This window comes from Rhinoraja longicauda, chromosome 30 (genome assembly GCF_053455715.1).
Source record: "Rhinoraja longicauda isolate Sanriku21f chromosome 30, sRhiLon1.1, whole genome shotgun sequence".
NCBI classification, from domain to species: domain Eukaryota; kingdom Metazoa; phylum Chordata; class Chondrichthyes; order Rajiformes; family Arhynchobatidae; genus Rhinoraja; species Rhinoraja longicauda.
The window spans coordinates 5,550,985-6,664,145 of NC_135982.1; the positions used below are offsets into that span (position 1 = coordinate 5,550,985).

A 1,113,161-nucleotide genomic window follows, 5' to 3' on the forward strand; every position below is an offset into this window, starting at 1 on the left:
GGGAGGGAGTTAGTTGTTGGGGAAGGAATATGAAAGATCTAGGTAAGGACTACACGGTGGCTCAGCGGTAGAGCTGCTACCTCACAGCGCCAGAGACCCCGGTTCAATCCTGTCCACGGGTGCTGTCTAGACGAAGTTCTCCCCGTGACCGCGTGGGTTTTCTCCAGGTGCTCTAGTTTCCTCCCACACTGCAAAGATACCCGGTTTTATCGGTTAATCGGCTTCGGTAAGAATTGTAAATTGTCACGAGTGTGTGTGGGATAGTGTTAATGTGCGGGGATCGCTGGTCGGCAAGGACTCGGTGAGCCGAAGGGCCTGTTTCCGTGCTGTATCTCTAAACAAAACTAAACCAGACTCGACAGAATAGGGGTCCGGCCTATAAATAAAGTAGCTGAGAGTTAGGCATTTTATCAGAAGCACAGGGTTGTAGACTGTGGGTCAATCTGTGGTACTAACACAATAACTGCATGCAATTCCTCTACCGCGTCTAACCTGTGAAGGCCATTTTCGTGCGTAACAAGGACCTCAGGCAAACAGGGTTGCAATCTATCAAAAGATAGACACAAAGTGCTGGAGCTACTCAATGGGTCAGGCAGCATCTCTGGAGAAAAGGAACAGCTGATGTTACGGGTCGGGACCCTTCTTCAGCTCTTAGGGCTAACGGAACAAAGAGATATGGGGAGAAAGCAGGAATGGGGTACTGATGTTGGATGATCGGGTCGAAGGGCCGAATGGCCTACTCCTGCACCTATTTTCTATGTTTCTATGTTTCAGACTGAAAGTAGAGTGGGGGGGGGGTCTGGGGGTAGGAAAAGGCCAGAACAAATCAGGGCCGGCAACAGATGGGCAATGGAGGGTAGAGCCCATAATGGCCCATTGTTGGCTGGGGAAGAGGTGGAAGGATACAAGGATGCGAACAGTGGAACTAGTAGGATGACTATGGTGGGAGAGGGGGGAAGGGAGAGGGAATGCAGGGGTTACTTGAAATTAGATAAATCAACCTTCATACCGCTGTGGTGTGAGCTGCCCAAGCGAAATATGAGGTGCTGTTCCTCCAATTTGCGCTGGGCCTCACTCTGACAATGGAGGAGGCCCAGGACAGAAAGGTCAGTGTGGGAGTGGGAGTTGAAATGTTTGGCAACCGGGAGATCTATCAGCATCTTTTTGGCAGTCCATCAGCATCTATGGCCAGTACTGTGACTCCACATGGCTCTATACAGTCCACTTGGCTCTCCACAGTCCACTTGGCTCTCCACAGTCCACTTTGCTCCATACAGTATTCAGCACTCCTCTCTGCCCTCGACTGACACCTCCTCCCCTCTGACGGGCGGCAGATTACATAATCCTTTTGCCAAGGTTGGACAGTCTGAAAAAAGGTCAGAGAGTCATAGAGTGACACAGTGTGGAAACAGGCCCTTCGGACCAACTCACCCACACCGGCCAACGTGTCCCAGCTATACTAGTCCCACCTGCCTGCGCTTGGTCCATATCCCTCCAAACCTCCATGTACCTGTCTAACTGTTTCTTAAATGTCGTTATAGTCCCAGCCTCAACGACCTCCTCGTTCCAAACACCCACCACCCTTTGCGTAAAAGGTTATCCCTCATATTCCTATTAACTCTTTTCCCCTTCACCTTAAACCCATGTCCTCTGGTCCTCGATTCACCTACTCTGGGCAAGAGACTCTGTGCATCTACCCGATCTATTCCTCTCATGATCTCATACACCTCTATGAGATCATCCCTCATCCTCCTGCGCTCCAAGGAATAGAGACCCAGACTACTCAAACTCTGCCTGTATATATATAGCCCAGACCATCAAGTCCTGGCAACATCCTCGTAAAAATAGCCACGTTCTCCAGAGTTGCTGCCTGACCCGCTGAGTGACTCCAGCGCTCTGTGTCCTTCTGATTGTGGGAAGCTGGGACAAAGAGCAGGATCTGGGTGGAAAGTTTAAGGCGGTGGGTAGTCCTGATGATTTTTTAACAAAGTCTAAGATGTTGGACGCGACCACAAAAAAAAAAATCCTTCCTTTTAAACAAAAACTTTTAAACCCCTGGTGTGTTAAGGGTTGCTGGCAGCCCCTGACAGCTCGTGTTTTGAAGGGGTTTCCATCCTGTGGAGGGGATTTCTTCTGAGGGTCCTCAAGTTGAGTGAGTGGTCTCTCTCCTTCTGCAGCCTCAGAACCGCCCCACTCAGAACCGCCCCCTGGCTCTCCACCAGCACCCAGCCTTCCACAGGTCGACCCATTCCCTCAAGGTCACTGGCTGCCGACTTAAAGTAATTAAAAGTGCATTTAATCTAATAATAAAACACATCCGCCCTTCTCACTGCTCACGCACGGAAGCCATTCATTATCAAGCTTTTTTTCTTCACTCTCTGCTTGTATTAAACTGTGCTTGATGACAATTTTTAATCAGTCTTTAATCTTTCCTTTGGTTTTCGGAATGTGGAGGACAATAAACTGCAGATGCCGGTTAAAATCGAAAGCAGGCACAAAGTGCTGGAGTAACTCAGCGGGCCAGGCAGCATCTCGGGAGAGAAGGAATGGGCAACGTTTCAACTGAAGTCTGAAGAAGGATCTCGACCCGAAATGTCACCCATTCCTTCCCTCCCGAGATGCTGCCTGGCCCGCTGAGTTACTCCACATTTTGTGCCTACCTTCCTTTAGTTTTAGTTTAGTTTAGAGATACAGCGTGGAAACAGGCCCTTCGGCCCACCGAGTCCGCACTGACCGGCGATGCCCCCACACCAGCACGGTCCTGCATACGCTGAGGCCATTTACAATTTTTACTAAGCCAATTAGCCCACGAACCAGTACGTCTTTGGAGTGTGGGAAGAAATCAGAGCTTCCTGGAGAAACCCCACGCGGGTCAAGGGGAGAACGTACAAACTCCGTACAGACAGCACCCGCGGTCAGGATCGAACCCGGGTCTCTGGCGCTGTGAGGCAGCAACTCGACCGCCGTGCCACCGTGCCACATTGATGACAACAGTTAATCAGTTTTTAATCTTTCCCCAAGTTCCACATGTTAAAACAAAGATCAACGCAGCTCAAAGGACCAAGGGCCACTTGTGGAAAAAGTTTTGCCGCAGCGAGAAAGTGATCTGGAATGTGTTGTTTGCAAGGAATAGAGCCAGCAGATACAGAACTTGGAATAGAGAGGTCTTTCACCCAGGGTGGGGAATCAAAAACATGTAGGTTTATGGTGAGAGGGACAAGATTTAATAGGAACCTGAGGAGCAACTTTTCCACAAACGTGGGTGTACGGAACGAGCTGCCGGAGGAGGTAGTTGAGGCTGGTACTGTAACAGCATTTAAACGACACTTGGACAGGTACAAGGATGGGGAAGGTTTGGAGGGATATAAGTCATAGCTTGGAATCAGGCCCTTCTGCCAAACCCGTCCATGACACCAATGATGCCCCATCTAAGCTAGTCCCAACTGCCAACCTCACAAAGGCAACAGAACATGTGGATGGCACGGTGGCGCAGCAGTAGAGCTGTTGCCCCACAGCACCCAGGACCCCGGATCGAGCCACACCTCAGAAGTTCGTGTGATAGGAGCAGAATTAGGCCATTTGGCCCATCAAGTCCACTCCTCCATTCAATCATGGCTGATCTATCTTTCACTCTTAACCCCATCCTCCTGCCTTCTCCCCATAATCCCTGACACCCGTACAAATCAAGACCTCGGGTGCTGTCTGTATGGAGTTTGCACGTTCTCCCTGTGACTGCGTGGGTTTTCTCCGGGTGCTTCAGTTTCCTCCCACATTCCAAAGACGTTTTGGTTTGTAGTTTAATTGGCTTCTGTAAATTGTCCTCAGTGTGTCGGATAGAACTAACTAGCGTGTGGGTGATCACTGGTCAGTGTGGACTCGGAGGGCCGAAAGGCCTGTTTCCAGCTGCATCTCTGAAGCGAAAACTAAAGCTAATAACCAAAGACCTGTCCCGCCCAGTCATTCCTTCTTCTCCCCACTCCCATCCAGCACAAGGTACAGAAGCTTGAAAGCGCGCACCACCAGACTCGGGAACAGCTTCTTCCCCTCTGTTATCAGGCCTGTGAACAGTCCTAGGGTTCTGTCTGATTCACCTCTACCCCATTGCGGACATTGGACTTTGTCTATGGAACCGATGCGCTACAAAGCAGAGAACTGTATTCTGCACTCTGTATCTCCCCCTTTGCTCTACCTATTGTACTTCAGTTTCACTTGATTGCATCTGATCTGATTTGTTAACAGACAAAACAAAGCTTTTCACTGTACCTCAGTACACATGACAGTAATAACCCTAAACCAGTGTGAATTAAACCAGAGTGCAAAAAGTCCTTTATAAATTTTTCCGCGTGCGTTTCCTATGGGCGCTCCGGTTTCCCCCCACACTCCAAAGACGCCCAGGTTTGTAGGTGGATTGGCTTTGGCAAAGATTGTGAATCATCCCTAGTGTGTGTAGGATAGTGCTAGTGTACGAGATGATCGCTGGTCGGTGTGGACTCGGTGGGCCGAAGGTCCTGTTCCCGCGCTGTATCTCTTTGAAAAAAAGTCGATAATAAGCCATAGGTGGTCACTGTGAGAGGCTGGCAGGATAGTACGGAGTAAGGCCTAGATTAATGGCTGTCCAGGTCCCTGACATGAAAGTCACATTGCCTTAGCAACCAAGTTTTATCCACTAAATATACTCTGATTTCCAATTTCCTGCAGAATGGCTATTAAGTGAGTGTTTATGAATGTATATAAATGGTCAGGAACCAGACTGTAATGAAAATAAAGGCTTATTGAAGCGATTTCCCTACATAGGAAATCACTAGGTAGATACTGTGCGTTGCAGGCAGAAATGACCTTTGCTGTTACACCCAAATGACCTCAATTTTCTTTCTAAGGCTTCTGCGAAAATACTTTAAAATTTATGTCTTTCAGTTCCTCATAGATTTTTTTTTTCCTACTAGATGGTTTTTCCAAATGACTGTCTTCTTGCCTCTGACCTTCTGGAAACTTAATTCAAGTTTACAGTAATCAATTGTTTATACAAAAGTTCCCGATTTGGAAACAAAAGTCAGGAGAATTTCAAGATAAAATACAAATATAAAGGAACCACTCCCCGGAACGGCTACTGTTGTAAGATATATTCTTACAAACGCCGCAGTGATTATCTTATACAACAAGAAGGGGAACCATTTCCATTCCGGCTTCTAATGTCATTGGATTGTCAACATGCTCATGACACGTAAACAGAGCATCAAGATTCAACCAATGTTGGGGGAGTCCGGAAACAGGGGCCACAGTTTAAGAATAAGGGGTAGGCCATTTAGAACGGAGATGAGGAAAACATTTTCAGTCAGAGAGTTGTGAATCTGTGGAATTCTCTGCCTCAGAAGGCAGTGGAGGCCAATTCTCGGGATGCTTTCAAGAGAGAGCTGGACAGAGCTCTTAAAGACAGCGGAGTCAGGGGGTATGGGGAGAAGGCAGGAACGGGGTACTGATTGTGAATGATCAGCCATGATGTACATTGAATGGCGGTGCTGGCTCGAAGGGCTGAATGGCCTACTCCTGCACCTATTGTCTATTGTCCATGTGTAGGCAGGAACCGCAGATGCTGGTTGAAACCGAAGACAGACACATAACACTGGAGTAACTCACCGGGACAGGCAGCATCTCTGATGAGAAGGAATGGGTGACGTTTCAGGTCTCAACCCGAAACATCTGAAGAAGATCTGTGGTCTGAAGAAGGGGCTCGACCCAACACGTCACCCATTCCTTCTCTCCACAGATGCTGCCTGTCCCGCTGAGTTACTCCAGCTTTTTGTGCCTATCGTCGGCCTCCATGTATGATCTTCCAATGCAATTTTGGGCTTTGAACAGTTTTACTGTGGAACTAAAATCTTTCAAACTCTGCATGCAAACTATTCATCACACAAGCTGTCATTTTCTCTCGCTCAGGGGTGGGAAAGGAAGAGACTTTCACGACACGCATCTGAAGCGGAAATCCATTGTCAGTCGCAAGCCTTGCATAAGACCACAAGACATAGTGGCACAGCGGTAGAGTTTTAAAAACATTTTTTAGAGATACAACACGGAAACAGGCCCTTCGGCCCACCGAGTCCGCGCTGCCCAGCGATCCCCGCAAATTAACACTATCCTACCACACTAGGGACAATTTTTACATTTACCCAGTCAATTAACCTACATACCTGCACGTCTTTGGAGTGTGGGAGGAAGCCGAAGATCTCAGAGAAAACTCACGCAGGTCACGGGGAGAACGTACAAACTCCGTACAGACGGCGCCCGTAGTCAGGATCGAACCTGAGCCTCCGGCGCTGTATTCGCTGTAAGGCAGCAACTCTACCTCTGCGCCACCGTGCCGCCCTCTGGTGCTGGAAGGCAGTTGCGGCCTTACAGCACCAGAGACCCGGGTTCCATCCTGACTACGGGCGCTGTCCGTGCGGAGTTTGTACGTTCTCCCCTGCGACCTGCGTGGTTTTTCTCCGAGATCTTCAGTTTCCTCCCACACTCCAAAGACATACGGGTTTGTAGGTTAATTGGCTTGGTATAAATGTAAAATTGTCCCCAGTGTGCGTAGGATGGCGTTAGTGTGTGGGGATCGCTGGTTAGTGTGGACTCGGTGGGCCGAAGGGCCTGTTACCGCCCTGTATCTCTAAAACTAAAACAAGGGTTTATAGTCTGCTGAACAAGAGTGCCGGAGGTGTGAACATCGTGGGGATCGGTGGACTTGTGCATACCCTACGTTCCTGGGCCAGCCCCGAATATAGGGGGATGACCTGACTACTTTCCATGATGGGACATGACTTCAAAATCAAACCAATGTGGACGTCTGAAGGTGAACTGTAGACTCTAGACTCTAGTGCGGAAACAGGCCCTTCGGCCCACCGAGTCTGCACTGACCTGCGACCACTAGCACTATCCTACACACTAGGGACAATTTTACAATTTCACCGAAGCCAACTAACCTACAAATCTGTACGTTATTGGAGTGTGGGAGAAATCTGGAGCTCCCGGAGAAAACCCATGCGGTCACGGGGAGAACGTTCAAACTCCGTACAGACAGCACCTGTGGTTAGGACCGAACCCGGGTCTCTGGAGCTGTGAGACAGTAGTGCTACCTCTGTGCCACCGTGCCGCCCTGTGAAGATGTTTTTCCTTCCAAGGCACTGCTAGGGTTGGCCACCAACACACGACTGGCGGTGGGGTGAGAAAGCACAACTTTGGATCCCTTAAAGCAGCTCCTCAGCCTCACATGTCAGTGCAGCCTGGGAAAGACTTGGGAAAGACCAGCCTGGGAAAGACCTAGCCAGCTTTGTCGACTTGGTGCTTCCCAGTCCGTAACCCTGCCAGTTACACTCTCCAAACACTCGGCATGCAGGCACTTCCTAAATACAGTCAGGCAGCAAATCTGTTGGAAGTCTGAAATAAAAGTAGAAAATTCTGTTGCGCAGCGGTAGAGTTGCTGCCTCACAGCGTCAGAGACCCGGGTTCGATCCTGACTGCGGGTGCTGCCCGCACGCAGTTTGTACGTTCTCCCCGTGACCGCTCGTTATGTCATTCACGGTTGGGCAGCTTGTTCATCTGCATCGCGGGGAAAACCGATATGGTCACTGGGGGAACGTACAAACTCCGTACAGAGAAGCACCCACAGTCAGGATGGAACCCGGGTCTCTGGCGCTGCAAGCGCTGTAAGGCAGCAACTCTACCGCTGCGCCACCATCTTCATGAAGTACTCCTCTTTTACCTGGATTCTAACGGGTTAACAATTTATTATCCTGCAATTGTGTTTCCCAACATCTGCTTTTATTTCATTTCATAATTAAAAAAACCTGTTGTCTCTGCCGATTACCTAACCTCCCTGAAATGTTTCAACTGCTTGGTTAGCTGCTTATGGCTCTCTCTGTGTGAGTGGGAGCCTGTGTGTGTTGTGTTCCCCAAAGTTCACAGCTGTTAATTATAGCCGGATTATTTTTGCAAAAAGGTTATCAGTTTCAGTTTATTTTTGTCTATTCGCATTGAAGAGCAGGAACAAAACGTTAAAAAAACTCTAGGCCAATGGATTGAAGGGCGCAGAGTGACCCCTGTGTACTTTAGCTATTGTATGGACAGAGAGCTCTTGCTACCAGTAATGCCTCAATAAAATTTGATGCTTGGTTATTGACGGAAAGATATTAAAGCAAAATTCAGTCCTAATTGTGGTTTCCCACATCAATACAGAGAGCAGGACAATGCCAGTAAGCTCTGATGTCTAGAAGCTAATAGCATAAAGACCAACTCAGCAGAATAAATGCTAGCCCTGTTTACAAACACTCAATTTAAATACACTAAGTCACGGAGGCAGGCCATTCAGCCCATTGAGTCCATGCTGGCTGTTTTGTACCAATACCAATCCAGCTATTTGCTATTCCCAATAGACCCCACAGTTTATTTGTCCTTCAACTATGGAGGCATGGTGGCGCAGCGGTAGAGTTGCTGCCTTACAGTGCCTACAGCGCCAGAGACCCAGGTTCAATCCTGACTACGGGTGCTGCACTGTAAGGAGTTTGTACGTTCTCCTCGTGACCTGCGTGGGTTTCCTCCGAGATCTTCATTTTGCTCCCACACTCCAAAGACGTACAGGTTTGTAGGCTAATTGGCTTGGTATAAATGTATAATTGTTCCCAGTGTGTGTAGGACAGTGTTAATGTGCGGGGATCGCTGGTCGGGTGCAGACTCGATGGGCCGAAGGGTGTGTTTCCACGCTGTTTCTCTAAACTAAACCAAACAAAATAGTTATCCAATTCCTTTTTGAAAGCTGTTACTGAATAGAGTCAGAGTCATAGAGACATTCAGCACGGAAACAGGCCCTTCGGCCCAACATGACCAAGATGCCCTATCCACGCTAGTCCCACTTGCCCGCGTTTGGCCCATATCTTTCCAAACCATTCATATCATATCATATCATATATATACAGCCGGAAACAGGCCTTTTCGGCCCACCAAGTCCGTGCCGCCCAGCGATCCCCGTACATTAACACTATCCTACACCCACTAGGGACAATTTTTACATTTACCCAACCAATTAACCTACATACCTGTACGTCTTTGGAGTGTGGGAGGAAACCGAAGATCTCGGAGAAAACCCACGCAGGTCACGGGGAGAACGTACAAACTCCTTACAGTGCAGCACCCGTAGTCAGGATCGAACCTGAGTCTCCGGCGCTGCATTCGCTGTAAAGCAGCAACTCTACCGCTGCGCTACCGTGCCGGAACCCATGGATTCCTATCCATGTACCTGCCCAAGTACCTTTTGAAAGCTGTTATAGTACCTGCATCAACTATATCCTCTGGTAGCTCGTTCCGTACACCCACTGCCCTCTGAGTGGAAAGGTTGCCCCTCGGGTTCCTATTAAATCGTTCCCCTCTCACCTTATACATTATGCCTTCTTATTTTTGATTCCCCTCCACTGGGTGGAAGACTTTTGCATTCATCCTCTCTTTTCTAAGGTCTGTATCTGCTGGCTCTATTTCTTGCAAACAACACATTCCAGATCACAACTTGCTGCTGCAAACCTTCCCCACAGGTGGCCCTAGGTTCTTTAGACAATCAAATTGATCAGATAACGATGTGATCACCATTTGGTTCTCATCTCTTCAGCCAGTGATATCGGTTCTTCTTTGTTTACACTGTCCTGATCCTTTCATCAAATCCCCTCTACAGAAAGCAAACTGGTCCTCTCAGACAGCTGAGAGTGTCCTGGACCAGAGGGCACAGCCTCAGAATAAAAGGATGTAGCAGTAGAATGGAGATGAGGAGGAATTCCTGTAGTCCGAGAGTGGTGAATCTGCAGAATTCATTCTGCGGGTGACTGGAGGCCAAGTCATTCGGTATTTTTAAAGCGGAGATTGATTTCAAAGGCGTACAGGTTTGTAGGTTAATTGGCTTGGTATAAATGTAAATGTAAATTGTCCCCAGTGTGTGTGTTAGGATAGTGCTAATGTGCGGGGATCGCTGGTCGGCGCGGACTCGGTGGGCCAAAGGGTCCATTTCTGCGCTGTATCTCTAAATTCAACTAAACTAATTGATAGCTTCTTGATTTGTCCGGTTGTCAAAGGTTACAACCTTTGGGGAGAGGGCAGGAGAATGGAGCTGAGAGGGAAAAAGAGATCAGCCACGATCGAATGGCGGAGGAGACTTGATGGGCCGAATGGCCTAATTCTGCCCCCATGGCTTTATGGTTGAATAGTCTCATCCCACCTAACTTCAATCCCTCTGATAAATCTCCACTACACTAAAGTGTTGTGGCTGCCATTGTTGTGGATTTAAACTCTGGTTAAGAATGAACTAGAGATTTACAACAGTGTTAGGAGTCGTTTAAGCAACTCATTAAGTCAGAGTTATTTGACTCTAAGGAGAGTTGTAGAAAAAAGATTCTGCAATTCTTTTTTTCCATTTCTTTTATTTGCTTAAGAATTGCTTGCACCAATGAGTTGAGCAGGTTCCCTCATTTACAGCATGGCACATTGGTTTCAGGTGAGAGGGGGAAGATTTAATAGGAACCTGAGAGGCAACTTCTCTACACAAAGGGTGGTAGGTATATGGAACCAGAGGTCGTAGATGCAGCTCCTATCACAACATTTAAGAAACATTTGACAGGTACATGGGTGGGGTAGGTTTAGAGGGATATGGGCCAATCACAGGCAGGTGGGACTAGTGTAGATGGGACATGTTGATCGGCATGGGCAAGTTGGGCCGAAGGGCCTGTTTCCCTCTGAATCTTTTCTATCCATGTACATCCATGTACATGGTGTTTTCCACCTTCCATTTCCACATACAAAAGGCCATTGAACACATCAAGACCACACTGGCTCTATGCCAATGGTTGATGTTCAATGGTCAAAGATTGGTTTATTGTCACGTGTACCAAAGGTACAGTGAAATACATTGTATTACAAATAGATTAGTGCGGGCAATCCCAAACACATCTGCTCTCTCCCCGTACCCCTGCGAGGGCAGCACGGTGGCGCAGCGGTAGAGTTGCTGCCTTAGATTGCCAGAGACCCGGGTTTGATCCTGACTACGGGTACAGTCCGTATGGAGTTTGTATGTTCTCCCTGTGACCGCGTGAGTTTTCTCGGGGTGCTCCGGTTTCCTCCCACACTCCAAAAGACGCACAGGCTTGCACGTTAATTGGCTTCGGACAATTTGTAAATTGTCCCCTAGCATGTCGGATAATGTTAGTGGGATCATGTTAGTGTGTGGGGATCGCTGGTCGGTGCGGGTCGAAGGGCCTGTTTCCGTGCTGTATTTCCAAACTAAACTAAAAAGTCGCAAGTCCTGCTTCTTAACAAATTTCCTTTTGAAAGACCAGACTGGCCTGTTTCCACAATCATTACTGACAGTAACTTCAAGATTATAAACACAGTGCTACATAAATATGTTTATCCTCACACACCGTTGTGCCACTTTCACGTTGCTCTAAATCGGGGCTCCTTGATCCTTTCACCATCTGCTGGTGGGAACAGCATCTCTCTATTGACTCTATGTCTTAACTTCACCTGTCTCTTTGATACATGCGAGTACAGTGGTTAGTTTGTCTGGCGTGATGGAAATTGCTCTCTGACATTTATAATGTTTCTTTTTTCTCTTTTGCAATCTGTAGGTGGAATGAACTTCATGCATTGAGATCACCTCAGGAAGACCCAAGATGGCTGCCAAGCGGAAGGGCGGCCTGAAACTGAACGCTATCTGCGCCAAGCTGAGCCGCCAGGTCGTCTACGACTGCACGGAGGAGCAGGCCGAGGTAGGCCGCAAGCCTGCGGAGAGTCTCCACGGCGACGGGGCGCCCCGCGGCGAGCAGGAAGGGGAGACCGAGGGCGTCGACGGGCTGCAGGACGTCCAGAGGCTGGAGGAAGACAAGAAGAGGAGGGAGGCCATCGAGAAGTGGGTGAACGGGGAGTACACGGACGAGCACGGCGAGGAAAGGCTGGTGAAGACCGCAGACGGGACCTTCCTCTCGGCCGAAGGGGTGTACATGCTTCAGCCCAAGGGCTGCAGCGAGGAGGAGGACGTGGACGGAGCTCAGGAATCGCTGGATGGAAGCTTCGCGGACGACAGGGACTCGGAGGAAGTGGGGCCGAAGGAGGAAGGGGACAACTCCTCTAGTGAGGCCAGCATTCGTCAGCACAGCATCGCCTCCTCAGGTGAGCCCCAGAAACAGCCAGTCCATAGTGGGCTGCTCATATATTCAACCTTCTAGACTTTACAGCGCGGAAACAGGCCCAAAGTCCGAAGGCTTTAATGAAGCTCAACGATTACTATCAACATAACATGGGGCATCCTTCATCAGTCTTTAGACTTTACAGATGCAGTGTGGAAGCAGGCCCTTCGGCCCGCCGAGTCCGCACCGGCCAGTGATCGCCCTGTATATCAGCACTGTTCTACACACTAGGACTAATTTACAATTTTTACCAAACCCCATTAACCTACAAACCTGTGCATCTTTGGAGTGTGGGAGGAAACCGGAGCGCCCGGAGTAAATCCGCGCAGGTCACGGGGAGAAAATACAAACTCCGTTTAGGCAGCACCCGAAGTCAGGATGGAACCCGGGTCTCTGGCGTTGTAAGGCAGCAACTCTACCGCTGCGCCACCGTGATGCCCTAATGTGCTCAGAATGTGGGGGGATTTAGTCGGGCTTGCCAATGGAAAGAAAAAGTAAGATAAATTCCAATTGTATACCAAAAGAAAAATCCTGCCATTAATTTCCTCCTGTTATTATCAAAGATGTTGAGAGTGAGAACAAAATTCTCCATTAGCCCTCAAGACTAAAAAGACAACACAATCATGTCAACACCTCTTCAATTAAAACAGATACACAAAGTCTGAAGAAGGGTCTCGACCCGAACATCGCCCATTCCTTCTCTCCAGAGATGCTGTCTGTCCCACTGAGTTACTCCAGCATTTTGTGTCCACCGTCGAACAGGTGGCATTTTGTGTCCACCTTGTGTCAGTTCTTTCTCACACAAATACACAAAGTGTTGGAGTAACTCAGCGGGTCAGGCAGCATCTCTGGAGAACATGGACAGGTGACGTTTCGGATCGGGACACTTCCTCAGACTGATTGTAGGAGGGGAGAGAGAAATCTGGAGGAGGGGTGAGGGGCAGGACAAAGCCTGGCGAGTGATAGGTGGATACGGGTGGCAGGGGAAGGGGTTCGATAGGCAGAGAGTTGGACAGAGGCCGGGAGATGTAAGGACAGGTGTGAGATCAGGAGCTGAGGAGAGAAGAGACGTGAAATGTGATGCTGGAGGAAGGGACACAGGTGTAAGGGGATGGTGGGAAGGAGTAAAGAAAGGGGTAACGAAAGGGGAAGAGAGAGGGGGAATAGGGTAGTTATCTGAGCTGGAGAATGCAATGTTCATACTGTTGGATTGTAAGGCACCCAAGCGGAATATGAGGTGCTGCCCCTCTAGTTTGCGTTTGGCCTCATACTGACAACTCACCAACCCTGCTCCCCAACCCGCCCCCCACCCCCAGGGTTGATCAGTGTCCCTGTTGAATGTAAAAAGCTGGAGGGTGGCAACGGTGGCGCAGCAGTAGAGTTGCTGCCTTAACAGCGCCAGAGACCCAGGTTCGATCCTGACGATGGGTGCTGTGTGTACACAGTTTGTACGTTCTCCCCGTGACCTGCGTGGGTTTTCTCCAGGAAGCCCCGATTTCCTCCCGCACTCAAAAGACGTACAGGTTTGTCGGCCAATTGGCTTGGTATAAATGTAAATTGTCCCTAATGTGTGTTAGATGGTGTTAGTGTGCGGGGATCGCTGGGCGGCGCGGACTCGGCGGGCCGAAGGGCCTGTTTCCGCGCTGCGTCTCTAAACTAAACTAAACAAAACTAAACTAACATGAAGTGTCATTTGCAATCACTTTGGATGAAAACGTATAGTTGAAGGTTTCAAGTATAGCTGTGGCCAGGTCTGCTCTGCATGAAGGAATTTGCTGGCTTTAAGTGCAAAGATTAGAGTACTTCATTTAATGCTACAGTGACACTATCTACTCAATGGCCTTCTGATATAGAAATCTGGATTTATCTAAAGCCAGGGAATGACATCATCGGGAAGAAATATGATAAGGTCAAAACATTTTTACACTATTTTTAAAGTAAGATTATCTGACACTCTGTCAGAACTAATTATTCTTGCTGAATTCAAGCCTTATGAGGCCAAGAGTCTTGCACGCTCCAGACTGCACCGACCTGTGCACTTGGTCTCAGTGTCCCACGGTACAGACTTTTGGTTATTTTCGAAAGATAATCACTCAACACATTCTGAGCAGAGGCAGGAGTTTCTACTGCACTCTGTTCTCGTGCTATGCCTGATGCCATCACTGTTAGGAGCAGTCTTGTGTAGCCGAGAAATTGCAGATGCCGGTTTACACCGAAGAGAGACACCAAGTGCTGGAGTAACTCAGCGGGTCAGGCAGCATCTCTGGAGAAAAGGAATCGGTGGCCATTTGGGTCGAGACCCTTCTGCAAAAGCACCTTGAGCAGCTGGATGTTGTCCTATCCAGAAACGTCACCTATTCCTTTTCTCCAGAGATGCTGTCTGTCCCGCTGAGTTACTCCAGCTTTTTGTGTCTGTCTTCTGTGCTATGCCTGATGCCCTCACTGTTAGGAGCAGTCTTGTGGAGGAAGGAACTGTAGATGCTGGTTTATACCAAGGATAGACACAAAATGCCGGAGTAACTCAGCAGGTCGGGCAGCATCTCTGGAGAAAAGGAATAGGTGACGTTTGGGGTTTGGATAGGGTGAATGTGGAGAGGGTGTTTCCATTAGTGGGAGAGTCTAGGACGAAAGATCATAGCCTCAGAATTAAAGGACGTTCTTTTAGGAAGGAGATGAGAAATGTCTTTAGTCGGAGGGTGGCGAATCTGTGGAATTCTTTGCCACAGAAGGCTGTGGAGGCCATCAGCGGATATTTTTTAGGCAGAGAGATAGATTATTGATTAGTACAGGTATCAGAGGTTATGGGGAGAAGGCAGGAGAATGGGGTTAGGAGGGAGAGATAGATCAGCCATGATTATCGAAACATTTAAGGTTATTAAGGGGTTGGACGCGCTAGAGGCAGGAAACATGTTCCCAATGTCGGGGGAGTCCAGAACCAGGGACCAGGAAAATCTTTTTCAGTCAGAGAGTTGTAAATCTGTGGAATTCTCTGCCTCAGAAGGCAGTGGAGGCCAATTCTCTGAATGCATTCAAGATAGAGCTCTTAAGGATAGCGGAGTCAGGAGGTATGGGGAGAAGGCAGGAACGGGGTACTGATTGAGAATGATCAGCCATGATCACATTGAATGGTGGTGCTGGCTCGAAGGGCCGAATGGCCTCCTCCTGCACCTATTGTCTATTGATTGAATGGCGGAGTCGACTTGATGGGGTGAATGGCCTAATTCTACTCGTATCACTTATGAGCTTATGAAACCCATCTCTCAGACTAAAGAGGGGTCTTAACCCGAAACGTCACCTATTCATTTTCTCCAGAGGTGCTGCCTGACCCACTGAGTTGCTCCGGCATTTTGTGTCTGTCTGAGGAGCAGTCTTATTGGGTGTTGCATTCTGTCGTGCTTCTGTCTCTGTGATAATGCCGTTCCTTCAGCCTCCCATCTTTAAACAGCGGTGCAGCAGGTAGAGCCACTGCCTCAGGGCCCCAGAGACCCGGGTCTGATCCTGATCTAGGTTGTTGTCCACGTGTGGAGTTTGCACGTTCCCCCTGTGACCGCGTGGGTTTCTTCCGGGTGCTCTCCCCACGTCCCAACGATGTGCAGGTTTGTAGCTCCTTTCTAAAGCTACATCCCATCAGTTTATTCTGAGGATGTGCCCTTCGGTTCTGGACTCTGCCACTAGTGGAAACATCCTTTTTTTAGACTTTAAACTTTAGAGATACATCGCGAAAACAGGTCCTTCGGTCGCCGAGTCTACTCTGACCAACGATTGCCCCATACACTTGCATGATCCTTCACACACGGGACAATTTACAAGCTTTTCTGCCCCCAAAGCCAATTAATCTACAAACCTGTACATCTTTGGGATGTGGGAAGAAACCAGAGCACCCGGAGAAAACCCACGGGGTCACAGGGAGAATGTACAAACTCTATACAGACAGCACCCGTAGTCAGGATCGAACCCAGGTCTCTGGCGTTGTAAGGCAGCTACTCTACCGCTGCGCCACCGTGCCGCCCCATCCACATCCACTCTATCCAGGCTTGTCAGTTGGACTTTGTGCCTCTTTGTAGGGCGGGTGCTGTTGGAGAGGTCCCGTGGAGAGGTCCTGTGGAGAGGTCCAGCCACCAATGGTGTGGAGCTGCCATTTCTCCATCTCACGTCCACATTCAAGGGGACCCTGGTGTGATTGAATGGGTTGATACGGAGCTAATTGCAACGCAATATCCACAGTGTGATTTGTGCTGCTTTTGACTTGAGCACCTTACTGAGAAACCTGGGCTTTACGGTGGCGCAGCAGTAGAGATGCTGCCTTACAGCGCCAGCCGGGACAATGGGGCTCCAACAAGCTCCAGCAAAGCTCAGTGCAACCAACAGCACAACACCTCGTGCCTTGACTTGCTTCCCCTTACAGGCACTGTGGGAAATCTCCCTCACTGGGCAATATAGCCTCTTCACCAGTCAGCGTAATCTCAGATGCTCTCTCGAAGTCGTTCACGCTCACGACCACAGTATTGCTATAAATTCCCATGAATTAAAGCCTCAGTCCCCAGGGCTACCCGGATAAAAATTCACGAGTGGTTTAAAACATCGCCTTGTGTATCTTCTTTTTCATTTTGCTGAACACTTGTTCCTGTACGGTGTAAAACTGCAGGAGATAAATGTACAAAACAAGACACAAAGTGCCAGAGTAACTCAGCGGGTCAAGCAGCATCTCGGGAGAGCATGGATAGGCCATGTTTCAGGTCGGGACCTTTCTTTCGGTCCGGGAAATGTCACCGATCCATGATCTCCAGAGATGCTGCCTGACCCCACTGGATCACTCCAGCACTTTGTGTCTCTTTTGGTAAACCAGCATCTGCAGTTCCTTGTGCTTCTGGAGATGAACGTGGACATGTTGACCTGGGTGGTCATGTAACCAGTGGGATGTTTCACAGTGTCGGCACGTGGTGCAGCGGTAGAGTTGCTGCCTTACAGCGCCGGAGACCCGGGTTTGATCCACACTACAGGTGCCGTTTGCATGTTCTCCCTGTGACCGCATGGGTTTTATCCGGGTGCTCTTGTTTTCCCTCACATTGCAAAGAGGTGCAGGTTTCTAGGTTAATTGGCTGCTGTAAACTGTCCCTAGAGTGTAGAGTAGAACTAGTGTGGATGGGTGAACATTGGTCGACACAGACTCGGTGGACCAAGGGGTCTATCTATTTCCATGCTGAATCTCAAAACGAACCTACATTTAACCTGTTTCCGTATTTAGAAACTCAACTAAATTCAACCAAAGTTATTGAGATAGTGGTAATGGCAGCTGACCATAGCTAGATCACAAAGCAGACATGAACTTTTTGAATGGGAGAATAGCATGGGGAAGAGGGCCGAATGGCCTCCCTCTGTGTTTAAGTTGTAGTAGCGATTATGAGAGATAGTAAGATGCAACTGGCCTGCAAAGAAAACCTGTCACAGTCTGAAGAAGGGTTCTGACCCTATTCCTTTTCTCCAGGGATGCTGCCTGTCCCGCTGAGTTACTCCAGCATTTTGTCCCTATCTTTGGTGTGAACCAGCATCTCCAGTTCCTTCCTACACATTTTGTCCACCAGCCCAATTGTGTTTCATTAATTATTTTTAGAAAGACACGACTTCTGTTGCCCTTGAGAAGGTGATGGGCAGTTGCCTTCTTGAAACGCGGCCTATCCTTTTGGTGAAGGGGGCTCCCTTTAGGCTTCAGAGATCCAGCACGGAAACAGGCCCACCGAGTGTGCGGCAATCAGTCATCATCCCGTACACTAACACTGTCCTACACACGAGGGACAATTTACAATTTTACCGAAGCCAATTAACCTGCGAACCTGCACGTATTTGTTGTGTGGGAGGAAACCAGACAGAGAGAACGTGCAAACTCCGTGCAGACAGCACCCGCAGACAGGATGGAACCCGGGTCTCTGGCGCGGTGAGGCAGCAACTCTACCGCTGCGCCACCGTGCCGGCCTAACTCAACTACTAAAGGAGCTCCCATTTGGGGCGAGTTACCGGATTTAACCGCCGCGGCGGTGAAGATCTGGCGGTATCTCTCCAGGCCAGGGCGTCGCACTGGCAGAGAGACCGAAGGGCACCTTCCCGAGACAAAACCCAAGGAGCCGCACAAACTCACAAAAACTAAACTGCAAAGCAAACAATTCCTTTGCTTTATTAGTCAGAGTAGGAGTTATCAGAAAGAGAGAGAATGGAAACCCCCTCCACTCAATATTGCCCCTCAAAATGTGCTCTTATATAACAAGTTAGTCAATAAAGACTAGACACCAGCAGAGGAGATGACTTTGTACATATTAAGTGGGGCTCTGAGTCAAATACCTTTATGAAAACTTTGTTTAATGTACTGAGAAGCCATTGACTAGAACATTTAGTGAAATTGATTTTCCTGACATTGATGAACTCCCTTTATTTTGCCCCTATATTAATTACTTTTTACAAATTAATTTAGCAGTCGTAAAACTTAAGAGCTGTGCAGAATGTTCCTGAAATGTTTAACTCTTCGCTGCCCCTCGTCTTCCCTCCCAGCAGGGGAAGCCTCCACTCTCCACGACTACGCGGCCTCCACCATGAACGAGTTCCTGGGGATGTTCGGCTACGACGACCAAAACGTGCGGGACGAGCTGGCGAAGAAGATCAGCTTCGACAAGTTGAACGCCTCTACCTCAGAGCCCTTCCCCGCCTCCTCTCCGGGCGAGGACCCCCTGGCCAGGCGAGCTCGCAACTCCAAGTACGAGGCGTGCATTCGCAAACTCAAGGCCGGCGAGCAGCTCCCCCGGCCGCTCCCCAGCGCCAAGGTCGAGGAGCCGGCGCCGCGGGGGCCGCTGCCGGGGAAGGAGGCCCACCCGGCGGGGGTCCAGGACATTCCGCTGCGCCGCGAAGTGAAGATAACGCCCATCCCCTGCCTGCCCGGACTCCTGCCCCAGGTCCAGGGCCTTGCCCCCAGGGCCTCTAAGTACGACTACTTCATCCAGAAGCTGAAGACGGGAGAGAGCATCAGGCCACAGAACGGCAACACCTACAAGCGGCCGTCCAAGTACGACCTGGAGAACGTCAAGTACCTGCACCTCTTCCGGCCCGGCGAAGGGGACCCCGACATGGGGGGCGCCATCGCCTTCAAGACCGGCAAGGTGGGCCGCCCCTCCAAGTACGACGTCAAGAACATCCAGAAGCTGGCGGTGGTGAAGGCCCCCACCAACACGGCAGCCGCCCCGCTCTCGGGCACCACCTGCCCCCCGCCCACCGGCTCCCACTCACCCGCCTCTGTCGGCTTCGGCGGCCCCGACCTCCTCAAGTCCAGCTTCTCCCGCACCGACTCCATCACCACCGGGACCGTCTCCACCGCCAAGTAAGAGCTCTCATTCCATCGCCCGTCTTGGTCTCACCAGGAGGCACGGCGGCAGATTTGCTGCCTCACTGCGCCAGACACCCGGGTACGATCCTGACCTCGGGCGCTGTCTGTGTGGAGTTTGCACGTTCTCCCCGTAACCAGCGCGGGATTCCTCCGGGTGCTCCGGTTTCCTCCCACATCCCAAAGACGTGCGAGTTTATAGGATAATTGGCTGGTGTAAATTGTCCTCAGTGTGAAAGGCAGAACTAGTGTACAGGTGATCATTTGGCAGTGTGGTGTAGAACTACTGTACAGGTGATCATTTGGCAGTGTGGTGTAGAACTAGAGAACAGGTGAACATTGGGCAGCGTGGTGTGGAACTAGTGTACAGGTGACCATTGTGCAGCGTGGTGTAGAACTAGTGTACAGGTGGGCAGCGTGGTGTAGAACTAGTGTACAGGTGGGCAGTGTGGTGTAGAACTAGTGTACAGGTGGGCAGTGTGGTGTAGAACTAGTGTACAGGTGACCATTGTGCAGCGTGCTGTAGAACTAGTGTACAGGTGGGCAGTGTGGTGTAGAACTAGTGAACAGGTGGGCAGCGTGGTGTAGAACTAGTGTACAGGTGGGCAGTGTGGTGTAGAACTAGTGTACAGGTGATCATTGGGTAGCGTGGTGTAGAACTAGTGTACAGGTGGGCAGCGTGGTGTGGAACTAGTGTACAGGTGATCATTGTGCAGTGTGGTGGGCTGAAGGGCCTGTTTCCACGCTGTATGTCTAATCTAAACTAAGTTGGGAGGCAAACTATGAAGGGGGTGAATCTGTTGCTTTGAAGTTGGGGACACAATTCCCGTCGCCCTGGTTACCCGGACGGAGTGCAGAGAGGGTGCATCTCCCAGAGTGACGAATGGGGGCCATCGGGGGGGAGGGGGGAGGTGTGAAAGTCCATGGGGGCAACGGGATCCAGAAAGACAGGCTTGCATTTCTGTGGCGACGTGCACATTCTCCAAGAGTCAAGAGTGTTTTATTGTCATGTGTCCCAGATGGAACAATGACGTTCGTACTTGCAGCAGGGCAACAGCATATGTAAACAGCGTACACTGTTCCAGACCACTGAATAGCCCAAGGAGTGAGGGCACTGTGTAACGATGGAGTTTGCACACAGCAAGATCTCACAGACATGCAGAGCCCACACTGTTTCATTGACATTGGCTGAGAGCTGGGAATTGACCAGGATATTAGACCAACTGAGCACTAAGCCACCAAGAACTGAGGGGCACCCGGCTTGTGGGGAGGGGGTGGGGGGGAGATGGTGGGGGGAGGGGGGAGGCGTAGAAGGGATGAGCACTTTTTGTAACTTTGTCGGCACCTATGCAGTGACTCTTTGGTGTACGTTGTATGCAGAGACAAAGACTTTCACTGTAGCTAGGTATGCATGACAATGAAGAATCGTTATCATCATCATCAATTCCCTCTGATCTTCCTCGAAACAGTCCCATCCACGAGAGGGCAGACAGTTTGACATCACACCCAAAGGTGGCAATGTAGACGCTGAGATGTTCCCGCTGGTGGGAGAGTAAGACCATAAGACATATGAGCAGAATTAGGCCATTCAGCCCATCGAGTCTCCTCCGCCATTCAATCATGGCTGATCTATCTTTCCCTCTCAACTCCATTCTCCTGCCTTCTCCCCATAACCCCTGACACCCGTATTAATCAAGAACCTGTCAATCTACGCTTTCAAAATGACTTGCCTTCCACAACCATCAGTGGCAATGAATTCCACAGATTCACCACCCTCTGGCTAAAGAAATTCCTCCTCATCTCCATTCTAAAGGTACGTCCTTTTATTCTGAGGCTGTGCCCTCTGGTCCCAGACTCTCCCACTAGTGGAAACATCCTCCCCACATCCACTCTTATTATCTCTTGCCTTTCTTTACCCGGCACGTTTCAATGTGATATCCCTTCATTCTCTGAGAATCTCAAAGAAGTGGACTTGGTTAAAAGATTACTTTAGTTTAGTTTAGAGATACAGCGTGGAAACAGGCCTTCCGTCCACCGGGTCTGCGCCGACCAGCGATCCCCGCACATTAACACTATCCCGCACACGCCAGGGATCATTTTTACATTTACCAAGCCAATTAACCTACAAACCTGTACGTCTTTGGAGTGTGGGAGGAAACCGAAGATCTCGGAGAAAACCCACGCAGGTCACGGGGAGAACGTACAAACTCCGTACAGACAGCACCCGTAGTCGGGATCAAACCAGGGTCTCCGGCGCGGCGTACGCTGTAAGGCAGCAACTCTACCGCTCTGCCATTGCCCTAGGGGGCAATGATTCAAAACTGAGTCACGTAGGGATCTGACCTGGCAGAGAGGGTGGTGAATCTTTGGAATCCTCTACCCCATGGAGTGGTGGAGGCTGGATCGCAGGGGCATCGAACGAGGATGTAGATATGTTTTTGAAAGGTCAAGGAATTCAGGGCTCTGAAGAACTGGTACTAGAGAGGAGCTGAGATCTGGGTCATATCAGCCAGTGGTGTGAGGAGTCAGAGAGCCAACGCCTGTTTTTTGTCTTCTTAAAGGATAACACCATCTTAGTCACATTCCCTCCAGTGTAACATTGGAGTAGGAGCACTGGTGCTTATGGTGGGAGGGAGATTGGAATGATGGTTTTTGTGCTACAATGGCAGGTTATTGGCACATGTGCGTAGGTACAGTGAGATTTATTTTTGCATTATTCAGTAACAATACATAGTTACATTCATACAAGTACAAGTGTAAGAATAGAAACATACAAACACATAACATAGGTGCAGGAGGAGGCCATTTGGCCCTTCGAGCCAGCACCGCCATTCATTGTGATCATGGCTGATCATCTACAATCAGTAACCCGTGCCTGCCTTCTCCCCATACCCCTTGATTCCACTAGCCCCTAGAGCTCTATCTAACTCTCTTTTAAATTCATCCAGTGAATTGGCCTCCACTGCCCTTTGTGGCAGAGTATTCCACAAATTCACAACTCTCTGGGTGAAAATGTTTTTTCTCATCTCCGTTTTAAATGGCCTCCCCTTTATTCTTAGATTGTGGCCCTTGGTTCTGGACTCCCCCAACATTGGGAACATTTTTCCTGCATCTTGCTTGTCCAGTCCTTTTATAATTTTATATGTTTCTATAAGATCCCCTCTCATTCTTCTAAATTCCAGTGTATACAAGTCCAGTCTTTCGAAACTTTCCTCAAATGAGAGTCCCATCATCCCGGGGATTAACCTCGTGAACCTACGCTGCACTGCCTCAATAGCAAGGATGTCCTTCCTCAAATTAGAAGACCCAAAACTACACACAATACTCCAGATGTGGTCTCACCAGAGCCCTGTACAACTGTCGAAGGACCTCTTTACTCCTATTCTCAAATCCTCTTGTTATGAAGGCCAACATGCCATTAGCTTTCTTCACTGCCTGCTGTACCTGCATGTTTACTTTCAGTGACTGGTGTACAAAGACACCCAGGTCTCGTTGCACTTCCCTTTTTCCTAATAGTAGATAACACTGAGGCAGTGCACAAGGGTTTCTGATGCCATCTTATCCCCTCAAGTTTCAAAGTTAGGTGGGATAACCCTACAATAGAACTCTGCGTAATGTTGTGGAACAGAGGGATCTAGGAGTATAGGTCTATAGTTTGTTTAAAGTGGCATCACAGTAGATAGGGTGGTCAAAAAGGCTTTTAGCACATTGGCCTTCATCAGTCAGTGTATTGAGTGCAGAAGTTGGAAGGTCATGTTGGAGTTGTATAAGATGTTGGTGAGGCCACATCTAGAGCATTGTGTTCAGTTCTGGGCACCATGTTATAGGAAAGATGATGTCAAGCTGGAAAGGGTGCTGAGAAGATTTAGGAGGATGTTGCCAGGACTCGAGGGCCTGAGCTATAAGTAGAGGTTGAGCAGGGTGGGACTCTATTCCTTGGAGCGCAGGAGGATGAAGGGTGATCTTATAGAGATGCATAAAATCATGTGAGGAATAGATCGGGCAAATCTCTTGCCCAAAGTAGGGGAATCGAGAACCAGAGGGCATAGGTTTAAGGTGAGGGGGGACAGATTTGATAGGAACCTGAGGGGTGACTTTTTCACACAAAGGGTGGTGGGTGTGTGGAACGAGCTGCCAGAGGCTGGGACTATCGTAATGTTTAAGAAACATTTAGACGGGTACATGGATAGGACAGGTTTATAGGGATATGGGCCAAACGCAGGCTGGTGGGACCAGTGTAGATGGGGTATGTTGGCCTGTGTGGGCAAGTTGGGCCGAAGAGCCTGTTTCCATGCCGTAGACCCGATGACTCTATGACTATACGTCTTCACAAGGTGATGAATCCAAGTTAAACTAAGCATTGAAACAATGAGCAAAGGTGATACCAGGGGAGTGCAAGCTAACATCAATATCTGGGCTTCCAGCTATCCCGAGTCAGGGAGTGGGAATGTGACAGCGGGCAGGCGGGTGAGAGCCACCAGTGTGATCATCAGCGTGGACAGTAAACAAAGGTGTGCACCAATAACTTGTACAACATCAGTGAGTGTATGCGTCACTGCGCAAAATAATTTCAATCATATTGTATTCAAAATGAATGAGCCTATTATGCTGGAAATTGGTTTTCATCTCGAAGCACAGAGTCCATTTTATTTTAGGCTGCGCTCTGATTACATTAATAATGATCTTAACCTTTCCACGCGGGCACGGGGAGGCAGGTTGATCCTGCCGTTCTCTCCATTTGTTCAGGTGCAACTTTACTGGCTGCGTTTCTGTGCAGCGCTCTTGATTATTCCATTAATGCGAGGCAGGGAAAATAAATAGACCAAACAGACGGGGACGGAAGAATGTTCCCATCTCCACAGCGCCCTGACTTGACGTCCCTAAATTGCTCTGCATCCCTTTTGTGAAATGTAGCCTCTGCTGTAGGGAATGTCACAGGGCATGGAGCAGCCAAAGACACAGTGGCACGGTGGCGCAGCGGTAGAGTCGCTGCCTTGCAGCGCCAACAGCGCCAGAGTCCCGGGTTCGATCCTGACAGCAGGTGCTGTCCGTACGGAGTTTGTACGTTCTCCCCGTGACCTCACGGGTTTTCTCCAAGATCTTTGGTTTCCTCCCACACTCCAAAGATGTACAGGTTTTCTTAGGTTGATTGGCTTGGTATAAATGTGAATTGTCCCCAGGATAGTATTTAGTGTACGGGGATCGCTGGTCAGTGCGGACTCGGTGGGCCGAAGGGCCTGTTTCCGTGCTGTATCGCTAAACTAAACTGAACTAAACACACAGCAAGATCCCATGATCAGATCAGCTACAGAATGGGGCAGAGAAATGGCAGATGGAGGTTGATCCGAGCAAGTATGAGGTGTTTGGGAGGTCAAATGTAAGGGAAAAATATATACAATTAACGGCACGACCCTTAACAGCATTAGCCATTGTCACGTGTACCGAGGTGCAGTGAAAAACTTTTGTTGCGTGCTAACTAATCAGCGGAAAGACAATACGTGATGACAATCGAGCCGTCCACAGTGTACAGAGACACGGTAAAGGGAATAACGTGAATAATGTTTAGTGCCAAATAAAGCCAGTAAAGTCCAATCAACGATAGTCGATAGGTCTCCAGTGAGGTAGACAACAGCTCAGGCCTATTCTCCAGTTGTGGTACTATGGTTCAGTTGCCTGATAACAGTTGGGAAGAAACATTGATGTGCAGAGGGATATTGGGGTCCAAGTCCATAACTTCCTTGAAAGTGGCAACACAAGTAGATAAGAGTGGTGAAGAAGGCATATGGTATGCTTACTTTCATAGTTCAGGACATTGAGTAGAAGAGTCAGGAAGTCATGATGCAGCTTGACAGGTCTTCATTTACGTTAGGCATTCTTGGAGTATTACGTGCAGTCCCATTACAGGAAGGATGTGGAAGCTTTGGAAAGGATGCAGAGGAGGATTAGAGAGTAATAGCTCCAGGGGGAGGTTGGTCAGCCAGATTGTATTCTCAGGAATGCCAGAGGTTGCGGAGAGACCTGATAGATGTACATCAAATTACGAGAGGCATAGACAGGGTGGACAGTCAAAATCTTTTGAAAAATCAAATACTAGCAAGCATAGCTTTAAGGTGAAAGGGGTAAAGTTTAAAGGAGATGCCTGGGGCAGGTTGTTTACACAGAGGGTGGTGGGTGTCTGGAAAGAGCGTTGCCAAGAGTGGTGGTTGAAGCAAATACCGAAGATGGGCGGCACGGTGGCGCAGCGGTAGAGTTGCTGCCTTACAGCGAATGCAGCGCCGGAGACTCAGGGGCGCCGTCTGTACAGAGTTTGTACGTTCTCCCCGTGACCGCGTGGGTTTTCTCCATGATCTTCGGTTTGCTCCCACACTCCAAAGACGTACAGGTTTGTAGGTTAATTGGCTTGGTAAATGTAAAAATTGTCCCTAGTGTGTGTAGGATAATGTTGATGTGCGGGGATCGCTGGGCGGCGCGGACCCGGTGGGCTGAAGGGCCTGTTTCCGCACTGTATCTCTAAACTAAACTAAACTAAACATTGATGGCATTTAAAAGACTTTTGGATAGGTACAAGGATATGCAGGGAATGGGGAGATATGGATTATGTGCAGGCAGATGTGATGGTCTTGGAACACAGACATTGTGGGCCACGTTTGTGCTGCATGTTCTATGGTCCATGTTTGTTCTGCTGATGTTGATTGAAGGATTAAAATGGATCAGGACAGAGCTCAGCGTCCCCTGCTCTTCCTCGAGGATCTCTCCAAGTCCACCGGGCAAGAGAGGGATTTAATATTCCACCCAAAAGGCAAGCCTTCATCCTGTGGTGGAACATCAGGCCAGATGTAGTGTTCAGGTCTCTGGACTGGGAGTTGTGGAGAGACTTTGCCCGAGTCTCAACCAGCATCGTTAACTCAGCTCATCTCTCCACAGCCGCTGCCTGACCGGCTGAGGATTTCCAGCACTCTCGGTTTTCATTTCAGATTTCAGTCAGCTGCAGTATTTTGCTGCTTTTGGACTTTAGACTTCACAGATACAGTGCGGAAACAAGCCCTTCAACCCACAGAGCCCACGCCGACCAGCGATCATCCCATGCACGAAGACTACCCTACACACCAGGGACTGTTTTATCAAAGCCAATTAACCTACAAACCCGCATGTCTTTGGAGTGTGGGAGGAAACTAGAGCACCTGGAGAAAACCACCGTGATCACACTCCGAACAAACTCTGTACAGACAGCATCCGTAGTCAGGATCAAACCCGGGTCTCTGGCGATGTAAGGCAGCAGTTCTACCGCTGCGCCACCGTGCCACCGACTGGGCTGTTGTCCTTAGTTATGCAGTGGGTTTCTGAAACATAAAGGAAATGCTTAAATAGGGACGTTTCGAGTTATATTCCACGTGAGGCTGCTGGCTTGAGTAGGTAACACAAGAACATCAGAGTTGTGCATGGGCCTGGTGTACCCTGGCCAAGCCTGGCGATACCTGTCACTTGTAGATTGGGTCAGGCATCAACAAAATTATAAATTGCAGAATCACGGAATTGTTACGGGATGTAAGAAGGCCACTTGGCCTATCAAGTCTATGCTAGCTCTATGTGAGAGAAGGAACTGCAGATGTTGGTTTACACCGAAGATAGACCTAAATGCTGGAGTAACTCAGCGGGACAGGCAGCATTTCTGGAGAGAAGGAATCGATGAGGTTTTGGGTCGAGACCCTTCTTCGGATTGAGTTTCTCTAAGTCTAAGAAGGGTGTCCACCCGAAACGTCACCTGTACATTTTCTCGTGAGATGCTGCCTGTCCCGCTGAGTTACTCCAGCCTTTTGTGTCTGCCTTAGCTCCATGTGAGAATAATCCATCCAGTCCCCAACTCCATGGCTTTGCAGTTCCTTTTCTCTCAGCTACCGATCCAGCTCGCCTGTGGATGCCATGAATGAATCTGACCCCAGTTGGAGCTCTGGGAGTATACCATAGAAACATAGAAAATAGGTGCAGAAGTAGGCTATTCGGCCCTTTGAGCCAGTACCGCCATTCAATATGATCATGGCTGATCAGCCAAAATCAGTACCCCATTCCTGCTTTTTCCCCATATCCCTTGATTCCATTAGCCCTAAGAGGTAAATCTAACTCTCTCTTGAAAACATCCAGTGAATTGGCCTCCACTGCCTTCTGTGGCAGAGAATTCCACAGATTCACAACTCTCTGGGTGAAAAAGTTTTTCCCCATCTCAGTCCTAAATGGCCTCCCACTTATTTTTAAACTGTGACCACTGGTTCTGGACTCCCCCAACATGGGGAACATTTTTCCTGCATCTAGCCTATCCAGTGCCTCATGAATTTTATTTGTTTCTGTAAGATCCCCTCTCCTCTTTCTAAATTCCAGTGAATATCAGCCCATATCCCACCCCAAACGCTTGCTATGCAAGAAACCCTTAGGGTGGCACGGTGGCGCGGTGGTGGAGCTGCTGCCTTACAGCGCCAGAGAGCCAGGTTCGATCCTGACTACAGGTGATGTCTGCACAGAGTTTGTACGTTCTCCCTGTGACCATGCTGATTTTCTCCGGGTGATCCCACACTCCAAAGTCGCACAGGATTGCAGGTTAATTGGCTGTGGTAAAATTGTAAATCGTCCCTAGTGTGTGTTGGATAGAACTAGTGAACAGGGTGATTGCTGATTTTGCCCGTCTGAACTGATCCCGTATGCCTGCACTGCATGGATATCTTTCTGGGTCTTGCCCACAGAAGTGCCTGTCTAAATGCCTCTTAAACAGGGTGATTGTATTGTATCAGTCTCCATCACCTCCTGGTACTGGGTCTAAAGACTGAGCTGCCAGAGGAGGTAGTTGAGGCAGGGGATACTATAATAACATTTAAAAGATATTTGGATCGCTACATGGAAAGGAAAGGTTTCAAGGGATATGGGCCAAATGCAGGTTGGTTGGCCTAGCTGAGGCATCTTGGCCTAGCATGGACGTGTTGGGCCGAAGAGCCTGTTTCCGTGCTGTATGACTCTATGACCTCCTCTGGCAGTGAAAACCTTCCCCCTCAAGTACCCTTTAAAAACCCTGCCTCGCAAATTAAACCTGGGCCTTCCTGTTTTTGTTACCCCCTGCTAAGAGGGAAAGGATTCTGACCTGTTACCATGTTATGTACCCCTCAGCTTGCTTTACTCCAGGGGACAGCGAAGCTCTCCCCAGAACTAAAGCCCTCTACTCTGGCCAATCTGCCCCACACTCTCCAGCACCACCAATTCTTTCCTTAGTGGCCCACAATGCTCCTTGTGTGGCAAAACCAGTGCTTTGTAAAATTGCAACATAACGTCCCAATTCTTATATTCTATCCGCGACCCACGAGAGCAAGCACCATGATTTGAGGCAAGGGATCTGTTTTCTTCAGAGTAGGGAGTGCGTTTCCCGTCCGCTCGAGCACTCAAGCAGATGGAGTAGCTGGGAAATCTTTCTTTAGCTCTTTAGTTTAGTTTAGCTTAGTTTAGAGATACGACGCGGAAACAGGCCCTTCGGCCCACCTGACCAGCGATCACCCCGCGCATTAACACTATCCTACACACACTAGAGACAATTTACACTTGTACCAAGCCAATTGGCCTACAAACCTGTAGGTCTTTGGAGTGTGGGAGGAAACTGAAGATCTCGGAGAAAACCCACGCAGGGAGAACGTACAAACTAGGATCCTGGATCTCTGGCGCTGCAAGCACTGTAAGGCAGCAACTCTACCGCTGCGCCACCGTGCCGGCCCCTCTGCTTATTGAACAAGTCCATTCAACTATCCAAGTATCTTTTTAAATCTTAATAGTACCTGTTTCAACTACCTCATTCTGCTAATTGAACAAATCACTTCCATAGAGTCATAGAATCATTGAGTCTTACAGCATAGAAACAGGCCCTTCAGCCCAACTTGTCCACATTGCCCGTCCTGTCCCATCTACACTAGTCCCACCTGCCTGCGTTTGGCCCATATTCAAGTAAACCTATCCTATCCGCGTATTTACCTAAATGTTTCTTAAACGTTGCGATAGTCCCAGCCTCAACTACCTCCTCCGGCAGCTCGTTCCATACACCCGCCATCCTTTGTGTGAAAAAAATATTTTTTCCAAATTTGTATTTTTGCTCCTTGTCACATCGCTGAGCTTGCTGTCAGGTTATCCTGCACTAACTGACCATCGGATGTGCAAAGCAAAAAGTCTGATTAACCTAATTTTAACTTTCTCACACAGCCGGCTTTCCAAAGGGGAGCCATTGGTGGACGACTCAGTTGGGTATGTACTTTACTGTCTTTACCTATTTCACCCGCAAGCCCTTCAGCTTTAACTGCAATTGTTTAAGGAATTGAGTCCTTCAAAGTGTTCCTGACCTTTCTCAACAGCGGTCCATTACAGTAATTGCATTTTACGATTGTGGCAATTCAGCTTAAGAAAAATTATTGTAATGAGTTTAACTCTTCAACTAATCACTGTCCTTTTCAGCTTTAAAAAACGTACAAGGGTATCTCTTTTTCGGCTAGTATTTTTGAAAATGCGAGCTTGTTTAATGCGTAGATCCAAGAGAGAGATAGATATTTGGACATTACATCTTCCATGTTGACATTGAGTTAGGAATTTACCCTTCATCTTCCCGGATATATCGACAGTTCCTTTTTAGTTGTCAGCTCACATACTTGATTTATAATTTCTAAAGAAACTACATTACTAAGTCTGCAATCTGTTTCGATGTGAAATAATTATTACTGTGACTAAACGAGAGATGCTTTGCTTCATCGGAACAGCATAAAACCTTGGAATTAAGTTAAAAGCATCAACGGACGGCTTTCTGTCCAAAATGTTCTCCCATTTTGTTTTAGTTTTAGAGATACAGCGCGGAAACAGCCCCTTCGACCCACCGAGGCTGCACCGACCAGCGATCCTCGCACACTAACACTACCCTAAACACACTAGGGACAATTTTACATCTATACCAATGTAGCCAATGAACCTACAAACCTGTTCATCTTTGGAGCGTGGGAGGAAACCGACACGGTAGCGCAGCGGTAGAGTTGCTGCTTTACAGCGAATGCAGCGCCGGAGACTCAGGTTCGATCCTGACTACGGGTGCTGCACTGTAAGGAGTTTGTACGTTCTCCCCGTGACCTGCGTGGGTTTACTCCGAGATCTTCGGTTTCCTCCCACACTCCAAAGACGTACAGGTATGTAGGTTAATTGGCTGGGTAAATGTAAAAAAAAAAAAATTGTCCCTAGTGGGTGCAGGATAGTGTTAATGTACGGGGATCACTGGGCGGCACGGACTTGGAGGGCCGAAAAGGCCTGTTTCCGGCTGTATGTATATGATATGATATGATATGATCTTGGAGAAAACCCACGTGGGTCGCAGGGAGAACGTGCAAACTCTAATGCAGACAGCACCCGTAGTCAGGATCGAACCCGGGCCTCTGGCACTGTAAAGCAGTTGCTCTACTGCTGCGCCACCGTGCCGACCTTCATCCCATCTGCATCCCATGCTCCTTTTCAGTTGGCTTTCCAACCTTGCAGCTGTCAGTTTGCGAGGATGTGCAATTGGACTGTTTAAGACAAGCAAGTCTTTACTGCAGAGTAGCGATAATGCAGTCGTCAATGTCCTGGGCTTTTAATAAAGCAACTCAGCTGTATCCTCAGGGATGGTCAACTGGGCCAGGCAGAGGGTCCTGGGCAAATGCTACAAGGATGGCACAGTGGCGCAGCGGGTAGAGCCAATGCTTCATACCCCCCCCAGATACCCAGGCTCAATCTGACCTCAAGCCTGTGTGGAGTATGCATGTTCTCCCTGTGACCATATGGGGCTCTGTGGGATGTTCCGGTTTCCACCCACATCCCAAATAATGCAAATTATAACATTACAATTGCATATATGATCCAATTGACATTATATATGTCTTTATATATATATATAATTGACATATATATATAATTGACATAACACACAATGCTGGAGTAACCCAACGGGTCAAGCAGCATTCTGGAGATATAGGATGGGTGGTGTTTTGGGTCGGGACCCTTCTTCAGACAGTTTGACAGGTTACATGGAAACATACAAAATAAGTGCAGGAGGAGGCCATTTGCAGGAGCACCGCCATTCATTGTGATCATGGCTGATCGTCCACAATCAGTAACTCGTGCCTGCCTTCTCCCCATACCCCTTGATTCCGCTAGCCCCTAGAGCTCGATCTGACTCTAGGTTCATCGGCTGCTGGGAATTGCCCCTGGTCTGTGGGTGAATGGTAGAATTTGAGAGGAGCTGGTGAGAATGTGGGGCACGTTTTTAATGTCAGCAGAGTTTGGAAGACTTATACCAGTTTGCTTCTTTCCCCACAGAAGGTTGCCGACTACCAATGTGACTGCAGTAAATCGGTGAGTGTCCCACGGGTCTGGCCATTGACCAGAAGGCAGTGGGTGGGGGAGGGGAATGTGGGGGCTATTCATTCTATAAACTAAGACACTTAATGCACACCCACCCTCTCTTGGGGAGAAAAAACAACTAAGAGGGCATGTAGGTGGAGAGGTCGCTTTTGAGAGAAATGTGATATTGGGGCTATTGGAATTGAGATATTCCACTGGAATAGAGTTAATCGTTTTTAGAATAGAAAGGGCTTGCAATGTTCTTGCACTTTCCATACACCTGGCACAATCTCCAGCAGGAATTTCTTGGCAAATCTGTGGAATTCATTGCCGCAGACGGCAGTGGAGGTCAAATCTTTGGTTATTTTTAAAGCAGAATTGATAGGTTCTTGATTAGTACAGGTGTCAAAGGTTATGGGGAGAAGGCAGGAGAACGGAGTTGAGAGGGAAAGATAGATCAGCCATGACTCAATGGCGGAGTAGACTCGATGAGTCGAATGGCCAAATTCTGCTCCTTTGACTTATGAACCTATAAACCTATCAACGGTACTTTGTAGCCACAAGTGACTGCAGATGAAAGAAATTGAAAATTAAAACATAAAATACTTACAGGGGTAAGTGGATTAGCATATGATGAGCGTTTGGCAACACAGAAACTTACACTCTATGCCTCTCATTATTTTGTTTGTGGAAAGGATGTTTCCACTGGTGGGAGAGTCTAGGACCAGAGGTCATAGCCTCAGAATTAAAGGGAGCTCTTTTAGAAAGGAGGTGAGGAGGAACTTCTTTAGTCAGATGATAGTTCATGGCCACAGAGGATAGTGGAGGCCAAGTCTGTGGATATTTTTAAGGCTGAGATACACCAATTCTTGACTAGAACGGGTGTCAAGGGTAAGGGGGAGAAGGCAGGAAAATGGGATTAGGAGGCAGAGATCAGCCATGATTGAATGGCGGAGTAGATTCGATGGGCCAAATGGCCTAATTCTACTCCTATAACTTGTGAACATGAAAATACTAGGAATGCTCATCAGATCAGTCAGCATCTATAGAGAGAGAAGCAGTGTTCATGTTAACAGGTTAACAGTAAATAGATCAATGTCCCTCAATCAGAACGTTGCTTAGGTTTTGGTTTATTTTGCCGTGTGGACCAAGATAAAATGAAAACTGTTTAGCGGGCTCTCCAGGCAAGTCATCGCATAGATGAGTACAATCACTCCATCTAGGAGGGCGATGGGTAATGCAAAAGAGAAACGATACAGTGCAGAATATAGTGTTGTAGCTGCAGAGGCAATAGAGAAACAATAAAACTGCAGGGAGTGCAACAGGGTAGGTCGGAAGATCGTGAATTCATCATCAGCATATCCCCTTCAAGAGTCTGATAATTTGCTGCCAAAGTAGAGGTGCAAGGTATCTGTGGTGTTGTGTGAGAGATGTATACGTACCAGAGATGTATATGAACTAAATATGATGCCTATGTGCCAGGGCGGCATGGTGGTGCAGCTGGTAGAGCCACTACCTCACAGCGCCAGAGACCCAGTTTTGATCCTAACCTTGGGTGCTGTCTGTGCGGAGTTTGCATGTTCTCCCTGTGACTGCATGGGTCTCCTCCGGGTGCTCCGGTCTCCTCACACATCCCAAAGACGTGCGGGATTGCAGATTAATTGGCCTCTATAGATTGCCCCTAGTGTGCAGGGAGTGGATGAGAAAGTGGGATAACAATAGGGTTGCTTTCTGATTAACTGATTGAATTATTAATTTTGAAAAAAGCGTTTAATCATGAATTAATAATTCATCACTTTGCCCCAATTAAAATGATTAATTTTCAAAAATCAAAATATCTGTGATTTTCAAATGAAAACACATTTATTTCACAAACTTAAACCTACTTCAGACCGTCATTAGGTAAGATCTCAAAAAAACATAAGGTATTAACGGTCTCTTCAACCAATAATGTGTGCAATTTCATGACAGAGGCCCACAGCACTAGAATCCTAGTCATAGAGTGTGGAAACAGGCCCTTCAGCCCACCTTGCCCACATCGACTAACCTGTCCCGTCTACACTCGTCCCACCTGCCTGCGTTTGGTCCATAGCTCTCCAAACCTGTCCTGCCCATGTACCTGAAGATAGACACAAAAAGCTGGAGTAACTCAGCAGGACAGGCAGCATCTCTGGAGAGAAGGAATGGGTGAAGAAGGGGTCTGCATGGAGAATGCACGTTCTCAATATCTGAAGAAGGGTCTCCACCTGAAACGTCACCCATTCTTTCTCTCCAGAGATGCTGCCTGTCCCGCTGAGTTATTCCAGCTTTTTGTGTCTATCTTCGGTTTAAACCAGCGTCTGCAGTTCCTTCCAACACCATCCATGTACCTGTCTAATTGTTTCTTAAACATTGCGATAGTCCCTGCCTTAGCTACCTCCTCTGGCAGCTCGTTCCGCACACCTACCACCCTTTTTGTGTGGAAAAAGTTACCCCTCAGATTCCTATTAAACTTTCCCCTTTCTCCTTAACCCTATGTCCTCTGGTTCTCGATTCCCCTACTCTGGGCAAGAGTGTGCGTCTACCTGATCTATTCCTGTCATGATTTTATGCACCTCTATAAAATCTCCCCTCATCCTCCTGCGCTCCAAGGAATAGAGTCCGAGCCTGCTCAACCTCTCCCTATAGCTCAGCCCCGCGTGTCCCATACGTCTTTCAGATACAACTGAGCTGGGAGGAATTGTCACGTGTGCTCTGTGCACTTTTTCAAGTGTGCTTGGGCGTTTTGACGTGCTTTCTAGGGCAGCCATTTCTCGCTTCAATATCTTCAAAAGGCTTGCGGTTTTGAATATGACTGCATTGGCTTCGGTACTTGACGTTCTCTCTCTCTCTCTCTCTCTCTCTCTGGAGAGATTGGCATTGAGCGCTTCTGATTTACTTTGCTTCGCAGTGGGCTCAGCTCGATTATTATCATCTTCACCATTTTCATCAAATAATTCATCGTCTTTGTTTGAGAAGAGCCACTTGTTTTGGCAAGATCCTTTGTGGGTGGGAACGCAAGTCGGGAGTTCCAGGCAGGGTCATAATCCATCGGATCATCCAAGTACCTGAGGGGTCCTGCAATGCCTGGGTTTCCACTCTGCCCAATCCCGATGCAAACAGCTTCATACAGTTTTTTGCCATTATCACCAGTTTGCTGCTCCAGATGGCTCTGCATTAAACCAAATATTTTGTCAGCTTTGACTAAGTTGCAATTGCTTCGTCCCGGGGCGAGGACACTCATTGCAATCAAATCTAAACTTTCAGCTAATTCGGGTGCCATCTGCAACTCAATTTCAGGCCGGAAAAGATGGCTGGATGAAAGATCACTAAGCAATGTTGGCATGACATCGCTCAGTTCCAAAAGCCGCCTCAGCACAGCCAGCCTTGAATTCCAACGTGTTTTGCAGTCAAGGATCAATCCCATCTCTAATCCTTTTTCATGTTTGACTAGATTATACAGTATGTTATTTCTCACTTGCGGTGCTTTGAGGAAAAACGTAGAATTCTTTGGATTTTTCAAATCATTTCGGCAATGTTGTCGACAAGTTGAACCTCAGCATCCACGGATTGATCTTCAACCCACTCACCAATGGAGTCATCGTCTTCATCCTCATCATCGGACTGCTCAATCTTCTCTCCATAGATCTTGTCCTCTTCATACTCATCTTCATCGCCATCAGCAGACAGGATACGCAGCAGCTTGTACAACACATCAACCACGCTAAGTGAATGCCTTACAAATGACACAATGGCTGGAAATTGTCTGATTTTTGACCAAGCTTCTTCATGGCATTGACTCCATCAGTGATCATCCCAACCACATGTTTCTTCAAATTACTGTCAAAAGTTTCAAGTTTATCAATGATCAGTTTTAGTCCTATTTCGGCAAGCATTGAACTATTGATTTGCATCATCCCGAGGCCAAAGAGCTTGTCCGTGTGGTGTGAACTGAGACACATGTAGCATTGGTTTCTCTTTGAGGGCCACTTGTCTAAAGTGAGTGAAAAGCGGTCCCCAGATTCCAAAGATAGACACAAAGTGCTGGAGTAACTCAGCGGGCCAGGCAGCATCTCTGGAGAGGAGGAATGGGTCAGGGCCGTCTTAACGCATGGGCCTGATGGGCACTTGCCCGGGGCCCCACGAGCATAGAGGCCCCATGCTGATCTGTGTATGTTAAGTGACTTGCAATAAATAAATACTACTTTAAAAATGTAAGTTCAATAAGTGCTTTTTGCAACATTTTCGGTCACTAAGTGCTTCTCACAGCGATCTGTAAGTGCTTTTCGCAACAATGTAGCACCCTAAGTCCATCGCTAAGTGCTTTTCGGTAAGTGCTTTTCGCCGGCACGACAGGGGGGGGGCTGGTAGGGAAAGGGGGGTGGGGGAGAGTAATGGTAGGGGCCCCAGTACACTGCTTTGCCCGGGGGCCCATAATGATGTAAAAACGGCTCTGGAATGGGTGACGTTTCGGGTCGAGACCCTGCTTCAGGCCGACAGTCAGGGGAGAGGGAGACGAGAGATAGTCTTTCCTTCAATTCCTGCTTCATTTCTTCCCGGATCTTTGTTCCAAACTTCATGACCATATCACAAATTCCCTGTCTCCGCCTTGGGATTTCCAGACCTCGTGCTATCCACCTATTTTTGATGTTGACACTTTTGGCCAAAGTTACAAATGGTATTCTGTCTAAACCTGTCAAAACCTGTCAAACGTGCAATTACAAATTCGGGTGTTTCTGTTGATTTGTTCTTGAAATGCAAAAGAATTGTGTCCTGATTAGTGCAGGATGGAATGCCAACTGACTTGTTTGAAGGTATGTCTGTGTTTCACATGATAGTTGAATGACGATGGGGATGGCTGATATTTTAAAGTTGTTTCGCACGGCTTGTAATTCACTAAAGTCCTATCGATCTTGTTCACAAGAAAGTTGCGCCAAATGTCCGCCTTCGTTATTCGACATTTTGCCGTTCGAAAATTTCTGAACGCATTTCACTGGTTGATCACATTTACGTTTTGCTTAGCTTTACTGGATAAACTGGCTGAAAAGTTACCAAACATTTATTTACAAAGCATGGAATTCTCTTGTACCATCCTATTCTAGTACTACCTTTAGAGAAGAGAGAGTTTAGGGCCTGAAATATTATCACTTTAATCAATTAATCAATTAATTAATCATGATTGATCATTGGTGATTAATCATTAATCATTTTTTCAAAAACTGATTGGTCAGCGCAGCCTTAGATAACATGGAACTAGTGTGAATGGGCAATCGATGGTCGGCACAGAATTGGTGGGCCGAAGGGCCACTTTCCATGCTGCATCTCTAAACAAAATTAAACTTGTGAATGAGTGATCGATAGTCGGCATGAATTCAGTGGGCTGAAGGGCCTGTCGCCATGCTGTATCTTTCAATCAATCAATAAATGCACAAGGTGTTAGCAGAAATGCACCAGAACATAAACGCTAACAGATGTACCAGAGACTTTAAGTACTAGTTTAGTTTAGTTTAGTTTGGTTTAGAGATATAGCATGGAAACAGGCCCTTTGGCCCACCGAGTCCCATGCTGACCCATTCACCCACTTTCTCCTCCATCCCCTGCATACGGGGGCCAATACACAAGAGGGCCAATTAACACACATACCTGTACGCCTTTTGGATGTGAGAGGAAACCGGAGCACCCGGAGGAAACCAATGCAGCCATGGGGAAATCGTACAAACTCCGCACAGACAGCACCCGAGGTCAGGATCGAACCGGGTCTGTGAGGCAGCAGCTTTACCAGGTGCGCCACTGTGCTGCCCCTTACTGATGCTTATGTGCTAGAGATACACCAAAGTTGGCCAAGCGACATATATACAGAGGTCCATGTGCAGTAGACACATGTGTATTAAATGCAAAGGCTCCAGGTATGTGCAAGGTGAAGATATGCTAGGCGCATGCAGACAGGTGCAGGGAGTGTACGAGCTCTAGTTTGAGAGTTTTGGAAGGATTACTTGTTGTAGGTGTATCCAAACATGTGAAACCCTTTAGTTCCCACTTAATGGTGGTTCTGCAAAATGGTTCTGACTTGGCCGAGGAGAAGTTTGTGTTTAGTTTATTGTCACGTGTGCCGAGGTACAGTGAAAAGCATTTGTTGCATGCCAACCAGTCAGCTGACAGACAATACATGATTACGATTGAGCCATTTACAGTGCATAGATCCATGATAAAGGGAGTAACGTGGATAAGGTTAAGCACAAGATAAAGTCCAGTAAAGTCTGAGAATTACCAGAGGGTTAGAATTTGATGTCATTTGTTTTGATAATCTTCCTGTTGTGAATCTATAATTAATGTGAAGTTTCAATACTGGAACATTAAAAGACCCAGAAACTGTCACAGAGACCGAGGCGAGCAGACAAGGCATGAAATGACTCATATATGTTCTGGCAGCTTGTATATTTACTTTCAAAAGCAAAACTAATTCAAATTTAATCTTCTATTTACTTTGTCTTTGCAAAAACTAGGAATGGATTGTCTTCAGACAAGACAGGTGCTCTGCCCGATGATATAAATATTTACCAGAAGTACATTGCCAGGTGTGTAAATTTTACTTTATTTTACATAGAGAAAGATAAACCGTAATTTTACATAAACTGTAATGATATATTCTTAATGTTTTAATGTTTTATGCTTATTCTTAATTGTTTACTGTATGTTCCTGTTGTTACTTGCGAGCGGAACACCAAGGCACATTCCTTGTATGTGTACATACTTGGCCAATAAACTTATTCATTCATTCATTCATTCATTCAAAAGCATCTTGTTAACAACTCTGAACCTGAGCTTGTATTGTTTGGTGTTCACTGCATTTCAAAGCCACTGGGTAATATGCAAGTGGTGCACTGATGGACGTGTCATGTAAAGAGGTGGGATGGAGGACTTGGTGACGCAGGGTGTTTGACCACTGTTTAGTTTTAGTTTAGAGATACAGTGCCTTTGGCCCACTGAGTCCACACCGACCAGCGATCCCCACAAGCTAACATTATCCTACACACACTAGGAACAATTTTTACCGAAACCAATTAACCTACGGTCTGATGAAGGGTCTTGACCCGAAACGTCACCCATTCCTTCTATCCAGAGATGCTGCCTGGCCCGCTGAGTTACTCCAACCTTTTGTGTCTATCTTCGGTACCAGCATCTGCAGTTCTTTCCTACACAACCTACAAACCTGTATGTCTTTCGAGAGTGGGAGGAACCTGGAGATCCTGGAGAAAACCTCCGCAGGTCACGGGGAGAACGTACAAACTCCATACAGACAGCACCCAAGGTCAGGTTCAAACCCAGGTCCCTTCTGCTGTAAGGCACCAACTCTTCCACTGTGCCACCGTGCCCACTAACGCACGTCAGAACTCCTACATAGAGGGATATGATTGTTGTGTTAGGCAAGTCCAAAATTGTCCTCAAACCTTCTGATGTTTCCAGTAGTGGGGGAGTCTAGAACTAAAAGGATTCTAAAAAGGATTCTTTTATCCTCAGAATAAAAGGACGTACCTTCAGAATGAAGATGAGGAACAATTTCTTTAGCCAGAGGGTGGTGAACTTATGCAATTCATTGCCACAGACAGCTGTGGCGGCCAAGTCTTTGTGTATTTTTAAAGGGGAGATTGATAGGTTCTATCAGAATTATAAGACACAAAGATAGACACAAAGTGCTGGAATAACTTAGCGGGTCAGCATCTCTGGAGGAAAAGGATGGGTGACGTTTCGGGGGAAGAGGGGTCCCGACCCGAAACGTCACCCAACCTTTTTCTCCAGAGATGCTGCCTGACCCGCTGAGTTACTCCGGCATTTTGTGTCTATCTTTGGTATAAACCAGCATCTGCAGTTCTTTTTTTCTACTCCTTGGTAGGTTCTTGATTTGTAAGAGCATCACAGTTTATGGGAAGAAGACAGGAGAATGGGGGTTAAGAAGGAAAAATAGATCAACCATGATTGGTTGATGGTGGAGTAGACTCGATGGGCTGAATGGACTAATTCTGCTCTGATGTCTTATGGTCTTATGATCTTCTAATCCCTCAATTAGTAAGCATTTGGTGGTTCGAAAATAGAGGTACAATGGAGGGTACTTGCCAAAAGCCAGGATGTCATAGAGATACAGAGAGGAGACAGCATGGAAACAAGCCCTTCACCCCACGTAGTCTATGCTGACCTGCAACCACCCACAATTCATCAAACACACCTTATCCCATAATCAACCATCTATTGACATAATTCCTACAGCAATGCTATTTTCATTCTCCCCCCACCTTCTCATCATCTCCTGCCTGATTCCACCACTCATGTAGACACCAGGGACAATTTACAATGGCCAACCAACCTACCAACCCACTCGTCTTTGGGTTGTGAGAAGAAACCGGAGGACTCAGAGGAAAACCCTCGCACGCGGTCACAGGGAAACGTGCAAACTCCATACAGACAGCACCCGAGGTCAGGATTCTGTGAGTCGTATAAGTCGGGAGCAGGAGCAAGTCACGTGAAGTCCTCTCTGCATCTCACTAAAACCATGGTTGATCATCAGCTTCAGCTTGACGTTCCTATCTGCTTCCGAAGTCCCTCAATCCTTCCTCAGACAATCCGAGATGATTTCCCCCGCAGTCTGGAGCACCCGGGTCGAAGAGGAAAAGGGTTGTTTCCCTACGCCCATGGATTGTACAAACCGCGGCAATGATGCGATTCCATATCAGATGCGCCTGCTGTATTTATTTCAGGGTTAGGACCTTGCAGAGGGAGTAATGTGCTCTTGATGCAAATTTAACTAAATATTTGCAGTAAACAGATACTGCAAAAAAATTCCAGGAGCTGATGCTATTTAGGACAATGATTTAATTAAGGAATTTCTAACAAGGTCGCTCTTGCATCTGCTAAGCCCTCTGTTTTGATATTCACTCCGCATAATGCATAATATTTGTCTAAATATCTCTGTGCTGCAGTCAGACTGGTGTGAGATAAGCTGGTGTTCTGTTTCAACTTACTCGCTGAAAGCACTCAGACTGGGTACAAACTGTGGGCTCTGACGCGGCAAGAATGTTTTCAAGTCCCAGCCTTGGGAAAGTGGCTTCTAATTTGATGAGGCATCTAGATTTCCAAGGCAGCCAATAATCCCACCCCCTGTCCCCGGGTTCAGAGTTTTCCCTTACCTGCAAAGTTATTGCGATAATTTTGTGCAACTTTAGACAAGTAGATTTGAAAACAGATATCAAAACGCCTGTTTTGCAGTCATTTGAGATCTTCTGCAATCACTGTGTCATTACATTATTAATATTTAATTGACGGGAGAATATAATCAGCCAATTTGACTGATGCAATGGAGATGAAATTGTCCAGAGACCAAAGCTATCCTAAACTGAGAACTGTGTTTCATGTAGGTTTAAAAAAAAAAAATCTGTTTAATGTGCCTGAAATACAGAATCTCCTGCATTCAATTAGCTAAATGAACTCACTACCTCTTACTACAAAGCAACCATGCGGTAATCTCCATTTAAAAATAACAATCTCCCAGTTAGTTTTTTCGTGTGGATTTTACTACTTTGGCAGATGGTATGGTTGGCATCATCAATCCAAATGTTTATTTGTGTTCTCCATTGTAATTGAAGGGGTTTTGACAAGCAGCGTTGTCAGTATGCAGTCACTCCGAGTGTATTCTGAGTGCTGGCTTCACCCTCTGCAAGAAATGCTTCCATTTGACAGCGGAGGTACCGAGTGTGGCAGATAAGCAGTAGCAGGCTTTGTGCGCGTTGGTATAAAATATTCATTGCATCAACCCTAGAGGGCCCCAGGATTGCAAACGGATACCCGCCAGCTTCTCTCAGTTTGATGGTAACGTTAGGAGCGGCACAGCGGTAGAGATGCCACCTCACCTCGCCAGAGACCCAAGTTTGATCCTGACCCCGGGTGCACTCTGTGTGGAGTTTGCGCGTTCTCACTGTGAGGACTGTGGGTTTCCTCCGGGTGCTCTGGGTTTCTTCCCACATCCCAAGGACGTGCAGGTTTGTAGGTTAGCCGGCCCTCTGTAAGTTGCTCCTAGCGTGCCCGGAGTGGAGGCGAAAGTGGAATAACATGGGACTAGTGTGAACAAGTGATTGATGGTCGGCGTGGGCTCGGTGGGTGGAAGGGTCTGCTTCCACCATGTATCTCTGAACTAAACTAAACTAAACTTTAAACAGATAGACACCGAAGATAGACATAAAATGCTGGAGTAACTCAGCGGGACAGGCAGCATCTCTGGAGAAGGAATGGGTGATGTTACAGGTCGTAACCCTTCAGACTGTCTGAAGAAGGGTCTCCACCCGAAGCATCACCCATTCCTTCTTTCCAGAGATGATGCCTGGACCGCTGAGTTACTCCAGCAGTTTGTGTCTATCATCGGTGTAAACCAGCATCTGCAGTTCCTTCCTTTACTTTAAACAGGTTAAGTTCAACGGCTTGTTGTTTGCTGCTGAATGCCATAAGATTCCTTTGAAGTTTGGGAATGGAGGAAAGCTTGGAAGATGAATAAGCGGACTGGGTTGTTGGCTTCATTATCATCATATCATATCATATATATACAGCCGGAAACAGGCCTTTTCGGCCCTCCTCTGCCGCCCAGCGATCCCCGTACATTAACACTATCCTACACCCACTAGGGACAATTTTTTACATTTACCCAGCCAATTAACCTACAAACCTCATCATTGTCATGGTGGAGAATGAAGGTGGCCATGTCTTGAGTGACTTCACAATCTTGACGTCAGGATGGGAAGTGGTAGGTGTAGGCAGGGTTAATGGTCACCTTACTTTGGTTGACCCTACTGCCAGCAGTTTTCATCAGTTCATACAGGCAAACCATCGATACCAGTGGCGGTGGTGTTCAGAATGTCCATGGGCAGCCAGAGGGGCTTCTCAGATCCAGGTCAGCAGGTCTACTGACCTTCACATCTGGGTCCACAACAGTTGTTTAGTTATGAGTCTGAAGAAGGGTCTCGACCCCAAACGTCACCCATTCCTTCCCTCCAGAGATGCTGCCTGTCCCGCTGAGTTACTCCAGCTTTTTGTGTCTATCTTCAGTTGTTTAGTTTAGTGTAGTTTAGAGATACAGCGCAGAAACAGGCCCTCCAGCCCATCGAGTCCACGCCGACCAGCGATCCCCCCTCACATCAACACTATCCTACACACACTAGGGACAATTTACAATTATACCAAGCCAATTAGCCTGCAAACCTGTACGTCTTTGGAGTGTGGGAGGAAACCGGAGCACCCGGAGAAAACCCACGCAGGTCACAGGGAGAACGCACAAACTCTGCACAGACAGCACCCATAGTCAGGATCGAACACGGGTCTCTGGCGCTGTAAGGCAGCAACTCTACCGCTGCGCCACCGTGCCACCTCTTACAGCTACATCTCCACACTTTACCAACCGGTTTCCCAGTTACTCCCAGCAACACTAATTTCCTGATTTACCTTTTCTTTCGAACCACAGGTTCCAGAATTGACAGCTTGTGAATGATGCAGTAATTTTTTCTTGTTTGAGTCTTTGTCGAGAAAACCAGATTAGCGGGGAGAAAGGAGCAAATTGTTTTTTTTAATAAAAATGCCAAATGTATTGCTGCCTAGGAGGAATTGCTGGTTATGCAAAATGAATGTTGTCATAAAAAAAAAGGGAAAATACAATAACAGCATTTAGTAAAAGGATTTAGGATTTAAATATGAAAATAAAGAGATCTAAGAGAATATTTAATCCAGACTGTAGTGTTGTCAAAAACAGAAAGGTTCTTTGAGGAGCCAGGAACAGGATTTGTAACTCCTGCCTCCCACAACTCCATGTGAATCTGGAAGGATGGTAGTTCTTGTTGATAATAATAGCAAAGTTGGGCACAGTGGCACAGCGGTAGAGTTGCAATGGTACATAGATAGAATATGTTTAGAGGGATATGGGCCAAACACAGGCAGGTCGGACTAGTGTAGGATGGGGCATGTTGGTCGGTGTGGGCAAGTTGAACTGAAGGGCCTGTGTCCTATAACTCAATGACTGACACCCCTCTTTGGGCGGCACAGTGGCACATCGGTAGAGTTGCTGCCACACAGCGTCAGAGACCAAACTATGGGGTTTGATCCCGACTATGAGTGCAGTCTGTATGGAGTTTGTACGTTCTCCCCGTGACCCACGTGGGTTTCCTCCGGGTGCTCCGGTTTCCTCCCACACTCCAGAGACCTCCTTAGTGTGTACAGGTGGTCTCCAAGTTGTGGCAGGTTCTGTCCGTGGGAGACACAAGGAACTGCTAGTGCTGCGGTCTTGACTAAAAAGCAAGATGCTCAAGAAACTCAGCAGGTCAGGCAGCATCCGTGGAAGAGAATGGGCAGGTGTTGTTCCAGGTCGGCATCCTGCGAGCTGTTTGTAACCTGGATAATTTGAGCGTTTCACAGCACTGGGCCTGTACTCACTGGAGTTTAGAAGGATGATGGGGGACCTTCGTAAAAAATTGTGAATTGTCCCTAATGTGTCAGATAATGTTAATGTAGGGGGATTGCTGGTCGGCAAGGACTCAGTGGGCCGAATGGCCTGTTTCCTCGCTGTATCTCTAAGCTGAACTAAGTCTCTGGTTACTAGGGAACATCTTTCATTTAAACCTGTGGTTCTGTAAACCAGGGATAAGCTGAGTAATTGAGCATGCTTTGCATTTCTGCTTGTCAACCATGACTACTGTGAACAGTACAAAGATTAGCGAGAGGGATGCTTATCGGATGTAAAAACCGGGTCCGTTTTCGACTGGGGGAGTGGCTGAGGTTTGTGAGGTGGGAGGCGGAGGTGGGGTAAAGGTGAAGACCTCCTTATTGTGTACAGGTGGTCTCCAGGTTGTGGCAGGTTCTGTCCGTGGGAGACACAAGGAACTGCTGGTGCTGCGGTCTTGAGTAAAAAGCAAGATGCTGGAGAAACTCAGCAGGTCAGGCAGCATCCGTGGAAGAGAATGGGCAGGTGATGTTCTAGGTCGGCATCCTGCGAGCTATTTGTAACCTGGATAATTTGAGCGTTTCACAGCACTGGGCCTGTACTCACTGGAGTTTAGAAGGATGATGGGGGACCTCGTTGAAACTTACCAAATAGTGAAAGGCCTGGATAGAGTGGATGTTTCCACTAGTGGGAGAGTCTCGGACCAGAGGGCCCAGCCTCAGAACTAAAGGACATTCCTTTAGGAAGGAGATGACGAGGAATTTCTGCAGTCAGGATGGGGTGAATCTGTGGAATGCTTTGCACAGAAGGCTGTGGAGGCCAAGTCAATGGATATTTTTAAGGCAAAGATAGATAGATTTTTGATTAGTACGGGTGTCAGGGGTTATGGGGAAAAAGCAGGAGAATGGGTTGGGAGGGAAAGATCGATCAGCCATGATGGGCTGAATGGCCTAATTCTGCTCCTATCACTTATGACCTAATGAACACTCTCTCCCCAGCAGTTGGCCCACACCCAGTTCTTGTCCTATCAGCTGGAAACTGTGCCCCGGCAAGGGGAGAGTGCACGAGGCTTAAAGAGGTCCCAGGCTGGAGATAATAGCACCATTGCTCGGTTAGCAGAGCTGTTCTGCCCCATTATATTACAGGAGAAGCAATCTCGCTCATCTGGAACACTGCTATCAGTTTACAAGTGGATGAGGGAGGAGGCCTTCGCTTGATGTGGAATTGGTGACATATCAGAGGGGGGACATCTGGGGACATGAGCAGAGCGTTTTAGATCTGCAGACAGAATTCAAGAGTCAAGAGTGGCTCGAAGGGCTGAATTGCCTACTCCTGCACCTATTGTCTATTGTCCAAGAGTGTTTTATTGTCATGTGTCCCAGATACAACAATGAAATCCTTAAATGCAGCAGCACAACAGAATTAACAGCAGGGGCAATTTTGCTGTAAATTGTAAACACACGTTTGCAATATTTAAATAAGAATCTATTCTGGAACCAGGCAATTGTTTAGTAGACTTTAGAGATACAGCACGGAAACATTCCCTTCGGCCCACTGAGTCCGCGCCGACCAACGATCCCCGCACACCAGCACTACCCTACACACGAGGGACAATTTACAATTTTACCAAAGCCAATTAGCAGACAAACCGATACGTCTTTGGGATGTGGGAGGAAACCGGAGCTCCTGGAGAAAACCCACGCAGGTCACGGGGAGAACGTACGGGGATCGAACCCACGCAGGTCACGGGGAGAACGTACGGGGATCGAACCCACGCAGGTCACGGGGAGAACATACGGGATCGGGTGTCTGACGCTGTAAAGCAGCAACTCTACAGCGGACGCACCGTGCCGCCCATTCGTGACTGTCATGTTTCCATAGGACATAGAAGGAAGGCATTTCAGCCCATCTGATTCATGCTGATCCTTGGACCATGCTCATTTCCTACCAGTTTTCCCTGCATAACTATAGCACGGTGGCGCAACGGTAGAGTTGCAGCCTTACAGCGCCAGAGACCCTAGTTCGATTCTGACTACGGGTGCTGTCTGTGCAGAGTTTGCACGTTCTCCCCGTGATCACGTGGGTTTTCCCCAGGTGCTCCGGTTTCCTCCCACACTCCAAAGACGTACGGGTTTGTAGGTTAATTGGCTTCGGTAAAAATTGCAAATTGTTCCTTAAGTGTGTAGGATAGTGCTAGTGTGTAGGGATCATTGTCGGCACGGACTCGGTGGGCCGAAGGGCCTGTTTCCAGGCTGCGTCTCTAAACTGAACCAAACTATTCTTCCCTCATTCTTATCCCTTGCCCAGAGTTGGCCAGCCGCCTGTACCAGAGCACTTTACGGTACCCAATCACATCAGGAGCAGGAGAGTATAATTTTTACCTGCTGCAGCTTGACATATTTACATAATAACTCAACAAACAAAACATATAATAATCAATAATCCAATGAATTGTCAATAATGCCAGGTAACCAGATCGTAATACTGCAAACAGAATGACATCGTCAGAAAGGGGAGGGGGTTCTCAGCTAAAGGTGGCACACACAGAGTGGAGGGGCACACACAGAGTGGAGGGGCACACACAGGAGGGGCACAGAGTGGAGGGGCACACACAGAGTGGAGGGGCACACAGAGTGGAGGGGCACACAGAGTGGAGGGGCACAGAGTGGAGGGGCACACACAGAGTGGAGGGGCACAGAGTGGAGGGGCACACACAGTGGAGGGGCACAGAGTGGAGGGGTACACACAGAGTGGAGGGGCACACACAGAGTGGAGGGGCACAGAGTGGAGGGGCACACACAGAGTGGAGGGGCACACAGAGTGGAGTGGAGGGGCACAGAGTGGAGGGGCACAGAGTGGAGGGGTACACACAGAGTGGAGGGGCACAGAGTGGAGGGGCACACACAGAGTGGAGTGGAGGGGCACACACAGAGTGGAGGGGCACACACAGAGTGGAGGGGCACAGAGTGGAGGGGCATACACAGAGTGGAGGGGCACACACAGAGTGGAGGGGCACAGAGTGGAGGGGCACACACAGAGTGGAGGGGCACACACAGAGTGGAGGGGCACAGAGTGGAGGGGCACAGAGTGGAGGGGCACAGAGTGGAGGGGCACACACAGAGTGGAGGGGCACACACAGAGTGGAGGGGCACACAGAGTGGAGTGGAGGGGCACAGAGTGGAGGGGCACACACAGAGTGGAGGGGCACACACAGAGTGGAGGGGCACAGAGTGGAGGGGCGCACACAGAGTGGAGGGGCACACAGAGTGGAGTGGAGGGGCACAGAGTGGAGGGGCACACACAGAGTGGAGGGGCACACAGAGTGGAGTGGAGGGGCACACACAGAGTGGAGGGGCACACACAGAGTGGAGGGGCACACACAGAGTGGAGGGGCACAGAGTGAGGGGCACACACAGAGTGGAGGGGCACAGAGTGGAGGGGCACACACAGAGTGGAGGGGCACAGAGTGGAGGGGCACACACAGAGTGGAGGGGCACAGAGTGGAGGGGCACACACAGAGTGGAGTGGAGGGGCACAGAGTGGAGGGGCACGGTTCCTGGAAACTGCAGCTCCCTCTCTCGCTTGTGAACAATCCAGCTGTGGCTCCTCTTTTTTAATATGAATCTGAATAGAACATCCCCAGCACACAGATATGTATACGCACACTCACATACTTACACACTCACACTCACATACACACTCACTCACTCACTCACTCACACACTCTCATTCACACACACTCACTCACACACTCACACGCACACATTCACTCACACTCACACACTCATTCACACACACGCACACTCATGTGTCCACTCACATTCACACACTCACACACACAAACATACAATACAATCTATCTTTATTGTCATTGTACAGGGGTACAACGTGATTGGGAATGCGCCTCCCATATGATGCAATAAATTAATTAGCTAGTCAGTATTCATTTAAACAACCCAATTAAACAAATTGTAACAGTTTTAAAACAGAATAAAGTGCAAGTAGATCTGTGCCGGTTCACTGTGCGATGTGACCATCCGGCTCAGCAGGACCGGTTCATAGCAGCTATGGCCCTGGGGATGAAGCTGTTCCTGAGTCTGGAGGTGCGGGCGTAGAAGGTCTTGTATCGTCTGCCCGATGGTAGAATTTCGAACAGACTATTGCAGGGGTGTGAAGAGTCTTTGTGGATGCTGGTGGCTTTTCTGATTTTCTGAGGCATCGTGTGTTGTAGATGCACTCCAAGGCTGGTAGCTGTGTTCCGATGGTCCTCTGAGCTCTATGGACTACCCGCTGAAGAGCTTTCCTCTCTGCCTTCGTGCAGCTGAGATACCACACAGGGATGCCATGTGTTAGAATGCTCTCTATGGTGCAGCGGTAGAAGGTCGTCAGCAGCTGTTGGGGCAGACCAGACTTTTCCAGTGTTCTTAGGTAGAACAGTCGTTGCTGTGCCTTCTTGACCAGCGCAGCAGTGTTATTGGACCATGTTAGGTCCTCCGAAATGTGAGTGCCCAGAAACTTGGAGCTGGACACTCTCTCCACACTGTCCCCGTTGATAAAGATCGGGGCGTATTCCCCGTTGTGTGACCTACGGAAGTTGATGACCAGCTCCTTGGTCTTGGTGGTATTTAGGGACAGGTTGTTATCAGAGCACCAGTCCACCAGGTTCTGCACCTCCGCTCTGTATTTTGTTTCATCCCCGTTGGTGATCAGCCCGATCACCGTTGTGTCGTCTGCAAACTTGACAATAGTGTTGGTGTCGAATGCAGGAACACAGTCGTGTGTGAAGAGGGAGTAGAGCACGGAGCACAGAACACAGCCCTGTGGTGTGCCGGTACTCAGGGTGATAGTGGAGGACAGGTGCGGGCCCATTCTCACTGCCTGCGGTCGCTCCAGCAGGATGTCCAGGATCCAGTCGCATAACGACGAGCTGAGGCCTAGCTGGTGGAGTTTGGTGATGAGCTTGGTGGGGATGACCGTGTTGAAGGCAGAGCTATAGTCAATGAATAGCATCCTCGTGTACGTGCCCTGTCTCTCCAGGTGAGTCAGGACAGTGTGAAGAGCCAGAGAGATGGCGTCCTCTGTGGATCTGTTCGCCCTGTATGCAAATTGATGTGGTCCAGTGAGTCAGGGATGCTGGATTTGATGTGTGAGAGCTTTCAAAGCACTTCATGATTATAGGAGTTAGGGCAACCGGACGGTAGTCATTCAGGTTGGTGATCTTTGCTTTTTTCGGCACCGGCACTATGGTAGCCGACTTCAGGCACTTGGGGACCGTAGCACATACACACTCACTCGCACTTACACACACACCTACACACATGCACACTCACACAAGCACACTCACCTTCACACAAACACGCACACTCACTCACACACACCCGCACATACACACCTATACGCACATACCCCTACACACCCACACCAACACAAACACATGCACCATAGAGAAGCAAATAGACAGACAAAAATGTGTACAACTTCAGGACACGTGAACACACACGTGTTGAATTCTGCATGCACTTCCACACAGGCGTGGGTGCACACTCACACTTATATACACACATGCACTCATATACACACATGCACACACATATGCACACATGGACATACACACCGACACACACACTGACTCATATCCACACTGACACACACACATACCAATCCCTCCCAAAGATTTCACACACACACACACACAGAGTGTCCATGACACCCTCTATATCACCAGGGTCAAGCTCCCGCTCAACCCTAATTCTCCCCCAATTCCACCCCTTTCCTTAGTTGACATTTTTCGAACAGTAATTTAATCTTCCCATGCATCTCATCAGATGAGGTGGATGAAGGAATAGTAGACACAAAAGGGACAGACAAGTAGTTTACTGTGATCTCCTGTCCAAGCATCCTCTCTGATCTCAAACGTCAGAATGTACATCACTTCAAGTATGGCGGCACGGTGGTACAGCAGTAGAGTTGCTGCCTTACTGCGCCAGAGACCCGGGTTCGATCCTGACTATGGGTGCTGTCTGTACGGAGTTTGGCCTTGTGGCCATGTAGGTCTCCTACGGGTGCTTCGGTTTCCTCCCACACTAAAAAGACGTGGGTGCTTATAGGCTAATTGGCTTCGGTAGAAATTGTACATTGTCCCTGGTGTGTGTGGGTCAGTGCTAGTGTACACTAATGTGTGGGTTAGTAGTGTACACGCTGGTCTGCGCGGACTCGGTGGGCTGAAGGGCCTGTTTCCACTCTGTATCTCTAAAGTCTAAAATATTAGCCAAGCTCCTGTATCCGTATATTAACATCCCTGTGACTAAGCCACGGATATATCACTACCTTCTAGGCACCTCTCTCACAAAGCAACACGCCGGCAGATATTGAAAATCCCAGAGAACTGCTCCAAATATTATAACTACACTGAGATCCAGCATCCCCTCAAACATTGACAACCTCAACGACCAAGTCACCCTGGAGAGTCCCGATAAACATCAGCACAGCCCCATGGCCCCCAGTGAATACGAGCTTCTAATCAACCACGTAATGTAGACCTAAAGATTTCCCGCTAATATTAACAATTCCAGTGACCCTTAGGATAGACACAAAATGCTAAACTCAGTGGGTCAGGCAGCATCTCTGGAGAGAAAGAATGGGTGAGGCTTCAGGTTGAGACCCTTCTTCAGACCCAACCCGAATCGGCTCCCAAACCTTCTCTCCAGAGATGCTGCCTGCCCCGCTGAGTTACTCCAGCATTTTGTGTCTATCTTCAGTGTAAACCAGCATCTGCAGTTCCTTCCTACACACCAGTAGCCCTTGATGTCTCCACTGACCCCACCAATCCGTATTAAATCTGCGGCCTGCTCCAGGATCACTACAGCATTCTTTACAAGCTGCCCTGTCCCTTCCTGGAGCTTGATGAACAGTCTGAAGAAGGGTTTCGACCCAAAACATCACCTATTCCTTTTCTCCAGGGATGCTGCCTGACCCGCTGAGTTACTCCAGCTTTTTGTGTCCATCTTACACCTTACTGGAGCATGCCTGAGTGAGAATAAGTTGCGAAGAATACTGCGAATGGACACAAAATGCTGGAGTAACTCAGCGGTCAGGCAGCATCTTGACAGGAATGGGTGACGTTTCTGGTCGAGACCTTTCTTCAGACTCGACCTGAAACGTCACCTGTTCTCTCTCTCCAGGGATGCTGGCTGTCCCGCTGAGTTACTCCAGCATTTTGTGTCTATCTTTGGTATAAACCAGCATCTACAGTTCCTTCGTACACATGAAGAATACTGTGTCCTGTCTAGTTTTTACTGAATACCTCCAGGTTTTTCATGAACCTTTTTCCAGTTGCACTCTTTCCTCCTCCACGCCTCTTCTTCAGTAACACCTGCTGGAACTGTAAAGTAAAACACTTATTCCTAACCCCTGCCCCTGCCTCCTCTCCCCGCTGTTTTGCTTCTTTCTGTGACTGTTCACTCCTGAGCTCCTGATGTTATAAAGTTATTTTATATTTTGTTGCAGTAATCTACCTTGTGAAGGCCTCTGCCCCAAATCACCCCATCATCTACTCAGAGACTGCTGGTTGGTTGCTTTTTCTTTTCTGACGATGAGCTGAGGTTGTAAGGGTGAGGGGTGGAGGGGCCCACCGCTGTGTTACTTGCTTGTTGTTGTTTCCCCGTCAGCTTCGCGTAGTTTAGAGATACAGCGCAGAAACAGGCCCCTCGGCCCACCGAGTCTGCCTGCGCCGACCAGCAATCCCCGCACGCTAACGCTATCCTACACACACTAGGGACAACTTACAATTATACCCAGCCAATTAGCCTACATACCCGCACGTCTTTGGAGTGTGGGAGGAAACCGGAGCACCCGGAGAAAACCCACGCAGGTCACGGGGAGAAAATACAAACTCCACACAGACAAGCACCAGTGTCAGGATCAAACGCACGTCTCTGGCACTGTAAGGCAGCAACTCTACCGCTGTGCCACCGTGTCGCACCACAGGCAGTAGTGGTTTATGGACTGGCTCAATGGCGATTAATATATACAAGCACTGAGAGGCCTCAGTTAATATTTGTAGAAACAAGGAATTGCAGATACTGGTTTAAAAAAAGGACGCAAAGTTCTGGAGTAAATCTGCACCTCAGGCAGCATCTCTTGAGAAGAATGATCGGAGACATTTCGGGTCAGGACCCTTCTCCTGACTGACCGACCCAAAACGTCATCTATCCATGTTCACCAGAGATGACTGAGTTACTCCGGCACTTTGTGCCCTTTTTTTTCAGCTAATACTTGTCGACCAAATGTATCTTGAAAACCGAGGGGAGACACAGGTAGATAGGGTGGTGAAGAAGGCATTTGGCACGGCATGGACAGGTTGGGCTGAAGGGCCTGTTGTTTCCCTGCCTTATAACTCTGTTATATAGGTTAAAACTTTAAAATAAATGTTTACCTAACCCTTTCATGTCCAAAACTAATTCACCAGCAACCCAACTGCGTTGATACGACTCTTATTTGGAAGGACAGGATTCCGAACATGCCCTTAATCTCCTTGTCCATGAGCCCAATTCCACTCTTTTCCTTTGTGTTCTAACTCATCAGGTCTTTAAGGTGAAGGGGAAAAGATTTAATAGGAATCTGAGGGGTAATCTTTTCACACAAAGATGGTGGGTGTATGGAACAAGCTGCCGGAGGGGGTAGTTGATGAAGGGACTATCCCAACATTTAAAAAGCAGTTAGACAGGCATATGGATAGGACAGGTTAGGAGGTATATGGACCAAATGCTGGCAGGTGGGACTAGTGTAGCTGGGACATGTTGTGCCAAGGGGCCTGTTTCCACACTGTAACACACTACGACTTACCTGGTGATCCCCAGCATTGAGGATGCTGCATCAGTAATCCTCCGGGTGACTACGCTTGCTTATTAAATGCAAGACATGTTATACATTGGACAAAGAGGCCTGCTTGACTCTCTTGTGTAATTCAGAGACCAAGACTGCGTTGACTCTAGGAGAGGTAGGAGAAGGCAATTACCATTGGGACAGGTCACCTCTGAGAGTGCAACTCTGAAGGAAGTAATGGTGCATAACCTTACGTCCAGTGATGTTTTTACATTGGCAGCTCGCAGTCCATGGAAGGTCACCTCCTCCCACACTCAGCTCCCTCCAGGTACCGCCTCCATGGGCCTGGTGTGAACACTGATCCTAATTGATCCGGACGGAGTGTGGCCACTCAGGTTTCCTTTTTAATTTAGTTTGGAGATACAGCGCTGAAACAGGCCCTTCAGCCCACCGGGTCCACGCCGACCAGCGACCAGCGATCCCCACACGAACACTATCCTACACATTAGGGACAATTTACAATTATACCAAGTCAATTAACCTGCAAACCTGTGCGTCTTTGGAGTGTGGGAGGTAACCGGAGCACCCTGAGGAAACCCACGCAGCTCACAGGGACAACGTGCGAACTCCGTACAGACAGCACCTGTAGTCAGGATCGAACCTGGATCGAAAAGTTACAGACCTAATTAAACATAAGGGCCCGGTGGATAGAAATTGTTTCTCTCAAAGTGTAGTGCATGATCACATTGAATGGCGGTGCTGGCTCGAAGGGCCGAATGGCCTACTCCTGCACCTATTGTCTATTGTCTATCTCTGGAGTTGTCCAACGATGCAGATAATGGGCAGCACGGTGGCGCAGCGGTAGAGTTGCAGCCTTACAGCGCCAGAGACCCGGGTTCGATCCTGACTACAGAGTTTGCACATTCTCCCTGTGACTGCATGGATTTTCTCCGGGTGCTCCGGTTTCCTCCCACACTCCAAAGACTTGTAAGGTTTTTTTGGTTATTTGGCCTCTGTAAATTGTCCCTGGTGTGTAGGATAGAACAAGTGTTTGGGGAGATCATTGGTCGGCGCGGACTGGGTGGGCCCAGGTGCCTGTTTCCATGCTGTATCTCTAAACAAAACTAAACTAAACTGAAGAGGCAGGGAGCGTCGCACAGTGCCATTCACCACAGCAGTGCTGTTACAACAGTGCTAATAACAGTTCAGCAATAGGAGTGGATTTCCAGAGAACCAGTTTCCCTGCTCCCAGTGAGAGAGTGTGCATGTGGATGGTGTCCGTGGGGGAATGTTGCCGACTGGCCCGCTGCAGACTGCAGGAGGTACGTGCTGAGGGACGCACTGAAGCTCGGTGAAGCCAACGCCAAGGCCCTGTGGGGGAGGACCACAGTCTAGGGTCCTTCCGCTGCTGGACATGGGGGAGCAGAGTCTGGTGGAGACGCCCCCCAAACAAGGGAAGAGATATCAATCACCCCAGGAGGCCACAGGAGTGGCAAGAGTGTTTTATTTAGAGATAGGTTCGTAAGATAGGTTTATGAATTTAAAGATAGGTACGAACACAACGGATTATAACACTATTGAATGTGCAGACATTGAGAGTGTATGAAGTATTTTTGAACAGTTTTTGTTTTGTAAATATTTTTTATTTTTAATATTTTGTATTCTGCATTGGTGGTGGGGGGGGAATATGTTGATGGATCCTCAGTGCAGGATCCACAGGTTGGTCTGACATGTGGACAAGTTGGCCAGTCCGGATGTTCTCTGTTGACATTGGTATTGGGACGTGCCAGACCAATGGAAGTCCATCCCTGGAGCCGTGTGGTTGCTGAGATTTTAGTTTAGTTTAGTTTAGAGATACAGCGCAGAAACAGGTCCTTCGACCCACCGAGTCCGCGCCGACCAGCGATCCCCACACACTAGCACTATCCTACGTACACACTCTAGGGAACATTTGCAATGTTTACCGAAGCCAATTAACCTACAAACCTGCACGTCTTTGGAGTGTGGGAGGTAATCCACAGGGGAAACCCACGCGGTCACGGGGAGAACGTACAAACTTCGTACAGACAGCACCCATTGTCAGGATGGAACCCAGGTCTCTGGTGTGGTGAGGCATCAACTCTATGCCGCGCCACTGTGCTGCCCCACTGGGACATTAGAGTGGGCAGACGCGGGGTTTGCTTTGGAAAGATGCAGCGAGGTGCTCCCCTTTAGCTCTGTCAGCCATCCAAGCTGCAAGGAGCCTTGTAAAAGGCAGTGAGCACGATGATTTTTGTTCAACAGGCTGTTATCACTGAGTCGAGACTGGCCACGCTGTGTTAATGACATGGCAAGGATTATTCCTGGCAAAGTTACAAGCGTGTTCCATTTAAAACAGCTTTTCACCATTATACCGGGGATGCTGCTGGCTGTGGTTTCCCTGCTGCACTGAGGCATTGCTAGCAGTCGGAACAAAACCCCACCCCAGACACAGAAACATCTCAGGTGATGAAGACCCTCGCCTAATTGCAGCCCCATCGTTAATCATCTAAAATCGAGGGTGCTTAAGTTGAGTCAAGGCTATTGCATGTTATTCCAGCCTCACAAAACAGGAGCAGGAATCAGCCACAGAATGCTGGAGTAACTCAGCGGGTCAGGCAGCATTTCTGGAGAGAAGGAATGGGTGACGTTTCGGGTCGAGACACTTCTTCAGTCTGAATCTCCAGAGATGCTGCCTGACCCGCTGAGTTACTCCAGCATTTTGTGTCTACCTTCGATTTAAACCAGCATCTGCAGTTTTTTTTCCTACACATCGGCCACATGAAGTTGCGTTCACGTTCAATACGCTCAAGGATTCTGCCTCCGTCTCTCCATCAAACAATGACCCCAAGGCACCCCGCCCCTAACCTCCACCAACATTCGGGTGAAACCTTTTTCCCCAGCATTCTTAGATTTAGACTTTAGAGATACAGTGTGGAAACGGCCCTTTGGCCTACCGAGTCGGGGCCGACCAGCAGGTCACCCCGTACACTAACACTATTCAACACACTAGGGATAATTTACAATTTACAGGACCCAATGAACCTACACACCTGCACGTCTTTGGAGTGTGGGAGGAAACTGGAGACGCTGGAGGAAACCCACTCGGTCACCAGGGAGAACGTACAAACCCCGTACAGACAGCACCCATAGTCAGGATCGAACCTGGGTCTCTGGAGTTGCAAGGCAGCATATCTACCGCTGCACCACCGTGCTGCCCTGATTATCTCTCAGATAATCGTAACATATTCCCTCCCAAAGCTGTCCTTAATGCTCATCTTCAAAGCAAGACTTTAGTACAAACTTTAGTGCAAACTCCACCCACAGACAGCACCCGAGGTCGGGATCGACCCCAGGTCTCTGGCGCTGCGAGGCAGTGGCTGTACCAGCCGCGCCGCTGCGGTGCGAGCAGGTTTCCGCGCTGGTACAACAGCTGGACTCAAGGCCGCGTGTGGAAACGCCTGTGATCGGCGGTGAAAAGGTGTGTTGGCTCAGGGCCCAGTCGCTGTGGAGTCAACCCACGGGCAGGTCAACCTGCGGAAGGTGAAGCGCGGAAATCATTCCTGCTTTTTCCTCACTTGCAGGTTTTCCGGGAGTCAGCAGTGTGGGCACATTCACTGCGCCTATCAGTACCGGGAACACTACCATTGCCTGGACCCCGAGTGCAACTATCAGGTACGGCCTCAGTTTTAACATCACCTTCCTTTCACTCCCTCCTCTCTCAACTCTTCCCCGCAGCAAGGAACAGAAGCCTCTCCCCACTGCCCTCGCCCCATCTACATGAAGAATTGCACGAGGGGATTAAACATAGAAAATACTGCAAGTGCTAGAAATGATTTCACCCTTGCTCATTGTTTCAATGCTTAGTTTAACTTGGATTCATCACCTTGTGACGATCATAGAGTCATACAGCGTGGAAATTGGCTCATCGGCCCAACTTGCCCACACTGACCAACATGCCCCATCTACACTAGTCCCACCTGCCTGCATTTGGCCCATATCTCTCCATACCTGTCCTGTCCATATTACCTGTCAAAACATTACAATAGTCCCTGCCTCAACTACTTCCTCTGACAGCTCGTTCCATGCACCAACCACCCTTTGTGTGAAAAAGTTACCCCTCAGGTTCCTATTAAATCTTTCCCCCTTCTCCTTCGACCCATGTCCTCTGGTTCTTGATTCCCCTACTCTGGGCAAGAGACTCTGTGCGTCTACCCGTTCTATTCCTCTCTTGATTTCATACACCTATATAAGATCACCCCTCATCCTCCTGCACTCCAAGGAATAGAGTCCCAACCTGCTCAACCTCTCCCAATAGCTCAGGCCCTCGAGTCCTGGCAACATCCTCGTGAATCTTGTCTGTTCCCTTTCCAGCTTGACAACATCTTTCCTTTAACATGGTGTCCAGAATTTAACACATTACTCTAAATGGGGCCTCACCAGGTTATTGACATGCAAAATGACATAAGAAAGAGAATGGTGAAAAGATTCAGCAGGTCAGATGGAATCTGTGAAGAGTGTGAACATTTCAGGTTCAAAAAACAAGACAAAATGCTGGAGTAACTCAATGGGCCAGACAGCATCTCTGCAGAAAGGGAATAGGTGACGTTTTGGGTCGAGATCCTTCATCCTTGAACATTTCAGATGATTAATTAACATCAGGATGAAGAAAAGTTAGGAATTAAACGACATAATTTGCGAGGAAAGGTGGAGGGATTGGGGAAATAAATGTGTGGTTGGGTTAAAGGCGGCATAGGTTGGAGGGCAGGAATGGTAGTGGTGCCAAGTGGCAGAGGTTTGTGTGTGAGGGGGAAGTGCAAATAGGAGGTGATGAATGAATTCTGAACCCACTTTGGTCTACTGTGCATGGGGTTAACTTTAGGTTGGCTGAACAAGAGGGTGGGATACTTCCAGGTTTATGTTAATGTAGTCTCTGGAAAGGGTAGCATTGGCAGCAGTCTAAGTGAGATTTACCAGGCCTCGATTGAAAGGTTGTCTTATCTAGAGGGGCTTGACATTTTGGACTGCATTCCTTAAATGTAGAAGAATAAGGGATGAACTTATTCAAACATAGAAGATGCTGAGGAAGCTTGACTGTGTAGACTTTTAGTTTGGCTTGGATTGGATTTGTTTGGTTTAGTTGAGTTTAGTTTAGTTTAGTTCTGTTCGGTTTAGTTTAGATTGGTTTTGTTTAATTTAGTTTGGTTTAGGATAGAGATACAGCATGGAAACAGGCCCTTCGGCCCACCAAGTCCAAGCCGACCATCGATCACCCATTCACACTAGTTCTATGTTATCCCACTTTCTCATCCACTCCCTACACACCAGGGGCAATTTACAGAAGCCAATTAGCCTACAAACCCGCTTGTGTTTGGGATGTGGGAGGAAACCAGAGCACCCGGAGGAAACCCACGCGGTCATAGGGAGAACGTGCAAACTCCACACAGACAGCACCCTAGGTCAGGATTGAACCCGGATCCCTGGTGCTGTGAGGCAGCAGCTCTGCCAGCTCTGCGGTCTGTATTCCTTGACTGTAGAAGAAGGAGGGATGAACTGATTCAAACAAAAAAGATCCTGGCATAACGTGACAGAGTGATATTGCGATGTTTTCACTCGTGGGAAAATGAAAGATTTAATTATAAATAAGGGGCCGGTGCAAATATGTCTTCTTTCAGAGTGTAGTGCATTTCTGGAATTGTCTGCCTTTGAAGAAGGCCTGTCTTACAGCACCAGAGACCCGGGTACGATCCTGACCTTGGGTGCTGTCTTACAGTGTTTGTACATTGTCCATGTGACCGCGTGGGTTTTCTCTGAGTGCTCTGGTTTCCTCACGTTTTCCAAAGACGTGCAGGTTCGTAGGTAATTTGGGTGCTGTAAATTATTCCTAGTGTCGGATACAATGAGTAATCAGGTGATTGTTGGTCGGCGTGGTTGGTGGGCCGAAGGACTTGTTTCCTCACTGTATCTCAAAAACGAAATAGCGGAGGCCAGAACATTAATACGTTTAGGGTGGAGAGAGTTAAATATTGGAAGAAAGGGGTGGGGGGAATTTGGAACGACCTGCCAGTGGAGGTAGTTGAGGCAGGGACAATCACGACATTTAAGAAGCAATTAGACAGGTACATGGATAGGACACATTTAGGGGGATATGGGCCAAATGCAGGCTAGTGGGACTAGTGTAGATAGGACATGTTGGTCGGTGTTGGGATGAAGGGTCTGTTTTCACACTGTTTGACTCAATGACTCTATCCGGGAATTGAAGGCAATGGGGAACTGGCAAAGTGTAAGAGATGAAGCCGGTAAGAATCAGCCATGGTCGTATTGACCAGCGGTGCAGGCCAGAGGTGGCCTACGCCTGCTCCTATGTTCTTGACTTCTTGTATGTGTTAAGAGGAGATAATGGAGAGAGAGCACTGAACCACTGTACCACCTGCTCACTGGGAACTAACCTTTAGAGATACAGCGCAGTATCAGGCCCTTTGGCCCTCTGAGTCCGCACCGACCAGCGATCATCCCGTACACTAGCACTATCCCACACACTAGTGACAACTTACAATTTTACCGAAGCCAATTTACCTACCAACCTGTGGTAGAATGTGGGAGGAAACCGGAGCATCCGGAGAAAACCCACGCAGGTCACCGGGAGAAAGTGCAAACTCCATACAGACAGCACCTGTAGTCAGAATCAAACCCGGATCTGTGGCACTGTGAGGCAGCAGGTCTACCCGCTGCACCACTGTGCGCGCCCCAGTGTCAATGGTGCTGTTTCCAGTGCTCTATTTACACTTCCATTTAACTATTTTTTCCTTAAAGTACTTAACATTTTTGTGTGAACAGACTAAATTAATCAATTTCTTTAAAAAAAGGTGCAAACCAGATTTAGCTCCTGTAATATCTTGCAGCTTTTATTTATTGTTGATGATAGTACTGTGATTTTTTTCACATGGGGGCTTTCTCGACCCATTAAAAATCATTGCGTTTGGAGCCAGCTGGCTCAGCCTCATATTTACTGTTGCCAGCGTCAGTCCCACCATCTGTTGCCATTTTAGCTCAGCACCCTTCCTTGCCAGGCAGACTGAATTAAAAAGAATTAAACATTGACTACATTCTCCAGCAGGAACAAAGTTAAATATGCAACAAGATTATCACATCTTTAGTCCAACAGCACCGTGAACCTATCTCCTTCTGAAGAAGGGTCTTAACCCGAAACGTCGCCCATTCCTTCTCTCCAGAGATGCTGCCTGACCTGCTGAGTTACTCCAGTATTTTGCGTCTACCTTCGGTTTAAACCAGCATCTGCAGTTCTGTCCTACACATTCCTTCTCTTCCACCCTCTCTCTATCTCTTTCCCATTCCATTTCTCTCACATTTTTTTAGCCCTTCTTCTATTTTTCTCTTCCGTTCCCTCTATTTCGTTCCCTCTCTATTTCTCTATCATGTTCTCTTGCCTTCTCGCATCATTTCTCCCTCTCTCATCCCTTCATCCTCTAACATTGTCTTCTATCTCTTAATCCTATCCTCACCAATTTTAGTTTTAGTTTAGAGGTACAGCGCGGAAACAGGCACATCGGCCCATCCGAGTGATCCCCGCACACCAACACTATCCTACACACACTAGGGACAATTTATAATTTTACAGAAGCCAATTAACCTACAAACCTGTATTTCTTTGGAGTGTGGGGGAAACCCCACATGGTCACTGGGAGAATGTATAAACTCCGTACAGACAGCACCCGTAGTCAGAATCAAACCCAGGTCTTTGGCGCTGCAAGGCAGCAACTCTAACGCTGCGCCCCCGAATTCTTTGTCCTTCGAGGATTCAACAACGTCGATGCCTAATCTGTTTTTTTGCATTTGTTCTTTCGACCCCTCTCCCATTCTCTCCATCCTCCCGTATTGTCCCCCTGTTCCCTTTGCCCTGTTCAACACACTGTGTTTCTTGTCCTACCTCCCTCTCTCATTCTGTCTATTTCAAGATCCCTCTCACCTTCAATCTCTCTGTCTCTCTCGCTCTGTCTCTCTCCATCTTCCTCTGCCCTACACTGGAACCTCTCTATGCCTTTGACTCCTCTTACCTCTCTAGTCTGACAGAAATGGCAAATGTCTCCTCACCATGCTTTGAGCGAGCTTGCATTCCATGCAGAGTTGAAGTTGACCCCTGATTTTGCACTTGAAAAAAACACTCCCTGCCCTTTTTTATGGGATCCATTTCATCGCATGAATGACACTGGTGAATCTCAAAACTGAAACCAAATCAAGTTACGCAGTGGATCAGCAATTCTCCTTGACAACACTAAATCCACAGTGATAAAATGCCAAACTCTATTTAATTGGACTGAATGTGTGATAGAATGTAAGATAATAGTGTTTCCTGTTGATCCTAGTAACACATTTTAATTGACTTCCAAGTCACCGTTTCAGTGAGGCTTGGCTCCTGTCCCCAGGGGGTAGAGGGAAACATCGAAGGCAACTCTCCATCTAGTGTGCTGAATCACCTTTGATTTTAAGAGGCCGGTGGGCACTTGTTGGGCTTGGTTGTCGCAGGAGCAGTGTAGAGGGAGTGGGAGGTCAGGAAGGATACAGCAGGGGATGTATATTATTGGGAGGGGAGAGGCGTAAAGAGGTTGACCTTTAATCACAAGGAGCGCGCAGGAGAATGCAAGGACAGGCACTTCAGCATTGAAAGGCGCTCTACAGGATGAGGCTGGGATAAGGGCTACTTGGGAGGCTTTCACTTCCAATTCGTCCAATTCTGGTCCCAGTATTACGGAGGATGGGTATAGAGGGATATGGGCCAAACGAAGGCAGGTGGAACCAGTGTAGGTGGGGCATGTTGGTTAGCGTGGGCAAGTTGGGTCGAAGGACCTGTTTCAATGCTGTATGACTCAGCGACTCCATGACTACCATGACCCCTGGGTTTGAGACGCTTGGTCTCTGAGGATTGGGTCAGCCTGGTGTTAGGAAGGGTTGGCTCATTTCTAGGGACCCACTCTCAGAATGAATGGGCCAGTTTCAGCAACTCAGAGGGGAGAGGCCAGCAGTACAAGTCAGTCTCGGAACAGGGTTTCATTGATACCCATGAATGGGGATCACTGGCATAGCCAGACAGCAGACTGAGCCACCATCTTAGGGGGACTGTACAATTTAAGGCCCCAGTCACGGAAGGACTAGATGAGGCTGGAAAATTTATGTGGCCGCAGCCAGCTCCTCCAGCACCATTATGGACACCGACCTTTTACTCCTCAACTCCATCACTTTTAATAAACTGAATTCTGAATGCTCGGTACCCCGGTAGAATAAATCCACCCTTTGTCCTGAACTCTGAATTGCCAACCAGTAACTTCACCACTTCTGCTGACATTCACACTAAATCCCTGGGTGTGGATTTGTTTCAAGGTCACATCTTGCTGTCCTTCCCATCGCTCCAACTGTCCTTCCCATCGCTTCAATGGTGCTTCCCATTGTTACGACTGTTCTTATCACCAGAATTGTTCCTCTCACTGGCCGCTGGGAAGGACATTCACAAACTCACTGAAATACATCTACAAGTCTAAGCCGTAAAGCAGTGAGATGTGAACAACTGAGGGTTTTCAGCAATGTGTCAGGGTGAGGCCTGGAAGTCCGTGTAAGGCCTGGGGGTGAGGGTGATTGTGAGGCCTGGTGTCATTGTAAGGCCTGGAGTCTCCATGAAGTCTGGCAGTGAGGATGAGGCCTGGAGTCAGCTTAAAGCTTGGAAGACAGGATGAGGCCTGATAGCGTGTGAGAACTGGGAGTGAGTGTAAGGCCTGGCAGTGAGGGTGAGGCCTGGAGTCAGTGTAAGGCCTGGAGTCTCCATGAGGCCTGTGAGTAAGTGTGGGCATGGGAGTGAGGGTGGGGCCTGGGACATAGGGTGAGGCCTAGGAGTGAGGGTGAGGCCTAGGAGTAAGGGAGTCAACACAAGGCAGGAGTCAACACAAGGCAGGGTGAGGCCTGGGAGATCGTTTGAACCCTGAATCCCCACGAGACCCCAGGAATACCAGAACATGGCGGAAGGGAACACGTGTTTGAGAGTGACGGGGACTGAAAGAAACGCAACTTTAGCGAAGGATTGAAATTCAATGAATCAATACATGAAGATTGAAACAGACTTTAAATTATGAAAACATTAACAGCAGTTAAGCTTTCACAAGCAAACTGTTATGACATCGGGGAAGCACTTAGAAAGATATAAAATTTCATTTAATAGCTGATAGTTGCTTCTCTTCCCCATCAACGGGTATAAACAGGGCTTGTAAAGGGAGTTTAGTGTTTCTGCTGGAGTCTCTGTGAACCAGTTGCCGCTCAGAGTCGCCGGCAGGGTTAGGCTCAGAGCTCAGTTACAGAGGCAGAGGGAGCAACCTCTGGATTCCGGGATCTCTGCTATTCCCGGAAAAATGGGCGCTCAATCCAGGAAAAATGTCGGAATGAATAACATGACCTCAACCAGAGCAGAACGTTTCAGGAACGGTTGAAGAGTAAAGAATGTAGCATTGCCCCAACTGGAGTCCATCACCCACCCTCCACACACCCAACCAATTGTGGACTTCCTTGTCATGAACTGCAGCTTTACTGAGGAGAATGTTGGTTCCGCTCCGTCATTTGTGTTCACCAGGATTGACCGAGACCTAGAGACACTATTCACTGGAGACACAAGGAACTGCAGGTGCTGGCTTACAAAAAAAGTCACAAAGTGTTGGAGTAACTCAACGGGTCGGGCAGCATCTCTGGAGAACATGGATAGGTGTCGTTTCGGGTCGGGACCCTTCTGCAGTCCGATTGAGGTGGGGGTGGGTGGGGAGAAAGCTGGAAGTCTGGCAAGTGATAGGTGGATACAGATGAGGGGAGCTTTGATAGGTGGATATCTGCATTCACTACAGTTTGGAAGAACATAGAAGATAGAATGTTACAACACGGGAAGAGGCCCTTCAGCCCACAATGTCTGTGCTGTACATGATTCCAGAGTAATCTAATCCCATCTGCCTGCAGGTGATCCATTTCCATCCTTTACCTTCATGTTTTAGGTTTAAATGCTTCTTTAAACTCACCACCATATCCGTGACCCACTCCCCCCCCCCCCTCCCATCCCACACCCTCAAGTAGTGAATTCTAGGTACCCACCACTATCAGTGTAAAATAAATTGCCCTCACATCTCCTTTACACTTTCCCCTTTCACCTTAAAGTTATGCGCTCTAGTGTTGGACATTTCCAGCCCGAGGACAAAGGTTCTGACTGTCTAACCTATCTACGCCTCTCCTAATTTTGTGTACTCTTATCAGGTCAAGTATGAATGGAATACGTGGCATGTTTTCCCGAAGCTCCAAGGAAAACAATCCACGTTTGTCCAACCTCCCCTGACAGCTAATATCCCGTAATCCAGGCACCATCCTGGATGTCTCATCCTCTTCTGCATCCTCTCCAAGACCTCCACGTCCTTCCCGCAAACAACTAGTACTCCAATACTCCAGATGCATAATCAAAGTTTAATAAAGCTGCAACATGGCTTCCTGACTTTTATAACGGCCCAATTAAGAGGAAATTTTGTTTGAATTGTACAAAACTCTGACAGGGGGGGTGGGGGTTGCAGGGATGGCTAGCGAGGTCTGGAACTCGGGTGATGGTCTTGGGATACATTTCAGACTGAGATGAGTTCACCTTCATCCCACAAGGGTTGTCAACCTGTGGAACTCTCTACCACAAAATGGATGCTAAGTGATGGAATAGATTGCTGCCACAAAGGACATTGGGTGATGTGAGGTTGATGGTTTTGAAGTGGAGGACCGGCTCTGTTGGTATGGAAGAGTGCAGCAGGCTCTAAGGGCAACATGGCACCCCCTGCCCCAGTTTTCTATGCTCCTATCGACAAGATAAGGCCTGTAATGGTGACTGAACCAGACCCAAGGAGAATACTGCCTGCATGATCAGGCAGGATGATATTCCAGTGCTAGGAGCAGCAAGTCTTTACTTTAGACTTTAGAGATTCAGCGTGGAAACAGGCCCTTCAACACACCGTCGATGCCAACCAACAATCCTACGCACTAGGGATTTACTGTTTCTACCGAAGATAATTAACCTACAAACCTGTACGTCTTTGGAGTGTGGGGGGAATCCGGAGCACCATGTTTGGGTCTGTCCTTTACTGTAAAACAGAATCTCCGGCCTCTCTCTCCCCCTGGGATGGTGCTGTGCACAGTTTGGCTGCTGTGTTTCCAACGTCATCACATTGCAAGAGTTCAGGGTTGGCGTTGACCGCTGGTGGTGCCAGGGAGGCCAGCCCTTGCCCAGCCGGTGCCCGCTGCCTGACCGTTCTGTTCTCTCGACAGAGGTTCACCAGTAAACAGGACGTGATCCGACACTACAACATGCACAAGAAGAGGGATAACTCCCTGCAGCACGGCTTCATGCGCTTCAGCCCCCTGGATGACTGCAGCATCTACTACCACGGCTGCCATCTCAACGGCAAGAGCACCCACTACCACTGCATGCAGGTAACCCTCCACTGCTCCCCCCTGCAGCCTGCACCCCTCCACCCCGCCCCGGCTCAACGGTATGGGGATAGACCCCCATCGTCACTACACTCGGGGTCTGGCCGCACAGCACCCACACTACGTTAGTCAGCACGGCCTTGACCAACAGAGACATAACCAGCAGTGACATAACCAGCAGCGCTATAACTAGAGAACCATAACTAGCAGAGACATAATTAGCAGACATAACTAGCAGAACTATAACTAGAGAGCCATAACCAGCAGCGACATTACCAGCAGCGTTATAACTAGAGAACCATAACTAGCAGACATAACTAACAGAGACATAACTACCAGACATAACCAGCAGGAACAACCAGCAGAAGCATAAATAGAGAACCATAACTAGCAGAGACATAATTAGCAGACATAACTAGCAGAACTATAACTGGAGAGCCATAACCAGCAGCGACATTACCAGCAGACATAACTAGAGAAGCATAAGTAGCAGAGACATAACTAGCAGACATAACTCGAGAAGCATAACTAGCAGAAACATAACTAGCAGAGACATAACTCCAAAGACGTACAGGTATGTAGGTTAATTGGCTGGGTAAATGTAAAAATTGTCCCTAGTGGGTGTAGGATAGTGTTAATGTACGGGGATCACTGGGCGGCACGGACTTGGAGGGCCGAAAAGGCCTGTTTCCGGCTGTATGTATATGATATGATATGATAACTAGCAGACATAACTAGACAACCATAACTAGCAGAAACATAACTAGCAGAGACATAACTAGCAGACATAACTAGCAGAGACATAACTAGCAGCCATAACTAGAGAACCATAACTAGCAGAGACATAACTAGCAGAGACATAACTAGCAAAACTATAACTAATGAGCTGCAACTAGCAGAGATATAACCAGCAGGACTTTAACTAGCAGATACATAACTAGCAGAACTATAACTAGAGAGCAATAACTAGCAGAGACAACCAGCAGAACTCTAACTAGCAGAGACATAACCAGCAGTAATCTAACTAGCAGGGCCATAATTGGCAAATTAATCCAGGCAGCATTTTGGTGCACTTAATTTAATTTTGGTACTCAAATGAAGGCAGAGAATAGGCCAAAGGGGGAATTTCTTTTAGAACAGCTAAAATCATGTTTGTGTCGTGCTTGCTGTACTTGAGGCAAGGCTGCGTCTCTTGTCAGATCTTCGGACCTTCACAATCACAGTCCTATGTTTTCTTCTCTGTAAACTTTTTTTCCTGACTAATGCATCTTGCATGAATGAAGTATTTTGAAGTGTGTTCACATGAAAAATAGCAAAGGTACGGATGATTTGCACACACCAAGATCACACACACACACAATGAGCTATGTTGACTGAGGATCAATATTAGTCCAGACTCTCCAATAGGCATTTTTATAACGCAATGAGAACTCCCATGTCCATATGAGTTCCAATATAATGTTCTCAAAGATGATGCCTCTGGTGATGTAGAGCTCCCTCTGAACCACACTGGAGTGTCAACCTTCTGACTCAGAGACAAGACACATGGATAGACAACTTTGAACTAGGAGTGGGTCACTTGTCTAGCTGAGCCTGCTTTACTGTTTAATAAAACAATAATGGGGCAGCACTATCTGCCTCACTGCACCAGAGACTGGGTTCCATCCTAACCACAAGTGCTGTCCGTACGGAGGATGCTAGGAGGCTGCAGAGTGACTTGGATAGATTAGGCGAGTGGGCAAATGCATGGCAGATGCAATATAATGTGGATAAATGTGAGGTTATCCACTTTGGCGGCAAGAACAGGAAAGCAGAGTATTACCTGAATGGTGGCCAATTAGGAAAAGGGGAGATGCAACGTGACTTGGGTGTCATGGTGCACCAGTCATTGAAAGCAAGCGTGCAGGTGCAGCAGGCAGTGAAGAGAGCGAATGGTATGTTAGCATTCATAGCAAGAGGATTTGAGTATAGGAGCAGGGAGGTTCTGCTGCAGTTGTACAGGGCCTTGGTGAGACCGCACCTGGAGTATTGTGTACAATTTTGGTCTCCTAATCTGAGGAAAGACATTCTAGCTTTAGAGGGAGTACAGAGAAGGTTCACCAGATTGATCCCTGGGATGGCAGGACTTTCATATGAAGAAAGACTGGATAGACTAGGCTTATACTCGCTGGAATTTAGAAGATTGAGGGGGGATCTTATAGAAACATATAAAATTCTTAAGGGGTTGGAGAGGCTAGATGCGGGAAGATTGTTCCCGATGACCGAGATGAGAAAACATTTCTTCACACAGAGAGTGGTAAGTCTGTGGAATTCTCTGCCACAGAAGGTAGTTGAGGCCAGTTCATTGGCTATATTTAAGAGGGAGTTAGATGTGGCCCTTGTGGCTAAAGGGATCAGGGGGTATGGAGAGAAGGCAGGTACAGGTTACTGAGCTGGATGATCAGCCATGATCATATTGAATGGCGGTGCAGGCTCGAAGGGCCGAATGGCCTACTCCTGCACCTATTTTCTATGTTTCTATGCACGTTCTCCCGTGACCGTGTGGGTTTTCTCCGGGTGCTCCAGTTTCCTCCCACACTCCAAAAACGTGCAGGTTTGTAGGTTAATTGGCTTCTGTAAATTGTCCCTAGTGTGCAGGATAGTGCTAGTGTATAGGGTGATCACTGTTTGGCTTGGACTCGACGGGCCAAAGAGCCTGTTTCCATGCCGTACCTCTAAAGTGTAAAGTCTAAAGAAAATCATGGCTGGTCTGATTCCACAATCCCACCTCCCCCAGGTAACCTTTTATCTCCTTAATCGTTATATATCCATCTCCCTGTGCCTTCAAAAACTATCCAAAGATTCTGCTTCCACTGCCCTTTGTGGAAAAGATTCATGAGCACCTAGGAGAAAAATCCATTTCATCTCTGTCTCATTATACGGGCAAACAATCCACTCCACATCCACACCATTGAGGTCTTTAAGCCGTTTCTAAATCTCCTTTCAGTCCTCTAAACCCCAGCAAAAACAAGTTCAGCCTGTCCTACCATTCCTCACAGGATGTTCATAAGTCATAGGAGAAGAATTCGGCCATTCGGCCCATCAAGTCTACTCCACCATTCAATCATGGCTGATCGAACTTTCCCTCTCAACCCCATTCTTCTGCCTTCTCCCCACCCTTACTAATCAAGAACGTATTAATCTCTGCTTTAGAAATAACCAATGACCTGGCCTCCGCAAACGTCCCACCAGGTGTAAGTCTAGTAAGCGACTCGACCCGAAACGCCACCTATCCAATCATGTTTTCCAGAGATGCTGCCTGACCCGCTGGGTTACTCCTGATCGTTGTGTCTTTTTATAAGTCTGGTAAACCTTCTCTGAACTGGTTCCAGCACATTAACGTCCTTCCTTAAACAAGGAGACTAATACTGTAGGTGGTAGACCAAGTGTGGCCTCACCAGTGTCTTATATAACTGGTACATAACCACACTGCTCTCTAACTCAATTCCTCCCAAGATAAACAATACCATTCTGTTAGCTTTCCTAACTTTCTGCAGCTTTCTGTGAAGCATTGGCAACTTCACCAGGATCCTCCCGATCTCAAGAGGCATAACGTCATGACGTTATACAGCACAGAACCAGGCCCTTCAGCCCATCATGTCCAAGCTGACCATTCTGCCCACTTACACCAACCCTGTTATCATATCATATCATATCATATATATACAGCCGGAAACAGGCCTTTTCGGCCCTCCAAGTCCGTGCCGCCCAGTGATCCCCGTACATTAACACTATCCTACACCCACTAGGGACAATTTTTACATTTACCCAGCCAATTAACCTACATACCTGTTGGCCTTCATTAATTTCCTATCTTTCCATGCAATGTCTATTCAAGTTTCAAGTATTCAAGTACAGTATTTAGTGTGCCACAGTGGCGTAATGGTAGATCTGCTGCCTTACAACTCCTGAGACCCGGGTTCGATCCTCACTACGTGTGCTGTCTGTACGGAGTTTGTACATTCTCCCCGTGACCTGTGTGGGTTTTCTCCAGGTGCTCCGGTTTCCTCCCACACTCCAAGACGTGCAGATTTGGAGGTTAATTGGCTTCGGTAAATTTGTAAGTTGTCCCAAGTGGGTAGGATAGTGTTAGTTAGTGTTAGCGGAGTGATCGCTGGTCAGCGTGGACTCGATGGGCTGAAGGGCCTGCTTCCATGCTGCATCTGTAAAGTCTAATGTTCCTGCCTTTTTCACCCAGAGCGTTGTGAATTTGTGGAATTCTCTGCCACAGAGGGCAGTGGAGGCCAAATCACTGGATGGATTTAAGAGAAACATAGAAACATAGAAAATAGGTGCAGGAGGAGGCCATTTGGCCCTTCGAGCCATTCATTGTGATCATGGCTGATCATCCACAACCAATAACCCGTGCCTGCCTTCTCCCCATATCCCTTGATTCCACTAGCCCCTAGAGCTCTATCTAACTCTCTCTTAAATCCATCCAGTGATTTGGCCTTCACTGCCCTCTGTGGCAGAGAATTCCACAAAGAGAGTTCGATAGAGCTCTGGGGGCTAGTGGAATCAAGGGATATGGGGAGAAGTTGAGCACAGGTTACTGATTGTGGACGATCAGCCACGATCACAATGAATGATGGTGCTGGCTCAAAGGGCCGAAAGGCCTCCTCCTGCACCTATTTTTGATGTTTCTATGTCTAAATGCCTTGTAAACATGGTGATTGTGTCTGATTCCACCACCTCCTCTGGCAGAGTCCCTGACTACTCTGTGTGTAAAAAAACATTTTTCTCTTCAGATCCCCTTTAAAACCTCTTCCTATCACTTTAAACCTCTGCCCTCTTCTGTATGATACCCTAACTAAGGGAAAAAGAATCCCTCTGCCCTTCATAATTTTATATACCTCTATCACGTCACCCCTCAACTACTGTCCTTTCGGAACAGAAACCCGGGAGTAAAGGGCAAGAGAGATTTGTTTTTAGTTTAGAGATACAGCACGGAAACAGGCCCTTCGGCCCGCTGAGTCCCTGTCGACCAGCAATTCCTCCAACATTAACATTATCCTACACACTCTAGGGACAATTTTGCATTTATACCAAGCCAAACCTGCACTTCTTTGGAGTGTGGGAGGAATCCGGAGATCCCGGAGAAAACCCACGCAGGTCACAGGGAGAACGTACGAACTCGGTACAGACAAGCAGCCGTAGTCAGGATCAAACCCGGGTCTCTGATGCATTAAGGCAGTAGTTCTACTGCTACGCCATCATGCCGCCCCAACATGGTTGACAGGTTAATATTTCAGATGAAAGTTTATGACTGTCAATGGGTCTCAGGGATGTTCGGCCTGTTAGAATCTCCAGTATCCGGTGAATGGCTGGTTTTGATTCTAAAGCCTTCCAAATTTGAAAATAAACGAAAAGGTGTCAACAGTTTTTGAGAAACCTCATTGAAGGCCCCTGGGGCTGTGTGGAGTACTTAGCTTTGTACTGCCCCTTTAAAAAGTAAATCCTTTGATTCTGAGCCTTTTATCTTTCAGAAACTGCAGGTATTGCGATTTTCCTGAAAATATCACCAGTCTAGGTTATTTCCATCAAATGCCCGTCTCTTCATATGAAGGAGAGTCTCCGCCTTCAAAGAAAATCCAGATCAAAAGATGTTAACCTTTGAGGGCCAAGCCAGGCCTGAAACGATCTCTCAACCTTCAATGCTTTTGGCCCGAGCATATTCAGGTGGTAAAATGTCAGACTGGCAGTGGAAAGTTCCTCGCGATGTGTCAGGCAACGCTTTGGCCCTCTGACCTTCTGCGTGGGTAGCTGCCCCACAGCTGAGCCCATTGCCCCCCTAGACCAAGCCACGGCCTTGCTGACTTGGTGAAGCCCAGCTCTCTCTCCCACCTGCGTCACCTCCTGTCACACAGCCAGAGGTGTGGGATCAGGCTGCAGGCTGCAGGCCCATGAAAGCCAGCAATTTGGAGCACTAAAACCATGGAGAGATAAGCCCCCCTCCACTCACTGGCACTGAATCCCATGTTGATCTATTGGCTGAAGGTAGGCCCAAAGAGCTGGAGTAACTCAGCGGGTCGGGCAGCATCTCTGAAGAAAAGGAATAGGTGACATTTCGGGTCAAGAACCTTCTTCAAAGTCTGCAGTGACTCATGGGTCTGACGAATGGTCTCAACCCGAAACGTCACCTCTTCCTTCTCTCCAGAGATGCTGCCTGTCCCGCTGAGTTGCTCCAGTATCTTGTGTCTTTCTTGGTGTAAACCAGCACCTGCAGTTCCTTCCTCCACACACAGTCTATTGGCCACTGGATGCACACATCTCCCCCCACATGGTCGGTTAGAGTCATAGTCATACAGCACTAAAACAGGCCCTTTGGCCCAACTCTTCCATGTCAACCAAGATGCTCCATCCAAGTTAGTCCCATTTTGCCCATATTTGGTCTGTATCGTTCTAAACCTTTCCTATCCATGTACCTGTCCAAGAATTTTAGTTTAGAGATACAGCATGGAAATAGGCCCTTTGGCCCACCAACCATCGATCACCCGTTCGCACTAGTTCTATGTTATCCCACTTTCTCAACCACTTCCTACATATTAGGGGCAATTTACAGACGCCAATTAACCTATAAAAATCCCACGCGTCTTTGGGATATGGGAGGAAACCGGAGCACCTGGAGAAAACTCACACGGTCGCAGGAGGAACTTGCAAACTCCACACAGACAGCACCTCTAGTCAGGATCGATCACAGGACTCTGGCGCTGTCAAGCAGCAGCTCAGCAGCCAGACCCGGATTCGATCCCAACTACGGGTGCTGCCTGTGCGGAGTTTGTACGTTCTCCCCGTGATCTCGTGGGTTTTCTCCGGGTGCCCCAGTTTCCTTCCACATCTAAAAACATGCAGGTTTGTAGGTTAATTGACTTCTGTAAATGGCAAATTATCCCCAGTGTGTAGGATAGAACTATTGTACAGGTGATTGCTGGTCGGCGTGGAATCGGTGGGCCGAAGGGCCTGTTTCTGAGCTGTATCTCTAAACGAAACTAGATCCAGATCGTGTGAGGCATTGTCACTTCTTGCTCCACCATTCAGTTAGACCACTGCTGATTGGACAAAAGTCAACCATTTGCAGCCTCAGAGATTGCCAGTGCTGGTATCATGGGGCAGAGAGATCCAACCCGCTGCATGAAGGGACACGGTCTTCCTCTCAAATGACAAGCTTGTTGCCATCACATCCTGCCTCCTGGTTAAGCCTGAGGAGACAAGTTGAAAGCACCTGCTCTGCCCGTCCTTCTCAGAACCTTCTATGTCTCAGAGATCACCTTCTGTGCAACTAAACTCCCATGAAGATAGGTCAACTGTGCGCAGTCCCGGCCAATTATATCACAATGCCCTTGTGCTAGGAGTAATCCACACCATAGTCTTAGTGTCAGAGTCATAAAGTTGTACAGCGTGGAAACATGCCCATCGGCCCAACTTGCTCACGCCGACCAACATGTCCCATCTACTCTAGATCCACCTGCCTGCATTTGGCCCATATCCCTCTAAACCTGCCGTATCCATGTACCTGTCTAAATGTTTCTTAAACCATGCACTAGTACCTGCCTCAACTACCTTGTCCGGCAGTTTGTTCCACATACCCACCGCCATTTGTGTAAAACAGTTACGCCATGCTGGGTATATCATTAGGCCAAAACTGCTCCTGGTCAGTAAAGCCTTGTGGGCAGATGTTCCCACTTTTGTACTGGAGGCCAACGTTCCCTCTGGCTTCCTGATAGCTTGCTCTAGCTGCATGTTTATCTCCTGGGGAAGCCTACACTTGGTACACCATTACATTGTCTGAGTAGTATCTTGCCACTTAAAACGTATCTGTTTCTTCTCTCCTCCCCGCCGATCGGGACGTGTACCTCACGATGCTCCATCCTCCTGACAACACTCTCAGATGGTTCATCTCCTTCTCTCCACCCAGGTGGGCTGCACCAAGGTGTACACCAGCACCTCCGACGTCATGACCCACGAAAACTTCCACAAGAAAAACGCCCAGCTGATCAACGACGGCTTCCAGCGTTTCCGTGCCACCGAGGACTGTGGGACGCTGGCGTGTCAGTTCTACGGGCAGAAAACCACTCACTTCCACTGCAGGTAACCCCACTGTGTAACACCACACCTCCTAGCTCGGCACATTGGCGCAGCGGTAGAGCTGCTGCCTCACAGCGCCAGAGACCCGGGATCAATCCTAACCTTGGGTGCATCTCAGGAGAGAAGGAATAGGTGACATTTCGGGTCGAGACCCTTCTTCAGTCTGAAGAAGGGTCTCGGCCCGAATAGTCACCCATTCCTTCTCTCCTGAGATGCTGCCTGACCTGCTGAGTTAACTCATTTTGTGAAATAAATACCTTCGATTTGTACCAGCATCTGCAGTTATTTTCTTACACTAACCTTGGGTGCTGTATCTACGGACTTTGTACCCATCCTTTTGAGTGCTGAAATTTCCCCTTATTTCCATCTTAAATAGCTCACCTTTAGTTGTGTTTCTGACCCCTGATTCTTTAGCCGGCGAAACTTCCTCCCTGTTTCTACTCCGTTAAGCTCTTTAATGATGTGTATATTTCATTGAGGGCAGCACAGTGGTGCAGCGGGTAAAACCACTGCCTCACAGCACCGGAGACATGGGTTCAATCGTGACCTCGGGTGTTGTCCATGTGGAGTTTGCACGTTCTCCCCAAAACCGCGTGCTTTTCCTCCGTGTCCGACCTATGCACATCGCAAAGATGTGCAGGTTTGTAGGTTAAATGGCTTCAATAAAAATTGTAAAAATTAGTGTGTAGGATAGTGTTAGTGTGCGAGGATCACTGGTCAGCACGGACACGGTGGGCCAAAGAGCCTGTTTCCACGCTACATCTTTAAAGTCTAAAGTCTAAAGCATTAGAAAGAAGGGTCCCGAACCGAAACGTCACTAATTCCATGTTCTCCAGAGATGCTGCCTGACCTGCTGAGTTACTCCAGCACTTTGTGACCTTTCATCAGGTATCTTGAAATGTCTATGGAGTTATGCGGAATGATGGTGGCACAATGACCTCCCTCCCTTCCCTGCCAGGATAAAGTCTAAGGACAAATGATTCTGGAGAACAACTGTGTGGATGCCAACCAATCCATCATTCAATTTGGTCCCAGTCTCAGCTGTGTCGTTGCCCTCTTTCCCAAGAGGCCAGAGGCCATATTAAAGGACCTCTCTTGCCATGTTTGGCCATCCGACACCAGGAACCACAGTGGAGAGCAATCTCCCCATGACACATCTGCTCACCCTACACAGATCTGAGTTAATTTTAATCAATTCTAACCAGTCCAGACATGTTGCTGGGCTTTGGTTACTGCTGTTTAGGTTTAAGGTGAGGGGGGAAAGATTTAATGGGAACCTGGGGGGGAACTTTGTTACATAAAGAGCGGTAGGTGTATGGAACGAGCTTCCGGAGAAGGTAGTTGAGGCAGGAACATTTAAGAAACATTTGATCAGGTACATGGGTAGGATTTGGGGCAAAAGCAGGCAAGTGGGAATTGTGTGGATGGGTGTAGATAGTGTTTCCTATAACTGTGATGCCACGCTTTGGACAAAACAGTGGCACAGCAGTAGTGTTGCTGCCTTACAACGCCAGAGATCTGGGTTCAATCCAGATATGGGTGCTGCCTGTACAGAGTTTGCACGTTCTCCCTGTGACCGTGTGGGTTTTCTGTAGGGGCTCTGGTTCCCTCCCACATTCTAAACACATGCAGGTTAATTGGCTTTGGTGGAAAAAAAGCAAATTGCCCCTAGTGTGTGTGGAGGATAGTGTTAATGTGCGGGATCGCTGATCGGCACGGACTTGCTGGGCCGAAGGGCCTGTTTCTGTGCTGTAAACTATGGGGTGATCGCTGGTCGGCACGGACTCGGTAGGCCGCAGGGCCTGTCTCCGCGCTATATCTCTAAACTGTTGGGTGATCGATGGTCGGCATGGACTCGGTGGGCCACAGGGCCTGCTTCCAGTGCTGTATCTCTCAAGCCTCAAGACTCCAAGGTTCACAAGCCCGTCTTGTGTCAGGAGTCAGGCGCATCTGGCAGTTTCGTTTGTGCCATTCGCACGCCCCTCACTAATGTCTGCCCTCCCCTCAGGCGGGCCGGCTGCACGTTCACCTTCAAGAACAAGTGCGACATTGAGAAGCACAAGAGCTACCATATCAAGGACGACGCCTACGCCAAGGACGGCTTCAAGAAGTTCTACAAGTACGAGGAGTGCAAGTACGAGGGCTGTGTGTACAGCAAGGCCACCAACCACTTCCACTGCATCCGGCCGGGCTGCGGCTTCACCTTCACCTCCACCAGCCAGATGACGTCGCACAAGCGCAAGCACGAGCGCCGCCACATCCGCAGCGGCACGGGTGGTGGGGGCGCTGGCGGCGGGGGGCTGGGCCTGGCCTCCCAGCTGCTGGGCCGCAAGGAGAACGAGGGAGACGACTCCAGCAACGACGACCTGATCGACTACTCGGCCATCAGCAGCAAGAACTCCAGCCTGAGCACCTCGCCCAGCAGCCAGCAGTCCACTGCTCACGGCCTGTTGCCCAGCCTCGCCCCGGACATCTCCACCACCCAGGCCCACAAACACACCCCCAACACCGCCCCCAAGATGTCCACCCACCTCTCCCAGGCTCTGCCCGTCTCCCTCCCGATGGCCCTGGCCCTCTCCAACGCCGCCATCTCTGCCACGGGATCCTTCTTCCCCATGGTCTCCAGCCGGATGTCGGTGGCAATGCCCGTGTCTGCGGCCAGCCTGATCTCGGCCATCTCCTCCAGCGTGTCCACCCTGCCCACTGAGTCCGCTGTGCCCGCCTCGGGGGGCCCTGGGGCACTGCCCCCTGCCTCCATCGTGGAGAAGATGACAGCGAGCAAGGGCCTCATCTCCCCCATGATGGCCCGACTGGCCGCTGCCGCCCTCAAGCCCTCCACCGCGGCCGAGGCAGGTGAGACAGCGGGGTCACGGTGGGGGGCACAGGGGGTGTGTGGCAGGGTTACAGTGAGGGTGGTGGTGAGGTGTACACAGAGTGTACCTGGGGTGTACACGGGGTCAGGGTGGGGTGTACACGGGGTCAGGGTGGGGTGTACACGGGGTCAGGGTGGGGTATATATGGGGTGACAGTGGGGTCAGGGTGGGGTGTACACGTGGTTACAGTGGGGTCAGGGCGGGGTGTACACGTGGTTACAGTGGGGTCAGGGTGGGGTGTACACGGGGTTAGTGGGGTCAGGGTGGGGTGTACACGGGGTTAGTGGGGTCAGGGTGGGGTGTACACGGGGTTAGGGTGGGGTGTACACGTGGTTACAGTGGGGTCAGGGTGGGGTGTACACGTTGTTACAGTTGGGTCAGGGTGGGGTGTACACGTGGTTACAGTGGGGTCAGGGTGGGGTGTACACGGGGTTAGTGGGGTCAGGGTGGGGTGTACACGGGGTTAGTGGGGTCAGGGTGGGGTGTACACGGGGTTAGGGTGGGGTCAGGGTGGGGTGTACATGGGGTTAGTGGGGTCAGGGTGGGGTGTACACGGAGTTAGGGTGGGGTCAGGGTGGGGTGTACATGGGGTTAGGGTGGGGTGTACACGGGGTTAGGGTGGGGTCAGGGTGGGGTGTACATGGGTTAGTGGGGTCAGGGTGGGGTGTACATGGGGTTAGGGTGGGGTGTGTGATGGGGTTACAGTGGGGACAGGGTGGGGTGTACACAATGTCTGTGCCAAACTTGATGCCAAGACCAGCTCTATCTGTCTGCACATGACCCATATCCCTCCATATCCATGTGCCTATCCTAAAGTCTCTGAAATGCCCCTATCACATCTGCCTCCAGCACCAACCCTGGCAGTGCGTTCCCGGCACTCACCACCCTCTGTGTAAACATCTTGCCCCGCAAATTTCAGTTAAACTTTGCCCATCTCGCCTTGGAGCCATGCCCTCTAATATCGGATATTTACATCCTAGGAAAATGGTTCTGACTGTCTACCCTATCTATCTATGCCTCTCAGAAATATATATACTTCTATCAGGTCTGGCTTCAATCGCTGGGCATTTCAGAGAAACAATCCAAGTCTGTCCAACCTCTCCCTGTTGCTAATACCTCCTAATCCAGGCATCATTCTGGCATCCCTGTAGCCTCTCCACATTCTTCTTGTACCGAGGTGACGAGAACTGCATGCAATACTCATGATTAGTTCGGGTGTCAGAGGCTATGGGGAGAAGGCAGGAGAATGGGGTTAGGAGGCAGATAGATCAGCCATGATGGCCCGAATGGCCTAATTCTGCTCCTATCACTTATGACCTCATGACCTCACACATGGCCTTAACAAAGTCCTATAGTGCTATCCCTTCTCCTGTTTGATGGGTGTGCCCACCACTCAGCCCCTCAATGACCAGCAGCGGAAGGACCCTAGACTGTGGTCCTCCACCAGAGCCTTGGCGTTGGCTGCACCGAGCTTCAGTGTGCCCCTCAGCACGTACTCCTGCAGTCAGTCGGCAACGTTCCTTGCCGGACATCTCGTTTGTGCAGGCAGACCACAGATCACCTTTCACCGAATTGAAGGCCTTCCAGCAGCAAATGATGTCTGTCTGAGCGTGTCCCAGGGAGCAGTCCGTAAATCAGTGAATCCTCCATTTGGTGCAAACAGTGGGCGTGAGCCTTGTACATCAGTCTCTTCTCCAAACTCGATCCTGATCAGTGCCTCGAAACAAGCTCCATCTCCCACATGGCTTACAGCGAAAAACCTCACCAAACTATTTGACAGCTTTTAGTACATTTTGCACGTAAACTGTTGTGTTTCAGGGAAGAGTCTAAAGTTTTCAGAAACATTAAACCGCCCACCCCTCAGGGCTGCTTGTGTAATGCTGAGCACATTAATCGTTGGCGTATCTATAAAAGTAGTTATATGTCCCATTAATTCCCTCCTGCTTTAAAGCCCTTGTGGAAGGACAGACTTGTTTCCATGACTTGTCTTTTCTCCGTGTTAAAACTTCAAAAATTCGGCCAAATTGATTTGAGCTTCCGTGTCCCGAGGTTTAATCTCTGAGTTGAAGGGTTTTTTCCACCCTGGTTACTGTTTATCATGCAAGTCCACGTGTTGTTGTAATGTGATAACACTCAAAAACTTAATTAACAGTTTAAATACCCAGGGGGATAGAGTGAATCTAGGTGTGAGTGGAGGACCAAGGAACTTCCTATGTCTTTGATATAATTAAAAGAAAGATAAATCCCACTGAGATTTTTAAGGACAGTTTTATTTTCTAATCATAATGTCACTTCATAGAAGGCCTTCATAACAAGAGGAGTTGAGTATAGGAGCAAAGAGGTCTTTTTGCAGTTGTACAGGGCACTAGTGAGACCGCACCTGGAGTACTGTGTGCAGTTTTGGTCTCCAAATTTGAGGAAGGATATTCTTGCTATTGAGGGCGTGCAGCGTAGGTTTACAAGGTTAATTCCCGGAATGGCGGGACTGTCATATGTTGAAAGACTGGAGCGACTAGGCTTGTGTACACTGGAATTTAGAAGGATGAGAGGAAATCTTATCGAAACGTATAAGATTATTAAAGGGTTGGACACGTTAGAGGCAGGAAACATGTTCCCAATGTTGGGGGAGTCCAGAACCAGGGGCCATAGTTGAAGAATAAGGGGTAGGCCATTTAGAACTGAGATGAGGAAAAACTTTTTCAGTCAGAGAGTTGTGAATCTATGGAATTCTCTGCCTCAGAAGGCAGTGGAGGCCAATTCTCTGAATGCATTCAAGATAGAGCTCTTAAGGATAGCGGAGTCAGGGGGTATGGGGAGAAGGCAGGAACGGGGTACTGATTGAGAATGATCAGCCATGATCACATTGAATGGCGGTGCTGGCTCAAAGGACCAAATGGCCTCCTCCTGCACCTATTGTCTATTGTCTATTGTCACGTATGTTGGGTGTCTGAGGCTCGTTCCTGGTGTCTTCTTCCACTTTCAGGTATTTCATTATTCCATCGGTTCAGTTGAAAAGGGGAGGCTGGATCTTCCATGCTGAACATTGTCAGATTAGCTGGGTAGCCCACCACAGGGAGGCCTTGGTCAAACCTTCCTAGCGATCCGGTGAAGAACCAACTATTAAGAATGCTTCCCGATTAAAACAATTTAAAAATAATTGTTGAGTTATTCACACAAAGGGTGGTGGGTGTATGGAACGAGCTGCCAGAGGAGGTGGTTGAGGCAGGAATTATCGCAACGTTTAAGAAACAATTAGAGAGGTACATGGATTGGACAGGTTTAGAGGGATATGGGCCAAACGCAGGCAGGCAGTGTAGATGAGGCACGTTGGTCGGTGAGGGCAAGTTGGGCCGAAAGGCCTGTTTTCCGCGCTGTATAACTCTGTGACACTCTGTTAAAAACCTGACAAAATCCTTCAACACCCTTCCTTCATCACGACTTCGTGTCACCTCTTCAAACAGGTTGTTTATATGCACATTGTTGTATCAGCAAATTTTCCTTGAGAACATCGGATCAAAAAGTTGTCAAGAGTCAGAATTTTCCTTCTGGGGATTTTCTTTTTGTTCTTAACAATTTCTGGCCCACGTTACAATGGTGACATCACGAAAAGCTGTTCTGGGAGCATCCTGGTTTTATGGAAGATGCTCTAGAAAAGCAAAACTTCTTGTAAAATCGAACGTTACACACGGAGGGGGTGAAGGTCAACGAGAAGGCTACTTTATTTTTCACTCAACCTGCGTGAGAATGGCACTGTCCTTTTTAAAAAGCAAATATTTTTCGACTGCCTGAGGGCAAATTAATATTTCAGTCACTTGGGTATTTCAAGAAAAGCAGTGTCTAGGCAGTCCTGTCAGCAGATTTTTTTTCTCTCTCGCCCTGCATACGTAAAATTTAAATACCTTGGTTATAAAAGTGATTGGTGTGCTGGGGGGGGGGGGGGGGGGTATGGGGGGACGACAGAGGGAGGTTTGGGGGGGTCACGCTGTTTGAACTGATCTGATTGGGTGTCAAGTTTGATCTGCGGTGAGAGCAGATGTTCCCGTTGGGCATGCTCTGTGAGAGGCTGCAACGTCTCCATAGAAACAGAGGCATCCTGAACGGCGATGAAGGTTGTCTACCACTCTGAACCTGCCAAAGCTTCTCAGCATTAACATGGCATTTAATGAGTGTTTAAGGGGCAGGACCACAAATTAGTTGTGACAAGCGCAGCTGAAAAACAAAGTCTTTTTTTCCTCACCACGTTCTCTTTTCCCCTCAACCAACATGTCCTGCTCCCGAGAATCCTGATGGGCTGGATGTCATTTTGCGGTAACTGTCACCCCGCTTGTTCAGTGGCAGAGTGAAAGTCAGAAGCAATCACATCACAGACCATGTCTCTGGCCAAACGGTGGCTTATTGTCATGCACTTTCCTTTCTCGTTGCAGGGGCTGGACAGCAAACGCAGGCGGGTCAGTTCGGTCTGATCGAACTGAAGCAGGAGATGAGTGACGCTGTCAAGCTGCAGAGCCAAGACTCACTGCAGGACCAGAGTCTGGACCTCAGCCTAAAGGATCACGGGTGGGGAGCTGGTTTAGGTTTATTATTGTCCCATGTACCGAGCTACAGTGAAAAGCATGCTATCCAAGCAGATCAGATAATACCCTTTCTCCTGTTTCCCTCTCCCCTGACTCTCAGTTTGAAGAAGGGTCTCGACCCGAAACGTCACCTATTACTTCTCTCCAGACATGCCGACATGCTGAGTTACTCCAGCTTTTTGTGTCCATCTTCAGTTTAAACCAGCATCTGCAGTTCCTTCCAACACATACCATACATAAATACAATCAAGTCAAACTCACATTCAATAGACAGAGCAAAGGGGGAGATACAGAGTGTAGAATATAGTCCTCAGCATTGCAACCGTTCTATGGATAGAATCCAATGTCCACAATGGGGTAGAGATGAATATGATGTTGGGGACCACAGGGATGACAGGAACGGGGTACTGATTGAGAATGATCAGCCATGATCACATTGAATGGTGGTGCTGGCTCAAAGGGCCAAATGGCCTCCTCCTGCACCTGTTGTCTATAGTCTATTGTCTAAACCACTCAATAAAGAAATATTTCTGGAATGACTCACTAAGTCCGGCAGCATCTGTGGAAAGAGTAGCAGGGATTACATTTCAAGCTATAGACCCTTCACAAACCCTTGTTTCACCCTCCACAGCAGCTATCTCCAATGTTTTCTGATTTAATGTCAGATTTCCAACATCTGCAGTTTTTGTTCAATTTTCTCTGACAGAGTTTTTCCCCTGAAGGACATTAGTGAAGCCGATGGATTTTTACAACATTTGAGTAGTTTCATGGTCACAATTACTGAGATTAGCTTTTTATTCCAGATTTAATTAATTACTTAAACTTAAACTCCCCAGTTGTTGTGGTGGGACTTAAACTCTTGTCTCCAGATCAATAATCCTGCCCTCTGGATACCAGTCCAGTAACGATCACAATCCAAACGTATCAAATTAGTTCTTAGGGTCAGAGAGTTTGCAAGCGCTGTTAGTGAGATTTAGTTCGTAATTAAACTCGCAGACTTTGTGTAACAAAGCTTAACATGTTGAGGGTACTTCATAGAAAGATATTGTTGTACAGATTTTTTAAATGGGCGGTACTGTGGCAAACTGATGCCTTACAGCGCCAGAGACCCGGTTTGATCCTGAATACGGATGCTGTCTGTACAGAGTTTGTACGTTCTCCCCGTGACCTGCATGGATTTTCCCCGAGAACTTCAGTTTCCTCCCACACTCCAGAGAAAGATGGGTTGTGGGTTAATTGGCTTGGTATAATTGTAAATTGTTCCCAGCATGTGTAGGATAGTGTTAGTGAACGAAGATTGCTAGTCAGTGTGGAGTCGGTGGGCCAAAGGGCCTGTTTCCGTACTATATCTCTAAACCAAACTGTAAACTAAACCTAAGATATTGAATGGGTGAACATGTACAGGTGCTTGATGTAGCTGGGAGACATTGAACGTTTTGTTTGAGGACCTTGTACTGGGAGATCAACAGCACATGAGCACATCAATACACCTGCCATTGCACAACCAGGGCAGTCCTTCAATGAGGCATACAGAAGAAATAACAAATTAGTGGTAAAGAAAGCTTTCTGCACTTCATCAGTCAGGGTATTGATTATAGTAGACACAAAATGCTCGAGTAACTCAGCGGGACAGGCAGCATCTCTGGATAAATGTGTCTATCTTCAGTTTAAACCAGCATCTGCAGTTCCTTCTTACACACATTGAGTATAGTATTTAGGACCGGTAGTGTAGGAAAATAACTGCAGGTGCTGGTACAAATCGAAGGTAGACTCAAAATGCTGGAGAAACTCAGGGGGACAGGCAGCATCTCTGGAGAGAAGGAATGGGTGACGTTTCGGGTCGGGACCCTTCTTCAGACCGATGTCAGGGGAGTGGCCGGTACAGAGATAGAATGTAGTCGTAGACAGTATGACTGGTGGGAGAACTGGGAGGGGATGGAAAGAGAGGGAAAGCAAGGGCTACTTGAAGTTAGAGAAGTTAATGTTCATACTGCTGGGGTGTAAGCTACCCAAGCGAAACATGAGGTGCTGTTCCTCCAATTTGCGCTGAGCCTCACTCTGACAATGGAGGAGGCCCAGGACAGAAAGGTCAGATTGGGAATGTAAGGGGGAGTTAAAATGTTGAGCAGCCGGGAGATCAGGTAGGTTAAGGCGGACTGAGCGGAGGCGTTCAGCGAAACGATCACCGAGCCTGCGCTTGATCTCGCAGATATTCAGGATTTGACACCTGGAACCGCAGATACAGTCGATGAGGTTGGAGGAGGTGCAAGTGAACCTCTGCCTCACCTGAAAGGACTGTCGGGGTCCTTGGATGGAGTCGAGGGGGGAGGTAAAGGGACAGGTGTTGCATCTCCTGCGGTTGCAGGGGAAAGTACCTGGGGAGGGGGTGGTTTGGGTGTGAAGGGACGAGTTGACCAGAAATTTGCGGAGGGAACGGTCTCTGCGGAAAGCAGAAAAGGGTGGAGATGGGAAGATGTGGCCAGTAGTGGGATTCCGTTGGAGGTGGCGGAAATGTCGGAGGATTATATCGAGGTTGTATGCGACGGCTGATGGGATGGAAGGTGAGGACAAGGGGGACTCTGTCCTTGTTACGAATGGGAGGAGGGGGAGCAAGAGTGGAGCTGCGGGATATCGAGGAGACCCTAGTGAGAGCCTCATCTATAATGGAAGAGGGGAACCCCCGTTCCCTAAAGAACGACGACATCTCCGATGACCTGGTATGGAAAACCTCATCCTGGGCGCCGATGCGGCGTAGATGGAGGAATTGGGAGTAGGAGATAGTAGGGTGGGAAGATGTGTAGTCCAGATAATAGACAATAGGTTGAAGGTGAGTGAGAAATATTTAATGGGAACCTTTTTACCCAGAGGGTGGTGGGTGTATGAAACAAGCTGCCAGAGGAGGTGGGTCAATAAGAGCATTTAAAAGACACTTGGATAGGAAAGGCTGAGAGGGTTATGGGGCCAATTTCGGGCAAATGGGATTCACATGAATGGGGCAACTTGGCCAGCATGAATGAGTTGGCCTGTTTCCGTACGGTATGACTCCATGAAATGTAAGACATTCACCCATCATTTATGCTACCTTGACCAACAAAATTAATAGAAGAGACCCAGACTAAGAGCAGGTGTCTTTTCCTTCCAGGATTGAGTCCAATGGTTACATGGAGTCTGGGAACACATCCCTCTTATCCTCATTTCTCAATCAGGTAAGTGTCCTACCAAGCTGCTCAGCCAAGCACAGGGCTCCAGAGTGACAAGGCCCGTGAGCCCTGTCTGATGGCGTTTTTTATTGTCATATGGTCAAAGTGCTAACAATGAAATTATTTTTCATACAAACAGTCCAGTAGTGTTGCCATATCCCCGATCCTCGATTAGTCGTCTTCTTGCGTTTGAGGCAGCAGAAGTTATGTAACGCCCTCCAGGCGCTGTATCCAGTGCAATGTGCTGTTGTCGAGGGCCATGATGTCTACCCCTCCACCAGGGGAACGGAGGACAGCACAGTCAAAAATGCTGTGCTGCGCTGTTTGCTGGTCTGCTCCACACGCAGGCTGCTGATGAATGCAACCCCCAACGATACATGTTGGCGTTGAACCGGCCGACCCCTGTGCGGAGCCGGTTCAGGGCGACCCACTCTTTGCGGGGCATGTCCGAGCCGGGTGGGGCTGAGGTGTTCGGTGCGACAGTGAATTGTGGAGCTCGATTAGTAAGTGTACGGGAATAGTCTACTGAGCCACATGCAAGAGCGGCCATGATTGGGCATCGTTTTCAAAGTCCACGCTCTAGTTCCTACGAGCAGTGCCTGTTCTAGGCAAGTCCCAGGTTGTTGCGAGCCTCCAGCCATCTCCTTCCATGCACGCCAACGTCCCAAACCCAACCCGTTCCCAGTGAGGGTGGGAACATCCTGCAGCCGACCTCGAGGGCACGGTAGGCCAGACCCCGATCCCTCTCCTCTCCTACTGGCCTCGCTCCTCGCCCGTCACGTCCGTTGTTGCCGGCTCCATCCTCCCGGTTCTCTGGTCTTTGGGGGACGAGCAGGGGCCGGCATGGTGGAGTCCCCCTTCCAGGCCAGCGGTCCACAGAGTCCTTCTCCAGTCCACGATCCGCCGGGTCTTGAGTTCAACCGCAGGGGACTGATTTAGCAGGCACCCTCTGAAGCCGCAATCTGCCTGGGCTTGGTGTGTGCTCGGACCTCACTACTGCATTTCGGATGGCTGGGGGAGAGGCAGGGGCCGCCCGCAGTTCTCCGTGTTATCTACAAGCCACGGTTTCGTTGAGGCCTGACGGTTTATTGTGCTTCTGTCACTAGGTATCCCAGGGCAACAGCGGACTGAGCAGCTTGCTGAGCATCAAGACGGAGCCAGACTGTGGGCAGTCTGATGAAGACCAGGCCTCCTACTTGAGCAAAGTGATGGGGCAGCAGTGGCCGGAGAAACGCCAGGAGCTCTGGGAAAAATACCTGCGCAGGTAGAGGCGAGAGGCACACTGGCTGTGAGCTTCCCCACCTCCCCTCGTCAACCAGTGCTTCAGCGTAACACCTTCACGGGCACAGCAGACTGCTTTCACGTTCGGCCTGCTTAGTTTCACTGTTTCACTTGTCACCTCTATGGCCAACAATGGACAATTGTGGGCTCCAACTTTCCTTGATCATCATTGCTGCCTTTGATTTGTCCTTTTGCATACCTTTCATTCACTTGTTCTTTGTACCTCTACATACCTCTAGTTTCCCTCTCCCCTGACTCTGTCGGAAATGTCACCTATTTCTTTCCTCCAGAGATGTTGTCTAACCCGCTGAGTTACTCCAGCATTTTGTGTCTGCCCAGCTAACAGCTTGGCTTCCATCCTGGCCTGGACAGAGTAGGCCTCATTGGGCCAGGGGGTTGCCATGCAACCTTTATACGTCCCTGCCAGAGGTTCGGGGCTAATGGGAATGACTCCGAGCCCTCAGAGTAATCCCAAGCAAGCCGTCCCAAGGAGATTTATTCGGCCAATTCCTAAGAGGATTGTCCAAACAAAAGCAGCTAAAGAAATTAAATCTCAATTTTTAGAGTTTAGGAGAGTGAGAGGTGATTATATTAAAACATATAAGATGCTGAGAGGACATGAATAAGTGAATGTTGAGATGTTTCCACCTGTGGAAGAATCTCAAACCAGGGGACATAGTTATGAGGTTAGGATGTGTCATTGCCAACTAAGGTGTGTGGGAACAACTTCTCATAGAGGGTGGTGTATTTCTGGAATCCTTGACTGCTGGGGGTTATGGAGGTTAGATCACATGGGGTACTTAAAGAAAAAGTAGATCGTTTTGTTTGAAGATCTCAGAATTGAGGCCTAAGAGGAACTGGCAGAGTAGAGGAGAGTTGGGTCCGAGCATCCCAGATCATATTGAATGGAAGGGGCTAGGCTTGATGGACCCAGTGAACTACTGCCGCCCATGTTCTGCTGCAGTGTGTGTGTGTGTGTGTGAGATCCTTGACATATCTCTCATTCGCAGGTGGCTTCAGGCTTTGGGCAAAGGAAACAGGGGAACTGCTCAGATAGTGGAGTCATACAGTCAAACATCGTGGAAACAGGCCCTTCGGTCCAACTTACCCACGCCAACCAACATGTCCCATCTACACTAGTCCCGCCTACCCGCACATGGCCCATAACCCAATAAGCCCTATCCTATCCATGTACCTGTACAAATGTCTCTTAAAAATGTGATTGTACCTGCCTCAACTACCTCCTCCAACAGCTCGTTCCAAGCACCTACAACCACTTTGTGTAAAAATGATACCCCTTGCGTCCCCTCACCTTAACCCTATGTTCTCTTGTTCTCGATTCTCCTACTCTGGGCAAAAGATTGTGCGTTTCCCCAATCTATTTCCGCTCATGATCGTGTAGGCTCTGCCCTCACTGGTTGTTGCCTCTCATTCGCAGGTTTACTACAGAGGATTACTGCGAGACCCAGTGTGATTTCCTGCACAAGGTCCATTTCCATTGCGTGGTGGAGGACTGTGGGGCCCTGTTCAGCACCCTCGATGGGGCCATCAAACATGCCAAGTGAGTGCTACCAGGCAACGCCAAACGAGGCGCGGTCAAACCGCCGACTGGCCGTGATTGATCGCCGACCAACAAGACTAAAAATGAGTGTGATCAATCACACCTTTACTGTGCTGTGTATGTTGTTATAGTCTGGCCTGCAGTCCTTCCAGTGTCTTGCAATGTGTTCCTGATTCCACTAGCCTGGGTCAAAACTGAAAACCAGGCAGTTGCCTGAGGACAGTCTGAGAAAGTATGTCACCTTTGAGAGTGAATCAGGGGTGGAGGTGGCGGAGCGGGAGCGGTTTAAGGGCAGCACGGTGGTGCAGCAGTAGATTTGCTGCCTTACAGCGCCGGAGACCCGAGTTCAATCCTGACTACGGCCGCTATCTGAATGGTGTTTGTACGTTCTCCCTGTGACCGTGTGGGTTTTCTCTGGGTGCTCCGGTTTCCACCCACACTCCAAAGCTGTACAGTTTGCAGGTTAATAGGCTTCGGTAAAATTGTAAATTATCTCGAGTGTGTGGGATAGAACTAGTGTATAGGATAATCGCTGGTTGGTGCGGACTCGGTGGTCCGAAGGGCCTGTTTCCACATTGTATCTCTAAAGTCTAAAGTAAACTGGGGGTGAGCGGTGTAGGGTGGAGGGGTATGCAGTAGAAACACTGAGTGGGTTATTGGAGGCAGGTATCGTGAGTGAGACAAACAGGAAGGGCTGAAGCCAGCAACAAACAAAAACACAAAACTGGAAGAATGCTGCCTGTCAGCATCTATGGAAGTGAAAGATCTCAACCCGAATCATCGACCTACATCTTCTGCCTCCACAGATGCTGCCTGAGGTGTAACTGCATTCTTGTTTTTGTCCCAGATTCCAGCATCTGCATTCTCTTTGTCTTCATTGGTCTGGAATGGAATATAGGCCAGATTTCACACCAAATTTAGCAGCAAGATCCTAAAACAAAGACTGTGCCCTGGATTGACAAATTCAGGGGTCACGTGAGCTGTTTCAGGCAGAGTCGCCAGGCATTGGGAAGGGCTGGCACTGAACCCAACTCCCCAAACCTCACCTGGACAACCAGACCACCTGCAATAAAGGCGATCAATAACTCTTCCATTGCCTCCTTTTGCAAACAGATTTTAAACTCCTAACATTTATGAGGCTAACATTTATGAGACAAAATTCTTGACAAGTTGAACAGAAATTTTCCATTGTGAGACCACCGTGAAAGATTAGCAAAAGATAGAAGAATGAAGGAGCCAAACTGCACGTTGCCAGGGCGTGGTGGCACAGTGATTATTGTGCAAGCTGCACTGCTAATCCAAAGGCCTGCACCAATGGTTTTATGAGGTCAAATCCCATGGTGACGGTCAGAGCATAAATGGTTACCAAATTCGACAATTTAGAGATTTAGAGGTTTAGAAATATGACATGGAAAGGGGCCATTCGACCCACCATGTCCACACCAACCATCGATCACCTATTCACACTAGTTCTATGTTATCCCATTTTCACATCCACTGAGGGCAATTTATAGAGGGCCAATTAACCCACAAACCCGCACGTCTTTGGGATGTGGGAGGAAACCGCAGCACAAGGAGGAATTCCACTTGGTCACAGGGAGAACATGCAACAATTTTTTTTAAACGAACCCGAAGTCTGGCTCAAACCCAGGTCTCTGGTGCTGTGAGGCAACAGCTCTACCCACTGCGCCACAGTGCTGCTCCAATTTAAAAAAGAAAATGCAAACTTTCTTTGACCCAGCAAACCATTCAACTCAAGGACAGTTCAGGATGGACAATAAATGCTACCCATGCTAGTAATACCCAGTCTTACAGTGTGGAAACAGGGGTCCTTCGGCCCAACTTGCCCACACCACCCAATATGTCCCATCTACACTAGTCCGACGTGCCTGTTTGCTCCATAACCTGTCCTATCCATGTACCTGTCTAAATGTTTCTTAATCATTGTCATGGTACCTCCTCCGCTAGCTCGTTTCATACACCTTTGCGTGAAGAAGTTACCCCTGGTGTTGCTGTTAAATCCTTCCCCACTCACCTTAAACCGATGTCCTCTGGTTCTTGATTCTTTTACTCTGGGCAAATTTGGTTGTACAAATGTAACAAAAACGTCCCTCTCTAATTAGAGTTTTCATTAACTGATGATATTATTGTGTGGTGTGGTCCTGATCTATTTAGATAGAGTATGTTGCAATGAACTCCACTCCAAGCCCTGGCCCCTTTAAAACGATGCTGTTTATATTTATGAAGTGGTGAATAACCTTGCTCTGACCCAGGCATGATTCTAATTTAGATCAGGTTATTATTTAAATAATTTATGCAGATTTAAAAAAAATGCAGAGGTTATTCAAGGTCCAATTACTTTGATGACATCACTTCAAGAGCTGGCAATGTGGAGAAGGCTGTATGGCTTGTAGTCAAAGAAAGGAGCAAGGACCACCGGCACTTGTACTAGAGGCGTAGGGCTGAGGCCAGCCCCGCCCCAACAATAATTTACCCGGATTAGTAAAGGCTGTGCAGGCTTGAGTCAAAGAACACTCACAATGCAGCCAATCCTTTCTTTGAGGATCTGCAGTTAAAATGAACCAGGATCCTGTCTCTGACCGATGTGGCTGCTGTGTCAAAGTCCATATGAACTGCACATTTCCGCTGGGGCTCACTGGGCCCATGAATCAGGAGGTTATGGGTTCAAATCCCCCTTCCTTCTCTCTGGTGCTTCAGTGATGAATAGAAGAAGTGGGGGCCCTGCCTTTGTCTGAAGTGCTTATTAGAAAAGTGCTGGGGAGGCACAGTGGTGCAGCGGTCGAGTTGCTGCCTTACAGGTGCTGCCTGTACGGAGTTTGTACGTTCTCCCATGCACCAAAGAGATGCACGTTCAAAGGTTTCAAAGGTCTTTTATTGTCACATGTACCAATTAATGTGCAGTGATATGCGAATTACCATACAAAAAATAAGCAACAAGACATACAACTACATAAGCGTTAACATAAACATCCATCACTGCGGATTCCCCACATTCCTCACTGTGATGGAAGGCAAAAAAGTCCAATCTTCTTCCTCTTTATTCTCCCGCGATCGAAGCTCCCGCAGCCGGCGGTCGAAGTCCCCGCGTCAGGCAGTCGAAGCTCCCATGTCGGGGCGATCGAAGCTCCTGTGTCGGGACGGTCGAAGCTCCCGTGGCTTGAAGTTCCCGAAGTCGATCTCTGACCAGAGACCGCGAGCTCTGTGATGTTAAGTCCACAAGCACCCACGGTTGGAGCTCCGAGGTCGATCCCAGGCAAAGGGATCGCGTGATCCGCGATGGTAAAGTCCCGTAGGCTCCCAGCGGTGGAGCTCTCGAAGTCGGTCTCCAGCAAAGGCCGCCAACTCCTCGATGTTAGGCCGCAGTGCAGACGGAGATACGATACGGAAATAAATCGCATCTCCATCGACGTAAGAGATTAGAAAAAGTTTTCCCCAACCCCCTCCCCCACATACAAGCTAAAGAACTCTAAAGACATACATTTAACACATGCTATTAAGACACAAAGGTGAAAGGGACAGACTGCTGGTGAGACAGCCATTGTTGGCGCCACCCAATGGTTTGTAGGTTAATTGGCTTGTGTAAATTGTCCCGATTGTGTAGGATAGAACTAGTGTACGAGTGATTGCTGATCATCGTGGATTTGGTGGGCCAAAGGGTCTGTTTCCACGCTGAATCTCTAAACTAACTAAAAGGGGTTGGAAATCTGAAACAAAAATTGAAAGCGCTGGAAGCATTCAGAAGCATTGCTGAAATGAGAACAGATGCTGCTTTGAGAAAGAGCCCAGGAGGTACTTTGGGAGCGTTTTGATTCTCTATTCTCTTCTCATAGAGAATTCCCACCCACAGTGCCAGCTTGCTTTGCACAAACAGGCAGCCGCACCGCCAGATAAAATGGCCACTGCCCCTCAATGTATTCCAATGGCAGGAAAACATTTGGGTGGCACTGAGGCCCAGTGGTAGACCCAGATTCAATCCTGACCTTGGGTGCTGTCTGTGCAGAGTTTGCACATTCTCCCTGTGACAGCTTGGGACTTCTCCGGGTGCTCCGGTTTCCTCCCACACTCCAAAGACGTGCAGGTTTATAGGCCCTCTGTAAATAACTCCTAGTGTGTGGAGTGTGGATGAGAAAGTGGGATAACAGAGAACTAGCATGACTTGGTGATCAATGGTCGGTGTGGACTTTGTGGGCCAAAGGGCCTGTTTCTACGGCGTATCTCTCAACTAAATTAAACTGGGGTGGTGAAAGGTGCCATGAAAACATGCATCTTGCACTCCCCTTGAACCTGTGAGGGTGAAGGTTGATGAAGGGATACTGTGTCTCTGATTCATTGCATTCTGCATCCTACTGATTGGAAACTGGTTAACACTCGGCCAAATAAATCAAACATGGGATCGTCATAGCAACATTACAAAGCTTCATCCCTTGCACCACCAAGCAGTAAATTGGAAGAATTTTTCTATTTGTGTAAAACCGAAGCTGTGAAATAACCTTGCAAATCCACTGTTACACTCTTGACATGATACCCATTATTTAGTTGTGTCTCTATCAGGGGCTGGCGAAGTTGGTGTCGCGTAGAGGTGTGCTGTCTCTTTGATTGCGGGTGACTGACAGAGTGTTTTCCCTTTCCATAGTTTCCACTTCCGAGCAGACGGTGGGGTGGTGAAGGTGAAGTCGGAGCCTTGTTTGGCCAACCCAATGAGAGGCCTGGGCACCTCGGGGTTCGGCCCCATCGCCATGGTAACGGCCGCCGGCGTCCAGCTCTCCCCGGCGAGTCCCACGGCCGTCACCTCCGCCCCGACGCTCTTCACCTGGAAACAGCTGCCCGTAACCACGCTGGCCACGTCCTCCCTGGCAACCACCTCCCTGGAGAATTCAAAGCCTCAGGTCAAACCCGGATTCCTGCAGTTTCAGGAAAAGTGAGTGTTTTCTCCAACGCCGCGACTTGCAGCAGGGTGACGGTTTAACCCAGCCACAGCTGCCTTCAGCCATTCCTATTCACATTTACGCCTTATGCAATAAGGTTTTCTCCTTATCTGGGGAGAGAGATATGTCTGTGTGCGTTGGTTCCAATGCACTGCAGATCTGAGAGTTTAAGTCCTGGGATGAGAACACAGAACAGTACTGTGGAGGATCAGGCCCATCGGCCCACCGTATCTGCAACGATGACAATAACAATCTAAACTCGTCTGCCTGCAAATGGTCTGTATCTCTCTATTCCCTGTCTGTTCACGTGTCCATCTAGATACCTCTTCAATGTACCTATCATATATGCTTCTGCCCTTCCCTTACCTCTGTGTAAAAAAACTATCTCACAAATCACCTTTAAACACCTTAAACCTATCCCCTTCTGGTATTAAACATTTCCAGCCTGAGAACTACCTTATTGACATAGCTTTGCACACTTCTATCAGTCTCCCCTCAGCCTCCAAAACACCTCCAAGTTTATGCAGCCTCTCCTGATGACTAAAACATTCCAATCAAGGCTGCAATCCTGGCTAACCTCTACTGCACCCTCGGCAAAGCCTCCACATCCTAATGAAGAGTTGAGGGAGCCCTTTGGCTCACCGAGTCCATGCCGACCATCAATCACACCAGTTCTATGTTATCCCACTTTCTCATCCACTCCCTACACACCAAGGGCCAATTGAGGGCCAAATAACCTACAAAGTCACGTCTTTGGGTTGTGAGAGGAAACCGGAGCACCCGGGGGAAACCCGTGAGGTGAAGGGGAGAACATGCAAACTCCAGGATTGATCCCGGGTCACTGGCACTGTGAGGCAGCAGCTCTACCCGCTGCACCACTGTGTCACCCACTGGTGAATGTTTGGAATTCTCTGTTCTGGAGGATGTCATTGATTGTATCCTGAACAAATGTCTATGGATTTATGCATATTACAGGGATCATGGGTTTTGGGATGAGGGCAGGAAAATGGTAGTTGTAGTAGAACCACAACTGCCACAGAGAAAAATATGAATGAATGAATGAATGAATGAATAAATGAATGAAGATACTTTGTTGTCACATGTACCTAGGTAGAGTGGAATGCTTTGTTTTGCACAAAACCTAGGCAATACACAAGTGTCGCCACGTTTCGGTGTAGTAGTTCTCCTGCTTCCTCTGCAAGTGTGTCTGAGATAAGTAGACTCTCTAGTTCACTCTCTGGTATAGAACCTACCCTGCCGATTGTCATCTTCAAGGGGTTCGACTCCTTGAACTTGCTCCAGCAATCAACAAGATCAACCATGATCTTGCTGAGTGTTCGTGGTGAGATGACCTACTCCTGCTCCTATTCGTATGTTAAGAGAATGACAGTCAAATCACAATCCGTTCTGCACAGGAATATATTGCTGTTCAAGCTGACCCAACAATACTGTGGGAGCACAGTCACTAGGCGGATCGCAGTCATTCCAGATGGTTGCTTTCTGGGCCTTCTCAAGAAGAGTGGAATAAAAGCTAAAGGGGGGAAATAACCTGCCATGAGAGATGGGCAATAAATGCTGCATTTGCCAGCAACATCCAAATCCTACCAGAGAATTCTGAAAAAAATTCTCCTTGGTAATGAGGAGCCCAAGTGAGCACAAGGCCCAGAGGGAAGCTTCCCTCTGTCTGTGACCAGACTGCGGTTTGAACTTAGTGACAATTCCCCCGAGCAGAACATTACTGAACGATAAAGACCGATGGGACTGAAGGCTGACAAATCCCCAGGGCCTGATGGACTGCATCCCAGGGTACTCAAGGAGGTAGCTCTAGAAATCATGGACGCATTGGTGATCATTTTCCAATGTTCTATTGATACTGGATCAGTTCCTGTGGATTGGAGGGTCGCTAATGTTATCCCACATTTGTAAAAAGGAGGGAGAGAGAAAGCAGAGAATTGTAGACCACTTAGCCTGACATCGGTGGTGGGGAAGATGCTGGAGTAAATTATCAAAGTTGTAATAGCGGCTCATTTGGATAGCAGTAACAGGATCGGTCCAAGTCAGCATGGATTTACGAAGGGGAAATCATGCTTGACAAATCTTCTGGAATTTTTCGAGGATGTGACAAGTAAAATGGACAAGGAAGAGTCAGTGGATGCAGTGTACCTGGACTTTCAGAAAGCCTTTGATAAGATCCCACACAGGACATTAGTGGGCAAAATTAGAGCACATGGTATTGGGGTAGGATATTGACATGGTAGAAAATTGGTTGGCAGACAGAAAACAAAGAGTAGGGATTAACGGGTCCCTTTTAGAATGGCAGGCAGTGACTAGTGGGGTGCCGCAAGGCTTGGAGCTGGGACTGCAGCTATTTACAATATAAATTAATGATTTGTAGACAATAGACAATAGGTGCAGGAGTAGGCCATTCGGCCCTTCGAGCCAGCACCATTACATGTGATCATGGCTGATCATTCACAATCAGTACCCCGTACCTGCCTTCTCCCCATACCCCCTGACTCCACTATCTTTAAGAGCTCTATCTAGCTCTCTCTTGAAAGCATCCAGAGAATTGGCCTCCACTGCCTTCTGAGTCAGAAAATTCCACAGATTTACAACTCTCTGACTGAAAAAGTTTTTCCTCATCTCCGTTCTAAATGGCCTCCCCCTTATTCTTCAACTGTGGCCCCTGGTTCTGGACTCCCCCAACATTGGGAACATGTTTCCTGCCTCTAATGTGTCCAATCCCTTAATAATCTTATATGTTTCAATAAGATCCCCTCTCATCCTTCTAAATTCCAGCATATACAAGCCTAGTCGCTCCAGTCTTTCAACATACGACAGTCCCGCCATTCCGGGAATTAACCTGGTGAACCTATGCTGCACGCTCTCAATAGCAAGAATATTCTTCCTCAAATTTGGAGACCAAAACTGCACACAGTACTCCAGGTGCTGTCTCACTAGGGCCCTGTACAACTGCAGAAGGACCTCTTTGCTCCTATACTCAACTCCTCTTGTCATAAAGGCCAACATGCCATTAGCTTTCTTCACTGCCTGCTGTACCTGCATGCTTCCTTTCAGTGACTGATGAATAAGGACACCCAGATCTTTTTGTACTTCCCCTTTTCTTAACTTGACACCATTCAGATAATAATCTGCCTTCCTGTTCTTTCCACCAAAGTGGATAACCTCACATTTATCCACATTAAACTGCATCTGCCATCTCACACAACCTGTCCAAGTCACCCTGCAACCTCATAGCATCCTCCTCACAGTTCACACTGCCACCCAGCTTTGTGTCATCCGCAAATTTGCTAATGTTACTTTCAATCCCTTCATCTAAGTCATTATTTAGATGAAGGAATTAAAAGTAACATTAGCAAAGAAGGCAGTGGAGGCCGATTCACTGGATGTATTCAAAAGAGAGTTAGATAGAGCTCTTAGGGCTAGCGGAATCAAGGGACATGGGGAGAAGGCAGGAACGGGGTACTAATTGTGGATGATCAGAAATGATCACATTGAATGGTGATGCTGGCTCGAAGGGCCGAATGGCCTCTTCCTGCACTCCTGTCTGTGTATCTATGAAATATGCCCGTAATCAACAGCAGGTTATTTCCCCGTTAGTTTTTATTCCATTCTCATTGTCACTGCAACTCAGCAACAATGGGCAGCCCCCATCGTTTACGTGAATCGGATCAGAAGAGCCACCTTGACAAAATATGCCCCCTCACTTATTCCCAAATGAAATGTGTCACTGTCATTCTTCTTCAGACATTAGTTAAGTTTTGTTTAGAGATGCAGCGCGGAAACAGGCCCATCGGCCGACCAGCGACCACCCCGTACACTAGCACCATCCTACACTCCCGGGACAACTTACAATTTTAACAAAGCCAATTAACTACAAAACTGCACATCTTTGGAATGTGGGAGGAAACCGGAGCACCCGGAGAAAACCCACGTGGTCACAGGGAGAACGTAGTCAGGATCGAACCCGGGTCTGTGGCGCTGTAGCGCTGCGCTGCCGTGCACTGTGGACAACAAATCAGACACCAGCCCTATCCTTCTCCTTTCAACACAGTTCATTGGACAGTAAACAGGAGCTCCTGGCTTCTCTCAAAACTGGAACGGCACCATCAAATCTTGACATCAAATTATGTTGCCTTGATTATTTGAACTAAAATTACCACTGTCAATCTGTCTTATAAATGATAGATGGCTGTGTGCAAGCTCAAAACATTAATCCCACCTCGTGGGCTTGTACTTTGAGCATTTGTACTACTTGACAACCACTAAACCTTCTGACTGAACTGGCTGCATAATCTATTTTCAGGTATCTGTTATTGTCTGTTTGACATACAGCACTAATCCGTTATCTGACCGTAGTTACGTGATTGATATTGTGAACTTTCTTACATCATGGAAGTTTACAATATACATTTATCACTGACGCTTCATGAGGATCGAAGGCAGCTGTGAATGTCGGAGTGTCACTGGGAATTTACAGCTGCCATTAAATGCCTCAAACCTGTATGTATTGTGAAGCGTAAAAGTCACAGCAAGGAGGAGTGTAAAGGCAATGTTGGGGGAATCAAGGCACCTGTGTGAATAGGATGTGGCATGTTTGCTTCTTTGATTTAGGCTTCTGCAGAATTGGAATGCCCAGTTGGCACTGAAGCAAGTCCTCTAACTGAGGAAAGTCATGGAATTAAACTGGAAAGGAACCCAAATTCCAAAGCCTTAACAGTCACAGACTTTACAAACGTGTCTGTCATATTGTGAGCACCCTATTGATGACCACAGTCACACATATCTGATTTTGGCTAACGTTTGCCTGATCCAAACAGATTAGACCCTCAGCTGATTCCCACGGCGATGACCAGAAACAATCCGCCTTACTGGTGGAAGTGGACTCGGTGTAAGTTGACTATGTGTCAATAAGTAATTCCCATGCCTACAAGTCAGAAGACCTACTTGAGAGAAGAGCGCACATATGTATGTGCCGCCACTTTAGTGAGTCCTGCACTGGATGACGGATAGAGGGAGACAAGCACTGTTGAAGATGAAGGTCATAGGAAGACCTTGACTTTGGGCAATGTCATCCTTCAAATGACACATTAAACTCTCCGCTGAGGGAATAGAAAGAATCCTACGGTGCTGTTTTAATGGAGAGGGAAATGTTTATTCCTCCATCGACCTCCCCAAAGCATAATATGCAGCCATTAAAATACTGCTGTGCAGTGATTTCTTGCATTAAAAAAACTTCAGGAAGAACATCACTGAATCCACCATCTTCAGAGTGCTTTGAGTGGCACGAAAGAAATGCAGTTCATTGTTCCTGGTCGGCATGCATTTTATCTAACGTTTTTTATTCTCTTTAGCGATCCCTGTCTGGCAACTGACTGCAAATACTCAAACAAATTCCACTTCCACTGTTTGTTTGGAAACTGCAAGTACGTCTGTAAAACGTCGGGGAAGGCTGAATCACATTGTCTCGACCACATCAATCCCAACAACCACCTGGTCAACGTACGCGACCAGTTCTCCTACTACTCTCTGCAGTGTCTCTGTCCCAATCAGGTACGTAAACTGAGTTCACGTCTAGTTTAGGACCCACCTTATTGTCTATCATCTTCAGGCCACCAGCTCAGTGGTCCTTTGTACTGAAACCTCATCAGTTACTGCCCTAGGAGACACGACGGGAAATCTGATGGTACCAAAACATTCCAGGCAAAATAATCAACGTCTCCAATTCAGATGACTGTATAAAACATTCAAACCTCTGGATAAACACCTCCACTCTTTTCAATGGATTGGATTCCACTCAAATCCAACGATCCTTCCAGCAATAGCAAAACAAGTTCAGAATAGATACTGGCTGCTGCAATAGAACTCCACCAATCTCACGCAAAAATTTTGGTTAAAACTGTAAATTGGCCCTAGATAGTGCCAGCATATGAGGTGGTCACTGGTCGGCACAGGCTGTGCTTTAAAAATAGACAATAGGTGCAGGAGTAGGCCATTCGGCCCTTCGAGCCAGCACCGCCATTGAATGTGATCATGGCTGACCTTCATTCAAAGTGAAACAGACATCCCAAATCCACATTCTCACACTGAGCAGCAGAGTGGAACATGTCCAGCGACCTAGGCTTTTCAATCCTGACCTCCGGTGCTGTCAGCATGGAGTTTGCACGGTCTCCTTGAGTGATCTTGTGGGTTTCCTCTGGGTGCTCCGATTTCCTCCTGCAACCCAAAAATGTGCAGATTGGTCGTCCATTAACTGAGGAATGTCAGGAAATTAAACTGGGAATGGACCCAAAATCCAACGCCTCAACTGCAAATTGGCATCTATACATTGTCCCTAATGTGTAGGTGAGTGGTAACATCATATCATATCAATCAATATCAATAGTCAATAGTCGTTTATTTGTTACATACACATAAATGTGTAGTAAAATGAAACATTACCCGCAGTTGAACAATAAGACCAATAAGATTAATCAATAAAAATGCAATAACACATACAATCACAACTAACACCAAACAAAAAGAAACATCCATCACAGTGAGTCTCCTCCAGTCCCTCCTCACTGTGATGGAAGGCCAGAATGTCTTTTTCTCTTCCCTGCCGTCTTGTCCCGCGGTCAGGCTGTTGGAGTTGCCACATCGGGGCGGTCGGGGCTCCCGATATTGAAGCCCCCGCTGGGCGGTGAAAAAAAATCCCGCGGCCTATTTCAGGCCGCGCCGGATGGTGAAAGGTCCGTGGCGGGCCGACCCAAGCCCCGCGATTCGGGGCGGGCGGACACGTTGCCTCTGCCGCTGCCGGAGCTCCCGATGTCGGCCCCCATCCAGGGGCCTGCGGGCTTCCGACGTCCACGCGGCCCGCGTCGGAGCCTCCGGAGACGAGTCGCAGCCGTTCCCGCAGCATTCGCAGGCAGCCAGCGCCGCAGGTGGTGAGTCCGGACCGCGGGCTCTGCGAACCAGAGACCCAGGTGGTCCCAGGTGCATGGCCGGTGGTAGGCCGCAACGGGAACGGAGACACGATACAGAACAAAGGTCGCGTCTCCGTTCTGGAGAGAGAATGTTAGTTACAGTTCCCGTTCCCTCCCACCCCCCCCCCCCCCCCAAACATAACATACAACACTACATCATATTAACACTACAATTGAGACAAAAACAACAAAAAACACAAAAGACAGACGGACTGCAGGCAAGCCGCAGCTGCGACGGCAGCGCTGGCTCCTCTTATCATATCATATATATACAGCCGGAAACAGGCCTTTTCGGCCCACCAAGTCCGTGCCGCCCAGCGATCCCCGTACATTAACACTATCCTACACCCACTAGGGACAATTTTTACATTTACCCAGCCAATTAACCTACATAACTGTACGTCTTTGGAGTGTGGGAGGAAACCGAAGATCTCGGAGAAAACCCACGCAGGTCACGGGGAGAACGTACAAACTCCTTACAGTGCAGCACCCGTAGTCAGGATCGAACCTGAGTCTCCGGTGCTGCATTCGCTGTAAAGCAGCAACTCTACCGCTGCGCTACCGTGCCGCCCATCTGGGGAGAGTTAATGGCAATGTGGGAAGATTCAAAATAGCATTGAAGTAAAATGGGTGTTTGATGAAGAGTCTGTTTCTATGCTGTTAGTCAATTCTGACTTCAGGACAAACCCTAGTAAGGCTTCATGCTGTAGTTCCGACTGCTAGCTTCTGCACTCTTATCTGTCAGATGCCCAACAGGTCCACATTACAACAGTGGCACAAACATCCAAACCACTTTGGGACCTCTTGAGATATTGTTTAGTTCAATTTATTATTAGTGTCACGTGTACTGAGATACAGTAAAAAGCTTTTTGTGCTATCCAACCAAAGTAAAGATTATACATGATTACAATCAGGCTGTCCACAATGTGCAGATAAGGGTAAAGAGCACAACATTTAGAGCAAGGTATAGTCCAATTAAAGTTAGCTCAAAGGTCTTCAATGAGGTAGATGGGAGGTCTGGACCGCACTCTAGCTGATCCGAGGACAATTCAGTTGCCTAATAACAGTTGGGAAGAAAATGTCCCTGAATCTGGTGGTATGCAATTTCAATCTTCTGTACCTCTTGCTTGATGGGAAAGGGGAGATGAGGGTGAGAATGGTCCTTGACTATGCTGATGGCCTTGCCGAGGCAGCCTGCAGTGTAGATGGAGTCAATGGAAGGCAGGTTGAAAGCATCATAATTGTTTTCCCCTTTTTTGGATCCGTACACTTTTCCTGTGATTTACACAGAATCAGAGCAGCATTGTTGTTAGTTTGCATCCACTCTAGTTTGTTCAGGGAAATTCCCAGTAACTGGTGTAAGATCTATTCCACTTCAACCCTGAGGTTCACCGATTCCAAGAGATTGGCTTGAAGTAAAACAACCTGTAAATCAGGTCACAGTCATTCACTCAACTGAAAATGGAGTGTGCCCTCGAGGGATGAGTCATCGTTGTCATGTAGATCAAAAGAGCATGGAGAGAGGTTAGAGATGACAGCGCAGTAACCGATCCAAGAGCATTGATTGAGCAGTCGGTCCACAAAGGGATAGAGGCACTACATGCTGTGTCCGTCTTCAGTCTGAAGAAGGGTCTCGAACCGAAATGTCACCCATACCGTCTCTCCTGAGATGCTGCCTGACCCGCTGAGTTACTCCAGCATTTTGTGTCTACCTTCGATTTGAACCAGCATCTGCAGTTATTTTCTGACACATGCTGTGTCCTGGTCACTGTTAGTCCAGGATGGGAGAAGATGCAATACCACAGCAGTTATTGGATCTGTAATAATCCAGAGGTCAGGGCCAATTAATTCAAATAGAAAATCAAACTAAAATCTGGAATAAATGGTGATTGAAATGAACTTGAAATTTTGTGGTTGACCTCCCTTCTGAAATGCCCAACAAGGTATGTGGTTCAGAGAGCTATTAGGGGAGGACAATAAACCTGAGCCAGGATCAGTAGTGATAACTAATGAGTACCAACAGTAGAGACATAGACATAGGCACGCAAGAGCCCCTTTAGCCTCGATTAAGTCAGGACCAATCATTCAGCACCCGCTTACAACAATCTTACACTAAAACCATTTTATTTGCTCCACATTCCCATCAACTCTCCGTCCCCATCTCCAACAGATTCTGCCACTCACCTACACACACCAGGGCAAATTAACCTACCAATCCGAACATCTTTGAGATGTGGGAAGAAACACTGGGAGAAATCACACAAGGAGAACTGTGAAAACTTCAGCCGGGATTGAACCTATGTGGCTGGAACTGTGAGACAGCTGCTCTATTAACTGCACCGCTGCAATGCCTCTGTTTGCATTAATATAAAATGAATTAGCAAAACTTAAACTATAGGTTTAAGGCTCAGAGTGCTGAAGTAACAGCCCGTCAAGTGGCATCAATGGAGAACAGGGATGGGTGACTTTTCAGGTCAGCACCCATCTTCAGACTTTTTCGTCCCGACTCAAAACGTCACCTATGCATGTTCTTCAGAGACGCTGCCTGGCTCTTTGGAGAAACAAGGGGCTGCAGATACTGAAATCTTGAGTAAAACACAAAATGTTGGAGTAACTCAGAGGGTCAGTCAGCATCTGTGGAGAGATCTAATGTGGCCCATCCTTTCCCTCTACAGATGCTGCCTGACCCATTGAGTTACTCCAACATTTTGTTTTCCTCAAGGGAGCAATGCATCCTGTACATGTTAGTTTGGACTTGAAGTGAAGTTAGGGCATTTATATTCTGGATGTAGCACTGATAGGCCAGTAGCCTAGTGTGCTCCCACCCACAGAGGTGTTGACACTGACCACATTTGAGATCAACAGATCCTGGTTTCTTCCAATCCTCAATACAACGTGCAGGACTTAGAAGTTCAGGATCCTCTTGCACAGTCCCAGCAGAACAGAGTCGTTCTGCTCTCTCTCTCAGCTGAGGAACAGACACTCCAGTGTGTATATCACTGTCCCTAGAGAGATGACAAGCAGGAGATGGCCAGCTTGAAAGTGGTCGGTGAACCTTCGTCTGGACAGGGAATACAGAACAGGTGCCTGTCTTCGAGTGGGTATTGCTATTAAGAAAGAGGTACAGGCTCTTGCATGATACCTCATGTTATAGAAATACAAGGTATTGCAGTTGCTGGAATCTTAAGTAAAACAAAAGAACTCAGTGGGTCAGGCAGTATCTGCAGAAGGAACAGACCGACAACATTTTGGGTCGGGACCCTTCTTCAGATGTGTTACGAGGACAGTTGTCGGGGAAAGTCCATTCACCTGCTACTGTAATGTCGGACGTCTGCTGCCATCTGACAACATGCTTCTCTCCTGTTGCAGCATTGTGAGTTCCGTATGAGGGGACACTACCACTGTTTACGGCCTTTCTGCAACTTTGTGACCAACATCACGACAAAGCTCCCTTGGCACATCAAGAAGCACGAGAAGGCTGAGAGACGAGCTGCCAATGGGTTCAAGTACTTCACCAAACGAGAAGAGTGCGGCCGTCTGGGTGAGGATCCAATGGGCAAAGAGGGAATTGTACTGACAACATGATGGTAGTGTGGCAGAACAGCCCCAAGGTTCTCTGCTCCAGCTCACCTCTAGAATTGTCAGCTCAAGTCAAAGAGGTTGGTTTGAAGGAGAGATGATATAGGAAACTGAGGTCAAGAAAGCAAGGGAATTCCAGAGGTGAGATGTAGAAACAAGGAATTGCAGATGCCAGTTTGCAGAAAAGGACACAAACTGCTGGAGTAACTCAGCAGGTCAGATAGAAAGACCGGAGAACATGGATAGGTGACGTTTTGGGTCGGGACCCTTCTTCGGACTCAGGGTTCCAACCTCGAAACATCACCTCTCCATGTTCTCTGGAGATGCTGCCTGACCCACTGGGTTATTCCAGAGCTGAAGTCCATAGCTGCCATGTAATTGGCCATGTAAATTGGGAAGCCATGGTGCGCTGGACCTCACGGAGGGTTGAGGGGCTGAGTGCTGCAAAATAGGATTAATATAGAAGGGTTCCCATTGATCAGCATGGATGTGGTGGGCTAAAATTTAGCCACTAAATAGACTGTTTCCATACTCTATGACCCTATTACAAAGGCAGAACCAGCTCAGAACAGAAGTTCTCTGTGGGTTTCCAGGGTAAAGGAATGGTCCTGGAGGGAAAACCCTGAGAGATGTTGACATCCACAGACACTGCTCTTGCCAGTCTTTATAGTTTAATGCATTAACTGCCAATTGTGTGGTTGTGTATGCCACACAGCAGTGGGGAAGTCTTCTTCTTGTGTTTGAGGCAGAAGTTATGAAGCTACTTCTACTTCTGCTGTCTCTGTTTGTTGTTGTTCGCCTGACTGAGGTCAGTTGACAGGGCTCACCACGGGGAGGTCGACAACATTTTCCTGAGGTTGCCAAAATACACTTCGGGTTAGAATTTCCTCTTTGTACAATATGACGAAATGTAAAATGTCTTTTGTCATCTAATCAAAGAAACGCCTGCCATTGCATCTAATGCCGTCCAGATTGTAATGTATGCTTGTTGGCTCTTGCTCCAGCAAATCCCCAGTCCTTGTATTCAACCACTCTATGTCAGTGCAGATACTTTGCTACATGGTTTGCTCCCATTTTGTCCATTCACAAAACACACTTGCCTTCGATGAGTTGACCTGTGGGCAGGTGGGAGGGGGAAGATTTAATAGGTACCTGAGGGGTAACTTTTTCACTCAAAGGGTGGTGGGTGTATGGAACGAGCTGCCGGAGCAAGTAGTTGAGGCAGGTACTATTGCAATGTTTAAGAAACATTTAGACAAGTACATTGATAAGACAGGATTAGAGGGATATGGGCCAAACGTAGGCAGGTGGGACTAGTGTGGATGGAGCATGTTGGTCAGTGTGGGCAAGTTAGGCCAAAGGGCATGTTTCCACGCTGTATGACTCTGACTCTAAAACACACTTGCCTTCGATAAGCTGACCTTGTGTTACAATGCTCGCAGACTAACCAGTCACCTGTGATCTTGTGGTCTGACTGGGTCACTTCCAAAGGGAGAAAGGATTCCTGATCCCGGAACATCCTGAGAATTCAGGCTTGAACCAGCTCCATGATATCCAAACAGGGTCATTGATTCTAATAGGGTCTTTCCCTGGTGATCTCATCATGTGACTTCCAGTCACCCACCCTGTCAACAATCTCTCTCTCTTTTTGTCTTTTTCTCCCCTCTGGAATGATTTATTAACCACCGGCAATAGATAAGAATGCACAGCTTAGGTCATAATCACATTTACCGACCAGGTCTTGTCATATGGTAGTGCAAGTTTCAGGGTCCATGCAGTCTAACCTGTACCTACCGGAGGGAGGTCAGTTTATTGAGACTGCGCTTGGAATACTGTGTGCAGTTCTGATTGCCAGGCTATAGGAAGGATGTGATTAAGCTGGAGAGGCTGCAGAAAAGATTCCTAAGGATGTTGCCAGGGCTTGAGTTATAAGGAGACACTGGGTAGGTTGGAACTGTTTTTCTTGGAGTGAAGGAAGCCGAGGGGTGAACTTAGGGAGATTTATAAAGATTATTAGGGGCATGGATAAGGTGAGTGGTCACAGTCTTTTCCCAGGCTAGGGAAGTCAAAAACTAGAGGATGTAGAATTCTGGCAAGAGTGGGAAGATTTACAGGGGACCTGAGGGACAAATCTTTCACGCAGAGGGTGGTGGTAAATGGAACAAGCTGCCAGAAGAGGTGGTAGAGGCACATGCAATTATAACATTTAAAAGACATTTGAATAGACATGTTTAGAAAGATAAGGGCCAAATGTACAGAAAATGGGACTGGTGGAGGTAGGCAGTTGGTTGTCATGGACAAGTTAAGCTAAAGAGGCGGTTTCTCTATCCCATTGTTCTATGACTCAAAGAGTGGGGAAGAGTAACATGGTCAAACAAGCACCCCCACCCTGTCATTATGGAACCATTATGTGTGGAATATTCTTCACTTTACAGCGCTCCTCCACAAATGGCCAAAATCTGTCCACTGGCCCTGACCTCTGGCTGGTCAAGGCGGTACAGTGGTGCAGTTGCTACAGCTGGTGCCTTACAGCACCACAGACCCACGGGTTCGATCCTGACCTTTGCTGTCTGTGTGGAGTTTACGCGTTCTCCCTGTGGCCACGTGGGTCTCCGCTGGGTGCTCCGGTTTCCACCCACATCACAAAGACGTGCGGCTTTGTAGGTTAATTTGCCTCTGTAAATTGCCCCTTGTGTGTAGGGAATGGATGCGAAGGTCGAATAACATCGAACTGGTGTCAAAGTGATCGATGGTCAGCATGGTCTAGGTGGGCCAAAGTATCTTTCAATTAATCCACCAAAGGCACCATTTTTCCGGTGCTCTAAGGATTTGCAACCATGTTAGCATCAGGAACTGAACGATTAACTCGAGGAAACACAAGCACAGGGGTAAACATAGTATATTTCTCACCATCACCAGCGCAACCCTACCAGTAAACGCAGTCTGTGCTGAAGGTTGTAAAATCTCTTACGTTACAATATTAACGGTACTCTGCACCAGCCCAGAGCGGGTGACTTTCACCTCTGCTCCAGAACAGTTGTGGAGTTTAACAGCTGCAATCCGTGGGATCCACATGGAGCTGAGATCCACGAGGAGGAGTCAGGAGATTATATCCCTTTATGTTTACAGGAGTGGGATGCAGATATGGGAAGAATCCCTCTCGGCCGGTTTCCTTTTCATCGCTGCATTATAGCTCTGCGCTACAACCAATTAGGTTTGATTAAAGCGCAAGCCTTCAACACATCAGCTGCAATCCTCTCTATGACTTCTCTTTATATTACCTTTATGAATATACTTGTATTGAATCCAGCATCTTATTAATTAAAGGAGGTGAATTACAAACCTGACTGATGATTTACAATAGCTATAACAAGCTGGGTTTGATTGAAAATGTATAGTGGTTCCTGCCAACAGAAAGCTTACATCTGTGTAATTTCTCCATTGATGCACATACATGGTGTTGTTCACCTGTCCTGAGAGTGTTGGCCAGTCCCTGCTGTTCCTGAACAAGCGGCCAGACCAGTTCAGGGGGGAGTTATGAAGTGGGTACCTCTGGAGTCACGTATTGATCACTCTGGGTAGGACTTTGACATTTCCTTCCCCAAATGAATCTAAAGACGGATGAAGAACCCGAGAAGGCTATTCAGCCCCTCAAATCCTGCTTTCCCATTTAACAAGTTCACAGCTAATCTTGTAAGAAAATAACTGCAGATGCTGGTACAAATCAAAGGTATTTATTCACAAAATGCTGGAGTAGGTCAGACAGCATCTCAGGAGAGAAGGAATGGGTGGCGTTTCAGGTCGAGACCCTTCCCCAGACTTGTTGTAAGCTAATTGTCTTCTCTCCTGAATATTCACTCGTTTAGTTTAGAGATACAGTGCGGAAACGGGCACTTCGCACACCAAGTCCACGCAACCAGCGATCCCTGCACACTAACACTATCCTACAATTTTCAATTATACCAAGCCAATTAACCCACAAACCTGTACGTCATTGGAGTGTGGGAGGAAACCGGAGATCCCGGAGAGTACCCACACAGGTCACAGGGAGAATGTACAAACTCCGTACAGACAGCACCCATAGTCAGGATTGAACCCAGGTCCCTGGTGCTGTTTTTATCAAATATACATCAACCTCTGCCTTAAAACTACTTGAAGTCTCTGAATCCACTGCCCAAGGAGGCTGAAGTTTCCAATGTTTCATGAACTTCAGTAAGAAAAAAATCACCTCATCTTTGTCATAAATGGGTGATCCCTTCTGTTTAAAAGTGCCCGAATACTTGGTTCACTTACACGGAGAAACATCGCTCCACATCTATCCTATCAAGACCCCACAACATCCTGCATGTTTCAATCACCCCCCCCCCCCCGCCTTCATCACCGTTTCAAAGTAAGTGTTAGTAATCCACCATTAATAAAAGTGGTGCCCTGATTCATTACTGCTAAACACAACATTTAACTTTGGGATTTATTTAACCGAGTTATATTCCCTAGCTGCCTCGATGGGATTCGATCACATGTTCCTGGATCAATAGCCGTTGCTTAATCATCACACCTCTGTACGTTAAAAGTGTCCCAAAAGGGTAGCTCAAATTGTGGGGGTAAATCCACTCAAGAGACCAGAGCACTATGGTCAAGGCCAGTCTGCTCTGCTGTAAGGGAGATGCCATTGAGCTGGAACGAACACAGCACAAAATTGACAAGAATGCCGCAGGACTCGAGGTGGACTGAGTTATAGGGAGAGGCTGGACAGGCTAGGACCTTATTCCTTGGAGCGTAGGAGATTGAGGGGTGATCTTACAGAGAGGTATATAAAATCATGAGGGGCGTAGATAGGGTACATAGTTTTTAGTTTTTTTGCTTGGGTTGGTGAATCAAGAACTAAAATTAAGCTGAGAGGTAGACTCAGATAGGAACCTGAGGGGCATCTTTTTCACATAGAGGGTGGTACATACATGGAACATGCTGCGGAGGAAGTCGTTGAGGCAGGTATAATAACATTTAAAATACATTTGCTCAGGTTGAGAGGGATATGGGACAAATGAAACTAGCTGATGTGTGCATCTTGGTTGCACGAGTTAGCCCAAAGGGCCTGTTTCTGTGCTGTATGACCCTACGAAGGCTGAATCTTCATGGTGGTACTGAGGGAGTTCCACTTGGTTGGAGGTTGAGTGTCTTGTTTTAGTCCACTGGACATTGAAACAATGCAGGCTAACAACCAGAAACTGCTGGAAACACTCAGGTGGTCAAGCAGCATCTGTGGAGGAAGAAGCAAGATTGACAGTTGAAGCCTTTCATTCATAAATGCTCGGTCAAACAAGCCCTTGAGCAGAGAGACGGTAGAGGAATAGAGAGAATGAAGGGTGTGTGCGCGTGTGTATGTGTGTGATAAGTTGGTGAGATGGTTTTGGACAACTTGTGGCTTATCCTGATAGCAGCTTCTCGGGGCCTTTCACATTGCTCTATAAAGGTGTTGCTTTTCAACTGAACTGTTTTGGGAGGCTGCTGTCAAACATACCACACAAATGCAGGCAGAAAGAAATTGTTAAAGGTTAAAGCACAAATGTTGAATGCCTGAGGCATATGGGTGACAGCTATCAATGTCATTGAGCATCTGCACCAAATTTGAGAATGAAATATCAGTCTATCTTCTGCAGACGCTTTTCCTGCTCCACAGTTGGAGAAATTGATGGGCCATTTGGCCCGTCGTGTCCAGACTGAAAAGAAATTCCCGAGAACAGTTCACACATTGACCCAAGACTGCAGGGGGGAGTCTTAGTTGAACGAGGAGTTGAACCCCTGACAGTCAGACCTACAGACATCAAGAGGTGCCCACTGAAGCAAGCCAGCAGGGTGTAACAGTGAGGCATGCAGAATGTGGCATGTCGTCCATAGCAACTGCCTTCAGCCCAATAGGGGCATCAGTTTGCCGAAGCTTAATCTTCTGCATTAACTCATTTTCCTCACCTTTGCACATTTAATGCAGGAGCCCTGTCAATGCGATGGCAATCATTGTTTGCTGCCATGGCAACGGGCAAGTTGCTGCATGCCCGTACCACAACTGTTTCCACTCTGGAGTTGCCGCCTGACAAGACATGCATTATTTATTTGTTTGTCTTTTGTGTCTTGCAGGCTGCAAGTACAACCAGGTAAATAGTCACTTTCACTGCATTCGCGATGGCTGCCTCTTCTCCTTCCTTCTGAAGCACCAGATGACATCCCATTCTCGCAAGCACATGAGGAGAATGCTGGGCAAGAACTTCGACAAGATGCACAATCAGGTACCTTCCTGGTTTGATCAAAGATCAAGATCTTCGCTTTCGTTTCGTTTCGTTTCTTCCCACCCCCCTTCGTCCCACTGGAGTACTTTATTATTAAAAATTCTTTGTTGCTAACAACAACATATTTAATCAGCAAGGCGTCTCAAGTGCTTCAAATCAGGCAGCAAGCCCACTTAAGGATTCAGAGCAGGTAACCAAAGGAATGGTCAAGAATAGAGTCTCTCAAAGAAAGGAGGGTCAGAAAGAAATTGGGAGCACAGGGTTTGTCAACAAAAGCACATCCATACGTTGTAGAGCAACTCAATTACGGGGCGATCACGACAGCAAAAATAGAAAATCAAAGAGAATACGGAGGTAGGGATTATGTAGGCAATTTAAAAATAGTAAATTCTTGTATGAATTTTGCTTTCTTTTTAGCGTGGCCATTGAGCACATTCAAACCCCAAGGTGAAGTACAAGGTTGATGCTCCCTTCACATCCATCGCCAATACACTGTGCCACGAGTTACCTCCAAATGCAATTTTATACCATTTTTGCCACATTTAAATCAACAGAAGTATTGATTTAGATTTAGAGATACAGCGCGGAAACAGGCCCTTCGGCCCACCGAGTCCGCGCCGCCCAGCGATCCCCGCACATAAACACTATCCTACACACACTAGGGACAATTTTTACATTTACCCACTCAATTAACCTACATACCTGTATGTCTTTGGAGTGTGGGAGGAAACCGAAGATCTCGGAGAAAACCCACGCAGGTCACGGGGAGAACGTATAAACTCCGTACAGACAATATAATTGATATATTATACACAGCCTTTTTTTCCCCTAGGACCGTGGTCTAAAACTAGAGGGCATTGGGGAGAAATTTAAAAGAAAGTGTAAGAGTAAGTTATTCTCACAGAGGGAGGAATATCTGGAATGAGTTTCCAAGAGAGAAGGTGGACATTGCAACTTTTAAAAATTATTTGGACAGGTACTATTTATATTTAGGTAAGAAAGGTGTAGTGGGATATAAGCCTAATACGTACAGGCAAGTGGGAATAACATGAATATGCATTACAGTCAGTGTGGGCGAGGCGGGACGAAAGTGTAGGTTTCTGTGCTGTATAATCCTATGAACCAATCTATGATTTCAGTGTAACTTAGTCAACCAAATGACTGTCCTTTGCGTGAAAGCCACTCATTGCTCTTATTCCTGTTGTTAGGTTTCAATTAATGAACTCTAACCTCTACACGTTTCTACCACTATACCTTCGAAGGTCTCATTGGGCCAAAATCTCTTCTTGCAAGGAGAAAAGTAACAACCAAAGGAGAAGAGGAGACTTGCAGTATGCAACTAATTTGCACACAATAGTTCCCACTCATCAGCAGTGTGTCGATGACCAGTAAACTGCTTTGGGTAACAATGAACTGCTCATACTGGTTTGCAAAAAAAGACAGAAAGTGATGGAGTAGCTCAGCAGCTCAGGCAGCATCTCTGGAGAACTGCTGTTGGGATTTAAGCTGAGACACAGTGGAGTGAGTGCACCCCTGTGCAAAGAGTGGAGTTATAACTCGATAGTTTTGTCAAACGACATTCTCATGTACTTTCATTTAATTACATGTATCGGATCCCAAGTAGGAAAGATACGTGGAACTGGCATATCAGGAGCCTTGATCTCCTGACTAGCAGGGCTGTTGTTGACAGTGAAATACAAGGAAGGTTGTATTTAGGGTGGCCATGAGGGATGGAGGAACTCATAGGTTCCTGGCCACGTTCAGCCTGTTGAGAATGAGATGCAAAGGCACTGTGGCTTCATCCATCAGTCACACTGGCATCTTTGTTCACTCTCTTTGCCCACCCGCCCCACCCCAATCCTGGCTCATACTCAGGTATGTGTGACTTAGATTTCTTAACTGTAAAGTTACACAAAGAGGCTGTTCAGCCCACTGAATCCTTGCAGGCCACAAAGCACACATATTTACACCTATCTTGCTCTAATCCCATTTCCTGGATTCTCATGAACACCCTCCACTCACCTGCACACATGGTGCCATTGACAGTGGCTGATTAACCTACTTTGGGACCGGAAAGGTGACTAGTGCACCTGGAGGAAAAAAGGAGAACATACAAACTGCAAACAGACAGCACTGGAGATCAGGATTGAATCCTGGTCTGTGGCATTGTGAGGCAGTGGTTCTACCAGCTACATCACTGTACCACCCAGTTAAATCAAGAGTCAAGAGTGTTTGTCATGTGCACTAAGGGTAGCGGAGTCAGGGGGTATGGGGAGAAGGCAGAAACGGGGTACTGATTGAGAATGATCAGCCATGATCACATTGAATGGCGGTGCTGGCTTGAAGGGCCGAATGGCCTCCTCCTGCACCTATTGTCTATTGTCTAAGAACAGAACTATGAAACTACAGACAAAGAACTGCGGATATTAGTTTATACCAAAGATGGACACAAAATGCTCGAGTAACTCAGCGGGTCAGGCAGCATCACTGGAGAGAAGGAATGGGTGATATTTTGGTTCGGAACCCTTCTTCAGCCACTGAAAGGTTCCAACCCAAAACGTCACCTATCTTTTTTCTCCAGAGATGCTGCCCAGTCTACTGAGTTACTCCAGCATTTTGTGTCTCTCTTTGAATGAAACAGATGCAGGTTTACAAAAAAAGATAGTGGTGGAGTAGCTCAGTGGGTCAGGCAGCATCTCTGGAGAACATGGATAGATGATGTTCTGTGTTGGGACCCTTCCTCAGACCAAAATTCTTACTTGCTGCAGCTTTATATGCATCATTAAATGAAACAATACAAATAAATATGGAATAATCAATAATATAAAAAATTATCAGTAATACTAGGTAACCAGACCATCAGGCAACACACACCTGGTGTTGTCCATATTCCCAAAGGTACAACGTACCAGCTTTCGGTCACCTCTAGTACCCCTCACCTCAGAAGGAAGAGCCAGCTTTCTATGGGAGTTTGATCAGGGCTGGACACAGACATAGATTCTGCCACACATGGTTCAGTCTTATGTCGGCCAATCTGATTCATTCACAGGATCTGGGGGGTCTCTTCTGAGTCTGGCATTTCTTACCGATCTTAATAGCCCTTGAGCAAGGTGCAGAGAGCCCCTTATGGAACTGTGGCATTCCGTGTGCCGAACATGCCCCTTCAATGCTGTGAGGAAGAGGTCCCACAATTTAGAGCCCCTGACAATGAAGCATTGGGAATGGTGCTGTAGGAGTGGTAGGAAAGCCTGCAGGCAACGTTGTTCTCTTGCCCTTAGTTGCCCTTACAATGTCAGACGTTTGGAAGATGCTGTCAAGGATGAGATACTTGGTGAGTAACTGCAGTGCAATATGCGAAAGGTACTCACAAGATTCATGCTATTTGATTAGTATTGTCACACATGTACTGAGATACATTGCATGCTACGCAGTCAAATTATACTGTATATGAATGAGTACAATCAAGCCATACACAACTACAACAGGTTGTGCAAAGATAATATCAGAGTGCAGAATATGTTGTTACAGCTACAGAGAAAGTGCAAATAAAAAAATGCTAAGCTCACAATGAGGTAGGTCGGGAGATTGGGACTGCACCCTTAGTTTATGAGAGGTTCCTTCAATAATCTAATAACTGGAAAGAAGTTGTTCCTGAATCTGGGGGTATGCGTTTTCAAGCTTTTATATCTTCTACCTGATGGGACAGGGCAGGAGAGAGAATGGCCAGGGTATAAATGGCCCTTAATGTTGTTGGTTGCTTCCCTTCGGTGAAGTGTAGATGGAATCGATGGGGGGAGGCTGGGTTGTGTGATGGACTGGGCTACATCCACAACTCTCTGTAATTCCATGCTGTTGCTAAACCAAGCTGTAATTAATAAATTTTGATAGGATTCCTTTTGCAGTGCATCAATAGAAGTTGGTAAGAGTCATTGGAGATATGCGAGCTTCCTTAATCTTCTGAGGATGTAGAGGCCTAGGTGTGCTTTCTTGGCCAATGTGGTTGGTCCTTCCTTATGGTGCAATAATGTTGGAGGGAAGGAACATTTCAGGTGAGGGATGGGGTGCCAGTCAAATTGGGCAGCTTTGCCCTGGATGTTGACATGTTCTTGAGAATAGTTGGAGCTGCATTCATCCAAGCAGGTGGAGAGCATTCCAAGAACTCCTGACTTATGCCTTGCAGACGGTAGAAAGGTTTTGGGATGCCAGGAATTGGATCACTTACTGCAGACCCCTGACCTATTTTGTCATTAGTGTCATGTGGCTGGGCCAGATGGGTTTCTGATCATTGGTAACAAGAGAGTGTTACTGTCACCACCATTCACTCTCAAGCCCCGGGAATCTCTCTCAGTTCTACGTACCACAAGCAATGGGAGCGATCGACCTCGAAGCCTGGTTTCCGGAAAGACCCCACAAGCAGCATCCAGATCTCAATCATCAGATCCTGAGGCCTTGCCCCCTCGAGTGTCCTGGTGACCTTTTGACAAACAGTCCAAAAATATAATTATTAGAAAAGCACATGAAATTACTCAAAACTACCTAAATTATTAGTGTGCATTCATATGCCCTTACTTTTTAAATCAGTCTACGACACTGTTGACAGGGGCAGTGGAGTCACAGATGCGTCACAGAAACAAGCCCTTCACTGAGTCCATGCCGACCATCGACCATCCATTTACACTCATTTAATCCAATTTTATTCTCTGCACATTCCTATTCATCCCCCCCCCCCAGATTCTACCATGAATTACACACAAGGGGGAATTTACAGTGAGCAATTAACTTACCAACCCACTTTGGGATTTGGGAGGACACTGAGGAAACCCATTCTGTCCAATCTGAAGAAGGGTCTCGACCCGAAACGTCACCCATTCCTTCTCTCCCGAGATGCTGCCTGACCTGCTGAGTTACTCCAGCATTTTGTGAATAAATACCTTCGAGGAAACCCATTCGGCAGTCACAGAGAAAATGTGCAAACTCCAGAAATCACTGAAGATCAGGATTGAACCCATATTTCTGTGAGGCAGCAGCTAAGCCACGGTACCACCCTGTCTCCAGCGTGAAGCTGAGGGGTGAATTTGAAGAGCCCCTAGCCCTGCAGCTCAATTTCACTTGAATTCAGGTACACAGGAAGTCAGGTTGATTGGTTTCTGGACACCAGTTCATCCCTGACATTCCCCCATCTGCAATATGCAAGCACAGGGATCACTTAGCAAGTGATAAGGGTTTGGGAGTGGAGCTGGCTGCTGAGGTGGACATCACCAGTGGTTCTCCACAGACATGATTACACTTCAACCTAATCTCTTTGAAGTCTAACCTACAAGGGTGGTCTGTGTAGATCATCAAGAGGTGGGATGTGTGAGATGTACAGGTAGGCCACATTAGGATTGGCATGTGCATTTATAATTATTGCACCCAACAAGAGTCCTGCTTGACACCTTACAGAGATGCTGAAGATGAACCCCACATGTCTATACAGTTTAACGGTTTGGATGGCGTGATCCAGTTGATTGCTTCCAATAAAGTACAGCAAGGAGATTAAATATTTCATCCAATGATAAACATTTTCCACAAAACTATTGGGAGAAAAAATCTTGTTGACGGATTGTTGGCGGCCCTGGTAATCATGGTGAATAAGTGAGGCCTGTCGTAGATTAGTATAGTCTGCCTGCGACGTACATTTGAAGGAAGATAATGATAAGGTGGACATTTCCTTGAAGCAGGTGGACAGGATTCCTGAGCAAAAATCAAAGCGTTGAAGGAACTCAGTGGGTCAGGCAGCATCTATGGAGGGAAATGGGCCGATGATGTTTCAGGCTGGAATCCTTCTTCAGACTTGGTCTGTCCATTTCATCTCCACAGGTACGGCCTGAGCCAGAGTTCCTCCAGCAGTTTGTTTGTTTTTTGCTCAAGATTCCAGCATCTGCAGTCTCATGTGACCATGGTCAGAATTCCTGCTTTACAGGTAGTGGCGTGCGAGGTGAGAAGTTCCTGGCCCACGCCTCTTGCTCCCTACTCTTGCCGAATTTTATATCTCACCTTCCTAACCCAGGGTATTTCTCCGTAGGGACACAGGACCGACGACGGGAACATGGCTGCCACCAGCGGCTCCTCGGCTGTGACGTCAACATCGAACATGATGGACATGGAAACAGACGAGTGCATGGACCACCCCATGGCCACCAGCCCAGGCGGCCTATCCTCCGATTCATCGGCACCAGACCGTAGCTGCACCAGCACGCCAGTCGGAAACGAAAGCAGTGCAACAGGTGAGGTTTCCAACCATCAGAGCTCTTCTCCTAGTTCATCATTGAACCAGCTAGCCTCCACACTCTCTTGCAGCAGGAGGGCAAGGCAGGCAAGGGATTAAATGAAACCCAAAACAGCTGGGAGTCTCCAAAAGGTCAGGCTGCAAGGAACAGTGGGCAGGGTATATTTCAGGCCTGCGATCTGAAGCATTACCATCGCAAAGTCGTCATGGATAGATTCAGAGGTCACGAAAGTGGTGGGTGGGGGTACTTGAGAAGGCCAGAGAGGTGGTGGGGTGGGGGGAAGAGGGTGGGGGTACTTGAGAAGGTCAGAGAGGTGGTGGGGGGAAGAGAGGAGCATGACTGACGAAGTTGCGAGTATGGGAAGGAGAGAGCATAGCCTGTGATGTGAAGTTGTTGGCCAAGACAGTCTGGAAGAACCTGGAAGTGGAGAAATGGATGGGTTTACGTACCTACAGCAGACCAACGCATTTGGTGGGTATTTCACGTTACTGTGAACGTAACTGGAATGACCAATGGTGGTCTAAGAGGTCAAGAACTTACCAACAGCAGAAACTGAATGGCTGAATGCGATGTAGGTTAAGATGCAGAAAACTGCAGATGCTGAACCTTGAGCAAATAAAAATCTGCTGGAAGAATTCAGCGGGTGATGACGCATCTGTGGAGGGATATACGGACAATATCATGGATCAGGACTTTCTCCAGACTAAAGATGATGGAGCTCAACAAGGAAGCACTTTTCTCCTTCAAACAATTAGTTGGTAATGATTCCCAGCAATAGAAGAGGGAGGAGAGTGAGATGGAGAAAGGGAGAGCCAGGATTGAAAGAAAAGTAAAAAAGGGAAACAAAGAGGGACAATAGAAAACAGATGATCGAGAAAGGAGATAAAGAGAGCAGTGGTGTGATTGGGTAGGGGAAAGGAAATAGGGCAAAAGGGAAGAAAACAAAGAAATGAGAGGGGAGCAAGTGACAGGAGAAAGAGCTGAGTGTAAGAGAGGAGAGAAACAAATGGATATTATGAAGGGTCTGTATGTTTAATATTTTAAAATCTCAAAGATGGTAGTGGGGTGCACAAACACACCAGTATGACTTCCATTGTTATGCCTGTGCTTTGTTTAAGCTGATCATTTTTACTGCTTCTCCATTTTCATCTTTTCACTGTGGTGCCTGGCTGTGATTTCATTTCGTTTTTGTTTTGTTTCTCCTTCTGCTTTCCCAAATATTCTTTTAGGCTGCCTGGTTACTCCTGCTGTTGATGCTACCCGCAATGCACCATCTCCATCCTTGCCACAAGCCTTGTTCCGAACCTCCCATTCTTCACTGCCATTCCTCCTCTCTCCATCCTGTCTCTCACACTCTCTGCTCAGCGCGACTCTTGGATCCACCAGGAATGTTGTCATACCAACCTGCACGCCTGGTTTCAATCCGACCATTGCTGCTCCCACACCGATTAAAAGTGATGTCCCAATAGTTCAGGATGCTGCAGGTACTCATAAACAAGGTTTAACCACTTAAAGCAAAAACTTCTGAAGAGCTCTGGTCATATGTAATAGAAATGTGTTTTTAATCAATGCTGTCAGCTATGATTAAACAAATGCATGGCCTCTGCCTGGTCTCAATGTAATTACACTCACCAGAAAGGCAAACCTTGGTTCGGAATGGTTAATCAGCATTGCCTTCCAGTGACATTGCAATTGTAGTGTCAGGTTTGGGTGAGACCAAAGCGAAGAGCTATCTTTTGGATATAGCTGCCTTTGAGCTTTACTCAAGGAGGCTTTACTAGATTGGATCTTGGGTTGAAGGCATTGATCTAAGTGAAGAGATTGCATACAGGGGACTTTTACTCTCTGGGTGTTAGAAGAATAAGTAACATCATTGAATAATATCAGGTTCTGATAGAGGTTGAAAAGACAGTGGTGAACAGTTGTTTCCTCTTGCTGGAGTATGTGGGACTTGTGGGGATAATATGGTGAGATGAGGAGTGTAATCTCAGAGTGTGGTAAATCTGAAAACCAGCGCCTCGGACATTATAGCACCTTTAAGGCACTGTTGTGGACTTTTGTGCATGGGTCTCCAAGTGGAACTAGAATCCCCAACCTTCTGACTTTGGTGCAAGCGTCTTGCCCATTGATCCTCAGGAGGCACCACGAACAAGAGTCAGCCAGCTCTTAGCAAGGGAGGAGATTAGGGAGAAGAGGAAAGGGCAAAAAGAGACAGCTGTAACATGCTGGAGAAAGACCAATGCTGGGACAGTGTAGAACCAACAATCGTAATAAAGCATCAGCAATTTCCCCAAAACTCTGAGAGACACCAATGAAGTCTTTTGCGGCCTTTATGACATAAATATCAAAGTTAGCTGCCGATACTTACATAGAGTGCTGAAATGCTTTCCAAATGTTAATCAAATACAAGTGTGAGTTATGATTATCTGTGTTTATAACACACAGTAATCATGCCAACTTCGCACCGATTTTCCAATTGACGAGTTCTCAGGAAATATCATGTCCTTTTACAACACTGTGCTCACTGAGTCAGTTTACTCTCAGCTTTACTGCACTCACATTTCTGCTGCTTTGTAGTGACCTTCCATCATGTGGAGGTCTCTACTCATGATCGAGCAGTGTTCAATTCCATTTGCACTTCCTCAGAAAATGACGTGGACAGTCCTTGCCCAAAGAAGAGTGGCTGTGGCTGTTGGAGGCCAATCATCCAGACCATCATTGCCGAAATACTGAGGGCAGTGATCCTGGCCAAGCCATCTTCGCCAAGATCCGCACAGCATCCAAGCAAGGGCAGATAAATGCCAAATATTAAAATTGTCAGCCAATGACCGCCTCCAAACTGAGGACCTACTTTTGATGTTCAGTGACATTGCCATCACCTGTCTATCCACCATCAACATCCTGGCTATTATCATTAATCAGAAGTTAGAACTGGATCAGCACACAAGTAACATGGTTACAAAAGGACAGGGCTGAGTATTCAGCAGTGAATGAGTAACCTCCTAACAACAGGTCTTTCTGCCCTCTACAAGGCCCGAAGAGCGCAATAGACCACTCTCCACTTGTCAGCCACCAACTCACAAGCAACCTGACCTCATCCAGGACAAAGCAACCCCCATTATCCAAACAGATCATTCCTTCCACCATCCACACAGAGTGGTAGTAGCGTGCACCATCAACAACATGCACTTCAGTCATTGGCCTAGGATGTCTAACATTACCTCTGTGATTGTGACCCATTATCATTATAAGAGTAAATATTATGTGGGTTAATTTTAGTAGCACGATGGCGCGACAGAGATAGCATGCTGCCTCACAGAGAATTTGCTAAAGTGTAACTATTAAAACGTATGCCCTGGCACCATTTCACAGGAGAGCGCGAGTCATCCCTCACCTCACTAACACGGAAGGTTGAGTTTGCTAATATTTGATGCTCGGAATTGCAGCTGGTGTTGGCGCCTGTAACATTAAGGACATCAGGCACAACCAGGTGACAATAAGGCTGCACTGTTAACATTTCTATTGCCTTTGGGACTTGAGTGCATTCTCATTTTTCCCCTTTTTCCTTTTTTTAAACAATGCCTGTTGAAGCCAACAGCTGGCTTTGTTGACTAAACAAACACCCTGTATCCCCATTGTGCACAGAATCATACTACCATGCGTATTAGTTGTTGTTTTATCAAAAAAGCGCAAAACCAGCAACAATGTTTGGTTTTCTTTCAAAATCATAAAAGAACATGAGCCCATTTGACTCCTCATATTTGTATCATCCCTCTGAAAGAGCTCTCCAACTAATGCTGCACTTTGCAGCTTTCACATAGCTTTGTATTTTGTCCCCACATATTTATCATTACCGAGTCTGCGTCTGGTAGCCAGTGCATTGCAAATCAGAAGACATTTTCTTGAATTTGGAAAATCCACATAAAAATTTTGCAGATGCTGAGAATATGAAACAAAAAACTTTAAATTCTGTAAACTCTCAACAGACCAGGCAACACCTATGGAGAGAGAAACAATTGATGTCTCAGGTCTGACGAGGGGTCTTCAATCTGTGATGTTAACTCTGTTTCTCTTTCCACTGACCTGCTGAGGGTTTTCCAACACTTTTGTTTTTGTTTCTTGCAGTTGCTTTGTTGTAATGAAAGTTTATATTGTTACAGTACAGGGTAAAATACATGATTTTATATACAATTTGCAGTTCATTTCTATCTGTTATATGTCGTGGGGCGGGACAGTTTTCCTCATGAGTTGACTTTTTTTTAAAATCCTCCTGTATCTGTTCACAAAACTGTGGGCGTTTCCATGGATAGGTGGTTTTTGGGTCGAGACAATTATTTTTGACCAAAAATATCACATAAACATGTTCTCTGGAGATGCTTGCCCGACTTTCTGAGCTACTCCAGCACTTTGTGTCCTTTTGAGTATTAACGAGCATCTGCAGTTCTTTGTTTCTGCAACTCTGCAAGATATTGTCTGTAATTTTGGAGTGACGTGTGGTTTTGTTCACGTTCAGATTGCCCCACTTCTCTGTGCAGCAGACATGATTTAACCCATGTCTGAAACAGCTGTCTATGGGCTCGTCTGAGCCCATAGTCGAGGATTCAGCCAGGTGTCAACATTGGGTATCACAATGGAAAGGCCCTCATCAATGGGCTTTAACCAAATTTCTTTGCAGCATATTTTATTTCAGATGACTTATGAAAATTAGAGGGAAATTTTAATTTGTTTTTATGAATATTGTACATTAATCTTAATGGTACAAAACAAATATTTGTATATGGTGACAACAATATTCTAAGTTAGAGAGAAAATAAAAATGCACAAAATGCTGAACTAACACAGTGGGTAAGGCAGCTTCTCTGGAGAATATGTATACATGATGTTTCAAGTTTGGACCCAAAAAGTCACCTATCCATGTTCTTCACAGATGTTGCCTGACCATCGAGTTACTTCACAACTTTGTGGGGTTTTTTTAAACCGGCATTTGCAGTTCCTTGTGTCTCCATTCTAAGGCAGAAAGGTTCATTTCCCTGAAGAGGAACTAAATTAGTGATTGAAATTGAGCTGATAGAGAAAATCCATGAGTAACTATCCCCCACTCACTTCATTTCCGCCAAAATAAAATTCTGCCTAGATCGAGAGAAATTTCTGTCACATATTTTCATTCCTCCGCTTTTTATCTAGACTGTTTTCTTGGTCAGCATGGGTAAGTTGTGGTTAAAGGTCCTGTTTCTATGCTGTGCATGAGCACAGATGTATTAGGACAAATGAATTAGCTATCATTTAGGTAGGATCTTTTGTACCCTCAGGACTTCCCAAAACACCTTCTAAGACTGGCCATTGGACAACCTGTTCTCATTGATCTCTTCACCTTACACAAGTTCCCTCAGGCAGATGCACCATTGTATTAGCTTTCGCAGATAATGCAGAGCCACCCAAACATCTTTGTTTTATAGGATTGTATTATGGAAAGGATCGAGGCTTGTCCATCTCCACTCGGGTCTTCCCCATGTCTCTTAGTACTTTAGAAGTGCAGTTACTGTTGCAAGACAGGGAACAGCCAATCTATGCATAGCAAGATCCCAATAGGACATAATATATGCCGATATAGGAATAAATATAGGCCAGGATACCAGAGGCTGAATCAGTCTTCCAAACTGTCTCATGGGTTATTTTTTCAACACCACATGAGAGCACAACATAATAGAGCAGCAGCATCTTCAAACACACTGCAATGGAACTTCAGCCTAGATCTCTACAACTCAAGTCTCCAGACTGGGACTTGAATGCACAGCCTCTGTCTGACTCAGAGGCAAGGTTGCTGCTTCTCATGTGGGTTCAAATACTGGGTCTGTGCGTTCTTCATATTCCCATGTAGGATATTCAATCATCTAATTAGTGCAATGTTTTCTGTGTATTCACTCTTAATAACTCCATTAACGCTTCTGGGAGAGAAGAGGATTCGCATTACATTAGGCTGCATAAGGACATGCATTAATGGTGTGATTGAATCTCTGTCAAATGTCATCTGTGGTTTTGAGAGAGCATGAATGTAGATTGCAATGTTGATAATACAACTGTCTCATTCTCCAAATGGAATCAGAGTAACGCAGCAGCTTAATGCTTTTCCCTTTCTGTGTCCAGGGAACACAATTTCTCTCCCGACCGCTTCTGGTGCGAAGAAGAGGTTCTGGATCATCGAGGACATGTCCCCATTCGGAAAGCGGCGAAAGACGGCCTCCTCTCGGAAGATGCTGGACGAAGGGATGATGCTGGAGGGCTTCAAGCGCTACGACCTGTACGAGGACTGCAAAGACCCCACCTGCCAGTTCTCGCTGAAGGTGACCCACTACCACTGCACGCGGGAGAACTGCGGCTACAAGTTCTGCGGGCGCACCCACATGTACAAGCACGCCCAGCACCATGACCGGGTGGACAACCTGGTGCTGGACGACTTCAAGCGCTTCAAGTCGTCGCTGCGCTGCAACTTTGCGGACTGCCAGTTCGCGGGCAACAGCACCCACTTCCACTGCCTGCGCTGCGGGTTCCGCTGCACCGACAGCACCAAGGTGACGGCGCACCGCAAGCACCACGGCAAGCAGGACGTGATCAGCGCCGCCGGCTTCTGCCAGTTCAGCTCCAGCGTGGACTGCGAGGTGGCCGACTGCAAGTACAAGCTCAAGTGCTCCCACTTCCACTGCACTTACCCGGAATGCAAGCACACGGTGGTCGGCATGTCGCAGATGGACTCGCACAAACGCAAGCACGAAAAGCAAGAGCGCGGGGACCCGCCGCCAGCCTCGCCCGCCCGCGAGGCCGCGCACGGCCCGGCCGCCTCCGCCATCGCCGCCACCGCCGCCTCCATCCTCGAGTACGACTCACAGGGATCGTCCCTCAACCTGGACGGCTCCCTCAACCTGGGCAGCGGCGCGGACGGAGCGCTTTTCTTCCTCAAGAACGCGGCGGGCGTCGGCCTCAACGACTCGCTGGATTTGAGCGCCAAGTCGCGGCATGAGGAGGCTGTTGCCGCCATAACCGTTGCTCCCGTCGTCGCCGCCGCCGCCCAAGACGACGTCACCGCAACATCTGGTGACGTAGAGGACGCCAACGACATGACGCAGGACGAGGAGTTCAACGAAGATGATGACGATCTCCACACGGACTCGGACAGTTGCCATGGCAGCACGCCCGAGCACATGGGCCTAGTGGGGAAGGATGAAGCCTTGGGCCTGTAGCCGGGAACATCCACTTCCCTTCTCCCACCCAAACCTAACCTGTCCTCTCGAAAACACTTCCTTCATTTATCTGGGATGACAAATTTCCCCCCGATTTTAACAAAATGAAAACATTAGTCATGAGTAGGACGGAAAAGCGAGAGCTCCATGGGCGTGGCGTTTGTTCAGGGGCCTGGCGGCCTTCACACTCCCATCAGGATCAAATGGAGACTCCTCCATCCTCAACCATGCTTCCAGACCAGCCGGAGACAGCAGGACAGTGCCCACAACTTGAGAAAGAACCACCAACTTCGATGAACAAAACAATTGGCTTCAGATGGTACGTGCAGTAGGAAGAACTTGCTCCCTAAAAAAAAGATGTTTACAACCTGACCAACATGATTAAACCCTTTTAATATGCAGGAAAAATGGGGGGAGGGGGGGAAATCTATAATCCAACATTTCTGGAGTTGGACACCATGTAATATTTGGGTATTACCTTTGCTACCGAAAACTCCTTGGTTGCGTGTGTGCATGTCTGCTAGATTCTATTGTTTTAATTTTTGGAATTTTAAAGAAAACAAAGTATATGAAACCGAAAATTCATAAGCAGTTTGCAGCTGCAGTGTACAATATGGTATGTCAGAGTGCGCAAGTGAAGAATTTACAAAGGCAGTTTGAAATGGCCGTTTTGTGTAGTCAGTCCCACCATCGCCTCTGACAGGCGATGATGAGAAGCCTTCAAGGTTAAGACACATGAAACGCCTTGTTGCTAAATTCTGAAGCACTGAGTGTGGATGAACAAATGTTCATTGAGAAACACATAGTACTTGTGCTCAGACCGAGTGAAGTTTCATTTTTGCTCTTCCATTAATTTATTTTTACTTTGAAGATTTTTTTGTTCCTCTTTTCCTTGCCCTGGCGTTTGCTTTCTTTCTATCCCAGATCATGTCCTATTACAGGTTGCAGCTCTTTCCATTCCAAACCTCTCAGCCTCTCGGCACTGTTCCAGAATGATTTTTTTTTCTCCCCACAATTGTAAAGAAGCCATATGGCATCTGGAAGCTTCTACGATTTTTTTTTGTTTGTTTTGTAGATAGAATGAGAACATTTCAAACAAAGTTATTTTTATATATTTAAAGCAGAAATCAATTTGAATGTTGTAGATACTTTCAGGCCCAACATGGTCACATTGTTTGCAAATCATTTGCCACCACATTGAATCTAACTCTTTGAGGCTTAAAGCTGTGGTTCCTCTATTTAAAGGGGTCTCTGTGTGTTTCTGTGTATGAGTTTCTGATCAAAAGCTGTCTCTCCTTTGTGTGTTTAAGATTATTTGAAAGCAGGGCCATTATTATATCTTTAAAACTGAATACTATATATATAAATTTGCAAACTTTAAAAAAGCAACAGGAATCAGGTAACTATGTACAACACATTTGCTCATTTTCAATCCAAATATTAAGTAATACGATACTTAAGGAAAACATAGTGGAACAGAGCAGAGTCTGATAAAGGGTCCCAATCTGAAACGTCACCTATCCATGTTCTCCTGGGATGCTGCCTGACCCGCTGAGTTACTCCAGCATTTTGTGACTTTTCTTGGGGAACAGAGTAAACCGATTTCATTGTCCTTTCTCTGCCTGTCAACTTCATTGGTCATTGTGTTCCATCAATGTTAACTGTCTGAAATTTTTTTAAAAAGGGAATCAGTATAAATAATGTTAGCCAGCATCTGCGAAAGGTGTACAGTTTCTCATCCCACAGACGCTGCTTAACCTACTACGTTTTTCCAGCATTTACCGCTAATTTAGAAGCAAGTGTGATCTGCTTCCCCACATTGAATACTCCACAGTCTTGCTGACACTCCCTCTCACTCACTGAGACAGTAGGGGAGCATAGTTCCACTGCAGCAGCTGGCTCAAGGATGCCCTTACCTGGGGTGCCTGCTCCCGAAGGTGTGCCCATGCCTTTCCAGGTCTTTTGTCCCCACCCTCCCCCCTGCCCCCTGCAGCCCTCTTGATTTCAGATGACACTAGTCTTGCTAATTGAATAGATTTTGCAGTCCCCACACAACGCATACTTCGACAGCAGATTAATGATGTCTATTTTCACCTTTCCTGAAAGCTCAGCCTCTTAATTATTCTTCTAAAATCGTCAGTTTAAACCCACATTTGTCACTAACCAGTAGAGTTTAGCTGGTGTAAGCCTCTTTAAAGTGGTCCTGTTATTGTAAATAGATTAGTTTGAGTGTGTAGCACTTGTTATAGAAGCCCCAGACAAGACCAATTATAAACTTTCCACGTGGTGCATCTACAGATGACATGGACAAATTATTCCAATATGATTAAGCTTTGGAGAGTGTCCGATTGATCAGAGCACCCCAACATGCTGTAACTCACTACACCAACTTGAGAAATCTGATGAAGTAGCGGGCGATTTTGCAAAGACTAGCACCCTAAATTAACAGAGACCTCAGCCTTCAATCTCAAATGCACCAATTTATTGTCACCTGTCAAAGGGGATGAATTCTTCTGATGCTCATTGTAAAAGACATCGCTTTGCCGGCCCAAACTTGCACCTTTTAATGGAGGGCTAGCATTACTGGGGAGAAGAGTGGCCAGCAGCAAGCATTGGTCAGGAAACCACCTGCCCAGAGAAGGCAGAAGAGCCCCTGAGGATCTGCCATTAGCTCCTCCCTATTCTCATCATAAGATCTTCCCTGACACCATTTAAAGTCAAAGCACATGCTTCTAAATGGATGTTGATGACACCAACCCAATCTCTTAGAGTATACACCCTGACCCGAAATGTCACGTGTGAAGAAGGGTCCCGACCCGAAAAGTCAGCAGTCCACGTCCTCCACAGATGCTTCCTGACCTACTGAGTTACTACAGCACTTTGCATTTTGCTCTTAGATTATCTCCCATTTGCTCTAATTGAACAATGGGTAAGACCAGAGGACCATTGCCTTTCCTTGTCACCAAACCCTGCAGACTAGGTATTAATTTCTCCCCCAGTTTCCAGTCAGTGGTTTAGGGTTAGCAGGGTTGTGCAGCACTTAACATCATTGGGACTTTTACCTCAGCTTCTCTGCTCCAGCAACCCTGCTCACTGTCTTGGCCACCTCCAGTCATGACTGTTAGCTGATCTCCAGGATTACACTCCACAAACTCCAACCCATTGAAAACTTCACAGACTGTAACTAACCATCAGAGTCTTACTCGCACATCATATTATGCTGTCCTTCATGACTGACATTGGTTACGTGGAAGAGAACAGCACAGGCACTAACATATCTGCGCCCAACTTCATGCCAACTTAAACTAATCTGCCTGCATCGGATCCACATCCCTCCATTCTCGCCTATCCATGTGCCCGTCTAAAAGCCTCTTAAACGCCACTGTCATATCTGCTTCCACCACCAACCATGGAAGCTCATTCCAGGCACTTACCAAAAAAACATACATCTCCTTTAAATTTTTCCCATCTCACCTTAAAGCTTTGCCCTCTTGACATTTTGCAAGCTGGGGAAAAGCTTCTGACATTCTACCCTGTCTGTGCTTGTCATAATTTTTAAAAGCTGTTTCAGATCTCCCATCACTCTCCGACACTGCAGATAAAGTAATCTAAGAATGTCCAACCTCTCCCCATTGAGAATACCTTCCAATTAAGGCTCTGTTGTATCCTCGCCAAAGCCTCCATATCCTGCCTGTAATGGGGTGACGAGATCTACACGCAATATTCCAAATGTGGCCTAACCAAAGTTTTGCAAAGCTGCAACATGACTTCCTGACTTGATACCCAAAGCTTTGACTGATGAAGGCGAGCATACCATACGTTTCCTTTACTCTTATCTACTTGTGTTGCTGCTTTCAGGGAGCTGTGGACTTGAATCCCAAGTCCCTCTGTACTTGAATGCTGTTAACTGCATACTTTCCCCTTACATTTTACCTGCCAAAGTCCAACCCATCACATTTGCCCAGATTAAACATCATCTGCCCTTTCTCTGACCATATCTGCAACTGATCTATATCCTGCTGCATTCTTTCTCCAACAAACAGGTTCAGGTGGGGTTTTCCACCAAACCTCATCCGAACCCTTACTATGTAAGTTGCTTCACGGCAGTGTCTTCTCGGTAACTCAGTATCCTCTCCACACTACCATCCACCCCAGGAGACTTCTGTCCTCAAAAGTTTAGCTCCACCACTCTTCCACATCAGCAAGAGAGGCCCTGCCTCTCAGACACCAAGACGGTGAGAATCCCTGGCACCATCCTTGCATCTACCGGCCCACTGAAGAGGCATTAGAACTGAGAGTGATGTACCCAGGGCACAGAATCAGGAGAAGAGAAAACGAGGTTGTGCTGTGGCTGTACTGGGGAGCTCAACGCTATTGCACTCAGGAATAAAGATGTCATGTAGAGTCATGCGGTATTGGCCAGACAAAATCTGACGGAAAGATCACTCTGACAGCAAAATATATTAAATCACTGTGTGAATTATTATTTTAAACTGAGGATATACATTCACAAAATTACAGGTAGGGAAAGAAAAGGGAACTGTGTGGAGACAGTGTCACACATTAAGATTGAGGCAATTGGCATTTTTTTTCCTCTACAGAGTTAAAGTATTCTTAACATGGTCCTATATCTAAGAAGCTATTTTCCTCTTTAACCTTTGGAAGATCCTTTCCCTTCAAAATATTAAAAGGCAATGCTTTAACTTAAAGCCGACTTGTATTCGCAGGTCAGTTGACAAACCTGACTGATGTTTAACAGTGACGCTGTTCTTGCCATAGTTATACATCACGAGAATACTCAGGTCCTATGGAATGAAATAATGGCTCTTAATAGGGCAGTGTCTGATCTTAATGGTACATATTTTGTCAGTTCTTTGAGTGAAGCACTACAAGCAGGTGTTGAAAGTAATGAATGTGCTAACCTGCTTTGTGTCTTTTTGTAACATATATAAGTTTGCACTAATTCTGTTTTACATTAGAACCCTACCAATTAACATGAAATGAGAACACCACATAATTGTCATTCTTAAAGTAACAGTAGCCCTTTTTCTGGCAGAGTAGAAGTTTTTTGAAACTGAACTTCTATGATTATTTAATAACAATCCCTGCAGTTAACAAACTTGTGAATGGTATTGTGGCAAGCTCTAATGGACTGGCTTTCCTAAATCAACCAGAGCACATCAGGCCAGTGGGATGGTCCTCTCAAGGACCCAATAGAAAAGGACTGCTGTCATTTAAGGAGGACAACATATTCTTTCCCAGGGCACATGTCACCAACATTAACTCTTTAAGGAGTAATCCTTTCCGCACTAAATTGTGAAGTAAACTAAGGATACCATTCCATTCTAGTCAATGATGGAAATTGTGTGTGTGCACATATAGGAAGATGCATGTGGTGTATGTGTTTGTGCGTGTGTTGTCTGTGCATCAGTGCTTGGTTTGAGTGAGTGAGCATGTCTCTGTAGATGTGCCTGTGTGGGAGAGCTCAAGTCTCAGCATGTGTGTATTTATCTGTGCATGTGTGTGCGTGTGTGTGCACGTGTGCGTGATTGCTTGTGGATGAGCGTACCAGAACACATACGTGAGCGTGTGTATTTGTGTGTGAGTGAGCAACTCTCTACATGGGTGTGAGCTGAGAGTGAGCGAGTCTCAGTGTGAGACAGAGGGAGAGACTCTGAGCCCTGTTTTTTTTAACTCATGGTATTGTTTAAGATCCAGCATTCTGTATGATTTATTTATTTCCACACCAATATCATATCAACAGGAAATAATAAGAAATCAGTACAACTGTTTGAGGAATTCCTATCCACACACACAAAGACAAGTTCACCCATCCTCAGAGGGTTAAAGCCACTAGAATAATATGTTTTATTTGAAGAACTTCCTTTAAAAAAAATAATTCTGGAATAACCCATAGATTTCTTTTGTGTGTGCAATTCCTTTAAAGATGGAAGTGTAACAGGCCCTTTAACAATAAGGCCATTGATATGTTAGCACTGACACAGAGTGTGGTTCAGGTTAAACTTGAATTTTGTAGGATGCAAATTAACAGGTTTCCTATGAATATTAATTGCTAAATAATTTAATGCCGTTATCTCTGTTTTATTTTTGTGTGCTCTTTATCTTGCTGTCGATCTGCTAGTGGGTTCTATTTAAAAGTCAAAGAAGAGGCAGGCAATACTAATTGTGTTTTTTTTTCAAATTCAGTACGTATTTTGAAAAAAATACTGTAAAATGCTTAGAGCTGGGAAACAGTTTATGCACTTGGATCTATCTGCTGTGTGTCCCTTTTTAAAAAATACATATAGAGCATGTTAAAAGTCCAAACGCTGTTAAGTTTTTTCCTCTTCCTTCCTTTCTTCTGTGATGTTTTGAAAAACGGGTAATACATCACCAGATGTTTGCCAGATGGCATTGTGTAGATAGTCTACCAGAAATATGAAGAGAAAATAAAATAATCATTATGTACAACCAGACAGGAACAACCTCCAAATCGTCTAAATAGCCAAGCTGCTGAAGCAATTGATCATTTTACTGTTAATTTAACTAAAACTGGATTGATCTTTTGAAGACAAGACAAAGGAAAAATTACAATGTAGCAAAAAGAGAATTCTAGCCTTTGTAATATATATATTGCACACTGGGATAAGAAGCCATCTCTAGATCACATGGATTTGTGTAATTTTTTTCTCTGTGGGGAAAACTTGCTCCACATACGGTGTACATGGCTCTCTATATATATGGAGACAACTCAACTTTTTTTAAATGCTTTGGAAAGACGTTCTCCAATACTTGAATATTGACCCCCTTGGCACCTATGTTATTGATAACTGAATATTTTTCCACTTGAATCTAGTGCTGTTAGAAATTTAATATATGTGTTTTATTTATTTGATTGGTTTTGCATGACTGATGCAAGGGTTTGAGATTTTCACTCAATAAAAACTGGAAAAAAAACAACCATTCTTGGCCCTTATTTAACGCACTTTGCCGACATTCACCTCAAATATAGAAACGTGACCACAAAACTGAAAACAAAATAGAGAAATTCTGAAACAAAAACAAAAGATGCTACAAATGTTCAGCTGCCTAGGCAGCATTAGCAGGGAGAAACAGAGATAATGTTTCAGGTCAAGTCCCTTTATCAGACATTTCATTCACATCTTCAGACTGGTTAGCTTTGTTTCCCTCTCCCCAGATACTGCCTGACCTGCTGAGTGTTTCCAAGAATGAAAAGATGTTAGAGGGGCAATGTAGTGATTGGTCAATGAGGTGGGATTTGAAGGGGTCCTGTTAGAGGAAGAAAGAGACGAGGGCAGTCATATGGTGGGAATTCCAGAATAGAGGATGGGAGCGAAGAGGTATAGCTGGGAGAAATGGCGGCCCTGATGGGCATGGGTTTGCTGGAGAGATTAGGACAAGGCCATCAAATTATACAAACATAAACTTTGTGGCATTTTCACATGGAGAACTGTTCCCGAGAAGAGTCCCTGCCTCTGAAAGTGAACAAATGCCAGTTACAACTCTCCCAAACAAATGGCATATCAACCATTCTCACAGAGGATTCACGTTGCATCCTGTGTCAAACCAAATCTTTGCAAAGCCAAGCACTCTCACTGTTTCTTTAGCCAAGCTAAGGTATGGTTTAAATCGAAGGTATTTATTCACAAAATGCTGGAGTAACTCAGCAGGTCAGGCAGCATCTCAGGAGAGAAGGAATGGGTGACGTTTCGGGTCGAGACCCTTCTTCAGACTGATGTCAGGGGGGCGGGACAAAGGAAGAATATAGGTGGAGTCAGGAAGATAGAGGGAGAACTGGGAAGGGGAGGGGAAGAGAGGGACAGAGGAACTATCTAAAGTTGGAGAAGTCAATGTTCATACCACTGGGCTGCAAGCTGCCCAAGCGAAATATGAGGTGCTGTTCCTCCAATTTCCGGTGGGCCTCACTATGGCACTGGAGGAGGCCCATGACAGAAAGGTCAGACTGGGAGTGGGAGGGGGAGTTGAAGTGCTCAGCCATCGGGAGATCAGGTTGGTTAAGGCGGACTGAGCGCAGGAGTTGAGCGAAACGATCGCCGAGCCTGCGTTTGGTTTCACCGATGTAAAGAAGTTGACATCTAGAGCAGCAGATACAATAGATGAGGTTGGAGGAGGTGCAGGTGAACATCTGTCTCACCTGGAAAGACTGTTTGGGTCCTTGGATGGAGTTGAGGGGGGAGGTAAAGGGACAGGTGTTGCATCTCCTGCGGTTGCAGGGGAAAGTGCCCGGGAATGGGGTGGTTTGGGTAGGAAGGGACGAGTGGACCAGGGAGTTACGAAGGGAACGGTCTCGCCGGATTGCAGAAAGGGGAGGGGATGGGAAGATGTGGCCAGTAGTGGGATCCCGTTGGAGGTGACGGAAATGTTGGAGGATGATTTATTGGATACGCTGGCTGATGGGGTGGAAGGTGAGAATGAGGGGGATTCTGTCCTTGTTACGAATGGGGGGAAGGGGAGCAAGAGCGGAGCTGCGGGATATAGAAGAGGTCCTAGTGAGAGCCTCATCTATAATGGAAGAGGGGAAGCCCCGTTTCCTGAAGAATGAGGACATCTCTGATCCCCTAGTGTGAAACACCTCACCCCGGGTGCAGATGCGGCGTAGACGGAGGAATTGGGAGTAGGGGATAGACTTTTTGCAGGAGACAGGGTGGGAAGAAGTGTAGTCCAAATAGCTATGCGAGTCAGTGGGTTTATAGTGGATGTCAGTCACTAGTCTGTCTCCTGTGATGGAGATGGTGAGGTCCAGAAACGGTAGGGAGATGTCGGAGATAAGGTATGGTTTAAGGTTTGTTCTCTCTACCTTGTAGGTCTACAGATATCCCAATAAATCTCTTTCAGTGAAACTGTCTCTTTGAAGCCTGACACCTCTGCTTGTGATTATAAGATAATGGTCTGAATTTTTTTATAGGAGACAACGTCAGAGGAGACAGAGAGAGGGTGGATCTTCCTGAGCAAGCAAATAAATGTCATTTATCTATGATAGACATGGTCTAAGCAATCATCAAGTACCGATTAACACTGAGTCTGATGAAGGGTCTGATGAAGGGTCTCGACCTGAAACATCACCTATTCCTTTTCTCCAGGGATCCTGCCTGACCCACTGAGTTACTCCAGGATTTTGTGTCTTTCTCCGGTATTTTGTATCTACCTTTTGGGATGTGGGAGGAAACTGGAGCACCCGGATGAAACCCATATGGTCTCAGGGAGAACGAGCAAACTCCATACATATAGTGTCGGAAATGAGGATTGAACCAGGGTTGCTGGTGCCATGAGACAACTGCACCGTCCGTGCGACCATCCCACGTTAATTGGAAGCGACGTTGGTTTTTATTCATTAGCTGAGCCAATGCTTTTCAAAACACAACAAAAGCTTTTCACTGTATCTCGGTCCACGTGACAATAAAGTAAACCAAACTGAAACTGAAATGAAGTGGCTGCGTGTGACTGCTCTGTGGAAAATAATGAAGGAAAAACACGCCACCCTAAATGGTGAGGTTGGATAGGCCAGTCTTTTCTTCTCACTCTCCACTTGATGTTCTCATTTGCGGCTGCATTTCTTTCAGTACCCTTGTTATCTATTATTGGATCTAGAGGTAATAGTTTTCAGGCTCCTGTACTTTCTTCCCAATGATAACAGGGATGTAGATGGTGGTAGTCAGTGGAAGCACTGTTGATTAGTATATCCAAGCCATATCTGAAAGATTTTTTAGATATTAAGAGGATCGAGGAATATTAAGCTCGTGCAGAAAGTAATGTTAAGGTAAACTAGACCAAGTGCAAACCTCTCCTGCATTGGCGCAGCACTCTCTTCTCCTCCCCCACCCCCCTCCCCTCCCCCCTCTCTCCTCCCCCCCTCTCTCCTCCCCCCCCCCCTCCCCTCCACCCTCTCTCCTCCCCCCCTCCCTCCTCCACCCCCCTCCCTCCTCCACCCCCCTCCCCTTCCCCTCCCTGCCTCCTTCCCCCTCTCTCCCTAGAAGATAGATTTAAACTTAAAAATGTGAATAACCTTAAAAATATAACACCGATTTCAATGAAACTTCTTCCATTAGCACCAAAGGGACGCCGGTGAGTAAGGTGGGCCTAAAATTGTCGTGCTACCATGTACCGTTTTGGCTGTAGTTCAGGAACAAATAAACTAGAGTTTTAGTATATAGATAATCAGCCAAGATCACACTGAATGGTAGGATAGGCATGAGGGGCTGAATGGCCAACTCCTGCTTCAGTTTCTAAAGCTCTCCTGAACTTCCTAATGACACTCCGCAACATCTTCCCATCACCAAGCTGCAGCATCTGATAACATTACAGATGGCGTGCAAATTTATGAATTAACGTGTATAATTGTGGGCTGGGTAACGTATCTAAATTTTCACAAATACTGGAAATAGCAAGCTGGGTCACCTGAGAAAATACAGGAAAAAAACCTTCAAGATATTGCAAGGGTGAGAAAATGGGGAACATTCTGAAAATAGAAAGCTGATAATCAGCTTGACGTTAAATAATTTAAACCCAGCGTGGGAAGTATGAATGGGCGCTCATGGTGGTCCCAGAACGATCAGACTGTGAGAAGCATCTGACTATTTAATTGGTCGTTGATACGTGCATGTATTCTCTGAGGAGACCCAGCTTGCTATTTCCAGTCTTTGTGAACATTCAGACACATTCAAGGTATAAACATATAGCATTGATGGACAATTGTTCCGACGCTTTCCTGCATTATTGTGGGTTTGTGAACGATGGCATAGTGGCTACGTTACTGGCTGAGTCCACAGGGACATGGCATCAGTGACAAGTTCAAAATCCACCACCGCAACTGAGAAAGTCATGTCCGAGTGAAGAAATATAGCTGGATTTAACAACTGATCTCAACAATGGTGACTATGAAACTAGCAGATTGTCTGAAAAGCCCATCACTAATGTCTTTGAGAAATGGGGTTCTAATATCTGCAGCTGGTGTGACTCCAGGCCTCGACAAATGGAGTACCGTAAACTTACTTTTAAATACTGATCCTCCTGGATTTGGATTCTCAAGAGAGTACCACTTGGTGCACTTTTGCTGACAACTTCCATCGCTTTGCTGATGATTGAGACTACAGTGATTAGATTTGTCCTTGACATTCTAGGTGCCAAGATGGAAAGGAGAGGTTTAGAAGGGTACAGGCCAAACACCTGCAGATGGGACTAGCCTAGATGGGGCATCTAGGTTGGCATGGACAAGTTGGGCCGAAGGGCCTGCTGTATGACCCTGGTCAAGGATATCCTGCTTGAGTCTCTGGTAAAATAGTGTTGGGGGGGGGGGGGGGGGGTTGCAGACAAATGAATAAATCAAATATTTCGGAGAGGAGACTAGAGGGACTAGGAGAGGATAGGTCATGAGAGAATTTATTATGAAGACGAGGTTTGTGCGGCAGTGTTGATTAACTTGGAGTTAATGAAACCAGCAAGAAAAGTGTAGTGAGACCATGTCCTTTATTATTGAGGTCGAACTAACATTTAAGAACTAATTAGAAAACAACAGCTGATCAATGAGACACTGCTATCTGTCATCGAAAACTGTGGCCTCCCTCTGCTTTCCAGGCCCGTCTCTGCCAACGGCACTTTACAACTGTGATAGATAGCCTTGGAGTACTTAATTTTTGACACAAACTAATAAAATAAAGTAATATTTTAGATATCCTGGAGAATATTTTAGACCTAAATCTGTTGCATGTCATCTTGTTCTGCACACTAATTCTGCCGGCATAATATAAAATCTCAGGGCAGTCATTACCAGCTGAGAGAATCATAGATTCCTTTATGCAGGGAAGAGGAGAATTCAGCCCACATAGTCCATACTGGCTCAATGAAAGAGCAAGTCAGCCAGCCTCGTCCCCACACCCTTACCCTAAAGCCTTGAAAATTCTTCCCCTTTAAATACTTAATCAGCACCACTTTCATCCACAGAGTTCATAAGTTATAGGAGCAGAATCTCAAGTTATAGGAGCAGAATCTCAATTTATCAGCTCTGCTGTAAAAATCCCATTTGGCCCATCAAGTCTACTCCGCCATTCAATCATGGCTGATCTATCTTTCCCTCTCAACCCCATTTTACTGCCTTCTCCCCGTAACCCCTGACACCCGTACTAATCAAGAATCTGTCAACCCCAGCCTTAAAAATATCCATTGACGGCCTCCACAGCCGTCTGTAGCAATGCATTCACATAGATTCACCACCCTCTAGTTTCTCATTCTTACTTCAGGAGGAGGTAGTAGAATCAGATAGAGTTTCCATGTTGGAGAAGCAATTAGACAGACCCTTAAATGGGCAAGGTATAGAAGGATTGCAGTCGTAATGTGGACGAATGGGCTTAGCATGGATGGGCTTAGGCATGGTGAGCCAGAAAGCCTGTTTCTGCATGACTCTATATGACTCTATAAAATTTCACAATATTAAATTTCAACGGCCTATTCCATTGACATCTAATATACCCTTTATTTCTATTACTGTTTTTTTATTAGTTCATAAGTGATAGGAGCAGAATTCGGCCATTCAGCCTATGAAATCTACTCTGCCATTCAGTCATGGCTGATCTATCTCTCCCTCCTAACCCCATTCTCCTGCCTTCTCCCCATAACCCCTGACATGCTTACAAATCAAGGACCTATCTATCTCTGCCTTAGAGTTATCCATTGACCTGGCCTCCACGGCTTTCGGTGACAATGAATTCCCACAGATTCACCATCCTCTGACTAAAGAAATTCCACCTCATCTCCTTCCTAAACGGACGTCCTTTAACTCTGAGGCTATGACCTCTAGTTCTAGACTTTCCCACTAAAATCAAATATCCTCTCCACATCCACTCTATCCAGGACTTTCTCACCATTGTCTATAACTCCAAGTTTTGTGGCATCTGCAGATTTGGAGATTATGCCTTTTACATCCAAGTTGTTAATATATGTTATTAAGAAAAGTAGTGGTCGTGGTATTAATCCCCAGAGAATTCCACTGCACAATTCCCTTCAGGCTGGAAAACCACCTTTCACCATAACTGATCTGGTCAATTTTCTAATGATGCTACTCCAATCCCTTTTATTCCATGGTCTTCAATCTTGGTGACAAACCCATGAACTGGCAATTAATGAAACGCCATGTACAAGCCAATATATACATCAACCGCATTTACCTCATCTACCCTCACAGTTACATCATCTAAAGCTCTATCAAGTTGATATAATTTGGTTTTTACAGATCTGTACTGGATTTCTCTAATCAATCCACACTTGTCCAAATGACTGCTACATTGTCCCTGACAAGCATTTCTAGCTTTGCATTCCCACTGAGTTTAAATTGACCGTCCTGCAGTTACTAGGTTTATTCCTGCACCCCTCTCGGAAGTGGTGTGTAACACCTGTAATTTACCTGTGTTCAAGCATCACTCCCGAAAGTTTGGAGGATGTGGCCAAAGGCTCGGCAATTTCCTTCCTTCCATTCACCCTCACCAATATGAACATCAAAAACAGGAGCAGGTGTAGGCTACGATTCTCCTTGAGCCTCCTCTGCCATTCATGTCTGATCTGATTGTACCCACTGCTCCACACTCCCATCCACCCATGGTGACTACACCCGTCTTTACTCATCTCGATTTATCTGCTCTGCCCTAAAACTACTCAAATATACCACTCCCACTAGCCTTTGATGAGGGGTTCTCCAGATAACCTATGAGGGCATGAGATGTCTCCTAAATTACAAAACCTTTGCTGTTACGTACTGACCCTCTATTTGTCGATTCACCCTCAAGAGGAAGCATCCTCTCCACATCCAGCCTGTCAAGACTTCTCAGGACTCGAGGGTCTGAGCTACAGGAAACGTTGAACAGGTTAGGACTTTATTCCTTAGAGCACAGAAGGATGAGGGTTGATCTTACAGAGATTTATTTACAAAATCATGAGAGGAATAGATTGGGTAAATGCACTGAGTCTTCTGCCCAGAGTAGGGGGAATCGAAAATCAGAGGACATAGGTTTAAGGTGAGGGGAAAAGATTTAACAGAAACCTGAGGGGGTAACTATTTTACACAAAGGGTAGTTTGGATGTATGGAATGAGCTGCCAGAGGAGGTAGTTGAGGCAGGTACTATCGCAACATTTAAGGGACATTTAGACAGGTACAGGGATAGAATAGGTTGAGAGGGATATGGGCCAAACACTGGCAGGTGCGACTAGTGTAGATGGAACATGTTGGTTGGCGTGGGCAAGTTGGGCCCAATGGCTTGTTTCTACTCTGTATGATTCTATAACTCCTATCTCATTTCAATCATCCCATCTAGACCAGGAGATTTACCCACTTGAAGTACAGCTGGCTTTGCAGGAACTTTGCCACCCAGTTACTCAACCATGCCATCCTTCGCCAAGACTCCAGCAGCATCTTCTTTGGTAAAGCCCAGCCATGTGCTCTTGCCCCACAAGCAGATTAAAAAACCATATGTGTAAAAAGGATCTGCAGAGGCTGGTTTAAACTGAAGATAGACACAAAAAGCTGGAGTAACTCAGCGAGTCATACAGCATCTCTGGAGAAAAGGAATATTCCTTTTCCTTTCTTGTTCCTTCCTCTCTTCCTTTTCTCCAGAGATGCTGCCTGGCCCGCTGTATTAAAAGCCCATATGTTCCACTTCTTCTTTCGCGTCCATCATTCAAATGTTACATCACTGTCATCGTCCGTCCTGAAAGGGGCGCAAGCTTCTGGCGACAACCAGTGGGAGCCATCACTTGTACAGGAGACGATGGTGGTAGCAGAATTAGCTCAGGACACTTCCAGTTTCCAGCCCCGCGACGTGGACGCTTCTGCTATGGGGCCATGTTCCACTTACAAACTCCTTTCCTTTACCACACCACCACCATCTCCCCAACCTGTCCCAAGCATGTTCATAATTTGGGAGCCTATTCAAGGAATAAAGTAAAGTGAAGCTGCAGACTGATAATGGAATAAGGCCAAACCTACAGAGTAAGTGATGTATGCCCCTTAAAATGTAAACGTTATTTATGTATAAACCTCTGAACAGCACTTCCTCCTAAATGGTAAACACAATGTACAAACCTGCACAAACCAGTGAATTATTTCAATTTTTCAGAATTTGTTTCCTAAAGCTTTGGGCATGAATTTTTTTAATTCGGTGCCATGATATGTTGCAGGAGGTTACATGACTACAGCCATGCTGTATGACTAATAGAGTCATACAGCATGCAAATAGGCTCTTTGGCCCAAATTGCACACGCCAACCAACATGGCGCATCTACGCTAGTCCCACCCTGCATTTGGCCCATATCCCTCTAAACCTGCCCTATCCATGTGCCTGTCTAAATGTTTCTTAAGCGTTGCAATAGTACCTGTTTAAAACGGTGCGATGGTACCTGCAAATCAGAACTGAGATGGTAGAGTTCAGCACAGGGGGGGGGGGGGGGGGGGGGAGAAAAGGAAGAGAGGAAGGAACAAGAAAGGAAAAGGAATATTCCTTTTCTCCAGAGATGCTGTATGACTCGCTGAGTTACTCCAGCTTTTTGTGTCTATCTTCAGTTTAAACCAGCCTCTGCAGTTCCTTTTTACACATATGGTTTTTTAATCTGCTTGTGAAGTAACTTGCAGAGAAACTAAAGTGAAAGGGAGTCAGAAAGAGAAAGTGAGAGAGTCTGAAGGGTCACGACCCAAAACGTCACCCATTCCTTCTCTCCAGGGGTGCTGCATGTCCCGCTGAGTTACTCCAGCATTTTGTATCTATCTTTAGAGAGAGAGAAAGTTAGAGATAGTGTCAGAAGGTGAACGTCAGAGTCAGAGAGTAAAAGAGAGAGTGAGGGAGAGCGAGTGTATCAGAGAGTGTCAGAGCGAGAGGGAGAGAGGGAAACAGAGAGGGAGATATCACAGGACTCAAAACCCCCGTGACCTGCGTGGGTTTTCACCGAGATCTTCGGATTCCTCCCACATACCAAAGACGTACAGGTTTGTAGGTTCTTTGGCTTTGGTATAAATGTAAATTGTCCCTAGTGTGTGTAGGATAGTGTTAATGTGCGGGGATCGATGGTTGGTGCAGACTCAGTGAGCCGAAGGGCCTATTTCCACGCTGTCTCTCTAAACTAAACTAAGCTAAACATCTTGTTTGTCAATTTCCCTCCACAGATGCTGCTTGATCCTCTGAATTCAATAGACAATAGACAATAGGTGCAGGAGTAGGCCATTCAGCCCTTCGAGCCAGCACCGCCATTCAATGCGATCATGGCTGATCACTCTCAATCAGTACCCCGTTCCTGCCTTCTCCCCATACCCCCTCACTCCACTATCCTTAAGAGCTCTATCCAGCTCTCTCTTGAAAGCATCCACCGAACTGGCCTCCACTGCCTTCTGAGGCAGAGAATTCCACACCTTCACCACTCTCTGACTGAAAAAGTTCTTCCTCATCTCCGTTCTAAATGGCCTACCCCTTATTCTTAAACTGTGGCTCCTTGTTCTGGACTCCCCCAACATTGGGAACATGTTTCCTGCCTCTAATGTGTCCAATCCCCTAATTATCTTATATGTTTCAATAAGATCCCCCCTCATCCTTCTAAATTCCAGTGTATACAAGCCTAATTGCTCCAGCCTTTCAACATACGACAGTCCCGCCATTCCAGGAATCAACCTAGTGAACCTACGCTGCACGCCCTCAATAGCATTTTGTTTTATTTTATTCACAATGAGTCAAATGTGCCGTAGAAAGTATTTTATCAGGGCGCATTACAGCATGGTTTGAGAACAGCTGCAGGTTGAATACAAACTTGAACTAACAAAATATTACCACGCGTTATTTCAATAATTCTGCTCTGAAAACCCCATCTCCCCAGTGCCCACAAAGTGAATTCCGTTCAGAGGACTCTGCCTGAGAATTGATTTCCTGTTCTCCAAATGAGACTTCCTCCTGAAGAAACAAACTTCCATAAACAGTTAATATTATAACAAAGTGGGTTTCAATTGAGTGTAACTCATGAGGTGCATCAATAACTGGAATTACATACAACCCACACAAATTCATCCTCAAGTGCACAAAGAAAGACTGGATTTTGCGCAGAGACAGAGACAGGAGCTTCAAGTTCCTGGGCGTGCACATCTCTGAAGATCTGTCCTGGACCCAGCACATTGATGTGATCATAAAGAGAGCTCATCAATGCCTCTGCTTACTTGGAAAGTTAAGGAGATTCGGTACGTCGATAAAACACTCTCTTGAACTTCTACGGGTTATGGTAGAGCACAGAGTGACTGGTTACATCACGGCCTAGTTTAGTAACTCAAATGCTCAGTAACAAAGGAGATTGCAAATCTGGTGAAAGCTGCCCGGTCCTTCACAGGTACTGACCTTCCATCGTCGAAGGGATCTACAGGACCCTTCTTCAGTCTCGACCTGAAACATCAACTATTCCTTCACCCCAGCGATGCTGACTGTCCCGCTGAGTTACTCCAGCTTTTTGTGCCTATCTTCGGTTTAAACCAGCATCTGTAGTTCCTTCCTACGCATTTAATCTGCTCGAGGAACTCAGTGTTTTCGACAGCTCAACCTGCGGAGTTCCTCCAGCAGCTCGTTCACTGCTCTCACCTTCATGAATGAAGTGGTACAGCAATATACAATGGTGCATAGATAACTGGGACAGGCAGCACAATAGTTAGATGGACTATTGGAGTAACAGGCAGCATCTCTGGAGAGAAGGAATGGGTGACGCTTTGGGTCGAGACCCTTCTCTTTGGATTAAACCAGCATCTGTAGTTCCTTCTTGCGCAGCACAGTAGTTACAATACTCGGTTACTGATCCTGAGGTCTGGTCCTCTGAGCCAGAAAAGATTTTAAATCCAATACAAAAACCGTTTGCAATTATATTAGGAAACTGAGATTAGTCAGAGGCAAGCAATGTACCGGTATATGCCATAAAAATAAATAACTCCAATATTGAAAATGAATGTAAGAATATAGCAGGCATGTTAGATGATAGGTTTATGTAAATATGTTTGAGAGAATCTGTGTGGACATGCTGGATCTTCTCAGATGAGTAAGAAGGTAAATATGTTGATACAGAAACATGTACTGATTCAGGGTCAGGGAATTGATGACAAAACTGCTGAAGAAAATAACAGCACTAACGTGACAAGCCCTCAGGAGCAGATGGTTTAAAGAAAGTAGTCCCAACTATAATTGTCAAAGTTTGCTTGGTTCCTTAAATTAGAAAATTGTGCAAGTCCATTTACTACTTAAGAAAGGTTGAGAAGGGGAAGCCAAGGAATTATCAGTTAGCCCAAATCTGTCGTCATAAATTCACCGAATGTTATAATTGAGGACAAGGGGACTGAATGCTCTGAACATTCTCAAGCAGAACGCAAAGTCTTCAAGACAACAACCAGTCTGAGGAAGAGTCTCGACCTGAAATGGCACCCACTCCTTCTCTCCAGAGATGCTGCCTGTCCCACGAGTTACTCCAGCTTTTTTTTGTCTATCTTCGGTTTAAACGTATCGAAACGTATAAGATTATTAAGGGGTTGGACACGTTAGAGGCAGGAAACATGTTCCCAATGTTGGGGGAGTCCAGAACAAGGGGCCACAGTTTAAGAATAAGGGGTAGGCCATTTAGAACGGAGATGAGGAAAAACTCTTTCAGTCAGAGAGTTGTGAATCTGTGGAATTCTCTGCCTCAGAAGGCAGTGGAGGCCAATTCTCTGAATGCATTCAAGAGAGAGCTAGATAGGGCTCTTAAGGATAGCGGAGTCAGGGGGTATGGGGAGAAGGCAGGAACGGGGTACTGATTGAGTATGATCAGCCATGATCACATTGAATGGCGGTGCTGGCTCGAAGGGCCGAATGGCCTACTCCTGCACCTATTATCTATTGTCTAAACCAGCATCTGCAGTTTCTTCTCACACACCTGTCCTTTTCAATGCAGTTTCTGCAGAAATGTTGGATATCTTCAAGTTCCTTGGCATCTGTATCATGGTAACCAAACTTCACACTGATGCAGTGATAAAGAAAGCACATCAACATATTTACTTTCTTAGTCATCTGAGAAGATCCAGTATGTCCACACGGATTATCTCAAACGTTTGCAGATGCACCATAGAAAATATTCCGACAGGATGCATCTTATCTGGTGTGGCAACTGCTCTGCCCTTGACCATCTAAACCTACAGAGAGTGGTGACCACAGCCCAGTCCATCACAGACTCGTCATTTCCTTCCATCCAGTCCATCTTGTCTGTCAGTTGTGTTGCATTAGGAAGGCTGGAAGTATCATCAAGAATACCTGTCACAATCAAAACACCCTCGCCTGTATCCACCTATCACTTGACAGGCTTTGTCCCGCCTCCCCGCCTCTCTTTTCCAGCTTACCTCTCCACTCCCCGGTAGGTATTACTCATACAGTTATACACCGCAGCAACAGATCTTTTGGCCCAACTTGCCTAACATGACCAAGATGCCGCATCTACGTACATCCCACCTGCCCACTTCCGGCTCATTTTCCTGTTCATGTACCCGTCCAAATGTCTTTTAAATGTTGTTATAGTGCCTGCCTCAACTACCTTCTCTGGCACCTCGTTTAATGTACCCACCACCCTCTGTATGAAAAAGTTGCCCCTCAGGTCCCTATTATATTGTCCCTCTCACTCCAATCAGTCTGAAGAGCCTCAAACCAAAACATCGCCTGTTCATTCCCTCCCCAGATGCTGCCTGACCTGCTGAGTGCCTCAAGATTCCAGCATCTGCAGTCTCATGTGTCTTCTGCAAATTATTGACACGGTTCAGGAATTAGCCTGGCGGTGGGAAAAAGAGTGGTGTCAATGGACAAACAATCAAATTGACATGATTATTGGGATCCTACCTTGGGGCCCCAGATGTTCATAACATTAATATTGGCTTAGAAATGGAGGTAAGGACAAACTTGTACATGGCTAGTGCTGCATAATGATAAGAAAATGGCTGGCGTGCAGTTTACCATATGAAGCTGCTGATGAGAAATTTAAATTACTTTTTGCTCTGTCATCTGCAAACTTAGGTACTGTATTCGGCATTCTCAACCATCTTCTATGAAGAAGATGGTTGAGAATGCTGAATACAGTACCTAAGTTTGCAGATGACAGAGCAAACAAAAGTTAATGGTGTAGATGACAGTGTTGAATTTCAGAAATATTGATTGGTTCAACAAATTTGCAAGGTTGTGGCAGGAATATTTCAAGTTACGCAAATGAATCTAAAAATGATGGAACCGAGAACGTTTTATATGGTGAAAAGCTCAAAGCAGCCCACTCGTTTGAATGCAGTCACTGGCATTGAATGAAGAGCTCCATTTTTGTTTATTTCTATTGTACAGTAAAGCCTCACATTACACAGTGGGTGCACTCCCGGAGACCACATCATTACATAAAAGTTTGTCACAGAAGTTAATTATGTGAGAACAAACATTGGGGCTCTCCAGCAAAAGCGGATAACGTGGTTTCAGCATAGACTTTGCTGTAATAAACATTATTATTTTGGCTGGCATTTATTGGGCAGTTAAGCTGCTGCAAGCAAGAATTTCACTGTTCCATTGTCGGTACCAATGACAATTAAACCCTCTTGACTTCAGTATACACAACATGTACGGTTATGGAGAGAGCTGAGCAATGTAGTATAAGAAAATAACTGCAGATGCTGGTACAAATCGATTTATTCACAAAATGCTGGAGTAACTCAGCAGGTCAGGCAGCATCTCGGGAGAGAAGGAATGGGTGACGTTTCGGGTCGAGACCCTTCTTCGGGCTGATGTCAGGGGGGCGGGACAAAGGAAGGATATAGGTGGAGACAGGAAAATAGAGGGAGATCTGGGAAGGAGGAGGGGAAGGGAGGGACAGAGGAACTATCTAAAGTTGGAGAAGTCGATGTTCATACCACTGGGCTGCAAACTGCCCAGGCGAAATATGAGGTGCTGTTCCTCCAATTTCCGGTGGGCCTCACTATGGCACTGGAGGAGACCCATGACAAAAAGGTCAGACTGGGAATGGGAGGGGGAGTTGAAGTGCTCGGCCACCGGGAGATCAGTTTGGTCAATGCGGACCGAGCGCAGGTGTTCAGCGAAGCGATCGCCGAGCCTGCGCTTGGTTTCGCCGATGTAAATAAGTTGACATCTAGAGCAGCGGATGCAATAGATGAGGTTGGAGGAGCTGAACAATGTGGTGACTCCAACACTTGGTGCCTGACACCTGTCCAAAACTTCATCACATGTGTGTGGCAAAGCAGAATACCAAAAGCAAGTTAACTGGAAAGTTGAGGCCTGCCTCTGCCCACCACCACAATCAGTCTGTAGGAGTGTGTCCCGACCCAAAACATCACCTTTCCGTGTTCTCCAGAGATGCTGCCTGATCCGCTGAGTTATTCCATTCCGTTCAGTTTTTTCTCACCTGAAACATTAGAACCCCCAGTTGCTGCCTGACCTGCCGACGTTTTATAACATTTGCTGCATCTATTACCGCGCTGATTAAGTGTTCAGATGCTGGAGCAGGCTTGAGGCCGTGAAACATTAAGTAATAATCATTATGGTTAAGCAGCCAGTTCTTGCAAAGTCTGTTCTTAAACAACACACACACACACACACACACACACAGCAATTACAATTACTGAACCAATGGCCAAATCACACAGCTGCATTCATTTAGATCGCTATTCAAGTGGAGTTGGCTTGTGCTAAGCTAATGAAGCAGGAAAGCTCGAGGGAATTTGGCAGTAAACATTTCTTCCCTTTTAAAACTTTGCACCATTAGGTAAGAGCAACAACAGGAACAAATTGAATAGTCAACAGGTTCAGTTGGCAAATCCCTGGTCAGGAAGTGTTTGTGACAGTGTCTACATTAAACACACACTGCGAAACGGCTCTGCGTTCAGATTCACTTCAGCACGTACTGTGGTAGAAATACTCTACTGGGTCATTAACTGTGGCAACGATAAGGCAGCCAAGGTACTTTATAAGTGATCCCAGATCACAGGCAATAAATACGCTGCACGCAGACTGGCTGATTTAAGAAATAAGCTTCCTCAAAAAAATTACCAGCATTTGACTGCATAATAAACATTGAAAGGAATCCTAGCATCCCTGCTGCGAATTTAGGGACAAATCCTTATTTTCCAAAGTGACCTGACATCTCTTTTCACCTTTGGTCAGAGGGTGGCGAATCTGTGGAATTCATTGCCACAGACGGCTGTGGAGGATAGGTCAATGGATATTTTTAAGGCAGAGATTAATGGATTCTTGATTAGTACGGGTATCAGGGGATATGGGGAGAAGGCAGGAGAATGGGGTTAGGAGGGAGAGATTGATCAGCCATGATTGAATGGCGGAGTCGACTTGATGGGCCGAATGGCCTCATTCTGCTCCTATCACATGAACAATAGAGGGATATGAATTATCAGGCAGATAAGAGTTGGTCTTGGCATTATATTTGAAAACAGTCATTGTGGGCCAAAGGGCTTGTTCGTGTGCTCTGCTGGTCTACATTCCATGTTAATCAGTTGAATAGTCGCTTGCGGGGAAATTGACACTTGTCCAAGGAATTGGATTTTAAAGGAGCATAAAATAACTAATTCATTAAATTATTCCTCATGAAAATATTCCTAATACTGCAATTTTAACACATCCGCTTTTGGCCAAGAGACAATTACTTTAATTATAAACACAAAATGCTGGAGCAACTCAGCGGGACAGGCAGCATCTCTGGAGAGAAGGAATGTCCCGCTGAGTTACTCCAGCATTTTGTGTCTATCTTCGATGTAAACCAGCATCTGCAGTTCTTTCCTACACGTTATTATGTTTACCTCTGCTCTTGAAAAGAAAATTATGAATATGTGAACATGTATGCTTACACATAAATAGCAGACTGGATTAAAATATGAACTAATAATTTAGTTTTGATAGTGCGGTACTTCTGATTTCAAGTCAAGAGCGAGCAGTGGGTGCTTTGAAAATAAACGTGGCTACATTACAGCATGCAAACTGGAACAGCAAAGCTTGAAAAATTCAATAGACAATAGGTGCAGGAGGAGGCCATTTGGCCCTTCGAGCCAGCACCGCCATTCAATGTGATCATGGCTGATCATTCTCAATCAGTACCCCGTTCCTGCCTTCTCCCCATACCCCCTGACTCCGCTATCCTTAAGAGCTCTATCGAGCTCTCTCTTGAATGCATTCAGAGAATTGGCCTCCACTGCCTTCTGAGGCAGAGAATTCCACAGATTCACAACTCTCTGGCTGAAAAAGTTTTTCCTCATCTCAGTTCTAAATGGCCTTCCCCTTATTCTTAAACTGTGGCCCTTTGTTCTGGACTCCCCCAACATTGGGAACATGTTTCCTGCCTCTAACGTGTCCAACCCCTTAATAATCTTGTATGTTTCGTTAAGGATTTAATGACACAAAAGGTAGAGTGTCGTGACAAATATGGAGGGATGTGTATAAAATCGTGAGAGGAATAGGTAGGGTGAATGCACAGTCTTTTACCCTGGGGAGGGCAATACACGGGGCACAGGTTCAAGGTGACAAGGATAAAGATTTAACAGGGACTTGAGGGACAACCTTTTCAACTGGTGGTGGGTGTATGGAAATGGAAGCCAGAGGAGGTAGTTGAGGCAGGTATAGCAACACCATTTAAACGAAATTTGGACAGGTATTTACATAGGGAAGGCATAGAGGGATAAGGACCAAATGCAGGCAGGTGGGTCTACCAGCGATGGGGCATCCCATTGGCACGGACGAGCTTGGGTGAAGGGACTGTTTCCGTGCCGAATGACTCTATGAACTATGTAGGAAAGAACTGACGAAGAGTCTCGACCCAAAAAGTCACCTATTCCTTCTCTCCAGAGATGCTACCTGTCCCACTGAGTTACTCCGCCATTTTGTGTCTGACTCTGTGAACTATGCATCTTTAGACTTTAGACTTAGAGATACAGTGCGGCAACAGGCCTTTCGGCCCACCAAGTCCGCACCAGCCAGTGATCACCCCGTACATAAGCACTACCCTACACTCTGGGGGCAATTTTAAGTTTTTTTTAACGATGCCAATTAACCTCCAAACCCGCATGTCTTTGGAATATCGTTTGGATAACTGGAGACACGATGTTGGAGTCTGATAAATAAAGAAGGTGATAAGTGGAAGCAGATGAGGGATGGATGCTGGGCAGATGTAAGCAGCAGGGAGACTAGAGCAGACCCAGATGGAACCAGCAAAATGAGTAACGGGTGACTGGTGGAGGGTGTGGAAAGAGAAAGGGATACAGGAGGTGCAGGTTACCTGAAACGGGCACATTTAATTTTCCAACCATTGGGTTGTAGATTTTCCAGGGGTAATGTGAAGAACCAAATCTACTGGTTGTCCTCAAACTGTAAGTGGAGAAGGTTGAGGAGGCAAAGGTCACTGTGGGATTGGGAACGGGAGAAGAAACGGCAAACAACCAGGACTTCACCTAATAGGAAGGAACTGCAGATGCTGGTTTATAATAAAGTGCTGGAGTATGAATGACGAATGAATGAATGAATGAATGAATGAATGAATGAATGAATGAATGAATGAATGCTTTATTGTCACATGTGACAAGCCAGTGATAATCTTTGCTTGCATACCCAAGGTAAGCACAGAGTCATCGCATAACGGGCGCCGACAAAGTTACAACGCATCCCGCGCCAGGTCCACCTTTATTCTCCATTCCCCCCCCCCCCCCAACCTCACGGCGGTTTCTCCTCCTCCAGCTCCTCCTTTGTTCCCAGCGGCGTGTCCTCCGAAAACACGTGGCCGGCGTGCTCATCGACCGCCACGTCCATCTCCTCCACAACCGCCGGCGGCTCCCCTACCGACGCCTCCACGGCAAAGACCCAGGCCCCAGCCGTGGGCTCCCCAGACCCAGGCCCCAGCCGTGGGCTCCCCAGACGTAGGCCCCAGCTACGGGCTCCCCAGACTCAGGCCCCAGCCACGGGCTCCTTCCATCCAGGCCCCAGCTGTGGGCTCCACAGACCCAGGCCCCAGCCCCGAGTTCTGTCCGTCCAGGCCCCAGCTGCGGGCACCATCGATGCAGGCCCCAGCGACGGGCTCCAAAGACCCAGGCCCCAGCCACGGGCTCCCACTGCCGCCAGTCCCCGCCACCAAGCTTCTCCGCGGCCTCCTAGGGGGCATCTCAGGAGGCCGAGAGGAAACTCAGTGGGTCGGAGCAGCATCTCTGAAGAAAAAGGATAGGTGGCGTTTAGGGTCGGGACCCTTCGTCAGCTCACGATGGCCAGGGGGAAGAAAGAAGTTTATCTGAATGTCCTTTTTTCACAAAGATCTCTGATTGCCAGGGCTTGTTGCTCTGTTGGGTTTGTTCACCATCGCCACCTTTTGAACACACATTTATCTGGCTCTCATCCAGACCTCCCATGCCCTTGCCCCCCCACGTTCATGCTCTCTTGAGCCCCCTTGCCTAAACTTCCTCCGTAAGTGCACCAAGTACTCCACTAACCTCATCATAATGCATCTCATTAAAGGATGGCTTTGATCACACACTCCACTCCATCCCACCAGCCCGCACGGTCAATCCTCAAAACCTTCATCCCATCTGGTTTCCTTATGCCCATCTGTAACGAATCTTGGAGAGTTCCTTACATTAAAGCCTCTCTGCAAATACGTTGCTGTTGAGAAGTTATGAAAGGGAGGCAGTCAGATAATTTCTCCCTCCTATTCCAAAACATGAGCATGTAAAATGGAAAGATTGCAAGATACACCTAGAGATTCTGCAGCGTAACTTCCAACGCGCCACAGTCAGAGAAAATTATGAAGATAAAACCCAAATATAAACTTGTCGCATAAAATAAAACCATTTCTTTACGTCTAAATATTTTTATCATGATGTGGTTCAGGATTCAGGATTCAGGATATCTTTATTTGTCAAGTCTTTTGGACGAGATTTCGTCACCCACAGTCCAACAATAAGAGCAATAAAATAAGCAAATTACACAACCCCAACCAACACAAAACACAAAAAAAGAAGAAACATCCATCGCAGTGAAGTCTCCTCCAGTCACCTCCTCACTGTGATGGAAGGCCACAATGTCTTTTCCCTTCCCCTGCCGTCTTCTCCCGCGGTCAGGCTGTTGAAGTTGCCACGTTCCAGGGTGCGCCGGACGGTGAAAGGTCCGAATGATGAGTGCATTCATTTCGAAGCAGTCACATTGTGCAATAACACTCAAACAACAGAAGCAATGTCAGTACCTACGCTCTTGGTTAATTCCAAACTATCACACGCATTGATCCATTGTCTGCTGTCTATAATCTTCAAGTGTCATGTGGAAGCACAAAGCAGGACACTCATGTAAAGTTGTGGCTCTTTAACCCCAACAGCTGCATTTTGGATGACAAATAGTTACACTTTGTAGTTTGAACATAATGCTGAGAATCTCACTGGTCTAAGAGACTGCTCCGATTAAGAGTTGCCAGGCAAAGGGGAAAGTGACTGAGCAGCAACTTTGGTTTTGGTCGCAGTTAAACTTTTTATGATTGTCGCGTGCAACAAGTACAATGCAAACATTTCATGGACGTGTGCACAATGAAGAGCTGGCACCAACTAAAATTATCAAGCATGAATTGTCTTTACGGCAATGAGGAGATTTTGTTTTGGGATTTTTCTTTTCTATTGCAATCAATGATTAAATCTCTAGATCCCAATCAGCAATTCTGGGATTTGGAGACATTGGTAACTGTATGTCAAATGGTAGGTGAGGTCTAAGTTTTTGGTTAATGTTCAATAAAATGATTATACCTTTCTATAGCTGACACACTCAATAAATTGTTCCAGAATTTAATTGAGACCATTATTTTGACTAAAGACGGAGTTTATATGTTGAAAGTTTTGTACACAGATAAGGTTGCACAGCAGCACAGCGGTAGAGTTGCTGCCTTGCAGTCCCAGAGTCCCAGGTTCGATCCTGGCTATGGGTGCTGTCTGCACGGAGTTTGTACGTTCTCCCTGTGACCACGTGGGTTTTGTTCAGGTGCTCCGGTTTCCTCCCACACTCCAAAGATGTGCAGGTTTGTAGGTTAATTGGCTTTGGTGAAATTTGTGAATTGTCCCTAGTGTGTAGGATAGTGTTAGTTGGTCCACGTGGGCTTGGTGGGCTGAAGGTCCTTTTTTCATGCTGTATCTCTAAAGCCTAAAGTCTAAAGAGAGATTTGAGCATTTGAAAATATTTAAGTTATATTGTTGAAAAAAACCCGAGAAGACCTTCAAAAACAGTCCATATACCTGCAAAACACATGAACCAACTGCTGTTGTTGTTGTTCTAATGCCGAGATATACATGATAATATTCTTGATAACTTTTTTTTTTGAAATATCAACTGTATAAAGTATTAAACATTATGTAAACTACAGTGAGGAGGTAGGAAGAAATACTGGCCTCCTGCGACGTCAGATAAAAATATAACTCACTTTTACCTCCAATGTGTTCCTCAACAACCTGTTGGTCATTGACAATGACCAGAACTTCTTGCAGATGCTTCTCTCTGGTTCCTTCAGGTTCTTAAGTCATTTAACAAAACGCAGAGTGAGGAGATCTTGCTTACTGTGCAAGTCCCTCCGATTCTTCTCACAGCTGTGCTTTCTACTTTGAGCGTGGACACCTATGGAACTGTGCTCTTGAATACGTTGGTGATTCACCTGGCACTCTCGAGTCCATCACCAAACACTGAATGCACCCTGGGCACCATGCACTTCTAAACATTGTTTCCTTTAAATCCTTCTTCTATCGAAGTGATGTGCACGGCTATCTAACCCATGCAAAAAGGGATCACAGGGGAATAAGTGCGATGGTGGTAGGAAGAGATATCGATGTGAATGCTGAGAGCAAGCATGTTAATGAGCCAAATAACCTCCTCCTATGTCGGATAAAAATTTAACTCCCTTTTGACCCTAAAGTGTTCCTCAACAACTTTCTGGTCATTGACAATAACCAGAACCTTCTTGCGAATGCTTCTCTCTATTTCCTTCAGGTTCTTAAGTCATTTAACAAAAAGCCACCGTTCCATAAACGAATCCCAACAGCCTTCCTTCGATCCACTTTCTCCACTGATCACAAACGGAACTGCCAGAGAAGGTTCACTGTTGAACTCTCTGAGAAACTGAGAATCGCAAACACTTTCATTCTGAATAGTTACGTTGCAGCGACCATAGAAAGTGGTCCTAGTTGTCGAACCCTCAGATTGGCCAGCAAGGTCACGTGTGGGTGCGACCGTAGGGATTGGTCCAGAGAGCGACACCCCTGATTGGACAGCGTGGTCATGTGCGCTTTTGGCACCCAAAAAGAGTCAGTTGGGAGACGTCTTCGAAGAGAACAGTTAGTTTTAATGGTTGTCTGTAATCTTGTTAAGAAAACTTTGTAATCGAATATTGCTGTCGCAATAAACTTCTTCAACAAAGAACAAGTTTCCAGACTCGCCATATTGGTGACCCCGACGTGATCCAGCCGATCACTTACCATGAGTGAATCAAACGCCTCGTTGTTGGTTCCTACGCCCAGCACACCGGAGCTAAACGCGGTCAGCGTTCACCTTCCGTCGTTTTGGATACATCAACCACAATCTTGGTTTGTCCATACCGAAGCCCAGTTTCACTTAAGAAACATCTCAGCAGACGCAACAAGGTATTACTACCTCGTCAGCGCTCTACCGCCGGAGATGACCGCGCGGGTGATGCGGTTCATCATCAATCCTCCGGCAGAAAACAAGTACGAGGCCATGAAGGCACTGTTGTTACGGACCTTCGGGTTCAGCAGGCAGGACCGAGCTAAGCGTCTTCTGCACCTACCGGATCTCGGAGATCGGCTGCCATCCGTTCTCATGGCTGAGATGTTAACGCTAGCAGGTGAACACACGGATTGCCTCATGTTCGAGCAGGCATTCCAAGAGAAGCTTCCTGAAGATGTCAAACTTATGCTCACGGATTGTTCTTTTAAGGACCCCGTGGCATATGCAGAAAAAGCTGATGCGCTCATGGCGTCCAAATCGAAAGAAAGAGGTTCGATCAACAAGGTCTCGACATCAGCGGCCGCGCCACAGCGACATCAAGATGGCGCCGCGTCTCCCGCCATTTCTCCAAAAGCCCGTCAAAAGGATCCGCACAAGCGCGGCTGGTGCTATTACCATCTACGATGGGGTGGAGAATCCCGCAACTGCCACTCGCCTTGTACCTTCTCGGGAAATGCCTCGGCCGATCGTACATAGAGGCAGTTGCGATTGGCCAGAACCGACGCCTCTACGTCCGAGACCGATTCACGGGCACAGAATTTTTGGTTGACACGGGAGCCATTGTCAGTATCGTACCGCCGACCGACCTTGAGACCAGATCGGGTAAGACAGGTCCTACCCTCATCGCGGTTAACGGCAGCCCCATCCGCACGTATGGTACGCGGAAAATGTCCCTGGTTTTAGGCCTCCGCACGTATGAATGGCCATTCATTATCGCGGACGTCAGCCAGGCGATCCTAGGCGCAGATTTCCTCTGGGCCTTTTCACTAGTCCCCGACGTCCGCGGTAACGACCTCCGACCCTCCACCAGCAACGATGAGCCTGCCGCTCCGACAACCGCCACCCCGCCCAGCCCAACTGTCCAGGCCGTCGTCGCGGCCCCGACTCGTATGCTGAGGTCCTGGCGGAGTTTCCAGAGTTGCTCATCCAGCGTTTCGACGCCCCTTCGGCCAAGCACGGCGTGGTCCACCACATCCGCACCGAGGGCCCCCCCGTTTTCGTTCGGGCCCGGAGGCTACCGCCCGACAAGCTGGTGGTGGCGCGGGCGGAATTTAGGAAGATGGAGGAAATGGGCATCGCCCTGCCGTTGCATATGGTCTCCAAAGCATCTGGGGGGTGGAAACCATGTGGCGATTATCGGCGTCTCAACGATGTCACCACGGCTGATCGCTACCCCATACCGCACCTGCAGGACTTCTCGTCTGGGCTGGAAGGTGCGGTGGTGTTCTGCAAGATCGATTTGGTGCAAGGATACCACCAGATTCCTGTGCGGCCGCAGGACATACCAAAAACTGCCACAATCACTCAGTTCGGGTTGTTCGAATGGTTGCGCATGCCTTTTGGTTTAAAGAACGCGGCACAGGCTTTCCAGCGACTGATGGACCGTGTGGGTCGGGATTTGCCTTTTGTGTTTATTTATTTAGATGATATCCTGGTTGCCAGCCCCTCAGTGCAGGAACACCAGGCCCACTTGCGGACTGTATTCGAGCGGCTCCAGGCACACGGGCTCGTCATCCAACCCTCCAAGTGTCAATTCGGCCTCCCTTCTCTCGATTTCTTAGGGCACAGAATCACCCCTGCCGGCGCCACCCCTTTGCCCGAGAAGGTGGAGGCTATCCGGGCATTTCCGCGGCCCACCACAGTGAAAGGTCTGCAAGAGTTCGTAGGCATGGTTAACTTCTACCATAGGTTCGTCCCGGCAGCAGCGCGGGTCATGCGCCCGCTCTTCCAGTGCCTTGCGGGTAAACCTGTAGAGTTGATATGGTCCCCGGCCGCGGAGTCGGCCTTTGCAGCAGCTAAGGCAGCCTTGGCAGACGCCACCATGTTGGTCCACCCGAGCGCCTCCGCCCCCACGGCCCTGACGGTTGACGCCTCTGACGTGGCGGTGGGCAGGGTTTTGGAGCAGCAGGTGGGTGGCTTTTGGCAGCCCTTGGCATTTTTCAGCCGGCAGCTGAGTTCGGCTGAGCTGAAATATAGCGCTTTTGACCGAGAGCTTCTGGCCCTCTATTTAGCTGTTCGTCACTTCAGGTATTTCCTTGAAGGCCGCCCGTTTGTGGCCTTTACGGACCATAATTCAAAACATCACTGAAGTCTCACCTTTTCAGCACTGCCTTCAACCACTGAAGGTCACCTCATCTTCTGTCTCCTTTCTCTGTTCATTTACTTATTTATCTATTTATTCACTTCTCTATGTTCTAGAAATCCCTGTAAAGCGTCTTTGAGTGTTTGAAAAGCGCTATATAAATGTAATGCATTATTATTATTATTATTATTATTATAAACCATTAACTTTTGCTTTTTCCAAATTGTCCGACCCATGGTCGGCCCACCAGCAGCGGCACCTGACTGCCATCTCCGAGTTCACCACCGATGTCCGCCATGTCGCTGGTAAGCTTAATGCCGTTGCTGACGCCCTGTCTCGGCCTGCTTTTCCCCCCATTTCTGCGGTGGAATGCGAGGTGGATCCCCAGGAGCTTGCGGAGGCACAGCTTCTGGCGGATACCGCCTCGGTATACCAGTCCACCACTTCGGGGTTGAAGTTGGCTCAGGTGGCCTGCGGGTCGGAAGGCACAAAAGTCTGGTGTGATGTTTCCCTTCCCCGTCCCAGGCCGGTAGTGCCGCCCTCCCTTCAGCGCCGGGTGTTCGATGCCATTCACGGGCTGGCGCACCCGTCCATCCGCTCCACCTCTGCCTTAGTAGCCGCTCGGTTTGTGTGGCATGGCCTGCGTAAACAGGTAGCTGTTTGGGCCCGTTCCTGCGTTCCCTGCCAGACCGCTAAAGTCCAACGCCATGTCCAGCCCCTAAAGAACGCGGCACAGGCTTTCCAGCGACTGATGGACCGTGTGGGTCGGGATTTGCCTTTTGTGTTTATTTATTTAGATGATATCCTGGTTGCCAGCCCCTCAGTGCAGGAACACCAGGCCCACTTGCGGACTGTATTCGAGCGGCTCCAGGCACACGGGCTCGTCATCCAACCCTCCAAGTGTCAATTCGGCCTCCCTTCTCTCGATTTCTTAGGGCACAGAATCACCCCTGCCGGCGCCACCCCTTTGCCCGAGAAGGTGGAGGCTATCCGGGCATTTCCGCGGCCCACCACAGTGAAAGGTCTGCAAGAGTTCGTAGGCATGGTTAACTTCTACCATAGGTTCGTCCCGGCAGCAGCGCGGGTCATGCGCCCGCTCTTCCAGTGCCTTGCGGGTAAACCTGTAGAGTTGATATGGTCCCCGGCCGCGGAGTCGGCCTTTGCAGCAGCTAAGGCAGCCTTGGCAGACGCCACCATGTTGGTCCACCCGAGCGCCTCCGCCCCCACGGCCCTGACGGTTGACGCCTCTGACGTGGCGGTGGGCAGGGTTTTGGAGCAGCAGGTGGGTGGCTTTTGGCAGCCCTTGGCATTTTTCAGCCGGCAGCTGAGTTCGGCTGAGCTGAAATATAGCGCTTTTGACCGAGAGCTTCTGGCCCTCTATTTAGCTGTTCGTCGCTTCAGGTATTTCCTTGAAGGCCGCCCGTTTGTGGCCTTTACGGACCATAATTCAAAACATCACTGAAGTCTCACCTTTTCAGCACTGCCTTCAACCACTGAAGGTCACCTCATCTTCTGTCTCCTTTCTCTGTTCATTTACTTATTTATCTATTTATTCACTTCTCTATGTTCTAGAAATCCCTGTAAAGCGTCTTTGAGTGTTTGAAAAGCGCTATATAAATGTAATGCATTATTATTATTATTATTATTATTATAAACCATTAACTTTTGCTTTTTCCAAATTGTCCGACCCATGGTCGGCCCACCAGCAGCGGCACCTGACTGCCATCTCCGAGTTCACCACCGATGTCCGCCATGTCGCTGGTAAGCTTAATGCCGTTGCTGACGCCCTGTCTCGGCCTGCTTTTCCCCCCATTTCTGCGGTGGAATGCGAGGTGGATCCCCAGGAGCTTGCGGAGGCACAGCTTCTGGCGGATACCGCCTCGGTATACCAGTCCACCACTTCGGGGTTGAAGTTGGCTCAGGTGGCCTGCGGGTCGGAAGGCACAAAAGTCTGGTGTGATGTTTCCCTTCCCCGTCCCAGGCCGGTAGTGCCGCCCTCCCTTCAGCGCCGGGTGTTCGATGCCATTCACGGGCTGGCGCACCCGTCCATCCGCTCCACCTCTGCCTTAGTAGCCGCTCGGTTTGTGTGGCATGGCCTGCGTAAACAGGTAGCTGTTTGGGCCCGTTCCTGCGTTCCCTGACAGACCGCTAAAGTCCAACGCCATGTCCAGCCCCCGGTACAGGAGTTTGAGGTCCCAGCGGTCCGTTTTTTCCATATTCACGTGGATTTAGTAGGACCCTTGCCTTCCTCCCGGGGCTACACCCATCTCCTCACGGTGGTGGATCGGTTCACCCGGTGGCCAGAGGCTTTCCCATTGTCAGATACCTCTGCTGCCTCTTGTGCCAGGACTTTGGTCCTCCATTGGGTGGCACGTTTCGGGGTTCCGGCTGTTATTACCACCGACAGGGGGCCACAGTTCACTTCGACCCTCTGGGCCACGCTAGCAGAGCTGTACGGTTAACGGTTGCAACACACCAAAGCGTACCACCCCCAGGCTAATGGGCTTGTGGAGAGGTTCCACCGACAACTCAAGGCGGCCCTCAGTGCGAGGCTGGAGGGCCCGGACTGGGTACACCAACTTCCCTGGGTCCTTCTGGGCATCCGGACCGCTCCTAAGCAGGATCTCGGTGCTTCGTCCGCGGAACTAGTATATGGCTCGCCACTTCGAGTACCCGGGGATTTGCTTCCGGACCCCTCTGGTCAGCTGCCTCCAGTTCAGTCAGTCTTAGCATCTCTCCGGGCACGCGTGGGTTCCCTGGCCCCGGTTCCGACTTCACGTCATGGGTGTCCCATGGTACACGAACCGCCTTCCCTGCAGGACTGCGAGTTTGTATTTCTGCGTAGGGATGCCCATCGTTCCCCGTTGCAGAGGGTCTATGAAGGGCCGTTCCAGGTTTTGCGTAAGGGGACGGTCACCTTCACCTTAGACGTGGGCGGCAGGAGTGAGCTCGTCTCGGTGTCCAGGCTTAAACCTGCGCACTTGGATCCGGACTGCCCGGTCCTGGTCGGCCAACCACCTCGGCGAGGCCGGCCTCCGGCAGTTCCGCTCAGTCCAGGACCCCCCGCTCCGGTAGTTCCACCAGGTCCGGAATCCCCTGCTCCTGTGGTTTAGGCTGCCCCTCTCCTTACTCGTTCTGGACGCGAAATCCGGCTCCCTGCTAGGTTCCGTACCTCGGGTTCTGGGGGGGGTCATGTAGCGACCATAGAAAGTGGTCCTAGTTGTCGAACCCTCAGATTGGCCAGCAAGGTCACGTGTGGGTGCGACCGTAGGGATTGGTCCAGAGAGCGACACCGCTGATTGGACAGCGTGGTCATGTGCGCTTTTGGCGCCCAAAAAGAGTCAGTTGGGAGACGTCTTCGAAGAGAACAGTTAGTTTTAATGGTTGTCTGTAATCTTGTTAAGAAAACTTTGTAATCGAATATTGCTGTCGCAATAAACTTCTTCAACAAAGAACAAGTTTCCAGACTCGCCATAACGTTCTCAAATGATTGCAAGCTTTATTTTTGAGAGTTGGCTTGGATTTTCCTCAGATTTGTGGTACGAGATAAAAGCTGCTCTTCTGACCTGTATCCTTCTGAGCTGACTCTCAGTGACAACCCTTATACGTTTGCTCAACGTCCGGTGGTGCAGCAGTTAGTGCTGCTGCCACACAGCACAAGGGACTTGGGTCAAGGGAGAGTCAAGAGGCAAGAGTGTTTTATTGTCATACTAGATCAAGTGGATCCGTTGGGCCCAAATCTCTCCTGCATTGGTGCAGCACCCTCTCCTTCCCCCCTCCCCCATCCCTCACCCCTCCCTCACCCCTCCCCCTCCCCTCCCCCTCCCCTCCCCTTGCCCCCCTCTGCCCCTCCCTCCCTCCTTCCCCTTGCCCCCTCCATCCCTTTCCCCCCTCCCTCCACCCCTCTCCCCCTCAAGCCCCCTTATCCTCCTTCTTCCCCCCCCCCTCCTCCCTTGCTCCCTCTCTCCCTAGGAGATAGATTTTAACTTTAAAATGTGAATTACTTTACAAATACAACACTGATTTCAATGAAACTTCTTCCATTACCTCCAAAGGGACGACGGTGAGTAAGATGGGCCTAAAATTGCCACGCTATCGTGTACCGTTTTGGCTGTAGTTCAGGAACAAACAAACAAACAAACAAACGAGAGTTTTAGTACACAGATGCCCTGATCTGACCTCAGATGCCATCAGAGCTGAGCTACCAATAAGCCAAGGTACTGTCTGATTCACTTTGACCCCATTGTGGACATTGGACTTTGTCTATGAAACTGGTGCACTACAATGCTGTGAACTCTATTCTGCACTCTGTATCTTCCCCTTTGCTCTACCTATTGTACTTGAGTTTGACTTGATTGTATTCATAGTATTATCTAATCTAATTGGATAGCATGCAAAACAAAGCTTTTCACTGTACACGTGACAATAATAAACCTAAACCAGAAACAGCGTAGGTTCACCAGGTTAATTCCCGGAATGGCGGGACTGTCATATGTTGAAAGACTGGAGCGACTAGGCTTGTATACACTGGAATTTAGAAGGATGAGAGGGGATCTTATCGAAACGTATAAGATTATTAAGGGGTTGGACACGTTAGAGGCAGGAAGCATGTTCCCAATGTTGGGGGATTCCAGAACCAGGGGGCCACACTTTAAGAATAAGGGGTAGGCCATTTAGAACAGAGATGAGGAAAAACTTTTTCAGTCAGAGAGTTGTAAATCTGTGGAACTCAGAAGGCAGTGGAGGCCAATTCTCTGAATGTATTCAAGAGAGAGCTAGATAGAGCTCTTAAGGATAGCGGAGTCAGGGGGTATGGGGAGAAGGCAGGAACGGGGTACTGATTGAGAATGATCAGCCATGATCACATTGAATGGCGGTGCCGGCTCAAAGGGCCGAATGGCCTACTCCTGCACCTATTGTCTATGGTCTATTGCCTATTTTTCACATTCTCTCCAGGGCTCTGAGTTGCTCCGGTTTCCTTCCACATCTTAAAGTTACGCTGGTCGAAGTGTTAATGGGATACTGTAAATGACTGGGGTGTTGATGGACATGAATGAGAATTAGTTACTGGGAAGAGAGCGGGTCAATGGGACAAAATTGATCACTCCCACAGGAGCTAGCATGGACATATGGGTTGAATGGCCTTCACTGCATTATTATAGTTAACATTTAGAAGCTTTTTCTAAAGCACCATATCTACCCTTCCTTTCCCACTATCTCATTCCTTGGAATTCATGATTTATTTCTACATTCACCCCCAAGTAATTGTTTCCTAGATATGTTTTGCTTCCCTAAATCGGGCAGGCGTTTAAACGCACACCTGGCCTCACCTAATTGCAGCTACTGTTCCACTTAACTAATTACCCAATCTCTGCAGCCTTGTCGTTAAACAGCACAGTCGGACACTTGACAAATTACACCCATGCCGTCTATCTGCAGATCCCTCCATTTCACAAATGTTGCTCAAAGAAAAACATCATTTGTGAGAAACCACAGTAACTTTGAAAAGAAATGATGCTGTTGCCACATCGGGTCACGTAGGTTTGAACCTCCACCTTAGCCCAGCAGGAACGTGCAACTAAAGCTGCCATAACTAGTTGATTGTGGACAGGTTCTCTCTCATTAGTTGTTTACTCCTGAAACAATTGCCGGTGAACCACTGACCCAAGTTAAGGGTCCTCTGAGAGTGAAGCTTCACACCCACAGCCATCCAAGTCACCCTCAGCTCTCCAATGTGCCCATCGCAAAGCTTTGTTGTGGACGTCTCCCCTTAAGTTGGCCTGTTTCTCCTATCATCGTTACTTTTGTTTTGCAATATCTTTCATTCATTTGTTCTATATCTCTCTACATCACCATCTATACTTCTCATTTCCCTTTCCCGTGACTCTCAATCTGAAGAAGAGTCTCGACCCGAAACGTCACCTATTCCTTTTCTCCAGAGATGCTGCCTGACCCGCTGAGTCATTCCAGCTTTTTGTGTCTCTGTCAGGGAAATGAACAGACAGTTTCAGGGTCAGGACCCTCTTCAGATTGCAGAAGGGTCCTGACCCAAACTGTCATCTGTCCAATTCCCTCCACAGGTCCTGCCTGACCCGCTGATTTCCTCCAGCAGTTTGTTTTTTAACTCATGACTCCAGCATCTACAGTTCTTATGTCGCCATATTCCTTTTGTTCTTTTCCTGAAAGAAATAACTTCTTCCGATTGATGGAGTAGATTGCTGGTAGAGAAAAATTAATCAATCCATATTTTCATTACAATTATTCGTGGACATCAAAGAATTTGAGAAAACAGTCGCAGGAAATATACTGGTTTTCCCAGTAAAGTGGCATGGGTCTAATGTAGACCAAATGTTTTATTTGGAGATTAAGTGGCGACATTAAAGTAGGAACCATCTGCAGAGAAATTGATGGTTTTCTCTGAAGTGGCGATTGTCAGATGGGTTGGAGCTGGTCCAGGGACACTTTGTTCAAGGCCCTGACTTCAGTAACACGAGATCTAAGCACTGAGCACTACTGAACGGATGTAACATTTCGGGACACGAGAGCTGCAGATGCTGGAGTCAAATTGCTGAGCAAAAGAGCACAGCTGGAACTCAGTGGGTCAGGCAGCATCTGAGGAGGGCAATGGACAATGCTCTTCTGACTGATGGAATAGAGGGATCAATGCTGGTAGAGGGGGAAAGGGTTATCATATCATATCATATATATACAGCCGGAAACAGGCCTTTTCGGCCCTCCAAGTCCGTGCCGCCCAGTGATCCCCGTACATTAACACTATCCTACACCCACTAGGGACAATTTTTACATTTACCCAGCCAATTAACCTACATACCTGTACGTCTTTGGAGTGTGGGAGGAAACCGAAGATCTCGGAGAAAACCCACGCAGGTCACGGGGAGAACGTACAAACTTCTTACAGTGCAGCACCCATAGTCAGGATCGAACCTGAGTCTCCGGCGCTGCATTCGCTGTAAAGCAGCAACTCTACCGCTGCGCTACCGTGCCGCAAGTTATATAGAAACAAAAAACTGCAGATGTTGGTTTACACCAAATATAGACACAGAGTGGAGTAACTCAACGGGTCAGGCAGCATCTCTGCAGAGAAGGACGGGTGACATACGGTTCAGGATCCTTCTTCAGAATCTGAAGTCTGTACAGAGTTGGTACATTTCCCCCACGACTTGCGTGGGTTTTCTCCGGGATCTCCGGTTTCCTCCCACACTAAAAGACGTACAGGTTTGTAGGTTAATTGGCTTGGTATAATTGTAAATTGCTCCTAGTGTGTCTTAGTGTGTGGCGATCGCTGGTTGGCGTGGAATCGGTGGGCTGAAGGGCCTATTTCCGCGCTGTGCCTCTGAACTAAACTAATGCAGACCTCCCAACATTTGATTTTACAAATTCAGAATTTTGATGTCCAAAATTCAGAATTTTACATCAAAATTCATAATATGGCGCGGAAATGCAACTTTTCAGCAAAAAAAGTATGCACGCCAAATGTGTGTACGCAATGCGCTACATTCATGTGTGAAAAACGACTATTATTTCCAACAGTCTGTAGTTGTTGGACTACATGTACAATGTCAGGCCTATCATGAGTATATTCTGCTATTTATAGAAAGGTTATTGAACAGAAATACTTTTTACACACAGAGAAAAAATTGTTTTGTTTTTTCTATTTTGCTTTTTCCTTACACGTCCCAATTCTCTTGGTATTGAATAAAAGAACAATGTTCATAAAATGTATGACTAAGTTATGAAGAAAGTTTCATTTAAAACTGCACATACCTGATTTAATTGAAGACATACTTGCTCCAGTGGTCTTCAACAGCAAATCACAACACTCCATTTCCCCCCCACCCTGTCACCTCCCCCCTACTCCCACTCTATCCCCCCCCACTACCCCCTTCCTTTCCCACCTCCACTCTCCCCTCCCCCACCTCTATCCTCCCCTCCCACCCCCGCTCCCCTCCCCCATCCCAACTCCCCCCTTTCCTCTGCCCCCCTCCCCCCCATTCACCCACCCCGGGCCTCACGCTACGCGGCCAGGCCAGGCGAGCATTGAGGCGAGGCGAGGTGAGCAGCGAGGCCAGGCCAGGCGAGCATCGAGGCGAGGCGAGGTGAGCGGCGAGGCCAGGCCAGGCGAGGTGAGTGGCGAGGCGAGGTGAGCGGCGAAGCGAGGTGAGCGGCGAGGGTGAGGCCTGTGTTTTGCGGAAAAATGTGAATCGAAATCGGAATGGCAGAAATGAAATAAGAAAGCGGAAACTTTCCGCCAAATCGGAAAGGTTGGGACGTCTGCTAATCGGTCTGAAGGGTCCTGATCCAAAACATCACCCATCCTTTTTCTCCAGAGATGCTGCCTGACCCTCTGAGTTACTCTGGCATTTTGAGTCTATCTTTGGGACAAGAGTTGGCAAGTGATAGGTAGATACAGGTAAGAAGGGGTGGAGGAGTTGATCGGCAGATGTGTCAAGTAGGGGAGATAAGGGTGGAGAGAGTAACCGAGGTTGGAGGCGATAAGTGGAGAAGACCAAAGGGGGCAGCTGGTGGAATCTGATACGTAAGGAAGGTGGAGAGTGAGATGTAGAGGGATGGAGGGATGGTGGATAGATGGGAATAGGGGGGGGGGGGGTAAGAAAAATGTGTGACCCAAGTGCAGGGGGGTGGATGAAGAGCAGATGGAAGAGGGGGTAGGAACTAGGTGACGTGTGTGTGTGGAGGGGGGTAAGATAGAATGGGATGGCAGGTGTACTGAGGGTGGGTTTGAAGGGGGTGGATAATGATGGGGGGAATTTACCTGAAATTGGAGGTCAATTGTGTGGCTGTGGGCAGAAGATAGGGAGGGAAGATAGGCATGTTCAGTGAAATTTCGTAACTTTTGTCGGCACCAGAAACGTTGGGACACTTGTGTACTGCCTGGGTGAGGTCTGCTGTGGGATCTTACCAGATTGTGTGCAAAACAAAACATTTCACTGTGCCTAGGTACACGTGGCAATAAAGTGTCATCGATGTATAACATCTGCCTTAATGACTGGAAGGGAAACTGATTGATCGCAGTGGGAGGAAGGATTGGAACCATTGCACGGATGCCCGATTCGGGCTGGGACCAGCTGAGACGGGTCCTCTTTCAGGGACAGTGAAGCAGTCGTTACAGGTAAGTGGGGATCGCCTGGTTCTGTACAAGGGAAGGTTCAGCAACAAGCAGCAACTGGCAGCGTGGCAGCCTGACGTTCCCGATCAGCTGCCGTCCTGCTGCACAGAACAATTACACGGTTTCTCATGCTTTCTTTAATGTCATGATAAGGTCAATTGATTAAGCCGTGGAGTGTTATTGTAACCGTTACACTAAATATTCATCTTATTTTGAAATAAAGCAGCTTAATCAAAATAAGCTTGGCATAACAGTTTAAGCCATGTCCATTTTTAGAGAAATTAATGATGCATATATCTTGTTTAAATGACTAAAGGTAGAGCTTTTGAACACGGTAGCACAACAGTAGAGTTGCTGCCTTACAGCGCCATAGACCTGGGTTCGATCCTGACTACGGATGTTGTCTGTATGGAGTTTGTACGTTCTCCCTGTAACCGAGTGGGTTTTCTCCGGGTGCACCTGTTTCCTCCCACACTCCAAAGACATACAGATTTGGAGGTTAATTGACTTGTTTGTAGGTTGATTGGCTTCAGTAAAAAAAAATTGTAAATTGCCTCTAGTGTGCAGGATAGTGCTAATGTATCGCTGGTCTGTGCGGACTCAGTAGCCCAAGGCCCTGCTTCCGTGCTGTATCTCTAAGGTCTAAAAGTAAATCTGCTTGTACCCAAGATTCAAGGCAAATAATCGTTTGCTGGATGTTAAGGGAATGAAGGGATATGGAGTTAGCATAGAATAGTGCCATTGATGTAGAAGTTCAACCTTGATCTTACCGAAAGACAGAGGTGCTCTTGGGATCAACAACCTACTCAGAAGACTGTGAGCCAACTCAATGTGCAAAACCTAGAGTCATAGAACGTGGAAACAGGCCCTTCAGCCCAACTTGTCCACCCCGGCCAACATATCCCATCTACACTCATCCCACCTGCCTGCGTTTGACCCATATGCCTCTAAACCTGTCTTATCCATGTACCTGTCTAAATGTTTCCTATATCTTGCGATAGTACCTATTGTACTTTTGAATCCCCTATAGAAACGGGTCTCTGGAATTCTCTTCCTCAATGGGTAGTGGAAGCAGATCATTTTATTAAACGGACAGAGGTAGGTGGGTTGTTGACGAAGAAGGGGGTGAAGAGATGCCATGGAAAAGGAGAAATGCTCAGTTGAGTGTCCAGTCAAATCAGCCATTAACATGGGGGAGCCTTGATCATACTGAATGGTGGAGCAGGTTCGTACGGTCAAGTGACCTTCTGCTCTTCATCTGTAGTACCTAATGTAACTATGTAATAAACATTATTGAGCTCAAAAGAATGTACAAATAAGAAAAGGGTCATGAATTTAAAGTAAGAGAAAATCTGCAGGAACTCAAGTTTGATATTTAGGGAAGTGATGCGATCAGTCTGAAGAAGGGCCTCGACCCAAAACATCACCCATACCTTCTCTCCAGAGACGCTGCCTGTCCCGCTGAGTTACTCCAGCATTTTGTGTCTACCTATAGAGATGCAAGTTCTTTGGTCAGACCACATTTGGAGTATCTTCTTCTTGCGTATGGTGTGCACAGCCTAATGTTGAAAGTCAAGGGTAGACATCCAGGTCAGGGCAGCAGCAGTCGCTGGGTGGAGGGCCTTGATGCCACCAGGGAAAAGCCTCAGTGAGCAGTCATTCACCATGTGTGGGATGGAGTATTGTGTACAGTTCTGGTTGTCCCCATTACAGGAAGGGTCTGAAGAAGGGTTTCAACCCGAAACGCCACCCATTCCTTCTATCCAGAGATGCTACCTGTCCTGCTGAGTTACTCCAGCATTTTGTGTCCATCTTGCAGGAGTGCAGTAGAGGTTTACCAGGATGCTGCCTGGATTGGATGGTATCAGGAGAGGTTGCATAACTTGGGATTGTTTTCTCAGGAGCATCGGAGGTTGTGGGGTGACCTGATAGAAGTATATACAATGATGAGAGGCCACACAGGGTAGCGAGAACCTTTACCCCAGTGTAGAAAGGTTAAATTTCAGCACGGTGGCACAGCTGTAGAGTTGCTGCCTTACAGCGAATGCAGCGCCTGAGACTCAGGTTCGATCCTGACTACGGGCGCCGTCTGTACGGAGTTTGTACGTTCTCCCCGTGACCTGCGTGGGTTTTCTCCGAGATCTTCGGTTTCCTCCCACACTCCAAACACGTACAGGTATGTAGGTTAATTGACTGGGTAAAATGTAAAAATTGTCCCTAGTGTGTGTAGGATAGTGTTAATGTGCGGGGATCGCTGGGCGGCGCGGACTCGGTGGGCCGAAGGGCCTGTTTCCGCGCTGTATCTCTAAATCTAAAAAAATCTAAATCTAAAAAAATACTAGAGTGCGTAGCCTGAAGATCAGAGGAGGGTGTACAGGAGATGTGATGGGCGTTTTGTTTTGATATAGAGTGATGGATGCTGGGAACTTGCTGACAGAGGTGGTGGTGGAAGCAGCTACGATAGTGGCATCCAGAGATACTGCCTGTCTTACTGAGGTACTCCAGCATATTGTGTCTATCTTCAGTGTAAACCAGCATCTGCTGTTCCTTCCTACACACAAATTCTCACAAACGGCATCCAGTCCAAATTGCTGCCAGGTTTCTCCATGTTTATGAAGCAAGTTGCAGGAGTCAACTGCTGATGAGATTCGATTTGTACCAAATCACCAGCCCCTCTCCATCCCTGTATCCCTGTCCCCAATGGTGTCACGCCCGTCCTCTTGACCCATGACTGGCTGAATTTCCGGAACGTCCATCAGTCCCATTTGTTTCCACTACCATCATCTGAAAGTTTTATTTGTTAATAATGTTCTTCGTGACAGGCTGACAATACATTAATACCGTCTCTGAACTAGTGTCAGATAAATAAGCAAGAGAACTTCCTTCTTTCTTAAAGGTCAGTAGATGTGGCAATCAGAAAATTTACTTGGGAGCTAACTTCACTATGACTGAAAATGTGTATAATTTAAAAGCTTGATTAATATAATTAAAATTGAAGTAGTTACTGTGCAATCAAAGCCCTCCTAACAAAATATACTGGCTCTCAAAATGTTTTAAAATAAATGCTTTCTTGCTCCAAATTCGTGATGATATATATATTTTTTTGGCAAATTATTAAAAGCAGGATGTAACATTGTTTTTCATTTGCGAAAGCAATATATTCAATTTATTTTGTTGAATAGATCCAGGCTCTCTGCCCCAAATGTCACTGAACCTTTAATGCAGATGCTGTCCCAGTACTTGGAGCATCATAAATAACATTTAAGAGACAGGGGCATTTTAATTGCCGACATCATAAACTGTATTTCTAAATTAATGAATACATCATGTATCAAACCATTTATGTGTTTTACTGTAAAGTTCAATTTTAAACACCACAAATGCAATTCTGAAAATAAAACCCATTCTTCATCACTCCCACCATATTTTGGCATTTTACATTTTTTAAAAACCCTTCCTTGGAATCAAACAGAATTAGAACAGAGGTGTTTAAAATGCACATGACTTTTGCTTTCCTGACTCGATCTCCAAACAAAAGAAAAATGCAATATAACAGCTTATTGTTCAGCGAACTGCTTAAAGTCTCTACGCCAGCTGGTGGTGAGCCTGGAACACTCCGCTTAAAAGGACAGACGTAGCTGAAGTGAGGATCATGTCGTGACCCTGAACGTACACTTCATGTTCCACACCCTCACCCTGCGAAGAATTTGGTTTATCTATCGGAACCAGCATCGCGCTCACCAACGCTGCTTCAATAATCAGTGTGTGCTGGGTGGCCTTATTGTTGCTTCTCCAATACTTGATTTGACCTTACTTCACTTTATATCAGTATATTGAGCTTTTACAAGAAAGGGTGCAAAGGTAGAAAAAAGATTTCTTGAATTAGAGTCGCAAAATAGTTGGGGGAGGGGGAACATTTTAAGCGAACCAAAATCAACGCTGACATGCAGGCATTCTTCCGATCTACCCTGGTCTGCACTGCACCTGAAGTCACACCTAGAACAACACAAGCTGGAATAACTCAGCGGGTCAGGCAGCGTCTCTGGAGAAAATGGATGGCAAGATCTTTCGGGTCGTGACCTGAAACATCACCCATCCTCTTTCTCCAGAAACGCTGCCTGACCCACTGAGTTACTCCAGCACTTAGTGATATCTTTGGTATAAACCAGCATCTGCAGTTCCTTGTTTCTGCAAGTTGTTCTAATGCAGATGTAACATTTTCAATGCACTATTTTCATTCATTGTCATGTTACAATGATAAAATCGACACAAACCTCAATTCCAGTCACGTTTTTAGCATGAGATAACTACACCAGGTTTTTGGAGCGGTTTCTAGCAATGTGGACTGCTGACACCTAGAGAAGCTTTGTTCCTGACACTACCTCTTTACACGTAAGTGGGGGGCCTGGGTTTCCTACTACGCTTTCTTGGTTGATTCTGCATCACATCAACAGCTGACTGAGTGCCGACAACACACATCACAAGCAGGGTGTTGAGTTGTGCTGGGTTGCAATCTATACAAATCAGGGAGCTGGGAGCTGAGCAGTGTGGGTTCAGCACCAACGAGGCTGTAGGCTCTCCGTGCCATCAACCCTGATCTCGTCTGGCCTGGTCAGACCTGCGATAATGTTGGATCCACAGTGCGATGGGGTGTAACTGACCCTCACCTACTTGCCTGGTGGTTACATGTTTCACAGCATAATACATTGGTTTGCAAAAACCCACTGCTCAGGATGCAATAAGCACATATTAACAGTAAATTAATGGAATTAGGGAAATTCTGTCCATGGAAGCCAAATACTGAATCACCCGTGACATTTAGTTAACGTCATTCTCATTACTGGCACCTTCTGGACGTCGTAACTTATCCACTTGTTCATTGATCTGTCCATCGCCACCCCGCCTATCCTCTGATTGCACACCGAGACAATCGTCTTCATCGACGTGACTGACGTCATCATCTTCATCCTCGTCTTCATTTTCATTGTCTTGCCTCTTCTCCTCTTCCCCCTGGACCTCCATCCTCACCTGACACTGGACATCCACGTCGTTGCTATGATCAGCGACGTGGCCACTGAGACTCACTACTTCCGGACTGTGGCTCTCAGTAACCGGCGAGGAGGAGGACAGGGGAGACTCGATGCTGACCGGTGAGATGTCGCTGCTGCTGTTGTTGTGATTGACTGAGGTCACGGAGGTGGCTATTGTCGATGGCTTGACAGGGATCTGCCACGCGGGAAGCTTTGGAGCTGAGGGGGAAGACGGGAACTGTCGCCTACAGTCAAAGAACAAGTTTTGAGCGTTAACGTTTGCTAGAAGATTGCAGCAAAATCAACTCCATACACATCATTCCGGGTTTTGTACATTATTATCCCGTTTATTTTGCCCAAAGTGACATCAGCTTTCTTCCCCACTGGGAGCTACTCTGAATTTAAACACTACTGAGAGAGAACACATCCCTTCTAACGTCGGAAAGGTTACAATTGTGAACGCTGTTTATTTCTCTCTATGGAGAACCTATATCATAAATTATGGTGTTGAATGATTACTTGTTGAGTAGGTAGAAAATGCTGGATTTCAAACCAATCCTATGGAGGGTTGAATCTATTTTGAAGGCTTGAATATTTTGGGAATTATGTTGGATTAAAGGTTTCATATTTTGCAAAGGCCTAGTCTGACTTAGATTTCTATCATGAAGTTGCTTTGTGGGGATAACGGTCAAAGGTCTTGCACCTACTCTAAAACCTTGGTATTGGGCTGCAGATTACTGACAAAAACGGAGGAATGTGCTGGTGGCACATCCAGCAGTCAATAAGATAGTTATCTGGTTCAATAAGCAATTCATGACCTTATAGAAGATATTCCTCACTGAGATGATATGTGTATGCAGGATGACACCGACTAGACTCATAAATAAAGTCGTAGAGTGTGGAAACAGGCCCTTTGGCCCAACTTGCTCACACCGGCCAACATGTCCCAGCTACACTAGTCCCATCTACCTGCATTTGGCCCATATTCCTCCAAACCTGTCCTATCCATGTACCTGTCTAACTGTTTCTGAAACGTTGGGATAGTCCCAGCCTGAACTACCTGCAGCTTGTTCCATACACCCCCAACCTTTGTGTGAAAAAGTTACCCCTCAGATTCCCATTAAATCTTTTCCCCTTCACCTTAAACCTACGTCCTCTGATCCTCGATTCCTCTACTTTGGGCATGAGACTTTGTGCATCTACCCGATCTATTCCTCTCATGACTTGATAGAGGTTTTAAAAATTTTAAGAGGGACAGACAGAGTTGACGTGGGTAGGCTTTTCCCCTTGAGAGTGGGGAAGATTCCAACAAGGGGACATAACTTCAGAATTGAGGGACAAAAGTTTAGGGGTAACATGAGGGGTAACTTCTTTACTCAGAGGGTGGTGGCTGTATGGAATGGGCTTCCGGTGGAAGTGGTGGAGGCAGGCTCGATTTTATTATTTAAGAGTAAATTGGATAGGTATATGGATGAGAGGGGATTGGAGGGTTGTGGTCTGAGAGCAGGTAGATGAGACTAGGTCAGAGAGAGTGGTCGGCGTGGACTGGTAGGGCCGAACGGGCCTGTTTCCGTGCTGTAGTTGTTATATGGTTATATGGTTATATGATTTTGTGCACTTCTATAAGATCACGAGATATGTTCTTCTGAAGTTGATCCAACTGCTTGTTCTACTAGCCAAACCCATGACAAGGAAGGAAACCAAAATCAAAGTTCTAACCATCTGTTGAAAAAAGGCAAAATAGAACAGTCTGTGACTTTGATGGAGGAACAGGCAGAGCCTAGAGTTATCGACTGAAGAAGAAAGCTATTCACTGGCTGGTCGATACATTCACATGGTTGTGAGATTGATTAGAAGTGTTCAATAGTCTACATGTGCTAGTAATATCCAACTATCAGAATAAAGGAGACCATGTACATGGATAGGGCAGGATTGGAGGGATATGGACCAAACGCAGGCAGGTGGGACTAGTGTAGCTGGGACATGTCGGCCGGTATGGGCAAGTTGGGCCAAAGGGCCTGTTTCCACACTGTATCACTCTATGACTCTATGATCTGATGCTGGTTTAAAATACAGATGCTAATTCTTGGGGAAATTAAACGAATGTTGATTTCTTTTGGTTCTACTGACTAACCTGCAATAACATTGCGTTTCTTTCTGGCTGAGCGTTAGTGTAAAGGGATGGGCAAGCTCTCCCAAAGCTGCAATTACAAAACAATGCCATTTGCTTTTGTGCAGTAATGATGATTGAGTTTCCATGATGCAATAAGTACATACAGAATAGGGAAATTACACGTTCTCAGAATCATTCACAATATTAAAACCATCTGAGCTAGTTGGTTGAATAGATTCGGGGGGGGGGGGGGGGGGGGTAGGGTGGCGCAGAGGTAGAGTTGCTGCCTTGCAGTGCTAGAGACCCTGGTTCGATCCTGACTCCAGGTGTTAACACTACAGAGTTTGTACGTTCTCCCCGTTGACGCGTGGGTTTTCTCCGGGATCTCCGGTTTCCTCCCGCATCCCAAAGACGTGCAGGTTTGTAGGTTAATGGGTTTCGGTAAAAATTGTAAAATTATCTTCAACGTGTAGGATAGTGCTCGTGTACGGGAATTGTTGGTAGGCACAGACCATGTGCGCCTAAAGGCCTGTTTCCCCATTGTAGCTCCAGAGAAAAGCTGGCAGTAATGTGTTGTACACGTGCCAGCAAATTAAAGATGGGTGGCACAATAGACAATAGGTGCAGGAGTAGGCCATTCGGCCCTTCGAGCCAGCACCGCCATTCAATGTGATCATGGCTGATCATTCTCAATCAGTACCCCGTTCCTGCCTTCTCCCCATACCCCCTGACTCCGCTATCCTTAACAGCTCTATCTAGCTCTCTCTTGAATGCATTCAGAGAATTGGCCTCCACTGCCTTCTGAGGCAGAGAATTTCACAGATTCACAACTCTCCGACTGAAAGTTTTTCCTCATCGTTCTAAATGGCCTACCCCTTATTCTTAAACTGTGGTCCCTTGTTCTGGACTCCCCCAACATTGGGAACATGTTTCCTGCCTCTAACGTGTCCAACCCCTTAATAATCTTATACGTTTCGATAAGATCCCCTCTCATCCTTCTAAATTCCAGTGTATACAAGCCTAGTCGCTCCAGTCTTTCAACAGTGGTACAGCTGCTGCCTCTCGGCACCAGAGACCCGGGTTCCATCTTGACCTCGGGTGCTGTCTGTGTGGTGTTTGCACGTTCTCCCTGTGACCACATCGGTTTCTTCCTGCAGCTCTGGCTTCCTCCCCCATCCCAAAAAAGTGCGGGTTTGTAGGTTAATTGGCATCTGTAAAATTGCCTCTGGCGTGCAGTCAGTGGATGAGAAAGTAGGATCGCATAGCACTAGTGTTAAAGAGTGATCGATGGTTGGCGTGGACTTAGTGGGCTGAAGGGCCTGTTTCAATAAACTGAACTAAAAACATAGGAGTGAGTTGTATGAGGGAAAGAGATTTAAGATCTCCAGTGGATTCATTTGAAAAACGGTGTCATTTTAAAACAAGTAGTCTTACACTTACGGACGTATATTCTCCATTTCTATTTTTATTTTTCCTTTACTCAATATGCTCTCTTTCCACAGTGGTCAACTTAATTGCAGTACCTTATCCGGGTTGCTACTCGATGTGCAAGTCCCAATAGAGACCGCATGGAGATCATGTCACAACAAAAAGACACCCATGCTCTGCCACTGTGGTTATAATCAGGAGTCCGAATCTTTCACTAGCTTGGTCTAGGGGTATTGTGCATGACCAGAGTAGAGCAGGGGACACACCGATGCACATTGTCCCTTCAGGGAAGAACACCTTAAAGGTCCCCCGCTTTTTCGAGCCTCCCCTTTCTTGGTGAAATAAGCACTCTCTGAACACAGTGCAAATACTAGGAATCATCTCCCAACGATTTCAGTCCAGGGCCCACATTACCTGCTTAGGAGAAGTCCTTTCAATGAGGTGATCTCCGCTTTCAATTCATTAATGTTCTGAGTCTCCAGGAGCCAATTTGTAGACGAGGAAGCCTGAGGAAACCAAGCAGAAAGTAAGCAGGGAGCCAGGAATACATTGAAACAGACTTCATTGAAAGCACACAATGTATTTTCAACAGCTGTGGAATGTTAGAATTAATGCTGCTTCCTGGGATTCATTTGCAGACCTCACTAATAGTTTACATACTTCGGACAACACTTTTGTTTTTTTAATTATTTGCATCTCCTCCCAACTCACTATTGAATTTTTTAATTGACCTTTTGCATCTCCTTTGGCCTTTCTGGTCCTACAATTTTCTCCTCCAGTCTAGCTTCTGCAGATCTTCCCCTTTGTTTTTTCTCTGCCCCCCCCCCCCCTTCTGCTTACTAAGCTCAGAGATTTCTCATAATGGGGGATTTACCGAGATGGCCCTGCCTAATGAGGAGAGCCAAGGCCTGAGAAGCTGAGAACGAGGCACAAACTGCTGGAGTAACTCAGCGGGTCAGGCATCATCTCTGGAGAAAAAGGATGGGTCCTTCTCAATGATCTATCCGTGTTCTCCAGAGATGCTGCCTGACCCGTTGAGTTACTCCAGCACTCTGTGTTAATCTTCGGTATAAAGCAACGTCTGCAGCTCCTTTCTACACATCAGAACGAAGTAACTGACCTGGCTGGGAGGGTGGGAATTGGAGGAACAAAATGGCAGTGTGAGCAGTGGTTGCAAACAGCAATGGGATTGACTTTTAAGTTTAATTTAGAGATATCACATGGAAACAGGCCCTTCGACCCACTGAGTCCACCCCGACCAACGAACACTAGTTCTATGTCATCCCAGTTTCACATCCTGCATACTATGGGCAATTTACAGAAGCTAATTGACCCACAAACTCGCACGTCTTTGGAGTGTAGGAGGAAACCGGAGCACCCGGAGAAAACCCATACGGTCACGGGGAGAACATACAAACTCCGTACAGACAGCACCTGCTAGACAGGATTGAACCCAAGTTCTAGCGCTGTGAGGCAGCAACTCTACCGCTGCGCCACTGTGCGCCCTGTGACCTCTTTGAACATGTCTCTTACATGGGGCAACAGAGTTAGAGAGATTCTAAGCTTTGGATGTTTTAGACCTGACCTTGGGCATCCTGAGCCTTCAGTTGCAATTTGGCTTGTGCCGTGGGAATCTCCAAAGTACAAATATTTATCTAGTTTTGTTTTTGAAGTGCGTCTCTGTAAAATCACAAAGCGTATGCCTGACAGGTAAAATAGTCAAATCTGTGCAGCGATCATTGGCCGTTATACGCGTGTCACAGTGATGTTCCAGTTTCACGTACATCAAAGGTGAGCTTTACACCTGCATGATATTGTTACCAGATGAGTTTATTCAAGACCAGAAGATGCAGGGGAGAATGGACCGTACCTTTACACTGATGTCCCAAGGGGCAACACTATTCTCCCTCGAGGAAGGCCAAGCGCCCAGCCTTTAATAAGAGCAAGCTTTATAAAATATAGACTATGAGCTATTTAATAGACTAGTTATTCAATCATGTTAACTCGTCAGCTATCTAATGAGACTAATCCTAAATTAATCTCATTAATTTATCACAGTCAGATCCCAAATGTAAATTTATAATCAGCAAGCATTTAATGTTAAATGACTGACAAATTAAGTTGCATTTATAACCTCCCATTTATTTTGCAATTAACCCTATCTACTATTTAATCTAATCAATGTTTTAAGTCATGCTAACTAGGGTTCTCGAGTTAATAAACAATTGTTAGCTTATAACTTGGTTGCTTGACTTGTTTGTGCCCAGCAAGTATAGGTTAATACATTCATTTAATTAATGGCGCAGATCGTGATGTGAACTTGGTACGTAGTTTTAACGCTTAGCTGATCAAAACCGGTCGAGGTCAAAGACTGCAGCTTGCCTAATGGAGGCACCAGGCATTAGAGAGGGAAACTCTGAATAAGTGTTGCCACAGAGAGAGATTAGATACAGTTAAGGAGCTGGAATTTATTATGTTATTTTTTATGAAGATTCGTCTCTTAATTCCAGTCTGTGCGCTTCTAATTGGGGACTTGTGTAGCATTTTGCATGAGTTACTTATTACCAGTAACAAAAGCAACATTTTGCAAACGGTGCTAATCTGAAATAAAAACAAAAGGTGTTGGAAATACTCGAAGGCAGGTAGCTTCTGTGGGCAGAGAAATTTATTAACAATTCAGGGCAGTGACATTTAATCACAAGGGTGAGAAGAGTTACAATCAAGTTTTAAGACACAGAGTAAAGGAAGGAAAGTGGAGAAAATGAAAATGGGAGATCCAGAACAGGGTAGTGGGCACGAGAAGGTAAATGATGAGAGGGACGAAGGGGGGCACATCACAAACTGATGTCATTTCAGAAACACATTAAAAAGAACTGCAAGAATTTATGAATCTCTCGCGATTCTTTTTTTCAAGAGTTCAGACATTGAGAAAGTTTTTGTCTTTTTATTTCAGATCCTGCTATATCTATTTTCTTCGACGTTATTTTAACTGTGTACAAATACAGTTTACAGCTCATGCAATGGTTGTGGTGACATGACACGTCCTTCCTTTAGACGGTGCTAGCAAAATGTGATGAGCATAATGTAGAAACAAGGACCTGCAGATGGTGGTTAATACACAAGAGGACATAAAGTGATGGGGTAACTCAGCGGGTCAGGCAACTACTCTGGAGAACATGGATAGGTGACGTTTCGGTTCGAGACCCTTCTTTAGACGGGTGACTTCTTCAGTCTGAAGGTGGGTCCCGACCCAAAACATCATCTATCCACGTTCTCCAGAGATGCTGCCTGACCCGCTGAGTTACTCCAGCACTTTTTGTGTGAGCAGAATGTGTATTCCTCAGTGTAAATCATCAAACCCATGCGACACCGATGAACACGGGTACAGGTTCACTACGGACTCAGCATGGAAAGCAATCAGACTGTTGGCAAGTCACAGATTTTCATTCAAAGGCAGCCACTCACCCAGGGCCACGTTTTCACAGACACAAGTAGCATTCCAGTACTTCAACCTGTTGGCTTTCTCTACCTTCAAATTTGAGCTGAGCTTGAGTAAGTTCCGATGCAGGGTCACTGGCCTGCAAGATTGCTTCTGATTCCGTCTCCACAGGTTCTGCCTGATCTGCTGAGTATTTCCACACCGGCTGGCCAATGATCGGAACTACCTGACGCCCGTGGAACCAGCTCTTATCTTCAAATTTGGCAGGAGGAAAAGATGCACACCTATCGCTGAGCTGCCAAATCTACATAGTGCATAATTTCATTGGACCAAATGCTGACTGGTGGGACTAGTGTAGCTGGGACATGTTGGCTGGTGTGGGCAAGTTGGGCCGAAGGGCCTGTTTCTACACTGTATCATTCTATGACTCTAATTGTCTCATAGAGTAAAACCAAGATCCATAGTGACTAGGTTGGATGGGTTCGGAACTGGCTTACTCAGAGGGGTCTGGTGGAAGGGTGTTATTCCACCTGGCGATCTGTGACCAGTGGAGTTCTGCAGGTATCTGTGTTGGAACCTCTGTTATTCGTGATATACAGTATATAAACGACTTGGACGTAAACTTAGATGGTTCAGTTAGTAAGTTTGCAGACACCTCCACAAGTGGTGGAGTTGTAGACATTGAGGAAGGCTGTCAGACTACACAGCAGGATATAGATCAGCTATAGAAATGAGCGGAGAAATGGCAGATGGAGTTTAATCTGAGCAACCTTGAGGTGTTGCACTTTCGGAGGTCGAATGTGAGGGGAAAGTATACAGCTAATGGCAAGACCCTTAACAGCATTGATGTGCAGGTTTGTAGGTTAATTGGCTTCGGTAAAAATTGTAAATTTTCCCTTGTGTGCAGGATAATGTTAGTGTGGGGGATCGCTGGTCGGCGCAGACTCGGTGAGCCGAAAGGGCCTGTTTCTACGCTGTCTCTCTAAACTAAACTAAAAAGAAATAAGTATAATTATGAGAGGCATGCAGAGGAGATTAGTTTAACTTGGGCACTTTGAGCTGAGAGACTTTTTCCTCTTCTGTACTGTTCTACGTTCCAAGATTAATCATTTTGACCTTCTAAACCACAACTTCAATTATACTACAAAGATGATCACCAGCCAGAGTTTAACACCATACCTGCTCAAAAAACAGTACCAAATATGCAAAGAACTTTTCCATATTATTGCACTGAAGTTTCGGAAGGAATTTTCAGTGCTATCACACACCCACTTTAAATGGAAATGTGAACATTGCTAGTTTAGGCAATGTTAAAACTAATAAAAGGATGGACGCCTTAACAGGATGAAATATATAGTTTGTGGAATCATTAATATCTTGGTCATATTTAAAAAGCCACCTCTGGATTTGAATAACAAATATTAAACTGATGGGGGCACAATGAATATTATTGCTGGTGTAAGCGATCAATAACTGTGCCATACTTTCCAAAGCGACATGTTAAGGCTGACATCAATTTGGATTTTGACAACTGCGGTTAGGTGTTAAATGTCATTCTGCCTTCCTAATCAACATTTCCCACCTTTACCCACCCACAGTCTGACATGTATTGAACAATCTGTTTTAAACTAGAAAGCGTCATGCATATTCAATGCTCATGAAATTGATTACATAAAGCCAAGCCATCCCTCTATGCTATCCTCTTCATTGCTCATCTACTTGTCCAGGGAATTCAGAATATCTGCGTCTCTTTTATTGACATTTGCTATCTAAAATAAACTTCATGTCAAATTGTTTGGGTCTATATTTTGGGTGTATTGGACATGTGATACCCCGAAGAAGACAATGCAAAATGTTTAGGAAGAAACTGCAGATGCTGGTTTAAACCCAAGATAGACAAAAAAAAGCCGGAGTAACTCAGTGGGACAGGCAGCATCTCTGGAGAAAAGGATGCTTCGGCTCTCGATATCACTGTCTATATCTCTTGTTTCCCTTTCCCTTGACTCTCAGTCTGAAGGGTCTCAACCCGAAACGCCACCTATTCCTTTTCTCCAGGGATGCTGCCTGTCCCGCTGAGTTACTCCACCTTTTTGTGTCTATGCAAAAAGTAGTTCTATTTCAATTTATAACCGGAAATACATGAAGCAATTTATCGGACGTGTACACGCTCTGGATTTGCATCTATAATGATGTTGAAACTATTGTTCTTTATCATAACCACCAGTAACCTGGGGATTTCTGTGCATCCATAATTTAACATGCAAATCCCCAAGTTCCTGTTACTGATTCAACCACCCACTACTATGGTAGAGGAGTTTACTTCACCACCACTATCAAGAAACATCAGCTGAATAACAACTCCAGATTGTTATAAACTTGTATCATTGTAAAGTATCTGATAAGCCCAACCACTGATTCAGGATGGTATGCTGATTAAAAAAAATAACCTGGTTCGAAAAATATAAGTTTATGGATGTCAATTCTAATTCCTTCAGATAAACACTTCAAAGTATAAGCGGAGAAAAGGAATAGGTGACGTTTCGGGCCCAAACCCTTCTTCAGACTGCAGAATTATTTATAGATGTTTATTTATTTTTAAATCCATTATTATACCTTGTCGGGAGGAACTGCTGGTTTAAACCGAAGGCAGACACAAAAAACTGGAATAACTCAGTGGGTCAGGCAGCATCTCTGGAGAGGGATATCTCCCATTCTATTTCCTTTTCAACCTATTCATATTGCTTTTCTCCACAGATGCTGCCTGACCCGCTGAATTATTCCAGATTTTTGTGTCTTGTCTTCGGGTTAAACCAGCAGTTCCTCCCGACAAAGTACAATGGATTTAAAAATAAATGAAACATCAATAAATAATTTTTAGGTTAAAGCCTAATTTGTGACTATTGCTCAGGCTGTTTCAGGCTGTAGCATTGGCAGTAATCTGAGTAGAGATTTAAAGCTCACCTTTGGGAGATTTGGGAGAAACTACAATGTAAAGACACGAGGCTGCTTTAAATTGGGCAGTAGTGTGTGAGGAAAGAGCGTTTATGAGGAGGAGTAAAATTGGTGGTTATGAAATGGCACATGTTCACAAAGAGAGGAATATCAGCTAACAGGGCAGGTGGCAGAACAAGAGATGGGACCACAGGAGAAAGAACCGAGTCTCACGGTCGAGTTTGAAGATGGTGTCATTTGGAGAAAAGGCTCAGTAACAGGGAAGGAAGATTTAATTGTAGGAGGAGGGGGGGGGGGGGGGGGGAGAATCAAAGTGAGGAACAGACATGATGATTGAGAAGAGAGAAGTGAGTAAGCAGATCAAGAGTTGTAGATATGACGATAGACGCTCAAGAGTTACTGGTTCAAAAGTACAACTAAGAAACATGGGGGGACTGTTTTGCTCCCTGGGTACGTAGAATGAAGCAGAATTGGAAATGGTGATGTGGACCACCAACAGGTGATTGAAGATGGACATCTGGGAATAGTGAAGCCTAGAGGTGATGGAACATAAACCTGTAGGAGAGTTTACATTTACAATTTTCCCCAACATAACTTCCCAGTACGTTTGTGTAGTTCCACACTGAACTATTTAGAAGTTTATCAATTCAGTGCGTACTAATCCAACATAACTGGATGTAAACTTTAGCTTTCCACCCCTAATTTACCATAATTACATCCGATTGAGATATATTCTTTCAGTGTAGAAGAATGGGATTGAGAGGGAAAGCTAGATCATCCATGATTGAATGGCAGGGCAGATTTGATGGGCCAAGTGCCTAATTCTGCTCCTACAACTTATGAACTTAAGAAACCAGAAAGGCAGTTAAATTTGTTGAAATTTGACTGCAGAGTGTGTAGATGGATAAAGAACTGTTCTTCAACTTTTCCTTGGAACTTATGTTGGGTTTTATTAGAATAAGGCGAGAGGCAAAAAACAAACAGGGAGGTCAGAGTAGGTGTGAGATGGTGACAGGTAGCCAGAAGCTCAGGGAAACCCATGATATATAAAGTTATATAGGAAAATAACTGCAGATGCTAGTACAAATCGAAGATGCTAGCAAAATGCTGGAGTAACTCATCGGGTCAGGCAGCATCTCAGGAGAGAAGGAATGGGTCTCGACCCGAAACGTCACCCATTCTTTCTCTCCTGAGATGCTGCCTGACCCGCTGAGTTACTCCAGTATTTTGTGATACCTATAAAGTTATATATATATATTTGCTCCTTCACATTATTTCAAGAGTTTGCGTGTGCAAAGAATGTGTTCGCCTCACTCAGCCAATTGTGATTGCTTAAGTAATGTTAACAGCTGAATTAGTCATAAGGCTCTAAGCCTCAGTAAGTGTTTTTTCTAAATAAGAAACATGTGTTGCAGAACACTCATTGGGCACCTGGAACCAATTTCTCAGCTTTCCACATCGGCTTTGAACTGCAAGGCCACATTTTGCAAAGGAAATTTGAATTTAATTCTGAGGGCCATAATACCAGCCACCTGTTGCTCTGATGGCTTTGTTACAACTTTTGCTTTACATATGGTGAGTGTTCTCTCAGGATGGAATATAATACTTGGCAACTTCCTACAGCATCTTCAGGAAAGGGAAATGTTCAACTTATGAATTAAATTCTGCCCAGTGCAGCTGTTCTGTTTGAAAAGTCTAATTATTCGTATATCAGTGTTATGTTATGGCATCGGTGAACGGTTGGTACGATCTCTGGAATGTATAGACTTTGACTGCTCATCATGTGACCGTGACTGAGTATAGTTTTATATTTGCCTAAAACCCACAGCACTGGTTATTTGACTGCCGGTGAAATAGTTCGCACTGGAAAATAATTAGATCTCACCAGCTCTTTTCCTTCCTTTGAAAACTTAAAGCTGGTTTACTGAACCGCACAAGCTCATTTAAAGCAATGTTGAAATACCTGTCTTGTGCCATCTATACTGGCAATGAAGATTAGTTGCCGGAAAACGTACGAGTTATTCAAGTTTGCAACTTAATAATACAAATCCTTCATTAGTGGAACATATCTCTGCAAGATGGACAGAATAATTTCAGCCCACAAGAGGAAGAATATCAATGGTGACAGTACAATCTTTGAAGGGCGTTAACCTATAACACATGCAAATAAGTGGAAGAATGAAAAGAGGGAAAAAAACGTATAATATATTTATTTAAATTTTCAATTCTTTGGTATCACTTATTGTTTCTCACATGAGCTGTGGAGAAATGCAGAAATCTGTGGGTTCAAACTACGACAACACATCAGAGAAAAAGTCTGAAGAAGGGTCTCGACCCGAGACGTCACCCATTCCTTCTCTCCTGAGATGCTGCCTGACCTGCTGAGTTACTCCAGCATTTTGTGAGAGAAAATACTTGATGTTTTCTGATGGTTTTGAAAAGAATAGAGGGGAATACTTCCAATTCTGTAATATGTTGGACTCACAAGGCTCTGAAGTTGTTTGAGTAACATACAAATCAAATTATAGAGGCACATGTTAACCAACATCTCTTTAAACAGTTTTCTAACATGGCTGTGTCCCACAGAATACTGCGTCCCATTTTCTCTGTGCAAGAAATTCATTGGGCGAAGCAGAACCTTTGGAGAACGTCCTCCAGTTACATTCCTCCTATTTTTTTAATGAGAGGTCTTATCTAACCTCAAACTATTGCTAAGCTAATCTATTTAGACACAAGCAATGCTGTTGGCTTTAATATCAAATACTGTTCAGTATAAACTTGTTTCTTTAGAATATCTTTCAAAAAAATCATAACATCACAAGCTGCTTCATAGAATTATAATCTGTCGAGGACTGACATTGAGGAAACATCATGAGGAGTGTTAGTGACGCCGCTGCCAGCAGGATTTTCATTACATCTGTACCACAACCTACATTGCATGTGGCAATAACTCAAATGGACTTGACTTGAAGTTTGTTCACGAGGTGGATTTTAAAGAAGAATTTAAAGGGGGAGGGACGTGAAGCAGATGGTTTAGGCAGGGAATTCCAGACCATAGAGTCTCAGCTAGATGAAGAGAGTGAAGAGAACACAATCGTGGGAGCAATGCGGAGCTCAGAGGCCGTGGGGCATGAAGGGATCAGAACATGAAGCTGAGAGTTTTCGATCTGATGGTTTCACTATGAGCAATGACCAGGCAAGGCAGAGATTTGGTTCTGCTTAGCAAAGTGCTTTGGATGATGTTTGAAGGGGGATGGACTGAGTCTGATCAGGAGCACAGTGGAACAGCCAAATCTGTAGAGTGCTACATTTAATACAGTCTGAGGCTAAACTAAAGGTGAACCATATGAAGGATCCCGACCCGAAACTTCACCAATCCATGTCCTCCAGAGATGTTGCCTGACCCGCTGAGTTACTCCAGAACATTGAGCCTGTTTGTAAACCAGCATCTGCAGTTCCGTGTCTCTGACTTCCGTATGCTTTAGTTCAGCTATGTATTGTGGTGGCCACTAATTGAAGACTCCATGTCAATTAATTAAGTTGGAGCATTATTTTTTTTAAAGATAAAAGTTTAAAAATGTAATCCGCTGTTAAGATCATTGAAAAACTGGAATAAAATTGTTTTTACAATTCCCTTTACAATGCAAATAAGTAACAAAATTCCGTTATGAATAATGTGTGACAAATCAGTGGAGTCTCTCTGGCAACTTATTCTAGTTGTGGATTTGGTATTCGCTCAGTGTGTCAGCCAACATCATTTAACAGCCACACTTATTTTTCTGATGTTAACAAAGCTTCCAAGCCAGTGGAACATTTGCAAATCCGGCAATAAGCGAATCCAGCACAGCTACATCCGCTACATCGGCGGTAGCACTGGGGTTGTCTCCAGGACTCGGGGCAGAGGTAGAGTTGCTGCCTTACAGCGCCAGAGAACCGGGTTCGATCCTGGCTACGGGTGGTGTCTGTACGAACTTTGTACATTCTCCCTGTGACCTGCGTGGGTTTTCTCCGGGTGCTCCGGTTTCCTCCCACACTCCAAAGACGAACAGGTGCATAGGTTAACGGGCTTTGGTAAAATTATTAATTGTCCATTGTGTGTAGGATCGTGTTAGTGTCCAGGGTGATCACTGGTAGGCCAAAGGACCTGTTTCTGAGCTGTATCTCTAAAGTCTAAACCCGTTGATGTCATTAACCACCACGAACCCTGCCCTCAATTTCACCTGGACTATCTCAGTCACCTCTCTCCTCTTTCTTGATCTCTGTCTCTATCACAGGGGGACATTCTATCCACTGACATCTACTACCCACCAACTCCCAGTTATCTGGTCTGCATCTCCGTATGCCCTAGCCTCTTGCCCCGAAGATGAGCCTTTTCATTCTAGGATACCTGCGATGCCCTCGTTCTTTAGTAAACATGGTTTTCTCCCTGCTGTCACAGATTGGTCCCTCACCCACACCTCCTCCGTGTCCCTTAGTTCTGCTCTCGCTCCCCCTCAACCCAGACAGAATAAGGACAGAGTTCCCCTCGCCCTTACCTTTCACTCCAACAGCCTCTGCATCCCACAGATCCCCATCTGACATTTTCACCTCCTTAAACCTGATCCCACTACCAGGCACATCTTCCCATTCCCACTCCTTTCTGCCTTCTGCAGAGACTGCAACTCCTTGATTCACTCATCCCTTCCCACCCTCCCCAGGTACTTTCCCCTGCTACCACAGAAGATGTAACACCGGTCTTTATACCTCCTCCCTCACATCCATCCAAGATCCCCAGCAGTCCTTCCAGATGACTCAGAGGTTCATGTGCACCTCCTCGGACCCCATCTACACTATCGGTGCCCCTGGAGTGGCCCTCCTTTCCACCGACGAGGCCAAGTGTAGACTCGGCGACCGTTTCGCCAAATGTACGCTCGGTTTGCCAGAGCCCGCTGGATCTCTGGGTTGCTAACCATTTTAACTCTCCTTCCCATTCTGATCTTTCTGTCCTCGGCCTCCTTCATTGCCAGAGTGAGGCCACACACAAGCACCTCATACTCCACTTGGGTAGCTTATAACCTCATGGTGTGAATGTAAAATTCTCCAATGTTTGCTGACCAACCCACAAGCAACCACTTAGTTTACCTTTGCATTCCCCCCACCCCCTCCCTCTTTCCCAGAGGGCCACCTGAACTTGAACCTATTTCTTCCCTTCCACCTATATTCTTTCCTCTGGCTTCACAATCTTCTATTCTTACCTCACACCTTTTGCCTTTTCATCTCTGGCATTTGTCCAACTATCTGCCTATCAAAATCTCCTCACCTGTATCCACCCATCACTCGCCAAGCTTTGGTCTGGCCCTCCTCTCTCTCTCCTCCCTCCTCCCCCCCCCCCCCCAACCCCCACCACAATCAGACTTAAGAAGGATCCCAAATTAAAATATCACCTATCCATGTTCTCCAGAGATGGTGTCTGACCTGCTGTGTTACTCCAGTACTTTGTGTCTTCTTAATAACCATCATCTACAGTTCCTTGTATCTCAGCAAAACATTCTAACTGTTATTTCTTATCCTAAATCAAGCATAAATACAGATCGATGTGAAATACCAAAATGCCCACTTTATTTAGCTTGTTCCCTATTTGCCTATCAACACAACAGGTATCACCCCACCACTCAAGTGCCTGTAGGACCTTTCTATTTAAAAAAAAAGTTTATCACCAAATTTCAATGTTTGCCAGAGCAGCCTGGAACCTTGAATTGGAGCTCTTCACAGTCCAAGCAAGAGCCTATATTTAGTAGCAATGGACTTCCCACCATTGAAGACCCATCCACGATACAGCCTCTGCATGAAGCTACAACATGCCACGTTTCTTGACTGTTCCTTGTAGTATTCTGCAAATCTTCTCTTCCTATTTTTTGTACCTATCCCTGTGTTATATGGTGCACAAAGGGAACGGCACGGTGGCGCAGCGGCAGAGTTGCGGCCTTACAGCGCTAGAGACCCGGGTTCAACCCTGACTATGAGTGCTGTCTGTACGGGGTTTGTGCGTTCTCCCCGTGACTGCGTGGGCTTTCTCCAGGGTGCCCCGGTTTCCTCCCACACTCCAAAGACGTGCAGGTTTGTAGGTCAATTAGCTTCCGTAAATTGTTCCCAGTGCATAGGACAGAACCAGTGTATGGGTTATTGAAGGTCAGCATGGACTCGATGGGCCTGTTTTCACACTGTATCTCTACACTAAAAACCTATTAATGCATCTCAGTTCATGACAAATGCTCCATTGGTGTGCCTTCAAACATTTTACTGAGTTAAAGGCGCTATATGTACACAAGCTGTTATCCTTTTGCTGACACCAAAAATAGAAAGCAATGGTGGAAATTCTTTGACAAATTGAAACCTTCGGCAAAATGTGTCATGAAAACACTACCATCTACAAATTAGTCATGCATTTGGAGAGCAGAGAGAAACGAAGTTACTTTTGAGTCTGTAGAACGGTCCTGACCTGAAACGCCACCTATCCATGTTCTCCAGAGATGCAGCCTGACCCGCTGAGTTACTCCAGCATTTTGTGTCGTAAATCATTTTACAGTTTGCTTTGAAATATGTAGAAAGGAAAGAGCACAATGCATTATGCCCCGACCATAGCTCTTCAATGTTTAACTTGAGCTTCATTCCAGCAGAGTCAACCTGTTTGCAATCCAACAGCAAGGTTAATGTAGAACAACTCACAAAATATATAGAAACAAGGAACAAATTGCTGGAGTAACTCAGGCAGCATCCCTAGAAAACATGGATAGGTGATGTTTAGGGTCGGCTCCTGCTTCAGAATTTCCACCGTCGCTAACTATTTTTGACTAGTCAGCAAAAGGACGACAACTTGTGTATATATAAGGCCTTTAACTCAGCAACAATGTCGGAAGGCACACCAGTAGATCATTTGTCAACAAACTAAGTTGGCAACAGGAAAAATATATTGGTGCAAGGAAATTAAAGAAAGGCATATACAGTCTCCATAGTTTGAATTTATTTCAAGATAAATAGCATTAATTCTGATGCTGGGTTCCGAAGACATTTCTATAATTTTCTGGAAACTCGTGAAATTATGTATTGCTTGTACTGGACTTTGTCTGTTAATCTTGTGATTTGAAACCATTTTAACAGTGAATTACGCACTCATAACAATACTTAGTCCCGCAAGAAACATTCATGAAGATATTGAAAGTATCTGAAAACTCTCCCTTTTTGTCGTCCCTTTCAATAGGTTTCATTGTAACTTCAGTCTGCACAACAGGTTGACGCACAGTGTAATATGGCTGGGACAAGGCAATGGTGGCAGTGACTACCTTGGTGCTGGACAGTTCTTGGGAGAGCTCCTGCAACCTCTCTTGCTGCCGCTCCAGAAGCTCCTGCACCGTCACAAGATTTGTTTGTAGTTGTGCCACTATTCAAGAAAAGAAAATTAAGTTACTTGATTTTCACAGTAATTATAGTCATCACTGATTACTATGCTATGCAAGAGGGCTTCCATTTTCCAACAGTGATGCAAAATCTTTTTTCTGCATCACTTAGCAGATGCTGAGCGTCAGTTCACAGGCATACCACTGATTCCACCTTCCCTCCAAGCCAAGAGTTATTTTTGTTTTCAAACATACTCAGGCAGAAATACAAGTTGAAATGAAAATTCAGCAGACATTGCTGCAATTTCACACCATAAACAACAATGGGCTTGATTAGTATGGGCATCAGGGGTTATGGGGAGAAGGCAGGAGAATGGGGTTAAGAGGGAAAGATAGATCAGCCATGATTGAATGGCGGAGTAGTCTTGATGGGCCAAATGGCCTAATTGCTCCTATCACTTATGAACATGAACTCAGCATAGATTCCAGAGGCACTCTGTGCCTATAAGAGCATTTAAAAGACATGGGAAAGGCTTAGAGGGATATGGGCCAATGGGACTAGTTTAGATGGGGCATCTCGGTCGGCAGGGATGAGTTGGGCCAAAGGGCCGGGTTCTGGGTTGTATGTCTCCGACTACCAAAACTACAGCACAAAAATAGTGATACAAGATGTCCCTCTTCAGATACAGCCCTCTACAGTGAGAGTCAACAAACAAGGATGGGGTTCAACTGCAATGGTCAGCAGAGAATTTTACTGCTGCTGTCCAATACCTTAACCAAGAAATACTCACCCAGCATCACCATCAAAACTAATTTAAAGAAGCTCCACCAAAAACCAAAAACACTGGTTGTTCATAATAAGATATTAAATTCGTTTTCTTCATTAAATCTTTGTGAAATTAGATTTTACTATACGTGGATTCATCAGGAGCAATAGACAATAGGTGCAAGAGTAGGCCATTCGGCCCTTCGAGCCAGCACCACCATTCAATGTGATCATGGCTGATCATTCTCAATCAGTACCCCGTTCCTGCCTTCTCCCCATACCCCCTGACTCCACTATCCTTAAGAGCTCTATCTAGCATAACCCTGGACTCCTCTTAAACCAGCACACAGTACAATTATCACAATGTTCTTATTTTAGTTGCCATGGCCCAGCAATCTTGCATCTAATCGGAAGCTATGTGGTTCAAATTTTGCTCTGGTGCAGCAAAGAAGCCCAGGTCCCACTTATAGCACTAAACGTCTCAAAAAGATTATCTCGTTATTTGGAATAACACAAAACTGCAGATGCTGGTTCATAACAAAGTTAGACACAACATGCCCCCCCCCCCACCCCCCACCCCCAATGAAAATTCAGCTGACCTCACACTCTCTCACCTCCCCCCCCACCCCACCCTCCACTTGTATCATTATAATGGATACACATTTCACAACTTTTCTATCCTTGAGCTTAGCAATTTACAATTCTTTATCCTTTCAATTCTTTATCCTAGCTCACACCTGTTTCCTCAACCCTGGTATCACAAAATGCTGGAGTAACTCAGCAGGTCAGGCAGCATCTAGGAGAGAGGGAATGGGTGACGTTTCGGATCGAGACCCTTCAGACTGAGTCTGAAGAAGGGTCTCGACCCGAAACATCACCGATTCCCTCTCTCCTAGATGCTGCCTGACCTGCTGAGTTACTCCAGCATTTTGTGATACCTTCGATTTGTACCAGCATCTGCAGTTATTTTCCTACACAACTTGTCTCCTCATCCCTGGTCTTTGTCCAACAATCTTCCTATTTAATAACCCCCTCATCTGCGTTCACCTATTACCGGTCATGCTTTGTCCTGCCCCTTCTCCCTCCCAGTTTTGTTCCCAACTCTCCCCCCACAATATGTCTGAAGAAAGGTGCTGACCCAAAACGTCATTGCTCTAGGTTATCCAGGGAGGCTGCCTGGCCCGCTGAGTTACTCCAGCACTTTGTGTCTATCTCGTTATCATGAAAGCTTTCTGTTTATACATTTTTGCCTGTATTTTCCAAATCACTTCAAAGATTACACTTGAAAAAGTGTTTTATTGGCTGCAAAAAAAAGAATCCCTCTAAATCCTTGATGGTGAAATGTAAAATTGCTCACCGTATGATCGACGAGAGCTGAGACATTTAACAATAGAATTTCAATGTAATGCCACAAAAATAAAACACAGCTGAACTGGCAATCGTACAGAAACAGCATTGCTCCATAGATATAATATAGATTTGAACCATTATCCTTTCTGTGTTTTCCAATAAGAGGAAACGTTTAACAAGGGTTCAATTGAAATTAGCTCATTTAAAACAAAAATCTCATATTTTGTCATGATATTGAATTATGTTATTTAACATTTAACATTTAACTATTAAATAGTTAATAACTATTTAACATTTCTTTAATAAAATAAATGATCACCAAGATACAATTTAGTAAGAGGAGTATTAAACAAAGCTCGTATAAACCTCTTAACAACAAAGTGGTCTGGGCGTAGGTTTTTATCTTAGACTTCTTAAATATCCGGTTTTAATTGCCACATCAATTTTTGACCGTTTTATAAAGCATATGCCTGTACTGACTGCAACTTGTGTTGAGCATTTGGATTTGATTGTCAATTAATAATGAATGAAACTGAGAATCAACACAGGAAACGTTCTGAATTAACGAAGATGAGTTGAGATGAGTTGAAATGAGTTGAGATGAGTTTAGTTTATTGTCATGTGTACCGAGGTACAGTGAAAAACTTTTGTTGCATGCTAACCAGTCAGCGGAAAGACAATACATGATTACAATTGAGCCATCCAGTGTGCAAATGCATAATAACGGGAATAACATTTAATGCAAGATAAAGTCCAGTAAAGTCCGATCAAAGATAGTCCGATGGTCTCCAGTGAGGTAAATAGTAGCTCAGGATCGCTCTCCTTTTGAGGTAGGATGGTTCAGTTGCCTGATAACAGCTGGGAAGAATCTGTCCCTGAATTTGGAGGTGTGTGTTTTAGACAATAGACAATAGACAATAGGTGCAGGAGTAGGCCATTCAGCCCTTCGAGCCAGCACCGCCATTCAATGCGATCATGGCTGATCACTCTCAATCAGTACCCCGTTCCTGCCTTCTCCCCATACCCCCTCACTCCGCTATCCTTAAGAGCTCTATCCAGCTCTCTCTTGAAAGCATCCAACGAACTGGCCTCCACTGCCTTCTGAGGCAGAGAATTCCACACCTTCACCACTCTCTGACTGAAAAAGTTCTTCCTCATCTCCGTTCTAAATGGCCTACCCCTTATTCTTAAACTGTGGCCCCTTGTTCTGGACTCCCCCAACATTGGGAACATGTTATCTGCCTCTAATGTGTCCAATCCCCTAATTATCTTATATGTTTCAATAAGATCCCCCCTCATCCTTCTAAATTCCAGTGTATACAAGCCCAATCGCTCCAGCCGTTCAACATACGACAATCCCGACATTCCGGGAATTAACCTAGTGAACCTACGCTGCACGCCCTCCATAGCAAGAATATCCTTCCTCAAATTTGGAGACCAAAACTGCACACAGTACTCCAGGTGCGGTCTCACCAGGGCCCGGTACAACTGTAGAAGGACCTCTTTGCTCCTATACTCAACTCCTCTTGTTACGAAGGCCAACATTCCATTGGCTTTCTTCACTGCCTGCTGTACCTGCATGCTTCCTTTCATTGACTGATGCACTAGGACACCCAGATCTCGTTGAACTCCCCCTCCTCCTAACTTGACACCATTCAGATAATAATCTGCCTTTCTATTCTTACTTCCAAAGTGAATAACCTCACACTTATCTACATTAAACTGCATCTGCCATGTATCCGCCCACTCACACAACCTGTCCAAGTCACCCTGCAGCCTTATTGCATCTTCCTCACAATTCACACTACCCCCCAAATTTGCTAATGGCACTTTTAATCCCTTCGTCTCAGTCATTAATGTATATCGTAAATAGCTGGGGTCCCAGCACCGAACCTTGCGGTACCCCACTGACACTTCTGTACCATTTGCCTGATTGGAGAGGGGAGAAGAGGGAGTGGCCAGGGTGCGACGTGTCCTTGATTGTGCTGCTGGCCTTGCCGAGGCAATATGAGGTACAAATCGAGTCCAATGGAAGGGAGGTTGGTTTGTGTGATTGTCTCTGCTGCATCCACAATTCTCTGAAATTTCTTGCAGTCTTGGATGGAGCTGTTCCCAAACTGTGCTGCGAGGCATCCCGATAAAATGTTTTCTACGGCACATTACGTAGTAATTGCGGAGAGTTGTTGGGGACATGCCGAACTTTCTAAGCCTTCTAAGAAATTAGAGTTGTTGGTGTGCTTTCTTGACCATTATTGCTATATGGGTGGTCCAGGAGAAGTTGGTGGTAATATTTATTCCTAGGAATTTGAAGTTTTCAACCATTTCTACTCTGGCGTTGTCAATGCAAACTGGGGTACATGTACCGCTTCGCTTCCTGAAGTCTATCACCATCTCCTTTGTCTTGCGGACATTGAAGGTTGTTGTCACGACACCAGGACATGAGGTTCTCAATCGCCTTTCTGTAATCCGTCTCATCATTATTAAGTATCGGGAATCATTTGAAACTGGAAGATCCGCTACTGAATATTGCAGTCTATCAGCCATTCAGGGCTGGCACAGTGGGTTGAGGCATTGCCTCACAGTTCCAGCAACCCGGGTACAATCCTGACCTCAGCTACCGTCTCTGCATAGTCCTTTCTGTGACCACGAGGATTTCCCCTGGAAGTTCCCGTTTCCACCCAAATCCCAAAGATGCACAGGTTGGCAGGTTAATAGCTGTTGCAACTTGTTCCTGTCGTGTAGGGTGTTGCTTAGGGTGGTGGGGGAATAAAATCAGATTACTGTAAGATTTGTGCGAATGGGCATTTGATGAACAGTGCGTATTTCATGGTCTGATGAAGGGTCTTGGCCCGAAAAGTCACCCATTCCTTCTCTCCAGAGATGCTGCCGGTCCCGTTGAGTTACTCCAGCATTTCATGTCTATCTTCGGTGTAAACCAGCATCTGCCTTTCCTTCCTGCACATCATGCTGTATAACTCTGACTCTGCACAAAATATGTTTAGAAACGGAAGAAAACAGGATCTTTTGAACATCCTGTAATCTAAGAAGTGAGTTTAAATCGTTGATGATACAGTAGGTTAAAACCTGTCCATCATTTATGAATCTGCTTTAAAGCTGGTACAAATGGACATAGATTTTTTAACAGCGACTAAAAGGTCTGCATGGAAGAAACTCGTCAGACAAATAGTTTGATGATGAGATCTCTACATGAGATGCACATTATTTGTCACTAACTGGTATCTAATTGAGTGATAACATTCAATAACTGTTAAATGAAAACAAACAGAGCCACTTGCATTCAGCTAAGGAGCAATTCTTCAAAAATGTTTTGTCATGAATTCAGTACATAAATCCTTTGGCGTAAATAGCAAGAAAATTATTTTGACAGTTGTGATATATTTAAATCAAACTGCGCACTTGATTATTTATTTCTCTTGCTGCCTATGGAGATGTATTAATGAATGCAAAATCTAAATGAAGGAACACACAAGACTTCTGCCAGTGAAATGCTATGAGTTGTCCTGATTAAGATAATACACAATGCTCCACCCAACTATTCAATCACAAAATAGGATTAATGAAATTTCATGAGTGTTGGGAGACTGGGGACTTGTGTGGAACAGGCACTGCTCATAAGAACTGGAGTGTGGACTTTGAAAACAATAGACAATAGGTGCAGGAGTAGGCCATTCGGCCCTTCGAGCCAACACCGCCATTCAATGCGATCATGGCTGATCATTCTCAATCAGTACCCCATTCCTGCCTTCTCCCCATACCCCCTGACTCCGCTATCCTTAAGAGCTCTATCTAGCTCTCTCTTGAATGCATTCAGAGAATTGGCCTCTGCCTTCTGAGGCAGAGAATTCCACAGATTCACAACTCTGACTGAAAAAGTTTTTCCTCATCTCCGTTCTAAATTTTATTCTTAAACTGTGGCCCCTGGTTCTGGACTCCCCCAACATTGGGAACATGTTTCCTGCCTCTAACGTGTCCAACCCCTTAATAATCTTATACGTTTCGATAAGATCCCCTCTCATCCTTCTAAATTCCAGTGCATACAAGCCTAGTCGCTCCAGTCTTTCAACATACGACAGTCCCGCCATTCCGGGAATTAACCTGGTAAACGACGCCAAAACATGGCGGCTCTTGCATGTGGGCTCATGCATGTGGGCTATTTCCGTACACTTGCTAATCGCGGGGTCAGGGGTGTAGCAATACTCTACTGACCTGTTTCTAAGATAAAGAATTTAACTATGTTAGCACCGCACAGGTGACAATAAAACCAACATGGAACAAAGATTCTTAATTGTGATATAAAGCACAGAAATACGATAAACAATATAAATACATGAGTGACAGAAGGCAAAAGACTGATGAAAAGATCAAGTGCACAGCAGTAGAAATGTGGCTGAGATAAGTTATCCACTTTGTTAGGGAAAGAATTGAGGGAAGGTAGATATATCAATTGGTCCAATTTTAAAGCATTACAGAAACAGAGATAGCTGTTGATGTTGACACAATCTGTGAAGATAGCTGAAAAACGTGCCAGGAAAGCATTTGGTATTCTTGGAATTATAAACGCAGGCATAGAATGCAATAGAAATGAAGTTATACTAAACTTTTATAAAATACTGATTGGAAACCTAGCTGGAGTTCCGCAGCCAATTCTGGGCATGACACTTGAGTTTAGTTTATTTTAGAGCTGTGCTGGGGAAAGCTGTCCGTTCAACCCACGCCAGGTTAGACATTCACTTGAATGCACAGCTACGGTCGCAAGGAAATAATGTAATACATCACATCCTTTGTATTAGTTGTTTGCGTTAATATTTTTAATTGTTTTAAAATAATTTTAAAAAGTTTATGAATTTTGAACGCTTTTGAATATCAGCTTTGACAGCTTGCAAAGCCTGAGGCAGACAGGGATTTGTCCAGCTCCATCCAACCTGACAGGATGGCTTCACACAGACCTTTCTACAGCATATGGCCTTACAAGTGGCGTATGAGGCTTTTGGAGAGGCACATGGGAGGGCAGGGAATAGAGGGATCGTGTGCAGGAAGAGGAGATTAGTTGAATTCAGCATTAAGTTCGGTACAAGCATTGAGCGCTGCAGGGCCCATTCCTGCGCTGTACTGTTCGATGCTCTAGTACGTTTACAGCAAGCCGACATAGGAGGACTATTAACGGCACTTCCTGACTTCTGTGTGTCAATGGGGAGCAAGAGTGACTCACTGTTGGCAGCAAGCTCTGGCTCAACTCCTGCAATGTGCAGTGCAACAGCTCCTCTTTTCCTGCACCAAGCCAGCCCTCTTTATTTATTTAACCTGATGCCAAAATATCTTCCTGCGCTTCTGAAACAACGCCTTGGAAGTGTCCTTCTATAGGTTTAGGGCAGAGCTGCCACTTGGTACTTCAAAAAAAAACCCCCACACCAAGCGCTGGAGTAACTCAGCGGATCAGGCAGCATCTCTGGAGAACATAGATAGGTGACATTTTGGATTGTGATCCTTCAACAGTCTGAAGAAGGGTCCAGACATGAAATGTTACCTATCCATGTTCTCCAGAGATGCTGCCAGGCCCGCTGAGTTACTCCAGCACTTCGTGTCTTTTTTTGTAAACCAGCACCTGCAGTTCCTTATGCCTATTTTGTTCTTCAATTCTCCTTTCCCTTAGCTTTAAAGAGCACTGAATAAGCACACCAACTCCCACAAGTTAAACGAGGACCAGAGGACATAGGTTTAAGGTGAAGGGTAAAAGATTTAATAGGAATCTGAAAGGTAACAAAGGGTGTTGGGTGTATGGAACAAGCTGCCAGAGGGGGTAGTTGAGGCTGGGACTATCCCAACGTTTAAGAAACAGGTAGATGAATAGGACAGATTTGGATGGATATGGACCAAGCGCAGGCAGGCGGGACTAGTGTAGCCGGGATATGTTGGCCGGTGTGGGCAAGTTGGGCCGAAGGGCCTGCTTCCATGCTGTATGATCTAGGCTTTGGCCTCACAGAATGTATCAGAGGCAACCCATATCTGTTCTTGAGAATTTGTAAATGAAAACTATCTTTCTATGTGAATGTTCAAGAATTATTTATTTTAAAGTTCACTTTGAAATTATATAAAAAGAATTAATATTCAAACTTGCCAGAAATCAGCCCGAGAGTTAGAAAAATAAGTAGAATTCTTAATTATAGTTAGAAGTTAAATATTAAATAAGATGCATCACTTTTGTGTGGAATGTTATTCCCAAATGTAAGCTGTCCTCATATACATTTATCCAAATCAATAATATCACATTTAGACTGCGATCACTTCAATCAATCAGAAAGGAAGGGTGAGTTGTGCAGAGATGGATGGGTTGTTCTTCTTTGATGTGAGCTTGCTCTGATTCTATCAGTGGCACAACTGGTAGATCTGCTGCCTCACAGCGCATGAGCCCAGGGTTCGATCCTGTCCTCCGGTACTGTCTGTGTGGAGTTTGTACGTTCACCCCGTGACCGCGTGGGCTTCCTCCAGGTGCTCCAGTTTCCTCCCACATCCCAAAGACGCGCGGCGGGTTTGTAGGTTAATGGGCCTCTGTAAATCGTCCCAAGTGTGTAGGGGTGGATGAGAAAGCGGATAACATAGAACTAGTGTGAACGGGTGAATGATAGTCGTCGTGAACTCGGTGGGACAGAGGTCCTGTTTCCATGCTGCATCTCTAAACTAAACTTATCATTAGGTGTCAATCACAGCTCATTCAAAGTGGAGAAGCAATGCCCAAGTCTTTCGATTGAGGAGTAAATACACAAATGGATTTAAAGCAAATAGTTTTAATAAATTATCTGCTTATTTTAGATGGAACATGGAGGAACAGTGCCTCGGCACTAGAACTTGAGTTCGCATTTTGCACCATTTAATTGGAAGTCCGAGCATTTCTCAAAGGGAGATGATACCAGAGAACTCACACCCATCAGAACTACAACCAGTTAGAGAACAAGGTGGAAGGAGCAGGGAAAATGTGAACTGGAGAATGAATAGAAATGGCAGGGGGTGGAAGGTGATTCCAGAAGTACAAAGAAATGCTAATGAACAACGAAGCTAAAACTCAGTAAATTATTTGGAAGTCGAATAAGATTCAATAGTAGCTGACGTTCCATGCCGTCATTCAGTAAGTTCTGTTTATATGTAATAGAAGTTATGGTTTGAGCTGAATTTCCACACAGTCATATCAACTCATGTTTTTAGTGGGGTTGTGGTGGGTTGAAGACTGGTCAGCTAAAAGGAGAAACCTTTAACAATTAAATATAGGCATATTCATATTGGCAAAGGAGCACAAACTTCCATATATATATATATATATATGCAATGGCAAGGCACGCCCTTGCCTGCATGTAGCCCGATCTCTTCCCGTCAAAATATTCGCAACCACAAGAGGATGAATGGTACAAATCAAGTAATAAACTGGAACCCCACTCATTTAGTCTGTATTAAGAAATTACCGGTGAAATTTTAGGTAAATTCCAGCAACTAGTCAATAAAACTAAAACAAAGTGCAGAATCTTGAATCTCTTGCATTAGAAAGGCTTCACTTAAAATCCCCACATGCATTATAAAAATGCTTATTTTTATTCACTGCTATTGAAACCACTGCCAAATAACTCCACGCAACTTCAATTTTAGTTAGCTTTTCAAGTATCTGAGGCCTTATTAGTCAAAACAAGAATTCAATAGAAATTCCCATTTCCTTCATTAGATTTAACGCTTTGTCTCAGAGGTCTTGTATAAAATACATTTAATAGTCACAACACCACAGCACTGGATGACAAATATTCTAGCCTGAGCTAGCATCTGTTGCCAACTTCCATGCAGAGAATGATGGAAGATATTTTTAAACCTGCAAAATGCCAAAACAGAATACCTAAACTTAATTTTTCTCATAGGCACCTTGTGTTAACAGGAGGAAATAATCTCAAATATCGGCCTGGAATCATTATTAAGATCCAGAATAAGCTTTAAACTTGCCAACAATGTTGTGAAAGCACCTTGAATGTACAGAGGGGAAACTTCATAAACAGGAAGGAAAACCCTCCCCCTCAGAAATGACACAAAAGAAAAGCACGCAATCACAGTATCAAAACACCATGGCTCTCCATCTGGCTTCTACTATATTGTTTGAATCTCCCTTTCTAAAATTAGTCTCATTTTAAAATGTTCTACCCATCCAAGGGGCAAAAAAAAAAGCAAGGAAATAAATGAGAGGCAGATCTGAACCTACGTACACAGCTGTGCTGGTATTAAATCCTGTTACTTGAAAATGGTCACAGGTAGCAATCGACTGAAGGAACACTGAAACCTCTAATCAGGAAGATTGGACAGAAGGTAACTGAATGCTGACAGTTAAGGTGCTACTTCACTACCGCAGCCCAGCTTTTACATGAGTGAGCTTCACACGTATCTACCTAGACTGCCAGAAACACAAAGAACTGGCCTTTGTTCACTTCCAAGTGCATTAATTTCGTTAGGTTTAGAGATATGGTGTGGAAACAGGCCCTTCAGCCCACCGAGTCTGCGCCAACCAGCAATCACCCATACATGAGTTCTACCCTACTGACAAGGGACAATGTACAGAAACCAATTAATCTACAAACCTGCGCGTCTTTGGAATGTGAGAGGAAACCGGAGCACCCGGAGAAATCTCACGCAGTCACAGGAAGAACGTACAAACTCCATGCAGACAGCACCCATAGTCAGGATCGAACACGGGTCTTTGGCATTGTAAGGCAGCAACACTATTGCCTCGGCACCGTTCTGTCCTTCTATTGTACTTGAGTTTGAATTGTCTAGTTACATTTCTACTTGCACTTTAGTCAATATGGATAATTCCCCCAAGATCACAATGCAGATCCCCCTTTGGAATCTATAGCCAAAATTGGGAAATAAACAACAGTATCCAGTCATTGGTCACAAAATGCTGAATTGAACATTTTAAATTCTAGGTATCACAAAATGCTGGAGTAACTCAGCAGGTCAGGCAGCATCTAGGAGAGAAGGAATGTGTGACATTTCGGGTCAAGACCCTTCTTCAGACAAACGATTCTGCAGCTCTTGAGGTGGTTTAGTCCATTCTGATGCTGCTGGCAACCTGTTAAACACAAAGCTAATTCTACCGTCAAGCATTCTCCATAATGAACATTATTTATAATTTTTCACACAAAAGAGTGCCGGAATTCAACTGCCCCCTTTGGTGAAGCTTTACCAACTATCCACATCAATGGATATAAACATTTCTAACCTCTATCCTGTAATCTTGATTCTTCTGACAATCAGTCTCACAGAGTAGTTTAGTTTAGTTTAAAGATACAGCACGGAAACTGGCCCTGTGGCCCACTGAGTCTGCAACGACCAGCGATCCCCGCACATTAACGTTATCCTGCACGCACAAGGGACAATTTACGCTTATACCAAGCCAATTAACCATTAAACCTGCACATCTTTGGAGTGTGGGAGGAAACCAAAGATCTCAGAGAAAAATCTATGCGGTCACGGGGAGAACGTACATACACCGATCAGCCAAAACATTATGACCTGATGAGCCAAAACATTATGACCACCTGCCTAATATGCTGTTGGTCCTCCGTATGCAGCCCCATACGCAGCAGGGTGCGATGCACTGTGTATTACGACACATTCCTCCCGTGACCACCATTAAAATTTTCTGTGACTTGTGCCACAGTAGACCTTTTGTCGGTTCGGACCAGACGGGATAGCCTTCGTTGCCCTCGCGCATCGATGAGCCTTGGGCGCCCAACACCCTGTCGTCGGTTTGTGATTTGTCCCTCCTCAGACCACTGTCGGTAGGTACTCACCACTGCTGACCGGGAGCATCTCACAAAGCCTTGCCGTTTCAGAGATGCTCTGACCCAGTCGTCTGGCCATAACAATTTGGCCCTTTCAAAGTCACTCAGTTCTTTACTCCTGCCCATTTCTTCTGCATCCAACACATCAACTTCAAGAACTGACTGTTCGCTTGCTGCCTAATATATCCCACCCTTTGACAGGTGCCATTGTAACATGATAATCAATGTTATTCACTTCGCCTGTCAGTGGTCATAATGTTTTGGCTGATCGGCGTACTCCGTACAGCACCCGTAGTCGGGATTGAACCCGGGTCTCCGGCACTGCAAGCACTGTAAGGCGGCAGCTCTACCGCCGCGCCATCGTGCCGCCCCGGTAGAAATAGACTTCCTTCAAAACATTAAAAACTGCTATTAAAACTTTGCATGGCCAATTCTGCCACAATGAAATAATCCTAGCACCCTGAATACTTTTTAAAAAATCAGTTTTGCTTAACCTATATTTTTTAATTGATTTTATTCACTTCATCATGAGGGGAATTGATCAGCTAAATGCACTCAGTGGGGAAATCAAGAACCAGAGGACACAGGTTTTATGTGAGAGGGGAAAGATTTAATAGGAACCTGAGGGGCAGGTTTTCCATTCAGAGGGTGGTGGGAATATAGAATGAGCTGCCAGACGAGGTAGTTGAGGCAGGTATAATAACAACATCTAAATGACACTTGGATAGATACATGGATTAGAAAGATTTAGAAGGATATGGACCAAATGTGACTAATGGGACCATCTTAGATGAGCATCTTGGTTGGGATAGAGTTGTGCTGAAGGACCTGCTTCCGTGCCTCTGACTCTGTGAAAAAGATCAGGAAAAACAAAGTACACTTTCACAGCCAAAGGTTTAAGAAGCTTGGGTATGAGGCGTATCCCATGATACTGTGAACGATATTTAATACAAGATTTATTTTGCAGACTTGCTTTATGACATATCCAATAGCAAGTACACCAAAGGCAAATCCTGTTAGTAGGCAGTGATAACGTAAAACACAGAATTCTGTGGAAAATCTTCTTGAAGAGGGTTTGACTGACGTCTTCAAGTTCTGGTCCGCACTGGGTTTGGCCGCAGGCAGGCAGTGAGCTCTGTAGAAACAGATTTTGAGGCTAGGATTCCAGTTACATCCTCAGTATAAAAGTGCAGATGATGTACACCAGCGAGACTAAAAATCATTTTACATTAACCAAATCTTTGAGTTAAAGATGTTTGTATTATTCTGCAGATAAATGTTATTATATATGTGGGAGAGATGGCTGGCATCTTACAGTCTAAGTGAAAGATCAAAAAACTACAAATGCTGAAAAATCTGAAATAAAAATAGAAAATGCTGGTAAAATTTGACAGGTCAGGTAGCATCTGTGGAAAGAGAAAGCAGCAGAATGGGGTTGAGAGGGAAAGATAGATCAGCCATGATTGAATGGCGGAGGAGACATATATTGAGAGTAATAGAGTGATACACTGTGGAAACAGGCCCTTCGGCCCAACCCGCCCACACCGGCCAACATGTCCCAGCTACACTAGTCCCACCTTCCAGCTTTGGTCCATATCCCTCCAAACCTATCCTATCCATGTTCCTGTCTAACTGTTTCTTAAACGATGGGATAGTCCCAGCCTCAACTACCTCCTCTGGCAGCTTGTTCCATACATCCACCAACCTTTGTGTGAAAAAGTTACCCCTCAGATTCCTATTAAATCCTTTCCCCTTCACCTTAAACCTATGTCGTCTGGTCCTCGATTCACCTACTCTAGGCAAGAGACTCTGTGCGTCTACCCAATCTATTCCTCTCATAATCTTATACACCCCTATAAGATCACCCCTCAGCCTCCTGCGCTGCAAGGAATAGAGTCCCAGCCAACTCAACCTTGATGGGCCGAATGGCCTAATTCTTCTCCTATAACATGAATTTATGAAAAAATCTGAGATAAAAATAGAATATGCTGGTAAAACTCAGCAGGTCAGACAGCATCTGTGGAAAGCAAAACAGTAAAAACTTTGGGTGCCTGACTCTTAGTTAGAACAGGAAGAAGTCGGCATAAATAAGGCTGAAATTTAAATTATCGCCTCAAATAATATGAACAGGCTGCTCTAGTATGGGCCCATTGCTGCATGGTTCATATCACCATTCTATAATTTAAAGTATACTCTGTAATTGGCTAAATTGGAAAATGATGCCGGTTAGGCAGATTAAAATATTGCTCGTTCACAACAAAGATTTTTTGACAATTAAATTGAATACCTCCAAAGTCAAAATTCCAATTTACTATAATTCCCTTTATTAATAAAACACCATAGGAACTTCCTTTCAGCATTTTTAATGTTACTGAGTTACCTGAGATGTGAGAACAAGTGACAAAGTATCTTATTATTGCTGCTTTTTTTTGCCCCTTGAATGATTGAACATAATAAAGAGACTAAATTTAGAAAAGGTGATTCAAACGACATAGTAGAAGCCAGATGGCGAGCCATGGTGTCTTGACACTGTGATTGTGTGGTTTTATTTTGTGTAATTCTGAGGGTTTTTATCCTTCCTGTTTTTTGACATCTCAGCTGGTACAGCAACTGTTCTGCTATTGACCGCACTGAAGCTGCCCCTCAGGTTCCTATTAAATCTTACCTCTCTCACCTTAAACCTACTTCCACTGGTTCAATAGTCAATAGTCAATAGTCAATTTATTTGTCACATACACATAAATGTGCAGTGAAATGAAAGATTACCCACAGTCCAACAATAAGACCAATAAAAATAAGCAATAAAAATCTGCAATAACACACAATCATAAACCAACACCAAACAAAACGAAATATCCATCACAGTGAGTCTCCTCCAGTCCCCTCCTCACTGTGATGGAAGGCCAGAACGTCTTTTCTCTTCCCTGCCGTCTTCTCCTATGGTCAGGCTGTTGACGTTGCCACGTAGGGGCGGTCGGGGCTCCGGACATTGAAGCCCCCGCTGGGCAGAGAAAGTCCCGCGGCCTATTCCAGGCCGCGCCGGACGGTGAAAGGTCCGCAGCGTGCCGACCCAAGCCCCGCGATTCGGGGCGGGCAAAGACACTGCCACTGCCGGAGCTCCCGATGTCGGCCCCCACCCAGGGGCCTGCGAGCTTCCGATGTCCACGCAGCCCGCGGCCGAAGAAGCCTCTACTCTGGGTAAAAGACTGCATTCACCCTATCTATTGTCCTCATGATCTTATACACCTCTACAAGATCACCCCTCATCCTCCTGGGCTCAAAGAACGAAGTCCTAACCTTTCCCTCTGGCTCAGGCCCTCGAGTCCTGGTAATATCCTCGCAAATCTTCTCTGCACTCTTTCCGGCTTAGCAACATGCTTCCTATAGAAGGGTGAACAAAACTGAAAACAATACTCTAAATACGGCCTTAACAACGTCTTGTTCAACTGTAACATAACATCCCAACTTCTAAACTCAATGCACTGACTCATGAAGGCCAATGTACTGAAACTTTCTTGACCACTCTATCTACCTATTAGTTAAAAGAAAGTGATGTTCCTCCAGGGCTGGATATCAGGTAACCAGTGTGATGGGTTAGAGACAAAAGGCGGGCAGTGATGTGGAGCTCAGCACCATTAGCATAAATGTGTGGCTGGGCACGGTCTCCAGTGGTATTACCCAGGGCTGCAAGTAGGTCTAAAACAAGAGAATTATTGGGTGTGGGATGAGGAGCCATTGCCAAAGATTCTTTGGCTGCACCTGGATCTATAAACCAGACAAGGCAGTTCTACTCAGCTGGAATATGGAGGAAAGGCATTGGAAGAGAATGGATGTGGTCAGTTATGTTGGAAGCTCCAGATATACTGAGAAGGGCAAAGTGAGGTATTTACCATTGTCATATGTAACGTTATTTGTGGCTTCGATAAGACCGTTTCAGAGATCAGAGCGTGAAACCTCTGATCAGAAGGTTCAAGCATGAAAATGCAGAAAGGAAGCATGTAAATGCAGAAAGGAAGCATGTATTAGAAGGATTTGGAATGCAACACCATATTCAGGAATTGAGATGAAAGGAAATTTGGAGACAGGTGGTAGATTGCAAAAACAGGGAGAGATTTTTTATCAGGGGACACGGTGGGAAGTAATGATTGAAGATTCAGAGCAGCAGAGTGATGCAGCTGGTCGACCTACTGCTTCATAGCAGCAGAAACCCAGGCTTGATCCTGGCCTCAGATCTGTGTCTCCTGTGACTGCATGGTTTTCCTCCGGGTGCTCCGGTTTCCTCCCACATCCCAAAGACGCAGGGGTTTGAAGGTCAATTGGCCTCTGTAAATTGCTCCTGTGTAGGGAGTGAATGAGAGAGTGTGAGAACATAGAACTAGTGTGAATGGGTAGTCAAAGGTCAATGTAGACTCAGTGGGCTGAAGGGCCTGGTACCATCCTGTATTTTTGGGTTAGGAAGGGACTGAGAATAGACTCCAACCAGGCACGGTCAGGAATGATTGAACAGAAGGTAGGTTTCATGCAGAAGATGAGCTTGGGGAGACCACGAGGAGAGCTGGAATAGAAAAAGATGTGGGGTAAGGGATATTTGGCTTGGAGAGGCCAGGAGAGGAGAGGAAAACAACAGAGGCAGTTGTGTGGGAATCTAAATGTCTGATGTGTGTCTGGCTGGACTAGACTGTGTGTGGGGAATTAAGCAGGTCAGATGTCAGATACTCTAGTAAACATTGGGGCTGGTGTTCAGGTCATGCCAGCCTGCTCAATGCATTAACAGGTCAGGCTGATTTGCTCTCTCAACTTCATTAATGCAGTGTTTCATCCTCAAACAGATTAATGGTAGGTTTGATATTGTTATATTTATGATGGTTAGATCGGAGAGAGGTAAATTTATAAGCACTCAAGCTATGGTCAGGTTCAGGCTGGCTGCGGTCAGCTTGGTTTTTAAGTTTAAACCCCAGCAGACCGTCAAGCTCAATAAAAGTTCTCGATCTCAGTGATAAAGAAGACCACGAGCTTCCACAGGGAAAGCTGAAGGTGGAGGAGCGGTTTTAACTTGAACAGTAGAATGGTGGAGTGCACAGTGTTGCTGTCTCAGTGATCTGCGTTCGATCCTGACTTCCAGCACTATTTGTAATGAGTTTTCACATTCTCCCTCTCATTTAATGAGCTTCTCCCAGTTGCTCCAGTTTCTTCCAACAATGAAGTGAGACAATGAGATAGAAGCCTGCAAAGGCTTGACCAGCAGAATGGTGTCATTATATATGAAATAAGAACCCAGAGGTTATAGAGTCATAGAGTGATACAGTGTGGAAACAGGCCCTTCGGCCCAAATCGCCCACACCGGCCAACAATGTCTTAGCTACCCTAGTCCCACTTGCCTGCGCTTGGTCCATATCCCTCCAAACCTGTCCTATCCATGTTTCTGTAGGAAAGAAAACCGCAGATGCTGGTTTAAATCGAAGGTAGACACAAAATGTTGGAGTAACTCAGCGGGTCAGGCAGCATCTCTGGAGAGAAGGAATAGGTGACATTTCGGGTCGAGACCCTTCTTCAGTCGGAACGTCACCTTATCTACCTGCGACTCAACCTTCAAGGAACCATGCACCTGTATTCCCAGATCCCTCTGCTCTACAACACTATCCAGAGGCCTACCATTTACTGTGTAGGTCCTGCCCTTGTTCGACGTCCCAAAATGCAACACCTCACACTTCTCTGTATTAAATTCCATCAACCATTCCTCCGCCCACCTGGCCAATCGATCCAGATCCTGCTGCAATCGTTCACAACCATCTTCCCTATCTGCAAAACCATACACTTTTGTATCATCAGAAAACTTGCTAATCTTGCCCAGTGTTCTCATCCAAATCATTGATGTAGATGACAAACAGTAATAGGCCCAGCACCGAACCCTGAGGCACACCACTAGTCACAGGCCTCCAGTCTGAGAAGCAACCTTCCACCATCACCCTCTGCTTCCTTCCATGGAGCCAATTTGTTATCCATTCGGCTATCTCTCCTTGGATCCCATGTGATCTAATCTTGCAGAGCAGCCTACCATGCAGAACCTTGTCGAATGCTTTACTGAAGTCCATGTACACAACATCTACAGCTTTATCTTGTACAGCAGTGAACGATTTTAATGTACAATTTCCAGATAAACCCAGATTAGGACAGGGCTAATCCCACTCCTGGGGGCTACGTGACCCAAACTGTTCAGAAGTCAGAAATGAATAAAAACAGTGTGTGGGAGAGGAAGAGCAGGCATGGGAAGTGAAACCACCAGCCAGCCTCACTGACTCTGAGTGACAGAGCCCACGATTGATATGACTCAGTTAGGGTTGGGTGGGGAGGGAAGGTGGGCGGAGGTGCCCTGTCCCCACCAGCAGAAGATGCCTATAGACTCACAGCTGCTGGCAAATCCTCTCCCACACATTTTGATAATCTCTCGAATAATCGCTTGTATGTACAGGGCACTCATAACCTACAGGAGGACTTGTAAAGTCCAAAGGTGCTTTGAAAATTGGAAGATTTTCAAAAAGTTATTTTCATAATAAAACATTCATCTAAGAGTCTGAAACCGAGTTCTTTAATTGTCCTCAAATTCACAATGAGTGTACAGAGCATCTATTATTATAAAGTAATTTGAATAAAGTCCCCCACCCGACACAACCATGCTATGCACTGGGAAAGAATGTAAAAAGAACTTGTTAACTTCTTTCTGCGTCACCGACTTTCACCACTTCAAACATTTCCAATTAGTTTAGTGGTGTTTCCAAATAAGGCTCCACATGCTTCAAACATAAAGTCAAACAGTGAACTAAAACCCACATCGACACCCTGACCAACTGATCACAATCAGTGAGGATAGGGGACAAATCATCCTCTACGATAATCCTCAACACTGGTGCCCCGCAAAGGATGCACCCTCAGCCCCCTTCTTTACTCCTTGTACACCCACGACTGTGCAGACAAGTACAAATCCAATTCGATCTACAAATTCGCGGACGACACCACCGTTGTGGGCCGGATATCAAATGATGACGAGACGGAGTGCAGGAAGGAGATTGAGAACCTCGTTATCTGGTTACTCTGAAGATCAGCAAGGCAAAGGAGATGGGCATCGACTGCAGAAAGGGAAGTGATACACATACCACTAGTGACGGAGTGGTGTGCAGTGACGGCGCCAAAGTAGAGAGGGTTGAAGGCTTCAAGTTCCTCGGAGTAAATATCACCACCAACTTGTCCTGGACCATCCATATCGAAGGAGTGGCCAACAAAGCGCACCGCCGCCTCGACTTCCTTCGAAGGCTTAGGCAGTGAAGAAAGCCAATGGAATGTTGGCCTTCATAACAAGAGGAGTTGAGTATAGGAGCAAAGAGGTCCTTCTACAGTTGTACAGGGCCCTAGTAAGACCGCACCTGGAGTACTGTGTGCAGTTTTGGTCTCCAAATTTGAGGAAGGATATTCTTGCTATTGAGGGCATGCAGCGTAGGTTTACTAGGTTAATTCCCGGAATGGCGGGACTGTCATATGTTGAAAGACTGGAGCGACTAGGCTTGTATACACTGGAATTTAGAAGGATGAGAGGAGATCTTATCGAAACGTATAAGATTATTAAGGGGTTGGACACGTTAGAGGCAGGAAACATGTTCCCAATGTTGGGGGAGTCCAGAACAAGGGGCCACAGTTTAAGAATAAGGGGTAGGCCATTTAGAACCGAGATGAGGAAAAACCTTTTCAGTCAGAGAGTTGTGAATCTGTGGAATTCTCTGCCTCAGAAGGCAGTGGAGGCCAATTCTCTGAATGCATTCAAGAGAGAGTTAGATAGAGCTCTTAAGGATAGCGGAGTCAGGGGGTATGGGGAGAAGGCAGGAACGGGGTACTGATTGAGAATGATCAGCCATGATCACATTGAATGGCGGTGCTGGCTCGAAGGGCCGAATGGCCTCCTCCTGCACCTATTGTCTATTGTCTATTGTCTAAGTTCAGCATGTCCTCAACAACTCTCACCGACTTATACAGATGCGCCGCAGAAAGCATTTCATCGGGATGCACCACAGCATAGTTTGGGAACAGCTCTATCTCAGACGGCAAGCAATTGCAGAGAATTGTGGAAGCAGCCCAGTTTATCACACAAACCAACCTCCCTTTCATTGACTCCATCTACACATTACGCTGCCTCGGCCAGGCCACCAGCATAATCAAGGACCAGTCTCACCCTGGTCACTCCCTCCATCCCTCCACCCCTCCCGCATCAGGCAAGAGGCACAAAAGTGTGAAAACGCACACCTCCAGATTAAAGAAGGGTCTCGACCCGAAACGTCACCCATTCCTTCTCTCCTGAGATGCTGCCTGGCCTGCTGAGTTACTCCAGCATTTTGTGAATAAATACCTTTGATTTGTACCAGCATCTGCAGTTATTTTCTTATACCTCCAGATTCAGGGACAGTTTCTTCCCAGCTGTTATCAGGCAACTGAACCATCCTATCAACACCCAGAGAGTGGTCCTGAGCTACTATTTACTTTATAGGAAGCCCTTGGAATATCTTTAATCGGCCTTTACTGGATTTTATCTTGCATTAAATGTTATTCCCTTTGTCATATATCTGTACATTGTGGATGACTCGATTGTGATCATGTATTGTCTTTCTGCTGACTGGTTAGCAGGCAACAAAAGCTTTTCACTGCACCTCGGTACACGTGACAATAAACTGAACTAAAATCAAACACATCCAATGTCTCTTCCATTTGTCAGCCCTTTTGTTCTTTTAGTATTACAAGTGGTACATAAATCAACCATATTTATCTGAATGAGAATAACTGTTACTGGAAAGGGCAATGCTCAATATTCCCATGAAAATAACATCAATATATAATGAACCAGCTTTTCTAGACCATCTCCACTGAAGCATAAATTCCAGGATCTGGAATCCTGACAAATTGTACCAACGGAAGCTGTTATTTTGACATTCATAAAACATTACAATTTGGCATTTTCACTGAAGGGGAGCTGTGAAATTGATTCATGGCCAGATTTTGTCATTCTAAAAACCTATGTGAGAAAGTATTACAATTCTTAAAAAAATAAATCTACCAGGGATGGAGTACTACAAGAAAACTGTATTTCCTTCAATCATTAACTGCGGTTAACTTGATCGTTCATCCGTTTGACTTGAACCCTATAATCAGCATTCTTTGTATTGAAGTATTTTTTGGAATGTCGACTAACAGTTTGTGAGCCTCGACAGGATTTTTTTTGAATTAGACATTAATTCAGAAAGCTGCTACAATATCCCCAGAACAAACTAGTTCTCCCTTGTCACTTTTAGTTTCCCTGGCAGAGCGAGCAAGATTGAAGTGACAAACATGACAATAATTATGTCTCACTCCAAGCAGCATGCTACCTTGTTGAGAAAAACTTTCAAGTTGAATCAATTTCACGAAGGGGACTATCATTTACTTGTGCTTTGCACAGACATTGACTGCATGCCTGCTTAAAGGGAACTGCGAGCTCTTACATTTATTTAAAAGGAGAATAAAATTACACATTCATGAAAATTATGTTAAAAGCAGCAGAACACAATGTTTGGGATGAAGACCCATCATTTATTTATTTGCCTCTGAACTCCACAATTTGAGATTTGTAATAGAAAAAAAATCACATGTGGTTAAAGTGCACGTTGTCAGATTTTATTAAAGGCCATTTTTATACATTTTGGTTTCACCATGTAGAAATCTCAGCTGTTTTATACATAGTCCCCCCATTTCAGGGCACCTTAATGTTTGGGACACATGGCTTCACAGGTGTTTGTAATTGCTCAGTGTGTTTAATTGCCTCCTTAATGCAGGTATAAGAGAGCTCTCAGCACCTAGTCTTTCCTGCAGTCTTTCCATCACCTTTGGAAACTTTTATTGCTGTTTATCAACATGAGGACCAAAGTTGTGCCAATGAAAGTCAAATAAGTCATTATGAGACTGAGAAACAAGAATAAAACTGTTAGAGACATCAGCCAAACCTTAGGCTAACCAAAATGTTTGGAACATCATGAAGAAGAGAGCACTGGTGAGCTTACTAATCGCAAAGGGACTGGAAGACCTCCACAGCTGATAACAGAATAATTCTCTCTATAATAAAGAAAAATCCCCAAACACCTGTCTGACAGATCAGAAACACTGTTCAGGAGTCAGGTGTTGATTTGTCAATGACCACTGTCTGCAGAAGACTTCATGAACAGAAATACAGAGGCTACACTGTAACATGCAAACCACTGGTTAGCCGCAAAAATAGAATGGCCAGGTTACAGTTTGCCAAGAAGTACTTAAAAGAGCAACCACAGTTCTGGAAAAAGGTCTTGTGGACAGATGAGACGACAATTAACTTATGTCAGAGTGATGGCAAGAGTAAAGTATGGAGGAGAGAAGGAACTGCCCAAGATCCAAAGCATACCACCTCATCAGTGAAACACGGTGGTGGGGGTGTTATGGCCTGGGCATGTATGGCTGCTGAAGGTACTGGCTCACTTATCTTCATTGATGATACAACTGCTGATGGTAGTAGCAAAATGAATTCTGAAGTGTATAGACACATCCTATCTGCTCAAGTTTAAACAAATGCCTAAAAACTTATTGGCCGGAGTTTCATGCTACTGCAAGACAATGATCCCAAACATACTGCTAAAGCAACAAAGGAGTTCTTCAATGCTAAAAAAATGGTCAATTTTTGAGTGGCCAAGTCAATCACCCGATCCGAACCCAATTGAGCATGCCTTTCATATGCTGAAGAAAATTGAAGGGGACTATCCCCCAAAACAAGCATAAGATAAAGATGGCTGCAATACAGGCCTGGCAGAGCATCACCAGAGAAAACACCCAGCAACTGGTGATGTCCATGAATCGCAGACTTCAAGCAGTCAATGCATGCAAAGGATATGCAACAAAATACTAAACATGACTACTTTCATTTACGTGACATTGCTGTGTCCCAAACATTATGGTGCCCGGAAATGGGGGGACTATGTAGAAACACTGCTGTAATTTCTACATGGTGAAACCAAAAATGTATAAAAATGGCCTTTATTAAAATCTGACAATGTGCACTTTAACCACATGTGATTTTTTCTATTACAAATCTCAAATTGTGGAGTACAAAGGCAAATAAATAAATGATGGGTCTTTGTCCCAAACATTGTGGAGGGCACTGTATGCCAACAATTGGGAAGGTGAGTGGTAAGTTGATCTTTATACAGAAGAGCTGTAGTTTGCAGAAGGGTCCCGACCCAAACCATTGTCCATCCATTCCGTCCACAAATGCTGCCTGACCTCTGAGTTCCTCCAGCACTTTGTGTTGTGTGCAAAAGGAAAACTTGAGGAAATGTCCTGACCATCATCAATGTTCCATCACTGACTTTCCATCCATCATGTGGTCAGGAAGAGGGATATTTGCTGATGATGGCACAATGTTCAATTCTATTTGCAAGTACATTTTCCAGGCCTGCATGTAACATGATCTGGACAACATTCAGTCACGGGGTAAGTAGCAAGTAACAATTCTGCCACAAAAGTTCCAGACAAAAACCATCTTCAATGAGAGAGAGTTAGATTGCCTACCCTTGATAAACAATAACACTTTCATGACTGAGGCTCATTTTGGGGGAATCGACATTGACCAGAAATTCAACTGCCACAACGCCATGGCTGGAGAACAGGTCAGAGGCTGGGTACTACAGTGACTGTCTCACTCTTCAAGGCCCAAAGCATATCCACTAACTAGAAATACACAAATCAGAGAGAGTACACCGGCGGCACAGTGGCGCAGCGGTAGAGTTGCTGCCGTACAGCGAATGCAGCGCCGGAGACTCAGGTTCGATCCTGACTACAGGCGCCATCTGTACGGAGTTTGTACGTTCTCCCCGTGACCTGCGTGGGTTTTCTCCGAGTTCTTCGGTTTCCTCCCACACTCCAAAGACGTACAGGTATGTAGGTTAATTCACTGGGTAAATGTAAAAATTGTCCCTAGTGTGTGTAGGATAGTGTTAATGTGCGGGGATCGCTGGGCGGCGCGGACTCGGTGGGCCGAAGGGCCTGTTTCCGCACTGTATCTCTAAATCTAAAAATAAATAAAAATCTCATGGTTCGGTACGTCCCCGACTATATTATCTGACTATACAGTCTGAAGGGCTTCGACCCAAAACGTCGCCCATTCCTTCTCTCCTGAGATAGTGCCTGACCTGCTGAGTTACTCCAGCATTTTGTGAATAAATACCTTCGATTTGTACCAGCATCTGCAGTTATTTTCTTATACCATCGAACCTCCATTGTTGTATAGCAGAGACAATACTGACTGGTTGTTGGTTCAGTAACCCGAAGCCCGAGAGGAAAGGGAGCAGCAGAAAGTGGTAGACAATGCCTGGCTCATGATATGTACTGACATCTCACCACCACAGGAGCCGCTACCTAAAGAGCCAGTTGATTCCATCAAAGGCCTACACCACCTTGGCCATGCTCCATCTCACCATTACCATCAGGAAAAAGATCCAGGAATCAGAGAAATATGACCTCAAGCTTCACAACAGCTTCAGGCTGTTGAGCGGTGCACAACACCAACTACCTCAGCAATTATGATCTCTGATGAACTTTGTTTTGGTTACATCGAAGAAAGACACAAAATGCTGGAGTAACTCAGCGGGTCAGGCAGCATTTCGGGAGAAAAGGAATAGGTGCCATTTTGTGTCGAGACCCTTCTTCAGACTATGTGCTTGGGTTTTGCACTATCACAGTCCGGTTACCTGGTATTACTGATTATTAATTTATTGTGCGACTGATTGTTTGTGTATTCAAAACTCCGCTGCCCGTCTACTCACCCACTCCCCGATCCGTGACCATATCACCCCCGTCCTTTACAAACTCCACTGGCTCCCCATCCCCCAGAGAATCCAATACAAAATCCTCCTCATGACCTACAAAGCCCTCCATAACCTGGCCCCATCCTACCTGACTGACCTCCTCCACAGGCACACTCCCACCTGCACCCTCCGCTCTGCTGCTGCCAATCTCCTGTCCACCCCCATCCGGACCAAACTCAGATCCTGGGGGGACAGGGCTTTCTCCATCGCTGCTCCCACCCTATGGAACTCACTACCCCAAACCGTCAGAGACTCCTCCTCACTCACCACATTCAAAACATCACTGAAGTCTCACCTCTTCAGCACTGCCTTCAACCACTGAAGGTCACCTCACCTTCTGTCTCCTTTCTCTGTTCGTTTACTTATTTATCTATTTATTCACTTCTCTATGTTCTAGAAATCCCTGTAAAGCGTCTTTGAGTGTTTGAAAAGCGCTATATAAATGTAATGCATTATTATTATTATTATTATTATTATTATTGTGTTAATAGGACTGTAATGCTACAACATTGTTTGGTTGCCGGTACATGACTATTTAGCTTTCTCTCCCCCCCTCCCCCGCTCTGACACAGGAGGTCATTTTCCCATAGGGTCTAAGCCAGATTTCAGAGCATTCACATCAGTCCATTCCTTCTCTCCCCACCATTATCTCCCTGCAACCATACATCATCTTGTCCTGATTGCCCTGTTACCTGCCTACACTAGTAGTAACTCACGGGAGTAGATCTCCACGTGCCTGGATGAGTGCAGCTCCAACAACTCTCAAGAGACTCACATCCAGTCCACTTAATTAGCATCCCCTCGACCATCCAACACAGTCATTCCATGCACTGTGGATGTCGAAGGCATCCTCTGCAAAATGCTCTGCGATTATGTGCCTTCTGCACTCTACACCATCCTCAGCCTCCCACCTGCCGCCCACCACTCCCAAATCCCGTGACATCTCCTTCCAAGAAGCACAAGGGTTCAGGCACCTGGGAAGATCAGCGCATGCAGTTTCCTCTTCTCCCCCCTCTCCCATCAGGCAACAGTCACAGAAATGTAAAAATGCACACCTCCAGATTCAGGGACAATTTCTTCCCAGCTGTAATCAGGCAACTGAATGATCCCATCAGCAACTAGAATGCGGTCCTGAGCTACTATCTACCTCATTGGAGACTCTGGGACTATCTTTAATAAGGCTTTACTGGACTCTATCTTGCACTAAATGTTATTCCCTTTATCATGTATCTGCACACTGTGGCTGGCTCGTTTGTAATCATGTATAGTCTTTCCACTGACTGGTTACCGCGCAACAAAAGCTTTTCACTGCGCACAGTACAGGTGGCAATAAATTAAACTAAATGAACTTACACCATCCTGATCGTGAAACAACGCCGGTCGTTCAAAGGTGCCGTGTCTAAATCCTGTACGTTCCTACCCCCCTCTGCCAGAAGGTCTGTAGCAGTTTAAGGTAAGTCAACACCACTCTCTGGGCTATCGGAGAAGTGATTTTATTAAATTGGTGAGTACTAGAAATGGTAACCACAAAGTAATGACACAGAACATGTGGCTGTAATGATCATAACCTATTATTGTTTTCTGTCAGTGCTCTGCAGACTGTGAGTTCTAGTGTCCAAGCATGTATACATTTGAACAAGGATGTGTAAAAAGGTTGTGACCAATACCCTGCTCCTTTAGTTTTAGTTTTGGTTTTAGAGACATAGTGTGGATACAGGCCCTTTGTTCACGCCGACCAACAATCACCTGTACATTCGTTCTATCCTACACACTAGGGACAATTTACACAAGCTAGGTAAACTACAAACCTGCACAACTTTGGAGTGTGGGAGAAAACCGGAGCATCTGAAGAAAACCCACGCAGTCACAGGGAGAAGGTACAAACTCAACCCCAGTCAGGATTTCACCCGGGTCCCTGGCACTGCAGCTCAAACGCACTGTGCCACCCTGTCCTCTGTAGGCTGAGTCTTTGCTTTCTTAACTTAAGCAATCAATAGAGAAATCACTGATAACGTGAACTTCAACGTGTCAGATACCATTCCCCCACTGTGAAAACGGAAACATTTATCACTAGATGAATGGAGTGTAAATGAGTTTTTAAAACAGCCTACTAACGCATAATAAATGCTGAACTGGCATGCACTCGGTGGGCTGAAAGATCTTCTTCCATACTGTAAGGAAATAGATCAACAACCTCTCTGGGACAGAGAAACTAATTTTATGAGCAAGATCTATTATCCTCAAAACGATTGTTTTAAAATTCTGTTTTTTTTAAGAACATGGTATTCCAAATCAATCCAAGTTGTACAACCCATTCTTTATTTCACTTCCTGAAAGATTTAAAAAAGCTTTCAACATTCTTGATTTGCAATCTGAGTGATTACTCAGCCAACTTCGAGCCATCATTGTTGTTGTCTAAAGCTGGAAATGAGACATCTATACCACAGCTACTGAAAGCTTTGTATTCTGGTATCTTACAGGTCTTTGGCACCAATCCGGAAACCCAACCCATTAAACTACAGGAGTTGAAATGAGTCCTTTATGACACACAGCTAGAAATTCTCAATTGGTCTACATCTAAAAACTAAAACTCTCGTTTGTTTGTTGGTTTGTTCCTGAACTACAGCTAAAACGGTACACGACAGTGCAACAATTCTAGGCCCACATTACTCACCGTTGTCCTTTTGGTTTTAATGGAAGAAGTTTCATTGAAATCGGAGTTATATTTTTAGTTATTCACATTTTAAAGTTTAAATCTATCTCCTAGGGAGGGAGGGGGGAGGGAGTGGGGGAGGGAGTGGAGGAGGGACGATATGTGGGGTTGAGGGGGATAGAGTGGAGGGCAGGGGAAGGGGGAAAGGGAGGGGAGGGGTGCTGGAGGGAGGGGGGAGGGGACGGGAGGGGGGGAAGAGGGAGGGGAGAGGGGATGGGGTAGGAGAGGGTGCTGCACCAGTGCAGGAGAGGTTTGGGCCCAACGGATCCACTTCGTCTAGTGAAAATAAAGATGTCGACAGAGTTGTAGGGATAAAGATACTGAAACTATTTTTACAAACCCATGGAGAAAATATTAATATTTCTGGCTGAATGGATCCAAATGAAATGAATGATCCTCATACAGATTTTGGTAATCTTTCGTTGATTTTTATTCCTCAATTTTTGTCAATAACAGTCAGCAAGAGATGTTAGCACACACCCCATATTGCATGTATAGAATAATGTACTAAGGTCTGACCTTAGTCCACCCATCTGCCAACCCTCCCCCCTCCCTTCACCTGCATCCACCTATCACTTGTCAGACATTGTCCCACCCCCCCTTCTCTTCCAACTTTCTTCCTTCTATTGAAATCAGTCTGAAGAAGGGCCCCAACCCGAAACGTCACCTGTCCACGCTCTCCAGAGATGCTGCCTGACCGGCTGAGTTATTCCAGCATTTGTGGGGGGTTTTTTGTAAACCAGGATCTTTGGTTCCTTACATCTACAATGTACCACCTTCTACAGATGTACCACCTGTATGAGAAGAAACACCGCTTCTCATGAGATATGGCTAATTGTAATTCAAAAGGACCCTAAGAATTGAGCCAGCTTTCTAGTGAGTTAAATCAATTCCCAGACAGAGCTCCAACAATGACCTTGTTTTCACCTCGCCCACATCTTACTATGGCCTGTTTCCTTCATCTTCGTTACTTTTTTTTCTATCTCTCATTCATTTGTTCTATATATCTCTATAATCATCATCCATATCTCTCGTTTCCCTTTCCCCTGACTCTCAGTCTGAAGAAGGGTCACGACCTGAAACGTCACCTATTCCTTTTCTCCAGAGATGCTGTCTGACCCGCTGAGTTACTCTGGCTCTTTACATCTATCTTCACTTACAAGCTTTCCGTGTCTGATTCAAATAACAAATGAACAAGGTTCAAATAACACTGTCTCTGTATGCTGGCTCTTCCACTATAGAGACCAGCAATCAATTTTTGGTTTATATGAGCTCCAGAACGTCCCTCTGTGCCAACCCAATTCCAAAGATAAACCGCATCTTAACTGATTGTTTTCCTTTTTGGAGTGAACCAAGATGATATTTTAATTCAACACCTTGTTAGCATTTTCATAGATTTGATACTTGGCGATTCTTTCCACGTGTTTCCAACATTTCCCCCAAATAACCGTTGGGCTCTTGATATCTGAAAGAATGCAGGAAAGATGACTGGACGCATATTGTGCTTTTGATCAATTCCATTTGATCACCTCAAAAATATAGAAATAACAAAGGTAAAAAGCCCTGGAGGAGCGAGGCGTAATCTTGCATTACACGCATCATTATATTTCCACCTTTATCTTTGAGTGTATAAATGGTGCCCAGATGGTGATATAGCTGTAACTGCCCTCTATGATTTTTGAGGTAAAAGAGAAGTTAAAAGTTTCCCATGGTTCTTATTCCTGGTATTATTGCTTGTTAAACGGTTCCACGTTTGACAGTTAGATGAGAACTGCTTGAGGCTTAGTCAGTATGTCTTCTGAGCTCAATTAGCCTGCTAACAATTATCGCTGAGGCCCTCAGGTAAAGAGTAGTCAATTGGGCAACGTGTTGTAGAGCTGGAGGTGCCGACGGTACTGCACTGCATCAAGAAAGACACCGAGGGAATACTGCATCTGTTCAAGGGTTAAACCTCCTAACTTCCATTGGATTGTTCTTCAATGGCTATTTCGCAGCAGAACCACAGAGAATGGCAATAACATGTCAGAAGCTAAGAGTTCAAAGACAACTCTCCTGGAACCAGGGAAGAAAATCTTGATTACAGTGGCCGTTATGATGCCTTGGTGTGCAATGGGTTGTTTAGCTACATTCATTTTAGAACTCTGTAAATTGCTTGTTGGAAGCATAAATCTAACTTCATAAAATATCCACCCTCAAAGCAAAAACATCAATTTCTTAATATTTGCAGTAGTCTAAACAATAAGAAAAAAGTTGATATAAAATCTTTAACAAGGCACATTCAAACTGCTCTGTCCAGAGAACAACACTGGTTGCTTATACAACACAAGCTACTTTAAAAAGTCCAAAACACAAGAAACTCCATTACAGAAACCGTAAACTTTTCTGCGAAATAGAAAGACTTTAAAAGGTCAAGTTGCCTCTTAGCAAAAGGAAGGGCTATCTAGTTAAATGCTGCTGGAAAATTGAGGGAGCGTAACATGAAACCAAAAAGGGAAGAAGCAAAGGTTAATTGCAAATCATAGTTATGGAGCACGGAAACAGGCCCTTCGGCCCAACCCGTCCATGCCCACAAAGATGCCCCCTCTAAGCTAGTCCCATTTGCCTGCATTTGGTGCAAATCCCTCTCAAACTTTATGATCCAATTTAATTTTTGATTTAACTCTTACTTCACCAGGCTGACCTAGCAATCATGCTGCTAATTGGTAATCTCCAGATCTGGACAATCATAGACACTAATGGCCCCATAGCAGAAGCTTCCACATCACAGGGCTGGAAACTGGAAGTGTCCTGAGCTAATTCTGTTGTACAAGTGATGGTTCCCACTGATTGTCGCCGGAAGCTTGCGCCCTTTTCAGGACGGACAATGACAGTGATGTAACATTTGAAACATGGATGATGAACACGAAAGAAGATAGACACTAATCATATTAAAACTCAATAACCCGACACATCTGTTTTCACACAATTCCACTTTCCTAAGACATGATCATATCCAGCCCTCAAAACAGATTTTGCGTGAAAAAGTGCTGATTGGAAATAAAAGTCAAACATTAAACCATGAATGCCACATGATTTGGTTGAACCAGTAACAAAACGTCATCCCCCAAAAATCCATGGGATTGTAGGTAGAATTTGAGGGAAATTAATGGCAACGGATAACAAGTACAATTAGTGGAGGATTTTGGTTGCTCTATGAACTGGCAGAGACTCGATGGTTTCAACATCAAGTGGAAAAATGGAAAGTCACGAACAAGAACATCAAATCAGGGAGATACAACACAATTTGTCTTATTTTACCAAGATAAGGCATCAGTAGCCTTTCGTTAGATAGTTGAGGCCATGCAGACAGACGTTTAGACCTTTTAATTTCAGAAAATCTGAGTACGAGATTATTAAACGTCTTTGGCAGCTGAGGAAGTGCAAAGGTAAATTGGTGATAGCATGAATCTTCACCTGTCTGTGATATGGTCCCACTTAGATCGGTTATACCCGACTCAATCCTCTGCAGATGTTTCTTGTCTTCCTTGCTGGATGCTAGAAGAGGCAAAATATATCTCTGGAATAAAACAAAAACAGGTAAAAAGATTAACATTAGAATTATTGCAAGTATATAACAGGAATGGGACATGCTATTTAAACAATCTAGTACATTACTTTTTCTTTTTTCTCACAAATTCAGGGGAAGACACGGTTGCACTGGAGAGTGTGCAGGCACAGGAGGTTCACCAGGATGAAGCCTTGGATGCAGGGTTTCATTTATGAGGAGAGAATCGATAGGCTGGGAACAGAAGGGACTGCAGATGTTGGAATATTAAAACACACAGTGCTGGAGTTACTCAGCGGGTCAGGCAGCATCTGTGGAAGGACTGGATAGGTGACATCTCAGGTTGGCACCCGTCTTCAGAGAGAAGAAGGTTCCCGATCTGAAAAGTTGCTACCCAACTGATTCCACAGATGCGGCACGGTAGCGCAGCGGTAGAGTTGCTGCTTTACAGCGAATGCAGCGCCGGAGACTCAGGTTCGATCCTGACTACGGGTGCTGTACTGTAAGGAGTTTGTACGTTCTCCCCGTGACCTGCGTGGGTTTTCTCCGAGATCTTCGGTTTCCTCCCACACTCCAAAGACGTACAGGTATGTAGGTTAATTGGCTGGGTAAATGTAAAAATTGTCCCTAGTGGGTGTAGGATAGTGTTAATGTACGGGGATCGCTGGGCGGCACGGACTTGGTGGGCCGAAAAGGCCTGTTTCCGGCTGTATATATATGATATGATATGATATGCTGACTGATTCACTGAGTTGGACAGGGGGGTTGTTTGGAGTGGTGCAGGCTGACCGGGATCTTGACCAAGATATACACAATTATAAGGGGCATAGACAGGGTAGTTAGGAAGAAAGCAGATGTTTCTAAAAGCTGAAGACACAGGTGCCTTAGAGGGATCTGAGGAAGAATTTCTTGTTTTTATCCAGAAGATGGCAAGAATCAAGAGCACACTTCCTGAAAGGAACTCTCAAAACATTTGAGTATCGCGACAAGCAGCTGAACCACAAAGGCATCGGAGGCTATAGGCCCAGTCTTTAACAGTCAGCATCAGTGAAAGGGCCTGTATGATGTCTTCATTTCAGTTATCATATCTCAATTAGGACATAACATGAGAGGGGAAAAATTGGGCACAAACTGTAATAATATATTCCTTTATTCGTCCCACACCGGGGAAATTAACATGGCAAAATTCCAAATTTAAACAGAAAGCTACAAACGTTCTCTCGAATCCACAATGAGTTGTCTCTCCATCTCAGTACAATTAATTTTATGCTTCCAATTTGACATTTCTACTAGAGCAGTGGAAGATATAAGTTGTGCAAGAGAGCATGGAGAGGGGTCATTTGAACTGGTCCAGCAAGGCTTTACAAGCTCATTCTATGCTGCACACCACTACAGCATTAACCTGCAACTCCAGTGTTAGAAATGAGTGCCTGTCACAATGAATTAGACATTCCATCTAACAGACTGGAACTAAACAATCCTTTAAACATTAAAATAAAATGATACATTTCATAAAAGGATTAAATGCCTCACTTTTGATATCTTCATGCAAAAATGTAAGATCAAGTAACGCAATGATGATGAATTTAAATTATTTGAAGATGCAGGGCAAATGCCCAGATGCTGTATTCAGATGGGTTTAACAGATGAGAGGGTTCAAGTTCAGGTTTATTATTGTCACATACACTGAGGTGCAGTGGAAAACTTTGTTTTGCATGCTATCCAAGATAATTGTGTACACTTATAGGCTTGTATACACTGGAATTTAGAAGGATGAGAGGGGATCTTATCGAAACGTATAAGATTATTAAGGGGTTGGACACGTTAGAGGCAGGAAACATGTTCCCAATGTTGGGGGAGTCCAGAACAAGGGGCCACAGTTTAAGAATAAGGGGTAGGCCATTTAGAACTGAGATGAGGAAAAACTTTTTCAGTCAGAGAGTTGTGAATCTGTGGAATTCTCCGCCTCAGAAGGCAGTGGAGGCAAATTCTCTGAATGCATTCAAGAGAGAGCTAGATAGAGCTCTTAAGGATAGCGGAGTCAGGGGGTATGGGGAGAAGGCAGGAACGGGGTACTGATTGAGAATGATCAGCCATGATCACATTGAATGGCGGTGCTGGCTCGAAGGGCTGAATGGCCTCCTCCTGCACCTATTGTCTATTGTCTATGATCAGATAATACTATACAATACATTCAAATCAAACTAAAGTACAATAAATAGAGCAAAGTGCAAGGTTCAAAGTTCAGAATATAGTTCTCTGCATTATAGTGCATCATTTTCATAGACAAAGACCAATGTCCACAATGGGCTTGAGGTGAATCGGTCATTACTCTTGCTTATGGAAGGACCATTCAGAAGCCCGATAACAGAAGGGGAGATGCTGATCCTGAATCTGGCGGGGCATGCTTTCAAGCTTCTGTACCTTCTGCTGGATGAGAGCAGGGAGAAGAAGGAATCAACGCGATGGGACAAGTCTTTGATCATGTTGGCTGCTTTTCGGAGGTAGCGTGAAGTGTAGATGGAGTCAATGGTGGGGAGTCTGGTCTGTGTGATGGACTGGGCTACATCTACAAACCCTCTGAAACTTCTTGCGGTCTTGGGCAGAGTTGTTCCCAAACCAAGCTGTGATACAACCTGACATGCTTTCTATGATGCATCTAAGTCTTGCACCAAGTCAGCTTGCTAAGTGAAAGGCAGGAGATTCATCTGACGAAGAGGATGTGAACCCGAAAAGACGAAAGCTTGGATCTGAGCGCAACAACAATTAATATTTTATTTCTCCATTTGTAAGAGTCATTGAAGACATGGTGAAGTTCCACAATCTGCTAAGGATGTACAAACGTTGGTTTGCCTTCTTGGCAGTCGCATCAAATTGTTTGGTTCAATGTGGTTAGGAGAGGTTGAGAGGGTGAGAGGGAGAGAGGGATAGAGGGTGAGAGAGGGAGACATAGAGAGGGAGAGAGCGAGGGAGAGGAGAGGAGAATAGAGAGCGAGAGAAATTAGAGAAAGAAAGAGATCGTTAGAGAGGAAGAGAGAGGGAGAGGGGAATAGAGGAAGAGAGGAAGAGGGAGGGGAAGAGAGATGGAATTGTAAGAGAAATACAAGAAAAATAGACATAAGCAGTGATCATTTGAAACATGAGAGAATGTTTATTACACATCTGCCATGGACAACATTTATCCCTGCATCACTGACACAAATTACCTGGTCATTGCACACCTGAAATTATTTTAATCTTGGATTACAGAACAATCTATTACGCACTTTTCTCAGGGGAAAGTTGAATTGCATCTTTAACTATAGCTAGCATTTCTGTGAATGTATTTCTGAAAGTGATATCACTGGACAGAGTTACGATGCAGACCCCTTTGCAACACTGTTGACCCTGTGAAGTTCTTGCCTTCACACTCCACTTTCCATCCTAACCTAAGCTTCGAGCTGACAAATTTCAAAGCAGCTTAACAATTACTCCAAATTCAGAGACACTTTGCCTCAGGCAATGAAAGCTGAGGACTCTTCCAACCCTTTTTCACGTTCACTGCTGCTAAGCATCCGTGGCTGCCTCAAAAATGGGGAGCATTTTGCTGTAGCTTTCAAAAATAAATAAACATTAAATGACATTGGTGTGGGAGGATATAGCAAACATGACCACTAATTTATAGATTCAATGGAAGAATGACGGAGTTAGTGAGCTGGATCCCTAAAATGCCAGAACAAATTCCAGAAAACCATTCAGTAAAGATGGAATGTGACTACACAATCACTATAAATCACTGAGCTTGGTAATAGATTTTCTTTATATGCACCGATGCTATTTTATTATCAAACAGTGCATCCCCTATTCACCATGTGTTACACCACAGGGACATCCTATGGTCTGCATCTTATGTGTCACTGTTCATGCTTTGAACTGTCAGAATCAAGGAGTTACAAGCACATTACAGTTTACAGAATTTTCTGAACAATTAGAATTAGGATAAACCTTTGGGGCCAGACAGGAACGGAGCTCAAAAACAGACAGGCCAATACAACATCAACCCAATATTTATGCCGTGAGAAACGAGCTGGTCTTATTTTGCTAATGCAAAGACCGCAACAACACCAAATTATTTTTGTGAGGTCTTTATCGTTCCGTGAAATGTTGAAAATTGCCAATCCATTCTGTGACTATTATAGCAGATAGTCTTACAATTTACCTATAATATTTTAAGGTGGCCATTCACAATTTTACAGAGCATATAATCTCGCAAAATGTCCCAAAGCACTTTGTAGGAATATTACCAAATAGACCTCGACAACAAACCACATAATGAGATACCTGTGATGATGTAGGATTCAGGGCTATAGGAGGCAAGCAAACATAGAGGTTTATGGAGAGAGTTCTGGAGCTTTAAGCCTCAATAACTAAAGCCACAGCCAACAATGCTGGAGTGCTGAAAACTGGGATTAGAAGAATCACGGTGCGTAGATCCTGGAGGGTTAGAAAACGTAATTCAGCTGAGAAGGGCACGGGTCGTGAATAAATTTGAAATCAGGTATGACGATTTTAAGAACGGATGTTGCTTAACTGGGGTCTACAATAGATCAGCAGGAGGATGAAGAGGAACAGGACCTTCAAAGTTGGGTTCACGTGTACCTCCTCTAACCTCACCTACTGCATCCAGCGTTCCCAATGTGGGCTCCTGTACATCTGGACTCGGCGACTGTTTCGCTGAACGCTAGTGCTCAGTCCCCCGTGGCCTACAGGATCTGCCAGTTGCCAACCATTTCAACTCTCTTTCCCATTCCCACACTGACTTTTCTATCCTGGGTGTCCTCTATTGCCAGAGTGAGGCCAGTCGCAAATTGGAGGAACAGCACCTCATATTTTGCTCGGGTAGCTTACAACCCAGTCGTATGAACATAAAATGTTCTCATTTTAAGTAACTTAATCTCATACTCCCCCTCCCTTCCCCTCTCCCTCCTTGCTCCCTTCCTTCTCCCGGGTCGTTTTACCACAGTTCCACAGTTCTCCACATTGTTTCTCTTGAGATCACACTGTCCCGAGCCAACAATGGACCTACCAGGCACCGTCCTGCCTGAGGTCATTTGTGGCCGTCCCTGATTGATCCTGGTCTTTTCTCTCTTCCAGCGCTTCACCCCCCAACCTTCAGTCTGAAGAAGGGTCCCATCCTCCAAAAAAAAAAAAAAAAAAAAAAGATATGAGGCTGCTTTGGCAAGTAATGTAAAAGTAAACCCCAAGGGGTTCTACAGATATGTCAATAGCAAAAGGATAGTGAGGGATAAAATTGGTCCATTAGAGAGTCAGAGTGGACAGCTATGTGCTGAGCCGGAAGAAATGGGGGAGATATTAAACAATTTCTTTTCTTCGGTATTTACCGAGGAGAAGGATATTGAATTATGTGAGGTAAGCGAAACAAGTAGAGTAGTGATGGAAATTAGGAGGATTAAAGAAGAGGAGGTACGGACACTTTTGAAGAATATAAAAGTGGATAAGTCTCCAGGTCCTGATAGGATATTCCCTAGGACATTGAGGGAAGTTAGTGCAGAAATAGCAGGGGCTATGACGGAAATATTTCAAACGTCATTAGAAACAGGGATGGTGCCGGAAGATTGGCGCATTGCGCATGTTGTGCCTTTGTTTAAAAAAGGTTCTAAAAGTAAACCTAGCAATTATAGACCTATTAGTTTGACGTCTGTGGTGGGAAAATTAATGGAAAAGATACTTAGGGACAATATATATAATTATTTGGATAATCAAGGCCTGATTAGAAACAGTCAACATGGATTTGTGCCTGGAAGGTCATGTTTGACTAATCTTCTTGAATTTTTTGAAGAGGTTACCAGGGAAATTGATAAGGGCAAGGCTGTGGATGTTGTCTATATGGACTTCAGTAAGGCATTTGACAAGGTTCCACATGGAAGGTTGATTAAGAAGGTTAAATCGTTGGGTATTAATAGTGAGGTTGCAAGATGGATTCAACAATGGCTGAATGGGAGATACCAGAGGGTAACGGTTGACAATTGTATGTCAGGTTGGAGGCCAGTGTCTAGTGGAGTGCCCCAAGGATCTGTGTTGGGTCCACTGTTGTTTGTCATTTACATTAATGATCTGGATGATGGTGTGGCAAATTGGATTAGTAAATATGCAGATGATACTAAGATAGGTGGAGTAGTTGATAGTGAGGTAGATTTTCAAAGTCTACAGAGAGACTTGGGCCTTTTGGAAGGGTGGGCTGAAAGATGGCAGATGGAGTTTAATGCTGATAAGTGTGAGGTGCTGCATTTTGGTAGGACAAATCAAAATAGGACGTACAGGGTAAATGGTAGGGAATTGAGGAATGCAGTGGAACAGAGGGATCTGGGAATAACTGTGCATTGTTCCCTGAAGGTGGAATCTCATGTGGATAGGGTGGTGAAGAAGGCGTTTGGTATGCTTGCCTTTATAAATCAGAGCATCGAGTATAGAAGTTGGGATGTAATGTTGAAATTGTACAGGGCATTGGTGAGGCCAAATCTGGAGTATGGTGTGCAGTTCTGGTCGCCAAATTATAGGAAGGATGTCGACAAAATGGAGAGGGTACAGAGGAGATTTACTAGAATGTTGCCTGGGTTTCAGCACTTAGGCTACAGAGAGAGGTTGAACAGGTTGGGTCTTTATTCTTTGGAGCGTAGAAGGTTGAGGGGGGACTTGATAGAGGTTTTTAAAATTTTGAGAGGGACGGACAGAGTTGACGTGGGTAGGCTTTTCCCTTTGAGAGTGGGGAAGATTCCAACAAGGGGACATAGCTTCAGAATTGAGGGACAAAGGTTTAGGGGTAACATGAGGGGGAACTTCTTTACTCAGAGGGTTGTGGCTGTATGGAATGGGCTTCCGGTGGAAGTGGTGGAGGCTGGCTCGATTTTATTATTTAAGAGTAAATTGGATAGGTATATGGATAGGAGGGGATTGGAGGGTTATGGTCTGAGTGCAGGTAGATGAGACTAGGTCAGGGAGAATGGTCGGCGTGGACTGGTAGGGCCGGACAGGCCTGTTTCCATGCTGTAGTTGTTATATGTTATATATGTTATATCCCGAAACATCGCCCATCCTTTTTCTCCAGGAACGCTGCCTGACCCGCTGAGTTACTCCAGCACTTTGTGTCTATCAGAGTTTGGACATGGGTATCTGTATCTACAATGGCCTCAAGTTTATGGCAGTGTTAAGATGGGAGACTGGACAGGAGTGGATTGTCTAGATACAACACATACTGCCAGAAGCAGTTGAGCAGAGTAAGAGACAAAATTGAACAAGATTAGAGGTGAAAATAGGTAGTGTTACATCAGTCATTAAGAAAACAGTTGTTTCATAATTTAGATGATCAGTTTCACAACATCATTGATATTCTTCTCACATTTCTACTGCTACATCATTACACTGCACTAAACATCACATCCTTTAGAGGAAATAATACCCAACTATTTTGTAGATGGTACTTCACATATTGCCTGGCCAGCAAGTGTAACCACATCTTTGCCTGTGCCATCTTTGGTACTCTTATTTCAAAAGCCTCTTGACATGACTTGAGGTGATATCTTAGACAGTGAAGATGGTTATCAAAAATTGCAGCAGGATCGTGATCAGATGAGCTGAAGAATGGCTAATGGAGTTTAATCCAGATAAGTGAGAGGTGTTCCATTTTGGAAAGTCAAACCAAGGTATGGTAGGGCCCTGGGGAGTGTTGTAGATCAGAGGGATATGGGTACAGATACATAGTTCCCCGAAAGTGATGTCACATGTAGATCGACTGGTAAAGAAGGCTTTTGGTACATTGACCTTCATCAGTCAGGGTACTGAGCTTGCGTTCGATCTGCCAAGGCCTGCTGGATCTCCAGGTTGCTAACCATTTTAACTCCCCTTCCCATGCCATTACTGACCTTTCTGTTCTGGGCCTTCTGCATTGCAAGAACGAGAACACACGGAAATTGGAAGAACAGCATCTCATATTCCTCTAGGGTAGCTTACAAGCTAACAATATGAACAGTGAATTTTAGATAACTAACACAGACAAACCCTCCCCTTCTCCCTTCACCTTTTACCCCCTCTCTTCCCCTTGTCCCACTTAGATTTCATCCATTTCTCCCCTTCCCCTATAGTTCCTTCCTCTGGCTTCAAAATTCACGCATCTTCTACCCTTATCTCACACTTTATATTCTTTTAATCTCTGGTCTTTGTCCAACTATCTACCAATTAACCCCCCCCCCCCCCCCCCCCATTTCACCTGTACCCACCTATCACTTGCCAGACTTAGTCCTGCCCCTATCCGTCTTCAAACTCTCCATCTCACCCCGCCACCGCAATCGGTCTCAAAAAAGGTCCTGACCTGAAACGTCACGCATCCATGTTCTCCAGAGATGCTGACTAACCTGCTGGGTTACTCCAGCAGATTGTGTTTTTATTAAGTATAGACGTTGTGACATTACAGTCGTAGAGTATGTTGGTATGGCCACATTTGGAAGACAGTATTCAGTTTTAGGCACTGGATATAGGAAAGGTGCCATTTAGCTGGAAAGAGTGCAGATAACAATTACGAGGATGTTGCCAGGGTTCGAGAGGCTATGCTATAGAGAAAGGATGTGCAGGCTAGGACTTTATTCCTTGGAACGCAAAATGCTGAAGGGTAATCTTACATAGGTCATGAGGGGAATAGATTAGGATGAACGTACAGTCTTTTATCCCGGGTAGGGTAATCAAGAACCGGAGGACATTGGTTTAAGATGAGAGGGGAAAGATTTAATAGGAACCTGAGGGGCAACCTTTTCACTCAAGGGTGGTGGGTGTATGGAACGAGCTGCCAGAGGAGGTAGTTGAGGCAGGTACAATAACAGCATTTAAAAGACACTTGAACAGAACATGGATAGGAAAGATTTAGAGGCACATGGGCCAAATGTAGGCAAATGGGACCAGTTGAAAAGGGACAACTTGGTTGGCGTGGACTAGTTGAGCCGAAGGGCCTGTTTCCGTGCTGTTTGGCTGTTCTTGCTAGAGCTCCCCTTTTCTTCCATATTAGAAATTTATACCAAAAACTAACCAGAACGCGCCCCGACAGGCCCGCCTTGCCCCACAGGCCTCCCAGGGGACGGTGGTGAAGCCGGGCAGCGAGGCCTTTCTGGGCCGAAGGAGCCTCAGCGGTGGCGGCGATGGGAGCCTCGGCGGCGGCGTCAGGGGGAGACTCGGCGGCAGCGGGGCCTCGGCGGGAACGGGAGCCTTGGTGGTGATGGGGCCTCACGGTCCATGAGCGTGAGGGGGGAGAGGAAGACAGTGGGGACCAGGCATGGGGGGGACCGCCATGAGGGACGGTAGAAGAACAAAGGGGAACCCGGTGTGGGGGAGGGGGGGCACTCTAGTTTAGAATCTTATGCCCAGGGGATAAGTCTGTGTTTGTTTGTTTGTTTGTTCATTTCTTCCGGTGAAGGCGCTGTGCACACGCGGCAGCCAGCCAACAGTCGCTTGTCTTTTTCTTTTTGTTTTCACTTTCAATTTCAGGTTTTTGTGTACTTTGTGAGTTGTGACTGTCGGCCCCTCCGGGGATGAATAAGGTTTTATCGTATCGTATCGTATCATAATCGCCGTTGATCTAGCCAACATCACTTAATTTATGCAGCTTTCCTTCCTGGAAAATTGGCTTTCACCCAACATCTTGATTTTTTAATTTGTAATTTGAGCAAAGTGTTCATTAACCTTTGAGGTTGATCAACACATGGTACAAAACAAAGAGCCGAATCGCTATTTTTTCCACTTGCAGGTATTGCATTTGAAGTCCACTCAAGTGGTGAAATGCTGCCATTTCCTTTGGTGAAGTGATTGTGCACAATATCACTAAGGGCCGTGAACCGGTCATAAATTTGTAAACTGGTCAGCGATAAGTCTTCATAAATTCCAAATGACTCAGCAAGGTGAGAAGAATGACAGGGCACATTGTTCTCTTTGGTTTTTTACTAACACTGAGGGCAGAGGCGAGAGAGGTGGATCAACTCTAGTACATTCCTAATTCTGATCGAGAAATGTTAAACAGAGAGGTGAATTGCTTATAGTGAAAAAATAATCTAAAAAGTGGAATAATCCCAACATTGATTGTTGATTTTGCCCTTTGCTTTAAACATTGCTGAACAATATAGTCGTAGTCATACAGCATAGATGCAAGCCATTTGACCCAACCCATCCATATCGATGTCAGGTTTTATTGTTGAGATAGTCCCATCTTCCTGAGTTTGGCCCGTATCCTGCCAAACATTTCCTATCCAAGCAGCTCAAAGTAGCTTTTAAATTATCTGATGGTACTGAACTATTTTCTCTCTTCCTTGCTTTCCTTTTCTATGCAGAAAGGCATCAAAAGCCTTTTTCAATTTCCTTCCCTTGTATATATTTCTACTCTGAAGGAAAGGGCTGCTTCCCTTCTTGTTTATTTCGCCTCCACATTCAATTCACGAGAGGCAACAGGTTAACTTCATGTCATGTGGAAGGTTGCTCCAGGCAATATGCCCAAGCTCTTTGGTGAAGGCAGGGAGGCGGTTGTGCAGTAGAAAGCAGAAAAGCAGAAAAAAAGAAAAAGGTGCCTCGGTGGCCACGATGAATTTGATTTCCGCTGAATGAGTGGAAAGATCACGGGGCAAAGAAGAGCTGGACAAATTAGGTTGCCAGGAGAGAATGTGGAACAAAAGAGCAGCAGAGAAACATACTGAAGGGCACAGCTGAGGGGCAGGTGCTCCATATAATTAGAACTTGTTCAGTAAACCATTGCTGCTTTGCACCATGTACCCTAACCACTTAAGGGCATTAGTAATAGAAATCAAATACTTTACTTAATGTCTGCTAAATCTCCCCCGTCATTTCTCTTGGGATTTTAAATCCATTTACACACTTTAAGTATTTTTACATGGCTGTTTATACAGCGAGTGCATAACTCAAGCAGAGTAAAACACGATGCCCCCAAAGGTACCCATGTCAAGGCGATCTCATCTTTTTATGGACCTGAAGGTTGAACAAGATCAGTGCCATGGGTTATGCAAACAGTGACGTGAATCAAGCTCAAGATCTTACCTGAAGCAACAAGTTCAGGTACATGGCTCTCCATCATAGCATGGAATGCTCCAAGACGGCATTTTGATCAGAAACATAAGTCTGAATTCTTTCAAGTGCAACGCCAAACACTGGAAAGTGTAATATTGCGGCTCATATAGATTCTATTTTTACTCAATTTGAAATCCAGTCTACCAGATCAAATGAAGCAGATCATCAAAGTAGAAGTATCTATCACAAACTATGAAGGGTAGAGTTTGCTTTCTGTATCTTGTTTCAGTGCGGAAATGTGCAAAACAGAACTTCTTTATTATGTAATATAAGGCTGATTACGACTTTAGTTGCAATAAAACATTTTGAACTCGGGTTAAATAACTGTTAACTCAGCTTAATTAATTAGCCGACAACGGGGAAGTAGTGAGTTCAAAACTGAGATAATGTATTAAAACCTAGTTTTCGTTTAGATGTAATTAGACCCTCAGAACCATTCATTGTTATTTGTGGCAATAACCTTCATTGTTTTCCTCTTGGGTTTAAAGTACACAGTGCTTAAAAAGGAATAAGGCAATTAAATTTTCCAGCCATGAACAGAGAAGGCATGGAATTACAGGTTTCACTACCCCTCTGATCTCACAAACGCTTGCCCCACCACAACTTCCATTTATAGAGTGCCTTCAGCACAGCAAAATGTTCTAAGACGATTCACAGGAGCATTTTTAAATAAGGGACCAGGAATAGTCATTAGGCCCCTTGCGCTAATTGAGATAATCGATGGTCTACGATCAAAATCCACACAACCCCATGCCCTACAATATCTTTGGCTAACAAAAATCTGTCGGTCACAATTTTAGAATCACATGTTGCCATTTGCCAAAGTTTCCAAATTTCAACCACCTGATATGCATTTCCAACTTCACGCCCAAAAGACTGAGCTCCAATTTAAGACAATGCTGACTGGCGCTACAAGAGTTGTCCATCTATCTACCTGACCCGTTAACCTTAACACCTTGAAACCTTCAATCAAATCAAAGTTCTTGGAAATTCAGCCCTTCTATTATCTCTACTTATAATTTAACCCATGGTGATCAACTATCATGCTGATAAATCCAAGATTAACTCCTTCCAATAATAATGTGGATCCTTCTTGGGTGTGATATCATATCCCTCTAAACCTTTCCTATTCATGTACCTGTCCAAGTGTCTTTTAAATGCCATTATAGTAACTGCTTCAACTACCTCCTCTGGCAGCTCGCTCCATATACCCACCACTCTGTGAGTGAAAAACTGCATAGAGAGGTTGGGGATGAGAATTGAGGGGGTGAGATTGTGAAGGTAGGAAAGGTAGTCAGGGGCAGGTAAAGGCAGCGAGGATTGTCTATTAGTGAGCTAGGACTATAGGAAAGTGGTCGACCTGGAGTTAAATTGCCTGTGGAGATTGACAATTGGATTGATATTTGGGATTGCCTGTCAAGGTTAGCATGAACTGTCAGAGGACTGATTGGGTGAGGTGCGATGCATGTAAAAGATCTGGGCAAGTACAGACCATAAAGTGAACGACCATTAAGACAGCTTCTCAGCGTCTAAATGCAGATCACTTTAGAGTCATAGAGTGACACAGTGTGGAAACAGGCCCTTCGGCCCAACTCGCCCGCACCGCCTACAATGTCCCAGCTACACGAGTCCCACCTGCCTGTGCTTGGTCCATATCCCTCCAAACCTGTCCTATCCATGTACCTGTCTGACTGTTTCTTAAACGACGGGATAGTCCCAGCCTCAACTTCCTCCTCTGGCAGCTTGTTCCATACACCCACCACCTTTTGTGTGAAAAGGTTACCCCTCGGATTCCTATTAAATCTTTTCCTCTTCACCTTGAACTTATGTCCTCTGGTCCTCGATTCCCCTACTCTGGGCAAAAGACTCTGTGCATCTACCCGATCTATTCCTCTCATGATCTTATACACCTCTATAAGATCACCCCTTATCCTCCTGCGCTCCATGGAATAGAGACCCAGCATACTCAACCTCTCCCTATAACTCACACCCTTTAGTCCTGGCAACATCCTCGTAAATCTTTTCGGACCCCCTTCAAGCTTGACAATCTCTTTCCTATAACATGGTGCCCAGAACTGAACACAATATTCTAAACGCGGTCTCACCAACGTCTTATACAAATGCAACATGACCAGACTGTGTCAGAGAAAGCCTGCTCCTGCACGAGTGATTGGCCCACAGACAGCACAGGCCAAGCACACACCATTACACAAAATTCAAGGACCTCCACCATGTATTACAATTGCAAGCCAATGGACACCATTGTGCTGTCTGGGGGGGGGGGGGGGGGGTCCTCGATGCATTAGCGCATTAGAAGCACATTTGCGGCAGTGGTAGAGTTGCTGCCTTACACGCCAGAGACCCGGGATTGACCCCGACAAAGGGTGCTGTCCGTACAGAGTTTGTACGTTCTCCCTGTGACCCCGTGCGTTTTCTCCGGGTGTTCCGGTTTCCTCACACACTCCAAAGACGTACAGGTTTGTAGGTAAATTGGGCTCTGTAAATTGTACGTTATCCCTAGTTTGTAGGTTAGTTTACGGGATGATCGCTGGTCAACACGGACTTGGTAGGCCAAAGGACCTGCTTCCATGCTCGATCTCTAAAGCTCTCAAGAACCCGAACAAAAACTGTAGGTATTGTACAATTTACATGCTTCTTGATTTTCAGTTTTTTCTCGTTTTGGTGGGAGCCAAAGTGTATTATGTATTCTCTGGAGAACAGGCCTGATCTCGAGAGATGCTGACTGACCGGTTGACTTACTCCAGCACTCTGTGGGTTTTTTTTGTTGTAAATCAGCATCTGCAGTTCTTTGGATCTGTATTATATAACGCTGGGGGCTCGGAACAACTATTTTAGGCAAGGATTCCCAAAGGTGAGTGTAAATCTAGGCAGGGTTTTGGAAGCGTCTCAATTCTGATTTTCACTTACATTTGATTGATCATTGTGTGTGGAAAGTAGCTTTATCCTCTCCCAACTCTCCACATCTGCTCTATTCTCTTAATGTCCAAGTGGAGACCTCACACCTGTCTGCGTTGAAATACTGTGGATGATGGTAGCCACATGATTTTTCAGTATTTATTTCTTCAGAGAAAAGCACCAACTTATTTGGCAGTCACTGGACGCCTTCCCGACCCACGGGATCACTGAAAAGTGATATAGCAACAGACGCATGCTGTTTTGATGTTTATTTCTGTTTCACATGCAATTAGTTAAAAATAAATCTACACAGAATTGCATTGAGTGAAGGGAATATAACAAAGCCATACTGTCACGCAACAGGTGTATGGAATATAAAAGTAATGATTTATAGGGAGCCAAAGTTGCAGGATTTTATGTCTCGTACTCCAAAAACACCAATCAGCAAGCATTGCCTTACATCTGCAATGATTTTTCATAAATCCTTCTTAATTTTCCCCCCAAAGTAGAGTTACGGAAGACTAAAATCAGATAAAAAGTAGACACACAGAGATAGAATTGAAACTTTTCAAAATGTGGAGTTAATATAAAATTCTGCAATTACTGAATAACAGTAAAGCCAATGGACTCAGACCCACAGTTTCTTGTCTTTGTACACGGCCCTGCTGACAAGCAAGTAGCTTCTTTCGACATTCCAATTGTCTCATCTATGATGCCTTCAGCAAAATCTAAGCCAGGCATTCTTCAATACCTGCAAGGTCATTATAACTGATGATTTAAGAGCCTTTCAGGTCCTGATAATTTGCTATCATTTCTTACAAAGAACGTTGACTATGTTTCTTTTCCCACAGATGCTGCCTGACCTGTTGAGTATTTCCAGCAGCCTCCATTTTTATTTAATGCTACTTTGACTCTGAAACAAACCCCGTACGAGGTGGAGAGATATACCCTGAACCAACATCTCAAAACGGGGGAAGAGAAACTAATGAATGCAGCGGCAGACATGCAGCGACATGACCGAGGGGGGCCTAAGAAAGGGCTTGAGAAACTGGGTGCAGGGAAGATACATTCACTAGCTAAGGAATCTGGGACAGATGCAGAGTTTCAAAATCAAGTGCAACAAATAATCTGCTGGAGGAATTCGCATTCAATAACTTGTTGCTCCAGCCTGTAGCCTTTTGCCTCTTCAAAATAAGGTGTTGGGAATTTGGGACTGGAAGGGGGAGAAATGTCTTCACTCAAAGGGTGATGAACTTTTAATATTCCCTACCCCAGAGAGCTGTGAGGCCTCTGTTATCGAGTTCTTTCAACACAAAGATCAGCGGATTTCTGAATGTCACAGAAACCAAAGAATATGTGGATGGTGCCTGGCAATGGTGCTGAGGTAAAAGATCAAACGTGATCTCAATGAACAGCAGTGCAGGTGTGATGAACTCTTGTCCTGTTTCTTGTGCTGTGATTTGTTTAATCCCAAACTAGATGTGCAGCAATGCTTTTAATGCCCAGAACAAAGTCCAGGCAAACAGCTGTGCAGCCAAAAACATGGTGGTACATATACATTATCTTGGACGTCCATTTACGAAGCAGCAGGATCGCACAGATCAAAAGGAAAAAATGCGTTTATGTAGCGTCTTTCACTTCTCATTCAGAACATCCCAAAGCTGTGCGGCCAATCGAATTATTTTTTAAAGTGCAATTACTGTTTGGACTTTAAGGAAATACAAAGACAATTTCTGTGCAGCACACGAGCACAAACAGTAATTTGATAATGACATGGTATTGTTCTTTAGCAATGTTTGGTTAACAGATAAATATAGTCCAGGACATTGGCAATAGCAATAAAAGTAATTTGTCAGGCTGTGTTATTTGAGGGAGAAATCCAGGCCAGTTTATTGGGGGTTGTTCAATTCCTCTCCAATTCACGCTATGGGACTCTTCATGTTTGCATGAAAGTCATCGGGCTGGGCTTTCCCACCTTTTTCCAGTACTAATGCTGGGATTTATTCTTGTTTCTCCACAGAAATCCTGGTTCTCAATGCCGGTGAGGGTGGATACCAACAGTGGCATCGTCCACCTGGTGCCTCGGCTGCCAGTTGCCCCATGATGGAGTTTGATGCAGCAGTGCTAACATCTGCAAGCTTCTTGCCTCTCAGACTGGGAAGTCAGCCAACCTGAGAAGCACACCAATTCCCTTTCAAATGAATGGGAGAAATCAACTGCTGGCACCATAGTAGGTGCAGCCTTTTAAACTAACCAAATTAAGTTAAAAAAAAACATGTTTTCACTGTGTGTCTGTCTTAATAATTAAGGTTCCTAAAAATAGTACTTTTACCCATATTTCTAAAGTTTGATAGATGCCAAATGTTTTGGCAAAATGTTTTTCTCCACTCAGGGGGTGGCACGAACTGCCAGAGGAGGTGGTTGAGGCAGGGGCGAACGATAACGACATTTAAAACCCACGTAGACGGGTACATGGATAGGAGAGGTTAAGAGGGATATGGACCAAATGCAGGCAAATGGAATGAAAACCCCCCCACAAAATGCTGGAGTAATTCAGCGGGTTAGGCAACATCTCTGGAGAAAATCTATATACTAAAACTCTTGTTTGTTTGATCCCGAACTACAGCCAAAATGGTACATGATAGCATGACAATTTTAGGCCCACCTTACTCACCTTCGTCCCCTTGGTGCTAATGGAAGTAGTTTCATTGAAATCGGTGTTATTTTTTTAAAGTTATTCACATTTTAAAGTTTAAATCTATCTCCTAGGGAGGGAGGGGGTGGAGGGAGGGAGGGGGGAGGATAAGGGGGGTTGAGGGGGATGGTGTGGGGGGGAGGTGGGAGGGAGGGGGGAGGGGGGGAGGGGAGGAGTATTTAAATACTTGGGAGTCCGCATCACAGAGGATCTGACATGGGCAACGCACATTGCCGCACTGGTGGGTAAGGCAAAGCAGCGCCTTTACCACCTTAGACAGCTGAGGAAATTCAGAGTGTCTCTGAGGATCCATCACTTTCATTTCACTGCACATCGTGTATGTGTATGTGACAAATAAACTTGACTTGACTTGGGGGGAGGAGGGGGGAAGGGTGAGGGGAGAGGGGAGGAAGGAGGGGAAAGGGGGAGGGGAGGAGGGGGGAGGAAGGGAGGGGGAAGGAAGGAGGGGGAAGGGGGAGAGGGGAGGGGGATGAGGGGATTGGGGGAGGAGAGGATGCTGCACCAATGCAGGAGAGGTTTGGGCCCAACGGGTCCACTTGGTCTAGTAGATAATAAAAATAAATAAATAGAAAATTAAAAAAATTCAGGTCAGAACTAGCTTAGATGGGGGATCTTAGATGGGTTGGCATGGATGAGTTGGGCCGAAGGGCCTGATTCTGTGCTGTATGATTCTACGATTCTTTGTGATTGTCCATGAGTGCTGAAGATGTTCACAAATATTTAAGGGGACCGACTCCTTTGACAGTCCACGAGGCTGGACGCAGAGCCTCATCAGCACATGAAGCCAGTCTGTGAGTGTAACAGGCCATCTGTACCAGGGCACCCTCCGTAGCGCACTTCACCACATCCAAGTGCTGGGAACAAGGCACTCGGAAGACCACTGCACCCAGCATTACTTTGGCAGTAATCAGAGTCCCGGGACAGGTGTCCGGCAATCTCAGGTCGACAGAAGTTCTGCCCCCTTGATGGGTAGGCGGAATCTTAGCCATAAAGTATTACTCCTTAAGTATTATATATAGATGCTTGAAGTCGTAAGTTAATAAATAGAAAGATAAAAGCTAAAGCAGCTATGAATAAGAAATAGCTGTCAGGAGATCACACAGCATCTGTTGAGAGAATTACAGATACTGTTAGAAGGAAAGATTACAAATTAATTTTTGAGTATTTGTCATATGTTCAATATTCAAGGAATTCCTTCTTGGAATAGTGACATAACAGTGTTTTGATGCCAATCTTATTTCCCAATCTCAAAATAAAAACAAATCACTGGAAGAACATCCCCCAAGTGCTTCAGAGTTATTTGCATGCCTCATTTTTCCAATATTTCAACCTTACATAGTTTAACATGAAAGAACACAAATGGAATTGGGAATTAAACACTTTCAGGCAAGATCAACATTTAGTGATTTACTTTCCTTTTTACTTCAATTAAAATTACTCAATGGCAAAGTGTTCTCAATAGAACAACAGGTCCTTTTTTAGTTTAGTTAAGAGATACAGCACGGAAACAGGCCCTTCGGCCCACCGGGTCCGCGCCGACCAGCGATCCCCACACACTAACACTATCCTACACACACTAGGGACAATTTACAATTATACCCAGCCAATTAGCCGAAAAACCTGCATGTCTTTGGAGTGTGGGAGGAAACTGGAGATCCCGGGAAAAAACCCACGCAAGTCACGGGGAGAACATACAAAGTCCGTACAGACAACACCCGTAGTCAGGATCGAACCCGGATCTCTGGCATTGTAAGGCAGCAACTCTACCACCGTGCCACTAATCATAATTTTTTTTTTAAAATGTCATTGCCATTCATATATTTAAAGATCATTGTAGCTATTTTGCGAAACATTTGGCTTCATAAAACAAGTATTGTGTTTTAGTTCCCGTAGTTGATTTTGCTCACAGAATTGGAATCATACAATGACAACCTTGTGACATTAAGTGTGGTTACTAAGCGGCAGTTTACAACTAATATGACAACTGAAGCAACCAACGTCAAAAAGGAAAAGTGAAATCCAATTTAGCTGAAGTTTAATTTGCTGCACATTTGATCCACTTAATGACATCTCCACACAGGTGCAAAAGCTAAAAAACATCTTACCTCCGCTTATTTAAAAACGAGCTGCATGCAAACACCTTGTATGAATTACAAAATACTGAATAGCTCTTCTGAACTTCATTAGTAGGCTGGTGCAGGCTTTATTTGACATCTTCAAGTCAAGTGCATTGTCATTTTCACAAGGACGGTGAGTTACAGACACAATGATATTCTTGCCTGCAGCAGCATCAGACACATCGACTCGGTCAGACACACAAAAACATAACTAATGTATAAACGACACAAAATTCTGCAAGATTGTTGGAACACAGTTCCATGGTAGTGTAAGAGACGGTCGGCAGTGTTTCATTATCGAGGTAGGATTTGGGGTTGTGCAGGTTGGTTCAAGAATGTGATAGTTGTAGGAAAGCAGCCGTTCCTGAACCTGGTGGTGTGGGACGTCAGGCTTCTGTACCTCCTGCCCGATGGTGGCAGCGAGAAGGAGCACGGCCCGGATGGTGGGGATCCTTGATGACAGATGTGGCCTCCTTGTGGTGCTGCCTCACGTAGAGGTTTTCGATGGTGAGGAGGGCTTTGCCCATGATCGACCGGGCCGAGTCCACCACTCTCTGCAGCCCCCTGCATTGCTGCACATTGGCATTGCCATACCAGGCCATGAAGCAACCACCCACAATACTCTCCACAGCACATCTGTAGAAGCTTCTGAGAGAATTCTGTGACTTGCTGAATCTCTTTAAACTTCTGAGCAAGTAGAGACGCTGGCATGCCTTCTTCATGATTACATCTATAGTGCTGGGCCATCAGAGATGTTAACACCAAGGAATTTGAAACGTCTAATACTGTCCACTGCCAACCCACTAATAAAGACTGATGTGCCGTCTGAAGATGTCCCTTTTCTGAAATCAACGATTAGTTCTTTGGTCTTGTTGATGTTAAGCGAGAGGTTGTTGCTGGCGCACTTATCAATCAGGTGTTCTACCTCTTTCCTGTAAGCTGTTCATTCCAGGATGTGGGATCTGGCAGAAATAATATTACTCTCAATGCCATATTATTCTTGAGTAACAGGAGTGAACGAACTCCGGCTGTCTTCCTGGGGAAGGCACTCATGTTGCACTATTAGATAGAATACCAGGATTTTGGCTAGCACCATTGAAAGAACAGCCATATTTTCAGCTCAGGATGACGTGTGATTTGCAGGTGTACTTGAAGTGAGTGATGTTCTCATCTGCCTCTTGCCCTGCTCCTTCCAGCTGGTGGAGGCTGAGAGTTTGGGAGTTGACATCAAAGGGGTCATGGCAAGCTACACTTGCTTCCAAGATGGCACTGGAGCATGGCGACCCTTTGCATGCACTTCCCAACGAAGGATCTACTACCAGCCGATACAATCACTCTACTCTTTTAAAACCCTTTTCTCTCTCTCGCACACGAGTTTGAGATGATTGTATTTATGCATGGTACATCAAGTTTAGTTTAGTTTATTGTCTCGTGTACGACAGTACAGTGAAAAGTGTGAACCAGTCAGAGGAAACCATATACAGGATTACAATCGAGCCATTCACAGTGTACAGATACACGATAAAGGGAATAAGGTTCAGTGCAAGATTTTATGGTATCATCACCAAACCCACCGTAGGACCATTCAACTGGGAAATTCTCAGGTCCACGTTTCTTCCACTCTATTTACTGCGATTAGTTACTATTTGGTCTTTCAGCATATTACATTTCATGTGGTACACCACTGGTACATCCAGTAAAGTCCGATTGTATGAAGAAGGGTCACCCATTCCTTCTCTCCAGAGATGCTGCCTGTCCTGCTGAGTTACTCCAGCTTTTTGTGTCTATCTCCGATTAAAGATAGACTGAGTGTCTCCAATGAGGTAGATAGTAGCTCAGGACAGCTCTCCAGTTGTTGATAGGATGGTTCAGTTGCCTGAATACAGCTGTGAAGAAACTGTCCCTAGATATGGAATCTAACCTGCTTGGATACCATGCAAAACGCAAAACAAAGCATCTCACTGTATCTCAAAACATGTAACAATAATAAACCTAAAGCTGCAGCCAAGGTGTGCCAGTGCTGAACGTTCCATGTGGCGGATAAGTCCCAATAAAGACAATTCCTCCAAAATGGTGTTGAGTTTCTAGAATTACTCTCGTCCAGAGTATTTTACTGAGTTTTATAGATAGTGGAATAGTGCATTTGTGCGTCAGGAAGCAAGACATTCATCCCATGATACCCAACCCGAGTTGTTTTTGTGTCTAGGTGCTCCTTTTCAATTTCTGGTTAATGGGGTAACCCAGGGAATTGAAGGTGAGGGATTGAGCAGTTGCAATGTTATTTGAATGCCAGGGTGAGGTAAACAGACCCTTGTTGGAGAGATTCATTGTTTGACATAATGTTTGGGACAAAGACCCATCATTATTTATTTGCCTCTGTACTCCACAATTTGAGATTTGTAATAGAAAAAATCACATGTTTTTAGCGTGCACGTTGTCAGATTTTATTAAAGGCCATTTTTACACATCTTGGTTTCACCATGTAGAAATTATAGCTGTGTTTATACATAGTCCCCTCATTTCAGGGCACCATAATGTTTGGGATATATGGCTTCACGGGTGTTTGTAATTGCTCAGGTGTGTTTACATGCCTCCTTAATGCAGGTTTGAAAACTTTTATTGCTGTTTATTAACATGAGGACCAAAGTTGTGCCAATGAAAGTCAAAGAAGCCATTATGAGACTGAGAAACAAGAATAAAACATCAGCCAAACCTTATGCTTACCAAAATCAACTGTTTGGAACATCATTAAGAAGAAATAGAGCACTGTTGAGCTTACTAATCGCAAAGGGACTGGCAGGCCAAGGAAGACCTCCACAGCTGATGACAGAATACTCTCTATGATAAAGAAAAATCCCCAAACACCTGTCCAACAGATCAGAAACACTCTTCAGGAGTCAGGTGTGGATTTGTCAATGACCACTGTCCGCAGAAGACTTCATGAACAGAAACACAGAGGCTACACTGTAAGATGCAAACCACTGGTTAGTCGCAAAAATAGGATGGCGAGATTTCAGTTTGCCAAGAAATACTTAAAAGAGCAACCACAGTTCTGGAAATAGGTATTGTGGACAGATGAGACAAAGATTAACTTATATCAGAGTGATGGCAAGAGCAAAGTATGGAGGAGAGAAGGAACTTCTCAATATTCAAAGCATAACACCTCATCTGTGAAACACGGTGGTGGGGGTGTTATGGCCTGGGCATGTTGAAGATACTGGCTCACTTATCTTCATTGATGATACAACTGCTGATGAATTCTGAAGCATAATGAATTCTGAAGTGTACAGAGACATCCTATCTGCGCAAGTTCAAACAAATGCCACAAAACTCATTGGCCGGCGGTTCATTCTACAGCAAGACAATGATCCCAAACATACTGCTAAAGCAACAAATGAGTTTTTCAAAGCTAAAAAATGGTCAATTCTTGAGTGGCCAAGTCAATCACCCGATCTGAACCTAATTGAGCATGCCTTTTATATGCTGAAGAGAAAACTGAAGGGGACTACCCCCCTTAACAAGCATAAGATAAAGATGGCTGCAATACAGGCCTGGCAGAGCATCACCAGAGAAGACACCCAGCAACTGGTGATGTCCATGAATCGCAGACTTCAAGCAATCATTGCATGGAAAGGATATGCAACAAAATACTAAACATGACTACTTTCATTTACATGACATTGCTGTGTCCCAAACATTATGGTGCCCTGAAATGGGGGGACTATGTATAAACACTGCTGTAATTTCTACATGGTGAAACCAAAATGTATAAAAATGGCCTTTATTAAAATCTGACAATGTGCACTAAGTTAACCACGTGTGATTTTTTCTATTACAAATCTCAAACTGTGGAGTACAGAGGCAAATAAATACATGATGGGTCTTTGTCCCAAACATTATGGAGGGCACTGTACCTGGTCATGGACATTACTCATCTCACATCCTAAGGTGCTGCCCTTGCTGCTTTATTTAATGATTTTCCGAACATTATGCTGGAGTTTATAAATCAGGAATTCAGCAAGCTCTAGTAATTAATCAATATCCATGACCATGAATTCCCTTAATTAGAACCTTTGATGGTATCATCATCAAGCCCACCGTAGGACCATTGAACAGAGAAATTCTCAGTTACAGGTTTCTTCGACTCTATTTGCTGTGTTGAGTTACCATTTGGTCTTTCAGCATATTACATTTCATGTGGTTCACCGCTACTACATCCTTGTGCAAATTAATCGAATCAAACTTACACTCGGATATAACAAGTCAATATATATGTCACAGGGCTGCCTTTAATTCATTATCATCGCGCCAATATGTCTTTGGTACACTATATGTCCACCACTGTTATTTATCAAGTCCTTGACAAGAAATGCCGTGGAATCAACCGGATTGTGACAACTTCCGAGGATTTTCTTTTTCCCGACACTAGCTGAATTATGGCCTTGATGAGCTCCTGCCTCATGGTACAGTCCTTTCAGTCTCTCCTTGAAGTTGACCACAGACTCTCAATTGAATTCAGGTTGGGCGAGTTACCAAGACACATATCCCATTCTGTGAGAAAAATTGAGTGTGGAACGGTGCAAGGTCTTGCTGGAATATGCCAGATGAACAATAGACAATAGGTGCAGGAGTTGGCCATTCGGCCCTTCGCGCCAGCACCGCCATTCACTGTGATCATGGATGATCATCCACAATCAGTACCCCGTTCCTGAAAAAGTCATCACCATCTCCGGCACCACTCTACTCTGCAATATATTAATGTATCGTGGCAACCTTATCATTCCGCCAACTGGGTACAGCAGACCAACACTGCAGTAGCTGAAACAACCCAGAGGGTCGGTGTGGCATTTTCTCGACCGCCTTACGGCTGATCTCCAGACAGGTTGGCTATGTTGGTCCTAAATCAGGAAATGGTTTTCGTCATTGATTAATACCTTCCTGCAGTCCTCACATGCCCAATATTTTAATGTTAAGGCCCAAGGTTATCATTTCTTCTTCGTTGCAGCAGTTTGAAGTTGTTTTTTCAAAGGTCTTCTGGCTATACAACTGACCTCAATGAGACGTTGCTGCTTGGTGCTCCAGCTCATTGAGCCTCCTGCTGCCCACAAATCATGTCTTTCTTGGATCCTTACTTTCCCAAATCAGCAAGGCCTCCTCTCCTGGAGTCACCTTCCTTCAGTGGCCACACCCAATTTAGATTATTTTATTTTATTGTCACATGTATCGAGATGCAGTGGAAAGCTTTTGTTGCGTGCCAACCAGCCAGCGGAAAGACAATGCACAATTATAACTGAGTCATTCACAGTGAACAACTACATGATAAAGGGAATAATGTGAATAACGTTTAGTGCAATATAAAGGCAGTAAAGTCCGATCCCAAAACGTCACCCATTCCTTCTATCGGCACGTTGGCGCAGCGGTAGATTTGCTGCCTTACAGCGAATGCAGCGCCGGAGACTCAGGTTCGATCCTGACTAAGGGGGCCGTCTGTACGGAGTTTGTACGTTCTCCCTGTGACCTGCGTGGGTTTTCTCCGAGATCTTCGGTTTCCTCCCCCACTCCAAAGACGTACAGGTATGTAGGTTAATTGGCTGGGCAAATGTAAAAATTGTCCCTAGTGTGTGTAGGATAGTGTTAATGTGCGGGGATCGCTGGACGGCGCGGACCCGGTGGGCCGAAAGGGCCTGTTTTCGCGCTGTATCTCTAAATCTAAATCTAAAAATCCTGAGATGCTGCCTGACCCGCTGAGTCACTCCAGCATTTTGTGTCTACCTTCAAAGATAGTCCGAGGGTCTCCAATGAGGTAGATAGTTGTTCAGGACTGCTCTCTAGTTGTGGTGGGATGGTTCAGTTGCCTACCCATCTTCTTGGCCGATAATGATCCAGTTTCAGCCCATGGCTTGACAATCCTGGATATGGATGCATGGCTCACCACTTTTCGTGAACTAGGTTAGTCTATTTCTATTGGATTCCTCCATTCCCTTTCGGAGTTGTTGCTGTAGAACACATTCATTTGTTCTATGCAATTTTGCATCATTCATCCAACTGAAGGCGACTTTCACAGAAATCACTGAAACTGAATACTCAAAGAATGAAAAATGACAAGAAAAACTTGGGTTTTATCGGGTGTCAGAAAAATGTAAGAACTAATTGGGGGCATAAAAACGCATTATATTACAAAAATAGCAAAATCTATTCATGATTCAATTAATTTGCTCAAGGAAGTAAAGTTAATTGTACTCTGGACTCTGGAAGTAAAGTTAATTGTACTCAACTTTAGCATGCCAATAGACAATAGACAATAGAATTCCACAGATTCACAACTCTCTGAGTGAAAAGGTTTTTCCTCATCTCTGTTCTGAATGGCATACCCCTTATTTACCCCTTATGTAAATTTCCTCGGTGTGGGGCGAATAAAAGAATATATTATTATTCTTAAACTGTGGCCCCTTGTTCTGGACTCCCCCAACAGTGGGGACATGTTTCCTGCCTCTAGCATGTCCAATCCCTTAATAATCTTATATGTTTCAATAAGATCCCCTCTCATCCTAAATTCCAGAGTATACAAACCCAGTCTCTCCAGTCTTTCAACATACGAATGTCCCGCCATTTCTGGAATTAACCTCGTGAACCTATGTTGCACTCCCTCAATAGTAAGAATGTCCTTCCTCAAATTTGGAGACCAAAACTGCACATAATACCAGGTGTGGTCTCACTAGGGCCCTGTACAACTGCAGAAGGACCTCTTTGCTCCTTTTCTCAACTCCTCTTGTTATGAAGGTCAACATTCCATTAGCTTACTTCACTGCCTGCTGTGCCTGCATGTTTACTTTCAGTAACTGATGAACTAGGACACCCAGATCTCATTGTACTTCCCCTTTTCCTAACATGACATCATTCAGATAATAATCTGCCTTCCTGTTCTTACCACCAAACTGGATAACCTCACATTTATCCACATCAAACGGCATCTGCCATGCATCTGCCCACTCACACAACCTGTCCAAGTCACCCTGCATCCTCATAGCATCCTCCTCACAGTTCACACTACCACCCATGCCTTAAGAAAATCAACCTTAAATAGTTAATACATGTTTCTATTGTAAAAATGCACACTCTATTGGTTTAAATTTGCATTTTACTATCTGATACCTTTTACTACAAAATAAAGTTGGACAATATCTTCCTCATAAAGACAGATTAAATGAGAATCAAGCTTGACATTCAATACAGTTTGGACGGGAAGCAGATGGGAAGCAACTACTGGTTGAGCCTCTTAAAATAATTGTATTTTGCTTAATCAGCTTAAAAAAAATCTTGCTGGATTTCTGTTTCCAATTATATATAATGCAATGGTGAAGGGCATGCTGTCACACGACAAGGATGCTTGTTGCACTATTTAAAATAACAAATAAAAATCATGGTGACTTACAGAAATGGACAATGAAACTATTCAAAACAATGCAGTGCCATATATATCGAACAGTGGCAACACCAGCATGATATTGCAAATATTTTAACTCATTCTGTGTGGGTAAAGATTTGTTCCAATAATAATATAAGTCAGAACAAATCGGGGCCAGCAACAAATGACCTCAGCAAGGGTGGAGTTCATAATGGCCCATTGTTGGCTGGTGAAGGTGTGATAACAAGAGTAACTCCTGCATTCCCTCCCCTCCGCTCCCCACCCTGGTCGTCCTACCAGTTCCACTGTTCCCATCCTTGTATCCCTCTAATTATCACACATTCCCCAGCCAACAATAGACAATAGACAATAAACAATAGGTGCAGGAGTAGGCCATTCAGCCCTTCGAGCCAGCACCGCCATTCAATGCGATCATGGCTGATCACTCTCAATCAGTACCCCGTTCCTGCCTTCTCCCCATACCCCCTCACTCCGCTATCCTTAAGAGCTCTATCCAGCCATTATGAGCTCCAACCTTCCTGAGGTCTGTTGCTGGCCCCGATTTAACCTGGCCTTTTCTCTCCTCCAGTTTATTCCCCCCACACCGCTTCTACTTTCAGTCTTAAGAAGGGTTCTGACCCAGATCGTCACCTGTTTTTCTCAGAGATGAGCATTCTGTGTCTATCTATAAACCAGCATCTGCAGTTCCTTCCAACACAATAATATGTCACTTTGAAATAATCATCCTCTTAGGCAGTCCCTTGGGAGTGAGGAAGACTTGTTTCAATGGACTCTGGGGTGACTAATGTTGCCAATGTGGGATCTACACACTCTGCCACAGCTGGGGCAGGTTGGTGTCGGGCGGGCAGCGTGGGTCAGTTTGGCAGTGGTGTGCTCTCTCCGCTTTTTGTGCTGCACTTCCCCATGCTTGGGTCCTTAATATCATCATGAACCCTTTGAACGGTCACAGGTGAAGGAGTCAGTGGGAACGTCACATTTGAAGGAGGTTTTGAGAACATCCTTGAAACTTTTCCTTTGTGCATGTATACATTTATTGCTTTGAGACCGTGGAATAGAGAATCTGTTTCAGGAACCTGGTATTGAGTATGCAGATGGTTTATATCGAACATAGACAAAATGCTGGAGTAACTCAGCGGGTCAGACAGCATCTCTGGAGAAAAGGAATAGATGACTTTTCAGGTCGAGACCCTTCTTCAGATGGTTTATTATGGCTGACACGTAACTGAATGTAAATGGCACCTTGTGGATGAAGGAATAGATCAGGGAGACAACATTAATATTTGTTTATTCTGCTCATCCTGACTGTGCATTTAGAAAAGTTAGTGGAAAAATGTTGGTGGTCTCTCTCCAATGCTTTGTTATAAACAGATTTTAAAAAACAGCAGTGACCATGGCAGTAATATCAATAGACAATAGACAATAGGTGCAGGAGGAGGCCATTCGACCCTTCGAGCCAGCGCCGCCATTCAATGTGATCATGGCTGATCATTCTCAATCAGTACCCCGTTCCTGCCTTCTCCCCATACCTCCTGACTCCGCTATCCTTAAGAGCTCTATCTAGCTCTTGCTTGAATGCATTCAGAGAATTGGCATCCACTGCCTTCTGAGGCAGAGAATTCCACAGATTCACAACTCTCTGACTGAAAATGTTTTTCCTCATCTCAGTTCTAAATGGCCTACCCCTTATTCTTAAACTGTGGCCCCTTGTTCTGGACTCCCCCAACATTGGTGAGTGCGGTTTGATTGTCAGATGGCCAGATTTAAAAATAACTCTACTTTTTAAAGACTAATTACAGGACATTTAATTTTTTTAATCATTAATATCAAAGTGAAACATATACTATTTTAAAAGTCACTTCATCGTTCTAGGCTGACAATTCTCATTGAAATAAATGGGGTCCCCAATCCTATGCCAGGTCCATGTTAACGCTGGATTTGATTCAGAGATTGCCAGCTGATCTCTCATGACTCAGACACCACAGTCAGCATGACTTGGCCCTTCAACAACCACGGCTATTGTATCTGGAAGTTTATCTATTTGCCAACTGTTTCCAGTTGATTCTTCCAGCTCAGTACTTTTCTTACAATGCGTGGCTTTGACAGTGACACAGTGGGTCGCAGCAAGTGGAGATGCTGACTGACAACTCCAACAATACAAGTTCAATCCTGACCTCTGCCATTGTCTGTATGGAGGCACACAAGACTGGAAATGCTGTAATCTGGAGCAACTACCTACTGTAGAAGCTCAACGGCTCAGGCAACAATTGTTGAGGGAAATGGACTGATAACCTTTGTGGTCAAGATGGCAAAGGGCAGCATGGTGGTGCAGCTGCTGCCTCACAGCGCCAGAGACCCGGAATCCATCCTGATCTCGGGTGCTGTTTGTGTGGAGATTGCAAGTTCTCCCTTTGACTGCTTGGGTTTCTTCCCACACTGCAAAAACATGTGGGGTTGTCTGTTACAAAGTCTCCCTAGTGTGTCCGGGGTGGATGTGAAAGTGGGATAACATGGAACTGCTGTGAACAGGTGATCGATGGTACAGCAGGCAGTGAAGAAAGCTAATGGCATGTTGGCCTTCATAACGAGAGGATTGGAGTATTAGAGCAAAGAGGTCCTTCTGCCGTTGTACAGGGCCCTGGTGAGACCACATCTGGAGTATTGTATGCAGTTTTCTGGTCTCCTAGTTTGAGGAAGGACATTCTTGCCATTGAGGGAGTGCAGCATAGGTTCAAGAGGTTAATTCGCGGGATGGCGGGACTGTCGTATGATGAAAGAATGGAACGACTGGGCTTGATTTCACTGGAATTTAGGATGAGAGGGGAATCTCATAGAAACATGTAAAATTATTAAGGGATTGGACATGCTAGATGAGGGAAACATATTCCCGATGTTGGGGGAGTCCAGAACCAGGGTCCACAGTTTACGAATAAGGGGTAGACCATTTAGAGCTGAGATGAGGAAAACCTTTTTCACACAGAGTTGTGAATTTGGGGAATTCTCTGCCTCAGAAGGCAGTGGAGGCCGATTCACTGGATGCATTCAAAAGAGATTTAGATAGAGCTCCTAGGGCTAGTGGAATCAAGGGATATGAGGATAAGGCAGGAATGTGGTACTGATTGTGGATGATCAGCCATGATCACATTGAATGGCGGTGCTGGCTCGAAGGGCCGAATGGCCTACTCCTGCACCTATTGTCTATGTTTCGAGAGCAATGGGGAATGGGAGGGGGTGAGAGCGGTAGGCGATGGGAGGGGGTGAGAGAGGTGGGGATTGGGAGGGGATGAGAGGTGGGGGGGGGGGGTGGGAGGCGGTGAGAGGTGGGGATGAGAGGGGGTGAGGGGTGGGGAGGGGAGGGGTGGACGATGGGAGGGGGTGAGTGGTGGAGGATGGGAGGGGGTGGGTGATGGGGGATGGGAGGAGGTGAGGGAAGGGAGGGGGTGAGGTGGGGGATGGGAGGGGGTGAGTAGTGGGGGTTGGGAGGGGGTGAGTGGTGGGGGATGGGAGAGGGTGACCAGCAGGGGATGTGAGGGTGTATACAATCATGAGAGGAATAGACAGGGTAAATGCACAGAGTTGATTCCTCCACTCTGGAATCAAGATCCAGAGGACATAGGTTTAAGCTGAGTGGAGGAAAGATTTCATAGGAACCTGAGGGGCAACCTTTTTTACACAAAGGATGGTAGGTATATGGAATAAGTTACCAGAGGAGATAGTTGAGACAAGTACTATCACAATGTTTAAAAAAACATTTGGACAGGTACATGGATAGGATAGGTTTAGATGGATATGGGCCAAACGCAGGCAGGTGGGACTAGTGTAGGTGGACAAGTTGGGCCGAAGGGCGTTTCCACACTGTATGACTTTATGGGTGAGGGGTGGGGGATGGGAGGAGGTTAGTGGTGGGAGGAGTGTGGCATATGTTGGGGAGGGGAAAGAAAGAGGATGAGAGGGGCTGGGGCGGGGAGGTAGTGTGTGAAGAACCTGGTAAATACCGAAACCCTGCAAAGTGTTTGGAGCAACAGCTGTATAATTATGCCTTTGATGCCAATCATGCTGGCAGTTACTGCAGTCTGCTCTGGCAATTCATTCACTGTGACCTTGAAGATGCCTTTTGGTGAAACTGCATTAAATATTATCTCTCACCATTCAGAATGAACAGCCTTCAGTATATTTTTATTGGGAAGATGGTACAATTTTATTAAGGATTGAATCTTCAAAGCATTAAATTGAAAGCAGTTGCTTTTCAGTACTGATACGAGTATAGAAGATGGGACGTAATGTTGCAGTTATATAAGACATTGGAGAGGCCGTATTAGGGCGGCACGGTGGCGCAGCAGTAGAGTTGCTGCCTTACAGCGAATGCAGCACCGGAGACTCAGGTTCGATCCTGACTACGGGCGCCGTCTGTACGGAGTTTGTACGTTCTCTCTGTGACCTGCGTGGGTTTTCTCCGAGATCTTCGGTTTCCTCCCACACTCCAAAGACGTACAGGTATGTAGGTTAATTGGCTGGGCAAATGTAAAAATTGTCCCTAGGGTGTATGATAGTGTTAATGTGCGGGGATCACTGGGCGGTGCGGACCCGGTGGGCCGAAGGGCCTGTTTCCGCGCTGTATCTCTAAATCTAAATGAGTACTGTGTTCAGTTCTGGGCAACATGTTAGAGGAAAGCTGTTGTCAAGCTACAACGGGTACAGAGAAGATTTACGAAGATGTTGCCAAGACTCGGGGGCCTGAGCTGTAGGGAGAGGTTGGGCAGGCTATTTCCTGGAGCGCAGGAGGATGAGGGGTGATCTTATAGAGGTGTACAAAATCATGAGTGGAATAAATCAAATATATGCACAGAAAAGGATGGAGGACATAGGTGTAAGGTGAGAGGGGAAAGATTTAACAGGAACCTGAGGAGTAACTTTTTCACACAATGGGTGGTGGGTGTATGGAATGAGCTGCCAGAGATGGTAGTTGAGGAAGGTACAATCTCAATGTTTAAGACTCTATGACTCTATATAAATTAGGTGCAGAGCAGAGAGTGGGTGAAGCACATGGGAGGGGGGCTGTTGGGTCACAGCAGAAGGCCGGTGAAGCACAGAGAGAGATGCTGAGGCATAAGGGTGGACCATGACACAGAGGGACGGCTGTCTGACAAGGAAAGAGTGAGAGAGAGAAATAAGTGGGAAAAGGAGGGAGAGACAGGAGCCAATTGATGGGATCCAACAACTGGAGTGGGAGCCAGAAAAGGTGAGGATTAAGAGAAATGAACAAAACGGGATCAACCCTGGGGGAAAGTGGGAACATGCCTGAGAAAGAGGCATGTGAAAAGCAGAATAAAGGTGAATTGAGATGAGAGAGAAAAGCTGAACGAGAAGAGAATTCTATAAGGAAATGCAAGAGAATCCAAGAGAGAAATAAGAGGAATAAACAAGGGAGGTATCAAAGCACTGAGTTAGTGAAATGTCCACGTTACAAATATTGAATTCCTGTCTTTAGATCTCCAAAGGGCCTGATTAAAATAATTGATAATCAAATATAAATGAACGTTTAAGAGTACTCATTTTTAATAAAGAACATTCCAGTGCATTTTCAAAATGGAATTTGAGGCAAAGCTGATAAAAGCACACGATACAGATGAGCATTTTAATCAGCTCAAGGGTCCCTCTACCCCCATAACGTAGACGGCAACGTTCATTATAATTATATCAGTAAATGAGACCGAAGCATAAGGCAGTAGCAGAAGTGCTACTTGCATGGTCATGCTTTTAGTAGCTACTGTAATTTTAGGAACGTAAGGTTTGAAAATGCATTGAAGTCTCGGTTGTTGGTCTCATTTACCCACTATAATAATTTTCTAAATGGTTACTTACAACTTAACAAACATAAAATTAAAACTTAAATGCATAAGACACCTGTGGTTTTGGCCCATCAAGCGAGACTAATTTTGTTCGTCTGGTTCATGATTTGGTAATTTTTATCATGATTTGTAGTGGAAGTATATAATGGATCTGAAAAACAAAACTGTCTCGCACTTCTAAACTGGCCATCCCCTTTGATCCGTGTAACACACGTTCCTTTCACTGCAGCACACCAGTGTGTGGCACAACAGCTGACATGATTTACATTAATATCAGGGCATCAGTTGTCAAATAGATGAACAAAAAGCTCATAAGCTACTCAAGGGAGTTCCAAGAATTGATGTCATAGAAACTGTTCACCAAGTGTTCTCACCAGATATATTTAGTGCTTCGTATTCATACCCAAGTATTACAGAGTAAAATAATTCATTTGTTAAGCCAATACCCGTTAACAGCACGTTATCTGTTTCTTGTGGATTACACTTGGGGTGTACTCAACGCTGCAACTGTGGCACAAACCTGCTCAGTAGGAAAACCAGGATCACGATCCAACTGAGCAGAATTGCCAGAGAAGGAATCTGCACCCACTTCAAAGCTAACCTGGACCCGAACTGTACTTTGCAATGTTTCATTCATTATTTTTTAACTCAGTCATCGTTCAAGTCAAAAGTACAGCCGACAGTACTTCACCCTGGTGCAATACACTTCAAAATGTTCAATAATCACCACTCAGGATTTGGCAGAGCAAACTCAATAATTGCAATATAACAATGTGATCTTACAGCTCAGTTGGACACTATTTAAAATGCCTTAATGCTGTGCTCAAAGCTTTGCAAAAATTAATTATTTATTTTCTTTTATTTGTGAGTCTTTCTGTGAAAACTGGAACTGTACCTTGTAGAGATGGTGAAAGCCAAATGCAATCCCAGCCATGATAATTGCCAAGGCACCATATTCCCGCCATCTGGAAGTGGGATCTACAAGACATTAACATAATGCAATAAGCAGACGACAGTGAGGGCAATGCACAAAAAGCAAATCTCTGCCTGATCTGGAAGAATTGTGTGTATCTCACCATATCTATCTCACTTCAACGACCATCAGTCAGTCCCAAGCACAAGGTAGCATTATGTTTCAACAAGTGCAAATATATTTTTACAAACAAAAGTTAGTTAGTTTGAACTGAGACCAAATTTCAATTTATTTTGTCCCATTTTTCACATAGATTTAGAATTGGGAAAAGCAGCACCTTGAGTTAAATCAATCTGGGGTGGCACGGTGGTCCTGCAGTAGAGTTGCTGCCAGAGACCCAGGTTCGATCCTGACTCTGGGTGCTGTCTGTACGGAGTTTGTACGTTCTCTTTGTGACCTGCATGGGTTTCTTCTGGGAGCTCCGGTTTCCCCCCAAAGACGTGCAGGTTTGCAGGCTAATTGGCTTGGTGTAATTGTAAATTGTCCCTAGTGTGTGTAGGATAGTGTTAGTGTGCAGGGATCGCTGATCGGTATGGACTTGGAAGGGACTGTTTCCGGACTGCATCTCTAAACTGAATTGAACTAAACTAAATTGCATTAACTTTGTAAAGATTAACTTTGCAAAATTTATAAAAATGCTCAATTTGCCCAGGACCTTCTCAATAAAAGACCAACCGTTTATCACTGTCCATTTCATTGGTGGCCACACCAACACATATGCGCAGACACACATGCAGTAACACAAAATTGAAACGTGTACCAATGTCAACTGGATTCTCTATAATTCTCTATAATGGATTTATGCAAGGAAAAATATATTTCAGCACTTGGACTATTTGCAAAATTTGCATTCTTCCACACAAATAAAATCAGCAATGATTTTCAATGCAATGTGATAGTTCATATGTATCATTATATGTTTCATTATAAAATCCTAACATTAAAATCAGTTACAATTCCAGCCAACAGATGGTTCACCTGAAAGGAAAATATTTTTAGAAAAACAGTATTTTCAGAGCTTTATCATTCATACGTGTTCAATTTTTATTTTCAGCAGTAGAGTTGCTGCCTTACAGCGCCAGAGACCTGGATTCGATCCTGACTACGGATGCTGTCTGTATGGAGTTTGTTCGTTTTCCCTATGACCGCGTGGGTTTTCTCCGGGTGCTCCTGTTTCATCCCACACTCCAAAGACGTGCAGGTTTGCAGTCTTTTATTGGCGATGACAAAGTGACCCACTGCCATTATTCAACAGCTGATGCCATTATTGAAGTGAGAGAACGGACGGGGCTCGTGGATTAGAAAAGGGTTTAGGGAGTGGGGATATCAGGGAAAGGGGCGGGATACCTGGGAAAGGGTTCAGGGGTTTACAGGAGAAAGGAGGTGTAGGAGGAATTCAGGGGCTAATGGATTAAAGTGCAGTGAAGTAAAGGTGAAGAGATAACTGTAAGGAACTGATGTAAGAGCTGGCCACGGCTACTGTGGTCCCACAACGCAGCTCGACAGAGAACATGCCTCGCAGGTGAAGGGCACAGGATTGTTGTACTCCGAGACGTCTGCTCACATGTTCTTAGATTGGAGATGGAGCGATGAATGAGGGACTCTGTGATGTGTTCTCAGATTGGAGAGGACGTGGTGAAGGGGGGAATTCGGCAGTGACTGCCAACCCAGTCGACGCGGGACATCACGGCTGAATCTTATTGCCCCACAACATTTAAGTGACTAACATTTGATGCTGCTTTTGCATTTCATGTTCATTTCTCTCCACTCAAATTCCTTGAGAGGGAATTTTATTCCGCATCTCATTGTTGGGTAGTGATTTGTGAATTCCGTAAGGATGAATTTCTGTTACCCAATCCGCTGTTTTTGCATTTTTGATTTACGGTAATGCAGAGTAAAAGATTGGCACTTAGATCGAAAAAATAATTTATCCAATTGAGATATTCAAATGACAGCAAAAGTCAGAGCAGAATTAAAAGTTAGCTGATACATTCGCCCATACATGTTGCAAACCTTACATTTCTTTCAGACTAAAGACGGTGGAGTGACTCAGGGGTCAGGATGCTGCCTAACCCACTGAGTTACTCCAGGATTTTGTGTCCATCTCCAGTATAAACCAGCATCTGCAGTTCCTTTCTACACATTTCTTTAAGACTATTCATTTTCATCATGCTGCATGCTCAATTGACAGCCATAGATCAATAGCTGAAACACAGGGCTAAGATGTGCAACACTGACAGGACCAAATAGATTTGTATATTGTTAAATATTATTATTTCCTGAACATAACAGTTTAAGCTATTTTATTGCAAAGCGAGTTAATATTTCAATGAACCACAGATTAAAATTGTTTAAACAGACATTATGAGTAATTTATAACTCATTCCAAACCGAGAATTCAGTAACTGGTCAACTTCAATCATAATACAAGACTAAATCAGACAAGATCACTTTCAGTCCGCCCAGAAAGTTTCTAGGAGCTCACAATTTGGACACAGGAGATAGAGAGCTTAGCTTCGTAATGTGGTGTCACGACAACAACCTCTCCCTTAACGTCAGCTACATGGAAGAGCTGGTATACTACTTCAGCAGGCAGGGTGGAGGGCACACCCCAGCTTCCACACCCCAGCCTACACCAATGGAGCTCATGTGAAGATGTTCGAGAGCATCACGTTCTTACGTGTAATGGTTCTTGCGTTCTTATGTGGTAGGACCAGTTCAACAATTTGAACTGGTCCTACCACATTGTCAATACAGCCAAAAAAAGGGGATAGGATAGAACTGCAGATGCTGGTTTAAATCAGAGATGGACTCAAAATGCTGGAGTAACTAAGCGGGAAAGGCAGCAGCTCTGGGGAGAAGGAATGGATGACATTTCATGTCGAGGATTGAAGAAGTGTCTCGACCCGAAACGTCACCCATTCCTTCTCCCCAGAGATGCTGCCTGTCCTGCTGAGTTACTCCAACATTTTGTGTCTATCTTCAAAAATAGGGGGATCAATGCCTCTACTTCAGAAGCATTAACGAAAGAATTGTACAATAACAATTACACAAGCAGTTTATTTGATTTTAATTGCAGAAATAAACTTTAGAAATCTAAAATAAATAGAACGAAAGGAAACCAAACCGTCTTTCTGAAGCAGGGATCGGAAAGCAGCACAAGGCTGGCCATCCGTGACTGACAGGATAACAAATTGGTGTTTGTACAATGTGTTTAGATCACTGATACGCTAACAGACGGGTGGGTGTCCTTTGTCACAGATGCTGTGCGAGGTTCAGTTAACTTCAGTGGATTCTGTCTACCAGGCTACCTTTGGAAGCAATCCTGATAAATTACATCATTCCGCACCAGTATATTAACAGCCTGCTTTAAAACAGGCATCAAAGCTGTACTTTATTAAAAATACAGAGTACCTGAATCACCAAGCTACATCTTCAAGTGAAGACGTTAAGGCTTTTTGCCAGCTGCAATTACATAAACTTGAAACGTTGGTTTAACAAACCAAGATATGTTGTTCCTCTTCCGATTCACTGCCCAGCACCGGAGGAGTTCTCTCCGTAGCTGTCTGCAGCCAATCAAAGGAATACTCGAGTGGCTCCTGCAGTTCCACTGAAGGCTTAATTTGCACAAAGCATGGCTGAAAAATGATTTTTTTCTGTTCATGAACAGATATGTAGAGGGAATAGAGTCGTACAGGCACTCAGGGCTGTCAGTATCCCAGTAAGTCTGCACCCATAATGCACCTCTCTCCAAGGAGCAAGCCATCTGCACCTGAAGCCATTCAGCACAAAATTGCTTTTGTTATTCATTTCTTAGGACACATAGAACACATGCCCCAACACACTGCATCACCTATCACCCAATCCTGGTTCAATTTGTTTTTGCAATTCAAATATTAGAGAGCCTTGCAAAATATACTCTCCAAAATATTCCAAATTTTACAGCAGGTCGTCATGAATCCATTCAAAGCCTTATTACTTTTAAGCAAAAGTGCAAATATTTATCGAGAATACACATCGGTAAATGGCCAGATTGTTAAATGTGATTTTCTGTAAAGAATTCTACACATTATAAGTTCCTTTAGATAAATAACCTAGACTAGGTGTGGTGTGTTAACTGATCAGCCACTGACTTCAAAACCAATGACTTAACAATGAAGTCAATCTAATTTGCATGTAGCAAACCAAGTATTGCTATCTCTTCATAGATCCGAAATGAAAAGTGGTTGGAATTTCATGAACAGATGAAGTAAAAAATTGATTAATAACAAAAGATTTTGCATAATCTTCTGGACTGTCACTATACAATTGATTCAATGGCTGGCATTTACCCTTATCATCAATTGTAAACCTGTTACCAATAGAATAATTACTTTAGATCATGGACAATTCCGGGATGCATTACTGCCAATCAAAACTGACATGTATACTTTTAATAGGGCTTCCTTATTAAGAATAACTGTTTGCAGTGTTTTGCTCACCATGGGAGGTGTTCAGTTAAGCGGCTTCTCCTCCATAACTGCCAAAATTATTTTCTGTAGGTTTCTAATTAGTAACACAAAGCAAATTAGAGAAAAAGGGTGAAACAACAGTGTTTCTTCATTTGCATCATTCGATGATCAACTGGAGAATTTTAACCCCATTGTATGTGTTTTATTCCAGTAGAAGGTTCTCCAGGGGTTAACACAGCACTGTAAGCATCCTCCAACAGTGGGCTATTACGTTAATTATGTTTTATGATTATCATAATATAACTACTTTCTTGATTAGAACCTGCAGCTTACAAAAAATCATAAATATTCATAATCATAAAGAGCTTGCATTGAGACTCTGAAAACTCTGTTATAAATTCATACACTCAAAGGCAAAAGTAATGCACACTCCAAAGTAGTAACAACATTTTAGTTTGCAATTATTTTGATACCAAACGTTAGTGACCCACACTTAGATTTTTCAATATTTACGTGAATAAGACTTATTTTGTAACAAAGATTCAACACATTATTGATTTCTCAGATTTTAAGGTATATTGTGGAACTGTTCAATTTAGTTTAGTTTCGAGATACAGTGCAGAAACAGGCCCTCTAGCCCACTGAGTCCACGCTGAGCAGCGATCCCTGCACACTAATGCTATCCTACACACATGAGGGACCATTTAGAATTTTACCAAGCCAATTAACCCACAAACCTGTACGTCCTTGGAGTGTGAGAGGAAACCGGAGCACCCGGTGGAAACCCACGCAGGTCATGGGGAGAACATACAAACTCTGTACAGACAAGCGACCGTGGTCAGGATCGAACCCGGGTCTCTGGCAATGTAAGGCAGCAACTCTACCTCACAATTGAGGCACATTAATCTGGGAATTTGCACTTACAGCGTTACACAATAAACACAATTTCTTGATGCTGTTTCCATTGTATTTCAATTGTTCAGTTGACTAAAACTACATAGGATTCTGTTGAAATGGCTGTTTGATGATATTAATCTTCTGCAGTTCACTATTTAAACAATGAATTCAAATGCACCATCAGCACTTTGTGTCCCCCCTGTGCTGGCTGGGATATCACACCAATCAACAGATTGATGTATCTATCTGCTGTTTCTTTTCTTTGTTTTAGACCCACTTTCTGCTCCTCTCTGTACTTGGTTACTTGCAAGGTTTCACTCCAACATTTGTCAGTAAATTAATATGCAAGGCAAATTTATATCACACAGCCAGTTGCTTTTACATGAGATCTTCTTTTTACTGCTTGCCTGTCGAGGTAGCTACAACACTGAATGCTAACAAAGGCTTCCAATACTTCCTTAGAAACACTGAACGGCCAAGGATGGAGTGCTGCTCTTTCTCAAATACAAAATGATCAATAAATAAGTTGTAAAAATCTGGTCCAGATAAATGAGGGCACTCTGTAGTGTGCTAAGCTTGCATTCACAAGAACCATTTCAATCTATTCCCGCTCTCTTTTAAATTACATCATTTTTTAGAACTATGAATCAAAATGAGCAGCACAACCATCAGTGTCTGATATTATTACTCAAGTTGCCACATTAGTCAAGTCCAATCGAGTTTATTGTCAGCGCAGTGAGGTACAGATACCATGAAAACCTTCATCAGTCTGAAGACGGGTCTCGACCCGAAACTCCACCCATTCCTTCTCTCCGGAGATGCTGCCTGTCCCGCTGAGTTACTCCAGCATTTTGTATCTACCATGAAAACCATGTTTGGAGTTGCACATAGATTCAAGACAATGCACAAAAACAAACCGTACATACATTACACATAAACCCTGCAAGAGTGAAAAGAAAAAGACTGCACAATAAACAAGGCATCAGTGCAAAGCACAATTAAAAAACAAGTCCATTGCAGTGCAAGAGGTGTTCGCTTGCCGAGGTAGGGTTAAGGTTGTGAAGATCAGTGGTTGTAGGAAAATAGCTGTTCCTAAGGCTGGTGGTATGAGACTTCAGATTTCTGTACCTCCTGACTGACTGTAGCAGCAAGAAGAGGCATAGCCCAGATAGTGGGGATTTTTGATGATAGATGCTACCTTCTTGAGGCAACACCTCATGTAGATCCTTTCAATGGTGGGGAGGACTGCACCATAATAACCATGCGTGGAAAATTCAGGTATTCTGAACACACTTCTGCACTATTAATGGCAGTGGCATTTTATTTTTTCCTCCACCACATTCTGTAAAGTTAATATGAAACACCACCCCATCCCCAACCCAACAGTACACATTGGAAGCACCATGTACAAACCAAATGGGTGAGCAAGCTACAACTCAGGGGACCTCAACATATGTTTTTCTCTTCATTTCTAGGTTAGGAGCAGAAGGGAAACTTGGTTATGCCTTCTTATTCAAACATCTTGAACTTTAGTAACTGCTGCCCTGAAAGAATCAAGTTGAGGTAGCAAACCGGTTAAAGTTTTGAAGGAAAATGTTAGGATTTGCAGCTGTACGCAGAAATTATATTGGCTTTGTGTAATATCTAATTTTATTATAACGTTCGATTAAGTACGTTTTTTGATCTCTGCCCTGAGACTGGCAAGGTTCCCCATGAATGATGTCGTCAAAGAGAAGGAAGGTCCCAATCCTGTGCAGGACAAAGAACAACATGAAAAACCTGCTATTCGATGCTCTTGTGACACTGCCTGGAGTACTGCATGCAGATCTGGGCTCTTTCCTTAAGGATGTAACTTCCTTTAAGACACCACATTAAACATATACCAGATTGATTATAAATACAAGGGGTTGCGCAATAGAAAAGATTTCGTAGAATGAGATAAAGTTTAGAATGAGAGGTTAATGGTGTTGAAACATAAGGCCTAGAGCAGATCTGATCAGGATGGATAGTGTGTGGATATTTCCTGGTGGAGTGACTGAATGGTGTCAGAACAACAACCTTGCTCTCAACACAGTAAAGCCAAGGAACTAATTGTTGACTTTGCCCGAAGAAGACCGAGGATCCACCAAACCCGTCCACATCGACGGTGGAGGAGAGAGTCAAAAACAACAAATTCCTGGGCGTGCATATCTCTGATGATTTGTCCTTGACCCGGCATGTTGGTGCAATCATAAAGAAAGCCCATCAGTGCCCCCTACTTCCTTAGAAGACTGAGGAGATTTGATGTGTTGACAAATACTTTCTTGAACTTCTACAGGCATACACTAGTGAGCATAATAACTGGTTGCATTACGACCTGGTTCAGCAACCCAAATGTCCAGGAGCAAAGAAGATTACAAAAAGTGCTGAACACTGCCCAGTCCATCCCAGGTACTGACCTCCAACCACTGAAGGGATCTACAGGAGGCGTTACCCAAGGACCCACACCAGCTGCATACACCAACATACAACATATATATATATATATATATATATATATATATATATATATATATAACATTAAAACATTCTTGTCTCAGGATCATGGGCCAGCCACTTAAGATGGAGATGGTGTGTATTTCTCCCACAGAGAACTGTAAATGTTTGCGATTCTCTGTTTTACTAAACTGTGAATGTTCCTTCCAATAAGTTAAAGATGGATTTTTGAACTGTGGGAGAATCTTGGGTTATAATGGTCAGGTAGGAAAGTGGAGTTGAGAACAGAGATGAGATCAGCCAGTCCGAGGACCTGAAAGCCCACGACAGTTCCTTTCCTTTTTATATTCTTTGCAGGGTATCGATTTCAGACCATTTAGAGGCAAGAAAAATGAAGCTGGCATCCCACTTCATTGTTTAGTTTTTAGTTTAGAGATACATGTGGAAACAGGCCCTTTGGCCCACCGAGTCGACACCGACCAGCGACCCCCACATACAAACACTATCCTGCACACACTAGGGACAATTTACAATTTTACCAAGCCAATTAACCTACAAACCGGTACGTCTTTGGAGTGTGGGAGGAAACCAGAGCAAAATATTGGGGAAAATTGGGTAAATTAGTTCAGAAATAATAGCCTACTTACATCCAATCAAATAAATTGGCAATCACAGCAAAAGACCATCCCGTGTCAATGACAAGCAAGTGGTTATAATTAGTCAGTTTATGAATTGTACCAATTAAAGAAAAAGGTAACTAAATTGATTTTGAATCACAGGTATTTTACAAACTGCATTTTGAAATTTCTAATTTAGGACCCATGCTTTAGGTTAAAAAAAGTCTATCGACAAGCCATTCGCATGCCAGAAAATAGTGCCGCCTGTAATAAATTATAGCTACAAATAATCACAAGCTCTTCATCAATTTTATTTTCATTTCACGCAAAATGTTCTTTTTTAGGATTAATCACAAGGAAAAATCCTTGCCAACATCTCTCAAGCAATGCAACTCCAATAGAAAAGCCTCTCTTGTCAAAACGCAGCAATAAAAAGGAAGCAGTCAATTCACCTCCTGTCGTAAGAATCTCTTTGACATTGTGCGTTAAAATTATAAAACATCTGCTTCATCACTACCTGCCTGATGTTTACACTTTTCAGTGTCAAGCATTTAAAATCCTAACTAAAGCAACCCAGAGAATGTATCAGCCTGGTTTCCAACATAGAAATATTGATCCTCGAATGCCTGAAAATGTCTAAATTGCTCTCGTATGCCTCCTAGTTGCCAAGTCCACATCAGCTTCAGTAAATGCGAGTGCAGGCTGCCTGTGTTTTTATATATTTTCACGCCCAGAGGCCAGACATAGGACAACCAAGGAAAAATTACTTTCCTACAACTGAATAAAATTTCAGGAATTCACGCAGCATTCTACAGCCACCATCTTATTATCATAAAGGCATCGTTCAATAGATCTAAACAGCAAGTGGAAACGAAGTAAAACATTGAGTCATCATTTTGAAATCAACAACCATGTAACAATCATGGGCATAGCATCTTCATATTCCACTCAAGTAGACTGCATTAATAACAACAGGATTACAGCACAGGTTCCCAGAGACACGTTTTCTTATCTCTTTCTCTCAATTTGGATAGACATTCATCAATTTCAGTTCAATCCCCAACGTTAACAATATCAGAAGCTAACATTTCCCTGTTTGCACGTTCAAGCTACCTGTGGTGTTTCTTGCCTGTTGGGAACCTCACAGCGTGGGATGTGCTGATCATCATCTGTAGAAGCTCACAATCATCTAAAGGTGAAAACTGTATTAATGCCCATCCCTGCACTGTAATTGTAGGCTCTCAGAAATAATCCCCCACAAACGCTCACCAGAAGTGTATCCCCTTGAAAAATTACAAAGTTTTACCTATAAGGGTACTTGAGAAATTTCACCACTCTGTCAGCGACAGCTGAACCTCCTTTGTCTATTTGTAAGTAGAATTGTTATGTCTTGGAAAGAGATCATGGTGCTAAACCAATTGGGGGCAGACACAAAATGCTGGAGTAACTCAGCGGGACAGGCAGCATCTCTGGAGAGAAGGAATGGGTGACGTTTTGGGTCAAGACCCTTCTTCAGACCTTCTTCCGACCTTCTTACAGTGCTAAACCAATTGATCCTCAACTGCATTCCATACAGTATTGCAAAATTATATAGACAATACATTATTGGACTGTATCAAAGACTCCACTTGATCATAATCACAGCGGCACGGTGGCGCAGCGGTAGAGTTGCTGCCTTACAGCAAATGCAGCGCCGGAGACTCAGGTTCGATCCTGACTACGGGCGCTGTCTGTACAGAGTTTGTACGTTCTCCCCGTGACCTGCGTGGGTTTTCTCCGAGACCTTCGGTTTCCTCCAACACTCCAAAGACGTACAGGTATGTAGGTTAATTGGCTGGGTTCATTTTTTAAAAAGTAAAAATTGTCCCTAGTGTGTGTAGGATAGTGTTAATGTGCGGGGATTGCTGGGCGGCGCGGACCCGGTGGGCCGAAGGGCCTGTTTCCGCGCTGTATCTCTAAATCTAAAAAAAAAATCTAAAATAATGAACGACAATTACAGTTCAACAGCAACTGCTTCGACTCTCCATACGTAGCTTGTTTCCTGATCCTCTTCCATGTTATTTTGGGATTTACCGAGGTCTGATCAGGCGAACTACATTCCATGTAGCTTAAACCTTACCTTCACATGTCTCTCTTCAATCTTATTCCTGCTCTGCAGAATCATTAACACTTACACTTTCCTCAAGTTCCTCCTTTGTTTGTCCAGTCAGTAAGATGTCATTTACGTAAACAATAGTATCTCAGTCTGAAGAAGGGTCTCGACCCGAAACATCACCCATTCCTTCTATCCAGAGATGCTGCCTGTCCCATTGAGTTAGTCCAGCATTTTGTGTCTATCTTTGGCGTAAACCAGCAGCTGCAGTTCCCTCTTACACAGTATCTGGTAGACCTTGATTGACAATGTCTGTGTCCTCTGAAGGGAGCCCAGAGCTATCCCAAATAGATGTTGGTTGTATTTATCATTGAATATCCTTCAAATCGTTCTTATACTCAATTTGCTGATAAGCACAGGACATGTCCAAAGGTTGTGAGGATCTGTCTACTTCCTAGCTGAGTAAACAAATATCAGAGATAGTTATCTAAGTTTGTTTTGTTGTTGGTATTTAATAATCTCTCTAGATCCATACAGTATGATTTGATTTCACTACATGAACAGTTGCAGTTGTCCAAGCAGAAAACTCAACCAGTTTGGTGAAAGTACATCTCTTCTCCAACCTCTTCCTTCATACGGCAGGTAAAGATGGTGTCTTCAAAGAACCTAGTGTAACATACAGGTAAACGTTGGCTTGCAAGACCTCGAGCGCATTATAGAACATTGCAACAAAAGAACAGACCCTTTGGCCCACAATGTCTGACCATCACATGCCTTAGGTACCTGGACATAATCCACATCCCTCCATTCACTGCATAACCATGATGGGCCTATCCAAAAGTATTTTAAATGCCATTAACATTTCTGCTTCAATCACCGCCCCCATGAAACACCTTAAGGTTCTTGTCAAATGCAACTGGTCTCTCCAAAACCAGTTTTATTTTTGAAGGCCACTTCAACCAATACAACTGACTCCCTGAGATTCACAGTCCCATCTAACCAATGTTTAAATTCAGCTCACACATCATAATAATAATATTCATTTATTGTCATTGCAACGAGTACAACGAAATTTAAAAATAGCCAATTCTGACGGTGCGTAAAAACATATATGCAATAAATGCAAAAACAAATAAATACAATTATATTAAGTACAAAGGTTTTAACAGTGTTGCCTAGTGCAGAAAGTAGTGTTCAGTTCTCGTATGGCCCTGGGGTAAAAACTGTTCTTAAGTCTGTTTGTTCGGGATTTGATCGACCTGAAACGTCGACCAGAGGGCAGATGAACAAACAGACGGTGGCCGGTGTGGGATGGATCTTTTATTATTTTGCCTGCTCTACTGAGGCAGCGTAGGCTGAACAGGTGATCCAGGGAGGGCAGTGAGCAGCCGATGATCTTCTGGGCCGTCGTGATGACCCTCTGAAGGGCCTTCCTGTCCTTTTCTGAGCAGCTGGCATACCATGTGGTTATACAGTATGCCAGCACACTCTCGATGGAGCAGCGATAGAAGGACATCATGAGCTTCTCCTGCAGGTTGGTCTTCCTGAGGATCCTCAGGAAGTGGAGTCTCTGCTGTGCCTTCTTTACTGTGGTGATGGTGTTGGTAGACCAGGTAAGATCCTCTGCGATGTGCGTACCCAGGAACCTGAAAGCGGGTACCCTTTCCACACAGACCCCATTGATGTAGAGTGGGTCGTGTTCTGCACTGGTTTTCCTGAAGTCTATTATAAGTTCCTTTGTTTTGGAGGAGTTCAGGACAAGATTGTTCACTGAACACCATGCTGCCAGCCTTTGGATTTCATCCCTGTAGGCTGTCTCATCTCCTCCTGAGATGAGTCCAACCACAGTCGTGTCATCCGCGAACTTGATGATGGTGTTGGTGGGATGGGTGGGGGCGCAGTCGTGAGTGTAGAGGGAGTAAAGGATGGGGCTCAACACACAGCCCTGTGGTGAGCCGGTGCTCAGTGTAATGATGGAGGAGAGGTGAGGGCCTATTTTGACGGTCTGGGGGCGGTTGGTCAGGAAGTCCTTTATCCATCTACATCCTGTGTCAATTTCCATTTAAAATTCAGTTTCTTTTCTCTGAGCAGCCTCCTTCAAGAGTGCACATCTTGGAATCCATGTGAAATCTGTGATAAAGTCCACAACAATTTATTCTGGATGGTAAACCAATCCGTTAAAACTTACACCGTTGATCTACAGGACTGGAAGTGGGGCACTTGTGCCACCCAACTGATCCAGCGAACTCTGCAAATGTCTTATCAGTTGATATAGAATCATAAAACGCAGAAATTGACCCACCAAGTTCATACCACATCCGTGATGCCTATCCACGCTAATGCTAATTGTCAGCATTATGGCCTTATCCCTCTACTAGACCAAGTGGACCCGTTGGGCCCAAACCTCTCCTGCATTGGTGCAGCACCCTCTCCTCCCCCACTCCCCTCTCTCCTCAACCCCCCCCTCTCCCTTCTCCCCCATTCCCCCCTCCCTCCCTCCTCCCCTCCCCCTCCCCTCCCCTCCTTTTAAAGTTTAAAATGTGAATAACTTGTTGGGCCCAAACCTCTCCTGCATTGGTGCAGCACCCTGTCCTCCCCCCTCCCCTCTCTCATCAACCCCCCCTCCCCTCTCCCTTCTCTGCTACTCCCCCCTTCCCTCTTCCTTCCCTCCTCCCTCCCCCTCATCCCCTCCCCTCCCCTCATTTTAAACTTTAAAATATGAATAACTTAAAAAATATATGACCAATTTCAATTAAACTACTTGCATTATCACTAAAGTGGCAATGGTGAGTAAGGTGGGCCTAAAATTGTCGCGCTATTGTGTACCGTTTTGGCTGAAGTTCAGTCACAAACAAGATAACAAACGAGAGTTTTAGTATATAGATGCCATTCTCATCTAGGTGTTTGCCCAAACATCTTTTAAACATTACAATTGAGTCTGCCTCTACCATTTCCTCAGGCAGCTCATAACAGATAATCACCACTTTCTGTGTGGAAAAACCTGCCTCTTAGCTCAGCTTTAAATTTTTCCCTTTTTATCTTAAACTCGTGCCCTCTAGTTTAGAGTCATAGAGTGCTACAGCGTGGAAACAGGCCCTTCGGCCCAACTTGCCCATGCCAACCAACATGTCCCAACTACACTAGTCTCACCTGCCAGTATTTGGCTCATATCCGTCTAAACCTATCCTATCCCTATACTTACGTAAATGTTTCTAAGCTTTATTATTTTGTTTGTTTGCTTGTTTTTACATATACACGGACACACAAAGTCTGAAGAAGGGACTCGACCTGAAACGTCACCCATTCCTTCTCTCCTGAGATGCTGCCTGACCCGCTGAGTTACTCCAGCATTTTGTGTCTACCTTCGATTTAAACCAGCATCTGCAGGGTTTTTTTCCTACATACATATTATATGTATGTGTGTGTTTGTGTGTACATGTGTGTGTGTATATATATATGTAGAGCCTGAAAATGCACTGCCAAGTGATGAGTAGGCGAGTGGAGCCAGTGGAGATTAGTTTAATTTGACATTATGTTCGGCAAGGACACTGTGGGCTGAAGGGCTTGTCCCTGTGCTGTACTGTTCTATGAATGCTATTTTCAAAAGCCATGGAAAATTGCTATCTTGATCTCCCACTATTGCATGAAACAGCATGGACCCAGGTTATAATATATGCTTGGGTTATCGTACTTTTGAATTAAGGATTTAATCCCGTTATCTCACACACAAACCGGCTTGACATACTTCAGATCACTCTAAACTGAGAAGACTCTCAAATTTTACATGCAATGGATCTGGAAGCCTTGCGGCCTTACAAAGTTGGAAAATTTGTAAATTAATCATTTTATAAGGATGTTTTTACAAAACAGCACACATTTACTAAAAACAAACGTTTTCACTTCTACAAACTAAACCATCTGCTGAAAGCACTCGTGCAAAGGGAATTATAAACTGCAATCACAATTATTAATGCGAAGAAATCCCATTAGTTTACCAGTCAACCCTGACATCAGATTCCAGAATCGTTGAATGGGTGCAGCACAAGTGACCATTCAGCCTTTTTTGTCCGTCTGCCAGAGCATCTCACCAGGTGCCACTCACCAGTCTTTAATCTGTGGCCTAAATATCTTTTTCGTCGTCAATATTTACCCAACTCTCCTTTGATGGCCACAATGGAACTTGTTTCAAAACATCTATAGAGAGTGCGCAAAATGCTGGAGTAACTCAGCGGGTCAGGCAGCATCTCTGGAGAGAAGGAATGGGTGACGTTTCGGGTCGAGACCCTTCTTCAGTCTCAAGAGTCTCGATCCGAAAAGTCACCTATTCCTTCTCTCCAGAGATGCTGCCTGACCCGCTGAGTTACTCCAGCATTTTGTGTCTATCTTCTACTTAAACCAGCATCTGCAGTTCTTTCTTACACATCTATAGTGTGCTCCCTATTCTAACCACATGCTGCACAAAAATCGCTGCACCAATATTCCTTTCAGAACACTATCCTTTATTCTACACTGCCTCTGCTCATTCTTCCTACCAAAATGCATCGACTTATACGCCGATCAGTTAAAACATTATGACCAGACAGGCGAAGTGAATAACATTGATTATCTTGTTACAATGGCACCTGTCAAGGGGTGGGATACATTAGGCAGCAAGTGAACAGTCAGTTCTTGAAGTTGATGTGTTGGATGCAGGAGAAATGGGCAGGAGTAAAGACCTGAGCGACTTTGACAAGGGCCAAATTGTTATGGCCAGACGACTGGGTCAGAGCATCTCTGAAATGGCAAGGCTTGTGGGGTGCTCCCGGTCAGCAGTGGTACCTACCGACAGTGGTCTGAGGAGGGACAAACCACAAACCGGCGACAGGGTGTTGGGCGCCCAAGGCTCATCGATGCGCGAGGGCAAGAAGACTATCCCGTCTGGTCCAAACCGCAGGAAGTACATCCTCTGATGGGCCTTTTTGACTGTGGAGTCGATGGTGGCCCCCCATTTAAGGTCCCTGGAGATGATGGTTCCAAGGAACTTAAATGACTCCACAGATGTGACTGTGATGTTGTTGATGGTGAGTGGGGGGAGGGGAGGGGGAGCTCTTCGAAAGTCTACAATTAGTTCCACTGTCTTGAGAGCATTGAGCTCCAGGTTGTTGCGATGGCACCAGGACGCCAGCTGTGTCACTTCCTGTCTGTAGGCAGATTCCTCCCCATCCTGGATCAGTCCAATCAGGGTTGTGTCATCCGCAAACTTGAGGAGCTTGACAGAGAAGTCTGTGGAGGTGCAGTCATTGATGTAGAGAGAGTAAAGGAGAGGGGAGAGTACGCAGCCTTGCGGTGCTCCTATGCTGAGGGTCTGCGGGTCCGAGATGTGCTTTCCCAGCCTCACATGCTGCTTCCTGTCAGTCAGGAAGTTGATGATCCACTGACAGAGGGGTTCAGGCACAGTCAACTGGGAGAGTTTGCAGTGTAGTAGCTCTGGCACAATGGTGTTAAATGCAGAGCTAAAGTCCACAAACAGAATCCTGGCAAAGGTCCCCTAGCGGTCTAGGTGCTGGAGGATGAAGTGCAGGCCTAGGTTGACTGATATGTAATCTGCCATTACAATTCAGACCATTGTATAAATGATGACCCCGATATATCTACAGACAAAACTGCCATTGAGTAGGTGGTGTAAATCTAACAATAATGAAAGTAGTTTAGCTATGTAATGGCACAGACAAGGTAGGCAGTTAGAATCTATTTCCCAAGATGGGAAAATCAATACTGGAGGGCATAGCTTTAAGGCGAGAGGGGCAAAGTTTAAAGATGCTGTGGAGGGCAATTTTTGTACACACACGGAGGGTGCTGAGTGCCTGGAATGCACTGCCGGGGTGGTGGTTGAAGCAGATACGTTAGTGGCATTTAAAAGATATATAGATAGGCATATAGATATGCTGGGAATGGAGGGATATGTTATGTACAGGTAGGTAAATGAAGAAGGATCTCGACCCGAAACGTCATCTATTCCTTTTCTCCAGAGGTGCTCCCTGACCCACTTAGTTACTCCAGCTTTTTGTGTCTGTCTTAGGTAAGTGATCATCTCGGCATCATGTTCAGCACGGACATTGTGGGCTGAAGGGCCTGTTCATGTGCTGTATGTTCTAAGTGGATGGCCAGCATTACAGGAGTGTGAATTTTTGCACTTACAAACATTGGAATCACTGAATGAAATTGCTTGGGCCAAATAGCAAGAAATGTCCTCAACGGAGCACAAGGTAAATGTCAGTGAATGTCTCCTTCCAGCTACCAAACACTCATCCAATCTGTTTGGGCTGGAGTTAACTATTTCAAAGGTGAGAGGACAGTTAAATAATCTGTCATAAAACTAACATAAAGTCACTTTTCCACAGCTGTTCAGAACAATAAAAAATGTAAAACTCTATTTGAGTTGCTGACAAGAATAAAACAAGCTATTTTCTGTCTGTCAGATGTCTAATTAAAAGGATGACAGTTAGTAATTGCAGATAATGAACATATTAACAGGTATCGGCTGAAACAATGAAATTCATTATATAATGAGTTGGAAAGAGTTTGGCATTTTTTTAACAAGAATGTTTTGAACAAAGGCAAAGATGACAAATAGTAAAAAGTTTTACAGCTGTGAATAGGTTTCAAGAGGAATAGAATTGTGAGTCAATATCAGATCAGACCATTGTTACAAATCAACAAATTAATATTAGTATTCTAACATCGTTTAGGTTCAATTAAATGCAATCTTGCCTCAAGGTCCAGAGGTTGTGAATCCTCTAAGTTGCGCATTCTGTTAGAGACATTGTCATTCAGATGTGACATTAAGTCACGGTCCAGTTAGTGTTAACTAACATTCAATCTTCATTTATTGTGATCAACAAAAATCTAACCATGTCTCATTTCATCTCAATTGTTTGGTGATCGGAAAATTAGCTGCTTCATTTATCTCCGCAAAAGGGAACTTTTAATATAACTAATTGACTTCAAAGAGCATCAATACATACCTAACGTCTCCATGAGAACCAAGAGCCAGGAATTGGTCAAAAGTCCCTTAAACCAACTTCATCACCAAGGAGATTATGGATAATCTGATTTTTGGCCATCCGATGTTCCAGTTCAATTTCCAAAAGCTGTGTTCTCGTATTGTCCAAACATCTATCTCAACCTTTTCAATACCTAACTCAAAAGCTAAAGCTCTCTGGAACAGAAAACTATAAAGATTTACAACTCAGAGAATTAATTTCACCCTCATTTCTCCACCAATCGCTAAATCTAAACTCTCCAAACAGAAGGAATTTCCTCATAACATTCACCCTGACAAGTTCTTGCATAACCTTAAACGTTTCAATGAGATTTGGGTTTATAGCCCTAACATCCTTCATTAATGTCGTATCATCGCAAGCCCATTTTTAACTTGAATCAAAAACGATATCCGGGTGTCCTTACAAAATAGTAAGTTCTTCAGATTGTTCCAAATCACTTTTCAAGCAATGAACTACATATAGAAACAGGGTCAAATTGTAATGTACAAAATGTGGCACTATACTCAAGGAAAAGCAGGAGAATGCCATTCTGCCCCTTGTTACGGCCCTGCCATTCAACAAGACTGTAGTTTAAATATTTACCTCAGTGTCACTTTCTTGTACTATTCCCACATCTCTCAATTCCCTTAATGTCTAAAAATCCATCCATTTCTGTCTTGAATATACTCAATGACTGAATTTCTGCGGTACTGTTGGAAAATTCCACAGATTCGCAGTTCTTTAGGTGAAGAAATTTCTTCTCGTCCCATTCCAAAATTACAAACCCTTTATTTTGAAACTGTGACGTGTAGTTCAAATCGTCCCAGAGAAATCATCATCCTTTGATCCACCCTTTAAACGACTGTTAGAATTGTAAGCAAAAAAAACAAAGGGCTGGAAGAACTTAGCAGGCCAGGCAGCATCTGTGGAGGGAAATGAATAAACGACGTTTTGGATCAGGACTGAAGAAGGGTACCAACATGAAACGTCATCTGTCCATATCCCTCAGCAGATGCTGCCTGGCCCACTAGGTTCCTCCGGCAGTTGTTTTTTTGGTCAAAATTCCAGCATCTGCTGTCTCTTATGTCTCTGTAATACTTTTGTCTGGCTCAATGAAAAGACCTCATTTTTCTATATTCCACAGCTTAGGTTTGGTTTGCTTACTCTCTCATTGGACAAGCCCTTAAATTCCAGGAATCACTCCCGCCAATTCAGATGGGGAATTTTTTTTAAACCCAAAATTGACAGGATTCAGACAGAAACCCAAGTGCCAGTGAACATCTGAACGTCAGTTCGTGGGAGGAGTGGTGGGGGCAGTACAGCACTGGAGGTGCCTAGATCCCCACAGCTTCAAATCTCCATAAACAAACGATGCCAAAATCAATTTTAAGCTTGTCAAATTTGTAGAAGACACTAAAATAGAAAGGGCAGCAGAGCGGAGAATACAGTTAATCATTTGCAGAAGCTTTTAGGTTATGCAAATGGTCAGACAAATAGCTAATGAGATTCAATAATGAATGTAAAGTACTACACACTGAGGGGAAAAATGTGCAGTGGAAGTACCAGTGACTGGAATTAGCGGTGAGATTCAGATCGGACCCTGGGTGTAGAAATATATTTTATTGTCAATATCCCGACTAACTGGCAAGACAGTTAAAAAAGTAAATTGATTGCTTGTACGGCATGTCGGAGGTTGAGTGGAGACGATAGAATATGTTAAATTATGAGAGGCATCGATAGGGTAGACAGTCAGAACCTTTATCCCCAGGGTGGACCTGTCCAACACTAGAGGACAAAGATATAAAGTGAAAGGGGGGAAATTTAAAGGTGGTGCGCGGGGCAGGTTTTTTCACAGAGAGTGGTGGGGGCCTGGAACATATTGCCAAGGGTGGATGGTGGAGGCAGATATGGTAGTGGCATTGAAGAGGCTTTTAGGTAGGCACATGGAAGTGCAAGGAATAGAGGGATGTAGATCATGTACAGGCAGATGAGATCAGTTTCACTTGGCATTATGTTTGGCACAAACAATGTAGGCCGAAGGGCCCATACCCATGCTGTACTGTTGTACGTTCTATAGTATGTATGTGAATATATCCCCTTTATGGCAATAATCTATGATCCAGGCATTACTCCCCATGCGGCATGCTGTTTTAGGTTAGTGTGGTATGAACGGATTGCATATACTGAGATGTCAGAGGAGGAACATGGAACCAGGAGGTGGGAGGAGGAGCATAATCAGCTCCTCGATCCTGCTCCAGTGTTCAATGAGATCAGAGCTGCTGCAATCGCAGCACAAGATCCACTTTTTTACTCTCCCTTCTAAGCCCCCACTCCTCCGTAATGCAAATGCCTCGATCACCAGCCTGAGCCAACCCCAGCAGCTCTCTGAAATCCGGAGTCAGGAGCCATGAACCTCAGAGAAGGAATTCTTCCCCACGTCCACGAGCCCTTTTCTGAAATTAAGCCCTCGAGTTCTAGCTACTCCCAATTGGGCAAAACATCATCTAAACATCAAGAAAAGCAAGAATAATTGTCAAAGTTAGATTAGAGTATAAACAAAAGTTACTGGAGTCAAGAATATACTAAGAAGGTTGGGTGGTTCTTATGAATGCACGTAAAGTTAAAAAAGTTTAGGTTAAGCATTTCTGAAATATTACTTATAAGTAGAATGAGGGAATAGTTAAATAGCAATGTGTATTGGGAAGGAGGGGTGACGTGTGTGAGGGTTAACTAAAATTAGAAAATTTAACATTCATACCATTGTGTTGTGGTCTACTGAGATGAAATATGAGGTGCTGTTCCTCTAGTTTGCATATGGCCTCACCCTGGCGGTGGAGGAGGCTGAGGATAGACAGGTAGGTGTGGGAATAGGGAGAGGAACTGAAATGACTATCAAGTGGGTACTCCAGGTGGCCACGGCAGAGGTGCTTGGCAAAGCAATCGCCTCGTCCAAGCTTAGTCTCCCCAATTAGGGCCGGCACAGTGGAGCAGCGGTAGAGCTGTTGCCTCACAGAGCCAGAGACCCGGCTTCCATACTGACTCAGGGTGCTGTCTGTACGGAGTTTGTACGTTCTCCCTGTGACTGCGTATGTTTTCTCCAGGAGCTCCGGTTTCCTCCCACTCTCCAAAGACATACAGGTTTGTAGGTTAATTGGCTTTGGTTAAAAAAACATTGTAAATTGTCCCCAGTGTGGGGGATAGTGCTGGTAGTACGGTGGTCACAGGCCGGTGCGGTCTCGGTGGGCCAAATGACTGCTTCTGGGCTGTATTTCTAAACTAAACAAAAATCTAGAGGAGACCCTGGATGGTGGTAATGGCAGAAGTATATAGACAGATGTTGCACATCCCACTTCACACCAGAATCCAAAGATAGTTTTGAAATGCATTTTAGCCTTATGAGCATTCAAGTTGCCATTTTAATTGATCAGATAAAGATGATAGGTGTCATTTATTTCAAGTCAGTGACATTTTTGGTTCATATGCAGGTAGATGGCTTGACCTGAGTGTTCACATTTTAATGAAAGTCTAAATATAAACTGCAGGTATCACAAAATGCTGGAGTAACTGCATGTCAGGCAGCATCCAGGAGAGAAAGAATGGGTGACGTTTCGGGTCAAGACCCTTCTTCAGACTGAAGAAGGGTCTCGACCCGAAACGTCACCCATTCCTTCTCTCCTGAGATGTTGCCTGACCTGCTGAGTTACTCCAGCATTTTGTGATACCTTCGATTTGTACCAGCATCTGCAGTTATTTTCTTAAATATAAACTGCAATCATGGGAGGGAAGGGGAGGCTGTTGTTTTCATTTGCACAATGCAAGTTAGATTATTTTCCCACTGCCATTTTAATTCGAAGCATCATTCTAAGTAGACCCTCTATAAATGCAGAGAATGGGTATATAAGAGCAGCAAAGTATTCAAAATCAATTTTATTGCCAATAACATGAATAAATTATTAAACTCAGGTGGACAAAAGTATCCTGTTAAACATGCAACAAAGTATGCAGACTTCATATGCAAAGACATTTCAAAAAAAATCTTTGAATGTATTGACCTCTACTCCAGGAATTCACGTTCATCCAAAGTAATTAAACAATCATTCAACCTCATACAAAGACGTTAGTTAATACTGAAACACAGAGCAGATCTCAAGGGCATTCAGTTTCAGGACAACAATGTTTCAGAGTTCTGATACAGATAAATTAGGAGAGATGCTTGAAAACATGGAATACAATAACTCCAATTGCTGCCGCATAATAAGGCACAAAGTGCTGGTTAGGCAGCATCTCTGGAGAACATGGTTTCGGGTCGAGGACCTTCTTTAGATTTCCCCGTCGGAGAAAGGTAGGAGAACTCCTTCAAAGTACACAATCCATGAAGAGATATCATGGTGGGTTCCGTGAGACCCTCTCTCACTGCCAGTTCTGTGAGACCCTCTCTCGCTGTTCCCCCTCTATGACTCCTGCTCCGAACAAAACGTCACCATGTTCTCCAGAGATGCTGCCTGATCCGCTGAGTTACTCCAGCACTTGCGTGTCTTTTAACCAGCATCTGCAGTTCCTTGTATCTACAGCTGCCTTATAATCACCAGGAATTCAGCAAAGGTGAATTTTGCTTTCTAACTTTCTCGGACTACACGTTGATAAACTGTTACACAAAAATTCACAGAACAGATTTAGCCACCCCAAATTTGGTTGAAACCAAGTCAGGCAGATACTCAGCAGCATCTGGTAAAATTCAGAATGGGCAGTAAATCCAATAACCTGTAAATTAACTTAAAAACAAAGTGATGCACTTTGTAGAAAGACGGTAGGCTTTAATTCTAAGAAGTCTAAATTCTTAACATCACCCCCACTTTGGTATGCTGCTTTATAAAAGAAAGCAACTTTGCAGCCTGGTACGGGAACCTTCAATTGGTACGGATGTTCTTGCACCATTCGATGAGATCTACCTACACAGAATATCAATGCTATAATTGGATTGATGATGGCAGGAGGTTTCCCTTGGGTCAGGGGAATATACTCCAAAATATACATAATGGAGATTAAGGCATCTTTAATAAGGTTTCACACTGGTGGTTCTTGGATCAATAACTAGCTTTAGGACTTAGTCGTTTTAGACATAGGCTGACAAAAAACGGAGTTTTAGTGCACCGTTCAAAGATACCACACAGGTTTTAACACCCAATGATCTGCTGACCAAAACTGACAGTTCTGAAGTGAACTCAAAGGAATTGTTAAGTTTATAAATAACTGGTTCATACATCCAGCATCAATCTATGGGGAAGTTTAAAAACAGTTCTACCTGAATATCTGAAATATGAATATATGAAATATGAAATATGTATCTGAAATATGAAAATATAATAATAAATAATATGAATGTCTGATCTTGATCAACTATTGAAATACTTGGTGTGAAGAATGCCAGCGTGGAAGCCTATCCAAGCCTGCACTGCACCTCTTTGACTGTTTTTGACAATATTTCCGTACATTTTAGGCAGTCCAACATCTTCCATCTAGGTAGAAAAAAAGTTTTTCACTGTACCTCGCTCGGTACAGGTGACAATAAACTTAACTAAACTAAACTAAAACTCAACTAAGCTAAACATTTCTTATCTCTCTGAGCTGGGGATTTGATGCTGATATTAGCAAATTAAATCCCAACTGCAGAAAGTCACTGGCCATATAATAATTACCACTTTTGCGGTCGGAATTTTCCCTGGAGGCTCAGGAATCTTGTGAACACTGTATTTGGCTGGCTTGGGTCGTTGGACAAAAGGACAACCAAGTAAAGAATTACTGAAGAAGGGTCTCGACCCGAAACGTCACCCATTCCTTCTCTCCCGAGATGCTGCCTGACCTGCTGAGTTACTCCAGCATTTTGTGAATAAAAAGAATTACTGAGATCGAACACAAGATCGGCAGCTCTGCAATACTTTTCGAAAATCATGGGCTGCCACAAATACACGGCCAGACCTGCATAAACAGAAACAATGGAAGATCCACTGATTGCAAATCAGTCAAACTGCGGGAAGCTCATGGGAAAATCCAAACAAATGTACCCTGGAGAATAATTTCCCTCTCGTGCTAGGATGGACATTTCTGACTTTATACGCAGGTTAACAATAAAAGAAGTGAGCCTTCATGAAGCAACTTTAAAGTAACAGATGTGATGACATTGGTGGGCCAAAATGTCAAGATGAGCATTATGGACATCCTCCTGATTTACTCACTTGGGTTTTGTTTTACAACATAGAATTAAAAAATACATGCACTTTCATTTTTGGATAGTTAACACCAGATGTGAAAAGAAACAGGTTTTAGTTTAGTTTAGAGATACAATGCAGGAACAGGACCTTCGGTCCATCGGGTCCGTGCTGACCGGCGACCCCCGCACATCAACACTATCCTACATTTACAATTATTCAAAGCCTACAAACCTGTACGTCTTTGGCATGTGGGAGGAAACCGGAGGAAACCGGAGGTCCCAGAGAAAACCCATGGAGAACGTGCAAACTCCATATAGACAACCTCCCGTAATCAAGACCAAACCCGAATCTCTGGCTCTGTAAGGAAGCAACTCTACCGCTGTGCCAGCGCGCCATCCCCTGTGAGTGTAAACGCATCTAAATTTTTCTAAAGCATTAATGAAACTGGATATTTTAGATTTAGAGTTTACATGCATGTGTGTTCTTTTCAGATAATAAATTAACCGAGCCATACTGATAATGACATAATATGGTTTGGATTTCACAAAATGCTGGAGTAACTCAGCAGGTCAGGCAGCATCTCAGGAGAGAAGGAATGGGTGACGTTTCGGGCCGAGAGCCTTCTTACACTAATATGGTTTGGAAATTGTTAACAACCAATTTTCTTCACCTTACTTCTTCGCCAGGTCCTTGAGATGGCAGACAACTTGTTTCCATCCTGCCTCTGTGAATTTTAAGGTGACTGAGAAGGTCAATGTTGAACCACTACTCCACCACAGATGCAGGATGAGAAGCTGAATCAGTTGGAGAGGCTGTACTTTATACATGGCATGTGGTTATTTACAATGGGTTTTTATGTTTATCGTCACATGGATATGCCAACCTGAATGCCCTTCTCCATTTTGGCCCAGGGATTATCAGGAGTCAGTGGAGATTTTTTTTTTTTTCCAGAATAGGTTTTTAAACAGGCAGCCCAGTGGCACATCTAGTAGAGCTGCTGTCTCACAGCTCCAGCGAGCCTGGTTTAATCCTGTGTGCAATTTTGATCTTTTCCCTGCGTTGCATAATCAGCAAAATGCATAAACAGTAACAAAATCCGCTGTATAGAGGTCCGTTATTGCGAGGGTTTACTGTGTTGTATTTGTGGTAACTTTTCAATGCTTTGAGGTAGCCTAAGCCTTGTCTCAGAAGTATATGAGGGCAGAGATTAATGCTGCCTGATCGACCACATGTTTTGTGCCATGCCTGAGGTTTTTATCTTCAAACAACTTTATTGTCAATAGGCCAAAAGCTGCACTGGTGCACTGAAGGGGGCGGTGAATGTCTTCATAGATGTTCGCCTTGGTTGAGAGGCTTCTGTGATGTGGGGAAATACCACAAATTTTCCAGCATTTCACCGCCCTTTTATGAATCATCTACGTTTCTTCGCTGACGTACATGAATAAGTGCGAAAATGAGGAGTAGATGATATATTAATTTAAAGTCATTGGAATTTGAGATGATCAACTTCTCCACATATAAGAAAATAACTGCAGATGCTGGTGCAAATCGAAGGTATTTATTCACAAAATGCTGGAGTAACTCAGCAGGTCAGGCAGCATCTTAGGAGAGAAGGAATGGGTGATGTTTCGGGTCGAGACCCTTCTTCAGACTCTGTGTCACTTCTCCAAGTGAATGGAAATCTTATTCTATACATTATCAGCAACGTTACAGTATTAAATAGTTTGAATGTTCCTAAAGTTGGCTACAGCTGTGTAACAATTGGTAGCTTAATTATGAATGATACGAACAGACCTAAGTTCCTAAATGTACATCTAAAAAATTAAATTATTAGACAACTGGTGGCATTCCATGGCTTTAAAATCAGTTGGTAGATAGGATTAAACCAGAGGAAAAATACAACTCTTTAATATTTCAGTCCTGTTTGGACTTGTCGAGCACTTGGTCCCGACATGATCTTATTGAACAGGTGTAGTAACAGAAACCCCCGAACAACACTTGGGAACATATGTTAAGTAACTTTATTCTACATTGCCAAGAGAACATCTCCAATCCATTGGAGCCTCTTGAGGACAGAGGGAAAAATATAAATGTTGCAGTGGTTCCTATGCAACAGACATTTAGCAGCATATGTCTTTGCTTTTTGTTAAAAGGAGAATGTGGTGGGCATCAAGGGCCTTAAAAAGGCATTGATAGGCAATGGTTTTATTACAAAAATAGCCATGGATTAACATGGGAATTGTGAAGGCAAACTAGTATGGATACAATAAGGTACCGTTAAATAAACATTATGGGAAAATAGAATAATGGGCAATGCAGAGAAGATTTACACGAGGAAAGGATGGAAAGTGCTCCAAGCAGAGCATGTATGGATCCAAGGTAGACCCAAGACGCTGGCGTAACTCAGCGGGACAGGCAGCATCCCTGGAGAGAAGGAATGGGTGACGTTTTCGGGTTCCACAAAATGCTGGAGTAACTCAGCGGGACAGGCAGCATCTCTGGAGAGAAGGAATGTATGGATCCAAAAGGGCTGTCTCTAAGCTGTGAATCCTATGAAATAATGTTGCCTTCACTTGCTGAACAGCTGAGTTCTAAGTGGTGAAGATGCTCTCAGAGTGCTGTTGGGTTGGTAGCTCCAGTACTGAGACATAGTGATCAGGAGGGATTAGCTAAATGAAGACACAATGAACCGCAGATGCTGGTTTACAAAAAGAAAAAGCTACAAAGGGCGAAAGTAACTCAGTGGGTCAGACAGCAACTCTGGAGAAATTGGACAGGTGCATTTCGGGTCGGGACTCTTCTCCAACGCCGGAACGGAGAAGAAATTTTAACGGATGACTGTCATTCTAGTTGATAATGATTGTGGATTTTTGTGGTGTTGATAAAAGTTTTTGCCACCTTGGTGTGATGTTATTTATAAATGGCACACATTCTGGCCAAAATGCACAATGCCATGATATCAGTTAGACATCCAAATAAAGACAAAAATCTAAGGGGGTGGAGAGAAGACAGGGGTAAGCATTATGGTTGAAGTTTACATCCATTTTTGTCAGATACAATTTTACTTACCTCAAAGTTACACAGGTTTACTTTTAAAAAGTAAAACATGGCATATTGAATGCCTTTGACTGAGTACAAGAGCACAGCAAAGTTACTAGACGAACAAGATGGACCACTCCATTGAAATCGCCTATACTGTAGTCCGCCATTTTAGTAGGCAAAACCCGCCGTTCGCTATGCTTCTCGCAGTGTAATCAGTGTTTTGGGGTGTGATGATGTATGTGTGAGGCAGGTATTTTTGTAATAAAACCGTTGCCTATCAATGCCTTTTTAAGGCCCTTGATGCCCACCACATTCTCCTTTTAACAAAAAGCAAAGACATGTGCTGCTAAATGTCTGTTGCATAGGAACCACTGCAATATTTATATCAGTATGTGTGATGATACCATAAAAATGCAGAATATATCTCATCTATCAATTCACAGATTTTTGTTATTTTTCTTTAAAAATGTTTCTACAAGTTTCTGCCTACTAAAATGGCGCCGTGACATACTACAGTTTTTCGGGTCGAGTGGTCTATCTTGCTCCTCTAGTATCTTTGGCGCACAGCAAAAACATATTAATTTGAGAAAATTACCAGGTTACGTACAGAATTAGACATACCGGAAGACCTTCAAACTACTTGGAAGGGGCTGAGGGAAGACTTGATAGAAGTATATAAAACTATAAGAAGTCTAGATAGGGTAGACAGTCAGAGCCTTTTTTCCCCCAGAGTGGAAAGGTCAAAGACTTAATGGCATAGCTTTAAGATGAAAGGCATGTAAAGTGTAGGGCCAGCTTTGTTTTTTTGCACAGAGGATGGTGGGTGCCTGGAACGTGTTGCCAGGGGTGGTGGTGGAGGCAGGTATGATAGTGGAGTACAAGAGGCTTTTAGTTAGGCACATGGATAGGGAGGGGTATGGATCCTGTGCAGGCAGATGAGATTAATTTAGCTTGGCGTCATGTTCGGCTCAGACATTGTGGGCCAGAGGGCCTGTTCCTGTGTGGCACTTTTCTATTATCTATGTGCTCACCATAATTAGTGGAGCACTTGACCCAAACAGTAATATGATGAATTGTTTCCACACATTTGCAAGCTAAAAACGCAAACGTTAGGTGCAGTACAATTCATTGGACTTGGCTACTTTAAAATCAAATAGGTGTGGAAAATATTAGACATTGAATCTCAGTAGACTTTTTACTATACATTTTACCAACACATTTCTAATCCAAATTTTCTCTGGTAAAACAATCATACTTTCCTTGCCAAATTTAAGTTCATAAGTGACAGGAGCAGAATTAGGCCATTCAGCCCATCGTCTACTCCGACATTCAATCATGGCTGAACTATCTCTCCCTCCAAAACCCATTCTCCTGCCTTCTCCCCATAACCCCTGATAACCTTACTAATCAAGAATCTGTCTATCTCTGCCTTAAAAATATCCAATGACGTGGCCTCTACAGCCTTCTGTGAAAATGAATTCCACAGATTCATCACCCTTTGACTAAAGAAAATCCTCCTCATCTCCTTCCTGATGGAACGTCCTTTAATTCCGAGGCAATGTCCTCTGGTCCTAGACTCTCCCATTTAAGGCGCGTGCATCTTGATAGACACAAAAACCTTGAGTAACTCAGCGGGACAGGCAGCATCTCTGGAGAGAAGGAATGGGTGACGTTTTGGTTCGACACCCTTCTTCAGACTTTGAGTCAGGGGAAAGGGGAACGAGAAATATAGACGGCACTTAGGACAAATCGTCCCTCCCCCACCCTAGTTGTCTTACTAGTTTCACTGCCGTCCTGTTAAGATCCACCATCTGTATAACTCGTTATCACCTATCCCACAGCCAACAATGGACCATTGTGGGCTCCACATTTCCATGATTATCATTGCTTTTTGCATAACTTCCATTCGACCCGAAACGTCACCCATTCCTTCTCTCCAGAGATGCTGCCTGTCCCGCTGTGTTACTCCAGCTTTTTGTGTCTATCTCCGGTTTAAACCAGCATCTGCAGTTCCTTCCTACACATCTTGAAAGCAGGTCTGTCCAATGTGTCTGAGAATACGTACGGTATGGCACAGCAGCAAGGTATGGAGGCTGTACCAGGTGTGGTTGGATGGCAGGTCCTATTTCCTCATCACTGCCAGTATTGGACTGCTGGAGCGCAATCTCCACTTCTTCATCTGTTAAGCCTATGGAGAAAATAAATAAAAAAATAACATAAATAATTGTCACCCATGGAAGTTCAAGCCTATCATTGTGCGCCAATGAAGTGAATGAACAGAGCTCAAACAAAGTCTCAACAACATATTTTGATTTAAACAACGATAAAAAAAACTGGCATCATTATATTTGTTATCATAGGATTCAACTAAAGATTCAAGAGGTTCCTAATGTTTTGAAAATCCAAGCTGTTCTGAATATTCAAAAGCTAAAACAAGTTTAATCATTAAACATTCATTCCGATATTTCAGGTAATTTGTTCTATGCTGCTACCAATCATTTTTAAATTAGCTGTAGCATTTCATTCCTCGAGATAAATAGAGGCAAGCAGCAGGAAATCAAATGGGTACTAAAATGGAAAGCTCACCAACCACTTATTCTAATTCATCCATATATAAGGCTAGGTGCAGCTGATTCACCCAGTAGCTCACATGAATGGGATATACTACAATGAAAATATTAAAATCATCAAAACAAAAATAAGTGCATTCAAGCTGGAGTGGTAGAGGCAAGGAAACAGGCCCTTTGGCCCAACTTATCCTTGCCGATCGAGATGCCCCATCTAAGCTAGTCCCATTTGTCCGCATGGGGCCCATATCCTCTAAACAATAGACAATAGACAATCGGTGCAGGAGTAGGCCATTCGGCCCTTCGAGCCAGCACCGCCATTCAATGTGATCATGGCTGATCATTCTCATTCAGTACCCCGTTCCTGCCATCTCCCCATACCCCCTGACTCCGCTATCCTTAAGAGCTCTATCTAGCTCTCTCTTCAAACCTTTCCTGTCCATGTGTCTTTTAAATGCTGCCCACATGAATAATACTTCCACAAAAAGAAATTGCAGAGTTTTAAATGCAGGAGATAAAAATATTAAAATCGTGAACTTGACTCTGTGACTTACAGCTTTATTTAATTGAAATGAAAACAGGGTGTGGGTGACATGGAAGAGTGTTGACTATCGATGTACTTGCAAGGGTTCTACAATTTTAAAAGAGTTTGCCTGCCTCAGTACCATGCCTTTTCAAATTAAACCTAGCAGCTGACGCTCCTGGCTGAAGTTTACCTTCTTCATCCTCTCCCTGCTATTTTACACGTCAAATTCCCACCATCAATCCCCCAACCTACCTAACTTCCTCCCCGACCCACCTAACTCCCCCACCCCCTCCCACATCTTCGCCAAGTCTTTCCACATTCCTTGCGACCGCCCCACTCAGCACGAAGTGCAAGATTTTCCAATCAACACTGGAGCCAGGCTAATGCCCTCAGAATTCTTAAGAGTGGGTTACTACCTCAGTCAGCGCTGCATTAAAATAAGCATGGCACATTACATTTCATGTATCTCATCTCAACCTCAAATGGCAATTTGCATAAATAAACTGCAGAATTAAAATGGATACATAATTCTTAGAATAAATCAAAATGTTCCCAAATCTTTTAACAGAAATAATAGATACCAAAGAGTAATTAGAGGACTGCAATCTCATCAATGAGTACAGGAAGCACAACAGCTGTGATAAGAATTTATATTATACAAACAGCATAGAAAGCAAAAAAATCTTGGATTTATATGGCAGTTTTCATAAGCAATGAAATACTGTAATGTTAAATTAGTCATTGCCACAATGTCAGAAACATAGCAACTAAATAGTGTGTATTGGCTCCCACATGTAATAATCTGAGCACATCCGGGACATATTTCAGAATGTCAACAAAAACTGGCCAGGAAACCAAGACTACTTTTGTGTTTTTCCAAAATAGTGCAAAATTATTCTTTGTGTTCACAGTCAAGTTAAAGTCCCATCTGGAACAATCGTTTGCACCTCCAACACAGCAGCACTCCATCAGTGTTCCATTTCGAGTGCCCGTCTAGTTTATTGCAGCCAGACCTTGCGGGATGACAAGTGAATACATAGCTTTCTGTCACACGTTAAGGCATACCTAACATTCTGCACATGGACCAAGATGAACTCATCCTAATTGTTTTCAGAAATCAAACATTTCTCAGAAATGGGAGATGGTATCACAGTCTTATAAAGCATCAGGTTTTTTTTCACTTAATTTGCAGAGCAGTGCTGTTTTTCCCTTCCCTCTCTGGGCTCAAATTTCATAGTATGCCCTGGGATCTATGTTCAACATCTATATTGAAGGTACAACAATTGCGGCATAAACATGACAAATGCAGAGACTGATAAGTCAACCGATTACTGGGAAATAACTGCATTCACATTACAATATAACAATGCACGCTGGGATTTGAAAGAACATATAGAATTATAATTTATCCATATTTTAAGTTATCAAAATAAAAGTCCAATCTAACAGTGTTATATGACAGAAAGTAAACCCAAGGGAAACAGCACAGGAAAGCAAGAGATCAGAAAGCAAGAAATAAGACTAGCTGAAAATCCCAAGTGGTAGTCTGAAATTTGCAACACAATATATTTTGCCATAGAAATAAATGTCATTTTGTCAAAAATCTAAATGCTCAAATTTCCAAACAGCTTTAACCTATTCACTTTAATTTATTACTTTATACGTATTAATATAGAATTGATAGTTTATTAGCGCTGGATAAAAATGTATCAAAAAAATTCTCATTATCCAATAACTGCCTATAAACATGTTCAACACTTACTTCAAAAAGGAAATTATTTTACATTTGTTTCATTAATTCTGCATTTTGTGCAAAATTCATTACAATGGACAATGAAATTTCATTTGTACGTCATTTATCTACTGCAGCAATGATAAAAGAATAATTCTTCCATAATAATCCTGCTACTTAAAGAGTCCAAGGAATATGTTACATGTTTTTGGTCATTTTAAAGCAAGGATCAGCAAAGAATCTGAATGCTCTACTTCAAACTGAATTTTCCAAGCAGTTCAAAAATTGACCAGACTTTTGTAAAATGTGACAGGAATATTCATTTTTATTAAGATATATGAAAGAGAAAAATCTTAAATTTGTGTTGAAGTCAACATGTAAAAAGCATTGCCTTTGTGTTAGATAATAATAAACATTTAGAGTTATTCAGCCCCCTCACACCTGCTGCACATTAAGTAACATCAGGGATGATCTTTTACCTCAGCACCACTTTGCAGCAGTCACACCAAACTCATGACTTCCCTTGATATTTAAAAACAAATCTACCATTACTGCTTTGAAAAGACTCAGAGACTGAGAATGCTCAGTGCTCTTGGGTTGAGAATTTCAAAATATTCATAACCTCTCAGGAAACAGATTTCCTCTCATCTCATTCCTGAATGACCTACCCCTTACCTTGAGACTATTCCACAAGGTCCCGACCCAAAACATCACCTATCCATGTCCTCCAGAAATACTGCCTGACCTGCTGAGTTACTGTAGCACTTTTTGTGTTTTTTGTTTAGCACCTGCAGTTCCTTGTCGGCATTTCGGATCGATTTTTTTTGTTCTGCTTGGGCCATATCTAATGATCACTTAGACCAGTGGTTGTTGTCCACCACTAACTGGGAAGTTGGTGATGAGCAACCTTCTCGAACTGTTGTAGTTCAGTTGGTGAGGGCCCACTCTGAATCCTGAATTGGGGAGGGAATTCCGCAATGGTAACTCAGTGGTGGAGAATAAACAGCGAAATATTTCCAAGTTAGGGCAGTGTACGATTTGAAGGAAATCATGGGGTTTTGATGCACTCCTGATCTTGCCCTTCGAGATGACACAAGGTTTAAGTTTGGAGATGCAGTTAAAGATGCTTTGATGAGTTGCTGCAGTCATCATGAAGGTTGCACATGGGTGCACAAAGCCACACTAGTAGATCTGATGCTTCACAGCTCCCACAACCTGGGTTCAATCCAGACTCTCGATGCTGTGGAGTTTACACGTTTCTCCTCTTCCTTCGCATGGTTTCCACCCACGTTCCATAGCGGTGGGGGCTGGTAAGTCATTTGGCCTCTATGAATTTCCCCTAGTGTGTGGGTGAGTGGCAGAATCTGGATGGAAGTTGATGGATTGTGGAGGGAATAAAACGGGATTAGCACAAATCATCAGTGTGGATTTGGTGAGCCAATGGGCCTGTTTCTACACTGACTCAATGAGAGCAGTCATGATGCCCCAATAATGGGTGGAGTGAACGCTGAAGGTAAACAGAGATATCACACGTACAGACTGTTTTGCTCTGGATGCTGACAAGCTTACTAAATATTGTTGGAGTTGCAGTAAATTAGACTAGATGTTCCGGGAACATTCTTTCACCTCATTCATGGAATTTAACTGGCAGACTCCCATCAATCAGACTGATGAGATGGTGTCAGTTTCCAAGTGCCAGAGAGGGGTTAACAAATCTGTCACTATTATTTATGAAAGGTATTCTTTGGATGAATATACATAGGAAGGTTCAGTACCAACTACTAGCCATCTATCTCCATTCAGTCTAGATCATTAGCTTGAGGTAAAATGTTTCTATTCTTACTCTGTTCAAAACACAGCTGATAAGCCACTAATATAATGCCATAGATGTGTTTGTAAGCCTTCTGTCCAGCACGAATTGGACAAGAATGCTCTGAAAATGATACGCAATGACCTTAATCCTAACTTCTGCACCATGTCAGACACGAAACCAATTTAACATGGAATATGCAGTTTTACATGAAGAGTCTGTCATTAGTGAAGCAGAATCTTTGCATGTTCCCAAAGATAAGGCCCCCGTTAATTTTGCAGGTCTGCGATGTACAAATATGATGCATAAACTTAGCCTGGGTCACTTCTGCTCTGCCTCCCTGTCCCTGACGGAGAAGCTCACAATTGTATCTGCATTTGTTCTGGAACAAACAACATCTTTTGGAGCTCTTAATCGCCGTTTAAAGCACACTGCCCAGTTGCTAATGCGGTCCAGCAGTAGGAATTTAAAATACAAACCTGTTTATCTTTGCATTTATCAGGGTTTGATAGTGTATTTGTGTTAGTAGGTCATAGAATCTTCAAATAAGTGAAGTTGGCCAGTATATAGTATACGCATTAAGCACTTACATTAGGGTAGAAATAATGGGCATGAACTTCATCACTATCGAGCCAATAATGACTTTGCTCTTTGCTGTTTTTTATGGGATAAACTCTACATCCCATTGCTACCTATCATGTATCACCTATTTATTCTGAAAATATTTATAATGCACTATAAACACTTAACTCACACAAATTCACTCAATAGCATCCATTAAAACTTCAACCTGGAGCACTAAGGCACTGCACCACTCAGAAAATTGACTTTCTCATTTCACTTTACAATTCATTTAAACTGATATGACAAAACCCGCCTTTCAGGCAGTGTTAACTAGAACTGAATACTCTGTAATTTCCAGATTTATTGCCTCTAAAACGACAAAGTACCAAAGATATTAATATTGTTAATTTGATGGTGGTTTTAGTTCTTTGCTATTTCTGGACAATCCGAGCAGTTATTTCTGAGTCCAGGAAGTGCTATTGATAAGTTTCTCATATTGTTTCTTGCATAAACTGGATTACTTCACACGGTGAAAACTTGAACATCCTATGCACCAAAACATCTGGGTTGGGGAAAGCATGAAGCCACTTGAAGCTGAAACTGTCTTGGTGATGGGCTAAACTGGCGTTTGAAGCTAGGTTTAGGATTACACACGTAGGAGGAACTGCAGATGCTGGTTTAAACCGAAGACTGACACAAAACTCTGGAGTAACTCAGCTGGTCAGGCAGCATCTCTGAAGAGAAGGAATGGGTGACGTTTCAGGTTGAGGCCCTTCTTCAGACTTTGAGTCAGGAGAAAGGGGAACAAGAGATATAATACAGTAGACGGCACTTTGGACAAATCCTCCCTACCCCACCCTAGTCGTCATACCAGTTTCACTGTGGTCCTGTTAAGATCCACTATCTGTATAACTCGTGTCACCTATCCCACAGCCAACAATGGACCATTGTGAGCTCCACATTTCCTTGATTATCGTTGCTTTTTGCACAACTTCCATTTATTTGTCATCAGTACCGTCTATATCTCTCATTCCCCATTCCCCAAACTCTCAGTCTGAAGAAGGTTCTCAACCCGAAACGTCACCTATTCCTTTTCTCCAGAGATGGTGCCTGACCCGCTGAGTTACTCCGGCTTTTTGTGCCTGTTTTCGGTTTATATAAGGTAATGCTTGATACTCTGTCGTTAAGGAGGAGCTCATAACACAGTGGAACCTCACCTTTGCATTCACAGCTGGAGAGCTCACTCACTTGAAATATTATAGATTAGCTCCAAATATCTAGTCTTTTCATCTTCCAAGTATATCGATCTGTTTTTGGATAACATTCTAACAAGAAACTAAATCTATCTCTCTAAAATTCCATCCTCTTTCCCACTGTATCTATTCCTCCCTATTCAAAACAAATAACTGCATCAAGAGGCACTCAACAGTTTAGTAAATATTTCAAGAATCTATGGGATCGAACGCAGCCTGCAGTGGCACAGAGGGGTAGAGGACACCAACATCGCCTGGCCAGGCCGATCCTGCAACTCCGACCCAGTGCCGCTGTCAGGACAACGGGCCTTTAAGGCCAAGTTAACACTCTACATATTTTTTAACAACTTTGGACTTGAATCAAGTTGGAAACATGACAACTCTTGTGTATTGCCATGGTGTAAACTATTCTGTACTTAAGTATCATTGTGCTTATGTGTAGTAAGATTTTTGCTGAACTGTTTGCAAAAAAGGAATTTCACTGTACCTAATTTCACTGTACACGTGACATTAAAGTACCATTGAACCATTAAAAACTTTCTGTTCACATGTTTGCATTTTGTTAAGTTTAATCACCTTATTGCTTTGACACTTTCAACAATTTGTTTAAAAGCACTTCTCGGCTCTCATAAGCCAGTGTGTCCTAGCATTTGACTCTGAGGGACATTTAGATGCATCTGAAGGAATCTTGAATGGGAAATTTGTCTTCCCACTAATTCTGGTTCATCTAATTGCTGGGGGTTTCTGCGGCACTGCAATGCAGATTGCAGATTGCATTGTTGTGAACAACTAACAAGCAACCAGAATCTCAAACTGTCACAGTTCAAATGCAAGAAGGTAGATATTCTTGTAGTTCAGGGCCTCATCCTGCCTAATACACTACATCAGATACATCTTTCTTAAACTAGCTGCTCTATTGTACATGCATATCATTTGTCCATTTTATCAATATCCTATGTGGCGATGGCATAACAATTAAAAGTAAACTATTCTCCCAGTGCTGTTGCATATCTTGCTCTGCTCTGCTGCTGCTAAGTTAATCAATAGCACACTGTTTTATATCCAAACATCCAGAAGCTTAGAACTTCTGACAATCAAATGCAAGGCAAATGCAAATCTCAGTCTCGACTCAGGCTTCTGGATGAAAGTTGGGGTTGAGTAGAGAGGTTCTGCAGGCTCTTTAAGTTTAGTTGGATAACCTTCAGAAGACACGACCTGAAATAGGGTCTAAATGTATGTGTTGCCAGGCTCTTGTAAAACTCTCATGGCAACGTCATACAGGAATGGCCTTGAGGCCTTATCGGTAAAATGATTCTCATCACGAAGATTGACACAATTATGAGAGAGAAAACTGACCATTATTTTTAAAAGAGTTTTCTTTGCAATGGAAATGGGGGAAATCTACCGACTGCCAGTCTACATGCCTTGTGCATCTAACAGCAACATCAAAGTGATTTACTAGACTTGAAAAACACGGGCAGCCAAGAAAACCCTGACCTTTTAATAGAGAGGCTAAATAAGTTGGGTTTGTATTCTTGGAGGTTTATAAGAATGAGGAAAGATTTCATTGCAACATACAAGATCCCGAGGGCACACTGGAGGGTAGACGCTGAGACGTTTTTATTAGTTGTAGGAGTATCAAGTGAGGGGACATCGTTTTAAGATCGGGAACAGTCATTTAAAACTAATTCATCATTCTCAAAGAGGATGGTGAATCTCTGGAATTCTATGTTGTTGTGGAGCCTAGCTCATCAGAAGTGGAGGTAAATACATTTTTGAAAGATTGGGAGGTGGTGAGGCCTGGGGTACAACAGTCCTGATCTTAAGAAATAATGGTGCAAGGTATGGGGTCAGGTGACCTAAGCTAGCCTCTACTGCATTCCTGGAACTGCAGGCTAAAGAATTGTTTAAGACATATTAATAACAAATACATTTCTATGTTAATTAATGCAAATATAAACTGGAATAAGCAAAAATGTCATCAAAATAAGTTTTAATTCAACCACCATCCTGAAACACACAGTCTTAGGGAACAGATTATGCACAGAATTTTAACATTTGAAGACATGCAATATATATTTTTCAGTGCAAGTCTTTGCAGACTTGCGAATCCAACAATTTTCAGTCTGTAACTTTCGGCACGTTCTAACTGCATTAAGAAGCAACAGATCACTAAACATTCTAGGAACAAAATATTTTTCATATTATTTTCAGAAGGTTGCTGGTAATGATTTAATCCGTGGCATTATGTACCTTCAACCACGATCAAATGGAAGAAATTCAACAAATGGAAATTCATCCACCCTCGTAAAATACACACAACCTAATCGGCTAGTTAAAGCACTCTTTTAAACACAGTTCCATATCCATCGGGTTAGCCTGATATGCACAACATCATATCCAAACGCTGTTCATCCTGTAGCTCAGCCAACAGCAGGGACACTTGCTGCAAGGCAAAATCAAAAGGTCAGGTTCCCCCCAAATGAGGAGAATCTATTCCACAAGGCATTCCACATTGCAGTCTAACTAAAGACCGATGGAAACATTACACACAAGGTTATCTAAGTGAAAGTGCCCATTAGCTAGGATTTAAAGAGCATGACGAGAGTCCTCTAACCACTTCAACAGATTCCTTCAACAGAATAATTTAGTAGCTCACAGCCAGTAACGTACAATGTAGAATTAAGCTCCAGTGAGGAACTGCGAGCAGACTGTGATATACTTAAGGGGCTCTGATGAGATTAAACTAATCAAAAACCCAAACCAGGAACACCCCGTCACTCATTTTATACTGAATTTTCTCATCATTTCCGAGTTCAGGTAGGCATTAACTGTCATTTGTTTCACTTCCTGTTTATAGGATCTAGCTGTGCTTATTGCCCTGTCTCCCTATAGAACCAAGTTCAAATGTCAATTTATTGGAACTGAAGTACTTTGAGGAGGTGATCACTCCATGACAAAGAATATTCTGTTTAGCTGCTTCATTAGTTTGATCTAACATTCAGAGGAGTCTCGACCCGAAACGTCACCCATTCCTTCTCTCCAGAGAAGAGATGCTGCCTGTCCCGCTGAGTTACTCCAGCAGTTTGTGTCTACCTTCGATTTAAACCAGCATCTGCACATTCAAGACTTTTCATAAGGCGAGAAGAACCTTGACAAAATAAAGTTGTATAAAAAGGGGTGATATCACAAAATGCTGGAGTAACTCAGCGGGTCAGGCAGCATCTCTGGAGAGAAGGAATGGGTGACGTTTTGGGTCGAGACCCTTCTTCAGACTGAGGGGTGAAGGGGTGGGGTGTTTTAACAGGGAAAGGGATGGGATGTTTTAACAGAGAAATAATCCAATGAAATTTGTTAGGAAATTCTGCAGTTATTATTACCAGCTTAGCACCTCAGAAAGTCTTGAAAATAAATTGAGATATTGATTATTTTTTATGCTGCTTGTTACACATTTCTAAAGGTGAAGCAAAATGGGGACACAAGAGACGAAGGAGGGACCCTGATCTGAAACGTTGTCTGTCCATTTCCATCCGTGGATGCTACCTGACCCGCTGAGTTCCTCCTGCAGTTTGTGTTTTGCTCTGAAGGAAGAGAGCAGCTTGTAGGACACAGAATGATAATGCTTCTGAATTGTAAACTTTACTTCAAGCTTTGCGACTCAACTCCATAAGTGACTACATTTTGAAGAACACTGAACAAAAACAAAAACAGCATTTGTTCAAATAGATGACAAAATACTTTGATTTACTTTATCAAGATGAAATAGTTATAGACATAAAAAAAACAAATGCAAGTGTCAGTTAGGTTAGTCTGAGAAGTGATGGGAATAAATTGGGACTTTCCTTCAAGGCCAAGACATAAAAAGATAATTTTATCAAAGGTATTAAATCTAACCAATACAGTCTAACAAAATGGATGCCATCTCTTTAATACAATGCAATTCTGCAGTTCATTATACTGCATTATTTTAGCTCTTGATATGTTAAGGGCTCTGTTTATGGTCGCCTGGATCACCAAATGCAGAATCGAGGTATTCTGTGACCTTGTTCTTCTCACCGGGGCATGAAATTACAGTTGTGACACCTTGGTATTACAGTCATAAATACTGCAAACCGCATACCTAACAGCTATATATACACACTTTCTATTGTCTTCAAACATAAACCTGACCAGTATTTATTTAAAAGGGGGGGGGGGAATTGAAAAACATAGAATTTATTGCTCTATTTTCTTACCTTATTCCATTCCCTCAAAAGTTATTTTTTAAATTAGCAATGTGGTATTACACGATATCCTATTAACTCTATCCAATCCAGAATCCTAGTCACAAATATTATAATCTGTCCGAATTGTGTAAGATGCAAACCATATCCCATATACTGTGCTTAGGATAAATTAATTTAGGCAGAAAATTTACAATATTTGACAAATTAATTTTCTTGGAATGAATACTCTGCAAAATAACTTTTAAATTATTGCATTTCAGAATAAGACCTCTTGAAAAGTTGAGGAATTTTCAGCTTCAGAGAACACTTTTGATAATCCAGGAGAATTATTTTGTAGAGAGGACTGACAGCATATGGAAGTCCCTACCACAAACATTGATATAAGCAAAATCCATAATCCGTAAAAGGAATGCAGCTAAATAATTAAAAGAGCAGGCATTCATATTTTGATAAAGGGGAAAGGCAAGCGTCTAAGGGGAAAGAGCAGAGTAATGGCATTATGTGGATAGCTCTTAAAAAGTGAACAGAGGCCCAATGGGCTAAACAGCCTTCTTTATTGTAAAATGCTAATTCAAATACTTCAGCTCAAAGGGTAATTAAACATTGAACATTAATGAGCACATTTATGCACAGACACAAATGCACACTGTATATTATTACTGAGCAAGTAAGGGGCATTACATTGTTAATTCAGTCATTACACTTGTTTTCCTGTAAAATATGTGAAAGTTAAAGTCTAGTCATTAACCAAAACTTTCCATTATTTGCATTTATACGGAGAAAACTAACTATCGTACAAAAAGACAATCAACTGCTAAATTAACCAGTTAGGATATCAATGCTTGGTTGATACAATTCTTTTTTTTCTTCCAATGATTTAAAATATTATTCAACCACAACTGTATATAATGCATCTTAAATCAATCCGAAGAACCAACTGTTCTGGAATCCAGAATAGCCTTTCTGGGCCAGAATTTACTTATAAAAATATAAGCAGCATCCAAAAAAGCAACAACCATATTTTGTACATGAACCTTGTAAAGCAGACCAAGGGAACTCTATCCGTGGAGCATTCATTAAAGCATAAACCCACCATTTCACAAATGTTAAAAAAATCACTTCTTTCACTGCTTTCAGGAAATGTTAAAATGTTAATAGTATTTACAGTAGCTTTGTCATGCAAAAGATGACACGTAAATTGGAACAACATAATATCACAACATGTTAAACCATTTTCTTAACCAACTGATTTTTATTTTCACAAACAGAATCACTTAAAGTTAACATTGGAGAGTTGTTTTGAAACATATTTCAGACAATCTCTTCTAGTAACTACTTAAATCTACCCAATTACATATTGCACTTAAAAACAAGGAACAAGGAAGCTGGTTTACAATATTGCACTTAAAAACAAGGAAGCTGGTTTACAAAAAAAAGGCACAAAGTGAAGAGTAAATCAAGTGCTCAAGTCTGACGATATGAAGAAGTGTATCAACCCAAAATGTCTTCTTTGACTTTGCGTTTAGTTTATTGTCATGTGTACCGAGGTACAGTGAAAAGCGTTTGTTGCGTGCTACAAATATGCAACGATATGACTACAAAAATTGCAACAATATGATTACAATCGGGCCATTCAGTGTACAGATACATGATAAAGGGAATAACGTGAATAACGTTTAGTGCTAGCCATGGGTTTTCCAGAAATGCTCCCTGACCCGCTGAGTTACTGTGTCTTTTTTCCTATATATTGCACTTGCTATTTCTTCCTTATCATGCCATTTTTGCTTCTGAATGCTATTATTGCATGATCTACCTCCTTAATCTGACCATTATTTAAAAAATCTTGTGACTTACAACTTTAAAAGAAGTTACTTTGAATGGGGAAGAAAAAAATCATTTACATTAGTTAAGGTAGAAAAGAACAATGTTAAGATACAAATTATTTGGTTAATTATTAACTTATTGATGCATAGTATATATATATTTCAGATGTGTACAGAATATCATATCACTTTAAAGCAGGGGTTCACAACCTTTTTCGTTCCGTTTACCCCATTGCAACTTTTCGAAACTTTTCGTTCCGTTTACCCCTTTGCTAAAGGGATCAGGGGGTATGGAGAGAAGACAGGTACAGGCTACTGAGCTGGATGATCAGCCATGATCATATTGAATGGCGGTGCAGGCTCGAAGGGTCGAATGGCCTACTCCTGCACCTATTTTCTATGTTTCTATGTTTCTATGCAACCTTTACTGTTTTGTTCAGTAATTTGAGTTTACACTTCTACCATAATAAAGCAAACCGACAAAGGGGAAATTTTAAAATACTGTTTTTAACATTATTATTTTAAGTTCAAATAACAATAATAATAGCACGTAACAATGTTATTTCACTTATTTATGAACAACTAATAATGAACAGAGCCAAACACAGTCAGTCAATATGTACAAATCCAGAATCAACAAATTTACCCCCTGGGTAGGTGAAATGTACCCCAGGTTGGCAACCCTTGCTTTAAAGTATCAATTGTAAAAAGAGCTAAGATGGATAGTCAAGATCTGCAAGCTCCTGGGCATAAATATCACCGATAATTTGTCCTGGTCCAACCACTCTGATTCGTAGTCAACAAAACATCAGTCTGAAGAAGGGTCTCGACCCGAAATTTCACATATTCCTTCTCTCCAGAGATGCTGCCTGACCCGCTGAGTAACTCCAGCATTTTGTGTCTACCTTCAACAAAGCACACCAATGCCTCTACTTCCTCGGAAGATGAAGGAAGTTCAGCATGCTTCCAACAATTCCAACCAATAAACATAGATGCACCGCAGAAAGCTTCCTAGAAGGATGCATTACAACTTGGTTTGGCAACTACTCTGCCCTAGACAGCAAGAAATTGCAGAGTGTTGTGGATGTGTGGATCAATCCATAACACAGATCACCGTGAACACTTCCCGCCAGTGTGAAAAAGCAGCCACTTACACCCCCGGTCATTCCCTCTTCTCTCTCTTCCATCGGGCAGAAGGTACAAAAGTTTGAAAGCATGCACTGCTGGATTCAGAAACAGCCTTTTCTCCGCCTGTGATCAGAGTGTCTTTCATAAGCTAAGGGTGCAGTCCCACTTTCCCCACCTACGTCATTGCAGCACTTTTTATTTCTTTGCCTGCACTTTTGTATTTAATATATTTGTATTTATTTGTTTTGCATTTATTGCATATATGTTTTTACGCACCGTCAGGATTGCTATTTTTTAATTTCGTTGTACTCGTTGCAACGACAATAAATGAATATTATTATTATTATTATTATTATTATTATTATTATTATTATTATTATTATCTTTTCCGAGTAAGGATGGCAGGTATCCTTTCAGAACAACACTATGTGCTCTATGGGGTTAAATAAAAATTGCTGTGACATGGACAGAAGGGGAAAGGGAGTAATTGAAGTTACAATTAAGAAGACTTTCTGAAAGAAACAACTATTTTCATAGCACCTTGCAGAATGCTGAGATTGATTTATAGTCTGTGAACTGATTTAATGCAGGAATGAACTGCAGATGCTGGTTTACACCGAAAACAGACACAAAATGCTGGAGTAACTCAGTGGGCCAGGCAGCATCTGTGGATAGAAGGAATGGGTGAGTTTTCGGGTCGAGATCCTTCTTCAGACTTTTCAGACTTCAGATTTTGTGTGTATTTTGACAAACACTGCAACCAATTTGCCACAGCATTATAGAATAAACAGCAGAAATATATGACCTGTTAATTTATTGTTGGAGGAATAAATGATAGCCATCAATAATACTGCACTGAAATTTTATTCCGGATTGCTGGCTCACATCTTGAAGTGAGCTTTGAATCATGAGGGTGAGGATAGGCCATCAACTGTGGGGTGAAGCGGGGAGATAATACACAGATGAGAGATGACAAACCACAGGCTGAGGAAGAGGACAAGAATGGTTGCCACGGTAGAGTGGGGCGATGTCATGAATCAACCTTGCCAACCGCATACAACAAAGCAAACATTTAATTACATATCCTGCACCAAGTAATCAAACACTAATTGAATCGGCACAACAAATTCTACACTATTGAACTCTGGACTGATGCGGCACTAGTATAGGTGTCAGGGGTTATGGGGAAAGGGCAGAAGAATGGGGTTGAGAGGGAAAGGCAGATCAGTCATGATTGAATGGCCAAGTAGACTTGATGGGCCAAATGGCCTAATTTTGCTCCTCTAACTTATGAATTTATGGAATGCTTATGTCAATCAAGGAACTTGCTAATCAATAAGCTTTTGTCCCTTCAGCCTGAGAACGTAGAACTGTGTACTTCATCCACTTTCCTTATGCATTTAATTGTGGAAACAAGTGAATGTAAAACATCCTTTATGCAAAGGGAGGTGTCTTGCATTTTATTGCGTGGAAAATGTAATTGATGCTGTATCTAGATCTTTGTTTCTACTACATACATCTGCTGACTTAGAAAATGAGCCTTGAACATGTCGCTAAATTAGTGAACCAACACTGTACCCTGTTGGTCGGCAACAATGGATTTACTGACAAGATGTTTAACCACTTTATACAATTCACAATCATTTCTACAGGGGCATTCTGCAAGTAAAGCAAAAACTGGTTCATGGCACTTCAGCGTGCAATCTTCTGGCTACATCGCTAGAGCAATTTGCTTTTATTAAAAAATTCGATTACATTTTTTCTTTAAAGTCATCTTTACTTTGTTACTGGCGTGAGACGTAACTGACACCCATGGAGAGATTGGTTGACAGCAGGTTGTTTATTTAACTAACGGTTCGTTCTTCAAATTTGAGAAAGTGCACAAAAGGTAGACATTTCCTTTGCAGTTCAGATTTAAGTTCTCCATATTTATTATAAGATGACACCAGTATTTTCTGATGTTCAATAGCTACATATTGGGAGTGTCTTTAGTGCTTTGAAAATTAACAAGAGCAGCATTCAGCTTAAAGCCAAAAGCTGTCAGTACTGATTTAAGGTTTCATGAAAGTAAATTTGATGTGAATTAGAAAAGTCTAGCCTTGTTATACGGTTAGTCACATTAGCATGGGAAGGACACAAATGTCATTTGCTGGATTTTATGAAGATAAAAAGACTGCATGGAAATGATGCATTTAAGGCAGATGCATCATAAAGGGGTCTCAAATTTGACTGTTTTGAGCTGCTTTCAATCCCACTCCGTCTCACTTGATGGGACCTTATTTTCAAATATGTAGAATGAAATAAGACCCTGCTGAGGCATTTTACCCCAAAAAATCACCCAGTCCAGTTTTTTTAAAGTTTTCACAGAGGTTGATCAATTTTTTTTAATGTTTTTGGCATTTTCCCACAATCATAGAAACTCAGAGAAAGTCATGCCTGTGGATTATACGAAATTCGCCTGAAAAAAATCTTCACAACTCTAAAGGATAAGCATGATACTCAGTATAAAGCAGCTACTCCATTACAAATCGTGTAAGAAAATAACTGCAGATGCTGGTACAAATCGAAGGTATTTATTCACAAAATGCTGGAGTAACTCAGCAGGTCAGGCAGCATCTCAGGAGAGAAGGAATGGGTGACGTTTCGGGTCAAGACCCTTCTTCAGATGGTCGGGGGCAGGACAAAGGAAGGATATAGGTGGAGACAGGAAGATAGAGGGAGAACTGGGAAGGGGAGGGGAAGAGAGGGACAGAGGAACTATCTAAAGTTGGAGAAATCAATGTTCATACCGCTGGGCTGTAAGCTACCCAAGCGAAATATGAGGTGCTGTTCCGCCAATTTCCGGTGGGCCTCACTATGGCACTGGAGGAGGCCCATGACAGAAAGGTCAGACTGGGAGTGGGAGGGGGAGTTGAAGTGCTCAGCCACTGGGAGATCAGGTTGGTTAAGGTGGACTGAGCGAAGGTGTTGAGCGAAACGATCGCTGAGCCTGCGTTTGGTTTCGCCGCAAAGGCTTGTACGTTCTCCCCGTGACCGCATGGGTTTTCTCCGAGATCTTCGGTTTCTTCCCACACTCCAAAGACGTACACGTTTGTCGGCTAATTGGCTTGGTATAAGTGTAAATTCTCCCTAGTGCGTGTAGGGTAATATATTCCACACTGTTGGTTTCTAAACATTACTGTTAGGCTCTGAGCAATCTACTTTCGCCATGAATTCAAGGAGTTTCGTGCACTGCTGGACCGGTCAGCTTGGGTACAAGGGATGAAATTATATTGTTCATTGTACAATACAGCTCTTCCCATCCTTCCAAGCTTCTTTCAACTCTGGCTTCTTGCATTCTTCATTTTCTTCGCCCCATCAATGGTAACCACACTTTAGCTACTTAAATCTGAAACTGTTGGAAATGGTTCCCAGTAAACCTCTCTCACCCTGCCAGACAACCCCTGAAATCTCCCTCAGCTATCTCAGCTGTCTGCCTTCAGCTCAGTTCATTTTGTTCTATTACCTTGAGGAGAAGCATTTAGGGATGTTTTAATACATTAAAAGTGCCATTTAAGTTGTGGGAGTGGTTGCTATTGATTATCCTTGAGGGGAACGTCCCAGGGAGAAACTGCATCATCATTTCTTTTTGGAGGTCAATGCTTGACAGGCTGGGCTTTGTTGCGTGGCAAAGTTGATTGAACAAACTGCAAGAGCTTTTCTGTTAGCCCGTTTTAAAAGTTCAGCTAAGATTGGAGTGGAATAAGCTATTTGTAACAAATAGTCCTAATTTGATATGGCCTCTTTTACCTCCTCCAGCAATTTGTTTTATACTCCAGATTCTTGCATCTGCAGTCTCTGGTGTCTGCTGATTACAATTATAATTCTTGATTGCTGAAGTTGTGTTTATTTTTTCAGTTTTAGTGGAAAATTGTCACCAACATTTCAAAAGGGATCTGATGTTCTGGAGCAGAGAGAGGAACGAGGAGGCAGAGATTGTAAGGGAGAGATAATTTATATTTTAATGATTGAAAGGAATCCTGTAGTTTATAATTCAAGTACGAATGAGTCCGGTTCCCTCAAGTACATCAATTATCACCAATTCTCATTAAGCCAATGTGCAATTTGTTTCCAACACATTGTCTATAATTTTTGTTATATTTAACAAAATGCTACCTCATATTGCACTAATGTTTTCACACCACTGGGTCATTGTTATACATTCCCAGGCAGGATGTAGTATGGAAGATTTAAGGTAGAAAAAGAGAAGTGATTCACAAATTTTACAAGAATGATCCCAGGATTGAGTAGGAATGAGTAGGAATAGTATGATGAGTATTTGTCAGCACTGGGCCTGTACTCATTGGAGTTTTGAAGAATGAGGGGGGACCTCATTGAAACATAGAGAATAGTGAAAGGCTTAGATAGAGTGGATGTGGAGAGGATGTTTCCATTAGTGGGAGTGTCTAGGTCATCGCCTCAGAATTAAAAGACGTTCTTTTAGGAAGGAGATGAGGAGAAATGTCGTTAGTCAGAGGGTGGTGAATCTGTGGAATTCTTTGGCACAAGAGGCTGTGGAGGCCAAGTCACTGGATATTTTTAAGGCAGAGATAGATAGATTCGTGATTAGTACAGGTGTCAGAGGCAAGGGGGGAAGGCAAGAGAATGGGGTTAGGAGAGATAGATCAGCCATGATTGCATGGCAGAGTAGAATTGATGGGCTGAATGGCCTAATTCTACTCCTATCACTTACGAAATTGATTCTAACAATGACACGTGAAGTCACTGGTCATATCTGAGTAGTTTCAACGCTGCAATCCAGTTGGAGTTCAGATGAAAGACACAAAATGATGGAGTAACTCAGCGGGTCAGGCAGCATCTCTGGAGAAAAGGAATAGGTGACGTTTTGGGTCGGGACCCTTCTTCAGACTTCAGATGACTGTGAGAGCTGTTCAAATAACAACTAAAACAAAATGAACAGTTGGGTTTGCTTTGTGTTATTACTGTCCTAGAATTTAAGATGTGAGACAAAAGAAATCTCCCTGAACTGGATACCAGTTTAGAACGCAGTCCTTTTAACCCTTCTATAGACAGGTCAGTCTAACCACATGCATCAAGTTGAAATTGTTAGTGCATCAATCTCGTTTGGACACTACCTGAAATGGCTATTGTGCATTCGTTCCAGTTGGGAGAAATACTTTCTTTAAAGACAGTGTTAGTTTGTGAATGGGAGCTCACGGCAGTCTATCATGACATGACTCGTGTGGCGGCAGCCCCAGCTTTGTACCCCAGGTTTCCCGGTGCTGCAAATGCAACTCTGCCTCTGTTTTCATTGCTTCACTGCTTCAGTGATGCAATGAAGCCCAAAAGCTTTAATGATTAATTAGACCCTACATACAAGCTTTTCTTCAGTAAAAGATTGTTACGATTATTTAATTGTGCAGCTGCAAAATTAGTTGGGCCTAACACAAGACTTCAATGTCTGCTTCCTAACTAAGTTATTAACCGTAAAAAGGGTGATATCAAAAAAGCATTTAAAAAAGGTTGTGATGTGGCAATCAATCCTAGTTCTTATGCCCTCATACAGTGTAGATAGTAGTTCATTTCAGCTATCTTCAGCTCTTCAACACAGAAGTGTAGTCAGTTACGGATCTCAAGCTAAGACTACGAAAAATAACTGCGATATATTACAGCAGAATTTATTACAACAACAAACGGTATACGCAAATAGAACACTAAAGAGCAAGATTTGAACTGTGTCACACACATAGGGAATTTAATTGAACTGCATAACCTATCAGAAATGATTAGAGTCAAAGAAACCATAATAAACTGATGGCCTAAAGAACCCGTCTGCACAGCAAGTAATACACAAGTAGTCATTTTAGTCAATTAAAAGACTATAATTCCATTCATCTAACTTAATGTCCAGAGAACTGTATAAACCCATTTATATGATGCTTTATAAAAATTAGATATCGTAATAAATACTGCCTCAAAAAGACAAATTTATTATGTCTACTTCGAAATATTAGGCAGAAAAAAAATGCAAATGTCAAGAAAGTCAAGATTATTTTATTGTCATATGTCCGGAAACGGAACAATTAAATTCTTACTTGCAGCAGCACAGAAGGTTTGCAACATAGTACTAAGTGGATACCAGAATAAGCATCAGAAAGTCCAATCAATTAAAAAAGACAACATAGAGCAAAATCAAAAACAAAGCTTGAGTTCCGAGAACAACCAAGGCAGTTCATAGTTCAGAGTTTAGTTTGAGTTCGTAGTGTTCAATAGCCTGATGATTGGGGGGAAGAAAGTGTAAAAGTGTGCAAGAAGTGGTTCACGAAAGTCTAATCCTGGTCTGAAGAAGATTCCTGACCTGAAATGTCACCTGTTCATTCCCTCCACAGATGCTGCCCATCCTGCCGAGTTCCTCCAGCACTTTATGCTCAAGATTTCGGCATCTGCAATGTCTCCAGGATTTCTATTCTGATCATGGGTCGAACCACGTTTGGGCACCATCTTAACAGATTCCAACTCTATTAGCCACTGGTAATGAGCCAAAGATCAATTCCAAGTGAAAGGATTCACATCCTCATATAGTGTCTTGCCGCATTGAAAATCCACATAGTTCATGATTCAGCTTCCAAACACCACAAATTAGCAAATTTAAACAACATCTGAGAAAAAGGTTATGTGGACTACTTCTCAGCCACAGTAAAACTGCATTAAGAAGTGTGCTCACTTTTGACTGCCAACAACAAGGGTGACAGAGGTAATGATCTCTGTACATAGATGGGCCAGTTCTTTTTTTTTGAGGGGCGGGGGTCAAAGGGGGAGTTAGGAGAGAAAGAGAGGTGTTGTAGTAAACCAAGCATTGTGAATCAAACGGGTTTTATTAACGAAACAGTTGAACACACGCGTGCTTAGTTAGAACAGTTAGGTGCTTGTTGCTGTTGAGAGGAGCACCACATGTCTGTTCACTCGAGGGATGGAACATCTCCAACTGTCGACTGCCATCTCCAACTGTCAACTGTCATCTCCCTGTCATGTGATCATTCCAGATCTGGTGACAAAGGTTCGATCAGTAAGTGGCTTGACCCCTAGGTGGCGCCACATGCGACGTGCGCCACATTGTATCCGATTTTAACATCAAGCAAGAAACAAACAGCTGAAGGTACCCAGCGGGTCAGGCATCGGTCCAGATGAAGGGTCTCGGCCCGAGACAATGTCCATTTCCCTCCGCAGATGCTGTCTGACCTACCAAGTTCTTCCACAGTTTTTTTTTGTTCCAGACATTCAGCATCTGCAGTCTCATATTTCCATTTAACATATAAAATGTATCATTTGATCAACTCTCATATACTATCACAAAATATTTTTTTGTGCCACATTTGGAGCATTGCATACAGTTCTGCTCACCCCATTACAGGAAGGATGTGGAGGCTTTGGGGAGGATGTAGGAGAAGTTTACCAGAATGACGCTTGGATTAGAGGATATTAGCTACAAGCGGAGATTGGACAAACGTGGACGGTTTTCTCAAGAATGCTAGAGGTTGAGGGGAGGCTTAAATGAAGTATATAAAATTATAAGAGGCATAGATAAGGTAGACAGTGAGAATCTTTGTCCCAGGGAGGAAATTATTAGATGGCATTGCTTTACGGTAACTGGGTTTAAAGGAGATATGTGAGGAACGTCTTTTACAGAGAGGGTGGTGGTGCCTGAAACGTATTGCTAGGGGTGGTGGAGGAGGCAGACACAATACTGGTGCTTAAGTCGCATGTTGAAAGACATGTGGATATGTTAGGAATGGAGCGATATGAATCATGTCCAGGCAGAAGAGATTAGTTTAACTTGGCATCATGTTCGGTACAGGTATTGTGGGCTGAAGGGCCTGTTCCTGTGCTGTATTTTCTGTGTTCTGTGTTCTAAGGTCATTGATGTACCAAGTGGATCCCTACAGCATCACCATTATGGAAAATATTAGCACTGGAGACTGTCCATTTCCTGAACAGACCACAGAGAAGCCATTTATTCACAAAATGCTGGAGTAACTCAGCAGGTCAGGCAGCATCTCAGGAGAGAAGGAATGGGTGACGTTTCGGTTCGAGACCCTTTTTCAGTCTGTCAGGGGGCAGGACAAAGGAAGGATATAGGTGGAGACAGGAAGATAGAGGGAGAACTGGGAAGGGGAGGGGAAGAGAGGGACAGAGGAACTATCTAAAGTTGGAGAAGTCAATGTTCATACCGCTGGGCTGTAAGCTGCCCAAGCTAAATTTGAGTCTGAAGAAGGGTCTCGGCCCGAAACGTCACCCATTCCTTCTCTCCTGAGATGCCTCAGACTGGGGGGTTATGTCTCAAAGAAACATGGAATAGCCATTCAGGACAGAAATGAGGAGAATTGTCTTTCTCCAGAGGGCGGTGACTTGTTGGTATACCAAGTGGGCACAATATTCGCTGGATTGAAGGAGGTGACCTTATGAAGCTTTATAAAACCACCAGACCAAGTGGACCCGTTGGGCCCAAACCTCTCCCGCATTGGTGCAGCACCCTCTCTTCCCCCGCTCTCTCTTCCCCCGCTCTCTCTTCCCCCACTCCCCCCTCCCTCCCCTCCCCCTCCCTCCCCTCCCTCTCTCCCCTCCCCCTCTCCCCTCCTTCTCATCCCCTCCCTCCCATGCAGGCCAATGTAGTTCGGCATCTTGGCTGGCATAGATGAAGTGGGCCAAAGGGCCTGTTTCCATGTGTGAAACTCTATGAATAAGTGTGGGACATCTGTGGATTTAGGTTAATCTCCTCAGCCCCAAGCCCCGTCATGCGGTAAAAGTCCTTGAATCGTGGCCATCATCATTTTGCATCAAGCTTTCTTTCTACACCAAATAAGAGTGGTTTGAAACACAAGGAAATGCAGATGCTGGAATATTGAATAAAACAATTACTTGGCATGGTGCCGCAGCGGTAGAGTGGCTGCCTTACAGCGCCAGAAACCCAGGTGGGAACAGAGAAAACCTTGGCTCAAAGACCTTGGCAATTGACTGGTGGATACGGTGAGGAGGGTTTGATCGGCAGATGGGTGGACAAAGGCTTGAAATAAAAAGGAGATAAAAGGGTGTGAGATAAGGAGAAGGTGAGTGAAATCTAAAGCCAGAGGGAGGAATTTTGGTGGTAGGGGGTGGGCTGAGGGGGGGGGGGGGAAATGAGAAACAGGATAGCAGGAGAAATGTGTGGGCATTGGGGTGGGGTGGACACAGGAAAGTGGAGGAAGAGGGATGTTATTTAAAATTGCCGAATTCAATGTTCACACCATTGAGTCACAATCACAATCATACTTTATTAGCCAAGTGTGTTTTGCAACATACGAGGAATTTCTTTTGCCATACCGTCATAACAATAAAAAGCAACAGGACACACAAAATGCATTTTAACATGAACATCCACCACAGTGACTCCTCCACATTCCTCACTGTGATGGAAGGCAAAAAAAAGTTCAATCTCTCCCTTCTTTGTCCTCCAGCGGTCGGGGACCTCTAACCCTCCGTTGACGGGACGATCTTGACTCCCGTAGCCGGCGGCGGCCTTCCTCGTCGGGGCGATCAAGCTTCTGCACCGGGGGGGGGGGGGGGGGGGGATCTCAGCTCCCCCATGCCGGGCGATCTACCCCGGGTCGGGGCTTGTCGAACGTCATGCAGCTTGGAGCTTCCGACTTCGGTCTCTACCCGAGACTGCGAGCTCCTTGATGTTAAATTCCGCAGGCCACGGTTGGAGTGTCGATCCGGGCAAGGAATTGCACGCTCAGATGGTAAGTCCACGCCCCGCAGTGGCTCAAAGTCAGTCCCAGGCAAGGCCTCCAGCTCCGTGATGTTAGGCCGCAGAGCGACCGGAGATACGATCCGGAAAAACAATCGCATCTCCAGCAAGGTAAGACTACCCAAGCATAACATGGGGTGTGGTTCCTCTAGTTTGCTTGTGGCCTCACTCTGCCAATGGGGAAAATTGGCTATTGGTAACAAAATTTTAAATTTCATTCCCTTAAATTGTTTTAGTATTAAATACTACACATTAGCAGCAAAACCAATAACAAATGCAGTAAAATATTTCGTAAAATATGAAAGACCAATTATATCTTCAAACCTCTGATAAATTGTAGTATTAGAGGCAAGAATGGGAACAGTGGCATGAGGCAAGTGCTAGGACAAACTTCAGGCATTTTTCTGTCCTCTTTAAAGAAACGGCCCTAAAGCATCAAAGAGGCTGTTTTACCTGCACATGGAAAGAAATCTTTCCGTAATGCACCATATTTTTAAAAAGTGCCCCAAAGAAAGAGCAACAAGGATTGAATAGCATCTTCAGCTCTTTAAGAAAGTGAAAGGGAGTTAACACCTATTGTAAGAACATTAAGACAGAGAGAGAGAGAGACTAGTGAAATGACAGACAAATTCCTGATGCATTTAGTGCAGGTAAGTGTGAAGTAGTGCACTTTGGGGAAAACACACGGAGAGGCATTCAAAGTTGTGTTATGTGAAAGAGCAGAAGAAAGTATTAGACAATTAAGAAAGCACTTTGGATAAACAGCTTTGTAAACAGATTACCAGAAAGTCACACTAAAGTTTTGCAAATCACTGCAGTGTTGTGTAAACTTCTCGGCCTCAAGTTAGTCAGGATGTTAGAGGCTGAACAGGGCACAGAGGTAGTTTGCCAAAACGATTCAAGAGATTAGTGGGTTAGTTATATGGAGTCAGTGGAGGAGGTAAGATTGTTCTCTTTGGAGCAATTAGGTTAAAGGGAAAATCTAATTGGATATTTAAAGTTATGAAGAAGTTTGATAAGCAAGTGTAGGAAGGTATAAAACACCTTCTCTGTTAACAATTGTCTCTGTTAACAATTGTTTATCAGCTAATGAGTTGATTTCTACTGGTGAATCGCACTATAACTGTAACTATAAGTAAACAACTTGATTGTACAGTTAACATCATCAATTTACTCAAAAAACAGTTAACTTAAGAGCAGTGAAAACACAACCTATGTTTAAAAATTGCAGCAATTTCCTCCATTCTAAACAAGGCATTTTGACCAGATAAGCAGAGAGTGGAGAAGAGTAATACACAAATTATGTGTTTTAATTTAATCTCAAGTCATTTGCAGTAGGCTCCACAACCATGGAGTGATCCATTCCCTCTTTAATGTAACCTCAAAATGGTTTACCAATAGCTGTTTATGATGATCCAGGAAACAAAATTTATGATGATCCAGACAAAAGATATGACATTGTGGGGATTACAGAGATGTGGCTGCAGGAGGATCGGGACTGGGAACTGAATATTCAGGGTTATACGTCCTATAGAAAGGACAGGCAAGTGGGCAGAGGAGGTGGGGTAGCTCTGTTGGTGTGGGATGAAATTCAGTCCCTTGCAAGGGGTGACATCGGGACTGACGATGTCGAGTCACTGTGGATAGAGTTAAGGAATTGTAAAAGTAAGAAGACACTAATGGGAGTTATCTACAGACCCCCAAACAGTAGCCCGGATATAGGGTGTAAGTTGCAGCAAGGAGTTAATACTGGCATGTAACAAAGGTAATGCCACTGTGGTTATGGGGGATTTCAATATACAGGTAGTCTGGGAAAATCAGGTTAGTTCTGGACCCCAAGAAAGAGAGTTTGGAGAGTGCCTCCGAGATGGATTCTTAGAGCAGCTTATACTAGAGCCTACCAGAGAGAAGGCAATTCTGGATTTAGTGTTGTCCAATGAACCAGATTTAATAAGGGAACTCAAGGTAAAGGATGAATTTAAAAGAGAGCTCTTTAGAGCTCTTGGGGCTAGTGGAATCAAGGGATATGGGGAAAAGGCAGGCACAGGTTACTGATTGTGGATGATCAGCCATGATCACAATGAATGGCGGTACTGGCTCGAAGGGCCAAATGGCCTCCTCCTGCACCTATTTCCTATGTTTCTATGTTTCTAAATCTGAAATCATATTTCATTGTGACTTTCAAAAGACCTAAAGAGATCAATCCCAACCTCTGCCTTCAACACTCAACTCACTCACCCCTGCTGTCACTCTGGTGAAACTGCTCTGTATCTTTTCCTGGATCTTGGCATTCCTACCAAAATGTGGAGCCTGAATTTCAAGAGGACGCACAGTTGCAAAGTATGGAGGAAAACCCTAGGTGTACAAATTACACTGGACTGATTTAGGAGATCTGGAATAGACAAGACAGGCCAAATAAGTCATTTCTTATTCTAAGATGCCTTGATTCTATTGTATAGCAAATACTGTGTACTATGACTCATCAAGCTGTGAACTAGATTTATGGATAGTATTTTTCCAAGGTTAATTACATGCAAATACAGTCGTTATGAATTACATGCAAATATAATTATCTACATCTTTGATGCAGATCTATGGATTTACAAAACAGTCACATAACATAATTTATTGCTGTTCAGATTGAGCTAAACACAGCAATGTTGCTTAAAAAAAGGTCTTCAGACTGAAGCCCTGATCGCATAATTTATAAATAGCCTGCCATTCATATATTCTATTGCTAGAAGTTAGATAATTCTTATATTTTTTGTTAAATATCAGAGGTTTGGCTGTACGAGTTGCTCGAGGCATACAAAATGGTTTCCTGTTTTACAATGCAGCACACATGGGGCAATTTTCCCTCAGCGGCAAAACCAGTTTATCCAGCTTTTGACATAAGATGTCGCTTTAATATGGGGACACCAGACTAAGAAGGTTGGAAACACGAGCAAAACGTAAAGTCGAGGAACTCTGCGGGTCAGGCAGCATCTGTGCAGGGAGATGGACAGACAACCCTTCTTCAGGCTGTTGGAGTAGAGGGGAGAAAGCTGGTAAAGAGAGGGGAGAGGAAAGGGTGGGGGTAGTGATAGGTGGCTACCGGTGAGGAGGGGGTAACTGGTAGATGTTGGAGAAAGTAACCTTGACTGGAGGTAAAGTGGAGACAAAAAGGTACAGATGTGGAATCTGATAATGAAAGGAGATGGGAGTGAAACGCAGACTAGAGGGAGAGATAGCGGATGAAAGAGAACCGGGGGATGGGGGTTAGGGGGGGGGGGAGGAAAATCGGGGACCCTGGGTCGGAAGGGATAAGCAAATGGAGGAGGGGAAAGAAATTGGATGATGGAACAGGAGGAGTGGAGGGTGTGGGGAAACAGGGGAGATGAGGACTGGGGTGGGAAGTTGACTTGAAAAAGGAGGATTCAATGTTCATGTGGCAGGGTTGTAGGCTGCTCGAGCAAAATATGGGGTGTTGTTCTTCCAGTTTGCATGTGGCCTTAGTCTGGTAGTGGAGGAGGCTGAGGATGGAAATGTTGGTATGGGAATGGGAAGGAAAATTAAAATGGCGAGCAACCAGGTCTTCCAGCAAGCCCTGGCAGGTGTTCCGCAAAAAAGGTCACCTAGTGTACACTTAGTCACGCCGATATAATGGAGGCCACATCAAGAGCACCGAATACAAAAGACAAGGCTGGAGCAGGCACAAGTAAACGTCTGTCTCACCTGGAAGCCATGTTGAATAGAGGTGAGAGAGGAGGTGAAGGGACAGACGTTGCATCTCCTGCGATTGCAGAGGAAAGTGCTTGGAGGGGAGGAAGATTGCTTGGGCTAGGATGAGTTAACAGAGTAGTCTCGGAGAGGTGACTGTGGAACGCAGAAAGGAGTGGAGTAAGGAGTTGTGGAATCGTATTGAAAGTGGTGAAAATGGCAGATAATTATTTTGGATGCAGAGCCTGGTGGAGTGAAAGATGAGGACCAGGGAAATTCTATCCCTGTTTTGCCTGGGGCGAGAGGGGGACAAGAGCAAGTCTGTGGGAAATGGAGGAGTCAGGAGTGAGGGCTCCATTTTGAACTGTGTGGGGGATGGGAGTGGCAGGGCAGGAGGGGTGAAGGGAGACACATTCACTGAGAAAGAGAACATCTCAGATATAGTGGAAGGTAACTTTGGTAATGGCGCTGAAGCAACTTTAAGAACAGTAGTAGTATGAAAGATCTTAAGGATCTGAGGACAACAGGTTATCCACTTTGACTCATTTATAAGATTTTACATCATTCTGAATGCTCATCTTTCAACTAACGATTTACATAACAAAAAATGTGCTCAGCTAAAAAGTTATTAACAATTTTCTACAGAAGATTTCAAGAACTACTCAAAACCATGCTTAACATTGACAAAACTGCTGTTCAATCTGCTAGATTAAGACAAATTAAGAGACCTCCTGGGAAAGCATGCTGTGACTTCAACCCTCGAGGATCATGTATTCCAGAAATTCTCTGAGGACTTCACCTGAAGTCAATGGGGGCAGTACTACTCTATCCTACTGGACAATCCATTGGAGTCACCAGCAGACGACGAGTGCGTGGTCAATGGCGTCTTGTTCGACATCTTCTTGGGGTGGAGGAGGAATTAAGTGAAGAGGCAGAGAGAGGATAGGGGATGAGCTGGACACCATCTCCATTATAGATAAAATACATTTCTCCCCTGAATGACCTGCACCATGAAATCTGGTACCATACCCAGGAACCCTCCTTTGGTCTACAACATGCCTCTGTACATCAGTGAGCATTCTCAAGGCCTTTTATAGAGCTGAATGCGCATCACAAAAAAAAGTTTCTTTTTAAAAATCAGATACTTAAACTACTAGAAGTATTGACGTACTGATAGAAGACCTGCTAAGTATTAATTCTGCAAGGTTCACTTCTATCAATTTTAAGCATGTTTGATTCATTGTGATCAAAATTTCACCAGAAAACTGCGTGTCCTTCAGGCAGATATTTGAGAGCATATAGAAAAAACATCCACTTTCAGTTTTCACTCTTGCGCCAAATAACAATTGTAATACTGTCGTCGTGAATTAAAGTGTCCTCTCCTTTTAAATGATTAGTGCTATTGATGTAGTTAATTACAAACTGATGTCTCTCTGAATTTAGCAGTTGCTTGGTATGAAGCAGTGAGATTTCAAATGCACTTTCAAATTTCTGAACATTGCAGCTTATAGAAATAACAAGGATTTTAAGACTATTTTAACTCGTTATCAATGTATTATGTGTAACCTGTTATTTAACACATGATCCAAGGACCTCTTACGACTGACACTCGATCCAGAATATAGAGCTTGATACAAATGTGTAAAAACGCACACCTTCAGATTCGGGAACAGCTTCTTCCCACCTGTTATCAACTGTACGCAACAGAACCATCTTATAAACAACTGGAGAGCAGCCTTGAGCTACTATAATAATAATAATAATAATATATTCCTTTATTCATCCCACACCGGGGAAATTTACAGTGTTACGGCAGCAAAGTGGATAGCAGGAGAGCATTCATTATAAATAAAAGATACATAAATTATCATCAGTTTTCTGTGTGTTCTTAGCTGTTATCGTTGACTGGTCTGCTGGGAGCAATGCTGGTTGTAAGTCTCACAGCAGCGGGAAGGAAGGACCTCCTATATCTCTCCTTCACGCACTTGGGGTGAAGGAGTCTGTCACTGAAGGAGCTACTCAGTGCAGTAACAGTGTCCTGCATGGGGTGGGAGTCGTTGTTCAGCAGCGATGTTAGTTTTGCCATCATCCTCCTCTCTCCCACCACCTGCACTGAGTCGAGGGGGCAACCCAGGACAGAGCTGGCCTTCCTGACCAGCTTGTCGAGTCTCTTCCCTTCCGCCGCTGAGATGCTGCTGCTCCAGCAGACCACTCCATAGAAAATGACCGATGCAACCACCGTGTTGTAGAAAGTCCTTAGGAGTGCCCCCTGCACTCCAAAAGACTCGAATCTCCTTAGCAGATAAAGTCTGCTCTGGCCCTTTCTGTATAGCGCATCGGTGATTTCAGTCCAGTCCAGTTTATTGTTGAGATAGACACCCAGGTACTTATAAGAATCCACCCTCTCTATGTCCATTCCCTGGATGTTCACCGGTGTCGGGGGGACCTGGCTGCGCCTGTGGAAATCTACCACCATCTCCCTGGTTTTCCTCGCGTTGATCCGGAGGCAGTTCCGCTGGCACCAGTCCACAAACTCCTTGATCAGTTCTCTGTATGCCCTGTCCTCGTTGCCCATGATGAGGCCGACGATGGCAGAGTCGCCAGAGAACTTCTGTAGATAGGAGTCTGCAGAGCTGTACGTGAAGTCTGCAGTGTACAGGGTGAACAATCCAGCTTCAGCTTGCCCCCCAGAAGCCCCGGCTGGATGGTGTTGAATGCACTGGAGAAATCAAAGAACATAATTCTCACAGTGCTATCCGGCTTCTCCTGGTGTGGAAGAGCTCTGTTCCACAGGTAGATGTACAGGGTACTGATTGAGAGTGATCAGCCATGATCGCATTGAATGGCGGTGCTGGCTCGAAGGGCTGAATGGCCTACTCCTGCACCTATTGTCTATTGTCTATGATGGTGTCCTCCACCCCGATGCGGGTCTGGTAGGCGAACTGCAGTGGATCCATTGATGGTCTCACCAGGGGGCAGAGATGGGCGAGGACCAGAAGCTCATTGGGACTTTACCTCATTGGGACTTTACCTCATTGGGACTTTACTGGATTTTTTCTTGCACTGAACATTATTCCCGTTATTCCCTTTTCATGTATCTGTACACTGTGGACGACTTGATTGTAATCATGTATTGTCTTTCCGCTGACTGGTTAGCATGCGACAAAAGCTTTTCACTGTACCTCAGTACACGCGACAATAAATTAAACTAAGACAAAAATGGAATGCTTAATTGCAGTGTAAGGTTCAGCTGTATTGTTTTATTTTAGACTGTTACCATGAACAGGTTGTGAAGGAAAAGGAGGCAAATCACATTATATATATTTCTAAAAGGTGTTGGGAGTCAGCTATAACAATGGGGCAATCTTATTGATATGGAATGAAAGGAGGGCTTTAGTCATAAACTAGACCAAGTGGACCCGTTGGGCCCAAACCTGCATTGGTGCAGCACCCTCTCTTCCCCCCTCCTCTCCCCCCCAGTCCTCTCCCCCACTCCTCTCCCCTCCACTCTTCTCCTCCCTCCGCTCCCCCCCACTACTCTCCTCTTCCCCCCCCCCCCCCCCCCCCCCCCCCCGCTCCTCTCCTCGCTCCTCTCCCCCTCGCCCCCGTTGGCTGGCATCAACTCTGATGCCTTATTTTTGTTTCCTGAAGAACCTGACTCAGACTCCCCTCTCCTGCTGGTGCGGTATTTTTCCAATAGAGTGGTGCTATTTAAAGAGTGGCTAATCTGAGTAGATAACTGGTGGGGAAGAAAAGAGAATAAGAAGAATGATTAGCAAGAGAAAAAATGATTTTGACCAACTGGATGAAAAAGTCAGATGCGGGGCAAGAAAGGAAAGTGTGACAGGCAGTGAAGATTTAAAATCCATTGCAGGGAATGTGAAGGAAAGTGCACAGCTACGGCTGATATTGAAAGTTATGACATGTGTAAAGAGTTGGCAGACGTTGCTGGAGGAGTTGAAGACCCAATTATAAATGAGCAAACTATGGGCAGTGATGAAGAAAGCGGGTCGGCTATTTAGTTAGCTTTTAATATTTTTATTCTTGCTTTCAAAACGTTTCATGGTCTCACTCCCATCTCTACAACCTCCATCAGCCTTTTCATTCTCTAACACATATACAACTCAAATTCTGACTTTTTGAACATGTTTGAATCTAGATATATCAATGTAAAGTGTGGCTTCTGTTACCATGACTCTAAGCATGTCAATTTTTTCCATGAAGCAGTTTTAAAATTTCTTATGCCTTAAAGCTTTACTCTATAGTAATCTTATAGTCATCCACCCTGATGTCTTTTTAAGAGTTACTTGGTATCAAATTATTTTTTTGTGCCACTCCTGTGAAGCAACATGGGCAGTTTTGATCCATTAAGGATACTCTCCTCACAGATGTCTTTGATAAGAGTAAAGTTACCCATTGTATGTGACAGAGGTAGAGCTGCCAAGTAGACAATAGACAATAGGTGCAGGAGGAGGCCATTCGGCCCTTCGAGCCAGCAATGTGATCATGGCTGATCATTCTCAATCAGTACCCCGTTCCTGCCTTCTCCCCATACCCCCTGACTCCACTATCCTTGAGAGCTCTATCTAGCTCTCTCTTGAATGCATTCAGAGAATTGGCCTCCACTGCCTTCTGATGCAGAGAATTCCACAGATTCACAACTCTCTGACTGAAAAAGTTTTTCCTCATCTCAGTTCTGAATGGCCTATCCCTTATTCTTAAACTGTGGCCCCTTGTTCTGGACTCCCCCAACATTGGGAACATGTTTCCTGCCTCTAACGTGTCCAACCCCTTAATAATCTTATACGTTTCGATAAGATCCCCTCTCATCCTTCTAGGATTAAAATGTCAATACGCCAAATTTATTAAAGTGTAGTTGTCCCTCCCAGTTCAATCCGTACAGCTTAGCATTCAAATGCACAATGAATTATCCGGCCAAGTTTGGTTTCATTATCTCATCAGGCAAATCAATCCAAATAGTCGTCAGCCTTTGAACCAATATAATTTCCTCTGATCTATGACAAATTTCCTTTCAGTAATTTAAACGAATACTCACCCAGATTGAAAAGTTCACCTCATCCATAAGCTTATATTTTACAAATAAACATAAGGACATAAGTAATAGGAGCAAAATTAGACCATTCGGCCCATCTGGTCTACTCCGCCATTCAATCATGGCTAATCTATCTAACCCCATTCTCCTGCCTTCCCCCCCCCCCATAACCCCCGACACCCATATTAATCAAGAATCTATCTATCTCGGCCTTAAAAATATCAATTGACTTGCCCTCCACAACCTTCTGTAGCAAAGAATTTCACAGATTCACCATCCTCTGACTAAATAGATTCCTCCTCATCTCTTTCCTAAAGGAACGCCCTTTAATTCTGAGGCTATGACCTCTAGTCCTAGATTCTCCCACTTGGATAGAGTGGATCCTCTCCACATCCCCTCTATCCAAGCCTTTCGCTAAACCGTACGTTTCAATGAGGTCCCCCCTCATCCTTCTAAACTCCAGCGAGTACAGAACCAGCGGCAATAAAACGCTCATCATATGTTAGCCCACTCATTCCTAGGATCATTCTTGTAAGCCTCATCTGAACCCTCTCCAGCACATCTTTCCTCAGATACGGGGCCCAAAATTGCTCACAATAATCCAAATGCTCCGACTCCAATTTCCCTTCTGACTGAATAATCTTCAATATTTCTTCATATTTCTTCACTTTTGCCCTCAGGATTATTCTTTCCTTTCCGGCTCTCGTATTGGTAGAAAATGAGAGCAAAATAATGGAAGATAAACTTCATTTGATAATGGAGAGAATGCAGCCCTTGATATTACACCTCAGGATAAGTGAGCGACCAATGATTGCAATTGGAGGCTTCAGCTGGGAACAGATCACTTTTCAACATTTGTGTTTTGGAAGAACTAAAAGAAATATGGGATGACAACACAAGTAGGGAAAGTGGTTAAAGTATGCTCGCCTTCATCAGTCAGAGCATTGAGTATAACATTCAGGTGGTCATGATGCAGCTTGATAGGTCTTTGGTTAGACCTCATTTGGAGTAGTGTGTGTAGTTCAGGTTATCCCATCGTAGAAAGGATAGACTCTTTGGAGAGAGTGCAGAAGAGGTTTACCTGGATGCTATCTGGATTAGTGGGCATTAAGGAGGAGAGGTTGGGTGAACTTGGAGTGTTTTCTCTGCAGCACTGGAGGCTGAGAGGAGACCTGATAGAAGTTTAAAAATCATGATCCATTGATAGGATGGATAGCCAAAACCATTTTCGCCACGGTGGAAATGTTAAATGCTAGGAAGCACAGCTTTGAGGTGAGAGGGGCAAAGTTGAACAGTGCCTGGAACAAGCCATGGGCGGTAGCGCAGCGGTAGATTTGCTGCTTTACAGCGAATGCAGCGCCGGAGACTCAGGTTCGATCCTGACTACGGGTGCTGCACTGTAAGGAGTTTGTACGTTCTCCCCGTGACCTGCGTGGGTTTTCTCCGAGATCTTCGGTTTCCTCCCACACTCCAAAGACGTACAGGTATGTAGGTTAATTGGCTGGGTAAATGTAAAAAATTGTCCCTAGTGGGTGTAGGATAGTGTTAATGTACGGGGATCGCTGGGCGGCACGGACTTGGAGGGCCGAAAAGGCCTGTTTCCGGCTGTATATATATGATATGATATGATATGATATGATAGAATCATGGCATTATTAAAACTTTTCAATAGACACGTGGATATGCAGACAGTGGTGGGATATGGATCACGCAGAAAAGGCAGAAAAAAAGTTTATCTTAGCATCATGTTTGGCATGGACATTGTGAGCTGAAAGGCCTGTTCCTGTGCTGTATTGTTCTATGTTCCATGTTAAATCAATATTCACTGTTCATTCTTATATGAGGGTAACATAATGTGGAACTGGCGTTTCCTATCCTGAACAGCAATTACGAGACAGTTGAATTTTTACCCCAATGATCTTGCAGATTTTGTTACATATTTCAGATAAGCTTTCAAACTACAGTTTGCCATGGTGGTGTTTGAACTCTTAATCTTCAAATTGCTGATCGAGTGGCATTACCAATTGACTCCCAACCCAATAGCTCAGCAGATAAGATGTGACAGTTTACCATAGACGTCTGTTTGAGGTGTTGCCCAACGTTTAAGGGACCCTTTCCTAAAATAAGTCGCAAGATTCTTTACAGACGGGTGGGGGCAGCAACTAAATTGACACTTTGAAATTAATGCCCAAGTTTACAAACTTTGGTACGTTGAATGCACAAGAAAAAATTCAAAAACCTTAATTCAGACGTTCATAATTTTGGGAAATGTTGCCAAAATGTGTTTTTTTAGCTTCTCAGCAAGCCTGCCCTCAAAATAATATTTTACGCCACTTTAAAAAGACTGACTGATTCACTTGACTTTGACTGTTCAGCAGGACCATTAAATAAGTAACTCTCTCTGGATATGAAGCAAGTGGAGAAGAGGACATACCTTTCTTTTTTAAGAAGGACTTTCTTGTTGCTACCGGACTCTGACGAACTCTTGAGTTTTGCAAAAACTTCACTGCAGTGGTAATCTACGGACAAAGAGAAATACAGACACTCCAGTCAGTTAGTGAAACCAAGACATTACTGCAGTTTAACTCACATACTGTTGGCAACAAATGACACAATGTGCTGGAGTACCTCAGAGGGTCAGGCAACATCCCTGGACAACATGGATAGGTTTGGTGCAGGAAGGAACTGCAGATGCTGGTTTAATCCGAAGTTAGGCACAAAAAGTTGGAGTAACTCAGCGGGCCAGACAGCATCTCAGGAGAAACGTAATAAGTGATGTTTTGGGTCGAGACCTTTCTTCGGGTTTGGCCCGTTTAGGCTCAGGAGGACGCTTCTTCAGACTGATTGTGGTCGGGTGGAAGGGAGGGGAGGAAGAAAGCTGGAAAAGAGGAGGGGCAGGACAAAGCCTGGTGAGTGACAGGTGGATACAGGTAAGGGGGGGGGGGGGTTAATAAGTAGATAGACATACAATTCTGGAGTAATTCAGCGGGTCAGGCAGCATCTCTGGAGAACATGGGTGATGTTTCGGGTCGGGGCCTTCATCAGTCTGAACACTTTGTATCTATCTGTGGCATGAACCCGCATCTGCAGTTCCTTTTTATTACATTGATATGTAGATAGTTGGAAAAAAGCCAGCGATGAAGAGACAAAAAACTGTGAGGTATGAATATAAGAGGTGCAAATTACTGTTAGCAACTTCATTAACAATCCAAAGCAGTAAAATAAAATGGACATTAGACAGGGCATTTTTTAATTCAAAATAAGTTTGCTGTGTACAAAACTTCTATGAGAACATCGGCAATGTCAGAATAAATTCACAGAATCAATAGAATCCTCAAGAAACAGAAAGCTATGGTGTCCTTTTGTAACAATAAATGCAGTTTATCCAATGCATCCATCTATTTCCATACAGCCTACTTTTATTTCTCCCTTGGTAATTTTTTTCCAATGAATTGGAAAGGGTGGTGGGTGAATGGAACAAGCTGCCAGAGGTTGAGGCTGGGACTATCCCATCGTTTAAGAAACAGTCAGACAGGAACGTGAATAGGACAGGTTTGGAGGGATATGGACCAGGCGCAGGCAAGTGGGACGAGTGTAGCTGGGACTTTGTTGGCCGGTGTGGGCCAGTTGGTTCCACACTGTATCACTCCATGAATGCCCACCAATGAGTGGAAGGGCAGTTTTATATCAGGTAGGTACTAAACCAGGGCCTTGTTCCACAGACTGGAACTTGCTGAGCTACACCCACTAAGCAGTCATCACAAACAATTTCATGGATCTTAGATTGTGGATGGGAGGGGAAGAAAAGACCAGGCTCTGCACCCAGGCCAGGCAACTATTTTTTTAGATTTAGATTTTTTTAGATTTAGATTTAGAGATACAGCTCGGAAACAGGCCCTTCGGCCCACCGGGTCCGCGCCGCCCAGTGATCCCCGCACATTAACACTATCCTACACCCACTAGGAACAATTTTTACATTTGCCCAGCCAAAGACCCGCACGTCTTTTTGGAGTGTGGGAGGAAACCGAAGATCTCGGAGAAAACCCACCCAGGTCACGGGGAGAATGTGCAAACTCCGTACAGACGGCGCCCGTAGTCAGGATCGAACCTGAGTCTCCGGCGCTGCATTCGCTGTAAGGCAGCAACTCTACCGCTGCGCCACCGTGCCGCCCACATTTGTGTGCTCCTCACAAGTGGTTCTGCAATCACCTATTACAATCGTAGCAACATTTCTTACTTTATCTTGCTCGAAACATATTCATGTTATTCCCTTTATCATGTATCTGTACACGATACATGTGATTGTGATCATGTATTGTCTTTCCACTGACTGGTTAACACGCTACAAATGCTTTTCACTGTACACGTGACAATAAACTCAACCAAAACTCACTGCAACATCACCCCTTTGTATGTCCCATTAATAATTTTCCGTGGGGAATAATACCCTAGAATCAGTCTAGGCTCAGCTTTGATGTGCTTCTTGGTAAAATATTCAGACATCACTTTGCCACAGTCTATCTATTTATTGTGCAACTCCAACAACAGACTTGCATTTGAAGTTTCTTTTTCCCTTTTTTGAATAAAAAAGGTTCATATAGAGCCATATAAGGACTTTCTGACAAAGTAGATATGAGGAACTGCAGATGCTGGATAACAAAGTGCTGGAGTAATGCAGTGGGTCAGGCAGCATCTGTGGAGAACATGGATAGGCAATATTTTTGGTCAGAACCATTCTTCTGACTGAAGGATCCTGACCTGAAATTTTGCCTATCCGTGTTCTCCACAGCTGCTGCCTGACCTACTGAGTTACTTCAGCATTTTGTCTCTGTCTTTCTGATATGGTTAACTGTAACAGGTCATAATAGTTCTTGTTTCAACATCATTTTTTGTCACTCCAGTATTTTATTTTATAGTGAAATTTAAATTGCCTCCATAACCCTTTTCTGTGCAGTCTCCAAACTCACATCTCTCCTGTCCTGCTTTACCCAAAACTCTTCACAGATTTAGCATCATAGCCTCTTTCATTAGCTTAACTCCTTAGTAAAGGGCGGTACGGTGGTGCAGCGGTATAACTGCTGCCTTACAGCGAATACAGCACTGGAGCCCCGGGTTCGATCCTGATTACGGGCGCTGTCTGTATGGAGTTTGTACATGCTCCCTGTGGCCTGCGTGGGTTTTCTCCGAGATCTTCGGTTTCCTCCCACACCCCAAAGACGCACAGGTTTGTAGGTTAATTGGCTTGGTCAATCTAAAAATTGTCCCGAGTGGATGTAGGATAGTGTTAATATGCGGGGGTCGCTGGACGGCGCGGACCCGGTGGGCCGAAAGGGCCTGTTTCCGCGCTGTATCTCTAAACTAAACTAAAGATCTTTAAATTTTGCCAGAAAACTCCAAGCAGTTCCTTGTTTGCGCTGTGCGCTTTATTGCAAAGGAAAAAAGTACAATATAATATTAACACTCTTAAAATGCAGTCTAAATACATTTACTCGTTTTATTGATAAACAGCTGATAATGTCAGCATTAAACAATGATCTGGTAGTCAAATTGGAGTGCATTGTGACATTTGACTTACATCTATATGAGATAGAGAGCGTATATTGACTTGATCAGGTGGGTTTTTTAAAGTAAGGATTATATTACATAATTTTGGTCAAATAACAATGAGGCATCATTTAGGATAAGTCGTCTTTGCATTAAAAGCGTTTCTCATATCCAAAAATCATTACAAGTTGTTCAATGCTGGTCAATTGTAAAAAAATCTTCTATAATTGGTTGACTCTTTGATCAGCAATATTCTTTAGAAATAGTAGATTTTTAAAAGAATGTCAAGTTTTCTTTTGAAAATTTGCGGTAAAGAGAAATGCATAAATAAAGGGTGCGGTTTAACTATTAATAATCAGGAGCATCATTACTCTTCTTTGGAAAGAGTGAAAGAGTACCTTGCACTGAATAGTACCTTCATTTGTGTTGCAAACAATGGGTTACTCTATAATTAATAATAATAATAATATATTTATTTTATATAGCGCCTTAACACATGCACAAAGCGCTTTACAAATACAATTAACATAGAAACAAACAGACAAACAGACAAACTATCCTTGTGTTTCAAAATAAAATTATTTCACCACAGTGATTCTTATGCTGTCAAGCTTCTGGTCAGAGTCTGCCATTCATTTATTATCTACTTAAAATCCAAAGTCTCTGAAATTTCCACACCCCCGTATTCATCCACCACCACCCCCCAATTTTCCTCCCCCCCAATTCCCCCCTGCCCCCCAATTCCCCCCTGCCCCCCAATTCCCTCCTGCCCTCCCATTCCCCCCCACATCCCAAACATTCTATCCCATTTAATTCACATTTGAACAAGTTTACAGTTCTACTATTTGCATTGGAGTTGCAGAATACTGCAGAAACAAAAGCAAGTCCAGTAATTAAGAGCATTAATGGAAATACTGTTCGGTCACCCAATCCTAAATAAATCTCATCACGTGCATTTATCTAGGGAGCATGATTTCAACTGATGCTTAAGTTAACAGATTCATCTGCGGTTGCCTACAATTTTCTGAAGATATCATATGTCTCATCTCCAAATGTTATTGTGCAATAATTTGCTGTTTGTATCATAACAAAGTACATATAAAAGCAACTGATGGCGGGCTACATCCCCTGAGTAGTAATAGAAGGAACACTTTAAGCTTTTACTTATTGTGGTGTACCGAGTAGTCAGTTTAACTTGTTTTAAAATCAGGAACCAGAAAAATATATTATACATAAATTTCCAAAGGCTTGCAGCAGCATAACAAAAATCCCTAATGTGCTTTGTTTCTCACAATGACATCATCCCTGACAATATGCAAACGTGTCACACATGCATCCGATTAGCTCAAATTTCCTATTCATAAAACATCAGTAAATTACAACCAAACACTCCACATGCAAAGCCGTTAACAAATAACCAATATGAATGAAACCGCCTCCTCTCACCAAGGTCAACGAATGACAAACAATTTAGGGACAACCAACTGTGGACACTAATGAACAAATGACTAAGTAATTAAACTGCTATATTTGTTTTGATTAAACTAACCATTGCAGCAACATTTGAAGCGTTAGAAATGGCTCTAGAAAAGATCAATTCCTACATGGAAACATACAGTGCATTCAGAAAGTATTCAGACCACTTCACCTTTTCCACATTTTGTTACGTTACAGCCTTATTTTAAAATGGATTAAATTCTTTTTTTTTGATCATCAATGTACACACAATACCCCAGAATGAAGAAGCAAAAACAGGTGTTTAGAAAATTTTGCAAAGTAATTAAAAAGAAATAACTGAAATATCACATTTACAAAAGTATTCAGACCCTTTACTCAGCACTTTGTTGAGGCACCTTTAGCAGCGATTACAGCCTCAAGTCTTCTTGGGCATGACCCTACAAGCTTGGCACACCTGTATTTGGGTAATTTCTCCCATTCTTCTCTGTTGATCCTCTCAAGCTCTGTCAGGTTGGATGGGGAGCGTCAATGCACAGCTATTTTCAGGTCCCTCCAGAGATGTTCGATCGGGTTCAAGTCCGGGCTCTGGCTGGGCCACTCAAGGACATTCACAGACTTGTCACGAAGCCACTCCTGCGTTGTCTTGGCTGTGTGCTTAGGGACATTGTCCTGTTGGAAGGTGAACCTCCGCCCCAGTCTGAGGTCCAGAATGCTCTGGAGCAGGTTTTCATCAAGGATCTCTCTGTACTTTGCTCTGTTCATCTTTCCCTCGATCCTGACTAGTCTCCCAGTTCCTGCCGCTGAAAAACATCCCCACAGCATGATGCTGCCACCACCATGCTTCACTGTAGGTATGGTATTGGCCAGGTGATGAGCAGTGCCGCTTGGCATTCAGGCCAAAGAGTTCAATCTTGATTTCATCAGACCAGAGAATCTTGTTTCTCATGGTCTGAGAGTCCTTTAGGTGCCTTTTGGCAAACTCCAAGCGGGCTGTCATGTGCCTTTTACTGAGGAGTGACTTCCGTCTGGCCACTCTACCATAAAGGCCTGATTGGTGGAGTGCTGCAGATGTAGTTGTCCTTCTGGAAGGTTCTCCCATCTTCACAGAGGAACTCTGGAGCTCTGTCAGAGTGACCATCCGGTCCTTGGTCACTTCCCTGACCAAGGCCCTTCTCCCCCGAATGCTCAGTTTGGCCAGGCGGCCAGCTCTATGAAGAGTCCTGGTGGTTCCAAAGTTCTTCCATTTAAGAATGACGGAGGCCACTGTGGTCTTCGGGACCTGCAATGTTGCAGAAATTATTTTATACCCTTCCCCAGATCTGTGTCTCGACACAATCCTGCCTCGGAGGTCTACGGACAATTCCTTTATCTTCATGGCCTGGTTTTTGCTCTGACATGCACTGTCAACTGTAGGACCTTATATAGACAGGTGTGTGCCTTTCCAAATCATGTCCAATTAATTCAATTTACCACTGGGTGGACTCCAATCAAGTTGTAGAAACATCTTAAGGATAATCAATGGAAACAGGACAAACCTAAACTCAATTTTGAGTGTCATAGCAAAGGGTCTGAATATGTATGTAAATGTGATATTTCAGTTATTTCTTTATAATTACTGCAAAAAATTCTAAACACCTGTTTTTGCTTCTTCATTCTGGGGTATTGTGTGTAGATTGATGATAAAAAAATGAATTTAATCCATTTTTAAATAAGGCTGTAACGTAACAAAATATGGAAAAAGTGAAGGGGACTGGATACTTTGTGAATGCACTGTAAGCCAGCTTTCCGGGTGTCTCATTGGAATCTGGAGAACCTTAAATACCAAGAAGTTCTACTGATATACCCTGCTGTAGATATTACTTCATAAAGTAGTATAGATGCAAGCAAATTAAACCAACATCATATGTATTTCTTTGCTTTCATTATACAATGGTGCACCACAAAACAGATGGACAATAAAGGTAAAACAGCTGGTCCTTGTGTTACAAGCACGCATCTATTTATTTATGGAGTACCGATATACAAAAATAAATTTATAAATCAACCTGCAAGGAAAACAGAATTTCTTGGCTCTAATATAAAAAAAACTGTTTTCTCGTTCACTCACTTCAACTTCCCAGTATAGCAATATCCCACTCATTGGGAGAATTTTAATCATCTATGCTGGTAAAATATATACCCAAATCCACAAGGCGATGCGGGTGAAGGCACTACTCTAAGAGTAGTTTCTTGTGGATTTGATTAAGTCATCTTCATGAGAGAGAGAGCATGGATTCCATCTCTTAAAGAAATTTTTCTAAACTAATGGAAGAATTATTTAAAATTGAAACTTTATACTTTACACAAATAGGAATGCAAAAATACTTCACCTTCTGCCCTCAAAGGGAAAATGTATTCACTTTTCTGAACATAATTTCACTAAAAAATGGTTTATATTCAATTTAACCATCTAGGTTCCATCAAGAATTTTACCATAGGTAAAAGATAATTAATTAAATTATACTTCATTTTTATATATTCCAAAACAAGCGTATAGATAATTAAATGCTGAAATAGGTTCAATTAGCATTTGTTCATTAAGAACACTTTTATTTTTGTTCCAATCGTTTAGAAACATTGGACTTACCCAGAGGGGAAAACTAACTGGTGGAACTTGAAACCATAAAAGTAGTTTAATTACTTACAATCGTCATGGTTGACAAACACAGATCTCCCCAGGTTATTATACCAACATGGAAGGATATTGACCTTTGTTCATCTCTCCAGGTGCTGCTTGCTCTACTGTGCATTACCAACATTTTGTGTTATTTCTAATTTTGGATTTCCAGAATCCAGCAAGATTATAGAACTTCACTGCTGTAATACACGACAGATTTATTTACTGCATGCGACTATAATTCATCAATACGATCCTTTAGTTAAACTAAGACGGTTGGCTTACACAATGTCATTTTATTGACAGACAGCATACAGTAAATTAAAATTGTTGGATGTACATAAATGTTATAGTGGTGCTCCGATTTTTATTTTATTTTAAAGCAGTGCACTGGGACAGCCACTTCACAAATCTACAGGAGCTTTGCCCTCATGGAAAACTGCATCATCAAAACAAACTGAAGTAGCCGTTAAAAGTGGTCCTTTATATAGAATTTGCGGCGTGCAGGTTGTTAAAAGATATACACCCTCACGTCCAAAGCACGTTCATTTAAGTTACAAATTAGTTGTAGTTGTGTAAATTTAAAATGAAGATGGAATGACAAAACCCCAAATGTCCATCTTTTTGCAAATTAACAACCAAGACATACAGAGAAATGGCAAGCATCGTGCGCCCTCTAGTGGAGGTTTAATTTATTTCAAAAGAAAACATGCCAGGTGCCTTGAATCTACTGCAGCTATCAAGTTATCTTATGAAAGTGCTACTTTTTCCACTAATGGTAATGCTGCTGCAAGCCAATAATCCTGTATCACCTCAATCAATTATAACCTAATTCAGTTGTTTTTAGCTGCCTCTAGCAATGCTGCTTTAACATCTTCCTTCCTCTAAAGGGACAAGATAACTCCCTACTAGGTTAACCCTTCATTTGCCACCTTGTTTTTATAACTTCCCAAAAATGACCTTTTCGTCAGCAGGCCGCATTAATGCACAGAGCCTTTTGCTCAAAGTAGAGGGATCAAGAACCAGAGGACATAGGCTTAAAGTAGAGGGGAGAGATTTAATAGGAACCAGAGGGGCAACCTTTTCACGCAGAGGGTGATGGTATATGGAATGAGCTGCCAAAGCAGGAAGTTGAGACAGGTACTACAAAAGCATTTAAATAACATTTGGACAGGTACATGAATAGGACATATTTAGAGGGATATATGGGGCAAATGCAGGCAGGTGGACTAGTGTAGATGAGGCATCTAGGTCAGCATAGGCAAGTTAGGCAGAAGGGCATGTTTCTGTGTTGTACGACCCTGCAACTGGTCCAAAACGCCGCAGCGAGACTCCTGACGGGTACCCGTAAAAGGGACCACATCACTCCGATTCTGGCCTCTCTCCACTGGCTCCCTGTACGGTACAGAATCAACTTCAAGCTCCTCCTATTCACTTATAAAGCCCTAAATGGACACTCCCCTCCCTACATCAAAAATCTTCTAACCCCCCTCTCTAACTCCAGGTCCCTCAGATCGGCCGACTTGGGGCTATTCACTATCCCGCGGTCTAGGCTTAAACTCAGGGGTGACCGCGCTTTTGCGGTTGCAGCTCCTAGACTGTGGAACAGCATCCCTCTCCCCATCAGAACTGCCCCCTCCATCGACTCCTTTAAGTCCAGGCTCAAAACATATTTCTACTCCCTAGCGTTTGAGGCTCATTGAGGAGGCGCTGTGAACTGTTTGCGTGCTACTGTATGTTTTCATTTTTTTTCTATTGGAACCTAATCAAATGTACAGCACTTTGGTCAACGTGGGTTGTTTTTAAATGTGCTATACAAATAAAATTGACTTGACTTGACTTGACTCTATGACTCTATGACTCTAGTTTTATCCAATATAATTTGCTCAAATGAGAAACTTAATGAACTTGTCGCATTTACATTTTAAAAACTAAACAACGAAAAAGTTTTTCTTAGTCTAGATTTTATGTATTTCCTGGCAATGCTTTAATCTTTAGTTTGATACATACATGCCTATATTATATTTTCCATTATAATAGAGAAGAAATACAAGCCTCTATAACGAAGCGGGCTATCAGAAAATCTCACAAAACTTCACTGGCACTCTGGTATATCAGGAGACTTTATGAAGGCTTCTTCCTTTATTTCTTTTATAGACAGAAAAAAAGTAGCTTTACGTGAACATTTGGCGTTCATTTGTAAATAAAACTAGATTGATCCCTGGGATGGCGGGACTGACATACGAGGAAAGTTTGAAAAGACTAGGCTTGTATTCACTGGAGTTTAGAAGGATTAGAGGGGATAGAAACATAGAAAATTATAAAAGGATTGGACAAGCTAGACGCAGGAAAAATGTTCCCAATATTGGGCGAGTCCAAAACCAGGGGCCACAGTCTTAGAATAAAGGGGAGGCCATTTAAAACTGAGGTCAGAAAAAACTTTTTCACCCAGAGAGTTGTGAATTTGTGGAATTCTCTGCCACAGAGGGCAGTGGAAACCAAATCACTGGATGGATTTAAGAGAGAGTTAGATGCAGCTCCAGGGGCTAGTGGAATCAAGGGATATGGGGAGAAGGCAGGCACGGGGTATTGATTGGGGACGATCAGCCATGATCACAATGAATGGCGGTGCTGGCTCGAAGGGCCGAATGGCCTCCTCCTGCACCTATTTTCTATGTTTCTATGTTTCTAAACCTATATCTCCTGTTCAGGCCCAATTTCACACTGGAGTAACGATCCTTGGAGATAGAATTTAAAGATCAATCCTTATTCCACTTAATATCAGGTTTGAGCTGTTACATCCTGATTACACAATACCAAGTTTTCTCAATATAAATGTGAAGTGGCTTCACTGTAATAGAAAACTTGTATAAGTTATATAATTTGCAAAGGTGCATACAAGATATTTTCATTATGAGCAGATTTGTACAAAAAAATCCATTTATAGATTCCACATGCAAAACCTTTCAAAATAAAACTGTTATTTTTTCAATCTTCCATGCAGTTGGTACTTGAGGTGTGGAAATGATGACAGTATGCAATGGAACTATAACAGTTCTATTATAGGGCACAATTCACAAAACAAAGCCAACCGCAGATAAGGTTGGGGGAGATTTAGGGGAGGCTGTCACGGTGGTGCAGCACTAGAGTTGCTGCCTTACAGCGAATGCAGCGCCGGAGACCCGGGTTCCATCCCGACTATGGGTGCTGTCTGTACGGAGTTTGTACGTTCTCCCCATGACCTGCATGGGTTTTCTCCGAGATCTTCGGTTTCCTCCTACACTCCAAAGACGTACAGGTTTGTACCAAATTACCAATTAACTTAGTAAATGTAAAAATTGTCCCTAGTGTGTGTAGATCAGTGCTGATGTGCGGGGATCGTTGGTCGGCGCGGACCCAGTGGGCTGAAGGGCCTGTTTCTGCGTTGTATCACTAAACTAAACTAACTGAGGTGGTCATGAGGATTTTGCTAAAGTCAGTGCAAAATTAGCAGGAAGGTCAATAACCGGAGAAGGCAGTGGTAAATGAAGCAGAGGGAAGACAAGGAGAAATGATTTTATCCAATAAGATGGAACAGAATACAGACCAGTGTTGCTGAAAGTAGATTCCACAGTAACTTTCAAAAGGGAATTGGACGTACATTTGAAATAGGAAACATTGCAGAGCTATTTTTGGGCAGGGATGAAATCAGGAGTGGGACTAATTGGATTGCTTTTTCAAATACCTGGCATCGGCACAATAAACTAAAGAAGCTCCTTCTGTTCAACCATAAAGCTTATCTAAGTTTAACACTGGAAGTTCTTCAATCAATCTAAGTATGAGTGCAATCGGCAAGTTAAAACTTCAGCTACAATTTTGAAACATCACGATTTTAATGTTTGCCCAATATTGTATTCTACAACCTGTAGTTTCTGATAGCCAATTCCAACATTGCATTTTTAAAAATTAATCTTCCAGTTGATTTCAATTGCATTTTTGACTTACAGCACGAATGTTTGAAAATGCCATATAAATGACATTTCCAAAGCTGCAGGCTGTTTGATATATTCATTAATCAAAAAAAAATCACTTTAGATGCTATTACATAGCTGCTTCAAGTAAAAAGATAAAATCATTAACAAGTACCAAATTCAGCCTGCAGATCAATTCACTTTACACATTCATGTAAAAAATATTTTTTATGCAGTAAAGGTTCATAACATGTCTAAACCTTGTTATGCCAGTCTCAGGTTCCTGTCAAACAACGGTTTAAAAAAAATGAAGCTCTATTTTAATTAGCAAGATTCATGAGTGATTTGATAACAGCAGTAGTTGCTTGAATGCTTTCAGCTTGATGGGATATGGATACATGAAGTCTGCAGCTAGAATAGATTTGATGTAACCAGATATTTCTCTTTACTCTTACTTGTGACATGTGATTATTGTCTATTCTACACTTCAACCTTTCTGCCCCAGGCCTATCACAATACACAGAAGATTTGTGGAGAACATTTCAACCTCCAAACCAACCTAAATTATTCCTGAAACAATTATCCAATAAAAGGCAATTCAAATATATATTTTTTGAAAACCATAGGTTTTTACAATGAAATAGACACGGACTCTTTGAGGTGTGTGTACATATATTGACAGTGCCATATTTCAAAGGTGCAATTTGGAATAACCCAAAGATACCTGTACATTTGTGTATTACAACGTGCACTAAGCAAGATTCCTTATATCAGCCTCACGATATTCACCACAAGAGTCCTTTGGCTATCAAACACTCCAGCTCATCTGCTCCAGGATAAAGCTGAGAGCTTCAACTGTTTGATTGCTGGCATTCTGTTAACAATATTATAGGCCGCAAAGTAGGCAACCATTTTTTTTCTTGGGGATAAAGAGAGGGGTGTAGGAAGAGGAAGACACAAATGTGTAAAAGCAGAAGTCAGAAAACAAAGTCACTGGCTCCACAGCGGCTCCACAACAGAACGGTAGAATGTGCCAAAGACAAACTACCATCTGCTTTGATCTGAATTCAGTAAAACGCTTGCACCATTTTGTCATGTAATGGCCGATGTCTTATAATTTAATGAAGAAAATGGGATAAATAAACTCCCAGATCAAACAATTAATATCAAATTTCACTGCATGTCAGGAATTGATAAAAAAGATCGCCATTATTCCGTACATGACGAGATTTTAAAATAAACTTGCTAACCATGAGCAGCAGATATTAACACAAAAAACAAGCATACTTCTGGAAATATTCATATCCTCTCCTTAGCCAGAAATATGGTTTGTATCAGGAATACTGTAGGAAGAACGTGATCAATTCGTTTCTTTTTTGTAGAAATGCAGCATGTAACAGGCCCTTCGGCCCACCGAGTCCACGCCGACCATCGATCATCCATTCACACCAGTTTTGTTATATTCCACTTTCTCATCCCACACCCTCCACATTTGGGAAACATTTGCAGAGGCCTACTGACCGGCACGTCTCTGGGATGTAGGAGTAAACCTGAGCAACCAGAGGAAACCCACACGGTCACAGGGAGAACATCCGAACTCCACACAGACGGCATCCAAGGTCAGGATCGAACCTGGGTTGTGAGGCCAGAAATTTTTGTGGCAGCAATTTTTTTCATATAAAAAAAACACTTAACAAATAATCTCATCTTCTAATGCCAATTAGAATCAGAATCAGAATAACCTTTATTGTCATCCAAAAAAACAAGTCTTTTGGACGAAATTCCGTTACCCACAGTCCAACAATAAGAGCAATAAAAGTAAGCAATAACACACACAATCACAAACCAACACAAAACAAAAAAAGAAACATCCATCACAGGGAGTCTCCTCCAGTCACCTCCTCACTGTGATGGAAGTCCAGAATGTCTTTTCTCTTCCCCTGCCGTCTTCTCCCGCGGTCAGGCTGTTGAAGTTGCCACGTTCCAGGCCGCGCCGGACGGTGAAAGGTCCGCAGCGGGCTGACCCAAGCCCCGCAATTATGCACAACCCCAATAATCAATGCTCTGACTGAGAGGCTAAATGGACACAAAAGTTGGGCCTGCCAGCTATTTCCCTGTTTACACCTTACTGGAACAATGGATTGATCATCTGATCCACTAATCCACATGCAGCCAATCCATCCTTGTACAGCAATTGCCACAGATCCAAGACACTGGGATTAAGGGTTCTACTGCAAAGGTGATCACTAAATTGCCAGGATACAGGGTGAGGTAGAAACTGATAAAGACTAAGTACTACAACAGTGGAAGTACTTACCTAAAACTAAATCAGCCATTTCAGACAAAATGCATTCTAAGCTGCAAACAGAAGAAGAAGTTATAGAGATATTGGACTTTTGATATTGGGATGAATGCAAATGCCAGAGATTGTAAATGCTACACAATTGTTCAATAACAGGGCAGACATTTGTGGGCAACCGTTTAGAAGTAATAACCGGGAAAATAATTCACAGCCACTTGCAAAGTATAGACTCTCCACACAAAATGCCACCCATTCCTTCTATCCAGAGATGCTGCCCGTCCCGCTGAGTTACTCCAGCATTTTGTGTCTATCTTCGGTGTAAACCAGCGTCTGCATTTCCTTCCCACACGTAGACTAATGGAGACCACCACAGATGTTTCAAGAACAAATAATGATTAACTATGTTAGCTGAGATTCTTTTGATCTTGCAACAGAGTGTGGAAGGGGACACTGAAACTGATAAGTACCATTTATATGAGCAAATCTGAAGCCCCTGGATAATCGAAGTATGGGTACAAAATTGCGCAACGGGCAGAACATCAAGTTATGGTGAATGGCCGTTTAGGCAGTAAACAAAGAGGAAGATTAACTTGAGATCCAGGAACTAGGCACTGTGGGTACATCTTTACCACAAGGTCTGCTGCAGTTCAAGACGATGGCTCACTGCCTCCTCAATGACAATTACTGATGGGCTATACAATTTGGTCTGGTAAGCAATGCCCAGATCCCCAAAATGGAGTGCGCATTATCAACCAGATGTATTGAAGTTACTCATCTGGACCAGCCCAACAGCACCAGGCAAACCTGCAACTGCTATCGAAGGAGGACAAGGACTTTGGACACATGACTCTATCAAACCTATACAGCACAAAAACAACCCCTTTGGCCCACCTTGTCCATGCCAACCAAAATGGCATACTCAGCAGCATCTCTGGAGAACATGGATAGCTGACGTTTCAGGTTAGGGCGCTTCTTTGAAGAAGGGTCCTGACCCAGAACTTGTATCCTTGTCTCCAGGGATGCTTCTGATCCTCTGAGCTACTCGAGCATTTTGCATTTTTCCTTGGTAAACCAGCATCTGCAGTTCCTTATTTCTATAAGATGGCATACTAGGGTAGCATTTATCTATTTATCTGTCCAAATGTCTTTGTAAGTCATAATTGTATCAATAGCTTCTACAGCTTCCACTGGCAGTTTGGAATGTTCCCCTCAAAGTCATATATCCTTCTAACTTGGAAATATTTATCTTTCTTCATTATCCAAATCCTGGAAGTTCTTCCCCAACAACAATGTAGGAATACTTTCACCTGGATTCACCACCCTCAAGGGCAAATAGGGATCGGCAATAAATGCACTGTAACACAATGACCTTCGAAACTGAATAAAACAAAGCTTTCAATACAAACTGAGGTAGCTATTTTTTTTTAAATGGCTGATTATCCAGTGACTCAAGGACCACACTTACTAAATTACAGTGTAACGTATACACATTCAAAATAAATCGGTTCACTTGATGCTGGTTCCCACCTTTCAAATCAGGTTGCCAAGCTAAACAGGACTTGGCTTCTTGGAGACTAAATGCCTAAATCTTCAAATAAAATCAATAGATTTCTGCAGCAATGTGGAAGAAAGCAGGATGAAGGGTTAATTTTCAGCTATGCAAGGATAACTCATGACATATCACATCACAAGGAAAGATAATCCAAGTTGACAGTGTCACCATTCTCATCCGTCACTGAATCTTAGTCATCCTGTTATTCAGTGTGGAGTTCCTGCCACCAGTAATTTGTTTATCCATCAGATTTCCATAGAATTTATAAGAAAATAACTGCAGATGCTGGTACAAATCGAAGATATTTATTCACAAAATGCTGGAGTAACTCAGCAGGTCAGGCAGCATCTCAGGAGAGAAGGAATGGGTGACGTTTCGGGTCGAGACCCTTCTTCAGACTGATGTCAGGGGGGCGGGACAAAGGAAGGATATAGGTGGAGACAGGAAGATAGAGGGAGATCTGGGAGGGGGGAGGGGAAGAGAGGGACAGAAGAACTATCTAAAGTTGGAGAAGTCGATGTTCATACCACTGGGCTGCAAGCTGCCCAGGTGAAATACGAGGTGCTGTTCCTCCAATTTCCGGTGGGCCTCACTATGGCACTGGAGGAGGCCCATGACAGAAAAGTCAGACTGGGAATGGGAGGGGGAGTTGAAGTGCTCGGCCACTGGGAGATCAGTTTGGCCAATGCGGACCGAGCGCAGGTGTTGAGCGAAGCGATCGCCGAGCCTGCGCTTGGTTTCGTCGATGTAAATAAGTTGACATCTAGAGCAGCGGATGCAATAGATGAGGTTGGAGGAGGTGCAGGTGAACCTCTGTCTCACCTGGAAAGACTGTTTGGGTATAGAATTTCCTGCTCAGTCCACCCCAAGGATTATTACCTTAATATACCCAAAACCCCAAAGGCTGCCTGCTGTGCAGCATATTTTGGAGCCTCAACTGTGGGTGTCTATTTACACCCCTTTTAAAGTCATTGAGTCACATACTGGTCTTTATCTGAAAAAAATAGGCTGATAATTCAAGATAGACACAAAAAACTGGAGTAACTCAGCGGGTCAGGCAGCATCTCTGGAGAGAAGGAATGGGTGACTTTTCAGATCGAGACCCTTCTTCAGACTGAAAGTCGCAATACTGCTCATGGCAGCCTGCAACTGACGATTACAAAGCATAGAAAATAAGGACAAGAGAAACGGGAGTAGGAATAAGAACAGGCCAACTGGTCCCTTCTGCCTGCCCCACCAGTCAAATGGATTATTTCTAATTCAATCGCAGTCTCAGCACCACTTCCTCATTTCTAGCCAAAACCTCCTTGTGGCTCGATTGTCTGTCAGACTTTTCCTTGAAACTATTCATGGATTCCTACTTTAAAGAATACAGACACACGGGTGATAGATTTGCGGGTGAGAGTGGTGGATTTGCTAGCTTTACAACGCCATAGACCGAGGTTCGATCCTGATTTGGAGTGCTGCCCGTATGGAGTTTATACGTTCTCCCCGTGACCTGCGTGGGTTTTCTCCGGGTGTTACAGTTTCCTCCCATATCCCAAAGACGTACAGGTTTGAAGGGTAATTGGCTTGGTAAAATAGTAAATTGTCCCCAGTGTGTGTAGGATGGTGTTAGTGTGCAGGGATCGCTGGTTGGTGCGGCCTGGTCGGCCGACGGGCCTGTTTCCGTGCTGTATCTCTAAAATAAACGAAGACGTAGTCTGCTCAAATATCCCCGTAAATGGCAAACATGCCGCTCCATGAACCAGTCAGGTGACATCAGCTCTCTGAGGTGGAGATTGCCAAAGATTCCCAAACCTCTGCGAGAAGAAGCTCTTTCTTATTTCCACCTGAAATGGGCAACATCTTGTTCCGAAACAATGCCTCCTAGTCACTCTCACCAGGGAAAGCATCCTGTCAGCAGCCATCCAGTCAATTCCTCTTGGAGCTTTACACGCTTCAATAAGATCACCTCTGACGTTTCTACACTCCAAAGTGTACAAGCCCAACCTGCTCAACTTCTCTTCATTCAACATCTCCTTCAGATCTGGGATCAATTTAGTGCACTGTCTCTGCAATGCATCCAATGCAAGCAAATTATTCCTTAAGCAACGAAGTGAAAGTTGTCAGCATTACTTCAGGTTCAGTTTTTCTAGCATCCTGTCAATCTGCATCAAAACCTCTCTCTTTGTTTACTCATACCCCTTGCAATAAACCTAAAATTTCATTTCCCTTTCTACTTGCTTGATATTTACAAGTTGTATGTAATGCAAGCACAAGATCGCCTTGCACCACAACGTCCTTGTGCCTTATTCTATTTTGACAATAATTTGCTTTTTCATTTCTCCATCTAAACTGGCTAAGGTCACATTTTCTGGCATTATATTCCATCCGCTAATCTCTTATCCCTTACTTAAGCAGCGGATATTCATTTGCAGGCTCTCTTGGTCCACCTCAGCTTGCTAACCCACCTCTTTTTTGTATCGCCAGCAAATCTGGTCACAGTTCACAGCCCTTCATTCGAGGCATCAGCTTAGATTAGAGCTGGAAGAGCTGCTGCCTCAGAGACCCAAGTTCGATCCTGACCTCCACCCTTCACCTTCTCTCCACACATGCAGGAATCTGTTCCACCTCCTCCTTTCTGTACTCACTTGCATGTAGAATTGGTATTAATTCAGAGATCACTATCTTGGAGGTCCTGCTTTTTAACTCTAAGGATGCAAATTATAGCCTAAGTTCACCTTTTTAGCCACTCAATGGGAAAGAAAATTGCTCAGGGTTTGCAACTGGTTGCTTGAGATCAGGAACTTCCAGGTGGAGATAGAAGCTTCTTTGAATCTGTGATCCCAAGCTTGTGGCATCAGATCAAACGACATCAGATACTCTATCGCTCCGAAGAATACAAAATTTAATGCACAATTTACATTCCACGGATGTTTAGAAGTGAACTTTTCGGTAGTTGTATTCAAGAAAAACAGCCTGGAATGGGTCTCGTACGCACTTAGGTCAAACTGAGCAATGATAGATGAAAGGTCATCAAACTGAAACATCAAATTTGTTTCATTCCCCACAGATGAGTATTGCCAATGTTTTCAATTTTAGTCCAGATTTCCAGCATCTGGAATTTTTTTGCTCTTCAAAGATAAGAAAAAAAATTGAGGATGCAAAGATAATATACCAAGACACATTTATCTTTATTGCCAAGTACCAGAGGCTAAGGCAGCAAAGTGACTTAGCTGGTAGAGTTTAGCTGGTTTCCCCCGGGTGCTCTGGTTTTCTCCGATATACGAAAGACATCCATGTTTGTAGAATACTGTTTTACTACTGTAAGTTACTCCTAGCATGTAGACGTGTGATAAAATCTAAGTGGGAGTTGATAGGAACGTGTGGAGAATAAAATGTGTTAGGGTAGGATTAGTGTAACAAAATGGGTGGTTAATTATCAGAGTAGACTCAATAGGCCTTAGGCTTGATTGCATGCCATATTACTTGACAAGTTCACGGCTATCCAATGGCTGCCTAAACATTCAGCAGAAGAGAAAGGTAGAGTGAAAAGTTAAGGACACATTTAAGTGAAACCGCTAAAGACACGTTATAATGAAAAGATAAAGGCACATTTAAGTCTTAACATAAAACTGGGTGATTCAACCTTTATGGAAAGTTTATATCAAGATCCAGCAACATTTTTAATCTAACTCTTAAAATAAATTTATTGCCCAATTCCTTTGTTCGGTTCCCCAATGGATTTTCATAGTATTAGAACCACTGTTAAAGAAAATTGTATGATTTGTCTCTCAAAATACTTGGAGGTTCTTTTGTTGGTATGCCAAACCCTTCACTAAAGAGCTCAGTGGGTTTTCTATAAATTTGCACATAAACATTTGTGCAATACCATTTGCATCCTGCTCATCTAAAATATGAACCACATAAAAAGTCACTAATACTTATACAAAGAAATTAGACATTTTCAAACGTTTCTTTGGGCTTCTCCCCTCAATGTTTTGCAAAACATTGCAACCCAAAATTATGATTGAGTTTCATTTATAGAACTGACATTAACCCAAATGCACGCAATGCAAAAGAAATTAACAAGTAATATTATCGAATGAACCTGTCAGTGCTCTTTACGCACTTCATGCAATCCTGTCATATTTGCTAATAAGTAAATTTGCCTTGCCGGCATTGCCCCGGACAATTTCAGACGATTGGCAACCACGCTGGTCCTTTCTCGAAAGGCATAGACCAGTGATTTCCACCTTCTCCATCAGATCGTCACAGATACACCACGACACGAGACAACACGACACTATCGCGACACCTCAAGTCACGGCGCCCCTTTGCCATGCAAGCCCACGAGCTGCTCTGTACAACACCGGTCGACACTTCCAAGGCCAACTGGGTCAAGACGAGATGGAGAGACCAGTTGAAGTCAGCGGAACCATCAAGGCTACATCGGTGAACCCATGGACGTCCCTGGCCAGGACCTGCCCCGAAAGCAGTGGATAACCCTCAATCGCTTGAGGACAGGCGTCGGGCGCTATGGAGTAGCGATGAAGAGGTGGGGTCTCGTGGACAGTGCCTCCTGCGAGTGTGGAGACCCAACACAGACAGTGGAGCACATAGTCACCAGTTGCCCCAAATACCGGTCACCGAATGGTGAACGAGGTCTGATTGACCTGGACGATGACACGTTGGCCTGGATCGCCTCAACAGAGCTGCAGGTCTAAAAGACATATGACAGAAGAAGAAGTAGTGAATTTTATGTAAATTACAAATTAAAAAGGGAAAGTACCATCAAGCCCACTCCTTCCAAACTCATTGCAGCGACACACACCACCAACATGCATCGACTTAAGGTGCTGAATTAGAGAGGAAATATGTGAAAACCCAAGAAAAATCTACCCTTATCCTTGAGCATTAATTCAAAAGGATCCATAATTCTCTCATATTTCTGATCCATAATTCTCTGTATTTTGCTCACTAATCCATCACGGTCATTGATCAAAGTTATCATTTGTGTGGTGTTTCTGGCCTTGACTCTAAACACCAGCTTCCAGACACTAGTCGCACCTGCCTGCACATCTTTAGGATGTGCAAGGGTACCAGAGAAAACCCTCGCAGTCACAGGGCTAATATACAAACTCCACACAGACATCACCTCGAATCCGGATTGAACCCAGATCTCTGGCATTGAGAGGCAGCAGCTCCACGAGCTACCCTCTTTTTTGGGCACAGAAATGTGACTTAATATTTGAACTTTTCACAATGTGGCCATTCCGTTAACACAATACCACTGAAATCAATGAGAGAACATTGGAAAGGATGAAGATGACAGAGATGATGTCCGAGAGCCAAATCTCAACTACAGAGGAGTACCAATTCAGTCAGTTCAATAGTAACTCTGAGATCCATAGAGCAAATCATTAATTCAAGATACTTTTATATAATAATTAAAAAATCATTTGGAAAGATGTGATGGCCATCGCTTCGCCAGACGCCAGAGGTCACGATTCATGTAACGTTATTGCAAGGCCCCATTTTTAAATACACTTTGTATTTTACAGGTCATATTAGATTCTGGCGTTGTAGGAGTTGTGTTGATGGCTAATGTGACTCTGTGGGCAGTAGAGTTTGTTTCCATGCCATATCACTCCGTGATTCAATTATGGAAGACAGTAAATGAAAAGGAGAGAGATAAAGTGGGTGAAACAGAATGAGCAGGCCTAGGGGAGGAAGATTAAGGAGTGGAGATGTGGGTGAAAATAGTTCAGGGAGTGAATCCAGGGGCAGAGAGAGCTGGTGGTCCATACGGAGAGAAATGGGAGTGAATGTCAGGGAGAGAAAGGAGGAGGAAGAAGAGAAAGACAGGACCAGGCAGGGAGGTAATGAGAGAAAGATGTGGAAGAGAGAGAAAGAATGGGGTGGGGGAGGGGGGAGATGGAGAGGAATTGAAAGAGGAATGGATTGGAAAGTGCTACCGTTGTAGAGAAAATTGGAAATATACAAACTAACATATTGGAGAGTGCTACCGTTGTAGAGAAAATTGGAAATATACAAACTAACATATTGGAGAAGGCATGTCTAACAAAACCATTTTGACTGGAATTCTGGAAAATAGTAGACATTTGGACACAAAATGCTGGAGTAATTCAGCGAGTCAGGCAGTATCTCTGTAGAGCATGGATAGGTGAAATTTCAGGTTGGGAACCTTCTGAAGAAGGGGTGGCACGGTGGCACAGCGGTAGAGTTGCTGCCTTACAGCACTTGCAGTGCCAGACACCCGGGTTCGATCCTGACTACAGGTGCTGCCTATACAGAGTTTGTACGATCTTCCCGTGGGTTTTCTCCGAGATCTTCGGTTTCCTCCCACACTCCAAAGACGTACAGGTTTGTAGGTTAATTGGCTTGGTATAAGTGTAAATTGTCCCTAGTGTGTGTAGGAGAGTGTTAATGTGTGCGGGGATCGCTGGTCGGCGTAGACTCGGTGGGCCTGTTTCCACGCTGTATCTCTAAACTAAACTAAAGGGTCCCTTGTGAGAAGAGGCCCGACCTGAAACGTCACCTATCCATGTTCTCCAGAGAAGCTGCCCGACCCACTTAGTTGTTCAGCACTTTGTGTACTTTGGGCAAACCATCTGCAGTTCCTTATTTCTACATTTACTTCCTTCAAGCCTTCAGTAGTTTAGTTAGATCGTGGTCAACCAGTAACTCACCTCCGTCTACTCCCTTGATTTAGATTTCATGATAACAAACTCCCACTAATCACGGTACTGATTATTCCAGTTGACATAATATTCACAGACTTTTGGAAAAATTCCACCATGCTTCAAAAAAAGAGTTTCATGATTCATTCATCGTAGAATGGTTCTAACATGAGATGCCATCTTATTCTGACTTTGTAATCCTCACCTAAAACAGTCCAGTAGCTGTATAAACTAAATGATGCATTCATGTATACACGAGGATTTATGTAGCATTGCTGAGCCGGTTCTTGCTCTTATCATTTCATGTAACCAACCTGACTAAAGTAAATGTAAAGAAATGAATATCAATCATTCACTTTAATATTTGGCATTTTCCAAAACTGCCTATCATCTAATATGGAGATACGGTTGCTTTATGGTCAGTTTCATTAAATCATTGACAAGCTGGTCAAGTCAAAGATTTTTTTTTAATAAAATAAGTTGGCTTTCTGTAACAGTTTGGTGGTGCTGGTAAAACGTTACAGCTCCTCAGCCACATTCCCCACCTTGCACCGTGGGGCAGTTTAACCCAACCACTTTATAATAACTTCTCTCATCTGAGCTACTTTAAACATTTTTAATCTACGGAGATTTAACACACATTGGTAAGTGTCTTTGACGTTGTATAATTTAAACCAGCATGTTTGGCAACCTCGTTCTGGCAGCAGCAGCCTCGACGTTGACGCTAGTCATAACTAACAGCTGCAGAAGAACCAATCTATAACAGTTTTTTTTGGAAGAAGAATCACAAACTTGAACCTCTCAAGATGTTAAGTTACTTTTGGGCAGACAGGTTTACTCGACTGGAGAGATGGAATGGGTGACGTTTCGGGTCTGAAGAGGGGTCTCGACCTGAAACGTCACCCATTCCTTCTCTCCAGAGACGGTGCCAGCCTCGCTGAGTTACTCCAGCATTTTTGTGTCTATCTTCAGCGTAAACCAGCACCTGCAGTTCCTTCCTACACAGGCTTACTTGACTGGTCCTGTCATTTTTGGGCCCAAAGCTTATACCTGTCTTTTCAGCTATTGCTTTCTGTTCCTGGCTCTTCAATAGGATATCAAATGGACTCCAGAAGCAACAAGTGAGCATAAGTATTCAAGTGCCCCTTTTTTTATAAGAGAAGCTTAAAAATAGAAACGCAGTGAATGTAAACTGGCATATTGATTAGATTAGGAAAAAGTGAATTTAACTCTTATCCGAAAAGGGAGGGAGCCAGAAAGGACGAACTACAGGACAATTAACATTTATTATCAGGAAAATGTTGTAAGCATAATTACTTTATGGCAGTGTGTTTGGGGGAAAATTAATCAAGGTAATCCGATAAAGTCAACATGGTTTAGTAAAAGGGAAAACATGTTTGAAGAATTTATTGGAATTCTTTGAAGTGATATGTGCTGTGGATTCCAGAAGTTTTTTTGATAAGGTACAATGTCAAAGGTTATTGTGAAAAATAAAAGCTTTTATTGTGTAGGAGGTGATATCTTTGCATATAGAGATGATTGGCTGGCAAACAGGAAACAGGAGCCATAAACGGGTGTTATTCTGGTTGGCAAGTTTACAGTCTGGTGCTGAAGTCTCACTTTATACTATTTATATAAATTACTTGGATTAATGCACCAGGGATAAATTTGCTGACAGCATAAAGATAGATAGGTAATAACCCCCCCCCCCCCACCCCCTCTATTTCCTCTGCCCTCCTCGCCCTCTAACTAGTGCACACCCATCTCTCCCACCATCTTCTCCCACCCAAGTCACCTTGTTCTTTTCCCCTCCTCCATATGCCTCCCCCTCTCCCATCGCACAGCACAATGTTCCTTTCAACTCTTCTTTCCTCCGTCCCTTTCCACCCATATCCCACCCTCCAACTTTACATTTCACTCTTCTTACTTTATCTGATGCCCTTTTGTTTCTACACCTCCAGCATTTCTCACGTACTCTGCACATCTGCCAATCAACAACCCCCCCCCCCCCCCCCCCCCCCGCCATCACCTGTATCCACCTATCACTTGTGCAGGAAGGAAGTCCAGATGCTGGTTTAAACTGCAGACACAAAATGCTGGTCTAACTCAGTGGGACAGGCAGCATCTCTAGAGAGAAGGACCCTTCTTAGGATCTCGACCCGAAACGTCACCCATTCCTTCTCTCCAGAGATGCTGCCTGTCCCGCTGAGTTACTCCACCATTTTGTGTCTATCTACCTATCACTTGCCAGGATTTGCCCCACCCCTCTTCCCTTTGTCAGCTTTCTCCCTCCTACTCCAATAGTCTGAAGGGTTCTGACCCGAAATGTTATCAGTGCACTCCCTCTGCAGATGCTGCAAGACCTGCTAAGTTCCTCCAGCACTTTGTGTTTTGCTCAAGATTCCAGCATCTGCACTTTCTTGTGTCTGCATCTGGAGTGCTGTATTCAGTATTGGTCAAATTTAAGGAAGATGCTAATATACTGCAAGTTGTTCAGAGACTAAACATGCACTTAGTTTGTCCAAGAAGAAACGATTGGACAATCAATGTGTATTCATTGAGTCAGAGTCACACAGCATGGAAACAGGCTCTCCAGCCCAACATCCATGCCGACCAAGATGCCCCATCTAAGCTAATTCCATTTGCCCGCGTTTGGCCCATATTACTTTAAACTTTCCTTTTCATGAACCTGTCCAAGTGTCTTTTAAATGTTGCTCTAGTACCTGCCTCAACTACTTGCAGCTCATTCCATACACCCGCCACTGAGTGAAAATGTTATATTTTATATTCCTCTATAAGATCACCCCTCAGCCTCCTGCACTTCAAAGAAGATAGTCCTAGCCTGCTCAACCTCTTCCAAAGACTGATGAAGGCTCTCGGCCCAAAATGTCACCTATCCATGTTCTTCAGGAATGCTGCCTAACCTGATGAGTTACTCCAACACATTGTGTCCTTTTGTGTATTAAACATTATCTGCAGTTCTTTGTGCAGGAAAGAACTGCAGATGCTGGTTTAAATCGAAGGTAGGCACAAAATGCTGGGGTAACTCAGCGGGACAGGCAGCATCTCTAGAGAGAAGGAATGGGTGACGTTTTGGGCCGAGACCCTTCTTCAGACTGATGTCATGGGAGTGGGAGGTAGAGATGAAATGTAGTCGGAGACAAGTGAGACTGGTGGGAGAACTGGGAAGGGGGAGGAGAGAGAGGGGGAAAGCAAGGGCTGCTTGAAGTTAGAGAAGTCAATGTTCATGCCGCTGGTGTTCAGTGAAACGATCGCCAATACTGTGCTTGGTCTCGCCGATATACAGGAGAGGTGTACAGCGAAACGATCGTCGAGCCTGCTCTTGGTCTCGCCTATGTATAGCAGTGGTGTTCAGCGAAACGATCGGCGAGTCTGCGCTTGGCCGCACCAATATACAGGGGTATATTCGTATATCTGTTTATCGGCGAGACCAAGCACAGGCTCGGTGATCGTTTCGCTGAACACCTCCGCTCAGTCCGCCTTAACCTACCTGATCTCCCGGTTGCTCAACACTTTAACTCCCCCTCCCATTCCCAATCTGACCTTTCTGTCCTGGCCCTCCTCCATTGTCAGAGTGAGGCCCAGCGCAAATTGGAGGAACAGCACCTCGTATTCGCTTGGGCAGCTTACACCCCCCCCCCCCCAGTAGTATGAACATTGACTTCTCTAACTTCAAGTAACCCTTACTTTCCCTCTCTCTCCATTCCCTCCCCCTTCCCAGTTCTCCCACCAGTCTTATTGTTTCCGACTACATTTTATCTCTGCGCCCACTCCCCTGACATCAGTCTGCAGTTCTTTGTTCCTACTCTCCCTACAAGTAAGCCCCTCAAGTCATGGCAACATCCTCATGAATCTTCTTGCCACTCTTTCTAACTTAACAACATCCCTCCTGTAGAAGTGTGAACAAAACTGAACACAATACTCCAAATGGTTCCCACCAACATATTATGCAACGGCAACATAACATCCCAACTTCTAAATTCAACACCCTGTTTGAAGAAGACCAATGCACCAAAACCCTTCTTTCTAACCTTTCTACCTGTGATATCACGTTTAGGGAACTATGTACCTGAATTCTGCTCTAAAACACTTCCCATGGCACTACCATTCACTGTGAAGGTCCTGCCTTGGTTTAACTTCCCAAAATTCAATGGAGTTTAGAAGAGTGAGTGGAAACGTGAGTGAAATGGAAGATCCTGAAAGGTCTTGGTTGGATGGCTGTGGTGAGGATGTTTCCTCGTGGGAGAATCTAGAAACTAGTTTAAAAATAAGGGATCACCCATCTGAGACAAGATAAGATCATTTTTTTTCTTTGAGGGTCTCAAGGCCATGGAATGGATATCCTCAAGGGACAGTAAAAACAGAGTCCTTGTATTTCTTTATGGCCAAGCTAGAGAGATACTTGGTAAGCAAGGAGCTATGGGACGGCAGAATGCAGGTTTGAGGTTATAGTCAAATCAACCTTGCTCTTGTTGAATGGTGAAGAAAGCCCAAGGGCCAAGTGACCTATTCCCTCCTGCTCCTAATTCATAACTGTGTATGATTGTTGGGGACCTGTTCTCCTCTAATGAAGTTGCAATTAAATATAATCTGATATAATGAAATACTCCTTTATGTCACCTGATAGTAAACAATATGGAGTATGTGTCACAAGCAGCTCAATGCTGCACAGCACTATGAGGTTGTGAGAAGCCTGGTAGCCATAGTTCAATTGGTTGCATTCGCAACTCTTGGTGACGATTTCACATTCACATCCCAAGCTAGAAACTTGAGCACAAAAATTTAAGCTAACTCTCTGGGCCGAGTTTTCAGAAGTGCCGTCCTTTATAAGGCACGTGAAACTGCTGTCCCCTCTGTTCTCCAGACAGACGTACAAAAAACATGGCACAACTTTGAAGAGTGGGAGTTATCCACAGTGTCTGGAGCCAATACTCGTCTCTCAAATTAACAGAAAACCAATGGTGGATTGGTGTTTGTGAGAATTTACTGTGCATAATTTACAACCTGCATCTCCTGTATTACAACAGTTCCTACACTTCAAGATACTGCAATGGATGTGAAAGAGCTTTGGTATGCAATGAAATTTGTAGGTGTAGGTGTGGACCATTCAATGTCATTCCAACAGAAGTAGCCAGAAAGAGGTAAGCAATACAAACCTTCTCCCTAAATCAGTAGCCAACTTGGCACCTCTATCACCTGTTAGACAAGATTGCTGTTGTCTACCCTAATAATCCCTCTTAGAATATTATATATTTCAATATAAAACATAATTAAAGTTATATTAGCTGCTGGACATCCTTTTAACTGTTTGCTAAGAATCGATTACAGCCAATAAATCTTGGCATTGAAAGTTAATCTCAATAGAAGTGGAGACTCTTTGATCGCAGTTAAATTAAAATAAGCTATTTTCATCAAACTTATTTTTATATTCAGCCTTCAGACGTACAGCGCGGAAACAAACTTTCAGCCCACCTCGTCTGCATCACCCCAGCAATCACCCCGTACACTATCCTACACACTAGGGACAATTTTCAATTTTTTTTACGGAAACCAATTAACGTACAAACTTGTACGTCTTTGGAATGTGGGAGGAAACTGTAGCACCCTGGAGAAACCCCACTCGGTCGCAGGGAGAACGTACAAACTCCATGCATACAGCACCCTTATCAGGATGGAACCCGGGTCTCCGCTGCTGTAAGGCAGCAACTCTACCGCAGCGCCACTGTGCCACCCTATCTTTCCCCTTTTTTGAAAACTAATGCATACGTTCTATTTCAAACACAAACTTTGTGTTAACGTTGCAGTCCTTTAAACCAATAAGGTCACAGACGGTTCAGTCAATGGACTTCCCTCATTGTCACAGTATCAGTTCAGCCACAAATCATACAAAACAAAATATAGGCACTCAAAACAAGCAAGGATGTCTAACAGGAGAGGAGTTAAATGGTATGATGTCCCAGTACATCCACCTAATGCTCCTACATATTAATACAGCAACGGGTGGAACATGATGCTAATATACAGTAGGCCAGTCAGCCAACTCTAAAGACAAGTTAACAATGCAGAACTGACATTATGACAAGTGGTGTAGAACAAGACTTTTAACTGGAGAGCACTGCAGTTCAAATATTATTACAACTTTATGAGCAGATTGGAATTATAGAGGAACAGAAACTAATAAACTATTATCATGAGTAAAACAGTAATATACTTATTGGCACTGGGAGCATTCTGTAGTCATTACTTGCAAAAACAACAAGGCTTAAAAATCTTTTATTCTGTCAACTCAGCTGAAACAGCTTATATTAAACACCCATCACAAACAGTGATGGAGAAAACAGAACAATGTGATGATAAATAATTATATTAATGAAGAACTATGTTCAAAGTTATTTCCCTTCTCTTCCCTCCCCCCCCCCCCCCCCCTCCCCTACCTCCACCTCCACTTTAGCATTCCCAATCCACCTCCCCTTCTTCAGATATGTCCAGCTTTTAGTAAGCCAGGACTATTTCTACACTGGTTTCACTGCTGCAGTCTGTGCATGAAACAACAGTTGTTACAAAAAAACTGGTCCACAAACCTGATCTGTTTAGTTTAGTTTAGAGATATAGCATGGAAACAGGCCCTTCGGCCCATCGAGTCCACACCTACTAGTGATCCCCGAACACTATCCTACAAACACTAGGGACAATTTTTACTATTATACCAAGTCAATTAACCTACAAACCAGTACGTCTTTGGAGTGTGGGAGGAAACCAGAGATCCCGGAGAGAACGCATATAGGTCACGGGGAGAAAGTACAAACTCCATAGACAAGCACTCGTAGTCAGGATCGAACCCGGGTCTCTGGTGCTGTTGGGCAGCAACTCTACCTCTGTGCCACCATTGCACATCCTTCCTTATGTAATCATCAGAAAGTGAAGGACAAAATGCACGATAAGATAGTTCTAAATTATTGTTCAGAGCCAGGTGAGGATTGCTATATTACACCTAAATTGCAAAAATGTTTGGAGATGAATTATTTCCTATCACTTCTGTGGACCACTAACAAAATAAACCTCTGGATTCTTATTCTGAGAATCGCAGTAAAATCAAAAAAACAAATCTGAAAACAACAGCAATTCTGGTGTTAGTACAGCAGCAAAGATTTTCCATTATAGCACAAAGCAATATCTACATATTAATTCATTGTACTGCAGGAAATGAAAAGAAAAAGAAAATCCCCAAATCACAAAGTGAAAAGAGAACAAACACAGTAATGATTCCAAAACTAAATTAAAACCAAAAAAAAGTAATACAGAAAATCCATATTAGAGCTTCCCCCAGGGACTTTACACTTTAAGGTGGCATGTGAAGAAAAAACAACATGGAATATCAGCGACAAATTCAAAAAGAAACAAAAATTGTAAAAACAGCCGCACCAAGGTCTAGTTATATTTGCTGATACACAATGTCGGCATGATTGCTCAATAAGTATCATTACGCATAACTTTTATAAAATGATTAACCAAGTAAACTACTGAAACATCCCATGTGCTTTTAGTTAGGCCCAACAGGTTTTTATTTCATTAATTAGATTGTAATTCTAAGACTTTATACACCATATATTGTAAAAATAGCAAGCAACACAATCTAGTTATGAGATCTGCTGATGCACAATTGTAGGTGTGATTGCTAAATAAGTATCATTATGCATCATGCACCAAACACATGAAAATTAGTCAGAGACATCCCATCCACTCCATCTACACTTCATACGGCCTCAGGAAAGCAGCCAACATAATCAAAGATCTTCACCCCAGTCATTCCCTCTCTTCTCCCCTCTACTGTCAGGCGGGAAATACAAAAGCCTGAAAGCATGGACCGCCAGATTCAGGGACAGTTTCTTCTCACTGTTATCAGACTACCGAAACATATGCTGATGAGCAAGGGTGTAGTCCTGATCTTTCAATCTACCCCATTGCGAACCTTGGACTTTTTCTCTGTAATTGTAACACAATAATGCTGCAACGCCCCATTCTGCACCCTGGCATTTTTCTCTTTACACCACTTGTTGTACTTGTGTATAGCTTGATTGGACTCGTGTACAGTATGGTTTGACTGGATAGCATACAAAGCTTTTCACTGTACGTTAAAATACATGGCAATAGTAAATCAATACCATACCTAAAAAGTGTAACAAAAAAACTAAACTGTCAAAATGATGCAAGATCACAGGAACTTTACCACTGAAAGATACAGGTTGCTTATTGAGCAGATGCTTGTGCCGATCTTCAACCAGCAAATAGAACATAGAATGCAGAAAATAGAGCAGAACATCAAAAGAGCTGGCCCTTCGGCCCGCAACGTCTGTGCCGAACATGATGCCAAGACCACCTCTTATCTGTCTGCACATAATTCATACCCCTCCATTCCCTGCATATCCATGTGCCTATCAAAAAGTGTCAAATGCCACTATCTTATCTGCCTCAACTATCATCATCTCCTCGCCCTCTACAGCACATTCCAGGCACTCACTACCCTGTGTTTAAAATAAAACATGCCCCGCGCATATCCATTAAACTTTGCCCCTCTCACCTTGGAGCTATGCCTTCCAGTATTTGATTTTTCCCATCCTGAGAAAAGGTTCTAACTGTCTAGAAATATCGAAATAACACTGAAGGAAAGATCAACTTTGATTAAAATATGATACTCTTTTATCGTAAGAACAGAAAATGCTGTAAATACTCAAGTGTCTGTGGGGAAAGTTCATGTTTCAGGTTGATCATGTTTCATCAGAGAAGGGTGTAGGGATGAAATCTGTGATAGGCTGTTCTTCTGTACTCTCTATCCCTCACCCTTGCCTGAAATTTAAAACCTGTTTGATTTCTAACTTCATGTAGGGAGGAACTGCAGATGCTGGTTTAAACCGAAGACACTCACAAAAGACTGGAGTGACTCAGCGGGGCAGGCAGCATCCCTGGAGGAAAAGAATGGGTGACATTTCGGATCGAGACCCTTCTTCAGAACAAGAGTCAGGGGAAAGGGGAACGAGAGTGAGACAGTACTTCGGAGAAAAAGTACCCAAGTACTGTCTATATCTCTCGTTTCCCCTTTCTCCTGACTCTTGGTCTGAAGAAGGGTCTCGACCCGAAACGTCACCTATTCCTTTTCTCCAGAGATGCTGCTTGGCCCGCTGAGTTATTCCAGCCTTTTGTGTCTGTCTTTGGTTTCCAACTTTTGTCGGATTCTCATTTCCCTCTCCAGAGGTGCTGCCCAACCTGCTGACTTTGCTTTTATTTCACATTTCCTGGGCCTGCAGTTTTAGCAGATTTAATGCTATGCAGGTTAAAAAATACATTTAAAATCGCGAAAATGCTAATATATGTATTAAATATATCAAAATGCTCACTTTTAATTATGCACATTGCAAGATACCCTCGTAAGATACCTATTTGGTTTTCAAGTGCAGCAGTACAAATGTTGAAAAAATACTTTGTGATATAAATAGAAACAAAGGAGGAGGATGTGCAAAAAGACACACTTTTAATATGCTCACAAAGGCCTTTTCAATATATTATAACAATAAAGATCAAATTCATTGTACTGTTAATACAACAATGGCATAAGCAACCCTTAAAAAAATTAATCACTACTGTTCATTACAATGGGACATGCAGCTAATGCAAAATTCCAGTTCTGGATAGTTGTGGCCACTGATTACTGTTGCACAGACTCTAGAGAGACAAGGCAGCAATAACCTACTGAAATGATTTAAAAGCAGGTAGATCCTTAAAGCACTCTACCTCATTTAGTGAGAACTGAGTCTGATGGGAGATGAGAGGCAACATTTCAGAGCAGATTGTAAAACCTGGCAGATTGTAAATTCGTACCAAGAAATTCGAGAACAGAAGAAAATACATAGCACCAAAAGATTACAATTTCAAGTTAAACACTACATAAACTAAAATAAATGTATGTTATTTGCAAGTGCTAAGGTACTAATTTACCCAAGTTACTTTACAACTTGTGGAAAACTAAACAACTCAGGAGAGCTCCCATTGGAATTTGTAGTTTCAAGCTCAAATCAACAATGGTCCACTGTGCCCAAAATGGTTCCTCGTGAGACACTTTGATAACTTCTCCTTGACAGAAGATCAGAAGAAATCAAGAATGACATCCTGCACGTCGTTTTAAATTATGTTGATTCATATGATTGTACTGTCAATCTAAAACCATAACATCATGAGAAAACATAACACTTCCATGCATTTTTAAAATGGGCCTACTTATTTTCACTCGGTCATCACTCAGCAATTGAATAAAATAACTCTGGTCTAGATCTATCACAGAGCTCATTCATTATTGCTCTATCACTTTATCCTTAATACTTTCCAATGCTTACTTTCAGCTCATCTCTTCTCCATCCTTGGAATGTACAGGGCTTGGAGAGCTCCACAAGGAACTGCAGATGCTGGTTTAGAAAAAAAGACACATGGTGCTGGAGTAACTCAGCGGGTCAGGGATGAAGGGATAGGGGTGCATGGGGAGGAGAAGGAGAACTTGGGGTGGATTGTTACCTAAAATGGGAGAATTCAACGTTCACACCATTGAGATGTAAGCTACTAGTTCCTCCAGTCTGTGTATGGCCCAGTATAGACAGGTTAGTGTTGGGAACGGGAAGGGGAGTTAAAAGAATTAGCAACCAGGAGATCCAGCAGGACTTGGCGGGTTGAACATAATTCTTTGGCAAAACAGTTGCCTAGTCTCTAGAGTTGGCTCTCCGATGTGAAGGAGGCCATATCAGGAGCATCAAATACAGATGAAGTTGTAGGTCCCCCCCCTCATCCTCCCCCCCCCCCCCCCTTCCTTGTCCCCCACCTGAATGTACACCCATTTCTCCCTCTAGTCCGCCCCCTTTCACCTTCCACATATATTCCTTCTTCTGGCTTCACATTTCACTCCTCTCCTATCCTTATCACAAGATCATAAGTGATAGGAGCAGAATTAGGCCATTCAACCCATCAAGTTTACTCCACCATTCAATCATGGCTGATCTATCTATCTCTTCTAACCCCATTTAATTTAGTTTAGAGATATAGCGCGGAAACTGGCCCTTCGGCCCACCAGGTCCGCACCGACCAGCGATCCCCGCACATTAACACTATTCTTCACCCACTAGGGACAATTTTTCATTTACCAAGCCAATAAACCTACAAACCTGTGCGTCTTTAGAGTGTGGGAGGAAACCGAAGATCTCAGAGAAAACCCACGCAGATCACGGGGAGAACGTACAAACTCGATACAGACAGCACCCGTAGTCAGGATCAAACCTGGGTCTCCGGCGCTGCATTCGCTGTAAGGCAGCAACTCTACCGCTGCACCACCGTGACCGCCCATTCTTCTGACTTCTCCCCATAACCCCTGACACCCGTACTAATCAGGAATCTATCTATCTCTGCCTTACATATATCCACTGACTTGGCCTCCACAGCCTTCTGTGGCAAAGAATTCCACAGATTCACCACCCCCTGACTAAAGAAATTCTTCCTACTCTCCTTATTAAAAGAACGTCCTATAATTCTGAGGCTATGATCTCTGGTCCTATTCTTCCACTTGTGGAAACATCCTCTCCACATCCACTCTATCCAAGCCTTTCACTATTCTGTACGTTTCAATGAGGTCCCCTTTCATTCGTCTAAACTGCAGCGTGTACAGGCCCAGTGCCGTCAGACACTCATCATATGTTAACCTACTCATTCCTGGGATCATTCTTATCTCACAACGTTTTGCCTTTTCATCTCTGGCCTATTTTCCACCCATCTGTTAATCAAAACCCCTCCTTCATCTGTATCCACCTATCGCTTGCCAGGCCTTATCCCATCCTCACCTCTGTTCCAGCTTTCTCCCCCCTAATACAATTGGGCTGAAGAAGGATCCCAACCCAAAACATCACCTATCCATGTCTTCCAGAGATGCTGCCTGACCCACTGAGTCACTCCAGCATTTTGTGTCATTCTTTTTCCACAATGCATAGCATTATTGTGATATTATCCAGGTTTTTTTTAAATTAGCCATAGGTTTTTACAAAGTCCCTAAGATTTACCCTTTAATTGTACTGGAAATGACAAAATAAACCAAATCAATACCAACATTTTATTTGGCATGGATTACAGTAAAGTTTCAATGTCATTTCAGTTCTGAATGGTGAAAAAAAACAAAGCATAGTCATGTCTAAAATGGAGTACAATTAGAAACTGCTTTCAGGTAGAGACATTAACATTATGTATAACCCTGTCCTACTAAATGTATAAGTTATGTATATTAACTCAGCATGTGTAAAATTTAAAAGTAAATTTCCCTTTAATTCCAGTCTTAGTTATGTCCCATTGGCCACCACCTCATTTGAGTCAATGAGCTGTATTTCTAAGATACATTTGAAAACCTCAGATTCAGAGTAGTTTATTGTTATATAAAGCAGGGTGCAATGAAATTCCTTGTTCACAGGAAGCCCACAGTTGTCATCATAATGGATACAACAATGAAAACAAAGATAGATGCAAAACAGCAGAATGGTGCAAAGATTGCAGTGCAAAAACTATTTGTGCAATATCAAAATAACCAGATTAATGAGGAAGAGTGAAGAGTGAGAGTACGTGGCAGGAAGGTGGTGGGAAAGAGATTCTTGGTTCAGAAATCTGAAAGCAGTAGGGCAGGTGTTCTTAACTCTGGACATCTGGGCTTTCAAGCACCTCTACCTTCTCCCAGAAGATAGAAGAGAGAAAAGGGGATGGCTGGTATACTTGATCTGAACAACTTTATAATTCAATTGAGTGTCAAAATGCTAGATTTAGGTCTGTCACATTGTGACTGAAATATGAAATTCTGGCTGCATGTGCCAGTTGAAATAGGATGCAAACTGTTTCCCTGCGTAATTTGAAGAGGAAGGAGTTCTCCGAGTATCTTGACTTCCCTCAATCAAGGCCGCCAAAAAAGATCAGCTGATTTCACTTCTTTGGTGCATCTGGCTGTTTGCCTACATAAACAGCAATTGCACTATAAATATAAATTCATTGGCTGTGAAGTGCTTTGGAATATGAAAGGCACAATATAAATGCAAACTCATTACTTATTCAAACCCCACAAGATTTCATTTAATACAAGGTTGTTACTCTGTAACTGGCTGGCATCCGACATTCTACCTTCCATGAATTTGAGTTCAAACAACACTCCACTGCCTCTATTTTACTTGGTGAATGGTATTTGGTGCAAGCTAAAATAGAGGTGGTTGAGTCTCGGTTGACCTCGAATTTATGGAAACCACCATGTTTTAGTTTAAAGATACAGCGTGGAAACAGAACCTTCGGCCCACCGAGTCCACACCGACCAGCGATCCCCGCACATTAACACTATCCCACACACACTAGGGACAATTTACATTTATACCAAGCCATTTAACCTACAAACCTGCACGTCTTTGGGGTGCGGGAGGAAACCGAAGATCTCGGAGAAAACCCACGCAGGTCACAGGGAGAACATACAAACTCCATCCAGACAGCACCCGTAGACAGGAATGAACCCGGGTCTCTGACGCTGCAAGCACTGTAAGGCAGCAACTCTACTGCTATGCCACCATTCCACGGTACGGATCCATATTCACTGCCTGCTAAACTATTCAAATTTGTATCCTTGTTTTCAAATCCCTCTGTCATCTCCTCCTCCCCTACAACATTCAAGATCTTTGTGTTCTAATTCTGGCCTCTTGAATGTTCCTTAATTTAATTACTTTCTCACTAGAGGCTGAGCTTTTTAGTTGCCGAGTCCCAAACCTTGGAATTCCCTTCTTATTCTTTTCCACCTCACCTTCCTCCATTAAAATGGTTTATTAAATCTCCCACTTCTTACCTAATATTCCCTTATGCTCTCCACTGTCAAACTTGACAAAGCTTTTACATAATGCTTTTTGCTGGAAAAAAACCCCATTTACCTGGTTGCTCCCAACAATAAAGTTGAAAATAGAGAGTCCGTTTCCAGAATCTGGTCTCGGACATGCAATGCCCAACGAGCCCAGGTTTCAGAAGAATGTACGTTACTCATAAAATATAGGACACTGCACTGTTCAATGCCCTAAGCAGATTACATTCACTTACCATATTTATATGTCAACAAGGCATCAATTTTCCTTTCCCAAACATTCCACTATCGATAAGCCTAAGGGGTTATTACACTGAGCCCAGCCCTCATTTTTCAGTGTTCAGTGGTATAAGGATCCTATACTGTGGCCTTTCCCCATAATGCCTCTGCGGAGGCAACACCAAGCTTCAGTGTAGAGGCTGTACCAAGCTTTCAGCACGTACTCCTGCACCTTGCAAATGTGGTCGGCTGTAGCATCCCATGTGGGCAGAAAGACTGCCTGGTAATGCAGACCAAAGCATGCCTTTTAACAACCTAATGATCTTCCAGCAGCGGTCAAGGTTTGTCTCGGTGTGTGCCAGAGGGAATAGCCTACAGCGCAGTGCTATGCAGTTGCGTGGGGCAATCCTCGACAAAGTCCACTACATTCCTTTCCAGACCTTCTTGGTAAACACACTCCAGATGGCAATAAATTATTGCCTCATATGCACCGTGGCCACCTCAAGACAGCGTGCAGTGGGAAGGAGACTACTCCTCCCAAGCAGTCTTGTTGCTTGCTTGAAACTGATGGTGATAAGACATTCTGCCAAGTGACTTTAGGATCTGTTCAGGGAACCATCCAACAGGATCCTACATACATTCCAAAATGCTGGAGTAACTCAGCGGGTCAGGCAGTATCTCTGGAGAAAAGGAATAGGTGACGTTTCGGGTCTTGGTTTTGGGTCTATTCCTTTTCTCCAGAGATACTGCCTGACTCACTAAGTTACTCCAGCGTTTTGTGTATCTTTTTGGTATAAACCAGTATCTGCAGTTTCTTCATACAGATACTAGGCACATGCTGGTTGACTTGCAGTCAAAACATATTTTCCTGCAGAAACATTTCACCCGGTGCAGGTGATAATGGAATACTCCACAAGCCCATTATTTGCACAAACAAGGATAGCAAAACACCAGCACCCAATGACACCGAGTGTTTGCCCCGGGTAAATGCACAGCTTGTTGCAGCCAAGCACATCGGGATGAGGCCCACTCTATCTTCATCCCCGTGGACGTGATCCAATTTGAATCTCAGGATGAATGAAAAGTTGCTGGGGTAACTCTTCCCAGTTACAGGAATGGTACAAGGGTCACATCAAGAGCACGGTTCTTCCTTGCTATTGGGAGAGAGTGCCTTGGCTACCTCTTTCAGCCTGTTCCTGGTTCATTCCCTGGTTCCACCAAACCAGGGCGGCATAGTGGTGCAGCGCTGGAGACCCGGCTTTGATCCCGACTATGGGTGCTGTCGGCATGGAGTTTGTGCGTTCTCCGTGACCACATGGATTTTCTCAGGGTGCTCCGCTTTCCTCCACATTCCAAAGACGTGCAGATTTGTAGGTTAATTTGCTTCTGTAAATTGCCCCTAGTGTGTAGGATTAGAACTTGTGAATGGGTGTTCTCTGGTTGGCGCAGACGCGGTGGGCCGAAGGAACTGTTTCCACACGGTATCTCTAAACTAAACTAAACCATATTCGCAGATCCTTCAGGTCATCAGACATAATGGAACACGTGATCCTTTCACCAGTTTCAAAGGGACACGATTGTATTTTCTGTTACAGACTCTGGCCCTGAAAGCAGTTCAAGCTCGCCAATCCACAGACAAACAGCGAGATGGAGCAGAAGTCAGCTACCACGACCATGAACAGGGAGGTTTTGGCTCAAGTGTCACAGCTACCGTGGATCATTACCTCATTTATACTGGTATCCATCTTGATTGACATTGCTCTTGGTTTATGGGTTTGGCAATAGGCTTGAGACAATACACAAACAAGACAGAGGAGTCAGGTCAGGCAGCCTTGCCTGACTTTACATTTGTTGGGAAAACTTTCCATATCCCACCCATTAATTTGGAATATGTACCGACGTCTGCGTAGAGCATTTGAATCCAATTGCAGATTCCCCTCCCCCCCCCCCCACTCCCAAATTTCACTTTGAAGAGCATGCCCATCATGTATGTATGTAATACTTTTTTCCAAAGATCTTCTCCCAATCCAATCCAAGACCAGCCGATTGTGTGGAAGCTGGAACCCCACAGCTCTGAGGAAACGTCATTGAACTGTTGAATATTTCCAGCAAATGCATCAAGGTCAGTTATCTCACATCGACCCACTGAAATATCTGGCAGCAACCCTGATTTAGCAACTGCTGCTTAACTCTCTGCTAACAAATGTCTAACAGAGAAAGGAGACAAGAATAAGCTACGCCATTCAGACCATTTGGCATTTCAAATTGTCGTTAAGGAAATATATTACTTCTGAAGTGCAATCACTGTTAGTTTGTAGACAAAGGGCAGTCGTCAAAGTGTGCAACGATGTGTTAATGCTCGAAGCTTTCATAAGGTGCATGGGTTAAACACAGGCAAGTTATGTAGTATTGCTCCACAATTGCGTTCTGGAGACAGAGCTGATACTCTCGCCAAATGTATCCGACTTAAGTAGAAAGGGGAGAATTCATCCAAATGAATTGCTTCTTCGGCCAATTTCACCAATGGAAGATGAATTGTATTTTTTCCAATACCCGTCACAGTGCTGCTATCTTCTGACTAAAACACATTTGGTCTCATCATTTTGACTCACTTTACAGGCACTTCAGATAACTGCTCTAGCAGCAGAGTTAAGTCAGGGTTATTGCCAGATATTTCTGTGGGTCGATGGGAGATAAGTGACCTTGATACATTTGTTATTACATCTTGTTCGCTCTAGCTTTGATCAGATGTAGCTTCAAATTAATTGTATTGGAACAAACCTTCACAATCTTAAACCTGAAGTCACGGGGCCAGGATTTTTTAATGTTTAATCATCAATGAGCACAATGATTTCTCCACAAAACATGATACAGAGTTTAGCCTCATCTATTTTCTTCAGGAAATGCTACATTAACACAATGAATACATATAATCCTTGACAGCTGAGAAAAATAATGCATTCATTTTTGCAGCTAACTAGAGACAAACTTCACAATCAAATTGCATTTTCTTAAATTATCCTTCAATTGATCACAGAGGCACATTGTGACCAAGGCATACAGTGGAGCCCAATCATTTAAAAGTAGGATGAATTACCTTGTATATATATTGTAGCATAGATGGCAAGACAATAATTAAGCTTTACAATTTTGCAGAAAGTAAAGTCTGATAGAATTTAACCCTGCCACGGCTAATGCTACATTGGATACAACATTTTGCAATCATAGAAATCACTAAACTTCCAATCAATAAACTTCCAACAAAAGAATGGTCTCACAGTTTGAGAGTTGAAGTGAGCACATTGTGCTGTCATTCTTTACATTTTAGTGTTGAGACTTGAGCAATCAGTGAGAGAATAAACATCTTTATTTAGACATTATAGCACCACCAGCTGTTTCTCAACATTTTTCCGTTAAAAATACGAAAATCGCATGCTTACAGCAGATGTCATTGTTCCTCAAATATCCGACATAAACGGGAAAAACATTAGCAAGCAGACTTTTGATTGTCCCTTCCGATTCCAAGTCACCTCGCACACTCTTCAACAACATTCAATTTCTAGCTCCCTATTGCCACATTTGTACCATGGATGTCCAGTCGCTTTGCACCTCCATCCCCCACCAGAAAGGTCTCGAGGCTCTCTGGTTCTTTCGTGAAAAGAGACCCAGTTTCCCTACACTAGCATTTCCTCCGCCTGATGGAACTTGTCCTCACCTCAATAACTTCACCTTTGACTCCTCATGTTCTCCACGTTAAAGGGGTAGCCATGTGCACTTGCATGGGCACCAGCTATGCCTGCCTTTTTTGCTGGTTTTGTTAAACAGTCTTTATCCCAAATGTATACTGGCACTTTGTGCATCTCTTTGCAAATGGATCCTCATCAACAGGGCACAATTGGTATGAATTGGCAACAACACTTCCTCCTCGATAACCATCAGCACAGGAGCATCTTAGGCTGTGCGTTCAGCCCCGATTCACTCACTCTATACTCGAGACTGTGTAGTTGGACACGTTTCCCACTCCATCTTTAAATTCGCTGATGACACCACCATTGTTGGACAAAGTACAGACAATGATGAGAGCATATTGACTGGTTGCATCATAGCTTGGTGGCAACGCGAATGCCCAGGAACGAAGATTACAAAAAAAAGTGAACACTGTCCAGTCCATCATGGGTACTGACCACCCCACCATCAAAGGGATCCATTGGAGGCACTGTCTCAAAAAGGCAGCCAATATCATCAAGGACCCACACCACCCTGGCCACGCTCTCATTTCACACCGGCCGTCGGGAAGCTGGTTTGAAAACTAATGCTCAGGTTCAGGAGCAGCTTCTTCCCAACAACCATCAGGTTATTGAACACTACAAACTCCAACTAAACTGAACTACAAACTGCCCTGGTTGCACTAGGGTCTTCCAATTTTCTTTTTTTTTTGCACTATATGACAGTACTTTATTTATTGAACTTTTAAAGAAATGGTTGTTTATTATATTATCTATTGAGTACTGTGTTAACAAAGGCGTTGTGCTGCTGCAAGTAAGAATTTCATTGTTCCAACGCCAACATGCATCGTTGGAGGTTGCGTTCATCAGCAGCCTGTGTGTGTGGAGTACTGGGAAGCTACTGTGGAAGAGCTAATACAGGATAATGGTCACTCAAAAAAGGTCCGTTAATCAACATTAAGGGAAGTTAGGATGGACAATGTAGCAGACCTGCGTGAATCTTACAACGTCTGAGAACAAAGGAGTGGAACATTTGGTATAAATAAATAATTTACAAGTAAAATGCTTAGGACACAGATCGTTCAACTCCAGAAGCCAGACACAAACCCTGCCCACACCAAATGAATCAAAATCACCTCTATATGTTGAGGGTCAGAATTGAAAACCTATGTTATAATGATATCAACATGACAGCTTAAACTGATCAGGAAAGATTGAACAGGCTAGAATCTCTGCTGCAGGAAACAGAAGACAGTACTGAGTGAAAGCATTTGATAGAATGGAAAAAGACAGCTACCAATTACAGATAAGGCCCAATGTAGAAGCTATTGCATTTTATGATTTATAATTATTAACTTGGGAGAAAGTTGAGTAGAGATTAGCTAGAACATGGTCCTCACTACCACAAAGTGAATAGTGTGGATGTGTTTCAGGGGAATCTCTACTAACACACCAACAAGAAATGCAAGCCCACATTAATATGAAGAACAGCAATATGCTTATATTGAAGAAGGGTCAGGACCTGAAACGTCACCCATTCCTTCTCTCCAGAGATGCTGCCTGTCCCGCTGACTTACTCCAGCATTTTGTGTCTATCTTCTGTTTAAACCAGCATCCGCAGTTTCTTCCTACACCACATTAAACTGTTGGGTAAAAAAAATGTTTGTGCTGAAAATATTTCAGAATTTCAACTGAAAAGTGCGTGGACAGTTTCAATGCACCCAAGGATATGTCAGCACAGTGGCCAACATACTGTATTCACATCCAGAAATCCGAAGTATTAATACTGAAGCAGAAATTAAATTCCACCATGGCAGCTGAGAATTTAAATTCAAGTAATTAAATAACAGCGATGGTAGCCATGAAACTACAAAATCATTTTAAAAGCCCAAGGCACAGGAGACTACAGATATTGGAATCTCCAGCAAAAATAACAGGAGAGAAGCACGAGGGACTCAGCAGGTCACGCAGCATCTGTGAACAGAAATGGACAGTCGATGTCTTGGGTCGGGACACTTCATCTTGACTGAAAGTGTAGAGGGGAAGTAGCCAGCATAATTAGGTGGGTAGAGGGGTGGAGCATGAGGTAGGAAGTGTTAGGTGGATGCGGAGGGATTGATTCGCAGATAATGGACAGGTGGGGAGAAAAAGATAGATATATATATACAAAGGCTAGGAGGTGAGTGGGTGGCATGGTGGTGCAGCAGTAGAGCTGCTGCCTCACAGCGCCAGAGACCCAGGTTCATTCCTATCCTTGGGCTTTGTCTGTACAGAGTTAGCAGGGTCTGCGTGGGCTTCCTCTAGGTGCTCTGGTTTCCATCCATATCACAAAGTCGTGCAGGTTCGTAGGAAAATTGGCTTCTGTAAATTGCCCATAATGTGTAAGATAGAACTAGTGAATGGGTGATTGTTGGTCGGCACCGACTCAGTGGGCTGAAAGGGGTGGTTCCACGCTGCATCTCTAAACTAAACTAGGTGGAAAACATAAGGCTGCAGGTTCATGAATCTCGTAGGACAGGAAAGAGAAGAATGGAACTGAATGAGGAGTCGTGTGGGAGGCAGGTGATGGGAAGCTGGGTGTAAGTGTGAGACGGATGAGGCCGAGATCATAAAAACCCATCTGCTTTTTGGTGAGAAGGGCAAAGTTAAAGAGATGTGGGGAGCAAGCTTTTTTTTTTTACACAAAGCCAAGGAAGAGAGTGCCTGGAACACGCTGCTGGGGGGTGGTACTGGAGGCAGATATGATATTGGCACTTAAGAGACTTTTGGATATGCAGGGAATGGATGGATAAGGATTACATTAGTCGAGAATGAAGGGGGACCTGGCGGGGGGCGGGGGTGGCCACCTGCTGCCATGTTCAGCAGCGGACAGAAGATAGGACTGTTCGGTAAACATTTGTAACTCTGTCGGCGCCAGAAATATGGCAACACGTCTACCGCCTGTGTGAGGTCTCCTATATGATTTTACTGGGTTGTGTGCAAAACAAAGCATTTCACGGTACATAGGTACACATGACAGTAAAGTATCATTGATTACATGCAGGCAAATTAGTATTGATCATGGCATCATGTTCAGCACAGACATTATGGGCCGAAAGGCCTGTTCCTGTGTTGTTCTATGATATCGCTCAGGAAGAAAATCTGCTATTCTCACCCTGTGGGGCTTACATGAATACAGACTCTTTGCCCTAGAAACAGACAAGCAAGGCAAACGGTTCAAGGACAAATTAGAGATAAATAATAAATACTGGCCTCGTCAGCAATGGCCACATCCTATGAATGAATAAGTAAAGCTCGGATCTATCAGATGCCAGAAAAAATTCTGGCTGTAAAAGGGACAAAATAAAGCATGTCACTAATTTTAAAGATGCAAAACTAATTAGCTCCTTGAAGCATTTACTCAATTTATGTCCCAGATTAAATCCAATCACCCTCCACAGCTCTGTGGGCATTCCTAATTTCCAATGACAATACAGGTCAAATTCACTGCATAGTGAATTTTCATGATTACACAGGAAATAAAAGTACTGGCAACTCACAATAGATTTTTCAATAATGTATTTCAATGGCTAGGATATCATCCAGTCTCTGACACAGATATATGATTCTCACTGTAGAACCAAATGCTGGAAGAGAAAGTTCTGCCTGATCACAGTGCCATTTTATATAGCCAGCATAGTAGCACATTGATAAGACACAAAGTGCTGGAGTAACTCAGCAGACCTGGAGAGAAAGGGTGGGTGAGGTTTCGGGTTGGAACCCTTCTTCAGACTCAGACCTAAATCGTCACCTATCCTTTTTCTCCAGATATGCTGCCTGGCCAGCTGAGCTTTTCCAGCATTGTGTGTCTATCTTTGGTATAAATCAGCATCTGCAGTTCCTTCCTACACAAATGAACCGCACATTCACCCACTCTAAGAGAATTCAGTGCCACGGTTACTAGTTTTGTATAAAGGCAGCCTTCATGAATCGCAGAAGATGTTACCTATCAAATGAAGGAAGGATGTTAGAAAATAAGTTAGACCAGAAAAGCTGTGAAGGGGAATAGGTTGTGGTTCTTTCTTGAACTTTGCAGAAGTAGTCTGCACAATATCATCCATTTGATAACCTATTTTAACAACTAGCCATCTGAAATGAATGGAGCTGGGAAATCCATGTGTACCATATAAAACAACTGTTCTTAAAAATTACTTGCCTTTGAATTCATACACTATGAATTGTTGCCACGATTACCTCAGTAAAAAAATCTTATTCATATACACTTTTCCAATATCCAAAAGAGTCAAAAGTGTTTATTTGTCATATATGTACCAACAACAAAACAGTGACATTTTTACATGCAGGGGCATGTAAATATAACACATATAAATATACAATAAACATAAATCAACAAAAGAATAACTCCAATGCTACAGGGCAATGCAAAAAAAAAACAAAGTCCTTAGAGCAACCAAATACAGTTCACACTTTCTAGCTGAGGGTAGTGTTGTGTAGTGTTCAAGAGCCTAATGGATGTTGGGAAGAAGCTATTCTTGAACCTGGTAGTCTTAGCTTTCAACTCCTATACTTTCCTCCCCCTGGTGGGAGCAAGAGGAGTGTGTGGCCAGGGTGGGTGGCATGTGTCTTTGGTGATACTGGCTGCCTTTTGGAGATCCCTTCGATGGTGTGGAGGTCAATACCTGCTTTGGACGGGGCAGTGTCGTTATTTCTGCAACCTTACTTCTCAATATACATGCCATGTATAGGGCAGCTCCTAAAATTTGAAAACATGAAAAAAAGTGTCATTCCCATGAAAATAAATCTTCATATTTTTTCTTCCAGCTCGGCCTTTTTCTCATCCCTTGCCATTAGTCTAATCTGTACAACTGAATTAAAAATACAGAAGACCAGCTAACACTGCACGAAGGTAGCACGCCTACCCAACCCCAAATTTCACCTCAAGTGAAATGTGTTCTGAAATTACTGGATTCAAACTCCATTTCCACATCGATTTAGATCAGTGGTCCCCAAAGTATTCCAACCCGAGGGAGTTCCTCCAGGTCAGTTGTAAACTACTTGGTGGATATTGATTTTCACGACGAGTCAACAACTCCATTATCATTGCATCATGGCAACTATCAGGATAGTAAAAGGCAAATAACATGGCCCTTGGATTTTTTTTGTGCCTAGTAAATCTATCTGCAACTGCATAGGCAGCAAAAAGCACTTTGCTGCCAAACTGAAGTTGGAAGAGTACTTCACCTTACACGGCAGTAGCTAACTCAAGGCTCCTGATGAACAAAATGCTACTAAAATCTTAGGCGCAAGAGGCCTTTTGGCTTGCAAGTCTGCACCTGCCTTTTGTAGACTATCCCATTAGATCCCACTCTTTCCCCAACGCCCGTCAAATTAGTTTCAGACACTTATCCAATTTACATTCAAAAGTTTAGATTAAGTTATTAACCTGTTCTCTCAACATTTAAATTAACAATTGTCCAACAGATCCTTTAGAAACAACGGCAGAGACTCTGGTTCGATCCTGACTATGGGTGGTCTGTATGGAGTTAGTACGTTCTCCCTGTGACCTCGTGGGTTTTCTCTGGGTGATATAGTTGCCTCCCTTACTCCAAAGACGTATTGGTTTGTATAAGAAAATAACTGCAGATGCTGGTACAAATCGAAGGTATTTATTCACAAAATGCTGGAGTAACTCAGCGGATCGGGCAGCATCTCAGGAGAGAAGGAATGGGTGACGTTTCGGGTCGAGACCCTTCTTCAGACTGATGTCAGGGGGGCGGGACAAAGGAAGGATATAGGTGGAGACAGGAAGGTAGAGGGAGATCTGGGAAGGAGGAGGGGAAGAGAGGGACAGAAGAAAAATCTAAAGTTGGAGAAGTCGATGTGCATACCACTGGGCTGCAAGCTGCCCAGGCGAAATATGAGGTGCTGTTCCTCCAATTTCCGGTGTGCCTCACTATGGCACTGGAGGAGGCCCATGACAGAAAGGACAGACTGGGAATGGGAGGGGGAGTTGAAGTGCTCGGCCACTGGGAGACCAGTTTGGCCAACGCGGACCGAGCGCAGGCTCGCAGATGTTGAGCGAAGCGGTTTGTAGGTTAATTTGGCTTTGGTAAAAATTGCAAATTGTCCCTAGTGTGTAGGATAGTGTTAGTGTGTGGGGATCACTGATCGCGCGGACTCGATGGGCAGAAGGGCCCGATTCCATGCAGCATCTCTAAACTAAAATAAACTAGGATATACAATAGCTAATATTATCACTCCCCTTTATTCCAGAATCAGCTGTGCAACCCCAATTCACCATTTACATTGCCAATACAGTGCAAGCAAAATTTTACTGCACCAAGAGTAACCTTGCAGAACAAACATGCCTTCTATTAAAATAAGTAGTCTCCAGCAGCTTATTCCAAATTCACTGCGCCAAATTTAGAAATGGGTACTAAAGTCAATGTTAAATATGAACCTGCAAGTAACTTGGTTTTTTGTTGTTGCGAGAAGTGTTAGAGTCAAACAGTTATACAGCACAGAAATGGCCCCTTCAGTGGTCCTTGCCAACCGTTGTTCTCTAGCTACCTAATCTCATTGTTCGCATTAGGCTACCTTCTATGCCTTGCCTATCGAAGTGTGTGGCTAAATGCCTCTTAAACGTAGTCATTATATCCACCTTCCGCCACCCCCTCTGGCAGCGCATTCCTGATCTGTTAATGTGAAATTCTTATCAATCGGAATTGTTCTTCACATTCCAGCTAGATAACTGCCCCAGAAATACCTAATATGACCACTCTATTTTACCACTCATGGAATTAAGTTATTTTGTGAACCATATCAGTGCCCTAGAAATGTGCTTTCAGATTCAAGAACTTATTCAGACAGTGAAATAAATTAATGATCGACACAAATAGCTGGAGTAACTCAGCATCTCCGGAACAAAGGAATGGGTGATGTTTCGGGTCGAGACCCTTCTTCAGGCATCTGAAGGAGGGTCTCGAACCAAAACGCCACCCATTCCTTCTCTCCAGAGATGCTGCCTGTCCCGCTGAGTTACTCCAGCTTTTTGTGTCTATCTTCAGTTTAAACCAGCATCTGCCGTTCCTTCTTACACAAAATAAATTAATGATTCAGAGCCAGATTCATTGATTAATATAAACCTTCCTCCACACAAAAAAAGAGGTCATTCTACTTTTTCATTTGAATGGTTTGGCCTTGAGTGGAGGGAAAAATCCAATATTTAAAATGGTTTAAAATTAAAGTACACAAGATTTAAATTAGCTATTTCAAATCATGCTTTATCAGCTTACCTGCACACTTGCAAATAATCAATACCATTCAATTTGTTTTACACATGGTGCAGATGTGACCAGAGAGGTGGGGGGGGGGGGGGGAAGGAAAGGTGGTTGGGAGTGCGAGTTGAAAGGTGCACCACGGCAGGTTGGAAAAGTGTGATGTGCAAACTCAACAAGTTGCATTATTTCCGGAAAAGTGCTGTGGCTGTTATGAACTTCATCTTAAGTGAATATTCCCAAGCAGAGACTAACGTTTTATGGCAAACAGTTCATTAATTACCATAGCAGCAACAGAATGCACTCGGCACTGCTGAGGTCTGTATTGGCTCATGCAGCACAGTGGAAACATTAATACTGAATAAGCTTCAATTCTTTTAGGAAATATCAATTTGCTTTTAGAAACGTCTTGGGGGGATAAGAAAGAAAAACTATTTTTCTTTCACCAACTGCCTGGCTTTTAAAAGATTTACTAGCAAAATAATTGGATTAATTTCCTTCATATATATCTCTGTCAATGTTCGTCTGCAACAATATGGCTGGGTCTCAACCTCGGACTTGCAACCGCAGACCCAAGTGCCAAGTGCATGAAGTAAAAAACTTACGGTAATATTTCTCATTTACAGTAATTGAACAACTAAGAGTCTTATGAGGAACCTAATGTTTGTCAAAAGGATCATATCATAAGTAATGGTCAACATGTTCTCAAGTACGCATGGTCTACTGTTCTCAATCCCAGCTCTTTCGATCACTCAAAAAATACTTGATACTGCAACATCAACAAATTTGTTCATCCTTTCTGCAACCTCCTCTAGGACTCTATATTTTTATTGGCAAAATCTAACGATGCCCACGGTAAAGATGGAGGCATAAATAATGCGTTGAACATCATTGTGATTGACAACTTAAGCAATTTTATAGCTCCACATTTGAAATAAAATTCACAAGACATTCAAAACCTATACATCCATGTTCTCAGGAACAGTTACATCACAAATGTTTAATAATTTGAACTGCCCTAACTCTTTACATTCTTAGGCAGACAACTAGATAGTTATAGCATAATACAACAATGATGGATCAATCTATCAAATTGAAATATCAATCTTATCTCTCACTTCACAGAGGCTGCCCAACTGCTGAATATTTATAGTGCTTTCTATTTTTATTCCACATTACCACACTTGCTTGTGTTATAAGATTCAAATATTCCAGTGCCTGGCTTCATTTAGCAATTTTCTAGGATGATCAGATGCTCTGCTTCTACGAATATCCATGGACCTCTCAGAAGTAACAACCACACCTACATTTTGTTTTTGCAGAAAATGTGAAAAGCGACAAAGAGGTGGAAAACGTTCTTCATTTCCAGAGTCAAAGTCAAAAAAGTGCAATTAATATGCACATTTCATTAGAACAGGCAAGAGAATTTTATTACCAGCTGCAGCCCTATTGACAATTATTAATTAATTACATAATATTATAATTCTTTGTTATCTTTTGAACTTTGCACATTAGGGAATTCATATTTGTTTAAATGTGACAAACTGCTTCAATAGTTTACCGATCACATATATTAATACTGACAGTTAAAATACATTAGAGCAAACCCAACTAGATTACTGGTAGCTGATCTAAGGCATTTTTAAAAATTTACTGATCAATTCTGGGCACTTCTACGGTATTTATGTGCAACCAATATGGTCATAACATATTTTAAGCTGCAAGAAAATAAATTATTCCATTCAGTACTGTAGAGTGTTTAAATTGGTTTAAAAATGCTTTCAGATTTAGTTGAATTTATTAACATATTAAAGTCATCAAATTTTTATTTTTGTCTAAATATTTAATGTTTATTTTATAAATTAGTAATTACCGTTTAAAAAGAAAATCCTTTTCAATTTAGCTGAGCAGATAAACTGGGTTTAAAACCAACCTCAGCGTGATCATCTTCTTTACCAAAATTAGCAAGAGTTCTCGGGAAGTTGATTCCAAACCTTGTGATCAACAAGTATGACATAATGGGATAGAATCTTTTATACTGCACGTAGTTTAAGTGATAATTTCCCTTCCCCCCAAATAAAGGAAACACAAACTGACTATTTTACAATAAAGTCAAGCTTAGATGTCAGAGGCAGTTGCTAAAAAATATATAGATCATATTATAATAAAGCCATTAGATGGCAGCTTTCCAAAGAATCAACATTGAAAATTTTAACTGACAGTAAAATAAATATTTGACCATCTGAATCATCTAATGCAGGCATTTCATTGTACCGCACAGCAATTATTTCAGAGAATAATGGCAATACCTTCAGTGAGAAAAAAATTGCAAGTCCAGAACCCAAGGTATTAGCAATTGGACTGACACATGCATGCAGTCACTCAATGCACTACTATCTCAAGGGCAATTAGGGAAAGGCAGCAAGTATTAAATCGTGTCTACAATGCTTAGAACTCCCCCCCCCCCACAAAAAATTGTTCTCAAAAATAATCTTTGCACAAGACACTGAATTCTAAATCCTCATTCAATAACAAAACATCAATTTTATTTTTACAAATGTACAGTTCAGGTGATGGCCACATGCCCAATTGCAAAAGAAAAGCTAAATGATGCCGCGAACGATCGCGGGGATGATTGGGTTAACATATGATGAACCTTTAATGGCTCTGGGCCATAACTCCCTGGAGTTTAGATGGACAATGAGGGGAATCTCATTGAAAGTTCCCGAATAATGAAAGGCCTGGATAGAGTGGATATGGAGAGAATATTTACACTAGTGGGAGAGTCCAGGACCAGAGGGCACAGCCTCAGAATAAAAGGACGTACCTTTAAAAAGATGAGGAGGAATTTATTTTGAGGGTGGTTAGTTAGTTAGAGGATGGTGAACCGGTGGAATTTATTGCCAAGTCTTTGGGTATTTTTAAAGCACAGATTGACAGGTTCTTGATCTGTAAGTGTGTCAAAGATTATGGGGAGAAGGCAGGAGGATGGGGTTGAGAGGTAAAGATAGATCAGCCATGATTGAATGGTATTGTAGATTAAATGGGGCAAATGGCCTAATTCTACTCCTATGACTTATCAACCTGCTGAGCACATCGTCCTTTTGCAATGGCTTTGACCCAAAATATCAACCATCCCTTTTGCCAGCACAGATGCCGCTCAGCCCACAAACAGAAGACTGTTTATTCTTGCGTCTTCCTGTTCTGATTTTTCCAATTCAAATATTCTTCTTGGTCATCCTAGTTTTACCTCAGTGCTTCCCCTACTCCCACCTTCTCACCACGCTTTTTTACCCCTTCCTATTGATACAACTATTGATTTATTATTGTCATGTGTGTTACAGCATGGTAGCATTATAGTTAGAGATAAAGTGCAAGGTCCACAATGAGATAGTTTGGAAGATCAGGACTGTACCCTAACTTATGGGAGATCTGTTCAGTAGTCTCATAACAGCAGAGAAGAACCTCTTCTTGAATGTAGTCGTGCGTGCTTTCAAGTTTTTGTACCTTCAGCCCAATATGAGAGGTGAAAACTGAGGTGAACAGCACCCTTGATTATGTTGGCTACTTTTTCGAAGCAGCACGAAGTATAGGTGGAGTCAATGGTGTGAATACTAGAAGGTATTTATTCACAAAATGCTGGAGTAACTCAGCAGGTCAGACAGCATCTCAGGAGAGAAGGAATGGGTGACGTTTTGGATCAAGACCCTTCTTCAGACTGAATACTAGACTTCAGGCATCTGCAATTTTTTGATTTCCAGCACCATTCCTAATTTTTTGCAACAGTTGCCCAAATCAACCCAACTCAAAGATTGCCAGTACATTGCCATTTAATGGTTGAAGCATTCTGCCAATATTAGCATTGAAGTGAAAGATCTGCAGACAAACCAGTGTATGGTTGTATTGCCAAATCCCGAAAAGCCACTGTTCAAGGCCAACAGCAACAGATCTCGAGGCAATTCTTTGTTGCAATGCTTGAATTTCTAAAATGTCATCTGGTTGCATGGAAGATCCTTGTACATCGCAAAACAATCACAAACAAGGTGTTACTAAAATTAATCAAAACAAGGTCATCTTTACATTGCTGAGTCTTTGCAGCACAAATGCTTTATTTTGTGAGGCCTCAGAAATATACCCCACGAAACTGGGCATAGATGAACTGTCCAGCAGCACAATGCAACAGATGAGAATTTAGGTGGCCCCTCCAAACATTGACCGTAAGGAATAATTACTTACAGCGATTGAGTCACGTCCAAAAATGGGCAACAAACTCAACCAGCTACATCTCTCCAATGACACAGCACATTTAGTGCAGAGCTACATTTTCTCTTGACTAGTTTTCAAATTCCCCAAATATTATTCTGTATACATCAATGCAAAATGAGTACAGTAGCAAATAAGCTTATAAATTCAGGAGTAATTTCACTCAGAAGATTCGGCAATATGATATATGAATAATGAAGACACCAATTCCAGTGGATAGTCTCCAGCTCTTAATACGCCCAGGCAGTTTACCGGGCTGCACAGGATATTTAATCATTCAATCCACCTATTCCACTACAAATTCAAATATTTACTGTTCATACAATTCCCCACAGAGCTCTCACAGGAGCAAGATTCTATCTTCCTCAATATCATTTATATAATGTTACGTGCAATATCTTCCAACATGCAACTGCTCTCCCCACACGTTTTGCAGCAAAAGTCTGCACTTTGTATCTAGTAATTGGTCGGGGGTTGTGAAACAATTGACATTAGGATGGAGGATGTAGATTCATTACTATCCTTAAGGATAGTTGGACAAATATCTGAAAAAGAAAAAAGTTAGCAATATGATGGAATTGGGGAAATTAGACAAAATTATTTGCACTTTGTCTCTGCTATACATCTCATACACTCAATAACCTCCTTCAGTGCCATGTCATTCCATAATTCTTCCATTTTGGTTGATCTCACCCATTACATTTTATATTAAATCAAAACCCTTACACTTGTCTTTTCGTACATTGTATATGTTAAATTATTTCCTTATTTTGGAATAAAACAGGACAGGAGATGACATCATTATGTATAAAGTGCAATAACTGCATTATTAGTCTCCTGATGCTGTACCATTTTCACCAACTAAAACATTTTTGGACTGAACAATGTTTTCCATTGTGAAATGCATACATCGTTGCACCATCTGGAATCAATGACAACAGCCTAATGGATTGAGTTAACAATGTTAAATCCATTCATGGTGCTACATTTCCAGGTGCAAGACACCTATTGCCCAAGCTTTTGAAAATACAATCTTAACTTGCAATTGTTATTCCTAATGTCCTGGTTTTATATCGCTCTTTATAATTTCATTCATTTGTAATACGCAAGTAGTAAAGTACAAATACGATGGTTGGTTTTGCTCTGCAGATTAAGTTGCTGATTCCCTGGAGCATTGTAGTTGGTTTACTTAGGCCTCAGTGGTCTCAGGAGTCACTTTGCATGTACCTAAATATCTTCATGATTTATTCTATTGGAGTGAAATTGAGAGACACTTTTACACAGTGCTCGCCAACTCCTGGCAGGCAACTAGAAATAGGACCATGTTTCAAAAATCCCATTGCTCTTTTTGATCTTCTAATTGAACCACTGGATATCAAATGCGAATCTGTCAGATATTGGTGCTGTTCTCTGACTAGCTCAATATAGATTTTTCTTTAAAAGCCACATTAGAACACAATCCAACTTCGATAATGAATAAGCAAGTTTCACTTTAAAACCAGTCCAAAGTCAAAGTAATATGAAAATCATTAATTTCTTGACCTGGAACTCCAGTTACATTTACTTGAAAAATGACTCATAATATTCGGGGGGAAAAAAACATGAAGCACATAAAGAAAATCCATGTACCAAAATAAAGAATGATAAAGCCAAATTATAAAGCACGACTGCACACAATTCACTGAGTAGATAATGTCAGAGTAAACTATTGCATGCTGGTCCTGAGGCATGTCGGCATGTCACATAAGTTCCTTAAGAAGTGAAAATTTGTTACGATCTTAAATCTGAAAGGAATGGATAGGAAAGGTTTGGAGAGATATGGGCCACATGCCAGAACTTGTTTGGATGGGGCATCTTGGTCAGCATGAACAAGTTGGGCCAAAGGGCCCATTTCCATGCTGAATGACTATGATTCTGTCTATTACATCAGATTACTCTCTCCATCACGGAGCCCACAACATAATGCCACCACCATAAGCACAAAGCAATGCATCAAAGATAGGCACACACTGCTGGAGGAACTCAGCGGGTCAGGTAGCATCTCTGGAGAAAAAAGAGATAGATGACGTTTTGGGTCAAGAACCTTCTTCAGACTGAGAGGCAGGGAAGAGGGAAACTAGCCTGACTCTCAGTCTGAAGAAGGGTCTCGACCCGAAACGTCACCTATTCCCCTTCTCCAGAGATGCTGGCTGTCCCACTGAGTTACTCCAGCATTTTGTGTGTATCTTCGGTGTAAACAAGCATCTGCAGTTCCTTCCTGCACACGCAATGCCTCACCTTGAGGTGGTGGAAAAAAAACTAGACAATTCCAAAGTTAGTTGGTAAACATGCATAAAAATTAAAAATAATATTAGTTTTTTTTAATTTGTGGTTAATTATTGAGTTACTGTGGTTTTGTTTAAGTGATATTATTCCTTTTGGACACGAAAGCATAACTTATTGAATGAATATCATTAACACAGCCTTCCCAGGCTTAATCATTTTTTCCTCTCACTAATAACCACCCAGGTAGTTGTTGCCATTCAAGTCAACATCTGATATGAAATAATTACAGAGTGGAGTGTTTCTGCAGCATGGTTCTAATTCACCATGGGAATCTCCAGGTATAAACAGATATCATCTACTGCAGGAGAGCATGTAAATAAATTAACATCAAAAAACTTACTATCAACTCTCAAGAGGCTGCCAAAACAGCTTCACAACCATATCTTCTAGCCAAACACTGACTATGTTAGCACAATAATTTAAAGAAACAATTAAAAACATAAACCAAACAAGTGATCACAGAATTTAAGGTTACGATTAGAAAACATCACAATAGACAAGACAAGAGAAGGACAGACACAAAAAGTTGGTGTAACTCAGCGTGTCAGACAGGATCTCTGGAGAAAAGGAATAGGTGACGTTTTGGGTGGAGACCAGAATGTGTCTATCTTCAGTTTAAACCAGCATCTGCACTTCCTTCCTACACAGAGACAGGAGATAACGTCTTTATTAGGTCCCTGGCATGTGAAAGATTTCTTATTGTTAACTGGAAATTGGCGACGTGGACAGCCATAAATTGGGAGCTGGTTTAGCTTTTTGTCCTCTCAATGGTTACCAGGAATTAAAGGGAGGGGCAAGTAGGTCAAGATTTAGTTTATAAATAATAACACGATTGAAGTTCAAACCTCAAGCATCCGATTCAACATTTCTTGTTTACTATGAAATATTTATGTTGGAATTTTTGTTTATGAAAATATACTCAGAAACTATCTAGAGTTGGTGGGTATTTCCAATATTTTGCAACTATTAAAAAAATTATATAATGAGAACATTCAATTTACTGGCGCAAGTTCAATCTTATTATTCAAAACAAATTGTAAGCTGTTATCAATTTTTTTAAATGTAAATATATCAAACTAAATTGAATAGTTACATTTCTGGCTCTGCTATACTATTGAAGTTTTACAATACATAGTCTTTATACGAATCACAGAAATGTGTTCTATATCCATTAAGCTTGTATGTATTTACATGCCAGGGAAAAATAATTTTGGGCTTTGTTAGAACTGAAGCATTAATGCATTTTAGATTGGGGTTTTTTTAAATCACATCACATCTGCTAGGATTTTACACTTGACATCATGTGTTGAAGTAAATATGCTGCTATCAAGATCCAAGTTATCACTGAATTAAAAAAGTTTATAATTTCACCCTTTCACTTTAACTGCCAGTTGCCACAGTATACGGTTCACATGGTACAACAGCAGCATCTTGTGGCAGCATTAGCACAACACAAGCTCAGGAAGACACAAGTGGAATCTTGTTAGATAGACACAAAATGCTGGAGTAACTCAGCGGAACTAGCAGCATCTCTGGATGGAAGGAATGGGTGACGTTTTGGGTCGAGACCCTTCTTCAGACTGAGTCAGGAGAGAGGGAGATACAGAGATGAAGAACTGTAAAGTGTGAAAATGAGATAAAGGGGATGGGTATCAAGGAACATATCAGGACTGGTGGGGAACTTGAAGCTGTCCAAAAGAAAAAAAAACGTATCATTACTTTTATGATAAAAATATCATTAAAAAATGCAATGCATCCTAAATAAAAAGTATGGCATAGAACAGAGAGAATATCCAAAGCAGGTGGTCATTTAAAAGAGGTTTCTACCAATGCCTGCAGCTCTAGCAAAATGCTAAACAAACAAATACTGCATGTTAACAAAAGACACAAAGTGCTGGAGTAAGTTAGTGAGTCAGACAGACAGCATCTCTGGAGAACATGGATAGGTAACATTTCAGGTCAGAACCCTTCTTCAGACTACCAAATGTTACATGTTGACGGAATCTACTCAGTCCGAAATACAATTACATCCCAATTCACCAAGTAACTGTTCTGACCTATGCTTAGACTCTTCCCACTGCTGCCAAGTCTGTCCTTTAGAAATGTTGTTCTGAACTTTGAGATGTTAATGTAATTCCTGATATGAAACACAAGGTTATAGATAATCATAAAAATAACGTTGCTTTAGTCACAGCAAAGGTCATCACAAAAGTTAAATTTTAATGACATTCTGAAACTTCAGTTATCGTTAACAATGCACAAATCAAATACATTCCACTGCACCAGGTTTGATCACATTTGTAATTCTTGCCATTTTCAAGCTCACACATGAAAGTGCTAAAGCAAGCTTCACGTGGACTGTGGTAGACTACGCACGAGTTTATAGGATGCTCGAGAACTTAACAAATCATTGATTAAGAAAGGAGGAACCCATCCAATTTATGTTTACAGTGTAGTGGCCTGGCGGAGGCCAGAGAAAAGGCAGGACGCCAGGCAGTTTTGGATATAGGTGACGTGACGAGGGGGCTGACCCAAGGAGTGGCCTGATCCCCAGGGACCGCCACAACAGCTTGTCAAAAGTATAGCTTTAGCCAAAAATTTTGTTCTCTCCAGTAAGTTATCAAGTTGCCTATTTCAATCAATTGAGTGACACGTGACATCCTAAGAAAAGCACCAGATTTCTGCTTCCACCCTTGCCCTTCCAACTACAAACATCCACACTGGACTGTGGTGCTACTTGAAAAACTTATGCCGTTCTAGTGGTGTTCCATTTATGACAATGTTGTCTGCACCACACAAGCTTTGGATGGCACTTGGCCTTACAGCGCCACCGACCCAGGTTTGATCCTTACTACTGGTGCTGCCTGCATGAGTTTGTACGTTCGCCCTGTGACCTCGTCGGTTTTCTCCAGGTGCTCTGGCTTCCTCCCACACTCCAAAGACGCACAGGTTTGTAGGTTAATTAGCTGCTATTAATTGTAAATATTCCTTAGTGTGTAGGATAGTGCTCGTGTACGGGGTGATCGCTGGTCAGCACTGACCCGGTGGTGCCGCAGGGCCTGTTTCCACACTATCTCTAAAATAAAATAAAATCACTTTATTTTATTTGTGATTGGCTAGAAGATATCGTAAAACCAGTAAAACAAGTCAGCTTATGCTCAATTTTGTGTTTCTGAATTCAACCCACCCATCAGTTTTACACTGGTTCGGTAACACCAGTCTAAATTAAACACAATTCCATATAAGGAGATAAAATTCAAACAGCCATGTATTCAAACCCTAGCTCTTTGACTGGATACACGGTTAATTAGGAAGATCAAGGAACTGCTCTTACCACTTTTTATAAACCTAGTATTTATAATTCATCCACAGGGAAACTCCAAAGAAAGGCAGAGTGACCCAGCTGGTAGAGCTGCTGCCTCACAGTGCCAGAGATACGGGCTCCTGGAACCGAGAGAGGGCAGGATAAAGCCGGGCAGGTAACAGGTGAACAAGGGTGAGGGGATTTTTGATAGGTAGATGGTTGGACAAAGGCCAAAGATGAAAAATCAAAAGGTGTGAGAGAAGGATAAAAGAAATGTGAATGTGAAGCCAGAGGATGATATATAGGTGGAAGAGATGGAGGAGAGGAGAAAGGGGGTGTATCCAGGTGGGACACAGTGATTTGGTTAGTTACCTAAAATTGGAGAATTCAGTTTTCATACCGTTAAGTTGTAAGATACTCAAGTGGAATATGAGATGCTGTTCCCCCAGTTTACGTTTGGCCTCACTCTGCCAATGGTGAAGATGCAGGACAGAAAGGTCAGCATGGGGATGGGATGGAGAGTTAAAATGGATAGCAACCGGGAGATCCAGTTGGCCTTGGCGGACAGAGCGCAAGTATTCAGCGAAACAGTTTCCAAGTATACACTTGGTCTTGCCGATATACAGGAGGCCACATTGGGAACACAGGATACAGTAAATGAGGTTTGAGGGGGTGCACGTGAACCTCTGTCTCACCTGGAAGAACTGCTAAGTCCCTGGATGCATGCGAGTGGGAAGGGGACAGATGTTACATCTCTTGTGGTTGCAAGGGAAAGTATCTAGTGGGGGTGGTTTGGGTGGGAAGGGATGAGTGAACCAAGAAGTTTTGGAAGGCAGAAAGGGGTGGGGATGAGGAGATGCGGCTGATGGTGTGATCATGTTAAAGGCGGTGGAAATGTCACAGAATGATGTGTTGGATGCGGAAGCCGGTGGGGTGAAAGGTGGGGAAAAGGGAAACAATTATATTGTTCCGTCAGTGGGGGGGGGGGGGGGGCAGGGGGGGTCGGGGTGTAGAAAGAACAGAACTGCAGGACACAGAGGAGATGCGGGTGAGGGATCCATCGATGACACCAGGGACAAAACTATATTTACTAAAGAAAGAGGACATCTCAGATGTCCTAGAATGGATAGCCTCATCTTGGAGGCAGATTCGGCACAGACAGAGAAATTGAGAGTAGGGGATAGTAGTTTCTTTAAAACTAAAAAACAATTTTAATAAAGTATTTCATTTCGCTATATGAAATATTTGTGCCTTCTGACAGACTCTTAATCTAGGCTTTGAAAACGTGATACTCTTGTTCAGACTGCATGCTCAACTTCACAGGGTAGCTATTTTATCCATCTTTCTTCATGTTTTTGTAACAAATTTTAAATGAATGACTTTTTATGGCAATCTGCACAAACCATAATGTAGTTAAATCAGCGTGGAAAACTATTAAATGCATAATAGTTGTTCAAAATAATGTTGTATAGTAACCAGATAATCCTTCCACTGGCTAATTAGGATTATAGAGAACTCCTTAGTATAACATGACATGACATTCTGGTTTTTCATGATATTACTGTTGAATACTGCTTTGGTCTGTTAATTACAGATGGTATTTTGCTAGAGTAGCTTATTGGATCACATCTGCTTCATATTCATTCCTTTCACATGATGTCAGACATTTGTGAAATGTCTTATCCAAAGAAATATATAAAACTATGTGAACAAAAATATAGAGGTTGCAAATGGATTACAATGATGAGTTCATAACATTTGCAAATTAATCAATTTACTGCAACAAATGTTTTTGTGATAACTGTGTAAAAATAAAACCTGTGCGATAATTTACTTCAGACAAATACGACAAAGGAACAAAAATATTTTTGATGAAATGCAACCTATGAAAAATGCCACCACTTTGCCCTACTGTTGCGAGAAACTCAGAATGCAAACTAAAAATCTAGAAGGAAATGGATAGACAAAATGTGTGGGAAGGAACTGCAGATGCTGCTTTACACCGAAGGTAGACACAAAATATTGGAGTAACTCAGCGGGACGGGGGATGTCCAAAAGCAGACCCATTATGTACTTCTACTTAGGAATTCAATTGGTGAGAGTAGCAGGGAATAACTGGCTTTCAGGAGCTGATGGGGAAAAATTAGAGTGAATTTGGTGCATGTCAAATATCTGCGTAGAGGTGCTTCTCGATTTATTTACCTAGCAGCATCTCACGAGCCAGATGTAGCAGAATAAAGAGCAAGGTTGGCACAACTCTTCCCTAACCCTAGGCTTGGAAATGTTCCTTGCACAGATGTCATCACAGCTTAACTGAATGGGAGCTCCTGTGCAGCTTACATTCAAAGAAACCAGGGGTAAACTGTTTTATCGTTTAGTTTAGACATACGGCATGGAAACAGGCCCTTTGCCCCACCAAGTCCACAACAATCATCGATCATCCGTTCACACTAGTTCCACCTTACTTCACTTTCACATCCACTCCCTATACACTAGGGGCTATTTGGAGAGGCTGATTAACCCACACGTCTTTGGGATGTGCTTCCTTTGGGCGGAAACCGGAGTTCCCGCTGGAAACTCATGCGGTCACAGGGAGAACGTGCAAACTCCACGCACAGTTGGTAACCGCGGTCAGGATCGAAGCCGGGTCTCTGGCTCTGTAAGGCAACAGCTCTACCAGCTGCGCCGCCGTGCCGCCCATTCTTGTTCATTGATCAATAGACTTTCGTAGCCAAAGACAAGAGCCTGTCATCCTGAATTAGTCTTGAATCCAAGTTTCAACAGGCAAAAAGACGGGGTTTAATCAATGAATCAATCAGTACCTGCTCCAAACTCATTAAGAACATTACATACAATTTGCCTCGTTTGCTCCTGCCAGCCAACGTGGCCAGTGAGGTAAACTGATAACATTACAGTCCCACATCATATTTCCAATTGCAAATTCACAACTTTAATTTCAGCAGGCATTCAATAAGAAATCTTAAAGGAGACTTACTTGAAAAAAAAAATTATCGGTGTAAATAAAATATTGCAGCATACATTAAAATTGTTTTAGGGAAAAAGCTTATTACAAGTATAATACAAGAAAAAGCTTATTATATGTATTGTTGTAGGGCTGACTTCTATTATTAGTACAGATCAGTACATATGGATCATTTGAACTTAGACAGAAGGAACATAATTTCAACATCTTGACAGGAAGAAGGAGATTTGTTAAATAGCAAGAAGAGGTATAAAAGGATGGAGAAAAACGGATGGAGTGCAAAGAAATGAAAATTTAAATGGATGAGAGTTAGGATATAATTCTAAATAGAATACACAACCAAACCAGATCATCCAATCATTCTTAGGATACTTCTCGTGGGAGCCAACTTCTTTTAGTTTGCTGCTGCATTTCTTTATTGCAACAGTGATAACACTTCAAAAGGAACTACGCTGCTGTAAAGCAATTTGAAACAACCCGAAAGGAAAATGACATATGCCTTTTAAATGTACCTCTATCTTTATTTATTACTAGACCAAGTGGACCCGTTGGGCCCAAACCTCTCCTGCATTGGTGCAGCACCCTGTCCTCCCCGCCTCCCCTCTCTCCTCAAACCCCACCCCTCCTCTCCCCCTTCTCCCCCACTCCTCCCCTCCTTTTAAACTTAAAAATGTGAATAACTTTAAAAATATAACACCGATTTCAATAAAACTACTTGCATTATCACTAAAGTGACAATGGTGAGTAAGGTGGGCCTAAAATTGCCGCGCTATCGTGTACCGTTTTGGCTAGTTCAGGAACAAACAAACAAACAAACGAGAGTTTTAGTGTATAGATGTCTTGAAATTGTGAAAGCAGGTAGATAAAGCCAACAGGTCAACAGCATTGGGTTTTATAAACTCCACCGAGTGAGGCAGCCACGACTAATACACCAATTACACCGCTGTGCATTTCTGGCACACTTATAGAAAGGCTGTTAAAGTCATGGGCAACCTATGTTTTAGATTTAACTCAAAAATCCATCGCAGTTACCAAGAATCATGGAGTGGGAATTTAAGGAGTCAAAAACCTGTCGCAATTGCACAAGAGAAGGCCAAGAATTCCACAGATTCACAACTCTTTGCTCCTATACTGAACGGGAGTTGATGGCACAACAGCAGCAGTCGGAACTCCTCAGGTGGTAGTGATGGTTTAAATGTACAGTAATCACCAACTCCAAACTCAGTGATTTGCTTTTACAAATAATTATTGGAGCATTCTTTACGTGACAAGATCTTTCTGGTAGGTTTAAAAAGACTAAACAATAAAGATTTCAACAGCAGCAATTTTTATTCTGCCGTCTCAGACAGAACATTATTACTTGGCATCCATCATATAAATATACTACTCTCAGCCTCAAAGGAGGTGGTGATGATAAAAATAACTTTCACTCGTCCTGTGGCAGCTTTTTTGTAACTGTGCAAATGTGCATTACAAGATCAATTAACACCCTGCCAGCAAAATGATCTATTGCCACCTTGTCAGCCAAGTCAGTAGTAATGGCCTGGATTCTACCATTTTAATGATAGCGAACTGCCATAGTTTGCCATCATTACTCCTTCAAATTGACAACAACATCTGGAGGATGCTCATGCGCAGTTAAACAGAAATCCAGAGGCGGCTCTCAGGAATTCCCAGCTTCCCCACGGGGTTCACTGTTTTCCAGCTTCCTCCAACACGATGAATGAATTACTGAGAACGTCAGGTGTTTACGAGCTGCTCTCACAGTAACATGAAACACACAAAAGTTCCACTTTGTTGCATTTGGTGCTAATTGGTTTTCAAGGCGTACTAAGCCAGGATAACTGGTACAGGGCAGCACAGTGACACAGCAAGTGGAGCTGCTGCCTCATCGCGCCAGACACACGGATTCGGTCCTGACCTCAGGTACTGTCTGCTTAGAGTCAGCACAAAAGGAGGAAAGAAGTTATAAGTTATTTGCCTTCCATCACAATGGGGAATGAGAGGTCACCGGAAAAACAAGATGGCCGTGCTGCCTGCACTGGTGGGGACTCTGAGGGAGTGCCGTGGTCTCGGTGTTTGCGGGGACGTGGCTCCAAGGGGACATCCCGGAGTCTGGTGCGAGTGTGGACGGCTTTCTGACTGTTCAGGCAGACAGGGACTGCAGAGAGAGTGACAGCAGTCGGTACAACTCTAGTCACATCACAGTGAAGGAATGCGTGTGTGGCCTGGACCTTGAACCGATGGCTGTGGGTCTCTGCCTATGTGTGTGCCCTGGGGATTCTCACATGCCGCTGTGGTGGCTGTTTAAGTCTATGTTTAATCTTTTGTTAGCTATGCATCTTGTTGCTTTTTTTGTATGACTGTATGGCAAATCAAATTTCACTGTACCTTGGTACATGTGACAATAAAGCACCATTGAACATTCTTGTGACTGTGTGGGTTTCCTCCAGGTGCTCCAAATGTAACTCCTACATCACAAAGTGGTGTTTGTACATTGATTAGTCTCTGTAAATTGCCCCTCATGTGCAGGGAGTGAATGCGAAAGTTGGATAACAAGGAATGGGTCATCAATGATCGGAACTGACTTGATGGGCCAAAGGGCCTGTTTCCATGTATCTCTAAACTGAGCCTCTTAGCAAACTTCTCTGACCACCAAAAACTGAGAGTTGGATGTTACATGTTGATGCCCTCAATTCTTTCAAGTTGTGTTTTTTTTAAATAAAACAACTCAATTACTTAAATGATATAAGAAAATAACTGCAGATGCTGGTACAAATCGATTTATTCACAAAATGCTGGAGTTACTCAGCAGGTCAGGCAGCATCTCGGGAGAGAAGGAATGGGTGATGTTTCGGGTCGAGACCCTTCTTCAGACTGATGTCGGGGGTGGGACAAAAAAAGCTTCTACCAATCTTTTACGTATAATCCTATTTTTTTTATTCTCACCTTGCGCAATCTGATTAAAAATGTGCTGTTTACTTCCTGGTTTGTTGCCTGAGAATTCTGAAATGCCATTTGTTGTTTGGCCATCTCGACATCAACGCCTGCTGCTGAACACCAGAGATTTGATCCCTTTCAAATGGCGCCAGAACAATCACATTGGAAATAGATGCAAAATGCTGGAGTAACTCAGCGGGACAGGCAGCATCTCTGGATAGGAGGAATGGGTGACATTTCGAGTCAAGACCCTTCTTCAGACAGGGAGTCCGGGGAGAGGGAGACACAGAGACAAGGAAGTGTCAGGTGTGACAACGAGGCATCAAAGGGGGTGTAAGAAAATAACTGCAGATGCTGGTACAAATCGAAGGTATTTATTCACAAAATGCTGGAGTAACTCAGCAGGTCAGGCAGCATCTCAGGAGAGAAGGAATGGGCGACGTTTCGGGTCGAGACCCTTCTTCAGACTGAAAGGGGATGTAGGTCAAGGAAAATGCAGAATAGATCATTGTTAGCTAGGAGAAGATGACAAAGCATACAGAGATAAAATTTAATCAGAGGTACAGTCAGACTGCTCAGTGAACGCAGGAGGGAGGGGGTTGGGGAGAGAGGGAATTGGAAATTGGAAATACATACCTCATGTTCAAAATCAACAACAAATGCACTGGCTTCACAATTAAACGGCAATGTCCAAGCCAATAAATTGCAAACTGAATAAGTCATGGCTGCAAAGTTCAGCATCACATTATTAGATGTGTAATCACAAAATAAAATGTCCAAGACAATAAATGAAGGGCCATTAAATGCTGGCCTTGATTGTGATACCTACATCCACTGAATGGACTGTACTAAATTAAGGACTTTGTAGTTTCATAGAAAGATATGTCAGGCAAATTCAGCGTGGTTCCCAGAATATGCCATATTTTTCAATGGATATGTTACATAAGTGAACTCTAAAACCTGCAACGTAAAAAGAATTAGTCCAAAAACAAATTAGATTGCCAGTACTTGTGGTGCTGACTCAAAGAAATGTGAGCTGTACACAGTGAACCACTTGACTGCATATTTAACAGGTTACTAAAATCTATTTCATACACTTGTGCTCAGCCTCCCTCTCTGCCAGAGTGAGAGAATCTCACCTTCCACCCCATGAGTCTCCATTCTCAATGAATTATCCTTTGTTACCTTTGCCAACTCCAATGAGATTCTACCACTAGACACTCTTCCTCTTCACTTTCAGTATTCCAATGGAACTATTCCTTTATAACTCCCTAATCCACTCTTCCATCTCTACAAACCACCCTCCTTATCATGACATCTTCACTCTAACTGCAAGATCTGCTCTTTTATTTCATGCAGTCCCATCATCCAGATACCCAACCAGTCCTCCTCAATGAAGCAGCAATTGTCTTGCACTTTTAGTTTAGTTTAGTTTCGTTTAGAGATACAGCGCGGAAACAGGCCCTTTGGACCACCCAGTTCGCACTGACCAGCGGTCTCTGCGCATTAACACAAGCCTACACACAAGGGACAATTTACACTCATACCAAGCATACACATCCAAGCCAATTAACCTACAAACCTGTCCGTCTTTGGAGGGTGGGAGGAAACCGAAGATCTCAGAGAAAACCCACGCAGTCACTGGGAGAACGTACAAATTCCTTACACTTCTTCCAATTTCAATTCGTTTTCTCTACAATGAAAATACCTAACGCAGATTGAGTGACTGCTCTGCAGAAAGCCTCCAACAATCAGTTTACAAGGGTGCCCGAGTTTCAACGTGTCAGTCACTTCATCTCTTCAGCCCACTCTCACTCGGACCGCTCTTTCTGTGGCATTCTGCACTGTTCCAATAAAGCCCTTTCTAAGCCCAACGAAGAGTATTTCATCTACTGTCTGGGCTTATTCCAGCATTTGAGACTCGGTATCAAACTGAATAATTTTAGATAACTCACTTTTCCTAATTTGTGCCAAAACTGGCCATTTCAGCTGTAAATGTTGTTATCTGTAATATCACCAATTTTTCTTTTTCTACCGAAACCGCCTGATCATCTGGGCATTTCCAGAGTTTGCCTTTTGTTTTCAGGTTTCGGCATCACCTCAGACTGACATTTCAGTACATCAATATATCCCCACTCGATTTCTCTCTCTCCCCCCCAAGACCCCCCAGCCCCCTTCCTCATCCTGAACCACCTCGCTGTACCCTCATGCCAAGCCCCCTGACTCCCTTCCTCATCCTCAACCCTCCCCGCTGCCACCTCCTCCTCCACGGCCCCAGGTTCTTCCCCCCCCCCCCAACCCGGCCCATCCCCTCACCCACCCGGCCCCTGCTGCCAACTGACCTCTGCCACCCTCTCCCTCGCCCACTCCCCCTCCCCCACCTACTCCTCAACTCTACTGTCCTCATAAATCTGTTAATAAGACAACTCTATAAATATTAAGATCACCTGAGATACTGTCCCACCCTTTCACAGATGTTCACTTTGACCTATCGCAACCACGCTAACGTATTTTCTCACTTTCCTATTTCTACTGAAAGGGTTTGACCCAAGACATTAACTTCTCTCTCTCTGCGGATGCTATCTCACCTGCTAAATGTTTCCAGCATTTGAGGTGGTGTGGAGGGATGTTGAGGCTATGCGAGAGTTTAGAAAAAACTACATTAGCTGCTGTGTACAAAGCCTCTATTCATGGCATTTCAATAAAAGGGTTTTACAACCTGGTAAGCAATTTAAACTTTTTGTGAGAGTTACTAGATTGGACTAATAAAAAACTTGTCCTTCACCAAAGCCGATTATGGATTGAAGAATAAATTAGTAATGTTGTCACAGGCCAAATATTTGATATTTATGATAGCTATCTTTTAAAAGCGTGACTGACCCATGGACTAAATCACCATTTTAATCACAAGTACCCAGATATACTGGTTGAAATGCCTGAGCATTGCCAATGTCACATTATCCAAAGATTGGATTATACACTGGGTAAAGTGATACATGAACAAACTAATCCCTATGAACTTGGCCTGAACGTTTCGGAAAAATATTCCAGCCTTTTTTGTTAAGATATTTATAGAATTGTCTTTTTATGCCTCTCCAAGGACTGATGATGAGTTGGTTGATCACAAGATCATGGTGCTCTGTTGAATCACGATCGTATGGGACAGCCTCAATGAACCAGCTGGTCTTCTTGCATCCATCGTTAGTCTTTTAAAGTGCTTTCGAGTGGCATCCTTCAATAATAAATTTTCTTAATTGCACAAATACATGATGTTGGACAGCAAGCCGCCATATGGTTCATTCAAATACGTTTCCCCCTACACTATAGGTCTGGTTTCACTTCACTGAACACCACACTCTGCTGCTGCTGCAAGCATTCCTCTAATTAAACTTTGGAAAATGCCACAATTTCAAGTCACCAACGAGCATGATTAAATCTACACCAATCCACAACTGATGTTTAAAACCTCAACCTGCACTTGACGCTTTTATGGTATCAAGAACTTACTTTCAGACCCAAAACATTCATCTGAAATGTGCCCATATATTCATAAACGTAATAGTAACATGAACAGATTCTGATAACTGAAAACGTATTAAGCTGGCTTTCCACAAACAGTGTCACAAGGCAAAGATTTATGTGCTGATCACTAAACATGTCTGCAGCGATGTTATTTTCACTCCTGCCTGCAGCAAGTCACATACAGTTGCGGGAACCAGGTTTAATTAAAGTAAAACCTCAACAGGTCCCTCACTGCTTTCTTCTCCCCCATCTATTATTTTAACTGGGATCCCCAGTTAACCTGAATAACAAATAAATATTAGAAAATCCTGCCCTTTTGTTGAAGGGTATTTAAGTTAATAGGAAAATATGTAATCTGATATCTTAACACCATGCCACCATCAACCAGGTCATTAGTGGAAGCCAACAGAATGTTTTACAGTTAGAACCCAACAGCTGTTACAAAATAAAATTGATATAACCATAATTAGCACTTACTTCTGCACAACACCCAGAATCCTTTTATTTCTATTTATGGACTTATCAATTCAGAATTTGCAGTGAAGAAAGTCATTCAGCACATCATGTGAATGACAGTCGCAGCTCTTCACATGGAACTGTCTCCTCGTTCCCCCTTGCCTGGACCCTTCAATATCTGCTCTTTTCAAATGTTTCTCCAATTCAAACAACATCACCATACTGGTGCTTATTCTACGTGCTTCTTTGAAAGTTAGGTCCAGCGTATCAATATATTTCTCTCCGTTCCCTCGCATTGTTGCAAAGCATGGTCGAAAAAAAAGTGCAAAAAGTTTGCCATTTTTTCCTGTGTTTTTAACCTGATCACCAGCAAAACACAAAACACATCCTCATACAAGACTTTGCAGTTCATGGTACCACTGTCACTTCCAATCCTACTACCAGCAACAATATCATGTTCCACTTCTTACATATTACCCCATTTCTCCATTTTGCATCCTCAAAGACTTCAGCAATATTAATGGCTCTCCAGAAGATTTCCACTCTCTAAATACAAGGTAGACAGGTAAACACATTCAAACTCTTCAGCTTCCTGATGAATCGGACATATCCAATGCTTGCCAACATTAATACTTTGAGAAACCTATTCACTTTGTTATATGATCTAGATCATTGTCCTTCTACTCCTTCAAGAAGCAACATTCAAAACATAACACCAATGTAGCACATATAGGATCTTTTGTGCTACTGCTTAGGTAAGCAAAACAATTATGGTTGAGCTATCAACAGAACATCCTCTGTTAAAGACAGCAACTCTCAACTGAAATAGTCATTGTTCAATTAATGAATAGGATGTCCTCCAGGAAATGGTTTTGTTCAGCAAAATGTTGTTAATCAAAAAGTCTCCACAACATGCATTATAGACTTTTGCTCTGGTGTATTTCTGTGGTTGAAAAGTGCATGCAGCCCATTATTGTGAAAATTGTACCTCAAAGGCTCAATGGTATTATAACAAAAGTTCATAAATCAAACTCCTAAATTAAGAAATACCTGTTTTCATAAATGTACGACTCAGATTCACCGTTCGATACACTTACATACTGCCCGTACTGCTTCTATTTTAGTCTTTCCTTGAGCAGTTTCCAAATAACAAACCTCTGACTGCATTGCCATTTGCTATATTTTAGACCCAGTATCATGGGTTAATCAGTTGTGTCAATCCAAGTAAACAAAACCACAATGTGACATTTGTTTTTGAATACTCTTCAAAAATAAGCTAGTTCCGTTCAAAATCTGAAATGAAATACAAAAAAGAGGAATTAAATATTATCAGGAAGTGCTTGCAAATGACTTAAGGTGGCTCCTCCCATTGTGAAAGCCTTCTAGTTTACATTGGCGGTTACTTCACTAATCCCACAGTTAACATTCCAACTGCAGATATCCAAACTTATTTATGATTTGTGTGGGAAGGAACTGCAGATGCTGGTTTAAAATGAAGGTAGACAAAAAGCTGGAGTAACTCAGCGGAGTAACTCAGACAGCATCTCCGGAGAAAAGGAATAGGTGATGTTTCGGGTCAAGACCCTTTTTCAGACTGTGAGTAATGGGAAAGTGAAACGAGAGATAGAGACGGTGATGTATTTGTGCCTTTCAATCGGCTATGATTTCCTAGGGCCTGCTGCCTTCCCCAAGGGGTTCAAAAGAGCCTGTGCAAGTTACTAATACAAATAATCCTCCATTGCTAACACCCTGGGAGAAAGGTTCCGTCTGCCTATTCTTTCTATGACTCATAATTTTATATACCAGTATTAAGTCTTCCCACAACCTCCGTCGTAACTTTATTAGAAGGGACATTGAACACCATTTGCTGGTTCATCTCCCATGCACATGTCATCTGAACATGGAAATATCTCATTTTCTCTCATCTTTGCCAGGACTAAAAGTTGCAAGTTCTTGCCATGAGCACAGTGGGGGCAACTTCAGGACTTCCTACAAGTAATTTGATTGTTAAAGGTGGCAGGTCATCACCACATTTTCAAGGGGAACCAAAGGAGGGAAGTTAATGCTGGCCTTGCCAACGGCAACCACATCCTTAGAATTATTATTTTTTAAACCCCCAGGCCTTTCAATATCCTTGGAGCAGCACACTAATCATCAAAATGGTTGCTAAACAAATCTTAGCTTCTATCAATGTCTTGCCCTCAAAACCCATTAGGAGGCAGAATTAAATACCAGTAATTAATTATTTAATCTGTACCCACCTCCAGGCAAGATGTAAATCCATCCTTTCCGACAGAAGAATAATCTTTAAACTAATGAATGAGAATGTCACTTCAAAAATTACATTCATGAACTACATCCTGTTATTTCAGTACATCCGTGAAGAACAATATAACCTCGAACCCTATAATTTTATCTTCAAATTTTTATTAATGTCATTTTATTTTAAAAAAGACAATTGCAGTTATTTGCTGAAACACAAGATAGTGTCAATAAGGGGGCGGCACAGTGGTAGATTTGCTGTCTTACAGCACCTGTGTCGTCTGCACGAAGTTTGTACGTTCTTCCTGTGACATGCGTGGGTTTTCTCCGGGTGCTCCAGTTTCCTCCCACACTCCAAAGACGTACAGGTTTGTAGGTTAATTGGCTTGGTAAAATTGTCCCTAGTGTGTATTAGTATTAGTGTGCGGGAATCGCTGGTCTGCGCGAACTCAGTGGGTCGATAGGCTCGTTTCTGCACTGTATCTCTAAACTAAACTATAATAATTATTAATAAATAATCCAATCTCCGAAGAGTAACAAACATTGGAGATACTAAGTCATCAGTCTGAAGAAGGGTCTCGACCCAAAACATCACCCATTCCCTCTCTCCTAGATGCTGCCTGACCTCCTGAGTTACTCCAGCATTTTGTGATACCTTGGGGATACTAAGTTCAGGAATCAGAACAGAGTTAAAGACAATAACTGCAGTAGCTGGTACAAATCAAAGGTATTTATTCACAAAATGCTGGAGTAACTCAGCAGGTCAGGCAGCATCTCAGGAGAGAAGGAAAGAAGGACGTCACCCATTCCTTCTCTCCAGAGATGCTGCCTGACCTGCTGAGTTACTCCAGCATTTTGTGAACAGAGTTAAAGATACCCTGATGGTTTCTAGAGACTACCACAATGGAGCACAACAAGAATTTCAAACCAAGTGTATTGCAAATTTAAGTTGGAAGAGAACAGGTGGAAGTAAAAAGGTCAGTTCTGACAAAAAGGGGCCTCGACATGAAACAATGACTCTCCGTTTCCCCACAGATGCAGCCTGACCTGCTGAGTGTTTCCAACATGTTTTTAACAGGAAAAAAAGCCATTCAATCCACTAAGCATGCTCACTTTGTCCAGATCTCCCAAATTCCAAATGTGTTGCAAAGTCTGAAATGTGTAGGATTGCCTGGGAATAAGGGTCTCTGTAGAATCTGCAATATGACTATTATTGTTGTTCCTGCCACCACTCTTTAATACAAAGACATCCCAATTAAGGTAAAAGGTACATGCTCTGCAGAGAACATACAAATCTCTCAAAACATTGTGTTTCTTGAAAGTAGAAATGGGTCAATCCCTAACCAAAGGTTAGATTCTTACATTTCAGAAAGTTTATTGCTAAATTAGCATTGCCAAAACCATACATGTAATCACAGCCTAATCACTGGTTTTGAATAGACAGCCTTGTTTTACCATCAAGCCACACATCATGGCTCTGCAAGTCAAGTTGGGTAATACTGATTGCTACTATTGCTGATAAGTGCAGTCAGCAATACCTTGACTTGAAAATAAAGTCATTACTTCACCACTAATTTAGGTTTATTATTGCAACGTACCAAAATAGTGAAAAGCTCTGATTTGCATGCTTTCCAAACAAATCAGATATACCATACATAAATACAATCAAGTCGAACTCGTACAATAAGTAGAGCAAAGGGGAAGATACAGAGTGCAAAATATAATTCTCAGCATTGTGGTGTATCACTGTGCATCAGTTCCATAGATAAAGTCCAATGTTCTCAATGGGATAAAGGTGAATTTGACAGTGCCCTAGCTTATGAGAGTACCATTCAGAAACCTGATAACAGAGGGGACAAAGCTGTTCCTGAAGGACAAAATCCAGAAATTCTATAGAATTTTACTGTGCCAGTAGCTTCATCACAATTTTTTTAACTGTTCAAGGCAGCAGCTCCACCACCTTCAAGAAAAGGTGCTATTGCTCATTTGCTATTGAGGGCGTGCAGCGTAGGTTTACTAGGTTAATTCCCGGAATGGCGGGACTGTCATATGTTGAAAGACTGGAGCGACTGGGCTTGTATACACTGGAATTTAGAAGGATGAGAGGAGATTTTATCGAAACGTATAAGATTATTAAGGGGTTGGACACGTTAGAGGCAGGAAACATGTTCCCAATGTTGGGGGAGTCCAGAACAAGGGGCCACAGTTTAAGAATAAGGGGTAGGTCATTTAGAACTGAGATGAGGAAAAACTTTTTCAGTCAGAGAGTTGTGAATCTGTGGAATTCTCTGCCTCAGAAGGTAGTGGAGGCCAATTCTCTGAATGCATTCAAGAGAGAGCTAGATAGAGCTCTTAAGGATAGCGGAGTCAGGGGGTATAGGGAGAAGGCAGGAACGGGGTACTGATTGAGAATGATCAGCCATGATCACATTGAATGTCGGTGCTGTCTCGAAGGGCCGAATGGCCTCCTCCTGCACCTATTGTCTATTGTCTAAATTTACAATAGTCAGTAAATACAGCCAATGGTAGACATTGTGTAAAAAAAAGGAAATCCAGCGGGGCTACAATAAAGTCACAACTTGTTTTTGCAGGGAAAGCCAAGAGGGCCTATTTAGGTCCCCTGCAACTGCATAACACAATCCTCCCCAGATTGGCACAGAGTAAACAAAGACTTAAAGTTCTGTGGAATTTTCGAGAAAGCAATTTCTCATCTAAAACATTATGTTTATGAGTAGGCTATTGTCATGAAAACTTTCCATAAACACAGTTTCGAGAATGTTTGACGACTTACCAGCTGTTCCCTCGGCACACCTTCCTCCCTCCCCGGAGGCGAGTCTGACTGCAAACAGAATAAATATTAGGTTAGAGCATCATCTACTGGATGGCTTCTTAACTGAACTGCATCAGCCTAATTGACACCATAAAGTTAGCAAAGCAATTCTGGGAAAACTGGAAATAGTATGTGGTGAGAAATTAAATGTTTTTTGAACTGGGAACACTTCCTCTAGATACTGAATCTTCCCATTTTTCTCAGTTTCCTTCCTTTTTGCGAAATGTTGGCATTTTCAACAATATTGACAGGATCTGTCAGCATTATTCCATTCAGCTCCGCAAGTAACTTGGGACTGGATCAGGCTGATTCATCTTAGAAGTTCTTTAGCAGGAAAATGGAAGAGGTTTTCAGTACTTCACTGAAGGCAAGCCAGAAACAACTGAGAGTGCAGCCTAGGGAAATGTGTGGCAAATTTGCACCTCACCTAATGTGCTATAACATAGCACATTAAGACATCAACATGTTCGGCTGAATGGTCTGTGACAATTTGAACTCCACGCCAAGGCTCACCCTCTGGCTACTAATCATTCTTCTTGCACAAAGTAGTAACTGGGGGAATAAGCATTCTTGTACATGGCACAGTGACATCACCCCCTCTTCCAACACCAAAGTACAGTCCAAATACAGGTGAGAACTCATCTCTACATTACCCAGACACAGCAAGAATAAACACGTTGGGTTTGAACATTTTGATACTAAACGAGAATTAATTCTACTTTAATGGCAATTCCAAGAGGCTTCACATTATTTATTTTAAGCAGAATTTTATGCCTTAATAAGGAAACGAAGAGTTGCTTGGAAAACTACAGCAGGTCTTATTTTCCTTCTGCCTTTTTGTGATTAGCACATCGAAGACCAAGGAAAAAAGTGAAAATAACTGAAGCAGATATGGCCACACTTTTGAATCCAGTATCACCGACAAGTATGTGTGAACAAGTGTGGGTGAAATGAAGCAGATAACTTTCTCCAAATTCCATGCACTCACCCTGAATGGGAAACTACAATCTTTAAAGAAGCCACACAAAACAATGTAGTTTCCTCTGGTTATTTGCGATCTAGCGTGATGTTAAAATGAATTAATCAATATCAAAGACATTCAAAAGTTGCTCAATCACTGCTCACACAGGTTAACAATCAGAAATGCGCACGTTAATAGAAACATTATTTGTCCAGCTTTTAGCGACAGTTTCTTCCCAGCTGTTATCAGGCAACAGAACTATTCTACCACAACTAGAGAACAGTCCTGAACTATCAACCTCATTGGAGATCCTCGGACTATCTTTCATCGGACTTTACTGGCTTTATCTTGCACTAAACGTTATTCCCTTGATCATGTGCACTGTGAATGGCTCGTTTGTAATCATGTATTGTCTTTCCACTGACTGGTTAGCACACAACAAATGCTTTTCACTGTACCTCAGTACACATGGCAATAAACTAAACTCAAATTAAAATAAGACACAAAGTGCTGGTACTGAAGATGGGTCCCGACCTGAAATGTCACCTATCAATGTTCTCCAGTGATGTTGCCTGACCTGTTGATTTAAATTGTGTGTTTTTTTTGCAAACCATCATCTGCAGTTCCTTGCATCGTCACGCTCACATTACTTACAGATTTACAAGCTGCGCAACTTGTTACTTAAACTGCTCACTAGAGCAGAAGACATATTTTGTGCAGCTTCCCACTGCCCTCGTTCCCTTCCCCACACTCCAGTCAGTCTGCAGCCAGTAACTTTTGAAGAAAAAGGAATGCTAGTCCATTTGCCCAATGGATAAACTTTGTAAAGATTTTCTAATTTTCTTTTTCCTATTTATGTGAAACCGCAAGTTTCTTTTTTTTTTCTATTATATTGTTTACCTAGATATACTTTTGTAAATTGTGGTTTAGGTCTTTGAAACATCAACTTATAAGATTGATTGAGTAATTACTCACATGATACGTTGTAACTAAAAAATTTAAATGCTTCAAATTTTCAGAGTTGTTGGGATCTGGAACACTATCTGATGTGGTTGTTGAAACGACAAATACCAACACCATCTCTGCAAATGCCTCCAAATTCATTGGAGAGATAGCAAACAAAACAACATCCTCTCCTAGACCAACACCCATGATGGAGGCCATGGTTAGGCTCGGTAGGTTGTGCCAGGCTAGCCACATCTTTTGCACGTTTAACACCAGACTCCCAAAACAGAGGGAGGGGATTGCCAGGTGGTCAGGAAAATAAAGATTCAAGGATGTGCTCAATGCTACCCAAAGGAACAATAAGATCCCCAATAACTCCTGGGTACCTCCAACTCATGACGTCCGAAGTGGAAAGAAATAATTCAGGAATGGTATTGTGGCCAAGCATTGGCAGCACATGGTAGCCCTGTGTAAACAGCAGCAGCAGTAGCACACCACCGCACAAGCTGCCCACCCGCCCATCCCATCAGCCACCTCCTCCATACTTGTCGAACAATCCGTGGTACCCTCACTAGCCTGCAGGCCACTTATGCACCCAGAATACCAGAGTGAAAAGCAAGCTATCCTCAAACCCGAGGGACCGTCTACTGTCTGAAAAGAAAGATGTCCAAAAGGATCCCTCACCTGCATCACCTCTGGGTCCCATAGTTCTGTTCCTGCTCTCCACCCCCCCCCCCCCCCAGTTGGAACAAGGATGGAGCCCCCAGGTCCTCGCCCTTCACCCCATGGGCCTCCCCATCCCACACATCATCTTCCAACATTTCCACCACCTCCAACGTGATCTCACCACCAGTCACATTTTCCCAATGTCACGCTTTCTGCCGTCCGCGGAGACCGCTCCCTCCACAACTCCGTTTCGTTCATCCCTTCAGTTCAGTTTAGTTTGTTGTCACGTGTACCGAGGTACAGTGAAAAGCTTTTGTTGTCTGCTAACCAGTCAGCAGAAAGACAGTACATGATTACAATCGATCCATTTACAGTGCGTAGATACATAAGGGAATAACATTTAGTGCAAGGTAAAGCCAGCAAAGTCCGATCAAGGATAGTCCGAGGGTCATCAAAGAGGTCCCACCAGGCTTTCCCTCCAAACCTCATCACTGGATTACCTATATGACCAATTTGAACTTAAACATTGTATATTCTTGAACAAACTCTTTCAAACCCTGCCCAAAAATGGCTCTAAAACATATCATTTGCACTGTAAGGTTTTGATCACACTATGTATATTTAATAATTTGAGAAACTACAGAGACTTAGGTTGCTATGTAACAAAACAGAAACATTGCTCTACTTAAAGGTTACCCCTATGAGACTCATAAAATTTCAACTGGCACTCTGCTAAGAAAAACAAAAGTAATGAGGAATAAAAATAAAATTCAACGTGATAAATACTACAAAAGGAGAAATTCAAGGCAACGTATATATATCTCCCAGAAAATCAAACATCTGTCTCTTCAAGCACAAAAAGAATTGCAAATTTGTGTTCATTGTTTTGAAAACCTTGTTCTGAGAGGTCATCCATGCCATGGAAATAATATTACTTGTAATTAATGCTTAATAAGTACAGCAGTACATCAGGAGATCCCAGTTCCCGTGTTTGCAGGCAGAGGAGAAGAAAATAATCTGCATCCAAGAATAAGAAGCAGGTGCACAACAAAGTAACACCTTTAGTCCCATCAAAGCCACCCCAACAAAAGTCCGGTGCAATTATTTCAACGTGAACATGTTCCTCCGCTCAGTCCGTCTTAACCTACCTGCTCTCCCGGTGGCTCAGCACTTCAACTCCCCCTCCCATTCCCAATCTGACCTTTCTGTCCTGGGCCTCCACCATTGTCAGCGTGAGGCCCAGCGCAAATTGAAGGAACAGCACCTCATATTTCGCTTGGGTAGTTTACACCCCAGCAGAACAAACATTGACTTCTCTAACTTCAATAGACAATAGACAATAGGTGCAGGAGTAGGCCATTCGAGCCAGCACATCCATTCAATGTGATCATGGCTGATCATTCTCAATCAGTACCCCGTTCCTGCCTTCTCCCCATACCCCCTGACTCCACTATCCTTAAGAGCTCTATCTAGCTCTCTCTTGAATGCATTCAGAGAATTGGCCTCCACTGCCTTCTGAGGCAGAGAATTCCACAGATAGCCCTTGCTTTCTCTCTCCATCCCTTCCCCCTTCCCAGTTCTCCCACCAGTCATACATCCTATTTTTGCCCCCCCCCCCCACATCAGTCTGAAGAAGGGTCTCGACCGAAACGTCACCCATTCCTTCTCTCCAGAGATGCAGTCTGACCCACTGAGTTACTCCAGCATTTTGTGTCTACCTTCGATTTAAACCAGCATCTGCAGTTCTTTCCTACACATGTCCCCAATTTCACTGTCAGTGACTGGTCTTAAACCTAGACTCAATGCTGTTCCATCTGGTTAATCGTTTAGAGAACTTCAAAACAAAAGAACCAACAATGAGTCTTCAGGATGCTTTTAGCTGGGAATGTGGTCATTACAGCAATGGAAGGAAATCCAGCTGTCAACATACGCGTAGCAAGGACCTTCCGACCATAAAGATATAAACAACAGGAAAATCAGCGTTTGGTAGTTTTATTTGAAGTATAAACACTGTCCAGAATATCAGAGCTCTTTCTTTGTCTGCCAAAAGTACAATAAGATCTTCTGTCAACTTGAAAAGGTGGATGGGTACAACACAAAAAATGAATCGTGTAGGAAAGAACTGCAGATGTTGGTTTAAACCGAAGTGATACACAAAATGCTGGAGGAACTCAGCGGGACAGGCAACATCTTTGGAGAGAAGGAATGGGTCGAGACGTTTCGGGTCGAGACCCTCCTTCAGACTAAGGGTCAGTGAAAAGGGGACACAAAAATGCTGGAGGAACTTTAATTTCCCCGACCCCTAGTCTGAAGAAGGGTCTCGACCCGAAACGTCACCCATTCCTTCTCTCCAGATATGCTGCCTGTCCCGCTGAATTTCTCCAGCATTTTGTGTCTATCTTCACACAAAATGAATCAACAGAAATGATCAAATTAGATCATTCTGTTTAGTTTATTTGGCCCATGTACCGAGATAGAATGAAAGCTATTTTTATTGCGTGCTATCCAGTGAGTGGAAAGACTATATATGATTACAATCGAGCCATCCACAGCGTACAGATGCAGGAAAAGGGAATAACATTTAATGCAAGATAAAGCCCAGCAAAGTCAGATTAAAGACAGTCCGAGGGTCTCCAATGAGGTAGATGGTAGCTCAGGACCGCTCTCTAATTATTGCCAGGATGGGTACAGGATAACAGCCGGGAAGAAACTGTCCCCAAATCTGAAGGTTCCCAATTCCTTTCTGAAGGAGCACATTGTCAAATGTACAATCCATCCCCAAGATGGATTCAAGATTTACCACGGACAATAACCACAGGGCAACAGATTCAGATGAAGTTATTGTCATATACATCAGAATGGCCTGCTTGTGTGTTATGTGACAGCAGTGTCAGTTGCTTCACCAAAGCAACTTTAAACTCAGAGAATACATTATAGGAGATCAAAGTTTATTGAAAAATAAATCAAACAGTAACCTCAGGTGTTTCACTCACAGGTGTTTTGTTTTTTCCGTAAGCCCGTCGTGTATATGTGTTTATACCACACATGTTGGCTGATTGTTCCCACAGAACTCCCCAGCTATAATATTTAACAGACTGGGACAGCTCATCCTTACTCCTAGGGGATTGCTAGTGTACATTGAGGTGACGTGGCAGTTAGCAAGCTCAGAACAGAGACTGTTGGTGTGCACAGCTCGCAGCAAAAGAAAACACTCAAAATTTCCAGTGTTTATAACAGAAATCCTCAAAGAGAAGGTTGCGGCAAAGATTTAATTATAACTGCCATCAAAAGAAAGCGAGGCCAGTTATCTCCCATTTTTGATGCCCACTTGTGGGCGATGGAACATAACAGCACTGATGTAATAATGCAAATTTCAGAACTCATTCACTGTTGAGTGTTGGAAAAACTCAATGGCAGCAATAATTTGTCATTGTAGCCAATTAATTGAAATAACAAAGAGTGAAAAACCTGTTCAGTTTAGTTTATTGTCAGGAGTACCGAGGTACAGTGAAAAGCTTTTGCTGCGTGCTTTCCAATCATCAGAAAGACAATACGTGATTACAATCGATCCATTTACAGTGTATAAATATATGATACATGATATTTGTGCAACAAATATTTGGCAAAATGCGGCTTCACAATCTGAAAAAATGAAAATAAAGTGCGGTTGCAAACAAGGTTGCCTAGTATCAAGCTTTGAGAGACAATTTTAAGTGAGCAAACGCAGTTCAGGGGATACAAATGGATTAGACCGTTTGATCACAGGTGGTTCATTTGTCGTAATTCCAGGTATTCCGATGTGTATTGTTTGTGCCACGTATTCAAGTTTCCTTTGTACAAACAGAAAACTGCCTCCTGTATCATTTGACGGTGCTGATATAACACTAATAAAAAATTGACCAGATATAGTGAAGCATGCATTTAATAAAAATGATGCTTATTCTTTATCTTCTACAGACGTCTATTTTACACAAAAACAATGGAAAATGGTGGCGAATCAATTTGGCGAACAGCATTATTGCTTCAATCAATGGTGCTGGGTCAATGCAGATCCTATTTGACTTGGAGTTAGGAGCCAAAATAATATTGAAATAAAATGGTGAAAGTATGGTTGGACACTCTCTGTGCAATAAGATCAAGTCTTTGTATGAGAGTTAACATTCCAGCATTGGTGTTGTGAAGTGATTTCAGTTTAGTTTAGTATGGACCCCAGGTTCGTGCAACTCAAAAATAATTGCTGTCTGCTGTGCTGGGCAATGCTGTCTAATACCCCCAGTTATCTGTCTCAAAACGACTAACAACACTGTGTTTGAGCACTGCACCCCTGTGCCAGTAGATAGGCACGAGCTTTATCACATCTCTCATTCCGATTTGAGGAGGTGCACGTTTCAAACTAAATCACAGATTTGCTCAGTGGGCAGATTACAATTAGAGACATCACTGCAACCAAGAACCATTCCACGGCAAAAGGTGCCACCTGCAGGACAGGAGGAGAAAATGCAGAAGAGAAAGTGTCATTTGTTTTTTTTAAAAGACTCCCAAGTGCTGGAGTAACTTAGTGGGTCAGGCAGCATCTCTGGAGAACATGGAAAGGTGATGTTACAGGTTGGGACCCTTCTTCCCTGACCTGAAACATCACTGACCCATGTTCTCCAGATGTTGCCTGACCCACTGAGTTACTCCAGCACTTTGTAGCTTTTTTTGGAAACCAGCATCTGGAGATCCACCATTCAGATAATAGTCTGCTTTCCTGTTCTTGCCACCAAAGTGGATAACCTCACATTTATCCACATTATACTGCATCTGCCATGCATTTGCCCACTCACCTAACCTATTCAAGTCACGTTGCAGCCTCCTAGCATCCTCCTCACAGCTAACACTGCCCCCCAGCTTCGTGTCATCCGCAAACTTGGAGATGTTGCATTCAATTCCCTCGTCCAACTCATTAATATATATTGTAAATAGCTGGGGTCCCAGCACTGAGCCTTGCGGTACCCCACTAGTCACTGCCTGCCATTCTGAAAAGGACCCGTTTATTCCTACTCTTTGCTTCCTGTCTGCCAGCCAGTTCTCTATCCACATCAATACTGAACCCACAATACCGTGTGCTTTAAGTTTGCATACTAATCTCTTATGTGGGACCTTGTCGAAAGCCTTCTGGAAGTCCAGATATAACACATCCACTGGTTCTCCCTTATCCACTCTACTAGTTACATCCTCAAAAAATTCTATAAGATTCGTCAGACATGATTTACCTTTCATAAATCCATGCTGACTTTGTCCAATGATTTCACCACTTTCCAAATGTGCTGCTATCCCATCTTTAATAACTGACTCTAGCATTTTCCCCACTACCGATGTTAGACTAACTGGTCTGTAATTCCCCATTTTCTCTCTCCCTCCCTTTTTGAAAAGTGGGGTTACATTAGCTACCCTCCAATCCTCAGGAACTACTCCAGAATCTAAAGAGTTTTGAAAAATTATCACTAATGCATCCACTATTTCTGGGGCTACCTCCTTAAGCATTCTGGGATGCAGCCTATCTGGCCCTGGGGATTTATCGGCTTTTAATCTACTCAATTTACCTAACACCACTTCCCGACTAACCTGGATTTCACTCAATTCCTCCATCTCATTTGACCCCCGGTCCCCTGCTATTTCAGTTAGATTATTTATGTCTTCCTTATTCAATTGGTCTGCCATGTCCTTGTTCCCCATGATCAATTTGCCTGTTTCTGACTGCAAGGGACCTACATTTGTTTTAACTAATCTTTTTCTCTTCACATATCTATAAGAGCTTTTGCAGTCAGTTTTTATGTTCCCTGCCAGTTTTCTTTCATAATCTATTTTCCCTTTCCTAATTAAGCCCTTTGTCCTCCTCTGCTGGACTCTGGATTTCTCCCAGTCCTCTGGTAGGCTGCTTTTTCTTGCTAATTTGTACGCTTCATCTTTTGTTTTGATACTATCCCTAATCTCCCTTGTTAGCCACGGATGCACTACCTTCCCTGATTTATTCGTTTGCCAAACTGGGATGAACAATTGTTGTAGTTCATCCATGCGGTCTTTAAATGCCTTCCATTGCATATCCACCGTCAACCCTTTAAGAATCAATTGCCAGTCTATCTTGGCCAATTCACGTCTCATGCCCTCAAAGTTACCTTTCTTTAAGTTCAGAACCGTTGTTTCTGAATTAACTATATCACTCTCCATCCTAATGAAGAACTCAACCATATTATGGTCACTCTTGCCCAAGGGGCCACGCACATCAAGACTGCTAACTAACCCTTCCTCATTACTCAATACCCAGTCTAGAATAGCCTGCTCTCTCGTTGGTTCCTCTACATGTTGGTTTAGAAAACTATCCTGCATACATTCCAAGAAATCCTCTTCCTCAGCACCTCTGCCAATTTGATTCACCCAATCTATATGTAGATTAAAGTCACCCATTATAACTGTTTTACCCTTGTTGCACGCATTTCTAATTTCCTGTTTGATGCCATCCCCAACTGTACTACTACTATTAGGTGGCCTGTACACAACTCCCACTAGCGTTTTCTGCCCCTTAGTGTTTCGCAGCTCTACCCATATCGATTCCACATCCTCCAAGCTAATGTCCTTCCTCTCTATTGCGTTAATCTCCTCTCTAACCAGCAACGCTACCCCACCTCCTTTTCCTTTCTGTCTATCCCTCCTGAATATTGAATACCCCTGGATGTTCAGCTGCCTCTAACCAACAGCATCCCCTCCTTTTTTGGAATAGTGAGAGAAATGGGTACGCATCCAGGTGTGGCTTCCCTTTGCCCCAACCGGATGCATGCCCATTTCTCCCACTATCCCATCCTTTTCCTCTTCCACGTATATCCCGTCCTGTGGCTTCACATTTCATGCCTCTTCTCTCCTTATCTCAGAGCCTTTTGGCCTTTGTCCACTCATCTGCCAATCAGCACCCACCCCCTCACCGATATCCACCTAGCAAGTTCCTGGCTTTGTCCTGTTCCCACCTCTCTCCCAACGTTCTCTCCCGTACTACAATCAGTCTGAAGACAGGCCCAAGCCCAAAACATTGCCAATCCACATTCTCGAGATACTGCCACTGAGTTAGTCCAGCACTTTGTATCTTTTTTTGCTGCATTATAGGTAGGTGGCAACAAAAGACTACATCCCACTTTTTGCACTACTATGGACTTCTTTTCTTCTCTTGTGTTTTGCCCCAATGTCTTGATTTTTATTTTTTAAAGCTGTCTTTTTTTAAACTGTCTTGAGTAATAAGGTTTTTACTCACTGTTAACTACTCTTTCGACTTAACATCCCAGGATCCCAGGAATGAGCACGTTAACCTCTGATGAGCGTTTGTCGGCAATGGGCCTGTACTCACTGGAATTTAGAAGAATGAGAGCGGACCTCATTGAAACATACAGAATAGTGAAAGGCTTGGATAGAGTGGATGTGGAGAGGATGTTTCCACTAGTGAAAGAGTCTAAGACAAGAGGTCATAGTCTCAGAATTAAAAGACGTTCTTTAAGGAAGATGAGAAATTTATTTTGTCAGAGGGTGGTGAATTTGTGGAATTCTTTGTCACAGAAGGCTAAGGAGGCCAAATCAGTGGATATTTTTACGACAGAGATAGATAATAGACAATAGACAATAGGTGCAGGAGTAGGCCATTCGGCCCTTCGAGCCAGCACAACCATTCGATGTGATCATGGTTGATCATTCTCAATCAGTACCCCGTTCCTGCCTTCTCCCCATACCCCCTGACTCTGCCATCCTTAAGAGCTCTATCTAGCTCTCTCTTGAATGCATTCAGAGAACTGGCCTCCACTGCCTTCTGAGGCAGAGAATTCCACAGATTCACAACTCTCTGACTGAAAAGGTTTTTCCTCATCGCCGTTCTAAATGGCCTACCCCTTATTCTTAAACTGTGGCCCCTGGTTCTGGACTCCCCCAACATTGGGAACATGTTTCCTGCCTATAACGTGTCCAACCCCTTAATAATCTTATATGTTTCGATAAGATCCCCTTAAGAGGTGTTCAGATCCCCTCTCATCAAGATAGATTCTTGATTAGTGCAGGTGTCAGAGGTTATGAGGAGAAGGCAGGAGAATGGGTTAGGAGGGAGAGATAGATCAGCCATGATTGAATGGTGTAGTAGACTTGATGGGGCAAATGACCTAATTCTATCCCTATCACTTATGACCTTATGAACATACTAACAGGGTGTATCTTCAGCATTGTTATGATCATTTGTGGTTGGCATAGCTTTGCATGAATACTTGATAAGGGCATAGATTCTACTAATCTACCAATTTTCACCTAGATTAATTTTCAAGATGTGACCACTGACTATGCTTGCAGGTCAATAAAAATATACTAGACATTTATCCACAAAGATTGAATGTGGTCTGGCAACTGAAATAATTGATTTTGTCAAAATATCCAGTTTAAAATCTTTCCACTTCCCTATGGTTCCTTCCTTTCAAGTAAATGATTTTTTTTTAAATGAATGATAAAGTGTGTAATTAGCTGAAATCCAGTGGCTTTCACTGGGCAATATAGTGAATGCCCATTGTGATCCCATGGTGAGGCCTTCTGCAAACTTTGACACTCCTATCCTGCAGTCTAAAATAGTGTTAGTTACAAAAAGAAAAATTCTCATCTTTACAGAAGACAATTTTATTAATACAAGTTTCACAAGTTATAAGACCAGAATTAGGCCATTTGGCCCATCGAGTCTACTCCGCCATTCAATCATGGCTCATCTCTGCCTCCTAATCCAATTTTCCTGCGTTCTCCCCATAACCCTTGACATCCGTTCTTCTCAAGAATTTGTCTATCTCTGCCTTAAAAATATCCACTGACTACCTCCATAGTCCCCTGTGGCAATGAGTTACACAGATTAACTACCCTCTGACTAAAGCTGTTCCTCCTCACCTCATTTCTAAAAGAGCGCACATTAATTCTGAGACTATGGCCTCTGGTCCTAGACTCTCCCACCAGTGGAAACATCCTTTCCACATCCACTCTATCTCTGCTTTTCATTATTCTGTAAGTTTCAATGAGGTCCCCCACCTCAACCTAAACTCCAGCGAGTACAGGCCCAGTACATCCAAAAGATACAAGTCAGTTTTCAAATAGCAAAAAGTCTACAACCTATATCATCTGAAAAATATCTAATAATCTTATCAAATTTGGCTTCCATTCTCCACACACAAGTCAAATAAGATTTTTTTGAACGTTTTTTTTAAGGCTTTTGTTTAAGTCTGCAAGTTGTTGATTGAACCACATGGTGGCACCAAATATTAGTTTAACTCACCAAGAACATTCTGAATGTTAGCAGGTAGGAAAGAACTGCAGATGATGGTTAACACCGAAGATTTCCTATTCTTATTCTGTTTCTCCAGTATTGCTGCCCAACTGACTGAATTACTCCAGCAACTTGTGTCCCCCTTGTGAATGTTAGCAATTGTTCTTGCATTTGTCGACTACAATTTCGACTTACTTTGTGCGAAAACGTCTCACATTCCATATGATGGAGGACTGAGGCTAGGCCAGTATGACCACGTCCAACCCCAACCATTCTAACAAGATATACATCCAACCCAAACCCAGAGCCTGGTTTGGATCATTTGCAGCCTTCTCCACAGACCATCGGAGCGCAAATTTATGTAGTATGCCAAAAAAGCCTTGAAAAACATAATCTGCTGCACAAAGGGTCATGTCAAGCTTTCAATGGTATGATAAGGCAAATAGTCAGGAAGTCTCATATAATTAGTGCATTCAGCAAGTATTCAGACCCCTTCGCTTTTTCCACATTTTGTTATGTTACAGCCTTATTTTAAAATGGATCAAATTATATTTTTTATCATCAATCTACACACAATATCCCAGAATGAAGAAGTGAAAACAGGTGTTGCGAAATTTTTGCAAAGTAATTAAAAAGAAATAACTGAAATAACACATTTACATAAATATTCAGACCCTTTGCTATGACACTCAAAATTGAGCTTAGGTTCATCCTGTTTCCATTAATTCCCGAGATGTTTCTACAACTTGATTGGAGTCCACCAGTGGTAAATTAAATTGATTGGACATGATTTGGAAAGGCACTCACCTGTCTTTATAAAGTCCCACAGTTGACAATGCATGTCAGAGCAAAAACCAAGCCATGAAGACGAAGGAATTGTCCATAGACCTCCAAGACAGGATTGTGTCGAGACACAAATCTGGGGAAGGGTATAAAACAATTTCTGCAGCATTGCAGGTCCCGAAGAGCACTGTGGCCTCCGTCATTCTTAAATGGAAGAACCTTGGAACCACCGAGACTCTTCATAGAGCTGGCCACCCGGCCAAACTGAGCAATCAGGGGAGAAGGGCCTTGGTCAGGGAGGTGACCAAGAACCCGATGGTCACTCTGACTAGTCAGGATCGAGGGAAAGACGAACAGAGCAAAGTACAGAGAGATCCTTGATCCTTGAAAACCTGCTCCAGAGCGTTCTGGACCACAGACTGGGGCAGAGGTTCACCTTCCAACACGACAACAACCCTAAGCACACAGCCAAGACAATGCAGGAGTGGCTTTGTGACAAGTCTGTGAATGTCCTTGCGTGGTCCAGCCAGAGTCCGGACTTGAACCCGATCGAACATCTCTGGAGGGACCTGAAAATAGCTGTGCATCGACGCTCCCCATCCAACCTGACAGAGCTCGAGAGGATCTGCAGAGAAGAATGGGGGAAATTACCCAAATACAGGTGTGCCAAGCTTGTAGGGTCATTCCCAAGAAGACTTGAGGCTGTAATCGCTGCCAAAGGTGCCTCAACAAAGTACTGAGTAAAGGGTCTAAATACTGATGTAAATGTGATATTTCAGTTATTTCTTTTTAATTACTTTGCAAAGATTTCTGAACACCTGTTTTTGCTTTTTTATTATGGGGTAATGTGTGTTGTTTGATGATTTAAAAAAAAAGAATTTAATCCATTTTAAAATAAGGCTGTAACAAAATGTAGAAAAAGCAAAGGGGTCTGAATACTTTCTGAATGCACTGTACATCACATGTGATGGATTTTAAATAAAAATCTTACTTTTTAAACAAATGATGTATTTCTCCATCTTCTGGTTGCCATATGCAGCACAGTGGTGCAGCTGGTAGAGCCACCACCCATAGCTTGCATTCAATCCTGACCTCCAGTATTGTCTGTGCTCAGTTTGCAGGTTCTCCCTGTGACCACGTGGGTCGCCACCAGGTGCTTGTTCGTCTCCCACATCACAAAAACGTGTGGGTTGGCAGGATAATTGGTCATCGTAAGATATGTAGAATCTTAGTGGAGTGGGGAGTTGATGGGAATGTCGGGTGAATAAAATGGATACGGAGAAGACTGATGTTCTGATGAGTGGGCTGTTTTTGTGCTGCATCTCTGTGACTTTATGCCATCATATTTCAAAGATGATGTTCATAAAGTTTAAGTTAATTAAAAATTATGCTTTTACTTTCCTGCCTACATACAATGAGAATTCCAGAAGGCAACTGGCTGCTCAGACAACTTTCTGTGTAGGAAAATAACTGCAGATGCTGGTACAAATCGAAGGTATTTATTTCACAAAATGCTGGAGTAACTCAGCAAGTCAGGCAGCATCTCAGGAGAGAAGGAATAGGTGACGTTTCGGGTCGACACCCATTCCTTCTCTCCTGAGATGCTGCCTAACCTGCTGAGTTACTCCAGCATTTTGTGAAATAGACAACTTTCTGTCATCGCAATTGCTGGCCGTCAGGGCTCTCCTGGGAATTGCACCACGTATTGGAAAAGGGAGCTTCCACCAGACTACAGGACCTTTTGTGGCCAGTTTTCTTCCAACACGAGTGGCAAGCGGCCTTGCTGCACCATTGACCCCAAATTCTGACTCTTTGCAACTAGGTAAGAGAATATATGCAATTATGTTGTAAAATTGGCACAATTCCTTCGTAATATTAATCAAGTGGGGAAAATGAACTATGCTCGATTGATATTTCTCTTCCGTTATTACAAATGCTGCCCCTCTCCCTCGAGTATGCCGTTATGCCGGCGAAAACCAATATTTAGTCTAAGTGGGAAAGAGGGGGAAACTGACTAATTTGCAACTACTAGTGCCTGATTACAGTAACACCATGCTCCAGAGATGGGCAGCATTTGTAATAATAGAAGAGAAATATCAATCAAGCATAGTATATGTTCCCCACCTGATATTAACATCACTGAGCAATTTTTAATGTGCCAATTTTACAACGCAAATGTGTTGGAAGGAACTGCAGATGGTGGTTTAAACCAAAGATAGACACAAAATACTGGAGTAACTCAGCGGGACGGGTAGTATCTCTGGAGAGAAGGAATGGGTGATGTTTCAGGTCGAGACCCTTCTTCAGATTAAGAGTCAGGGGAAAGGGATGCAAGAGATATAGACGGTGACGTAGAGAGAAATTTATGAAAGATATGCAAAAAAGGAACGATGATGAGGGAAACAGGCTGTTTGCTAGGTGAGAAACATAATTGCAGCTAAGCTCAATCAAAAAGCAAATCAGGTTCAATTTAGGCACACAGCTTACAAACAGAGCCAAAACAGAGATTTCAACTGAAACAACTCTGCTTACAAAGAAAGACCATTTAGCTGCTGTATAGCAACAACCAGATAATTAAATCAGAAATCCCACTATCATTACAAAGCCCCAAAGAGAGGGTAGAACAATAATTGTTAAATAGTCTGTGAATTTGGCAGAAGCAGGATAAATAGATATTAACCCAGTCACATTAGCACAGCTCGTCGCAAAGATATTCACCACTGTTTCATGGTTCTGAGCAATAATAAGGTCGTTTGTGTTCCTTTTCACTGCTCAGCCGAGATGTTGCATCCAGGATTTTGGAAGGTGTATTATGGATGCTGCCTGTTGACATAATGTGCGTCTCAGAATCATGCTTTCTCATAACGACAAAAGCAGCCAATTACATATTTTATATCGCACAAATATTTGTACTTGCAGAGTTTATCATTTTCTTCCATGGAAACTAGAACGTATTTTTTACAGCACTCTTGAATAAACTTTAATGTAAGTGTCGAACACCAATATTTAGTCAAAACTAAGTATGAAGGAGGGGGAAATGGACTAATTTGCAACTGCTGGTGCCTGATTATTTCTTTAACAACAATAATGTTGAACTGTAAAGTATTTGATTCCAATTAGTTCACCTTGTCTGGATAATAATATTTGACTTTTTTGGAAGCATTTCCCTTTGAATTGTTTGGTTTGCCTGTCTAAATGTTTCTTAAACATTGCTATGCTATCTGCTTCCACCACCACTCCATAAATCTCCTTTAAACTTCCCCCCACTTACCGTACCCCTATGTCCTCTACTATTTAACATATCGCCCTGGATAAAAAAAACTCAACTACCTACCCCATCAATGTATTTCATAATTTTATATACTTCTATCACGTGGCCCCTCAGCCTCGAACACGCCAGAGAACACAATCCAACTCTGTCTCACCAGTCCTTATAGCTATTACTCTAATGCAGGTAACATCCTAGTGGAAAACAAACGTGCTGGAGGAACTAAGGGGGTCACGCATCATCTGTGGGGAGAAATGGACAGACAACGTTTTGAGCCGAGGCCATTCTTCAGATTGGTCGTGAAGGCAAGTGCCAAAGGAAGACGCATGACAGTGGTTGCGAGTCTGGATCAGAACATGGTCAAATAGCCGGAGAGCACCAGGAACCACAGAGGGGGAGCAGTGAGAGATGGTTTCAGAGAACTCCCATTATTTAGAGGAGAACCTCTTCAAAGTTGGCTCGCTGAGGAGATTTTGCAATGGAGTATTAAATGGAGACAAAAGGTACAGAAGACGATGGAAACTTGAGCAGTGCAGGAGGAACTCAGCAGGTCGGACAGCTTGGGGGGGGGGGGGGGTGGGAGAGAATTGAGATGGAAGGGTCCTGACACGAAACTTTATCTATCCATTTCCCTCCACAGATGCTGTCCGACCCGTTGAGTTCCTCTAGCGGTCTTTATTTTGCTCAAAATTCCAGCAATTGCAGCCCCTTGCATTGCAAATTCCTCGTGGATGTCTTCCGGATCAACGGCAATGCCTTTACATGCTTCGTGACACGTGGTGACAAGAACAGCACATAATATTTCAAATGCATCCTACTCAAAGTCTTATGCTTATTCAACTTGCCCTCCCAACTTTTATATTCAATGCCCTGACAGATAATGGCAAGTATGCCATACACCTCTTTACCATACGTGTTACTACTTTCAGGGCACCTTAGGACATACACCCCAAGATCCTTCTGTACATCCATACTCCATAGGGTCCTACCATTTGCTGTATACTTTCCTCTCACTAGACCACCCAAAGTGCAACAGCTCACACTTGTTCGGATTAAACTCCACCTGCCCATATTTCCAACTGGTATACACCCTGCTGTATCCTTTGGCATCGTTCTTTATTATTCACAACTCCAATTTTTGTGTCAGTGCAAACTTAGTTATCAGCCCTTCCAAACCGTTGTCCAAATCATTTGTGTTTCATAAATAGAAGCCCCATCACTAATCCCTGCAGAACACCACTGGTCACACAACTCCAGTCAGAATAAAATAAATACAAAAAGCTGGAGTAACTTAGCGGGACAGGCAGCATCTCTGGAGAGAAGGAATGGGTGACGTTTCGGGCCGAGGCCCTTCTTCAGACTAACATCATTTCACTACTATTCTGTCTTCTTTGGCCAAGACAATTTTCAATCCAATCGACATAACAACATCCACTGCCCCACCCTCAATCATCTTCATCACCTCCTCAAAAAACCCCATCAAGTTTGTAAGACACGACCTCTACCTACTAAAGCCATGCTAACTGTCCCCAATAAGTCAGTTTTACCAGGTGCAAGCAGATCCTATCTTCTTAAATAATTTTCCTCTCACCAATGCAAGGTTCCTCTATAATTTCCTGGTTTATCCCCACTGTCTTTCTCAAACAGAGGATGAACATTGGCTTCTCTGTGTGGAGTTTGCCTGGTCACCTCTGTGGCAATGTGTTTCCTCTAGGTGCTCTGGTTTCCTCCCACATCCCAGAGAAGTGAGTGTTTGGGCATTTTCACGAAAAGTGGGACACAGATGCCAAAATTTGAAATTGCCATTTGGGTCAAATGCCTCATTTAGGTGAAAAGTACAGAAGTTGAAGCTGTCAAAAACGATTTTTTTTCACTGATGGCGGCCATTTGTATTTCCAAAATGCCTGCCAAATTATGCACATAATCTGATAGCATAAAATAATGCATTGATATACAATCTGCTTTCTGCATTTCTGTAAGCCCATTTATCTGATTAATTATCTTTCACATGGTTCAGTATATTTGATTAACACTTTATCAAATCAAAAGCAAAAATTTGCTGATTTCATTCATTGATCTAAAAAAAAACCTTGATTAGATTTACCCAGACTGATGCAACTGCAGTTACCGGAAACATATATTTTAAAATTCCTTTTTACAGTAATGTTGATATATTTAATGCTGCCTGGTACTCTTGTTCTGTGGCCAAAGCCCTTTCGTTCCAGCCTAAAATTATGGGTAATAAAGATACCCTTAAGTCTTGATGGACTCATTCAAATGTGTAAGTTCAGTTACCGTAATGTCAGTTACCAAGTATACATAGCTTTTTATTAAAAGAATTGGCTTCATCCTCTCACTAGAGGGCAGCAATCACTTAAAGGGTACAATTAGTGCCGGCCCTGAAGAAAGCGTTGGCAAGAGCCCAAAGAGCTCTCCCAAGCACTCCACGTTGGAAGTAGGCAATAATACGCACATTGTGTGAATCTCATCTGACAAAAGATGATGAGTTGCCAGTACAGTGCTCTTCATCACCCTCCACAAGGTCCACAAGGTCTGCATTGTCTGACGACACGATCAAGCTCTTTGAGAATTTTTATATGAGAGAGATGACGTCGGCAGACAAACTCCAGGAAGAAAAGATGTTATAACTGTGGGAAGTGAAGATGTAACCAAAGAAAAGGAGCAGACCAGGCACCTGACATCATCAATCAGGGGGACCTATGCTCTGTTCAAAGAAGAATATCCTGATGCCGGAATTGGAAAGACCAAGTTTACCACATCATGTGCTGCTGAGCAAAAAGTTGCCGCCTAATATGTGCCTTTGTCTTGATCACGAAAATTTCTCAATGGCAATAAATGCCTTGAACAAAGTTGATGTTTCTGTTCCCCTGTTCAATCATCAGTTTGTAGACACCATAATCTGTACCCCTGGATCCAAAAGCTGTAAGCTCAGTGAGTGTGAACAATGCAAAGATAGTAACGGATTCAAAACTCGGTATCCCATGAAGGATGCTGTCATGACACGTTGGCGCGTGTGGAGAACTGATGACCATGGTACACTCAACAAGTGTAAAGAAGAAGGCACATCTCATGAACTACATCAGTACATTACTGATCTCGTTCCACAGTTCTTAGAACATAGCTATGTTCAAAGATCCCAATCACCCAGGCCTGGAAAGAGATGAAAGATCTAGCAACATCTCCAATTTATGACCCGCATCATGCCCTCATTCAGGTAGATTTTGCAGAGAATTATACGTGCATACAGCAAGATGAGATACAAAGTGCCCATTAGTGACAGATTCAGGTCAGCATATTTATGTCAGCAGCATGGCATTCAGGATCCTTTTTTTCACGTGTCATCATTTCTGACAACATGGTACACACAAAGGAGACAATTGTACCGTACATTGACAAGGTGCTTGAAGATCTTCCTGCTGAAGTGAGTTGAGTATCTATTTGGTCTGATGGTCCATCATCACAATTTAAAAACCGCTTCATGGCCGCAGCATTAGTAGCACTTGCAGTAAAGCATGGCAAGAAGCTTGACTGGCATTTCTTTGCTACAAGCCATGGAAAGGGCGTGGTTGATGGAATTGGCGGAAGTGTCAAGGGATTTGTGTGGAACGAGGTGAAGTCATGCAAAAACAATGTCACCAATGCTCAAGAAGTCACAAAAGCTGCAGAAAACATGACAATCTCAGTGTATCACATGACAGAAGAGGAGATTGCACACCGGAGAGAACCATTTGAACAAGTCTTCACAAATGCACCGAAAATCACTGGTATGTCAAAGGTCCACCACATTGCTGTGACTGATGAAATGGCAGCAACTAGCTTCATCAGCCACTGTGGACAGGCAGCAGCCAGTTCCACTAGCCTGAGTGGACAGGCAGCAACCAGCTCCACTAGCCTGAGTGGACAGGCAGCAACCAGCTCCACTAGTCTGAAGAAGGGTCTCGACCCGAAACGTCACCCATTCCTTCTCTCCTGAGATACTGCCTGACTTGCTGAGTTACTCCAGCATTTTGTGAATAAATACCTTCGATTTGTACCAGCATCTGCAGTTATTTTCTTATAGCTCCACTAGCCGGAGTGGACAGGCAGCAACCAGCTCCACTAGCCAGGATAGACAGGCGGGAACCAACTCCACTAGCCAGGGTGGGCAGGCAGCTACCAGCTCCACTAGCCGGAGTGGAAAGGCAGCAACCAGCTCCACTAGTCGGAGTGGAAAGGCAGCAACCAGCACCATTAGCCAGGGTGGACAGGAAGCAACCAGGTCTATCAGCATCGATGTGTATTCATCAATACGGGAATCAGATTTTAAAGACGGTGACTGAGTGGAGGTGGAGTATGATGGTATATTCTATCCTGGGGAAGTGAGAAAGGTTGTGGGATCGGAGTATCAAGTGTCTGTCATGGTACCAACTGGCAAGTTTTGAAAGTGGCCCCAAAATGAAGATATTATCTTCTACCACAGAGACAAAACCATGAAAAAACTTCAAGCATCAACAGTAGTCAACGCACATGGACACTTCTCTTTTAATAGCTCAATGTAAAACTATTACAGCTAGGCAAACATAACAAAAGATGTTCTTCATTTCAAAGGTACATTAAGCATCCCTGGAGTACTTGTTAAGAATTCAAGACAGTAAATTCATGAATGTCAATCTGTAACATACATTTTATGTTTTAACATTGTTATGGGTGTTTTTGCATGTTTTTATCTTCTTACACACACAATTAAGTTCTAAGAAAACTGTATGGCAAAAGCCAAAAGGCACCGTATCGTCAGTTACCGACATGTTCACATTAAAGTGGTAGAAAACTTAAACTTAAAATGAAAATGGCTAAATGTCTTCTTATATTGCACACCTGTATTCCGTACCTCAATAATACTGCCACATAAAGCTCATCATTCCAACATTTCAGGGACAGGAGATATCAGAAAATGATTCTACACCTAGTTTTTTTTGTGTCCTTTCTGCGTAACGTCATTTATAGTTAGGGTAGAAAACTGACCACCCATTCCTTCAATATAAATAGCCCTTATAAAACACACTGAGGAGATACCCCAATCATTCTTAATTACTTAGCTATAATAGAATTAAGGCGGCAAAAATTGTGCATTTGTAACGTCAGTCACCGTGAAAATGCCCGTTTGTAGATTAATTAGCCCCTGTAAAATTGCCCCTGGGTGAGGAGTGGATGAGAAAGTGGGATAACATAGAACTAGTGTGAACGGGAGATTAATGGTCAGCTTGGACTCGGTGGGCAGAAGAGCCTGTTTCCATGCTGTATCTCTCAGCTAAACTAAATCGCCTCTCTTGCTCTTTGGGAGGTCATGTTGCAGTTGTTGGAATGTCTTGTTGCAGTTGTATAAGACTTTAGTGAGTCCGCATTTAGAGTATTGTTTTCAGTTCTGGACACCATGTTACAGGAAAGATTTTGTCAAGCTGGAGAGGGTACAGAGAAGATTTATGAGGATGTTGCCAGGATTAGAGGGTCTGAGCTGTAGGGAGAGGTTGAGTAGGCTGGAACTCTATTATTTGGAGTGCAGGAGGATGAAGGGTGATCTTATGGAGGTGCATAAAATCATGAGAGGAATAGATCGGATGCACAGAGTCTCTTGCCCAGAGTAAGTGAATCAAGGACCAGAGGACATGGGTTTAAGGTGAAGGGGAAAAGATTTAATAGGAATCCGAGGGGTACCTTTTTCACACAAAGGGTGGTGGGTGTATGGAACAAGCTGCCAGAGGAGGTAGGTGAGACTGTGCTATCCCAACGTTCAAGAAACAGTTAGACAGGTACATGGATAGGACAGGTTTGGAGGGATATGGACCAAGCAGAGCGCAGTGTAGCTGGGATATGTTGGCCGGTGTGGGCAAGTTAGGCCGAAGGGCCTGTTTCCATGCTGTATCACTCTATAACTAATAAACTAGGATAAATCCCATCGAGCATTGGGTATTCATCCACCATAAATGTTTTTCAAGTGATCCAACACCTCCTTCTTGATATCAAGATGCCCTATAATATCAACATATTTATTGCTATTCTCCATATTCTTCTCCTTGGTGAATACCGATGTAAAGTACTAATTTAGCACATTGTCCACTTCCTCTGGCTCCAGTCACAAATTCCCTCCTTTGTCCTTTGGTAGTCCTTCCCTAATGCATGTATAAAATGCCTTGGAATTATCCTTAATCTTTCATGCTTAGGACATTGCATGCCCTTTTTAGCCCTCCTAATTAATTTAAATTCTTTCCAGCTTTCTTTATATTCCTCAAGGGCCATGTCTGAATTCAGATTCCTAAAGCTTACATTTGCTTCCTTTTTCATTTTGACTAAATTCGCATCATCCAACAAGTCCCACATCAGATGTGGACCTACCAATAACAGCCACACCCAATCTACTCTCCCCAGTCCTTGCCTAACACTCTTAAAATTGGCTATTCTTCAGTTTAGCACTCCCTCCTCCCCTACCCCCACCCCCGGTCCACTTTTATCCGTACCCTTAAGTATCTGAAAACGTTGTTATTCCCACTGTTCCCAAAATGCTCTCCCACCATTGAAATGCCAATCACCTACTCAGCCTCTTTTACCAATGCCAGGTTCAGAATGTTCCCTTCTCTTGTTAAATATAAACATTCTGTGCAAGAAACCCACCTGGATGCTCCTAACAAATTCTTTCCCATCTAAAGAATCTGAAGAAGGATCTCGACCCAAAACGTCACCCGCTCCTTCTCTCCAGAGAGGCTGCCTGACCCGCTGAGTTACTCCAACATTTTGTGTCTGTCTTTCCCATCTAAGTTGGACTATAGCACTATGAAGGGAGTTCCAGTCAATATTGAGGACGTTAATGAGTAGAACCAAGGAACTAAAGGTGCTGATTTACAACTAAAAAAGACAACGTTGTGGAGTAACTCAGCAGGTCAGGCAGCATCTCTGGAGAACAATGATTGGTGACGTTTCAGGTTGGAACTGTCACCTATCCATGTTCTCCAGAGATGCTGCCTGACTCACTGATTACCCCCGCACTTTGCGGGCCATGTATACAAAAATACAACTGTGACAATATTGGGCATGACAAGAAGCGCTGTTCCCAAAAAGAAATTTTAGAAGGAGAAAATGTTGCTGCTTTCGAATACATTTCATCACTAGCAGAGCTTAGATAACTCTGTGACCTGGTGAAGCAACAATTCACTAAAACCAGTAAGTACTAGATGATAGTAAGTACATCCTGAGATGCTGCCTGACCTGCTGAGTTACTCCAGCATTTTGTGAATAAATACCTTCGATTTGTACCAGCATCTGCAGTTATTTTCTTATATTATAAGTACTAGATAAAAAGCTGCACAGCGGCAGAACATCAAAGAAGAAATTGAGAAGAAGAAATAATAAACGGGCCAAGAGAAGGAAACACTAAAAATGCTGGCTAGGGAAGGGTTAAGTGGTCCCAACAAATCAATGTCGACTCCCACTAAATTTCAATTGCATTAAACAGCTGGAGAAGGGTCCTGACTCGAAACGTCACCTGTCCTTGTTCTCCAGGAATGCTGCCTGACCCACTGTTACTCCAGCACTGTCTTACTTTTTTAGCTCTTATTCAAAAGCAGCTGATCCACGTTGCCAGCCCAAATTTATAGTGGGAAATGTTCTGGGGTATTAGGAGGGCACAAACAAGACGGACAAATGAAAACAACGCAGAAATGTAAACCGCCAGGTATTGAAAATTAGAAGAAATGTACATTTTGTGTTTATATGTGCAGATTCAGAAATTGAAAAAAATCAAGACAGGTTTGAATCAGAACAACTAATGACATCCTTCTTGTGATTAATGGCAAAAAAACTGCACAATGTACACCAGAGAACTATGTTACACAGCAACTAAACTCTGTTGAACTGCAATGGCCCCTCGGCTAATTCAATCCAATGACTTACTGACTTTATAAAATAAACTGCAGCTAATTAGAGGTGAAGTTGATTTCACACAGTGATTCATTGCGACCCCAAGAATCATTGCCATGCTGTATCATTGTTCATTTGATTCATATGCTCCCTTATGATTGTCACTAAATTATTTCAATGATATGCACATTTAATGCCGTTTCTACCCCAATAAGCCGAAACGTTAAAGTCCGTCCAAATCTGATTATTTGTACTCTAGCACAGCCTGAAAAATTGGCAATATTGCCTGGTAGATTTATTTACAAATTTGAAATTGGTAAGGTCCCTGCTGTACCTTCTTTCTAATCTGAAAATCTTATTACCTGACCTTAAAGGAATTTCATATCCAGCAGCCTCCGATCCTGCAATCTATTACCATCATGAAATCATCCTGATTATCCATATTTCTAAAACCTTTAGGTCTCCACTGCTCCAAGTTAATTAAACATGATCTGACTGTCCTCCAGATCAGAAGATTATTTCAAAGTCCAGATCTGCAACCCAGGATAATCTACCTTGACTGTAGTTTCCTGGCAATGTTCTCAACATTTAAAATAGTAAAAAACAAACGTTTGGCCAATAATATTCACAAGATTAAAATAAACTGGCATGGATCACATCAGCCTGAGGTATTCGCAAGTCATGAATTAATTACACTGCTCTCTCAAAACAGTGGGCTGCCCAGTGGAGCAACGGTGCAGACCCGGGTTCAATCCCGACTACGGGTGCTGTTTGTATGGAGTTTGTACATTCTCCCTGTGACTACGTGGGCTTTCTCCCAATGCTTCTGTTTCCTCCAACATTCCAAAGACATGCAGGTTTGTAGGTTAAGTGACCTCTGTAAATTGTCCTGAGAGTGTAGGATAGAACTAGTGTATGGGTAATTGCTAGTTGGCCTAGACTCAGTGAACCAAAGGTCTTGTTTCCACGCTGTTTCTTTAAGCTAAACAAATGTTGTCACTTTCTTAGGTAGAATATTGTCACAGTGAAAAGCTTTTGATTGCATGCTAGCCAATCAAATCCCATACATGAATGTAATCACACCATACAAACACAAGTATAAAGGGTATAGCAAAGAGAATGATAGACTGCAGAATATAGCTCCCAGCATATTGCACAAGAAAAAGTCCAAAATCTGCAAAGGGGTAAATTAGGGAATCAGAACTGTATCCTAACTTATGGAACATCCATTCAGAAGTCTGATAACAGAGGGGAAGAAGTAGTTCCTTAATCCAATGCTTGAAAATGCACTTTCAAGTTTCTGTTGTCAGATTTCTCGCAAGGGTCTAGGTGGATGCACCCTATTTAGAATGCAAGGCTAATAAGAATAAAATTCCATCAGGATTCTTGATCCCAATTTCCTGTTCTGTCTTCCCTGTTGGAATTGCACCTGCAGGTTATCATTGGTTTTAATTGTGGTAATTCCCACGTTTAGTTGACGAGCTTGCAGAGGATAGCATACACATTATGGAATTGTTTTTTGCTCTTATTATCACTCCAAAGATTGGAAGCTGTAACACAGAAAATAAATGTTCCCAACCAGCTTTCAAATGCACTAACATATTAAAATTTTGAAGTTTAGTTTAGTTTCGAGATACAGCGCGGAAACAGGCCCTTCAGCCCACCGAGTCCGTGCCAACCAGCGATCCCTGCACATCAACACTATCCTACACACACTAGGGACAATTTACATTTATACCAAGCCAATGTACCTACATACCTGTACATCTTTAGAGTGTGGGAGGAAACCAAAGATCTCAGAGAAAACCCATGCAGGTCTGGGAGAATTGTTTGACTAGAAACTAGCAATGGAACCAGTCCTACAAACACAGCTAATTTAATTAACCTGCTTTACAATCCTTATTTGCGGGTCTTAGTAATTTCGTCTCACTGGCAGACAAATCACGACTCTTCAAATAAGAAGAAAACAGAAAACGCGAGATGCATATGGGCAAATCAAGAAGAAGATTAATTGAAATATAGGGACAAGAGAATGGGGATTCTGGAATCTGAAGCAAAAAAAGAGAACTGCTGGAGAAACAGCGGGTCAAGCAGCATCTGTGGAGGAAAATGAACAATCAATGTTTCAGGTCAAGACCATCATCTAGATTCCTTGCTACCTTCCTACACCATCCTTCCTACACCCTTCATCTAGATTGTTCTTCTTCCTCCAGTAGTGCAAATTAATCATTTCATGAATTCAAATGTCATGACTCCCAGCACTCCACAACATACAGCTGTATGACCCAGACAAGCAACACAGTAAAGGTTAATGATTTGGACATTGCTGAACTTTGACCATCAATGTGTCATATGGAATAAACTATTTTACAGCTTTTGTTATATTTACAATGGGCAACACACAGATATACTGCATCCAAATGAAAAGCATTTCACAGTTCTCTTTGAAACATTAATGCACGTTTCCTTATCTATATCCAGTTAGATGAACTTTATATTAGTAAGGCATGTAGAGCAGTTATATTCCCAAGTACAGGGTCAGAAGAGCTTTTATTCAGTTACAATTGTAATAGAAGCCTCAGCATTGGTTCACCACAGTCTAGACCTCTGGAATTAAAACACCTGAATTGGAGTACCTGTCAAACTTGTAAAATCAAGATTTCATTCAGTGCGAGGTTCAATAGTATGACAAATGACAGCTTCAATCTTCAGCACTTGACCAACTTGCCAGGATTATATTACAACTGATTTGTGGAAAATTTGCATTGCCATCTCACTAACAGCCTCTGTATCCATCACGATAACACTTTCAGATCAAAACTATTTTAGCTCTTAAATATTTGTTATAAATTTCCAGGGAATGCCATCATTAAGTAAGTAAGTATTTCTATATGAAATTCTGGTACAAAGAATAAGGTCAGCTAATGATTGGAAAGCAGGAGTCAAACCAGTTGTACATTGAGATGATAAGCAAATGAATCTAGGGATATACACAACATAAGCACCGAGAAGAAACGCAGGTTAACACAGTCAGTTTGTAAAAAGCAAACAGCATGAGCCTGAATCTCTAGAGGGATGGCACTGAAAAAGAAAAGCCGATTATGACTATCCAAGAACTTACCTGCAATACCCTACACCCGCTGCAACCACCTCTGATCTCCAAAATCTAAAACAGAGACCCCAACTCAAGCCCCAGTGAGTCTTTGCTTCACCTTTTCCTGCTTTAATGACACCCTTCCTGCAATTCAATGATTAGAACTGCCCATAATAGTCCAAGTGTGATCGCACCAACAACTTGTACTGTTGCTCCACCCTCATCCTGACCAATGAAGACAAAATGCAAATACATTCTTCATCACACTGTCTGTGTCGCCTTTTCAGGGAACCATGCACTTGTATCCATGGATATCTACAATACTCTCCAGAGCCCTGCCATTTTTGTGTACGTTTAACTTCCCAAAATCCAGCACTTCGCACTTGTCCAAGTTCAATTTCATCTGCCATTCTTTGGCTCACTACCTCAATTGATCTAAATCCTGTTGTAATATTAGACAACCATTTTCACTGTCCATTATACCATTAATGTTGGTGTCATCTGCAAACATACTATCCATGTTTACTTTTTACTTTTTAAGTCCAAATTACTTTTTAGTCCAAATCATTGCAATAGATGAGGGAAATAGTGGTCCCAACACAGATCCCTGTGGCACATCACTGGCCACAAATCTCCAACCTGATAAGAACACTTCAGTACACTTGTCCCAACCCAGACATTCCTCATTCTCCCTGCTACCATCAGGCAAAAGGTACAGAAGCTTGAAGGCACGCAGCATCAGACTCAAAACCAGCTTCTTTCCTTCTTATCAGGCTTCGGAATGGTCCTTCCATAAACTAGGATAGTCAGATTCACCTCTACCTATTGTGGACATTGGGCTTTGTCGATGGAAATGATACACTATAATACCAAAAACTATATTCTGCACTCTGTATCTATCCCTGCAAAAATCTATGAGGTGGTGAGGGGGTGGGTGAGAAGGGAAGGGGTGGAGTAGGGGAAGGGGGTGGAGTGGGGGAAGGTGGAGGGGGTGGAGTGAGGGAAGGTGGAGGAGTGGTGGAAGGGGATGGAGGGGAGTAAGAGGGCGGTGAGTGAGGGGAGGGGAGTGAGTGAGGGGAGTGGAGGGAGGGGAGTGAGTGAGTGAGGGGAGTGAGTGAGGGGAGGGGTGTGAGTGAGGGGAGTGAGTGGAGGGGAGTGAGTGAGGGGAGTGGAGGGGAGTGAGTGAGGGGAGTGGAGGGAGGGGAGGGAGGGAGCGAGGGGAGGGAAGTGGAGCGAGGGAGGGGAGTGGAGGGAGGGAGGGGAGGGAGGACAGCCTCACCTGCCGCTGCTCTCCCTGCTCCGGCGCCACCATCTTCACTGACTCGACCAATCGAGCGCTCCTTTCCCGCTCAAAGCGCGACCAATCGATCACCCACCTGGCCCGCCGATTGAAGTAAACCTTTCATTTGATGAAGCCGCTCCTGCGCGCCCGTAGTGCGAGAGTGCGAGAGCGCCGTGATCTGATCGAGATTTGTTCTCCGAATTCAAAGAAGCGTGAAATTCAAGAAACAAGCCAGTGGAGCATTCTGGGAGTTGTAGTGTCCCACTGCTTTGTGCCCAATGTTCTTCCAGTCACTTCCCCGGCTGCGTGGGTGCTTGATCAATACGATTGCCGTTGCGAGTTGCTCCGACAGTTTGTTTGTGACTCTCAATGACTTTGGCGGCGGTGAGAAGGGGAGGAGAAGGGCGCATGCGCAGGTGCAGCCGCCATGACTGCTGCGCCGGGCAGGGCGCGTGCGCGTCATCAAGGAGGGCGACGGCGGCACGGCGCATGCGTTTCTTCACAGTGCCGGCGAAGATTTTTATCGTGCCGATGATGCGCATGTGCGTTTCCATCCGTCATGACAGTGCGCATGCGCGTCAGTACCCGCGGACATTGCAGGAGCAGCAATGGCGGTGAAAACTGCGTCGATTGCTGGACTGAACTGGAAGTGCGACGATAGCGGCGTTCAGCCTTTCCCCATGATGGGCACCCGCCCGTGTAAGGTTGTCGGCTCCAACCGCCAGGAGACCTTCGGCGTGGTCGCAGCGTCGCTGAGGGACCTGAAAGACACAGGTAGGGAAGGGAGGAAGGGATGGGCTGAGCCTGGGCCGTCCGCACAGTTAGCGGGTAGACAGGCACCAAGTGCTGGCGTAACCCAGAGGGACAGACAGCATCTGGAGAGAAGGAATGCGTGACCCTTCTTCAGGCTGAGTCAGGAAAGAGAAAGATACAGAGATAAGGGAGTGTAGGTGTGAGAACGAGACACCGAAGGTGATGGAGATCAAGGGAAATGTGGAATAGAACATTGTTAGTAGGGAGAAAGTAACAACAAAGCAAACAGATCAAATGTAAACGAGGACAGTCAGACTGGTCGGAGAACTGGGTGGGGGGGGATGGAGAGAGAGGGAAAGCAACAAATACTTTAAATTACAGAAGTCAATAAGTAAGTTGAGTAAGCGAAATACGAGGTGCTGTTCCTCCAGTTTGCGCTGGGCGTCACTCTGAGAATGGAGTAGGCCCAAGACATTAAAACATAGAAAATAGGTGCAGGAGTAGGCCATTCGGCCCTTCGAGCCTGCACTGCCATTCAATATGATCATGGCTGATCATCCAACTCAGTATCCCGTACCTGCCTTCTCTCCATACCCCCTGATCCCTTTAGCCACATCTAACTCCCTCTTAAATATAGCCAATGAACTGGCCTCAACTACCTTCTGTGGCAGAGAATTCCACAGATGCACCACTCTCTGTGTGAAAAAAAACTTTCTCATCTCGGTCCTAAAAGACTTCCCCCTTAAACTGTGACCCCTTGTTCTGGACTTCCCCAACATCGGGAACAATCTTCCTGCATCTAGCCTGTCCAACCACTTAAGAATTTTGTAAGTTTCTATAAGATCCCCCCTCAATCTTCTAAATTCCAGCGAGTACAAGCCGAGTCTATCCAGTCTTTCTTCATATGAAAGTCCTGCCATCCCAGGACAGAAGGGTCAGTGTGGGAATGGGAGGGGCATTTAAAGTGTTTGGCAACCGAGAGATCAGGTAGGTTTAAGCGGACTGAGCAAAGGTGTTCAGCGAAACGATCGCCAAGCCTGGGCAGGTCTCGCCAATATAAAGGAGTCCACAGCTGGAACAGCGGATATAGTAGATGAGGTTGGAGGAAGTGCAAGTGAACTTCTGCCTCATCTGAAAGGACTGTTGGGAGTCCTTGGACGGAGTCGAGGGAGGAGGTATAGGGACAGGTGTTGCATCTTCTGCGGTTGCAGGGGAAAGGTGGGGGTGGTTTGAGTGGAGAGAGTTAACCAGGGAGTTGTGGAGGAAACGGTTTCTGTGGAAAGGGGTGGAGATGGTAAGATGTGGCTAGTGGTGGGATCCCATTGGAGGTGGCAGATTATGTGCTGTATGGGGTGAAAGGTGAGGACTAGGTGGACTTTGTCCCTGTTGAGAAGGGGGAGCAAGAGTGGAGCTGTGAGATATCGAGGAATCCCTAGTGAGCGTCTCATCTATGATGGAAGAGGGGAACCCCTGGTCCCTAAAGAATGAGGATATCTCAGATATCCTGGTATGGAACACCTCATCTTGGGTGCAGATACAGCATAGATGGAGGAATTGGGAGTAGTGGATAGCCACAGAATGTCTCTTAACATCGTTCCTTCCTGGGTATGGTATAGTATTACTCACACTTCTTACCCGAGTTAGCAACAAGGTGTTGAACAAGGATAAAAAATGGGAATGGTCCAAAGAGCAATAAAATGCTTATAATGTGTGTAAAAGAGCTTGACCAGTGAGTGATGCATTACTTATTTACTACGATAAAATTTGCGATTTGATGTTAGCTTGTGATGCGTCTAGTTGTGGGGTAGGAGCTGTGATTTCAAATGTAATGGAACATGGACAAGAAAAGCCAAGAGCATTTGCATCACGCACACTCACCAAGACTGAGCATAATTATGCACAATTTGAGAAAGAAGCCCTTGGTATCATCTATGTGATCAGGAACTTTCATCACTATCTATTGGGTCATAAGCCACTTCTCGTTATTCTTGGTCCTCGGTCCGCAATACCTCGATCAGCAATACCAGCAATATTGATCAACAATACCTCAGCCTCGAGGATGCAGCGATGGCCAGTTCTACTGCCACAGTATGACTACAGCATTGAATATCGCAGCTCAAAGAAAATGCTATCACTCATGCATTGTCGCGTTTGCCTCATGACAAATCCGATGTAGGCACTGAAGGTGCTATCTATGTCACAGAAGCAATGAACAATGACTTTCCACTCACAGCAGCTACAATTGCTGAAACTCAAAAGGGCATAGTGCTAAAACAAGTGTATGAACAAACTGTATGTGGATGGTCAGAAATAAAACCATGTACTTATGAACTAAAACCTTATCACATGTGAGCATGGGTGTATTAAATGGGTCATAGAATAGTAGTACCCAATTCTTTAAGCAAACATTACTCGTAGAACTCCATAGTGAACACACAGGTATTGTTGGAATGAAGTCTACAGCCAATGGTTGCATGTATTGGCCAGGATTGGAAAATTTGATCGAAGTGATGGCAAGCAAATGTAGTACCTGTCAGAGTTGTAGAAGTAGGCCAGCCCAAACCCCTTTGCAAACATGGTCTTGGCCTACTAGACCTTTCAGGGGGTTTGTGTGGATTTTTCTGAACAAGGGAATAATAATTTTGTTTTAGTAGATAGCCACTCAAAGTGAATTGAGGTGGTACATATGGGTACAAACACAACAGAAAGAACAATGGATGCATTGAGGTCTATCTTTGCATGTCATGCTTACATGAAGAGCTTTCCTTTGACTACAGCCCCCAATTTCATGCTGCACTGCTCCAAAATTTCATGAAGCTAAATGGTATCAAACATACCTTAGTGCCAGCTTACCATCCGGTATCTAATGGCGCAGCCAAAAGGTCAGTCAGGATAGTCAAAGGAGCTCTCAAGAAACAAGTTCTCAAAAAGAATTCAAAATTCAGTATGTCACATCAAATACGCCAGCTGAAATCACGAAGAGAAGGCTCTGAACTAGACTGAGTTTGGTTCTAACTAACCTGTCTCCTAAGGTTGAAGGCAAACAATCTGATCAGAAACGTGATTACTAGGTTAATTCCCGGAATAGCGGGACTGTCCTATGTTGAAAGACTGGAGCGGCTAGGCTTGTATACACTGGAATTTAGAAGGGTGCTAGGGGTGATCTGGCACTCTGGTGTCAGGACAATAGCCTCCTCTTGAATGTCACTAAAACAAAGGAGCTGATTGTGGACTTCAGAAGGGCTAAACATCCAAGGACGTACACGCCACTGGAGATAAATGGGTCGATTGTGGATAGGGTGAGCAGTTTAAAATACTTGGGAGTCCGCATCGCAGAGGATCTGACGTGGGCAACGCACATTGCCGCACTGGTGGGTAAGGCTAAGCAGCGCCTTTACCACCTTAGACAACTGAGGAAATTCAGAGTGTCTCTGAAGATCCTTCATTGCTTCTACTCTGGGGCTGTAGAGAGCATCCTGTCCGGCAACATTACAGTCTGGTTTGGGAACAGCTCTGCCCAGGACAGGATGGCCCTGCAGAGAGTAGTGCGTTCGGCAGAACGCACCATGGGAACTACACTCATCCTCCTGCAGGACCTATACATCAGGAGGTGCAGATCCAGAGCAAGTAAGATCATGAGGGACCCCTGCCACCCCAGTAACGGACTGTTCCAGATGCTACGATCAGGCAAACGCCTCCGCTGTCACGCTGTGAAAACGGAGAGGATGAGACGGAGCTTCTTCCCACAGGCCATCAGGACTGTCAACTTTTATAACCCCAGAGACTAATTTTTTGTCGACACTAATAGTAACTTATTAACTTTATTTATATGCTGTAACTGTAATTCTTTTTGTGCACAACCCGCAGGCATTGCCACTTTCATTTCACTGCACATCGTGTATGTGACAAATAAATTTGACTTGACTTGACTTGGATCTTATCAAAACATATAAGATTATTAAGGGGTTGGACACGTTAGAGGCAGGAAACATGATCCCAATGTTGGGGGAGTCCAGAACCAGGGGCCACAGTTTAAGAGTAAGGGGTAGGCCATTTAGAACGGAAATGAGGAAAAACGTTTTCAGTCAGAGAGTTGTAAATCTGTGGAATTCTCTGCCTCAGAAGGCAGTGGAGGCCAATTCTCTGAATGCATTCAAGAGTGAGCTTGATAGAGCTCTTAAGGATAGTGGATTCAGGGGGTATGGGGAGAAGGCAGGAACAGGGTACTGATTGAGAATGATCAGCCATGATCACATTGAATGGCGGTGCTGGCTCGAAGGGCCAAATGGCCTACTCCTGCACCTATTGTCTATTGTGATTACGGTGGAAGTAAAAAATAACGTAGGTTCAATACACATGATCAGGTTTGTGTTCCCAGAGCCCCTTACAAAGTCAACAAATGGGAAGTGGACACAGTAGTTGAGGTGTATGGTACCCTGAGATACCGTAAAAATTGGAGGACATGTTAGATGTGTGCACATAAACCATATGATCCCAGCAAGAGCAAAGCATAGGCGAAGAAGCAGACCTGTCAGACTTTGGAATTATTCCAAGTTCAGATGTAAGATCAGAATTTCCAAAGAAAGTGGAGACAAAGATAAATGAACCTGAACTTGACTCTCCTTCAGAACCACACCCTGACAGAAACATAGAAAAACAGGTGCAGGAGTAGGCCATTCGGCCCTTTGAGCCACCAGCGTCGTTCAATATGTTCATCGCTGATCATCTAAAATCAGTACCCCGTTCCTGCTTTTTCCACATCTCCCTTGATTCCTTTAGCCCTAAGAGCTAAATCTAACTCTCTTGAAAACATCCAGTGAATTGGCCTCCACTGCCTTCTGTGGCAGAGAATTCCAGAGATTCACAAACCAGTCGTCAGATTAAATTTTAAAATATATTTTTGTTTGGCTAATTTACATGTTTTTTTTCTAAGGTGAAAGCAGTGTAGTGTACATAATAGTGTATATAATGGTCACTGTAATTTTAAGAACTGAGTACAAGAATGGTGTGATTAGTGTTATGTGATATATTAATTATCTTATCAGTCTCGTGAATATGCGCAGTGTACTTTTCTGGAAACAGCGTGTACTGATAACCTGTGTTTGTTTCTATCTGCATGCTACTGCCGTAATATCTTACAAGTGTACGCATGTGTATATACACTGATGAGCCAAAACGTTATAACCACCTGCCTAATATGCTGTTGGTCCTCCGTGTGCCGCCAAAACAGCGCCAACCCGCCGAGGCATGGACTCTACAAGACCCCTGAAGGTGTCCTGTGATATATGGCACCAAAACGTTAGCAGCAGATCCTTCAAGTCCTGTAAGTTGCCAGGTGGAGCCGCTGTGGATCGGACTTGTCCATCCAGCACATCCCACAGATGCTCAATCGGATTGAGATGTGGAGAATTTAGAGGCCAGGGCATCACTGTGAACACTTCATGTTCCTCAAACCATTCCCGAACAATGTGTGCAGTGTGGCAGGGCGCATTATCCTGCTGAAAGAGGCCACTGCCATCAGGGAATACCATCGCCATGAAGGGGTGTACCCAGTCTGCAACGATGTTTAGGTAGGTGACACATGTCAAATTGACGTCCACATGAATGGCCTTACCCAGAGTTTCCCAGCAGAACATTGCCCAGAGCATCACACTCCCTCCCACAGGCTTCAGGAGGTTTCTTCATTTAAAAAAAACACTGGCTGCATACACATTGGAAATGGACTACATTGTGCAGTTTCTGAACTGGCGTCTTCCCACAGTGCATCCTGGTGCCATCGCTTCCCCAGGTAAACAGCGCACACGTACACAGCCATCAACGTGATCTAAAAGAAAATGGGACTCATCAGACCAGGCGAACTTCTTCCACTGCTCCAAGGTCCAGTTCCAAAGCTCGCGTGCCCAAAGTAGGCGCTTTCGACGGTGGACAGGGGTCATCATGGGCACTCTGACCGGTCTGCGGCTACGCAGCCCCACACGCAGCAGGGTGCGATGCACTGTGTATTGTGACACATTCCTCCCGTGGCTGGTTTGTGGTTTGTCCCTCCTCGGACCACTATTGGTAGGTACTCACCACTGCTGACTGGGAGCACCCCACAAGCCTTGCCGTTTCAGAGATGCTCTGACCCAGTCGTCTGGCCATAACAATTTGGCCCTTTCAAAGTCTTTATTCCTGCCCATTTCTCCTGCATCCAATGCATCAAGTTCAAGAACTGACTGTTCGCTTGCTGTCTAATATATCCCGCCCCTTGACAGGTGGCATTGTAACAAGATAATCAATGTTATTCACTTCGCCTGTCAGTGGTCATAATGTTTTGGCTGATCGGTGTATATGTATGTCTGTTTACTTTGGTATTTACAGAGTACGATGTTTACACATCTGAAAATGTATATATTCATTTCGAAGACACACATAAATCTGGATAACTTCAAATATTCCTTTTCTCCAGAGATGTTGCCTGACCCACTGAGTTACTCCAGGTTTAAACTAGCATCTGCAATTCCTCCCTACATATATATTCATTTTATTTGTTTCATTAATTATACAGGTTTTCCTTTACTGTTTAGCAAAGACAATACAGTAAACCCTCGTTTTAATGACCGCCTTATTACAGATGCCGGATATAGCAGACGGACCTGCAAACACATCTACAGTGTACACCGTCTCTCTGGCCATTTAGAGCCCCGGTTTCTGACCCCACTGCAGATTCCTCGCAAGGTGCACTGATGGCGAGCCCATCTTCACCCACTGAAAGCACACAAAGTGCTGGAGTAATTCGGTGGCTCAGGGTCTCTGGAGAACATGGACAGGTGACATCAGGACCCTTCCTTAGACTGATTCAATTGGCTGTTACTTCAGCACTTTGTGTCATTTCAGTTTAAAACTAGGCACCGATTGATGCCACTGGTCTGTACCAGTGAGCCCTTCTTCACTTCCACGGCTGTTGTTGCGTTGTAGGTCTCGTTAGTGGGTCAGGGATGTATTGTCGTTTCATTATTACGTGACGTGGGTTAGGGGGGAGAGATAGATCAGCCATGATTGAATGGCGGAGTACACTTCATGGGCTGACTGACACCCATACTCATCAAGAATCTATGTATCTCTGCCATAAAAATATCCATTGACAAGGCCTCCGCAGCCTTTACCAAAGGTAAAGGAGTCTATTGAGTCTTTGACAACTCCCATTTCATTTCTCTTTACATAAATCCCAGCAAATTAATTTCAAAAGTGCCCATCAATTATTTTTTTAAAGCCTTGATTGATTGTTTCCACCATCTCCATAGGCAGTGAAATACAAACACTAACCATCTCTTGCCTTTTGGCCAAAATTTTAAATCAATGCACCCACCTTGCGGCGACAGCCTAGTTGCCTTAAAAATCACCGAACTGGGACAGGGCCTTTAGGAGAGAAGATTGGGAACATAGTTAATTCTTTCACCACCAACTGGAAAGATCGCTCGCCATTCGCAATGCCACTTGTGGCCGCTCTGGGTATTTCAACTGAGCTCTTGTAATTTATAATAGGTCAGCACGTTTTGTTTTGATGGTTGTAAGGCTCGGCATTAGGTCCTTTCTCATAATTTATTACTGACCAGGATTTGAGTTTATAGCCATGGGTAAGAGATTTGCTGACTATACTAATATTGGCAGTAGACATTAGGTGCAGGAGTAGGCCATTCGGCCCTTCGAGCCAGCACCGCCATTCAATGTGATCATGGCTGATCATTCTCAATCAGTACCCCGTTCCTGCCTTCTCCCCATACCCTCTGACTCCGTTATCCTTAAGAGCTCTATCTAGCTCTCTCTTGAATGCATTCAGAGAATTGGCCTCCACTGCCTTCTGAGGTAGAGAATTCCACAGATTCACAACTCTCTGACTGAGTAGAGTTGATTATAAAGTTTTATCCTGCACAAATCTGATTTGACATGGAATGAGAATTGTAAAGGCCATAAGTCATGTTGTAGGAGCAGAATTAGGCCATTCGGCCCATCGTCTCTCCGTCATTTAATCGCGGCCGATCTATCTCTCCCTCCTAACCCCATTCTCCTGCCTTCTCCCCATTACCCCTGACACCCATATTCATCAAGAATCTATCTCTGCCATAAAAATATCTATTGGCAAGGCCTCCGCAGCCTTTACCAAAGGTAAAGGAGTCTATTGAGTCTTTGACAACTCCCGTTTCATTTCTCTTTACATAAATCCCAGCAAATTAATTTCAAAAGTACCCATCAATTATTATTTTTTAAGCCTTGATTGATTGTTTCCACCATCTCCATAGGCAGTGAAATACAGACACTCTGCATCCTTGCATCTCTTGCCTTTTGGCCAAAATTTTAAATCAATACACCCACCTTGATCCGTCCACCAATGATGTTCTCCGTTTACCCAATTTAAACATGAGAATACAGCTAACATTCTTCAATCCCAGGGCAGTCTGGTGAATCTCTTTTTCTTTAGGCCTTACTGATCCTTCCAAAAGAACAGTGAAAGTAATTAAATTGAATACTTCACATGTTACCTAACTATTGTTTTGTAAAGGGGTAGCGTTTGGTTTATGATCCCTTTTAACTGTAGACATCAGTGAGCATTGTAAATATGAATGCCGTGAATAATGATTGATCTCATATGGGTCCAAAGGAACTGGAACATTGTGGTTGTGTAACCAGAGTAAGGGAATAGGCAAATGAGACTTGTTCTGAAATCCTAATGTGGCAGCCAGGAAATTTAAATTTAATTAAACAAATCCAAAATCTTCTTGGTTCTTCTTCTTGGTTCTTGGTCCTCCAAAATATTCCAAATGGAATTTAAACTGGAGGTGGCGGAGTATGGACTTAAGCAAGAAGGGCTTCTTGGAGAAGAGCTGTCTTAAATTTAGTTGCATCTGGTTGAATAACTATAGTAGGGTTAAAAGGACATCAGGTAAAGGTGGGCATGAACTTGCAATATAAAGACTATCAGGTTCACTGACTTTCTTCCGGAGAGAAATCCCAGTTCTTTTCAAATCTGGCATGCAGCTGATTCTTATCTCCACAGCAGACTCCAGAGTGAACAAAATATAAGGGTGCATAAGAGTTTTATCAGAGGTCCCCTTATTTGGGGCCTAAAGACTGGAAAAGTAATATTGTTGCTGATGCTTTATTTTTCAAGAATGAGATTGACAGTGGTAACCACTTAATTGTGTAATGAAATTGCTTTTAATATATAGATTTATCAAATTTTGTATTTATGCAGATTGATTTAGAATGAAAAAAATCTTTGATTAGGCACTATCCTTGGAAAAGGAGTATCGGAACTGTCATGTTAACAGATTATTTTTAAATATTTTCTCGTATAGAGTACGCAAGGTATTTCTAGCAAAGCCTATTAAAATACATTTAATTAGTAAATCTGAATACTTAAGTGTGATATCCGTAATTCATTTTGATAATTGTTCAATGTTTAGGATTGAAAAAACTAAAACTGGGCAAAGCTGCACAACAAAGCTGTATAGTAGTGCTGGAAGAAGATGGAACCATTGTTGACGACGAGAAATATTTTGCCCACATGCCACAAGACACAAAGTTCATGATCCTTGGTACTGGTGAAAAATGGGTTCCAAATGACAGTAAGTAGCTCTTTGGATTAATTATTTAGTGTATCATCGCACAGAATTAAAAATTATTATATAGTCATGGTGAATCTGAAAGGACCTTCAGTTGGTCAGTTCTGTATCATTTCAATGCTTCTTTGAATTGTTCAGTGCACAGAATTGAACATTGTAAGACTTGATGTCCAGATTTTAGACTATAACGAGATTATTAATGTGCATGTCATTCAGCGAGTTGTGGTGAAGAAGGTTTATCCAGTAAGAAAGACTGCAATTTTTGAAAAGCACAGACTGTGTCACTATCAGGATATGCCAAGCAGTTTATAATACTTTACAGTCTCTTACAGTCTCTCATTCTCTGAGAGAATGTACTCGCAACAAATCTGATGTTATCAAGAAGCCGAACGGTCCTCTCATCAGCTGGAGTGCAGTCCTGACCTCCCATCTACCTCTTTGGTTTTATCAGACTTCAATGTTATATCTTTGGACTAAATGTATCCTGTATCATTTATCTGTGCACTGTGGATGACTTGATTGTTTTCATGTACAGTCTTTGACTGGATAGCACACCAACAAAAGCTTTTCACTGTACCACGGTACATGTGACAATAATAAACTAAAGTCAAACTAAACTAATAACCAATTAAGTAATCTGAGTAATTGTTTTGTTGAATGAGGGATAAATATTTGCCAGATCATAACTGCATCTTTTCAAAATGCATCCGTGGGATCCGACTATGTTAAATAATTCTCCGTAAATACAACTTGTCCATCTATGCAGCTCTCCTTCGGGGCCACACTGAACCGTCAGCCCGGTATTTTGCATGGATCCCTTAAGCCAGACTGAAACTCCATAGATTCAAACTCGGGACATGAATGCAGAGATTGAGCCTGGCCTGCAAATTCCCACTAGTTGTAGGTTGATTTCCATGATTAGCTTCACCAAAATGCACATTGGCTTTGAGTTCCAGGGTTCCTTGTTCACACTACAGACTTCACCTATTTGTAGATATGGGCCACGGGGAGATGCATATAGACCTTTGGCCAACCAAATCCATGCAAACGAGCAATTTACAGTAATCCTACATTAATCCTTTTCATATTTTCATTCTCATCAACTCCCACCAGATTCTACCACTCATAGGGTTACTTTACAGTGACCAACCCACACATCCTTGGGACGTAAGGAGGAAACCCATGCGATCTCGGGGAGAATGTGCAAACTCCGCAAAGACCGTGCCCATGGCTCGGATTCAAACAGGGACAGAGCACACTCACATTGACGGACTGGGGCAGACCACATTCATTTCATTGAGGAATTCCAGCTATTAGAAAAAGCTTGGGATAAAATTTACGTTAAAAAATCAGCTGGGCATAACAGAAAAGCTGATGAACTGGAAGAATAAAGCTAGCCAAAGGCCATTTTATATTCCAATCCATATATGGATACACAATTCTATACAATTGCTTGGATCTTCTTCACAGGTACCACAACATCATTTCGGCTTCGGCCTGTTTTACACCACTGTGTGCATGTTAGATTGCCTCCTATTTTGAATGTTAACATGATCTGTCAGTAAACATTCTGTTCTTTGCCCACAGAAATTGTGTTTGGCTCGAGTAAATGGGTAGACAGTGTGGATTCCGGACAGAGTCCCAGTAATTGGAAAACTCTTGCCAATCAACTCGAAAATAGCTTTGCCCATATTATTACAATGTCCGATGGTGACTTGCAGGTAAGGGGTAAAAGCTCAGTAAATGTATTGTAGCATATAATGTTTTTTAACTCTTTTGATTGGTTTCTTTGTGTTTGCCACAATTATGTCAGGTACAGGTGTCTTAGTTGAGCATGTATGGAACCTAATATTTTCAAATTATTGTCAAATTATTTTTAGAGACTTAATTACAGTAATCAAAGGGATTGGATATTTTGAAGATGGTTTCATTCTGATCAAAATCAACTAGACTTGGGCAGTATCTGGAAGCCTACTATTGATTGTCTAAATGCTAAAAGACATGCAATATGGGAAGGGTTGTCAAACAGTGTGGAAACAGGCCTTTCGGCCCAACCTGCCCATGCCGACCATCATGTCCCATCAACATGAGTCCCACCTGCCTGCTTTTGGTCCATATCCCTCTAAACCTACCCTGTCCATGTACTTGTCGAAATGTTTCTTAAACATTGCAATAGTACTTGCCTCAGCTACCTCCTCTGGCAGCTCGTTCCATACAATCATCCCCTTTGTGTAAAAAAAGTTACTCCTCAGGCTGTCATTAAATCTCCCCCCCCCCCCATCAACATAAAGCTATGTCCTCTGGTTCTCGATTCCCCAACTCTGGGCGAACCCACATTCTAACATGTACATTTTTCCGTGTAACTTTACTGCCTGGAAGGAGTATATTATGTGAAAGGGATAATCAAACATAGAATGGTACAGGAACAGGCCCCTCAGCCCAACATGTGTTCTAAATTCAAGAAATATAATATCCAGAATACTGGGAACCAGTGAGGAAATTAAATATATTCTTTCCCGGACCAGAATCCATCCAGGCTGTGTGTGCCATAGTGTAATTTATTTCTATTAGCAATCCACCTGCCTTAATACAATGCCCAGGGAGGCCCATTATCTGAAGCAAAACTGTTTAAGGAAGTTGAGTGTTTTTCCCCTCAGTAAAGAAATGTATCTGGAACTTTATTAGCCGATGAATCACTGACCTCATTCTCTGAAAATACTTAGAGCCTTCTCCAGCTACATTCATTTGCTGAAAGTCTATAGGAAATTGTTCATCACGGATCTTTTGATTCATTCCCGTGATTAAGTCTCTGAAGGGGGGGAAAAAGAATCCTGCCATTGAACGTGACATTTTTTTTGTGCTCTATGCTCAGTTCTTGGAGAGCAGCCTGAGTTTCATGACCCAGTTTTTCCAGTTAAGGACGAATATGTTGGATTTGGTGCTGATAATTGGGGCAGAACTTGATCTCAGAGCGGTTATAGTTTCTAATTGCTTTGGCCTAGAGTCATGAATTTTAAGTAGGTTAATTAGAAAATCAGTAGCTTTCATCGTATATTTTCATTGTACACTAGACACTGATAGATGTGAAACCTGCAGATCTGGCAAAGGAATTGAAGATAACTGCAAAAACCGCCGAAAATTTACAGGTCTCCATACAACGTGCTCTTGATGCCAGAGAGGAACGTCACCAAGCATTGGAAGTGCTCCAGCTGTTTGGAAAAGTTTGTGAGCCACGTGGTTAGTCTGATCTGTCACTAATATTTAACAGACTTTTCTTAAAGTCATATGGTCATAAGTGATAGGAGTAGAATTAGGCCATTCAGCCCATCAAGTCTGCTCCGCTATTCAATCATGGCTGATCTATCTCTCCCTCCTAACCCCATTCTCCTGCCTTCTCTCCATAACCTCTGACACTTGTACTAATCAAAAATCTATCTATCTCTGCCTTAAAAATATCCACTGACTTGGCCTCTACAGCCTATGGCAAAGAATTCCACAGATTCACCACCCTCTGACTACCTAAAAGAACGCCCTTTAATTCTGAGGCTTCTTCAGTTATATTTTTATTCATAAAATTTTCTTCTCACTCCACATTTTTGCTTTGAGTAAGATTAGATGCCCATTGTTTGAATTAAATTATATTTTAAAATATTCTTTCTTCAGTGATTTAACATTTGAACAAATAATTTGCATCAATGTATGAATTATTTAAACTTTATTAAACAAAATAAGAAGACAGACACAAATAGCTGAAGTAACTCTGCGGGTCAGGCAGCATTCCTGGAGAAAAGGAATTTGTGACGTTTCGGGTTGAGATGCGTCAGACTGTGTCTTAAACAAAATAAGAATTGTTTAACTTTCTTGCCGTAAGGCTGTGCTACAATTTTCTTTTTGAGAATGAAAATACAACACGGCTCAATGGGCAGAGCTGGTGTCTCACAGCACCAGAGGCCCATGTTCAATCCTCAATCTGAGTGCTGTCATGTGTGAGGTTTGCATGTTACCCCTGCGACCTTGGGAGTTTCCTCCGGGTGTTCTGGTTTCCTCCCATAATCTCACAGATATATAGGTTTGTAGGTAATTGCCCTCTGTAAAATTGCCCACAATGTGTAGGGGGTTGATATGAAAGTGGGATAACATGAAGTTAGTGTGAATGTGTGATCGATGGTCAGCATGGTGGGCTGAAAAGCCTGTTTCCATCTCTAAACTCATTCAGCATAAGATGCTGGTATTGTTGAATATTTAGGACAGCTTGCTGCTGGGTTAAGATAGCAGAGACACTTCCTTTAATGCCTGGTACCAAATGCACTGTTTGCTGTAATCTTCAAAGCAGGCCTCAGCATAAAATGCAGCCAACAACTTTTCAAATAATTGATTTTGTTTTGCTTTAGTAACCAAATTAAACTCCTTCCCTCAAGTTCTCACCAAGTTAGCTGTCCAACCTAGGGCAGGTGATTGGTCTGAATATAATTTATGGTAAAGCTAATATATTCTGTTTAGCTGACACCCACCTCTGCTTTGGGATACAGGCTTAAATTGCAAGCTATTTCGGTTCTGAATCTCATGTTGAGAGGACTGTTGAGTAGTACTTTCAAGAAAGGAATTATCTTTCCCTGTAACTAATTTGTTGTAGTTTACTTTAGTTTTAGTTTATAGCATGAAAACAGGCCCTTCGGCCCGCCGAGTCCACGCTAACCAACCTGTACACTAGTTCTATGTCCTACACGCTAAGGGCAATTTACAATAGCCAATTAACTTACAAACCTGCAGGTATTGTGGCAGTTATTAAAACGTGAATGCTACCTCTTTTCTAGATTCGAAGCATGCCCAGAAAACTGAAGTTGATAGTGTAAGTGCCGCTCACACTGCCCAGCTGAGTCAACATGTAATTGACGTCCTGAAACCTAAATTTTCTCCAGAGCTTGCTTTATCAACCGACGAACTACAGGTACAATAATTTCACTCACTGGTTTAGTTCCAGAATTCTATGTTTCATATTTTGTCTGCACATGGTCCATTAAATTTATGTCTCTCAAGCCTCACTTCGATGTTTGATGTGTTTTTAGAAGGAGATTTTCAGTGCTTTGATGTTGGAAATGGCAGGATATTAATTTCAGTCAACAACATTTATTCTAGTCATCGAGGCTGATTTACAGCACTTTGGCATTTTCATTTTGTGTGGGAAAGCTGGAGTTATGGGAGTAAGTTGGACGGCTGTTTTGAACAGTTGGCATTATCATTGAGTTTGGTGGTGTGGACTCCTATATATCGGTGAGACCAAGCACAGGCTCGGCTATCGTTTCGCTGAACAACTCCGCTCAATCCGCCTAAACCTACCTGATCTTCCGGTTACTAAACACTTTAACTCCCCCTCCCATTCCCACACTGACCTTTCTTGTCCTGGGCATCCTCCGTTGTCTGAATGAGGCCCAGCGTAAATTGAGGGAACAGCATCTCATATTTCGCGTGGGCAGCATACGCTCCAGCAGTATGAATATTGACTTCTCTAACTTTAAGTAACCCTTGCTCTCCCTCTCTCTCCAACCCTCCCCCTTCCTAGTTCTCCGACCAGTTCGCCTGATTAATTTTTTACCTCTGTATGCTTTATTGTCACTTTCTCCTAGCTAACAATAATCTATTCTACATTTTCCATGATCGCCAACTCCTTTGATGTCTCGTTTTCACACTTTGCCCTTCCTTATCTCTATGTCTCCCTCTCCCCTGACTGTCAACCTGAAGAAGGGTCTTGATCCGAAAGGTCACCCATTCCTTCTATCCAGAGATGCCTGTCCCGCTGAGTTACTCCGGCATTTTGTGTCTTTCTTTGATTTAGAGTATTGGTTTGATAGAATGAAGGTGTCCAGCAAAACTCTGTTTTACATTCTATTTGATCACTGAATGGTCAATAAATACTTCAGGTGCCACGACAGTAGAGTGTGCTGTAAAGTTGTATAATTCCCTGATTAGGCCAGTATTACTGTACTGCGCTTACAGATTTGGAAAGAGGGAGAACACAAGGTGGTGGTTTAGCAAATGTTCAGACTAAAGAATTCAGAATTGCTAATCAAGCTCTGCGTGACATGGTAATAAAAGGTTGCATTCCTTCCTTTTATTATAAAATCTCCAAGATAAGAAGTTTGGTAGCAACTTTAATATCCTCACTAGCTTCCACTTACAGATCATACAGATCCATTTACACTGACAGATGAATAGTATAGGTTTGAAGTGATACGAGCCGAACGCGGGCAGGTGGTACTAGTGTAGCTGGGACATGTTGGCCAGTGTGGGCAAATGTATTTGGCCACTGTGGGCTATGATTCTATGATCAAGATTTATAAATTTAACTGCATCATTGAGATTTCTAAATTTATGCACATGTTGTTTATTGGTTGATTCATTGATTATGATATCTTCTTCAGATGGTTTCCAAAGGAAATGAAGAAAATTTGGCATCAGCTTTGCATTGTTCCACTCAAGAATCTAAGAAGTTGCAACAAGCCTGTAAGAAGGAATTTGAAAAGCGTTCGAAAATGGCAAGCTGCATTGATCAGTTGGATAAACATTCTCCAAGGAAAAGAAAGATGTGAAGCCTTGTGTATCAAGCAGCCAAGAGTGGGTTTCAATCCAGCAATTTAAATTGGTTTCCTCTTTGCCAAGAAATGCTGATTTTCATTCATCTTTCTTTGCCATTCTTAAAGATTGCTTGCGTAGAAAATCAACGATGCAACCCTTGGGACTTCATATTGAATTCAGCATTCAAATAATGTTAATTTTTGTATAGCATTTGATAATTGGAAATATAAGCAATATTTTGTGTAGATTCCCCTTTGAATAATCCATCAGATGTCCCTTATCTCATTTTGTTGACCTTTATTTTATAAACAGTTCGTGCCTTAGTCTCCTAATTAAACCAGTGATTCTACTGCTAATTTCATTGGCTTAGTGCCTGAATGTATGAATTAGCGGAACAAATTGGTAGTTTTTTTTTCGATGGGTGGTAACTGGATTGTTTTCAATCCCCCCTCCATTTTGCTTTTATAAGATCCTTCAAGGCTCTCCGCTTCTCTTTCACTATCTTATTTTGCTTTCTGATATATAGAAACGTGTGGAAAAGCTAAAGCAAAAATTGTGTATGCAGAAGATGATAGCTCAATAAATCATTTGCACACTGCAGTTAAAGTTTCTGTTTGCTTTATAGATTGATTGAAAGATATAGGTCACTCGGCTGACTATTGGTCTCCTGCACTCCAAGAGATATAGCCCTAGCCTGCCCAACCTCTCCCTATAGCTCAGGCCCTCGAGTCCTGGCAACATCCTCGTACATCTTCTCCGCTCTTTTTCCATCTTAACATCCTTCCTGTTGCAGGGTGGCCAAAATGATCGCAATACTCCAAATGCGGCCTCACCCACGTCCTTTCAGGTCAAAGAGTGATACAGTGTGGAAACAGGCCCTTCGGCCCAACTTGCCCACTAACTGAGTCATCTGCAGTTCTCGCTATTTAGTGTTGCGTGTCCACTGCTCACTGAGATGTCCTGGCCAGTGGAGAAACCATACACTGAATCGGTCACTCCTTGGCAGAACATCCAAATGTAATCGGCAGGGATCATCCTGAGTTGCCCGTCATTTTAACTCTCCCAAGGCACTGAATCTCAACTGCCCGGCACGATGCAACCCTTGGGACTTCATATTGAATTCAGCATTCAAATAATGAGCTTGCCTTTTTGTGTCAGAACCGGCTATTTCTAATGTTAAGTGAGTCACCTGTTAATTTAATCAATTTCCACGGATACTGTCTGATCTGCCGCTTTTTTTCCCCTTCCCCGTCCTCCCCAAAGTGCTCTTTTATTTCAGTACACCTATTTACACCTAAATAGATGTAGATGGATGGGAGCACTGGAGAAGAAAATGCCAGAGCACAGAGAAGCAGAATCTGCTGTGTTCTGCTTCTCTGTGCTGTGGCATTTACTTCTCCAATGCTCCCATCCATCTACATCTATTTACATCCTTTACAGATGCAATAGACTGCACTCAATTACATATTATTTGTAAAAGGCAAATATTATTTTCCTTTTGACTGAATCAGCCCAGCTTAGCAACAAAATGAAACCCTGACATCAGGAGGAGCTGTTGGATTCCTCAATACCGTTAACCACCGAATCACCGAAATTCTGTTCCCTCCAACAACCAGTTCAATGCGATTGTCTTCCTCCTTTGCAGAACTTGTTTTTGATTTCCTCAGGGCAGCTGAGTGGTTCTCCATTGCAGCTAGAGTTTTCACCTTCCCTCTGTGACTGTCCGTGTTTCCTCTGGGTGCTTCAGTCTCCTCCCACGTCCCATAGATGTGCCGGCAGGTTAATTGCTGCTGTCAGTCCCCACTATGGTGGGGAAGCAGTTTGTGAGAGAATAAATTGCTGGGTAGGAAGGAAAGAGGAGGGAGGACTGGACTACTCTGCAGGGAGCTGGCATGAACCTGATGGGCAGAATGGCCTCTTTCCATGTGATAAGTAGTAAGCTCTGCATGTCTTTCTAGAATTAGTTTGAATATAAATAAATATTTCCTCATTTTTGCATAGTAGTGCAGACTAGATATCTATGCTTGGGTTCTCTCGAGTGGGTTCGGGTTTATGACTGAGGACACAGTGTTGTGCTGTCAGCCAGTGCTGACATGTAACCAGAGGGGATAAGTTTGATGGGTGCGATGTAGAGCGAATATAACCCTGAAAGAAGGTGGGACTATTCTTCCCAAGGCAGAAGGGGGAAAATAATAACGCTATTTAAAATGATGTCGATAGAAAGTGTTCCTACTGGCAGAAGGGTAAAAAAAACCAGAGGACATAGTTGAAAGTTGATTAAATGAAGTGACATGAGGAAGAATTCAGTTGGTGAGAGTTAGAATCTGCTGTGCACCACCAAAGGAGAACGTGGAGCCAGATTCCACACTGCTTTCAGAAGGAGGGTGGATAAAGTACTTGAAGAGGTGGTGCAACGGAAATATAAGAAAATAACTGCAGATGTTGGTACAAATCGAAGGTATTTATTCACAAAATGCTGGAGTAACTCAGCAGGTCAGGCAGCATCTCGGGAGAGAGAAGGAATGGGTGACGTTTCGGGTCGAGACCCTTCTTCAGAATGATGTCAGGGGGGCGGGACAAAGGAAGGTTATAGGTGGAGACAGCAAGATAGAGGGAGATCGGGGAAGGGAGGGACAGAGGAACCATCTAAAGTTGGAGAAGTCGATGTTCATACCACTAGGCTGCAAACTGCCCAGGCGAAATATGAGGTGCTGTTCCTCCAATTTCCGGTGGGCCTCACTATGGCACTGGAGGAGGCCCATGACAGAAAGGTCAGAATGGGAGGGGGAGTTGAAGTGCTCGGCCACCGGGAGATCAGTTTGGTTAATGTGGACCGAGCGCAGGTGTTCAGCGAAGCGATCGCCGAGCCTGCACTTGGTTTCGCCGATGTAAATAAAATGGTGGAACGGAAATGGTGGAACGGAAATACCTGGATTGCTCGGATTCTGGTCGAGAGGCCCGCGATCCATACTGCACCTTGACAATTATGAAAGGTCATATGTGAATTTGGCCCATTAAGTGACTCTACCATTCAATCATGGCTGATCTATCTCTCCCCCCTCACCCCATTCTCCTGCCTTCTTCCCATAACCTCAGATATCCGTACAATCGGAGCAATCTGGAAGTTCACTCAGATTAGGATGTTCTCCTGGAAGTACACCTTTGCTAAACCCACCCATTTCCAAATAGCAGTTTGTGTAGTGCTTGTTAAAATTCACCAGAACCTGATGGGTTAATAGCAGAGATTGCCAAGAGGGAACACTGCAGTCATCTGTAATCAAGGTTTGTTTTTAATTCCACTTAAATATGTTAATGTTGGAAGATGCTTTTAAAAAGGTTCTGAGGAAGCTGATGATGCAGCTAGCTACAGGTCCACATTAGCCACTGCTTTTAAAGACCAGCCTCATTTAATTACTTGTGAATTAAAGCTAGTTAATGAACAATAGCAACATTATTTTTAATGGCTTTTTACAGAATGGAAGGAATAAAATAAAAAATAAACCACAGTTCTGAAAATGTTCTGCATGTTGTGAATCTCTTTGGAAATATGAATGTGCCTTCAGAACATGAAGCACTCACTATAATTACAAAAGTGTAAGTGTTATGTTTTATTCCTGGCTAATGCATTAGATTTAAAGCGATAAAGGGTTCTTACACAGTGTTTTGACATTTTAGCATAATTAAATTTACAGATGAAAAGTTTGAAAGAAAGTCTGTGCCTAAGAGATTTTGTAGGCGGTTTCCATAAGGAAGATATATTCCTGCTGGGAATGGTTCTCTGGTGTGGGAAGACAAAGGGATGTTGGTTTTGTTATCGATGGTGAATGGATTCCTTTCGGGTTGCAAGCAGGGACCACGCGTAACAATATCCAGTTTGGTTTAGTTTAGAGATACAACGCAGAAACGGGCCCTTCTGCCCTCACAGGCCGTGCCAACCAGTGATCCTCGTACAATATCACTACCCTGCACACACTAGGGCCAGTTTACAATTTTACCGAAGCCAATTAACCTATAAACCTGCACATCTTTGGAGAGTGTCAGGAAACTGGAGCAACCGGAGGAATCCCACCCAGGTCACAGGGAGAACATACAAACTCCGTACAGATAGCACCCAAAGTCAGGATCGAACCTGGCGCTCTGGCGCTGCAAGACAGCAGCTCTACCACTGCGCCACTGCAAACAAAAAAAAAATAATTATACATTTGATTTCTTGGATTTCCCCTGTTTTAGATGGAACGGTACAGCACAAGAACAGGATCCTTGGCCCACAATATCTCTGCCCGACCTAATGCCAAATTAAACAAATCTCATCTGCCTGCATGTGATTAATACCCCTGCATTCTCCGCATGTTAACGTAGAACAGTGCACAACAGCACCAGAGCAGACCCCCTCGACCCACAACCAACGATCTCCGTACAGTCCAACTCTGTCCAACCCTTTAATCCTGGCATCATTCTGATAAACCTCCTCCACAGCTTTCCGAAGCTTCCACATCCTGTAATGGGTGATTAGAACTGCACAATATACGCCAAAATTGGGGCCTAAACAAAGTTCTACAAAGCTGCATCATAACTTCCTGACCCTTGTATTCAATGCTCAGACCAATGAAGGCAAGCGTACCATATGCCTTCTTTACTAGTCTTCCACTTGTGTTGCCTCTTTCAGGTAGTTATGGACTTGTATCCCCAGACCAGTCTGTACATTGATGTTCTTAAGGGTCGTGCCTGAAATGTACACTTTTCTCTTGCATTCAACCTCCCAAAGTACAACACTCACACTTCTCAGATTAAACTCCATCTGCCATTTCTTTGCCCCTTTATTACACTCTATCTCTTTGTGTTGCTACTTTCAGGGAGCTATGGACTTGCACCCCAAGATTCCTCCACACATCAATGTTGTTATGGGGCTTGGCCATAACTGACATAAGGTGCTGGAGTAGTGCAGCATATCTGGAGAACATGGATAGGTGGCGTTACAAGTCGGGACCCTTCAGACTGATTTTGGTGTGGAAGGGGAGGGGGGGAAAAGGAGGGGGAAGGATAAAACCCAGCAAGGGATTGGATACAGGTGAGGGTGGGGTAGTTGATAGGTCAGTGTGGGAAAGGGAAGGAGAGTTAAAATGATTGGCAACTGGGAGATCAAGGCCTTGGTGGCCTGAGCGCAGGTATTCAACATCGACACTTGGTCTTGCTGATGAACAGGAGGCCACAACAGGAACAGTGGATGCAGAAGTCTGCCATGTTCCACTTGGGTATCTTACAACCCAATGGTATGAAGATTGAATTCTCCAATATTAGGAAACTAACCAAACCACTCCTCTCTCCCCAGTGCCCTATCTGGGCTCGTACCCATTTCCCCCCTCCCCTTCCACATACATTCCTATCTCTGGCTTCACAATTCACATCTTGTCAATCCTTTTGACTTTTCATCTCTGGCCTTTGCCCTTCCTCACCATTTTAACTCCCCTTCCCATTCCCACACTGCCCTTTCTGTCCTGGGCCTCCTCCATTGCCGGAGTGATGGAACAGAACTGGAGGAACAGCAGCTCCTATTCCACTTGGGTAGCTTCAAACCAAACAGTATGAACATTGAATTCTCCAATTTTAGGAAACTAATCAACCCCCTCCCCTCTTCTTTCCCCCTCCTATCTTCCCTGTGCCCCACCTGGACTCGCGACATTTTTCCTCTTCACCTTCCACCTTCATTCCTTACTATGGCCTCACAGTTTGCAATCCCTCATAGATACATAGACAATAGGTGCTTGAGTAGGCCATTCGGCCCTTCGAGCCAGCACCGCCATTCAATGTATTCACGGCTGATCATTCACAATCAGTACCCCGTTCCTGCCTTCTCCCCATACCCCCTGACTCCGCTATCATTAAGAGCTCTATCTAGCTCTCTCTTGAAAGCATCCAGAGAATTGGCCTCCACTGCCTTCTAAGGCAGAGAATTCCAGATTTACAACTCTCTGACTGAAAACGTTTTTCCTCATCTCCGTTCTAAATGGCCTTACCCTTATTCTTAAACTTGGCCCCTGGTTCTGGACTCCCCCAACATTGGGAACATGTTTCCTGCCTCTAGCGTGTCCAATCCCTTAATAATCTTATATGTTTCAATAAGATTCCCTCTCATCCTTCTAAATTCCAGTGTATACAAGCCTAGTCGCTCCAGTCTTTCAACAGTCCTGCCATTCCGTGAATTAATCTAGTGAACCTACGCTGCACTCCCTCAATAGCAAGAATGTCCTTCCTCAAATTTGGAGACCAAGACTGCACACAGTACTCCAGGTGTGGCCTCACTAGGGCCCTGTACAACTGCAGAAGGACCTCTTTGCTCCTATACTCAACTCCTCTTGTCATAAAGGCCAACATGGCATTAGCTTTCTTCACTGCCCGCTGTACCTGCATGCTAATTTTAAGTGACTGATGAACAAGGACTTTGTACTTCCCCATTTCCTAACTTGACATTCAATGTGATCATGGCTGATCACCCACAATCAGTATCCCGTTCCTGCCTTCCCCCATATTCCTTGATTACGCTAACCCTAAGAGCCCTATCTAACTCTTTTGAATGCATCCAGTGAGTCGGCCTCCACTGCCTTCTGAGGCAGAGGAGTGCTATTTTAGGAGTGTGTGGTGTTATTTTATGATTGTGTGTGTTATTGCATTTTTATTGATTATTCTTATTGGTCTTATTGTTGAACTGTGGGTAATGTTTCATTTCACTGCACATTTATGTGTATGTAACAAAGAAACGACTATTGACTATTGAATTCCCCAAATTCACAACTCCGTGTGAAAAAGTTTTTCCTCGTCTCAGTTCTGAATGGCCTACCCCTGGGGTCGGCCCCCGGGTCTGGACTCCCCCCAACATCGGGAACCTTTCGTCTTTTCATCTCTGTTCTTTGCCCAACTATCTGACTATCAAAATCTCCCCTCGCCTATATCCACGTATCTAATCCCTTGCCAGGCTTTGTCCTGCCCCTCCTCTCTTCCAGCTTCCTCCCCTTTCCCCCCCACCCCCATAATAAGGGACCCGACCCAAAACTTTACCCATCCACGTTCTCCAGACGCGCTGCCTAAGTTACTGCTAAGTTCTCCAGCCCTTTGGGTCTTTTTTGTAAACCATCTGCAGTTCCTTGCTTCTACTTCATGTCATTAGTTGTGTATTTTCCTCTTATATTTGACCTCCCAACGTGCAACAACTCGTACTTATTTAGATTATCTGACATTCCTCTGACCATACATGATCTGTACACGATCTTAGTTTAGAGATACAGCGCGGAAACAGGCCCTTCGGCCCACCGAGTCCACACCAACCACAACCCCGCACACTGACACTATCCTACACACACTAGGGACAATTTACATTTTTACCAAGCAAATTAACCTACAAACCTGTACGTCTTTGGAGTGCGGGAGGAAACTGGAGCACCTGGAATAAACCCACGCAGGTGATGGAGAGAACGTGCAAACTCCAAACAGACAGCGCCCGTAGTCAGGGTCGAACCCGGGTCTCTGGCGCTTTAAGGCAGCAGCTCTACCGCTGCGCCACCGTGTCGCACAGCTACATCCTGTTATATCCTTTGGCTTTTGTCATCACAGTCCGCTACTCCACCAAGCTTGGTATGATTAGCAAACTTACTCACCAACTACATTTACGTTCAAGTCAGTTATATTTGCAGTATCACAAGCAACAGAATTTCCAACACTAATACCTGCAGAATTCCACTGGTCTCAGACCTCCAGCCGGAATAACACCTTCCACCTTCCGGGGGGACTGCGTGGGGGGACTGCCGTGAGAGACGGTGGAAGAACATAGAAACATAGAAAATAGGTGCAGGAGTAGGCCATTCGGCCCTTCGAGCCTGCACCGCCATTCAATATGATCATGGCTGATCATCCAGCTCAGTAGTCTGTACCTGCCTTCTCTCCATACCCCCTGATCCCTTTAGCAAAAAGGGCCACATCTAACTCCCTCTTAAATATAGCCAATGAACTGGCCTCAACTACCTTCTGTGGCAGAGAATTCCACAGATTCACCACTCTCTGTGTGAAGAAATGTTTTCTCATCTCGGTCCTAAAAGACTTCCCCCTTATCCTTAAGCTGTGACCCCTGGTTCTGGACTCCCCCAACATCCGGAACAATCTTCCCGCATCTAGCCTCTCCAACCCCTTAAGAATTTTATATGTTTCTATAAGATCCCCCCCTCAGTCTTCTAAATTCCAGCGAGTACAAGCCCAGTCTTTCCTCATATGAAAGTCCCGCCATCCCAGGGATCAATCTGGTGAACCTTCTCTGTACTCGCTCTAAGGCAAGAACGTCTTTCCTCAGGTTAGGAGACCAAAACTGCACACAATACTCCAGGTGCGGTCTCACCAAGGCCCTGTACAACTGCAGCAGAACCTCCCTGCTCCTAAACTCAAATCCTCTTGCTAAGAATGCCAGCATACCATTCGCTTTCTTCACTGCCTGCTGCACCTGCATGCTTGCTTTCAATGACTGGTGCACCATGACACCCAGGTCACGTTGCATCTCCCCTTCTCCCATTCGGTCACCATTCAGGTAATACTCTGCTTTCCTGTTCTTGCCGCCAAAGTGGATAACCTCACATTTATCCACATTATATTGCATCTGCCATGCATTTGCCCACTCGCCTAATCTATCCAAGTCACTCTGCAGCCTCCTAGCATCCTCCTCGCAGCTAACACTGCCACCCAGCTTCATGTCATCCGCAAACTTAGAGATGTTGCATTCAATTCCCTCATCCAAATCATTAATATACACTGTAAATAACTGGGGTCCCAGCACTGAGCCTTGCGGTACCCCACTAGTCACTGCCTGCCATTCCGAAAAGGACCTGTTTATTCCTACTCTTTACTTCCTGTCCGCCAAACAATTTTCTATCCACCTCAACACTGAACCCTCAATACCGTGTGCTTTAAGTTTGTACACCAATCTCCTATGTGGGACCTTGTCGAAGGCCTTCTGAAAGTCCAGATATAACACATCGACTGGTTCTCCCTTATCCACTCTACTAGTTACATCCTCGAAAAATTCTATAAGATTCGTTAGACATGATTTGCCTTTGGTAAATCCATGCTGACTTTGTCCGATGATTTCACCACTTTCCAAATGTGATGCTATCACATCTATAATAACTGACTCTAGCATTTTCCCCACTACCGATGTTAGGCTAACTGGTCTATAATTCCCCGTTTTCTCTCTCCCTCCCTTTTTAAAAAGTGGGGTTACATTAGCTACCCTCCAGTCCTCAGGAACTACTCCAGAATCTAAGGAGTTTTGAAAAATTATCACTAATGCATCCACTATTTCTGAGGCTACTTCCTTAAGCACTCTGGGATGCAGCCTATCTGGCCCTGGGGATCTATCTGCCTTTAATCCATTTAATTTACCTAACACCACTTCCCGTCTAACCTGGATTTCCCTCAGTTCCTCCATCTCATTAGACCCCCGGTCCCCCGACCGGCAGACGGTTTATGTCTTCCTTAGTGAAGACAGAACCAAAGTATTTGTTCAATTGGTCTGCCATCTCCTTGTTCCCTATGATCAATTCACCTGTTTCCGACTGCAAGGGACCTACATTTGTCTTAACTAATCTTTTTCTCTTGACATATCTATAAAAGCTTTTGCAGTCAGTTTTTATGTTCCCTGCCAGTTTTCCCTCATAATCTATTTTCCCTTTCCTAATTAAGCCCTTTGTCCTCCTCTGCTGGACTCTGAATTTCTCCCAGTCCTCTGGTATGCTACTTTTTCTGGCTAATCTGTATGCTTCATCTTTTGTTTTAATACTATCCTTGATTTCCCTTGTTAGCCACGGATGCACTACCTTTCCTGGTTTGTTCTTTTGCCAAACTGGGATGAACACTTGTTGTAGTTCATCCATGCGACCTTTAAATGCCTTCCATTGCATGTCCACTGTCAACCCTTTCAGCATCAATCGCCAGTCTATCTTGGACAATTCACGCCTCATACCCTCAAAGTTACCTTTCTTTAAGTTCAGAACACTTGTTTCTGTATTGACTTTGTCATTCTCCATCCTAATGAAGAACTCTACCATATTATGATCACTCTTGCCCAAGGGGCCTCGCACAACAAGACTGCTAACTAACCCTTCCTCATTACTCAATCAATACCCAGTCTAGAATGGCCTGTTCTCTCGTTGGTTCCTCGACATGTTGGTTTAGAAAACCATCTCTCAAACATTCCAAGAAATCCTCTTCCTCAGCACCCCTGCCAGTTTGGTTCACCCAATCTATATGTAGATTGAAGTCACCCATTATAACTGCTGCACCTTTAGTGCATGCATTTCTAATTTCCTGCTTGATGCCATCCCCAACCTCACTACTGCTGTTAGGTGGCCTGTACACAACTCCCACTAGCGTTTTCTGCCCCTTAGTGTTTTGTAGCTCTACCCATATCGATTCCACTTCCTCCAAGCTAATGTCCTTCCTTTCCACTGCTTTAATCTCCTCTCTAACCAGCAACGCTACCCCACCTCCTTTTCCTTTCTGTCTATCCCGCCTGAATATAGAATATCCCTGGATGTTGAGCTCACAGCCTTGGTCACCCTGGAGCCATGTCTCCGTAATCCCAACTATATCATAATCATTAATAACTATCTCCACATTTAATTCATCCACCTTATTACGTATACTCCTTGCATTGAGACACAAAGCCTTCAGGCTTGTTTTTACAACTCTCTTACCCCTTATACAATTATAAAGGGAACAAGGGGATCCGGTGTGGGAGGGGGGGGGGCACTATAGGTTTAGAATCCTCTGCCCAGGGGATGAGTCTGTGTTTGTTTGTTTGTTTGTTTGTTCGTTTGTTCCGGTGAAGGCGCTGTGCTCACGGCAACCGCCCAACAGTCGCTTGTCTTTTTCTTTTTGGTTTCACTTTTAATTTCCTGTTTTTGTGTACCTTGTGTGTTGTGACTGTCACAAGACCAATTTCCCTCTGGGGATGAATAAAGTTTTATCGTATCGTATCCTCTATGTTCTGACTCCAAACTACTAAGTCACTAAGTGGATTCAATGCATCGCACTCTTCTTGATCAGCCCACCTTGTAAAATGACTTTCTTACTAAAGTCCACCTAGACAATGGAAGCACCAAGAACTGCAGATGCTGGTTTACAAAAAATGACACGAGGTGCTGGAGTAATGTAGCGTGTCAAGCTGCAACTCTTGGTTCTTTTATTCATAGACCATGTCCACTGCCCTATCTCATCAATTATCTTTGTCGCTCAATAAAGCTTGTGTGAGGCATGATCTGCCCAGCACAAAGCCAAACTGAATGTAGAAGCAAGGAAAAGCAGATGCTAGATTACAAAAATGACAAAGTGCTGGAGTAGCTCGGCAGGTCAAGTTGCACGACGATAGACTCAAAATGCTGGAGTAACTCAGCGGGACAGGCAGTATCTCTGGAGAGAAGGAATGGGTTTCGTTTTGGGTCGAGACCCTTCTTCAGACTGAGCATCAGGGGAGAGGGAGACACAGAAAGGGTCAAGTAGCATCTCTGGAGAACATGGACAGGTGACATTTTGGGTTGGGACCCTTATTAAGACTGAAGAATTGACCAAGCTGTCTGTCCCCGATTAGCCAATCCCTTCCAAATGTAAATCCTATCCGCAAGAGTCCGCTACAACAGCTTCCCTGTCATTATGGTGAAGTTAGCCAGGCTTTTTTGGATTATCCAAATGACCCTTCTTAAACAAAGGACCAACACTGGTTGTTCATCAATCCACCGATCCCTCGCCTGTGGCTGGAGTGATTACAAACAGCTTGTTCAAGGCCCCAGTCATTTCTTCTCATGCCTGTCAATAGCCTGGGACAGATCTGAATAGACCTTGATGATTTATCCGCCTTAACAGACATCCAATGTCACCTCCTTGATCTGGACATACCTCGGCATATTAGTATATGCCACACTCATCTCCATGCCCTCGTCCTTGGTGAATAGAAACATAGAAACATTGAAAATAGGTGCAGGAGTCGGCCAATTTGGCCCTTTGAGCCAGCACCTCCATTCAATATGATCATGGCTGATCATCCAAAATCAATACCACGTTCTGGCTATACCCATATAAAGTATTCATTTAGACAATAGACAATAGGTGCAGGAGTAGGCCATTAGGCCCTTCGAGCCAGCACCGTCATTCACCGTGATCATGGCTGATCATCCACAATCAGTGTCTTGCCTGCATCCGCTGACTCCAAGCATAAATTCCCTCCTTTATCCTTGTGATCTTTCCCTCTCCCAGTCAACGATCTAATTCCATAGAGACCAGCAGAGACCTTGATCTGCTTAGAGAATTCAATGTTCGTAACTTTGGGGTGTAAGCTATCCAAGCCTTTAAACCTTTCCTATTTATGTACCTGTCCCAAGCGTCTTTTAAATGTTATAAATGTATCTGCCTTTGCCACTTCCCCAGGCAGCTCGTCTAGACTTCCATCACCCTCTGCATGGAAAAGGTGCATCTCAGGTCCCCTTTAAATCTTTCTCCAATCGCCTTAAATCTATTCCCTCTAGTTTTGGTATCCCCGAATTTGAAACAAAAGACTGTGCCCAATCACCCTATCCATAGCCCTCTTGATTTTATATCCTCTCTCAGGTCACCCCTCAGCTTCCGACTCTCCAGGGGGAAAACAATCCCAGTCTATCTAGTCTCTCCTTATAACTGCAGCCCTCCAGTTCCAGTGACATCCTTGTGGATCTTTTTTGTACCCTTTACAGTTTAATGACATCCTTTCCATAGATGGCCAACTCAAACTGCACCCAATGCTCCAAGTGTAAGCATCCCAACTCTTGTACTCAACAAGACTGTTGCCCTGACTGATGCATGCAGGCATCTTTCACCATAACCTTCCATAATCTTCAAACAGGTCTCATAATTTAACTCTGTGTTTAATCTCTGGTCGTTGCAACAAAATACACTGACAAAGGCACACGGTCCAAATACGTACTGCCTAACTGAAATCAACAGTTGGTGGGGAAGTTTTCTTCCAAATTAAACAGAGGTGTGGAAGATATTTGGAATAGAGAAGGTGGAAATGAAAGGCAAAGCCTTTCAGTTAGGCTTTCTATGTCCAAAGAGGACATAGAAAGGAGATGAGGAGGAATTTCTTTAGTCAGAGGGTGGTGAATCTGTGGAATTCATTGCCACAGTCAATGGATTATTTTAGTTCAGTTTAGTTTATTGTCACGGGTACAGTGATAAGCTTTTGTTGCATGCTAACCAGTCAGCGGAAAGGCAGTACATGATTACAATCGAGCCGTATAGATACATGATAAGGGTATAACGTTTAGTACAAGGTAAAGCCATCAAAGTCCGATCAAGGATAGTCCGAGGGTCACCAAAGGGGTAGGCAATAGTTCACCACTGCTCTCTGGCTGTGGTTCAAAGATGGAGATTGACAGATTAGATTCTTGATTAGATGCAGGCGTTATGGGGGGAAGGCAGGAGAATGGGGTTAGGAGGGAGAGATAGATCAGCCATGATTGAATGGCAGAATAGACTTGATGGGCTGAATGGCCTAATTCTGTTCCTACACCTTATGAACTCATGAAAGGGAAAAATATGTTTTCTAGTAAAAAAAGAACAGAAGTACTTAATATGCCATTGTATATGATTGCTTTTATTTTTCAATGTTATTCATAAGATATCTCAAGATAAATAAACATTGGCATCATTGCATTAACATCATCACAGTCTGCAACATCATAATCAAGTCAGAGTAAAGCTGTTGGGATATCTGTTTTACACGCACGGCTGCTAGATTCCACAGCTGATTTAAGGATTGTCTTCTTGTATCAAGGAGGGGGTTGTGATGAGTTTATGACTGCAATACCTCTCAAATGGATCTCAGAAACATCACAAGAGATGGAGGGTAATGACACGGACCTCCCCACAACAAGGGATGAATCTCATTGTGATTCACGGCCAACGCGACAGCAAGATAAAGGTGGACACAAAATGCTGGAGTATCTCAGCGGGGCAGGCAGCATCTCTGGAGAACATGGATATGTGACGTTTCGGGTCAGCATCTGAAGGGTCCCGACCCGAAACATCACCTGCCCACATTCTCCCGAGATGCTGCCTGGCCCGCTGAGTTACTCCAGCATTTTGGGTCATTCATTGTAAACCAATATCTACAGCTCCTTATTTCTCTGCAAGATATTCTATTAGAAATAATCAGGAAAGTAACCAAAATCAACATACAAAAAAGAACCCTTTAAAAGACTGATCATTCAATCAGGATTTCAACACGCCCTGATGTAATAAATTTATATACTTTTAAAGGCTGGCAAAACACTTAGGATCACGTTTAATGCATCACAAACACTTCATTGTAAAGAGGTTGGAATATACTAAAATTATGATGGTTTAATGTACATGTTTGACAAAACAACGAGAAACGAGCTCAATTTATGTTGTGACATCAGCTTAGAACGACCCAACAGCCTGCATTTAACAGTGTGAGAATGTTTTCCAGAAGAACAGTTTGCAGGGAGCTTTCTGTTCTCTCCGAGGGATCCCTGCATCCACCGCTCTCTCCTCGAGCGACCTCTCTCCTGCCTCTTCAGTGTTTGAATACGTGTAGCCACTTTCACCGAGGTGATCATTGATATCCAACAAGCCAGCCAGCAGCTTCAGTATCAGAGACTTCCTGTTTCTGCTCAACTCCTGAAGGAAGGGAAAGGTTAATTTTTATCCGTTCATCTCGAGAGAAAATAGCTGCTATTAAGTCACAAGCAGGCAATTTCCCCATAGCTCTGGGCTCAATGTGATTCTTGTTCATTCGTTCTTTCCCAATCACAAATCTTTGAACATTGTGCTTATTTTATTTTACAAGGATTTTACTTTTCTTTACAGTTTCACTCGTTTAATAAATAACCTTCAATCTTCTTCACTTCTGACCATTTTTATTAATACCAGCTTAGGATCCCAATATTAAAATAGAAACTAATTTAAATTCCACAACTAAAGTGAGATTTGAATTCAAATTCTCTGAATGATTGTTTTAGGAGTTTATTTTACTAATCCTGTAACTTAGCCAATGTGCTCTCAAAGATCTCAATTACTTTTTTATTGATGCTGGTTTAATTAAGTATTAAATACCAAGCTCAAAGAATCATAAGTCCTCAAAACTCAAGGAGAGACCTTTCGGCTCATCTTGTTTTTTTGCGGCTCTTTCAAAAGAATGTCCTAATTAGTTCCACTCCCCTCTCTTCTCACAACTCTGTCATTTTCCCCACTTGAAATACCTCATTTTGAGAACAACTATTAAATCTGCTTCCCCTCCATTTTCACCAGCATTCTCATAATAATTTGTTGCAATTAATTTAACTCGCCAGACGTCTGACTATTTTGCCATTCAGCTTCATTGCGTGACCTCCCTTCTGCCACTGGAAACCTTATCTACTCTTGACAAAATACGAGGAAGGGTCTGGACCTGAAAAGTCACCCATTCCTTCTCTCCAGAGATGCTGCCTGACCCGCTGAGTTACTCCAGCATTTTGTGCCTGTTCACAATTCTAAACGCCTGATTTAAATCTCTCATTTAATTCTTCCTGATTTAAGATTTTTTTCGCCGCTCTCTCCATCGAATATTTCCAGTAAGTTTAATATCATTCTCTCCTTCCCACCATTTCTCACCCTTGCCTTTCGTTTCAACCCTCCGTGGATTTACCAGCTCTCTGCTCTTGACTCTGCTCACCTGAAGTGTCATTCTTTCTTCCATGAGATCAGCAGCATCTCCATCCACCAGCAGCAACAGTAGCAGGGACACCACGCTAATTGTCATCAACCTCTTCATGCCTGAAACTCACTCCACCAAAATGCTAAATGTGTTGCGTGCTCCTCACTCAATCTACAGTACTTCACTGAAACATTTTCCATCTCTTTTATAGCACCACAGAACCAATACACTGATGCACAAAAATTAATGATACAATTAAACCCTAATAGCCAATGTGCATCATTAACCCAATAAAAGCCTGGAAGCTCTACGTATATAAAGAATGACAGCTTCATCTAATTGTAAATGGAAAAAATGTTAATTTAGGGACATCATAACTGACTAATTGTATTACACTTTTCACTTTTAGTTTCCGTAAATTTATGGTAGAAGTAGATGAAAGTTCACAATATAGATCATTAAAATTGCAGTCCATTTCTAACGAACTAGCCATTAAGGAGGTTTATAGCTTCCGATCAGGGAAATTTCTAATCATACACACACAAATATAGTTTTAAATGTCATAAACATGCGATTAGTTGCTGTTGGAATAATTTATTATCCAACTGCAGTAGAAGTGAACTAAATTATAAAACTGAAAAAGCACAAATATCCTAAAGGCGTTATCAGCATGATGTGGACCTTGATGGCAGATATTGAAAATGCAACTCAATGTTTCTTAGATTAGTCTTATCCTATTTCTTAAATAGAATATATTCTTCCATGCATTGCACTTTTAAATAGTTTTCTTAAATGTTAATATACCTTTATGGATGTACCTTTCGAAAGGAGATGAGGAGGAATTTCTTTAGTCAGAGGGTGGTGAATCTGTGGAATTCATTGCCACAGATGGCTGTGGAGGCCACGTCATTGGGTATTTTTAAGGCGGAGATGGACAGAGACTTGTTTGGTAAGGGTGTCAAAGGGTTGTGGGGAAAAGGCAGGTGAATGGGGTTGAGAGGGAAAGATAGACCAGACATGATTGAATGGTGGAGTAGTCTCGATGGGCCGAATGGTCTACTTCTGCTCGTATGTCTAAAGAACTTACGAATTTTGCAAATTGATTTCACAGAATCGACCACTCATTTCATTGAGGTGGACACAAAATGCTGGAGTAACTCAACGGGTCAGGCAGCATCTCAGGAGAGAAGGAATGGGTGACGTTTCGGGTCGAGACCCAAAGCTATCTTGACAACCTACTGACTACACTTCTTCCCACCCTGTTTCCTGTAAAAACTCTATCCCCTACTCCCAATTCCTCCGTCTACGCCGAATATGCGCCCAGGATGAGGTGTTTCACACTAGGGCAGCAGAGATGTCCTCGTTCTTTAGGAAACGGGGTTTCCCCTCTTCCATTATAGATGAGGCTCTCACTAGGGTCTCCTCTATATCCCGCAGCTCCACTCTTGCTCCCCCTCTCCCCATTTGTAACAAGTATAAAGTCCCCCTTGTCCTCATCTTCCACCCCATCAGCCGTTGTATAAAACAAATTATCCTCCAACATTTCCGTCACCTCCAAGAGGATCCCACTACTGGCCACATCTTCCCATCTCCTCCCCTTTCTGCTTTCCGCAGAACAAGTTCCCTCCGTAACTCCCTGGTCCACTCGTCCCTTGCAACCCAAACCATTCCCATCCCAGGTACTTTCCCCTGCAACCGCAGGAGATGCAACACCTGTCCCTTTACCTACCCCTCGACTCCATCCAAGGACCCAAACAGGCTTTCTAGGTGAGGCAGAGGTTCACCTGCACCTCCTCCAACCTCATCTATTGTATCCGCTGTTCCAGATGTCAACTTCTCTACATTGGCGAGACCAAACGCAGGCTCGGCGATCGTTTCGCTCAACACCTTCGCTCAGTCCGCCTTAACCAACCTGATCTCCCGGTGGCTCAGCACTTCAGCTCCCTCTCCCACCCCCAGTCTGACCTTTCTTTCATAGGTCTCCTCCATTGTCATAGTGAGGCCCAGCACAAATTGAGGGAACATCATCTCATATTTCGCTTGGGCAGTTTACACCCCAGCGGTATGAACATTGACTTCACCAACTTCAGATAGTTCCTCTGTCCCTCTCTTTCCCCTCCCCATTCCTAGTTCTCCCACTGTCTTCCTGTCTCCTACTACATCCTATCTTTGTCCCGCCCCCTCCCCTGATATCAGTCTGAAGAAGGGTCTCGACCCGAAACGTCACCCATTCCTTCTCTCCCGAGATGCTGCATGACCCGCTGAGTTACTCCAGCATTGTGTGTCTACCTTTGATTTTAACCAGCATCTGCAGTTTTTTTTCCTACACATGCTTTCAAATGAGATGTTTAACCAAAGTCATGTCAAAGAGTTATACAGAATGGAAACGAGCCCTTCAACTCTACTTGTCCATGCCGACCAGGATGCCCCATCTACGCTGGACCCATTTGCCCACTTTTGCCCCATCTATATACTAAAACTCTCGTTTGTTTGTTTGTTTGTTCCTGAACTACAGCCAAAATGGTACACGATAGCGTGACAATTTTAGGCCCACCGTACTCACCATCGTCCCTTTGGTGCTAATGGAAGAAGTTTCATTGAAATCGGTGTTATATTTTTTAAGTTATTCACATTTTAAAGTTTAAATCTATCTCCTAGGGAGGGAGGGGGAGGGAGGGGGGAGGATAAGGGAGGTTGAGGGGGGATGGAGTGGGGGAGGAGGGGAAGGGGGGAGGGGAAAGAGGGGAGGGGGGTGGGGGAGGAGAGGGAGGAGGAGGGAGGGGGGAGTGGGGAGAGGGGGAGGAGAGGGTGCAGGAGAGGTTTGGGCCCAGCGGGCCCACTTGGTCTAGTATCCCTCTAAACCTTTCCTATCTATGTATCTGCCCAAATGTCTTTTAATGTTGAGCAAAAGTTTAGAGACACCATAAAAACAAAATTTGCAAGATTAAAATCTATTAAAATAATTTTGTCCAGGATCTGGTGGAAGGATTGTCCAACAAATTCCCAACAGCTTTGTGTTTAGCCAGCCAAACTGTAGTTATCTCGGGTTTTCCAGTGTACTCTTTCATGTACTCACAATGAAATCAAGCTTAGGGCCGCACGGTGGTGCATCTGTAAAGCTGCTGACTTACAGCGCCTATCCGGGTTCGATCCTGACTACGGGTGCTGAATGCACGGAGTTTGTACGTTCTCCCTGTGACCGAATGGGTTTTCCCCCACACTCCAAAGACGTACAGGTTTGTACGTTAAGTGGCTTTGGTAAGCTGTAAAATCATCCTTAGTGTGTAGGATAGTGGTAGAGCATGGGGTGATTGCTGGACGGCATGGACTTGATGGGCTGAAGGGCCTGTTTTTGCACTGTATCTCTAATATGAAAATCAGACAAGATCACCACCTTCCCATTAAGCTTCTCGCAGTGGAATGTGCTGTATGAACATTTAAACATGATAGAGTCCATCCCATTAATACTGAGCGCACTTGGGAACAGAGGCACATGGTTTAAAAAAAAAAATCATTTACAGGATCTGTTTGTCAACTTGAACTCTTGACTGGCAAGGTAATTTCAGAAGGAAGCAAAGAATTAGTAATATTGCTCTCGGTCTGAAGTCATATGTAAACTAGATTGGGTGAGGGAGGAACATTTAATTCTCTGAAAGGCAGGAATGAAGTAGATAGGTTTTATATAATAATGATTTCCGTTCATTTTCTTGTAAAATTCCAGATTGAACTAGATTAATTTAAATGTTCAATGGGTCTGGGTCAGTCTGGGTCAGTCCGGGTGTCTGGGTCAGTCCGGGTGTCTGGTCAGTCCGGGTGTCTGGGTCAGTCCAGGTGTCTGGGTCAGTCCGGGTGTCTGGGTCAGTCCGGGTGTCTGGTCAGTCCGGGTGTCTGGTCAGTCCGGGTTAGTCCGGGTGTCTGGGTCAGTCCGGGTGTCTGGTCAGTCCGGGTGTCTGGTCAGTCCGGGTGTCTGGGTCAGTCCGGGTGTCTGGTCAGTCCGGGTGTCTGGGTCAGTCTGGATGTCTGGTCAGTCTGGGTGTCTGGATTACTAATTCAATAACACAACTGTCAAGGTGCTGCATCCCTAAGTCTACATTGATTTATTCCCGTTGCACTAAAATGCAGCAAGAAACAGCTTCAAGGAAACCTGCATTTAAAAAAATATTTGTTTCCTCTATTTTTTTTAAACCCCTACTTAACTAACATGTGGCAAGAGAACTGTAAAAGCAGAAGCAGGGTTGATGGTGTTGGACCACTGAGTGGGGGAGTTGCTGGGGAGTGGGTGTTGGTCGGAGGCCAAGGGCTTGTCGATGCGAATGTGAGAGAATAGAATCGTACAGCACAGAAACATGCACTAAGGCCCAACTCATCAATGCTGAATATGATGTCCCATCTGAGCTAGTCCCACTTGCCCACATTTGGCCCAAATCCCTCCAAACCTTTTCTATCCATGTACCTGTCCAAATGTCTTTTAAATGGTGTTGTAGTACCTGCATCAACTAGTTCATTTGGCAGCTCATGCCATGTACTCACCACTCTATGTGGAAAAAGTTGCCCCTCGGGTTCCTAATAAATCTTTCCCTACTCAGCTTAAACCTATGCCCTCTAATTCTTGATTCCCCTATACTAGGACAAAGATTTTGTGCATTCACCATATCTTTTCTTCTATTAGATCATCCTTCAACATCTTGCACACCAAGGAATAAAGTCTTAGCCTGCCCAATCTCTCCTTTTGCCCAGCCCCTCTAGTTCTGGCGATATCTTTGTAAATCTTCTCTGCACCCTTTCCAGTTGAACAGTATCTTTCCAAGAGCAGGGTAACCAAAACAAAACACTCCTATTCACATACAAAGCCCTAAACGGGCTTGCCCCCCCCTATATCAAAAATCTTCTAACCCACCACTCTATCTCCAGGTCCCTCAGGTCGGCTGACTTGGGGCTACCCACTATCCCACGGTCTAGGCTTAAGCTCAGGGGTGACCGCGCTTTTGAGGTTGCAGCTCCTAGACTGTGGAACAGCATCCCTCTCCCCATCAGAACTGCCCCCTCCATCGACTCCTTTAAGTCCAGGCTCAAAACCTATTTCTACTCCCTAGCGTTTGAGGCCCTCTGAGGGGACGATGTGAACTGTTTATGTATGTGCTGTTATGTTTGTGTGCCATTGTATGTTCGTTCTTAGTACCTGAACTGATGTACAGCACTTTAGTCAACGTGGGTTGTTTTTAAATATGCTGCACAAATAAAATTGACTTGACAATACTGCAAGTGCGGCCTCACCAACGTCTTATACAACTGTAACATTGCGTTCTGACTTCTATACTCAATTCCCTGACTGTTAAAGGCCAGCATGCCAAAAGTTTTCTTCACCACCCTATCTACTAGGTGCTGGTCAGACCGCATTTGGAGTATTGTGAGCAGTTTGGGGCCCCTTATCTGAGGAAGGATGTGCTGGCGTTGGAGTGGGTCCAGAGGTTTACAAGAATAATCCTATGAATGATTGTGTTTATACAGTGAGCGTTTGACAGCGCTGGGCATGTACTCAATTGAGTTTAGAGGGATGAGGGGGGTCCTCAATAAAACTCACCAAATGATGAAAGGCCTGGATATAGTGAATGTGGAGAGGATGTTTCCTCTAGAGGGAGAGTCTAGAACTGGAGAGCACTGCCTCAGAATAAAATGACGTACCTTTCGAAAGGAGATGAGGAGGAATTTCTTCAGTCAGAGGGTGGTGAATCTGTGGAATTCATTACCACAGATGGCTGTGGAGGGCAAGTCAATGGATAATTTTAAGGTGGAGACTGACAGATTCTTGATTAGAACGGGTATCCAGGGTTATGGGGAGAATGCTGGAAAATGTGATTAGGAGGCAGAGATCATCCCTGGTTGAATGGCGGAGTAGACTCAATGGGCCGAATGGTCTAATTCTACTGCCATAAATTGTGAATGTGATAGATCAGCCATGTTGGAATGGCAGAGTAGACTTGATGGACTGAATGGCCTAGATCTTATGAGCTACTGATGGCGCCACTTTTGGGAAACTATGTACTTGCGCTCCTAGAATGACTTTCCTGAATATAACACCTCACACTTATCTGAATTAAACTCCACTAGGCATTCCTCGGCCCACTGTCCCAGCAGATCAAGCTGTAATTCTTGATGACCATTTTCATTTAGAACAATTCCACATATTTTAATGTCATCTGCAAACTTACTAATCATGCCTTTGACATTCTCTTCCATATCATTAATATAAGCAGTGATGAGCCCAGCACCAATTCCTGGGGCACACCACAAGTTACAGGCCTCCAGTCCGAAGAACAACCTTCCACCACCATCTTCTGCTTCCAACCATGAAGCCAATTCTCTCTCCAGTTAGCTAGCTCTCCCATGAATCCCTAACCTCCCAGAGCAGCCTACCACTCACAACCTTATTAAAGACCTTATTGGTTCATGTGGACTATGTCTACAATTCTTCCCTCATTAACCTTTTTGGTTACTCCTTCAAAAAACTCATCTTCCATACACAAAACCATGCTGACAAGCCCTAATCAACCCCTGTCTAATCAAATGCATGTATATCTTATCTCAGAATCTTACAACAACATCCCTACCACAGATATTAGGCTTGCTGGTCTATAGTTCCCAGGTTTTTTCTTTGCAGCTCTTCTTGAATAGAAGTACAACATTAGCTATCCTCCAGTCTTATGGTATCTCACCTGTGTCTAATAATGTTAGATATATATCAGCCAGGACTCCTGCAATTTCTTCTCTAGCTTTTCTCAACACTTCTCAACATTTTTCTTACATCTCTTCCCTGAATTTGGTAGGGAAGGATTAGTTTATAAATATGTTGTTGATGGTGAAGATCTAAATATCTTGATGATGAACATCGTGGGAAACTCTACCAAGCCAATGGATCAGGATGATCTCTTTGCTCAACCCTCACCCCTGGTTGTAATAGCTCATTTAATATTGAATTAGTTAAATTCAACGTATACAGAGCAATAATTGAAGCGGTTAGATGGAGCATCCAGCAGAGCAAGTCAGGAGTTGATCGAAAAAAGGAACCATTGTGCAAGAGTTGAGGTAGCAAGACATCAGAGTTGGCACTGTAATAGCAAATACTAGCACTTAATAACTTAGGGTAATTAAACAGTGACTGATTGCAATGCCTATCCAAATCAAAAATAGTACAACTAGTTCACTTGATAAAAGTCGAATTACAAATACATTATGGTGAGGATGTACACTCACCTCTTTAATTGACATAGGTAATAGGCTGGAAATATGGAATAAAATTCAATCATCTGCACTCGCATTAAAAATATTTAGCACAAAAACAAATCATTGCCACTGCTAAGGAAATTATCTTAAACGATGAGTCACTTGGATTCTCTGAGATGGCTGTTGGTGTTCAATCTTTGAGTACATTCAAGACAAAGATAATAGGTTTTTGGGCTCAGTGGAAATAAAGTTCAGTTCAGTTTAGTTTATTGTCACGTGTACTGAGGTACAGTGAAAAGGTTTGGTTGCGTGCTAACCAGTCAGCAGAAAGACAATACATGATTACAATTGATCCATTTACAATGTATAGGTACATGATACGGGAACAAGGTATCACAAAATGCTGGAGTCATGGTCAGCAGGTCAGGCAGCATCTAGGAGAGAAGGCATGGGTGACGTTTCGGGTTGAGACCCTTCTTCAGACAGATAAGAGAATAACATTTAGTGCAAGATAAAGTCAGCAAAATCCGATCAAGGATAGTCCACGGGTCTTCAAAGCGGTAGATAGTAGTTCAGCACTGCTCTCTGGTTGTGGTAGGATGATTCAGTTGCCTGATAACAGCTGGGAAGAAACTGTTCCCGAATCTGGATGTGTGCATTTTCACACTTCTGTACCTTTTGCCCGATGCGAGAGGAGAGAAGAGGGAGTGGCCAGGGTGCGACTCGTCCTTGATTATGCTGCTGGCCTTGCCGAGGCAGCGTGAGGTGTAAATGGAGTCAATAGAAGGGAGGTTGGTTTGTGTGATGGTCTGGGCTGCGTCCACAATTCGCTGCAATTTCTTGAGGTCTTGGATGGAGCTGTTCCCAAACCAAGCTGTGATGCATCCTGATAAAGTGCTTTCTATGGCACATCTGTAGAAGTTGGCGAGAGTTGTAGGGTACATGCCAAACTTCCAAAGCCTTCTAAGGAAGTAGAGGCGTTGGTGTGCGGGGATATGGAGATCAGGTGGGAAAGTGAAAAGGGTGGAAAATCAGCCATTAGCCTATAGACTGTCGTAACTGGCTCAAGAGGCCATGTGGTCTACTTCCATTTCTACTGGGTTTATGTTCACATGCGTAATTGAATGAATGAATGAATGAATGAAAGAATGTTTATTGGCCAAGTATGTGTATATACAAGGAATGTGCCTTGGTGCTCTGCTCACAAATGACAACACAAACATACAGTTAACAATTAAGAATTAAATTGGGCTTACTATTCAAGATTGTGATTACAAGTTACCATATCTGAGTTACTGTATCTCTTGGTATGGTCTAGTCTCCAGACACCCAATCCCTGGGCTCTGCATGTGCTTTTGGTGCCTGTAACATAACTAAACTTCCCAGGTACACAAGGGTCCTGATCAAAAATGTCACTCTATCGACATTCTCCAGGGATGCTGCCTGACCTGTGAGTTACTCCAGCACTTTGTGTCCTTTTGTGCAAACCAACATCTGCACCACCTTCTATCAACTTGTTCAGTAGGCCTTTGCACTGTATATGAAGCACTTTGGCCCACAGCCCAGAAAGACCAAAACAGTTCTTAACTAGATTGGTATTTGTTACGTTAAAATACCTGGTCTTGGTTTCAAAATAGAATTAGCTCGATTCCTAATCAAAATCATTCCCCCAAAAAGTTTTTGTTCTCCCGAGTCAGATATAGACAATAGACAATAGGTGCAGGAGTAGGCCATTCGCCCTTTGAGCCAGCACCGCCATTCAATGTGATCATGGCTGATCATTCTCAATCAGTACCTCGTTCCTGCCTTCTCCCCATACCCCCTGACTCCGCTGTCCTTAAGAGTTCTATCTAGCTCTCTCTTGAATGCATTCAGAGAATTGGCCTCCACTGCCTTCTGAGGCAGAGAATTTCACAGATTCACAACTCTCTAACTGAAAAAGTTTTTCCTCATCTTGCTGTCTTTGTTGGTATAGACTTGTTCTGGAAAATGGCCACTGCACAAACTAACAACTTGCTGGACTCTTCCATCCTGTGAAGAGTACAGCAAGACTTACACATTCAGAAAAAGGAGAAAATAAAATCACGGCATTAGTATGCTCTATCATCCACTTTGGTAGTAGATGATCCACAAATGAGAGTACTTCCAAGGCTCTGAACAATATTTATTCCTCATCCACCAGTGCCGGAACAGATTTAGTGATTCATTTACCCCATTTGCTGATTGAGTGTGTTTGCCTTGTGCAAATTAGCAGTTTCATTTCCCATGTGACTACATATCACAAAGTAATTCACTGACTGTGAAGTATGTTGGAACAAGACGAGACTGAAATGCGCAAAATATGCTAATATTTCAGAAGTTCTGCCTACTCAACAACAGTACATGAAACATCTAGTCTGCAGTGATTGCAACTACGCAGTAACAAGGCCACATCTATCAATCATTGAAGCCATGTGAAGTTAGGTGATATTTTAAATTAACCAGTAGATTAACCAGAACTGTGCAATTACTTTCATAAAAAACATGAGAGATTATGATCGTTTAATCCAAATAAATATTAGGTTCAGATCAAAATTAAAATTTAAATTTATTGGTTCCAATCTCAAACTAATTAAAGTAAACCCACACATTCTCTCTGTGGACCTTCTGGTCATTTTCATGAAATCACAACCAGATAATTTGTAAAGAATTCTTTGGCATTATTTAGCAGGAAATTGTGTTTAAGCAAACCTTGTGACATAAATAGCAACAGGGCAGAATTAGTTATTCCTCCTCCTTCCCCCCTCCCCCCCTCCCTATTTTCTCCTTATAATTCTTTTCCACATCAGGCCAGAGTCTCTCCAGTGCAGTCTGAAACCAGCTGTTTCAAGACAAGATTACCAATGAACAATTTAGCTTCAACTTAACAGAAACAAGGAACTGCAAATGCTGCTTTACACAAATAGACACAAAATGCTGGAGTAACTCAGCGGGCCAGGCAGCATCTCTGGATAACATGGATGGGTGACAATTTGGGTCAGGCCCCTTCTTCAGCTTTAACTTAGATCAAGTTGAAGCTGAGTTTATATGGTGTAACTCTGCACAGCTCTGGAACCATCTGCAGAACAAGAGATTTAAACCCAAGGCCCCATTGTTGTATGGTGCATGGCGACACACCCCTGGGAATGTGGTAATCATCCATTCAATAAATCCTTAAATGAAAGCTCATTTTCTCAGGTAGCAAAATGACATTTGCCAAATAATTCAATTTATTTTTCCATTAAAGAATAACTTGATTCAAAATAAATCATTTCACAGCAGCAAGGTAATTGTCCATTTGAGCTGTAACTGTAGCCATTAATAATAAAAAATGTCTTAAAAGTAGAATGTCATTTTTAATCTTGTACCATTGAAATATGATGCAATGGCTTGCTGCCTATTCATCTACCACACTTCTATTATCTCGTTTGGCCTCATGGTACAAACTTCCTCAAATAAACCAGCTCCTAACTTAATAGCCCCAAGCAGTGAAGGCCTTATTGATCATAAATCTCCACAGAAATGCCTCAAAGGATCTGTCAAAGAGCTTGAATGTTTTTGCATATTGGAGGTTTTCAAAATCTGTTAACATTTAAATGTTATTGCTAAAAATAAAAAAACTAAATGAACCTCAAAAACAACACATGGTATTATCACATAAGGGGATTACATTTTTGGAAATGACTTAATTGGGTGAAAATTTAATCTATAACGCCATACACACAAGCTTTGCAGCATAAAACTGAGGCTCTAAGATGTACTTTGCTACTTCTGTTATTTTGGTCTTTGTCAAAGATTTCATCAAAATGTATAAACTATCTGTAACTTGCCCACTTATCTTTCAACTGAAATGAATAGGACTAACTTGGCACAGGTTCATTCGTGTAATAAGAAGGAACTGCAGATGCTGGTTTATAGCAAAGATAGACACAAAATGCTGCAGTAACTCAGCAGGTCAGGCAACATCTTTGGAGAAAATGAATAGGTGTTGTTTCGGGTCGGGACCCTTCTTCAAACTTCTTCTTCCAGGTTCCTTAGTGTGACAGCTGAGAAACTGCACACACTGAAACTGAAGTGGGTAAATATTTTACCACATATGTTTATGTTGTGGTGTGTATAATTAATATATTTCTAGCAGATCTTATTCAAGGGTTCTCACAGTATTTTGAAGTATCATGATGTTGCAACAAAGGTGTTATATTGTACCCCTATTATTCTATTGCATTGTGTTCAACTTGGCTCATCCATTTGAAGCACAAAGTTTAATTTAACATCTTGAGGTCAATTCGAAGCAAATGAATGCTGCTGTTGGCAAACTGGAAATTGGCAATTCTCTGCATATCCCCAGCTGCTTTCTTTGCAATGAGAGTAGATCTTCGAAAATAAAACAACACCATTTTGCTTATTCATTATTGTTTAGTTGTGATTCTATTCTCTGGTACTCATTAGATTTGATCCACATACAAAAGCAACACTGACTTTTCAAATGCAAAACTCCATTGCAGATGGAGTTAAATTCAAGCTAGGTATTGCATTTTGGGAGGTAGAGTGTAAGGGGAGAATGTAGAGTTAATGGCTAGACCCTTAAAAGCATAAATGTGCAGAGAAATCTTGGATTCCAAGTTCATAGCCCACTGAAGGTGGCAGCACAAGTAAATAGGGTGGTAAAGAAAGCATATGGTATGCTTGCCTCCATTGCAAGGGGCATTGAATATAAGAGTCATGAAGCAATTCTATAAGACCACATTTAGGTCGCATTTGGAGTATTCTGTACAGTTCTAGTCGCCCCATTACAGGAAGGATATGGAAGCTATGGAGAGGGTGCAGAGAAGGCTTACCAGAATGCTGCCTGGATTAGAGAGTTTCATCTACAAGGAGAGGTTGGATAAACTTGAATTGTTTTCTCTGGAATACTGGAGGTTGAGGGGAGATGATAGATTCTAATTCTAATTCTATCATTTTATTTCGTACATGTTAAAAGACATCAATTAAAAAACAAAATAAACACAAAAAAACAGAAGAAATACAAAGAATTTCATACATTACTTAACGTCTTTACATGTGCGAAAAGGAGTAGGAAGAAGTGTGAACTTATTTAATCCTACCCCCATTCCCTAATCAATATTTATCAAGTATTATCTATAATAACTAATACCTAAAATACATATATAACTACATATATACTCACTCACCCCTATAATCATATGAATATACCTATTTACACAATAATGTCTATATTTTATAGAAATATATAAAATGATGAAAGGCATAGATAGGGTAGACAGTGAGAACCTTTTACTACAGGGTGGAAATGTCCAACTCTAGAAGGCATAGCTATAAGGTGAGAGTGGTGGGAGCCTGAATTGCATCAACAGGGGTGGTGGTGAAGGCATACGACAGTGCTGTTTAAGAGGCTTTTAGATAGGCACATGGAAGTGCAAGAAATAGAAGGATCATGTACAGGCTGATGAGGTACAGGATTGGTACAGGAAATGTACCAATCCTATGAGTTTAATAGGATCATGTTCGGCACAAACCAGGTGGCCCGCAGGATCCGTTCTGTGCTGTATTATGTTAACACTGATTTTCCAAATGCAACACTGACCGCAAATTTAACTCTGATTGCAAATGCAACACCCTGACAGGTCTGGAAGATAAATTCACCCACGTGGTTAGATTAATGTATCTTTTGACATTTGTATTCAAGTTGAAGAATATTTCAGGTGAGCACACAGGCGGAGTGCAAGTTATGTGCCAGACATCTCTCCAAGGAACCATTATCACATTACCATTTCCTACACCAGATGCCGTGAGTCTTTGTGCCAATTAGTGCTGAATTATGGAAAACTGTATTGTGATTTATGCCTTCCAAGAATTGGGTCAACACCTTTCAAACTCGCTTCCTTCACATGGGTCCTTTACTGCTGCTAACGAACTGAAAGACTCTCAACTGTCTCAGCTGAATTTGAACAAGAATGTATGAATGCAAGAACAGGGTTCCAGCTCACAACTGCTATTAAATTTATACTAAATGTACCAATCCTATTAAAGTGTCAACATTCCTAGTTTTTTTAAATATCTGATCATCTGAGACATCTCTCAGTAATAAATCTCTCTCAATATGTCAAATTAATCAAACCTTTGCTTGTGATTGAACAGACTACCAGATGTAACGACACCAATGTAAATTTCCTCACTGTCAATCCATAGCTTCATTTCTCAGTATATAATTAATACATTGAGGTTTAAAATTCTGTCGTTCAATTGTTAAAAAAACACAATAAAACGACAAGCTTCAGGTTCTTAAAATTCCATTCATTCACATACAACATGACCAGCCAGCAGTGAGCAGTAATATATTCAGTGCAATTTAAAGATATTTAACTAATTATACGGCTAGATACATATTCACAGCATGTTTCAGATTATCTCCGAAAAAAAACTAATAGCCTTAGCTTTGAGGTCCTGGGGAATTGTAGATTTACCTTAGCGTAAAAAAATCCCATTAAATGCTACCTAATTAAAGTCTCTCTTACTGATTCTAGCATGCAATAAGGCAGATTATAGAATTTATGGAACAAATACCAAACTATTTTGATTGTACTTTGTCCATTTTCATTTTGTTTATAACTAACTTTAATCTTTCAATCAAAAGAAACACAAACACAAATACAGAATTATTGAGAGGGCAATTTCAATTGTCCTACATCCAGAAAATAGTTAATTAAGGCACGTTTAAATGCTATGATCTTCATCTATTATTTTCTTACATCTTCACCTACTTTGTAGCAGGAGATGAAATCCAAGAGCAATTGCCACCACCTCAAAGAAATAATACATTTCTAACAAATTGTCCATTATGACAGTTTTAAATATAGCAGTGTAGCATGAAATATTACAAAAACAATGATTAGAGATTAATTTTATTTACATTTAATTTCAAGCAGCAGATTAAAAATTTAAAAAAATTAGTTATCATTGTATTACAAATAACTTTGAAACCTACAGGATAAAAATAGAAAATGTGTTTACCGAATATACCAGACAACATATATGGAGAAGGAAACATTGGGTTAATGTTTTAGGTTGTCAGAAATGGGATTTATTAACAGTATGTCAAAGGGGGAGGGTGAGGAGAGGTGGGGTGTGAACCAGTGATGTCTGAAGAAGGGTCTCGACCCGAAACGTCACCCATTCCTTCTCTCCAGAGATGCAGCCTGTCCCGCTCCTGCATTTTGTGCCTATCTTTTTTTAAAAACTGTTGTATGCAGTTTGACAGTTGCTAGTGGGAAAACTAGGAACATAAATCCAGTTTAAAATTAAGGTGCACGCACTCTTTACGGGGTTTATGCCTCGAGTTGTGAGGAATATCAAGTATTGATTTCGCCACAGAGGTTTCAAATCTGATTCTGACTAGCACTTAATCTAGCGTGATGTTTCATTGAATTAATGAAGGTGGGTCGCAGCCTTTCAGATCAGATTTTGAACTGAAGTTCTGTCTGACTGTTTACAAGCATCCAAGAGATCCCACAGCACTACTGTCACGGCAACAGTACAGGCTACTTGAATAGATAAAGACAGCAATTATTTTCTAATGAGACCTTGCTCTCTATATATTAGTTGCCAGGTTTTCCTACCTGTGGAGTGACTGTAGTGAGAAAGGCACTACATAATTGTGAGTTTGTTCTTTATTTCTCTTGTCCTTAGGAAATAAGCAGATATTAACTGCAGCAATTATGTGGGGAATTACAATTTAGTTTAGAATGGAAGCGAAGAATTCAAGTTCCTCACTATTTGTACACCCGCAGCTGAACATTTTACAAAATGAACCAATGAGACTCAATCATCTAAGAGTAAAAGTTTAGAAATACAGTGTGGAAACAGGCCCTATGGCCCACTGAGTCCGCGCCAACCAGAGATCACCCCGTACACTAGCACTATCCTACGCACTAGGGACAATTTACAATATTTACCAAAACCAATTAACCTACAAGCCCATACGTCTTTGGAGTGTGGCAGGTAACTGAAGCAACCGGGGAAAACTAACATGGTTACAGGGAGAACGTACAAACTCCATACAGACAGCATCCATAGTCAGAATCGAACTAGCGCTGTAAGGCAACTCTACCTGCAACACCGTGCGGCCCTGAAGAAGATGATTGAGTAAATATTTATTTTAAAGGGTATGGATTGGAAATGCAAATAATTTATACTCCTCTAATGCTGTTTTCAATCACAGGACATTTTCTTTTCAAGATGAACCAGATTAAGAAAAACATGAGTACCTCAAAGAATTGCTGAAGAATGCGTAGAAAAATGAGTTATTGCTGCCAATGCCTGCAGACATTCAATAGATAGTGGACCATAGCTGGATGAGCAAAATTGGTATCACTTGACTCATGCATTCACATATTTTCCCACAGTTTTCACTATAGCCCACATCTAGAAATGAATAGTTTGACAATAATAGAAGAGCCAATAGATTCAGCGTGTTGCCTGATTGTAGGATGGATTGCTAGCCAATTCTTAACCACAGGTTAATCCTATTCGGCCCCCCCGACTCTATCAAAACGATAACAGGCAGCCTTGGAAGCCTATCCTCCCTAGTCAAACCGCATGTCAAAACCTTGGCGTGATATTTGACTCTGCATTAAAGTTTGACAAGCAAGTCAACGCTGTGGTAAAAGCCAGCTTCTTCCAGCTTCGTACCATAGCTAAAATCAAACCATTCCTCCAATTTGACGACATTGCATCATTCAATCATTCACGCATTCATTTCCTCCCGCCTAGACTACTGCAACTCCCTATACACTGGGATCAGCCAATCATCCCTGTCCCGCCTGCAATTGGTCCAAAACGCCACAGCGAGACTCTTGACGGGTACCCGTAAAAGGGATCACATCACCCCAATTCTGGCCTCTCTCCATTGGCTCCCAGTACCGTACAGAATCAACTTCACGCTCCTCCTATTCACATACAAAGCCCTAAACGGGTTTGCCCCCCCCCATATCAAAAATCTTCTAACCCACCACTCTATCTCCAGGTCCCTCAGGTCGGCCGATTTGGGGCTACTCACCTTCCCGCGGTCTAGGCTTAAGCTCAGGGGTGACCGCGCTTTTGAGGTTGCAGCTCCGACACAGTGGAACAGCATCCCTCTCCCCATCAGAACTGCCCCCTCCATCGACTCCTTTAAGTCCAGGCTCAAAACCTATTTCTACTCCCTAGCATTTGAGGCCCTCTGAGGGGGCGCTGTGAACTGTTTATGTATGTGCTGTTATGTTTGTGTGCCAGTGTATGTTCGTTTCTTAGTACCCGAACTGATGTACAGCACTTTGGTCAACGTGGGTTGTTTTTAAATGTGCTATACAAATAAAATCGACTTGACTTGACTTGATAGGTTACATTAAACCCACCTGGCTATATGTGAAAGGGACAGATTTTGTGAGAGATGCTCGAAGTGTGGCGAAGGACCTTGCTAAACAAGGTGGCAGGCTACTCTGTACAAGTCATTTGTTTGAGGTTATGTTGGGTGTCTTTAATGTCTTATAAAAGTCTCAGGAAAACTGTGAGGGGTGGATAAGAAGACTGATGCGGTCAGGTTGGGTGATATGGAAGATGGTGTGGGCAAGATTATGTCCACTTGTATCATTCTGTGCGTGCATTCGTGTGGCAGGGCCTGGTCTCCAGTGTTCCTTGGTTTGTTTGGACCAAGACCTTGTTTAGTCAAATCCACTTGGGAACCGGTGTGTACAGCAGCCTCCCCACATTAAAATAATTTAAGACCTTCACCTTCCATTCCTCAGAACTGGAATGGATGCAGGTCATCTATAGCTAGGGTTGCCAACTGTCCCGTATTAGATGGGACATCCCGTATTTTGGGCTAAATTGGGCCCGGGGGGCGCTACAGGCCAGGACACTGTAGGCCCGTAGACTGTAGGCCCAGACACTGTAGGACCGGGGGCCGCTGTAGCCTTGGACACTGCAGGCTAACGGAGTGTGTTCAGGGATCGAGGCCGAGTGCATTCGCCTGATGGAGGTTGCGTAGCAACCCGCCTCCCAGCCCGGGCGGCTGCCGTTGATGGAGCGGGAGCACGTGGCCGCTGGCTGGGTGAGGTCACATGGGGCGCGGGCGGTGATGTCACCTTTTGTCCCTTATTTGGGAGTGAGAAAGTTGGCAACCCTATCTATAGCCCTGAAGGACTGCTCAAATAGAAGAAACCAGAACAAAAATATAATGATTTCCAAACCTTTCAGGAACAATAGCTGCTGGGTTTACCTGTGCACTCTTCCACAGCAGGTAGAAAGATTTATCAGCATTCTTCACAAGGTTATAACAAGAGTTGCGAAAGCAGCTTACTTGAAATAAATCTCTTGCAAATATACAAAACATTAATTTTTTTAGTTAACATACATGACAGTTTTACAGCAATTTTTTAAAACCAGGATTTGTACCAAAACCACAAAATTTTACACACGTTTTAATAAGAATTTTAATTTATCCAAAAGTGTGAAATAAACACCTAAAAGTGAGCCACCTAGCTTATGATGAGTGATACAACTGTGAATAAGAATTGGCTAATGCTTTTTGTAATTAGTAGCCAAGTAAAAAATAAACTGACATTGTTCAGTTCATATTGGGGTTTTTTTGGTTTCCATAATACCTTAAATCAAATTTCTTTTAATTTGTGTACTCTTGACGCTTCATAACACCCCCATTCCACATTCCCAAAAGAAACAAGAGCATTTCTCATAGCATAGGTATATGAATCTAAGTGATCTTACAATAAGTCCCAAGGCCAAAATAAGTTTTCAATTTGCAGATTAGTCATTGGTAATGTCTTCATTTTCAAATACTGTGGGTTCTATATGGCCGTCAGATTTCTTCTTTCCTTTTCCAGCGGTGCCTGTTTTCTTCCCTTTTTGCTCAGCATTGCTGGCAGCAAGTTCATCACATTTATTCTTAATGAAGTTTTGCTGGAAAAGAGACATTGTACGTTAATTACTGAGCTTCATGGTGATAAAAAAAACATATTAGTGGTCAAGTTTGCTGGGTAGTTAATTGTCTCTCAGAGCTGAGAAGTCACTTTGTGTGGATCTTCACAAAGTCAGTGCTTCAAATCTGTTTCTCCTGAGTCTATTTACCACCCTAAAAGGTTCACTATGTCTTAATATCTTAAAGAGAGGAAAGCTGTCCCTTAATATCATTTTATTAGTCTACTGGAACATGTGACAAATGGAGTTCCCCAAGGGTCTGTACTTTAGGTTGTATACCATCATTGACTTGGAGGAAGGATTGCAGTATCATGTATTTGGCAGTATAGTGGAGACCATTCTATCAGCAAAGTACATTTAAAAAATATCTGATAAAAGAATAATCTAAAAGTTATACACAAAGTGCTGGAGTAATTCGGCGGGTCAGGCAGCAAAGTTATACATGAATATAACTTAAAACATCTTATGATGAGCAGGACTGTGTTGTAAGTTGTGGAGGATGTGGAGTGTGCTACATCCATCACTGTGCAATAATTACTGAGACAACAATGGATTGGCCTTGGTAACTGAATGGAAAATAGCCACATTCCCAAGGACCTCCATGGTGAATAAGCCGTAGGGTGAGGACCTGCCAGATCTGCTACAGAGGCAAATGTAAACAAGATAAAGAGATGGCAGATGAGATGCTTGTGGCCAACTGTTCAAAGAAATTTAGGTGGCTGAGCAGAGGTTCAATTCCTTTCCCTGCAGTAAACGCAGCAAAGACTGCCATGCTTTGATGGAGTTCTTTGGGCATGACCTTGGGACCAATGATGACCACGTCAAATCAACATTCTGAAGTATAGATGGCAGCTTCACTGAAAATGACACCACTATCAAGATGCATGAAAAGACTCAGAACAGTGTGCTGGAGAGTGTAAATGATTTAAATCAATGACCTAATGTAAGCAAGATGTCTGATGTAATACTTTGACTTTAGTATTAAGGAACTCAACAATAATATCTGAATTCTGCAATGACACAAAAGAAATACACAAGAAGACCATAGTAGTAGTAAATATCCACAAGGGATTCCAACTTGAATAACTTAAAAGTTAAGTTGATTGACAATATAAAGGCCATAATGCCTTTCTTCTTTGCAGAAAACATATTTAGAGTAATGCAAGGAATGCCAGCAAGAATTCATTACTTTGAACAAACAGCAGGAGAAGAAAGAGGAATGACGATGGTAAGTATAATTTATATAGATAATTAAATAATATATTTAACACTGATGCTTCAATCCTGCTCAGAGGGTCTGAAAGAGCTCCAGTAAAAATTAACTAGTCTGATTTTAAATGGAATGCCTGCATTTAACCATATTATCCTTATGTCCTTCAGTTTAGCTTGGATTTTCCCCTCAAGAAATTCAATAAAATCCAGGCAAGACCTGCTTGCAATCTTAAGGAGTTTTGATATTCTGAATGCCCCGTCTTCATTGGAAGAGAATTCTATTAAGAACTGTTTTGAGTACTTTTATTGGGAAAGTTTTAACATAATTATAACATTTATTGCAAATATGAAGAAAGGTGCAACTTCACCAGCGCTTTGCTCCTCCTTGCTAGCAGTTTCACATCATCAGCATTAATGGTGGTCCGCTTGCCATGTCTGTCGGAAGATATTAAAGTTAACTGCCTCCATCAGTTTTACATTAAATCTTAAAATTAAAATGAGTGTGTCATTCAGGGAGAAGATGTTCAAAGCATTTGCAATCTGCTTGAGCAACTTTATGACTTGTTTCACAATATGCTTCAAGTAGATAATCTAGGTTCCTGTACAGTACTGACGGTTGCAATGTTCACAGTTCTCTTTCAGAGGAAATGCTACAAGGCTCTGTTTTGTTCAAGTGCTTTAAATTGACATGGAATCCTAGAAGCACTCACATTGTTCTAAGCATTACTTCTCAATTACACAATAACACTAGAAAATAATTTTTGGTTTCATCTTATGGAAAATGTGTCTACATACCCAAAAGTAATTCAGATGTAAAATACATATTACATAATACATAATAAAATACATAATACAAGATAGCGATTACCCCTACCTGCTGCGGTAGCAGCAATAAAGATCCAAATGGTAACAAAAGCACCAATAAAATCCCAAAATTTAAGTTAACAAACTACCAAACTGTTGCTTTTTAGTTTTAGCTTAGTTTAGAGATATGACGTGGAAACAGTCCCTTCGGCCCACTGTGTCCGCACCGACCAGTGATCACACACACTAACACTATCCTACACACTAGGGACAATTTACAATTCTATTAAGCTAATTATCTTCAAACCTGTATGTCTTTGGAGTGTGGGAGGAAACCAGAGCACCCAGAAAAACCCCAGAGTCACGGGGAGAATGTACAAACTCCATACAGACACCACCCGTACTCAGGATCGAACCAGGGTCTCTGGCGCTGCAAGACAGCAACTCTACCATTGCGCCACCTTGCTGCCTAAAGTGAAATAATTTCTTCTGTGATTAATTATTTGGATATTTTGCAATAAGTCTATGATGATTTGATTAAACATACAGAAAAAGGGATAATTTTAGCCTGTTGCATTTTTGTTTGGACATGATGACAATTGGAACCAAAGTATTTGACTGTACATCGTGGATGGAAATTATCCTGCTGCCTCCTTTCCACCAGTAGAAGATAACTAGGTTTGGGTTTACATTTAAACATAAAAATTAAATTAAGTTTTAAGCCTATGATTAAACATTTAGAGTCAACGGAATTATGAAAATACTGCTTATTCTTGGGCAGACCCTCTAGATCGAGGATGACTTGTTTCCACTGCAGTATTGTGGGTTCTGAGGTGATGGGTACGACAATGAGGAATCTACAGATTTGGCCACATGTGCTCCAGGGGATGTTAGATGGGACAACTGGTGGGTGGCTTGGTAGGTGATGCAATCCTCCTCCTGTTTATGCTGGGCTTCGATGTGCACCCAATACTATTCCTAGTGATCCTTGTCCACTTTAAACCGTCAGGGATTGAGGATACCCAGCAGTCTATGGAGATGCTGCACTTTTGTCAAAGAGAATTCAAGGTCATCTTTGGACATTTTCATCGGTCCATCTAAGGCAGAGCTTAATTTCTGGACTCTGGTATTGGGCATATGAACAGCATAGCTTGCCAAATGGAGGCAGCAGAGAGGGTGGAACTGTGGCGTAATGGTAGAGTTGCTACCTCACACCGCTAGAAATCCAGGTTTGATCCTATAGGTTCTGTCTGTAAGAAGTTTGTACGTTCTCCCTGTGACCACCGGGTGGCGCCAGCAATGGCTGCCTCGCCAAGTCTGTCTCGTCCCTTCCTTCTTTGTTGTTTTTTTAGTATGTGTTAAATGTATGTTTTAGTGTTCTTTAGCTTGTTTTATGTGGGGGGTGGTTGGAGGAAACTTTTTTTAATCTCTTAGCTCGACGGAGATGCGATTTTTTTCCGTATTGCATCTCCGTCCACACTGCGGCCTAACATTGAGGAGCTGGCGGCCTCTGCTGGAGACCGACCACGGGAGCTCCAACAGCGGGAGCCAGCAAACTTTAACACTGTGGAGATCGTGGTCCCTGGTTAGAGACCGACTTCGGCAGCTCCGAGCCGCAGGAGCTTCGACTGCCCGGATGCGGGGGCTTCAATCGCCGTCTGCGGAAGCTTCGATCGCCCGTCTGCGGATGGATCGACTGCCCCGACCGCGGGAGAATAAAGAGGAAGAAGATTAGACTTTATTGTCTTCCATCAGTGAGGAATCCACTGTGGTGGATGTTTATGTTAACTTTTATGTAGTTGTTTGTCTTGTTGTTTTTTTTAGTATGGCTGTATGGTAATTCGAGTTTCACTGTACCTTAATTGAAACACGTGACAATAAACTGACCTTTGAACCCTTAGACCGCGTGAGTTTTCAGTGGATGCTCTGAAGATGTGCAGGTTTGTAGGTTAATAGGCTTATATAAATTGTGTCTAGTGTGTCGTATATAACTAGTGTATGGGAGATCACTGGATGGATTTGGATTCAGTCGGCGTGGATTCAATGGGCCGAAGAGCCTGTTTCCATGCTGCATCTCTAAACGGAACTATTGCTGGGCATGTTCATCTAAGAGTGTACATCAGCTCACTTATTCTGCTGGCAACATAGTTCTTCAGGTTGCATACCCTGAGCCGTTTCCACTTCCACATTGGAAATTTTGAGGGAAGACAAATAAAAAATAATTGCCATCTGACAAAGGAGATAGAGGGCTTTGTTGGTATTATTATGGGCAGTGCCACCCAGCTTTAGGGACCGGTTCAATGCTGACCGTGGGCATTGTTTGTGCAATGTTAGCACATTCCTTCTGTGGGTTTCCTGCAGGTGCTCCAGTTTCCTCCCACATCACAAAGATGTACTTAGTAGGTGAATCTGCTACCGTAAATTACCGTAAGTTAACAGCAATAAAAAAAGAATAAAGGGGAGCTGTCAGGCATGTGCGAGAGAGAATAGTTTGCTGGGTGCAGGGAATTGACAAAAGGGTGAATGGGATTGCTCCCTAGGAGCTGGCATTGATTAAATGGGTGAAAGGTGACTTTCTGTGCTGTTATATGTCAAGCACATGCTTAATATTCTAAGGGAAAACAAAGATTAGAAAGGAGCAATAACAAGGTAGTTGAGTTTATTTTGCATACATTTACTGAGATATTGAGTGCATCTGGAGTTAGTTAAGTACAAATAAATGCAGAATGCTGTAACCCATATTTGATGTTAAAAACCAAACTCTTAATTTTCAATAAATCAATATTACTTACTTTGCAAATTGTTCAAGGTCCTTTGCAAAATTCTCTGAAAATCAATAAGAGGCAAAGTAGAAATAAGCAACACTGGATCTTATACAAATCTAACACAAATTTAGATGTTTCTGTGTTGTGCATTCCTTGCAATTATATGTCATGTTAATTTTACCTTCTTTCCCAGCAATTAAAACCCAACCCAAGCACTATTCACTGGACATTAGTAAATGTAGAACATTTTTTAAAAAAAATAATCGGCACTGTCTGACCTCTCCTGTCATGTATGAAACTTGTGTCACACTGTACATGCATACATAGAAACATAGAAAATAGGTGCAGGAGGAGGCTGTTCAGCCCTTCAAGCCAGCCATTCATTGTGATCATGGCTGATCATCCACAATCAATAACCCGTGCCTGCCTTCTCCCCATATCCCTTGATTCCACTAGCCCCTAGAGCTCTATCTAACTCTCTCTTAAATCCATCCAGTGATTTGACCTCCATTGCCCTCTATGGCAGAGAATTCCACAATGTCACAACTCTCTGGGTGAAAATGCTCCTTCTCACGTGCACTAAAACTATCAGATTGCCACCAAAGTGAGTTTTTGTACATTTTTGAAAAGCTAACTTCTTACAATTGTTCTATGTTCTTACAATATTGTTCTTACAATGCCCTCTGCCCAAGTGGTTAGACCACTTCTTTCCTTCTTACCAAATTACTGATATTTTAAATGATTCCTTTATGCCAATTAAATGGAGTATATATGTTTTATTAAAGAACTTATTTCAAAAGCATTTTAAAACATACACAAGAAACACTTGTCTGGAAGTCAAAATTAAAACCAAATTTTCATTAAGTGTAAGAATTTCGGGTCGAGACTCATCTTCATTTTCATTTCTGTTTTTGAAAACCCTCACAATAGTTTATCCGCCAAATTAATTCCAAGACCAGCAAAAAAGGTGATTATGATTTCATTATAGAGCATTAAAATTTTATCACTTCCTGAAATGCCACGGGTGGTCAGCTTGTACGCTTCACTTTCTGGAAATTAATTCTTTTTTGGTGTTACTGAATTGATTCAACTGTTTCCAAAGTAAAATCTTTATCGTTGTGATTAATCTTTGAAACTGAAATGATTACGACAATATCAATGAGAAATTACAAGTTTCTTTACGTTACGAGTAAATTTAACTCCACAAAGAAGTAGTTAATAAAAATAAAATAATTTCTTTATTCTTCGGAAAAATAGCTTGAAATAGGCACTGAAACTTGGAGCAAGATATGATCTTCAAGAATAAGAAAATAAAATGTGATGTTAAATAGTGAATTGATATGCTAAGATCAGTTTAAGAGAGAACAAAGCCAACTAACATTAATTAATAGCCAAGAAAGAAATGAAGATAACTTTGATCCAGAAAAACTCTTAAAGGTATATGAATCGTCAGAATAAAATCTGAGACAAAGGTTCACCTGCACCTCCTCCAACCTCATCTATTGCATCCGCTGCTCTAGATGTCAACTTATTTACATCGGCGAAACCAAGCGCAGGCTCGGCGATTGCTTCGCTCAACACAGTGGTATGAACATCGACTTCTCCAACTTTAGATAGTTCCTCTGACCCTCTCTTCCCCTCCTCCTTCCCAGATCTCCCTCTATCTTCCTGTCTCCACCTATTCACAAAATGCTGGAGTAACTCAGCAGGTCAGGCAGCATCTCGGGAGAGAAGGAATGGGTGACGTTTCGGGTCGAGACCCTTCTTCAGACTGATGTCAGGGGGGCGGGACAAAGGAAGGATATAGGTGGAGACAGGAAGATAGAGGGAGATCTGGGAAGGAGGAGGGGAAGGGAGGGACAGAGGAACTATCTAAAGTTGGAGAAGTCGATGTTCATACCACTAGGCTGCAAACTGCCCAGGCGAAATATGAGGTGCTGTTCCTCCAATTTCCGGTGGGCCTCACTATGGCACTGGAGGAGGCCCATGACAAAAAGGTCAGACTGGGAATGGGAGGGGGAGTTGAAGTGCTCGGCCACCGGGAGATCAGTTTGGTTAATGCGGACCGAGCGCAGGTGTTCAGCAAAGCGATCGCCGAGCCTGCGCTTGGTTTCGCCGATGTAAATAAGTTGGCATCTAGAGCAGCGGATGCAATAGATGAGATTGGAGGAGGTGCAGGTGAACCTTTGTCTCACCTGGAAAGACTGTTTGGGTCCTTGAATGGAGTTGAGGGGGGAGGTAAAGGGACAGGTGTTGCATCTCGTGCGGTTGCAGGGGAAAGTGCCCGGAGTTGGGGTGGTTTGGGTAGGAAGGGACGAGTGGACCAGGGAGTTACGGAGGGAACGGTCTCTGCGGAACGCAGAGAGGGGAGGGGATGGGAAGATATGGCCAGTGGTGGGGTCCCGTTGTAGGTGACGGAAATGTTGGTGGATGATATGTTGGATCCGCTGGCTGGTGGGGTGGAAGGTGAGAACGAGGGGGATTCTGTCCTTTTTGCGAGTGGGGGGAGGGGGAGCAAGAGCGGAGCTGCGGGATGTAGAAGAGACCCTAGTGCGAGCCTCATCTATAATGGAGATGGGGAAGCCCCGTTTTATGAAGAACGAGGACATCTCGGAAACCCTAGTGTGAAACACCTCATCCCGGGCGCAGATGCGGCGTAGACGGAGGAATTGGGAGTAGGGGATAGACTTTTTGCAGGGGACCGGGTGGGAAGAAGTGTAGTCCAGATAGCTGTGCGAGTCAGTGGGTTTATAGTAAATGTCCGTCACTAGTCTGTCTCCTGTGATGAAGATGGTGAGGTCCAGAAACGGGAGGGAGACGTCGGAGATAGTCGAGGTATATTTAAGGGCAGGATGAAAATTGGAGGTGAAGTGTATGAAGTCAGTGAGTTCTGCATGGGTGCAAGAGGTAGCACCAATGCAGTCGTCGATGTAGCGGAGGTAGAGTTCGGGGATGGGGCCAGTGTACGTCTGGAACAGGGATTGTTCAACGTACCCGACAAAGAGGCAGGCGTAGCTAGGGCCCATGCGAGTGCCCATAGCTACGCCTCTGGTTTGGAGGAAGTGGGAGGAGTCAAAGGAGAAGTTGTTGAGGGTAAGAACCAGCTCTGCTAGGCGGAGGAGAGTGTTGGTCTCCTCCTGTCTCCACCTATATCCTTCCTTTGTCCCGCCCCCCTGACATCAGTCTGAAGAAGGGTCTCGACCCGAAACGTCACCCATTCCTTCTCTCCCGAGATGCTGCCTGACCTGCTGAGTTACTCCAGCATTTTGTGAATAAATACCTTCGATTTGTACCAGCATCTGCAGTTATTTTCTTATAGAATAAAATCTGATATAAATAAAGAAAGTGATTTAAGTAAGGCAGACATAAAATGCTGGAGTAATTCAGCGGGACAGGCAGCGTGATTTAAGTAAATGGTTGGAGAGACTTTATGCAAACATGTTTTTAATAGACGGGGAGAAAGCATTTAAAAAAAAGGAAATAAGCAGGAAAGGTTGGGAGCAATTACTCTACAAGGAAATCTAGAATTAATCCACCAACATATCTAAACTTCTTCAACTCTGGTATCAACATAACTGCACCACCAACTGTATTTTCAGTTGCCAAGCATGTAGACTCTGCAGTTCCTCTTGATAAGATCTTCAAATGAGGTAATGGTCATCTGTTAACATTATTGTGAAATGTTTTATTTTGTGTCTTGTCTCCTGTTCTTAAACCCCCACTTCTCAGATTTCAGACAACTCTCCTAGCCCCACTTCAGAATATTCTTTCAATATTGCCCGGTCAGTACAAGGCTTTTATCATATTCATGGATATGACAACCATTCCCAATGTTACAGAACCCCATGACTTTCTTCTATACTGCCCCAGATCTTCAGGATCCACTGGGATGTGCCTCAGAATTTGCACATTCACCCAAAATGTCAAAAGACTGGTTTGAAGTCCCATGCCTTTGGCAGCTAAGTCACAGGGTGCACATGTGGTCTGTGGCCATTTCGACTTCAGGGATAGGACCGTCAGCCTAGTCAACATTCCAGATTCAGATTAGTTTACTGTCATACACATTGGAATGCAATGAAATTCCTTCTTCATGTGAAGCTCATGGAGTAAACAGTATAGATACAGAGATGATAATTACAACAATACTATAATTGCAAAACAGCAGAATGGTCAAGTTTGCAGTGTGATATGTAGTGTAGAAATATTGAAGTATAATGACAGAATAACTGAAATGAGGTTGAAATAAGAGTAAGAGTGATAATTTATGGTTTTGTTTTCTCTGTAACCATGTGAATTGTATTTAGATTGTAATTGGTTGTTGAGTGCTATGTAACACCCCATTTCCTTTCTGTATAAAAAGTTATCAACTTTCCCTCTCCCCAGTTGAGATCGTTTCAGACACTAGCATTGTATCTGGAGATCCTCACGGGAAGAACCCCACTGTGGAATAAATCTGTTGTACTCATCCAGTATTCGGATTATTATTTTATTCAGACTGAAGGTAAAGAACTTGAATTATCAAGAGTACATGCAAGCACTTTTGGAAATGGGGTGTGAAATAGGTGATTGGATCAGGAATTTGATAACAGTGGGGAAGCAGATATAAGGAACTACAGAAGCTGGTTTACAAAAATAAACACAAATAAACTCAGCGTGTCAAACAGCATGTCTGGAAAACATGGATACGTGATGTTTCGAACCGGGAATGATAAAGTTGGCTAACTAATCTTGCCTTGCAGAGGTTGATGGGATGCTTGACTATAGACAATGTGGCTAAAAAAATGTGTGTACTGCAGAAATCAAGCCCAGACAGCTAAGTTGATTGCAGAGATACTTAACTATTCTTCAGACTGATTGTGGGGGAGGGCAGGCAGGGGGGAGGGGGAAGCTGTAAGAAAAGTGGAAGGACAAAACCTGGTGATTGATTGGTGGATATAAGTGAGGGGGGGGGGTGATAGGCATAGTTGGACAAAGGCAAGAGATTTAAGATAGAAGAGGTGCAAATTGTGCAGCCGGAGGAAGGAATATAAGTGGAAGGAGAGGGGCTGGAGTGAAATGGGTGTGGGTCTAGGTTCGGCACAGGGAAGAGAGGGGGAAGGAATGAAGGAAGGAAAGTAGAAGAAAGAAAAGGATTGTTTGTAGGTTAATTACCTAAAACTGGAGAATTAAAAGTTTATACCGTTTGGTTATAAGCTACCCAAGCGGAGTATGAGGTGCTGTTCGTCCAGTTTGCGTGTGGCCTCAATCTGGCAATGAAGGAGGCCCACGATAGAAAGGTCAGTATGGGAATGGGAAGAGCAGTTAGCGATCGGGAGATCAGCAAGCCCTGACGGAGCAAGCTCATGTGTAGACCGAGTGTACACTTGGTCTCGCTGATGTAAGAAAGCTGTTTTTAAGTCTGGACATCCGAGCTTTCAAGCTTCTGTAACCTCTTCCAGAACTGAAAAAAAGAAAAAGGAGTTGGTTTGCTAAAAATCATTTCCTTTTCATGCACCTATGCTTATCTTGTCTGACCACACTGATATTTTCAAGACGTACTGTTAGCATTTTCTCTACTATTTATATTTGCCTCATTGCAATTTGCAGTTTCCCGTTTTCCCCTCCTTCCTAACAGTGGGTTACATTTGCCACCCTCAAACCTGCAGGAACTATTCAAAAATCTGTAGAATCCTGGAAGATAACAACCAGTGTTTTCAATAGTTCAATGACTACTTCTTTTAATGCTCAGGGATGCAGATTTCCAGGCCCGAGGGATTTATGAGCTTTCCATCCTAATGATTTATCCAGCAGTATATTCTTAAAATAAAGCTGATTTTCTTTAATTCCTCCTTTTTATTTGTCCCAGTTCCCCAGCATTTCCTGGGAATGATTTGCGTCCTATTCCATAAGGACAGAAACAAAACATTTGTTTAATTGTTCTGCCAATTTTTGTTCCCCTTATAAATTCTCCCAGAAAGTAATGTTGCTGTCATTGGGAAAATGCTGTAATCTAACAGCAATCTAATGCTGGAAAGTAACAGTAGGACATTTAGAAAATCAGAAGAAAATCAGGGGCATTATGCTTTTACAAAGGGTGCCAGGGCCAAGGTTGGATCAGTCATGATCTTATTTACCAGTGTAGCAGGCCCGAGTAGTTAAATGCCCTACTCCTGCTTAGCTTGTATTCTAATATAGATGTGGTCTTAAACCTATGTTCTAGCTACAATACCAGAGAGTCAAAGCAATCCCGAGGCACAACTTCAACGATGGGTATTACCCTATAAGAAAATAACTGCAGATGCTGGTACAAATCGATTTATTCACAAAATGCTGGAGTAACTCAGCAGGTCGGGCAGCATCTGTGGAGAGAAGAAATGGGTGACGTTTCGGGTCGAGACCCTTCTTCAGACCCTTCTTCATGGGTATTACCCTAGTGTTTTGGTCAATGTTTGTCCATTAATTAACACCTAAAGAGCAAATATCTGGTTGTGATTACACTGCTGATTTTGAACACTGTAATTAGCAGTAGGAATAGGTCATAAATGGCAAGCATACCACATTCCTACTTTCTACTCCTGTTGCCACTTTCAGGAAGCTATGGGTTTAGACAATAGACAATAGGTGCAGGAGGAGGCCATTTAGCCCTTCGAGCCAGCACCGCCATTCAATGTGGACTCCAAGATCCCTCTATAAGTCAAAGCTATTAACTGTGTAATTTCCCTTACATTCGACCTCCCTAAATGTAACACCTCATACTTGGTTTAATTTAGAAATATGGCATGGAAACAGGCCCTGTGTCCCAAAGAGTCCGCGATCACCCATACAGTAGTTCTAGACTATTGACTAGGGACAATTTACAGAAGCCACTTATAGACAATAGGTGCAGGAGGAGGCCATTCGGCCCTTCGAGCCAGTACCGCCATTCAATGTGATCATGGCTGATCATTCTCAATCAGTACCCCGTTCCTGCCTTCTCCCCATACCCCCTGACTCCGCTAACCTTAAGAGCTCCATCCAGCTCTCTCTTGAATGCATTCAGAGAATTGGCCTCCACTGCCTTCTGAGGCAGAGAATTCCACAGAATTCCATTTGACCCACATTTGCTCAGATTAAACTACATCTGCCATTTCCTCATCCATATCTGTAACTGGTTTAAATCTCGCTGTATCCTTTGACAGCCTTCCTCACTGTATGCAATTCTGCTAATTTTGGTGTTGTCTACAAACCTACAGACCAACCCATCTACATATACCTCAACGTTATTTAACAGTTCCCAACACTGATACCTGCAAAACACAACTGGTCACAGATGCCCTTTGTCTTCTATAGGTAAGCCAGTTCTGAATCCAAAATACCAAATCACCGTGGATCCCATGCATTTTAATCGTCTGGATCAGGGTACTATGGGGGATTTTTATTAAATGCCTTCCTAGTATGCCTTCCAGGTATTAGTTTAGTAAAGCTTCTCTGAACTGAGGAAAGAAAACCAATGCAATACATAGTAATCTAGATGCAATCTTACCAATGTCCTAGAAAATTGATTATCATCTTGATTACCACCCTTTGATTATCATCTATGCTCCCCAGGCATACTGCCTGACCCACAAGTGCTACTCCAGCACTTTGTGTCTTTATTTTATGATAATGTTCCATTTGCTTCCCTCATTAGTTGCATGCTAGCTTTTTGCAAATCAGGGGCAGTACGGTGGCACAGCGGTAGAGTTGCTGCCTTACAGCACCAGAGCTGATGTTTTCCCACATTATTCTCCATTCACCAGGCCTTTTCCCACTCACTTAATTAAGTTTACCATGTGTTTTTCTAGCCTCTTCACAATTCACTTTCCTACCTATGTGTATGTCATCACCAAATTAAGCAACCATTCTCTTAGTGCCCTCATCTCAATTATTTATATGAATTATGAAAAGTTGAAGCTCCAGCAAAGATCTCTGTGACACATCACCAGTTACATTTTATCACTCATCAACCAGAAAAATAAATATTTTTGCCTACTCTCCATTTCCTGTTAGCCAGCTTATCTTCCATGAACACCAATATGCTACTTCCAACATAATGAGCTTCTATTTTTTGCAAAAACCCTTTGATGCAGCATCTTTTCAAATCTGGAAATCTAAGTAATCGTAGTCTTATATACCTACTGATTCCCCCTTTATCTATAGAATGCAGGACTTCTTCAAGGAATTCCTGAAGCTGATCAAAAATGACTCATTTTTCTTAAAAATTTGTTGATTTCACTTGATTACTTTATTATTTTTCTGTGTCCCATTATAACTGTTTAGTTAAAAAAGACACAAAGTGCTGAAGTAACTCAGAAGGTCAGGTATCATTACTGGAGAACATAGATAGGTAACATTTCAGGTCAGGGGTCTTATTCAGACTGATTGCAGTGGGAGGGCTGGGGGGAGAGAAAGCTGGAGGAGAGGTAGGAACAGGACAAAGCCTAACCTTTTACTAAATTAGTAAACTGTTTAGTAATTGGACATAATGTTTCCAAATGCCATTTTTGGTAAAACTAACTTGCCTGTTGTTTCCTAGTTTATCTCCCCTCTTTTTGAGAGATTGCTATACACAAACTGATTGCTCATTATAGCAATGATAATATTTGAAAAATACTACTTTGCTAGTTGAGTGATTTGGGGTATTCATGTTGTGAAAAGTGCTACTGAAATCCAAGCCTTATCATGAACATATCATACTAGGTTCTGTGTAGTGTTCTTATATCTCACTCCACGGCAGCACGGTGGTTCAGCAGTAGAGTTGCTGCCTTTCAGCATCAGAGACACGGGTTCGCTCCCGACTATGGGTGCTGTCTGTATGGAGTTTGTACGTTCTCCCCATGTGTGTGGATTTTCTCCGAGATCTTTGGTTTTCTCCCACATTCCAAAGACGTACAGGTTAATTGGCTTGGTATAAGTGTAAACTGTCCCTAATATGTGGGGATCGCTGGTTGGTGCGGTTTCAGTGGGGCGAAGAACCTGTTTCCGCACTGTATCTCGAAACTATACTAAACAATCATGGCAGTCTTCAGGCCCTATTAATGGAACTAAACCAAAGAGCTAAATGCAGTTTTTAACTTAAATTCTCTATGGGTGCTGTGCTAGCAATGTTGCCACTATCACTTGATGCTCTGGTTTGATACATTTATATGGCTTTAATTTAGAATCAACTATGGAAACTGAAGCTTTATAATCACTTCTACAAATACTTGCTTACTTCCAAATTGTATTGTAAAACTGAAATCAAACCATCACAGTGGAATCTGAACTCACATTCTTCAGTAAAACCTTAAACTGATTGGGAAGTACATGGGGACTGACTAGTGTATTTTATAAGCTGGCATAGATTTGGAGGGCATAATTATTTATTTGTCTTGGTAAGATTCAAATATGTCTCTGGATTAATTTCCCATACTTCTTATCCTTTTGATAATCTGCCATAAGTATGAAAAAGATTTTTTAGCACAAATGTGCTGATTGAATATTACTGCAGAGTTTTTCATGAGAAAATTAGATAACATGATTTTATCTGTTTTGTCACATCATTTCCTCACAGACCTCTGATAAAATCTCTTCAAGTTAATTTATAAACATTTCTCTTTAGCATAGTTGGATGCATATAACATTGCTAAACCAGAAAAGAACATGTTAGTTTGTTTCATAAACCAGTTTTATCAAATGTTAAAATCAGACATAACTACAAGCAGATTTGTAATGAATCCCTACACATCATATCATCTTACTTCTTAAATGAATTCAACAGCAATTTAAAAGCGTGAAAACATTTGATTTTGAAAATTTAGCTGGTAACATCAAAAATAATATCCGTACAACTACAACTAATAGATTATTAAACTCACAATAAAAACCACAAACATTCTTTGTGATATTTGGAACATTTTAGAGATATCATTTATTTAAAGACTGACATCTCTTTGCACCAACCCTTTCAGTAGAAATGACATTACACTCAATCGATTGAATCACAGCCATTATTGATTTTTCTTAACTAGAAGACTTTGCAAAGGAAATGGTATCACAAAATGCTGGAGTAACTCAGCAGGTCAGGCAGCATCTAGGAGAGAGGGAATGAGTGACGTTTCGGGTCGAGACCCTTCTTCAGACTGATGTCAGGGGGGCGGGACAAAGAAAGGATATAGGTGGAGACAGGAAAACAGTGGGAGAACTGGGAAGGGGGAGAGGGACAGAGGAACTATCTAAAGTTAGAGAAGTCAATGTTCAGACCGCTGGGCTGTAAGCTGCCCAAGCAAAATATGAGGTGCTGTTCCTCCAATTTCCGGTGGGCCGAGGAGATGGGAAGATGTGGCCAGTAGTGGGATTCCGTTGGAGGTGACAGAAATGTTGGAGGATGATTTGTTGGATACACAGGCTGATGGGGTGGAAGGTGAGGACATGGGGGATTCTGTCCTTGTTACGAATGGGGGGAGGGGGAGCAAGAGCGGAGCTGTGGGATATAGAGGAGGCCTTAGTAAGAGCCTCATCTATAATGGAAGAGGGGAAGCCCCGTTTCCTGAAGAATAAGGACATCTCTGCTGCCCTAGTGTGAAACACCTCATCCTAGGCGCAGATGCGGCGTAGATGGAGGAATTGGGAGTAGGGGATAGACTTTTTGCAGGAGACAGGGTGGGACGAAGTGTAGTCCAGATAGCTGTGGGAGTCAGTCGGTTTGTAGTAGATGTCAGTCACTAGTCTATCTCCTGTGATGGAGATGGTGAGATCCAGAAACGGTCGGAGATGGTCCAAGTATATTTAAGAGCAGGATGGAAATTGGTGGTGAAATGTATGAAGTCAGTGAGTTCTGCATTGGTTCAAGAGGTAGCTCCAATACAGTCATCAATGTAGCGGAGGTAGAGTTCGGGGATGGGGCCAGTGTATGTCTGGAACAGGGATTGTTCGACGTACCCGACAAAGAGGCAGGCATAGCTAGTGCCCATGCGAGTGCCTATAGCTATGCCTCTGGTTTGGAGGAAGTGGGAAGAGTCAAAGGAAAAGTTGTTAAGGGTAAGAACCAGCTCTGCTACACTGAGGAGAGTGTTAGTAGAAGGAGATTGGCTGCTTCTACGGTCAAGGAAGAAACGGAGGCTTCAAGACTATCCTTGTGGGGGATGGAGCTGTAGAGTGACTGGACATCCATGGTAAAGATGAGGGAGTGGGGGCCTGGAAACCGGATGTTATCGAGGAGACGGAGAGCATGCGAGGTGTCTTGGGCATAGGTGGGGAGGGATTTGACATGAGGGGATAGGACGGAGTCGAGGTAGGTGAAAATAAGTTCGGTGGGACATGAACAGGCAGAAACAATGGGTCTGCCAGACAGTTCTGTTTATGGATTTTAGGGAGAAGGTAAAATGCGGGGCTGGGGAACGATAAGGTTGGAGGCGTTAGAGGGCAGAGCACCGGAATTGGTGAGGTCAGTGATAGTGTTGATGATTAAGGTCTGGTGCTCGTCGGTGGGGTCATGGTCCAAGGATAAGTAGGAGGAGGTATCTGAGCTTTGTTGTCTGGCCTCGGTTCGGTAGAGGTCAGCGCACCAGACTACCAGAGCACCTCCCTTGTCAGCGGGTTTGATGACAAAGTTGGGATTGTTGCAGAGTGAGTGGAGGGCTGCATGTTCAAGAGGGGAGAGGTTAGAGTGAGTCAGGGGAGTGGAGAATTTGAGGCGGTTAATGTCACGCCGGCAGTTGGAGATGAAAAGTTCTAGTGAGGGTAGTTGGCCAACCGGGGGAGTCCAAGAGGAGGGGGTCCGCTGGAGATGGGAGAATGGGTCATCACTGGGGGGTGAGGACTTCTTCCCATCGAAAAAGACTCGGAGGCGACGGAAGAACAGCTCCACATTGTGGCGGGCCCAGAACACGTTGATGTGGGGGCGGAGGGGAACAAAGGTGAGGCTCCTGCTAAGGAAAGACCGTACGGTATCTGAAAGGGGGGATGGTGAACACCCAGCAAGTGTGGGGGTTGGGGTCGGATGTTTCACACTAGGGCAGCAGAGATGTCCTCATTCTTCAAGAAACGGGGCTTCCCCTCTTCCATTATAGATGAGGCTCTCACTAGGGTCTCCTCTATATCCAGCAGCTCTGCTCTTGCTGTCCGTTCCCCCATTCATAACAAGGACAGAATCCCCCTTGTCCTCACCTTCCACCCCATCAGCCTGTGTATCCAACAAATCATCCTCCAACATTTCCGTCACCTCCAACGGGATTCCACTACTGGCGAGATCTTCACATCTCCTCCCCTTTCAGCTTTCCGCAGAGACCGTTCCCTCCGTAACTCCCTGGTCCACTCATCCCATCCTACCCAAACCACCCCCTCCCCAGGCACTTTCACCTGCAACCGCAGGAGATGCAACACCTGTCCCTTTACCTCCCCCCTCGTCTCCATCCAAGGACCCAAACAGTCTTTCCAGGTGAGGTTCACCTGCACCTCCTCCAACCTCATCTATTGTATCCGCTGTTCCAGATGTCAACTTCCCTACATCGGCGAGACTAAACGCAGGCTCGGCGATCGTTTCGCTCAACACCTTTGCTCAGTCCACCTTAACCAACCTGATCTCCCGGTGGCTGAGCACTTCAACTGCCCCTCCCACTCCCAGTCTGACCTTTCTGTCATGGGCCTCCTCCAGTGCCATAGTGAGGCCCACCGGAAATTGAAGCACCTCATATTTTGCTTGGGCAGCTTACAGCCCAGCGGTATGACCATTGACTTCTCCAACTTTAGATAGTTCCTCTGTCCCTCTCTTCCCCTCCCCCTTCCCAGTTCTCCCACTGTCTTCCTGTCTCCACCTATATCCTTTCTTTATCTCGCCCCCCTGACATCAGTCTGAAGAAGGGTCTCGACCCGAAACGTCAGCCATTCCCTCTCTCCTAGATGCTGCCTGACCTGCTGAGTTACTCCAGCATTTTGTGATACCTTCGATTTGTACCAGCATCTGCAGTTATTTTCCTTTGCAAAGGAAATGTGCTGTCTGAGTCAGACTGGTAGTCCTAAGGCACAAGCTAATGATCTGGGAAATTATCTCAAGTTCTTGGTTAATTTACTTTATTATTACTTCATGGGATATGAACACATTCGATTTACGTTCATCCCTTGCTCCCTTAATTCAGTTGAACCATTTCAGACAGTTAGCAGTCGACCATTGTGCTGGGCCTAAGACTACATGTAATCCAATTTAGGAAAGTGAGAGAGAGAACGCAGAAACATGCTCAAGTCTGCACCAACTATAAACCACCCATAATAGATACATAGAAAATAGGTGTAGTAGTATGCCATTCAGCCCTTCGAGCCAGCACCGCCATTCAATATGATCATGGCTGATCATCCAGAATCAGTACCCCGTTCTTGCTTTCTCCCCATATCCCTTGATTCCATTAGCCCGAAGAGCTATATCTACCTCTCTCTTGAATACATCCAGTGAATTGGCCTCTACTGTCTTCTGTGGCAAAGAATTCCACAGATTCACAACTCTCTGGGTGAAAAGGTTTTTCCTCATCTCCGTCCTAAATGGCCAACCCCTTATTCTTAAACTGGGACCCCTGGTTCTGGGCTCCCCCAACATCGAGAACATTTTTCCTGCATCTAGCCACTCCAATCCCTTAAGAATTTTATATGTTTCTATAAGATCCCCTCTCATCCTTCTAATTCCATTGAATATAAGCTCAGTCGATTCATTCTTTCATCATATGTCAGTCCCGCCATCCCGGGAAATAACCTGATAAATCTACGCTGCACTCCCTCAATAGCAATAGACCAAAACTGCACACAATACTCCAGGTGCGGACTCACCAGGGCTCTGTACAACTGCAGTAGGACCTCCTTGCTCCTATAGTCAAATCTTCTCATTATGAGGGCCAACATGCCATTTGCTTTCTTCACTGCCTGCTGTACCTGCATGTTTACTTTCAGTGTCTCTTTGCACCACCCCTTTTCCTAATGGATTTAGGATTTCCTGAAGAACATTAGTGAACGTCGGTGGACTTCTTAACAAGTCTGGCAATTTTAAGTCATAATTAATTTATATTTATATTTGAATTTTAAATTTTCCAGTTGCCTCGGTGGAATTCAAACTTACATCTCTCGACCAATGGCCCAAACCATTGTTGCTGTTTGTTCAGTAATTGTATAGCTATAGAACCAATTATTAAGATATGAATCTTGCATAAAAAGCTATTTCTGTGACGCTGACCTGGAAGCTACCCGACTGTCTATAAAACTCCAGCTCATCAATAACATTCTTTTGGAATGGAAACTGATCAAGTTTATTTGTGGCTCTAGATCCACAATATGTGATAAACTCTTTATGTAGAAACAAGGATCCACAGATGCTTGTTTACACAAAGTGCTGGAGTAACTCAGTGGGTCAGACAGCATCTCTGGAAAACATGGGTAGGTGCCGTTTCACTCTGAAGAAGGATCCTGACCCAAAACGTCACTTATCCGTATTCTCCAGAGATGTTGCCTGACCCACTGAGTTACTCCAGCACTTTGTGTTTTTGTGTGATTAGCTCATCTTTGCCCTTTGAAGTGACCTGGTAAGCAGTCACTTCAGTGCAGCTAGGACAAGGCAATAAATACTAACTTTGTCAGCAGTACCTACATTTCATAATTGAGGAATGTTATAATGTTGCCTATAAAAAATGATCACCTGTGGTCTGAGCAAATTTCAGAATACAAAGAAAGACCAATGTTTTGATAAGGAAAAAGGAAGCAAAATACAATAGTAAAACAGGAGAAACAAAATCACAATGTTAGATCTTCAACAATACGAGAAAAGGAAAACATTGTATAAAGTTAATGTAGACTTACAGACAAGGCTGAAGAGGTTCTAGTAGGAAATAATGGAACGACACAGAAACTAAACAGATTTTCTGTCCATCATGAAGATCCTAAAAACAGGATTTCTGTTCACTTGGATGTGTAGGAAGGAACTGCAGATGCTGGTTTACACCGAAGATAAGCCACAAAATGCTGGAGTAATTCAGCGAGATAGGCAGCACCTCTGAATCGAAGGAATGGGTGACGTTTCGGCTCGAAACCCTTCTTCAGACTGAGAGTCAGGGGAGAGGGATAATTTTTCTGATTATATGCCTCGTTGTCACCTTCCCCTCAGCTGACAATGATCTATTCTACATTTTCTTTGATCCTTGTACCCTTTGATCTCCCGTTTTCACACTTTACCCTTCCATATCTCTATGTCTCCCTCGACTCTCAGTCCAAACAGATTTGGAATGAATGAGTTCAACAAAATTAGCATGAATAAAAAATCATTAATATGATTCATATTTTTTTCTATTAATAATGATTAATATGCTTTTTCTCTATCATTCTCTACCTTAAAGATTGCAATCTATTTAAGTCATGGAAATGATTGGTTGTTTTCAGTTAAATTTAGGTTAAATTCGCTTTCTTCATTTTCCAGATCAAAGGACAGAGGTTTGAAAATATCTTGTCTGCTTTCTTTTTCTCTCAACTGAATAACGACACAAAGCATAAGAATAGAGAAAATTGAAATAGAAAGTTTCTTGTCCAAAGAGCAAACTTTTAAAATTAACATTCTGAATGGTACATACCACACTGTCTGAAGGTTGTTTCTGATATGGCTGCAATGGTTTGTTTACTGAACTCTATCTGCTTATCTTCCCCAACCTCCTCACAAAGGCATCCAACAGTGTAGTGAACAGCAGCACGCAGCCTCTATGAGAGAAAAAAATTTAAGAATCCTATTTTGAACAGACATGATTTTCTTAATTTGTGTTTCTTTATTCTGTCCATCAGATACATTTGTATAGAAATTGCAAACAAAAGAGAAGGACGGGCAAATAAACAATGCAGTAAGGCAATCCGGACAATAAAACATGTGATGTGGAAGAAGTCAGGAGGAAAGAAGGATCTGCACATGGAGTCAGCACGAGTGGGCAAAGGCGGAAGCTGACAGCACTCCACATGTGAAAGGAACTGGTGAAACTAGTGGAGTGAGAAATGTTTATGAATGTTATTTGTAATGGGTTCCCGAATATGTTTATACCTATGCACCATTCCCACTGTACACCACCGATTACATAGTCAAGTCAAGTCAATTTTATTTGCATAGCACATTTAAAAACAACCCACGTTGACCAAAGTGCTGTACATCAGTTCAGGTACGAAGAAAGAACATACAATGGCACACAAACATAGCAGCACATACATAAACAGTTCACAGCGCCCCCGCAGAGGGCCTCAAACGCTAGGGAGTAGAAATAGGTTTTGAGCCTGGACTTAAAGGAGTCGATGGAGGGGGCAGTTCTGATGGGGAGAGGGATACTGTTCCACAGTCTAGGAGCTGCAACCGCAAAAGCGCAGTCACCCCTGAGCTTAAGCCTAGACCTCAGGATAGTCAGTAGCCCCAAGTCGGCCGACCTGAGGGACCTGGAGATAGAGTGGTGGGTTAGAAGATTTTTGATATGGGGGGGGGGGGGCAAGCCCGTTTAGGGCTTTGTATGTGAATAGGAGGAGCTTGAAGTTGATTCTGTACAGTACTGGGAGCCAGTGGAGAGAAGCCAGAATCGGGGTGATGTGATCCCTTTTACGGGTACCTGTCAGGAGTCTCGCTGCGGCGTTTTGGACCAATTTGCGGTAGGACAGGGATGATTGGCTGATCCCAGTGTATAGGGAGTTGCAGTAGTCTAGGCGGGAGGAAATGAATGCATGGATGATTTTTTCAATGTCGTCAAATTGGAGGAATGGTTTGATTTTAGCTATGGTATGAAGCTGGAAGAAGCTGGCTTTTACCACAGCGTTGACTTGCTTGTCAAACTTTAATGCAGAATCAAATATCACGCCAAGGCTTTTGACATGCGGTTTGACTAGGGAGGATAGGCTTCCAGGACTGCCTGTTATCGTTTTGATGGAGTCGGGGGGGCGAATAGGATGACCTCAGACTTGCTCTCGTTTAGTTGAAGGAACATTCTCAACCACTACCCTCCACCCCCTATTACCAAGCTAATTTTGAATCCATCCGGTTTGCCAAATCAGTCCATGGCTTTCTAAGTGAACAGAAATCCAGTTCCTTAGAAGATTTTCCAAAATTTCTCAACTTTTAATTTAAGGCTCACCAGCTTGTAGTTTCCAAGCTGTCTAATCACTACAGTCTTTTTGGAATAAGGAAACAATAACGATCCTCCAGTCATCTGGTACCTCACCTGTGGCTGGCTGACAGAGTAAAAATATTCTCCCTTGTTTCTCATATGATAGGGGACTCGGAGTAGGGAGGGGTGGAAGATGAGCAGATGGTGACCATGGAGAAACGGAACTCAGATAACTGTTCACAAAAAAAGACACAAAGTGCTGGAGTAACTCAGCGGGTCAGGCAGCATCTCTGGAGAGCATGGAGAGATGACGCTTCAGGTCAGAACACTTCTTCAGACTGATTTGAGGGGGGTTGGGGAGAAGAAAACTGTGAGAGAGGGCTGAAGAAGGGTCTCGACCTGAAACATCACCCATTCCTTCTCTCCAGAGATGCTGCCTGTTACTCCACTTTTTGTGTCTATATAGGTGCAGGACAAAATCTGGCAGGTTATAGGTGGATAAACCTGGACAGATTCAAGAGAGGAGGTATAGGAGGGACACGTGTTGCATCTCCTGCAGTTGAAAGAAAACATATCTGGGGAGGGGGTGGTTTGGGTGGGAAGCGATGAGTTAACCAGGGAGTTGCGGAGGAAAAAAATGCTCTCTGTGGAAAGCACAATGGGGTCGAAATGGGAAGATGTAGCTAATGGTGGAATCCCGTTGGAGGTGGCAAAAATGTCACGAGGATTATGTTATTGTATGCAATGGCTGATGGGGTGAAAGGTGAGGACCAGGGAAACACTGTCCATGTTGTGACTGGGGGGGAGGGAGAACAAGGGGGAGATAGGTGGTACCGGAGGGGGGGGGGGGGGGTGATAGGCCGATAGTTGGACAAAAGCCAGACAAAAAAGTGAGGTAAGGATAGACAATAGACAATAAACAATAGGTGCAGGAGGAGGCCATTCAGCCCTTCGAGCCAGCACCGCCATTCAATGTGATCATGGCTGATCATTCTCAATCAGTACCCCGTTCCTGCCTTCTCCCCAAATCCCTGACCCCGCTATCCTTGAGAGCTCTATCTAGCTCTCTCTTGAATGCATTCAGAGAATTGGCCTCCACTGCCAATAGGGGAGTTGTGAAGTCAGAGGAAGGAATATGGGTAGAAGGGAGGGGGGACAAATGGGGCTATGGGGACATTTGGGGCACAGGGAAGATGAGAGGAGGACATTTGGGGCACAGGGAAGATGAGAGGAGGACATTTGGGGCACAGGGAAGATGAGAGGAGGACATTTGGGGCACAGGGAAGATGAGAGGAGGACATTTGGGGCACAGGGAAGATGAGAGGAGGACATTTGGGGCACAGGGAAGATGAGAGGAGGACATTTGGGGCACAGGGGAGAGGAGAGGAGGACATTTGGGGCACAGGGAAGATGAGAGGAGGACATTTGGGGCACAGGGGAGAGGAGAGGAGGACATTTGGGGCACAGGGGAGAGGAGAGGAGGACATTTGGGGCACAGGGGAGAGGAGAGGAGGACACAGGGGAGAGGAGAGGAGGACATTTGGGGCACAGGGGAGAGGAGAGGAGGACATTTGGGGCACAGGGGAGAGGAGAGGAGGCACCAATAAAGTGGTCATGTATCTTTCTTGCTTTTGCCTGGCGACCTATTCGCGTTCATACTGCAAAGTTTGACCGGAACGGCAATGAAAAGTTTGAGCTTCTCCGCGGCATTTCTGGTAGCACCACAGGCATTGCTTAGTCGGGTACCCTAAGTTAAACTACAGCCATCACAGTTTTCAGGGGAGTGGTGGGTCAGCCACTACCTGAGTGTAAGCGGTGCGCTCCTCGGCCTCGGATCCGGCTTCGGCTCCGTCCCCGGCCTCCGCCATGCCCGGTCCCGGCCTCAGTCACCCGGCCTCCGCCTCTCCGCGCTGCCCGAGCCCCGACGCGTCACTGTCCCGGCCTCAGCTTTAGTCACCCGTCCCCGGCCTCTCCGCGCTCCCCCGGCCCTGTCCCCGAGCCCGGCCTCAGCCTCCCCGCGCTGACCCGTCCCCGTCCCTCAGCCTCCCCCTCCCCCGCGCTGACCCGTCCCCGTCCCTCAGCCTCCCCCTCCCCGCGCTGCCCCGTCCCCGTCCCTCAGCCTCCCCCTCCCCCGCGCTGCCCCGTCCCCGTCCCTCAGCCCCCCCCCTCCCCGCGCTGCCCCGTCCCCGTCCCTCAGCCTCCCCCCCTCCCCGCGCTGCCCTGTCCCCGTCCCTCAGCCTCCCCCCCTCCCCGCGCTGCCCTGTCCCCGTCCCTCAGCCCCCCCCTCCCCGCGCTGCCCCGTCCCTCAGCCCCCCCCTCCCCGCGCTGCCCTGTCCCCGTCCCTCAGCCTCCCCCCCTCCCCGCGCTGCCCTGTCCCCGTCCCTCAGCCCCCCCCTCCCCGCGCTGCCCCGTCCCTCAGCCTCCCCCTCCCCCTCCCCGCGCTGCCCCTCTTCCCGCCACCGCGCTCGAGCGCCTCCTTTCTCCCGCCGGCGCGCGGACAGCGCGGACATGTCGTCGCCTCCCCGCGCCAACGGCTCCCTGGCGGCGAGCGCTCGGGCCCTGGTCTGGTCTGGTCTGGTCTGATCTGGTGAGATGCCTTCCTTCACAGATGTTACTCAAGGTTCATGAGACGTCCTCAGCCACAATTCTTATCACTAACGAGTCCAACTTAAACTGAGAGGAACAGTCTCTTGCCCAGAGTTGGGGGATCGAGGACCAGACTACACAGGTTCAAGGTGAAGGGGAAAAGATTTAATAGGAACCTAAGGGGTAACCTTTTTCACACAGAGGGTGGTGGGTGTATGGAACAAGCTGCCAGTGGAGGTAGTTGAGGCCGGGACTATCCCAACCTTTAAGAAACAGACAGGTATATGGATAGGACAGGTTCAGAGGGATATGGACCAAGTGCAGGCAAGCAGGACTCGTGTAGCTGGGTCACGTTGGCCAGTGTGGGCAAGTTGGGTGAAGGGCCTGTTTCCACACTGTATCACTATGACTCCTACATAATCAAGTTGTTTTAAAATCCCATCCTCTTTTGAAAAATGTCAAAGTTGGCCGGGGGAGATTAATCCCGAGGAGACATTTAACCTTGTGCAAAGGGATTGTTAACTTTAGTTAGGGGTGATCACTGCTGGTTGGTAACCACAAGCTGGGTTCAAAGTCTTTTTTCTTCATTGAACAGAGGCTTCTATCAAGCACCATAGGCAATAGTGAATTCCAACATCAATAACTGCTCTGACAGTGCATCCCAGGATCTGAAAAAATTATCTATTTTTCTAGGATCTAGACAGTTAACTTGATGGACAGGAGTGGTTGGTAGAAGACCATTGTCTTTCCGATGTTTAGAGCAAGTCACTTACTCTATTGGACACTTCAGTGAAAGAGTCATCAATAGTGTGGATAGACACAAAAAGCTGGAGTAACTCAGTGGGTCAGACAGCATCTCTGGAGAGAAGAAATAGGTGACGTTTCAGGTCATATAACCTATTCCTTTTCTCCAATGATGCAGTTTGACCCATTGAGTTACTCCATCTTTTTGTGTCTAACTTCGGTTTAAACGAGCATCTGCAGTTCTTTCCTACACATCAATGACGTGGAACTTGGTCTTCAAATGGGCACTGGCAACTAGCGTCATCTACATAGTTTCATTTCCCTGCCATCCTAATTTGTTACCTACATGAGACACATGAAAGCAATGAAGAAATACTATTAACACTGGCTCCACAAAATCTTCCATATCGTCTGGCAGGACAGGGAAACCAAAGTTGACATGCTCACTGAGGTCAACATCTCAAATATCAAGGCTCTGATTGTGCTCAACCACAACTGACGGGTGGTCACATGACACCAGACTCCACGCGCAAAATCTTCAACTCATGAGAATCCCTCATCTATGACCCACCAAAATAGAGGAGACACCAAAAAGGCATGAAACACCTCGAGTCTCTTCATTGGGAGCCTGCAGAGTCTTTTGCAAACTGTGGCAGGTGCAAACAAGATCCCAGCAAACCACCCGTCTCTGCCATCAATCACTGCTTGCCAAACCTCTGGTGGAGTTTGATCTGGAATGAAGCAAATGATCTTCCTGAGACTGCCTAAGAAAAATAGATTTCTGGAGGTAACAATATTTGTTTTGTTACCTTCTTAATGTAACAAAATGCCATAACGTGTTTTTAAGGACTTCATAAATAAAACATGATCTGCCCTATACTATTTTTTATCTTTCAAATATTTATCCATCTATCTCTTTTATGAAAACAACCAAATCTGCTTACACTGCTCTTTCGGCAAGCAAACTGTCTCCAGATCTTAATAACCGCCTGCTTAATTGTTTTTTTATCCTTAAATCGATGAGTTGTAATAACTGACTTTTTTTCCAACTTTCTCAAATGAATTTTTATAGGGCTGAAGTGTCCCACCCCCCGACCTCTATGTGATATCCGCTGGCTGTAGAATCTTGAGTAGGGATATTTTTCTGCACAGCAACTTAATTCCTTACTTTGGAAATTACTTTGTTTGAGGTTGATAAATTATAACAATCCTAATGCTGATATTAACATCCCCTTTATAACTCTACCACTCCTTGCTAAAAGTGAAACTTTGCTTTATATTCACTGTTCCAGCGGTTAATTTACCAATATTCCCACAGGATTCAACTTTCCATGAATGACCAGTGTACTTGCTTGACTGAAGCCTGTTTTTACCACAGACTTTGACATGACCAGAAATAGGTCCTTCAGTCCATCTCGTCCTTGCTGACCAAAATGGCCCATTATGTTAGTTTCATTTTCCTGCATTTAGCCCATATCCCGCTAAATCTTTCCCATCCATGTACCTGTCCAAATGTATGTTAACTGAACATCCATGGTAAAGATGAGTTAACGGAGGCATGGAAACTGAAAGTTATTAAAGAGTTGAGGGGCATGTGAGGTGTTTTGGACGTAGGTGGGAAGGAATTGACCAAAATGTATGCCCTTTATTAACTTTACCATTAACTTGCACTTGACTCTGTCTCGGCCTTCATCATGATCTCTTCTAAATTCACTTTCTGTGTCCCACACCTTTTCGACTTTGCAAGTATGTGGTGGTTGTCCTGAATAATTCAGCTTTTCTGCTAATGCTTCCATTGACAGCTGCCTACTTGAGTGCATGATACAGTTTCATCCTTAATCCTATCCCCTGACAATAACGGGTAGGTGTAAGCTTGTTTAAGGACAGACACGGAGGAAGATGGGTCAGGTTCACATTAACACTAAAATATTTAATTGTTCAGAAGATTGCTTCTTACAATCTGAATACCCTATCTCTGCAACTGTCAGAATCTGAGAAACAAAGGCTACCAATCTACATTTTCCAGTAATCTCCCATATTAATACACTCAACATGTGCCAACTCTGAAATAAAGTTCTTCCCTGGTCTTATAGCTCATAAAGCACGAACCAACTGCAGATCTTGTTTAATCATACATAAGCTTCCACACAGGCTCAGACCAATTTCATTCCACCAATTTCCTGGCAATCTCAATGAGGCTGTGATAGTAGTTTCATGGTCTTCCATAAACTCCCTGCAGTGTCTTGGCTTCCCAGAAATAATCTCAAGCCTGGGAAGCTTCTGCAGAGTCTTATGCTTAACATCTTTTATGCCTTACTCCCCTCTGGACAGGCAGGATTGGACACTAAATCTCCCCCTGAACTACCTGTATCTTTTTTTGAGAAATAAGTAACTGCAGTTGCTGTTTTACAAAAGAAGACACAAAGTACTGGAGTAGCTCAGCCAGTCAGGCAGCATCTCAGGAAGTCATGGGTCGGCGATGATTTGGGTTGGGATCCTTCTTGAGACTGGTTGTGGGGTATGGGGAAGAAAAAAGCTGGAAGAGAGGAGGGGCAGGTCAAAACCTGGCAGGTAATAAGGTAACATAACCCTACCCCTCCTTTTTTTCCAATTAGTTAATTTCTTCCAAAGATGGTGAATATGAAGACACCAATTAACTAGACACAAGGGAGCAAACGACCATTGCAACCTCCAATCTAAATGAATTTACTAACTTAGCCACCAAAATACTATCAGAATCAGTGCTTTCGTTTGTGGCGCTGTATTCTTTATTTTCTATAAATTTGAAACTGATGGTGCTATTTTACAAATATGCAAACATGCACTTTGTTATTTCACATAACACCTTCCAAGATTTCTCTAACTACATGTTGCAAGTCTAAACTGTGGAAATCTATAAAACCTAATTGTTTTTATCTTAGCAGTCATATTATGAAATGTTTCCTCTGAAAGAATGAAGCATCTCTAACACTATTTTCCAGGAATCCCAGAGTATGTCTTTTGCTGTCATGTTAAATAAAATTACTCTCATCAAAGCCATTAAAATTCAGTACAGAATAATGACAGGCTGAAAGACACATTAAGCTGAATATGTTCCCGTGGGAAGTCGGCCTTCACGGTACCAGACACCTGCACATAAGAAGTTGCTTCTCAGGGTTTAGAAGTAGTTTTTCATGGTTTATTGAGGACTGGATGTTCCACTCTGAGCCAAATCCAATGGTGCCTCCTTATCACACAATGGTGGCCTCTTTGGTATGCAACTCCCCTTTACTCCCCTGTACTCCTGTTTGACTCCCTAACACAATTAAAGCAACTCTATTATGGGAACTCTACTATGTATCTGCGGAGACTACTTTATGCTATGTAACCATGGAAAATTACTGCATGTGCTTTGTGCTGCTTTCAACTGTATAAATACTGACTGTAATCTGTGTATTCTTTGAGAGGACAGATGCAGGTGCTTGAGTGAACAAGAGTGCACTCGGGTCTCTGTGTCTTCTCCCAAGGTGTTAAAGTAAAAAGTTTTAACTGAGTATTGTGTTCTTTGAATTATTTGATAGATATGTCTAGGCGACATTCACACACTGAAAAGGTTAGATCTCATCAGGAGATGGCTCTGACTTCCTCTTTGCATTTATCAGCAAAGTGCAAATCTCTAGCTTCGAGGCTAATCAAGTTTCAGTGACAGTGTTTATGCACACAGATTTTCGAAGCTATGGAGTGTTATGAAAGGCTGTCAAATGTAATTGTGTTTTTGATGTTAATAGTTCTGGGCTCAACCGGGATCATTCAACCATCCCAAAAGTCTCCTGATTATCAATATTCAAAACAAGTAAGTGCTTTTTCTTTTCATCTAAGTTTTCTTCAAGAGCTTAGGTGTTATTACTTAACAGTGATTGACAAAATTAACCACTAAGAGTTTAATAACTAAGAAAAGCAAAGTTAAATTAGTACAATTGGAAGTGAGTTGCTACTTTCCTAGTTTGAGTGCAGATTGTTTGGTTGTATTACTTTTTCTTTGGAATTGTTAGAATATAAGAGACAGAAATATCAGTCCAGATCACCTTCCAACATCCTGGAAATTGTATGACATGATGATAAAGGGGTTGTTGATGAATCATTGTTATCAAACTTTATCAAGTAGTTTGCTTTGGACTCAGATGTGACACAAGGAATTTGACACAAGGTGGAAAGCTTTGGGAGTCATGTACTCAAAGTGTTCGGTTTCTCCCAAGCAGTGAACTTTAACTTTTCAAGTCACCAACTATTGTTATACTAAACCTCAAAATGTTATTTTCTGAAAAAATCTATCTAGCATATACTGTATCTAGCAATGGACCAAAACCAAATTAAAGACAGACGCAGTCAGGGGAAATATGTAAACTACAGGCTCTATTACAAATAATTATCAGTAACTGGAAATTCCTGGCTGCATAACACCAGACATGTATTTAGTTTAGTTTAGTTTAATTTGTTTAGAGATACAGTGTGGAAATAGGCCCTTCGGACCACCGAGTCCATGCCGACCAACGATCACCTTTTCTATCTTACACGCGAGGGACAATTTACAGAAGCCAATTAACCAACAAGCTTGCACGTTTTTGGAATGTGGGAGGAATCCAGAGCACCCTGAGAAAACCCACGCGGTCACAGGGAGAACGTACAAACTCTGCACAGACAGCATCCGTAGTCAAGATTGAACCTGGGTCGCTGCCACTGTATGGCAGCAAGCCTATCGCTGTGCCACTGTGCTGCAATATTGTACTAAGGTGCAATACTTTGACAATCACATAATTGTAGATATTACGACACATTTTTAGTCTCATAACCATTATTATAAGTATTCAAGTATGCGACAATTAAGTTATACATTTATCAGCTTTGTGATGTTTTTGCACAAATGCATTTGAGAATCTAATCTTTTCAATCAATACAGTTAGTGACAGTTGGAAGGTACAATTTCTGGCAATATGTAAAGCATACTCTCAACTGTTAACTTATTTGAGTCATGCAGCGTGGAAACAGGCCCTTTGGCCCAACTTGCTCACGCCGACCAACATGCTCCATCTACACTAGTCCCACCTGTCCGCATTTGGCCTATATCCCTCTAAACCTATCCTATCTATGTACCTGTCCAAATGTTTTTTAAACATTGTGATTGTACCAGCATCAACTATCTTCTCTGGCCGCACATTCCATATACCTATCACCCTTTGTGTAAATAAGTTGCACCTCATTCCAATTCGTTCCTATTTAATCTGTCGCCTCCTCACCTTAAACCTTTGCCCTTCGGTTCTTGATTCCCCCACTCTGGTGAAAGGCTCTGTGCATTTACCCTCTCTATTCCTCTCAGGATCTTAGACCCAAATGATTATTTTAAGAAAACCTTAGATGTTTATGATAATATAATTTGCAATGATGCCTAGATGCTGACATGAACCTGCATATTTAGCATATTCAAATAAAGAAAATGGATCTGGAAGGTCAAAAATTACTTCAAATACACAGGTTAATTAGAGGTTGAGAGAAAAGAGGGAAAAACATTCTGATGAAGAGTCATACCCTAAATAATAGTCTAGCTTTTTGTTTCAGATACTGGTTAAGAGTTTGTGTCTTTAACTTTTGTTCTGCTTCTGTACCTTGATGCTGTGGAGCTGAATAAAAAGAGCAGCTAAAAAATTCTTGAATTCTTCAACCTTGAAAGGAAGAAACGAACAAAGGAACACAACAAAATAAGAACAGGGGTTGACCAGTTAGCAATATGATCTTGGCTGATCTGTGCTGGCCTCAACTTCTGCTACAGTACCCCATAACCCCCAATTCCTCAATCTTTCAAATATTTATCTACCTATCTACCTACTGTGTGATTCTTGGAAGAGGAAAATTCAAACCAGTATTTTCAGTGAAACCACATCTGCCAAACAAGTAACCTTTGTAATCAGTTGATTATCATGAAGTACATCTCTGTGTGAAGTGCTATTGCAAACTGAGGGGGGTTTCTAGTCGAAACACGAGCACAGGAAGAGGTTATTGAGCCCCTTGAGCATGTGCTGTTGCTCTTCTCAGCATTTGCAGATCTGCACCGCACTTTTATGTACACATGCTTTTGTTCAATATTCCCTGATACTCTCACCCATCAAAAATCGTTGTCGTTAGTTTGAACAATTGACCGAAACCTACGCCCAATTTACATTTTGGGGATCAAGTTTAAGATTTCCATCACTATTTTAAAGGACGCTGCCAATTTGCCTGCCAAATGTCCCCAATTTTAAGGATATAATCTCTTTATTTTCTGTATTAACACCATTGAATCTTACAGTCATTTTAAATAACAGGATTGTCATCCCTTACCAAATCGCAAATGGTTACAAATAGCTTTACAAAATTTGGTCTCAAATTAGGGCCTACTTTCATTCAAATGAATATGGGTTCTATGCTACTTCCAAAGATGAGATGAGAGAGACTAAAAATTATGTTAAGACTTCAGATTGTGTTTGACCAAGTTTCTACAATAGAGGTTTGAGAGAAGGATCATCGTGGGCAAATGCCTACCCTAATTTTAACATATTCTTGTGCATTTGCTAAGTTCCTGGCCTCCACCCTTAAATTAATGATAAAGTAGACCGAAAAATTAAGAATACATTCATTGCAGTATTGTTGCATTGCAATAATATTAGAAATGTACTGAAATATTTGATTCACCTTTAAAACAAGGGTGAATTAAAATTCATTATTGAAGTTGGATTGCTTACACATTATAAATTCACTGCAGAAAATGATTTTGGATGATCAACCATGATCATATCATATTCGCTGGCTCGAAGGGCCGAATGGCCTCTGCCTGCACCTATTTTCTATATTTCTAAATGGCAGCATTCTGTTATGTGGAGGAATGAGTGCAATGTGTGTTCACAGATCCTTAAAGGTAGCAGGATATGTTCACTTTCTGAATGCTATTGATAATTAGCTGAACCATAGACCAGCAGAGCAGGAAGGTTGTGTTAGAATTCTAAGCTCTACTGTACCAATCAGACTACATTTTGAGTACAGCATACAGTTCTGGACTGATTACAGAGTATCATCCAGTCTGAAGAAGGGTCCCAAACCAAAACGTCACCTATCCATACTCTCCAGACATGCTGCCTGACCCCCTAAGTTACTCCGGCACTTTGCGTCTTTTTTGTAAACCAGCATCTGCAGTTTCTTGTATTTGTTTTTATGGAGTTTTATGTTTTGCATTAGAGTGGGTACAGGAAAGACCTGACTTGACTGTTGCTGTAAGGAGAAACTGAAGAGGCTGGGTTTACTCTCATTGGAATGTAGGACGCTGGGGGGTAATCAAAAGGTACTTACCACGGGAATTAAAGGGGAATCCTATGTCCCATCCACTGAATGACACAGTGACAGCAACATGTTTGGATCCAGGACTAAGACGACATGGTGCACCTAGTTGTGATGAAAATCAAAAAAACTGCAGCTACTGGAAATATAAACTAAAACTAGAAATGCTGGAAATACTCAGCAGCTCAGGCCTCATCTGCATGAAGAGGAACAGAGTTAATGCTTTAGATCAGGGGCCTCCAAACTTTTCAGCATGAGGGCCACATTATATATTTGGCACATTTTTGCGGGCCGTAGGAAAAAATAAAGAAGTGTGAGTTTTATAAATTTAATGAACTCAAAAAAGTTTAGACTAGGTTACATTAGATTAGGTTAAACTAGGTTAGGTTAGATTAGGTTAGTTTACATTAGGGTTTATATGGCAATAAATAAATAATATTCAATTTTTTAAAAGAGCTTGACATATTGGAATATATATATTCTGTAGGTATACAATTATTTATAAAACAGAAGAAATACAGTGACCACCACTGGGGGAGAGAGAGAGGAGAGAGAGAGAGGGGTAGAGGTGGGGGAGAGAGAGTGGGGGGGGGGGGGGAGAGAGTCGAGGTAGAGGGAGCAGTGGGTGAGAGGCGTATGTTGAAAGGCTGGAGCGATTGGGCTTGTATACACTGGAATTTAGAAGGATGAGGGGGGATCTTATTGAAACATATAAGATAATTAAGGGATTGGACACATTAGAGGCAGGAAACATGTTCCCAATGTTGGGGGAGTCCAGAACAAGGGGCCACAGTTTAAGAATAAGGGGTAGGCCATTTAGAACGGAGATGAGGAAGAACTTTTTCAGTCAGAGAGTGGTGAAGATGTGGAATTCTCTGCCTCAGAAGGCAGTGGAGGCCAGTTCGTTGGATGCTTTCAAGAGAGAGCTGGATAGAGCTCTTGAGGATAGCGGAGTGAGGGGGTATGGGGAGAAGGCAGGAACGGGGTACTGATTGAGAGTGATCAGCCATGATCGCATTGAATGGCGGTGCTGGCTCGAAGGGCTGAATGGCCTACTCCTGCACCTATTGTCTATTGTCTAGAGCGGGAGTGCGAGGAGGGGGAGGGTATCAGAGGGTCCGGTGAAGGAGCGCCGCCACTTGCGGGGTCTGCTCCCTCCCTCGCTCTCCCTCTCGCTCTCCCTCTCTCCCCTCTCCCTCTCTCCCAGCGCCAGCGAGATCTGCGCCGCTGCTCCACTCTCTTCCCGGCCCCGTCTCCCTCTAACGCAGTGAAATAAGAACAAACACAAGTGTAGTTGTTGTTCAGAAGCCCCGCATCCCCGGGGTGAGCGGCGGCGGCGAGGAGAGACGTTTCACTTGTGTTCGTTTGTATTTCGCTGCGTTAGAGGGAGACGGGGCCGGGGAAGAGAGTGGAGGAGCGGCGCAGATCGCACTGGGAGAGAGGGAGAGGGGAGAGAGGGAGGGAGCGGCACTCGCAAGTGGCGGCGCTCCTTCACCGGACCCTCTGACATCCTCCCCGTCCCCGCACTCCCGCTCTCACCCGCTGCTCCCTCTACCCTGAATCTCTCCCCTCCCCCCCCTCTCCCCGGGGTGAGCAGCGGCGGCGAGGAGGGAAGTTTCCTTGGGCTTGTTGTTTGCGAGGGGGCGCTGCGATCTCTCGCCTTGTTCCGGCTCTGGGTCGGTGGTGATCTGCTCTCCGGTGAGCCTTCGCCGGCAACTTCTGCCTCCAGTCCCCACCACCTAAGCTTGCTGCGGGCTGGATAAAATCTTGTGGCGGGCTGGATGTGGCCCACGGGCCATAGTTTGGAGATCCCTGCTTTAGATCAAAGACCCTTTGTCAAAGCGGAAATCCTGGTTCTGCTGCTTCACAGCTCCAGTGACCCAAGCTCAAGTTTGACCTCAGATGCTCTCTATGTGGAATTTGCATGTACTCCTTGTGACCATATGCATTTCCTCCTGATACCCCAATGTCTATAAAAAATATATATAGTGGATGAGCTTGAGGCCCAGTTAGATATTGGCAAGTAAGATGTTGTACCAATTACAGAGACATGGCTGCAAGAGGACCAGGGCTGGAAGCTGAATATTCAGGGTTATACGTCCTATTGAAAAGATAGACAGGTTGGCAGAGTGTATGGGGTCGCTCTGTTGGTAAAGAATGATATTCAGTCCCTTGCAAGGGGTGACATAGAACCAGGAGATGTAGAGTCAGTATAGATAGAACTGAGGAATTGTAAGGGTAAAAAGACTCCAATGGGAGTTATCTACAGGCCCCCAAATAGTAGCCTGGACTCAGGGTGCAAGTTGAATCAAGAGTTAAAATTGGCATGTCGCATATGTAATGCTACGGTGGTTATGTGAGATTTCAACATGCAGGTAGACTGGGAAAATCAGGTTGATACTGGACCCCAGGAAAGGGAGTTTGTGGAATGCCCCCGAGATGGATTCTTAGAGCAGCTTGTACTGGAGCCTACCAGGGAGAAGGCAATTCTGGATTTAGTGTTGTGTAATGAACTGGATTTGATAAAGAGAACTCAAGGTAAAAGAGCCATTAGGAGGCAGTGATCATAATATGAAGGTTTTTAATCTACAATTTGAGTGGGAGAAGGGAAAATCGAAAATGTCAGTATTACAGTTGAGAAATGGGGACTATGGAGACATGAGGGAGAAACTGGCCAGAGTTGACTGGAAAGAGACCCTAGCAGGGAAGATGGTGCAACAGCAGTGGCAGGTATTTCTGGGAATAATACAGAAGTTGCAGGATCAATTCATCCCAAAGAGGAGGAAAGATTCAAAGGGGAATAAGAGGCGACCGTGGCTGACAAGGGAAGTCACGGACAGTATAAAAATATAAGAGAAGAAGCATAACATAGCAAAGATGAGCAGGAAGTCAGAGGATTGGGACTCTTTTAAACAGAAGATAACTAAAAAGGCAATACGGAGAGAAAAGATGAGGTACGAAGGTAAGCTAGCCAAGAATATAAAGGAGGATTGTAAAAGCTTCTTTAGGTGCGTGAAGAGGGAAAAAATAGTTAAGGCAAATGTGGGTCCCTTGAAGACAGAAGCAGGTGAATTTATTATGGGAAACAAGGAAATGGCAGACGAGTTGAACCGGTACTTTGGATCTGTCTTCACTAAGGAAGACACAAACAATCTCCCAGATATTCTAGTGGCCAGAGTTCCTAGGGTGACGGAGGAACTGAAGGAAATTCACATTAGGCAGGAAATGGTGTTGGGTAGACTGATGGGACTGCAGGCTGATAAATCCCCAGGGCCTGATGGTCTGCATCCCAGGGTACTTAAGGAGGTGGCTCTAGAAATTGTGGACGCATTGGTGATCATTTTCCAATGTTCTATAGATTCAGGATCAGTTCTTGTGGATTGGAGTGTAGCTAATGTTATCCCACTTTTTAAGAAAGGAGGGAAAGAGAAAACGGGAAATTATAGACCAGTTAGTCTTACATCAGTGGTGGGGAAGATGCTGGGGTCAATTATAAAAGACGAAATTGCGGAGCATTTGGATAGTAGTAACAGGATCGTTCCGAGTCAGCATGGATTTATGAAGGGGTAATCATGCTTGACTAATCTTCTGGAATTTTTTGAGGATATAACTAGGGAAATGGACAGGGGAGAGCCAGTGGATGTAGTGTACCTGGACTTTCAGAAAGCCTTCGACAAGGTCCCACATAGGAGATTAGTGGGCAAAATTAGAGCACATGGTATTGGGGGTAGGGTATTGACATGGATAGAAAATTGGTTGGCAGACAGGAAACAAAGAGTAGGGATAAATGGTTCCCTTTCAGAATGGCAGGCAGTGACTAGTGGCGTACAGCAAGGCTCGTGCTGGGACTGCAGCTATTTACAATATACATTAGATGAAGGGATTAAAAGTAACATTAGCAAATTTGCAGATGACACAAAGCTGGGTGGCAGTGTGAACTGTGAGGAAGATGCTATGAGGTTGCAGGGTGACTTGGACAGGTTGTGTAGCGGGCGGATACATGGCAGATGCAGTTTAATGTGGATAAATGTGAGGTTTTCCACTTTGGTGGTAAGAACAGGAAGGCAGATTATTATCTGAATGGTGTCAAGTTAGGAAAAGGGGACATACAACAAGATCTTGGTGTCCTAGTGCACCAGTCACTGAAAGGAAGCATGCAGGTGCAGCAGGCAGTGAAGAAAGCCAAAGGAATATTGGCCTTCATAACAAGTGGAGTTGAGTATAGGAGCAAAGAGGTCATTCTGCAGTTATACAGGGCCTGAGTGAGATCGCACCTGGAGTATTGTGTGCAGTTTTGGTCTCCAAACTTGAGGAAGGACATTCTTGCTATTGAGGGAGTGCAGTGTAGGTTCACGAGGTTAATTCCCGGATTGGCGGGACTGTCGTACATTGAAAGACTGGAGCGACTGGGCTTGCATACTCTGGAATTTAGAAGGCTGAGAGGGGATTTTTTTGAAACATATAAGATTATTAAGGGATTGGACACACTGGAGGCAGGAAACATGTTTCCGATGTTGGGGAAGTCCCAAACCAGGGGTCACAGTTTAAGAATAAGGGATAGGCCATTTGGAATGGAGATAAGGAAAAACTTTTTCACTCAGAAAGTTGTGAAGCTATGGAATTCTCTGCCTCAGAAGGCAATGGAGGCCAATTCTCTGGATGTTTTCAAGAGTGAGTTAGATAGAGCTCTTAATGATAGCGCAGTCAAGGGATATGGGGAGAGAGCAGGAACGGGGTACTGATTGTGGATGATCAGCCATGATCACGGTGAATGGCGGGGCTGGCTCGAAGGGCCGAATGGCCTACTCCTGCCCCTATTGTCTATTGTCTATTGTCATATCCCAAAGATGAGCAATCTTTGAGGTTGATTGGCCACTATAAATTGACTCTAGTAATGAGCAATGAAAAATAAGGCAATTGATTAGAATCTGAGGAAAATAAAATATAGAATGAGTGTAACTGGGTACTTAATGGTCAGCATGGACTTTACTGCACCGAAGGACTTGTTTCCATGCTGTATGACTGTGAGACACAGACCCAGATAATGCTTCATGGAAACAATTTCTAGAGCTCTTACGGCCTTACTGAGTCACCAGAACGAAGATTTAATTTAAGAAGAAACAAAGAACATTATGTATGATATAAATCTTTAACAAGAGCAGGATAGTGAACTTGTTGATTTCGCTACCATTGAGCGCTGTGGAACAAAGATGTTCAATAAGTTAAAAAATATAGTGAGATAAATTTCCAGATGCAAAAGGTGTTATGGGGAGAGAGCAGGAATATGGTACTGTGATATGGTATTGAGATTCTGCTAGGATCGTTTTGAATGGTGGGACAGGTTCCAAATGCTAAATATCCTACTCCTGCTTATATATTCTATGATTCTGCAAAATGTTAGAAATGTCAAGAGAGAGACAAGTCAAGAGTGTAGGAAAAAACTGCAGATGCTGGTTTAAATGGAGTAACTCAGCGGGGCAGTAAATGCTGGAGTAACTCAGCGGGACAGGCAGCATCTCTGGATGGAAGGAATGGGTGACGTTTCGGGTCGAGACCCTTCTTCAGACTGAGAGTCAGGGGAGAGGGAGACACAGAGAAAAGGAAGTGTAAGCTGTGAAATCGTGACATCAAAGGGGATGCAGTTCAAGGAAAATGTAGAAAAGCTCATTAGCTAGGAGAAGGTGACAACGAAGCATACAGTGGTAACATTTAATCAGGGGGACAGTCAGACTGGTCAGAGAATGAGGGGGAGGATGGAGAGAGAGGGAAAGCAAGGGTTACTTGAAGTTAGAGAAGTCAATATTCATACCACTGGGGTGTAAGCTGCCCAAGCGAAACATGAGGTGCTGTTCCTCCAATTTACGCGGAGGAGGCTCAGGATAGAAAGGTCAGTGTGGGAATAGGAGGGGGAATTAAAGTGTTTAGCAACTGAGAGATTAGGTAGGTTTAGGTGGACTAAGCGGAGATGTTCACCGAAACGATCGCCGAGCCTGCGCTTGGTCTCTCTGATGTATTGGAGTCCACACCTGGAACAACAGATACAGCAGATGAGGTTGGAGGAAGTGTAAGTGAACCTCTGCCTCATCTGAAAAGAACCTGGTGGTCTTGGTTTTCAGCCCTCTGTACCTTATTCACAATGGGAGTCAGCAGGGTTGGCAGCTTCTATGGAGAGAGCAACAGATCTAATTTATCAGTAGAGAATCTTGCATCAGAAATTGTAATAGAAACTGAGTTAAACTTTAGGATGAACTCAATATTTATAAAAAGTTAAAAAGCAGATGTTTCTGATCCTTTGTTTATCAGTGGCTCCAAAAGCACTCTTCTGGTGCCTCTTCTTTTGCTACAGATGAAATCTGCTCTCATAGAATGCTTCCTCTTCTAATTCGTCTCATTTCAGACATCCCTAAATCTCAGGATTAATGTTACAGATAATAAACATTCACTCAACATCGCTAAAACAAATTATCTGTAGGAAGATAACTGCAGATGCTGGTTTAAATCGAAGGTAGACACAAAAAGCTGGAGTAACTCAGCGGGACAGGCAGCATCTGAGGAGAGAAGGATCCTTCTCTCCTGAGATGCTAGCTGACCCGCTGAGTTACTCCAGCTTTTTGTGTCTACCTTCAAAACAAATTATCTGATCATTGCCATCCTGTTTTACTGAGAGTGCTTTGTGCACAAATTAGCTTCTATGTTTCCTACGTTACATCTGTACTGCACTTCAAAACTACATAGTTGGTGCATCCTAAAAGATGGCTATAGATATCTACGTTTGTTTGTTCATTAATCATTATTTCCTCACTTGCATCCCCACTGCTGTTATCAATTTTAACACTTCCCAGTTAAATGAAATCTGCCTTTCACTTGGACCCTCACTTTGTAAAGGCTTGTGAAAATGTTATGCCACACACAGGTAAAATATGGCTTCAGATGTAAAGTTTAGATACAAGCAACTGCAGATGCTGGAATCTTGAGCAAAACACAAAGTGCTGGAGTAACTCAGTGGGGTTCATCCCAGTACATATTAATTGTGGCGATCATTTCTGCCTTCACCACCTTTTAGGTAATTTCCTTACCCCACCATCCTTTCGATGTAAAGATTTGTTCTTGTCTTTTCTCAAACCCGTCTAACAATCCCCTTAAGTTGAAAAGCAAAAACCAGCAGATGCTAGCAATCAGAAACAGAAACAGAACATGCAGAATCAAACAGCATTTAAGCAAAGATTTTTTAACCTGAAATGTTACCCGATTTTCTCTTCACAGATGTTGCCTGACATGCTGCATGTTATCAGTATTTTGTGTTTTTTTCCCTTAAATGTACACCCTTGTTGAAGGGAGTTTGCATTTCCTGTGTCTCAGTGACAGAAGGAATATAATGTTCGGTCTTGTCATGTCATTCATAACTCGTCCTTGAGTAATGCCTTTCTATCTCGGCTTTAGTATTGTGATGAGTACAGAGATGGCTGATTAGACTAATTTGGGATCAAAAGTTTCTTCCACACAGGTGACAGAAGTGTAGGGATCCTGTGGCAGCAGTAGTTCTTGATTCTTGAGATTCTCTTTCCTTTTCATCTTTTTTCCTAACTTCCTCATATGAATAAGCACAGCTCTTTATGCCGGTACGCCAAACAGGACGAACACGTGCTTGAAATCAATGTTGAAATTCTTCAGGGCTGTTCAAAGAAAGTCTTTGAGTCTCTTTTTCAGTCCACCACATGATCGTTTGCCCTCATTCAGCACTCCATAAAGTGTTCTGTGATCAGACATTCTTCAGACATGTCCTCATCATGACAACCACATCATGACCACCACTTCGGATGTTTTGTCTAAAGTTCTTTGCCTTTTCCTGAAATTTAACACATGCACCAATGTCAATTTGATTGTTGCAACCTTCACCCTGCATTGATTGCATCTTCACCCTGTTTGCCGGTTGCAAAACCATCCGATATAGTAACATTTGATGTTCAAGCTATTGCACAACAAAGTGGAGGAAGAGCCTAATCAGTAATCCAAAAGTTGTTTCTGCAAACTGTGCTTGCATGTGCCTATTGAGGACAGACATAGAACATAGAACAGTACAGCACAAGTACAGGCCCTTAGGCCCACAATGTCTGTGCCGAACATGATGCCAGCACCATTTCTTATCTCTTGTACATAATCCATATCCCTTAATTCCCTGTGCATCGATGTGCCTATCCAAAAGCCTCTTAAATGCTACTATCGTGTCTACTTCAACCACCCACCCTGGCAGCACATTCCAGGCACTCACCACGCTCTAAGTTAAATGGTTTCTGCACACACCTCCTTTAAACTCTGCCCTTCTCACCTTAAAGCTTTGTCCTCTAGTATTATTGAAGGCCTAACCGTACTGGAGCTGTATTGTTATTCATGCAATGACTTGGTCTTTTGGTGACTTGGTCAAATTGCAGGGAACCGGAAGAAAATATTCCGGTAGTATGAACATGTTTCCAAATACACAGGACAAGATGTTAGAAATCCAAAGTGCCAAATGTCAATTTACTCCCGGTGGTAATGGGAGGCTTATGCACTCACCTATGCTCCTCCGATGTTGAGAAAGGCTAGGCAGACACGTCATTGGGGTTATCAAGTGGGCACCTACTTTCATCGACGTTTCGCTGATTGGACCCACGACGTCTCCAGTAGGCTCAGCAGTGCATTCTGGCATCCCTGAACCACCCCCCTCTGCATCTGCCTAGCCGGCTTATTTGGGAGACCAGATGGGGTCTTTCCTCTTCAGCCAGAGCCACTGGCTACTTCGCTCTGCCACCTGTGATGTTTCCTTGATAGCCTGGCGTAGGGCTTGTCCGCTGATCCCCAGGTCCTTCATCAGTCTTACGGTAGATGTTGCCACAAATCCTCGACATCCAACTTCTACCGGGCAGATCTTTGCTCTCCAGCCCCGCTGTTCTGCCTCCGCTGCAAGGTCTGTGTAGCGCAGTTTCTTTCTTTCAAAGGCTTCCTGCACAGCATCCTCCCAAGGGACTGTGAGCTCCACAAAATACACCATGCGCTGAGAGTTGGACCAGAGGACAAGATCAGGCCTCAAGTTGGTGATGGCTATCTCTGGTGGAACTGTAAGCCGTTGGTCCACATCCACCAGCATCTGCCAGTCCCGGGCTGCCTCCAGCTGTCCAAACCTTGTCCTTGGTGGAATTTTCCGTTGCTTTTGTTCCCCCTCCCGAACAAAGGCAATTGGCATAACTGGGTTGGTTGTTCTGGACGGCAGGGCATTGTTGGTTGTTCTCCTGCTTTCCAGAGTTGCTGCCAGGCATTTGAGCACTTGATTATGTCTCCAGGTGTACCGTCCTTGGGAGAGGCTTACTTTACACCCAGTGAGGATGTGCTTAAGCGTGGCTGGTGTTGAACACAGGGGGCATGATGGATCTTCGCCCAGCCATTGGTTGAGATTTTTTGGGATAGGAAGGACATCATAGGTTGCCCGAATGAGGAAGCTTATAGACAATAGACAATAGACAATAGGTGCAGGAGTAGGCCATTCAGCCCTTCGAGCCAGCACCGCCATTCAATGCGATCATGGCTGATCACTCTCAATCAGTACCCCGTTCCTGCCTTCTCCCCATACCCCCTCACTCCGCTATCCTTAGTGGGATGCCTCCCATTAACACCGGGAGTAAATCCACCTTATCCTGCTCGCCTCCATCTCCCACATGTAATTTTCCACTTACAAACTGTTCAAAAAGTTCAGTACTGATACTGGGTTCTCCATAGCATGTTGTAAAATGGGAATCTTAGCCAACCTTTGGTCATATTTGGTTCACAATGAATTGCGCATTCTTGCTGACGGCAGGACTACACGCTCCTACTTATATTTCATCCCAATATTCTTCACATCAATGAATTTCTCTTCACTGTTTGAAACAGAAATATTTAAATAATGAGTTCAGTTTAGTTTATTGTCACGTGTACTGGGGTGCAGTGAAAAGCTTTTATTGCATGCTAACCAGTCAGTGGAAAGACAATACATGATTACAACGAACCGTCCACAGTGTACAGATACACGATAAAGGGAATAACGTGAATAGAGGAGATTAAGAAGTGCATGGTTAAAGTAAGAAATGCTGCTGTTGGAGTAAAGATTTAAAAGAGTGGAGCGAATGTAATGCGTGATTGCAGATCCATTTCTGTGACTATGACTATCACACAAAGAGTGGGCACCATAATGTTCTGAAAACACTAATTCTCTATTTTGTGTAGTCATAGGCCAGGGATTATCGTGAGTCAGTAAGGATGTGTCATTTGCTCAATAGAAATCTCTTGCAGTGATGGATCTGAGAGTAGGTGCTTAGCTGAGTTTAGTTTATTGTCATGTGTACTGAGGTATTGTGGAAAGCTTTTGTTGCGTACTAACCAGTCAGCGGAAAGACTACACATGATTATAAACAAGCCACACGCAGTGTGCCGATACATGATAATGGGAATAACATTTAGTGCAAAATAAAGTTCAGAATAATCTGATGAAAGATATTCCAAGGGTCCCCAGTGAGTGGAGATAATAGCTCAGGCCCACTCTCTAGTTGTGTCCACAATTCTTTGCAATTTCTTGCCGTCTTGGACGGAGCTGTTCCCAATCCATGCTGCGATGCATCCCAGTAAAATGCTTTCTACGGCACATCTGCAGCAGTTGGTGAGATTTGTTGGGGACATGCCAAACTTCCTAAACCTTCTAAGGAAGTAGAGGCATTGGTGTGCTTTCTTGAGCATTGCTTCGATATGGGTGGCCCAGGAGAAGTTGTTGGTGATATTTAACTCCTTGGAATTTAGAGCTTTCACCAATCTCTACTTCGTCGTCGTCAATGTGTATGTGAATGTGTACTACTTTGCTTCTTGAAGTCGATCACTATCTCTTTTGTCTTGCATACATCGAGAGAAAGGCTGTTGTCTTGACACCAGATCATGAGATTCTCAATCCCCTTCCTGTACTGCATCTCGTTATTATTTGATATCCGGCCCACAACAAATTTGTTGATTAAATTGGATTTTCTACTTGGCTGCAGAGTCGTGGATGTTTAAGGAGTAGAGAAAGGAGCTGAGAATGTATCTTTGCTGAGCACCAGTGTTGAGTATTATTGTAGACGATGATTTAGCCCCTATCCTCACTGATTGTGGTCTGTTTGTCAGGAAATCAAGGATTCAGTTGCAGAGATGAGTGCTGACTCCAGGTTCCACGAGTTTGGTGATGAGCTTGGATGGATTAATGGTGTTATAAGCATTGCTCTAGTCTATGAATAGAAGTCTGATGTAGGTGTCTCTCTTATCCAGGTGTTCCAGGGATGAGGGTAGGGCCAGGGAGATGGCATCCGCTCGGGACCTGTTGTGGCACTGGGTCAAGGCTGCTTGGTAAACTGAATTTAATGGGTTCTATAACTAGCTTCTCAAAGCACTTCAAGATGGTGGATGCCTAGACCACTGGACGGTAGTCATTAAGGTATGAGACCTTGCATTTCTTCGGCGCCAGGATGATAGTGGTTTTCTTGAAGCAGGTGTGTACCTCAGAGCAGAGTAGGGAGAGATTAAAGATGTCTGTGAATACTCCCACAAGTTGATCCACGCATCTTCAAGGACGCAGCCAGGGACTCTGTCCAGGCCAGTTGCTTTCTATGGGTTCACCTTCAGGAAGGCTAATCTGACTTCTGTAACAGTGACCCTAGGAAAAGGCACACTTGAGTCTGATGGGACAGATTCCATCGCCCTGTTGGCCTTCTGTTCAAAGCGAGCATAGAATAGCATAGAAGCGAGCATTAAGTTCATCAGGCCGAGCCACATTATCACCAGTGATGTTGCCTGTCTTCACTTTGCAGCCAGTTACAGTATTCAGACCATGCCACATTCTGTGTGTGTCCGAATGATTATACTGGAACTCAAGACTGTCCCGATATTGTCTCTTGGCATCCTTGATAACTTTGCGAAGATCATAAGGAGCTTTCTTGTACTTGTTTGCAACTGATTTGGCCTTCAGCTGTGAATGTACCTCACAGTTCATCCATGCTTTCCGATTGGGGAACACTCGGATCGTCTTCGTCGGCACACACTTCTCTACGAACTTGCTGATCAAGTCAGTCAGGGCAGTGGCGTACTCGTTCAGGTTAACTGCAGAATATCTGAATATGGACCAATCCACTGACTCAAAGCAGTCGTGTAGGATGCCACCTGTGTCCGCCCACCAGACTTGAACAACTCTCTCTCCTGGATCCTTCTCAGGTGGAAGGTGTTGAGTCTTCTCTCCTGTCTGGCATATGTAGTCCATGTCTCACTGCCGTACAGCAGCGTGATGTTGACACAGGCGTTGTAGACCTCTATCTTTGTCTTCACTGTCAGCTTTGGATTGGCCCACACTCGAGTTGTGAGTCGAGCGAGAGTTGACGGCATCAAGTTCGTAGTCGTCGATGATGATGACAGGCGGTGCCTCTGTATCCTGTCTCAGGACATTCGTCTTATTCAGACGAATGAGAAGTCCTTGCAAGCCCGATAGAAGTGGTCCATCAGTGACTGTAGTTCCTGCTGGGTGTGGGACACCACTGCTGCGTCATCGGTGAACAACATGTCTCTGATGAGAGCTTCACGTACTTTTGTTTTGGCTCGGAGGCGGGTGAGGTTGAAGAGCCTGCCATCTGATCTTGTACGCAGGTAGATCCCCGCTGTTGCGGTGCCGAAGGCATGTTTCAGGAGCAGAGCAAAGAAAATCCCAGAGTGTGGGAGCGAGGACGCAGCCTTGTTTGACGCCACTGCGGATGTCGAAGGGCTCCGAGAAGCTGCCATTGAAGTGCACTGTCCCCTTCGTGTTGATGTGGAAGGATTCTATCGGCAGTCTCACCTGCAGTTTTGGTGGGCAGCCGATCTTTGGGAGAGCCTTGAATAGGCCATCTCTGCTGACGAAGTCGAACACCTTGGTGAGGCGTTAGGTCCAAAAATATCATCTGTAGTACTGCAGCTTGACATCTGAGGTTAAAATAACCCTGGTCCTGGAGTGGAAGCAGCAAAGGTTGGACAGTTTCACATATATCCTATAAATTTGCTTGTTGGAGGAGATGTGCAATCTTGGGGTAAGGGAAAATTGAGATGAGGGTTGAGACAATCGCTGCCTTGCTTTAACTCGATCTGCACTGAGATTGGACCTGTGGTGGACCCATTGATGAGAATCATACCTTGTATGTTGTCTTGTAGCATGAATAGAATAAAAATGAATTTCTGTAGCAACTAAAATTAAATAGTATTCTTCATTATCCCTCTTGGTTGATAGAATCAAAGCCATAGAGTCGGACAGCATGGAAACAGCCTTTTGGGCCATTGAGTTCATGCTGACCATTAAGGATCCATTTTATTCTCCCCTTGACAATCCTGGTATTCAACTTGCTGGATGCAATTTACCCTGGCCAATTAGCTGCTAAATGTAAGGTAGACACAAAATGCTGGAGTAACTCAGCGAGACAGGCAGCATCTCTGGAGAGAAGGAATGGGTGATGTTTAAGGTCGAGACCTTCTTCAGACTTTAGCTGATAGGTGTCTTTGGTAAGATCTTATGCAGAGGTTGATACTGCACCCTGCATTATTCTTGGAGTTGTTGCATGCTGAAGATCATTCCCATTGTACCTTTTGACAGGTGGAATCCATGTTGTGGTTTGGGGAGTGGTTCTACCACCACCAGGAGATGGTCCTGGCAATAACTTTCCCTTGGGAAGGCAGTGGAAAGATCTCCCTGGGTAATTACTGCTATCAGATTTGTCTTCTGTTTTGAAGATAACTACGATGTTCCCTCTAATTTCCTCATCTTCCCTGACCAGAGCAATTAAGATATAAATCTGCCAGAAAAGTTTGTCTCCACCAGATTTTAGAACTTTGACAAAGATGCCATCTGCAGTGAAAACAACCTTTCCAGTCTCTCCTCGTAACAGAAAGGCTCCATCCCAAGTAGCATCCTGGTGATTCTCTTCTGCACGCTCACCAATGCTACACATCCTATCTATAGCATAGTGCTCAGAACTGCATGCACTACTCTGGATGTGTGAGCTATGTTTTATAAAGTTGGAGCTTAACCTCTCTGCTGTTGTATTTAATGCCCTGACTAATAAAAGCCAGTAGCCTATATCTTTTCTTAACCATGTTATTTCCCTGTGCTGTCACCATTAAGGAACTTTGGACCTGAACACCAAGTTCCCTCTGTTATTGATCTATAACATAAGTATGTATAGGTAGTTTAGACACCACTTTGACATTGGGCTTGGTTTTCTTGGTTGAATTCTTATCCTGTGTTATAGCACAAGTACTTTCTGTTTTAACGGTAATTGTTTATCAATACTCCCTAGCACCCTACCATTCACGGTGTATGACCTAACCTCACTGCTACTCCCAAAGTGCATCACTATCACATTTATCTGGATCAAATCCCATTAATCATTTCCCAGCCAATTTTACCAACACAACATTATCACCCTGTAGCTCAATCTACTCTCCCTGTCAACAACTCCACCATCCTCTGTGCCATCTGCGAATGTGATGATCATGCCTTCGATATCCACATCCAAATCATTCACATGCTTTACTAACAGCAAGGGTCTCAACAGCAATGTCTCTAGAACACCACTAATCACAGGCATCCAGTCACAAAAAAACAGGTCTCTATTATTGTCCTCAGATTCCAATTTTGGATCCAATTTACCAACGTTCCCTGGATCCATAGACCCTAAGCTTGTGGGACCTTGTCAAACTTCTTATTGAAATTCATGTAAACCAATTCTACTGCAATGGCCTTATTAATATACTTTGTTACCTATTCAGAAAATTCAATCAGATAGGCCAGACAGGATTTGATCTTGAAAAGTCATGCTGGTTAACTCTAAGTAGTCTTTGGCCTTCCAGGTTATCAATAATGCTGCCAACAGAATGTTGTGTTATAAGTTGTAAATTTCTGATATGCTGATTTTTTTTCTCCTCAAATAAGATAATGCGTTTTGATGCTTCAAAGTAACAGAAAGTATTGCATAACTATCGCATCACAGCAACATGTGAAGGACAAGTTCCCTTTTTATTTATTGGTGATGTTAAAAGCTAAAGATTGTGGTCTGTCATAATATTATTGTACAATGTTGCCCTCTAGTGTATGTTATTAAAACACTGTGAAGATCTAATAAATGGCGATTTGGAGATTGATTGTATTCTGTAAGAACTCCCATGCATGACTTTTCTGCTATTGAGACTCGGCTCAACTGTACCAACCTATGACAAAGCCTTCTGGCACGGATCCATTCCCTCAGTGAAGGCAACAGATTCATCCCGTTGGATGTTATACTGCTTTTGCAACTGTGACAATAGCTTGCAATGTGATACTTTGGGAACAAATTGCACTTCCAATAAAAACCTTCAGGACAGTTTTGCATTTGAAATGACAATATTAATTTGTTGCGGTAAATGTGCAGTTAGTGAAAGGAGAACATGGCATCCATCCTACTTGCTGTCCTGCTTACTGCCTGCTATATACAAAGAGAGACTGACTAAGCTGGGATGTAGAAACAAGGAACTGTTTAACACACAAAAGGACAGAAAGTGCTGGAGTAACTCAGCAGGTCGGGAGACATTTCTGGATGACGTTTCGGGTCAAAACCTCGACCCAAACAGTGACACGTCCATGTTCTCCAGAGATGCTGCCTGACCTGCTGAGTTACTCAAGCACTTTGTGTCATTTTCTGACTAAACTGGGGTTGGTCTCTTTGAAACAAAGGAGACCAAGGGGACTTTTAATTGACCCCCGCTCTGTGGGAAGTATGAATGAGTAATTTCCCTCAGCAAAGAGCTGATAACAAGGGGCCGAATTTGTTCATTGGTGGAGGGCGGATGACAAAAAAAAAATCCAAGCTGTGTTTGGAAATTGCTGTCTGTAACAGGGCTGTGGGCAGAAAGCATGACATTTAAAAGCAGTTAATGCTGTGGCCCACAGCTCCAGGGACCTGAGGTAGGACCTTCAGGTGTTATCTAGGTGAAGTCCGCACGTTCTCTCTTTGGCTCCATGGGATTCATTGGGGTCCTCAATTACAAAGGCAGACAAATAGATAGGTTAACTGGCTGCCATAGATTGCTCTTTAGTGGAAAAAGAATCAAAAGGTTCATTGATGGACATGTAAAAGAGAATAAATTGCATGGCTGCAAGGAAATAAAGGTCGAATTCCATTGAGAGCTGACATAGACCTGATGGGCCAAATGCTTCCTCTGCATTGTGATGAATTAGAAGCTACCTGGAGGAGCACATGAAGAGCCAGAGCTAAGAAGTGAGAGTGACCTCAATAGTTCAATTTTTTCTAGCACAAACATGTTGGGACAAATGGTCTCCAGCTCTGTACATTTCTACAACTTCTGGCATTTAAACAACACCATGTAATCAAGGAGTCTAATGTGCTCCACAGAAGGATCATCGAACACAGAGCCTCGTGTAGATATTAAAGAGAACCAAAGACTTCTGCAGTTGTACAGGGCCCTAGTGAGACCGCACCTGGAGTACTGTGTGCAGTTTTCGTCTCCAAATTTGAGGAAGGATATTCTTGCTATTGAGGGCGTGCAGCATAGGTTTACTAGGTTAATTCCCGGAATGGCAAGACTGTCATATGTTGAAAGACTGGAGCGACTAGGCTTGTATACACTGGAATTTAGAAGGGTGAATGGAGATCTTATCGAAACGTATAAGATTATTAAGGGGTTGGACACGTTAGAGGCAGGAAACATGTTCCCAATGTTGAGGGAGTCCAGAACAAGGGGCCACAGTTTAAGAATAAGGGGTAGGCCATTTAGTCTGACCTTTTCAGTCAGAGAGTTGTGAATCTGTGGAATTCTCTGCCTCAGAAGGCAGTGGCGGCCAATTCTCTGAATGCATTCAAGAGAGAACTAGATAGAGCTCTTAAGGATAGCGGAGTCAGGGGGTATGGGGAGAAGGCAGGAACGGGGTACTGATTGAGAATGACCAGCCATGATCACATTGAATGGCGGTGCTGGCTCGAAGGGCCGAATGGCCTCCTCCTGCACCTATTGTCTATTGCTATTTGAAGGCACTGAAACACACCCACATGCATGTAAACTAATCAGTACCCCTTCCATCCCCCTTGCTTGCCTAAGGAAATGCAATAATAAAAGTATCAAAACTGTAGCTAATATAGGAGCTAATTCTCACACACATTATCAGATAAGTCTTGTGGTCCGAGAGACACTCATTATCTTCATGGTGAGCCACTTTCAGAAGCTCAGAGACAAGGCTGGGTTAGCGTTATAATCTCCATTTTAAAGGGCATGCAACGGGGGAGGTTCCCGGCAACAGTAACTGGCTTGGAGCCAGGAACATCTTTCATCATCTGAATGGGCGGCGCAGCGGTAGAGTTGCTGCTTTACAGCGCCAGAGACCCGGGTTCGATCCTGACTAAGGGCGCTATCTGGGCAGACTCTGAAGAAGGGCCTCGACCCGAAATGTCACCCATTCCTTCTCTCCAGAGATGCTGCCTGTCTCGCTGAGTTACTCCAGCATTTTGTGTCTACCTTTGTACATTCTCCCCATGACTTGCGCGGGATTTCTCTGAGATCTTTGGTTTCCTCCCACACTCCAAAGATGTACAGGTTTGTAGGTTAATTGGCTTGGTATAAATGTAGACTTGTCCCTCATGTGTGTAGGATAGTGTAGGATAGTGGTCAGTGCGGACTCAGTGGGCCGAAGTGCCTGTTTCCATGCAACAGGCACTTTGGCCCGCCGAGTCCACACACTGACCACTATCCCACACTATCCTACACACATGAGGGACAAGTTTACATTTATACCAAGCTCTAAAATGAAATAAAACTGAATGTTCTCGATCATCTGAAAGTCAGTTTTTTTTACCAAATGTTTATCTCTAAAACGAAATAAAACTGAATGTTCTCGATCATCTGAAAGTCAGTTTTTTTTCAAAAGTTATATTTTCTCTTCTTTCATAGTTCTCTTCAATCATAAGTTATAATTGTATCATTTTATTTTTATTTTTTAGGTTTCTCAGGAAAAGTGCCCTCCAGGTAAAAGAACCATTCTTTCCTACAAATGTCAGTCGATTTTGTGTGCTTTATCTATCTTTACAGGTGGTTGGTGAGAGATAAGCTGTGACACATTGTCACTATCAGAGATCAAGTGAAAGGAAGGTCAAATGGAAGACTGCGACTATTTATTTGGCCACATTGTCAGGAAGGCCTGCGCACAAAGTACCCAGAAATGATGAAGGCAATTAAGGTCTTAAGGAAATGAGGCTTAGCTCATTGGTGGCACCGTTTATTTCTGAATCTCCAGAGATTCTACCTGAGTTACTCCAGCATTTTGTGTCTAACTTCTGGTTTGGCAGATGTGGAGGTAATATCTAAGAGGAGGGGAAGTTGTACTATTGATTAGGAAGAGCATCATGACAATATTTTGGAGATGATATATCGGGGGTATGTCCGGTGAGCTTTCTAGTTTAGTTTACTTTAGAGATACAGCGCAGAAACAGGCTCTTTGGCCCACCGAGTCTGCGTTGACCAGCGATCACCACATACACTATCACTATCCGACACACTAGGAACAATTTACAATTTTATCAAAGTCACAAACCTGTACGTACCTGAGGCAGGTTGTCTAAGGTTTCAGCAGGATATTGATCAACTGGGAAAATGAACCAGAAAACGCAGAGGGAATTTTAACTCGGGGAAGATTGAACTGATGCATTTTGGGAAGTTAAGCCAGGGTGTGACATACATAACGGATAGCAGGGCCTTGGTGAGTGTTGTCAAAAGGAGAGACATTGGGGTACAAGAACATAGTTCCTTGAAAGTGCAGCACAGGTAGACTGGGCAGTGAGGAAGGCGTATAAAATGCTTGCCTTGTTCAGCCAGTACGCTGTACCAGTGCACCACATTAACTTGTCTCAATCGTATCGTAGGACTTCACTGTGTGTAAACTACTGCAGAGAGTACAGTGGGGTCTGTCAAGACATTTCACTGCCCATAAGAAATATGAAATACCATTTACATATTTTTTATTTCTATTGAAAGGTGAATACGAGGCATATCAAAGCAGAAACCAGACAAAAAATTGTGTTCCTTGCAAGGATGGAACTTACACAGCGGAGGAGAATAATGTGAAGGAGTGTCGCAAGTGTTATGGGCCATGCATGGGTAAAGTCCTCAAATACCTTTAATTCTCCAGTAAACTTCGAAAATTCCACCAGCACGTTATCCTCTTGAAGATTGTGTGCGATTTGAACACCAACCTGTGGTGTTCGACTTACGATATTTTGACTTTGCGATGGTGCAAACGGCAGCGCCCATAGCGAGGGGCAGCTCGCTTCCGGCCACGTGATCTAATACAGATGGTCCCCAACTTACCATGCTTCCACTTACGATATTTTGACTTTGCCATGGTGCCAATGGCAGGCGGGGGAGGGGGGGAAAGGGGAGTGGATGAGGGGGGAATAAGGGGGGTTGAGGGGGGATGAAGAGGGTGAGTGGGTGGGGGGGGGGTGAGGGGAGGAGGGAGGATAAGGGGGGATGAGGGGGGATGGAGCGGGTGAATGGGGGGGGGGGGGGGGGAGTTTGCACAGAGGGTTGCCGTGCCCGCAGGAGAGATTTGGACCCAATGGGTCCCTGCCCGTCTAGTTTCTATTAAAATTAAATTAGATTGAATCAGAGCCAGAGCTTTCAGGTTTAAAGTTTGGAAATACTTCTACAGGCAGAGAGGAAAATTTGACCTGATCATCTGTAACCAATTTATTGATAAGTAAAGTTTTCCATGACAGCATTATCAATGATTCTGCACTGAGCAAATAGTTACGAATAGACACTTGAGGGACGCTATTTCACTTTGATCTTGGTGCCAACCTAATCTAGCAACCAGTTGAAAAGTCCTTCTGATACCTGAAAAACAACAAGGCCTCTGGTGCAGACAATATCCCTAAAATCCCTAAAACATGTCAGAGAAGTTCTTCCGGCCAGAATTCTTGACTGTATCTCCCTCAGAGATGAGTGTGCCAGAGGATTCTTGAGATGCTGGATTCATGATAATCTTCAAGTGTTAAGATAAATTCTCTGCAACAGCCTGAGAGGCCAAGTGGTTTACTCTTACTACAAATTTGACTGAACGATGAGGAGAAGTCACAGGAAAAGTTTTTAAAAATTCATTTTCAGGGTCAGGGGATTGTTGACCGTACCAGAAGCTGTTCCCCATCCCTAATAGCTCTCAAGGTTGTAGTGAGCCAGCTTCTTGAACCACTGTAGTCATTCAAGTAAAGATTGGGTGGCACGGTGGCACAGCAGTAGAGTTGCTTCCCGACAGCACCTGAGACCTGGGTTCGATCCTGACTATGGGTGCTATATGTATGGAGTTTGTATGTTCTCCTGTGACCTGCGTTGGTTTTCTCAGGGAGCTTCGGTTTCCTCACACACTCCAAAGACATGCAGGTTTGTAGGTAATTGGCTTGATATAATTGTAATGTGTGTAGGATAGTGTTGGTGTATGGGGATCGCTGGTCGGCGCAGATTCAGTGGGCCGAAGGGCCTGTTTCCATGCTGTATCTCTAAGCTAAACAAAAAACTATGTACCCACAGTGCTCTTTTGAGGAGGCAGTTCCAGGATTACAACCCAGCAATAATGAAATGTTAGTGATAAATTTCCAAGGCGGGATGGTGTGAGACTTGAAGATGAACTGACTGCTGGCGAGGTTCCCCACCCCTTTTACAGTTGCTCCTCTCGGTGATTGTTGTTGCAGGTGGCAGTGTCGAAACAGTTCCATGCAGCGCAAGAACAAATCGAAAATGTGAATGTGCTCCCCATTATTACTGTGCTGCACAGCATGCAACAAAATGTGAAAACTGTGAAAGGTGTGATGCCACAAAGGGACCCCACAAAAGTACGGACTTCACCAAACTTTATTCTTCCTTTAAAATAATAAATTTCATGTCGTTAGTACACTAAGAATGACAAACAGTTTACATTGTCGTCAACACTTGCTAATGATGTTGACGACAATGGAAATTGTTTGTCATTCTTAGTGCACTATTCACTTGCCGCCTGGGTTATCGAAACACAAATAACTTTCTTCTGGTGATAAAATTATTTTCCGCACATTCCATAGACTGTAATTTACTATAGTGACACAGCTTTGAGCATTATCTAAGTGCAGGCAGCTTAAGATTCTTGGGTGACATTATTACATATCTTTCAGCACAAGATTTAGCCAGAGTGTTACAGCTACAAAGAGAATGGTTGATTAACCAGTGCAGCGGTTTCGCACACGATTATTTTTGTCATTACAAACTGTCAGTTTAAAAGTTTGTTTCTTGTTCAAAGTATCCATTCTGGTGGGGGTTTTTTGTTTATCTCACCTCAAGTTGGTGTATTCACTGAAAAGAAATAGAGTTGGTGAAGGATGTAAACTGGGTGCAGTATCTAGTAAAGGGAGGGGAGAGTTAAGATCTTTTCTTGTGGCAAAGCAGAAGCTCTTATTCTGCACTTGACGTACGGTTTAGCCAAGGTGGGGTGAGAAGAGAAGACAATAGACAATAGACAATAGGTGCAGGAGTAGGCCATTCAGCCCTTCGAGCCAGCACCGCCATTCAATGCGATCATGGCTGATCACTCTCAATCAGTACCCCGTTCCTGCCTTCTCCCCATACCCCCTCACTCCGCTATCCTTAAGAGCTCTATCCAGCTCTCTCTTGAAAGCATCCAACGAACTGGCCTCCACTGCCTTCTGAGGCAGAGAATTCCACACCTTCACCACTCTCTGACTGAAAAAGTTCTTCCTCATCTCCGTTCTAAATGGCCTACCCCTTATTCTTAAACTGTGGCCCCTTGTTCTGGACTCCCCCAACATTGGGAACATGTTTCCTGCCTCTAATGTGTCCAATCCCCTAATTATCTTAAATGTTTCAATAAGATCCCCCCTCATCCTTCTAAATTCCAGTGTATACAAGTCTAATTGCTCCAGCCTTTCAACATACGACAGTCCCGCCATTCCGGGAATTAACCTAGTGAACCTACGCTGCATGCCCTCAATAGCAAGAATATCCTTCCTCAAATTTGGAGACCAAAACTGAACTGGCCTGTTTTATAAATTGATATTAAATTGTATATTTTTAAGGTGATGAGGAAAACTACAGCCAGGCATGTCGACCCTGTCCTTCAGGAACATTTCTGAATACCTCGTACAGCCAGAGATGCCAGCCTCACACTAAGTAAGTCCTTCTCTTAGAATCACATGCCCAGATTTTTCCAATCAGAATGATATGTGCTCACCTTGCTCTGTGGAATAATCTGCAATTTTAAGATTTTTTCAGGGGTTTAACTCTACTGTCTTTAGAGCCTTCCACATGCAATGGGGGTAAATTAGTTCATTGACATGAAGTCTGTTCTCTCTCCCTATCCCAGTCTCTTGCTATGTGTTCCTTGCATTTAGTGTTTTCATTTCAGATTTACAGAACCCATTGTATTTTGAATTTGCATCATTGAGCTTGTAGCTGCTGGGAATAATACATTGATTAATATTATTTTTGCAGCTGCACAGCTTTAAAGATGACCATTCGCGTTAAAGGCAACAGCACTGCTGACAACGACTGTCATTCAGCGATTAATTCTTCACAGCTGGAAACACTTCAAAAAATAAGTAGGTATTGCATTCAGTTTTTCACAAACCTAAACTATATTTGAATTTCTGGTCTGTGTAGATTGGGTGGCGGTGTTATTGGTATTGCTATTGGATTATTATTGTCACGTACTGAGATACAGTGAGAAACTTTGCTTTGCGTGCTATCCAGGTAAATCTTACCATACACGAATGCATTCAAGAGAGAGCTAGATAGAGCTCTTAAGGATAGCGGAGTCAGGGGGTATGGGGAGAAGGCAGGAACGGGGTACTGATTGAGAATGATCAGCCATGATCACATTGAATGGCGGTGCTGGCTCGAAGGGCCGAATGGCCTCCTCCTGCACCTATTGTCTATTGTCTATTGTCTATAATGCAACCATACCATACTCGAGTATGGCAGGCACTCACATATGGTATGGTTAGGGTGCAAGAAGAAAAAGGAAACAGGGTGAAGAATATAGTGTTACAACTACAGAAAAAATATTGGTAAAATAAGTGCAACAAGGTAGATCGCGAGATTGAGAATACATCCTCGGTTTATAGAGGTCCACTCAATAGTCTGAATACTACAGGGAAAATGCTGTTTGAATCTGATGAGATGTGCTGATTATCCAAAATAATTATTTCTACCAACACAGACGTGGAACATAGAATGTGGACTAAAGACATCAAAATAGATTTATTTCAATATTTGTTATAATATTGGAATAAATTGCCTAGACTCCAGGTTGGAGGTGCATCTTAATGTGTTAGGAGCATAATCTGGCATGAGTAGCTGTTCTTTGTGACTTTACAGTATTCAGAATTTCTTAAAGTTCTTGAAATTGGGCTTAACTCTAAGCATTAAGAAAGGCTGCAACTCTACCCTCGAATGTCCCAAAGTACTTTACAGCCAAATAAGTCATAAAGACATAGTGTCGTACAGCACAGAAACAGGTCCTTCGGCCGACCAAGATGCCCCATTTACACTAGTCCCACCTGCCCATGTTTGGCCCATATATCTTTAAACCTCTCCTATCCAATTACCTGTCCAAATGTCTTTTAAATGTTACTTGCCTCAACTAGTACTTTGGTAGCCCTTCCATACACCCACCATTTTCTCTAGAAATGTTGCCACTAAGGCTCCTACTAAATCTTTCCCCTCTCAACTTAAACCTTTGTCTTCTGATTCTCAATTCCCCTACTCAGGGTAAAAGATCCCATCTATTCCCCTCGTGACCTTATACACCTCAATCACATCACCCCTCATCCTCCTGTGCTACAAGGAATAAAGTCCTAGCCTGCCCAACCTCTCCCTACAGCTCAGGCCTTCAAGTTCTGAGAACATCCACGTAAATCCTCTCTGCACCGCTTCCATCTTTACGACATCCTTCCTATAGCAGGGTGACCAAGTTCTTTTAATGTTTAATTACTATTGTAACAGAGAAAACACAGCATCCAATCCATGCAAAGCAAGCACCCACAAATATAACTGAGATAACAATTAGATAATCTGTTTTTTTTTAATGTGGGATGAGGTATAAATAATGAATAGAAAATGAGGGTGAGATCCCTTGTTCTCTTTTCGAGATACTGCCATAGGAACTTTTGTATTTGCCAGAGAGATGACGGCTTAATGTTTCATTCAAAAGATGGCATCTCCAACAGTGCAAATATCCATCAGTACTTGTCTATAAACAGTGATTATGTCTTCAAATCTCTGGGGGAGAATTTAAACCCATAGCACTGTGGCCAGGAGATGAGATCAGTTGGAACTCAGTTGATAGTTGAACATAGGCCACCAGAGAGGAACCAAGGGCCATTTGTATCTACTAACCTTTTTTTAATGAAAATCCCGAGAACTTCACCACTAATGGAGGGCTGTAAGAGATGACGAATAGCAGAACATCAGGGAACATCTTGGCTAATTCATATGAAAACTTGTTGTTAACAAGCAGGTTACCAGAGGAGAAGAAGGTAGTCTTAAGCAAGTGCTTAAGTGCCACAGGTAACCTGTTGGCTTCAGTAGCTTTGCATCAAGGCCATCTAAGTCAGGAAAACACGTCACAATGATTCAGTTGTTTAACAATATTGTTGCATACAAATTTTATTTCAGCAAGTTCCTTTACCTCTTACATGATGTGGATTATAGCGATCTTGTGCATCCTTTGTGTCATTGTAATGCTAAGATCATCACAATGCAAGACATCTAACAACCAAGGTAAGGAGTCACACTGATAGTCCTTCTCCCTATTTTATGGTCAGACTAGGATTTCAGAAAACCGCCATTCAGGAAGACTCCTGGTATAGAATGGGTGACCAGTGACTCTACATGTTAGGTTAGATTAGCTTAGTTTATTGTCATACAAACAAGGGTACAATGGAATTCCTAATTCACACGAAGCTCACAGTGTGTACAGTATCCATACACTAATGACAAATACAATGAATACAATGATGAGGGCAAAGCAGCAGAATGGCACAAGATTGAAGAGCAAAATCTGAGTAATACAAAAGCATGTTAAAACACAATCATCTGAGTAATGCTAACGAATGTTAAAATGCAACAATGGATTAACTGAGTGAAGTAGTGTTAAAAGTAAGAGTATGCAAAGGGGTGTGCATGAGATGATTGGTTCAGAGTTTGTTAACGATGGGGAAGAAGCTGTTCTTAAGTCTGGATGTCCGAGCTTTCTGGCTCGGGCAGAAGAGTGAAAAAGGAATGGCGAGGGTGACAGGCAGCCTTGATGCTACTTTCAGCTTTCTCTGGGCAATGCACCTTGAAGATGGACTGGATGGAAGCAAGAGATCAGCCTGTGATGAACTGGGCTGTGGTCATCACTCTCTGTGGGTACAGGTAGACACTCTGAAGAGTTGCCCTACCAGGCTAACATACATCCTGTCAGAATACTTTCTACAGTCCATTTGTGAAAATTTGAGAGAATTCTCATGGACATGCTGAATCTTCTCAGAAGCCTCAGAAAGTAAATACGCTGATCATCGCAGCAGTGTGAAGGGACTAGGTTAGGTTGCTGGTGATGTGAACGACTTGGAACTTGAATTTGTTGACCATTTCTACAGCAGCTCCATTGGTGAGGACAGGCTTGTGTTCACCTTTCTTTGTTGGGTCAACAACCAACCCTTTTGTCTTGCTGATGTAAGTTATTGGCCTGAAAGCACAACACTAGATTCTTGATCTCTTACCTGTTCTTCATCTCATTGCTGTTATAGTTTTGGCTGACATCAGTGGTATCAGCAGAATTAAAGATTGAGTTGCTGTTGTACTTTGCCAGTTAGTTTATGGATGTTCACAGGGTAGAGGTCAGGACTGAACACACAACTCCGAGGGGCACCAGTGTTGAGGGTCAGATGGAGGGAATATGACCAATGCTAACCAACTAAAGTTTGCCGGCCAAGAAGTCCAGAAGCTATTTGCAGATGTAGGCGTCAAGGCCAAGGTACAGATGTTTAGGATGAGCTGATTTGGTAATATGATGTTTGATGCTGAGCTAGTCAATGGTAGCATTCTGACATAGATGGGCTTATTGTCATGGTGATCCAGATCTGAATGCAGTGCAAGAGAAATGGCCTCCTGTTAGAGGTACTGGGCAGTAGTCATTGAGACGAGTCATTTTTTAGTTAATTAGTTGGAGAACACACAGCTGACTATTATGGTGCGAAAAAGAAATAAGCTTTTTTTTCAAATTATTTTAAATGGATGACTTATTTAATATAAAGTCAAAAATCTTGATACCTGTGTTGATTCTGCTTATGTATGTCTTACAGAAATTGGAACGTTGGTCAAACTGAGGGTGAGTATTATTTTGGTGAACTAAGATAATGTAGATGAGTTGAAGGTGGTCATGTGACCCCTTGAGCCTGCTCCACCATTGAATAAAATCGCAGTTGATCTCTTCCTTTTTCATTTTCACTTCGTTGCTTCATTCTCACAACCCTTGTCTCCTCTGTGTCTCAGATTTTGAATATTCAATAACTAAGCCTACACAGAAAATCTCTGTAGTACAATACAGTACAATACAAACTTTAAATTGTGCAGTGTACAAGTACAAGTACAAGTACAGAGACAACGAAATGCAGTTAGCATCTTAACCAGAGTGCATGCGGTGGAATAGTAAAACATAATATATACATATATGCACAGTAGCGGTAGTGGAAATTCCAGTGAGTGAGATCAGTCACTGATGGGGGGAGTGCCCGAGCGGGGGTTGGGGGGGGAGGGGGATGGCAGCAATCACCGAAGCGCAGAGTTAAGTAAGGTAACGACCGCAGGAAAGAAGCTGTTCCTGAACCTGCAGGTCCGGGAACGGAGAGACCTGTAGCGCCTCCCAGATGGGAGGAGGGTAAACAACCTGTGGTTGGGGTGAGAGCTGTCCTTGACGATGCAGCGCACCTTTCGTAAACATCGCCTACTCTGGATAGACTCAAAGGAGGGGAGTGAGGAACCGGTGATGCGTTGGGCAGTTTTCACCACCCTCTGCAGTGCTTTCCGGTCGAAGACAGAGCAGTTGTCATACCATACTGTGATACAGTTAGTAAGGATGCTCTCGATAGTGCAGCGGTAGAAGTTCACCAGAATCTGAGGAGACAGATGGACCCTCTTTAGTCTCCTCAGGAAGAAGAGACGCTGGTGAGCCTTCTTGATCAGTGTTGAGGTATTGTGGGTCCAAGAGAGGTCATCAGAAATGTTGACACCCAAGAACCTGAAACTGAAAACACGCTCCACCTCCGTCCCGTTAATATGGATGGGGGTGTGCGTAGTGAGCCTAAAACAAACTGCTGGAAGAAGCTTTGCTCAAGATTCCAGCATCCACAGTCACTAGTGACTAAAGGTATATTGACAGTCACTAGTGACTGTGGATGCTGGAATCTTGAGCAAAGCTTTACTGTTGAGCACAGCTATTACTGTTTGAGAGAGGAAATTCCTCATTTGTATGTTAGAGGGCAACCACTTATTCTGAAACCATATACTCTAGTTCTAGAATTCCCCAAAAAAGAGAAACATCCCTCACAAGCTGACATATTTCATCGAGCTCTCCTCTGATTCTCCTAATTTCCTATGAACCTGCTCAGATTAAAACCACTCCTTCATCCTAGGAATTGACCCAATGCACCTTTCCTAATCTGTCCTCAATGCAGTTCACATCATTCCTTAAAAGAGATGACCAAAGATGTATGCAGTATTCCATGTATGGTCTCCCCAGAATCACACATGCTGCAGAAAGACTTCTATACTTTTATGCTCCATTCGCTTTGCAATCGTGAACAACATTCAAATTGTCTTCCTAATTATTTGCTGTTCATGCCTGCAAACTTTGTTTGATTTATATACCTGGGCAACCAGATACCTCAAAACAACAACATTCTGTAGATGCTGTCCAATTAACTGAGATTCTGGTTTTCTATACCATCAACATAGATAACCACACATTTTATAATAACACACGTATTATGCAGCTGTTAGCTGTTTGCTCACTTGCTTAACCAATCTCTATCCCTCTGCAGAGCCTTTGTATCCTCCTTGCAACTTTCTTCTCCATCTAAAGTGCTGTCTGCTCTCAAACCTTCAGGGCAGAAGTTTCATAGTGCTGACTGTGATAAGGTGAAGATTGCAGTCAAGGAACTGAACAGAACAAAACCTTGCGTCTTTAACCTTGCGTCTTTTGTTGTTTTGAAAATCTCTCTCCCATATATCTACCAAATAGATACCATAAATGTCAATGTCCTTGTAGGGAAAATTGGTTTGAGTCGGCATAGACTTGATGGGTTGAATGGTTCCTGTGTCATAAGAAAATGTGAAATACGTTCTTGTGTTACTAATATTTGAATTGTTTTCATACTTCAATTGCAAAATAGTCAGACAGATTAAGCAGTTAGCACAGAAGCGATTGTTTCCTCAGATATTCTGAAAAAATAGGTGGTGGATATATGGAACGAGCTGCCAGAGGAGTTAGTTGAGGCAGGTACTGAAACAGAATTTAAAGGACATGGGCAGGGACATGGATTAGAAAGATTTAGCAGGATATGGGCCATATTGCAGGCAAATAGGTTCAGTTTCAATGGGGCATCTTGGTCTGCATGGACACATTGGGCCAAAGGGCCTGTTTCTGTGCTGCATCACTCTAACTGTAAGGCAATAGTTTAAAAAGGATATTATTATTATTTTTTAATGAAAATACCCAGATCATAAGATAAACCCAATGCATTTTCTCAACAGTTTATCTGCATCTGTGACACGGAAAATGCTCACGGTAAAGGTGGTGATAACGAAGAAGAAATTAAACTAAAAACACTGCCGGAGACAGGGGAACCTGTGGATGGGAGCATCACTGACTCCAAACCCACGACACTGATTGTACCAATCAGCACCAATGAGGCTGAAGCTCCAAGACTGGAAGACAGACCTGAAATGTTGGACATTGAGACCGTGTCAGGAGTTGGTGAGTGAATGCTTTTCCCTGGAGTCATAGAGTCCTACAGCTTAGAGAATATAAATGAGTTATGGTATTAAGATCAAGTTTCGATTATTTGCAACTGAGATGAGAAGTCGCAAAGGACTGTAAACATTCAGAATTCTCTCCCCCTATTAAATGCTGAAGATAGACTTTCATGTACTAAATATATCAAACAATGTGGTTATTAGAGGAGAGCCTGATTATCCTCACCATCCAGGCCATGTTCTCTTCTCACTGCTACCATAGGGCAGGAGATATGGAAGCCTAACGTCCCACACTACCAGGTTCAAGAACAGCTACTTTCCTCCAACTATCAGTTCTCAAACCGACCTGCACAACGCTACCGCCAATTCTTGCCTTATCTCTCATTGAGGGGAGACACAAAATGCTGGAGTAACTCAGCGGGTCAAGCAGCATCTCGGGAGAGAAGGAATAGGTAACGTTTCAGGTCGAGACCGAAGAGTCTCGACCCGAAACGTCACCCATTCTTTCTCTCCTGAGATGCTGCTTGACCCGCTGAGCTACTCCAGCATTTTGTGTCTACCTTCGATTTAAACCAGCAACTGCAGTTCTTTTTCCTACACTTGATCTCTAATTGTTTATTTTGCACTCTGATGCCTTGCTATTTTTGCACAGTATCTGTCTTGCAGAGAATTTATGTGTAAAATATATGATTTTTTTCATTATGTATGTCTTTGTGTGTTCTCCGAGTCTATGTGCTCATGGTGCTGCTGCAAACAAGTTTTAAATTGTACCTGTACCTCGACTCACTGATGCATATGATAATAATCACGACTTGATTTGAGTTGAGGGGATGGCTTGTTTACAATATTGCCGAATGCAGAAGCAGAGGGCAGGGTTGTATGGCCTAGTGTCACTTGTATTCCGTTGTATCTCTGAACTAAACTAAACTAAAAAATATTGGGGGAGTCCAGAACCAGGGGCCACACACAGTCTAAGAATAAAGGGGAGGCCATTTAAAACTGAGGCGAGAAGGAACCTTTTGACCCAGAAAGTCGTGGAATTTGTGGAAATCTCTGCCACAGAGGGCAGTGGAGGCCAAATCACTGGATGAATTTAAGAGAGAGTAAGATAGAGCTCTGGGGGCTAGGGAATCAAGGGATATGGGGAGAAATGGAATCAAGGGATATGGGGAGAAGTTGGGCACAGGTTACTGATTGTGGATGATCAGCCATGATCACAATGAATGGCGGTGCTGGCTCGAAGGGCCGAATGGCCTCCTCCTGCACCTATTTTCTATGTTTCTATGTTAAGTAAATCTTTCATCTCTTTATTTCAACAAACCACAGCTGTGTGCTGCAGGTTAATGAATTGATAATGATGGTTATAAAAGGGAGTGAGATAACAATGGTGTCCTGGAGCTTCTGATGTACTTTGCTGCTCTGTAATCTAGAATTTAAATGAATCCTTTGCACATTTTGGGTAATGAGCCTAATTGTAACGTTCATTTGTTTCTGTTTGCCTCACACTAAAGGCAGTAGAGAAGACAACATCCCATTCCCTGTGCAGGAAAATGGAAGAAATTCAAACACATACTACCCCATAGAGGAGCAGAATAAAAAACAATACTACCAGCCTGTAATGACTGAAGCCAAATCTGGAATACAAGCAAGACCATATTTGCACAGCAGTAAGTATTGACTGGATTGAATTTCTGTTTGAAATGAGCCTCTTGCTAGGCAATATATTGGAATTTGATGCCAAAATTCAGTAGACCACAGGTGGATATCTGCATTGAGTTATTGACCTTATTAACTTCTTAATCATACAAAATTATTTTTTCAGGCAGCTAAGAAGCATCGAAGGACTGTCGAAAACTGGAGCTCCATTATATGAAAGCAACTGATTTAATGAGAATGTGGATCATGCATCAGACGTTCTCCATCTCCATCCTCTCAGCCCTCCAGAAAATTATCCTTTCAAAATATGGGCCAAGAGCTTAATCCAAGGGAGAAAGCCTCAAAGAGTGAAATCTCCTTTAATTGAGTGCTAATAAGATAGTTCGGCCTTGAAATTAAATATCAAGCCTGCTGATTTCAAGTTTCACTTAAAAATATCGCAGCACTTTGTGGGGATTAGCTGTAAGACCATCATAATTAAACGGTTTGAGTATTCTTTTTCTGAAGAAATAGGGTTTATGGAAATGAAAAGCAGAAGCTCTCCAATTGTACTTGTCAAGCCCCTCCAGCATGAGTATTAGAAGCTTGTTGGAATAACATCCTCACTAACTGACTTTAGTAGCTATCCCCTCAATGCGTCAACATTGGCAACTCTCTCCATCTCCCCCATATTGACAGAGGCTTCTTTGATCGACATGTCAAAGAAAGAGGTTTTGCTGGTAGTTTACCGATTTTCGATGAGGTAAGCTGAGAGTTCCCCCAGCGTCTTCACGACACAAACGTAAGCTGCTGCCAGAGGTACCGTTTTTCACTCGAGACGGTTTTACTCCATCAGTTTGATTCAATAGCACCATTTTGAAGTACAACAGTGTTCAACCTGATGGTCTGGCCCACATCTATCACTCAGTCAACATCCACAACACTGATTACTTGATCAGTGCCACATTGCACTGTGTGAGCTCGCTGGTGTAGTCTCCTTTAGAAACATAGAAAATAGGTGCAGGAGAAGGCCATTCGGCCCTTCGAGCCTGCACCGCCATTCAATATGATCATGGCTCATCATCCAACTCAGTATCCCGTACCTGCCTTCTCTCCATACCCCCTGATCCCTTTAGCCACAAGGGCCACATCCAACTCCCTCTTAAATATAGCCAATGAACTGGCCTCAACTACCCTCTGTGGCAGAGAATTCCACAGATTCACCACTCTGTGTGAAAAAAACCTTTCTCATCTCGGTCCTAAAAGACTTCCCCCTTATCCTTAAACTGTGACCCCCTTGTTCTGGACTTCCCCAACATCGGGAACAATCTTCCTGCATCTAGACTGTCCAACCCCTTAAGAATGTTGTACGTTTCTATAAGATCCCCCCTCAATCTTCTAAATTCCAGTGAGTACAAGCCGAGTATATCAAGCCTTTCTTCATATGAAAGTCCTGCCATCCCAGGAATCAATCTTTAATACAACTGTGACTACACCTCAGAAGTTCTAATTGCTATAAAACTGTGGCTCATCATGAAGTGACGGAAGATAGTGGAGAGGTTTAATTTTCATTTTTCACTTGATCACCGTTGACTCAGCTGTCATTTCCCAGTCTGCAGAGGTCTGTGTCTGAGTGGGTCGTCGTGGTCGGATGCATCGTCACAGCTGGCAAATAAATCCATGTCTATAAAGATCTCCCAGGCTTTTCCAAGTGCCATAATGAATGTTGACGTCAGTATAAATTCATTCTTTTGTACATAGGCCCTGTATATTGGTTGTGCTTGTAGGTTTGCAATTTTATACACATTGATTGAAATTTTGATTTTGTATGATATATATATGTGAGTAAAAGGAGCTACGGTCGATATCTTTTACGTTTAAAATCTGTACGATGCTAATATTTGGAACAACAGCACCTATGCTCTTCCTTTACAGTAAATATAATTTCCCTTCACAGAATCAATCTCCTTGCTTTCTGGACCTCCCTGACAACTGTCTGAAACTGAACCAAGCACTTTGCCACCTTGAAGTTCACCCCCTGGGGTTAAATCCAGCAGAGTTTTTATCTGCACTATCAATAGTCTCCATTATTTCCACTTCCTTGGGATCAGCCAACTCAGTCCCTGCCTTAGTTCAGCCACTGAAATCTCATCCATGCCTTGGTGACCTTTAGGGATGATCATTCTAATACTTTACTGGCCAGCTTTCCTCATTCTACCCTCCAAAACGTTGAGACCCGCCAAAACAATGCCACCAGTGTCCTAGCTTGCACACATCTCACTTGACCCTCGCCGTTGGCTCGCTGATCTATTCTGGCTCTCTGTTAAGTAACATCATTCTTATTTCCAAAACCCTCCACAGTCTTAAACCCTCCTTCTCTCTGTCTATCATTCAAGAGTCAAGAGTGATTAATTGTCGTACGTACCGAAACACAACAATGAAATTCTTACTTGTTGCAGCACAAGCCACCCTGCAACCTCTGTAATATTTGCATTTTATTCCTTAAATTCTGCCATTTTCATCAACCACAAATTCAATTTCCCCACCAAAGTTGACCTTGCCTTCAGCCACTGAAACTAAGGTCTGGCACTCCCTCTCTCAGCATCTCTGTCTCTCTTTTCATTGTTAAAATGTTTGTTAAAACCTTACTCTCCGACCGCATCTTTGATCATCCTTATCTTATCTTTGGATGAATGTTCTCATGAAGCACTTTGGGATAGTTTTAGTAAAAGCGCTGTTGAATAGAGTTTTTTTTAAACAAACCTAACATATCCCAGATGTGTTCTTTTAGCTTATAAAGCTCCTAAGTTTTAATGTTTACTTAGTGTTTTATTTTTGTACATTAGATACAAATAAATGCAACCAAATACTTTAACTGGAACAATTCTGTTTGATGATAGTACTCTTCACTGGATAGTCGACATGGAGTCCTGATCATTTAATAGGAAACATGGCTCTTCACAATCTGAATTGACAGGAATATCTCATGTTCATAAGTGATAAGAGCAGAATTAGGCCAACAGGCCCATCAAGACTATTCCGCCATTCAATCATGGCTGATCTATCTTTCCCTCAACCCCATTCTCCTGCCATCTTCCCATAAGCCCTGAAACCTGTACTAATCAAGAATCTATCTCTGCCTTAAAAATATCCATTGACTTGGCCTTCTGTGGCAACAAATTCCACAGACTCACCATCCTCTGACTAAATAAAATTCCTCCTTAACTCCTTCCTAAAGGAACGTCCTTTAATTCCGAGGCTAGACTCTCGCACTAGTGGAAACATCCTCTCCACTTCCATTCTATCCAGGCCTTTCACTATTCGGTAAGTTTCAATGAGGTCCCCCCTCATCCTTCTAAAGGGAGGCTTGACTGATTTTGTTCAAAGAGATTAACTGTGCAATCTGACAATTGTGTTAAATAAAGTGATAAGACAATACATAGAAATAGACCATTTCCAGTAGTCGAGTGATTTGGAGCAAGAGGATATAGAAATAAAATTCAACAAGTATGTTCAGAGTGCTTCATGCATAACACACTTTACACTTCAGAATACTTCATTGGCAGTTGTGCTTTGGGATGACTTATGGCAGTGGAAGGCGCTCTATAAATGCATTAATTTCTTGCTGGTAGAGATTTAGAGAAAATCAGGATATTTTAAAGAGCACAATACCAGTGATAGTTATTGATACAGAACATAACTGGATACAAAGGAGCTGACAGAGAGGAAATGAAAACTCAGTGGGCCTGTGAGATTCTGGGCTCAGATTATGTGGAGAATCAACAGCATAAACTCGCTGGACAATCAGTCGGATTGCATAATTTAAAACAAAACTCTTTGCCAGACTTGTTTTTGGTTCAATTTGTAATGGTCTTACAGTAACACAGCACAGAAGCAGACCTTTCAGCCCAACCTGTCCATGTAAACCAAGATGTTCCATTTAAACTAGTCCCATTTGCTGACGTTTCGCCCGTATTCGTACTTGTACAAATATCTAGGTTGAATTGTGGTATTGCCATACTTTGTTCAGACAATACTCATGCATAAGCCATACCAAGCACAAAACAATTATGTGGTTACTTAGACAATCAGTCACTGAGCAATTGGGATTTCAGTCATCCAGTTCCTGACATTCCCTGCTATCAAGGTCAATTAAATAGGGTAGGTCCTCTGCTTAGGAGATTGCGTGGGCAGAACATGGGAAGAGAGAGATTTGGAGTGTGTACAGACTCAAGGAATCAGCTTAAAATCCATCTTTTTTTTTGCTGCCGCTACATTACTATCAGTACTGAGGATAATTTGGAAGCATTGCTAGATGAGCATTTCAAATCACAATTAAACATTCACTTGGGCCATCAAAACTACGTTTTACCAAAAAAAAACGTGTGGCCACTCATCGATTCTCTACCAATAACTAATTTAATGTTATCCCCTTGAGGGCTCCAATTGAATCCGTATTATACTTCCCTCATCCGATCATGCATTCGAAGTCCCAACGATCCTATTGCACCAGATTTCCTCCTAACATGCGGCCTTTGATTCCCATGTCCTTTACTTTAAATCCACCCCAGGTGGTTATCAACCTGTCAGTCACCAAGAACAGTTTCTCAATTTTGTTTACCCTTTTCTGTAAACCTTCACATTTACTTGTGAAAACATTCCCAGCCTATCAACGGAACAACTGTAATCACTCAGGCCAGTAAACATTCCAGTCAATGTCGTCGAAACATCTCACCAAGAGCCCAGTCTCCTAGGTTTAACAACAGGGAGACACCAAATACTTACATTTTATCATTGATTGTTCATGGGTATATACTGTATGTGACAGCTCTCTGAACACATTGATTGCACCACTATTACTGACGATTGCTCTTAAACCTGGACAAAAGGGATAATCTCGAGTTAAATGTATTTGCACCAATATCTCCCCGATCCCTTGTCCCTCAGACTGCACCATCTGCCCATCCAGAAGGAAATTCACCAACCATCCCCCAAATTACTAGAACATATATTCTTCTTGCTGTTTTAATCAAAATATGATCGCCAATTAGCAACTTAATATGATCTCAAATGGAATCTATTATCAGATCACATATTCCAAATCTCAACCATCTGAGTCTGAAGAAGGGTTCCAACCCAAAACGTCACCTATTCCTTTTCTCCAGAGATGCTGCCTGACCCACTGAGTCACTCCAGCACTTTGTGTCTCTATCTTCAGTGTAAACCAGCATCGGCAGGTCCTACCCTCACAACCACCCTGTTGTACCAAGATGATTTCTCCCCATCATGCTGCCTCTGATTCTTTTGTCCTTTACTTTAAAGGACAGCCTTTCAGTCACTATGAACTGTTTGCACTTGTACAACAGCAAATTAAAAAAACAGCCTGTTGCAGTGATAATATATACTTGAAGATTCAGGGAAGGCTGCAGGCTCTCTTTCCACTGTATTTATTTGGTTTCAACCATATAGATAATCATCTATATACCAATACTAAAAAGAATTGCCGGAAAACTCAATTTCTTCGTTCAAATTTTGGTTTCTCCAATCGGAATGATATGTGGTTCAAGCTGACTTATTTTCAATGGGGTTCAACCAGTTCCAGGCATAGCCAAGTGGCCCCTTGTGCCTGCTTTGCCAATCAATAAGAGCTCGGCTAATTTGATCCACATCTCAATGCCCCCTCCACTCCTCCACTAATCTCACCAACACGATTCAAACACGGGAAATGTCTGTCATCTGATTGTCTAGAAATTGCGATAATTAGTTCTCTGGATGATTTCCCATGCTCTATTTAAACGTGCCAGGGTCCCTTTCCACATGCTCCTGTACTTGTCTGGTTCACTGAAGAAATTCTTGTACCTCTCTGTGTAACAACTAACACCAAGAAAAAATTCAAAGTAGGTCTAGGAATTAACATTGAGTAACATCCGTTAATAGAAGGAATGGGTGACGTTTGGGTCGAGACCCTTCTTCAGTCTGAAGAAGGCTGCCTCAGTGTACAGTATACAGTGGGTTATAAACCAGCTACAGAAATGGGCGGAGAAATGGCAGATGGAGTTTAACCCAAGCAAATGTGAGGTGTTGCACTTTGGAGGGGCAAGGGGAAAATATACAATTAATGGCTGCCTGACCCGCTGTGTCACTCCAGCATTTTGTGTCTACCTTTGATTTAAACCAGCATCTGCTGTTTTTTTTCCCTAAACATCCATAAATATAATATATATATATAGCTCCAGTAATTGAGAAAGTTTTGATTCGGTACTCCATGTTTGAGTTGTAGACACAAGGAGCTGCAGATGCTGTTTGGTCAAAAAAGACACAAAGTTGGAGTTATTAAGTCAGTCAGCCAACGTCTCTGGAGGGAGTGGACAGGCAACCTGAAATGTCACCTATCCATGTTCCTCAGAAATGCTGCCAGACTCACTAAGTTCCTCCAGCACCTGGTATTTTTTTTCCACCTTTGAGTTGATGGTTAGTATGACTTGGTGACCTCCCCCTCCCCCACCTCAATAATGTTCAGCCTGCTAAATTTTCCAAAAGCGCCACACTGCCTCTTCTCGGAAGGAAGGCTGTTATCGGCCTTCCAGTGAAATGTCAAGGATTCCTCCTGGTGTGACAATCCTCCTGAATGCTGCACACTTCCTGAGCCATTGTGAGGGCCCTTTAATCTATATACTAAAACTGTCGTTTGTTTGGATGTTGGTTCCTGAACTACAGCCAAAACGGTACACGATAGCCCGACAATGTTAGGCCCACCTTACTCACCGTCGGCCCTTTGGTGCTAATGGAAGAAGTTTCATTGAAATCGGTGTTATATTTTAAAAGTTATTCACATTTCAAAGTTTAAATCTATCTCCTAGGGAGGGAGGGGGAGGGAGGTGGGTGGAAGGGGGGGAGGAGGGAGGATAAGGGGGGCTGAGGGGGATGGAGTGGGGGGGAGGGGAAGGGGAGGGGAGGAAGGGGAGGGAGAGGGGAGTGGAGGGAGGAGGGGAGGGGACGGGGGGGAATGGGGAGAGGGCAATAGAGGGGGAGAGGAGAGGGTGCTGCACCAATGCAGGAGAGGTTTGGGCCCAACGGGTCCACTTGGTCTACATAGAAACATAGAAAATAGGTGCAGGAGGAAACCATTCGGCCCTTCGAGCCAGCACCGCCATTCATTGTGTCATGGCTGATCATCCACAATCAGAGACCTGTGCCCAACTTCTCCCCATATCCCTGATTCCACTAGCCCCCAGAGCTCTATCTAACTCTCTCTTAAATTCATCCAGTGATTTGGCCTCCACTGCCCTCTGTGGCAGAGAATTCCACAAATTCACAACCCTCTGGGTGAAAAAGTTCCTTCTCACCTCAGTTTTAAATGGCCTACCCTTTATTCTAAGACTGTGGCCCCTGGTTCTGGACTCCCCCAACATTGGTAACATTTTTCCTGCATCTAGCTTGTCGAGTCCTTTTATAATTTTATGTGTCTCTATAAGATCCCCTCTCATCCTTCTAAACTCCAGTGAATACAAGCCCAGTCTTTTCAATCTTTCCTCATATGACTGTCCCGCCATCCCAGGGATCAATCTCGTGAACCTACGCTGCACTGCCTCAATAGCAAGGATGTCCTTCGTCAAATTAGGAGACCAAAACTGTACACAATACTCCAGATGTGGTCTTACCAGGGCCCTATACATCTGCAGAAGAATCTCTTTACTCCTATACTGAAATCCTCTCGTTATGAAGGCCAACATGCCATTAGCTTTCTTCACTGCCTGCTGTACCTGCACGCCAACTTTCAGTGACTGGTGTACAAAGACACCCAGGTCTTGCTGCACCTCCCCCTTACCTAACCTAACCCCATTGAGATAATACTCTGCCTCCTTGTTTTGCCACCAAAGTGGATAACCTCACATTTATCTACATAATACTGCATCTGCCACGCATCTGCCCACTCACTCAACCTGTCCAGGTCACCCTGCAACCTCCTAACATCCTCTTCGCAGTTCACACTGCCACGCAGCTTTGCGTCATCTGCAAACTTGCTAGTGTTACTTCTAATTCCTTCATCCAAATCATTAATATATATGGTAAACAGTTGCGGCCCCAACACCGAGCCTTGCGGCACTCCACTCGCCACTGCCTGCCATTCTGAAAAGGACCCGTTTACTCCTACTCTTTGCTTCCTGTCTGCCAACCAATTTTCTATCCATGTCAACACCCTACCCCCAATACCATGTGCTCTAATTTTGCTCACCAATCTCCCAAGTGGGACCTTATCAAAAGCTTTCTGAAAGTCTAGATACACTAAATCCACTGGCATCCCTTCATCCATTTTACTTGTCACATCCTCAAAAAATTCCAGAAGATTAGTCAAGCATGATTTCCCTTTCATAAATTCATGCTGACTTGGACTTATCCTTTTATGCTATCCAAATGCACCTTTATTACCTCTTTAATAATTGACTCCAGCATCTTCCCCACCACCGATGTCAGGCTAACTGGTCTGTAATTCCCCGTTTTCTCTCTCGCTCCCTTCTTGAAAAGTGGGATAACATTAGCTATCCTCCAATCCACAGGAACGGATCCTGAATCTATTGAATATTGGAAAATGATCACCAATGCGTCCACTATTTCTAGAGCCACCTCCCTGAGTACCCTGGTATGCAGACCATCAGGCCCTGGGGATTTATCAACCTTCAGTCCCATCAGCCTACCCAATACTATTTCTCGCCTAGTGCAAATTTCTTTCAGTTCCTCTATCCCTCTAGATACTCTGTCCTCTAGTACATCTGGGAGATTGTTTGTGTCTTCCTTAGTGAAGACAGATCCGAAGTACCTGTTCAACTCTTCTGCCATTTCCTTGTTACCCATAATAATTTCACCCGTGCTTGCCTTCAAGGGACCCACATTTGACTTTGCTACTCTTTTTCTCTTAACATATCTAAAGAAGCTTTTACTGTCCTTCTTTATATTCTTTATATTCTTGTACTTCATCTTTTCAGCCCGTATTGCCCGTATTGCCCGTTTTGTTACCTTCTGTTGTCCTTTGAAAGTTTCCCAATCCTCTGGCTACCTGCTACTCTTTGCTGTGTTATACATCTTTTCTTTTCTTTTAAGTAAATAAATGCTGCTGCATTCGCTCTTCACATCCCTTAGAGAGATGGAGTTGGAGAATGGAATTAACGCACATGTAACAGCAGCGGGAAACATGGGCCAAACTATACATTTGATCCCCCAAGTTTGGGAAACAAGGGTGGTCTGAAATATTTGCCCAGAAAGCTGCTGTGTCCAGATAAATCCCCACAGAGCAACTTAAGAGTGTCGGTGAGATCCACCAGAGTCATTCAAGGCCTTGCTTCCAAAGAAAGCCTCAGAGGCTTAGACCGCTCAAGCAGAATATGCCAAATCTTCTTTAAGACACCAGATTGGGTAATCACATCATTCCGCGACGTTTCATGATTCAGAAAAATTAGCTTACACCTGGGAGTAATATTAATGCATCAACTAATTCTTCAGTACATATTATATTACAGAACTTCAGTGACGCCGTGATCAAATTAGTGGGCAAGCACTCCAGAAACTTGAAATGTAGTCTTGACCCAACTTCCAACCCACCACGACAGATGAAATACTGGGATTGCTCCGTTACTTTCCTCGTAGTGACCGAGACCTGCTGCCTTTTTGTAACCCAAGATTCTATGCCCCATGATCGACCATTTCTGAAAGGGCCCAGCAAACAATAGGGCGGCACGGTAGCGCAGCGGTAGAGTTGCTGCTTTACAGCGAATGCAGCGCCGGAGACTCAGGTTCGATCCTGACTACGGGTGCTGCACTGTAAGGAGTTTGTACGTTCTCCCCGTGACCTGCGTGGGTTTTCTCCGAGATCTTCGGTTTCCTCCCACACTCCAAAGACGTACAGGTATGTAGGTTAATTGGCTGGGTAAATGTAAAAATTGTCCCTAGTGGGTGTAGGATAGTGTTAATGTACGGGGATCACTGGGCGGCACGGACTTGGAGGGCCGAAAAGGCGTGTTTCCGGCTGTATATATATGATATGATATGATAGTAACAGCCAGCAGTGACATCTCCGATAATTAGAACATGCGCAGCATTTAGAAAAATATACCAGATTTAACTTGTAGCAATTTGTGTTTGTGCAAGTAATTCCATTGTTTACTATTAGACTGTGATCAAAATGGCTGTTTTTCTCTGTGAGCTAGACACACCCCCATTGCCCGGCCACAAGATGGCAGTGCTGGGCTAGGTGCAATAATCCAGGCAGCAGCTTCACTGATTTTAGTTAGAGACTAGACCAAGTGGACCCGTTGGGCCCAAACCTCTCCTGCATTGGTGCTGCACCCTCTCCTCCCCTCCCCTCTCCTCCCCCCCCCGCTCCCCCTTCCCCCTGCTCTCTCCCCTCTCCTCCCCGCTCCCTCCTCCCCCCCTCCCCCTTCCTCCCCCCCCTGTAGCTATTTATATATTATATTAATGGATGTTTAGGAAAAAAACTGCAGATGCTGGTTTAAATCAAAGGTATACACAAAATGCTGGAGTAACTCAGCAGGTAAGACAGCTATTAATTGTATATTTTCCCGTTGCATTTGACCTTCCAAAGTGCAACACCTCACATTTGCTCGGATTAAATTCCATCTGCCATTTCTCCGCCCATTTCTGTAGCTGGTTTATAACCCACTGTATACTGTACACTGTGACAGCCTTCCTCAGACTGAAGAAGGGTCTCGACCCGAAACGTCACCCATTCCTTCTATTAATGGATGTTACTCAATGTTAATTCCTAGACCTACTTTGAATTTTTTCTTGTTGTTAGTTGTTACACAGAGAGGTTCAAGAATTTTTTCAGTGAACCAGACAAGTACAGGAGTTTGTGGAAAGGGACCCTGGCAAGTTTAAATGGAGCATGGGAATTCACCCAGTGAACTAATCATCACAATTTCTAGACAATCAGATGACAGACATTTCCCGTGTTTGAGTCGTGTTGGTGAGATTAGTGGAGGAGTGGAGGGGGCATTGAGATGTGGATCAAGTTAGTCGTGCTCTTATTGATTGGCAAAGCAGGCACAAGGGGCCACTTGGCTTTGCCTGGAACTGGTTGAACCCCATTGAAAATAAGTTAGCTTGAACCACATATCATTCCGATTGAAGAAACCAAAATTTCAACGAAAAAATTGAATTTTCCGGCAACACTTTTTAATCCAAGTGTGCAGATGACACCAGCATTGCTGGGGTCGTGGACTGTGAGGAAGGCTGTCACGGTATACAGTGAGTTATAAACCAGCTACAGAAATGGGCAGAGAAATGGCAGATGGAGTTTAATCCGAGCAAACGTGAGGTGTTGCACTTTGGAAGGTCAAATGCAAAGGGAACATATACAATTAATAGCATGACACTTAACAGCACTGATGTACAGAGGGATCGGGGTGCAACTCCATAACTCCCTGAATATGCTTGTTTCCTTTCATAGGTTGGGCCATTGAGTCAGGAAGTCATGATGCAGCTTTACAGGTTAAGGCCTCTTTTGATGTTCTGGTCGCTCTATTACAGGAAGCATGTGGAGGCTTTTGAAAAGGTGCAGAGGAAATTTGCCAGAATTATACCTGCATTAGAGAGTATTGGCTACAGGGAGAGGTTGGACAAAATTGGATTGTTTTCTCTGGAAGGACAGAGGTTGTGGGGAGATCTGAAAGGCATTATCGGAGGCATAGATAGGGTAGACAGCCATAACCTTTCCCCAAGGTGGAAAAAACCCCAAATACTAGAGGGGCAGAGCTTGAAGGAGATATGTGGGGCATTATTTTTAAATGAGGGTGGTGAATGTGGTGCCAGGGATGGTGATTGAGGCAAGTACGATTGTGGCATTTAAGAGACTTTTGGGTAGACACATGGATTTGCAGGGAATGGATTATGTACATGCAAATAAAAGTTGGTCTTGGCATCATGTCGGGCACAAACCTTGTGGGACTGTTCTTGAGCTCTACTGTTCCATGAAAGTTCAAGCATTTCCCCCACAAGGTGCACAAAAGAGACCCCAATCTTTGGCCCATTAGTCTATGTTTTACATTAATTTGGATTCAGGATTCAGGAGCAAAGCAATAATATATATTGAAAGAAAAAGCGTCACGGTGGAACAGCCCCAGGGACCCGGGTTCGATCCCGACCACGGGTGCTATCTGTGTGGAGTTTGTATGTTCTCCCGACGGCACGGTGGCGCAGCGGTAGAGTTGCTGCCTTACAGCGAATGCAGTGCCGGAGACTCAGGTTCGATCCTGACTACGGGCGCCGTCTGTACGGAGTTTGTACGTTCTCCCCGTGACCTGCGTGGGTTTTCTCCGAGATCTTCGGTTTCCTCCCACACTCCAAAGACGTACAGGTATGTAGGTTAATTGGCCGGGCAAAAGTTTAAAAAGAAATTGTCCCTAGTTGGTGTAGGATAGTGTTAGTGTGCGGGGATCGCTGTGCGGCGTGGACCCGGTGGGCCGAAGGGCCTGTTTCTGCGCTGTATCTCTAAATCTAAAAATCTAAATCCGCATGACCTGCATGGGTTTTTCCGGGATCTCTGGCTTCCTCCCGCACGAGACCTGTAGGTTAATTGTCTTGGTATAATTGTGAATTGGCCCTAGTGTGTTTGGGATAGCATTAGTGTGCGGGGATCGCTGGTCGGCGCGGTCTCGGTTGGCCGAAAGTCCCGTTTCTTTGCTGTATCTCCAAAATAAATGAAACTAAAAAGCCATCAGTGCTCCAACAATGGTCATAACTAAGATAAGTTTTATTATTCATGAAAATTTCAGATACCTTCAGGTTCAGTTGATCATTTGAGTTTACAGTAAGTTTATCTTCTGCGATTCTAAACCCGACACCAGTGCAGATTGACAAGGAGTACTTCAAGCTACAATATTTAAAAGCACATTAATTTTTCAAAATATCTACGTGGAATGTTATTTCACCAGTATTCTGCCCGTGCTGGCAGTTTAGGCGTTGTATGGAGATGACGAGACATTTCCACCGTGACCTGTCCAATTGGTGTGCACAAAAACCCCGGGTTTGGTCAGCAGTTCATACGTATGAGCACCAAAGTAATCCCTTTGTGCCTGTGGGAGAGAGAAGCATCAATTAACAACCAACTGGTGAAACAGAAGCCCAAGCCTACATCTACACTACGCACTGTCATTGGAAAAGTAGCCAACATTGGCGGCACGGTAGCGCAGCGGTAGAGTTGCTGCTTTACAGCGAATGCAGCGCCAGAGACTCAGGTTCGATCCTGACTACGGGTGCTGTACTGTAAGGAGTTTGTACGTTCTCCCCGTGACCTGCGTGGGTTTTCCCCGAGATCTTCGGTTTCCTCCCACACTCCAAAGACGTACAGGTATGTAGGTTAATTGGCTGGGTAAATGTAAAAAAATTGTCCCTAGTGGGTGTAGGCTAGTGTTAATGTACGGGGATCGCTGGGCGGCACGGACTTGGAGGGCCGAAAAGGCCTGTTTCCGGCTGTATATATATGATATGATATATGATATGATATGATGATTCCACCTTCTCCCTGCTCCCATCGGATGGAAGTTATAGAAGTTTCAAAGCGTACACCAAAAGACAGAGGAACAGTTTCTTCCCCTCTGTTCTCGGGCTTCTGAATGGTCCGTCCATAAGCTCGGGTCCTGTCCGATTCACCTCTACCCCTTTGGGGGCATTGGACTGTGTCTCTGGAGCTGATGCACTACAATGCTGAGAACTATATTCTGCTCTCTGTATCTTTTCCTTTATTCTGCCCATTTTATTTGAGTTTGGCTTGATTGTATTTATGTGTAGTATTATCTGATTTGATTGGATCGCATGCAAAGCAAAGCTTTTCAGTGCTCATGACAATAATAGACTAAACTGGTTCAATTCAATTTAACTCATCCGCTCTGGGCGATCAGGTGTGAGATTCTGAAGACACTATGTCAGATTGGTCACATTAATGTTCCTTTGAAGATCTGGTGGGTACTGATGGCAAAGCAGTTGGGTATAGACAATAAACAATAGGTGCAGGAGGAGGCCATTCAGCCCTTCGAGCCAGCACCGCCATTCAATGTGATCATGGCTGATCATTCTCAATCAGTACCCCGTTCCTGCCTTCTCCCCATACCCCCTGACTCCGCTATCCTTAAGAGCTCTATCTAGCTCTCTCTTGAATGCATTCAGAGAATTGGCCTCCACTGCCTTCTGAGGCAGAGAATTCCACAGATTCACAACTCTCTGGCTGAAAAAGTTTTTCCTCATCTCCGTTCTAAATGGCCTACCCCTTATTCTTAAACTGTGGCCCCTTGTTCTGGACTCTCCTTGAAAGGTCTCTTGAAAGATTTCAGGACAATGGTTTCATTTTAGTCAGGAAGTTGGGTTCATTTCTACTTGAAAATACGTAATTCCTCCAATGTAACTGTGTCTAATTTCTCAACAGTCGTGGGAGTATTTTCACAAGGACTGCCACAGCTACATGGAAGGTCAATTAACCTGGTGGCATAATAAAGAAAACCAGATTTATTACCATATTTGCAGAAAGCAGGGGAGGTGAGGCAAAGTAATAGGGTGGCGCAGCGGTAGAGTTGCTGCTTTACAATGCCTGGGACCTGGATTCGATCCTAACTATGGGTGCGATCTGTACGGAATTTGCATATTCTCCCTGTGACCAAATGCACTTTATATGAGTGCTCTGGTTTCCTCCCACATTCCAAAGATGCACAGGGCAGTAGGTTAATTGGCTTCTGTACATTGTGCCTAGTGTGTAGGACAGAACTAATATACAGGCCATGGTTGTTCAGCGCAGACTCGGTGGACCGAAGGAAGGGCCTATTTCCACGCTGTATCTTTACGCTTAACTAAACTAATGAAAAAGTTGCCGAGGCCCTTCACTGCCGAAAGTTAGTCAGCGTCTCAGTGTACAACTGGTTGAGGAGGTCATACTGGATTAGCGGCATAGCCGTGCTCTCTGGCACACACATGGCTTCACTTGGAGAGCTGATTATTCCTGTTGAACTGGAACTGGGAAACGGAAGTAATCAGACCAAATGCCATTTGCAGGAGCAGAAGCTCTCGAAACACCATCACAACATAAACCATTCACAGGAACTGCAGCGCCCACAATAGACAATGATTCAGCCTGAAAGGTATTAGCTGACACCAGTCTATTCACACAGCAAAGAAAATCGATTTGAAGGCTGCCGTAAACTTAAACACTTGTGCAATCAGCAAAGCAGCATAAAATTTGGTTGTTTTATTCAAGGTAAAGAACAGTAGCTCATTCTTCTGAAGAAGAGGAACTGCAGTTTTTAAGAGTAGAAAAGTTGCATTACGCGTCTGAAGAAGGGTCTCGACCCGAAACGTCACCCAATCCTTCTCTCCCGAGATGCTGCCTGACCTGCTGAGTTACTCCAGCATTTTGTGAATAAATGCAGTTTTTAAGAGTAGGGTCCCGACCTGAAACGTCACCTATCCTTGACCTCCAGAGATGCTGCCTGACCCGCGGAGTTACTCCAGCACTTTATGTCTATTTTAAATCAGTTTTTAAGATGAAGTTTGCCCCAAGGCGATACCACACTATAACATTGTGCGAGTGTATCAATTTTGTTACGCTGAAAGATTGCACAGACTAAGCTGCAGACTTCTTTTGTTGATTGAAAAACCAGGCTGCCAATCTTTTAAGCTTTTAGTTTAATAATAATAATGATAATAATACATTTTATTTATATAGCGCTTTTCATATACTCAAAGACGCTTTACAGAGATTTTGAGAACATAGGGAAATGAATAAATAGATAAATAAGTAAATAAATAAATGAACAGAGAAAGGAGACAGAAGGTGAGGTGACCTTCAGTGGTTGAAGGCAGTACTGAACAGGTGAGACTTCAGCGATGTTTTGAATGTGGTGAGTGTGGGGGAGTCTCTAACGGTTTGGGGTAGTGAGTTCCATAGGGTGGGAGCAGCGATGGAGAAAGCCCTGTCCCCCCAGGATCTGAGTTTAGTCCGGATGTGGGGGGATAGGAGATTGGCAGCGGCAGAGCGGAGGGTGCAGGTGGGAGTGTGCCTGTGGAGGAGGTCGGTCAGGTAGGATGGGGCCAGGTTATGGAGGGCTTTGTAGGTTATGAGGAGGATTTTGTACTGGATTCTCTGGGGGATGGGGAGCCAGTGGAGTTTATAAAGGACGGGGGTGATATGGTCACGGATCGAGGTGTGTGTGAGTAGACGGGCAGCGGAGTTTTGAATGTATTGAAGTTTATTGATGATTTTTGAGGGTGCGCCATAGAGGAGGCTGTTGCAGTAGTCCAGACGGGAGGTAATGAAGGCGTGGATGAGGGTTTCTGCAGCTGTGGAGGAGAGGGATGGACGGAGACGGGCAATGTTTTTGAGGTGGAAGAAGGCTGTCTTTGTGATGTGTTTGATGTGTTTGTCGAAGGAGAGGGTTTGATCAAGGATGATTCCGGATGTGAGGTGAGGTGGATACTGGGAGACCATCAATGTTGAGGATGAAGTTTTGGGTGGATTTGGTGAGCGTTTTTGGACCAATGATGATGATTTCAGATTTGTTGCAATTGAGTTTGAGGAAGTTTGATTGAAGCCAAGATTTTATTTCAGTAATGCAGTTTGTCAGTGTAGAGTGTGTGGTGGGGGAGATTGACTTGGTGGAGATGAGGAGCTGGATATCATCGGCGAAGCAGTGGAAGTTGAGACCATGACGGCGGATTAATTGACCAAGGGGGAACAGGTAGAGGATGAAGAGGAGGGGGCCAAGGACTGAGCCTTGGGGGACACCTTGGGGGAGGGGAGCGATGGGGGATTTACAGTTGTTAATGGAGATGAACTGGTGTCTGTCAGAGAGGTAAGATTTGAACCAGGATAGGGCTGTGCCGGTGATGTTAAGGGAGGTTTCAAGTCGGGTGAGGAGAATGGAGTGATTTATGGTGTCAAAGACGGCGCTGAGGTCAAGTAGGATGAGGATGTTGAGGTTGCCAGCGTCGGAGGAGAGGAGAATGTCGTTTGTGATTTTGAGGAGCGCAGTTTCAGTACAGTGGTTTGAGCGGAATCCGGATTGGAAAGTTTCATACAGGTTATTGGTAGAGAGGTGGTATTTGAGTTGGGAAGCTACAGCACGTTCCAAAACTTTGGACAGAAAGGGTAGGTTGGAGATTGGTCTGAAGTTGTTTGGGGTGTCAGGGTTGAAACCGAGTGTCAATTATCTAGGTAGACACAAAATGCTGGAGTAACCCAGCGGGTCAGGCAGCATCTCTGGAGAGAAGGAATGTGCAGACCTCCCGACATTTGATTTTACAAATTCAGAATTTTAATGTCCAAAATTCAGAATTTTACATCAAAATTCATAATATGGCGCGTAATGTAACTTTTCAGCAAAAAAACGTATGCACGCCAAATGGGCGTACGCATTCATGTGTGAAAAATGACTATTATTTCCAACAGTCTGTAGTTCTTGAACTACATGTACAATGTCAGGCCTATCATGAGTATATTCTGCTATTTATAGAAAGGTTATTGAACAGAGATACTTTTTACACACAAAGAAAAAATTGTTTGGTTTTGTTTTCTCTATTTTGCTTTTTCCTTTCACAAAATGTACGACTAAGTTATGAAGAAAGTTTCATTTAAAAATGCACATACTTAATTTAATTGAAGACATACTTGCTCCAGTGGTCTTCAACAGCAAATCACAACAGTCCATGTCCCCCCCACCCCCACTCCCCTCCCCTCCACCCCCACTCAACCCCCACTCCCAACGCCCCACCCTCCCCCCCACTCCCGCCCCCCCCACTCCCGCCTACACTACTCCCCTCTCCCCTCACGCCCGCCCTCCCCTCCCCACCTTTCCCCCCACCTCCACTCCCCCTCCCCTCCTCCCTCCTCCCATCCTTCCCCCACACCCCTCCCATCAAGAGTGTACAGGTCTAGAAGAGGGGTAAAAGATAAGATCAGATGCTTCTAATAAGTCTTGTTAACTGCTGTACCTGTATAAGGTTGGCTGGAAGCACGCCATGCCTGTAACCATCGTAGAAGGACAGGGCCGTACTGAAGCAGGGCATTGGAATCCCCATCTGCACCCCAGTGCTGACCACGTGACGCCAGGATTCCTGCGGGAGGCAAAGGCAGTGTTAACCCAGCAACACCTCTGGGGCACTCACCGTCTACCGAAGTGGGTTTGCCATCCATCAGACTGACGCGAAACAAAACCAAAAAACCACCAGGACTCACTTTTTAAAACTAGAGCACAAATTTGATTTGTCTTTCTTTTGACGAGGTGGCAAAGAAGATTGACAAGACCAGGTCGGTAGCTGTCTAAAGCCCGAGACGTCACCCATTCCTTCTCTCCAGAGAGATGCTGCCTTTCCCGCTGAGTACTCCAGCTTCTTGTGTCTGTCTTAGGCCGGTAGATGTTGTCTACTTAGAATTTAACAAGGTTGTTGACAAGACCCTACATGTTAGGCTGGTCCAGAAGGTTAAGGATGTGGCTAAGGCTGGTCCAGAAGGTTAAATCACATGGGATCCAGGGTGAGCTAGCCGGTCAGATACAAAATGGCTTGTGGGCGGAGAGTACTTGTGGAGGGCCTGTTGCTTTTTTTAGATTGGAGGCCCGCAACCAGTTGTTGGTCGTAGTGGAGAACATGTTGAAGGAAATAAGGAGACCCCGCAACAGATGGGCTTGGCGGGCTGGGAGCTAGCAGGGGCACAATGGGCTGAATAGCCTCCTTCTGTGTCGTGGAAACTGGCTAACAGTTGGTGTGAGAATGGTCAAACCTCATTGGGCATTGTACCAAACCCACCAGATGGTTCCCCACACGCTCATCTTTGGATTCAAGAAATCAGTTGTTGAGGAGGTCCACGCGTTGTGTGGACACTCTGTTGGTTTATATTGTGTGAGTGTCATTGCTTATTTTTATTGCTCTTATTGTTGGACTGTGGGTAACCTTTCATTTCACTGCACATTTATGTGTATGTGACAAATAAAATTGACTATTGACTCTGTTTAATCATCGACCGAATACTGTTCCATCGCTCACCCGCACGTGCCCGAGTTCAAATCCCAATGGCCAAATGTTTTGTTCTCCTGGCACACGACGTGACTGGTCGGCCCAGATCACGCACGATCCACACGAGAGTCCGAGCCCGACAAACAACGGTCCGATACCAATGTGGCTCGGCCCGTCACATTGGATTGATTTGGGAACAACATATTTGAAACTGAAAACAGGCAGGAATGATGAGGTATTTACAGGGACACAATTCAATGAATCCAATGCGTGAAATGGAACAGTAATGGGTATCACTTTCAACACCCAAGGAACTAGTGGATTGTAGCAATGATCTTGTTCGAACCAAAGAGCAAGCGAGATTGCAACATCGCTGTTAGATTACAAATGTTGGAACAGTACAATCATTTCTCAAATATTAATTAAGCAAACGATTGTGCGTACATACCTGACAATCCTGGACCGCCTTCTTGAAAAACCCGTCAATTAACAGGTTCTGCAGGTCCGGGTTTGCATCAAATGCATCTTTAATCTTTCCCAGAAATACACTGGTAGGGGAGAAACACAGAGAAGAAATTTGGTGGAGATTTCACCTGTAATTGCCTGTTTTTTACAAGTGATATTATCCTCAGGATCTGGAGCTCTGACTCCTGAAAGAGTGCCAGCAATCCCGAGAACAACTGCACAACTTTACGTGACACGCTCTGCTTTCTTCCCTCTCAGCCTGAAGAAGGGTCTAGACCCGAACGTCACCTATTCCTTCTCTCCAGAGATGCTGCCTGTCCCGCTGAGTTACTCCAGCACTTTGCGTCTATCTTCGCTCTGCCTTACATTAGACAACAGGTGCAGGAGGAGGCCATTCGGCCCTTCGAGCCAGCACCGCCATTCAATGTGATCATGGCTGATCATTCTCAATCAGTACCCCGTTCCTGCCTTCTCCCCATACCCCCTGACTCCGCTATCCTTAAGAGCTCTATCTAGCTCTCTCTTGAATGCATTCAGAGAATTGGCCTCCACTGCCATCTGAGGCAGAGAATTCCACAGATTTACAACTCTCTGAGTGAAAAGGTTTTGCAGGTTGTTGACAAGACCCTACATGCTGGGCTGGTCCAGAAGGTTAAGACTGTGGCTAAGGCCGCAGGCACCAACAGAATTAGCAAGCTCATCAGGAAAGCTGGCTCCGTCCTGGGGGTGGAGTTGGAGTCACTTGAGGTGGTCTTGGAGGGGAGGATGCTCCTCAAACTGCAGAGCGTCCTGGACAATACAGCTCACCCACTCCATGACACACTGGTCAACCTTAGGAGCACCTTCAGCAACAGATAGACACAAAACCTGAATTGTCTGAAGGGTCCCGACCCGAAACGTCACACATACCTTCAAGGTCGGCAGAGGAAGGAGTGAGTGTGAGTAGTGGCTGAGAAGGCAATCTTTTAGGGAGTTTTTCCGTGATTCTTCAGGAGCAGGTGAATTAAAAACCGGTGGGGGCCAGCCTTCAAGGTCGGCAGAGGAGCGGCAGGTGAAGGAGTGGGGGCGGGGATTGGCCGAGGAATTTAATTAGCAGATCGTTAAGTTAGTGAATGAGTCAATTTATCAGCTGAGAGAAGCAAGGTTTGATCTAGGGGAGCGGCCGGTCGGGGAGCGGCCTGGTCGAGGGAAGTGCCAGTCTTTGGCTCGAGAGTCTTTGGTGAGGGGGCTGAGGGGGGAGGCTGAGGGGGGAGGCTGAGGGGGGGAGGCTGAGGGGGGGAGGCTGAGGGGGGGAGGCTGAGGGGGGGAGGCTGAGGGGGGAGGCTGAGGGAGGAGACTAAGCCAAAAGATGGAGAGGGTGAGACGCCGTGAAGAAATGACAGGCAAGCTGATTCAGTGTGATGTTTGCAGGATGTGGGAGGTCAGGGAGACTGATGGTGCCTCTGGCTGCTACGACTGTGGAAAGTGTGTCCCGGTTCAGCTCCTGAAGGACCGTGTTGGGGCAACTGGATGACCTCGGGATCATTCGGGAAAACGAGTGTTTCCTGGACTGGACCGACAGCGAGATTGTTACACCGAAGGTACCGGAAGAGGGTGGATGGGTGAGGGTGAGGAAGGGAAGGAAGCTTGGAGTACAGGAGACCCCGGGGGTTGTACCTCTTGAAAACAGGTTCACCCTCTTGGAAGCTGTCGGGGCAGAAGACACTGCCATTCTTAGCGTGCCAGACAGGTCAAAACTGAAGCAAAGCTGAAGAGACCGACGTCAGGCAGGGCCCTGGTAGTCGAGGACTCCATCCTGAGAGGATTGGTCCAAGTCAGCATGGATTAATGAAGGAGAAATCCTGCTCGACTAATCTTCTGGATTTTTTTGAGGATGTGACAAGCAAAATGGATGAAGGGGAGCCAGTGGATGTAGTGTATCTGGACTTTCAGAAAGCCTTTGATAAGGTCCCACACAGGAGAATAGTGGGCAAAATTATAGCACATGGTATTGGGGGTAGGGTATTGGCATGGATAGAGAATTGGTTGGCAGTCTGGAAACAAAGAGTAGGAATAAACAGGTCCCTGTCAGAATGGCAGGCAGTGGCGAGTGGGGTGCCGCAAGGCTCGGTGTTGGGGCCGCAACTATTTACAATATATATTAATGATTTGGATGATGGAATTAATAGTAACACTAGCAAATTTACAGATGACACAAAGCTGGGTGGCAGTGTGAACTGCGAAGAGGATTCTAGGAGTTGGCAGGGTGACTTGGACAGGTTGAGTGAGTGGGCAGATGCATGGCAGATGCAGTATAATGTGGATAAATGTGAGGTTATCCCTTTTGGCGGCAAGAACAAGGAGGCAGATTATTATCTCAATGGTGTCAGATTACCAAAAAGGGAAGTGCAGCGAGACCTGGGTGCCCTTGTACACCAGTGACTGAAAGTAAACATGCAGGTACAGCAGGCAGTGAAGAAAGCTAATAGCATGTTGGCCTTCATAACGAGAGGATTTGAGTATAAGAGCAAAGAGGTCCTTCTGCAGTTGTATAGGGCCCTGGTGAGACCAGATCTGGAGTATTGAGTGCAGTTTTGGTCTCCTAATTTGAGGAAAGACATCCTTGCTATTGAGGCAGTGTAGCATAGATTCACGAGGTTAATCTCCGGGATGGCGGGACTGTCATATGAGGAAAGATTGGAAAGACTGGGCTTGGACTCACTGGAATTTAGAAGGGTGAGAGGGGATCTTATAGAAACATATAAAATTATAAAAGGACTGGACAAGCTAGATGCAGGAAAAATGTTCCCAATGTTGGGGGAGTCCAGAACCAGGGGCCACAGTCTAAGAATAAAGGGAAGGCCATTTAAAACGGAGATGAGAAAAAACTTTTTCACCCAGTGAGTTGTGAATTTGTGGAATTCTCTGCCACAGAAGGCAATAGAGGCCAATTCACTGGATGAATTTAAAAGAGAATTAGATAGAGCTCTAGGGGCTAGCGGAATCAAGGGATATGGGGAGAAGCTAGATGATCAGCCATGATCACAATGAATGGCGGTGCTGGCTCCTCCTGCACCTATTTTCTATGTTTCTATGCTTTCTCTCCAGAGATGCTGCCTGTCCCGCTGAGTTACTCCAGCACTTTGCGTCCATCTTTGCTCTGCTTAACAGCGGTGAGATGCTGCCAACATTCTCAGAACCGTGAGCTAATGAAGATCAATGGCTTCATATAAAAACCAAGTCCTTTCCACAGCGGTTTTATCACATTGAAGAAAATCTAACACTTGCAAACCTTACACTCGATTTTTTATTTGTTTCCAGCTTACGTACAACTGCAATCCCTAAGGAGTTTAGGTTTAAGGTGAGGGGGGGGGAAGATTTAATGGGAACCTGGGGGGTGTGGGGGGAAACCATTTTTTCCCCAAAGGGTGGAGGGTGTGTGGAATAAGCTGCCATAGGCAGTAGTTGAGGCAGGGGCTATCGCAACGTTTAAGAAACATTTGTATAGGTACGTGGTTTAGAGGGATATGGGCCAACGCAGGCAGGTGGGACCAGTGTAGATGGGGGGGCATGTTGGTCGGCATGGGCAAGTAGGGCCGAAGGGCCTTGTTCCATGCTGTATGACTCTATGAGTCCTCTCCCTAAACCTCCCTCTCCATCTCCATCATGGACACCCTTTAAATCCCACCTTTGTGGTGATCCCCTCCCCCAATATTTCGAACTGCCAAGTAGAATTCTGCTGTGTGGGCGTGTTAACGAGTGAATACGTACCTCCGGATGATGCAGCCACCTCTCCACATCAGCGCAATCCCACCATAATTCAAATACCAGTTAAACTCTTTCGCCGCTTGTCTCAGGAGCATGAACCCCTGGGTGTAAGAGATGATCTTTGAAGCATAGAGAGCCTGCAAAGTGGGGCAAAGAAAGGTCACTGTCTCGTCAACACTCCACGGAGATATCTAACAAAGTTGATGCATCGTAATGTTCAGCGCCTTATACATAAATAAGCTTTAACAAAAGACACAAAGTGCTGCAGCTGCTCCAGAGAACACGGAAAGGTGATGTTTTGAGTTGACACCCTTTTTCAGACCCGAAACATCACCTATCCATGTTCTTCAGAGATGCTGACTGACACTCGCATGGGCCCTGCCACTTTGTAGGGTGCGTCGAACAATCCCTGTTCCAGGCGTACACCGGCCCAATCCCCGAACTCTACCTCCGCTACATTGATTCTTGTACCCATGCAGAACTCACCGACTTCATCAATTTCACCACTAATTTGCATCCTGCTCTTAAATATACTTGGAGAAGACGGCAGGGGAAGAGTAAAGACATTCTGGCCTTCCATCACAGTGAGGAGGGGACTGGAGGAAACTCACTGTGATGGATGTTTCTTTTTTTGTTTTGTGTTGGTTTGTGATTGTGTGTGTTATTGTTTATTTTTATTGCTCTTATTGTTGGACTGTGGGTAAGGGAATTTCGTCCAAAAGACTTGTTTTTTTGGATGACAATAAAGGTCATTCTGATTCTGACCATCTCCGACATCTCCCTACCATTTCTGGATCTCACCATCACCATCACAGGAGAGACTGGTGACCGACATCTAATACAAACCCACTGACTCCCACAGCTATCTTGACTACACTTCTTCCCACCCTGTTTCCTGCAAAAAAGTCTATCCCCTACTCCCAATTCCTCCGTCTACGCCGCATCTGCGCCCGGGATGAGGTGTTCCAAACCAGGGCAATAGACAATAGACAATAGACAATAGGTGCAGGAGTAGGCCATTCAGCCCTTCGAGCCAGCACCGCCATTCAATGCGATCATGGCTGATCACTATCAATCAGTACCCCGTTCCTGCCTTCTCCCCATACCCCCTCACTCCGCTATCCTTAAGAGCTCTATCCAGCTCTCTCTTGAAAGCATCCAACGAACTGGCCTCCACTGCCTTCTGAGGCAGAGAATTCCACACCTTCACCACCCTCTGACTGAAAAAGTTCTTCCTCATCTCCGTTCTAAATGGCCTACCCCTTATTCTCAAACTGTGGCCCCTTGTTCTGGACTCCCCCAACATTGGGAACATGTTATCTGCCTCTAATGTGTCCAATCCCCTAATTATCTTATATGTTTCAATAAGATCCCCCCTCATCCTTCTAAATTCCAGTGTATACAAGCCCAATCGCTCCAGCCTTTCAACATACGACAGTCCCGCCATTCCGGGAATTAATCTAGTGAACCTACGCTGCACGCCCTCCATAGCAAGAATATCCTTCCTCAAATTTGGAGACCAAAACTGCACACAGTACTCCAGGTGCGGTCTCACCAGGGCCCGGTACAACTGTAGAAGGACCTCTTTGCTCCTATACTCAACTCCTCTTGTTACGAAGGCCAACATTCCATTGGCTTTCTTCACTGCCTGCTGAACCTGCATGCTTCCTTTCATTGACTGATGCACTAGGACACCCAGATCTCGTTCAACTCCCCCTCCTCCTAACTTGACACCATTCAGATAATAATCTGCCTTTCTATTCTTACTTCCAAAGTGAATAACCTCACACTTATCTACATTAAACTGCATCTGCCATGTATCCGCCCACTCACACAACCTGTCCAGGTCACCCTGCAGCCTTATTGCATCTTCCTCACAATTCACACTACCCCCCAACTTAGTATCATCTGCAAATTTGCTAATGGTACTTTTAATCCCTTCGTCTAAGTCATTAATGTATATCGTAAATAGCTGGGGTCCCAGCACCGAACCTTGCGGTACCCCACTGGTCACTGCCTGCCATTCCGAAAGGGACCCATTTATCCCCACTCTTTGCTTTCTGTCTGTTAACCAATTTTCTATCCATGTCAGTACCCTACCCCCAATACCATGTGCCCTAATTTTGCCCACTAATCTCCTATGTGGGACCTTGTCGAAGGCTTTCTGAAAGTCGAGGTACACCACATCCACTGACTCTCCCTTGTCAATTTTCCTAGTTACATCCTCAAAAAATTCCAGTAGATTTGTCAAGCATGATTTCCCCTTCGTAAATCCATGCTGACTCGGAACGATCCCGTTACTGCTATCCAAATGCTCAGCAATTTCGTCTTTTATAATTGACTCCAGCATTTTCCCCACCACTGATGTCAGACTAACTGGTCTATAATTACCCGTTTTCTCTCTCCCTCCTTTCTTAAAAAGTGGGATAACATTTGCTATTCTCCAATCCACAGGAACTGATCCTGAATCTATAGAACATTGAAAAATGATCTCCAATGCTTCCACTATTTCTAGAGCCACCTCCTTAAGTACTCTGGGATGCAGACCATCAGGCCCTGGGGATTTATCAGCCTTCAGTCCCTTCAGTCTACCCAAAACCATTTCCTGCCTAATGTGGATTTCCTTCAGTTCCTCCATCACCCTAGGTTCTCCAGCCCCTAGAACATTTGGGAGATTGTGTGTATCTTCCTCAGTATATCGGAGATGGCCTCATTCTTTAGGAAACAGGGGTTCCCCCCTTCCATTATTGATGAGGCTCTCACTAGGGTCTCCTCAATATCCCGCAGCTCCGTTCTTGCTCCCCCTCCCCCCATTCGTAACAAGGACAGAATCCCCCTCGTTCTCACCTTCCACCCCATCAGCCGTCGCAAGCAACAAATCATCCGCCAACATTTCCCTCACCTCCAATGGGACCCCACCACTGGCCACATCTTCTCATCTCCTCCCCTTTCCGCGTTCCGCAGAGACCGTTCCCTCCGTAACTCCCTGGTCCACTCGTCCTTTCCTACCCAAACCACCCCATCCCCGGGCACTTTCCCCTGCAACCGCAGGAGATGCAACATCTGTCCCTTTACCTCCCCCCTCAACTCCATCCAAGGACCCAAACAGTCTTTCCAGGTGAGGCAGTGGTTCCCCTGCACCTCCTCCAACCTCATCTATTGTATCCGCTGTTCCAGATGTCAACTTCTCTACATCGGCGAAACCAAACGCAGGCTCGGCGATCGTTTCGCTCAACACCTCAACTGTCCGCCTTAACCAACCTGATCTCCCGGTGGCTGAGCACTTCAACTCCCCCTCCCACTCCCAATCTGACCTTTTTGTCCTGGGCCTCCTCCATTGTCAGAGTGAGGCTCAACACAAAGTGGAGGAACAGCACCTCATATTTCGCTTGGGTAGTTTACACCCCAGCGGTATGAACGTTGACTTCTCCCACTTCACATTGTTCCTGTTTCCCTCTCTATCCCCTCCCCCTTCCCAGTTCTCCCACTGTCTTCCTGTCTCCGACTACATCCTATCTTTGTCCCGCCCCCCTCCCCTGACATCAGTCTGAAGAAGGGTCTCGACCCGAAACGTCACCCGTTCCTTCTCTCCTGAGATGCTGCCTGACCCGCTGAGTTTCTCCAGCATTTTGTGTCTACCTTCGATTTAAACCAGCACCTGTAGTTTTTTCCTGCTGTCTGACCTTGCTGGGTTACTCCAGATCTCTGTGTTTGTTTTGTAAACCCGCATCTGCAGTTTCTTGTTTCGACATTCAGACTTCGTGATGTTATTGGAACCAAATCCACAACGGAAATAAAAGCAGAATATACTCAGTGGGTCGGGCAGCGTCTGTGGTTGTTCGTATTGTCACGTATATCGAGATACATATAGAAACATAGAAAATAGGTGCAGGAGTAGGCCATTCGGCCCTTTGAGCCTGCACCGCCATTCAATATGATCATGGCTGATCATCCAGCTCAGTAGCCTGTACCTGCCTTCTCTCCATACCCCCTGATCCCTTTAGCAAAAAGGGCCACATCTAACTCCCTCTTAAATATAGCCAATGAACTGGCCTCAACTACCTTCTGTGGCAGAGAATTCCACAGACTCGCCACTCTCTGTGTGAAGAAATTTTTCTCATCTCGGTCCTAAAAGACTTCCCCCTTATCCTTAAGCTGTGACCCCTGGTTCTGGACTTCCCCAACATCGGGAACAATCTTCCCGCTTCTAGCCTCTCCAACCCCTTAAGAATTTTATATGTTTCTATAAGATCCCCCCTCAGTCTTCTAAATTCCAGCGAGTACAAGCCCAGTCTATCCAGTCTTTCCTCATATGAAAGTCCCGCCATCCCAGGGATCAATCTAACGAGAAATGGGGCTAATGTTTCAGGTCAAAGACTCTTCACTAGCACTGGGAAGGAGGACACGGAAGCCTAGCTTCTCCTACCATGGATGCTGCTCGACCCGATGAGCTCTTCCTGCATACGCTGTATTTTAATATCTCCAACATCTGCTGTATTTTAATATCTCCAACATTTTTTTTCCGCTCCTACACATCTGTAGTGCAAGCACGATCAGGAGAACTGCACTGAGTACTTAGTACTGGTAGAGTTGCTGCCTTACAACGCAATAGACCTGGGTTCGATCCTGACTGCGGGCGCCGTCTGTACGGAGTTTGTACGTTCTCCCTATGACGGCGTGGGTTTTCTCCGGGTGCTTCGGTTTCCTCCCACAGTCCAAAGACGTGCAGGTTTGCAGGTTAACTGGCTTCAGTGAACATTGTAAAGTGTCCCAGGTGTGTAGGATTGTGCAAGTGCACAGGGGGATCGCTGGTTGGCGTGGACTCGAAGGGCCAGTTTCCGCGCTGTATCTCAAGAGCCTAATGTAAAGTCTACCACATGCAGGCTTTGCCCATTGTACGACCTCTGGGAATGCCAGTCACAACTGTAGTCTGATCCACCATGTGAAGTCACAACCAGAGTCCAATCTGGTGCGAACCACATCAGGCAGTTCACCAGATGAACTGGAGTAGTTCAATGCTCTGCTTTTACTCTACTTGTCGTTGATGGGCTCAACTCCTGGACTCCTATCCAACAGACCTGCATGAGCTCCCTCACCAGAAGTACCGCAGCAGATCCAGGCAATGTCATCTGCTTTGCCATAATCTATGTTGACTTTGCCAGAGGAGCGGACTTGCCCAAAACTGACCACGAGAAATAAAGGGAAAGCAGAAACTGGTGCTGACCAAGGCCAAATGCCCAACTGCTGGCAGAAGATCAGGGTTATTTTTATTGACACATGTACCGAGGTACAGTCACAAGCTTTGTCTTGCATGCTTTCCACTCGGATCAGATAATACGATACATACATGTAATCAGGTCAAACTCAAGAATGTAGTTGTCAGCATTGTAGCACGTCATTGCCATAGACAAAGTCCACCATCCGCAATGGGGTAGAGGTGAATCGGATAGTACCTCAGCTTGTGGACGATACCTTGTGTATCTACTCAAAACGTTCACAATTTCCTGCATTTATTCACAAAATGCTGGAGGAACTCAGCAGGTCAGGCAGCATCTCGGGAGAGAAGGAATGGGCGACGTTTCGGGTCGAGACCCTTCCTCAGTCTGAGGAAGGATCTCGACCCGAAACGTCGCCCATTCCTTCTCCCCCGAGATGCTGCCTGACCTGCTGAGTTCCTCCAGCATTTTGTGAATAAATACCTTCGATTTGTACCAGCATCTGCAGTTATTTTCTTACACAATTTCCTGCAGATTTCTTCCAGCAGACCTACCTTGCGTATATTCTCCAGGAATGCCTTTTCATCTCCGGAAAACTTCGGTCCTTTGGGTCCCAACAGTTGCTTGCCGGCTATCACCCGCTCATCCTTCAGGGAAGACAGGCACCTCGCAAAGACAGCTTCACCTGAGACGTTACACGAGGCAGTTTGATTACACACCGGAACTGCAGATGCTGCAATCCTGCATAGAATCCTCCAACGTGCCAGAGCAACTCAGCGGGTCATAGAAACATAGAAAATAGGTGCAGGAGTAGGCCATTCGGCCCTTCGAGCCTGCACCGCCATTCAATATGATCATGGCTGATCATCCAACTCAGTATCCCGTACCTGCCTTCTCTCCATACCCCCTGATCCCTTAAGCCACAAGGGCCACATCTAACTCCCTCTTAAATATAGCCAATGAACTGGCCTCAACTACCTTCTGTGGCAGAGAATTCCACAGATTCACCACTCTCTGTGTGAAAATAAACTTTCTCATCTCGGTCCTAAAAGACTTCCCCCTTATCCTTAAACTGTGACCCCTTGTTCTGGACTTCCCCAACATCGGGAACAATCTTCCTGCATCTAGCCGGTCCAACCCCTTAAGAATTTTGTAAGTTTCTATAAGATCCCCCCTCAATCTTCTAAATTCCAGCGAGTACAAGCCCAGTCTATCCAGTCTTTCTTCATATGAAAGTCCTGCCATCCCAGGAATCAATCTGGTGAACCTTCTCTGTACTCCCGCTATGGCAAGAATGTCTTTCCTCAGATTAGGAGACCAAAACTGTACGCAATACTCCAGGTGTGGTCTCACCAATGCCCTGTACAAATGCAGCAGAACCTCCCTGCTCCTATACTCAAATCCCCTCGCTATGAATCCCCTCGAGATGTCAGGCAACATCTCTGGAGAACACAGATAGGCAATGTTTTGGGTTGGGACCCTTGTTCAGACTGACACAGGGAAATGCAGGTGCTGGAATCAAGGTCTGAAGAAGAGTCCCGACCCAAAATATCACCTATCCATGTCCTCCAAAGATAGGCTGCCTGACCCGCTGAGTTACTCCAGCACTTTTAGAGTCCGGTTCATAGCCAGATATTTGATCAATGCTGATATTTATGCTCGATGTGAACATTTGACCCTTCTGCAATGCAGTCGTGCTCGTCCAAGTCTACCCTTTGAAATCTCTTGATTTAAAGATCCCCAAAAGATCTCTATTCCCTGGAGCGCAGGAGGATGAGGGGGTAATCTGATGGGGTAGTGAAGATGCTGATGAGGCTCCTGTACCATGGGTGGCACGGTGGCGCAGTGGTAGAGTTGCTGCCTGACAGCGCCAGACACCCGGGTCCGATCCTGACCCCGGTGCCGTCTCTACGGAGTTTGTACGTTCTCCCCGTGGATTTCCTCCAAGATCTTCGGTTTCCTCCCACACTCCAAAGACGTACAGGTTTGTGAGATAATTGGCTTGGTATAAAAAAATGTAAATTTTGTTCCTAGTGTGGGGTAGTGTTAATGTGTGGGGATCACAGGTCGGTGCGGACTCGGTCGGCCGAAGGTTGTTTCCACGCTCCATCTCTAAACTAAACTAAGATCAAATGGCAATTAGCTGGAGGGTGAATGTCTCAATAGACAATAGGTGCAGGAGGCGGCCATTCGGCCCTTCGAGCCTGTACGCACCGCCATTCAATGTGTTCATGGCTGATCATTCTCAATCAGTACCCCGTTCCTGCCTTCTCCCCATACCCCCTGACTCCGCTATTATTAAGAGCTCTATCTAGCTCTCTCTACTACTCGCTGGAATTTAGAAGATTGAGGGGGGATCTTATAGAAACTTGCAAAATTCTTAAGGGGTTGGAAAGGCTAGATGCAGGAAGATTGTTCCCGATGTTGGGGAAGTCCAGAACAAGGGTCACAGTTTAAGGATAAGGGGGAAGTCTTTTAGGGCCGAGATGAGAACGTTTTTTTTCACACAGAGAGTGGTGAATCTGTGGAATTCTCTGCCACAGAAGGTCGTTGAGGCCAGTTCATTGGCTATATTTAAGAGGGAGTTAGATGTGGCCCTTGTGGCTAAAGGAATCAGGAGGTATGGAGAGAAGGCAGGTACGGGTTACTGAGCTGGATGATCAGCCATGATCATATTGAATGGCGGTGCAGGCTCGAAGGGCCGAATGGCCTACTCCTGCACCTATTTTCTATGTTTCTTGAATGCATTCAGAGAATTGGCCTCCACTGCCTTCTGAGGCAGAGAATTCCACAGATTCACAACTCTCTGACTGAAAAAGTTTTTCCTCATCTCCGTTCTAAATGGCCTACCCCTTAATTCTTAAACTGTGGCCCCTTGTTCTGGACTCCCCTTGAAAGGTCTCTTGAAAGATTTCAGGACAATGGTTTCATTTTAGTCAGGAAGTTGGGTTCATTTCTACTTGAAAATACGTCATTCCTCCAATGTAACTGTGTCTAATTTCTCAACAGTCGTGGGAGTATTTTCACAAGGACTGCCACAGCTACATGGAAGGTCAATTAACCTGATGGCATAATAAAGAAAACCAGGTTTATTACCTAGTCGCTCCAGTCTTTCAACATATGACAGTCCCGCCATTCCGGGAATTAACCTGGTAAACCTACGCTGCACTCCCTCAATAGCAACATCTCGTAGCCTTGGGCCGTTTCACCTCCCAACCCTTAGCCACTCCGCGTAAAGCATGGGCATTGAGGGCAGCCCGCCCGTACCTATCAGGGTGACGGGCACCCCGAACTCCAGCGAGGAGATGGCCGTCCACTTGCCCGTTCCCTTCTGTCCCGCCGAGTCCCTGATCTGTGGGAGCAGGTGCTTCCCGCTGGCGTCCTTGAACTTGAGGATGTCGGCCGTGATTTCAATCAGGAACGAGTCGAGCTCCGTCTTGTTCCATTCCAGGAACACCTGTCGGCGGAACCAACGCAAGGCGTGAGCACCAAACCAGCAGCGGCCGCCCCTCCCGGCTCGCCGCACAACGACGGCCGAGGACCACGAAGCGACTCGCACCGTACAAGCTCGACGATGCTGGCCGCAGATCGTACGGTGAAATAACTGCCTCACACTCAACTCAAGCAGCGCAAACAACATGACCAGCAGTCAAAATCTCATGGGTTGAACAGTCTGGTGACTATCCTCATACTGACCATAGATGGGTTCATGAGTCATACGAGCAGAATTAGGCCATTTGGCCCGTCAGGTCTACTCCGCCATTCAATCGCGGCTGATCTATCTTTTCCTCTCAACCCCATTCTCCTGCCTTCTCCCCATAACCTCTGACACCTGTACAAATCAAGAATCTGTCAATCTTCGCCTTAAAAATATCCATTGACTTGGCCTCCACAGCCATATGTGACAATGAATTCCACCATACACAGAATTGTACCACACATTGGACCAGGCCCTTCAGCCCACCATATGTGCGATGACCATGATGCCAATCTAACAAATGCCATCTGCCTGCACGTGGTCCTATCCTGCCTGTCCAAAGGCCAGAAACAAAGGAGATTCCAAAAGGTGGTGGTCCATCATGGGTACTGCCGTCCCCAACATCGATGATCTATAAGAGGCACCCTGTCAAAAAGGCAGCCAGCACGATCAAGGACCCACACCACCCTGACCACGCTCCCACTTCTGAAGACTCCCGACCCGAAACGTCACCTATCCATGTTCTCCAGCGATGCTGCCTGACCCGCTGAGTTACTCCAGCACTCTGTGAAACGTCACTTATCCATGTTCTCCAGTGATGCTGCCTGACCCGCTGAGTTACTCCAGCACTCTGTGAAACATCACCTATCCATGTTCTCCAGTGATGCTGCCTGACCCGCTGAGTTACTCCAGCACTCTGTGACGTCACCTATCCATGTTCTCCAGAGATGCTGCCTGACCCGCTGAGCTACTCCAGCGTTTTGTGTCCTCTGGTGTAAAGAAGCATGTACAGTTCCTTGTTTCAACCCTCTTGACTCTTGAAATGCCTGTTGAAAGTTGCTCTGGTGTCTCCTGTCACCTGCTCTGGCAGTGCGTTCCAGGCATGAACTACTCTCTGCGTCAAAGAACTTGCCTCATGCATCTCCTGTAAACTTTCCCCTTCTCATCTCAAAGCCATGCCCTTCAGTATTTGACATCTCCACCCTGGCGAAAAGACCAAGTGTCTGCCCTATCCATGCCACTCATTATTTCATACACTTCCATCAGGTTAAACTCCAACGTTTCAGCAAAAATAATCCAAGCCTGTCCAACCACTGCCCAGGCAAAAGCCCCAATGAACTTCTACTGAACCCTCTACAAAGGCTCCAGATCCTTCCTGCAATGCGGTGACCAAAACTGCACACTATACTCCAAACAGAGCCAAAGATTTATACATGACTTGCCGACTTTCATACTTGATGTCCTGACCAACAAGGCAAGCATGCCATATACCAACCTCACTATCTTGTGTTACCACCGTCAAAGAGCCACAGACTCACACACCAAGGTCTCTCGTACATCCCCTGTATCTTTACTGTGTATTCTCCTCTTGTATTTTGACCCCCAGACAGCGTCACCTCGAGCTTGGCCAAATTGAACGCCATCCGCCATGTCTGTCTATCCAACCTTCTTTATTATCCACATCGCCACCAATTTCTGCGTTGTCTGCAAACCTCCTGATCAGATGTCGCACCGTGCCCGTGGCCACCTCTCACCTTGGCCATTTTATCGTGGTCCATGTGGAGAACGTCCTTCATCAGGTGATAGGCTTCGCAGATCAGCTGCATGTCCCCGTACTCGATGCCATTGTGGACCATCTTCACAAAGTGGCCCGCCCCCTCATCTCCCACCTGGAGGCAAAACAGTGATCGTCTCAGCTTGTTCTCAAAGCCCTTTCAGAAGCAGAGGCAAGCAGTTACTTCAGGGCCACACAGCAGGGCAGCAAGCACAGCTGCTGCCTTACAGCTCCAGAGAGTTACAGTTCGATCCTGACCTCGGGTGCTGCCTGTGTGTGGCGTTTGCATGTTCTCCCGGGTTTACCCTGGGTGCTCCGGTTTCCTCCCTCATCCGAAATATGTGCAGGTTGATAGGTTAAGTGTAACCTGTAAACTGCCCCTAAACAGGGGTAACATTTGGTGGGTGATATGACTGACTGTGGGTAGAACAGGTCACAGGAAAAGTCGTGGGGGCCGTGGGATTGTTCTATGGGCTGCAGAGACTCGATGGGCCGAATTCCCTCCTACAATGTCGTAAGAGAATATGGAAACGCGGGATAATTTGCACACAGCATGTACGACGCTGTAATAATGTGCAGGCAAACCATCTCAGCATTGGTTGAAGAGATAAATAATAAGGACTGAATAACGAGTGAGTAACGCCTTTGTTCTGCAAATAGTGTCAAGACGGACAACAATTCCAACTTGACAGGACTCTGTCACTGCTGAACAGTGGGAACAGCCTACCCTGGAGCTCAAAACATGTGGTGTTCAAATGTAGAAATGAGAGATTCACAACTGCAGAAGTCACCCTGCAATCTCTAAATATAGCAAAGATATGAAAAAATAAAATTCTTAAAAGCATTATGGGTGCCATAATGGCGCAGATGCTAGTGTTGCTGCCTCACAGCGCCAGAGACCCGGGTTCGATCCTGACCTCGGCCGCTGTCTGTGTGGAGTTTGCACGTTCTCCCCGTGACCGCGTGGGTTTCCTCCCACATCCCAAAGACATTAAGGTTCTTCGGGCAGCCAAGGGTGGCAGACCCCAGCCTGAGCCCTGGTCTCCTACACACGGTCAGGGCCAGTTAGGCTTCAGCCTCGGTTACTGCATCCTGGACCCTAACGTCTCCAAGCTCAGCCGCAGGAAACAGTTGCAAGACTTACCCAGTCACAACACGGTTCACCAGTCCCAACCTTGGCAGCAATACTCTGGAAGATACCCTTGATGTGAGGCCTGCGGGCAAGCAGAAAGCAAAACTCATCCCAGACTCAGGACGTCACCATCGAAGAGGCTTTTGGATAAACATTTGGATGTGCAGGGAATGGAGGGACATGGATTATGTGCCAGCAGATAAGAGATGGTGGCACGGTGGCGCAGCGGTAGAGTTGCTGCCTTACAGCGAATGCAGCGCCGGAGACTCAGGTTCGATCCTGACTACGGGCGCCGTCTGTACGGAGTTTGTACGTTCTCCCCGTGACCTGCGTGGGTTTTCTCCGAGATCTTCGGTTTCCTCCCACACTCCAAAGACGTACAGGTTTGTAGGTTAATTGACTGGGTAAATGTAAAAATTGTCCCCAGTGTGTGTAGGGTAGTGTTAGTGTGTGGGGATCGCTGGGCGGCGCGGACTCGGTGGGCCGAAGGGCCTGTTTCCGCGCTGTATCTCTAAATCTAAAAATCTAAAAAATCTAGATGGTCTTGGCATCATGTTCGGCACAGACATTGTGGGCCAAATGGGGCTGTCCCTGTACTCTACTGTTCAATGTTCTGTTACCAAGGAGCAGACAAATGAAGCAGCAAAATGCTTTGAAATGTTAACACACCAATTGTTCAGGATACTTTAATCGCGGTTTTCTGTATGCACTCTGGGCTTGACCAGAAAGAACTAGTTAGCAGGCGGCTTTTTCTTATTCCACGCACATTATTACCCCTCTGCTTTGTCAAGATCAGACAGAATCTTCTTTTCTACAAATACACTTTGTTTTCAAGTTAATTTTTCTCTCCTTGATCCACCTCCAGCCCCGTGAAACTCCCAACCTTCCTACCCAGCATTCAGCAAGACAGATGGTTTATCATGGAGAGACACAAAGTGCTGGAGTAACTCAGCGGGTCAGGCAGCATCTCTGGAGGAAAAGGATAGATGACGTTTCGGGTCAGGACCCTTCTTCAGACTGAAAGTAGGGGGTGGAGGGGGGGGGGGGTGAAGAGCTGGAGACGAGAAAATATTTATTGGGGGCACTTGTTCAAAAAATTAGTGTGTGTAGAACAACTTTTCCACGGTTCAATGGTGCTTTATTTGACAGATGTGCAACTGCACAGTGAAATTCTTTTTGCATATTTACGCATGCAGCCATTTCCAAAGTCCAGTTGGCCTGCACGCTCTCGTCAGGATGCTGCCTGACCCGCTGAGTTACTCAAGCATTTTAGACAATAGGCAATAGGTGCAGGAGGAGGCCATTCGGCCCTTCGAGCCAACACCGCCATTCACCGTGATCATGGCTGATCATCCACAATCAGTACCCCGTTCCTGCCTTCTCCCCATACCCCTATCATTAACAGCTCTGTCTAGCTCTCTCTTGAAAGCATCCAGGCAATTGGCCTCCACTGCCTTCTGAGGCAGAGAGTTCCACAGCTTCACAACTCTCTGAGTGAAAAAGTTTTTCCTCATCTCCGTTGTAAATGGCCTACCCCTTATTCTTAAACTGTGGCCTCCTGGTTCGGGACTCCCCCAGCATTGGGAACATGTTTCCTGCCTCTACCGTGTCCAATCCCTTAATAATCGTATATGTTTAAATAAGATCCCCTCTCATCCTAAATTCCAGAGTATACAAGCCCAGTTGCTCCAGTCTTTCAACAGTCCCGCCATTCCGGGAATTAACCTCGTGAACCTACGCTGCACTCCCTTTTGTGCCTATCCTTGGTGTAAACCAGCATCTGCAGTTCCTTGTTCTGATATAACTTAACATGAACTAGCCATCAGGCAAGACCAACACTCACTCCAGGGGACAACAGAGGCAAAGTCACCAGTCTGGGACAAAGGACACAAAACGATAAAAACATTTACATAGTGCCTGTCACAACCTCAGGGAGACCAGGACTAGAGACTGCAGCTTTATCACCTTCCATACATGTCACACCCCAGCATCTGCAGCCCCTCTTGTCTGAACATCAGCTTCTGATTCCATCTCCACCCTTCCCTCTAACTCCCTGGCTCCATCATCCCTTTTTTACCCCTCTCTTCTTGCCTGTCCTTCATTCACCCGCTACTGTCTCCCAACTTCACCCCTCTCCCCCCCCCAAACAGCTCCACCTGCCCACCACCCCCATCCTCACCTGATTCCACCCACCATCTGCCCGGCCCTCTCCACACTCTGTCTCTCTCTCTCCATCCTCTCTCCCTCTCCACCTTCTTTCTCTCTCTCCACCCTCTCTCTCCAACCTCTCTCTCTCTCTCTCCACCTTCTCTCTCTCCAACCTCTCTCTCTCTCTCTCTCTCTCTCCACCTTCTCTCTCTCCACTCTCTCTCCACCTTCTCTCTCTCCACCCTTTCTCTCTCTCTCTCTCACTCTCCACCTTCTCTCTCCACTCTCTCTCCACCCTTACTCTCTCTCTCCACCCTCTTTCTCTCTCCACCCTCTCCACAACCTCTCTCACTCTCCACCTTCTCTCTATCCACCCTCTCTCGCTCCACCCTTTCTCTCTCTCTCTCTCCACCCTCTCTCCAACCTCTCTCTCTCACTCTCCACCTTCTCTCTCTCCACCCTTACCCTCTCTCTCTCCACCCCTTTTCCCTCCACAGATGCAGCTCGACCCGCTGTGGTCCTCCAGCAGATTGGGGTTTTTTGCTTTCACACCCTCGCTGTTTTCCAAGGCACTTGTCCACCAACGAAGGACCTTCACGATGGCGATGTAGGAGATGCAGCAACAAAGGGCACCAGGGAAGGTCCAACACAGCGAGAACAATACTAACTGAAGGTTCAATAATGGCCTCAAAGTGGGGGAGTGATGTCCACAGTTTTCTGCAAAATACTTTGCATTTTGGTGAGATTGCAATGATAGCGGAGTCAGAGGGTATGGGGAGAAGGCAGGAACGGGGTACTGATTGAGAATGATCAGCCATGATCACATTGAATGGCGGTGCTGGCTCGAAGGGCTGAATGGCCTCCTCCTGCACCTATTGTTTATTGTCTATACTTCTCTCAGCACTGTATGCTGACCAACAACCCTCCACTCCAACCTCTGGTACTGGACGAACTCACCACCTTCCGACTCAGCGAACCAACCTAACCCAACCGAGCTGTCGCTTAGAGCTGGCTTCAAGTTAATTGTTGAACAGGCAGACAGTGAAGCAACAATTATTATCCAAAGGACCCGAAAAGTTTGATTACAATATATTAAGTTACAATGTGCTCCGTTTTCCTCCCACATCCCAAAAATGCGTGGATCAATACGGTAATTGGAGTGGATTAGAGAGAACAGGGTGATCGATGGTAGGTGTGGTTTTGGTGGGTTGAAGAATCTGTTTCCATGATGAATCTCTGTCCACCCTCTCTCTCTCTACTCCCCCTCTCTCTCTACCCTCTCCACCCTCTCTCTCTCCACCCTCTCTCTCTCTCCACCCTCTATCTCTCTCCCCACCCTCTCTCTCTCTCCCTCTCCACCCCCTCTCCAATCTCTCTCTCTCTCCTCTCCACCCCCCCTCTCTCTCTCTCCACTCTCTCTTTCCCTCTCTCTCTTCACACCCTCTCTCTCTCCACTCTCTCTCTCTTTCCCTCTCTCTCTTTCCCCACCCTCTCTCTCCCTCTCTTTCCCCACCCTCTCTCTCTCTCTCTCTCTCCCCACCCCCTCTCTCTCTCCCTCTCTCTCTATCGACCCCCTTTGTCCACTCAGCTTTTGTTGCACTTTAATCATAACTGCAAAGTATACAGAGTGTATTTGCAGTGATCATATTAAAGGGCGAGGAGCAGTAGTAATGGGAGTCGCACCAGTGTGGGCAGGGCAGGGGAGGGCAGTGGCAGGGCAGGGTGGGACATACCAAGCAGGGCAGGGCAGGGCAGGGTGGGACATACAAAGCAGGGCAGGGCAGTGGCAGTGGCAGGGTAGGGCAGGGCAGTGGCAGGGCAGTGGCAGGGTAGGGCAGGGTAGGGCAGGGCAGGGCAGAGCAGGGCAGGGTGGGACATACCAAGCAGGGCAGGGCAGGATAGGGCAGGGCAGGGCAGTGGCAGGGTAGGGCTGGGCAGGGCAGTGGCAGGGCAGGGTGGGACATACCAAGCAGGGCAGGGCAGGGCAGGGGAGGGCAGTGGCAGGGCAGGGTGGGACATACCAAGCAGGGCAGGGCAGGGCAGTGTAGGGCAGGGCAGGGTAGTGGCAGGATAGGGCAGGGCAGAGCAGTGGCAGGGTAGGGCAGGGCAGTGGCAGGGCAGGGTGGGACATACCAAGCAGGGCAGGGCAGGGCAGGGCAGGGGAGGGCAGGGTGGGACATACCAAGCAGGGCAGGGCAGGGTAGGGCAGTGGCAGGGCAGGGTGGGACATACCAAGCAGGGCAGGGCAGTGGCAGGGCAGGGTGGGACATACCAAGCAGGGCATGGCAGGGCAGGATAGGGTAGGGCAGGGCAGTGGCAGGGTAGGGCAGGGTAGGATAGAGCAGGGCAGTGGCAGGGTAGGGCAGTGGCAGGGTAGGGCAGGGCAGTGGCAGGGTAGGGCAGGGCAGTGGCAGGGCAGGGCAGTGGCAGGGCAGGGGGGGGGGGGGCAGGGCAGGGGGGACATACCAAGCCTCCTTGTGTCCTCCCGGCATCAGGGAAGGTCCGTATCGGGCCCCATCCTCGCCACCGCTCACCCCGCTCCCCACAAAGAGCAAACCCTTGGCTTTCAGCTCCTTGCATCTCCGCTGCAGAGGGGGGTGGAGGGAAACAAAGTGAACTGTTGTCAACACACACAGCACAAGAACATGTCAAACAGAGCAAAGCAGTGGTGGAGTTGCTGCCTCACAGCACCACAGACCCGGGTTCGACTATGGGTGCTTTGGTCTGTACAGAGGTTGTACGTTTTCCCCGTGACTTGCGTTGGTTTTTCCTGGGTGCTCCGGTTTCTTCCCACACTCCAAAGATGTATTGGTTTGTAGGTTAACTGGCTTCCGTAAATTGTCCCTAGCGTGTCGGATACATCCAGTGTACGGGGGGATCACTGGTCGGCGTGGACTCGGTAGGCCGAAGGCCCTGTTTCCACACTGTATCTCTAAACTAAACTAAACCACACTAAACTTCCACTGCGATACTGCCGAGTGAACCAGTGTAAATACTCAGCAAGGGGTTGGATTAGGACTTTATTTAATTACAACGTCTGGTAAAAGATGCAAAGAGGTTGATGGCTAACTCTATATTTGCAGTGTACAACCTATTAAGTCTGGGGACTGGCTAAACTCGGTTGGAAGGGCATTCAAGCTTGAAGACTCTGTTAATGGTCCCTTTAAAAAGGAGGAAATTAGAGTCATTAAACTCATTCACGTTATGTCAGAGGACCAGTGGGCATTCAACGGTCTGCTAACTCATTGTGGACAGCACGGTGGCTCAGCTGGTAAAGCCACTGCCTCACAGGGCCAGTGACCCTGGTTCGATCCTGACCTCGGGTGCTGTCTGTGTGGAGATCGTACGTTCTCCCTGGGACCAGCATGGGCTTCCTCCCGCATCCCAAAGAGGACTTGTGGGTTTAATTGGCCTCTGTAAATTGCCCCTATCGTGTGGGGAATGGATCCAAAGGTGGGATAACACAGAACTAGTGTGAATGGGCGATCGCTGGTCGGCGTGGACTCGGTGGGCCGAAGAACATCGTTCCGTGCTGTATCTCCAAACTAAAGAACCTAAACAGCAGGGGGGCACAGACATGACTTTTCACGCAGGATGGCAAATCTCGGGAATTCTCTACTTCAGAAAATGACGGTTGCTGGACTGGTCAGAGTGGAGGTGGACACACGTTTGGAAGGATGCGATAACTGAGGCCTGTGGGGGACTGGGGAGAAGTCGAGATGTGTGAGCACAGCCAAGACCACATTGAGCCCGACCCCTGTTCCCATTTGCTAGTGATCTTGTCGAACAAATTTCAATGCAATCTTGAAAATAATCCAAACATTCTTCCTGGATACAGAACATTACTCGTTACATTCCACCACTGATTTTCCAGCACCCTTGGTACCTGGGCCTTGCCAGATTATCCGTTTGGCCAGACCAACAGAGGTCATGTAATAATAATTCAACAATACACCTCTGACCCACTAATTATACCCCTCCCATGCCTCTGACGCACTGTGGACTGTGAGAAACTGAAATAATTACTAGACCAAATGGACCTGTTGGGCCAAACCTCTCCTCCCCTCCCTCCCCCCCTCCCTCCCTCCATCTCCCCCCCTCCACCTCCGTCCCTCCCTGGGAGATAGATTTAAAAGTTAAAATGTTAATAACTTTAAAAATATAACACCGATTTCAATGAAACTTCCTCCATTAGCACCAAAGGGACTATCATAGTGGGAAACACACTCATTACAGGGACTATCATAGACTATTACGTGGTCTCACGAACGCCTGGAACAACCATTTCCTGGTTCATTACAGTGCACAAATTTCCTTCATTGTGTGTGGGGATAGTGAGGGAGCAATACTAAAATGGGCCACTAATTCCGCACTGGTCCAATACCTCTGCCCTCTCGTCGATTAGGCACAGTGCAGACTGTGGAAACATAGAAAATAGGTGCAAGAGGAGGCCATTTGGCCCTTTGAGCCAGCACCGCCATTCATTGTGATCATGGCTGATCATCCACAATCAGTAACCTGTGCCTGCCTTCTCCCCGTACCCCTTGATTCCACTAGCCCCTAGAGCTCTATCTAACTCTCTCTTATATTCAACCAGTGATTTGGCCTCCACTGCCTTCAGTGGCAGAGAATTCTACAAATTCACAACTCGCTGGGTGAAAAAGTTTTTTCTCACCTCAGTTTTAAATGGCCTCCCCTTTTTTCTCAGACTGTGGCTCCTGGTTCTGGACTCCCCCAACATTGGGAACAGTTTGGGGACTAGGACCTAGCTTGTCCAGTCCTTGGGACCTAGCTTGTCCAGTCCTTTCATAATTTTACACGTCTCTATAAGATACGTCCTTCTAAATTCCAGTGAATACAAGCCCAGTCTTTCCAATCTTTCCTCATATGACAGTCCCGCCATCCCAGGGATTAACCTCGTGAACCTACGCTGCACTGCCTCAATGGCAAGGATGTCCTTCCTCAAATTAGGAGACCAAAACGGGACTGTCGTATGTTGAAAGACTGGAGCGGCTAGGCTTGTATACTCTGGAATTTAGAAGGATGAGTGGGGATCTTATCGAAACGTTTAAGATTATTAAGGGGTTGGACACGTTAGAGGCAGGAAACATGTTCCCAATGTTGGGGGAGTCCAGAACCAGGGGGCCACAGTTTAAGAATAAGGGGTAGGCGATTTAGAATGGAGATGAGGAAAAACTTTTTCAGTCAGAGAGTTGTGAATCTGTGGAATTCTCTGCCTCAGAAGGCAGTGGAGGCCAATTCTCTGAATGCATTCGAGAGCCAGATAGAGCTCTTAAGGATAGCGGAGTCAGGGGGTATGGGGAGAAGGCAGGCAAGCGCTGATTGAGAATGATCAGCCATGTAGGTTAATTGGCTGGGTAAATGTAAAAATTGTCCCTAGTTGGTGTAGGATAGTCTTAATGTACGGGGATCACTGGGTGGCACGGACTTGGAGGGCCGAAAAGGCCTGTTTCCGGCTGTATATATATGATATGATATGATATATGATCACATTGAATGGCGGTGCTGGCTAAAAGGGCCGAATGGCCTACTCCTGCACCTATTGTCTATTAAAACTGCACACAATACTCCAGATGTGCTCTCCCCAGAGCCCTATACATCTGCAGAAGGACCTCTTTACTCCTATACTCAAATCCTCTCGTTATGAAGGCCAACACGCCATTCGCTTTCTTCACTGCCTGCTGAACCTGCATGATTTATCCCAAACTGAAACTTCTCGCAAAGGCATGAAACTTACTGTGGTGTCATTGTATTCAGAATTCCCACCGTCAATAATGATGTCACCCTTCTCCAAAAGAGGAACCTGACAAGGCAAGGACAAAGTATTTCAGAAAAAGGACAAAAGTGCTGGAGGAATTCGGCGGGTCGGGCAGCATCTGTGGAAGGAATGGACAGGTGGTGTTTCAGGTCAACAATTCCAAATCAAATGGCTGAGGAAAGAGTCAGTGAATCTAAAATCCATTGAACCAACAAGAGGAGTATTTGGGGAAAAAAAGACAAAGTGCTGGAGTAACTCAGTGGGTTGTGCCTCATCTCTGGAGAACATGAATAGGTGTCGTCTCGGGTCAGGACCTTTCTTCAGACTGACTGTAGTGGTGGTGGGGGGGGGGGAACTAGAAAAGACGTGGGGGTGGGACAAAGTCTGGTAAGTGATAGGTGGATACAGGTGAGGAAGGGGTTGTGTGTTTGATTAGCAAGTAGTTGGACAAAGGCTAGAGATGAAAAGACAAAGGCTTGTGAGATAAGGAGATAAAGGTAGAAGAGGCATGAGGTGAGAAGCCAGAGGAAGGGATTACAGGAGGAAGGGGACAAGGGGGAGTCGGGGAGAGAGGAAAGGGAGAAACAGGTACGCATCCAGGTGGAGTATAAGGAAGAGGAGGGGGGGGGGGGGGGGGGGGGGAGGGGGGTGGAGAGTAAAGAAATGCCCTTATGTGGACAAGAAAGAAAAAGGGTTCAGAAGCAAGGCGGCTTACAGCAACGAGGGAGACAACATAATGGCAACTTGAAAGCCGTTTAATATTGTGAAAGTTATGAATGATGGATTCATCAATTCTTGACGACATGTTGGACATGTGATAGGGACAGGTGGAGTGGTGGGGGTGAGGGCGGGACTCCTCTGGGATGTCAACCACGCGTGTAGAACATTTGACGCCCTGGTTTCTGAGCGATGTTGTCCGGAATCAGCTCAGATTGTGGGGAAGGTGAGCAGCTACTCAGTCACACCCACCTCACGAGGCTGAGAGGTTTCCAGCCACGGCCCAATGGGAGAAACAAAGGGGGGAGGGAGTTATGAGGTCGGCCGCCACAGCCGCACCAGGTGGCACTCGGAGCGTGGAAGGAAGTCACCATGGACGGAGGAGCCGAGGAAGAGGGTGGACCTCTGTGGGAAGGCAAACCAGGGCAGGAGAGATCGGGGAGCTTCACCAACCCTAGACCCTTGGTCCCAACACAAGAAAGGTCCTCCCCTGGCAGCCCAGTCTTGGGCAGAGTTTACAATGTCTCCTGCCACTGAGGTCGACCGCTCCAATAGTAGAGTCAGGGCGCGTCGGGCACGTCGCCCAGACAACGTACCAGCTTCTGGATGAAGTCGTCGACGGCCTGGCCAGCCTTCACCATCAGCAGGACGCGTCGTGGCTTCTTCAGCTTGCAGGCCATCTCCTCCAGGGAGTGGGCCCCGATCACCTTGGTCCCTTTGGCCTCGTTCTGCAGGAAGCTGTCCACTTTGGAAACCGTTCTGTTGAAGGCGCAAACCTGGAGCACAAACGGGGAGTTCTGACTGCACCGTCACGGTAGGACAGCCCCCCTGTAACCCACAGATACATCTAAAGCACGTTCACCACAGTGGCCGCGGCAAGACAGCGGGACCTGTCAGACAGCAACACCATGCACATGCCTACAATCACTCCAATGGGACATATCTCCACCCCTCTCAGAGGTCAGCCCCTAACATACACACAGCATTATTGAACTCTCCCTTAATATAAATCCTCCCCCTTCTCTCCATGAGGAAATCATCCACAGACAACATAAGGTATTATAAGAAAATAACTGCAGATGCTGGTAAAAATCGAAGGTATTTATTCACAAAATGCTGGAGTAACTCAGCAGGTCAGGCAGCATCTCGGGAGAGAAGGAATGGGTGATGTTTCGGGTCGAGACCCTTCTTCAGGCTGATCAGACAACATGACAGACAACATAAGAATCACTTTCTTCAAACATTATTAAGGGTGTAAGTGATTGGACCAGAACTAGGCCATTCAGCCCATCAAGTCCAGTCCGCCATTCAATCATGGCTGATCTATCTCTCCCTCCTAACCCCATTCTCCTGCCTTCTCCGCATAACCCCTGACACCCGTACTAATCAATAATCTATCTATCTCTGCCTTAAAAAAATCCATTGCCTTGGCCTCCACCGCCTTCTGTGGCAATGAATTCCACAGACTCACCACCAACGATACAGTATGTATCAACCCCTCGACTCCATCCAAGGACCCAAACAGTCTTTCCAGATGAGACAGAGGTTCACCTGCACCTCCTCCAACCTCATCTATTGCATCCGCTGCTCCAGATGTCAACTTATTTACATCGGCGAAACCAAACGCAGGCTCGGCGATCGTTTCGCTCAACACCTTCGCTCAGTCCGCCTTAACCAACCTGATCTCCCGGTGGCTGAGCACTTCAACGCCCCCTCCCACTCCCAGTCTGACCTTTCTGTCTCCTCCAATGCCATAGTGAGGCCCACCGGAAATTGGAGGAGCACCACCTCATATTTCGCCTGGGCAGCTTGCAGCCCAGTGGTATGAACATTGACTTCTCTAACTTTAGATAGTTCATCTGTCCCTCTCTTCCCCTCCCCCTTCCCAGTTCTCCCTCCATCTTCCTGTCTCCACCTATATCCTTCCTTTGTCCCGCCCCCCTAACATCAGTCTGAAGAAGGGTCTCGACCCGAAACGTCACCCATTCCTTCTCTCCCGAGATGCTGCCTGACCTGCTGAGTTACTCCAGCATTTTGTGAAATAAATACCTTCGATTTGTACCAGCACCTGCAGTTATTTTCTTGCAGTATGTAGAGGGTTTGTATCACCAGTTGCTGCAAACACTGTCCAGTGATTTGGTTGCAGAGGCAGCAAAGGGCAACCCAGAGCGACTGCCACAGTCAGAACTCACGGGGAGAGGTGGCGGAGTCCACAGCGCTCAGTCTCAGCTCCCCCCCCCCCGGTTCCGCTAATTTTATGGAGACCAGGAAGGAGGACAACTTCAATTTGGAGCACGACAGCACCGAGACGACAGCACCGAGACGACAGCACCGAGAGGCAAGAAACAGTCAGAGACTGCAGAGACTGGCGGACCCAGCCCACCCCACTATCAAAAGCATCTGCACGAAGCGCTGCCTCTAAAAGTGTACCATGTATCACCCAGGATCTCCACCATCCGCTCCCTGCCCTCTTCTCACTCCTACGGCCGGGCGGGAGGTACAGAAGCCCTCGCAGCTACGGCTTGCCTGCAGTCCGTTTCTCTTTTGTGTTTTTTGTTGTTTTTGTCTGAATTGTAGTTTAAATATGATGTAGTGTTTGTGGTTGTGTGTTATGTGGGGTGGGGGGGGGGGGGGGGACTGTAACATTGTCTCTCCCGAACGGAGACCCGACCTTTGTTTTCTGTGTCGTGTCTCCGTTCTCGCTGCGGCCTACCACCGGCCATGCACCTGGAGCTGGCGGCCTCCACCTGGGACCACCTGGGGCTCTGGTTCGCAGAGCCCGCGGCCCTGCCCGTCTCACCACCTGCGGCGCTGGCTGCCTTCGGATGCTGCGGGAGCGGCTGCGACTCGTCTCCGGAGGCTCCGGCGCGGGGCCGCCTGGACGTCGGAAGCCCGCAGGCCCCTGGGAGGGGGCCGACATCGGGAGCTCCGGCAGCAGCAGCGTCTTCGCCCGCCCCGAATCGCGGGGCTTGGGTCGGCCCGCCGCGGACCTTTCACCGTCCGGCGCGGCGCATCAATGTCGGGAGCCCCGACCGCCCCGACGTGGCAACTCCAACAGCCTGACCGCGGGAGAAGACGGCAGGGGAAGAGAAAAGACATTCTGGCCTTCCATCACAGTGAGAAGGGGACTGGAGGAGACTCACTGTGATGGATGTTTCTTTTGTTTGGTGTTGTTTTATGATCGTGTGTGTTATTGCATTTTTATTGCTTATTTTTATTGGTCTTATTGTTGGACTGCGGGTAATTTTTCATTTCACTGCACATTTATGCGTGTGTGACAAATAAATGGACTATTGACTATTGAGAGGCCTGAAGTCTCACACCACCAGGTTCAGGAACAGCCACTCTCCTGCAACCATCAGGTTCTTGAACCAACCAGCACAACCCTAATCCTACCTCAGCCAACTCTTGCACCGGTGTGCATTAAATGTTGGCCATCTGTACGATGCCCACGTTCAATGTGGATAAAAAGAAAAGCAAAATGGAATGATTTAACATTTGACAGGAGGCAGCAAAGTGGTGCAGCGGGTAGAGCTGCTGCCTCACAGCGCCACAGACCCAGTTTCGATCCCTTACTCGGGTGCTGCCTGTGCGGAGTTTGCATGTTCTCCCTACGACCGCGTGGGTTTTCTCCGAGTGCTCCCGTTTCCTCCCACATCCCATTTCTCCCGTGCGGGTTTGTAGGTTAATTGGCCCGCTGTAAATAGTGCGTAGGGAGTGGATGAGTAAGTGGGATAAACATAGAACTAGAGTGAACGGGTGTTTGCGGGTCGGTGTGGGCCTGTTTCCCTGCTGTACATTTCAAAGCCAAGCAGCAAGATGCGATTAACAGTGAATTAACAGTGAACAGTTAACTATTGTCTATTGTCTATTGAATGAGGTGAACCACCAAGAAACTTGCCGCAAAGAAGTAAGAAGAGACGAGAGACTTACCACATAGCCATGATCATTCATGTTCAGGATCAGGTTTTGGCCCATTACAGCCAGCCCGATGAGTGCGATGTCAGCTCTGTAGAGGAGGACAGAAAGCACTTTAATGCCCGAACCCAGTTCCATTACATTCACACCTTGGGTCCCGAGGGGGGTCGGGAGGTGGGGGAGGGGGGGGGGGGGAGAGAAGGGAGCACTCAGAATGTTAACGTCACAGATAGAGTTGCCATCAGCTCCTACGATGGAGTCTCTGCGATCACACAAGTCAGCAGAGTGAGACGTCACCCTTGGGCACCACCTTGAAACTACCGGTCCCTCATCATTTTCACCATCGGTCGGTTCCCTGCGTTTCCACGTCGGCCGTCTTTGCAGAGGGAGGATAGAACAATTTGTGCTTCATGCTAAGGGTGCCAGAAGTTATGGGGAGAAGGCAGGAACATGGGGTTGGGAGGTTCAGTTCAGTTCATTGTCACGTGCACTGAGGTACAGTGAAAAGCTTTTGATGCGTGCTAACCATTCAGCAGAAAGAGAATACCATCGAGCCATTCACAGTGTACAGATACAGGATAAAGGACAGTGTACTGCATCTGCCACGCATCTGCCCACTCACTCAACCTGTCCAGGTCACCCTGCAACCTCCTAACATCCTCTTCACAGTTTACACTGCCACCCAGCTTTGTGTCATCCGCAAACTTGCTAGTGTTGCTTCTAATTCCCCCTACCAAATCATTAATATATATGGTAAACAGTTGCAGCCCCAACACCGAGCTTTGCGGCACTCCACTCGCCACTGCCTGCCATTCTGAAAAGGACCCGTTTACTCCTACTCTTTGCTGCCTGTCTGCCAACCAATTTTCTATCCATGTCAACACCCTACCCCCAATACCATGTGCTCTAATTTTAGTCACCAATCTCCCGTGCAGGACCTTATCAAAGGCTTTCTGAAAGTCTAGATACACTACATCCATTGGCTCCCCTTCATCCATTTTACTTGTCACGTCCTCAAAAAATTCCAGAAGATTAGTCAAGCATGATTTCCCTTTCATAACTCCATGCTGACTTGGACTTATCCTTTTACTGCTATCCAAATGCACCGTTATTACCTCTTTAATAATTGACTCCAGCATCTTCCCCACCACCGATGTCAGGCTAACTGGTCTGTAATTCCCCGTTTTCTCTCTCGCTCCTTTCTTGAAAAGTGGAATAACATTAGCTATCCTCCAATCCACAGGAACTGATCCTGAATCTATTGAACATTGGAAAATGATCACCAATGCGTCCACTATTTCTAGAGCCACCTCCCTGAGGACCCTGGGATGCAGACCATCAGGCCCAGGGGATTTATCAACCTTCAGTCCCATTAGTCTACCCAATACTGTTTCTCGCCTAATGAAAATTTCTTTCAGTTCATCTACTCCCCTAGATCCTCTGTCCTCCAGTACATCTGGGAGATTGTTTGTGTCTTCCTTAGTGAAGACAGATCTGAAGTACCTGTTCATCTCTTCTGCCATTTCATATGATGAGCATTGGACAGCACTGGGCCTGTATTTGCTGGAGTTTAGAAGGATGAGGGGGGACCTCATTGAAAGTTACCGAATAGTGAAAGGCCTGGACAAAGTGGATGTGGAGAGGATGTTTCCACTGGTGGGAGAGTCTAGGACCAGAGGCCACGGCCTCAGAATAAAAGGATGTATCTTTAGGAAGGAGATGAGGAGGAATTTCTTTAGTCAGAGGGTGGTGAATCTGTGGAATTCATTGTCACATAAGGCTATGGAGGCCAAGTCAGTGGATATTTTTTGAGGCAGAGGTTGATAGATTCTTGATTAGTACGGGTGTCCGGGGTTATGGGGAAAAGGCAGGAGAATGGGGTTAGAGGAGGAGAGATTGAAGATTGAATGGCGGAGTAGACTTGATGGGCCGAATGGCCTGATTCTGCTCTGAGAGATTATGAACAAAATAGACCCACTCCCTGGTGCAGATTGATTAGTTAGCAACAGAAGTAAAGTACAAGGAGGCCTATAAGAGCCACAGAATAATATTGGGTACAGGAGAAAAGTCACTGTAAACACATTTGAAGAAAGGCAGAGTCATCTTCATTAAAGAAAGGCATCAATGCCCGGATGGCAAAAGGTTGTTTTAACTCAGGACCAGGTTAAGCATTGTGAAATCTGCATTGTATCATCCCCACAGCAAGTTTGGTTTGATGGCAATTACAAATATCAATCCTGATTGTTCTCTCCTTGCACAACTTCCCCTTGCCAATTCAATACTTGCTGCAAAAATCTTAACTACAGTATTGCAAAACAGGACAAACACTCCCAGGATTCTTGTGAAGTCGAGCAATAGATGTTCACAGTAACTCACGGTGGAACTTCCCGATACCAACCCACCTGTGCAATGAGGAAATACCAGTCTTCCGGCTTGCTGCACAGCCAAAACTTTAAAAGGACAGAAGGACTGTGCAGAGGATTGAAATCCAAATATTACCCATTTAAAACACACTTGGCCAGGTACACAGATAGGAACGGTGTAGAGGCATATGGACCAAACGTGGGCAAACAAGGCACCTTGATCAGCAACGATGAGAAGGGCCGATGGGCCTGTTTCCGTGCTGTATCAGTCCAAACTAAACCAGACTCTGAAGTGTCGTGGTTGCACTCGGGATTTCTGCTTTTGTTTCTTGTATTTTTGCACTATTTTGGATTTTTCTTTCATTGATTTTTTTCCCGATGTTTATTATATATCTATTGCTTACTGTGTTTTACAAAACCAGCTGTACTGCTGCCAGTCAGAATATCATTGTTCTGTTTCGGTACATATGACAATAAAACACTCTTGACTATGACTCTATGACTATGATTTATGACCTCCCATTTCTTCTCCCTCACCTTTATTGCAATACTCTCAGCCTTGCTAATGACCAAACACCTTTCAAAGTTGTGTTTTAATCCATTAAAGCCAGGGCTGTCACTGGATCTTAGTTTATGGGATGGATTTACTCCTTATGAAAAATACACCTGAGGGTAGAATTACATATGTCTTTCTTCCAAATTAGCTTGTGCTTTGAATCAAAGAGGTTTTGACTTGAGACAGACACAAAGTGCTGGAGTAACTCAGCAGGTCAGGCAGCACCTCAGGAGAGTAAGGATAGGTGACTTTTTGGGTCGGGACCTTTCTTCAGATTTAAAACAGTCTTAATAGAAATAAACAATACAGTCTGAAGAAGGTCCTGAAACGTCATTTATCATTTTTCCAGAGATGCTGCCTGATCTGCTGAGTTATTCAATGATACTTTATTGCCACATGTACCTGCGTACAGTGAAATGCTTTGTTTGCATGCAACCCGGTAAAATCATACACAGACGTACACATAGAGCCACCACATTTCCAGCAAAGTTATAAAAGTTCACGGAACATCACTCTAGTTACTCCAGCGCTTTGGGTCTATCTTTGATATAAACCAACATCTGCAGTTCTTTGTTCCCCAGCATTGACGAGCTTGATAGGAGCCGACTGCAGGGTGGGCCAGGTACAGAGGCTGATAAAACATTATAATTTACAATTTAAAGGTCGACAGGTCAGGCCACACCGACCCAATAGACAATAGGTGCAGGAGTAGGCCATTCGGCCCTTCAAGTCAGCACCACCATTCAATGTGATCATGGCTGATCATCCACAATCGGTACCCAATTCCTGCCTTCTCCCCATATCCCATGACTCCGCTATCATTAAGAGCTCTATCTAACTGACTCAGTACAGGATGATTTGTTAATCAAGAAAGTGACCTTCAGCAAGCTTCAAGTACAATTACTTGGCATTGTCTCCTCAAATAGTTCAATTATACTTGAAGTGATGAGGAAAAAAATGTGGTGTATGGCGGTGTGTGTGTAGTGGTGTGTGTGCGTGGCGGTGTGTGTGTGTAGTGGTGTGTGTGTTGGTGGTGTGTGTGTGTGAGGGTGAATGTGTGTGTGTCGGTGGTGTGTGTGGCGGTGGGGTGTGTGTGTGTGGCGGTGGTGCGTGTGTATGGCAGTGGTGTGTGTGGCAGTGGTGTGTGTGAGTGTGATGAGTGTTGATGTGTGTGTGTCGGTGGCGTGCATGTGTTTGTGTGGCGGTGGTGCGTGAGTGTGTGAGGCGGTGTGTGTGTAGGTGTGTATTTGAGTGTGTGTAGGGCTGTGTGTGTGTGCGGCGGCGGTGGTGTGTGTTTGTGAGGCTGTGTGTGTGAGGCGGTGGTGTGTGTTTGTGAGGCTGTGTGCATGTCTGTGTGTGGCGGTGGTGTGTGTGTGTATGTCGGTGGTGTGCATGTCTGTGCGTGGCGGTGGTGTGTGTGTGTGAGGCTGTGTGTGTGTGTGTGTGTGAGGTTGTGTGTGTGGCGGCGGCGGTGGTGGTGTGTGTGTGGCTGTGTCACACACACACCACCACCTCACACACACACAGCCTCACACACCACCGCCGCCGCCACACACACACATAGCCACACACACAGTGTGTGGCGGCGGTGGTGTGTGTGAGAGAGTGTGTGTGTGAGAGAGTGTGTGTGAGTGTGTGAGTGTGTGTGGGCAGCGGCGGGGTTGCTACTCACTGAGCCATGGTGGTGAGTCGTCTTGTCTGGTGTGGCCGTGTATGTTGCACCCTGCCTGTATCACTTCACCCGCCGCCTCCCATTGGCCAGCGCCACATTGCTACACCGCGTTCCACGCAGCGGCGCTCTGTGATTGGCCGCCCGGTGTATCAGTCGCGGGGGGGCGGGCGGGCGAGGGGCCGCTACAGCACCCGGCAATGAGTGAGGTGCCTGGACAGAGGGAGGCGGACGGGAGACCATCCGAGGCCTGGTTTAGGGCCGCCCATCGACTCCATCTCTGCTCCATTACTTCGGACGGATAGCCTGAGCTCAACCAATGATGTCAGCTGAGCTGAGCAGAGCAGAGCAGAGGCTGAATCAATTTCCTGCAAGTCAACATGACTAAACACTTTGGGCAGGAAGGAACTGCAGATGCTGGCTTAGTCTTAGACCACAGTTAGACACAAAAAGCTGGAGTGACTCAGTGGGTCAGGCGGCATCTCTGGAGAAAAAGAATAGGTGACTTCTGAAGGTCGGAGATGCTGCCTGACCTGCTGAGTTACTCCAGCATTTTGTGAATAAATCGTTTTGTACCAGCATCTGCAGTTATTTTCTTATACATCTCTGGAAGTGCTGCACTGGAGCGTCACCTTAGATTTCTCAGCCCAATTTTCAATCTCAAATATAAATTTTATTCAGAGTAAAAATATATATGAAACAAAAACTCTTCATACATTCGCTTTGTCTGTGCGTTCAGTAGCGTCACACTCAGTAGTATTCACACTTGTAAACAAAACACCCTTGCCTCTCACGTGGCCAACAGGGGGGGATATCCCTTCCCTTGTATGAGGGGTGTCCCCTGTAGACTGCCCTCAATGACCAGCAGTGGAAGGACCCTAGACTGTGGCCCTCCCCCACAGAGCCTGTGCGCAACTATCTAGCATGCTCCACCCACTGAGAATAGCTAAGCAAAGAAGCACGGCCTACGTTTCGAGGGAAATATTAATCTGTTGCAAAATTAAACTTCCAGAACTTCTTCCCCGTAATGACCGCACTTAACGACTTTAGAGGTTTTAAATCGATGATTCCAGAGCAGCCACAGCCAGACATAAAAACAGTTTTTTTCCACGAGTGATAGTTCTACTCAATAACCAAAGTCTGTAGTCTCTTTTTTGCTCTGGTTTATTTTACCCACATGTTTAGACCATAATGATGTATCCTTATTGTTTTGATGCGGTTATGCTTTATTCTTAATTGTTAACTGTATGTTTGTGTTGTCGTTTGTGAGCAGAGCACCGAGGCACATTCCTTGTATATGCACATACTTGGCCAATAAACGTATTCATTCATTCATTCATTCATTCATTCATTCATTCATTCATTCATTCATTCATTCATTCAGGGGTTTCCTATTCATTCACAGGATTTACGAGCGGCATCGACAAGGGAGATAACAGAATTTTTCCCCCTGATAATGGTGGTGTCACAGAGAGTTGTGAATCTGTGGAATTCTCTGCCTCAGAAGGCAGTGGAGGCCAATTCTCTGAATGCATTCAAGAGAGAGCTAGATAGAGCTCTTAAGGATAGCGGAGTCAGGGGGTATGGGGAGAAGGCAGGAACGGGGTACTGACTGAGAATGATCAGCCATGATCATATTGAATGGTGGTGCTGGCTCGAAGGGCCGAATGGCCTACTCCTGCACCTATTGTCTATTGTCTATTGTGTCAAAACCAAAGGGCATCTAAGATGTTCAGTAGGGGTTTGAGGAGGAATTTCTTCAACCAAAGGGTGGTTGGCGTCTGGAACACACTGGATGGTGAAGGCAGATACTCTCACTACTTTTAAGCGGCATGTAGACGTGCATCTGAACTGTCACGGTATGGAAGCCTCCAGACCAAGTATTGGTGTGTGGGATTAGTGTGGATGGGCGACGGATGGTTGGCATGGACACTGTGGGCTGAGGAGTCTTTACTCAATGACTCATTGAGAATTTGGATAGTGATGGAAAGGCAAGTTTTCCTTATTCAACACCAGAACTGATTTCAATGCAGAATGATGGGTGAATGGTCAGGTCAGGCAGCATCTGGGGTGGGAATGGACAAAGTAGAGACATTTTTGTGTCAGGATCCTACTTCGGACGAGATCAGTCAGGCCTAATTTAAAGAAGGGCCCTCAGATGATGTCTGACTTGCTGAGTTCCTCCAGCACTTTGTATTTTGCTCAAGATGACATCATCTGCAGTCTGTTGTATCTCCACCTGAATGGATTTGCTTGGTAGGTTTTTAGACAATAGACAATAAGTGCAGGAGGAGGCCATTCAACCCTTCGAGCCAGCACCGCCATTCAATGTGATCATGACTGAATATTCTCAATCAGTACCCCGTTCCTGCCTTCTCCCCATACCCCCTGACTCCGCTATCCTTAAGAGCTCTATCTAGCTCTCTCTTGAATGCATTCAGAGAATTGGCCTCCACTGCCTTCTGAGGCAGAGAATTCCACAGATTCACAACTCTGTTAGGGACAGAGGACAGCAAAGAATCTGTACCTCATTGTACTTGTGCATATAATAATAAACTTAACTTGCACTTTTCTCCCTTAGCTGTAGCTTATAGATATCACCATTGTGGACCAGATATCAAATAATGATGAGACGGGAGTACAGGAAGGAGATTGAGAACCTCGTGTCCTGGTGTCGAGACAACAACCTTTCTCTCAATGTCAGCAAGACAAAGGAGATGGTGACCGACTTCAGGAAGCAAAGCGATGCACATACCCCACTTTGCATCGATGGGGCCGAAGTAGAGATGGTTGAAATACATCTCCAAAAACTGCTGGACCACCCATATTGAAGCAACAACCAGGAAAGCACACCAACCCTTCTACTTCCTTAGAAGGCTTAGGCAGTTTGGCATGTCCCCTGCAACTTTCACCAACTTCTACAGATGCACCATAGAAGCTATTTTATCGGGATGCATCACTGCTTGGTTTGGGAACAGCTCCATCCAAGACCGCAAGAAACTGTAGCAAATTGTGGACGCAGCCCAGACCACCACCCAAACCAACCTCCCTCCCACTGATAGACACAAAAAGCTGCAGTACTCAGCGGGACAGGCAGCATCTCTGGAGAGAAGGAATGGGTGACATTTCGGGTCGAGACCCTTCTTCAGACTGGTGAGGGATAAGGGAAATGAGAGATATAGACGGTGATGTGGAGAGATAAAGAACAATGAATGAAAGATGTGCAAAAAAGTAACAATGATAAAGGACACAGGCCATTGTTAGATGTTTGTTGGGTGGAAATGAGAAGCTGGTGCGAATTGGGTGGGGGAGGGATAGAGAGAGAGGGAATGCCGGGGCTACCTGAAGTGAGAGAAATTATTCATACCACTGGGCTGTAAGCTGCCCAAGCGAAATATGAGATGCTGTTCCTCCAAGTTGCGTTTAGCCTCACTCTGACAATGGAGGAGACCGAGGACAGAAAGGTCTGTGTAGGAATGGGAAGGAGAATTCAAGTGTCCAGCAACCGGGAGATCAGGTTGGTTCAAGCGGGATGAGCGAAGGTGTTCCCCCCCATTCCTAACCAGTCTGAAGAAGGGTCTCGACCCGAAACGTTGCTCATTCCTTCCCTCCAGAGACGCTGCCTGTCCCGCTGAGTTACTCCAGCTTTTTGTGTCTATCTTCGGTTTAAACCAGCATCTGCACTTCCTTCTTACACACTCCCTTCCATTGACTCCATTCATACCTCACACTGCCTCAGGAAGGCCAGCAGCATAATCAAGGACGAGTCACACCCCGGCCACTCCCTCTTCTCCCCTCTCCCATCAGGCAACAGGTACAGAAGTGTGAAAACACACACCTCCAGATTCAGGGACAGTTTCTTCCCAGCTGTTACCAGGCAACTGAATCATCCTACTATAACCGGAGAGCAGTACTGAACTACTATCTACCTCATTGGTGACCCTTGGACTATCTTTAATCGGACTTTACTGTCGGTACCTTGCACTAAACGTTATTCCATTATCATGTATCTGTACCCTGTAAATGGCTCTATTGTAATCATGTATTGTCTTTCCTGACTGGTTACCACACAAAAAACTTTTCACTGTACATCAGTGACAACAAACCCCCCTCGTTCTCACCTTCCACCCCACCAGCCAGCGGATCCAACAAATCATCCGCCAACATTTCCGTCACCTTCAATGGGACCCCACTACTGGCCACATCTTCCCATCCCCTCCCCTTTCTGCGTTCCGCAGAGACCGTTCCCTCCGTAACTCCCTGGTCCACTCGTCCCTTCCTACCCAAACCACCCCATCCCCGGGCACTTTCCCCTGCAACCGCACGAGATGCAACACCTGTCCCTTTACCTCCCCCCTCAACTCTATCCAAGGACCCAAACAGTCTTTCCAGGTGAGACAGAGGTTCACCTGCACTTCCTCCAACCTCATCTATTGCATCCGCTGCTCTAGATGTCAACTTATTTACATCGGCGAAACCAAACGCAGGCTCGGCGATCGCTTTGCTCAACACCTGCGCTCGGTCCGCGTTAAACAAACTGATCTCCCGGTGGCCGAGCACTTCAACTCCCACTCCCAGTCTGACCTTTCTGTCATGGGCCTCCTCCAGTGCCATAGTGAGGCCCACCGGAAATTGGAGCAACAGCACCTCATATTTTGCCTGGGCAGCTTGCAGCCCAGCGGTATGAACATCGACTTCTCCAACTTTAGATAGTTCCTCTGTCCCTCTCTTCCCCTCCCCCTTCCCAGATCTCCCTCTATCTTCCTGTCTCCACCTATATCCTTCCTTTGTCCCGCCCCCCTGACATCAGTCTGAAGAAGGGTCTCGACCCGAAACGTCACCCATTCCTTCTCTCCCGAGATGCTGCCTGACCTGCTGAGTTACTCCAGCATTTTGTGAATAAATACCTTCAGTGACAACATTGTCACAATGTGACAACAAACACAACTAAACTAGATAATGGATCGATAAAGCACTAGACTAGCCAATAAAATTCAAAAGAATTGCAGATGCTGGAATTCTGAAAGAAAAAAAGAAAGTGTTGCAACAATTCAGGATTGGTAGCATTTGCAGAAATTAAGTCTTCATCAAGAACTGGGAGGTGAGAACGTGAACACTGTTTCACTTTCCACAGATGCTGTTTGACCTGTTGAGTTTTTCCAGCATTCTGTTTTTATTTCAGATTTTCAGTTTCTGCTGGGTTTTTTTTATTCCCCTCTCAAATTTCACCTTTGGAAAAGGACTGCAAATATGTATGCTATCATAATGAAATGTTGCTTGTCGTGAGCACATAGACGGTCAGTGTCGAGGAGCGTTGAGTGCTGGCTTATGATATCCCCTTCAACAAGGGAGACGGGGGATTATTTGGGCGACTCAGTGGCACAGCTGGTAGAGCTGCTGCCTCAGGACCGGAGATGTGGGTTTCATTCCTGACCCCTGGTGCGGTCCGTGTGGAGTATGCATATTTTCCCTGTGGGCTTCCTCCAGTTGCTCCAGATTCCTCCCACATCCCAAAGACATGTGGGTTTGCAGTTTAATTGGCCTCTTTACAATTGTAACATAGAACCAGTGTGAATGGGTGATCAATGATCAGCATGGGCTCGGTGGGCCAAAGGGCTTGTTTCCATGTTGTATCGCTAAACTATATCCAGTGGTGCAACTGGTAGTGCTCCAGCCTCACAGCCCCCTGGAGCTGCATTCAATTTTGTGTGTGTGTGTCTGTCTGTCTGTATGTGTGTGTGTGTCGTCTGTATGTCTGTGTGTGTGTCTGTGTGTGTGCATGTGTCTGTGTGTGCCTGTGTGTGTGCGTGTGTGTGTCTGTGTTTGTGTGTGTGTGTGTGCCGGTGTGTGTGTCTGTGTGTGTGCATGTGTGTGTCTGTGTGTGTGCCGGTGTGTGTGCCGGTGTGTGTGTGTGCCGGTGTGTGTGTCTGTGTGTGTGCATGTGTCTGTGTGTGCCTGTGTGTGTGTGTCTGTGTGTCTGTGCATGTGTGTGTGCCGGTGTGTGTGTCTGTGTGTGTGGTGTGCACACACCATACTCCATGGAGGCTCAGATTTCTTTTTAAATCTAAAAGGCATATATTGATAGGTTACTTGGCTACTGTAAATTGTTCTTTATGTAGGTTAAGTGGCAAAAACCCCCTCACAAAAGGCTTGATGGTGGTCACGTGAGACAGCTTTCATTGCAGGAGATGAAGATGAGGGTTGGATGGGACTCATGGCATTGCTTGGCAGAGTTGTGTGGACCCAATGGGCCAGTGCTTCCTTCTGTGTCACAATACGCATGCTTAGTTCACTTACGCTCAGGCCCTCTTTGCCTACGTGATCTCCCGGTTGCCAAACATTTTAACTTCCCTTCCCACATCGACTTTCTGTCCTGGGCCTCCTCCACTGTCAAGAGTGAAGCCACGTGCAAATTGGAGGAACAGCACTTCATATTTCGCCTGACCCGCTGAGTTACTCCAGCATTTTGTGTCTATCTTCGGTGGATTTGAATTTGTGTTTCCTCATGTTAAGTTTGGAGTGGGGATTACTCAACCAGAAACACCATCACTATACTCCTGTGGAACAGTTCAAATAGTGCTAGTTTTATGTTGGGAGTAACTCAGCCCACCAGACAGCATCTCTGGAGAAAAGGAACAGGTGACATTTCGGGTCGAGACCCTTCTTCAGACTCAAATAGTCTGAGGAAGGGTCGCAACCCGAAATATCACCCATCCCTGATGCGCTGAGTTACTCCAACATTTTGTGGCCATCTTCGGTGTAAACCAGCATCTGCTGCTCCTTCCGACACGTTGAAAGTAATTTTCTCTGCTTGATCAGATTTGGAAGAGCAGTGAGTTCTCACATTTCCCTGTGTCTATTTTCTAACCCACATGAAAACCCCAATCAAAAAGCAAACCGCTGGAGGAACTCAGCGGGTTGAGCGGCATCTGTGGAGGAGGAAAGGAAGGGTCAGCGTTTTGTGGGGGCTGTGCCTCAGGACTGCACCCCCACCCACGGGTTCTTTGTGCCGTATCTCAGCTTGTTGGCTCTTACTAATGGTTCTCGAGAGAAGACACATTCTCTCCCTAATGTTTCTTAAGAACCCTACCCTTACTGTAAAAAATGTGTAGGCAGTGAAATATGCAGGGAGATCCCCGGCACTGTATAAACGCACAGTCTTTTATCAATTAAAATAATTAATTGATTGAAATATACAGCATGGAAACAGGCCCTTCAGCCCACCAAGTCGATGCCGACCATCAATCACCCATTCACACTAGTTCTATGTTATCCTACTTTTTTGTATGTATTCCCAGCACACTAGGGGCAATTTACAGAGGCCAATTAATCTACAAACCCGCATGTTTGGGCGGCACGGTGGCGCAGCGGTAGAGTTGCTGCTTTACAGCGAATGCAGCGCCGGAGTCTCAGGTTCGATCCTGACTACAGGTGCTGCACTGTACGGAGTTTGTACGTTCTCCCCGTGACCTGCATGGGTTTTCTCCGAGATCTTCGGTTTCCTCCCACACTCCAAAGACGTACAGGTATGTAGGTTAATTGGCTGGGTAAATGTAAAAATTGTCCCTAGTGGGTGTAGGATAGTGTTAATGTGCGGGGATCGCTGGGCGGCACGGACTTGGTGGGCCGAAAAGGCCTGTTTCCGGCTGTATATATATGATATGATATGATATGCCTTTGGGATGTCGGAGGAAACTAGAGCACCCGGAGAAAACCCACGCTGTCACAGGGAGAAGGTACAAACTCTACAACAGACAATGCCCGAGGTCAGGATTACACCCGTGATTCGGGTGCTGAGGCAGAAACTCTACCACCTGTGCCACTAGTTTTAGAGATACAGTATTGAAACAGGCCCTTCGGCCCATGCCAGTTCATTGGTTCTACGCTGCACACCTGGGAAAATTTACAGAAGCCAATTAATCTACAAACCTGTACATCTTTGGAGCATGGAATGAAACTGCTGGTGAGGACCTGGAGAAAACCCACGCGGTCACGGGGAGAACGTACAAACTCTGTACAGACAGCACCCGAGATCAGGATCGAACCAGGGTCTCTGGCACTGTGAGGCAGCAACTCCACCAGACATGCTGCCCAGATAATTCCTCCTTCTCCCTTGTTGAGGGGGATATCATAAGTTACTATTTATAAGCCATACATAGTGTGCCACTGAGCCACCCTAAATTATTGCTTGAAGAATTCTTCAGATGGCTTCTCCCAACATTACACATGGATGAAGTATAAATAAAGAGGCAATTTTATCTTCGATATGCTCTGGTTGGAGTTTTATTGTTACTTCATTCACTAAACAGGTCGGAGGTGCAGCTTACCATACACAGAATTAGATATCTCTTTTACACGTCTATGCTATACAGCGAATGGATTATAATTAGTACAAATACATGAAATATTTACAATTTTAAGTCTTTATACCTCAAGCTTGGTTCAACATATATTTACAAAATAAAAATTATGAATGTGTAGCCACCCTTATGAAGTATAATAAATAATATACAGTGTCGATGCACTCCTCTGAAGGATCAGGTGTTGATAGGAAGCACAATAAATCAATCCGAACTAAAATATTATCTGGAGCTACCTTGGATTGTGGTCAACCAGCCACAACAGACTAAAGTTAAAGTAAAAACACACAGGTAAACAGATCACCAGTACATTCAGTAAACCTATGAACAGCAGCTATGATATCTTCCTTTTCACTGGCCTTACTTCCTCGTTTTATTTTGAGGGGGACTGTGTAACTCATTCATTCACACAAGTTGAATTTCAAGTTGATTAAAAAAAGAACTAAGTCAAAATCTACAAAATAATTTCCTCTCCGCATGACGTCGAATAAATAGTGTGCGGTTGAAGTGGTCTCAGTGGCTATCATGTAGCTGAAGTATCAGTGGAGATCTGACCACTTGTTTAACTCAGTGGGTCAGGCACCATCTCTGGAGAACATTGATCGGTGACATTTTGGGTCGGGATCTGAAATGTCACCTATTCGTGTTCTCCAGAGATGCTGTGTGTGTAGGAAGGAACTGCAGATTCTGGCTTACGCCGAAGATAGACACAAAATGCTGCCTGACCCACTGAGTTACTCTAGCATCTTGTCTCTTCTCCAGAGATGCTGCCTGACCTGCTAAGCTACTCCAGCAATTTGTGTCTTTTTTTCTGCAGTTCCTTATTTCTACATTTGACCACTGGTTTAGATGATTTACACTTTTTGTTTTACAATGCAAAATGCACCAATGTTACCAATAACCATGTTTGATGAATAGTGCTCACTTGGAATATTATTAAAGCCGAAAAATAAAAAAGACAGTTTATTGAATTCTATCATTCTTTCTTTGAACCGTTTTCTTCCTTACCGCCACAAAAACCAAGTGGCTGTGACTATTTCACACCCCCAAGTGGCAGCAGGATGAGAGGGTACACAACATCCCACAGAAATGTTTAGCCTCTTGTGTAACAATTACTTCCTTAAAAGTGTGCAACTTATCGCAAACAAATATTTAAAAAAATAGTGCACCAGCTAACAATTACACATAGTGAGCGGAGGGGGGGGGAGGGGGAGAGAGATGGAGGGAGGGCATCTTTGCTCTGATAAAACTATTTATACACCCTTTAAGGTACAAACGGATATCGGATTCTGGGCTCCTAAATGAAACTGGATCTTCAATCTGAAAGTAGTTGTTAAGACCATGTAAAGTTTATAACATGTGAATATATACTTCTACTAGACTTGAGACTGGCAGAAGGTGAGGGCAAGGATTTCTGTTGCACTAGTTTAATAAAGTTAACACAATCAGGTATTTTTTTAAAAGTGGGTCTTACTTTTCTCGCCCAGTTTATCAGCACCACAGGTCAAATAACTCTTTTTTGAACATGTTGTAATATATTGTTATTATTTATTTATTTGGTAAATCTAATTAAACTATAGAAGTAAAATAGACCCTGATTTATCAAACTGTTGATTTAATTTAATAAGATTGGAGAATATTAAAAAATCATGGTTATAAAATATTGGAAGCATTATTTCTGTTGGTATGAACACTATACTAACACAGTGGGACACTACAACGTCTATAATAGAAATGTAAATGTTATCAATGGAGCTCTTCATTGATTTATTTGCACTCTTGCAGCACCCATGTTGTTCACCCAGGAGGCAGCTGGAAGCAGGGAAAAAATGTAAGACGTTCAAATTTCATTTCATGCATCCAGTGAAGACCTCCAGCTCACTAATCAAACACGTTTAATTCATACCTATCACCTTCAGACCAAGAATGGGAAGCTGAGGTACAACCCAAGTACACTGCAATGGGTTGAAATATTCAGTGGCTCAGCGCATGGAAGTTCAGCAGTCTAATTTTTCAGGCCTTGAAGCAATAACTGACCATTGCATGGTACAATTATTTGTCCCAATCGACTCTGCTGTTGCCCATGCTCTGGAGGCTGCCTGACCTCTGGCATGGACAGCTCACTGAATGTTCTGTCGACTGGCTGGCTTCAGTCACCCAATGCATTGAGTCAACGAGACAACCTGACTTCATTTGCCTTGCGTGCTTCACACCACGTGTGCTACAAAACCCTGCACAGATGACGGCTGTCAATCTGCAGTCAAACATGCAGCCACATACCTGTTCAATTTTACCAGCTTTTAGTTTCATGCCATCTGTATTACTTTGGAGACTGTAATGTAAATCTGTCCCTTTCATTCCTTCATCGAGACTTGAACATTTTTAATGCAAGTCTCATGAGGAAATACATTTGAGGTGTGGGAGCACATTTAGGTGTCTAGAGGTATGGAGACATAGTTAAAGAATGTCTTGACAGAAATAAAGCAAAACACTTTTTTTTTTCCTTAAGCAAAGCCTGCAACATAAAAAAGGGGTTCATTTAAACTATAAAATAACGTGCTTGTGTTTACAAGCATTATGTGCACTAATCTGCCTTTAGCGGGCCCAATTCTTTACACCAGAATGTGACCACGGGCACTTGTGCCTTTACATCAGTGAACACCATGACCTGTAGGTTTGCTGGCCTCAGTCACGCTCTCCTGTCCCTTCAGCAGGTTTCTGTAGCTTGGACAAAGTGCCCGAGGCCAATTAAACATAAAGCTGGGTAGACTGGAGGTATGGGGACACATTTGGGTGTCTCGAGGTATGGGGAGATATTAAAAGAATGCATAATGCAGCTGATTTTGTAAAGAAGCTAATTAGTCCTCCGTATCCTAAAAGGATTCTGGTGCTTCATGTTATTCTTGCTTAAAAAAAATAAGACACAAATAGTCTCCTTCTGTGCCCATATCTATCTGTGAGCCCAAAGCTTAGTTACGAGTCCACATGTAATGTACATTAAGGGTACCCAAGCTTTGATGATGAGTGTATTGAAGGGCACGTCATTTATCCATTCACATTAGTTATGTTCCGTCTGAATGGATTTGATATTGGAGTTGGATATTATTATCTGACTTACTGGGTTTACAGAACTTATCGTTATGCTTATTCCGTTAATCAAGCACCAGGTGCTGTACAAGTATCGATTCCCTGATGCTTCCAGACTAATAAAAATAAATATGCACTTGTCTTAAACTTTTCTATGATGGATCATTTCAATTACAAGTTCAACTTTTTAAAAAGCTAACATGATAACAGGATTTAGGGAATCAGATACTAATTAAGGATTGAAAATCCAGTTTCTAGTTTTAGACAAGAGTTGTTTCTCAGGTCCAGAGCAAAGATTGAACTGGGGTTGGAGCAGAACAAAACTGTAAAATGTGCACCATAAACGTGGGGCTGGCAAATCTCAAGTGAATTACCAAACCAACTTTCATCCTGATACCTCTTGTACCGACAATCAAAATGGCCCCTCCCTCATTACTCCATACATGTTCAACATATTTCCTTCATTTCTACTCAAGTAAATCAGTGCCGATCAGTAATTAAAGCAGCTTACAGTCTCCCGGTAATTGTTCCATGAAAGTCCAGTTGACAGCATCACAGGATCCATTTTGATCAAACTCTACCCTGGAAATCATGACCTTCAGTGACTTATAGGAAAAAGTGCATACGTACTGTAGGATAATTAGCAGTGATGTCAAGTTGTGGGTCTGTTAACTGCACATGGCCATAAATGCTCTTTGAAGTCCAGTTCCATCGTCTGTGTCAATACTGGGGAAGCGTGAGTCACACAGAAAGCATTTGTAGGTGGTTCTACTGCAATTCCTCATCTGGCAACAATCAGGCTATCAACGTGCCCTACAATGAATGGATGGCTTTAAACCTGCGCAAGGGAAGCCAAGGTCATGAGCCAGATACACTTCCCTGCCACAATAGTTTGGCAGGATGCCACATTCTTGCCAAGCCCTGAATGTTTCTACCTTTTGAAGAATAACCATGTGCATGTACCATTCTGTTTTCATGCCATTCATTGCAATGCCCCCAGCCTTTCCATCCTCAGTGATGGGAGTATCTTCAATATCATTTTTTGTTGGAATCATAGTCGTTCGGCAGCTATGCAAGTTGGAGGGATTGCTTTTGGCGATACAATCCGTGGAGGGAGGGAGGGAGGGGGGGGCAAATGCAAAAAGATTTGAGAAATACTGGAACGCAATTGCCTTTAGCCTGGTCGGTGGTCAGCTTGTCACATGCTGGGTTCGGGAGAAGGCATTTGGCAAGTGACGCGTGAGCAGGCACCTTAAGGATTCTTCATTGACCGCAGAGACAATAAATAGGTTGTGGAAACTTGAGAAAGAATATCAATGTGTAAAGACAGGGGATTAATCTGCAACAAACCCAGCTTCCAGCTAAACTGCCAAGACAGCAACACTTTGAAGAACATCTCGTGACATCGCCAAGCCCAGAAGGCAGCACCTCGGCCTTGAAACATCTGCCTTATGTTCACTCAGATAGATCCAGGTACAGATTTGTACCTTTAATGAGGCCCTGGTCCAATGTTGTATCCTGTTGCTTTCTAAATAGCCTCTTCCTTTCAGAATAGTAGCTTTAGCTGCAAGTCACTCAGCAGGAAAAGGGGATGGCAGTGGGTAAAATCCTTAATGCAACTTAACAGATTTAGAAAGCAAAGTTGTTTCTGGGACATCTGTGTGTGTGTGGGGAATGCATCTTTGCGCACGATGGTTGTGGAGAATTTCCAGATCCCCATCTGGCATGGAGGTCAGCTATTTCAGGACATTCCTCCCGACCCGTGATGACTACCCTCCAAAGCACCCTCCCTCACTGAAACACAGGCATCTTCTCACCGACAATCCTCAGTCACATCCACGCGTTGCCGGCCAAGTCCAGCCATTGCATAAAGAGGGGCCTATGGCAAACTTGTCCCTGTCGGTCGGCACACTCAAAGCAAACATGGACAGGGGAAGGAGAGCCCTAGCATCTGTGTAAGAGAGCAGCATACAACTTCAATCGTTTTCCCTGGTAGCTCTCAGTGCTATTCTGTTACACTATTGATCAGCGAGTCATCTTGTTCAAAGCCGCTCGCTTTCTCATCTTGTGTGAAGTAGAGGGACCGTGTATCTCCGGAATGATTTTCACCCTCTACCGCACTGGGCCAGGCAATCCCGCCAAGTTCACAGCTGCTGCCTCCCTGGCAGCTGCAGCATTCCCAAGTACCGGGGGGGGGGGGGGGGGGGGGGGATCAGGAAGCAATATCCCAGCACACACGCACAACCTGTCCCTGAAAGGAACAGCTACCCTGCAACATCACTCATCGGGCAGGAGCCTGCCCCTCTCTACCCTGCCTCCACTTACAGCCTGACGCTAGTTGTGGTTATCACGCAGTCACTGTTCAAGAGGCTGCATTTGGATAGGTAGCACAGACAATGACATCCTACAGACACGAGAAAAACAGCAGGAGAGTGGAGGGAAGTGGTTAATCGTGCACACACTTGACTATTTTACAACATGCTACTACCAGATTGGAATGGATGTAAAGGAAAAGCATTCTGTTAACTAGAAAATAAAAAGGTGCTCGGACAGAGAGTTAAGCCACAGGTCTACATGTACAGGAGAAACGGTCAGGGATCACAAAGGTTAACAGCAACACTTGAATGTTCAGAAGGCAAGTCAGAATATCCACGTCATTTCTTGCTCTCCGCAGAAGGTTTGGCTTCACATCGTCGGTTGCCCTGAACGTCTTCGAGCGAGTTTCGACCTAAAGGAAAGCAGAAAGCCAACATGATTAACTAGTGTTGTGGTTCCGACCCATTCCAAAATAGAAAAGCACCAGTAACTTGCATTTATTGAGCGATGTTAATGCTCTAAACCATACTGTACCAAGGCACTTTCAGGAATCTTAAGAAATTAAATATCATGTCGTGTTACATTAGTTTTACTTTTATATAATTAATCGAGTTGAAATCGTTGGCTATAATATGTAGGAAAATAACTACAGATGCTGGTACAAATCGAAGGTATCACAAAAAGCTGGAGTAACTCAGCAGGTCAGGCAGCATCTTGGAGAGAGGGAATGGGTGACGTTTCGGGTCGAGACCCTTCAGAGATACCGCCTGTCCCGCCGAGTTACTCCAGCTTATTGTGTCTATCTTTGATCACAAGGAGAGCCAAACGCCATTAACCGGCACCCCTGGGACTTTGGAAGTGCCACACCAGAAGATTTTCAGGACTCTTGGACGTTACTGAATATCTGAATGCAGACAAAAATTAACTAAGAAAAATTTAACGAATGCATAAACGGATGCATTACCTGATTGAACCAGCCAGCAATGGATTAAAAGCATACAACCAGTCATACATATCCTTGTCATTGCTTGCTTGCAGAAGTATTCCACGATGCTTTGTGCACACTGCAAATGTATTAGCCGTCTGAGAAGGGAAAAATAATCATATGGTTATTTCCCAGAATCTCTAAACGCAAACGGTTTTGATTTCTTAAGAGTTTCTACTGTTAATCAAGAACAAGGAGTGTTGCGACATTGAACATGTAATAAATAAATGTTTCCCCACAACCAACTTTCACTTCTGCTTCATTTTCTTTTTGCAGATGTGAAACAAGTTCCATTTATAAGTTGGCGTGAACATTGGGAAATGTCCCACAAGATTTTTAATCAGTCTCCGAGCCACAAAGGGAGTATTTAATGCAGAGGAAAGCAGTATTTTTTTATTTAGGAATTACTTAAAGGGGTGCAGAGAGGCAGATATCCGTTGAGAGATTTTTAGATTTAGATTTAGAGATACAGCGCAGAAACAGGCCCTTCGGCCCACCGGGTCCACGCCGCCCAGCGATCCCCGCACACTAACACTATCCTACACACACTAGGGACAATTTTTACATTTGCCCAGCCAATTAACCTACATACCTGTACGTCTTTGGAGTGTGGGAGGAAACCGAAGATCTCGGAGAAAACCCACCCTGGTCACGGGGAGAACGTACAAACTCCATACAGACGGCGCCCGTAGTCAGCATCGAACCTCAGTCTCCGGCGCTGCATTCGCTGTACGGCAGCAACTCTACCGCTGCGCCACCGTGCCGCCCTACTTAAGCCAAGTAGCCAACCTTTATTGGCCTTATCAAGGTGCTGAATATTTAGCTGTGGCAACTCACTTGCAAACGCAGGTGTCACAGGTGAGAATCAAAAGAAAGGTGGTGGTATCTAGTCTCTCCATGGCCCAATTCTGTGCACCTTGCTCGCACCTGGATTAGATAGTATCAGCTACATGGAGTGTGGAGGAAGGAACTGCAGATGCTGGTTTAAACTGAAGATAGACACAATTAGCTGGAGTAACTCAGCGGGACAGGCAACATCACTGGCGAGAAGGAATGGGTGACGGCGACAGGCAGAAGGATCTCGATCCGAAATGTCTCCAGAGACGTTGCCTGTCCCGCTGAGTTACTCCAGCTCTTTGTGTCTATCTTCAGCTACAGGGAGAGGTTGGACAGACTTGGATTGTTTTCTCTGGAAGACCGGAGGTTGCGGGGAGACCTGATAGAAGTGTATAAAACTATGAGAGGCTCAGACACGGTCGACGGCCAGAACTTATCTCCCAGGGTGGAAATGTTAATCTGGAGGGCAGAGGTTTAGGATGAGCGGGGCAACGTTTAGAGTTGTGCAGGGCAAGTTTTTAATACATAGTGCGGCGATTGCCTGGAACATGCTGCCGGGTGGGTGGTGGAGGCCGATACTATGGTGACGTATAACAGGCTTTTGGATAAGCACATGGATTTGCAAGGAGTGGAGGGATATGGATTATGTGCAGGCACAGGACGGTTGGGCTTGGCATCATGGTTCTGGGCTGAAGGTCCATGCCGTGCCCTGTACTCTTCGATGTTCTACGCTCAAACAATCAGTAGCAGCTTCAGAGATTTTATTTGAATGCTCTTAGTTTGCTATATAATGGGGGCGGCAGTGAAATAGTTAGTACAGCTGCTGCCACAGAGCTCAGAGGACAGAGGTTTATGGCTTAAGGAGGTAGTCTCAAGAAGGGTCTCGACCCGAAAAGTCACCCATTCCTTCTCTCCAGAGATGCTGCCTGTCCCGCTCAGTTACTCCAGCTTTTTGTGTCCATCTTAGGTTTAAGGTTCGATGGGCAAGATTTAAAGGGAACCTAAGGGGCAACTCAAAGGGTTGTGGGTACATGGAATGAGCTGCCAGAGGGGGTAGTTGAGGCGGGTACGATAGCAGCACTTAAAAGGCACTTGGACAGGTACATGGATAAGAAAGGTTTGAAAGGATACGGGCCGAAAACGGGCAAAAGAGACTAGTTTCAATGGGGCATCTTGGTCGGCATAGAGTGGGCGGAGGGGCCTGTTTCCAAGCTGTACGGTTCTACGACTCTAAATCTTGGGATCTTATCAACTGGAAATCATCTGCAAGCTGCAAGTCTTCTCATTCACTGAGAATGTTTTGACAGTGAAGCCACATTTGCAGACTGAAGGTGCCGTTAAAATGCGTGCACATTCACAAATATTCGACACCTTTTAAAAAGTGAACTCGCTATTAAAAACAAATAGATTAGAAAGAGCAAAATGAATGAAACAGAATTGAATTAGAGCATTTAAGCCAAGAAAATGTGATTCACCCAAAACGTGCTTCTCTCCCCTGTATCCATTCCTCTGCCTTGAAATGAAGGGAGTTGCTGGAAGTTAGATAGAGCTCTAGGGGCCAGTGGAATCAAGGGATATGGGGAGAAGGCCGGCACAGGTTACTGATTGTGGATGATCAGCCACGATCACATGACAATAGACAATAGGTGCAGGAGTAGGCCATTCGGCCCTTCAAACCAGCACTGCCATTCAATGTGATCATGGCTGACCCCCTGACTCCGCTATCCTTAAGAGCTCTATCCAGCTCTCTCTTGAATGCTGGCGGTGCTGGCTCGAAGTGCCAAATGGCCTACTCCTGCACCTATTTTCTATGTTTCTATGTAATCTGTGCCTGATCTTCCCTTGGGCAAACCACCCTTTGTAACTGCAGGGAAACTAGAAGATTAATCCTCGGACTCCAACTGCAATGCACAGTTCCAGTGTTGTGCCCAAGTTCGGCATTTCCACCCTCTCGCAAAACACAATGCTGCACAATCTCGGAGAGAGAGAGATGACTTTCTATAGAACATTCTGCGCCATTACGTCTAAATGACTTTTCATTGTTTTGATTGATTGCATTAATTGAAAGATCCAGCATGGGAACTGGACCTTCCGCGCACCAAGTCCCCCACGACCATCGATCCCCCGTTCACGCTAGTTCTATGTTATCCCGCTTTTTCACCCCCCATTCCCTTCACACGAGGGGCAATTCGCAGAGGGTTAATGAACCTACGAACCCACACGTCATTGAGATGTGGAAGGAAACTGGAGCACCCGGAAAGAAACCCAGACGGTCACAGGGAGAGGGTGCAAACTCCACATAGATAGCCTCCGAGGTCAGGATCGAGCCTGGGTCCTTGGCACTGAGAGGTAACGGCTCTTCCAGCCACTGTCCACAAGGGAACGTGCACTGATAAGCAACGCCACAAATGATTGACGAGGATTTTGCCAAGACTTCAGGGCCTGAGCTGCGGGGAGAGATTGGGCAAGCTGGGACTTTATGCCTGAGAGTGTAGGAGGCTCACGGGCGATCTTAAGACCAATATAAAATCACTAAGAGAATAGATGAGGTAAATGCACCGTTATTTTCCCATGATAAGGGAATCAAGAACTAGAAGGCATGGGATTAAGGCGAGTGGGAAGAGATTTAATATGAACCTGAGGGGTAGATTTTTGCACACAGTGGCTGGTGAGAAGATAGAACAAGCTTGCAAAGGAAGTAATCAAAGTGGACATAATAACAACATTTAACCTGTTCAATGCCTGAGTTTACTCGGGGCATGGCCAATAGTGAAGAAAAAACTAGGCAGTGAACAGGTTAAAAGACATTTGGGCAGGAAAAGGATAGGAGCCAAATGCGGGTATATTGGTCTAGTTTAGACGGGACATCTTAATTGGCGTGGATGTGTTGGGCCGCAGGGCGTGTTCCTGTGCGGTACGAGTGTGTGACTGACCTTCAGCATTGCCTGCTGATCTTCACTGTACTCCACCTGAGCGGTGGACAGGTTGAGAATTCCTCGCTCCACGGGGTCCTTGTCGCTGTTGTATATGAACACATAAGGACGCCGGATAGCAACGTAGTGTTTCACCCAAGAATTGGACTGTGGCTCCATGAAGTGCAGGTACCCCTTCTTTGACACCACAGGGCTAAAGCGGGGGGGGGGGGGGGAGAAGAAATACAAATCAGTGGCGGCTTAACTTCAAGAAATTATGATCGAATCTCGGAACAGATCGAAGCTGATAAATTTGGGATTAGCAAGAGGCTGTGTTACCCAGTTCTGATCTCTTCAATGTCAGGAAGAAGGTTGAGGAATTCATTCTTCCCAGCTCTGGCCAGGTACGAGGTTTCCACTCGCGTAACCATAGGGAAGCCATCATACTCCATGCAGGGACTGGATGATCGAGAGTTGGTTTCAGGAGTCCTGGAATGTGAACACGCATTCATCTTAGACAGCAGGCTGGAAACACCGACAAGGCACTGCCACTGACGGAACGTTTATATTTATTAGTTCACCGATTGTGTTTATATTTATTAGTTCACTGATTGTCTGCTTTGGTGGCTTAGTTTAGAGATACAGCGCGGAAACAGGCCCTTCGGCCCACCCAGTCCGCGCCGACCAGTGATCCCCGCACACTAGCACTATCCCACACACTCTAGGGACAGTTTACAATCTTTACCAAAGCCAATTAACCTACAAACCAGTACATCTTTGTAGTGTTGGAGGAAACCGGAGCACCCGGAGAAAACCCACTGAGTTCACCGAGTTCCTCCAGCACTTGAGTTTTGTTCAAGATTCCATCATCTGCACTTTCTTATGTCAACATAATGACACACACACACACACACCCACACATCCCCCCAACTCACTCTTCTCCCCTCTCCTGTGGCGCAGATTATCCAAAAGCTTCAATGCACATCCCATCAGATTCAAGAACAGCTCTTGAATGGTCCTCTTGGCTCTCATGAGCTAAGGATGTATTCCCAATCTCCCAACCTACCCAGTTGTGGTCTTTGCACTTTAAACAAATTGTACTTTCTCTGTCGGTATAACACTACATACAGCACCCTGTTTTTATTCAGATGGCAAGTAAAATGAAAAATGTGCTCTTTATTAGGGTGCAGGACAAAATAATAATAAACCAAACCAAATCTCACACCGTCTTAATGTGGACATCAGTCCTTCATTGCCACTGCGGGTCCCTGTTAGCTCTGGGTGAGAGGCTTCACCACAGAATTTAAAGACAAGGCTACCATCACCTTCTCAAAAGGAAGGTCAATCAATGCTGACAATGCACACATACCGAAAATGAAAATAACATTAATAAAGTTTGGAAGTGGGAAGTTAAAACACAGCCACCACTACCTTCTATCGTTAACACTGGAAAAGGAGGTTGAATTCACGGCTGCAGATACACTCAGCTGAAGGTCAGTGAGGAAACTTTCTTTCTACAAATGCAAGTAACATCACCAAACTTTATTTGCGTGAGGAAGCAGTAGCACTGTGTTTTGAACTTACTTCTGGTCGACCGAGTTACACCTGGAGTCAGCGAGTGATGGACAGGTGGAGGAAGGGGTCAGTGTGCTGCTACTGAAGCTGGAGACAGATGCATCGCGGCCGATGGGCGAGTTCACATCCGACAGCTGAAACACACGGCAAAAGTCAGCAACCTCCTTCTGTTGCCCAACCCCGACACAGCTAAAAATGTCAAACATACTCTGAAGCAGGTCCCGACCCAAAACGTCACCTGTCCATGTTCGCCAGAGGCCTGCTCACTATAAGATTAAAACCCAACCTGCCGTGGACAATCCGAGCCAAACTCAAGCCTGAGGATTTATCTCGACCCAACCGTTCAGACATTGTAAGAAAATAACTGCAGATGCTGGTACAAATCGAAGTTATTTATTCACAAAATGCTGGAGTAACTCAGCAGGTCAGGCAGCATCTCAGGAGAGAAGGAATGGGTGACGTTTTGGGTCGAGACCCTTCTTCAGACTGATGTCAGGGGGGCGGGACAAAGGAAGGATATAGGTGGAGACAAGAAGACAGTGGGAGATCTGGGAAGGGGGAGGGGAAGAGAGGGACAGAGGAACTATCTAAAGTTGGAGAAGTCAATGGTCATACTGCTGGGCTGCAAGCTGCCCAGGCGAAATATGAGGTGCTGTTCCTCCAATTTCCGGTGGGCCTCACTATGGCACTGGAGGAGGCCCATGACAGAAAGGTCAGACTGGGAATGGGAGGGGAAGTTGAAGTGCTCAGCCACCGGGAGATCAGATTGGTTAAGGCGGACTGAGCGAAGGTGTTGAGCGAAGGTGTTGAGCGAAGCGATCGCCGAGCCTGCGCTTGGTTTCGCCGATGTAAAGAAGTTGACATCATAGACATTGGTAGGAAACAAAAACTAGTTACAGGTACGTCACTCAAGCCTCGTGACTGATCAAAAACAAAGGACATTGGGAGAATTGAGGGATGTGGGGATGGAGCACCTTATTTTAATTTAGTGTAGAGATACAGCGCGGAAATAGGCCCTTCGGCCCACCGAGTCCACGCCAACCAGCGGTCATCTGTGGAAGTCCCAAAAACTGTTGGAGGTGTTTATGAATGCATTAGTTCAAGTTGCCAGCTAGTGTCTTCCATTAACATATTAACAGTCAGTTCCACTATACCACGGTTCTCCCATACTTGCCATTAACACTTTCATTGATGTTACCTTTGTACCTTGTTGCATTCAGAGCCGAGAAGTTGCGACTTTTGTACAATGTAAGAGTAAACACAATTCCTGTTATGAACATAACAATCTACCTCACATCTGTACTTCCTCACTTGTTATCTTTTATGGTATCTAAATGTCCTGCTGTACCGACTTAACTTTAGAGTCGTGATACGGCCTTTGTCTGAGACACCTCTCCCTTTGTGCAAGTAAAGCTCACTGCTGATGGCTAATCTTATAGTTCCTCGAGTCTTATTAAAGGGTTGACTTCGTCACATCCCGCACACCAACACTATCCTGCACGCACTGGGGACAATTTGCAATTTTACCAAGCCAATTAACCTACAAACGTGTACGTCTTTGGAGTGTGGGAGGAAACCGGAGCTCCCAAAGAAAACCCAGCAGGTCACGGGGAGAACGTACAAACTCCGTACAGACAGCACCTGTAGTCAGGATTGAACCCGGGTCTCTGGTGCTGTGAGGCAGCAACTCTACCGCTGCGCCACTTTGCCACCACATCTCTGGAGAACATGTGTCTAACCTACTGGGTTATGCCAGCACTTTATGTCCTTTTGTGCAAACCAGCATCTGCAGTTCCTTGCTTCCACAAGGTGAGCTGGTGCTTACCTTACTGTCACTGAAGCTGCTGCAGACTTGGTTCAGTTCCTTGTTAAAGGTATGTGTTAGAAGTCGCAGGCACTGAAACAGAGAGATTGTTGCACATCAACAACAGGCCAACCAGGTATAAAACAGGTCAACGCTACTGGTAAACACAGAATACTTGGCTACAGAATCAGAGCATCAATAAATATTTTTTTGCTATTTGCAAACCGAGAGGAAGCTAAAGTTGGCGGCACGGTGGCGCAGCGGTGGAGTTGCTGCCTTACAGCGAATGCAGCGCCGGAGACTCAGGTTCGATCCTGACTACGGGCGCCGTCTGTACGGAGTTTGTATGTTCTCCCCGTGACCTGCGTGGGTTTTCTCCAAGATCTTCGGTTTCCTCCCACACTCCAAAGACGTACAGGTATGTAGGTTAATTGACTGGGTAAATGTAAAAAATTGTCCCTAGTGTGTGTAGGATAGTGTTAATGAGCGGGGATCGCTGGGCGGCGCGGACCCGGTGGGCCGAAGGGCCTGTTTCCACGCTGTATCTCTAAATCTAAAATCTAAAAATCTAAAGTGCAATCAGGCCTACAACCGATATTCTGGGCTATCGGAGCAGAGAAATGCTTTTGCTTTCCGAACAAATGTATATGTGGATCAAACACACAAACTAACACAAGTTGCATATTGCTTTTATAAAGCACTGCCGCAAAATGCAGCTGCTAACTCCTCAACCTCTTTCGGAATGTTGTTATTGTATCTACTTTTAGAGTATCACCTACGCCACAGTGGCATGGCAGACAGCTCTGGTCATATGGTATAAGAAAATAACTGCAGATGCTGGTACAAATCGATTTATTCACAAAATGCTGGAGTAACTCAGCAGGTCAGGCAGCATCTCGGGAGAGAAGGAATGGGCATATGGTTATGGGTTCAAATCCCAGAGCAGAGGGTTGAGCACAAATGTCGAGGCTGGTGCCCCAGTGCAAGGCTCAAATAGTACAGCAATGCCAGGGATAAGATGAGAGGGGTAACTTTAAAGGAGATGCGCAGGGCAAGTGTTATTTTACACAGAGGGCAGTGAGTGTCAGGAATAAGCTGCCAGAGGTGATGGTAGAGGCAGATACAATAGTGGCGCTTAAGAGAGGTTTTTGGATAGGGAGGGATATGGATAACGTGCAGGCAGGTAAGAGTTGGGCTAGGCATCATATTCAGCACAGACATTGTGGGCCAAAGGGCCTGTTCCTGTGCCAAACCGTTCCATGTCTATCGTCTATTTCTCTGAAATTGTCTATTCCTCTGAATGCATTCAAGAGAGAGCTAGATAGAGCTCTTAAGGATAGCGGAGTCAGGGGGTATGGGGAGAAGGCAGGAACGGGGTACTGATTGAGAATGATCAGCCATGATCACATTGAATGGCGGTGCTGGTTCAAAGGGCGAATGGCCTACTCCTGCACCTATTGTCTATTGTCATGTGCTATGTTTCATAAGAGCAGTAAATGTCTGTCTTCTCAGCAACAGGTAACGGTCTCCATTACATCACCTCCAAGAAGAGCAAAGGGGATCTAACCCTTTTGTCTGGACCAATTTTTATCCCTCGCTCAACATCATCTAATCATATTATCTGTAGGAAAAAAACTGCAGATGCTGGTTTAAAATCGAAGGTAGACAGAAAATGCTGGAGTAACTCAGAGGGTCAGGCAGCATCTCGGGAGAGAAGGAATGGGTGACGTTTCGGGTCGAGACCCTTCTTTAGACTGATGGAGGGTCTTGACCCGAAACGTCACCCATTCCTTCTCTCCCGAGATGCTGCCTGACCCGCTGAGTTACTCCAGCATTTTGTGTCTACCTTAAATCATATTATCTGGTCATTATCTGTAATAAAAATGAACTGCAGATGCTCGTTTATACCAAAAATAGACACAAAGTGCATGCGTAACTCAGCGGGCCAGGCAGCATCCCTGGAGATGGGACCCTTCTTCAGACTGTTTGTAGGGGGCTACAATTGGCCTGAAGAAGGATTGTAGCCTTTTTCAAATCAGTCTGAAGGGTTGTAGCCCCTGCAATCAGTCTGAACGAGTGTCCCGACCTGAAACGTCACCAATCCATCCTTCCAGATGCTGCCTGACCCTCCGAGTTACTCCAGCACTTTGTGTCAACCATCCCGTTTATTATGGGAACAATGAAGGCAACAATTGTTTGGAACTCGTATCGTTCTTTCTCTTGACGGACTCCACAAGGGGGGAGGTCATCACGGTACCGTACCTTGGTCGCCAGCTCCTTCTCGCGGTCCACCAGACTCTGGATGTCCGCAGAGTCGTACCCACTGCTCTCGCTGGGGGTGACCGCACTCTCGAAGGTGGTGGTGGATATCTGGGAGGAGATGCTGGTGGAGTTGCTGAGCGTGCCGCTGCTCATACTCGGAGAGATGGAGTCGCAGAGAGACTTGGGAGGCGTTTCACCCAGCGTCTCCCTCAGCAGCAGCAGATGGCGTGTCCGCTCAACCTGGGCAAATTGGACCAGAGATAAAAATCTGCACAGCACAGAACTGGGAATCAGGAGCAAGTGGGGCAATGGAGTCTTTATCTGGCTGATGGGACCGATTAAAGACCAATGCAAAATGCTTAAAACCCATCCAGAATTCTCTCCTGAAAGACACTGCAGGTAATTTGCATATTTTCAGCGTACCCCTTTTTCCAAATTATTCCAATTTTACAGTGCCGTTCAGCCTGAAGAATAGCGCGATAGTGCAGTGGGTGGTGCACTAATCCTGACCTTTGGGGCAGCGTGTGTGGAGTTTGCACGTCCTCTCTGTGACCTGTTGGCTTCCCCCCAATGCACTGGTGTTCTCCCACTTCCCAAGGCTGGGTTGGTGGGTTAAATGACAACTGTAAATTACCCCTTTGATTCAACTTGACCAAACACTGATATTGAACAAGTGAACTACTGTAATTTTCCCCTGTGCTGACAGAACTCTACAGGTCCCTAGGATTACTTAGGTCCCGGTCCTCTTGCCCAGAGTTCCACATCACACTGATCTGACTTTCCAGCATTGACTCCATCTACACTTGACACGACCTTTGAAAAGCGGCCAACATTATCAAAGACGTGTCTCACCCCGGTCATTCCTTCTTCTCCCCGCTCCCGACCGGCAGGAGGTACAGAAGCTTGAAAGCGCGCACCACCAGACTCAGGAACAGCTTCCTCCCCTCTGTTATTCGGCTTCTGAATGGTACTTCCATAACCTCGGGTACTGTCCAATTCACCTCTACCCCATTGCGGACATTAGACTTTGTCTATGGAAATGGTGCGCTTCAATGCCGAGAACTATATTCTGCACCAAAGATACTAGAGGAACAAGATGAACCACTCCGTTGAAATCGCCTATACTGAAGTGTAGTACGCAAAGGAGCCATTTTAGTAAGCAAAACCCGCCGTTCGTTATGCCTCTCGCAGTGTAATCAGTGTTTTGGGGGAACAGTGTGTGTGATGATACCATTAAAATGCAGAATATATCTCATCTATCAATTAAGATATTTTTGTTGTTTTTCTTTTAAAATGTTTCTGCAAGTTTCTGCAAGTTTCTGCCTACTAAAATGGCGCCGTGATATACTACGGTTTTTAGGGTCGCGTGGTCTATCTTGTTCCTCTAGTATCTTTGTTCTCGAGTTTGACTTGCCTGGATTTATGTGTGGTATATCTGATCGGATTGGATAGCATACAAAACAAAGCTTTACACTGCATCTCAGTACATGTGACAATAATAATAAGCCTAAAACTCGGTATGCATGACTATAATAAACCTATAGCTACCCCCAATAGGGGCCACAGACCTCCCCAGATCCCTAGACCTGGGGATCAGACCTCACTAGATCCCCAGTACAGGAGGTCAGATCTCTCAGATCGCCAGCTCTGGAAGCCACACCACCCCACATCCCCAGGCCTGGGCTCAGGCAGTTTGGACGTTACCTCATGCAGGAGGTCCAGTTTCTCCAGCTCCCACTGGTGCTCCAGGATGAGACTGTCTCCACGGGGCCTCCATCCCGCCAGATTCTCCTCTCCTCTCACATAGGCAACTGAGGTATCTAAAATTTTTCTTCGCCTTCTTTGCATCCCTGGAACATATCAGAGCATTACTCCACCCAGTGGTCCAGTCTACACGAACACCCGCACCCGTCGCTTTGAGAAGAGTTTTCAGGCACACACCACTGCCTCATAAATTAAAACATTTTTCCCACATTAAACCATAAATGCCCCGAGTTGCTTTGCATTTGAGAGTGGGGTGCATGGTTCCTGAAAGCAGCAAATCAAGTGGACAGGGCGGTGAAGAAGGCGTTTGACATGCCTGCCTTCAATGAGAATGATATTGAGCACAAAGGTTGGGAGGTCATGATGCAGCTGTACAAGTCACTGATGAGACCGTGCGCAGTTCTGTTGGCACAGCTACAGGATGTCATTACATTGGAAAGGGTGCAGAAGACATTCACCAGGATGTTATCTGGGGTTGTAGGCTTGAGCTTTAGGGAGAGGTTGGATAGGCTGGGACATTTTCCTTCGGAGCGTAGGAGACTGATGTGCGTCCTTATTAACAAGGACATGAGGAACATGGATAAAGTGAACGCTCAATTTTTTTCTCTCCTAAGGATAGAGGACTCTAAAACTAGAGGACATTGGCTTGAGGCAAGAGGGGTGAGATTAAAGAGGGACCTGAAGGGCAACCTTTCCACTCAGAGGGTAGTCCGTGTCTGGAATGAGCTGCCATAGGAAGCTATACGAGCGGATACAATTATGACTTTTAAAAGACATTTAGATAGCAATATGAATGGGAAGTGTTTAGAGGAACACGAGCCAAATGCAGGCAAATGGAACTTGCCCATGAACTTGGTCAGCATGGATAATAGACAATAGACAACAGCTGCAGGAGGAGGCCATTCGGCCCTTCGAGCCAGCACCACCATTCAATGTGATCATGGCTGATCATTCTCGATCAGTACCCTGCTCCCCGTTAATGTGGGCTGATGGGCCTGTTTCCATGCTGTACAGCTCTATGACTCAACTTAATGATGTGTTACGTGCAGAGGCAAGGTGACACGGCTGGCAGATGCCATCCTTCAATGTACCACAAAATGCTGGAGTAACTCAGCGGCTCAGGCAGCATCTCTGGAGAGAAGGAATGGGTGACCTTTTGGGTCGAGACCTTTCTGAAGAAGGGTCTTGACCCGAAACATCACCCATTCCTTCTCTCCAGAGACGCCGCCTGACCCTCTGAGTTACTCCAGCATTTTGTGACACCTTCAATTTGTACCAGCATCTGCAGTTATTTTCCTGTACATCCTTCAATGTACAGTGAGCTGGGTTCAGGCCTGACTCCTGGTGCTGTCTGAGTGCAGTCTGCACGTTCTCTCTCCACCTGCGCAGTCCACACATTGTTATCAGGCAACTGAACCATCCTGCCAACTACAAGAGAGCAGTTCTGAACTTCTACCTTCCCTCGGGCTATCTTTGATCAGACTTTGTCTTGCGCTAAATGTTATTCACGTTATTCCCTTTGTCACGTATCCGTACACTGTGGATGGCTCGATTGTAATCACCCATCGTCTTTCCGCTGACTGGTTGGCGCCAAACACCTTTTCACTGTACCTCGGTACACATGACCAGAAACTAAACTCCCTCCCCCTGCTCCCCTGCCGCGCGCTGTCCGCACATTCTTCCTGCGACCGCGTGGGCTTCATCCCACATCCCACAGACGGGATGAGATCGCCCTTGGCATGCAGGTGGGTGACGGAATCTTGATGGGAAGGTTTGGAGAATAAAGTCGGGTCAGTCTACAAGAGGGCTTGGAGAGTTGAGGGGGAGATTTTAGTTGAATCGAGGACATAACATGGACTTTAATAGTTTGAGGTGATGACTGAGGGTTGGTGGGATGTGGGTCCAGTGCAGACAAATGGGGCTAGAGCAGATGAGCATTTTGGTGGTGTGTGGCTCCACGACTCACCTTCATGGCAACTAGCAAAGTGCTAAAAATGCTGGCTGTGCCTGAGGTTCCTTCGCCTTGAGGAAAGACACCTGTAAACCCAAGCATGTGCAGGAAGGAACTGCAGATGCTGGTTTATATTGAAGATCCACACAAAATGCTAGAGTAACTCAGCAGGTCAGGCAGCATCCGTAGAGAAAAGGTATAGGTGACGTTTCGGGTGGGAACCCTTCTTCCTTTAGAAAGATGAGGGGAAACCGGAGGCGGGAAAGGCCCAGAGAAATCCGGCCCCGATTTGTTCTGGCCTTTTCTTGCCTCCGTCTCCCACCACCTCCCACCACCCCCCCCCCCCCCCCCCGCCCTCCACCCCCCCACCCCTCACCTCACCACTTCTAGCTTTCAGTCTGAAGAAGAGTTCCGGCTTGAAACGTCACCTACTCCTTTTCTCCAGATGCTGCCCGGTCCAGCATTTTGTGTCTGTCTTCAGTAAACCCAAGCAGTTTTGATCATGTGGCGGCTCCAACCAAAACTGTGTGCAGGTTAATACCACAGAGCAGTAATCTGCAATAACTAAGATGAGAAATCATGCACTTACCAGGGCTGCCTGTGTCCGACATTTTACATAGACTAAGCTCATAAATCCCACTTATTCGGTTACTGAAATAAAACAAAGAAAAACAGCTTGTTAGTTTTGTTTGCATCCTTACTATCTGCCCGCACAATCTACAGCATTTTACATTTGCAACCACAATTCATTTTATCAAACATAGCTCAGTGTCCATTTACATATGTGTAAAATTCTCAAGTAAAGCGGCCTAGTGGTAGAGTTGTTGCCACGCTGCGCCATAGATTCGGGTTCGATCCTGACTACAGGTGCCGTCTGTACACAGTTTGTACATTCTCCGCGTAACCCCATGGGATTTCCACTGGTGCTCCAGTCTCCCCCCACACTCCAAAGACCTGTGCGTTTGGCCTTGGTAAAATTGCAAATTGTTCCTAGTGTGTACCAGCGTAATGGGGATCGCTGGATGGCGTGGGCTCGCTAGGCCGAAGAGCCTGTTTCTGCGCTGTATCTCTAAACTCCATACGAAAGCGATCAATACCATTTCCCCCATTCCAATTTACTAACGACAGCACTTTTAAACCCCATTGTGATTTTGAGCCTACCAGTCGGGTGTCTTTGCGTAGCCACTGCCAAACAGGTTACGCAGGGATCGTGGAGGCGAGATCTTGGCATCCCGGGAGTAGAAGACCATGCAGATATCTTTGGTGATGATCGCTGGCTGAATACAATGGTCCAGCTGCAAGTTGAAAGGGTGGAGAAAATCATTACAATCAGGAGCGCAGCCAAAATACCAGCAGCTCAAAGTCTGATACAAGTGACTCCAAAACTTTGTTCCAATCAAGTCAATAGCACTCAATGCCAAAAGTGGAACAGAGGGAACAATATCATCACCTATCCACCCAACCCTAGACATGGTTTCATTTCGCTCCGACCATCAGGAAGGTTCTTGGAGCCTGAAACCTCTGACCACCAGTCTCAAGGAGAGCTTCGTCCAAACAACCATCAAGCTCTTTGACACTTCACAACACAAACCTCAGCAACATGAACGTCTAAGGACCGTCTTTGGTTGCCCTGAGGAGTTTGGTTTTTGCGCTAGTTATCACTGTTATTAACGACTGAATTTTTCAAAATTATATTTTGTGTATTGCACTCACAGCCCTGTTCAGCTGTTGTAAGAACCTCAATGTTCCATTGTCTTTACATACACACTCTTGACACAACCATCATTCATGTTGTGCATTTAGTCTGAGTGACTGAGGAAGAACTCCTCTTCCTATAATCTCAACATTTTGAATCCCTTCTGATAACATAGACCTACTGTAATTAAATATAACCTGGTAATATGTGTCTGCATTGAAACAGAGATGGTCTGCTTGTAAATGGGGAGGATCAAGCCTAACCTCCATCTCCAACCTCCACACAAAGGCAACCGGAGGTAAGCACCAACATAATCCCAGACTAATAACAACATGCATTTCGCGTAAGCCGTTGAACTAGGGGTAAGAGATACGGTGCGGGTGGCCATACTAAACAAATAATAAACCAATCTGAGGGTTCACAAAAAGCTGGAGTAACTCAGCGGGTCAGGCAGCATCTCAGGAGAGAAGGAATGGGTGACGTTTCGGGTCGAGACCCTTCTTCAGACTGATGTCAGGGGAGGGGGCGGGACAAAGAAAGGATGTAGTTGGAGACTGGAAGACAGTGGGAGAACTGGGAAGGAAGGGAGAGGGGAAGAGAGGGACAGAGGAACTATCTAAAGTTGGAGAAGTCAATGTTCATACCGCTGGGCTGCAAGCTGCCCAAGCGAAATATGAGGTGCTATTCCTCCAATTTGCGGTGGGCCTCACTATGACAATGGAGGAGGCCCATGACAGAAAGGTCAGACTAGGAGTGGGAGGGGGAGTTGAAGTGCTCAGCCACCGGGAGATCAGGTTGGTTAAGGCGGACTGAGCGAAGGTGTTGAGCGAAACGATCGCCGAGCCTGCATATGGTCTCGCCGATGTAGAGAAGTTGACATCTGGAACAGCGGATACAATAGATGAGGTTGGAGGAGGTGCAGGTGAACCTCTGCCTCACCTGGAAAGATTGTTTGGGTCCTTGGATGGAGTCGAGGGGGGAGGTAAAGGGACAGGTGTTGCATCTCCTGCGGTTGCAGGGGAAAGTGCCTGGGGAGGGGGTGGTTTGGGTGGGAAGGGACGAGTGGACCAGGGAGTTACGGAGGGAACGGTCTCTGCGGAAAGCAGAAAGGGGAGGAGATGTTTACAATAGATGAGGTTGGAGGAGGTTCAGGGAAGCCAATACCAATATTGTCACTTTTGTTACAAATCTGAACCATCCTACCGCAACTGGAGAGCCGTCCTGAACTACTATCCACCTCATTGGTGACCCTTGGATTATCTTTGATCTGACTTTACTGGCTTTACCTTGCACGAATCGTTATTCCCGTTATCATGTATCTGTACACTGTGGATGGCTCAATTGTAAACATGTATTGTCTTTCCGCTGACTGGTTAGCACGCAAAAAAAGCTTTTCACTGTACCTCGGTACACGAGACAATAAACTAAACAACTCAAATATCATTTAACACTCAATTTTCCTGTGCCCATTGGAGTTAAACATACTGTATCCTTTGTACCAGGTGTGGACTCCTATACATTGGTGAGACCAAACGTAGACTGGGCAATCGTGTCGCTGAACACCTTTGCTCAGTCTGCCTGGACCTACCTGATCACCTGGTTGCCAAACACTTTAATTCCCCATCCCATTCCCACATTGACCTTTCTGTCCTGGGCCTCCTCCATTGTCAGTGAGGTCAAACGCAAATTGGAGGAACAGCACCTCATATTTCGCTTGGGCAGCTTACAACCCAGTGGTATGAATAGATTCCTCTAACTTCAAGTAACTCTTGCATCCCCACTCTCTCGTCCCTACCCCACCCTAGTCATTGTCGCCTTGATGAGTTTCATTGTCTGTAACTCTTTTTCACCTAGCCCACAGGTACCAATGGCCTGTTTCCTTTATCATCGTTACTTATTTGCATATCTTTCAATTATCTGTGCTATATCTCTCTGTATCACTATCTATATCCCTCGCAGGTATCACAAAATGCTGGAGTAACTCAGCGGGTCAGGCAGCATCTCAGGAGAGAAGGAATGGGTGACGTTTCGGGTCGAGACCCTTCTTCCATCAGTCTGAAGGGTCTCGACCCAAAACGTCACCCATTCCTTCCCTCCTGAGACGCTGCCTGACCCGCTGAGTTACTCCAATATTTTGTGTCACCTTCGGTTTGTACCAGCATCTGCAGTTATTGTCCTACACACCTATATCTCTCGATTCACTTTTCCCTGACTCTCAGTCTGAAGAAGGGTGGTGACCCATAACATTAACTAATCCTGTTCTCCAGAGATGCTGTCTGACCCGCTGAGTTACTGTGTGTATCTTTGGAGTGATACATTGGCAGTGGATTTTATCTGATCGCCCTTGATTTGTGTTCAACTATTCCTTATCCCTGGACCTTTCCTGCGTTTACACAGATGTTAAACAAGTCTGAATTGAAGCAGCAACGAGTGAAGAGTTTAGAAGCAGCTGGGCAGACCAACCTCCAGGTATGCTGAAAGAGTCATGTAGATTCGTTCCCCACATGGAGTCACTCGGTTCAGAAGGAGGGAATTGTGCAAGGAGCTATCCCAAACAGCCTCGAACCGATAAAAACTTCTGAGGGGAACAAAGATAATGATAGGAAAAATGAGTTTTGTTCGTGAAGAAATACGTCACACAGAAACTTACAGTTAGAGCACTGGGTATGAATTTATTCTACACAAAATACGAATTAAGTTACAAACGGGAAAGTCATTTAACAAGTTAGAGTATTCATGGGTGCAAGAAGATACCTAAACACATCTTTGAATTGTCGTTGAAAACTCTTGGCACACTTTTAATTTTTTTTTAAACATGGACACTTTGCATGAAAACAATTTATGGTTTAAATACATTTATTTGTACTGTGAATGCAACTGTGTGCAGCCAACGTAATCAAGGACATTTACACCCCAATCATCCCCTCTTCTCCCTCTCCTGTCGGACTAAAGATACAAACTCTTATAAGCACGTACCACCAGATTTAGGAACAGCTTTTTCTCCAGTGTTATCAGACTACTAAACGGTCCTCTCATGAACTAAGGGTATAGCTTCAATCTTCCAACCTACCTCATAAGACCCATGCACTTTTAAAATCTGCACGCTCTCTGTAACTGTAATGTTCTAATGCTGAAACAGTGGTGTTTTTCTCTTTGCATTACCTGTACTTGTGTACAGCTTGTTTGTACTCATGTGGGGGAAAGAACTGCAGATGCTGGTTTAAATCTGAAGAAGGGTCTCACCCGAAACGACACCCGTTCCTTCTCTCCAGAGATGTCGCCTGTCCCGCTGAGTTACTCCAGCATTTTGTGTCTACCTTTGATTGTACTCACGTATGGTATGATTTGACTAAATGGCACGCAGGGAAAATGTTCCCAATGTTGGGGGGGGGGGGGGGGAGTCCAGAACCAGGGGTCAGAGTCTAAGAATAAAGGGGAAGCCGTTTAAAACTAAGATGAGAGAAAACTTTTTCACCCAGAGAGTTGTGAATTTGTGGAATTCTCTGCCACAGAGGGCAGTGGAGGCCAATTCACTGGATGAATTTAAAAGAGAGTTAGATAGAGCTCTAGGGGCCAGCGGAATCAAGGGATATGGGGGAGAAGGCAGGCACGGGTTACTGATTGTGGATGATCAACCATGATCACAATGAATGGCGGTGCTGGTTCGAAGGGCCAAATGGCCTCCTCCTGCACCTATTTTCTATGTTTCTAAACAAAGTTTTTCACTGTATCTCAGTAAAGGTGACAATTATAAACAAGTACCAGGGTGTGTTTCATTGTGGATCTATGGCCTTATCATTATGTTCTGTGGTGGCTTTCTTTGGCGACTATTCCGGGCGTGTACAGCGGCGGGGCGGGGCGAGCAGCGGGGCGGGGCGAGGGGCAGGGCGAGAGGCGAGGCATGTGTTTTGCGGAAAAATGGGAGGTGAAATCGGAAATGAAATAAGAAAGTGGAAACTTTCCGCCAAATTCGGAAGGGTTGGGAGGTCTGGAACATAGATTACAACTACAACCGATTACTCAAATAGAGAAGCACTAGATGGACAGTCAGTGAGAGAAGACAGAGTAAATATATTGTACCTTGATGACCACTTAAAGTGCCTTGAAGACTATGAAGACAGAAATTACCAGAGAGATGATGAAAGGTTAGGTCAAGTAATTCAAAAGATCACTTGACCAACGATACCCTAAAGACCCATTAAATTAGTTTCACTTCCCCACTCCCTCTTCAGAATCCCATAATTCTTTTCCAAGAGGATATCTAATTTGCTTTTGAAAGGTAGTATCGAATCCACTTCCATCACTCTTTCCCGAAGGCAATGCTTTGCCCTATCATTGCACTCTTTGCGTAACCAGGAAAATTATTTGCAGGTGACATCACTGGAGGAATCCTCTGGAGAACTGCTTATAAAGGTAAACAAACGCCTGAGGTGACATCATTTGTACCACTGGAGGAAAGGAAAAGGTGACGTCTCGGGTTGAGACCCTACTTCAGCCACCTTTTCTCCACAGATGGATGCTGCCTGTTGCTCTGAAATACTCCAGCATTTTGTGTTTAATTTTGGTGTAAGCAAGCATCTGCAGTTCCTTCTTACGCATTTGCACTAAATGTTGTCTTTGGACATTTTTGTGATACTCTTACGGATTGAGTCATTTCATGAATTCACAATCCAACGGACATGAAAAGTATAAATATAACAATGACATTTCACAAAAGAAGGCGATTTACAGAAATAAAATGTGGGGGAGGGGGGGACTATAATTTATTATATTCAGAACGCTTGCACACACCCATTTTCAAATGACAATCATTTGTGTTAAAAAAAGAATCTAATGGAAATATTATTTTCAAGGTGACTAAATCGCTTTTAAACAATAAATGTTCCAACTTCGTGAAATACCCCGACCCAATCTTTCTTTCCTATACCCCTCCCAGTCACCCTACCTCTCTCCTCTCCTTCATACACTCATCTCCCATCCCCGAGTCCCTTTATTCCCCCACTTTCTTCTCCCCCTTTTCACCCATATCCCTCTCACCAGCTTTACATTTTACTGAGAGAGCTAGATAGAGCTCTTAAGGATAGCAGAGTCAGGGGGTATGGGGAGGCAGGCAGGAACGGGGTACTGATTGAGAATGATCAGCCATGGTCACATTGAATGGTGGTGCTGGGTCGAAGGGCCGAATGGCCTACTCCTGCACCGATTGTCTATTGCTCTCCCCTTCTCATCTGACACCTTTTGTCTCCTTTTCACCTCTGGCCTTTGTCATTTCACCCACCTGCTAATCAACCCCCCCTCACCTATATCCATCTGTCAGTTACCAGGTAGACATAAAATGCTGGAGTAACTCAGCGGGACAGGCAGCATCTCGGGAGAGAAGGAATGGGTGACGTTTCGGGTCGAGACCCTTTTTCAGACTGATGCTTTTTTTTTCCTACACATCCTACCAGACTTCATCCCACCCCCATCTCTCCTTTTCAACATTCTCCCCCCCCACGTCAATCTGAAGAAAAGTCCCGAACCGAAACATCATCAGTCCATTCCTTCCCCAGACGTTGCCTGATCTGTTGAGTTCCTCCAGCAGTTTGTGTTTTGCTCAAGGTTTCAGCATCTGCAGTTTTTTACGAATACATACTATCATTTCTTGTGCACTATATGAAGCTGATGTGAATCTCTTTCAAACTAGTTTATATATGTTAGACACAAAAAGCTGGAGTAACTCAGCGGGTCAGACAGCATCTCTGGAGAAAAATAATAGGTGACGTTTCGGGTCGAGACCCAATCTCAAGAAGGGTCTCGACCAGAAACGACTCCTATTCCTTTTCTCCAGAGATGCTGTCTGACCCGCTGAGTTATTCCATCTTTTTGTGTCTATCTGGTTTAAAACAGCATCTGCAGTTCCTTCCTACAGTTTATGAATGTTTATGGCTTGGCTGTTTTATACAATGTATTAAATGAAGTGTAAACTTTAAATGGTTTCATGAGCCAAACACAGACTGCTGTAGGAACACAGCAGGTCAGGCAGCATCTGTGGTGGGAATGGACAGGCAATGTTTTGAGCCAGGACCCTTATGTTACATCCACATTTCACTCCTCCTCTCCTCTTTTCAGGTGACACACTTTTGTCTCCTTTCCACCTCCAGCCTTTGACACTTACTCCACCCATCTGCCAATCAAACCCTTCTCGAGTGTACCCACCTATCACTTGCCAGGTTTTGCCCCACCTCCATCTCTGGGGCAGCACGGTGGCACAGCGCTAGAGTCGCTGCCTTACAGCGCCAGAGAGCCAGGTTCGACCCTGACTACGGGTATTGTCTGTACGTAGTTTGTATGCTCTCCCTGTGACCACGTGGGTTTTGTGAGGGGGGCTCTGGTTTTCTCCCACATTCCAAAGATATGCAGGTTAATTGGCTTCTGTAAATTGTAAATTGCCGCTAGTGGGGGACTGGAACTGGTGTGCGGGTGATCGCTGGTCAGCATGGTCTTGGTGGGCCGAAGGGCCTGTTTCCACACTGCATCTCTCAACTAAGCTCCCTTCGAGCTTTCTTCCCCCTGAAATCTGAAGGGGCCCCAACCATCTGCCTATCCATCTTCTCCAGAGACGCTGCCTGACCAGCTGAGTTACTCCAGCATCTCATGGTTTTGATAACATAGGCAGCAGATCTGCAAATACCATAGGATTTGCAAATACAGCTCTGTAATCAAGAGCGGCCTTAACGCAACACAATCCCTGCAGCCAAGGAATCCATTCTGCCCATCAAGCCTGTGATGGCTTTGCAATTTTTAGAGAGACTGATCCAGTCAGTCCTGTTCCTCTGCTTTCATTTTCTGCACATCAATTTTTTCCTAGCACTTTGCACATCATTTCCTTTTCCCAGTCACCTTAGGGAAATATAGAGATAAATCAGTCTGAAGAAGGGTCTCGACCCGAAACGTCACCCATTCCATCTCTCCTGAGATGCTGCCTGACCTGCTGAGCATTTTGTGAATAAATAGAGATAAAGCTGTCAATGAATGGGAATTCCCAACGTAAATCCACATCCCAACATTGTAAACGCTCTTCTATCCCTTCGGAATTCTGAATATAATTATTTTTTAAATAAGACATCTTCTCTGTTCCCACCTCAAACCAACTAGCTCCTTCTTATAGAGAAACAAGGAACTGCAGATGCTGGTTTACAAAAAGATGACACCAAGTGCTGGAGTAACTCAGCGGGTCTCCGTCTTCTGAATTCACACCCTAGAACAGCCATTTGAAGGGAACTTTCCACCTGAAAGCTCAGAGATTAATCCCCAGTGACACCCTGCACAAACAAATGCTGAAAATCTTTTACTGCATATCTGACTTGAACTTTGGATATTATCTTAAGGGATTCAAGTAACAATTAGAGCTTATACAAAAAAAAAAGGCAAAGTGCTGGGACACCTGTATCCACCCATTACTCACCAGGCTTTGCCCTGCCCCACCTCTCATCAAGCGTTTCCCCCCTCCCCCCACTACAATCAGTGTGAGGAAGGATCCCGACTCAAAAGGTTAGCTATCCATGTTCTCCAGAGATGCTGCCTGACCGCTGAGTTACTCCAGCACCTCATGTCTTTTTTTTTGTATTAACCAGAGTCTGCAGTTCCTTGTGACTCTAACAAATAGATTCCGCTCTTTATACACTTGAAACTGAAAGCCTTTGCTAAATTATTCCATGGCCCCTACACCAAAATAATCGCAGTCATTCCTCAAATTACAAGGCTTGGAAAACATTTTGTTACAAGAAATTTTGTAAATGGACAGAACTGGCTGGGCAAACTATTTCAGGGCCAAGGGTATTTCAGTACAGTTATTCCAAGGCACAGCGAGGAGTTCGCTGTTTGAATGGAATTGAAATGAAAGAGACAGCATGAAAACAGGCCCTTCAGCCCAATCAAGTCCATTCAACCCACTCACATATTTTACCCCTTTCTCAAACTTTCCAAGAAAATGTTTTCCATTAAAACAACCTGCAACATTTTTAATTTGTAGGAAAAAAAACTGCAGATGCTGGTTAAAATCGAAGGTAGACACAAAATGCTGGAGTAACTCAGTGGGACAGGCAGCATCTCGGGAGAGAAGGAATGGGTGACGTTTCGGGCCGAGACTCTTCTTCAGACATTTTTAGTTTTCCATTAAGAGATTAAAAGTGCAACTAATTCACAACTTTTCATAAAATCATATTTTTAGAATTAGTCAACCAACCTAACCTAATTATGTTAAAGATTATTACATTACATTGTGTTATTATGTGGAAAATGCAGACAATAATTGAAAACTGACCTTTTTGTTGAGTTCTGTTATAATAAGCTGAACTTCAGTATTAAATGTTTTAATTTTTTGAGTTACTGCTATATTTTGAAAATTGCTTTTAGTCGTAGCTGTTAGTGTTCAGGGCTGGAAACACTGGTCCTGCAAGCTGGGCTCAGAGAGGATTGACAGACATGAATTGCAGGCTTCATCCTTAAATACCATCTCTCCAGTGCATCACCCAGACCAGACTTCCCACCATTGACTCCATCTACACTTCACACCGCCTCAACATGCAGATAACATAATCAAACACTTGTCCCACCCCGTACATTACTTCTTCTCCCTGCTCCCACCTTGCAGTAGATACGGACGTTTGAAAGCACACGCCTCCAGACCCCGAGACAGCTTCTTCCCCAGATGTTCATGTCATAGGAGTAGAATTGAGCCATCGGCCCATCCAGTCCACTCTGCCATTCAATCATGGCTGATCTTTCTTTTCCTCTCAACCACATTCCCATGCCTTCCCCCCATAACACCATTACTAATCAATAATCTGTCAAATTGCATCTAAAAAATACCAAATGACTTGGCCTCCACAGCCATCTGTAGCAATGAATTCCACAGATTCACCACCCACTGACTAATCTGACTCTGAAAATCCTTCTCATCTCTTTTCTAAAGGTAAGTCCTTTTATTCTGAGGCTGTGCCCTCTGGTCCTAGACTCTCCCACTGGTGGAAACATCCACTCTATCCGGGCCTTTCACTGTTCCGTAAGTTTTAATGAGTCCCCCCCCCCTCATCCTTCTATACTCCTGTCGTCAGGTTTCTGATCGGTCGGTCCTTCACCAAGCCAGGGTACTGTCCGATTCACCTCTACCCCATTGTGGACATTGGACTTTGTGAATGGAACTGGTGTGTTGCAATGTTGAGAACGATATTCTGCACTATGTATCTCCCCCTTTGCTCTAGCCATTGTATTTGAGTTTGATAATTGCTTTCATGTATGGTATATCTGATTTTGATGTCAGCTTGCAAGCAATGCTTTAAACTGTACCTCGAAGGTATTTATTCACAAAATGCTGGAGTAACTCAGCAGGTCAGGCAGCATCTCAGGAGAGAAGGAATGGGTGACGTTTCAGAAGAAGGGTCTCGACCCGAAACGTCACCCATTCCTTCTCTCCTGAGATGCTGCCTGACCTGCTGAGTTACTCCAGCATTTTGTGAATAAATACCTTCGATTTGTACCAGCATCTGCAGTTATTTTCTTATACAAACTGTACCTCGGTTCACTTGACAATAATAACCCTAAACCTAAATCTGATTAAGAGACTGTGCAGAAACGGCAGATGCTTGACCTTTAAGTGGAGCATTCCAGGATGTGTCGGGAGCAACTTTATCAGTGGATCTACACTGAGCACGCACAGCAACAGACCAAGGGAGCGTTAGAGGGCGCAGCAAACAAGTGTAAGAGGATGCAGTGTAAAGATGCAGGAGTTGTTTCTTGGTGGTGGGCTTTGCTGGCGTGTCTAATCCCGACTCAGTGCGACAAGTGGAAGCAATGCTCATGCAACAACTTTCATTTACTTCGTTTATACCACAGGCAGCTTTGTTTTGAACCTTTTACGATAGAAAGTGGAGTAAAGTAAAGATCCTTAGGGAAAAAAACTGCAGATGCTGGTTTAAAATTGAAGGTGGACCCAAAATGATGGAGTAACTCAGCGGGTCAGGCAGCATCTCGGGAGAGAAGGAATGGGTGACGTTTCGGGTCGCCCATTCCTTCTCTCCCGAGATGCTGCCTGACCCGCTGAGTTACTCCAGCATTTTGTGTCCACCTTCAAAGTAAAGGTCCAGGTTTCTCATCGTCCAACCCCACCCCACACCCTCATCTCTGGTAATTAACTTCTCTCCGCTATTACAGAAAATATTGATATTGCTGCTGTTTGAATAACTTGGGCAAGCACAACTCGTACGATATTTCATTGCCACAAAGCTCGATTTAAATCCTTGATCGCTCTTCCTCGGTCCTTATACAGAAGGTATCTGGAGATCATTTCTCCAGCAGCTAGTAGTGTCCCAGAGGTAAAGCCCTCCCACCAATGTTACTATTGGGTCCTCCCTATCCACCCCCCCCTATAAACATGTGGCCTTGCTAGTCTTGTCAGCACCAACACTTGTACTCAGCATCACCTCAGCTTGACAGAGGATTTCACACTAAGCAGCGGTAGAGTTGCTGCCTTACAGCGAATGCAGCGCCGGAGACTCAGGTTCGATCCTGACTACGGGCGCCGTCTGTACGGAGTTTGTACGTTCTCCCCGTGACCTGCGTGGGTTTTCACCGAGATCTTCGGTTTCCTCCCACGCTCCAAAGACGTACAGGTATGTAGGTTAATTGACTGGGTAAATGTAAAAATTGTCCCTAGTGTGTGTAGGATAGTGTCAATGTGCGGGGATCGCTGGGCGGCGCAGACTCGGTGGGCCGAAGGGCCTGTTTCCGCGCTGTATCTCTAAACCTAAAAAAAATCGAAATCTAAAAAAACATGAAATCTCAAACCTGTTTAGACATTTGAGATGCAGCGCAGAAACAGGCCCTTTGGCCCACTGAGTCTGCACCTACCAGCAATCACCCTATACAATAACACTATCCTACACACTAGGGACTATTTTACAACTTGCCAAAGCTAATTAACCTACAAACCTGCACGTCTTTAGAACGTAGGAGGAAACCGGAGCCCCCAGAGAAAACCCACCCAGTCACAGGGAGAACACACAAATTCTGTGCAGACGTGGTCAGGAATGAAGCCAGATCTCTGGCACTGTAAGGCAGCAACTCTACCGCTGCGCCACCGTGCCACCCAGCTCTCTCAGACAAAGGACCATCCATTTAAGACAGGAGATGGATTTTGTCCTTCAGAGGGCTGGGAATGTTTTGGATCATCCACCTCAGAGGGCTGTGGATGCTGAGTCTTTCAGTATATTCAAGGCTGAGGTAGATCTTTGGGGTTACAGATGACTCAAGGGTTGGGTGGAAAGGACGAGAAAGTGTTGAGGCCATTTCAAATCAGTCACTTTCTTATTGAATGACACAGCGGGAGTCAGGTTCCTCTGGCCAATTCCTGCCTTATATGTTCTTAATTTTTTTTTAATGAACTTGTTGGTATTTCTCATCAACCTAATTCTCTATTATAATCAATATACAGTGAAAATAGTTGCCTGTACCCTGTTAATAGTAATTGACACCAATAGTGAATCAATAATGTTCCAGCAAATGATTTTCTGCATTTAATTAATTCCACCAGGACTATTTGTTTAGCCAACCAATAGGTGCCACAGTGGTAGAGCCGTTGCCTCACAGCGCCAGAGACTTGGGTTGCTCCTTGGGAGTTTGCATGCTCTCCCTGTGACCACGTGGGTTTCCTCTGGGTGGTCCGGGTTCCCCCCACATGCCAAAGTGGTGCAGGTTTGTAGACTAATTGGCCTCTGTAAATTGCTCCTAGTGATTGGACAACACAGTGTGAACGAGTGATCGATGGCCAGCATGGACCCTGGTGGGCTGAAGGGCCTATTTCCATGCTGTAAACTAAAAACTACCGTCTCAACCCTTGCATTCATAAGCTGTGCGGAACTGAAGATTAGCTCCCGAACTTTCAGACCACTGATGAAGTTTTGGACTTCTGACTCAAACTGAGTGTTTGATTCCTCAAACAAGTGTAAGAGGGTGCAGTGTAAAGATGCAGGAGTTGTTTCTTGGTGGTAGGTTTTGCTGGCATGTCTAATCCCGACTCAGTGCGACAAGTGGAAGCAATGCTCATGCAACAACTACCTTTCATTTACTTCGTTTATACCACAGGCAGCTTTGTTTTGAACCTTTTACGATAGAAAGTGGAGTAAAGTAAAGATCCATTGGGAAAAAAACTGCAGATGCTGGTTTAAAATCGAAGGTGGACACAAAATGCTGGAGTAACTCAACGGGTCAGGCAGCATCTCGGGAGAGAAGGAATGGGTAATCCCAATTATTCCTGTGCCTGTGGTATAAAGACAAGCTAGGTTCAACACGAAAGAATGAATCCATAAAAAGCAAAGGAAATTAACAATAACATAAAGAGATGAAGCTCTAATCTAATCAACAAGCAGCAATGAAAAACTCAAAATACCTAGGTAAATCCAAATCAAGAAATAGCCTGCAAAATACAAGAAGCATCATTAGTAGCAATGTAGGAAGATAGATGGAGACAACACAGTTTATGCACATCAAGGTGGGACAACAGACAGCCACAACTAGCACAAGCGATAAAAGAAATTGGAAAATAAAAGGCAAGCACTTTCATCAATACAAAATCAACCCTGGATACCAGATCATGGTACTCCTTGAATCCTGAGTAGTTTGATACGGCACCATGACTTGATTTCAACATTTGAACCCAATGCTAGGCAGCATGGAAAGGAAAGCGGTGTGGCTTTGCTAATGAGGGACAAGATCACTGCAGAGTTGTAGATTGATATAGGCTCAGGAGCTCAAGATGTAGTACGGTGGCGCAGCGGTAGAGTTGCTGCCTTACAGCGAATGCAGCGCCGGAGACTCAGGTTCGATCCTGACTACGGGCGCCATCTGTACGGAGTTTGTACGTTCTCCCCGTGACTTGCGTGGGTTTTCTCCGAGATCTTCGATTTCCTCCCACACTCCAAAGACGTACAGGTATGTAGGTTAATTGACTGGGTAAATGTAAAAAATTGTCCCTAGTGTGTGTAGGATAGTGTTAGTGTGCGGGGATCGCTGGGCGGCGCGGACTCGGTGGGCCGAAGGGCCTGTTTCCACGCTGTATCTCTAAATCTAAATCTAGTAATGAGTAGAATGAATTTGGGTAGAAATAAAATATAGCAAGGTTGAGAAGTCACTGGTGGACATAATAAGATAGCCACATGGAGTTATAAATCAAGGCATTGAGAGCTGTGTGGCACGGTGGCGCAGTGGTAGAGTTGCTGCCTTACAGCGCCAGAGACCCGGGTTCGATCCTGACTATGGGTGCTTGTCCACGTTCTCCCTGTGACCCGCGTGGGTTTTCTCCGGGATCTCCGGTTTCCTCTCACACTCCAAAGATGTACAGGTTTGTAGGTTAATTGGCTTGGTATAATTGTAAACTGTCCCGAGTGTGTGTAGGATAGCATTAGCGTGCAGGGATCGCTGGTCAGCACGGACTCGGTGGGCTGAAGGGCCTGTTTCTGTGCTGTATCTCTAAACTACACCAAAGAGTCACTAACATAAACATGGTCGATTTCTATCATTACATCGATCGGAAAGTTAATACTGGCAAGATATATTTGAGGAAGAGTTTATGAATATATTTGGCATGGTTTCTGAGGGTAACATGTTGAGTTACCAACAGGGGAGCAGGCTGTGTTAGTACGGGCAATGAAACAGGATTAATTAATGACCCCCATAGTGCAGGTTCTCCAAAGGCAGAGGGATTATTGGATGCTAACTTTTGCTTTGACCCATTGCCACACTCAGAAAGGTTGGCATTAACAAAACCACAGATCGCAGTAATCTTCAACAGTGTGACTTTGATAGCTGGTCCTTAACAGAGATGGAATAACGGAGCAGTAGATAAAAGGTCATTTAAACAAAAAGTTGCTCCAAACTGAAGAAAACCCCCGATCAGTCAATCAGGTGTGTCCTACTGATCACCTTTCCATGGCACAAAGGTCATTCAGCGTCAGGACCACCAACCTAACAAGGCATGTTACTTTCATATGGGCGAGAGAACTGGATCTCAAGATGTCCAATGTCCCCAGATAAAAACTGACAACACCTGCATACCTGTGAGCGTCATTTGAAGATTTGATGTGCTTTGCAGAAATAATATTCAAAGATAAAACGGCATCGACAGCAGCTTCATCCACCTCAGGTTTATTCCTGATGCGTCCTGGGAAAACAGAGGGAAGCATGTTACAGGGATTGTCGGGATTTGGGAATTTCCATTTTGTCCCTTCATGTGTGAAGTCTAACGGCCATCTATCTATATACTAAAACTCCTTGTTTGTTTGTTTGTTCCTAAACTACAGACAAAACGGTACACGATAGCGCGACAATTTTAGGCCCACCGTACTTACCGTCGTCCCTTTGGTGCTAATGGAAGAAGTTTCATTGAAATTTGGTGTTATAGTTTTAAAATTATTTACATTTTAAAGTTTAAATCTATCTCCTCGTGAGGGAGGGGGGAGGGAGGGAGGATAAGGGGGGTCGAGGGGGATGTAGTGGGGGGGGAAGGGGAGGAGGTGGGGAGGGAGTGGGGAGCAGAGGGGGGAGAGGATAGGGGAGGAGAGGGGGAGGGGAGAGGGGAGGAGAGGGGGTGGAGAGGAAGGGGAGGGGAGGGGGAGGAGAGGGGAGAGGGAGGAAAGGGGGAGGGGGAGGAGAGGGGAGGGGGAGGAGGGGAGGGGGAGGAGAGGGGAGGGGGAGGAGAGGGGAGGGGGAGAGGGGAGGGGGAGGGGAGAGGGAGGAGAGGGGAGGGGGAGGGGAGGGGGAGGAGAGGGGAGGGGGAGGAGAGGGGAGGGGAGGAGAGGGGGAGGAGAGGGGGAGGGGGAGGGGGAGGGGGAGGGGGAGGGGGAGGGGGAGGGGGAGGGGGAGGGGGAGGGGGAGGGGGAGGGGGAGGGGGAGGGGGAGGGGGGAGGGGGAGGGGGGAGGGGAGGGGAGGGGAGAGGAGGAGAGGGTGCTGCACCAACGCAGGAGAGGTTTGGGCCCAACGGTTCCACTTGGTCTAGTTTATTATAACACCGAGTTACAAATCAATGCACAGTGGAAAGGAGGGAGATACAGCATGAAAACAGTCCCATCAGCCCTCCACGGCCACGCTGACCATCGCTCACCCGCTCACAATGGTTCCATGTCATCTCACTTTTACATCCACTCCCTGCACATTAGGGGCCATTTTTCCGAGGTCAATTAACCTACATACCCGTATGTCTTTGGGATGTGGGAGGAAACCAGAGAACCCAGAGGAAACCCATGCAGTCACAGGGAGAACGTGCAAACTCCAAACAGACCGTCTGTGGCGCTGTGAGGCAGCGCGTTACCAGTGCACCACTCTGCCACACTAAAGATCGCCCCCAATCTTGAATTTAGTTAATCTAAATTGAGGTAGTAAATTCCTTGCTCTCATTAGGGAACTAAACATCATTATTTACAGTATTTCTGTCAGTCAACCGAGAGAAACAGTCGCAATGCTGGGGAAAACTGGCGCAAATAGATCAATGAAGCAGAGTGTGTAAAATCAGACGAGGTGAATGAAACAAACTTAAATCGTTATCAAACCTCTCCGATAAAACTCACCGACAACCAGCTCTCGAACGTCCTTCCAGTGAAGTTCACTGCCCTTCTCATGCACGATCGTGACTGTGATCCTGCGTTGAATTCCCTGTCGGGATCAAAATGTACAGTTCAATGTACTGTGTCAGCCGTGCTGATTTACGGCAATCTAACACCAGTGTTGGAGGACCAACCCAGAGTTAGGCCTTGGGTTCTGGATCAAGCTTGACCCTTGACCGTGCCACTCAAAGGCTACGAATGCCTTCTCCCCAAAGGCTCCCGTGGACTTTCCAAATAGAGGGGAGGGTGTCCAGTCCGATATCTCTTCCTCCACCAACATCAACAAATCACATTGGTGCTAATTAATCAGATCTTGCTGGATAAAAATCGATTGATTGATTGAAAAGCATGGCATGGGAACGTTGTCCGACTGTGACCATGCCATCGATCACCCGTTCACTCTAAGTCCACATTGTTTCACTCTCCCATCCGCTCCCTACACACGCGGGACAATTTACAACGGCCAATTGACCTACAAAGCCGCACGTCTTTTGGAGTGTGGGAGGAAACCGGGTCACCCGGAGGAAACCCACGCCATCACAAGCAGAACGTGTAAACTCGACACAGGCAGCACCCGAGGTCAGGATCGAACCCGGGTCTCTGGCGCAGATAGGCAGCAGCTCCAGCAACTGAGCCATCGTGCCGCACAATCATCACTACAGTGGAAGAGTGTCTACAATGTTGGCACAGCAGAGGTAAACACTATATTGTGTTAACACCAGACTGCCCTTCACTGATGGGTAACCTTGACGACACCACACACACACAAATTAGCAAATTTGCAGATGATACTAAGCTGGGGGGGGGTAGTGTGAATTGTGAGGAAGATGCAATAAGGCTGCAGGGTGACTTGGACAGGTTGTGTGAGTGGGCGGATACATGGCAGATGCAGTTTAATGTAGATAAGTGTGAGGTTATTCACTTTGGAAGTAAGAATAGAAGGGCAGATTATTATCTGAATGGTGTCAAGTTAGGAAGAGGGGATGTTCAACGAGATCTGGGTGTCCTAGTGCATCAGTCACTGAAAGGAAGCATGCAGGTACAGCAGGCAGTGAAGAAAGCCAATGGAATGTTGGCCTTCGTAACAAGAGGAGTTGAGTATAGGAGCAAAGAGGTCCTTCTACAGTTGTACCGGGCCCTGGTGAGACCGCACCTGGAGTACTGTGTGCAGTTTTGGTCTCCAAATTTGAGGAAGGATATTCTTGATATTGAGGGCGTGCAGCGTAGGTTCACTAGGTTGATTCCCGGAATGGCGGGACTGTATGTTGAAAGGCTGGAGCAATTAGGCTTGTATACACTGGAATTTAGAAGGATGAGGGGGGATCTTATTGAAACATATAAGATAATTAGGGGATTGGACACATTAGAGGCAGGAAACATGTTCCCAATGTTAGGGGAGTCCAGAACAAGGGGCCACGGTTAAGAATAAGGGGTAGGCCATTTAGAACGGAGATGAGGAAGAACTTTTTCAGTCAGAGAGTGGTGAAGGTGTGGAATTCTCTGCCTCAGAAGGCAGTGGAGGCCAGTTCGTTGGATGCTTTCAAGAGAGAGCTGGATAGAGCTCTTAAGGATAGCGTAGTGAGGGGGTATGGGGAGAAGGCAGGAATGGGGTACTGATTGAGAGTGATCAGCCATGATCGCATTGAATGGCAGTGCTGGCTCGAAGGGCTGAATGGCCTACTCCTGCACCTATTGTCTATTGTCTATTGTCTCTCTCTTCAAACTGCGTGTCTATTTATAATTTTAGCATCACGGGTGCTGTGGTACAATGTCACAGTTTGACAGGGACGGAGTTGAATGAATCCTCCAGAAGTCGAGCCTTTGTTGAATAAAAGCATCCGGCAGCAATTGTACTTAAAAGGAAAGTACATTACTGGAAGTCTACATCGTATCAAGAAATAGTGGGCTTAAGGGTTTCTTATAAAACCGAAAATTGTTATGAAGTATTGTCAAAGTGCCAATTATAACCATCCTTTAATCACCACTGTCAGTTATTAACCTGGTGTCCTGCCAATATTTCTGCCTCCATCGACGTTATAGGAGGGAGGGAGGAGGGGGAGGGGGAGGGGGAGAGGGAGAGGGAGACTGAGACTGAGACTGAGACTGAGAGGGAGAGGGAGAGGGAGAGGGAGAGGGAGAGGGAGAGGGAGAGGGAGAGGGAGAGGGAGAGGGAGAGGGAGAGGGAGAGGGAGAGGGAGAGGGAGAGGGAGAGGGAGAGGGAGAGGGAGAGGGAGAGGGAGAGGGAGAGGGAGAGGGAGAGGGAGAGGGAGAGGGAGAGGGAGAGGGAGAGGGAGAGGGAGAGGGAGAGGGAGAGGGGGAGGGGGAGGGGGAGGGAGAGGGAGAACATAGAACAACTGTGAACGTGTGATCGCTGATTGGCGTGGACTTGGTGGACCAGCTTACATGCTGTATCTTTCAAACTAAAGAGTGGGAAGTATGTACGGTCCTGCGAGACATTTAGGGGTTGCCACATATCAGGATGGTTAATGGTCTGTGAAGTTCTTTGAGAACGTTAAGGAAATATAAGGAAAGAGATTAATAATAAATTAATTGAAACAGTGAATCCCCATGAAGGACTAATTACAGGATTGAGTCAAACCGGTGTGAGATACCGTTCATAGCAGCATTCTCTCAACGCCATCGACCAGCAGACACAAGCTTTTGGGAAGTTAGTTCGCTTAACAAAGGGCAAAGCTCTCAGATACTGAATAGATTGGAAGCAATAAAGATAGCGACCATCTCATCATAACAAACGTAGAAATAATGGATCCCGATATCTCAATGGCTTCTGGGACCTCAAAAAAGGTGAAAGAGCAGATTAATACCATGGTAACAAGAGATAACTAGAGACGTGGGTTAATTTAGAAAAATACCCCAGTGATGAGGCTTTATCATCAGAGGCACGAGGAGAATAAGTTAGTCATTTAGTTGAGTTTAATTAGCAATGGTGGAGCTGTTAGATCATTAATCCCACGCGTCATTTAACCATTGTACTGTATTGAAAGTTTAACATAGTAAACAATAGACATCTTTCCTGATAACTCTTAACTGATAATAACCTATGCCAGAACAACTTCAGATTATCAGTTCAGAGTTATCAAACAAGAGTTAAGGAGATGAGATTATCCAAAATATTTACCTGGTGAAGCAGGTACGTGCCTTGACATGGCATGCCTCCACCATGATCCACCACTGCAGCGATGTACCTGTAGAGGGAGGAGATAATCATCAGTGAAGGCACAGCCTAATGGGGAAAATCTAAATGAAACATTCACAGTGGAGCAGCAGTAGACTTGGTGCCTTACAGTTCCAGAGACCACAGTTCGATCTTAACTATGGGTGCTGTCTGAACGGAGTTTGTACGTTCTCCCCGTGGGGTTTCTCCAGGAGCTCGTTTCCCCTCACACTCCAAAGACATGCAGGTTTGTAGGCTAATTGGCTTGGTAAAACTGTCAATATTCTCTCGTGTGCAGGATAGTGCTAGTGTGCGGGGATTGCCGGTTGGCATGGACTTGGGTGGGCTGAAGGGCCTGTTTGCACGCTGAATCTCTGAACTAAACTTTCTGTGTGCTCACAACCTAGTCAACTTGCACAAGCAAAACCCTGCATGGTTTTATGAAATGATTATAGTTTTAACTATTTTTCTTATCAAAAAGCCTTACTGATGAAAAATGTACACTCAATGGTCCCGACCCCAAAACGTCACCTCTGCATCTTCGAGATGCTGCCTGACTTGCGGAGTTACTCCAGCCTTTGTGTCTTTTTTTGTAAACCAACACATGCATTTCCTTGTTTCTATATTCTTCTAAAGATATATACACGGTTGACACCGACATTGTGGGCCAAAGGGCCTATTCCAGTGCTATTCTGTGTGGGATAACTCCTTACACTTTCTCCATAATGTGTCTTGTGGCTGCTCTCTCTTTGAGTCTCTTCCTTCTTCTGACCACCTACAACAATTTCCAACTATACCTCAAAACATATAGTTATCGATGTGTTTTCGTAACCAAAGCCAGGCAAGAATTTATGAGATTTACCTAGGACAACTTTTAGTTTAGTTTAGAGGATATAGCACGCAAACAGGCCCTTCGGCCCACCGAGTCTGCATCGACGAGCGATTCCCGTGCACCAATACTATCCCACACACACTAGGGATCATTTACAATGTTACCAAAGCCAATTAACTTACAAAACTGTACGTCTTTGGGGGTGTGGGTGGAAACCGGAGCATCTGGAGAAAACCCACGCAGGTCACGGGGGGAGAACAAATATAATATATTCCTTTATTTGTCCCACACTGGGGAAATGTACAAACTCCGTGCAGACAGCACCCATAGTCAGGATCGAACCTGGGTCTCTGGCGCTGAAAGGCAGCAACTCTAACGCTGCGCCACCGTGCCGCCCTGTACACTCCCAGCCTTTTGAGAAAAGCTTTTGTAAATGGCCTTACGGTTGGCAGCATTGATCAGGGTGGCAGCATTGATTAGGGTGGCAGCATTGATCAGGGTGGCAGCATTGATCAGGGTTGGCAGCATTGATCAGGTTGGCAGCATTGATCAGGGTGGCAGCACTGATCAGGGTGGCAGCACTGATCAGGGTGGCAGCACTGATCAGGGTGGCAGCATTGATCAGGGTTGGCAGCATTGATCAGGGTTGGCAGCATTGATCAGATAAACAAACATTGTCATTCATCGACTTACTCTCCCGTCGGCTCCAGCTCGCTGATCTCAAACCAGACGAGGAGGTCGTACTTGCTGACGCATTGCCCGCAGCTGGGCTTGCTCACGGCGTTCACCTTGGTGGCTGGAACTGAAGCAGGAAAACACGTCAACACACTCAAGGGCAGTCATTTATTCATAACTTTCTAGGAAGCAGTGGCCGATAAAATATAAGGCAATCAATTCCAATTGTTTTTCCCTTTCATTTATATATTCTGGTCTGCTCAGCGGGTGCCAGTAGACCAGGTTATTTGACGTCACCCAGACTTCACTGCATTAGCAGTACATGACACGGACAAGTTCACACGTTAGAGGAGTAGAATTAAGCCGTTCGGCCCATCGAGTCTACTCCGCCATTCCATCATGGCTGATCTCTGCCTCCTAATCCCATTTTCCTGCCTTCTCCCCATAACCCTTGACACTCGTTCTAATCAAGACCAAGTCTGCATCATTTCGCCCTACTACCCATTGCCCTTCTGCAGCTTCTCAGTTATTGACCACACCACCTGGTTCAGGAACAGCTGCTTTCCTGCAACCATCAGGGTCTTGAATCGACTCGCATAACCATAACCCGCCCAAAACTGGCAAAACTCCACCAAGTGTTCAGCTCTGGTGGTTTACAAGCCCATGAAATTAACATTAAATTCTTTCATTTTAAGTAACCTAAACCCCCACCCCTATTTTGTCTCTCCCCCCCACCCATATTTTGTCTCTCCCCCCACCCACCCACCCCTTTTTCGCCCAGTCTCTTCCCTGTGCCCCACCTGGACTCGCATCCATTTCTCCCCTCCCTCTCCCCTACAACCTACATTCTGGCTTCACAATCCGCACCTCTTCTATCTTTATCTCACACCTTTTGCCTTTACATCTCTGATCTTTGTCTGACCAATTGTCCCTCAATCCTCCTCCCCCCCCCCCCCCGGGCACCTGTATCCACCTATCACTTGTGTAGGAAGGAACTGCAGATGCTGGTTTAAACCAAAGATAGACACAATAGACAATAGGTGCAGGAGTAGGCCATTCGGCCCTTCGAGCCAGCACCACCATTCAATGTGATCATGGCTGATCATTCTCAATCAGTACCCCGTTCCTGCCTTCTCCCCATACCCCGCTATCCTTAAGAGCTCTATCTAGCTCTCTCTTGAATGCATTCAGAGACTTGGCCTCCACTGCCTTCTGAGGCAGTGAATTCCACAGATTTACAACTCTCTGACTGAAAAAGTTTTTCCTCATCTCCGTTTTAAATGGCCTACCCCTTATTCTTAAACACAAAATGCTAGAGCAACTCAGCGGGACAGGCAGCATCTCTGGAGAGGAGGAATGGGTGGCTTCTCGGGTTTCTCGAGAGTTTCTGAAGAAGGGTCTCGACCACAAACGTCGCCCATTCCCTCTCTCCAGAGGTGCTGCCCGTCCCACTGAGTCACTCCACCATTTTTTGTCATCTTCAGTGTAACCCAGCATCTGCAGTTCCTTCCTACATGGGCTTGTGGTGTTGACAATTCCATGAGGCGATAGGTATTCCTAAGAAAGTGGCCCGGGATCTGTGTGCATGGCTGGAAAACATAGAAACATAGAAAACAGGTGCAGGAGTCGGCCATTCGGCCCTTCGAGCCTGCACCGCCATTCAATATGATCATGGCTGATCATCCAACTCAGTATCCCGTACCTGCCTTCTCTCCATACCCCCTGATCCCTTTAGCCACAAGGGCCACATCTAACTCCCTCTTAAATATAGCCAATGAACTGGCCTCAACTACCTTCTGTGGCAGAGAATTCCACGGATTCACCACTCTGTGTGAAAAAAAACTTTCTCATCTCGGTCCTAAATGACTTCCCCCTTATCCTTAAACTGATGGGGGCAGGACAAAGCCAGGCAAGTGATAGGTAATATTAGCAACAATCTTCTTTGATTAAAAAGCAGTTTTACATCTAGGAAATACGCAGTTTTAGAAAAAGGAAAATACAACAAAAAAAAACTTTTTTCCACCATGGCAAACTTTGGACATGCATATTTTTAAATGCAGGTATACATAAACACAACCTAATGGGAAAAGCAGGGAAGAAGCAATATCATTGATACATATATCTACATTGCACAATGAACACTTATCGCCATATATTTGATCGTACATTAAAAAAATAAACGTTTTTGCGTAAGAAAGTCAAATGTTACAGGAAGAAGGCAGGAGAATGGGGTTGAGAGAGAAAAATAGATCAACCAAGATCGAATGGGAGAGTAGACATGATGGGCCGAATGGCCTAATACTGCTCCTGTGTTTTATGGTCTATTCTTGGGGGAGGACTTTGTGTAGTTCAGGGAATTACACAAAGAAGAAAGAAAGAAGATTTTATTCGTTGTTTCAAAATTGACGCTGGCTGCTATATTTCAGAGTTAGGTTAAACCTACCAAATATAATCTAGATCACCTTGTACTTCCAAGGAAGTTCTTCACTAAAAAAAAAAGCTTGCTGATGATTTACAAAAGGCAGACAGCTGACTGAGATTCGGAGAATGTTCAGCTAGCAAAGGACGGCGTTCAGCAAGGTTATCCCCGTGACAGCAATCCTGAAGCGAACCGTCTTTTCAGCCATCAAATAGGTTCCTTCCAAATAATTATTTATGAAACTAAATATTACCTGAATAATATCACTTTTTTTTAAAATGCGGAAAAAAAGGACTATTTTTAGGACCAACTGTTATGTCAAGGGCCATGTAGAATGATGGTTTATTTTATTACTGTTTAATAAATATTTATTCCCGTGTTGCTGCGTTCATGTGCCTGTGAAGCTGCAGCAAGTAGGAATTTAATTGAGGCATGGCAAGCGGCATAGGGCGGGGCCAGCGTCATGAGGAGGGGCCAGCGTCGTGAGGAGGGGCCAGCGGCGTGAGGAGGGGCCAGCGGCGTGGGGCGGGGCCAGCAGCGTGGGGCGGGGCCAGCGGCGAGGCCGGTGGCGAGAGGCGGGGCCGGCGGCGAGAGGCGGGGCCGGCGGCGGGGCTGGCGGCGAGAGGCGGGGCTAGCGGCGTGAGGATGGGGCAGCGGCGTGAGGAGGGGCCAGCGGCGAGAGGCGGGGCCAGCTGCGTGAGGCGGGGCCAGCTGCGAGAGGCGGGATCAGCGGCGTGAGGCGGGTACAGCGGCGGGGCGAGAGAAAGGGGGAGCACAGCGGCGTGGCGAGGGGCGGGGCGAGCGGCGAGGCATGTGTTTTGTGGAAAAATGTGAGGTGAAATCGGAATGGCGGAAATGAAATAAGAAAGCGGAAACTTTCCGGCAAATTTGGAAGGTTGGGAGGTCTGCTGTGACATAACATCTCGGTTTAATTTTTTGGTTCTTTTTATTCTGATAGATCGCAACATTTCATCATCCTACAAATGATTATTTGGAGGAAGCTGCTATTAGGAAACTAAAATTAATATTCACAAAGAGGCACCTTAACTCATTTAGATATTTGTTGACGACTATAGATTAAACACAGAATCTGGACAGTTGAAGGTAAACTTCAAAGGAAGGAATATTCTTTCAATAGAAAACCTGGAACCAGGATATTTGACTTATTTTCTACAGCTTCAAATCTTGATTCATTCGATTTCCCCGGCACGTAAGCATTTTAGTGGTTGAAGGTGGTGGTGGAAGAGGAGGGGATGGAAATGAAATGAAACAAATGACTGGCTTAATATTGAATGGCGAGTGAAATCTGCTCGTCAGCGCTCAAGCTGTGCTTACTTATTGGCCAGAGATTGGACTCATCCCTGGTTCCACTGAGTATAATGAACGTGAACATTGGCAAGAAGTCTGCTGACTGTTTCTGCTGACTGGATAGCACCAAAGATACTAGAGAAGCAAGATGAACCACTCCGTTGAAATCGCCTATACTGAAGTGTAGTACGCAAAGGAGCGTAACGTCCGCCATTTTAGTAAGCAAAACCCGCCACCCGCTCTGCCTCTCGCAGTGTAATCAGTGTTTTGGGGGAACAATATGTGTGATGATACCATTAAAATGCAGAATATATCTCATCTATCAATTCACAGATTTTTGTTATTTTTCTTTTAAAATGTTTCTGCAAGTTTCTGCCTACTAAAATGGCGCCATGACATACTACGGTTTTTAGGTCGAGTGGTCTATCTTGCTCTGCTCTATTATCTTTGGATAGCACGCAACAAAAGCTTTTCACTGTACCCACTGAACTGATCAATGGATGGCATGGACTCGATGGGCCTGTCTCCATGCTATATCTGTAAAACTAAAACTAAACGTAGACAAGGGACAAATTTTACCTCTTAAATGTTGGGCCAATGAATGAACAAAATAACTTAACAGTGGTATTAAGCTGTGGGTTGAACTTCACAAAGCAACATTCTTTTTACACGGAACAATGGCCGATACACTTGGATGCACCATGAGCGGACAAATGCAGCGGGTAGAGCTGCTGCCTCACAGTGCGAGAGACCCGGGTTCAATCCTATTCAATGCTGTCTGTGTGGAGTTCACATGTTCTCCCTGTGGCCGCATGGATTTCCTCCCAGACGCCAAAGACGTGCGGGTTTGTAAGCTGATTGCCCGTAGTGATGAGAACGTTGGATAATATAGAAAATAGTGAGAAACGGTGATCAGTGATCGGCATAGACACGGTGAGGTGAAGGACGTGTTCCCACGCTGGATCTGTAAAACTAAAACCAAACCAGGGACCAATGTCTCCCCTTAAATCACAGGGCAATGAACACGATAACCAACAGTGATAATAGGTTTTAGGATGTGGGGTGAACTTCACACACAGAGGACTTTTCTACACACTCTTTCTACACACAGAGGACTTATTTCACTACGGTACACTGGCGGATCACGAAGCTGCAAATTTGCTACATCCAAAGTACAAACGGGTGTGTGACAGGGACAGACTACGCTAAACGGGATCCTTAAATGTCGCTAATTTGCCATGGCTCTGTACCAGTTACCAACCATGATGTTTTGGGACTTTCAGTATGTGACAGGTGGGAAGAGGATGTAAAAGGAAAGCCGGCAGCTGATCGGTGGTGTCGATATACGTGCCGGCCGCAGATGTAACAAACGTGTTGGCATTCTCAGACAGAGCATCAAGCAACTGCACATTGACATAGCCAGACATCAGATATCTAATCAACTCAATCTTTCGGTAATGGTCTGAAATGGAAGAGAAATCACAGGAGGTGGGTGGTGCGGAGGGGACAGGGGTTGCGGGAAAGGAAGAAGGCACGAACAGAACAATATTTAACATGCAAAAATAGAAATAGAAAAATATTTCACACAAAAATAAAATTCTACATGTTTTGTTGTGAAAGCTTTGAAATTAATGATAACTCTGCAATAGTAAACCTTGGAGATCATCAAAAAATGTGCAGATGCATGAGATTTACAGCATTACATGAATGTTAACGGTCTTTCCTTTTGGTAACCCATGCTCAGGAAACTATGCGGCGGTCACGGTGGCGCAGCGGTAGAGTTGCTGCCTCACAGCTAATGCAACACCGGAGACTCAGGCTCGATCCTGACTACGGGCGCCGTCTGTACGGAGTTTGTACGTTCTCCCCGTGACCTGCGTGGGTTTTCTCCGAGATCTTCGGTTTCCTCCCACACTCCAAAGACGTGCAGGTATGTAGGTTAATTGACTGGGTAAATGTAAAAATTGTCCCTAGTGTGTGTAGGATGGTGTTAATGTGCGTGGATCCCTGGGCGGCGCGAACTCAGTGGGCCGAAGGGCCTGTTTCCACACTGTATCTCTAAATCTGTATCTCCAAATCTAAAATCTATTCCAATTACTGAATATCCATCTGAAAACTATGATCTTATTGGCATGAGATGAAGACCTAATTTTTAATTTTTTTAAAAATGTATTCATTTTTTTGTGACGTGGCAACATGGTGATGCAGCGGGTAGAGCTGCTGCCTCACAGCACCAGATTCCCAGGTTCGATCCTGACCTCGGGTGCTGACTGTGTGGAGTTTGCACGTTCTCCCTGGGACCATGCACGTTTCCTCCAGGTGCTCCTGTTTCTTCCCACATCCCAAAGATGTACAGGTTTGTCGGTTGATTGACCTTCTGTAAATTGCCCCGACTGCGTAGGGAGTGGATGAGAGAGTGAGGTAACCTAGAACTAGTGTGAATGGGTGATCAGTGGCCAGCGTGGACTTAGTGGGCCGAAGGACCTGTTTTCATGTAAAAACAAGGAGCTGCAGACGTCGATTTTCAAAACAAAGAGTGAAAGCGCTGGATTCAGTGGCCCAGGCAGCATCTCTGGAGAACATGGATAGGTGACGACTCGGGCTCAGAATGAAGCAGGGTCCCGAACTGAAACATCACTTTTCCACGCTCTCCAGAGATGCTGCCTGACCCGCTGAGTTATTCCAGCCATTTGAGGCTGTTTCCATGTTGTACGTCTAAACTCTAAGTGGCATCGTCCCTCTCTGTCCTTGAGATGAATGGCCATTTAAAAGGGTCTGGTCCTCCACATAAACCATCTTGGGCAAGGATGGATCGTTTCCTTACCCGTAGGACATCACTTTATACCAACATTCCTGTGGTTTTTATGCTCATCATTTGCAGATTATGAGCGGAATATAAATTCCTCAGCTGCCTTGTTGTTGGATTGTTGAAAGGTATGGGCCCTTCCATTGCCACGCCACTGTCAGCACCTCATTATTATATTTATTTTGAGGATTAAATGTTACTCATATCTTCATCAGTTATGGAATATGAATAAAATATCGAAGGCAGTGATCGATGTTATAAAATTTAAATCACGACAGAAGAACTTTGAGATCAATAACAATAATGAAATAGAACACAGTTAATAGTTTTATTTCTTTACTGAACATCGGTGTGTGCGGCCCAGCACTCAATTGAGGGGCCGGAGTGAAGACCATAAAATAGGAAATAGTCAGGACTCTACGGTACAAATGACAAAGTTCTCCTTCTATCCGACATGAGCGACAGAAAGATAGAGCAGCAGAGCAGAGCGGTGGAGGCCGAGGGGAGAAGGATAAACAAGAGGGAGAGATGGACGAGAGAAAGGGGAGGGATGGTGAGAGAGTGAAAGGAGAAAGGAAAAGGTGAGGTAAAATAGATGTTCAATGTCAGCATTGAAAATTGCCAGTCCAATCAGCCGAATGCTTTGTTTGTATCTGAGATTGTGTTGTTAGTGTGGCCATAACATACTGGCGCTGAAGGCAGATTCAATTGTGGGGTTCAGGAGCTTTGAGAGGCGCAACTGGACATGCATGGAATGGAGCGGTAGATGAGATTAGTTGATCTTTATGACATGCTGCATGGACATTGTGGGCCGAAGGGCCTGTTCCTGTGCTGTACTTTTCTACGTTCTAATAAGCACCAACTCCCCAGGATAGAACTGGTCAGGTGAAATCATTGGAATCATCAGGTTTAAAAAAGAAATCATGGTCTGTGAACTGCTGCCTTAGTGAAACTTATGAGAAAGTAGTTCTCCATTTTGCTAACGTGATCATAAGCAGTATAGACCCGTGAGAATTTATTATTTAAATACCTCATAAAATATTGGAGTTGACTGCAATTTCTCTGTTTATGCATAATTAAAATTTTATTTCACACTCCCAGGGAACTTCCATTCAGACTCACCTGGTTTTGAGAGAGGCATTGGAGGAGGGAAATATTTGCGTGCTGGTTGTGGCGTTCTGTGGAAACAAACATTAAAGAAGTGACTTTATTCTTTCATCTTCAGTATGTCCCCCCCCCCCTCCTCCTCCAGTAAAATCTTACTCAATTGTGTACAAAGCAAAGAATGTTATATATCTAGGTACATAGAGTCATACAGCAAGGGAACAAGCCCTTCAGCCCAACTTGACCATGTAAGCAAGATGCCCCTTCTACGCTCGCCCCATTTGCCTGCATTCGGCCCAGATCCCTCTAAACCTTTCCTACCCATATACCTGTCCGTGTATAAATGCAATTATGGATTCTGCCTCAACTACCTCCTCTGACAGCTTGTACCATCCTCTGAGTGAAAAAGTTGCCCCTCAGGTTTGTATCAAATCTTGCCCCTCTCACCTTCAAGTCTTCTTGTTCTTGATTCCCCTAGCATGGATAAAAGACTTACCCTCATGATTTTACACACCTCTACAAGATCACTCCACAGTCTCTTGCAGTCCAAGGAATAAAGTCTTAGCTTGCCCAACCACAATGTCAGCTCAAGTCCTGGCAACATCCTCATAAATCTTCTCTGCACTCTTTTTTAGCTTAATAAACATCTTTCCTTTAGCAGGGTGACCAAAATTGAACACAGTACTCCAAGTGTGGCCTCACCAACGTCTGTAACTTACCATCCCAATCTCTATAATCAGTACCCTGCATGACGAAGGCCAATGTGCCAAAGGCTTTCTTGACTACCCTATCTACCTGTGACATCACTTTCAGGGAACATGTGACAATAACGTACCATTGAATAATTCAAATGCGGCCTAACCCAAGTCCTATACAGCCGCCTCATGACATTCTGACTCTTTTAGAACGGAGATGAGGAAAAACTTTTTCAGTCAGAGTTGTAAATCTGTGGAATTCACTGCCTCAGAAGGCAGTGGAGGCCAATTCTCTGAATGCATTCAAGAGAGAGCTGGATAGAGCTCTTAAGGATAGCGGAGTCAGGGGGTATGGGGAGAAGGCAGGAACGGGGTACTGATTGAGAATGATCAGCCATGATCACATTGAATGGTGGTGCTGGCTCGTAGGGCCGAATGGCCTCCTCCTGCACCTATTGTCTTTTACCCAAAGTCCCGACCAATGAAGGCAAGCTTACCATACCAAATTCAATGATTTAGTTCATTGAAAACCTTTGTATTGATCTTACCTGATAAAATCCTGTCCCTGGAAATAATAAGGGCACTGCTGATAATGTCCAAACACCTCAAACACGATGGGCTTGGTCTTGATGTATTCAGAGAAGGACTCCGTTACTTCAACAGCAATCTGAGTGGATGACAAAGGCCGTGTCACAAGGCAGGCTCACGGAGATTTGTTGCAACAATTAGCGCTCGGACGGGACCGGTGACGGCGATTGTTCCCTAACTCAGACTCACGTTCTGTACGTGGTAAAAGCCGAGGGGTGTTCCTCGGCCGCCGTTCTTCAGGGGCTCCGTGGAGAAGGCCTCGTCATGGCGATGTATGAAACTGTTCAAAAGAGCGAACATCATCGTAAATCAACTAATGCCCCAAATACAATTAGAAGGCGTGGGTTGGAGAAAGAGGGGAGGAGCTTATACAAATGGAATGTTTAGACACGAAGGACAACAATTCCTACTTTCCCTCCCTTGGTTCTACCTAGTGCAGGAATGACTTGGCTTCTCTTCAGGGCAGTTTTTGTTATTAGTGTTTGGCAAAGTCAGAGGGTGTTCATCGAGTTGTCAAAAACGACCGCTCACCTACACTTGGGGCAATGCACAGAGGCCAATTAAACTACAAACATACAAATCTTTGGGACGTGGGAGGAGTCCAGGAGCACCCAAAGGAAACCCCAGGCGTTCACAAGAAGAACGTGCAAACTCCACACAGGGTCGAACCCGCGTTTCTGCCGCTGAAACAGCAGCTGTACCAGCTGGGCCACTGTGTTGCCCACATCTACTACTTGACTTTAAAAAGTTATATGTTTTGCATATCAAAATGGGCACCTGCATCAAAACTGCAAAAGTACATGAAATCCGAACATTGCATTTTGTCAAACGGAGTTAAGAAAACTGCAACAGATATTGATAGGACTGCTGATTCAGTAAAAACGTTGAGCCCTTGGTATTTCCACTAGATGGTGCATTGCACTGCATTCGTGAACTCCCCCTTACTTTAGAGATACTTCACTTTAGAGATACAGCACAGAATCAGGCCCTTTGGCCTGTCTAGTCCACACCAACCAGCGATCATCTCTTAACTAACACTATCCTATACACCGTGGACAATTTCCAATTTTGTTTACCGAAGCCAATTAGCCCACAAACCTGTATGTCTTTGTAAAGTGGCAGGAAACCGGAGCATCTGGAGAAAACCCACGCGTTCACAGGGAGAGTGTACAAACTCTGTACAGACAGCGCCCATAGTCAGGATCAAACCAGGATCTCTGGCACTGTAAGGCAGCAACTGTACTGCTGCTACACTCTGCCTTGGCCAGAGAAGGAAATGGAACTGCATCCATTTACTTAGTACTCTTGACAGCAAGTCAGAGTAGAGTACTTATAAAAGCAGCAAAAGGCTTGGGGGAGGGAAGGAATGATGGGTTTATGTGGAAAGAGAAAGAACCGATAGTTTAATGGTACTGAAGCTACAGTGTGGAGGAAACTCAAGTAGGTTCTTGATCAGCTCATAGAACAGCAAACGGCTCTGAGATTTCCTCTGAAGTGCAGCACCAGAGTGAGCACTGGTTCATGGACAACTCACGTTGCGTGGCAAGTGCTGATCCTTCCAGTGACTGAACAAAATGATTATTATAGGGGGAAAAAAAACCCTGCAGATGCTGGTTAAAAACCGAAGGTAGACACAAAACGCTGGAGTAACTCAGCGGGTCAGGCAGCATCTCTGGAGAGAAGGAATGGGTGACGTGAGGCAGGGTCTCGACCCGAAACGGTCACCCATTCCTTCTCTCTGGAGATGCTGCCTGACCCGCTGAGTTACTCCAGCAATTTGTGTCTCCAAATGATTATTGTACTTCGATTGTTTTCCCTGGAATATTGCAGGTTGATTGGAGACATAATGTAAGTATATCAAATTATGTGAGGCATGAAGGGGGGGGTAGACAATCAGAACCTTTTTGCCCAGAATGGAAATGTGAAATACTAGAGGGCCTAGCTTTATGGTGAAAGGCGATGCCCTAAAGTATTTCACTAGGCAAGTTTTGGTTTGTTGTGTTTTCTATCCATCCATTTGTCTATTTATTTATCTGTATTCATTTATTTAATATATTTTTTATTTAAACACCCTTCAGAGGGTGCTGCGTGCCTGGAACATGCTGCCCAGGGTGGTGGTGGAGGCAGATACGATGGTGGTGTTAGAGACCTTTTGGGTAGGCTCATGGACATGCAGAGAATGGAGGGATATGGATCATGTACAGGCAGATGAGAATAGTTTAGCTTGGTACAGACAGCAGCCTGTTCCTGCGCTGTGTAGTTTTATATCCTCCTAATAGATTGGCAGTAGTTTTAGAATGGGGAAACTAGGGGCTCACATGCTGAAGGATATTATCAGCTTAACTCATGCAGTCAAATGGAGAAGAGGAGGAATTTCTTTAGCCAGAGGGTGGGCGGCACGGTGGCGCAGCGGTAGAGTTGCTGCCTTACAGCGAATGCAGCGCCGGAGACCCGGTTCGATCCTGACTACGGGTGCTGTCTGTACGGAGTTTGTACGTTCTCCCCGTGACCTACGTGGGTTTTCTCCGAGATCTTCGGTTTCCTCCCACACTCCAAAGATGTACAGGTTTGTAGGTTAATTGGCTGGGTAAATGTAAAAATTGTCCCATGTGGGTGTAGGATAGTGTTAGTGTGCGGGGATCGCTGGTCGGCGCAGACCCGGTGGGCCGAAGGGCCTGTTTCCGCGCTGTATTTCTAAACTAAATCTGTGGAGTTCATTGTCACAGATGGCGGTGGAGGCCAAGACATTGGGTATTTTTAAGTCAGAGACTGATAGTTTCTTGATTAGGAAAAGTGCCAAAGGTTATGGGGAGAAAGCAGGAGAATGGGGTTGAGGGCGAAAGATAGATCAGCCATGAGTGAATGGCGGGGTAGTGTCAATGGGCTAAATGGTCTAATTCTGCTCCAATGTCTTATGGTCGAAAAGGCAAGGCATTTGTGTGTAATCGTTTACAGAATGACACTTCTCTCCAGAGATGCTGCCTTGCCCACTGAGTTACTCCAGCATTTTGTGACTATCTACAGAATGACACTGTTCCCATCTCTCTCTGCGAAGAGCTTTGTGCATCAACACTTTGAAACTTGCCGAATGTACGGTGCAAGTAGCACAGTGTTGCTGCAGTTGGGACGATGCTTGCAAAGGGATTTGAACCGTGGAGTACATTTGGAAAGCAGATGCTTACTTGAACTGACAAAAGATGTCTGCGTATTCAGCCGGGATCCCACTGGCTTGCAATACCGTCACCCGGAAAGTGAAAACGCTGCCGATTTTTAGGTGTTCAATGACTTCATCAGATATCCTCTCGGACGATAACTTGGGGTCCAATTCCGTGCTTGATTTAAAACCTGTTGCCCAAAAGACACAAACAATTGCAAGTTATTAAACACAGCACAATTAATTTCAAATCAGAAAATATGCAATGCAAAACAAATTGGACCAGATTAATAACCCCTCTTTTATTAAACCTATTGTTTGCTGCCACTTTTAATATGCCCAGGCTAAATCAAATCCAAAATGCTCCAAGGAACAGATATATATCTGATATATTAAACTATGTCTAGACCAAAAAGAGACCAGAGTAAATAAATTCTGCTCATGGCAAGATCACACGAGGATTAAATGCCATAGGATTAAAATTCACTTGGAAAACTAATTTTTTTAAACAGAAATGCATTTTTTAAATTTTAAAATTATCATGTCACATCAAAATTGGGATCATACTTCAATATTTGTAAGGACTTTAATACTAGAAAGGACAATAAGAGGTAAAAAAAATAAAAGATGGTAACCAGGGAGACAGTGGGGCCCCTCAAGGATAAAGGAGGGAATTTACACTTGGAATCATGGGATGTAGATGAGGTCAGTGATGAGTATTTTGCACCTGTATTCACCAAGAAGAAGGGCATGGAGCACAAGGCGATCAGTGTGGAGAACACTAGTACAGATGCTCCCTGACTTACGATGCTTCGACTTACGATATTTCGACTTTGCGATGGTGCAAATGGCAGCTCGTTGCCAGTCACGTGATCACATGTATTCAATGCATTTTCGACCTACGATATTTTTGGTTTACGATGGGTTTCTCAGAATGTAACCCCATCGTAGGTTGAGGGGCACCTGTTCGCAAGAGCAGCTAGAGATAAAGGAGGTGGTTTGTTAAGGCTCTTAAGGAGCATGAGGGTGAAGAGATCTCCAGGGTCTGGTGAGATCTATCTCAGATTATTGAGAAGCGCGAGGAGTATGCAGGGGGCCTTGATAAAGATTTTGGCACCTTCTCTAGCCCCAGGTGAGTTCCTGGAGGATGAGAGTAGGCAATGTTGTTCCCTTAACATTGGAAAAAGGAAGTGGAGATAATCCAGCAAATTATCAGCTGGTGAGCCTCACACCAGTCGTCGGGAAGATATTTGAGAGGATTCTTCGGGATAGGAATGACTCCTATTTGGAATTGGCTAATTAAGGACAGTCAATATGGCTTTGCCTGCGGCAGGTCATGTGTTATAAATTTGATTTAAGTTTTTTTTGAGGAGATGTCAAAGGTGATCGATGAGGGTAGAGTAGTTAATGTTGTCTACATGGATTAAAATAAGGCATTTGATAAGTCCTTCACGGTCGGTGTATCCAGAAGATTAAGATGCATGGAAGCCATGGTGACTTGGTTGCTTTGATTCAGAACTGCTTACTCAGGATGCAGAAAGTTTAGATTTTTTCGTTTCAGTTTAGAGATACAGCGCGGAAACAGGCCCTTCGGCCCACCAGGTCTGCGTCGACCAGCGATCCCTGCACATTAACACTATCCTACACCGGCTAGGGACAAATTTTACATTTACCAAGCCAATTAACCCACAAACCTGCACGTCTTTGGAGTGTGGGAGGAAACCGAAGATCTCAGAGAAAACCCACGCAGATCACGGGGAGAACGTGCAAACTCCGCACAGACAGCACCCGTAGTCGGGGTCGGACCTGAGTCTCCGGCGTTGCATTCGCCATAAGGGAGCAACTCTACCGCGACCACCAGTAAGTTGTGATACAACAGTGTTATAACTCCCAATGCTGACGATCATCCAGGTACTTCAGTATCTTCCACATACTTCTCCTTGGTGAACACAGATGAGAGGACTTCGCCTCAATGCATAGACTAGTCCTTTGTCCCCAGAGGGTTGCCATTTTCCCATGGCTACCCTCTTATTCCTGATACACTTACCGAAAAGGCTTGAGATTCTTCCTAAACCTTACTTGCCAATGATATTTCATTGCCTCTTTTTGCCTTCCCGATTTCTTTCTCGCTCCCTCAAGAGATTCTTTCGATTTCCTCGTACGGTTGCTCCCCACGCCTGCCACACACCGGCTTCCTCTGTTGTCCTGAACAAATCTTCAATATCTTTTGTCATCCAAGGTTTCTTAATCTTTCCACTCTTGCCTTTTGCCCATGCCGGACCTGTGCTCTTACTAACACTCTTTCATAAGACACCCAATTACAAGCTGACATTTTCCCCCAGAAGCATCGACCCCCCAATCATCTTTCGCAGGATCTCTCTCACGCTTTTGAAATTAGCCTTCCACTATTTCAAGACCTTTTTTCGAGGACCAGTCTTGTACCTTTCAAGAACTAACTTCAAACCTACAGCTATGTTGATGTTCCCAAAGTGTTCCTCCACTGTCACATCCTCCACCCTCCCAGTTTTAGTTCCCAAGATTAAGTACTGCACCATCTCTAGTGGAATACCCAAACATTGCCTCAAAACCTCTCTTACCCTCAAGTTACACCCACCTTGTGCTAAGGCAATGCCAGTCAATATTGAAGTTAAAGTCCCCTGCTTACCGGAAGGTAGATTAAGTGCGGCTAAATTATTCTTTAGGCATCAGATCTGCTCACTGCTCCACAATACTTAGTAAGGTTTTGAAGAAATTCTCAACAGGAAGATTTATCCTGGCTGTATTACAATTTACATTACTAAATCCGGACAAGGTAATTGAAATGGCTTTCCCTTTGTTGACGGATTACATAGAATATCGCGGATTACATAGAATATTGCAAAGGAGCCTAACTTAAATTAATTCCATTGTCTGGTAAATCAATTACTTCCCAGTAGAAGGCAGCTAGTGAATTGAAGGTTTGCCGGAAAATGCTTTACCGAATTCGTTGAGTCTGTTCAGCTCCTCTGATGGGGTCACCACGTCGGTACTTTGACCTTGCCCTTCCACGATCCTGAGTTCATCCAGCGACAGACTGGAGCGTGACATGACCATGGAAGAATTGCCACTCTGCAAAGACAACAACATGGCCGTGAGAACGTACAGTGACCCACATCCATCGGCACACAACTTAACTGCGGCAGGATGACAGATGGCCGTACCCCTCTGTAGTAATCATCATCGAATGAGATTTTAGCAGTCCCGGACTGACGTACACCCGATCCATAATCTGGGGCCTCTTCGTCAGCTGCAAGTTGAGTTATAAACATTCAGGTGAGCTCCAAACTGTTACGGGTTTGTCACACAAACTACACAAGGCAATAATAAGAGGAGATGGCTGAAATACTCAGCATGGGCGGCCTGGTGGCGCAGCGGTAGAGTTACTGCCTCACAGCGCCAGAGACCTAGGTTAGATCCTGACCATGGGTGCTTGTCTGTGCAGAGTTTGTACGTTCTCCCCGTGACCGCGTGGGTTTTCTCCAGGATCTCCGGTTTCCTCCCACACTCCAAAGACGTACAGGTTTGTAGGTTAATTGGCTTGGCATAATTGTAAACTGTCCCTAGTGTGTGTAGGATAACGTGAGCGTGTGTAGGGATCGCTGGTCGGCGCGGACTCGGTGGTACGAAGGGCCTGTTTCTGCACTATATCTAAACAAAACTAAATTAAAGCTTTAGCAGAATTGCCGGAAGGGAAGAACTGTTGACTCCAACCTCTCCAGTAACTACCTGATCTGTTGAGCATTTTCGATTGTTTAGCTTCATTTAGTTTAGGGATATAACGTAGAAACAGGCCATTCAGCCCACCCCGACCAGTGATCCTCGTATACTAGCTCTATCCTACATACTAGAGACAATTTCTACCGAAGCCAATTGACCTACAAACCTGTACATCTTTGGAATGTGGGAGGAAACAGGAGCACCTGGGGAAATCCACCCGATCACGGGGAGAACGCACAAACTCCGTACAGACAGCACCCGTAGTCAGGATCAAACCCAGGTCTCGGGCCCTGTAAGGCAGCAACACTATCGCTGTGCCAGCGTGCTACCCTTATTGTAGAAACAAGGAACTGTGGATGCTGGTTTATAACAGGCACATCAATCAAAAGGACCCAGACCCAAAACATTACCTATCCATGTTCTGCAGAGATGCTGCCTGACCTGCTGAGATACTCCAACACTTTGTGTCCTTTGAGCATTTCCTTCAGCCTCTGCAACTAAGTGCTGGGGAGATGGCAAGAAACTCTCCACAGTTGAGCGCACAGTTGTATTATCTTTACAGTACAGACAACAGAATTACAATTGTAGTAGACACAAGGAACTGCAGATGATGGTTTACAAAGAAAAAGTGCTGGAGTGCGTCGCGGGTCAGGCAGCATCTCTGGAGAACTTAGATAGGTGACGCTTATTACAATGATACTGGGTTTATGTTTCAGAAATCACAGAAGGTATTGAAATCAAATCATGACTTTGGGTAAAGCAGTAAAATCAATTTGTGTATCAATTAGATGTAACATTGCTACGATCCTAAGATGGCGCGTTAGTTATAGCACCAGGTTATCTATGTCATCGACCTTCAACCGTGACAAAGCACGTCATGTAAACCCACCTGTGATGGCCTGAACGCCCACGCGGAGGAACCCCCGAACCTCTCCCTTCTCACTAACTATAGCAATTCTGTGAACAAGGGGGACGGGATACAGCAAATTGCTGAGGTAAACAAATGCTCTGTGGAGAAAGAAAAAGAGAAACAGGAACAGCACATTATTTAATTAAAGTCACAAATGCCGCATGAACATACACAACACCTAACAGTAGGGATGTGCAGATATTGTTGGATCATATCTTTTTTAGAAATCGGCATAATCACGTCCAGATATTGGATTCAGTGACACCTTTGATCTCGGATGAAATTGCAAAGAACTATTTCCAATTATTTTTCCTGCAGGAGACATCATTCATGTAGATTTCTAGTCAAAGATATCCACAGAACCTCGGGGGCTGCTGGAAAGGCCACATCTTAGCTGTTTATTAAGTAACAAGACTATGCAGAGAAAATCCCTCACTGAAGGGTTTAGATGTGCGATTTTAGAAACTCGACACATAATACAACATAGCTTGCCAATGTCAATAAATTAAATAAAAACCCACCATTTTAGGAATCCTATAAAGCAAATCAGGAAATCTATAATTCAAGATCAATTTGAATTCTCGTAATCTGGATTTTAAAAAACGTTCATCTTATTTCGATTTGCTGAACATGTTTAATTGTAGTTAGTCATCCAAATAATACAGGAAGACCAATTTGCCAAGATTGTTCAGATTTATGCAGCTTGAGTTTAGCACTGCTGGTCCTGCGCATTTATAATGTGTGCCCATTAACTAAATGAAGGCAGGCTGAAGGTGACATGCTCGAAGCAACAGTCTGAGGAGAAGTACAGATGACAGCCAACTTTACTGAAGGGATCGTAGGGATTGTGCCCATCAGTCAGCAACTTAACACGCTCTGTTGGCAGGTTGGGCGATTTGCTAAATGCTATTGATCCTATTTCTCTACGTTAGACCCTTCCCAAACTCTTTACTTAAGCTAGACGGCACAGTTAGAAGCAGAAGATGCTTGACGGAATTGTACCCTAGATTTTAAGATACAATAGCAAAAGGCAATGGTTCATTATTTAATAGGATATCTGCAAATTCTTACTGTTTCGATGGATGGGCTTATGAACATTAATAATTAAGGCCTATTATTGCCTCAACCCATTTCCACACCCCCACCCCCATCACCATTGCCAAGTATATTTGTTCACCAACCCACACGCTTTCCAACTGTGTGAGAGGGAACGGGAGGGAGAGAGTGCTGTAAAATGAAAGCTAAACAGAAAAATGAACCATAATCAGACAGAAATTAACATTGTAAAAACAGGGGGGAAATATGACAAACTAGCATTATGAAGATTAAAAATGAGACATTAAAAAAAAGGACCTAAAATGGAACAAAACAAAAAGTACATGAGCCTTATTCAGTCTGCTTCGAGTCAGTAAGCACACTTACTACAAACGATCATCGGAAAGAAAGAAAAAATAAGCAAAAAAGCACTAATGTTTACATATTTAATAATCAAAAAGAATCCAAAAGAGGTTGGCAGGATCAATTAGTATCAGTTGCAGCATTTACCAGCACAACTATACTTTAGTAAGGCATGGTAAAAATAATTGAAATTATGATACCATAATTGCAGTCTGTAAATTATTGCAATGTGTTTCCCAGCCACCTCCAATGTAGAAATTGCATTTTGCAGGCCTTGTTGAGTGTTAAAGGCCTAAGGATGTTTAGAATGCCTTACTGTCGATCCACCCTGCAATCTTCCTCACACAAGATCTGCCGAGCAACCGTATTGACTTTTTTTTGGAAAGAAAGAGCAAACTGGAGAAATTTTGGAAATTGCCAAGTCGTCCAAAAGAACAATGGTCACCCTGGCGAAACGCAACTTGAAATTCATAGTAACGTCTATGTTTGATGTGCCTCCCTTTAAGCAGACTGAAGAGGATGAAACAATATTGGCAGTAAGATTGGTGAGGCAAAAAAAATAAAATGGCATGTTGATAAACAAATTCCAAACAAAACAATCGTCCAAATAAAAGTCTAATCAAAAAGTAAAAATTACGCCAATAGGAAAGGAATGTAGGACTACTATGAAGCACATGTGCAATTTGAGGATAGGAGACAACTTTTACCGAGTAATCCTTTTAAAGAAAAAAAAGGAATTGGAAGTATGAAACTGTTGTACTGCCCCAGCATGCCATAGGAGACGGTTAAAGGGACAAGCTCTTTTACCAACCCAAGTAAATTCAAACACATTCATACGGCAAAACCTGCTTATTAAATATATTTTATCTTTTAGTTTAGAGATTCAACGCGGAACAGGCCATTTGGCTCACCGAGTCTGTACCGACCAACGATCCCCATAAACTGGCACTATCCTATACACTAGGGACAATTTATAATCTTTACCAAAGCCAATTAACTTACAAACCTGTCAGTCTTTGTAATGTGGGAGGAAACCAGAGCACCCGGAGAAAACCCACATGGTCACAGGGAGAAGGTACAAACTCCCTACAGACAGGAACCATAGTCAGGATTGAACCCGGGTCTCTGGCGCTGTAAGGCAGCAACTCTGCCGCTGTGCCACCCATTTTGTGGAGTGTAAAACATAGGTCATTCCATTCTGGACTAAATATTCTGCTTTGGATTATCAGATTACACAGAGGGATGTAGAGGCAGATCCAAATTGAAATAATCATAAAGGCACCTTAATTTTCTTTGAAATCACCCTGGTAAAAGATTGGCACTCTATACAAGTGCTGGTGTGATCCAGGAAATAAAATTAACATCCAAATGACTTGGACTGCAATAGAACCTAATTAGATATATAGTTACTGCTAACCAATTTGGCGTTTCTTATACAATCTGTAATTTTCACAGTTGCGCATTTTCCCAAGAGTCAGGATTTAATTTGTTACTTTGATTCAATGTTTTAAGCCCCAAATAAGCATTCATCCCAAAACTGACCAGCAAAATTTACTATGCTAATAAGAAGGCTCTGCTGTATAAATTTACAAGATCAATTAGTATTAACCTTATGCAGTATTTCAGAATGTCATGTACAGTCCACATGAAATTATAGTTTCACTTATAGCACAGTCAGCACAATATATTCAGTTCAGCTCACGGAATTAGGGAGATTTATCTCTAATCAGTTTTGCACTAATTGGTCATTGGAGACCTTTGAACTCACAGGAAACCTTTGAACATATTGGAAACCTTTGAACTATCTTTAGGCGGAATTTATCGGATTTCAATATTATATCTTGCACTAAGTGTTGTACCCTTTATTCTTTAACTATGCACGGCATGATTGTATTCATTTTGTCTGGATAACACGCTAACAAAAGCTTTTCTCTGTACCTCAGTGCACATGACAGCGATAAACTAAACTAACTGGTCGACCTTGGTAAGCAAGAAAGCATTAAGATGCCCATGATCGCATCATTATAAAATATTTCACATCTTCGAGTCTGCACCCCGTGAATTGAGGATTATCAAGAGACTTTAAAAAAAAAAAAGAATCAGTCTCAAAAAAAGCACTGCTGGTTTACCAACACATGCATTCAGTTGACAGCCACCGTCTTGTGCTAAGAAAAGTATTAAAAGTGCAAACCAAATACAGAAAGGAAGCAGCGAATGTTGGACCACATGAAAATATTCGGACCAGTGAAAAGCAAATGTGCTCCTAAACCTAGTTTCAGATACAGTACCAGGCAACATCTCATCTCAACAAACGTTCAAATAACTTTTACTTAGGAATGGATTATTTCTACTTAGATCCAATCTATTTTGTTGCATTTGCACATTTTTTGTTGTGACAAGCCTTAATTATTTACAGAAGGATGGCACAAAAGTGAAGATTATCGAGGGGGGAAAAAAAAAAAGAAGATTAATACTGCTAAGTAAATGTAATTCTCATGAAAGTTCCTATGCATGCAGATTAGAGCCACATCTGATTCAACAATAGCTTGTCAACTTAATGCACTCAAGTTATTATTCTTATCAGCGGTGGTGACTGCAGCATAATTTTACATCCAGTAGCTTAAAAGCAGCCAGCACAAATCCTTTAAGCTGCCGGGGGAGAGCTGACGCCAACAGCATTAAATGGAAATATTTTGAAATCATGGAATGCTAAATGCCCACACTTGAGAAGGTGTGCACCAATTTGCAACGAAACAGGACGTAGACAGGGCCAGGATATTTTTTTGTGGGATTGATTTGTGCTCTTTCAAAGCTTTAATGAAAAGCCCTACTTCCATGAGCTAAACAGTGCATCAACCAAGGTTCTGGCACACAGTTAAATACAGTTGTTTTTTTTAATGCTCGATTTATTGAGGTTTGCAATGAAAAGAGCTAGTCCCTTCCCGATGTTCTCCAAGGAACCTCACCAACCTTCCCACTAAAATGAACCAGGGGGACCGGTCATAAAACGGATCCTGTCCATCGCCGAAGATGTCAGAACCCTCTTCGTTGCCCAGATCTGAGCTTGTGTCGTCCACAAAGGCCTCGTCGTCCAAGTCTTCGATCTCGCTCTGTTGCTCGTCGGCAAGCTCAGTGATGTCAGAGTCAGCTGTGGAGAAGGTGGGCGAGGGTGTGCGATCGGCAAGGTGCTCGTTCACACAGCCGTGGAAAATTGGGGAACTGGAGTGTAGTTAAGGGTAAGAAAGGGTTATTTTTCCATTGTACACGTCACCACTGACTTTCAATCAGAGAAACAAAAATGGATGTTAAAGAAAACTTCAAACTCTTCAAGTTAGGGTGAACAATTCCACACTTGACCCGTTACAATTCTTTTCTCTTGAACACGTTAAAACATTACAGTCTTCGAAATATAACAATTGAAGAAAGTGAGTCCTTTATAATGACCCAAATTTTCATCAATTTACCAGCATTTTGTTATAGCCTTTATAAATTATTTGACTGTACTTTTGAGAAAACAATTTACAAACTGGTGGTTAACCTGCTAGAGGACTTCAATTATTATCATTGTCAACCATTGATCCCATAAAGTATTCCAATCACTGAATTCCTTTTAAAGTGCAATTATTTTCATTAACTGTGCTTCAATTTATCCTGTAGCCAGAAATTGTAACACAAGGATCCAAACATAATAAGATAAACTGCAAGGCAACAGTTAAAGATTTCATGATTAAAATTGATCAGCCCGTTCCCTGCAAGATGAAGAGAAAATGCTGGAAATGCTCGCAAGGCTGCAACTATTGAAAGAGACACAAAGTTAATGCCCAAAGGTGTAGACTCTTCCTCAGATCTATGATTCTCTGCAATCAAGATCAAGTCCCAGTCAAGTCAAGTCGAGTTTATTGTCATATGCACAAGCATAGTGAGGTGCAGGTACAATGAATGCCTTGCTTGATGCTGCCAGCAATATGATGTTTACCTGGTGTGAGTTAGCGGGGGGGGGGGATCTAGGAAGGAGTGATAATCCATGCTACATCCTACAATGGAGGATAAACGGGAATGTTCCTAACAGGGGAATGTTAGGAGCTAGACACTTTAAAAAGTCGGATACAAAGGTTACAAAGCTAGGTCCACTATGACAGAGCGACATTGAATGACACAGGCATCAACAAGACCAGGAAGGAAAGTGCAGTGGAAGACAGGTGTGGGAAGGATTTCCTATCCAAGGACAGACAACTGGAGGATCTCAGTAGTCAGGCAGCATCTTTAGACTTCAGAGATACAGCGTGGAAACAGTCCCTTTAGTCCACGCCGACCAGAGATCGCCCATACATGAGCACCATCCTACACACTAGGGAATATTTACAATTTTACTGAACCCAATTAACCAACAGACCTATCATCATATCATATATATATACAGCCGGAAACAGGCCTTTTCGGCCCTCCAAGTCCGTGCCGCCCAACGATCCCCGTACATTAACACTATCCTACACCCACTAGGGACAATTTTTTTTTTTTTACATTTACCCAGCCAATTAACCTACATACCTGTACGTCTTTGGAGTGTGGGAGGAAACCGAAGATCTCGGAGAAAACCCACGCAGGTCACGGGGAGAACGTACAAACTCCTTACAGTGCAGCACCCGTAGTCAGGATCGAACCTGAGTCTCCGGCGCTGCATTCGCTGTAAAGCAGCAACTCTACCGCTGCGCTACCGTGCCGCCCTGTATGCCTTTGGAGTGTGGGAGGAAACCAGAGCACCTGGAGGAAACCCTCGTGGTCACAGGGAGAATGTAAAACTCTGTACAGATAGCACCTGTAGTCAGGATCGAATCCGGGTCTCTGGCGCTGAAAGGCAGCAACTCTACCGCTGTGCCACCGTGCCATCCTTACATCTCTGGAGGGAAATGGACGGGAGGCCCTGACCAGAAAAATCACTTGTCCATTTCCCTCCAACAGGTAACTTTTAGCTCAAGATTCCAGCATCTGCAGTCTCGTGTTCTCCTACCCAAGGGACCCTCATGGAGCAAAATGCACGTTTAAAACATCGCAGGAGTGATGAGAATAATACAAAATGTTAAACTGCCTTTGTAGCATCAAGCAATGAAAAAGTTTGAAGAAATGAAAGATCTTAATTTCAAGGTGTAAGTAGGAACTGCAGATGCTGGTTTACATCGAAGATAGACATAAAATGCAGGAAAAGGAATAGGTGACACATCGGATCGAGACCCTTCTTTTTTAGATTTTTTAGATTTTAGATTTAGAGATACAGCGCGGAAACAGGCCCTTCGGCCCACCGAGTCCGCACCGCCCAGCGATCCCTGCACATTAACACTATCCTACACACACTAGGGACAATTTTTACATTTACCCAGTCAATTAACCTACATACCTGTACGTCTTTGGAGTGTGGGAGGAAACCGAAGATCTCGGAGAAAACCCACGCAGGTCACGGGGAGAACGTACAAACTCCGTACAGACGGCTCCCGTAGTCAGGATCGAACCCGAGTCTCCGGCGCTGCATTCGCTGTAAGGCAGCAACTCTACCGCTGCGCCACCGTTTCCCTCTCTTCAGACTGAGAGTCAGGGGAGAGGGAAACTAAAGGTATGAAAAGGTTCAAAACCTTTTTGACTGAATATGGAACAAATGTGGGCATTTGTGAGAAAATGTGAAAGAGTAACAAGGGAGGCCGAGTTGAAAACCAAGGGAGGGTAGTAATGATGAGGAGGCGGACATTATTTGACCAAATACAACAAATGACCTTCCGCAGGGTAATTGGACTTGCAGACACACACATCAATACATGAAGGGTTTGGATAAAAGAAGGTGTTGTGAGATTATCCAAAATTGGAAAAACTAACAGTTAGTGCAGGTGGGTGTTGCGAAGAGACAAATTCAGATCAGCCGGGCGGGTAAAACAATGGCAGATGGGCAGTGATGGGATCCAGGAAAGCCAGAATATTTTCTCAATGACCAAAGGCCAGATATTGGTAAAGCCAAGAGGACTACAATATAAAAGCAGGGATGTAATGCTGAGGCTTTATAAGGCACAGGTCAGACCGCATTTGGAGTGCAGTGGGCCGTTCTGGGCCCCACATCTGAGGAAGGATGTGCAAGCGTTGGAGAGGGCTCAGAGGAGGCTTTTCGCGAATGATCCCAGGAATGATTGGGTTAATGTATGATGAGCATTTCACGGCGCTGTGCTTGTACTCACTGGAGTTTAGAAGGGTGAAGGGGGGGGGACCTCATTGAAACTTGCCGAATAGTGAAAGGCTTGGATAGAGTGTATGAGGAGAGGCTGTTTCCACTAGTGGGAGAGTTTAGGAACAGAGGGCACAGCCTCAGAATAAAAGGACATACCTTTAGAAAGGTGATGAGGAGGAATTTCTTTGGACAGAGGGTGGTGAATCTGTAGCATTCATTACCAAGTCAATAGATATTTTTAAGGCGGAGATCGGCAGATTCATGATTAGTACGGGGGTCAGGGGTTATGGAGAAAAAGTAGGAGAATGGGGTTGAGGGAAAGATAGATCAGCCAGCCATGATTGAATGGCAGAGTAGACTTGATGGGCCAAGTGGCCTAATTGTGCTGCTCCAATTTATAAAGTTATGAACTTGTCCAAGCACATAAGTCATGAAAGATGACTCCAAACACAATTTTAACATAGCAGGAGAAAATCTATCCAAAGTTTTATTGGCCTCCTTATTTCAATATGTCAAAAAGCAAAGAAATGGAATTTACTTATGAGATATTGAGAGCCTTGGTCAAAGCCCAACTTGTGAAATGCATGCACTCCACATGGGGCATCTGTGGAAATGGCTCGGTGGGTATGCAATGCAAACTGACTCAAACAAAACAGGGGCCTAAAGTATCAAATGATGAGGGCAGGTCCTACAAACTCAAGAAATAAGATGGATGAGAGGGGGTTTTCTATTAAATTTTTTTAGGACTCAACAGTTAGCACAGAGAAGCATTTTCTTTCCAGAGAGAAGCCAGAAAAGTGGCATGTTTTTAAAACCGGAGCACAGCCTAATAAAATTAAGCACCATAAAAGCTGGGATCTGAACACCCCGCAGCTCAGAGAGTGTACACAAATCAGGCACAGCTGCCCTGGGAGATGTCCACACCACATTATCCAAGAACACGGTGGCGCAGCGGTAGAGTTGCTGCCTTTACAGCACCAGGGACCCAGCTTCCATCCTGACTACGGGTGCTGTCTGTACGGAGTTTGTACGTTCTCTCCGAGACCCGCGTGCATCTCCGGTTCCCTCCGACACTCCAAAGACGCACAGGTTTGTAGGTTAATTGGCTTGATATAAATGTAAGTTGTCCCTGGTGTGTGTAGGATAGCGTTAGTGCGTGGGGATCGCTGGTCGGCGCGGACTCGGTTGACTGACGGGCCATTTTCCCTGCTGCACCTCTAAAACTAAACACTGGGCAGGATTTCTAGTTTTTGAACAGACAGGTCAAGGTATTTCCCGAATATTTTGTTTCTTTCCACAATTTAACTAGTTGCTCAACAGAATTACTTCCCCAAAATATGCCTCTGGGCAGTGCAGATGGCTTGTGAACTTTGATGATGGACACTAACATTTCGGCAGATGCGCATGTTATGGACGCAGCTCTGAGCCACAGGGAGATTGGAAACCCGAGAAACGGCCGGCAGCTGGTTAATCCCTCACTTCAGCCGCAGTTCAGCAAATGCTTGCTGCAGTTGATCGGTGGCACGTCCGTCTATATATGGTCCACATATGATTCGCATACAGAACGCAGAGATCTCCTTTTAAACCGCACCGTTCCTTTCGGAAGTGATTTTTGTGGCAACAAGCCTTTTGGAGAGTTTCTTTTTTCACCAATTCGGAAGTGCAAAGCAACTCAACAGTGTTTAAAAAAAAATAACTGCAGATGCTGGCACAAATCGAAGGTATTTATTCACAAAATGCTGGAGTAACTCAGCTGGTCAGGCACAAGCGACTCAGCAGGTCAGGCAACAGTGTTTAGTAACATCATCTTCTCCCACCTCAATAGTGACTATAGACCAGCCAGCACAAAATAAAATGGAGTCAATGGCTATATAAACGTGATATCTACCATGGACCCTTTTGACGTTCCTAAAAAGTTGACAAAGACCAAAATATTCTGCAGATGCCGGAATCCAATTTTTAAAAACTGGGATTGTCAAAGTTATTAATCTTGGAGCAGTAAGGTTTGAGGGGATGTTGTTTTGTTAACAAGGGTACGGAATTGTGACAGATTTAGATACTGTGGATGGAGATTAGTCATCCCTACCAGCATATGCTTTACAGACCAGGGGACTTGATTTTAAAATGGTGGGGGAAAATATATAAAATATATAAATAAAAAGCTGAATGGCTCTGATCTAAATCTTACTCTTTCTACCAGGCAGGATTTTCAAAAAGGAAATAGGAAAATAATAATCTGGCAGTATTATAATGGAACATAACAGATTGCCCTACAATGAACCGACACCGGTCTAATGGCCCTCCGATGGTGCTGGAACAACTTTGAATTTATTTAGTTTTCAGGTAATATTTTTTAATTCATTTGCGTGGATGTGTGTCCAACTGAAGGACTAGTATTTATCCAATATATAGTATAAGAAAATAACTGCAGATGCTGGTACAAATCGATGGTATTTATTCACAAAATGCTGGAGTAACTCAGCAGGTCAGGCAGCATCTCAGGAGAGAAGGAATGGGCGACGTTTCGGGTCGAGACCCTTCTTCAGACTGAAGAAGTCTGAAGAAGGGTCTCGACCCGAAACGTCGCCCGTTCCTTCTCTCCCGAGATGCTGCCTGACCTGCTGAGTTACTCCAGCATTTTGTGAGTATTTATCCAATGGTCGGGGCATTGTAGTGTGTGCTGGAGGAAGCCAGGCAATACTGTCCTGGCTGATCACATCCAAGACTACAAAGTTGAAGGCGAGTCTCGACCATACAAGGCCACCCCACCTGTGGTCTGCTCTGTGATATGCTCCAATCCCACAGCAGGCACTTCACCGAGGTGTGAACGACCTGCAGAAGGTGATGACATAAAGTAACGCCGTTCACCGAGAAACAACATGTCCTTGAGGAGGTGGTGGTGATGGGGAGCTGTTGCCTTCAGCTGCTGCAGACCATGTGATGCAAGGACCCCCTCAGCACTATAATGGTAGGGAGCTCCAAGACTCAGACTCGGCCCCAGTGTCGATGGGTGGCACAGAGCTTTCCACTGCTAACTCACAACCCAGATTCGATCCTGACCACGGATGCTATTGGTGAGGTTTTGCACATTCCCTCCCACATACTCCAATACCCCGTCAAAGACGCGTATGGAGGTTAAATGGCCACGGTAAATTACCACATCAATAACCAAGCTGGTGGGTTCACTGGCGACAGTCAATGGATACTTGGTGAACAAAAGCAGCAAAATGAGATTTGATGGGCACAGGAGAGAAAATAAGGTGCTGGATGACAGGGAAATAAGGAGAGGGAGTGGTGGGACTGATGAGATTGTCCTGCTGGGGGCCAGTCAGGACCATGTGGATTGAATGGCCTTCTGCAATATTTCTACAAGTTTGGGAGCTGTGGGAAAGCTGTGAACAAGTGCTTCGTGTTCATTAAGTGATAGGAGCAGAATTAAGCCATTCAGTTCATCACGTCTACTCCGCCATTCAATCTTGGCTGGTCTATCTCTCCCTTTTAACCCCATTCTCCTGCCTTCTCCCCATAACCCCTGACACAGATATTAATCAAGAATCCATCTCTGCGGTCAAAATATCCATTGAGTTGGCCTCCACAGCGATCTGTGGAAATGAATTCCACAGATTCATCGCCCTCCGACTAAAGAAATTCCTCCTCATTTCCTTCCTAACAGAACAGCCTTTCATTCTGAGGCTATGACCTCTGGTCCTTGACTTACCACTAGTGGAAACAGCCTCTCCACATCCACTCTATCCAGGCCTTTCACTATTCAGTAAGTTTCAATGAGGTCCCCCCTCATCCTTCTGAACTCCGGCGAGTATAAGCCCAGTACCGACAAGCACTCCTCATTATTATCATTAACCCATTCGTTCCTGGGATCATTCTCTGGGTTATTCTCACATCCGTTGCCTTAGCTGGTGGGAGTGGTGGATTCAGGACGGATGAAAGGAGAATGAAAATCTGCAACCATTTGGTGCGGGCCTTTCATCTACAAATCAATCTATTGATCAGTGCAATTGGTTGATATGCTGGAGCAAGACATACAACTCTTAGAGCACTTAGTGTTTGATCGTCAGCCAGTCGTTGTGTAGTCAGGCTTCTGGGATAGAGGTGGGAGGTCTAGCAGGAGCAGTGTGCGAGTGAAAGAGAAAACAACAGGGGCGGCACAGTGGTAGAGTTGCTGCCTTACAGTGCCAGAGACCTGGGTTCAATCCTGACTACAGGTGCTATCTGCACAGAGTTGTGTAAGAAAATAACTGCAGATGCTGGTACGAAGGTATTTATTTCACAAAATGCTGGAGTAACTCAGCAGGTCAGGCAGCATCTCAGGAAAGAAGGAATAGGTAACGTTTCGACCCGAAACGACACCCATTCCTTCTCTCCTGAGATGCTGCCTGACCTGCTGAGTTACTCCAGCATTTTGTGAAATAAATCTGCACAGAGTTAGTACATTCCCCCTGTGACCTGCTTCAGTTGTCTCCAGGTGTTCCAGTTTCCTCCCACACTCCAAAAACATGCAGGTTTGTATGTCAATCGGCTTCGGTAAAACTGTAAATTGTCCCTGGTGTGCAAGGATGGTACGAGTGAATGGGGTGAACGTTGGTCGGTGTGTACTTCTACGCTGTACCTCTAAAGAGTTAATTTTTAATTTAAGGAAAGAAAGTTCAGACTGTGAAATCTTTCTTGGCACCACACGCTGGCGTCTCTCGTTCCACACGAGAGGAAGCATCGAGTTCCTCCTGTTTCCCCAGCCATCCCCGGTACAAACGCTGTTAATCTCCACCGCTGATGAACACGATGGGCCGAGTTCATTGCCAAAGCGATGCTGAGGAATGTCAGCCGGGGCTGGGCATCCAGCCTCGAGCTGCTCTCGCCATTCTGCAAAGGCAAAGGCTGATCTCCCACCCGGCCCTCACGTACATCAGACGTGCCAAAACCCATCGTTCTCAGCTCGAAACACATCGCTGAGCATTTACAGCACTTTGAAGTCCACAGCGTTTCTGGGAAAATAATTTTTTTCACCTCAGTCCTAAGTGGCCCAGTCTTTACCTTGAGACTCTATGCCACAGTTGTAGACGTTACAACCAAAGGCACCAGCCCCCTCAATATCCCCCCCATCAATCTTGACAACAATGAAACCTAAGACCCTCAGCTGAAAGTTCCCCTGGCCGGTGATTTTTAATCTTTGATGTACAATCATTAAATTGTGGTAGACAAAAAAATGCTGGAGTAACTCAGCGGGTCAGGCAGCATCTCTGGATCATTAAGATGTGTGTAGTTTGATAATCAATCCACAGCTCGGCAACAGAACATAAGATTGTTCTTATCGAAGTTATCACAGAATGGTGGAGTAACTCAGCAGGTCAGGCAGCATCTAGGAGAGAGGGAATGGGTGACATTTCGGGTCGAGACCCTTCTTCAGACCCTTTACCTTCAGTCAAAGCAATTCCAGAACCAAAGACCATAATGATTTCACTAAATACAAAGAAAAGATTTTTGCAACAATCGTTGCTTGAAAGAACGACAACTGGTGCTTTCTAGAACACAAACCTGGCTGTAAACTGGGATTTTGTTGAGCTTCATGCATTTTTGAACAGCACAGAAAAATCTGTGCTTCTGAAATCATTCACCAGCACTTAATCCCTTGGATTTGACGTGGGGTTTTTTTCCCCCTGCAGTATTAATTGTACTGGAGGGAAAAAGCTCTGAACAAGCTCCAATAAAAGGTATCTGTTTCATGAGTGTGGCTGATGTCTCAGCTGCCCGCGGCAGGTCTTGCAGCTGTCGTGCTGACTGCCAGATGGTTCTGAAGTGGGGGAAATAGGCCGACTTACCTTCCCACGAGCTTAAACCAGTGGAAGCGGTCGTAGAATGGGTCGTTGCCCCCCATGACGCTCTCACTCTCATCCTGTGCATTGGAGGCCATTTCGCCAGCACGATCGTACATCTCACGCATTAGTTCCAACCTTTGCCTGCACAGACAGAAAAAAAACACTGCATTCGTTAGAACCGTTCAGGCCATGATTCGAACATTGCTAGATATCACACGCCACTTTCTTTCACAAAGATAACGAGGAATTCAAGTGTACCTACAATAAGATAGACACGAAATGCTGGAGTAACTCAGCGGGCGGGGCAGGCAGCATCTCTGGATAGAAGGAATGGGTGACGTTTTGTGTCAAGACCCTTGACCCGAAACATCATCCATTCCTTCTATCCAGAGATGCTGCCTGACCCGCTGAGTTACTCCAACATGTATCTATCTTCAGCGTAAATCAGCATCTGCAGTACCTTCCTACACATCAAGTGTACCCACCTCTTCCTGTATATAATTGCTATGCATCTAGTATATACCAGAATAGATCATTTGTCCTCATCCTCTTTGTACCAGTACATATTTACTGTTATCAGGCAACTGCACCATGCTACCAACAACTGAACAGCGGTCCTGAGCTACTATCTTCCTCATTGGAGACCCATGGATTATCGTTGATCGGACTATACTGGACTTTATGTTGCACTAAACGTTATTCACATCATCATGTATCTGTACACTGTGGATGGCTCAGTTATAATCATGTATTTCCTTTCCGCTGACTGGTTAGCACACGACCAAAGCTTTTCACTGTACCTCAGTACACGTGACAATAAACTAAACTAACTAGACTAAAACCTAAATGAGACTCAAGGGCCTGCGCTTTCGGGAGAAGCGGCACGGTGGCGCAGCGGTAGAGTTGCTGCCTTACATCGAATGCAGCGCCGGAGACTCGGGTTCGATCCTGACTACGGGCGCCGTCTGTATGGAGTTTGTACGTTGTCCCCGTGACCTGCGTGGGTTTTCTCCGAGATCTTCGGTTTCCTCCCACACTCCAAAGACGTACAAGTATGTAGGTTAATTGACTGGGTAAATGTAAAAATTGTCTCTAGTGGGTGTAGGATAGTGTTAATGTGCGGGGATCGCTGGGCGGCGCGGACTCGGTGGGCCAAAGGGCCTGTTTCCGCGCTGTATCTCTAAATCTAAAAATCTAAAGCTGGGCTGGCTAGGACTAGCACACAACAAAAGCTTTTCACTGTACCTCCATACAGGTGACAATAATAAACTAACTAAATATTTAGTCAATACAATCAATATTTATTTTAATAAGTGATCAGCAGCTCATATGTGGCAGCAGACCTGAGCACTGTGAAGGACAATCAGTTCCTTGCAATGACAGGGTCGGACTCTTCACTTCTTAAATATAACAATGCAGAATAAAAGCAATGGCTAATACAGAAATAGGACTGAGTCTGTGGAGCCATCCTTGTTCAACAATCCCGCAAGGCCATCCACAGCCCAAAGAGATAAGCAACACATGGGCGTAGGGGTGGAGTTGTTGCCTTACAGCAACAGAGACCCGGGTTCCATCCTGACTACGGGTGCTTGATCGGAACTGAGTTTGTACGTTCTCCCCGTGACCTGCTTGGGTTTTCTCCAAGATCTTCGGTTTGCTCCCACACTCCAAAGACGTACAGGTCTGTAGGTTAATTGGCTTGGTATAAATGTAAATTGTCCCGAGTGTGTGTGTGTGTGTGTGTGTGTGTGTGTGTGTGTGTGTGTGTGTGTGTGTGTGTGTGTGTGTGTGTGTGTGTGTGTGTGTGTGTGTGTGTGTGTGTGTGTGTGTGTGTGTGTGTGTGTGTGTGTGTGTGTGTGTGTGTGTGTGTGTGTGCGCGTGTGTGTAGGGTAGTGTTAATGTGCGGGGATCATTGGTCGGTGCGGACTCGGTGGGCCGAAGGGCCTGTTTCCATGCTATATCTCTAAAACGAAACATTTTTAAAGAACCTAAAGCACGCTAATCAGATCCAGCTTTATTGCCTCCATATTGCCATCAATTCCCCTCTCCTACGAACAATTTACAAAAGCCATATTAACCTACAAACCCACATGTCTTTGGGATGTAGGAGGAAATCGTAGCACCTGGGGGGGGGGGGGGGGGAGATCCCACGTAGTTACAGGGAGAACGTGCAAACTCCACGCCCGAGATCAGGATCGAACCCAGGTCCCTTACGCTGTGCGGCGCTCATTTTAAACGGAAAAAGCTCTCAAATCCTAAATGTGTTTCAGATGGAACACTTTTGGGATAATAAGTGAGGGGACTTTTGATCTGGAAAACTGGGGAGAAATTTATTCCCAGTCTTTAAAATAAAACCAGTGAAGTATCTTCAGTGTTACCTCAAATTTATTTTTTTGTGTGTCTGGATTAGACTTGAACCCATAAACACTTAACTGAGAGTTCCCCCTGCAATCAATTAACCTGCAACTGGACAACTAACATTAGCGTGGGGCAGAGAAGGGCAAGCTTGATGAATTAAATATTTTTTCTGCAGCACAGATTACACACAGTAACTCTTGAATTTGCAAGTTCTTTCTCTCACTGAACTGAAATCAAAAGCTGAGCTGGTAGCACAGCCACAAGGATCAAACCTTCGTTTTCAGACCTTTTTCCAGATTTCCCAAAGCATTTCATGGATTCAAATAATGAGCAAGGAGGCGAGGAGCTTATGCTCAGCGTGCTCCCACAATCCAAGAAACAAATTAAACACAGGAGGGTGTTTTACACATGAAGGACGAAATAAAGGGGAAGAGGGCAAGTGGGGAGAGGGCAGTGGGGAAACAAGCTGGCGGGGAGAAACGGGGAACAAGTGTGGGGAATGGTGGGGGTGGGGAACGGTGGGGGTGGGGATGCGGTGGGGGTGGGGAACGGTTGGGGTGGGGAACTGTGGGGGTGGGGAACGGTGGGGGTGGGGAACGGTGGGGGGTGGGGAACGGTGGGGGTGGGGAACGGTGGGGGTGGGGATCGGTGGGGGTGGGGAACGGTTGGGGTGGGGAACGGTGGGGTGGGGAACGGTGGGGGTGGGGAACGGTGGGGGTGGGGAATGGTTGGGGTGGGGAACGGTGGGGGTGGGGATGCGGTGAACAAATGGGGGGGGGGGGGCAGTGGGGAGTGACGGGCGAGGACCAATGCCAGTGGGAGAAGGAACCGGGTTCTAGCCCAGCTCAAGGTCCACTGCAGGTGGTGCCCCTCGGGCACAACGGTGGAGGGGCGAGGAGAGGGACGCTGGGTCCAAGGTAGGCGATGGCTGGAAGCCGGCGGCAGCCTGGGGCCTGTCTGGAACAGGCACTGCGCGTAACACGTCCAGCACAGACTGGACTTTGAAAATGGCGTCAAAACCGGGTGCCCTTTTGCAGGCGGGTTCAGTAGACTATGGGTGTACACTTTGTTAATCAAGGATGTGCTTGGGTATGGGAATGCATGTACTGGACTGCATTCAAGAAAGATAAATTCACTGTGCATTTACAGCCGTTTCTGTACAATGTGGACGGCTCGATTGTAATCACGTATCGTCTTTTTGCTGACTGGATAATAGTAAATTAAACTACCTAAACACTACCCGGAGTTTCTGGCGCCCGGCACAGGCACTTGGTGTGCTAGAAGGTACTGCAGACGCTGGTTTAAACCGAAGATATTAGGCACAAAATGCTGGAGTAACCCAGCAGGGCAGGCAGCATCTCTGGAGAGAAGCAACAGGTGATGTTTCGGGCGAGTCCCTTCGTCAGAACAGGCATAGAAACATAGAAACATAGAAAATAGGTGCAGGAGTAGGCCATTCGGCCCTTCGAGCCTGCATTCAATATGATCATAGCTGATCATCCAACTCAGTATCCTGTACCTGCCTTCTCTCCATACCCCCTGATCCCTTTAGCCACAAGGGCCACATCTAACTCCCTCTTAAATATAGCCAATGAACTGGCCTCAACTACCTTCTGTGGCAGAGAATTCCACAGATTCACCACTCTCTGTGTGAAAAAAAACTTTCTCATCTCGGTCCTAAAAGACTTCCCCCTTATCCTTAAACTGTGACCCCTTGTTCTGGACATTCCAGGTACTTGGTGTTCTTGCTTGCAGCTCAGCTACTTCGAGCTGAAATAGCACATCATCCCCACGGAGCTTGAAGCTACACGGTTACGTGCCGAGCGTTTTAACTCGTCTCCCTGCGAGCTCCCCCCCCCCCCCCCCCCCCCCCCACCATGGGCTGACTGACAGGGGCTGCTGGCAAGGGGCCTCGACACATTCCGCCTATTGTACGGTGGCCCATTGAGGAGCGCAGGGCGAGCGGTGGAGGCCCTGCCCACAGTAGGCAGGTCCGGGCTGCAGAGAGACTCAGCCTGTGCCTTTGCAGAAGCACGTGACATTCAGTAACAGAGGGAGGCTTCTTTGTCTGCAGGCTTTTGTTTGTTTTCTTTTGACTAACAGAAACGGGCATAACTCGTAAAAAGTCACGGGTTCATTGATGGCGCCATGCACAGACATGCTGGGGACTACATTGACACAGAGATAGGTCCCTCCTACCCACCACTTCAACCTGCTTCACACACACCTCCCCCCCCTCTCCCTTCCCCCCCCCATCCCATCTAACCCCCCCTCCCATCTAACCCCCCCTCCCATCTAACCCCCCTCCCATCTAACCACCCCCCCCATCTAACCCCCCTGTCCCATCTAACCCCCCCCTCCCATCTAACTCCCCCCTCCCATCTAACTCCCCCCTCCCATCTAACCCCCCCTCCCATCTAACTCCCCCCATCCCATCTAACCCCCCCTCCCATCTAACCCCCCCTCCCATCTAACCCCCCCATCTAACTCCCCCCTCCCATCTAACTCCCCCCTCCCATCTAACCCCCTCCCCCATCTAACCCCCCCTCCAATCTAACCCCCCCCTCCCATCTAACCACCCCCCCATTTAACCCCCCCATCCCATCTAACCCCCCATCCCATCTAACCCCCCCTCCCATCTAACCCCCCCTCCCATCTAACCCCCCATCTAACTCCCCCCTCCCATCTAACTCCCCCCTCCCATCTAACCCCCCCTCCCATCTAACCCCCCCTCCCATCTAACCACCCCCCCATCTAACCCCCCCTCCCATCTAACTCCCTCTCCCATCTAACCCCCCCTCCCATCTAACCCCCCCCCCTCCCATCTCACCCCACCCATCTCACCCTTTCTTTTTACCCCCCAGCTCTAGATTGACCCCCTGCTTCAACATAATCCATATTCCTCCGTTCCCTGCATATCCCTGTGCCCATCCAAAAATCTCTTAAATACCACTATCACATCTGCCTCAACCACCCCCCCTGGCAGTACATTCCAGGCACTCAGGTATAAAAACACATCCCCTTTAAACTTTGCCCTTCTCACCTTAAAGTTACGCCCTCTAGTATTTGATATTTCACTGCTGGGAAAAGGGTCCTGACCAAAGATACTCAAGGAGCAAGATAGACCACTCGACCCTAAAAACCCTAGTATGTCATGGCACCATTTTAGTAGGCAGAAACTTGCAGAAACATTTTTTTTTAAATAACAAAAATCTGTGAATTGATAGATGAGATATATTCTGCATTTTAATGGTATAATCACACATACTGTTCTCCCAAAACACTGATACACTGCGAGAGGCAGAGCGAAAGGCAGATTTTGCTTACTAAAATGGCTCCTTTGCGTACTGCACTTCAGTACAGGCGATTTCAACGGAGTGGTCCATCTTGTTCCTCTAGTATCTTTGGTTCTAACTGTCTACCCTATCTATGCCTCTCATAATTTTATACACTTCTATCAGGTCTCCAGGAAAACCATCCAAGACTGTCCATCCACTCACTAGCTAATACCCTCTAATCCAGGTAAACCACCTCTGCACCCTCTCGAAAGCCACAACGTCCTACCTGTAAGGGGGCGACCAGAACTGCACACAATACTCCAGATGCAGCCGAACCATAGTCCTGCAAAGCTGCATCATGACCTCCTCACTCTTTCCTCCCACACTCCAAAGACATACAGGTACGTAGGTTAATTGGCTTGGTAAATGTAAAAATTGTCCGTAGTGGGTATAGGATAGTGTTAATGTGCGGAGATCGCTGGGCGGCGCAGACCTGGTGGGCCGAAGGGCCTGTTTCTGCGCTGTATCTCTAAATCTAAATATAAATCTAAAAATCTTATACGCAATTCCCCAGCCTATGAATGCAAGCATACCTACTTGTGTTGCTGCTTTCAGATGAGCCCCCAAGATCCCTCTGTACATCACTGCTGTTAACGGCCTTGTCATTAATTGTATACTTTCCCATTGTATTCAACATCTCAAAGTGCAACACCTCAGGCTTGTTCAGATTAAACTCTATCTGCAGCCATTTTTGTACTGATCCTGTCGAGTTCGCGTTCCCGGGGCAGTTGGTTGATAATAATCAGATAGATTTGGCTCTGCGTTCCTCAATTCCACAACCCCACTGTATATTGTGTAGCCTACCTCACAGCCCACAACCCCAGGCAATCTTGCTGCCATCTGACTTTTGGATAGGCATATGGAGAAGCAGAGAATGGAGGGATATGGACCATGTGCAGGCGGATAAGAGTTGGTCTTGACATCACGACTAACCAACCCGTCTATGTTTATGTCCAAGTCATTTATGTAAACCGCAGGATACATGTGTTAAAGTTCTCTCATTAACTGAGGTTTCAGAATAGAGAGAATTCCTTCTCTCCAGAGATGCTGCCTGACCCGCTGAGTTACTCCAGCATTTTGTGTCCACGTTCAGAATAGACACGGTGCACAATGGAAGGGCTTTCACAGATTTGTATTTGCAATCTAGGAAAGGTATTTTAAGTCAGGCAAATAAATATTTTAGAAAGTAAAATACAGATTGTAGAAATAAAATACAAATAAATCATTGTACCCCTGTACAATGACAATAAAGATATATTGTATTGTATTGTATTGTATTCTATTTGTAGACAACACAGTTCACCCCCTCCATGATACGCTGGTCAACCTGAGGAGCACCTTCAGCAACAGACTGGTTCCACCAAGATGCAGGACAGAACATCACAGGAGATCCTTCTTCCCTGTGGCTATCAAACTTTACAACCCCTCACCCTTCTGTCATGGGGTAGACAGACTGACTCCCCTCCCCCCTCCCAATCTTTGCACATCTCCCAAGTCTTTCCACTCATCACTTGACTTCCATGTTTCATGTATTTTGTGTGTGTTTTTATGACTGTTGGCAGATCAATTTCCCTCCTGGGATAAATATAGTTCTATCCTATCGCATATAAAACACTGATTTTAGAAAGTACAAATAAATATTTTACAAAATAAAATACCGTAACACCACCACATCATGAGGATACCAAGTGATTGGGTAAAGATTGAAGGCGTGCTTACTTGAGTTTCTCCAGAGACCAATGATGCATGGTGCCATTCTTCAGATCCTGCACTTCCACCGCAACCACCGTCCTGGGGAACAGACGGGCTTCCCGATCCAATTCTGCCTCCGCAGGGAGTAATTCAGGAGGAAGTGGGGAATACAGTGTGTCCGTGAGCAACACAAACTGGAATTGTACCTGGATGCAAGGTGTGGAGATAGGGAAAAAGACGTTGGCAGGAGTTGTGAAACAGTTAGATTATCGTTGCATCGACCGCGTGTGAACAAAGAGGAAGGTGATTGAACTTTATTACCTCCCATCACAGTGAGGAATGTCGAATCCGCTGTGGTGGGTGGATGTTTATGGTAAATTTTATTTTATGTGGCTGTGTGTCTTGTTGCTTTTTACTTAGTATGGCTGTATGGTAACCCAAATTTCACTGTACCTTAATTGGTACATGTGACAATAAATTGATCTTGAAATCTTGAAAAATCTTTAATGTTCTTTCTGCCCACATCATTAATAACTCAAGGAATGAATGATATGAATGAGAAACAAAATTCTTGTGTACTGCTTCAGTGTAATCTATTATGCTTACACTCTTACTCGTATCCTATGATCGTGCCTATATACAATAGACAATAGGTGCAGGAGGAGGCCATTCGGCCCTTCGAGCCAGCACCGCCATTCAATGTGATCATGGCTGATCATTTTCAATCAGTACCCCGTTCCTGCCTTCTCCCCATACCCCCTGACTCCGCTATCTTTAAGAGCTCTATCTAGCTCTCTCTTGAATGCATTCAGAGAATTGGCCTCCACTGCCTTCTGAGGCAGAGAATTCCACAGATTCACAACTCTCTGACTGAAAAAGTTTTTCCTCATCTCAGTTCTAAATGGCCTACCCCTTATTCTTAAACTGTGCCCCCTTGTTCTGGACTCCCCCAACATTGGGAACATGTTTCCTGCCTCTAACGTGTCCAACCCCTTAATAATCCTATACGTTTTGATAAGATCCCCTCTCATCCTTCTAAAAGGAATATAGATTGGAAGTAAGAATAGAAAGGCAGATTATTATCTGAATGGTGTCAAGTTAGGAAGAGGGGATGTTCAACGTGATCTGGGTGTCCTAGTGCATCAGTCACTGAAAGGAAGCATGCAGGTACAGCAGGCAGTGAAGAAAGCCAATGGAATGTTGGCCTTCATAACAAGAGGAGTTGAGTATAGGAGCAAAGAGGTCCTTCTACAGTTGTACCGGGCCCTGGTGAGACCGCACCTGGAGTACTGTGTGCAGTTTTGGTCTCCAAATTTGAGGAAGGATATTCTTGCTATTGAGGGCGTGCAGCGTAGGTTCACTAGGTTAATTGCCGGAATGGCGGGACTGTCGTATGTTGAAAGGCTGGAGCAATTAGGCTTGTATACACTGGAATTTAGAAGGATGAGGGGGGATCTTATTGAAACATATAAGATAATTAGGGGATTGGACAAATTAGAGGCAGAAAACATGTTCCCAATGTTGGGGGAGTCCAGAACAAGGGGCCACAGTTTAAGAATAAGGGGTAGGCCATTTAGAACGGAGATGAGGAAGAACTTTTTCAATCAGAGAGTGGTGAAGGTGTGGAATTCTCTGCCTCAGAAGGCAGTGGAGGCCAGTTCGTTGGATGCTTTCAAGAGAGAGCTGGATAGAGCTCTTAAGGATAGCGGAGTGAGGGGGTATGGGGAGAAGGCAGGAACGGGGTGCTGATTGAGAGTGATCAGCCATGATCGCATTGAATGGCGGTGCTGGCTCGAAGGGCTGAATGGCCTACTCCTACACCTATTGTCTATTGTCTATAAAAGGAAAATAAAGGAATTCACTGTACCTAGGTTCAGTGACAAAGTATTATTGAAGGCTTAAGGTCGAGCAATGTAGATGTTCATCCACATATCACATGCCTTTCTTGAATAGGAAGACCGTCGAAGGTTACGGGGAGAAGGCAGAAGAATAGGGTTGAGAGGGAAAAGTAGATCAGCCACGATTAAATGGCGGAGCAGACTCGATGGGCTGAATGGCCTAATTCTGCTGCTATGGTCTTTTTCCCAAGTGGTTTAAAAGATGGAACCTCAGATATCCCTGCGGAAAATTACTTGCAACTTATTCAAAATAATAACTGGATTCGGAGTTGGAATGGCAGGCCACATTTTCAGAGAGGATACTTGGCTTGTATGTTATTCAGTGATTGATTGGTTGAATGGAATTTTTACATCCCCACCTCACAGTGCAATTGTTCCAGATCATTCCGTCATCACCTCTGAAGAGCAATGCATCTTAATGGAAGAGTTAAACTTGGTCTGGGGATGATATTCAATCCTGGAGTAACGCATTCTGTCAGCACATGCCCAGCATGTCCAGCTGTGGGCTGAACGTTAGTATTTTAAGCCTTCGATAATTGGTTTCAACTCAGAATTCATTCGGTTTAAATAACTGTACTTGGAAAGCTCAAATAGATTTTAAAATGTCATGAAGTTTAGTTCAGTTTAGCTTGGAGACACAGCACGGAAACAGGCCCTTCGGCCCACCGAGTCCGCACCGACCAGCGATCCCCGCACACATTAACACTATCCTACACCCACTCGGGACAACTTATACATACACCAAGCCAATTAACCTACATACTTGTACGTCTTTGGAGTGTGGGAGGAAACCGAAGATCTCAGAAAACCCACGCAGGTCATGGGGAGAACGTACAAACTTCATACAGACAGCGTCCGTTAGTCGGGATTGAACCTGGGCCTCTGGCGCTGAAAGCGCTGCAAGGCAGTAACTCTCCCGCTGCGTCGCCATGCCGCCCAGTGGACTTTGGCCCACCCAAGTCCACGCCGTCCATCGATGACTCGCTCACAGCAGTTCTACCCTGCACAATTTACGGAGGGCAATCAACCTACAAACTCGCACTTCTTTGGGATGTGGGAGAAAACTGGAGTAACCCCACGCGGTCACGGGGAGAACATGCAAACTCCACACAAACAGCACACGAGGTCTGGATGGAACCCGGGTCTGTGCCGCCGTGAGGCAGCAACTCTACCAGCTGCGCCACCACTGGGCCTACATAATGTAGTATGTAGTATGTAGGCCCACTTCCAGCAACATGGTCCCTGAGTTTTACATAATGTAGCTTTTGAAAAATCACTAATCCAAACGTTTGAGCTGATAAGAGTTCAAATTGTAGTTCAATGGTTGGGAATTTATATGGCAATTTAATAAATCTGGAAAACAAAAAAATCTTCCATCAATTACAGTGATCTAAGAACCTGCTGAATTGTCATAAAGTCCTTCCTGCTTCAGTTATGTTGTTTAGGGCTTCCAATGTGCTGTGTTTTCTTAGACAATAGACAATAGGTGCAGGAGTAGGCCATTCGGCCCTTCGAGCCAGCACCACCATTCAATGTGATCATGGCTGATCATTCACAATCAGTACCCTGTTCCTGCCTTCTCCCCATACCCGCTATACTTAAGAGCTCTATCTAGCTCTCTCTTGAATGCATTCAGAGACTTGGCCTCCACTGCCTTCTGAGGCAGTGAATTCCACAGATTTACAACTCTGACTGAAAAAGTTTTTCCTCATCTCCGTTCTAAATGGCTACCCCTTATTCTTAAACTGTGGCCTCTGGTTTTGGACTCCCCCAACATTGGGAACATGTTTCCTGCCTCTAACGTGTCCAACCCCTTAATAATCTTATATAGATCTATAAGCCCACCCTGCATCAACAGCCGTGAGCTCCTCAGCTGTCAAGAAGGCAACAGGAGGCAAGCAATGGGTGATGGCTGTGCCGACTAACTGCGACCACTCATAACACATTACCTTCTTCTTCAGCTCAACACTAATAGCATTCGCCTCCTTCAGGTAGACAGCATTCCCCCAAAGCAAGTCCCGTAGGGATGTGAACTGGTGATACTTCCACTTCCTGAATGCCCACTCAGCCAGCTCGTAGTCACGCTCGGTCCAGTGTGCTACAGAGGCAATTAGAAACTTGTCAGCAGCAGACTATACCATCATAAATCAGGCGTCTGTTAAGTAACCTGCCAATTACTTCCCCCCCCCCCCCCCCCCTAAAAAAGACACAAGGTACTGGAGTAACTCAGTGAGTCAGGCAGCATGTCTGCAGAATATGCAAAGGTAACATTTTGGATCGGGGTACCTTTACAGAGTCAAATCAGAAGAATGATCTTGACCCAAAACACCACCTTATCCACACCTCCTTTAATCTGGGGAAAGGTACGTGGAGCGCACTTGAAATCCAGCCGGGAAGTCCCCCCCTCCCCGAAAATGTGACGCCAAGGCCGGGTGAAGTGGCCGATCTCTACCTCCTTGGGACTTCCACGGCCGATTGTTGGGTCGAATTTGTCGCCTGTGGCCGGGACTCTGGAACCCCGGCACAGCCGGAACCACCAGATCCATTCCCATAGCCGACTTGCCAGGCCAACTGTGCCGGCCGGTATCTCGGTCCCCCGAGGCCGTGACCTCTGTTGGTCTGGCAAAGCAGATAATGTGGCAAGTCTCTGGGACCAAGGTGCCGGTGGTAATCGGTGGGGGACCGACACCTTGGACATCAGGTTTCAAACACTGGAGAGAATTTAAAAAAACAAACCACATTCTATTTTTAGATTTAGAGATACAGCGCGGAAACAGGCCCTTCGGCCCACCGAGTCCGCTCCGCCCAGCGATCCCCGCACATTAACACTATCCTACACACACTAGGGACAATTTTTTTTTTTTTTAACATTTTACCCAGTCAATTAACCTACAAACATGTACGTCTTTGGAGTGCGGGAGGAAACCGAAGATTTCGGAGAAAACTCACGCAGGTCACGGGGAGAACGTACAAACTCCGTACAGACGGCGCCCGTAGTCAGGATCGAACCCGAGTCTCCGTCGCTGCATTCGCTGTAAGGCAGCAACTCTACCGCTGCGCCACCGTGCCGCCCAGCCATTGACCGACACTGCTTAATTAGTACAGGTGTCGGGGGTTATGCGGAGAGGGCTGGAGGAGGGGGTTAGGAGAGGGAGATAGATCAGCCAGGATAGAATGGCAGAGTAGACTAGGTGGGCCGAATGGCCTCATTCTACTCCTATTCCTTATGACCTTCATTGTCAATTCTTTTGATCATGCAGATGCAGCAAAATATTTACTTCTATCAGAGTATCAGACTATACTTTATGCTGTTAGATCCATCATTAAGTCACCCGGCACCACTTCAATGTTGTAACAGCATCTCACCATCTGTGGAACTACACACAATTCACTGGTGACAAAGGGGCAAATTAACTTGACTCATGTTATCAAGTTTTTGCTTGATGTCTCTTGCCACCTGACAGTCTGCCGCAGTTAAAATGCAAGAGGCCTTACAATTATGGGAAGGGAGTTTTAAACAGAATTCCAAGACAGGGATAGGACAGATAAAAGGCAACTTCAGAAGACCAGGCCTGAAGAAAGGTCCCAACCCAAAAGGTCACCTCTCCACGTCCCAACCAGAAACATCACCTATCCATATTCTCCAGAGTTGCTGCCTGACCTACCTAGTTACTCCAACACTTTGTGTCTCTCCTTGGTAAACAAGCGTCTGCAGTTCCTTGTTTTTAGGTCTCATTAAATGTCTAAAAATGCCAATATCACTTATAATCCTTCCAATCCCCTCTGGCTTTCTTCACTTGGTCAGAGTGCAGAGAATGTACTATCATAGTGCTTTACAAGCAATTATCATTAATGTTTTGAGTTGACACCAGTAGGTATATCGAAGGGCGTAGGAAAGAACTACAGATGCTGTTTTTTTACACTGAAGATATAGATACAAAATGCTGGAGAAACTCAGCGGGACTTCAGACTGAAGAAGGGTCTCGATCCGAAACGTCACCCATTCCTTCTTTCCCGAGATGCTGCCTGCCCCGCTGAGTTACTCCAGCAGTTTGTGTCTGTCTTAGGTTTATTGATGGAGCAGCTTTAAATGAACAAGATGATCGTTACCTTCCTCTTCCTCTTCATCCTCCTCTTCCTCCTCTTCGGTTGTTTCTGCAGCTAGAGAACGGGTTTCCACTTGCTTCTGTAAAGCTTCCAGTTTACTTTCATAGTCCTGGCAACAAAGACAGAACACGTATAGAAAAGAAGGACATAAGCAGGCGAACAAGTTTCCATCAGTCCAGGGCTGGGAAATCTAAAGAGGATGGGCTAATGTTCACTGCTTGCATTGCGACAGTGATCTATATTTCACCGTGTCGTGGAGCTGTACAACAGAGACAGGCCCTTCAGCCCACCTTGTCCATTCTAACCAAATTGGCACACTCGGCTAGTCCCATTTGCCCACTTATGGTCCATTGCCCTCCAAACCATCCCTATCCAAATATCTGTCCAGGTGTCTTTGAAAAGTTGGTATTGTATCCAGTTCTATAGTTTCCTTTGGCAGCTCATTCTAGATATGGACTATCCTCCGAGTGAAAAAGTTGCCCCCGACATCCCTCTTAGATCTTTCCCCTCTCTCCATAACCCTGTGTCCTCTAGTTGAAGGATCCTCTACCCTAGGGGAAAAGACCCCAAACTATTTATACTCCTTGTGATCATGTACACCTCAATAAGATCATCCCTCAGCCTCCTGGGCTTCGAAAGGAAAGGCCTATCCAACCTCTCCCTCTAACTCAAGCCTGCAAGCCAAGGTAACATCCTGGTGAATCTCTTCTTCACCTTTTCCAACTTAATGGCATCCGCCCTATTGCCAGGTAACCAGAACTGCACACAGTACTCCAAGCGTGGTCTCACCAACTGCATCATGATCGCATTGTAAGGGTTAAACAGACAATTTCAGCTAAAATGGGAGTTATCAGCCAAATTAGCATTCCAAACCCTTCGAAAACAAGATGTTCCCAAGACAAGTGAGAGATGTTCTCACCGGGACTGTCTTGTTTTGCTGAGTGAAACAGGTTGGGCGGACCACCTCTAATAGTGCAGAAACCCTGCAGACAGGAAGGAGGCTTATGATTGGCTCCGGGAGGGGGTAGGGCACGATCTGCTCAGGTAAAGAATGCCATGAGGATGGTGTTGGGCACCCCTCCAGGAGGAGAGGCTCAGACTGTGCCGCCAATGGTGCCAGGTGATCGGCCCCAGGTGATTCGCCCGCCCCGAATCGCGGGGCTTGGGTCGGCCCGCCGTGGACCTTTCACCGTCCAGCGCGGCGCTTCAATGTCGGGAGCCCCGACTGCCCCGAAGTGGCAAGTTCAACAGCCTGACCGCGGGAGAAGACGGCAGGGGAAGAGAAAAGACATTCTGGCCTTCCATCACAGTGAGAAGGTGACTGGAGGAGACTCGCTGTGATGGATGTTTCTTTTGTTTGGTGTTGGTTTATGATTGTGTGTGTTATTGCATATTTTTATTGGTTATTTTTATTGATCTTATTGTTGAACTGCGGGTAATTTTTCATTTCACTACACATTTATGTGTATGTGACAAATAAATGGACTATTGATCCATTTGCAAGTGTGAACGTGGACACATGAATCCATGTGCCTTATTTAGTAGTGTAATCAAATACCTTGTTATTCACACTCTTGCCTGAATTGGGTAATTTATCGAACATAAAATGATGTCCTAACTTTTATGCCGTACACTCTTCCTAATGAAGGCAATCGTACTGACGCCATCTGCACTGTCCACAGTCCCGGAATGGCAGGACTGTCATATGTTGAAAGACTGGAGCGACTAGGCTTGTATACACTGGAATTTAGAAGGATGAGAGGGGATCTTATCGAAACGTAGAAGATTATTAAGGGGTTGGACACGTTAGAGGCAGGAAACATGTTCCCAATGTTGGGGGAGTCCAGAACAAGGGGCCACAGTTTAAGAATAAGGGGTAGGCCATTTAGAACTGAGATGAGGAAAAACGTTTTCAGTCAGAGAGTTGTGAATCTGTGGAATTCTCTGCCCCAGAAGGCAGTGGAGGCCAATTCTCTGAATACATTCAAGAGAGAGCTAGATAGAGCTCTTAAGGATAGCGGAGTCAGGGGGTATGGGGAGAAGGCAGGAACGGGGTACTGATTGAGAATGATCAGCCATGATCACATTGAATGGTGGTGCTGGCTCGAAGGGCCGAATGGCCTCCTCCTGCACCTATTGTCTATTGACTTGCCACTTTAAATGAACCATATACCTGTCCTCCCAGATCTCTCTGCTCCACAACATTCTCCAGGTCTCTACCATTTACTGGGCAAGTACTGCCCCGCTTTGACTTACTAAAGCACAACACCTCACACTTGTCAAGAGTTAAATTCCATTTGCCATTCCTTGGCCCACCTTCCCAACTGATCTGGATCCTATTGAAAACTTTGATGTCTTTCACACTGTCTACTAAACCAACTCATTAATGGATATAACCAACAGCAATGGACCCAGCCATGACTGTGGCACCATTCCATTGGGCACAAGCAACCGACCCAAAACCTCACCTATCCATGTGTAGGAAGGAACTGCAGATGCTGGTTTATACCGAAGATAGACACAAAACACTGGTGTAACTCAGAGGGATAAGCAGCATCTCTGGGGAAAAAGGATGGGTGACGTTTTGGATTAGAAACATAGAAAACATAGAAAAATAGGTGCAGGAGTAGGCCAATTGGCCCTTCGAGCCAGCACCGCCATTCAATATGATCATGGCTGATTTATCTCTCCCTCTTAACCCCATTCACCTGCCTTCTCCCCATAACCCCTGACACCCATACTAATCAAGAATCTATCTATCTCTGCTTTAAAATATCCATTGACTTGGCCTCCACAGCCTTCTGTGGCAAAGAATTCCACAGATTCCCCACCCTCCAACTAAAGAAATTCCTCCTTATCTCCTTCATAATGGAACGTCCTTTAATTCTGAGGTTATGATCTCTAGTCCTAGCCTCTCCCACTAGTGGAAACACCCTCTCCGCATCAACTCTATCCAAGCCTTTCATTATTCGGTAAGTTTCAATGAGGTCCCCCCTCATCCTTCTAAACTCTAGCGAGTACAGGCCCAATGCCGTCAAATGCTCATCATGTGTTCAGAAGTGTTGAGACTCTTCTCCAGGCTGCCGGGTGACATTTCAGGTCGGGGCCCTGCTTCAGATTCCAGTCTGAAGGGTACCGACCCAAAACGGCACCCATCCTTTTCCTCCTGAGATGCTGCCTGACCTGCTGAGCTACTCAAGACTTTGCGTCTAACCTCACCTTTCCACATTCTCCAGAGATGCTGCCTGACCCATCGAGTAACTCCAGCACTTTGTGTCCTTGTGTAAACCAGCATCCTAGTTTCTTCCTTCACAATTACCTTGGACTCCTTCCTCCAAGCCAAGTTCGGAACCAATTTGGTTAGGTCACCTTGGATTATATGCACTCCAACTTTCCAGACAAGTGAACCATATAGGACCTCGTCACAGGCCTTGCTGAAGTCCACATGGACAAGGTCCATTGCCCAGCACTCATCGATCCTCTTGGTGACCTCTTCAAAAAAATCTAGCAGAGCTGTGGGACACATGTGCCAAAATTCCTTCCCTCCAATTATAAAATGGCTCCTGACAGAATCAAAAAGATATCCAAATTCCTTGTTAAATGTAATCAAATTTGCATAATTTATAAAGCACTCAAATGAATTTAACATCTCAAAATAGTTGAGTACCTACATATTGATTATGGGTTTGCACTTTTTGCAGCTTTATATCAAGGAAACCCAAGAATGGCAGGTTTGGAAAAATAACTCCCTTCCAAATCAGAATCCGTTCACGCATTTCTGCAGTTAAATACCCGGGGTGAATACATTCCAGCCCTAAAGTGCAATGAAAATGCATTGGAAAGGGCATGATTATCATCAGCATAATAATGAGCATACGTGAAATGATGCAACAAATTGACAAGTACTTTGCAAAACATTAGCTTTGAACCAGACCTTGGAGAGTGATGGTGTGACTGATGCTGCCAATGCAAGCAATTAATACTAATCTGATATCATTGCATTTCAGTTGGTAATCTTCACAGTGCCTTTAGCAGAGTAATTAATGTTATCAGTTCATTAACAATTGCACATCAGAGTTCATCTAGTAGATTCAAATCTCAAAGGTTATACTTCAGGGTCCTCAGAATAAATGCAAGTGTTAGAAAAATAATTTATTGTTGGAACTGGAGGCCATCTCAATATTAAAAGTTCGCAAATCATTGCATTTTGCACTTCCAATAGTGACGCGATTGTCGTACAAATCAAAGAACTAAGCTTGGCACTGGATTGCCAGATTACAGCTTTTTGAAAGATTAACCCAACTACACCACACAACACACAGATGCAAGATATACCCAGGTTTAGATGAAAGAAAAGCAAAAAATGAAATTACCTTCAAGTGTTACGTCACGCCAACACGCCATTACAGGCTAGCCCGCGGTGGTACCAGTGCAGAAAGCTGGCATCAGCAACAATGAGTTCCCAGCTCTATATCTGAACAATTAATTCAACTCTGCAATATTCCTGGGCTCCAATTATGATACTTAACCGTTTTAATTTAATAGGCAAATCACTTCCCAATTTTCCTGGTACATTGTGCCTGGAAACATGGTCTCCGGGACGGCCTCCAAGTCAGAATGACCCAAGACATTCCTCCTCCTCCTTCACCCCTCCCTCACATCTTCTTGGCCAATCTTCAGTCCCTAGAAAGTAAGTTTGAGGACTTAAGGGAAGGGATTGCTTTACCAAAAACGATACGAGGGAATAAAAAGGCACAAAATGATGGATGCTTCTAGCCCAGCAGCTCAAGCTGCATCTCTGGAGAACGTGGATAGGAGACCTTTCTGGTCGGGACCCTCCTTCAGACTGGTATGTTATTGGCTTGCACTTGAGCAACTATAGGCCATGGTCAACAAGCACCAGTTGGCGTATCCCGATGGCATCACTATCATTTCCAGGGACTTCAGCAAGGCTAACGTGAAGAAGACACTTCCAAACTGCCATCATTGCATCTCCTGCAGCACCAGAGGATCAAGCACTCTCCACCATCGCAGGTGCCTATCGCTCCATCCCTCGCCCACACTTTGATGAAGGGGAGCCCCTTCTTCCTACGTAGAGGCAACCACAGAAGAATGTGGGCGGCTCTGACGAGGAAGACCTATGACCTGCGCATGTTCAGTCTGAATACCGAGCTCGCTTACTATTTCAGCGAGGCATTGGAGTGCATGCTCATCTATCATTGGCGATGGGTCAGGAATCAAGGATACTAGTGTTGCCGCAGAGTAACAAAATAAACCTTAAGACCAGCCATAATAAATAAGTCTAAACGCTACAATCGCAACTTGTGGGCCTCATTTGGAAGATGTGGCCGTTACTGGTAAGGCCCGCATTTAATACCCATCCCTCACAGATCTTAAATCATGGCCTCTGACACATTGAACCTCTGACAGTCCACATGGTGGAGGAATCGCCACAGATTCACTCGGTAGGAAGCTCCACCGAGATGGATAAAAATAAAGTGGTGGCGATGATGAAGGAGTGACATGACAGTGCGTGACGTGGAGGGGAGCCAGCAGGTGCTGTTGTTCTTCTTGTACTGGGAGGAGCTGCTGATGCATTGGAGAGCTGCTGATGCATTGGAGAGCTGCTGCAGTTCATTCTGAGGAAGTCAAACTGTGCACTGGTGTCGAAAAGAGAGCACGTTTCTTTTTTAGATTTAGATTTTTTTTAGATTTACAGATACAGCGCGGAAACAGGCCCTTCGGCCCACCGGGTCCGCGCAGCCCAGCGATCCCCGTACATAAACACTATCCTAGGGACTATTTTTACATTTGCCCAGCCAATTAACCTACATACCTGTACGTCTTTGGAGTGTGGGAGGAAACCGAAGATCTCGGAGAAAACCCACGCAGGTCACGGGGAGAACGTACAAACTCCGTACAGACGGCGCCCGTAGTCAGGATCGAACCCGAGTCTCCGGCGCTGCATTCGCTGTAAGGCAGCAACTCTACCGCTGCGCCACCGTGCCGCCCTACATGGATGGAGCGGGGAGCTACAGGCTGCTTTGCCCGAATAGTGCGAAGCTCCATGATCGTTGTTGGATCATCGCTCATCTACGTATACTTTAGATTTAGTTTATTGTCACGTGTACCAAGTTACAGTGCAAAGCATTTGTTGCCTGCTCACCAGTCAACGGAAAGACTGTGCACGATTGCAACCGACCCATCCACAGTGTACAGTCACGTGATAGAGAGAATAACGTTTAGTCCAAGATAAATTCCATTAAAGTCCGATTACAGAGAGTCTGAGGGTCCCCAATGAGGCGGATAGTAGCTCAGGGCCGCACCAACTCCTGCCTTGAGCCGTTAGCTGGTGGAAACTAATAGGACAAAGAGCAGCAGCCACTGGGGAAAGCCAGCACCTACAAGTTCCCTTCCCAGTAACAAACCGTCCGAACATGGAAACACATCATTGGCCCTTCACTATTGCTGGAACTTGCCACTAACATTCACCCGAAGGTAACACAAAATGCTGGAGTAACTCAGCAGGTCAGGCAGCATCTCTGGAGAGAAGGAATGGGTGACGTTTCGGGTCGAGACCCTTCTTCAGACTGGTGTCAGAGGGAGCGGGACAAAGAAAGGATATAGGTGGAGACAGGAAGACAGTGGGAGAACTGGGAAGGGGGAGGGGAAGAGAGGGACAAAGGAGCTATCTAAAGTTAGAGAAGTCAATGTTCATACCGCTGGGCTGTAAGCTGCCCAAGCTAAATATGTTCCTCCAATTTCCGGTGGGCCTCACTATGACACTGGAGGAGCCCCATGACAGAAAGGTCAGATTGGGAGTGGGAGGGGCAGTTGAAGTGCTCAGCCACCGGGGAGATCAGGTTGGTTAAGGCGGACTGAGTGAAGGTGTTGAGCGAAACGATCGCCGAGCCTGCGTTTGGTTTCGCCGATGTAGAGAAGTTGACATCTGGAACAGCGGATACAATAGATGATGTCGGAGGAGGTGCAGGTGAACCTCTGTCTCACCTGGAAAGACTGTTTGGGTCCTTGGATGGAGTCGAGGGGGGAGGTAAAGGGACACGTGTTGCATCTCCTGCAGTTGCAGGGGAAAGTGCCCGGGGAGGGGATGGTTTGCGTAGGAAGGGACGAGTGGACCGGGGAGTTACGGAGGGAACTGTCTCTGCGGAACGCAAAAAGGGGAGGGGATGGGAAGATGTGGCCAGTAGTGGGGTCCCGTTGGAGGTGACGGAAATGTTGGAGCCTTAGACACTGACTCTGGCAATTGCATCGCCTTGAATGATTAAAACACATTATAAAATTGGTGGTATTTAGATGTTGCCATTTTATGGAACAATTTTCACTCAGGCTTGGGAGTCCGTTAATATCCTCATGAAGACCAAATTACGTTGGGGGTAGTTAGGTCCTTTAAAATCCAGCAATAAATACTACGCGATTCAGCAAGTGGCAATACTGCCAACTTCAATCTGTCGTGCTAGCAGATTATTTAAGGTTTTTAGGGGCCGGCCTGATATCAGACTATGGGGGAGTTCAGAACAAGGGGCCACGGTTTAAGAATAAGGGGTAGGCCATTTAGAACGGAGATGAGGAAGAACCTTTTCAGTCAGAGAGTGGTGAAGGTGTGGAATTCTCTGCCTCAGAAGGCAGTGGAGGCCAGTTCGTTGAATGCTTTCAAGAGAGAGCTGGATAGAGCTCTTAAGGATAGTGGAGTGAGGGGGTATGGGGAGAAGGCAGGGGTACTGATTGAGAGTGATCAGCCATGATCGCATTGAATGGCGGTGCTGGCTCGAAGGGCTGAATGGCCTACTCCTGCACCTATTGTCTATTGTCTATGGGGGAAATGCTTGAAGCTATTACAGAGGATAAAGTAAAGAGCTATGTAATAAATCACATTAAGCAAAGACAATGTGGATTAATGCAAGAGAAATAATGGTTAGACGAGTCCAAGAGAATTTTGAGGATGCATCTGTTAGTTTCCGTAAGGAGTTTCAATAAGCAGTTGATTATATTATGAAACAACCTTTTGTGAACTGACTGTGAATAGAGGGTTGGTTAAAAGGGCCAAACATTTTTGGTTGAATTTTTGATTGCATGGAAACAGGCTGTTTGGTCCACCAAGTCGACGCCAACCATCGATCACCTGCTAACACTGGTTCCATGCTGTTCCAGTTTCACATCCACTCTGTACACACTAGAGACCAATTATCCTACAAACCCCTATGTCTTTTTGATGCGGGAGGAAACCGGAGCACCCGGATGAAACCCACGTGGTCACAGGGAGAACTGCAAACGCCGCACAGACAGCACCCGAGGCCATGATTGAACCCGGGTCTCTGGCACTGTGATCTATCAGCTGTCTAAAGAAGGGTCTCGACCAGAAACGTCACCCATTCCTTCTCTCCTGAGATGCTGCCTGACCTGCTGAGTTACTCCAGCATTTTGTGAATAAATACCTTCGATTTGTATCAGCATCTGCAGTTATTTTCTTATACTACCAGCTGTGCCACTGTGCTGACTGTGGGAATTAGTGGATATTAACATATCTTTTCACCACCGAAAGGAGCGAGCTGCCTCACCAGATCCATACTGGACTCTCGCCTACTCCCACTGGTGGTTGACCAAGGGCTGCAATGTTCATGGTAGCCCAAGTGTGGCTGGCAAGACCAGCCCTGGAGGTCTTCAATCAGAGACACTACACTCAGACAAGTTACATGAATGACTTTGACACAAAGACGGATCTTTGTGCAACCAAGTTTGCAGATAATACAACGCTGTGCTCTTGGACAAATTCAATCTTCATTGACTTTAGCAGTTTCAAGAACACTAGTGTGCTATTTCAGAACAGAAGTTTTGTTTCATTTAGGGATACAGCATGGAAACAGGCCACGCCGACCATCAATCACCCATTCACACTAGTTCTATGTTATCCCACTTTTGCATCCACTCCCTGCACACCAGGGACAATTTACAGAGGCCAATTTGCAAACCCACACGTCGTTGGGATGTGGGAAGAAACCGGAGCACAGGAAGGAAACCCACATGGTCACAGGGAGAACGTGCAAACTCCACACAGGCAGCACCCAAGGGCAGAATCCACCACGTGCCTCTGGCGCTCTAGCAGTTGCACCATTGTGGCATCCAGACGTGTACACACTTAAAGGCTGTGGCAACTAGTTAGCTTTAACTCTATTAACCTTATTTTTCAATCCTTCGGTCTTAATTGCTCAACCAGGCTGGGTCAAACATAAAATGGAAGGACACTGCCTTGAAGGACAATTAATTATTCAATACTCCTTTCTCAGTAAACCTTCAATGGCAAGATTAGAATCTCTCTCCATTTGTGATTGCTGGATTAAATCTTTAAATCCAGTGATTTTCTGCAGAAAAAGCAGTCACTATTATTTGAGATGACAAAATGGAAAAGCATCTTCTCTAAACAAATGCTAAATATTTAGCTATCATTTGATAATTAAAAAGATTTGGGAGCTTTGAAAATGGTTCAATTTAATTGATGAATGGCAACAAAATGAACATGATATTCACATTGTGTCCTCAAACCACAGCTTGTATTTCTCAATTATTCAGCAATATCAGGGCCAACAGAGAACGTCCGCTAAGGTTCAAGCCCAGTGATGCTAGACGATCCTTAATTTCACAGCTATAATGATTAATAACACTATATTGAGAAAAGCCAACACAGACATGAAAACTCAGCACTTTATTTGACTGAAACCCTTAAAACAGAAGTTCCCAATAATCTGAACTGGGCACAATGTGTGGTACAGTTGTCAGAAACAGCAGAAACAATTGTTGCTACAGAGAAAGGCATCATTGTCATTGTGATTGCAAAGTTATGATGAAAAAAACCTCTCAATTTTACAATAACAGACTTATAGAAAACAACCTATACAATCAATGTTATCTTTTATTGAATTAATTCTTAAAGCACACTAAAAACTTTTATTATGTACGGATGCCCACAAATACCCATTTTAAATGCATACAATGAGCCAACCACAGGAGGAGAAAGTAACAAGAGGCCGACTAGCAGCACCATTTCCTTAAAATCAGTCCGCATTGTTTTAGAACTGAGGCAATTAAAAAAGCCCCAGCTAATTATAGGAACAAAACCTAGCCACATGCATTGTTATTAAGGTCATCATAAAAACTTTCCTGCAAACAGTAACGGCCATGCTGGAAAATAGGACATTTCTTAACAAGGATTTAGTGGTGAAAAAAATATTGCAAATACAGTGTTCAATCTGTAGGGTTGGAGGTACTGTGGCACCTTGTGTTCTGAGAAAGCCTACATTGTCCAGAGTGCGCATGAATCGAAGGACTTTCATCATTTTAATGTGTTAGTTAAATGAAGCTGCTCTCACCGAGACAGAATCAAGATTTAAAAATATCAAGTGCTATGCATCAACTGGTGAATCTGTGGAATTCTTTGTCACAGACAGCTGTGGAGGCCAAGTCAAAGGATATTTTTAAGGCACAGATAGATTCTTGACTAGTACAGGTGTCAGGGGTTATGGGGAGAAGGCAGGAGAATGGGGTTAGGAGGGAGAGATAGATCAGCCATGATTGAATGGCGGAGCAGACCTGATGGGCCGAATGGCCTAATTCTGCTCCTATCACTTATGGACTTTATGAACATGATAAACTATTTATTACAGCAGCAGTCCAAAATTTACCAATTAATCCATGAGAATGGCATTGTCCTAGATGCTACCTTACATAGATGATTTCCTTCACCTTCAAGAAATTATCCTCAATTAACTGAGCATGAATATTGAGGAAATAATTGCTTGCACTGTCTGCGTCCTTTTAGTGGAGTCAACATTTGTAACTCTATTAAGTTCATTTAACAATCAACTCTTTGAAAGTTAAAATTTTAGTTAAAATGCAAAACAAGAGAAATTACTAATCTTCCTTTGAAACACGACAAATGTCAAAATGCACCAGTTAAATTCCTGGAGCATAAAAGAATAATAATCTTCGAATGATACTTTAAATGATTTGAGGCAGAAATTAGAAAAAAAAAACTAAAGCATATACCAATTTTAAAGAATACTAATTGTATATATAGTTAAAGAAATGATAACGTGCTCATTAATATAATTAAACAAATTGAAGGAAATTTTACTTAAGACATCTTACATACACATTACTTCAATTGAGAAAACCAAAAATTAACGTCTTTCATATGGAGCTCCACAATGTCTTGTATCATTTACATTATTCATAATCTTCATTCAAATATTAAGTGATAGAACATACTTAACCATGATTTTGTGTTAGTGTGATAAACAGGACCCAAGAAGGAACCTATAAGTTTCAGAATACTCGAGTAAAAAAAGTCCACACGCAAAACTATCAGTCCCCAGAGTCCAATCCTCCAAATGCCAGATCTGGAATTTTAAGAGGTTTTGAAAGCAGTCACCCAGTATTTTGGGGATGAAGTTTTTTTTCTTTAAAAAGTACAAATACTTTCAAAGAGGGAGTGGAATGATTTGCATTAGTTGGTGGAGTAGAAAGTTTGTAAAGTTTACACGAGTGTAATTTTTAAAATTGTGTTCCAAATATGAAATTCAAATACTGCTATAATTGTTGGCACATTTAATCAGATCTTTCTGAAGAAAACTAAAATTTGAATAAAATAAAAACTACTTATTTCTATTTAAAAGAAAGCGGTGATAATAATATCTGTAGTAAGTTCAGACCAAAATAAAACAATTGAGTTTATGCTCAGAGCTTGCTACTCTGTATTAAAACCTATAAGGCACTTTACCAGTTCTTTGTCGACAGCCTATACCTAATCTTCGTGGAGTTATAGACATTAAACCGTGAAATGCCTAGAAATGCTCTCTTGAACTAGATTGTCAATCTTAAAAGTCTTTATTAACTGAGGTAGACTCAGTTAACTGGGCAATATTGATAAAACTCCAATAATTCTGCATCCGATTGACAATGGTTCATCGTCTGGAACACTGGTCAGTCACTAACACCAGTCAGAGGCACAGAGGTATGAATATTGACTTCTCTAACTTCAAGTAACCCTTGCCTTCCCTCTCTCTCCCTCTCAGTTCTCCAACTAGTCTGACTGTCCTTGTTTACATTTTATCTCTGTGTATCTCCCAATCTCCTCCCCTTTCTGCGTTCCGCAGAGACAGTTCCCTCCGTAACTCCCCGGTCCACTCGTCCCTTCCTACGCAAACCATCCCCTCCCCGGGCACTTTCCCCTGCAACTGCAGGAGATGCAACACGTGTCCCTTTACCTCCCCCCTCGACTCCATCCAAGGACCCAAACAGTCCTTCCAGGTGAGGCAGAGGTTCACCTGCACCTCCTCCAACCTCATCTATTGTATCCGTTGTTCCAGATGTCAATTTCTCTACATCGGCGAGACCAAACGCAGGCTCGGCGATCGTTTCGCTCAACACCTTCGCTCAGTCCGCCTTAACCAACCTGATCTCTCGGTGGCTCAGCACTTCAACTCCCCCTCCCACTCTGACCTTTCTGTCATGGGCCTCCTCCAGTGCCATAGTGAGGCCCACCGCAAATTGGAGGAACAGCACCTCATATTTAGCTTGGGCAGCTTACACCCCAGCGGTATGAACATTGACTTATAGACAATAGACAATAGGTGCAGGAGGAGGCCATTCAGCCCTTCGAGCCAGCACCGTCTTTCAATGTGAACATGGCTGATCATTCTCAATCAGTACCCTGTTCCTGCCTTCTCCCCATACCCCCTGACTCCGCTATCCTTAAGAGCTCTATCCAGCGCTCTCTCGAATGCATTCAGAGAATTGGCCTCCACTGCCTTCTGAGGCAGAGAATTCCACAGATTCACAACTCTCTGACTGAAAAAGTTTTTCCTCATCTCAGTTCTAAATAGCCTACCCCTTATTCTTAAACTGTGGCCCCTTGTTCTGGACTCCCCCAACATTGGGAACATGTTTCCTGCCTCTAACGTGTCCAACCCCTTAATAATCTTATACGTTTCGATAAGATCTCCTCTCATCCTTCTAAATTCCAGTGTATACAAGCCTAGTCGCTCCAGTCTTTCAACATATGATAGTCCCGCCATTCCGGGAATTAACCTAGTAAACTTACGCTGCACGCCCTCAAAAGCAAGAATATCCTTCCTCAAATTTGGAGACCAAAATTGCACATAGCACTCCAGGTGAGGTCTCTCTAGGGCCCTGTACAACTGCAGAAGGACCTCTTTGCTCCTATACTCAACTCCTCTTGTTATGAAGGCCAACATTCCATTGGCTTTCTTTACTGCCTGCTGTACCTGCATGCTTCCTTTCAGTGACTGATGCACTAGGACACCCAGATCTCGTTGTACGTCCCCTGTTCCTAACATGACACCATTCAGATAATACTCTGCCTTCCTATTCTTACCACCAAAGTGGATAACCTCACACTTATCCACATTAAACTGCATCTGCCATGCATCCGCCCACTCACACAACCTGTCCAAGTCACCCTGCAACCTCATAGCATCTTCCTCACAGTTCACACGACCACCCAGCTTTGTATCATCTGCAAATTTGCTAATGGTACTTTTAATCCCTTCATCTAAGTCATTAATGTATATTGTAAATAGCTGCGGTCCCAGCACCGAGCCTTGCGGTACCCCACTAGTTACTGCCTGCCATTCTGAAAGGGACCCATTTATCCCCACTCTTTGCTTTCTGTCTGTCAACCAATTTTCTATCCATGTCAGTACCCTACCTCCAATACCATGTGCTCTAATTTTGCCCACTAATCTCCTATGTGGAACCTTGTCAAATGCTTTCTGAAAGTCAAGGTACACCACCGGCTCTCCCCTGTCAATTTTCCTGGTAACATCCTCAAAGAATTCCAGAAGATTAGTCAAGCATGATTTCCCCTTCGTAAATCCATGCTGACTCGGAACAATCCTGTTACTACTATCCAAATGCTCCGCAATTTCGTCTTTTATAATTGACTCCAGCATCTTCCCTACCACTGATGTCAGACCAACTGGTCTATAATTTCCCGTTTTCTCTCTCCCTCCTTTCTTAAAAAGTGGGACAACATTAGCTACCCTCCAATCCACAGGAACTGATCCTGAATCTATAGAACATTGGAAAATGATCACCAATGCGTCCACAATTTCTAGCACCACCTCCTTAAGTACTCTGGGATGCAGACCATCAGGCCCTGGGGATTTATCAGCCTTCAGTCCCATCAGTCTACCCAACACCATTTCCTGCCTAATGTGGATTTCCTTCAGTTCCTCCGTCACCCTAGGATCTCTGGCCACTAGAACATCTAACTTTAGATAGTTCCTCTGTCCCTCTCTTCCCCTCCCCCTTCCCAGTTCTCCCGCTGTCTTCCTGTCTCCACCTATATCCTTTCTTTGTCCCGCCCCCCCTCCTGACATCAGTCTGAAGGGTCTCGACCCGAAACATCATCCAGAGATGCTGCCTGACCCGCTGAGTTACTCCAGCATTTTGTGATACCTTCAATTTGTACCAGCATCTAGTTATTTTCCTGCACCTTTTATCTTTGTTGTTACCTTCTCCTAGCTGAACAATGATCTATTCTACATTTTCCTTGATCTACATCCCCTTTGTCTTGTTTTCACGCCTTACACTTCCTTATCTCGGCATCTCTCTCTCACCTGACTCAGTCTGAAGAAGGGTCTTGACCCGAAACGTCGCCCATTCCTTCTATCCAGAGATGCTGCCTGTTACTCCAGCAGTTTGTGTCTATCTCCTGAGGCACAGAGTGCAGGCAGGGTGCTCAACCAGAGCTGGTGTCCAGAAAGCCAGGGATCAGGATAGTGGCGAGATTTGCAGCAGGAGCTTATACATACCATTCCCGTTGAACTTAATGGGTTGGAGTCGAGGTCATAGAGTTATATACAGCACGGAAAGAAGTTCTTTGACCCAACTCATCCATGCTGACCAAGTTGCCTAACCAGGCTAATCCCACTTGCCCACAACCCTCAAAACCTTTCCTATCCACGTACCTGTCTAAATGCCTTTGATATGTTGTTGCTGTATCTACCTTGATCACTTCCTCTGCCAGCTTAATCCATACGCCCACCATCCTCGATGTGCAAAAGGTCCCCTCACTACCCTTTTAAAATCTTTCCCCTCTCACTTTAAACCCATGCCCTCTGTTTTTAGACTCACCCACCAAGGGGAAAAGACTGTGTTCATTCACCTTATCTATGCCCTTTGAGATTTTACAAACCTCTAGATAGCTACTGGATAATGGATTATTTCATCATGTAACATGTAAAAAAGGTGAAATAAAAGTTTTTTGATATTGTTGGGAGTCAGCTCGATTGGCACCAAAGTCCCACGGTTGCTGGGTTATTGGAGTTTTTCTTTATACCCTCTAAGTCAGCCTACCAGGCCACATAACAAAGAAAAATGATTTTAAAAAACTGAGCATTCTTTGACACAATTTAAATTTCCAAATGATTATTCTTAAGGCAGAAAAAATATTTTAAAATGTTATTTCGGGTATATAAATCTGTAATTTTAAGAAGTCTTGCATTCAGTGAAAGACTTTGATGATGAGTACTTTGAACTGTTTGTGAAACTAAATTTGTCCAAATGCCAAAGTCAATTACAAAAGATCCCTGCCCATTTTGGTTAGATCTACGTGAAGTCAAAGGAATTTGGCAGCAATGATCTTCCACAAAAACTAATTTCCGCCACCTCGAAATAAAAAGAAGCACACAGAGGTGGCAGGCAACATTTGGGTTCTCGTTTCAAAACTATCGTTCGATTTGGACCGACGGCAGGACCCTTGGGCTTATGAGGCTGACATAGAAAAAAACAACTGAAAGGCAATCTGAAACAGGGACACCATCCTGAAAATGGTATTTAACATTTGGACCGATGGGCTTTAACTAGATACATCAAAAGGCAAAATTAGGACATGTCAACTGTTTACGGGTCAGATGTGAACTGCTTGCACTGCTTGCTGTAACCTTGGCAAGTACTTTAGACAATTGACAGGACTTGAGAACTTGAAAAGTTCTACTCAGCTCTCAACTGGGGGAAAATGGGAATTTGAAACGAAGAAAGAAAAAATAGGTTTTACTGAGCAGTTGCCAAAAAACAATGCCAGTTTTTAGTGCATCTTTCATTGAGCTGGCAGCTTTCAAAACTGAACGCATTGCAACTGGCTGACAAAAAAAATCAACACATTTGTAGTAGACCTGGCTTCTTCACTTTCCAAAATTTGCAACGGACAAAAATGTGGCCAGTGTGCGGTGAGAATTCTAACGTTGCAGGAAGATTGACAGCCTGAAATTTTGGAAGCTAAAGCACCTTGGAAGCTCTTGAAGGGTCGTTGGTTTGGATTGGATTGGATTGGGGTGGGGTATGTCGGGAGAGGACAGGGAGGGGGAGGCCCATTTTGGCGTCTGCTTCTATACAGTTGTCTCTCGCGCTTTAAGGTTTGGTGCTGAGTTCTGCCGGCGCATTCTCGGCGGGGTGGTGAAGTGGTTGTGGTACGATCTCTCAGTTCTGAAGTACTCCACTGGGTGGAAACAATTTTCGGTGGAGCCGCTGTTGTAGTGGCCGTGCTGCTGGTGGGTGCGTCGCTGGTGGAAGGTGGGAGATTCCGGAGTGCGGCGGCCATCGGAGGAGGGCAAGGACTCCGTCGAGTGTGAAGACTGCCGACGCAGGCCGCGGTACTGCCCGCCGTTGAAGGAGTTGCTGCGCCAGCGAGCTTGCTGCTCGTTCTTGTGGTGCTGCCTGTTGCGTTGGCCATGGTTATGCCCCCTGCCCGCTCCCTGCGGGTGCCAGGCCCGAGGCTGCTGCTCGCGTTCTCTCGCTTCGCCGGCGTCTTCCTCGGCGCCGCTCCCATCCTTGGCATCCCTCTCCACCACGAACTCCACCGCCTCCTTGTCGGTGATGATGATGTGCGTTCCCGGGCTCCAGGAGTTTCGGTGGCTGGGGTTGCTCTTGAAGGGGAAGCGCAGCTTGCGGTCAAAGGGCGGGATGAATCTGTGCGGCCCGGTGTGCCGCCGAAGCTGCTTGGTGATCTCCTGCTGCTGCAGGTTCTTAAAGCGGATCTGCTCCAGTCTCATCCACTGCAACCGGCCGCGACGGAACTCCGAATCCTCCGTCATCAGCTTTGTAACTCGCTCCTCCTTGTGCGACGGATCCTCACTCTCAAAGTCGCTCGCCTCGTACTTGCCCGGGCCTCTCTGCTTTGCGTCTTCACTATCCCCACGTTTCCCTTCCAGCCAGTGCCTGCCCAGGGCAAGTTTCCCACGCTGGTCCAGAGGTTCCAACAGCGGCAACACCTTCTCCATCTGCAGCATTTTGTCGCGTAGGATCTTGATTTCCTCTTCCTTGGTGTTGTTCTGCATCTTCACCTCTTGCAAGATGTTCTCCAGCTTGTCCACGTGACACTTGAGGACATCCACGTCGCTGGGGGTCTTCACCGTGGCCACCACGTCTTCGATCCGCTCTTCCCCGACGCCTACTGTATCCCACACATCCCTCGCGACAGCCCGCCAGGAATCCTTCTCATTGGGGTCCTTCTTCCCGTACGCGGCAGAGAGCTCCTTCATTTTAACAATGGCCAGTGCCTCTATCTCCTGCCTAGTGTGCCTGAAATCATTCAAAGCCACCTCATAACATATCTCCTTCACAGCCTGGATTTTAAGGTCTGAGAACGTCACCCATTTGGGATCTTTGGTGATTTTACGTCGTTTGGGTATCTGGTAAACCTTGATCTGTTCGTGTTTTTTCCCACTGCTGGGCAGGCCACACTTTTTTACAATGGTTTGCAGCTTGCTGGGGGGCAGCTTTTCCCGCAGCGCGGTTATCAATCGCCAACTCTCTTCGCAAGACCTCTTGTCTGAATCATCCCCACTATCAGAATCTGCATCCTTTAGAAAAAAAAAAACCAAAAAATGCCCCAAAACAACCAAAATTAAAATTGAACCCAAAATTCAAATTGAATGAAAACAAAAACTATAGTTATGTAGAAAACATAGGAGGGGTGGGAAAACTACGATGGGAGTTAGGTGAACATGCTGAAAGCTTTTGGCACAGAAAACAAACACAGAATTATAGTTCAGAATTCGAAAAATAAAAATATTTTTGCAAATATTTTTGAACTTGGCTTATATTTTATGCAATTTTCCCTATCGAAGCACCCCCCCCCATTGGAAATTTAACCACATGTGGATACACACAAAATGCCGGAGTAACTCAACGGGACAGGCAGCATCTCTGGAGAGAAGGAATGGGTGACGTTTCAGGCCTTCAAACCGAAACGTCACCCCATTCCTTCTCTCCAGAGATGTTGCCCGTCGTGCAGAGTTCCTCCAGCATCTTGCCTATCTTCAGTTTAAACCAGCATCTGCAGTTCCTTCCTGCACACACATGGATATAGTTCCAATTGTTCATTTTGTTTATTTGTTCATTTCCGCTGCTTTTGAGTTACTTTTTAGGATTACGGTTTGACCCATGGACATGCAAAAATATTTGCAGAAACAAAACAGAAAAAAAACAGATTTTAAAATATATTTTGCACCACAATTCTGCAGTTATTTAAATTTGTCAAAGAAAAGTTGCAAAAGGGAAAACAAAAAAATTAAAATGTTGATGCATAATTTCATGATATGCAAAACTCCCTTACCATTTATTCAGACAAATTGAATCTGTTCTTTCCCCCTTTTAGAATTTCAAAGCTGCACCCAAGTCATGCTACAAACATGCAAAAAAAGTGACTGTCTCTTTTTGACCTCCATTTTAGTGTCAAGGTACAAAAGTGTGGTGTAGACGTCTGATGCATGTAGTTAAAGTGGGTTAGTATGCAGGTGTACGTACAAATGCAGTTAAGTTCAGAGTAGCCAATACTTGTCTCATTACTAAAACAAAGGCAAGATAAGTTTATTAAGTAGTTTCTCATCCTTGCTGAAGGGAATGTGTACAGATGATGTGTGATCCAATGACCAACAATATTTTATATCACTCCTTTGAACAATTGGCACTATTGAAAAAGCTTGATATGAGAGTGAATAACTCGTTTCAATGAAAGTGAATAGATTTCAAATTTAACAAGGATTTTGGCTGACCGCTTGTTATGTTTCAATCCTACAATATTCTAAAAACTTGGTTTTCCAAAATTGTTTGCGTGTTTATTTTCAATTATATAGGATTCAAGTTGAGCAAGAATGAGATTCTACTAACTCTTAAATTTTGCGAAGGAAAAGATCAAGTCTATATAAACCACTATCAGTCTATTTTTAAATGTTAGGCAACATAGTTCAAAATTAACATCATAAATTCAAACCATCCGGAAGATTAATGTATCTAAACAAGTATTTAGTCATCAGTGTACTGCTGTAAATACTATTCAGATGATTCAGATGGATACCTGATTAAATACAACTTGTCTATATTTATCATATACACATTTCAAAAAGTCATAACATTTAAATTCCTAATCTGTAAAAAGATTGGATATCCTTCAAGTCTTTTACTTTAAAAGACAAATGTTGGCAGATTTTGTAGTTTTATTTACTGCATATATTTTTTTAATAAATTCAATCACGGACAAACTTAATTGGCCTATCAACTAACCTTAATCAATTATCAATTAACAATTGTGCCCAATTTTTATTCAACATTGAACTCAGAATTCACTTAAAAAAATTGCAAGCTAATCCATTTAGCACACAGGAACTGCAAACAAATATCCTCTTTTGAAAGAAGTATTATATGAAGAATTTGAGGACATTTCATTAGCCTACATCATTAAAGGCTATTGGGAAGGATGTTCAGTATCATTCATTTATATTCAACATTTGGTTAAACAGTGCACAACCTTTCAGTAATAACAACTTGGGGCATTATAATCCAATTGCAAAGCTAAGCTGTATAAGAATCGATTGGATTGAACTGAATTGTTTGAAAGATACAGCATGGAAACAGGCCCTTCGGCCCACTGAGTCCACGCCGACCATCATTCACCCATTCCACTTTCTCATCCACTCCCGACAGTCGTGGCAATTTATACAGGGCCAATTAACCTACAAAAACCTGCACAACCTTGGGACGTGGGAGGAAACCTGAGCACCTGGAGGAAACCCTTGCAGTCACAGGGAGAACATGTAAATTCCAAACACACACAGCACCTGAGGTCGGGTTCAAACCCGCGTCTCTAGCGCTGTGAAACATCAGCACTACCAGCTGCACCACTGTAATGCGGGAATTTAGAAATTCACGTCACTTTAAACATTTTGATTCAGCGTCTTCACACAATCTGGTTCTCGTTCTCCTGCACAAAGCTATAACATTTGCATTTCAACTAAAAACAGTTTATTAATAATTTTCCTTAAAATAGTTTGATTTTTTTTTAAATGTACAAGATGAATGACTAAAGCAAAGCGTTTAATGGGTGAACTTTGAAAACTTCAACTAAACACTGCAGCTCTCTCTCTCTCTCTCCCCGATGCCTTCACAGGACAAGCACAGTGGAATGAACACTGAGCATGGGATGCTTTGAAAATGTGCATTGAATGTTTTAGTCCAAGCTTTAGAAAAAGGCAATGACCTTTGCAGTACCATTCAAAGCAGGGAACAAAAGGCAGAATAATTCCCACAACCTAAATCTGACTTCACTCCCTGGCAATGAATTGGAACCCAAATTTATAAATGTGCACATTTTTCATATGTATATCGGGAGTCATGATTTTTCATTAAATAAGCATATGAAATTAGACGGGTTACTTAAACGGTTATTCATGATGCAATTCCACAAGATAAAATGTATCGTTTTCTAATTGTGCTGCTTGAAGTATGAATTTGTTACGATAACTGAAAGGATCATCACCAATAAGTGTTGCCTTTCATGTACATTAATAGAAATGTAGAGGGGGATAACCCATGCCTCTATTGATGTCTTTGGCTTCATACCAAGGGACAATGTCTCGTCCCACACTGGCGCAGTGGCCTGCAAGCAACCCTATGCCCACTAAACACACACATCTGAGCTCTTTAACGAGTCAGGAATAGCAATCAGGGAGCCGATATCTGATCAATTTCATGCCTGCACCTACCCCACAGCCCAAGTATGGAACCCTTGTAATCAATCCTCGAAGCCAGCTACTTCAGCAGAGGTTAGAGATCAAGCCGAGGATTCTAGTTGACTGTTGAGTTGAGGGGAAGTGCTGTTTTAAATGGCGGTGTAGGTTAGGAAGAGGGACATTAAAACCAGGGGGAAAAGCAATTTCTGACATCCACTGTCAGTGTCAAGTACTCTCTCTGGAAACCAGGAAGACATCAATTTCCTACAGTGCATATCTGGTATGTTTTACTGCCCACACCAAACACATCCTACAGAGATGATGCACTATTTAAAACAGGCTCCATGAAAACTTCCCAAAGGCGGGCATCACAGGAGAATAATGTCACCCAATGATAAGGAATGGAGTCAAATTGACAGACGCCAACTTTCCAGTCACGATCCCAATTTAATCCCATTTCCTTCCTGTCTCAACGGCAATTGCAAAAATCAAACTTTAAGTCCACTGCTGCGTAGTTTTTCTAAAGCAACTACAGATATACAACATGCCAAAACATTAATAGGATTAAATGAAAGGCTGACTACAATTAAATCCCAGCTACCCTGCCTATTGAATCTCAATTCAAATGCATCTGACGAGCACAATTATTGGTAAATTATCTTGCCCCTACAAATTTTCAGCTGAAGTTCTATTCTAAAACTGAACGACTTTATGTAAAAATATGTCAATTTCAATTTTACAATGGAATAGTTTTGTTTCTCAATAATTAATTTTCTTCCATGTAAACAATATATTTATATTAATTATCTCACAAGCCAAAAGGGTTGTTGAGTAAACAATCCTCAAGCCACCTTGAGTCAAGACTTGCATTAGATATTACTCAAGGATGCAGGAATCATTACTTTCTCTAGAAGGCAGAAGGAAGACCAAGTCCCATGCAAGAGGAGTGAATTGTACCATGCAGTTTTAAACGGTCCATTTCGGAACACAGAGCACAGTGAAACATCAGAGCTAAACAATGGTGCAAATTAGTAGTGCCCAGAGGTCAACAAAGCAAGCATGAACAGTCTGTCATTTCAGGCCAGAATGATGGAATAAAAGAACATTCAACACACAAGAAATGTTAGATTCTAGGTAGAAAAACCCCCCTTACCAAGCGCTGTTGTTCCAGAAGCAAGTCCGCCTCCTCTTTCTCCTTCTTGTACAAGATCTCCATTTCCTGAAGTCTGTGGAGGTAACAAAAAGTAGTTGAAACTCATCTTTATTACCAGCAGATAGACAGGAAGATGTAATAGAACATAGACACAGGAGAGGAACAGCCCCTTCAGCCCTCAATGTCCATGTAAACAAGATGCCAAGTTCAACTAATCTCCTCTGCCTGCATATGATCCATATCCCTCCATTCCCTGCATATCCATACGCCTGTATAAAGCTTATTAAATGCCACTATCATACCTGCCTTTACCCCCAACAGCCCTGGAAGCATGTTCCAGATACCCACCACTCTGCGTTAAAAATAAATGCTTCGCACACCTCTTTTACACTTTGCTCCTCTCACATTAAAACTATGTCCTGTAGTCTTTGACATTTTCACCTTGGGATAAAGGTCGTGACTGTCTACCCTGTCTATGCCTTTCATAATTTTATATACTTCTATCAGTCTCCCGTCAGCCTCTGGTGCTCCAGAGAAAACCATCCAAGTTTGTCCAACCTCTCCTGATAGCTAATGACCTCCGATCCAGGCAGCATTCTGGCAAGCCTCTTCTGCACCCTCTCCAAAGCCTTCACGTACTTCCTGTAATGGGGAGATCAGGACTGGCCATTGATCACTACAACAGCAGCAGGAGTCATTCAAAAACAAAAAACCCAGTGACTTTGCAGATCTGCTTACAGCCGGTTCCATGAGAAGTGTATTGCGTGTTCATCTATGATGTGGAGTTTGGGATTAGTATTGATAGGTGCCCAACAGTTAATGCAGACACAAAGAATACAAGTGCTGTCCGATAAACAGCATATAGATTGATCATTGGGAGGGAGGGATGGAGGAACTCAGGAAACCTACAATTATCAAGGAAGTGTTACTGAACAAATAGTGGAACTATCAAAGGTCTTTAATTGTCAAGTGTACCAATTAAGGTACAGTGATATTCGATTTACCATGCATTTAACTGCACTCGCCCCCAAATCATAGAAACATAGAAACATAGAAAATAGGTGCAGGAGTAGGCCATTCGGCCCTTCGAGCCTGCACCGCCATTCAATATGATCATGGCTGATCATTCAGCTCAGTAGCCTGTACCTGCCTTCTCTCCATACCCCCTGATCCCTTTAGCAAAAAGGGCCACATCTAACTCCCTCTTAAATATAGCCAATGAACTGGCCTCAACTACCTTCTGTGGCAGAGAATTCCACAGACTCACCACTCTCTGTGTGAAGAAATGTTTTCTCATCTCGGTCCTAAAAGACTTCCCCCTTATCCTTAAGCTGTGACCCCTGGTTCTGGACTCCCCCAACATCGGGAACAATTTTCCCGCATCTAGCCTCTCCAACCCCTTAAGAATTTTATATGTTTCTATAAGATCCCCCCTCAGTCTTCTAAATTCCAGTGAGTACAAGCCCAGTCTATCTAGTCTTTCCTCATATGTAAGTCCCGCCATCCCAGGGATCAATCTGGTGAACCTTCTCTGTACTCCCTCTAAGGCAAGAACGTCTTTCCTCAGGTTAGGAGACCAAAACTGCACACAATACTCCAGGTGCGGTCTCACCAAGGCCCTGTACAACTGCAGCAGAACCTCCCTGCTCCTAAACTCAAATCCTCTTGCTATGAATGCCAACATACCATTCGCTTTCTTCACTGCCTGCTGCACCTGCATGCTTGCTTTCAATGACTGGTGCACCATGACACCCAGGTCACGTTGCATCTCCCCTTCTCCCAATAGGTCACCATTCAGGTAATACTCTGCTTTCCTGTTCTTGCCGCCAAAGTGGATAACCTCACATTTATCCACATTATATTGCATCTGCCATGCATTTGCCCACTCGCCTAATCTATCCAAGTCACTCTGCAGCCTCCTAGCATCCTCCTCGCAGCTAACACTGCCACCCAGCTTCGTGTCATCCGCAAACTTAGAGATGTTGCATTCAATTCCCTCGTCCAAATCATTAATATACACTGTAAATAACTAGGGTCCCAGCACTGAGCCTTGCGGTACCCCACTAGTCACTGCCTGCCATTCCGAAAAGGACCCGTTTATTCCTACTCTTTGCTTCCTGTCCGCCAACCAATTTTCTATCCACCTCAACACTGAACCCTCAATACCGTGTGCTTTAAGTTTGTACACCAATCTCCTATGTGGGACCTTGTCGAAGGCCTTCTGAAAGTCCAGATATAACACATCGACTGGTTCTCCCTTATCCACTCTACTAGTTACATCCTCGAAAAATTCTATAAGATTCGTCAGACATGATTTGCCTTTGGTAAATCCATGCTGACTTTGTCCGATGATTTCTCCACTTTCCAAATGTAATGCTATCACATCTTTAATAACTGACTCTAGCATTTTCCCCACTACCGATGTTAGGCTAACTGGTCTATAATTCCCCGTTTTCTCTCTCCCTCCCTTTTTAAAAAGTGGGATTACATTAGCTACCCTCCAGTCCTCAGGAACTACTCCAGAATCTAAAGAGTTTTGAAAAATTATCACTAATGCATCCACTATTTCTGAGGCTACTTCCTTAAGCACTCTGGGATGCAGCCTATCTGGCCCTGGGGATTTATCTGCCTTTAATCCATTTAATTTACCTAACACCACTTCCCGACTAACCTGGATTTCCCTCAGTTCCTCCATCTCTTTAGACCCCCGGTCCCCCGCTATTTCCGGCAGACGGTTTATGTCTTCCTTAGTGAAGACAGAACCAAAGTATTTGTTCAATTGGTCTGCCATCTCCTTGTTCCCTATGATCAATTCACCTGTTTCCGACTGCAAGGGACCTACATTTGCCTTAACTAATCTTTTTCTCTTGACATATTTATAAAAGCTTTTGCAGTCTGTTTTTATGTTCCTTGCCAGTTTTCCCTCATAATCTATTTTCCCTTTCCTAATTAAGCCCTTTGTCCTCCTCTGCTGGACTCTGAATTTCTCCCAGTCCTCTGGTATGCTACTTTTTCTGGCTAATCTGTATGCTTCATCTTTTGTTTTAATACTATCCTTGATTTCCCTTGTTAGCCACGGATGCACTACCTTTCCTGGTTTGTTCTTTTGCCAAACTGGGATGAACACTTGTTGTAGTTCATCCATGCGACCTTTAAATGCCTTCCATTGCATGTCCACCGTCAACCCTTTCAGCATCAATCGTAAAGTTGTAAAAATGCCAAGTGAGATAGCTTTAATTTACAAAATTCCATAGATTTGAGGAAGGTTCCATTCATTTAGAAAACAACAAATGCATCCCATTTGGCGTGGACCAGTATGGGTGAGTGTGTGGGCAAGATTCCGAAAGACGGGCCTAATGGAGGCATTGAGCCATTCAGTAGGTAAACGGGCCCTTTAGCCCATCATGTCCACTTTGGCTATCATATCTGTCAACACCAATTCCAATTGCCAGCACTCAGCCATGCCATGGCATTTCAAGTACAGTATCAGCATAAATATTAAATGCTGTGTGAGTACCTGCCTCCACCATCTACCTGGGCAGCATGTTCTCCTTAAATCCCCTTTAAAACTCCTATCCTTTACTTTAAACACATGGTCTTCGGGATTTTTTTCTCAGAAGTACATGCCCTCTGCCTCAGGGAAGTGTTCACATTATCTTTCCTATGTCCCCAATGGGCACCTTAGTCGGCATGAACAAGTTGGGCCATTTTCTGACTCGATGTCACCAAACCAATTTTGGATCCAATTTACCCCGAATTCAAAGTACTTTTACCTGTGGAACTTATCAAAGGTCTTACTGAACTCCATGTAGACTGTATCTATTGCACCACCCTGTTCGACACACTTTGTTACCACCTTCCCTTAGGAATGTCATGCTGACTCCACCCGATCAATTCCTGCCTTTCGAGGTATCAACTAATGCCGTTCCCAAGAATGTTTTCTTATAATTGTCCTACTACTGATGTTAGACCCATCATCCTGAAATTACCCTACTTATCCCTACTGGTCTTCTTGAATAAAAATACCGTAATCACTGTCCTCCAGTAATCTGGCACCTCATCTGTAACCTGGGAAGACTTAGGTTTAAGGTCATAGGTGATACGAGCAGAATTCGGCCCATCAAGTCCACTCCGCCATTCAATCATGGCTGACCTATTTCTCCCTCCTAATCTGATTTCTATCAGAGCCCCAGAAATCTCCTCTCTTGCCTCCATGTCAGCATGGATACATTATGACATGCTCTGGGAATTTATCCAGCTCAAAGCCTGCTAAGGCATCCAATGCTTTTTCTTTTCAGTGGTAACTAGTTGTATAAACATAGCGCATAAAACAGTACAGCACAGTAGCGGGCCCTTCGGCCCACTATGTTTGTGCTGATCATGATGCCGAGTCAAACTGATCTCATCTGCCTGGACATGATCCATATCCCTCTAGTCCCCCTATCCTTCCTACAGCAAAACTGAGAAAAACTGAACACAATACTACAAATGAGGTCTCACCAACGTCTTGTACAACTGTAACACCTGGAAAAAAGATCTGACTGTCTACCCCCTCGTAATTTTGTAAACTTCAATCAGGTCTCCCCTCAGCCTCTGGCATTACAGACAAAACAACCCAATTTTGTCCAACCTCTTCCTGTAGCTAGCACCCCCTAATCCATGCATCGTTCTGGTAAACCTCTTCCACACCCACTCCAAAGCCTCCACATCGTTCCTGTCACGGGACGACCACAAATGCACGCAACATTCCGAATGCAGCCTAACCAAAGTCCCTCACAGCTGCACCATGATTTCCTGAACTTTAAAACTTTGCCCAAAATTGACATCTAAAAATAAATGTCGTGCAACACTGTGTGTGTAATTACCTTTTCTCCATCTCCTGCTTCATATCTATGCCTTGTTTTTCAAGAAGTTCGCGCTGGGCAAAGGCCCAGTCAACGGGTTCGACAGGGGTCTCGGCAGACGGGGTCTTCTCTCGTTCAGCACGCGCCTGCTCAGGATGGTTGAATCGGAAAACGTGATTCTTGCCCATTATTATGCGATTCCCTGAAACAAATAGGAAGCAACAGTCTTAAAATCCAGACAATTGATTGCAGGGAAGGGAAATTATTTAGAGTCAAGAGTCTGGAGAGTCAAGAGTGTTTATTGTCCTGTGTCCCAGATAGAACAATGAAATTCTTACTTGCAGCAGCACAACAGAATATGTAAATACAGAACACAGTGAACAATATAATAAACGAGAGAAAAAGATCAGTGCACGTATATATGCATACTCACAAATGCACACACACATATATATACATATATATATACATATATATATATACACACATATATATATATATACACATATATATATATACACATATATAGATACACACATATATATATATATATATATATATATATATATATATACACACATATATATATATATATACACACATATATATATATACGCACACACACACACGTACACACAAAAAAACAACTTTATATGGAGACATAATTCAATTGGAGATACAAGAAACTGCAGGTTATGGAATCTTGAGCAAAACAGAGTGCTGGAGAAAACGCAAAGGGAGAACATGCAGACTCCACACAGTGAATACCGAAGGTCAGGAATAAACCTAGGTCCCAAGAGGTGTCGAGCAGCAGCTCAAACTGCTCATTACCTTTCATCCCCTTTTACTATTTTGTTGTCCAGCTATTATAGTAATGCTATGGCCATGGGAATGGGTAGCCGAAGCTGCAAACTCTGTTCTTTTGCAGACTAGTTTTCAAAATCCTGTCATCAACGCCAAGGCCAGTATTTATTGCATATCCCAGGGTGGAGGTGCTGGACTACCTCCGTGCAGGCCTGGCAGCTTCGCCCCCACTCTTCTGTTGGGAAAGAACTTTCAAGATCCACACATTGGCAATGAAAGACTGGCGATAAATTTTCAAGCCAGGACGATGTGCAGATTGGAAGGGAGCTTGGAGGTGGTGGTATTGCCAGCTGCCTGGCCATCTTGGAGGTGGTGGTATTGCCAGCTGCCTGGCCAGCTTGGAGGTGATGGTATTGCCAGCTGCTGGCCATCTTGGAGGTGGTGGTATTGCCAGCTGCCTGGCCATCTTGGAGGTGATGGTATTGCCAGCTGCTGGCCATCTTGGAGGTGGTGGTATTGCCAGCTGCTGGCCATCTTGGAGGTGGTGGTATTGCCAGCTGCTGGCCATCTTAGAGGTTGTGGTATTGCCAGCTGCCTGGCCATCTTGGAGGTGGTGGTATTGCCAGCTGCCTGGCCATCTTGGTTGCTAACCCTCATGGCTTTGAGAGGCGCTGTTGGAGTAGCCAGGTAAAGGAACCACAATGAGTTTTGAAAACGGTACACATCGCAGCCTCAACATGCCAGGGATGGAGAGAATGGACGTTTACAGTGGTAGATGGTGTTCCAATCAAGTGCGCTCTCATGTTCTGGACTGTGTCAAGCTTCGAGTTGTTGGCCACTGCGCACATACAAGCAAGTTAATAGACTACCATAAACTTGTGCCTTGTAGATGGTGTTAAGACTCTGGGGTCTCTGGAAGTTGGTCACCCTGCACAGGATATCTAGTCACCAGCTTGCTCTTGTTACATGGTGTGTCCATGGCAGGGCCCAATTGAGTGTCTGATAACTGGAATTCTCTAGGGTGCTCAATGATGGTAATGCCATTGAATGTCAAGGGTAGGTGGTATCGTTGAAGGAAATGTTCAAAGGCCGACACATTATTCGCCATTGACCAACTCGTGCTACAAATGTTGTCTGGGTCTTTCTGCCTGCAAGCAAGGGCTACTTCACTTGCTAGGAAGATGCAACAGCATTTGAAAGTTGCGCAATTATCTGTTAACATCCCCTTTTTCTGACATTTTGATGGAAAGGAGGACATTGATGAAGCAGATGTAGATGCTGTGCCTAGATCACTATGCTGAGTTACTTCACTCATGATGCCCTGGGGCTGGCATACCAGCTCTCCAATGAGAACAACCACCTTCCATTGTGCAAGGAACTCTAAACAATAGAATATGTTCCATCTGATGCTGGCTTTTACCAGGGTCCTTGATACCACACTGGACAAAGGCCATGCTGAGGTCTTGGACAGAGCGGTGCTGGTGAAACAAACTGGACAAAGATGTCCAGGTTATCTGGCAAGAAGGTTTCCCTTGTGAGCTTGGTTAATAAAGCCTTCCATCACTTTACACTCTTGTACAATGACTGGACAATACCTTTCCTTAATGTCCTGCTACCTGGAAAACCTTCTATCTTTCTGGAGAGATGCCGTGTTTGCATTTGGACTGTGACAGCTTGGCTGGAGATATAGCTAGTTTTAGACCACAGGTCTTTGGTATCACAGGTCTTTGGCACCACAGCTGGATGTCAAGTGGACCCATAGCCTTTTCTCTAATTTGGCATTCTCAGCCTTTGGCTGGAGACTAGTTCCTGTGACGATGCAGATATCAGAGCGATGTTGCAATGGATCATCTACTCAAGTCCTTTCGGAAAAATACAGCTGCAAATGCTTCAACATTGTGATTGTTCACTATGGGGATGCTACTAAAGCTTCCACCTCATGTTAGCTCCAACCATTCACCACCACTCAGAACGAAAGGTAGTAGGACTGCAGAGAGATGCTCTGAACCATTGGTTCTGAGATTACATAGCTCTATCCAGTGCAGGATGTGTACAGAGTCATCCAGCAAAGAAACAGGCCCTTTGTCCCAGCTTGTCCATGCCAACCAAGATACCACATGGATAGGTGATAGTTTGAGCCAAGTCGCTTCTTCAGTCTGGCAGAGGTCTGACAGTTATCCACGTTCTCCAGAGATATATGCCTGACCCACTGAGTTACTCCAGCATTTGGTGTCTTCACTGTAAAGCAGCATTTACAGATCCTTGTAACTACAATGAAGTCAAACTCAAGTACAATAAGCCGAGCAAAGGGGAAGATAGATAGTGCAGAATATACTTTTCAGCATTGTAGTGCATCAGTTCCAGACACCAAGTCCAATGTCCACAATGGGGTTGAGGTGAATTGGACAGTACCCTAGCTTATGGAAAGACCGTTCCATCAGGCCAGATTACAGAGGGGAAGCAGCTAGATAATGGAAGGACCATTCTTGTTGATGAAGGCCACTCTCTGGCACTTTGTCGAAAAAGCCCGGGATCTTCCAGAAAGGAAGGCAAGAAACCGGGAAGAGGTTTGGAGAGGGAGAGGGGAGCTACTCGCTTCCCCTCGAGCTTCATGTCACAGTGGAAAGTAGCATTTGGCAGTTTTAATGACAGTAGCAAATAAGCAGAAGAAATGAAACACAAACATAAAAGACTGATCCCTTCATCGGCAGACAACCAACCTGAACGTAACTTTACTGGGTTGATGACTCGTTTGCCATTCACGTAGGTTTCAGATCCTTCACAGGGCACCAAAGTCACGATAACTGTACAAAGAAAAATAAACAGAGTTTAAAAGTTTGTCAACCTATCGGGCGGTCATGGTGGCGCAGCGGTAGAGTTGCTGCCTTACAGCAAATGCAGCGCCGGAGACCCGGGTTCGATACCGACTACGGGCGCCGTCTTTACGGAGTTTGTACGTTCTCCCCGTGACCTGCGTGGGTTTTCTCCGAGATCTTCTGTTTCCTCCCACACTCCAAAGACGTACAGGTTTGTAGGTTAATTGGCTTGGTAAATGTAAAAATTGTCCCTAGTGGGTGTAGGATGGTGTTAATGTGCGGGGATCGCTGGGCCGAAGGGCCTGTTTCCGCACTGTATCTCTCAACTAAACTTCTGCAGAAGACTCCAATTAAAAACCAGGAGAAAAATCACTTCACTAGATGCATGAACATACCTTTGGAACTACTGAACTAGCCTCTATTTATTGCTGTCCGAGTACTGTTTACATTCTTCACAACATAATACAATTGCCCATAATTAGTAATTGTTTCAAAGGAATGAGAAAAAAAATGTATGGCTTTATTATATATTTTTTGGAAAACACCTCCAGCTCACAAGCTTTCCTTGATTCAAGACTGGTGCACCAATGATATCCCACGATGTTAAAACAATAGACAATAGGTGCAGGAGGAGGCCATTCAGCCCTTCGAGCCAGCACCGCCATTCAATGTGATCATGGCTGATCATTCTCAATCAGTACCCCGTTCCTGCCTTCTCCCCATACCCCCTGACTCCGCTATCATTAAGAGCTCTATCTAGCTCTCTCTTGAATGCATTCAGAGAATTGGCCTCCACTGCCTTCTGAGGCAGAGAATTCCACAGATTTACAACTCTCTGACTGAAAACCATTAGTCACCATCATTGGTATCTTGGTCAGCTCAGACACGATGGGCTAAAGGGCCTGTTGCTATGCTGTACTGTTGTGTTTCTGTAGTCATGGAACAGCCCAATGCAAGACACCATGTACAACTTTAATCTGCGGGTCCTGTGGTGTCAACTTAGGATCCCAGACGTCTTATTGAAGTGGAGATAACATTAAAATTTTAACCCAATGAAAGGTTTGCCTGTGAAGATCTTCCAAGTAAGTATCAAGCGCTATCTTAAAAATAAGTAATTTGCTGGTTTTACCTTCTCCAGTTTGATTCTTGTCGCTCCTGAAACTGCAATGTTCTTCTCGGATGTGGGCTCCACTGAGAACAATATCCTGGCGTCTCTGTGCCTCTGCCTGGCCAACCCTTATAATTAAAAGATACACGCTCACAACATTTAAACACACAGTTAATCAAAGGAGCCTTCCACTTGGCATTGCGTTAAATATTTAATTATAGAGCTGATTAAATTCAACTGGTAGTAAAAGCAACTGGGAGACGCAAGTGAATTGAAAATGCCTTTGGTTTCCCTCCGGTTGCAAGCAACTGGCTAACCTAAACTGAAAGGATGGATGTGAACTTTTGAAACACGCTGTAAAGGGCTTTACACTCGGGGATCATGCACATGATATGAAATAAGAATGACAGAGGGGCTCACGTTGTCGACCTCCCCGTGGTGAGCCCTGTCAACTAACCTCAGTCAGGCGAACGACAACAAACAGAGACAGCAGAAGCAGAAGCAGCTTCATAACTTCTGCTGCCTCAAACGCAAGAAGAAGACGAATGACAGAGACGATTTCAGGAGCTGCATGATTACAGTAGGCTAATGGGCATAGTGGGCGGCACGGTGGCGCAGTGGTAGAGTTACTGCCTGGCAGCGCCAGACACCCGGGTTCCATCCCGACTACAGGTGCTTGTCTGTATGGAGCTTGCACGTTCTCCCCGTGACCTGCGTGGGTTTTCTCCGAGATCTTCACTTTCCTCCCACACTCCAAAGAAGTACAGGTTTGTAGGTTAATTGGCTTGGTATAAAATGTAATATTGCCCCCAGTTTGTGTAGGATAGTGCAAGTGTGCAGGGATCGCTGGTCGGCACGGACTCGGTGGGCTGCATGGCCTGTTTCCATGCTGGATCTCTCAATTAAAACTAACGGAGCGTCAAATGGTGTTCAAGAAGTGAATTTGGGAGCAATGTGTTGAATGACATAACACTCTGATCAACCTGAGGGGCACCTTCAGCAACAGACTTGTTCCACCACAATGCAGCACAGCACGCCACAGGAGATCCTTTTTCCTTGTGGTGATCAAACTGTACAACTCCTCGCCCTTCTGTCGTGGGGTAGACTGACTCCCCGTCAAACCCCAATCTTTGCACATTCCAAATTCTGGACTTTCCACTCGTCACTTTAATTTCATGTTTCATATATCTTGTTGTGTTTCATGAGTGTTGGCAGATCATCAATTTCCCACCTGGGATAAATAAAGCTCTATCGTATCATATTGGATCTCTCTGCAGTGGGTTCTTAAGCTCGTCAGAATAGCTACTGGACAGACAACCGAACTTGGAAACCCGTCCCCTATTATGATGTACCCATAGGGCAGAAACAATTCGACTCCAAACCAAGGGAATCCGAACAAAACGAGACCATGGGCAGAAAATCTATCCTCAAAACAAGTGGCATTTTTATACCATTTCCATTTACGTGAACAGGTACTGTGAAATTTGTCCAGGAAAACTGAAGCAATATATTAAACTCCAGCTATAATTTTGGACACAAGGTACTGGAGTGACTCAGCAGGTCAGACAGCATCTCTGGAGAACATGGACGACACTTTGAGTCGGGAACCGGGATCACTTAACCATGTTCGTCAGCGATGATGCCTGACCTGCTGAGTTACTCCATCACTTTGTGACCTCGTGTGTGTTAGCCAGTATCTGCAGTTCTTTGGTTCTACTAGCTACTATTTTCTGTTAAAAACATTAGATCAAATCATTCGCAAACCCAGCGATATTTATTAAATGTGTAGGGGAAAAAAAACTGCAGATGCTGGTTTAAATCAAAGGTAGACACAAAATGCTGGAGTAACTCAGCGGGTCAGGCAGCATTTCTGGAGAGAAGGAATGGGTGACGTTTCGGGTCGAGACCCTTCTTCAGACCAAGGTTTGAAGAAGGGTCTCGACCCGAAACGTCACCCATTCCTTCTCTCCAGAGATGCTGCCTGACCCGCTGAGTTACTCCAGCATTCTGTGTCTACCTTCGATATTTTTTTAAATGTTGAATACTAAACATGCTTAATATCCAAGTAAAGACTGCTCCTTGAGCTCCTTACCTTGTGGTGCCATCTTTGATGTAGTATAACAGACACTCGGACATGAGAGGATCTTCATTGAGGTTCACAAGATGCGGCGTCTAACAAAAGTAAAAAAATAACAACTGCTTTATGATCATTCATAGAGTCATAGAGTGATACAGTGTGGAAACAGGTCCTTCGGCCCAACATGCCCACACCAGCCAACATGTCCCAGCTACACTAGTCCCGCGTTTGGTCTGTATCCCTGCAAACCTGTCCTATCCATGTACCTGTCATATTCATGCCAACATCTAACACCCAAGACATCAATGCACGGAATAAATAGTTTTGAGCTTGGGTGGCAGAAGGTCTACCAGCTATGCCATTACACTATCTCACCACAGCGCCAATTCAAAACCCAAGTGACGGCTGTTTGATTAAAGTGGACATAGTGGTGGTGTGCTAAATGTTCGCACTTTAATAAAACTCATCAATATTTATACAGTCGGAGCTGGAATTAGAATAGGATTCGAACTGAAATAGGAAGAGCTGTCATTATAGTTTTCAATTTGGTAGACAAAAGTACTGATGATCTCAGCTGGAAGATGGAACCCAATTACAGAGCCCGAACTTTCACATGTAGGCAACGGTAAATTATATCATCCCAACAAAGTCCTCAACAATTCATCCCGTCCCACCTAGCAGCAACATTCAATTTTAAGACTCAAAAGCGAACCGCAAGCTTTGCCGTGACAATTTTCGCACACAAGTCTAATTATGGGAACTACGGCATGGATCAGCACTTTAATTAATAGAGCAGCAGAAATGTGGGCGTTTAGGTTCGCAAGCAATCTAGTCATATACTTGTATGCCCGCGTCTTGCCAAATATAGTCCATTAAGAAGAGGCATATACTATAACACTTCATGGAATGCATCCAAAAGGCTCCCAAAATACTCCATAGATGTTCCACCAGTTTAAAACAACAGTGTGAGTACTATCTACAGATTGTTGGTCCTGTTTACACACCTTACACTTCCTTATCTATACACTTCCTTGTCTATGTACCGGCCATTCTCCCTGATATCAGTCTGAAGAAGGGTCTCGACCCGAAATGTCACCCATTCCTTCTCACCAGAGATGCTGCCTGTCCCGGCTGAGTTACTCCAACATTTTGTGTCATCTGCAGATTTAAACTAATGAATGCCACACAGAGGGTGGACAGTGCCTGGTATGTAATGTCGGGGTTGGTGGTTGAGCCAGATACAATAGTGGCATTTGGATAAGACTTTTGATGTACATGGATATGCAGGGAGTTTAAATTTAGTTTATCGGTGTACCTAGGTACAGTGAAAAGCTTAGGTTGCTAATCAGTCAGCGGAAAGACAATCCATGATTACAATCGAGTGTACAGATACGCAATAAAGTGAGTAACATTTTGTGCTAGATAAAGTCCAGTAAAGTCTGATCAAGATGGTCCACATGTCTCCAATGAGGTAAGACAGTAACTCAGGACTGCATTCTGGTTGTTGGTAGGATGGTTCAGTTGCCTGAAAACAGCTGGGTATAGAGGGATAGGGGTTATGTGGAGGCAGGTAAGAGTTGGCATCATGTTCAGCACAATCATGGTGGGCTGAAGGGCCTGTTCCTGTGCCATACTGTTCCATGATGTTTCAGTTCAAGGTGGACTTAGTTTTAATCTTGCGTCTTCGCTCGTTAAAGATGGAGACCCAGTATGAACACAGCCCCCAACCCAAGCTGCATGACTGCAGGAGGATAACGGAACATCGCGTTCAAGAGGTGAATTGGGAGCATTATGTTGAATAGCATCTCATGTAATGCCTCTCACATTAAATGGAAATGACAAGTAAAACTAACAGTATTTTAGCAATAAAATGAACACTACTAGTCATGAACAATCCATTCAACACCATCATCTCAAAAGTCCCGCAAATACCAACCTTCTTAGGAGAGAACACTCCATTGGAATCAGCATAAAGATCACATGGCCTTGGAGTCAAAATCTACTCAACAAGACAGCAGGAAGCAGAAATCCCACGGTAAAGAGCAACAGAGAAGCACAAGGGTAACAGGACATACAACGGAGAGGCTTACACAAAATGGGCAAAGGATGGAGAGCATCATGAACGATAAAATTGGTTTAAAAAAAAACATGAAACAGTGCAGGGAGAAATTAGGCTGTACAGAATTTGCAACGGAAATAACTTTGAGTTCATGAGACTTGAAACAACAGGACTGCAGCAATGTTGTGCAAAGATATAATCCACTAAAGTCAAAGCAGGGCAACCAGGACATCACTTTAATAAAGCAAAATTAACCAAAAAACAAAATGCCATCCCATTTAATTCCACCATAAGCTAAATGTTTACTTTGCCTACTTTGTGCTATAACAATTCCCCAATTTGACAGATTTTATTCCAGAACAGTTTGACTACAAAACAAATTACAACTGCTTAAAATTCTCGTAAGAGTCGAGAATCTCTTTGTGGACACATTTACTGGGAGACAGGTAAAAAGTAGGGATTTGCAAGAGATTGTCAAACTTAAATTTTGGATCTATTTAAGAACCTTGACTACCCCCCGTTTGCTAACTTCAGAACAGGTTCTGATGCCCTGCTGGTAATCGCTATATATAAATGTGCACTATGTGGATTGTTAGCAATTACGATTCGCAATGCAATCTTAACCCGTCAATTAATTAGGAAACTGTAAAAATGCACTCTGACTATAGATTAATTACTGAATATTCACTGGCAAGCATAATTTAATTAAAAGAACAACGTACAAATATTTTACACGCGATCAGAAAAATGTCAAAGACTCTGACACAGAGACACAAACGTCGTAGACAGGCACACGCACAAACAGACGGACACACACACACACACACTAAAACGAGGTGCAGATTTTTTTTAAAGAGATGTGTGCCTGGGAGGTCAAGAGGGCGAGGGATCTGGGTGCCCTCGTACAGGCATCACACAGGTTTAGCAAGTAATTAGGAAGGTTTCATTGTAAGAGGATTTGAGTGTAAGAACAGACACGCAAATAATACATCTTGCTCCATTTACACGCAACCCAAGTGAGGCTGCATCTGGAATAGTGCATCTGGAATAGTTTTAAATGGTTCTCCTCTACCCAAGGAAGCATATACTGGAGGCAGATGGAGTGCTGCAGTGTTTGATTCCAGGGAGCGTGGGCTAGTCACATTAAGAGAGATTAAGCAGAATAGATCAGTACTCTCAAGTCTAGAGGAGGTGAGTTTATATCATTGAAATTTACAATGGTGTTTGATGTGGTGAGTGAAGGGAAGATAATTCTACCTGCTGAGGCGTTCAGAACCAGGGCTCATAATCTCAAACTAAGGGGCTGACACATAGAGGATAGCAGAAATGCCTTCTCTCAGAGGGAAATGAATCTATGTAATTCTCTCTCATTGAGTTGCTGCAGAGACTGAATCTTGAAGGAGACCGACAGAACAACTAGGAGTGGAGAAAGTGGTTAAGTATATGGTGGAAACTTGGTTAAATGATGTTGGTTAACTTGATTAAATCTGAAGTTAGGAAGCCACAATTGAAGCATATTAGTTAAATAATAGGGCCCAGTGGCGCAGCAGTAAATTTGCTGCCGTACAGCGCCAAAGACCCGGGTTCGATCCTAACTACGGGTGCTGTCTGGAAGGAGTTTGTACGTTCTCTCCATGACCTGCGTGGGTTTTCTCCAGAATCTCAGGTTTCCTCCCACACTCCAAAGATGTACAGGTTTGTAGGTTAATTGGCTTGGCATAATTATAAATTGCCCCTAGTGTGTGTAGGATAGTGCTCGTTCGTGTGCGGGGATCACTGTTTGGTGCGGACTCAGTGAGCCAAAGGGCCTGTTTCCACACTGTATCTCGAAACTAAACTAAACAAAACTGAACACTCCTTTAACCTATAAAAACTCAATAGAGGATTGTCTCAGGAGGTGCAACACCGACAACAAATTTCCTCTAATGAGTTTCGTTTCAGTCTCATGAACCCAGTATCAGAAACAAACCTTTTTAGGAGCAAAGATTTCATCTGACTCAAATGACTCAGATGAATTCCGGTTGTAAGTCTGAGCGGGATGCAAAGATGGAAAACAGGAACAAAAACATGAAGCTCAAGAACATGATAATGATGACCCCATTACTAAAGCCCTTTGCTCTGGGGTGCACATAAACTCCTGCCTTTACATTCAAGATTAAAATGGCTTTAAAGATGCACTCTGCTCATAAATCACGGCAGTATAATTCAACAATGGCAGAGACCAAAACCTGGCATGAACAAACATATATAAATGACTTAAAGTCCTGCACAATTAAGCTTAACATATGGAAAAAAATTATACAAAGAATGGTGGATCATTAATAACAAAACAGATCCAAAAGCATCTTCACCATGAGAACCAGGTGTATTTGAATCTAACAAAGTGTGGCATGGTTTTATGTCCACCTTATTCGTCTTGCTTTTTGTCAGGCACATCATCGACAAGTTGCTATCCAATGGCTTCATGCAGCCCAGACACGTGAAGCAGCAGACTCAAACGCATTGTCTAACTCGGGTCAGTTCCACTCAGAGTAACCCGGAGATCTACCAACACCATCGTGGTTTATTGCTGAAGGAATGGTGTCCAACTCCAAGAAGTGAAAACCTCAAACTAAACTAAACTTCTTCAAAAATAGAATATAGTGATTGATTTTTAAGATGACGACAAGAATTAAGATAAGGCCCTGCCTCGTTGGCCAACATACTTTCAGGTTGCCCAAGTTGTAATGTATTTTCCGACAATATGGTTTTTTGTTGTTGTTGTTATCTTTAAACCAGTCTTTTCCAACACACTCCAAAAGGGCCTTCCTGGTTTCCATAAACTGATGGTCATCCAGAACGTTACTACACACAAAACTACTAAATCTGCTCCAGAGCCCAATCACTCTTTGCTTGATGGTCTACATTGGCAGCTGGTTAATCAAGAATAAACGTAATCCTCGTTTTCACAGCCCACCATGTAACAACTCTTTATAGTCTCCTCCGACCTTCAGAAATGTTTGCGCTTTTTTAATTTAAGCCTTTTGCTCATCTGTAAAATTGACCACTCCACCACCGATGGGGGTGTCTTCCATTGACAAGAACTTCCTTCCTTGTTGTCTCCATCTATCTTTCCATCTTTGAGATAAACCCGAAACATCACCCATTCCTTCCATCCAGAGATGCTGCCTGTCTCGTTGAGTTACTCCAGCATTTTGTGGCCATCCTTTTGAGATAAGCCCCCTCGTCATCTGTCCCGTCATCTTGTGATGGTTTCACAATGATTAGCGTATTTGAAATGTATATTCGGAGGAACTCCACAGTACGAGACATGATAATTAAAGCAAAGTGAAATTGGAATATGGTAAGATTTTAGCCAGTGCATACCTGTGACGTTTTAAACACAAGGCAACATGAACGATGTGCAAAATGTACCCACAATGGACATTGTAACTAAACTCACTGAAAAAAACGTGGCTGCATTAAAAAAACTTTGGAGAAAAATAAAGAATACTGACTGGTTTCACGAACAAAACAGATGATGCAAATAAATAATGAAGTAAATCAAGTGAACGCTGCCAAGGTTGCTCCGCCAGCTTTTATATTAACAAAAGGAAAGACGTCTACCTTTTTGGGAGAGAAGACTCCCAAGGTGCCTCCATCCTCTCGTATAGCGACTCCCATTTCAGCCAAAAGAGCCTCTCTGGAATCAGAAAGATATCAACCATTCAGCTGGTAATGAACGGCTTCAGTTCAGTTTACAACTGCTCTGAGAGTGATCGCACCATTAAGTTGAACCATTGAGAGATTCTGCACTGAAGAGAAAGTGACTAATGAATCTACTGAGAAAGCAATTTAACGTGGAAACACGGCACAGGCATGTGCAATAATGTCTGTTTTAAATCACCAACAGATGCCTTAATTACATTTTAAAACAAATGGATAATTTCAGGAATTCTTACAGTTTTTAAAAAAAAATGTCACCATACATCAGCAGAAACGGCGCACTCTGAATCAAAATTAAGTCGATGCCGAGTTCCAGTGACTGCGGAGCCTATTAATCCTCTCACAATCAGGTGTATAACGCTCAAAGTGCGTCTCTTTGGTCAGATTTCTTCACAAAACAGTAACAACAGCTGTCAAATTGCTGTGACTGCAAATGCAGAGGGGGTCTCAAACTGAGTGTTAATTGAAAGACTCAACATAATTGCACACATTTTCAATAATTGAGAGAAATCCCTGTTAACTGCCAATATATATGTTTTTTTATTTTGCTATTTATTTCTATGCAGTCGACCAATTACTGACCCCAAACCCAACATCAAAATGTCATTCATTTTGCCAACTCTAATAGATTCAGTGGCTGTGATCAAAGAGAAAATAAGCCACTGAAAAGTATTTTGCTGTAATTTTTTGCCCTCTCTTAATAATCCTCAAAACCATCCTTTCTAACTGAGCTGTTATCATCTTCCGTGGTATCATGACACATTTTGAAAATTTTCATGTTTGATAATGTTTCTACAAAGAAATACGAGATGATTTTGGCACATCAAAGTTTTGGATGTATCACATTTAAGGTACAGTGTAGAAAGGAGGATGCTGGTTTACAAAAAATACACAAAGTGCTGGAGTATCTCCGCAAATCAGGCAGCATCTGTGGAGATGCAACTCTGGCGAACACGGAAATATGATGTTTCGGGTCGGAAACCTGCTTCAGTCTGAAATTGGAGTCAGTCTGAAGATGGGTCCCAACCCGAAACATCACCTATCCGTGTCCTCCAGAGATGCTGCCTGACCCGCTGAGTTACTCCAGCACTGTGTGTCTTTTTAACATTTTAAGTAACATCCACTTGTTGTAGCTTCAAACTTTAAGACTGAGGCTGCATGATTAACGCTGGATATGTTTAAGGGAATGAAGCAAACTTTTGTAACTTTGTTAGTCAAGAATACATATCTATACATTTTAATACCATGCCCAGCTCTGATGAAAGATAATTGACCTGAAACATTCTGTTTATTCCCCCACAGATGCTGCCTAATCGATTCAGCATTCTCAGCACCTTGTGTTTTTATTTCAGGTTTCTTGCATCTGCAGCACTGTGTTGGTGATTTACCAACACGGTAAAACTTACTCACGGATTTTTTTTAAACCACACAGAATATTAAATTCAGTGTTTGTAGAAATTCCAACTAGCTGAATTACAACCACTTCCTTAACCATGTCTGCCAAATGGTGGAGGTTTAGATTTATTATTGTCACACGTACAGAGGTGGAGAGAAACGCTTGGTTTTGTACGCTATCCAATCAAACCATATAATACTCTAGATAAATACAATCAAGCCACACTCAACTACAATAGGTAGAGCAAAGGGGCAGATACAGAGTGCAGAATATATTTCTCAGCATTGTAGTGCATCAGTTCCATTGACAGTTCAATGTCCTCAATGGGGTAGAGGTGAATTGGACCCTAGCTTATGGAAGGACCATTCAGAAGCCTGATAACAGCGGGGAAGAAGCTGTTGTGGTGCGCACTATCAGCCATCTGTAATTCCTGTCCTACAAAAGCAGGGAGAAGGAGAAATAGTGGGAGTGGGACAAGTCTTTGATTATGTTGGCTACTTTTTAGAAGCAAAGAATGAGTCAATGGTGGGAAATCTGTGGATTATTGAATGTTTTTCTTATTAATATAGTTCAGATGTTTGCACAGCAGCATAATAAATTTTCCAATGAACTCGACAAGTATAAAGGAAGCCGGGGCAAGGGCCACAAATATCACCTGGTGAGCCAGATGTCAAAATGTCAGTTGTGCTGAACAGTCAGGTAGTTTTACTGTACAAATGAGTTGTATAGAAAGAAAAGGCCTGACCTTTCCATCCGAATTGCTTCGGTTTTCCGAAGTTTTTCTTCCCAAGTCTCATTCAGCTCAGCGATGATCTTTTCAGATTCCTATAACAGAGAGAGATTTGAAACAGAGCCATTAAAAATATTATGTCACAATCTTCGTTTAGCAAATGCATCACGAAAGAAAAACAACATTTTTGGAGGGGAGCTCGATTAAAGTGGTATGATGCGTGTCTATATGAAAGAGTGGGGACTTTAATCAAAAGTTCATCCACATGGCATTATTTTAACGTAAATACATATATTCGCTGCAAAAACAGAAAGTTCTGGAAACATTCTGCTGATCAGACAGCATCCGTTGAAAGGGAAACAGAGTCAACACGAATCATCCTTTCACCACAGTATGGACTTCAATCTGAAACGTCACCTGTCTCAAGAAGCTGCTGGACCTTCAGTTTATCCAGCATGTTCTACTTTTATTTCCATTCATTTTAGTTTATTGTCATTTGTACCGAGGTAGAGTGAAAAGCTTTTGTTGTGTGCTAACTAGTCAGCAGAAAGACAATACATGATTCCAATGGATCAATTTACAGTACATGATAAGGGAATAATGTTAAGTGCAAGGCAGAGCCAGCAAAGTCCGATCAAGTACAGTCTGAGGGTCACTAAAGATGTAGATAGAAGTTCAGCACTGCTCTCTGGTTGTGGTAGGACGATTCAGTTGTCTGATAACAGCTGGGAAGAAACTGTCCCTGTATCAGGAGATGTTGCTTTTCACACCTATACCTTTTGCCTGATGGGAGAGGGGAGAAGAGGGAGTGGCCAGGGTGCGACTCGTCCTTGATTATGTTGCTATCCTTGTCGAGGCAGCGCGAGGTATAAATGGAGTCAATAGAAGGGAATTTCAGATTTCCAGCATTTTGTTTTGATAGTTTACCCAAAAGCCATTTGTAGGTATCATTTAGAAATTTGCCACAGAGTAATTCGTATATTTTCAATGGGGAATTTAAAAAATGCCCCTCTGAATGGGCGTCTCATTTGGTCGGCGAGTTTAACCTCAGCTAAAATGTGTTTTTAAGTCCCACTCCCAAAACCTCAGAACACAAATCTCAAGGCACAAGGAACCACAGATGCTGGAATATCAGCAGAACTCAAAAGTGCTGGAGTAACTCTGCGGGTCAGGCAGCATCTCTGGAGAACATGAGTAGGTGATGTTTCAGGTTGGAACCCTTCTTCAGATTGAAGGAGGGTCCCGACCCGAAACGCCATCTATCCATTTTCTCCAGAGATGCTGACTGACCCGCAGAGTCAGTCCAGCATCTTGTGTCTATGTTTGGTATAAACCAGCATCTGCAGTTCCTATTGATTGACAATGAACTAGACGTGATTTGACTTGTTCAAGGTCTAGCTAATGGAATGGAATGTATAGATGCATGCACAGCTGTCTGCATTGACAGAGTCAAAGGACCCGTTTTCAGCTGTATGGCCCTGTGACAAATGGAGATATGGAACAGGAAGAATAAATACTTGAACAAAAAGCCTCCTAATGAAATGGGAAGATCAGAGGGTAGAAGATTTAAGAAGAGACAAACAAGGTGTGAGAATATTAAGAGCCATATCTTTGGGGGAATTGATGAGTTAGGAAGATGTAACTCTGCAGGATCTCCCCTGACGTCAGTCTGAAGAAGGGGCTCGATCCAAAACGTTGCCCATTCCTTCTCTCCAGAGATGCTGCCTGTCCTGCTGAGTTACTCCAGTTTTTTGTGTCTATCTTAGGAAGGTGGAATGATGGGAAGAGATGGAGTCAAGGGAGATGACAGGTTAAGGATGTGTAGGAAGGAACTGCAGATGCTGATTTAAACCGAAGACAGACACTAAAAGCTGGGTTAACTCAGCGAGACAGGCGGCATCTCTGGAGAGAAGGAATGGGTGACGTTTCGGGTCGAGACCCTTCTTTCAGCTGCTCCTGTGGATGCCATGTACTGCAAAATAAATATCCTTTTTTTGGCTTTATTGGATTAACGGCACCTGTTATGCCTGAAGGGTGTCTCGACCCGAAACGTCACCCATTCCTTGTCTCCAGAGATGCTGCCTGTCCCGCTGAGTTACTCCAGCTTTTTGTGTCCATGATAGGTTAAGAATGTTTGACTCTAGAGTTTGCCAGTACTGTTAATGGGGGCTGCAATGGCTATCAAGATTATTGCTACATTTTTTAAAGGCTGCCGTAAATTGACTGGATTTCAGCTGCCACGTACAGCAAAATTAATATCCCTTTGTTGGCTTTATTGGATTAACAGCACCTGCTTTGCCCACGTTGTGGAATTTATCACATCATTTAAAGTAAGCACGTCGTACAAAGCTGCAAAAAATGCCCTGCTGTGAAGATGATATTGGACCACATCCGTGATATTGCTTTGTATCCTATGTATAGAATTGGATGCGTTAATCCATGATCGTGCAAAGTCCCTCACCAATTTAAAATCGGCCTTGAAATATTATTTTCGCTTTCACGCAGTGAGCTTCCCCGTACAGAGTGGGCAAGGTGACGTCTCCGGTTGCCATGGCAACATGCTAATGGCAGGCAGTGCACGATTTGAAGTGTCCTCTTCACGCACAGCTTGCCGAGCACTTAAGTGCCACAATACCTGCAATGAAGCGAGGTGGGTGGCAGGGAACGAGGAGGCTGCTGAAGATGTTGCTGCATAACATGGGGCGCAACTGAATCCCGGAGTCTTTTACTCAACATAAATGCTGCAATAAACCATTTTCAGGGACTGTGTAGGAAAATAACTGCAGTTGCTGGTACAAATCGAAGATTTTCAGGGACTCATTGGGTGGGTTAGTCGGGAGCGGTGGCACGGCGGTAGAATTGCCACCTTACAGCGCCCGAGACCTGGGTTCGATCCCGACTATGGGCGTTGTCCGCACAGATTTTGTACGTTCTCCCTGTGACCTGCGTGGGTTTTCTCCGGGATCTCCGGTTTCCTCCCACGCTCCAAAGACGTACAGATTAGGTTAAATGGCTTGGAATAATTGTAAATTGTCCCTGGTGTGTGTGTGATAATGTTAGTGTGCGGGGATCACTGGTCGGCGCGGACTCAGTGGGCTGTATCTCTAAACTAAACTCTAATGATGTACACTCACCGAGTGATGTTTGTGATTAGAAGGCATTGAATAGAATATTTTAATGCCAAGTAGAACAGTTATCTGCTGTAATAAAGCATGGCACAGCATACTGCAAAGATGTACCCATATAGTTCCGATTAGTGCTCATAGAGTGAAGATTATTACGGTAATAAACCATTATCAACCCAACTGCACAAAAGATTCTAATTTCTTATGTTCACTGAGCTCACGTATCATTTAACAGGAAAGCTAGATATAATGAGGGAAATAAGGCACTAGATATTACAATTCCAACGGCTATTTCTGGAATTAGCAAAGGAGGATACAGAAAACAAGTTGCAAATAAAACGGGTTCATTTTCCAGGTCACCAGGCAAATTTTAAAAGGATGATCAATTATAATGCCATTCGGAAATTTGTGTGGATGTATCTTATATTAAAAATATATAACAGGGAACATATCAGCACATATACCAAGATCCATAACCCCATCTTCAATTTTGTAAATAAATTGGTTTTACAGCTCTGAATTCAGTTACGCATCAGGTTCCAAAATTATATAATCTTCCTTTCTTCTTCATTCATTATCGGAGCTGATTAATTACCCAGCCCGTCCGGTCACTCAAAACTATCAAGAAGTCTAATGACATAAAATACACAAGGAACAGCAGATGCTGTAATCTTGAGCAAAATACAAAATGCTAGAGTAACTCAGCAGGTCAGGCAGCATCTGTGGAGGGAATGGAGTGTGATGAAGGGTCCCAAACCAAAAGATCACCCATCCATTCCCTCCAGAGATGCTGTCTGATGCGTTGAGTCAGAAACTTTCTTGCTCAGCATCAGAGGTGCAAAGATAGACAGAAAAAGCTGGAGTAACTCAACAGGTCAGGCAGCATCTCTAGAGATAAGGAATAGGTGACATTTCGGGTCGAGACCCTTCTTCAGACTCCGCAGATTGAGCAGACCTATTGTGTAGGAAGGAACTGCAGAAGTATTTCTCCAGAGATGCCGCCTGTCCCACTGAGTTACTCCAGCATTTTATGTCTATCTTCAGTGCAAACCAGCATCTGCAGTTCCTTCCTACACACGAGGCAGAAAGACAGACATTTTCTACGTAGTAAATGCAAGCATGAATGGTAGCTGTAAAAAGATTTTTTTTAACTATGTGGTTTTATAATACTTGTTCCGAATTAATGTAGGGAAACTGTTCTTCCCAAGTAATATTCACTTCAAAATAAAATCACCCAGAGTGGTTCAGCTGTGACCATCACCAACTGCCTTGGAAATTAGAAACAGAAAATGCTCTTTATTTGCTCAACTTCTGCGACTTGTTTACTCATTGGCTAACTTCAGTGGCAGTGATTTGGATGTTTGGAAGTGTGGTTACAATAGACTGCCCTGAAAATGCACAATCTCTATCCCAATCAGACCGCACAACAAGTAAGACTTCCTAAAATCCAACATTCACTGGAGAGCCATCAACACCAACAGTACCAAATACACCAACAGCTTCTGCCCAATAACAGGGCATTGGCCCGTCACAATATCTATCTAGAAGGGCTTAGCCTCAGGGTAAAAGGATCCATAAAACTGAGGTGACAAATTTCTTCTCCCAGAGCCTTAAGAGTTCCCAACCATTGAGAGCTCTTGATGAAAGGGTTAAATGCTTTTGTAATTTTTTTCTCCTTTAGCAGGCTTTCTCCAGTGGCAAGACAGCATATTGGGACCAGGACTAATGGCTTTAGGAATGTGTCTTCCCTGTTCTTCATTTCATGTACCTGGCTATCAACTCATTGCTCTTTGATTTACACAGTAGTGCTAACTGATAAGAGAGACAATCTCAGACTTGTCGGGAAGGTGCTAACTGACTACAGCATTTTGAGGCCATAGAAACATAGAAAATAGGTGCAGGAGTAGGCCATTCGGCCCTTCGAGCCTGCACCGCCATTCAATATGATCATGGCTGATCATCCAGCTCAGTAACCTGTACCTGCCTTCTCTCCATACCCCCTGATCCCTTTCGCAAAAAGGGCCACATCTAACTCCCTCTTAAATATAACCAATGAACTGGCCTCAACTACCTTCTGTGGCAGAGAATTCCACAGACTCACCACTCTCTGTGTGAAGAAATGTTTTCTCATCTCGGTCTTAAAAGACTTCCCCCTTATCCTTAAGCTGTGACCCCTGGTTCTGGACTCCCCCAACATCGGGATCAATCTTCCCGCATCTAGCCTCTCCAACCCCTTAAGAATTTTATATGTTTCTATAAGATCCCCCCTCAGTCTTCTAAATTCCAGCGAGTACAAGCCTAGTCTATCCAGTCTTTCTTCATATGAAAATCCCGCCATCCCAGGGATCAATCTGGTGAACCTTCTCTGTACTCCCTCTAAGGCAAGAACATCTTTCCTCAGATTAGGAGACCAAAACTGCACACAATACTCCGGGTGCGGTCTCACCAAGGCCCTGTACAACTGCAGTAGAACCTCCCTGCTCCTAAACTCAAATCCTCTTGCTATGAATGCCAACATACCATTCGCTTTCTTCACTGCCTGCTGCACCTGCACGCTTGTTTTCAATGACTGGTGCACCATGACACCCAGGTCACGTTGCATCTCCCCTTCTCCTAATCGTTCACCATGACTAAGTCCTTTAGGAATGTGTCTTTTTCATCTATACAGTATAAAACATCTGGTCCAGTCTTTGTTCTTTGGAATGATAGCTCGGGCGAGTCAAGTGCTTATTGCTTACTTGCCTCATGTACCCCCGACACTCCCGCCAGCTGATATATTAAAGCTTGTGTTGGTCTACCTAACCCATTGTGTGTTGTCTGTTTTAAGAAGAAGCGAACTTTAACATTGATGCAGAGAATGACGCACATTGAAGGCTGGGATAGATACTTAGACTGCAGGGGATCAAGAGACTGTGTAGGAAAAGATGTTGAAGGCAATGATTAATTCAGTCATAATCTGATCATTTGGCAGAACAGGCTCCAGAAATCATGTAATTCCATTTAATTCCATTTAAATAAAGGCCGTGGAGGCCAAGTCAATGGATATTTTTAAGGCAGATAGATTCTTGATTAGTACGGGTGTCAGGGGTAATGGGGAGAAGGCAAGAGAATGGGGTTAAGAGGGAAAGATAGATCAGCCATGATTGAATGGCAGAGTAGGTTTGATGGGGCAAATGGCCAAATTCTGTTCACATCACGTACGAATTTATATACAGAAATAAGACACTGGAAATCCGAAATAAAAATACTATATGCTTGAAATTATCAGCAGTTCAGGCAGTGTGTGGAGAGAGAAACAGCATTTTTTTTTCAAATGAAAACATTTCATCAGCAGATAACTGCTTTCACACCTCCAGGGCTGCACGGTGGCGCAGCGGTAGAGTTGCTGCCTTACAGCGAATGCAGCGCCGGAGACTCAGGTTCGATCCTGACTAAGGGCGCCGTTTGTACGGAGTTTGTATGTTCTCCCCGTGACCTGCGTGGGTTTTCTCCGAGATCTTCGGTTTCCTCCCACACTCCAAAGACGTACAGGTATGTAGGTTAATTGGCTGAGCAAATGTAAAAATTGTCCCTAGTGTGTGTAGGATAGTGTTAATGTGCGGGGATCGCTGTGCGGCGCGGACCCGGTGGGCCGAAGGGCCGGTTTCCGCGTTGCATCTCTCTAAATCTTTTAAAAAAATCTAAAATCCAGCAATTTCCTGTGCGGAGTTTCCCCTCAGGTGCTCCAGTTTCCTTCCACATCCCAAAGATGTGCCGTGTAAGAAGGAACTACAGATGCTGGTTTAAACCGAAGATAGACACAAAAAGCTGGAGTAACTCAACGGGTCAGGTAGCATCTCTGGAGAGAAGGAATGGGTGATGTTTCGGGTCGAGACCCTTCTTCAGACAGGGAAATCTTAGAATGCTTTCTCTGGAAAGCAGAGAATGATGGGGGATCTGGTTGGATGATTAATTGGCCACTGTAAGTTACGTCTCGTGTAAATGGGCATTAAGACAAAGGGGAAAGGATTTATGTCCGAAGAGGGAATAGGTGGGGAAATGATCGGATTAATCATTTGGAGCATTGCGTGTTGTTGTGGTTGATCCATCATACAAAGGATATGGAGACTTTGGAGAGGGTGCAGAATGCTGCCTGGCGAAGAGAGTATTAGCTACAGGGACAAGTTGGGAAGACTAGGGTAGACACAAAATGCTGGAGCAACTCAGCGGGTCAGGCAGCATCTTTAGAGAAAAGGAATCGGTGACGTTTCGGGTCAGAACCCTTCTTCAGACAAGGTAGACTTAGAATGCTTTCTCTGGAAAGTCAGAGATTGATGGGAGATCTGATAGAAGTGTGCAACATTATGAGAGGCATATTTAGGGTAGACAGTCCAAGCCTTTTTCTCCCAGGGTGATATTGTCAAAACTAGAGGGCATAGCTCGAAAGTGAGACGAGCAACGTTTAAAGGAGATGCACAGTGCAAGTTTTTTTGTTTGCATGGAGTGGTGAATGCCTGGAGCAAAGATACTAGAGTAACAGGATGAACCACTCCGTTGAAATCGCCTATACTGAAGTCTAGTACGTAAAGGAGCGTAACATCCGCCATTTTAGTAGGCAAAACGCGCCGTTCGCTATGCCTCTCGCAGTGTAATCAGTGTTGTGGGGGAACAGTATGTGTGATGATCCCATAAAAATGCAGAATATATCTCATCTATCAATTCACAGATTTTTGTTATTTTTCTTTAAAAATGTTTCTGCAAGTTTCTGCCTGGGGTGCTCTATCTGATGGGGTGGGGGCAGATACGTGGTATTAAAGAGGCTTTTATTTAGGCATAGGGATATGAAAGGAACTGAAGTGTATCTTGGCTTCAATCAAATTTCCTCAAACTCAATTGCAACAAATCTGAAATCATCATCATTGGTCCAAAAACGCTCACCAAATCCACCCAAAACTTCATCCTCAACATTGATGGTCTCCCAGTATCCACCTCCCCTCACATCCGGAATCTTGGAATCATCTTTGATCAAACCCTCTCCGACAAACACATCACAAAGACAGCCTTCTTCCACCCCAAAAACATTGCCCGTCTCCGTCCATGCCTCTCCTCCACAGCTGCAGAAACCCTCATCCACGCCTTCATCACCTCCCGTCTGGACTACTGCAACAGCCTCCTCTATGGCGCACCCTCAAAAATCATCAGTAAACTTCAATACATTCAAAACTCCGCTGCCCGTCTACTCACCCACACCCCGATCCGTGACCATATCACCCCCGTCCTTTACAAACTCCACTGGCTCCCCATCCCCCAGAGAATCCAGTACAAAATCCTCCTCATGACCTACAAAGCCCTCCATAACCTGGCCCCATCCTACCTGACCGACCTCCTCCACAGGCACACTCCCACCTGCACCCTCCGCTCTGCTGCTGCCAATCTCCTATCCCCCCACATCCGGACCAAACTCAGATCCTGGGGGGACAGGGCTTTCTCCATCGCTGCTCCCACCCTATGGAACTCACTACCCCAAACCGTCAGAGACTCCTCCACACTCACCACATTCAAAACATCACTGAAGTCTCACCTATTCAGTACTGCCTTCAACCACTGAAGGTCACCCCACCCTCTGTCCCCTTTCTCTGTTCGTTTACTTATTTATCTATTTATTCACTTCCCTATGTTCTCTAAATCCCTGTAAAGCGTCTTTGAGTATATGAAAAGCGCAATATAAATATAATGTATTATTATTATTATTATTATTAGACTACAGTAGTTTAACCTGGCATCATGTTTGGCATGGACATTGCGGGCCGAAGGGCCTGTTCCTATGCTTCTGTTCTATGTTCCATGTGCTCAAGATGCAGCTACCAGAGTGCAGTGACTGACAATGCAACTTGTGCTTGAGAATAGAGTACAGAATGCGTACCGACCACCCTGACTGCAGGCTATGCAATGCTCAACTCATCACAGTGCAGCAGGACCGCACGCATTTAATCCCATCCATTTCTTGTGTAATCACTTAGCTACTGGGCACGTCTGACAGCGAAGTGAAGCTCTGATCCTGATGTCACACAACCCTGGCAAGAATATTCTCACTGTATGATATGGCCGCTGACGCTGGCTCTGATACAATGGGGATCACCACGACAAAGAGGAGGCTGAGAGGGAACGAGATCTGAGGGGAGGGAGATGATTCAATAAGGGGGGGGGGGGCAAAGGGGTGCCTCAGGGAAGAGACAAGGCAGTTAGGACCATCAGTCTGAAGAAGGGTCTCGACCCCAAACGTCACCCATTGCTTCTCTCCTGAGATGCTGCCTGACCCGCTGAGTTACTCCAGCATTTAGTGAAATAAATACCTTCGATTTGTACCAGCATCTGCAGTTATTTTCTTACAGGCTGTTGGGAGAGGGGGATGGAAAGACGGGTGGATTGAAGATGATGTCTTTATACCTGTATCTTCGTACCCTCGTCAATGTGTCTGGTCAGAGTGTGTCCGGCATATTGTAACGTGTCTAAGCATTTGGATGCATGGCAGAAACCAATGTCCAATTGTCTTGGACCCCAGATATGCAGTGGAATCTTGTGGTCGAAGTCCATTGCTCCCTGAGAGTGGCAACTCAAATAGATAGAGAAGAAGGCGTGTGGCATGTAGGAAAGAAACTGCCGATGCTGGTTAAAATCAACGGTAGACACAAAATGCTGGAGTAACTCAGCGGGTCAGGCAGCATCTCAGGAGAGAAGGAATGGGTGCCATTTCGGGTCGAGACCTTTCTTCAGACTGATGTCAGGGGAGGGGGGCGGGACAAAGATAGAATGTATTCGGAGACAGGAAGACTAGTGGGAGAACTGGGAAGGGGGAGGGGATAGACAGGGAAAGCAAGGGCTATCTGAAGTTAGAGAAGTCAATGTTCATACCGCTGGGGTGTAAACTACCCAAGCGAAATATGAGGTGCTGTTTCTCCAATTTGCGCCTGATCCTCACTCTGACAATGGAGGAGGCCCAGGACAGAAAGGTCAGACTGGGAGTGGGAGGGGGAGTTGAAGTGCTGAGCCACCGGGAGATCAGGTTGGTTAAGATGGACTGAGCAGAGGTGTTCAGCGAAACAATCGCCGAGCCTGCGCTTGGTCTTGCCAATGTAGAGAAGTTGCCACCTGGAACAGCGGATGCATTAGATATGCTATGCTTGCCTTCATCGGTCGGGGCATCGAGTATAAGAGTCGGGAATTATGTTGCAGCTTTACTGAACGTTGGTTCGGCCTCGTTTGAAATATTGTGTGCAGTTCTGGTCACCCCATTACAGGAAGGATGTGGAGGCTTTGGAGAGGGTGTGGAAGTGGTTTACAAGAATGCTGCTTGGATTAGAGGTCAATATATACACACATATGATATATATGTGTACAATAGAGTGTCTTGGAGGCTCTAAAGACAAGGTTGGACAAACTGATTGATTTCTCTGGAGCATTGCAGGCAGAAGGGAAACCTGATAGAGGTACATCAAATTATAAGAGGCATAGACAAGGTAGACACTCAGTACCTTTTTCTTCAGGGTGAAAGCATCAAAGACTAGAGGGCACAGCGTTCAAGTGACAGGGAGAAGTTTCAAGGAGATGCACTGGGCATGTTTTTTACCCAGAGAGAGGTGGGTGCCTTGAAAACGCTGCCAGCAGTGGTGGAGACAGATACCATAGTGGCATTTAAGAGGTTTTTGGACAGGCACACGGATTTGCAGGGAATGGAGGAATATGGAATAAGTGGAGGCAGGGGAGATTAGCTTATCCCGGCATCATGGTTGGCATAGACATTATGAGCCGAGAGACCTGTTCCTGTGCTGTACTGTTCTATGTTCCTTGCTATAGACAATGATAAATTCACAAGTTATAGAGCAGAATTATGCCCATCAAGACTACTCTGCCATTCATTCTTGGCTGATCTATCTTTCCCTCTCAAACCCATTCTCCTGCCTTCCTCCCATGACCCCTGACACCCGTACTAATCAAGAACCTGTCAATCTTCATCTTAAAAGTATCCATCGTTCTGGCCCCCACAGTCGTCTGTGGCGATGAATTCCACAGATTCACCACCCTCTGATTAAAGAAATTCCTCCTCATCCCTGTTTTGAATGTACGTCCTTTCATTCTGAGGCTGTGGCCTCTGGTCCTCGACACTCGTGAAAACATCATCTCCACACCCACTCTATCCAGGCCTCACTCTATCAAGACCTTGTGGTGACTAGTTTGCAATGGCCACTTACATTAAAATAAATCACATACAGCCATCTTCAAAATGTTCGACACTTCCTTGATTCCCCGAGAGAATCCTTCAGAAACATAGAAACAGAAAAAAAAATAGGTGCAAGTAGGCCATTCGGCCCCAACTCTCTAGTTGTCAAGAGAGTTAGATTTAGCTCTTAGAGCTAAAGGAATCAAGGGATATGGGGGAAAAGCAGGAATGGGGTACTGATTTTAGATCAGCCATGATCATATTGAATGACAGTGCTGGCTCGAAGGGCCAAATGGCGTACTCCTGCACCTATTTTTCTGTTTTCTATGTTTCTATGATTCTGAGAGATTCTTTTGGGGATGATGATGATGATTCAGTCTGAATTATACACAAGTACAAGTTGTTCTCCCCGTATCTGACCCGCCGAGACTGCTCGGAACCTTACATATTTCAATCACGTTCCTTCACTCTTCCAAACCCTGGAGACTCAAGTATATCGTGCCCAACCTCTTTTCATCAGATAATCTACCCATTCCAACCGGTAGTCTCGGAAATCACCACCGAATTATCCAACACATTAGCCTTGGGCAAGGAGAACAATTACGTACGCAGTTAATGCGGGAAAAGTTTACGATGCATTTTCCCACATCATCAGTCAGACTATTGAGTATAGAAGTTGGGAGGTCATGTTGAATAAGACATTGATGAGTCCACATCCATAGTGTTGTGCTCAGTTTTGGTCACCATGTTATAGGTAAGATGTTGGCTGGAAGCTGGAAAGGGTGCAGAGATAACTTACGAGGATGTTGCCAGGACTCGAGGGCCTGAGGTACAGGGAGAGGTTGAGCAGGCTACGACTCTACTCCTTGGAGCACAGGAAGATGAGGGTGATCATGTTGAGGTGTATAAAATCATAAGAGGAATAGATCATGTAAGAAAATAACTGCAGATGCTGGTACAAATCGAAGGTAGTTACTCACAAAATGCTGGAGTAACTCAGCAGGTCAGGCAGCATCTCAGGAGAGAAGGAATGGGTGACGTTTTGGGTCGAGACCCTTCTCCACCATAAGAGGAATAGATCAGGTAAATACACGGAATCTTTTGCCCAAAATAGGGGAATCAAGAACCAGAGGATTCTGGTTTAAAGTGAGTGGGGGGGGGGGGGATTCAATAGGAACGAGGGGTAACTTTTTTTTTTTTTTTTTTTAAAACACAAAATGTGGTGGGTATATGGAACGAGCTGCTAGAGGAGGCAGTTGAGACAGGTACTATCAGAACATTTGAGAGACAACACATGGACAGGTACATGGATAGGAAGGGTTTAGAGGGTTACGGGCCAAGCACAGGCAGGTGGGATGGGTGTAGATGGGGCATGTTGGTCGGTGTGGGCAAGTTGGGCCAAAGGGCCTGTTTCCTCCATGACCCCATCACACATTTGCTAAAAGATGAGTATTAAATGCAGTAACCTCTCCATTACAATGACGCTCGTTAGCTTAGAGCACCTAAGACCAAAAACTCAACATACAAAATGCTCAATGCTACTTAAAATCTACATTGATGCCCTGTTGGAAGTACATTGATACAAATTGCAAGGTTGATGAATGAAAACGTTGAATCATGCACGTACCTTTAAGCGTTCAATGGCCTCCTCGCCGCCGGGAGTTGACATGATCCGCTCTTGCAGGCTGGTCACGCATTGAATCGCTGCCTGGCTGCTGAGGGAGGCTGACGATGGCGAGGCCGCTAGCGAGCCCACTGGCGCTGTGGAGAAATGGCCAGGCCTTTGATTCCCTGAGGCTAGTTTGTACTTATGGTTACTGTTCTGTATCTCTTTCAAATCTGAGTAAGAGAGGGAGCGAGCCAAGGGGGGAAAAAAGGGGGAGGAAAAAAAAGGAGAGAGGAGAAAGAGGAAAGGAAGACATAAGACACACGAGACAGGGTTACAGAGCAGGCTTGGACACGAGATGGTAGTTCTAAAACATTGCACTTTAATTTTGATTAGGGTATTAGTAGTAGACAGGAGAAACAAGAATCATAGATATATATAAAGACATTATCAGAATTACTGTAAATCAGGCAACTTTGATAGTTCTTCTTTGATTTGTCAAAGTGACAAAGTGACATTTGATTTGATTTATCAATTTTTTTGACCCAGAAGAAATCTTTTAATAATACTTTGTCCACATTATGATGTCTCTGGAAGACAAACCCAACCGTGCTTAAGTGTATTTGGTCGTACTGTATATCAGGTCTGTCTTTAAAACCACCATCAGTGTACCACTACTGATAATAAGGACACAGTGTAACATGTGTGGTTATGTCCATATCTGGCAAAGGGATCAGCAAAGCATTTAGCTTCAGCAAAGAAAATCATTACACGTGCATTTACACCACACACGTCTCACTTCCCCCACACAAGCCTTACCAAAAAAAAACCCACTATGCTGAAAACAACACGCATTTTATAAAATGGCCAAGTCAATTGCAATCATAAAACTGGCATCAGATCAGTGCACAGGGTCATATCATATCATATCATATATATACAGCCAGGAAACAGGCCTTTTCGGCCCACCAAGTCCGTGCTGCCCAGCGATCCCCGTACATTAACACTATCCTACACCCACTAGGGACAATTTTTACATTTACCCAGCCAATTAACCTACATACCTGTACGTCTTTGGAGTGTGGGAGGAAACCGAAGATCTCGGAGAAAACCCACGCAGGTCACGGGGAGAACGTACAAACTCCTTACAGTGCAGCACCCGTAGTCAGGATCGAACCTGAGTCTCCGGTGCTGCATTCGCTGTAAAGCAGCAACTCTACCGCTGCGCTACCGTGCCGCCCAGGGTCAGAGACACGGGATCTATTCTGTCCTGTTGTAGAAGTGACTGCTCTGGATGTCAGCTCTGAAAGACACCAACATAATCCCTGACTTTGGGGCAATTTTATTCAAATCATCAAGTATTTCCTCAGCCAAAGATGGTGCATCCCTTTAAACTCATACTTTGAGTACCTGACATGCAACATCAGCCACAAATCTCTTCATGTGAAGCTGTGGATTCTCTATTTGAATTCTAATGCTGTTGTCATCCCCTACCCCAATTTGACATTAATGTACACTGTCAACATCTGTCATTAATTGCTACGACCAGAATCTTGGACCTTGCTTGACGCAAGTTAATGAAGGTGCTCACATTGAAAATGAAGTCGTGTACTAGCAGCCAGTTACAAACCAATTGTTCACTGCAAGTTAAATTTCACATCTCTGGGACAGGGCCCTGTTGAGAAGTCGCTGGTCTGAAATATTAATCCAGTTTCTCTCTATTGTGCTGCCTGACCTGCTGAGTATTTTCTGCCACTTATTCATAATAAACTTTTACCTGAATGCCCACCTGTGATTTTTTTTCTAAAAGAGATTTGCACTTATGAAATTACTGTTATTTTCTGCTCATTGCTGTCACATTTGAAAAAAGCAACACATTAAATGACAGCAATATTCGATAATCTACACTGACATAAATATTGCAATCGCAGGTAGGAACCAATCTTTGGAACAGTGGCATCAGCTCTTAAAATAATTCTATTCTTATCTTACATTTCTCGTAGAGACAGAGTCATACAGCAATGGAAACCACCATGCCCAACTTGCCCATGTCAACCAAGATGCCCCATCTACAATAGTTCCACCCCTCTGTATTTGGCCCATATCCCTATAAATCTTTCTTGTCCACACACCTGTCCAAATCTCTTTTAAATGTTGCCATAGTACATGCTTCAACTACCTCTCTCTCTCGTTCCATTTGCCCACCACCCTCTGTCTTGCTTATTCTGGGGCTAATAAGTGTTTTGGCAAGTGGGAAGGAATGTAATCACATTAGCTGAAGAAATGGGGAACCAGATGGCATTTTGAGCATGTCAAAGTACAGTGTGTAGTTCTGGAATGATGGTTGGGAAATGCAGTGTTTAGTTCTGGCCGATTAATCACCTGTCTTATTTAATAAATGAATGTTTAAGAATTGCTTTGTAACTAACATATTTGTGTGTGCTGCTTTTAAAACATTCTGCTATCTGAGACAGATTCTGAAGAGAATAGACAACATAACTTTGTTTCCTGATGGAGTCGCACAGAATGTAAACAGGCATATCAAGCATTTGATACCCATTAATCTGCACTAAACCCATTTATTCTCCTTACATTCACATCAACTGCCCCCAGATTCGACCACTAGATTAACAATGTGTGTGGATGAAATCGGAGCACCCAGAGGAAAACTGGGAGAACTCCACACTGACAGCAGTGGTGAGGAGGAATGAACCTGCATCACTGGACCTGTGAGGCAGCACTTAGACAATAGACAATAGGTGCAGGAGTAGGCCATTCGGCCCTTCGAGCCAGCACCGCCATTCAATGTGATCATGGCTGATCATTCTCAATCAGTACCCCGTTCCTGCCTTCTCCCCATACCCCCTGACTCCGCTATCCTTAAGAGCTCTATCTACCTCTCTCTTGAATGTATTCAGAGAATTGGCCTCCACTGCCTTCTGAGGCAGAGAATTCCACAGATTCACAACTCTGACTGTAAAAGTTTTTCCTCATCTCAGTTCTAAATGGCCTACCCCTTATTCTTAAACTGTGGCCCCTGGTTCTGGACTCCCCCAACATTGGGAACATGTTTCCTGCCTCTAACGTGTCCAACCCCTTAATAATCTTATACGTTTCGATAAGATCCCCTCTCATCCTTCTAAATTCCAGTGTATACAAGCCTAGTCGCTCCAGTCTTTCAACATATGATAGTCCCGCCATTCCGGGAATTAACCTAGTTAACCTACGCTGCACGCCCTCAATAACAAGAATATCCTTCCTCAAATTTGGAGACCAAAACTGCACACAGTACTCCAGGTGCGGTCTCACTAGGGCCCTGTACAAATGCAGAAGGACCTCTTTGCTCCTATACTCAACTCCTCTTGGTATGAAGGCCAACATTCCATTGGCTTTCTTTACTCCCTACTGTACCTGCATGCTTCCTTTCAGTGACTGATGCACTAGGACACCAAGATCTCGTTGTACATCCCCTTTTCCTAACTTGACACCATTCAGATAATAATCTGCCTTCCTATTCTTACCACCAAAGTGGATAACCTCACACTTATCCACATTAAACTGCATCTGCCATGCATCCGCCCACTCACACAACCTGTCCAAGCCACCCTGCAACCTCATAGCATCTTCCTCACAGTTCACACTGCCACCCAGCTTTGTGTCATCTGCAAATTTGCTACTGCTTGCATCACCATGCTGCTTAAAAATAAAGCAACAGGAGACAATTTAGACCTGCAATCTCCTCTGCGATCATGATTAATTCCTTACTCCCACCTATGATTTGTCCTTCTTAATCAAAGGATAATCAGGTTAGCAAGGGGCTGTGGGGTGATCTTAGAGAGGTGTATGAAATCATGAGGACAATAGATATGGTAAATGCAGTCTTTTAAACAGGGTAGGGTAATCAAGAGCCTGGGTTTATGTTGAGAGGGGAAAGAATTAATGGAAACATGAGGAACAACTTTCTCACACAGAGGGTGTTGGGTGTATGGAACAAACTGCCAGAGGGTGAGGCAGGTACTGCATTAACATTTAAATGACATATTGACAGATATATGAAAAGACTTAGAGGATGGGACTTGTACAGATGTCAGCAAGGGCAAGTTGGGCCAAAGGGTGTGTTTCCATGCTGTGTGACCATCTCTATCTTAACATGTACAATCAGCCTGAATGAGCTGCTATTTGCAGGGAGCATTGTGTTCCCCGGCCCTCAACTCACAAACCAATTGAAACAGTTGCCCTCCACCCAATAACTTGGGAACTTAGAACATAGAACAGAACAGCACAGGAACAAGCCTTTCTGCCCACACTGGCTGTGCTGAACGTGATGCCAAGGCCAAGTATTATCTGCCCGCATGGAATCCATATCCCTCCATATGCTGCATATCCAAGTGCCATGTGAAAGGGGAGATATGGATCATGTGCAGGTAGAGATTAGTTTAACTTGGCATTAAGTTGGACATGGACGTTGCTGGCCAAATGTCCTGCTTCTGTGCTGTACCTTTCTAACATTTTATGTTCTACAATGCAGGCTATGAATGTACCTTTACATTGTCACCAATTTCTGGTCAATAGTTAAAAGGATAGGTTTATTAGTAAAAACTAGATTTAACTCTGAAATAGATTTACTTATCAGTAAGTAGAGCAAATGTTTCTCGACTTGCCTTGCATATTCAGAGCTCTGAGTCCACATTCTGTTCTAGATGTTACATTGTTTTTGGAACAACTCTACTGTTCATTCATCGACCTGCAAGAAATACCTGCTCGGCTTTGTGCTGCTGTGGTCTGATGTGATGCCAGCCACTTCGTAAGTCAAGTTGTAAAATTAAACGGGACCTTGTTAACAGCAGCAGAAGAAAATAGAAACAGTGGCTGCAGCTGGAGGTTGGAAAGGCACTCGCTGAAGGTTAGTGCATTACCCTGGCAGCGCGTGGCTTGTACATACACTTGCGTCTGTGCCATTCCAAACCAGGAGCCAAAGATCCTCGTGTACTGAGGAACCATTCCCAGTCATCCCATTTACTCTGCAAACGTTGCATGGTATACTTAAAGCAGGATCATAGGCAATCTCCCTGGGTTTTTTTCCTGCAGAAAGCGCCGCAGATTTGGGCATGCAAAGCTCGGGTTGAAGCAGGGCCGATTAAAAGCGGGTTTGCGGGAGATTTAGAAAGTACCGACACACACGTATACACACATTTGATTCCACTTCCAGAGTAATCATCAGTCATTGGCTCAACTGGAGGGATGCAGGAGAACGAGAAGGGTCAAAGAGCATTCTGAAAACTCAGGCATCGCTGTTTTCTGTTGAACACATTACGCAGGCAAAAGACTTCCCTGAAGCTTAAAATGCCCGGCGTCTCTTTACTCCAAGTGGCAAAGGCCTAATGCCACAATAACTCTCAGCTCCAACCTCACACATGAACCCCAAAACCTTGCCCATACAACCTTTACACCCAGTCACCATTAAACTTATGTGAGAATTTGTTCCCACTTGTTAAAGGGCATATAGTGAAGCATACGGATTAATTGCCCACATACATATTACAACGTGGAAAGAGGACATTCGGCCCACTGTGCCAATGCCAGCTCCCATTAAAAGAATCCCATCACTTACCCATCCACAGTGGTGTCACAAATTACTCTCTCTCATCACCCTGCCCGCCTTACGATTCTTTTGCCACTTTATTACAGTGAACAATTACCAACCAGTGCATCTTTGGGACGGGGGGGGACGGGGGGGGGGGGGGGGGGAAGCCAGAGCACCCGGGGTAATCCCACAGCATGGTCACAGCAAGAGCGTGCAAACTCCTCTATGGAAGCATTTTTGTGGTCGGGGTCAAACCAGGGTGACTCGAGCTGTGAGGCGGCAGCACTAACTCATATGCCACGGGGCTGACATTAAATTCTCCGAAGACACATGCACATACATTAGGGGACACATGCACGTACATTAAAGAACAGCTGTATTCGCATAACAGCACGCACACAATTAGCATTCACAGCCTTCGCTTCTACAAACCTTCTTACAAAATTCTCAACAGAAAAGCCATGGGAAACTCTCCAAGCAATTGAAAAAAATGAGACTTGGAGGAAGAGAAATTTTTAATATTCCTCTGTCACACAAAGTGGGATGTAACTAAATTGGAAGTATCTGCAAGGGGCAAGCAGTATTTCAAAAAGGTCAACCATATAATTCACACACTAAATATCTTAAATCGTCATGGGATATCATATCCCAGGCACTAATTTAAATCAGTTATATAACTCCAGATAAATAACAAACTCTAACTTCCGAGGACAACTAAGAGCTTTGTTAAGGCAGCTGAGATGCAGCACAATGCCATTACTGGATTAAAATGCAAGCTCTGTTATTGAAGATGACTTTCTTCAAAGAAAGCTGCAGTTCTCGAAAAATAATTTTGGAAATGTTGACAGAGAAATTAAATCAGGAGAATTGATTTCTCCTGACTTCAGTACGGGTAGAATTGAAAATAGGGAACTTCAGAAGTCAGTGCACTAACTCAAACTCCAACCAGTTGAGAATAGTTCAAACACAGTGGACAAGACATTAGCACTAATATTCATGAAGTACAGTAAAAACACAAGCATTTTGTGGAGATTATAAAAGGATCAAAATTAATTTCACTTTGCAAAGCAATTATATTAGATTCTGTACTATTATCCAAAACTATTTGCGTGTTGAATTCCATCAAAAGATTTTGCCTACTAAAATTTTGAATTTGTCATCTAAAGACTAGTAAGGGTTACGTTTGGCTTAGCTTAGATATACAGCATGGAAATAGGCCCTTTGGCCCACACTGACCATCGATCACCTGTTCATGCTAGTTCTATGCTATCCCACTTTCACATCTACACCCTACCCACTTGGGGCAATTTTATAGAAGCCAATTAACCCACACATCTTTGGAATGTGCAAAGAAACTGGGGCACCCAGAGGAAGACTTGGACAGGTTGAGTGAGTGGGCAGATGCATGGCAGATGCACTATAATGTAGATAAATGTGAGGTTATCCACTTTGGCGACAAAAGTAAGGCAGCAGATCATTATCTCAATGGTGTCAGATTAGGCAAAGGGGAAGTGCAATGAGATCTTAGTGACTGGTGTACAAGGACACCGAAAGTAAGCGTGCAGGTACAGCAGGCAGTGAAGGAAGCTAATGGCATGTTGGCCTTCATAACGAGAGGATTTGAGTATAGGAGCAAAGAAGTCCTTCTACAGTTGTATAGGGCCCTGGTAAGACCACATCTGGAGTATTATGTGCAGTTTTGGTCTCCTAATTTGAGGAATGACGTCCTTGCTATTGAGGCAGTGCAGCGTAGGTTCACAAGGTTTATCCTTGGGATGGAGGGACTGTCATATGAGGAAAGATTGGAAAAACTAGGCTTGTATTCACTGGAGTTTAGAAGGATAGGAGGGGACCTTATAGAGACGTATAAAATTATAAAAAGAACTAGACAAGCTAGATGCAGGAAAAATGTTCCCAATGTTGGGAGAGTCCAGAACCAGTGGACATAATCTAAGAATAAAGGGGAGGCTATTTAAAACTGAGGTAAGAAACTTTTTCACCCAGAGAGTTGAGAATTTGTGGAATTCTCTGCCACAGAAGGCAGTGGAGGCCAATTCACTGGATGAATTTAAAAGAGAGTTAGATAGAGCTCTAGGGGCTAGTGGAATCAAGGGATATGGGGAGAAGGCAGGCATGGGTTACTGATTGTGGACGATCAGCCGTGATCACAATGAAGGGTGGTGCTGGCTCAAAGGGCCGAATGGCCTCCTCCCGCACCTATTTTCTATGTTTTCTATGAAGCCAATGAAATTACAGGGAGAGTGTGCAAACTCCACACAAAGAGGGCCATAGGTCAGGATCAAAGAGCGTCATAGGACAGTGGCACTGTGCTGCAGCAGCAGCTCTACCAGCTGCACTACTGTGCCCTCAAACATGATTACGGATAACATTTAACCATAACCAATTAAGTAAAATGTCATAGAGAACAAATAATGGGTTTCCAATAGAACATCATGGGAGGCAGATTCAGGCTCTGGAGTCAGAGTCCTCCGGATTGAACTCGAGCATCCTTTATCAATCCCCAGTCACGGAGGTGACAATGTATCGGGTAGCTCCTGCCCAGCTTGTTCATGGAACCCTATCCCAAGAGCACGTGTGCTGGTTTTAGATGAGGGACCCACATGTATGTTACACAGGAGTTAAACCTTCCCCGTGCACCGTTAAACCTTTTGCAACGCCTGCCTTACAGCGCCAGAGACTCGGGTTCGATCCTGACTATGGGTACTGCCAGCCTGGAGTATGCACCTTCTCCCTATGACCGCAATGGTTTTCTCCGGGTGCTCCGGTTTCCTCCCACACTCCAAAGACGTACACGTTTGTAGGTAATTGGCTTCGGTTAAATTATAAATTGTTCCCAGCGTATAGTATAGTTTATAAGGTGTGAGGGAAGGAACTGCAGATGCACCAAAGATGGACACAAAATGGTGGAGTAACTCAGCGTCTCTGGAGAGAAGGAAAGGGTGACATTTCGGGTCGAAGCTGAAGGAAGGGTCTCGACCGGAAACGTCACGCAGTTCTTCTCTCCAGAAATGCTGCCTGTACCACTACAGCATTTCGAGTCTATCTACAGTCTATGAGGTGAATGGTGATCGGTGCAGACTTGATGGACAAAAAGGGCCTGTTTCAGCGCTGTGTCTCTAAAGACTAATCTGGAAGCAATAATGGTCAAGATTAAGGATTGAGGAGGTAAAGGGTTTCTCATTTTGCTTCACGCTTCTTTCCAGACCCTCAATAAAATCACATGCTGGGAGAACACTGGAGCGATAGAAAATACTGACTCTTATTTTGTATTTGCTCTTCCTCAGAGAAAAAAAATGTAAAGTATTTCCTAAGAGTCGGAAGGGACTTAACTATGATCGGAAATGCATTTGACCTGAATAACTCAAAGCCATACACACACACACACACACACACACACACACACACACACACACACACACACACACACACAAACCATGAGAAGATTATTGGATTATTACTTAGAATTTAAATAGAAATCACAGAGAATTCCTGCACCAACAATACAACTAAAATGGCACCCTGCGGATAATCTGAATTGAAAATTCCTTCTACTCAGATCTATAAAAGGGCTTGCTGCCTGAGGCAATCCTTGCATACAAAAGCAGCTGACGTGCTTTAGTTATTGGGGATTTCTTGGGAGGTTATGTTCAGTACTTAAGCTACTTACTGTCTAAGATATCGCCGAGGCCCTGGGAGCAGAGCAAGTCCTTCAGTCGCGTGACTTCATCCTTCAGCTCGCGGATCAGTTTAGCATTTGGATCCTCGTTAATCACCGCGTTGCACTTGATCTGCTTCGCACGGTCCGCGTATCTGCAGCGTAAAGATGCAGGGAACACCGAGTAGTGACAGGGAGACTCCACAGGACACAGGATCCCCAGAGGCCTCGTAAAGCACAGAGTCTTGTACCCCAAGGTAGGGCAATAAAGAACCAGAGGACATAGGTTTAAGGTGAGAGGGGAAAGATTTAATACCCACCTGAGGGGCAACCTTTTCACTCAGAGGGTGGTTGAGTATATGAAATGAGTTGCCTTCAGATGTGGTTGCGGCAGGTACTAATACAGCATTTAAAAGAAACTTAGATACATGGATAGGAAAGGTGACGAGGGATATGGGCCAAACACAGGCAAATAGGACGATCTTAGATGGGGCATGTTGGCCTGCATGGGCAAGTTGGGCCGAAGGGCCTGTTTCCGTGCCGTATGACTCCATGACTACCTTTTCAGCCCAGTGAGTGGAATTACTGACCTAATGTCGGAATCGCAAACCAAACAACGTTATTGTGATAGACACAAAATGCTGGAGTAACTCAGCGGGACAGGCAGCATCTCTGGAGAGAAGGAATGGGTGACGTTTCGGGTCGAGACCCTTCTTCAGACTTATTGTGATGTTGACCGAGGTTAAGCATAGGTCTGGGAAAATCTCTTTAAATAGAAGAGTTTAGTTTAACTCAAAATCATGTTAAGCACAGAAATTATGGGAGTGAATGGCCTATCCCTGTGCTGTAGTGTTCCATGTTTAAAAGTAGTGACTAATAATATTTTATACCCGTTCAAACATTGCAAAGAGGGCCTGTGAGAAATTACTTAATCAGAAGGTGGCACCTCTAATAATGCAGCAATGCCTCACTCATGCAATTGATTTTACTTCTCATGTCATTGGAAGAGGGGTCTTGAACTACAGGGTCAAAGCCATCATTCAGCACGAAAGACAAAGGGCGAAAATCTGACCTGTGAGGAGAAATAGGACCTCAACGGACCTGCAGAAAGAGTGCACTGGCCTATAAAGACAGGAGCTGGGTAGGGGGACAAACCACCTCTACTATCCGAATGAGGAGGGAAATGAGGGAGAATAAACCTGCCGGGGAATCACCGCATAAATCATTGGTATAAATGTACACATTTGCAAGGTTGCCGTTGTAGTCTGGCAGGCAGACCTCCACCATGATGAGTCCGAGCATCAGCTGCCCGACCCCCACGGTTTCTTGTGCCTCAGTAGGACTATAACGATGGAGTAAAGTCCAACCAGGGTGGTTGGACTTGTCATTCCATCCATCACAGCGGCACATCTCCTTGCGACCTTGGAGGTAATCCAGGCCCATGGAGACTGCGCCAGCTCACAGAGTAATCCTTACCCCCGGAATTTTTCCCTGTGACCCCCCTTCTTTCCATCAGCTGCCCTCACACATGCAGCTTCAAGCAGCCAATTAACCCGCCAATCTACGCGATGAGGGAGGAGATCGTTACAGATGGAGGAAAGGCACAGACCACGTGCTGGAGGTCAGGAATGAATCCAGGCTGCTGGAGAGGTCAAGCAGCAACTCTATGGCCACACCCCTTCCCACCCCCCCCCCCCCCCCTCCTCCCTACCCACCCATCACCCTTTGAGGTGTCTCATTCTATTGTTATTATGTTGATAAGTGGGAAAAACTGGAAAAACAAAGTCATAGATCAATACAGCTCATAAACAGGCCCTTTGCCCCACCTTGCCCATGCCAACAAATTTGACACGCTGGGCTGTGTAGGAAAGAAAACTGCAGATGCCGGTTTAACAAAACGCAAAATGCTGGAGTATCTCAGCGGGTCAGGCAGCATCTCAGGAGAGAAGGAATGGGTGACGTTTCAGGTCGAGACCCTTCTTCAGACTAATGTCAGGGGAGGGCGCGGGGCAAAGATAGGATGTAGTAGCAGACAGGAAGACTAGTGGGAGAACTGGGAAGGGGGAGGGGAAAGAGAGGGGCAGAGGAACTATCTGAAGTTAGAGAAGTCAATATTCATACTGCTGGGGTGTTAAACTGCCCAAGCGAAATATGAGGTGCTGTTCCTCCAATTTGCACTGGGCCTCACTCTGACAGTGGAGGAGGCCCAGGACAGAAAGGTCAGATTGGGAATGGGAGGGGGAGTTGAAGTGCTGAGCCACTGGGAGATCAGGTTGGTTAAGGCAGACAGAGCAGCATTTGCCCACAGTTGTTACATCTCCCCCTGAACCCTGCCTATCCATGTATCTGTCCAAATGTCTTTTTAAAATAACAATTGTACCCGCTTCTATAGACTCCACTGGCAACTCGATCCAAATACGGACTAGCCTCTGAGTGCCCCTTCTTAAATCTCTCCCCTCTCACCTTACCTCTGTGCCCTGTAGTTTTATGATACAATAAAACCTTATTGATCCCAGGAGGGAAGATTGATCTGCCAACAGTCATTAAAAACACAAAATACATGAAACATGAAATTAAAGTGACAAGTGGAAGGAATTGGGGATGTGCAAAGATTGAGGAGGGGTTTGTTAGAATCCTCCACCCTAGGAAGAAGACCGAGTGTTCACTATATCCATGCCCCTCGTGATCTTGTACATTGCAATAAAGTCTCCCCTCAGCCTCCCATGCTCCAAACGTAGTTCTGGATGATTCACAATAATTTTTTTTACTTCAATTTTCCTTACTCGACTCTAAAATACGTAAAGCTGGAGAGATCAAAGGATCGTTCAAGCATGAAAACTGAACATGGGGTCACTGACGAGTTTAACGCTACTGTGGAAGAGTCACTGCAAATGCAGCCACTCGCACAAGGAGAGGGTTTGCACTGGAGAACGTTACTAATGGACATACCTTAAAGTGCTGAGAGTTTCATCATAGTTGATGTCAGCTGGGCTGAGGGCAGCAACCATTGCAGTCCGTGAGTTTCCACCTGAGAGAAACACCATAGCACAATCAGCAGCAGGATCCACAAAATTAATGACGCTGATAACTTGACTGTTAATGACGCTGACTGACCGTTGAGTTACCCCAGCATTTTGTGTCCTTTTGTGTGAACTAGCATCAGCAGTTCCTTATTTCTACATCATCTGATGCCTGGTTTGATGAAGGCAGATTAACATACCCTCATTGTCTTATGGAGACAAAGAAATGCAGGTGCTGGTTTACCAAAAAGACACAAAGTGCTGGAGTAATTCAGTGGCGCACATAGCGCCTCTGGAGAACATGGATTTGGGTCAGGATCCTAATTCAGATTGATTGTAGGGCGAGGGAGAGAAAGAAGAGAGGAGAGGCAAAGTCTCTTCATCTCTAACCATCTATATACTAAAACTCTCGTTTGTTATCTTGTTTGTGACTGAACTTCAGCCAAAACGGTACACGATAGCGTGACAATTTTAGGCCCACCTTACTCACCATTGTCACTTTAGTGATAATGCAAGCAGTTTTATTGAAATCAGTCTTATATTTTTAAAGTTATTCACATTTTAAAGTTTAAAAGGAGGGGAGGGGGAGGGGAGGAGGGGGGAGTGGGGGAGAAGGGAGAGGGGAGGGGGGGTTGAGGAGAGAGGGGAGAGGGGGAGGACAGGGTGCTGTACCAATGCAGGAGAGGTTTGGGCCTAACGGGTCCACTTGGTCTAGTTCTAAATAAAATGCTTTATTGTTATGCTTCCAACAATACTGCACAAGAGTTTATCCGAAATCTATGAAATGCATTTAAACCCAAACTTTAAGCGATCAGCATTGATTTAGTCTATTGTGTCTTTTAAGCTCTGATAAAACCAGGAAATTAGTAGCAGTCACAAGGTGCTGGAGTAAATCAGCGGCTCTGGCAGCATCCCTGGAGAACATGGATAGGTGACCTTTATGGGTCGGGACATTTCTTCAGACTGATGGCTTCTCCAGGCATGCAGCCTAGCTCGCTGAGTTACTCCTGTACCTTGTATTTTTTTGTAAACCTGCACCTGCAGTTCCTTGTTTCTACAATTAGTAGCAGGGACAGGCCATATGTGCTGTCTAATTTGTTCTCCCATTCTATTAAAATCAGATCATCCTAAACCTTCATATCCTCTCTCCGTAGGGGTAACATGAGGGGGAACTTCTTTACTCAGAGGGTTGTGGCTGTATGGAATGGGCTTCCGGTGGAAGTGGTGGAGGCTGGCTCGATTTTATTATTTAAGAGTAAATTGGATAGGTATATGGATAGGAGGGGATTGGATGGTTATGGTCTGAGTGCAGGTAGATGAGACTAGGTCAGGGAGAATGGTCGGCGTGGACTGGTAGGGCCGGACAGGCCTGTTTCCATGCTGTAGTTGTTATATGTTATATGTTATATGTATCCATACCAATAGAGTCATGCAGTACAGAAGCAGGCCATTTGGCCCAACTGGCCCACACCGACCAACGTGTCCCATCTACACTAGTCCCACTTGCCTGCGTTTGCCCCGTATTCCTCTAAACCAGTCCAATCTAGGTAGCTGTCCAAAGCATCACTGTGGAAACATCATTGGCATGAAGTGTTAACTTTGCTTCCCTCACCGTAGACGCTGCCTGATCAGCTAAAGATTCCCATCAGTTCGCACTGCCTCAGACTTCCAACGTCTATGGCGTTTTGATTTTAGATCTACCTCTAAAGCAGAGTCCCTGCAAACCTCAGATCAGAGTCTTGAATTTACTCAACAGCTGAGCAACCCCAGCTCATTGACACACAGAATTACAAACATTCATGATCCTCTCACCATCTCAAACCTCAACGAAGAACCATAAGTGGCGAAAGATTTATTAAACACAGAAGTGGGTTAGTGCCTGGATCGCACTGCCAGGGGTGCTTGTGGATGCAAGTACAATGGTGGTATTTAAGAGGCTTTTGGATAGGCACATGGATAATGCAGGGTGTGGAGGGATATGGTTCAGGCAGAGATTAGTTTAAATTGGCATCATGTTGGGCACAGACATTGTGGGCCAAAGGGCCTGTTCCTGTGCTGGTCTATGTATCCTGGGGCCACAGCTCTCCAACCAGAAATACCCTTCAGGAACCTCAAGGGTTCTTGCAGTGAATTTTGATCCAGTTTTCCTCAACCACTTCATGCAGGACAAGAATTATCAATCCATTTAAAGTCCATTGCACCACTGCCACACAAGCAAGCTTATCATCCCATCTGAACAGCAATCAAGATGTGCTGGGAACACAATGTGTGATCTCACTCCAGCCCGATTCCTATCAACGGCCATCTGGCGTTAGAATAATAAAGAGAGACTATCGCCTAGTCTACAATTCACCAGGTAAGTGTTCAGAAAAGTAAATAAATAAATGAATAGTCTGAAGAAGGGTCTCGACCCGAAACGTCGCCCATTCCTTCTCTCCAGAGATGCAGCCTGACCCGCTGGGTTACTCCAGCATTTTGTGTCTACCTTCAATAAATAACTGAATATGGTCAATTGAAGATTTATGACAACGAATATCACCAGAATGCAAAAAGTAACAGTCAGTTATGTGGGGTGTAAGAAAATAACTTTCTCACAAACTGTTGGAGTAACTCAGCGGGTCAGGCAGCATCTCAGGAGAGAAGGAATGGGTGACGTTTCGGGTCGAGACCCTTCTTCAGACTGATGTCAGGGGAGGCGGGTGTTATGTGGGGATGATTCCTGGTGACCGTTAGACTTTAGAGATTAATCATGGCAAGATTTAAGGCAGTAACCGTACATTGAGAAAACACTTGGAATTTGTTGTCAACTTACCCAGATTCTCTCTCAGAAGCCACGTCAGCACAGAGTCTCGGTACGGAATAAAGTCAGACTTCTTTTTCTTCTTACTCTGTGTAACACACGTAAAATGAACAATTTATAGTCGGCAGTTCACGGGGTTTCACTCTGCAAATGTTAGGTCGTTTCTGGTCCTTTCCAAACATTGATAATTATGATATAGTCATAGAGACAGTAATTTATATTTTGTTCCCGGGACGTGGTGCGATCGGCCAGGCAAGTTTGTCGGTTATTGCATCTAAACTGAGTCCATCCAAGATCAGAGGGGAGTTGGGTTAAAATTAGTGGCTATGGAGACACACATGGGCCACAGCAGGATGAAAATGCAGACTTCCTTCCATGGAGGAAATTAGTTAACCTTGGAGGTTTTTACAACAATCTGATCACTCTCACTAATTCTAACCTTTAACCCCATATTTGCTTTATTTGGTATTAGATGCCCAGCTGTTGTGATAAGATTTGACCACATGCCTCTAGATTACTAATTGACCCCATCTCCAGACCAAGATAGTTACAAGTCAAACTAGGTTGGGAACAAAGAATTTCTATTCTTCATTAAACGTAGGGTACTTGCCCCATCTGAATAGTGAAAGGCCTGGATAGAGTAAATGTGGAGAGGTCGTTTCCACTAGTAGGAGTGTCTAGGACCAGAGGGCATAGCCTCAGAATAAAAGGATGCACCTTTAGAAAGAAGGAGGAATTTCTTTAGTCAGAGGGTGATGAATCTGTGGAATTCGTTGCCACAGAAGGCTGTCGAGGCAAAGTCAATGGATATTTTTATGACAAAGATTGACAGATGCTTGATTAGTAGGGGTGTCAGGAGTTATGGGGAGAAGGCAGGAGAATGGGGTTGAGAGAAAGATAGATCAGCCATTATTGAATGGCGGAGTAGATGATGGGCTGAATGGCCTAATTCTGCTCCTATCACATATAGACAATAGGTACAGGAGTACGCCATTTGACCCTTTGAGCCAGCACCACCATTCAATGTGATCATGGCTGATCATTCTCAATCAGTACCCCGTTCCTGCCTTCTCCCCATACCCCTTGACTCTGCTATCCTTAAGAATTGATGGAACTCTAGCCTGCCTCACTATTCAATGTAATCATGGCTGACATGCTCCAAGCTTCAAGCCCTGTGCCCAAGCCAGTTCCTCAAAGCGCTCAGTTCCCTGGGGGCCAGTGTAGGAGCTACACGGTGCGGAAACAGGACCTTTGTCCCACTTTGTCCACGCTGACCTTGGCATTCCAGGCGAGACCCATTTGCCTGCATTCTTCCTGTCCATACATTTGTCCAAATGTCTTATAAAGGACCCAATTGTATTCACTTCCATGACTTCCTCTGGCAGCCCATTCCAGATACGGATTACCCTCAGTCATATGTTGAAAGACCGGAGCGACTAGGCTTGTATACACTGGAATTTAGAAGGATGAGAGGGGATCTTATCGAAACGTATAAGATTATTAAGGGGTTGGACACGATAGAGGCAGGAATCATGTTCCCAATGTTGGGGGAGTCCAGAACAAGGGGCCACAGTTTAAGAATAAGGGGTAGGCCATTTAGAACGGAGATGAGGAAAAACTTTTTCTGTCAGACAGTTGTGAATCTGTGGAATTCTCTGCCTCAGTGGAGGCCAAGTCTCTGAATGCATTCAAGAGAGAGCTAGATGGAGCTCTTAAGGATAGTGGAGTCAGGGGGTATGGGGAGAAGGCAGGAACTGGGTACTGATTGAGAATGATCAGCCATGATCACATTGAATGGTGGTGCTGGCTCGAAGAGCCGAATAGCCTCCTCCTGCACCTATTGTCTATTGTTCTATTTTCAGTGTGAAGATGTTGCCACTCATCTCTCTCTCATCTTAAGCCTGTGCCCTCTAGTTTAAAATCAAATCATGTGCCCTGGAATAAAGACTGTGAGCATTCACTTTATCCATGTTCCTAGTGGTCTCGTACACCTACATAGGGTCACCCGTCAGCCTCCTAAGCTCCAAAGAAAAAAATCCCTGCCTAGAAAACCTCTTGCTATAACTCACTGCCCATTATAGCCTTTCTTATATAAGTGGCCCAAAACTGTGTACAGTGTAAGAATTATTCAGGTGTTCTGGAATTCTATGGAAACAGCAGGTTTGAATTCAAATGAAACAAAACCTGTTCTAATTGCAAGAAGTCATCAGTTTGAAATTAAAAGGGCAGCTTTACAAACAGACAGCGCTGTTGAAAAGGAGAGGCCATGTGGCCACAGCAGGAGGCTGCTGAAGAGATATGGTTTATAAACAGACATGAGAGAAAAGGTTTAGAAGGATGTGGGCCAAACTTGGTCAGTGTGGGCAAGTTGATCCCAAGGACCCGTTTCTATACTGTATGACTATGGAAAGGAGACACGGAACTGCAGATGCCGGAATCATGAGCAAAAACAAAGTGCTGGAGAAACTCGGCGGGTCGGTCGGCATCTCTGGAGAATGGATAGACAACGTTTTGGATTGGGACCCTTCTTCAGACTGAAGGGTCTCGATATAAAACAACTATGACCCATATTCCCCAGGGATGCTGACTGACCGCCGAGTTACTCCAGCACTTTACCACTTGGTTCATATTAGCTACTTCTAAAATCCCACAAAAGAGTACGAGTATAAACAATAGTCACAACATTTTTGCCGGTCTAACAATGCAAGGCTAAATGGGATGGTGCTAAAATGGCCGATATTTTGCAATGACTGAATGCAAAATTGCTACGTTGTTTACGTGGGACTTTTAGCAGCAATTTAGAGACCTTCCTCAACAGTAATTAGAGCCATCTATTTATGGTGACACAGTAACTATTTCTGCAGCCCTGATGACATTTAAATACATCTAAAAGTAGGAAAAATAGTGTAGTATATATAAAAAATGGAAAGTAAGCAGAAGGTTAGACAGAACGCAGAGATGGAGGAGGAGCAAAACTGTGATGAGGATAAGGGTCGTAATTAGATTTTTGAAGGCTATTAAGACAGGGAGAAATGCAAAAAACTCTCAAATCCACAAAATAAGGATTGCAGAACACCTGATGAAGAGTGAAAAATAAGCAGGTGCCGATTAACATGCAGGAAATCAGTTGGGAAACCAAGTGGACTAAAAATATGGTTTGTGCCAAGTTCTGTAACCATTTCATCAACGACTGGTCATTTTTGCAATTATGTTCTGCAATTTTGTATATTTTCATTGTAAACACAGTGAGGAAATAGAAAGGAGATGAGAAGTAGACTGATTGATTGAATAGGAAAATAACTGCAGATGCTGGTACAAATCAAAGGTATCACAAAAGCTGGAGTATCTCAGTGGGTCAGGCAGCATCTCAGGAGAGAAGGAATGGGTGACATTTCGGTTCGACCCACGAAACGTCACCCATTCCTTCTCTCCCGAGATGCTGCCTGACCCGCTGAGTTACTCCAGCATTTTGTGATACCTCTGATTGATTGAATGGTGGAGTAGACTTGATGGGTGAAATGGGGGGGGGGGGGGGGGGGGGGGGGAGGAGAAAAAGAGAGCTTGATACTTTAATCGTTCCAATTCTAAATTCCTACAAAGCAAAGTGATAGTTAATGGAATAACTGCTCTGACCTAGTTCTGGCTTGTGATTTTAATACCAGATAACTGGTCATTGCAATGAAATAGATCTATAATGCAAAGCTGCTGGCATTTCATTCTTCTATATACATGATTTTGTTCACACATATGCACTAAATTTAAATATAAAGCTACACGTCACATTTGCTTTGACCATGAAGGCTCAAAAGACAACTACTTCCTCGGCATCAGCTTAATGGTATTCTATAATCAGCAGGGACAAGCCAATTCAAATAACATTCCCTCTGCCGATTATGCAGTCCACTTCTCCCATCTTATGTCAGGCTCCGATACGGAAAGGCACACACTTGCTCTGCACGACTTCACACCTCAAATAGCGCCACGGGGTAGAACCGTGAAGTCCTTTATTCATAGAAAATAGATGCAGGAGGAGACCATTCGGCCCTTCGAGCCAGCACTGCCATTCATTGTGATCATGGCTGATCATCCACGATCAGTAACCTGTGCCCAACTTCTCCCCGTATCCCTTGATTCCACTGCCCCCCCCCCCCCAGATCACCAAGTTAATAACCGGTCTATTGCTTCAACCTATACATTTAAATTTACAGAAGTTAAATTTAGCATTTACAAATATCTACCGTGAAGAAATAATTCACACTGCTTTGAACAGTGTCTCTACTTTTCCTCGATTCCTTTGCCTAGCCTAACTAAAATCATTGAGAAATTTGGTCCACTTAGAATCACAGAAGGTTTACTATAATAAATAACTATCCAGTCCATATCCATTTTCCATCACTAGCCCTTCCAATCACAGTTGTTCAAGCACACATTCATGCCTTGTTTAACTTTGGAAAGTTCTTCTGTATTTACCATCCTTTCCAACAGCAAGTACTAGCACTTTTGAGGGTTAAAAAAAACTCTCGTCATCAATTCCCTTCTAATCCATCCTCCAATTACTTCATATCCACGCCCCCAGATTTTGATCCCTCTGCCAAGAGAAACCGATTATTCACCTGCTTCTCTCATGATTTCACACTCCTCCATTTAGTCTTGCCACAGCCTCCTCTTTAACAAACAAAACATGACTCTCATCGTAGCTCCACTTCCCCAGTCTGCATAACACCTGCAAATCTCCACTGCTCCTTCTCCTATCTGATGCTATGCTTTACTGCAGTGTTAACTACACAGCACACAGGTTGTGATTTAACCAGTGCTGCAAAGGTTTCATCACTACCTTTCTGTCTTATATTCTATACCTTTGGTATAAGTATGCCTACAGCAAGGCCTGCCTTTTAGCCAACATATTGAGTGCCATTGAGGATTTGTAAACACATGCTCCAAGATTAAAATCCTGCTATTTATTCTCGTCCTGTACCTTCCGATAATGCATTGCACACAGCTCATGAGGTTAAATTCATTTGCCATTTCTCTGTCCAATTGATCAGATATTCTTCATTTTCCTGCAGTTCAGATTCCCTGCTCACTTTCAACCGTTGTATTGATTGAAAGATACAGCATGGAAACAGGCCCTTCGGCCCACCGAGTCAATCAGCCCCTCACACTATAGTTTTATGTTAACCCACTTTTGCACCCACTCCCTGCACACTGGGGGCAATTTTCAGAAGCCAATTAACCTACAAACCCACACGTCTCTGAGATGTGGGAGGAAACCGAAGCACCCGGAGGAAACCCATGCGGTCACAGGGAGAACATGCACACTCCACACAGACAGCGCTCATAGTCAGGATCGAACCAGTCACTGGCTTTATGAGGCAAGAGCTCGATCAGCTGCACTACTGTGACAATAGTCAATAGTCAATAGACAATAGGTGCAGGAGTAGACCATTCGGCCCTTTGAGCCAGCACCACCATTCAATGTGATCATGGCTGATCATCCACAATCAGTAACCTGTGCCCAACTTCTCCCCGTATCCCTTGATTCCACTGGCCCCCAGATCACCAAATTAATAACCATGTTTTAAAGATAAATCCAAATATTTATAATATATACTCCACGTCTGTTCCTTTTCATTTTTTTTTTCATATAAAATTAATAAAATTTAGAACGCAGAGTAGGTAAATTAGTACCATGTAAATAGTGATTTAGTCGTTCAAAAGGAGAAGTAAACCAAGGTAAAAGATTTTCACACTACTTAGAAACATTTATTTAGTAACTGAAGCAGACTATTATTATGATTAAATATGCAACTCTTGTTGAATTGGTGTTTTTGAAACAAGTATGTAAAGTAAACCACATGAAAAGAAATCTTGCACACAATTTGTTTTAAAACTATCTTTTTTATATAAAGCGCCACATGCAAACAGGCGAAGATTAGATGATCACTAAATACAATGATGGTCTGAACTTTACCTTACTGGGAGCATTATCCTGCAATGGCAGCACAGTTTAAAAAGACAAAAAAAAAATATTCAGCAACTTTTCTCCATTTTAAATTCTCTTCAAGTATTGCAACATTGCAAACTCACCACTTCGGCAAGGGCAGAGATGACTTTTCCCAATGTTGTGAGTGATTTGTTGATATTTGCTCCTTCCTGAAAGATATCAATCCCTCTCTCAGATCAATAAGTTCAATTTGTGCCAAAAACAAAATCAAACTTCCGCATAAATCCTACAGTAACGATCCAAGTGCTTTGACATGTCAAAGTTTACTTTACGGTGGTTAGCCTACAGATAAGCTCTCAACAATAATTAAATATTCCACAACCCGATCCCATTAAAAGGTCTTCCCATTAAAACTCCAACAAAAGCAAACTGCCAGCATAAACTTGCCAGGGTCATTACAAGTATATTGACGAGGATGTCATTAAGCATTCATTGTATTCAATTAGCAGAATTAAAGGAAGAATCTGCCGTCTAGTTTTACCTTTAATCTTGTCCCTTTAGCCCCGGTGGAGTCTGCTCTCTCACTGCCGGCCAGATCAACCAGGCTGATTTTGCTGACCTAAACGTGGATGGAATTGGAACAGGAGTCAAATCAGCTTTTGAACTTAACCAAACCATTGGCTGGTGTTACACCTTCCCAGGATAGAGGCAGCATGAGGAGGGAATAGAAGTTGTCTGTGGGTTGAATGTATGTTTGCTCACGAGAGATCAGTCAATGGGTGGAGCGGTGGCGCAGCGGTAGAGTTGCTGCCTTACAGCACTTGCAGCGCCGGAGACCCAGGTTCGATCCCGACTACGGGTGCTGTCTGTACGGAGTTTGTACTTTCTCCCTGTGACCTGCAAGGGTTTTCTCCGAGATCTTCGGTTTCCTCCCACACTCCAAAGACGTGCAGGTTTGTATGTAAATTGGCTTGGAAAATGTAGAAATTATCCCTAGTGTGCGTAGGATAGTGTTAATTTGTGGGAATCGCTGGTCGGCACAGACCCGATGGGCCGAAGGGCCTGTTTCTGCGCTGTATCTCTAAAACTAAAAACCGGGTGAGAATAAATGGTTCTCTCCAGCGTTCTGATCCTCAGTCAACATCACCGGTCACCGTCAGATTGCGGGGTGTGGAGTTTAGCAGGCGTGCGCGGCTCCCCTCTCACCTGCTGCTACCTCCAGGGTGGGGCGTGTCGGCAACTCTAGGGGAGAAGGAGGCGGTGGAGGAAGGGTGGAAGGAGGGTGGAAGAGGTTGAATGGATGGATTGACGGGAGGCGGAGGAGGCAACAGCGGTCAATCGTACAAACCAAAGGGAAAAGCCGCAGCAGGTGAGAGGGGAGGGAACCCCATGATGCCCGAGTGCATCCTGTCAGTGGTGGGAGCCTGAAAAAAGTGTTGTCCCTAGGGGCTACAACGTAAGCCACAACCACAGCAGATTACATGGTGCTTATCCAAGTCTAACTGGTCATTAAACAAATTCAACTGCTTCAGATCATTAATGGCGCATTACGAACATCAGTCTTTCATGTTGAACTAAAATCTGGCTTCGTCTATACAAAATAAAATCACCTTCTAACAACATGAGGACCCATGGTGAGGAACTGTTCTTCCAATGGGTTGGAGAAGGAGAGGGGGAAGAGGAGGAAATAAAAATCATTGAGAAATGAACAGAATATAATTCTTAGCATGTGTTGGAAGGAACTGCAGATGCTGGTTTACACTGAAGATGGACACAAAAGGTAGGGTACTGACATGGATAGAAAATTGGTTGACAGACAGAAAGCAAAGAGTGGGGATAAATGGGTCCCTTTCAGAATGGCAGGCAGTGACTAGTGGGGTACCGCAAGGCTCGGTGCTGGGACCCCAGCTATTTACAATATACATCAATGACTTGGATGAAGGAATTAAAAGTACCATTAGCAAATTTGCAGATGATACAAAGCTGGGTGGCAGTGTGAACTGTGAGGAAGATGCTATGAGGTTGCAGGGTGACTTGGACTGGTTGTGTAAGTGGACGGATGCATGGCAGATGCAGTTTAATCTGGATAAGTGTGAGGTTATCCACTTTGGTGGTAAGAATAGGAAGGCAGATTATTATCTGAATGGTGTCAAGTTAGGAAAAGGGGACGTACATCGAGATCTGGGTGTCCTCGTGCATCAGTCACTGAAAGAAAGCGTGCAGGTACAGCAGGCAGTGAAGAAAGCCAATGGAATGTTGGCCTTCATAACAAGAGGAGTTGAGTATAGGAGCAAAGAGGTTCTTCTGCAGTTGTACAGAGCCCTAGTTAGACTGAACCTGGAGTACTGTGTGCAGTTTTGGTCTCCAAATTTGAGGAAGGATATTCTTGCTATTGACAACCCTAGAGTCAAGTCCCGTGAAAAATGAAATCAGCCTTTGATCCTATCCAAAGCATCTTAAAAACATAGAAAATAGCTGCAGGAGTACCTATTCAGCCCCTCGAGCCAGCACCGACCGCCATTCATAATGCACTTGGCTGATCATCCATGATCATATTGAATGACGGTGCTGGCTCAAGGGGCCGAATGGCCTACTCCTGCATATTTCTATGATGCTTTGGATAGGGTCAAAGGCTGATTTCATTTTTCACGGGACTTTGACACTAGGGTTGCAGGGTTATATAGCACAGAAAGTGAACTGGTCTACAATTCCACAGAAAGAGGAAAGACCATGTATCTACATGGGAAATACTAGTGTACTCTTGTTGAGCTCATGGGTAAGAACAAGGACTCAAAAGGAACTGGAAAGGACACGAGTAAATGGAAAATCCATTAATGCAAGAAGTGGAATCGCTATCAAGCAGCAAAGGACTGAGTAGGAAAATTTAACGAAGGTTCTCTTCTCCAAGTTGTACCTTTTCTGTACAAAGGTCGGTTTCCACATCGTGCCTCTTCTGTGTAAAAACTATGGTGAAGACGGCGTGGGATCTGCTGCTGGTCTCGTTCATGTTTGTTGCTGCCACAGTTCTGGAATAATAAAAACGGGATTAATGTTACAGCTGTTAAAATACACGCCCAAACTAATACCCTAACACTTCTCCTTAAGGTCCAAACTCAAAGGAAGGGAAATTATTTCTTGTATGAACTTAATAGAATTCAACCGTTGGTTTATTTATCTCTGATAAATACATTTAGGACTCTTCTCTGCTCCTCCTAGTAATTCCTAACCATTTCCTTTCCATCAAATTTCCTTGCATCCTAGAGTCTTTCATGCCCATTGATCATAGGGTAACAATTCAGGTACTCAAGGAAGCCTAACATAGAAGTAGAACAATGCTGCACAGGAACAGGCTCTTTGCCCCACATCTGTGCCAATCATGATGCTAATTCACACTGCCTGTGCATGTTCTATATCCCTCCGTTCCCTGTCTGTTCATGTGTCTGTCTAGAACATTGCTACCACCACTTTCCCTGGCATCGAGTTCCAGGCACCTCACACTGTGTACAAAAATGTGCTTCATACATCTCCCTTAAACACTCTCACTTTCACCTTAAAGCTATGGGCGCAGTGGTAGAGTCGCTGCCTTACAGCGCTTGCAGCACCGGAGACCCAGGTTCGATCCCGACTACGGGTGCTGTCTGTACAGAGTTTGTACATTCTCCCCATGGGTTTTCTCAGAGATCTTCGGTCTCCTCCCACACTCCAAAGACGTACAGGTATGTAGGTTAATTGGCTTGGTAAATGTAAAAATTGTTCCAAGCAGGTATAGGATAGTGTTAATGTACGGGGATCGCTGGTCGGCGCGGACCCGGTAGGCCGAAAGAGCCCGTTTCCGCGCTGTATTTCTAAACTAAACTATGCCTAATCTACATGACCCAGGTAGAACAAATTATCACATTAACACATTTACACAAAATAACGCAGTGTGCATGCATCAAGTGGGATTTGGAGTTAAATCCACTCCCCAACACCGCCTCAAGATACAAGAGGGATATTTGTAGCAACTCTTTAACCCTGCTGGGGTTCTCCGCTGCCCAGAAAATGAAGCAGGTTACGAGACAAACGCCAATGTTTATAGTGCCAGAACAACACCATCTCTTTAAATGGTGACAGGTGAACAACGTCGGCCTTCCCAGCTCGACCCAAATTCCATAAATGATGAACAAAAGGTTTGCACTTTCTCCCTGTGACTGCATGGGTTTTCCCCCCACATCCAAAGACGAGTGGGTTTGTAGATTAATTGGTTGCTGCAAATTGCTCCTAGTGTGTAGGGTGTGGTTGAGAAAGTGGGATAACATGGAACTAATGTGATCGGGTGATGGTCAGTGTGGACTTGGTGATGGAAGGGCATGTGTTCATGCTGTATCTCTAAACTAAACTAAAAACTGACAAATCAGTGACCCAAAGACTGACCCGAAACATCACCTATCCATTCCCTCCACAGACGCTGCCTGGACTGCCGCGTTAATCCAGCACGTTATGTTTTCCTAAAACCATATCCCACTCTGTTGGCTGGATTTCTGTTTACTTGGTGGCCCTTCTAATTCACCACACTAGTGACACTTCCTTAAGGTGGTCGGAACAAGATGCCAAAACACTAAAGAAGGAAATGCTGCAACCGTTCTCAGTGTAACGTTAAAAGTTTTTGTTAAGAGTTTCAACTAATGTTTAAGAATCCAAACCTTTGATGGATGGGCTCTGACCATACATCAAAGTTGCATGGACATACAAAATCGCTCCTCACTTATTACCTTTACTTTTGAGGAAATATTTAAGGGGGGAAAAACACACAGTCTTTACTAAACAATATTCGGGGCAGCATAATGGTAGAGTTGCTGCCTTACAGCACCAGAGACCCGGGTTCCATCCTGACTATGGGTGCTGCGTTCTGCCTTTGACCACGTGAGTTTTCTCCGGGTGCTCTGGTTTCCTCCCACATTCCAAAGATGTGCTGGTTTGTAGGTTAATTGGCTTTTGTCAATTGTCCCTAGTGTGTAGGATAGAACTCGTTGGTCGGTGCGGACTCAGTGGGCTGAAAGGCCTGTTTCCACGCTGCATTTCTGAACAACAATTGGACAAACCTGACTCAGGCACTTGTGGCCTTACCTGGCTTTGTTCCCGGCGTCCATGAGATCGGCAATATCTGTGTAGGACGTAACAGCCAGTTTGGAAAGATCTTCAACGTAAGGACCCAACAATGGATGCTCTCGAACCCGCAGGTTTCCTTTGGTCTTGGGATTCAACAGATCCCGAACCCTCTCGCAATAAATTTCCATGTAACTCACCTGCAAGTAAAACAAATACTGGATTGGACTGAAGAACAAAAATGATTGGTACTTCAAGATTTAGGCGTGGACTAAGGTTAAAATACAAAGTTGTCTTTTCACCTGGGTGCGCACTTTGGCAAGGCTTAATGCCCATTGCCAAATGCCCTGAGATGGTGGTAGTCTTGAGCTGTGATCAGTGGTGCAATAGAGTGGCTGGTTAGGATATTTTAGAAGGCAGTTAAGAATTTACCATTGTTCAAATCAAGGACGTAGTACTTCCTTCCCCAGAGGATGTTAATAAATCAGTTGGGGATTTAACCGCATTCAGGAAGTTTCACAGCCATCATTCTTGATGCAAGCTTTTTATTTCAGATTCATTTAATTAACAGCATTTAAGTTCCCAGCAACTCTGATGGGATTTGAATACATGGCTCCGGTTCAGCAAATAAAGCCCGGAAGAATTTTTTACAAAGGCCTAAACACTAACAAAAGAATCTTAAATAAATCAGTTTTAATAGACAATAGACAATAGGCGCAGGAGTAGGCCATTCAGCCCTTCGAGCCAGCACCGCCATTCAATGCGATCATGGCTGATCACTCTCAATCAGTACCCCGTTCCTGCCTTCTCCCCATACCCCCTCACTCCGCTATCCTTAAGAGCTCTATCCAGCTCTCTCTTGAAAGCATCCAACGAACTGGCCTCCACTGCCTTCTGAGGCAGAGAATACCACACCTTCACCACTCTCTGACTGAAAAAGTTCTTCCTCATCTCTGTTCTAAATGGCCTACCCCTTATTGTAAACTGTGGCCCCTTGTTCTGGACTCCCCCAACATTGGGAACATGTTTCCTGCCTCTAATGTGTCCAATCCCCTAATTATCTTATATGTTTCAATAAGATCCCCCCTCATCCTTCTAAATTCCAGTGTATACAAGCCCAATCGCTCCAGCCTTTCAACATACGACAGTCCCGCCATTCCGGGAATTAACCTAGTGAACCTACGCTGCACGCCCTCAATAGCAAGAATATCCTTCCTCAAATTTGGAGACCAAAACTGCACACAGTACTCCAGGTGCGGTCTCACCAGGGCCCGGTACAACTGTAGAAGGACCTCTTTGCTCCTATACTCAACTCCTCTTGTTCCATTGGCTTTCTTCACTGCCTGCTGTACCTGCATGCTTCCTTTCATTGACAATAGACAATAGACAATAGACAATAGGTGCAGGAGTAGGCCATTCAGCCCTTCGAGCCAGCACCGCCATTCAATGCGATCATGGCTGATCACTCTCAATCAGTACCCCGTTCCTGCCTTCTCCCCATACCCCCTCACTCCGCTATCCTTAAGAGCTCTATCCAGCTCTCTCTTGAAAGCATCCAACGAACTGGCCTCCACTGCCTTCTGAGGCAGAGAATTCCACACCTTCACCACCCTCTGACTGAAAAAGTTCTTCCTCATCTCCGTTCTAAATGGCCTACCCCTTATTCTCAAACTGTGGCCCCTTGTTCTGGACTCCCCCAACATTGGGAACATGTTATCTGCCTCTAATGTGTCCAATCCCCTAATTATCTTATATGTTTCAATAAGATCCCCCCTCATCCTTCTAAATTCCAGTGTATACAAGCCCAATCGCTCCAGCCTTTCAACATACGACAGTCCCGCCATTCCGGGAATTAACCTAGTGAACCTACGCTGCACGCCCTCCATAGCAAGAATATCCTTCCTCAAATTTGGAGACCAAAACTGCACACAGTACTCCAGGTGCGGTCTCACCAGGGCCCGGTACAACTGTAGAAGGACCTCTTTGCTCCTATACTCAACTCCTCTTGTTACGAAGGCCAACATTCCATTGGCTTTCTTCACTGCCTGCTGAACCTGCATGCTTCCTTTCATTGACTGATGCACTAGGACACCCAGATCTCGTTGAACTCCCCCTCCTCCTAACTTGACACCATTCAGATAATAATCTGCCTTTCTATTCTTACTTCCAAAGTGAATAACCTCACACTTACCTACATTAAACTGCATCTGCCATGTATCCGCCCACTCACACAACCTGTCCAAGTCACCCTGCAGCCTTATTGCATCTTCCTCACAATTCACACTACCCCCCAACTTAGTATCATCTGCAAATTTGCTAATGGTACTTTTAATCCCTTCGTCTAAGTCATTAATGTATATCGTAAATAGCTGGGGTCCCAGCACCGAACCTTGCGGTACCCCACTGGTCACTGCCTGCCATTCCGAAAGGGACCCATTTATCCCCACTCTTTGCTTTCTGTCTGTCAACCAATTTTCTATCCATGTCAGTACCCTACCCCCAATACCATGTGCCCTAATTTTGCCCACTAATCTCCTATGTGGGACCTTGTCGAAGGCTTTCTGAAAGTCGAGGTACACCACATCCACTGACTCTCCCTTGTCAATTTTCCTAGTTACATCCTCAAAAAATTCCAGTAGATTTGTCAAGCATGATTTCCCCTTCGTAAATCCATGCTGACTCGGAATGATCCCGTTACTGCTATCCAAATGCTCAGCAATTTCGTCTTTTATAATTGACTCCAGCATCTTCCCCACCACTGATGTCAGACTAACTGGTTTATAATTACCCGTTTTCTCTCTCCCTCCTTTCTTAAAAAGTGGGATAACATTTGCTATCCTCCAATCCACAGGAACTGATCCTGAATCTATAGAACATTGAAAAATGATCTCCAATGCTTCCACTATTTCTAGAGCCACCTCCTTAAGTACTCTGGGATGCAGACCATCAGGCCCTGGGGATTTATCAGCCTTCAGTCCCATCAGTCTACCCAAAACCATTTCCTGCCTAATGTGGATTTCCTTCAGTTCCTCCATCACCCTAGGTTCTCCGGCCCCTAGAACATTTGGGAGATTGTGTGTATCTTCCTCAGTGAAGACAGATCCAAAGTAACGGTTTAACTCGTCTGCCATTTCTTTGTTCCCCATAATAAATTCCCCTGCTTCTGTCTTCAAGGGACCCACATTTGCCTTGACTATTTTTTTCCTCTTCACGTACCTAAAAAAACTTTTGCTATCCTCCTTTATATTATTGGCTAGTTTACCCTCGTACCTCATCTTTTCTCCCCGTATTGCCTTTTTAGTTAACTTTTGTTGCTCTTTAAAAGAGTCCCAATCCTCTGTCTTCCCACTCTTCTTTGCTATGTTATACTTCCTCTCCTTAATTTTTATGCTGTCCCTGACTTCCCTCGTCAGCCACAGGTGTCTCTTACTCCCCTTAGAGTCTTTCCACCTCTTTGGAATAAATTGATCCTGCAACCTCTGCATTATTCCCAGGAATACCTGCCATTGCTGTTCTACCGTCTTCCCTGCTAGGGCCTCCTTCCAATCAATTTTGGCCAGCTCCTGCCTCATGCCTCTGTAATCCCCTTTGCTATACTGTAATACCGACACTTCCGATTTTCCCTTCTGCCTTTCCATTTGCAGAGTAAAACTTATCATGTTGTGATCACTGCCTCCTAATGGCTCTTTTACCTCTAGTCCCCTTATCAGATCAGGATCATTACACAACACTAAATCCAGAATTGCCTTCTCCCTGGTAGGCTCCAGTACAAGCTGTTCTAAGAATCCATCTCGAAGGCACTCTACAAACTCTCTTTCCTGGGGTCCATTTCCAACCTGATTTTCCCAGTCTACCTGCATGTTGAAATCTCCCATAACCACCGTAGCATTACATTTTTGACACGCCAATTTTATCTCCTGATTCAACTTGCACCCTATGTCGAGGCTACTGTTTGGGGGCCTATTGATAACTCCCATTAGGGTCTTTTTACCCTTACAATTTCTCATTTCTATCCATACTGATTCAACATCTCCTGATTCTATGTCACCCCTTGCAAGGGAATGAATATCATTCCTTACCATCAGAGCAACCCCACCCCCTCTGCCCACCTGTCTGTCTTTTCTATACGTTGTGTACCCCTGAATATTCAGTTCCCAGCCCTGGTCCTCTTGTAACCATGTCTCAGTGATCCCTACAACATCATACTTGCCCATGACTAACTGAGCCTCAAGCTCATCCACTTTATTTTTTATACTACGCGCATTTAAGTACAACACTTTAACTTCTGTATTTACCTCCTCTCTCACATCGTTCACAATTGGCCCTGCCCTTAATTTCTTTTCCGCTCTAGAACTTCTGTTCCCATTCTTCCGAGAGTCTTTTGCAATATCTCCTGTATTCCCTTTGACCTCATCTTCATATTCACAATTTGTTAACCCCTCCCCCCCACTACTTAGTTTAAAGCCACAGGTGTCACACTAGCAAACCTGCCTGCCAGAATGTTTGTCCCCCTGCTGTTAAGATGCAACCCGTCCCTTTTGTACAAGTCACCCCTAGCCCAGAAGAGATCCCAGTGGTCCAGAAATCTAAATCCCTGCTCTCTGCACCAGCCCCTCAGCCATAAATTCATACCCTCTATCTCTCTGTTCCTGGCCTCACCAGCACGAGGTACCGGTAGCAGTCCAGAGATAACCACCTTCGACGTCCTACTTCTCAGCGCTTTTCCCAACTCTCTAAACTCCCGCTGTAGCACCTCCTTCCTCTTCCGCCCGACGTCATTCGTGCCCACGTGCACAACGACTTCAGGTTGATCGCCTTCCCTCACTAGGATTGACTGATGCACTAGGACACCCAGATCTCGTTGAACTCCCCCTCCTCCTAACTTGACACCATTCAGATAATAATCTGCCTTTCTATTCTTACTTCCAAAGTGAATAACCTCACACTTATCTACATTAAACTGCATCTGCCATGTATCCGCCCACTCACACAACCTGTCCAAGTCACCCTGCAGCCTTATTGCATCTTCCTCACAATTCACACTACCCCCCCCCAGCTTAGTATCATCTGTACTTGTTCAAGGGGAGGGGGTGGGAGAGAAGTAACTTCACCCATTTTATGTATTCATCCTGCACAAGTCATCAATTAATATCAGACGGGATTAACGGTAGCAGGAGATTGACAGGATTATGTTTCAGAGAAGATGAAAATGGTCTTTGGGATGCCCTATTGCATCAGCTAAGATCGCAATCTCATGTATACGCAAGTTAGCACTTAGCTATCTTAAAAGTGCTGCTCTTTACGGTCCACTAAATCTTCCTTGGATATCACAAATTATGTACAATTAATCTCCAGCCTCTGACTTTTGAGAGCATTCTACTGCTTTTCCTGTTACAGGAATTGTAGACGCCAAATAATAATTTGCCAGCTGAATTTTTTTTTACAATTTGATTGGGGTGTGGAGGAGAGAGAAGCACATTTACAATTGTACTTTAAAATTCGGGTTCTTTGAAGTCGCAGAATAGAGCCTGCCTTTGACAAAAAAGACAAACATGTTCAAAGCCAAGTTACATTCAACCAATACTAATACACCATAATGGAAATGATGGGAGAGACAGATAACTACTACAAATCAAGAACTTACCTTGACTTTCTCAGATGCCCGAGAAAATAAATGAGCTGATGCACTTTTGTGATCATTGCATCCTGAGCTTTAAGTTCCTAGGCATTTATATTACCAGCAACTTAAAGCTGTCGACCATATCTATATCAGCTTTGTTAATGAGAAATGTGTTGTGTGTCACCCCCTCTCTTCCTTCGCTCAGCAACCAACTCTTAAAAGCTGTTTTCTTGTCCTAACACCACGACACAAGGTTCCCCATCCCTTTCTCATACGCCCTCTCATCACTGTGGAATTGGTCAACAAGTTTGCCATCAACAAACTTAAATATCAAGTTGTCACTTGGCCACACAGTCACAGTGGCACAGAGAGTGGAGCCGGGGACCGAGCACCCAGCACTGAGTAGAGGACCAGTGTAGAGGGTCAGGGTGGAGGAAATGTTATGACCAACTCTGTCGACTGAGGTCCGCTGGCCAAGAAATCCAGAAGCCAGTTCCACATGGATGCCCCGGGGCCACAGTTGAGAATTTTGGAGATGAGTTTATTCTGTATTATGGTACTGAAGACTGAAATAAAGTCAATGAATGACATTCTAACATAGGTGTTCTTATTGACGCGGTGAACCAGGGGTGAACGTTATGCAAGGGATATGGCGTCCTCTGCAGACCTGGTTTCCCTTTACGCAATTACAAGGGGTCTAGTTTGGCCGAAAGGCTGGTACCGAAGTGGTCCATTACCAAAGCACTTCATATCAGTCAAAGTTAGAGCTACTGGGCAGTCATTGAGACAGGTCACGTTGACTTTTCTTGGGGACTCGAGTGTTGGAGGGTCCAGACATTTCTCAATCTTTGATCAGGAGTTGATCCTCCACAGATATCTAGATGTGTAAGAAAATAACTGCAGATGCTGGTACAAATCGAAGGTATTTATTCACAAAATGCTGGAGTAACTCAGCAGGTCAGGCAGCATCTCGGGAGAGAAGGAATGGGTGACGTTTCGGGTCGAGACCCTTCTTCAGACTGAAGAAGGGTCTCGACCCGAAACGTCACCCATTACTTCTCCCCCGAGATGCTGCCTGACCTGCTGAGTTACTCCAGCATTTTTGTGAATAAAAACAGATATCTAGATGACATTGAAGACCATAAACAACATCACTTTATTAAAAATAACCCACCATCTCACCAGGAGTGGTATAACATGAACTTGACTAGTTTTGTAGAGCCCGTTCAGGCCTGACAAAAAAAATCATTATTTATGACTTGCAGCTGATGTGATTTCATCTTCTCCTGAACTCAGCTTTAGATCTGAGCAAAAGCTGATGTTTTGATGTGACTGTTTAGGCTGGTGTCAGTACTTATGACCTTATTGCCATGTCCAATCAATTAATGAGCCGGCTTTCTGTGGAAGAACACCGATGTTTTGCAACATAATTGTGTAACACCACTCTATCAATGTACTCACATGCAATCAGTTCAGCCAACAAACAAACCCCAGACATGCGAGAAAAGTGGTGTCAGTTCCACATCAGCAAACAATGATGTCAGAGAGAAAATGTTTAAGAAGTGACAAAATGTCAGTTGAATTATAAAACCACATGAGTTGTAAATTCATTGAACTTCAGAGAGGATAAACCATTGTCTAATCTGATCCAATAAATTACCTGAACAATTTAACTGAAGCCTAATGCTAACATTTTGGTTCTGTCTATATAAAAGGTCAGCTGGAGTTGATAGACATTGCAAGAAGTGATCTTGTTACATTGAATGATGCCATGACTAAAACACCCTAAAATATCCTTGAAATTGTCTGTCGGGTTCTCAGAGCTAGGAAGCCAACAACTGTTCCATTAGATATGCTTTTGATATTGGCTCTCACCTCCACTGAGTAGGACATGTCAGATTTGCTGTTGTCGTTCATTTTTTCAAAGAGGTCTTCACAAAGCTACAGACAGAAGGAACACATTACAGTTTAAGATATCAGAAAATCAATGTTCATCAAATCTCATCCCAGCAAAGATATATTATGGTCCTCTAGAAGCATTGCTCCCATTGAGGGATATTAATATCCTTCCATGTTCAGTGGTGATAATTCAATATAAAAAGGACACAGAGTGCTGGAGTAACTCAGCAGGTCAGGCAGCATCTCTGGAGGACTTGGATAGGTGACGTTTCAGGTCATGATTCTTCTTCACTTTCCCAACCCAAAATGTCACCTATCTATGTTCTAATGAGATGCTACCTGACCTGCTGAGTCACTCCAGAACTTTGCCGTTTTGTATAAACCTGCATCTACGGTTCCTGGTTTCTTACTTCAATATAATCCTGCCAACTAATTGATATTAGATACAAAAGCTTAAAATTATCAACCAATTGAGTATCTCCCAGATGCATTTGATTCGAGTATAAAAATTGCCACACTATCCAATGGAATTACCTATTGACCCAATTTGATCAATGAATAGATAGATGATGTTCAGTCCACTGAGGACATGTTGGCCTTCTCCAGCAATATTCCCCACCTAATTCCCTTAATTCTAAAGGTTTTTCTTCTCCGGACCTTATCCAATTGTTTTAGCTCTCAAACCTTCTGCCAATGGGACCAGCTTTAATTACCAAGATGGGTTTTGCCATGAAGTAGAAACTGGTCTGGTATCTCAATCACTCCCCCTGGGGGATACGTGAATGCCCAACTCACTTTTACAGATTCTATAGAACAATTGATGTTACCTATTATTACTATTCTACAGTGTTGCCATTTCCACATTCAGTCCAACTATTCACTGACATCTTCCTTCGATAATTAATATTGGTTGCTGGGAAATCTCATTTAAAAAATAAAATTGGATTGTAGTTAATGGAAATCCTATTTCTAACTGAAAATGTCTGATCCTTGGTCATGTCCCGAAACATCACCAGAGTTGCTTTTTTACGAAGCAGGAATATATTCACCCAATCGGTGAGAATCTTGCCGTTTATTATCACATTGCTTCTTCTATTGCTATATTGATTGAATTGATTGAAAGATACAGCATGAAAACAGGACCTTCGGCCCACTGAGTCCACACCAACTACCGGTGGCATATCGACGAAACCAAACGCAGGCTCGGCAATCGCTTCGCACAACACCTTCGCTCAGTCCGCCTTAACCAACCTGATCTCCCAGTGGCTGAGCACTTCAACTCCCCCTCCCACTCCCAGTCTGACCTTTCTGTAATGGGCCTCCTCCAGTGCCATAGTGAGGCCCACCGGAAATTGGAGGAACAGCACCTCATATTTCACTTGGGCAGCTTGCAGCCCAGCGGTATGAACATTGACTTCTCCAACTTTAGATAGTTCCTCTGTCCCTCTCTACCCCCCTCCCCCTTCCCAGTTCTCCCTCTAACTTCCTGTCTCCATCTATATCCTTCCTTTGTCCAGCCCCCGACATCAGTCTGAAGAAGGGTCTCGACCCGAAACATCACCCATTCCTTCTCTCCTGAGATGCTGCCTGCCCTGCTGAGTTACTCCAGCATTTTGTGAATAACTCGTTCACACAAGTTCTATGTTATCCCACTTTCTCATCCACTCCCTGCACACTAGGGGCACACTAGGGGCACACTAGGGGCACACTAGGGGCAATTTACAGAGGCCAATTGACCTACAAACCCAAACGTTTGTGAAATCTGGGAGGAAACTCGCACAGAAAACATGCAAACTGCACACAGACGACAGAGATCAGGACCGAACCCGGGTCTCTGGCGCTGTGAGGTAGATGCTCTACCAGCTGTCTGTCACTGTGCTGCCCGACCCCCTGAAATGCACTACTAAAAAAATTTAATGTGGCAAAATATCACCGAAGGATCCATTTTAAAATAAAGCTTTCAACAAACTGTGAGAGAACGTTACCTGTGGGATTATTCCCTCATTGTCTTTATCCTGTTTTCCCATCATCGTATAAGATTTCCCGGACCCGGTCTGCCCGTATGCAAAAATGCACACATTGTAACCCTCGAAGGAGTGCTGCAACATTTCTTTGCCAATGTCATTGTAGACTTGATTCTGTGACGCAAAGGATGGATCTTCAGGCTGAAAATAAAAGGAAAGAATCCATTGTCTACGATTAGTTTTGATTCTGTGTACAATGGAACTTACTGAGCACAAGCTCTTCAAGAACACAACAACAGATGAAAGGAGATGTGCTGGGCAAGTTCTGTTTATACACAGAGAGCAGTGGGTGCATTGGAACATGCTGCCAGGACTGATAAAGGTCATGGCATAGATAGGGTAGAACCTTTTACCCCAGGGTACTAATATCAAAGACTAGTTGCAATAGCTTTAAGATGAGAGGGGCAAAGTTTAAAGGAGCCGAGTACGTCTTGTTTCACACACACACACAAACACACGCACACACACACGCACGCACGCAACCGTCACACACGCACCCACACACACTCGCACACGCACACACACACCTACACAGATATGATAATGGCGTTTAAGAGGATTTTGGATATGCATAGAATAGAGGGATATGGATCATGTCCAGACACAGGAGATTAGTTGAACTTGGCATCATGTTGGGCACAGCTTTTGTGGGCCTCAGGGCCAGTTCCTTTGTTAGACTGCTCTATGCTCTATCTCCCCATTCACTGAAACCTGATAATATCACTCCCAAAAACAGAATGCTGGGAGCACTCTGCATTCAGAGAGAGGAGCATAGTTGATGCAGTATAATGTGGATAAATGTGAGGTTATCCACTTTGGTGGCAAGAACAAGGAGGCAGATTATTATCTCAATGGTGTCAGATTATGAAAAAGGGAAGTGCAATGAGACCTGGGTGTCCTTGTACACCAGTCACTGAAAGTAAACATGCAGTAACCGCAGGCACTGAAACTAATGGCATGTTGGCCTTCATAACGAGAGGATTTGAGTTGAAGAGTAAAGAGGTCCTTCTGTATTTGTACAGGGCCCTGGTGAGACCACATATGTAGGAAAATAACTGCAGATGCTGGTTTAAATTGAAGGTAGACACAAAATGCTGGAGTATCTCAGCGGGTCAGGTAGCATCTCAGGGCAGAAGGAATGGGTGACATTTCGGGTCGAGACCCTTCTTCAGACAGAGGGGTCTCGACCCGAAACGTCACCCATTCCTTCTCTCCTGAGATGCTGCCTGACCCGCTGAGTTACTCCAGCATTTTGTGTCTATCTGGGATAGTGTGTGCAGCTTTGGTCTCCCGCTTTGAGAATGGACATCCTTGCTATTGAGGCAGTGCAGCGTAGGTTCACGAGGTTAATCACGGGATGGCGGCTCTGTCATATGAGGAAAGATTGGAAAGACTGGGCTTGTATTCACTGGCATTTAGAAGGAAGGGAGGGGATCTTATAGAAAGTATAAAATTATAAAAGGACTGGACAAGCTAGATGCAGGAACAATGTTCCCAATTTTGGAAGAGTCCAGAATCAGGGGCCACAGTCTAAGAATAAAGGGGAGGCCATTTAAAACTGAGAAGAGAAAAAACTTTTTCACCCAGAGAGTTGTGAATTTGCAGAATTCTCTGCCACAGAGGGCAGTGGAGGCAAATTCACTGGATGAGTTTAAAAGAGAGTTAGATAGAGCTCTCGGGGCTAGTGGAATCAAGGGATATGGGGAGAAGGCAGGCACAGATTACTGATTGTTGATGATCAGCTATGATCCCAATGAATGGCGGTGCTGGCTCGAAGGGCCAAATGGCCTCCTCCTGCACCTATTTTCTATGCTTCAGGTCATCAGAACTAGAAATATATATTTTTATTTTTGTATTTCCAGCACCTCCAAGTTTTGTGCTCCAAAATCAAAGTGATGGAGTCAGGAAGCAGGCCCTTCAGCCCAACTTGCCCATGGCGACCAACATGCCCCAATTTACACTGGTCCCACCTGCCCACGTTTGTTAATATCCCTCTAAACCTATCCTATCCACGTTCCTGTCTATGTGCCCGATTAAAATTTTTAAAAATGCAATCTTTTGGAAAAAGAAAATGAGGGGTGAAGGGGATAGGCCAAGTGAACAGGTGCCAAAAATCCCCGCTCCTCAAGAATTGTGCAACTTTCAATATTCTGGAACATTTTACTTCAGCATGGAAACGTCAGAAAAGTGTGAACCAGAGAAGCGGGGTTTTAGAATATGCAGTGACAAACACCCACACAATGGCCAAAGCAACACAGTCTTTTGGGACTGCAGCAGATTCATGAGAATTTTCAATGGCTGCAAAAATAATTTATGGAGATCCGACAACTTTCCTTTCCTGTTAGATTTATTCTGGGGAATGTTCGTGACTGTTATTGATTATCTGATTATCAATTATTTGCAAGCTTGCCCAAAGCCTGAATCTAAAGGAGAAGCTTTTCACAAGTAGTGATGTGACTGACCTTTGTAGAGCTTTTAGATAGACACAAAATGCCGGAGTAACTCAGCAGGACTGGCAGCATCTCTGGAGAAAAGGAATGGAATACGTCACCCATTCCTTCTCTCCAGAGATGCTACCTGCCCCACTGAGTTACTCCAGCATTCTATGCCTGTTTTCTGTGTAGATCAGCATCTGCTGTCCCTTTCTTCACATTTTGTCGAGCTTTTTTTCTCTGCCATTTAGTGTATCTTTGTATCTTGTATCTTTAAAAAGTTGACTTCCCACATGGGCCAAGGGAATGCATGCAAACATTCATCATTCCCACCGTTTTACTGCCTGGTTGCTAATCCTTGATCTAAATACAAATGACCGAGCCGTGACTTATTCCAAACATAGTGTGTGATAGCTTAAACCGATTGCCATCAGGGTCAAATGGTCTGGAGCAGGGGTGTGGATTCTGAATCAGCAGTAATATTGGTTCCCTCGCCATCACTGGATGCTTATGTTAGAATGGGTCTCCCATTTGTCCAGAAACCTCATGCTGTGCTTGGCTTTTTTTCTTCTCGACTAACCAATACCTCAACTGTACTTTCCTGCACATCTCTCAACTCTTATTATTCATAAATCTAGCACTCCCATAGCGCATGCCCCCGTAATGCTAACTGGATATAAAGCGACTGATGAATCAGGAACACTACCTATATTAAAATCACTTTTGGCTATTAGAGTTTGTTTTTCAATTGTTTGGCCATTATAATCAATAGCCAAATATCATCATCAAATCTTTTCAAATTGCTGTGCTACCTGTAACTTTTTGTTTTTGCAACCCCTGCTCTAACATGTTCTGCTATAATGCAATAGTCACACTTCTCAAAAACCTCACGTTATGGAAAATCATGTTATAAAACAAACGGTCAGTGTGGGCTTGCTTGTGAGCCGAATTGGTAATAGCACAATTTCAATCGGGACCTAGATAACCACTTAAGTCACTGTGGAAATTGACAAGCAGGAAAAAAGCTGTCTTGCGGGGAATAAAAAGTCAGGAGAAAAAAAAAATCATTTCCGCGTAACTTCCTTGTGGTAATCAGACACCATTGTCTCTGAGGAACAGTCTGTCAGTTTCACCAGAGATGGCCATCGAAATTGACAAGCAATCGCTCGATACGATGATATTTTATTAGACGATGTAAAATAAGCCATCAGTATTTTTAGATTTCAGTCACAAAAATAAACTTGCATCTACTAAACGAAAACTTATACTACAATATTTTTTTTAATTCCTGAAGGAAAATTGCTCACTGAAAATCTGAAACTCTCTCATCCCTAACCAACTGTTCCCCATTGAAATGACTGATTGTTTGAAAGATACAGCATGGAAACAGGCCCTTCGGCCCACTCTGACCATTTGATTTATAGCACAATTTTCCATAATGCGAGGTTTCTGGGATGTGCAACTATTGCATTATAGCAGAACATTTTCCAGCAGGAGTTGCCAAAAGAAGTTACAGGTGGTAGAGCAGTTTGAAAAGATTTGAAGATGTGATGCCCATTATCGATTGTAATGGCCAAACAATTGTAAAACAAACTCGATTGCCAAAAATTATTTTAACAAAATATGCTTCTGCAGTGCAAGCAAAAGGTCAATTACAATTTATCATATTTGTTTGACTAAGACAAATGAGAAGCATAGTACAAGTCCTCATATATTAGTTTGGATAAATAATCGGAACTGTTCCCTTCGGTGGCTAAGACCTTGAAGAATAGGTTTATGGTCAGTTGTCAAAGTTTGTCATCTACAAACAACTTTTAATGCTTCCACAAATAAACATGAAGATCTATTTTGAGAGAGTGAGAATTGATCCTGAATTTCAAGGAAACTTGGAAAAAATGAAGAAGTTAGAACAATGGAATCAAATTAATCGTGCACAACTGCAATAAAATTAGATTTTCAATCTAATTAGTTTTTCCAGCTAAACCAATAAGAGGCGATTCCCCCCCAGGATAAGCTGCTCGGTCACAATTCCAGGGTTTTGTTGTGGTCCTTCTGGCGTCTTTGGCAATGATGTAGCGTTTAAAGTCAAACCATTGCTCCATCCAATGTACTGGTGCAGTCATAACCCAGCCCTTTGATCAGTAATGGTTTGAACAGTGGCGCAGCGGTGGAGCTACTGCCTTATAGCGCCAGAAACCGGGCTTCGATCCTGATTACTGATGATGTCTGCATGAAATTTGTACGGAATGTACCAAGATTAGGGGGGGGGGGTTGGGAGGGGGAGAAGGGGAGTCAGTCTTAGTCTACACCATGACAGAAGGGGGAGGAGTTGGACAGATCTCCTGTGCCATTCTGTCCGGTATCTTGGAAATGCAATTGGTGTTCTAGGGAAACATTCGGTTCAGGTTGGTGAAAGAATAATTCTTACCGAAGTATGTGACCAATAAGAGTGATCGAAGCTGAAGGTCTTCGGTGAATCCTTTGGATTCTTCGGGTTTAAAATACCTGAAAGACAAGAGATATCAGAGCATCGTCAGTGGGTCAGTCCGAAGATCTCACCATTGATCAAACATGCCATTGGTATGAGGTGGCTACCAGCAACACAGTTCTCCATATGCACACTAGCAAATCACAACTTTCTCTCGATTAAGAGCCGACAGTTGAGATTCTATCCCTCAAGGAAAGAGAAAATGAAAATTTAATTCTCTTGGGAGCAAGCTATACAAAAACTCCATTCATTGCAAACTGCTGGACTAGTATTCACAAACAAGGTCACCAGGCAGGCAAAGGGAGGGTGGAGAAGAGACCGCATAAATGTAGACACAAAATGCTGGAGTAACTCAGCGGGTCAGGCATCAACTCGGGAGAGAAGGAATGGGTGACATATTCCATTCCTTTTCTCCAGAGATGCTGCCAGTCCTGGTGACGTTTCGGGTCGATAAATGTGTCAATTGTGCAAGTGAGGAGTAAAGAGGAATTCCTGAAATCAAGACTACTTTAAAAAAAAATATGGCCCCTAAATATTGAATGAGAAAACCGACAATGCCCGTTCCATACATTCACACAGTGAAACTTCACCAGCGATCCAAAAATGACGTGAAATGATTTTTTTAAAAAAATGAATTCTCAGAGAAACTTGAGAAATTGAATGAGGGGTTCAATTTCAAGTTGTAGATTCACGGAAGTGCCGTTTAGTACATTACTGTTGTGCTACTGAGAGCAAGATGCAATTTTCCTGTCCTATCAAGATGAATGAATGCCCCTAACTATAGATAAGCAGATGAAAGTCCTAAAGATAGGAAGTTACCATCCCATTGACACTTGTTAAGAGTTTTGTTCAGGAAAATTCAAAGTTTCACAACACATTCAAAGTTTCACAACAACTTATTGGGTTTCTATTTCTCCAGTTCAAATATTAGTGTTCATCACCATTAATGTTCAGTTCTTGGCCTCATGGTTCATAACATACAATTTAGTGCTTAAAATACAGTGGTCACACAGAAGCTAGATTTTCATTTCTAAGCATTGCGGAGCTAAGAGGCTTCGTTGACGAGTTCAGATTATATAAATTCATGTTATCATATCATATCATCATATCATATATCTACAGCCGGAAACAGGCCTTTTCGGCCCTCCAAGTCCGTGCCGCCCAGTGATCCCCATACATTAACACTATCCTACACCCACTAGGGACAATTTTTTTTTTACATTTACCCAGCCAATTAACCTACATACCTGTACATCTTTGGAGTGTGGGAGGAAACCGAAGATCTCGGAGAAAACCCACGCAGGTCACGGGGAGAACGTACAAACTCCTTACAGTGCAGCACCCGTAGTCAGGATCGAACCTGAGTCTCCGGCGCTGCATTCGCTGTAAAGCAGCAACTCTACCGCTGCGCTACCGTGCCGCCCGTTCATAAGTGATAAGAGCAGAATTAGGCCATTTAGCCAATGGCGCCTACTCGGACATTAAATCATGGCCGATCTATCTTTCCCTCTCAACCCCATTCCCCTGCCACTCCAAAGCCATACAGGTTTGTAGGTTAATTGGTTTGGTATAAATGTAAAATTGTCCCTAGTGCGTGTCGGATAGTGTTAATGTGCAGGGATCGCTGCGGGCTCGGTAGGCTGAAGGGCCTGTTTCTGCACTGTATCTTGAAACAAAACTGAAAACAAAAGTAATCAAGTATCTGTCAATCTCAGGAATAACCATTGACTTGGCCTCCTTGGCCCACTGTGGCAACGAATTCCACAGATTTACCATCTGATTAAAGAAATTCCTCGTGATCTCTTTTCTAAGTTTAGTTAGAACATCGAACAGTGCAGCACAGGAACAGGCTCTTCAGCCCACAATGTCCGTGCCGAACATGAAGCCAAGTGAAATTAATCTCCTCTGCCTGCATGTGATCCATACCCCTCCACCCTGTACATACTTTAACTAGAGTCATCGCCATAGAACATAGATAAAGACCCTTCAGCCCAATTTGTCCATGCCGACCAATATGCCCTATCCAGTATGCCCATTGGCCCACTCCTGGCTCATGTGTCTACTCTTGTTTAAAGAGGGATCTCTTAGCATTGGAGGCAGCCCAAAGAAAATGAACCAGGTTGATTCCTGGGACAAAGAGGTTGCTTTGTGCGGAATATTTGAACAGGTTGGGGCTGAACTCAATAGTATTTAGAAGGCTGAGGTTAATTGATTGAAATGGACAAGATACTGGGGGTTGATGATTGGGCAGATGTGGGGAGCATCTTCTCAAGGGGAAAATCAATGAGGGGGCATGGTTTCAGAGGAATAGGTCATGCATTTAAGAGAGATGAAAGAGAATTTCTTCTCCCAGAGGACCATAATTTTTGTGGAATTCTTCACCTCAGGGCTGTCAAGGTAGTCATCGAGATCCTCACAGCAGAGGGAGAATTTTGGACTTCTTGTAATCAGGGTTTTTGTGGAGAGGGCGAGAAAGATTCAGTTCAGCCATGGTCTTGCTGAATGCTAGAGTCGACTCATAGAACATCGAACCGTGCAGCACAGGGAACAAGCCCTTCGGCCCACAATGTCCGTGCCCAACATGATACCAAGTGAAACTAATCTCCTCTGCCAGCAAGTGATCCATACCCCTCCACCTTGTATATACTGCATTTCAAATTAATTGTGATTATCACATCATACTTGCAATTTTCAAAATAAAAAAAAAGACAATCTCAGGGCATCCTAAATCACTTTCCTTCCAGTTACATATATGGGAATGTAATCAATCAATGAATTGGAGGAAACTAAGCAGAACATTTCTACAAACCAAAACCCATGAACAATGGGAAGCAGGTAGATTAACAATACTGATGGATCACAGTCGAGAAAGCAAGATAGATTCTCTACTCCATCCTCAAACGTAACGCTACGTGGTCCTTCACATTCAGCAGAAACAAATGGCGTCTCCTCCCACTGGATTCCCTGTGGTCCATTTTAAAATGTTTGAGAGATCATTTTATACATAGCTCCGCAGTGTGTAAATCTCTTGGACATCATATCAAACTGTGACAGAGCTAAAAGATGTTTGAGCACCAATGTGACTTGACTCATTAACTAAATGGGAACGGCAGCAGCTGTCACGTTCATTCCGTTCATATCACTCCCCAGAGATACAACCATCCAATTCAGATCAAAATCTGATCAAAAAGAACAGAGCGGCTTCTTGGTGAGCTGCGAGATTCAATGTCTGCGTCAGCCAGGAGATGACACGGTCTTTGACACCACGTGCACCTGGCTCCTGTGACAAAAGCCGACTTTCAATCATTCAGCCAGAGGGATGAGAGCTCTTGTTCTCACTGTGCTAATCTTACACATTATCAACCATCCATAGCCCCAGGTATCTGACAGATGCAGCAGACCAGAGGGGGGGGGGGGGGAGTGCTTTGGTTACGTGTAAAGCACGCACAAGCCCCTTCACTGTCAAGGAACACTGAAGATAGGATTACATCAAAGGAATACAGTAGGCTGCATTGCCAAAGAAAAACTGCCCTCAGGAATGGGAACTTTAACAGAGGGAGGACAAGGAGTTGATACAGTAATTTTTAATACAAGAGATGTCTTGTGAAAAGATAAAAGCACATTATCCCAGGAATGCGTAGGTTAACACATGATGAGCATTTGACAGCAATGGGCCTGTACTCGCTGGAGTTTAGAAGAATGAGGGGGGACCCTATTAAAATATACAGAATAGTGAAAAGGCTTGGATAGAGTGGATGTGGAGAGGATGTTTCCACTTGTGGGAGAGCCCAGGACCAGAGGTCATAGCTTCAGAATTAAAGGACATTCTTATAGGAAGGAGATGAGGAGGAATTTCTTTAGTCAGAGGGTGGTGAATCTGTGGAATTCTTTGCCACAGAAGGCTGTGGATGCAAAGTCAGTGGATATATTTAAGGCAGAGATAGATAGATTCTTCATTAGTACGGATGTCAGAGGTTATGGGGAGAAGGCAGGAGAATGGGGTTAGGAGGGAGAGATAGATCAGCCATGATTGAATGGCGGAGTAGACTTGATGGGCCGAATGGCCTAATTCTACTTCTATCACTTATGACCTTATAAAAGAGTCTACTGATACATGAAGAGGAAAAAATTGGATAAAGTTAAAGCTGAAGACTAATTCTGAACAAATATTGTGCTTCCGTCTTCACAAAAGAAGACAAAAGTAAAGCCTGCCAGTACCAGTGGAGAACCGCAGGTTCAGTGGGAATTGAGGCACTCAAAGAAATTAGCATTAGTTATTAGACTAGTATTGGAGAAATCAATTTAGTTTAGTTTCGAGATACAGCGCGTAAACCGGCACTTCGAACCACCGAGTCCACGCTGACCAGCGATCCCCACACACCAACACTATCCTACACACACTAGGGACAATTTACAATTTTACCAAGCCAATTAACCTACAAATCTGCGCGTCTTTGAAGTGTGGGAGGAAACCAGAGCTCCTGGAGAAAACCCACGGGGAGAACGTACAAAAAGCACACGTGGTCAGGATTGAACCCAGGTCCCTGGCACTGTAAGGCAACAACTCTACTGCTGCGCCATCGTGCCTCCCTAATGGGCCAATGAATCAATCTCAGGACTTCATGTTTTGCACCCCAGTGTTTTGAATAATTGAAATAGAGCGTGGCAACCTAGAACACACCGACCATCGATATCCCAACCAGAATTGGGATATTTATGTTACAAGTCTGAGTCTGAAGAAGGGTTATGACCCGAAACGTCACATATCCAAGTTCTCCAGAGATGCTGCCCGACTCGTTGAGTTACTCCAGCATTTTGTCTCTTGTTTTGTAACCAGCATCTGCAATTCCTTATTTCTACACTTGTATTCAACCTAGGCAAATGTCAGAAGAAACTTTGGGACTGCCCAAACACGGTTTACAGAAGACCCCACCTCACTCCTGATAAACAAAGAAAACACTAGGTTACCAGTTTTAGTCAGGAGCAGTAACATTAGTGCATTATGCCACTCAGTCCTTAAAGCAAAATACAAGACATATCATATCACTATGGTTTTGAAATCTAATATTAACTTTAAGGCCATTAAAGGTATTCTTCTTTTAAGAATTACAGACAACCAATTTGAAAATTGTTTAATTGGTTCATCTGTCCTATTCTGAAATTGGATCGCTGTTCCTTGGAATCAGAAGAATGAAGGGTGGTGATCTTACAGAAACCTAAGAATCGGAGGATGCAAATTGGTGCAATGATATTTTATTTTGTCACATGCACCTCAGTACAGTGAAATGCTTTGTTTTCGCATACAACCCGGTAAAATCATACAGCAGACCTCACCGAGTAAGTCCACAAGATTCACCACGTTTCTGGCACCGTTGGGTAGATGTCAACTGGTGCCACCGGTGGAGGAAATCTCAGACAGGGGGACATAGTTACAAGATTGGGGATTAAAACTGAAGTGTACTGGAATTTCTTCTCATCCAGTGGGGCGTCTCTCTGGGGCGGCACAGCAATGCAGAACCAGTTGCCGTGATGTCTCTTTCAATGATTCAAAACACTGGGATGCAAAACATACATCAAGTCCTGAGATTCATTGGGCCATTAGGGCAGCATGGTGGCGCAACAGTAGAGTTGATGCCTTGCAACGCCAGGGACCCGGGTTTGATCCTGACTGCAGGTGCTGTCTGTTCAGAGTTTACATGTTCTCCCCGTGACCGCGTGGCTTCTCTCCGGGTGCTCCGGTTTCCACCCACACTCCAAAGACGTACAGGTTTGCAGGTTAATTGCCTTCGGTAAAGATTGTAGATTGTCCCTAGTGTGTAGGATAGAGGGGATTGTTGGTTGGCGCGGACCTGGTGGGCTCTAAACTAAACTAAACATGGTGGCGACTCTCTGAAATCATCAGGTACAGTTAAAATGGTCAACTTAACATTTAAACCCACAAAGCCAAAAATATCTGAACTATCTCCCATTTTATAATAGCCGTGAGAAATGGTTGGATTGTGCCAATGCAATTAAAATTAATTCAAACTGTAATCTCACTTTAAAAATAAAAAAGCAATCTCAGCACATGAGCTGATGCCATTGTAAACCACGCCTGCATTCTGTAGGCAATTCCATTCAAATGGCTCATTCATGAAAATCTGGTCCAACAGTTTATCCTCAACTGAAAGATGCGCCATCCTCATCCCAAATACTGAAATGGAAATCAACACTCACACAGCATTCATAACTTAAAAGGCCAACGTCCAAAATTAGACACAGTCTCACTGGGCGTGTCAATGGAAGTAATCCCTTGTGCTTCTATCCATCTCTGTGCTAATGCATTTGCACCATTCCAACAGAAGAGACCAGCGTTTTCCAATCAAACTCATACTGGTGTACTTTCTACAATAGTCCACACAGCTTAAACAGGAATCGAGGATATCTTCCCTCTTGTGTGTGTACTTAGAGGAGAAATATAAAACACATATCGGCCTCCTAGATTACATTACAAATTCATCCTTGTCCAAACTACTATCAAAATAATTGCCCTTGAATTTTGAGGGTTACTTGCACCAAACCTCCCTCAAAGGTCTTCACAGGCCTTGTTTCAATCTTACTTTCAAGAAACAATTAAATTAAATTGAAAGGAAAATCCATCCAGTGAAGGATATTTGAAGTGTAGCCACTGTAGGTATGGCCACAGTTCCCACAAGCAATCAGGTGATTATGAGCCCCTCGATAGCCAAATTTAAGATAAACCTCAGTCTTTTGATATTAAAAAATAGACAATAGACAATAGACAATAGGTGCAGTAGGCCATTCAGCCCTTCGAGACAGCACCGCCATTCAATGCGATCATGGCTGATCACTCTCAATCAGTACCCCTTTCCTGCCTTCTCCCCATATCCCCTCACTCCGCTATCCTTAAGAGCTCTATCCAGCTCTCTCTTGAAAGCATCCAACGAACTGGCCTCCACTGCCTTCTGAGGCAGAGAATTCCACACCTTCACCACCCTCTGACTGAAAAAGTTCTTCCTCATCTCCGTTCTAAATGGCCTACCCCTTATTCTCAAACTGTGGCCCCTTGTTCTGGACTCCCCCAACATTGGGAACATGTTATCTGCCTCTAATGTGTCCAATCCCCTAATTATCTTATATGTTTCAATAAGATCCCCCCTCATCCTTCTAAATTCCAGTGTATACAAGCCCAATCGCTCCAGCCTTTCAACATACGACATTGAAAAAACTCTTGGATCTACACCCCCTCATGGGGAAAGGTTACATGTAATGACGAGGAGACACAAGAGATTGCAAATGCATGTTTACCAACAAAAAAAAGCGCTGGAGTAACTCAGCGGGGCAGGCAGCATCTCTGAACATGAATAGGTGATGTTTCAGGCCAGGATGCTACTTCAGGCTGCAAGTCCTCAGTCTGAAGAAGGGTTCCGACCCTAACCCATGTTCTCCAGAGTTGCTGACCGACCCGCTGAGTAACGCCAGCACTGTGTGTCTATTCTTTCATATGCAATCACAATGTTACTCGTAACCCGACAGCAACATATGGCTGTTTCTTCTATCATTCAATGCCGATTCTCTCAATGCTGTGCTGGACTAATGGGTTTTCTGCAATGATCCTCTACTCACCAGGAAATGAACAGAATTAATGGAAGTAGTTGCTATAGTTTATCACTTTACTCCACATTTGATTAAAACAGATTTTACTGTGCAAAAGCTGCAGATACTGGACATCAGAAATAAAAAACAGAAACCACTGCAAATGCTCCACAGGTCAGGCAGCATCAGTGGATATTTTTTTAAAAAAAGAACAAGTTGGTTTTTCTGCAACCTGGCTTAAATGGCCCAACATCCACTTGGTTTTTCTGCAACCTGACTTGGTTCCATTGAGGATGAGGGGTGATCTTATTCAGGCGTACAAAATCATGAGGGGAACAGATAGGGTGAATGCACTGAGTTTTTTTACACCGAATAGGAGAACTCTATCAACAACCAGAGGACATGGGTTTTAGGTGAGAGGTGAAAGATTTAATAGGAACCCGAGAGGGAACTTTTTCCACACTAGGACAATGCGTGTATGGAACAAGCTGCCAGAGGAAGTAGTTAAGACATTTGGACAGGTACATGAATAAGAAACTGTTTAGAGGGATATGGGCCAAATGAGAATGGGATATAGCTCTAGAACATCAGGATTTCCAATTCAAGCAGATGCTGGATTATCGGAGTTTCACTCTAGCTGTTACAATCAATCATTGGGCTTTGGCAAGGAAATACAGGGAGAAAAGGCACAAAGTGCTGGGAATGACATCGTAGGTCAGGTGACTCCATGGCTCCAACACTAGGAGTCCTTTTGGTAAACCAGCATCTGCAGTTCCTTGCGTCTCAAGAGAGAATAGGAATGGACCTGGTTGGAGTAGCTCCAGAGTTTGAATGCAATGGATGTATGACAACCCACAAACTGAACTAAGTCAAAAACAAACTACGGTCTAATCTCAGGGAGACTCGGGAGGGCCTGCCGCACTTTCTTACTCCGAAGTGTAGAGGGAGCTCTAGTGTACAATGTCCAGGGCACATGGGAGAGTCAATGCCTGAAGTAAGAAGCTTTGCCTTAGACCATTATAATAGGAAAAGCAAGAAAGATTTGTCATAGTACGGTTGAACTTCCAAATTGTCGACCCTGGTCCTTCACAGCTGATGACATAGAAACCTCTGTACAATAAATTTAAACAAAAACTTCACGAGTTGGTCAATGTAACGGAGGAATCTGCAGTATCTCTAGAATGCAAACACGGTCTACTTCTGACAGACCGAAAAACAGCTGCCGACGTGAGCACAGCGTGCTTCGTAGTATTCAAAAATAGATGTTCCTTCCCCTGCATGGCCCGGGATCATTTAACACTGCTTGCTGTTGCTTTTCTCCAATAATGGATTGCAGCATGGCGTTTTTCACTTTAGGGAGAGCAGCATTTTGTTAATGCCATGCTATCTCAGTCCAATCTACATCATTAACTTCAGAAAGTAAGCTCTCATACAAAACAAACTGCCCTTCATTCGTGAAATACAACAGCCAGCGTTAATACATTTGGGGGATTAGATTAACATTGAGAAAATACCAGCTGTATTACTTTTCCTGTTATTCTATACTTATAAATCTGAGTCATATCTTCTTACCAAACAATGTTTGGGCCATTGGAGTTGTTTATCAGAGGCCTCAGACAACTAGAAGAGTAAACAGGAGACAGAAATCAGTGCAGAGGCCCACTGTGGCTTCAGGGGCAGCACACTGCCTTGAATCAGAGGGTTGAGTGTTCAAATCTCACTCCAGACACAAGAAATATTAGGCAGTAATGTTGTACAATCAATCAGAGGACATCATCCTGTGTGTAAGACAGCAAACCAAGGCTGCTTCTGGTAGACATACCAAAATAAATCCCCTTATTTTGACAAGAGTTCTCGAGTTCAAGAGTTAGTGTGTAACCAAGCCCTTCGGCCCTACTTGCCCACGCCGACCAACATGTTGCCTCTACACCTGCCTACTTTTGGCCCATATCCCTCTAAACCTGTCCTATCCATGTACCTGTCTAAATGTTTCTTAAATGTTGCGATTATACCTGTCTCAACTCCCTCGTCAAGTAGCTTGATCCATACACCCACCACTCTTTGTGTGGAAAAAGTCACCCCTCAGGTTCATATCAAATCTTTCACTCCTCACCTGAAATCTTTGTTCTCTGGTTCTCGATTCCCTGCTCTGGGCAAAAGACTCAGTGCGTCTACCTGAGCTATTCCTCTCATAATGTCATTGGCCCCATAGCAGAAGCGTCCACGTAGCGGGGCAGGAAACTAGAAGTGTCCTGAGCTAATTCTGCTACCACCATCATCTACTGTACAAGTGATGGCTCCCACTGATTGTCGCCGGAAGCTTGTGCCCTTTCAGGACAGACGATGGCAGTGATGTAACATTTGAAACATGGATGATGGACACAAAAGACGCCGAAAGAAGAGGAATAAGAGTAGAATTAGGTCATTTGGCCCATCAAGTCTACTCCACCATTCAATTATGGTTGGTTGATCTATCTCTCCCTCCTAACCTCATTCTCCTGTCTTCTCCCCATACCCTCTGACATCTATCATGATAATGTACACCTCTATATGATCAGCCCTCATTCTCTTGCGCTCCAAGGAATAGAGTCCGAGCCTGCTCAACCTCCCCCTATAATTCAGGCCTTTGTGTCCTGGCAACATCCTTGCAAATATATAGGCAGCACGGTGGCGCAGCGGTAGAGTTGCGAATGCAGCGCCGGAGACTCAGGTTCGATCCTGACTACGGGCGCCGTCTGTACGGAGTTTGTACATTCTCCCCGTGACCTGCGTGGGTTTTCTCCGAGATCTTCGGTTTCCTCCCACACTCCAAAGACGTGCAGGCATGTAGGTTAATTGGCTGGGCAAATGTAAAAATTGTCCCTAGGGTGTAGGATAGTGTTAATGTGCGGGGATCGCTGGGCGGCGCGGACCCGGTGGGCTGAAGGGCCTGTTTCCGCACTGTATCTCTAAAAAAATTTTTTTAATCTTCTCTCCACCCTTCCCAGCTTGGCAACATCTTTCCTATAACAATACCCAGAACTGAACACGATGCTCCAAAAACGGCCTCACCAATGCACCATGACCTCACGACTTCTACTCAGCTTGGCCTGATCAATATTTGTTCCTTAATCGATTCATTATCTAGTTCATTGTCACTATGTTCCTGAAGGAGCTTGCTATGGGCAATATTGGGTGCTCGATTTCCTATTGCGACAGTGATCCCATTTTAAAGAGCACATCTTGACAGGTTCTGCCAGAGAAATATGCCATTTGAAATACGGATCTCTTTTGAACTCGAGAGCCTCGAGAACGGAAAATGTTTGGTTCTCAAAACCGCAGGGGAGAAATGCAAATTTTGTATTGCAGTGTTTGTGAAAAGAATTTACAATTATGTATTTAATGGACCAGCAAATAAGTAAAGCTGCAATTGATGAGCCTTTACTATATGCACAGAGGTTTGTAATGTACCTTATTGATTGGATGGTAATGTGTCTAGTTACCTTAATTATCAACTCCAAGATACATTCATTGTAAATTTATAAGCCTACGATATTGATGTTAAGAGCATTACTGTGAAAGATGAAAGGAATTTTGACAATGCAGCTATTCATTAACTTATTCCATTTTGTTGGCCCAACATCACACATAAGATCTTTATTCTGAGGAGTGTGAATTCCATACACAATTAAAAGAAAAATCTGTCAACATTAATGCAGGAGGCAAGAACTTAAACCTGTTGCCATTGCAAAGCAGTCAAAATAAGCCAAAGCAGTTTGAGTCTGAAGAAGGGTCTCGACCCGAAACATCACCCATTCCTTCTCTCCAGAGATGCTGCCTGGCCCACTGAGTTTAGTTTAGAGATACAGAGTGGAAACAGGCCCTTAGGCCCACCGTATCCACGCCGACCAGTGATCCCACATATTAACATTATCCTACACACACAAACACACACGAGGGACAATTTTTACATTTACCAAGCCAATTTACCCACATACCTGTACGTTTTTGGAGTGAGGGAGGGAACCAAAGATCTCAGAGAAAACCCACGCAGGTCACGGGGTGAACGTACAAACTCCATACAGACAGCACAAGTAGTCAGGATCAAACTGCTAGACTGCTATAATTGAATCCGTCCTCACCTTCTCCATCATGGTCTGGTTTGGCTCAGCCACCAAGCACAACATCCAGAGGCTGCAACGGATCGTTCGCACAGCTGAGAAGGTTGTTGGCTGCAACCTTTCCCCCATTGCCGAACTGTACACTGCAAGGGCCAGGAAGCGAGCGGGCAAGATCATCTCTGACCCCTCTCACCCTGGCCACAAACTCTTCGAAGCACTTCCCTCTGGAAGACGACTCCGGACTGACAAAGCAGCCACAGCCAGACATAAAAATAGCTTTATTCCCACGAATGGTAGTTCTACTCTATAACCAAAGTCTGTAGTTTCTTTTATGCTCTGGTTTATTTTCACCCACATGTTTAGACCGTAATGTTGTATCTTTATTGTTTTGATGTGTTTATGCTTTATTCTTAATTGTTAACTGTATGTTTGTGTTGTCATTTGTGAGCGGAGCACCAAGGCACATTCCTTGTATATGCACATACTTGGCCAATACACTTATTCATTCTTGTCATAATGTTCAGGTTTGTTAGAACTAATAACAGGAGGCAATGTTCACAGAAGAATTCTGTGATGGGGCAAGAAGACCAGGTGTCAAAGGTCTCAGAGGTTTTCTAACTGTAATTATCCCAATTGCCATCAGCTATCCATCTTCCAGACTTCTGTCTCCCTCCAGAGAGCCTGCGACTGATGAACAAGGACGTGCCATGGAAATTATTTCATAAGGCAGGCAGTCATCAGCACTTCATTCATCCCCTCTTTTGCAGTGACGAATGAAAAGCAAACAGCTTACATCCCCAAAGACAGGCACAAAAAACTCGAGTAACTCAGCGGGTCAGGCAGCATCTCCGGAGAAAAGGAATAGGTGACGTTTCGGGTCGAGACCCCTCCTCAGTCAGGGAAACGCAAGATAGAGAGAGATAAAGAACAAATGAAAGGAAGATGTGCAAAAAAGCAATGACGATCAAGGAAAGGTGGAGCCCACAATGGTCTATTGTTGGCTGTGGGCTAGGTGATAACGAGTTATACAGACAATGAATCTCACCAGGACGACAGTGAAACTAGTGCAACGCCCTAGACTAGTTTCTTTTCACACAGAATGTGGTGGGTATGTGGAATGGACTTTCAAAGAAAATGGTAGCAGTGGGTGCAGTCACAAAAGACAGGTACATGGACAGGAGGCATATGGAGGGACATGGATACGTTAGGCAATTTGGCATGGATGGGATGGGCCAAAGGGCGAGTCTGGACACAGTTGGGATGGACCAGTTAAAACTAGGCCGAGTTTCCGTGCTGTATGACTCTCCCACTGGACCCAACGGCCTGATCCCCACTTCGCTGGAGTGGTGGGAGAGACCGTTAAACAGTCAGGGTGTTGAAAGGCATGACGTGTCTTTGGAGCAGCGAGTTCCAGCCCCCCCCCCACCATCCTCTGGGTGGGGGGGGGGGACTTAAAAAGATTCTCATCTCCCGTCTGATTCTACCACCAATTACCTAAAATGTTGGCCTTTGGCTTTTGACCTCACCCCCACCGGAAAGAAGCAGACTCGCCTAAACTGCTCATAACTTAATACAATCGTTTTCTTGTTTGTTTTTTTTAATTTCAGATTTCCAACATTAACAGAACGTGAATTCTATCGGGAGCACTCTATGGTGTTGGATTGGAATTGGAACAAACCCGACTGGGGAAGGGAGTGTCCGTTTCTGATCCTTGTGACAAACCAGCAGATTTCACGCAGAGAGTTCATACACAAGTATCATTTGAATAAACAATGCTTTCTGGTCATGAATCTAACCAGACATGGCACGGACGTCAGCTGAAATGCATACCCCTTTATAGAGGAACGGCGAAGCAAACGCAATCAACCGTTGGGAAAATAAAACACAATTGAGACAAATAAAAGTGCTGGAGACACTCAGCAGGTCAGGCAGCATCCATGGAAAGAGAAACGGCCAACCTTTCAGCTCTGGCTCCCTTCATCTGAGTGGGCAGCACAGTGGCGCAGCGGTAGAGTTGCTGCCTTACAGCGAATGCAGCGCCGGAGACTCGGGTTCGATCCTGACTATGGGCGCCGTCTGTGCTGAGTTTGTATGTTCTCCCCATGACCTGCGTGGGTTTTCTCCGAGATCTTCGGTTTCCTCCCACACTCCAAAGACGGACAGGTATGTAGGTTAATTGACTGGGTAAAATGTTTTTAAAAATTAAAATTGTCCCTAGTGTGTGCAGGATAGTGTTAGTGTGCGGGGATCGCTGGGCGGCGCGGACTCGGTGGGCCGAAGGGCCTGTTTCCGCGCTGTATCTCTAAATCTAAAAAAATCAAAAAAATCCAAGAACCGCACGAAACATTAACTGTTTCTATTTCCATCAATGCTACTGACCATTATATTTTGCTTTTATTTCACCAGCATTATCAGCATCTGCATTTTCTTTCTATGTTACTTTTCACTAGTATTTTATACATTTTGACAAGTAATCAAGGGGAAGATTCAGACTAACCCTTTCCTCAACTCTGAGCAGAATACTGCTTAATGAAATAAACGTTTAATGGTTCTGGTGCATGATGTGTTGCATTCTACGCCAATGAAAGGTCTAAGAGTCATACAGCGCAGAAACAGGCCCATCAGCCCAATTTGTCCATGCCAACCAAGATGCCCCATCTACACTAATCACACCTCTCCATGTTTGTCCCATACCCCTCTAAACCTTTCCTATCCATGTACCTGGCAAAAGGTCTTTCAAAAGTTGTGATAGTACCTGCCTTAACTACCTGCTCTGGCAGTGCAATCAGTCTACCCACTATGCCTATTAAATCTCTCCCCCCCTCACCTTAAACCCATGTGGTCTGGATCTTGATTCCCCTATTCTGGGCAAAAGACTGTGCATTTATCTTATCGATTGCCCTCAATCTTATACACCTCTATAAGATCACCCCTCATCTTCCTGGGCTCCAAGGAATAAAGTTCTAGCTTGAACAACCTCCCCCATAACCAAGGCCTTAAGAGTCCTGACAACATCCTCACAAATACTTTGTCATGTATTGGTTTGTTATTGCCACATACACCGAGGTTTAGTGCAAAATTCATGTTATCTGGGCAAATTATATCATACCAGCACATCTGGTGGGATCCATGTAACTGCATGCCTGGGATAATCCCTGAAATGTAAAACCGTGAAGGCCTGAGAGTGGGTAAAGGTACATCAGGTTGTGCACAAGAGAAAATAAATAGTGCAGAACTCTAGTGTAACAGCTGCAGAGAAAGTGCAGATACGGAAATGTGCAAGGGCCACAAGGAGTAGATTGGAAGATCGGGAATGCATCCCTGGCACGCCGAGAGGTCCACTCAAGACCCAGTGAACAACGAGAGGGCTGTTCAAGAGCCTGTGTTCAACACTGACATCTGAACATCAATCTGCCCTCACTGTGACAGACATTGTACGTGTGCATCTTAGAACACTTAGCATTCATGACCACCCACTTTGTTGACGAGAACTGCAATTTAGTCCGCTAGATTTTCTTTGAAAAAATGTTTTTTTTATTAAATGCTTGTTCAGCTCTGCCTCTGCTGCCATATCTTAATGGGGGTGAAAGAGGCCAATCACCACAGCCAGGGAGAGAAACGGAGTGGAAGGACACAAGGTATGGAGGGGTTTCCTAGGATTATGCCCAGGACACACTTACACAGGCAGTCCGGAGAGCCGTAGAACAGTACAGCACAGGAACAAATCCTTCTGACCACAGTATCCGCACTGAACATGCTGCCAAGTTAAATTAATCTCCTTTGCCTGCACATGATCCATATCCCTCCACTCCCTGCACATCCACGTGCCTATCTAAAAGCCTCTTAAGCGTCACTATTGAATCCGCCTACACCACTATCCCAGCCGGGCATTCCCGGCACCCCCCCCCCCCCCCCCCACTCTGTTAACAAACTTGCCCCGCATGTCTTAAACTTTGCCCCTCTCCCCTTAAGGTTGTGCCCTCTAGTCTTTGACTTTCCAATCCTCTCCAGGGAACAGAGGGAGCTAAAAGGAGATCTGTCAGAGGTATTTAAGATCAACAAAGGTCTGGACAGTGTAGGTAGAAATACTTCCCATTGCCGAAGAAAGGCAGAAGAACCAAAGGGTGAGAGTGGGGAGGGGGGGGGGGGGGGTAAAGAGTAAAACAGTTTTTGATTATGTGGCAAGTAATTGGAATCTGGGATAGATTCAGTCATACAGCATGGAAACAGGCCCTTCGGCCCAACTTCCCCACACCGACCAACATGTCCCATCGACACTAGTCCCACCTACTTCGCTCAGTCCACCTTAACCAACCTGATCTCCCGGTGGCTGAGCACTTCAACTTCCCCTTCCACTCCCAGTCTGACCTTTCTGTAATGGGCCTCCTCCAGTGCCATAGTGAGGCCCACCGGAAATTGGAGGAACAGCACCTGATATTTTGCCTGGGCAGCTTGCAGCCCAGCGGTATGAACATTGACTTCTCCAGCTTTAGATAGTTCCTCTATCCCTCTCTTCCCCTCCACCTTCCCAGTTCTCCCTCTATCTTCCTGTCTCCACCTATATCCTTCCTTTGTCCCGCCCCCCTGACATCAGTCTGAAGGAGGGTCTTGACCCGAAACGTCACCAATTTCTTCTCTCCTGAGATGCTGCCTGACCTGCTGAGTTACTCCAGCATTTTGTGAATAAATACCTTAGATTAGTTAAGTTTAGAGATACGGTGCAGAAACAGGCCCTTCGACCCACTGTGTTTGCGCTGACCAACGATTCCCACACTGACACTATCCTACACACACTAGGGACAATTTATAATTTTACCTTACCAAGCCAATTAACCTACAAATCTGTACATCTTTGAAGTGGGGGAGGAAAGCGGAGAAAATCCACGCAGGTCATGAGGAGGACGTACAAATTCCATACAGTCGGCACCCGTAGTCTGGATCGATCCCAGGTCTCTGGCGCTGTAAGGCAGCAACTCCACCTCTGCGCCACCGTGCCAACCTATTGTATGAATGTACTGGCAAGGTGAATAGTGAAGGCCCTTCCCATCGTGTGCATCAGGCTCGGCACTCGAAAGGAAAAACAAATTGCAGGGCAGTGGGTTCATGGCAATGAGGCGGGCAAGCTGAAATATTCTTGCGCTGAGCTGGGCTGATGAGCTGCAGCCTTTCAGTGAGAAGATCAAGAACACTGTTGCAGGAGGAGATATTTCAGTTTTGCCATTTTACAAGCAGCCTCAGATTGATTAAATGCCAAGTCACGGGACTAAACCGGATTGGTATCAGCGCAGGATTTACGAGGTGTATACGAGCTCTGCCCAGGCTGAATTCTTGAAATGCATCCCAAAGTCACAATCGGTATTCAGGATCACAGAGGGCAATGATCTCCTGTCAGCTCGATGGCGCTGAGCCAAGAACGCAAGGACTTCGATAAGGTAAAGCTGAGGTGGCAACTTATCCAGCACAGCCAATCTTACAGGGAGAAAGCAAATCAAAAGGCTTCCTTCTGATTAATCTCCCACTTTCACTTTCTGCCTTCTCCCCGAAGTACAGGGAATAGAGGGACAAGAATAAAAAAAGGCGTAGCAGTCTGTGGAAAACAGAAAATACAGAAAATCTTCACCCGAGACAATAAAATCGATCCTCAGATGCTGCCTGACGTTGCATTTTTTTAAACTTTAGATTTCCCACATTTCCATTTGTTTAAATGTATCGGTATTCAATATTTTCACTAGGCACGTTTTATAAATTTAGAGATAGATACTTGGTCTGAGGCAATAGGGGTGTGCGAGGAGAGAAGGTGAACTAAAAGGGGAGACTCAGTGGATTAATGCAATAGGGGAAGACGCACTGGGAATGCAAGTTACCCGAACTTGGGAAATTCAAATGTTCATATCACTGGGAACAGACGATCCATGTTGAACAGAAGATGGAGACACAAGGAACGGATGCTGGTTTGTGAAAAAGACAGCGTTGGAGCAACTCAGCGGGTCAGGCAGCATCTCTGAAGAAAATGGACTGATGATATATTGGGTCAGGGCCCATCTTCAGACAGATTGTGATGGGGGTGGTGGGGGGGGGGGGGGGGCAGTAAGAAAAGTGGGGGCTGGAATAAGACTGGCATGCATGAGAGGTAGATACAGGTGAGGGGACCTTTTGATTGGCAGATGGTTGGACAAAGGCCAGAGATGAAAAAATAAAAACTGTGAGATCAGGATAGAAGAGGTAGGAATTGATTAACTTTGAGGAATTTAGGGGAAAGGGGTGAAATGGATCCAAATCCAGGTGGGGCACAGGGAAGAGAGGGAGGGGGAGAGGGGGAGAGGAAGGGGAGGGGGAGAGGAAGGGGGAGGGGGAGCGGGAGAGGAAGGGGGAGGGGGAGGGGGAGGGGGAGGGGGGAGGGGGAGGGGGAGAGGGAGAGGGAGAGGGTTGTTTGTACATTAGTCACCTAAAATTGGAGACATCAACGTTCAACCTATTGTGCTGGAAGTTACCCACGCTGAAGAAGAGCTGCTGCTCGTCCAGTTTGTGTGCGGCCTTGCAGCAACTGACTGGAGGAGGCCTCGGCTTAGGTTGGAGGAGGTACGTGAGAATCTCTGCCTCATTTGGAAGGGCTGTTTAGGTACCTGATTGGGATAATGCTTATCTTATTGCCTCCATGGATGCTGCTTGACCCACTTAGTTCCTCCAGCTTTTTTGGTTTGCACATGAACAAAAATATAGGGAGCACTAATTCCTCACACCTACATCAACCCCACCATCCACTTAATTTACTGAAACCAACCCAGGGAGTGGTTCATTGTTCCCCAAGTCTGATGCTACAAGTACTCAATTATATTTATTTGAGCATTACAATTTTGCCCAGAATCAAAAAAACATTAATCCAGTTAAATAGGTTGAAAGCAAGGCAAATTAAAGCAGTTAATCTAATGACTTCAATTGCATTTTAAGATTAATCCAGTTCAAGTGGTACTCATTGGATCCAACTGATGCAGTCTCACTTGTTGAAGCACCATTAAAATCATAACATGGGATTATGAGGGCAAGATAAATCAGCCACGAGTGAATGGCAGGGTAGACTTGATGGGCTGAATGGCAGGGTAGACTTGATGGGCTGAATGGCCTCATTCTGCTCCCATCACTTATTGCAGATATTTAACTGATAGTTAAAACAGGTTCTTGAAAGGTTCTTAAAAACATTATGCGGAAAATACCTACTTTTCAGGATGAGTACAGAACTAAACTATTTGGAGCATTGCATTCAGTTCTGGCCACCCCATTACAGGAAGGATGCGGAGGCTTTGGAGAGGGTGCAGAAGTGATTTACCAGATGCTACCTAGATTAGAGGGCGTTGGCTATAAGGGGAGACTTGGATTGTCCTTTCTGGAGCGCCGGAGGCTAAGTGGAGACCTGATGCAAGTATATAAAATTATGAGAGGCATGCATAGGGTAGATGGTCAGAACCTTTGTTACTAGGGTGGGAATGTCAAAGATTAGAGTGCATAGCTTTTAAGTTGAGATGGGCAAAGTTTAAAGGAAATGTGCAGGGCAAGTTTTTTTTACACACAAACTATGGATAGCGAGTACCTGGAACATGGTAAAAGCAGACGCAAGAGTGGTGTATAAGAGCATTTTGGATAGGCACATGCTGGGAATGGAGAGGTATGGATTATGTGCAAGCAGGTGAGATTAGTTCAGCTTGATATCATGTTCAGCACAGACACAGTAAACCAACAATAAACAAGTTCCATCATTGTGTTGCACTGTCATTTCAGACTCCTATCCCTGCTTCCCGATGGCAAGAGTGAAATGAGAGGGTGCCCAGGGTGGTGTGGGGCTTTGGCTGCGGTGTGGGTCTGGTGGTGGTGGTGATGGTGGTGTGGGGCTTTGGTGGTGGTGGTGTGGGTCTTTGGTGGTGGTGGTGTGGAGTTCTGGTGCTGGTGGTGGTGTGGGGCTTTGGTGGTGGTGGTGTGGGTCTTTGGTAGTGATGGTGTGGGTCTTTGGTGGTGGCGGTGTGGGTCTTGGTGATGGCGGTGTGGGTCTTGGTGATGGCGGTGTGGGGCTTTGGTGGTGGTGGTGTGGGGCTTTGGTGGTGGCGGTGTGGGTCTTGGTGATGGTGTGGGTCTTTGCTGATGGTGGTGTGGGGCTTTGGTGGCGGCGGTGTGGGTCTTTGGTGGCGGCGGTGTGGGTCTTTGGTGGTGGCGGTGTGGGTCTTTGGTGGTGGCGGTGTGGGTCTTTGGTGGTGGCGGTGGTGTGGGTCTTTGGTGGTGATGGTGTGGGTCTTTGGTGGTGGTGGTGGTGGTGTGGGGCTTTGGTGGTGGTGGTGGTGTGGGTCTTTGGTGGTGGTGGTGGTGTGGGTCTTTGGTGATGCCAGCTGCCTTTGTGAGCCAGCGGCTGGTCTCGGGGGGAAGTCAGCACGCGTGATGGGCGGGGCAATGTCCACCACTTCCTCCTCTTTGACAAATTTTGAAATTCGTGCATCAATGCGATGGTGGTGATGGTGTGGGTCTTTGGTGGTGGTGGTGTGGGTGTTGGTGGTGGCGGTGTGGGGCTTTGGTGGTGATGGCGTGTGGCGGCGCCTAACGGCTGCGGCTTGCTGGCAGTCTGTTCGTCTTTTTTTCCTTTTTTTTTTGTTGTGTGTCGGTGTTGGGATGGTTTTTGTTTTTGTTTTTTGGCTGTGCATGTGTGGGGGGTGTGGGGTGGGGTGGGGGTGGTGGGATGGGGGAAACCTTTCCTTTTTAGGTCTCTTCCTCACGGCGCGGGGCGCGGCTCGGCCGCGGGCCTTCCATCACCCGCGGGGCCTTCCATCGCCCGGTGCAGCTCGGCCGCTGGACTTTACATCGCTGGTGCAGCTCGGCCGCGGGACCTAACATCGCCCGGCGCGGCCGCGGGACGGTTCAGCGCCAGGTGCGGCTCGGCCGCGGGCCCTTCCATCGCCCGGCGCGGCTCGGCCGCGGGACTTTACATCGCTGGTGCGGCTCGGCCACGGGACCTAACATCGCCCGGCGCGGCTCGGCTGCGGGACTCAGCAGCGCACGGTACGGCCATGGGGCCTTCCATCGCCCGGCTCGGTCACGGGACGTTTCAGCACCCGGTGCGGCTCGGCCGCGGGGCCTTCAATCGCCCGGCTCGGCCGCGGGACTTTTCAGCTCCCGGTGCGGCTCGGCCGCGGGGACTTCCATCCCCTTGCGGGGACTGTGTGGGTCGGTCGGGGACGAGTTGTCTGTCCGTGGGGAGGAGAGTGGAAGTTTTGTTGCCTCCATCACAGTGAGGGGGTGTTTGGAGTCACTGTCATGGATGTTTGTGTTGGGGTCGTGTGTCTTGTGTTCCCTTTTTTGTGTGACTGCTGGAGATGTAATTTCGTTCGGTACCTCGGTGCCGAATGACAAATAAAGCTCTGTATTCAGAGATTCCCACATCGTGGAATTTGCTCAACAAACTGCTACTTGGGGCAAGACACTCACCCGAGGCCAAAGATAGGCACAGAGTGCTGGAGTAACTCAGCAGGTCAGGCTGCATCTTTGGAGAAAATGGACAAGTCATGTTTCACGTCAAAATGGATACGTCAAGTGATCCTTCTTCAGTCTGATCGTAGTGGGGGGTGGGGGGGGGGTTGAAACCTGGTAGAGAGGTGGGGGGCACAAAGCCTGGCAAGTGATAGGTGTAGGAAGGAACTGCAGATGCAGGTTTAAATTGAAGGTAGACACAAAATGCCGGAGCAACTCAACGGGTCAGGCAGCATCTCTGGAGAGAAGGAATGGGTGACGTTTCGGGTCGAGACCCTTCTTCAGACATGTTCTCCAGACATGCTGCCTGACCCGCTGAGTTACTACAACATCTCGTGTCTACCTTTGGTATACACAAGCACCTGCAGTTCCTTTTTATCGCTAACAACGTGCCCCTGCATTTCCCAACCTTCGTATAATGACAGCAAGTGCGGGTCCGTTTAGATTTTCTTTAGTTCTATAAATACTTTATGGACTTTATAAACTTAATACTTTTGAAGTGTAAGAAAATAACTGCAGATGCTGGTACAAATCGAAGGTATGTATTCACAAAATGCTGGAGTAACTCAGCAGGTCTTTTGAAGGTCAGAACCACTATATATTTTGAGGGCATATACAACAGCTAACACAGAACCACAGAACAAGGGGCCACAGTTTAAGAATAAGGGGTAGGCCATTTAGAACTGAGATGAGGAAAAACGTTTTCAGTCAGAGAGTTGTGAATCTGTGGAATTCTCTGCCTCGGAAGGCAGTGGAGGCCAATTCTCTGAATGCATTCAAGAGAGAGCTAGATAGAGCTCTTAAGGATAGCGGAGTCAGGGGGTATGGGGAGAAGGCAGGAACGGGGTACTGATTGAGAATGATCAGCCATGATCACATTGAATGGCGGTGCTGGCTCGAAGGGCCGAATGGCATCCTCCTGCACCTATTGTCTATTGTCTATTCCAGCCACCCCCACCCCAATCTCATTCCCAAATATAAAGGCAACGCCTCCACCAAACAGGAGGCTGGCTCTGAACACCCACATTTCCAGTGAGGCAAAACATGCAATCTTTGGCAGCACAGTAGGTTGAGCTGCTGTCTCACAGCGCCAGAGACACGGGTTTGATCCTAACCTCGGGCACTGTCGGTGTGGAGTTTGCACTTTCTCCCTGTGACCATGCGAGTTTCCTCCAGATGTTTTCCGCTTTTTCTTCCCACTTCTCAAAGACATACAGGTTTGTGGGTTAATTGGTCTATGTAAATTGCCCCTAGTGGATGAGAAAGTGGGATAATGGAGAACTCGTGTGAGCGGGTGATGTATGGTCAGCAAGGACCCAATGGGCCAAAGGACCTGTTTGCATGCTGTTTAATCACTTCAATCTTCCTGCCAAGGTCAGCAGTGAACTCCAATGGTTTGCTGCTGACCACAGGGCTGGGTCAAATGGGTTTGTGTCCTGAAGGGTTAAAAACTTTCCAGAAAACTCTCCTCAAAACTAACTCAAACCATTCAAATGACAAATATTACTACTCATTGTTGATCCGGAGAGTACCAGCTCTTTTCCAGCTTTCTCCCCCCCTTGTACAATCACTCTGAAGAACGGCCTTGACACGAAACGTCACTTAACCATTCCCTCCCCAGAAGCTGCCTGGCCCACTGAGTTCCTCCAACACTTTATGTTTTACTCAAGGTTCCAGCATCTGCAGTTCCTAGTGTCACCAATTCTGACCCAGTTCTTTTTTAAAAAAAATACCATTCCTTTAAAGGGCAGCACGGTGGCACAGCAGTAGAGCCGATGTCCCACTTCGCCCTGACAAGATTCGATCCTGACTACGGGTGTTGTCTGTATGGAGCTTGTACGTTCTCCTTGTGACTGCAAGAATTTTCTCCGGGTGTTTCCGGGTTTGCTCCCACATTCCAAAGAGGTGTGGGTTTGTTGTTTAATTGGCCTCTCTAAATGACCTGTGGTGTGTAGGATAGAACTAATGTACGTACGGGTGATCATTGTCATTGTGGGCTGAAGGGCCAGTTTCCACACTGTATTCCTAAACGAAACCATAACAGACGAAGTGAGGGGCGTCAGGTTTCTTACAGAGTACATCTTGCCCCTCTCTCCCCCCCCCCCCCCCCAAAACCTCTCCATGTCACCTCAGAAACAATGAGCAGTCAGCCCTGATTCGACCTACAGCATTTGTTCCGCTGCGGTGTCCATCATTAAGGTGCAAGAGCAAAATTGAGCTCGTTACCCGACAATTGATAATACGATCACGTTTCTTTATGGATCGAGGAGGGCTGAATTTGCTGAACCCACAGCAAATTGAGACGCACAAATTTCCAACAGTCTGCAAGTCCCGCACGCTTAACTGTCAACCTTCACCCAACAACACCTACAATCCCGAGCTGTCAAACCAGCGGCAATGTAGAAGGATGGATCAAATACTATTTGGAGACCAGTCCAGACGGAAAAATACGAAGTGTTTATATATTTGACTGCCACTTATAGACCGGTGGAACAAACCACAGGCAATAGACCGTGTAGCAGTTTGATTGCCAGATCGGTCCATTTATTTTGGCAACCCATTTACATCGTCTGGTCTCGAAGCACAGCTGGAATATGCAACCAACCGTCACCCCGAATTAATAAATGACCCGATCAGTGGATTAAAGCGGCTTTTACTCAAATGCAAGGAAAGGCAAGTCACGAAACACAAAGGAACATTCAGCACCAGAGCACCGCTCCTAGTCGTCACACAATAGCTCAGCCTAACAAAAACACAAGAGCAACTGATGTGATGAGCACGGAATTGGTGCCCTCAACACTGCCATCATCCTTCTTCAAACGCCCGCAAGACCACAACTCAAAAGCAAAAGCAGTTAGATTAATTATTTAGAGGTTATTGCAGGAGAACGTAGGTAAAACAGAAATGCCAAGGCAGCCTTGCGTGTTTTTTAAAAATGTTGCTTGACCTTTAATGACTCACATGCACGCACGCACGTACGCACACACACACACACACACACACACACACACACACACACACACACACACACACACACACACACACACAGAGAACGAGGGCCTTCTCAGTTTAGACCGAGAAACCCTAATGGCTGATTATTAAACAATGGTCCGAAATCATTCTATTTAACACTAATTTTAAAACAGTCAGTGGTGGGGGAGCTGAAGGGAGACATTGGAAGTTTATAGAATTATGAGAGACATAGAATGGGTACACAGTCAGAACCTTTTCCCCAGGCGAGAATGTCAAATATTAGTGGCCATAGTTTTCTCGGTCAGAGGAGGAAAGTTTAGTGGAGATGAGCGGGGCAAGTGTTTTTCCCCTCCACAGAAGTTGGTGGGTGCCAGGGGTGGTAGAGGCACACATACAATAATGGTGTTGAGGGACTTTTAGATGGGCACATGGATGTTCAGGGAATGGAAGGGGATTGAGCACATGCAGACAGAGGGATTCATTTCTTTTAAAGACTCAAACTGCTGCAGTAATTTAGCAAGTCAGGCAGCATCCCTGGAGAACATGGATAGGTGATGCTTCTCAGGTTAGTTTAACTTGCTACCATGTTCAGCAGAGACATTGTGGGCTGAAGGGCCTACTCCTGAGCTGCACTGTTCTGTTTGAGATTTCACACGACCAATAAAAGTATAACTCTAGCAACAAGCTTAAAGCATAATTGAGATTAAAATCAATGGCAAAGAGTAATGGTTTAACAAAACAAATGGTCCCCTCACCCATCCCCTCTCTCCAGAGATGCTGCCAGTCCCGCTGAGTTATTCCAGTTTGTGCTCATCCCGTTTACCCAATCTACCTGGTTGCAATACTTTAACTGCACTTTCTCTGCAGCTCTAACAACATTCTGAGCTCTGTTTCCTTTCTCTTTTTACGCTATCTGTGGTAATAAACCGATACAAATACAAACGTCAGTGCATGTTTTCTTTTAACATAAGTTGGCCATTGCACATCAGCTGGATGAGTTTCAACAGAGTTAGATCCTGGTTCAATTGCAAGGAAAGTCCAAGACAACCAGAGAGCAAACTGTCAAGAGTCAGAGTTATACACAACATGGAAACTAGGCCTTTTGGCCCAACTTGCCCCATCTTCGCTGGTCCCACCTGCCCGCGTTTGGCCCATATGTTATCCTTCTAAACCTTTCCCACCCATGTACCTGCCCAAATGCCTTTTAAATTCTGCACAGATTTAAACACATGTGGATACACAGACAGATGCCCAAGTGTGGCCTTCCATGTGCAGATGCACCCTTACAACTAAACCACCTGGTGCATTTACCGTTGCAATGTAGGACGTACAGCGAACAACATTTGGAGCAAGCACCTGCAAACACTAAATGATAATGACTGGATCTTCGAAAACATAGAAAATAGGTGCAGCAGGCGGCCATTTGGTCCTTCGAGCCAGCACCGCCCCCTAACACATTGAGCCAACTTTCCACCGAGTACATGGTCAGATTATTCTTCCTATGTGTGTACCACCTCACACCTCACAAGTTAGGCCATACTCTCGACCTAGTGTTATCGTCCGGATTCCCAATCAACAACATTGAAACTACTGAAGCCTGTCTATCGGACCACAGCGCTATCATTTTTGACGCATCTCTGCCTTTATCACCCGCAAAATCTCATCTCCCTGTTCGCTACTCCCGCGACATAAATTCATTGACTGCCAGTAAATTCTCCGAGGCTCTCACAGCTGCCCCAACATCTGCACTATTGAGGCTTCTCCCCCCCATCTCAGCACTGAGGATCTCGCCTCTTTATTTAATATCACTTGCTCTTCCATCCTGGATTCTATCGCTCCCCTTAAAATGAAAAAGCCTAAGCCCAAAGGTCGGCCGTGGCTCAATGACACCACCAAAGCCCTAAGAAGGGAGTGCAGAAAATCAGAAAGGAGGTGGAAATGTGACAAGCTTCAAATTTCCTTCGAAATTCTGAGAAACAATCTTCTCAAATACCAGGAAGCAGTAAAGTCTGCTAGAGCACAATACTTCTCCGACCTTATTTCCAAAAACTCTCATAACTCCAAGGTCCTATTTAGAACAATTACCTCTGTCATATGTCCCGCCCCCAGTACCAGCTTAGTTGGGTCCCTTGCTAAGTGCGAAGAATTTGCTAAATTTTTCACCAACAAAGTTGAGAACATTAGAATGAACATTTCCCCTCCCACCCGTGACCTAGCTGTCTCACTAGTCTGTTCATCTAAATTGGACTGCTTCCAACCCGTCACTCTATCCTCCCTTGCAAAGCTTGTCTCCGCTATGAAACCTGCAACCTGCCCCCTTGATCCTGCCCCCACTACCCTTCTGAAGGATGTCATTGCAATAGCCGGTCCCAGCATCCTCTCTATTATCATCAGTTCTCTGGCCACTGGCACTGTTCCAACCAGTTTCAAGCACGCAGTGGTCCAGCCCCTACTGAAAAAACCTAACCTAGACCCCACCTTGCCTAGCAACTACAGACCCATTTCCAAACTGCCATTCCTGTCAAAAGTCCTTGAAAAGGCAATTCTAAACCAATTAGTGCCCTACCTGCACCAAAACACCATCCTGGAAAGTTTCCAGTCAGGTTTCAGAGCCCACCACAGCACAGAGTCTGCCTTGTTGAAGGTACACAACGACCTGCTTCTCGCCATCGACACCGGCGACTGTGCAATCCTGCTCCTTCTCGACCTCAGCGCAGCGTTCGATACAGTGGACCACACCATCCTTATTGACCGTCTCCGGTACGCGGTTGGCATTGATGGCACTGCCCTGAGCTGGTTCGCTTCGTACCTCAAAGATAGGAGTTTCGCCATCAACATAGGCAGTTATTCCTCTGCTCCAGCTAGCCTCTCCTGCGGAGTTCCACAAGGCTCCATCCTAGGCCCCATTCTCTTCTCTCTATACGTGCTCCCCCTTGGCCAAATCATTCAAAGGCACGGCATTTTTTTCCACTGCTATGCCGATGATACTCAGCTTTACCTCCCCCTGAAACCCAACAACCAGTCAAATTTAAACAGCCTCTCACACTGCCTTGAGAACATAAAATGTTGGATGGCACAGAACTTCCTCCAATTAAATGAGAGCAAGTCTGAGGTCATCCTATTCGGCCCCCCCGACTCCATCAAATTGATAACAGGCAGTCTTGGAAGTCTATCTTGCCTAGTCAAACCGCATGTCAAAAACCTCGGCATGATATTTGACTCTGCATTAAAATTTGATAAGCAAGTCAACGCTGTGGTAAAAGCCAGCTTCTTCCAACTTCGAACCATAGCTAAAATCAAACCTTTCCTCCAATTCGACGACACAGAAAAAATCATTCACGCTTTCATTTCCTCCCGCCTAGACTACTGCAACTCCCTATACACTGGGATCAGCCAATCTTCCCTGTCCCGCCTGCAACTGGTCCAAAACGCCGCAGCGAGACTCCTGACGGGTACCCGTAAAAGGGACCACATCACGCCGATTCTGGCCTCTCTCCACTGGCTCCCTGTACGGTACAGAATCAACTTCAAGCTCCTCCTATTCACGTATAAAGCCCTAAATGGACACTCCCCCCCCTACATCAAAAATCTTCTAACCCCCCTCTCTAACTCCAGGTCCCTCAGGTCGGCCGACTTGGGGCTACTCACTATCCCGCGGTCTAGGCTTAAGCTCAGGGGTGACCGCGCTTTTGCGGTTGCAGCTCCTAGACTGTGGAACAGCATCCCTCTCCCCATCAGAACTGCCCCCTCCATCGACTCCTTTAAGTCCAGGCTCAAAACCTATTTCTACTCCCTAGCGTTTGAGGCTCATTGAGGAGGCGCTGTGAACTGTTTGCGTGCTACTGTATGTTTCATTTTTTTTCCATTGGAACCTAATCAGATGTACAGCACTTTGGTCAACGTGGGTTGTTTTAAAATGTGCTATACAAATAAAATTGACTTGAAATTGACTTGACACATACCTATACGTCATCTCACTCAGCACAGTGGGTAGAGCTGCTGCCTCACAGCACGGGAGACCCATGTCCGATCCTCAGCTTGGGTGCTTTCTGTGCGGATTTTGCACGCACTCTCCAAGACCATGCGACGTGCTCTGGTTTCCTCCCTCATCCCAAAGATGTGCCAGTTTGTAGGTTAATTGGCCTCTGTAAAATTGCCCCTCAGATGTAGGGAGTGGATGCAAAAGTAGAATAACATAGAACTAGAATGAAGACCAGGTGCTCAACATGGACTAGATGGACCTGTTTCCATGCTGCATCTTTCAATCAATCAATCAATCATTTGCCAACCATATCCCCATTCTATTTGTGCTCGTGTTTATTTTGTTGCAACCCGCCTCTGTATTAAACCTAAACGCCCGACCCACTGGCAAATTTCACAACTGTGCTTCCAATTCCTGATCTTTGGACACTGCCAAAATTGTGCACGAGGAAGGAAGCAAACATTGGAACTGGAGATAAGCACAATTACCAGCAGTTCCATTAATGCTCGCGGGAAGGAAATCATTCAGTCGAGCAAGAAACAGGGGCCAACCACACAAAATAAACTGATTGAATCGAACCGTCTGATCGAATCTTGCCACATTTTTTTCAGGGTGCCACAGATAAAGAAGGAATTGAAAGAATTTAAGTTATATTTTAATAATGTTAATAGATACCCATTGTGGAGTTTGAACATCGTCAATTTGAATTTCTTTTTAATTGCATAAAATTGCAACAACAATTACTGGGGCAGATCTTCCCAAAAGTAACGTAATAACGTGTCCGTGCGTGATACAGACTCATTTGTGGTTGCTTGCAGTCGTTGTTGATTTTAGGGGCTGCACAGTGTCCAAGACCAGGGGTCATTGCTGACTACGGGCGCTGTATGTACAGTTTGTACGTTCTCCCCGTGGCGTACAGGTTTGTAGCTTGATTTTCCTCTGTAAATTGTGCAGGAAGTGGATGCAAAAGAGGGATAACATAGAACTGGTGCAAACAGGTGATCAATGGTTGGCCTGGACTCTGTGGGCCAAAGGGTCGGTCTTCATGCTGTATCTGTAAACTCTTTAGTTATCACGGGAAAAACAACCCTTTCGGTCTTAAAGATCGAAGTGGGTAAAATAATGAGAGGCACAAATAGAGTAGACAGTCAGAACCTTTTTCCCATGAAGTAAATGTCAAAACCCGAGGACATACCTTTCAGGTAACAGGGGCAAAGTTTAAAGGATACTAGACCAAGATGACCCGTTGGGCCCAAACCTCTCCTGCATTGGTGCAGCACCCTCTCCTCCCTCTCTTCCCCCTTTCTCCCTCTCTCCCCCTTCCCCCCTCTCTCCCCCTTCCCCCTCTCTTCCCCCTTCCTCCCTCTCTTCCCCCTTTCTCCCTCTCTCCCCCTTTCTCCCTCTCTCCCCCTTCCTCCCTCTCTTCCCCCTTCCTCCCTCTCTCCCCCTTCCTCCCTCTCTCCTCCCTCTCTCCTCCCCCCTTCCCCCTCCTCCCCCCCTCCCCTCGATTCCATCCCCCTCAACCCCCCTTATCCTCCCTCCCTAGTAGATTTAAACTTTAAAATGTGAATGACTTTTACAATATAACACCGATTTCAATGAAACTCCTTCCATTAGCACCAAAGGGACGACGGTGAGTAAGGTGGGCCTAAAATTGTCACACTATCATGTACCGTTTTGGCTGTAGTTCAGGAACGAACAAACGAGAGTTTTAGTATCTAGATGTGCGAGGCAAGTTTTTTTTTTTTTACACAGAGGGTGGTGGATGCCTGGAACGTGCTGCTAAGAGTGGTGGTCCAGGGAGATACAATAGCGGCATTTAGGGGGCTTTTGGATAAATACATGGTACGCAGGGAGTGGAAGGATATGGATCACGAGCATGCAGAGATCAGTTTAATACTGTATCATATTTGGCACGGAAATTGTGGACCGAAGGGCCTGTTCCTGTGTTGTACCAGATATTTCTAATGCCCTGCAACATTGCGCACTCTAATGCTGTGAAGAATAAGGTATTTAATTGCAGTTTATTCATTCAGTCGACCTGCATCCAGCTCTATCGAGCAGCCCGGAAACTGAGATTTCTATTCAATCTCTAACTTCGTGCCATGATTCCGCTGCCAGAGGCCAATCTCCACTTCACTCAGCGTGTCGGAGTATTCCTCGAGGCAGTCTCCTCGCAAGTCCGACTGCAGCTTCAGGGAGCTTGACTGCATTGGCTGTGCCTGACTTGCGTAGAGTGTTTGCGCACAGAGTTGCAACCAAGCCAAGTGTGGAGACATGCGTGCTTAACTCCGAATGAGTTAGAACCAAACATCAGCGTACAACTGAATGTGGTCAGGAGTCTCTGGCACTTATAAACATAGAAAATAGGTGCAGGAGTAGGCCATTCGGCCCTTCGAGCCAGCACCGCCATTCAACATGATCATGGCTGATCATCCAAAATCAGTACCCTGTTCCTGCTTTCTCCCCATATCCCTCGATTCCAATTTAAACTTTTCTTTGGTGAAAGTTTCAAAAACAAATGTAAGAATGTGCCATTCTACCTTTTCCCACCCTTCCTAATCTGAGGAAAGATGTTCTTGCCATAGAGGGAGTACAGAGAAGGTTCACCAGATTGATCCCTGGGAGGGCAGGACTTTCATATGAAGAAAGACTGGATAGACTAGGCTTATACTCGCTGGAATTTAGAAGACTGAGGGGGGATCTTATTGAAACATATAAAATTCTTAAGGGGTTGGAGAGGCTAGATGCGGGAAGATTGTTCCCGATGTTGGGGAAGTCCAGAACCAGGGGTCACAGCTTAAGGATAAGGGGGAAGTCTTTTAGGACCGAGATGAGAAAACATTTCTTCACACAGAGAGTGGTGAGTCTGTGGAATTCTCTGCCACAGAAGGTAGTTGAGGCCAGTTCATTGGCTATATTTAAGAGGGAGTTAGATGTGGCCCTTATGGCTAAAGGGATCAGGGGGTATGGAGAGAAGGCAGGTACAGGTTACTGAGCTGGATGATCAGCCATGATCATATTGAATGGCGGTGCAGGCTCGAAGGGCCGAATGGCCTACGCCTGCACCTATTTTCTATGTTTCTATGTTTCTGATCTTACATTAGAAAATATGTGAATAAATAAAAGTATTGGATTCATTAACCTCCCCAGATACTTACAATGGAATGATAATGCAAGGTAAGGCGGGTTTATTTATATAGCACATTTCAGCAAAAAAGGCAATTCACAGTGCTTTACAGAAAACAATAAAAACCAATTAAAAACAGTCATTAAAGAGAATAGAAAATAAAAACAAGCTAAAATAGTACAAGACAGGTATAAAACACAAGAATAAAAGTTACAGTGCATGTAAGAAATGAATAATTATTTGATTTAATAAAAGGTAGCGTCGAACAGCAAAGTCTTCAGCCTCGATTTAAAACAACTGAGAGTTGCAGTGGACCTGCAAGTTTCTGTGAGTTTGTTCCATGTATGTGGTGCATAAAAACTAAACGCTGCTTCTCCATGTTTAGTTCTGACTCTGGGGACAGAGAGCAGATCTGTCCCAGACGACCTGAGAGGTCTGGATGGTTTATAATGTGGCGGATCAGAAATTCAGAAATAAGTGAAGGCATTATTTTTTTTAAAGAATAAATCAACTTGGCTCAGTTTTCAATCACAAGATATAAAAATTCGACTCGGGTGCTTAAAGCAATAGAAGGCTTGAAGGCATTATTTTAAAATAAGAATAAATGAACCTGGCCCAGTGTTCAATCATAAGATATAAACATTCAACTCAAGACCCGCCTTTGGTGCATCTATTAATCTTGTCAGCTGCCGCGGCTCTGAGTAACACAAGCCAACCAACACCAATTATTTACACAAGAAATAAAGCGGAGCATTACAGAAATCTTACTAAGGTCGAACAGCAAAAAGCCTCTTTTTGCTTTGACATTTCCCTTTAACATTTATTTCCAAGACCAAGCGTCCAGGCAAAAATGAGGCGTTGAGTATTCCACTCAAAAATAAATTAAACCAAAACACAAAAGAAACACACAATGGTGTTATCTTCCGGATTTAGTGAGGCAATGGCAAGTCATTGTGGAGCTCTGGAGAAAGACCGAGTCACAATGGGCATTTGTACCAGGAGGTAACGTCAGGCTCAGGGTCACGGGGACAGCGTGCTCCTTGCACCACAGAGGATCGGACGCGGGTAGAATCTCAAGTGCTGCATCTTGGGTCAACTCCCAGGCTCCGCGGGTTCACCGGACTGATTCCTGGGGTCACAGGATTGTCATACCAGGAGCCGTTAGGCAATCCTGAACCATGCCCCACGGCCCAGCTGAAACACCGAAATTTGGAATGGGCCAACAGAGTGGCACTGCTGGTGGAGTTGCTTCCTCACAGTGCCAGAGACCCAAGCTGCCTCACAGTGCCAGAGACCCAAGCTGCCTCACAGTGCCAGAGACCCAAGCTGCCTCACAGTGCCAGAGACCCAAGCTGCCTCACAGTGCCAGAGACCCAAGCTGCCTCACAGTGCCAGAGACCCAAGCTGCCTCACAGTGCCAGAGACCCAAGCTGCCTCACAGTGCCAGAGACCCAAGCTGCCTCACAGTGCCAGAGACCCAAGCTGCCTCACAGTGCCAGAGACCCAAGCTGCCTCACAGTGCCAGAGACCCAAGCTGCCTCACAGTGCCAGAGACCCAAGCTGCCTCAGTGCCAGAGACCCAAGCTGCCTCACAGTGCCAGAGACCCAAGCTGCCTCACAGTGCCAGAGACCCAAGCTGCCTCAGTGCCAGAGACCCAAGCTGCCTCACAGTGCCAGAGACCCAAGCTGCCTCACAGTGCCAGAGACCCAAGCTGCCTCACAGTGCCAGAGACCCAAGCTGCCTCACAGTGCCAGAGACCCAAGCTGCCTCACAGTGCCAGAGACCCAAGCTGCCTCACAGTGCCAGAGACCCAAGCTGCCTCACAGTGCCAGAGACCCAAGCTGCCTCACAGTGCCAGAGACCCAAGCTGCCTCACAGTGCCAGAGACCCAAGCTGCCTCACAGTGCCAGAGACCCAAGCTGCCTCACAGTGCCAGAGACCCAAGCTGCCTCACAGTGCCAGAGACCCAAGCTGCCTCACAGTGCCAGAGACCCAAGCTGCCTCACAGTGCCAGAGACCCAAGCTGCCTCACAGTGCCAGAGACCTAAGCTGCCTCACAGTGCCAGAGACCCAAGCTGCCTCACAGTGCCAGAGACCCAAGCTGCCTCACAGTGCCAGAGACCCAAGCTGCCTCACAGTGCCAGAGACCCAAGCTGCCTCACAGTGCCAGAGACCCAAGCTGCCTCACAGTGCCAGAGACCCAAGCTGCCTCACAGTGCCAGAGACCCAAGCTGCCTCACAGTGCCAGAGACCCAAGCTGCCTCACAGTGCCAGAGACCCAAGCTTCCTCACAGTGCCAGAGACCCAAGCTGCCTCACAGTGCCAGAGACCCAAGCTCCCACCGACAGAAAATAAGAATGACTGGATGCCCGATCACATTTTGGCAATTCACCACTGAGTACATAGTTAGATTATTCTCCTTATGTGTGCACTATCTCACACACAGTTACACTTCATCTCATGCAGTTCAGTGGTGCAATCACTACACAGTGGCGCAGAGATAGAGTTGCTGCCTTACAGCGAATGCGACGTCGGAGACCCGGGTTCAATCCCGACTACGGGCGCTGTCTGTATGGAGTTTGTACGTTCTCCCCATGACCTGCGTGGGTTTTCTCCGAGATCTTCGGTTTCCTCTCACACTCCAAAGATGCACAGGTTTGTAGGTAAATTGGCTGGGCAAATGTAAAAATTGTCCCTAGTGGGTGTCGGTTAGTGTTAATGTGCGGGGATCGCTGGTTGGCGCGGACCCGGTGGGCTGAAGGGCCTGTTTCCGTGCTGTATCTCCAAACTAAACTAAAAACCATAAAAGTTATGCTGTGGTCAAACACACATACAGATATAGATATATAGATGTAGATAGATGGCAGGGAGTTTCCAAGGAATCCTTGGATCAAGGGAAGAGCTGCTGCCTCACAGCGCAGGAGACCCGGCTGCCTGCGAGGAGTTTGACAATTCGCTCTGTGATCGCGTGGGTTTCCTCCAGGTGCTCTGCTTTCCTCCCACATCCCAAAGACATGCGCATTTTAGGTTAATTGACCTCTGTATATTGCCCCAACCATGCTATGACATAGAACCAATGTGGACAGGCGATCTTAATTAGGTAAGTTAATGTAGAAGATAGTTTCCAGTGTACAGTTAGATGCAATATCACATCCGATCAATGGTTGATGTGGACACAGTGGGACAAAGGGCTTGATCCCGTGCTGTATCTTTTAATGAAACATCCACAATTGTTATGAGACGTAGACACAGGAAGCTGGACTAACTCAGCAGGTCAGGCAGCATCTCTGGAGAAAAGGAATAGGTGACATTTCGGGTTGAGGCCCTTCTTCAGATTGGCTGAAGTCACTCTAGCATTTTGTGTCTATCTTCAGTGTAAACTAGCCTCTGCAGTTCCTTGCTACATGTTGTTATGGGATGTGCCTGGCATGGCACAGACTGCATGCGTTCCCTGGCTGCAGTTGCTACAAGCAGGAGGCAGTCTCAAAACAAGGTCTTGGCCACTCGGGACAGATAAGAAGAGCGTCCTTTACCTGGAGAGAACCAACAACCCAAGAGGATGATGAAGAGGCAGTCTCAGTCCACCCAGAACCAAAAAACACGAGGGGAAAGCTTCGGGATGAGGGATTGGTGCAGGAAAATGGACCCAATGCAAAAAATGCCTCAGGATTTTACAAAAGTGTGGAGCAGACTCCAGGGGCCAAACGTCCTTCTCCAAAAGAGGTTTTTTTTCAACCTTAATTAATGTAGAAGATAGTTTCCAGTGTAGTTAGATGCAATATCACATCCTCTGTGAATCTAGATCAATGCGTTATATCCCTCAGATCTTCATTCCGACCCTATCCTTATTGGCTCATATGGGCCTGAGATCTATTATAAACCCGTGGCCTCCTTCTCTATGACTGTGACACGCACAGAAACCATCTCCCTGCTGCACTGTACGGTGATCCAAACCCGTCAACACAGCACGCTTGTCACATGGAGTCTGAATGACCAGAAATCTGTCATTTCAACACGGTGAAACCAAAATGCATAAAGATGGTCTTTATTAAAATCTGACAGTATACTTTCACCACATGTGGTTTTTTCTATTATAAATCTCAAATTGTGGAGTACAGAAGCAAATATATAAATGCTGGGTCTTTGTCCCAAACATTATGGAGGCCACTGTAAGTCATAGGAGCAGAAGTAGGCCATTTGAATAGGCCCCATCAAGTCTACTCTGCCATTCAATCATGGCTGATCTATCTTTCCTTCTTAACCCCATTCTCCTGCCTTCTCTCCATAACCCTGACACCCCTACTAATCAAGAATCGTGTCAATCTCCGCCTTAAAAATACCCAAATGACTTGGCCTCCACAGCCGTCTGTGGCAATACATTCCATAGATTCACCACCCTTTGACTAAGGAAATTCCTCCTCATCTTTCTAAACGTGCATCCTTTTATTCTTGAGGCTGTTCCATGCTTGTGGAAACATCCCCCCTGGAAATATCCTCCAATCAACATAATTGATTTCTCTGAGAAATGTTTGGTGTAATTCTACCTTCACACTGATTACAGGTGGCCAGGATAAGAACCATCTTAACTCTCACAACAGTCCGCAATGCAGAAATGTAAACTGGAAACTATTCAGTAATGGCTTGGCGCACAGCAACAGGAGTGCTGCTGAATAAAGGATAAGGATTACTTACATAACTCAGGGAAAATGTCGCGGCTTTCCAACAACTGAATACAAGTTAGCAACCCAGCTTCTTGGAATGTATGCAGTTAACACTAACCCGGCTGAATTTAAAAACCAAGGAACTCAAAACCACAAACAATGCTTCTTTAGTGAGACACAAAGTTCTGGAGTAACTCAGCGGGTCAGGCAGATTCTCTGGAGAAAATGGATAGGTGAAGTTTCGGGAAGGGACCTTTCTTCAGACTCAATGTAATATTATAAAATATAATTTATTAAGTTCAAGAAGGAGACAAATAAAATATATTTTATTCACTGCTTCCATGTTGAATAACTGCACTGCACACAAATTGCAAGGGTTAAGCACCCTGAATAAAGTAATTAAGTCATCACAGACAAACGGCTGTATAAAAACTTCTCCCTTGATCCAAGGATTCCTTGAAAACTCTGTGCCATGTTTGATTAAACCTTCACCTGTGACTCTGAGAGAGTGTGTGTTAGCTTTATAACTGGCCAGTAAAAGGAAGACATGCTGGAAACACTCAGGTCAGGCAGCATGTGTGGAGAGAGAAACAGAGGCAAAATGTCATGATGTTGATTCTTTCCCTGGAATATTTCTCGAAGTCTGCAAAAAAAGCAGTCATCCAAAAAAATCAGGTAGAGACTGCAACTACATCTAACACCAATTAAAGATGCAGTTGGTACACGTCGATGGATTACATCCTTGAAGTTCCATCCAACTAAAACTCTGGGGTGGAGGGGCGGAGAGGGGGGGGGGACGGAGGGGAGGGAGGAAGGAGAGGGGGGAAGGAGGGAGGAGGGAGGGGAGGGGGGAAGGAGTGAAGGGGAAGGAGGGAGGGGGAAGGAGGGAGGGGGAAGGGGGGAGGGAGGAGGGGGGAGGGGGAAGGAGGGAGGGGGAAGGAGGGAGGGGGAAGGAGGGAGGGGGAAGGAGGGAGGGGGAAGGAGGGAGGGGGAAGGAGGGAGGGGGAAGGAGGGAGGGGGAAGGAGGGAGGGGGAAGGAGGGAGGGGGAAGGAGGGAGGGGGAAGGAGGGAGGGGAAGGAGGGAGGGGGAAGGAGGGAGGGGGAAGGAGGGAGGGGGAAGGAGGGAGGGGGAAGGAGGGAGGGGGAAGGAGGGAGGGGGAAGGAGGGAGGGGGAGGGGGGAGTGCTGCACCAACGCAGGAGAGGTTTGGTAGTAGAAAATAAAAAGAAACAAAATGTAGATAGAAGCCTTGGGCTGATTCCGAGCTGCTTTCTCAAAGGACAATAAGCTAGATATGTTATATGACCTGCCATCCCGGTTATCATGTTATTAGAAAGCACTCGTGGGTAGTCACCGGTCTCTCTGAGAGAAGAGAACAAGGGATCAGCTGACGCAATCACAATCCACTTTGATGCAGCTTCTCAGGCTTCATTACTTAACGACGTTAAAGGCTGTCTCTCAGGGGCAGACAGAAGAGCTTTGTTAATTCAGTGCAGAAGCACAGCTCGTAGTCACGGAAGGGCTGGGGGAGGGGTGGAACAGCTACATGGAGAAAAGAAAGAAAATATCTTGTGACGCCAGCCTTCACCTCGTCAGGCCCTGCTGAACACTTCAGGGAATGCCAATGCTTTCTCCCCCTGCTCAAAAATCTATCACCCTCCAATCCTAGCTTGGTAGAGAGTGCACCAACAGGCTACATCACAGCCTGGTTTGTTACACTCAAATACAGCGGTAGAGTTGCTGCCTTACAGCGCCAGAGACCCGGGTTCGAACCTGACTACGGGTGCTGTCTGTATGGAGTTTGCACGTTCTCCCCGTGACCACAAGGGTCTTCTCCGGGTGCTCTGGTTTCCTCCCACACATGCACAGGTTTGTAGGTAAATTGGCTTTGGTAAAAATTGTAAATTGTCCCTAGTGGCATAGGATAATGCTAGTGTACCAAGACTGCTCGGTGGGCCGAAGGGCCTGTTTCTGCGTTGTTTATCTCAACTAAACTAAGCCCAAGAACAAAGGAGGCTGCAGAAAGTGGTGGACACTGCCCAGTCCATCAAGGGTATTCACCCCCCCCCCCCCACCCCCACCCACTATCAAAGGGATCTACACGAAGCACTGCCTCAAAAAGATAGCTACCATCAAAATCCCACACCATCCTGGCCATGCTTGCTGCCACACTCGAGAAGGTGGTTACCTGGACCCAAGATCTGTAACCTCCAGGTTCAAGGACAGTTTCGTCACATCAGGCTCTCAAACAGCTCTGCACTAGCCTAACCACAAGCCTGCACCAGCAACACACCAGACTAGACATTTTTTAGGTTGCACAATGTACTCTGGTTTACAACACTATGATCTTGTTACCTCGTATAACTGACAATTTATTTGTTATATTATTGACCATTGCACATGTATTTGTGTTGTGCTGATGTGTCTAAAGCTGCAGCAAGTCAGAATATCATGGGTTCAGTACTGATGCACGTAACAATTAAGCGGTCTCGACCCGAAACATCACCTATTCCTTTTCTCCAGAGACACTGTCTGACCCGCTGAGTTACTCCAGCTTTTCGTCCATCTTCGAACTAAACACCAAATGCTGGAGTAACTCAGCGGACAAACAGCACCTCTGGAAATTTCAGGTGGAGACCCTTCTTCAGACGCCTCGACCCGAAACATCACCCATTCCTTCTCTCCAGAGATGCTGCCTGTCCCGCCGAGTTACTCCAGCATTTTGTGTCTATCTTTGGTGTAAACCAGCATCTGCAGTTCCTTCCTGCACGATTAAACACTCTTGTCTCATGCGGCTGCCAGCAAACATGCCACACGGCTTTTAGATACCATTTCTGCAGGTGGTGGAGATGGGTTACTTTTAAATTGCATACGTCTTTGGCAAAGATAAGAATGCAACATATAGGAGGAGAGGCCATCCAGCCCCTCTAATCAGCCCTTCTAGGCCACACTCATCCCATACCAAGTACATTTCGAAACACAAATCTTCAGAGGGATGAACCTCTCAGCCTTGGGTGCAGGGTGGTCCCTGGGTTTAACTTGAAGTACAATAGTCTGTAGTTGCTCAGGTAGAATACCAGAGTCTCTTCACCAGGCAACCGTGCAAAGACATCCCATTGAAAGAGCCAATGCCTCACCCTTCACACAACATCAACCCCGGGGACACCTCTTGTTTAGACAGCAGGTCAAACATCGGAAGATAGGCCCAAAGTGCTCAGTAAAATGAGTAACTCAGCGGGTCAGGCAGTCTGAAGAAGGGTCTCAACCCGAAACATCACCCACTCCTCATCACAAACCTGCCTGGGTGAGGGTGGGGGCAGATACCACGGTGGAATTTAAGCAACTTTTAGATAGGCGCACATGGATATTCAAGGAATGGAGGGGTATGAATTATGTGCAGACAGGTCTTGGCATCATATTCGACCCACACACATGGTGGGCTGAAGGGCCTGTTCCTGTGCTGTACTCTTTCTTCTAGGTTCTAATTCGATCAAAGTGAGAGAGCTTAGTTATTCAGGAAGCTTTCAAAGCCCCTGGTGTGGCTTTATAGAGTCAAAGAGTGATACAGCGTAGAAAAGGCCATTCGGCCCAACTTGCCCACACCAACCAACCTGTCGCAGCTACACTAGTGCCACCTGCCTGCGCTTGGTCCATATCTCTCCAAACCTGTCCTATCCATGTACCTGTCTAACTGTCTCTTAAACGCTGGGATAGTCCCAGCCTCAACTACCTCCTCTGGCAGCTTGTTCCATACACCCACCACGCTTTGTGTGAAAAAAGACACCCCTCAGATTCCTATTAAATCTTTTCCCCTTCACCTTAAACCTATGTCATCTGGTCCTCGATTCCCCTACTCTGGACAAGAGACTCGGTGCTTCTACTCGATCTATTCCTCTCATGATTTTGAGTCCACCTTAACCAACCTGATCTCCCGGTGGCTGAGCACTTCAACTCCCCCTCCCACTCCCAGTCTGACCTTTCTGTCATGGGCCTCCTCCAGTGCCATAGTGAGGCCCACCGGAAATTGGAGGAACAGCACCTCATATTTCGCCTGGGCAGCTTGCAGCCCAGCGGTATGAACATTGACTTCTCCAACTTTAAATAGTTCCTCTGTCCCTCTCTTCCCCTCCCGCTTCCCAGATCTCCCACTGTCTTCCTGTCTCCACCTATATCCTTCCTTTGTCCCGCCCCCCTGACATCAGTCTGAAGAAGGGTCTCGACCCGAAATGTCACCCATTCCTTCTCTCCTGAGATGCTGCCTGACCTGCTGAGTTACTCCAACATTTTGTGAATAAATACCTTCGATTTGTACCAGCATCTGCAGTTATTTTCTTACAAATTGGATGGCGGTCTGCATAGTATTCTGTGCCACTTCCACACACACTGGCCAGCACAGACGGTCCCAGGGGGCCCCAGCACCAGACCACATGGTGTTTACCCACAGCTTCCCCACCCCAGCAGTAGTAATTCGCCGAGCACCAGAAGCACAGTTCAGCAAGGGAGGAACCTGGCCCCCAATGCAGGGTTCTTGTGTTTCCCTGAATCACTCCTTTAACAAGCGCCACACACAATAGAGAAAGCACTGCACTGAATAGGAGCTTTGTTAAAGGGCGCAAAAAGGAGTGAGCATTGCCTACACAGGGCCTGGGAAGCACAAACACTGCCGCAGATGCAACATATTTCACGGGACGATTACCGACGAGGCGGGTGAAATGTGTGGAGAATCAGTGGAGATATATCTGATAAGAATTTTATTTTTTTAAATCAGTCAAGAAGTTGCATCAGAATGTAAAAACAGGGAACTGCAGATGCGGGTTTACAATTTTTTTTAAAGACTCAATGTGCTGGAGTAACTCCCTGGGTCAGGCAGCATCAATGGAGGAACACAGGTGACGTTTCGGGTCAGGGGCCTTCCTCAGGCTGATTGTAGGGGCAGGAAGAAAGCCGGAAGGGAGAAGAGGCAGAACACAGTCTGGCAGGTAATAAGTTGATGCAGGTGGGGAGCTGGGTTAGACAGGTAGATGGATGGACAAAGGTGAGATGAAAAGACAGAAGGTGTGATACAAAAGGATTGAAGAGATGCAAATTGTGAAGCTCGAGGAAGGAATGTAGGTGGACGGGGAAGGGGAAAGTGTGGGAAATTTGTAGTTCTCTAAAATTGGAGAATTCAATGTACAGGCCGTTGGGTTATAAGCTGCCCCAGGGGAATACGAGGTGCTGTTCCTCCAGTTTGTGCGTGACCTCACCCTGGCAATGGAGGCCCAGGACAGAAAGGGAACTAGGGGAATGGGAGTTGGTATGGATAACAACCGGGAGTTCCAGCAGGCCTTGGCGGTCCCGGCGCAAGTGTTCGGCAAAATTGTCGCAGAGTTTACGATTAGCATAGCTGATGTATAGGAGGCCACATCGGGAACACCAGGTGCAGTAGGTGAGGTTAGGGAGAGTTGAAGCATTTTACTGTAGCTGTCAGTACCACTTCCCCACGGAATCACACTGATAAATGGCAAAGGAGTGGCCTGGGTACCTAGTATCACTGTTTATTGTATATCTATTTATTGTTGTTGGGTTAAGGTGCTACAAAGCTAAAGAAAGAAGTTAATTGTTCCATTTGACAATTAAATGGTCTTGACCCTTGAATGTAACATGGCTTTGACAATCTGCCCAACAAATCTGAAGAAGGGTTCTGACCCGTAACATCACCTAATCCATTTCTCCAGTCGCTGCCTGACCTGCTGCGTTATTCCACCACTTTGTGCCTGTGCCCTTGAGAATCACCACATAACCTTATAGAAAAGATGCAGCTCATTCACCAAACCACAGGAGGAATACAAATAAACTCAGAGGGGGGAAAAAAATTAACCCAGCTATTGACAGTGGCAGAAAGAATCACAGCTAAAGACAGTGGCAGAGAGAATCACTGCTCAAGACAGTGGCAGAGAGAATCACAGCTAAAGACAGTGGCAGAGAGAATCGCAGCTAAAGACAGTGGCAGAGAGAAACACAGCTAAAGTCAGTGGCAGAGAGAATCACAGCTAAAGACAGTGGCAGAGAGAATCACTGCTCAAGACAGTGGCAGAGAGAATCACAGCTAAAGACAGTGGCAGAGAGAATCACAGCTAAAGACAGTGGCAGAGAGAAACACAGCTAAAGACAGTGGCAGATAGAATCACAGCTAATTGAATTGAATAAATTTTATTAGCCAAGTATATATACATACAAGGAATTTGCCTGGGTGCTTTGTTCGCAAGTAATAGCATGACATACAGTAAACAATTGAGAATAAAACATTATAATTTACACATGCGATTAAATTAAATACCAGAGCAAAAACAGACTACACAGCTAATGCAGTGGCAGAGACCCAGGTACAATCCCAATCTCGGGCGGTGGTGCGTATGCGTGCGTGCGTGGAGTTTGCACATACTCCCGGTGCCTGTGTGGCTTTACCCCACATCCCATGTATGTACACTGGGCAGGCTAATTGTGCCAATTTACAGTACCTTGGCGTGTCGGTGAACGGCAGAATTTGGGGCGTAAGTTGAAGGGAATGGGGGGATAGAAAAGATCCATCGATTTCAGCTGCTGAGTAAGAATATCTTAGCAACAATCAGCACGTACAAATTGGCAATAGGGCAAGTTTTTAGATTTTAGATTTAGAGATACAGCGCAGAAACAGGCCCTTCAGCCCACCGGGTCCGCGCCGCCCAGCGATCCCCGCACATTAACACTATCCTACACCCCACTAGGGACAATGTTTACATTTGCCCAGCCAATTAACCTACATACCTGTACATCTTTGGAGTGTGGGAGGAAACCGAAGATCTCGGAGAAAACCCACGCAGGTCACTTGAAGAACGTACAATCTCCGTACAGACGGCGCCCGTAGTCAGGATCGAACCCGGGTCTCCGGCGCTGCATTCGCTGTAAGGCAGCAACTCTACCGCTGCACCACAAAATGGAGTAACTCTGCAGGCCAGGCAGCATCTCTGGAGAACATATATTTTGCTGTACAGAATGTAGCCTTACCTCCCAAATGGCCCATGGATCAAATTTTGTATTACAAAACTGAAATGCTAACTCAATTTTCAATGAATAGAGCATAGAAGAGTTTGATGACCACTTTATTTTTCAATGCAACACAAAGTGTTGAAGTAACTGAGTGGGCAGGCAGTGGGTTTTGCCTGACTCGCTGAGCTACTCCAGCACTTTGTGCCCTTCTGTGTAAACCAGCATCTGCAGTTGCTTGTTCCTCTTTTTTAAAATGCAATCATTTCATCTTTCCCCATAAAGGGCGGCACGGTGGCACAGCGGTATTGCTGCCTTACAGCGGATGCAGCGCCGGAGACTCAGGTTCGATCCTGACTACGGGTGCTGTACTGTACGGGGTTTGTACGTTCTCCCCGTGACCTGCGTGGGTTTTCTCCGAGATCTTCGGTTTCCTCCCACACTCCAAAGACGTACAGGTTTGTAGGTTAATTGGCTAGGCAAATGTAAAAAGAATTGTGGGTGTAGTGGGTGTAGGATAGTGTTAATGTGCGGGGATCGATGGGCGGCGCGGACCCGGTGGGCCGAAGGCCCTGTTTCTGCGCTGTATCTCTAAATTTCTCTCTCTCTAAATACAGATCATTTGAGCCATCAGCTCTCGGGAAGTCTCACCGCCCCAATTCCCCATTCCTCCCCACGTTTTCTCTGCCACTTAATACTTTCTCCCTCGCCCATCATCTCCACCTACTACCCACCCACACGAGCAGGTAATTTTACAGTAACACCCAGATTCAATCCATCTAACCAGCATGTCTTTGGGACATAGGAGGAAACCAGCATCCCTGGAGGAACCCCTGTGATCTCAGGAAGAACTCCAGGCAGCTGTGGAAGCCAAGATTGAATCTGGGGGCCATTGAGCTACGAGGCAGCAACACCTCGTCCTTTGTCATTGGGCTGCCCATACGCTTTCAATTTGATGCCTCAAGTCATTCTTTTGTTCCCATGACTTGGAATCACATTCATAAGCGATATGAGCAGAATTAGGCCATTCAGCCCATCAAGTCTACTCCGCCACTCAATCATGGCTGGTCTATCTTTCACTCTCCTGCCTTCTCCCCAGAGCCCCCGACACCCGTTCTGATAAAGAATCTATCAATCTTAGTCTTAAAAATATCCACAACTTTCCACGACAATGAATTCCACAAATTCAACACCCTCTGACTAAAGACATTTCTCCTCATTTCCTTGCTCAAGGTACGAAAATAACCGCAGATGCTGGTACAAATCAACCGTGTCACAAAATGCCGGAGTAACTCAGCGGGTCAGGCAGCATCTCAGGAGAGAAGGAATGGGTGACGTTTCGGGTCGAAACTGAAAGTCTGAAGAAGGGTCTCGACCCGAAAAATGTCGCCCATTCCTTCTCTCCTGAGATGCTGCCTGACCCGCTGAGTTACTCCAGCATTTTGTGATCCTTTCTCAAGGTATGTCCTTTTATTCTGAGGCTTTGTCCTGTGGTCCCAGATTCTCCCACTAGTGAAAACATCCTCCGCCCCACATCAATGCACAAATGGTTTCAGCTTGAAAAAAAATTCAGATTATTTTTGTGACTGAAATCTAGAAATACACCTGTTTCATTATCAGACTTTTCCCTCACACGCTGAACAGTTGACAACCCAGTAGCCTCCAAATGCTTTCTCATTTCACAATTAAGTAGGGCTATATATATCATTGCAAATTCGATTTTTTCATTTGCCAATGGACTAATATTAGCTCAGAATAAGCAGCTGAGTGGGAGAGTCAGTCAGCTACTGTATCACATAATTGTAAGCACAAAGTAGTGGCAATATCATTTAAAAGTCAAAAGCTACCAAGGCGAGCACACTGTTGTGGCTAAGCTATTGGCATTGCTGCCTCACAGCGCAGGGACCCGGGTTCAATCATAATCTCCGTCGCAGTCTGTGTGGAGTTCACACGTTCTTCCTGCGACCACGCGGGATTTCTCGGAACGCTATGGCTTCATCCCACATCCGGAACTACTGGGAATGCTGGTTTAAACCAAAGATAAACACAAAGTGCTCGAGTAACTCAGCGGGACAGGCATCATCTCTGGAGAGAAGGAATGGATGACGTTTTTCGGGTCGAGACCCTTCTTCAGACTGATGTCAGGGGAGAGGGAGATACATAGACAAGGAAGTGGAAGGTGTGAAACCAGGACCAAGGGGTTGGAGATCAAGGGAGATGTAGAAGAGGTCATTGTTAGCTAGGAGAAGGTAACAACAAAGCAAACAGAGGTAAAATGTACTCGGAGTCAGTCTGGCTGGTCGGGGAACTGGGAAGAGGGAGGGATGGAGAAAGGGGGAAAGCAAGGGTTACGAGATTAGAGAAATCAATGTTCATACCGCTAGGGTGCAAGCTGCCAAAGGTTGTTGATAAGTTAATAGGCCACTGTAAACTGATCCTTGTGTGCTGAACTCTATGGCATTGACTGGGGGGGGTTTGGGGGAGAGAGTTGATGAGATTACAGGAAGATGCGATTCATGCAGGCTTATCGTATAGTTGTAGAACTAGTGGGCCTGTTTCTGTGGTGTCCAACCAGGACTCTAATGGAACTCAAATAACTAATTAGAGCCTTGTTAATGAGGAATGGATTGTTTATGTAATTGATAACGAGCATTCTTCACACTGAAAAAGGGATCTTCACATTATATAGAACATAATACTGACAAAATGCGTCGGGAAGAACTGCAGATGTCGTTTTACACCAAATGCTGGAGTAACTCAGTGGGTCAGACAGCATCTTTGGAGAAAAGGAACAGGTGAGGTTTCGGGTTGAGACCCTTTAGAAGAACCCTCGGTCTGAAGAGGGGTCTCGACCCAAAACGTCACCTATTCCTTTTCTCCAGAGATGCTGCCTGACCCGCTGAGTTACTCCAGCATTGTGTCCATCTAGAGAATAGTACAGCTGAGAAACATGGCCTTCGGCCCACAACATCCATGCCGAACATGACGCTGTTAAACTAATCTCCTCTGCCTGCATTTGATCCATATCCCTCCCCCATATGCATTTGCCTTTCGAAAAGCTCTTAAACACCATCACCCCTGGCAGCATGTTCGATGTTCCATCCACCCCCCCCTTGTGTGTAAAAAAAACTTGCCTCTCACATCTCCTTTGAGCTTTGTCCCTCAGCTTTAAGCTATGCCCTCTAGCTCTCAACAATTCCACCATGAGAAAAAAGTTCTGATTTTCTACCATCTATTCTTCTTATAATTTGATATACTTTTGTTCACAGGTTCACAGTTTATAGGAGTAGAATTAGGCCATTCGGCCCATCGAGTCCACTCCACCATTCAATCATGGCTGATCTCTGCCTCCTAATCCCAATTTCCTGCCATTTCCACATAACCCTTGACACCCGTTCTAATCAAGAATTTATCTATCTCTGCCTCAAAAAATATCCAGACTTGACCTCCACAGCCCTTTGTGGCATTGAGTTCCACAGATTAACTACCCTCTGACTAAAGAAGTTCCTCCTCACCTCGTTTCTAAAAGAGCGCCCTTTCATTCTGAGACAATGACCTCTGGTCCTAGACTCTTCCACCAGTGGAAACATCCTTTACACATCCACTCTATCTCTGCCTTTCATTATTACATAAGTTTCAAAGAGGTTCCCCCTCAGCCATCTAAACTCCAGCGAGAACAGGCACAGTGCTGTCAAACGCTCATCATATGCCAGGCCAATCATTCCTGGAATCATTCTTGGAAATCTCTCCAGAGCCAGCACATTGGTTCCCAAATTTGCTCAAGAAAGAACTTTATTTATCCCAGAAGGGAAATTAATCTGCCAACAGTCATAAACACAAATACATGAATTGTCTTCAAGCCCAAAGGATTGATTTTCCCTGGTAACTAAAAGTGAACAACCACTAGACATGACCGCCAGTTGTGCTGTGTCGTTCATGAACACATCATGAAGTTACTTACATTTCCCATCATGGAACTAACCCATCGAGACGAGACGACCAATCGCTGAGATGTTACTGATGAGGCATCACCCTTCCCCTACTCTGACCAACATTCATTTTAAGTTTAGTTTAGATATACAGCACGGAAACAGGCCCACCGAGTCCACGCCGACTGCCTATCCCCGCACATTGACACTACCCTACACACACTGGGGACAATTTGTACGTATACCAAGCTAATTAACCTACAAACCTCTGCGAGTTTGGAATGCGGGAGGAAATCGAAGATCGCAGAGAAAACCCACACAGTCACGGAGAGAACGTACAAACTGTGTACATACAGCACCCGTAGTCGGGATCGAACCAGCGTCTCTAGTGCTGTAAGGCAGCAACTCTACAGCTGCGCCGACCAAATTAATGTCCAAATAGAACAAGTGGAACTTCATCCATTCCACCAACCTCAGTGGGGGCAACAGTTTTTATTTTTAAGGGTATATATATATATATATATTATTGGCCCTTTCCCATCTAACAGCTTGGTGATTTGACTTGGTGATGGAGGTATATCCAAAACCCATTGTAGCAAAAGACGATCCACCCTGGATCCCTGGAAGAAGCTGGGAGGTGTGATCACAATGATTGTGAATACAGTCTTTAGTTTTGATCATTTTCTCTACGTTCAGAAGGGCAATCGGGATTAGTTATCATCATTTTATTTCATGACGTTTCATTGAGTCAATCTAATCGCCATTTAGGTGCAGGCACTGGTGAAGACAGCTCATCAATCCCCCATTTGGGTCGAGAGACAAGAGTGTTTTATTACCATGTGCACCGAAACAGAACAATAACATTTTTATTTGCAGCCACAGCAGAGCAGATTTGTAAACACTGCACTCAATAGATAACGATAACCAAAAGAAAAGTTTCAATAAATAAAACATCACAATATGGTCCAAACCAAAGCAAAAGCCCAGAGTCCCGAGTGCCAACAATACAGTTGGTCGACACAAAATGCTGGAGTAACTGTTCAGACTGAAGGGTCTTGACCAGAAACGTCACCCCTTCCTTCTCTCCAGAGATGCTGCCTGTCCTGTTGAGTTACTCCAGCATTTTGTGTCCATCTTCAAATTAAACCAGCATCTGCAGTTCTTTCCTACACAAGGCAGTTGGGAGTTCAGTTGGTGTTTGCAACGTGTCTCTACACCTTTTGGTTCCATCATCCACTACCCACACAATTCATCCACCAGAGTTCAGTTTAATTTTAGATACAGAGTGGAAACAGGCCCTTCGGCCCACTGAGTCTACGCCCACCAGCAATCCCCGCACAATCCTACACTCTAGGGGCAATTTACAGAAGCCAATCAACCTACAAACCTGCACTTCTTTGGAGTGTGGGAGGAAACAGGAGCACCCGGAGAAACCCCACGCAGTCACAGGGAGAACGTACAAACTGTACAGGCAGCACCTGTGGTCAGGATTGAACCTGAGTCTCTGGCGCTGTGAGACAGCAATTCCCCTTGGAATTTTAAATACACTTAGCACAATGCACACACGAGGCACAAAGAATTCACAGGGACTGCTACTATTCTCCGGTGAATGAGAGCTGCAAGCAGACAATTAGATAAAAGGAAAAACTGAGACAGGTGTGTGTGCAAATCCCTGCCATCCTCAATGAACTACAGGGATTAACATGCACTTGCCAGCTCTCGGTTCAGCTGTCGGCTCAGAGAGACGGGCTATAAATACAGCTCACGGGCCAGGGACAAACTGGTCAGCACATGGCCCCGGCACTTCCACTGAAACCAACCCCCTGCCTCTACAACCTGACCGATTCCTCACGTCATTAATTACCCTGCTTGCCCAATTAAATATGCTGCTTCAGCAGGCCGGAGTAAATTTAGCGACAGGGAAGACTTCTCTGCTTACTGTACCAGAGAGATTCAGCAGATATGGGCATAAAAAAAGGTCAATGACATACAGGATATACCAGTTTGGACGTGTGTGATTGATTGAAATTTACAGCTTGAAAACAGGCCCTTCGGCCCACCAAGTCCATGCCGACCATCGCTCACCCATTCACACCAGATCTACGTTATCCCACTTTCTCATCCACTCCCTGCACACTCGGGGTAATTGTTAATGAGGCCGAATAACCTACAAACCAGTAGGTCTTTGGAATGTGGGAGGAAACCGGAGCACCCGGAGAAATGCCACGTGGCCACAGGGGGAACGTACAAACTCCGCACAGACAGCACCCGTGGTCAGGATCCAATTGGGGCCTCCAGCGTTGTGAGGCAGCAGCTCTGCCAGCTGTGCCACCCTTAAGTGGTTGCAGTCAAATATGTCTGAGATTGCTCCAGAGCATTTCTCTTGTGGTTCGACTGGATTGGAGACCCTCCATCTCATGGTATTTAAGGGGAGCTCAGCCTCCTTCGCTGTGTGTGGCTATTTGCACCGTGTGATCTATTAAACGCAGATAGCGCCCGAGGTCAGGATCGAACCCGGGTCTCTGGCGCAGTGAGGCAGCAGCTCTACCCGCTGTGCCACCCCGAACCACGTACACCTCTGTATCAAACCACAGGCATCTAGGTTTCATACACAAGAATGATACTAACCAACTATAAATATGAATAAAATCAAACAGTGTTGTAAAAGATGGAGACATTAGAGATTGGAGATGCTGGAATCTGGAGCAGAGCAATAAACTGCTGAAAGAGCTCAGCGGGTCACGAGGCCTCTGTGGAGACAAAGGGATGGTCAACATTTCAGGCTGAGACCCTACATGACCCTGGGAGTGTTGAGGGAGCAGAGACAGAGGAGAGACAGAAGCAACAGGCGGAACCAGACGAGGGGGAGAGTGATGATCGTACGGAGCGTCAAGGTAAACAAGGGGCGAGAACAAGACACAAGCAACTGCAGATGCTGGTTTACAAAAATGGACAAAGTGCTGGAGTAACTCAGCAGGTCGGGCAGCATTTCTGAAGAATATGGGACAGGAGGCGTTTAGGGTCGTGATCCTTTTTCTGTCTGATTGTAGTGGGGGGGGGGGGGATGAAACCTGGTAGAGAGGTGGGGGTGGGGGGCAAAGCCTGGCCAGTGATAGGTGGGGGAGGGAACTGCAGATGCTGATTTAAATCGAAGTTAGACAAAATGCTGGAGCAACTCAGCGAGACAGGCAGCATCTCTGGAGAGAAGGAATGGGTGATGCTTCGGGTCGAGACCCCTCTTCAGACGAGAAGGGTCTCGACCCGAAATGTCACCCATTCCTTCTCTCCGGCGATGCCGCCCGTCCCACTGAGTTACTCCAGCATTTTATGTTTACCAAGTGATAGGTGGATACAGGCGAGGCCATAATGCACTCAGAAATCTTTCCACTCTGAATTAGATGAGCAATTTGAGCGAAGATTATTGACTATAAATATATATAATTAATGTACACAGCCAATAATTATTTTGTAGAGTGGGTGCAAAAGTACCTACCAGTCGATAAGCTGCTAATTCAGAAAGCGATGTATTCAGTGCAGGGGATGGTGGGCCCTCATCATGGCTGGCGTTTATCCCCAGTCTGCATCTACCCTTGAAAACTGGGTGATGGACCTGGGCCTTAAACCACTGGAGTCTTTCCAGGGAACGAGTTCCAGGATTCAGACCCAACTACAGTGAAGAATGAGCAGAATGTTCCCTTCAAGTCAGTGTGTGACTTGGGAGTGGAACCTCATGAGACAGAGGAACTATTGGGAAGGTGAGCATTTCCCACCAATCCCCATAATGATTTGTCATGGGAAGTTCATAGTGAATTAGTAAGAATACTCTTCGTAGGCTGTTGTGGAACTGCTATTGGGATCAGGAGAGGGTTTCACCTCTGTTGAACCAACGTTGGAATTAACAGGAGCACAGCATGGCGAATGGAGGTGGGGAGATGGGATCCTTCGCCATTTTTAACATCATCGCCATAATTTATTTTCACCTACCAATCATTCACTCAATATTCAAAACGTTATCCAAGATTTTTGTATCTGAGAGAGATGTAGGCATTTACAGTGAGATCAACGAAGGACGTGTCCAATCAGGCCAAGCCTCCTCTGCCAAAAATCATTTATTAATAATTTGGCACGCACGTTAAGGACAAACATGCAAATCTCTCCACTTCAAATAGAAGCCAAGAAGTAAAAAACATTTTTAGAAGCACTAAATATATTTCCAGGTGGTTGCTTCCAAGAACTTTGAGACAAATATGGAAATGAGGATCGATAGGGTAAGCTGGGCTAGGTTTAGTTAAGAGATACAGCGCGGAAACAGGCCCTTCAGCCCACCGAGTCCACACTGGCCAACCATCCCCGTACATTAACACTATCCTACACACATCAAGGACTATTTACACCAAGCTAATTCAGCTACAAACTGTACATTTTTGGAATGTGGGAGGAAACCCGAGATCCTGGCGAAAACCCACGCAGGTCACGGAGAGAACGTACAAACTCCGCACAGACAGAGCCCGTAGTCGGGGTCGAACCCGGATCTCGGATGCTGCAAGTACTGCAAGGCAGCAATTCTACCGCTGCGCCACCGTGCCATCTTTGGAATGTGGGAGGAAACCGGAGCACCAGGGGAAAACCCACGTGGTCACAGGGAGAATGTTCAAACTCCGTACAGACAGCACTGGTACCGAGGATCAAACCCGGGTCTCTGGTGCTATGAGGCAGCAACTCTACCACTGCGCCACTGTGTCGCCCTCTTTTAGAGGGTTTCTATTTTCCTTTTTGCTCAAAACTGCCTAACAGCGCAAAAAAACGAAATCAAAACCATTCGGGGGCCCCAGATGAAACAGAGTCGCAGTCTGCTAATTCTGCATTTTGTCAGGAATTCATAGAACTGACTAATGCTCATATGCTCCAGACCAGATGTTGTCATGATATTCCAAAATTAGACTGTCTCATGAACAAGCAAAATGAAACTTGGCAGCCAGTCGCTGGAGCTATGGGCCAGGCTTACTTCTCCTAATTTGTGAAGGGGGAAAGGAAAGGATGGAACCACTCCATTAATGGCCAAGAATGTTTTATTTTATGTCCCAAAACGGAACAATTAAATTCTTACTTGCAACAGCCAGTAAAACAGGTTTGTAAAACGCAGCAACCTTAATCCACATCACTAGAGTACATGGACTGCCCAGGCCCAAGAAGATTGATTCAAGCTACATGCAAGTAGACTAATCTTTCTGCCCTGGGCCTGCCCGAGTGCAGCCACATGCAAACTAGAGGAACACCACTTCATAATCCACTTGGACAGCTTACATCCCTTCCTCTTGCTTCACAATTTCACCCCTATCCCTGCCAAACATATTTTCGGCTTTTAACCTCTGGTCTTTGACCAACCATCAGCCTGTATCCACACATCACTCGCCAGGTTCTGTCCAGCCCCCACTCTCTTCCAGCTTTCTCCTACTCCACCCCCACCCCCCCACACACAATCAGTGAGTAAGGGCCCCCACCTGAAACGTCACCAATCCGTGTTCTCCAAAAATGCTGCCTGACCAGAGTTACTCCAGCAATGCGGCTTTAAAAAAAAAATCAGAGTATTCCAACGATCAATCTCACTGACTGGCTGTCTCGCATAGGAGGAGAAGCCATCGGGACATTTCCCATTGCACCACACAACGCTCTGAGTTCCATCATCACAGACCAAAGACATCTCACCCCAGAAGCCCAAGACATTACAAAATTATAATCTAGCAATGCATCAGAGCAGTCCCAGCCGGCTTGTGGTTTAAACAACTGGTACAGCTTGTTCATTACATCATATGTAACAATCCAACTCAAACCAATATTTCACAAAACATTAGCAACCATTACAAAACATTATACTTTCAACCTTATACTCCAAAAGTTGGGCATGATCATAATGCCTTCAACAGAAGGAGTTAGAAATGAATTATAATTAAGATCGGTTGCTATGGATAATAAAAGGTAGAACGTTTAATCAAAATAAACGATTGTTTTCAATTACATTTATTCATTTTCTCTTACATTTTCCTTTATGATCTTGCTCAGTTTCTATCCTGAGGAATGGCCTACTGTGATCTTTTTTTTGCCATGGCTTCCTCCAACACTCTAAAGTCTTGGCAATTATTCAGTGGTGATCAAATGCTGGGATTTTTCCAGAGTTTGGTTGAACTTCAGCAAGTGTTAGCACTGCAAGTATTGCCCACATCCAGTTGTGAAACCGCTTCCTCCCACATCTGACATGTTGCTTAGCAAACACGGCCAATTTATTTTGCATTTGCCGGTCAAAAGTTAAAACAGGCAGTTCTCAGCAGAAGATCTTCACGCAGAGGGTGGTGGGTACATGGAATGGGCTACCAGAGGAAGCAGTTGAGGCAGGTACAATAACAACATTTAACAGACATTGGGCCCGGTTTAGTTTAGAGATGCAGCGCAGAAACTGGCCCTTCGGCCCACCGAGTCCGCACCGACCAGCGATCCCCAAACATTAACACTATCTGACACTAGGGACAATTTTTAAATTTATACCAAGCCAATTAACCTACAAACCCGCATGCCTTTGGAGTGTGGGAGGAAACAGAAGTTCTCGGAGAAACCCCACGCAGGTCACGGGGAAAACGTACAAACTCCGTACAGACAAGCACCCACAGCCAGGATCGAACCCGGGTCTCTGGCGCTGTAAGCACAGTAACGCAGCAACTCTGTTGCTGTGCCACCACACCGCCCAGGTACACGAATGAGAAAGGTTTTAGAGGGAAATGGGCCAAATACGGGTGGGGCGGCCGCCATGTGCATTTACAGGCAGTGATTGTTCAGTGAGCTTTTGTAGTGCCTAGGTGAGGTCTGCTACCTGCCTTTTTACTGGGCTGCATGCAAAACAAAGAATTTAACTGTACCTAGGTGCATGTGACAATGAAGTAACATTGAATTGAATGAGACTAGATGGGGCATCTTTGCAGGCAGGGATGAGTTGGGCCAAAGAGCCCGTTTCCATGCCGAGCATCTATGACTGCAACCCAACAGAGGGAGTTAGATGTGGCCCTTTTTTCTAAAGGGATCAGGGGGTATGGAGAGAAGGCAGGTACAGGCTACTGAGCTGGATGATCAGCCATGATCATATTGAATGGCGGTGCGGGCTCGAAGGGCCGAATGGCCTACTCCTGCACCTATTTTCTATGTTTCTATGTTTCTATTGGCTATATTTAAGAGGGAGTTAGATGTGTCCCTTGTGGCTAAAGGGATCAGGGAGCACTTCTTGCTATTGAGGGCGTGCAGCGTAGGTTTACTAGGTTAATTCCCGGAATGGCAGGACTGTCATATGTTGAAAGACTGGAGCGACTAGGTTTGTATACACTGGAATTTAGAAGGATGAGAGGGGATCTTATCGAAACGTATAAGATTATTAAGGGGTTAGACATGTTAGAGGCAGGAAACATGTTCCCAATGTTGGGGGAGTCCAGAACCAGGGGCCACAGTTTAAGAATAAGGGGTCGGCCATTTAGAACAGAGATGAGGAAAAACTTTTTTAGTCAGAGAGTTGTGAATCTGTGGAATTCTCTGCCTCAGAGGGCAGTGGAGGCCAATTCTCTGAATATATTCAAGAGAGAGCTAGATAGAGCTCTTAAGGATAGCGGAGTCAGGGGGTATGGGGAGAAAGCAGGAAGGGGGTACTGATTGAGAATGATCAGCCATGATCACATTGAATGGTGGTGCTGGCTCGAAGGGCCGAATGGCCTCCTCCTGCACCTATTTTCTATGTTTCTATGTTTCTAAGATGATGTCAGACTGCTGTTGCAAAAGGAAAAAGAAGTTGCCTGGGTTAGAGGGCATTGGCAATGAGGAGAGATTGAATAGACTTGGATTATTTTCTCTGGAACAGTGGAGGTTGAGTGGAGATCTGATAAAAGTCTATACAATTATGAGTGGCATAAATAGGGTAGACAATCAGAACCTTTTTGCCCCCCAGGATGGATTTATCAAAGACTAGAGGGCATAACTTTAATGTGAAAGGGACACTGTTTAAAGGAAATGTGCAGGACTAGTTTTTTTTTTAGATACAATAGACAATAGGTACAGGAGGAGGCCATTCGGCCCTTCGAGCCAGCACCACCATTCAATGTGATCATGGCTGATCATTCTCAATCAGTACCCCGTTCCTGCCTTCTCTCCATACCCCCTGACTCCGCTATCCTTAAGAGCTCTATCTAGCTCTTTCTTGAATGCATTCAGAGAATTGGCCTCCACTGCCATCTGAGGCAGAGAATTCCACAGATTTACAACTCTCTGACTGAAAATGTTTTTCCTCATCTCCGTTCTAAATGGCCTACCCCATACTCTTAAACTGTGGCCCCTGATTCTGGACCCCCCCAACATACAGAGTGGTGGGTGCCTGGAACTGATGGTGGAGCAGATAAAATAGTGGTGTTTAAAGTGGGCACATGGATATGCAAGGAATGGAGGGATATGGGTTATGTGCAGGAGAATAAAATTAGTTTATCTTGGCATCATGTTTGGCACGGACATTGTGGGCCGAAAGGCCTGTTCCTGTGCTATAAAAAGTATTAGTCCTTTGGCCCATATGCTATTGTGTCTGGTGAGAGCACAAAAAATAAATGAAACAGACAGATTTATAAATCTTCTTTTACGACTTCCAGACATTTCAACGTACTTTACAGACAAGATGAGAATGATTATGATCCCAAGAGGCCAGATAAGATTTCAATTAAATGGTTGATTTGAATGTCAGCACCTCTGGCAATGCAGGCAAGCTTCAGTATTTCTCGAATTCTAGAATTTAAAAGAGAGTTAGATAGAGCTCTAGGGGCCAGTGGAATCAAGGGATGTGGGGAGAAGGCAGGCACAGGTTACTGATTGTGGATGATCAGCCATGATCAAAATGAATGGCTCGAAGGGCCGAAGGGCCGAATGGCCTCCTCCTGCACCTATTTTTTAATGTTTCTAGTACTGCACCACAACATCTACTTTCATTCCAGTCTCAAGGAGATATTAAATCTGCAACCTTCCAACTTGGAGGTAAGAATATCATAGATTAGTTTAATTTTTACTTTACTCTAGAGATACAGTGCGGAAACAGGCCCTTCGGCCCACCGAGTCAGCAGCGACCAGTGACACCCACACATCCACACTATCCTGTGCACACGAGGGACGATTTACAGTTATACCAAACCAAATTACTTGCAAACCGGTGCGTATTTGGAGTGAGGGAGGAAACCAAAGATCTCGGAGAAAACCCACGCGGTCTCGGGGAAACCGTATAAACTCCGTACAGACAGCACCCGCGGTCGGGATCAAACCAGGGTCTCTGGCACTGTGAGCAACTTTACCGCTGCGCCACCGAAAATTGATGCAAGATTGAACAGGTCCCATTGAAGGCAAATAATTAACTGATTTTGAGCTGAGCTCAAGCCTTTTGCACCCACTTATAGTCACCCACAGTGACTCTGCTTTTGCATGACAGCCAAGTTGATCAATATTGCAAACCAGCTTAGTAGCATCAAAAAAAGTCTCTTCCTGTGTTTGCATTAATTAATGCACCACCATGAGCATGAGGTGGCATTTTTGGAGTCAAAATCTAGAATTTCATAATCATAGGCATTCCACAACTACCAACATCTCTCTGACACAGAATAAAGTTGCCTGACCTATTGAGCTCCTCCAGCACAACACAGCAACCAGTTGTCATTTTGTTGAATAATCGCTGATTAAGTGCCATTAAGACTCTAAGCCTTGTATTCAATGTAAATAGGAAACTGCAGACAAATACTCATGCAATCACATATATCTACAAGTGCTCAGGTACCATAAAATGGGCAATACACGAAGGCACAACTGAATTTCTCAAGCACACATTGAGTTGTATACATGCAAATAAAATTTATAAGCTTAACTATAGGAATGTTATCAAATACCTAAATAATTATAAAGCACATTATTGTAAGTGATTTGATTTTTTAGATGATTAAATTCGACACACATTAGTCAATATCAATAGTCAATAGTCGTTTATTTGTCACATACACATAAATGTGTAGTGAAATGAAACATTACCCGCAGTTCAACAATAAGACCAATAAGAATAACCAATAAAAATGCAATAACACACACAATCATAAACTAACACCAAACAAAAGAAACATCCATCACAGTGAGTCTCCTCCAGTCCCTCCTCACTGTGATGGAAGGCCAGAATGTCTTTCTGCTGAAACAGCAAGTATTGATATTGAAGATAGACACAAAAAGCTGGAGTAACTCAGCGGGACAGGCAGCATGTCTGGAGAGAATGAATGGGTGATGTTTCGGGTCGAGACCCTTCTTCAGACTGAAAGTCACGGGAAAGGGAAACGAGAGATTATAGATGATATGGTAGACAGACGTAGAACAAATGAATGAAAGATATGCAAAAAAATAACAAAGATAAGGAAACAGGCCATTGTTAGCTGGTTTCTAGGTGAGAAGGAAAAGCTGGCGTGACATGTGGGGAAGGGATGGAAAGACAGGGAATGCAGGGATTACTTGAAGTTAGAGAAATCAATAGATATGAATGTAGATTTCTCCAACTTCAAATAACCTCTGCATTCCCTCTGTCTCCATCCCTCCTGGGGGAAAATACATGAATCTCTCTCGGTACGTACCTACATGCGTCACATATTTGACGTCAGGGCAGTCGTAACCTGGACACGACGTGTATGCATTCAGCACTGCACGTTCAATTCACCATCATCCTCATTGTACTCATGATTCACCAGTTCTCTTTCAGAAAGAGTGGAGACAAACGCACAGGAAATGATATCCAGTCATCAAGATCAGAGTGCATAATTGTCAATAGACAATACGTGCAGGAGGAGGCCATTCGGTCCTTCGAGCCAGCACCACCATTCAATGTGATCATGGCTGATCATTCTCAATCAGTACCCCGTTCCTGCCTTCTCCCCATACCCCCAGACTCCGCTATCCTTAAGCTCTATCTAGCTCTCTCTTGAATGCATTCAGAGAATTGGCCTCCACTGCCTTCTGAGATTCACAACTCTGACTGAAAAAGTTCTCCTCATCTCAGTTCTAAATGGCCTACCCCTTATTCTTAAATTGTGGCCCCTTGTTCTGGACTCCCCCAACATTGGGAACACGTTTCCTGCCTCTAACGTGTCCAACCCCTTAATAATCTTATACGTTTCGATAAGATCTCCTCTCATCCTTCTAAATTCCAGTGTATACAAGCCTAGTCGATCCAGTCTTTCAACATACGACAGTCCCGCCATTCCGAGAATTAACCTAGTAAATCTACGCTGCAATAGCAAGAATATCCTTCCTCAAATTTGGAGACCAAAACTGCACACAGTACTCCAGGTGCGGTCTCACTAGTGCCCTATGCAACTCCAGAAGGACCTCTTTGCTCCTATACTCAACTCCTCGTTATGAAACATAGAAAATAGGTGCAGGAGTAGGCCATTCGGCCCTTCGAGCCTGCACCGCCATTCAATATGATCATGGCTGATCATCCAACTCAGTATCCCATACCTGCCTTCTCTCCATACCCCCTGATCCCTTTAACCACAAGGGCCACATCTAAGTCCCTCTTAAATATAGCCAATGAACTGGCCTCAACTACCTTCTGTGGCAGAGAATTCCACAGATTCACCACTCTCTGTGTGAAGGCCAACATTCCATTGGCTTTCTCCACTGCCTGCTGTCAGGCAGAACTAAATGTCACTCTTATTACACTTGGTGGTGACTGTAAATTTAAATGCTTTTTCCAAATGGTTCTCCCGCCACCACTGAAAAATTTAAGTATCTAGATCATTGTGTTAAAATCCTGATCATCCACTCCCGACACACAAGAGGCAATTTACAGAGGCCAATTAAGCTACTCGCCCACACGTCTTTGGGACGTAGAGGGAATTCAGGGCCCCCAGACGAAACCCATGCAGTCACAGGGAGAGCTTGCAAACGCCACACAGACAGCGCCTGCGGTCAGGATCGAACCAGCCGGTGTCTCCGATGCTGTGGGGCAGCAGCTCTACCAGCTGTGCCGTTACAAAATAGCTAACTGCACCAGACTCGGATCATTTGGTCATCGACCGGCTTTCAATTCCCAGCATTGAAATGCCAGGATTATGTTAATCTATTGAATCAATGGTGCTGTCACCGAGTGAGTATGTTATCTTTGCTGCCTTTTATACAAGGCCTTCCTGGCAGATTAAATTGGATTCCAGCTTTACACAGCATTTCATGAAGGACTTCAAATACTGACAAGTTATAATGTAAAATAAATATTCAGCAGAAACGTTTCAATGCACATCTCTTAGGCCACGAGTAATTTCAAACATCAATCATTGCAGGGAAAAAACTCCACATCTCCTCTAATAATATTTTATATTTCGTTTTAAAGATCCATCAAAACATACATTTATTTCCAAACACCAGCATCAAATTTACTTGCACATTATCCCAAGCAACATATTTATTTTGTAAAATCAGTCGCATGACCGTTACAGCAGAGGAGACCGTTTATGAAGGAACTGCAGATGCTGGTTTAAACCAAAGATAGACACAAAATGCTGGAGTAACTCAGCGGGACAGGCAGCATCTCTGGAGAGAAGGAGTGGGGGACATTTTGGGTCGAGACCCTTCTTCAGACTGGTTAAAGATAAAGGAAACGAGAGATAGAGACGGTGATGTGATGTGGAGAGATAAACAACAATGAATGAAAGATGTGCAAAAGAGTAACGATGGTAAAGGAAGCAGGCCATTGTTAGCTGTTTATGAGGTGAAAACGAGAAGCTAGTGCGACTTGAATGGGGGAGGGACAGAGAGAGAGAGGGAATGCCGGGGCTACCTGAAGTGAAAGATCAATATTCATACCACTGGGCTGTAAGCTGCCCAAGCAAAATATGAGCACGGGTCATATTGATATGTTTGACACATCTTGTGTTTGTTTAAGAAGGAACTGCAGATGCTGGTTTAAACTGAAGATAGACACAAAAAGCCGGAGTGACAGGGAGCATCTCTGGAGAGAAGGAATGGGTGACGTTTCGGGTCGAGAGTCTGAAGAAGGGTCTCGATCCGAAACGTCACCCATTCCTTCTCTCCAGAGATGCTGCCTGTCCCGCTGAGTTACTCCAGCCTTTTGTGTCTATCTTGTGTTTGTTTGCTGCCTAAAGAGCAGTCCACGCATTTCTTTCCCTTGGAAAATATTTCCCCTCAAAATGACAAAGTTGCAGAATACTTCAATTCAATACTGCATTATGGACTGCACAGACTAAAGTAGAAATCCAATACTCTGGCATCTGGTTAGAGTTATAGTCATACAGCGTGAAAACAGGCCCTTCGGACCAACTTGCCCACATCGACCAACATGCACCATCTACACTAGTCCAATCTGCCTGCAGTTGGACCATATCCCTCTAGACCTGTCCTATCCATGTACCTGTCTAAATGTTTTTTAAACGTTGCGATAGTCTCTGCCTCGACTATCTCCTCCAGCAGATTGTTCCATACGTCCTCCAGCAGATTGTTCCATACATCCACCACCATTTGCGTAAAACAAGTTACCCCTCAGATTTCTGTTAAACCTTTCCCCCCTCACCTTAAACCTATGTCCTCTGGATTGCTCAGAAATCCTGTTGCTTCAGCATTTGTTTTGTTCATTAGTCTGGAATGGAAGCTTAGCATCCAGAGAACATACAGGGGTCCAGATCCAGCGCTCGGTCTCTAGGCCAGGGGTTGGCTCAGAAACACATGTAGGGTTACAGCAGATGCAGAGTCCAGCGTGCATGCAAAGCCCCCACGCTTTAAACACATCAGATTCACTGGAAAACCACACCAACACATACTATAGTAAAAGTGAAATAAACGGTTTGGCTTTTCGTTGACATTGGTTCATTATTGTCACTTGTGCCAAGATACATTGAAAAACTTTGCTTTGCGTGCTATCTAGGCAGATCACACTAATTTGCACACTAATTTGTAAACATGCCACATGCAAGTACAACAGGTAGCGCATAAAGAGAAAGGGTACAGAGTGCAGAATATGGCTGCAGGTTAAAAGAAAAGGACAGGGCTGCAACGAGGCAGACTGGAAGATCGGGAATTCATTGGATATTCTGAAGTCTGATAACAGCAGTGAAGAAACTGTTTCTGAATCTGGTGGTACATGCTTTTAAGCTTTGCATCTTCTGCCCGAGAGGAGAAGAGGGAATGACATGGTGTGACTGGTCCATGATTATGTGTAGGAAGAAACTGCAGCTACCAACGATAGACACAAAGTGCTGGCTGGAGTAACTCAGTGTGTCAGGCAGCATCTCTGGAGAAAAAGGATGGGTGACGTTTCGGGTCAGAACCCTTCTTCAGACTGAAGCAGTCTTTGAGTCTGAAGAAGGGTTCTGAACTGAAACGTCACCCATCCTTTTTCTCAAGAGATGCTGCCTGACCCACCGAGTTACTCCAGCGCATTGTCTCTTCTCTGGATCAAGAATAAATTCTATATAAAATCTTTGAACATTGTAGTCTGCAGATGGTGGAATTTTAGCACATTGTGTGTATCCATGATTATGTTGGTTGCTCTCCCCAAAGCAGCGTGAAGTATAGATTGGGGACAGGCGGGGTGTGCGGGGGAGAGAGGATACTTGTTTACGCAATGGACTGGGCTGCGTCCACGACTGTGCTCTAGTCTGGAAACTCTGCTCCTCCAAAGGATGCTGGATTGCCGCAGTTCTGCTATATTGACTTTTCTGCATTTAAAGTCAAGATTTGTACAAATGCTCCTCGACTTACGATGCTTCGACTTACAATATTTCGACTTTACGATGGTGAAAAAGCGATACACATTCAGTAGAAACCGCACTTCGAATTTTGATCTTTTCCCCGGCTGGCGATATGCGGTATGATACCCTCTCGTGATGCTGGGCCACGGCAGCAAGACGTAGCTCCCAGTCAGCCTGCCGGCTATGATGTTTGGTAGGTTAGGTGGCTCTGATGTTGGGTAGGTTAGGTGGCTCTGATGTTTGGTGGGTTAGGTGGCTATGATGTTCGGTAGGTGTAATGGCAGTTTCTATACCATCTTAAAGTCCTACTTCGACAGCCATTACTACTCGGGGATGAAATCTAGTTATAGCTTACGCACACGTCGCACCCTGATATGACAAAACGAATCTTCAAACTTCCTTTCTTCATTTATTGGTTTTGATTAAAATAGCACAAATCAAAGAGTAATTCATCACTTTCTGTACTTTATCAACTGTTTCTTCTTCAAACAATATGTTAGAAATCTTGCAGTTATTACCGTGTGGTTCTTACAAATATAGTCGATACAAGCGTATGGTACGAGCACGTGTGGTAAAGAACTGTATGCTCACCATCTCCCGAGTCTAAACTGACCCACAACCTCTGTCACCACGCTAGCCTCCTCCCAATTAGACACTCCCCATTACGCATTAAGTCACACCCACAAGCAGGCAAAAAAGACATAAACTAGAAATATTAAAACATAGCCATAACACAATGGCAATAACTGAATTAAGCATAAATAGTTCCTACAGTAGGTTAAGTAGCTATGATGTTTGGTGGGTTAGGTGGCCATGATGTTGGGTAGGTTAGGTGGCTCTGATGTTGGGTAGGTTAGGTGGCTATGAAGTTTGGTGGGTTAGGTGGCTATGATGTTGGGTAGGTTAGGTGGCTCTGATGTTTGGTAGGTTAGGTGGCTATGAAGTTTGGTGGGTTAGGTGGCTATGAAGTTTGGTGGGTTAGGTGGCTATGATGTTGGGTAGGTTAGGTAGCTATGATGTTTGGTAGGTTAGGTGGCTATGATGTTTGGTAAGTTAGGTGGCCATGATGTTGGGTAGGTTAGGTGGCCATGATGTTTGGTAGGTTAGGTGGCTATGATGTTTGGTAGGTTCGGTGGCTATGATGTTTGGTGGGTTAGGTGGCTCTGATGTTGGGTAGGTTAGGTGGCCATGACGTTGGGTAGGTTAGGTGGCTCTGATGTTGGGTAGGTTAGGTGGCTATGATGTTGGGTAGGTTAGGTGGCTATGATGTTTGGTAGGTTAGGTGGCTATGATGTTTGGTAGGTTAGGTATATTAAATGCATTTTCGACTCACGATATTTGCAATTTACGATGGGTTTATCGGAACGTAACACCATCGTAAGTTGAGGAGCATCTGTATTCAGTTTGCAACCTGAACATTTAATGGACAACTAACCACAGCCATCCCAATCAATGAACCAAGGTATCACGTTCATCCAAATGGCTTTCCAACCCAAGCTATTCCATGTCTCAACATACCCAAAAAAGGCAAATTGAATTAACTGAATTGCCGGACCAGATATAAAAGTGCACTATTATTAGATTTAATTTGCTGAATAGAGTGTTTCCAGCACAGCTCAGAGTCATCTTCATGCCCCATCTGGTTCTTTGCAAAACAATGGGCTGCAAAGCTGGAATGCAAATTGATCGGTCAAGATTACATGTACTCTTTAAGTTATGTACATTGAGCTATGATTTTAATTCAACACATTCATGTTGTAAAGAATCTGCAGAACAAGAGAAAAAAAATCACAGCTTGTATTGTCTCATTCTTTTAGTTTAAAAGGAAGATACTTTTAAAAAATGTACACAAGTGTTTGGGTTTGGGTTTATAATGTAAAATGTTAATCAATAATAAAATGGCCTGCACAAAGTGGTTAACATGTTACGCACACAGGCTTCAACCTCCAGGTTTCAACTGAAGAGCATCTCAGTGTCATTAGAGGATCGATAGAGGATGGAAGTCTGTGGTGGATGAAACAGAGGGCAGTAAATAACAGGAAATGATCAGATCCTGCTACATCCCCCTGGTCCACAAACATCCTCCAGGGAGGAAGCCAGCTGCTCCCACCCTGTCTGACCCAAACTAGACACCAGGCCCACCACTGCGGTGTGCACTTAAATATCTCTGCAGCTCAGAGGCAATTTTAGGACAGACGAGCGCTGGCACTATCAGCAACCATCCACTGTCTGAGATTGGATAAGTGAAAAAAAATGTTTTTAATAATGTTTCATGACCAGCCTAATTACAAGGAGTTTAAACTAGATGTTTACACGAAGCCTTGTCCCACCCCAGTCATTCCATCTTCTCCCCGCTCCCATTGAGCAGAAGATACAGAAGCTTAAAAGCATGTACCACCAGACTGAGGAACAGATTCTACCCCTGTGTTATCAGGCTTCTGAACGTTCCTTCATAAGCTACAGAATTGCCTGATTCACCTCGACCCCATTGTAGACATTGGACTTTGTCTCTGGAACTGGTGGACCACAATGTTGAGAACTATATTCTGCACTCTGTATCTGCCCTTTTGCTCAGACTATTGTGCTTGAGTTTGAATTGATTGTATTTATATCGTGTTTCGTTTAGAAATACAGTGTGGAAACAGCCGCTTTGGCCCACTGATTCCACGCCGACCATCAATCACCCATACACTTGTTCTACGTTAAACCGGTACACATGAGGGGCAATGTACAGAAGCCAATTTACCTACAAACCTGCACGTCTGAGGAATGGGGAAGGAAACTGGAGCACCCGGAGAAAACCCACACGGTCACAGAAAGAACACTAACAGCACCCGCTGTCAGGATCGAACCGGAGCCTCTGGTGCTGTGAGGCGGCAGCTCCATCATTGCACCACTGATTCGGTTGGATAGCATGAAAAACAAAGCTCTTCCCTGTACCTCAGTGCACATGATAATCATATATCTAAACCTAAACTACACTAGCTGTTAACACATAGAAGTCACTTTGACAGGAAGATGCATAGGAAAGGCTTGGAGGGACATGAGCCAACGTCAGATCTACATTCAGAATCTGACTCCACTGTGGGGGAGTATGTCAGCAGTATTGCCAGTAACACGCCTAACTTAAAACGCTACTGTGGCCAATTTTAGCACCAATTCCACTGGAGCTCTCAATCATGGGAATGCATCCCGAGAACCAAGCATGGCACCGTTCTGGCCATTTGATTCTGGGTTGATTCCACGGTCGAAAGGTTGCAGTAAATCTCCAATAGTCTGCAGTTTGCAACAGGAGTTGTGTGGCTGAGACAGGTTGGCCAGTGTGGGAAAGTTGGGCCGAAGGGCCTGTTTCCACATTGTATCAATCTATGACTCTAAGAGTAGTTCACAACTCCTGTTGTTTTAGCATCAGGCTCTGTGGGATACCTGGGCGACCTCTTCAGACCAGGGGGCTGTGGACCCCACACTCCCTTTAAACCGAGCTGGGTCACTGGCACATTTATTACAATAATTAGCTGTTGTGGACCCGTCGGGTCCAAACCTCTCCTGCATTGGTGTAACACTCTCCCATCCCCTACTCCCCCTCCCCCACTCCATCCCCATTATCCCTCTCTCCTCCCCTCCCTCACCCACCCCACCTCAAAACTGCCCCGGGACCGGGGGGGGCGGGCGAGGGAGGAGAGGAAAGGGGAGAGGGAGCCACTCACCCCTGTCCCAGGTGGCCATCGCGGCAGCCAGCAGCAGGCGAGCTCTTCTCACCCCTGAAAATATCCTATGTCGAAATGCATTGAATACACTGATCACATGGCCGGGTGCGAGCTGCGTCTTGCCAGGGTCTCTGCCGTCTGCACCGTCACAACGTCGAAATATCGCAAGTCGAAGCATTGTAAGTCGGGGGGGGGGGGGGGGGATCTGTATTAGATTAACGGGCCCCAACTGCACAGGCACAATCATGTGTAACACGCTAAAGTGTGTTGAAATATTAATAGAAATAGTATCGAAATTGCCTGAAAATTCTGCTGGATTATCAGAGTTTTAGTACAAAGGCTTTGCACTGCATCTTAGTGCAAGTGACAATAATAAACCACAAAGGTTGTCAGCAAATCACTCCACCAGTAAACACTACGACATTCGGTGAAGTCTCCTTCCCATTGTCAACAAATCTGAAAACTGAAACACCTCATTCTGCAACAATAGGATCTCAAAGTTTCCCATCGTAACGGTGTATCAATCTTGGTGTATGGAGCGCAAAGGAATTCAGGCCCAGTTATAAATTCCCCGCAATTGTCTTTATTTCCAGGTGTGATTACTAAAGCTGGAGAAATAAACATTTCTACAATCATTTGTTTGCAGTGATGGGTTTTAATTCTAGCTCAATTACATATAGTGAACCCTCTTTATCATAGATAGAGTTTCTTAAAATTTGCCACAAACAACGTGCCAACAAGGAACTACAGGTGCAGATTTAAACAAAAGGACACAGTGCTGGAGTAACTCAGCAAGTCAGGCAGCATCTCTGGAGAACATGGATAGGTGGCATTTGACCGATTCAGAATCTGTCTGAAGAAGGGTCCCGACCCAGAAAGCCGCCTATCCTATCAAAACTGATCTCCCGGTGGCCGAGCACTTTAACTCCCCCTCCCATTCCCAGTCTGACCTTTCTGTCATGGGCCTCCTCCAGTGCCATAGTGAGGCCCGCCGGAAATTGGAGGAACAGCACCTCATATTTCGCCTGGGCAGTTTGCAGCCCGGTGGTATGAACGTCGACTTCTCCAACTTCAGATAGCTCCTCTGTCCCTCTCTTCCCCTCCTCCTTCCCAGATCTCCCTCTATCTTCCTGTCTCCACCTATATCCTTCCTTTGTCCCGCCCCCCTGACATCAGTCTGAAGAAGGGTCTCGACCCGAAACGTCACCCATTCCTTCTCTCCCGAGATGCTGCCTGACCTGCTGAGTTACTCCAGCATTTTGTGAATAAGCCGCCTATCCATGTTCTCCAGAGACGCTGCGTGACCCACTGAGTTACTCCAGCACTGTGCGTCCAACATGAACACATCAAATGTCCTCCACAGCTGAGATGATATTTCAGAGCGGAACCAAACGATGCTGGGCAGTTAAAAAATAAGGCCCCAATTGCAGTTCAATGAGTTTCAATGACTCACTCCCAAAGTGCTGGTCAATATTTTTCCGTCAGTCAAAATTGCAAGAGATCATCTGGCCATTCTGATGCTGATGTGTGTGAGGGAACCTGCCTGGTTACAAGAGTGGCTGAATTTCAGAAGGGCTTCATTGGCTATTACGTCCAGAGGGCATGAAAGGCTCTCCATCTTAGACCACAGAAACCAGCCATTCAGCCCATCGGGTTCATGCTGACTCAGAAACATAGAAAATAGTTGCAGGAGGCCATTTGGCCCTTCAAGCCAGCACTGCCATTCATTGTGATCATGGCAGATCATCCACAATCAGTAACCCGTGCCTGCCTTCTCCCCATATCCCTTGATCCCACTGGCCCCTAGAGCTCAGTCTAACAAGGAGTCTCAGGAGAGGAACCCCAATTCCCATCTCCCTTTCTCCCTGCTCTCTCTCATACATGCCCATCAACTCTGCTTCGATTGCTTTCTGCCCGAAATCAGCACTCCATGGTAATTTACAGCAGTCAATTAACCCACAAGCACATCTTTGGAATGTGGAAAGAAACCGGAGCACCCAGGAGATACCCACACCGGCCCAGCGAGAGAACCCTCCACCTGAGCTCAGGATCAAACCCAGGCCCATGGAGCTGTGGGATAGCAATACTAACTGCTGCACCACCATGCCACAACTGAAACGCAAGCTTCTTCCTTGTGGCTTCATTCTTCTGTTTTTAAATTGCCTCGGAAGTGAAAGCTTGGGACAAGACGCTCGAAACAAGCTCTTGAAGATAGACACAAAATGCTGGAGTAACTCAGCGGGACAGACAGCATCTCTGGAAAGAAGCAGTGGGTGACGTTTCGGGTCGAGACCCTTCTTCAGACTGATGAACAAGCTCTTGATACCACTTAGAACAAAGAATAGCAGAAGGACAGGGCCCTCAGCCTCCGCCGAACATCACTCGCATCTGCCTGCACAAAATCCATGTCCCTCCATTACTTGCATATCCATGTGCCTATCCAAAAGCCTCTTATACACCACTATCATATCTACCAAGGCACATTCCTTGTATGTGCATACTTGGCCAATAAACTTATTCATTCATTCATTCAGCACCACCTCTGGCAGCGCATTCCAGACACTCACCCCCAGGCCTTGACATTTCAACCTTGGGAAAAAGGTTCTGACTGTCTACCCTCTCTATGCCGCTTATAATTATATACGCTTCTATCAGGTCTCCCCTCAGCCCCCAGCATTCCAGAGAAAACAACCCAAGTCGGTATAACCTCTCCCTATAGCTAATGCTCTCGCATTCAGGCAGCATTCTGATAAACTGCTTCTGCACCCTCTCTGATGTCTCAACGTCCTTTCTTCTAGCTCTCAGAATGAACCTGAAAAGACAGCAATCAATCCTGATTTTTATTAAGAAATAATTATTCCTGTTGAGGTCCACCTAACAAAAAAAATCTAAAGTACGCAGTCACACGTGATGCACAGTCATTTACAACGATTCAATAGACAATAGGTGCAGGAGTAGGCCATTCGGCCTTTCGAGCCAGCACCGCCATTCACCGTGTTCATGGCTGATCATGCACAATCAGTACCCCGTTCCTGCCCTCTCCCCATATCCCTTAACTCCACTGTCATTAAGAGCTCTATCTAACTCTCTCTTGAAAGCATCCAGGGAATTGGCCTCCACTACCTTCTGAGACAGAGTTCCACAGCTTCACAACTCCCTCCACTCTTCCTTTGTCCATCCATCTCAATGGGAGCTGAAAGTGATTCCTAACCACTTACCTAACCAATAACAAAGGAACTCTGCCGAGAGTCGGACTTTCCGTCCCACATTATCTTGGTGTTCAGCCCACTGACCTCTTTGCCACCTCTATGTAGCCATCCCAAGCCAAGGCAGTCTGAAGAGAGCCAGGTGTCACAAATACATTGACATCAACCAACTATATGTCCAGCATTAGCCATAGCTTATTAGTCGGGACTTCACACATGGGTCAGACGTTCTGGCATCCGGTCCATCCATTCCTAAAGGGCCATCATAAGAAAGTCTTGCAGAACGCAGAATGAAGGGAGCACAGCGGTCGGTAGGAGGTGCCAGCTAATCCACCAGTGTGCCAACATTAAACCTTGGCCCAGTCTTTTCCCCCATCATGGAAGCTAATGTTACATGGCATCACCTTAGAGAAGCATGGAAGTTATCCCTGGAGTCCTGGCTCATTGTTACTCTCAACCTCTTCATGAGAACAGACTGGACCAAGTGGACCCATTATGCCCGAACCTCTCCTGCATTGGTACAGCACCCTCTTTCCACCCCCCCCCCCCCCTCCACTCCATGCATCCCCCTCAACCCCCCTTATCCTCCCTCCCTCGTTTCCTCCCTAGGAGATAGATTTAAGCTTTAAAATGTGAATAACTTTAAAAATATAACACCGATTTCAATGAAACTTCTTCCATTAGTACCAAAGGGACGACGGTGAGTAAGGTGGGCCTAACATTGTTGCACTATCATGTACCGTTTTGGCTGTAGTTCAGGAACAAACAAACAAGAGTTTTAGTATATAGATTATCCAATCAATATCACATTGCTTTTCAGAGAGGAGCAAGAAAGGACTCAGGAGACTTGCATTTCTATAGCACCGTTGTTTCCTTTCAGAACCTCCAAAGGCACTTTCCAGCCATCAATACCCTTCTGGTGTTGAAATCACCGTTGAGAGCCTAGATTTCCGCTGCAGAACAGCAATTTCACTTCAGAAGTGCTTCGATGACTTAAAAGTCGCTTTGAGGGCCCTGAAAGTGTAGCAAGAGTACGATCAAAATGCAGGTTTAGTTTAATTTGGAGATACAGCGTGGAACTAGGCCCCTCGGCCCACTGAGTCTGCACCAACTAGCGACCCCTGCACACTCGCACTACCCTACGCACACGCGGGACAGTTTTTTATACCAAGCCAATTGACCGACCAACCTGTATGTCTTGGGAGTGCGAGAGGAAACCAAACATCTCGGAGAAAACCCATGAAGGTCACAGAGAGAACGTACAAACTCTGTACAGACAAACACCCGTAGTCAGGATCAAACCCGGGTCCCTGGCGCTGTAAGGTAGAACAAGGGGCCACAGTTTAAGAATAAGGGGTAGGCTATTTAGAACTGAGATGAGGAAAAACCTTTTCAGTCAGAGAGTTGTGAATCTGTGGAATTCTCTGCCTCAGAAGGCAGTGGAGGCCAATTCTCCTAATGCATTCAAGGGAGAGCTGGATAGAGCTCTTAAGGATAGCGGAGTCAGGGGGTATGGGGAGAAGGCAGGAACGGGGTACTGATTGAGAATGATCAGCCATGATCACATTGAATGGCGGTGTTGGCTCGAAGGGCCAAATGGCCTCCTCCTGTACCTATTGTCTATCTCTACCACTGCACCACGGTGCCACCAACAAGGTAGTTATTTCTTTCTCTTTACTGCCTCTTGCAAGCCCCCCCTCTTGCTTCTCCGCTGTCGAGCTGTTAGTCTGACATTGGCTATGGCCAATTATAATGCATTTTCTACAAGGTCATCTACCTCAATCTGAATCAATGTGCAAGTGAGGCTCAATACAATGGCAGATTGCAAATATATCGGCATATACTGGAATGTGGAGTCAATCCTAACAGAGAGTGCATTAGAAGACGCTAAAAATAAATCAACGCACTGACACTGCTGATATGCCAGTGTAAGTCGCCAAGGACAGCGGAAATCAAGAATGCAAGATCACTCCTGGTGCAGAGTGTTCCAAAGCCAAAATAGAATTGAAATGAATCAACCTTGCAGGAATTTAAGCAGCGCAGATTAAAAATAATAAATCAGCATCAACAACTCCTTCTGAGCATTTGCCGGTCGGTGCCTTGCGGACCACACATGTTGGAAATAAATAAACCTCCCCAAGAACGGGTCACATCGCACTGCGTCACAGTTACATTTGATTCACAGACTCATTTAAAAGGCTCCATTTTGATAACCAGCACTGTCCTCCTTTCCTGAGAATATGTCGGGCACCGTCTGCAAGGAGTTTGTACTTTCTCCCTGTGACCTGCGTGGGCTTTCACCGGGTGCTCCGGTTTCCTCCCACACTCCAAAGACGTACAGGTTTTTAGGTTAATTGGCTTGGTAAAATTGTAAATTTGCCCCAGTGTGTGTAGGATAGTGCTAGTTTGTGGGGATCGCTGGTTTGTGTGGACTCGGTGGGCCGAAGGGCCTGTTTCTGTGCTGTATCTCTAAACTAATCGCTTTTTAGCCCACAGTCCACAAACCTGAACTGTAAACATCGGCCTGGTTTATGTTATATTTGCACCTGACTGTGCAATTTTCCCCAGCCCTCAAAAGCCCCTCCCTCACAGTGCCCCACTTGGATTCAGCTTCTCCAAGGCCACTGAATATCCTGCTCCAATTACTCAAATGCTTATCTGTTAACAACCTCATCTTGCCTTACCCACTCACCTCCTGCCCTTCCTTAGTGTCGTATATCATGGAAACAGGACCATTGGCCCTACTTGCCTAAGGTGGACAAGACGCTTCATCTACACTAGTCCCACCTGCCCACATCTAAACCATTTCTATCCATGTACCTGTCCATATGTCTTTGAAACATTGTTTATAGTACCTGCCTCAACTACTTTTCTGGCAGCTCAGTCCATATACCCTCTACCCCATCTAAGAAAGTTGCCTCTCAGGATCCTGTTAAATCCTTCTCTCTCAAGGGCCTGTCCCAGTCACGCGATTTTTAAGGCGACTGTCAAAGTCGTAGCAGACCGGCAAAATTTTCTTTTGCCCTACGACAATGACCACGACAATGACGAGTCAGGTCGATACAAGTTACTTTTTTTTGACAAACTAGCACCAGGCTAAGAGATTACACCGTCTTCGGAAACATCGCAAAATTCCCACGCTTACCTGACCGTCAAACTGTCTCCTCCAATCTACCTGACAAATGTCCTGACGGTAAATAAATTGGATAAACTAAAACTATCTTCTGGTCTCTTCTAATGCCTTTTTCTTCATTTAATATTAACGTGCTTCTAAATGCGTCTGCGACAACCTAGCAAACCTGGGGACAGCGTGCGACAGCGCCCGTAATAAGCTACGATACCTGGTGACATGCCAGCTGCCGCTGAGATCTATTCCCCACAAAATTATAGACAATAGGTGCAGGAGGAGGCCATTCGGCCCTTGGAGCCAGCACCGCCATTCAATGTGATCATGGCTGATCATTCTCAATCAGTACCCCGTTCCTGACTTCTCCCCATACCCCCTGACTCCGCTATCCTTAAGTGCTCTATCTACAGATTCACAACTCTCCGACTGAAAAGGTTTTTCCTCATCTCCGTTCTAAATGGCCTACCCCTTATTCTTAAACTGTGGCCCCTTGTTCTGGACTCCCCCAACATTGGGAACATGTTTCCTGCCTCTAACGTGTCCAACCTCTTAATAATCTTATACGTTACGATTATATATATAAACCGATTCATGAAACACAAATTACATTAAAAGTAAAAATCACCGGACACAGGTCAGAAAACATCTGTGGAAGGAAATTATATTTTGGGTCGGGATCCTTCGTTGGAACCGATCTGCAGAACGGTCTCCATTTTACTTTCAAAGCATGACAGTAACACTCTAATGATCAAGCACATTCTGGACTTTTGGATGTTATTCCCATTTATACCCCCAACAAACTTATAATTCACTTTATAATAAAAAGATGCTCCACAGTTATTATTGTTTGTAAATTTCCGGATGACACTAAAGCTGGTGGCAAGGTGACTCAAGATGAAGGATATCCAAGTTTTACAGCAGGGTTAGGTTCAATTGGAATTGTGTACCAAGAAATGGCCAGTGGAATTTACCTCTGACAAGTGTGAGGTGTTTGTATGTCAATATAGGGCAGGGTGTGCAGAATGAACAGTACATCTGTGGACAGTTTTGTAGAACAGAGAGATCATGGTTCCCCGAGAGTGGAGAGTCAGGTGGACAGGGTGGTGGGGGCAGCATTTGGCACGCTTCCCTTCATTGGGAAGGAGTATCGGTTGCAAGAGTTGAGACATCATGAATCAGCTTTAGACTTTAGAGATACAGGGTGGAAACAGGGCCTTCAGCCCCCCAAGTCTACGTCGACCAGCGATCACCCCGTGCACTAGCGCTATCCTACACACTAGAGACAATTTACAGAAGCCAATTAAGCTACAAACCTGTAGGTCTTTGGAGAAGTCCTTGGTGAGACCACATTTGGAGAACTGTGCGCTGTTTTGGTTGCCCAGTTATAGGATGTAATTAAAATGGAAAGGATGCAGAAGAAATTCAACAGGATGTTTCCCGACCTGGTGCATTTCATGCAGGGTCAGGAGGGGCTTGGAGAAAGTGAACGTGCATGGTCTTTTTCCAGGACAGGGGATTAGACAATAGGTGCAGGAGGAGGCCATTCGGCCCTTTGAGCCAGCACCGCCATTCAATGTGATCATGGCTGATCATTCTCAATCAGTACCCCATTCCCACCTTCTCCCCATACCCCCTGACTCTGCAACCTTAAGAGCTCAATCTAGCTCTCTCTTGAATGCATTCAGAGAATTGGCCTCCACTGCCTTCTGAGACAGAGAATTCCACAGATTCACAATACTCTGACTGAAAAAGTTTTTCCTCATCTCAGTTCTAAATGGCCTACCCCTTATTCTTAAACTGTGGCCCCTTGTTCTGGACTCCCCCAACATTGGGAACATGTTTCCTGCCTCTAACGTGTCCAACCCCTTAATAATCTTATACGTTTCGATAAGATCTCCTCTCATCCTTCTAAATTCCAGTGTATACAAGCCTAGTCGCTCCAGTCTTTCAACATACGACAGTCCCACCATTCCAGGAATTAACCTAGTAAACCATTCCAAATTCTAAAACTACAGGACAAAGACTCTAGACGAGAGGGGATTAAAAAAAAAAAAAGAGCTGCAGGACATCTTTTTCCACTCAGAGGGTAGTCAGTAACTGGAATGAGCTGCCAGAGGAAGCTATAGGAGCAGATACAACTACGACTTTCAAAAGACATTTGGATAGAAAGGCTTTATCAGAGATATGGGCCAAATGCTGGGAAATGGGACTATCCGAAAATGTCAACTGTGTTTACATGAACAAGTTGGGCAGTAGGGCCTGTTTTCACGCTGTATAACTCCATGAGCTCTTTTCTAATGTTTCTCTCTGAACCCAGCAAGTTGAAAGAGAGCTCATGAAACATCTCCAGATGAACCAGGTGTGAACCATTGGGTTGTCCAAATAGTCAGGCAGCGGATTGTTGGGGTTTGACTGAATATAGCACCAACTACTGAAGGGCAAGCTTCATTCTACTCCCTTGATCCCTGTTCTATCTTCAGTTCAGTTTATTGTCACGTGTACTGAGGTACAGTGAAAAGCTTTTATTGCGGGCTAACCAGTCAGCAGAAAGACAACACATGATCACAATCGATCGATCCATTCGATCATGTGATCCATTCGATCCATTTACAGTGTTTAGATGCACAATAAGGGAACAACATTTAGTGCAAGGAAAAGTCAGCAAAGTCCAATCAAGGATTGTCCGATGGTCACCAAAGAGGTAGATAGTATTTCAGCTCTGCTCTCGGGTAGGATAACACGCCTGCCAACAAAACAGCTTCCCAGCGAAACGACTCAGAATTTGAACAATTTGTGGGTTCAGATGCTGGATCATAATTAGTTGAAGCCCTAATTTTTAAATTTTTTTTAAGTGTTTTCCTGGATGGTAACTGTGGTGCAAGGATACCTGCAGTATCAGCATTCGATTCAGTGCACTATCCAAGCAAGGTCCACAGATCAATAATCCCTCCTTTCACAGCTACAGAAACACTGTGCTGCAAAGATAGATCAATTAACAGAGAGCCAGAAAGTACAATTCTGCAGCAGTTGGGGAATGATCTTGCAGTGCACCGAGTTCTTGCAACATAATCATCATCTTTTGAACTAAATTACAGGTCCACTACGGATTTTCCGGAAACTGGTAGTCAGGCACTCCATTTTATGTTTTTAGTTTAGAGGGTACAGCACAGAAACAGGCCCCTTCATCCCACCGAGTCCGCACCGACCAGCGATCCCCGCACATTGCCACTATTCCGCACACACTAAGGACAATCTTACACATACACCGAGCCAATTAACCCACATACACTCACGTCTTTGGAGTGCGGGAGGATACCGAAGATCTCGGAGAAAACCCACGCGGTCACGGGTCTCGGGCGCTGCAAGTGCTGTAAGGCAGCAACTCTACCGCTGCACCACTGTGGCCGCCCTTTAACCCTGACAAAATTACCAGAGCGCACTCGAAATCCCCCCCCCATAAAATGTGGCACCTGGGCCAAGAAGGGTCTTGACCCGAAACGTCACCCATTCCTTCTCTCCTGAGATGCTACCTGACCTGCTGAGTCACTCCAGCATTTTGTGAATAAATACCTTCGATTTGTACCAGCATCTGCAGTTATTTTCTTTAACTAACCAACAACATCCCCCCTCTCTCTTCACTGTGCCCCACCTGGAAGTGCAACCGTATCTCCCACCATCTCCACCCTCTATTCCCTTCCACCTACACACCTCTTCACTCCTTATCTCACAGCCTTCTGTCTTTTCATCTCTGACCTTTGTCCAACCGTCTGATGACCCAAACTGCCCCCCCCCCCGGTATCCACCTATCACTTACCATCCACCTATCACTTACCAGCCGATGTCCCACCCGCTCCTCTCTTCCAGCTTTCAACCCTCAACTACAATCAATCTGAAGAAAGGTCCCGACCCGAACCATCGCCCATACGTGTTCTCCACAGATGCTGCCTGACCTGCTGAGCTACTCCAGCACTCAGTGTTTTTTTTTGTTAAACCAGTGATGAAGTTACTCGTTCAATAACTTCTTCAAAAAGAATAAAATGGAACAGCTTCCTCCCGAGTAACTAATGCACACATGCTTCATATTGCTGCATTTAATGGAAGAATATTTTCCCCTCGTGATCCACCTACCCTGAAAGGAACAAAAACTGCCAGGTAGAACAGACAGTTCTCTATTCATTCATTGTCTTTTATTGCCTCTAGACAGTGTGTGCACTGATGTTAATCTGGCCTCCTCCTCTAATACCACTGCTTCGACCTTTCCAGTGCCAAATGAAATCAAAAAGTTATCAAATCAGACAATGATTATAGCTACAAATTTATGACTCTAAAAGCAATGATTATGTTTGATTGCAGCTGTAAGGCCAAAAAAAAATCCTTCCCTGGACTCTTTTTATGCTTCCATGTCCATATTACCTGCATCCTTTAAAGAGAAAAGTGTTACAAACCTCAGGTGAAGCAATAAAATTGAGCTAATTGGACATATCTTCTAAAGACACAGCGGGGAACAATTTCTGAAAGATGTCCACTGTATTCATTTTATGGATCATTGCTTCGAGAATATTACACTAAAGTTGCACCAAAATAAAAGCTAGAGTTTTCTTTCGGCTAAATTTTGTCTTGTGAATCAATTTCAGTTTCATCTCCATCAATATTAGAAAATCCACTGAACTCCTGGGCACCTTGCACACTAGGACAAGTCTTCCCCAGAGTATAAGAAAATAACTGCAGATGCTGGTACAAATCAGCATCCTTAAGGATAACGGAGTCAGGGGGTATGGGGAGAAGGCAGGAATGGGGTACTGATTGAGAATGATCAGCCATGATCACATTGAATGGCTGGCTTGAAGGGCCGAATGGCCTCCTCCTGCACCTATTGTCTATAATCGAAGGTATTTATTCACAAAATGCTGGAGTAATGGGTGACGTTTCGGGTCGAGACCCTTCTTCAGACTGATGTCAGGGGGGCAGGACAAAGGAAGGATATAGGTGGAGACCGGAAGACAGTGGGAGAACTGGGAAGGGGGAGGGGAAGGGAGGGACAGAGGAACTATCTAACGTTGGGGAAGTCAATGTTCATACCGCTGGGCTGCAAGCTGGGTACCCAGAGTATGATCGTCCAACCTGTGGACCTACATATGGATGAGTGTTGGGGACACCCTCAGGGTGATAGACACAAAATGCTGGGGTAACTCAGCGGGTCAGGCAGCATCTCTGGAGAGAAGGAATGGGTGACGTTTCGGGTCGAGACCCTTCTTCTTCTTTAGAAGTTCCTTCTTACACATTGGGGGGAGTTTTGCTGGCTGCTGTCAGGCTGCATGCATCTTCTGCCCTGTGTGAACGGAGCTACTTCTCTGCCCCTTCTCTCTCCCTTCCACCCCCAGCCTCGAGCCACAACGATCGGGGGCCAGACGGAGTCGAGCAGGGAGCGTTGGAGACTCGCTGGCTGTGGGCCGGCTGGTAGCCTCGCTGCTGCCCCCCCCCCCCCCCCCCCCGCTCCAGCAGTGACTGTGTGTGTGTGTGTGTGTGTGTGTGTGCGTGCGTGCGTGCGTGCGTGCGTGCGTGCGTGCGTGCGTGCGTGCGTGCGTGCGTGCGTGTTCAATTCCGGCTTACAAACAGCTCCAGGAAGGGAAACCAGCCATGACCCGAGGGTTTCCTGCTACAGGAACCAACAGCTGTTGTACCACACCTTTGACAAAGTGTTTGCGTTTCATTTTTCTTGGAAAGGAATGCCCACATTCTTCAGATGGACACAAAATGCTGGAGTAACTCAGCGGGTCAGGCAGCATCTCTGGAGAGAAGGAATGGGTGACGTTTGGGGTCGAGACCCTCCTTCAGCCCACATTCTTGAGGTGGTTGAACTCGGGTCTATACAGCACAGAAGCGTCACCCAGTCTTTTACTCCAGAGATGCTGCCTGACCCACTGAGTTACTTCAGCATTTTGTGTCTATCTTCAGTATATACCAGCATCTGCAGTTCCTTTCTACACAGAACCAGGCCTTTTAGCCCAACTCGTCCATGCTGACCGAGATCCCACATCTTTCTGAACCTTTCCCAACTATGTACCTGTCCCAGGGTCTTTTACATGATGTTGTTGTACCTGCCTTTACTACTTCATCTGGCAGCTCCTTCCATGTACCTGTGTGAAGAAGGTACCCCTCAGAAACAGTTTAGTTTATTGTCACTTGTACCGAGGTTCAGTGAAAAGCTTTTGTTGCGTGCTAACCAGTCAGCAGAAAGACAATACATGATTACAATCGAGCCATTTACAGAGTGTACAGATACATGAGAAGGGAACAACTTTTAGTGCAAGGTAAAGCCAGCAAAGGCCAATCAAAGATAGTCCAAGGGTCATCAATAAGTTAGATAGCAGTTCAGCACTGCACTGTGGCAGGATGATTCAGTTGCCTGATAACAGCTGGGAAGAAACTGTCCCTGAATCTGGAGGTGTGCGTTTTCACACTTCTGTAGCTTTTGCCTGATGGCAGTGGGGAGAAGACAATAGACAATAGACAATAGACAATAGGTGCAGGAGTAGGCCATTTAGCCCTTCGAGCCAGCACCGCCATTCAATGCGATCATGGCTGATCACTATCAATCAGTACCCCGTTCCTGCCTTCTCCCCATACCCCCTCACTCCGCTATCCTTAAGAGCTCTATCCAGCTCTCTCTTGAAAGCATCCAACGAACTGGCCTCCACTGCCTTCTGAGGCAGAGAATTCCACACCTTCACCACCCTCTGACTGAAAAAGTTCTTCCTCATCTCCGTTCTAAATGGCCTACCCCTTATTCTCAAACTGTGGCCCCTTGTTCTGGACTCCCCCAACATTGGGAACATGTTATCTGCCTCTAATGTGTCCAATCCCCTAATTATCTTATATGTTTCAATAAGATCCCCCCTCAACCTTCTAAATTCCAGTGTATACAAGCCCAATCGCTCCAGCCTTTCAACATACGACAGTCCCGCCATTCCGGGAATTAATCTAGTGAACCTACGCTGCACGCCCTCCATAGCAAGAATATCCTTCCTCAAATTTGGAGACCAAAACTGCACACAGTACTCCAGGTGCGGTCTCACCAGGGCCCGGTACAACTGTAGAAGGACCTCTTTGCTCCTATACTCAACTCCTCTTGTTACGAAGGCCAACATTCCATTGGCTTTCTTCACTGCCTGCTGAACCTGCATGCTTCCTTTCATTGACTGATGCACTAGGACACCCAGATCTCGTTGAACGCCCCCTCCTCCTAACTTGACACCATTCAGATAATAATCTGCCTTTCTATTCTTACTTCCAAAGTGAATAACCTCACACTTATCTACATTAAACTGCATCTGCCATGTATCCGCCCACTCACACAACCTGTCCAGGTCACCCTGCAGCCTTATTGCATCTTCCTCACAATTCACACTACCCCCCAACTTAGTATCATCTGCAAATTTGCTAATGGTACTTTTAATCCCTTCGTCTAAGTCATTAATGTATATCGTAAATAGCTGGGGTCCCAGCACCGAACCTTGCGGTACCCCACTGGTCACTGCCTGCCATTCCGAAAGGGACCCATTTATCCCCACTCTTTGCTTTCTGTCTGTTAACCAATTTTCTATCCATGTCAGTACCCTACCCCCAATACCATGTGCCCTAATTTTGCCCACTAATCTCCTATGTGGGACCTTGTCGAAGGCTTTCTGAAAGTCGAGGTACACCACATCCACTGACTCTCCCTTGTCAATTTTCCTAGTTACATCCTCAAAAAATTCCAGTAGATTTGTCAAGCATGATTTCCCCTTCGTAAATCCATGCTGACTCGGAACGATCCCGTTACTGCTATCCAAATGCTCAGCAATTTCGTCTTTTATAATTGACTCCAGCATTTTCCCCACCACTGATGTCAGACTAACTGGTCTATAATTACCCGTTTTCTCTCTCCCTCCTTTCTTAAAAAGTGGGATAACATTTGCTATTCTCCAATCCACAGGAACTGATCCTGAATCTATAGAACATTGAAAAATGATCTCCAATGCTTCCACTATTTCTAGAGCCACCTCCTTAAGTACTCTGGGATGCAGACCATCAGGCCCTGGGGATTTATCAGCCTTCAGTCCCATCAGTCTACCCAAAACCATTTCCTGCCTAATGTGGATTTCCTTCAGTTCCTCCATCACCCTAGGTTCTCCAGCCCCTAGAACATTTGGGAGATTGTGTGTATCTTCCTCAGTGAGTGGCCAGGGTGTGACTCGTTCTTGATTATGCTGCTGGCCTTGCCGAGGCAGCTCGAGGTATAAATGGAGTCAATGGAAGGGAGGTTGATCCCTTGAATGTTCTCGTGATCACTTCAACATCACTCTTGTGGTCCGACTTCACTGAACCGTCTCTGGCGCTTTATGTTTGAAAGTATTTCCTGCCTTGTTTGCCAGACATAGCTTGTTAAAGGGGGAGGACCACAGTCTAGGGTCCTTCCGCTGCTGGACATGGGGGGCAGGGTGTGGTGGAGAGAGACGCCCCTCCAAATAAGGGATACTGTGTAAATGTCTGTAAATTTGGAAGTGAATGCCTGTATCGAATGTGTAACCTCCGGAAATGTCGGATGGGGTTGTTAAAAAAAGATGTTTTGTAAATATTTATTACTTGAATAAATTATTTTTTTGATATAAAAAGAAAATTTAAAAAAATAGCTTGTTAAAACAATTCTATGGTCTGAGATGTAACAAGAAGCTAACCAATAAAGATTGCACATTTGGTGAATTTAATGCAAAATCTATTATACTTTAGAGGCGGCTGCAAAGCCCAAAAAAAAGTGAAGGCAGTAATTAGAACATACACAGGTCTGGCTCTCATCTAGAGATTTAAACAGTAATGTACAATATGTATAACATCACAAGAGGAATAGATCGGATAGATGCACAGAGTCTGTTGGCCAGAGTAGGTGAATTGAGGACCAGAGGACATTGGTTTAAGGTGAAGGGGAAATGATTTAATAGGAATCTGAGGGATAACATTTTCACACCAAGGGTGGTGGGTGTATGGAACAAGCTGCCAGGGGAGGTAGTTGAGGCAGGGACTATCCCAACATTTAAGAAACAGTTAGACAGGTACAAGGATAGGACAGGTTTGGAAGGATATGGACCAAACACAGTCAGGTGGGACTAGTGTAGCTGGGACATGTTGGCCGGTATGGGCAAGTTGGGCGAAGGGCCTGTGTCCACACTGTATCACTCTATCACCACAAGCCCACCTGCAGTGTGCAAATTTCACAATGCACCTTAGCTTTCATGTTCCCTCAAAAGAGGGTTTCTTTGTTCAAAAGTTGAGTAAATGCAGTTTACAATCACTGTAACAACACCTCCAGCCTCTGAGCCAACACTTTCCCCTGTCAGCCCCTGGTGCCAAACACCAGCTGCTCCTAGCAGAAGTGTCCCCGAGCTCTGTGCACATAAACAGTGATGGAAAAAAAACACTCGTGTCCAACGGCAACCAAGTGCCACTAATTGCGTGCTGGATTCACGTCACATTTGAGAGCATATTAATAAGTCACTGGTGCATATAGCCACACACAGTGAAGGAAGCTGGGCACCCCTTCAATACCATGAACTGGAGGGTCTCCAATACAGTCAAACCACAAGAGAAATGATCAGAAGCAATCTCAAAAATATCTGACTCCAACCACTTAAGGCACAGCTGGTAGAGCTGCTGCTGCCTCAACGCCAGATATCCAAATTTGTTTTTTTTTAGATTTAGAGATACAGCGCGGAAACAGGCCCTTCGGCCCACCGGGGCCGCGCCGCCCAGCGATCCCCGCACATTAACACTATCCTACAGCCACTAGGGACAATTTTTACATTTGCCCAGCCAATTAACCTACATACCTGTACGACTTTGGAGTATGGGAGGAAACCGAAGATCTCGGAGAAAACCCACGCAGGTCACGGGGAGAACGTACAAACTCCGTACAGTACAGCACCCATAGTCAGGATCGAACCCGAGTCTCCGGCGCTGCATTCACTGTAAGGCAGCAACTCTACCGCTGCGCCACTGTGCTGGTCCTGACCTCGGGTGCTGTCTGTGTGCAGTTTGCACATTCTCCACGTGACCACACGGGTTTCTCCGGGTTCCTCCCACTTCCCGAAGATGTGCGGGTTTGTAGGTTATCAGTAAATTGCCCCTCGTATGTCGGGAGTGGATGAGAAAGTGGGACAACATAGAACTCGCGTGAACGGGTGATTGATGGTCGGCGTGGACCCGGTGGTCTAAAGGGCCCGTTTCCACGCTGCATCTTCCGATCAATCAATGTGGAATTACAAATCTAGTAACGACAAAACTACCAGAAGTCATAAAAGTCCTGTGAGTTCTCCCATGTAACTTCGGGGAAGGTAATCTGCTGCCCTTACCTAGTTTGGAAGTAGATTTATAGTGAACTCGCAACTGGCCATGAAAACCATTCCGTTCGAAAGCAATTAGAATGGACATTAAATATTGACCAGGTCAATAACACTTAAATCCAGTGAATAGAAACTAGCTGAAGTCATGAATTACAATTTTACACACACACACAAATAATTTCCTTGAGGGTTGGTGCAAAGTCTGGATGCCACAAAAGATAATTGGAAGTTGCAGTTGCATTGTAACGGCAGCACATAAACCTGAACATATGAATCACCTCCCCTGCAATATTACTCATAACACCAATTATTTTTAACCTTTCAAAGCATCCATTCCATATATTGCTCAAAGTAAAACTAACAGCTTCGCATCTCCACTGGTCCCAGAGTAAATTGTATGTTTGGACACCTAATTAAAGTAAATTCTCCATCAATCTGCCACTGTTCGCCACCCTGACTTTCCGTTGGCTCAAAGAGCCTATAATTGTGCCTACACCAGCATTAATTTGTTGCCATTAAATAAAATCCTCAATAAACCATTAACTAAAAAAGGTTTAAGTCCCCTATTTCAGTTTCATACTTCCTCAATCCCTTTCCCACGTTCTCCTCGGCCAATCTCCGGAATTCCAAAGATTGCAGTCATATGGTCATAATTGATAGGAGTAGAATTAGGCCATTCGGCCCATCAAGTCCATTCCACCATTCAATCATGGCTGATCTATCTCTTCCCCCCCCCTAACCCCATTCTCCTGCCTTCTCCTCATAATCTCTGACACAAGTACCAATCAAGAATCTATCTATCTGTGCCTTAAAAATATCCACTGACTTGGCCTCCACAGCCTTCTGTGGCAAAGAATTACAGATTCACCACCCTCTGACTAGAGATTTCGCCTCCTCTCCTTGGTAAAAGAACGTCGTTTAATTCTGAGGCTATGATCTCTAGTCCTAGACGCTCCCACTAGTGGAAACATCCTCTGCACATCCACTCTATCCAGGCCTTTCACTATTCTGTACGTTTCAATGAGGTCCCCCCCCTCACTCTTCCAAACTCCAGCGAGTACAGGCCCAGTGCCGACAAACCTTCATCATAGGTTAACCTACTCATTCAATCCCACCTTCCCACTCCTGCCGCCCCGCCCCCGATGCCCACAACCCCTCCTGTCTCCAACACACTCCCCCCCCCCCCCAACTAGATGGCCTAAGTCAGTAGCTTTGCAGTCCCACCAAATCCATCCCAGTTGTACGCAAGATCAAGGCAGCCACTCACCTGTCCTGTCCCCATAACCTTGCACATCCTCTGTATTCAGAAACTTTCTCTACTCCACTGTTGACACACAACCAAACCTGCCTCCACTCCTATCTTTGGCCAGGCATTCCGCACACTTACCATCTGCAGAGCTAAAATATTTTTTCTCGGCACTTTTGGTTTTCTGTAAGTCATCTTCATTCTACACCTTCTGGCTCTTGCCCCTTCTGCCAGTGGGAACAGTTTCACTTTCCCTTCTCTCTCTTGGCCTCTCAATGTCGCCATTCCAAAAGAACCACTTCAACTTCTCCAACCTACAAAAGTCCATCATCAGTGGAAGGGTCCCAACCTGAAACGTCACCCATCCACGTTCCCCAGGAGAGGCTGCCTGACCCACTGAGTTACTCCAGCACTTTGTGGTCCCACTTTGTAAACCAGCACCTGCACTTCATTGTTTCTACAAAGTGTATCATTACCCTGAAGTCAAATCCCCTGACATCTGGCTGATGAAATCCTGTGTACTCAGTCAGTGTTGAAGCATCAAGGCCTCTCAAATCTATTCCACTTTCCATTCCATCCGGAAATAAAAATCACTCAACAAATAGGGGGAGTTGGCACTGTGGCGCAGCGGTAGAGTTATGGACTTACAACGCCAGAGACCCAGGTTCGATCCTGACTATGGGTGCTATAAGACAATAACTGCAGATGCTGGTACAAATCGAAGGTATTTATTCACAAAATGCTGGAGTAACTCAGCAGGTCAGGCAGCATCTCAGGAGAGAAGGAATGGGTGACGTTTCGGGTCGAGGCCCTTCTTCAGACTGATGTCAGGGGGGGCGGGATAAAGGAAGGATATAGGTGGAGACAGGAAGATAGAGGGAGATCTGGGAAGGGGGAGGGGGGGAAGAGAGGGACAGAGGAACTATCTAAAGTGGGAAATGTTCATACCACTGGGCTGCAAGCTGCCCAGGCGAAATATGAGGTGCTGTTCCTCCAATTTCCAGTGGGCCTCACTATGGCACTGGAGGATATGACTCTGGTTGCTGTCTGTACAGAGTTTGTACGTTCTCCCCATGACAGTGTGGGTTTTCTCCGGAGCACCCAAAGACTTTGACCACACTCCAAAGACGTGCAGGTTTGCTGGTCAATTGGCTTCGGTAAAATTGTAAATTGTCCCTAGTGTGTAGGATTGTGCAAGTGTACGGGGTGATCGTTGTTCGGCGTGGACTCGGGGGGCAGAAGGGCCTGTTTTTGCACTGTATCTCTAAAGTCGAAACAGATCAGGGCATGACTAATTGTACACTCTGGAGCCCCCCCCCCCAGCACAATGGAAACCCACGCATGCTGCAGAATTCCAACTGTACCTCTCACTCAGTCAATCCTCAAGCTCAGAGTAACCGACAGGTGATGCTTCTCAGGAGATACACCGTAGTTAAGTCAGTACAATCAAGGCATTATACCATGTAGTCATTAGACCAACTGCCTCAGTGTAACAGCCCAAAGCTATTGCCATTAAATAGTTACATCTATCTTGTTCTTCCACAGTATTTATTCACAAAATGCTGGAGTAACTCAGCAGGTCAGGCAGCATCTCAGGAGAGAAGGAATGGGTGACGTTTCTGAAGAAGAAGGGTCTCGACCCGAAACGTCACCCATTCCTTCTCTCCTGAGATGCTGCCTGACCTGCTGAGTTACTCCAGCATTTTGTGAATAAATACCTTCGATTTATACCAGCATCTGCAGTTATTTTCTTATACCATTGTTCTTCCACAGAATTAATCAGTAAACTTCGTATTTAAATGCATTGTAATCTTGGTCACGTTTGGAACATTTTTAGAATATGCTTAAAAATATCGTGACAGAGCACAAATCACGTATTGTCTGTCTGTTCATTGGTTAGCACGCAACAACAAAAGCTTTTCACTGTACCTCGGTACACGTGACAATAAACTAAACTGTAACTGTTTCTGAGGGGTACCTTCTTCACACAGAGGTACATGGAAGGAGCTGCCAGAAGGAGCTGGGCGGCACGGTAGCGCAATGGGCGGCACGGTAGCGCAGCGGTAGAGTTGTTGCTTTACAGCGAATGCAGCGCCGGAGACTCAGGTTCGATCCTGACTACGGGTGCTGCACTGTAAGGAGTTTGTACGTTCTCCCCGTGACCTGCGTGGGTTTTCTCCGAGATCTTCGGTTTCCTCCCACACTCCAAAGACGTACAGGTATGTAGGTTAATTGGCTGGGCAAATGTAAAAATTGTCCCTAAATTGTGTAGGATAGTGTTAATGTACGGGGAATCGCTGGGCGGCACGGACTTGGAGGGCCGAAAAGGCCTGTTTCCGGCTGTATTATATATGATATGATATGAAGTAGTAAAGGCAGGTACAACAACATCATGTAAAGGACCCTGGGACAGGTACATAGATGGGAAAGGTTTAGAAGGATGTGGGACGAGTGTAGATGGGGCATCTTGGTCAGCAGGGACGAGTTGGGCTAAACAGTAATCTACAACGTGCATTCTCAGACACAATGTACTCAGACATAAGTACTTCCTTCGTTATAGAAAGAAATTCTACCCAGCAAAGGTTGACGTGTGACCAAGGGAGATCACAGACAACTTGATCAAAAAGACATTAAAACACAACTCTGTTCACCCCTCAACATATTAAGACCGTAGACTTTAGAACGTACATGGATGGGTCAGCCCTGCCTTTCTCTCCCCCCTGAGGCAGTCATGGGAGACTAACTGCAAAGATCAGTGGTGAACATAGAAACATTGAAAATAGGTGCAGGAGTAGGCCATTTGGCTCCAAACCAGCACTGCCATTCAATATGATCATGGCTGATCATCCAGCATCAGTACCCCATTCCAGCTTTCTCCCCATATCCCTTGATTCCATTAGCCCTAAGAGCTCTATCTAACTTTCTCTTGAATACATCCAGTGAATCGGCCTCCACTGCCTTCTGTGGCAGAGAATTCCACAAATTCATCACTCTCTGGGTGGAAAAAGTCTTTCCTCATCTCAATCCTAAATGGCCTTCCCCCTTATTCTTAAACTGTGACCCCCTGGTTCTGGACTCCCCCAACATGGGGAACATTTTTCCTGCATCTAGCCTGCCCAATCCCTTAAAATTTTTCCATGTTTCTATAAGATCCCCTCTCATCCTTCTAAATTCCAGTGAACATCACAAGCAAGATGTTGCAGTCAATACCAAAGAACAATATCCATCCATTGATATTTTAGTGGAGACGCTCTTAACTCCCACTATTTGTGTTTTTAGATGGCGATTAATTCAAGTGTAGTATATTACACAGCAAACTGTATCATCACCAAAACGTTCTCATATCAGTTCAGCCAAACCTAATGATCAAATTTGAATATAATATATCTGTGACAGGAGTAAAGATTTTAATACAAAATAAAAATAAACAGTCTATTTAACTCTTCGTACATAAGATCATAAGACTAAGGAAAGGATTAGGATGTTCAGCCCATCGAGTCTGCTCCACCATTCGATCTATTTTTCCCTCTCAACTCCATTCTCCTGCCTTCTCCCCATAACCTTTGACACCCTTGCTAATCGAGAATGTATGAATCTCTGCTTTAAAAAATACCTAGCCATCTATGGTAATAAATTCTACAGATTCACCACCCCCTGGTTAAAGAAATTCCTCCTCATCTCCTTTTTAAAAGGAACGTTGTTTTATTCTGAGGCTGTGCCCTCTGGAGCCAAGACTCCAACATCCTCTCTACCTCCACTCTATCTAGGTCTTTCATTATCTCATAGTGTAGCTCCCGGCTTTATGCTTCCTTATAAAACCCCAAAGCTTACCGTTTGTGAAGGAATGGGAGCAGTGGTTCTTGACTCAAATAATAACAAGAGAGATCTTCACGACGTTGCGGTTAGTTAGTTGTTTATTTGAAGTTGCAATAAAACATATCGAATATCTCTTGTCATTAACTTGTTTGTTTCTAGTAAAAACTTAGTTTCTCACCGACACTCCTGTGTATCCTGTTATACTTGCTAAAATCTTATTATCTTAGCAGGCTTGACTTGCTGGGCCTGCTGACCTTATTGTCAGCAGGTGACGCAAAATGGCTCCTACAGATAGCTTTCAATAAGATTCTTTCTTGCCCCCCCCCCCCCCCCCCCCAACTTATCGAAACTACCGCGAATACAGGCCCAGAGATATCAAACGCATCCATCACAAGAGGCAAGTGGAAATAAGCTAACTTACTGCACTTAGGATATAGTTTACACAGTAAGAAGCCCAAAGAGATCAATCAATAATAGAATTAGGCATGAAAGATGCAGCAGTTTCTAACCTTCTCAAGGAAAGGTTTCGGCCTGGCATTGTTCACCCACCCCTGACACTAGATTACATGGCTGTTATCTGCAAAAATCTGCACCAAAGGTAGCTATGCAGTCAGACCTGTCCAAGTGGCTTGCAGCCAATATCATCTCCTTCTCATTCATTTCGTATTAAAGATGATTTTCATCACATCAGAACACTTCTGCTTTAATAGGACATTTTAAGCAATCTCACAAAACCGCAAAATTAAATGTTGATTTTGTGTGTGTCCCCTAATCCTTAATATTTCAACGTTAAGGATTTAAAATAATCATCACATGGATAATGTGCGTCAAAGGAATGAGGCAAATGCAGTCCCTCCCCCCACCTGCCAACTCAGTCAGTACTAAATTAAACATGCTTGGAATACTTGATCAGCACTACAGCACAGGAAATGCTCAGTGTGGGCACACACACACACACACTCCAGATAGCGAAATTACCCGGAGCGATACACTGCATTAAAAATCAATTTTAAAATCGGACACATCCAAGCACGTTGAAGTGCAGAAGTGTGGCTGGTCTGTCAAAATATACTCCCAGCAACAAACATTGTGAAACAAACGTCAAATGTGTGTGCAGGAAGGAACTGCAGATGCTGGTTTAGACCGAAGATACGCACAAAACGCTGGCGTAACTCAGCGGGACAGGCAGCACCTCTGGAGAGAAGGAATGGGTGACGTTTCGGGTCGAGGCCCTTCTTCAGAGTAGAGCCAGGGGAAAGGGAAACGAGAGGTATAGACTGTGTTGCAGAAAGATATCGAACACATGAATGAAAGGTCAAATGTATGCATGTCTTTGTGCAAAATGTACAATGTTAGTGTACGAGATGACTGCACGTTTACAAAAGGCATACAGATGATTGTGAAAACTTTACTGCTGTAAAAGAGGAATATCAAAATAAAGGAATGTGATTCTACAACTAGAACGTTCTATCGGCTAAGCATTAAGGTTATAACATTTCAGTTATGAGTTACCAGGATACATAAAGTTATTTTAAACATAACTACACATGTTCCATCTCCTGATTCCATCACCAGAAAATAAATCATTGTCATCTTTGATGTCAATGGGATTACTCCTGGGTTTAAGTAATTTACTCCAAATTAATTTGATCGTACCCGCACTCAATCTTAAGCATCACAAAACTGTCAAAATGAAAACACGACTGCCATTGGAAGTAATAAAATAGCAAATGAATTGGCAATCAGTTAAATTGGTGCAAAGTCATTAAGCATCATTTTGTTTTACAAAAAAATCAGGTCACAGGTATAGAGTCCAAAAGGATTTGCGTGTTAAAGATAAAAGTAAATATTCCAAATATTCCAACGCGGGTTTGCGTTTCACAAAGGGGAGGGGATGCTCGGTTTTATGTTGAATGTAATCTGATGCCTTGTGACTGTATCTGCAGTATGGCACAGTCAAAGGCATCAGAGCTGCCTGACGCAGTGGGAACCGAGCGAGCAAGCTAGGGAGGGAGGGGGGTGGTTTCACTTACTGGTGATGTTGCCTTGCATCTGAATGATGCATTTGGAGTCCTTGTTGATCTCCCGGGTGTTAAAGGGTCTCACACGGACAGCCACCTTGACGGATGCCCCTGACATCTTGCCGTTTTCTCTCGCCCTGACTCACAGCGACCGGTTCCTGCAGCAGAAGATTGCAATGGGACTACTGTTAGCCAAGCCTCTCTCTCCCTCTCTCTCTCTCTCTCGTACACAGACACACAGAAAAATCCACCGGCACTCATTGCCCTCGTCACTTTTCCAGTTGTTGTTACATTGCAAACATGGCTGACGAGAATGTGCAGCGGTGATGATCAAACATTCTCAGCCCCAGACCAGACACCGGCCATCGACTCACCCCCACTCCTCATGCAAACAGCCACTGCAATTTCCAGCCCGCAAACCTCGCATTGAGGGTCTCGACCCAGTCTGAAACGTCACCCATTCCTTCTCTCCCGAGATGCTGCCTGATCTGCTGAGTTACTCCAGCATTTTGTGAATACCTTCTATTTGTACCAACATCTGCAGTTATTTTCTTATACTGCCTGTCCCGTTGAGTTACTCCAGCTTTTTTTGTGTCTATCTTCGCATTAAATATCTCTCTTCCACCCCCACCACATTTTTTTTGTACTGTGTATTTAAAAAACGGACTATTTTAGTCTCTTAATACCAATTGGGCCGACTGGTTGAGAGCCAACCTTTGGAAAATTAACAATTAAAAAGCACACGCCCTTGATCTGCAATGAGACACAAAACAAATCAGTTACATGCTCCCGGTGAAGCAGAGGAGAGAGACAACTCGGACAGGCCCTGCCCAGCCCGGCCCAGGGCTCCAGCTTAATGCCCCAAAATGAATCAAAAACAAAACAGGAACTAACGGGGGGGGGAAAAAAATAAACCTCAGAACAAAATCAACAATGCAAATATTTAAAGAATTCAAATCTTTCTGGCTGGCGGATAACTGATTGGGAGGGAGGGGGGGGAGCCATAGCCGTTTAAAGAAAGTTTAGAAAATTAAATCTGCTAACCGCTGGGGAAATACATTACACGGGACGATCCCAGGTCTTGAGTCCAGGTGAGTTGGGGAAAGCAAGGGGGTGGGAGTTGAACGGGGGGGGGGGGGGGACTCAATCAGAATGTTTTTTTGGGGGGGGCAATATTAGACCGCAGTAATTCCCCCCTCCCTACTACACAAACCCTCCATCCCAATGTCTCAGTGTTCCCCACCCATTTCAATACACAGCCACCCCCTTCCTAGCCACCCATACCCACTCCCTCCACTCTCTACCCCCCCCCAAAAAAACATACATCCAACCCACCCCCATTCACTGCAACCTTCAGGGCTACCCACACACACACAACCCTCTGTAACCACATCCAACCTCATTCACATCACCTTCACAAATCCACCCTCATACATCCCAACATCCCCCCTCCTCCCATTACCAATACTCACCCAACTCTCTCCAATCACATCCGGATCCATTCACCTACCCTAAAATCGCAAACACCCATACTTACACCCAGCCCCTCTAAATCACATCCAGCCTTATTCGCTTCATCATCACCCCACATTCACCCAACCCTCCACAAACACATCCCAGCCCCATCCCGCACAACCCACACATACTCCCAATCCAACATCCAACACCACTCAATCAAGACCCCACCCTAACACATATTCATCCACCACACCCCTCCCCCATTCACTTCAACCCCCCCATCTCTGACCTCCCCCATTCATTTCAAGACGCCCACCACCAAACACAACTCCCCATTCACTCCGAGCCTCCCTCCCCTCCCCTCCCCTCCCCTCCCCTCCCCTCCCAGTAGTAAGTGCACATCCGAGGCCCCATCCCTGCCAAACACACGTCTGTAAAGCTCTAGCTCTACCCCCGTCCCCTTACCTTGAGGTACAGATGGGGAGGTTGAGGGAGCGGCGGAGCTGGGGCTGAGCGGCTACGGCTACAACGTTACAGGGGGCGGCGGTGGCTACAACGTTACAGCGGGCAGCGGCTACAATGTTACAATTGGCAGAGGGCTGCGGCTACAATGTTGCAGAGGGCAGTGGGCGGATACAATAGTCGCCGATGTGTCACCGCACTCCCAAGTCCATGACAGACAGCCCGCTCCCCGCTCCCAATCCTGCCCGCTTCAGCCCCGAGCTGTCCCCAATCTCCCCCCAGGACAAGTGCATCCGAACTAATGCACCGCCAGGGAGCAAAAATCCAAATGCAAAAACGGAAAGAGGGAAGCAGAGGTTTTCTACATAAAATTTCCGACCTGGAAGCGTCGGAGCTCAGCTCAGTGTCGGCGCTCGCCGGCCGCTGCTCTTCCCCCCCTGGGCATTACGTCACCGTGCCGTGACTGACGGGGCCGCCGCCCTATGGGGGGTGTCCGGCGTCGCGGTCGCGGCCAATGGGAACGCGGGGAGGGCGGGCCATGGGCCTGGCGATGACGTAAGGATGCGGGCAGAGTGTGGGCAAGGGGGACGGCGGTGAGCTCTGCCGCCACCTGGCGTCAGGAGGCTGTGTGGCAGCGGACCGCTGCCCACTGTTGGGGGGGCATGCAGGAAAGAGAGCTCACTTCAAAGGTAGGAAAATAAGACTGCAGGTAAATAAAAACTAAATTAAGACTGGAGCTGCTACAACTCTCCAGAGAAAATGTGTAGGGAGGAACTGGTTTAAAAACCGAAGGCAATAGACAATAGGTGCAGGAGTATGCCATTCGGCCCTTCGAGCCAGCACCACCATTCAATGTGATCATGGCTGATCATTCTCAACAGACACAAAAGGCTGGAATAACAATTCCTTTTTTCCAGACCCACTGAGTTACTCTGGCTTTTTGTGTCACATCTCTCCAGAGATCCTGCCTGAACGGTTGAGTTACTCCAGCACTTTGTGTGTTTTTTAAAAAATATAACCAGCATCTGTAGTAACTTGTGTCTACAGTTTATTGTTCATTACTTGTGAAGGAAAGGCTTGCATTTCTATAGCACCTTTCTCATCCTTCACTGGATTCCCAAACAGCTTTACAAGGAATGTTATATATCTTGGCAATGTGGAAGTGTAGACCTAGACAATGATGACGCATGCAGCTGCTCCTCCTTTAAGATGGACACAAAGTGCTGGAGACTGGAATAACTCAGTGGGTCAGGCAGCATCTCTGGAGAAAAGGAATAGGTGACGTTTCCTCATCGTCACCCTTCCTTTTCTCCAGAGACGCTGCATGACCCACTGAGTTACTCCAGAACTTTGTGTCTAACCTGCATCTGCAGTTCCTCTCTACATAGCTCCTACTTTAAGCTATGTATAATGACCAGATTATTTATTTTAGTGATTTTCATTGAGGAATTAATCCGAACTAGATTGTACGAGAAAAGACTTGCTTCTCCTCGAAGTAGGACCACATTTTCGTGTAGTTAACTAAGAGATGCAATCTCGGTTTGATACCTTATCTGGGAGAGTACAGTTAGAATACCAACAAAGATAGACCCAAATTGCTGGAGTAACTCAGCGGGTTAGGCAGCATCTGTGGAGAACAGGGATAGGTGATGTTTCAGGTTGGGATCCGCAGTTCTTTGTTATTACATTAACATCTCAACAACCTGTATTTACACTGAGCCTTTCAAACAGTAAATCATCTTGAGACGCTTCACAACAATAGCAAACAACATTCAAAGATGATTCAATGATGATTTATTGTCACATGAACTAAGGTACAGCAAAATGGTTTGTTTTTGTATACAATCCGGTAAAATCATACAACAGGTTTCACCTAGGCAGTACACAATGAGTCCCCACATCTCTGGTGCCGACTAAGTTAAAAATCTTAAGTATCACAAAATGCTGGAGTAACTCAGCCGGCCAGGCAGAATCTCAGGAGAGAAGGAATGGGTGACGTTTCAGGTTGAGACCCTTCTTCAGACTGAACATCTTGGTTAAAAGTCTTGGTATGGTCTTATCTTCTGGCAGTGGTGAACCCGGCCTGCCACTGCACATGACCTGTCGGGTCCCCCTGAGTACATGGTGGTCCCCGCTGGGGCCCTTCCTGCTCTTGGCGGCCTCTCACCAGGTCCCTCTTAGTTCTCAGCGGCTTCCTGCCAGGTCCCTCCCTGTTCTCGGCAGCCCCCCGCTGGGTTGCACATGACCCTCTGGGTCGTACGACTCGGCGGCACGGTGCGTCCCAGGAGCCTTCTCTCGCCGCGCGGCACATCCCGGGAGCCAACATCGAGCTACGTAAGGCGGCAAGCAACCAAAGAGCTTAGTCAAGGTCACGACCCAAAACGTCACTCATTCCTTCTCTCCAGAGATGCTGCCTGTCCCGCTGAGTTACTCCAGCACTCTGTGAAACGTCACCTATCCATGTTCTCCACAGATGCTGCCTGTCCCGCTGAGTTACTCCGGCTTTTTGTGTCAATCTCTGGTCGAACATCAACCCTCCTTTAATCTTTATTTCTCATCTGGCCGTATGGAAAATTTAAGGCAGACGGCATTGGCCTGTCAGGTCCACAGTGGTTAAATAGAACTATCCATCCTGATTCCCCCCTTATTGTGCTGTTTAAACTCGATTAAGGTTTCTGTCTTGGATACTCAGCGAGTCCCAGTTATCTCCACCCAATGAGTACAAAACACTGTTGCAGCTTCCCTCTAATTCTCCACACAACTATCTTCCTGTCTCCACCTATATCCTTCCTTTGTCCCACCCCCGACATCAGTCTGAAGAAGGGTCTCGACCCGAAACGTCACCCATTCCTTCTCTCCCGAGATGCTGCCTGACCTGCTGAGTTACTCCAGCATTTTGTGAATAAATCGATTTGTACCAGCATCTGCAGTTATTTTCTTATACTTCAAATATGGTTTTATACCCGTGTGCTAACCATTCAAGAGTCAAGAATGTGGCTGGTGGATGATCGGAATAAGCTGTTATTGAACCTGGAGCTCAGCAGTAGAGTTGCTGCCTTACAGCCTCAGAGACCAGGGTTCGATCCCGACTACTGGTGTTGCCTGTATGGAATTAGTACGTTCTCCCCGTGACCTGTGTGGGGGATTTTCGGGAGGTCTGATTTCCTCCCACATTCCAAAGAGTACAGGTTTGTCAATTGGTATAATTATAAATTTTCCTTAGTGTGTGTAGGACAGTGTTAGTGTGTGGGGATCGCTGGTTGGCACGGACTTGGTAGGCCAAAGGGCCTGTTCGCACACTGTATCTCTAAACTAAACTAATGATTTTCAATCTCCTGTACTTTCTCATTGTCAACAGTAAAGACAACTGGCCTCAATTTGGTTGGGTGGCAGGGCCTGATCCGTGCTGTGCCTGTGACTCTAGTGGGTCAAAATTGAAACAAATCCATTAAACTAAAGGAAATGATAATATTAATCACAGTCTACTGTTATGTATTGTAGTCTGTGCAGAAGGCACTCAGCATTGAGAGCTTTGGGCCTGTCAACATGGACCTCTGTAGGGCAGCACGGTGGCTCAGTGGTAGAGTTGCTGCCTTACAGCGAATGCAGCGCCGGAGACTCGGGTTCGATCCTGACTACGGGCGCCGTCTGTATGGAGTTTGTACGTTCTCCCCGTGACCTGCATGGGTTTTCTCCGAGATCTTCGGTTTCCTCCCACACTCCAAAGACGTACAGGTATGTAGGTTAATTGACTGGGTAAATGTAAAAAGTGTGTGTAGGATAGTGTTAATGTGCGGGGATCGCTGGGCGGCATGGACTCGGTGGGCCGAAGGGCCTGTTTCCGCGCTGTATCTCTAAATCTAAATCAAAAGTCACCCAGACCTGCCAGCGCCGCCCCCTATCCAAGCCAGAGAGTCACACCCAGCCCAGACCAGTCCATCACCCTCCCATCAGCAGTTCAGGATCACACCCACCAGGCTACTCACCGCCCGACTTGGTCACCTGCCCCACCTCTGTGACCCAGCCCTTCCAAAACTACAAACAAAATAAGGTGCACCCTTGCTTTAAAACAAAACCAGAGAAGTGGTATTGTTCCCAGACACACATTGACTGATTAAGATTTGACTAGATTACATTAGATACTGTCGCATGTCACATGTCACAAGTTCACAAGTGATAGGAGTTGAATTAGGCCATTCGGCCCATCGAGTCTACTCCATTCAATCATGGCTGATCTCTGCCTCCTAATCCCATTTTCCTGCCTTCTCCCCATAACCCTTGACACCCGTTCTGACCAAGACTTTGTCTATCTCTGCCTTAAAAATATCCACTGATTTGGCCTCCACAGCCCTCTGTGGCAAAGAGTTCCACAGATTAACTACCCTCTGACTAAAGAGGTTCCTCCTCACCTCCTTTCTAAAAGAGCGTCCTTTAATTCTGAGGCTGTGACCTCTGGTCTTAGACTCCCCTACCAGTGGAAAAATCCTCTCCACATCCACTCTATCTCTGCCTTTTATGATTCTGTGTTTTAATGAGGTCCCACTTCAACCTAAACTCCAGCGAGTCAAGGCCCAGTGCTGTCAAACGCTCATCATATGTTAACTCACTCCTTCCTGGAACGGTGAGATGCTTTGTTTCGCCTACCTGTGCATGCAAAGAGTCACCATTGGTAAAGGGCACCATTGCCAATGAGAATGTTGATCTTTGCATTGGTGTTAATTGTTGTGGGTGAGTTCTGCTGCTGGGTGGCACGGTTTCCATCGGAGCCACGTGCACCTTTCAAGGCGTATTCTTTGTCATCCATGCCCTGTGAAGGGGTTTTTGATCCGTGCCGTGCTTCCTCCGACATCTACACCCTGTGGTGTTTATTGGGCATTGTTTGTGTGCATTGCAAGATTGAACTTGAAGGATACCAGAACTTCAAGACGGCACCAGAAACGTGGCGTCTCTTGTGCACGGTCTCAGTGTAATCTACTGATCTTACACTCTTGTATTAAATATGGTTATGCTTATGCAAAGATTGCCACTGAACTATATGCAAAAAAAGAATACCACTGTACCTAAGTGCATGTGACAACAAAGTTTCATTGGACTATAAGTTATAATTCACAGGAGCAGAGTTAGGCCATTTGGCCCATCGAGTCTCCTCTGCCAGTCAGTCGTGGCTGTATCTATCTTTTCCTCTCAACCCCATTCTCCTGCCTTCTCCCCATAACCTTTGACACCCTTACTAATCAAGACTAATCTGGCTATCTCCGCCTTAGAAATACCCAACTGCTTCACCTCCACAGCCGTCTGTGGCAATGAGTTCCACAGATTCACTACCTGTGGAATTGACTTAAGAAATTCCTCCTCATCTCTATTCTAAAGGTGAGTCCTTTTATTCTGAGGCCATGGTCTCTTTCCTAGACTCTCCCACTAGTGGAAACATCCTCTCTGCATCCACTCAATCCAGACCTTTCACTATTTGGTAAGTTTCAATGAGCCCCCCCCCCCCCTCACCCTGAGCCATTGATCTGTGCTTTGTTTCAGCTGTTGAAGTATCACTATGATTTGCGATTTGATAATCTATCACCAGCAGAATCACCTTCTATTTTCTGGTTTTTGTTACGAAACACAATGCAAATTAATTTCAATTGGCTTTGTGTGAAGTCCAAGTTCTATAAAAAGGTAATAGTTACAGCTGCTAAAGATAGACACAAAGTGCTGGAGTAACTCAGCATCTCTGGAGAAAAGGAGTAGGTGACGTTTCAGGTCGAGACATTTTTTTCAGACGGAGAGTCAGGTAACGAGAGACATAGATGGTGCTGCTAAATTAGGTTAGCTATCTTCCAGAATCTGTGTGGTCAAATGTCACTTGGGTGCGAATCACTGTGTGTGTAATACGAGATAGTTTATGACACGTTTTCAAACAAAAAGTTTCAGCTTTGCTAATGACGCACACTGTCAACCACATCTCTTTAAACGGAGTCAAAGGTCAGTCAACAATCATGTTGACCTTAAACGCTCCACACCGAGGGAGACCTTGGGATTTAGAGATCCTACAGGCCATTGACAATTTACAGAAGCCAATTCACCTACAAATCTGCACGTCTTTGGAGTGTGGGTGGAAACTGGAGGAAACCCACGTGGTCACAGGTCAAACGTGCAAACTCCATACAGACAGCCCCCGAGGTCAGAATCGAACCCAGGTCTCCGGCGCTGTGAGACAGTAGCTCTACCCACTGTGCTGCCTTTAAATAGTTGTAGATCATGTGGTCTGCGAGTTTCACTCCAATTCAGCCACACTTTGCTCACCCACCACTCTCTCAGTTTTAAATCAGATTGCGCTCCTATTCCTTTTATAAAAAAAGCAAAGTTCGGCTCACTGGAGCTAAAGCTATTCTTGAACTCCCTGATGAGCTTCTTCCTCGACCCCAGTTCTCTCTGTACAAGTAATCAGTGTCATCATGTATGAAGATTGGTCATGTGGTCTTGGAACCAGACAAGCTGGCAGACAGACTGCATCAGGGGTTCAGCAAGGACAGAGAGAGCACAGATATAAGGTGAGAGGGGGAAAGTTAATAGAGATGGGCAGGGCAAGTTTTTTTTTACACAGCGAATGGTGGATGCCTGGAACGCATTGCCAGGGGTGGTGATGGAGGCAGGGACAATCGTGGCGTTTATGAAGCTTTTGGATAGGCACACGGAGGTGCAGGGAATGGGGGGATATGGATCATATGCAGGCAAATGAGATCAGTTTAACTTGGGATCATGTTCGGCACAAACATTAAGTGCAGAAGGGCCCGTTAGTTGTACGGTTTTATGCTCCACGTCGGAGAGGGCAAAGAATTGGCATGCACTGTTGTAGCGTAGAGAATGCCAGGGCACAGAACGCCATTGACCAAGTGCTGTCACACAAATTAATACACAAAATGTGTAGGAAGGAACTGCAGATGCTGGTTTCAACCGAAGATAGACACAAAAACCTGGAGTAACTCAGTGGGTCAGACACAGCACCTCAGGAGAAAAGGAATAGGTGACATTTCAGGCCTGAAGAAGGGTCTCGACCCGAAAAGTCACCTATTCCTTTTCTCCAGAGATGCCGCCTGACCCGCTGAGTTACTCCAGCTTTTTGTGTCTATAATTGGATTAGCACAGCTTGGTACTTGATGGTCAGCATGGACACAATGTGCTGAAGGGCTGTATGATTCTGTGACTGTAATAGCCAAAGATTCTGACAGTCCAGCCAAGCAAAAGGGCGGCACGGTGGCGCAGCGGTAGAGTTGCTGCCTTACAGCGAATGTAGCGCCGGAGACTCAGGTTCGATCCTGACTACGGGCGCCGTCTGTACGGAGTTTGTACGTTCTCCCCGTGACCTGGGTGGGTTTTCTCCGAGATCTTCGGTTTCCTCCCACACTCCAAAGACGCACAGGTATGTAGGTTAATTGACTGGGTAAATGTAAAAATTGTCGCTAGTGTGTGTAGGATAGTGTTAATGTGCGGGGATCGCTGGGCGGCGCGGACTCGGTGGGCCGAAGGGCCTGTTTCCGCACTATATCTCTAAAAAAAAGTTAATTAATTCATAAATAAAAAATCTAGACCCCACATTTATTTACAGTACCTTACTTCATGAAAACTCATTAGAACTTTGCTCCACAATGACTTTCTTAACACCCACCGGTAAACTTCCGTTTGATACTGTATCAAACACTTTCATAATAATGTCATTGTAAATGTCATGTTTATAGTCTGAAATATTAGCGTACTTTGATATTTCATCAGCTTGAAGCTAGTTCACATGTTTGGAGACACAACAAACTACAGATGTTGGAATCTTGAGCAAAAAACGAAGGAACTCAGCAGGTCAGGCTGGCTTTCAACTACACAGAGCGGACCGCAACACAGAGGTAGCAGGAAAATCAAGAGGAGGTACAATATGCTTCTACACTAACCAGGACTGGTGCAGCCACATCACGGTACTGTCTAACTTCTGTTCCCCCAATCTAGAATCGTTCTTTATCAACTGCAAACCCTTTTACTCTCCGAGGGAATTTACCTCTTTTATTCTCGCTGGAGTTTACATCCCCCCCAAGCCTGCGTACGTGAAGCACAAACGCAACTCGCTGACCAGGTATTGAGGGTAGAGAGTGACTTCCTGGACTCCATGGTCATTGTTTTGGGGGACTTTAACAAGGCCAACCTCAGTCGTGAGCTCCCAAAGTACAGACTTCATGTTACCTGCCCCACCAGAGGGAAGAGGACACTTGATCACTGCTACTCTTCAATCAAGAACGCATATCGCTCTGTTCCTCGGGCGGCTCTGGGTCTCTCCGATCATTGTTTGGTTCACCTTATTCCGACCCACGGGCAGAAACTAAAATCTGCTAAGCCTGTGGTCAGAACAACGAAAAGGTGGACGAGTGAGGGCATTGAAAACCTACAGTCCTGCCTTGACTGCACTGATTGGAATGTGTTCAGGGAAGCAACCACAAGCCTCGATGAGCACACACACACACTGTGACATCCTATGTCAGCTTTTGCGAGGACAGTTGCATTCCCCGGATCTGGTTCAACAACAATAACAAGCCCTGGTTCACAGCAGAACTCAGACAGCTCCGCCAATCAAAAGATGAGGCCTACAGGAGCGGGGATGCAGACCTCTACAGGCAGGCCAAGTACAAGCTGAGAAGAGGAATCAGAGCTGCCAAGGAAAGGTACTCTGAGAAGCTTAGGAGCAAGTTCTCAGCTAATGGCCCTTCTTCAGTTTGGAAGGGCTTGCAAGAAATCACCAGCTACAAGAGGAAAGGTACCTTGGACAATCGTCAGCTGACCAACGACCTGAACGAGTTTTACTGCAGGTTCGAGAAACAGAAACATAACCCTGGGACCCCCTCCCCCCACCCCCAATCACCACTTCACACGTACTCAAAGACTGACTCCAGTTTGCAGAGATTGGATCCGTTCTCACCCACTCCTCCCCAAGCAGCAATTCACACCTACTCAGAGACTGGCTGGAGTTTGCAAAGAGTGGCCCTCCCCCCCCCCCCCTCCCCCCTCTGCAATCACCAATCTGCACATCCTCACAGAATGACTCCAGTTTAACAATAGAAATTGCGGAGGTGGAGAGGCTATTCAGAAAACAGGTTCAGAGGATTAATCTTTCTAAGTGGGTAATAACAAACACCAAGTCAAAATAAATAAAAATGTACTCTCCCAGAACTCAGTGTTGCAGTTCTGAGCAGGACCCAACGATTAGATTCAGAAAGTCACATAGCATGGAAACAGCACCTTTGACCCAACTTGCCCATACCAATCAAGAGGTCCCATCTAAGCTGGTCCCATTTGTCCTCATTTGATGCATATCCCTCTGAACCTTTTCTATCCGTGTACCTGTCCAGGTGTCTTTTAAATGTTGTTACAGGACCTACCTCAACTATGTCCTCTGGCAGCTCATTCCATACCCAACACCCTTTCTGTAAAATGTTGCCCTAAACAGATTCCTATTAAATCTCATCTCTAAGTGAAAAGGTTACCCCCCGGGTTCTTATTAAATCTTTCCCCTCTCACTTTAAACCTATATACTCTGGTTCTTAATTCCCATAACCTGTGCATTCACCCTATCAATTCCACTCGTGATTTTATACACATCTGTAAGATCACCCCTCAGCCTCCTGTGCTCCAAGAAACTAAAACATTGATTTCAACTTTGATCATTTTGGAACCTAGAAGGGATACTTCAATTCAATGGTCTAAACTGAGGTTTAGGTTTCCCTCCTTGTGGATGTGCGCACACACGCACACTCGAGATTTCTCGCCCACGTTTTTATCAAAACCACTGCTGCTCTCCACAATTGCCAAAGGCCTTTGTATCTGATGCACTCCCACCCAACCAATGCTGGACTGTTGAATGGCAAAATGCAGGAAAAGGTTCAGGGTGAAATAAGTGGGGAAATCAGAGAAGCAGGAATTATGTCAATAGTCAAGAGTTATTGTATTATCATACGTCCCAGACAAAACAATGAAATCTTCAGCGCAACAAAATATGTAAATATAGTACTCTAAACAATATCATACACGGAAAAGTTATATATATATATACATACACACACACACACACACACACACACACACACAGAAACACATATATACACACACACACACACACACAAAAACACATATGCACACGCACATATAATAATAATAATAATAATAATAATAATGCATTACATTTATATAGCGCTTTTCAAACACTCAAAGACGCTTTACAGGGATTACTAGAACATAGAGAAGAAAATAAATAGATAAATATACACACACAGAAACACATACACACACATATACACACACTCACCCACATATATACACATGCACATATACACACGTACACATACACACACCCACCCACACACACACACACACACACACACATATGCGCACGCACACATACACAGAAACACATAAATACACGCACATATACACACACAGAAGCACATATACTCATGCACATATCCACACGCACATATACACACGCACGCGCACACGCACACGCACACGCACACACACACACACACACACACACACACACACACACAATGATAAGGCAAAAAGGACAAAACCAATGCCCCCAAGTCCATGTAGTTCGGAGCTTATTTGGAGGTTGTAGTGTTTAATAGCCTGATGGCTGTGGGGAAGAAGCTGTTCCTGAACCTGGAAGTTACCGTTTTCTGGCTCCTGTACCTACGTCCCAATGGCAAGAGTGAAATAGTTTCTTGGAGCACAGGGTGGTGTGGGTCTCTGTTGATGCCGGCTGCCTTTTTGAGACAACGACTCCTGTAGACCCTTCAATGGTGGGGAGGTGGCAAGGATCTGCTCAGCTGAGTCAAGCCTGTTTGTCCCACACAGAGTAACTCAGTCACACTCCTTGCCAAACGGCACATCTTTCCTTATTTGGCCCTTTGTTTTTCTGGGGATTGATTGATCCGAGTTGAATTTCTAAATATACAGCGGACACAGGTCAAAACCTGCGGAAATTAACAGCAAGTCTTTACATCAGAAGCAGACGCATGGTTCTACCTTCCTCACAAGGCTTGCGGCTGATTCAGAGATTGATCACAGTGCTGTTGCTGCTGCCACGTTTGCAGTGAGTCACTTGTTCTCAGCACATCGTTTCATGTGACGTCTTTCAGCAGCAAGGGCATGAGGGCTTGCAACCGCTCAACAACAGTGGGAGGTATTTATTCACAAAACGCTGGAGTAACTCAGCAGGTCAGGCAGCATCTCTGGAGAGAAGGGATGGGTGACGTTTCGGGTCGAGACCCTTCTTCAGACTGGTGTCAGGGGAGCGGGACAAAGGAAGGATATAGGTGGAGACAGGAAGACAGTGGGAGATCTGGGAAGGAGGAGGGGAAGAGAGGGACAGAGGAACTATCTAAAGTTGGAGAAGTCGATGTTCATACCGCTGGGCTGCAAGCTGCCCAGGCGAAATATGAGGTGCTGTTCCTCCAATTTCCGGTGGGCCTCACTATGGCACTGGAGGAGGCCCATGACAGAAAGGTCAGACTGGGAATGGGAGGGGGAGTTGAAGTGCTCGGCCACCGGGAGATCAGTTTGGTCAATGCGGACCGAGGGCAGGTGTTGAGCGAAATCATCTGAACGAGTAAAGGCCGACAGGAGCATTGTGTGGGAGACATTCGGTGCAAAGAGAAACACAAATCGCCTGATATTTCAGAACCTGACGCACTGGTCAACCTGAGGAGTAACCTTCAGCAACAGACTGGTTCTGCCAAGATGCAGCACAGAACGCCACATGAGATCCTTCTTCCCTGTGGCTATCAAACTGTACAACTCCTCTCCCTTCTGTCATGGGGTAGACTGACTCCCCCCCCAAATTTTGCTCATCCCCAATCCATTCCACTCGTCACTTTAATGTTCATGTTTCATGTATCTTGTGTTTTATGACTGTTGGCAGATCAATTTCCCTCCTGGGATAAATAAAGTTCGACAGTATCGTTTCGTAGAACCTCTTTACAGTCGAAGGTACACAATGGTCGAAAAAAGAGAGAGCGCCGAGGGTGTGGCTGAGTCCATCCACTAGGGTTCATTATCATTGAAGATCTCATGGATGTGCAGGGAATGGAGGGATGTGGACCGTGTGCAGGCAGAGGAGATTAGTATAACGCTGCATCATGGTCAGCACCCAGATTGTTGCTCCGAGACCATACTGTTCTGTGTTCTATCTGACGGATTAGGATGGTGCAGTGGAAACAACAAACCCATGATTGTTGGGTGGAAATAGTTGGCACAGCTGCTGCCCTTGGAGCTGGTGGTGACTGGCAGTAACCCAGGGACCCAGCTGCCAACTGCGGAGGGTGGTAGTGGGGTGACGGGCAGAATGTGGGCAAGTTATACAGAGTTGCAGAGTCATACAGCATGGAAACAGGCCCTTCGTCCAACTAACCCACACCGACCAACATGTCCCATCTACATTAGTCCCACCTGCCTGCGTTTGACCCATAATCCCTCTAAACCTATTCTATCCATGCACCTGTCTAAATGTTTCTTAGACATTGTGATAGTTGTGGCTCAATTACCTCCTCCGGCAGCTCGTTCCATACACCCACCACCTTTGGTGTAAAAATAAAGTTACCCTTCAGATTCCTATTGAATCTTTCCCTTAAACCCAATCCTCTGGTTCTCAATTCCCCTACTTTAGGCAAGAGACTCTTTCATATACCCGATCAATTCCTCATGATTTTGTACACCTCGTAAAGATCACCCCTCATTCTCCTGCACTCCGAGGAATTGAGTCCTAGCCTGCTCAACATCACCCGAGAGCTTAGGCTCCCGAGTCCTGGCACCATCCTTGTAAATCTTCTCTCCACCCTTGAAATGTCTCGACCCGAAACGTCACCCAATCCTCTCTCCAGAGATGCTGCCTGTCCCGCTGAGTTAGTCCAGCATTTTGTGTCTACCTTCTCTGCACCATTCCCAGCTTGACAACAGCTTTCCTGTAATACGGTGCCCAAAACTGAACACAATACTCTAAATGTAGCCTCGCCAACATTTTATATAACTGCAACATGACCTCCCAACTCTTGTACTCAGCACCGTGACTGATGAAGGCTAATGTGCTGAAAGCCTTTTTGACCTCCCTATCTACCTGTGTTAAAGAGCGGTAAGCAAATGGGAGGAGGGTGGGTGAAGGGGGGAAGGGAATTGGAGAAAGGAGGCAGAAGTAAAGAGATTGAGAGAAGAGTGAACCAAAGGAAAGTTTCGAGGATAAGGGAGAGGGGCAGGAAAGTGGCGTTGGTCGGAACAGATTTGCATCTCTCATCAGCGAGAGTACGGTCCTGACCTCTCATCTACCTCAGTGAACTATCTTTAATCATTCTTTATCCTGCACTAAACGTTGTACCCTTTATACGTGCACTGCGGACGGCTTCAATGTATTCAAGTATAGTCTTTTCGCAGGCTGGATAGCACGCAACAAAAAGTTCTCGCTGTAAGTTGATACACGTAACTATAAGACTCATGTCCATTTCCATGGGTCATTGTCTGGGCAGGAGAGGCTGATCTCCTGTCATCTTGGATCTCCTCGTGCATGGACAAGGACCGGGCTGTGCATGTCGTGGGCACTCACTCCAAAGTTATTCCCATTCAGGGCTGGGCCAGATGCCAAGCTCAAGCCCAAAGGATGGTTGAGAACAACAAGGAGCACAATCAACAAGCAAATGGTTTCCAACCCTTCATTTTCACCACCACTTCATCCTCTCTTACTCTAGAAACCTAAATTTGAGAGTTGTTTTTAAATTTAGCGATATGGTGTGGAATCAGGCGCTTCGGGCCACTGAGTGCGCACCAACTTTACACTGGTTCCATATTATCCTCATTTTGCATCCTACCCACTAGGGACAATTTACAGAAACCAATTAACCAACAAACCCGCACATCTTTGGAATATGCGAGGAAACCGGAGCACCCGAAGAAAGCCCAAGCGGTCACAGGGAGAACGTACAAACTCCGTACAGACAGCACCCGTAGTCAGGATCAAACCCAGTTCCCTGGCACTGTAAGGCAACAACTCTACCGCTGCGTCACTCTACAGCGAATGTTAGTCTGAGATGCCTACAATGAGAAATATACACCGATCAGCCAAAACATTATGACCACTGACAGACAAATTGAATAACATTTATTTCACAAAATGCTGGAGTAACTCAGCAGGTCAGGCAGCATCTCAGGAGAGAAGGAATGGGTGACGTTTCGGGTCGAGACCCTTTGAAGAAGTGAATAACATTGATTATCTTGTTACAATGGCACCTTTCAAGGGGTGGGATATATTAGGCAGCAAGTGAACAGTCAGTTCTTGTTGATGTGTTGGATGCAGGAGAAATGGGCAGGAGTAAAGACCTGAGCGACTTTGACAAGGGCCAAATTGTTCTGGCCAGACGACTGGGTCAGAGCATCCCTGAAACGGCAAGGCTTGTAGGGTGCTCCCGGCCAGCAGTGGTGAGTACCGACCGACAGTGGTCCGAGGAGGGACAAACCACAAACTGGCGACAAGGTGTTGGGCGCCCAAGGCTCATCGATGCGCGAGGGCAACGAAGGCTATCCTGTCTGGTCCGAACCGACAGAAGGTCTACTGTGGCACAAGTCACAGAAAATTGTAATGGTGGTCACGGGAGGAATGTGTCACAATACACAGTGCATCGCACCTTGCTGTGTATGGGGCTGCACACGGAGGACCAACAGCATATTGGGCAGGTGGTCATAATGTTTTCTCCGGGGTCTCTGGTTTCCTCCCACACTCCAAAGATGTACAGTTTGTAGGTTAATAGACTGGGTGTAAATAGTCCTTGATGTGTGTAGGATAGTGTTAATGTACAGGGATGGTTGGTCGGTGTGGACTCGGTGGGCCGAAGGGCCTGTTCGCAAGCTGTATCTCTAAACTACACTAAAGTAAATGTACAGGTTTGTAGGTTAATTTGGCTTCAGTAAAAATTGTAAATTGTCCCTGGAGTTTCGAACTGTGCTAGTGTTTAGATAGATTGCTGCTCGGTGCTGACTCGGTGGGCTGAAGGGCCTGTTTCCACGCTGTATCTCTTAACTAAACGAAACTTAGCCCAGCATTCCCTGTCGATCCTCATTTCCATATTTGTCTCAAAGTTCTTGGAAACAAAAACCTGGAAATATATTTAGTGCTTCTAAAAATGTTTTTTACTTCTTGGCTTCTATTTGAAGTGGAGAGATTTGCATGTTTGTCCTTTGACGTGCCGTGCGTGCCAAATTATTAATAAATGATTTTCGGCAGAGGAGGCTTGGCCTGATTGGACACGTCCTTCATTGATCTCACTGTAAATGCCTACGTCTCTCTCGGATACAAAAATCTTGGATAACGTTTTGAATATTGAGTGAATGATTGGTAAGTGAAAATAAATTATGGTGACGATGTTAAAAATGGTGAAGGATCCCATCTCCCCACCTCCATTCGCCCTTGGAAGCGTGCTGTGCTCCTGTTATTTCCAACGTTGGTTCAACAGAGGTGAAACCCTCTCCTGATCCCAGCAGTTCCACAACAGCCTACGAAGAGTATTCCTACTTATTCACTGTGAATTTCCCATGACAAATCATTTTGGGGATTGGTGGGAAATGCTCACCTTCCCAATAGTTCCTCTGTCTCATGAGGTTCCACTCCCAAGTCACACACTGACTTGAAGGGAACATTCTGCTCATTCTTCACTGTAGTTGGGTCTGAATCCTGGAGCTCATTCCCTGGAAAGACTCCAGTGGTTTAAGGCCCAGGTCCATCACCGAGTTTTCAAGGGTAGATGCAGACTGGGGATAAACGCCAGCCGTGATGAGGGCCCACCATCCCCTGCACTGAATACATCGCTTTCTGAATTAGCAGCTTATCGACTGGTAGGTACTTTTGCACCCACTCTACAAAATAATTATTGGCTGTGTACATTAATTATATATATTTATAGTCAATAATCTTAGCTCAAATTGCTCATCTAATTCAGAGTGGAAAGATTTCTGAGTGCATTATGGCCTCACCTGTATCCACCTATCACTTGGTAAACACAAAATGCTGGAGTGACTCAGTGGGATGGGTGGCATCGCCGGAGAGAAGGAATGGGTGACGTTTCGGGTCGAGACCCTTCTTGTCTAAAGAGGGGTCTCGACCCGAAGCATCGCCCATTCCTTCTCTCCAGAGATGCTGCCTGTCCTGCTGTTGCTCCAGCATTTTGTGTCTATTTTTGATTTAAACCAGCATCTGCAGTTCCCTCCCCCACAGATCACTGGCCAGGCTTTGCCCCCCACCTCTCTACCAGGTTTCATCCCCCCCCCCAATACAATCAGACAGAAGGATCACGACCCGAAACGCCTCCTGTCCATGTTCTCCAGAAATGCTGCCCGACCTGCTGAGTTACTCCAGCACTTTGTCCATTTTTGTAAACCAGCATCTGCAGTTGCTTGTGTCTCGTTCTCTCCCCTTGTTTACCTTGACGCTCCGTACGATCATCACTCTCCCCCTCGTCTGGTTCCGCCTGTTGCTTCTGTCTCTGCTCCCTCAACACTCCCAGGGTCATGCAGGGTCTCAGCCTGAAATGTTGACCATCCCTTTGTCTCCACAGAGGCCTCGTGACCCGCTGAGCTCTTTCAGCAGTTTATTGCTCTGCTCCAGATTCCAGCATCTCCAATCTCTAATGTCTCCATCTTTTACAACACTGTTTGATTTTATTCATATTTATAGTTGGTTAGTATCATTCTTGTGTATGAAACCTAGATGCCTGTGGTTTGATACAGAGGTGTACGTGGTTCGGGGTGGCACAGCTGGTAGAGCTGCTGCCTCACTGCGCCAGAGACCTGGGTTCGATCCTGACCTCGGGCGCTATCTGCGTTTAATAGGTCACACGGTGCAAATAGCCACACACAGCGAAGGAGGCTGAACCCCCCTTAAATACCATGAGATGGAGGGTCTCCAATCCAGTCGAACCACAAGAGAAATGCTCGGGAACAATCTCAGACATATTTGACTACAACCACTCAAGGGTGGCACAGCTGGTAGAGCTGCTGCCTCACAACGCTGGAGGCCCCAATTGGATCCTGATGGGTGGTGTCTGTGCGGAGTTTGTACGTTCCCCCTGTGACCACGTGGCGTTTCTCCGGGTGCTCCGGTTTCCTCCCACATTCCAAAGACCTACTGGTTTGTAGGTTGTTCGGCCTCATTAACAATTACCCCGAGTGTGCAGGGAGTGGATGAGAAAGTGGGATAACGTAGATCTGGTGTGAACCAGGTGAGTGATGGTCGACGATGGACTTGGTGGGCCAAAGGGCCTGTTTTCAAGCTGTAAATTTCAATCAATCACACACATCCAAACTGGTATATCCTGTATGTCATTGACCTTTTTTTATGCCCATATCTGCTGAATCTCTCTGGTACAGTAAGCAGAGAAGTCTTCCCTGTCTCTAAATTTACTCCAGCCTGCTGAAGCAGCATATTTAATTGGGCAAGCAGGGTAATTAATGACGTGAGGAATCGGTCAGGTTGTAGAGGCAGGGGGTTGGTTTCAGTGGAAGTGCCGGGGCCATGTGCTGACCAGGTTGCCACTGGCCCGTGAGCTGTATTTATAGCCCGTCTCTCTGAGCCGACAGCTGAACCGAGAGCTGGCAAGTGCATGTTAATCCCTGTAGTTCATTGAGGATGGCAGGGATTTGCACACACACCTGTCTCAGTTTTTCCTTTTATCTAATTGTCTGCTTGCAGCTCTCATTCACCGGAGAATAGAAGCAGTCCCTGTGAATTCTTTGTGCCTCATGTGTGCATTGTGCTAAGTGCATTTAAAATTCCAAGGAGAATTGCTGCCTCACAGCGCCAGAGACCCAGGTTCAATCCTGACTACAGGTGCTGCCTGTACAGTTTGTACGTTCTTCCTGTGACTGCGTGGGGTTTCTCCGGGTGCTCCTGTTTCCTCCCACACTCCAAAGAATGGGGGGCAGTGTTAGCTGCGAGGAGGATGCTAGGAGGCTGCAATGTGACTTGGATAGGTTAGGTGAGTGGGCAAATGCATGGCAGATGCAGTATAATGTGGATAAATGTGAGGTTATCCACTTTGGTGGCAAGAACAGGAAAGCAGACTATTACCTGAATGGTGGCCGATTAGGAGAAGGGGAGATGCAACGAGACCTGGGTGTTGCGGTACACCAGTCATTGAAAGTAGGCATGCAGGTGCAGCAGGCAGTGAAGAAAGCGAATGGTATGTTGGCATTCATAGCGAGGGGATTTGAGTATAGGAGCAGGGAGGTTCTGCTGCAGTTGTACAGGGCATTGGTGAGACCACACCTGGAGTATTGCGTACAGTTTTGGTCTCCTAGTCTGAGGAAAGACATTCTTGCCATAGCGGGAGTACAGAGAAGGTTCACCAGATTGATTCCTGGGATGGCAGGACTTTCATATGAAGAAAGACTGGATAGACTCGGCTTGTACTCGCTGGAATTTAGAAGATTGAGGGGGGATCTTATAGAAACTTACAAAATTCTTAAGGGGTTGGACAGGCTGGATGCAGGAAGATTGTTCCCGATGTTTGTGAAGTCCAGAACAAGGGGTCACAGTTTAAGGATAAGGGGGAAGTCTTTTAGGACCGAGATGAGAAAGTTTTTTTTCACACAGAGTGGTGAATCTGTGGAATTCTCTGCCACAGAAGGTAATTCAGGCCAGTTCATTGGCTATATTTAAGAGGGAGTTAGATGTGGCCCTTGTGGCTAAAGGGATCAGGGGGTATGGAGAGAAGGCAGGTACAGGATACTGAGTTGGATGATCAGCCATGATCATATTGAATGGCGGTGCAGGCTCAAAGGGCCGAATGGCCTACTCCTGCACCTATTTTCTATGTTTCTATGAAGTGCAGGTTTGTAGGTTGATTTGCTTCTGTAAATTGTCCCTCGTGTGTAGGATAGCGTTAGTGTGCGGGGATTGCTGGTCGGCATAGACTCAGTGGGCCGAAGGGTCTGTTTCCACTCTGTACCTAAAATTAAACCGAACTCTGGTGGATGAATTGTGTGGGTAGTGGATGATGGAACCAAAAGGAGTAGAGACACGCTGAAAACACCAACTGAACTCCCAACTGCCTTGTGTCGGGAAGAACTGCAGATGCTGGTTTAAATCGAAGATGGACATAAAATGCTGGAGTAACTCAACAGGACAGGCAGCATCTCTGGAGAGAAGGAATGGGTGACGTTTCAGGTCAAGACCCTTCAGTCTGAATTTGCATTTTGTGTCGACCAACTGTATTGTTGGCACTCGGGACTCTGGGCTTTTGCTTTGGTTTGGACCATATTGTGGTGTTTTATTTATTGAAACTTTTCTTTTGGTTATCGTTATCTATTGAGTGCAGTGTTTACAAATCTGCTCTGCTGTGGCTGCAAATAAAAATGTTATTGTTCTGTTTCGGTGCACATGGTAATAAAACACTCTTGTCTCTCGACCTAAATTGGGGATTGATGAGCTGTCTTCACCAGTGCCTGCACCTAAAGGGCGATTAGATTGACTCAATGAAACGTCATGAAATAAAACGATGATAACTAATCCCGACTGCCCTTCTGAACGCAGAGGAAATGATCAAAACTAAAGGCTGTATTCACAATCATTGTGTTAAGACCTTCCAGCTTCCTCTAGGGATCTGGGCTGGATAGTCTTTTGATACAATGGGTTTTGGATCTACCTCCATCACCAAGTCAAATCACCAAGCTGTTGGGGGAAAGGGCCAATAATATATATACTGCGCCACCCAAATTAATGTCCAAATAGAACAAGTGGAACTTTCTCCATTCCACCTGCCTCAGTGGGGGCAAGAGTTTTTATTTTTAAGGGTCTATATGGGCGCAGTGGTAGAGTTGCTGTCTTACAGTGCTTGAGACCTGGGTTCGATCCTGTCTACAGGTGCCGTCTGTACGGAGTTTGTACGTTTTCCCCGCGACCGTGTGGTTTTTCTCAGCGATCTTCGGTTTCCACCCACATTCCAAAGACGTACAGGTTTGTTGGTTGATTGGCTTGGTATACATGTAAATTGTCCCTAGTGTGTGTAGGCTAGCGTTAATGTTTCAGGGGTCACTGGTCGGCATGGACTCAGTGGGCCGAAGGGCCTGTTTCCATGCTGTATCTCTAAACTAAACTAAAAAAGCAATGCTGCATGCACAACCGATGGGTGTGAATGGAACTCAGGACATTATTTATTCATTCACATTGTTCATGGATGACAATTTCCCTCACTCGTTGAAGCTAAATTATTTATCCCTCCCACAGCAATGACACAGTGGAACGAGAACACAAACTGCAGATGCTGGAAGTCTACAACAAAATAAATCAGGTAAATGTCAGAGACCTTCAGCAGCTCAGGCAGCAATGACAGAACGAGAAACTGTTCACTGGGCTCCAAATCCGTCTGTAGCAATTAATTCCTCAGATTTCACCAATCTCTGGCATTTGCAAGGCTGAACCTGGGAGTATTATGTTCAATTTTGGCCATCCTGCTGTAGGAAAGAGTATTTACGAGGATGTTGCCAGGACTCAAGGGCCTGAGCTATAAGAGGTTGGGCTGGGTAGGGCCTTCATCCTTGCAGTGCAGGAGGCTGAGTGGTGATTGTATAGAGGTGTATAAAAAATAATAATGAGGGGCATAGAGAGAGTGAAAGCACAGGTATTTTTATCCTCAGGTTAGGGGAAAAAGAACTTGAGATAGGTTTAAGGTAAGAAGGGAAAGATTTAATAGGAACCTGCAGGGAAACGTTTTCAGAAGATTGTGGGTATTTGGAACGAGCTGTCAGAGGTCATAACTGAGGCAGGTAGATAATAACATTTAAAGAACATTTGGACAGTTACATGGATCAGAAAGGTTTGAGAGAACAAAGATACAATAGAATCAAGAGTGCTTTATTGTCATATGTCTCAAAACAGAACATTGAAATTCTTACTTGTAGCAGCACAAATGTGTAAACATAGTCGATTCCCAACCCAAGATGTCACCAGTCCATCCATTCCACAGATGTTGCCTGACCCAACTAGTTCCTCCCACACTTTGTTTGGCTCTAGATTCCAGCATCCACCATTGTGTCTTCAGATTATCTGCTAGGTAACAGACAACCCAGAAAATCAAAACTAGAATTCTCAGACCACAACGAAGACTTTGAAATGCACATGTACTGTATAGACATATGTATTATATATTTTTATATCATGCTGGAAATCTTTTCATTACATCGTCTTCAGCAGTTGGAGGACAGTCCAGGTAATCTTTTTGCAAAATTATTAGTTCTTGCCTTTGTCATTGATATCCGTAACAGAGTCACATTCGGTGGTTACGAATTCCACTTGTGATGTTCTCATTAACAGCTTGCATCCGTCTAATTAATTTGAAAATTAGACATTTAAGCATCACAGGAGCAAATCTGCTGCAGCATCAGATTTACTTTCAAGCCAAGTTCAACAAATATAGTAGTAGTACAAAGAGCAGATAACTGGCACGGGCTGGGTTATAAAGGACAGATGGTACTAGTACAGTTATCTGGTATATGCAGCATCCAATGGTCCCATGTATTAAAAAATAATAATGATTGGGAGCTGATCCAAATGCCATTTTGAGACACATTTCTCCTCTTGAGAAATGAAGAGGCAATTACCTGCAGTCAATTCTGCTTTTTAATTTGAAGATTTATTGTCTGGATAAATAAGAGTGCTCTACATGTATTTCAGATATGTCACCATGACATTTTCCACCCCATTGGGTTGCTTTACACTGGCTGTTTCTGATAATCACGCTGTTGAATTAACCACCGGTTGACCGGCAAGATCTTGCCACAGCAAGAATAAACAGAAAGCCATTTGCTTTTCAAAACACTCAATTCAAGGGGAAAATCAACAATCAGCAAATGTCAATCTGGTTCAGATTAGGTGGAAAATTGCGATTGACATTTCCCCAGTCCCTACCATTACAAATCTACCCTTTTCTGAACAATTATACAACCCGCACGGCTTCAGGAGCGCAGATCCAATGCACTTCAAACGAAAGACACAGCATGCTGAAGTGACTCAGCAGGCCAGACAGCTTCTCTGGAGAACATGGGTAGGCAACATTTTGGATTGGGACCAATCTTTCAGACCAATTGTCAGGGGGACATGTCTGGAAGAGGGGAGCCTGAGAAAGGGTCCTGACTCAAAACATCACTTATCCATGTTCCCCTGAGATGTAGCCTGACCCTCTGAGTTACCCCAGCAGTTTTTTGTAAACCAGCATCTGCAGTTCCTCGTTTCTACATTTTTGTACTTCAAATGTAGTACATTTGAAGAAATGTCCCAACCCAAAATGGCAAATGTCCATTCCCTCCTCAGAGGCTGCCTGACCTGCTGAGTTCTTCCAGCACTGTGTTTTGCTCAAGATTACAGCAACTGTAACCTCTTGTATCATTGCATCAGATGAATTCTATCCATTGTAGTTTCAATATTATAGCATGCAAAATCCAAGGCAACATTATAGTCTTGTGCCAGGGGAAATATCTGCACATCCAGCTCACCAACAAGGAATTATAGCAAGAAAGAATGAAACGGGAAACTCCTGTATTTTTCAGCGATGGTGCCATCAACCTGATCACGTACCACATTACCAGTCACATTGGACCTGGGTTCGATGACTAGATTTATAAATGCATCAGGCTTCATTATGGGGCATTTGAAGTTGTTATCTAGATGAAACTGTCCTGCCTGTGATTCTTTTACCTCAACCATTTATAATGCTTTCACTGCACATCACAGGAAATTATTTTATACACGACCATTTGAAACTATACACGCCTCTTGCAAAGCTCATTCTTTCACATATTTGGGGAAAAGGTGACAATTTACAGGCTTCAGTTTGACCTCTTTGCCAGTGCAGGACAGAAACTTTGTTTTTACAGCATCTTTCATGATCATAATCCTCTAAAATAGCAGCCCACGAGACAATGCAGTGTGTGGCTAGCGTGGGAGTGTGGAGAATTACAGCAGACAACCTCTACAGTCTGCAGCAGAGAGACAGCTAAATCATGGTGGGGGAGGAATGAGGATCGATCACTCCTGCTCTGCACACCTTGCCATGGAATCATTTACTTCCAAAGATGTAAGAGGAGGCATCAGTTTCAAACTATTCAAATAATGGTGTCTTCAGCAGTACAGCACTATCTGTACTTTAGCACAGCATTGGCCAAATAACGAGTGTAAAACTCCAGCGTGAAGCTTGAACGCACAGCCTTCCGACTCCAAACCCAGGCTGATTTATGATGAAATAAAGCGATGCAGAATATACAAACACATTGCACGTATAACATTTTAACGCACAAAACAAACATCAATAAATATATACAATACTCTAAATACTTTCAACACAAACAGTGGGAGATTCCACAAGATTCCCTCTTTTCTTTCCTCTGGGATTCTATGCAAGTTTTGCCTTAAATCAGACACTGTTTAAAAATTGTGGTGGATTATTTGCTAATATTCGGATTAGTTTATCTACAGTAAAGGCTTATTTCATTACAAGCTTCATAATTTCCATTCAGTGATGATACAAGGATAATCCCTGCTAATTTTTAAGTTCCATGTTGATCTAGAGAATGTGTAGGAAGGAACTACAGATGCTGGTTTACACCAAAGAGAGACACAAAATGCTGGAGTAACTCAGCGGGTCAGGCAGCATCTCTGGAGAGAAGCAATGGGTGACGTTTCATGTCGAGACCCTTCTTCAGACAGTCTGAAGAGGAGTTTCGTCCCGAAAAGTCACCCATTCCTTCTCTCCAGAGATGCTGCCTGTTCCATTGGGTTACTCCAGCATTTTGTGTCTATTGTTGATCTAGAGATTGCTGTGGTGAAAATGCTCCCTCTTCCATTGCCAGTCGTTGTCAGATGTCACTCAGAGTCCCCAGCTTCCATCAGTGCATCATTCGGCCAAGCTGGCCAGAAAGTACAATCACAAGAATTTTCAGAGATCAATAAAAATAAAAATAAACTATTTTCTAAAGCAATTAGGATTGAGACATGTACATATGATTAAGGTAGAAGCTGAGGTGACAAGTTTTAAATATAAAATGTTTATTTTAAAACCAGTTTTTTTCATGGAATTTGTGCAAGAATTACAATACATATGGAAAATGGTTCATTTAAGATCAGAATGTTTCCCAGCTAGGAATTATGGCTTAGAACGCCACTAAAAACCCACATACACTCATGTAACAAACCATTGGTGTCAGACACCTTTTACAATGGGGCTACTTCAGAAGCAACTTAAATTCATGTAAACTCAACAGATTTCCCTTGACATTAATGACGGTGTAAATAGCCCAGCCTGTGGCAAGAGATAAATCACCGACAACTGCAATTTACACATTTAACTGTACTTGCTTTAAAATTCCAAAATTGCTGTTAATTACACAGGGTAAAGTCAGTGAACATTAATAGTTTGGCCATCATTACCACTGCCAATTCATGCATGTTATCTTTAACCAATAAGAACTAATAAATGTGGTTTCACAGGCTTTAATCTCACGTTTGACATTATAAAACCTCGAGTATCCTAAATCCATTCCTCAAAAGCTCAGATTTTTAAATGCCAGAGTTTTGGATCTCTACTTCTTCAGGACAGACTCATACAGCATGGAAACTGTCCCTCTGGCTCAACTTGCCCACGCCAACCAAGATGCCCCATCTACACTCATCCCAGCCTTTGGTCACATCCCTCAAAACCTTTCCTATCCATGCACCAAGATCCATAATCTTTTCATCTCAAATGCCGGAGTGCTCAAAAAATAAATCAGCAACATCATGACCAGATAATCTGCTTTAGTGACGTTAACTGATAAGCATGGCCAAGACAACATTTTCAGATGTATTCCATCAAGACCATTGACAGGGCACAGGGAAAAGACAACGGCAATTCTATGTAGCTATCAAATGTCAGCTTAAAATTTCTGTATTCCAATTTTGGTTAAGGGAATTTGAACTTAGAATCTTCTGACCCAAGCGACAAGAGTGCTGTTACCCATTGTACCACAGTGGACAAGGCACATCAAACCTTGGAGAACCCCAAAGATAATGCTTCAATTAATTACACTTTGCAAACACCTAGGACAAGACATTCACGACAGCAATCAAGCAAATGCCAAGTCTATAATGCACATTGGCAGGAACATTCTACAAACATACTTGAAACATGTACACCGATGAAACAAAAACATTGTGGTCAAGTTGGCGGCCCAAGTTACGATAATTAACCTTCGATTGTGGCGATGTAATTCTGCTCTTTGATGTTGTTTGAAATTGTAATGTATACATGCAACAATATGGTAAAGCTGCTATGTAATGTATACATGCAACAATATGGTAAAGCTGTGCCTGCGCATTTGCTAAAATACACAGAGAGTTAAAATGGCAATCTTGTGTCCAGACGTGTGTTGTTTTGGTCTCCCACTCAATGCGTGCTTTTGAGAATGATACTGAGTAGAATGTATCATTAATCTTTCAAGTTAAATTGTTGGCTGATATTTTGCTATATATTGATCATTTTTTTACTGCAATCATCTTGGATTTAATAAGCTTCAGGGAACTTTGTTCAAACTGATTTGAGTTGTTGATACTTGTAACCACGTGCCCAATATCAATGTGGTCAATTCGCAAGGTGACACGTTTCTTCAATACAAGAGGAACGTCAATTTCCAATGTGCACTTGTGCATTACCAAGCGAAACCATTCAAACATACATCATATCCTCACACATTGTGTACCATGACTAAATATAATTTATATTCAATGCTTATCACCTTAAGGAATATTGTTTCAAGTTACTCTGCACTGACATTTTAAAATGCTAGAAACAATTTAACTTTTTGCCATTTACACAGGCAAGAATTCAGACCAAATACCAATCAGTCCAATACGTAAAAGTAACAGTAAAATAAGTTTCTTCAAAGAAACTCACACTTACCGTTGCTAGGTGAGATTCGAATACGATTAAACCTGCAAAATTGAGGTTTCTAACCAAAATGGAGTATTCTAACCAAACATACCCCACATTAACCTGACCCAACACGCTGAAATTAGTTGTACGTGACATAGCTGGTACCCACAAGTGAAAATAACACCACATGAATACAGTGTCTCCAGTCAGCTGAGTAGACAGTAGATTAGCACAGAGCACCACTTGGAACTATGTTCAGAACATGTATGCACGTAGTTTTAAATGCAAAAGTGAAATCAAAGATATCTTGCAGTAGAAGATAATGGATACCATTTTATACTGGTATGTTTAACCACCATTTAATGCCATTCAAAGTTCAGATAATATTAATTATAGAAAAACGAAGGCTTCAAACGTTTCAAAACAAAAATCAAATTTAAATACCTGGAGCAAGGGACAGTATAACATTACCAAAGTGTAAACTGTACTTGGATATTGTAGACTTTAATTTCCTCCTTTTTTTGCTCAATGCTGGAATTTCCAGTCCAGAGGTAAAAATATTTGTTCCATCGCCTCATCATGGTTTCGTTGTAGTTAGTTAAAGACTTTCAAATAGCCTAATTGCAGCAAATTTGACAATAGAAATTGCAACAGTTTATATCCCTGAATGATCGGAGATCTTTCATGCAAAAAAATAGGGCACATGGTGGTTGAATTAAGGATCTAGTACTAACATGAGTTATGGAGAGAACAATCAGGATATTTGGTCAAAGCACCAAGAGTCAAGTTGGGATTCTATTGGTAGCTGCTGGATTAGAAAGGGTTATCTACCATTTCAATAGGGTCACATTATATATTTATTTTTTAAAAGCACCCCCCAAAAAAAGTATTTCAAACTTCAGGTTAAATTATTGACAGATTGAGGCTCATGTCTCAACTAGAAAAGGGTAGACTTTGCCTCCTATAATAGTGATAGACATTGGACCAGTTTCATTGAAGATGATTCGGGCAGCAATGTGGTGCAGCAGCAGAGTTGCTGCCTTACAGCACCAGCGAACCGGGTTCGAACCTGGCTACAGGTGTTGCCTGTACGGAGTTTGTTCCTTCTCCCCATGACCACGTGGGTTTTCTCTGGGTACATCAGTTTCCTCCCACACTCCAACGACGTACAGGTTTGTAGATTAATTGGCTTGCTGTAAATGTAAAAATTGTCCCTAGTTTGGATAGCGTTGGTGTGCAGGGATCGCTGGTCGGTGCAGACTCGGTGGACCGAGGGGCCTGTTTCCGCGCTGTATCTCTAAACTGAACAATTGTACAATCCAGATGTGCCTTAAAATGTCTTGTGTACAGTCAAGTTTAAAAAAATAAAATTCAATGCAACTATGGCAAAGAATGCTAGCTCAAAAGATTAAACTCAAAGGATAGAAATGAATGGAGGAGTGAAAATAAGCAAGAGATGCACATTAACATAAACTGAATCCCAATATTCCATAGTCTAAATCATTTAATAATGAAACCCTGGTGGCAAAACGTTTCTTCATTCCAAATACTAGAGCAGTGCAAGTTCAATTCTAACTTAATTTTTAAGCTTGTTGTATGTTCCAAGTTGCTGAATAGCTTAATATATTGGAAAATACGGCCAAACCAATTTAGGTACCTGAAATAATAAAGCACGGCTATGAAAACACACAAGTAGTATCAATCAAGAGAAAAAGGTTTCCCAGACATGGAGCACCAAATTTTGTAGGCCGACCCGAAATGCCAACCTATTGTTTCACTTTACAGATGTTATTCGACTCAGTTTCCATTAATTACTGTTTAAAAAAAAAAATGTTTTCCTTTTTAAATCAAGTTTAGGTAGTTAGTGTACTTTCAATGTACAGGCTATTTAGTACATTAAAAGTAATAGAGACTGTAAATATTAATCACATACAGTAATACCTCATTTACTGTTTCCCCACATAGCACCGGTTTGCTCTTGGAGCCTTATTTTGATTACGTCAACGATTAGAGCCATTATTATTAAAAATGCAGGCAAGATAAAAGCTTCTGCGATGGCGACCTCATGGAGACGACTTTGTTCAAGGAGCAATTAGGAGTTCGTTCCTTTGTTCAAGGAGCAACAAGACGACGATTAGTACAGGTGTTAGAAGTTATGGGGAGAAGGCAGGAGAATGGGGCTAGGAGGGCGAGATAGATCAGCCATGAATGAATGGCGGAGTAGACTTGACGGGCCAAATGGCCTAATTCTACTCCTATCGCTAGTATGAGCAAAATGGAAGATATGCTTTGCGTTTGCGTGAATGATCAAACGCAGTTGTAATGGCCCTTGTGAAGCATTGTTTCGCTTAGCATTCTATTTTGCAGCAATGTATCTATAATAATAATAATACATTTTATTTGTCATATGTAGGTTGGCACAGGGTCAACGGTACAATGAAATGTATTTGACAAGACAACGGGTTACCTCAGCAGTAATATTCCAAGGATAAATAAGATTTAAAAAATGACATTAGTAAGGTAAAAAAGACAATATTAAAAATAGGTAAAAAGACAATATTAAAAATAATCAACATATATGATTTGAAATGTGTTTCTGAGTTCAGAAGCCTGATGGTAGAAACTGTCGTTAAGTCTGGCGGTACGCGCAGCCATACTCCTGTATTGTCTGCCTGACGGTAACAAGGAGAACAGCCTGCGTGCTGGGTGGCTGTGGTCCTTGATGATGCTGCGTGCCTTCCGCAGGCACCGCCGGTAGAAAATGTCCTGAATGGCCGGGAGACAGTTGCCAGTGATGTGCTGTGCCGTCTTCACCACTCTCTGTAGTGATTTGTGGCTGTGGGCAGAACAGTTCCCGTACCAGACTGTAATGCAGGCTCATCTAGAGCACTAAACAAGGTATTACTGTACCGATGATCTATCAATGTCCAGCATTCAAATGCCTCAATCGAGTTATGTACTGGGGGGGCTTGGAACAGCAAACTATGTGATGCACCCAACACCGGAAAACTGTTTGCTGTGGGCTTGCAATAAAAATGACTTCATCTTTCAAACACTTCCTCAATTATCTTTTTTGCTACTATGATACTTGACTAATCTGCATGAAAACACGTACAGATAAAGACAAGGATAATATAATTTAAAAAAATAAATGTGGAAAGTAGGAAATGCACAAAATAATTCATCTTCCAACCAAATTGTGGCCATGTAACTGAATTCAATGGGAGCACTTGACGGAAATATTTGGAAAAATACAGGGAGAGAATGTTAACAGCTAAATTATATATCGCCTTTACCTATTAACCTGACACCAAATGTCCTCATTATTTTAATTGTGTGAACTTTTACATCATCACTAAAATTAGGCATTTATAATCTGGATAAATGTAATAAAATTATTTTAACACATATGTCAGCTTTCATATTTGACTTTAAAATGATTTTACACTTTACAGTAAAAATTAAACCAGAATTTCAAGATTAGTAGCAGCTATCAAGCTCATAAGCCGAGAACTTATAGCAGTTGTTTGCAATTAAGAGATTCCAGCAGAACACTCATCACAAACTCGCAACTTAAAGATTTTCCGTTTTAGTATTGGCCTAAATTCAAAGTAAAGAATATGTATCTTGGCAACAAATAGATTTCCTTTTTCCTTTACAGATGTTGCCGCAGTGTCCACTCCCATGTTGCTACGTTTGACTCATGCAGTATGTTGATTTTACAGTAAAACAATATGATAAAACATCTCTCCGAAGAAGGATCCCAACCCAAAACATCACCTATCCATGTTCTCCAGGGATGCTGTCTGATCCGCTGAGTTACTCCAGCATTTTGCATCCTTCTTGATAAAACATCTTCCTGATACAGAGTGATTTATAACTACGGGAAGCACAAAGGCAGCAGAGACAATATTTCTGAAGTCACTGCACCTTTGTGGAAAAGTGACAGACTCATTTAGCTGGCAATCAATGAAATTTAGGATTTTTCTTCCATACTTTATTTAACTTGCAAATAAGATTTCCAAAATGCAAAGTAATTTCACATTACTTCAGTTTGCTACAATTCAGGACAGTTGAAATAACCAACTCTGCAGCAAATTATACAAAATGTAAATGAGATTAAAAAAAATTATTCAGAAAATGTAGACAACCAACATGAATTAAAAGCTCAAATTAACAGGAGTGAATACAATAGGGCAGACAAAAAAATCTTGATTTTCTTTCTATTCACAAGTCAGATACTCAAGAGCATCAACAATAATAAACAGATGCTGCCTGATCAAATGAGGACGTGCAGCACTTTCTGCTTTTATTCCTGATTGCCAGCATCTGCAGTAATTTTTGGCATGAACTATACCATTTGGAACATTTCAGTGTAAGGCTGAAGAACTCTTGGAAAACAAGAGTGCCCTCTGGTGTGCTGTCACAATAAAAGCCCTCTGGGAGAGGAAGGAAATCGAATGGCTCCTGCATTTAGGATGCTTCTCAGAGCATGTCTTGAGAAAACCTTATTGCAATCAAAATATCCCAATAATGCAGCTCATACAGTGGAAAAAGCAATGGCCGTAAAACATGGTTGGTAGAAACGGAGGAGAGTCGTAACTTCTTAGCTACAGTGTTTGCAAACAAGTCTATGCATAAAGTGGAACAGGAGGGAGAGAGGCAGCTAGAAAAAATATAAATTAATGATAAACAAATAGAATTCAATAGTCTCACCTTTAATCCTGTGAGCCAACAGATTATGCCTCATAATTAAAACATCAGTTTTTAGGGACAGGGCCTGTGCATCACTTTGGTTTTGAAGAACATTTAGTGCAGCAAACAAAACAGTCCCTTCAGCAGCGACTGGGCACAGTAATAATTTCAACCTAAAATACAGACCATCTTCCGTTAATACAGTCGTTTAAAAAACATCGTTGCTCAGACCCTTTTAGTTTCCAAATTACAGATCCGAGTACACCACTGTTACACTTGGACTGGTCACGTGTTGCTGTACTGAAAAAGGTCTTTTAACTTGTACCCAACACCTCTGAGCTTTTTCTCCTTTAAATTGTTTGTTCTTTTAAATTAAATTTATTTACAGCGACATAACATTTTTCTACGGTTTTCAGTTCACCCTTTTTAACATCAGTGCAGCAGTCCTGCCTGCAACGATTCACTGAGGAGCAGATTTTCTCTTGGGTCTCAATATGCTGGTGGTCTACACTCAGAACTACAAACATCTGGCATGGGATCCATCTTCCAGAACACATCACTGCAAACAGCGATTTGCATGTTGCTTCACTTTCATCCAGGCATGGATCCTCTCCTTCAGTTCAGGCACTAATATACAAAATGGAACAATGTAGAGAGCACAGTGGAATTAGTCACGCAATCTCCTTTCAAAACATTTGAAGACATGGCTAAGCAAAATTTAAAGGGTGTTTGCTTACAAACATCTGAATATTCCACGCTTGTTTCCTGCTTTGTTACTGTGAGATGCTGTATTGGTGGAATTTGCAGTGAGAATGTCACATATTGCAATCCACTCTAGATAGCCAAGCCCCAACTCCTCTTGCCTCTTCAATAGTTCGACAAGATCAGGCACATGGACACACTTCAAATTCAGAATTTGTAACTGGGTTGCCAATCTTTCTATCACAAGTATTTTTAACTTCACCGTATTATCTCCAGTAAGACTGTGGTGCTGTCTCCCGGCATGAGACCACGTTTCAATGTGGATCCCAGGTGCTGTCTGTGTGGAGTTTGCAGTCACCCTGTAACTGCATGGATTTTCTCCGGTATTCGCCCACATCCCAAATTAATGCGGGATTGTAGGTGAATTGACCTTTAACATTGCACCTGTTTAACATTTAACATCAGTCTGTAGGGAGTGGATATGAAAGTGGGATAACAGAACTAGTATGATAGTGTGATCAAAGGTAGCCATGGACTTGGTGGGCAGTACCTCTAAACTAAACCAACACTTCCACAGGTGCAAGAAGCCTTCAGTTGAGAGAAGCTTGTTCAACTATGCTGAACGTAACAATGCTGACTAATCCTGGACCCAGATGATGTTTCACAAGGAATGCTTGTTGGTCTTCAGTTAGGAAACTCTGGCTCAGTGTTTCCCTGTGCTGTATGTAACCAATTATACACATCATTGTGGTATCAGAACACAAACCAGACTGGAGACTAAACCAGGTAGGCTATCAGCACAGCCACTGCCTCATGGTTCCAGTACATGTGGTCACACTCTCCCTGTCAGCGCCCAGGTTTCCTCCAAGTGGTCTGCTTGTCCCCCACATCGCAAGGTGTGTGGGTTCGTAGGTGAGGTGACCTCTCTAAATTACCGCTACTGCATGGAGATGGGGGTGATGGGGCAAAGAAAAAGGAAGTTGATGAGACAGTGGGGAGATACCATGGGTTAGGGTTGGAATAGTGTTCGATATGAAGCATGGCCTTGATGGCCAAAGAGCCCCTTCATGTGTGCATTCTCTCTCACGGAGATGAGATTTCCACTCTGCAGTCTGAAGGAGGGTCTCGACCCGAAACATCACCCATTCCTTCTCTCCAGAGATGCTGCCTGTCCTGCTGAATTACTCTAGCTTTTCGTGTCTATTTTCCACTCTGCCAGAGTTCAGCAAATTTTGCCCTTATTTTTGAGTTGCAAATCTTATCTAGTGTTAAAATAACATACTTTACCTGGCTCTAGCATGTTCTCTGTTAAATGTTGGCGGTTAAATGGGTCGGTTGGAGAATTCAGTAAATGTCTTAAAATAATGGAGCGGTCCATTATAGTTCCTGAAGGCAGCTTGACAGGATCATTCATCAGGGTGTCCATCAGTGGATCTGTAACAATGAAGCCCTTTAAATCACAGCTCAATTCCACCAAACAGTTCAAGATTAATTTACCCAAATTATTCCGTAGGCTCCAGTTCTACTTGTCAGCAATGTGCTGGGTCCCAGCACTGACACATCTGCCTCTAAGCACGCATCCAGATAAGTTACAAAGTAAAAATGAGGAAGGTGCATAAACCTGGGTTCAGTCTTACATCACCCCTTGATATAAGCATCCCTACTTCTGCAAGAGACTGGGAGAAATAAGCAGTTCATGTTCAGCTCTCAGGAGCCCTATCTAGCTTCCATTACAGAAATGGAGACACACAAGACTGCAGATGCTGGAATCTTGAGCAAAAGAAAGTGCTGGAAGAACACGGGTCGCCAATTATGGATGGCATGGTGGCGCAGCGGTAGTTGTTGCCTTACAGCTCCACACACTAGAGTTTAATCCTGACTGCGGATGATGTCTGTACTTTCCTCCTGTGACCTGCGTGGGTTTTCTCTTTGTTTCCTCCCACTCTCCAAAGACTTACACGTTTGCAGGTTCATTCGCTTCAGTAAAATTGCGTGCGCGTGTGTGATTGTGTTAGTATACTGGGATCGCTGGTCGGCGCTGACTCAGTGGGTTAAAGTGCCTTTTTCTGCACTGTATCTCTAAACTAAAACCAAACTAAACTCAGCGGGTCAGGCAATATCAGTGGAGGGATGTGGACAGACAATGTTTTGGGTCGGGACTCTTCCCCAGAATGACCCATCAGTCTGAAGTGTTCCAACTCAAAGCATAGTCTGTCTATTTCCCTCCATAGATGTTGCCTGACCTAGAGTTCTTCCACCAGTTAGCCTTTGTTCTACCACCATTACAGTGAGGTTTTGATACAAGGCCCTCGTTAGCTCTAGCACTGCCACATCACGCAAGCTTAAACTGCCACTATTATACCAGTCTTGTAAGGAGAGTTTGGGAGACTGGCATCTACAATGAGTTATAGTAATTCAACCCTTGAATTAAAAGGACAGCAGTTATACAGATTACTGTTGTATGAATGAATTACTATCAACATTTTATAAAATCCACAACCCAGTACTGATTGGATATCAACCTATAACAATGTCTGCACACTCAATAATTCTCAGATCTATACATCATTGGAATCTTTTTTCAAAGACAGACAAGGATTTTGACCATGCCAACATCCTGTTAATTAAGTGCTCCTCAGTTTACCAGAGTGGACAAAACAGGTGCTCTGCAGTAGCAGTGGTGTCTTTTGGTCAGGTGTTGGTGTGGAGCCAGCAAACAAAGCCAGGGACCAAACAGTTGCCAAGTGGGACAATTGCCTTAACACCTGTGGCTACAATGAGCCCAAAGGAGTCTAAACACTGCCATTTCAAGGCTGAAATGTGCCGCAATTAACTTTATTTTGTAAAGCAATGTACATTTTGCAAACAGTCCAATTTAAATAAATCTGCATTTATAACTGATTCACATCTAACTGAAATTATATAATGCTCTGGTAGATTGCACTCAGAATATTGTAATTGGTATGGTCTTTGTAACCAAAAAATGGCACACTTGTAATAGTTCAATAAAGGTTTACTAATTGACACCTCAAATTCAAGGATGCCCCCAGAGAGAGATAATAAACAGCATTTAAAAGAAAAAGGGTGATCTCATTGAAACAGATTCTTCTTATAGCACTTTAAAGGGGCAAATACAGAGTTGGTGCATTCCCTGGCTAGGACAATTAGAACCAGGCACACACTCTCAAAATAAGGTCATCCATTGACATCAGAGATGAGAAGAAATTTCTTCCCCCAGAGGCCTTGGTTCCTGACTGTACTCAAATTAGAGAACAATAGATTGTTCTACATTACAAAGAATCAAAGTAAGATGAATGAGGGGGAAATGGCATTGAGGTAAACAATCTTATTGAACGGCTAAACAGATGCAACACCTACTTCAACTTCTAATGCTCAAACATACAATGAATTAATTTGAAGCCACAGACCACAGAAAATATTTAACAGGCTTTTTTTGGCTTCACTTCATTTACCTCCAGCATCAAATTGAGACAAATATGAGGAACTAATCCTATCTACAAAACAGTACGAGTTTCTCTTCATAAGAGCTGGTTCTATAGTGGGAAGGCCTTTCAGACATTATTTTATGCTGAATTCCCCGATTATAACCAAACTGATATGACACAAATCCATTGAATTCTCTAATGATGGGCTTCAGGGAGAACCAGTACATTCTGATTCACCATTAGACTTTTTCCAACCTTCACTCACCTCTGAACTCATCTGGTGCATCACCGTAGTCAATCTCCGCACGGGCATTCTTTGTCACAATCTCTTCCACCTTTTCTGCCAGCAGCCTGAACTTTTCTATAGCTATTGTCGATTTAATTCCCGCTTTTCTCATTTTCGAAATGACTTCATCAAAGAGCTCTTTACTGTACGATCGCTGTTCCCAAAAGTGCAAAACAGAAATGAAAGACAATTTACAAGTGAAATTACAGCCAATCCACCACACAAAACATTGACATAATAGAAGGGTATCAAACCAAATCCTCCTTTTTTGCTTCTAAACAGGAATGTGTTTATTAGAGCAAATAACATTAAAATTGCATAGAAAATTATGAGAGGCATAGAATCGCAATTTGACATCAGAAGTTACAGGTTTGGATCCAAAAAGAAAGTAGGAGTGGACGGGTAGGGGAAGAGAAGCTGAGGAGGAGGTAGATGGTTAATGTAACTTATTCCTTCTATACCCAAAGATGAAGTTACTCTACACTCCAATTCAGCTCCAGCAGTTTAGCAGGAAAACTCATCTGTATCCCTTCATCTCACTTGAGATGTAAAGCACAAAGTCACTTACAGATACCACACCTCAGGCTGCAACTCTGCTCAGAGTCTCCTTGTAAACACTTTCCCAAAGATGTCACTTTTAAACCTTCACCCAGCAAAATTACTTCCCACAATGAGAGAAACTTGGTTCAAACAAGTGAAAAATAACTGCAAAGTGGTGATAAAAATCAGCAGATAAAATGCTTTTGCACGTTTTTAAAAGTATCAAGACGAACATCTAAAGGACATGGTTAGAGACACATTTAATTACACCACATGAAGTTTAATTTAGATAGTGTGGAAATAGGTCTTTCTGTTCACCACGATCACCAATCATCCGTTGACAATAGTTCTCTGTTATCCCACTTTCTCTGTCCACTCTACACACTAGGGGACAATTTTAAAGGCCGAATAACCCACAAGCTCACACATCTTTGGGATGTGGCAGGATGCCCGAGCACATGGAGGAAATCCACGTGGTCACAGAGAACGTGCACATGCCACAGACAGCAGCCGAGGTCAGGATTGAACTCCGGTCTCTGACGTCGAGACAGCAGCTGTACCAACTGCATCACCGCACCAGGGCACAGACAAACATATGAATTAAGAGCACAGATTGGCCACTTGGGCCCTCCAACCTGCTCCGTCGTTCAATATCCACTGCTAATCCAACTTTAACCCTAACGTCACATTCCCATCTGGCACCGGCACCCTTCAGTTTATCAAGAATCTATCTACTACTGCCTTAAAAAATCCAATACTCGCTGTTCCAAAATCGGTAATTCAATATTTGCCGATGGAAAACAACCTCCCTGTGAACAACCTCCCTCTCAGAATCCTACGCGTTTCACATGGGGCAGTGAAAGACTTCAGATCACCTAGAGTAATGCGTACAGTTCTGGTTGCCACACTACAGAATAAATGTGGCAACTGAGTGTGCAGACCAGATTCACCATGTTGCTGCCTGGACAGGAGGGCTGTAATCTCTTAGATGGAGAGATTGCATAGTCTTTATCCCAGGTTGTGAAAGGGTAGAACTAGAGGAAAGAAATGTAGAGAATTTAAGGGGTACGTTTTTCCCCCAAAGAGCACATGGGCTGAACTGAACCATTTCTACGCTTGACAATGATTCTATGGGTAAGAAGGAACTGCAGATGCTGGTTTAAACCGAAGATCGCCACAAAAAGCTGGAGTAACTCGGCAGAACAGGCAGCATCACTGGAGAGAAGGAATGGGTGACGTTTCGGGTCGATGCCCTTCTTCAGACTGGTTAGGGATAAGGGAAATGAGAGATATAGACGATGATGTAGAGAGATAAAGAACAGTAAAATGGAAAAAGTAACAATGATAAATAAAACAGGCCATTGGTAGCTGTTTGTTGGGTGAAAACAGGAAAGACTAGTATACACTGGAATTTAGAAGGATGAGAGGGGATCTTATCGAAACGTATAAGATTATTAAGGGGTTGGACACGTTAGAGGCAGGAAACATGTTCCCAATGTTGGGGGAGTCCAGAACAAGGGGCCACAGTTTAAGAATTAGGCCATTTAGAACGGAGATGAGGAAAAACTTTTTCAGTCAGAGAGTTGTGAATCTGGAATTCTCTGCCTCAGAAGGCAGTGGAAGCCAATTCTCTGAATGCATTCAAGAGAGAGCTAGGTAGAGCTCTTAAGGATAGCGGAGTCAGGGGGTATGGGGAGAAGGCAGGAACGGGGTACTGATTGAGAATGATCAGCCATGATCACATTGAATGGCGGTCGGTGCTGGCTCGAAGGGCCGAATGGCCTCCTCCTGCACCTATTATCTATTGTCTAGTGGACTTGGGCGGAGCAGGGATAGAGAGAGAGAGAGAGGGAATGCCAGGGCTACCTGAAGTGAGAGAAATCAATATTCATACCACTGGGCTGTAATCTGCCCAAGCGAGATACGAGATGCTGCTCCTCCAATTTGCGTTAGCCTCACTCTGACAATGGAGGCGGCCTAGGACTGAATGGTCAGTGTGGGAATGGGAAGGAGAATTAAAGTGTTTGGCATCCGGGAGATCAGGTAGGTTTAGGCGGGCTGAGCGAAGGTGTTCAGCGAAACGATCGCCCAGTCTGCGTTTGGTCTCGCCGATGTACAATAGTCCACATCTTGAACAACGGATACAGTAGATGAGTTTGGAGGAAGTGCAAGTGAACCTCTGCCTAATCTGAAAGGACTGTCAGGGTCCCTGGGCAGAGTCGAGGGAGGAGTTGCATCTTCTGTGTTTGCAGGGGAAGGTACCTGGGGAGGGATTCTATGAGATCAGCTACTGACATTTCTCTTAAAACAGCATACACAAGTAAAACAAAAAAACTGCAGACGCTAGAAATCTGAAATTTAAAACAGAAAATGCTAGAAACATCAGTACATCAGGCAGTTTCAATGCAGAGAGAAAGTGCTAATGTTGCAAGTTGGAGACAATTACATTCAGTTGTTTAAAACGGGACAAACGCATTACATTCAGAATGCATGTGCACAAACCTGGTCATCAGCAATGGCTTTTGCAAATCTGGGACAATCCAAATGCAGGTAGATGTCAGTCAACTGATCCAAAAGCTTCTTCGGTTCAAAACCATACTTCTCCGGGTTTTCTACTTTTAGGTCACGGCATTTCGGACCACACAGCTGCTGTAGGTTGAAGTTCAGCATTGCTGCTAAACGTGGCCCAAGCTCCTGCAATTCATTTGAGCAAAAATCAACTGGTGTGTTACAAAAGCCCCTTCTTTCTCAGTTTTCAATTGGATAATAATATTTCAGAGTGTTGCGCTAATCAAGAAATGTTTTCCTGCACAAACTAATGGGCGGCACGGTGGCGCAGTGGTAGAGTTGCTGCATAACAGCGAATGCAGCGCCGGAGACTCAGGTTCGATCCTGACTACGGGCGCCGTCTGTACGGAGTTTGTACGTTCTCCCCATGACCTGCGTGGGTTTTCTCCGAGATCTTCGGTTTCCTCCCACACTTCAAAGACGTACAGGTATGTAGGTTAATTGGCTGGGCAAATGTAAAAATTGTCCCTAGTGGGTGTAGGATAGTGTTAGTGTGCGGGGATCGCTGGACGGCGCGGACCCAGTGGGCCGAAGGGCCTGTTTCTGCGCTGTATCTCTAAATCTCTAAATCTAAATGAATTGTAATATACCCAATGCCAATAAGGAGAGTAGCTGTGATGAACTGCTTCTTGTTTTGTTTCCCCCACCGCCCCGGTTGCCAACTCTCATGCAAATGGTTGAACGCGAGAACATGAATGGCTGAATAATTGCACCCAGAGCTTTGGTCAGCGGGGCTGTGCGCAACACCAGTGCAAGCAGGGGTAGACACATCTCACTGCCATTCTGTACATTTACCTCAGAACTGCCAAATTCTGAACATACATGGTCGCATGTGTCTTGTGACAAAATATCTGCTGTAAACCAAAGAAGATTGCTGCTCGGTTTTAGACTTTAGAGATATATAGGTCCTTCAGCCAACCAAGTCCATCCTGACCAGCGATCAACCCATGCACTATTCTGCACACACCAGGGACAATTTTACAACTCACTGAAGCCAATTAACCTACACACCTGTACATCTTTGGAGTGTGGGAGGAAACCAGAGCAGCCGGAGAAAACCCACGCGGTCACAAGGAGAACGTACAAACTGTGCACAGACACCACCCTTAGTCAGGATTGAACCCGGGTCTCTGGCGCTGTAAGGCAACAACTCTACAGCTGCGCCACCCAGTTAGCTGGGAACAAAACATAGCTAAAACTACAACGTAGGTAACAGCAGTTTGTGTAATGGAAATTAGCCCTTACTAAGGAATTGAGAAATCTCTACCCCCAAAATCTGAAATACAGATGAAAATTCACTCCAGGAAAGTAGATAACCTATTTCCTGACACATGCAGATGCAGCTTTGCATTACAGAAAATGGTGATACCGAAAGTTTCCATTGAACACAAACCCCCTCCCACTCGTGCAGGAGTCAGCTGTAAATGTAGATCTTCCACATGCATTTGGTAACTAATGAGGGAACAGAAATTACTCACGGGTCGAAGGAAAGGTTTTTGCACTTGTTTTGTGAGGTAATGGAACATATCCACAGTCTCGGCACCAAGAGCGAGGTACGAACGGGAGACACGCTCGTCTTGAGTCAGCTGGGACTGCCGGCTCTGTTGCTGATCCTTGCAAAAGTAAAAGGCAACCATTGAGGTGAACACTGAACTTGCGTGAAGAAATGGAATGTGCTATTTCAATTGTCATTATTCAGCAACGGACTGGAGATGAAAGCAGTTTATTATTTACGACATGGCTGCATTATTATTATCAGAATGAGCTTAAAAGATTTAATGGCTCATTATAGAGAGACGCTATAGATACTCCAAAGGGGCACTATATATGACATCTTAATGGCGCTTTAAGAAACGTATTTTTAAAATGGAGAAGCGAACAGCATTATCGCCAAAACAGTTGTTTTATGTTCATATATATTTATTGGATGTGGGCTCAACTGTCATCCATTTTCAATATCATCGATTCATTTTAGAAATGAGTCAAGTCAGTGTCATGCATTAAGGAAACAGGCTCTTCGGCCCAACTTGCCCATGCAGACCTAGATGTCTCATCTACATCAGCCCCACTTGCGCACATTTGGCCTATCTCCATCTAAGCCTTTCCTATTCATATACTTGTCCAATCTTCTTTTAAAGGTTATTATACCTGCCTCAACTACCTCCTCAGAGAGCTCATTCCATCCATCAACCTTCCTTTGCCTCTAGTTGCCTCTCAGGTTCCTATTAAATCTTTCCCTTCTTCCCTTTAACCTACGTGCTCATGTTCTTGATTCCCTTTCTCTGCATAAAAGACTGTGCATCTACTCTATTCCCCTCATGATTTTATATACCTCTATAAGATCACTTCTCACCCTCCTGAATGCCAAAGAATAAAGTCCTAGCCAGTCGAACCTCTCCCTACAGCTCAAGCCCTCAAGTCCTGTCAACTGAGTCCAGTGTTCATCTAAAATCACATATCTGCCAAATCAATGAAGTGCACCATTCTTTAAGGGATGTCAGTGAATTAGCTAGACTTTTAATGACATGAAGTTTCAGATTCGCTTGACGAGATTCTAGACTGCAAGTCCAATTAGTTGCGCTACCAAAATCAGACTTGGTCCATCAAATCTGAATGTTTGGTTGGTTCAGAGAGAAAACAATCCCAAAGGATAGCCAGAAAAAGTTGTGTTTTATAAAAATGTACACGTATATTTCCTTAGGCAGCAACCATGTGTCTTGTGCAAATGTGAGACATGGCTGCACAAATCATAGACAGCATGCCACGCAAATAAAAAAATCCAGCACACTGTTCCCAAATTTCAAAAACAGTACGTTTGTTCATTTCAAAATTGGAAATACTTTCATTCCATCTAGTCATAGAGTGATACAGTGTGGAAACAGGCCCTTCAGCACAACTTGCCCACGCCGGCAAACATGTCCCAGCTACACTCGTCCCATCTGTCAGCATTTGGTCCATATCCCTCCAAACCTGTCCTATCCATGTACCTGTCTAACGGCTTCTTAAACGTTGGGATAGTCCCAGCCTCAACTATCTCCTCTGGCTGCTTGCTCCATACACCCACCACCCTTGGCGTGAAAAGGTCACCCCTCAGTTACCTATTAAATCTTTTCCCCTTCACCTTAAACCTATGACCTCTGGTCCTTGAATTACTTACTCTGGGCAAGAGACTGTGCATCTATCCAATCTATTCCTCTCATGATTTTATACACCTCTATAATATCACCCCTCATCCTCCTGCGCTACAGGGAATAGAATCCCAGCCTACTCAACCTCTGCCTATAGCTCAGACCTTCTGGCCCTGGCAACAACCTCGTAAATCTTCTTTGTACCCTTTCCAGCTTGATATCTTTCCTATAACATGGTGCCCAGAACTGAACACAATACTCTAAATGCAGTCTCACCAACGTCTTATACAACTGCAACATGACCTCCCAACTTTTATACTCAATACTCTGACTGATGAAGGCCAATGTACCAAAAGCCTTTTTGACCACCTTACCAACCTGTGACTCGACCTTCAAGGAACCATGAACCTGCCCTCCTAGATCCCTCTGCTCTACAACTCCCCAGAGCCCAACCATTCACTGTGTAGGTCCTGCCCATGATAGACTTCTCAAAATGCAACAACTCATATTTCTCTATATTAAATTCCATCAACCATTTCTCAGCCCACCTGGTCAATCCAGATCCTGATGCAATTTTTCACAACTATCTTCATTATCTGCAAACCCACTCACTTTTGTATCATCAGCAAACTTGCTAATCTTGCCCTTTACGTTCTCATCCATATCATTGATGTAGATGACAAACAGTAATGGGTCCAGCACTGAACCCTGGAGGCACACCACTAGTCACAGGCCTCCAGTCCGAGAAGCAACATTCCACCATCACCCTCTGCTTCCTTCCATGAAGCCAATTTGCTATCCATTCAGCTATCTCTCCTTGGATCCCATGCGATCCAACCTTCCAGAGCAGCCTACCATGCAGAATCTTGTTGAATGCCTGACTGAAATCCATGTACACAACATCCATAGCTCTGCCCTCAACCTTTTTGATCACATCTTCAAAAAACTCAGATTTGTGAGACAACTCAGATTTGTGAGCCCACGTACAAAACTAAGACAATCCCGAATCAGCCCTTGTCCATCCAAATGCCAGTATATCCTACCCCTCAGAATACCCTCTAGTACTCCAACTACAGATGTCACGCTCACTGGCCTTCAGTCCAAACATTTTCCCCGCGGCCCTTCTTGAATAGAAGTACATTTGCCACCCTCCAGCATCCCTCCTGTATTTAAAGACGACTCGTAGATTTCAACCGGGGCTCCGGCAATTTCCTCTCTAGTTTCACACAATGTCCTCAGATATATTTGATCAGGCCCTGGAGATTTGTCTACCTTCATAAATGATAGTATCTTCAGCACCTCTTCGACGGTGACACTGACTGCTCTCAAGACACTTCCAATGACTGCCCCAAATTCCTCCGTCCTCCTGTCTTTCTCCTCGGTGAATACAGAGGAGAAATACTTAGAGGACCTTTCCCATCTCCTGTGGCTCCACACAGATTTGCTTTGATTCCTGAGAGGTCCCACTCTGTCTCTAGTTACCCTTTTCCCCCCTTATGAATTTATAAAATCTCTTGGGACTGTCCTTAATGTTATCTGCCAGCTATCTTCTGGCCCCTTTTTGCCCTTCTGATTTCCTATCTGGAACACAGAACAGTAAAGAACATGCCCTTCGTCCATAATGTCTGCACTGAACATGATACCAAGACCGTCTCTATCTTCCAACACACAACCCCTATCCCTCCATCCCTGCATATCCGTGTCCTCTGAAGTTGTGATGCTCCCACTCAAATCCCAGTCACCAGGTCAGGCTCATTTCCCAACACAAGGTCCAGTGTGTTCTCTTCTCGGATTGGACCATCTGCAAACTGTTTCAAGAAACCCTCGAACACATGTCATAGATTCTGCCCCGTCTAAGCCTTTTGCACTGAGCAAGTCCCAATCAATATTGGGGAAGTTAAAAATCACCCACGAAGACAACCCTGTTACTCTAGTATCTATTGGTGAGCTGTCTACATACCTGTTCCTCTACCTCCCACTTGCTATTAGACAATAGACAATAGGTGCAGGAGTAGGCCATTTGGCCCTTCGAGCCAGCACCACCATTCAATGTGATCATGGCTGATCATTCACAATCAGTACCCCATTCCTGCCTTCTCCCCATACCCCCTGACTCCGCTATCCTTAAGAGCTCTATCTAGCTCTCTCTTGAATGCATTCAGAGACTTGGCCTCCACTGCCTTCTGAGGCAGTGAATTCCACAGATTTACAACTCTGACTGAAAAAGTTAATAGGAGCCCTACAGTACAATCCCATTAGAGTGCTTTTTTTAATTTCTAAGCTTCATCCTTTTTTCACTGGTTATCACTCATCTCCTTACTGAAAAACAAATTAACTAACATTAAACAAAATATAGTATTTACCCTGGGTAACGCGTCCCAGCGCTCTTTGTTCTTCATTTCTTCCTGCACCTCGTGGATACGTTTAAGAGAATCCAGGCTCTCATCCAGCAGGTATGTAGTATCATTTATTAACATATTGATGTAACGGACAAATTGCTTTCCAGAACTAAGATTATAAAACAAAATGTGCAAATGTAGAGCTAAAGATATCCCCAAAAAGAGCAAACTGACAAATAAATCACTTTATAAGCCTTTGACTGCACACTATGGTACTTATTGCCATAAATGTAACCCTGCCCTCCCCACCTCTCTTTTCCAGCTTTCTTCCCCTCATTCCCCTCAGTCTGAAGGGACTTTTCCAAAATGACGTCCATCCATTCCCTCCACAGATGCTGCCTGACCCACCAAGTTCCTCCAGTACTTAGTTTCTTGTGCCTCCATTGTACTGCTTCACTGCAAAATCGCTAGCTTCTTAACTCTTGCACGTTTACGCATCATAGGGGGAAAAAAAGATGCAGCAACTTACTTAAACTCTTCCAAAAAGGTGCCTTGATGTGCTACGTTCTGCCAAAGACTCTTAAATATTGTGCTGATGTGGTAACGGATAGTGAATTTGTCATAGAATTCACTTGTTGCTCCAGTATGTTCAACATCTAAGGAGCAAATTAAATAACAAGTTAATACTGCTTATCAAATTCATCTGAACCTCAGTGTAACACAGTAGGCACAAACCTTTTAAAATACATGGGGGAGAAACTGGCCTGTGATCCCCGACACTAATGCACGCAAGATTACTGACCGACAGCGCACTCCTCTCTACGTTCAGAGATCAACAGAACTGAATACATACACTCTAGCACATCAGACTAGTCAACTAGTTCTCCTGTGACCAGTCTATGAAGACAAATCTCTTCAATGGTACGCTTCTTTAACACAATATGTAAGCAAAAATGCAGCCCTGGTTGCAGAGTGCAAAATAAATCGTCTTAATCCAAGAAGGTAATGACTTAAACATCATGCCGCCTTCTAAGTGCTAAATGAAAAGAAAGATCCACAGCTCAGTACAAACACGCTAAATTTCAATTTTGTTTTATTTCATTTAATAGTCGGGACTCAAAATGAACAAATCACATGAAATCTATTCATGCCACCTCTGCTCTCAGCTGAGGCAGTTCTTGTAATCATTTGGTTTTGTCACTCGATATTTCTCCTTAAAAGGAACAGGCATAGTATTGGAATGAATACTTTTTGGAGCCAAACTAACTGGCAAGACCAGCTAATAGGATGTGCACTGGGTAGTCAACGGCACAGTGAACACACCATAATGGGTCCAATTCTCCAAGAGAGGAATGAAAGGGCTGGAATTAAAACTTTAAGCAAGCATTTCTTTGTGATGGGTCAGTGCAGGTCACAGTATACCACCAATATACCAGCACCCTTGGTTCGAGGGCCTTGCCATATTATCTATTTTATGACCGTATGACCTTATTTTGTCAGACCAACAGAGATCACATCCTTGGGCGTCCATAGCCAACGCCCATGGACGTTGGCTATGGGAACGGATTAGCCAGTTCTGGCTGGGCCCTTGCTCCAGAGCCCAGCCTCAGGCAAATCCAATCCACCAATCCGTCGCGGAGGTCCTGATGAAGTCATGATCAGTGCCTCACCAGGCCTAGGAGCCACATATTCGGGGGGGTCTTTCAATTGCGCTCTCAGCATTTTGTCTGGATTAAAGGAGGTACTGGACAGTCGGTGGTGGACTTTAAGTACAAAGGGAAAATTGTCTTTTTTATTAAATATACAAGTTTTCTTGTCATTATTTAGCTTTGTCACTGGATATTTCTCCTTAAAACAAATATAAATAAGCAGCAGATACGGGCCATTCAGTCCCCAAACCTGCTGCAAAGTTTCATAAGGTCAGTGTTGGTCCAGCTGTGACCTCCTATTTCTATCGCAGAAACCTTTCAAAACTTTAAATCTCCAATACATCCAACCCTGCCTTAAAAATGTTCAAAGAAACTGCCTCCACCACACTTTGAGAAACTGTCTCCACCACACTTTTTTTTTTGGAACATTAACCTCTGTTTTTAAGATTCCCCCACAAGAAGTATCATCTTTTCCATACCCATGATGTCAAAACCTCTGGATCTTAGGAAGAACTTTAACTAGTCTTGGGCCTCATGGGCTCTTTCAGTAAACCAAAACAAAATCTCAATCTGTTTGAAAAATTGTCATCCACAATCTGATGATTTCTAATGATTCTGCTTCCCTACTGAACAAAGAAACGGGACTATTTTCAGAAGTATTATAGTAAACGTTCGATTAAAACATTAGTTACCTCACAAAGCCTTGAGCACCAATCTAGGCTCACCTGTCCAAAGCATACGACGCATTCCCCTTGCACTAACTGGAGTGTTTCCATCCCATTGTTCAAAGCAAATTTTAAAAAGGGATACCTGTGTAAAATTTCATTAATGCAGGCACAAGTTGTTTCGTGGCTAATGGGTGATTCTCCATCATTTCATAGAACTTCTGTGTTCGAGGCTGAACTGCTGGGTTGGTCACAAACACGACTTCCACAAGCTTGGCAATTAGATAAGGATTTCGGATATAGTTTTGACTACAGGTAAATACAACAAGGAAGGTCACGACATCCTGAGTACAAGGCTCGTATAAAACCTGAGGGGAATATCTGTAGAAAATGAATAGCAGTAAATTAAATGCACAAACTGGCACATGGTGCAACAAAACAAAGGCACTCAGAAATTCAATAGACCTCTTAAAAAACCCCCTCTAATTCTTGCCACGGTAAATTTAAAACTCAACACAAGGGACTGCAGATGCTGGTTTTCACAAAAAGACAGTGCTGAAGTAACTCAGCAGACCCTTCTTCAGAAGTCGACCCCAAAAAGTCACCTATTCACGTCCTCCAGAGATGCTGCCCGACCTACTGAGTTACTCCAGCACTTTGTCTAAATTTAAAATTGAGCAGCACTGTATAAATACAAGTTTATATTGATGTTCGCAACCAATTGCTGATTTATGGCGATTACTTGAATATAACCTGTGCCATGGATGTGTGCTATGCAAAGGAATAGTCAGATTTAATCAAACTGCAAATACAGTGCAGCACAGGGCAGAAATCCATCTGGTCTGTCAAAATGATAGGACATTCACTGAACAGCATAGAATAATAGATGATCATAGAATGATGGGCCGAATGGCCTAATTCTGCTCCTATCACTTATGAACTTACGAAAGAATATTAGTGGTGATCATTATGTGTGTTCATTAAGTCCAAACATGCCGCATAGCCAGAAAAATAAGTCACACTAAGGCTTCATAATAAACTGTTCCAACAAAATGCTGCATTTATTAATGGCAGAAGGCAGTGGAGGTTAATTCTCTGAATGTATTCAAGAGAGAGCTAGATAGAGCTCTTAAGGATAGCGGAGTCAGGGGGTATGGGGAGAAGGCAGGAACAGGGTACTGATTGAGAATGATCAGCCATGATCACATTGAATGGTGGTGCTGGCTCAAAGGGCCGAATGACCTACTCCTGCACCTATTGTCTGTTGTCTATATTCCAATTCCTCAAATATGCATTTTCAATAATCTGACTAAGAACATTAGGTTTATATTAAGTGTAATGAAAGGAATTAATTTTTTCTCAGTGGTTCTTCTTTTATGGTACATCATTTGGATTAACTCTCAAAAACAATTGTAATTGATTTGATTCGCTGGGGCACTGTTCGAGCTCAGGATGGAGGGGCAAGACAAGATGCCAATGTTGGAGGTGGATGGGCACCTTAATATCACTGGCTCGCCACGCACAGCTTATGCATAAATAGTTAAATCTGGAAGTTAAAGATATCAAGTTCTAAAAAAATGGACAATTTTTCGCTTGTCACTTTAAGAAAATAATTTAGATAACATATTAGACAAGACTTTAGCACGTTTACAAAGGAACCTACGATCTTGGGGGTCAGGTGAGCAAATTGTGAGGCCAATTTTCCATAAACAGGGATTTAGTGAAGGATAAAAACATGCTGAAAATACTCAGTGGCCGGGCAGCACCGAGAGTGCGAGAAACAGTTAATGCCGCAAGTCGATGACTTGTTATTGAATTGTTCATCGTTCCATAGATGGATCTCCATTGTTGCTGCCCGAACTGCTGATTATTTTCAGAATTAGTTTTCATTTCACTTTTCCAGCATTCTGCAGTCTTTTGCTTTTAGATTTATTCCAGGGAGTCTGTTTTGGACAGATCAAGCATCCTAAGATTCAATGATATTTTGTCATATGTACCTAGTGAAATCATATCCAACCTCACCTAGGCAGAACACAAGTGTCACCAAGTTTAGGTGCCGACAAAGTTAGAATTACCCCCATGATTTTAATCCCATTGAAATTACAACTACTTACTGTACAACAAACAGCAAAAATTCAGCAATATCTTCCAAGTAGAATTCAGGCAATGCCGCAAATACCTTGGGGATATCTGGATTAAGGGGCAGTGTTATGCTGTAAGGAAGGAAGAACAAACATTTTGCATTCCAACTTCATAAAGCACAAAATGCCACTATGCTGGGTAAATTTGTTCAGCTCTGCTATGGAATACTTACTCTGGGTAGCGCGAATCAATCAGGCGAAAGATCAGTTGAATTAACATGCCATAGAACTGGAGGCATCTCCTCAACAGATTTTCATCCAACAAACCTGCATCAGCACAAGCCTTACTCCGTACCAATTTCTATAGGCAGAATACAAAGATGAAATGTCTTCGTAAATAGAAAATTAATTCTCATCCAAACCTTACTAGATTAGTTGTGTTTTTATTCACAGAATTGAAGGAGTTAATCCAATGACAAATTGTTATATCAGATTTACAAGTAATAAAAATGCTATTTAAAATATTCGAAGTTGAGTCAAACAAACCTGATAAACCAATAGTAAAAAACAAACCTAAACTTAGAGCTTGCATACAATAACCAATCTATATATTTTAAACTAACAATCCCACTGAATGCACTTAGCGTTCAAGTGGATAATCCAGGCCGATATCTCAAAGTACAAAGGCAGTGCAAAACAATTGGACATTATTCTTCAAGACTACATCCAAAAGATTCAGATTCTAACTTCCTCCACATATACAGAAAGTAGGGCACTAGCTCAAAATAGAACAAGGAAGCTCTCCTTGTGTTGACAAAGTTGTGTCTCAATTATCAGATTTAAAGTAACAAGATAATTTGATATTATATTAAATTGTTTACAGGATCTTGCTGTGCACATATTAGTTGCTCCATCTCCCAGACTTGACAACAGGGCTTGTGTTTCCAAGGTGCTTCATTGGATTTGAAGTACTATGGATCATACGAGGTCCTAAGTAACTTGGACATAGCCGCGTACAGATTCAAATTCACACGAGTCTTCTTTGTAAGAATCTAAAACAGCTGCAATCAAGGAGCAGCTCTGGTGGTAAATTTGCAGTTATCCGAGGCTTACATACCTTCAATTGAGTTTTACATCGTTTCAGCATCTCTCTATGTCTGTTTGCCAATGGAGAATCTTTCCACTGGTTTTCACTATTTTTCAGTTCCTCAACGGTCCTATGAGAAAAATTAAGATACATTTTACACAAAGAGAAAGAAAGCATCAATCTGAAGGGTCCAGACCTGAAACACCACCTATCTACGTTCTCCAGAGATGCTGCCCAACCCGCTGAGTTACTCCAGCAGTCTTTGTAAACCAACATCTGCAATTCCTTGTGACAAGTATATTAAAAAAAACGTGCATCAGAATATAGTTTGAAGATAGATCCTATAAAAGTTGGCGTTGGTACATATACAGTTGAAGGATGCTTGCATGAGGGTGGTGTAATTGTTATGATGACAACGAACTACAGTTGCTGGTTTACAAAAAAAAGTGCTGGAATAACTGTGTGGGTCAGGCAGCATCTCTGGAGAACATGGATAAGTGACCTTTCAGGTCGAGATACTCCTGAAGGAGGATCCTGAACAGAAAGGTCATCGATCCAGAGATGCTGCCAGAACAATCGAGTTAGTCCTGCACTTTATGTCTTTAATTGTTACGAACTTCTTTCGATAAGTATTACCATTCCACACACGATTTCATTTTCCAAGTGCAGACAATTATTTCACCTATTCTATTCTTCCAAGCTGGACAAGGTCAGCGGATTAATTCAATGATGTAGTGAAACAATGAGTACAAGTGCAAATAAATCTTTTTAACATAGAGGATAATTGTGCCTCCTTCATCCATCACTGTACCAATATCAGTGTTTCCACTGTAAATGAAACATTTGTACTCAGTGTCTTTCATTATCTTTGGAGACCCAAAAACACATTACAGCCAATTCAATACCTCAAGTTTAGCAAATTAGTAGCTAATTTGCACACAGCAATCTCCCACAGACAGCAATGTGATAATGACCACGTGCGAATTAGTGATGTCAACTGAAAGATAAATACTGACAAGGATACTGATACTTGCTGTGCCGTGGGAATTTAAAGACTTTCATGAGAGCAGACATAGCTCTCACTTCTCATTAAAATATCACATCACTGAAGGGCAGCACTTCCTCAATGAGGCACAGGGTGTCAGCCTAAACTATGATCTCACTACTGCTTCATAAAGCCAGAGACTAGAGTTCAATTCTGACTTCGGGTGCCATCCGTGTGGAGTTTGCACGTTCTCTGTGACTGCGGATGTACTGGTTTCCTCCCACATCCCAAAGTTTTGCAGGTTTGCAGGTTAATTGGCCTCTATAAATTGCCCCCTGGTTTGTAGGGAACAGGTGAACTAATGTGAACAGGTGGTCTATGGTTGACATGTGCCCGGTGGGTCAAAGGGCCAGTTTCCATGCTGTATATCTAAAATAAATCTCTAGAGTATATTTTGAGTACCAGGGAGCAGCCTTTGAAAACTCCTCTCATGTGACAGCATGTTATTCAACATGAAAGATAGTCAAGGAAAATTCTATACTATCGTATCACGGGTGTAGCAGTCACATTGAGGAACTCTGACCCAACAATCAAGGCCAAAGGGGAGTTAATTCACTGCTGTAATTCTGAGATTCAACATTGGACGCAAGATTGGAGATGAGACATAGTATGGAAAGTGAACCAGTAAAATCTGGTAATTGAAACACGTTTGGTGCCGATTATGCCCCCTGTCAAAAGACGGTTGACATGAGAGATGTGAAGTAAAGCAAAATCTTTCAATTTTGAGGCAGAACCATTCCTCCTCAATCTCTAGCTTGAAGATGTGCAACTTTACCAATTTTTCCACAAAAGATTTCTGTACTGTTATTGGTTACAAATTTATGCACAACATAAAACATCAACAAATGGGCAAGAAAATAGGAAAACTCTCTAGGACTTTGGTCAGGCCACATTTAGAGTATTCCGTACAGTTCTGGTCACCCCATTACAGGAAGGATGTGGAGGCTTTGGAGAGGATGCAGAGGTGGTTTACCAGAATGTTGCCCGCATTAGAGGGTTTCACCTACAGCGAGAGGTTTAGACAATAGACAATAGGTGCAGGAGTAGGCCAGACTAGATACAAGAATATAAAAATTTGAGGCATAGTTAAAGTAAACAGTCAGAACTTTTCCCCCCAGAGTTGGAAATGCCCAATAGAGGGCATTGCGATAAGGCGAGAGGGGGAAATTTTTAGTGTGTGGGGCAAGTTTTTTTCCCCCCACACACAGAGTGGTGGGGTCTGGAACGCATTGCCAGGGAGTGGTGGTGGAGGCAGAAACTATAGTGGCATTTAAGAGGCTTTTAGATAGGCACATGGAAGTGCAGGGAATAGAGATATGGATCATGCACAGGCAGACAAGAGCAGTTTAATTTGGCAACATATTTGGCGTAAACATTGTGGGCCTAAGGGCCCATTCCTCGGTTTACTGTTCTATATTCTATGCAAAATAAATAAGCATTCAGATAAACCACATGATTATACGTGTTGAATATTGGAGGGAGCAAATTTGCAAACATAAGAAGCTGTACTATTTATTTCAATATGCGTCTAGAAAACCAGAAGGAATGGCTCAGTCAATAGCAATCTTGTCTCAGGAACAAAATAATGGTATTCCAGAGGTGCAAGCAGCTTCAAGAGCTTCAGACAACTCTACTATGGAGGAGTGCTGCATTATTGGAGATGACATCTTGCAAACAAGCTGCTACACAAAGGTCCATCAACTCAAATCGAACTTATCATTTGCACAAGTACAGGTTCAATACAATCTTGCCTGCAGTGGCAGAGGCACAGACTCACACAACGCACAAATCAAATTATACATAAATCACACAAATTTTTTTGAAAGAAAAATGACCATGCAATAAACAAGACATTAGCACAAAAAACGATTAGCAAAAACAGGCCAACTGTAGTGCAAGAAGTGGCCCGAAGTATTAGACAATAGACAATAGACAATAGGTGCAGGAGTAGGCCATTCGGCCCTTCGAGCCAGTACCGCCATTCAATGTGATCATGGCTGATCATTCTCAATCAGTACCCCGTTCCTGCTTTCTCCCCATACCCCCTGACTCTGCTATCCTTAAGAGCTCTATCTAGCTCTCTCTTGAATGTATTCAGAGAATTGGCCTCCACTGCCCTCTGAGGCAGAGAATTTCACAGATTCACAACTCTCTTGACTAAAAAAGTTTTTCCTCATCTCTGTTCTAAATGGCCTACTCCTTATTCTTAAACTGTGGCCCCTGGTTCTGGACTCCCCCAACATTGGGAACATGTTTCCTGCCTCTAACATGTCCAACCCCTTAATAATCTTATATGTTTCGATAAGATCCCCTCTCATCCTTCTAAATTCCAGTATATACAAACCTACTCGCTCTAGTCTTTCAACATATGACAGTCCCGCCATTCCGGGAATTAACCTAGTAAACCTACGCTGCACGCCCTCAATAGCAAGAATATCCTTCCTCAAATTTGGAGACCAAAACTGCACACAGTACTCCAGGTGCGGTCTCACTAGGGCCCTGTACAACTGCAGAAGGACCTCTTTGCTCCTATACTCAACTCCTCTTGTTATGAATGGCAACATTCCATTGGCTTTCTTCACTGCCTGCTGTACCTGCATGCTTCCTTTCAGTGACTGATGCACTAAGACACCCAGATCACGTTGTACGTCCCCTTTTCCTAACTTGACACCATTCAAATAATAATCTGCCTTCCTATTCTTACCACCAAAGTGGATAACCTCACACTTATCCACATTAAACTGCATCTGCCATGCATCCGCCCACTCACACAACCTGTCCAAGTCACCCTGCAACCTCATAACATCTTCCTCACAGTTCACACTGCCACCTAGCTTTGTATCATCGGCAAATTTGCTAATGGTACTTTTAATCCCTTCATCCAAGTCATTGATGTATATTGTAAATAGCTGCGGTCCCAACACCGAGCCTTGCGGTACCCCACTAGTCACTGCCTGCCATTCTGAAAGGGACCCATTCTGAAAGGGACCCCACTCTTTGCTTTCTGTCTGTCAACCAACTTTCTATCCATGTCAGTACCCTATCTCCAATACCATGTGCTCTAATTTTGCCCACCAATCTCCTATGTGGGACCTTGTCGAAGACTTTCTGAAAGTCAAGGTACACCACATCCACCGGCTCTCCCCTGTCAATTTTCCTAGTTACATCCTCAAAAAATTCCAGTAGATTAGTCAAGCACGATTTCCCCTTCGTAAATCCATGCTGACTCGGAACGATCCTGTTACAGCGATCCAAATGTTCCGCAATTTCGTCTTTTATAATTGACTCCAGCATCTTCCCCACCACTGATGTCAGACTAACTGGTCTATAATTTCCCGTTTTCTCTCTCCCTCCTTTCTTGAAAAGTGGGATAACATTAGCTACCCTCCAATCCACAGGAACTGACCCGGAATCTATAGAACATTGGAAAATAATTACTAATGCGTCCACAATTTCTAGAGCCACCTCCTCAAGCACCCTGGGATGCAGACCATCAGGCCCTGGGGATTTATCAGCCTTGAGTCCCATTAGTCTACCCAAAACTTTTTCCTGCCTAATGTGGATTTCTTCCAGTTCCTCTGTCACCCTAGGATCTCTGGCCACTCGAACATCTGGGAGATTGTTTGCATCCTCCTCAGTGAAGACAGATCCAAAGTACCGGTTCACCTCGTCTGCCATTTCCTTGTTCCCCATAATAAATTCCCCTGCTTCTGTCTTCAAGGGACCCACATTTGCCTTGACTATTTTTTTCCTCTTCACATACCTAAAAAAGCTTTTACTATCCTCCTTTATATTATTGGCTAGTTTACCCTCGTACCTCATCTTTTCTCCCCGTATTGCCTTTTTAGTTATCTTCTGTTGCTCTTTAAAAGAGTCCCAATCCTCTGGCTTCCCACTCTTCTTTGCTATGTTATACTTCTTCCCTTTTATTTTTATGTTGTCCTTGACTTCCCTTGTCAGCCACGGGTGCCTCTTACTCCCCTTAGAATCTTTCCTCCTCTTTGGGATAAATTGATCCTGCAACTTCTGCATTATTCCCAGGAATACCTGCCATTGCTGTTCCACAGTCTTCCCTGCTAGGGCCTCCTTCCAGTCAATTTTGGCCAACTCCTGCCTCATGCCTCTGTAATCCCCTTTGCTATACTGTAATACTGACACCTCCGATTTTCCCTTCTCCCTCTCCATTTGTAGAGTAAAACTTATCATATTGTGGTCACTGCCTCCTAATGGCTCATTTACCTCGAGTCCCCTTATCAGGTCAGGTTCATTACATAACACTAAATCCAGAATTGCCTTCTCCCTGGTAGGCTCCAGTAAAAGCTGTTCTAAGAATCCATCTCGGAGGCACTCCACAAACTCTCTTTCCTGGGGTCCATTACCAACCTGATTTTCCCAGTCTACCTGCATATTGAAATCTCCCATGACCACCGTAGCATTACATTTGTGACATGCCAATTTTAGCTCCTGATTCAACTTGCACCCTATGTCAAGGCTACTGTTTGGGGGCCTGTAGATGACTCCCATTAGGGTCTTTTTACCCTTACAATTCCTCATCTCTATCCATACTGATTCTACATCTCCTGATTCTATGTCACTCCTTGCAAGGGAGTGAATATCATTCCTTACCAACAGAGCTACCCCGCCCCCTCTCCCCACCTGCCTGTTTTTTCTGTACGTTGTGTACCCCTGAATATTCAGCTCCCAGCCCTGGTCTTCTTGTAGCCATGTCTCAGTGATTCCCACAACATCATACTTGCCAATGTCTAACTGAGCCTCAAGCTCATCCACTTTATTTCTTATACTTCGCGCATTTAAATACAACACTTTAACTTCGGTATTTACCTCCCCTCTCACACCGGTCACAATTGGCCCTGACCTTACTCTCATATCCCTTCCCATTCATACGAGAGTCCTTTACAGTTTCTCCTGTATTCGCTTCCCCTTTAACTCCATCTCCATATTCCCAATTTGTCAACCCCTCCCCCCCCACTACTTAGTTTAAAGCCATGCTTGTAGCACTAGCAAACCTGCCTGCCAGAATGTTGGTCAAGGTAGTTTGTTTAATGTCTCGTGTAGTGAAAAGCCTCTGTTGCATGCTAACCAGCCAGCGGAAAGGCAATACGTGATTACAATCGAGGCATTCACAGTTTACAGATACAGAAAGGAATAAAGCTGAGTGCAAGGTAAAGCAAGTAAAGTCCGATCAAAGATAGTCCGAGGGTCCCCGATGAGGTGGATAGTAGTTCAGGACTGCTCTAGTTTTGGTAGGGTTATGGGGGTTGGTTAAGAACCCGACTGGTAGGAAAGTAGCTGTTCCTGAACCTGGTGGTGTGACACTCCCGGCTTCTGCATTTCCTGCCCAATGGTAGGAGTGCAAAGAGGGCATGGCCTGAATGGTGGGGATCCTTGTTGATACATGCCACCTTCTTGAGACAGGGCCCCAAGCAGATGCTTTCAATGGGAGGGCTGTGCTTATGATGGACTGGGCTGACTCCACCATTCTTTGCCGTGTAAAACACTCCCTGGCTTAATTATGGACCGGGGCTCATTGTCTCTGTGAATATTTATTCTGTAATCAACATAAAAGGAATACCTGGCCATTATCGATCGCTGTTTACGTAGGAATCAGTTGATAGACTTTCCTTCAGTACATCAAAGTGAAAAGCACCATCTAAACAGAAAATCACATCTCTATTTTTTAAGTTTCTTCCTACCTGTTGAGATCTCGAATAGCTCGTAGTCTTCGTATGTAACGTCGGCAACTTGGCAAGATAGCAAGGTGATGGGCATGTAGCGTCAGGAAAAAGCATTCTGTTGGGAACTTTGGCTCAGCAAACATTGACTGATCATCTAATGGTTAATATTAAAAAAAGGAGATTGCACAAAGTCACAATGTTATTCTCAGAATATTTAGAATATAAATCAAGCCTAGTGACTCTACTGGTACCTCCAGTGACATTTTAAACACAATTTAAACCAGCCACCAGTTTCTGCCATTTTCTAATAACATTACCCTGTTTTTATTGAGAGGTTGCTGTAGTTTCTGCTTCAAGCCTCATTTTCTATTTTCTATACAGAATTTACTTTTATTCTATGTATAATTAACATCTGGGCACCCAGACATACATCTTTAGCTCAATAATTGACATTCTAAACAGGAAAATAATTCTAAAGATAATTCAGTAAATACAAAATTTTTGAGCAGTGTTATTGTTGTTACATTTTTATGTAACATTTCACATTTACTCACTGAGCTCTGCAAGCCAACTTTTAATTTCTTCCATAGAGGCTTTCACACGAGTCTCATCTCCGAGAATGTTGATACGACATTTTGGGTGGAAAATATACATTGGATCTACAGTTTCTAACTTGATCTTTGTGCTCAGTTGCTGAAGCACCCACAGAAAATTCAGCATGAATCCATCTGTCGATACCATCCGGTCATCGGTCTATGAGAAATGGATTTGTTTTATTTAGATTTTTCTCCAATGCAACTCAATTCTCTGTTGTAACTACAAACGGTAGCTAAATTTTTTAATTTTCTATACAAAAATTAAATTTATATAGGTTTAGTCTTATTATTGTCACATGTGCTGAGTGAGGTATAGTGAAAAGAGAAATGGTATATCTGATCGGTTGGGATAGCATGCATAACAATCAGTTCAATCTCAGGCACAATAGAGAGCAAAGGGGAAGATACTAAGTGCAGAATATAATTCAGTTTTCTTTGCTGGGGACACTTATTTCTGCTAAATTCTACAACTATTAGAATTATTACCTTTTGCACCACCTGATGGACTTATGTGGCATGATTTGCCTGGATAGTACACAAAGCATAGTTTTTCACTGCATTGTGCCATCAATAAACCAATTCCAATAAAGATCAAAAGTTTCATATCTTTATCCATCACCAAAGGTTTTCATTTCATCTTCATGTCGAAGTCGCACCAATGAGATAACCGGCCATTGAGATTCATCCTATACTTACTTGCATTTGTGCTTTCTTCGTGTTGCGATTTACCACTGCTGCCATATAATTTAAAGCACTCTCTCTGGTCTCACCATTAAGCAAGATGTTGTGCAAAATTTTGAAAAGATCAGTCTGCAAAACAAGACATTACAAGCCGTAAGACCATTGAACCCACCACTAACATGAAATAATTCCAAAAGGCCCCAGCTGTTACTAATTCGGAAATACTGCAGGATATTATGGGTTTTAATCTGCATACGTCACTACAGTAATTCCTTACTAAGGCGACAACCAAGGGGACTGATCTTCCATTCCAACTGTATAACAGCAACATGTTACACGCCAAAAGATGCAGACTTCAAATAGTTGCAATAAAACCAGAAAGTGCTGTAAACACTTAAGACACCTTTGTGGGAAGCGAAATAGTGCTAACGTTTCAGATTGAAAACCCTTGATTGAACTTACAGATTATGGATACAATATTTGTTACTCCAAATGCTAAGATGGTTCCAATTCTTACTTTTTTCAACCTTAACTACCTGTGAGAGGGTGAAGTGGGTTACCTTTGGACTGCTGCAGTGCTTGTGATTTAGAGTCCTCCCACATGATGCGGGATAGGGAGTTCCGGCCTTTAAACCCAGGGACAACAAAACGGCCATCCAGGTCAGGATGGCGCACAACCTAAACCTGTAAGTATGTACTTGTGTCGGAAAGAACTGCAGGTGCTGGTTTAAATCGAAGGTAGACACAAAATGCTGGAGTAACTCAGCGGGACAGGCAGCATCTCCGGAGAGAAGGAATGGGTGACGTTTTGGGGTCGAGACCCTTCCTCAGATTTGTACTTGTAGCGCTCTTATCATTGTAGATGCAGTTTAGAAAATATCGTAAAAATAACATACAGTGCATTTTATAGTTGGTACACAACACAGCGATGGGGTGCTGGCAGAGGAGTGAATATTTTTCTTGCAGTTCAGTGCCAATTTTTCTATACATCAGGCACAATCATACACAAGTACAAGAGTGTAAGATAGTTGGTTACATTGAGACAGTACTCAAGAGGCACCAGGCTTCTAGCGCCATTTTGTACTGTTGCTTTGCCCTGGACTGATCCAAGCATGCATGAAGCTACACTAATCCAGGTTGGCGGACACACTTTGGAAATTAGCTGAAGCATTCAGCCAAGGCATTTCCAGCCTCTGACCTGCTCTACTGCCATAAGATTTAACTAGTCCAGTTAAGTTTTAAAAATCAATAATGAACCCCATGGTATGATTGATGGGGTGGTAACACAGCTAAATGTTATGGGGAGATGGGGATTATTTAGATGGTGTACACCATGGCTGAACGCCACTTGCCACTTCTCATCTCATGCTCGAACATTATCCAAACCTTCCCACATACAGACATGGGCATGTTGAGCGGAGTGCCAATGAGAAGGAGCATTGTGCAATCAAACACCCAACCACCAGGCACCCTCATTTCTGACCATCATGGAAACAAAGTCATTAAAGGAGCAGCTGAATATGATTGTGCTTAGAACTTGACCTTAGGGAACTCCTATAGCAACATCTCGGAACGGAGATAATTGACCTTCAACAGCCACTACCATCTTCATGAGCAAGATACAACTACAACCAAAGAATTTTGCACTCAATTCTTACTGACTTCAGTTTAACCAAGGATTTTTGATACCACAGTTTAGGACTCTCTCGTCTCAGCTATTAGAAACATTTGGATAAAAATAATGATAAGGTACGGCAAAACCCAAACCAAGGAACTGCACCTCATTCCCTCTCAAGGGAACAAGGCAAATCTATAGAATAAAATTTACAAATACACACTTGATCAGGCTACACACACAAACATAAAACAGCTGATGTTTCAGGAAATGCCTAGTCTGAAAGATATGCAAACTGAAACTTTCTCATTTGTTAACGTCCAACATCTGTGTTATTTTATGTTTTCAGCATTTGTAATTTTTCTGCTTTAGCCTAAAAGTTATTTGTCTGTACACTTTTAACTAGCATTCAATTAATTATAATATCGCAACAATATTTCATATAAATAGAAATAGATGTCTGAAATGGATGAAATTGTATCACAAACTAGGGCAGTGAGCTTGGGTGATAAAGAGTTGTATTCTTTAGAGATGCTGATCAATGAATGTACATCTCCAAACGCTGCATTGATTTCTCCATTAATAGGTTTATGTGGAATTTAGGCTAATACAAACCGAAGGTATCACAAAATGCTGGTCAGGTCAGCAGGTCAGGCAGCATCTAGGAGAGAGGGAATGGGTGACTTTTCGGGTCGAGACCCTTCTTCAGACTGATGTCAGGGAGGCAGGACAAAGAAAGGATATAGGTGGAGACAGGAAGACAGTGGGAGAACTGAGAAGGGGGGGGGGGGGGGAAGAGAGGGACAGAGAAACTATCTAAAGTTGGAGAAGTCAATGATCATACTTGTGGGCTGCAAGCTGCCCAAGCGAAATACGAGGTGCTGTTCCTCCAATTTCCGATGGGCCTCACTATGGCACTGGAGGCCAATGACAGAAAGGTCAGACTGGAAGTGGAAGGGGGAGTTGAAGTAGAACGATCTAGCAGGTAACTCAGTGAGGTGCTTTTTAAAAAATTACTACAAAAGGGATCAAGACATTTATTGCTGCTGCATTTTAAAGATAGTGATGTTTTGTGGCTACCAGGATAAAAAGCAATTTGCAAAAAACTGTTTAGGAAAAGCCTGTAATAAGCATGCTTTACACATCGGAAATTCAGCTCGAAATACTTACCCTGGCCGATTCCAGATGGTGTTGCAAGGACTGACTGACAACGCGAGTATTTTCAAGTGTAAGTGTAGGTCCAGAGAAATATTTCTCCACAACTCTCGTCTGATACAAAACACAGATTAAGTCAAAATCCTGACACCTTATATTACCGAAAATGACCATTAAAAAAAAATAACGTTGAACTAGTAGCTTCTTGGGTCTAGCATGCAGAACCCAAATTAATTATTAGGGCCAGATATTCATCTCTACATTCATTATTCACTTGCTTTTGAAAGACCACGAACAATGGGGGAGGAGTCATTTTGAAGTGTCTCAAGTAGGATAAAAGTGGCTTAATTTATATCATTTCACTATATTATTCTAACTAAAAATAAAGCTTATTTTGGGAAAGTAGTAAGTCTGGGATCTACGATAATTAAAAATAGATAATTTTCTTTATTTTTAAGTAATTATTTAGATTTCAAACTATGACATTTTAGTTTCAATTTTAAGTCACAGATCACACTAAAGTAATTTCCCACCACTTTCTCTGTATTGCATTACAACGAGTTTATATGGTCAGCCAACCTGTCACCATGTCGAAAAATGCCAGCAGCATTTTAATTTCATTATACATACTTGGTGAGCTGTTTTGTAGCTATTAGCACAGGGGTCACAGGTTTAATTTGAGAAAGGTTAGATAGCAGATGAAGAAAAGTTATTCACAAGGTGAAGGTCTTGCCCAAAATAACAGAATACTTGGAAACTAATCATGTGCCCTCTTCCTGTGCTGTAACTTTCTATGATGCAACCTCTACGTGTAACCTTTCTGCCCGAAGTCTCAATTGATTTGAGGTAGTTATGCCACTAGGTGCGTGGTCTGGTCTAAAATGTGTACACCTATTTAACGACTCGCAGCTTTTGAACCATTCCTCAATGGCGAAAAATGCTAAGAGTAAATGAGTATAAATCCCTTCTCGAACTTAAATTGGATAAAGTGTGTCACGGCATAGTTTCTCATGCAGTTACTAAAAGCTATTCTGCAATTCTAAAAATCAGTTCTCTGTTCAATTCAGTGATACTTTACTGTCACGTGTGCCCAGGGACAGTGAAATGCATTGTTTTGCTTACAACCCAGTAAAATCATACAGCAGACCTCACCCAGGCTGTACATGTCTCGCCACGTTCCTGGCGCCGACAAAGTTACAAAGGTTCAGCGAACAGTCCTATCTTCTGTCTGTTCGCCGCATATGGCAGCAGGTACCCCCCCACCAGGTCCCCCCTTCATTTCCCTTCCTTCCCCCCCCCCCCCCCCCTTGCCCTCCCCCCCACCCTCCCCTCCCCCCGCCGGGTCACCCCTTTGCTCTCGAGGGATTCCCCACCGGATCACCCCTTCATCATTACAATCAGAATGATCCTTTGAATTAAAGACGAAACTGATAATTGAACGCTCTACGGTACTTACATCATCCTCTGCAAATACAGACAGGCTGAAGCAAGCTCCAAGGAATGAAAGCCTTTGCAACTCTCTGCCTGTGCCTTGACTCAAAGGATCAGGCAAAAACAACGGCAATGATATCACCTATGAAGGCAAAAGAATGTAGAGTTCATGGTGGATTTACTGCAAGCATTTCCCGTTGGCAAATAAGGTCCTCTCCCCTTTGCACATTGGATAATTCCCCGACACATAAATTCTTTGACTGACTATCACTTACGGCAGATGGTAACTATTATTCACATTCAAGTAGCGGCAAGATTTGACAGTGGTATATCCCTGCCAAGCCTGATCAAATAACAATAACAATGTAAACTTCCCCAGCTTTAAGCAGAGATGCTGGATAAATCACTGGCCCGATTCTTCTATCCCAATTTAAGATGATCAAGAATGACTATAAACATAGAAAATAGGTGCAGGAGTAGGCCATTCGGCCCTTCAAGCCAGCATCGCCATTCAATATGATCATAGCTAATCATCTAAAATCAGTACCCCATTCTGGCTTTTCCCCCACATCCCTTGATTCCATTAGTTCTAAGAGCTAAATCTAACTCTCTCTTGAAAACATCCAGTGAATTGGCCTCCACTGCCTTCTGTGGCAGAGAATTCCACCGATTCACAACTCTCTGGTTGAAAAAGTTTTTCCTCATCTCAGTCCTAAATGGCCTACCCCTTATTCTTAAACTGTGATCCCTGGTTCTGGACTCCCCCCAACAACGGGAAATTTTTTCCTGTATCTACCCTGTCCAATCATATAGCAGGCCAAAACACCCTTAACTGAAGCACTAATTTCAAAACGGACCAGAGAATGAATCTAGAGAATTCAAGTCTGCATGGATTAGTTACACACTGGATTCTGCCAACAAGTTATTAGTAGTTAGTAAAAAGTTTAATCTTGGCATTACAAATAAAAGTGTATGCAGCTGGAGACAGATTCAATAGAAAATGAAACTTACCAAAGAGCACAGAGGATGAGTTTTCCCAAACTTAATTTCACTCAGTTCTTGTAATGCCTAAAAGGAAATGAACTTATGACTTAAGATCAGAGAACCAACAGAAACTAGCTTTGGAAGACTTAATCAATTGGTCACTGATCAACTTTCAGATAATTAACATTTACAAATGTTCCATTTTGCCCTGGTTTTGTTTGAGAAACATAACTTGATATACTTACAACTTAATGCTCTTTTGACATCCGTGGTCAGTAGATTTCAGGACTTTTCTACTTCCCACCCACAAAGTTGGATATTTTCCAAATTTCTTCCCCAAAAGGTAATAAAACTAGTTTTAATGTTGAGGGTCTTTCCAATACTGAAATGTTACGTTGTAAACAAACCATTCAACACGAAGCAAAATTTTCACAACTCAGGGGTTGAAGCAGAAATATTAAGTTTGCTTCGAGGAGTTTTGCAGTTAATCAATAGATATATAGTCTGAGCAATGCATAACGTAAAAGCAAGTATCCTGTGCTATATTAGATATCTGAAACTACTCTGAAACCTCTGGGCACATCATCTGTAGTACTAATACAGGACATTTCCAAAGACGTCTTTACAGGACGTCTCCAAAGACGTACAGGTATGTAGGTTAATTGACTGGGTAAATGTAAAAAATTGTCCCTAGTGGGTGTAGGATAGTGTTAATGTGCGGGGATCGCTGGGCGGCGCGGACTTGGTGGGCCGAAAAGGCCTGTTTCCGCGCTGTATATATATGATATGATATGATATTTATGTTGTTTACAAGACTTTACAGGCAAGATCTAAACTTTTTTTTGTTACTTCAAGTTCCAAAACAATTGTGCACGAGAATAAGATGATCTGTCCAAGGGAATTCTTTGAACCTGGAACGTCTGTGTCCCAGGATAACAGATCCCAATAAATCAAGCAGAAAAAATACATTTGTAGAGTGCAGCAAGTGAGTCACATTAATTTGCACAATAAACTGAAGACAAAGTCAACAGGTCAGGCAGCATCTCAGGAGAACATGGATAGGTTGATGTCACCTACAGTCCGTTTGTCTTTTTGATATTTTTTTGTTTTTGTATTAATTGTAAGTGTTGGATGTGATGTCGTTTTTTGTGGTTGTGTACTATGTGTGGGGGGGGGGGGGGAACTATAAAAATTGTCTCTTCCGAACGGAGAGGTGACCTTTTTTTCTGGGTCGTGCCTCCATTCACACTGCGGCCTACCATCGGCCAAACACCTGGAGCTGGCGGCCTCCAGCTGGGACCACCTGGGGCTCTGGTTCGCAGAGCCCTGTGGACCGGACTCACCATCTGCGGAGCTGGCTGTCTTCGGAGGATGTGGTGGCCGTGCGAGTGCGCCTCGCCTTCGGAGGAATCGGCCGCGGGTCCTGTGGACGTCGGAAGCCCGCAGGTCCCTCGGTGGGGGCCGACTTCGGGAGCTCCGGCAGCGGCAGCGTCTCCGTCCGCCCCGAATCGCGAGGCGTGGGTCAGCCCGCTGCGGACCTTTCACCGTCTTGCGCAGCCTGAATAGGCCGCGGGATTTTCCACCGCCTCGCGGGGGCTTCAATGTCGGGAGCCCCGACGTGGCAATTTCAACTGCCTGACCGCGGGAGAAGATGGCAGGGAAGAGAGAAGGCATTCTGGCCTTCCATCGCAGTGAGGAGGTGACTGGAGGAGACTCACTGGGATGGATGTTTTTTGTTTTATGTTGGTTTTTGTGATTGTGTTTTATTGCCTCTCATTGTTGACTGTGGGTAACGTAATTTCTCCAAAAAACATGTTTTTGGATGACAATAAAGGTACTTTATTTCGGGTTGGGAGTGTGTGTGTGTGTGTGCGTGCGTGCGTGCGCGCGCGCGTGCTGGTGGGGGGGGAGAAGAAAGAGAGGAAAGCAAGCTGGAAGAGAGGAGCAGGACAAAGCCTGGCACAGTGAACTACTGAAGTACATGGACACAAACAGAATCCCCACTGTCCCCCTCCCCCAAAGGTCCTCTTACCACAAGTGGATACTTGAAGTTGTCACCATCCAAGGAGCATTCTTTCACGGCTGATGCCAGACCTTGTATAATTGGAATAAAGATCTGTTGAACACAAGATAAAAACATCAAGCTCAAAATAAGTAACACATTAGTACCTACTCAAATTCACAAAGTCAAATTTCATCCATGTGATGTCCAAGAATGGAAAATATGCAGATAACCCTTGTTCTAATGGACCATAGGTGGGGAATGGTGTCTGTTATTGCCGATTGTCCCCTATAACCAAACAAGGGATTTGCTCCAACCACCTAGCGGTCACACTGAGAAGCAACAAGTTGTTTGCAAATAAAGTTTCTTTCAGCTAAAAATTTTTGTTTGTTACTGCAAAAAAGAATTACGGGCTATTCATTACATTGTTTAATAGAGTACAAGTGTTGACCGAAACAATTGTTTTTCAATTTCAATGCCTTCCCGCAGTGTAACTAGCAGCCCGTATTCTTAAGGACGGTTCCAACCGCCATAACTAATATCTGTCATCGAGCTCCGCAATGACAAGGGTAGTCTGTAGAAGAAAAGATGATAATGTAGACAGGTAATGCAAGTGTATGAAAATACATTTTAATCATCCTGGCAGTATCTAAGGTTATAATTCTTCATGCTATTTCTGCTTATTTAGACAATACATTCAAAATCTATGTGCCATTCCCAACTTTTCCTAATATCCATGCAAAAGAGTATGTTCATAAGCTTGCTTGATCTAGAAATACTACTAAAGAATAAATCTCTTTAAACCAAAGCACAAATCCATTATTTTCCCTTTTTGTCATCACCAAAGTTGGTATTAGTATTGTTACTGATATTGGTTTATTAATGTCACATGTACTTGGGTTATGCTATCCAGTCAAGTCATAGAAAATAGGTGCAGGAGGCCATTTGGCCCTTCGAGCCAGCACTGCCATTCATTGCGATCATGGCTGATCATCCACAATCAGTAACCCGCGACTGCCTTCTCCCCATATCCCTTGATTCCGCTAGCCCCGAGAGCTCTATCTAACACATACAATAAACAAGGACAATCAAACTATACACAAGTAAAACAGCTAATGGAAAGAGAAAAATACAAAGTGTAGAATCATGGAGTTACAGCTACAGAGAAATTGCAGTTAAAAGTTGCAAGGACCACAACAAAGCAGGTTGGGAGATCCAAACCACACCATTATCTAACAAGTAGTCTGTTCAATGGTCTGATAACAAGGAAGTCAAGTCAAGTCAAGTCAATTTTATTTGTATAGCACATTTAAAAACAACCCACGTTGACCAAAGTGCTGTACATCAGTTCAGGTACTAAGAAACGAACATACAATGGCACACAAACATAACAGCACATACATAAACAGTTCACAGCGCCCCCTCAGAGGGCCTCAAACGCTAGGGAGTAGAAATCGGTTTTGAGCCTGGACTTAAAGGAGTCGATGGAGGGGGCAGTTCTGACGGGGAGAGGGATGCTGTTCCACAGTCTAGGAGCTGCAACCGCAAAAGCGCGGTCACCCTGAGCTTAAGCCTAGACCGCGGGATAGTGAGTAGCCCCAATTCGGCCGACCTGAGGGACCTGGAGATAGAGTGGTGGGTTAGAAGAAGCAGACAGGCTTTATAATTCATCCCAATCGCCTTTATTTTTCACTCTGAGTCAGCAGATATCCCTAGATGGGCAGCACTTACATTCGTTTAGAAATTAAAAATCTGCACCAAAAATTGTAAAGCAATGCAGAAGGCGGATTTAAAATTCAAAACAAACATAAGGACAGAAATAAATTAACCATGCTATTTAAATTATCCGCATGATAGAAGGTGACGTCCTAAATATAGTCAATTCATTTCATGAACTGAATTTAGCTGTGAATGAGATGCTCCATTTGCTAAGCCAACAGTGCTTAATCTAAACTGTTGGAAATTTATTTTTTTGGGTATAAACAATGTCACCAAGAGTAGCCAGCACTCCAGCACTGAATTTCTCCAAGAGGGAACAAATAAAGAGCACTTTAGGAAAATTCTTTGAGCACAAAAATTGTTATGCAAAGCATATTTAAATACAGAGACTCGACAAATGTCACAGTGAATAAAGTAGTTAACTGCGCAGTCTAAGATACAAATGAATGAATCTTGAAATAGCTGCAACTCACCTGTTTGAATACCTCTTGGTCCTGGTGAGTCATTCTAACCAGCTCTTGAATGAAGCCATATGGAAGATTCCGACACAGCATGTAGGGCACTAGCAATGACTGCTGCAACAGTGACCTGCGGAATACAAACCCATTTTTTTGCCTCATTAGCTTTTGTAATAATCCAATTCCACGATGAAAACTTGCTTTACTCAAAATTTGAAGGAATGTCCAGAGAACTATTAAGGTTTATTTGGATCAAGATTTAGTCCAGTGCCTTTCTCCCAAGATGCCTGCGCTATTAAAATGCTAATGAAACAAACAGGATCAAAACATTACCATGCCATTACAAATTATACTGTCATAAAAGCCATCTTTTACAACCCCTGTGAATGCAATTTCAAGGAAACTCAATTGTTCAGATCTGTTACATTTACGGTCCATTTTCTATCTTCTGATAAGCAATTGCATCTTCTGCAGGTGAACCGTGCTGAAGTTAGGTTGTCAGTAATGTTCCACATCTGTACATAAGGAGCACGAGATGTCGTACATTTGGATTTCCAGAAGACATTTAATAAAGGTGCCACTGTATGGTGCACCAGATAAAGCTCACAGCAACGGAGGAAAGAGTGAGCATGGATTGAAGACTGGCTATCACAGAATTCAGTCGGAATAAACGATCATTCTTAAGACTGGAAAAATGTAACTGGTGGAGTGCCCCCAAGGGGCAGTTCTTCGCAATTATTTACTTCTGCAGTAATGATTTGGAGGAAGCGGAATGCAGACATCCAAGTTTGTTGATGATACAAAGATATGTGGGAACGCACACTGCGAGGACAATTTGGACTGTGGCAAGATCCAGATAGATTGAGAGAGTGTGTGAAAGCATGGCAAATGGAGTTTAATGTAGGAAAATGCAAGGTCATGTACTTCACCAAGAAGAATGAACGGGTAGATTATAAACTAAATGGAAAAGACTGCAAATGAGTGAATTACATGGGGATCTAATTGTTTTTATGCATTTGCAGGAATTGTAAAAGTTGGCCTTTATGATAGTATAATTGCATGAAACATTAACATATAGGTGAAGCAATTTATTGTGCCAAATCGCACATTGACAGCTATTGCCAAAGGCTTGAAATTTAAAAATGGGAATGCATTGTTACAGTCATAGAGCAGCTCAAAGGACACGCCTGGAATATTGTGTTCTAATTCAGACCCCTTAAAGGATATACCAGCATTGGATGCAGTCCAGAAGTGATTGATTAGGTTATTATGTGGTGTGAGAGAGTTGTCCTGTTACAAATAAACATAGCACAAAAAGTAAGGAAATTTGTGTTTGGTAGATTATTTCTTTGTTGTAACAATGCTTCTTGGCAATAAATCTTATACCGTTGGAAAGCCTGTTTATTTCCCTTTTAAATGGTGCCACATTTGTAAGGAACATGCATTTGTGGGATGAGCAGCAGAGCTGAGTATATGGGTTGCGCCCATGAAAAATTTGCCAAATCTTCTCTGCCAATGCCAAACAGCTTATTCTGCTGTTGTTATTGACTCTTGTTTTGAGCTTCTGGTACCCCCAGGTGCTGACAATCAGGTGCCTGATCCCTCTGGATCTCACTCACTGGAAAAACGAGGCTTGTCATCATTGGAGGCAATCTCAATGCAGAGAGATATCGAGATGAGATTCTGCAACCAGTGGCAATCCCATATCTCCACAGTCTGGGACCGAACTCTATCCTCCAAGATGACAATGCTCGCCCCCACAGAGCAGGGTTTCTCAGAGACTACCTCCAGAATTTGGGAGTGGAGAGGATGGAATGGCCTGCCAGCAGTCCTGACCTCAACCCCATTGAACACTTGTGGGATCAGCTTGGGCGTGCTGCTCGTGCCAGAGTGACCAACACAACCACGTTGGCTGACTTGCGACAAATGCTGGTTGAAGAATGGGATGCCATCCCACAACAGTGTGTGACTAGGCTGGTGACCAGCATGAGGAGGAGGTGCCAGGCTGTTGTGGCTGTGTATGGTTCTTCCACACACTACTGAGGCTCCTGTTTATTAAATTAATAAATTGTTAAATTGCCAATATGTCTTGTTTCTTCAGACTTCAGTCATCCAATCCACCAAACAACACCGAACAAGAGTCAATGGCAGAATAAGCTGTTTGGCATTGGCAGAGAAGATTTGGCAGATTTTTCATGGGCGCAACCCACATACTCAGCTCTGCTGCTCATCCCACAAATGCATGTTCCTTACAAATGTGGCACCATTTAAAAGGGAAATAAACAGGCTTTCCAACGGTATAAGATTTATTGCCAAGAAGCATTGTTACAACAAAGAAATAATCTACCAAACACAAATTTCCTTACTTTTTGTGCTATGTTTAGTTTAAAGTTAAACCTGTAATTTTTGGTGTTAATCAGAATAAAGGGGTAATATTCATTAATCGTACAAGATCCTATGGGAGGCATGACAAGGTAGATAGTGGACTGTTTTCGCTCACGGGAGAATCTCGTATGAGAAGACAAGTCACAAGATAAATGCTGTCATTTAAAGGGCCTGTCTCACTTAGCCGATTTTTAGCCGACTGTCATAGTTGTATTAGGTCGCCGAAATACTGGACCCCCCTACGACAACGCCTACGACAACGCCTACGACAAGCTACAACAACCTACCACCTAGTCGACGTCAAGCTACGGCAAGCTACCAACAACCGGTGACCCAATCGTCGCGAGTAGGACGTCCACCTACGACCACGTAGGCGACAAGCTACGACAACTGAAGTCAACCTACGTCCACCCGCGACAAGCTACGGCCCTGTCGGCGACAACTGAAGACAACTCACGTCATTTTGGCCTCCGGTTTTGACGCCGGTACCTGTCGCCGGTGGACGTAGGTAGTCACCAATGGAATTCACCGAAGTCAGCACCAACGACAACCTACATCACCTGGCGACAACCTAAGACAGCACCTACGCCAGGAGACGTCAAGCTACGATCATTGGCGTCAAACCAACAGTCACCAATTTTTTAAAAACATTTCAAAATCCAGCGGCGACCAGAAAAACGCTACGACTCTTTGGAGGCGACTCACGATCGTAGAGGCGACACCCGGCGACCGTGTGGCGATAGCCTGATCGTCTAAAAAAATTGCCTAAGTGGGACAGGGGCTTAATGGGTCCATCACAGAATTCCTTCCATTAATTTCAGGGATTTTCCACCCTCCCTCATGGAAGCTGATGGAGACTAGATCATTGAAGGCATTTGAAGGGGGATAATTTTTTGAGAGGTCTGATAAATGAGGGTCGTGACCATATTGAATAGCAGAGCAGTCTCAAAGTCCTGGTGGTTACCCCACTCCTGTTTGTGTTTTCTTGCACATCAAATAATATTACAAACACTCTGTGAACTACCTGAAACATGCCGATTTCTCCCAATTGCTAATGGGTGAGCACAGCCATGTACTATTTATTGCAAAGTACGGAATCTTTTTACCCCCATATCGTCATCTTATCGATCACCCAGCTATAAACAGTAGTCTTATTCACCAGGAAATCAGCTTACCGTCCATACTTCCTGTTTATTTCAGGAAAGTAATAAATACCATACTAAGGTTGGAAGTAGACAGCCAACCTCAGCGTCCCTCTGAATGAGCAACAAGATCTGGATAGCAAGCATCATTCAGGTGGCAGATTCTTCCCCTCTCTCCCCACCCCCTCCCCCAGGGACCTGGGTTCGATCCCGACCTCAGGGATGTCTGTGTGGAGTTTGTGTGACCAAATGGGTTGGTTCTCTCGTCCCAAAGATATGTTTGCAGGTTAATTGGTCTCTAAATTGCCCCAAGTGGATGATAAAATGGGACAACAGAACTAGTGTGAACTAGTGATTGATGTGTGTGTGCATGGACTCTGTGGGCCAGAAGGCTTTTTTCATGCTGTATCTTTAAGTTAGTCTAGCCACTACTAGATTCTCTTCATAAGTTTATAGGAGCAGAATTAGGCCATTCGACCCATCGAGTCTACTCCACCATTCAATTATAGCCGATCTGTCTTTCCCTCTCAACCCCATTCTCCTGCCTTTTTCCCCATAACTCTTGACACCCTTTACTAATCAAGAACTTACCAATAGCACCCTTTACTAATCATCCCTAGAAACTAAGCTTAAGTTCCACAAAGTTGTGATGACATATGAACTTGTTTTGGAGTCCAGGCCTCCAAATTACAAGTGCAATAGCACAAATACCATGCTATCCTATGATTTGCTCCCCCCAGATTGCCAAGAATCCCACACACCCAACCCCTTGACGAGTCAAAGAAAAACTGAAGAACATTTCCAAAGTGACCAAGTAACCAACCCACCTTGGCTGTGTGAGGGATCCTTGCAAGACGAGAGCAGCATGGGAAATACACTGGGATCGGATGTTGCTGAGCAGCTGACTGACAGATGGTTGATTGCACATCTGAAAACATTCAAGAAATGCTTGGTTACATCTAAACATGCAGCTGTTCAAGAGCAAGAACATTTGAAAAGATACAATATTATATGCTCAGAAAGACTCCACTTGAAGGGCAGGACAGTGCCATAATGGAAGAGCTGCTGCCTTAGTGCCAGAGAGCCGGGTTCGATCTTGGTTACAGGTGCTGTCTGAACGGAGTTTGTACGTTCTCCCCGAGACTGCGTGGGTCTTCTCCGGGTGCTCCGGTTTCCTCCCACACTCCAGAGACGTGCAGGTTTGTAGGTTAATTGGCTTTGGTAAAGTTGTAAATTGTCCCTGGTGTGTCAGATAGTGCTAGCATATGGGTTGATCGCTGGTCGGTGCAGACTCGGTGGGCTGAAGGGCCCATTTCCGCACTGTATCTTTAAAGTCTAAAATGACAAATGGTCAATATCCCCTCCCACAACAAAAATCACTTAAAAACAAGTTGACAAATCCTGCTTCCTTTATTATCTCCACCAGTAGGAATTTCTCAGAAGCATGAGGCAGGGCAGTCATGTGGCCAGCCTGGTTTTGTTTTGAAGCGATAAAAAAAATTAAGCAAGTTGTCCACTACACAGTTGATTGTGCAACTAATTAAAAAAACAAGCTTTAAACTGGATGCAGTCAACATGTTTACTGATTTGAAATGTATTTTTAGTCACCAGTTGCTTTTTGAAGTCACCTACAGTGTTCCAATGTTTCAAATATCAGCTGCCACCGTGGGTTCATTGAAAAGCCTTGCAAGTGGCGTCGTCTGTTTAACTAATCACTCGGCAATCTAATACAAATACTTGAAAATGAACTTTTACTCTTCAGAAAATTTGTCACTCTGTTGCACCTGCAATAAAACGGACTACATTGGCACAGGTTATGGAAATAGTTTCAGTTAATGACCTGAAATATTGCTTTTGGCCACTCAACTATCCGCAGGTCTCTACTGAATTCAGCTCCTGCATGTTGCTTGTCATGCATTGTGGCTTTTGCTCCACAATGTCTTTAAATAAGCCAAAAGATCAACCTCTGCAGGTAGCTGATATAGAGTGTCAATTAAATGAAACTGACCGAAACAGACATGCGATTGGTAGATCTTTTCATTTCAATTAACTATCTAACTCAATTAATGAATGGAATCTAAGAGCACGATGGCCATATGGGAGACAAAGTCATGCTTATTAAAATCAAAAGCTGCTCTGCCATTTGAATTTACATACTTCTATGTATTCTAAACATTTTTTTAAATATTAAGAGTGTTCAATTTGATCTGTAAAAGACATTTGGACAGATATGGATAGGAAAGGTTTAGAGGGATTTGGGCAAAATGCAGGTAAATGGACTAGCCCAATATGCCAATCTTGTTAGCACGGACAAAGTGGGCTGAAGGGCCTGCTTCCATTCTGTACAGCTCGCCGACTATGACTGGTCAACATTTCAGACATCAGTTATTCCACATGTTCCACCCTCCCAAATACAGCAAACCCACATGATAAAAGACCATGGGATGGGAAATGGTGTCTGTTATTGCTGATTGCTATAACCGAGTACAGTATTATCATTGTATGTAGATGAAACAAAGAATTGCAGATGCTGCTTAATACACTAAGTGCTGGAGTAACTCAGCGGGTCAAAGGCGGGACTGAACAAAGCAACGGGCCCAGCAGGAAGCTGGCCTGCAACATGTCCTGTCGGTGGCCTGACAGTCACCAGGGGCTACAATGTGAGCCGCGACAACAACCGGCACAGTGGTGCAGCGGTAGAGGTGCTGCCTTACAGCGCTTGCAGTGCCGGAGTCGCGGGTTCGAACCCGACTGCAGAGTTTGTTCGTTCTTCCCATGACCGTGTGGGTTTTCTCCGAGATCTTCGATATCCTCCCACACTCCAAAGACGTACAGGTTTGTAGGTCAATTGGCTTGGAGTATGTGTAAATTGCCCCAAGTGTGTGTAGGATAGTATTAATGTGTGGGGATCGCTGGGCTGCGTGGACTCAGTGAGCTGAAGGGCCTGTTTCCACACCGTATCTCTAAAACTAAACTAAAGACAGCCGTGCCAACCAGTCCATGTGGAGGGTGAAGAAGGGCTCGCTCGTGGACCTTGCGAACCAGAGGTGGCATTGGAAGCCGGAGCTACAAGAGGCCGGTGATCCGGTGCAAGCCGGGGGTGGCACTGGAAGGTCTGTCCGCTATAATTGAAATCTGTTATAAAGGGGTCCATTAAATTGGGGGTTCACTGTACATCAAGTAGCTCCAGCAATTAAATTAGCAATTAAATTAGCTGTCGATTTTGTAGCTTTATTGATTTCAGTCCCATTCATTCGTCTTCAAAGCCATAATAAAGGACGGGTGAACATTTCTGATCAAAACAAACTGGAGTCTCATAATGGCTCACCTAAATTTGTAACTGGGCACATTAGTGGTATAAAAAGCAAAGATGCTAATATGTTTCATGTCTCACAAATGCAGTTGCAAAAAAAAAATTGGTTGAGGCATGGGGTGAAGAGAATGAGGCTAGGAGTGAAGAAAATTGCAACGAGAGAGATGGCAGTGCAAGTGTAGAAAAAACATTGCATTTTGTTCAATTGAGTTTGCACATAATTACCTCAGGCATGCGAGTGAGGTAAAAAAAGAGGAAAGAGCTGAGCGTTTGTGCGAGGCGTACAGAAGGGGTAAAAAAGTTGGATTTTTTTTGAAAATTTACACAAAATTACCAGTTTCAAGCCTCTTAGTGCATTTCAAAGTAAAAACGGACATTACAAAATAATGTGAATATGTCACTGTATGCTAATAACATTTTTATCATTTTAATTAATTTAGTTTAAAAATTTTGCACTTAAATTTAATATTTAGTCATTACAGTTCCACCACTGATTTTCTGGCACTCTTGGTTCCAGAGCTTTGCTGGTTTATCCAGCCAGCCAAGGAAGTCGGCTATGGGGATAGATGTGCTGGCTCCAGCTGGGCTGGAGTTTCAGAGCCCCTGACGCAGGTTGCAAATTCAACCCAGCGATCGGCCGTGGAAGTCCCGATGAGGTCGAGATTGGCTGCCTTTCCCAGTCTGGGTGCCACATTTGCGGGGAGACTTCTAGGGCGGGGGGGGGGCGGATTTCAAGTGGGCTCTCGTAATTTTGTCCGGATTTCAATAATTAGCGGCTATTTCACGCGGAACCCTAGTGTTCCGGGGAACCCTGGCTGAGAAACGCTGCTATACATCATTCACTTTCTTTTTTTTCCGATCCGATTTCTATGTTGGTAAACGCGATTTTGGCAAAGTGAAAAACGCAGAAATCATGCAAAAAGCGTGGAAAATGGATTTTAAAAACACGAAAATCCGCGGAAATTTCACACGCCTGATACCTAGACATTAAACAAATACGGTAGATTCCTCTAGATCCTACTTGGTCTGTGAAAGGAGTAAGTCAGATTGAAGATGTCTTTGTTTGAAGATGGGCAAATTGCTGGAGTAACTCAGGGGGACAGGCAGCATCTCTGGAGAGAAAGGCCTTTCTTCAGACCTGCCTTTTTGTTTCATGCTTCACCTTCTTAATGATCAATATATTGCACATAAATACAAGACAAAAGACCTCAGATGTCGGAATCTTGAGCGAAGAAATTGCTGGAGGAACTCAATGGGCAGTGCAGTGTCTGTCTGAAGTGCTCTTAGCACTTAACCCAGAGTACTTGCTATGTTTTGGGATATTTTCTCAGCTGGTTCAAAGAAACACCAAGTAGTTTACCTTTGGAGCTTTCCGCTCTTCTATTCCAACTCTGTCAAAGCACTCTATGAGGTAGTTCAACATCTCCGTCTCCTTACACGCTTCAATTGTGAAACGATCGCTGCCAGACTCTGAACAAGTGCCAATTGTGCCCACACTGTGATAAGAGATGTGGAAAAAAAACAAAAATCCAAATATTATCAAGTAGTCTATTCAATGGTAGCGGTGATAGAGCATTTCATGCTTTGCAAACCAAGTGTAGAAATGCTGCAATGATTATGTCAAATCTAGAATAATCCATTGCATTTCAATTCTGGACTTCTTGAAGAAATCTAAATAAACGCCACATACATGTTAACGAGCCTATTGGTATTAAAATCTGGACTCCAGTTGTGGATAGAAAACACAGAAGAGAAACTCACCTCTATATAGGGGAACATAGATGAAAGCATTTGTCATGTTGGGAAGATGGAAAATAAAGCTTATTTAAAAAAAAAAAATCCTGGTCATAGTAAAAAGATTGATGCATAACCAGTCAAATTGTTTGTTCCAAAGGAATGTCATGAATAGACAGGTGACAGTCAGGAAATCCAAACCATTATTTTTTATGACACCCTTAAAGAAATCGTTAGTTAACATGCAACTGTCTGCAATTATGAAGGACCACCTTTTCAATGCAAGCTATCCATAGGCACAGTTTCAAAATAAGTGTTTAATTAACTATAGTGAAATAAAAAAGCTTTGACCAACAGAAGCACCAGTGTTGGTGTTTCAACGATTAGTTTAAAACAAGAGTGAGCACACATTGAGAGGCAGCTTGGAGCATTAATTCAAACTTTATGTCACCATTCATTTCACATTTGAAGGACATCCTAAGAAAATACATCCCAACTTCAAAAAATCAGAAGTACTTTTACCCAAATTGGTCAACTATAACAAATCTGCTCGCAGTTTAGTACTGTAAATCCATGCATATCAAAATGCATCAAACTTGCTGGATTTATTTTTAAAAACTTAAATCGCCATGAGCACTTGATTAGCAACTTGGCAGATGCCATATTAGTAGGATTGTGGATAGAGAAGCAGGTTGTCAAAAGGATATAGCAGCGTCTAGATCAGTTGAAGATACGGCTGGAGCATTGGCAAATGGAGTTTAATCCGAACAAGGATGAGGTGTTACACTTCAGGAGATCGAACTCAAGGAGAAAGTGTACGGCAGGACCTTTAGGAGCACTGGAGTATAGAGATCCTGTGTTGCACAACAGTTCCCTAAACTGGTCACACTAGTAAATAGGGCAGTGAAGGCTGGTATGTAGGGAATGAAGGGATACGAATCATGTATGGCAGATGGAGGCTAGTTTATTTTGGTGTCATGGTTAGCCAAAGGGCTTTTTCCTGTGCTGCACGGTCTATGTTCGTGCAAGCTTCTTGCACCAGAAAAAGCAGCAGATTTGATTTAAAGTTTGTATTGTTGATTTAATGAAATTTGGGTTGTTAAAGCATAGCAATTATACACCTTAACCATCATTCCTCATGTTTTTCTGAAGCAACAAATGACACTAGCTTGCATCTTGATTGAACCATTGTCACTTGGAGCTCCTCTTACGACAAACAGGGAAAGTAATCAACTCAGATCTCAATTGGGAAGTACACTCGAGAGCAATTAACTTCTTCCAAAAAAGACAGCGGATGGTCACTCTGACCTCTGCATTGCATATAAACTCACTAAAAATATTACCATCCAGCCTTTAAACTCCAACATACTGATTTCTCCTTTTCATAGCAATATTTGCACCCAGCCTGAAATTGAGAAATCTTAGAGACACATGACACTGCAAATGTTGGAATCTTGAGCAAAATACAGACTGTTGGAGAAACTCAGCAGATCAGGCAGTATCTGTGGAAGGATATGTGATGAGTTGGAAGAAGGGTCCCAACTGGATACTTTTTGTCGGCCCATTTCCCTCCACAGATGCTGCCTGACCTGCTGAGTTTTTCCAGAAGCGTGTTGAATGAAAAATATTAATTTATTACCACAAAAAATAAAGCAATTTATATTGGACAAAACTCAGTCTAAAATTCAGTTCACCAACAAACCAATTCACCAAGTTTATAAACGTCAATCCAAGGTACAGTTGCCATGAACTAAGATTCAACTACAAGGCTTCGGGACTTCAAACTATTAGAAAATTATGCTGCTGATGATTAATTTACTGCCTTATACAGATGTACAAGGTTTCATTAGACAGGTCCACCATCGATTTTCTGCAACTGATGGTTTGCCTAAGCCCCCCCCCCCCCGGATATCCCCCCGAAAATGTGGCTCCCTGCAGCTAGGGCTCTGGAACTCCAGCCCAGCCAGAACGATTCCCATAGCCGACTTGCAGGCTGGTATCTCGGCTCCTAGGCTGTCCAGGTGGATTGGTCGACCCATCTGAGGCCGTAACCTCTGTTGGTCCAGCAAGGAAAGGCTCTGGAAACAAGAATGCTGGACCTGAAAATTGGTGGCAGACAATAACCAAGCTATTTCTTGGTTGGATGGAACAATTGATAAAAGACCTCAAAATTGTTGGTTGCAGATTTGAGTCACCATTACTGCAATACTCCCATTTGTTTAAATGGGACAAACATAGCACAATAGATTCTAGCACCTACGTAGGGCAGAGAGAGAGAGAGAGACAAGTCACTGGATAGCAAACACAACAAACAGTGAACAATTAACTTTTTCAAAAGAAACAGTAGATGAAGGGTTATTTGGAACTTGCAATTGATACTTCCCTTTGTGGCCCAAGGCTTACAAACTGGATAAAGGAATTTATGTTACTTGGTTATGCCATAACAAACTTCACACGTTACTTCCTGGTCCAGCATCTATTGATCCAAGGTAAAACAAAAGGAGTGCTCAGGTGCTACACAGCAGAAAGTTGAAGAGAATGTGAGAATAGGAGTGTGAAGGAGGCTAGGTGATAAAAACTACTGCAAGTGCAGACATCACACACTGTTAGTTGCACTTCCAAATGCATAAACTCATGCCTGTTATAGTAAAGGCTGCCAGCCTTGTGCCACTGCTACCTGGAACCAAACTGCACACTAGATAAATCAACATCGTCTTCCTCATCATCGTCGGCATCATCATCACTGCTGTCCTCCGGTAAGTCAGAAAGAGCGAAGAGGAGAAGAGAAAAGGGATTGTTGTATATACTACCAAAGCGAAGATAGAGAGATTTAGCAAAATAAAGGCAAGAAAAGGACACTAAATCAAAACAAGCAATGCAATGCTTTTAGATTTTACTTATCTATAATGAACATGAACAAAGTATTAAACAATGGAGTCTTATCTTAAAGTTAAAAGTGGGTAATCACTGCCAACTAAACACTAACTTTTCAGACATTGTGATCTAGACTTTGAAATGCTCTACAGCTAATGGGCAAGCAATCATAACTATCACATAGAATTCAAAGAGTGAAAAATACCACTTGAATTTACACAAATTTGTAATTTTTAGATTTTTTAATGACCACAGGTTCACTTTAAAAAGTTACCAAATTAAAAATCGAAAAAAGATTAAGTGCCATAATTTGCAGAAATTCAGCTCCCTCCCAATTCTCAGGGACCCACCCTAATGCTGTTGAGGATAAACAGACAACAAATAGTCAATGAGAAACATCTATCCAATTGGCATTGGGTCCCACGAAGGTATCCTACAAAAACTACAAGCCATGAAAAAAAGAGTACAAACTCCAAAATAATTTTTATGTACTTCATACCTAAAATGCAACAACAATATACAAGCATTTTTTAAATGACATAACCTGATAGACTACAAAAACAATGATCAACCCAGTATCTAATGGATCAAAATTATATCACAAACTAGGTATTTCATTCCAGAATCTTAAAAAAGCCACTGATAACGAGTCAAAAAATGAATCACTGATCCAGAGGATGCTCAAGATCGGAGGTACATGATTGGGACAGAGTAAATGGTGCTTAATTCTTCAATTTGCTCCATTGTTCAATGAGAATAGCTCAGTATTGGCATTAAACGTATCAAGTATATCAAGTACGGCTATTCCCCCACAATGCCAATCCATATTCTTAAACGCATTAAGGAAGAAAAACATTTTACATGCCAGAAGTGACTAGGCCATTTTAATTTGAAAATTCACTTTTCACAAAATTCAGTTTCCTTTGTCCAATGGGGATTAACTGTAATTTTCCTCCAGTTACAAACATTGAGTACAATTAAATGCCATCCAAACTTAATGTATAAATTCAATTGCAGAGGGTGACAAAGATTGTATGGCAAAGATTGGTATGGCCGTATGGCAAATCAAATTCCTTATATGTTTTTACATACTTGGCTAATAAATGAATTACAATTACAAAAAAAGGCCCTTTGACCCAAGTCGCACACACCGACTCCGATTTCTATTTGAGCCCATATCCTTGATAACATCAACTATTCATGTTGTGAAAAGATATTACAAAATTACCACCACACTAATCCAATTAATAAGTCACATCAATTGATTGCTGCCCTTTACCTTTTGTTAACTCCAAAGCACAAGAATACCCTATGCAAGAACTAATCGTAGAAACAATAATGTGCTGAATTCTGCAAAAGACTGCACCTTGACAAATGATTGCTTGCCATTTAGCATCGTAAATATATTAAGGAGTGGCCCCATTTAAAATAGCAATCTAGAATTATCTTTCAAAGATTTGGCTAAGATAACCTTTTCAGTAGTTACTTGATTAATCAGACAGAAATACTACACCAATACTAAAAATGTGCCAGTTCTATGTTCATTTTTGGGAAGTGAAAACTCAAGGATAAATTTCATAATCAATTGTGCTGCCAATTATTCAGTTAACACTCACGTCTGTCAACGCTACTGCCCTGAACTGCCTCCTTGGGTTGTGCTATACACATTCAGCACTACCGTTGTATGGTTAACTCAAAATAGATCTTTGCTTTTCTGCTAAGCTTGCACCCATAGACAACACTTCAATGTTTGTGGTTATATTAAGTGTTTCATTGGCAGTTTATCCACAAGGCTCCAGTCTTAAAATTTGAAAATGCTACCCAAACTTCATTCCTGTGGAAACCTTTGGTATCTCCTCCCAATTAATGACCCAATTCTAGATACCAGTTTAGCTGCTTACCGCTGCATGCTTTCTTGGAAGGTGATTATAAAATTGCAAACAATATCCTCAGTGACCTCCCACCCATGATAGCCGACTATTGCCAGTCTGATTTTTCAGGTACTTCATTATTTTTACACTTCAGCAGGCTTTTTTTCCTATTAATTAGGCTTATTTTTATGACCCTTTAAAATGCTTGCATTACATGCCGGTTTTTGGCAGACATCAATCATGTTCTCAATGGATTTTTGGCAAGCAATCACCAATGTCCATGGCCATTATTTCATGAGCATTGCAAAATAGTCAGGTTTACAGTTGCCTTGACCAGTCCTGGAAACATTGTCATCAGCTAAAAAAATAGCCTATATTTCCTCAGTGAACAAGGATAGCATAGTCGTTATGGAAATCCACTGCTGCTTGAGTATTTAATATAATAGCATGACTTCCAATTGTTTGCCCAACCACAGCTTGCTATTTATAAAAAGCTTCATGTTGCACTTTATATACTCCATGATTTCAGCATGACAGATTATCTTTAAAGAATTTACTAATTTATCATCTGCAAAATTCTATCCTGTAATCTCATTAATCACAACCTCTCATCATCCACTTAACATCACCATGCCTTTTTTGGTCAATCTTTTTCTTACGGAACAGAAGTTACTTTGAATTCATGATGCATTCTTACACTTTCATCTAGTGAACACCTAGCATCCACTTTAATATTTTTATTATGGATAGTACTCAAAACAATTATGCTATGGCTAGGTTGAAGTTGTGCATAATTATGCAATACCACCATTGGTTTCAACGGAAAACCATGAGGTATTGCACGGCTCAATAACTTCGGCCCAAGCTTGCTGCACTATTCCTACCCCAAAGATAGCAAACTTTGCACAGGAACGAAATTTACATTTAGAATTATTTAATCCAAAAGGCTAATATTATCAGGATACAAAAATTTAAATTCTCATAACAAAACAAATATACAGTATTTAACTTCTGCAAAGATGACAAACTTTGGAATAAATGTTGTAGCTTTTAAAAGCTTAATACAAAAGTTTTCACACATTTTAGCACACAATACCTAGAAGGTGGCTGGCTCATTGGAGAAGAGCGGGAGGTTGATGCAGACGGAGTAACTGGAAATAATGGTGGACCCATTATGGAGGTTCTTTGTCTTGGAGAACTTATTGGGATTGAGGGGCTCCTAGATACAGTTTGTAGGCTGGAAGACAGAGTTGTGATTGGCAGTGCATTGGTGCCAACGTTTCTTAGCCTGGGAGAAGTAGAGAATAAGGGAGGGCAGCTCATTGTGAATGACGGTTGTCCAGAAGAACAGACTTGAGGCGAGGATGGACTAGTAGCAATGGTGCGCTGGTATGGAGAACTGGGTGCCAATGAAGCAGGACTCATAAAATTAGGCTGCTGGGTTGTAGTACCAGCTGTCATGGAGGTATGGCTGGCTGAAAGGAATCGAGAACTTGGGCTGGTTCCATACAAACTAGAACATTGAGACAGAGGAAAACAAAGAATCAGAAATAAATGGAAAAGAAAAAAGTCATGTAAAATGTTAGAAACACCGACGATATGCACATTAGCATTTTTACACAGGCACACTATCAGCTCAATTATTTTTATAAATGGTTTTATAATTAATGATAGTATTACAATATCAAGGAATTTGCAAAACAGTTTCAGCATGACTAAATTAAATGAGCTTAGTCACATAAAATAGTGCAGCATCTTGCGCTTATGCTTTCCAATCTATGTTCCGCCATTAATGGAATTCGCAGCCATTAATACAAATTGCCACCAAATACACTCCCACCTTAATTATGGAAGCAAATAACGGATTCTGCAGACAAAAGCAGAGTGTCAAATCAGTCGAATTCCTCCATCAGACATACACCTTTACAGACTAACAATGCAACCTTTTAACATGGTCAAAAATTAGGTAGCATAATTTTCTAATATTAAAAAAATCTAATGACATGTATTAACTTCAAAAAATACATTAGCCTCTAATTCTTTGCCCTTAGGCTTTGTAGTCATTGGACCAAACTGGAAAAAGAAATTCAATTATCATTTCTGGAGAAACAAATTAAAATCATACACATACCACACAAATTTAAATGTGATTTATACCCATCCGATAGCTTTCATACAGCACAAAAAGTATTTGTAATCTAGCTCCTTAATACTTTCTCTTCTACTTCAGTGTCAATTTCTTCCTTCTCCCACCATTTATCGCCAATCCCCCACCACCCTCAAAAGTTCTGGAATACCTGTTTCCTCTTTGAGGAACTCCGTCAACTCTACCTTTCTATCAAGCTGAGAAGTGTTTCCCCTTTATCAAACAGATCGCCCATCAGCCTGAAGAAGTGTCACAACCCAAAACGTCACCTGTCTGTGTTCTCTAAGCAAAACCCAGGGATGCTGCTTCACCACTCCAGCTTTTTGTATCTTTCCTTGATAAGGCAAGGTCCCAATCACAGCAATTATAGCAACAATTAGCCAACCACCTACCCACAAAACTTTTCACAAAACATAAACAAAATATTTTCTGTAAATGTTCGCAGAATTTCAGAAAGTAAAGAGCACACGACCAAAATATGAGTCATTTCTCTAACTCTATGCTCACCCTCCCTTCCCCACTCCCCCTCCAGCATCAAAAATGTTTGTTTGTCTTAAAAAAAGCATTTCCTAAGAAATTGCCTGGTGCAGTTCCTACAAAGTTTGGAAAAATGTTTAGATTTAAAACCATCAAGAAAAACAACGTTAAAATGTCCACTGATGTCCTGGCGAGCTGCTTTGCAAAATTCAATTAATTAATTCCAAAAGTAAACCAGTCATACTTCGAGACTCGGCTGAATGCTAATGTTTATTAACAATATAGAGTCATAGAGTGATACGGTGTGGAAACAGGCCCTTCGGCCCAACTCGCCCACACCAGCCAACAATGTCCCAGCTACACTAGTCCCACTTGCCTGCGCTTGGTCCATATCCTTCCAAACCTGTCCTATCCATGTACCTGTCCAAATGTTTCTTAAACGATGGGATAGTCCCAGCCTCAACTACCTCCTCTGGCAGCTTGTTCCATACACCTGCCACCCTTTGTGCGAAAAAGTTACCCCTCGGATTCCTATTAAATCTTTTTCCCATCACCTTGAAGGTATGTCTTCTGGTCCTCGATTCCCATACTCTGGACAAAAGACTGTGCATCTACCCGATCTATTCCTCTATAATCCTCCTGTGCTCATCCTCCTGTGCTCCATTGAATAGAGCCCCAGCCTATTCAACCTCCCCCTATAGCTCACACCCTCTAGTCCTGGCAACATCCTCATAATCTTTTCTGAACCCCTTCAAGCTTGACAATATCTTTCCTTTAACTGTTTAGATATATTCTGTAGGTGTTATGTATGTTATTTATTCTAATTATTAAATTCAACTGGTACAAATATTTTATTTGGATGATGGCAGCAAATCATGAATACTTAGCTATATTATCACACTATCCAAAAACAAATCTTCAATTAAGCCAGAGTGCACTAATATACTGATAATCTGGAGAAAAAGTTCAGCCACGAGTCCATGTAACTTTTAATTACAGCCGAGTACTTAGCTATTAGACGAAAACTGGAAGGCATACTGAAGTCAGTCATAGAAACTCAAGATAAAATGCTCAACATGGAAAGGACAAAAGGGACTTGCTTTTGGTTTCACAAAGGAAAAAACAAGAGATTACAATTCAAAAGCCTTTATCAAACAATTCTAAGTACATGGTTTCACAATATGACAATGCCCCACATTATAACCAGTCAAATGCAGAATCCTTGCAAATAAATTTATCATTATGAAAATAACAGCTTTAATTATGGCTGAGTACTTAACTAGTAGACGAAACTGGAAGTCAAAATGAGGTCAGTCGTAGAAACTAAAGATAAAATGGTCGACATGGAAAGCACCAAAAGTGACTTTCGTTTGGTTATCCCTGTGTTGTCCATTACAAATATTTCAATTCAAATGAAAAATGCCTCAACTACTTTTACCTGTTAAGTTAATAAGTCAATAGCAGGAAACATCTGGACTCTTCAGACATACCTTGATAAAGAACTGGCACCGAAAGAACCCGGACTACAAAACATAGGACTTGTCCCTTGACTTGACAAAGGGATAAGTGGCAAGCTCCTGTCCGGGGACCGTGCAGCAGCTGCAATTGGCTGAGACGTGGCAGTCAAACTGGCAAATGGGTTGTCCTCTGGCATTTGAGTGGACAGCATCAGAACTTCCATCAGAATCTGGCCAATTAAGTCCTTCCAGTCTGAAAAAACTAAAAGCAAAGATAATACTTCATTACAACAATTTAACAACTTAATTTCTAAATACCACCATTCTGAGATGGCGCACTTTGGACTTCTTTCACAGTTCAGCTGGCTCACTATTTCACCTCATGCTGTTCACATCCACCCATTGTATCTACCCACTTGTAATTTCTTAACCCCATGGTCATGCTGAGGAGACAGTGTCCCTCCAATTATTTTTTGGCTAGAGATCCACTTACACGTCTGTGTTTATTGAAATCTGAATGTCCAGCCATATTAATCCAAATAAACACATTTGATCAAGAACATTATGGACATGCTGAGTATTTAGTTTAGAGATACAGCATGCAGCAAGGCCCTTCGGACCACCGAGTCCATGTCAATCATCTGTCACCAGCTAATTCACCTACAAACCCGCAGATCTTTGGGTTGTGGAGGAAACCAGAGTACCCACAGAAACTCCAGAGTCATAGGGAGAACGTGCAAACTCCACACAGACTGTACCCGAGGTCGGTATGGACCCAGGGTCTCTGGCGCTGTGAGGCAACAGCTCTTCCCGCTGACAGAATGAATGAATGAATGAATGAATGAATGAATGAATGAATGAATAAATAAGTTTACTGGCCAATTATGCATGTACAAGGAATGTGCCTTGGTGCTCTGCTCACAAATGACAACACAAACATAGTTAACAATCAAGACTAAAGCATAAACACATCAAAACAATAACGATACACCACTACGGTCTAAACATGTGGGTGAAAATAAACCAGAGCAAAAAAGAGACTACAGACTTTGGTTATAGAGTAGAACTATCACTCGTGGAAAAAAAGCTGTTTATGTCTGGCTGTGGCTGCTTTGACAGTCCGGAGTCGCCTTCCAGAGGGAAGTGCTTCGAAGAGTTTGTGGCCAGGGTGAGAGGGGTCAGAGATGATCTTGCCCGCTCGCTTTCTGGCCCTTGCAGTGTACAGTTCGTCAATGGGGGAAAGGTTGCAGCCAACAACCTTCTCAGCTGTGCGAACGATCCGTTGCAGCCTCCGGATGTCGTGCTTGGTGGCTGAGCCAAACCAGACCATGATGGAGAAGGTGAGGATGGACTCAATGATAGCAGTATAGATTTGGACCATCATTGCCTGTGGCAGATTGTGTTTCTTCAGTTGCCGCAGGAAGTACATCCTCTGTTGGGCCTTTTTGACTGTGGAGTCGATGGTGGCCCCCCATTTAAAGTCCCTGGAGATGATAGTTCCAAGGAACTTAAATGACTCCACAGATGTGAATATGTTGTTGTTGATGGTGAGTGGGGGGAGGGGAGGGGGTTCTCTACGAAAGTCTACAATTAGTTCCACTGTCTTGAGAGCATTGAGCTCCAAGTTGTTGCGATGGCACCAGGACGCCAGCTGTGTCACTTCCCATCTGTTGGCAGATTCCTCCCCATCCTGGATCAGTCCAATCAGGGTAGTGTCATCCACAAACTTGAGGAGCTTGACAGAGGAGTCTGTGGAGGTGCAGTCGTTGGTGTAGAGAGAGTAAAGGAGAGGGGAGAGCCTTGCAGTATGGTAAATGTTGGCAGCATTCCAATAAAACAATGATGTTTGACCTGCAGTATATTTCTAGAATTAGTTGTTTTTTTTAAATCAAATCTCAATTCAGATTACTGGCAGTGTTAAACTTTGAAACCATCTATTATTGTCATTAATTCTCACCTCCTTTTGCACTCTGTTTAAACTCTGCAGCCAGGCCAGGCAAGAAAATTACATCTTGGTCATGTTCCTTCCAGGAGACTCGGAAAATTTTACAGATAATCGAAAGTGCTTGCTCTTCTGACACATCCGACCCCAAAGACAGTTCCTAAAAACAAAACATTTATTACTGACTCTCTGGCAGTTTTCGACCTCCACAACAAGGCCAGAATAGGTTATTTCACCCCCTCTAGTCTTTTCTGTCATTCAGAGAGAACATGGTTGACCCGTGGCCCAACCTCAACCACATTTTCCATCATTATCCTCGGTACCGTCGGTTAATGAAGATTTACGAATGATATTTTAAATTAATTAAGGAAAATCCACACACATTCGAGTGGATGTACCTTATCAGTCAGGCTCCGTTTTTCCCTGCGATCACCCTCATCAACTTCCATATTTTCAATTCCGGAGTCCACGTCCACTTGGGACATGCTGCTTCAAGTAAAACAGTAAATATTAATAAGCAACAAGTTTGTTTTTAATAAAAACTTGAATTAAAAGCAACTCTTCAATAAGAAATCTGAATCCAATCATGCCGTATACATCCGCAAGACGAAACAGCTGAATAGAAGAGGTGGTCATCGTTGGGTGATCAAGAGTTAGAATCTTTCCAAAATAAATGCAATGTTAGTGTTACAGTGGAGCTTTAACACATCAACTTTACTGTATTGTTGGTCTACAGTTAGTACTGTACAATACAGCATTTCACTAGTACAATACAGCATTTCACCAGCAGAAGCTTAATACCTTTCACAATGCCAAACTAGAATAAACACTTAACATTTTATGGGTTCTAGAAAAGTCCTATTTTGCACAAATGTCCACTAGAACATATCTCTAAATTAGCTTGGTGTTTTGTAACTGTTTAAAGTGCAAATACTGTACCATTACTTTAACAGCCATTTGCTCCAACATTACATGTGTTTATTCAAATTACTATATAATCTCAAATCATAGCCTTATGCAGCTTGATATATGTATCATTCAGCAACAAGCTTCATTACTTCAATTAGGTCCTCTGTTCTAACAAACACAGCAGTTGGAATGTTGATTGGAAATACAATTCCCCCAAAAATCTTAGGAATTCAGACTTCAATATTCCAAACATCGCTGTCCAATTATAATAGCACCACACAGGAACATTACCTGAACATTAAGTACCTTTTCTCACAGGACACACTGTCAATATCCATACTTTGAGATCGGGAAAGACTCTGCAACTGGTTTTCAAGGCTGTTTGATGGGGAACTGCTGAGTGAGCTCACTCCTTCGCTGCTCTGGCTTCTATGTGCAACACCTGAGAAGACAGATAACAGTCACAAATTGGTTTATCTTTAAAAGAGGAAAGCAAATGATTTTAAATTCGGATTTAAATTTAGACTCTGAAGAAGGGTCTCGACCCGAAACATCACCCATTCCTTCTCTCCAGAGATGCTGCATGTCCCGCTGAGTTACTCTAGCCTTTTGTGTCTATCTTCGGTTTAAACCAGCATCTACAGTTCCTCCCTACAGATCTAGTACAGACCCTTCTTCAATTTCTCCACTGTGACATCGACCATCTCAACTTTTCCACTCCCCTTACCTACTCTAACCTCAGTCTGAAGAAGGATCTTGACCCAAAATGTCACCCATTCCTTCTCTCCAGAGAAGCTGCCTGTCCCGCTGAATTACTCCAGCATTGTGTGTCTACCAAAAGATTTTAACCTCATTTTAAAAACGGTGTTTCCTTTCAATTTCCGTGGGGATGTCTCAATACCGGGACAATTGAGAATGCTCAAGCATATCCTACCATCTTCATCTGTGGCAGTTAGCAATTTAAATTAGATTTAGACTAATGATGATTAATGTGCCACTTATACCATGAAACCCACATGGAAGCTGTTCGAGTACGGAAGCTGAACCTGCCCTAGATTTAACACATCATTCAGCTCAGACAGAATAAGCAGCCTTAGTAAGATATCGAATCAAGGCTTAAGGCATGAAAATTTTAGTGCAAGATGAACTGAATGGCCCTCGACACAGCAAGGACTTGATATTCCGGAGATCACAGAAAGACCATCAAGGCGTCTCACGTTTTAAACCAAAGTTTGATTAATTACTGCAATTCCATGTCAAATCATTCATAGCTGTTCAAAATATAGTGGAGAGATTTACCCCACAATCCTGAGCACAGTAGAAACCTCAACCAGAAAACCTCTGTAGCACCCATTTCCTAGTGCCAAGGATATCCATTTCTCTAAAACAGGGCATCTAAAGGCACCAAAGCAATTAGTCAAGACCACAGTATTGGACAATTCAAAATTCAAGATTGTCCCAATTTAGACAGGGGCATTACCAAAAATAAATGAGATAATATGCATTAAGATCCGACTTCAACTCTTAATTTTGTCTCGTAATGAGGAAAGCATGTATGATGCACAAACCACCAGCCAACAGCAGACAAAACACTTGCTATAAAGAAAAAGGCAATTGTTTGAACATCCCATCTTTTAATGTGGAATATCTCTTGCAAGGAAGTAAAGTTAAATTAAATTTTATTGACAAACATTGATCCAATAAGCCTAATGTAGACAGACACAAGGGAATACAGATGCTGGTTTACAAAAAAAGTGTTAGTGCAACTCAGCTCGTCAGGCAGATTCTCTGGAGAACATGGATAGGCAAAATTTTGGGAAGGGAAACTTCATCTAATTATGTCCACCAGGAGATGCAGCCTGACCCGCTGAGTTACTCCAGCATACTGTCCTTTTCTCCAAGCAGGCCTCTGTTCATTGACCAAATGTTTCCCACAAAATTTCATATTAATTATCACATTATTTAACACAGAGCTAATGACTTCAAGGCTGGCTTAAAAGCATTTAGATTTACATGACAATCGGCGCCACCAGAATAATTTATTCATAGTTACAAAACAAAAAGAAAACTGATTTTACTGACCTATATTATCCAGCTTTTCAGCTCAAAGTGACAAAAATGGCAACGTTTCCACAACAAACAAATCAAAAGTGTTTGATGTAGCTAAATAAAATAAGGTTTGAACAATTCCCTGATGAAAACACTGATAAGGTGCGGCACGCGAAGCTGCTAAAGAAGCTAAGAGCCCATGGTATCAGAGGGAAGATAGAAGCATGGATAGATGGTTGATTGGATAGCAGAAGGTAGAGTAGCAATAAAGGACTCTTTTATCTGCTAGGTGTTGTTCCACAGGGGTCGGGGGGCCACTACTCTTCACATTGTATATCAATGATTTGGACAAAGGAAATGAAGGCTTTGTAGCCAAGTTTGCAGATGATACAAAGATAGGTAGAGGGGCAGGTTGTGGAGAGAAAGCAGAGGGACTCTCCCAACTTGGAGAGTGAGCAAAGAAGTGACAGATGGAAAACAGCATAGCAAAGTATGGAATCATGTATTTTGGTAAACCATTAAAGGCATAGACTATTTTCTAAATGGGGGGAAAAAAATCAGAAATTGGAGGTGCAAAGGGACTTGGGAGTGCTAGTGCAGGGTTCCCAAAAAGTTAATTTGCAAGTTGAATTGGCAGTAAGGAAGGCAAATACAATGCTATCATTTATTTCAAGAGGACTAGAATACAAAAACAGATGTAAGGCACTTTATAAGGCACTGATCAGATCGCAAGAAGGATGTGCTGCTGTTGGATGGGGTCCAGAGGAGGTTACAAGAATGATCCCAGGAATGATTGGGTTAACATATGATCAATGTTTGACAGTACTGGGCCTGTACTCGCTGGTGTTTAGTGATATGAGGGGGTATCTCATTGAAACTCACCAAATAGTGAAAGGCCTGGTTAGAGTGAATATGGAGAGGATGTTCCCCGTGGGAATGCCTAGAACTAGAGGCCATAGCCTCTGAATAAAAGGATGTGAAAGGAAATGAAGAGGAATTTCTTTAGTCAGATGGTGGTGAATTTGTGAAATTCATTGCCATAGAAGTCTGTGGAGGTCAATGGATATTTTAAGGCAGAGATTGACAGATTCTTGATTAGTATGGGTGTCCGAGGTTATGGGAAGGTGGCAGGAGAATGGGGTTGTGATAGATCAGCCAATGATTGAATGGCAGAGTAGACTTCATGCCGAATAGCCTAAGTCTGCTCCTATCACTTATGAGCTTGTGCAAAAACACAAAGGGCTGGAGGAACTCAATGAGTCAAGCAGCATCTGTGTAGAGAATGGACAGAAGGTGCCAGTCCACAGCCCGCCACTATAACAGAGATACTGGTCAATAGTCTGTCCCCTGTGATGGAAGAAGAGTCCCGACCCAACATGTTGCTTGTCTATTCCCTACACAGATGCTGCCCGATTCCACCAACACTATTTTGTTCAAGATTGCAGCATTTGCAGTTTCTTGCAATTCCACTGGTAGTTTCTTGTAGATCACATTTTTTTTAAAAATAGCATTGCGACCAGATTCCTTCCAGCAATGCAAACCCAATTTACTGGGTATCTCACAGAAAAACAAACTTAAAGAACAATGTCAATTCAAACATCTGGACAATTTTAGACCGAAATTATTAACTTTTCAGTTCTTGCAGTCTTTTTGGGGAAAATGTCCTTCGTCCACCAATGCCTGTTTAAATTATTACAGTGAAGAGACCGTAACCATAAGGGCATGGGGATTTTAAACTTACATGAAACTCGAGCAACAGCTGGTAGTATTGGATGGGTGGCTCTAGGGCAGAATTCAAAACTAATATTTTTATAAAGATGGATGTGGCAAATCTAGTTTTAATAATCCAATAAATTAATCCGAGTTATCGGATCCCACAAAAAACGCTAATACTAAATACAGCTAAATTTAGGATAATTTAAGATCAAAAGGATAAGAGATCTTCATGGACATGAATGATCTTAATGACCACAAATAAAATCTACACCCGACAACTATTAGAGTACATTACAAATTGGTTTGGCTCTACCCAAGACTGCAAGAGATTGAAGAGAACTGTGCACACAGCCCAGTCTATCACATAAACCAAATCAACCACTCCCCCACCCTTAGAAAACAGTCAACAATTTCAGGTCCTTGTACACCCCAGTCATTCCTTTTCTCCACTCTTCCATTTGGCAGAAGATACAAAACCTTGAAAGCATATATCGTACTAAAGAATAACTTCCTTGCTGTTATCAGACTATTAAAACGGGCCCCTTATAAGCCAACTGAGTTCATGATCTCCCAATCTACCCCCTTGCACTTTTTAAAATCTGCACTGTCTCTGTGGCTGTAACACTACGTTCTGTACCATTTCCCCTTTCGCATTACCTGTTGTACTCGCGTACGATATGATTTGCCTAGATAGCACGCAAAAGTGTTTTTCGATACATTGGACCAAAAGTTACAGGAAAGATAATTATAATGCATTGTGTTTAAGTAATTAACATCACAAGACAAAACCTTGTGAACAGAGTTAGAATATTCTCACTTTAATTCTACGAGCTCAAACCACCTCATTCTCCTTACCTGTTGCTCCAATTGGTGATGTGGCAGGAATCACACTATGTACACTCAGGCCCAGGCTTTGAGACATCCCTGGTGTTGCTGCAGACACACCTGGTGGATTTTCTCGCTGTGGGGAAGTTAACGGCGTGGTGGGCTGGGACGTTGGTCCACCAGCTAGTCGTGCAAGACGTCTTCTGCGAATCTGTCAGTGAGAAAATGTTACTGCTCAAAAGAGAACTTTGAAATTCTGCTGACATGACCAAAGGCTGCGCAGTTTTAATACAAACGTGGAGCATGCACAAGCCTCAATAATCAATGTGATTGATAAACAAGATCATCATCAAATGCCCCTTCCCATGAATGCCAGCAGGCAAAAACATGGAGCAAATAATCAACATTAACAGAGTGTCTTTAATGTCACTGTATTGCAAGTTTCAAATAAAATCAGGTACTGAGACACAAAAATGATATTAAACATGTGGCGAAAGGCTGGTTAAAGCAGCTTGGGAGAGGAGAGCTAGTTTTAGTAGGGAGCAGGCGGTTAAAAACTGTTCTTAAAAACAGGGATACATTGCAGGAAGGTTGTGGGGGCTTTGTAGAGGGCAAAAAAGTTTTACCAGGATGCACTTGGAGAAGAGGACATTAGCTACAAGGAGTGAAGGAGTGTTGGCCATTTTTTTTTCTGGAGCAAAGGCTGAGGGGAGACCAGAGAAGTTTATAAAATTATGAGTGGTTTACATAGATCTGGGAGATTTTGCCAGAAGAACATTCCATAGTTTGGGAGATAATGCCAGGAAAGAATCCAAAAACAAGAATTAAAAATTTTGAAACAAAATAATATCAAGCTACAATCTAATTTTGGTTAGCAGACACACACTGATGCAAGTTGGGATACAGGCAGGATTGGTGAAGGTGCAGAGAGTGAAAAATGCTCTCAGAAGATGCAGGAAAATATAGACCAGTTACATATATGGACAGATAAATGGCAGCTGGTGTTTAATCGAGGCAAGTGTGAGGCATGTGATTTGGGAGGGGAATACATATGGTGAACAACAGGAAACCTAACAGCATTCATGTGCAGAGGGACCTTGAAGCCCAAGTCTACAGCTCCCTGAAAGTAACAACACAACCACATAAAATGGTAAAGGCTGCCTATGTTATGCTTGCCTGTCAGGGCAGGGAGTATAAGAGCTAGGATGTCATTTTGCAGCTTTATCAACTCTTCTTTAGGTGGCATTTGAGTATTGTTGTCTCGTTACGGGTATTATGTGGGGGCTTTGGAGAGGGTGAAAAAGTTTACCAGGATGCTGTCCGGATTAGAGGGTATTAGCTATATGGAGAGGTAGCGCAGACTATTTCTGGAGCGAAGGTTGAGGGGAGACCCGATAGAAATTTACAAAATTGTGAGAAGCACAGGTAGGGTTGACAGTCAGAATCTCTTTTCCTCCCAAAATGGAAATGTCAAATGCAGGAGGACATAGAACATTGGACAAGAAATGGCACTTGGGCCCACAATATTTGCACTGAACATGCCAAGAACATAATCCATAGCCCTGCCATTTCCAGATGTCAACTTCTTGACATCGGCGTGTGTTTCGCTCAACACCTTCGCTCAGTCCGCGTTAACCAACCTGATCTCCCGGTGGCTGAGCACTTCAACTCCCCCTCTCACTCCCAGTCTGACCTTTCGGTCATTGGCCTCCTCCAGTGCCATAGTGATGCCCACCGGAAATTGGAGGAACAGCACCTCATATTTCGCTTGGGCAGCTTACAGCCCAGCGGTATGAACGTTGACTTCTCCAACTTTAGATACTTCCTCTGTCCCACTCTTCCCCTCCCCCTTTCCAGTTCTCCCACTGTCTTCCTGTCTCCACCGATATCCTTTCTTTGTCCCTCCCCCCTGACATCAGTCTGAAGAAGGGTCTCAACCCGAAAGGTCACCCATTTCCTCTCTCCTAGATGCTGCCTGACCTGCTGAGTTACTCCAGCATTTTGTGATACCTTCAATTTGTACCAGCATCTGCAGTTATTATCCTAATCCATATCCCTGCACATCTATGTGCCTGTCTAAAAGTCTCTAAAATTCCACCATCATACCTGGCTCCTCCACCACCTGTCAACACATTTCAAGCACTCACCACCAAAAACACCCACCCAGCACACCTCATTTATACTTTGCCCCATACACCTTAAAACTATGGTTCCTAGTCCTTGATATTTCCAAAGAATGACACAAAATGCTGGAGTAACTCAGCGGAACAGGCAGCATCTCTGGAGAGAAGGATGGGGTGACGTTTCAGGTAGAGCCCCTTCTTCAGACTGAGAGTCAGGGGAGAAGGGGGCACAGAGAGATGGAGGGGTAAGGTGACAAGCCAAAGGGGATGAATGTCAAGGAAAATGTAGAATAGATGATTGAGAATGATCAGCCATGATCATATTGAATGGTGGTGCTGGTTCGAAGGGCTGAATGGCCTACTCCTGCATCTATTGTCTATTGTCTAGATCATTGTTAGCTTGGGGAAGCCGACAACCAAGCCCACAGGTAAAATTTAATTAGGAGGACAATCAGACTGGTCGGGGAACTAGGATGGGGGAGGGATGGAGAGAGAGAAAGCAAGAGTTACTTGAAATCAGAGAAGTCAATATTCATACCGCTGGGGTGTAAGCTGCCCAAGTGAAAAATGAGGTGCTGCTCCTCCGATTTGTGTTTGACCTCACTGACAGTGGAGGAGGCCCTGGACAGAAAGGTCAATAGGGGAATGGGAGGGAAATGCTAAAGTGTTTAGCAACTGGGAGATCATGTAGGTTTAGGCAGACTGAACGATTTTCAGCAAAACAATCAGAGCCTGCGCGTGATATATAGGAATTCACACCTGGAACAGTGGATCAAGTAGATGAGGTTGGTGGAGGTGCAAGAGAACCTCTACCTTACCTGAAAGGACTGTCAGGGTCCTTGGATGGAGTCGAGGGAGAAGGTTTCGGAACAGGTGTTGCATTTGCTATGGTTGCAAGGGACAGTTCCTGGGGAGGGGGTGGTTTGGGTAGGAAGGGATGAATGAACCAGAGAGTTGCGGAGGGAAGGGTCTTTGTGGAAAGGGGTGGAGATGAAAAGATGTGGCTAGTGCTGGGATCCCATTGGAGGTGGTGAAAATGTAAGAGGATTATGTGCTGTATGCGACAGCTGATGGGGTGAAAGGTGAGGACTAGGGGGACTCTGTCTTTACTGAGGAAGATACACACAATCTCCCAAATGTTCTAGGGGCCGGAGAACCTAGGGTGATGGAGGAACTGAAGGAAATCCACATGAGGCAGGAAATGGTTTTGGGTAGACTGATGGGACTGAAGGCTGATAAATCCCCAGGGCCTGATGGTCTGCATCCCAGGGTACTTAAGGAGGTGGCTCTAGAAATAATGGAAGCATTGGAGATAATTTTTCAATGTTCTATAGATTCAGGATCAGTTCCTGTGGATTGGAGGATAGCAAATGTTATCCCACTTCTTAAGAAAGGAGGGAGAGAGAAAACGGGTAATTATAGACCAGTTAGTCTGACATCAGTGGTGGGGAAGATGCTGGAGTCAATTATAAAAGACGAAATTGTGGAGCATTTGGATAGCAGTAACAGGATCATTCCGAGTCAGCATGGATTTACGAAGGGGAAATCATGCTTGACAAATCTACTGGAATTTTTTGAGGATGTAACTACGAAAATTGACAGGGGAGAGTCAGTGGATGTGGTGTACCTCGACTTTCAGAAAGCCTTCGACAAGGTCCCACATAGGAGATTAGTGGGCAAAATTAGAGCACATGGTATTGGGGGTAGGGTACTGACATGGATAGAAAATTGGTTGACAGACAGAAAGCAAAGAGTGGGGATAAATGGGTCCCTTTCGGAATGGCAGGCAGTGACCAGTGGGGTACCGCAAGGTTCGGTGCTGGGACCCCAGCTATTTACGATATACATTAATGATTTAGATGGGGATTAAAAGTACCATTAGCAAATTTGCAGATGATACTAAGCTGGGGGGTAGTGTGAATTGTGAGGAAGATGCAATAAGGCTGCAGGGTGACTTGGACAGGTTGTGTGAGTGGGCAGATACATGGCAGATGTAGTTTAATGTAGATAAGTATGAGGTTATTCACTTTGGAAGTAAGAATAGAAAGGCAGATTATTATCTGAATGGTGTCAAGTTAGGAAGAGGGGATGTTCAACGAGATCTGGGTGTCCTAGTGCATCAGTCACTGAAAGGAAGCATGCAGGTACAGCAGGCAGTGAAGAAAGCAAATGGAATGTTGGCCTTCATAACAAGAGGAGTTGAGCATAGTAGCAAAGAGGTCCTTCTACAGTTGTACCGGGCCCTGGTGAGACCGCACCTGGAGTACTGTGTGCAGTTTTGGTCTCCAAATTTGAGGAAGGATATTCTTGCTATTGAGGGCGTGCAGCGTAGGTTCACTAGGTTAATTCCCGGAATGGCGGGACTGTCGTATGTTGAAAGGCTGGAGCAATTAGGCTTGTATACACTGGAATTTAGAAGGATGAGGGGGGATCTTATTGAAACATATAAGATAATTAGGGGTTTGGACACATTAGAGGCAGGAAACATGTTCCCAATGTTGGGGGAGTCCAGAACAAGAGGCCACAGTTCAAGAATAAGGGGTAGAACTTTTTCAGTCAGAGAGTGGTGAAGGTGTGGAATTCTCTGCCTCAGAAGGCAGTGGAGGCCAGTTCGTTGGATGCTTTCAAGAGAGAGCTGGATAGAGCTCTTAAGGATAGCGGAGTGAGGGGGTATGGGGAGAAGGCAGGAACGGGGTACTGATTGAGAGTGATCAGCCATGATCGCATTGAATGGCGGTGCTGGCTCGAAGGGCTGAATGGCCTACTCCTGCACCTATTGTCTATTGTCTATTGTCCCTGTTGCGATTAGCGGGAGGGGGAGCAAGGGCGGAGCCACAGGGTACTGATGAGACTCTTGTGAGCGCCTCATTTATGATGGAAGAGGGGAACCCCTGCTTCCTAAAGAATGAGGACATCTCAGATGACCTGGTATGGAACACTTCATCGTGGGTGCAGATGCGGCGTAGACGGAGGAATCGGGAGTAGGGGGATAGAGTCTTTGCAGGAGGCAGGGTGGTGTGGTAAGAAGTGTAGTCTAGATCTTTGTGGGAGTCAGTAGGTTTATAATAGACGCCTAGGTTTATGTTCAGGTTGGGCGAGTGGGCAGCTGCAGTTTAGTGTGGATAAATGCGAGGTTATCCACTTTGGTAGCAAGAACAGGCAGGCAGATTATTATTTGAATGGTGTCAAGTTAGGAAAAGGGGAAGTACACCGAGATCTGGGTATCCTTGTACATCAGTCACTGAAAGTAAGCATGCAGGTACAGCAGGCAGTGAAGAAAGCTAATGGCATGTTGGCCTTCATAACAAGAGGAGTTGAGTATAGGAGCAAAGAGGTCCTTCAGCAGTTGTACAGGGCACAGGTGAGACCACACCTGGAATATTGTGTGCAGTCTTGCTCTACAGATTTGAGGAAGGACATTCTTGCTATTGAGGGAGTGCAGTGTAGGTTCACGAGATTAATTCCCGGGATGGCTGATCAGTCATATGTTGAAAGAATGGAGCGACTGGGCTTGTATATACTGGAATTTTAAAGGATGAGATTATAAAAGATTATTAAGGGATTGGACACGCTAGAGGCAGGAAACATGTTCCCAATGTTGGGGGAGTCCAGAACCAGGGGCCACAGTTTAAGAATAACGGGTAGGCCATTTCCAACAGAGACGCGGAAAAACTTTTTCACCCAGAGAGTTGCGAATTTGTGGAATTCATTGCCTCGGAAGGTAGTGGAGGCCGATTCTCGGGATGCTTTCAAGAGAGTTAGATGGAGCTCTTAAAGATAGCAGAGTCAAGGGATATGGGGAGAAGGCAGGAACGGGGTACTGACTGTGGATGATCAGCCATGATCACAGTGAATGACGAGCTGGCTCGTAGGGCCGAATGGCCTACTCCTGCACCTATTGGTCGATAGTCTATCTCGATGGAGACGGTGAGGTCAAGAAACGGTATGGAGATGTCGGAGATGGTCCAAGTGAATTTGCTTGCAGGATAGAAATTAGTAGTGAAGTTTAGTACTGCATTCGTAGTGAAGATATTTCCAGCTACCCTATGCTAATAATTTTATGCACTTCTACTGGGTCGCCTCAAACTCCAGAGTTCCGGGGAAAACAATCCAAGTCTGTCCATGTAGCCAATGCCCTAATCCAAGCATCATTCTAGTATTCCTCCTCTACACACTCTCCAAAGCCTCCACGTCCTCCTGTAATGGGGCAAACAGAACTTCACACAATATTCCAAATACAGCCTAACCCAAGTCTTAAAGAACATAGACACAAAAAGCTGGAGTAACTCAGCGGGACAGGCAGAAGGAATGGGTGACGTTTCGGGTCGAGACCCTTCTTGAGATGGGTCTTCTGAAGAAGGGTCTTGACCCGAAAGTTCACCCATTCCTTCTCTCCAGAGATGCTGCCTGTCCCGCTGAGTTACTCCAGCTTTGTGTCCATCTTCAGTTTAAACCAGCATCTGCAGTTCCTTCTTACGCAGGTCTTATAAAGCTGCATCATGACTTCCTGACTCAATGCCTTGACTAATAAAGCAACCTACCATGGGGACCGTATCAAGCAGACAAATTATGCAGACAACATCCACTGCCCTGCCCTCATCAATCAACTTTGCAATATAGCTTTAGAATGAGAAGGGGAAGTGGAAGTTTAAAGATGATCTGCAGGGCAAGTTGTGGTTTGTATTTTTACACACGCACACTAGAAGTAGTAGGTCCTGGAACATACTGCAAGGGGTGGTGGCGGAAGCAGATATAATAGTTGTCTTTGAATGGTTTTGAAGGGGGGCGGGGGGGGGGGGGGTGAAGAAAAAATAGCTGGAAGAGAAGAGGAGAAAGACAGAAAGTAGACAGGTAATGGGTGAACACATGCAATGAGGGGTTTTGATAGGCAGGGTTGAACAAAGGCAAGAAATGAAAATGTGTGTTAGAAAAGGATTGAAGAGTTGTCAATTCTGAAGCCAGAGGAAGGAATGTAAATAGAGGGGAGAAATAGGTAAGAAATAGGTAAGAATACAGATGGGACACAGAGGAGAGTGTTGTTAGAGGTTACTTAAAATTGGAGAATTCAATGTTCAGAAAGTTGTACTGTGAGCCACCCAAACCGATCCTCCAGTTTGCATGTGGCCTCACTCCGGCAATGGAAGAGACCCAGGACAGAAAGGTCAATGTGGGTATGGGAAGTAGTTTAAATGGTTAGCAATCAGGAGATCCAGTAGGTCGTGACGAACCAAGTGCAAATATTTAATGAACCAGACGTTAAATTACTTCTGCACCCTCTCCAAAGCCTCCACATCGGTCCTACAAGGAGATGACAAGAACAGTGTGCAATACTCCAACTCTTAATAGGGAAAATTATTGCATGTGCTTTTATTCCCATGCCAGGACATTTTTAGTGCTTTTAGAGTCCCTGAAAAAGTCATAGTTGAGATTTTTGAAAAAGTTTGGTCTCTTTATGTACAGAAAAATCCAATGTAAACCAATGCAATAAAGATCACAATCTATTTCAATGATGATAAATTTTGTGTCATTTTATACCACATTTTATACCAAGTGGAGCCGTTGGGCCCAAACCTCTCCTGCATTGGTGCAGCACCCTGTCCTCCCCCCCCCCCCTCAACTCCCCTCTTCCTTCTCCCCCACTCCCCCCCCCTTCCCTCCCTCCTCCCCTCCTTTTAAACTTTAAAATAATATAATATAATATTCATTTATTGTCATTGCAACGAGTACAACGAAATTAAAAAATAGCCAATCCTGACGGTGCGTACAAACATATATGCAATAAATGCAAAAACAAATAAATACATAAATACAATTAAATACAATATGTGAATTACTTTAAAAATATAACACCGATTTCAATAAAACTACTTGCATTATCACAAAGTGACAATGGTGAGTAAGGTGGGCCTAAAATTGTTGCACTATCGTGTACCGTTTTGGCTGAAGTTCAGTCACAAACAAGATAACAAACGAGAGTTTTAGTATATAGATTATAGAAGCCAAGGTAGAGTTGCAGATGCTTAAATATTAACAATAGGATTCAAAACTGTACTAATGTGGGCTGCCATTATGCAAAAGTTACAATTAAACAAAGAGGCACTATATGCATTAAGGAGCATCTTAAGTATAATGCTCGTCTAATGAAGGATCTTTCGACTGATTTATTTCTAGTTAATGAAGCTCAAGGTAAACAATCTGAAGGTTGGTGTACATTTAAAGAGTGTGTATATCTTGCTTAGATTCCTACCAAAACCAGAAATAAAATTACTGTGAGCATTTCCAGTCAGAAGAACTGTGCTCACCGCAAACATTCAAGAAAACTGTCCCCAAAGCTTCAGATGGCTCTGGCATGGCTTTCCCCATTGCAGGTATTAGTTGCCATCAGACATGCCCTGTAGGGAATTTGTAGCATCCAACATTTAAACTGGCTAGACCCAAAACTTGCAAGACACTCAGCGGGACAGGCAGCATCTCTGGAGAGAAGGAATGAATGGGTGAAGTTTCGGGTCGAGACCCTTCTTCAGACCGAGAGTCAGGGGAAAGGGACTGAATATTGATTTCTCCAAATTCAAAGTAACCCTTGCTTTCCTTCTTACCATCCCTCCACCACCCTAGCTTTCTGACTAGCCTCACCAGCCTCCTGATTAACTTCACTGTTTGGATGCCTTGTTGTGACCTTCCCCTCACCCAAACTGGCTGATCAGCCAGCCAATTTAGAGAATTTCAACAGACAGTAAACAAAACTTTAACAACTCTAAATGTTATAACTAATTTTTCTTACAGAAAATATATAAATGAGTTTAAAGTAAAAGATTAGATACCAAAGTTATTGTTTTCCTTTTATTTGAAAATATGACATTTTGAAGTTTGAGGGAACTAGACTTCACACAAGCTACAGTGCCCTCCATAATGTTTGGGACAAAGACCCATCATTTATTTATTTGCCTCTGTACTCCACAATTTGAGATTTGTAATAGAAAAAAAAAATCACATGTGGCTAAAGTGCACATCGTCAGATTTTATTAAAAGGTATTTTCATACATTTTGGTTTCACCATGTAGAAATTACACCTGTGTTTATACATAGTCCCCCTATTTCAGGGCACCATAATGTTTAGGACACATGGCTTCACAGGCACTTGGCTCAGGTGTGTTTAATTGCCTCCAATTGAGCATGCCTTTTATATGCTGAAGAGAAAATTGAAAGGGACGAACCCCTAAAACAAGCATAAGCTATAGATGGCTGCAACACAGGCCTGGCAGAGCATCACCAGAGAAGACACCAAGCAACTGGTGATGTCCATGAATCGCAGACTTCAAGCAGTCATTGCATGCAAAGGATATGCAAAAAAATACTAAACATGACTACTTTCATTTACGTGACATTGCTGTGTCCCAAACATTATGGTGCTCTGAAATGGGGGGGGGGGGGGGGGGGGGAACTATGTATAAACACTGCTGTAATTTCCACGTGGTGAAACCAAAATGTGTAAAAATGGCCTTTATTAAAATCTGACAATGTGCACTTTAACCACATGTGATTTTTTCTATAACAATTCTCAAATTGTAGAGTACAGAGGCAAATAAATAAATGGTGGGTCTTTGTCCCAAGCATTATGAAGGGCACTGTAAATTAGTTTTTCCAAAGTTGAGGATTCTCTGATGTACGTTACTCCCCATTCAACAGAACATTCACTAACTTTTTATGAGAAGAATAATTACTAAAATCATTAAAATGACGTTAACTGATTTGATATTTACTCCAAGATATGATAACACACATGGCAATTAGTAAATGCAGTAGTATGAAAAGCAATCAAGACTAGAATTACTTTGGGATTTAAATACCAGAGCAAAACCAACAGTATGAAATGTTCAACTTCGGGCTGCCAAAATATAGGCAATTATATCTTGTGGTCCTAACAAGGTCCACCATTTGATTTGAAAAGCAGAAAATTATTGATTGCTTTTAAATTTATACAAAATACTAATTACACCATTGTTGGAATATTCCATGCAATTTTGCAAACCTTTGTGGGAAGAACATTACAAATAAATTAAAGATTTACAATCTGACGAACTTCCAAACATCCTTGGCTCTGTCTCGCTATCTCTTTTCACCCTAATCACTGCCTAATGCTGAAATCACTTAAGACTTTGAGAGAGTTACATTGAGCTAGCCAGGTTTCATAGAATTACATATTTTTCTACAATAAAACAATCTTTAAGAAATGGCTTGTTTCCTAAAATTATAACTTTGGAGCATTGTGAGAAACAAACAGTCACTGAATCACAGCAGTGGCTGCTCTCTCATGAATACTACAATCCTTGGTATTCCCCAAGAATCTTCTCTTGGACGTTTCATATTAGTCTATCTTTTGTCAACAGCAACCAAAATCAAATTCATTTCCACAACAGCCAACTGCATCTGGCTTCTCGCAAGCTTAAGTAGACAAACTGCTGGAGTAACTCAGCGGGACAGGCTGCATCTCAGGAGAGAAGGAATGGGTAACATTTCGGGTTGTGACCCTTCTTCAGACGGAGTAGGAAAATAACTGCAGATGCTGGTACAAATCGAAAGTATCACAAAATGCTGGAGTAACTCAGCGGGTAAGGCAGCATCACAGGAGAGAAGGAATGGGTGACGTTTCAGGTCGAGACCCGAAACATCACCCATTCCTTCTCTCATAAGATGCTGCCTGACCCGCTGAGTTACTCCAGCATTTTGTGATACCTTCTTCAGACTGATGTCAGGGAAGTGGGTGGGACAGAGATAGAATGTAGTCGGAGACAGTAAGAGTGGTGGGAGAACTGGGAAGGGGAGGGGATGGGGAGAGAGGGAAAGCAAGGGTTATTTGAAGTTAGTGAAGTCCATGTTCATACCGCCGGGGTGTAAGCTACCCCAGCGAAATATAATGTGCTGTTCCTTCCTAGTGAGAGCCTCATCTATAATGGAAGAGGGGAACCCCTGTTTCCTAAAGAATGAGGGCATCTCCGATGATCCAGTATGGAAAAACCTCATTCTGGGCGCAGATGCAGCATAGATGGAGGAATTGGGAGTAGGGGATAGTCTTTACAGGAAGCAGGGTGGGAAGAACATCTACACACTTCCTACACTTCTCGCAAGCTTAGTTAAGCTGTTAAAGAAAGAAATATCAGCCACATCGTTCTTAACTTGCCTCATCTGTCACTGAAAACTTGGCCATGCCTTGTTACCACCACACTTAATACCTTCTTACCTGCTTTAATATCTTCATTCTGCCATTGAGGCATTCTCCCATTTACCTGTACTTGCTGATAAAGCGACTCATTAAGCAACGCCACAATTTTAAATTCTCATCTTTGCTTTCAAATATGTCCAATGTCTAGCCCTCCCCACCTCCAAAGTCCCTCCAAAATCATGCTCTCCTGATTTTAATCCCTTCATCCTCTCAAAATATCATCATTAGAACCATAGAAGCGTTCAGCTTCCATCCTTCTAAGCTCAGAAATACCCTCACTAAACTTCTCCATCTCCCTTAAAATGATTTCTTAAAACTTAGCAGTCTGAATAGATAATAGGTGCAGCTTCCACAGCAGAATTCCACAGCTTCACAACTCTGAGTGAAAAAGTTTTTCCTCGTCTCCGTTCTAAATGGCCTACCCCTTATTCTTAAACTGTGGCCCCTGGTTCGGGACTCCCCCAACATCAGGAACATGTTTCCTGCCTCTAGCATGTCCAACCCCTTAATAATCTTATATGTTTCAATAAGATCCCCTCTCTTCTTTCTAAATTCCAGAGTATACAAGCCCAGTCACTCCAGTCTTTCAACGTACGACAGTCCCACCATTCCGGGAATTAACCTCGTGAACCTACGCTGCACTCCTTAGCAAGAATGTCCATCCTCAAGTTTGGAGGCCAAAACTGCACATAATAATCCAGGTGTGGTCTCACCCAAGAAGGTGGTTCTCCAGGGTCTTGATCCAAAACATCACCTATTCCTTCTATCCAGAGATGCTGTCTGTCCCACTGAGTTACTCCAGTATTTTGTGTCTACCTTCAGTGTAAACCAGCATCTGCAGTTCCTTCCTATACAACTTTGAGGAAGCCTTGGGTCGACCTTTCTAACATCTTATGTGGCTCAACATTTTTTTGTTTTATGATATTCCCATGAAGAACCTAGAAACATTTGAAAGTATTTCTTATTTCACTCTTGCCAATGAACACTTGACTGTTTACATATTTGTAGCCAGAAAATGAGGATTAAAACATTACATTTCCAATGGGGTTTTTTAATGCAATATTAAACCACTACCAGAATTCTACAGCCAAGCATTGAGCATTTATTTTACAGCCAAGAAGACCAGCAAAAATAAAAGTATTGCAAAAAAAAAATCCTTCAAGTTACCCATTATTCTTTCTCCCACCCAACCACCTTCTACCTCACCACCTAGCTTGGCTTATAAACCAATGGTATGAACATTAAATTCTCCAGTTTCAAATTAAATCCCTCTCTACCCCCTTTCTGGTGCACCCCACCTCATTGCACACCCATTTCTTTCACCATCTCCCACCCATCCTGCTCATTTCCCCTCCCTCATACAGCTCCTCTCCTGAATTTCTCACTTCCCCTTCATTTCCAGTCTTTCCTCACCCCGCCATTGTCCACCCATGTCTCCCCCTCTGGCTGAGCATCTTACTCCTTTCCTTCTCCAATTACATCTCCTTTTCACCCCTAGCCTTTGTCATTTACTCTACCAAATAACCCTCAAACAACCAAACATCTACCAATCAACCCCCTTCTCACTTATCAACTGCCAGGTTTTGTTCACCACCACCTCTCTTTTCTAGCTTTATTTCACCCCCCCCCCCCCAACTAATATCAGTCTGAAAAAAATCCTGGCCCCATATCTTTATCTGAACTCTTCACAGTTAATGGCACACAATCAGAAATGGGAATCTTGGACAATCATTCCCACCTACAGCCTGCCAGCATTAACTCAATGCCAACCTGTGCATGGTCACCTTTGTTAACATAGTCCAGGGATTCAACTTGGACCAACCAGGTCAATACAGTTTAGTACTACTTTGTGTTGCATTTAGGTAGTTGAGGCCAGTTCATTGGCTATATTTAAGAGGGAGTTAGATGTGGCCCTTGTGGCTAAAGGGATCGGGGGTATGGAGAGAAGGCAGGTACGGGATACTGAGTTGGATGATCAGCCATGATTATATTGAATGGCGGTGCAGGCTCGAAGGGCCGAATGGCCTACTCCTGCACCTATTTTCTATGTTTCTATTTACCCAATTAGATTAGAGGAACTGAATACCAAACTAGGTAGATTATGCTTCATTTATAAAGGGCAATGGCAAGACCAGAAAGATCAACACTTTCCACAGGCGCTGCCTGGCCAACTGGCCATCACCACCATCTTTATTTTTTTTAATTTCATATTTCCAGCATATACAGCTTTTTAATTTTCATTTATTAAATCTAGCTGAAGTGGGTGAGGCATCTTTTGAGGAAATGGCTCATGGGCCAGACTTATATCTGCTGGAGTTCAGAAAGGACAGACAAAACACTGGATTCTGAGCGATCTCGTCAAGTTGGATGTCGAGTGTCTAGAAGCAGGTGTTCAAGACACAAGAGTTTCATTGTCATATGTACAGACAACGGAAACATGAAATTCTTCCTTAACAGCTTAACAGATCTGTAAACAGTACGCATAGATAAACAAAATTTCAATAAATTAAAATCCCAATTAGTGCAAAAGAGCCTAAAATCCTTAGTGCATGCAAGGCAGTTCATAGTAGGTGTTAGCAATGTTCAAGAACATGATGGTTGTTGGGAAGAAGCCATTCTTGAACCTGGATATCATGTTTTTCAGGCTTCTATACCTTCTTCCCAATGGCAGGAATGAATGGGAACATGGTAAATGGTGGAAAAGGTGATGGTGGTTGTCTTTGAGCTAGCGTTCCCTATAGATCCCTTCAATGATGAGGAGGTCAGTACTCATGGTGGACAGGGCAGTGTTCACCACTTTTTGTAATCCCCTTCACTCATGGGCATTAGAGTTACTGAACAAGGCCATGATGCAACCAGTCAATATGCTCTCTACCTTACACCTATAGAAGGTCAAGAGAGTATTCATCAACATATTGAATCTTCTCAAACTTCTAGGGAAGTGGAGACATTACTGGGCTTTCTTTACAATTGTATCAATCTGCTGGGCCCAGAACAGACCTTCAGAGATGTGCACGTCCACAAACTGGAAGTTGTCTCTCTCTACCACTGACTCGATGATGATGGGTTCATGAATCCTTGATTTCCCTATTCTAAAGTCAACAATTAGTTGACATTAGTTATTGATTTACATTGAAAGCAATGTTGTTCTGGCACCATTCAATCAGACGATCAATCTCCCTCCTATAGTCCGATTCATCATCACCCGTAATTCATCCGACAACAGTGGTGTCGTCAGTGAATTTAAAGATGGAGTTGGAACCGTGTCAGACTAATCATGGCTATGGAGCAAGAAGAACAGGGAACTGAGCACACAGCCTTGAGGGGTTCTTGTGATGATGGTTATCGAAGAGGAAATATTGACAATTCGTGCCGATTGTGGTCCGTTGAAGTAGAGGATCAAGTTGCACGGGGATGTGTTGCGACCAGTTCCCTGAGCTTGGAAACAAGTTTGGAAGGCATGATTGTGATGAATGCCAAGCTGTAGTTAATGAACAACAGCCTGCCGCATGTTCGTTTGTCCACGTGGTCCAATACAGAGTGGAGAGCAAGTGAGATCGCATTCCCCATTGATCTATTGCAGAAGCAAATTGTAGCTGATCCAAGTTCTTGCTAAGTAGGAGTTAATGGGCACCATAATCAACCTCTCAAAGCACTTAATCACCACACACGTTAGTGCCACTTCGGTAGATAAGACACCCTACTCTTCTTGGGCACAGGGTTACTGATGGCCTTGTAAAGGAGGTAGGAACCTCAGTAATGAGAGGTTGATGATGCCTGCAAACAATCCAGCCAGTTTCAAAAATGTGACCAGATACCCAATCGGGTCCAATTTAAACAGGTTGTGTTTAAGAGTAACAGATTGCTTATTAAAGACAGAAAATGTTTTGCTTGACCCACAAAGGCTGCATGTTCTTGGAACTCTCTTTTTCAAAGAATGGTGGACGCAGAGTCATTGAATATTTAAGACAATGTTAGGTGATTTTTGATAAGCAGGGGGGTAAAAGGTTCCCAGGAATTGTAACAAAAGCAGAGTTACGATTATAATCAATGATCAATCCGATGAAGTATAAAATCATGAGAAGAAAAGATCGGGTACGTGCACAGTCTCTTGCTCAGAGTAGGGGAATCGAGAACCAGAGGACATGCTAATGGTGAGGGGGGAAAGATTTAATAAGAATTTGAGGGATAACTTTTTCACACTAAGGGTGGTAGGTGTATGGAACGAGCTGCCAGAGGAGGTAGTTGAGGCAGGGACTATCACGACATTTTATAAACATTTAGACAGGTACATGGATACGACAGGTTTGGAGGGATATGGGCCAAATGCAGGTAGGTCAAGAGTCAAGAGTGTTTTATTGTCATATGCCCCAGATAGAACAATGAATTTTTTACTTGCTGTAGCACAACAGAATATGTAAACACAGTACACTGTAAACAGTATGATAAATGAGAGAAAAAAGTTCAGTGTATAAATATACACGTATATGTGTGTGTACATATATATATATATATATTATATATATAAATACACACACACATACACTCAAAAAGCACACAATAATAGTGCAATAATAATAATATAGTCTATTGTAGTTCAGAGTTTGAGGTTGTAGTGTTTAATAGCCTGATGGCTGTAGGGAAGAAGCTGTTCCTGAACCTGGAAGTTAGTTTTCAGGCTCCTGTACCTTCTTCCTTAGCCAGTGGTGAAATGAGTGTATGGCCAAGATGGTGTGGGTCTCTGATGATGCTGTCTGTCTTTTTGCGGTAGCGACTCCAATAAATCCCTTCGATGGTGGAGAGGTTAAAGCCGGTGATGGACTGGGCAGTGTTCACAACTTTTTGCAGTCTTTTCCGCTCCTGGACGTTCAAGTTGCCGAACCAGGCCGTGATGCAACCAGTCAATATGCTCTCTACTGTACAATGTAGAAGTTCAAGAGAATCCTCTTTGACCTACCGAATCTCCCTAATCTTCTCAGGAAGCAGAGGTGTTGATGTGCTTTATTTATAAATTGCATCAGTGTGCTGGGTCCAGGAAAGGAGGTCGTAATCCCCTGCGCTTCAGTCTGGCTTGTAGTCCTGCCCGCCGGCCTTGTTTCCGGACACCATGGAGGCCTCCCCGGTGTTTCTACGTACAGTACTTACTGTTCCTGCGATCCTCCGCCAGGTCCTGCGATCGGGAATTCCCTTACAGTTGGCAGCTCTGTTGCTGCCAGTAGATTGCAATAGCGCTAATGCGTTTAAATGCATTATAGACAATAGACAATAGACAATAGGTGCAGGAGTAGGCCATTCAGCCCTTCGAGCCAGCACCGCCATTCAATGCGATCATGGCTGATCACTATCAATCAGTACCCCGTTCCTGCCTTCTCCCCATACCCCCTCACTCCGCTATCCTTAAGAGCTCTATCCAGCTCTCTCTTGAAAGCATCCAACGAACTGGCCTCCACTGCCTTCTGAGGCAGAGAATTCCACACCTTCACCACCCTCTGACTGAAAAAGTTCTTCCTCATCTCCGTTCTAAATGGCCTACCCCTTATTCTCAAACTGTGGCCCCTTGTTCTGGACACCCCCAACATTGGGAACATGTTATCTGCCTCTAATGTGTCCAATCCCCTAATTATCTTATATGTTTCAATAAGATCCCCCCTCATCCTTCTAAATTCCAGTGTATACAAGCCCAATCGCTCCAGCCTTTCAACATACGACAGTCCCGCCATTCCGGGAATTAATCTAGTGAACCTACGCTGCACGCCCTCCATAGCAAGAATATCCTTCCTCAAATTTGGAGACCAAAACTGCACACAGTACTCCAGGTGCGGTCTCACCAGGGCCCGGTACAACTGTAGAAGGACCTCTTTGCTCCTATACTCAACTCCTCTTGTTACGAAGGCCAACATTCCATTGGCTTTCTTCACTGCCTGCTGAACCTGCATGCTTCCTTTCATTGACTGATGCACTAGGACACCCAGATCTCGTTGAACTCCCCCTCCTCCTAACTTGACACCATTCAGATAATAATCTGCCTTTCTATTCTTACTTCCAAAGTGAATAACCTCACACTTATCTACATTAAACTGCATCTGCCATGTATCCGCCCACTCACACAACCTGTCCAGGTCACCCTGCAGCCTTATTGCATCATCCTCACAATTCACACTACCCCCCAACTTAGTATCATCTGCAAATTTGCTAATGGTACTTTTAATCCCTTCGTCTAAGTCATTAATGTATATCGTAAATAGCTGGGGTCCCAGCACCGAACCTTGCGGTACCCCACTGGTCACTGCCTGCCATTCCGAAAGGGACCCATTTATCCCCACTCTTTGCTTTCTGTCTGTTAACCAATTTTCTATCCATGTCAGTACCCTACCCCCAATACCATGTGCCCTAATTTTGCCCACTAATCTCCTATGTGGGACCTTGTCGAAGGCTTTCTGAAAGTCGAGGTACACCACATCCACTGACTCTCCCTTGTCAATTTTCCTAGTTACATCCTCAAAAAATTCCAGTAGATTTGTCAAGCATGATTTCCCCTTCGTAAATCCATGCTGACTCGGAACGATCCCGTTACTGCTATCCAAATGCTCAGCAATTTCGTCTTTTATAATTGACTCCAGCATTTTCCCCACCACTGATGTCAGACTAACTGGTCTATAATTACCCGTTTTCTCTCTCCCTCCTTTCTTAAAAAGTGGGATAACATTTGCTATTCTCCAATCCACAGGAACTGATCCTGAATCTATAGAACATTGAAAAATGATCTCCAATGCTTCCACTATTTCTAGAGCCACCTCCTTAAGTACTCTGGGATGCAGACCATCAGGCCGCTTGTCAGTTGCTTTGCTGGTTTCTGCTGTTTCTTTTATACAGGTAAGCTGAGAACTACTATATTTGATGATTTTCTGCTGTGTTGCTGGCAACATGTCGCCAGACTGGCGCCATCTTGACTAGTGCAGACAGGACACGTTGGCCAGCGTAGGCAAGTTGGGCCGAAGGGCCTGATTCCATACTGGAAGATTCTGACTATTAGATCAGAGAGGTTTTGAGGCCTACACCTGACCCTAAATTTCACGTTAATGTGTACCCATTCAGCTATGAGAACCCCTTTCAACCATATATTTAACTATATGCTATGCTGTTATGTTAATTTTTTTATCAAATAATGAAAACAGCAAAATTAACTCTTCAAAAGCAAACTCAGTTGATACAAAGTCTAGTGTGCAGAGACCCCTTTTATCAAAGTCCCTGCACGTGTGGAGCTAGTTAATCTTTTTATGGCAGAAGAAACCCAGCAATTGTACTCTGCAAGACAGTGAAGGTAAACATTTCAGTGAAAAGATGAAAAGAAAGCTGCATAAACAAAGATTAGTATTGGCTTCAACTTGCATTGATCTTTGTGGAATAATTCCTTACCATAACCTATTTTGATATACACAAACAGCAGTCAATTGGATGAAGTACTGACTGGTGAAGCTCACAAGTGAATAAGCCCTGGGATGTGAGCATCAATTTTCCTCAACATCAAGACCACAGTCACTACTTGAACCAAATATAAAAGTTTAACCCAAGTTTAAAACAATATCCAAACCATGATCAAAACAGCAGACCAGCCAGCATCTCCGGAGAAACTGGACTGTTTTGGGTCAGGAGTTTTCTTCAGACGGATTGTAGTTTTGGGGTGGGGGGGTCAGAACAAAGTCTGGCAAGTGATGGAAACATGCACACATAGAGTCATAGTGTGATACAGTGTGGAAACAGGCCCTTCGGCCCAACTTGTCCACACAGGTCAACATGTCCCAGCTACACTAGTCCCACCTGCCTGCGCTTGGTCCATAACCCTCCAAACTTGACCTATCCATGTACCTGTCTAATTGATTCTTAAACAATGGGATAGTCCCTGCCTCAACTACCTCCTCTGGCAGCTTGTTCCATACACCCACCACCCTTTGTGTGAAAAGGTTACCCCTCAGATTCCTATTAATTTTTTTCCCCTTCACCTTGAACCTATGTCCTCTGGTCCTCGATTCCCCTACTCTGGGCAAGAAATTCTGTGCATCTACCCAATCTATTCCTCTCATGATTTTATACACTGCTCGCAATAAGATCACCCCTCACCACACAGGTGAGGTGGGTTTATTGGCAGTTCTCCATCGCTGCTCCCACCCTATGGAACTCACTACCCCAAACCGTCAGACTCCTCCTCACTCACCACATTCAAAACATCACTGAAGTCTCACCTGTTCAGTACTGCCTTCAACCACTGAAGGTCACCTCACCTTCTGTCTCCTTTCTCTGTTCGTTTACTTATTTATCTATTTATTCACTTCCCTATGTTCTTTAAATCCCTGTAAAGCGTTTTTGAGTATATGAAAAGCGCTATATAAATGTAATGCATTATTATTATTATTAAGTGGACAAAAGCCGGAGTTGAAAAGGAGAGAAAAGGGTGTAGGATGAGAGTAGAGGCATGAAACTTGAAGCCAGCGGAACGGATATGGATGGAAGGGGCCACCCAGCGATTGGTATCCATTTACATGGATTGAATGCAGAAAGCAAACTTTTGAAGTTCAAAGATGATGAATCTTTAAAATAGGTACATTGGTACCACAGTTAGCAATTTCCTCCAGACCGCCAATTTGTTAAAGTTCCTTGGTTCCAGAAACAGAACACTCAGTACTGTGGCCACACTGCTCATAACAGTATAACAGAGCTTTATTTGTCGTTCGGTACCGAAGTACCGAACGAAACTACATAGCAGTCATAGAAAAAAAAAGAACACAAGACACATAACCCCAACACAAACGTCCATCACAGTGACTCCAAACACCCCCTCACTGTGATGGAGGCAACAAAACTTCCACTCTCTACCCCACGCCCACGGACAGACAGCTCGTCCCCGACCGACCCGCACAGTCCCCGCACCGGGCGCTGAAACGTCCCGCGGCCGAACCGGGCGATGAAAGGCCCGCGACCAAGCCTTGCGCAGCTAAGTCCCGTGGTCGAGCTGCACCGGGCGATGTCAAGTCCGCAGTTGAGCCGCACCAGCGATGAAAAGCCCCGCAGTCGAGCTGCACCGGGCGATGTTAAGCCCCGCAGCCGAGCTGCACCGGGCGATGTTAAGCCCCGCAGCCGAGCTGCACCGGGCACTGTTAAGCCCCGCAGCCGAGCTGCACCGGGCGATGTTAAGCCCCGCAGCCGAGCTGCACCGGGCACTGTTAAGTCCAGCGGCCAAGCCGCACCGGGATGTAAAGTCCAGCGGCCAAGCCGCACCGGGATGTAAAGTCCAGCGGCCAAGCCGCACCGGGTGATGTAAAGTCCAGCGGCCAAGCCGCACCGGGATGTAAAGTCCAGCGGCCGAGCCGCAGCGGGCGATGTTAGGCCCCGCAGCCGAGCCGCACCCCGCGCCGTGAGGAAGAGAAAAGTTCCCCCCCCCCACCCACCCACACCACCACCCCCTCCCACACCACCACCCCCTCCCACACATACACAACCAAAAAAATATATATAAAAACCATCCCAACACCGACACACAACAAAAAAAAAGACGGACAGACTGCTAGTCAGCCGCTGCCGTTAGGCGCCGCCACAGCCTGTTCCACATCTGAATGCTGAGGGGCTACATCGTTCACAATATACAATACAATATACAATACAATATATCTTTATTGTCATTGTACAGGGGTACAACGAGATTGGGAATGCGCCTCCCATAAGATGCAATAAATTAATTAGCTAATCAGTATTAATTTAAACAACCCAATGAAACAAAATTAGAAAGTGTTTTAAAACGGAATAAAGTGCAAGTAGAATAAGAAAATAACTGCAGATGCTGGTACAAATCGATTTATTCACAAAATGCTGGAGTAACTCAGCAGGTCAGGCAGCATCTCGGGAGAGAAGGAATGGGTGACGTTTCGGGTCGAGACCCTTCTTCAGTCTGAAGAAGGGTCTCGACCCCGAAACGTCACCCATTCCTTCTCTCCCGAGATGCTGCCTGACCTGCTGAGTTACTCCAGCATTTTGTGAATAAATCAAAGTGCAAGTAGATCTGTGCCGGTTCACTGTGCGATGTGACCATCCGGCTCAGCAGGACCGGTTCATGGTAGCTATGGCCCTGGGGATGAAGCTGTTCCTGAGTCTGGAGGTGCAGGCGTAGAAGGCCTTGTAGCGTCTGCCCGATGATAGAAGTACGAACAGATTATTGCAGGGATGTGAAGAGTCTTTGTGAATGCTGGTGGTTTTTCTGAGGCATCGTGTGTTGTAGATGCCCTCCAAGGCTGGTAGATGTGTTCCAATAGTCTTCTGAGCTCTAATGGACTACCCGCTGAAGAGCTTTCCTCTCTGCCTCCGTGCAGCTGAGATACCACACAGGGATGCCATGTGTTAGGATGCTCTCTATGGTGCTGCAGTAGAAGGTCGTCAGCAGCTGTTGGGGTAGACCAGACTTTTTCAGTGTTCTTAGGTAGAACAATCGTTGCTGCGCCTTCTTGACCAGTGCAGCAGTGTTAGTGGACCATATTAGGTCCTTCGAAATGTGAGTGCCCAGAAACTTGAAGCTGGACACTCTCTCCACACTGACCCCATTGATAAGGATCGGGGCATATTCCCTGTTGTGCTACGGAGGTTGATGATCAGCTCCTTGGTCTTGGAGGTATTTAGGGACAGGTTGTTATCAGAGCACCAGTCCGCCAGGTTCTGCAGTTTGTTTCATCACTGTTGGTGATCAGCCCGATCACCGTTGTGTCGTCTGCAAACTTGACAATGGTGTTGGTGTCGAATGCAGGAACACAGTCGTGTGTGAGTAGGGAGTAGAGCATGGGGTTCAGAACACAGCCCTGTGGTGTGCCGGTACTCAGGGTGATAGTGGAGGACAGGTGCGGGCCTATTCTCACTATCTACCCCACTATCCCCAGCCTATCTACACTGAGTCACGGGCAAGTTATTGCTATGAGAGGATCAGCACAGGAAAGGTGCAGCAGCAGAGCAACAGGGAGGGCTCCCGATTACTGTCATGGCCGCAGCGAGGGCAGGAGTTCTCCAGGTGCCGGAAGAGCCATATTAAAGTTAGCAAAGCATCTCTATACATGCAAAACTTTTAGCACAGATGCCATTACCATCACGGAGGCACATCAAGTGTGAGGCGTAGTACAAGTGGAGACAGTGAGGAGATTTGCAGCAGTTTTCAGTGAGAGCACAGGTAAAATATGCAAACTCAAACCCAATACAATGTGAAAAGTGAAGCAACCAGAAAGGAAAAGTGAAGCACAAAATGGCACACATTTGTTTAAAAATAGGGGTTGGAAAAGTAGACTGGGCTCACACACACTCAAATCTCAGAGGTGATAATTCTTTAATAAAGCATACGGGGTCCTTAAATTTATAAATAAGGCTGTAAAACCTTGCAAAGCAAGGGAGAAATAGCAAAGTCTAATACTGCAGTAAAGTCTAATACTGCATTTCGTAAAGGATTTCGTAAAGGATATCATGGATTTTGCCAATGCTGATGAGATGTAGGAGTGTAGCATCATAGATATGGGAATTCAGTAGTGCGAAGAGACCAGAGGAGATGGACTTGTTCTTAACAAGAAAGGAGTTTAAGGGGAAGTTGAGCAGAGGTGCGCAAAATGAAATGGGCTTTTGATACGATCAGTAGGGAGCACGATTCCAGAAGTGATGCAGTTGTAGACAAAAGTGCACTGGTTTAGAAAATTGGCAAAAGAGGAAAAAAACCTGGTATGCACTACCTTACAACCTGCAAGAAACTTAGTGAAGTATGTATAAAATGGGAAAGGTTACAGGTTACAGGTTACAGGACTACAAAAACCAGTCTAACAGGATAGTTTTTAAGAGGCCTTTCCTAAATCACCTCCCTCCACCAAACCTTATCCCAAAATTGGCAAGCGTGCCTTTAGTACCATAGGTCTGTGGTTGACAACTCCTTCCCTGAACCCTTCAGCTGCCGCCCCTTCTGTTTCTTCCATTAAAGTTTCATCTCTAATACTAACTTTACATTCTAAGGTAGGCACAAAACACTGGAGTAACTCAGCGGGTCAGGCAGCATCTCAGGAGAGAAGGAATGGGTAACGTTTCAGGTCGACACCCTTCTTCAGACTGATGTCAGGGAAGGGGCGGGACAAAGATAGGATATAGTTGAAGTCAGGAAATCAAGTCAAGTCAAGTCAAATTTATTTGTCACATACACATACTCGATGTGCAGTGAAATGAAAGTGGCAATGCCTGCGGGTTGTGCACAAAAATAATTACAGTTACAGCATATAAATAAAGTTAATAAGTTACTAAACATAGCACAAAAAGTGTCGACAAAAATTTAGTCTCTGGGGTTATCAAAGTTGACAGTCCTGATGGCCTGTGGGAAGAAGCTCCGTCTCATCCTCTCCGTTTTCACAGCGTGACAGCGGAGGCGTTTGCCTGACCGTAGCATCTGGAACAGTCCGTTACTGGGGTGGCAGGGGTCCCTCATGATCTTGCTTGCTCTGGATCTGCACCTCCTGATGTATAGGTCCTGCAGGGGGACGAGTGTAGTTCCCATGGTGCGTTCTGCCGAACGCACTATTCTCTGCAGGGCCATCCTGTCCTGGGCAGAGCTGTTCCCAAACCAGACTGTAATGTTGCCGGACAGGATGCTCTCTACAGCCCCAGAGTAGAAGCAATGGAGGATCCTCAGCGACACTCTGAATTTCCTCAGTTGTCTAAGGTGGTAAAGGCGCTGCTTAGCCTTACCCACCAGTGCGGCAATGGGCAGTGGGAGAACTGGGAAGGGGAGGAGAAAGAGAGGGACAGAGGAACTATCTGTCCCCTCCCCCTTCGCAGTTCTCCCACTGTCTTCCTGTCTCCAACTCCATCCTATCTTTGTCCCGCCCCCTCCTGACATCAGTCTGAAGGGTCTCGACCCAAAACGTCACCCATTCCTTCTCTCCCGAGATGCTGCCTGACCCGCTGAGTTGCTCCAGCATTTTGTGTCTACCTTCGATTTGAACCAGCATCTGCATTTATTTTCCTACACTAGCTTTACATTCAATGGCTACGCTCATCTCATTACTCCTGCATAGTCTATGTAGTTCAGAGCTTATGAGGTTGTAGTATTTAATAGCCAAATGGCTGCAGGGAAGAAGCTATTCCTGAACTTGGATTTTAGAGTTTTCAGACTCCAGTACCTTCTTCCTGATGGCAGAGGTGAAATGAGTGTCCAAGGTGGTGTGGGTCTCTGATGATACTGGCTGCCTTTCACATCATATCATATATATACAGCCGGAAACAGGCCTTTTCGGCCCACCAAGTCCGTGCCGCCCAGCGATCCCCGTACATTAACACTATCCTACACCCACTAGGGACAATTTTTACATTTACCCAGCCAATTAACCTACATACCTGTACGTCTTTGGAGTGTGGGAGGAAACCGAAGATCTCGGAGAAAACCCACGCAGGTCACGGGGAGAACGTACAAACTCCTTACAGTGCAGCACCCGTAGTCAGGATCGAACCTGAGTCTCCGGCGCTGCATTCGCTGTAAAGCAGCAACTCTACCGCTGCGCTACCGTGCTTTGAGGCAGCAACTCTGGTAAATCCCTTCAATGGTGGAGGTTCGAACCTGTGAAGGACTGGGAAGTGTTCACAACGTTTTGCAGTCCTTTTTCACTTCTAGGCATTCAAGTTGCCAAACCGGGCCGTGATGCAACCAGTCAATATGCTCCCGACTGCACACCTGTAGAAGTTCAAGCGAATCCTCTCTGACGTACTGAATCTCCGTAATCTTCTCAGGAAGTGGAGGCGTTGATGCGCTTTCTTTATAATTGCATCAGTTTGTTGGGTCCAGGAAAGATCTTCAGAAATATGCACGCCCATGAATTTGAAGCTTTTGACTCTCTCCACCATCATCCCATTGAGTCCTCATCCTTCCTCTTCCAAAGTCCACAATCAGTTCCTTGCTCTAACTGACATTGAGAGCCAGGTCATTGTGCTGGCACCATTTGGTAAGTCGATCGATCTCACTACTATACTATGACTCATCAACATCTGTAATATCTACAACGGTGGTGTCAGCGGCGAACTCGAGGGTGGAGTTCGCAATGTGTCTGGCTACACAGTCATGAGTACAGAGTGAGTAGAGCTTCCTCAGAATTTCCTCACAGATGGAATTTCTAGCACAAACAACATCCTTGTAAATCTGTCCTACATCTTTCCCATTGCAATATAAATGTTCCTGCAATGCATGACCTAAACTGTTTGCAATACTCAAAAATATAGGTTAACTAGTGCTGTATGCAGTTCCTGCATGTATATTTAATTCCTCAGCTAAGGAAAGTAACCCCCTGCCCTTTTAACCATCTTCATGACCTGTCCTGCTAACTTTAGAGGACATGTGCACACGGTATTAATATCCTCCTGCTCCCCCATACCTTTCAACATCCTCCCATATATTGCCCATTCTCTTACCATGTTGCATCTCCTGAAATGCATTACCCCACTTTTCTCTGCATTGAATGCATTTTGCCACTCTTGTGCCCAACTGAACAGACCATTCATCTTCATTCAGTTTGAAGCTTTACTCCTGTCAACCAATCTATCCGTCTTTGTATCATTTTAAAACTTCTTTATCACACTCCCTATATTTAAGACAAAATGAACCATATATTAAAAGAATGTATATACAGAAAAGACAAGACTACTGTCTTGAATTCCCAGTCACAAAACCAACATTCAACTAATATATCTTTCTCGCCCTGCCAACAAGCCAATTTTGGATCTAATTTGTCCATTACCCTTAGATACTGTAGGATTTCACTTTTAATTACCCAGCCTCCTCAAAAGCCTTGCTAAACTCAGAGACAACACGATGTGCATTAAAACTCTTATCTCCTCAAATAATTCAATTTAGTCAAACATAACTTCCCATTGAATCCATGCTAAATGTCCAGATTAATCTGCATTTTTTCTAAATGACGGTTAATTCTGTCCTTTAGAATGGATCCCAGTAATTTGTCCACCAAACACAAATTAACAGGTCTCTAATTACATAATTTAACCTCTGCACTTTTAAACAACAGTATAACATTAGGTGTCCAATCTTCTGACACGACTCCTGCAGTCAGAAAAATTGTAATTAGACCTCTGCAATTTTCTCTTGAGCTTCTTCCAAAATTAGAAATAAAACTGCTAGAAGTAATCAGCAGATGAATACCCCTAAAAGGAAACAGTTAATGATTTAGGTCATTGACCTTTAAATACAGGGGAAATCTGAGCAAATTATTTGTTGCAACTCTCAATTGTGCATCATTCCCTCTCAAAGTTATCAGTTACTTAATAACTAATCATCAAAATGCAAGGCCAGCTCGTCAAAGGCATACTTACTATTTATCTTCCATACTGCAGCACGTTGTAAAAGCTTCCACGTACAATTGGTAACGTATATTAGAACTGCAGTTATCCTCAAGCAGGTCTGACAGGAATTTGCAACTTTGAACAGAAAGCTTTACTGGGTCTGAAAACTACATTTTGAATTGATGCAAGAAGATTAAAGAGATTAATGTGAAAAAATTGGAAAGGTGCATGTTGAGGTAGAAGCAGGGAGGTGCGGGAAGAGCACGGTCTCGAGTGTGGCATTGTTTTCACTCCAGTCTATGGAAGAAGCGAAACGCAAAGCTAGAGAGATATGGGTGGGAAGAAATAGAGGGGAGGGAAAAAGGGACACAAAATGGAAGACGCCGGAGATGAACGTACAAAGGGGAAGAAAGAGGGGATGAGGTGATGGGAAACAGAGGATGGGGTGATGGTGGTCTCCTTGTCACCATGAGCCTTTGTCACTTTCTCCACACATTTGGATCCACTTATCGTTTGCCAGGCCCTGCCTCACCCCCACTTCTCTTTTTCAGCTTTTCATCAGTCTACTTCAAGATTACAAGACTACTTCATCAGTCTGAAGAAGGGTCCTGACTAAAAACGGGTCTATCCACGCCCTCCATTCACAGATGAAGAGACTGTCAATTCAGTGAAGGATGCTCTTTGGTCTGCGTGAAACTTGTTAGTCCTCCAGCACAGTGAGATGTCTGTAAAGGAATGCTGCCGACTGGCCCATTTCAGACTGCAGGTACATGCTGATCGTTGAACCCCTCAAACAAGGAAGAGATGTCACCCCAGGTGACAATGCTGCTCTGGGTAAGGGAAAAGAAAGAAGCTAACACTACCAAACTAGCAATATGTACCAAACAGACAAAATGTGTAGGGAGGAACTGCAGATATTATTTGAAACCAAAGACAGACACAAAAAGCTGGAACAACTCAGCGGGTCAGGCAGCATCTTTGGAGGAAAGGAATAGTGGATGTTTCGTTTCAAGACCCTTCTTCAGACCAGTCTCGACCCAAAACGTCACCTATTCTTTTTCTCTAGAGATGCTGTCTGACCCACTGTGTTGCTCCAGCTTTTTGTGTCTGTCTTTTAGCAATATGTATAAATACAAAGAATGTATAAAACGGTTCGCACTATGTTTTTTTTAAGTTTATTTTTTTATTTTTTTTAAATCCCTCCACATGAGGGCTACATGACCCAAAGTTTCTCCAGCGTTTTTTTTCTCCCCACAAATAACTGGAGCTCACATCACAAATTTGGATAGTTTAAGCTGTCAAGATGTTGCTTGAAGTGACAATAGCATCAAGAAAAAAGACAGTTTGTTGCTCAATCATACCAAAGTCATAAAATCTTTCTTAGATAATGCTGGACCATCAGCAGCTACAGCCAAAGCCATTACTCCTCTGTAGGAGTAAAACCTGGGTAAGAAAGAAAACTTGAAGAAAAACATTATACTGTTTTTGGAAATCTTTCATTTTTACTAGATGTTTGAAAAATAATGTTTACGTTAAATGAGCAGGAAGGAACTGCAGATGCTGGTTTAGACCAAAGATAGACACACAAAAAATGGAGTAACTCAGCCGGTCAGATAGCATTTCTGGAGAAAAGGAATAGGTGGTATTTCAGGTCAAGACCCTTCATCTGAAGAAGTTCTGAAGGGTCTCGACCCAAAACGCCACCTTTTCCTTTTCTTCAGAGATGCTGAGTTACTCCAACTTTTTGAGTCTATGTTTAAGCTAAACACGCTTTAATTCAATAAATGACAAGATACAGTATTGATGTAAGTTGGTAAGTAAATAGCCATATCATAACACTGCAATAACTTTTATCATCAACCATGGTAGAAAATAATTTTGCCTGCAGTCAGGATTGTGACATTTACCACCATGATAGATTAAAGTAAAGCTGAACAAGACTCTCTGCTAAATCTTAGAGCTCAGCAGTTGTACAGTCCAGATTTAGCCAAGTGCAATCTAGAGAAAGCTTCAGGAGCAATAATTTGATATTGAACAAAATAATGAGCGAGACATATGGTAGAAACCATATGGGACAATTGCTAGTAAACTCCGCAAAGGACCAAAGCTTAATTTAGTTTCCTAAGAGAGATCATCACATCTTTTCAGTCTATATCTTTCCCAGTTATATTCACAAGATTCTAAATTTGTTTAGAATCAGATGGAGATAGCTAAAGGTTGCCCCATTTTCCCTAAAAAAGGATGGTTTCTTAAAACAATGATTTTAAATTAGTATGCAGTTAAAAAAAATTGTTCCTCATTAATATGCCTGCTTAAAAATGGATTAACTAATCAAATATGAAGGATGTCAGTGAAAGTCACTAAATTAATGTTCCCACTATCCTCAATGCAAAAATAAAAACTTATTCTGCTGAGTGACATTACAAAATTAAGCCAAATTTCAATAACTTGTTATTGAAGATAAATTTTATTGAGATTAAAATGTAACCAAGTGCCCAATATTGGCTGTTCAGGTTCATATAGAAAGGTAGGCCTCTCACACATTCAGGCAACCATATTTTCATATAATTCATTGCTAATTAATCAAGATCTCTCGCTTGTTCTCCTTCAATCATCCTCCCCCCTCCCTACAGAAAACGTAAAGGCCTACAACTTCAGGCTAAAAGTCAAAAGTAAAATCAGATTTTAAAACCGAAAGGAAAATTATAAATTGGTTTGGACAATGCACAGAATGTAGGTTTCAGGCAGCGCATTTTTCCAAAATCGCACAAATACAAAAGGTACACATCAGTTCTATAGAGACAAAGATTCACTTTCACATCAGCACCTACGTTTGCAGCCTTTGCACTTTTCAACAAGCTTGTATAGGAATCACTTTTAGAAAGCATATTTGGAAAGCAAAATTGAAAAATGTCAAGAAACCTTTTAAACCACGAAATAGCCAAAGAATAATGGCCTACAAATGTCGATTTCAAGGATTTCAACAACAAAAGGACATGCATCGAGTTTCGTACATTAACACTTACAATTGCGGTCTGTTAATAACCAGGTTACTAAACAAATGAGAAACAGGACAGTATGAATTAACAAGGGTTCTCCTCACCTCGTCAGCACTTAGTTCTTCCATTCTGTAAGTATATATTTTCCGCGTTTTTTTAAAGGAGAAAAACCCTATATTTTTCAGCAGAGGTGCATAGTTTGTCTGGGAGTGTTTGAGGGAACGCGGGGGGAGGTTGGTGGAGGGCGTGGGGGGGGGGAAGGGTTATGCTTCCTTCAGCCTGCTGCCTGCCTGCCTCTGTGGAGAGGGCCTGCCCCTGACACAAAGTCTCTTATTCATCAAAACAACGACGCCGCCATTTTGATTCGGTCAGGTGACAGGGCGCAGGCGCATGCGCGGCGGCAGCAGAGTGCGCCAAGACTGGCTGGTGGCAGTTCTGTGGAGTGGAGGCTCAATCTGTGTCTCTCTCAATGACACGCAAAACCACCATTGGGGCCACAGAAGACTCATGATGACCAAAACAAAAACCCTGGTGTGTGTGTGTGTGGTTGGTTGGGGGGGGGGAGTTTTTAAAGAATGCCTTTTGAAAAAGTGGCAATGTACCAGATCAGATTTGAGGAAAAAGTCTACACACAATAGAGTTGTGAATCTGTGGGATTCTCTGCCTCAGAAGGCAGTGGAGGCCATTTCTCCGAATGCATTCAAGAGAGAGCTAGATAGAGTTCTTAAGGATATCGGAGTCAGGGGGTATGGGGAGAAGGCAGGAACGGGGTACTGATTGAGAATGATCAGCCATGATCACATTGAATGGTGGTGCAGGCTCGAAGGGCCGAATGGCCTCCTGCACCTATTGTCTATTGTCAAAGTGCTGGAGTAACTCAGCAGGTCAACCAGCATCCGTGGAGAAATGGATAGGTGACGTTTCGGGTCGAAACTCTTCTTCCGTCTGCAAGAAGGATAGGTGATGACATTTCGGGTTGTGTAAGAAAATAACTGCAGATGCTGGTAACTTCTTCAAAGTAGACATACCTTGAGGAGAAATCGCAGTGGAGCACCAAGTAGTGTAAGAAAATAACTGCAGATGCTGGCAACATGGATAGGCAACGTTTCAGGTCAAGACCTTTCTTCAGAACTGCAATATAGATAGATGATGTTTCAGGTTGAGATCCTTCTTCAGACTGCAATATGGATAGGCAACATTTTGGATTGAGATCCTTCACCACACTGGGCCCTCCTTTGCAAACCATCTACCCTCTGGACCAGCGCAACATCAACCGTCTTGACTTATCTACTCCCCTTAGATGCTCCAAGCTCACCCCTTCTGATACACAGCCCACTCACTGAACAACAATCCCAATCCCGCCGACAAGGGAGGTGCTGTTGTGGTCTGGCGGGCCGACAAAAAACTCTAAAGATGCTGGTGAGATATGAAGGGTCTGGTCAGGTAGAAGAAGGATGGATATGACAGATATAGACAGCTGGGATCAATCAAGTCCTTGAGATTATATAAGAGATGCAAGAGTACATCTAAGAAGAAAACTAGGAGGGCAATAAACTGCCATGAGATATCACAGGCAGACACGATAAAAGAGAATTCTACAAGAACAAAAAGGAGGCTAGGGAGAGAGTAGATTCCCTTAAGGATCAATGGTGAGGACTTCAATTAATATTTCTTGCCTGTATTCACAGAGACGGGCATGGAAGCTAGTGAGTTCAGGATAAGGAACAGTAGAATATATTGGAGGTCTTGAAGCACATAAAGGTGGATAATTCATCAGGCTCAGCCAAGCATATCCTAAGATATTATGGGAAACGAGAGATTGCTGGTGCCTTGGCATATACTTTTATATCTTTGTTAGCCAAGGGTGAGGTACCAGAAGACTGGAGGTTAAAAATGTTGTGCCTTTATTGAAGGGCAGCAGGGATAAGCCAGACTACTGACTGGTGAGCCTTGCTTTAATGGTAGGAAAGTTATTGGAAGGAATTCTAAGGGTTTGCCAAATACTTTAATTCCCATTCCCACACTGACCTTGCTGTCCTGGGCCTCATCCATTGTCAGAGTGAGGCTAATCACAAGTTAGAGGAACAGCATCTCATATTTCACTTGGGCAGCTTTCAACCCAGTGGTATGAATATTGATTTCTCAAATTTAAATAACCCTTACATTCCCTCTCGCTCCATCCCTCCTCCTCCACCCAAGTCGTACCAGCTTCAAAGTCATCTGCTGAGTCTCATTGTCTGCGCTCGTTCTCACCTTGCACACAGCTAACAATGGTCTGTTTCCTTTATCATTGTTACTTTTTTGCATATCTTTCATTCATTTGTTCTAAATTATATCACCGTCTATATCTCTCGTTTCCCTTTCCCCTGACTCTCAGTCTGAAGAAGGGTCTTGACCCGAAACATCACCTATTCCTTTTCTCCAGAGATGCAGTCTGACCCGCTGAGTTACTCCAGCTTTTTGTGTCCATTTTAGGGATAAGATTTATTTGCATTTGGAAAGGCAAGGACTGAATAGGGATAGAAGTATGTGTGAGAAATTTACACATGCGAGAAATGCGTGGGTCTTACGAATTTTATTTTGAAGTGGTGACCAAGAGAATTGACAAGGGTAGGCAGTAGATAATATATACATGGACTTTAGTAAGGTCTTCATCAAGGACCTACCTGGTAGGCTAGTCAGGAAGACTATAGCGCACAAGATCCAGGAGAACGTAGAAAATTGGTTTGGTGGTACGAGGCAGAGAGTGGTCGTGGAAAATCTGTTTGTCATATTTTGCACTTTCGGAGATCAAACGAAAGGGGGAAATGTACAATTAATGGCTCTGACCCTCAACAGCATTGATATTCAGAGGGATCTTGGTGTCCAAGTCCATAGCTCCACAAAAGTGGCAATAGAAGTAGAAAAAGTGGTAAAGAAAACATATAGTATGCTTGCCTTCATAGGTTGAGATATTGAGTTGAAGAGTCAGGATGTCATGATGCAGCTTTATAGGACATTGGTTAGGCCACATTTGGAATATTGCATGCAGGTCTGGTCACCCCATTCCAGGAAAGTTGTAGAGGCTTTGGGAAGGTTGCTGAGGAGGTTTACCAGAATGTTGTCTGGATTATGGGGTATTAACTACAGGGAGAGGTTGGACAGACTTGGATTGTTTTCTTTGGCACACCGGAGGCTGGGGGGGAAGACCTGATAGAAGCATATAAAATTATGAAGCATAGATAGGATAGACAGTCAGATTTTTTTTATCCCAAGATGGAAAAATCAAATACTAGAGGGCATAGCTTTAGTATGAGAGGGGCAAAGTTTAAAGGAGATGTGCAGACAATTTATTTTACACAGAAGGTAGTGAGTGGCTGGAATGCATCGCCAGGGTTGGTGGTGCAGACGGATACAATAGTGGCATTTAAGAAGCTTTTTGATAAGCACATGGATATGCAGGAAATGGAGGGATATGAATTATGGCCAGGTAGATAAGAGATGGAATCAGGATGGGCATAGACATTGTGGGCTGATGGTCCTGTTCTCGTGCTGTACTGTTCTCTGTAGATTGGGAGCTAATGACAAATGGTGTGCTGGAGGGATTGATGCTGAATCAATGTATATTAACGAGATGGATGAGAATGTAGATGGTATGGAGCGGCTGGTGCAGCGTCCGGGCGGTAGGTTTAAAAACCAAGCGCGGGGCTTTGTTTTCACAGAGGCCCAGGAGCGGTTGGAGCGGTTGGTGCAGCGTGTGGGCAGTAGGTTTACAAACGTTCCATCACACTTCAAAAGAAGTGGTCTGGAGGAAGCCGCTGATTGGTGGAAGCGGACTAGAGGAAGCAGTTGATTGGGCGTAACCCCAGGTTTGTATTTCTGCTTTCTGTTCGTACTTTGTAGTTAAGGGTTCAGTGAGTTAAGGGTTCAGTGAGTTCAGGGTTCAGTGCTTTTTAGTAAAGGTACAGTTTAAAGGATTAAGAGGGAGTTGATTTAATTTGGGGGTAAGACATGTCAGGTGAGATCGACCCCGTGGAATGCTCATCCTGCAACATGTGGGAGATCAGGGATATTGTCGGTGTCCCTGATGACTACGTGTGCAGGAAGTGTGTCCAGCTGCAGCTCCTGGCAGACCGCATTGAACGGTTGGAGCTGCGGTTGGACTCATACTGGAGCATCCACGATGTTGAGAAGGTCGTGAATAGCACGTACAGGGAGTTGGCCACACCGCAGGTAAAGGTTAAGCGGACAGAAAGGGAACGGGTGGCCACTAGCCAGCGTAGCAGTAGGCAGGTAGTGCAGGAGTCCCCTGCGGTCATCTCCCTCCTAAACAGATATGCCATTTTGGATACTGTTGGGGGAGATGGCTCATCAGGGGAAGGCAGCAGCAGCCAAGTTCAAGGCACCGTGGCAAAAGAGGGGAGGAAAAAGAGTGGAAGGGCTATAGTAATAGGGGATTCAATTGTAAGGGGAATAGATAGGCGTTTCTGCGAACGAGACTCCAGGATGGTATGTTGCTTCCTGGTGCAAGGGTCAGGGATGTCTCTGAGCGGCTGCAGAACATTCTGGAGGGGGAGGGTGAACAGCCAGTTGTCGTGGTGCACATTGGCACCAACAATATAGGTAAAAAACGGGATGAGGTCCTACAAGGTGAATTTAGGGAGCTAGGAAATAAACTTAAAAGTAGGACCTCAAAGGTAATAATCTCTGGATTACTACCAGTGCCACGTGCTAGTCAGAGTAGAAATAGGAGGATATTTCACGTGGCTTGAAAAATGGTGCAAGGGGGAGGGATTCAAATTTCTAGGACATTGGAACCAGTTCTGGGAGAGGTGGGACCAGTACAAACAGGGCGGTCTGCGCCTGAGCTGGGATGGAACCAATGTCCTTGGGGGAGTGTTTGCTAGTGCTGTCGGGGAGGATTTAAACTAATGTGGCAGGGGGATGGGAGCATGAGCAGAGAGACAGAGGGGTGTAAAATGAGGGTAGAAGCAATAGGTAGCAAGGTGAAAAGTAAAAGTGGCAGGCAGACAAATCCAGGGCAAAAATCAAAAAGGGCCACATTTCAACATAATTGTATAAGGGGTAAGAGTGTTGTAAAAACAAGCCTGAAGGCTTTGTGTCTCAATGCAAGGAGCATTCGGAATAAGGTGGATGAATAGGGCGGCACGGTAGCGCAGCGGTAGAGTTGCTGCTTTACAGCGAATGCAGCGCCGGAGACTCAGGTTCGATCCTGACTACGGGTGCTGCACTGTAAGGAGTTTGTACGTTCTCCCCGTGACCTGCGTGGGTTTTCTCCGAGATCTTCGGTTTCCTCCCACACTCCAAAGACGTACAGGTATGTAGGTTAATTGGCTGGGTAAATGTAAAAATTGTCCCTAGTGGGTGTAGGATAGTGTTAATGTACGGGGATCGCTGGGCGGCACGGACTTGGAGGGCCGAAAAGGCCTGTTTCCGGCTGTATATATATGATATGATGATATGATATGAGTTGAATGTGCAGATAGTTATTAATGAATATGATATTGTTGGGATTATGGAGACATGGCTCCAGGGTGACCAAGGCTGGGAGCTGAACATCCAGGGATATTCAATATTCAGGAGGGATAGATAGAAAGGAAAAGGAGGTGGGGTTGTGTACAGGCCACCTAACAGTAGTAGTAGAGTTGGGGATGGCATCAAACAGGAAATTAGAAATGCGTGCAACAAAGGTAAAACAGTTATAATGGGTGACTTCAATCTACATATAGATTGGGTGAATCAAATTGGCAGAGGTGCTGAGGAAGAGGATTTCTTGGAATGTATACGGGATAGTTTTCTAAGCCAACATGTAGAGGAAGCAACGAGAGAGCAGGCTATTCTAGACTGGGTATTGAGTAATGAGGAAGGGTTAGTTAGCAGTCTTGATGTGCGTTGCCTCTTGGGCAAGAGTGACCATAATATGGTTGAGTTCTTCATTAGGATGGAGAGTGACTTAGTTAATTCAGAAACAACGGTTCTGAACTTAAGGAAAGGTAACTTTGAGGGCATGAGACGTGAATTGGCCAAGATAGACTGGCAATTGATTCTTAAAGGGTTGACGGTGGATATGCAATGGAAGGCATTTAAAGACCGCATGGATGAACTACAACAATTGTTCATCCCAGTTTGGCAAAAGAATAAATCAGGGAAGGTAGTGCATCCGTGGCTAACAAGGGAGATTAGGGATAGTATCAAAACAAAAGATGAAGCGTACAAATTAGCAAGAAAAAGCAGCCTACAGTGGACTGGGAGAAATTCAGAGTCCAGCAGAGGAGGTCAAAGGGCTTGATTAGGAAAGGGAAAATAGATTATGAAAGAAAACTGGCAGGGAACATAAAAACTGACTGCAAAAGCTTTTATAGATATGTGAAGAGAAAAAGATTAGTTAAAACAAATGTAGGTCCCTTGTCCTTGCAGGGCGGCACGGTAGCGCAGCGGTAGAGTTGCTGCTTTACAGCGAAATGCAGCGCCGGAGACTCAGGTTCGATCCTGACTACGGGTGCTGTACTGTAAGGAGTTTGTACGTTCTCCCCGTGACCTGCGTGGGTTTTCTCCGAGATCTTCGGTTTCCTCCCACACACCAAAGACGTACAGGTATGTAGGTTAATTGACTGGGTATATGTAAAAATTGTCCCTAGTGTGTGTAGGATAGTGTTAGTGTGCGGGGATCACTGGGCGGTGCGGACTTGGTGGGCCGAAAAGGCCTGTTTCCGCGCTGTATCTGAAATAAATAAATAAATAAAACAGGTGAATTGATCATGGGGAACAAGGATATGGCAGACCAATTGAATAACTACTTTGGTTCTGTCTTCACTAAGGAAGACATAAATAATCTGCCGGAAATAGCAGGGGACCGGGGGTCAAATGAGATGGAGGAACTGAGTTAAATCCAGGGTAGTCGGGATGTGGTGTTAGGTAAATTGAATGGATTAAAGGCCGATAAATCCCCAGGGCCAGATAGGCTGCATACCAGATTGCTTAAGGAGGTAGCCCCAGAAATAGTGGATGCATTAGTGATAATTTTTCAAAACTCTTTGGATTCTGGAGTAGTTCCTGAGGATTGGAGGGTAGCTAATGTAACCCCACTTTTCAAAAAGGGAGGAGAGAGAAAACGGGGAATTACAGACCAGTTAGTCTAACATCGGCAGTGGGGAAAATGCTAGAGTCAGTTATTAAAGAAGGGATAGCAGCACATTTGGAAAGTGGTGAAATCATTGGACAAAGTCAGCATGGATTTATGAAAGATAAATCATGTCTGACGAATCTTATAGAATTTTTCGAGGATGTAACTAGTAGAGTGGATAAGGGAGAACCAGTGGATGTGTTATATCTGGACTTCCAGAAGGCTTTCGACAAGGTCCCACATAAGAGATTAGTATGCAAACTTAAAGCACACGGTATTGTGGGTTCAATATTGATGTGGATAGAGAACTGGCTGGCAGACAGGAAGCAAAAAGTAGGAATAAACGGGTCCTTTTCAGAATGGCAGGCAGTGACTAGTGGGGTACCGCAAGGCTCAGTGCTGGGACTCCAGCTATTTACAATATATATTAATGATTTGGACGAGGGAATTGAATGCAACATCTCCAAGTTTGCGGATGACACGAAGCTGGGGGGCAGTGTTAGCTGTGAGGAGGATGCTAGGATAGGTTAGGAGAGTGGGCAAAGGCATGGCAGATGCAGTATAATGTGGATAAATGTGAGGTTATCCACTTTGGTGGCAAGAACAGGAAAGCAGACTATTATCTGAATGGTGGCCGATTAGGAGAAGGGGAGATGCAACGAGACCTGGGTGTCGTGGTACACCAGTCATTGAAAGTAGGCATGCAGGTGCAGCAGGCAGTGAAGAAAGCGAATGGTATGTTAGCATTCATAGCGAGGGGATTTGAGTATAGGAGCAGGGAGGTTCTGCTGCAGTTGTACAGGGCATTGGCGAGACCACACCTGGAGTATTGCATACAGTTTTGGTCTCCTAATCTGAGGAAAGACATTCTTGCCATAGAGGGAGTACAGAGAAGGTTCACCAGATTGATTCCTGGGATGGCAGGACTTTCATATGAAGAAAGACTGGATAGACTCGGCTTGTACTCGCTGGAATTTAGAAGATTGAGGGGGGATCTTATAGAAACGTACAAAATTCTTAAGCGGTTGGACAGGCTAGATGCAGGAAGATTGTTCCCGATGTTGGGGAAGTCCAGAACAAGGGGTCACAGTTTAAGGATAAGGGGGAAGTCTTTTAGGACCGAGATGAGAAAGTTTTTTTTCACACAGAGAGTGGTGAATCTGTAGAATTCTCTGCCACAGAAGGTAGTTGAGGCCAGTTCATTGGCTATATTTAAGAGGGAGTTAGATGTGGCCCTTGTGGCTAAAGGGATCAGGGGGTATGGAGAGAAGGCAGGTACGGGATACTGAGTTGGATGATCAGCCATGATCATATTGAATGGCGGTGCAGGCTCGAAGGGCCGAATGGCCTACTCCTGCATCTATTTTCTATGTATCTATGTTTCTATGTATGATTAGTGACTTTGCAATGCCACTAAAATTCTTGGTACTGGGCAGTGAAGAAGGTTGTCGAAATTTACAACAGTGAATAGCAGGGCCCTGATCCTGTTGTTGAATAGAGAGACCTTGGGCTACAAATATACAGTACAAGTACAATAGACTGGGTGGTGAGGAAGGTGTATAGCATACTTGTCTTCATTGGTCAAGGCATTGAGCTTTAGAATTGGGACATCATCTTACTGTTGTGCAAAATGCTGGTTAGGCTACACTTGGAGTGTTGTGTGCAGTTCTGGTCACCATATGGTACGGCACTTTATTTGTCACATGTATCGAGGTACAGTGAAATACATTTTTGTATACAGTTCAGTATAAGTATCACTATACATAAGCACTTAGGTACATGTTAGATCAGCATCTCAGATACAGTACAAATGTATAGCAGCAGTACGCTGGGACAGCATACAGAGTCGCCAGTTTGGCACCATTTTCAAGTCTCAGTTGTTGCAAGTGCAGGGATCTTGATCTGACCGTGTAGGTCTGTTGTCCTGGCGGTGTTGCAGGGTCGGCCTGGCCAAGCATAGCCACGGTGTCCTCCACCGCTGCTCTACCAGACTAGACCGCGTGGTGGTCCACGTGCTCGTCCTCTTGGAGCGGCGCCTGGTCCAGCCGAGCCCCAGGTTGTTGCAGGACCTCCCACGGCCCACTCCCCCGTCGAAGCCGTGCACTCCCTCCCACAACCGGTCTGCTTACTGGTCCTCCAGGTGGGTTCCCATAGGTCCACAATCCGCAGAGCCAGGGCGAGCCAGACCTTCCGGGTGGGTTCCTGTCCGCGGCGCGGGTCCCCTGTCCATGGTGGGCGAGTCCCGGTGTGCGGCGGGTCGGCTGGGCCTACCGAGCGGGTTCTGCTCTACGAGGCTGTTCCACCACCGCGGCAGACAAATTGGATCTGCTGGGCAAGTTCCCGGTCTCCAGTGGGCGATATGGACCTTCCAGGCAGGTCCTCGGTGTATAGGCCGCGGCACGTCTCCTTGCTCTGCTGGCGGCCTGATTAAACAAGGATATTTTGTGGATTAGCTGGCTTGAGTTATCAGGAGAGAGTGGATAGGCTAGATCTTTTTTTCCTGGAGTTAAGGGGGCTGAGAGATAACATAATGGTTAAAATTAAGAGATGTCGACAGGGTAAATAGCTGGAGGCTGTTTCCCATGGTGGAGGTCTAAAACGAGAGGGCACAAGTTTAACACAAGGGGGAGGGAGGTTTAAAGAGATCTGAGGGGTAGAATTTTCAGGCAAAGAGTATTTGGTATCTGGAATGAGATGCCAGAGGAGGTGGTGAGGCAGTAACAGTGGCAACTGAAGCATCTGGAGACGTACTTGAATAAGCAGATTGTAGAGAGAGTTGGAATGAATAAAGGCAAGGGGGATTGGTATTGACAGGCATGAGGGTTAGCAGGGTTGTGACAGGCCAAAGGACCTGTTTCTATGTTGTACAACTCTGTATCTATTAAGGGGACACAAGGAACTGCAGATGCTGGTTTACAAAAAAACACAAAATGCTGGAGGACCTCAGCAGGTCAGGCAGCATCTCTGGAGGACATTTCAGAACCGAAATGTCGCCTGTCGATTCCTTCCACAGATGCTGCCTGACCCACTGAGTTTCTCCAGCACTTTGTGTTTTTTTCTATGACTCTAGAATACTGCAGTGCCACCATTGGGGGGATAATGACATTACAGTTACTTGTGTGCAGTTTCAGTTAACCTTGCAAGTTACATGGCGGGACTGTCATATGTTGAAAGACTGGAGCGACTAGGCTTGTATACACTGGAATTTAGAAGGATGAGAGGAGATCTTATCGAAACGTTTAAGATTATTAAGGGGTTGGACACGTTAGAGGCAGGAAACATGTTCCCAATGTTGGGGGAGTCCAGAACAAGGGGCCACAGTTTAAGAATAAGGGGTAGGCCATTTAGAACTGAGATGAGGAAAAACTTTTTCAGTCAGAGAGTTGTGAATCTGTGGAATTCTCTGCCTCAGAAGGCAGTGGAGGCCAATTCTCTGAATGCATTCAAGAAACATAGAAACATAGAAACATAGAAAATAGGTGCAGGAGTAGGCCATTCGGCCCTTCGAGCCTGCACCGCCATTCAATATGATCATGGCTGATCATTCAGCTCAGTAACCTGTACCTGCCTTCTCTCCATACCCCCTGATCCCTTTAGCAAAAAGGGCCACATCTAACTCCCTCTTAAATATAGCCAATGAACTGGCCTCAACTACCTTCTGTGGCAGAGAATTCCACAGACTCACCACTCTCTGTGTGAAGAAATATTTTCTCATCTCGGTCCTAAAAGACTTCCCCCTTATCCTTAAGCTGTGACCCCTGGTTCTGGACTCCCCCAACATTGGGAACAATCTTCCCGCATCTAGCCTCTCCAACCCCTTAAGAATTTTATATGTTTCTATAAGATCTCCCCTCAGTCTTCTAAATTCCAGCGAGTACAAGCCCAGTCTATCCAGTCTTTCCTCATATGTAAGTCCCGCCATCCCAGGGATCAATCTGGTGAACCTTCTCTGTACTCCCTCTAAGGCAAGAACGTCTTTCCTCAGGTTAGGAGACCGAAACTGCACACAATACTCCAGGTGCGGTCTCACCAAGGCCCTGTACAACTGCAGCAGAACCTCCCTGCTTCTAAACTCAAATCCTCTTGCTATGAATGCCAACATACCATTCGCTTTCTTCACTGCCTGCTGCACCTGCATGCTTGCTTTCAATGACTGGTGCACCATGACACCCAGGTCCCGTTGCATCTCCCCTTCTCCCAATCGGTCACCATTCAGGTAATACTCTGCTTTCCTGTTCTTGCCGCCAAAGTGGATAACCTCACATTTATCCACATTATATTGCATCTGCCATGCATTTGCCCACTCGCCTAATCTATCCAAGTCACTCTGCAGCCTCCTAGCATCCTCCTCGCAGCTAACACTGCCACCCAGCTTCGTGTCATCCGCAAACTTAGAGATGTTGCATTCAATTCCCTCGTCCAAATCATTAATATACACTGTAAATAACTGGGGTCCCAGCACTGAGCCTTGCGGTACCCCACTAGTCACTGCCTGCCATTCCGAAAAGGACCCGTTTATTCCTATTCTTTGCTTCCTGTCCGCCAAACAATTTTCTATCCACCTCAACACTGAACCCTTAATACCGTGTGCTTTAAGTTTGTACACCAATCTCCTATGTGGGACCTTGTCGAAGGCCTTCTGAAAGTCCAGATATAACACATCGAATGGTTCTCCCTTATCCACTCTACTAGAGAGAGCTAGATAGAGCTCTTAAGGATAGCGGAGTCAGGGGGTATGGGGAGAAGGCAGGAACGGGGTACTGATTGAGAATGATCAGCCATGATCACATTGAATGGTGGTGCTGGCTCGAAGGGCCGAATGGCCTCCTCCTTCACCTATTGTCTATTGTCTATTTTAAAATTGAGGCTTGCTGGAGCAATGTTTAAGTTGTTGTAACAACAATCAAGAGGTCTGGACCATTGATCAGAGATGAGATTGAATCTAATTGTGGCAGCCGGGGTGTTTAAATTAAATAAATCTAGAAGGCTTTGTTTCAAAGGCTAGGCGTAATGACAAAATTACAGGATTGTTTAAACACCCAGTTAATGTTCCTCAGTGAAATACATTTGTGATCCTTGGCTGGTCTGGCCAATTTATGGCTTCAGAGTCACCAATGTGGTTGACCCTAATGCCCCTGACAGATGGACAACAAATGGTGAATTGTCTGTATGTTGCGGATGGATGAATTATAATGGTGAATGGACATAAATATGTAATAAAGTAGGATTGAATGCAACCTTAAACTGGAATTTAATTTGATGGCTGCCATCTCTGGAGCGATCTCTCATCCTCTAAGCTTAAATTTAGAAAACAAAATATGATTTTGCTTTTAGTGTGACACGCATCAGAGATAAATTTGTTTCCCTTTTATTTTAATAGATGTTCCTCTGTGATGCTTTTTTATAGGTACCAAAATACCTTTTTAACAAGTGTTGTAAACCTCTAATGCAGAGTGGACAGGCGCCCATCCAAGACAAGTGTGTATCGGAGCTAGAGATACTTTATGAAATATATAAATGAAAGCTAACCACAAAGTCATTATTAGGAGATGTATCTGAAAAACATGAAGATGCAAAAGGAATACAACTTTTTCCCATCAAATTTGAAAGAGAGTTGTTCAAATTCACTTTCCCTGTAACAGTTGGATAATGTGGAAACCTTTTCATCTTTTGGAATAATTGTGTTTTTATTCGAGGTTTCCAAAGCTCAGCTCTTGATTTACATGTCAGCAGGAAGCCATTTGGCCCATCATGATTATGATGGCATTTTGAAAGTCTACACTTCCACTTTACAGTCTGTACAGTCCTTATCCTAGTTTAGTTTAGAGATACAGCGCGGAAACAGGCCCTTCTGCCCACCGAGTCCGCAACGACCAGCGATCCCTGCACATTAACACTACCCTACACAAACTAGGGACAATTTTTTTAACATTGATACCGAGTCAATCAACCTATAAACCTGTACGTCTTTGGAGTGTGGGAGAAAATGAAGATCTCGGAGAAAACCCGCAGGTCACGGGAAGAACCTACAAACAACTGTTGACAGGATCAATCTGGGTCTCTAGTGGTGTGACGTGATAGCTCTACCGCTACGCCAGCGTGCCACCCTTAAAAAGCTCTCTTAAAATTATTTACAAATTTAATACCAATAATTGAACGAGGAAAATTCTTCTCATATTTGGCTAATCACTTTGATTTGTATATTTCAGTTATTGAATCACTCATTGTGGGATTTTTTTTCCTCTATCTAATCTTTCAGAATGAAACAATTTCTGACTAACACTATTACTATTGCTTGTATCAACAGTGGCACAGCTGCTAGAGCTGCTGTCTCACAGAGCCAGAGAGTCAGGCTTGATCCTGATCTTGGGTGCTGTCAGTGTGGAGTTTGCAGGCTCTCCCTGTGACCATGTCGGTTTCCTCCAGGTACTCCGGTTTCCTCCCACATCTCAGACATACGGGTTTGTAGGTTAATTGGCCTGTAAATTGCTCCTAAAGTGCAGGGAGTGGATGCAAAAGTGGGATGACATGGAACTCGTGTGAACGGGTGATCAAAGGTCGGCGTGGATTCGGTGGGCTGAAGGGCCTGTTTCCACGCTGTATCTCTGAAACTAAACGAAACTAAACACAAGAGCATTGTGTCCATGCTTCAATTCTATTAAGATGACACAAAATGTCAAAAACAGCTGAAAAAAAACTAAGAATATACTGCATATTCAATAAAAGTAACCTTAATCCAACAAAATGTTTAGTTAATTTCTAACTGTCTTTCAAAGTTGGAAAAAAAAACTATGCAACATAAATACAGTGTTATTTGAAATATTTTACTCAGTCATGCAATGTGTCGGCATTGGTACCAGATACCATGATCACATTGAATGGCGGTGCTGGCTCGAAGGGCCGAACGGCCTACTCCTGCACCTATTGTCTATTGTCTATTGTAAGCATTTAATGCCCATTCCTAATTGCCCCTGAGAATGGGAGTTGGTGCCTGTTTGAACCAGTTCAAGATGGTGAAGATAAGAGTTCCAATCATGTTGAAGGAAGGACAATATATTTCTAATTGGGATAGGCTGTAAGGGAAAAGAAAGAGATGTTGGTAGTGATGTTCTCACAACCCTGTTGTTTCTGTTCCTCCAGTCAGATATGGAAGGTGTTACTTTTAGATGTCACAAAGTGCAATCACACTCCACTTGTTGAGGGAAGCAGGAATACCAGACAAATTGTTTGTGATTGAAACCTGGTATTTATTTTAAATATGTTTTCATTTTTTATTCAAAACCTATTAATCACTTTCCATATACAACAATTCAACATTAGATAGATTAACACTTAGAACACTTAGATTTAAATGAATCCTGGATAACTGGGTGATATAAATCATTTTCTTTCAATTAATGCTAGAAACCTGGACAGTTACTGAAGAACTTCTCAACGTAAATACAAGAAATATACTTTCTAGATCTTCTTCGAGACCCTTCTTCAGACTTATGCCATAACATTAACTTGACTTAACATTAACATTAACGCCACTGACTTGAGCAGTCTCATACTTTTGTAGAGATTCCAAACGCCAGCCAAATATTTCTGTATTTAATGTTATGATGGATGAATCAGAATTATCTGGTCACATTTTAATATCTAACCAAAAACAAAATACTGCAACATCTGGAAATCTGACATAAGCACAGAAAATGCTGGATATATTCAACAGGTCAGCCAGCGCCGTGTGGGGAGAAAAACAGAATGAACACTTCATGTCTAGGAAGGAACTGCAGCTGCTGGTTTACACCGCAGACAGACAAAATGCTGGAGTAACTCAGTGGGACAGGCAGCATCTCTGGAGTGCAGAAATGGGTGGCGCTTTGGGTCAAGACCCTTCTTCAGGCTCATGTCGATGACCTTTCATCAGATTTATCTTGTTTCTATCTCAACTTGTGCTGCCTGATCCGCAGATTACTTTCAGCATTTTCTGTCTGTCCATATTAGCAACCAGTGCTGTGACAAATCAGGTTGATAAAGACATATCTCAGCACATAGTAGATGAGAAAATTCTCAACCCACACAATGCTAAAAATGGAATAAAACAAATTCTTCTTGTACCAGCAGAGAAAACAAATTAGAACATGTGTTAAGAAGTTGACATGACGTGGGGACTGTTACTGTAAAGATAAATACATTGACAATGTTCTCAGAGTGACAATCCTCCAGCCCTGGAAGGTCATAGCATTACAACATTATCAGTCTAGATACTCAGCTGTAATTACTGTGAGAACAGCCAGGAGAGGAGCTGATGCCAGGATCAGATCAGCCCTACTTTCATTGAACTAACTAAACTATAAACTATAAACTGTCTTGGTTGCACTGGGGACTTTGTGCTTATTGTTCTGTGAATATTGTTTTTTTTAATTTTTGAACTTTTTTTGTATTATGTTATCTATGAGCATTGTGTTTACAGACCTGTTATGCAGCTGCAAGTAAGAATCAAAGGTATCACAAAAAGCTGGAGTAACTCAGCGGGTCAGGCAGCATCTCAGGAGAGAAGGAATGGGTGACGTTTCGGGTCAAGACCCTTCTTCAGACTGATGCAAGTAAGATTAATCATTGTTCTGTTTTTTTCAGAACAAATGACAATTAAACACTCATGACTCTTGAATGGCACAGCCGAATCAAAAGACCGAACTATTCATGCTCCTAGCTTTTTATTTAATTATGCTTGATTGATAGGATTGAGAGTTGAGAACATATTGGCTTCAGAGTAAATCACTTTTTCCCGTGGAAAGTCTGACATGTATTTCCCCAACATGAAATGAAAAAAATTACCACTTTGTTAGGAAAAGTAGAACATGCTTCATTCCTCACTTCAGTGCTGCCCATGTGATGTTAGAACAGTCTCCTCATGAGCGCATGGATTTCCCTGGGGTGCTCCAGTTTCTTTCCATCTCAATAAACAATAGGTGCAGGAGGAGGCCATTCGGCCCTTCGAGTCAGCACCGCCATTCAATGTGATCATGGCTGATCATTCTCAATCAGTACCCCGTTCCTGCCTTCTCCCCATACCCCCTGACTCCGCTATCCTTAAGAGCTCTATCTAGCTCTCTCTTGGATGCATTCAGAGAATTGGCCTCCACTGCCTTCTGAGGCAGAGAATTCCACAGATTCACAACTCTCTGACTGAAAAAGTTTTTCTCATCTCAGTTCTAAATGGCCTACCCCTTATTCTTAAACTGTGGCCCCTTGTTCTGGACTCCCCCAACATTGGGAACATGTTTCCTGCCTCTAACGTGTCCAACCCTTTAATAATCTTATACGTTTTGATAAGATCTCCTCTCATCCGTCTAAATTCCAGGGTATACAAGCCTAGTCGCTCCAGTCTTTCAACATATGACAGTCCCTCCATTCCGGGAATTAACCTAGTAAACCAACGCTGCACGCCCTCAATAGCAAGAATATCCTTCCTCAAATTTGGAGACCAAAACTGCACACAGTACTCCAGGTGCGATTTCACTAGGGCCCTGTACAACTGCAGAAGGACCTCTTTGCTCCTATACTCAACTCCTCTTGTTATGAAGACCAACATTCCATTGGCTTTCTTCACTGCCTGCTGTACCTGCATGCTTCCTTTCAGTGACTGATGCACTAGGACACCCAGATCTCGTTGTACGTCCCCTTTTCCTAACTTGCCATGTCTTCTCCCAAAGACATGATGGCTGGTGGGTTAACTGGCCACCATAAATTGCCCCTAGTTTGTAGGCTAGTGGCAGAATTTGGAAACGTGGGGAGAACAAAGCATGATATTAGTATTGGATGAAAGTGAATGATGATCGATGTTGATTCAGTGAGCCAAAAGGGCCTGTTTCATAAGGTCATAAGGAATAGGAGTAGAATTAGGCCATTCGGCCCATCAAGTCTACTCTGCCATTCAATCATGGCTGATCTATCTCTCCCTCCTAACCCCATTCTCCTGCCTTCTCCCCTTAACCTTTGACACCTGTACTAATCAAGAATCTATCTATCTCTGTCTTAAAAATATTCACGAATTCCACAGATTCACCACCCTCTGACTAAGGAAACTTCTCTTCATCTCCTTCCTTAAACATAGAAACATAGAAAATAGGTGCGGGAGTAGGCCATTTAAAGAACGTCCTTTAATTCTGAGGCGATGACCTTTAGTTATTGACTCTCCTATTAATGGAAACATCCTCTCCACATCCACTCTATTCACTAATCTGTATGTTTCAATGAGGTCCCCCCTCATCTAAACTCCAGGGAGTACAGGCCCAGTGCCGTCAAACGCTCTTCATAGGTTAACCTACTCATTCCTGGGATCATTCTTTTAAACCTCCTCTGGACCCTCTCCACAGCCAGCACATCCTTCCTCAGATATGGTGCCCAAAATTGCTCACAATATTCTAAATTCGGCCTTACCAGCGCCTTATAGAGCCTCAGCATTACATACCTGTTTTTGTATACAAGCCCTCTTGAAATAAATGCTAGCATTGAATTTGCTTTCTTTACTCCTGATTTGACTTGCAGATTAACGTTATGGGAATCCTGCACCACCACTCTCAAATTCCTTTGCGCCTCTGGATTTTCATCCCATGTAGAAAATAGTCTACACCTTTATTCCTACTACCAAATTGTATGACTCCACACTTTGCCACACTATATTCCATCTGCCACTTCTCTGCCCACTCTTCCAACCTGTCCAAGTCCTTCTGCCTGCTTTCTCTACACTATCTGCCCCTCCAGCTATTTTCATATCATCCGCAAACTTTGCCTTCAATCGCCTCGATCAAATCATTAATATACAACGTGAAGAGTAGCGGCCCCAGCACCGACCCTTGCGGAACTCCACTAGTCACTGGCAGCCAACCTGAAAAAGCTACCTTCATTGCCACTCTTTGTCTTTTGCCATCCTGCTATCCATGCCAGTATCTGCCCTTTGATACCGTGGGCTCTCATTTTCCTAAGCAGCCTAACGTGTGGCACCTTATCAAAGGCTTTCTGAAAATCTTAAGTAAACAACATCTACTGACACTCCTTTATCTGTCCTGCTATTTACTTCTTCAAAGAATTCCAGAAAATTTGTCAAGCGAGACCTCCCCTTCACAAAGCCGTGCTGACTTCAGCCTATTTTATCGTGAACTTCTAACGTAACCTCATCCTTTCTAAAATTTTACCAATCAGACTAACCAGCCTATAATTCCCACTATTCTGCTTTGCTCCCTTTTTGTGCAAAAAATCTGGGATCACTCCTAACTCTAGTGATTCTTGAAATATCACTATCAATGCTTCCACAATCTCTAAAGCCACCCCTTTCAGAACCCTAGGGTGCAGTCCATCTGGCCCAGGTGACCTATCCACCTTCAGCCCTTTCAGCTTCCCAAACACCTTCTCCCTGGTAATAGCCACTCCACTAACTTCCACCCCCTGACTCTCTTGAGTTTCAGGCACATTGCTGGTGTCTTCCACTGTGAAGACTGATGCAAAAAAGTTATTCAACTCCTCTGCCATTTCTTTATTCCCCATTATCACTTCTCCTGCATCATTCTCCAGTGGTCTAACGTCCAGTCTTGCCTCTTTCTTGCTCTATTTATAACTGAAGAGACTCTTGCTATCCTCTTTTATATTATTGGCTAGCTTACCTTTGTCATTTCTCCCTGTCATTTCTTTTTAGTTCCCCTCTGTTGTTCTTTAAAAGCTTCCCAATCCTCTGGCTTCCCACTAATCTTTGCTATGTTATACGCCTTCTCTTTTAGCTTTATACTGTCCTTGACAGCCACGGTCGCCTCTTTCTCCCCCTAGAATCTTTCTTCCTCTTTGGAATGAAAAGATCCTGCATCTTCCGGATTATTCCCTGAAATTGAGGTTCCACCATGGCCCCTTTCCAGTCAACTTTGGCTAGCTCCTCCCTCATGCCTCTGTAGTAGCCTTTGGCCAGCTGCAATACCAACGCATACTGTGTGATTCTATAAGTATTGCCTCGCCTTACTCACCTCTTCCCCTATAGACTAAATAGCGTTTTTTTATCACTCATGACATATGCATATGATAGAAGCAGATATAAAGAGCATGGAGACAGTTTCTTCGGCCCAACAAATCAATACTAATGAACAACTACCCGTCTATATACTAAAACTCTCGTTTGTTTGTTTGTTTGTTCCTGAATTACAGACAAAACGGTACACGATAGCGCAACGATTTTAGGCCCACCTTACTCACCGTCGTCCCTTTGGTGCTAATGGAAGAAGTTTCATTAAAATCGGTGTTATATTTTTAAAGCTATTCACATTTTAAAGTTTAAATCTATCTCCTAGGGACGGAGTGGGTAGGGCTGAGGGAGGGAGGGGGGAAGGGGATAAGGGGGGTTGAGGCGGGTGGGGGGAGGGGAGAGAGGAGGGGAGAGAGGAGGGGAGAGAGGGGGGGAGAGAGGGGGGGAGAGGGAGGGGGGGGGAGAGGAGGGGGGAGAGGAGGGGGGAGAGGAGGGGGGAGAGGAGGGGGGAGAGGAGGGGGGAGAGGAGGGGGGAGAAAGGAAGGGGAGGGGTGGAGGAGAGCGTGCTGCACCAATGCAGAAGAGGTTTGGGCCCAACAGGTCCACTTGATCTAGTTTACACTAAACCGGTTTTGTTTAAATTATCACCACATTTTCACCAACTCCCCAGTGCACCTGTGATGATGGTTATCAAGGAGGAAGTGTTGTTGCCAATTTGTATTGATTGTGGTCTGCTGATGAGGAAGTCGAAGATCCAAATACATACGAATGAACAGAGACCAAGTACTCTGAATTTGATGTTCAGTTTAGATGGGACGATGGTGTTGAACTCCAAGCCGTACTCCATGAACAACTGCCTGGTGTGTGTGTTGTTATTATCCAAATGATCCAGTGCAGAGTGGAGAAACAGTGAGATCACATTCCCTGTTGATTTGTTGTGGCGGTAGGTGAATTGTTATGGGTCCAGTTCCTTACTAAGATAGGAGTTGATTTATTTTTAACTCTGTTTATGTGGGGGGTGGTGGAAACCTTTTTTTCCAATCTCCTCCTCAACGGAGATGCGACCTTTATCGTGTCGTATCTCCATTCGCGCTACGGCCTAACACCGTGGAGTCGGCGGCCTCCAGCTGGGATCGACCTTGAAGACTCCGGTCGCAGGGCCTGGACTTACCATCTCGGCCGTGGGCCCTGCAGACCGCAACATCGGGAGTTCGCAGGTCCCTGGCTGGCGACCGGCTTTCGGGAGCTCCAGCCGTAGCAGCTACGACTGCCTCGGAGCGCGAGGTTTGATCGACCCGTTCGCAGGCCCTTCATCGCCCTGCGTGGCTCGGCCGCGGCACTTTCCATCGCCCGGTGGGGGCTCAAGACCTTCATCGGCCTGCTCGGCTCGGCCCTGGGACTTTCCATCGCCTGGTGGGGGCTTCAAAAGTCGGGAGCCTCGATCGTCTCATGGCACCACGGGAGAAGAATGCGGAGGAGATAAGACTTTTCTTTGCCTTCCATCACAGTGAGGGTGTGCCTGGAGCAATCACTGTGATGGCTGTTTGTGTAATTGTAATTGTGTGTCTTGTGCTCTTTATTGTCTACTGCCGGACCCTGACGTGAGAGGACGCTGGCGCTATTTGTTCGCCGCTTCTCCGCCAGGACAGTTTGTCTGTTTGTTTTTATGTCTTGACCATTTTGTAAAGCCTCTTTGAGCACTTGGAAAAGCGCTATATAAAATAAATGTTTTTTATTATTATTATTATTATTATTATATACGCTATAACCAACCTGTCGAAGCACTTCATCACCCTGGACATCAAGTTGAAAGTTCAAAAACAATTTATTTGTCCCCGGGGGGCAATTTACAAAGGCACGTGGAGTAGTTCAAAAACAATTGGGGGAGGGGGGGGGATTAGCAGTGGGAGCAGTGGGACAGGGGTGGTTGGGAGTTGAGGAGCTGAACAGCCTTGGGGACAAAGGTTGCCCTTCTCCTCTGTGTCCCACAGCCTGGGCAGCGAAGCCGGCGTCCTGAGGGGAGCCACTCAAACACAGAGAACAGGACGTGTGAGGGGTCCTGTAAAATCCTGCCAGTTGCTGGTCGCACAGGGTGGAGAGGGCTCTGACAGGGAGTCCAATAGTTTTGGAACAGACTTTGGCTGTGCTCTGCAGGCGGTTTCTGTTCTGAAGGCTGATGGAGTGGAACCAGCAGGTGAAAGAGAACGTGATGACGCTCTCAATGAAGGAGTAGTAAAACGTTATGAGGATGTCCTTGCTGATCAGTGCCACTGGTCAGTTGTCTTTATATTTTTTATTTTTGAAAAGCATATGTACAAATAGAAATTTAAAAAAACACATTTGTTACAAAGTTCTTACATAGCTTCAATTTTAAAATTTTTGAAGAGAGAAAGTAAAAAAAACAAAAAAACTATAAACTTGGGGAGAGAGAATAAGAGGGTTAAAAAAGGATCTAACAATAAAAATTAAAGGGAGTAGATCCGGGAGACAATAACCACAGTTGTACATCCAACCCCTAACTCAAGTTTCAACTTTTAATAAATTTTTATTTTAGTCCTGTGCCAAACCCATTTACTTTTCTAAAAATTCAATAAATGGAGACCATATTTTTAAAAATAACTCAGGTTTGTCGATTAAGGCAAATCTTATTTTTTCCAAATGCAGGGTCTCTGTCATTTCCGTAGTCCACATTTTAATTGTGGGGGTTATTGTTTTTTTCCAAAATTTAAGTATTAATTTTTTCGCAGTTATTAGACTGTAATCAAGAAAATGTACCTGACTTGCTGTAAAATTTGTAGTATGTTCTGATAATCCTAATATAATTAATTTTGGATCCATATCTAATTTTTTGTTAATAACTTTAGAAACTATTTTTAAAATCTCCAACCAGAAGTTTTGCATTTTTATACAAGTTACGAAAATATGAGTTAAATTAGCTTCTTGAAATTGACATTTATCACAAATAGGAGAGATACCAGGAAAAATCCTATTTAATTTCGTCTTCGAATAATGTAATCTATGTATTATTTTAAATTGTATTAAGGAATGTCTAGTATTTAATGAACATTGATGTATATGTTGTAGACTTTCATCCCATATATCTTGCATTATAAGTTGATTCAATTCGTCCTCCCATGCTCGTCTATAAGATTCTGATGACGGAATGTCAGTGTCAAGGAGAGTATTATAAATAAAGGATATTAATTTATTTGAATTATAATGTCGATTCAGGCATACATCAAGTGTTTCTGGACCTCTAAACTTATATTCTTGCATGTGTGATTTTACATAATCTAAGTTGTAAGTATCTAAAATAATTATTAACATGTAATCCGTACTTCTGCTGTAAATCCTGAAAAGAAAGAAAAGTTCCCTTATGATAAAGATCTCCCACCCTTTTAATTCCATAACTTTTCCATTGAGCAAATCCTCTATCTAAGACAGACGGTTTAAAAGAAGGGTTATTCGCAATAGGAAGGAAAACAGATAATTTACTCAATTTTAACGTAAGCTTTAATTGTTTCCAGGTACGGATAACACTGTGTATAATGGGATTACCTCCATATGTTTTTTTATTTAAATTTATTGGAGCTAAGAGGATCGCACCAATATCAAATGGTAAACAATCCTCTTTCTCCATCTTTAACCAATCCGGTTGTTGATCAGAATCATCCAACCAGCAGGTTATATTTTTAATATTAACCGCCCAATAATAAAATAAAAAGTTAGGTAAAGCAATTCCTCCATTAATTTTAGACTTACATAGATGTCTTTTATTTATTCTATGAGTCTTGTAGTCCCAAATAAAATTAGTAACAATTGAATCAATTTAAAAAAAAAACTTTTTTGGAAGATAGATCGGAATTGCTTGAAATAAGTATAGTAGCTGTGGAAGAAAGATCATCTTTATAGCATTACTACGACCAACTAATGATATAGGAAGTGTTTTCCAAAATTGGATATTTCTGTGTAATTTAGTGAGTAAAGGAGGAAAATTTAATTTAAATAAAGAAGTATATTTCCTAGTCACGTAAATTCCAAGATATTTAAACTTTTCATAGGCAATTTTAAAAGGAAATTGTTGAAGTATGGCCGGATTATGCTCAGTTGTCTTTGAGGCACGTCACTTTACTCCAACTTGCTTTCTGTCTTTGTTTTTACGCTGGTGATCCAGGGAAAAAAGAAGAGAAAAAAATTGGAAGAATGCTGGAATTATTACAGCACAGAGAGAGTTCATTTAGCCCATCGATTCTGTCCTGGCTCTAGGCAAGATCAATCCAATTAGTCCTATCCCCTCCTTTTTTTTTTAACCCTTCTGAGACCTATCCTTTTCCCTTTTGAACACCCCAATTGAATTTTCATCCATGACGACCTTAACAGTACATTCTGGACCATAACTATAAATAACCACAATGGGACGGCACGGTGGCGCAGTGGTAGTGTTGCTGCCTTACAGTGCCAGAGACCCGGGTTTGATCCTGACTACGGGTTCTGTCCATACTGAGTTTGTACGTTCTCCCCGTGACCGGGTGGGTTTTCTCCGGGTGCTCGGGTTTCCTCCCAAACACCTGTGGGTTTGTAGGTTAATTGGCTGCAGTAAAAATTGTAATTTGTCTCTAGTGTGTAGGATCGTGCTATCGTCGGGGATCGCTGGCCGGCACGGACTTGGTGGACCAAAAGGGTGTTTCCACGCTGTATCACTACAATGAACTAAACTAAACTAACTAAGTCAAGTCAATTTTATTTGTATAGCACATTTAAAAACAACCCACGTTGACCAAAGTGCTGTACATCAGTTCAGGTACTAAGAAACGAACATACAATGGTACACAAACATAACAGCACATACATAAACAGTTCACAGCGCCCCCTCAGAGGGCCTCAAACGCTAGGGAGTAGAAATAGGTTTTGAGCCTGGACTTAAAGGAGTCGATGGAGGGGACAGTTCTGATGGGGAGAGGGATACTGTTCCACAGTCTAGGAGCTGCAACCGCAAAAGCGCGGTCACCCCTGAGCTTAAGCCTAGACCTCGGGATAGTGAGTAGCCCCAAGTTGGCCGACCTGAGGGACCTGGAGATAGAGTGGTGGGTTAGAAGATTTTTGATATAGGGGGGTGTGAAGAAACCTTTCCTTTGGTCACCATGTAATCACTCTATGCTTCCTTGCTCTTGACACCATCACAAATGGAAACACTTTGTCTGTTTCCAGTCCCTCAACACCCTTCATAATTTTAAATACACTACCTTCATCAGCACTCCTCACACCATCCTTATTTTCAAAAAGAGCCACCACAGCTTTGCCGATCGTTAAGGTTGGCCAAGGCCCAGACAGCTACATAATTATTTAAGCTGTAGGCTATGTTATAAAATGGAGAACTGTGGGCTGCAGCACAGTTGCAGCATGCTGAATAGGGACAAAGAAATCCTTTTTGGTCCAATGAGTGATGGTAAGGTATTTGTTAAACAACATGGGATGGCTGCAATCTGTCCATAAACTGATCTCAAATAGCCACAAGATGCCTCATTTAACTTGGGTCGAAAAGTATGTGATGTATTAATGCTATGATAGGTCCATAGCCTGCCAGGATAGGCTGGACAAAATGTATAAAAAGTGCATTTCTTTTTTGTTTGTTGGAGCAGTTGTCTGAGGTGCCAGCAGTTTAATCCCCAACATTGTAAAACAAATCTTTGATGATCAGCCGAGGTGTCAAGTGATTCTTCTTTGATCGTTTGATTTTCTCTAATCCAGTCAATCCGTACAACTGAAATCCTTTGGAGCAGCATGGAATCAGGCTCATATGAAAACAATAAACAAAGTAAAAATCAAAGTTTGACAACAACCGAATGGAAAATATTCCACGAGGCATACCATTGGTATGTAGAATTAATGGATTCTATAAGCCATATTCATAGGAAGGCTAAAATTATTGAGTTGGATGACCCAGTGGTATGAACATCGACTTCTCCAACTTTAGATAGTTCCTCTGTCCCTCTCTTCCCCTCCCCCTTCCCAGATCTCCCTCTATCTTCCTGTCTCCACCTATATCCTTCCTTTGTCCCGCCCCCCTGACATCAGTCTGAAGAAGGGTCTCGACCCGAAACGTCACCCATTCCTTCTCTCCCGAGATGCTGCCTGACCCACTGAGTTTCTCCAGCATTTTGTGAATAAATACCTTCGATTTGTACCAGCATCTGCAGTTATTTTCTTATACTGGATGACTATATTGAAAGGAATCATTTAGCCTGTGAACAATAACAAATTTCTTTATAAAATAATCCTTGGGTGAATTTTACTATTTCCATGTGGATGAACTGGAGGTATGGATTTCAAAGAGTGAAGATAAAAAAAGCCTGCTTATTAACTTCAGCACAGTCAAAATAAATTCTGTTAATCAGCATTGCACAGTTCAGTTTCGTTTATTGTCACGTGCACCGAGGTACAGTGAAAAAGCTTTTGTGGGCTTGCTAACCAGTCAGGACGAAGAGATAATTTTTGCATTGCCAACAACCAAATAGTTTTGTAGTATGCAATAGGTGGGTATAACAATTTTTCTGAGAGAGTGTATTCTATGGAGCAGTGTTGTCTAAGACATTAGCCCCAGGCAGGTGATTCATGAATGCTGAACTTAAGTTATGATCTGATAAGAACGTAGGCAGGGCGGCATGAAGATTAAATTGGAGTGATCTGGCAACAATTACTCTACAATTATTTTTTATTTTTTCAATAACCTGAATTGTGCAAGTTGAGCCGAATAGCATCTCTTGTTTAGAGTTTAGAGAGATAGTGTGGAAACAGGCCCTGTGGCGCACCGAGTCTGCGCCGACCAGTGATCACCCCAAACACTATCCTACACACTAGGGACAATTTACAGAAGCCAATTAACCTACAAACTTGCACGTCTTTGGTGTGCACAAGGAAACCGGAGCACTCAGAAAAACCCATGCAGTCACAGGAAGAACGTGCAAACTCCATGCACCCGTAGTCGGGATCGAACCCGTGTCTCTGCCGCTATTAGGCAGCAGCTGTACCACTACACCACTGTCCCGCCCAACTATTCTTCAATGTCTTCCCATTTAGAGCATTCATTGATTGGACTCCATGCTTATTCCTCTTTGTCCGTAAAGATTTTTTTAACAATATTTATCTTTAAGTGGTTCCTTTGGCTTTAAAATTCACTCCTTGACTTATTTGGCCTTGGACAGCATTGCTTCCTGCTAAATCTCAGATTAATGTCAGAGTCAGCATCAGAACCCAGTACAACCTGATATCATACTGTTGACTAGTACCCACTAACTCCAATCAACCTTATAACCATCGACAAACCTTATTCCGGATAACCACAACTATAAGCTTCTGTGGCAAGCTTTCAGAAAGAACTGTGCTAAAGGTTTTCTGGAAATCTGGGCATAGTCCATCAATGAGTGAACCAATGGTAATTTTTGACGTTACTATCTCAGAAAGTTTGACAACGTGCCTCGCAAAAATTAAATTGAAGGATGAAAGCCCACGCTTTTGGAGGTAATATATATGCATGGCAAGAGGATTGACTAACTGAAAGGATGCAACAAGTAAAGGTAAGAATTGTCTTTTTGGGCTTGGCGACCTGCAACCAGCAGAATAATATAAGAAAATAACTGCAGATGCTGGTACAAATCGAAGGTATTTATTCACAAAATGCTGGAGTAACTCAGCAGGTCAGGCAGCATCTCAGGAGAGAAGGAATGGGCGACGTTTCGGGTCGAGACCCCTCTTCAGACTGATGTCATGGGGCCGGGACAAAGGAAGGATATAGGTGGAGACAGGAAGATAGAGGGAGAACTGGGAAGGGGGAGGGGAAGAGAGGGACAGAGGAATTATCTAAAGTTGGAGAAGTCGATGTTCATACCACTGGGCTACAAGCTGCCCAGGCGAAATATGAGGTGCTGTTCCTCCAATTTCCGGTGGGCCTCACTATGGCACTGGAGGAGGCCCATGACAGAAAGGTCAGACTGGGAATGGGAGGGGGAGTTGAAGTGCTCGGCCACCGGGAGATCAGGTTGGTTAACGCGGACCGAGCGCAGGTGTTGAGCGAAGCGATTGCCGAAGCAACCAGCAGAATATTGGTTGGGTATTGGTTTATTAGTGTCATGTGTACTGAGGTACAGTAAAAAAACTTTGTTTTGCGTGCTATCGATGTGAGCACATCAGGTAGAGCATAAGAGAAAATAAAGAGTGCAGAATATAGTCTTAGGCATTCGAGAAAGTACATATATTTAAAAAATGCATGGGCCGCAGATGCATAGGTAGATTGCAATATTGGGAATTCAACAGCAGAGAGATCCAGTCAAGATACTACAAGGATTAGTCCTGAGACTCCAGTTGTTTACATATACTGTATATCAACAACTTGGAGGACCGAAGTGAATACACATTGGCAAATTTACAGGTGACACAAGTACATGTGGGAAGATAAACAGTGAGATACATCAATTTACTGATAATGATAGATTAAGTGCATGGATAAATGGAGTATAATGTGGGAAAATGTGATGGAAAAACAGAGGGTTATATAAATAGAGAAAATAAAAAAATTCTTGATCACTACGGTTGTCAGAGGTTAAGGGGAGAAGGCAGAAGAATGGGGTTAGGAGAGAGAGATAGATCAGCCATGATTGAGTGGCAGAGTAGACTTGATGGGCCGAATAGTCTGATTCTGCTCCAATCACTTATGATCTTTTGAAAATCTGCAAAAAAAACTGCAGCACAAGGAGACTTAGAGGTCCCTGTGTGTGGAACACGGAAAGCTAGCACACAATTGCAGCATGTAGTAGGGAAGGCTAATGGAATAGATTAGAACAGGTGTCAAAGGTTATGGGGAGAAGACAGGAAAATAGGATTAGGAGGCAGCGATCAGCCATGCTTGAATGGTGGAGTAGACTCGATGGATCAAATGGCCTAATTCTACTAGTATAACTTGTGAATGTCGGCCCTAATTTCAAGGGAGTTGGAACATAAAATTAGAAAAGTCTTACTTTACCAGGCACTAGTGAGGCTTCATCTGGAGTGGTGCAAACAATTTAGATCTCCCTATTTAGGGGATGATATTAAATGGCAGTGCTGGCTCAAGGTGCCGAATGGCCTACTCCTGCACATATTTTCTGTTTCTATGAATGTGTGGCATACAGTTCCCTGCATGCTGTGATGTCACGTGTAAGCAGCATCTGATAACAGGGATGCTGATTTCCTAGGCAATGTTAATATTGAAAAGGTGTTGGGTGTCTTGCAAAACATTATGGTGGATAACTCAATAGGTCATGTGGCATCTGGAGGGGGAATGGACAGACGCCATTTCAGGACGGGACCCTTCTTTCAGGACGGGATCATTCTGGTGGCAGAGAGCTGAAAAAATAGAGGTGTGAGTGTTAAGTGGCAAGTGGTAGGTGGATACCCAGGTGAAGGGGGGGGGGGGATTGGCAGATGGTGACGTAAGTGACAAAGGCTAGAAAAGGAAACAAAAGGGAGAGAGGGATATGAGTAGTAGGAGCAGAAAAAGGGAATAAGGAAATATGGGACATGGGGAAGGGTTGGGAGTGTATGGGGGAAATTATTGGATAAGAAACTTACGGGCAGGATTTACACACATTTGAAAAACCAAGTACTTCGCGATAGTGATTATGGCTTTGATTGAGCTTTTTTGAGGAAGTGACAAAGATGATTGGTGAGAGTGGGGCAGTGGATGTTATCTTTTAATGGACTTATTTAAGAAAGTATTTAACAAGCTCCTTCATGGTAGTCTGTCCAAAAGTCACATAGGATGTATATCGAGTTTGTATATTGGATCCAAAATTGCCTTGGTTGTAGCAGACAGAGGGCAGTGATGGAGGGATGTGTTTTTTGACTGGAGGTCTGTGACCAGTGGTGTTCCACAAGGATCAGTCCTGATGTCTGGTGTTTATAATATATATATATGGTCTGATTAGTAAGTTTGCAGACGATGTGATAATTGGCAGAGTTGTGGACAATAAGGAAGGTTGTCAAAGGATACAGCAGGATATAGATCTGTTGGAAATGTGGACAGAGAAATAGCAGAAGGAGTTTAATGTAGCCGAGTGTGATTTTGGGAGGCTAAATGCACGAGAAAATGTCAGGACTCTTGGGAGCATTTATGAACAGAGGCATCTTGGGGTGCAAGTTCATAGCTCGCTGACAGTGCCAACCCATGGAGAGTGTGGGAAAAATGCATACAGAGTGCTTGCCTCCGGGTGGCGCCACCAGCACCAACAGTCTGTCTGTTTATTCTGTTTTTGTTATTTTAAGTATGTGATAAAAATATGGTTTAGTGCTTCTTGGTTTGTTTTATGTGGGGGGTGGGGGGGGGGGGGGGAATTGGGGGAAACTTTTTTTCAATCTCTTACCTCGGTGATTTTTCTCCGTATCGGATCTCCGTCCCCACTACGGCCTAACATCGAGGAGTTGGCGGCCTTTCCTGGACTCCAGCCCGGCGCTTCAAGCCGCGGGCAAAATCAGGAGCTGCGATCCTTTGACGAGTATCGGCTGTGGAGAGCTCCAACCGCGGGGCCTGTGGACTTTAACATCAGGAACCCCGTGGTCTCTGGTAAGAAGAGGTCGACTCAGGAGCTCCAATGCTCAACTGTCAACAGTTTGTTAACCGTCCCGACATGGGAATTGGATCATCCCGACATGAGGGCCTCGGACAGTCGGCAGTGGCGACTGCGGGTGGTTCAACAGCCCCGACCGCGGGTGAACAAAGAGGAAGAAGCTTGAACTTTATTACCTTCCATCACAGTGAGGAATGTGGAGTCTGCTGTGGTGGATGTTTATGTTAAATTTTATTTTATGTGTCTGTGTGTCTTGTTGCTTTTTACTTAGTATGGCTGTATGGTAACTCAAAATTCACTGTACCTTAATTGTACATGTGACAATTAAATTGAATCTTAAATCTTGAATCTTGCCATCATTGTTCAGAGCGTTGGATATTAAAGTCATGTTGTAGTCAGATAACATTTCCGTTAGGCTACATTTGGAATATAGTGTCTTTTCAGGTCACAGGATCATAGGCAGGATGTGGTGGCTTTGGAGAGAATGCAGAGGTGATTCACCAGGATATTAAGTACCGGAATAAGGCCAAGCAGCATCTCTGGGGAACATGGATAGGTGATGTTTGGGGTTGGGACCCTTCTTCACTCTGAAGACCCAGACTCAGTCTGTTGAAGGGTCATGAGCTGAAACATTACCTATATATGTTCTCCAGAGACCTGCTGTGATACTTCAGCAATTGTGTCCTTTTGTATAAACCAGCATCTGCAGTTTCTTGTTTCTACTTCTTCACCAGAATATTACCTGGATTGGAGAGTATTAGCTATAGGAAGGTTGGACAAAACTTGGATTGTTTTCACTGGCGCGTAGGAGCATAAGAGACATCCTGATAGAAGTATGTAAAATTATGAGAGGCATATAGGGTAGACGGCAAGAATTTTTCCCAGAGTGGAAACATCAAGAAATTGCAGAGTATTGTGAAACCAGCCCAGTTCAACACACAGAGCAGACTCACTCCTTGACTCCATCTATACTTTATGCTGCCTCAGGAAAGTAATCAACATAATTAGGGACCACTCAGACACCCCTAATCCCTCATCTCCCTTGTCCTGTAGGCAGAAGACACAATAGTTAAAAGCATGTACTGCCAGATTCAGGAACAGCTCCTTCCCCGCTGTTGTTGGACTCTTGAATGGACCTCTCAAATGCAAAGGACGTATTCCCAATCTACCTTGTTGAGTTTTTGCTCTTTTTAAAAAATCATTCTAACCCTACCTCTTTTCCAGCTTTTACCCTACGACAATCTGAAGTAGTGTTCTGACCTGCAATATCACTTAGTATAAGAAAATAACTGCAGATGCTGGTACAAATCGAAGGTATTTAATCCACAAAATGCTGGAGTAACTCAGCAGGTCAGGCAGTATCTCAGGAGAGAAGGAATGGGTGATGTTTCGGGTTGAGACCCTTCTTCAGACTGATGTCAGGGAGGCGGGACAAAGGAAGGATATAGGTGGAGGCAGGAAGATAGAGGGAGATCTGGGAAGGAGGAGGGGAAGAGAGGGACAGAGGAACTATCTAAAGTTGGAGAAGTCGATGTTCATACCACTGGGCTGCAAGCTGCCCAGGCGCAATATCACTTATGTATGTTCTCCAGAGATACTGCCTGACCTGCTGAGTTTGGTCCAGCACTTTGGTTTTTCTCGTAACCCGGCATCTGCAGCTCCTTGTTTCTCCGTCTAGGTCTTTCTGTCATGGTAAAGTACTCCGATTATCCTATCTATAGTCCTCATAACTTTATAAATAAACCTCTGTAAGGTCATCCTTCGGCCTCCTGGGTTCCATTGAGAATAATTCCACCTCCTTATATCTGCAGCCCTCCATTGCGAGCAACATATTTGCGAGTTCTTGGTTCTTGGTCCTCCAAAATATTCCAAATGGAATTTAAACTGGAGGTGATGGGGTATGGAATTAAGCAAGAACGGGCTTCTTGAAGAAGAGCTGCCTTAAATTTAGTTGGGTCTGGTTGAATAACTATAGTAGGATGAAGACTATTCCATGCTTTAATTGTGCGAGGGAAGAATGAATTGCTATACACATCTGTCTTATCATATCATATCATATATATACAGCCGGAAACAGGCCTTTTCGGCCCACCAAGTCCGTGCCGCCCAGCGATCCCCGTACATTAACACTATCCTACACCCACTAGGGACAATTTTATTTTACATTTACCCAGCCAATTAACCTACATACCTGTACGTCTTTGGAGTGTGGGAGGAAACCGAAGATCTCGGAGAAAACCCACGCAGGTCACGGGGAGAACGTACAAACTCCTTACAGTGCAGCACCCGTAGTCAGGATCGAACCTGAGTCTCCGGCGCTGCATTCGCTGTAAAGCAGCAACTCTACCGCTGCGCATGTCTCAAATTGAATCGAATGCCCTCGTCTACTGCTAATAGGTTTGGGTTTGGTGTAGATGTGGTCATCTATGTCGAGCTGACCATTTAACAGTTCGTAAAAACAGGTCAAACGGTGGGCTTTACGTCTGTCTTGGAGAGTGTTCCACCCCAATGAATTTAGAAGTTCGGTAACACTCTGTAACAGAGTTACATCTGCATTCTCTTGCTACCGATATTGGGGCAAGCAGAACATAGACCAGCACAGTACAGGAACAGGTCCTTCAGCCCACAATGTCAGGCCAAATTACACCGTTAAACCAATCTCCTCTGTCTGCACGTGATCCATATTCCCCCCATTCCCAGCATAGTTTTGGAGTTTTATAAAAAAAATTAAAAAAAGACACGTACTGTTTTGCTAATCCTTTATGATTATCAGATTCCCACATACATGTGAAACTGCTACTTCCATTCAATCAAATATCTACAGTGTGAATACATTAGTTGTTCAAGAATGTAATCTCACCACAAAATTAATGCTAGATATCCTGGAGCAGATTGACACTGAATATCTCAGTACCATATTACCTCAATGTACAGAAGGATAGCCACCTGAAATCTGTTTCCATATTTCAGAGTGGTAAGAAGTATCTTCGGATCTAATTCTGAGGGCAATGGGGCAAAGTTTCCACTATCGATCACTCAACGTCCAAAAATTTAGTGACAATCGTACAAATTAATAGGTTTCACATTTGGCATCTTCCCTCACTTATGCTGTGGAGTTTTCTTATAAACCTGTTTGCACACCTTGTCTTCACAGTAGATTTCCTGGAAGGAAAGAAATGATGCACATTAATGCCACCAGCAATGATGACAAATACTCAGCGACTAGGCTTGTGAAACATTCTGTTATTACAGCAGTGGGTGGCGCAGCTGATAGAGCTGTTGCTTCACAGCACCAGAGAGACGGGTTGGATCCGGATCTTGGATGCTGTCCGCAGTTGTACAGGGCCCTAGTGAGAACGCACCTGGAGTACTGTGTGCAGTTTTGGTCTCCAAATTTGAGGAAGGATATTCTTGCTATTGAGGGCGTACAGCATAGGTTTACCAGGTTCATTCCCGGAATGGCGGGACTGTCGTATGTTGAAAGACCGGAGCGGCTAGGCTTGTATACACTGGAATTTAGAAGGATGAGAGGGGATCGTATCGAAACATATAAGATTATTAAGGGGTTGGACACGTTAGAGGCAGGAAACATGTTCCCAATGTTGGGGGAGTCCAGAACAGGGGCCACAGTTTAAGAATAAGGGGTAGGCCATTTAGAACGCAGATGAGGACATTTTTTTTCAGTCAGAGAGTTGTAAATCTGTGGAATTCACTGCCTCAGAAGGCAGTGGAGGCCAATTCTCTGCATGCATTCAAGAGAGAACTAGACAGAGCTCTTAAGGATAGCGGAGTCAGGGGGTAAGGGGAGAAGGCAGGAACGGGGTACTGATTGAGAATGATCAGCCATGATCACATTGAATGGTGGTGCTGGCTCGAAGGGCCGAATGGCCTACTCCTGCACCTATTGTCTATTGTCTATTGTCTATTGTCTGTGTGGAGTTTGCACGTTCTCCCTGTGACCATGTGGGTTTCCTCCCAAAGATGTGCGGGTTTGTAGGTTAATTGGCATCTAAACTGCACCTAGTGTATAGGGAGTGGATGCGAAAGTGGGATAACATAGAACGAGCATGAAAGGGTGATCAATGGCTGGCGTGGGCCAAAGGGCCCGCTTCCATGTTGCATCTCTAAAACTATAACTCAACAATTGCCATCAACATCCCAAACTCAATCAGCTTTTGGTAACATAAAACTACTGGTAACTATTTAAAACATATTACAACTTCTTGCCTATTTACCAAATAATTATTGGGGGGCAATTTACAGAGGCCAATTAACCTATAAACCAGCACAGCTTTGGGATGTGGGAGGAAACCAGAGCACCCGGAGGAAACCCACGCGGTCACTGGGAAAGGTGCAAACTCCACGTAGACTTCAGGATCGAGCCTGAGTCTCTGGTGTTGTGTTGCCATAGTGGTGGAGGTCACGGGTTGAACAGTTGCTATTGAAGAAATCTGGCAGATTACTGTAGCAGAGTGTTCTGGATGGTGCACCCTGCAGCCACAATACTGATGCATGATGAGACTGGTGAATGAGATCATTCAGCCTTGAACGTCTGACAGTAACAGCTATCAAACAGTTCATTCATAACTTGTAATAGGGATCCTATTCCAGAGAATCTAAAAGAGCATAAGGCTTCTTTGGAGACTGGCAAAATAATTACTTGGATATTTAAAACAGTTTTTCAGTGTAGTCTTATCACCTTTGTGTTGGATATAATGCAAGCGTTAATCTGAATTTTTAGCAACAGCACTTTTTTGGTGCAACGTTAGGTCACTAAAACTACTCTGGATTGAATGAACGTTTAAATCATCAAGGCTTGTTTTAGGCTAGTACATTTGTATTGCTTCCAAACCCCAGCAGTGTGTTCCAGGAAGCTGGCAGTGGTGGAGAGAGGAGAGCGGGAACATAAAGAGATAAAGAACTGTTTCTATATCGAAGATAGACACAAAATGCTGGAGTAACTCAGCGGGTCAGGCAGCATCTCAGGATAGAAGGAATGGGTGACATTTTGGGTCGAGACCCTTCTTCAGACTGTCTTTGAGTTCTTTTACTCTGAAGAAGGGTCTCGACCCGAAACATCACCCATTCCTTCTATCCAGAAATACTGCCTGCCCTGCAGAGTTACTCCAGCATCTTGTGTCTCTTCGGTTTAAACCAGCATCTGCGGTTCCTTCATACACCAGCATCCTGTTTCTAAATCTTCAGCTTTGCATTCGTTAAATCTCGGGGAGTGGAAGTCACTGGTAAGGGCAGCATTTAATGCTCATCTCAAATTGTCCCTGAGAAATTGATGGCTCTCCTGATTCAAATTGGAGGCTATCTTGTCAGTTCTGTGAGGACAGGGAGCCAGCTTGGTTAACCAGGAACAGAGTAGAGAGAAGAATGAATTTGAACTAATTGGCTTCCAACTGCACAATTTTAGTTTCGTTTTTAGTTTAGGTTAGAGACACAGCGAGGAAACAGGCCCTTCGGCCCACCGAGTCCGCACCGACCAGCGATCCCCGCACACATTAACACCTTCCTACACACACCAGGGTCAATTTACATTTATAACAAGCCAATTATGGAGAGGGTCTCCACCTTCCAGTTCCTGGGGACCACCATCTCCAAGGATCTCTCCTGGACTGCAAATACTACAGCGGTAGTTAAAAAGTCACAGCAGAGACTGCACTTCTTAAGACTGCTCCGGAAAAACAAACTGAAGGAGAATCTGCTGGTGACCTTCTACCGCTCCACCATTGAGAGCGTACTGGCATACTGCACCATAGTGTGGTATGCTGGCTGCTCAGCTGCAGACCAGAAGGCCCTCCAGAAGGTTATTAAGACAGCAGAGAAAATTATCGTCTGTCCACTACCTTCTCTGAAGGACATCTCCAGCTCGCGTTGTCTAAACAGGGCCAGAAATATAATTAAGGACAGCACACACCCTGGATATGAACTGTTTGCTCTCCTGCCCTCTGCCTACAGGAGCCTAAGGGCCAGAACAATAGGTGAGATTGTCTTTGAAAGATCTGCACTGTCGCACTGTTTCAGATGTAGCACTTCTAATTTTGTTGTACTGTTCGTACAATGACAATAAAGGTATATTATTATTATTATTAACCTCCAAATCTGTACCTCTTGGGAGTGTGGGAGGAAACCGAAGATCTCAGAGAAATTCCAGGGAGGATGTACAAATTCCATACAGACAGCACCCAGTAGTCGGGATTGAAGCCGGAAGTCCACCGCTGTGAGGCAGCAACTCTACCGCTGCACCATAGTGCCGTGCTAAGGAATTTGTAAGGCTTAAAGGGTGATCCATTGGTATTCTCAATCCAATAGGAAACATACCAAGTGAAGGTTATCGCCTTCTATCCAGTGAGTCCACCCCCGATTCTTCTTTTCTCCCTTTTGAGTGCACACCAGTTTGTTGTTCTCCCAAATGACAAGAGTCTGCAAAAACAAAGTTTGCCAAGGTGAAAAGAATGATTAAGGCTCCCTTGTTTGAACAAACCCAGTGCATTTCACAATGTCGTTGGAATAGCTGTTGAATCTTATAAGAAGTGATGCAGAAACAAGAATACTTTAGCTTCTGTAGAATTCTGACCATGTGCAATACTGTAAGCGATTTCATCCATTTACCCACTCCTCAACTCTGCTAATTAATGTAATAATAGCTGAGGAGATGGGGGGTAATTAGGCTCAGGTTCTTGCAACGTGTAGATCTATATTTCAAATTCAATTAACTGGAATGAGAGCATATTTGCATTACTTTTTATGCCCCAATGATGCATTAAAATATGCCTTGCACATATTTTCATGGGGTGGTAACGATTTCCTGTTGAAATCCCCACCCATTTTACTGGACTTTACCGGATTCCTAGCCATGGTTCATCGTAACCTATCTGATATTCTTCTAAATTCACTCACACAGGTAACAACATCACCAATGCATGCAATGACCATCTTTGTCTTAGAAACATAGAAAATAGGTTCAGGAGTAGGCCATTCGGCCCTTCGAGCCATTCAATATGATCTTGGCTGATTTTGGGGTTTTTTTTAGATACAGCGCGGAAACAGGCCCTTCGGCCCACCGGGTCCGCGCCGCCCAGCGATCCCCGCACACTAACACTATCCTACACACACTAGGGACAATTTTTTAAAACATTTACCCAGTCAATTAACCTACATACCTGTACGTCTTTGGAGTGTGTGAGGAAACCGAAGATCTCGGAGAAAACCCACGCAGGTCAAGGGGAGAACGTACAAACTCCGTACAGACGCCGCCCGTAGTCAGGATTGTACCTGAGTCTCTGGCGCTGCATTCGCTGTAAGGCAGCAACTCTACCGCTGCGCCACCGTGCCGCCCTCATCCAAAATCAGTACCCCGTTTCTGTTTTTTCCCCATATCCCTTGATTCCGTTAGCCCTAAGGGCTATATCTAACTCTCTGTTGAAAACATCCAGTGAATTGGCCTCCACTGCCTCAGGTTGACAATGGATGGGGTGAGCTGCATTGTCCAGGGTGCCTTTGATAGTAGGGAGGGCTCTGTTCATAATGGTCGTAGCCGAGCCCATCACTCTCCGGATTGCCACCCCAGGCTATGATGCAATGTGGGAACTCTTGCCGTTTGTCGATGCACAGCAAGCTCCCACAATGTGGCTTTGACCTGTCACTTTGCCGGCTATTTTACTTCTCCTCACAGTCACCATTTTGGGTCGTGGAAGGCAACACCGGCCAATATTCTGACTTTGGAGTTGAGTAGGAAGTTCGTTTCAGTTTTCAAAGTACTGATCCAATCCAAGGTTATCAGGAGCGGGGAGTTGGGGAAAGGGCTTCACTGGATTACAATTTGTCCGAATGTCAGATGTCATAATTTGCTTCATTTTCTAATGATTTTCAACTGTATTATAAGTTGCATTTATATGGCACCCAAAACATCCCAAGGTACTTGTGTAGGAAGGAAATGTAGATGCTGGTTTAAACCATAGACACAAAATGCTGGAGTAACTCAGCGGGACAGGCAGTCTTATGGAAGGGTTACTGATACACTGGGCAAGGGGAGCGATAAGAGTTAAGCAAACAGCGAGACTGAATTACATGTAGGGTCAATCAGGTAAGGACCCCCCTCTACAGCCAGATTTATTTTTCAAAGGCACAATGATAAAATAGGTGACATTTTATAATGGGAATTTTAAAGAAAAACTGCAGATGCTGGAAATCTGAAATAAAAATGGGAAATGTTGAAAATGCTCACCAGGTTAGGCAGCAACTGCGGCAATTAATGTTTCGGATCCACGACTATTGATCAGAACTGAGAAACGAAATCAGGTTTTAAGTTGCAGAAATGTTTGGGGGAGGGATAGATAGGACAAAGAGAATACCTATGCTAGGGTGAGGTCAAGATTGCTGCAGAGATAGAATGGAGTTAAGGTTACAGGGAGCATTTAGGGGGCAATGGTACTAACAAATGAGTGTTATAATGCTGTGAAATACAGGCCGGGCTGTGCTAGTGGGGAGAAAAATAAACGAAACCATTTCGCAGATGATCACTTATGGCAGAAACGGCCAGTTGTGAATAAGTGAGCAACGTGAAATGGCAGAATTTGATATTGATTTTTTTTATACGTTAACCATTCATTGTAGATTTGTTCAATTAACCAGATGTAGATCTATCATTTAACATGGTGGAATTTGGAGGCTTGTATTTCGATCATGAGTCTGGGTCTCTGGATACTGGGTTGGAACATAATCACAGTGAGGAAATGTAAGAAAATAACTGCAGATGCTGGTACAAATCGAAGGCATTTATTCACAAAATGCTGGAGTAACTCAGCAGGTCAGGCAGCATCTCAGGAGAGAAGGAATGGGTGATGTTTCGGGTCGAGACCCTTCTTCAGTCTGAAGAAGGGTCTCGACCCGAAACGTCACCCATTCCTTCTCTCCTGAGATGCTGCCTGACCTGCTGAGTTACTCCAGCATTTTGTGAATAAATACCTTCACAGTGAGGAAGTAGGCCTACTGGAGAGAGTAATTTCAGTCTGTTTACTTGGACAGTTTTCATTGCGGGAGTGGATAAAGGAAACTTATGGTAAGAGCATGAAGATATAATAAAATTTAAGTGCATGAAGATATAATTTTTTTAACATACGTGGGTAAATGAGAATAGAGCAGATGATTTCAGTTAAGAATTGCATTAATGCTCCAGGTCAATATTAGTTATGCTGAAACAAGTTAAAATCGATTGTCATAATGTAAGGTACAGGTGCAATGAAAATCTAGCTTGTGGCAGCATCACAGGCACATAGCCTCAGACACAACAACATAAAATATACATAACTTACACATCAATTTTAGTGATAAGAGAAAAAAAAGCCAAATAAAAACAAGATATTAGTGTAAAAATACACAATTAGTAAAATCTACTTCTTTCGTGTCCTTCATTATGTTTCAAATGTTACATCACTGTCATCGTCCGTCCTGAAAAGGGCGCAAGCTTCCGGCGACAATCAGTGGGAGCCATCACTTGTACAGCGGACAATGGTGATAGCAGAATTAGCTCAGTCCATGGTAGGGCAAGAGGTGGTCTGGAGTATTCTGTTGCTGAGGTGTGTACAGGTCAGTTCAAGAAGATGTTAGTCGTATGAAAGTAGTTGTTTCTGAACCTGGTGATGAGGGACTTCAGACTTCTGAAGTAAGCTACATTTGTAAGACATTATATGATGAGACTTATCTCAGCGCATCATATTTCGCTTGGGTAGCTTATAACCCAGCGGTATAAATATTGATGTCTCTAACTTCAAGTAACCCTTGGTTTTCCTCTCTCTCCATCCCTCCCCATCCTAGTTCTCCGACTGATTAAATTTTACTGATTGTATGATTAAATTGCCTTCCCCTCAGCTAACAAATGAACCATTCTACATTCTCCTTGTCATTGTCCCCTTTGATCTGTGTTTTCACACCTTACCCTTCCATATCTCTATGTCTCCCTCTTCCCTGACTCTCAGTCTGAAGAATGGTCTCGACCCGAAACATCACCCATTCCTTCACTCCAGAGATGCTGCCTGTCCTGCTGAGTTACTCCAGCATTTTGTGTCTATCTTCGGTGTAAACCAGCATCTATAGTTCTTTCCTACTCTAAAGGGTCTACCTCTGGTTTACAACTGATAGTCAATAGTAATACAAGGGAAGGCAATTACATTTTAAAAATGTCTCTTTAAAGAGTGAAGTATATATAAGACTTCAGCAATATCTCCCAGTAAAATCATAGTAATTTATCCTGAAAGTGATCATTAAATACAAATTATATGCGTAAAATGAATCAGTTATTTAGTTTTTAGTTTAGAGATACAGCGCAGAAACAGGCCCTTTCGGCCCACCAGGTCCGCGCCGACCAGCGATCACCACACTTTAACACCATCCTAAACCCGCTGGAGACAATGTTTACATTTTACTCAGCCAATTAACCTACAAACCTGTACGTCTTTGGAGTGTGGGAGGAAACGGAAGATCTCGGAGAAAACCCACGCAGGTCACGGGGAGAACGTACAAACTTCGTACAGATAACACCCGTCGTCAGGATCGAACCCGGCTCTCCGGCGCTGCATTTGCTGTAAGACAGCAACTCTACCGCTGCGCCAACCGTACCGATCTCCATTCTTGATTGAAAGTAACTTACCCATTAGTCTCCACTCTGTTCAGGAATAGTGTTGCCAATATAGGCAACTTTTTAAAAACATTTTTTCTAATAAAATATCATTTTACTTCCATGAACATTGTTGGACGTCATTTAATAGATGCTGGGTTCCTACCTTGCATTTGCGATTATCTAAACATTTCACATCTTCGTCAAATTCTTCTCCCACCTTAAACTGGATTTGATAATTTCTGAAGGTGCTGTTTGTTTTGATGATGAATGAGTCTCCGTCCTGTTCAATAATCTTCTCGGGTTTCAACAGACCCGCAATCTTACGAATAGCAAAGTCAATATCTGTCGAAAGAATATTTGACCTTAAGTCTGTGTTTAGAAGCCAGAAGAGACTGCAGGTGCTACAATCTGGAAGAAAAAAGGCGTAAACTAGAAAAACTCAGCGGATCGAGCAACATCTGTGGAGGTAAAAGGAGTAAGTAGACCTTTCAGGTTGGGACCCTGCATCAGAATGAGAGAGAGCAAATAGAGGAAGCATATTTAATTCAAAATCTGGTCCCCCAAAATCTACAGATATTCATAAACTCTAGACAACAAGTGAGGATAGGAAGGGAAATTCCCCTTTTTATATAAATTTACGGAACAGAAGGAGGCCAAGGGTTATTCCAATTTCCTAACCTTGGGACCTTAGTCGTATGGGTTGTGGATTGATTGAAAGACACAGCATGGAAAGAGGCCCTTCAGCTCACTGTCCACACCAACTACCGATCACCCGTTCACATTGGTTCTGTGGTATCCCACTTTCTCGCCCACTCCCTACATCACTAGTTGCAATTTACAGAGGCTGGTTAACTACAAGCCAGCAACCTGCAATGTCCTTGGGATGTGGGGGGGAAACTGGAGCATTGGGGAGAAACCCACGCTGTCACAGGGAGAACGTGCAAGCTCCTCATAGACAGCACGGGAGGTCAAGATCGAACCCGTGTCTCTGGGCTGTGAGGCAGCAGCTCTACCAGCTGTGCCACTGTGCATCCCAGATCTACATCCGCTCGTCTTAATATGTTTTAAGTCTGGTGTTCTATACCAACCCATGTCAAGCAGTCAATGCCAGACCCTCATCATTTATTGAATTTGATTTTATCCTCAACTTATCTTTGACCACTACCTCTACTCCCCAGTAATTAAACCTCTCTGCTAAGGGAAGGATGCTGCCCATGGCTCTCCTAATTGTACAAAGCTCAATATAATCTTCATGTTGAAGGGAAAGCAACCCAAATCTAACTAGTCATAACTATAATACCGGTAACCATGTAATTCACTGCCCCAACCTTTCCTGTGCATATGTTTTCTGTGCTTTACCATTCCTAACTCATCACAGTATTGTATAACATTTCATATAGTTCTAGTTCTAGCAGGACCTCTCTGCACTTGTATTTTAATGCTTTGGTTAACAACGGCATGCATTCTCTTTGTTTTCTTCACTATCTTGGAGTCAAATAACCATTCAAGGTTACATGTGCAAAGAGAGGCACAAGGGACTGCAGATGCAGGAATCTTGAGCAAAAAAACATCTGCTAAAGTAACTTAGCAGGTGTGAACTCAGCATCTGCGGAGGTAAGTAGACTGACGACATTTCGGGTCGGGACCCTTCTACAGATTTAGGAAATAGACAATACACAATAGACAATAGGTGCAGGAGGAGGCCATTCGGCCCTTCGAGCCAGCACCGCCATTCAATGTGATCATGGCTGATCATTCTCAATCAGTACCCCGTTCCTACCTTCTCCCCATACCCCCTGACTCCGCTACCCTTAAGAGCTTTATCCAGCTCTCTCTTGAATGCATTCAGAGAGTTAGACTTTAGACTTTGCATTAGACTTTAGAGTTATAGCGTGGAAACAGACCCTTCAGCCCACCGAGTCTGTGCAGACCAGTGATCATCCCCCACACTAACACTATCCTACACACTAGGGACAATTTACAGAAGCCAATTAACCTACAAACCTGCACGTCCTTGTATACACTGGAATGTAGAAGGATGAGAGGGGATCTTATCGAAACGTATAAGATTATTAAGGGGTTGGACACGTTAGAGGCAGGAAACATGTTCCCAATGTTGGGGGAGTCCAGAACAAGGGGCCACAGTTTAAGAATAAGGGGTAGGCCTGGGGATGAGGAAAAACTTTTTCAGTCAGAGAGTTGTAAATCTGTGGAATTCTCTGCCTCAGAAGGCAGTGGAGGCCAATTCTCTGAATGCATTCAAGAGAGAGCTAGATAGAGTTCTTAAGGACAGCGGAGTCAGGGGGTATGGGGAGAAGGCAGGAACGGCGTACTGATTGAGAATGATCAGCCATGGTCACATTGAAAGGTGGTGCTGGCTCGAAGGGCCGAATGGCCTACTCCTGCACCTATTGTCTATTGTCTATTGTCCTTGGAGTGTGGGAGGAGACCGGATCTCCCGGAGAAAACCCACGCTGTCACATGCAGAACATACAAACTCTGCACAGACAGCACCCATAGTCAAGATCGAACCTGAGTCTTTGGCACTGTAAGGCAGCAACTCTACCGCTGCACCACTGTGCTGCCCTGCAGATGATGCAGTAGATGGGAGAAAACTGGAAAAGAGAGGTGAAGGGAAGGGATGGGTTAAAAACTGGCAAGTGACAGGTGAGGAGGGGCGATGGGCAGGTGGGTGCAGATAGTTGTATGCGTAAATGTCATTTGGGTCAACCAGTACTGGAAAACTACCATAGTAGAGCTGCGTATCAAACTGTGTGGGGAGATTGTATAATGGTATACAGAAATTAATTTCCAGGTTTAATTTGCTTCATGATTCAACCCATGACGTGAACCGACTGATCTCCTGCAGATCCTACCTCGGTTAAAATTGTGTAAGTGCCTGAATACTTTTACAACTTTTCTCAGTCTCTCTTATCTTAATGCTGCATCTCAATCCAAAGAAACGTCCATGAGAACGAAGCTAATCTTCATAACAAGTGGGGAGGTATTCAACCTAAGGTGACAACACTCCAGAACCGAGCACATCTAAACCTGCAATACAATGACAATGTTTGCCCATGCATGCATTCAGAGGCTGACCTCCGGGTCATCGTCAACATTCAGGGTGATAGCGAGAACTGAGGTGCGTGTTTCAGCTATTTATTCACAAAATGCTGGAGTAACTCAGCAGGTCAGGCAGTATCTCAGGAGAGAAGGAATGGGTGACGTTTCGGGTCGAGACCCTTCTTCAGTCTGAAGAAGGGTCTCGACCCGAAACGTCACCCATTCCTTCTCTCCTGAGATGCTGCCTGACCTGCTGAGTTACTCCAGCATTTTGTGAATAAATACCTTCGATTTGTACCAGCATCTGCAGTTATTTTGTTATACTACGTGTTTCAGGAGTACACAGGAGTCCTACATATACTGTGGAAGGATTGCACTATCCTCCAAACTATGCATCAGCCCAACTCATTGGGCATCAGATGCTTTATCTGTGAACAAACCTGTGTGTCCCACTGGAGCCTCAGCAAACACCTCCGAACTTACAAAACCTGAAGTTATCCTCTATCCCAAGGAGCTGTTTAAGAAGATTCACTCTGAAATTTGGTTTTACAGTTAAGAGAAGTTCTCCACTCATTCACTGAAGCGGCTACTCGTCATACAGGACCATGTCCAATTAGGATTGGAAAAAAAAGATCATGCTGTTCTATTCCTGTACTTCACCCTCAGGCCCTTTGACAGCAAGTTAGCTCTATCCACAACTGACACAGCCGATCGACTGAAGATGCCACCTCTGGTCTCACTGCAGCTTTGCACTGTACTGCAACTAGCTTTAGTTTTTCCCTGTACACCAGAGGAATGACTTGGTTCCTACATGCAAGTTTGAACATGAATCTGAACACTAACAGAAGGGTGCACCCAAATGTGATTCTGACTTAAATCCACACTGTCACCCTCAGGAAGTAATTGGGCAACATTGAGACTTGGGCAGTACTGATGGATATTCTATTGGTCTCACACATACACCACAGCTCATTGAAGTAGTCAGTTGTAACTGCAAATGAGACATTCATTAAGGTATACAAGTCATGGAATGGGGCTTCACCAAGCCCGCAATTCATTGCCTAGCCACAAGTGGGCCTGAACTGAACAACTGAACAATCACCTCAAAGGGCAGTTATATTGTGGGTCACAGACCAGAAAGGACCATCAGATTTCCTCCTTGAAGAACATAAGTGAAGAGACAGCACAGAAGTACAGCTGGTAGAGCTGCTGCCTCACAGAGTCAGAGACCCGGGTTTGAATCTGACCTTGGGTACTGTCTGTGTGGAACAGGCCCGACGGTCCACCACGTACTAGCTGATACACCACAGGCCCCATGGCCCACTATGTACTAGCTGTTACACCACACGCACAGGTCCGATGGCCCACTATGTATTAGCTCCGAAATTGTAAACATTCTGGGTGGTAGAGTTGCTTCTCTAAGCATGTCTGTACGGAGTTTGTGCATTCTCCCTGTGACTGTGTGGGTTTCCTCCAGGTGCTTCGGTTTCCACTCACGTCACAAAGGAGTATTTCATTGCTGATCATATGCCAGGCACCCACTCACGTCAGGTTTGTAGATTAATTGGCCGCTGCAAATTACACCCAGTGTGTAGGGAGTGGATAAGAAAGTGGAACAGCATAAAACGATTGTGAACAGATGATCAATGGTCGGCGTGGACTAAGTGGGCTCTCGGGCTCGTTTCCATGCTGTATCATTCTATCAATTCAATTCAATTGATACTTGGATGGTTTAAGGATTCAGCAGTTTCATAGTCACCATCATTGATCCTAGCATCTTATTCCACATTATTTAACGTGGGGAGAACGTACAAACTCCATACAGACAGCACCAACCAGTAGGTGCCAGGATCAAACTCAGGTCACTGGCGCTGCAAGACAGCAACTCTACTGCTGTGCCACCGTGCCGTCCTGTATTGTTCATACACAAATTGTCAGAAGTGCCTTGACTTATTTTATTTTCCAGATTGTTATAAAGAGGATAAGGAACTAAAAACAATTTATCCGGCTTCCAAACACTCCATGATAAAAAAAAGAAAAAAATTATAATCTACATCAGCAAAAACTATCAGACCTGCAACTGGCTGAGTTGCTCCAGCATTTTGTGAAATAAATACCTTCGATTTGTACCAGCATCTGCAGTTATTTTCTTACACGACAGTGACTTCAAGTAGCTTACAATGAAGTTACGAGAATATTACTTAAGAGACCTAGGTGGTGTCGCGCAAGTGAAATGTTTGTGGGCTGCAGGACTCAGTACTTTACAAACTGTCTTAAGAAACCTTATGTATATATTTATTTGCCGGATTAATGACTCTGAAAATGAAATAATCTAGGCCTTATCAAACATAAGGTTTAGCACTACACGTAGCTACGTATCCCAGCTGTGGAGATATTGGGATAGTTGTCTCGTTGTAGGACACTGATTTTTTAAATTATTGGTTTTAAACCATGTATTGTGCTTTTGAGTGTAATTAATCGTGCCTTTGTAAGTAATTTATTCTATGTAATGTCTTGTATTTTAACTGGGCCTCGAATCCGGAATAAAGCAAATGTATGTAATGTATGTATGTCTTTAAAATAACTTGTTCAAAAGCTCAGTAGAGCTTAACAGCCACAGTTTAAGAATAAGGGGTAGGCCATTTAGAACGGAGATGAGGAAAAACTTTTTCAGTCAGAGAGTTGTGAATCTGTGGAATTCTCTGCCTCAGAGGCAGTGGAGGCCAATTCTCTGGATGCTTTCAAGTGAGAGCTAGATAGAGCTCTTAGGGATAGCGGAGTCAGGGGGTACGGGGAGAAGGCATGAACGGGGTATTGATTGAGAATGATCAGCCATGATCACATTGAATGATGGTGCTGGCTCGAAAGGCCGAATGGCCTACTCCTGCACCTATTGTCTATTGTCTATTGTCTAAACACTCACAGTACATACTCACCCAGTGCTTGCAAGTAAGGGTCAAGATTTTCATTGCTGATCATATGCCAGGTACCATTGAAATCTGCCGGCATCGTGGCAGTCGAGGGGCGAGCTGCAGAAAGTTACCAAGGTGGCCGAGGGAGCTGCAGACGTACAAACCTGTCAAACGCCAGGGTCCGTGTCAGCCTAGCGTTTGGAAATGATTACAGACTGACCTTGAGAACTAAGTACACAGACACAGATAAACAGGACTGCAAGTAAAGTCCAGCAGACTATTAACTTGCATCATCCTCAACTACTTATGAAGAACTAGACCAAGTGGACCCGTTGGGCCCAAACCTCTCCTGCATTGGTGCAGCACCCTCTCCTCCCCCCTCCCCCTTCCCCCCCCCCCCCCCACTCCATTCCCCTCAACCCCCCTTATCCTCCCTCCCCCCTCCCTCCCTCGGAGATAGATTTAAACTTTAAAATGTGAATAACTTTAAAAATATAACACCGATTTCAATTAAACTTCTTCCATTTGCACCAAAGGGACGACGGTGAGTAAGGTGGGCCTAAAATTGTCGTGCTATCATGTACAGTTTTGGCTGTAGTTCAGGAACAAACAAACAAGAGTTTTAGTATATAGATGTCAGCAAGGAATTATTATAATATTATGGTGAGTCCGGAAACTTGTTCTTTGTGGAAGAAGTTTATTGCGACAGCAATATTCAATTACAAAGGTTTAACAACAAGATAACGGACAACCATCAAAAACTCACTGTCTTCTTCGAAGACGTCTCCGAACTAACTCTTTTCGGGCGCCAAAAGCGCACATGACAACGCTGTCCAATCAGCGATGTCGCTCTCCTGGACCAATCCCTACGGTCGCGCCCACACGTGACCCTGCTGGCCAATCTGAGGGTTCGACGACCAGGACCACTCTCTATGGTCGCTACATGATCCCCCCCAGAACCCGAGGTACGGAACCTAGCAGGGAGCCGGATTTCGCGACCAGAACGAGTAAGGAGAGGGGCAGACTGAACCACAGGAGCCTGGGAGTCCGGACTTGGTGGAACAGCCGGAGCGGGGGGTTCTGGACTGATCTGAACTGCCGGAGGCCGGCCTCTCCTAGGTGGTTGGCCGACCAGGACTGGTTGGTCCGGATCCAAGTGTGCAGGTTTAAGCCTGGACACCGAGACGAGCTCACTTCTGCCGCCCACGTCTAAGGTGAAGGTAACCGTCCCCTTACGCAAAACCCGGAACGGCCCTTCATAGACCCTCTGCAACGGGGCACGATGGGAATCCTTTCGCAAAAATACAAACTCACAGTCCTTCAGGGAAGGCGGTTCGTGTACCATGGGACACCCATGACGTGAAGTCGGAACTGGGGCCAGGGAACCTACCCGTGCCCGGAGCGATGCTAAGACTGATGGGACTGGAGGCAGCTGACCAGAGGGGTCCGGAAGCAAATCCCCGGGTACTCTAAGTGGCGAGCCATACACTAGCTCCGCGGACGAAGCACCGAGATCTTGCTTAGGAGCAGTCCGGATGCCCAGAAGGACCCAGGGGAGTTGGTCTACCCAGTCCGGGCCTTCAAGCCTCGCACTGAGGGCCGCCTTGAGTTGACGGTGGAACCTCTCCACAAGCCCATTTGCCTGGGGGTGGTACGCTGTAGTGTGTTGTAACCGGGAACCGTACAGCTCTGCTAGCGTGGCCCAGAGTGAACTGCGGCCCCCTGTCGGTGATAATAACCGCCGGAACCCCGAAACGTGCTACCCAATGGAGGGCCAAAGTCCTGGCACAAGAGGCTGCCGAGATATCTGACAATGGGAAAGCCTCTGGCCACCGGGTGTACCGATCCACCACCGTGAGGAGATGGGTGTAGCCCCGGGAGGAAGGCAAGGGCCCGACTAAATCCACGTGGATGTGGAAAAAACGAACTGCTGGGACCTCGAACTCTTGTACGGGGGGCTGGACATGGCGCTGGACTTTAGCGGTCTGGCAGGGAACGCAGGAACGGGCCCAACTAGCTACCTGTTTACGCAGGCCATGCCACACAAACCGAGCGGCTACTAACGCAGAGGTGGAGCGGATGGACGGGTGCGCCAGCCCGTGAATGGCATCGAAAACCCGGCGCTGAAGGGAGGGCGGCACTACCGGCCTGGGACGGGGAAGGGAAACATCACACCAGACTTTTGTGCCTTCCAACCCGCAGGCCACCTGAGCCAATTTCAACCCCGAAGTGGTGGACTGGTATGCCGAGGCGGTATCCGCCAGAAGCTGTGCCTCTGCAAGCTCCTGGGGATCCACCTCGCAGTCCACCACCGAAATGGGGGAACAAGCAGGCCTAGACAGGGCGTCAGCAACGGCATTAAGCTTACCCGCGACATGACGGACATCGGTGGTAAATTCGGATATGGCAGTCAGGTGCCGCTGCTGGCTAGCCGACCATGGGTCAGACAATTTGAAAAATGCAAATGTTAATGGTTTATGGTCCGTAAAGGCCACAAATGGGCGGCCCTCAAGGAAATACCTGAAATGACGAACAGCTAAATAGAGGGCCAGAAGCTCTCGGTCAAATGCGCTATACTTCAGTTCAGCCGAATTTAGTTGCCGGCTGAAAAACGCCAAGGGCTGCCAAAGGCCACCGACCTGCTGCTCCAAGACCCCGCCCACCGCCACGTCAGACGCATCAACCGTCAGGGCCGTGGGGGCGGAGGGGCTCGGGTGGACCAACATGGTGGCGACTGCCAAGGCTGCCTTAGCTGCTGTAAAAGCCGACTCTGCGGCCGGGGACCATATCAACTCTACCGGTTTACCCGCAAGGCACTGGAAGAGCGGGCGCATGACTCGCGCAGCTGCCGGAACGAACCTATGGTAGAAGTTAACCATACCTATGAACTCCTGCAGCCCTTTTACTGTGGTGGGCCTGGGAAATGCCCGGATAGCCTCCACCTTCTCGGGCAAAGGGGTGGCGCCGGCAGGGTTGATTCTGTGCCCTAAAAAATCAAGAGAAGGGAGGCCGAATTGACACTTGGAGGGTTGGATAATGAACCCGTGGTCTTGGAGCCGCTGGAACACAGTCCGCAAATGGACCTGGTGTTCCTGCACTGAGGGGCTGGCGACCAGGATGTCGTCTAAATAAATAAACACAAAGGGTAAACCCCGACCCACACGGTCCATCAGTCGCTGGAAAGCCTGTGCCGCGTTCTTTAAACCGAACGGCATGCGCAACCACTCGAACAACCCGAACGGAGTAATCGTGGCAGTTTTCTGTATGTCCTCCGGCCGCACAGGAATCTGGTGGTATCCTCGCACCAAATCGATCTTGGAGAACACCACCGCCCCTTCCAGCTCAGACGAAAAGTCCTGCAGGTGCCGTATGGGGTAGCGATCAGCCGTGGTGACAGCATTGAGACGCCGATAATCGCCACATGGTCTCCACCCCCCAGATGCCTTGGAGACCATATGCAACGGCGAGGCCCACGGGCTGTCGGACTGACGGACAATGCCCATTTCCTCCATCTTCCTAAATTCCGCCCGCGCCACCACCAGTTTGTCTGGCGGTAGTCTACTGGCCCGAGCGAAAACGGGAGGGCCCTCGGTGCGAATGTGGTGGACCACGCCATGCTTGGCCGAAGGGGCGTCAAAACGCTGGATGAGCAGCTCTGGAAACTCCGCCAGGACCTCAGCATACGAGTCAGGGGCCGCGACGACGGCCTGGACAGTAGGGCTGAGCGGGGAGGCGGTTGTCGGAGCGACGGGCTCCTCGCTGGCGGAGGGTCGGAGGTCGTTACCGCGGACATCAGGGACCAGTGAAAAGGCCCAGAGAAAATCTGCGCCTAGGATCGCTTGTCTGACGTCTGCTATAATGAATGGCCATTCGTACGTGCGGAGGCCTAGCACAAGGGACATCTTCCGCGTACCGAACGTGCGGATGGTGCTGCCATTAACCGCGATGAGGGTAGGACCTGTCTTACCAGTTCTGGTCTCAAGGTCGGTCGGCGGCACTATACTGACAATGGCTCCCGTGTCCACTAAAAATTCTGTGTCCGTGAATCGATCTCGGACGTAGAGGCGTCGGTTCTGGCCAATCGCAACTGCCCCTATGTACGATCGGCCGAGGCATTTCCCGCGAAAGTACAAGGTGAGCGGCAGTTGCGGGATTCTCTACCCCATCGTAGATGATAGTAGCACCAGCCGCGCTTGTGCGGATCCTTTTGGCGGGCTTTTGGAGGACTGGCGGGAGATGCGGCGCCATCTTGATGTCGCTGTGGCGTGGTCACTGATGTCGAGACCTTGTTGATCGAACCACTTCCCTTCGATTTGGCCGCTATGAGCGCATCAGCTTTTTCTGCATATGCTTCTGGGTCCTTAAAAGAACAATCCGTGAGCAGAAGTCGGACATCTTCGGGAAGCTTCTCTCGGAATGCCTGCTCGAACATGAGGCAATCCGTATGTTCACCGGCTAGCATCATCATCTCGGCCATGAGAACGGACGGCAGTCGATCTCCGAGATCCGGTAGGTGCAGAAGTTTTTTGGCGCGATCATGCCTATGGAACCCGAAGGTTCGTAGTAACAGTGCCTTCATGGCCTCGTACTTGCTTTCCGCGGGAGGATTTACGATGAACCGCATCACTCGTGTGGTCGTCTCCGGCGATAGAGCGCTGACGAGGTAGTAATACTTCATCGCGTCTGTCGATATGTTTCTTAAATGAAACAGGGCTTCGGTGTGGACAAACCAAGATTGTGGTTGATGTGTCCAAAACAACGGAAGGTGAACGCTTACTGCGCTTAACTCCGGTGTGCCAGGCGCAGCATCCAACAACGGGGCGTCGTGTTCGTTCATGGTCGGTGATCGCCCAGATCACGTCGGGGTCACCAATATGGTGAGTCCGGAAACTTGTTCTTTGTGGAAGAAGTTTATTGCGACAGCAATATTCAATTACAAAGGTTTAACAACAAGATAACGGACAACCATCAAAAACTCACTGTCTTCTTCGAAGACGTCTCCGAACTAACTCTTTTCGGGCGCCAAAAGCGCACATGACAACGCTGTCCAATCAGCGATGTCGCTCTCCTGGACCAATCCCTACGGTCGCGCCCACACGTGACCCCGCTGGCCAATCTGAGGGTTCGACGACCAGGACCACTCTCTATGGTCGCTACAATATGCTCCGATTGAAAAAAATAAACGCGAAGCAGTAACTAAATAGCAAAAGAGAAGGTAGAAATTGCAGGGTATAGATTTTCAGACGGCGTCTAATATGTTGTCATATTAGTAGCTTGGTAGATTGATCTAAAAGTCACAAACAGCTGGAGTCACTTAACGGGTCAGACAGCACCTCTGGAGAAAAGGAATAGGTGATATTTCGAGTCGACTGAAGAAAAAGAGTCTGAAGAAGGGTCTCAACACTTCACGGGTCTCAGCTTCAAGGGTCTCATCTAATCCTTTTCTCCAAAGATGCTGTCTGACCCGCTGAGTTACTCCAGCTTTTTGAGTCTATCTTCAGTTTAAACCAGCATCTGCAGTTCCTTCCTACACGTAGAATGTTAGATAACCAGAACAAGGGGCCACAGTTTAAGAATAAGGGGTAGGCCATTTAGAATGGAGATGAGGAAAAACATTTTCACCCAGAGAGTTGTGAATCTGTGGAATTCTCTGCCTCAGAAGGCAGTGGAGGCCAATTCTCTGAATGCATTCAAGAGAGAGCTGGATAGAGCTCTTAAGGAGAGCAGAGTCAGGGGGTATGGGGAGAAGGCAGGAACGGGGTACTGATTGAGAATGATCAGCCATGATCACATTGAATGGCGGTGCTGGCTCGAAGGGCCGAATGGCCTCCTCCTGCACCTGTTGTCTATTGTCTATAACCTGAATGGGGCACCACTGAACTGTCTAGTTTAGTGTTATATCAGGCTTTGCTCTATCCCATTAGTCTAAAGGAATGAAGAGAGCAGCACCTGGGTGAACATACATATTTCATTTTTTTTTCATATTTCAGATACAGCGCGGAAACAGGCCTTTTCGGCCCACCAAGTCCGCGCTGCCCAGCGATCCCCGCACATTAACACTATCCTACACACACTAGGGACAATTTTTACATTTACCCAGTCAATTAACCTACATACCTGTACGTCTTTGGAGTGTGGGAGGAAACCGAAGATCTCGGAGAAAACCCACGCAGGTCACGGGGAGAACGTACAAACTCCTTACAGTACAGCACCCGTAGTCAGGATCGAACCTGAGTCTCCGGTGCTGCATTCGCTGTAAAGCAGTAACTCTACCGTTGCGCCACCGTGCCGCCCATTTAACATACAAACCTGTACGTCTTTGGAGTGTGGGTTTTGGAGTTTTATACATGAACCAGTATAAAAGGGCGCCATGGTGGCACAGTGGAGACCCGGGTCCAATCCTGACTACGGGTGCTGTCTGTACGGAGTTTGTACGATCTCTGTGACCGCGTGGGTTTTCTCCGAGATCTTCGGTTTCCTCCCACACTCCAAAGACGTACAGGTTTGTATGTTAATTGGCCTAGTAGAGGTGTAAATTGTCCCCGGTGTGTATAGGATAGTGTTACTGTGCGGGGATCGCTGGTAGGTGCAGACTCGGTGGGGGAAGGGCCTGTTTCCACGCTGTATCTCTAAACTAAACTAAACTAAAATGGAGATACAAGGAAGTGCAGATGCTGGTTTCCAAAAGTAACCCAGAGTGCTGGTGTATCTCAGCGGGTCAGGCAGCATCCCTAGAGAACATGGATAGGTGACATTTTGAGTCAGGATTCTTCGTGAGACTGATCGTAGTTGGGGAGGGGAGGGGGGGGCGGGAAAGCTGGAGAAGAGATGGGGGGGGGCGGGAAAGCTGGAAAAGAGATGGGGGGGGGGCAGGAGAAAGGACGCCAAGTGATGGATGCATGCAGTTGAGGTGGGTTTGATTGGCAAATTAGTGGACGAAAGCTAGAGATGATAAGGAGACAAAAGGGTGTAAGATGAGAGAAGAAATGTGAAATCTGAAGCCAGAGGAAGGGACATAGGTAGAAGGGGACCGAATGAAGGGGAAAGAGGATGGGATAGTGAGAGAAATGGATGGGGCACAGGGAAGAGAAGGGGGGCATAAAATAGGGAGGGGGTGGTGAGTTCATTGTTCAGACCGTTGGGTTGCTCTCATATGTTGAAAGGAAGCATGCAGGTACAGCAGGCAGTTAAGAAAGCCAATGGAATGTTGGCCTTCAATGTTGGAGGAGTTGAGTATAGGAGCAAAGAGGTCCTTCTGCAGTTGTACAGGGCCCTAGTGAGACCGCACCTGGAGTACTGTGTGCAGTTTTGGTCTCCAAATTTGAGGAAGGATATTCTTGCTATTGAGGGCGTGCAGCGTAAGTTTACTAGGTTAATTCCCGGAATGGCGGGACTGTCATATGTTGAAAGACTGGAGCGACTAGGCTTGTATACACTGGAGTTTAGAAGGATGAGAGGGGATCTTATCGAAACGTATAAGATTATTAAGGGGTTGGACACATTAGAGGCAGGAAACATGTTCCCAATGTTGGGGGAGTCCAGAACCAGGGGCCACAGTTTAAGAATAAGGGGTAGGCCATTTAGAACTGAGATGAGGAAAAACTTTTTCAGTCAGAGAGTTGTGAATCTGTGGAATTCTCTGCTTCAGAAGGCAGTGGAGGCCAATTCTCTGGATGCTTTCAAGAGAGAGCTAGATAGAGCTCTTAAGGATAGCGGAGTCAGGGGGTATGGGGAGAAGGCAGGAATGGGGTACTGATTGAGAATGATCAGCCATGATCACATTGAATGGCGGTGCTGGCTCGAAGGGCCGAATGGCATCCTCCTGCACCTATTGTCTATTGTCTGTTGTACCCAAGCTGACGCTGTTTTTTTGTGTGACCTCACTCTGGCAATGGAGGAGGCCCAGGACAGAAAGAGAAGGGGAGTTCAAATGTTTAGCACGTGGGAGATCTAGAAGGCAGAGGGGGGCTGAGCGCCTGTTCAGCAAAACGGTCGCCCAGTCTAGGCTTGACTCAACACCCAGTCGACACAAAAGCTTTTCACTGTACCTCGGTACACATGACAATGAACTAAACTGAAACTGAACTGAAAATGAAACTGGGTCTGGCCTATGTTGGGAGGTTGGTGTTGTGCAGTGTTCAAGATCCTGATGGTTGTTGGGAAGAAGCTACTCTTGAACCTGCTGCTCATGGTTTTCAGCCCCTAAAACTTTATGCTAATGGTAAAAGTAAGATGAGATCGCGGCCAGGATAATGTGGGTCTTTGATCACAACCCATCAGTAAAAACATTGAACTCTCCAGTTTTAGGCAACACCAACCTCCCCTTCCCTCCCTCTATTCCTGTGCCCCACATGGGTGTGCACCCATTCCTCCCACTACCCCGGCCCCTTTCCCCTTCCCCCCACCCCCCTCCCGTCCGCCTTTTTCCCCCTGCCTTCCCATTTCACTCCTTTCTCTACCTTACTGACTCTTTTGTCAATTTTTCATCGCTGGTTTTTGTCCAACTATCTTCCAATCAAACCCCCCTCCCCCCCCCCTCCTTACCAGTATCCACCTATCACTTACTAGGCTTTCTCCCACCCCACCTCTCTTCCAGCTACCCCCCCATTACAATCTAATTTAGAAAGGATCCCGACCCGAAATATCACCTATCCATGTCCTCCTGAGATGCTCCCTGAGCTGCGTGATCTGATGTTGTCTTTGAACAAGTGCAAAGCCGTGTTATCATGACTGGGAAATATTGCAGTTTGGAGAAATCTCTTCAAGCAGGTGCTTACGCTAATGATGTTGAACAATTTACACATTGCTCTCATATAAACATTAATCCTTGCAAATTATATGCCCTTTAAAAGCATGATGTCCGGACTGAATGCAGGCCACCGGGGTTATGGGGCAGCTGCACTACCTGCTGCAGCACAGCGTAAAATTTGAATCATGTTGCACTCTTTCACCTGTTAAATTTTGGAGACCCATTTACTTGGTTTCTCTGTAGCTCTAACACTACATTCGGCACGAAGGTAGACACAAAATGCTGGAGTAACTCAGCGGGTCAGGCAGCATCTCGGGAGAGAAGGAATGGGTGACTACATTCAATTGTAAATAAGTGCCACTTTACAGCATTGACGACAACCCCTTCCATAATTTTGCCGATGATATGGATGAGATTGATTAGATGGTAATTAAAATGGTTGGACTTATCCTGCTTTTTGTGAATGGGACGTACCTGGTCAATTTCCCAAAGTGCTGGGTAGATTGCACCATGGTAACTACTGAAATAGTTTGTCTGGAGGCACGGCAAGCCTGCAGATGTTGTCTCATCTGACGTCATTCACTGAATGACTTAACGGTGCACCTTGTTAGTCAGAATCAAGCTATTATCTATTAATAAAACATTTTTTAAAATTCTGGCATACAAAATGACATGACAACTTTGTTGTCATCTTCTCCAAGTTAACAAGGGTCTATCCTACATTTTCCTTGAACCGCATCTCTTTTGATGTCTCGTTTTCACACCTTACACTTCCTTATCTCTGTGTTTCCCTCTCCCCCAACTCTCAGTCTGAAGACGGGTCTCGACCCGAAATGTCACCCAATCCTTCTATCCAGAGATGCCGCCCGTCCTGCTGAGTTAACTCCAGCATTTTGTGTCGATCATACAAATATTGAATTAAGACAATACCATTAAAAAACCTTATTTGAAATGTTGCAATTTTATCAGAGGAACGAGCAAATCGGTAAAACTGAGCCTGAACTTGTTTGACCATCAAAATATTCAACAATAATTTACAGACCCTCTATTTGTTGTATCATAATCTCATTGGCAGACTGCAGAACAGAACATTTGTACAATCTTTGCAACATGGATTTGGAAAGCATAACCTGGGTGTTCAACTGGACACGAGTGACCCAGAGGCCCAACTAAGTACTCGTGAGTTGCCAATTTATACCCAGCCGTTTTGAACTACAGCTGAAAATCTAACGGCTCGCTCTAGATGAGATTTATTTTGGGGGGTTTTTAAACAATTTATTTTAAAGAAAAAAACGCGATTTTCCCAAGTCACAATGGAAACCCTACGAGGAATGGGCCCAATAGACAATAGACAATAGGGGCAGGAGTAGGCAATTCGGCCCTTCGAGCCAGCACCGCCATTCAATGTGATCATGGCTGATCATTCTCAATCAGTACCCCGTTCTTGCCTTCTCCCCATACCCCCTGACTCCGCTATCCTTAAGAGCTCTATCCAGCTCTCTCTTGAATGCAATGGGTCCACTTGGTCTAGTACTGTATATAACCATAGAGCAGCCCTGAACTACTACCTCATTGGTGACCCCCGTACTATCTTTGGACGGACTTTATTGGCTTCACCTTGCACTAAACATTATCCCCTTATCACTATAAATGGCACGATTGTAATCATGTAATGATAGTCCGGGGGTCACCACTGAGATGGATAGTAGTAGCACTGATCTCTGGTTGTGGTAGGATGATTCCGTTCAGGGCCTCTGAGAAGAATTTTATCAGTGGGTACAAATTTTCTTTCCCCCTTCCCTTCTCCATTAGTCATCCTGTTTTTATCCACTATGGTTTTTTGCCATGAGCTGTAGCCTGTAAGGCCAAAAAGGGTATGGAAGATGAGAGAGGGGTGGAATGGAGTGCTCTGTTGATTTTCTGCATTTGAGGCCTTATGCTCCAACACTCCCTCCATGATAAATATAAATAAATATAAATAAAATAAAAGGATCAGAGAGAAGAAAGCACATTTGTTTTGAACATCTTTGTTTATGCTACAATACAGATAAGGAGAAAGAATTCACACTGAAACATCCTTTTATATTGCAATGCAGATCAGATCATCAGAAGACATCATTATTAGTAAAAGGTTTTTTAAAAAAAAGGTAGACAGGCTTAGTATTTAATTTTAAAAAAGAGCTTTCCTGGCCTTTTTGGGGGAAAAATTTCGAATCACAGCATGAAAATTAATTGTTCTGGTGATGTTTGATTCAATACCTAGCCTGGCCAAATCCACAAGACGATGTGAGACATTGTAGACCTTAAATAACTCTTAATCAGGTTGAGTTTGCTAAATGACTTCTCTGCAGAAGCTACTGTTGCTGGAATTGTTAATAGTATTCTTAAGCTAACACAAACATTTGGAAACAGGTCACAAAGACTGTACTCTGTTAACAAGTTCTTATCGAAACGTATAAGATTATTAAGGGGTTGGACACGTTAGAGGCAGGAAACATATTCCCAATGTTGGGGGAGTCCAGAACAAGGGGCCACAGTTTAAGAATAAGGGGTAGGCCATTTAGAACTGAGATGAGGAAAACCTTTTGCAGTCAGAGAGTTGTGAATCTGTGGAATTCTCTGCCTCAGAGGGCAGCGGAGGCCAATTCTCTGAATACATTCAAGAGAGAGCTAGATAGAGCTCTTAAGGATAGCGGAGTCAGGGGGTATGGGGAGAAGGCAGGAACGGGGTACTGATTGAGAATGATCAGCCATGATCACATTGAATGGCGGTGCTGGCTCGAAGGGCCGAATGGCCTTCTCCTGCACCTGTTGTCTATTGTCTATTGTCTATTGTCTCCCCCTCCCTCTCCACCCCCCCATTCACCCACCCCATCCCCTCTCAACATCACCTTATCGATCCGTGGACCCGTTGGCGGCGAAAGTGACTTACCTGTTCCCCGTGCGTGCAGCGTTGATCGGCAGCGAGGCGAGGCGAACGGCGAGGCGAGCGGGAAGAGCGGTGGCGGCTCCCCACCCCCCACGTGGGCTTTTTTTTTTAAACAAATTTTTATTTCTTATGCAAGCTAATTTTTTTTTGAATGAGAAAACTTAAACAAACGGGTTATTTTAACGACTTTTTAAAAAAGTCTATCCTGTGAAACAAACGGGCCTTTTAACGGCTTTTATTAAAATGAAAAAGTTCTTTTTTCGGGTCTTTTAGCGTTTTTTTTGAGATTTCAGGAAATTCCCCCCTCCTCCTTTGGCTCCCAGGCCCCCTTTTGGACCCTGGGCCTGGGTACAATGTACTCCCTGCACTCCCCCTCCTAGAGGCCCTGATCCAGTTGCCTTACACCAGCCGGGAAGAAACTGTCTCTGAATCTGGAGGTGTGCGTTTTCACATTTCTATACCTTTTGCCTGATGGAAGAGGGGAGAAGAGGGAGTGGCCAGGGTGCGAGTCGTCCCTACTTACCTGCACCATTTTGAGAGAAGACAGGCCTGCTGATTTGGCTGAAATTAGGCGTGATGGATCAGGAATGTTTGGGATTTATCACTGGGGCTGCCCATGTGAACTGATTAGTCATAGAGTGATACAGAGTGGAAGCAGGCCCTTCAGCCCAACTTGCCCACACTGGCCAACATGTCCCAGCTACACTAGTACCACCTGCCTGCGTTTGGCCCATATCCCTCCAAACCTGTCCTATCCATGTACCTGCCTAACTGTTTATTAAACATTGGGGTAGTCCCTGCCTCAACCACCTCCTCTGGCAGCTTGTTCCATACCCCCACCACCCTTTGTGTGAAACAGTTACCCCTCAGATTCCTATTAAATCTTTTCCCTATCGCCCATGTCCTCTTGTCCTCGATTCCCCTCCCCTGGATTGACATATGCGGCTGGCTTCGTTTGTTTACAGGCAAGCTCTATAGTGCAATGTCCATCTTCTAGACAGAGTGATCACTGTCCGATATTCTACGGCAATGCAGGCTCCAACATCTCAGTTGCATTCAATGTTCCCAGCTTCTATTTCCTCTTAAATGTTCAAATTGATCATGGTTCCAAGGAAAATCGGGGAACAGTGTTGAGGAGCAGTGACAATGCTTCACAACACCAGGGACTAGTCCATGCAGTTTAACGATAATAGTGCCTGAAAAAATGGAATCGATAAAATTGATTTTTCTGAAACAACTCATTGCTTTTTAATGTCATAAGTGATAGGAGAAAAATTAGGCCATTCGGCCCATCAAGTCTGCACCGCCATTCAATCATGGCTGATCTATCTCTCCCTCCTAACCCCATTCTCCTACCTTCTCCCCATAACCTCTGACACCCATATCCGTTAATGGAAGACTTTGTCTGTCTAAACTTAAAATCCTCCTAGCAGTCAGAAGGTAGACCTTGGGCATTCTTAAAACGACCGTAAAAACTCACGGTGATAGTGACAAAATCTCAAGAGAAGGTGGTGTGTATTTAGTTCACCGGGTGAAATACATCACTGGCATGACAAGAATGTACTGCCCCGAAATCAAGTGAGTCGCCTCTGAGGGCTTTATGAGTTGGCCAAGATGTTGAGAGTCTGGAGTCTGAAGTCACACACAAAATCATCAGTAGGTTATAGGCGGGGATGTCCAGGAGGGAAATTGATCAGCCAACAGTCATAAAAACACAAAATACATGAAACATGAAATTAAAGTGACGAGTGGAATGGATTGGGGATGTGCAAAGATTGGAGATGGGGAGGGGGGAGTCAGTCTACCCCACGACAGAAGGGGGAGGAGTTGTGCATTTTGATAGCCACAGGGAAGAAGGATCTCCTGTGGCATTCTGTCCTGCATCTTGGTGGAACCAGTCTGTTGCTGAAGATAGAAACATAGAAAATAGGTGTGGGAGTAGGCCATTCGGCCCTTCGAGCCAGCACCGCCATTCAATATGATCATGGCTGATCATCCTAAATCAGTACCCTGTTTCCGTTTTTTTCCCATATCCCTTGATTCCGTTAGCCCTAAGGGCTATATCCAACTCTCTCTTGAAAACATCCAGTGAATTGGCCTCCACTGCCTCAGGTTGACCATGGATGGGGTGAGCTGCATTGTCCAGGGTGCCTTTGATAGTAGGGAGGGCTCTGTTCATAATGGTCGTAGCCGAGACCATCACTCTCCGGATTGCCACCCCAGGCCATGATGCAATGTGGGAACTCTTGCCGTTTGTCGATGCACAGCAAGCTCCCACAATGTGGCTTTGACCTGTCACTTTGCCGGCTATTTTACTTCTCCTCACAGTCACCATTTTGGGTCGTGGAAGGCAACACCGGCCAATATTCTGACTTTGGAGTTGAGTAGGGAATTCGTTTCAGTTTTCAAAGTACTGATCCAATCCAAGGTTATCAGGAGCGGGGAGTTGGGGAAAGGGCTTCACTGGATTACAATCTGTCCGAATGTCAAATGCCATAATTTGCTTCATTTTCCAATGATTTTCAACTGTATTATAAGTTGCATTTATATGGCACCCAAAACCTCCCAAGATACTTGTGTAGGAAGGAAATGTAGATGCTGGTTTAAACAATAGACACAAAATGCTGGAGTAACTCAGCGGGACAGGCAGCATCTCTGGAGAGAAGGAACGGGTGACGTTTCAGGTCGAGACCCCTCTTCAGACTAGTCAGGGGAAAGGGTAATGAGAGATACAGACAGTGATGTAGAGAGATATAGAACAAATGAACGAATAGAACATTCGACCTGAAACGTCACCCATTCCTTCTATCCAGAGATGCTGTGTGTCCCGCTGAGTTACTCCAGCATTTTATGTCTATCTCAAGATACCTCTCAGGAAGATAGGTGATAAAAGAGCAGAAGTCTTGAACAACGAGATGCAAAGAGCATGGTTTTGTGGAGTGGGAGAGAAGGGATTGCTTACCAAGGGTGCAGCAATTAAATTCATATCTTTTACACTAAATGGAAGATTTCACCCTTCTTAACCAAAACATACAAGACTTGGCATAAAATAGTTTTTATTCAACCCATTTCAGAATCACAGAACAAGTGAGAGCCTGACTCATGCACATCATAAGCAGAAAATAATCTTCAAGCCTTTCTAAGAATACATAAAAATGTATCGAGCTTTCTAGCTTCATCAATGTCACCGGTCTCTGTGTCCGCCATTACATGCACTTTGCTTGCAACCCGTTCCCCATCACTTGATGCGTGCTATTGTCCACTGAAAGTTACATCCCATTGTCCCCAAGTGATGTTATCCTTTTTGTCTGGGCAAGCAGCAAGAGTGCTCTATCTCTCTGATGCAGCACTCTATCTCTCTCCAGCTCTCGTTATGAGAGCTGCTCTGGCAAATGCCTCGGTGCCGCCCAGCAGAGGTTCAGTTCCCGCGGCTGACAATTACCCATGGTGCACTTCTTCGCATCGTTATAAACCAAACCGTTTCTCAACGGGCATTAGCAGAGCGTTCACTCCGGTCGCCTATCAAACGGAACAAACAATTCTAGGCCGTCGGGCAGAATTCAGTTCCAATTTCTCAAACGATTTGGCAAAAGAAATGAGACTTGCTTTTATCTTACAAATCTGCTGATGTTCATGGCTTTTCATTCAGCCATGGGGTGAAATGTTCTGAGAAAGTAATAATGGGATGAATGGGATCGGTTTGGATGCAACAGCGCTTTTTTCCAATGTTTTCACAGGTATTGTGGAAGTGCACAAATAAAATCTGTAACAGCCCGCTAAAAAATCTAGAAAGCACAAATAAAATCTGTAAAAGCCCGCCTTGGCGGACGAAAGATATTGGAGTAAATATGTGAGAGCAGTGAAATAAACACTAATTGTGCCAATAACTTATAATCGTGCCCTAGAAGACCGGGTAACACAAGAGTGAGTTGCACCTTGATCAACCTTACAACCTTATACCTGGAAAACAAGAGCAGAAACGAGGAACTGCAGATAGATGCTAGTTTACGAAAAGAGACACAAAATGATGGAGCAACTCAGCAGGTCAGGCAGTATCTCGGGAGAACATGGATAGATTGGTTAGTACGGGTGTCAGGGATTACGGGGGGAAGGCAGGAGAATGGGGTTTGGAGGGAGCAGTTGAGGGATCTCCTACGATAGAAACAAAAAGCTGGTGTAACTCAGCGGGTCAGGCAGCATCTCTGGAGAAAAGGAATAGGGGACATTTTTGGGCCGAGACCCTTCTTCAGAAGTTATGAACTTATAAACTCTGAAGACGGGTCTCAACCCGAAACGTCACCCATATTCCTTTTCTCCAGAGATGCTGTCTTACCCGCTGAGTTACTCCAACATTTTGTGTCTATCTTCGGTGTAAACTGGTATCCGTAGTTCCTCCCTACACAGAGGGTTTTCTGCGCTGTTTTTTAAGTAAATCAGTTCAGTAATTATCCTATTAAAACCAACAGTACCTAACGTTACAGAATATTCTTCTCCAGGGCCTGTCTTGAGATACACCATGTGGATAAAACTGTTTCTCACCTCCTGTTACATCCTGTTCCTCCAACCATAGGAGTCCAGCATGGGCCTTGGGAGCAATGGAAAAATATTTGCTATCTTTATTCAAACTGCCGAATATAAACCCAACAAAGGAGTGTTAAAGAGCACGTGGAAGGCCATCCATGATTTAATATCTCAGACAGAGCATTCAAGGGAGAATTTGTGCCCAGCCTAAACGCTATACTGCGTCACTGCTTGACTCCGGCCTGTTACGCTGAAAAGGTGCTAAAACAACATCAGAATTCTTGTCCTCGCTATGCTGGTCGTACAGCTGATGCCACAGAATATAGTCAATGACCGGATCAGGAGTCACGTACTTAATGCTGTGTCCCCTGCGCAAGGCCCGGCGCACCTTGGTGGCCGAGATGTCATTGTCGATCCACTCGGTCACGAGGTGGATTTTGTTCCTGCACTGCCAGAGGACGTCAGACTCGTAGATGCATTTTTCAAGGTTGCACGCTTTTCGGCTGACGCAGACCAGGCCGAACTTGCCCAAGATCTCTTCAATGTCTTCCTTCCTCCACAGGTCTGGAACTCCAAATGACTCCAGCACGTCCCCTCCACAAAGCAGCATCAACTGAGGCGTATCTGTGAACGCAGGAGCAAGACCTTCAGACCGGCGAGAGGCCCAGCAGTATTGTTGAAAGTAGTATAAGAAAATAACTGCAGATGCTGGTACAAATCGAAGGTATTTATTCACAAAGTGCTGGAGTAACTCAGCAGGTCGGGCAGCATCTCGGGAGAGAAGGAATGGGTGACGTTTCGGGTCGAGACCCTTCTTCAGAAGTTACTCCAGCACTTTGTGAATAAATACCTTCGTATTGTTGAAAGCATGACTTGATGGTCTCAAGGTGAATTTACAAAGAGGCAAAAACATTTTTAAAACTCTCTCCTGAGGGTCGTAACTCTCTTTAGACTTTAAAGATACATTGTGGAAACAAGCCCTGCTGAGTCCGGGGCGACCAGTGATCATCCTGTACACTAGCGCTATCCTACATACTAGGGACAATTTACCAAAGCCAATTAACCTACAGATCTATACGTCTTTACAGGGACAAGGCTGGATAATTGTGGCTACGTGGAAAGATTTGACAGGCTGCCGTTGTTACCGTTGGAACGTGGGAGGGTGAGGAATGTTTTCAATCAAGTTTGTTACGTTGAAAGGGGCCAAGAGTAAATAGGGAGGACCTAATTCCCACAGAAGAAGGGCCCAAAGCATTGCAATGGGTGCATGGATTTAAAGTAGATGGTCGAAGAATTATATGGGGGGAGGGAGGGGGGGTGGGAGGAAATAATTTCACCCCTGGGTTTGCTGTAACTCACTGAAAGGGCAGCAGATGCAGACACTCTACTCACTAAGGATAAAGAGTCTGTGGGGAGTTACATCCTACAGAGCTGTGAGGTGGGATTAAACCAGTGAACCCTTCTTCATCCAACATAGACATGATGGACCGAATGGCCTCCTTCTGTGCTATACATATTCCTGGGCTTGGAAACTGAACAGTAGATGCTGTTCCATCTGATGGACAAGGATCCCAAATGTTCCCAATGTTGGGGGAAGTCCAGAACCAGGGGCCACAGTTTAAGAATAAGGGGTAGGCTTTTTAGAACGGAGAAACTTTTTCAGTCAGAGAGTTGTAAATCTGTGGAATTCACTGCCTCAGAAGGCAGTGGAGGCCAATTCTCTGAATGCATTCAAGAGAGAGCTGGATAGAGCTCTTAAGGATAGCGGAGTCAGGGGGTATGGGGAGAAGGCAGGAACGGGGTACTGATTGAGAATGATCAGCCATGATCACATTGAATGGTGGTGCTGGCTTGAAGGGCCGAATGGCCTCCTCCTGCACCTATTGTCTATTGATCCAACCCAGGTCTCCCACGGCAACCATCTTATCAGTCTCCAGTTTAGTTTCGTTTAGAGATACAGCGCAGAAATAGGCCCTTCTACTCCCCTCCCCCCTCCCCCCCCCTCTCCCGAATCTGCACCAACCAACGATCCCCACACATTAACACTATCCTACACTCTCTAGGGGCAATTTACATTCTTACCGAAGCCAATTAACCTCTAAACCTGTATGTATTTGCAGTGTGGGAGAAAACCAAAGATCTCGGAGAAAACCCACGCAGGTCACGGGGAGAACGTACAAACTCCGGACAGACCGGCACCCGTAGTCGGGGTCGGGATGGAACCCCCAGGTCTCTGGCGCTGAAAGGCAGCAACTCTACAGCTGTGCCACCGTGGCATCGTTCCTGGGCTTGTAGCGTGAAATACGGAAGGAAAATGTCTCCCACCTTGCCCCCCTCGTGCTCTGGCAATCCTACCTCCTGCTGATCAAGGTTTATACGAGGATAATATTAAGCTTACGTGTGATTTATTTAATCTGAGTGCTTATTACTGTCAGAGGGTTTACAATCAGAAAACCTAGAGTTCTTGCATGGGGGAATATTTTTTAACCACGCATCAGTCAATGAAAGGAAGCATGCAGGTACAGCAGGCAGTGAAGAAAGCCAATGGAATGTTGGCCTTCGTAACAAGAGGAGTTGAGTATAGGAGCAAAGAGGTCCTTCTACAGTTGTACCGGGCCCTGGTGAGACCGCACCTGGAGTACTGTGTGCAGTTTTGGTCTCCAAATTTGAGGAAGGATATTCTTGCTATGGAGGGCGTGCAGCGTAGGTTCACTAGGTTAATTCCCGGAATGGCGGGACTGTCGTATGTTGAAAGGCTGGAGCGATTGGGCTTGTATACACTGGAATTTAGAAGGATGAGGGGGGATCTTATTGAAACATATAAGATAATTAGGGGATTGGACACATTAGAGGCAGGAAACATGTTCCCAATGTTGGGGGAGTCCAGAACAAGGGGCCACAGTTTAAGAATAAGGGGTAGGCCATTTAGAACGGAGATGAGGAAGAACTTTTTCAGTCAGAGAGTGGTGAAGGTGTGGAATTCTCTGCCTCAGAAGGCAGTGGAGGCCAGTTCGTTGGATGCTTTCAAGAGAGAGCTGGATAGAGCTCTTAAGGATAGCGGAGTGAGGGGGTATGGGGAGAAGGCAGGAACGGGGTACTGATTGAGAGTGATCAGCCATGATCGCATTGAATGGCGGTGCTGGCTCGAAGGGCTGAATGGCCTACTCCTGCACCTATTGTCTATTGTCTATTGTCTACTTGGTATAAATGAGAATTTAGCAGCACAGATAACAACACATGACCCATCAGCACCTCTTGCATTTGCCAGACAGACGTCTTTATCTTCGATCTTCCTTTTCTTTCCCCTCCGGCAATTAGTCGTTTGTTTTTTATCGTGTTCAGTCTTCAGATTCTCATAATGATGCCTGTTCAAGAATCAACATTAAATAATCGATAGCCTTCCTTCCAACACTTTTGCTCAATGCCAGTCAAATTTCACAATGCCGTTAAGAGTACCGTGTTCAGTTCTGGGCACCACGTCATAGGAAAGATGTTGTCAAGCTGGAGAGGGTGGAGAGAAGTTTTACGAGGATGTTGCCAGGACTAGAGGGTCTGAGCTATAGGCAGAGGTTGAGTAGGCTAGGACTCTATTCCTTGGAGCACAGGAGGATGAGGGGAGATCTTACAGAGGTGTATAAGATCATGAGTCTCTTGCCCAGAGCTGGAGAATCCAGGACCAGAGGACATAGGTTTAAGGTGAAGGGGAAAAGATTGAATAAGAATTTGTGGGGTAACTTTTTCACACAAAGGGTGGAGGAAGCTGCCAGAGGAGGTAGTTGAGGCTGGGACTATCTCAACGTTTAAGAAACAGTTAGATAGGTACATGGATGGGACAGGTTTAGATGGGATATGGGCCACATGCGGGCAGGTGGGACTAGTGCAGTTGGGACATGTTGGCTGGTGTGGGCAAGTTGGGCCGAAGGACCTGTTTCCACACCGTAGGAGTCTATGACTCTATAACTGTTATGGCACAGAGGTGGCCACTCAGCCCATCAATTCTGTGCCTGCTGCAGGTTAAAAAAAAATCCTATTGGTTCCATTTTCTGCTTGTATCCCTGCAATTTATTATCTCTCAAGTGTTTGCCCAGTTCTCGTTCCAAAGACCCGTCATTGCTCTCTCCACCCTAATAGGGAATGAATTCCAGACTCTAACTCTGCTCGGCATAAAATAAAACTTTCCTTGCACCCCCACTTATATCTCTGGTACTGAATTTTAAATCTTCCTCTTTCAGTCTTTGAAGCAGCCATAAAGGAGAACTAACTGTTTCCTTCTAGTTACACTCTCGAAGCCACTCATGATCTTGCGTAACTCTATCAAATTCCCCCTTTCATCTTGCTCAATCTGTATATATTTTCTCCAGAGGAATTATATAGCGCACTTGGTTCCTGAAACAATCCTCTGCACAAGGGGAGAGTTTTGTGCACGAGCTTGGGCGTACAGTTTGCCCAAGAAGGGCAAGCCCACATCCCATTCCTGACCACTATCCTGCCAGCAAAGTGGCCAAGCAGACACACACAGCAAGGACAGATTCAAACTCTCACTCTGAAGATGTACACTGTGGACGGCTCGATCGTCATCATGCATTATCTTTCCACTTGCTGGTTAGCACGCGACAGAAGCTTTTCACTGTACCTCAGCACACGTGACAATAAACTGAACTGACCGAACTAGTAGTATAGGAAAAAAAACAACTGCAGATGCGGGTTTAAATCAAAGGTCGACACAAAATGCTGGAGTAACTCAGCAGGTCAGGCAGCATCTCGGGAGGGAAGGAATGGGTGACGTTTCGGGTCGAGACCCTTCCTCAGACGATTCTTCAAACTGACTGAACTGACTGTTGACTTGTATTTGGTGCTCATCTCCACAGGTGGGGAGCTGTACTCTTGAGCATCTGAGCGAAGGATGCTCCCTCATTTTCCCAGGCTTTGAAGTGACATTTTGGAGTACCATTGGGAAATCGGAAGGAATCAACCTCGGTTCACAAGAAGCTGCAGAGGCTAGAATCCTGAGCAAAACACAAAGACTCAGCAGGTCAGGCAGCATCTGTGGAGGGAATGGACAGGCGACGTTTCGAGTGGGGACACTTTGTCGGACTGACCAAATGTCGCCTGACCCTTTCCGCCACAGATGCAGTCTGCAACCCTTCTCCCCTATCTCCAACACTTACAGAGGCAACAACCTTGGGGTATCATGTGGAGGCCTGGTTAGATCGAGAGGTTTCTTTCCCTCCCAGATGATTTTTTACAACCCACGAGCTATATTAGAACGCAACAAAAGCTTTTCACTGTACCTCGGTGCACGTGACAATAAACTAAACGGAATAAATTGCAAGTGAAACACTGTGTGGGAAGGAACAGCAGATGCTGGTTTAAACCGAAGATAGACACAAAATGCTGGAGTAACTCAGCGGGTCGGGCAGCATCTCTGGAGGGAGGGAATAGGTGACGTTTCGAGACACGAAGAGTCATCCATTCCTCCTCTCCAGAGATGCTGCCTGACCCGCTCAGTTACTCCACCATTTTGTGACCACCAGGGAACCATTACTCTAAACAATGTGTTCTGACACAAGGATAGGATTATCTACAAGTTGACTCACCTAAGCACTTTAACAGTCTCCACCCATTCGTCCTGCTTGCTTTCCCAGGTGTCCAGTGTCACCCATTCAGAGTTCTGGAGGGCTTTTTCTATCATGGCCACGCGATGGGCTGCCTCTATAAGGCCCTTCTTTTTGTACGCATCACCCACCGGTGATATAATGCCCCTGAGCACCATGTACTTCCCTGGGGCAGATACAAGCTTTGGGTAAAATTAAGTGGCAGAATATATTGCATGCATTTTAGTTATAAATTAAGCAGCAGAATATACTTCATTCATTAATACAGCTATACAGGCGGGAAACAGGCCCTTCGGCCCAACTTGTCCGTGCCGACCAAGTTGCCTAATCAAACCCATCCCACTTTCCCATACCCATCCTGTCCATGTACCTGCGTCGGCAGATGCTGGTTTAAACCGAAGATAGACGCAAAAAGCTGGAGTAACTCAGCGGGACAGGCAGCATCTCTGGTGAGAAGGAACGAGTGGCGTTTTAGTTCGAGACCCTTCTTCAGACGGGTCCCTTCTGAAGAAGGGTCTCGACCCGAAACGTCATCCATTCCTTCTCTCCAGAGATGTTGCCTGTCCCGTTGAGGGACTGTAGCATTTTGTGCCCATCTTCCATCCATGTACCTGTATGAGTATCTTTTAAATGTTGTCATTGTACCCGCCTCTGCCACTTGCTATGGCAGCTCGTTCTATACACACACCACCCTCTGAGTGAAACAGTTGTCACTCAGGTCCCCTTTAAACCTTTCCCCTCTCATCTTAAGCCTCTGCCCCCTACCTTTTGACTCCCCTACCCTGGGGAGAAGACCACGACCATTCACCTTATCTCTGCCCTTCATGATTTTATAAAACCCCTCTCCTTTATGTGGTAACATCTTTTCAAATCTCCTGTGGAGTTGAAAAGGCCAAACTGAGCTGAATTACAAGCAGCACAGCTGGTAGAGCTGCTGCCTCACAGCGCCAGAGACCCAGATCCCATTCTGGCCTTCAGTGCTGACTGTGTGTAGTTTGCACGTTCTCCCTGTGACCGCGTGGGTTTCCTCTGGGTGCCCTGGTTTCCACCCACATCCCAAAGACATGCAGGTTTCTAGGTTAATTGGCCCTCTGTTGGATGAGAAAGTGGGATTATATTGAACTCGTGTGAACAGGTGATCGATGGTTGGCATGGACCTGGTTGGCCAGAGGGGCCTTTTTCTGTGCTGTATCTTTCATTTTCAATGGTTCAATTATACTTTATTTTTGCATGTACTCATGTACAGTGAAAACCCTTTTTTGACACAGTTCAGTAACAATCTTACTCTTCCTAAGCTTCATACATAAGCGCAAGCACAAGAAATTCTCTGGATGCTTTCAGGAGAGAGCAAGACAGAGCTCTTAATGATAGCGGAGTCAGGGGGTATGGGGAGAGGGCAGGAACGGGGTACTGATTGTGAATGATCAGCCATGATCACAATGAATGGCGGTGTTGGCTCGAAGGGCCGAATGGCCTCCTCCTGCACCTATTGTCTACAAGAGTGTAAGAGTAGTAGATTACACTGAGACAGTACACAAGAGACGCCACGTGTCCGACGCCATCTTGTACCCTTCAAGTTCAATCTTCTAATGTACACAAATAATGCCCAATACGCACTGCACAGTGTAGAGTGTCACATCACTGCGGAAGCACGGCACGGATTGAAAAATCCCCTCACAATGCATGGGTGGCAAGCCTTAATCGTGCACGCGGCTCCTGTAGAAACCATGCCACCCAGCAGCAGAACACACCCACAACAATTAACACCAATGCAAAGATCAAAATGGCGCAATTCCCTGGCACACAACTGACATGGAGTCTAAGGAGTAGAAATTCCTCTGGTTGCCATTGCCATAACCTGGTACCAAACCAGATGGTAATACCCTGCTACCAACCCTTTAGAAACATAGAAACATAGACATAGAAAATAGGTGCAGGAGTAGGCCATTCGGCCCTTCGAGCCTGCACCGCCATTCAATATGATCATGGCTGATCATCCAGCTCAGTAGCCTGTACCTGCCTTCTCTCCATACCCCCTGATCCCTTTAGCAAAAAGAGCCACATCTAACTCCCTCTTAAATATAGCCAATGAACTGGCCTCAACTACCTTATGTGGCAGAGAATTCCACAGACTCACCACTCTCTGTGTGAAGAAATGTTTTCTCATCTCGGTCCTAAAAGACTTCCCCCTTATCCTTAAGCTGTGACCCCTGGTTCTGGACTCCCCCAACATCGGGAACAATCTTCCCGCATCTAGCCTCTCCAACCCCTTAAGAATTTTATATGTTTCTATAAGATCCCCCCTCAGTCTTCTAAATTCCAGCGAGTACAAGCCCAGTCTATCCAGTCTTTCCTCATATGCAAGTCCCGCCATCCCAGGGATTAATCTGGTGAACCTTCTCTGTACTCCCTCTAAGGCAAGAACGTCTTTCCTCAGGTTAGGAGACCAAAACTGCACACAATACTCCAGGTGCGGTCTCACCAAGGCCCTGTACAACTGCAGCAGAACCTCCCTGCTCCTAAACTCAAATCCTCTTGCTATGAATGCCAACATACCATTCGCTTTCTTCACTGCCTGCTGCACCTGCATGCTTGCTTTCAATGACTGGTGCACCATGACACCCAGGTCACGTTGCATCTCCCCTTCTCCCAATCGGTCACCATTCAGGTAATACTCTGCTTTCCTGTTCTTGCCGCCAAAGTGGATAACCTCACATTTATCCACATTATATTGCATCTGCCATGCATTTGCCCACTCGCCTAATCTATCCAAGTCACTCTGCAGCCTCCTAGCATCCTCCTCGCAGCTAACACTGCCACCCAGCTTCGTGTCATCCGCAAACTTAGAGATGTTGCATTCAATTCCCTCGTCCAAATCATTAATATACACTGTAAATAACTGGGGTCCCAGCACTGAGCCTTGCAGTACCCCACTAATCACTGCCTGCCATTCCGAAAAGGACCCGTTTATTCCTACTCTTTGCTTCCTGTCCGCCAACCAATTTTCTATCCACCTCAAAATTGAACCCTCAATACCGTGTGCTTTAAGTTTGTACACCAATCTCCTATGTGGGACCTTGTCGAAGGCCTTCTGAAAGTCCAGATATAACACATCGACTGGTTCTCCCTTATCCACTCTACTAGTTACATCCTCGAAAAATTCTATAAGATTCGTCAGACATGATTTGCCTTTGGTAAATCCATGCTGACTTTGTCCGATGATTTCACCACTTTCCAAATGTGATGCTATCACATCTTTAATAACTGACTCTAGCATTTTCCCCACTACCAATGTTAGGCTAACTGGTCTATAATTCCCCGTTTTCTCTCTCCCTCCCTTTTTAAAAAGTGGGGTTACATTAGCTACCCTCCAGTCCTCAGGAACTACTCCAGAATCTAAAGAGTTTTGAAAAATTATCACTAATGCATCCACTATTTCTGAGGCTACTTCCTTAAGCATTCTGGGATGCAGCCTATCTGGCCCTGGGGATCTATCTGCCTTTAATCCATTTAATTTACCTAACACCACTTCCCGACTAACCTGGATTTCCCTCAGTTCCTCCATCTCATTAGACCCCCGGTCCCCCGCTATTTCCGGCAGACGGTTTATGTCTTCCTTAGTGAAGACAGAACCAAAGTATTTGTTCAATTGGTCTGCCATCTCCTTGTTCCCCATGATCAATTCACCTGTTTCCGACTGCAAGGGACCTACATTTGCCTTAACTAATCTTTTTCTCTTGACATATCTATAAAAGCTTTTGCAGTCAGTTTTTATGTTCCTTGCCAGTTTTCCCTCATAATCTATTTTCCTTTTCCTAATTAAGCCCTTTGTCCTCCTCTGCTGGACTCTGAATTTCTCCCAGTCCTCTGGTATGCTACTTTTTCTGGCTAATCTGTATGCTTCATCTTTTGTTTTAATACTATCCTTGATTTCCCTTGTTAGCCACGGATGCACTACCTTTCCTGGTTTGTTCTTTTGCCAAACTGGGATGAACACTTGTTGTAGTTCATCCATGCGACCTTTAAATGCCTTCCATTGCATGTCCACCGTCAACCCTTTCAGCATCAATCGCCAGTCTATCTTGGACAATTCACGCCTCATACCCTCAAAGTTACCTTTCTTTAAGTTCAGAACACTTGTTTTTGTATCGACTTTGTCACTCTCCATCCTAATGAAGAACTCTACCATATTATGATCACTCTTGCCCAAGGGGCCTCGCACAACAAGACTGCTAACTAACCCTTCCTCATTACTCAATACCCAGTCTAGAATGGCCTGTTCTCTCGTTGGTTCCTCGACATGTTGGTTTAGAAAACCATCTCTCAAACATTCCAAGAAATCCTCTTCCTCAGCACCCCTGCCAGTTTGGTTCACCCAATCTATATGTAGATTGAAGTCACCCATTATAACTGCTGCACCTTTAGTGCATGCATTTCCAATTTCCTGCTTGATGCCATCCCCAACCTCACTACTGCTGTTAGGTGGCCTGTACACAACTCCCACTAGCGTTTTCTGCCCCTTAGTGTTTCGTAGCTCTACCCATACCGATTCCACTTCCTCCAAGCTAATGTCCTTCCTTTCCACTGCTTTAATCTCCTCTCTAACCAGTAACGCTACCCCACCTCCTTTTCCTTTCTGTCTATCCCGCCTGAATATTGAATATCCCTGGATGTTGAGCTCCCAGCCTTGGTCACCCTGGAGCCATGTCTCCGTAATCCCAACTATATCATAATCATTAATAACTATCTCCACATTTAATTCATCCACCTTATTACGTGTACTCCTTGCATTGAGACACAAAGCCTTCAGGCTTGTTTTTACAACTCTCTTACCCCTTATACAATTATGTTGAAAAGTGGCCCTTTTTGATTTTTTCCCTGGATTTGTCTGCCTGCCACTTTTACTTTTCACCTTGCTACCTGTTGCTTCTACCCTCATTTTACACCCCTCTGTCTCTCTGCTCCAGCTCCCATCCCCCTGCCACATTAGTTTAAATCCTCCCCGACAGCACTATCAAACACTCCCCCTAGGACATTGGTTCCATTCCAGCTCAGGTGCAGACCGTCCTGTTTGTACTGGTCCCGCCTCTCCCAGAACTGGTTCCAATGTCCTAAAAATTTGCGTGATGTCAACGGAATTAATGTGGGAAGGGAAGTGTAAGTCGCAGGCAGCATACTCGTGCACATTTAATGGCGCTGACCAACAGTTAACTTCCATTCTTTAAGTCAGGAGTGGCACGGTGGTGCAGCGGTAGAGTTGCTGCACTACAGCGCCAGAGGCCCGGGTTCAATCCTGACCACAGGTGCTGTCTGTATGGAGTTCCTACGTTCTCCTCACAACCGTGTGGGTTTTCTCCGGGTGCTCCGGTTTCCTCCCACGCTCCAACGACGTGCAGGTTTGTAGGTTAATGGGCTTGGGCAAAATAAATTGTAAATCGTCCCTCGTGTGTAAGATAGTGTTAATGTGCAGGGATGGCTGGTCGGCACGGACTCGGTGGGCCGAAGGGCCTGTATCGCAATCTCGAAACGACAACGTTGTAGCTTTCACGAGAGGGAAAAGTGAGAGAGTCAAACCTGTTTCATGTAGGTAATCGCGAGCCAGTTCAAATATCCTCAGGTGCATGTTTGTGATGGGGTTGAATGAGCCGCAAACCAGCAACACCACCTCGATACAGATGTCCCGGTTCTCCATGGTGCTTCTGCTGCAAAACACAGACCAGCGTGAGAAAAAATAACGCTGAGGAAAGGTTTTGTTTTCAAATCTGCGGAATAAAAATCTGGATCAGCATTCCATTCTTTCGATAAGTTCAGTGTAGAGATACGGCGTGGAAACGGGTCCTGTTGGCCCACCCACCAAGACCAAGACCGCACCGACCTGCCAGCACCCCGTACACGAGTTCTATCCGACACACCACAGGCAATTTAAAGAAGCCAATCTTGAACGTCTTTGGAGTGTGGGAGGAAACTGGGGCACCTGGGGGAAACCCATGAGGTCACAGGGAGAACGTGCAAACTCCGTACAGACGGCACCTAGAGTCAGGATTGAACCCGGGTCCCTGTATCTGGCACTGCGAGGCAGCAACTCTACCGCTGCGTCACTGTGCCTATCCTGAAGGATGGAATTCATGTGTCTCTTGTCACTGGCTGGACTTTACCAACAAATCTGCTCATTCTTCAAGCCGTGAGTCCAGATTATGGGTGTGGGTCGGCCATTCCAACACGAAGAGCAGAACAGGCAAAAGCTGCTCCACCTTCAGCCTGACTGCAGTCTGTCCCGCAGAGTTTCCCACTGAATCAGGAACTGAAACCCCGGCTGATGCCTGTTCCCTTTAGCTGTGGGCTTAAACCGCAACGCCCCCCCAGGCTGACACGGACGGAAGAGTGAAGTTCAAGAGTCGACCTCAGTGCCCCCGGCTCCACGTGTTAACTTGGCTGAAACCTTCCTGATTGGGCCACGTGAGACCTCACTTTCAGCAGCTGAGCACTGAGATAGGAATCACATCTCAGCAAAACCCACAAGCTTTTAAGGAACACACATGGCCGTCCCCCTTGCCAAAGTACAATAACAAGTACGAACCTGCATCGATTTCAAAACAAGAAAAGCAAAGCACGACAGACCCTGGAAACCTGTGAAGTCTGAAGAAGGGTCTCGACCCGCAACGTCACCCATTCCCTCTCTCCAGAGATGCTGCCTGACCCGCTGAGTTACTCCAGCATTTTGTGTCTACCTCCGATCTAAACCTGCAGCTGCAGTTATCATCCTACAGATCCTGGACACTTGTGGAACTCATTGCCACAGACGACTGTGGAGGCCAAGTCAATGGATATTTTTATGGCAGAGATAGAAAAATGCTGCCTGACCTGCTGAGTTACTCCAGCATTTTGTGAATAGAAAGATTCTTGATTTGTGCGGGTGTCAGGGGTTATGGGGCAAAGGCAGGAGAATGGTGTTGGGAGGGGGAGATAGATCAGCCAAGATTGACGGAATGGCGGAGTAGACTAGATGGGCCGAATGGCCTAATTCTGCTCCTATCACTTATGAAACCTGGGACATCGGCAAATGTTGAAAACACTCAGCAGGTCAGGTGGGAGAGACGGTTAATGTTTCAGATACATAATCTCTCCTCAGAACTCAACCCCCCAATGAAATAAGTTTTCAAATCATAATTTTTAAACAGCCTGAAGCAATGGTTCGATCTGAACCGGCAGTATTGTCACTGCATGTTGGGGTGACATTAATCTAGGTTAGCTCTGTGGTAAGGCAGCAGCTCTACCAGCTGTGCCACTGTGCTGCCCTATTCACACAGTCATAGAAACATAGAAAATAGGTGCAGGAGTAGGCCATTCGGCCCTTCGAGCCTGCACCACCATTCAATATGATCATGGCTGATCATCCAGCTCAGTAACCTGTACCTGCCTTCTCTCCATACCCCCTGATCCCTTTAGCCACAAGGGCCACATCTAACTCCCTCTTAAATATAGCCAATGAACTGGCCTCAACTACCTTCTGTGGCAGAGAATTCCACAGACTCACCACTCTCTGTGTGAAGAAATGTTTTCTCATCTCGGTCCTAAAAGACTTCCCCCTTATCCTTAAGCTGTGACCCCTGGTTCTGGTCATAGCACAGTACAACACAGCAATGTTTGTGCCTGACACTGTGCCTGGCTGAAGATGGACACAAAATGGTGGAGTAACTCATTGGGTCAAGCAGCATCTCTGGAGAAAATGGAACAGGTGAAGTTTCGGGTCAAGACTCCTTCACGTCACCCATTCCTTTTCTCCAGCGATGCTGAGTTACTCCAGCATTTTGTGCTTATCTTTTGTGTAAACCAGCATCTGCAGTTCCTTCTTACATATTATGCCTGGTTGAACTGATCTTATCTGCCTGCAAGTGATCCATATCCCTCCGTTCCCTGCATATCCACGTGTCCTTTTAAATGCCACTATTGTATTTGCCCCCACCACCACCCTTCAACATCACTAATGATCTATTGCCTATTCACCAATGATCTACGTGCGTTAATTGACTACTACATTTCCTACACGACAGAACGGCAATTTAAAGTTACTTCGCTGCTTGTAAAATTGATCTGAAAGATAGTGCTGAAATATATATTGGTAAATGACCGTGGCGTAACAGTAGAGCTGCTGCCTTACAGCGCCAGAGGCCCGGGTTCGATCCCGACTGTGGGTGCTGTTTGTAAGGAGTTTGTACGTTCTCCCCGTGACCTGTGCGGATTTTCTCTGGGATCTCTGGTTTCCTCCCACATGGTAAAGACGTACAGGTTTGTAGGTTAATTGGCTTCAGTAACATAGTCAATTGTCCCTCGGGTGTGCAGGGTAGTGTTAGTGTGTGGGGATCGCTGGTCGGTGTGGTCTGTTCTGCCATGTATCTCTAAACTAAACTAAAGATGTTTTTTTATTTCTTAAATTATAAACCACTCGGCATTTCAGAAATTTTACAAGTAACTGTTCCAGGACTACTACAAGCCAGACAGAGCTGGTATTAGGCTGTGGGCCCAGCTGATATCTCCAGCAGAAAACAGCACATTCAGTGGCTGGACCATACAGACTAGGAACACGTTTTTAAACAGCGTTTAAACGATGCTTAGATGTGAAGGTTTTCATCTCTGAGTCTGAAGAAGGCTCCCCACCAAAGTGTTTGAAGAAGGGTCCTGTCCTGAAACATCACCTATTCCTTTTCCTCCAGAGATGCTGCCTGTCCCGCTGAGTTACTCCAGCACTTTGTGTCTATCTTTGGTATGAACCAGCGTCTGCAGTTCTTTGATTCTACAACACATGGCATGTCCGAGGAAGGGTCTCGACCCGAGACGTCACCTATTCCTTTGCTCAGAGATGCTGCCTGACCCGCTGAGTTACTCCAGCTTTTTGTGTCTGTCTTTAGCTTGTCTATTAGCTGATCTGTGCTTGGTGGTTGTGGGTATCAGAATTAACCTCAATCAATCTGGGAAGGGAGAAACATTAGCCTGAGCTCTTGGCACAAAGTACCAGTTCACAGGACTGATTCAGATTAGGAGGCAGCTCCACACATAGTCAGACGGTTGGTGCTAGTTAAGGCCCAATATTTACATCACAGCAAGGGCATCTCTAGGAGAATATCCCAGCAGGAAATCTAACCTTTGGGAATGAAAGGGCGGCACGGTGGGGCAGCGGTAGAATTGCTGTCTTACAGCGGACAGAGACCGAGGTTCGATTCCAACTACAGGTGCTGTCTGTACGGAGTTTGTACGTTCTCCCCCTGACCGCGTGGGTTTTCTCCGAGATCTTCAGTTTCCTCCAACACTCCAAAGACGTACAGGTTTGAAGGTTAATTGGCTCGGTTCACATGTAAATTGTCCCTAGTGCGTGTAGGATAGCGTTAATGTGTGGGGATCGCTGGTCGGTGCGGACTCGGTGGGCCGAAGGGCCAGTTTTCGCGCTGTATCTCGAAACTAAACTGAAACTAAGGGAAGGCCAGGGAAGGGATTCATCACTGCGAATCTAAGCTTTGGTCAAGTGCTTGGGACTCCCTGGGGATGCAACTGAGTGGATTTACCCACCTATTGTCAGCAAACTTCAGGCTGTCATCAGGTAAAGACTGGCCTTCCAGTTGCATTGATCAAACAGCATGGGAATAGCAGGCAGCATGTACACTAACCTACTGTCCAATACTTGGCCCATTGGACCATAGCCTTACATAGCATGGTGTTTCAAATGCACATCTGAAGACTGTGAGAGTTCCTTATTCCACTTTCTCCACAGGAGTTGAACTCCAGGTTTCAAATACCATCCAAGTGAAATTATTTAAATCTCCTCTAAACCTCCTGCCCTTACCTTGTGCAGCTCGATTGCTTTCAATATATAGTCTTTATTTTGACTGGATAGCATGCAAACAAAAGCTTTTCACTGTATCTCGCTACACATGACAATAATAAACGAAACTAAAGGTAGACACAAAATGCTGGAGTAACTCAGCGGGTCAGGCAGCATCTCAGGAGAGAAGGAATGGGTGACGTTTCGGGCCGAGACCCTTCTTCAGTCTGAAGAAGGGTCTCGACCCAAAACGTCACCCATTCCTTCCCTCCAGAGATGCTGCCTGACCCGCTGAGTTACTCCAGCATTTTGTGTCTACCTTCAATTTGAACCAGAATCTGCAGTTATTTTCTTACATAAACTAAACCAAAATCACGCACTCTCATCATAGATCCCCGTGCAGTTGGAAAGGTTTCTCATTTCCCTCCATTACCATGTGGGTCTTTGATGATACAGGTCCACCACCGATTTTCCGGCACCCTTGGTTCCAGAGTCTTTCCGGATTATCTTGTTTTGCCAGACCAGGAGAGGTCACGGACTCCGAGGGGAGCCCCGACGCCACCGGAATGGTCAGCCACGGCCACCGAGGGGCCCGAGATCACGGACCACAAAAGTCGGCCTCGGGAGTCGGCTATGGGAACGGATCTGCCGGCTCCGGCTGAGCCGGAGTTCCAGAGCCCCGGCCACAGGCGACAAATTCCACCCTCTGACCAGCCGTGGCAGGTACCGATCTGGTTGGCGTTGGCCACGTCACCGGGCCTAGACGCCACGTAGGTTTACTAGGTTAATTCCCGGAATGGCGGGACTATCATATGTTGAAAGACTGGAGCGACTAGGCTTGTATACACTGGAATTTAGAAGGATGAGAGGAGATCTTATCGAAACGTATAAGATTATTAAGGGGTTGGACACGTTAGAGGCAGGAAACATGTTCCCAATGTTGGGAGAGTCCAGAACAAGGGGCCACAGTTTAAGAATAAGGGGTAGGCCATTTAGAACTGAGATGAGGAAAAACTTTTTCAGTCAGAGAGTTGTGAATCTGTGGAATTCTCTGCCTCAGAAGGCAGTGGAGGCCAATTCTCTGAATGCATTCTAGAGAGAGCTAGATAGAGCTCTTAAGGATAGCGGAGTCAGGGGGTATGGGGAGAAGGCAGGAACGGGGTACTGATTGAGAATGATCAGCCATGATCACATTGAATGGCGGTGTTGGCTCGAAGGGCCGAATGGCCTCCTCCTGCACCTATTGTCTATTGTCTATAAGTGTTTTCTTTACGCAACCCTTCCTGTAGTTCCCTTCAATGACGATCCCTTCAATCACTCGTGTTTTACACAACAAAAAAACCCCACACAAAGTGCTGGAATAACTCAGCGGGTCAGGCAGCATCCCTGGAGATGTTAAGATTCCCGAGATGCTGCCTGACCCGCTGAGTTACTCCAGCACGTTGTGTTTTCTTTTTTTTGTATAAATCAGCACCTGCAGTTCCTCGTTTCTTCTTCTCTCTAATGTTTCTTTTTGTGGTTGTACTGTAATATCTCTGCCCTTGTCTCGTGTATGCCCCTGATAATGAGAGATAGTATCCCGTATACCTTTTTAACCACGTTATCTATTTGTGCTCTTGTATTCAGGGACCCTTGAACAGTTACGCCGACGCCCCTCTGCTCCTCAGAACTTACGAGTCATCCAGCATGGAAACAGGCCCTTCGGCCCTACTTGCCCATGCTGACCAGCATGCGCGGTCCTGCCATTTTTGTTCACATCCTAGCCTGATCAGTTCTCCCAAAACTGGAACCTTTCATTTTCAGGATTACATTTTATACGCTGCTGTTCTCCCTATTTTACTAACTGAACAACATCATCCCTGAAGGTATTTATTCACAAAAGGCTGGAGTAACTCTCCCTGAAGTCCCTGAATATCATCCCTGAAGTCAAAGACTACCCTCCTCACCATCAATGTCTCCGTAGATTATTGTTTCATCTGTGAACTTGCCATTCATAACTCCCACAACCATAGCCGGATTATCAATGTACGCAACAAACAGCAAGGGTCCCATCACCGACCCCTGTGCTCCACCACTGGCCACGGCCTTACCATCACAAAAGCCACCCTTGACCCTCGCTCACCACTGCCCCTCACATCATTTTCCAGGTCATTTTCACACCCAATTTGCCAACTTGCCCTGGGTTCCACGGGCTCTTACCTTTTTGACCAGTCTCCCATGTGGGACCTTGTCAAAGGCCTTACTGGAGTCCACGCAGACCGCACCAACCGTGCGACCCTCAGCGACATGCCTAGCCACCTCCTCGAAAAATTCAATCAAAGCAGTCAGACAGGATCTTCCTTAACAAAGCCATGCTAACTACCCGTGAATAACCCCGCTGCCAGGCTACTCTGAGGGATGGGCCTCGTCAGCAAGGAGAGGGATCTGAATCAGGAGCGCAAACCACCCAGGGCCGGCTGGCGTGCTGGGGCTGGGAGCTGCTGCTGCAATGCTCCACACAACATAAACCGTTGGCACCATAACCACTGACTCCCTAAGCTAGGACCCACTGACTCCCTTAATCATAATTAGATATGTGCTAGTTTACAGATCCAGATTGGAAGCAGGCCCAAGGCCCAGTCTCTAAAACCCAGTGGTATGAATATTGAATTTGTTCCATTGAACAAGTATCCCTGCATCCCCTCTCTCCATCCCTCCCCTGCCTAAGTTGTACCTGCTTCACAGTCGTCTTGTTGAGGCTCATTGTCTGTACTCGTTCTCCGAGCACACAGCTAACAATGGCCTGTTTCCGTTATCATCCTCACTTTTTTTGCATATCTTTCATTCATTTGCTCTACATCTCCGTTTCCCTTTTCCCTTAACTCTCCGTCTGAAGAAGGGTCTCGACCTGAAACGTCACCTATTCCTTTTTCTACCAGAGACGCTGTCTGACCCGCTGAGTTGCTCCAGCATTTTTGTGTCTATCTTGCGTACACCCTGGCCATTAATCACCCGTTCACACTTGTTCTGTGTTTCTCATCCACTCCCTAGCCACGAGGGGGCAATTTACAGAGGTCCAATTAACCTACAAACCCGCACGTCTTTGGCCATGAGGGAGGAAAATGAAGCACCCGGAGCAAACTCACGTGGTCACGGAGAGAACGTGCACACTCTATGCAGACAGCACCCGAGGTCAGGATCGAACTAGCTTCTCTGGCGCTGTGAGGCAGCTGCTCTGCATATAAGTCATAGACTGGAGGTGGCAAATGTTGTGCCTCTTTTCAAGAAGGCCTGCAGGGAAAATGCTGGGAACGACAGGGCCGGTGAGCTTAACATCTGTAGTTGGTAAGTTACTGGAGAGGTCACACGAGCATTTGGATGGGCAATGGCTGATTAGGGATAGTCAGCATGGTTTTTATACGTGGGAGGTCGTGTCTCACAAATCTGATTGAGTTTTTTGAAGACGTGGCCAAAAAGATTGATGAGGGCAGAGCTGTAGTTGTTGTATACATGGACTTCAGTAAGGCGTTCGACAAGGTTCCGTGTGGTAGGCTGCTCTGGAAGGTTAGGCCGCATGGGATCCAAGGAGAGATAGCTGAATGGAAAACAAATTGGCTCCATGGAAGGAAGCAGAGGGTGATGGTGGAAGGTTGCTTCTCAGACTGGAGGCCTGTGCCTAGTGGTGTGCCTCAGGGTTCAGTGCTGGGCCTATTACTATTTGACATCTACATCAATGATTTGGATGAGAACATACAGGGCAAGATTAGTAAGTTTGCTGATGATACAAAAGTGAGTGGTTTTGCAGATAGTGAAAAAATGGTTGTGAACAATTGCAGCAGGATGTGGATCGATTGGCCAGGTGGGCAGAGGAATGGTTGATGGAATTTAATACAGAAAAGTGTGAGGTGTTGCATTTTGGGAAGTGGAACAAGGGCAGGACCTACACAGTGAATGGTAGGGCCCTGGGTAGTGTTGTGGAGCAGAGGGATCTAGGAGTACAGGTGCATGGTTCCTTGAAGGTCGAGTCGCAGGTTGATAAGGTGGTCAAAAAGGCCATTTGCACTTTGGCCTTCATCAGTCAGAGTATTGAGAATAGAAGTAGGGAGGTCATGTTGCAGTTGTATAAGGCGTTGGTGAGACCGCATTTAGAATATTGTGTTCAGTTCTGGTCACCATGTTATAGGAAAGATATTGTCAAGTTTGAAAGGGTTCAGAAAAGATTTACGAGGATGTTGCCAGGACTAGAGGGTGTGAGCTATAGGGAGAGGTTGAGTAGGCTGGGACTCTATTCCATGGAGCGCAGGAGGATGAGGGGAAATCATGAGAGAAATAGATCGGGTAGATGCACAGAATCTTTTGCCCAGAGTCTTTTGCCCAGAGTAGGGAAATCGAGGACCAGAGGACATAGGTTCAAGGTGAAAGGGAAAAGATTTAATAGGAATCTAAGGGGTAACATTTTTTCACACAAAGGGTGGTGGGTGCATGGAACAAGCTGCCAGAGGAGGTAGTTGAGGCTGGGACTATCCCAAGTTTTAAGAAACAGTTAGACAGGTACATGGATAGGACAGGTTTGGAGGGATATGGACCAAGCGTAGGCAGGTGGGACTAGTGTAGCTGGGGCATTGTTGGCGGTGTGGGCGAGTTGGGCCGAAGGGCCTGTTTCCTATGACTCTGTGTGTTAGAAAAGTGGTATTCATAAAAGTGGTGCAGAGAGTAAGGGTTTGCACTGAAGAATGCTTAGTAATCTCTTCAAAGAAGGTGCCCCAAAGCAGACTAAACACCATCAGGCTACGCAGACTACCCAGCAAGATCTACCAATAACAGCGGGTCAGGAGGTTTTTTGAAGACAAGTTTCACAGACTCGGTGAAGCAGTGGACACAGATCTATAAATATTATCTGGAATCATGTGTCATCTAGTTTAAAGCAATTTTTGTATTTCCTAACATTGGCTCAGACTCTGGGGTGAAAGGAAATGACTTTTCTTTCTGGTGCCACTTTCTTGCTATACTGCCTGCACCACATTCTTGACACCTCTAGAAAAACAACATTCATGAAAACCATAAACGCAAGTCAAACAGAAAGAAATGTGCCCAAGCATGCTGTGTGATCATTTACCACGATTACAGGGTTGGAAAAGGTTCCAACCAACAGATTATTAAAAAATCCACATTTTAAATTCCTGCGACACTTTTTATATCTCATTTGATTTTCTGACACGTTCTAGTCTGCTCTTTATTCTAGTTTGTTCCTGCTTTTAAAAATGTTACTTGAAGCAGTACAAGCTAAACTGATCTAACACAAACGGCTGCACCACTTCATGCCAAATTCACTGATAATTTGAACCGTTTTCCGTATAAGAGTGGATTTGTTTAACGGGAGCCAGCACGTTGGAGACACAATGTGAACCATTTTACAACTCTTGTAGACTCGGGGTCAGATTTCTTAAGACTTTTAGTCAAACATTCGTGTTGGAGCAGAGTGGAGGCCTTGAATTTCACACCAGGATAAATTTAAAGAGTGTTCCAGATGAGGTTCACTTTCCCTAGGGGACTGTTCACATCAGTGACTGACTGTGCCAGACAGTGACTTGACTGTGACTCTGGATATGAGGTTTGAACAAAGGAAAGTTGTCAAAATTAAATCTTGGTCAAATATAAATATAATCACAAAGTAAAATGTTTCAATTAATATGATATTCTTTCCCAGCCACAGAATTTGGAACAGTCTGAGCTGTTAACCCTGGTTTAAAAATGTACTGGTTTAAAAATGTACTGTTGCCATTGGGTTTGGTAAAAGGCTACAAGTCTTCAAAACATTTATCCCAAGTTATTAGACCTACCTTTTTTTTATTCTGCTTCTTCCTCGTTTGTTGCTGATTCCAAACACCACATCAAGTAATTACTTTTGACCTGCAAGGTTTTTGGCTCCCAGTGTAATGCTTACGCCTGCAAGAAAGTACAGCAGCACATCAATGTGGAAACAAGGGGTGTGTACTCCCAGTCTCCGCTGTCCCTCCCAGTGCAGTCGGCCCTTGCTCCCAGATGAACTGGAAGTGAAGCTCCAAGGGCATCATTCTGAAAAACAGATCAGGTTGCAGCTGGCAGTTCACCATCGTTCTCTCAGGCACTGAAAGTAGTCCTGCTAAAGGTTCTAGCTTAGCTTAGTTTACAGATACAGCTGGGAAACAGGCCCTTCGGCCCACCGAGTCCGCGACGACCAGCGATTCCCGCACGCCGACACTATCCTACAAGCACCAGGGGCAATTTACAATTTTACCAAGCCAACTAACCTGCAAACCTGTACGTCTTTGGAGTGTGGGAGGAAACAGAAGATACCGGAGAAAACCCATGCAGGTTACGGGGAGAGCGTGCAAACTCCGTACAGACGGCGCCCGTAGTCAGGAACGAACCAAGGTCTCCGGCGCTGTAAGGCAGCAACTCTACCGCTGCACCACCGTGCCAAGCTGGGATATTGACCATTCACAGGTTCATTTATACGGATAGAACACAAAGTGCTGGAGTAACCCAGCAGGTCAGGCAGCATCTCAGGCAAACATGGATCGGTGACGAATCGGGTCAGGATCCTGCAGATGTCAAACGTAACCTATCCAGACTGATGTAAGGATTTGATGTAAGAAATTGGAGGAACAGCACCTCATATTTCGCTTGGGCAGCTTGCAGCCCAGCGGTATGAACATTGACTTCTCCAACTTTAGATAGTTCCTCTGTCCCTCTCTTCCCCTCCCCCTTCCCAGTTCTCCCTCTATCTTCCTGTCTCCACCTATATCCTTCCTTTGTCCTGCCCCCTGACATCAGTCTGAAGAAGGGTCTCGACCTGAAACGTCACCCATTCCCTCTCTCCTGAGATGCTGCCTGACCTGCTGAGTTACTCCAGCATTTTGTAAATAAATACTTTAAATGGTGTTATAGTACTTGCCTCAACTACCTCCTCAGCCAGCATATTCCTTACAGCCACCACCACCCTCTGGGTGGAAAAGTTGGCCCCCATGTTCCTATTAAATCTTTTCCCCTCGTACTTAAACCTATGACTACTAGTTTTTGATTCCCCTATGGGTAAAAGGCTTTGACGGATGGAGGGACGGAGTGAGGGAGGGAGAGGGGGAGAGAGGGAGGTTGGGAGGGAGAGAGAGAAAGAGGGAAGTAGAGAGGGAAAGGACAGGGAAAGAGAGAGAAAGAGGGGGAGAGAGAGAGGGTGGGAGAGAGGGTTGGGAGGGAGAGAGGGAAAGAGGGAGAGAGGGATGTAGAGAGAGAAAGAAGGACAGGGAAGAGAGAGAGAGAGAGAGGGGGGAGAGAGAGGGTGGGAGAGAGAGGGTTGGGAGGGAGAGAGGGAAAGAGTGAGAGAGGGAAGTAGAGAGAGAAAGAAGGACAGGGAAGAGAGAGAGGGGGAGAGAGGGAGGTAGAGACAGAAAAGAGGGAGAGAGGAGGAGGGAGGGAGAGAGGGAAAAAAGGGAGGGAGAGAGGGCGAGAGAGGGAGCAGCAGAGAGCGGGAGGTAGAGAAAGGGAGAGGCAGAGAGAGAGAGAGGGAGGGAGAGTGTGAGTCACCTTTAACACTGATGTGCAAGGGCTCGCCACCATTGGCACGATACCAGCACCAGTGCCTCGGGCTGCAAGGACAGGCTCCCGTGCCACCGGATGAAACTGCGCTTGTAACGCTTCACATTGCAGCGGGCAGTGCTGCCAGCATTTGCATCTTACCCGCATCAGCTTCGGCTGCGGCCGCTCCTGTTTCACTTCCTGGTGTTTTCAGGGCGGGGAGGTCTTTAAGGGGAATCGGGGGCTGGAAGTACCCGCGTGGCAGCTTTCACATTCTCCAGGAGTGGCTGCAAACACACAAAATGGTGTCAGGGACATTCATCATCTCCGATGCTGATGCACATCCCCTGACTCCGGAATCTGTCTGTCTGCAATAAAGGACTGCAGATCTGGTTAACATACAAAAGTGACACAAAGTCTGAAGAAAGGTCAAACCACAAAACGTCACCTAATACCACCGTAATGTTGTATCCTTATTGTTTTGATGTGGTTATGCTTTATTCTTAATTGTTAACTGTATGTTTGTGTTGTCATTTGTGAGCGGAGCACCAAGGCACATTCCTTGTATATGCACATACTTGGCCAATACACTTATTCATTCATTCATTCATTCATTCATGTTGCCCCGAGATGCTGCCTGACCTGCTGAGTTACTCCAGCACTCTGTGTCCTGTTGGGTACAATGAAGACCACCCATGTGATCCAGTGGATAAGGCACAAAAAGCTGGACTAACTCAGCGGGTCAGGCAGCATCTCTGGAGAACGTGGATCGGAAAGGTCACCCATTTCCTTCTCTCCAGAGATGCTGCCTGTGTAGCTGAGTTACTCCAGCTTTTTGTGCCTATCTCTTCGGTTTAAACCAGCATCTGCAGCTCCTTCCCACACACGTTATCCAGTAGTTGCATTTAAAACCAAGGCCCCATCGCAGAAGCATCCACATCACGGGGCTGGAGACTGCAAGTGTCCTGAGCTAATTCTGCCCCCACCATCGTCTACTGTACCAGTGATGGCTCCCAGTGATTGTCGGCGGAAGCTTGCGCCCTTTCAGGACGGAAGATGACAGCGAAGTAACATTTGAAACATGGATGATGGACACGAAAGAAGAAGCTTTAAAACCACTAAATTTGTTTTTTTAACTGTGGATAATGGAAATCTAAAAATCTAGAAAATGCAGAATCTTTGACCAGCTCTCTGAGAAATGCCCAGTAGGCATTTCAAGTGCAGGTTAATTGAGACTGACAGCAATATTAACAAGAATAAAACGAGGGGATTGTGTAAATTCTCACTGGCCAGGCATCATGTGCAGAAAGAGATAGAGAGATGTTTAACACTTATACCTTTCATCGGGAATACTTGCATTTTTAACCCACTGCAGCCATTCACAGGTCAAGAGTTACAGAGAAACATAGAAAATAGGTGCAGGAGGAGGCCATTCGGCCCTTCGAGCCTGCACTGCCATTCAATATGATCATGGCTGATCATCCAACTCAGTATCCCGTACCTGCCTTCTCTCCATACCCCCTGATCCCTTTAGCCACAAGGGCCACATCTAACTCCCTCTTAAATATAGCCAATGAACTGGCCTCAACTACCTTCTGTGGCAGAGAATTCCACAGACTCACCACTCTCTGTGTGAAGAAATGTTTTCTCATCTCGGTCCTAAAAGACTTCCCCCTTATCCTTAAGCTGTGACCCCTAGTTCTGGACTTCCCCAACATCGGGAACAATCTTCCCGCATCTAGCCTCTCCAACCCCTTAAGAATTTTATATGTTTCTATAAGATCCCCCCTCAGTCTTCTAAATTCCAGCGAGTATAAGCCCAGTCTATCCAGTCTTTCTTCATATGAAAGTCCTACCATCCCAGGGATCAATCTGGTGAATTTTCTCTGTACTCCCTCTAAGGCTAGAATGACTTTCCTCAGATTAGGAGACCAAAACTGTACACAATACTCCAGGTGCGGTCTCACCAAGGCCCTGTACAACTGCAGCAGAACCTCTCTGCTCCTATACTCAAATCCTCTTGCTATGAATGCTAACATACCATTCGCTTTCTTCACTGCCTGCTGCACCTGCATGCTTGCTTTCAATGACTGGTGCACCATGACACCCAGGTCACGTTGCATCTCCCCTTTTCCTAATTGGCCACCATTCAGGTAATACTCTGCTTTCCTGTTCTTGCCGCCAAAGCGGATAACCTCACATTTATCCACATTATATTGCATCTGCCATGCATTTGCCCACTCGCCTAATCTATCCAAGTCACTCTGCAGCCTCCTAGCATCCTCCTCGCAGCTAACACTGCCACCCAGCTTCGTGTCATCCGCCAACTTAGAGATGTTGCATTCAATTCCCTCGTCCAAATCATTAATAATATATTTTAAATAACTGGGGTCCCAGCACTGAGCCTTGCGGTACCCCACTAGTCACTGCCTGCCATTCCGAAAAGGACCCGTTTATTCCTACTCTTTGCTTCCTGTCCGCCAACCAATTCTCTATCCACCTCAACACTGAACCCCCAATACCGTGTGCTTTAAGTTTGTACACCAATCTCCTATGTGGGACCTTGTCGAAGGCCTTCTGAAAGTCCAGATATAACACATCGACTGGTTCTCCCTTATCCACTCTACTAGTTACATCCTTGAAAAATTCTATAAGATTCGTCAGACATGATTTGGATTTCATAAATCCATGCTGACTTTGTCCGATGATTTCACCACTTTCCAAATGTGATGCTATCACATCTTTAATAACTGACTCTAGCATTTTCCCCACTACCGATGTTGGGCTAACTGGTCTATAATTCCCCGTTTTCTCTCTCCCTCCCTTTTTAAAAAGTGGGGTTACATTAACTATCCTCCAATCCTCAGGAACTACTCCAGAATCTAAAGAGTTTTGAAAAATTATCACTAATGCATTCATTATTTCTGGGGCTACTTCCTTAAGCACTCTGGGATGCAGCCTATCTGGCCCTGGGGATTTATCGGCCTTTAATCCATTTAATTTACCTAACACCACTTCCCGACTAACCTGGATTACCCTCAGTTCCTCCATCTCATTAGACCCCCGGTCACCTGCTATTTCTGGCAGATTGTTTATGTCTGTTTATGTTTATGTTTATGCAGCATAGAAAGGGCCCTTCAGCCCAACTCATCTACGCCAACCAATGTGCTCCATCCAAGCCAGTCCCATTTGCGTGTTCTTGGCCTACATCCCTCTAAAACCTTCCCATCCATGCACCTGTCCAGATGTCTTTTAAATGTTGTTATAGTTCCTGCCTCGACTAATTCCTCTGCAGCTCGTTCCATGTACCCACCTCCCTCTGAGTGAAAATGTTGCCCCTAAATTTCCTATTAAATCTTTCCACTCTCCCCTCTTTTTCTTGAGAAAGACTGGGAAAAAGACTGCATTTACCCTACGTATTCCCCTCATGATCTTACACACCTCTATAAGACCATCCCTCGGTCTCCTGCACTACAAGGAATAAAGTCCTAAACTGCCAAATCACTCCCTACAGCTCAGGTCCTCAAGACTCGGCAACACCTTCTTTGCAAAAGGAAGCAAGTGTGTTTTTTTCAATGTCCTGCAGAGAACATGTGCTATTGAACTGCTGCCCCTATTTGTAAAAGAAAGGCAGACATTTTGCGCACACCAAGATCCCACCAACAGCAACATGGTTAGATTTTAGATTTAGATTTAGAGATACAGCGCAGAAACAGGCCCTTCGGCCCACCGGGTCCGCGCCGCCCAGCGATCCCCGCACACTAACACTATCCTACACCCACTAGGGACAATTTTTACATTTGCTCAGCCAATTAACCTACAAACCTGTACGCCTTTGGAGTGTGGGAGGAAACCAAAGATCTCGGAGAAAACCCACGCAGGTCACGGGGAGAACGTGCAAACTCCATACAGACGGCGCCCGTAGTCAGGATCGAGCCTGAGTCTCCGGCGCTGCATTCGCTGTAACTCTACCGCTGCGCCACCGTGCCGCCGTACTGCAAGGTGATCTGCTAAGCGGGGAGTAATGCTGAGTGGGGAGTAATGATGAGTGGGGAGTAATGATGAGCGGGGAGTAATGATGAGTGAGGAGTAATGATGAGTGGGGAGTAATGATGAGTGGGGAGTAATGATGAGTGGGAGTAATGATGAGTGGGGAGTAATGATGAGTGGGGAGTAATGATGAGTGAGGAGTAATGATGAGTGGGGAGTAATGATGAGTGGGGAGTAATGATGAGTGGGAGTAATGATGAGTGGGGAGTAATGATGAGTGGGGAGTAATGATGAGTGTGGAGTAATGATGAGTGGGGAGTAATGAAGAGCGGGGAGTAATGATGAGTGGGAAGTAATGATGAGTGGGGAGTAATGAAGAATGGGGATTAATGATGAGTGGGAGTAATGATGAGTGGGAGTAATGATGAGTGGGAGTAATGCTGAGTGGGAGTAATGATGAGTGGGGAGTAATGATGAGTGGGAGTAATGAGTGGGGAGTAATGATGAGTGGGGAGTAATGATGAGCGGGGAGTCATTATTAAGACAAAAGATTTCAGAATTTTAAGGATCTCTGTTAAGTTACGCCTGGAGAGAAAACACTGTCGTTTTGTCTTTCCCGTCTCTCAGTTGGACCCAACAGATGCCATTGAAAATGGAGCCAAACTGGTGACTCTGTATAGTCTCAGCGTACAGTCTCAGTGTAGTCTCAGTGTAGTCTCAGCGTACAGTCTCTGTGTACAGTCTCAGCTTACAGTCTCTGTGTACAGTCTCAGCGTACAGTCTCAGTGTAGTCTCTGTGTAGTCTCTGTGTACAGTCTCAGCGTAGTCTCTGTGTACAGTCTCAGCGTACAGTCTCTGTGTACAGTCTCAGCGTACAGTCTCAGTGTAGTCTCTGTGTACAGTCTCAGCGTACAGTCTCAGCGTACAGTCTCAGCGTACAGTCTCAGTGTACAGTCTCAGCACAGTCTCACTGTACAGTCTGTGTAGTCTCAGTGTACAGTCTCTGTGTACAGTCTCAGCATACAGTCTCAGTGTAGTCTCTGTGTACAGTCTCAGTGTAGTCTCTGTGTACAGTCTCAGCGTACAGTCTCTGTGTAGTCTCAGCGTACAGTCTCAGTGTACAGTCTCAGCACAGTCTCACTGTACAGTCTGTGTAGTCTCAGTGTACAGCCTCAGCGTAGTCTCAGTGTACAGTCTCACTGTGGTCTCAGCATACAGTCTCACTGTACAGTCTCACTGTACTGTCTCAGCGTAGTCTCAGCGTACAGTCTCTGCGTAGTCTGTGTAGTCTCAGCCTACAGTCTCACTGTACTGTCTGTGTACAGTCTCAGCATAGTCTCACTGTACAGTCACAGCGTAGTCTCAGCGTACAGTCTCAGCACTGTCTACTGTACATTTTTACTGTATCTGAGATGCTTATCTAACATGTATCTAAGTGCTTATGTATGGTGATACTTGTATTGAACTGTATACAAAATGTATTTCACTGTACCTCGATACATGCAACAGATAAAGTGCCACACCATACCGTACCATGCCATGCCAGCCAGGGCTTTGATTTGATAAAGGGCAGGGGGGTTATTCCTGGTGGTACTCCCCACACATCATCACAAAAGCAGATCCCCTCACGTTGCTGTTTGTGAGACAATTTTTGCTGTGTGCAAAATGGATGCCTTTCCTTTACAAAATGGGCAACATTCAAAAGCACGTAGGTAGACACAAAATGCCGGAGTAACTCAGCGGGTCAGGCAGCATCTCTGGAGAGAAGGAATGGGTGACGTTTCGGGTCGAGGCCCTTCTTCAGACCTTCTTCAAAAGCACGTGTTCTGTACCGGACCGAAGAGACCACAACTGCTTCCTTTTGTAAAGGAGATGTAGACAGGAGTGGACAGGACAAGAAAGCTTCCACTTGTAGGAAAAGCCCTTCCTAACGGGATGGTCATCAAAAAAAACAACAGTAGGAAATTCAGAAGAAACCTCTTTCCCCAGTGTGGTCACTATTACAGAGAGTGGCTGATGCAACCAGCCGCCAGTGCATTCAAGGGGAAGCTAAGCATCACTACAAGGGGGAAGGGAATACAGTGTGAAGTTAATAGACTTAGCTGAAGAAAAATAAACAGGAATGGACAGGTTGGGCTAAATGGCCGATTTTTCTGCTGCGTGGCCCATGTAACAAAGTGCCCTAACCCGAAATGTCACCTGTCCATTCCTTCCACAGATGCTAGAAGCAAGGAACTGCAGATGCCAGTTTACACAAAAGGACACAAAGTGCTGGAATAATTCAGCGAGTCAGGCAACATCTGTGGAGACCATGGATAGGTGACGATTCGAGTCGGGAAGACCTGAAAGGTGGTCCTGACCTGAAACATTACCTGTCCATTCCCTCCACAAATGCTGCCTGACCCGCTGAGTTCCTCCAGTACTTTGTGTCCTTTTGTGTAAACTGGCATCTGCAGTTCCTTGCTTCTATCTGAAGAAGGGTCTCGACCTGAATTGTCACCTATTCCTTCTCTGGCTGTCTCGCTGAGTTACTTCAGCATTTTGTGTCTACCGTCGAAATTAAACCAGCATCTGCAGTTCTTTCCTACACAAGTATCTCAGGCAGCCTTGACCATAGACTTGTGTTTGAAGGACGTCTTTAAAGAAGGAAAGAGATGGAGAGGTTTAGGGGGGAATAATTCCAGATCTTCGGCTCGTTGAAAATTTGTCTCATCAGGCTGTTGAATAACTTAAAGGCAAAAATGTTGCAATAATATTTTCCTTTTCTATTTAAGTAAAGAATGGCAATTTTGCATCTGCAGTTTTTAGCTTCTGTTTAAACCAGCATCTGCAGTTCTCCAGAGATGCTGCCTGGCCCACTGAGTTTCTTCAGCATTTTGTGTCTATCTTCGATTTAAACCAGTTCCTTCCCACATACAGCAATCTCTCTCTCTCTCTCTCTCTCTCACTCTCTCTCACACACACACACACACACACACAAAACCTAACCAGACTAAAACTACTCAAGCAATCCTGTGGTGTTTGCATTTCAAGCTGAAGCAATAATCACCCCCATTTCAAATAGAGTGGAATCATTAACCTTTTTACCGGTCAGATCCTCTGCCTACAACGCCATGTTGGAATTAGTTGCAGGAAGTGAAAGAGTGAAAGAGAAAGAGAGAGAGAGAGAGAGAGAATGAGAGAGAGAAACTGTGGACTGGAGCACTTGAGAAAATGGATCTGAACGAATAAGGTGCATCATCAGAAGTCTCACTTCACAAAGCACCCTTTTCTTCAGAATAACATCATGGGATCACTTGCCCCCACGTTAAAGAGCAGGTAAGGACCCAGTTTAGTATCTCATCTGCTCCACTATGCTGCAGCAAACCCTGCTGTACTCTCACATGAGTTTACTGTTTATAGATTGCGTTTATTATCATCATGTGTACTGAGGTACAGTGAAAAGCTTTGTTCTAACCCAATCAGATCAGATCATACTGTACATAAATACAGTCAAATCAAACACGTACAATAGGTACAACAAAGACGTACTGGGTTGTAGGTTAATTGGCTTGGTAAATGTAACAATTGTCCCTAGTGTGTGTAGTTAATGTGTGGGGATCGCTGGTCGGCGCGGACCCGGTGGGCCGAAGGTCCTGTTTCCGCGCTGTATCTCTAAACTAAACTAAACAAAGGGGAAGACATAACTTTTCACTGTACCTCAACTCAGTACACACGACAATAAACTAGACTAAAATACAGAGTGCAGAATATAGTTCTCAGCATTGTGGAGTGAGAGCTCTATATGGTCCAACATCCACAATAGGGTAGAGGTGATTCGGCCTGTACGCTAGCCAGATAATGGAAGGGAGGAAGCTGTCCCTGAGCTCAAATATGTAGTGACATTAAACCCAAAGTTTTAGGTCCCTAGGCAACATCTGAAGCTCAACAACACTCCGATATGAATCAAAATAAACACAAAGGGTCTCACTCCGAATTAGTACCACTTAATTGACCTCGAACAGCCCACATATTGGAGATGTGTAACTGAGGACAGTTATCTATTTATTCATTTCCCTATGTTCTCTAAATCTCTGTTAAGCATCTTTGAGTATATGAAAAGCGCTATATAAATAAAATGCATTATTATTTATTATTATTATATATGAGCTGTTGTGGTTGCCCCCTCATTTCGTATCTGGAGACCCTTTCTGGAACGTGCATGTGCGCTCACAGGTTTAGAGTCAAAGGGTGGAAGGTTGAACTCCCTGCCAAGGCTCAGGTGCGATGCTAGACACTCCAGGTAAACTACTCTCTTCCCCCATTGCGGATCAACCCAATTGTCTTCTATCGGGGAGAGACAACTGAAGCAGGCTGATTTTCCAGTCTCTGGAGTTTGCGCTACAAAATCTGAGGCTGTGTACAGAACAACCCCAGCACGGTGGCGCAGCGGTAGAGCTGCTGCCTTACAGCGCTTGCAGCGCCGGAGACCCGGGTTCGATCCCAACTACGGGTGCTGTCTGTACGGAGTTTGTACGTTCTCCCCGTAACCTGGGTGGATTTTCTCTGAGATCCTCGGGTTTCCTCCCACATTCCAAAGACATACATGTTTGTATGTCCATTGACTTGGTATAAGTGTAAATTGTCCCTAGTGTGTGTAGGATAGTGTTAATGTGCGGGGATCGCTGGTCGGTGCAGACTCGGTGGGCTGAAGGGCCTGTTTCAGCGCTGTATCTCTAAACTAAACTAAAACGAAACATTTAGCTGGGCTATTCAATATGACCACTACACATAGACTGACAGTGGAACAGAGGAAACAATAGTGGTTTAAGAGGCAATTGGAAGGTGCAGGGAATTTAGGAATATGGATCATGTACAGGCATCATGTTCAGCACCAACATTGTGGGCTGATGGGCCCATTCCTGTGCCGTGCTGTACTGTTCTATATTCTATAGGTTCTAACCTCCTTTTCCTTACTCCGTTTACCCAAAAGGGTCTCAGCTCCGAGTGGGAGACTTTAGGACTGTTGACCAGAGCATCGGAATAAAAGGACGAGCCTTTAGAACGGAGATGAGGAGGAATTTTTGGAAGAATTCTGAAGAAGGTCCTCGACCCAAAACGTCGCCCATTCCTTCTCTCCTGAGATGCTGCCTGACCTGCTGAGTTTCTCCAGCATTTTGTGAATGAATACCAGGAATTTTTGGAGTCAGAGGGTGGTGAATCTGTGGAATTCATTGCCACGACCAAGTCAATGGATATTTTTAAGGCGGGAATTGGCCTAGTCTTGATTCCTGAGGGGTGTTGGGGTTACGGTGAGGAGGCAGGAGAATGAGGGAGAGAGGGAAAGATAAATCAGCCATGATTAAAATGGCAGAGTAGACTTGATGGACCAATTTCTGCTTCAATAGGTTATAAACTTATGAACTGCCTTCCTGCCTCTACATGTAACAAGTCTCTGCTTGGGGTAGAGAGAGGAAAATTGGGAGAAATCTTTGCTGGGTCAGAAGAGGTCAGGATTGTGAGACATCTGCCCTTCCCTCAGCAGTGATGAATGACTGACCATTTACGCACAGTGTTGGCCTGACCATCTACGCACAGTGTTGGCCTGACCATTTACGCACAGTGTTGGCCTGACCATCTACGCACAGTGTTGGCCTGACCATCTACGCACAGTGTTGGCCTGACCATCTACGCACAGTGTTGGCCTGACCATCTACGCACAGTGTTGGCCTGACCATTTACGCACAGTGTTGGCCTGACCATTTACGCACAGTGTTGGCCTGACCATCTACGCACAGTGTTGGCCTGACCATCTACGCACACGGGTGCATAAATCACCCTCAGTTCAATGAGGCTGTAAAGCAAATCGAGTATCAGGTTTATCTTTTAGAAGCAGGGATTGAGATGAGAAATAGAAAAGTTTAGCCACGTACAAACCTTGGTTAGATCACATCTGATGCATTGTGTGCAATTCCAGACGCCTTGTTAACAAAAAAAAAGTGCATTAAAGATTGCTGTGAAAATACAGTCAAGATGGTGACGGTCACATGTTTGGAATTACTGGAGGAGTAACATTAACCATTGGAAAAACCTGGGCTCAAATTGCATTATTGCAAATGTGGAACTACTGAAGTCATGTGGATTCACTGGTTTAGGGGAACAAATCTGCCCCTCTTACCTGGAATAAAATACACAAATTGCTGGAGTAACTCAGCAGGTCAGGCAGCATCTCAGGAGAGAAGGAATGGGTGACGTTTCGGGTCGAGACCCTTCTTCAGACTGATGTCAGGGGAGGGGGTGGGACAAAGAAAGGATGTTGTTGGAGACAGGAAGACTGGTGGGAGAACTGGGAAGGGGGAGGGGAAAGAGAGGGACAGAGGAACTATCTGAAGTTAGAAAAATCAATGTTCATACCACTGGGGTGTAACTCAGTAGGTCAGTTAGCATTCCTGGAGAACATGGATAGGTGACGTTTCGGGTTGGGGAGCCATCTAGGTACCTAGTCTGGCCGATATCTGACTCCAGGCCCACAGCTGTGTATTTGTCTTTGAAACGGCAGAGCAAGCCAATCTTTTCAAGGACGATTAAGGATCGGTGGTCAATCTGGCCTTGTTGGCAATGCTCAAAACCCCCAATAAATAAAATGTACCCTTCTTCAGACTGATGTAGTCAGGGGAGAGGGAGTTACGGTGTGAAAACGAGACATCAAAGGCGATGGGAATCAAGGAAAATGTAGAATAGATCAATCAGTTACCTGGGAGGAGGTGACAACTAAGCATATCGAGATAACATTTTATCAGGGGGTCTGTCAGACTGGTCAGAGAACAAGGAAGGGAGAGGGATGGAGAGCAAGGGTTACGAAGTTAGAGAAGTCAATATTCATATCGCTGGGGTGCAAGCTGCCCAAGTGAAATATGATGTGCTTAGAGTTCCTATGTTTTGCGCTGGGCCTCACTCTGACAGTGGAGGCCCAGGACAGAAAGGTCACATCCTATTTATTGGTGATTAGCTTTATTAGCTCTCACCAACAACACTATCTATGCGTCATAATTTTATACGCTTCTATCAGATCTCCCCCTCCAACCTCCAAAGAAAACAATCCAAGTCTGTCCAATTCCTCCCTGTGGCTAAAACCTCCGAATCCCAGGCATCATTCTGGTAAACTTCCTCTGCGCCATTTCCAAAGCCTCCGTTTTTTCTTTCTCGCCTTCCATCACAGTGAGGAATGTGGAGGAGTCACTGTGGTGGATGTTTAGGTTAAAATGCATTTTGTGTGTTCTGTTGCTTTTTATTGGTATGACTGTATGGCAAAACAAATTCGTCACATGTTGCAAAACACCCGTGGCTAATAAAGTATGATTATGATTATGATTATTGTGATTATGTTGAGGCGACCAGAACTGCAAACAATATTCCAAATGTCACCTGATCAAAGTCCTATAAAGCTGCATGATGACTTGCTGACTCTTGTACTCAATGCCCCAACCTGCGAAGGCAAGCATAACATATGCCTTCCGTACCACTCTATCTACTTGTGCTGCCACTTACAGGGTTATGGGTTTGGACCGCAAGATCCCTCTGCACATTAATGCTGTTAACGGTCATGCTGTTAATCATATATTTTCCCCTTGCATTTGACCTCAGGAGAGTGGTGTCGGAGTCGGGTAAAATCACAATGTTTACGGGGCATTTAGACAGACACACAAATCGACAAAGCATGGAAGGATACTGTCCTAATGTAGGCAAATGAGACTGTGTCTATCTTCTGTTTAGACCAGCATCTGCAGTATTGTGTTTGAGTTAATTGTGTGGAATGAGGTCAAGAGGAGGGTTACTTGGGTTGAATGGTCAGGGTCTTCAATATGAATCTGAGGTAATTGCACAAAGCACCCTCTAACCTCAGGAAATGTTGATAAAGGCACTTTACATTTAAAAGAAGAGTACGACAACCTAGCATTAGTCAGGGGCTTCAGTCTGCAAGCCCTGCACCATTCTGCTGCTTTGCAATCATTGTTATATTTATCATCATCACTCTGTGAACTTCATGCAAACAAGGAATTTCATTGCAGCCTGATCAATGTGACAAACCAGTCTGAATCTGGAGATGACAGAAAATTTGATGTAAATCAGAGGTCACAGGGAAGGTGAAAAGAAAAGGTGGAGGGGGTCTTTGCAAGGCAGGGTTAGAAACATTCACCAAGAGTAAAGATTATAACATTGAGAGCATCCTGTCCGGCTACATCACAGTCTGGTTTGGGAACAGCTCTGCCCAGGACAGGAAGGCCCTGCAGAGAGTAGTGCGTTCGGCAGAACGCACCATGGGAACTACACTCGTCCCCCTGCAGGACCTATACATCAGGAGGTGCAGATCCAGAACCAGCAACATTATGGGGGACCCCCTGCCACCCCAGCAACGGACTGTTCCAGCTGCTACGGTCAGGCAAACGCCTCCACTGTCAGGCTGTGAAAACGGAGAGGATGAGACGGAGTTTCTTCCCACAGGCTATCAGGACTGTTAACTACTATAACTACAGGGACTATATTTTCTTTTCTGTATTAATTTTAATTAATATGCTGAAATTGTAATTATTTTATTTTTGCACAATCCGCAGGCATTGCCACTTTCATTTCACTGCACATCGTGTATGTGCATGTGACAAATAAACTTGACTTGACTTGATGAAGTATCTCAAACTGTCTGCACTGTGTTGATGTGGCCTAACCGTGGCATTAGGGACAGCACCTCGCCATCTTTCATCTGGGCGTGTTGCAGTCTTCCAGGCTCAGTCACAAATCCAACCATTATGGGTTTGTATCAGTACTGGCCAACTCTGGGTATCTTACCCATCTGTAGGTATTTATTCACAAAATGCTGGAGTAACTCAGCAGGTCAGGCAGCATCTCGGGAGAGAAGGAATGGGCGATGTTTCGGGTCGAGACCCTTCTTCAGACTGATGTCTACAGGCTCTTACCCATCTGTAGCATTAGCTCAGTTCTCTACCCACCACCACTGACTGTTCTGCTGGCCAATTTCTGTGTCCTGGACCTGCCATATCAAAGCAATAGCCAAGAAAGCACACCAATGCCTCCACTTCCTTAGACGGCTTAGGAGGTTCGGCATATCCCCAACAACTCTCAACTATGCCAAATCTATAGAAAGCATTTTATCAGGATGCATCACAGCACAGTTTGGGAACAGCTCCATCCATGACTGCAAGAGATCGCACAGAATTGTAGAAGTCGCCCACCGACCATCACACAAACCAACCTCCCTTCCATTGACTTCATCTGCACCTCGCCCTGCCTCGGCAAGGCCACCAACATAATCAAGGAGTGGCTCACCCTGGTCACTCCCTCTCCTCCTCTCACATCAGGCAATAGATACAGAAGTGTAAAAACGCACACCTCCAGATTCAGGTAGTTTCTTCCCAGCTGTTTTATCACGTAACTGAACTATTCCATCTTCAACTAGAGAGCGTCCTGATTTACCATCTGCCTCATTGGAGGCCCTTGGACTATATTTAATTGGACTTTACTGGACTTTATCTAGCACTATACATTTTTCCCTTTATCCTGTAACTGTACACTGTGGATGTCTCTGTTGTAATCATGTAGTATAAGAAAATAACTGCAGATGCTGGTACAAATCGAAGGTACTTATTCACAAAATGCTGGAGTAACTCAGCAGGTCTCCTGAGATGCTGCCTGACCTGCTGAGTTGCTCCAGCATTTTGTAATCATGTATAGTCTTTCCGCTGACTGGTTAGCACGCAACAAGAAAGCTTTTCGCTGTACCTCGGTCGGTACACGTGACAATAAACTAACCTAAACATTCCTGTGCTGCATTTCACAGATGTACATGTTTGTTCGAATTACAGAGGCTTATATGACTACTTGCACTGGTAAATAGGGTGAGGATAGAGGGGCGTTTGATTCACAAAATGCTGGAGTAACTCAGCAGGTCAGGCAGCATCTCAGGAGAGAAGGAATGGGTCACGTTTCGGGTCAGCATGGCCCTGGTGGGCCAAAGGGCCAGTGTCCATGGTGTGTGACTCCATGACGGCGACCAATTAATAACTAGGGGAAGCGCTCACAAGAAAATAGACGACCTGGACTGATCCCAAAGCCTGAAGGGTCCCGACTTGAAACATCACCAATCCATGTTCTCCACGGATGCTGCCTGACCCGCTGAGTTACTCCAGCACTTTGTGTCTTATTTTGTAAACCAGCTTCTGCAGGTCCTTGCTTCTACGTTGATCCCAAAGCCATTTTGTTCTCAATTTGCACGTGTTGGGAGAATAGCCTAAGTTTGTGTTAAACTCAGAGGACACAGGTACAAAGAAGTACCTGCTGAGTTACTGCAGCATTTTGTGAATAAAAACCTTCGATTTGTACCAGCATCTGCAGTTATTTTCTTATACTGTATATATATATATATATATATAAGAAAAACTATAGGAACACGAGAGACCTGGGAGGGTGGGATAACAGACAGGGAGGGGGTAGAATTTTAAGGGCGAGCAAAAATGTGGCAGAGGGGGAGGTAAAGAAGAGGAACTCGAGAGATCTGCGTTACAAACGGGGAGTGGGAGGGGTAAGAGAGGGTGGGATTTAAGAGCGAGCGAAAATGTGGCAGAGGGGGAGGTAAATTGTGACCTATCTTATCGAGGGAAAGCCTGGATCAGGGAGTGGGAAGCAGAGCAGAGCAGAGCGCCGACAAGCACAATGTTGAGGCTGCTCGTCCAGTCTCTGGCGATTCTACTCCTTGTCCTGCTCCTCCTCGCTAACTTCGTGGTGGTGAAGAGCGCGGAGGCTGTGACCGTCATCTACAGGAAGATCAGCAGGCAATGACGGTGCGTCAGACCGCTTTATATTTCGGGGCGTCAAAAACTTTCCGACCATCGCGGGGGGAATGTGAGACTAGTCTCTGCTCTGCCGGCGATGGGGGGAGAGAGAGAGAGAGAGAGAGAGAGAGAGAGAGAGAGAGAGAGAGAGAGAGAGAGAGTCTCCACAACAGACCACGTTGTGTAAAGAACGTACTGAAGTTGCGGTTTTTTGTAGCGATTTTGAGGAGCGTTTATCCCAGCGGGTCAATAATCCCTCTCTGCCTTTTGTGCATTTGAGGAATTTGAGGCGTGCTGTGACCCCGAGCCCCGGCCGTGAAGGTTCAATGTGCTCACACTACATGGCCGTGTAGTGCAATGTGAGCCCCGGCCATCCAGTGGGAGCCCCGGCCGTGAAGGTTCAATGTGCTCACACTACATGGCCATGTGGTGCCAGCCCTGGTCGTACAATGTGAGCCCTGGCCGTGCGGTTGCAGCCCCGGCCATATAGTGCCAACCCCGGCCATGTAGTGGGAGCCCCGGCCGTGTAGTGCAATGTGCTCACACTACATGGCCATGCAGTACAATGTGAGCCCCGGCCGTATGGTGCCAGTCCCGGCCATGTAGCGGGATCCCCGGCCGTGCGGTTCAATGTGCTCACACGACATGGCCGTATGGTGCCAGCCCCGGCCATGCAGTACAGTACAATGTGAGCCCCGGCCATATGGTGCCAGCCGCGGCCATGTAGTGGGTGCCCCGGCCATGCAGTGGGTGCCCCGGCCAAGCAGTGGGTGCCCCGGCCACGAAGTGGGTGCCCCGGCCGTGAAGTGGGTGCCCCGGCCACGCAGTGGGTGCCCCGGCCACGCAGTGGGTGCCCCGGCCATGTAGTGGGTGCCCCGGCCACGCAGTGGGTGCCCCGGCCACGCAGTGGGTGCCCCGGCCGTGTAGTGGGTGCCCCGGCCGTGTAGTGGGTGCCCCGGCCGTGAAGTGGGTGCCCCGGCCACGCAGTGGGTGCCCCGGCCACGCAGTGGGTGCCCCGGCCACGCAGTGGGTGCCCCGGCCATGTAGTGGGTGCCCCGGCCGTGAAGTGGGTGCCCCGGCCACGCAGTGGGTGCCCCGGCCGTCCACAGAACGTTGCTACATTGTGGAACGTGGCGACAGGGGGTTGAGTTTCACTTTGTCCACGTTGCCAGGCGACGCCGCATTGATACTCGCCGCCGGATTCCAAGACTGGGCTACACCGTCCGCACAGGTACAGGCACAGGTGAGCGAGGGACCCGGTCCCCTGGCCGCCTGTCTAACGTGTCCACGCGGCCTACAGTGCATGGTATTTCAGTGCTGCGCGGAATGTGTGCCCTCCGGGCGTGGGATCTGTGACTTTTCTTTTGAGCCATCCTCTGCCTTCTCTGCTTCCAAGCCCTCCAGGTTTCATGCCTCACTTCGCCTCCTCCCCCTCCCCCAATCATCTCTCCCTCCTCCCCTCCCTTTCTGCATTTCCATCCTGCCTTCTCTCCCCGCTCAATCCTCCCCTCCCTTCCAAAATTCTCCCTTCCAAATCTCTCTCCCTCCCCTCTTTCCCCTCCTTCCCTCTCTCTCTCCCTTCCCTCTCTCCCCCTCCTTCCCTCTCTCCTCCCCTTCCCTCTTTCTTCTCTGCTCCCCTCTCCCTTGCCCTGCCTCCTCTCCCTTGCCCTGCCTCCTCTCCCTTGCCCTGCCCTAAATTCCCCAAGTTTCTCTCAGCCAGATCCTGCAGAACCCCATGGATTGATGCTGAAAGTAAATCTTTTAAGCCGTTGCTTGCAAACACTAAATTTTAAACCTGTAACTGCATGCGTGAGGGACTGCACGTTTACAGCCCAACAGCGGCGGTTGGTGCAGTATCAACAAGACAAGATGTCTATATCCTGGAGCCGCTGTGTCCACGTACTCTGAGGATGAATCTCGTTGAGACCGTGCGCTTGTAACCACAGCCTTGGTTGATACCTCTGCTAGAAAGATCAACGTTGCTCACCCATGCCCACGTCTGACTCGTGCCCTTGGAAACGGTTTGCTCATGGACCTGTCCCATACAATGCCAAGGCCATGCAATAAGACAACCTTCTCAGCTGCGACTGAGAGTTTCTCACCAGTGGCCTGTATCGGACACGTACGTCCCCGTTATCTCTTGAGGAAGCATAACCAGCACCTGCCACGGCCATGCCGTTTAATTTAGTTTAGAGATGCAGCATGGCAACAGGCCCTTCGGCCCACCAAGTCAACGCCAGCCAATGATTACACTAGTTCTATGCTATCCCACTTTCTCACCCATTCCCTACACAATTTACCGAGGGCCAATTCACCCACAATCCCGCAGAGCTTGGGATGTGGGAGGAAACCGGAGCATCCGGAGGGAAACCCACACGGTCTCAGGGAGAAGGTACAAGCTCCACACAAGACAGCACCTGAGGTCAGGATCGAACCTGGGTCTCTGGCGCTGTGCGTCACTGCGCCACCGTTCCGTCCCTGAGGAGAGGCGGTGTCGCACGGTGCGCCCGGCCTCCACGGGCACCTGACGTCCACAGTTGGGCCCGCTAATGTCTTTATTCGGCGGGGATCACAGGAGGCGCGGGAAGTTTGTATGTGAAGGGCCGCGAGTCCCCTGAAGGAGCAGAAAAGGGCAGGAAATACCAAAAATGAAAGCGAGCACCTACTTCTTAATCCGTGCATAGGTCCTTTCACGGGGGTGGGGTGGGGTGACGATTCAGCAGGCGGGGTGAGGCCTGGCTATCACATGGCTGATCGCTGGATCCCCACCCTGCCCGGAGGTGTCACACAAGAGCCCCAGTGGCCCCCTGATGTCACAATGGCCGAGAAAGGAGGCACTACCTGGGCGAGCCTACCCTGCTGGTGTGCTTGACATTGCCCGCCACATCTGTTCCAAGACTCGTCCTTCTGTAACAACCTGTGGAGCAGGGTTAGGGTACCAGAGGGGTCAGGCAGTAAGGGATCAATGATTCATTGGTGCCTCATTGTCACGTGTAGGTAGAGTGAAACTCCTTTTTTGTAACCAGGTCAGTAAAATTGATTAGTACGGGCGTCAGGGGTGATGGGGCAGAGGCAGGAGAATGGGGTTGAGAGGGAAAGATAGATCAGCCATTATTGAATGGCGGAGTAGACTTGATGGGTCAAATGGCCTAATTCTGCTCTTATCACTTATGAGAATCATACTCGAGTGTAAGAGTAGATTACACAATACTGAGGCAGTACACAAGAGTCGCCACGTTTAGTTTTTCATTTTTTCTAGTTTTAGCTTTAGAGATGCAGCACGCAAACAGGCCCTTCGGCCCATCGGGTCAACGCCAGCCGTCGATCACCCGATCGCACTAGTTCCATGTTATCCCACTTTCGCATCCTGCCCCCCCACCAGGGGCAACTTACGGAAGCCATTTAACCTACAAACCTGGATGTGTATGGAGTATGGGAGGAAACTGGAACACCCGGAGGAGACCCACGCGGCCACAGATAGGACGTGCAAACTCCGTACGGACAGCACCCGTAGTCAAAATCGAAGCCGGGTCTCTGAACAAGGAACGGCTACAGCAAATAATTAGGAAAGCAATAGAATACTTGGTTCCATTGCAAGGAGGATTGAGCAGAAACGTAGGGAAGCCATGCTGGTGAGACCACACCTGGTGTAGTGCACAGGTATAGTCATACAGTGTGGAAACAGGCCTCAGGCCAACTTGCCCACGCCAGCCAACATGTCCCATCTACTTTAGTTCCACCTGCCTGCATTTGGCCCGTATCCCTCTAAACCTGTCCTAGTGTTACGGATACCTCGAACGGCTGGGTTACCTTGTTTGACATACAATCATAGAGTCATACAGTTTGTAAAGAGGCCCAACTAGCACATGCCAACCAAAGTGCCCCATCTACACTAGTCCCACCTGCCTGCATTTGGCCCGTATCCCTCTAAACCTGTCCTATCCTGTCTAAATGTTTCTTAAATATTGTGATAATCCCTGCCTCAATTCTCTGGCAGCTTGTTCCATACATCCTACCACCACGTGAAAAAAGTTACCCTTCAGCTTCCTATTAAAACTTTCCCCCTCACCTTAAACCCATGTCCTCTGGTTCTTGATTCCCTTACTCTGGACAAGAGACTCTGTGCATCTACCCGATCTGTTCCTCTCATGATTTTGTGCACCTCTGTCAGATCACCCCTCATCCTCCTTGGCTCCAAGGAATAATAGAGCCCGAGCCTGCTTAACCTGTTCCTTTTGTTAAGGCCCTCGTGCCCTGGCAACATCCTCGTAAATCTCTGCTGGTGCGACCGATAACGTGACCACGTGGCCCTTGCACCTGGTGGTCATTGAGTTGTCTGCTGAGTCCTCCTCTTCTCTTTCAGATGCCGGGGACTGGACTGGACAAGAGATGCTGCATTACCTCCTGCCTCACGTCGCCCACCACTTCAGCAGACAGCTGCCGAAACGCAACAGAGCAAAATTGTAAGCACCACCTGGAGAGTTTGAGCATTTCCCGCACGCGTATTATAAGAAAATAACTGCAGATGCCGGTACAAATCGATTTATTCACAAAATGCTGGAGTAACTCAGCAGGTCAGGCAGCATCTCGGGAGAGAAGGAATGGGTGACGTTTCGGGTCGAGACCCTTCTTCAGACTGATGTCGGGGGTGGGACAAAGGAAGGATATAGGTGGAGACAGGAAGATAGAGGGAGATCTGGGAAGGAGGAGGGGAAGGGAGGGACAGAGGAGCTATCTGAAGTTGTATTGTTGCAATCGCGGGTTGGCAGGTTGATTGGCCACAGCAACTGCCCTGCAGGGGTGTAATGGAAGGGCAGTTGATGGGAAAGTGAGGAGAATAAATTGTGACAGTGCAGTATTCGTGGAAATGGGTGAATTGAATTGATGGAATTTAATTTAGAGATTTAGCATGGAAACAGGCCCTTCTGCCCATTGAGCCGACCCATCGATCACCCATTCACACTTTTATCCTGTATCTTTACACTGTGGACGGCTTGATTGTAATCATGTTATAGTATTTTCGCTGACAGGATAGCACGCAACAAAAAGAGGCTTTTCACTGTACCTCACGGTACCTGGGAAAATAATAAATTAAACTAAACTAGGTCGATGTTATCCCACTTTTGCATCCCCTCCCTACACACTAGGGAGAATTTTACAGAGTCCAATTAACCTACAAACCCGTACATAGACAATAGGTGCAGGAGTAGGCCATTCGGCCCTTCGAGCCAGCACCGCCATTCAATGTGATCATGGCTGATCACTCTCAATCAGTATCCCGTTCCTGCCTTCTCCCCGTACCCCCTGACTCCGCTATCCTTAAGAGCTCTATTATGGCTCTCTCTTGAATGAATGAATCTTTGGGATGTGGGAGGAAACCAGAGGAAACACACAAAGTCACGGGGAGAATGTGCAAACTCCACACAGACAGCACCCTGAGGTCAGGATCGAACCCGGGTCTCTGGCGCTGTGAGGCAGCAACTCTTATTTTTTTCCTCCCAGCCCATTCTCCTGCCTTCTCCCCGTAATATTTGATGCCTTTTTTTCCCAGCTGTTATCAGGCAACTGAATCATCCTACCTGCAACTAGAGAGTAGTCAGTCCTGAACTACGATCCACCCCATTGGAGACCCTCAGACTATCTATGATTGGACTTTACTGGACGTTACCTTGCACCAAACATTATTCATGTTATTCCGTTTGTCATGTATCTGTACATTCTGACTGGCTCAATTCCAATCGTGTGTTGTCTTTCCGCTGCCTGGTTAGCACGCAACAAAGGCTTTTCACTGTACGCGTGACACAAACTAAACTTAAACTCTTTACCAATCAAGAACCTACCAATCTCCATTATAAAAATACCCAATGTCTTGGCCTCCACTGCCATCTGTGTGTATGAATTACACCGTCTGGTACCTTCTGAAGTAGAGTCAGGGATGGGCTATAACTAGTGATGCCCACATCTTGAAAACTGAAGGCTTTCAAAGATATGTGTCAGGGGCAGGGTGCTGAGGTCATGTAGACCACACCATCACATTGCATAACAGGTCCACATTTCTTAACTTTGTGCACCAAGTATATTCCAGTCACAGTGGAAATTACAATTAAACAATGACTGATTATTGACCACCGAGCTACCCATGTTCTCCCAATATGGGCGTGGGCACGGTGGCGCAGCGGTAGAGTTGCTGCCTTACAGCGAATGCAGCGCCGGAGACTCAGGTTCGATCCTGACTACGGGCGCCGTCTGTACGGAGTTTGTACGTTCTCCCCGTGACCTGCGTGGGTTTTCTCCGAGATCTTCGGTTTCCTCCCACACTCCAAAGACGTACAGGTTTGTAGGTTAATTGGCTGGGCAAATGTAAAAATTGTCCCTAGTGGGTGTAGGATAGTGTTAATGTGCGGGGAATCGCTGGGTGGCGCGGACTCGGTGGGCCGAAGGGCCTGTTTCCGCGCTGTATCTCTAAATCTAAAATCTAAATATCCACGTGGGTTCCCCTGGGTCCTCTGGTTTCCTCCCACATCCCAAAGACATGCAGGTCATTAGGTTATACTAGACCAAGTGGACCTATTAGGCCCAAACCTCTCCTGCATTGGTGCAGCCCCCCCTTCTCCCCCCACTCCATCCCCTTAATGCCCCTTATCCCCCCTCCACCTCCTCCCCCCTCCCTCCCTAGGAGATAGATTTAAACTTTAAAATGTGAATAACTTTAAAAATATAACACAGATTTCAATGAAACTTCTTCCATTAGCACCAAAGGGACGACGCTGAGTAAGGTGGATCTAAAATTGTCACGCTATCGTGTACCGTTTTGTCTGTAGTTCAGGAACAAACAAACAAACAAATGAGAGTTTTAGTATATAGATGTCCACAATAAGTTACCTCTAGTGTGTGGGCACATGTTAGGATCTGGGGTGGGTTGATGGAAATGTGGGGAGAATAAAATTGGCAATATTGTAAACAGGTGCCAGATGACCAGCATGGACATGATGGGCCAAAGGGCCACAGGACTTTACAATTCTTGTGTGTTAAGCATTCACTGAGCAAATCTTCCATTTCACCCAACTGTTTCCTTACTCCTCTTTGTTAATCCACACACACAGTGGTTGCACAGTAAACTACTGAGCCTTGGTTACACCGTGTGCCCATATACTTGTTGGCAGTCAAGGCATGTGTTCATCAGCTTCTTTAGAGAACTATTTAACCTTCTTTTCATGATAGAAATCAAGATGATCCTCAGACCACAGAATTGCCACATTTGTAGCATGTGATCTGTGCACGTTAATCATTTCCACATTCTTAAAGTGGGAGTTAATCTAGGCAGTGTCTATGCCTTTAGTTTAGTTTCGAGATACAGCGTGGAAACAGGCCATTCGGCCCAGCCAGTCCACGCCGACCAGCGATCCCCGCACACTAACACAATCTTACACACACTGGGGACAGTTTACAATTTGACCAAGCCAATTAACTTACAATCCTGTACGTCTTTGGAATGTGGGCGGAAACCGGAGAAAGCCCATGCAGGTCACAGGGAGACCGTGAAAACTCCACACAGACAGCACCTGCAGTCAGGATTGAACCCGGGTCTCTGGCGCTGTAAAGCAGCAACTCTACCACTGCGCCAGCGTGCTTGTGAGCCTTTCCCTGCCGAGATATGTTTGGGTGAAGGACGTTGTTTGGGGACAGAGCTTCCACCACACCCTGGGTGAATTTGTCGTCTCGCATCACCCTACATTGATGAATGACCATCTGAACGATGGTACCATAGGAATTGCCAGTTCTGCAAAATCGTAACCATGAAGAAAAACTGGTATAAGCTGGCATAACATCCCTGGGGCAGAAGAGGGTAAGCGAAGATTTAAATTGTGGCGATTAACATTCTGAGTGGCTTGGATGTGCATCCTTCATTGGGTCCAAACACCGGGAGATAAATGTTAAAGTAATTGGTTAGAAGGAGATGTCGAGAACTATTTCCTTGCAGAGGCTTGTTAGGGTCTGGAGCTCGCTGCTTGCGAGAGAGAAAGAAAGGCAGAAGTCTGCATCACATTTCAAATACATCTTCTATATACTGAAACACGTTTGTTTGTTTGTTCCTGAACTACAACAAAACGGTACACGATAGCGCAAAAATTTTAGGCTCACCTTATTCTCCGTCGTCCCTTTGGTGCTAATGGAAGAAGTTTCATTGAAATCGGTGTTATATTTTTTAAGTTATTCACATTTTAAAGTTTAAATCTATCTCCTAGGGAGGGGAGGGAGGGGGGAGGAGGGAGGATAAAGGGGGTTGAGGGGATGGAGTGGGGGAGGAGGGGGAGGGGAGGAGAGGGTGCTGCACCAATGCAGGAGAGGTTTGGGCCCAACGGGTCCACCTGGTCTGGTATTCAAATAAAGTTAAACTCTTGATAGCCCACCATCCAGTTATTCAGAATTTTTTTGTTTAGTTTACTTTAGAGATACGGCACGGAAACAGGCCCTTCGGCCCACTGGGTACGCACCGACCAGCGAGCCCCGCACATTAACACTACCTACACACACTAGGGACAATTTTACATTTATAACCAAGCCAATTAACCTACAAACCTGTACGTCTTTAGAGCGTGGGAGGAAACCGGAGCACCCGGAGAATGCCCATGCAGGTCACGGGGAGAACGTACAAACTCCGTACAGACAAGCACCCGTAGTCGGGATCGAACCCGGGTCTCTGGCGTTGTAAGGCAGTAGCTCTACCACTGCACCACCGGATGGTTTGCATTTGGCTCATCTGGAGAGCCGGTTCCCACCATCCAGTGAGATTCGGCAGATTCACTGGAAGATTTATTGTACTACGATATCATTTATTAGTTTATTATTTTCACGTGGACCGAAATACAGTGAAAAACGTTGTTTTGCGTGTGGTCCGGGCAAATTGTCCCCAAACATGAACACCATGCCATGCAGTTGTGGATATCATTACACACACTCGGCAGAATTACAGGATTGCACACATTTAGAAGATTCCATTAAGTCTACATGGAAAGCAGGAGCACGCTTAATAAGGGAGTTTTTACCCTCGGGATCGGTGCTTATAATTCTGCTGTCCATTTAAAAATATTCCTAATTGAAGGGACATAATCCTATAATCCTGGCGTCTTCCTGCTCTTTGCTTTTCTTGACCATCAGTTCTCTGGTCTCCTGACACCCATCCAATCCAGCTTTGAGTTAGTCGGGGTTACAGTCATACACTCCTTTAAGAGGAGTCATTAGAGGCCAGCATGGTGGCACAGCGGTAGAGTTGCTGCCTTACAGCTCCAGAGACCCGGGTTCGATCCTGACTACGGGCGCTGTCTGTACGGAGTTTGTGCATTTTCCCTGTGACCTGCGTGGGTTTTCTCCGGGTGCTCCGGTTTCCTCCCACACTCCAAAGACATGCAGGTTTGTAAGTTAATTGGCTTCTATAAATTGTCCCTAGTGTGTAGGATAGAACTAGTGTACAGGTGATTACTGGTCGGCATGGATTCGATGGGCCAAAGGGCCTGTTTCCACGCTGTGTCTCCAAGACTAAAAACTAAAAGAAGTCAACAGTGTTTAATTGTCGTATGTGTTGGAACCAGAACAATGGAATTCTTTCTTGCTGCAGCATTGCAGGCACATTAGGTATAACAGCATAACAAATAAATAGGCAGGCACTCTCCTCGACATATGTAAACGGTAACGTTCTGCGTCGTAGGTGGCCGCTATTTGTATACATTGGGTATGCAAACAAAGAATTTCACCGTGCCTTGTCACATGTGACAGTAAAGTATTCCATTCCATTCCATTCCACCTTGTGTAGACTCGCACTTACATAAGCGATGCTTTAAGCCCACTGACCACAACCCGGTAACAACGGGGTACTGATTGAGAATGATCAGCCATGATCACATTGAATGGCGGTGCTGGCTCGAAGGGCCGAATGGCCTACTCCTGCACCTATTGTCTATTATCTATTGTCACTGCTTCACGTCCCAGTTGCTTGTCTCGGTGGCGGAGCGCCCCAGCGCGTTGTTGCCGTATCTGCCGGCCAGTCAGCCGTTCTCATGGACGGTGCCACTTGATCTCCGTGTCGGAGCTCCCAGCTGGTCTCTGCGGTTGAACGGCAAGTTTACACCTGCGCAGTGGCACTTCCGTTTCCGACGAGCGTAACATCGGACTTGCACAATCGGTCGCGACCGTAAACCGGGCGGGACGCGTCAGCCGGGGAGCGCCTGTACAATAAATGACCGGTCACTCTGACTCAGCCAGACCCTGACCATGCAAGTCAAAGTACATCATGCAACCTTTGTTGTGCAAAGACCGTACCATTTGTCCCTGGGACGATGAGGCCGGGTTGTGGTCAGGGTTGTTCAGTATGGTTGATAGGAGGGAGGTGTTCTTCAACCTGTCACTCACGGTTCCCAGGCCCCTCCTGCTTCTTCCCTGTGGCAGCAGCAGCAAGATGAGAGCGTGGCCTGGGTGGGGAGAGTCTCTGGTGATATTAGCGCCCTTCACGAGGCAGCGTGGACGATGGGGGGGGGGGGGTCAGTACCCATGGTGGAGCGGACAATATCTCCCACTTTCTGCAGCCGCCTTTGTTCGTAAGCGATCGGATGCCTGAACCCCAGACCTTGACACCACCAGTCAGACCAATAATCCCGGAATAGACAATTGGAAAAATCCTGAAATTCTTAGTGTTTTTCTAATTTAAGAAATAAAACATCTTTAGCTTCGTGGAGACGCACAGCGCGGAAATAGGCCCTTTGGCCCGCAGAGACCGCGCCAACTCACGATCCCCACACACAAGCTGGGGACGATCTACAAATTATCCTGCACACTGGGGACAATTGACAAATTTACCAAGCCAATTTGCCTACAAACCTGCACGTCTTTGGAGTGTGGGAGGAAACCGGAGTAGCTGGAGAAAACACAGTCAGGTCACGGGGAGAACGTGCAAACTCCATATAGACTGCACCCTTGGTCAGGATCCAACCCGGGTCCCTGGCGCTGTAAGGCAGCAACTCTACCGCTGCACCATACACCTGTAGAGGTTTGCCACCGTATGCAGCAACCTGCCAAACCTCAAATGCCTGAGGATGCAGAGGCGATGGTGAGCTTTCTTTGCAATTGCGTGGATGTGCTAGGCCCAGACCAGGAACTTGATACAGTTGAGGTGATATTGTCTTTCCTACATAGAGGCTTCCTCTTGCAATCTGAAAGTGATGGGTGATTTCATGCCATCATAATTCAATAAGAATATGATTGTAACCTCGCCCATTCCTATTGACCTACAACAGCCTTTCACCTTCTCCATTATGAAGCATCTATCTCTGCCTCAAAACTATCCAAAATCTCTGCTTCCACTATTCTGCACTCTGTATCTTCCCCTCTGCTCTGCCTATTGGACTCGAAAGGACACAGAGTGTTGGAGTAACTCAGCAGGTCAGGCAGCATCATTGCAGAACCTGGATAGATGCTGCCGAACCCGCTGAGTTACTCCAGCGCTTTGTGTCCTTTTTGTGTCTTAACCAGCATCTGCAGTTCCTTGTCTCTACGATTGTAGAACTTGAGTTCGACTTGATTGTATTCATGCATGGTATTATCTGATCTACTTGCAGAACATGCAAAACCTTGGTACACGTGAGAATGATAAACCTAAACTGAACCTAAGAGAGTTCCAGAGATTCATAACCCTCTGAAACAGAAGTGTCACCTCCCCTTTGACTTAAGTGGTGACTGCTGTTTACAAACCGTGACCCCTGGTTCAGGTTTCTTCCACAGGAGGGCCATCTGGGTCGACTGGGCTTGTATTCATTGGAATTTAGAAGGATGAGAGGGGGTCTTACACAAACATATAAAATTCTCAAAGGATTGGACAGGCTGAATGCAAGAAAAATGTTCCTGATGTTAGGGGTGCCCAGAACCAGGGCTCACAGTTTCGGAATAAGGGGGAGGCCATTTAAGACCGAGATGAGGAAAAACATTTTCACCCAGAGGGTTGTGAATCTGGAATTCCCTGCCACAGAAGGCAGTGGAGGCCAATTCACTGGATGTTTTCAAGAGAGTAAGATTTTGCTCTTAGAACTAACAGAATCAAGGGATATGGGGAAAAAAGCAGGAACGGGGTACTGATTTTGGATGATCAGCCATGATCATATTGAATGGCAGTGCTGGCTCGAAGGGCCGAATGGCCTACTTTGGTATGTTTCTATCTCCATGTCAGTGCCATCCTAGGGGGTTCATGTCCCAATCAAGTAACCCGCCTCTCTGCGATACAAGCCCAGCATTTATACGCTCATGAGTAGGGGGAATCGAGAATCAGTGAACATCGGTTTAAGGTGGGGGGGGAGGGGGAAAGATTTAATGGAAACCCGAAGGGCAAACATTTTACACGAAGGGTGGTGGGTGCATTGAACAAGCTGCTGGAGGAGGTAGTGGAGGCAGGTACTATCACAACGTTTCAGAAACATTTAGGCAGCTCCATGGATAGTAGGCAAGTTTTAGAGGGATACGGGCCAAACGCAGGCAGGTGGGACTAGTGTAGATGGGGCACTTTGGTTGGCATGTGCTAGTTGGGCCTCTTTACAAACTGTATGACTCTATGATTGTATGTCAAACAAGGTAACCCAGCCGTTCGAGGTATCCGTAACACTAGATGGGTGGGAATGGGAGATGACCTTCATGGAAGGATTGAGTGAACCTGATGGGTTTTGACAATTGTCCACTTGTTTCACGGGTAATACAATTGCAACCATTTTATTTTACAATTCCAGATGAAGTTTAATTATCTGAATCCATATTCCGAACTAGCATGGTAGAAGCTGATCTTGCTGTGATAAATCATTAGTTCTGGTTGGTCATCTGATAACTCCCCCACCATACCGTACCAGGCCATAGTGCCTTGGGTAGCCAAGGCTAAGAGATGTCAGTGCGTTCAGTTTTGGGATTAATCCACCTTTGCAGAAAAGTCAGTTTTAAAAGTTGATCTTTCCAAATCTCAAGGCTCATACCAAGAGCAATGTTTTTGGCACATTGGCCTATATCAGTCAGAATATTGAGTTGGGAGGTCACGTTGCAGTTGTATAAGACGTTGGTGAAGCCGCATTTAGAGTATTGTGTTCAGTTCTGGGCACCATGTTATAGGAATATGTTCTCAAGCTGGAACGGACACAGAAAAGATTTATGAGGATGTTGCCAGGACTAGAGGGCCTGAGCTACAGGGAGAGATTGAGTAGACTGGGAATCTATTCCTTGGAGTGCAGGAGTATGAGGGGTGATCTTATAAAATCATGAGAGGAATAGATCGGGTAGATGCACAGAGTCTCTTGCCCAGAGTAGGTGAATTGAGGACCAGGGGGCATAGGTTTAGGGTGAAGGGGAAAAGATTGAATAGGAATCTGAGGGGTAACTTCTGCACACAAATGGTGGTGGGTGTATGGAACAAGCTGCCAGAAGAGGTAGTTGAGGCTGGGACTATCCCAATGTTTAAGAAACAGACAGGTATATGGATAGGACAGGTTTGGAAGGGTATGGGCCAAACGCAGGCATGTGGGATTAGTGTAGCTGAGATATGTTGGCTGACATGGGCAAGTTGGGCTGAAGGGCCTGTTTCCATGCTGTATCACTCAATGACTAATTTAAAAGCAGTGGATGGCGGAGTGAGTTTTCTGGGTTGGATTACAGGTGTTTTCTGCACTTTGAACACACGGGCTCCAACTGATCCTTCTGTGCTGACTGAAGGAAGGCCCAAAGAGTGATAGACAGACAGGGTAGTAGGTTATAACCTCTAGGTTGGAGGCAGAGAGTGCTGGAGTAACTCAGTGTGTCAGGCAGCATCTCTGGTCAACATGGATAAGTGATGTTTCAGGTCGGGACCTTTCTGTAGACTGATTGTGGGGGTGGGGGGGGGGGGGGTGGGAAAGAAAGTTGGAAGAGTGGAGGATAGTCACAAATTGCTGGAGTAACTAGGCAGCATCTCTGGAGAGAAGGAATGCGTGACGTTTCGGGTCAAGGTCCTTCTTCAGACTGTGAGTCAGGGGAGGGGGAAATACAGAGAGATAAGGAAATGTAAGATGTGAGAATGAGACATCAAAGGGGGTGGAGATCAAGGGAAATGTAGAATAGATCATTGTTAGCTCGGAAAAGAAAACAGCAAAGCCAGCAGAGATAAAATGTAATCAGGGACAGTCAGACTGGTGAGAGAACTGGGAAGGGGGAGGGATGGAGAGGGAAAGCAAGGGTTACTTGAAGTTAGAGAAGTCAATGTTCATACTGCTGGGGTGTAAGCTACCCAAACGAAATATGAGGTGCTGTTCCTCCAATTTGCGCTGGGCCTCACTCTGAAGGGTGGAGGGACAGGCTAAAGCCTGGCATGTCATGGGTCATGTAGGCCATGGGTTAACGAGCTGGAAGATGGATTTCCAGAGTGGGTGTTTGGTGACACTACGCTCTTGCAGACTTTTAAATGTTGGTTTGCATTTGAATTCTGTACAACATACGACGTTTATTAACCATGTCACAATCTTGTATTCGCTTCTAGCCAAGCGCTGCTGGCTCTGTTTGTGATCGGCTTGCTCTTCCCACAGTTGTGCGTGCTCGCTCGGTAAGTGGGGGCGTTGGCGTGCTGGGTTATCGAGGGCGGCACAGTGGTGCAGTTGGCAGAGTCGCTGCCTCCCTGTGCCAGAGATCCCGGCTCCATCTTGTCACGGAGTGCTGCCCGCGTGGAGATTTTGCACAGAGTTCCTCCTGTGACCGCGGCGGGTTTCATCCGGGTTCCTCAAAGACGTGCGGGTTTGTAGATTAATTGGCCTCGGTAAAATTGCTCCTCGTGTGTCAGGAGTGGATGGGGAAGTGGGATAAGATGGAGCGGGTGATGGGTGGGCAGGGTGGACTCGGTGAAGGGCTGAAGGGCCTGCTTTCATGCTGTAGCTCTAAAACTAAAGGTGACCCCATCATAAGCTCTTGCCAGCAAAGGTTGCACGGCTCTGGTTGCCCCCACGAAGGGTCAAGAGGGGAAGAAACATCAACATCACCATCCCTCAAGGTATAACTCCGTTAACTGCAGCTTCATCATAAATCGGAGCTCAAAGCTGCACACAGGAGCAGTTATGGAACGGTGTTGGTGCAGCCGAGAGGATGTAGCCCTGGTTTGTTGCCTCTCTTGCTATTAAGCCTCTCTTGCTTGATAGAGCTCTTAAGGATAGCGTAGTCAGGGGGTATGGGGAGAAGGCAGGAACGGGGTACTGATTGAGAATGATCAGCCATGATCACATTGATCGGGTGCATGACACTGGGTGCCCAGCGGGCAGGTCAACATGAAAAGCTTGCGCTCAGCGGCAGAATTGACTGAACATGGCCCCGGTTGTTACAAATGGCCCGGAGGTCGTTGTCGTCGTGGCTATCCCTCGAGGTCGAAGATGGTGGTCTACGTTCCGAAGAACGAAGACGCCTGTGCGTGCGTTTGTTTAACGTGTACTTGATGTTGCACTCCAAGAAGCACACGCTCCTTCACAAATCAATCAACTATTTCCAATGGCAAGGGAACTAAGACGATTGGAGCTGATAGATCTGTTGCAACCTTCATCATCCGCCTTCACAGCCGTTGAGTTCAAGATAACTTTGTCCGCCTGGTCTGCCGTTGAGGTCTTGTAGGTTCGGTAATATGACTGATGCAGACAGCATCTCTATTGGTCTGGACCTAAGACACGAGATGTGTCAGGCAGCATCTCTGGAGAGAAGGAATGTGTGATGTTTCGGGTCGAGACCTTTCTTCAGACTGAGAGTCAGGGAAGAGGGAGTCTAGAGATGTGGAAGGAGACGGTGTGAAAACGACAGATCAAAGCAGACGATGTTAAGGCAATATAAAATTGGATGGGACAGCACCTGATATTTCACTTGGGCAGCTTTCAGCTCTGCAGTATAGATATTGATTTCTCTAACTTCAAGTAACCCTTGCTTTCTCTCGCTCTCCGCCCCTCCCCTATCCTAGTTCTCTGACTAGTTTCACTGTCCTTCTGATTAATTTTACTGATTGCATGCCAACGATGGGCCATTCCACATTTCCTTATCGTCTGCTTTGATCTGTCGTTTTCACACTGTACCCTTCCATACCTCTAGACTCCCTCTCCCCTGACTCTCAGTCTGAAGAGGGGTCTCGAGCCGAAACGTCACCCATTCCTTCTCTCCAGAGATGCTGTCTGTCCCGCTGAGTTTCTCCAGCATTTTGTGTCTATCTTTGGTGAAAAACAGCATCTGCAGTTCCTTTTTACAAATGGCCTGACTTGTTGAAATCAGTCTTTTTGCAAATTCTCCCATAAATGGAAATTCGAACTCTGAAGAAGGGTTCCGACCCGAAACGTCACCTATTCCTGTTCTCCACAGATGCTGCCTGACCCACTGAGTTGCTTCAGCATTGTGTGTTTATTTCCGGTTTAAAACCAGCATCTACAGTTCATTCCTACACAATCTTTTCCCCAGTTTAGGGGAGTCTAAAATACCAAGGCATAAATTTAAGGAGAACAGGGATTTGAGGGGCAACTTTTTCCACACAGAGTGTGGCAGGTATGTGGAACAAGCTGCCCAAGGCAGTGGTAGAAGCAGGTACAATTGCCACTTTTAGAAGACATTTGGATAGGTTCATGGAAGGAAAGGTTGAGAGGGATACGGGCCAAATGCAGGCATTAACGACTAGCAGCGGTGGACATCTTGGTCAGCATACACAAGATGGGCCGAAGGACCAGTTTTCATGCTGTGTTCCACTATCCAATGTTACTCACTAGCAGGGACTGGGGATAATACCCAATCCCAGGTTTGTAATCTTTCTGCTTCTCTTTCAGACCGAGGTCATCAAGATATTGTAACCAGCCCCTCCTCCACAATCTGACCACTTACATCATCTTCACGTTCCTGATGACAGGTAGGATTCTGCTGCTATTTTAGCACCGACCTTGCAACCTACAGTGCAGTCCACAGTGCAATCTGCAGTGCAGTCCGCAGTGCAACACACAGTGCAATCCACAGTGCAACACACAGTGCAGTCCGCAGTGCAATCTGCAGTGCAGTCCACAGTGACTTCTACAGTGCATTCCATAGTGCAACACAGTGCAGTCCACAGCGCAATCCACAGGAATCCAGTGACTTCCACAGTGCAATCCGCAGGAAACATTTGTGTGGCTGTAGCTCCCACTTGCTCTCTCAGAGAAACATAGAAAATAGGTGCAGGAGGAGGCCATTCGGCCCTTCGAGCCAGCACCGCCATTCAATATGATCATGGCTGATCATCGAAAATCAGTACCCCGTTCCTGCCTCCTCCCCATATCCCTTGATTCCCTTAGCCCTGAGAACTAAATATAACTCTCTCTGTCTCTCGCTCTCTCTGACCCTCTCTCTGTCTCTACTGCTGCCTTTTTTCTCTCTCTCACTCCCTTGCTCTCTCTCTCTCTCTCTCTCTCTCTCTCTCTCTCTCTCTCTCTCTCTCTCTCTCTCTCTCTCTCTCTCTCTCTCTCTCTCTCTCTCTCTGTTGCTCTGGCTCTCTTTCTCTTTCTCTCTTTCTCTATGCCTCTCACTCTCTGTTCCTCTCTCTCTCTCTCTCTGTCCCTCATTCTGTGTGTGTGTCTCTCGCTTTCTCTCTGGTCTCTCTTTCTCTGTGTGTTTCTCTCTCTCTCCATGCCTCTCTCTCTGTTCCTCTCTCTCTGACCCCCCCTGCCTCTCTCTCTGTTCCTCTCTCTCAGTCGATGTTTATGTGTGGTGAGCAGAGTAACGAGGGTACATTACCCGTGTCTGTGGTTCAGTGTGCGATGTGCATTACTGAGTGGCTCATTCTCGATGATATCGTCATCCCCTCCAGCTGAAGTTCATCCGGGGCCAAGAATCAGAAATTAAAATGATGGACATGAGAGACTGCTCATCTTTTTAATCAGAGATGATATCGGATTTTTAATTAATGAAGGATTTAGATCGTGTAACTAAGGAAAGTATTTCCTCGGCGGGAATGAGTGAGTAGGCAAGTCTGTTTCTACGCTGTGTGACTCTGTCCCAGCCCGAAACGTTGTCTGTCCATTTCCTCCACAGATGCTGCCTGACTTGCTGTGTTCTTCCAGCACTTTGTGTTTTGCTCCTGAGAGTCCCTGACAGGGTGCATGTGGGGAGGATTCGTTCCACGGTGGAATCTAGAGGAGGGGGTTATCCATTTAAAACAGAATGAGACCAAGCAAGTTAGTTTAGTTTAGGATCTCGACCCGGATCGTCACCCAGAAATGCTGCCTGACCTGCAGGAAAAATGATCCCAATGTCGGGGGTGTCCAGAACCAGGGGCCACAGTCTTAGAATAAAGGGGAGGCCATTTAAAACGGAAGTGAGAAGGAACTTTTTCACCCAGAGAGTTGTGAATTTGTGGAATTCTCTGCCACAGAGGGCAGTGGAGGCCAAATCACTGGATGAATTTAAGAGAGAGTTAGATCTGAGGGCTGGTGGAATCAAGGGGTATGGGGAGAAGTTGGGCACAGGTTACTGATTGTGGATGATCAGCCATGATCACAATGAATGGCGGTGCTGGCTCGAAGGGGCGAATGGCCTCCTCCTGCACCTATTTTCTATGTTTCTATGACCCGCTGAGTTACTCCAGCATTTTGTGTCTATCTTCGGTGTAAACCAGCATCTGGAGTTCCTTCCTACACACAGTTTAGTTTATTGTCACGTGTACCGAGGTACAGTGAAAAACTTTTGTCGCATACTCACCAGTCAGCGGAAGGACAATACATGATTACAATCGAGCCGTCCACAGTGTGCAGATACATGCTTTTACTCTGAGGGTCTGGAACTTAGTTCTTCAAAGGACAATGGAAGCAGAACATTTGAATATTTCTAAGCTGATGTAGATGATAACCTGAAAGGCAGACAGGAATGCGGGGTCGAGGTTAATCTTGAGGGATCGAATGGCCATCCTCTTGCTCCTGAATCACACGAGGTCAGATTATAAGGTCATAAGGTCACAAATGATAGGAGCAGAATTAGGCCATTGGGCCCATCAAGTCTACTCTGCCGTTCAATCATAGCTGATCTATCTCTCCCTCCTGACCCCATTCTCCTGCCTTCACCCTATAACCCCTGACACCTGTACTAATCGTTCTATCTCTGCCTCAAAAATACCCACTGACTTGGCCTCCTCGACCTTCTGTGGCAAAGAATTCCACAGATTCGCCACCTTAGGCACACTGGATTTCAGCTTCATCAGCTGTGTGGCTCTCCACGAGAACTCTGCTCTGGGAAAGTGTCAAATAAATGGAGACCCAGGAATCGTTGATGCTGGAATCTTGAGCAAAACACAATGTGCTGAACTCAGGGGGTCGGGCAACATCTGTGGAGGGAAATGGACTGATCGAGGACCAGAGGACATAATTTTGAGGTGAAGGGGGAAAAGATTTAATAGGAACCTGAGGGGTAACTTTTTTCACACAAAGAGTGGCGGGTGTATGGAACGAGCTGCCAGAGGAGGTAGTTGAGGCTGGGACTATCGCAACGTTAAAGAAACAGTTAGACAGGTACATGGATAGGACAGGTTTGGAGGGAAATGGGCCAAAGGCTGGAAGGTGGGACTCCGTGTAGCTGGGACATGTGGACAAGTTGGGCTGAAGGGCCTGTTTCCACACTTTGTGACTCTATGACTCTTAAGTCTAAAGAAGGGACAAGTTGGGCCGAAGGGCCTGTTTCCACACTTTGTGATTCTATGACTCTTAAGTCTAAAGAAGGGTCCCGACCCGAAGGGTCATTTGGTCCCTTTCCCTCCACAGATGTGGCCTGACCCGCTGAGTTCCTCCGGCAGTTTGTCTTTTAGTGAAATGAATGGTTGTTGCAACAGTTTGTTATAAAGTATACAAATGGATCTAATTCTCACAAAACTCTTTGTAGGATTCACTTTCCTTTTGACCCTGATGGATCCGATTCCCTGCAAGTTGAGGGCGGCTTTTCACGCGTTTGGAGTCGGATCATTTCTACAAGGTGCCTTAACCACTGCATTCACCATTGCTGCTCCTCAGTGTGTGAGTTTATTTATCTTCCTTGCTCTGCGATAATCTCAAGTGCTGTGTTGGGTTTCTGCGGTTAGCCAGAAACGCCTGACCTTGTCGTCGCGGCAGCCTTGATAACCTCGTGGGAACGAGAATAAAGGGGAGGCCATTTAAAACGGTGGGAAGGAACTGTTTCACCCAGAGAGTTGTGAATTTGTGGAATTCTCTGCCACAGAGAACCACTCTGCCTGGTGGAATCAAGGGGTATGGGGAGAAGGCAGGCACCCCGTAGCAGATCGAGTACAGAGGCTAAAGGTTTAAGTTTAGCTTCGTACAAAATGAACAGATCTCAGTTAAATGGGTATTTATTCACAAAATGCTGGAGTAACTCAGCAGGTCAGGCAGCATCTCGGGAGAGAAGGAATGGGTGACGTTTTGGGTCGAGACGGATTAAATACAGAAATATTTGGCTGGCGTTTGGAATCTCTACAAAAGTATGAGACTGCTCAAGTCAGTGGCGTTAATGTTAATGTTAAGTCAAGTTAGTGTTATGGCATCAGTCTGAAAAAGGGTCTCGACCCGAAACGTCATCCATTCCTTCTCTCCCGAGATGCTGCCTGACCTGCTGAGTTACTCCAGCATTTTGTGAATAAATACCTTCGATTTGTACCAGCATCTGCAGTTATTTTCTTATATCGGTTAAGTGGGTGACGTTTATCCGTTGCTACTTTGGAAGCCGCAGCGGTAGAGTTGCTGCCTCACAGCGCCAGAGACCCGGGTTCGATCGTGACTGCAGGTGCTGTCTGTATGGAGTTTCCACATTCTCCCCGTGGCCGCGAGCGTTTTCTCCGGGTGCCCTGGCTTCCTCCCACCTTCCAAAGACGCCCGGGTTTGTAGGCCAATTGGCTTCGGTAAAATTGGAAATATTCCCTAGTTGTGTGTAGGATAGAATTAGTGTTCGGGGATCGCTGGCCGGCGCGGACTCGCTGGGCTGACGGGCCTGCTTCCACGCTGTATATCTGTAAACTAATAGGAGCAAGAGCGAACGTGATTATTAAACAACAGTTTACTTCGACTTTCGGTATTAACACCTGACAGGATTTCCTTTATTTCTCTGTTAGGCAATCACCACTCCAGAGCTCTACTATCTGTCACTTGTGTTGTCTGTGCTGAGTGTGCTCGCAACAGGTTTGTACTCTGCTACTCTTAACATCGCTTCCTCTGGCCGTTTCAGTGGCCCAGCCGTTAGAGACGCTGCCTCACAGCGCCCGAGACCCGGGTTCCATCCTGACCTTGGGTGCTGTCTGTGTGGAGTTTGTAACGTTCTCCCTGTGAATGCGTGGGTCTCCTCTGGGTGCCCCGGTTTCCTCCCGCATGCCAAAGACGTGCGGGTTTGTAGGGTAATTGGCCTGGGTAAATTGCCACTCGTGTGTGGGGTGCAGGAGGAGGCCATTCGGCCCTTCGAGCCAGCACCGCCATTCAATGTGATCATGGCTGATCATTCTCAATCAGTACCCCGTTCCTGCCTTCTCCCCATACCCCCTGACTCCGCTATCCTTAAGAGCTCTATCCAGCTCTCTCTTGAATGCATTCAGAGAATTGGCCTCCACTGCCTTCTGAGGCAGAGAGTTCCACAGATTCACAACTCTCTGACTGAAAAAGTTTTTCCTCATCTCAGTTCTAAATGGCCTATCCCTTATTCTTAAACTGTGGCCCCTTGTTCTGGAATAACAGAACGAGGGGGTGAACGGGTGATCGATGGTCAGCATGGACACAGTGGGCCGAAGGGCCTTTCTCCATATGTATCTCTTTCAACTGGTCAGTGTAGGAAAGAACTGCAGGTGCTGGTTTAAGTCTGAAGAAGGGTCTCGACCCAAAACATCACCCCGTTTCTTCTCTCCAGAGATGCTGCCTGGGTTACGCCAGCATTTTGTGTCTATGTTCTCTCTAAATTGGTCAGTTCTGTCCGAAGGCACCCAGTGTTTCTCTCCTTCAATATGGCCTGATCAGCAAGGCCCATCCTTCAGCCTAAAACTTCACAACCTTTACTACTCTCCATTGTTTTTATCCTCACTCTAACTAGTTTAGTTCATTGCCACGTGTACAGCAAAACGCTTTTTGTTGAGTGCTATCCAGTCAGCGGAAAGATGATACATGATTACAATCAGGCCGCCCACAGTGTAGATACAGCATAAAGGGGATAATTTTCAGTGCAAGGTAAAGTCCAGTAAGGTCGGATTAAAGATAGTCTGAGGGTCTCCAATGAGGTAGATGGTAGCTCAGGACATAATCCGCCAACCCTTTCACCACCTCCAACGGGACCCCACTACTGGCCACATCTTCCCATCTCCACCCCTTTCTGCTTTCCACAGAACCATTCCCTCCGCAACTCCCTGGTCCACTCGTCCCTTCACACCTAAACCATCCCCTCCCCAGGTACTTTCCCCTGCAACCGCAGGAGATGCAACACCTGTCCCTTTACCTCTCCCCTCGACTCCATCCAAGGACCCCGGCAGTCTTTCCAGGTGAGGCAGAGGTTCACCTGCACCTCCTCCAACCTCATCTACTGTATCCGCTGCTCCAGCTGTCAATTCATGTACATTGGCGAGACCAAGCGCAGGCTCGACGATCGTTCCGCTGAACGCCTTCGCTCAGTCCGCCTTAACCAACCTGATCTCCCAGTGGCTCAGCACTTCAACTCCCCCTCCCATTCCCAATCTGACCTTTCTGTCATGGGCCTCCTCCATTGTCAGAGTGAGGCCCAGCGCAAATTGGAGGAACAGCACCTCATATTTCGCTTGGGCAGCTTACACCCCAGCGGTATGAACATTGACTTCTCTATTTTCAAATTGCCCTTCCTTTTCCCTCTCTCTCCATCCCCTCCCCCTTCCCAGTTCTCCCACCAGTCTTCCTGTGTCTGACTACATTCTACCTGTCCCGTCCACTCCCCTGGCATCAGTCTGAAGAAGGGTCTCGACCCGAAACATCACCCATTCCTTCTCTCCAGAGATGCTGCCTGACCCGCTGAGTTACTCCAGCATTTTGTGTCTACCTACCATCTACCTCATTGGAGACCCTCGGACTATCTTTAATCAGACTTTATCTTGCATTAAACGTTATTCCCTTTATCCTGTACTGTAGACGGCTTGATTGTAATCATGTATAAATCTTTCCACTGACTGGATAATACGCAACATAAAAGCATTTCACTGTACCTCTGTACACGTGACAATAAATCATGGCCTCCTAACCCCATTCTCCTGCCCTCTCCCCATAGCCCCCTGACACCCGCACTAATCACGTTTCAAATCTGAAGAAGCGCTCCAAACCGAATCATCGCCCATCCATCTTCTCCGGAAATGCTGCCTGACCTGCTGAGTTACCCTAGCTCTTTGTGTCTTAGCTTGAGAGTGTGAGTGGTTTTAATGCTCAGTCCTGCACAAAAATCTACTGAAATCTACTGGGCGGCACGGTGGCGCAGAGCTACTGCCTTACAGTGGCAGAGAACCGGGTTCCATCCCGACTACTGGTGCAGTCTGTATGAAGTTTGTACGTTCTTCCCATGACCTGCGTGGGTTTTCTCCGAGATCTTCAGTTTCTCCCACACTCCAAAGTCATACAGGTTTGTAGGTTAATTGGCTTGGTGTAAATGTAAAAATTGTCCCTGGTGGGTGTAGGATGGTGTTAATGTGCGGGAATCGCTGCTCGATGTGGGCTCGGTGGGCCGAAGGGCCTGTTTCCGTGCTGTATCTCTAAACTAACAACCAACCTAAGACTTGTTTATTATTTCTTTTAAACAGTGTTCATCGTGTTCCTGATCCCATTCTGGATGGCCAACATCTTCCACCCTGGAATGCTATTAAATCACGGATCACGCACTGGAATCTGCCACAAGCCAGTTGCTGAATGCCCGTGTTTCTGGTACATTTAACTAAGGCATTGGCAAATCCCACACATGAATGAATAATGCATTTGGTTGCTGTGCAACAGAAGCTTCTGGAACATTCCGCTGCACGAGTTCTCACACTATTCCAGTGGAAACAACCCAAGCGGAGTTGGTCAAAAGACTGAAAAGGATTCGTTGTCAGTATTGGCGATGTGGGTTTAACGTCGTGGACTGCTTAGAACAGTTATGTTTGTGGACTTGTTGGTTCTGTGTATTAGACAGAGTTGAGAGCATTTCAAACCAATTTAATAGTACAGAGGCAGTCGGCATGAATGTTGTTGTGTTCGCTTATCAAAAGTGGAACAGGACATTTATTTACTGCTAAGTTTTATACATTTAACCCTTTGAGGGCTGATGCACACAGTTGACCTTTCCACTTAACGTGATGTGCTAAGTACGGAGGCCAATGCAAGTCCCGAGGCTAGACCCACTCCCCCCCCCCCAAACCCAGCAAAATACCTGCATTTATACAGTGAAGATAGACACAAAATGCTGCAGTAAAGGGCGGCACAGCGGTAGAGTTGCTGCTTTACAGCGCCGGAGACCCGGGTTCAATCCCGACTAGGGGTGCTGTCTGTACAGAGTTTGTACGTTCTCCCCGTGACCTGCGTGGGTTTTCTCCGAGATCTTTGGTTTCCTCCCACACTCCAAAGACCCACAGGTTTGTAGATAAATTGGCTTGGTAAATGTAAAAATTGTCCCTAGTGTTTGTAGGATAATATTCATATGCGGGGATCGCTGTTTGGGGCGGACCCAGTGGGCCGAAGGACCTGTTTCTCTAAACTTAGCGGGTCAGGCAGGATGTCTGGAGAGAAGAAATAGGTGACGTTTCGGCTCAAAACCCTTCTACATTCTTCAAATGAGTCTGAAGAAGGGGCTCGACCCAAAATGTCACCTATTCCTTTTCTCCAGAGATGCTGCCTGACCCAATAGACAATAGGTGCAGGAGGGGGCCATTCGGCCCTTCGAGCCAGCACCGTCATTCAATGTGATCATGGCTGATCATTCTCAATCAGTACCCCGTTCTCTCTTGATTGCAATTGACCCGCTGAGTTACTCCAGCGTTTTGTGTCTAACCTTGGTGTAAACCAGCACCTGCAGTTCCTCCCTATACTCCATTTATACAGTGCCTTTCAAGAAATGCTGAAGCATTTTCCGACCAATGAGGACCAAGCTCCTCATAGGATTGTATTACCGCGTGGAAACAGGCCATTCGGCCCACTGAGTCCTTGCCGACCAGTGAGCTCCCTTCTTTCAGCTCCTGGTCCATTGCCTTCAGTACCGAGGTGATTGAAGTGCACAGATAGACACCTCTTGAATGTATTCAGTGACCCTACTATCACTGTTCTCCACAGCTGTAAGTCCCACCTACTCGCCCCTCTCTGGTGGAAATGATCCACTTCAGATTCCCCCTCCAAATCTCTTACCCCCTACCCTAGATCTACGTCCTCCAGCGTCCTCCGTCTCTGCTGTGGGGAATTGTTTCTTACCTACACCCCCCTCATCCCTCTCTTTACCTCAATCAGAAGTTCATAACTAATAAGGAGCAGAATTAGGCCATTCCACCCATCATGTCTACTCTGCCATTTAATCATGGCTGATCTATCTCTCCCTCCTAACCCCGTTCTCCTGCCTTCTCCCCATAACACGAGAATCAGACTCAGTCTCTCTTCACAACTGCCCCGTTCAAAACTTTCCTGGGCAGCCTCTGTAGACTTAAGCTCATCCAAACCTCTGCTGCTGGCTCCCACCTTACACTGGATCTCTCTCTCTCTCTCTCTTCACCACTCTTCCCCTTTATCTTCATGCCCTCTCTTTACTTTTCTATTTCTTTTCCCGTCCCCTTCCCTTTTTTCTCTTTCTTCTCCCGCTTTTTCCTTCCCCTTTTTATCGCTCCCTCCCTCCCTCCCTGCACCCTCAGCTGTGCCTGTGTCTCTATGAGATATATTTGACAACAATAAACCAATGCCAACACTTGCCCAGACTCCGTTTCTTTTTTATCCACCTATTAAAGTTCTAGCTCTTTGCCCTGCACTCACATTTGATCTTTCTTACATCAGTTTCTTGACCGTCCTTTGCTGAATCCCAAAAGTTTATTATTGTCGTGTACTGAGGTACAGTGAAAAGCCTTTGTTTACATGCTATCCAGTCAACGAAAACTCTACACATGATTACAATCAAGCTGTCCACAGTGCACAGATAAAGGATAAAGGGTACAACATTTAGTGCAAAGATATAATATTGCCGTCTGTTAAAGTCCTATTGACGACAATTCAAAGGTCTCCAATGAGGTAGTTGGGACGTCAAGGCCACACTCTAGCTGGTGAGGAGACTGTTCAGTTGCCTCACAACAGCTGGGAAGAAAACTGGCCCTGAAACTGGAGGTGTGCGTTTTCAAACTTCTGTACCTCGTCTGATGTGAGAGGGAGTGACGGGGGGTGAGACTGGTCCTTGATTATGCTGGTGGCCTTGCCGAGGCAGCGTGAAGTGCAGATGGAGTCAATGGAAGGAAGGCTGGGTTGTGTGATGGTCTGGGCTACGTCCGTAACTTGCAGCAATTTCTTGTCATCTTGGATGAAGTTGATCACTTGCCTGATCACTTTCCCTCTGCAGGACTATAGCTCAACTTACAGAGGCCACAACATCCTTCCCCAGCATGCCTGAGGCAAACACTGCCAACAACTGTGACTCGACAATATATTGGCTGAGAATCGTCAGCTGTAAGCGTGTGCACAAATCCTCTAGAGCAAATGGGTCATTACAGGAAATATTGCTCCATCTAGTGAGCAAAGGAAAAACTCCACAAGCAGTCCAATTATTCCATTCACAGCAAGAGACACAGTGCCGGAGAGTAACTCGGTGGGCCAGACAGCATCTCTGGAGAACATGGATTGGCGACGTTTCAGGTCAGGACCCTTCTTCAGATGGAAGACGGAAGAGCCTGGAGAGGGTCCCAACCTGAAACATCACCTATCCATGTTAAGATTCCAGCATCTGCAGTTCCTTGTGCCTACCAACTGGCACCATTTCTATTTTCAGATCTTGATTTTCTATGAATGGATCCCTGGGTGCCTTCAGCTCTCCCGAGCAAACTCAAACTGCATTTGGTCAGGTACATGGATCGGAAAGGTTTAGTGGGACATGGGTCAAATGCGGGTAAATGGGACTCGCTTAGATGGGGCATCTTTGACGGCAGGTGTAGGAAGGAACTGCAGATGGTGGTTAAAACCGAAGATGGACACAAAAAGCTGGAATAACTCAGTGGGCCAGACAGCATCTCTGGAGAAAAGGAATAGGTGACATTTCGGGTCGAGACCCTTCTTCGACTGAGGGGGAAAGGGAAACTAGAGATATCTGTGGTAGCGAGTCTGGGTTAAAATGTGGTCGTAAAGTCAGAGAGCAGGAGGAATCACAGAGGAGGGAGGAGCAGTGAGAGAGGGTGTTGCAGAACTCTCGTCGAAGAGAGAACTTTTTCGTACCTTGAGATTTCACTGTGGAGTGGCGTGATGAGCTGGGCCGAAGGACCTCTTTATGCTGTATGATTTTATGACTAAACGGAATCCAAGAACAAATCACTTTGTCAGCGGACAGCTTCAAGTGCACAGTTTTCTTAACCCAGATATTGGATGCCATGCATAATGGTCAAAACCGTTTTTGTAAAGTGCAACATCAGACGTAATTAAGCTTTCTTGAATTCTTTTGTGCATAGAACATAGAATATTACAGCACATGAACAAGCCCTTTGATCCACAATGTTTGCGCCAAATATGATGCCAAATTAAACTAATTCCTTCTGCCTACATGTGATCTGTGTTCCTGTATTCGCTGCATATCCATGTACACATCTAACCCTTAAATGCCAACATTGTATCTGCCACCATCACCACCCCAGGCAGCACGGGATCCAGGTGTCCACAACTCCGCTTATACCTGGATTTACTTTAGAGATACAGCATAGAAACGGGCTCTTTGGCCAACCGAGTCCGTGCCAGCCAGCGATCACCTCGTACACTAGTACTATCCTACACACTAGGAACAATTTGCAATTTTGCCAAAGCCAATTAACCAACAGACCTGTACGTCCTTGGAGTGTGAGGGGGAAACCGTAGCACCTGGAGAAAACTCCTGTGCGTGTCACAGAACACTATTGCATTAGAACAGGCCCTTCGGCCCACAATGTCTATGCCGAGCATGATGCCAAGACCATCTCTTATCTACCATAATCCATAAATATTTACCGATGCACATAATCCATATCTCTCCATTCTCTACAATACAAAAGCCACTATCATGTCTGTCTCCACCATCAACCCTGGCAGTGCGTTCCAGACACTCACCACTACCCAATGTAAAAAAGTTGCCATGCACATCTTTAAACATTGCCCCTCTCACCTTAAAGCAATGCCGGATTGTGCAAAGCCTCACCTCCCAGTGACCAGATATTACAGGGAGAAGGCAAGAGAATGGGGTTGATAGATCAGCCATGATTGAATGGAAGAGTAGACTCCTAATCTGCTCCTATACGTTATGAACTTATGATATAAGAAAATAACTGCAGATGCTGGTACAAATCGATTTATTCACAAAATGCTGGAGTAACTCAGCAGGTCAGGCAGCATCTCGGGAGAGAAGGAATGGGTGACGTTTCGGGTCGAGACCCTTCTTCAGACTGGACATCATTATGAACTTATGATGTCCCCATCTCATGTCTCCAACACTCTTCCTTGTGGACACCTTCTTCCGGCCTACTCAATTTGCAGTCAGATTCATACAGTACGGAAACTGACCCTTCAGCCCAACCTTGTCCATTGCAACCAATGCCCAGTCTGAGCAAGTCCCATTTGCCTGCATTTGGCCCGTCTCTCTAAACCTTTTCCATCCCAATGAGAGCGAAAGTAATAGGCAACACATACCCGCAAGCCTGACAATAGAAAGTTAATAAGATTGGGCAGTCAACATTGACTAACGTATGAAAGGGAAATTATACCCGTGAAAACTCGAGTTTTTTTTAGAAAGTTTTTTTTGTAATTATGTAACCTGGCTCCAACACAACAACCTTTCCCACAATGTCAGTAAGTAGGCATGCAGGTGCAGCAGGCAGTGAAGAAAGCGAATGGTATGTTGGCATTCATAGCGAGGGGATTTGAGTATAGGAGCAGGGAGGTTCTGCTGCAGTTGTACAGGGCATTGGTGAGACCACACCTGGAGTATTGCGTACAGTTTTGGTCTCCTAATCGGAGGAAAGACATTCTTGCCATAGAGGGAGTACAGAGAAGGTTCACCAGATTGATTCCTGGGATGGCAGGACTTTCATATGTAGAAAGACTGGATAGACACGTTTTGTACTCACTGGAATTTAGAAGATTGAGGGGGGATCTTCATATCATATCATATCATATATATATATACAGCCGGAAACAGGCCTTTTCGGCCCTCCAAGTCTGTGCCGCCCAGCGATCCCCGTACATTAACATTATCCTACACCCACTAGGGACAATTTTTACATTTACCCAGCCAATTAACCTACATACCTGTACGTCTTTGGAAACTTACAAAATTCTTAAGGGGTTGGACAGGCTAGATGCAGGAAGATTGTTCCCGATGTTGGGGAAGTCCAGAACAAGGGGTCACAGTTTAAGGATAAGGGGGAAGTCTTTTAGGACCGAGATGAGAAAGTTTTCTTTCACACAGAGAGTGGTGAATCTGTGGAATTCTCTGCCACAGAAGGTAGTTGAGGCCAGTTCATTGGCTATATTTAAGAGGGAGTTAGATGTGGCCCTTGTGGCTAAAGGGGTCAGGGGGTATGGAGAGAAGGCAGGGATACTGAGTTGGATGATCAGCCATGATCATATTGAATGGCGGTGTAGGCTCGAAGGGCCGAATGGCCTACTGCACCTATTTTCTATGTTTCTAAAGGAGATTGTGATTGACTTCAGAAAGCAAAGCGGTATATAATTATGGATTACATCTACGGCAGCGAAGTAGAGAACCTGAGAGTAATTATCACCAACAACTTGTCCTGGACCAGCGACATCAAAACAATGACCAAGAAAGCACACCAACGCCTCTACTTCCTGAGAACGCTTAGGACGTTTGGCATGTCCCCCAAGCTCTTAGTAATTTCTACCGATACGCCGTAGAGAACATTTTATCAAGATGCATCACAGCATGGTTTGGGAACAGCTCCATCCAGAAGTGTGGACACAACCCAGACCATCACGCAAACTGATCTCCCTTCCATTGACTATCTACACTTCACGCTGCCTCAGCAAGGCCACCAACATATTCAAGAACGATTCTCACACCGGTCACTCCCTTTTCTCCCCTCTCCCGTCAGTCAAGAGGTACAGAAGTGTGAAAATGCACACCTCCAGATTCAGGGACAGTTTCTTCCCAGCTGTTATCGGGCAACTGAACTATCCGTTCACCAACTAGAGAGTGGTTCTGACCTATCATCTACCCTTGGCAATAGAAGGGACTGCCAGACCCTTGGTCTAACTTTAATAGGATTTTACTGGACGTTGTCTTGCACTAAACATTATTCCCTTTACCCTATATCTGTACACTGTGGACGGCTCGATTGTAACCATGTAGTCTTTCCACTGACTGGATTGCACGCAACAAAAAAAGCTTTTCACTGCATCTCGGTGCATGTGACAATAACCTAATCTAACCCATGAGAAAAGGTGAGGGGGAATTGCTGATTTTTACACGAGGATTTTAATGTAAGAATAAAGATGTCATACCGCAATTAAATGGGAGACTGGTTAGTGTGCATCTGGAACAGTGCGTGTGGGTGGGGTCTCCCCAAGGATACAAGTGATTGAAAAAGGAATGAAAGTTCACTCGATTCTGGACTTGTCTTTTTTTTTTAAAATCATGAAGGACATGGATAAAGTGAACACGTCTTTTACCAAGGGGATAAAACTAGAGGGAATGGGGTTAAGTCGACATATTTAAGAGAGATCTCAGATTTTTTTTCCACTCCAGTGTATCTGGAATGAACTGCCAGAGGAAACTACAGAAGCAGATACATTTATGATTTTTTTTTTAAATGCAGGATGGGCTTGGAGGGCTATGGGCCAAATACAAGCAGCTGGGACTAAACCAGTACTGTATACCAACTTGGTCAGCGTGGACAAAGTGGGCTGAAGGGCCTGTTTCCATGCTCCATGACTAAGCATTCAGGGCGAACGTTCCATTATTATGAATGAAACTTGATCTCTTTGAAAATAATACAATTCTTAATAGTACAGGGATTGCCTGGGTGGTGGTGGAGGAGGCTGATACGATAGCAGGAGGTGGCAGAGGTAAACGATCAGCCGTATCATATCATATCATATATATACAGCCGGAAACAGGCCTTTTCGGCCCACCAAGTCCGTGCCGCCCAGCGATCCCCGTACATTAACACTATCCTACACCCACTAGGGACAACTTTTACATTTACCCAGCCAATTAACCTACATACCTGTACGTCTTTGGAGTGTGGGAGGAAACCGAAGATCTCGGAGAAAACCCACGCAGGTCACGGGGAGAACGTACAATCTCCTTACAGTGCAGCACCCGTAGTCAGGATCGAACCCGAGTCTCCGGCGCTGCATTCGCTGCATTCGCTGTAAAGCAGCAACTCTACCGCTGCGCTACCGTGAATGGTAATAGAAGGGACTGCCAGTGCAGCCTATTTCAGCTCCAACTTCTTAAGGGGGAGCTACAAGATTTTGCATGCAGTTACACTTACCATCTTCATAACTCGTAGCGGGAAGAGCTGTTACCTCCTTGAAATAATCTCGTTTTAACTCGTTGACAGGATAAGAGCTTAAAATAAAACAATTTCCCTGTAATATTTCAAATGTGCATAATCTTCTCCTGGCCTTTCATTAAACATCTGCTCCACTGAGATTAGGATGTGCAGCGTTGCTCAATATCAATGAAGTTCCATGCCTGTCGCAAGTGCAGAAAACGTGGCAGTGTGGAAGGTCCAGAGCGAATGTGTGGAAGGTCCAGAGAGCCCCCAATCACCGACACACATTGAAGGTGGTGGCATGGAACAGTACAGCACAGGAACAGGCCCATCGGCCTGCAATGCTTGTGATGAATATGGTGTCACGTTAGACCCATCTCATCTGCCCATGCATGACCCATATCCCTCTAAGGCACAAAATGCTAGAATAACTCAGCAGGACAGGCAGCATCGCTGGAGAGAAGGAGTGGGTGACGTTTCGGGTCGAGACCCTTCTTCAGACTGGTCTCGACCCAAAACGTCACCCATTCCTTCTCTTCAGAGATGCGGCCTGTCCCGCTGAGTTACTCCAGCTTTTTGTGTCTATCTTCGGTTTAGATCAGCATCTGCAGTTCCTTCCTACACATATCCCTCTAAAAGCCTCTTAAAGGCCACGATCGTATATACCTCCTCCACCACCACTGAGGGCGATGCGTTCCAAGCCCCCACTATTCTGTAAAAAAACCTGTCCCGCACATCTTCATTAAACTTTCCCCCTCTCACTTTATAGCTATGCCCTCTAGTGTTGGACGTTTCCACCAGGGGAGCAGCGGTAGAGTTGCTGCTTTACAGCGAATGCAGCGCCGGAGACTCAGGTTCGATCCTGACTACGGGTGCTGCACTGTAAGGAGTTTGTACGTTCTCCCCGTGACCTGCGTGGGTTTTCTCCGAGATCTTCGGTTTCCTCCCACACTCCAAAGACGTACAGGTATGTAGGTTAATTAGCTGGGTAAATGTAAAAAAATTGTCCCTAGTGGGTGTAGGATAGTGTTAATGTACGGGGATCACTGGGCGGCACGGACTTGGTGGGCCGAAAAGGCCTGTTTCCGGCTGTATATATATGATATGATATGATAAAGGTATTGACTGTACTATCGACAACTGTCATCATTTTATATATTTCTATGTCTCCTTAAGCTCTGATGCTCCAGAGAAAACAATCCAAGTCTATCCACCTTCTCCCTGCAGCTGGCATGTCTAGTCAATAATTCTTAAATCACATCTCAACCCATGAGGCTGGATGTAATCCCTCCGGATTACCTTCGCCACTGGATGTAATCCCTCAAAAATGGATAAGAAAAAATGCAAGAACATTGAATAGGCAAATGGGTTTATTTACGTCTAAAAGAATGCACAGTGCAACACTCAACAGGGGGTTAAAATTGTGACCTATGCTGTTTGAAGCATTTTGCATGCTTTCTGCCAGTCAGGAGATTCCTGTGAATCTCTGCTGAAGCCCAAATAAATTGGATGTGGAAACACACCCTTTGGCCAATCAAGTCTATATCAACCATTGGTAACCAACACACTAGTTCTGTCCTATACATACCAGGGGCAATTTACAGAGGCCAATTAACCCACTAACCTGCAAGTCCTTGGAATGTGCTGTGAAACCTGAGAATCCAGAGAAAACGC

The 1,113,161-nt window shown here is 44.7% G+C and overlaps 12 protein-coding genes across 35 annotated transcripts; 4 read left to right on the forward strand and 8 right to left on the reverse strand.

Annotated features, from left to right (window-relative positions):
• The first annotated feature begins 10,492 nt into the window (after positions 1-10,492).
• Positions 10,493-123,068, forward strand: casz1 (castor zinc finger 1). Its single transcript, XM_078425025.1, has 19 exons — positions 10,493-10,510; positions 11,664-12,180; positions 18,741-19,557; positions 38,457-38,528; positions 56,845-56,935; positions 65,600-65,764; positions 73,716-73,888; positions 75,894-76,738; positions 81,183-81,315; positions 84,475-84,538; positions 85,648-85,796; positions 87,252-87,374; positions 92,029-92,313; positions 97,696-97,894; positions 102,676-102,847; positions 109,018-109,166; positions 115,231-115,432; positions 116,665-116,919; positions 121,580-123,068. Exons 1-19 carry the CDS (start codon positions 10,493-10,495, stop codon positions 122,668-122,670), a joined length of 5,520 nt encoding a protein of 1,839 aa, XP_078281151.1. The 3' UTR covers positions 122,671-123,068.
• A 42,545-nt stretch (positions 123,069-165,613) lies between these two features.
• On the reverse strand, positions 165,614-413,002 carry pex14 (peroxisomal biogenesis factor 14). Its single transcript, XM_078425303.1, has 9 exons — positions 412,595-413,002; positions 384,348-384,395; positions 312,652-312,736; positions 278,118-278,240; positions 249,170-249,252; positions 216,051-216,153; positions 184,983-185,080; positions 171,687-171,778; positions 165,614-167,976 (listed from the first exon to the last, which is right to left on the reverse strand). The coding sequence occupies exons 1-9, from the start codon at positions 412,625-412,627 to the stop codon at positions 167,520-167,522; spliced, it is 1,122 nt and encodes a 373-aa protein (XP_078281429.1). The 5' UTR covers positions 412,628-413,002; the 3' UTR covers positions 165,614-167,519.
• Positions 413,003-413,180: 178 nt separating this feature from the next.
• On the forward strand, positions 413,181-430,816 carry dffa (DNA fragmentation factor, alpha polypeptide). Its single transcript, XM_078425093.1, has 6 exons — positions 413,181-413,371; positions 422,794-422,955; positions 424,540-424,673; positions 426,024-426,189; positions 427,767-427,900; positions 429,372-430,816. Exons 1-6 carry the CDS (start codon positions 413,206-413,208, stop codon positions 429,537-429,539), a joined length of 930 nt encoding a protein of 309 aa, XP_078281219.1. The 5' UTR covers positions 413,181-413,205; the 3' UTR covers positions 429,540-430,816.
• Positions 430,817-443,926: 13,110 nt separating this feature from the next.
• On the reverse strand, positions 443,927-445,366 carry sst6.2 (somatostatin 6.2). The gene is made up of 2 exons (XM_078425339.1): positions 445,268-445,366; positions 443,927-444,234 (listed from the first exon to the last, which is right to left on the reverse strand). Exons 1-2 carry the CDS (start codon positions 445,364-445,366, stop codon positions 444,019-444,021), a joined length of 315 nt encoding a protein of 104 aa, XP_078281465.1. The 3' UTR covers positions 443,927-444,018.
• Positions 445,367-459,100: 13,734 nt separating this feature from the next.
• Positions 459,101-487,347, reverse strand: cenps (centromere protein S). Its single transcript, XM_078425323.1, has 5 exons — positions 487,136-487,347; positions 483,837-483,960; positions 468,289-468,322; positions 465,061-465,127; positions 459,101-463,462 (listed from the first exon to the last, which is right to left on the reverse strand). The coding sequence occupies exons 1-5, from the start codon at positions 487,199-487,201 to the stop codon at positions 463,310-463,312; spliced, it is 444 nt and encodes a 147-aa protein (XP_078281449.1). The 5' UTR covers positions 487,202-487,347; the 3' UTR covers positions 459,101-463,309.
• Positions 487,348-487,781: 434 nt separating this feature from the next.
• LOC144608059 (uncharacterized) lies at positions 487,782-530,045 on the forward strand. Its single transcript, XM_078425322.1, has 10 exons — positions 487,782-487,920; positions 514,037-514,061; positions 516,779-516,919; positions 518,153-518,246; positions 518,568-518,674; positions 520,752-520,856; positions 522,422-522,447; positions 524,871-525,093; positions 526,604-526,759; positions 526,915-530,045. The coding sequence occupies exons 5-10, from the start codon at positions 518,584-518,586 to the stop codon at positions 526,920-526,922; spliced, it is 609 nt and encodes a 202-aa protein (XP_078281448.1). The 5' UTR covers positions 487,782-487,920; positions 514,037-514,061; positions 516,779-516,919; positions 518,153-518,246; positions 518,568-518,583; the 3' UTR covers positions 526,923-530,045.
• Positions 530,046-539,478: 9,433 nt separating this feature from the next.
• Positions 539,479-578,810, reverse strand: pgd (phosphogluconate dehydrogenase). The gene is made up of 13 exons (XM_078425321.1): positions 578,701-578,810; positions 574,125-574,200; positions 570,788-570,967; positions 569,454-569,519; positions 566,162-566,280; positions 561,560-561,629; positions 560,396-560,530; positions 558,431-558,620; positions 555,718-555,848; positions 549,951-550,084; positions 546,184-546,283; positions 544,716-544,838; positions 539,479-539,815 (listed from the first exon to the last, which is right to left on the reverse strand). Exons 1-13 carry the CDS (start codon positions 578,706-578,708, stop codon positions 539,696-539,698), a joined length of 1,452 nt encoding a protein of 483 aa, XP_078281447.1. The 5' UTR covers positions 578,709-578,810; the 3' UTR covers positions 539,479-539,695.
• An 8,149-nt stretch (positions 578,811-586,959) lies between these two features.
• Positions 586,960-858,919, reverse strand: kif1b (kinesin family member 1B). 14 transcript variants are annotated; one of them, XM_078425306.1, is made up of 49 exons: positions 858,838-858,919; positions 856,551-856,696; positions 767,308-767,384; positions 762,409-762,588; positions 760,400-760,465; positions 752,926-753,104; positions 750,734-750,845; positions 748,361-748,438; positions 747,963-748,028; positions 747,847-747,864; positions 741,888-741,963; positions 739,005-739,083; positions 736,068-736,210; positions 731,987-732,028; positions 726,817-727,028; positions 713,883-713,962; positions 711,643-711,718; positions 705,993-706,072; positions 703,922-704,028; positions 702,697-702,780; positions 699,194-699,374; positions 694,329-694,401; positions 672,135-672,240; positions 669,974-670,122; positions 666,154-666,332; positions 658,742-658,879; positions 649,673-649,921; positions 645,284-645,402; positions 643,839-643,924; positions 643,617-643,746; positions 640,667-640,829; positions 637,674-637,764; positions 637,445-637,563; positions 636,220-636,275; positions 628,583-628,691; positions 627,022-627,088; positions 623,847-623,931; positions 622,338-622,443; positions 610,710-610,824; positions 607,712-607,845; positions 607,140-607,201; positions 604,540-604,685; positions 602,836-603,075; positions 600,595-600,666; positions 598,779-598,903; positions 597,534-597,683; positions 597,216-597,408; positions 593,425-593,543; positions 586,960-592,872 (listed from the first exon to the last, which is right to left on the reverse strand). In XM_078425306.1, the coding sequence occupies exons 2-49, from the start codon at positions 856,654-856,656 to the stop codon at positions 592,830-592,832; spliced, it is 5,466 nt and encodes a 1,821-aa protein (XP_078281432.1). In that variant the 5' UTR covers positions 856,657-856,696; positions 858,838-858,919; the 3' UTR covers positions 586,960-592,829. The 14 variants fall into 14 exon arrangements, with proteins under 14 accessions (XP_078281432.1, XP_078281433.1, XP_078281434.1 ...); XM_078425307.1 differs by lacking the exon at positions 858,838-858,919 and adding an exon at positions 858,462-858,750; XM_078425308.1 differs by lacking the exon at positions 858,838-858,919 and adding an exon at positions 858,011-858,122.
• A 27,462-nt stretch (positions 858,920-886,381) lies between these two features.
• On the reverse strand, positions 886,382-979,869 carry ube4b (ubiquitination factor E4B, UFD2 homolog (S. cerevisiae)). Of its 3 annotated transcripts, none has more exons than XM_078425009.1 (27): positions 979,616-979,869; positions 949,858-950,038; positions 945,544-945,679; positions 944,727-944,814; positions 944,344-944,488; positions 942,420-942,648; positions 933,188-933,323; positions 929,342-929,442; positions 925,003-925,117; positions 922,841-922,924; positions 920,836-920,892; positions 919,850-919,966; positions 918,409-918,507; positions 915,639-915,752; positions 914,901-915,099; positions 914,365-914,500; positions 907,636-907,735; positions 906,752-906,879; positions 906,552-906,650; positions 904,583-904,818; positions 902,653-902,779; positions 902,148-902,292; positions 898,135-898,269; positions 896,591-896,782; positions 893,528-893,702; positions 891,104-891,250; positions 886,382-889,741 (listed from the first exon to the last, which is right to left on the reverse strand). In XM_078425009.1, exons 1-27 carry the CDS (start codon positions 979,637-979,639, stop codon positions 889,671-889,673), a joined length of 3,516 nt encoding a protein of 1,171 aa, XP_078281135.1. In that variant the 5' UTR covers positions 979,640-979,869; the 3' UTR covers positions 886,382-889,670. The 3 variants fall into 3 exon arrangements, with proteins under 3 accessions (XP_078281135.1, XP_078281134.1, XP_078281132.1); XM_078425008.1 differs by having other exon boundaries at positions 944,727-944,817; XM_078425006.1 differs by having other exon boundaries at positions 945,529-945,679.
• Positions 979,870-1,011,972: 32,103 nt separating this feature from the next.
• Positions 1,011,973-1,026,056, reverse strand: rbp7a (retinol binding protein 7a, cellular). The gene is made up of 4 exons (XM_078425697.1): positions 1,025,854-1,026,056; positions 1,020,018-1,020,196; positions 1,015,558-1,015,659; positions 1,011,973-1,012,389 (listed from the first exon to the last, which is right to left on the reverse strand). The coding sequence occupies exons 1-4, from the start codon at positions 1,025,924-1,025,926 to the stop codon at positions 1,012,327-1,012,329; spliced, it is 417 nt and encodes a 138-aa protein (XP_078281823.1). The 5' UTR covers positions 1,025,927-1,026,056; the 3' UTR covers positions 1,011,973-1,012,326.
• A 14,517-nt stretch (positions 1,026,057-1,040,573) lies between these two features.
• Positions 1,040,574-1,072,123, reverse strand: nmnat1 (nicotinamide nucleotide adenylyltransferase 1). Of its 9 annotated transcripts, none has more exons than XM_078425689.1 (8): positions 1,072,068-1,072,123; positions 1,065,153-1,065,277; positions 1,063,277-1,063,382; positions 1,059,657-1,059,758; positions 1,053,218-1,053,405; positions 1,047,626-1,047,809; positions 1,045,281-1,045,393; positions 1,040,574-1,042,652 (listed from the first exon to the last, which is right to left on the reverse strand). In XM_078425689.1, the coding sequence occupies exons 4-8, from the start codon at positions 1,059,743-1,059,745 to the stop codon at positions 1,042,243-1,042,245; spliced, it is 984 nt and encodes a 327-aa protein (XP_078281815.1). In that variant the 5' UTR covers positions 1,059,746-1,059,758; positions 1,063,277-1,063,382; positions 1,065,153-1,065,277; positions 1,072,068-1,072,123; the 3' UTR covers positions 1,040,574-1,042,242. The 9 variants fall into 9 exon arrangements, with proteins under 9 accessions (XP_078281815.1, XP_078281818.1, XP_078281816.1 ...); XM_078425692.1 differs by having other exon boundaries at positions 1,053,218-1,053,345; positions 1,059,657-1,059,755; positions 1,072,060-1,072,111; XM_078425690.1 differs by having other exon boundaries at positions 1,059,657-1,059,755; positions 1,072,060-1,072,111.
• An 8,834-nt stretch (positions 1,072,124-1,080,957) lies between these two features.
• On the forward strand, positions 1,080,958-1,107,521 carry LOC144608019 (uncharacterized). The gene is made up of 6 exons (XM_078425245.1): positions 1,080,958-1,081,034; positions 1,084,167-1,084,266; positions 1,096,630-1,096,709; positions 1,099,700-1,099,830; positions 1,100,919-1,100,985; positions 1,103,598-1,107,521. The coding sequence occupies exons 2-6, from the start codon at positions 1,084,193-1,084,195 to the stop codon at positions 1,103,726-1,103,728; spliced, it is 483 nt and encodes a 160-aa protein (XP_078281371.1). The 5' UTR covers positions 1,080,958-1,081,034; positions 1,084,167-1,084,192; the 3' UTR covers positions 1,103,729-1,107,521.
• The last annotated feature ends 5,640 nt before the right edge of the window (positions 1,107,522-1,113,161 follow it).

Excerpts from the sequence above, each read along its gene's own strand:
- dffa (XM_078425093.1), top strand. The coding sequence starts at position 413,206 with ATGGCGGTGAAAACTGCGTCGATTGCTGGACTGAACTGGAAGTGCGAC. Across the intron at positions 422,956-424,539 it reads AAAATGGGTTCCAAATGACA|AAATTGTGTTTGGCTCGAGT; the intron begins GTAAGTAGCTCT and ends CTTTGCCCACAG. Across the intron at positions 426,190-427,766 it reads AAAAGTTTGTGAGCCACGTG|ATTCGAAGCATGCCCAGAAA; the intron begins GTTAGTCTGATC and ends CCTCTTTTCTAG.
- casz1 (XM_078425025.1), top strand. Across the intron at positions 65,765-73,715 it reads CCCACTACCACTGCATGCAG|GTGGGCTGCACCAAGGTGTA; the intron begins GTAACCCTCCAC and ends CTCTCCACCCAG. Across the intron at positions 85,797-87,251 it reads TGGGAAAAATACCTGCGCAG|GTTTACTACAGAGGATTACT; the intron begins GTAGAGGCGAGA and ends TCTCATTCGCAG.
- LOC144608059 (XM_078425322.1), top strand. The coding sequence starts at position 518,584 with ATGACCATTCGCGTTAAAGGCAACAGCACTGCTGACAACGACTGTCAT. Across the intron at positions 520,857-522,421 it reads CAAGACATCTAACAACCAAG|AAATTGGAACGTTGGTCAAA; the intron begins GTAAGGAGTCAC and ends TATGTCTTACAG. Across the intron at positions 525,094-526,603 it reads TGAGACCGTGTCAGGAGTTG|GCAGTAGAGAAGACAACATC; the intron begins GTGAGTGAATGC and ends CTCACACTAAAG.
- LOC144608019 (XM_078425245.1), top strand. The coding sequence starts at position 1,084,193 with ATGCTGCATTACCTCCTGCCTCACGTCGCCCACCACTTCAGCAGACAG. Across the intron at positions 1,084,267-1,096,629 it reads AAACGCAACAGAGCAAAATT|ACCGAGGTCATCAAGATATT; the intron begins GTAAGCACCACC and ends CTTCTCTTTCAG. Across the intron at positions 1,100,986-1,103,597 it reads GCTGAGTGTGCTCGCAACAG|TGTTCATCGTGTTCCTGATC; the intron begins GTTTGTACTCTG and ends TCTTTTAAACAG.
- pgd (XM_078425321.1), bottom strand. Across the intron at positions 546,284-549,950 it reads GGTGGCTGCATCATCCGGAG|TGTATTTCTGGGAAAGATTA; the intron begins GTACGTATTCAC and ends CTCCCCTACCAG. Across the intron at positions 544,839-546,183 it reads AGGCGGTCCAGGATTGTCAG|GAATCCTGGCGTCACGTGGT; the intron begins GTATGTACGCAC and ends TGCCTCCCGCAG.
- sst6.2 (XM_078425339.1), bottom strand. The coding sequence starts at position 445,366 with ATGAAGAGGTTGATGACAATTAGCGTGGTGTCCCTGCTACTGTTGCTG. Across the intron at positions 444,235-445,267 it reads AAGAAAGAATGACACTTCAG|GAGTTGAGCAGAAACAGGAA; the intron begins GTGAGCAGAGTC and ends CCCTTCCTTCAG.
- nmnat1 (XM_078425689.1), bottom strand. The coding sequence starts at position 1,059,745 with ATGTCGCTGAGGGTCGCACGGTTGGTGCGGTCTGCGTGGACTCCAGTA. Across the intron at positions 1,053,406-1,059,656 it reads ATGGGAGACTGGTCAAAAAG|ATTTGAAAACAAAACCTTTC; the intron begins GTAAGAGCCCGT and ends TTTATTCCGCAG. Across the intron at positions 1,047,810-1,053,217 it reads CGATTACCTACATGAAACAG|GGAAGTACATGGTGCTCAGG; the intron begins GTTTGACTCTCT and ends TATCTGCCCCAG.
- ube4b (XM_078425006.1), bottom strand. The coding sequence starts at position 979,639 with ATGGAAGAACTAAGTGCTGACGAG. Across the intron at positions 933,324-942,419 it reads GGTGCCAGTTCTTTATCAAG|TGTGGGCACAATTGGCACTT; the intron begins GTATGTCTGAAG and ends CTCTTATCACAG. Across the intron at positions 925,118-929,341 it reads GGATCCCTCACACAGCCAAG|GTCACTGTTGCAGCAGTCAT; the intron begins GTGGGTTGGTTA and ends TGTATTCCGCAG.
- kif1b (XM_078425306.1), bottom strand. The coding sequence starts at position 856,656 with ATGTCAGGGGCATCCGTCAAGGTGGCTGTCCGTGTGAGACCCTTTAAC. Across the intron at positions 706,073-711,642 it reads GAGTCTTCTCTCCCAAAAAG|ACGCCGCATCTTGTGAACCT; the intron begins GTAGACGTCTTT and ends TACTTTTGTTAG. Across the intron at positions 600,667-602,835 it reads AGAAGGAGCTGGCGACCAAG|TGCCTGCGACTTCTAACACA; the intron begins GTACGGTACCGT and ends TCTCTGTTTCAG.
- cenps (XM_078425323.1), bottom strand. The coding sequence starts at position 487,201 with ATGGCGGAGGCCGGGGACGGAGCCGAAGCCGGATCCGAGGCCGAGGAG. Across the intron at positions 483,961-487,135 it reads AGCGCACCGCTTACACTCAG|AGGCTGCGTGCTGCTGTTCA; the intron begins GTAGTGGCTGAC and ends TTTCTCTCATAG. Across the intron at positions 463,463-465,060 it reads CAAGGAGGAGCAAAGCGCTG|CAAAACTTCATTAAGAATAA; the intron begins GTGAAGTTGCAC and ends TCTCTTTTCCAG.
- pex14 (XM_078425303.1), bottom strand. The coding sequence starts at position 412,627 with ATGGTGGCGCCGGAGCAGGGAGAGCAGCGGCAG. Across the intron at positions 216,154-249,169 it reads GCTTTCACCATCTCTACAAG|AGATATATTTTGCCTCTTCT; the intron begins GTACAGTTCCAG and ends GTTTTATTCCAG. Across the intron at positions 171,779-184,982 it reads AAGAACTGTCCAGCACCAAG|GCTTCCTCGTCTACAAATTG; the intron begins GTAGTCACTGCC and ends TGGTTTCCTCAG.
- rbp7a (XM_078425697.1), bottom strand. The coding sequence starts at position 1,025,926 with ATGCCGGCAGATTTCAATGGTACCTGGCATATGATCAGCAATGAAAAT. Across the intron at positions 1,015,660-1,020,017 it reads TAGATAATCGCAAATGCAAG|ACTCTTGTCATTTGGGAGAA; the intron begins GTAGGAACCCAG and ends TTGTTTTTGCAG. Across the intron at positions 1,012,390-1,015,557 it reads AAGGCGATAACCTTCACTTG|GAAATCTACTGTGAAGACAA; the intron begins GTATGTTTCCTA and ends CTTTCCTTCCAG.